The sequence below is a fragment of the Schistocerca americana genome, chromosome 1, assembly GCF_021461395.2.
Source record: "Schistocerca americana isolate TAMUIC-IGC-003095 chromosome 1, iqSchAmer2.1, whole genome shotgun sequence".
In the NCBI taxonomy this organism is placed as follows: Eukaryota; Metazoa; Arthropoda; class Insecta; order Orthoptera; family Acrididae; genus Schistocerca; species Schistocerca americana.
The window spans coordinates 694740268-695884284 of record NC_060119.1 but is presented as its reverse complement, the minus strand read 5'-3'; the positions used below and the strand labels follow the sequence as shown (position 1 = coordinate 695884284).

The following is a 1144017-nucleotide window of genomic DNA, read 5'->3' as shown; positions in this document are numbered from 1 at the left end:
AAAATTAAAAATATTAAGTGTCATGTAATATTTTGTGTAATGTAATATCTTGTATAGACACCTTTTATTAACCTGACACGTTCCACATCATTACCAAGTGCCACTTCATGATCTATGGAAAAGGTACTAATCTAATGTGATCTGAGCTCTTCATATTCATACACACTCTTCACTGCCTCTTTAATTTTCCTACAGATGGCATCTACTTCCCATATGTTTCTACAACTTTGTGTTTATTGTTCAGCCATTCCTAATTTTTTAGATGTCTGTATTCCCAATTGCCTACTTCATTTGCTGAAATTTTATATTTTCTATTTTTTTCAATTAAATTCAGTATCACTTGTATTAACCACAGATTTTTACTGGATCTCGTCTTTCTGCTTATTTGATACTCTACTGTCTTAACTACTTCACCTCTCAATGTTATCCAGTTGTCTTCTATTCCCTTCCTGTTACAGTCATTTGTTGCCTAATACTATTTTTGAAACACTCCACAATCTCTGGTTCTTTCATTTTATTCATATCCTTTATTTACAACCTTTCTGCAATTTCTTCCATTTTAATCTGCAGTAGAGAGTGGATTTTTGCATATTTGCATGTTAGTGAATATTAATGCACGTACAATTATTATTACATTTAACTAATTTGTGGATGTTTATGCATGTATTTTACATTTTAAGCAAAGATTGAAGAGAGAGACCTGAGCAAATTCCTCTTTTATTGCTCTCTTTGTACAAAAGGATTGTTATCAATCACGTTTATAAATCCATGAAGGATGCCAAAAAATGAGAACATAGCTATCAACAATGAGTGGTTCCTGATATACAGGGTGTCGAAAAAGTCCCTTTACAAGTTCAAAATTTTATTACAACGGCAGTTGTTGAAATATTTTAACAAAATTTCTTTTATTGTGATCACTGTTTACTATGCTTCAGATACTCTCTTGATGGAAGGAACTGAACCTCTATAAAATGGCAGCTCCTCAAGAGAAGGCACAATGTGTGTCTTGGTTTACTGAGACAAGATCGGATGTTCAGACTCAATGAAACTTCAGAACAAAGTATGGAAGAGATCCTCCATCGCATACTTCATTCCAGGCATGGCACAAAAAATTTATGGAGACAGGGACAGTGTTGGATAAAGGGAGGAGCGGGCAACCAAGAACATCCCAGGAAAACATCAATCGTTTTTTAAATGTCTTCACTCGTTCGACTACGAAGTCCATCCACACTGCTGCCAAACAGTTGCAACTACCATGTTCAACTGTGCATAAGGTACTCCACAAGAACTTACGGTTGTACACTTACAAAGTGCAACTGTTACAGACACTTGAGCCAAATGACGAGCCAAAATGGACAGATATGGCTACGAAGTCTTTCACGACGTATGTCTTGAATAAAAATCTGTCGGTGTACATGCCGCGTCAATTCAGGATAAAACTCCAAGCTTTCGACCACTACCTCCATGGTCGTCGTCAGGGCTACAACTGACTGTCGTGAATTAGCGAGGTTCCCACTTTTATATGCAAAGGACGGCTTCTGATTGGCTGCAATACGTCATAGCAACAGCGATATGGCGCGTAGTGAAGTGGTGCCCTCTACTTCCTTAGATGTAGTTTCTAATCCGCGTTGCTTGCAGCGCCATCCCTTGAATCAGGAGGTAAAGTGCGGGAAGTTTTTCTCTGCGATTTTTCTTTCTCCAGTGCACTCTTCCAAGTGTTGCTAAGTGCGTAGCCGTTGTCTCTGTTAAAGTTATTATCGCTAAGTCTAATTTCGACTGCTTCCCAGATCACAGAGTCCCAGTAATTCGATGCGTGGGCTGTTACTCTGGTTTCTTCAAATAAAATCTTATGCTTGTTAAGCAGGCTATGTTCAGCCACCGCTGATTTGTCCAAATACCTGTATTTCAGGTGGCGCTGGTGCTCGACGTAGCGGTCGGCAACGATTCTTACAGACTGGCCGACGTAATTCTTGCCCCATTCGCAAGGAATAGTATAAATTCCCGGCGCTCTTAAGCCGAGACTACCTTTGACTGATCTCAACATTTCCTTAATTTTCCTAGGTGGTCGGAAAACTGGTTTTATTCCTTGCCTCTTCAGGACTCTGGCTATCTTGCTCGTTGTATACAAGAAGAGGACCAACACATAGCGTGGCTTCCTTTTTGCATTGCTACAACGAGCAAGATAGCCAGAGTTCTGAAGACGCAAGGAATAAAACCAGTTTTCCGACCACCTAGGAAAATTAAGGAAATGTTGAGATCAGTCAAAGGTAGTCTCGGCTTAAGAGTGCCGGGAATTTATACTATTCCTTGCGAATGGGGCAAGAATTACGTGGGCCAGTCTGTAAGAACCGTTGCCGACCGCTACGTCGAGCACCAGCGCCACCTGAAATACAGGTATTTGGACAAATCAGCGGTGGCTGAACATAGCCTGCTTAACAAGCATAAGATTTTATTTGAAGAAACCAGAGTAACAGCCCACGCATCGAATTACTGGGACTCTGTGATCTGGGAAGCAGTCGAAATTAGACTTAGCGATAATAACTTTAACAGAGACAACGGCTATGCACTTAGCAACACTTGGAAGAGTGCACTGGAGAAAGAAAAATCGCAGAGAAAAACTTCCCACACTTTACCTCTTGATTCAAGGGATGGCGCTGCAAGCAACGCGGATTAGAAACTACATCTACGGAAGTAGAGGGCACCACTTCACTGCGCGCCATATTGCTGTTGCTATGACGTATTCCAGCCAATCAGAAGCCGTCCTTTGCTTATAAAAGTGGGAACCTCGCTAGTTCACGACAGTCAGTTTTAGCCCTGACGACGACCATGGAGGTAGTGGTCAAAAGCTTGGAGTTTTATCCTGAATTGACGCGGCATGTACACCGAAAGATTTTTATTCAAAATGGACAGAGTTTGCACTCAACATGCCGGAATGCCTTTTGAAGGATGAAGCGAGTTTATTTCAGTGACAAATCAACTTTTCATGTTTCTGGGACATTAAACAGACACAATGTGAGAATATGAGGATCTGAACACCCCCATGTGACTATGGAGCTTCACCGGAAGAGTCCAAAATTGAACGTGTGGTGTGGAATCATTTGCAACTGAATAATTGGTCCATTTTTCTTGTATGAGTCAACAATTACTCCAGATGTTTACCTCGACATTCTGACCTAATATGTAGCATCACAATTGATTGACTTACAACCAACTATCATTTTCCGGCAAGATGGTGCACCACCACATTTGGTGCTGCACGTTCGTCAGTTCCTCAATGAAACGTTTCCAGGCAGATGGACTGGGAGGTATGGGTCAATTCCTTAGCCACCATGTTCACCATATATCACTCCCTCGGACTTTTTTATGGGGGTATGTAAAAGATATCATGTATCAAACACAGATACGGGACATTGCTGACTTGAAGCAAAGGATTCGTAATGCCATTGCCACCATTGCTGACACTATGCTACAACGAAAATGGGAAGAAATCGAGTACCGTCTTGATGTGCTTCATGCAACTAAAGGTGCCATACAGAGGTCTATTAAACACTGACAAAAAACTTTTATAAACACTGATTACAATAAAAGAAATATTGTTAAAATATTTCAACAATTGCCGTTGTAATAAAATTTTGAAGTTGTAAAGGGAATTTATGGGCACCCTGTATTATGAAAAAAATATGACACTCTATAGCCTCATATAAACTAAATGGCATTCAGTAATTGTGAGACAAATCTTTAAAGATCAATGCAGCCATCATATCACAAAACTTGTTATGGTTTGTTTTATGTTACACAGAAAACAACCTGCTGCAATAACAACATTTCCAAGAATTAAAAAGGGTCATTTTCAGTTAACTTTTAAATTTGTAACTAATGTGCTGTTTCTGAAGTGTGAGCATGAGAAGACAGAATGATTCAATGTCAAAGAAGAAGAAGAGCAGTAAAACTTATTTTCTTCGACAGTGGATTTATCCTACTCTAACAACAGACGAAAATGTAGTACTGTGCCAAGTGTTTGAAAAACATGTAAATTTTGTTTTTGTATTTTCAGAATAAGTCAGTGAGTATTGTTTTTATTTCACTAAAATAAACTTACATCTTTTTTTACCATTGTTATAGGTGACCTATGACAAAAAATTCCAGCTTACACGACATTTACAAACAACAGTCACTGAAATGCTGTTAATAAAAATGGCTCCAAAATTCAAACTACCTTACCAGCAGTATTTTATTTTAACAGGGGTGGAAATCAAAGCAATGATAATTTTTCGAAAGATATCTGCACCAAGCAAAAAGTTCATGATGTTAAACAATGAGGAAAAACTACCATGGCAAAGCTTATGAAGAGGTAAGTTCAAATGTTTATTCAATGAAATTAGTTTATGTTCCACCTCTCCAATATTTTGAGCAGGATAAAAACTTGCAAAGTATTTAAAAGTTTTAAATGTAATATACAAAAATATTCTGAAATGGAAACATAAAATTATATGTGGCCTGTAGTGCCATAGAGTTTGGATTGGTTTAGTTTATGATCAAGAACCATAATTTTTATAAATTTTTTAAACTTATTTTCCCAAAAGTGAGACCCCTAAATTACACCCCTGATCTTTACTAATTTTCAATAAAATAATTCTTTTCAGGTAATAAAAGAAATCAACAGTGACTCAAACTTTTGGTGATTTGTAGATGAAACAACCAACTCATGTGGGAGATGTACTGCCAGCATCGTCTTGTGAAAAATGATGGAATATGAGCCAGAATTAACCTATCCCATTGCCTCCAGAGAACTGGAAGAAGAAACAGTTCAATTTTAGCTAGGGTTGTTTGTGATGCATTTTGTGTCCTGCTACAGAAAGTGAGGAAAAATTCTTGGTGGTATTTACAGCACCACACATGAGAAAGCTGTCAAAGCTTTGCAGGTATTTTATCCTAAAGTACTTCATAGTACTTGTTTCACACAATGTCTTCATTGGCTGGCATAGGAAATTTGAGAATATTTTCTAGAAGAAAATGCCTTAATTTTTTTGTGAAAAAAGTTTTTGTGAAGATGACAGCAAGAGTGAAATTATTTACTGATATGGTGCAAGATACTCATTTACCCCCAGAGCCAATCATCACAAGCTGGAGAACATGCACTGAAGCAGCTCTGTATTATAGTGATCATTTAGAAGAAGTGAAAAAGCGCTCAACACGATGAACAAAAATGAAGCAGCAAGTATCCCTGCTGCAGTTAATGCTTACAATGAGAAGAGTCTCCAGAGTCAGTCAGTGCTTATTAGGACCTGTTGTAGTAAACTTCCAGCTGCAATCACACGTTTGGAAGAAAATGGGATGTCTCTATCTTCTGCCCTCCAGGTATACAAAACAGCTGTTACTGGATATGTATGAGGAGACTTAGGAAATTGCCTTTGTAACAAAATTGAGAGAACTGAAGCACAGAATACAGGTTTAACGTTTCTTTGGGATGTGAATAAAGTGCTACAAGGAGAATCTGAAAAACAACTTACAAGCAGCGCCAGGCAGGCGCGGACAGCAAAGAGCCCTCTGGGCATAAATACTGGACAATATCCTCCAATACGGCAGTCTCAGGTAGCACCTGAAGAAGGCAACGAGTTACATGGCCAAAATATAGTGCCAGAGTGACACAAACATCCGGCAGTAGACCCGATTATTCCACATGTCGACTTCATGCTTATTCTCTAAGCGGCATAAGCTCTTTTGGTTCTGCCCTGTGACTTTGTGTGAAGTAGAGAGATCTTTCTCTTCATATAAAAACATTTTAAGTGGCAGAAAAAAATTATTTCTTCCACAAAACTGTGAAAAATATTTGTTTATTGTAATAAAAACAGCTATGCTAAAATAGACTGAGAGAGAGAATAATTAATTTTGTTAATGACTGAGTTTAAGAATAAATTTACAGTTTGATTACTTCATTCAGATTAATAAATGTGAGAAAGTTGAAATAATATATTTTATTTTTTATGCATATTTTAACATTGGTAAGCATATGTATGAGATTTTTTAGTGCTTTGATACATGCATATATTCATACTGTATAGTGCACATAAATCAGAACTCTAATGACCATTGACATCTTCCAATGTAGATCTTTGAGGTCTAAAATCTGGTTTTGAACTCTCAGTCTTATGATTATGTAATCTATTTGAATCCTCCTGCTGCCTGCAGATTTCTTCCACCTACATAGCAGCAGTGCCTGTCCCAAGATCCAAATGGAGGACTATTTTCCCACTGGAATATTTTACACAGAGAAACACCATCATCATTAAACCATACAGTGTAGCTGCCTGTCCTCAAGGAAAATAGCAGTTGTAGTGTCCCTTGGTTTTCATTGTTCACAGTACCAGCACAGCAAAGTCGCATTGACTAATGGTATGAAACATACATTTGTCTAATCTCTCCACCGATAACCATCTGATGTGGTTGCACCTATGATGTGGCTATCTTTATTGTAGAGACCTGCAAGTCACCCCACCTCAGCAAGGTCAATTTTTCATAGATATCTGTATTGCACTGAAAATATCAGATCAACAGTGCAAATGTTGACAGCATGCACTGTGAGTCCTGTTTGTTTCCAAACTTGTTTAGGCCACTCAAGATAATAATTGTTGACAACAGCAACGCAAAATTCACTATTCATCCTCAAGCCTGCATTAAATAATGCTTGGTTCTGTCTCGGATTTCTTTCTCCAGCAGTGCTCTTTCTACTCCCCAATGGTACACAGATTTGGTGTAGATTTATTGGTAAAGAGCTGCAAAAGCTGCAGATGCAAAAGTGTTGTAATGTGGTTGCCATCACTGTGGCAACAGCTCGCTTAAGTGCCATCATGTCAATCTTCCATCACATTCAATGAACCCATATACGAGGTGCATATCGGCCAAAGCTTTATCAGTAAACCTATCCATATTGCAGTGTTGTTGTTGTTGTTGTTGTATCTGGATCCCGCTCCAGCTACTGCCAGGTCTGGGTGCTGACGAGTCCTCACCATTTGGCTCAGTTCTCCCACCACATTTCTTCCTCCACTTGCTGCCAGGTCACACTTCTCCTTTCCAAAGATATTCTCACTCCTGTTTTCCACCATGTTCTTGGGTGCCCTCTAGGTCATTTTTCATCCATCTTTAGTTCTTCCATAATTTTGGGAAGTCTCTGCCCACACTTCCTCTTAACCTGCCCGTACCATGTTGATCTCTTTTTTTTTTCAATTTCTTCTCTCATACTTTCTTGTTTAAGGTCCTTTCTAATATCTACATTCCTTACTCTGTCCATTCTTGTTTTTCCCTTAATTCCTCTGAGAAATTTCATTTCCCCTGCTTGCAGGCTGTTCCAGTCCCTTTCTGTCATTGTCCATGTTTCTCCTCCACAGGTGACAATAGGGAAGTAATAACTCTTATACATAAGGAGTTTTGCTTTTTCTGAAACTTCTACATTCCAAATCAGGTGTTTTATTGTTTGGTAGAAATTGCCTCCCTTCTGTAACCTCCTATTAATTTCATTGGTTATTCTTCCATCACTAGATATTTCACTCCCTAAATAAGTGAAACTGTCTACAACTTTGAGGAGCTCTCTATTCAAAGTAATATCTCCGTTGATCCCTTTGTCTCTTCCAAATACCATTACTTCACTCTTATCTTTATTTGTTTTTAATCCATATTGCTGTGTATCTCTGTTAAACATATAACTAGTGCTACTACAAAAACAAATGCAAAACAGAACCAGATAATACTGAATGCAAACTTGAGAGCAAAGAGTAAAGTGGGCACTACTATTGTCAACAACAAGTGCTGTGAGAAAATGGAGCAATTTTGTTTGCAAACAAGACACACAGCACATACCATGAATATTTGCCCTACTGTGCATATGTTTCAGTACAATATGTGTACAAAGATAAATGTTGGTAATAAATCAAACGAAACTCCGTTACTGTACAATAAGCCACTGGAGATGGGATGTCCAATATACCAAAATATTCAGAAATACGCCTGAACAAATTCTATAATTTTGTCAGTGGAGTTTGTGATCATTCTACACATGCTTTCACCCTCTGTCAGAAGTAATGAATAAAAGAGTCAATAATTTTTGTGACACAGACTAATTGTTTATTTAAAAATTAGTAATTTTATATTTTTGGTTACTTACTTCATCCATCACTCTATTTGCAAAGTAACAAAACATTCCCATTTCAAATATGGCTGCACCTAACAATTCCATCATATTAAGAAATCTTGCAAGTTGTTGTTCTTTCTGGAAAACAAAATTTTGTAGTGCAATACCAGTGAGTTCTAAAGATTATGAGCACATTAATTGCAAATATGGACTGTTCATAGTAACAACATAAGAGGGAGTGTAGAAACAAAGCTGAAAGACACACAAGGAATACAGGAGCAGAACAACCCTCTTCTAACTAGTCTTTACAGTTGTTCGTGTGCGAAACAGAAGTAAAACTGGACATTTAACACAGTATGCTAGTTGTTTCATTCACTTTTCCATTCACTGCCTTGAACTGCTCAAAGTACAGAAATTTCTTGACTGCTTTCATGACTTCATTGTCAGTTTGCACTGTTTTCTATTTGATGCTTTGAATGTACATTATTATGTAAGTATTATTGTAGTTGGCTTTCAAACAAACTTTCAAAGCATCTTACATTTGTAAGATTTTCCAGAACTAAAGACAAATAGCAAAATGAAGGAAATTCAAATAGTTTCCTCCTCCTCTTTGCCACAGTTTAGTGATCTGGATACTTTCTCTAAGGCTGCAGGGAGTACTTTTGATCATATAGTAACTCCCTGTCTGAATTCTCTTTCAACTCTGAACTTCACACTACACTTCTAAAGTGTAATAGAAGCTATAACAGTGATTATAACATTCTTAAGTACATTCACACAGGTTAAATCAATGATAGTATAAATTATCAATGACATGGGAGGTCTAGATTTTACTCACCATACAGAGGAGGCATATAGTCACAGACAGCCACAATGAAAAGCAACACTAGAAATATTTCAGTTTTGGTGTGTGTGTGTGTGTAGGGGGAGGGGGGGGGGGGGGGGGGGAAGGCACAATGTCCACATTCACTCTCTGCCTCTGTGATTGTTTGCTACAACGGAATTTTATATGGTTATTTGACAGAGCGGTCCCAAATTAATCTAGTGTGGTATCATTGTTATAAATATGTATTAACAGGGACAGTAAGACACAAATAATAACCAGCACTCAGGCAGCAACTGAGCAGCGATAGCAGACAGCACAGGCCAGGGCAGTGGCATTACTACTGGAGTACTGGTCATTCTTCTTCTTTTACTATCCCTTTTAATACATACTGATAAAACAAATGTTGCACTAGACTAACTGGGGACCAATCTACCGAATGGGAACGTAAAATTTTGCTTCAAAAAAATTTTGTTTGCAATGGGAAACAAACCAACGCTTTCCATCCACACTGGATGTCAAATGAAAAATGTGATGAGCAGTATTCATTTGGGCTGACACCATCTACACGTAGCAAAAATGAAATTCCACATATCCACTGAAACCATACAAAATGCGCCCGACTCTTAGGAGAGACATCAATTTTTAAATAAAATCTCATAATCTATATTTCAAGTTGCAAAATATGACACCATATCTTAGTTACAATCAAGGGACTCAACAGGATCCAATACAAATGTTCAGACAATGTTAATATCCAAAAGATAACCAATCTTTATGGATCATCTTATAGAGAACAAATGTGGATGGACTTTTTACCAACCTGAATGTTTGGTGAGGCGAAGTCTTCTACACTCTGAACTAAATGCATTAGAGTGACACATGAATTGACTGACTGCCAAATTACAGTATTGACTGAAAGTACGAGGGCTGCGTCAACACACAATTGGAACATGAACTGTTCATTATGATCTTAGGCTCATAGATTCAGGTCTGGAATGAAAATACTGTGACCATAGCTCTGCTGAAGTTTAGCACTTTTTATGTGCCTCAACCAGTTCTTCAGGCCCTAGCAGGCTCATGTATCATTGGCAGGCTACCACAAGCAAGTTCCTCAGACATTGGTATTCTGGTTTGGCACTGACTAATGACTAATGAGCACTGACTAATGAAACTCAGGCAGTTGGGCCATGAAGAATATGCTCAGCTAATTCGTGGCTCTGCCTTCATACACAAAATTTAGCTAAGAAGAAATTAATATGGACTTTAGAAACCAAGTTCTTTTTACTACTTTTTTATATTGGAATAATAAAAGAATAGATTATGATGATGATGATTGGTTTGTGGGGTGCTCAACTGCACAGTCATCAGCACCTGTACACATTCCCAATCTGTACACAGTCCACTCTAACCACTCTCATGAATGGTGATGGAATGAAGATGGCAACACAAAAAACCAAACCCCAGGCAGAGAAAATCCCCAACCCGGTCGAGAATCGAACCCAGGACCCCGTGATCCAGAAGTAGCAATGCTAGCCACTAGACCACCAGCTGCGGATTAAAAGAACAGAAACACCCAGATCTGGGCTGAGATTGTAATGAGCAGCCACTGCTAGCAAATGGTGCTAAACCTTGACATATCTTGGCTCACAGCCATCTTAATCCAGATGTGAGTACTTTTTAATATGATAAGTTGTGATGCCATGAGTCCTTATGCTGATGGTGTGCCAGGAGATACATCAAGTTAAGATAGTCACATGCAGTCAGTCAGTCTTCCAAGTCTAGATGATTGTAGACAATAGCTCACCACACTGTCTGCAGTGGAGTTCATCCACATTTTGTAGCCATAAAAAAATCCACAATGGTGGACTAACCACTGCATGACATGAAAGTCTGAACTGGTTGTTGGTATCTTCCCTAGTTGGTTCCTTTAATCCTCCCAGTCATCTTTTTTCTGTACCAGATTTACTAAGATGGAGGTAAAAGTAATATGATTCTCCAGGGCAAACGTCATGTTAAAATCATGAAGAAAGGTGAATGAATAATATAGCAGCAGTGTGTATGTATGTCCCAGCATCTCCTCTCAACCTCCTGGGTGGATTTCAGCCAAATTTGGTACACATACAGCTTACTTAAAAAAAATAAGCATTGTGGGGGCCTTAGAACCCCATAGCTTCCATAGGAGCAGAGATATGGGCAAAAATGTGTTCTCCCCTCCCCCCTCCAAAACCCTATCATGTAGACAGCCCTGCACAACAGGCATGTTCTGTGGGGATGGCATCAGACAGCTTTATCAACCTCCTTTGCAGAGCAACCCTGCAAGGGCTAGACGTGTCGATGGGCATGGTTGAGCAGAGGGGCGGAGGAGGAAATTGACAGCAAGAAAGGGGGAGCATAAGTGGTTTGAGTAGTTGGGCAGAGACAAGTGGGAGGGGGAGGAGGAGATGGACAGAAAGACGGGGAAGAGGAGGGGGGGAGCATATGCATGCAATGCAAATTTCGAATGCGTATGTGGGCAAAGCCGCAGGAAAAAGGCTAGTATCTAAGTTAAAGACACTAAAAATTGCAGCTCAGTGAACCTGACATTAATCAGGCAGCAAAAATGCTGAAGTTGTAGTTTACAGTACACAACTGGAACAAAGGAGTGCATTAAGCTGACACATTTGACTATTGATCTACTTTGTTGGCAACAGTCAATTATGAGTGCAGAACACATTTTGCAGTTACATACAGTTTTTCTAGGAGTGAACTCATGATTTTTGGACAACATGGTTGGAAAGAGAAGCAGCGATTAGTATGATTAATCAATAATTCAAGAACAGTCTTAATCGCATTTATTATTGTTATAATACCGCCAGCCAGTTTCAACCCGACGTAGGCGTCATCTTCTGGGCGTTTATACCATTGGTCAACTGCTGGTGGTGTCACTCCTGTCTACATAATGGCAGGAAACTAGTGGTGTAAACGCCACGAAGATGACCCCTACGTCGGGTTGAAACCAGTTGGCGGTATTATAACAATAATAAATGCAATTAAGACTGTTCTTGAATTATTGAACTCATGACGATGTTAATTATGACTATAGGAGCCTCGGCAATAACTGGTGACACTTTGGAGACCAGCTGCTTAGAATAAATGGGGCCTAGGAAACCGGCAATTTGTGCCTTATTTAAAGCATTGCTGGCACATTATGTAACTGATGTATCATCAAGAGTAATACATAATAAAAAGGAACAAACTCCAAGGTTTATTTTTCATGCTTACTTTTGTTCTTTGATATGTTACAAATTTTAAATAATGATGACAGAAAATATGATTATCCTCCCACGAAAAAAATGCAAGATGAGTTATTGAGCAATTTCTTTCTCCTGAACTTCCCAGATTTCTTGCTCACTCAACAAATCTGACATGTTTGTAGCAGAATTACAGCAAACTGTGAAATATAACGAGTATATGCACAGGAACATAAATGTGATTGTAGTGGCTCAGCCATTCACGATAGCAGCTCTTACGTTCATTAATATTTCTTTCAAAATAATTATAGAAATTGACAACAGAAGGCAGCTCCAGTCAAGAGACAGATAGTGAGATGTCTGCACATGAAATGAGTCCAGTTTTGGAGCGACAGATCATTCATGTGCCGAGGAACCCGCAGCCCAACATTTATTCGAGTGCAGTCTTTTTAACACAAAGTTGTGCCCCAAGCTATGCTTGGGCTTTGTCTCCAAAACTTTAAATAATTCTCTTATACAAAGATGGATAAATATTTAAAAATCAAATTTTTATAACATAAAATGTTAATTAATACATCATTTATCATTCCCAACCTCATTTACGTACAATCACAAGACACATTCAATTTCAACAATAAAAAACCTTACAATTGTTGGTACAATCTTTGCTTTAAAATGTGTTGTTAAAATGTATATACAAAAAAATAAAACCAAAGCTAAAATAATAGGTCACAGCAATGTGGCTGGTCGATTGCTTACTGAATAAATAGATGAGACAGCCACCATGAAAATATCTAATAGGGGAATGTCACATACAATACACCACAGGATCTGACCAGATAGAGTAAAGAGCAAATCAACTGGCACATTTCATAGTTTCAATCTGCACCTACCTATGTCCTACTTTCCAAACTGCTTAAAAGCTCTTCTGCATATCTCGCTGGAGTGGTACTTCTGGAAAAAGGTTACGCCAGAGAAATATCAAAGTCAAGGTCTAGGGGATGTGTACAGAATGAATCATTTGGCCAGCATTGAAGAATATACTGTGATAAAACTTCCTCACAGATTGAAACTATGCACCAGTCTGAAACTCAAACCTGGTTCAAATGGCTCTGAGCACTATGGGACTTAACTGCTGAGGTCCTGCTGGTAATGTCCACATAGCTTCAAATGCTATGTGTGTCAAGACAGTTGCTTACCCTGACACTATATATACTTTGGAGCAAAGCATAAATTTTATTGGTGTTTACAGGCACAGTAAGTAATCAGATGACAAGCGAATACATTTAATTTTATAAACTTGTGTGCCATATCTCTTTGTAAGAAAAAATCCCTATATTCCTATATATTTGATCAGAATTTGAAGACCATGCTTACCCAACTCACTTTCTGTGATTTAAGTAAGGCCTTTGACTGTATTGACCATTTTGTTTTTCTCTCTAAATTGAAAAACTATGGAATTTATGGCAAAAGTTTAAAGCTAGAGGAATCATATCTTAATGAAAAGCAAGCAGGTTGAGAAGTTTGCAAGTTCTGGAGGTTACCCATCTAACCAACCTGAAGTTTAATGTGGAGTGTCAAAGGGATAAACATTAGGACCTTTTCTGTTCTTTGGATCACAGGGATAAAAAGTAGAATCTCTTCTGTTCTTTGTTCAGGTAAATGACTTACCACAAAATATTGATGCAAAAAGACATGTATGTTTACAGATGATGCCATTTTTGTTTCTGTAAACTCTGTATTGTAGGAACGGGAACTTAGAAAAAATATGAGTTAAGTTCAGCATCTTGGTGTAATGTAAGTGAGCTGCCATTAAATGAAAGAGAGACCCAGTATATACAGGGTTATTACAAATGATTGAAGCGATTTCACAGCTCTACAATAACTTTATTATTTGAGATATTTTCACAATGCTTTGCACACACATACAAAAACTCAAAAAGTTTTTTTAGGCATTCACAAATGTTCGATATGTGCCCCTTTAGTGATTCGGCAGATATCAAGCCGATAATCAAGTTCCTCCCACATTCGGCGCAGCATGTCCCCATCAATGAGTTCGAAACGGTAAGGCTTCTGCTTTAGCCTTTTCCGTAAGATTTTCCAAACCGTCGGCTGTGGTACGTTTAGCTCCCTGCTTGCTTTATTCGTCGACTTCCGCGGGCTACGCATGAAACTTGCCCGCACGCATTCAACCGTTTCTTCGCTCACTGCAGGCCGACCCGTTGATTTCCCCTTACAGAGGCATCCAGAAGCTTTAAACTGCGCATACCATCGCCGAATGGAGTTAGCAGTTGGTGGATCTTTGTTGAACTTCATCCTGAAGTGTCGTTGCACTGTTATGACTGACTGATGCGAGTGCATTTCAAGCACGACATACGTTTTCTCGTCTCCTGTCGCCATTTTGTCTCATTGCTCTCTCGAGCGCTCTGGCGGCAGAAACCTGAAGTGCGGCTTCAGCCGAACAAAACTTTATGAGTTTTTCTACGTGTCTGTAGTGTGTCGTGACCATATGTCAATAAATGGAGCTACAGTGAATTTATGAAATCGCTTCAATCATTTGTAATAGCCCTGTATATTTTCAGCCTACCAAAAACTTAGAGAAACAAAAAATATAAATGTAATTCAGAAGAAGGCAATCAGAGTAATAGTAATGGGTAGACAACATAACACAGTGAACACTTTTGTTACTTAAATATGTCTTAAGAGTAATTAATTTATATATTTCTGAAGGTATTAACACATACTTGCTGAACTATCAAATATAATTGTAATGTGTAAAAGAGACAAGTATACCAGAACCTGTACATCTCTACTCACAGTGTAAAACACATTAGAAAATGTGAACAATAATCATGTTTAGACAGCAATCAAAGTATATAACTAATTGTCAAGGAACACCCAATGTACAGACTGTACAAGGAAGAGCAAATCCATTTTACTCATTAGAATAATTTCTGCTTTGTCAACACAAGTATGGGTTTGTAGGAACATATTTATGTAGAATTACCCATTAAGAAATGTTGACACTGTAGGTTAAGTGCATTGACAAATTGTATTGCATGTATTTATGGCAAATATAGCTTATAAAATAAATAACATGAATGTAAATGTAGAGTATGAATGGGGGAGGGGGGGGGGCTGTATACTGAGAGGCATGTGCACCCCTGTAAGAAGGTAGAAAGTACTTGCCAGAGAAACAGGGCTAGCACACAGTAAAACACTGCCCATCTATTTTTTTTTTTTTTTTAAAGTGCAAAATATTAGCTCTCATCCAACAACTTCCAGAGCAATGAGCAATTTCTGTTAGCTACTCCCATCAATGTTAAGCTTCTCATTGCTCCTATAGTGCATTAACTTAATATCAAAATTGGTCCACAAAAAATTGGAGATGAGAAGCCCAGGATTAAACACAAGCATAAAAATGGTCGGGATGTCATAAGGAATGACAGCATAAATGTCAGGCCATAATATATAGGATATCCAAGAATACCCACAATTTATTTCCCAGTAAGTGCTTGGACCAACTGAGAGTATATACAACTTGTAGCTTGTCTTGTAATAAAATGTCCTGGGAGGAATAAAACATTGGAAGGGGTACAGGTAACTGCTAACTTTGTAGTCAAGGTACTGAATGAAAGACAGGTGCCTAAAGAATGTGAATCTGTAGCAAAGTTATCCAACAATTGCCCCCTCCCCCACTCTCACTCTCACTCTCACTCTCACTCTCTCTCTCTCTCTCTCTCTCTCTCTCTCTCTCTCTCTCTCTCTCTCTCTCTCTCTCTGTGTGTGTGTGTGTGTGTGTGTGTGTGTGTGTGTGTGAAGTAACATACTTGATCATGTGCAAGGGAATATGCCACTTTTAAGTAAATTAAATCTTTATTTAAAAAATTATAACACCTGACTCACCAAAATCACTGTGAGTTGGAAACCCGTGAGACAGAAGAGTGTGGCACTGCATAAAAACTGTGTTAAAAACACAGCATTTACAATAGCCTCTACACCATCAATGAACCTATTTAGCAAATAAAAATGCGTTAAGTTATTGTGGTTAGACAAGCAAATGTAGACAATGGATGCCAATCTAATTACAACAGAAAAGAAATAAATGAAATACCTTCTTTCTTGTGTTGTCCTACTCTTCACTGGCACACAGAATATTAAACTCTTCTATCTGATATCTACACTCCTGGAAATTGAAATAAGAACACCGTGAATTCATTGTCCCAGGAAGGGGAAACTTTATTGACACATTCCTGGGGTCAGATACATCACATGATCACACTGACAGAACCACAGGCACATAGACACAGGCAACAGAGCATGCACAATGTCGGCACTAGTACAGTGTATATCCACCTTTCGCAGCAATGCAGGCTGTTATTCTCCCATGGAGACGATCGTAGAGATGCTGGATGTAGTCCTGTGGAACGGCTTGCCATGCCATTTCCACCTGGCGCCTCAGTTGGACCAGCGTTCGTGCTGGACATGCAGACCGCGTGAGACGACGCTTCATCCAGTCCCAAACATGCTCAGTGGGGGACAGATCCGGAGATCTTGCTGGCCAGGGTAGTTGACTTACACCTTCTAGAGCATGTTGGGTGGCACGGGATACATGCGGACGTGCATTGTCCTGTTGGAACAGCAAGTTCCCTTGCCGGTCTAGGAATGGTAGAACGATGGGTTCGATGACGGTTTGGATGTACCGTGCACTATTCAGTGTCCCCTCGACGATCACCAGTGGTGTACGGCCAGTGTAGGAGATCGCTCCCCACACCATGATGCCGGGTGTTGGCCCTGTGTGCCTCGGTCGTATGCAGTCCTGATTGTGGCGCTCACCTGCACGGCGCCAAACACGCATACGACCATCATTGGCACCAAGGCAGAAGCGACTCTCATCGCTGAAGACGACACGTCTCCATTCGTCCCTCCGTTCACGCCTGTCGCGACACCACTGGAGGCGGGCTGCACGATGTTGGGGCGTGAGCGGAAGACGGCCTAACGGTGTGCGGGACCGTAGCCCAGCTTCATGGAGACGGTTGCGAATGGGCCTCGCCGATACCCCAGGAGCAACAGTGTCCCTAATTTGCTGGGAAGTGGCGGTGCGGTCCCCTACGGCACTGCGTAGGATCCTACGGTCTTGGCGTGCATCCGTGCGTCGCTGCGGTCCGGTCCCAGGTTGACGGGCACGTGCACCTTCCGCCGACCACTGGCGACAACATCGATGTACTGTGGAGACCTCACGCCCCACGTGTTGAGCAATTCGGCGGTACGTCCACCCGGCCTCCCGCATGCCCACTATACGCCCTCGCTCAAAGTCCGTCAACTGCACATACGGTTCACGTCCACGCTGTCGCGGCATGCTACCAGTGTTAAAGACTGCGATGGAGCTCCGTATGCCACGGCAAACTGGCTGACACTGACGGCGGCGGTGCACAAATGCTGCGCAGCTAGCGCCATTCGACGGCTAACACCGCGGTTCCTGGTGTGTCCGCTGTGCCGTGCGTGTGATCATTGCTTGTACAGCCCTCTCGCAGTGTCCGGAGCAAGTATGGTGGGTCTGACACACCGGTGTCAATGTGTTCTTTTTTCCATTTCCAGGAGTGTATTATAAACACTACAAAAAGCAAACTTCTATCACAATTTTTGTAGCTCGGTCCTAAATTTTTTTCAAGATAATATTTTACTCCTATTTGATTCAGATTTAGCAATTATTAAATGATTTATCCAGAATTAGAAATATATTACATTTGTATTTGTAGATTTTGTTATTAGTTTTAGTTAAGCTGGTGAAATGTTTGACAAAGGGGTTCTACGTTTATCAATGAGTTCAGCATAAGGCACAAAGCTGGTTTCTACCACCACATGTCATCTTTGCATGCAAAATTATATCAGACTGTATTTGTTTGCTACATAGTGTCACACTAGATTGCATTAGTTACGTTTCATTATTTTTCTTAATTTTGAGGATCGGTCTGCAGGCCAGCCTGGATGCTGTTGTTAGGTGATTTCACACTTCCCCCTAAGTGAATACTGGCCTGGTACCCAAGTCGTGCCTCTCTTACATAACTTGCAAACATTCAGAAAATTTTCACTCACTTTGACGTAACTAACAGCACAGACAGACAGTTGGGGTACAAACATTCAACCCCTGGCCATAACAGGGTGGCAACAGGAAGGGCGACTAGTCACCCTTAAATTAACCATGCCAAATCCTTTAATAACTGTGTTTACCCTTCACCAGTGTGGGACAAAGACACAAGAAAAAAGGAGAAGAAGTTGCTTTTCTTCATCAATAATCTTACTTCCCAAAAAGAACGAGTGTCCAGAATTTGCTCTAGAAAATATAGTCTATCTTACCTACAAGTACAGCTGAAGGTATCATCCCTACTACATAGAAAATAGGCATATTCCCATCAAGCATTCACTACCTAGGCAGACATTTTTGTAGATCCTGTACTTCTTTACCACATTTTCAACAATATTATGAGAAGGAAAGTTGCTACACAGCATATAGCAGAGATGCTGAGTCGCAAATAGGCACAACAAAAAGACTCTCACAATTGAAGCTTTCGGCCATTAAGGACTTCGTCAACAATGGACACACATACGAACACACACACACACACACACACACACACACACACACACACTCACGCAAGCGCAACTCACACACATGACTGCAGTCTCGGGCAACTGAAACCACACTGTGAACAGCAGCACCATTGCATGATGGGAGTGGTGACTGGGTGGGGATAAGGAAGAGGCTGGAGTGGGGAGGGGGAGAGTTAGTATGGTGAGGGTGGTGGACAGTGAAGTGCTGCAGGTTAGACAGAGGGCAGGGGAGAGGTGGGAAAGGAGGGGGGGGGGAAGTAGTAGAAAAGGAGAGAGATAAAAAGACTGGGTTTGGTGGTGGAATGACAGCTGTGTAGTGCTGAAATGGGAACAGGGAACGGGTTGGATGGGTGAGGACAGTGACTAACGAAGGCTGAGGCCAGGAGGATTACAGGAATGTAGGCTGTACTGCAGGGAAAGTTCCCATCTGCGCAGTTCAGAAAAGCTGGTGTTGGTTGGAAGGATCCATACGGCACAGGCTGTGAAGCAGTCATTCAAACGAAGGATATCATGTTTGGTAGCATGTTCAGCAACAGGGTGGTCCACTTGTTTCTTGGCCACAGTTTATCAGTGGCCTTTCTTGTGGACAGACAACTTATTGGTTGTCATGCCTACAGAGAATGCAGCACAGTGGTTGCAGCTCAGATTGTAGATCACATGACTGGTTTCATAGGTAGCCCTGCCTTTGATAGGATAGGTGATGTTGGTGACTGGTCTCAAGTAGGTGGTGGCGGGAGGATGGGACAGGTCTTCCATCTAGGTCTATTACGGAGGTATGAGCCATGAAGTACAGGATTCGGAGCAGGGGTTGTGTAGGGATGGACGAGTACATTGCGTAGGTCCAGTGGATGGCAGAATACCATTGTGGGAGGGGTGGGAAGGATAGTGGGCAGGACATTTCTCATTTCAGGGCACTACGAGAGGTAATCAAAACCCTGGCAGAGAATTTAATTCATTTGCTCCAGTCCTGGGTGGTGCTGAGTTATGAGGGGAATGCTCCTCTGTGGCCGGAAGGTGGAACTTTGGGAGGTGGTGGGAGACTGGAAAGATAAGCCACGGGAGATTTGTTTTTGTACAAAGTTGGGCTCCCCCCATGAACCATGGACCTTGCCGTTGGTGGGGAGGCTTGCATGCCTCAGCGATACAGATGGCTGTACCGTAGGTGCAACCACAACGGAGGGGTATCTGTTGAGAGGCCAGACAAACATGTGGTTCCTGAAGAGGGGCAACAGCCTTTTCAGTAGTTGCTGGGGCAACAGCCTGGATGATTGACTGATCTGGCCTTGTAACACAAACCAAAACAGCCTTGGTGTGCTGGTACTGCGAACGGCTGAAAGCAAGGGGAAACTACAGCCATAATTTTTCCCGAGGGCATGCAGCTTTACTGTATGGTTAAATGATGATGACGTCCTCTTGGGTAAAATATTCTGGAGGTAAAATAGTCCCCCATTCAGATCTCCGGGGGGGGGGGGGGGGGGGGGGACGACTACTCAAGAGGACGTCGTTATCAGGAGAAGGAAAGCTGGTGTTCTATGGATCGGAGTGTGGACTGTCAGATCCCATAATCAGGCAGGTAGGTTAGAAAATTTAAAAAGGGAGACAGATAGGTTAAAGTTATATATAGTGGGAGTTAGTGAAGTTCGGTGGCAGGAGGAACAATACTTTTGGTCAGGTGAATACAGGGTTATAAATACAAAATCAAATAGGGGTAATGCAGGAGTAGGTTTAATAATGAGTAAAAAAATAGGAGTGCAGGTAAGCTACTACAAACAGCATAGTGAACGCATTATCGTGGCCAAGATAGACAAAAAAGTCCATGCCTACTACAGTTGTACAAGTTTATATGCCAACTAGCTCTGCAGATGATGGAGAAATTGATGAAATATATGATGAGATAAAGAAATCATTCAGGTAGAGAATGGGTGACTGGAATTCGAGAGTAGGGAAAGGGAGAGAAGGAAACATAGTAGGTGAATATGGATTGGGGGTAAGAAATGAAAGGGGAAGCCGTCTGGTAGAATTTTGCACAGAGCATAACTTAATCATAGCTAACACTTGGTTCAAGAATCATTAAAGAAGGTTGTATACATGGAAGAATCCTGGAGATACTAGAAGGTATCAGATAGATTATATAATGGTAAGACAGAGATTTAGGAACCAGGTTTAAAATTGTAAGACATTTCCAGGGGCAGATGTGGACTCTGACCACAATCTATTGGTTATGAACTGTAGATTAAAACTGAAGAAACTGCAAAAATGTGGGAATTTAAGGAGATGGGACCTGGATAAACTGACTAAACCAGAGGTTGTACAGAGTTTCAGGGAGAGCATAAGGGAACAACTGACAGGAATGGGGGAAAGAAGTACAGCAGAAGAAGAATGGGTAGCTCTGAGAGATGAAGTAGTGAAGGCAGCAGAGGATCAAGTAGATAAAAAGACGAGGGCTAGTAGAAATCCTTGGATAACAGAAGAAATATTGAATTTAATTGATGAAAGGAGAAAATATAAAAATGCAGTAAATGAAGCAGACAAAAAGGAATACAAACGTCTCAAAAATGAGATCGACAGGAAGTGCAAAATGGCTAAGGAGGGATGGCTAGAGGACAAATGTAAGGATGTAGAGGCATATCTCACTAGGGGTAAGATAGATACTGCTTACAGGAAAATTAAAGAGCCCTTTGGAGAAAAGAGAACCACCTGTATGAATTTTAAGAGCTCAGATGGAAACCCAGATCTAAGCAAAGAAGGGAAAGCAGAAAGGTTGAAGAAGTGTAAAGAGGGTCTATACAAGGGCGATGTACTTGAGGACAATATTGTGGAAATGGAAGAGGATGTAGATGAAGATGAAATGGGAGATACGATACTGCGTGAAGAGTTTGACAGAGCACTGAAAAACCTAAGTCGAAACAAGGCCCCGGGAGTAGACAACATTCCATTAGAACTCCTGACGGCCTTGGGAGAGCCAGTCCTGACAAAACTCTACCATCTGGTGAGCAAGATATACGAGACAGGCGAAATACCCTCAGACTTCAAGAAGAATATAATAATTCCAATCCCAAAGAAAGCAGGTGTTGACAGGTGTGAAAATTACTGAACTATTAGTTTAATAAGTCACAGCTGCAAAATACAGGGTGATTCAAAAAGAATACCACAACTTTAAAAATGTGTACTTAATGAAAGAAACATAATATAACCTTCTGTTATACATCATTACAAAGAGTATTTAAAAAGGTTTTTTTTCACTCAAAAACAAGTTCAGAGATGTTCAATATGGCCCCCTCCAGACACACGAGCAATATCAACCCGATACTACAACTCGTTCCACACTCTCTGTAGCATATCAGGCGTAACAGTTTGGATAGCTGCTGTTATTTCTCGTTTCAAATCATCAATGGTGGCTGGGAGAGGTGGCCGAAACACCATATCCTTAACATACCCCCATAAGAAAAAATCGCAGGGGGTAAGATCAGGGCTTCTTGGAGGCCAGTGATGAAGTGCTCTGTCACGGGCTGCCTGGCGGCCGATCCATCGCCTCGGGTAGTTGACGTTCAGGTAGGACTCTCCATACAGTTGATTGTGGAATTTGCAGCTCTCTGCTAGCTCTGCGAGTCGATTTTCCTGGGCTGCGAACAAATGCTTGCTGGATGCGTGCTACATTTTCATCACTCATTCTCGGCCGTCCAGAACTTTTCCCTTTGCACAAACACCCATTCTCTGTAAACTGTTTATACCAATGTTTAATACACCACCTATCAGGAGGTTTAACACCATACTTCGCTCGAAATGCACGCTGAATAACTGTCGTCGATTCACTTCTGCCGTACTCAATAACACAAAAAGCTTTCTGTTGAGCGGTCGCCATCTTAGCATCAACTGACGCTGGCGCCCAGTCAACAGCGCCTCAAGCGAACAAATGTACAACTAAATGAAACTTTATAGCTCCCTTAATTCGCCGACAGATAGTGCTTAGCTCTGTCTTTTGTCGTTGCAGAGTTTTAAATTCCTAAAGTTGTGGTATTCTTTTTGAATCACCCTGTACTAACACGAATTCTTTACAAATGAATGGAAAAAATGGTAGAAGCCAACCTCAGGGGAAGATCAGTTTGGATTCCGTAGAAATATTGGAACACGTGAGGCAATACTGATCTTACGACTTATCTTAGAAGAAAGATTAAGGAAAGGCAGACCTACGTTTCTAGCATTTGTAGACTTGGAGAAAGCTTTTGGCAATGTTGACAGGAATACTCTCTTTCAAATTCTAAAAGTGGCAGGGGTAAAATACAGGGTGTGAAAGGCTACTTACAATTTGTACAGAAATCAGATGGCAGTTATTAGAGTCAAGGGGTATGAGAGGGAAGCAGTGGTTGGGAAGGGAGTGAGGCAGGGTTGCAGCCTATCCCCGATGTTATTCACTCTGTATATTGAGCAAAAAGTAAAGGAAACAAAAGAAAAATTCGGAATAGGAATTAAAATCCATGGAGAAGAAATAAAGACTTTGAGGTTTGCTGATGACATTGTAATTCTGTCAGAGAGAGCAAAGGACTTGGAAGAGCAGTTGAACGGAATTGACAGTGCCTTGAAAGGAGGATTTAAGATGAACATCAACAAAAGCCAAACGAGGATAATGTAATGTAGTCGAAATAAGTCGGGTGATGCTGAGGGAATTAGATTAGGAAATGAGACACTTTAAGTAGTAAAGGAGTTTTGCTATTTGGGGAGCAAAATAACTGATGATGGTCGAAGTAGAGAAGATATAAAATGTAGACTGGCAATGGCAAAGAAAGCATTTCTGAAGAAGAAAAATTTGTTAACGTCGATTATAGATTTAAGTGTCACGAAGTCGATTCTGAAAGTATTTGTATGGAGTGTAGCCATGTATGGAAGTGAAACATGGACGATAAATAGTTTGGACAAGAAGAGAATAGAAGCTTTCAAAATGTGGTGCTACAGAAGAATGCTGAAGATTAGATGGGTAGATTACATAACTAATGAGGAGGTATTGAATAGAATTGGGGAGAAGAGGAGTTTGTGGCACAACTTGACAAGAAGAAGGGACCGGTTGATAGGACATGTTCTGAGGCATCAAGGGATCACAAATTTAGCATTGGAGGGCAGTGTGGAGGATAAAAATCGTAGAGAGAGACCAAGAGATGAATACACTACGCAGATTCAGAAGGATGTAGGTTGCAGTAAGTACTGGGAGATGATGAAGCTTGCACAGGATAGGGTAGCATGGAGAGCTGCATCAAACCTGTCTCAGGACTGAATACCACAAGAACAACAACAACAACAACACAAAGTTGGGAGGATAATTACCGTCAGTGAAGGCTTCAGTGAGACCCTCAGTATATTTCAAGAGGGACTGCTTGTCACTGCAGATGTGATGACCATGGGTGGCTAGGCTGTACAGAAGGGAGTCCTTGTGGTGTAGCCATCTTCGAGGTGGAGGTCAACATCTATGAAGGTAGCTTGTTGGGTTGAGTAGGACCAGGTGAAGCAAATGGGGGAGAAGTTGCTGAAGTTCTGGAGGAATGTGAATAGGGTCTCCTCACCTTCGATCCAGATAGCAAAGATGTCATCAATGAATCTGAACCAGGTGAGGGGTTTAGGATTCTGGGTTTTTAGGAAGGCTTCAACCTTATGATATTACCTGCAGACGAAGGCTCCACCACTGCTGTCTTGAACCGCAACAAAAACCATGGCTGCTCCCGAGGAGACAAGTGCAGAAAGGAGAAAAGGGCCAGATGTGAGGAAAATACCAGTATGGAGAATTTGGACAATGCACTGATTGCTTAAGAGGACCAGCTATGCTCCCAGCAATGGCGGGCTCTGAGACAAGCTGCTAGATGGTGTCTTACAGTTCTTTGAGTGTCTATAACAACTTATAATTATATATTAATGCAAATCTGAATACATCAGCGATCTCAGGTAAGTGAGGCACAACCAATGACACAATAATATTTCAATAATTTTAAAACTACTGAAGTTAATATTTCACAGCAAATAAACAAGCTCACGACGAACCTCTGAATTAACAACTTTTAAACACTTTACATGATTTCAACAAAAGATATCTCAAATGATAGCATTGCACAATAGCTATCATCCCAGAAAGCCACATCTATATTGATATTATACACTGACTTGTGATATCTTTTATCTCTTTTTATTAAGCAAATGTTTGTCAAACCACCACATGCTCCACAATTACACTGCAAATAACATTGTATCAGTACCTCATATTTTGTCATACTTGGGTTTTTATTTAGTTAACAAATTACTGTTTTGCTAATAACTTTATTTAAATGTTGATCGGAAGCGCTATTAAAAAGCTGTGCTAATTTAAAAGTAGTCAATCACACGTGTTAGTGGACACCACTATTGAAAAGAGAACCAAGATGCTTCTGTCAAGAAGGCACACACATATTGCTTCAACAAAATTTGATGACAATAAGCCGTCATGTATCATGAGCACAGTTGTGCAAGAATGCTGGCTTATTTATTTATGAACCAACTATTACTTATATTTATTGTAAATGATCTGCATGTAGCCAAATGTTTATGATATTTCTTTATTTAAATATTGTTGTAATAGTTAAGTCCAAGAGATGCTTAAGTAGAATCAAATGACATGTACAGAATGAAAAACGATGTGTTTTTGGTAGGGATGGCCTTAAGCCAATGGAAAACCAGACAGCAGCAGAACACTACAGAAGTCAATTAGAGACTGGGACTTTAGAAACGAAGAGCTCAAGGGAGTGATTCTGGCCACTTTGTATTGAGTGCTGGAAGAAAGCAGATGCGCCTATGGTAAAATGCATGATTCAGTCATATAGGTGTCAGACTCTAGGCGGTGAACGCCTGCTGCAATACTCTAACTTTTGGCAGGACTATAACTCACAAGAGGTTTGAATGTGCTCCAGAGTAGGACTCTAATTATTTCCACTTGATTTACAGAACTGAGAATAGACAGAGTATGAGTTACTATTCTTTGTATGGCATGTGTTAATTTGTAGATCACCATTTTGAAATCTGAACTGTTTTGAGCTAATGAATATTTCATGTATTGTGATCAAGAAACTGACTTAGTTTTTGTGTGTCTCTGATAATGATTTAGTTTGAGGGTTTTGATGCCATTCTTGTAATGCTCTCCATGTAACTTCACTGCATTTGATAAGGATATTTTCTACCTGTATTTTAACTGAATGTTGTAGCACCACTTACTGTTTATTTAAGACATCCTTTCTTGAATAAACATTATTCAGCATAATTCTCTGTTACCTACATCAATTACAGATGTTTGAATAGAACCTTTGCTATTAAATTATTCATTTACCTTTTATTTTGTATTTGTGTATATTTTATTAATTTGCAATTCTGGCCAATGCCTAAACTAGTTGACTCCAGGATCACAGCCACAGGTTATTATTTGCAGTGAATTAGCTGTGTGGTGTGAAAGCAGAAATGTGCAGCTCAACCCTGTGACTACATTAAGACATTATTTTTAAACAGAGCCATGTGTAGCCCAAGTAAATCCCACGTAAAGACAAAACTGGTTCGCTCATATGGGATGCTGTTTGAATTGTCTCATTATTAGCAAATAAGAAAGAGTCTCTGCCCCAGATATTGCATACACCAAAGCAGTTTACACAAACTTGAAAGGGTAAGTACTTCTTTTTCATATTTTTCATGTTGTCTGCTCCTTGAAATATGGAGGTACATTACCCAGATTCTCATACTACAAGCATCTTGAAGGACTTGGCACACATGTGCTACTTTACTTAAATAATGCTACCCTATCTAATTCTGTATCAACACTTTTTTTTCTAAGTTTCCCTTTCCCATTTGATGTGTAACTGTACAGTGCTCTTACAGATAAATTAATTGAATGTAGTTGCTTTTGGTGTTACAACCAACCAATCTTGGTAAGATATTGCATTTCCAGTTCCAAAATAGTGGCCCAGAGGCACTGCACTGTTTTGTCCAGGAAGGTACTATCAAGCAGTATTACCAATTGTTTTAGAGTTCTAACCATTTCTTCTATTATTTTATGAAAAATTAAGAACAAAGGAATGAAAGTTCAATATCTTGTTCATCACTGGGGATTTAAATCCTACTCATCTTGAATACAAGTCCAATGTCTGTGAACTCTTGATAATGAGAAACATATCTAGTAAAACTATGTATGCACACTTAAGTTCATTTGAATTTGCACAAAAATATGAATGTGCTCACTCTATAGAGTGTTAAAATTCATCAACATTTCACTCAAATATCCCTTTGTTTGAGAGGAACCCATTTTGACCTTTTGTACTGTCAGTGAAATGACAGCCCACCATATTCCTGGGTAATGCCTAATTCAAGAGGAGTGTTGTAGGTTATTCATAGTCTGAATACCAAAGAATGCACCAAACTTTATACACTCCTGGAAATTGAAATAAGAACACCGTGAATTCATTGTCCCAGGAAGGGGAAACTTTATTGACACATTCCTGGGGTCAGATACATCACATGATCACACTGACAGAACCACAGGCACATAGACACAGGCAACAGAGCATGCACAACGTCGGCACTAGTACAGTGTATATCCACCTTTCGCAGCAATGCAGGCTGCTATTCTCCCATGGAGACGATCGTAGAGATGCTGGATGTAGTCCTGTGGCACGGCTTGCCATGACATTTCCACCTGGCGCCTCAGTTGGACCAGCGTTCGTGCTGGACGTGCAGACCGCGTGAGACGACGCTTCTTCCAGTCCCAAACATGCTCAATGGGGGACAGATCCGGAGATCTTGCTGGCCAGGGTAGTTGACTTACACCTTCTAGAGCACGTTGGGTGGCACGGGATACATGCGGACGTGCATTGTCCTGTTGGAACAGCAAGTTCCCTTGCCGGTCTAGGAATGGTAGAACGATGGGTTCGATGACGGTTTGGATGTACCGTGCACTATTCAGTGTCCCCTCGACGATCACCAGTGAAGTACGGCCAGTGTAGGAGATCGCTCCCCACACCATGATGCCGGGTGTTGGCCCTGTGTGCCTCGGTCGTATGCAGTCCCGATTGTGGCGCTCACCTGCACGGCGCCAAACACGCATACGACCATCATTGGCACCAAGGCAGAAGCGACTCTAATCGCTGAAGACGACACGTCTCCATTCGTCCCTCCATTCACGCCTGTCGCGACACCACTGGAGGCGGGCTGCACGATGTTGGGGCGTGAGCGGAAGACGGCCTAACGGTGTGCGGGACCGTAGCCCAGCTTCATGGAGAAGGTTGCGAATGGTCCTCGCCGATACCCCAGGAGCAACAGTGTCCCTAATTTGCTGGGAAGTGGCGGTGCGGTCCCCTACGGCACTGCGTAGGATCCTACGGTCTTGGCGTGCATCCGTGCGTCGCTGCGGTCCGGTCCCAGGTTGACGGGCACGTGCACCTTCCGCCGACCACTGGCGACAACATCGATGTACTGTGGAGACCTCACGCCCCACGTGTTGAGCAATTCGGCGGTACGTCCACCCGGCCTCCCGCATGCCCACTATACGCCCTCGCTCAAAGTCCGTCAACTGCACATACGGTTCACGTCCACGCTGTCGCGGCATGCTACCAGTGTTAAAGACTGCGATGGAGCTCCGTATGCCACGGCAAACTGGCTGACACTGACGGCGGCGGTGCACAAATGCTGCGCAGCTAGCGCCATTCGACGGCCAACACCGCGGTTCCTGGTGTGTCCGCTGTGCCGTGCGTGTGATCATTGCTTGTACAGCCCTCTCGCAGTGTCCGGAGCAAGTATGGTGGGTCTGACACACCGGTGTCAATGTGTTCTTTTTTCCATTTCCAGGAGTGTATGTATGTGCCTCCTGACTGCCATGAAATGAATGGGATAGTGGGATAATCTTTTGTGATCAGATAACAAAGGAAAAATGCACATGCTTTGCAATGTACAGCATAAACACAGTATGCATAGACCTTTCAGTAACACAACAATAAAATAATAATAATAATAATAATAATAATAATATACAACCTCTAGAAATAATGCAGATTCAGGACACTTTAAAGAATACTCTTCTGAACATGTTACATTACAAATTATAAACTCACAAGTTGTGTTTAATGATGAATTTTAACAGTACAAGGAAAAGATAGATTGCTACTCACCTTGAAGATGACATGTTGAGCTGCAGAAAGGCACACTGTTTGTCGCACCTGTCTGCAACTCAAATGCCATCTTTCTGGTGAATAGCAGTCTATCTTTTCCCTATGCTGTTGATATTCCATCCAGGAGTTTCAATTGTTTAACAATGAATTTTAAATTTTAATGCATTTTACATTTGTTAATATGCAAATAACAGTGTTACAAAAAATTATCATTATTAGATCACTTGTGAATTACTTCAAACTATAAGCCTGATATACTTACTTCCCATTTTTCATAAAGATAAAGAACTCATTTAGGAAATAAAATGGATTTTCAATTAAAATTATTTTCAGTTGGTCTTTTAATTTGCTAGTAGAAAGGGCTGAGAGATTTTTTGGTGGGGCACTGACTAGCTTCAGCCCAGCATGAACTGCATTTTTTTTCATATAATGCTATTCTGTGCCTATTTCCATGGTATCTAAATTTTTATCTTCTATTATCCTGGTGTAGGTCACAGTTTAAGATTGGACTTATTGTTCTCACAAGAAAATTACTTTTAATATATGTACCCTACTTTTAATATATGTACACCTACATTGCTCAAAAAATTAGGGTAACACGAGTTTGGGCATCTGCCATACTCCATTGAGCAATTATTGAGGATAGGGCATGTTACTGAAGTATACTTTTACCTTTCAGAAATTAAGTACACAAGAAGTACATAACAAGAAATAAAGTGACCAACAGATGTTGAAATCAAACTGGAAACAATCACTCATCCCATCATCTTGGGAGCCTTTCACTGGACTTGGAGAAATTCAATAATGTGTATGCCATCCATGAGTATACATCACCACCTTGTCATCTATGTGGCGTGCTCCATGTAAGTCTCCGGAGGTCACCTTATTCTATCCATTCCAATTCTTCAATGAGAGCCCTTGAGAGTTCTTGAAGAGTCAGTGGTAGAATAGGATGACCACTAACATGTCTGTCAAGCATGTTCCACACATGCTCTATAGGTTTTAGGTCAGGAATCACTGCTGGCCATTCCATTATTTCCTTGTCCAGGTTTCACATGAAATCCCTAATGATACCTGCCACATGGGCCCTGGCATTACTATGCATGATAAGGAATTCAGGGCTACCAGTGTATGCAGCATTCACCACTTGGTCCAACAGGATGTACTGCATGGCAGTAAGGTAATGGTGGAAAATGATAAGATACATGTGGCTGTAACATAGTGCCTCCCCGCATCATCACAGAACCCTGGACAAATCTGTTGATTTCCTGGACAACATTTGGCACCTCCAAACATAAATATGGCCGTCACCTTGTGTCAGAGCAAATCTAGACTCGTCTGTGAATAACACGTTTCACCTGTGATGAAGTTGCCAGTTGACAGGGGAACAGAAGAACTGAAGGTGAGTTGTGAGATGTTTTCATACCAAGTGGAGCAGATTGTCTGGGTCATACAGTCATTTCTCTTTATCTGCTCCTTACAGTCTGGTCACATACAACAGCTGTAGTGGCCTTTCTGAGATTGTCTTGCAGTGCTCTGGCAGCAGCCATACAATGCCACAATGCCGAAATGAGCAGTTTTCTGTCTTCACGTGGCATTGTAAATCATTAGCGACCTTGTCCAACTTGTCTCCCTGCCAAGAGGCCACAACCTATGGATGACACAGGAGAGACATTTGGCATCTGCAGCAACATGACAAAGTCCATCTTCATTGGATCAAACAGACTGCCCTTGAAACTTGCAATGCATAAAGATTTCAGATTGCATGTGCCTGAGTGAATAATACACCCACACGTGACAACAGTCGTCCGTATACCTTTCTAGAGAACACTGGGATACCATTACTCACTTCCTTCTGCATGGTCACCTGATACTGTGATGCATAACACAGCCAATAGAAATGGCAAATGACTTTAGTTGCCATTTACATTGAAAGTGGAAATCTCAAGCTAAGCAATGAGAGCACAGGTACTATCTGTATCAAAACAGATTTAATATTTAGGATGTTGATACATGTGTTTCCCTTATTCTTTTGAGCAGTGTGTAATGGTAAGTACACCCAATTTTGGAAACAGGTTTTGACATGATTCTACAAATAATCCCAACAGCAATTTTTCTGTGGTGTTACTACTGTACTTAGGTTAGTTTGTGTTGTTGCACCCCGTGTTTCTATCATGTAGTTTAAAGTTTGTGAGAATAATGAATGATAAGCAGATTTTAGCAGATACATATCCTTACAATACTTGGTAATCATGTAAAGCTGTTTTAGACAGCATACAGGATACGAAAGGCAGTGCTGGCTGGCCTGTTTGGACTTTAATATAACTGAAAGAGATCTCATCCAAAAATGGCTACTTACCCTGAAAAGCACAGATTAACTAAATATACAAAACTATTCCCTATATTTTATTGTCTTCAGTAAGCTTCATATCCTCACTATATGGTTTATATCTGGGTCCTCTACAAATTTTTTATTCAAATGGTACATATTACATTTCCTTTCACCACATCAGGTCACTGAAATACAAATCAGCTTTCATAGATAGTGCATTGCTTGTCCACTTATTGATAAAAGGTAGTTACCTGATCCCATTAAAGACTAAATAAATATCTCTTAGCATGTTCTTGGAAGCTTCACAAAGCCAGCAGCATCTCTATTCCACAGATCCATCTAGTGTTTTTCCTCTAATCTCATCAAGGGCCACTCATTCTTAAGGGCCAGAAGTGCCAGGCCCGGCCAGAAATTTCAGTATATACTTTTATTCTGTGTATTTCTTAGTATTACATCAAACAGTTTGAGTATGACATGATTCTGGAGTAGTATGAATGACAGAGACCAGGTAATCAGGCCCAGTTTCTACTGTTCTGTTGTAGAAACACTACCAGCAGCCAGATCACGCCTTATTGCTACCCCTCTCTCAACCCCCCCCCCCCCCCCCCCCCCCAGTGCACCAATTCCCAGGATCAATGCCAGGTGGTCTGTACACTGTCCACACCTTCAGATATGGAAAGTGGAGTCATAGTGATGTGACCAAGCTGTTTCCCTCTCTCCAATTTAACCCTTGCTGCAGCATAGCTTAGGGCCAAGTCCAGTCAACTGGACAGACCAGCTCACACATAATGTCCTTTATCCACACCTCAGTACATCCTGCTGTCTCTCCTCCTCCTTGCCCACCAGTCCACACATCTACACAATGTTTGGGGCCAGCCAGCTTGGGCTCATAGCCAGAGCCATACCGAGGTCATCCTGCGTACCTGGCCGAACTGTCAAACTGCCTGCCCTCCCCAGAAAATTACCTTTCCATATTTTTTTCTATACAGATATAAGAAATTTTGTAATTTGTAAGTAGTTTTAATGAAAATGAAGCATGATTGAAAAATATTACTTAAATGAGCTATACGGATGAAAAATATTACACACAACAAATGAAAAGTATCATTGTAATAAATAAATTACCGCCTGTACAAACTTTCAAAACAAATTGAAAGTAAAACAAAATCTGTAACTTAGTGTTTATGGCAGCTACTTTACATTGATTTTATCATAATGAATAACAGAAAGACATTTTATTTTCTCCTATTAAATTATTAACACTGTATAAATCATTAATAGAAAATAAAAGAAAAAGACTGTAATTAAGTGCTGAGAACACATTCCTTTACAAAAATTGTTTTCTTATTATAATTTTACTTCCCACTTCCTTGCTTTGAGTGCAGCAAACTCATTGATAGTGTCATTGAAGGCAAATTTAGCAGCTATATAATATTCTGTCTATAAAAGAGCTGAATATGACTGTCTGCTTCTTCTACACTCAACCTTATGTAATTTTTTTTTACCATTTTTAATTTGCTGAAACTGCAATAAAATTGTCGTAAGTATCCCAAATGCTGTTTTGATGTTTGGACAAGCCATATTTTGAGAATGGAATTCAAAATATCTATACAGAAATCTGTATCAGTGCTCTTCATCATCTCTTTCTATTGGAATTTGAAAGCCATTATTTTGTTCAGTAGCTTTGCTCTGTCAATATATCTTTTATATTTGGCACCAAAATTTGCTGCATATTTTTCAGAACAAGATACAGATCTCTGATTTAATGCTTCCTTGACAGGGAATTAACATGAGATGAAATGTTGGGTTACATTATGTGATATCTGTTTCCATTCCACTTATTATCCTACCAAATATGAAGCAGTCTAGCCCGAAAAGTTTCACTCCAGTCGTCAGGTGACAGAAACTGGCTAAAATAGGAAGCTTTTGGTTAAATAGCAGGTTATTTGCTTCAAGACATGGCTCACAACCTTTGAGACCCTACAATATTGTATTGAAGTAGCAGTAGAACCTCCACTGTCAAACATTATCTGACTGTGTAGGTAGCAGCTGCATGAACCAAGTGTACTTTTGACATGTAACCCACATGACACCTGTTTGGTAGTAGTCATTTCTTTGTGTACTATTTGGAGGAAATGACACTGGGACAACAGTATGCATTTTCAGTCTCGTGCCAAGGGAAAGGCTTCTTCCCACAGGCAGAAGGTATGAACCCTTTGGTCAGGAAAATCACTTGCCTCTCCTGTTAATTCTTAACTCATCTTCCTCATTTTTTTTATTTAAAAAATAATTTCAGGTTTTGTAACCCCCCTTGTGGCTCCACCCCTGGCAGGGGCCTCTCTCTCCATGGCCTCAGTACATCCCTGCACATATCCCCATTGTTTTCCATATTCTGAAGCTGTGTGGCTGAAACTTGAGTTTTCTTATAGTGATTTTAAAATGAATATAGCAGACTGCTTGCTAAAAATGCTCTTTCATTCATTAACTAAGGAAGAGAAGCTATAAATCAAATGATTAGGTGCACATCAACCAGTGCAACAAATAGACTGCTGGAAAATGAGTTTTCAGCCAACAAGGCCTTTGTTGAAAATGGACAACAGCCCCCCCCCCCCCCCCCCCCCACGCACAATGACCACAGTCTGGCAGCTGAAATCTGCATTTGCGTAAGTGTGTGTGTATATGTTGTCTATTTTCGACAAAGGCCTTGTTGGCCATTAGCTCACTTTCCAACAGTCTTTTTGTAGTGCCTATCTGTGACTCAACATCTCTGCTATATGGTGAGTAGCAACTACCCTTTTCATACCATTGTTACAGTCCATCCTGAATTTTCCACTGTTTTATTATTACCCGTAGTATTTTGTGGATTAGGCCTGTATTTATAAGCAGATAATTACTATATTTACTATATTTCTAGGGAATTTTTTAAAGAAGTATGTCAAATAAAATTTATATAACAAAGACTTCAGAACAATTCTGTTACAAAGTTTACTTACTTTTTATCTCAGGTGCTCCAATGAAAATGTGCATCAGCTTCCACTGCAGCTCATTATCTACTATTAAACCAAGGAATATTTTAGCTCAACATCATTTATAGTTTGTTCCCTATATTCCTTCATTCATTATATACAATTTTATAAACATATTTAACAAACATTTACAAAATGTGAATGCCTTGAAAAGCATACACTTAGACAATCCTGTCATTGATGCAGCACAAACAACAACATGAAATAAAATTAAGTGACTCTTGAGCATATGGTGCTCAAAATTTCTTCGTTGACACCAAAGACAGAAAAAAATTTACCAGGCCAGAACAATGAATTCAACATGTAGTATACAAAGTACTGGCCAATACTGAAAGAAATAACAAAAACAACATGGAAACATTTAATTTAAATAAGAGAAACAATTGATGTACTGTGGGATGCTATGACACAATGTGCAATAAAATAATAAAATGAATAGTTTACTTACTCAAGTATCTTCTCATGATGATTCACAAGCTCTCCAACATTCTGCCGAATTCTGCTGTCTAGTTCACTGGCATGTATATAGTTCAATGGGCTGTCACAATTTCCACTGGGGGTAAAAGAATTTAAAACACTATTCATTTTATGTGCGGGGGATAAACTACTATGGCCTATATTTTCCTCAATGATGTAATGCTCCTCAAGCATTGTATCGAAAGTAACACTATTTTTTTCATTTGAGTGTACATTCTGAGCTGATATTGTTACTATATTTCTCAGGGAATTCTGAAGAATTTTCAACTGAGCACATGAATGGTTTATCAATGAAAAATATATAGTATCAAAAGCAGGTATTTCTGCAATCAGAACAAAACCCATGAACATATGATATATATAAAGTGGTACTGTAACAACTGTACCATAATCATGAAATGGGGTCCAAGTCCTGTATGGAAGTTTCCATTCAATTTCTTTTGTTGAATTTGTTGTGTAGTAATGGAACAGACCATCAGCCAAAGGCAAAATCATGAATCCACATAGGGTAGTGAAACAAAGTGTGGTCCAAAGGATGGTTAATTTTTTCACTTCCTGCACATAACTTTTAATAATGGAATTGTGCATTGCATCATTCTGCCGAATAGGTACAGAGAAATTATTTTCAACCATATTCATCAACTTCTTCAAATCCTTCTCATGATAAATCAATCTAAAATATTTATGACTGGTAGCAAGGTAAATAACAAATGTGTTTACAGCATCAGTTGTGGAAAGCATGTCACCCCAGTTGTGATATATTTCAATGCATGACAGAGCAAAAAAGAACAAATATGCAGGCACTAGGATAAAAACAGAAAATGATAAGTTTCTCTTTGAGCCATCTGGAGTCCAAATTTTGAAGAAATGCATGAGATTGACGATAGCAGCAAAATACTCTCCTTCATTTCTATTAGACATATTGATTTAGTAAGGTTTCTGTATATGGTTTGTGACATCAATTCAAGCTCCTACTGTAGCAGACATATCACCTGACCTCTAAGCAGGGTCAAAGCTTATAACTTGACCGGAGCTATTAAATATGCAACAACTTTAAGTATTCATGGGACAGCAACCCATAATGCTGTGTGATTATTTGGTGAGCAGTGACCAGTTCTGAATTCAAATTACAAGTCACATGCAACAGTGCCGAAACTTTTCCAGTTGCTGCACTGCTCAATCACAGGAGGCACCAATAATGCTTCCTTATGGCAGAATAACTGCACAAATCAGACACTGTGACTTTTGTATAGGGCTACTTAACGTTTCTCAGACACTTAAGATTGTATGTAATCTGTCTACTGTGAATAAATGAAGAAGCCGGTCAGACACTGCTACATATGATATTAACAATTTAATGTACTGTCATAATAAATCACAGTGATTTTCATAGTTATGGTTTTAAAGTTATTTTTACGAATGGTACAGAAGTTGATACAGCTTGTCTCTTTAATGGGAACTGAGTTACAGGCTATGTCACCTTTAATGGAGAATTCACTGTTGCCTGTTCCAAAGAGAAGAGTATAAAAAATATAAAAAAAGTTGAAAGATTAATTAATTTACGCAATAGAGAGTGTCCATAATTAAAGTTCCAGTTTCAGAACATTGTAGAAAGAGAACCGATGCTCATACCAACAGGTGGTGCTGTGAGCATTAGAATATGCACACCAAGAAACATGCACCGCACATAGCTGTTCCTCAGTTTGCATTTGAGGTGCCCAACATTATAGTCTCCAGGAAGGATCACGCGCTCATGGTAAAGCTCTTTTATAAGGTAGTGACGATGCACCTGTAGTCCTGAAGTAGTTCCAGACACACAAGGTGTGAAGAAAGGCATTGGTCCAAGGGTTTGGAGAAAATGATTACAAAATTCAAAAAGACAAGTACTTTTGAAGTGCACAGTGGCAAAGTGTGAAAAGCATCTCATCCAGTACCTGTCGAAGATGTGGACACAGCACTGCAGGGGCAGTCAATTAATGATGTGCAAATGTGCAGTGCATGGGAAATTGCCCAAATTTTGGGCATGCCTGCAAGGACTGTGCATAAAACCCTACAAAACATCCCGCATTGCTATCCATATCCACACAAAATCACCCATGTTCAGGAGTTGCTTCCTGCTGGACTGCCAGCAAGATAAACATTTATTGTGGAATTTCTTGCTCACATGAAAGCCAAGAATGAATGCCCATGGTATATTCTGTAGACAGACGAAGCCCAATTCCATCTCCAAGTACATGTCAATATGCAGAACTGCATAATATGGGCGATGGAAAATCCACTCGCACATCAATCGGTACCCCTTCATTCTGCAAAGGCAGAATTTATTGTGTGGCCCAAAATGTTTGAGGACATGAGTCCTGTGCATCTTGTAACCTTACCATCACTTTTTCACACCACCATTCCAACACTTCAACAGTGTGAATGTGTAAGTAGGATCATTTTTATGCAGGATGGAACTTCTCCACACATTGCACAGCCAATGAAGTGGCTGCTACATAGGCATTTCAGAAATGCCTGAATTCTCAGCATCATTTCCCTACAACCAGCCGTCCAGACCACCTGATCTTAATCTGTGTGACTTCTGGCTGTGGGGTTGTCTGAAAGTAGTTGTGTTTAATGCTTCAATTATGAACATAGCTGAATTGAAGGCACATACTGTGCAATGCATTCTGAACATGATCCTCGAGACACTTCGATCTGTTGTGGAACAAGCGGTTACTCAGTTTCAACTTGGGGCAGAAAACAGTGGCCATCATATTGTACACGTCCTCTGCCAGTCTCGTGGCCATTTAAAACTGATGTCATTTTGCTCTTTATGTGGTTTCTGGCCTCAGAACAATTAAAAACCTGTTTTCCCCATCCAATGTGGTACGACCGTGTCATGGTGGATGGGCTTCCCTTACTAACAGTGCCACAACTGTTGCCTGCCGAACTTGGGCAGTTATGCACATTGAACAGTATGGATGGTGTAATGTACAACTGAAGCCATAGCTCTCATATTGTGATTTACCTCCATTAACGTTAAGACACTACTGGTAAAATTTTCATTACACTTTTTTTGTTCTGTGACATTTGCCCTTGCATCAATAATATGCTATTTAAATTTGACATTCTTTTGAGTAGTGGTTCTCTTACAACATTTTGGAAACAGAACTTTAATTATGGACACCCTGTACATTAATGAAAAATGATGTCATACTTTAAGAGAAAGCAATGTTTTACAAACCTGACCTCCAAAACCGTGAAAACATAATTGTAGCAAAGTTTTAGATAATCTGATATAGAATTTAGCTGAACCAAAAAGCAATAATATTACAACAATGTAGTATGTTGTTAATAAGGATGTGAACCATTATCTTGGGGGGGGGGGGGGGGGTGGTGCTATACTGTGGTTCTTGAATTTTGTAGGAGGGAAATGGGATTGAGGGAAGGGCAGCTGTGCATCAGTCAGTCCCTTACACGTGCTTCACAAAATATATTATAAGGCTGATGTCTCTACTGACGCTTACCCTTAACATATTGTTTTTCCAGAGTGCTGTTTGTTAACAAATGCCCTCTCTGAATGGTATAGTATAATTCATTCACTCATCCAATTCAACAGGGTTTCTTCCATAACAAAACCATCACAGACAGGGAATCAAATAAGAATACATTAAGAAAGAGATGTTGCTGTTACAATCAAAGACTGTAAACTTCATGAACAATTACCTAGTGCTAATGTGCAACATAATACTCTGATTACACTTGCTAAAATTAAAAGGAAATCCACTGCTTTTCATTCATTCCTACTGTTCTGTAAATCGCATCAAGGAGACAAGTTTTTAGAATAATTTTCTTCTTTGTTCTTTTCTGCTTCATCTGATAAGACAAACCAATGTGTCATTGCTATATCCTTGAACACAGATGGCCCTGCACGAAGCAGCCAAAGCATATACAGGGAATATGCCTAGGGTTACCTTTTAAGATTACTGATGACCACTGTTTGTGGTACTGCTCTGAACTATGTACTCATAATACTCTCTTACATGATGTTTGCCAACAAGTAGACATACCATTGGTTTCCGTGCAAACTATCTTTCTATGATCACCTACAAACCAGTATCATGAACATTGGGATCACAATGCTAGGTCCACTCTACACAAATTGTCTGATGTGATGTGGCTCTTCCTTTGGACACTCAAATCAAGGTAATGGTTACCAGTGTCAAATTACTGGAATTAAATATAAATCTGGAAGCATTTTCCACTGAATGTATTCTTGTATAGCAAGCAAATAAGTACATGACAGTGATAACTTGAGTGTCAGCCAATCTCTACCCTGCTTCTGATCTTTTAATGGCACAACATTCCATTACAACCATTTTAACTACACAACTATCTTAAGTAGTTGTTTAATATCCAAGTGCTGGAACAGTGTCATGTATGCTGTCTCATCCAGTCAGAATGAGTATATTAACCACAATTTTATGATGGAATCTACCTTTTTTTTCCTTTTTGCGAAGCTCATTATACTACGTGGAGACACCCACTTAAATGTATATTTCTCAGTGTCCTTTGATGCCAATTTTTAGCTGTGTTGGACTGTGCATCTCATTCTACTCCTGTCGGTGTCTTCACATTTATTTATTAATCCACTGCAGAGCTTAGAAACAGAGGATAAGTTAAGACGAGGGCAATGCGATACTTCTCCTCAACTCCCATTTCTCTTGCTGAACTTGCAAACCACTATTTCTCTGATCAGGGTTTCTATTGCTTATAATTTCAGCAATAAACTGGTGTACTTTTAATAAAATAACAGAAAATTCTGGGCCCCCACCTGGACATGTGGAAGTGTTCTCACAGCTGTCATACTTCACTTTGTATTTTTAGTAACAGAGTAGGATACCATTCATCTGCCAAAACGACCAGTGGAATGAGCTAAGTGGATTGAACAACAGGTAAGTTATATTCTGGGTTCTCAAGAGGAGGATGATGGTCCTTAGAAGATCAAAAAACACTGAGTCATCTACTTAACGCTTAGTGTACCATCAACTCCTTACCCGACAGGAATACGATACAACTAAATATCTAAATTTTGTAATGTGAAGTAAGTTCTTCCTTCAAAAGAGAGAAAAACAGTGGAAAATTGGAAGGATTAAGTGTTAAACTGTTGCAACATCCAGATGAAACTTCAAAGCCTGATAAACGAGAAATAGTAGGCCTTTAGTGGTGACCATCTACTGAGGAGGTCAGGCCACTATTTGTAGTTTCCTAGTATTTCTCATGCACAGAAAAAATGTATTTGATTCCAATATTTAAACAACAGAAACTCCAGGGTGGAATGTAACAATATTATGAGAAGGATAGTTGCTACTCACCATACGGCAGAGACGCTGAGTCGCAGATATGCACAACAAAAAGCCTGTCAGAGAGTGAGCTAACACTCTGTAATTTCCGCACATTTTTGAAACTAATCTGTATCGATTCAAATGTTTATACAGTTCAAATTATTAATTGAAAAATCTAGATTAAATAGCTTTAAAGTACAGATTTTTATATGAGCACAAAACCACAAATTCAGTCTACCTTCATATTTCCATTAAGTTTCCGCAGAGCAAAAAAATATTGCACGTAACTGCCCTTTGCTTTTCATTACAGCTGAATGTTACTGAATCACATTGGCAACAAATATTACACATTGTCACACATTTACATCCTTGAGTGTCATGAGGGGTCCACTACAGCAAATCTTCATTTTAAAACTGTGATCGTGGGTGGAAAGCTGTCATATCATAATGAGACGTATTTTTATTGTAATTCTTGCCATAAATGATTTCACCATCAGAATGGGAGGGGGAAGATGAGAAGCATCAAAGAGGGCATCTCCTGCAACAACAGAATAAGCAACAGGAACAGTTTGACAGTGCATCATGAAAGTAAGATGATGTCACATTTTCACACAGCTTTGGATACGAAGAAATTGTCGTTGAGGTTTAATGAAAATTGAATGAAGAAAGATAGTAGGAAATTAGCAGATGGTAGGAAGCTTTTGAAATGTGGTGCTACAGAAGAATGCAGAAGATTAGATAGGTAAATCACATAACTAATGAGGAGGTATTGAATATAATTGGGGAGAAGAGAAATTCGTGGTACAACTTGACTAGAAGAAGGGATCGGTTTGTAGGACATGTTCTTAGGCATCAAAGGATCACCAATTTAGTATTGGAAGGCAGCGTGAAGGGTAAAAATTGTAGAGGGAGACCAAGAGAGCAGATTCAGAAGGATGTAGGTTGCTGTAGGTACTGGTAGATGAAGAAGCTTGCACAGGATAGAGTAGCATGGAGAGCTGCATCAAACCAGTCTCTGGACTGAAGACCACAACAATAACACACAAATAGCTCACAGACATGGTGAGCAGCAATCTGCTGTCTGCTGGTGGTTCTTTGGTGTACTGGAAGGTGTCATCGTCGAGTGACTATAATAGGCTACAAGGTGACAAAATTTGTAGTTGGTGTGATGAATGGCAGCTAACTCTAAATGTAGAAAAATGTAAGTTAACACAGATAATCAGGAAAAATAATTCTGTAATATCAGAATACAGCACTAAAATGTGCTGCTCGACACAGTCACATTGTTGAAATAACTAGGCACAGTGCTGCAAAGTGATCTGAAATGGAAAGATGTAAGGATCGCAGTGGGTAAGGTGAATGGTCGAGTTCGGCTAAATGGGACGAAGTTGAAGCAGTTCAGATGTGAGCTGCCAGGTTCGTTAATGGTAGGTTCGATGACCATGCTTGTATTACGGAGATGGTTCTGGAACTCAAATAGGAATCCCTGGAGGGAAGGCGACTTAGTTTTGAAGGAACACTATTGAGAAAATTTAGGGAACTGGCATATGAAGCTGACTGCAGAATGGCAGTCTTTTTTTAAGTGTATTCTTATGAAAACAAGAACTGCTTCATTTGGAAAGGAAAGAGGCAAGCAAATAGAGCTCATGCTCAGCCTTTGAGGTAGCTTTAATAAGATTCCTGAGGAAATTGTCTGAAAGAACACTTGAGAAACAGAGAAAGATCTAGTGAATTTACTCAAAACAAATAATCAAAGATGATGAAAATATGTGCACCACTGTGTATAATACAGTCAGCTGTACATGATTAGCTGTTGCAATGAACTGATGGTAACGACTTCTTTAAAGATCCTCTCCAGTCAACTCCAGCAGCGGTGATGCCCATTTTTTACATGCACCCTGCTTCAAAACTTCATTCGGCCAACACCTCTGAAACAGCAGGGTAATATTCAGATACACAACCTGAGAAGGGGGATGTTTGTGGCATGTGTCTATGACTGTGTGCATGTAGACTGCAGAGATTATAGACACCAGTTATGAATTAAACGAAACTGTAGTAAACTTTATGCTACCACACAGACCAGCTGCTGGATATAGGTTTCCAGCTGAAGGACAACAACAGCGCAATCGGTGCTCACTTCCTGTTCACAATGTTTTGAAAATTGTAAGTGATCCAGTTCCTATTGGTTCAACAGGAAGGCATCACTCTATATCAAAGGAAGATACTGAAGCAGTGGAATACACTTTTAGTTCATTGACTGGCTAATTTCAGTGCAAAACAGAGCGCACAGAAGTCGTATAAATTGAAACCTTTAGGTCTTTGGACTTTTCACATACATCTTGGAACCACTTAAAATGCTTGAAAAAATGAGCATCTTATTCAGCTTTCAAAACTAAAATTATGTTAAATAAGGCTACGTTTTGATTTTTATGAGCCTTTTATGTGATAATGTGGTAATAAAACAGGTTTTATAAATGGCGAAAATTTCAATTGTTTATAAAACCTGTTGAACCTAAAAGTGGAAGCTCTCCTTATCATGGATGTAGGTACTAATCAACAGAAAAAAATCTAAATTTATGGATTGGCATTTTTGAAAAAAAAGAAATCCATAAATTATAAGAAAAGATCAGAATGCTATAGTAAAAGAACTTTGACAGATAAGTTCAAAGGGAGGATTTCTTTGTAATCAAAAAGCAATTATCTTTTAAATAAAAAAAACTAGAACTGTTCCAGAGATACAGCATTTTAAAATTTTTTCCAAAATTCGCATCTTCAAAATAGTATGCGCAGCTTCATCTCTGGAGGGGTGTATCTTGTAGCAGAAATTTTTTTGGAGAAAGCAAAAAAATACGTGTTCCTTACTCAGTCCTTCATTTTTACATATGCTAAATTCAATAGCATCCGAGACTATGAAGGTAATATTTTTTCCCAGCCTGCCTGAATTGATATGGACTATGCCTAACAGTACTTTCCATCCATAGAAAATGTATCATTTTATGTTTGTGCAAACCACCTAGGGCTAGTGTGGGCCCTTTTTATAAAATAAATTAAGTTGTGGACTTACTCTCAGTTCTTAAACTTAATGTGTAATTGTAAACATAAACATTATACATGAAATCCATTGTCAGTTCTGGTATCTTGCATTCAAGAACAGTACAACAGATGTGAGCAAAAACCTCAACATTAGTGATAAAGAGTTAGGTGAAAATGTAAAATTGGGGTTTCTGTGGTGAATCTTGGTTTATCACATCACATCCATCAAGTGATAAACTAAACTCCAAAGTAGTTTTATCTGATTCCAAAATGTGATACTTTCAAGACTGTTAGCAAATTGTTGCTGGGATGAAGTGTAAACAGGATAAATGTTAAAACAACAAAAACTTGATAAGATTATAAAAGTATCCACTTCCGTAACAATGTTTACTGAAAACAAATGACTAGTTATAAGTATTAGATACACCTCCCAGCATTGTTTTCTGCTTCCACCTGGTTCGGTTACCAACATTTTAACAGGTCTTCCCCTTTACTGTTTGTATCTTACAAAGAATCTTCATTTTACTTCCTAGTAGGTGCCTTGGTTGCTTGGAAAATAGCCATGCAAAGCTGGTGTTCCTAAAATTTGGAGAAAATAAATGCTGTACCATCTAGGATGCCATAAAACAGAAGCGTCAAAGAAAAATACACAAAATAAAGCATTGGGTAAGATAATAGATAATTCACTAAAGTAATAAAAACTGTAAAAGATGATTTTTCATATTTTAAAGGAAATTTCAATCAAGACAATTACTAAATTGTAGGACAGATTTGCTTGTCAGCACTTAGCTTCAAGATGTGAAATGTGTAGCGCTGCTGATAGACACATATAAAAGACATACACTATCTAGCTTTCAGAACTAATATCTCCTTTATTGGGGTGAAGAGAATGGTCAGTTAGGAAAAGTTAAAAAGGAAGGCAGATAACTCAAGACTTCAAGCTGAGAGAGACCTACCTGCAGTGGGTCCTTTCTGCAGCTGGTTCTCCTACATGCTACGACCCAGGCGTGTTGCACCATTTATCATTCCACATTCTAAGTTAATTAATTTGTGATATGCTACTGTGTTTATTACGCATCTCTCTGTGGCGGACTGCTCATGTATCGTGTCCACACTCATCCCACTGGCGCATACAGTGGCATCATTTGGGTGCCATACTTGGTACATTTTCTAAGGGAACAGCCCTTCCTGCTAATTAGTCACTCAGTATCCAGCCACCTGCTGTTTAAGATTTAGCACTACTAAAAGATGTAGCAGGGGCATTCAACAATTTACACTGACCTGTAATACCTGTACTATTTCGAGACCTGCAACTCCTGGGGACTCTGCACAGTAGCCTGCTTGACCATTGCAGAAAACAGGGTCAATGAATGGCATGTTGGATATCACAAGGTGATCAAAAAGATCACTAAGGGATCCCCGCAAGGGTCAATAAACAGGCCCGTTTTCTGGAACACTGCCATTCAATTCCTGTGAAAATTAATGATAGTGGATCACCACACAGGGCTAGTAGTTGCACATCCTGATGACTACCTCCTTTTGGTAAAAGCTCACTCTAAAGAGCAGTTTAAAGCAAAAACATCAGCAGTACTGCAAACTTCGAGCAACTGAAGTGCTAGAAAAACTCATCATTGCAACAAACAAAATCCTCATTTTGAAAGAGAACTTACAGAGGAATCCTACCGTTAAACTAGATTGAAAGTGCATAAAAGAAACATGGTTACAAGATACAGGTGCATATCTGGACCAGATATTAAACTTTAACGGACACATCAAAATAGCTTCAGAGAGGACATGCAAGTTACTGCATAAACTTTGCAAGAAACAACACAGTCAAAACATGTTTTGCTGCCAGCGTGTGGGCACATCAGCTATGCACTGGGACTACATACCATGGAGAAAAGGAGCAGACAGAGGAATCTGCTCCGACAGCTATTGGCAACACGTCACTGAAGGCCTGTCTGTGGTGGTCAGAATATACCTGGCGGACATAACTACACTCCTGGAAATGGAAAAAAGAACACATTGACACCGGTGTGTCAGACCCACCATACTTGCTCCGGACACTGCGAGAGGGCTGTACAAGCAATGATCACACGCACGGCACAGCGGACACACCAGGAACCGCGGTGTTGGCCGTCGAATGGCGCTAGCTGCGCAGCATTTGTGCACCGCCGCCGTCAGTGTCAGCCAGTTTGCCGTGGCATACGGAGCTCCATCGCAGTCTTTAACACTGGTAGCATGCCGCGACAGCGTGGACGTGAACCGTATGTGCAGTTGACGGACTTTGAGCGAGGGCGTATAGTGGGCATGCGGGAGGCCGAGTGGACGTACCGACGAATTGCTCAACACGTGGGGCATGAGGTCTCCACAGTACATCGATGTTGTCGCCAGTGGTCAGCGGAAGGTGCACGTGCCCGTCAACCTGGGACCGGACCGCAGCGACGCACGGATGCACGCCAAGACCGTAGGATCCTACGCAGTGCCGTAGGGGACCGCACCGCCACTTCCCAGCAAATTAGGGACACTGTTGCTCCTGGGGTATCGGCGAGGACCATTCGCAACCGTCTCCATGAAGCTGGGCTACGGTCCCGCACACCGTTAGGCCGTCTTCCGCTCACGCCCCAACATCGTGCAGCCCGCCTCCAGTGGTGTCGCGACAGGCGTGAATGGAGGGACGAATGGAGACGTGTCGTCTTCAGCGATGAGAGTCGCTTCTGCCTTGGTGCCAATGATGGTCGTATGCGTGTTTGGCGCCGTGCAGGTGAGCGCCACAATCAGGACTGCATACGACCAAGGCACACAGGGCCAACACCCGGCACCATGGTGTGGGGAGCGATCTACTGGCCGTACACCACTGGTGATCGTCGAGGGGACACTGAATAGTGCACGGTACATCCAAACCGTCATCGAACCCATCGTTCTACCATTCCTAGACCGGCAAGGGAACTTGCTGTTCCAACAGGACAATGCACGTCCGCATGTATCCTGTGCCACCCAACGTGCTCTAGAAGGTGTAAGTCAACTACCCTGGCCAGCAAGATCTCCGGATCTGTCCCCCATTGAGCATGTTTGGGACTGGATGAAGCGTCGTCTCACGCGGTCTGCACGTCCAGCACGAACGCTGGTCCAACTGAGGCGCCAGGTGGAAATGGCATGGCAAGCCGTTCCACAGGACTACATCCAGCATCTCTACGATCGTCTCCATGGGAGAATAGCAGCCTGCATTGCTGTGAAAGGTGGATATACACTGTACTAGTGCCGACATTGTGCATGCTCTGTTGCCTGTGTCTATGTGCCTGTGGTTCTGTCAGTGTGATCATGTGATGTATCTGACCCCAGGAATGTGTCAATAAAGTTTCCCCTTCCTGGGACAATGAATTCACGGTGTTCTTATTTCAATTTCCAGGAGTGTATTAAGTATCATGCAGCAACATATTGCTTGAAAACAGGCATACGTTACACAATTGTAGACCTCTCAGGTTATGAAATGCAAACCTCGTGAGGGCTCAAAACCAGGACAGTGAATTCATGATGGAGAGAGTGGGTCAACTACAAAAAAAATACTTTGGGGTATACGCATTCCTTTCCCAGCATCAGGGAGTGACTGGGAATGAACCACTTCTATCCCAGCCAAGGCAAGGTCCATTTCTTAATCATCCACTAGCTGTACCCACAGCATCTGCTGTTAGTTGGTTGGATTAAAAGAGGGGGAAAGGGACCAGACTACGAGATCATCAGTCCCTTGTTCTGCATAAAACAATGCTACAAGTATGAGAACAAAACAAATGAGACTGACAACTCAAAACGGAATGAAAGGAAAAATCACAAGAACGATGGAGGGCAACGAACATGTAAACAGACAAAAGGGGACAAGACAACCACAGAAACGCAAGATACAGGATGAAGAGATTAAAACAACAAAGCAGATTACCATGGCTGGCTGACCATGAGAATAAAAAAGGATAAGCCAGCCACTCTGTAACACATTGAAACCTCGACCCTAGAGGAACTAGGATGGAGGGCAAAGAGGGACAAAGGACATGTGCTAAAAATTAGATCAAATGAAAAAACCACCCTCACAAATAAAATGTAAAACTAAGTCAGTCAATGAGGCATTGTCAGATAAAATTAGCGGCAAAGAGGCCAGTAAACCAAGATTTCGTCACTGGGCAGTCAAAGTGGGACAGTGCAACAGAATATGGGCCACCGTCAACCGGGCGCCGCACCGACACTCAGGCGGGTCTTCACAGTGCAGGAGGTAACCGTGGCTCACCCAAGTGTGGCCAATGCAGAGCCGGCAGAGGACAACTGATTCCCTGCAAGAGGCCTGCATGGAAGTCTTCCACACATTCGTAGTCTCCTTAATGACACGCAGTTTGTTGTATGTGCTGTTATGCCATTCCATCTCCCAAAGACGAAAAACCATATGGCTCAAGTCAGAATGCAGGTCAGGTTCAGAGATGCCCATCTCCAGAAGTGGATTCCACGTAACCTGTTTGGCCAGCCTGTCGGCAAGTTCGTTGCCTGGGATGCCGACGTGTCCTGGGGTCCACACAAACACCATTGAACGACGGGACCGGTGCAAGACATAGGTGGACTCCTGGATGGACGCTATCGAAGGATGGCGAGGGCAGCACTGGTCGATAGCTTGTAGGCTGCTCAAGGAGTCAGTACACAGAAGAAACGATTCCCTGGGGCATGAACGGATATACTTAAGTGCACGAGAGATGGGCACCAGTTTTGCAGTGAATACACTGCAGCCATCGGGCAAGGACTGCTGTTCAAAATGGCCTTTGTGGATGTAGGCAAAGCCAACATGACCATCAGTCATCGAGCCGTTGGTGTAAACCACTTTAGAGCCCCAGAATACGTCAAGAATCAAGAGGAATTGACAGCGGAGAGTGGCAGGAGTAACTGAGTCCTTAGAGTCATGCATAAGGTCCAGAATAATCTGTGGCCTAAGTGTACAACATGGAGGTGTATGTGGACGGAGCTGGATGGGAGGTGGTAAAGGGAAGGACTCCAGTTCTGACAGAAGTGATTGCATGTGAACCGCAATAGTTAGCCCTGAACTGGGCCGCCAATGTGGGAAATGGAAAAAGGAGACAGTAATTCGGATGCTCAGGAGAACTACGAATGTGTGCAACATAACTGGTGAGCCGTTGTGCACGTCGGATCTGCAATGGAGGGACTCGGGCCTCCACCAGGATACTGGTCACCGGACTTGTTCTAAAGGCTCCTGTCTCTATGCGAATGCCACAGTGGTGCACTGGGTTGAGTACACACAACGCTGAGGGCGCCGTTGAACCATAAACCAGACTCCCATAGTCAAAGGGGGATTTAACAGGGGCTTTGTAGAGCTGCAGCAGACTAGAGCGATCTGCACCCCAGTTGGTTTTGCTCAGGCAGCCGAGATGACTTTAGCTGACTAAGGTGAGGAAGCCAAGTCAATCAGGTGTCAAAAACGAGCCCTAAGAATCGATATGTCTTCACTACAGTGAGTGGATCATCATGAAGGTAAAGTTCTGGTTCCGGATGGACAGTATGACACTGACAGAAGTGCACGGCACAAGACTTAGTGGCCATAAACTGGAAGCCGTGGGCGAGAGCCCAGGACTGCGCCTTGTGGGTGGCTCCATGTAGGCGCCGCTCAGCAACACCAGTACTGGTGGAGAAGCACGAAATGCAAAAGTCATCTGCATACAGAGAGGGTGAGACGGACAGCCCTACAGCTGCTCCTAGACCATTAATGGCCACTAAAAATAGTGATACACTCAATGCAGAACCCTACGGGACCCCATTCTACTGGATATGGGGGGAACTATGGGAGGCACAGACTTGGACATGGAAAGTATGGAGTGACATGAAATTCTGGATAAAAATTGGGAGCGGCCCACTGAGACCCCACCCGTATAATGTAGCAAGAACATGATGTCGCCAGGTGGTGTCACACACTTTGCGTGGATCAAAAAAGACAGCAACAAGGTGGTGTTGTCTGGAAAAGGCTGTTCGGATGGCAGACTTGAGGGAAACAAGATCATCAGTGGTAGAGCGCGCCTGGCGGAGGCCGCCCTGACATGGAGCCAGTAGGCCATGTGACTCCGGGACCCAACCCAACCGCCGACACACCATACGTTCCAGCAGCTTACAATGTTGGTGAGGCTGATGGGCCAATAGCTATCCACATCAAGCAGGTTTATACCGGGTTTGAGCACTGGAACGATGGTGCTCTCCCGTCATTGGGATGGAAAGACACCATCACACCAGATCCGGGTGAAGATGAGGAGATAGCGCTTGTAGTCAGACAGGAGATGTTTAATCATCTGACTGTGGATCCGATCCAGCCAAAGAGCTGTGCCGGGGCTATGTGCAAGTGCGCTGAGGAGCTCCCACTCCGTAAATGGGGCATTATAGGGTTCACTGTGGCGTGTAGTGCATGAGAGGACTTTCCTTTCAATCCACCATTTGGGGGAGCGAAAGGCTGCGGGGTAGTTCTCTGACACAGAGGCTCGAGCATAATGCTCACCAAAGTGCTCGGTAATCGCGTTTGTGTTGGTACATAGCAAGCCATTGATGGTAGAACCAGGGACACCTGTTGGGGTCTGGTACCCAAAAAGACGTCTGATCTTCGTCCAGACTTGGGAAGATGACATATGGCACCCAATGGTTGACACGTACCTTTCCCACCACTCCTGTTTCCATCGTTTTATAAGCTGTCATACACTGGCACAGAGCCACTTAAAGGCTATCAGATGCTATAGGGAAGGGTGCCACTTATGTCGCCGCAGAGCTCGCCAATGCGCTGTAATTTCCTCAGCGACTTCCAGCAACCACCAAGGGACTATCTTTCGCCAGGGGCACCCTAAAGAGCATGGGATCGCGTTTTATGTCGCAGAAACGATTGTGGTAGTCACCTGCTCAATCATCACATTGATGTTACCATGTGAGAGTGAGTCAACGGTGATATCAGAGGTGACAGTTTCATAGTCTGCCTTGTTTAAAGCGTATTTGGGCAGGCGTCCGTGGGCCTAATGGCGACACAGTGATAGGAAGATGGGGAAGTGGTCACTACCACACAGGTTGTCATGTGCTCTCCAGTGGATACATGGGAGAAGTCTTGTGCTGCAAATTGATAAATCAATAGGCGGGTAACTACCTTGAGCCACACTGAAATGTGTGGCAGCCCCAGTATTTAAGAAGCATAGGTAAAACTGAGACAGTAAAGTTTCGACATCCCTGCCTCGGCAAGTAAGCACGGTGCCACCCCACAAAGGGTTATGGGCGTTAAAATCTCCCAAAAGCAGGAAAGGTTTAGGGAGTTGATCAATCAGTGCAGCTAATACATTCAGGGGTACTGCACCATCTGGAGGAAGATACACATTGCAGACAGTTATTTCCTGTGTCATCCATATTCTGACAGCCATCGCTTCAAGACAGGTTTTAAGAGGCACAGTTTCACTTCAGATTGAGTTTAGGACATAAACGCAAACTCGACCTGACACTCAATTATAGTCGCTATGGTTCCTGTAACATCACTTATAGCCGCAGAGTGCAGGGGTCCGCATTGCTGGGAACCAGGTTTCCTGGAGGGCAATGCAGGAAGTAGGTGTTACCATAGTTCAGCCTGGCGGTGGAAAAAACTGCTGCAACTCCACTGGAGGATGACGTCATCGTGAGACTGGGAAGGCATGGAACATTCAATGAGGCAGTTTACGTCTCAGGGTCACCTGCTGCCACCGACTTTTTGCATGAGCAGTCTATATCCATTGTGTCTTGAGGGTCCGGCGAGATCTAGGTCCTCAGCAGATGGCAGAATCTCCCCCCCATCCTCAGACACAGAGCTTAGGTAGCGTGGTGTGAGTGCCAACGCAAGTTCCTTGTTCTTGGGGGTCTCCTTTTTCAATATTCCTTGGGTTTCCCTGGCTGTGAGGACTTCACTGAATCAGTCGCCGGGACTGAGGATGAGCGTGAAGCCCTACGACCAGCTGCTTTTGTGCTCTTCAGCCTCTGGTGGGTGTCATCTTTCCCACTAGCAGTAACCTGGGAAGGGAGTGACCCATGGGACCCCTTCCTAGCAAGAGGAGCCAAATAAGCCTTAAGCTTCTCTGGCTCAAAAATGGAGACTGAAATCTCTGATGGTTGGGGGGGGGGGGGGGGGGGGGTTGTTCCCGAAGTAGGTTGAGCAGGAGCAACAGGGAGGGAAGTGAACACCCCCCCTCCCCCCCCCCCCCCCACCATCACAGGGGCAGGTGTAGTCTCCAGGTTCTGGGAGGCTACAGGAATTCAAGGAACTGATGGGGGCAACAACTTGTTCTAGTAGTGGTGGCATATGAGGTCATAGCCACAGGATGTAGGCACTTAAATTTCCTCTTAGCCTCAGTGTAGGTCAGTCGGTCCAGCATCTTATATTTCATGATTTTCCTCTCTTTCTGTAAAATCCTGCAGTCTGGCAAGCAAGGTGAATGATGCTCTCTGCAGTTGACACAGATGGGATGGAGTATTGGGATGAGATTGACTTCCACAATCTCAACAGATGGGGCTGGAAGTACAGCGGGACGACATATGGCCAAACTTCCAGCATTTAAAGCACCACATCAGGGGAGGGATATATGGCTTGACATCGCAGCAGTAGACCATCACCTTGACCTTCTCTCGCAAAGTGTCACCCTCAAAGGCCAAGATGAAGGCACTGGTGGCAACCTGGTTATCTCTTGGATCCCGGTGGAGTCGCCAGACAAAATGAACACCTCGCCGCTCTAAATTGGTGCACAGCTCATCATAAGAGTGCAGAAGAAGGTCCATCTGGAATATAATACCCTGGACCATATTTAAGCTCTTATAAGGCGTGATGGTAACAGAAACATCCCCCCAACTTGCCACAAGCGAGTATTGCCCGTGACTGGGCATAGAATGTCCAGACCCAGAGCGCATTTTGGACAAGCCCTCCACCTCCCCAAACTTGTCCTCCAAATGCTCCACAAAAAATTGATGCTTCATGGACATGAAAGGTTCCCCATCAACTCTCGTACATACAAGGTAACGGGGCAAATAAGCTTCACTGCCATCCTTAGCCTGGCATTCCTCCCATGGTGTGGCCAGGGAGAGGAACAACTTGGGGTCATATTTCTTGACATTGAAGTTAGACTTTGCCCACTTAGAGACTGCTGGCAGCGGACCAACAGCAAGAGATGACGTACTACACTTCATGCCGTGTCATCCGTCCTGATGCCACCCCCTCTGACCAGGGGCCCTCCCCAAGGGCGCCATGCAGCCGCAGCAATGGCCACCTGGCAGGATGGGCATTGCCGGGAGTCCCGATGCCCCAGGGTGGCAAGCATCTACTCATTGGCATATGTGGGGAGATAACGGTGCAGGCATCAGCAGAGTGATCCCTGTGTTGTCACGGGAGCTACTACCAACAGGGTACATGGCAGCCCCACCAAAACGGACTGGCTACCGTGCTGGATATGAAGTGCAAAGAAGTCCATGGTCATTGTTGGCACAGAAAGTGACACTGCATAGCGGATGGTGGAAAATGCACCCAGGAAGGTGTCCTCACCCAAGAGACGGAGAATGGGTCAGACTGCAATAAGACGATGAGAAAGTGGGCTAAAGATCTCAATGCTTGATGGACATGATGCACCATGTAAGGTGCCCTTCCCCAATTGGCTCGCTCTTCGGGAAAATTTTGAAAAATGGAAGTCAAACCCTACCGTGGGCCATCACATAAAGGCCAAAACATGTGAGACTCCTTTTAGTCACCTCTTACGACAGGCAGGAGTACCTCAGGCCTATCCTTACCCCCGGACCCGCAGGGGGGCATCTGCTATATGGGTACTTCTGTCAGGAAGCTGATTGTGCCTGGGAAGAGAGAGGGTCCCAGAACACACACTTCTATACTGGGACTGTTGGTTGCAGGAAAGACAACTAGCACATTCGCCCAATGGCGTAACATGATCTCTTGGAGACCACACCTTGTGGACCAATCTCAACGACTGTGTAGACAATATTTAGAGCTCAGCATAAGTAGAGCTTATAGCAACAAGTGTACAGGCAGTAACAAGCACAGGTGACAAATGACTCCACAGACAACGTTACAAGACAGATGACCGTGGCAGTGGTAGAGGAATAAATGTATAGCCACCAGAGTGTCACAAAAATAAGTGTTCATTAGAAAGTCATATTAGATAGTAAGACAAATGTACAAAGAGAGGGCAGCACATGCTGCCATGTAAAGTAACCTAACCTACATGTAGGATCACATCATCTGACAGGGAGAAGCTCAAAGTGTTAGTGAGGCCCTCGCCATCAGATGGCGAATAGCAGCGGATAGTGGCTGCCCAGGAGTGAGGTGCTCAATGTCTTTCTTACGTACTCACTTCTGGACAGCATCAGTGGTGGTATTCTATAAATCTAAATGTTCATATCTTACTATTTTCTCATAAATTGTTAATTTTAAGTGTTTCCATTTCATAATTAGTTTTAAATTTGCAGCTATTTAAAGGCACAACGTTGTTTAAATAATAAGAAATTAAATAAGCTTCATATTGTGCCTATTTACAATTTAATCTTGTGGAAACTTGACCATTCTTAGTCACTAAGTGGCAGGTCATATGTAAATGACAGCACATAAAAATAAATGTTCAGGCTTTCTTGACCATTCTGGTTCAACTGTAACACTGACTAACTTTGGGAGCAAGTGTTAACATTTGCAAATCTCAGCACTTGAGTGAACTCTCATTATTTTCCCCTCCAAACTCACTCAGTATATCAAAATTAAAGCAGTATGAGCACTGCTTGTTATAGGAATGTTGCTTTGTGAATGTGTCCCACTTAAACCAACCTGAAACTGCACCAGTCTACAAATTTCACTTTCTATTTGCAAATCTAGTCCATTATATAGCCTTTTGTACCTTATTTTTGCTTTTAGACATTTGTGGCATATCAGGGAAAATTTTTGTGAAGTTTTTAATACAGCTGATCTTGCTTCCCCAAAAGCAAATAAGCCCACAAAAATGGTGATTCTTATAGAAAAGTTATGCAGAAACTTTTTTACATGCTTTCTATATGTTTTTGAGGGTTCTAAATCTGAATTTTTAGAGCTCCAAAAATTTTCAGCCCAGAAGTGGGTCAAAAATGGAGAAATCCAATGAAAAAATGGAACTGTTTGCATTATTTTGCTTAAAACTCATAAACGACACTATTTTCAGCAAAGATGACTCGTTATGAAAATAAAGAGCATAAAATGTCCCACAAAATGGGTTCTCATGCCTTCTTTTGACGACCAATGGTATGGCATGTGGCATATGTTGAAGTTAGTCTCAATATGTTACGGAGAAATTCCATGTCAAATCAACACAGTGATTTTGCTCACCATCTTGCTTTTAAGATAACCAATTTTATCAAAATCCATTGACCCATTTTGAAATTATGGCAGTGTAAAGTTGTCAAAAATCACCAAAAAACACTACACTGCCATAAATTCAAATTGCTTTAGCAACTCTCCTAATTAAGCTAAAATGGTGGGAGAGGTGTCATTTTGCAGGCTCATTTCTCATGAGCTTTACTACTGTAAACAACACAACATGGGTTCGAGATTTTTTTCTATTTTAAATGAAAATTTAATTTTTTAATTACTCAAAAAGTGCCTCTTTAAAAATTTTCAAAAAATGATATATAATGCTTCACATTATTGTCATCCCATTCCACGAGTATAAACGTTGGACTGCCATGGATTCACACCACATAAAATTTCAAAAATTCACATTTCACTAAAAAATGACATTTTTGTAAAATTTGTAGATTTTAAGAGAAATATACATAATTCCATTCTTAATACATCTATGTACACATTCAAATTTAATGCTAACACACACATTCCAAATGTCTCTATCAAAATTCGATTTAAACAATCGATGTTTTAAGATTGAACTTCTTATTCAATGTTTCTTTTATTTTTTACAGTTTCATCCTCAGGAAACTGATATATTCTTCCTGTCGGTGTTACTGGGTTCACCTTACAAAGAATATCATTTACAGATAACGACAGAATATCTGGTTTTATAGGATATGCATAAAACAGTGAAGGGCCAGCTGGATGAAGGAAAGTAACATCTTCAAGATCTTCGTCTTTTGTTAAAATATAAGCTAAATGCCATTTCTTGTCCTAGACAACAGTTACATATCCTTGAATGTCTTTCAAAGCGAATCTTCCTGGAGATTTTGAAACAGTTTCAACAGTAGATTCTGTTGTGTCTGAAAAAGTCTTTACTAATATTTTTGATGTACTTGACAGTCAGTATAAAAGCATAGAAAATCCATGTCCCATTTTTTGGAAACAGATTGACTAAAGCACTCTTCCAGAAATCTCACAATTTCAATGTACCTTTCTTGTGTTAAAAAATTCAAAATGTACAGATGTAACGTTTTTAATTGACCAATCAAAAAGTTGTTGCAGAGTAAGAAATTTGGTTGTTGTACGGCCTCTGCAGACTTGATTTTGTTCCTAATCTCTTAGGAGTATCACTGACATCAGTGCAAGGTCCTTTTCCAGTAGCAGAGACCAAAAAGATGCCATTCTGTTTCAATGTCAAAATCTTCTTTGTGAAGCATAAGTTTACAAAATTCTTTTTATTCTTGTACTGGGATGCAGTGGCATCTGAAAAGTAGCATATCTTCTGTACATCTGTCTGAAATTTTGTTTTTAAAAACTGAATTAGCTTTTTTGAAAATTGTAGACTCCTATGGTATTATGCTCTAGACAGTTAGAAATTATGACATAACGCATATGCTAAGTTTTGTTCTCTCCTTTACAATACACTATAAAGGGGTGCACTGTTGCATGATCACTTGACCAACTGATAACCCTGGGCCTCATTTTGGGTCACAAAAATGTAATTCTCGGACAAGTCACGTATAGCAACACATTCACCCTCATTCAAATTTTCCTTTCATTTAGGAAAGCGCTTTGCTGCACCATTAGAAAATCATGGAGTAGTAGCGCAGTCAGTTTTTCAGAAACTGCGTTCTTTCTAAGTTGCATGTCTACAGAAACCCACTGCCAAAAAGTGATATTTTCAAACACATTATCATCAAATGCACTTTGTAGTGTTCTTTTTATTGGGTCACTTCCTGGGCAAGAACTACAGTTTCCCATAATGCAGTGGAATGATGCTGGGTTGCACAGCACTTTTGCCAAATGGTGTTTATAACAGACCAATTCTCCATTGGTTAAGATACCAAGCTTCACATTTTCTGTCATTAGTTTGACATTTTGATGTGTATTGCAAACACATACTGAATGCGTTCCATTATTACCATCTGAAATGCAGTGTTTTGCATGCTGTTCTGCAAATTTAGAAAACATAGTCTTCACTGATGGAAATTTATCTTTGAAACTTTTATATGCTTCTTTTAAAATGCACAAAATAATTGTTTTAGACTTGACTGTTCTATCCCCATCCTCCCCCTTCACAGTTCCACAGAGTTTCTCCCCTAGCATTACTTTACTTCTTCTGTCATTTTCATTAAAATAATTACACACTGTTTGCACAACTTCTTGTGACAAATTCTTTCCCAGTGTTTCATCAGAACTTTCAAATATACCTCTTTCCTTCAAAAGCCTTTTTTGCCTGGCCTATCATGTAATTGGGAACATAAAATTCATGCATTATCTTCCTTATACACCAAGATTCAGGCAAACAAATTAGTAGCATTACTTTCTTTTTCCTACTACTTGAACAAAAACTAGCTAACAGGTTACCTATTACAGACTGTTCCAATGACTCATTCATTTTCTGAAGAAGCCTCTACATTAGAAAACACTTGTTTTTTAAGTGCTGACTCAATGTTTTTTTTTAATTTTTGATGGAATAGTGGTTTATCTGATGATCTGTACTATGTACAAGGGACTCCCCTATTTCCTGAAGAGACATACTTAGTGTCTCCAGGACAGCTGAATGTGGAGGAACATAGCTTGTTTCATCATCACTTCCAAATATTATCTACCATCATTATTTTCTTGATTATTTTTCAATGAACCAATCTGCTTCCTACAATTATCACAAATTTTTGATATCTTTGGGATATCAGGAACATGTCACATGTTCATTCAGGCACATTTCTTAGTCCCTTTACAGTTTCCACTGAACAATTCTGTTTTTTAAGTAATGCAACACTGTAGTCTCCAAAATCTTTCTTCCTGAGGAATTGTATAATACCACCTGCAATTAAAATTTATAAATGTACAGAACACTAGGAAAATATACTGAAGTAATACGTCACGTCACGAACGACTTAGATAATACCTTTTTTCACTAACCAACACCTTACACAATATTAATGAAGCTTGTATCACCACATTAATCACCAAAAACATTCATACCCAACTGCCACTAAATCAGCATGAAGGCTTATAGGTTTAAAACAACTGAATCATAATACCTCACAATTACTCACAGATGCAGATGGCTTTAGCCTAAACTGACATAGAAAGACTGGATAGCTACAATAATAGCAGTTAGCTATTTTGTTGGAATGAACAATCAGTCCTATCCCAGTTTGCTCTTTTTATATACTTCTGATAAAATAATCACTCACCATAGTCACTGGTGACATTTTAAACACTTTACAAATAAATTTATGAAAAAGTGTAAATTTATTTAGTGGTAAATCATGTATATGTCCACTTAAATCTACAAATTTTACAATAACGTCATTTTTCAGTGAAATGTGAATTTTTGAAATTTTATAAAGGTCCTTTACAGACCCATTTTCATTCTTACAGAACTAGTCAACAATAATGTGAAGTATTATATAGGTATATATTTTTTTTTGTAAATTTTCGAAGATGCGCTTTTTGAGGAATTAAAAATTTAATTTTCATTTAAACTAAATGCATTTGTTACAATAATCAGGTCATGAGATTTCACAATGGGAAATTATAACAACAACAATGAAAAAAATGACTGACTTCCATTTGGTGTGGTATACTCATTCCCCCCCCCCCCCCCCCCCTCAATTACATGAAGAAGAGTTTGAGTGTTGTATGGCTCTGAGAACTATGGGACTTAACATCTATGGTCATCAGTCCCCTAGAACTTAGAACTACTTAAACCTAACTAACCTAAGGACATCACACAACACCCAGTCATCTTGAGGCAGAGAAAATCCCTGACCCCGCTGGGAATCGAACCTGGGAACCCAGACGCGGGAAGTGAGAACGCTACCGCACGACCACGAGCTGCGGACTTTGAGTGTTGTAGTCAGCATTGTCAAAGACAAACTGAAATGACACAGATGGATCAAATTCCCATCCCTTTACCATCATTGCTGTCACCTCAAAACTTACTGCTTCTGTGTACGAGGCTCTGTATCCTATAACAGACACTACATCATCTAGTTTCTGAGAGTCATAGACGAATGTGGCAAGGCCAATTCGCAATGGTGACAAGAAATAGTCGGGTCTGACAGCTGCTAGCAAACTGTGTGCTATGCCCTACTTCTGATCTTCCATTTATTCAAGTTTTCTCCCTTCTTCAACACTGGTCAATTAATGAAATTTTAGAGGGCATCAGGGATATTTCATTGTATTGTAAACCTGCAGTCGAATAACTTCAACCAGTGTATCTGCTACTAACCATTTTAAAAATAAAGCTGGGTTAAGACAAGGAGATTCTTTGTCCCCTTTCTCTTCAATATAGCTTTAGAAAGAGTTGTGAGGAAACTCAAACTGGTACCTGCTGGGATCCTCCAAGAAACCAAAATTAACATGAAACTTCCTGGCAGATTAAAACTGTGTGCCCGACCGAGACTCGGTCGGGCACACAGTTTTAATCTGCCAGGAAGTTTCATATCAGCGCACACTCCGCTGCAGAGTGAAAATCTCATTCTGCAAAATTAACATGTTAGCATACACAGATGGCATAGTGGTCATTGGAAACAGTGAAATAGAGATTAGGCAATTATTTGTGGAGCTTGCAACAGAAGCATCAAGATTTGGCCAGAAAGTAAATGATGATTAAACAAAATACATAATAGTTCAAAGATGTAGAGATCAGTGGGATAACCAATCACATCTAATGGTTGGTCAACACAAATTCGAGCGTGTTGAACAGTTCAAATTTTTGGGATCAGTGATAGATGGAGAAAATCAGGGAGAGGTAGAAATAAAAGGGAGACTGCAAAATGCTAACCAAGCCTATTACGTAATACAAAATCTCTTAAGGGTCCAAACTGCTGACTAGGAAAACTAAAATAAAGTTATATAATGCAATATATCAGTTCTAATCTATGGGGCAGAAACATGGAGCCTAACGAAAACAGAACACCACCATTTACAAGTGTTTGAGAATAAAGTTTATAGAAAAATCTTTGGTCCATATTATGACGAATCACAATGCTGGAAGAGAAGGCACAACATAGAAATCCACGAGCTACCACAACAATCAACGATAGTAACATAATAAAAGCTAGAAGACTGGAATGGGCTGGACATCTGATGAGAATGAAAGAAGACCAAACTGTGTTAAAAATATTCAGGGAGAAACCATATGGTAAAAGACCAAGGGGGAGACCCAGGAGTACTTGGTGCAATGAAATTGATTGCATATGCGAAAGACTGGGAATAAATAACTGGCAAGAGGTGGCATAAGACAGGAGCATCTGGAGGAATCATGTGAGATCGACACAAGAGCTTCGAGTCCCTTAGAAGCCTACTACTACAGTGTGTAAACTTTTAGATGGCAGACCTCTCCCTAGTCCTGAATCGGTAGAAGTCGGTAAACGTTGGGAGGCTTCGGTAGGCACGCAGTTTCGACTGCTGCCAACATTACGTAGCTGACTGTGTTGTACAAGGTAGCCATCGTCGTCTGCTTCGTTATTGTTTTGCGCTGTACTGTTCTGCGTGTTTTTATTGTGCAGTTGTGCTAAACATTATCAAAATGAGTGAAGAGGCAGTTGCTGCCCCATCTCGGGAGTCGCCAACAACGTCTACTGGTAGGCCTACGGTTAGAAGGAAACCAGTATTACGTAGCGATGCTCGCAAAATTATATTGTGTGTGATTGAATGCTGCGAAAGAGAAAGGGAGCAGAAAAAATTGCTTCACCCCATTTACAAATCTTTACTGAGAGCTGCTACATACACATGACAAAGCATGCGTAGCATTGGAAGATTCAAACAGTTTTCCAAGAATCATCCTGGTGTATCACCACAAACGCCTAGCAAGAAAAGGTGAGTTTTCATTTCAGATATTTTGTTCGCGATCACTTTGAAGGAGCCCCCTATTTCGTCCGAATTACCTTATATTACATTTTTCCTTGCTACCGTATTGCTTTGTATGGAAACACCACTGGCTGCTGTATTATTTCGAAGCATATTCGTATTACAGTACATTTCCAAATTCAAAACGCACAGAGGGCAGACATACATACATTCATCTGTATATATAGAGATTGACAGTTACGTTATACTATATGACCTGTTTAAGTACATTTAAATTTCATAATTAATAGTTTAACATTGCGGGGAATGAAATAAAAAACAACAACAACAACAACAACAACAACAACTACTACTACTACTACTACTACTACTACTACTACTGCTGCTACTGTTCCAACCATTTGTTGACACTTCTCCTCTGGAGGTGACCTTTTTGAGTGATACCACCTACCTGTAAGAACTTTGTACCATGTTTTTGAAACAAACAACAGCTGATTTCTTCACGGGAGAGGCAGTCGCTATACCCCATCCACATTTCAGCTTCCACAGTCTTGACACAGAAGGGTAGTCACTGTGGATCTGGTGTATTAAGTGCTGCAGAGGGAATTAACACTCCTCCTCATTTTCATTTTGCTGCATAGCTCCATCAATTTCTGTGGCACATAGATTGAGGTTTTTATGGTTTCCCCCACCCCTCCCCCCACTTGTTTCCGATTGCTGTGCAGAACCTCCAAGCGTCTGATATGGCACTGGGCACCTGCTGCAACCAAGTCAGGAAATGGTCCAAATCAACGAATTACTGAGTGCCCTAATTCATTGTTTTGTCTCCCTGCAAGCTTCTGAACAGTCTCTCACAGCCCTGGCTTACAGAATACACTAAGTCCCATTGACAGGTTGGGAGCTTGTTTAGTTAAGCCATAAGTTCTTGATGAGTAATAGCGAACTGACATAAAAAATAGTTGGTTTTGGAATCAAAATCCTGTTCCTGTAAGACACCTCCGCAGCAATTAATTTTTCCTTAGTGTACTCTTTTCGACATGGTTCACAAACCATAATTACAATTTTGCCCTTCAAAAGGGAAGCTATACCATTCGTCCTCTTCGTAGTTCTTTCAAGACCATTCTTCAAGCCCACTTCAGGCCTAAGTATGACACTTTTCTCACATCATTCACCACACCATCAAATAGAACACGCATCTCATTTGAACTCATTACATAAGACTATTTTATAAACTGAATTTACCAACTGCAAATACATTCTAAGCAACCACCTGCAGGTGAACTCACAAATGACTGCTGGTGCACGAGATCAACACAAGAATCAGCCACCCCCATCAAGAGTGGAGAGGGCACAGGCATCTCACCACGGCAAGTATTAATGTTCAAATGAGTGTGAAATCTTATGCGACTTAACTGCTAAGGTCATCAGTCCCTAAGCTTACACACTACTTAAATTAAATTATCCTATGGACAAACACACAAATCCATGCCCGAGGGAGGACTCGAACCTCCGCCGGGACTAGCCGCACAGTCCATGACTGCAGCGCCTTAGACCGCTTGGCTAATCCTGCGCGGCGGCAAGTATTAACTACCAACCACTCCAATAACATTGTGATACCACTGGAGGATGTAATCTGGCAACAGATGTGCAACGAAGCACGGTAAGGTCGCAAAGGGGTAGGTCCTGAACCGTCCACCTCCTCAGGTTTGATATCACGCTAATTGTACTGTACCATTAATCTGATAAAAAGTCGCTGTGGCTTATTTTGTGGGAAATTTTATGTCCTCTATTTTCACAAATACTCAAATTTGCTGAAAATTGAGTTGTTTCAGAGTTACAAGAGAAAAAACCAAAATACGCCACATTCTTGGCAGTTTTTTTTTCCATTACTGACCCATTCTCGGGCCAAAATTCTGGTGAAACTTTGAAAATTGAGTTTCAGCACCATTAAAAAACATATAAAAAGCTTGTGAAAAAAACTTCTACAAAACTTTCTGATATTTGGTCTGTTTGAGCACCATTTGCCTGGACTAATAAGCCCTTTTCAATGTGACAATTTGCTTCTGTGAAAGGATCGTAGTTGTAGTTTGTTCAGTAATCACTAAAAAAGGCTCTATGGCCCTCGGATTGTCTAAGCAGTTATATAAGTCAGGCCAAAGTCTTTCTCCATCTATCCTAAGGAAAATATTTCTAATTACACACCCTCTGCTACTATACCTGCAATCTGCCTAGTAAGTAAAATCATTTTAACTTTATTGCTGAGTTGACAAAAACATTGGTAACAAAAAGCTAGGCATGTATTTTGACCAAAAATTAACTAATTTCTTAGTTATAAACTCAAAAAGTGGAACAGGTTACTACAACACACCAACGATTATTTTTACTATTATTATTATTTATTTATTTATTTTTTTTTTTTTTTTTTACATAAGTAACAAGTGAACCTGGAAACAAGCATATATGGAATGTCAAATTTGAGACGTAAACTTTTAAAGCCATATATGGAAAGTTGTTCTTGAATTGTTTCCCAATTTCAGATTTTCATTATCCCTCGGTTATGATTAAAGATAGATAATGAGTACATATATTAGCAAATACACAATTACAGTGCTACAAATTTGTAAAAATCTCCCAAACTCTGAATACAACTGCAGCTTGCAAATACTGGAGAGTATTTAAAGTTAATTATTTTAACCTCATCCACAGGTTTTTCACAACCAAAAGCTTCCCATCGAAACAAAAGTTGGAGATGATCATATAGGAAGTACTCCCAAACTTGATTCCCTTCATGGGTGCTCAACCTCCTACTAGTCTCTTAAAAAGGTTAGGGTTACATTAGTAAATCTGTTACATTGCAATCTAAGGAAACATGACAGTCGAGTAATCTCAAATCCACATTATACTTTAACAAGTGGAACAACTGTGCTCCATCACTTTTAAAAAACAAATTCCATAATCAGATGTTGTCTTCCTCATTTTAAACACACACACACAGCTCTCATTAACATTAAAACGAGCAGGGTTCCCAGTGTGCCCCATTTATCTTACACATTAAATATTTCTATAAAATATACTGTTGAATTTGTCAATTTATTTACACAAAACATCAAACAAAAAATACATTAAATACAGCAAAACATACATCATACTCCATTTCAGACAGTGCCCAAAACTGTTACGTTCCACATTTCATCTTCTCTTAAAGCCATACTTTTTCCGTTCATAGAACAAATCAGTCTTCGAACTGCCCAGATTAACTATTTTGGGGCAGCCATCTCTCTGTAAAATCAGAACAAATTATTCATTAGACTCCTTCCTATAGTTATCGTACATTAGGCCCTATATGTTACTATCTGTTAACATTTCAAGACAATCAAAATGTTAACACAATGATGTAGGCCTAATTATTTTAAAGTTTGTCCATGACAATAATTACAATTAACTTACATCTTTTTCCTGTATCGTACATTCCTTGCAGTAATAAGCATCAGAAACCCCAGGTCCTCCACAAATCACACATCGGCCTTGGTAGGACCCGTAGTTACACTCGTCACAAATACGCACCAGCGTACAGGGCCGCACGTAGGAGTCACAAATAACGCACTTCCCATCACATTTTTCACACAGGCGTCCAATAGCTAAGGAATAAAAGCCAACAATACAACTGCCCTTCATTAGGACTTAACCACATTGCTCTACCACGAAAGTAAATGTAACTAGAAAAAAATCTACATGGGCTCAATTTTATTTCCTTATGTTTTAACTTTTTTTAAAAAAAAGAAAAAAAAGAGGCCACCACCTCTTCCATTAGACTATCTCCGTAAGCTATGGTTTCAAATTAACATTATACATAAATAGGCCTCAGTGAAATTTTCTACTTCTTGATGATAATACCTGCGACGCCGAATGACAATGCTGTTAAGTGTTTCAACTACATACATCCATACATTAATCCTTGTTCCATAGATCATGAATATGACGTTTCGTAATGATGTGGAACATGTCACTTTAACATAAGTTTTCTTTACATAAAAGAATTAATTAATTAATTAATTTTTTTTCAGTTACTACTTCATATCTAAAAATTCATAATTCATCTATTGAGTAGGAGGAGTTGTCATTCAGAAATTCTTTTAATTTGCTTTTAAATGTTGGTTGGCTATCTGTCAGACTTTTAATACTATTTGGCAAATGACCAAAGATTTTTGTGGCAGCATACTTCACCCCTTTTTGTGCCAAAGTGAGATTTAATCCAGAATAGTGAATATCATTCTTTCTTCTAGTGTTGTAGCTATGCACTTCGCTGTTATTTTTGAATTGGGACGGGTTATTAATGACAAATTTCATAAGCAAATATATGTATCACGAAGGTACTGTGAATATCCCAAGTTCCTTAAAGAAACGTCTGCAAGGTGATCTTGGGTGGGCTCCAGCTATTATTCCGATTACATGCTTTTGTGCAATGAATACTTTCTCTCTTAGTGATGAATTGCCCCAAAATAAGATGCCATATGAAAGCATGAATGAAAATAGGCACAGTAGGCTAATTTACTGATATGTTTATCACCAAAATTTGCAATAACCCTAATAGCATAACTAGCTGAACCTAACCGTTTCAGCAGATCATCGATGTGTTTCTTCCATTTCAATTTCTCATCAATGCACACACCCAGAAATTTTGAGTATTCTACCTTAGCAAGAGACTTCTGTTCATAGTCTATATTTATCAATGGTGTTATGCCATTTACTGTACATAATTGTATAAACTGTGTTTTCTCAAAATTTAGTGAGAGTCTATTTGCAGAGAACCACTCAATAATTTTCTGAAAGACATTATTTGTAATTTCCTCAGCTGTTTCTTGCTTCTTGGGTGTGATAAGAGAACTCTGCTGGATTTTGTAGTCTCTCTCTACTGTTAATTTCAACAATCTGCATTCTTCCAGTTAAGTATGAATTAAACCATTTGTGCACTGCCCCACTCACACCACAATACTGAAGCTTATCTAGAAAAATTTCATGAATCACACAATCAAAAGCCTTTGAGAGATCACAAAATATCCTGATGGGTGATGTTTGGTTATTCATTGCATTTAATATTTGATTAGTGAAAGCATATATAGCATTTTCTGTTGAAAAGCCTTTCTGAAAACCAAACTGACATTTTGTTAGTAGCCTACTTCATTTTTACAAATATGTGATGCTACTTTTGAATATATTGCTTATCAAGAATTTTGGATAAAGCTGTCAGAAGTGAGATTGGGTGGTACTTGTTAGCATCAGATCTATCCCCTTTCTTATGCAATGGTTTAACAATAGCATATTTCAGTCTATCTGGAAAAATTCCCTGTTTCGGTGAGCTACTACATATGTGGCTAAGAATCCTACTTACTTGTTGAGAACAATCTTTTAGAACTCTGTTGGAAATGCCATCAATTCCATTTGAGCTTTTACTTTTGAGTGAATTTATTGTTTCCCTAATTTCAGTAGGAGAGGTGGGTTGAATTTCAGTTTTATCAAACTGCATAGGTACTGCCTCTCCCATATACTGCCTTACATTTTCTAATGAATAGCTGGAACCTATTTTCTCAACAACACTTAAAAAAGATTATTGAAAATGTTTTCTACTTCTAACTTCTTGTTAACAAACTTTTCATTGTATTTGATAGAAATACAATCTTCCTGTGCTCTCGGTTGCCCTGTTTCCCTTATCACAATATTCCAAATTGTTTTAATTTTGTCAGATCTGCTAATCTCAGACATAATGCACATACATCTGGACTTTTTAATAACTTTTCTTAATGCAGTGGAGTAGTTTTTTTAATGTTTCATTGTTTCGGGATCATTACACTCCTAGCTATAAGATGCATTTGCCTTTTCTGTTTACAAAATATTTTTATCCCTTTAATAAGCCATGGCTTTTTACATGGTTTCTTACAATTATATTTCACTGTTTTCTTAGGGAAACTTTTTTCACATATACTCACAAAGGTATCATGAAATAAGTTAAATTTTAAATTAGCATCATGTTCCCTGTACACCTCATCCCAGTCTAAATGTTGCAAAGTTTCCCTAAAATTTTGAAGTGTTAAATCGTTAGTGGAACACACTATTTTGGAGCACCGTTTTGCATTACTGTATGGAGTTATATCATATACTGTAGCTGTGCATTGTGACAGACCATTCTTAACAGGAAAATTTTTATTTGATTGAATTTATCTTGGTCTATGAAAACGTTATCTATCAGTGTGCTGCTTTCCTGTACCACCCAAGTAGGAAAATCAATAACTGATGTCAAATTGAAAGAACCTAGTAATACTTTAAGGTCAAGCTTTCTATCTGACTCTTTCAGAAAATCTACGCTGAAATCCCCAAAAACAATAATTTGCTTTCCTTTGTCTGACATGTAGCACAACAAAGAATCCAAGTTCTTCAAAAATAGTTGAAAATTTCCCAATGGGGACCTATATACAGCTACAATTATAAAAGTACATTTATTTAGTTGAAGCTCACATGCACATGCTTCTATGTGTTGCTCTACGCAAAATTTTTTAGTTTCCAAACTTTTCACACTGACGGATTTTAACTTATACGGCAACTCCTCCTCTCTCTATAGGCCTAGTGTCTCTACTTACATGTGCTGAAAGCTTATATCCATCTACATTTACCATTTCGATACCTGTGACTATATGATGTTCAGACAGGCATAGTACATTTAAATCTTCTATACGAACAAGAAGCTCATCTACCTTTTTTTTAATCTTCTGATATTCTGATGCAATATATTAACATAATTTTTTACTGTGCTTTTATGTGAATCTTGTGACATACTAACATTATTTTTCACTGTACTGTTATAAGAATCTTGTGATATTTTCACATCACTAGTACCTGCCCGTCTGAACTTTTCATTAAGCTTAATTTCAATCAATGTAGGATGACTGGATTCTAATCTTAGCCTAAAAAAGTATTCTCATGAGTTTCAGTGCCCCCCCCCCCCCCCCCTCCTAATGATTTTGCTGTCATCTCAGCAAGTTTACCCTTCCCTCTCACAATCACTATAATTTCTGCTAACTTTATTTTCTAAATATTAAATGAGACAGCACACAATAATGACTTCTTGGGGTGAGAGGAACCACAGCAAAACACTGCGCTCTGTTAAATATTAAGTTTAACAATAATGTTTCACTATAAAAAAAAAAGTGATGGACAACAATAAGTAATTATCACTCTATTAAGCTTACCGACGCCAGGCTGTTTTCGGCAAAATATCAAATCTGGATGATGTTTAGCCATTATTAAGCGTTACTCTTCGTTTCCAAACTGAGATACAAACTGTACAAATTCCAGCACACAATTCAACTTCTATAAATGTGTTACAAATCTACAAACGTAAAACAACTGACAACATAGTAAACACGCGTCGAAGTACTAAACAATTCAAAGATATTCAATCGGTTACGTCAAGATAAAAATCTGCGAAGGATTGAATTCACCTTGGAGTTCCGACTGTCTTATTATCTTTGGAAATTAAGGGGAATTTTGAGGCAAAACGTAAAAAATGTTTTACGTTAAATATCTGAACATTTGTTTGTCAGGCAGATAAAATACAGTTTTCCGTACAATACTGCTAGTTGTGTTTGAAGATGCACTTCCAAGAATTTCGGATGACCTGCCTGTTGCCAGAAATCTCGAAGTTACTCTTCTCTCGCCGACAGCGATTGATCCCTCATTAAAATAGTTTGTTTTCTATCGACATTACTTTTTGTCGTACGATGCAGGATTGGTCCGAAAATAGTTGTGAAATCTTTCGGGAACGTGATTCTCGCTTCAGTTAGGAAACTACCATGCGAAGAGTTGCTCCTCGTCTCCAGCCTTTTTCTGAGAAATTTCCACAATTATTGTTGTTTTACGTTGTTACAGCCAATATAATAGCGACACACACTTTCTATTGGATGTTTGACATCGTGTTGCCCAGTCACAGTATTGACAATATTACTGCTTGTTGGTTCAGTATTGGCCTATTACAGGTTTTACAAATTGGTATTCCAAATAAATACTGAAAGTATGCAGTCCCCATTGGTGTTCCTTATTTTACCAATAACTAGGTAATGAGAAGAACGTTTCACAAATCAATTTCCATATATCATAAAAATGCCACAATAAAGATTGCACAACGGCTCCACATTGAATATATCATGTCAAATGATAATGATGAGAAAATCAGAAAACTTCTTCATGCATAAGATTAGGTAACCCACAATTTATTATCATGATACTAAACTATTTTGATAATAATATTTGCAGCAATGAAATTTCAATTATTTTTGAGATCTTACGTTGGTGATGCACCTCATCTGATTATGGGAAATTTTGGTTACAGAACCCTGATGATTGCCTCTCTGGCATAAATATGTCTAATTAGTGTACTATTGTTACATTATTAGTAAGGGGCTTATAACAAGCTGTGAAGGTATTTCACTGTAGACTGAAGGATACTGTGACACTTCACACTAACAGTATATTCACATCTAATATTCCAGTCTCTATGCTGTCTTTATTTTTCCTTGTTATCTCATATATGTCTTTTACATGAGCATTTAAAAAGTCATCTTCCAATGATAAGCTCTTTTGTCACTCTCTTGATGGTCCTGTTTGGTAGTGCTCTAATGAAATGCCCAAAACATTGTGATCTGTTGGCTTTATTCTTTGCTACTATATGTTCTTATGTAAACATCATTACATAGTATTATCAGACCATTATTATATATGTCTCTCAAGGGTCTCTTAAGGATTTTGTTATTTGGGTTGTTGAATAACTGACGATGACAGGTGTAAAGAGATTATAAAATGTAGATTGGCTATAGCTAGAAGAGCAGTCCAGAAAACTAGAAATTTCTTAATGGAAATGTAAGTTTAAGTCTTTTCTAAAAATAGCCTTGTATGGGTCTGAAACAGGAATGATAAACAGTACAGACGAAATAAGAAAAGAATCTTTTAAAAGATGGTGTTAAACAGTACAACACTAAAAATTTGATAGGCAGGTATGATAAACAATGAAGACGTACTCAATTGTGCAAGAAGTAATAGCTCTTTGTACTGCAACTAAACTAGTATAGGTTGGCAGGACACATCCTGAAGCACAAAGATGGCTAATTTGGTTATGGAGGGAAGTGTGGAGGATAAAACTTGTTGAGGGAGACCATGAATTGCATACAATCAGCAGTTTAAATTTTTTGGAGGTTGTAGTAGCTAGGCAGAGAAGGGGCACAAAGCAGCCTAGTATGGACACCTTCAGCAAACAAGTCTTTGGACTGAAGACGATGACAACAACAACATGACACCAATATTTTCCTCAAGATTTTACTTTCAAATACTTTTAATTTGTTTTCTGCTTTTGTGGAATAGATGTTCATATGGGTGCAGAGTCACACACTGGTGTGGTTCCTGTTAATTCTGTCAGTAGATGAGATTGAAAAAAAAGAAGTCCGAGCAAGTCAGCAGCTGAGCAAATATATACTGTTTTCAAACCCAAACCAAGCCCCAGATGGAAGAATGAATTAAACACAAGACATGACAGTTCTTCCAGTACCACTTGATATAATGATGGACAAATGCCAGATGCTCATTGAAGATACTGGAAGACACAAAATCCTCCCAGAAAGGAATGATTGAATATTGGTACACTCAATATCCTCACTCTCACCAACAAACGTGAAGAACTAGTAGATCTTATGTATGGCGTAAGCTCAGGTTGATGGGATTGAATGACTCTAAAGTGGAAAAGCTGTGGGAAGAAATCACTGAAAAATGGATATGTGCTATACTGGAGTAGTAGTAGTAGTAGTAGTAGCAGTAGTAGAATCCAAAAATGGGGTCGACCTCATCCTCCATAAGGACATAGACATACAGAAAGATGTCAAATACGCGAGTGAGGATCATCCAGATGAGACTAAGAGCTGGTAATATATAGCATACTGTTTTGCAAGTACATGCAACACAGATGGGATGCACCACAGACGAGAAAGAACATTTCCTTAATGAACTTGAAGAACAAATACCGGAGGAGAACAGCATCCTTATGGGTGACCTGAATATTCAATTTGGTAAACAGACTAGGATGTGAAAATATCATCAGTCCTCATGGTTATGGGAACAGACCCCTGGAAGGAGAGAACCTAATGTATTTCTGTGTGTGAAACAACTTAGCCATTTAGAACACATGGTATGAGAAGAGCGAAAGTCATAAAATAATGAGAAAGAGCTGGGAGGGCAAGCTCAAGACTATGACAGACTTAAAAAAAATTGATTTTGAGAAAGAAAGTAAACAACATAACTTAAGCATACTTCCTTAAATTGATATTTTTCAACTAGCCATAAACTTTATCTCCACCCAATTGTATTTTGGCCAATTTAAAATGCCACTTTTTCTGACAGACTGTCAATATTTAAGGATTGAAGAATGAACTTAATGGGTCACTTATTTGGATTGATAAATTATAGTTGACAAACTTTATTGATGTAGTTTGCCTCTCTCAATATCATGTGACCATTGGTATATCTACATTAAGTGTTATTCTGTAAAGAAGAAGTGGAGAAAGGAGATGTTGTTTCATTCTTCAGGAATTGTTATGCTTTTAAGAACATTTCATAATAAGTCCTTTATAATAGTAAGTTCACACTGAGCACCTGCAGGAACTTTCAATCTGTTCATAAATTACCTTAAGTTCCATTCATCTATTTAACAATGAAAAACAAAGTTATAGTTTTTTGTCCATATATTATATTTCACAATGATATTAGATATGTCATGTTGCCTGTTTTGTAGACAATAAACAAATTGCTTAGAAATTTGTCACTGATACATTACAACTACTTTTATATAATGTTAACAGATAATCAATAGCAACACACTGTGATGATAGATACTAACAGCGTGCATTAATTTACACAACAGCATTGGATACTTAAGGAAAGTAAACAAAGTTATATGTCTATATCTACAACTCTACTCTGCAAACCACTGTGAGGGGCATGGTAGCATGTACATTCCATTGTACCAGTTATTAGGGTTTCTTCCTGTTCCATTCACATATGGGACATGGGAAGAATGATTGTTTGAATGGCTGTGTGGATTCAGTAATTATTCTGATTTTATCTTCACGATTCCTGTGTGAGCCATACTAGGTGCTAGTAGTATAATCCTAGAGTCATCATTTGAAATAAGTTCTTGAAACTTTGTTAATAGACTTTCACGGGATAGTTTATGTCTATCTTTAAGAGTCTTCCACTTCGGTTCATTTAGTACCTCTGTGACACTCTCCCATGGAGTAAACAAAGCTCTGACCATCCGTGCTGCCCTTTCTCTGTATACGTTAAATATCCCATGGTAGGCATATCTGGTATGGATCCCACACACTTGAGCAGTTTTTTCCATATCACTGAAAATACTAAATTACATTTACAAATACTGAAAACCAGTTTTTTAGATCATGTATGTTTATCCATACTAAAGAAAATTTAGACATTTATACAGAGTGGAAGCTCATTAAATCATTTTTGCATCAAATACACTTAGCCTGTATGTCCTTTCATATATTTTCAGCACTGCACTTTGTTTTCATTTTGATTCTTTCAGTAAATTTATTTCCACATGAAAAAGGAATTGTTTTACTCCATTTCCAACTTTATATTTACATTTTTCCTGTGGATTTGCTTGCAAGTACTCCCTCACTGTAATCCAAACACCCAGAGATGAAATGTTCCTTTAGTTTTCTTTTGGAGGTGCTCAGTTCCTTTAAGCTGAATGGCTGTCTGTTATAAAATTAGCTTCCTGCATTTGAAGGGTCTCTATCTGTCATTTTCACTCTTTTGCAGCAGATATGCTAATTCTCTCCAGTTCTTGCCATGAAAATCTCTTTTCAAAGGTGGTGTACAATTTACCATTAAAAGGAGTATTATCTCATACTTGTACAAACTTGGTGCAGTTAATATTTTAAATTCTTTGAATATGCTTTTGCAAGACTCCTATGGTATTAGTTTTGCTATCCATCTTACGGGTTTCTTTTGAAGTATTAAAATTCTCTGAATGTGTACATCTGCTGCTCCTCCCCATATTGGTATACAGTCTAATATGTATGGGAAGATAAGTCCAAAGTACATTTTTAGCAAGGTTTCTGGTCCATCGTATAGCACATTTTTCTCATTAAGAGGATATTTGTACATATTTTTGACATATCTTATCAATGGGGTTTTCCCATGTCAGAAATTTGTCCACTTCTATTCTCAGAAGTCTATTATTGACAATTTCTTCTAAGTCTGCACCCTCAATGCTCAGAATAAAGTTCTCTGAGCTGTTGGTTCTGTTTGTTTCAAATTTTGTACACATTGTTTTCTTCCTGTTGTTCAATAAATAATTCTCTCAAAAATACCATTCTACCATTTGCATGTTCTCCTCTTCCAAGTTCTTCACCGAGTCAATGCTTATTAGTATGGTTGTGTCATCAGCATACATAATCATTTTTCCATTTACTGAAGGGGGGAGTATCATTTATATACAAGGTAAAGGACAGAGGTCATGGTACTGAACTCTGAGCCACTGCATATTTTACCTGCAGAATATCAGAGTAGACATTTTTCTCTGTATTTCTGGATTTATGTTTTATTTCAACACACTATTGTCTGTTTTCAGCTAAGGTTTTTATAATATCCATAGCTTTTGCTCTTATGCCATACCAGTCCAGTTTTTCTATAAAGAATTTACCAAAAGCTTTTGAAAGGTCTAAGTATACAATAGATGCCTTCCTTTGATGGTCCAGAGCCTGAGTTAATATATTTTACAAAGTTTGTCACTGCAGTATTACTGGCTCTCCCCTTTCTAAACCCCCGTTGTGCTTCTTTTAGGATGTTTAGTCCATAATTCTATCTTTAATCGCTGCTTCTGCTGTTTAGACAGAACTGTGGTGACTGTTATTGGATGATGGTAATTTTAATATTTATTTGTATAAGAACTCTTCTTATCAAATTTCATTTCGGTTGGTGACATTATTTATCAACTTAATTTCTGCTGTGAACTTCCAAAAAATGGTAACTCATCCTCAAAAACTGTCATTGCTGACATCTTTGTAGGTATCCACATCTACATCTATACTCTGCAAACCACTGTGAAATGTATATCACATTGTACCAGTTGTTAGGGCTCTTTCCTGTTCTATTCACATATGGAGTTGGGAAGAATGATGTTATGAAAGATGAAGTTATGAAGCCACTAGGAAAGTTGACTACACAAGAAAACTCTTACACACTATGTCACTGCTACCCCCACCACATAAGAGGGCACGGAAACCACCAGCATAAATACTATGTCTTACCCACTCTCAGTTGTAGCAGTCCTGTGGTACAGGGGAGGCTATGTCAGTTGACTCTTTTGTGTGGCTGATTGTCTACAATCGTGCAAGTCTCGCTGTCGATACTCTGCCACTGCAAGCTGCAGTGTCAACTTCAGAGTCTCACTGACAGGGTATAGGGACCACCGTCAGTCTGCTGGTGTGCTGGAGGCTTGACCAGCAGGCCCAGTAAGCTGTACACTGTCTGCCATCATGAGGGGGTGTCCTGCTGCTGCCTGCTCCATTCCTGCAGCCAACACTGATGCTGCTGGCCTCTGTCAAAGAGTACTTCAGACTGGGCTAGAGGGCAAGTCTCCCAGGTGCACATCTTCAACAAGATCACTTTGAAGATCAGTCCACATAGGCTGCTGTCCACCACTTCCAGGGAGTGCCACACCTGCCAGCACCTGTAGACCATCGACTGACCCATGACAGAATGGTTGACCCATGATGTAACGGCTGCCATACGAGGCTTCCAGGACACAGCAGAATTGCCAGTAATGCACGCTCACTTCTGCTGACTGGATCTGCACTCGGTTGGCCAAATGGAGCTGCCAGCACCTGCAGAAGACAACCCTTTACTTTTGATAAATAAATGTTTTGTTGTGAATGATGTTTCCTTGACACTCTCAAACATCAACTGATCCTTCTCACGGCGCCCTTACTGGATCAACTCTGAAAACCATAGGGGTCTGAATCTGGACACCTATAATGCACTGGAAATTTCTGTATGAAATAATATGTAAAATAGGGAAAGGCCACCACTCATCTATAAGTGAACTGACGTGCGGCACATAGGAACACACAGTACTGTTTCTATTGTGTGTTTCTTGTGCCACACAATTGTCTGCTATTGTGGTTGCCTTTCCCTTAGTTTACGTAATATTGGGCTTATTTCCTTTTGACTTTTAGTTTTGTTGGAATTGTTGTCGCATTAAATAACTTTTGAAAGAGTGTGGGCAATGGAGTTGAAATAATGTTTTATGGTCTCTTACAGAATACCGTCAATGTTGTCTTTCAAACTTATGCCTGTTACTATATAATTTTAAAACTCTTTCTCAGTGAACATTTTGTTTCTTACATGTTGTGGTTTATATTATTTTTTACAGTTGAGTACTTCACTTGTTTCCATGCTACACAGAGGCTATGATTTTATTGCTTTTCTAATGCTGTACAATACTGTTACTTGTTATATTCTGCAGGATGCATTTATAACAATCACATATATTGCATTCTGTGTGCTTTTCCAGATATTATAATGTCAAATTTCTAAATTAATTTTGTGGACTTCCTACCAATTTAATGTGTTGTTTTGTGGTCACTTTTATCTTTTTAAACTGATTTACTTTGATTTTAGAAGAATGCAGTGAAAGATTCAAAGTAGTACTGTAGCTGAAGATGAGAAGCAAAGTAAGAGCATTTGGAACACAAATCTATATCATATGTTCAGATCATTTTCAAAGAAGAATGGGGCACGTGGAGGGTTATTTCTAAAGAGGTAAATTTATGAATTGGCATGTGGTCATTTATTCCATAGTAACATCATCTTTTGATACAGTAAGTAAGGGCCCTACCAATAGAACTGATGTACTGACATTACAGAAATGTCAAATTTTTTATTGCTGGTTTCCTAACCAGATTTTCTTGCAAATCATGGATGTGTTGTGTTTGTGTCAAGTGTATGTGAGCTACCTTCCACAAAACACTAATGTCACAAATAAATAACTACCTTGTTTAGTTACTAGAGTGTTAGTAGTTACAAGAGTGTAGAGAGTGCTTTCATTCCACTCTCAGTAAATTTCTACCTACCTGAAACCAAATTTCATCAAGATAGGTTTCAGCTGGAAGGGTTATAAATACAGACAAAAAAATGGATGAAGATCTTGTTGATTGGCTTGAATATAATTCTGAAATGCTTGCACAATGTGAAAATGCCATATTCTTCTAACTGTATTAATCTACATTATGGATAAATTTTAGTTAATATTTGTTATACAGTGATAAAAAATGTTTAGAGCTGTTTTCTCATATCAACACCAAACTACCATGTGTGTTGTTGATTTACTTGCAGAGCCAGAGATTGTCCTTTTTAAGAGACAGTTCAAGTGAAAATAAGTGCAAGGAAAACATTTATCAAGATCCAGATGAAGACATTCTAAAATACCACTTTACTCCAGAAAAGTATGACAACTTTTTCGATTTAATGAAAGCCATCTCAAGAAAGCACATGCATATAAGCTGTAAATTAGTACACATTCCAAAGCACTGATAAAGCACTACAGATTTGTTTTTGTGTTTACAAGTTACTGTTACATTAGTGAAAATTTGTGAACAGTGACCAAGAAAGCCAAGAGAGCCACAGAAATGGAAACACCTCTGCACATCACAACGAGTCTGCCACATCAGAAGAACACAGATAACCACAGAATTTACGAAAAGACTATGTAACATCAGTATGGCCTTATGGTAAAATTGTTTTTGTAATGCCATTTAGCCCGAAAATGAGGTTTTCCCTCGAAACATGTTGCTAAATAAATAAGTAATACAATAGTCAACAAAGTTTGTGACTGGTATTAAAAAACATTTACAGACTAGAACTTGCTCACTTACACCTGCTCGGGCCCATTCTGGAGTCAAACTGTTATAAATACATTCTGTCAATAATTGAGTGTGTGACATGCTGGGTGGAGGCAGCACACTGGCTGACACTACCAGAGAATCAACAGCTAAAGCATTCTTACTGTTGTGAATTTCTAGATTTTGTTGTCTGGGTGTAATTGACACTGACCAGGGCTATCAATCTGAGTTGGCCCTCTCATGGAACTCTGCTGGCTTCATGGCATCATGTGCTTTTGCACTACCATTTACTACCCCCAAAGCAACAGGTTGGCAGAGCAGGGTCATTGCACTCTGGACACAGCTTTAATATGCCATGGAGACAAGGTGTGACAGACTTTTTGGGTGTACACAGTACCTTCAAAAAGAACTTGCAGGAAGCACTAGCCAGAGTCTTCTACGGTGAACCTTTACATCTCTCGGAAGAATTTGTTGAACCACCGAATGCTTCAGAGTTACCAGAACTAGTCAGCAGAGTATGAAAACACATTGCACGGTCCACAAACCACCACCACATCACACACCCTACCAAAAGTTTCATTCGGGAGGACGACGGTTCAATCCCGTCTCCGGCCATCCTGATTTAGGTTTTCCGTGATTTCCCTAAATCGTTTCAGGCAAATGCCGGGATGGTTCCTTTGAAAGGGCACGGCCGATTTCCTTCCCAATCCTTCCCTAACCCGAGCTTGCGCTCCGTCTCTAATGACCTCGTTGTCGACGGGACGTTAAACACTAACCACCACCACCACCACCACCACCACCAAAAGTTTCCATGCAAAACGTCTTCTCACGTTGTGACTGTTTTATGTTAAGAGACGACACCATACGGAGAGCACTGCAGCCCCCATATTTCGGACCACATACATTTTTCCAAAGGGGAGACAACACATTTATTATTTTAACAATGAAATCAATTGATTGATTGACAAAATAACGTAACTGGATAGTTAAAAAGCTACTCATCAAACAGCAGCAGAACACACACATGAAAGAAGGTTATAATTAGGCAAGCTGTCAGAGCCAGTGGCACCTTCCTCAGGCAGAAAGGTTGAGGAGGAAGTACGAGGGGTGAAGGAAAAGGACTGGAGAGGTCTAGGAAGAGGGGGTGGATTTTGGGAAATTCTTCCAGAACCCCAGGTCAGGGAGCCTTACTACTACCCCTTTTCCTAGATGTCCTTTTCCTTCATCCCTCTTCCTTCTTCCTCAACCAGTCTGCCTGATAAAGTAGCCACTGGCTCTGAAAACTTGCCTGATTATAACCTTCTTTTATGTGTGTGTTCTGCTGCTGCTTGGTTAATAGATTTTTCATCTATCCAATTACATTTACTATTTTGCTGCACAACAACCCTCTAAGTCTTCATTCGCTGTTTGAAACCAGCTTGAGTCCTCAATTATTACCCATTCACACTCGACCTTGTTCACTGTACTGCACCAACCAACAAACATTACCACAAGCTTTGTCCGCAACTTGAGCTCAGACACTGAACAGTGCTCATTGGGCTTTGTGGGGACTGCAGACTGTGAACCAGTTAAAAAACATTACAAATCTACAACCTCTGACAAAGTACGCTCTCTGACATCCACCTGAGATGCGTTAACACAGACATTCTTTGCTTCCAGTAGTCTGACTGACTATTGAATTGTAAATATGCGCGTTTGTTAACTTCCCTATGGCGATAACCATAGTCTTTTAATGGAAAGTAGCATTGCTGTGAAACAAGATGAGCTGTAACTTAAACCAAACAAATATAAACAATTGGGCTTACAATCAAAAACTGAATCCTGAGCCAAACCAAATGCTTGAAATATTGTGCAAAGTTGATGTTGTAATCTTACTAAACTATGGTTTGATGCTTCAGATCTAACAAACTTTGGGCACTTCTGCTTCTCTACAAAAAAATAATACTTAACTGTGTCAAGGAAGATGTTGGCTGAATACTTATAAAGGAAGAATGTGGATTTCACACAGGGAGTTCTTAACTTTGACATGACACACTGCAGACGGAGTACTAAGAGATACAGTAACATGAGCTGAATTTGTTGATTTAACAGTGGCAAATGATACTGCCCATAATAATAAGCTGGTTACATGTTATACATCTTACAGGTACTGGTAAACGCAGTTCTGACAATTTCCACATCATAACGGACAGTTCAACAAAACCAAGGAAGAATACATTTTTGACTATGAAATCCTCTACAGCACAAGAAAGTTAGTGTTAAAACGGATGATGCTACAATGCAAGAAAAAGTTGAGGCAGTGTGATACATCACCAAGCATGCCCTTTGTGAATACATGAAACCTGAAACATAAAATACTGCAGGGGACAATACATTTACAACTGATAAGAAAACCGCAGAATTTCTAGTTTTACTGCTGTTCATGAGTTTTTGTTTGTACATGTGGTCATATGTATATTGTTGTAATGCAATGATTTGTTTAGATACATAACAGATGTCTTTGTGGGAAGAAAGTATGATACCATATTTCTGAAAATGAAAGGAAAGAAGAAAAGAAAATTGTGTGACTTGTAGCACTGAGTGGCCAGAGTACCAATCGAAATGCTGTTATCAGTGCTGCCAACATTAAATGTTATTTCATATGCCAGTTCGGAGTAGGTATTAAAATCCATGGAGAAGAAATAAAAACTTTGAGGTTCGCCGATGACATTGTAATTCTGTCAGAGACAGCAAAGGACTTGAAGGAGCAGTTGAACGGAGTGGACAGTGTCTTGAAAGGAGGGTATAAGATGAACATCAACAAAAGAAAAACGAGGAAAATGGAATGTAGTCGAATTAAGTCGGGTGATGCTGAGGGAATTAGGTTAGGAAATGAGACACTTAAAGTAGTAAAGGAGTTTTGCTATTTGGGGAGCAAAATAACTGATGATGGTCGAAGTAGAGAGGATATAAAATGTAGACTGGCAATGGCAAGGAAAGCGTTTCTTAAGAAGAGAAATTTGTTAACATCGAGTATTGATTTAAGTGTCAGGAAGTCGTTTCTGAAAGTATTTGTATGGAGTGTAGCCATGTATGGAAGTGAAACGTGGATGATAAATAGCTTAGGCAAGAAGAGAATGGAAGCTTTCGAAATGTGGTGCTACAGAAGAATGCTGAAGATTAGATGGGTTGATCACATACTAATGAGGAGGTATTGAATAGAATTGGGGAGAAGAGGAGCTTGTGGCACAACTTGACTAGAAGAAGGGGTCGGTTGGTAGGACATGTTCTGAGACATCGAGGGATCACCAATTTAGTATTGGAGGGCAGCGTGGAGGGTAAAAATTGTAGAGGGAGACCAAGAAATGAATACACTAAACAGATTCAGAAGGACGTAGGTTGGAGCAGGTACTGGGAGATGAAGAAGCTTGCACAGGATAGAGTAGCATGGAGAGCTGCATCAAACCAGTCTCAGGACTGAAGACCACAACATACATGCCAGATGAGCGATGCTTTCACAAGCTGTCTGCTTTTCCAATGCCATGATAAAGCTCGTCAGGGTTTCACAAACCCAACAGAATCACGCATATGTTTTAGTCTTTGACTGCTTTTCTGCAGAACAATGACTTGTTAACAATAGTTTTCATAATTCTCAGAAATATGTTGATATAGTGATATTTGACTTTATTACACTTGTATCATTTGCAGATTACAGATATTATTGAAACATAAGTTACTCAAATAGCTCTTACATAACAAAGAAACAAAAAATTTCAAGACCCCTGATGGTGATCAGTATGCCAGTATCCCTGTATGGTTACAAGCCATTATTGGCATCAATGTCTAAATCTGTATTGACAAAAGCAGTAACGAACTTTTAATTACTGCTCACTTTCAAATGACGTTTGTCACTGTTTATTACTTGTTAGTTAGGCTGAGTGATGTTCGGGCATTCGTTAAATATCTAACGATTACACCCTTAAATAAGGTGTGTCTATTGCTTGTCTAAGCGAAGTTTGTGTGATCCCGATGAGGATAATAATGTGCTGTGTCGATCGAGAAGAAGACACGACATTCGTATAGTTCTGCAAATGAGAAGCAGGCTTAATTATAACGTTGTTGTTAATCTCCAGTCTCGAGAACGAACACGTATGATCGTCCTGGTCACAATAAACGTCTTGTAATTCCAAAATGACCCACCCTCCTTCGGCAGCACATATCGTTTCCTCGAGTTTACACGTATTTACCCTTTTTGTAATCAGTAACAAACGTTACTACTAGTCATTATAACTAAGGTGTCTTAGAATCACATCGACTGTCGCTTTGGAAAAACTTGTGTATACTGAGATAGCGGGACGTACAACTTAAAAGATATTATTACTAAAATAATCATCTGTTTTCAAATTACAAAGCACGTATATTTGCAGTAAACTGTTATTGTGCTGTCTACTTTCGGTGTCGTGTTTAGTGTTTACTGTTTAGTGTTTACCATGGCATATAGCTTGTATCGATAAGGTTTTGTATTTCGATGCAATGTGTAGCACTGTCGAGATTCGTAAAGATCGATCATTGGGTATCGATATGAGAGTTGCTTGCGGTAGTGCATTGAATTATAATCTTTGACAGCTTTAGTTACGCAGACCTTCTCCTTGTAGTCTGCTACCAGTGGTTGAGGAGAGTGCGTTGTCTGATGCTATGTTGTATTTATTTATGATTCCTTGACGCAAGTTCATAGCAGTTGACTTCAAAATGGTTCAGAAGTACCAGTCACCCGTGCGCGTCTACAAATATCCGTTTGAACTTGTGATGGCGGTAAGCACTCTAATATGTGTCAAATTGTTTTTATTTGGCGTCCACTATTATGCTTGTAATCAAAAAGTAAATGCTGTCTGGAAAATCATTGTTTTACCTGCAGTTTTCCTGCAGTCAGTAATTATGACTATATCTACAGTGTGTTCTGCATGGGAAGCTAGCATGTCAGGTACGATTGTCAACATCTAGCTAGGTGTGGGTCTGAGAGTGACAGTTGTGGCTGTATTCGATGTTTGTGATATTCTTTATTTTGTGATACCTGTGACCACATGTCTATACATACAAAAATCTGTTATCCACTCAGATGTTGATGTCAACACTATAATCTGCTTTCTAGCGCAAACAGATGACACTTTATACACTGTCGTCTGAAGATATTTCTGAGAAATGAAGTTATCATAGTACTATGCACTGAGGTAACTTTGGATAGATTTAAAACTCATGTTGTACAACTTAATTATTTGCTTTACTTGATGGAACCAAATTCGTCTAAGGTATGAATGTTCCAACTACGGTGTGTTTGTTGATAACAAAGGTGAAAATCAACAAACGTGTAGGTTTTATCCAGTAGCTCACAAATCTGTCATTACATATTCGGTTTGGAAGTGACTTGTGTTTGCTGGAATTTATCAGATGAATATTTAAAGGATTATCACAGCTGTTACAGCTTCCACACGTCGCTTTTGTTTACTTTACAGTTTACTGTAGTCTGTTATTTCTCGTTGATTTAGATCGCATTTGCCAGAAGTATTAGATCCTGTCAATTCCGTAATGTCTATACCATTAGTAACAGTTCTGCTATATTTTTCAGTGTAAAATTTCATTAATTCTGTATTGCAGTATTTAATATAATGTACATTTTCCTAGGTCTAGCTGCTGACTTACTGTCGGAGGAAACGTACGACCATTGTCTCATCGGAACAATGATTCAAGTCGCAGTAGGGTTGCGAAAATATGGAACTCCTACGAATGCGGAAGAAAGAGTAGGCCAGTATCCACTGGAAGTCTGGGGATCTATCATTAGGTGTAAGATACAGCCCAAACTATTGCCAGCTGTGTGAGCATCCTTCGAAATCCGTAATTAACAGGTTTAAGTTTTCCCTACAGGAAATCTTAATTTAACCATTAATATTTCTTGTTTGTCGTCTGTTTTTGGGCTCTTTATCCTACGTCCGCGACTACTCTCTAGGCTGAGCCGAGAATATAATTATGTCAACAGTTTGATCGTACTGACTGTAAGTTCTGGGGAACAACTCGACATACTGTTAGTCCCCTCCCCCTATTTCACTGTTTTCCCTCAATTGTAAGGTGTCTCATGTTTTGTGGCAATTTTTAATGCGGTGAAAAACAATTGGTTCATTGTTTTAACGTTGTATACTATGTCTTTAAACATACAGTCCACACAAATTGTGGGAAACCAGATTTTTAAGCTCTTTGCAAAGCTTTCTTTCGAGTAGTGCAACATTTGCAATGTCTAATCATGACAGCGAGCACACTTTGCCGCCACAACTCTTGGGCACAGTAGGCATTTTTCAGTGTATGTGTGGTACAAGAAAAAAATCTATATTTTTGTTTTACTTTTTTAATGTGTAATTTCTATTTCAGCAATGATGCAGATTTTACGGCGTAGGCCTGTTGTATTTAATTACAATAAGATTTATAGACATTCAGCACTGTTCCACTTTGACATCGCAGCATAAATTTTTTTTTGTGCGATTCCAGTACGTTGTGTGGAAGATAGACTTCATCTGTAATAAACGTGCATAACGTAGCAAGAAGTGTACATTTCAGTTGGCCAGTGAATTGCTGCCCAGTGAAGAATGCACGTAAACTGGTGGACCAAAAAATGACATGGTATTTGCCCGTGAGGTTCATCATTACTTTTGGAGGATGAACACACGTTATAGTGACGATGTGCCCTCTTATCATACATTTTATCACCTAATGAGAGAGATGACGCATACTCTTCCGTATTTGTATTATGCCAACTAAATGAGACAATTGTAGTAAAAAAATTATTGTGAATTTGGTGTACTAGGCGCTACAGTCTGGAACCGAGCGGCCGCTACGGTCGCAGGTTCGAATCCTGCCTCGGGCATGGATGTGTGTGATGTCCTTAGGTTAGTTAGATTTAAGTAGTTCTAAGTTCTAGGCGACTGGTGACCTCAGAAGTTAAGTCGCATAGTGCTCAGAGCCATTTGAACCATTTGGTGTACTGTAAGCCGAATATGGGTTTTTCCTGTCATTGACTGAAATATCAAGTTTTAATTTACGAAAGCCTTTGCTACTTGCTAGTAGCTAAAACACATTCGCAGTTGACGTTAAATTGTGGCGAAATAAGATAAATGGGGTAGAATAAAATTCACGGAGCGACTTGTTCTAGAGATGGAATTATTCGGAATTTCAGGCGGTGGAAATCATTGACTCCACAAAGACTAGTGTGGGTGAATGGGTTCATATTTCTGCAACGTTTTTCTTGTGTTATGTGGTAAGCCCGTAACATTACTTGATACATAATCTCACTGGCTCATCTGTTACTTTAAATTTGAAAACTTGCCCCATGGTCATCAAAAGTGGCGGCTTTGTGACCCGTGCTAGAGTTGCGGCTTTGCTTAGAATATCGCCATATCTGCCGCGTAAATGTTGGTTTGTCGGTAAAGTCAACAGTTGCCCGTATAGTGAAAGTGCGCGAAGTTAGGCAGTCGCAAAGTAAAGGCCTTTCCATGCGAGTGATGACGTGAACATTAGGCTGCATCAACATTGGATCTGTAATCCTCCCATCCCGATTTCGGGGGACCATCGAACAACGTGAGGGAAACATCACGTCTCCAATGTAAGCGCCTACAAATGGAAGCAAAAGCCCGATCCAACAACCGATTACAGACCGAGTTAACGGACAAGACCGAACAGAATGTCGGCGAAAATTGACAGTTTATGAATGATCCTGTGAGGTAGGAGCTTCGCTGTGGTACCAGCTGAACAAAGAATGCCATAATTGATACTGACATCTGGACCGTATGAGTCCATTGAGGAGCAACTATTAGTAAAATATAATAATTTTGACGCTAGATTTAAAATTAATTTAACTACCCTGCAAAATTTATCATCATTGTACTGATACACTCGTACCTTTTTTTAAATCTCCTATTAATGGATACGTTTTTCTCCAGAGAAATCGAACACAAAACATCATTAATGACAATGTCAGTCGCACAACGCGGCTGCAATTACTGCCCGATCAAGCCGTTAATTGTGAACAATGTACACAAGCGGGTCGGCATAAATACGGTGCTTCTTCAGCCGTGGCCTTACACTTGAAATAAACGCGGATCCTACAGTTACCGCACACACGTCGTTAGCGATTGGTAACGACGTGGTTAGGATGCAGCCACTTTCAGTAATGTGGAAATCGACTTTGCGGCGACGAAGTAAGTCGTGCCATATGAATATTTTTGAAAAGCACAAGTCTATAGAGACAATTTTCTCAAAGGCGTGGAATCAGGACTATTTTCATTTAACGTGACACAAATGCTGAGGATTTTAATTAAAATTACAATAAAATATTGTTAAGCTATTTACATCGGCTATCAGTCTTTTTGGGGGGAGGGGAGGAGGTGGTTGTTACGTCACTCCATCCAGCCCCCTCTGCCACTAGTTTTTCTTGCCTGTATTTATTGGCTCTGTAAGTACTAGCAAACCCGATACAAGGAAGCCTATCATTTCACGTAATTCAGAAAGAAATATCTGACTGTTGGAAGAGTTCTGTTTTAAGACGATTGCTCGTGTTATCACTAATGACTGTGCCATTCTGTCCACTTTTATTATCATAATTTTTCGTTTGGTACGTGGTAACTCTTTCAGTGCACTTACGCAAATAGGATTTAAATCGGCGTAAATGGGGATGCAATAGAATTGTTTGTCCTGCGTTTAATTAAAGTCTCTGGTACTTTAAATACCGCAAGTAAAAGAGACCTGACCGACTGAACGTCGGTAAAAATATTCCTGGTGTATTCGTCTGGGATCTGTTCTACCACTGATTCTACTACAGAGAACTTCACTGCTCGTATCACAGTCTTCAATCTCCTTTTCGTCCCCTCGCCATTTACGACTGAGAACGCAGGGGTTGGCGCCGCAGGCGGCGAGGGACACCGTGGAGATGAGTCAGCCGGAGGGGAATATTTTCCCTTATTTTATGGAGCACTGCGCCGCCGATGACAACTTGAAATTCGTAGATCAAGCGTTGTTCGCTATGGAAAGCTTGAACCAAATTAAATGCGAATCTGTATCTCTCTAAGTAATCTGTTAGCTTATTAAGCTTCTATAGTTTTATGGTTCTCCAACAGAATTCCTGAGAAAGTTTTCGTCATCATGCGCCTTTTATAGCATAACGACAGGACCTCTTCAGGGCTAGCGTTGTGGCTCTTAAGAGTATTAAACAGCTAGCTAGCAACGCCTTGGGCTGCTCTTCGAGTTTTCTGTCATTGTCCCACAGTGGAACCCCTGTCGGAGAACAAAAAAGGTGAATAAGCTCCTGTTTGAAAGACTAAGACTGAAAAGTGTGCCAAATATTTTGGCATGCGACGAACATATTCGCGATCTTTTTAACATGCAGCTCATTTCCAATTGCACCCCTAACTGTAACTCGCTCACAAGCAATAGAGGAGGAGGTTGGTGTTTAGCGTCCCGTCGACAACGAAGTCAAAGACGGAGCACAAGCTCTTATTAGAAAAGGATAGGGAAGGAAATCGTCCGTGCTCTTGTAAAGTAACCATCCCGGCATTTGCCTGAGACGAATTAAGGAAATCACGGAAAACCTAAATAAGGATGGCCGGACACGAATTTGAACTGTTGTCCTCCCGAATCCGAATCGGGTGCGCTAACCACTGGCTCCACTTCGCTAAGTCACATGCAGTAGTCCATCACTTAAGTTTCTCATATCCATCCGCTAGCACTTTCGCTCTCCCTATAGGTGCGTTTGCACCTGTACGTCTAATCGCCGTGCGACTGTTGCCCAACACAGAAGTAGAGGCACTCTTCCTCAGCATATGCTTTGCGAGTAATTCCATTCACACCTGTGTTCACAATGGACACCTTTACTTCCGTGTGGGGGGGTGAGCTGCAGCCGAACGGCGACTAGCCGCAAGGCGCACGGGTGTAAACGCGCCGTTACTTGTCACTGTCTCGTGTCTTGCAGCCACGGTTTCCTTCGTTCTGTCCTACTACTGCTGTCTCATATCACTGTCTTCATCTCGGTCCCCTTCTCGTTGTCATCGTCATAGACTCTGTGTCTCATTGTCACTGGCTCTCACCTACATCCACTATCTCCTTCTCATTATTCTTCTTCCACTGGTACTGTCTCCTTCACTCTTTTCCTAGCACTGTTCTGTCACTATCAACTATGTTCCATTGCCACCGTGTCCCACTCTTTCTCTCTCTGTGCCGTTGCCTCCTTCGCTCTGTCTATACCACAACCACCACTGCCTACTACTTCCATTATTTCTGCTCCGTCTCTTTCCCACTGCGATTGTCTCCTCCTGTCTCAGCATAAAAAGCGCGGATACGTTCGCATGCCAGAATTTTTAGGGAAGTTTTTAAAGGTGCTAAGTAAGGTAGAATGAGGCAGCTAACATCCCAATTTTCAGTCAGTCTTTTAAACAGGAGCATATTCACCCTTTTTGTGCTTCCATAGGAGCATTTTTCCACTAGTTCCCTTCTTTTCCCTGCCACAGCAGGGGACGTGACTGATATGAAAAGAAATTTTGGGGCACCAAAATTTTGTTAGTTTACTTATTTATGTGAAATTGAAATAACGCAAAACTAATTTTACACCTCACACCGGATTTTATGCGCACAAAAATTTTGCATTTACTTCGGTACTACAACATGGGTTTCCCAGAACCCTTTTGATGATAAGGGGGACACTTTACTGCATAACCTCCATGCTACGTCGCTTTATAAACTTGTTACGCCTCATACTGGATTTTACGTGTACAGATAGGGTAACTCTGGAAACCTATACCTAGAAAACAGATGCTGATATCAAGGTTGTTCGAGATAGGGATCTTAGCAATATATCGTTTCGGTTTTTGGTACGAAAATGGTAAATCTTTTTTGGTTGTTAACTAAGGAACCGCCCATTAACTAATGGTGCTCCTTAAGGCCCACCATGGACCACCGCCTCGTTGAAAAAATTATTTCAGAATCCATGTTTTTAGATCTGAATGGTGATAATCTAGTTAGATGGTTCGGAATTATTTTGAATTTATATTATTAACTTCATTTTCACGCCGCATACCAATTTAGTTATATTCTGACTTCGAGATTTGTCCGCACCGTGACCCATGTGTTGGCTCTAATATTAATTTCGGAACGATTTATGCTGAAACAAGTTAGAGGCATGGTCAGTAAACAATTATTTGAGTTCTTCAGTGGCGTTAGCCATTAGTAAAGTGGCGCCTAAAATTCTCCAGCAGTTAGGCGTTCAACCATAGGTTTACAGTTCCTTATTTTCCCATTTCATATTTGTCTTTGCGTTTCTTGAACGGCTTAGTCGAGAGCTCTGTTTACGAAGCGTTGGTTCGTTGCAGAAGGGGACAAGAACTGAAGACAGGACTGAAATGTGAGGTACTGTGATATAGGCTGCTCAGCTAAAGGCCTTCATGACATTTATTTAAACTGGTTTGGACGTAGTTTTAAACCATATGGATCTGAATGACATTAGTCATTACGTGTAAACTTGAGCTCGTAAGATTCGGTAACCTTTATGGAGGCAACGATCGAATTACTGACGAGGAAATCTGAACCTGACTACAAGCTGTTGTGACAGCATCTCACAGAAGCACGTTGTATAAAACTTTGTTTTATATATAGTCGGACGCAAGTTTCAGTATTTTTCACAGAGGATGGGTTTTGTAGTTAGGTTTTGGGCTAAATAAAAATGTTCTTAGGAGAGCTGAATCAACAAAAATCGTTGACAAAGTGGGTGTACTGCGCAAGAAACAGCAATTAACGCCACCAATATTTTCTGTTTACGTCTTACACGCAAGAAACACATTTCAGAATGTGCAAGATTATGCTGTTATGGAATTTCCGCAGTTATTTTAATACAGCTTCAGAGTCTAGGAAACAGACAACGTCTTGCGCACTTCGGGTCGCATTGCCATACATTTAAGCTTTTAACTGCGGGTCAATAAGCACCTCGAAATGCTCTCTTTGTTTACGTTTAGAAACAATCGTTCGATTTCCCCAGTGGATAGTATTTTTTCTATGGGTAGATCCTGCTTCTCGGCGCGAACACGTAATTAATTACGCCCAGCTGCGATCGATTGATAGCCCCTGAGTGGCTAGCTCTCTAGCCAGCGGGTAAATACGCTCCGCTGACACCGTGCTGTGAAACAGAAGTGGAAGTTCGTGTATATTTCCAGGCCTTGAATTCCCTGAAAGATCCAGCGCGAAGTCCATGCCGATTTTTCGCGAGCTGAGTGGAAACTGAGTACCTAACACACATAGCGTGTCATTATCAGCGCTTTGCGTTTGTCAAATCTGTGCAGTTATAACCCGTCAGGAAGTTTTTGGGCCCTGTTTTCTTAAGTAGAATATTTTGAAGCAAGTCTCCTGGGATTCGAAGGAAGCTTTTATCTGTTGCTGATCAAAGTTAATTGCGTAGTCCAGAATAAAGCATTTAAGTAACGTACGAGACATTTCTTTCGCATTGTGCAAGTATAACAGGAAGCGCACGGTTGTGGATATGAAACTAAAAATTTTCAGCGCCAGCTTTTATACTCTCGTCACTGATATCGATTTGTAGTTGGTTTTTGGAACATACTCTATATTCCAACATTATGAAATATCTCGAGAGGAAAAAACTATATAGACAGATAACCAGCGCGGATTCAGAAAATATTGTTCTTTTGAAACACAACTGCTCTTTACTCTCACGAAGTAGCGAGTGCTATCGACTGGGATCTCTAGTTGATTCCAGATTTCTCGAAGGGTTTTCTCATCGTTCCTGGATGCCTTGGCAGACTATCTGCAAAGTGTCCCTGCCTAGTAAGATACACTGAGGCGACAAAAGTCATGGGATGTTTCCTTATATCGTGACAGACCTTGTCCCAATACAATGCAGCAACACGACGTGGCATGGACTCGCCATAAATGCTCGATGGGTGGCCTTATCATTCGGTCGAATTGTCGAGAATGTTCTTCAAACCAATGGCGAACAATTGTGGCCTGGTTACATGTTAGCGAACGTGAAGTCCATGAATGCCCGCAGACTGTCTCCAAGTACCCCAACATAAGCATTTCCACTCAATGATCGGTTCAGTTGGACCAGAGCACCCAGTCGATTCCATGTATACACAGTCCACACCATTGTGGAGCCACCACCAGCTTGCACAGTGCTTTTTTGACAGCTTGAGTCCATGGCTTCGTGTGGTCTGCGCCACACCCGAACCCTAAAGTCTGTTAATTCCCGTCGTGCGGCCACAACCACGTCGGAATTACCTGAGTACAAATGATAGCTCCGCCATTGTACTCGCATTCGGGAGGACGACGGTTCAATCCCGTCTCCAGCCATCCTGATTTAGGTTTTCCGTGATTTCCCTAAATCGTTTCAGGCAAATGCCGGGATGGTTCCCTTGAAAGGGCACGGCCGATTTCCTTCCCCATCCTTCCCTAACCCGAGCTTGTGCTCCGTCTCTAATGACCTCATTGTCGACGGGACGTTAAAAAAACACTAACCTTACCGCCATTGTACTACCCTGCTATACCTTGTGTACGCGATACTACCGCCATACGTGTATGTGCGTATCGCAATCCCATTACTTTTCGCCACATCAGTGTAGTGCGCCGTTGGAAGCAATCTTCGACTTGACGACAGCTTTGCTTTTTTAATCTTGTGAACGAGACACTAAACATGATGGCCTTAAATAGCCATATAAACAAAAGTAACCTGAAAGGACAGTCGGCGCTCGAGATGGAAATATTGAACCGGCCGATAGCCTCCGTTTGCTTGGACTAGAGTATTCATTGACGGACTTAAAACACTGTTCAGAATCCAGCACGCGTAAAAAAATCACCTAGAGAAGACTACTGTTATTCTCATTACTAATAATAATAATAATAATAATAATAATAATAATAATAATAATAATAATAATAATAATAATACTAATAATACACCACTACAATTTCATAACCAATTCTACAACCCTTTAGATCACATAGCATCAACAGATATGAAGAATGTAAATTGGAAAAAGAAAACACTACATGGAAAGCACCCGTATCATCTAACACACCCACACATCGATCAAGACGCATCCAACAAAAATGGCTCTCAGCACTATGGGACTTACCATCTGTGGTCATCAGTCCCCTAGAACTTAGAACTACTTAAACCTAACTAACCAAAGGACATCACACACATCCATGCCCGAGGCAGGATTCGAACCTGCGACCGTAGCAGTCGAGCGGTTCCGGACTGAGCGCCTAGAACCGCTAGACCACCGTGGCCGGCGCATCCAACACATGGCTAAGAAAAGGCAATATATACAGTGAGACGGAAGGATTCATGATTGCAATACAGGATCAAACAATAAACACCAGATATTACAGCAAGCATATTATTAAAGATCCCAATACCACAACAGATAAATGCAGACTTTGCAAACAACAAATAGAAACAGTAGATCACATCACAAGCGGATGTAGAATACTGGCAAATACAGAATACCCCAGAAGACATGACAATGTAGCAAAAATAATACATCAACAGCTTGCCTTACTACATAAACTTTTAAAACAACACGTTCCCACATACAAGTATGCACCACAAAATGTACTGGAGAATGATGAATACAAATTATACTGGAACAGAACCATTATAACAGATAAAACAGCACCACATAACAAACCTGACATCATACTCACCAATAAAAAGAAGAAATTAACACAACTAATCGAAATATCCATACCCAATACAACAAATATACAAAAGAAAACAGGAGAAAAAATTGAAAAATACATCCAACTGGCTGAGGAAGTCAAGGACATGTGGCATCAGGATAAGGTTGACATTATACCAATTATACTATCAACTACAGGAGTCATACCACACAATATCCACCAGTACATCAACGCAATACAGCTACATCCAAACGTATATATACAACTACAGAGATCTGTAATTATTGATAAATGTTCAGTTACCCGAAAGTTCCTAAATGCAATGTAACATATACCGTACAGTTAAAAGGAAGCCACGCTTGATCAAGGCCCGCGTCACTTTCCATTTTTGACCAGACATAACGTCTGTGAAAAGAAAGAATAATAATAATCCAAAGTAAATGTTGTTAGTGTTCTGTTATCTTCATACACATACATATCACGCAAACCAACATATGGTACATGGGGGAGGATACTTTGTTCCATTAGTCTCATTGTTTCCTGTTCCAACGCAAATACAGCGAGGGGACGAACGACTTTCTGTATGTCTACGTACGCGTGCTAATTTTTCGTATCTTCGTGGTACTTACGCGAAATGTAAGTCGGCAGCAGTAGAATCTCTCTGCAGTCAGCTTCAAAATCGGGATCCCTAAATTTGCTCAGTAGTGCTTCTCGAAAAGAAAGTCGTCCTCCCTCCAGGGATTCCCATTTGAGCTGACAGAGCAGCTTCGTAATATTCTCATATTGATCTGTAACAAATCTGATGGCTTGCCACTGAATTGTTTAGATATCTTACTTTAGTCCAGCGTTGTGGGGAACCCCAACACTCTAGCAGAATTCAAGAAAGGGTCGCACTAGCGTTCTATATGCGGTCACCTTTATTGATGAGCTACACTTGCCTAAAATTCTCCCAGTAAAGCGGAGTCCGACCATTCACTTTCCTTACTATCGCCCTTACATGCCCTTTCTATTCCGTATTGCTATGCAACGTTACGTCTAGATATGTAATCGACGCGATTGTGTCAAGCAGGACACCGCTAAAGCTGTAGTCGAATATTACAGTATTGTTTGTCCTACTCGTCTGCATTAACTTACTCAATTCTGTGTTAAAAGCAATCTGCTATTCATCACAACAGGAGAAACCCTGCCATCCTGTATCCTCCTCCAGTCACTCAACGTCAACATTTTCCTGTACACTATAGCGTCATCGGAAAACAGTCGCAGACTGCTGCTGAACCTGCCCTACAGACTGACAGTTTGGCTCAGGAGGGAAGGTAAGTGTGTTCAGAGGGTATAGTATTGGTGATTCTTCACGGAAACGTTCAATGAACAAATGCCCTTGTCTTACCCGTATCCGACATACGGCTGTTTGAAAATCACCGGAGCCAGTGGCATTACCTTGTTCGCCAGCACTCACATGCGAATGTAACGAAAGCGACATCAGGCTACATAGTGTTGTGTTTACTGAACGTTTCAATGAGTTCTTCACTTGCGCGTGGCGGGGGACGATTCCTGCAAGTGTACACGTTGTTTACCTCACGTCTCAGTACTATATTGCTTACGCTAGTGTACTACAGAGTTGTGTGTACAATCAAAACACTACGGGTCAGTGTAATGAAAATGCAACAGCTCTTCACATATACACTCCGTACGGCCGTTGACGCAGTACATCAGTGAAACGTATCCTGGGTGTTGGATAGGTCAACGTGGAGTCATTGCTTGGCTAATGAGGTCCCCGGATCTTGCTTCACTGGATTACTGTTTGTGGAGTTGGCTTAAGAGCGAAGTTACAAGCGTAGAGTGGACAGAAATTAGGAACGTTTCGCACATATCTTACATGCGTGTGCTCTGGTAGCGGACCGTACGAGTGAGCTCAGATCAGTAACACGGCAGCTGTCTAAAAGAACTGCAAAATGTATTGTAGCCGGCGGTGGACTTTTTGAACAGTTCTGCGACTTGTTGAACAATTTTGTGAGGAAATGTACACAATTAAACAAAATAGTAAATCAGTGTTTCATTTACTAGTGCCTGCATTATCCAGTTTCCCATCGTTCTCATTAGTTTCCTCGGAAACTGTTAAGAACAGGACGTATGTTCGTATGACTTTTTTTGTTTGAAATCACTATCGCCCCTCAAAGCATGTACCTTTCCTCCTGACTCACCCTGTATAGAGAAGAAGAGCGCCCCTATGATACTTCCCTGGGACACTCCTGACGATAAACATGTCTCGGAACACTCTTCGCCGAGGACAACGTAAGAAGCCTTCGAGCCACTCGCGTATCTGGGAACCTAATCCGTATGCCGGGAGCGTCGTTAAGTCTGCAGGACACTGTGTCGAACGTTTTCCTAAAATCGAGGAATATAATTGTTTGGGCACGTATTACGTCACAGACCGGACTATTACATCAAAGGTCCAAGCCGACGTCTGGGTTTCGGTACTAACGCAGCGAAGTGACATCAGTGCCCCGATGCTAGGCAGAGTGATTGTCCCCCCGGCCGGCCGGAGTGGCCGAGCGGTTCTAGGCGCTCCAGTCTGGAACCGCGCGACCGCTACGGTCGCAGGTTCGAATCCTGCCTCGGGCATGGATGTGTGTGATGTCCTTAGGTTAGTTACGTTTAACTAGTTCTAAGTTCTAGGGGACTGATGACCTCAGAAGTTAAGTCCCATAGTGCTCAGAGCCATTTGAACCATTTGATTGTCTCCCAGTGGGCTGGCCTTGCGTTCGAGGCGAGTGTGGCTGTGGAGGCGTTATAGGCAGTGGCGAGGTGCCGCCCGCGCTGTGGCCAGTGCCGTTGCCCTTCCCCTTCGCTGGTGACTCAGGCTGTGAGCAGGATGTGAGAGCGGGTGTGGGGGACAGCGCGGCAGGCGCCGTTCTGTGGCCTGCAGTCTGGGGGTCTGCTCTTCTGGCGGTCACGTGCAGCCGAGGAAGAGCCAGCCAAGGCCGGAACGGAAGCACGCGCTTTCGCAGTCACTTGCTGACAGGCTTCACAAGGTCTTCGAAGCGGAACCTGTTGTCTTCCTCAACCGACGGCTCACACCTCCCTCCAACACCTCGGAAAGCCAACTTTGACAAACTTCAGCAGCTAATTCTCGTCTACGTACTCGGTGTCACGGCTGTACTAGTTTTATTAACACGTGAAGAAATATGCGTGTAGGCAAGCACTCGCCGTATCCCGCTTTTGTTCAACATTTTGATATATCGATAAACAGTGTTGCGCACTAGCTTTTGTCTGAGGGTCTTCGACCGACGTTTCATAATGTTTCTGACGTTTCGCCAGTACGAGTAGGTTTGTCAGAGTTTCACCCTCCACCGCTAGTGGCGGAATGGAGCCAAGTCCGTGGCCGAGTATTACAATATGCACCTGTAGCACCAACATGTGAGGACTTTGTCCTGGTCATTACCACTCTGGTTCTCCCCTTGTCACTTGTAAAGGCTGTAACGGATTTTCGCTGCAGCAAGGGAATTCAAGATTTGTTTAGCTTGGGGCTTTCTTCTTTCTTGTTAAAACTGTTGTCATGTTTGTGAATTTCTATGACTTCCCTATGGATTGTAGCCGAATTAAGTCGGGTAATGCTGAGGGAATTAGATTAGAAAATGAGACACTTAAAGTAGTAAAGGAGTTTTGCTATTTGGGGAGCAAAATAACTGATGATGGTCGAAGTAGAGAGGATATCAAGTGTAGACTGGCAATGGCAAGGAAAGCATTTCTGAAGAAGAGAAATTTGTTAACATCGAGTATAGATTTAAGTGTCAGGAAGTCGTTTCTGAAAGTATTTGTGTGGAGTGTAGCCATTTATGGAAGTGAAACATAGACGATACATAGTTTTGACAAGAAGAGAATAGAAGCTTTCGAAATGTGGAGCTACAGAAGAATGCTGAAGATTAGATGAGTAGATGACATAACTAATGAGGAGGTATTGAATAGAATTGGGGAGAAGAAGAGTTTGTGGCACAACTTGACTAGAAGAAGCAACCGGTTGATAAAACATGTTCTGAGGCACCAAGGGATCACAAATTTAGCATTGGAGGGCAGCGTGGAGGGTAAAAATCGTAGAGGGAGACCAAGAGACGAATACACTAAGCAGATTCAGGAGGATGTAGGTTGCAGTAAGTACTGGGAGATGAAGAAGCTTGCACAGGATAGAGTAGCATGGAGAGCTGCATCAAACCAGTCTCAGGACTGAAGACGACAACAACAACAACAACAACAACAACAACAACAACATGACTTCCCTGAAGAAACGGGCGTGGTAGTTCTCCACAGCGACAACCAGCGTGTCAGCGAACCGTGACCTGTCCCACACAACGCGTCCGCTGCCACAGCCGATTTCTCCACCTGCCCCAAACTGCAATACCGTATATGTTCGATGATCCTGCTACCGATGTATCATCCTACAAACATTCCATTATATTTCCAATAATTTCTTTTGTCCTTGGCTGATCTGACACACTGTTTGACCTTCTTGCTATGTAGTAAATAGCCGTGTTAGCTCAAAGTACGGAGGATTCTGTATTCACCTCCGGATATGTGGCAGAAAGGACGTGCCCGACATTTCTTCTTCCGAAGTGTCATTTCGCCGGTTTTTTTTTTTTTGTGACAATTCTTACCCAGCTGATGGAGTACCCATTGCTCCTTGAAAGACCCAGGTTCTCACCATTTCTCGTAACCAAAAAATCTAGAAAGGGTAACTGTTGATCCTTTTTTATCCCCAGAGTAAATTTAATATTGGCTCGAAAACTGTTCACGTGTCTTAGAAAATCACAGAGCTGTTCCTCTCCATGGCTTCACACGAGGAAGGCGTCGTAGACGTAACAGTAACATACCGTAATTTTGCAGGGTCCTAAGACCAGCGCCTGCCTTTCAAAGTGCCCCGTAAAATAATTAGTAACCATGCACTAACCATGGCGAAGCCTTCCAATTGTTCGTAGAAATCATGCTTTCACGTAACGTTGCTCTTGTTAAGACTTGCACAAAACGGCGTGTTGATGTCCTGCGGAAAAATACACACCATCAAATTTGACCAGGATTCCGTTTGGTCAAGTTTGTTTCTTCAACTTCTCAATGAAATGTCCCGAGTCATTTATTATGTGTGTATCGGTCTTTCCCATGTGTGGCTGAAGTAGTATAGTAAACCATCTTCAATCCGAAGTTTTTGAACACAGTGCTTTACTAGGTACGTACGGTCCTGTTGGAGGTGGTATGTCGTTGCCTTTCTTCGAGCTTACACCCTGCCAGCCATAGGGATCCTACAGTTTAACGTGCATTCCGAACCACGCTGCAACTCGCCGTTTTGTATATCAGCAAACGTCACTAGAGGCGAAAGTGATACGTGCAGGTAAAAAAAAAAAATCGCCAGAATTGAGAGGGGACCGAACCTGAGATTCTTTCATGTGTAGCCTGGCACTTCACGCTGAACCACCGTAGAAGCAAAATGTTGAGCCAGGAGCCTTTACGATCGACTGGCGAAACGCTAGAGAAATCGTGAATTAAACTTCGACCGAATATCAAATGGTTCAACCTGCGACCATAGCAGCAGCGCGGTTCCAGACTGAAGCGCCTAGAACTGATCGGTCACAGCGGCCGGCGGCCAAATATCCCGAGGCAAAAGCCAATAGGCAATACGTCAGCAAGTGGCATGTCAACATCAATTATTTTGAGTTGTAGACGTGTTTCAGGCTCACATTAAAATAATAATTTTCTTTCTAGTAACTTGCCAACAACAGCAGCAGCAGCGAGAGACAGGCAACGAGTGCATTTTGTTAAATAAGGCTAATAGATTGTTCCATACAGCTTAGGATATAATTTCGTTCCCACTTTAAAAATATGGTAATTTTGACACCTTTACAAAGTGCCTGGTTAGTCTGATTTTGCTAGCAGCTAATTTTAGCACTTCAACAGCAGTCTTGGAAAGGATTAATACGGTGAACATATTCATTCGTACTTGCCAAACACAGTTTGCTTCTGTTATATGTTCTCGGTGTACTTGTCGTATTAATTAAGGCAATCAGTACACAGAGAACATTTAATGTTCCATATTTTGTTAAAAATTTTAATAATCGTTCATGATACCAAGCTTCCTTAAAAAGTTAGCGTACAAAGTATGAAACAGAACACTCCACGGAACAATCCCTATTCACAGACGCAATATGATGCAGCTACTGTGTGGAAAAAGCTGGCGGTGGGGTTCCTTCGCCACGGGTGTAGTCTCGAGGGGCGGTCTTTCTCACTTCATAAACTTCCTTAATTCAGTGTTGAGTGGTGAAAACTGTTTCACAGTGCAGCGGAGACGCAAGTGCGTCAAGTTCCGGAGTATCGCTCCGTTTGTTAAGTCATTACTAAGTAGGCGTGTCAAGAGACAGAGTAATTCAGGGTCTCACTGCCAGGGTCGTTAACATTTCGGTATGGTCCATACAAAGTGTAACGGAAATGCTTGAATTTCAATGGGAATCCTAAGAAGGAAGATGACGTAGGTGCTGGTAAAGACTTGCGTAGTTTTAGAATACCGCCATGGGAGGAAGACTGTGCGACCGCAATTGTATATCTCGCGTCGGGATTATAAAAATAAGAGATTAGGGCGCGTACAGACGTACACATAGTCATCCTATCTCGCAGGATACGCAAATGAAAGAGGACAGAAATTCGATAATATTTGTAGGTTGTACCCTCCTTCGTTCACTGTACGGCGGCTTGCGGAGTATAGCTGTTGATGTGTATCTGACTTTTGGTTCGTCATTTGTGCACGGGACGCCGTGCCTGCTACGTGCCTAGTGGAAAGAGAAAATGAGACACGTGGCAGTTTTGGCGTTGGCGTGGGTTGGGACGGGTCAGCTCTCTCCAGGTATCGTCCGCGGGGAGCGGCCATCCTCCTTACATTCCCATTGCCAGACATTGCTTAAAAAAGTCTGTAACTTGTGTCTATGGACTATCGTCTCAAAGAGATTGCTGACTAGTAATGACTGTTTATCTCACTAGATGTGCACATTCTTATTCGACGAAGGCACTGATAACCATTCTGTTGAGTGCCATAAAATTGATCAGCTTGGTCGCACGATCAGCTTGGCCAATAACAGTAACGCCAGAGTCAAAGAGTATTTACAATTTCTTTTGAATTTTATGTAGATAATTACCTAAAGGACAATGACTATGAATAAATGATTGTGGTATTAATCAATTATTTATTTTGTACTGTATCGAGTATAACATACTAATTTGCGTGGTCTTAACATCATTTGATATTCTGAACTCTGCTTTAAGCTTCCATATAAACAAATGATCGTTTGTAAACGATAAAACATACGTGGTAAGTCAGATTATAACTGACGCATTACAAGTTAATGACAGTGGTTACATTTAGACGAGACGTACAAAAGCACACATTAAACTGAGAGTAAATGCCAGCAAAGCAACTGTGAGCGGGAATTACTGTTATGTCTTGGTCAAAGTTCGTATTTCGCTTGACTTTAAACGCGTGACAATACTCCACTAGTAAGACAGAGCTGGCAGAGGATATAACTGTGATGGGCGTTTCTTTGTGTGTGTGTGTGTGTGTGTGTGTGTGTGTGTGTGTGTGTGTGGAGGGGGGAGGGGGGAGGTGTATTCACCGAGCATCTAACAGGCAGCGATAATTTCAGATCAGGTAATGCAGATATTGTCGTGGGTCAATCAGGATAGTGAAAACGCTAGAGTAGGTTGAGGAAAAAAGTGAAAAATGAATAAATGAGGTAAACAGGAGGGCAGAAAAAAATTGGTTGCTCCTGCCGTAGTATTTGTATTACTTGGTGGACCAGTGCTATTAGCACACCGGTAATGACGTTCTTCTGGTTCTTCCAGTCTCCTGTTATCGTTCCTTCTTTCCTTTGTGTAATTATTTTACTGGGAACAAGGGACCGATGACCTCGCAGTTTGGTCCCTTCCCTTCCCCCCTCTTTTAAACCAACCAACACCGATAATGAACGTAGTTTAAAAGAAGTTTATATGGCACGGCAGAATGAGTAAGTACTTTAAGCGATAGTGCACCTCGCATTTTCCTATTGACTATAAACAGGTTGGAGTTACTCAAACGCAGCTCCACGTGGGGTAGGGGGTGGGCGAGAGAGAGAGAGAGAGAGAGAGAGAGAGAGAGAGAGAGAGAATGAAGCCAGCTTGACTAGTGCATGTGTTTCAGTGGCTGAAGGCGATACAGGCCGTCACGACAGAAAGACTGGCAGCCTTTTTTCTGCGCGATACATGACGCACTAGGTTTTTAAATGGCGCCCGATTCGATTCGCGAAATCAGTTTTGTGCTGACAGAAATTGACAACTTGGGCTATGCCGCTGTTTAAAAACATTTCTGCCCACGCAGAAGCTGTTTAAGAAGTAGATAGCGTCATGTCTGTCAGCTGTTGAAATGTGTGTGACGGGCCTTTTCATTGGAGCTGTGTGAAACGTCACATCTCGTATCAGCGACTCGAAACGCGCAGACCTGTCGATAAGCTCCGTGGCCTGTCACAAACAGAATGGCTACCAGCGCGGTCGTTGCAGCCATGTAAACAACTGATAGCAGCCTGTTGGGAGCAACGAGTACACACGCGTCCATGGTCAACGTTGTTGCGCAACGTATCAGAGACCGGATGTTGACTTTTCCCCTGTAAAGACCAGATGATGGAATGTTTTCATAAGGCACTTGTCAACAGACGTGCTAGCTTGTGTTAACTTAAGACTTGATGGATTACTGGACACAGCTACACATTTCTTTGCCACCGTGCGTCTTCAAATGCCTTGGCGTATCGGAAATGACGTTTGCAGCGTGCAGATGGGTGCGATCTTACAGCTTTCCTGGCATGATAAGCTTTCACTTCGTCCGACCAGTCGGGTTCTGATTATTTTACGCAATACTGACAGTCATTGCTGGGTGGATGCTGAAAAGTGTTAAGGATACAGTTATTAGCGTGAGTTATAATCATTTAAACATCTACATGCGACAAACGGCGTACTGTGATTGGCGGAAACTAAGCACAGGATGATGTATTTTCCTAGGGCTCGTTTGGTTTGGAAATAAGGTTTTACCCACCATTCGTCAGAAATGTTCACACGACTTCTCCATCAACGCCTCGGAAGCCGTTACTTTCCTGGGTTCGTGTTCGCCGTTCACAGCTCTCAATACTCTTAAAGGACCGATGCTTCAAGCCTATAAACTTTCCATTGTAAGTAGTAGACTGTTGGCTTTTTCATGTAAAAATTTGAAGCATATCACATGAACGTTGGAAATCTAAAAACTAACGTTGTAGACAGATCCTCCTATTTAAGGAGCTTTTTAATGGTGTCATAAGTCAATGTTTACTGTTAGAAAATACTTTCGCGCTTCCTTCAAACACCAACACATACACATTTAGCTTTTCGCGGTTGTTGTAGGTTCTTCACAGCTGTCACGAGTCACACAGTTCCTACGACTTAACATGTATTTGCAGATATCTTATACAATAGTTTTTGTGACGTTGAAAAGTGTCTGTTGATTGTCTGCGTAATTAACCAATTACCTCAAAAAGTTATCGCAGACTACACGTGAAACACACAATTGGCTTAACAATACAAAAATCGTGTAACAGTTGAAATCAGTTTTTTCACTGTGTTAATTAGTTATTTGCGTGTTCTGTGGTCTCGGAATGGCATAATTGTTTTGTAGAGCAGGTCTCATGGAGACCCCCTTGTGTGTGGTGGTGGTGGTGGTTAGTGTTTAACGTCCCGTCGACAACGAGGTCATTAGAGACGGAGCGCAAGCTCGGGTTAGGGAAGGATTGGGAAGGAAATCGGCCGTGCCCTTTCAAAGGAACCCCCTTGTGTGTGTATGGGTCTTCAATACGCCATTACTATGTGCCTATCAGCGCTATTTACTGAAACAATTGCCGTTTACGCGCCATCGTTATCCTTTTGTGATACGATACAGTTATTGTCTGAAGGAGTGGAAGAGATAACAACTCAGGGAAAAGTCAGTGTATTGGGAAAGAGGGAGGGGGAGAGAGAGAGAGAGTGAGAGAGAGAGAGAGAGAGAGAGAGAGAGAGAGAGAGATCGCCTTATGAAGTAAGTGATCTGTGATAAGGAAAGGAGGTAAAACAGTTCTGTTTAGGTGGCTCAGCGGGTATGAGACTACGTATGCAAAAGTCGGTCGTTGAATCTTCGGTCGCTCCTTGAGATTCTTTTGTCACTTATCCCATTCTTTCGCCACTGGCAATGATTTGATAATTTGAAAAATGCCAAGTTCGACCATGGTTCGGGGGCCATCTTAAACGGTATGTCCCGTTATAGATGGATAGGTAAGTCAGTTAAAAGGTCTAATGAAGGTGATGGCTTGTCACCTGCCCAGTAAAGCAGTGTTCAAACCAAACTTCGGGTTGAGGGCGGCTTGTTTCCATAACACTTGTAAGGCTTGCCCCTCTGTAGAGATGGAGTCTACTTAGAAAGTCATGAGCAGTGTATTGCCTGTTCTTTGGGGTGTTAACACTTGTATTGCTATCGTAAACCTGTGGCTGCCAGCCAAGTGGCATTTCATTTCACTACAGCGGTGAAAAGTTGTCACGCGAAAATGTCGTTTGGTTGCCGCACGCCTTCTCGGCTGCGCGAAGAGAACCGAACCTTGTTCTATGGTCGCCCCGTCTCTTAAAGCAGTGGCATTGCTGACGCAACAGGATGAAGTCACTTACGCACGATACGACCATTTAGTGTATTCTGAGACCTGCTGCTAACTATCGCGCAGAGAGAGAGAGAGAGAGAGAGAGAGAGAGAGAGAGAGAGAGAGAGAGAGAGAAAGAGAGAGAGAGAGAGAGCGCATTTCAGTACTATGTCGCACTAGCACCTACGATTTTGGGCAAGTGATCGAGTTAGAACGAAAGATTAGACTCCTGTTTTCAACAACCTGATTATTGAAAGTTTCTTGTTTATTTATATATTTTATTATCCATCTTTAGGCATAAAAAATACAATTGATGTCGTCATTTGTGTGCATATACAGTTCACGTAACTAACAGAAACGGTGTAATATATTGTAGATCATTATTGTCTAAGAGATACAAAAATTTGTCCTTGATGCTGCATAAGGTATTTGCATTATATTTACATGTATAAGTTTAATCTAAGTGAAACTATATTTGTACTGGTACTTAAGATTATCTTTAGTGCACATTATAAACTATTGTATAAAAAGTTTTTTCTCTAAGCCATTTCTTTGTGACACTTTTAAACTCATTCAGTGACACATTATGTGCCTCTATTGGCAACATGTTAAATAGTTTTACTCCCATGTCCCTGTAACTATCTTGAGTTTTCTTTAGTCTAGTAACTGGGATCCTAAAGCGGATCTCTGTTCAAAAAACTGTTTGGATCGCAGCTTTTTATAACACATCAGCTATAAATAACGCGTTCCGGCGGACTGCGTATATAAGAGTGATGAAATATCCCTTATAGAATATATCAGTTTCTGTACTGAATCGTGCAATGTACATGTCTGACTAAACACGAAATTCATAAATTATTTGGGTAAATAAAGTGCGATCTAGACAGTTCTTGCTTCGTGTAGGTGCATCACAACCGCTTATCTCTTTTATGATTTTCTTTTCTGTAATCGATATTTGAACATACTTTATTCATTTAGTTTCGTACCGCAGAACAGAAAGTTGCTAAACTTTGTAACCAGTCTTCGTGGCATCTGTACTTCCAACATACGGCCTACATCCAAGTTATTGCCACCACGCTTTGTAATTTACGCTTAAAAATGGTTGATGGCTCTGAGCACTATGGGACTTAACATCTGAGGTCATCAGTCCCCTAGAACTTAGAACTGCTTAAACCTAACTAATCTAAGGACATCACACACACCCATGCCCGAGGCAGGATTTACACCTGCTACCGTAGCGGTCGCGCAGTCCCAGACTGACGCGCCTAGAACCGATCGGCCACAACGGCCGGCTCAATTTACGCTTAAGCTTGTTGATGTGAGTACTGTAATGTTGTTGACTTCGTAACATTTTACCGAACGATTTTGTTTACGTGCTGAACTATTTCGAGTTGACTGGAACGTAAGTACAAATGCCAAGAACACCAGTTAGTTTTTCAAGCTTCCAGCAAAAAGAAATACAGCGCAGCGCAAAGTTCAGAGAAATCGCCGAATCTGCACTCCTCGTGCGAGACAGCAGTGACGTAGCTCAGACGCTCGCTCACTCAAGCCGGACGTGGACAGTATGTGTAGGAAGTGCACCAACCGGACTAAATGCGGCTGTGTTGGAGCATCTGGTGACCTGGAGGACCGGACGCGGCTCCTTGCCGGCTGAATTTGCCCCTCAGCCCACGCGTTTCCGGTGATGCCGTTAGCGAATGCTGGCTACAGCGGTGTAAGAAAACCCAAGCTGATTATGGAAGGAGAATAGTCTGAAAATACAGTATGTGTTAGATATAGCAGTGCCACTAACTGATCTCTTAAGTCTGCGGGTTAGTGCAAGCTCGTGGCCTGCGGGGAAAGCGTGACATGATGGCCCTTAAGCAACGTCGAAGGCCGATTTCTAGCTATCTGAACGTTTTCAGTTTGCGTCCTAATAGCTGGCTTGCATTTCGGCAGCGCGTTTTCTGTACAGTTTTTCCCTTTATTTATTTCGTCTCTAATGCGTGTCGAAGAGCGAAACGAGATGTTAGACCCCCACTACAGTATCGGGAAAAAAGCAACAGTTTACAGGGACAAGTGAGGTGGCGGGTAGTTGAGCGATGTAGCAGTGTGTAATGATAAATTCAGACCAAATGAAACACACTTCACAGTAAAGGGTGCCCAAATAGTCGAATCAATACACATTGTATCCCCCTCTGGCGGCAACGCAGGCGTATCTCCTCGCATGCAGAGGATCATGAAGTGCCGAATGGCATCCTGCGATAGATTGCCCCGAGCGTCTTGCGCGTTTCGTTGCAGTTCGCGAATGATTGTTGCAGGCCCTGAAGATGGAGTGAGTTCCCGTTTCATAACGTCGGACGCGTGTTCAGTGGACGACATATCTGTGATTTTGCTGGCCGTGGCAGTTACTGTACACCACAAAGAGCACGTTGCTTCATGGCAGACGTACGTGAACGTTCATTTTCGTGCTGGGAAAGGAGATCATCTTCAAATAGAAGAAATTGCTGTAGCAAGGGCAGCCTGTCCAATGTATGGGGAACTGGTTACTTTCCCTGCGGTAACACCAAGTCTGAGTTGGAATTAATTGTCCTCCACACCATGAAGCCTAGGATGGGACCTAAGTGTTGTGGGTGCATGCACTCTAGAACAGGCATCTCACCAGGTCTACGCCGTACACGTGTACGTTTATCATTCGCATAGACGCATAACCTGCTGTCATCACTGAAGGCAACCGAGCGCCATTCCACTCTCCAGTCAGCTTTTTCCAGATACCGGAGTAGCCTTGATTGTCGGTGTCGTGGTGCGAATGGTAGCCTGGCGAGATCCACGTGTATTCGTACTCCTACTGGGAACCTACTTCCCAACACAACAGGCCCAACATTTGCCCGGATTACGTCGCTGGATGACGTTCGATCAGTCACCACTGCTCGCAAACTGCATCGAACTTGGCGTGTGTCTGCACTACATGGACATCTAGAATCTGTCCTACACCTGTTCCACAGACTATTATTGAAAGCAGCGATACACGACCGACATATTTTGCCCAACATGTGCAGCAGTCTGTCGATATGTCCGTCCAGCTTCCCACAGGCCCACAATGCGACCCCCTACAGATGGGTGAAACTGTTTAACAGGTGCACGTACTCGTTGGTGGGGCCTGGGTGTACCCTAGAATAAATGTTGCAAAAACTGTTGAATTCCAAACTCAGCACAGATCCTCCAAGAGTCAAAACCTAGGGTGGTCAGACAGGCCCCCTGAGAGCCGTATGATCGACGATGACCCTGATAAATTGATCACTAAGCCTACAACTCCTCATTGTGCTGTCACTGAACAGTCCTTGAAGAGGGTGTTGCATTTTTTTCCCACCAGTAGTCTGTAAGGACAATGGTATGTAGCAGAATTAAATTAGGCGATGCTGATGGAACTGGATTAGAAAATGACACAAAATTTTGCTAGTTTTGCTATTTTGGCAACAAATTACTGAGAATGGCCGACCTAAAGAAGATATAAAATTCAGACGGTTATTATCAAGAGAAACATTTCTGGAAAAGTAATTTGTTAATTTAATGTCAATTTAAGTATTAGGAAACGTTTTCCGAAAGTATGTGTGTGGAGTGTACTTTTGTACGGGAGTGAAACGTAGACGGTAACAGGTTAGAAAATAAGGGAACAGAGGCTTTTAAAATGTGGTGGCGAAGATTATATGACTAGTTCGGATAAGTGATCAGAAGACACTCACTTGAATTGTGGAAACGGAAAATTAATGGCATTATCTTAACTGAAATAACGGTTCGCTTGGTATGACACATCATGAGATATCAAGGAATCATCAATTTGATGGTGGAAGTGCAGAGGAAGCGTGCAAAAGTTGTAGAGAGAGAGAGAGAGAGAGAGAGAGAGAGAGAGAGAGAGACCATGCTCTGAATACAGTGAACTGGCTCAAATGGATGTGGGTTACGGTAATTATGCAGAGATGAAGAGACCTGCGCAGTACAGGGTAGAAAAACGTGAAGGGCTGCATAACTAGTCTTCAAACTGAAAACCACCACATCCTTGTTCAAGTATACACATGGTTTACTGTAATATACACTGTGAGATCAAAAGTATCCGGACACCCCTGAAACATAAGTTTTTCATATCAGGTGCATTGTGCTGCGACCTACTGCCAGGTACTCCGTATCAGCGACCTCACTAGTCATTAGACATCGTGAGAGCAGAATGGGGCGGTCTGCGGAACTGACGGAATTCGAACGTGATTGGGTGTCACTTGTGTCTTACGTCCGTACGCGAGATTTCCACACTCCTAAACATCCATAGGTGCACTGTTTCCGATGTGATAGTGAAGTGGAAAGTGAAGGGACATGTACGGCACGAAAGTGCACAGGTCGACATCGTGTGTTGACTGACTGACAGCCGACAGTTGAAGAGGGCCGTAATGTGTAATAGGCAGACATCTATCCAGACCATCACACAAGAATTCCAAACTGCATCAGGATCTACTGCAAGAACTATGACAGTTAGGCGGGAGGTGAGAAAACTTGTAATTCATGGTCGAGCAGCTGCTCACATCACGCCGGTAAATGCCAAACGACGCCTCGTTTGGAGTAAGGAGCGTAAACATTGGACGATTGAACAGTGGAAAAACGTTGTGTGGAGTGACGAATCGCGGTACACAATGTGGAGATCCGATGGCAGGGTGTGGGTATGGCGAATGCCCGGTGAACGTCATCTACCAGCGTGTGTAGTGCCGACAGTAAAATTCGGAGGCGCAGGTGTTATGGTGTGGTCGTGTCTTTCATGGAGAGGGCTTGCACACCTTGTTGTTTTGCGTGGCACTATCACAGCACAGGCCTACATTGATGTTTTAAGCACCTTCCCACTGTTGCAGAGCAATTCGGGGATGGCGATTGCTTCTTTAAACACGTTCGAGCCCCTGTTCATAATGCACGGCCTGTGGTGGAGTGGCTACCCGACAATAACATCCCTGTAATGGACTGGCTTGCTGAATCCTTTGGGATGTTTTGGAAAACCGACTTCGTGCCAGGCCTCACCGACCGACATAGATACCTATCCTCAGTGCAGCACTCCGTGAAGAATGGGCTGCCATTCCCCAAGAAACCTTTCAGAACCTGATTGAACGTATGCCAGCGAGAGTGGAAGCTGTCATCAAGGCTAAGGGTGGGCCAACAACATATTGCATTCTAGCATTACCGATGGAGGGCGCCACCAACTTGTAAGTCATTTTCAGCCAAGTGTCCGGATACTTTTGATCGCATTTTGTATGTTCCGTCTTTTGCGACTGTAATAAATGTTTTACTTAGACTTTACGCGTTTCGCTTGAATGCAAAGCATCTTCATTAGTCACTGTAACAATGTTGTTTTTCGTACAAATCTGTTTACCATCATCGTTAACAGTTCTCATGTTTTAAATTACTGCTATTAAGCAATATTAATTTACGATTACTGCGTACGTATTATTTAATAGTCCACAGCTCGTGGGCCAATGGTAAGCGTCGTTACTTGGATATTGCGGTGTCCCAAGTTCTATTCTCTGCCGAGTCGGAGACTTTCTTCCCTCGGGAACTCAGTTTTTGTGTCGTCATTTCATCTCCTCTTTGTCGACATGCAAGTCGGTCATGTGGCTCGAATGCAATACGATCATGTCATTTCATTATTTAATACTGTTTAGCAGTAGTAGTTTAAAAACCTCAGGACGGTTTGCGATCTTGGCAAACAGATTTCTAAGGAAGACCACATTATTACAGTGACCACTGAAGATACTTTGAAATAAAGCGAAACACGTATGGTCTAAAGAAGACTTTCATTACATTCGCAAATAACGGTACGGAACCTACATTACTTGGATAAATGCGACTGCAGAAAAGAGACCTAGAAACAAGAAAGACAGCAGTAAATTTTACAGGTGCACTGGACAGATATTGCGTTGACGAAGACGGTTGCACTGTGATTAAGCGACTGGTCTCGTACCTAGAAGTGGAACCCGGATCCCTGTCCGGTCATCGTCATTAACGTCTTTGCGTATAATTTGTGCTAAATACTCTGGTAGTTCCTTCAACAAGTCCCCAGCATATTTTCTTCTCTATCCTCGTCCATTCATATTTACTAACGTAGATATCGACGGGATACCAAATCTGCATGTTTCTTTATTGCTTCCTGTGATTAGAATTTAAAGCCTTTGTAAGTATAAATTGTTACCGTACACGTAATAATCACCCTAATCAAGTTCCCAAACGACATTTAGTACCAATATAGTTCAATATAGCTACATTTAGCGGCAGTATATTTAACATAGTTAAACACAGTGAACCTTACAAGTATTCATTAGAACGTTATGTGCCCTGCTTAAGTTCCCTATACATTGTTCGTTTAAGAGGTAAGTCTGAGGTCCTTTAGTATGAACGTAGTCACAAGTTTTCAGAAGTGGTCGACGCTGTGAGAAGAGTAATAGCGAACTAGTGAATTAAATTATCATACCTTTGATATTTGTGGTGTAGGTAGAAGACTGAATAATATTAATAAGTCAAAAGCGGATTTCGTCATGTAATCTGATTAATCACTTGACAATATTAATTTCCAATCAAATGATGATTTCATAACAGAATACTCAAAAATTGTTCCGTAAAATACTTCTCGATGAAGAGTTGTCTAATAAAAGGCTGGCTGTTAGTGAAGGACACAGCTTGACTCCTTCCACCTGTTCATGTTGCATCAGCTGTGAATACTTCTGAGCTCATGCTGAAGTCACCGCCAGTGCATTGCATGTTTGTTGCGGAAGATACATTCCGCGCCTCTGTCTGTGATATCTACTACTGTCTTGTTGATTTTTCTTCTCAAAACTACGAAAGTGCTACAGACGTAGAAACATACCTGCAACGAAAAGCTGCCGTGCAGGCCGAAAGGAATAGGTTCGCGGTAATGAATGCGAAGTGGTATTTAAAATAGTTTTGCTATTTCTGGGAACCGTGGTAGGATTCTTTGCCAACATCTTATACGGACGATATCTTTAAATACTATTATTATGGTGAATGGACATGAGCGACAACTTAAGTGTGGCGGCAGGGCAGAAGCGAGTATTCTCATTCGTGGATAGTGCTCTGTTATTCGTGCACCCTTAACTTGCTTAATCTGTCACCCTTCCCTTTCAGCAGTTTTAAATCCCATGCCACCTTTTATTTCGTGTGGGACAATGGGTTGGTGCAAGCCTTTCAATTGGACATCATTCGGCGTGTTGCGGGTTCGTATCCCATCCCATCTATCGCAAAGGGAATGGAGTTCTACAGTTTATAGTGGAATCCGAACGACGTGCCGTTTCGGACAAATCTTCACATCACTTTAAAATGAAGGCGTGGTCAAAGGTATTAAAATATGTATGGCCCTATCAGGATCCGATGCCGTGGCTTGTCAGTTTCCAGACACGCGCTTTATAGGTAGACCACCAGGCCCGATTACCGAGAGAGGTGATCGCACAGTAAGATCGTGACGCCGAACTCTTTCCAGAGGATGGTAAGAGGATGGTGGTATAAATTTCGTCTACCCATACTGATGATAGGTATATTCTGTTCAGTAAATAAGTGAAGCCAAATGGCGGGATGGTTCCATTGAAGAAGACACGCTGCATTTCCTTCCGTTCCCCATATAGAATTAAGGCTCAGTAGTAGTAGTAGTAGTAGTAGTAGTAGTAGTAGAGGGGTTTTTTGGGCGCACGACAGCAAGGTCTTCAGCGTCCGTTCAGTAACATAGGGAGACGGGTGTCAAGAAAAATCCCAGAACAGGAATATAAAACGGAACATAAAACACGGGTAACAATCGTTGAAAAATATGTGCTCATCCACACCGAAGCGTGGGATGAAGCAGGGTGTCAACAGTAAAATATGGACAACACAGGAAGAAAATGATAGAGGGAGCTAAAACAATGTAGCAGATGGAAGTGGCTGGCTGACCACAAAGAAAAAAGGGGAGGAGCAGCCACTCTGCAATACACTAAAACCTCCAGCCTAAAAGTTGAGGCCAGAGTCCAGACACGTCACAAAACTTAAAAACCCTAGACACACACGACTCATCATTAGCTAAAACAGAAGGCAGATCCCCATCAACTTGTGCTTCTGCCCGTGCATCACGGTATAAAATGCAGTCTGTTAAAATGTGCCGGACAGAGATGTGCACACCACAAGCATCACAAAACGGAGGATCCTCCCGCCGTAATAAAAAGCTATGTGTGAGAGGACAGTGCCCGATCCGAAGACGTGTGAGGGCCACCTCTTCCCGCCTGAGCAACCGGCAGGAGGAACGCCACGGCCGAGTGGTTGACTTTACCAACTGCAGTTTATTGGCCGTCACCGCCAGCCATTCGTCCTCCCACAACTCCATGCACTTCCTGTGGAGTGCAGCAATGACAGACTGCAAGGGGATAGGACACTGGACCACACCCTGCTCTCTGCAGGCCTCCTTGGCAGCCCGATCGGCCTGTTCATTGCCCCATATGCCAACATGACCAGGCACCCAGCAGAAGGATACCTCCTTACCCCGCGGTTGGAGCAAGTATAGTTGGTCATATATCAGCTGGACCATCTCCTCAGTCGGGTATAGGTTCTGCAGTGATTGTAAGGCACTAAGAGAATCGGAGCAGAGAAGAAATCGATCGCCCCGAACACGATGCATCAGCTCCAGTGCCTTCAGGATCGCGTGGAGCTCCGCTGCGAAAACGGTATATTCAGCAGGGAGGCGAATCCGGCTAACATGATCAGGGAACACCACAGAACAGCCAAGGAAATTCTCCTGTTTGGAGCCATCAGTGTAAACGACAGTGAAACCGTGATGCACATCTAAAATGTTAAAAAACAGTGACTGGAATGTAAAATCTGGCGTGCCATCCTTCTTAAAACGAGTCAAATCTAAAATAAGTTTGGGTCTCCGGAGGAGCCAAGGTGGAGATCTGCTCCAACCGCGACGTAAAACACGAAGACCAGCCATAGACATCGCAGCGAGGCAATCCTGTGCGCGAATCCCATAGGGCTGCGTCGCACGTTGCCGGTTATGAAATAACCGTGCCAGGGAAGGCTGAGCAACGGTATGGTATGCAGGTGTGTATGGTGTGGACAAAGTTTTATACGCCTGGCGTACCGTAAGTAGCCGTCGCCGCATATGAAGTGGCGGTTCACCTGCCTCTGCACAGAGGCTTGGTATGGGGCTAGTTCGGAATGCCCCAGTGGCCAACCGAAGCCCTTCATGGTGGACAAAATCTTTAAGTAAGAAGGCCTCGCGGACCCATACACCGTGCATCCATAATCGAGCCGAGATCGCACAAACGCCCTGTAAAACTGGAGCAGACAAGTCCTGTCAGCTCCCCATGTACTGTGGCTAAGACATTTTAAAATACTTAAAGCCTGAAGCGACCGCCGATTCAGGTCTTTAAGGTAACCACGTGAGCTTCGAGTCAAAAATGAGCCCCATAAATCTCACCGTGTCTTTAAAAGTAAGAATAGTGTCCCTCAACCGCAATTCAGGAAAGGTTAAAATCGAACGAGAACGGTTAAAAAGAACACATACAGACTTCTCGGTGGAAAACTTAAAACCGCTCTTCTTCGCCCAGTCATCCAAACGCCTAATCGTTAGTTGCAACTGACGAGTTGTCGTTGCAAGGCTTGAAGAAGAGCAGAACAAAGAGAAATCATCCACAAACAAAGAACACTGGACAGGACTTTTCACTATGGACGTAATGCTATTAATAGCGATGGCAAAGAGAGTCACACTTAAAACGCTACCCTGAGGGACACCGTTCTCCTACTCAAAGCGATCAGACAGGACGTCACCAATTCGGTATCTAAAATATCGTGGCGAGAGGAAAGACTGAATAAAAAGAGGAAGACAACCACGAAAACCCCATTCGCGAAGCTGCTCCAGGATGAGACGCCGAAATGTGTGGGATCTGTTCTACAGCAACACGAATTGGCACAGGTAGTTTACAGTGGATCTGTAGAAGAGTGCAAAGTCTGATCTGGCACACACTGGAGGAAAATCGCCAAATGTCTTGCGAAAATTAAAAGAATCCATGTTACAGATATAATTTGCGAATATCTTCCAAATCCCGCGTATCACCCCCGGTGGACCATGGAAATAACATAATCAAATCCCTCGTGATTTATTTGTTTACTTGTTATTGGAGTATTGGAACGTTGTCTAACGCATGTTTTCCTGCCTAACTTTTCGTCTCGTAACGCCAGAGACATCATTGGAGACTGCAGAGACTCAGTAGTTTCGAACGTAAACAAGCTGAGCAAGCCAAAATGTTTGTACGTACCTATGCAGTGATGGATCGTGACATCACCCCACATTAAGATTGCGGAGTCGCGCTGACGTGTGGTATAGAGCTTCACTGTTTACTTGATAGTAGGCTGTAGATCTAATATTGGCAAGTTTCGTCTTCCTTTACCATATGTATCACTGTAACTATGAAAAAAGAGTACCTTCTTGTTTCACATCTCCTCCTAAATCACTGGACCGATTTCAACGAAACTTGGTACACACATCCGTTACTGTCAGGCAACAATCGCTGTGGGGGTAAGAACCACCTACCTATCATAGTTCAGGCGATATGACGTCATAAGCAATGAAATGCGTTAAAAACTGCCGCATTATGCGTGACTTTTAATTTTATTACGTCTTCCTCCTAACTAGCGCAACATATTTCGCTGACAGTATCCAAATGTGCAGCTAAATGAACTTACACAAATAGCTCATTGAACGACGCAGAATTCGAGATATATGAAAAATGTTGCATCGTGCATGAAATTTTAATAAATTTATTATTTACTAGTAAGACACTCCTACAGCCCAGTCAACTTGAGGAAATTCCTGATATCTGTCAGCACTTTTGACAGCTTTCAACTGCGAAGCGCAAACGGCTGCAGGCGAAATCATTTGCCGTTCATTGAGCTATGAAGAGGAGTTACCACAAAGACCTTTACAAAATCGCGTTGTTGAGACGCGAAGAAACTGCGCGCGTTGTACGGGAGCTGCCCGGGATCTTGTTTCTTGACCAGGGTACTGCACTTAACACATTTGCACACTATGCATATTTCTTCGCACTACTGTTTTATATTTCAAAGGTGTTTCCTCGAATATGTGGAAATGAAACTTTTTCGATACTTCACTGCAAACAAAGTTCATTTTTATTCTTTCGTAATAGAAAATTCATAAAATGAATACCCGGGCAATGTCGTGTTTGTCAATTAGTTCAAATGGTTCTAAGCACTATGGGACTTGACATCTGAGGTCATCAGTCCCCTAGAACTTAGAACTACTTAAACCTAACTAACCTAAGGACATCACACACACCCATGCCCGAGGCAGGATTCGAACCTGCGACTGTAGCGGTCGCGCGGTTCCAGACTGTAGCGCCTAGAACCGCTCGGCCACCTCGGCCGACTTGTCCGTCAGTATTCAATATCAGTGTGATTGATTTTTTTTCAGTGATTGTATCCTGAAAGGCTCGAAGCAATGTTGGGAATATACCATTTTGCTTTGATACAATTAGGAAAGTAATTTATAATATAATTGTTGGTGGGAACCAGAGACGGCGGTTTAGTGTTTCAAAGCGAGGTGCGCGTGGTGATGAAAGCAACATGGAAAGCATGTAGTTATTGACCGTACTTTTTCGATATCATTAAGGAGTAAAGAGATACTTCAGTAGTTACTCGTTCTGCCGCTGTTTAGTGGGAAAGTTATGACTGATGTACGTAAGCTACGATACATTCACATTTTTAAAACGGCCAGTGTATATAATATGCAGATCCACGTGGTATTCAGCATCGCGTGTTGCGTGAGGGGCCCCTGCGTGATTTCCACGTTTGCGTTGCATGGAACAGGGCATGTCCCACCAGTGTCCGCAGGACCAGTAAACAGCATGATTACGTTACGTAAAAAGCGGCAAGGCTTTGTTGCTGGCGGAGACTAAGACGCCGTGTCTTGGCAGGGAACGCTGTTGTGAATTGGATTAAAGGAGGTCTTTGTGACCTAAGCTTCCTTCAGCCGTGACTGAAAAGCGTTTTCTGACGTGGCGTCAAGACGACGTTCCAGATGCAGCGAGTATTATCACGCGAGGCCGCAGCAGCCTTCGGTCGCCAGGTGTTCCTCACTGGCCACCTGCCAGCGAAGCTCTGCGCCACCCCAGGCCATCTGCGCCCGAACGCAGCTTCAAGTCGGGGGCGCTACGCTCGTCCATTGTTGCGCACTTCCTTTTGCCACAAATATTTCGTTGAGTAAGGAAAATTATTTTACCGCACTCGCACTTAGCACGAGGTGCCAGTGCACATTAAGAGCATACTGTCTCAGTCAAGTGGTTCATTTGTCATTGTTAAATTTTTTAATCACTTGACGCGTATCTTCTTCCATCGGGACAATATATTACGGTGGCTCACCTTCGCTGATACCCCAGTATTGCACTACTTATGGCTGGTATCATCGGGTTGACCTAAGAAATACGCTTCTGAAAGGACGAAGAAAAAACATTATACCCACAATGCAACGATTAATCGGTTATGTTACTACGTTCACACGGCCCCGATAGGCAAATCTCGCAGAATGATGAGTTCTTCGTGTGACTATTATTTTTGCATATAACTGATTGGTTGTTGCGTCCCGCCAACGTCAGCATTCAGAGTTTTTTCTGCGGTGAATGAAAGAAACAAACCGTCTCCGAATTTGATAAAATGATTTATTTATTAATTGTAAACACAGACGCCTAAAGATGCATTAATGCTGTTGAGCAGTTACGATTACTTGTTAAATATTGCTAAAGACAGCAAAAATATATTTTTAAACAAATTTTGCTTTGTGTTGAGACGCGATCTGTATTTTTAGCAGAAACGTATGTACGGTTTAAACAAAATAATAGATCAAAATAAGTAACACTTTATTTTGATACAATGTACTTTTTTTCCTTCCTTGAAAAACAAGTACATTTTGTTTGTTCAAAGAAATGAGTAAACATGGAGTATGAAGACGCCGAGAAAGTCTGCAAACAAATATTTAGTATGAAAACTTCCTTTGTGAGTTAAAACAGCGTTTGGGAAGCGCGTGTGCCTGACGTAGTGAATAATATGGTAAAAATAGGAGGCCTTGATACGAGGCATCAAAAAGCAGTGAGGCCCATGTTAGTCGTAAACAGGTATAGCGTGTGACATATGACAACACTGTTCTAGGACAGGACGACTGGTAAATCGAGCACTGTAACAAATGTAAACAAGCACTTTATTCGTTCCTTTTTTGCTTCGAACACTTATTAGTATCAAGAATTACGCTTGGTTTTAACCGTTTCTGGTAATTTGTACGCAGCTTGTGCCCCTCGGTGAGTAAATACTTCTTTCTCTCACACCAAATCAGCGGAAGAAATTCCGAAAGTCGATATAGCTGTCTGAAACGAAAAAAAAAAAAAATCTCACCGAAGCATTTATAACCTGTCGCGGCCTCATTTAACATTATCACCACAGCAGAAACTTTTGATTAAAATGTGGTAACCACATAAAATTTTCGCACAAATGTTACAAAACTGAAGTCTCACGGACAAAGTTAATTTCATCTCCACTAATAATTGTGTGATTAGAATCAATTCACCTTTAAATGGACGACGGTATATTTAATCTTTCTCAGGCAATCCAGCGATTTTGAAATATTCTGTTGGGCACGGAAGACTAGCATACAATGAGGGCAAAGATAGTCTTGATTGTTTGGTTATTCACAGTCGAAATGGCCGTGGGTAGGAAGGGGAAAAAAATAGGTTTTTAACGTCCCGTCGACAACGATGTCATCAGAGACTGAGTACAAGATCAGATTGTATCAAGGATACGGAGGGAAATCGGCTGTGCCCTTTCAAAGGAAACATCCCTGCATTTTCTTGCAGCGTTTTAGCGAAATCACGGAAAACCTAAATCATAATTACCGGATGCAGATTTGAACCGTCGTTCTCCCGAATGCGAAGCAGGTGTATTGACCGCTGCGCCACGTCGCTCGGGACTGCCGTTTAGAGGTGCGGGATAACGTTACGGGCATTGTGGTTCTCATGGCCAGCTTCACTCGAAGGCTTATGCACTGAGCCGCGACGTTGTGTTATAAACAGAAATTTACGATCCAGCGGCGCAGCAAGAGCCGTCCCACCCCACCCCACGCTGCTGAGTGGCGTTGGAGCGTGTGTCCTGCGTCATAGCGCCAGGCAGCGGCGCTCAAACGAATATCGGGCTTGCGTGCCAGCAGGCAGAAAAATGTAGCACGTTTTTTGGTACGAGATTCTCCCTACTGTCAAGAATATACATTTCAGCAGCATTAAGATCTCCTCGCATAGTCATCTGTTCGAACATTGTGCACATTGCGCCTTGAAAACGCTCTGTCAACATACACTACCATCTATAAGTTTGGAAATACCAAGTGATTACGGCAACGGAAAGCAAAGCACTACAAAACCTCATGTTATGGGCTTGTAAATGTTCTTAATTTCAAACAATAGATAGGTGAACGGAACTTTTAAATTTTACATTCCTCGTAATTTCCACCCTCTACTCTAATTATTGGCTTGCATACTGTCGACAGGCAATGGATCAATGTTGCCTGGGTTTCAGTTGGAATTAATGTCCGACCTTGCTGCACGGCTGCCCAGGATTTTCTTCCACTCACGTTTCCCGTTTCCAAGACCTCACGCCCAACACACCCCATAGTAGCTCGATTGAGTTACAATCAGGAGACTGGGGAGGCCATGCCATTTTCTGAATCTCTTAGTCTTCATAGTTCTGGCACAAGCGAGATGTACGTTTCGGGTCGTTGTCTTGCTGCAAGACAAACCCTTTCCCAATCAGACGCAAACCAGATGTCTTGGCATGTCGCTATAGAATGGCATGGTAATACTTTTGGTTCATTTTTCGATCTACTTTTACCTAATCTCCGACTTTATTCCCTCCGAAAGATCCACATACCATAACAGAACCCCTTCCACGCTTCACAGTTGGAATTACGCACTGAAGTTTAATGGGGTAAGAGGCATACGAATTTACGGCGTTTATTTCTAACTTGGATTCATCAGTGAATAAGACTCTTTTTCCAATCATCTGCTGTCCAATGTTGGTCTGTCGTAGCCCATTGAAGCCGTTTCGTCTTAACTGGGTGCAACATTGTTTCGTCGCTGCTATGTATACCTGGAGGTTGTTTTCTGCAAGGCGCGTCTCAGTTTTGATTCACTCACTAGTGTACCCCTAGTTGAGTTTAGTCCAGCAGTCAATTCACGTACGGTTTTGGATCTGTTGCTTGTACTGGTCGCTACCAAATACTTTTCCCGCCTGCTCCAGAGCGAGGACGATCGCCATAGTTGCCTGTATCTCGATGCCGGTGTATGGTCCTGACCCCTCCGCTAATAGAGGCCTCAAATTTCTTTGATATATGTTGGTCACCGTTGCCTTCTTGGTGCAAAGTAATTATATTTTATCTTGTGTTTTACTTCACCATTATTAAAATGTTGCATCACCACACTTTTTCCGATGTATATTGAAAATTACTGCGTATACTATCACGCCAAACGCCTTTGCAGGTCATTTTGAATTTCCTGGGAGACTCCCATGTCTGGTTCGACCAAAGTACCATCCCAACCCACATACATTTATTTCTCTTAACATTCTTCTCAGCTTCGGTTTCAATATTGCTTTCAGCGCCTCGATTTTTCCACTCCTATGTACTTTCAAATTTCTAGCGGACGTCACTAACTAAAGTGAGTTGCCTCTCGACCGAGGGACTTAGCAAACAAACCACCAGACCAAGCAACTTTTTCGAATTCGGTCATAGCGAGTCTCATGTAAAGTTTCGCCACTGGTTGGGAAATTAACATAAATAAAAGCATATCATAATTATGTAATGTTTCCATATGAGCAAAGAGACATCCGGCGCGGTAGTAACTCGTTATTGCGTATGCATAGAATCATTATTTGTGCAAATTTGGTAGGAGACCATACGTTTCTGTTGTGAAGAATGTACGTTCTGTGCGTGATGTAAAGTGTTATTTTTGTGTGTGTTCTCGTAAAAAAGGAAGTTGTGCAACTTTCGTATGGTCCATAGTTAGCGAATTGCTGTCATGGATGCTCTTATGAAACTTTATATATTCCCAATCCGTGTTGCTTAGTCAAATACTAGAGGTCTACGTTTGATCTTCCATTGCAACCTGCAAATTCCTCCCCTCTTCGTTAAAAAATCTCCCGTTACTTTTAAATATCGTAAGAAGGTAACTTTATTTCCTGTCCTGAGTATTATAAGTAACGCATTCTACGGACTACAAAATAAATCCAAAATTTTCGGTTCTACACATTAGTATGTGAGGTTTGACGGTTACTGTGTCACTTAACAGTGTTGCTGGACATGAATATGGATCCAGATTTCTCGTTTTCATTCGCTAAATCTAAGTGAAATGACAAGTTTCCATTAGACAGATAATTGTCAGTTGAACAAAGCTTTGCATTCAGTTTTCAGTCTGTCTCAGCTTTCATTTACCTCTGTGTTTTGTGAATGGAAATCGTTGTTGGACAAAACGTCTCACTACATGCCGAAAATCATTATTGGCACTCTCTTTTGCATTCAATGTAGGGCAGAATGAGCGGTTACCCTGAAATAATTCTCAAGTTCACAATAATGAAAAGCTTTTACCTCTTGAGTACTTCAGTTCAGATTAACGTTGTGGGGTCAGTCTTAAATCTCACTGAGTGGGAAGTGGTGGTCTTACTTTACCCAGTTGGATATAGTGTGATCTTGCCGTAATACATGACGTTGGTACGTTGGGTTATATCTAGTTTTCCAAGAGTAAACAATGACAAATTGAACTCCATTAGTCAGCTTAACATTCATATTTTCTTTTTTCTATCTCAAGAGTTGTCGTTGCATCGACGGGATATTATGCATCAGATTACCGTACACAGGAACTGATTTTGATAAAACGTTTGTATATTCTATTACATTCTCATTTGTTTGGGATAATGATGATTGGGAACATTGTCATAAATAACACTATACGTCGGATAAGAATTATTTATAGAGACTGGAAAGAATTGTAAAAGGAGACGTCAGGGGGAGATAAGTTTTGGTTCCAGAGAAATGCGAAAACAGGCAAGGCAGTCCCGAAAGGCAAGGGAACGCAATAACATTTATAGCTTTAAAGAAAGATTCCGTCCATGTTGATTGGAATACATTGAAATTGTGAAGGTAGCGAGGATAAAAAGAAACAGGGAGCATAAACTATCTACAACTTGTACAGAAGCCCAGTCTGAAAAGTCGGAAGACATAAAAGGGAAGTAGTAGTTGACAAGGAAGTGACTTAGTTGTCACCAACTCCTGATTTATTCAATCTGTACACTGAGGAAGCAGTAAGGACAAACAAAGGAGAAATTTGGAAAAGGGATTGTAGTTTAGGGAGAAGAAATAAAAACTTGCCGATGACGTTGTAATTCTGACGACTGCGGACTTGTAACAGCAGTTGAACACAATGGATAATACCTTGAAAAGAGGTTATAAGATATGAACAAAAAGTAAAAAAATGCAGAATGAAAACTAGTCGAATAAGGCTATGGTGGGGAATTACATGAAGAAATGATACACTAAAGGCAGTAAATGAGTTTTGGTAATGATCGAGGAATAGAGAGAATATGAAATGTAGACGGGCAGTAGCAAGAACTAGAAATTTGTTGACGTCATATATAAATTTAACAGTTCGAAACTACGAGGTGGCTATAGTTAAAGTTTCCCTATTGAACACGTTATAACACGGAAACTAATTACCCATACGAGTACCAAACATGGTAGCATTGTCAAGGACATCTGGAAGAGAGATAATGCAGAATGAATTCAATTGAAACACTTTTAACGTGCTGCTGCGGTACATCATACTATTACATACCGGTACCATTACTGCTACAAAAGGGGCTCAGTATGGCGTCCAGAAGAGTCTGAGAGCGCAGAATTGCATTCTGCACAGCAGAACGAAGCTTATCCGTAGGAACGCTGGCTACCTCTCTTGATAAGATCAGCACATGTGTGAAATGTTCCCCTGGTAAACCCTGTCCATCAGGCAGCCCCACAACCAGAAATCACAGGAAGTGAGATCAGCTGACCGTGGCGGCCAAGCGTTTGGAAACTATCGGCTGATAATTCGATCGTTCCCAAATGTGTTCCGGAGAAGCAGATGAACTTCACGAGCGATGTGCGGCGGGGCCTAATCTTGCATGAAAAGCCGCGCGGAGTGGCCGCGTGGTTTGAGGTGCCATGAACGGATTGCGCGGTCCCTCCCGCTGGAGGTTCGAGTCCTCTCTGGGGGGCGCGCGCGTTTGTGTGTGTGTGTGTGTGTGTGTGTGTGTGTGTGTGTGTGTGTGTGTGGTGGTGGTCTTTCCATAAGCGGGTATAAGATAGTTTAAGTAGTGTGTAAGTCTAGGGACCGATGACCTCAGCAGTTTGGTCCCTTAGGAATTCGCACACATTTGAACATTTGCGTGAAAACTGTTGAGTTCAATGCGTCTCTAAAAAAGAATGGGCCAATTATGAAAGTAGCCGTAAAGCCACGTTCACCACACAGAGGAACATCATGCACAGTGACTGGAGGTGAAGATCCCCACCCTCGGCAATTCCTTGTGTTGATCTCATCCCTCAGAGAATAATGAGCTAAGTCTGTCCAGAGGATGGCCCAGGGCCAGCCCTCGTCAATTTCGATCCTTGCGAGAAAGTGGAGAGCGAAGTCAATAGGTCTTTGTAAGTCCCGTGGTACAAGCTGCTATACGATATGGGTCTTGTACGGAAACCATTTAAGAATGGTTCGAAGCACAGTCCTTACAGTGGACTATGGGATTTTCAGCTGTCGTGACACAGCACGCGCACTTCCTGACGATGGAGAATTGTGCGCAGCGTTTTCTGCCATAGCAACGGCGATTTCATCAACTACCTGTGGTGCATTCGGTCGACCTCTTCCCGGAGCGACGCCCATTCTCCAGTTGATTGGAACTTCATCATGCTCCACCCTTCCGTAATCGTTTCAGCTGGAGATATTCTCGCAGCTGCAGCATTACTGTCTTTTTGATAATAGACCCTCACCAGTAATGCCCTGCTCCTTTTGTCCAATCTCAGTTGACACGTCAAGTGCATTGCGACTGGTCAGGCACGTGATACTATGAATCAGGATGACTGGTCACAGCACTTGGTGACCATAATTGGGACTGGACGGTGACGCTGCGACTCATGGAAATCGTGCAACCCATCCTGGACATCAATGCTACCAAGTTTGGTACTGGTATGGAAATTAGTTTCTGTGTTATAAGGCGTTAAACAGGCAAAGTTGAATTATAACCACTCAGTATTTTGGGAATATATTTGTCTGGAGTGTAACTTGAAAAAAAAAAAAAAAAAAAAAAAAAGGCGAAATTGGATGATAAACATTCCAGACGAGAAGAAAAGTCCCTACGCAGTGCAGTGAATGTAACAAGTGAATGTAACAGAAGAATGCTGAAGATCAGGTGGGTAAATCGGATGAATAATAAAGAGCTAGGAAATAGAATTGGGGAAAAAAGAAACTTAAATGGCAGACTGTGAGTAAAAGAGGAGATTATTTGATAGTACCTGTCCAGAGTATTGCGGAAGTGTAAAGGGAGACCAGGGCTTTACTACAGTAAATAGATTCAAATGGACGTAGGCTGCAATAGTTAAGCAGTGAAGAGGCTTGCAGAGCATAGACGAGCGTCAAACCAGTAGACGGAAAGAAGGAAGGAAGAACGGACGGGCAGACAAGCAGACGAAGACGACGACAATACAGTGGCGAACAAGGAAGCTCTTACAGAGATGGAAACGTCGTATATGCAACTGAAAATAGTTGCTGACCTTAGGGAATACTGAAAACTTGTTCGGAAAACGAAAAGAATACTACGTTCTAAACAACTCCATTAGCGAGGGAAAGGACAGCACCAGAAATGCTGTACTTGAATACTATTAAAAACTTCCAAAGTAAACGAAAACAAAACTCACAGGAAGAAAGAGAAGGCACGAGAAAACAATAAGTAGCATCGAGTCGAAAGTGAGGAACTACTGGACGAACAGGCAGTGTACAAAGCAAACATGCACTTGGGTTTCCGCGAAAGCACGGGCGACACGCGAAGGTAACGTCCGCTTACAGTTCGCTAATATCGTAAATATATCTTCTTTCTTTGAAATTACATAATTCTGTTGTATAGCTATATTGCGAACAAATTGTCACTGAGCGAAAATAGGTGAATACAGACTTCCATCGATTCCTCTGCCCCAGCATCCCTCGCGAAAAAAATGCCAAGCTGGACTGCGCAATTTGTAAAACTGAATATGTCTCGTGGCAACAGCGAGACAGCGTAAACATGGAAACTGTAGCACAGTTTATCACACGACGTTCATTCAAAACACGAAAACACATTAAAACGGCCATAAACGAGATTTAACATTAAACAGTCGACCGCAGTGACTGTGCGCAAGTTCAGCTCAATATAAGACCACATAACATCCTATGTTTCAGCATTCGCTGGAAAAAAAACACCGGAAGACGAGCTTGGCCTGTTGGTATACAAACAATCAACGTCCCAAATACCATTATACTTTCTCGTGTAAAAGGCATAGTTCTTTCCAGCCAGTAAGAAATATTTGAATATTAGCGGAAAATTATGGACTTTTCAATTGAGCTACCCTAATGTTTTCTTCGTCGATTTTCCGAATTATTGGAACTAAATCATCTCAACAAAGTATGACTTTTGTTGGACAGAGCTGTGAGGGTGCAAATGAATAACATCCGAATACGTAAAGCCATCACAATTCCAACCATTGCTCCGCGGATGTAGTGATACATCGCATTAGATGATGAATGTCTCTGTAAAACAAACTCCTACAGAGGTTGTCGTAGTTGAAATACGAGGTTTGTGAGAATATAAATGAGACTGATTTTTTATCTACCACACATTTTTTCCAAACAGCAATATCGTCCTTTTCAAAATAGTTCGCTTCCACATGTAGACACCTGCGCAGTCGTTTTTCCTAGTCTTGATAGCAGCGCTGAAACACTTCAACTCGTAGGGCATTTAACATGTCACATTCTTTTGAGCTTTCTCCAGAGTCCCAAAATGACGTCCTTTTAAGAGGTTTTTCAATTTCGGGAAAAGAAAAACGTCACAATGACTCCGCTTATGTGAATAGGAATTGGGGAGGGGAGCCTGTGGAACAGAAGGGATGCCTTTTGAAATCGAAAATTGGGTGATGGAAGTAGCTGTGTCACATGGTATGTTGTCGTTGGTGATGATGATGCATCTATTTGTCTGCAATGTCAGTTTCACACGATTCATCCTTTTCCTGAGCGTTGGACATCTTTGTAAAACACGTTGTTGACGCCGGCCTTGTGACCGAGCGGTTCTAGGCGCTTAAGTCCGGGACTGCGCTGCTGCTACGGTCGCAGGTTCGAATCTTGCCTCAGGCATGGATGTGTGTGATGGGCATCCCTGAGCGTGGTTCGTTTTCTCAGTCTTTGCGCCAGCGAAAAACTTATGCTCTTGATAAGGGATATTACCCACAGGCCTGTTTCAACTCTTCAAAAGCGCACACTCGCAGATTCCCCAAGTTTAACGCAAAACTTGGTGGCATAATTTTGTTCTAAATTTCCCTGTTCCATTTTTGTAACACGCAACAAAATACAGTTTTACTGATGACGCTGTCAAAAATCAGTTGATGGTTGTACGGAGCTGAAGTAGAACAACACGGCGTTGCCAGATCACTCGCTGTGTAGTCTGCCTCATAACCTTTCTTACCACGTAAGTCATGGTAGTGCTTTTTGGTGGATACCGTGCAATGGCCGATCTTAGGTTGAATAAAGATACTTAAGCGGTGATCGGGAATGGCCCGACTGTGGTCGTACAGAGATTCGACTAGGATTGAAGAGGTTTCGTCTTACAGTTGTTCGCATCTGAACGGAATAAGAGATGTACCAATAATAACTGTAAAAAAAAAGTCGTCAATGAATAATGAAGGAAAGTGCATAATTCATCTGTTGCATTCCACAACACAGGTCGTACACCGTTTGCATCAGCTGGACTGCTGCCACCATATTGTGCTACATTCTCCCTGGTCGTTACGTTTTTATATTTCGCGTTTTAGTAAAGTTTTATTTTAAATTTACCATTAGTCACTTTTTAGCATTAAAGTGAAAATTGTTATAAGTTGCTGAATAGTTCAGTTACATGTGTATAAAATTACGTATCAAGCTCAGTGTCGACTTAATCGCTACCTTTGCACCAACAGGGTCACGCTACCTTTGCACCAACAGGGTCACACTACCTTTGAAGTTGGCCCCATAGTCCTAACTTGTCGCATTTGTTAACCAGTTGTCAACCGTGACCATACGAACGTAAAGAATGTGTTAACTGTTGTGTTTATCTGGTTTTCTTATTATTCGCCCGCCTCCGTAGCTGACAAGGGAACCTCCCCATCGCACCCCCCTCAGATTTAGCTATAACTTGGCACAGTGGATAGGCCTTGATAAACTGAACACAGATCGATTGAGAAAACAGGAAGAAGTTGTGTGGAACTGTGAAAAAATAAGCAAAATATGCAAACTGAGTAGTCCATGGGCCACATAGGCAATATCAAGGCAAAAGTGATCTCAGGAGCGCCGTGGTCCCGTGGTAGCGTGAGCAGCTACAGAAGGAGAGGTCCTTGGTTCAAGTCTTCCCACGAGTGAAAATTTTACTTTCTTTATTTTTGCGTAGTTATTATCTGTCCGTTCCTTCATTGAAGTCTCTGTTCACTGTAATACGTTTAGTGTCTGTCTTTTGCGACCGCATCGCAAAACCGTGCGATTAGAAGACGAAAGGACGTGCCTCTCCAATCGGAACCGAAAACATTTGATCGCAAGGTCATAGGTCAACCGATTCCTCCACAGGAAAACACATCTGATATATTCTATTCGACACTGGTGACAGCATGTGCGTCAGATGACAGGAATATGTTGTCGACCCACCTAACTTGTACACTTGGCGAATGGGTAAAAAGATTCTTCTGCCTTGCCCGATTTCGGTTTTCTTGTGGATGTGATAATCACTCCCAAAAAAGTGATGAAAACATAAGAGTTTGTCACATAAACTGAAAATAAGAAATTAAAGTTTTCACTCGATGGAAGATTTGAACCCAGGACCTTTTGTTCCGCAGCTGCTCACGTTACCACGAGACCACGGTGCTCCTGCGGTCCCAGTGTCCTTGATGTTGCATATCTTCCGATGAACTACTCAGTTTGTATATTTTGCTTATTTTTTCACAGTTCCACACAACTTCTTCCTGTTTTCTCAATCTGTGTTCAGTTTTTCAAGGCCTATCCACTGTGCCAACTAAATCTGAGGGGGGTGCGATGGGGAGGTTCCCTTGTGTGTAGTCAGGGTAGACGTCTGCCATGTGGAGGACACGGGTTCGATTCCAGGTACTACCAGGGATTTTTCCTTGGTGGGAGGGCAGGTCCAGGGAAGTCAGCCTCTTGATGTCAATCGAGGAGCAACTTGACCGAGTAGTTGGGGCTACGCGGTCTTGAAAGTTAGCAAAACCGCCGGGAGAGCGATGTGCCGAACACACGCCCCTCCATGACGCATCCTAATGAAACAGAAGCTGACACGGCGGCCGGTAGACATCCCTTCGGCCTTCACTGCCTGGCGAGGAGCTAGTTTTTTGTATTATTATTATTAGTGTTCTTTGTGGCTTCGATTCTGTTCGTATTCGCTTGATGTTTGTCTAGCGGATGTCTTAGTCCTTGTATGCTTAATTTGCATATGAGATTTGTAAGTGCAGCTTACTCACAATTTCTGGTGTTTTATATTGTACAAACAGTTTTTTTTAGCCTTTGTACGTACTGGTTTGCGGTATGCTTCCAACTGCCTGAAGGTGCATAATACTAAAACCTGCAATGGCGATAAATAAAATATTTGACAGGCGTAAGCATAAACGACCATGTTTACTAGTATAAGGAAGACTCCGGACGTAGACAACGTGTCTGATCAGTTACAACGCGGTCGACATTGAGTGCAGCGGAAGTAAGCGACACAGCTCTCAGGACTGATGAGACGGAGTAAAATTAAATTCACACCCAGGGCGTAAAGAGTTTCCGACACTTTTTCCAAACTACTTTTCCAAACTATTCATATGAATCTTAAAATTAGTCAGTTTGCAATATATATTGAGATTTGTGTGAAACTGACCTAATAAAGTGTCAGTATCTATATAGTGGAAGCTTTATTACAGTGCAAATAAAACTGATTGAGCGTATTGCTGTTGCTTGACAAGTTTGGTTTGACGGTGGAATACTGGCATGTTACTGTGTGATCAGATATACACCAGCAAGCTTCATGCCATGTTCAAATATCATAGATCCTCGTGGACAATTGCTCAGTTGTAATAGGTTGTGCATTGTGATGTAACTTGGGTTATAAAGTTGTTTTCAGTCATGTGTAACCTGCTTGTTCTGCAGTTTTCACAAACATTGAAGCACAGTAGCATTAAATATGCTTCCTGTAATAATTATGTAATGAGGACATATTACAATCTAAAGTGCGATAGACGTATAGAATAATAATGCTGATAAATACTGGCAAATTTGAGACACGATGATGATGATGATGATGATGATGATGATGATGATGATGATGATGATGATGATGATGATGATGATGACAAGGAAGAAGAATTATTATTATTATTTCTTTCTTGTCTCAGACGTTATGTCTGGTTAAAAATGGAAGGTGACGTGGACCTTGATCAAGCGTGACTGCCTTTTAACTGTACGGTATATGTTACATTGCATTTAGGAACTTTCGGGTAATTGAAAATGTATCAATAATTACAGATTTCTGCAGTTGTATATATACGTTTGGATGTAGCTGTATTGCGTTGATGTACTGGTCGATATTGTGTGGTATGACTCCTGTAGTTGATAGTATAATTGGTATGATGTCAGCTTTATCCTGATGCCACATGTCTTAGACTTCCTCAGCCAGTTGGATGTATTTTTCAATTTTTTCTCCAGTTTTCTTCTGTATATTTGTTGTATTGGGTATGGATATTTCGATTAGTTGTGTTAATTTCTTCTTTTTATTGGTGAGTATGATGTCAGGTTTATTACGTGTTCTTTTATCTGTTATAATGGTTCTGTTCCAGTATAAATTGTATTCATGATTCTCCAGTACATTTTGTGGTGCATACTTGTATGTGTGAACATGTTGTTTTATTAGTTTATGTTGTATGGCAAGTTGCTGATGTATTATTTTTGCTACATTGTCATGTCTTCTGGGGTATTCTGTAATTGCTAGTATTGTACATCCGCTTGTGATGTGCTCTACTGTTTCTATTTGTTGTTTGCAAAGTCTGCATTTATCTGTTGTGGAATTGGGATCTTTGGTAATATGCTTGCTGTAATATCTGGTGTTTATTGTTTGATCCTGTATTTCAATCATGAATCCTTCCGTCTCACTGTATATATTGCCTTTTCTTAGCCATGTGTTGGATGCGTCTTGATCGATGTGTGGCTGTGTTAGATGATACGGGTGCTTGCCATGTAGTGTTTTCTTTTTCCAATTTACTTTATTCGTATCTGTTGATGTTATGTGATCTAAAGGGTTGTAGAAGTGGTTATGAAATTGCAGTGGTGTAGCCGATGTATTTATATGAGTGATTGCTTTGTGTATTTTGCTAGTTTCTGCTCGTTCTAGAAAGAATTTTCTTAAATTGTCTACCTGTTCATAATGTAGGTTTTTTATGTCGATAAATCCCCTTCCTCCTTCCTTTCTGCTTAATGTGAATCTTTCTGTTGCTGAATGTATGTGATGTATGCTATATTTGTGGCATTGTGATCGTGTAAGTGTATTGAGTGCTTCTAGGTCTGTGTTACTCCATTTCACTACTCCAAATGAGTAGGTCAATATTGGTATGGCATAAGTATTTATAGCTTTTGTCTTGTTTCTTGCTGTCAATTCTGTTTTCAGTATTTTTGTTAGTCTTTGTCTATCCATTTTCTTTTAGTTCTTCTTTAATATTTGTATTATCTATTTCTATTTTTTGTCTGTATCCTAGATATTTATAGGCATCCGTTTTTTCCATCGCTTCTATGCAGTCGCCATGGTTATCCAATATGTAATCTTCTTGTTTAGTGTGTTTTCCCTTGACTATGCTATTTTTCTTACATTTGTCTGTTCCAAAAGCCATACTTATATCATTGCTGAATCCTTCAGTTATCTTTAGTAATTGGCTGAGTTGTTGATTTGTTGCTGCCAGTAGTTTTAGATCATCCATGTATAGCAAATGTGTGATTTTGTGTGGGTATGTTCCAGTAATATTGTATCCATAATTTGTATTATTTAGCATGTTGGATAGTGGGTTCAGAGCAAGGCAGAACCACAAAGGACTTAATGAGTCTCCTTGGTATATTCCACGCTTAATCTGTATTGGCTGTGATGTGATGTTATTTGAATTTGTTTGGATATTAAGTGTGGTTTTCCAATTTTTCATTACTATGTTTAGGAACTGTATCAATTTAGGATCTACTTTGTATATTTCCAATATTTGTAGTAACCATGAGTGGGGTACCCTATCAAAAGCTTTTTGGTAATCAATGTATGCGTAGTGTAGCGACCTTTGTTTCGTTTTAGCTTGATATGTCACCTCTGCATCTATTATCAGTTGCTCTTTACACCCTTGTGCTCCTTTGCAACAGCCTTTTTGTTCTTCATTTATAATTTTGTTCTGTGTTGTATGTGTCATTAATTTCTGTTTAATGACTGAAGTTAATATTTTGTATATTGTTGGTAGGCATGTTATGGGGCGATATTTAGCTGGGTTCGCTGTGTCTGCTTGATCTTTAGGTTTCAGATAAGTTATTGCATGTGTAAGTGTATCAGGGAATGTGTATGGGTCTGCAATGTAACTGTTAAAAAATTTAGTTAGATGTGAATGTGTTGAGGTGAACTACTTTAACCAGAAATTTGCTATTTTATCATTTCCAGGGGCTTTCCAATTGTGAGTAGAATTAATTGCTTGGGTGACTTCATGTTGCAAAATTATCACTTCAGGCATTTGTGGTATCATCTTGTATGTGTCTGTTTCTGCTTGATTCCACCGTGCATGCCTATTATGTTGTACCGGGTTTGACCGTATGTTGCTCCAGAAGTGTTCCATGTCTGTTATGTTTGGTGGATTGTTTATTTTAATGTGTGTGTTATCTATTGTCTGGTAAAATTTCTTTTGGTTTGTGTTGAATGTTTGGTTTTGTTTCCTTCTATTTTCACTTTTTTTTGTATCTTCTGAGTCGTTTGGCTAATGCTTGTAATTTCTGCTTCTTTTCGTCTAATTGCTCTGTCGCTTCTTGTTGTGAGATTTTACCTAACCTTTTTCGTTTTTTTTCCGAGATTCCATTTCTTATAAATTGTGTTAGCTGTCCGATGTCTTTTCTCAGTTTTTCTATTTTGATCTGTAACCTGTGTTGCCATGCTGGTTTTGTGGGTTTCTTCTGTGTGTTGGTTGGTTCTGATCTCTGCCTAGTGTGTATATTTAGTGTAGTGAGTGCTCCTATATAAACCAGTAGTTGTAACTCTTCCATTGTTGTGTTTTCATTTATTTTGTTGTGTATGATTGTGTTGATGGTTTTTATTGTTGTTTCTCGAGTTGTGGGTTATTTGATGGTCTATGCAAGAGGTATAATCCTTCGAAACTCACAGTGGAAAGAAAGGTAAATGTGAATGAATTTGTATTAGCAGCTGGTGTTCGGAACGGTTAAAGGCAAAAGTTAGGAAATCCTCTCTGAAAATATTTATAGTGCAACCTTATGTGGAAGAGAAACGTGGACGATGAACAATCTTGTCGGCAGCTGAAAGGAATGGGCGGAACAGGACGCTTTCTGTAAAATATAGTACGCAAAGTTTTAAAAAAAATTTCATGCACGAAATTGCATTGCAATTGCGACTGCCTTGAACAGGTTCGAGCGGCGTATCCCTGTTATTTGATAGCATAAGTAGCCGTTGTTGTCAGTATTTTATTAATACTGGAGTTGTCCATGCAATTACAAAAATGATTTTTTCTTAGTGATACAAGTTTTGTTTTAGTCGGTTAAAACGTCGCCAATGGCAGGGTTTTTCCCTTTTTTCAGTGTGCTAGTGATGCCAGCAAGAACATTTTAGTAAAACTTTCCTGCTTCGTATTGGTACTGTGCATAATAAATAAAAGAAATAGGGGGACCGTAAATGGCGAAGAATGAAACAAGGGTGATTAAGTCTACCAGCAAGACTGTATTTGTGGGACGTGCAGTAACAAAGCTATGGTTGCTGCGGGGTTGAAGGAAGCGAGGCGATGGACTGTTTACCCACTCCCCGTCGCAGGTATTCTTCTCAGCTGACTGTTGTCTGAGGCATGAATGCGTGACTAATTTGGTGATGGAGGGAAGTATGGGGAGTGAAAATTGTAGAAGGCTTTCGTGCAGTACGCGCTTTTTAATGGATGCAGCTTGCAGTACACGGCGACGACAATTACGAACTTAACATCTCGTCCATCAGTCCTTTTTTTTCCCGTGAGCATGTTAAACTGCCTTCTGGAGCTGTGTAGTTATCTGTATGATGCAAAAAGTGGCAGTTGACTCTAAATCACGAAAAGTGTTAAGTCATCCATATGAACACTAAAAAGAATCCGCTAAATTTAAGTTACACTATAAATCACGCAAATGTAAAGGCTTAAACTCAACTAAATACTTGGGGATTATAATTAAGAATTACTTAAATTGGAACGATTGCACAAATAATATTGTGGGGGGGAAAAGCAAACCAACGCTTGTTCGTCCTTTTCAGGAGTATGGCTGTGCGGTGTGGGATTCGCATCGGATAAAATTGTTGGAGAACACTGAAAAAGTTCAGAGAAGGGCAGCTAGTTTAGTATTATCGCGAAATAAGGGAAAAATGCCATGGATATGATATACTAATTGGTGTGGCAGTCATTAAAACGAAGGATTTATTCGTTGCGGTATGAGCTTCTCATGAAATTTGTCACCAACTTTCTCCTCATATATAAATTTCATGAGAAGCTCATACCGCAACGAATAAAGCCTTCGTATATATATATATATATATATATATATATATTCAAGTGTTCATTTTTCCCGGACGCTGTTCCAGAGTGGTACGATAGACACGTTGCTTGAAAGTGCTTCGATATACCCTCTTAATGCACTTAATTGTGAATTGCAGGGTAATCATGTGGACGTAGACGAAGAGAATTGAAACTTACGACATATGGTGCTAGGGAAGATTGGTGAAGATTGCATGCGTAGAGAGAGTAACTAAAGAAGGGACGTTGAATAAAAGTGGAGAGAAATAGCTTTACCGATCAACTCGACTACGAGAAGTCATAATTTGATAAGACACATATTGACGCTTGAGTGGGTACTATATTGGTGATGGAGGGGAAGTATGGGGAGTGCAAATTGTAGAAGGCGTGCCTGCAGTAAGCACGTCCATCAGTCCCTTTTTTACTGTGAGCGTGTTACACTGCCTTCTGGAACTGTGTAGCAAAACTCTAGAACCAGTTTTCCGTTTTCTGAAAATGTTGACACAGTAAAATGTGTAAACATTTTAATTTATATTTCATCCACCGTACGATTAAAATAGTTTCAAATGGCAGGAACACTTTGGATTTAACGTGGCGAAGCTATTGCGAATTTTTACGTGCGAACATGCCCAGTCGCGTGTTGGCGAATCGAGCAATCGTTAGCAAAAGTGCCATGAATCTCGAACGGGCCCGATTGAACAGGATTTCTCCAGCGGAGGTCTGTGTGACTTGGCGGTCCGCCTTGTGCCCGTGCTGCGGCAGCGCCCTCTAGCCTGGTCTAGTTAGTACGTGTGGGGCAGTGAGGCCTCGAGCAGCGACCGTGGTCGGCCTGACCTCGCGCTCGCTGCGGCCGTGGGCTCCCATTCCTAGCCGCACTGCCTCGCCATATGTTCCATCTGTACTGTGCAACCTTGCCAGATAAGCCGTATCTCGCCTTTCTGTCCGATATGTAGCGCGCGCCCCACTTGCCGTCAAAGTCGGACGCTGTCGCATACTCTCCAGTTGTCGTTATGTTATCGAAAAAGATGAGAAAATATGGCTGCAAATACGGTCATTTCTTTGTGCTCTCGAGAAAAAGCTTGCGTGTTCGGGTACTGCATCGCCAGTAAATTGTGTAGGGAAAAAAATGCTCACAGAGCATCGACGCTAGTCACTGGGACTGACTATTGACCCCTACATATAAACAGAACTGTATTGTGCAGAATTTGGCAGAGATATCGATTACTGTATGATTACTCAATTGTAGAATAATCACTGGAAGCAGTCACACCCATAAAATATCGAGGAGTATGCGTATGGAGAGGTTTAGATGGGAAAGACATCATAAAACTAATCGCAGGTGAGGTAGATTCCAGACTGAGATTCACTGGAGGAATCCTCAGGATGTACAGCCCACTCACAAAGGAGGTAGGTTACAAAACCCTCGTCAGACAAATACTTGAATATTCATCGCTAGTTTGGGAACTGTACGATATAGGACTGATTGAAGGAACAGAGAAGATCCAAAGAAGAGCAGCGCACTTTCTTACACGTTTCTTTAGCAAGTGCGAAAGCGTCAGGGACATTTTCATCCAACTCCATTGGCAAGACTACAGTTAAATCAAAGAGCGTAAGTTTCCAGAACAGTCAACTATTTTGTTTATCGGGAAATCGACTTTGGAACATTCTTTTTCAAAAAATCAGAAAAATTAAATTCCTTCCAAACTTGAAGAGACTGTTAATGGTCCACCTGCATTCAAAATACCCATCTCTTCCATACACTGATCTGCAACTCACTCTAGGCAATCCCCCTCCCCCACAACTTTTCGCTATCACATATTGGCAAAAGTCTTTATTTAAATTCTATTCTTTCCTAAAAGCCACTATCACTGTCATTTCCGCTTCTGTAATACTAAACATGTATTCACATGGCTAAATTAATTTATCGGTAATGCCCTTTACATTATTATTATTATTATTATTATTATTATTATTAGTCTGAATGTTTTTGTAATATCTCTGGTATGTGTTGTTCCTAGTCAGATGTAAGAACGGACCATAAGGCCGTAATCTGGTCAGGCTAAATAAGAAGTGAATAAATTTATAAATTATATTGCTTTCTCCTACGTATATCTTGCGAAAAGATCATGAAGCTAAAATCAGACACATTCACACGGAAACCTACCAGCAGTCGTTCTTACTGCAAACCGACTGGAACACGAAAAGGAAGAAGTGGCGGTAGTACACAAAGCACTCTCCGCCACAGACCATAAGGTGGCTTGTGGAGCGTAGATGTACGAATAACCGATCGCCGCATTATACTCACGATTTCTTACGTTATCCAGATCTCATTATACAATAGGAATCCACTGAATCCACCATAACGTCCATCTCATTTTAATAACAAAAATAATTTTTTAAAAAAATCAGTTGTAGAGATACTTTTCCTACCAAGCTTCAGTATAGGCTCCTTGTCCGACATAAAGTTCTCACTGGAAGTCCATTCCACTGCAGTGTGAAAGATGGTTGGCCATTGCGATTGTTTAGCTTCTCGAACCACATTATTTTTTGAAAGAACATTTCAATCATGATCGAGATGCCTGATATGCATTTAAACTGACTATTTTTTCAGCGTGCTTAAGAGTGTACTACTATTTCCTTTTATGGTCTCTTCAGACCATAAGAGGAAGTAGTAGTTCACAGGGTGCGGCACATAAAACCAGCCCATAAAGCCCTGTTCAGTCAAGTTTTATTCAAACTCCAGATATCCCAAATGCACGTCACTGTTCACTATAGTCTCAAAGAATATGGGCTCCATAACGCGTGTGGCGGAAATGCCACACCAAACACCAATCTTGTCATGCAAGAGCACCTTGTGGATCGCGCGAGGATTTTCTGTAGACCAATACCGGTTGTTTTGGGAATTTGTATACCAAGACAGGTGGAACCACGCCTCGTCACTCATGATGAGCCTTAGTTGGTCCAAGACAACACTGGTATCATTTCTCAACAACCATGAACAGAAAAGCACTCGCTTCTGCAGGTCGGACTCCTTCAGTTCTTCCACAACAGTTTAAACTTCAGTCCCCTTAAAACACGTCTGCAACTTCTCTCACTCGCATGAAACTGTTGACTCTAGCTCCTGGCTGACTTAAGAGGACTTCTTGTCATTATCTCCTGCACCTACCTCCTCATTACAGGTGTGCAGACAGGTGGTCGTCTGCTCCAGAGAGCATTTTGAACCGATCCTGTAAGCCGCCATTGTTCAATATATTCCTGTGTGGTGCTTTTTTTTTTTCTTTCGCAGAACGCCCTAGACATTTCTTCTGAAACAAATTCTTTGTTTTTACAAAAGATACAGTGCAAATGAACGCTTCAACAGTGGCAACACGCTCGCATAACGAACACAGCATTACCACACACTGACACTAACCCGGTTCACATTACGAGACCTTTCTGACAACTGGTTTTGACGAGTTTCACTGGAGCAGTGTCGTCGGTACACCCGAGGAGATAATTAGTTCGTGCGCGGCTGTTTGGACGGCGTTTCTCGTTTTCCATTATTATTGACGCACTGGAACGTATCGTTGCGTGCGACGGGCCGGTTTTACGTGCCGCACCCACGCGCGGCAACCAAAAATCCATGCTTTCAGTGCGGATGCACATCAAACACGATGTCTTACGTGAATCCGAAATGGCGAGTGAGTGGTACATGGGTAGGTGATACTACGCTAGTAGTGTGCAGTCGGATAGGGAGTGTGCCCGGATGGTCCAGGCGCTTTAGAGCGACCGCTCGCGCCAAGCGGGAGATCTGTTAGGGTCCCAGTCGGGAACAAATTTTCACCTATTGCCATTTAAACATTTCAGTGCTAAAATGCGGCTGATGTAATTGAAAACCGAAGACCGGTCTTTCCACTTGCAGTTCTATGTGATTTTGGTAGACAATTAACCATTTTTAAGAAGAACATAATTATTTAGTCGCTTAAATAGAAGACATTGTTCACTGTTGCCCCTTCCAACATTGTTAGTTTAGCACAAGTACCTGATATCGTCATAAATTCATATTTCCACAGTCCCTCGGACCGCATTCCCCACACCCATATATCGAAAGCTATTTGTGAAGCGCAGTTAATATTAGAAATTCGGATGCGCCGCTAGTTTCGCGCTGGAGCCGCGCAACAATCTTGTCTTATCGAGATATAGGAGTGCTTGTCTGTTTACACAGCGAGTTAACTTAGCCTTCCAGGACGAGATCTGGATATAGAACAGTGGGTGTCAAACAGGGCACTGCCCTGAAATTCGTCTAAAATTGAGTTACGTCAAATACGCGTTATCACTTGAAGCTACCTAGCTGTCGATACGTTAAACGTAACAGATACTGCTATAAAAGGTTATTTTATAGTGTGAAAATATATGTTGCGTCAAAGTTAAGCATGATAAGATACCAGATAATGGACCGAAATCAGAAACCCATACTAGAGTGCGCAGTAAAGGTAGTCGGGTGTAGTATATTGCGACTAGTGCGACCATAAACATACAGCTACACAGAAATGAAAATTCCCGCTCGGCCACCTTATTTATATTGTTACTGATCTCTTTGAAAACCAAAAGGCGATCACTAAATTATCATAGACAACAGCATCGTATCTAATAATTTGACTTTTTATATTTGGAGCTAGGTTTTGTATCAAAAAGTAATAGTTCTCATAATGGGAAGGTGGTATCTGCCATCGGAGCTTTCTTAGAGTAAACCCCCTTTCTGGGGCACGTTCATTAATTAGCGCTACTATAGTTTTATTGAAGTTGTGATAACACGACGCAATAACTGATCCCGGAATGTATGGGACACCGTTCCGTCACCGGAAACACGCTGTGGCTACAAGGAAGGTGTAAACCGGACGGAAATGCGTGGCAATGGAGGAAGCACAGTAATCGATGTCATTCAAGGCGAGACCTTTGAAAAGGTTTTTCTATGGAAACTTCCTTAAAAATGCAACTTAGAAGTTCCGGTAAAGTCAAAAGTCATAACCGTCTGTATACGGTACGTTATCGCAAATATAATTTTAGGAACGGATTCGTGATTTGAAATGGAGGAAAAAGGTGCTATCAATGTGTGTCCGGAAATGCACCATTTGCCACGGTAGATGACGCTGACGAATGACAGTTCCTCTGACCACGTGCCTTGTGTTCCTTGTGTGTTGCAGGCTGTATGGTTGACGCAGAGTACTGTGAACAGCAAAATGATCCGGTATTCATGTCGGGAACAAGCTGAGACGGTGTTTGTATACGCCAAGCAGATGGATACGGTGGAGGGGCAGCACGGCTATACCAAAACAAGTACCCTCACAGTCACCAACAACATCACACAACATTTCAAGCCCTTTTTTGGGCGCTTTTGTTATCAAGGGACTTTTCAGACAGACTGACATGCAGAGAGGCGGCTAAGGGGGGGGGGGGGGGCTACAGCTGTCATACAGACAGTAAAAAGATAGTAACACCAACAAATAATTTATGTAGAGTTACGAAATTTTGCAAACACGTTTGTCGAGAAAATATATTTGATTAACATTGCAACATCTAAGGTTAATGTAAGTGCGAGGTAAACCATTGTAAATGTGAAATGCCTGTTGGACTTAGTCGGCCAATACAGGAAAGACTAATAAAGACTAATGCTGTTTGTGGATGATATTGGAGTTGTCCGATGGTGTCCCCCATGTGCTCAGTTGGACACAGATCTGGTGATAGAGCTGGCCAAGGCAACTTGCCGAAACTATAGAGCATGTATATAGCCATAACGCCAGGAGCAGGTCTAGTGTGTCTAGCATGAATATAGGTATGAAACTTCCTGGCAGATTAAAACTGTGTGCCCGACCGAGACTCGAACTCGGGACCTTTGCCTTTCGCGGGCAAGTGCTCTACCATCTGAGCTACCGAAGCACGACTCACGCCCGGTACTCAAAGCTTTACTTCTGCCAGTACCTCGTCTCCTACCTTCCAAACTTTACAGAAGCTCTCCTGCGAACCTTGCAGAACTAGCACTCCTGAAAGAAAGGATATTGCGGAGACATGGCTCAGCCACAGCCTGGGGGACGTTTCCAGAATGAGATTTTCACTCTGCAGCGGAGTGTGCGCTGATATGAAACTTCCTGGCAGATTAAAACTGTGCGCCCGACCGAGACTCGAACTCGGGACCTTTGCCTTTCGCGGGGAGCTTCTGTAAAGTTTGGAAGGTAGGAGACGAGGTACTGGCAGAAGTAAAGCTGTGAGTACCGGGCGGGAGTCGTGCTTCGGTAGCTCAGATGGTAGAGCACTTGCCCGCGAAAGGCAAAGGTCCCGAGTTCGAGTCTCGGTCGGGCACACAGTTTTAATCTGCCAGGAAGTTTCATATCAACGCACACTCCGCTGCAGAGTGAAAATCTCATTCTGGATGCATATAGGTAGGTTGCAGATCGTCAGCTAGCCTCCTCCTAATCAGCACACGGCCACCAGTGGCACCGAAGCAGAACCATCTTTCACCAGAAAACACAACAGACTTCCACCCTGCCCCCAATGAGCTTTCGCTTGACACCACCAATGAAGTCGCGAATGACGCTGATTTGGGATCAGTGGAATGCATGCTGCAGAAAGTCTGTCTCTGACCTGCTCTTGAAGTAAACGATTTCTGACAGTCGGTTGTTTCTCTTTGGTGCCAACTGCTTCTCAGATTGCTGCTTCAGAAGCAGTATAATGCGCCAGAGCCGTAAGTCGAACACCATAGTCTTTTCTCTCGTTAGTGGCATGTGTGGTCGTCCGGAGCCCCGTCGTCTTGTGACCGTACATTCTCGTGAACACCGCTGCCAACGATCATGTACAAAGGCTACATCCCTGCCAATTATTTTTTTTATTTGCAATATCCCAGAAGGAACTTGTCGTACTCTATTACTCGACCTCGTTCAAACTCAGTGAGGTGGTGTTGATGGGGTCTTTGTCGCCTTAAAGGCAATTCTTGACTAATACCAGCTCACCATGTCCAATCTCAAGGTAAATTAAGGCTCACGACCGTTACTGCGTGTATTTTAAGCAAACCTCCTTTGCGTGCTCATAGTGCCGCTACCAGCGCCATTTCGACTGGCGCGAAATTTGAATAAACATCCTCTTTCATATGTGGAGACCCGCCTACCAACTTTCGTTCGTCGCACAGCTCTTTTCTGGTGATGCGATTATTTTTGCGTCAGTCAATTTCCCGACGACTTGCTCTACTTTTATGATACTACGGCGGCGTCTCCTCTGGTAAAATATTCCGAGTGCTCATTCTGTTCTCCAGGCGAGGACTGTTCTGGGAAATATCAGGAAAAAAAATGTAATGGATTTTGTAATTTAAACTGACGCAAGCGCAGGAGTTGCTGCTGTAGATGGGTAGACTTTTCTCTCGCTGTTGCCGTCGTAACTGAAGGCACTAGAAACATTCCTCATTTACAGCCGGAATAAGGAGTTCGGAGGCTATTATTCCGGAGTAGAGCTGTCCTTCCCTAAGCCCGTAAAACAGCAGCTTCACGCACTTCAGACTGCAGCTTTTTTTTCATTTTGTTCGTTGTTGATCGTTGTTTGGTCGTTGCGAACGTCACATGACATCCGGTCAAGTTCGTTTGTTGAACTTTCCACTCAGTTGTGTTTTTTTTTTTACAGAGGCCAACCAATATTTGATACTAACAAGGGAACCTCCCCATCGCACCCCCCTCAGATTTAGTTATAATTTGGTACAGTGGATAGGCCTTGAAAAACCGAACACTGATCAATCGAGAAAACAGGAAGAAGTTGTGTGGAACTATGAAAAAATTAGCAAAATATGCAAACTGAGTAGTCCATGCGCAAGATAGGCAACATCAAGGAAAGCCTGGGCTCAGGGGCGCCGTGGTCCCGTGGTTAGCGTGAGTAGCTGCGGAATGAGAGGCCCTTGGTTCAAGTCTTCCCTCGAGTGAAAAGTTTACTTTCTTTATTTTCGCAAAGTTATGACCTGTCCGTTCGTTCATTGACGTCTCTGTTCGCTGTAATAAGTTTAGTGTGTCTGTTTTGCGACCGCGCCGCAAAACCGTGCGATTAGTAGACGAAAGGACGTGCCTTTCCAATGGGAACCGAAAACATTTGATCGCAAGGTCATAGGTCAACTGATTCCTTCACAGGAAATTGCGTCTGATATATTCTATACGACACTGGTGACGGCATGTGCGTCACATGACAGGAATATGCTGTCGACCCACCTAACTTGTACACTTGGCGAATGGGTAAAAAGATTCTTCTACCTTGCCCGATTTAGGTTTTCTTGTGGATGTGATAATCACTCCCAAAAAGCGATGAAAGCATAAGAGTTTGTCAGATAATAATCGTCTGAAAATAAAAAATTAAAATTCTCGCTCGAGGGAAGACTTGAACCAAGGACCTCCACTTCCACAGTTGCTCACGCAAACCACGAGACCACGGCGCTTCTGTTCTCAGATTCTCATTGATGTTGCCTATCTTGCGCATGGACTACTCAGTTTGTATATTTTCTTATTTTTTTGCTAGTTCCACTCAACTTCTTCCTGTTTCCTCGATTGATCTGTGTTCAGTTTTTCAAGGCCTATCCACTGTGCCAACTTATAACTAAATCTGAGGGGGGTGCGATGGGGAGGTTCCCTTGTAAGCGGAATTGAACCCACGAACTTGGGCTACGGGGCCCAATGCGCTAGCACGTAGCTATTCATGCTTGCGCTACTCGGTAGAGGCCGGGTCGCAGACCTTCGCGTCTAGACTCCCTTTATCTCAGTAGCACTTTTGCGGTCAAAGGGCAGCGCACATGGGTACTGCAACCTTATGTGTAAACCGGTTCTTTCGGGTTCCTTGCAGTTAAAGCGGACGCGGGACAATCCTATTTGCTTGCGTTACTGCCGCTATACTCTGGCCACTGCGAATATCCGGCTTGATCTGGCCATGGCGCTGTTTACAATCCCGCCGTCTGCGTGTCCTGGGTAAAGACCTTCGCCAGACTTTCCCGTGCGTAAAGATCTTCAGCTATACCCATTCGAGTTGTTGCTATGTGTTTTCTGATGCCATCTCTACACATTCTGTCGGTCTTCGTCTTGGCCTCCACAGAATTTCCTTGTGCCATTTACCATCCATTCGCATGGCTAGGCTTCCTGACTACTTCCATTCCGTTTCAAACTAAACCCATAGTTGTCTTCCGCTGCTTGTTTCTCGATATACACTACTAGAAAAAAATAGTACACCCTTTAATATGTTTCCAATTCGCTCAAGTTTTATTGATGCAAGAGTGCGTGTGGAGTACATGAAATGATTACATTTACAGATCAATAGCACAAGCGGTTCTGAGATACCACATATCGACCCACGCTGAAAAATCCATATTAGTACGTGGTATAGCCTCCACAGGCGGCAATGCAGGCACTGACTCCGGCATCGAGTCGATCGTACATATGGCCAATACTGTCCTGGGATACGTTATGCCACGCCTGCTCGACCTGTTCACGTAGTTCATAAGTTATTGGTTGACGAGTCGCCTCTCGCCCCTATTATATCCCACATACTCGACTGGAGACAAGTCCGAAGATCGTGCCGACCAGGGAAGTTGCTGCACGTCTTGCAGAGCGCGTTGAGTTTCATGGGCTGCGTGTGGGCGAGCATTATCGTGTTGGAACAACACATCACCTTTCTGTTGCAAGAACGGCAAAATGTGTCTAACAACATTCTCCATGTACCTGGCGCTGGTTAGCGTCCCCTTCAGAAGGACGAAAGGTGAAAGAGAGTTGTAGTTTGTCACACTCCAGATCATAAGGCTTGGGGGGTAGCGCCAGTGAGTCTTGAACGAATGCTCTCTACGAGGCAGAGCTCACCCCGTCTACACTACGTCGTATGCGCAAACGATCATCACTTGCAAGCAGGCAGAATCTGCTTTCATGGCTGACCGTCTAAATCATCCTCTGACGGTTCCAGTGGAGCTGTGCACGTCGATGCTGTGGCGTGAGTGAAGATGGGCTAGTGGTGTGCAAGCCTGTAGTTCCACTGCTAGTAACGAATTAGCAACAGTTCGTGTTGACATGTCTGGGCTCAAAAGTACCTGCGCAATGGTACATGTACGATCTGCCGCTGTTGTCCTTACAATACGGCGATCCTGGCGGGCGTCCGTGTTGCGTGGTCGTCCAGAAACTCGTCTACGGCTATGAGAATGTTCGCGTGACCATTGGTACCAGCATCATTGCACAACTGACACAGCACGTCCAACTTGTGTGGCAGTTCTCCGAAAGGACCATCGCGCCACCCGCGAGGCCGAAATTTGGCCCCTTTGCAAGCTTGCTTCACAATTTAGCACCACACAGAGCCTTTTGGTTGTGAGCATTCAGTTTTAAAGGGTAGACACAGATGGCGCTCTTTAACTAAGCCACTACGCTACCTGTTAGCGGACGACGGTGAAACAATTATCAGTAAATCTACTGTCCCCCAGATGACATGCGCCGCCATCGGATCAAATTCGACGTCGTCTTTCCAGATGTATTAATTTTTTTTTCATCAGTGTATTTATTTGTTTTGCCGTCTCCTGGTACTTGCCAACGTATTTCTACTCATCGCTCGCTGATGAGTTCTCGTATTTTGAACGGAATTCGTACCATGCCTGTTATCTGACAGAGCAAATGGGGATGCGATTTTTGGAACCAGTGTTGGTGCAGGATATACACTGAGAATTAAAACAGTGTGACCACTGCCCATCGCGAGACTGAATCCCATCTAGTGGTTTTGGGACCACGTTACGCGATAAGGAAATCACGCGAGCGGAGCAGCGGGGAACGTCTAGAAAACGGGTGGGCAACAAGCATCCCGCACGTGATTTCAATCCGGCCTAAAGTTAACGTTTTCTCACACACACTAGTTTTGAGGCGTAATTTTCTAACGTGGCGTGTCCGGAAAAGTGCCGTCGATATCGGTGCGTTACCCCATAAAAACCTGTCACGGACGCTGTAGTTTTGACTTTATACGGTAGGAGCATTGCTGTCACGTCGTGAAAAGCTGCCCACGAGCTTAAGTAAGCATGAGAGTCGGGCCCTTGGGTCTCCACTGGTTGCGAATGCCTGATCCAAGAAAAGTGTTTGAAAGACAGAGGAACTGGGAGTTGGCGTCAGTTTGTTGGACATCGTCGCCGCATCACAGGACGTGGAGGTCGGAGGCTTGCTTGCTCTGTAAAGTAGCATAGCCAGTGATGTGTAGCAGAGCCCAGGCTAAGTGTTTCGTAACAGAACACACCTTTCCGTGTTGACCCGACATCGTTGTCGGTTACGATTATTGTAGGTGTGGCATCACCGAGGTTGGGTCTGGGTGAATGGAAAAGTATTGGCAGGTAGTATTAATCATGTTTCGTGTTACACTAGGTGCAAGGTCGTATCTGGGCAGGACTTCATGAAGACAAGCGGCTGCTCAAAAGATGCACCGCGCCACGGTCGCGGGCCGGTGGGGCCAGTGTGATAATATGGAGGACATCCAGGTGGGCTTCCATGTCACCTGTGGCAGTAATAGAAAGCACCATGTCAGCTGTGGACTACGTTGAACGATATTGTGGACCACCTGCATCCCCCCATGCTGGATGTCTTCCCCGACGGCGATGGCATCTTACAGCAGAATAACTTTTCGTGCCACGAGAACAGTCTCCCGCTAAAGCGGTTTGAGGAGCATAATGGTGAAGTCACGTTGACGTCGTGGCCGCGAAATTCACCACATCTGAACTCATTGGAACACTTCTTGGACGCTGTAGGGCACCATCTCCGCGTAATGTACAGTAATTGCGTGTGATCTAGGCATGGACATCTGCGTGCCGCATACCTATGGAAGCCTAACAAGGACCTTTCGGATCCCATAATCAGTACTGCATTGAGTTACAAAGGTGCACCAAAACTCTATTAATAACGTGGTCACAATGTGACTTCCCCGTTAATGTAAGTGGAATGACGAAAATGTACATTAGGGGAAGACAAATTCCACTTTTGGATTCATCGGTAGATTATTCAGACATATGAATTAGCCATGAAGAAAGTCAACGTGTGACACGCTACTTGGGTCCCTTACGGAAAGGATGGTTTGGATTTGACGTCCAGTGGACGGCGGTCATGAGAGCCACAGGTGGATCTTGGCTCTCTCTTCCAAAGGAAACCTCTTGGTGTTCTCCTCAACTAAACCAGTCAAAATTTTAGGTTTGTCCGCACTGGGATTTGAGCACTGTCTTCTCTCTCAGTTGGACCCGCCGAGAGCTGGATCAAGGGAAACGTTAGAAAATACTAAGGGAAAAGCTGGGAAATTGGTCAAGGTGGTATTTCGTCAGCGAGAGAGCACCAAAGAAACGCTAGTGACGTCCAGTGGGAGAGGTAGCGCGTTGTGGCTCACACGAAGTGTTCCTAGTAATGTAGCGTGTGCGTACGACGTAAGGAAAGGAATTTATTACTCTTCCACATACATCTTGATTAATGACTAAGACGATGAAATTAGAAACAAGCCGTGTTTTGGATGAGGCGTGTATGCAGCCGCTCTGTACACAATCATGGGGAAAAGGTGACGGTAAAGGGGGTTGGGGGAGTTGGAGGAGTAATGGTTGTGGTACACGGAATGGGGTATAGATGAAAGTGATCTGAGCAGCGGTAACCTCAACTGTTGCGTGATGTGCAACGACGGAACTCAAATTATGTTTCACATCTCTTTCAACCACGACTTAAAATTCGGTGATGTGTTATAACAGAAAAGTAAACTAAACTGATGACAAAATAATTTGTAGACACTGATAGTCTAAGGGTGCAGTGTATCGATCAACACAACGCCCGATCGACTGTCAAATTGACAAATAGGCAACGGTAAGGAGCTTTCAGTAGACATTGTAAAAAGAAAATCACCTTACACTGCGGTAGGAAGCGCTGTCACCAGTCTGAGAAGTCAATTAATTTGCGTCACAGGGCGCCTAGCTTACATAATAGGCATCGATCCCGTGTCACTGCACACAAGGCAGCAAGTAAATCAATATGTCAAGGCCCTTTCGATACTTGTCTCTCTGGCGGAATAATGCACGACCCATTGCAGTCACAAATAATTTACTAAATCTGTTTTTTTTCTAACAGGACATGCAGCTAGTTCGACCTCTCTTACCCGACATTTAGGTAACTGCATCGACTGAAATTGACACAATTGGGAGGAAGGGGGGGGGGGGGGGGGGGGGGGAAGGGCCTCGTCACACCGTTCGGGTCATACTCGCACCATGTACTATTGTCTTACACATACCTGCCACTGACTATTTTCAGATTTTTACTTCTACTTAAGAACTTTACCGAATTATGTAGAATATGAGCCTGTACATGAAAACCCCGGTACGCTGGCAATTGAACACTTATCAGACCATTATTTCCAGTGATGTGCAGTCGAACATGGTGATGTTAACTGAGCAGATTCTTGCCATTAGGATTTACTGATTTTGTGTTTAAGTTTTCTGTCAACATAATACAAGCCACATCACTGGACATTTATGTAGTGTAAATGAACGCAATCGATTCAAAATGAAGAGATTAACACTTATTTTCCAAAATTGAGGGTTGTAAGAATGTAACGCGTGTAGCTGCATTATTTTTACGGCCAATTGAAGTACTCACATTAGATGTTTTCTCAGTGACAGTTTTTGGTGATACTTCTTACACGAAGTATGTTATCGGACTTTGAAACAATGTGTTAATATGGTGCTGAAACAATTTTAGCGTGTCGTGTAGCTGCTACAAGATTCGTTGTTATTTGGTGCGTACTAATTTAATATCTTCCTAATGTACTCTCTTCCAAACTGATTGTTTAATAGATTTTTAAAAGCATATGTCAATTTTACCATATAGTTAGGTTATTTTTGCCATAGAGAAATAGATACACGCTTACCGTCGCCAGTGTGTATTACAAGAGCTGAAGAAAGAGACTCTCCGACCTAAAACAAACTCTTTGACATGACTGTAGCTGTACTCCTTCGTTTATTTACGTTTTGTAAAGCATGTGGAGTATGTTACTTGTGGCTAAGTGTGTGAAGTGCCGTAAAATTGTCACTGGAAAATATTCATTTTGTGGGGACTGCTGAAGAACGGGATACAGCCCGTAGGGTTTGACCAATGACGTCAGAATTTGGCAGGGATCATTTGGTAGACAGGTTTAACAGCAAAGACGAATAATGTTCGTAAACAAAGGGTTGCAGGAGAGAAAACAGATGTTAGAGATATATCGCGGCTAGTATTATTTCGACCATAAAGTTAAGGATATCGGTTGTTTGAGTCCTAGTACTTCTGTAAAAAATAGAGGAAAGAAAGGGATAGAAATAGCTGTAGCGTAGAATACATCACTTGACATATATATGAGTTGTATCTCAAACCTCAGTCGAGCTGTATAGGTTAACTGCAGTACGGGCTACAAATTTAACGTATGTCGATTTCTTCGTTTTCGTTAGCATTACTATTCTATTGTTCAGTTGAACTTCATAGGTCAACTGAAGTACGGGATACAAATTTTACAGATGTTGTTTCTTTCGCCTGCGCTACAGCTAATAATAGTCTGTTCTTACGTAGATAGTATTACTACCGAAGGCGGCAAGATCTACATACACGATATTTGTATCCCACACTGCACTTGACCTGTATAGGTCAACTGAAGAATAGGATACTACTGCTAAGAAAGACGAGGAAATCGACGTAAGTTACATTGGCAACCTGTAACTCACTTCAACTACGCGAATGCGGAAGAAGACGATACACTTAAAATTTGTATCCCGTACTTCAGTTGACCTAAATAGGACAACTGAAGTATGGGATGCAATTTTTTTTCCTTCGATGTTAATAGTATCCACAGCAAGTTATCATAGTCTTGCTAGCGACGACAAGAAAAACAACAGCAGTGAAATTTGTACCCCATTCTTTAGTTGTTATAGGGATCAACTGAAGAATAGAATACTAGTACTACCGAATGGGAAATAACATTATTTATAACGTGCGTATTCTGTACTTCAATTTACCTGTGTACCTCAACTGAAGAATAGGATACTAGTGCTACCGAAGGCGAAAAATAGCGCCATGCAGAACATTTGTATCCTGCTCGTCTGTTGACCTAAAAATCACATCAATGTTACATATATCGCTTTTTTTCGTCTTGCTACCAGCAGTATCCCGTACTTCAGTTGACCTGTATTCGTCAACTGAAGTCCGGGATACAAATATTACGTGTGTCGGTCTTTTCGCCTTTGGTAGTGCTAGTATAGATTCGAAAAAATCGTGGTGATACTAGTGCTGGGAAAGGGAAAAAGAGTACCAGCTGCAAAATTTGTATTGCGTACTGCAGCTGACGAACCCATAAGTAACGCAAAACAGCGTAATACAACAATGAAATAAATCAAAATAGACAAATTCAGTACAACAAAAAAATAAAAAGTAGACTTACCACACGCAAACTCCTCCGCAAAAACCCGAAGCTCGCCTAGAAAGACGTCAACAAAAATCACATAGCCACATACACAAGAAACACAACATTACGACACACACACACACACACACACACACACACACACACACACACACACACACACACACATATCAACGAAGTGAACTTAAAAAAATCCACAGAAGAAAATGAAGAATGACGGATAAATCTCAAGAAATCCAAATCGAGATTTTAACCGGCTCTACCGACTGCACCTTTCTCCTGAATTATCAGTTACCCCAACCGCCCCATCCCTATCTGAAATTAACAAATTTTAGACGATACATTTTCCCAACGCGTTTAAGGAGACACTTAAACGGGCAATATGTATCGGGTACACTGCGCCCCCATGAATATTCATCTAAGAGACTCTGTAGTGTCGAAATCCGTCGTTTCCCCCTCCCTACAACAAATTTTATGGCTGACCAATAACCTTCTATACTATTGGTACAAGCCCCAATTGATGAAGATCTTTATTCAATATTATGATTAACAACAAGATGGTGAAAACCTCTATTGCCCAAATCCCTATACGAATAAAAACCATCGGAAATAACTACGGAACCCTCTGCAACATGACCTTCAATTAATTTCACCAAAACCTTCTTCGTTCGATTAGGAACTACTTTAAAAAATACATCGTCACATTCTGCACCTGAAATTACAGCCCCCAAACCCATAATCCTACCGCAGGTTCCCCCCGCCCCCCCTTTGTTGTACTTCCTTTTGCCAAAATGCGACTCATCGATTTCGACTATAACACCCGGCCCCCTATACTTTATGTACTCCCCGCTAACTTCCCTACAAAAAGAGTACTAGTCTACAACGGTACGCTCACTTGTAATGTAATAAAATAAAAAAAAATGTTTATTATTTTGTGACTATTAGTGTAATGTAATAAAATAAAATATGAGCCGCGACTTATACAAAAAAAAGAAACAACTTTAATGCAATGGCTCAGCATAAAAGAGAAATAACTAAGGTAGGAATATTATTAACAGTGTAATATGTTGTTTAAGTTAGTCCGACGTGTATAAGCACTCAATAAACTAGCTCAGCTCTCTGGGTAGTTACGTAATCGTCTATAATTAATTTTCCTTTTCTTATTTATCCAACACTAGGCTCGTGAGAAGTCGTGTGCTTATTGCACCAGAGAATATTTGGAAAGTCTGTTCGATGTACACTAATGTAGTACGTAACTTAATGTCGTGGTTTTGTCTCGATTCCCCAGTATAAGATAACAAGAAATGAAATCCTATAATGGAACTGGAATCCCCTGTGACCAGACCTTTTCTGCCTGGGATGTTATCTCGTTATATAAAGAAAATCTGTAAATGAAATTGTTAAATTATTAGTAGCTGCCTCTGGTCTCGTGGGATTTGAGATAAAGTTAATTGTCCTAACCGACGGCACGTCTCGTAGTTGAGCTCAAAGAAAAATGTCCCCCCTGCGGGTCCGGGGATTAGAATAGGCCCGCGGTATTCCTGCCTGTCGTAAGAGGCGACTAAAAGGAGTCCATCCCCCTCACGGGGGTAGTTCGCGCCTGCGTCCGGAGACGGACGGTTCCACGACCTATCATCGTGGTCCTTTTGGTTTTTTCGCTTCTCGTTTCTTCCTTCCTTTTGTTGGTTCCTTTCTTTGCTCTTCTCCACCTCACTGTCTTCCTTACTCTTTCCCTTGCCTTCTCATTGCCTTTTTCTCCTTGCCTTCTCATTGCCTTTTTCTCCTTGCCTTCTCATTGCCTTTTTCTCCTTGCCTTCTCATTGCCTTTTTCTCCTTGCCTTCTCATTGCCTTCTTCTCCTTGCCTTCTTATTGCCTTCTTCCCCTTGCTTTCTCATTGCCTTCTTCTCCTTGCCTTCTCTGGTCTCCGCCTCGGCGTTTGAGACAGTCTGTCCTCTTTCTCCCTCTCTCTCTTCTTTTTCCTCTTCTTCCTTCCTCCCTGTGCGTGCCTGAAGGCCGACCCACGCGTTCGCACGCGTAGCCGGTGACGGGGTAACGCGTAAGTCCCCGCCCTGGGTAGACATGTAAGGCACGCGCGTACCCCCTGGTAAAGGCCAGGCCCGGGGAGGGGTGATTGCCTGAGCTGATACCTTCTGACCATGCCGATTGGTCCCTCCGTCTGTTTCTCGGGAGGTGTGACCTGAGGTGTAAACATTCACCTAAGGCGGGAGTGCCCTCTGAGAGGGTCCCCACAAGGAAGGAGCGCGCCATCGGAGACGCTGGCAATCATGGGGGATTCCTCCGCAATGGATTCTACTCCATCTCTTTCGACTTCGACCCAAAAACGGAAACGTGACCAGCCAACAGTGACGAAAGTACTACCGCCTGCCCCACAGTTCCTCGTAGTTTCTCGAACTGAGGACGGAAAGGATTTTTCCTCTGTCAACCCTTTCGTTATTCAGAAGGGCGTAGATGCCATAGCCGGATCTGTCAAATCCTGTACCAGGTTGCGTAACGGCACCTTATTACTAGAAACTGAGAATGCCTTTCAGGCACAAAAACTGCTTCGGGCCACCCTCCTGTACACGTTCCCTGTCCGGGTGGAGGCCCACCGAACTTTGAATTCGTCTCGTGGTGTGGTCTATACTGGCTCCCTCGACGGATTGACTGACGAGGAGCTTCAATCATTCCTCGCTGAGCAGGGCGTGACGGCTGTCCATAGGGTCATGAAAAAGGTCAACAATGACCTTGTACCGACCCGGACAATTTTCTTGACCTTCGATAGTGTTAAGCTGCCATCGCGCATCAAGGCGGGCTACGAGGTTATTTCTGTTCGCCCCTATATCCCGACACCTACGCGCTGCTACCAGTGTCAGCGTTTCAATCACACTCGACAGTCTTGTTCCAATGCGGCTAAATGTGTCACCTGTGGCAGGGATGCCCATGAGGGTGACTGTCCACCTCCGTCTCCTCGTTGTGTGAACTGTCAGGGTGACCATGCAGCATCCTCCCGCGACTGTCCTGTCTATAAGGAAGAACGCTGTATCCAGGAAATTCGGGTCAAAGAGAAAGTGTCCACCTCGGCTGCTCGCAAGCTATTGGCTAGTAGGAAGCCCACGCTGCTCCCAGCGGGGAAATACAGTACTGTCCTCGCCTCTCCTCGGACTACCCGGGAGGTAGCAACCCAGACATGCGATCTGACCTTCAGCACCACGGTCGTCCGTTCGGCCAGTGCTAAGATCGCGCGGTCGACGTCTCCTCTTCCTCCCATCACCCCACAGACACGAGCACCTTCTTCAGCTTCTGCTAAGACGAAGACACCGAAGTCAGATGCACGGGCCTTCAAGAAGGAACCATCCCGTGCAGACTTCCTCCGTACCTCGACCTCACAGCCTTCGACCGGTACTTCCACTACACGTCCTTCCAAAAAGGCGCATAGGAAGCACAGTTCTCCTTCCCCGCCACGGCGCATTTCTTCTCTTGCGCCACCCAGCGGCTGCCGCCCCAGGCCGTCATCCGTTTCGCCTGGCCGCACCGCTGGTCGCCGTACATCTGGCCGTTCACTGGCGGAGGAAGCTCCCCCTCCCGGCCATCCTCCCGAGATGGCCGATGACCCTATAGACCCAATGGACGATGACTGTCCGCCTACTGATAGCGGCGGCAGTGCTCGCTCGAAGCCAGGCCCTAAGCGGCCTTCGAGGTGACCACTTCTCTCATCTTTCTTTTCTTACGATGGCACTTATTCACTGGAATATTCGCAGCATTCGCTCCAACCGAGAGGACTTGAAGTTGCTGCTCCGCTTGCACCGTCCGCTTGTCGTAGCCCTCCAGGAAACGAAGCTACGCCCATGCGATCAAATTGCCTTGGCACACTACACCTCTGTGCGTTTTGACCTACCCCCTGTGGTAGGTATCCCAGCTCATGGAGGGGTTATGTTGCTGGTCCGGGATGATATTTACTACGATCCCATCACGTTGCACACCGGCCTGCAGGCAGTTGCCATCCGCATTACTCTCCCCACTTTTACGTTTTCCTTTTGTACCGTTTACACTCCATCGTCATCTGCCGTTACCAGGGCAGACGTGATGCAACTTATTGCTCAGCTACCTGCACCATTTTTGTTAACTGGAGACTTCAATGCCCACCATCCCCTTTGGGGCTCTCCAGCATCCTGCCCGAGGGGCTCCTTGTTAGCAGACCTTTTCAACCAGCTCGATCTTGTCTGCCTCAATACTGGCGCCCCTACTTTTCTTTCGGACACATCTCACACCTATTCCCATTTAGACCTCTCTATATGTACTCCCCAACTTGCACGCCGGTTTGAGTGGTATGCACTTTCTGATACATATTCGAGCGACCACTTCCCGTGTGTTATCCATCTCCTGCAGCATACCCCCTCTCCGTGCTTCTCTAATTGGACCATCTCCAAGGCAGACTGGGGGCTCTTCTCTTCCAGGGCGACCTTTCAGGATCAAACCTTTACAAGCTGCGATCGTCAGGTCGCACACCTCACGGAAGTCATTCTCGCTGCTGCTGAATATTCCATCCCTCACCCTCCTTCTCCACGTCGCGTACCGGTCCCCTGGTGGACCGCAGCATGTAGAGACGCTTTACGTGCTCGTCGACGTGCTTTACGCACTTTTAAACGCCACCCTACAGTGGCGAATTGTATCAATTATAAACGATTACGTGCTCAGTGTCGTCGTATTATCAAAGAAAGCAAGAAAGCCAGCTGGGCTGCTTTCACAAGCACCTTCAACAGTTTTACTCCTTCTTCTGTTGTCTGGGGTAGCCTGCGCCGGCTATCTGGCACTAAGGTCCACTCACCAGTTTCTGGCTTGAAGGTCGCGAATGACGTCCTTGTGGCCCCTGAGGCTGTCTCCAATGCCTTCGGCCGCTTTTTCGCAGAGGTTTCGAGCTCCGCTCATTACCACCCTGCCTTCCTCCCCCGCAAACAGGCAGAGGAGGCTAGGCCACTTAACTTCCGCTCCTCGAATTGTGAAAGTTATAATGCCCCATTCACCATGCGGGAACTCGAAAACGCACTTGGCCGATCACGGTCCTCTGCTCCAGGGCCAGATTCTATTCATATTCAGATGCTGAAGAACCTTTCTCCTGCGAGTAAAGGTTTTCTTCTTCGTACATACAATCGCATCTGGATTGAGGGACATGTTCCCGCATGCTGGCGCGAGTCTATTGTTGTCCCGATTCCTAAGCCGAGGAAGGACAAGCGCTTGCCTTCCAGTTATCGACCTATCTCGCTTACCAGCTGTGTCTGTAAAGTGATGGAGCGAATGGTTAACTCTCGATTAGTTTGGCTGCTCGAGTCTCGACGCCTACTTACCAATGTACAATGTGGATTTCGTAGGCGCCGCTCTGCTGTTGACCATCTGGTTACCTTGTCGACCTTCATTATGAATAACTTCTTGCGGAAGCGCCCGACCGCGGCTGTGTTCTTTGATTTGGAGAAGGCTTACGACACCTGTTGGAAGGCGGGCATCCTCCGCACCATGCATACATGGGGCCTTCGCGGTCGCCTCCCTCTTTTTATTCGTTCCTTTTTAATGGATCGACAGTTCAGGGTACGTGTGGGTTCTGTCCTGTCCGACACCTTTCGCCAGGAGAATGGGGTGCCACAGGGCTCAGTTTTGAGCGTCGCTCTCTTCGCCATCGCGATCAATCCAATAATGGATTGCCTCCCAGCTGATGTATCAGGCTCCCTTTTCGTGGACGATTTTACCATCTATTGCAGCGCGCAGTGTACACGTGTCCTGGAGCGCTGTCTTCAGCGTTCTCTTGACCGTCTTTACTCCTGGAGTGTCGCCAATGGCTTCCGTTTTTCTGCCGAGAAGACGGTCTGTATTAACTTCTGGCGATACAAAGAGTTTCTCCCACCGTCCTTACGACTCGGTCCCGTTGCTCTCCCAATCGTGGAGACAACCAAATTTTTAGGCCTTACATTTGACAGGAAACTTAGCTGGTCTCCACATGTGTCATATTTGGCCGCCCGTTGTACCCGTTCTTTAAATGTCCTCCGTGTTCTCAGTGGTCTGTCGTGGGGAGCGGATCGAACCGTCCTACTTCGTCTATATCGGTCGATCGTCCGCTCCAAGCTGGATTATGGGAGCTTCGTATACTCCTCTGCACGGCCATCCATCTTACGCCGCCTCAACTCCATACAACATCGGGGTTTACGACTTGCGATCGGAGCATTTTATACCAGTCCCGTAGAGAGTCTTCATGCTGACGCTGGCGAATTGCCACTCACCTACCGGCGCGATATACTGCTTTGTCGGTATGCCTGTCGGCTACTGTCAATGCCCGACCATCCGTCTTATCGTTCCTTTTTTGACGACTCTCTAGACCGTCAATACGGGTTGTATGTCTCTGCCCTGCTACCCCCTGGCGTTCGCTTTCGTCGCCTCCTTCAACACCTTACTTTTTCCCTCCCTGCAACCTTTCGAGTGGGCGAGAGCCGCACGCCACCTTGGCTCCAGGCTCAGGTCCGCGTTCACCTTGACCTCAGCTCGCTCCCAAAAGAGGTCACTCCCGGTTCGGTCTACCACTCCCGTTTTTTGGAACTTCGTTCGAAGTTCATCGACATGACTTTCATTTATACAGATGGCTCTAAGACCAATGACGGGGTCGGGTGTTCCTTTATTGTCGTGCACAAAGTTTCAAATACCGGCTCCATGGCCATTGTTCGGTCTTCACAGCTGAGCTCTTTGCCCTCTACCAGGCTGTTCTTTACATCTGCCGCCACCGACATTCTGCTTATGTCATCTGCTCAGATTCCCTGAGCGCCATCCAGAGCCTCAGTGATCCGTACCCGGTTCACCCTTTCGTACACCGGATCCAACGCTCTCTTCAGCAGCTGGTGGACGTCGGTTCTCCAGTTAGCTTTATGTGGGTTCCTGGCCATGTCGGTATCCCTGGGAATGAAGCTGCAGATGCCGCGGCCAAGGCTGCGGTCCTCCAGCCTCGGACAGCTTCTTGTGGTGTCCCTTCGTCCGATTTTAGCAGGGTGATTTGTCGGCGCATCTTATCTCTGTGGCATGCCGATTGGGCTGCACTTACCGACAACAAGCTTCGGGCCTTAAAACCTCTTCCCGTGGCTTGGACGTCCTCCTCACGCCCTTCTCGGCGGGAGGAGGTCGTTTTAGCCCGGTTAAGAATTGGACACTGCCGGTTCAGCCATCGCCATCTGCTGACGGCTGCGCCGGCGCCGTTCTGCCCATGTGGGCACTTGCTGACGGTTAGACACATTTTAATGTCCTGTCCAGATCTTAACACACTGCGCCTCGATCTTAACCTGCCAAATACTTTCGATGCCATTTTAGCGGATGACCCACGAGCAGCTGCTCGTGTTCTTCGTTTTATCAATTTGACAAACCTCGCTAAGGACATTTGATGATGCTGTTTTTTAATCCTATGCCTGTCAGTCTGTCTTTTATCGTGTTTTCCCTTTTAGTTGTTGTGGTCAACTTGTGCCTCGCGGTGCATTCTTAGAGTAGTCAGGGCGCTAATGACCATTGAAGTTGTGCGCCCTAAAACCACAAAAAAAAAAAAAAAAAAAAAAAAATGTTAAAGATTTTTCTAAGATGGTGCCTAACAATGAAAATTCTTTGTTGAGGGACATATCTACTAAAGACAATTAAGGTATCAGACTATCAACTGATTGACCACATACACAAATTCCTTTGACAAAATAACCATTATATTTTTCGAGTTTTACGCTCAACTTACATTATAAGCTGGTACAGCAAGATGAGCTTTACACAAGAACGTCCTCTTAGGTCCGACTCCAGGCAGATAAGACAAGCGAATGACAAAAGAAAGATAGTTCATGCATAGAAGCGCAAGAGTCCGTGGAATAAAATGTCCATTGTAGTTCTATCTCTTCTTCTTTGGCATACTCGTCGATTATTTATAAAATTTACCGTAATATTTAGTTTACATTTTTTTAACCCAGGTCCACCCAGGAGAAACAGTACACACTCGCACGACACTCATTTACACACAGCCATACAGGATACCTCAAACACCAACAGTATGTAATTTTTATGATATCCCTCAAGGCGAACTTAAATTTCTCGAACCACGTTCCTCGTCTAATTGAGCGCCATAACCGACCCTTGCTACACCTCCATACGAATAAGTCGTATGACAAGCAGACACATTTACGAGGCGCGTATGGTCGCCGCACTCAAGACATCGAACGTAATGCGCAACAAGACCAGACATTTCTAAAAATCGAGTGGTTGCCATCATGTCTACGCCCTTAGCCTCCTTTAAGTCATCCAGATTCATTGGAATAGATAAATCCATATCTACAAACGAAAACGAAAAACTTAAAATTCTCCTAAAATAAAAAAGAAACAATTCGTCCAAATTATCTCAAACTCACTAAGAATGAAATTAAGTACTGAATGAATTGCAAACAACCAATTATTTAAATCAATGCACAGGAAAAAAATTTACGCAGTGTCTAGCCTATCTTTTACAACCACATTCATTTTTTTCAGTGTACAGTTATGGCGCTTATCCACAGCAGACAACCAATTTATTATCTATGGCTCGAAAGTAAACACATAATATCTATGAGTAACCTATGACGTCATTGGTCAAAGCCGACTGGTTGTATCCCGTGCTTCGGTAGACTCATTATGTGTTCCAGAGTACTATGTGTAGCGACAACCAACAAATGGTTAACGGATAAGTAGCGCAACAGAATCGATCTCATAATGTGAAGAATTCTCGCCACACTTAATGCTTACATGTTCCGTTTATACATCTTGCCACAGCTACGACTCCCACACTACTGCAATCAGTCAATAAAAATATATAATCTGATGATGAATCGTTAGGCAGTTCGAAAAACGGTAATAGGATAATAAAAATTGAGGAACAAAACAAAAAGGGGACTGGTTAGCAGTAATTTCAAGAAAATGAGAGTATTATTGACGAAGAAAGGTAGTTTCACAATTTGAGCATACAAATCATTAAGGCTGATTACTGCAAATGTTTGTTTTACCCACCAATTTCACATTATACAGAATTTCACGCACAAAAAACATTGTGACAAAACTGTAGTAAAACAAAACATTTGAGAATGAATTCAACAGAACAAATATTGCAGATCTAAAATTTTTTATGCACATAAACAGGTATTTAAAGAAGTTGTTACAAGCTTTTACTTGTTTTTGAAAAAATCAGGAATTTCAATGAGAAGGATGAGACTGTTTTAATTTGCACTATGTTATATACTCCCGAATTGTGAGTTTTGGACAATCGCAACCGAATATCTTGCTCTGCATTAGACGAACTCTGTATTTTGTTTTAGTAGAAACGTATGCAAAGAACCCTTATTCGCATAAATAAGTGGTTGAGAAAGGCAGAAGAATAAGTGTAGTTTTATCTGATTTTAAACTCATCTTTTTGCGTACACCAAAAATCTAAGACAGATTGCTGAGTTTCAGACTTTGCGGTTATCTCTGAATCTGATGTCATATCAAGCAAGCATTCATACTACTGTGACTTCCGAGAGGCAGTTTGTTTTCGATACAGAGTATGGATTTACAACCCAAACATTTTCTTTACTGTTTCCTTGCAAACAGTTCGAAAAATTGGAGTTCAAAGAATCAAATAAACGTAAAAGGTGAACTTCAAACTCCCTAAATCGGGAGAGTTGACAGATATGTACAAATATAACCCTTTTTTAAAGTTAATCTGTCGATTCCCCAGTGACACAACTGAAAGAAAGTGAGAAGCAGTTACTGACTTTAGAAGAAAGTGAATAGAGGTCCTGTGTGCAATGAAAAACACTGGAAGCGACTTTTGTCCCGCTTCCGGAGCGTTTCTCAATGTCTCGCCTTTGTCTCTGCTGCCAGGCGGACACACAGGAGACACATTGAGTGAGCGGGACGTATTGTCTGTATGCACGGTGTATCCTTCCGATATTTCGGTTCCCAGGAGCTGACGGGCGAAAATATTAAACGGAACGGCAACTGGCCTCTGTACAGTTTGTGTTTTATATGAACGGTACTAAACATTCTTCTCTACTCTACTCGATACATTTCTGCATTCGGATCAAGGGCGAAAGAAATCGCTATATTGATATCATTACCCCATTTATTTCTTAAAAATAAAAATAATTATTTTAATTAAAAAAATCCTTACCCTTTCGCGGAGCAGTTGGAATTGTTTCGTGGGGCACGAAGTGCTCCGCAGAGTGCAATTTGAGAAATTATGCTTTAGAGATTTGATAGGCAAATGTCTAGCGGATTTAACCCGGGGAACAAGGCGGAAACTCTACCAAAACTCCTAGTCCTGTGCAGTATCGAGGGAAGCTCGTTGGCCTCGTCGGTAATGTGTACGGGAGAGTGGTGCGATATGTGATTAACTGTAAAATTCCTGTTATCATAGAGGGAGGGCGTTGGGGGGAAGACGGATGTGCACCCTTAGGCTTAGCCTCTTTGACGTGCTACACGTAATATTAACTTCTTGATAGTGACTTGTTTCCTACAAATGTGGATGATCTTCCATTTTACCACACCCTCGCAGTTGACGTCAACGGAACAGTAAACAGGCGTAAGTCGGCGCACCAAACCGTTTTCCACCAAAGTCCTGATTAAAGTTTGCTAGGAACATTATGTTCTATTGTCATAAACAAGGAAGCTGTCTGCTGTGCAAAGTCTCTGCTTGGCTACACACCAAACAGTTCCAAGAGTTTGAAGCTTACCAAGAATGCATCAAATCGTTCTAGTTAAGCTGGTTGTTCTGTTTAATGCCCAAGGTTTCAACGGCGTTAATGACCAACATTATTTTGCCAGTCCTTAAAACTACCATTCATTGTACGAGCTATATTCACAACAACTGCGTTTGTTAATGTACAGACCGCAATGTTTAGCTACAGCATCGTATTTGTAATATGTTTAGAGATCAGACCCCAGCTTGTTGTATTACTTTCAGGTTTCCAGATATATGATGTAAATATCGCCTTTGAAGTGTGTTAAGTTTCTTCTGCGGCTACGGTATACAGCGTATTTCAGGACCACCAACGAACTTTAAGCGACATTGCGTCTCACAGAATATAACATTCTGTTAACGAACAGTTTGTTGTGTTACGTGCCTGAGTGAGACGCATTAGTCATGGTCAGCAAAGGACGTAGCCAACTCGTAATTATTGTATTTGTTGTTGTTGTGGTCTGCTTCTAAACCTTCTTTATGCTTTATCAGTGGTTGATTGTGAGTGAGGGTTTGAATGTAACATGAACTTAAGCTTGAGATCTCTGACAGATTGTATTTAACGGTTTAGCTATGGTCATTGCAAGGCGCTCCCGTATCGGCTTCATACAAATCCTCGCCTGTACTTCGTTGCATTATTGACACATGAGGAAATATAGTGTCTTTGTCCTAAGTATGTTGGTCATGGTAGGCGCTCTGTGAGGACAAGGATGTTGGGATGTCGTAATAGAGAGATTTAGTGGTACACATATTGTGGCCAGTGCTTTGGGCACAGATCGTGTATTTAATTGGACCGTGTTGTAGGATGACAACCTACGCGTGTAACATTTCCAGAACTTGTAAGCATTAGAATCATTCGAACTTCCATGTCTATGCTGTGGCCAGCACTCTTAACGATAGCTGGTTGTCAGTTTAACAGCTAACATCAGTCATCAGTTTCTGCGTACTACACTTAGGGAATCGCTGGACACAGTACCGTTCGTTTTACACAACTTCTTGTTCCAGACCTCAAGGGACATAGCGTTGGTCAAAGAGACATCGGTGTGTGACAAATGCGTTGCCCAGATTTAATGTTCCTGTAATGTACCTTGGTTGCTTTCTTTGGATTAATTTCTGGAGTTTCATTTACATTATTCAAATTGCCAGAAGAGCATAATTAATTTCATAACATGAGAAAGAATTCTGCTATAATCGACCAAGGTCTGGATAGTCATTGCAGCGATGGTATCAACTGTCAAATGAGGCTCAAAACATACTGTTTGAACATTTATTGTAAATGCTGTCTAGCATACCTTTAATAGCATTTAATTTGTGTACAGTTGTTGTACATTGTCAAAAACTTGCGGACTTCAGATTTTTAGAACTCATAAAATATAGGTTAAAAAGATTAACTTTTTAAGAAAAATGATCCTTTCTGTTTTGGGCCTGCAACTCAGAAGATTGTCGCGAATGTCTTGAGACACTGCTAAACGTGAAAATCGAAGCAGCTCCATTTCGTACACATCGTCAGTTAAAGTAGCACAAGCTGGTAGACGTAGCAAACGAAGTCAGTGTTTCTTGTAGGAAAAAAGCCTAGTTTCAGTAACTGCAGAGAAAGAGGTGAGTGAATTATGTAGTCCTTTCACATACGCGTAAGAGTCGACACAACTGATCCTTTTGTCGCCCACATTTTCAGAAGCTTAGATACACGTCACAAAATTACTCTTGCTGCTGCACTCTTTGTCTTCGACATCTGTGTAGGTGAGCGTCCTTCACATCCAGATAAGTAGTGAAACGTCCGGATAACCTCGTTACGAAGGAAGATATCATTGTCTACCTACTGTAGAAGGACGAGTGTATGCCTCAAGCGAACGGTGACAAATGCCGGAACCTATATCGGACCGTACCTCAAACTAGAATACCTGACTTCTGAACGTGACTTAAATTAACCGTGGATTTTTTTCTATATGAATGTACTATTTCTTTTGTGATGTGTACAGGGTATTAAACTCTGGCATCTACGAGAACAATGTTAATTTTGATGTGACATGCAAATAACTGTTCAGACTAAAGTTGATTTGTTCGAAAATCTTACGCTACAGAAAATCACTTGAATGACACATGCAGAAATATATAACTGTCACTAGCATTTTTCTCAGGCGGATTTCTCAAAAAATCTCTGTTCTGGTGAGAAACATACCAAGTCTTTTTAATGCTGATGACCTTCGTAATTTTTAGAATCTTGTTCAAACTATTCTTCTCTGTACCGTGAACTGATGGAAGTTTTGGAGTCAAACATTGACTGAACCGTTTGCATGTCAAAAGTTAACATAGTTTACACAGACGTGAGACTGGACACTCTCTAGTTATGTCAGTAGTGCACACGGACCTCTTCTGCAGCTGGCAGATACGGCATCATGTTTCTCGGGTGATGACTTTTCGGCTAAACTTATTGCGGTTGATGTGCCTCGAATAGTACACTGATTACAAATCAGTATGACGAATAGTACACTGATTACAAATCAGTATGACACGCTCTTCATCATTACCTGCCACAACACACAGGTCTGTTAAGGAAAATCATTATTTAACCACGGTACTTCCATCATTTGACAATAGATCGTATGCAGAGGCCAAGACGCCAATATTGCCTCATATCGGTTTGAATGATGTGATAATACCTTTCTAGCACCTATTTGTGTTCGAAACACCCCAGAATCATTCTGCTTTGTTTTGTCACAGCCTCAGGAGCTGAGGTTAGTTTGAGAGGCGTATTTACTTGCAGGCAAACCGCAAAGGCTACCACCGCACAAGTGTCGTCTTACTGTCTGGAGAAGACTCGATAGCTGGAAAGTAGCACAGGCCACTTAATACCACGTTTTGTATTTTCTGACATCACAGCCCAGGCTGCGTCCATCTTATGGCTAGGCGATGAGGCGGGCAAACTGTGTGATGCAACCAAAACTGTATCCTCCGTTATATCGTTTGTCTCCGCTGCTCCAGTATCTTCGTGTGCAAAGATTAGTTGCTCGTGTTTGTCCAGTACAGTTATCTACACTGAAGTCTCTGCTGGTTTTCTTAAGTCGCAGCTAAATAAAAACATAGATTGGACGAATTCCATTTATATAGTTCAGACTGGCAACCGAAGTTGGTAGAAATAATTTGTACAGCGGTGAAATCAGTGATGGCTCTGCTGGTTGTCAGGGTTCAGTTCGCAAGCTCATGTTCAAAGTAAGCAATCCACAGAGGCAGTTGATTGCTGTGTTCGAACAGAGCGCAGGTAACCTCGTCTGGAATCTGCTGCGGGAATGGCTAAATAAAAGAGTTGATGTGTAGAACTACTTTTATCACCGTCAAACTTCAGAGCTTTAGAGAAGTACTGTCACCATTATACAGAAAAATCTACCTTTAAGTGTGTTAGATTTAAACGAGTTACGGTAGTTCCAGGTCCACCAAAGATAACGAAGTATCACAATAGAAGGTTGTTGTTTTGGTGGTGGTGGTGGTGGTGGTGGTGGTGGTGGTGGTGGTGGTGGTCGTCGTCGTCGTCGTCGTCGTCATTATTATTATTTCTCTTTCCTGTCTCAGACGTTATGTCTGGTTAAAAATGGAAAGTGACGCGGACCTTGATCAAGCGTGACTGCCTTTTAACTGTACGGTATATGTTACATTGCATTTAGGAACTTTCGGGTAATTGAAAATGTATCAATAATTACAGATTTCTGCAGTTGTATATATACGTTTGGATGTAGCTGTATTGCGTTGATGTACTGGTGGATATTGTGTGGTATGACTCCTGTAGTTGATAGTATAATTGGTATTATGTCAACTTTATCCTGATGCCACATGTCTTAGACTTCCTCAGCCAGTTGGATGTATTTTTCAATTTTTTCTCCTGTTTTCTTCTGTATATTTGTTGTATTGGGTATGGATATTTCGATTAGTTGTGTTAATTTCTTCTTTTTATTGGTGAGTATGATGTCAGGTTTATTACGTGTTCTTTTATCTGTTATAATGGTTCTGTTCCAGTATAAATTGTATTCATGATTCTCCAGTACATTTTGTGGTGCATACTTGTATGTGTGAACATGTTGTTTTATTAGTTTATGTTGTATGGCAAGTTGCTGATGTATTATTTTTGCTACATTGTCATGTCTTCTGGGGTATTCTGTAATTGCTAGTATTGTACATCCGCTTGTGATGTGCTCTACTGTTTCTATTTGTTGTTTGCAAAGTCTGCATTTATCTGTTGTGGAATTGGGATCTTTAGTAATATGCTTGCTGTAATATCTGGTGTTTATTGTTTGATCCTGTATTTCAATCATGAATCCTTCCGTCTCACTGTATATATTGCCTTTTCTTAGCCATGTGTTGGATGCGTCTTGATCGATGTGTGGCTGTGTTAGATGATACGGGTGCTTGCCATGTAGTGTTTTCTTTTTCCAATTTACTTTCTTCGTATCTGTTGATGTTATGTGATCTAAAGGGTTGTAGAAGTGGTTATGAAATTGCAATGGTGTAGCCGATGTATTTATATGAGTGATTGCTTTGTGTATTTTGCTAGTTTCTGCTCGTTCTAGAAAGAATTTTCTTAAATTGTCTACCTGTTCATAATGTAGGTTTTTTATGTCGATAAATACCCTTCCTCCTTCCTTTCTGCTTAATGTGAATCTTTCTGTTGCTGAATGTATGTGATGTATTCTATATTTGTGGCATTGTGATCATGTAAGTGTATTGAGTGCTTCTAGGTCTGTGTTACTCCATTTCACTACTCCAAATGAGTAGGTCAATATTGGAATAGCACAACTATTTATAGCTTTTGTCTTGTTTCTTGCTGTCAATTCTGTTTTCAGTATTTTTGTTAGTCTTTGCCTATCCATTTTCTTTTAGTTCTTCTTTAATATTTGTATTATCTATTCCTATTTTTTGTCTGTATCCTAGATATTTATAGGCATCTGTTTTTTCCATCGCTTCTATGCAGTCGCTGTGGTTATCCAATATGTAATCTTCTTCTTATTTTTATTTATTTCTTCAGTCCGAACACTGGTTTGATGTGGCTCTCCATGCTGTCCAAGCCTATTCATTTCCGAATAACTACTGCAACAACATATACGTATCTATAGTAGTTTCTCAGTGGCCGCGAATATCTACATTGCGTTCACTGCGGGCAGCAAATACGTCGCAGTGATTTTGTCGTACTGCGTTTTTTTCCCCTCTCCAATTACGGCTGTCGCACTATAATTTTCTTTCCTTTCAATTACGGCCTATTCGTTTTTATGCGCTTCTTCCACATGAAATTACCATAACAAGTTTTCTTTCGTGATACTTGTCGTGTCTGAAGCGTGGACTTTCTTTTTTATGTAAAACAGACTTCATATTGTAACTAAGAAAATAGGGTATCCTGCGGCCATGTGCGATGTTCTTCACCTATCGATGCGCCACGTATTGTTGAAGTATAAATGGAAATCGCGGCAGCGCTCTTGGGTTTCAGCGTGTCGGGGGTCGAGTGCAGAACTCAGATTATTGACGCCATTTAAGATTTTGGTTTACGACTTGTACTCGATGTAACTTCTGGCTAAAACGCGTAACTGCCAGGTACCTTGCAGGCTAGTGCGTGTAAGCAGACACGAGAGGAGTACTAGAACACAGATGCAAGACTAGAGAAAACTCGACCTGCAGTGACAACGATGACCAGGTATTTTCGAAACAGCCTCTGAAATTACTCGAGCTGTATGGATGTGACACAAGGACAACGTAGGTAACAAAATAGCAACAACCAAACAAATGATATTATTGATGAACAGAAATGCACTAAAAATGTATTACTGAATATCTGTTGTGGGCTTGGCACGCCTTCGCATTATATTTCAAAATAAGTCTTTACTGAATGTCATGATGTTACCGCAAATGAAATGTAATTTACATCACTTATAGTAAAAAAGTAGGTAGAATTCTAAAATTCAATAACGCAATGTAACACTAGCCGAAATATACGCTGGTATTGAGCAGGAAAAATATCAGGCCCGACTGGTCATTGAAACAACGGGTGGCACCGGTGCACTGAAACTACGAACGGCAGGATCGTCCCGGAAGTGGCAATACTGCTAGCTACGTACGCCGCCGGATGTGGGGCGGTTTTTATCTGTGGACGTTCTGTCGAAACTGCACCTGCTATTTGAGACAAAACCGATACTTACAGAGCTCTACATGATTTTCTAAATAAACACGCACTCTTTAAACTTAAATACTATCTCAAAAACGTTATTGACATAATATGAAAAGCAAGTCATATGGAAAACAAAACTTACACAGACGAAAGATAAAAGTGGATAGAAAATAGAAACGACATTAACATCGCTGGTAAGCTGTATATACTTTGTAAACATATAGCATCGTAGGAAAGAGCTGTCAAAATATGACAAAAACGTATTTTTACTTTTCGCAACCTCAAAAAATATTATACTGGAACTTACCACGGTTTGACTGAACAAATTTAATGTAGATGAAATACTGTCGTCACTCTCAACTAGAGTTAAATACCAGTGCAAACGTAAACATAAAACAACGACGATTCACGTATAGAAAATCGTACCAATGTTACTTTCACAGGTCGCTTCATAATGGTAATGAAGCCGGAACAGATCTGTGGTGTAAATTACAAATATAGTTCCTTATTGCAGCTAGCTTTGGAGCTTTCATTTTCATTAGTCTAATAATGAATTATATTTCATTGCTCGTCTATCACTGGATCTCAACAGGCACTACCGAGCAAGTTCGCTTAATGGTTACAGCTCGCCGCGCGCTGATTAGCCGAGCGGTCAGGGGCGCTTCATTCATGGACTGTGCGCCTGATCCCGGCGGAGGTTCGAGTCTTCCTTCGGGCATGTGTGTGTGTGTGTGTGTGTGTGTGTGTGTGTGTGTGTGTGTGTGTGTGTGTCCTTAGGATATTTTAGGTTAAGTAGTGTGTAAGCTTAGGGACTGATGACCTTAGCAGCTAAGTCCTATAAGATTTCACACAGATTGGATTTGATTTAAGTTACAGCTCTGGACCCGCATTCGGGAGTATTGAGGTTAAAATATCTGTCGAGACAGATTCTCCGTAGCTTCGCTTAATTACTTGAAATTCATCTGAGGCAATTCTTAAAACAATGTCATCTATAATTCCTTTCCATGTCCAACCAGAATGTTTTTCCGACTTACCTAATCCACCGCCTGCAACAACCTCGATATCTTTGCTTGTTTCCTGCCTGCCTGTCTTCAGTGTGCAAAAGGGTATTTCCGAAATACCGCCTAGATTTGAAACCATTTAATGTGGCATTAATCTGTGCGAAATTTATTCACAGTTGGAAGAAAAGGTCATTTTAACCCATGGCATTTTTTCTTTCGTCGTAATCTGTTACCATATGTCATTTATCAGAATATATTTGCGTGAATAGGTGTTTGCTGAAACCATGTTCGTCATTAAATTACTTTCATTTGTATGTTCACACTGAACGTATTAGCTCTGCGCTTCACGACGAATCGTGGGTGGCATATAGAAGTGGAGCTGTCGTTAGTTTCGTCATGAGCGTAGCACATGGTAGCCTCTGGTTCATTGATGGGATCTTGGGAAATTTCAACTTTTGCATACATACTGCTTAAATGCATGAGCTACGTACCCTGGGATACTAGAGTTGTAGAGGTTATGTAACATTAAAATAAATTACATAGACGACCTATATTCTAGATTCTACAGATAGGAACAGTGCTTTTATCTAAGGTTTGTTTAGAACATGGGAGTGTGTAGCAGAAATGGAAAATGTCAATTGATGAATACTCCCAGGAAGGCGCAGATAAGAAAGACTTAAAATATGTATCGACATGTTTTCAATGATAAATCCAGTTATTATCTCAAATCCTTACGTTATCGGTGCCACAGGGATAACGAAGATAAGATTACAGCGCTCAGTGCGGATAGCATCATTCGTCCAACGCTCCATCCGCTAATAGAAACGAAGGGAAAGCTCAACATTCTCCCAACAAAGGAGATATGCCCATTGCTAGAAAACAGTCTCTGACTTGTGTAGAATGAGACATCGACGACACTGAGTGCTGACGTAGTAACAATAAAACACTATATTTCGTTGATACAGTTGGTTTACAGTAGTAATATTGAGCATTTCATGAGTAGCACTTCTGTTTTTCTGGTCTAACTTAACTGGTCGCTTTTGTTCACGACGTTTCAGTAGCTTGGATCCTGTACAGGCTTGCTATAGCAGCACGTGGACCGAACAAGAGATAAGGAGGGCAATCCACGAAAAGGGCAAGACTTCAGCCTCAGAACACAGCACAGCTTATTAGATGTCATAGCGGGAAGCTCCTTCCGTGCCAACATCATATAAGAAGGCGACTAAGGATTGCTGGACTGGCTGCTACGTTGTTTCTTTGCAGTGTTTGTGCACTGTTACCGCTCTATTCAACCAGGGAAGTCAGGTAAATTAGCTGTTGTTGAACAAGAACTAAACAATTTATATAAGGGGCGTTCATATAAACCCGGTCACTAAAGGTAACGATTTTATTAACTTAAAAATGTTGTTATACACAGTACACATATTCAAAAATAGTCGCCAAAACTGTTGGCACATTTATCCCATTGCGACACTAGCCGGTCGATTCCATTTTTGATGAAGCTAGTAGGCTTCTGTTGGATCCAGGCCTGGACGTAGTCACACACTTCGTCGTCCGTTGCGAATCGATGTCCACGAATAGCTTATTTTAGAGGTCCAAACACATGAGTCACACGGTGAAAGGTCGGGACTGTACAGTGGATGTTCTAGCGTTTCCCACCGAAACTGCTGCAATATCGTCTTCACCGCATTGGCCGGAGGATAACGCCATTGGACATTATGCCTCGGCTTTTCGACTTGATGGTCCGTCAAAGGTTTTGTAAAGTGGCTTGATAACGATGGGCGTTGATGGTGGTTCCCCGTTCCAGGAATTCGACAAGTAGTGGGCCCTTGCGCTCAATAAAGGACGTCATGACCTTACCGGAACTGGTGTGCATGTCCTTTGATTTCTCTGGAGGTGGTGAAGTCGCATGTTTTCACAGCTTGCTCTGACGCTTGCTTTCCGGTTCAAAATGGCGACGTTATGTTTCGTCACCTGTGACAATACGCGACAGAAAGCCGTATTCCTCCTCATGATAACGTTGCAGGTGCCTCAAAGACAGCCCCATTCGAGTATTGCGCTGTTCGGCGGTCAGTTGGTGGGGAACCCACTGCGCACAGATTTTTCGAAAGTTCCAGTGTTCATGCATTATGGTGTGGGCGGTGCCCACGCTGATACCCAGTAGCCGATGGATCTCGTCCACGGTGGTTCTACGGTAGTCCAAGACTAAAGCATTCATTTCTGCAACCATTTCCGGTGTGATGACACGATGAGCCAGTCGAGGACGAGTATAGTCTTCCAATGACTCGCGCCCCTCAAGGAATCGTTTGCGCCATTCCACAACACTTGAACGACTCACCGTACACAGCCTTCAACCGTCGATACAATTCACGGCCTCCAACTCCCTCCGCCGCCAAAAATCGAATCACTCATTATTGCTTTCTCGCCTGCTTGTTCGGTAGTGGACGATAACTTGTGTGACCACCTTCTCTTCGGCGTGAAACCACGCTGACCCTATGCAGCATCAAACAGTGCACACGCGTCAGTCTCTCTACCAATAGATGGCGCTACCATACCCGCAGTTACGAGATGCCAGCTTACGTGTAAGGCAAGGTAGACGCAATGACCAGGTTTCATTTGAATGAACCTCATAGTTTGCAAGTAAGTGTTGTTAACAGCTTGGTTCTGCACTTAGTGTGCTTCGATGGTTGAGTGGTTAAGTCTTTGACTGCAAATCCGAAGACCTGGTCTTCAATCCTCAGTTGGTCGTAGGATTTGTTCTGTCACTTATTATTGTTTGTTAATGTGAAAAATACAGAGTTGCGCTATGGGTCGGTGTCCGCGTTAAACTACGGTCTGCGTAGAAGTTCCTTGGTTAGTCTGTTCAGCGGTCAGGGACGAACTACCTCCAAATGGATCCTGCCCGATAAAACTAACCTTCGGGTTGATGACAGTTTTACCTTGCTTCCTCATGCCTCCGGAATGCGGTTTTCGTATTTGTACTACGTTTGGATTGTTTCCCGCTCCACTGACTGGGTCGGGAGAAGTGGCCGTTTTCTTAACCCATTTATGCGAGGACAATGGGAGTCTTTCTGGGTTCAATAAATTTAGTGCGTTTCCTGCTTTTAAATACTGGTCTTGTTACCTCTCTCTCTCTCTCTCTCTCTCTCTCTCTCTCTCTCTCTCTCTCTCTCTCTCTCTCTCTCCCCACTTCACTTCTCCGCTCTTTTTCTCGCTCACATCTCTGGGTCCTTGATTTTTATCCGTCCCGTCCCTGTTTATATTCGCGAACAAAACTATCCGCAGTATTGAAAGATTGAGCTGTCTAATTGTCTCCGATTTTTACGTGTAAAATTTGATTTAAAAGTTCCTTAGCTATTTTATTTTGCTTATTACTCAGGCCGCTATGAATCACGTTCTTTAAAGCTTCCTTGAGCTTTAATCTTAACCCAGTACTCGCAGTTTTTCGGTGTACTAAATTCCGTTCTTGTTAAAGAGTAAAATTTAGAGTGTGAAGTAGCGAATGCTTGTAAATCACTTTGCTGTTTGGCAACCAGATCTTTCGGTTTTATTATTCAAAAGGAAGGGATTTTGGGCAACCTTTCCGATCCTGTTCATCTGAACTGTACACAGAATTAAATTCCTTCCGGAATGAGGTCTTCTTTTTCTCGAATATAGCTCATGATTGTCGTATGTGCTTGCAATTTGACTACTCACTAGATTCTTCTCGGATATTCGTTCTTTAGCTTGTAACTGCTCTTTGAGGGAAACCTTGTTTTGAATGCTACGTGAACCTTCCGGTTGGTCACAAGCGGCAGTGACAAGTGTTCGATAGTTGTTAATGTCACCGAATTCAAATCTGCCTCTATCATTTTGTAAACGTTGTCACGTGGGTGCAGTACTGTGCCTTAACAAACCTAGCACTACAGTTTAAAGTTAAATCAAGTCTTTACGCCTGAAGAACGGTTTAAGGTACACGCTGTTACTTGGGTGCATCACTGTGGCAAGATGATTAAAGGTGTTTGTTCAAATGTTCTAATGTGTGTGAAATCTTATGGGACTTAACTGCTAAGGTCGTCAGTCCCTAAGCTTACACACTACTTAACCTAAATTATCCTAAGGACAATCACACACACCCATGCCCGAGGGAGGACTCGAACCTCCACCGGGAGCAGCCGCGCAGTCCATGACTGCAGCGCCTCAGACCGCTCGGCTAATCCCGCGCGGCGATTAAAGGTGTTTGATTAATCCTCTGAAAACAGCAGCTTTTAAAAAGGAACATAGTGGCAGGGGTGTAATTGTATTTCCTGACGACAATGTTTAACACATTGTTCAGAGAGATAAAGAATATGGAAACAGTCTACAGGAACAAAAAGAACAATAGGCAGCTCTGAAAGACTCGACTTGCTACCATACGGGGGAATGGACAGCAGGCGAAGATATTACGAGGAGTGTGGATTGTCTCTACTGTTATTTACCTTATACATAGAAAACATAATGAAAGAGTTCTAAGAAATTAGTAATATAGGTGTAGCTTTTAGTGAAGAATGTTGCGAACGATCCGTTTGGCGAATAACCTTGGGTTGTTGAGCAGGAATTATGACGAGATATAGAAGGCGATTCACCAAATGAATATTCTAACACAAAAGTGCAAAACGAAGATAAATAGAAGCAAAACAAAAATGAGGTACACCATAGATGGGGAAACAGAACATGGGAAACAGAACGCAGGCGCGTACCTTGAAGGCGAAAAGTTGGCACAAGTGACTGACTAGGTTTATGTACCTCGCAAGTTGTGCCACAGCAGGTGCTGGAGGTACATCGGATGCTAAAGCTAGAATAACCTGGGCGAAAGAATCACTTATCCAGAAAAGAACACTACGGACATCAAACGTTGTCTCCTTGGCTACGATTTTTAACGAGCTACATTCGGAGCTTATGCATATGCAACAACTAACAAGTTATGTCATATTGTATGGAATCCTGAAGTTCCTATAGAAGGTTATGAGCTATCACAATAACATGAATCTCTTTTCTCCTGCGGGATGCCTTTGTTTTGCAAACTGCCCAAGATGCCTTACAGCAGATCCAAAAGCAGGGGCTAAGAGGTAGGATTCTGCTGTATACCGGTAGAGTTGGGAAATCATTCGACAAAGCAGCCAATGAAGCGGCTAGAGTAGGCGATGTGATTCGGTGTGCCTTATCCCTGCACCGTAACATCTCATCGGCGGACAACAGGATCATGCATGCCGTAGTGGGATTAAGAGTGGTTGTAGGTGGTAGGCAAAAAACTGCGATCAGTAAAATCGACCACTCAGGCTTGCGAGTCTCTTGTCAGCCACATGGATGGAAGGAACCAGATTAAGAACGGGTCATTATCCATTCATACGCAATTTTGTACACCTGCAAAATGATCCGCCAGTCTGTGAAGTTTGGAATGTCGGTTTCGGTGCAACATATTTTAACTACATGTGTTTCGTATGCTGATGTAACGCCATCTACTTGCTTGGTGATCTATCCACATTCTCACTGACATCAGGAACAGTGAAACACACTTTTTACAATTTTGTTATGTGTCACACCTCCTACCTGAAGTGTTTGGGAGTAGTAGTCAATGAGCTCTGATTGGAGTAGTCAGCCACCCATGTAACAAGATGTCCGTCATAAAGTCAGTGTGTCACAAAGAGGTTTTCCAAAAGATTGATGGGGTCTGATACAGACGAATGACTCAGCTGAGATTGCAGACGTCAAACACGTGTTACTTGAGTGTTCACACTATGACGGACAACGTTGCAAGTTACTTAATGCCTTGATCAGAGCTGGAAGTTCCCAACGTAATCTGCGACGGACCTGTTTCGACAGCTGTCCAGAGCAGACTATGTCAGTATTGCCCGGTTTCTGCAGGAAGCGGATATCCAGTTATAAGTGAGACACGAAGGTTACAGCGTAAGAAGTTGTGATATATTGACTTTGTTGAATCTGTCAATGTACAGAGTGTACCATAAAGTTTACCTGGAATTGATGTATTTTCTGTGCCTGTGCCGTATATATGATACTGTATACCAAAGCTGTAGTTATCACTTCTCTGGCTAAATTGTTAATACCAGAGGCCAATAAATTGAAAACAAGAGCGGGAGAGACAAGGAACCTACTCTAAAGAGCCACTGCTAGGAGAAATAAAATCATTAGTCCTTTTCCTTCATTCATCCCAGTTCACTACTCTGATCTAGGGAGTAATAGAGGGAAGAATACGACTGAGAAAGGAGTTAATGGATGAAATTATAGTTAGTTGCAGATAGAGCGGCAAGAACATCCACCTTTCCCGAGGAAAATTATTAGCAAGCCTGCAAATTTTCGGATTTAGCAGAAAAAAAGTACTTAAACTAGCAATGCGTGCGCCTTTTTCTTTTCTGAAGGAAGCTTTGGCCGAAAGCTTATGTGTTACTGTCTTTTCGCCGTGCTTGTCCGCAACTCAACGTGCCATCATTCAGGTGAGCCACAATCCATTCTTTTCATAACATTGTTGATATTCTGCAATTCGTCGGACAGTGACAGATTTTAACAAACTTATTTGTTGAGATGATATACCCTCCCGTTTTGTTAATCCTCGACCTTACAGATCTTTTTCAGATGTGTTGGCCGCAATTCTCTCGCCAAGGTACGCGTCATACTTTTCGTTTTCTGTTTTGCCCATAAGGTAGTTCAGAATAATCTGCTATGCGCCGCTGCGAGGCAATCACCCCGCTCTGTCGGTCTCCAGCAAGTGTTTGTTGTTGACAGTTCCTCTTTGAGAGAGTCGGTTGTGTTCGGCTGAATGCCCCTGCTCTCTCTCTCTCTCTGCCTCTGCCAAACGAAGCGTGCTGATCTGTTCGCCTCTCTTTTCTTCTCTTTTGTCGGCCCGCAAAGCACCGTGCTCGTCCGGCCGAGAGCGCCGCCTGTGACGTAATCAGCGCCAGCAGGCGATAGCGGGCCACACCAGGGCAGAGAACAGCAGGGATCCTTCCGCCTCGCCTCGCTTCGCGCTCAGCCCAGCCGCTGCGGACTCGAAGGCTCTTGACCCGCTGAATTCTCCGCATCACTCTGTTTCTCTCTGCCTCTCTCCCTGCTTCTTAGCTCCGACCTAGCCTGCTGGCGACGCCATGTGCCAAGACGGGCGCGCAGTTCTGGCACTTAACCTTCCGGTCCTACTGCGTACACTGCGCCATGCCGAATATTGAAACAAAGTTCCCGAGCAATCGAGAAGCCACTCCGGCCTTACTACTGCGGCAGAACGACTGCCAACGATACTAACTAGAAGAGACCAGACGCTACGAGGTAACAATTTCCGCAAACTTAGGCTTGCTAGTTGGAGACCACTCGAAAGTAACTCGTGTTGAAAGCACAGGCTTCCTTTTCGCTGAAAAAGTTAACCTGTTTGGGATCGCTTAGAATGCTCAAAAATAAGTAAATTTTGTGTATTTATCAGGCCTGCAACCTTGTAGTTTCAGAGAAATCGGGGAATTGGAGATTTCCATCCGGAAAGCTGTTACTGACAAGCGAAACTCTCCATCACACCTCCTCACATTTAGTGGTAAGATGGCGCAATGGACAGCCCGTCAAAAACTGATCGCAGATCAAGCATGAAAACAGGAAGAATTTATACTGAACCGTAAAAAAAAATGCAAAATAAAAACAGTGAACGGTCCAAGCTTAACAAGTGTAATATTGAGCGCGTACTATCAAATGTGGCGCCTTGGTTAAGTGACCACATTGTTGGACTACAAAGCGGACGAGCCGGGTTCGTAACTCCAACGTATCGCTTTTTTTTCCACACACCTTAATGACATTTCCGTTCGGTCATTGAAATGTTTCTCTTTCTGTAGTTTTGGCAGTTGTCACACTATATTGGTTATAGAGTATGTATGATTTACATGGTAAGAATAAGTTATCGTCGAAAGTAAACGTGATGAATTGTGATATCAGGCGAAATACATATAGAGGTTTCATGGCAATGAAAACAACAAATAGGCGGGTGTGAACTATGTTACAACAAAGGAATTCAAGAGTCAAAACTTCCAAAGCGGAACGCAACTTCAAAAACTGTTTTTTACAGAATGCAGAGAAACTGTGTGATTGTGAAACAGTTGCGTTCATTATGTTTTCATCAGTTCCTTAGGAGTGATCACACTCATATGAACATCCAAATCGTACAAGGAGGCATATCTCACTCAACTCACTCACTAATCGTACAAATTAGGTGCGTCGATAAGAAAAAAATTCTGAAATTTGTGGTAAGTTCCTATAGGACCAAACTCGTGAGGTCATCGGTCCCTGCGTCGTTAAGAGATTCCTATCGTGTGACACACGTAAAGTCACTAATGCCATGCGTGACACACCAGACGTGCTTTTGGGTTGACTTGTCGCCGTCCCATCAAACGTTCGCGGTTTCCATTCGAAAGCCACTTTCTTCTGGCTGCTAATAAAGTAGTTGTGCAGAATCGGCTGTCATTGTCCCTACCCTACACCTCGCTGTTGCAAACGGACATTACACTATGACACAGACACAAATTTGAATACTATAAATAAAAATAACGAGAGAGGTTTGAACACAATTCGCCCGCTTGGCAGACCACTTATCCACGTTGCCTTTCTTATTTTTGGCTGCTCTATATTGCACTTCTTGTCCTTGGACGATTCATTTTTTTCTATTTTGCCTTTTTTTTCTATTTTGCCTTTTTTTTTTTTTTACAGGTCAGTACACCTTCTTCCCATTTTCATGCTTGATCTGTGTTCAGTTTTTGACGGGCTGTCCACTTGGCCCTCTTACCACTTATCACTAAATCTGGGTGGGGGGGGGGGGGGGGAGGGGTGTACGATGGGGAGTTTCTCTTGTGAGTGGCGCGCTGGGAAAGTGAAAGTGATTTAAGATCCGCATTTGGATCAGTTTCGCTACATTGGGAAAAACATAACTGATGACGGACATTATTCCATAAAATTTTAATCACATTGACTCAACGTTTCTTGCAAGTAGGAAAAAGTGGATAATTTTCTTAAACATTTATATCGATAGAGATATTTTAAACTGATGATATATTTTTAGATGGAATGGTAGTGTATTGCCATACTCAACACCCTCTTAAATAGATGTGCATTGACGGGTTTGTTAAAATTTGCAATGACATTTTTCCCCCACAATAAGTTGAGGAACTGTAATTTGTTCACTGCAAAGCGGCAGTTTAGCATCGATTCACACACACTGCTACGTAAACATTACTCGAATAAAGTAAAATTACTCAGTGATAGTAACCTCGGCGTTTAGTTAGAGCGTATTTCCTGCATAATATGTTTTTGAAAGTGTTCACTTAAACTTTTGTGGTCTATCGTTCTCAGTTGCTCATAGGTTGATAATTATTACTTTAGGACCCCCTACTCGCAACGGAATCAGCTATAACTATGTATTCCTTTTAAAAAGCTCACAATTTATCCTAATACAAAAAAAAAAAAATTACTTCCGTGTGCACACATACAAAGTTGAGATGCTAGACCTGCCTTTGGCATGCTGTTGTGTGAAGTCTTATTTGGATATGTCTTCCACACACTGGCCCATATCTATGGCCTGCTTCGAAACTATAACCTGTCATGCAGATCTACTTAAAGCGTTTAACCACTACAGCATATCATATGATTTTTATTATATAAACTGATGGTACAAAATTTTCTGAAATTTTCTTTGTTTCTACGTGTTTAAAAATTTGAATCCTCTAGTAATTTAGTGGTCATCAAAAGACAATTCAAGTCAGTTTGTAGGACCTATGAGTCTCCAGACATACCATCAGACTTTCGAAAAATATTACAGTATCCACACAGTTCTGAAGACAAGGGGAGATCGCACAGTCACCTTAACGGGTCATGTATCCAACGTGCTGACAAGAGTAATACACAGAAGAATGGAAGAAAAAATAGAGGATCTGTTAGGTAACGATCACTTAGGGAAGGTAGAGGTACCAGAGAAGTAATTGTGACGTCACGCTTGATATTGGAAGGAAGACGGAAGAAAAATAAAGACACGTTCATTGCCCTTGACGACATAGAAAAGTCGTTAGGCAGTGCAAAATTGTGCAAGATATTCGACATTCTGAGGAAAATATCACGAATCTATAGAGAAAGTGGGCAATATACATTATGCACGAGCCAAGAGGCAAAAAAGAACAGTGGAAGACCAGATCAGGATAGATGTAAGACAGGGACGTTGCCTTCCGCCCACAGTGTTTAATCTGTACATCGAAGGAGCAGGTACCGAAGTAAAAGTAAGGCTTGAGAGTGGGAAGAAATTCAGGATATCAGCAAGAAGATTAGCTGATGACTCAATAACCGTGAAGAAGAATTTCAGGAAATCTTGAGTGAAATGAACAGTCAAATGAGTATATACGGCGTCTTATTCGTGAACGTAAGAAAGACGAAAGTTATTACGAAACGAGATTAGCAATAAATTTAACATCAAAATTGCGGATTCCGAAGTGAAGGAGTCCAGCTACCTTGGAAGCAAAGTGACACGTGAAAGACGAAACGAGGAGGGCATAAATAGGAGACTATCATGGCCAAAGCGGGCATTCTTGGCCTGAAGAAGTCTACTGATAATTGAGGAATAATTTGAGGAAGAACTATCTGGGACTGTACGTTTGGAGCACAGCATTGTATCGTAGTGAATCATGCACTGTGCGATAACCGGGAAAGAAGGGAATCGAAATTTTTTAGATCTGGTGCTAAAAACAAGATGTTGAAAATTAGATGAATTAGATGAATTAGTAAGGAATGATAAGGCTGTCCACAGGAGTGACCTGGAGAAAAAAAATTGACAAGAAGTGACAGGTTAACATGTCAAGAAATGCACTGTGCGATAACCGGGAAAGAAGGGAATCGAAATTTTTTAGATCTGGTGCTAAAAACAAGATGTTGAAAATTAGATGAATTAGATGAATTAGTAAGGAATGATAAGGCTGTCCACAGGAGTGACCTGGAGAAAAAAAATTGACAAGAAGTGACAGGTTAACATGTCAAGAAATAACTTTGTTGGCCCTTGAGGGAACTGTAGTATGTAAAAAGTGTATGGGAAGACTGAGATTGTAAACTATCCAAATTCAGGACGTTATGTGTACGTGCTATTCGGAGATGACGATTTTGCGTGGGGGGGGGGGGGGGGGGGGGCTGGGGGGAATTCGTGGCGGCCGCTTCAAATCAATGAGTGTGATGACCCGCGCAACATTCACTCCTGATAATATCCTAATTCTGTATTACACATCCAGGTGGGAGAGTGGGACAGTAAATATATTATGGTGTGTTAAAGTGAGACAGCTGTAGAAAAAGGGCACTATTTGGGAGTAGCAGGGTTGATATCGACGCACCTGAGTTGAGAGAAGCGCCTTGCGCTCCACCCCCCCCCCCCCCCCTCCCGCCCTCCGCGCGCCTTCCTCGGGGAAACAGTCACAGTTTACTGTATTGGGCGCTAACGGCCGTCTCCCGCTACCCCGCTAACGAGGTAAACAGGCGATAAATGCAGGCAGTGACCTCCCGGCGCGATGCTGACGTCTCGTCAGTTAGCAGCTGCCCACGGCCAGCACACCTGTCTGCAAGTGGCTGTGCGCTGGCGCCGGCTGTCAACGTCCTTGCCATTTTACTTGCTCTCTGGAGTCGCCTCAGCTATACGAAATGCGCACGCAATCACAGATGTAGTACGTTTCTGCATGTTGCTTTTCACATCTCTTCAGTCAAAGACGACAAAATCGCAGTCACGATTTTGGGAAGTCACAGCCTTTATGTGGAAAACAGACTGTAATAGGTAACGCATGAACGAATACCGCACTGTGGAACGAAAGTTGCAACTTTAAGAAGGAAACATATTCACAGAGCTGCTAAGGTTTGGAACGTTCCTTCGACTTTTTCTCAGGGATGCCGTGTTGTCGTCCAAACTCTAACGCAGATCGGAGACAAATTACGCCACGTATTGCACGTTTACCGGCAGATCCGGGTCAATTATCGGCACTGCAACATGTTTAAAACAGTCTTGTAAGAGTTGCTAACTTCGCGTCGACCCGGGAAACAGGATTAAAATTACCTCTTATGCAACGCCAATGATAAACGCTTTGTAACACTCTTAAATACATTCAGAAAGGTTCTAATATCAGACCAACGGATTGGAAAACGTACGTCGCTAATAATTGTTACGCTTCTCCAACTGTTTCTTTCCAACTACCGGAGGAATCTCATCAGAGATAAAACAATGTGAGAGTTCAGAGGTTAATAGGTGCAGAGTAACGCCAAAACAAAACCACTTAGTTGTCTAATGCAGCCTGTTAGCATTAATTAAACCTCGCTGAGTATGTCCGTTCCATACCGCCACAACCAACTAGCTGAATGTTCAGCTATCTATCATTACGTCTCCGCATTTCAGTTAACGTGCCCACTCCCTTAAGCAGTCAGCACGCGGACGAGGCAGCTAACGTTGACGTAAGAGACAGCGCCTTCTAGACGAGTTGGTTAACGTGATTTGCGTTCTCCAGCGGCCGTGTTCGGCTTTATAGAGCTCGGAAATTACACAGTCTCTTTACGAAATTGGACTCGCGTACAACAGCCGTGTTTACTGTGTTAGCGAATATTTAAGATGAACGGTGACAATCACAAAGAAGATTCTGGACTCGCCTATGACTTGAACAGCGAATTTCTGGCGAATGCTGTACCACCATCTGACGCACATATTGCTACAAGCTATTCGTTAACTCATTTGATCTTTCATACCATTATCAGTGTGAAGGTGTAGTGTCTAATATCAGTTTGCGAATGCGTAATGTAAACTTTCTCCATGTTGCATTGACTACCAACACACCGAAACGACATATTTCATTACGTATATTTCAAGAACGACATTAGTTTCGTAATCTCATTCAAATGGAAAAGGACATTTTTTCGAAGCTGCTCGCCGTCATTGAATATTTACAGGCAAGATACAAACATGAGCATTTTTAATAAATAACATCGACATATTATGTAATATGTCCATTAAATAACTAAGAAAGACCCAGAACATTTCAGAAAACAAATGGTTTACTTTCAGATACACAGTGGCAGTCACGTTAAGATTTCTGTGCACTGGGGAAACATGTCAGTCGTTGTTGATATAATACTTCCATTAAACAGTTAAAAAAGACCTAGAATGTTTTAGAAAACAAATGGCGAAAAAAATTTGGAAGGAGGTGGGCACGTCTCTGCCACCTTACTCTTCACAACCCACGAGCTCACAATGATATTAACTGCGCTAATGCTTCGTATTGTCAACTGGGGATCTGTGTATAGCATACAATTTCGTCAAATTGTACCAAAAAGATGCCCTTTTTGTAGGTCGTCATTGTGCCTTAGCATTGAAACTGTATACTTTCGTAGAACTCAAGTTATAATACTAAAAACGTCAATTAAAGGGAGCATTTACCTACCAATAAGTAGTTTCCTTTCAAATCATAACTAAAACGACGTGTTTTCGAGAGATCCTCAACTGCTAGTGGTCTGAAGCGGCTTGTATTCATACCACGTACCCTGTGAAAAGAAAACCCACCAAACACGATGTTCACATGGCGTAAAACGATGTCGCATGTCATTGACCACGTTCCTCTTCACGGGGCAAAAAATCTGATCTGGCAGATTCTGTATTTCACGCTCCGCAGCGTAGTGGGACGTGGAATTCGACGCTGTGACATCACAAGCTCACCGTCCACGTGCGTTTTCACATTCCGTGAGACGACGGCCTAAGGTACGGCACAGGAGTCCGATCATCGAGGAAAATGGATCAGAGTTACACATACTAGCGCGGTAATGCACTTGGAATAATTAAGTTTTACCTAGAGGGAAAATAAACCTGTCTACCACTATGGATAATTTAAGTTCAGATATCAGAAACCAAACTCCACCTTGTATACCCGGGACAGCTGCTGACTGACTCCATGATTTTCCGAGCTCCAGCGAACTTCCGAAATTTTTTAAGGATCTGGAGTTCCTGCCAGTCAGCCACAGGAAAATAATGCCGTTATTATTCGCATTGCTACCCTTCTGCCGCTAATGGAATTGCTCTGGAAACTACTGTTTCTTGTCAGGGGAAAAAAAGAGAAGTCCTTCAGACAGGTTATTAGGCTCTGACAAACGTGATGTTTATCTCAATCTCATCTGCAACACGCTTTACGTAGGTAGGGGGAGAAAAACCCGTCGTCAGCTCAATGCTGGCAGACAAAGCCGAATTCTGTCGAACACTGGCTCTATTATAACAACGAAATAGATGTGCCCATAATCTGGTCTGACTCAAAAGGATATGAAATCCATAACGAATTAAAATACGAATCCACTAATCATCCCCTCCAAACCTCGTGTTGGTCGGCAATGATATGTTACACGTTTACTCGATGGCTCTAAATCATTTTTTTTGTAAGTCCGACAAGAAGATAAGAGATAGTGAGCTGGTTGCAGTGACTAAACTGTGGACCACATTCCGTAAGAGCCAAATTGAAACCTCGTTGCTCCTACAGAGAGAAAAAAATGGCAAAATCTACAGATAAGAGGGGGAAATCAAGTAAGAAATGGGAAAATAGCAAAAGACCTGTGCGAAAGTGTCAGGTTCCACTGAAGAAGGGTATAAGGCTGAATGCACACGAGCAGTTTATCATCGCAGCGTTATTATCCCACGCGTTTTAGCAGTACGTACACGTGAAAAGATGGAACCATGCACACTGACAGTGAAGAGGCGAACTCGCAGTTCGCCGAGAAGCAGCATTCGTTACGGAGACCTGGCCAGTCACATTTGTTAGCAACCCTTGCACCAATGATGCAGAACTGTTTATTGAAGAGAGTGCCTGCAATATGAAACACATGTCGCAAGGAGTACCGTCTTGAGATTAAGAAGAAAGTTGCATTGTCTCACGTGTGGAAAAGTTTTGTGAGGGTTTCGCCGCAAAACCGAATCAGCATGGAAATGATGTAGCGAAATATCTCTGTTGAGCTGTTTTCTGTTTGTGTTCTAGTGTGGCATTTTTGCTCGAATACGTAGGGGAAGAAAATAGTCAGTGTTAACTTAATTCGTTTATGACATGAGGTATGATTTACGGACAGTGAAACCCCATCAATCCAAGATAACTCACTAAACACTACAAGACACTAATTCCTTGATTACTTTATAAACAGAGCTATCAAAGTACCATTGTAAGATAAATACCGGGTGTTTTTAATTAAAGTGCACCTACTCACAGAGGTCGAGCCCGGGCTGTAACTGTCGTATGACAGCGAAACTTGGTAGATATTCTAATGTGCTAAAGCGGAACCGATTTACGGAAGAAAAAATGTTGTTCCAATTTTGACAACGTGGTGCAAATCTGGCGCTGGAAATGCAAGAAAGACGTATACAAATGCTTCAATATGTATAGGATTAGGAACGGAACGTGGGCAGAAAATCTTAAACAAGCGAGAAATGCATAACGTTGATTTTATTATTAATCGCCGCTTAAACAGTTTGTTCAATATGGGCACCAGAGACGTCGGAGAGATGCTTTACAGTGCCAGATTTGCACGTGGTGGTAAAAATGTGAATTAATTTTTTTCCATCGTAAATCGGTTCGGCATTAACAGATTAGTATATGTAAAATCGTAGAGGGAGACCAAGAGATGAATACACTAAGCAGATTCAAAAGGATGTAGGTTGCAGTAGGTACTGGGAGATGAAAAAGCTTGCACAGGATAGAGTAGCATGGAGAGGTGCATCAAACCAGTCTCAAGACTGAAGACCACACCAACAACAACATCTGTTTTCGCTGCCATACGATAATAACATTCCACAGTGGACTTCAGAGAGTAGCTACGCTTTAATTATGACCACCTGGTATATCTATAATTGGTTGACAACTATAATAGTGAACGCTAAACTAGTTTACTTCCTAACACGAAAGACTGATTTATATCACAATTAAAGTTTAATTCCGTTTTATGTGGCCACTTTACAATAAAGTCTTGATTACACTGAACTGTTCAATAAGAGAATTTATTCTAAAGTGTTGCTGTTGACTGAAGATTTTTGCACTTATATGAAGCACTCTCGCAAAGCATTTACTGGTTAAAGTCGTTTTTCTAGAACTACTACACGGTTACGCCTGCGACGTCACCATGTATATACTGAAGCAATTTCTGGCGCTTTCAGAGCCCTACCTCGGGCGAGCAGCTGTTACTTGCCCGGGTGTAAATTTTCCACTTCAGGGGACTCCATAAATTTCCCAGGGCCTTAGAAGTTAAACATCCTTGGCCGTTTTTAGATGGGAGACATGCATCCGGGTGCACAGGACTGAAGAGAGGTTTGACATTGAACCTTAAGAGCTGTTTCCCAAGACGGCACCGAGCCTTCTCTTCAGTTCACTGCAGCCACTGTGTACCTTATCAGTGGAATCGCCTGCTGCCTGTCGTGTCAGTCAGTGCCCTTCGCCCACAGTTTGGGTACTTAATGTCCGCCGGCGACCCGCCCCGGCTTCAGACGGGGACAACGAAGTATCTACGGTCGGATGAATTGTCTGGCGTAGCGGTGATTTTGTTTATGACCACTGCATAACACTACGCCTGTCTAAAAAGTATCTGACCTTTGGTCAGAAAAAAATATTTCGTATACCTGACATAGTTGGGACCCTAATCTCCTTCAAAATAGGCCTCTTGTGCTTGCACACACGTAGCCCACCGATCCTTCCACTGCCGGAAACGCCTCTGGACGTCTTCTTTTGGACTATTCAGCTCCCTCGTCGTGTTCCGCATCATCTCTTCTCTCTTTTCAAAACGGGATCCTTTCAGTGGCGTCCTCACTTTAGGAAACAACCAGAAGTCGCAAGAAGCCATGTCTGGAGACTAGGAAGGTTGGCGAACGGCTGTAATTCCATGTTTGGCCAAGAAATTTAGGATCAAGTGGGATGAACGTGCGGGGGCGTTGTCGTGATGCATTTGCCAATTTTTCGCCGTCCACATGTCTGGTCTTTAGCGCCGAACTGCGTCATGGAGTCGCCGGGGAGCATCTTGGTAGTACTCATTTCTAACTCTTTGCCCTTCGTTACATATTCGTGATGCACAATTCCACGGACATCAAAGAAGACAGCCAGCATCACCTTGATTTTGCTTGGCACCTGCCGCACTTTCTTCGGCCTTGGAGACTCGGGATGCTTCCATTGCGACGACTGTCTTTTTGTTTCTGGGTCATACCCGTACAACCATGACTCATTTCCAGTTATCAGGGGGTTCAGAAACCCAGGATCAGTGTTGGTGGTGTCCAGAAGGTCCTGTGCAACGTCAAAACGGAGGTCTTTTTGTTTCGGCGACAACAACTTGGGCACGAATTTCGCAGCCACTCGGTGCATGTTCAAATCATCACCCAACATTGCATGTGCAGAATCTTTACTCACTCCAACCTCTTGGGCAATAACGACGATCTGCCATCACCAAATTTTGCACCCTCTCAACAACAGCTGCACTCGGATCAGTTTGGGGCCTCCCCACAGGGGGTCCACAACTCTTTTGTGCTTTTGTGGATACGTGCGTAGCGAGCACGGGACCCCGAGCTAATGTGGCCTTCCTTCCTTTCCGGGCTGCATACCTTCCCTTTCCGCATCCTTCCCCATCCCCCATCTTCGCACCCCCCCCCCCCACCTCCGCCTCTTTCCTTCGCTTTCTCCCCCTCTGGGAGTATGTTTTGTGCCTACGTCCAGAGACGGACGCTCGAAAATGTAGCATATTCTTTGTTTCTCTGCTTGCAAATCTTCGTCCTTCCTTTGTCCTTTTCTTTTCCTTACCTCTTCTCTTTGCCCTTTTCTCCGCTGCAGCGTTTGAGACCTCTCTTCCTTCCTTTCCCTTTGTTTTTTCCCTTTCTCTTTTTTCCTCCCTGTGCGTGTCTGAAGGCCGACCCATGCATTTCCATGCGTAGTCGGTGACGGGGTAACGCGTTATTCCCCTCCCCGGGTAGACAGGTACGACACGTACGTACCCCCTGGTAACGGCCAGGCCCAGGGAGGGGTGATAACCCGAGCTGATACCTTCCGGAAGTGCAAATTGGTCCCTCCGTCCGTTTCTCGGGAGGTGTGACGTGAGGTGTGTACAATCACCTAAGGCGGGAGTGCCCTCAGAGAGGGACCCCACAAGGAAGGAGCGCGCCATCAGCGACGCCGGTAATCATGGGGGATACTTTTGCAATGGTTTCCTCTTCTTCTGCTATGTCTGCTCACAAGCGTAAGTTCAATGAGTCTCAGCCACAGGTCTGACGAAGGTCACGACTTCTCCACGGTCAACCCTTTCATTATTCAGAAAGGTGTCGACGCAGTTGCAGGTCCTGTAGAGTCTCGTTCCAGATTACGATATGGCAACTTGTTGTTAGAAACAGTCAGTGCCCTCCAGGCACAAAAATTACTGCGTTCTTCACTGCTACACACCTTCCCTGTCCAGGTGGAAGCACACCGCACTTTAAATTCATCGCTTGGGATCGTTTATACACGCTCCCTCGACGGATTGTCCGACGAGGAAATTCAACACTACCTGTCTGACCAGGACGTAACTGCTGTTCATAGTCATGAAAAGGGTTGACACGAACATCATTCCAACCCGTACTGTCTTCTTGACATTTGACAAAGTTCAACTCCCATCAAAAATGAAAGCGGGCTATGAGATAATTTCCGTTCGCCCTTACATCCCAAACCCTACACGTCAGCGCTTCAATCACACCCGCCAGTCCTGTTCCAATCCGGCCAAATGTGTTACGTGTGGCAAGGATGCCCATAAGGGTGCTTGTCCACCTCCATCCCCTCGTTGCATCAACTGTATGGGTGACCACGCTGCTTCCTCTCGAGACTGCCCCATTTTTAAAGACGAAAAGCTCATTCAGGAAATCAGAGTGAAGGAAAATACAGTACTGTCCTTGCCTCTCCTCGGCCAACAAAGGAGGCAGCCACGCAGACTTGTGATCTCACCTTTAGTGCCACGGTCGTCAGATCGGCCAGGGCAAAGATCGCCCGTTCAACCTCCCCACTTTCGCCTGCTCACTCTATGGCTCACCCTTCATCGGGTTCTGCTAAATCTCGAGCCCAAAAGTCAGACACGAAGACTTCGAAAAAAGAGCATACTCGTGAAGATTTTTTACGTACCCCAACTTCACAACCATCGGTTCCTCCTTCATCTAAACATCATGTTTCCAAGAAGGCTAATAAGAAACCCAGTTCCTCTCCTGCTCCGCCAAGGCGTGTCTCATCTGCAGCACCACCTGGTGGTAACCGCCCTCGGCCGTCTTCTGTGTCGCCGAGGTGCACTGCTGGCGGCCGATCAACCGGCCGATCGCTGGTGGCAGGAGCTGCTCCTGAACAACCTATGGATCAAGATCTTCTGCCTTCGGCTGAATGCCGTTCCATGCTGTCGGTCGCAAGCTCTGAGCAGTCGTTGAGTTGACGGCAACCTTGGTCACATTCCTCCATTTTCTGTTCACCCTATGCCCACTATCCACTGGAATATCCGCGGCATTCGAGTCAATCAGGATGAATTGTCGATCCTCTTACGATCCTACTCGCCAGTCATCTTCTGTCTTCAGGAAACAAAGCTGCGTCCCCACGACCGCTTTGTTCTCCCCCATTTTCAGTCCGTCCGATTTGATCTTCCCTCTGTTGAAGGCACTCCAGCACATGAAGGACTTCCGATTCTTCTCCATGATACTCTCCATTATCACCCAATCCCCTTAAACACTTCCTTCCAAGCTGTCGCTGTCCGTCTTTCCCTTTCTGGATACACCTTTTCTCTTTGTACTGTATACATTCCATCGTCCACACCAATGCCACGAGCTGATCTCCTTCATCTTCTTGGTCAGCTTCCACCCCCCTATTTGCTGGTTGGGGACTTCAATGCCCACCACCCGCTTTGGGGATCTCCACATCCTTGTCTGCGTGGCTCACTATTGCTAGACGTCTTCCACCAAGCGGATCTAGTTTGCCTCAACACTGGGGTCCCTACATTTTTGTCTGCCTCCACGACAAATTTCTCTCATTTGGACCTTTCGGTCGGTACTGTTTCGCTAGCTCGGCGCTTCGAATGGTTCGCCCTTGATAATACACACTCGAGTGACCACTTTCCATGTGTCCTTAGACTGCAGCCTCAACTGCCCTATATGTGCCCGCGACGCTGGAAGTTTGCCCAAGCCGATTGGACACTTTTTTCGTCTCTAGCGACATTCGATGACCGTCACTTTCCTAGAGTCGACGATGAGGTCACACGTATTACAGACGTTATTCTTACAGCTGCGGAACGTTCAATACCACACATCTCCGAATTGCCCCGGCGCCCCCCAATTCCTTGGTGGAACGAGGCATGTCGTGACGCAGTACGTGAGCGGCGACATGCTCTTCGCGTTTTCCGCCACCATCCTACTTTGGTCAACTGTATCCGCTATAAGCAGTTCCGTGCGCGATGCCGTCGTGTCATCCGCGATAGCAAGAAGGCAAGCTGGAACTTCTTTACTAGCTCATTTAACACCTTCACTACCTCCTCGGAAGTTTGGAGTCGGATTCGACGGTTATCTGGCGCGCCTAGTTTCTCCCCAGTGTCTGGGCTCAGTGTCGCGCATGGTACATTAGTGGACCCCGTCGCAATTTCTAACTCATTGGGTCAGCACTTTGCTGAGATTTCGAGCTCTTAAAATTATCCGCCAGCGTTTCTCCCGACGAAACGTGCAGCGGAAGTGCAACCTTTTGCTTTCTCCTCTCAAAATCGCGAAAGCCTTGTTTTCTGCATGCGGGAACTCCAACATGCACTCTCTTCTTCTCGCTCCTCCGCCCCAGGGCCGGATGGTATCCACATCCAAATGTTGCTGCATTTATCAACCCATAGTCTGCGTTACCTCCTTCGCCTTTATAATCGAATTTGGACCGACAGTACTTTTCCCAGACGATGGCGGGAAGCTATCGTCGTTCCTGTTCCGAAACCTGGAAAGGACAAACATCTCCCCTCTAGTTATCGCCCCATTTCTCTCACGAGTAGTGTATGTAAGGTTTTGGAGCGTATGGTGAATTACCGTTTAGCTTGGTGGCTGGAGTCCCGCAGTCTTTTAACACCTGCCCAATGCGGTTTCCGAAAGCATCGTTCTGCAGTTGATCATCTTGTTGCTCTCTCTCCACTTATACCATGAACAATTTTCTCCGGAAACGCCAGACAGTAGCAATATATTTTGATCTGCAGAGAGCATACGATACCTGTTGGAGGACAGGCATCCTCCGCACACTGTTCTCTTGGGGCTTTCGAGGTCGGCTGCCCCTTTTTCTTCGCGAATTTATCGCAGAGCGCACATTTAGAGCGCGGGTGAACACTACTCTCTCCCGTACTTTCTCCCAAGAAAACGGGGTACCTCAGGGCTCCGTGCTGAGTGTTGTACTGTTTGCCATTGCCATAAATCCAATTATGGACTGTCTCCTTCTCGATGTCTCAGGCTCCCGCTTTGTGGACGATTTTGCGATCTACTACAGCTCTCAACGGACCAGCCTTCTTGAACGACGTCTTCAAGGATGTCTCGATCGCCTCCACTCTTGGAGCATCGAAACCGGCTTCCGCTTTTCTTCCAGTAAGACCGTTTGTGTTAATTTTTGGCGTCGTAAGGAGTTTCTTCCACCCTCCTTACATCTAGGACATGTCAACCTTCCGTTTTCGGACGTCGCTAAATTCTTGGGTCTTATGTTTGACAGAAAACTGTGCTGGTCCTCCCACGTTTCCTGTCTTTCGGCTCGCTGTCTGCGATCCCTCAACACCCTCCGTGTCCTGAATGGTACCTCCTGGGGAGCGGACCGAGTGGTCCTTCTCCGCCTCTATCGCGCCTTCGTGCGCTCGAAATTAAGACTATGGAAGCATAGTTTACTCCTCTGCTCGGCCGTCTGTTCTTCGGCGTCTCGACTCTATCCACCACCGTGGATTACGTTTAGTGTCTGGAGCTTTTTACACCAGCCCTGTGGAAAGCCTTTATGCTGAGACTGCTGAACCTCCGCTGTCCAATCGGCGAGCAGTCCTTCTGAGTCGTTATGCTAGCCATCTGTCTTCCATGCCTGCTAATCTGGCCCATGACATTTTTTTCGACGCCTCCTTGGATTTAGGGTGTGCAGGCCGCCCTTCCTCCCTACTACCACCGGGAGTCCGCTTCCGTCAGCTGCTCCCTTCTCTTTCCTTCCGCTTTCCTAAAACCTCCTTGACAACTTGGGGTACAGCACCGCCTTGGCTCCGTCCCCGGACCTGCCTGCTCCGTGACCTTTGTCAGTTTCCCAAGGATTGTACCCCCTTCACTTGTTTATCGTCGGGCACTTGCTGCTCTATGTGCACAAATGAAGGAAGCCACATTTATTTACACTGATGGCTCGAAGACATCGTTAGGTGTAGGGAGTGCCTATATTGTTGGCGACACCCCAAATCGATTTTGGCTCCCCGACCAGTGTTCGGTTTATAATGCGGAGCTTTACGCTGTTCTCCAGGCTGTCCAATACATCCGTCGCCATCAGCGGATACAGTATGTTATCTGTTCAGATTTTCTCAGTTCTCTCCTCAGTCTCCAAGCTCTGTACCCTGTCCACGCTCTGGTCCACCGGATTCAGGACTGCCTCCACTTGCTCGGCGTCTCTGTGGCGATCCTCTGGATCCCAGGACACGTTGGTATCTGTGGAAATGAGGCGGCCGATATAGCGGCCAAGGCTGCAGTCTCTCTTCTTCGGCCAGTTATTCGCACGATTCCCTTCGCCGATCTACGGAGTATTTTATGTCGTCGTGTTGTTCTTTTATGGCACACACATTGGCCGACACTTCCCAGTAATAAATTGCGGGACGTGAAAGCTCTTCCCTGTGCTTGGACCTCTTCCTCCCGAACGCGTCGTCGGGAGGAGATAATTTTAACTAGACTCCGGATAGGGCACTGTCTTTTTAGCCATCGACATCTTTTAAGTGGTGATCCTCCCCCACTATGTCCCCACTGCTCTCAGCTGTGGACGGTAAGACACCTTTTACTTGAGTGTCCCTATTTTACTCAGTTACGCGCCCGTCTACAGCTGTCGCCTGATATATCTTCCATTTTAGCAGATAATACGCGCTCAGCCGATCGCGTTCCCCACTTTATTAGTGCCAGTGAGATGACGTCAGTCATTTGAAGCTCTTTTTGGGGACAACAACCCTCTTCTATAGTGGTTTTTTAAGCTTTCCTTCTATTTTTTAGTTTCTCCAATTTTTTGAGTTTCGTTCCCATTTCTGCCTGTTCCTAAGTCACAGACTGGGCGCTAATGACCGTAGCAGTTTTGCGCCCTAAAACCATAACAAAAAAAAAGTTTGGGGCCTGCCACAACGCTGGTCACTCTCCGCTGATGTGCGGCCATTTTTGAATCGGTTGAACCACTCTTTAATTTGAGTTACATCGCATCTTCTCCAAACAGCTACTGAATCTTACTAATTGTTTCGCTTTGAGAATCACCAAGCTTTTGACGAAATTTGATGCAGTATCTTTGTTCAGTACGTTCAGTCATCTTGATCCCTCAAGATGAATCGGTAATCCGGCGAATACTTTGTGTAGAGCCGGCCACGGTGTCTGAGCGGTTCTAGGCGCCTCAGTCCGGAACAGCGCGTCTGCTACAGTCGCAGGTTCGAATCCTGCCTCGGGCATGGATGTGTATGATGTCCTTAGGTTAATTAATCCTAAGTTCTAGGGGACTGATGACCTCAGATATTAAGTGCCATAGTGCACAGAGCCATTTGAACACGTTGTGTAGCACCTCACTCAGCGACCGACAGGCAGCGACTGACGCGCTGGAGGGCGGGAACAAAATCCACGCATGTGCATAAAGGTCTCGTCCTTTACTGTGTACAGTGGCGCCGCACTATCGTCTCTTTTGCGCGGGAAAATCAAACGTCGGATACTTTTTAGACAGACCTCGCATAACTTGAGTAAAACATTAGATAACTGAATATCGTCACTTTCATAAAACGTACAAAAAAAAATTAGCAGGGAAGTTCACAGGAGAGACATGTGATACCTGTTTTCGTACTTAATTGGCGTTTGGAAAGACATCTAGTGGCAATGATGGGAGCTGCGGGCTTCGGCATCTTGCCTGCCCCTGACGTGTTACTCTCCTTCAGAAATTTAGTTTTTACTTGGGTTGGGCGTAAAGTTCGTGAATGTAGCGATCGGTCATTATAATAGAAACTGACATAAATCAAATCCTTCAGCAATAATGCAAATATCACCAAGAGGGGGGGGGGGGGGGGAGGGAGAGCAACACATCATTTAGGTGGCTGGAATATGGTCTTAAAGATGCAGTGCTATGGTGCGTGGCATGACCTCGTAAGATGCTCAGCAAAAGCTACAAACGTGTTACTGTAAAATACATGAGCTGATTTTTGTAACTCACCATCCGTCAGTATTACTTAGTGACGCCTGTATCTGACGGTATCAAAGCCAGATAGGATCCTTGATCAGAGGCGAATGACCGAATCATTCACAACAATTTCTTGCACGTACAGGTGCAAGGCGCATTAAAATGATAGGCGTCAAATCTAAGGGCCGCACTTCGCTAAGAGCAGTGCAAAAGTATTGCGTTATTTCAGCCAAACCAATCTGAAACACTCTTATTTTGCACAGAAATATGTAAACATTCACGCTGTGAGGTTTTATGGTAAGAATAATAACAAAAGGTTTTTTCACCTGTTTTCCTATTCAATTCTAAGAATGCAGCCAGTTAACATCGAATAACGTAACAATACGCGTCTGCTCGCTTAAGTCAGTCCGAGCACAAAGACATTTGAAAAACATAGATAGATATGCTCTTACAAAAGAGAAGCGAAAGAAGTGTTTCGTTACAGCCAAAGGCAGGTTTTATATCGCTAATTCCCTCGAAATTACTTCTACATTATATTGTTCCCGAGTTCACAGTGTTAAAAAAAAAGAAAAGAAAAAAAACTTACATGTGTTCAGTTAAAATGTAGCGCACATATGAGCGAAAAATAGGTACTTAACGAAAATTGTAAGAAACTGTCCTTCACCTAAAGTAAAATTTCACCGCCCGACTCCATCGCCAGACCTTCTGTGTGATCTGATTTCTGAATTTTCCTTCACACTCCATAAATATTACTCAATACAAAAAAATCTGTCATCAGTTTAATATCCGATGTGTCCTGGCCGCTGGGGAAGTCGGCGGTAGCTCTCGCCGGGTGTACGCTGTGGTCGATAAATTACGTACAAAACAAACGGAGGTGCATAAAGTGAATACCGTTGACGCCTCCCTGCGGCATTAACTCTGTGGGAAACAGGCGAGAGCGTGTATGCCTGTTATTCATACTCTTGTTTCTGAGTTGCAAAGCGGGGGTGCGCACGACGACTAGCGAACACAGAGCGAGGGGTGGCTGGTGTTGAATGGCTGTCGCTTGCCGCTTTTCAGCGCGGAGATGCGCGACGTGTACCTTTGTGACACGACAGGTACGGTACGGCTCCGTGTAGAGACGTGTCGCGACGGCAGGCGCTCCCAGCAAACGCGCCCAGACAACTTCGCAAAGTGAAACGGCAGGTGTGGGTCTCCCTCCCGTGTACTCCTAGACCTCGGTCGTTCGTTAGACCCAACGAGCTTAGAGGCCGACCTCGTCGGCAGCTTGTCACCTGAGAGGAGACCTCAGCGAAGCCGCTAAGTCGGGAAATTTCCGCGCCCTGTTAACTGGTCGTCTGAGACTATGTGACGCAACTCGACCCGTGGCTGGCTGTAAACAGCCGACAGCATTTCTAGATCAGTGTCGTTAGGCGGCAGCGCAGTCTGGTGTCCGTGAGCGATATCCTATGGCTAATGGTGTGAAATTTGACTGGGTGACGTCGGTACAGCTGTAGGAAGTGTGGTACAGTGCTCCTGGTTGAATTACAAATGTTTAGGTTTCTTAGCCTGCGTGTGTAGGCTTATATCACGAACTAGTTACAGGGATTTTCGTACGGTTTTCACTAAGACTGAGTCTCGCCGAAGATTTGTGTATGTAATTTATCACCACAAGCCAGCCAAATCTTCCATCCGTAGACGCTTCCTGCTACGGGGAGAAGCCGGTACAGTATAAATGGCCTGACAGTGTGAACAAAACCAAATTGGCTTCTGATGATGCTGTTGTTTATAGAGAAGAATCATCTTCAGATGGTGTTGTCGTGGTACTCAGTCCGAGGACTGGTTTGATGCAGCTCTCCATGCTACTCTATCCTATTCTGTGCAAGCCTCTTCATCTCCAAATAACTACTCCAACCTACATTTTTTCTGAATCTGCAGACTCTATTCATCTCTTGGTCTTCCTCTGCGATTTATACCCCATACATTTCCCTCTGATACTGAATGGGTGTTACCTTCTTGTCCCAGAAAGTGTCCCATCAACCGATGCCAGCATCTGGTCAGGTTGTGCCACAAATATGTTTTCTCCCCAGTTGTATTCATTACCTTCTCTTTAGTTTCATGATCTACCCTTCTTATCTTCGGTATCCTTATGTAGCACCACGTTTCAAACGCTTCCATTCTCTTCATGCCTGAAGTGTTTATCATCCATGTTTCACTTCCAAACATCGCTACACTCCATACAAATACCTTCAGAAAAGATTTCTTGACACTTAAATCTATATTCGATCTTAACAAATCCCTATTCTTCAGAAACGCTTTTCTTGCCATTGCTAGTCTACATTTTATATCGTCTCTACTTCGGCCATCATCAGCTATTTTACTATCCAAATAGAAAAACTCATCTACTTTGTCTCGTTTCTTAATCTGATTCCCTCAGCTTCACCTGATTTATGTCGACTACATTCCGTTATCTTTTTTGCTTTTGTTGATGTTCATCTCATACCTACCTTTCAAGACACTGCCCATTCCCTTCAACTGCTCCTCCAACTCCTTCGTTGTCTTTGATAGAATTACAATGACATCGACAAACCTAACAGTTTTTATTTCTTCTCCTTGAACCTTAATTCCTTCTCCATTTTTTTCTTTTGTTTCCTTTACTGCTTTCGACTCTTATAACTGCTTCCGGTTTGTGTACAAGTTGTAAATACTATTTCACTCCTTGTATTTTACCCCGGATACCTTCAGAATTTCAGAAGAGTATTCCAGTCAACACTTTCAAAAGCTTTCTGTTTGTCTACAATGCTATAAACGTAGGTTTGCTTTTCCTTAACCTACTGTATCTTCTATGACAAGTCATAGTATCTTCTATGACAAGTCATAGTGTCAGATTTGCCTTGCGTGTGCCCACATTTCTCCGGGATCCAAACGGGTCCTCCCCGAAATCGGCTTCTACCAGGTTTTTCATTCTTCTGTAAAGAATTCTTGTTAGTATTTTGCAGCCATGACTTATTAAACTTACAGTTCAGTAATTTTCACACCTCAGCACCTGCTTCCTTTGGAATTGGAATTATTACATTCTTCCTTGAAGTCTGAGGGTATTTAGCATATCTCATTTCTTGCGCACCAGATGGAAGACTTTGTCATGGCTGGCTCTCCCAAAGCTATCAGTAGGTCTGATGGAATGTAGTCTACTCCTGGGGCCTTGTTTCGATATTGGTCTTTCAGTGCTCTGTCAAATTCTTCTCGCGGTATCATATCTCCCATCTCATCTTCATCTACGGCCTCTTCCATTTCCAAAGCATTGCCTGCTAGTTCATCTCCTTTGTATAGACCGTATATAAATTTTTCCTTCTTTACTTAGGACTGGTTTTCCATCTGAGCTCTTGATATCCGTACTGCATCTGAGCTCTTGATATTCATACTGCTGTTTCTCTTTTCTCCAAAGGCCTCTTTAATTTTCCTGTTAGCAGTATATATGTTTCCCCTAGTAATTCAAACTTCTCAATCCTTACATTTGTCCTCCAGCCATTCCTGCTTAACCATTTTGCACTTCCTGTACGTCCCATTTTTTAGATGTTTGTCATCCTTATGTAAATGAAGGGATATTCAGAATGAGTTGGACTAAACAGTCACTCGGTGCAATGAATATCGGCTAAAGTTAAATGTAGGTAAAAAGAACAGAATACAATTGAGTAGAAGATAAAGTGGGGATACTTTTGAGTGCGCATTAGAAGTACACCACAATCACATAGGTTGATTTACGGTGTAACGTAACGAGGCGAGACTAACATTCAAACAGTTAGGAGGGCACATATGACGTAAAAATTTTGCAAATTGTGGGAAAAAGTAATTTCATAAAGATTTAAACAAGATCTCTGTTTTTCGGGTTTCCATAGTTGCTTCAAAATTCATAGAGATATGTTCTGTCTTTGCAACTAAATGAAAGACAGTTTGTTGTTTACCATACACGTTTCGTTTCGTTTCTTTTATTTGTGAAGCACCTTCAGTGGCCTGTAATGCATATTTGTTTTTACATATATAATAAATGCATTATTTAGTCAGTATTTTTCCTGTGGTGTACACATTTACATATAATGAACAAAAATGAAATAAAGTACTATGTACAGGACATCATTGTCCAGGGAAACATCTGTCCACATCATGTGATATTTACGAGATATAACTGCAAGATTCTGTAGAGTCGAGTGCTGAAACGAGGTCACCGTGACGCGTTTGTTTTGGTCACAGCACATAGGGAATAGTTTCTTCCGGTGCTCATATAGGCAATGACAGTCGTCGTTTTCGTCAGACGGAGGTAATCGGGATAGGACTGAACTAGTGCTGTGACAAGTTGTCAGCAGCGTACAAGAAGAATCTTCGTGCCAGATTAATACTGTGTCTGGAGAAGAACTCGAACCTGGGACGTTTGTCTTTCGCGGGCAAGTGCTCTACCGACATAGCTATCCAAGGATGAATCACGAACCACCCTCTGAGATGTACTTCTACCAGGACCTCTTCTCCTATTTTCAAAACTTCACAGACGTTTTTCTCCATACCTTACGGTACCAGCACTTCTGGAAGATAGGATATTAAGGAGAAATGACAGCCCTGCCTAAGAGATTTCTAGAATGAATTTCACTCTGTAGTGCAGTGTGTTCTCGTCGAAACTTCCTGCCACATTGCTCATCCGGTAGAGCACTTGCTAATAAAAGCCAAAGGTCGCGGGTTCAAGTCCCGATCCGGTACATAGCTTTAATCTAGCAGGAAGTTTGAAATCAGAGTAAATTGCGCTATAGAGAGAAAATTCATTTTCGTGAAAGATCAGCTTGTTGATACCATATCTAATGTATAGTGTAGGTAATAGCATTATAACGGTAGTTATCAGATCCGTACGGTTGTTCTCCGTAAACTCATGAACCATTAGATTATCGTCTTTTGACCCTCACTACGTTGTAACAAGTTGAAGGCATATTTGTTTGTTATAACCGGAACCTATGTAGCTGTTGTTCAGTAAATTTAATGAATCGATATTCACATCGAGCTGTAAAACAAGTGTTACCTCTAACGTGTATGATGCCATAGTAAGGGATATGAAGCCTCTCGAGTCATACGTAGTAGAAATAGGAATGACAGTGTGGAGTAGCCTATTGAGTATTGTATGGATTTAGGGTACTGAGGCTCTTACTGTAATTTGTTTGTTTGTATCATGAACTCGAATGGTCTTCAGTTGTGCCTCAAAGATCCAGATACGTGTACAACAGCTTAAGAATGGACCATTTATTCATGCACAAGAGGTCATGTGAGCCGGAAGTTATGTAATAGGGCACCCTGTGTAACATTTTATCTGCAACGAGGAGGGTCATGGGTGCGACCTAGACATGATATGCAGTTATCATGTGCTATTTGGTTATTTCTTTATGTCCTCACCGTCGAGCAAGGAACTGCTTACGTAGCAGTCGAAATTGTAGTCTTGCAGCTTACCAGTTCGTCTCTGTACGAAGAACTATAAGCTGTTCTTTCTGTATAATGTTGTTCTTTATTAAGGAGGGATTGGAATGGTTACTCTGGGAAGGACGAAGTAGACGTCCCATTCCTTACGATCCTCGCGTGAGTCCTCTGTTCTCTAACGTCTTTGTCGATGGGATAACTTGTAATCTTTTCCAAATGACAGTTGTTCAGGAATGCTCCGTTATTAAACTCTGTCAATCTTGGCTCTGGAAACTATGCTCGCCAGCAGCCAGCAGTGTCCCCCCTCCCGCAGCCCCTTTTAGGAAGACAGATTTCCCTAAATCTGAAGAATAAACTGTGTTCTTAAATTGCTGAGGGTCGACAACAAAGGAGCGAGGCCTTTAAACATGGATGCTGTGTTTCACAGCAATTTATGCAAAGTGTTGTTTTCTTGCGGCAACGAGTCTCTTCTGTGAATCCTGCATTCATCATTATATACCGGAAACGAGGCCACTATGAAAACAATGGGTTGCTGCCGGTGAATCTGCTCCAAACAAATTGAAGATGATCCCACCGGCCGGACGAGAATTGGGACGATTTTTTTCTTCATCCGAATGGTGTCATTTTCAGCCTTCCCAGAAAAATGGAACGAGAACGCTGGACAATAGGACAGTAAGCTATAGAACCGCTTTGATAAGAAGTTGAAGGAAACACGGCCCCGTTTGGTAAAGAAGAAAGCATTATATCAATTCAGCGCTCCAGCACGTCTATCTGGAGGTTTCTCTCCAAACTTGCATGCCTGTGTGACGCCGCCCCTCCCACCCTCGATTCGCCCGAGCTGGCTCCCTGAGATTTCTTCTTATTCCCAAACAGGAGGAAGTGGCTTAAATCCTGGCGAAAATAGGTCATCACAGAGGGAAAAAAAATTGGTTACTATCTCTAAAAGAAACTTTCTTGAAAACAATTTGTTTTTGAAAAAATAATGGCGTCTTCATCCGTAACTCGCGTACTTACATCGCCCAAGTTGCTTTTCCATAGTTTTCCTAGATCGTTTAAGCCAAATTCTGGACCGGTTCCTTCGTAAATGACATGACCGATTTTCTTCTCACCCATGACCAGTTCATGCTTATTTGGGCTGTAATGATTTAGCAGTCGACAATGCATTAAACACTAATCTTCCTTCCTTCATTTACATTTACGGCATACTCCATGAGCCACCTAATGGTGTGTGGCGGAGGGTACTTTTTGTACCGCTAACTGAGCCCTCCAACCCCATGCCACTCGCAAATAGCGCTTTGGGAGAATGATTGTCGCGGAAGCCTATGTATTGGCTCTAATTTCTCGAATTTTCTCCTCGTGGTCATTACGCGAGATGTATGTGGGGAGAAGTAATTGTTGTCCGACTCTCACCGGAAAGTGCTCTCAACAAATTCTGTGAGGCACAACGCCTCTCTTGTAACATCTGCCATTGGAGTGTGTTGAGCACTTCCGTGACTGTCGCAGCGGCTAAATGATACCGTGACGAAACGCGCCGCTCTTCGCTGGACTCTCTCTCTCTCTCTCTCTCTCTCTCTCTCTCTCTCTCTCTCCTATCTGGTAGGGATCCCATGTAGATGAACAGCGCTCAAGAATCGGTCGAACAAGCGCCTTAAAAACCACTTCCTTCGTAAATGAGTTAAATTTCCTTAAGAGTCTGGCATCTGATTTTCCCGCTATTTGTTTTATGCAATCATGCCACACGCTCTGGGTAATTACCCCTGGAATTTTTACCGTAGATACTGTTTCCAGCGGTTTGTCATCAACAGTGTAGCTGTACAGTTGTGAATTTCTTTTCCTACGTATGCGCCACGTTACATTTATTTACGTTCAGGGTAAACTGCCAGAGGCTGTACCAATCATAAATTCTCTGTAGATCATTCTGCAAATCGTTACTGTCTTCTGGCGTTGCTACTTTGTTAAAGACGACCGCATCATCTGCGAAAGAGCTTCCGACGCTTTCTACTAGATCATTCATTCCTTCCTGTCGCCGAGGATCAAACGCATGTGGAAAGGGTCTCGCTAAATGTAAAGAAAGGCATTCACGTACGACTGCACAAATACTCCGCAAGCCACCAAACGGTGTGTGCGAGAGGTTACCTTGTATCACCAATGGTCATTTCCTTTCCTGTTCTACTCGGAATTGGAGCTACGGAAAAAACGACTATGTATGTGCTTTGCTACCAGCCATGATTTCTCTTGTCTTCGCGATCGTTACGCGAGGTGTATATAGGCGGCATTAGAATCGTTTTCCAGTCAACTTCAGATGCCGATTATCTAAATTTTCTGGATGTTGTTTCGTCGAAAGAACTTATTCTTATCTCTAGGGATTCCCTTTTGAGTTCACGAACATTTCTGCAACACTCTTTTATGTTGTAGAGAATAAGATCAGTCCTATTACGCTTTCATGAGTCACTCCTGAGAATACGTTTGTCTCTTCCAACGACATGCAGGGCGTCACCGTAACACGACCGGATATATGTTGTTCACAGACTTGTTTTTTATCGCAGGAGGCGGTGTACGGTGGCCAGTAGGGATGGCGGTTATTGCTGAAACGACAGGTTTTCGGTTATATCGTTTTTTTTTCACACCAGTTTAACCTGACTGTTAAAATCGCTAAAAATAACCAATTTCTGAAATAACTCAATTTAGGAGATTTCATTCCCATTATTTCCTGTATTAAACGTAGAAATCGAGCAAAGACTGAGAAATGTTAACTCAGTTTCAAGATACATAGAATGAAAATATTAAAGTAAAACTTAATCAGTTCACCGTTGGCTGTTTTTTATTTCGAAAAATAAAAGGCTTAATATTACAAAAAATCACCAGTATTTTCCTATTGATAGGCTACTAATTTTTTTAATGTATGCTCAAAAGTCATCTAATAACAAGGGGATATGACACTATTAGGGCATTACGAATAGTCAGTGCTAAAGGGTGAAAACTAAAGCTGCAGTTGAAGAACTCTGATTTTTTCGTGTTAGTTTGTCTATTTTCGAAGGCTACAAGCAGATAAAGGCGTACTATTACCGTAATCCCCTACCTCTTTTATTATTTCATAGAAGTGGCAGACAAATCTTTAATATTTTGAAGCAAAGGAAGCATTGTATTTAATTGCTACATCACTCCGTACAAATCTTTCCAGACTAGGGTTGATGCCATGCTGCAATGCAACGGATGTCCGGCGATGACAGCGAGAAACTACGGTATATAGCAGGTGGGGGCACGTCTTGCGCACTGCACGTACACACACACACGCACAGTACCTTAAGCCACGAAATATGGCAACCGGTAGGGGGGGGGGGGGGGTTAGAATTTGGCGTAATTGTTTGATCACCGTCTCTCGTCGCACTGTGCACTACACAAGTTCCACCTACCTCAGTACGGCGTCTGATCACCAGCCCGTTTCTCTGCATACGTAGATACTGTTCAGACGGCGTTAAAAGCAGTGTTGAAGAAAAACACCGTCAATACTTCCGTTTGCGAAGTACGCGTAAACTCTGGTAGCAAACTATCCTGTAATATCTTATAACAATTTTTGGGTGGAGGGCGATTGCTTTATCTCTTTAGAAAAATTAAATTTTTCATTGCAACTTGCTTGCTTAACACTTTCCCATGACATAGTTACTTAATGTTTAACATGAGATAATATTGTGTTTTTTCGTATGTCCGACATACACACTCTCACTCATCTTATTTACTCGCACAACACATTAAGTAAATACTGATCTTTTCTGAATTTTATATTACAAAAATGAAAATAGTTTAAGTTTTTAATTATGAAATGTCAAACAAATTGACCTATCATTTTGTGAACTTCAGTAATGATTCCAATTGACACTAAAAGACACTTATGACTCCTAAGTGACTTTGATCTTTCAAGTGTCGGTTTGAGGTGTTTTAGGTAATCAACTCTGAAAGTATGCCAGCTACAAAGCCAAGATTTTTACACAATCTTGTTTTTAAAAACAAGGGGCAGTATGTTCACTTTTAACGTAATTGAGTAATATTTAATACTGTTTATTTAGATTCTTAGGGGCTTGAATATTCTGTCCCTGGAACTGTGGCAGGTGCGAAACAGTCTCGCTAAGATACAAGCGGCTGTTTGTATCACCGCCAACGTCTCCAAAGCTACAAGCCGTACTGCAAAACTAGTGCAGTAAATGCTGTCGCGTATGGACTCGAGACGTTACACAGGGACACCATTGTCTGCAGTGCTGTGCCAATTCTGATGCCCTGTATTTAGTACTCGTTTCCGTCGGCATTGTTATTAAAATACCAGTGATCGCGTTCCCCGTTTTCTACAATAACGCAGTATTTCATACCAAATTAAATTTTACGAATATAAAATGTTGTTGTTGTGGTCTTCAGTCCTGAGACAGGTTTGATGCAGCTCTCAATGCTACTCTATCCTGTGCAAGGTTCTTCATCTCCCAGTACTTACAGCAACCTACATCCTTCTGAATCTGTTTAGTGTATTCATGTCTTGGTCTCCCTCTACGATTTTTACCCTCCACGCTGCCCTCCAACACAAAATTGGTGATCCCTTGATGGTTCAACACATTTCCTACCAACCGATCCCTTCTTCTAGTCAACTTGCGCCACAAACTTCTCTTCTCCCCAATCCTATTCAATACTTCCTCATTAGTTATGTGATCTACCCATCTAATTTTCAGCATTCTTCTGTAGCATCACATTTCAAAAACTTCTATTCTCTTCTTGTCCAAACTATTTATCGTCCGTGTTTCACTTCCATACATGGCTACGCTCCATACAAATACTTTCAGAAACGACTTCCTGACACTTTAATCTATACTCGATGTTAACAAATTTCTCTTTTTCAGAAACGCTTTCCTTGCCATTGCCAGTCTACATTTTATATCCTCTCTACTTCGACATCATCAGTCATTTTGCTCCCCAAATAGCAAAACTCCTTTACTGCTTTAATTCCCTCAGCATCACCCGACTTTATTCGACTACATTCCATTATCCTCGTTTTGCTTTTGTTGTTCATCTTATACCTTCCTTTCAAGACACTGTCCATTCCGTTCAACTGCTCTTCCAAGTCCTTTGCTGTCTCTGACAGAATCACAATGTCATCGGCGAACCTCAAAGTTTTTATTTCTTCTCCATGGATTTTAATACCTACTTTGATCTTTTCTTTTGTTTCCTTCACTGCCTGCTCAGTATACAGATTGAATAACGTCAGGGATAGGCTCCAATCTTGTCTCACTCCCTTTCCAACCACTGCTTCCCTTTCATGTCCCTCGACTCTTATAACTGCCATCTGGTTTCTGTACAAATTGTAAATAGCCTTTCGCTCCCTGTATTGTACCCCCGCCACCTTCAGAATTTGAAAGATAGCATTCCAGTCGACATTGTCAAAAGCTTTCTCTAAGTCTACAAATGCTAGAAACATAGGTTTGCCTTTCCTTAATCTAATAAGTCGTAGGGTCAGTATTGCCTCACGTGTTCCAACATTTCTACGGAATCCAAACTGATCTTCCCCGAAGTCGGCTTCTATCAGTTTTTCCATTCGTCTGTAAAGAATTCGCGTTGGTATTTTGCAGCCGTCACTTATTAAACTGATAGTTCGGTAATTTTCACATCTGTCGACACCTGCTTTCTGTGGGATTGGAATTATTATATTCTTCTTGAAGTCTGAGGGTATTTCTCCTGTCTCATACATCTTGCTCACCAGATGGTAGAGTTCTGTCAGGACTGGCTCTCCCAAGGCCGTCAGTAGTTCTAATGGAATGTTGTCTACTCCGGGGGACTTGTTTCGGCTCAGGTCTTTCAGTGCTCTGTCAAACTCCTCACGCAGTATCATATTTCCCATTTCATCTTCATCTACTTCCTCTTCCATTTCCATAATATTGTCCTCGCGTACATCGCCCTTAGTTTGAAAGGAGGCTTATATAAAACCTACTGCTATGGCTAATCCGTAATTCGGATTCTTTATTCGGTTATTAGTAAAAAAAAAAAACTGCTATAACAGAGGCCAGATACCGAAAATACGGGTTATCCAGAACTAAAACAACGATATTAGTTTTAACTGGTTAGCTTATCTCATCCCTAGTGGTTATTTGGCAGTTTACTGCTAACGGAGCGCGTAGCGTTTGCTACCCAGTTGCGAAGCCGTAGCCTAGGCTAAGGTAGCCTGGTGCGCGGTAGTGTATGCAGGAGGTGTTGTGCCAGAGGCCGCGCGTGCCGTGATTGGGACAACAGAGGCCGCGCTGCGGGTGGCTGGATGTGTGTGGGTGCACGTGCAGCTGCCAGCCGCCGTAAGCCGGTTTGCAGCGCAACGGTGGCGGCGCCTCTGTACGGCTTCCGGTTCCGAATGGCCGGCCGCGTGACCGACCACTGCTTGCTCTGCACAATGCACTCCGCTCACCGCTGCGTTCGGAACCACTGGAGAAAAATGATCAGGCGCCATTCAAAGCAGGCGGGGCCGAAGAACTTATTGCCGATTTATTTTTCAGTTTCCGAACTTTTTAACCAACTTTTGGAGAAAATGTCCGGTAATAATGGCAAGAATTCCACTTTTTCAGCTAAAGACGCCCATTGGTTGACCTGACCGTAAGTGCCCTACTTTCAGGAAGGCGAAACAGAGGAGCACAGAAACTTTGATTTTATCCATACTGGATGAGAGGTCGTGGTTGTGAATGTCAATGTCAAAAAATGTATCGGCTCAACCACTTGTTTATAGTGTAAAACACTAAGATTGACGCGTTTCGGAAGTCAAGCTACCATCATCAGAATAATAAAAAGTAAAAGAACCTGTTAAAACTCGCTAAAATGGAAACTGCACCAGGCACAATAAAATTGATAATAAAATTAAAACATCGTGGCTACTTCCTGTGTTGCAGCCGTGTCATCCAAGGTGCATCTCCACATAGTCGTCAAAATATAAAAAACTCTAAAATAGTGTCGCCTATGGTGTTAAACATCTAACCCCATGGGTCTCTCCTCTATCGTCGTAAACCGCCCGTGCTTCTTCGTTGATACCACACACCAAACACGACACTGAAACGCGAGTGAGCTCACGCGCAAGTAAACAAAGTCACAGAGATGTATATACAAACAGATAACGTATACATGTTCCAAGGACCTCATGAAATGATGGTATCCTGCCAATTGCTAAAAATGTAGTTACTAAAAGAAACCAGTGAAATGTTTGAAAAAGTTATTTGTATCGCCAGTTAGCTGTTCATTCAGTGTGTTCTGATTATTCACGCTATGTATCGTAATTTCCAGCTGTTCTAGTAGATCCAGCTTTTTGCCTTTGGCCTGTCTATGTAAAATAACGAGATCCTGATCTATTCCCAACATGGGGTGTCCCGTATCCCAAATATGCGTGGCTGCAGCTGACTTTTCGAAATTATTAAGCCGGAAAGCATCGCTATGTTCTTTGTAACGTACTTTAAAGGACCTACCAGTTTGGCCAACATAGCTTGCCTTGCGCGTGTTACACTGAATTTTATAGACCCCAGCTCTCTTATATTTATCGCTTTCTTGCTGTAAATTATTTCTTAGTTTAAATCGCAGCGTATTATTGGTCTGAAAAGCGGTATCAACTTTAAAAGGTTTGAAAATGTTAGCCACTTTTTGCGAAAGTGGCACTTTTCTCTATAACGGTCTGAGCTTACATTGCACGTCTATTGCCTGTAAACTACTGACCAGCGTTGCAAATGATTTTAAACTCCTCGACGAAAAAAGTGAAGCATCCACAGGACATGGATGGATGTCAGTTTAACTTCATAGGCGTATACAGACAGCATCATCGGGCATGGAGAAAGTTGCAGTTCTCAGTGAGTAGAACGGCTACCCGAAAGCATTAGTGTTAAGTAGTGTATATAAAGAGGCGTGAACGGCGTCAAATGTTAGAGATCACTGTGAAGGACACGGAGATGCCGCGTACTCCTGAGAGACAACTTAATCAGCACCTGACGGACTTCGAAATAGGGAATGATTGTGGGTGTCAGGTTGTCCAGCTGTCGAATCGCGCAGCATCTAGATTTCTGGGGCATTCGGATGTGACTGTGGCCGAATGTTTGACTGCTTGGGAACGCTAGGGCAGGTCGACAACGTCTGACAACGGAGGACTGCCGTATTATGCACCAGGCACATCGTAACCCCCTTCATTTCTGCACTCTGCCTTCCGAGAACAAGTATGGACCCCCTGCAACATTCTCTTTCACGTCGAACCACTGGTTGTTACGAACAGCAGACGAACTAGGGTACTGTCATCCGTGTGTACCCTGCCTTCAACACCACAGTGCAGGTGGCTGTGTTTGGAGTGGTGCCTCGACCGTGAAGCATGGAGTGCTGATGGGCGCCATCGCATTGTGTTCGATGATGAACCGCGGTTCTGCAGTTAGGACTGTTCATATTTTTGAAAATATCGGGAAGCAGATATATCGACATTTAATAAATGTCATTATAGACCCTTAATACATTGAAAACTTTATACATGTATATCGCCGTAAGCAATATGGACGTACCGACCTAAAAAATATCGGCTGTACATTGTAAATATATTGCCAGTTTTAGAGCTGTATTTTTTACTATTTATTTATTATTAGATATTCTGTGCATCAACAAGCTAGCAGCCTGCTTATCCATCTTAGAGAAAGAACGTTCATGTTTGGCGATAAGCACTTTGCTAACAATGGGAACTGCATGTGAGTGGCACAGTAAAAGGTTTCCGATGGGTCCGTGGTTCGGTCTCGTCGCATACCGGATTTATCTTTAACGCTTTGTCAGCTTCCTTGTTTCTCATTTCTGCAAACACCAGCGACCTAGCAGTTGTTTCAGAATTCGTGTCAAGTTAAACGTTACAGTTTCTCTTGGCAGCACCGACCGCCGATTACGTCTGCATTTCGTCTCACACGTCTCCGCCCACCGCAAACACCAGTCTTGTTGTTTAGATTTTTGTTCGTCAGTTTCAGCAACTGATTTTGAAGATTGCCGGTGTGAAGAAATAGTACACTACTTGCGTTAAAAATAGTTTTTAACGCAACTGGTGTGCTTTTTTTCCCCACATCGGAAAGGTTATTCCATTCAAGACGTGTCTGCCTGTGTGTGGAGGAATGGCAGCATTTTCTTCCTTCAGAGCCGAAGCCAGCGAAGATAGATGTTGAACGCAGGAGTCTGCAGCGAAGTCGACGGACTAAGTCATCCAAAGGTGCATTGGGTTCAGATCGGGACTCTGGGCAGGCCAGTCCTTTTCAGGAATGTTGTTGGCCACAAACCATTCTCACATATGCCACTTTGTGACAGACTTTGTCATGCTGATAGCCTACAATCAGTCGTTGTCTTCGAACTGTTCCTCTGTTGTACGCAGTACACAAAGCTTTAAAATGTGTTCATATCGCTGCGCATTTAACGTTTCTATAAGCGCAAAATCGGATACCACTCTAACGACGAAAAAACTCCCATACCGTAACACGTCCTTCTCCGTACTTCAGTGTTGGCACTACACACGATGGGAGGTAACGATCCCAGGCATTCGCGAAACCCAGAACATTCCATCGGATTGCCACAGGGCATAGCGTGGTTCGTCACTTCAAATCTAGTCTTTTTAACTCGCTAAACACAGTCATTGTGCTAGCTGAACTATGGCTATTCCGCTTATTTCATGCTTTTTTTTTTTTTTTTTTTTTTTTACAACCACCCTCCTCAGCGTGCGACTTTCCTTGTATATCAATATATAAGATCTGCCTGGTCTTGGTTCAGCTCTGGCTGTTCATTCGCGATCCCACCTCACAATCACATCCACTTCAGTCACATGTCATATATCACATATCACCAACAGTGGACTTGGCAGCTTTAGAAAGGTTGAAATGTCCCCTGTGGAGCTGTTACTGAGCTGTAATGACCAGCCCAGTTTGCTGTTACTACTTCTCAGCTGACAAGACTATATTTCCCGCCTCCTTTTCGCGGGTACGCCTGTCGTAATATGTAGTTGTCATTTCCGCGTTATATAGGGGTGTCCAGGTACTTTCGATCAGACAGCGTGCCCTCGGTGTGCCTTGTATCCCGACCCCATATGGTTACAAAACACGCGGGTAGTGTTAAAATACTAGTCGCACAGTTGCACTCCGGCAATTTCTTTTGTAGCAGACTGTGGTTCTGAGCATTGCACCAGTGAAACTCTTCCTGCCTTTTTCTTTACCTACAGCTGAGGCGTATATTACCGTTCCACTTCATCTATCTGCACATTGCTAATCACAAATATGTGATGACTTGATATCACAAGTACGGAGTTGAATTTAGGCACCCATTTCTTAGTTGTTGAAAACGGAGCGCATTCTTTATCATCTTTTACAAACCGGATGCATTTACATTGCCGCTTAGCTATAAAAATCAAAACATTGTATTTCAATTAATCGACGCCAAACTATGTAATAATACATATAAATAAAAATGTCGAGTGAAGTTGACAACAAATTTCCATTAAAATAAATGTGTTAAACTGAGGAATTTTTTTATTTCCTGTTAAGATAAATCATTTGTCGTGTCGCTAATGAACTCGAGTTTAAACGTGTATTAGCTTATCTGTGTTTCGTCTCGCCTTATCTTTTGGTGGAGACTGCGTAATGATCGCTTTTCCATAGTTGGCTTTCTTACGGGCTATAGTGTCTAGTGTGGTCTGCGAAGGTATACGATGCCACGTGCCATAAGTAATGGCGATATAAAAGATTATGAAACTGAGACGAGGTATTGAGGACTAGAAAACATTAAATTAACACAACGAAGGTTCAGATATCGGCGACGTCAGCATCAGAAATGTCATGAATGTTGGCAGATTTAGATCTGCGCCATATACGGGAAGTCTTCATCTCAGCATCAGTTTGGTGCGTGGTGCATGAGAAGTCTCTGCCAAGGCGGTAATCGTTAACAGTACATATGTGGATACATGAAATGCGTTTCAAATCTCGTACGATCCATCACAGTTATTGGATATGTCCGCTAGTACGTACTAGAAACAATTGAATGTTCCAGTACGGTACTTGATGACTAAATGCCGTGAACTATTCTAGCGATTTATGCGCTGAGATATCGAAGGCCGTAGCCTAAGTGCGTTCAGATTTAGTACGGCCCCCCTTCGTGCTTTATTGCTCCGAATTACTTAAAAACTGTAATTCTCTAGAAACTGAACTAATTAATATGTGCCATGAAATGACAAAAATCGAGTCACAAGAAACTGGTCAAAGCATATGTGACATGGCGTAAACGAAACATTCAAATACGGGTATACGCGGAGAAGACTCATTTTTAAAATTTTGAAAACGTACAGTTTCGTACAGAGCAGGTTTCGGTAACGTTAGAATGGACTGTGGCGTGTCCCAAGAAGCAGTTTATCTAAAATAAGTTTGAGGTGCTCTGAGCGAGTGTGTTCCTCCAGAGGGAAAGATTTTCTCAAGCTGTTCTCGGAGCGATATTAGTGCAGGAGCATGGATCAGCATTGTACAGGTAGAATGATTCATTAATCTTCGGACTTATGTATTTTGCAAAGTATTAAATCTACAGATCAGAGTTTGCATTGTGCCCATCAGTTGGCGCTTTTTCATTGCAGGTGCAGTGGGTTTCCCCATTGTCGAGCGGTTTCGGTTGCTTCTCTATCCCTTCGTCACGTTTCACCATTCGTGCGACGATTTAAAGGAGGCACTAGAGTGCGATTGTCCTCTGTGTAGCAGTTTTGTAAAAATACGTTTAGTATTTCGGCCTGTTCTGTGTCACCCTCAGTTTTAGTTCCATAATGGTCTCATAGTGTGCACAGATGGCTTCCATCCGTTTACTGATTTAACATACGACCAAAACTACTTAGTATTTGCTGTCAATTCGATGGAGAGAATTTTACTTTCGAATTAGCTGAACGCTTCACGTATGGCTCTCCTTAAGCTAATTTTTATTTCTCTGTGCTGCATTACTGTATTAATACCGTCAACATTCGTGTCAATTGTTTTGTTTTCACGGCTATTGCCGAGTAAGTGACCCATTTTTTTCCGTCACATTTAATGGGAAATAGTGTAATTGAAGTCACTTCGAATCGCGTTAAGGCGTTTACCCGAACTTGCATCTCATAACTAGTTGCAGTTGCGTGAGTGACTTCCGCTGTGAAAAATTAATAGAGGTGACAATAACTTGGTAAGGTCGCTTCAAAATCCAGAGCGTTCTCCCGATTGATTTCCTCTGGCCGTGCTTATTAACTATCCTGTTTCCTTCGTGACAAGACAGGGCTAAGTGTCGAAGGTCACGGCCGCTTGGCGTCCGGCACCTCATTGCAGATTGATGAAAGTCTCTCTGAAGTTTGGGTATTGACACCGGAAACCCGCCGGCTGCCGCGTGTCGACGTACACGAGTGCGGTTCTAGGAAGTTCAGTGCTAATCTTCCGCCGACGTACTCAATATTTAAACTTAATTCTTGACTCTGACGAGAATACTTTTTGTCTTAAACAGAAGTGCCAGACAGGCCAGGTCACACTGCGTAACTTACCCGATTACGAAGCAGTAATGGCAGCGGCAAACCGTGCGCAACAGACAGTGGGAATCATTTGTTATACTCATCAATCTGGATACTGCGGAATAGTTAAGTTGAACTAGGACAGGGAAAGTATTCGGGCGTGACAGAATTCGCCTGGAGTTATTTCGGAAGAGCACGAGTAGGTGACTCAGATTAACCGGGCGGAGGTTCGAGACCTGGCCCTCCCATTAACGTGTGCATACGAGGTGTAGTCGGAAGGAGACATGCGACTCGAGGCCCGCGAAAAAGACAGGCCACGGCACGTACGTCACGAAGTTAGACCTGAGCTTGCTCACTGGCTCAACTCGGACTGATTACTAGTCGTACAACAAAATTTAAGATCAGTTCTCGACATAAATGGTAAAACGGCTTAGTTATAGAATTTAGTCTCTTCTGCGTAACAGTCCTCTTTTTATACGAGATGTGGTGCCTTCTGCAAGTGATAATCATTTTGGCATGATTTTAATTTTATTGTACCGCAGTACCGCCGTAACAAATTGTGGACTTCCTATTATTGTAGGACTAATAACAGTTAGAATCCATAACAGTGGATTCCAGTAGAAGATGAAATTGGCGTTTGTACATATACACGCATTTACGAGTTAATAGGTGTAGAAACGCAGTTGGCTGCTGAGTTGAGCGAGCGAACTCAGCCTACCTTAATGTCGCACACGCCGCGGCCTGTCTTTCTCGTGGGCCTCCGATTGCATCTTGTGACGTCACAGCTTGAGTGCTGCGCACAAACACACAAGCGAAGATGCTGGCGCTTCAACGGTTCGATTTCCAGTCTGAAACTTTGGTGCAAACGTATAAACAGTCACATTTCTCGCAGATTGCATTATGCTGTAGAGGAATTGAGAAAGGGGAATAAAAGCTTTAATCGGCCTTCACCAGTGTTGCTTCAAACAATTTTTTTTAAGTTCTTACCTCCTTCATTTTCGATTTTTTTGGTGAAATATGCGGCTTATACCTTGATCTAGGGTAAAAATGCAGTTTTTGTATCATACGGTACAGAAAAACATACTTTCAAGGGGGGAAATTCGTAAGGAAAAAAACATCCCTACCTAGAAAACTGCAATTTTTAAAAGTGTAGTAACTCCCTTAGACCGTTCCCGTATTTCAGAATAACTGCTTGTGAAAATAATTCCCAAATGACATGTTTTAAGAGATTCCTTTCACACCTTCACGACATGTATGCGTCTCAGCAAAGCAAGACATTTAGAATAAATTACGACATTATTTCTACGTGAGGAAACTGTCTGAAGAATTGTTCGCGCCCTCTTAACATGAATGTTTTTCATCTTTTCGAAATGAAAACTTAGAAATATGTATTTTCTTGTCCATCATGTAATTTACAGTATAACCTCGTACATGGCGTATGTGTGCCGTTTCAAACACCTAGGAGTAGTAATAAAACTGACACAGCTTTTTCGGAATAAAGAAAACTCGCACTGCACACGATTAAACAAGGACTTCTTATATAACAGATTGTATGTACCTAGCAAATGCGTCAGTTTGTGGACAGTTTCCTCATACAGAGATTCATAAGTCGAGAAACAAATTTAACTGTTAACCAAGTTCGAACGCATTCGAAGGTCCTCGCATAAATGTTAAGCGCTCATTGAACGCATGCGGTCAACAACGTAGTTTACTTTGTGCAAGTGTTCACATCTGTAAAACAGTTGCACCACTCGTGTACTAGCACCTATTTACTGTACTCGAGCCTTGATCTTGCACTACAATTTTTACACACGCCCCCCCTCCCCCTCCGCCCGTTGCTGACAAGTAGATTACGTGTCCCGTAAGGAACTGCCCGTCACGTTGCGGCCAATCACAAAATTTCTGTTACATGGAGTCGTCGTCGTCGATCCAAAGACTTTTGATGCAACTCTCCACGCTAGTTTATTCTGTGAAAACCTCTTCATTTAAAATTGCCTTGGTCTCACACTACATTTCCACTCCCCTACCAATGCGTCCGTATGTATCCTAGCAACCTCCTAATAAGTCGTTGGTTATCCGATCCATGCGAGTACTCTTCAGGATTCTTTTGTAACGTTTTTCTCTTCTTGTCTGTAGTGTTAATAATCCGTTTCACTTCCACAGATACATACTTTCAGAGCTGTCTTCCTAACAGCTGCACGTTAATGCACTTAACTTTTCCAGTAGCTCTCTTTTTGGTATTGTTCGTCTGTATCTTAAATCCCCTTTATTTCTGCCGTCAACTGTCATTTTACTGTCCAGATACCAACACATGTTTCGAGTCGCATTTCCCAGTCTAATTCCCGCTCTAAACCTCGTTATACTTTTGTTGTTGATCATATTCTCTCTCTTCAAAAAACTATCCATGCCGCCCAGGTGATACTCGCAATTCTTTGCTGTACCTGATAGAAATTCTATGTCATCGAAACACCTCATAATTTTTATTGGTTCTCTCTGAACTTCAGTTTTTCTTCCAAATTTCTCTATGGTTTCCCCGCATTGCATGTTCAGTTTACAAATTTAATAACGCGGTGCATCTGCTATAGTCACTCCCCCACCCCTCTCTGTTCTCATTTACTGCTTTTTTTCATATCTTTAGTCTCTTAAAGCTGCAGCCTTCTGTAAAAGTTCTGGGTAACGTTTCGCTCCAGTAATTTATACCTGAGAACTTCATAATTTAAAAAAGTGTTCCAGTGAAGTTATTTAAGAACTTTTTAAAAATAGATTACGTTGCTTTAACTAGAGAAAATGTGTAGTGCGCCACTAACTAACGAATAAAGTTTTTCCTTAATGTTTGACATACAATGCAGGTTTTTGTATCTCGTAAGACATGGAACGAAGTGACCCAAGCGTTACTGATGCCATCGTTTCCGATCAGATGTTCCACGTTTCAAAGCACTCTCGACTGTACTTGAACTACCATTAACTTACTTCGCCCTTCTTGCTTTCAGAACTTCCTCAATGAAATATGTATTTCCGTTAAATCTTTCAGTCGATTTGAGACCAAGCAGCCTCAGGAGAATTTGTGCGCGCTGACATATTACTTTAAAGCACTGGACCGTAGCCTAAGGGATATAAAATATAAAGCCTGCGATAACTGAAAGATAACACGTTGGCGTCAGGAAGCCAGTGCCGCCATAAGGCGTGTCCTGTGTCAAATCGCGCTGCCAACTTAGTAAATCGCGTTGTGTCGAATCCCGCTGTCAACTCGGTAAATCCAGTAGGTTCCGGCGGAGTCCTCTTCCCATAATAATAAGGTTGTGGGCCACTGCATATATTCAGTGAGCGTTTATGGTTTGCGCTCGAACTTTTGAGTTAATTTGTTTCTAGACTTGTGTGTCTTCATATCACAACTGACGAAAACGGTGCGTACGTATAATGCGTTGTATTAGTCATTGTTTAATCGTGTACAGTACGATTTTTATTTCCAAAAGGGTGTGTCGGTTTTGTTACTTGTTGTAGGTATGTACCAAGTTGCATTGTAAATTACAGGGTAGACAAGGAAACAAATATACCTAAGTTTTTATTTCTAAAAGATGAACAACATTCATGCTATGTGGATTAGAGCAATGCATCGCGCAGTTTTCTGACATGGAAAGAATGCTGTACTTTGTGCTAAATATATCGCTTTTCTGAGACACGCATATTTGGTAAAGTTGTAAAAGAAGCCACTTAAAACATGAATTTTTGGGAAATACTTTCACATGCAGTTTTTTGCAAAATAAGGAAAACCTGTTCATGTTGATAGAAGTTATATTAAAAATGCAGCTTTATGGGTAATGGAGTCTTTCCCTTGCAAGTTTCCGATCTTGAAAGTTTGCTTTACTGTGCCGTGTGATATACAAAAATTATATCAAGCTCGAAGCTGTATGTTTCGCAAAAGCCCAAAAATGAAGCAAATTAGGGCTTTGAAGGTAGATTGTTTCAAGTAATATTCGTGAAGAATTTTTATTCCCCGTTCTAAGTTTCTCTGCAGCGTAGCGTAGTTTGTGTGAAATTTGGGGGCTAGACATTTGCAGCAAAAGTCATACTGGAAATCGGACCGTGAAAGAGTAGCACCTTCGCGCTTGTTCCTGCGCGTAGCACTCAGGCTGTGCCGTCACTAGATGCAGTTGCGCGGCTGTGAGGCAGTTGTACGTCTCCTTTCACGTGGACCTCGTCTGGACACGTGTGGGGGTGGATCTGGTTTCGAATCTCCGCCCGGTTAATCTGAGTTACCTATTCTGTTTATTTTTTCTTTTTTCAAATAACTTTGGTGATAACTGTAGCGAATTCTGCCACAGCCAGTTACATTCCCTGTCCTTGTTCAAGTTACCTGTTCCTCAGTTCCCTTGACCCTGACGAGATGTAGAATTCTAATGTTACTTGTAATTTTCCTTATGAGCAGGACCGCGTTTGTCACAACGACCTAGGATACGCTAAGCGTATCCTTGATATACTAGAAATATAACTCTTGTGAAACTGATCACAAAGCTCCTTTTTTTACATACGAAATGTTTTTGACTCTTTTCAAAGAACAAAGCGTCTGTTACACATCGCCAGAACATCTCGGCTAGGTTTATAAGAGCGAAGGTATTTTCTAGTGATAAAATTGTTATTCAGCAATTGTAATGGCAGGTTTCCCACTTGTGAGACCTCGCCTAACATAACCCACGGACATGTCACAGGAAATTAAACGCGGAACTTCCGCGTTAGTAGCCAGCGACGTTAACCTCTAGGCCATGGAGGCGACCTTTTCTGGCCTTTTGACTTTCTACATCTAGCAGCATTAGATACGAACAGCCTCGTCCAGCTTACACTGTTATCCACAAGATCGTGATTAGTTACGAACATACACGTACATCACTCCTTTGGAGTTCATCTTAGCTACTTCCGCATCGTAAGATTTATCTTCGTTTACAATTACGAGCGAAGTTGACGTGACACGGAAGTCTTGAATCCAGTCAAAAAGCTGGTTACGTATCGTGTACGCTACTACTTTATTCACCAGTCGACAGTGCGATTCTACACTGCCAAAAGAAAGCTACATTCTGAAGTACTATGTCCAGTGGCACTAGTGGATAGTATGTGCATACTAAGGTGTTGTAAGTGTGGGTGGTTCATTTGTCAATGTCAAAGGGGCTAAGATGGCTCTCAGGAGACATCGTTTGCAATATTCATTTTAGAGTACAACCAGCCACTCTGGTGTCGTGAAACAGTTACCTGGAAAGTGGGATGGCGGTCTGTTGTCTACACTGATAAGAGTAGCTTCTGTCTGTCTGTCTGCGAGTGATGGACGTGCTCGTGTCTGGCGTAGACCTGGCGAGCGGCCTTTTGCTAAGGGCTTTCGTACACGGCAATGTTCCACGCAGGCTTCACGTGGTGTGTGTGTGTGTGTGTGTGTGTGTGTGTGTGTGTGTGTGGGGGGGGGGGCTAACTAGGGGGGGAGGGGGGCGGGGGACGGGCATGAGTTACAACTCGGTATTTCTGCAGAACAAAGTAACTAGTGCCCGCTACATTGCGCAAGCTTTTATCCCTATGATACTGCAGTTTCTTCAAGAGGAATGTTACATGCTTTTTCAGCAGGACAGTGCACGTCCACGTACGGCTGCTGCGACGCGATGTGCTCTTTGTGGTGTACAAATACTGCTCTGGCCGTAAAGAGCACCATATCTCTCGCCAGACGAACAAGTGTGGGACATGATGAAGGGGGAAACTTACTCATTGCCGATTTGCAACAAAAGACGCAAGATGCTTGGGACAGTCTTTCGCAGGATGCCATACGGCGCCTTCGTGATACGAGAATACATTTCTGCGTTTCTGTCAGAAGAGGGAGGGAGAGGAAGGTACACCGTGTGTTGATGCGCCTGTCTGGGCACTCTTTACTGTACGTAACATGGTTTTTTAATTTGCTCTGAATTTATCATATACTCCTACAATGACGACTTACCTGTCACCTCAATTGTCAAAAAATGACCTTTCCCTTGAGGGTACTGCAATTTTTTCCGACCTTGTTTATAGAACGGCTTCTGGAAGCCAGATAATCCTTAACTGATATCAGTTTTAACAATGACTGAATGATAGCGACATGTTTCTGCATACTCGTAAAGTGTGCTGTCAGAAGAAAACCATGCTTACTAGATCTTAGGCGACAATTAATCACGGTCTTTCTTGAAAGAATGTGACTACAAAGAACGATTACTGATAGATATGAGACAAAAAGTTTTTTGTCAGTCTTAATTTTGCTTTCTGCTAGTAAATAAACGCGTAGGTTGAAAATATATTGTAGACACTTCTCCACACTTAACGTTGTTCGGTAAGGTCTTCCCTTTCGTACTAAGAGGTTGAAAAAAAAACGAGCCTTAATTGCAAGTTCTTCTAACGACGATACGCTTGTGCGACCAGTTCTAGAGTATTGTTCCAGTGCCGGGAATCTTTATTAAGCAGTCAGGGAAACAAGCGTCGCACGAATTCAGAGATGCGCTGTTAGGATCGCATCAGGTCAGTATAGACCAGAACAAAATATAAAAGGAATGTTTGGGCAACATAAATGGGAATCCTTGGAAGAAAAGGCGTAATTTTTGCCAAACCCGCTCTATAAGTACAGAAAAAATTGGATTTGAAAAAGTGTGTGCTAACATTCACTGCCTCTGTCGCATTCCTCGCCTAGGTATCGTGAGTATGAAATGAGAGGGATTAGGATGCGTGCGTACACAGTCATTTTTTCTTCGCTCATTGTGGAATGAGAAATCGATGATATTGGTACGATGTACCTTAGGCCAGCCAACGTTTGGTGAGTAGCCTATATACAGGGAGTGGACAAAAATATGGAAACACCACAAACCCGGTGTAGGAAAACCGTTGGCAATCAAAGCTCCTTCCATTCGTCTCGGAATAGATAAATATAGGTCCTGTATGGTTTTTGAAAGCAGTTTTATAACATTCTTCATGCAAAATATTGGCAATTTAAGGGAACGACGATAGAGGCGGGTCACGCACCTTCCCTCCAAAGTAGATAACAAATGATCAGTAATACTGAGATCTTGTTACTGGTGGCCAGGGGAGATTCGACAGTTCATCAGCGTGCTCACAAAACCACTTACCGACGATGTGATACATGTGAACAGATTCCCTGTCTCCTTTGAACTCAGCAGCACAATTGGGGAGAAACGTTTTACCGTGCTATGGACCTGATCGGCCAATCCGTGCCAGTAATGCGACCTTTCAGAGTAACTATATGGCCCATGGAATACCATGATACGGCTACTCAAGTCATCACCGAACCCCCCGTCATGTTTCACTCTTGAGTCGTCAACTCAGCCAGAAGTTGGAAAGAGTGTGCGACAAGACACGTACGATCGAACGAATTTCTGCCACTGGTTCGTAGTCCACGTTTTAACGCTTAGACACCACTTTTCCCTCTTACGGGAATTTGCGTCACTGAAGAGTGATTCTGAAATTTAAGCTCGCTCCGAAATTCCTCTTCGTGTTGTTTTTGTGCTGACGGGATTCGCGAGTGCGATATTATTTTGCAATGACTTTTGCAGCTCCGTCCTCTTATTTTTCGTCATGATCCTCTTCAAGTGTGACCGTCTGTCACGATCACTGAACGCACACGCCTTCGACCGCATTGTAACTTAGCGGACGATGTTTTTCCGAATGCACGCTACTCTGGTGATGGAACCACGCGCCATACGGGTACCGACAATTTTCCCATGTTTGGATACATTTAGCTCCAACATAACGCTCAGACAACTATACACCACACCTTTCTGACCACGACTGACACAACGTGTCGGACATTGCAGGCGTGCCGTTCATGGTCAAATGCAACAGCGCAACCTGCATCTGCGTTTATGTTTAAGCACGCATTTCTCGCGATGTAACCATATCTTTATCCACCCTATGTACGTAGACGCAGAAAATGAATAATAATTGCAACAAATGACCGGAAGTAATGTATGCTCTTCAAGAAGTTACTAGGCGGACGGAAAATGGCATTGAACTTCAAGGACAGTACATCGAAAACGAAAGATACTGATTGAGAGTAGTCTAAGATTTGGTAGCTTTATGGCTGGAACATATATAGAGGTTGATAAATCGGCCTCGATATAGCAGCACGTGCCACCGTTGTGACAGGCGCCCATGTCATCCTGGAATAGAAACAGTTTTGCACAGAGCGGGTCCAACATCTTGGCGGTGTGCCATGTAGCCCGGTAATCGATTCGGTACAGCTCGGCGGTAGAGACCCTGGACTCAGAGGAGCGTGTTACCAGGTAACCAGTTCACTACGGTACGTTTAGCAATAAAAAGCTTAAAGTTCTGTTTTTCGTTAATTTATGCTGCCAACTCTGTCTACATCAAAAAGATGAATACCAGTTAGAACATTGAAGTAAATGAAGAGGCCTTAGCAGTCAATTGTTCTGCTGCACGACAAAGTTCCGCCGCCTGCAGCTAATCAACGGTTTCCATGATAGTAATGGGAAGTAATGATCACTGTAACCGCAGTCCAGATTTGGTACCAAGTGACTTCGTCCTTGCCGCGGAAATTAAGTGATTGGGCGGACGATGTTTCACCTGAGTGAGGTGCCTGCGTGACTCGATAGGCAAGTCAGACTTTTTCTTTTTGTAGAGGAATGGGGTAGCCGCTGTAACATTATGATACATTTCCCAGTGGATGCGGAAATCAGTATATGTATGTAGCATTGAAGCATGCCACCGCGAAAGACAAAAACTTATGTAGTAATGTATATAGTATCTGAATATAAAACCTTACTGCTGTTCACACAGTTTATTTCGTTTTTTTGGAGAGAAAAAAATAAACTCTTATTAAATTTAATGTCGTAATTCCCTTATTTCATAGCAGTTTGTAGCTACGAGAACTCTGCAAAGCTTAAAATATCGATCTGAAATTCGGGCACGGGTTTAGAGGAGTGATTTTAAAAGTTTCAAATAGCAACGGAAGATAAAAAACAGGGGTGTTGATATAAATCAATTTCAAAATCGTCTGTTGACTGCGTACGACAATGCTGTTAACTTTTCCAGTGTTGGTAACGAACAAGATAAGCTAATACTTTGCATGTGAAAAGGACGAAAGTCTTTGTTTGAATTACTCCACTGAACAGTCTGACGAAATCATTGTAAAAAGGAGAGCATTTCACGAAGAGATTCGGACAAATAATCACACCGCTGTAAGGTTGCACCATAATGCTTTGAAACTGAATTGCGTTTAAAGCAAGGACTAACCATTACGAACGGCGGTTACCGCTGGAACAACCGGTTTTCAGTTGTATCGGTTTTTTTTTTTTTTTTTTTTTTTTTTTTTTTTTTTTTTTTTTTTTTTTTAGCGACACTAACTCAAATGTTAGAACTGCTCCAAAATAAACTGTTCCTGAAGTAACCTCTTTCCGTGTTTATTTCATTTCCTACAATAAACGTAGAAATCGGACGAAGATTGAAAAGTTTGAATCCGTCAGTTTCAAGATAAACAGAATCGAAATATTAAATTAAATAGTCAAATAAAAGAGAACTTTCTCCGTCCACCGCTCGCTGCTTTTCTTGAAAAGTGATAAGTGGCTTAATATTGCAAAAAATCACCAGTATACTCCTACTGATTCCAATTACATGAGACTCTGCTCAAAAATCATGTTGTAACATAGGCTCACCAACTATTTGGGCATTACGAATAGTCAGTGCTAAAGGGTGAAAACTAAGCTTGGAGTACTATTTTTCGTGTTAATTTGTCCGTTTTCAAAGGCTACATTGGATAAAGGCATACTATGTAAAAACAGCCAACAGAACTACTTCTTTCTGTTTTTATCGTAAAACATGAATTAATCGTTAGGTTTTAATTTTTCTCCTTACATGATTCGCAAATTTTCTGTGGCTCCTCCTATCCTTAATATTTTAAATCAAATGGAGCATTGTACTTCACTGATACCGCCATTGTAAAATACTTCCAGACCAGGGATGGTGCCATTCTGTAATACAACTAATGTCCAACGACAACAGCGAGAAGCTACCTTATAAACTAGATAGGGTAAGTCTCGCACACTGCGTGCACACGTGTATCATCCAGTAGGGCACACAACATGATGACAGGTACGTTATTGCCTCAGAATGCAATACCCATTCTTATGCCATGTGTTCGTTGCTTGTTTCTCCTGGCATTGTTATTAAAGTAGCAGTGATCGCTTTTCCATTTTCTATAATAACGTAATATTTCAAAACAATGGAATTTTAAGAATAAAATTACTTTTTTTAAGGTTTATTTAAAAACCAAACATTTTACTGCTGCTGCTTGAATAATTGATATTTCGCTTTTTAACCTGTTTATTAGTAAAGAATAAACACCTTTTTTAATCGATACCAAACAAATAGCGACAAATAATGGTTATTCAGAACTAAAATAACGGTATCCAAGTTTTTTTTACGTGAACTAAATAGTATCAAGATTAAATGTCTGATGTGATTGAGAAATACCTAATGGTAATTAACTAAGAGAACTGCATATGCTCCACTCGACGCACCATAAGGTTCTTAAAGACATGTGCAACGTGTTCTACAAAGGCAGCACAGTGCAGTTTTAATGGAAAAAAAAAAAATCGTTGGGTTCCTTCAGCTATCAAATAATTATTCCAAGTTGTAGCAGTTGGGTGCGTCCAGCACGATATCATGGATTTTGTTCTGCATCCTCGTATAACGGTACGAATATCAATGAACAACTTGTCGTCCAGACCAACTTCCCCCCCCACCCCACCCCACCCCACCCCCCCACCCCACCCCACCACACACACACAAAAACAAGCCATAATACCTTCACAACTTCCGATACGTTTAGTTTTCTCACGAAGGAAACATTACGTATTCCACGGCGCTGGTTATTACTGCAAAATCACGACCATGGTTTAAGAAGAAACTGTTATTGTTACCGCGAAGAGACTATGTGGCCGACGAGTGAAATCTTACTGGGGCAGTAAATTTCAGCTAGCGCTGCAGTTACTTAAAGGTCTTCGCCATCCGCAGTGACGTTCTTGGTGTTGTGTTCTCACAGCAACGCGTATTTCTATTCAAACCGCTCGAATTTAGTTGATTTCGATGAAGTAGACATCAACATAATATGTTGGATCTTTGTCGCACTCTATATACAAATGTTTATTTCTAATTTTTAACGGACAAGTAAAATGTGAAATTCCAATTTTCAGATACTTTTAACTGGAAGCAAATGGAAAATGCGCAGTCGGAAGCAACAAGCTAAACATGCAGATTACTGATCCTACCGATACCGGACGTTAGCTTTGTCCCAATTAGTAATGTGGCGTATTGCGTCATACGTGCATCAAAAGAAAGAGAAACGTACACTGAAAATATTTCTTTTGTGTACGTATCAGTTTTTGAATTGTAGGTTGTGATGGTTGTGGTGACAGGATGCTCTCTAAAATCTAAAATACCCCGAGGTGTAGATAAAGTTGAAAGGTGATGATGGGTCGGGAATTGAAGAAACGGTATCGGACGCTTCATTTAATCCAACAATTGCGCATAGAAAAGGAACAGCGGCTCCTATTGATGTAACTGGCGCGGGCAAAATTCATTTCATTCGGTACTGTGCGTACGGTGTTATCTAGTACCTGAGACGCCACTGTAAAGAACAAACAAAAATTATCCCTCAAGAATCAGCCATCACAGCAGCGTGTAGTGTTAATTGACTCACTTCGTCCACTTTTTTGTTACAGATTGCAGATATTATGTAGTTTTACCGTCGGTCTCGTGGTAGCGTTCTAGCTTCCCGAGCACGGGGTTCAGGGTTCGATTCCCGGCGGGGTCAGGGATTTTTCCTGCCTTGAGATGACTGGGTGTTGTTGTGTCGTCTTCATCATCATCATTCATCCCCATTACGGTCGGAGGAAGGCAATGGCAAACCACCTCCACTAGGACCTTGCCTAGTAGGGCGGCGCGGGTCTCCCGCGTCGTTCCCCTACGCTCTGTAAAGAAGTATGGGACTCATCATGATCACCGTCAGTTACACTTTTGTAAATGCAAATAGTGAAAAACTTCGGTAATGTGAGAAATCCCTTCTGCGAAGAAAAGTCATGTGTTTTGACGTATGTTCTTGGCTCAGTGAGCGACTTTCGCTTAAATTTCAGATGGAAGACTATTGAAAAGGATGTCTGCAGAACACACACACACACACACACACACACACACACACACACACACACACACACACACCACTACACTGAGGTGACGAGTCATATGATACCTTCTAACATCGTGTTGGACCTCCTTTTGCGCGCCATAGTGCGACAACTCGACATGGCATGGTTTCCACAAGTGATTGGAAGTCTCTTGAAGAAATATTGAGCCATGCCGCCTCTACAGCCGTACACAATTGCAAAAGTGTTGCCGGTGCACCGTTTTGTGCACAAACTGGCATCGATTATGTGCCATAAATGTTCAGTTGGATTCATGTCGACTGATCTGGGTGACGAAATCATTCGCTCTAAATTGCCCAGAATGTTCTTCAAACCAACCACGAACCGCTGTGGCGTGGTTAAATGGCACATTGTCATCCATAAAAATTCCATTGTTATGTCGGAACATGAAGTCCATGAATCGCTGGAAATGGTCACCAAGTAGCTGGACATAACCATTTCTAGTCAACGATCGGTTCAGTTGGACCATAGCACCGATTGCATTCCATGTAAACACAGCCCACACCATTGAGCCGCCACCAGCTTGCACAGTGCCTTGATAACTTTGGTTCATGGCTTCGTGAAGTCTGCGCCACAATATAACACTACCATCAGCTCTTCCGACTGAAATCAGAACTCATCGGACCAGGCCACGGTTTTCCAGTCGTCAAGGGTCCAACCGATATGGTCAGAGCCCAGGAGAAGCGCTGTAGAAGAAGTGCTGTTAGCAAAGGCACTCGTGTCGCTCCCATAGCCCATTAAAGCCAAATTTTGTCACACTGTACTAACGGATACGTTAGTCGTACACCCAACATTGATTTCTACAGTTATTTCACAGAGTGTTGCTTGTCTGTTACCACTGTCAATTCTTCTCTAACGCTGCTGCTCTCGGTCGTTGAGTTGTCCGTGGCGAGAGGTGATGCCTGAAATTTGTTATTCTCGGAACGCTCTTTGCTGTGGGTCACGGAATATTGAATCCCTAACGATTTCCGAAATGGAATGTGCCATGCGTCTAGCTCCAACTACAATTCCGCGTTCAAAGTCTGTTAATTACCATCGTGTGGCCATAGTCACGTTGGAAACTTTTTCACATCAATCACATGAGTGCAAATGACTGCTGCACCAATGCACTGCGCTTTTATGTCTTGCGTACACGATACTACGGCCATCTGAATATGTGCATCTCACCGCGGCGTATGCTTTCTGCCTGGCATTTAACAAAGTGCTAGTTGTCTTTCAGTCTCGTGTATGTATGAGATTCTTTATACTTTTTGTAAAAGAAGCAACCATAGTGTATCTTCCTTATTAATCATTCTTAGAGTTTTGTTCGACCAAGCGTAGATCAGCGTTGTTCGACCAAGCGTAGATCAGCGATGTGTTGTGGACCTACTTCATATACAATATGCACATGGCGTCTTTGTATTGTAGTCTTTTGTATTTCTGCACTGGAGAGGGAAAAAAAGAAAAGCTCACTATACCTTTTACAGTGTCTCTTAAAATAGGACAGAATATACTTACAGCCTAATGTGTTTTTATCTTGTCGGAACAAAACGGCACGGTTCACACATACATCACAGGGTACTTCCTCCGTTGGGTCTGGTTGTGCATTGTGTTTGTGTACGCCCCATTTGCAAACAATATCGAATAAACTGGGATACCACCTCCTCACTGCAGCAATGACTTTCGGCCGGCAGATATACGATGTAACAAACTCTCGACGAACTGACGAAATGAATTGCGTAGAAAATGTGTGTACATTGCATGGTTTTGAATTGATTTGGGGGATTAAAACCAGATGTCTCCTATTATTTCGCGAACTATTAGAAAGAAGTGAAATATGGTAGTTTATTAACGGAAACGGTCTTACTGTGGAACGTAAATTGCTTCTGCCCTTTTTCTTTTCTTGCAAAGAAAAGATGAAAATGAGAAGTTTCAGAATTTATCTATGCATTACCCACTAACAGATAAAATGCTGTTACTAATTAAGACAAAAAACCAAACTAAGGCTGCAGTACCCAATAAACTAAAAGTAAAGCGGAGGGAAAGGAAAAGAGTTCCGTGATAATGATCTGTACAGCGAAACAGTATTGTACAGCCTTAAATTCCGTGATCACATAGAAATTCCGTTCAGTTTAAAGTTCTCACGAACGGTGTGAAGATTTGAAATTTCGCTTGTTACCGGAAGCAAGGTCGACCGGTGACAGTCCGTTACTCTATATCAGCCTTGGGCGGCGGTCGCAGCGATGTGATACCAGACCGGCAAAAACGTCCTTGGGGCCCACCATCTTTTTTTTTTCTCCTTTCTGTAAAACGTGTGTTGGATTTAAGAAAGGCGGTGTTTAAATCATTCTCCCGTTAGACGTCCCCTTGTCCCTCGCTCAAGCGGATTCCTGTTTCACAAAGCCACCTCATCTGTTAAATTTCGTTATTCTGTTGTGTTTTTGACGTATTTTTGTGACTGATACATTATTTAGGATAACGCATCCGGTATCACGGATATACAGCCACCACCGGACTGTTACCTTTCGATAGGACGTAACCTGTTTGCTATCTATCCCTTTTGTAAACTGGCTTTACCAACGAGTATGCTGTCTGAAAACTGACTGCACGTGGAAGTCACGCTAGACGGGTAACGGAGTGCTGTTTCAGCGCGTGCTGCGCTGATCCCTATAGGCCTAACTGAAATTTTGTTATGCGCACGTGAGTCTTTAATTTTTTTAAATTGTAAGTTATTTAAAAAGTGATTTCATGGGTTATTAGCTGGTAAAAGTTATACATACTTCACTGAACCAATACATTTTTCATTTAAATTTCCAGTTGTTGACAGGAAGTGACAAATGTTTTGCACAATTCACATGCAAGTAGATGAAAGTACCAGGACAGTAGGCGGGTGCTGAACATCCAGCTTTAATTTTGTCCTGAGGGTTACCTGTTCCCGGGATGTAATGCATAGCTTTAGCCTTTATGATGACATTCTTAAGTACTTCACCACCTTGCCTGTAGTGAAATATTGTAGCTGGACCGTGGCAGTCCTTCATTATCACGATCGAATTTTTTATTAAGTGATATTTTTATAACAGTATTTATCCAAACTTATTACTTATTGTATTGGATAAATGACATCTCCTTTTATTTCCAAAGAATGCAAAGATATAACCTTGTAAAGAAGTCGTGTTATTTCATCTCTCTCTAAATGTAAATCTGAGATGGAAATGTCAGTCACGGTTTGTGAATATGTCATTATACCGGTACTTTCCTCTTATTTCCTTATTCTTTGGCGAAATAAGTTCCTGAAGCCTTCTTATCTACATTTCCCACCTACTGAACTAATTTCTGCGGTTAAAGCAACCTTGCAAAAGCTGGCAATACTGTTACCTGACTTCATTCTGAAAAGGTGTTGTCTTTCTGATAGGTAGCACAGAAATTTTCACCTTGAGTGCGGCAAGTGTAATCTGATCTAGAGATACTCTCGACCGAGACAAAGGAAATGTGTACTTTGTCTGTAGCCATCAGTGCCCCCTTAGTCAAGTATTAACACAGCTTACAGCAGTGTCAAGATAGTATTGATCGACAGGCTAAAACAGCTGTACAAAACGAGCGTTAGTAGTGAGACTCTAAACACTAAGCCTGACACTGCTTAATCATTAGCACAGTACCTAACAAAAGTATTAATTGTGCACCCACCATCGCTGCTTCATCCTGTTAGGGAAAATACGTAACGGTTCTTCTAAGTCCATAAGTCCACTGTCACCTGACAGAGCTCTAAGGTCTCCTGCAACAGCCGGCATTAAGGTCACACATTATTGCAACCCAATCGCAAAATCTTCTTTCTCTTGGTGTTTCTGTCATAGGCTTCATAACAACGTTTGAAATCTGCTGCATCGTTTCTGCTTGTGAACCTAATGTTCGTGTAGAACGTAAATCTCTGCAGTATCCATGACTGATATTCATAGCGGATCCTTAATTCACTTAAGGTCCCATTGTGTAAGCACTCGGCCAGTGCACATCACACGATATTCGTCGTGACATACGCGCTGTAGTCATCGTGGCAAGCGGGTGGTTATAAACGTCGAAGACTTTTGATTGGTACAGTGCGATTTTGTTAAATGGAGGAAAACTGCAGGAGACTGTCCTGCAGGAGGAGAGTAAGGAGCAAAATAATATTATATGGACATAGGGAGGTGCGCCCAATTGGGGAAGTAGAGGTAAGATATTTTACAGGACCCCAGTTTCAGCACTAGGCAAGTGGCCCGCCAGCATGGGGTAAGCCATATGACCATGTGGAGCATCCTCCACAGCTGTCACTGTCCTTGTCGCTTACAACGCTTGAAGGCCGTATTACCTACGGACTTGCCTCCGCGACATCGGTTTTGTCGGTTGTTTGTCGTACAGGCCACGCGCTGGGATTTCGCTCATCCACCCTACTTTTACGAGGTGCGGCGTCGCCAACTTTTACAATGACGACCCGTGGTGAGTTGTGGAGAATTCTCATGCCACGGGGGCAACGAACCATCGGCACTTGTTCAGCCTCAACGTGCCAGTGGGCATTATTGGTCACCACCTCTTAATTGTGGAGCTAAACGCTTGTACAGACAGAACATCACCACTTGGCAGGGTGTTCCCACGTGTACTTTAAATCACTAAGAAGATATTTCATCTCCAGCTTCAAGTGGATGCACCTCCGTTTCCGGCCATGTGTCTAGATGTTCCTCATACTCTCCTTTGCAGTTCGTCCCTATTTAGCAAATCAGCTTGTGCAGCTGTTCACCACGTGATTTACTCTCCTGTGACGGTCTCTTCCCCTCAGAGTGGCACCAAAACGTAATGTTCTTAGTTACGTGTTGTGCGTGAATCGAATTCTGCTTCCCCACAATATTTTGCACTTTACGGCTCCTTCTAGTGCCATGAAAGTGATTCGGTGTGCGCGAATTCTGCTAACTGGAGGTTAGAACTAGTCCTCGGACGAAGTCCGGTCATCTTATCAGCTGGCTTCCACTGTCCGTACTACGATGTGGGTGAAACTGAGGCGGGCACGGCTACCAAAATTACATAGACGAACATAAGTTTCTAAGTTAAAGCAATCGCGTACTAAACATTCTAACCCTGTTGGTCTCTGGACCATCATGTGCAGTAAAAATAATAATAATAATAATAATGCTCATGGCTGACAAACCGTTCGTCACACGTTTCGCCAACACTGAATCACGTAAAAAGATTTTCAAACTCGTGCATCCAACACGCACCTCTCTCCACGACTCCCGGCACAAAATCCCTGCTTCCTGGTACCTCAAAGCAAACACATCCTCGCTCGCAGCAAATGCCGTCAGCTACGTTCAGCACGTTTTCAAGAGAACTGCATTCCACAGATTTACCTGACACAAGGTTCAGAGGCTATAGCGTTAAAGCTTGTGACTTAACACTTATCGTCTTGCTCCTCCTCTTTACTGCGTTCATCATAAAAATAAAGCTGATGTAAACATTACAACATGTGTTCTTCCGCGTCTTCTGGAATCTCATATTTCATTTCACTTGGAGCGGAAGTCAAGCTGTCTTGATTGTAGTCAAGTACACTAATAATAAGGATGCGTTTTCGTCTCATTGTCAGCGATAATATGGGATTCATAATGATCTGGAATAGCAGCTGAACGGAATGTACAGTGTTGAAAGGAGGATATAAGATGAACATCAACAAAAGCAAAATGAGGATAATGGAATGTAGTCGAATTAAATCAGGTGATGCTGAGGGAATTAATTAGGAAAAAGAGACACTTAAAGCATTAAATGAGTTCTGCTATGTGGGAAGCAAAATAACTTACGACTGCCGAAGTAGGGAGGATATAAAATGAGACTGGCGATGGCAAGGAAAGCGTCTCTTAAGAAAAGAAATTTGTTAACGTTGAGTATAGATTTGCCAGGAAGTCTTTTCTGAAACTATTTGTATGGAGTGTAGCCATGTACGGAAGTGAAACATGGAGGATAACAAGTTCAGACAAGAAGAGACTAGAAGATCTCGAAATGTGGTGGTACAGAAGAATGTTGAAGATTAGATGGGTAGATCACGTAACTAATGAGGAGGTACTGAATAGAAATGGAGAGAAGAGGAATTTGTGGGGCAACTTGACTAGAAAAAGGGATCGGTTGGAAGGACATGTCCTGAGGCATTAAGGGATCACCAATTTAGTATTGGAAGGAAGCGTGGAGGGTACAAACTGTAGAGGGAGACCAAGAGATGAATAAACTAAGCATATTCAGAAGGATGTAGGTTACAAAAGTAACTCCAAGATGAAGAGGCATGTGCAGGATAGAGTAACATGAACAGCAGCTCAAACCAGTCTCTGAACTGCAGAACACAACAATAATACAAGGGCACATTTGACTTGGACAGCAATGGGCAGCTAGCTGGGCAACTAATCTGCAGTGACGTGCAGTTGCAGTTATGACGCAAAAAGAGACGAGCAGAGAAATAATTATAGCTAAGAATGTCATTTAACTTTTAAACGTGATGGAATAATATCGGCAAAACTTTGGCAACACGTTTCTTAGGGGCTAGACAGAACGCGTAACACGCGCTCGCTCTTAAGTAACATAGTACTGTAATTAAAACTAAGAGCGATGAAAATGCCTAAGTTAAACATAGGGTATCTTTTCTGCGTGAGCTAAGTAACGTTAAAGCGTTTCGCAGCGATTTCACCGTATAGTTAAGTACTGAAGCCACTGAAAGTAAATCAGTCGACTGGTAATCTCTGACCTCCTTCGATATTCGAACCTCAGGAATACGTTATAGTACTTGAGCTGTCAGCTGCTACGTTGATAACTAGGCGATCAGCAGTAGAATCCAAGAAGTCAACTAAGCGCCACATTTTCTCGTCGTATTTTATGACACGCTCATTTGCATCAAGCCAGCGATCGACAGTGAAGTGTGACAGAGCTTCGTGCTTTAGTTACAGCACTTTTGGTTGGTTCAAATGGTTCTGAGCACTATGGGACTTAACATCTATGGTCATCAGTCCCCTAGAACTTAGAACTACCTAAATCTAACTAACCTAAGGGCATCACACGTTTGGTTGCTTAAATGCCGTATGTCGCGCCAAATCCCTTAGCTTGGCCCCAGATCGGTTCTGTTGTGTTCAGTTTGCAGTTACACGGCATCAGCTGTGAAAATGCATTTGTACTGTATGCTTGAAGCCTGAAAATTGTTTTCCATATTTCCGTCTTTCTACGACGTTTGTCACTCCGCTTCCTGTGAGACGTCATCTGTGGTGTAAAACAATAGACATAGTCCAAATAAAGATACTTGATTTTTAATTTTTGTCCAAAATATTTAATTTGTAATGCTTTCTTAAATAATTTTTATTAATAATCTTTCATAAAATATGTATAATTAATAATTCATATTTTGTAATGCATCCTGGAATTTTGCGTGCGACATGTAATTACAAACAATATGATCTGCATTTATCATAAAAATGATTGACATTTGTTAATTAGCATATATTTCATGAATTTCGTATTGGGAGATCAGAACACACGATCCACGGAATATCCGTTTACCATTCTCAAACACTACCGATTACACCGCGCGTCTTGAACAGTTGCTCGGAAAATTTCATAGCCGATTTTCTCTGTAAACTTTACAAAAACATTAAGACCAATCAGTTTCTCTCCATTTTTAACGGTGTTTCAGGCGCTGCAGGAGGCAGCGTCAGCTATTTTCCAGTACCTATTAACTGCGTGACTCTCAGAGCACAAGAGTTTACAGAATGCAACTGTACACGATTTTTGAAATAAAAACTTCACGGATAAAGTGTGGTTAAGAAAACGTCGATGGCAATTTTCTGATTTGTTGTTTTCCTGTCATTTACAGTAACAAAGTTCTAAGATATTTAATACGGAAGTAAGACTTATTTCCAAGGCCGTAATAACACCGTTATGCTACGGCTGCTGACCAGTCTTCACGTTTGTATTTATGTACCGGGTGTTCAAAAATACAGTATAAAATAGAAAACTTAATAAACCACGGAATAATGTAGATAGAGAGGTAAAAATTGACACACATGCTTGGAATGATACGGGATTTTATTAGAAAAAAAAACCAAAGTTCACAAAATGTCCGACATATGGCGCTGGACAGCAAAACGTCAGTGACTGCGCAAGACAATCGTGTATAAAAGGAGCTGTAATGAGAGAGAGAGAGAGAGAGAGAGAGAGAGAGAGAGAGAGAGAGAGAGAGAGAATAAGATGCGCCAGCAGTCGCAGCATGTTTACGTTACCTGAAAAGGCGCTTTTAGTGAAGCTGTATTATCAGAATGGGAATGTGCTAGTTCAGCGTTACGATTCTATCGCCATAGGAAAGGGATTCGAACGGGTAAAGTTCCGTTGGCAAATGCAGCTGTGGCGAGAATGATTTGAAAGTTCGAAGCCACGGGTTGTTTAGACGATAGACCTCGTAGTGGTCAACCGAGCACAAGGCGTATTGCTGCTGAGACAGTTCAGGAAGAAATGGAGACTGTAGCGGGTTCGTCTATGCACGAAGAAGTCAGCGCTCGTGCAGTCGCACGTCGCACCGGCATTCCATACACTACCGTTTGGTTGGCACTGAGGCGTACCCTCCGATGCTATCCGTACAAAATCCATCGGCATCATGAACTGTTACCAGGCGATTTAGTGAAGCGGAGGGTATTTGCGGTGTGGGCGTTTCAAAAGGTGGCGGAAGATGACGATTGGTTGAGTAACGTGTTGTGGACCGACGCAGCTCATTTCATGCTCCGACGGACTGTCAACGCCCACAACTGCAGAATTTGGGCTACCGAAAATCCTAGAACTGTCGTGGAAACTCCATTGCACTACGAGAAAGTCACGGTATGGGTTGGATTTACCACATCTACTGTTATCGGGCCTTTTTCTTCGAGGAAATTCTGGTTTTGTAGCTGTTACCGTGACGGATGAGAGGTACGCCGATATGTTATAGAATCGCATCATCCCCAGCCTGGCTGATAAACACCTGCTGGAACGTACGATGTTTATGCAGGATGGCGCTCCATCCCATATTGCTAGACGCGTAAAAGATCTCTTGCGCGCGTCGTTTGGTGATGACCGTGTGCTCAGCCGCCACTTTCGTCATGTTTGGCCTCCCGGGTCCCCAGACCTCAGTCCGTGCAATTATTGGCTTTGGGGTTACCTGAAGTCGCAAGTGTATCGTGATCTACCGACATCTCTAAGGATGCTGAAATACAACATCCGACGCCAATGCCTCACCATAACTCCGGACATGCTTTACAGTGCTGTTCACAACATTATTCGTCGACTACAGCTATTTTTGAGGAATTATGGTGGACATATTGAGCATTTCTTGTGAAGATCATCATCTTTACTTTGTTATGCTAATGATTGCTATTCTGATCAGATGAAGAGCCATCTGTCGGACATTTTTTGAACTTTTGTATTTTTTTGGTTCTAATAAAACCCATGTCATTCCAAGCATGTGTGTCAATTTGTACCTATCTATCTGCATTATTCCGTGATTTATTCAGTTTTCAAATTTAATCTGACTTTTTGATCACCCGGTACATCAGATTTATTCTTATGGTGAACGAAAGATAGCAGTTTCCTCGCTGTTTCTGCAGGCGACTTCCTCCTCACTATTTGGCATATGGCATCTTTGCTATGTCCGATAAATTCCCAGATGCTGCTGAACGCACGTTGCCATCTCCAGGAATCTGAGAGAACTACCACCGGAAAGCAGACTATATTATTGTCCCCACAGATATTACGCCACGTTTGTCTCCTGCTCGCCGGCGCAAGTTGGAAGTTAATCGCCGCAAGTCGAGATGCGACGGCTGGCGTGGCATGTGGTCGGCGTTGCGTTTTAATAACGAGCGCGGCTGCAACCAGGATCGATCGGTCGCAGCTGGTGTTACTGGAGCCGCGTGAGACGGCGCCCGGCGGAAACAGCTGTGTGGCTTCCCAGGGGACCGGCGCTGAACTGCCCCCCCCCCCCCCCCACTTCTGTCGCAGACGTCCTGGAGGGTGCCCAATATAGCAGCATTCATGGGACTACACAACTACCTCGTCACGCTGGCGTTGTTGCTGCCCACAGTGAAACCACTGTCGGTTAACAGCAGAAACTGCTACAATTTCATTCAGAACGGAGAAAAGTCTTCAATCGTACAAGAAAATTAGGCCGTGCGCCAGGGAAGTATTATAGGACCATTACTTTTCACAATACACACAAATGACATAGCGTCGCTAGGCAATGAAAACCTCGTAACTCAAATTGGTCAAATTTTACAGGAGAAACAAAAAAACTAATTATAGAAATCACATGAGGACCTGATTAGTCAAATGTTGTGGTTTCTGCTACACAATATGGATCCGGTCGTTGGTACATAAGACTTTATTATGCACTTCAAATTGTCTGCCGGTTTTTGGAGTTACGAGGTTTTCACAGTTATTTTTTTGGTAGTGATGGAGATAAGAGGCATGCAACGTGTGCACGGTTAAGAATTGAATATGTTTTAAAAAAACTTACTTAAATTTTGCATTATTTGTGTATTATGAAACGTCTGTAACGATACATTGTTACAGATATAAAGTGAAATGAATAATTTCACATTGATCAAAACATTGGAATCTGGATGTTAATAAATTAGTGTTTAAAAAAACATAGAAACAATGTTAGCTTTAATTAACCTTTTATTACTGTAAACATTTGTGCAGTTTATTAACATTTGTTATTGTTACTACTGCTGCTACACTGACAGTCATAGGTGGCTGTAAAGTAGTTTATTTTCGGCTGCGTTTTTTCAGACACGGACATGTTCTCTCATTACAAATGTGAAGCAGTGTGTCAAAATGAATGCACATCCTTAGGAAGGACCAGCTTTAGTTGTTGCAAATGCGTAAACTTTTCTGCGCTGATCTTTAGTGGTGAACTGTAGAGAGGGGGCACTGTAAATGAGCTGGGTATGTTTGACATCCTTCTTGGAAGTGGTTCCCATGTATCGCTGAATTTCAATTTATATTCCATTTTTCCGGAGGGATCATACACCGGATATCAGTCACTGTTGGATCCCCAATTTTGGATCCTGGCCGAATAGACGAATACAACGAGAGTTTATCATAGGACTTGAAAAACGTGTGGTCCAAATAATTGACAACGTAAGGTCCAGGACTTTGTCTTGCGGTAGCACAAACTTCTACACAGCCAGCAGGAGTATAAATGTCTGTTTTTTAACTTCCTTTCTATGGTGGAGTGCATAGAATCACACTCCATTTGAGTGTGACCTTTCTCCAGAAATTTTTGCACTTTCTGATTGGCGAGATAAGCCATTACTCATGACTGAGTTTCGATTCTGGTACGTGCATCCGTCGCTATAGAAAATAGCTTCTGAATCATTTTGGACGTACGTTTCTATAAAATGCACGAGTATATTGGCAAATTCCGAAGCTGTTAGTCCAGCTTCACTCTCGTGCCAAAGGTAACAATAACCATCCTTACTTTTTAAATCCTAGATGGTAAAGTTGTGGACCTTCAGTTTGCTTTTATAGTACGGTGCAGATGCTTTTAGTCTGGGAGAAAGCAGAAGTGCTTGTAGGTCCATTGTAAACACTCTAGCTGATCCTAATTTATCACTATTTTTCGCTTCCCTTGCCTCAGTTTTATGCCATATGCAAAGAGCATTCATTGTCTGAGAGATTGCCTGTCTGGTGAGGACAACAAAGATCGCACTGGTCCTTCTTAGGCGAAAATAAGTTAAGATTATTTTCATCGAATACCTCGCAGAACTGTTTGTAAGCAGCTGGGATTTGTCCTCTCTTCTTACAAAATTGTATATATTCCCTATGTAGTTCTGGTTTACTCTGCCAGTTAGGTTACAAGTAAAGTTTTGTGGAAGAACGACGGCAGTAATGCGATTCCAGTTTCGGCAACTCTGCAAAAAAATCTGATGCTGATTGTCGTGCACCTGAAACTTTCGTTGGTCTCTCCTGCATTTGAGACCCTTCTGCAAGCGTTCTTCCTGATGTACTAGATGCCCATGTTCTGACACTCCATTCGCCTAAGCACAAAGTATTCAGAAACATAGTCATGCAGACAGTTTTTCTCTGTCCTATTACAAAATTGTAATATAGTGTGTTAGAACGGTGAGATTTATTAGATTCTGAATTATTTCTGCGTCTTTTAACTGGAACGTAGTAGACATGGCTTCTAACAAAAATTTTTCTTTCACCCCAAGACATATCCTGCCAGAAATGATTAAATATTAGCTGTCTCTGCTCTTCTGTAATATCCTTGCAATTCCTGTTCCGATTTAAGGAAGAATGTTTACAAGTACATCGTGGTTTCATTTCCCTCCTACTTCTGCTCATTGTTGGTCTCTTTTTGCCAAACTCATCTTTTTGCATTCCTAAATAATCCTGTCCCCTCATACGTTTTTCTTTCTGCAAACTTTGAAGCGATTGATTGCTTTTCCTTTTACGGCGCTGCTTAGTACTTTTTACTCCCACATCAACTTCGTCATCGTCGTCTTCCGTGCTGTTGTTACTGCTATGGTCATTTTTGTTTTTATCAGGATCGTACGCATCACTACTGCCACTGAAGGTATCATCCTCACTGCTGTGTTCGAAAAGACTTTCGCCTCTGTATTGGCTTCTTTATCCGCATTATCTGTAGTGTAAACCATAACGTCATCAATAACATTTAAATAATTTAATCACCTCAACTTCCAAACAGGGATCTTACTTCAAGTTACAACAATATGAACTACGGTTTACCTTCATTTTATGGGTCTACCCCTTCTTTTGGTGCAGGACAAGGAGGAACCTGACTAGAATCTTCTTCCGGTGATTTTATACGATATGATCCGTTGTCGGCTTGTTTCACAAGATGAAGAGTGAATTTACTCTTTTTACCCATAGCTGAAAACAAAGTAGTTACTGTAGAATGTATATGATTCTGTTCAGTTCTAAAATTAGAACCTCGTATGTACCGAGTGCAGTCTGCTTTACGCGCGATGAAAAACTCGTAAGTCAACATTGTATTTAACGAGGTCATTATTAATTCTGTATATTAAAATACAATACATAAATACCTAGAAATACTAACACGTACCTGTAGCAGTAAAGCAGTGTTGGGTCTGTCAGTCAAAAAAGTTACTATCACATCAATAAACGTTTTAATCCCTGAGTATGTGTTCGCCTTGCACACTTACAATGGCGATTATCGGAGATGCGAGGTTTACAGCACAAACTACATATCGCTGGAGATGTGAGTTTTTCATTATTGCCGCTAGATGGCAACACCGTTCAACTCGAAGAAGGAAGGTTTCAACAGCCTATGTGGCATAAATTTTCTACATTTGGTAATGCAGTTACGTGGATTTCATTGTCAGATGGAGTTACGAGGTTTTCATTGCCTAGCGACGATAGTAGTTGTGAAGAATAGCAAATTCTGACAAAATGTAAGACGACCTGTGGTGCAGGGAGTGGCAATTAAGCCACAACATTATTCTGAATACCTTGATAGAAAGACTCTTTATTACTTGATTGCACGATTACAGAACAAACACCGGAAGCAGTTACTTCCACAAATGTCTGGGAGTATGTCTACGGAGCGATTTGAAGTGGAACGACCACGTAAAACTTATCGCAGGAAAGGCAGATGCCAGACACATTCGTTCGATAAATCCTCAAAATTGGGTCTGTCAGTAAGGGAGGTAGCTTACAACACATGAATATACATGAATATTGCTAGTCGGTAGAGGATCCGTACGAGATAGGACTGAAAGAAGGTCCAAAAAAAAAAAAAGCAACACGTTTCGTTAGAGGTTCATTTAGTAAGTGCGAAAGCGTCTCAGAGTTACTCAGTCAACTGCAGTGGCAGGCGCTGCAAGAGAGGCCTTCTGCATCACCGTGTGGTTTACTGTTAAATTTCCGAAAATATGTATAACTCGCGAAAAGATTATCAAGATAAAAATTAGAGATTCGAGACCGTACGGAGACTTACCAGCAGCCATTCTTCCCGCGAACTATACGCGACTAGAACAGGAAACGTGACCCCGATACTCAAAGTACCCTCCGCCATGCACCATAAGGTGGCTTGCGGAGCGTAGATGTAGATGTCTTTCAGTATTTTCAGTGGTTGTGGTGAATAGAAGTGTGCAAATGAAAGGCAGTGAACGAAATCAGGAAAAAAAAAAAAAAAAAAAAAAAAACCGCAGCATTCTAGTACATTAGTAGTACTTCTCTAAAGATTGTATTCAATATCTACGCGTAACATTTTACAGCGATATGGAATGGAACGATCGTGGGAGAACAAGTAGTTGACTTAAATTTGTTGGAGAATTCTGTGCATCCGTCTGAGAAATATTTAACAGCACTCCCGCAGTAATTTTCTAGCATACCGCGGCAGTTATCAGGGACCCAAGACCCTCATTTTCGTCCCAAGAAACCAATCAAAGTTAACTGAAGAATTTCTGTTAAATTCTTGAGGGTTGTGGACTGCGCCATATAAAATAATCTGCCAACAGAGTGGCTTCTTGGTTTTGAGGCCTTTCTTCCGTAGATGCAGTTTATCAAGTAGTAAGGGAGTTACTCCGTCTTTTACGACTGTAATAAAGTTTTGTTTGGACTATGGTCAATACGGTCGCAAATGACTGAATAACTCCCGTTTAATTTGTAATCTACCAACTTTTCGGCCGCTAATTGAAGTGGCCATATTCAGGGCAGAAAACACTGCTGGGATAATGAAACTTTAATATACCTTCACTAACGCTCCTACGATTCTTTTAGAACGGGCGTAAATAAAATTGTGGCCCTTAGTTTTATACGCATAAATAATAAAGTTCTGACGGTATATTCATTTCTATATATTTCCTCAGAGACTGCGAATTTGTTATATCGATGTTTTTAGCCCATTCAAAAAGAATATGTATGGTCAAACCAGCTCTCGCAGCACGTTTGACATCCTTGGTGTCGTCAAAATAACGAACTTTCATATGTTTCTTCGGATTTAATGGTAATCCGATGGTAGTCAGCTCAGATGATAAGTGGGGGGATGGGACAATATTGGAAACGCCAATTAAGCAACAATAGCTTTGGACTTTTGAGGAGCTTCATTGCCTTGCAACAAGAGGACACATTTTCCAACTGTCCGTGGCTTTCCGTTTTAATTTGCCATTTGCCACCTTCAGCTGCTAGAGGAGGCTGAGGTAGATAGCCCACTTACAGAATACTGTCTTTGCACCAGAAAATAGACGCCACGAAGTTTTTGATCTATTTCTGGGTGCAGTGACGCACTGTGATGTATCTCTGTTGATCGTTCGTTGCTTTTGGGATGTAAGGTTGGATCCGAGTTTAAGCCTGTCAATAACTTTGCCAAAAAGTTCTTCATGGAATAAACATGAGCCGAAACACCTACTGATGTATCAATTAGTGCCTTTAGTTTCACTGTTTAACATCTCGGCGACAACTGCTCTGAAAGCTTCAAGCTCTATACGATATTGCTAATAATAAAAACAGCAGGCTCCTGCGAAATGTCCAGCATCTTTCTTTTTTTTTTTTTTTGCGGTTATTAACTGGTTCTCGAGAATCTACTATTGGACGGCATCGCTTGTTGCCAAGTGTGTCGATGTTGTACTCCATTCACTGCGGGGTTCATCTTCATAGCCGAAATGCTCATCATTGGTATGAAACATAGTGCTGTAGAAAGATCACTTGCTCCTAGTGTTTGGCATCTGAGTGTTCGCTGGAGAAACAACTACTAAAGACGCCCCGCAGTTCGATAGACATAAAAGTGTTGTGTTTATCATCTCCAATTCTATCTAAAATTAAAAAGTTGTAAGTAAAGGAAACTTATGATCTTTACACAGTTACAGAACAAGACACCAAGCTTTCATATGGTGCCAAATCCATTTCTCAGCCGTTTTACATACCCTGATGAAGACCACTTCAAATGGTGACAAAGACGTTGTATTCTTTCACACCGTGATCTGGTCTATAACCCAGAGGAATTTTATGCTAAATAACTGAAAAAAATGGTTCAAATGGCTCTGAGCACTATAGGACTTAACATCTATGGTCATCAGTCCCCTAGAACTTAGAACTACTTAAACCTAACTAACCTAAGGACATCACATACATCCATGCCTGAGGCAGGATTTGAACCTGCGACCGTAGCAGTCGCGCGGTTCTGGACTGAGCCCCTAGAACCGCGAGACCACCGCGGCCGGCTAAATAACTCTGGCGACGAAAGTATATGAATGTGCTGCCGAATGTTGTACCGGTGTTTGACATGTCGATATTACAGAGATTAGTTCCAGGGGATTTTTCAGCAGAACCGTATTGAACGTAGCGCAACGACCTCAAACAAGGAAGCTAGTTGTTGAGAGTACGTGATGCGTACGTGTCCGGTAGATGAAAGGAAGCGACAACAGTGAAAGGAAATATCCTCGCCCTTACAGGACAATCAAATGTGCTATTTCTGACGACCTTTTAATTCACTAGGAAAGTAAGATGGAAGTTACATGTTTTGTGGTAGTTAATGCAAATCATCGTTTATAGGAAAAATGATCTGAAGGATAATTGTGGCTTTCGTACGAAATAAGGATCATTTATGGACCATGCACACATTGAGAGATTTCATTTATCTGCACGAATGTCAGAATATTTCAGATCAGTGACGAAAATACTTCCGACACTTAGTGGTTAGCGCTTGGTACGTGAAAGTATTAATGGTTTCTGGTGGTTGTGGTAGTGATATGTGAGATGTCAACCATTTTGATTACTCACGGAAAATCTCGGTTCTAGTAACCAGCCTAGCATGTCGCAGTGCGTAGTCACAGTCTGACTGGTGATAAATAGTTAATGCTGACCTGAATTTGTATTGCGGTCGTGGATCTCTGTTGCGTGACGCTGTATGGCTTAATGGAGGAAAGGCTAGCCTAAATTTTCTTGCAAAAGACAATCACCTCTCCCATAAGAAGACGTTCTTCGCCGTGTACTTGGACAGGAACCGGCCGATGTGGCCGAGCGGTTCTAGGCGCTTCAGTCTGGAACCGCGCGACCGCTACGGTTGCAGGTTCGAATCCTGCCTCGGGCATGGATGTGTGTGATGTCCTTAGGTTAGTTAGGTTTAAGCAGTTCTAAGTTCTAGGGGACTGATGACCTCAGATGTTAAGTTCCATAGTGCTCAGAGCCATTTTTTGAACTTGGACAGGAGAAAGGGGCTCGCAATTTGCTACCTGGCGTAGCCGCAGGCTTTGAGATAGTTGTTCTTGCTATGTAGCACATATAAATTATCCGTCCTGACGACAGAGATGGCGATTACTTATTAACAGAGTGAATAATAATTTTTCAGCACAAGAATTTTATTTCGCCTCACTCCCGGAATGAAACTAGTACTTTCTGTACAGGTGCCCAGCAACAGTCAACTGTTGTAGTACTATGGGAAGTTGCAGAACAGCGAAGCTCACTCTCTCATCTGTACGGTCGACATTCCACGAGTGAGAATGGTTTTCTCTGTGCTGACCTTAACCGGTTAACCCGGGGCCAAGAGGCGTTGGCCATGTTGTACTGACCTCGGCCACTTGACACCCGCCTGACGGAAGGCGGGCCCATGTGCGCATCACACTCTTCCCGAACGCTTTATTTATTTGCTAGCTAACAAAACCGGCATTGCCCGGGTATTCAATTCGCCAATTTTCTATTGGAAACGAAAACAAAAATTGAACTGTTAGTAGCGTACAGTTCCTGTACACCGGGCGCAACTGCTTCACGTGTCTATAACACGATTTTGGAAACGTCTTTATGGCAACGCATCTTCAAAGCTGTATAGACGGCAACTATCTTCGCCTAAAGCGCTTCGCAGTTGAAAGCTGTCAAATGTTCAAATGTGTGTGAAATCTTATGGGACTTAACTGCTAAGATCATCAGTCCCCAAGCCTACACACTACTTAACCTAAATTATCCTAAGGACAAACACACACACACCTGTGCCCGAGGGAGGACTCGAACCTCCGCAGGGACCAGCCGCATAGTCCATGGCTGCAACGCCGTAGACAGCTCGGCTAATCCCGCACGGCTGAAAGCTGTCAAAAAAAACGCTGTCAGGTGCCAGGGATTTCCTTAAGTTGACTCGTCAGTAGCAGTGCCGTAATGGTACAGAATAAATGTATTATAACTTCATGCATGATGCGGTTTTTTTTTCCCACGCATCTAAGAGTTTGACTTCACATCTACTGAACTATGATGGGTAGATGTTGCTTACTCCCAGTGATCTAGGAGATGTGGACCATATACATAAAACTAAATACATCCATTTTATAATAGGTATTGATTTATTTTCACTGTTGCTCAGAATTAGATTTCCACATGGCTATAGTCCATTTCTGCATGCCGAAAAATTAGTTTGTTTATGTCGCTTTTTAGTGTTGTATAATGCACCTCTCCACACTTGACTTGATGACTCACGCTTTCTCGTTGCTCAGATAACTGCGATGGAGGAGATAACGGAAGTTCGAATGGCGTGAGAACGTGTCATGGTGGCTTTAACAACAGCTTCAAACTGTAACTGATTTACAGAAACAGATGTCTAAAGTGTCAAAGAAGACAAGACACGTCACTTGTGGAGGCACATCGGTGCCGGACTTGTAGCTGTTCCCTATTATGTATCATATGTATCTTTATGTCCAACAGATGGCGCTCCAGTAGGTGAATTAACACTCGCGAAATCGAATGCGACGTCGTGTCACTTTTTACAAGCAATTGGTGAAGATCTTAAGGAGATGTAAGATTTTGAGCAAACGAACGATTACCTTTTTATTTATATAGATTGACTCTACTTAGAAAAACATTAAATGTTACGAAATTCTCAATGAGTAAAATAACTTTTTGATCTACCACAACAATTTCTTTCAGCAAGATCGCTGAGCTGACGTCTTTTCTTTATTCAACCACGATCCACCCACGTCTCTTACTATTTTCTTGTGCAGCGATTTCATGCGGACGAACATTATCCGCGCCACAACTCGTACAGCTGCCGAAACTTTCATTTCTGACACGACCCCGGCTCTCAAAACGGCGAAGCCGAAGTCTTCATTGGTGTCGCTGTGTCCATTCGTATGCGAAGTCACCTGAGCGAAACTCGTTTCATGAAACGATCATATCGTTATTATTAGTCGACAATGTAGCAAAGTGTCGAATACCTCACGAAAATCTGCGAAAATTTTACTATCGGTTTGAGTTTACCCAGGTAGAGTCCAAGGTATTTGAGCGAATAAAGCCAGCCGTTTCCCGCGCGAGTGGCTGATTCTCTGAGGAGGGTTTCTTTTTCCGCCAGGGACAGCATAACTACAGAGCGTAAAAATAGTCTGCGTAATTGCAGAGCGTGAAAAGAGTCTGCGATCCTGCAACAGATGGACGTTAGAGATAGTGGGCCGTAATGCTGCAAGTTTTCCTTTCTACTCTTTTTTTAAACAGGTATCAGCAGCGTTGTTTTCTCGTCACGTGGAACTGTTCGCTACGCAAGAGTTACTAGATTCGCTTTGAGCAGTCTCCTAATTGGTTTGCAATACTAGCATTGTGTTTGTTAGTTGCGGCAGGGGGAGAGCGGAAGGGAGTCGAGCTATCAGTCAAACATTGGTACTGTAATATTATAATGCGTGGAGAGTAAGGCCCTCTGCGCGGAGCACTAGGTCAGTTTAGTGTGGATAGTGAGAGAATTGACCGTGAGCTTGTGTTACTAACCATCCGAGTGTTTCCCCGAAATGATTTAAGGTACCAAGGCATACGTAAAGCAAGATGGCGGCATGGGTATGTGAAACTAACTTCTCCCAAATATTGTACGTCAGCATTTTTACCTTTGCACCAGCTCACTTATGCTGGCTCTAGATGGCACTGCACGACATGCCCACGACCTCCTGCAAGACAGAAAGTGATTGGGGACCTCTAAGGCGAAACTCGTTAGCGTTGTAGGTGTGGCCGACTGGACTGATGATGGGTAAAATCGTCCATGGTGGAATGTCCGTTGAAATTCTGTCACACTGGACTGTGGCTTAAATTCAGTTATCATTGCCACTGGTCTTTTGTAGGCAGCGAGACTGGCATTTCGCAAGAGTATTAATTAGAGCTAGTCTTGGATTTCTTCTGTCCAGTAGCCTCTAAGATTCTGCTTTATTACTTCTGAAAGAAGAAAAAACTGATTCTAAATTAGTCCTTCAAGAGCTAAATTTAACGTGTAGGCAGCTGTTGAGTGTATTATCTTGTCAGTATTTTTTTACGTCTCGTGGTACAGATCTCCGCGAGGGCAGTAAGACGTGAGGATATCTTTTGTGACCCTCTGTTCACCTGTTTCGCCAAAGCCCTGGCACCATGCTTTCGCATGATATCAGATACTTATCCTCTTACCGGCAGTAAAATTTAGAAATTAAGGTGGGCTCCGATGAAAAAAAAAAAAAAAAAAAAAAGGAAATTGCCTGTTTTGGAATTTCTCCGCGGTTATTGGTTCTGTTCGTATTCTGCTCGTACTGGATGGTAGCCGATAGAAGTTGCATGAAATAGCTGATTCAGTTGGCAGATTGGGTATTAATAAACTGCTTCAGCTGTATTTAGTCCTTTATTTTTAGATCATTACCGTACCGTTTTCATGACACTAAGAGCCACATCTTCAAGTGAACACACAACTAAAACATTAACCAGTATGGTGAATGGGGCCGTTTCTCCGGCGGCCAATCACCTCTTAGGGATGTATCCCTATGCTTCTGGCGTCTTTCTTTAACCAAGGAGCCTCCCTAACGGTCACCACGATCTTGGTGACTGCCAGTAATTAGAGTTTGAAAGGCGTTGCCTTTTACTCGTGCGCAGCGGGAATGATGTCAAGTAGTCACTCCGCCTCTCTCGTCTACGTGATACAAAGAAAACCGAGAGACTTACTTTATAGCTTAATTGCCTACTAAAATAAATGTAGTACCACAGTCTTACAGACCACCTGTAAGCAACAATACGGGAGAAGCAATGTGGAAAGCAAACTAAATTTTAAAAAATGAAGATGATGGTGCTTCGGCAGTGGATTACTAAAATAACAATTGAAGAAAAGCGTCTAGGCCTTCCAAACTGCGTCAAACGGTCAAACATGAGCGAGATTTTGGCCAAGTGCTCGTCATCAAGTGGTAACTTGCTAGCCGAAATCTAGTGCATGTCTTAACCATCTGAAACGACTTCAAGCTCGAGATGATGATAAGTCATATCGCCACGAGGCCATGCATAAACGAACGGATGTTGTAACGTCCACACAGTTCATCGGATTTGGGCACTCAATGACATACACCCGTCACAGCATCTAAAGAAACATTTCAAGCTTAACAAGATTTAATGACAGCTCTATATGAATATTTTGCAGGTTAACCAGAATCTCACTTCTTGGGCGGAATATACTCGGTGAAAAACATAACATTCGACGAATTGCGCTGTCCTAAAACGGGACTGGCTCAAAAAAATAAATGCATTTCTGGGTGCCAGTCTGAGAACTTCCTAAAGTGGGAGCAAAATTTAGACGAATTGGCGGAAAATGTACGAATATTGACAGTGTTGGGAGATTGGATGTGAACTCGGAGAAGAATGAAAGTAATTTCGTAGAAGAACACCATCTCAGAAGCAAGAGCCAATTGGTTAGAAAATGTCTGCCTTCGATGTTTTCGCCTTGCAGTGCTTGCACAGTAATATGCTCAGGTGGCTCCGTAAGCATAAAGTGAAACTCCATTGGAGTGTCGTCGCTTTCTCTTTGAGTGACGACGAGCTAAAGCGGTTGTGAAAATCAGTGGTGGTCGCGCGTCCGATTTAGTCTGCAGTTACACTACTGGCCATTAAAATTGCTACACGAAGAAGAAATGCAGATGATAAACGGGAATTCATTGGACAAATATATTATACTAGAACTGACATGTTATTACATTTTCACGCAATTTGGGTGCATAGATCCTAAGAAATCAGTATCCAGAACAACCATCTCTGGCCGTGATAACGGCCTTGATGCGCCTGGACATTTGAGTCAAACGGAGTCAGGGCCAGGGCAGCAGTCGAACATTTTCTGTGTCCACAAAGGCCCGTTCAGGACCTGCAACATGCGGTCGTGCATTATCCTGTTGAAATGTAGGGTTTCGCAGGGATCGAATGTAGGGCAGAGCCACGGGTCGTAACATATCTGAAATGTAACGTCCACTGTTCAAAGTGTCGTCAGTCCGAACAAGAGGTGACCGAGACGTGTAACCAATGGCACCCCATACCATCACGCCGAGTGATACGCCAGTATGGCGATGACAAATACATGCTATCAATGTGCGTTCACCGCGAAGTCGCCAAACACGGATGCGGCCATCATGATGCTATAAACAGAACCTGGATTCATCCGAAAAAAAGACGTCGTGCCATTCGCGCACCCAGGATCGTCGTTGAGTACACCATCGCAGGCGCTCCTGTCTGTGATACAGCGTCAAGGGTAACCACAGCCATGGTCTCCGAGCTGATAGTCCATGTTGCTGCAAACGTCGTCGAACTGTACGTGCAGATGGCTGTTGTCTTGCAAACGTCCCCCTCTGTTGACTCAGGGATCGAGACGTGGCTGCACGATCCGTTACAGCGGATAAGATGCCTGTCATCTCGACTGCTAGTGATACGTGGCCGTTGGGATCCAGAACGCTGTCCCGTATTACCCTCCTGAACCCACCGATTCCATATTCTGCTAACACCAACGCGAGCAGCAATGTCGCGATACGATAAACCGCAATCGCGATAGGCTACAATCCTACCTTTATCAGAGTCGGAAACGTGATGGTACCCATTTCTTCTCCTTACACGAGGCATCACAACAATGTTTCACCAGGCGACGCCGGTCAACTGGTGTTTGTGTATGAGAAATCGGTTGGGAACTTTCCTCACGTCAGCACGGTGTAGGTGTCGCCAGTGGCGCCAACCTTGTGTGAATGCTCTGAAAAGCTAATCAGTTGCATACCACATCATCATCATCCTGTCGGTTGAATTTCGCGTCTGTAACACGTCATCTTCGTGGTGTAGCAATTTTAATGGCCAGTAGTGTAGATTTCTCAGTGCAAAAAAAAACGCATCGCTGCTTGTGATAGAACTAAGTTCTCAAGTCGCTGTGGGGTGTAAAACGCCGATCCACTGGTTGGGCCTTCGAACATTTTCACAGCTTTTATGAAATAAAAATACGGTCTGCAAGGGAAATGTCAGCATGATGCGGGCCAAAAACGGTTTACAGCCTGAGCCCTGCGGAGATAATTTCTGTTGCACTGGTTCAGCGTGTAGAATTCCTGACTAGTTGCGACGCCCGCTGTTTATCCTCTGGGATGTGGAGAGTAGTCATTTATGTGCATTTAGCTTAATTTCTACAGCAGTACTGCGCAAGCCACCTTGCGGTGTGTGCCGGAGGGTACTTCGTGTACCGGTGTCACTTGCTACTCTTCCTGCTCCAGACGCGAATGGTTCGCAGGAAGAACGACTGCCGCTAAACTACCGTGTGGGCTTGTCTCTCTCTAATTTTATCCTCCTGATCTTTTCGCGAGATATACGTAGGAGGAAGCAATAGGTTTGTTGACTTGCCTCTTCTAGGAAAGTACGCTCTCGGAATTTTAACAGTAAACCAACGTGATGCAGAACGCCTCTTGTAGCGCTTGATCGTACCGAGCGAGGTAGCGCTGTGGTTAACACACTGGACTCGCGCTGGGGAGGACGACGGTTCAAACCCGCGTCCGGCCAGCCTGATCTAAGTTTTCCGTGATTTTCCTAAATCGGTTAAGGCAAATGCCGTGATGGTTCCTTCCAAAGAGTACGGCCGATTCCTTCTCCATCCTTCCCTAGTCCGGGCTTGTGCTCCGTCTCTAATAACCTCATTGTCGACGGGATGTTAAACACATCTCCTCCTCCTCCTGCGTGATTGATCATATCCGCGGTACCTTGGTGCTTAATGAACGAACCTGTAACGAGACGCGCTTCTCTTCTTTGGATATTCTCTATTTCTTCTATCAATTCTACCTGGTACGGATCCCATACCGACGAGCAGTATTCACATATAGGTTGAACGAGGGTTTTGTAAGCTACCCCCTTAACTGGGGGGCCCCATTTCCAGAGCATACGTCCAATGAATCCATCTGCCATCTTCCTTTCCTGCCATTAGTTTTATGTGGTCATTCCATTTTAATTCGCTCCATACACATACTCCTAGATAACTTAAAGGAAGTAACAGCTTCCAGCGGTTTTTCTGCAATACGATAATAGGTCTTTCTGTTTATGAGTACGCAATACGTTACATTTGTTTATATAGGAGTCAATTGCCACTCGCTGTACCAAACATCGATCGCGGCGTATTTGTATACAACAGCATAATCCGCGAAAAGCTTCATGGAACTTCCAGTATAGTGCACTATATCGTTTGTATGTATACTGAAAAGTAATGGACGTATAACACTCCCTCTAGATGCCCTCGAAGTCACTTTACGTCTGGTGACTTCTCTGCGTTGAGAATGACATGCTATGTTCTGTTTGCTAAAAACTCTTGAATTCAATTACACAGTTGGTCTGACATTCCGTACTTGTGTTATCCACTAGGCGGCAGTGCGAAACTGTGTCGAATGCCTTACAGAAGTCAAGAAATACGGCATCTACCTGGCTAACTTCTGGGTCTCTGGATGAACAGAGCGAGCTGGGTTTCACACGATCGTTTTCTGAACACGTGCTGTTCCTACAGAGGATGCTTTGTCTCCAGAAATGTCATAACGCGCGAGCGTAAAACATGTAATTTAAGTCCAAAATAGTAAAATGAAGTTACATTTCTGTATTACAGTGTTAATTATAATTGTAATTTAACGTGAAATATTGGAACACCTTTCTCTGTAGATACTTGTCGGGTAGAAAGAGCTGCCTGTTAGAAAGCTCATTAATTCAAAGTCCACTTCGTTATCTACGCGACATTTAATGGGCTGCGTTAGTTTATTGGATACATGTATACCCTTTGTCACTAATGTTAACCTCGTGAGATTTGGAGGTCGTTTTAGGTCATAGTGTCATAGTCATGCTCTCAACAATTTTTTGTGGAAAGAGAAATACCGTTTATAACAAAGGGCATTAATGTATTGCACAGCGATAGTCTGTGCATACGAATTTAGTGGATTGCCTGAACAAACAATGGCCGATGCGGGGCAAAACGTGCGTGTTTCCACGTCGACTGGCGCTATGTTCCGCAGGGTGCATCCTAGACGGTGTCTTCAGGCCACTGTTGGTCACGAAAACCCATCCGCTAGGTGTCTTCCGTGACTGCTCTTGTCTTCCACGAGTAATGTAGCTCCGTGAGAAGTGAAGAAAGAAAAATTATAAACTTCGCAGAAGGCGAGTTTAGTAAATCGCAAGTCAACCTACTAATTCAAAAGGTGTTTTTTTATTTATTTACAGGCCTTCAGTTTACACCACCCTAAAAAAGTAAGTTATGTTTTAGAAAAGAGAAGAGTTTGTTTGACAATGTCATGGTCTAAATCAAGGCAAATGATATGCTGAAAGCTAGTATAGAAAGAGTTCGAACATAATTTAAAGAACCTGCCTTTGTTGTTAAAGCTGGAATGTGTTTTATAGCTGTTGAGGAAATGAAATGAAATTGCCTTGACCCATAGTATTGAGACAGTATGTTGTAAGCAGGAGGAGGCAGCATTTCATTACGTTCGAATGGCGTTTGACTTGGCAACACACTAACGATTATTTAAAAGAATGCGATTATATGGGGTGTCAGAAAAAATTTGTGACTGGATTGAGGATTTTATGGTAGGGTCAACGCAGCACGCTACCTAGATTGGTGTGTTATCGACAGATCTAGAAGTCCCTTCAGACATGCTGTAGAGAAGTGTGCTCATGTTGTAAAGATATGTTCAGGCAGGCAGTATTAATAGTAATCTGAGATTTAAAAGAAGATGATCTTGTTATCACTCATTTAAGTGCTATCTTAAAAGAGGTGCGCATACTGTATGCCAGTCACTTCTTGATAAGTTCGACAACTGGCCTTAAATGTTCATAAATCTAAAATCATGCACTTTACACAACGCAAAAAGTAGAATCATAAGAGTGTAACATCAGTATGTCACAATTGGAATCAGTAGATTCGTAAAAATACGTGGTTGTAACAAATGGTAGAGACATGTACTACACTAATCACATAGGCTCAATCGTAGGTGGCAGACCGGTTCATTAGCACGAAAATGGGAAAATGGAGTTAGTATACAAAGGAGGCTGCACGCAAATCACTTACGCGTCCCATGTCAGAATATTGCTTAAGTGTGTGGGACCCATCACACGAAGGACCAACTGAGGATACTGAACGAATCCAAAGAAGGGAACACGAATGGTCACAGTATTAAGTGATTGAGATATTCATCCCCCTACCTACCGTTCCATAGAGACCACGAAGACAATGTTAGCAGTTGTTCTTCCACGCTCTTTACTCGATCGGAACGGGAAGAAATTCTAAAATGTGTGGTGCCATTCTAAATACCCTCTACCATCTATTTCAGTGGTTTGCAGTTTATATGCAGAAATGCAATGATTTTCATATGAGCAGCAATAAGTAAACCAACAGCTGTATTTTTTCATCTCTGGTTTATTACAGAGACAACCGGTTTCGATATTCCATTATGTCATCATCTGTCCCTCTATGGTAACACACTGGCTGAGCTTATATTGCCAGACAAAATTCATGCGAAAGCGAAACAGTATCCGCGCCAGCGTACGTAACACGACTACACACTCGTAAAACAAGTGCGGATACTGTTTCGCTTTTGCGTGAATTTTGTCTGACAGTATAAGCTCAGCCACTGTGTTACCATAGAGGGCCTGATGATGATGTGATGGAGTACCGAAACCGATGGTCTCTGGAATAATTCAGAGATGAAAATAGAGCTGTTGTTTTATTTATTGCTGGATATATACGTATAGTGGCTGTCGCCCTATCGTTCCTCCCAGCAAGGGTGGATGAAGTGAAATATAATGACTTTCAGTTTGAAACCAAATTGCACACCGGTACTCGGTTCATCTAATTTCGCGTCGATTTTGTGACTGAGCCACCCAGTCGCGACTTGGCACCCGCTCAACCGCTTTCATCTGTCTACACCTTTCTTCTGCTTCAGACTCTCCAGGCGTCTCTTCTATGTGCCGTGATGGAGTGGCACTCCCGAGAGAAAAGATATCGCGGAGAGCGGGCCACCCACTCTCAGCCTCCGGGTTGTTTGCAGAGGGAGTCCTTCACTTTGCTGCGGAATATACACTGATGGCAAACTTCCCTAATATGTTACTACTGGCAATAGGAGAAAGGTATTAGTAGAGTGAATGCGCGAAGCGTGCATAGATAGTCGATTTGGTAAAAGCGTTAACCGCGAAATTAAGAGTGGAGTTAGTCTCGGTCCTACACAGAGTAATCTTTCGACTTCCAAATAACATGCACAAACAGTTAACATTTTCATTGGATACAGATTTCAAGTTAACTGTCTCTCACGTCACATCCACATCCATTCTCACATAGCACAAAATTCGTTCTGCGATGGTGAGTTCCTGCCATCTTTACTTTCTAATCGAGTATTATATTGCAACTTTTTCAGTTTTGAAATATGCGAACAATTTTAATTAAACTTGAGCTATAACGAATGTTAAACGATTTTTCTCTTTACACAATGCCAATAACAAAAATACTTCGTAAATTTTAACGCATGTACACCATCACACGACCTAAAAAAACTTAACCACATCTAAAGTCGCGCACGTTTTTAGGTACTAACGCTATTCAGAAGCACGATAGGCCGAAAGAGAAAGATATTGATACACATGAAACATCATATGGTGTAAGTCTGGATTTGAGGGAATCTTGGAACTTATTAACTTCATACTGAGAATGGGTGAAATAAGTATCGTAAATTCGGAAACTATAGAGTAGCCCTATCCCTGTTTAGCCCTCTCCAGACTGCTATGACAGTGTGTCCATTTAGTGAGGAAAAGCAGTAACATTGATGGAAATTTCCAGATGGACACTCGATTCCTTGAATTCTTATGTGAGCTGCTCTGAATAACTAGACACCGATAACGGAGTGCGTCGTCAGTTGGTACTGTATCCGCCAGTATCCCCAAAAATACTTCTTACGATACTAAGTGCGATGGTGGGAGAGTGAATGTATAGAAACGTCGCTGACAAATCTTGAGGAAGCTTTTAGTAAAGTGAAGTGAAATTAAATTTGCAATAAAGCCGAACGTCAAAGATAAAAATACCATAGAGCAAAGAGTGACATTTTTGTAAGCAAAAGCAGGCAGATAGCTGTACTTCCAAGTTTATTGGACGTGCTTTACATCTTAAGCAACGGAAACTCAGGAGAAAGGAGAATATGATCAATTGCTAATGCTTTCTTTCTTATCTAAAAGAAGGAAGATAGAAAAATTACTCAATGGGTGCACAAAAGTTTGTGTTGTATGAACGTTCAGAAAGACCTTGAAGGTATCGACGACGAGAGAAATTAAATAGAAACCATACGAGATAACGCCGGAGAAAAAATTGTTATTAACAAAGTATTGGCAACGTTCCCTAATCCGTGGGTTGTGGAAGCTGTTATACATGCTGTTGCTAAGTACATTTTAGTTTCATCTGACCGCAAAATTCGGACACCGTGCAATAAATTTTTCCATAGCCCTGCGCAGTTTTTCGTTCCTTCTGCTTTATGTGAATGTATTCCAGAAGTACAGTACGTTTGTTATTATACCGACACACACGAAATTATAACGAAATGAAAGTGCTTTGCTAGAAGTGTGTAGTGTGGGCGGTAATCGGTAGTGAGGAATGAATGAACAGTAGTATCTTTTTTTACATTATTCACTTGAGTCTTTGGAAAACAGTATTGTGTACTAGAGAGAAACCGGGCGACGTTGCGCTGTTTTAGACGAATTTTGTGTTCTACGAGGCTCTGTGCTCGCCAAGACGTGTAGCATTAGCTTTAGCCCATAAAGAACTGTGTTGCAGAGTAGTGGAATGGATAGTTCATAAAAAAAGTTTTACAGTACGGGATGTGAAGGAAAGACCAAAACTTTGTAAGTGTCCCCTGACCCGCGATTCTGGGTGACTTTCCCGAAATCTACCCCTTTTCCTAGATCTCTTCAGTCCTTTTCCTTCATCCTTCTTCCTTCCCCTTCAACCTTTCTGCCTGAAGAAACCGTTGGCTCCGAAAGCTTGCCAGTTACAACCGTTTATGTGTGTGTTCTGCCGCTGCTAGGTGAGTAGATTTTTTATGTATCCAATTATATAATTTTGTCAAACTTTTTCACCGTTTTGTAAAATCTTAAACAGAACATCACTATTTCCGTCGTGACAGCTCTCATTTCGGTGATAGTCTCTAGAGAATTCGTTTCCGACAAAGTACATGTAGCAGATTAGTTGCAAATTTTATGTCACATGGAATGCGAATTAGCGACGAAGAGTTCAGCGACCGAAGACGGAAATGGCGCGCAGTTAAAACTGTTTACGCCACTCATGCGATAACAATGGGCATTACCCTCTTGTGAGAACAGGAGTCTGAGGTATTTTGCATCAGCCTTCCTTCCTTCTTCAGAATATTTCTGCGTGATGATGGCATTTCATAGTACCTGAAGCACCGTATCATACGACAATACTGTGTGGCATTGTAGGTGCTTTGTGAACGTCGTGAAACAATTTTTTTTTTCCAATCTGATCCCATTGTCAGGTGCTGCGTGTCATGTCGCGAATGATTAAAATGTACCCGTAAAAAATGTGAGGGTACGCCAGCTGACAAAGCACATTTCCAGTGTGCGCTCGTAATAGCACAACGCAGTCTACAGAGCAGCAGCAGCAGCATCATGCGGATTCGATAAGGTTTCAAGAAGAAAATGCAGCCTCGAAGGGCTTGATTTACACGTCACAACGATCCATCACTTATAATACGTTCAATGACTTTTTAATTTGTGGGTGTTTTGTCTTTCCAAGCTACAGTAATCTGAAAGGCAGCCGATGAGCCATTGCAGCACTGTTGATGTGCAGAATTTTTCATTTTAAATGATCACAGCTAGCTCTTCAGCGGTGAATCGAGGTCGGCTATCTTGTGTCTTAAATCTTGTACGCGCTGAGACACGTTGGCAATTTCTGTTATGCAAGTGAAGGAATTTCTTTAGTTGCCGCTGTGTGCCGCTCCGTACGTGATTATGTAACACTGTCACAGACTGGTGTTCCTACGCAACTTGCATTTGTAATTCCCTGGAGGTTCTGAACTGAGCGGGTAATCTGTTATGCTGTAGTGTTAGAGAGATTTGGCGAGGTTACGAAGTTAATAGTAGATAAACAGTCTTTTCACAGCTAAATTTCAATGGCATACGCGAAGGAATAAAATACACAAAAATCAGCAGCATGTGACTGCTAACCTCACGAATATTTTGTCGATACTTATAGATTCTTTTCGTTTCTTTTAGTTTTTTTTATTTAGGAACGTTCTGTCAGTCTACGTCGCATTCACATTCTGGATAGACGTATCCACATTCCACAAGCCAGTGTACAGAGCATGGCGGCGATTACACCATACCAATATGATCTTTTTTTTAATCCTGTTCCATTCACGTATTGGGCTAGGGGGAAAAATCACTATCTACTTTCCTCTATATTTGCTCTTATATCTCTTATCTTATCCGCACGATCTATTAGCGAGACACAGGGTGGTATGACGGCGTAATGGCCGCACTGTCTTCGGATCATGTACTCAAAATTTAGCGAAAAGGTTTCGCGAGAACTACATCGTATTTCTTTCAAGATTTTGCAGATAATACTGGCTGGAGTCACTAGCGTTCGCAGAAATTTACGCTGAGTAGGAGAGGGAACTCAAAATTTGCCATTTTTAAAAATATAAATGAGTTCGTCAGTTTCCATACGTGTCGTGCAACTAGAACATTTGCCGGCCTTAATGGACGAGCTGTTCTAGGCACTTCAGTCCGGAACCGCGCTGCTGCTACGGTCGCAGGTTCGAATCCTGCCTCGGGTATGGATGTGTATGATGCCCTTAGGTTAGTTATGTTTAATTAGTTCTAAGTCTAGGGGACTGATGACCTCAGATGTTAAGTCCCATAGTGCTTAGAGCCATTTGAACCAAGTAGAACTTAATTTAATAAGTGACACAAAAGACTTATGATATCCCAAAAAATTGATGGTTTATATAGTGTACGGAAGTACTTTAATGAATAAAAACTTCAAGGGGTGGCAGGTGGGGTGGCGAGTGCCCCTTCTTGCATGCACCCTTGCGAAGCCTGTGTGTGGAGCAATCCGTGCGGGAACACTTCAGTGAGAAGGGTCTATTATTTCAAGAGAAACTGCAGCCACAGGAAGAATGGGAACGATTATCTCGTATATCTAGGTTCGATTTTACATCTGGAGATCAGACACAAGTAAGCAGCCGCTTAAGTACAGCGCATGTAAACATTTAAAAAATGTTAATTACAGCCCCGAAATGATAACGTGATCCCAACATATGCGATTCGGAAATAGGCGAAAAGGACCTTTATTAGAATTGTCGCAGTGGGTGGTATAATGGGTAGAATGTAATATCGCTCGCTCTCTCCCTCTCCCCCTCTCCCCCTCTCCCCCTCTCTCCCCCCCCCCTCTCCTTTCCCCCCTCTTGAGGAGGCGCTACATGGTTCGAGGGCACTACCTGACATTGTTTCCTTACAGTGCTAATTCTTTTTATGAATCACAATGTTCATAGAAAACCCTGGATTCTAAATTAAGGGTCTGCGTTTCCTCAAAATACAGTGTGTGCCTGTAATATATCTGGCAATAAAAAGAAATAAACTATATCACTTCAGAATTAAGAAACCAAATTTCGATTTAAAAGCTAAAGATACATAAACCTGCCACTGGAATCTCTCCAAACTATTTGAGATTATATTACTTTCTTTCAGCTGATTGCTATAGGCAGTTCTTTCACTGTTTCCTTCAGTGCAAGTAATTTAGACCTTCTTTAGCACATCACTTTTGCCCAGATCTCTCACAAGGTTTGACGTGTAGCCACGTTTTTGTTGAGTCTGTATATCCCGTCATAACCACATATACGGTCCTTTTTGCTACTTGAAATGAAACTGAGAGGTCTGTGGAAAGCCATTTTTAAATTACTCGTAAAGAGAGCATAAGCAGCGTGGCGGCCATGAAACGGTCAGTTCCGCTATCTTTCACTATCAGCTTTAGAGTCCTGTTTACGAGGATTCCTGATACGGTGCATGAGACGGCTGCCACAATGAACTGTCGTTGACTAAACTCTTAGACCAGATTACAGTTTTACACTATGTGAGAAGCGTTTACTTCCTACCGTCAAGATTTCATTACTGTTTTTTGCCACGTAATAGTTACATAAAATGCAAAGTCGTGCGTTTTGCAGTTACGTGCAACGGAAGCAACGATTCACTTTATGCGTAAATAACTTAATACCAGGGGATCTCCAATAATGTTCGCGAACGACACCACGATTTATAGGGGAGTGATGTATTATATCTCGTGACATACGCTCGAACGACGAAAAAAAATGCATTTTCAGAAGAAAATGAATAACTTATTCAAGAGAAGGAGCTCCACGAATTGAGGAAGAAGTCTACAATGTGTTGGTCCATCTATGGCCCTTATGCAAACAGTTATTCGGATTGTCAGGTCACACTCTATGCTGTACCCAGGATCTCTGTCAATACTATTACCTGCCCCACCCATTATAACCACGGTGTCTTCCTTAGCGAAATCTTTACAAAGTGATCCTAAATCCTCTGTCACCTGCTCCAGACCAGCACTAGGTTTAAAAATGGTGACCTGGTATTCTGATCCTAGTTCATCCTGCTGAAGTTAGCCAACACCTCTTCCATGGGAACTACCTAACAACACTTTCTTTCTCTTTACTGATTTCCCTACATTCTTACTTTTCAATTTGCTGCTGAAAGTTTGTTGTGCACTGTCTACATCTGTAACTGCTTCAGGCTCACCAGCTTCTAACTGAAGCAACAGGTCAAATCTATTTTCTAAAATAGTTCATACCAAATGTACAAAAGAACCTTCTCCACAAATAGTTGCAGTCACTTCATAAATACACTGACTAACCAATCATGGACAGAAGTACTGTTACAAACTAGCACAAACACTGCATATAATGTTTTTTCTTCCCTGTTTATGTTGAATTTTGAAATGTGTTTTCCTAAGAAACTTGTCAAAACAAACACATTTGGGCATACACATGCTAACTCCTGGATCACAACAGGTATTAGAAATTCCTCCAGGACCATGAAAATGCTTAACTATAGACTGAAAAGTTGGACTGACCCCAAGTTTAAAGAATATGTAACAAATTACAAAAAAATATATAGAAAAGTAATTACAAAAGCAAAATTACTAAGCAATGATAAATTAATAAGAAAATCAGGCAATAAATCAAAAACTATTTGGGAAATTGTGAAAAGGGAAACAGGTAAGGGCCTCAAGGATCAGGAAATAGTACTAAAAAATAGTGAAAATATTGAATTAAAAGATGAAACTCTGGCAAATTACATCAATAATTACTTTTTAAGTGTACCAGTGTCATTAAGTAAAAACTTTACCAAACATGAGAAATTAACAGCCCCAAAAGTAGACAGTAGTATGTTGTTAACTCCCACAAATGATAATGAAATATTAAAGGTGATAAAGAGTCTAAAATCAAAAATGTCTGCAGGTGTAGATGAAGTGCCTGTGTCAATAATAAAAAAAGTTGCCAAACAAATTATAAAGCCCCTGGTACATATTGCCAATTTGTCTTTCAGTGAAGGTGTTTTTCCTGAGAGGTTGAAAATCTCTAAGGTTAGACCTCTGTTTAAAAAAGGAGATCCATACAAGGTAGAAAATTATAGACCAATATCCCTTCTCCAATCATTTTCAAAAATTCTAGAGAAATTAATGAAAACCAGACTCATAAATTACTTAGATGCTCACAAACTTCTAAACTGCAATCAACATGGCTTTCGCTCGGGCCACAGCACAGAATCAGCTATCCATGCCTATACCAAAGAGATTGTCAGGAGTCTCGACACTAAAAAATGTGTAGTAGGAATTAACTTAGATTTATCTAAAGCTTTTGATACAGTAAACCACAAAATTCTGTTAAACAAGATGGAGGCAATAGGTGTAAGGGGAGTTGTGAAGCAGTGGTTTGAATCTTACCTTCAAGATAGAACTCAGGTAGTAGAAGTCATCGCAGAACATAAAAATCAGAAAATCAAGTGGGTCTCAGATGCAAAGAAATTGGAAATAGGTGTCCCACAGGGCAGTGTTCTTGGTCCCTTAATATTCTTGCTTTATATAAATGACATAAAAAATCCTAATATTTCTACCAAAATAATGTTCGCAGATGACACTAGCATAATTATAAGTGATGATAAAAAATCATTAACTACCACAACTGATATAGTCCTGAAATATATTCAACATTGGTTTAATGCTAATGAGTTAACACTTAATCTAAGTAAAACAAATTATATACAGTATGGCAAAGCAACTCAAGATATGGACCTCCAGTTAAAACTAATGGATAAGAAGATAGAGAGTGTACAATCCACAAAGTTTTTGGGCATGCACATTGATCAAAACTTAAGCTGGAAAGACCATCTCAAGTATTTATCCCAAAGGCTCAATTCGGCATGTTTTGCATTGAGGATATTATCTAGAGTATGCAGCACAGACTGTACTAGACTAGTGTATTTTGCTTACTTTCAGTCCATCGTGTCTTATGGCATAGTGTTCTGGGGTAAAACTAAATCAAGCTTAACAGATATCTTCAAATTTCAGAAAAGAGCTATACGAATCATAACACATAACTCTCAAAGAACTCATTGTAGGCCCCTTTTCAAAGAACTGCAAATACTCACAATACCATCACTGTATATTTATAAAAGCATTCTGTGTACAAGAGCACATATGAAAAATCTACGTACAAATGAGGACTGCCATAATTATAATACTAGAACTTGTAAGAATTTGTATGTAGAAAGGGTAAGGACAACACAAACCCAAAAGCATGTAAGTTATTTTGGAATAAAAGTCTACAATGCTCTGCCAGTGTACATGAAGGCAATAATAGATGAAGTAAAATTTAAGACTGAGCTTAAAAATTACCTTTTAAGCAAAACTTTCTATGACGTAGATGAGTACTTTGATTGTGTGTAAATTTATTGCCAAAAATTTTAATTTATATGTCTAAATTTGTACTTTTAAAAAATGCCTTGAAAGTGATATTCCATTATTATGTCTGTAGTACTTGTACTAGTATGATAACTTTGTTGTGACAATTCCTACATCATGTAAATGATATACAGGAAAATAATAAAATGAAATGAAATGAAATGAAATGAAATTCACCACCAAGCTGTCAGACAAAGTTCTAGGCCAGTTTTGCCTGTTGCCACTTCCCACCTCTCTTTACGCTTCTCCCTCCTTAATCTGTTACCCTTCTCCCTCCTTAATCTGTCAAGATCTCCCCTGGCCTTGTCCAACTCAGCCTGAAGGGCGGCAATTTTCCCCTCCCGTTCCAGTATCTTCCTATCTCTAGTGCATTTCCTACAAAACAACTGATGAGTCTCATTTACTTCCCCTATTCCCACGCCACTACAGTCACCCACATGGAAAAAACTGCAGCACCCGTCACACCAAAGCCCCGACCTAACAATTCTACGGCAAGTCAAGCACTTTTCACTCATGATAAACGTAATAGTTTATTACGAATAAGTCAGTTAAATTATAAACACGAAAATATGGTTTCACAAATTTGGCCTACACGTGACTGTGTGTAAACATGAACAACAATGCAAAGTCTCTGAAACAACAACTTAAACTTTACGCTATTTTCCGGAAATGTGAGTTAAATAATGAAGTACACTACAGTTAAATTGCTGGAGAGAGCAAAGAACAACAAAACGAAATTCTATAGATTTACTGCGGCAAAACGTAAACAGAAAATACGACTGTCCGATCGTTTCGCGTTTTCTGCTATATTACGTAAAGAAGAATGAAACCTTTAATGGTACACTTAAAAGGCGCACTAATACAACTATTTACCATTTAATGAGTACTAAACTATTTGTTTTTATAATCTAAAATGACTTATCTTTACAAGAACACCAAAACTCGCGCTAGTCGCCTTAAATTCAGGCTTTCAGAACTCAAGGGCCACTGCCCGCTGTTTTGAGGGTGGAAGTGATCAGTTATTTTGGAAATTGCCATAATTCTGTTAGCCATTCAGGGAATAGGGTAATATCGCTTGGATCTTTGCACATGTTATAGAAATGTGTAAGTAATATGAATGAAGTATTATTTAATAGAGTCAGTAATTGGTATCTGTATTTCACTTCCTCTTCCTTTACATGTACGCTCTGGAATTTTGGAAAACTGGCTTTGCCTTTCTAGCGTCCAAAAATATAAACTGGTTATGTTTCGTTTGTGCAACTACTATGCTGACAAACCATTTATTCACTGTGAAACAGGTTCAGCTCCGGCCGAAGTGGCCGAGCGGTTCTAGGCACTACAGTCTGGAATCGTGCGACCACTACAGTTGCAGGTTCGAATCCTGCCTCGGGCATGGATGTGTGTGATGTCCTTAGGTTAGTTAGGTTTAAGTAGTTCTAAGTTCTAGGGGACTGATGACTTCAGAAGTTTAGCCCCATAGTGCTCAGAGCCATTTGAACCATTTTTGAAACAGGTTCAGCAAATCAGAGAGGACAAACTGCATTGGATAAGCGAGTAGTGTTTCCTCAGTGACATGGCAACAAGGATGTCCTAATATACCGGTACAGTAACTTGCAGTTTATAGTTTCCATTACGTGCATACAAACATCGCTCAGAAAATTCTCGAGATGTCAATGTTCCTATCCCTTATCTTGCTTTGAGATATCCGTCATTTAATCTAATTTATTGTTGCACGTTTTGAGGATGAACATCAGTTTTGCTTGCAGTTACCAACAGTGACCACTAAGGAAGGAAGAAAGGCCTCAGATAAAGAAAAAAGGTAGTTTAGTGTTAGCGTATCATTCCCCTCAGGATGTTTGGGCCAGTTGCATCAGGAGAGGATATAGCGGCTTCATGACATCCTTCCCATCTGAAACAGTGCAGACACCCAGGCCAGACGGTGTGCAGTGTCATTTTGACAAGGAAACTTATAATACCAAGTTCTTGTAATCATTGAAAAAGCATCACATACTGTCTCAGCCTGTGAAGTTTCTTTTCATTTGCTCCTCACCATCTGGATGCTTCATATTTTTTGTCAGGCATTACACACACACACACACACACACACACACACACACACACACACACACACTGGTTCGAGATCTAACATAAGCTCGTTTGGAAAGAGTAATGAGTTGTACCGTATATGAAGTTGGTCCAATTCTTTGTAATGATTTACGAAAACCTTAAATAAAGTGGCCGGTAGGATATTTGAACTCGGACTCTACAGAAAGGTATCCATTGGCTTGCAGGTTATGCTGCATAACTCTGTTGTGTGTAGTGATTCATTATAGATTTCTACGCATACTATAAAATAGCATTGGCTGTTGTTCAATAATCAACTTGTATCTTATTGAGAGGAAGCCTTGCAGTTGCTAGGTATCCCATGATTATAATTCTGTCAAGAAGTGGGAAAAGTAATGAAGTAGTACTTGCGGCATGCTGTGTGGCAGATACAGAAATAAAAAATTTCATTGTGATTGTGCCAAAACTATGAAAATTGCATTCATAACTCTTTTGCTCGGTAGCTTTAGTGTATCATCAACAAGCTTTGCTCCACTTCTGCTTATGCTGCGAGATGTTATCCATGACTATTTCGAAGTAGAAACGTTACTGTCAACATATGTACTTACGAAGAGTTATGGTACCTACCTTGTATATGTGTGGTTCTTTATTTTCTTTCACTATCTTGAAAGTTTCCTTTTATTCTCTCTGGCTGCAGAACAGCAAGGAAATATTGCTTCCTAGAAGGCCAAGATTGTTATTGTTGTTGTTGTTGTTGTTTTGGTGGTCTTCAGTCCTGAGACTGGTTTGATGCAGCTCTCCATGCTACTCTATCCTGCGCAAGCTTCTTCATCTCCCAGTACCTACTGCAACCTACATCCTTCTGAATCTGTTTAGTGTATTCATGTCTTGGTCTCCCTCTATGATTATTACCCTCCACGCTGCCCTCCAATACTGAATTGGTGATCCCTTGATGCCTTAGAACATGTCCTACCAACCGATCCCTTCTTCTAGTCAAGTTGTGCCACAAACTTCTCTTCTCCCCAATCCTATTCAATACCTCCACATTAGTTATGTGATCTACCCATCTGATCTTCAGCATTCTTATGTAGCACCACATTTCGAAAGCTTCTATTCTCTTCTTGTCCCAACTACACTCCTGGAAATTGAAATAAGAACACCGTGAATTCATTGTCCCAGGAAGGGGAAACTTTATTGACACATTCCTGGGGTCAGATACATCACATGATCACACTGACAGAACCACAGGCACATAGACACAGGCAACAGAGCATGCACAATGTCGGCACTAGTACAGTGTATATCCACCTTTCGCAGCAATGCAGGCTGCTATTCTCCCATGGAGACGATCGTAGAGATGGTGGATGTAGTCATGTGGAACGGCTTGCCATACCATTTCCACCTGGCGCCTCAGTTGGACCAGCGTTCGTGCTGGACGTGCAGACCGCGTGAGACGACGCTTCATCCAGTCCCAAACATGCTCAATGGGGGACAGATCCGGAGATCTTGCTGGCCAGGGTAGTTGACTTACACCTTCTAGAGCACGTTGGGTGGCACGGGATACATGCGGACGTGCATTGTCCTGTTGGAACAGCAAGTTCCCTTGCCTGTCTAGGAATGGTAGAACGATGGGTTCGATGACGGTTTGGATGTACCGTGCACTATTCAGTGTCCCCTCGACGATCACCAGTGGCGTACGGCCAGTGTAGGAGATCGCTCCCCACACCATGATGCCGGGTGTTGGCCCTGTGTGCCTCGTTCGTATGCAGTCCTGATTGTGGCGCTCACCTGCACGGCGCCAAACACGCATACGACCACCATTGGCACCAAGGCAGAAGCGACTCTCATCGCTGAAGACGACACGTCTCCATTCGTCCCTCCATTCACGCCTGTCGTGACACCACTGGAGGCGGGCTGCACGATGTTGGGGCGTGAGCGGAAGACGGCCTAACGGTGTGCGGGACCGTAGCTCAGCTTCATGGAGACAGTTGCGAATGGTCCTCGCCGATACCCCAGGAGCAACAGTGTCCCTAATTTGCTGGGAAGTGGCGGTGCGGTCCCCTACGGCACTGCGTAGGATCCTACGGTCTTGGCGTGCATCCGTGCGTCGCTGCGGTCAGGTCCCAGGTCGACGGGCACGTGCACCTTCCGCCGACCACTGGCGACAACATCGATGTACTGTGGAGACCTCACGCCCCACGTGTTGAGCAATTCGGCGGTACGTCCACCCGGCCTCCCGCATGCCCACTATACGCCCTCACTCAAAGTCCGTCAACTGCACATACGGTTCACGTCCACGCTGTCGCAGCATGCTACCAGTGTTAAAGACTGTGATGGAGCTCCGTATGCCACGGCAAACTGGCTGACACTGACGGCGGCGGTGCACAAATGCTGCGCAGCTAGCGCCATTCGACGGCCAACACCGCGGTTCCTGGTGTGTTCGCTGTGCCTGTGCCGTGCGTGTGATCATTGCTTGTACAGCCCTCTCGCAGTGTCCGGAGCAAGTATGGTGGGTCTGACACACCGGTGTCAATGTGTTCTTTTTTCCATTTCCAGGAGTGTATTTATCGTCCGTGTTTCACTTCCATACATGGCTATGCTCCATACAAGTACTTTCAGAAATGACTTCCTGACACTTAAATCTATACTCTATGTTAACAAATTTCTCTTCTTCAGAAACGCTTTCCTTGCCATTGCCAGTCTACATTTTATATCTTCTCTACTTCAACCATCATCAGTTATTTTGCTCCCCAAATAGCAAAACTCCATTACTACTTTAAGTGTCTCATTTCCTAATCTAATTCCCCCAGCACCACCCGACTTAATTCTACTACATTCCATTATCCTCGTTTTTCTTATGTTGATGTTCATCTTATACCCTCTTTCAAGACACTGTCCATTCCGTTCAACTGCTCTTCCAAGTCCTTTGCTGTCTCTGAAGGAATTACAATGTCATCGGTGAACCTCAAAGTTTTTATTTATTCTCCATGGATTTTAATACCTACTTTGAACTTTTCTTTTGTTTCCTTCACTGCCTGCTCAGTCTACAGATTGAATAACGTCAGGGATAGGCTACAATCTTGTCTCACTCCCTTTCCAACCACTGCTTCCTTTTCATGTCCCTCGACTCTTACAACTGCCATCTGGTTTCTGTACAAATTGTAAATAGCCTTTTGCTCCCTGTATTTTACCCCCGCCACCTTCAGAATTTGAAAGATAGTATTCCAGTCAACATTGTCAAAAGCTTTCTCTAAGTCTACAAATGCTAGAAACTTAGGTTTGCCTTTCCTTAATCTAGCTTCTAAGATAAGTCGTAGGGTCAGTATTGCCTCACGTGTTCCAATATTTCTACGGAATCCAAACTGATCTTCCCCAAGGTTGGCTTCTACCAGTTTTTCCATTCGTCTGTACAGAATTCGCGTTAGTGTTTTGCATCCATGACTTATTAAACTGATAGTTCGGTAATTTTCACATCTGTCAACACCTGCTTTCTTTGGGATTGGAATTATTATATTCTTCTTGAAGTCTTGAGAGTATTTTGCCTGTCTCATACATCTTGCTCACCAGATGGTAGAGTTTTGTCAGGACTGGCTCTCCCAAGGCCGTCAGTAGTTCTAACGGAATGTTGTCTACTCCTGTGGCCTTGTTTCGACTCAGGTCTTTCAGTGCTCTGTCAAACTCTTCATGCAGTATCGTATCTCCCATTTCATCTTCATCTACATCTTCTTCCACTTCCATAATATTGTCCTCAAGTGCATTGCCCTTGTATAAACCCTCTATATACTCCCTCCACCTTTCTGATTTCCCTTCTTTGCTTAGAACTGGGTTTCCATCTGAACTCTTGATATTCATACAAGTGGTTCTCTTTTCTCCAAAGGTCTCTTTAATTTTCCTGTAGGCAGTATCTATCTTACCCCTAGTGAGATAAGCCTCTACATCCTTACATTTGACCTCTAGCCATCCCTGCTTAGCCATTTTGCACTTCCTGTCGATCTCATTTTTGAGACATTTGTATTCCTTTTTGCCTGCTTCACGTACTGCATTTTTATATTTTCTCCTTTCATCAATTAAATTCAATATTTCTTCTGTTACCCATGGATTTCTACTAGCCCTTGTCTTTTTACCTACTTGATCCTCTGCTGCCTTCACTATTTCATCTCTTAAAGCTACCCATTCTTATTCTACTGTATTTCTTTCCCCTATTCCTGTCAATTGTTCCCTTATGCTCTCCCTGAAACTCTGTACAACTTCTGGTTCTTTCAGTTTATCCAGGTCCCATCTCCTTAAATTCCCACCTTTTTGCAGTTTCTTCAGTTTTAATCTACAGTTCATAACCAATAGATTGTGGTCAGAGCCCACATCTGCCCCTGGAAATGTCTTGCAATTTAAAACCTGGTTCCTTAATCTCTGTCTTACCATTATGTAATCTATATGAAACCTGTCAGTATCTCCAGGCTACTTCCATGTATACAACCTTCTTTTATGATTCTTGAACCAAGGTTATTATCTTATTGTATTTCTCATTTCTTTTAATTTTGTCTCTTGTTTAAATTTCCGTGCATAAAAGAAAATACTGCTTTCTCCATTTACTATTAGTTCCTTCTTTTGTCTATATTTTAGAGTACAAATTCACAGTAGCCATTTTTCTTGAAGGAAAGAAAACTGAGTAAACTGACAATAATTATAAATCTCTTGATGTATTTCCTATTGCTAATATGACCTATTACCAAAATACTGGTTGATGTTGCATGCCATAGTGTTTCGTTTTAAGGTAGTTTCAAGGAATATCCTGTGGAAGAAAATACTGGAGTTCGTATGGAAGCTTCCATCTCTGTGGTTCTTTCGTGTACAGAGAGATAGCTTGTAGTGTTCAGTGATGAATGTAATTTGGTACTGTTTTGTACTAAGTTTTTAAATCCTTAAAACATGTTTAAAAACACAAGAAGTAATAAAGAAAAAGAGAACATTCACCCTTATACCTGCATATGAATTATGTGTAATACATGCAGTATACACACAAAAGAACAGAAAATCATTATTTCTATAAGCCGCCCACAAGTCTCCCCCTCCCTGTTCCCATTCTCATTGTTTCTTTGTTTTATACTGTCATGGAATTTCCATGATCGCAACATAACTCTTAAAATGTACAGTTATTCAGTATATTTATGAATTAAACATTCTGAATTTTAGTGAGTTGTTATAGATAATAATTGCAACGCAGCAGCTGCTACTATTAGTATAATATGTGCTTTGATTTTAATTTCAGAGTTTGTCATTGATATTCATTATCATTTTGATTTCATTCCAGTTCATTGTGTAAAACCCAACAAGTTAGAGCAGAGGCAAAAATGAGAAACATATATTTTGACTTTAAATGCAGTGTTGCGTCCTTAGATACTGAAAAGCAAAGCATAATTGAGAATGAAAACTACACTTGACCCTATTTCTTTCATATTTTAGTACCGCTGTGCATCTACATATTTTGCGTAATGGAATTTAACACAATAAATCTTATGAACTGTTTCAGGCATACGAAAGGCGATTTCCAACATGTCCTCTTATACCTGTGTTTGTCGGATGTGAAGTTACGTCAGAATTTACTAGCCCTGATGGAGCTGTTTCTCTAAAAGAAAGACGCTGTAAGCTAAATGTTGAAGCACCATACTTGATTAAAAAGGTTAGTAAGCAGTTGTACTGCATCACCTTATAGAAATTAATGGCTAAGCATTATACAGCAGATCTGTAAAAGAAATTCAGTTGATACAATTCTTATGTAGCTTTGATGAATTAGAGTAAAAGTACATTGAATATGGGCAGTCTTATGCTGTTGCTGCTATTTGAATTCCCACCTGGAAGTTTGCGCAACTTTCCTCAGAAACCAGTGCTCAGTCTCGTATTGTTTTCTGTTTTCTGTAATACAAACATAAGCATTAGTTGTTTTTCAAAACAATGTATGAATGCAGTATGTTCATTTTTCAGATCATTGGTGTTGATCATGTATACTTCATTCAGAAAAATAATTTGGACCGGAGAAACCGTACGCTCCATATTGAAGCGTACAATGAGAGCTTCGCAAGCAGAGTAGTAGTTGTAGAGAAATGTCGATATTTTGTAAGTACAATTTTCTTTGCTGTTATACAGTATTTCTTAAATGGTTGAACTGAGTGTAAAGTAATCTGTGCTCTAAAACTAAAAGGGTAGATTTCATGGAAATAAGAAATTAAAATGCTAGCAACAGAAAAGATTTCCAGTCCCGAAAGGACAAATTGGGAGCATGTGTCAGTGGGTCAGAGATCACGTAAATACGGACTGAAAATAACACACACACACACACACACACATAAGAAGAAGTACAAACAGAGAAAAAGGAATGATGCAAATAGTGGAGAAGAGGCCCAGGGAAGCATTTTAAGTGTTTTATAATGATCTTGAAGCAGAACTATTTTTTTGTTCTGGTCACATTATTTTCTCATTGAACAAGAGATATGAAGAAGGAAAAATTAAACTGAAGATCTTAAGCAATGAGAGGCTGACAAATTAAGTAGAAAGTGACAGTAGTCAGTAGCTTGAAGTTCATATCTGGTTGGTGCTTGGAACCAGGTGCTTGATTTAAAAACAGTTTGTTTTGTTAAACTCTGAATTGCTGGAGGTGTTGTGAAGAATAAAAATTAAAAATATGGTGAACAAGCAGCAAGATTATGGCCCATGGATGTGGTGCTACAGAGTGTGATTTTGCAACAGGATAGACAGTTAATAGTATAAATTCTGTCTGTGTTGATTAATCTGCACTGACAGTGTGGTTTAGTTGTCATCTAAACAGTACATGCATCCAAGACGATGACAATGTTTAGTTCGTAGCACAATTAGTGTCTATCCTGATGGAGTAGGTTTTGTCAGAGACTGCACTGGAGAGTGTTATGAATAGCTTGTATCTAGCGAATATTCTTCCACAAGTGAAGTGGTAAGTTGAAATGTAGTGTAAGAATCTGATTAATGTACTGTGCAGGTTACAAGAACAACGAATGAAAAACTACATCAGGTTGGTTTGGGGAGAATAATGTAAGAGATGACACTAATGTTAAGGAAATGATTCAGGAGAAGGTAGTTTCATTTAATTCACTTCATTTGTTCATCCGGGTAAATCATATTGCATAGTATCATTAAATATACACACAATATCCAGCTATAACAAATACACAGGGCAATATAAGTTATAAAAACCTATTTCAGTATAGGACAGCACAATAAAATCAAACATTGTAGTCCACATTGTAGAATAACCACACAATATGATTTAATATAATAAATCTGAAAGAATATAAAATATTATATATAAAAACAAAGATGAGGTGACTTACCGAACAAAAGCGCTGGTAGGTCGATAGATACACAAACAAACACAAACACACACACAAAATTCAAGCTTTCGCAACAAACTGTTGCCTCATCAGGAAAGAGGGAAGGAGAGGGGAAGACGAAAGGAAGTGGGTTTTAAGGGAGAGGGTAAGGAGTCATTCCAATCCCGGGAGCGGAAAGACTTACCTTAGGGGGAAAGGTAAGTCTTTCCGCTCCCGGGATTGGAATGACTCCTTACCCTCTCCCTTAAAACCCACTTCCTTTCGTCTTCCCCTCTCCTTCCCTCTTTCCTGATGAGGCAACAGTTTGTTGCGAAAGCTTGAATTTTGTGTGTGTGTTTGTGTTTGTTTGTGTATCTATCGACCTACCAGCGCTTTTGTTCGGTAAGTCACCTCATCTTTGTTTTTATATATAATTTTTCCCACGTGGAATGTTTCCTTCCATTATATTGATATCATTAATTAGAATATAAAATATGAGAGACTCACCACTCCACCTTACGGCCCATGGTGGAGGGTACCCCTTAGCAGTACTAGTTATTTCCTTTCGTGTGTCACTCGCAAATGAAACAAGGGAAAAAAGACTGTCTATATGCCTCCTTATGAACCCTCATTTCTCATATCTTATCCTATTGCTCCTTAAGTGCATTGTGTGTTGTAGACAGCAGATTTGTTCTGCAGTCGGCTTCAAATTCTGGTTCTCTTAATTTTCTCAATAGTGTTCCTCAAAAAGAATGTCACCTTCTCTCCAGAGATTTCCACTTGAGTTCCCAAAGCATCTCCGTAACATTTTCATGTTGTTCAAACCTACCAGTAACAAATTTAGGAGCCCGCCTCTGGATTGCTGCAATGTTTTCCTTTAATCCGTGTCACGGATCCCAAACACTCTAGCTTTACTCAAAAATAGGTTGCGCTACTGCACTATATGTGGTCTCCTGATGTACCACACTTTGTAGAATTCTCCCAATAAATTAAATTGAACCATTTGCCATTCGTATCACAATCATCACATGCTCGTTCCACTTAATCTATCTTTGCTACATTATGCCCAGATATTTAAATAATGTGACTGTTTCTAGCAGACACTACTAATGCTATATCCAGACGTTACAGGATTACTTTTTGTACCCATCTGCATTAATTTACATTCTTCTACATTTAGAGCAAGATTCCCTTCATCATAAGGAGAAATTTTCTTTCTTCTTGTAACCTCCTACAATCACTCAACTTCGACACCTTACTGTATGCCACAACATTGAAGCAAGCAACCGCAGCTTTCTGCCCACCCTATCTGCCAAATCATTTCTGTATATAGAGAGCAACAGTCACCTTATCACACTTCCCTGTGGCAGTTCTGACGATACCCTTGTCTTTGACGAATGCTAGTCGTCGAGGACAACATACTGGGTTCTATAACTTACGAAGTCTTCGGTGCACTTGCATATCTGTGAACCTGTTCCATATACTCTACCTTCTTTAACAGCCTCTAGTGAGGCAATGCATCAAATGCTTTCTGGAAATATGGAATCTACCTGTTGCCCTTCGTCCATAGTTTGAAGTATATCATGTGAGAAGAGGTCAAGTTGAGTTTCCCGTAAGTGATGCTTGATAAAACTGAACTGATTCATGGACATAAGCTTCTCGATCTCAAGAAAATTCATTATATTTGAACTGAGAATATGTTCAAGGATTCTACTGCAAGCTGATATTAGGGATATTGGTCTATAATTTTTGCGAGTTGGTTCTTTTGCCCTTCATATACATGGGAGTCAACTGCCCTTTTTTCCAGTCACTTGAGGCTTTCCACTGGGCGAGAGATTCATGTTAAATGCAAACTAAGTAAGGAGCCAATGCTGTGGGGTACTCTTTGAAAAACCGAATTGGGATTCCATCTGAACCTGGTGACTTATTTGGTTTCAACTCCTTAAGTTGTTTCTCTATGCCATGGATGCTTATTACTATGTCATCCACATAGGTGTCTGTCTGATGGTCAAACAATGGTATGTTTGTATCAATCTCCTGTGTGAACAATTTCTTGAATGTGAAATTTAAAACTTGGTCTTTTGTTTTGCTATCTTCATCTGCCACTGGTCAACAAGTGGTTGGATGGATGCCTTAGACACACTTAGTGATTTTACAAAGGACCAGAATTTTCTCGGATTCTCTGCCAGATCTTTTGCTAGGGTATGACAGCGGTGGTAGTTGTATGCTTCACACACAGATCTTTTCACAGGCATACGAATCTTGACTAACCTTCGCATGTCATCATTTGTGCATTCCCTTTTGAACCAAGAGTGCAATAGCTTCTGCTTCCTCAGCAGTTTCTGAATGCTTAATTAACATTAATAATTGATGTAAACTGTATCATGATCTTTTCCTGTAAGATTCAACTACTATTTATTGCATATGGCCCAAGTAATCACATCAGACAAGCAGTTCAACAGGAGAGATTAGGCATCTGTGTCATTGAACATTGTTCCGTTCTTGATAGCTTTTATGGCATCTGAAAGCGTGTTACACTGTCTAATACTAAAGACCTTTGCATAGCCTTATTTTAACTCGCATTAGTTTGGTCCCATAGGAACTTACCACACTTTTCCAAAATTTACTCCCATTACATGAATGTTGTTACATATTGTTGTGTTCAGCCTCCTGCACATAAATGAACTTCATCATGGAGCCAAAAACACTTTGGAAATGGCAAAGTTTTGGGCAAAATTAAAATAGTTATAGTCTCAACTGTGTATATAACATGTGTTTGACATGAGAATACATAAATGGATGTACATAGGAATTAATTTTCAGCTTGTCCTAATTTGATATTATGCTAATTGCAGTCTTTATGAATAGAGAGACAATGCAAAGGAAGTATGTTTAATTGAACAAATAGTTATTTTGAGAATGTTAATCTGGAACTTTTTGTAATTGTTCTTGCATCCTGTTCCGTAAGGCAAAACTGCGTTTAGGTTAGTTTTACCATGTCCCCATGGTATCCCATATGTAACAGCAGTATGAAAATATGCAGTTATGGCAATTCTATTCTGCAGATCTGACATATTAAACATAAAGGAGAGCATACTGGGTAGATTATAGGCCTAGTGATCTATATTTTCATCCATATACAAACCCAATAATTTTATAGCCACCCTCTATATTTGATGGCTACTGATACAGAGTTCTTGTTTGAGACATTGTTTTCGTCAAATGAATGAAACAGCATTTTAGAAGATTTACAGTCAGTAAATTTGAGATGAATCAGTCTCCCTCAGAACTGTGCTTGCATGTTTGCTAATGGCTGATCTACATTTCTTATTAAAACTCTTGTCTTATCTGCAAATAATGTCAGCATTATCAGTAACATAAATAACGAATATGAGAAGTCTTCAGGTATTGTTACTGGATGGAAGCGCCATGTGAATTTAATTCCTTGATTTTGACTGTTAGTCAAGGTGATTTCTATTACTTGATATTTATTTTCAAGATAAGACAGAATCAATTCTTTTACTATCCCAGTGACGATGACTATACCAATGTCATTTAGTTTTTCCAGCAAGATAGTGTATTAGATGTATCAAATAGCTTTGATGAGTCAAAATGTACCGCTGTAATGCTGTGTTCTGGCTCAGTCCACTCAGTGTCATCCGTTGATGAACCTGTAGATGTTTCAGTAGTCCTACTTTTATAGGAGTGCTGAATTGGAGGAAGGAGGTAAAAATTTTACAATAAATTTGGTAACTGTTTTTTTATAGTAGTTTCTAATATTTTTGAAAAGGCTGACATTGACGATATAAGTTCATAGTTACCAATTTGTGGATGTATTGCTTTTTGTTTAGAGACTTTATTTTGGAAACTTAATTCAGCCAGAAAAATGCCTTATAAAAAGATGTTTTCAATGTTTAATAGAGGTTTGGAAATTACAGTAGCACGTGAGATATGCAAAAAGGTAGCTCATCCAGAGCAGAAGACATTTTATTTTTGAGTGATTTTATTGTCCTCAGAACATCCAGCTCATCTATGGGGTTCAGAATTATTGGCTAGTATGATCTTTATTTATTTTAATAAATGACTTCTGATTAATGAGCAGAAGTATTTCAAACCTACTTACTTACCAAGATCTCAGCCTTTTCTTAACTGCACTTATTTAAAAAATAGATACTGCCAGCTTTATAGCTTCCAGCACTACCATGTGTTTCTATAATGCAGAATACCATGACAGTGGTGAACAGTTGAAATTCACAGTCCTTTAAGTTTCCGCTGATGTGTGTACCAATTTGTGCCTCTAGCAGAGCCATACATGCTCCACTTCTTACATTGCCCACATGACTCCAGCAAGGACATACACTAAAATGACAGTGAGTGTTTGGTCTTTTGGTTTCCTTCAATTGCTCTACAGCAACAGGTCATGGACAGCAGCTCGAGGTCCACAGAAGTAAATCCTGGTAGTTTGTAATGCTTATCATCCTGCCACATGCAAGACAAGACATCTGTCATGATCTTAAGTTACATTTACATCTTCATGGTAGATCAGTGTAATTCCTCTTTTGTCTTTGAACATAAATCTCCAGGTCTCTTCTAGAAACCATCTTGGCTACTTTGGAAGGGGTTGAAAATACCGCTTCCATTGTAAATTTCTTTATTTTCACACGACTGGTTTTGGACTGTTATACGCCTATCCTCAGGTGTTGTACTGGAAATAGCAAAAGATGGGAGATAATTTTCACATGCCGAAACACATACAAAAAAACAAACAAAAGTTTTTTCCCTAGAAAGTTTTAAAAACTTTTAAAAAACATTTCGAAACCACTGGCTGGGCTGGATGCTGTGAAATGTATGTCAATGCGCGAGTGGCCCCATGGATGACTGCCTAGGTAGGGAAATATACAAATGATATCATGACACTTGTGCTGTGGTCCCAGAGTGCTGCGTGTACCAGGTGCAGTGTGCTGCCTATAAGTGCAGAACAGGGAGTAGCGGATGCGAACGATGAGGCAAATTGGTAAACCAGAGTGGCAGAAGTGCTGCCATCTATTGAAGGAGGGAAGAACGCGGGGCCACTAGCCCCGCAGTGCACAATTTGAGTTTAGTGGTTTACATTTAAAATGAAGAAAAAACAAAAAAAATTGCATAAAAAAATACGCTAATAGGAGGCCGACTATGTACAAAAAGCACAGGACTTCTTCTCCAGCCCTATGTTCAAAACATACTCTTGTAACCCCACAGCTAAGTTCGTCGCAGAAATTAAGAAGGCAGTTAAAGAAACAGATGTGTTATTCACCCCATTTCTTAAAAAAAAACTTTAATACCAATGAATCCGAGAATGCCCACTTTCAGTGGCGTCGTGAAACTTCACAAGCCACAGGATAACAAATTCTGTTACATTTGATGTCATGTTATTTGTATATTTTTCTTCTTTTCTAGTCCTGTAATCCGACACCATATAACTTCAACTGTTGATTTTTATTCGGACATGTTTTTTAAGTTGTTTGAAAATAACACACCAACGTATGTTGGCAAGATGTGCATTTCCCCCTGTCTTTTTTGCTATGCGATTTTTAATGTACAATTTCAAAATTGAAATATTCAATTAATGATTTGCTAGTGAACTTTGGTATTTTTGTGGTAATCTCTCAGCAAATAAAGAATTGTTAAGCCTTCATGTGACACACGCCACATAGAGGGCGTCCCAAGATCCTGTCACACCGAGGTCTGCTGTATAAGTGAATGTAAACAGCGGCTTCAGTTATTGTGATCGCTTCTCAGCTTTGGTTAATGATAACTAGACACCAGTGTCTATGAGTTTAATTTGTACACCACAGGTATGTTCTTTCCAATTGTTGGTTTATACTCAGGTGTATTTGTAGATTTTTGTTTTTATTCATTGATCGCTATGTGAAATTTTTAACTTCCAGCACTGAAGATGATTGAAAATCGATTTTGCCATCAATAAAACATCAATATTACGGCCAGTGCTGACTTTCCTTTTAATTTAACATATATGGTCATTGTGCACACAGCACTCCATGGGGTCACCAATCAGTTTTAATTCAACACCAAGCCCATGGAAAATCCTACTCCACCTCTTGACCATATCTTAAATTAGACTGCAGAAAATCCCAATTTACTTTTTGTAGATTATAGGCACACTTCATTGCAGTATGATTTTCCACCACATTTTTCCTCTTCAAACAGTGCCATTACTGTGATACAGTGACAGTTTGTCATTAGCATTGCGAGCTTGTCATGATATTATGTCACAAAAAGTGTGTTGGTATTCCCTGTACTCATTTACTGACGCAGTGTTTGAGTGTGTTTTATTGGAATGCTTATGCAGTAGTAATTTAGGTCCAATCAGTTAATTTTGCCACCTCCCAAGAAGAGAGCAAAGATTCCACCTTGACCACTGGTCTACTCGTTGATCAAAAGGTCGATGTCGTTATTGCCCAAGAGGTTACTTGACAGTCACGTGTTGTAAGTGCAATATAGTTCTGTGTTTTGTACCTGAAAGAAATTGTTGCAAAGCTTTTCATGCAAAATGTAATTGATATGTGAAATTATCAATAAATGGTAGGTAACCTTCGTTTTCAGTTATTGTGTGTGTCAGGAGACTGATTTTCTCATGTAAGAAGACAATAAGTTGGTTGTGGACACATTTATCACAAATGAACTGAAGTAAAGCACAAAGTAGATTACCTTTGGCATATCAGTGTCACTATTTGGCAATGTTGCTCTCAAACGACATTTTGTATTTTTTATATAACAAATAAATATTACAATTAAAACATTTATCATCATTATTCTAAGTCTATATAGTGAGGAAAAACAAGGAAAATTATTTCTCTACAACTTTTATATTTGCTACATAAAGGGTTAAATTAAAATGATAAATGTCTAAGTGATGCAGGCATTGTTTCGTTGCATCAGGACAATGACCCAGAGATTAATGTACAAAATGTAAGACATCAGATAGTAATGTTTGCTTAGGTTGAGAATGACCTAAGAATGACAGCAGGATACATCAGTAAACAAGGCTGAACAGCTTGATCGGATGCAGTGTCAAGGCTACACTAAAGATGCGAAAGTCACAGCTCATCGGTGGAAATGAGGACAGTTATCTACGGTAACAGGGAAAACTAGCAAAATCATAATCCCGTTCCTGTGGCAATAACTGCTTTTGGGTCAGTATGCGTGGCTCCTACTTTTCAGAACATATAGTAGCAATAATTTTGACACTTCTAATCATCATACAAATGAAAATAAGTTATCAGAGGCTATTTATTCTTATGAAATTCACACCTTTATACATGTAGATTTCTTTACTGACACATTATGAAACAAAATTATCCTTGGATGTGAGAAACCTAAATGCATGAGTGAGTATACAAACAAAACTAAAGAATTATATTCACTGTATTATTTGCTTATGTATTTTGAGAGTAGCATTGTTTTTTGAAAATGTCAGCACAATAAGAAATAACTGGACAAACACAAGACATGCAGGATGGTGTAATTGGATTCCTTGACTGTAGTCTCAACTCTGTCTTATTGCAATTGTAATTTCTGCAAGAAGGATGTAATGTCCAAATGGTCTCAAGCAGTATGTTACATCGCAATTTCATATGCACCTCCTTCTGTAGTAAGGAACTTTTTTGATAACAAGTTATGGATTTTCCTGTCACACACACTCTATTTTGTTTTTGTACCTCCAAAAGTATTAAATGGTGATAGATTTTTGCATGTGATAGTGCTCCAATTTACACGGTCCTTACTGCAAAGTGATCGGATGATGTGAGTCTGTATTAAAATATATCGCTCTTGAAATTAAACAATGGAAAATCCAGGATGGAATGTAACAATATGAGAGAAGGAAAGTTGCTACTTACCATGTAGCAGAGATGCTTGTGCCTATCGTGGCTCAGCATCTCTGCTATATGGTGAGTAGCAACTTTCCTTCTCTCATATTGTTGCTCTCGAAATTCTTGGAGAATCCTCCTTCTTCTTCTTCTTCTTCTTCTTCTTCTTGTGAGTAGTTGTTTACTATTGCGCTTAATAACATACCAACACACATCAAATCCACATGAAATCTCTTAATTGTTCTAACATGAAGTGTTGTATTTGTCCTTTACTGCTTCTCCACCATTGCTGTATCATTCCTGGTGACTGCTGCGTCTCAAGCCTGTTAAAAATGGTCATGTACCACCATGTTTGTCACTTACGAAACAATAAATAAATGCGTATAAACTGGAAAGGTCTACACTAACTGCCACTGGTAACAGCAACCACTTAACATTTTAAATTAAAATTAGACTTTTCTTGTACCACCTACCAAATTCACTGTGAATGAAGTTAATCTCTGATAGGAATATGGTGTGCGTCAACTTCTTTCAGAATTATGTTAATTAAAAAATTTCTTCTACAAGAAAAGAAAAATAAGAAGGAATCTTCAATTTTGTGCACTTTAATTATATTTTATCAGTTTTCAAAAGTGAAAAGTACTCGAGAATGAGGAAATGCTGCATATGCTGAAATAGAATTACTCATTGACCGATCGTGTTTAGCTTTGTCTGTAAAGTCCCAGAAGAGCTGAACAGCAAGTTACTTCATTGGAGTTCTCTGTAACCTTGCAGTGTGAACTCTGTGACGAATTGCTCTTCTTCATATTTTGTTCCCTCATTCTGAGTTTTGTTTTGAGTGCCATGGGGTTCAGTACTGACTTGATCCATATTCTAAGTCTACATAAATGACTTCTCATTGAGTTTAGGGGGCTGTCCAAAACTGTTTTCCCTGACAACATAATTCTACAAATCAAGGCCCCAAACACATCCATTCGAGACATCTTTGAGATGAGAGAATGGATCTACAACAGGTTCAAAGTAAATGATTTGTTTTAATCTCTCAAAAACTTGCATTAGCAGTTTCAAACAAACCAAAATGACCTGCAGATACCAGAAGCAAAGACTGTCAAACAAAAATGTAATAGAATTGAATATTTATTCACCTTTGAACATGTTTACATGTAATTGGTGTTGTCATACGTTTTATAGTTACAACATTACAGTCATCGTTCCCTAATTAGGCTATGGAGGCTGTTACATAAGTAACTACTTCAGAAAAGTACATTGTAACACAAAATGATCACTTTGTGCAAACCAAATACAGTATGCCACAATGAATCAGTATATCATGTTAGTCTCTTTGTATCTAAATAATTTAGTCATTTTTGGGTAGTTTGTTAAAATATGTGACACCAAGATGTTGATAGCTATTGCGGATCTTTGCTAGTGTGGCATAGGGCTTGTCAATTGCGTGTCTGTCTAGTGTTATGATGGTGTTTTGACATCTCAATGTCAAAATTATCCAGGTGTATACTAGGCAACTATAAATATATAAACTAAGTACAGTCATAATATTCATTTCCTTGAAGTAGTATCTACATGATTCTGAGAGTCCCACAATGCATCTGATGACCTTAAATACAGTCTTAGATCCAGGTGAGTTTCCCCATAGCAAAATTCCTTGTCAGAAGGAAATTGAAGAAAGCAAAGCATGCATAGTGCAGCAGAGTTTCACTTACACGGCCTCTCAATTATATAGCAGATAAATCACATGTACGAGTCTGGAGCTGTATGTGTATCCCAGCTTAAACTTTGATCAATATGGAATCGAAGAAGTTTCATTGATTTATTTTCCTTGTTGGGGTCATTCAGATTAAATACAGTGTTCTGTTTTTCTATTACTTGTGTAGTGCATTAGCCTGAAACCAGGAGGTACAAACATCTACTGCTATTGCTACATTCAGCATTCAGCTGTAACTCATCCTTGTTAGTATTCGGAGTTATTAATCTGGTATCTGCATATAGTACAGTGCCACAGGGCAATAAGGAAGCCAGATCATTTATAAGTGTCATGAACAGAAAGAGCCCAAGAACGGAGCCCTGCAGCACTCCTTTAACACACAGAGGAGCTGATTTTTTACTATTCACACATGCACTAACTGTTTTCTATTACTTAGGTATGACTGTTGTAGGAGTAGGGGCTTCTCCACAATTCCATAGTACCATAGCTTTATTATTAGGATAATATGGGACATTGTATCAAAGGCTTTCTTTAATACTGTCAGCTGCTTTCATGGTGGAGAGGGTAGATCTAAAGCCATACTGTGCAGGACAGATTAGGTTATTATGTTCAAATTATTGGTTCATCTGCTGGTGCATCCAGTGCTTTGTTGTTTTGGAAGTAATTGGGACTAGTTAAATTGGTTGGTAATTGCCATGTGATGATGTGATACCTTTCTTATGGACTGACTTGATTATGGATATTTTTAAACATTCTGCGTACACTCCATCTGTTGATATTTTCTTTATTAATTAAGGGCATTATTCTCTCTTCTTTTATCTGTTTAATAAGAAAATTAGAGGTTTATTGTGTAATGGTGGCAGCAGTGCTTCAGCCTTGCTTACATCTTCCTTGATGTCGGTTTCAAAAAAGTGCTCTAAGCACTATGGGACTTAACATCTGAGGTCATCAGTCCCCTAGACTTAGAACTACTTAAACCTAACTAACTTACACACACATCCATGCCCAAGGCAGTATTCAAACCTGCGACCATAGCAGCCATGCGGTGCCAGATTGAAGCGCCTAGAACCGCTTGGCCACAGCAGCTGGTGATGTTGGTTTCTGGTATAGGATTGGCAAAGTAATTGTTTAGTGTGTCAGGAGGAATTGGAATGCTGCAGTCTTTCTCTTGACAATTTATTTCAGTTTTGATAACTTCCCATGCTGCTTTACATTTATGTGAAGGCCATCATTGGCCTTGCATTTTGCTGAAACAGTATGTGTACAAAATTCTTTAATATTCAGCTGAATAGAGTGACAGAATAGAGTTGACACAGAAGTAAAGTTGCAGAGTTTTTTCACTGTTAAGTGCCCCTCATTGCATGACTTGGAGAGCTGGATGCTTTGGTTCTGTGCGTAGCATCACTGAGTGGTGTCTAGTCAAGTTATGTAGGACAATGCAGGTAAAATTAATAAAGTTATTACTCATCAATAACAAACAGCAAAAACATTGTGCACAGGAAACAATTGTGTTAAAAATTTTTGAAGTACCTGCATTCACATTTCAATAAATTTACTTCTTAATGACATTAGTTACACACCACAATGATTAGTCTCATATTGATTACAATGTACACAGCACAGTACAAAGTACAGTAAAAAGTACAAAGGTCTTAAACAAGTAGGCATACATGTTTGCTATATAACAGGTAAAACTGTACCCTGTAAACTGGCCTCTATTCTTGCAACATATAAATATTTATTCATCTTCATGAGGTGAGCCACAATTCATATTACAGACTTCTAGGGTTTGTAGAGAAGAGTTTGTAGATAAAGTTTTGATAAGAAATCCATGTATGGAATTCTAACATTTGTGTATAAAATAAGTTCAAAGTTGGAATCACTTTCAGATCTCCCACTTCGTGGTAAGCACACAAACTGAGAAGAGGGTGCCATTGTCAGTCCCTGTCATAGCTATGACGTCACATACCGTTTTTGTTCAACCAAAACAATGGCTAAGAGAAACTAGTACATTTGCAACTAGGAGGGTTGACTGTGTTGCTCCATGGACATGCTGCACTCGAGACTTTGCAAAGGATGTCCTTCATCACTTACAAAGGAACCCAATGATGAGTAATTGAAACATAGCCCATGCCGTAGGCTCATGGAGAGCTCCCAGGTCAGAATTCATTGTAACCAGTTCATGTGTACCGTGAAGTGGGAGCTTTGAAAGTGATCTGTTATTCAAACTTAATTTATATCTAAATGGACATGGGTTTCTTATCAAAACTTTGTCTATTAAAGTCCCTTCTACAATCTGTAGATACCTGTTATAGGAATTGTGAGAGACCCTGTGTATTAACACTAAGAGGTAAACAGCAGCTACTTATTATAATTGAGGAAGGAGCAGAATTTTTTCAAGGTTGTTACTTTAAGTTTCATTTTAAAATTATCCTGAAACAATTTGACAGAGCACTGAAAGACCAAAATAGAAACAAGGCACCTGAAGTAGATGGTTTTCCCTCAGGATTATTAAAATCTGTGGGGGAACCAGTCCTTACTGAACTTTTCCACTTGGTTTTTAGGAGATGAGGAACAGGTGAAACATCTTCAGAATTCTAGGAGAAAATAATACCAATATCAAAGATGGCAGGTGTAGATAGATGCAAATATTACTAAGCTTCAATTTGACAAGTTATGTTTGTGAAGTTATTTACAGAAAAATGGAGAGAATGGTAGATGTTAACCTTGGGAAAGATCAGTTTGGGTTCAAGAGAAATGTAGGAACATGTGAGGCAATACAAAACTTAAGCATTACCTTCGAAGACAGATTGACTACAGAAAAACCCACATTTACAGCATGTTTAGATAGAGAGAGAACTTTTTGACAATGTGGTTTGGAAAGCCTTCTTTGATATTCTGAAGTTTCTGGGGACAAAATACAGGAACTTAAAAGTTACTACAACTGATAGAGAAACAAGACTCTAATTAAGAGATGAAGGACATGACAGAGAGGAAGTAGATATGGAGTGAGTGAAAAACATTCAGCTTGTACATAGTGCAAGCAGTTGAGTGAGATGACAAAGAATCAGGTTTGTTGAAAGGAAGTTAAAAGATGAATGTCATCAAAACTACAGCAAGGGTAATTGAATATACTGAAAGTAAATTGGGTGAAATTGAGGGAATTGTTTAGGAAATGAAGCCCAAAAAGTAGTAGAAAAGTTGTGCCATCATTAGTTATTTAGTGGCACAAATAGCAGAAGTAAAAATGGTATGACCTACACATTGGGAATAGTAACAGAAGTTCTCTAAAAAGAGAGAAATTTGTAAATATTAATTTATGTTTAAGTGTTAGGAACTCTTTGCCTGAAATTATTTGTTTAGAGTGCAACATTATATGGATGTGAAACAGGGAAGATAAAAACACAGACAAGAGTGAAATACAAGTGTTTGAAAAGTGGTTTTACAGATGAATGCTGAGAATCAGATGGGCAGATAAAATAACTAATGAGAAGGACCTGAAAAAAGAAATTTCGAGCACAACAGAACTGAAAGAAAGGAGTGGTTGACAGGATGCATCCAGGCACATCAAAGAATCATCAGTTTGCTGACAAATGGAAGCAGGAAGAGGGTTGTAGACAGAGACAAAGGCTTGAATACAAAAAGGAAGTTCAAAATGAGTTTAGGTGACAATACTTGTGTAAAGATCAAGAGGTTTGCACTGAACAGACTAGCATGGAAAGCTGCACCAAACTAGTCTTTTAAATGAAGACTATGACAACAAGCAATACTCATTCACAGCACTCTGACAGTAGTTAATAATTAATACACTTCGTAAACTCCTACCCTGTCATATCTTGCTGAATAAAACTTTTGCTCTCATCCTGCTGTGCACATTGCATAGAGAGCGAGCTCACAAACTTTAATGGTAGGTTGCTGAATTGCAAGATCGCGGGTTAACATGTTCTATTCCCTCCCGTGCATCCTGTCTCCTCTGCAGAAAGTAAGAATGTGTCATTACTCATACACTTGACTGCAACTGGTGTGTCTAGGTAGATCTAGGCACTTCATCTATTCTGGGAAAACCTGTTTTGTCCGGTGTCAGGAGGGGGGAAATACAGAAGGGTAAGGGTTTATTAATTGTCGGCAGTTCAGACTTTCAGCAAATGATGGCACTCCTTAGGGAAATGGCAGCAAGAGACAGGAAAGGACACCGGATGCACTGGGCATGTATGCCTGCAATTCTCATTCAATATGTTGAAGAGGCTATTGCAGCAGGCATTGAGGGAACAGGGTGCAACCAACTGCAGCTTATGATGCATGTTGGTACAAATGATGCCTGTCATCTGGGCTCCCGAGGTCATTCTTGGGTCATTCCAGCAACTGGAAGAGAAGGTTGAGAAGACCAACCTTGTGCATGGAGTTTCAGTGAAGCTCACAATTTGCAGCACTGTCCCCAGAATTGATTGTGGCTGTTTGATTCTGAGTGGAATGGAAGGACTGAACCAGAGGCTTTGAAGGTTCTGTGACAAGCTAGGCTGAGACTTCCCAGACTTCTACCAGAGGGTAGAGAACTGTAGGGTCCTTTGAAATAGGTCAGGCGTGCACTACACATCAGAGGCTGCTACTAGAGTAGCTGATTGTGTGTGGGGTGCACACACCCAAGAGATTTTTTAGTTTAGGCGACTATCCATCCAATTCAGATAATGATAGCTGTAGGAAACCTAGAAGAATCGGTGTAAGATTGAAAGACATGCCTCCCACAGGTGGGAATATTACAATCCGAATGGTAAACTACCAAAGCATTTGCAGCAAAGTGCCAGAGTTTGAAGTGCTCATGAAAAGCAGTGACACTCACTCAATACTAGGTACAGAAAGCTGGAAACTCGAAATTGATAGCAGAGAGATTTTTGGGGAAAATTTAAGTGTAAATCAAAAGGATAATCATATGGGAAATGGAGGTTGCGTATTTGTTGCAGTAGACAAGAAATTCAAATCCACTGAGATAGAAATTGAAGCTGCATGTGAGATTGTTTGGGCAAGACTCAGTATAAAGGGTGGGCATAAAATGAAAATTGGATCCTTCAGGGAAAACTTCAGTTCACTTGTGCACAATCATCAGTGAATTCTTTAATCATCTAACAATTAATTGGGAAAATAACAGGTGTTGGTACCTTTGCTGTTCACGTTGCATATTAATGACATTGCAGACAGTATTAATAGTGAAATCAGATGAAGCAGTTATCTATAATGAAGTATTATCTGAAAGAAGCTGCATAAATGTTCAGTCAGCTCTTATAAGATTCCAAAGTGGTACAGAGATTAGTAACTTATTTTAAATGTTCAGAAATGTAAAATCTTCCACTTTGCTTTAAACGTTCAGAGACGTAAAATTTTGCACTTCTCAAAACAAAAAACACAGTATCCTGTGACTATAATATTACTGAGTCACTGTTGGAATTGGCCAGCTCGTACAAATACCTGGGTGTAACACTTTGTAAGGATATGAAATGAAAAGATCACATAACTTCAGTCGTGGGTGAAGCAGGTGGTAGAATTCAGTTTATTGGTAGAATACTGGGAAAGAGCAATCAGTCTACAAATCACTTGTGTGACCAGAGCTAGAATATTGCTGAAGTGTGTGGGACCCGTATACGATAAGACTAATGGGGGATATTGAAGGTATACAGAGAAGGGCAGCACAGATGGTCACAAGTTTGTTTAAATCATGAGAGTGTGTCACGGAGATACTGAAGGAACTGAACTGGCAGACTCTTCAAGACAGATGCAAACTATCCCGAGAAAGTCTGTTAACAAATTTTCAAGAACTCTCTTTAAATGATCCTCTACCTACCGCTCTCTCGGGTATCGTGAGGATAAGATTAGATTAATTATTGCACTCGCAGAGGCATTCAAACAATCATTCTTCCCACGTTCCATACATGAATGGAACAGGAAAAACCCCTAATAACTGGTACAGTGGGATGTACCCTCTACCTTGCACTTCAAGGTGGTTTGCATACTAAAGGTGTAGGTGTAGATGGAGTTGACCAATTTGAATAAAGAATATGTTCATTTTATCAGTTCCACAAAAATCTATCACGACAGTTATTACATTTTTTTTATGGCACAAGTACCAGTGCCACACAGTTTCTGAGAGGAAACTAATGAAAACAGTGGGGGGAAAAGGAAAATTTAGGTGTGTACATTTCCTCAAAAAACGTGTTCAAAAAGTCTATCATCGGCTGCATGTAAAATATAAATCATACTACTCAATAAATGTGGCAGACTAGTGTGCTCTGCTAGACCTGCTTCCACACAGTGAATCTGACACATATTACTGCTAAATAACATTTGCAACAGGCAGGTGCACACCCAACCAAGCCTATTTTTGAGACCAGAATTAGTGAGCAATGCACTCCCACATTCACAATTAACAAAAGTAATTGGACACAAAATTGGAATACCTGAGGTGCACATGCATCTCACAACTTTCTAACCTCTTTGTTAATATTCAGGGTGAGACAGAGGGAAAGGTACATGTTTTGAGGGATGATAGTGTTGGTGATTCTGAACAAAAAACTTCAAATGAACATATGCCGTTTTCTTAACTGTATACAGGTGTTTGAAAATCACTGCCGCCAACCACAGTCATTCTTCACCAGCACTCACATGTGGGTAGAACCAAAGCAATGTTAGGCTATGTAATGATGTATTTACTGACCATTTCAATGTATGCTTCACTTGAGCTGAGCTGCAAAATGCATAGACTTTTTGAACATGTTTTGTGAAGAAATGTACAAACCTACATTTGTCCTTCTCCCCACTGTTTTGATTAGTTTCCTCAGAATCTGTTAAGAACAGAGCATATGTCTTTTTAAGGAATCACCAATACTATCATCCCTAAAAGCACGTATCTTTTGTCCTGATTCGCTCTGTGCATTGTGAGTCATAACACATCAACGAAGTTTCCTTATGATGGGCCTTTTATAATGGATGGATGATAATGGTTTTTGTGTGTCAATCTGTGTATGGAAATCATAGCAGCAAGGGAGGATAGATGGGTCTGCCGAGGATAACCAATAAATTATTGTTCATGTGGAAGATTTAAGAGAGAAACAGGTGCAGGGAAAACTATGTTAGACTTTTATTATGTTAGATGATTTTCTACCTAGCTACTTTACAAAGTATCTGAAAATTATTAGATTTAACTTTGATCAGTATTTGTGGATCAATGGCTGAACTACTGGTAGCGCCAGATATTTGTAATAGGATTAGCTATCAAATTATATGCACATACTTAGTTCACACTGCCAAAAAAATGCTTCACTATTCTGGAGGTAGTTCAGCTGAGGGTGGACAATCTTATCTTACTGTAAAGAAAAGCATGGCATTAGAAGATTGTGACAGAGGAGGCTGTCCAATATTATGAAGGTGGAGAAATAGCAAAAATCATTGTAGAGTTTATTGTTAACTTAATTCAGCTTGTGTTGTTCACATATATACCATTTAGCATTAAAAATGTCTTGGCTCCATCCAGTTAGTGCAGAAACAAATTATATTCTTGTTTTAGTATACATTGGAACATTACAAATCATCCTGGAGATAAAGGGTAGTCTAAGAAGCTAAGTAACCTGAAGTAATGACTTATCTATTAACAGTGTCATGTACAGTTAGGAGGAAAATGATAAATCATGGAAAAGAGATACACTACATAAATTCATGTCTACTGAAATTGCAAATGAACAGCCATGTCTTTGCTCAGAAAAAAAAAAAAACTAGTGATACACACTCACAGGTGATGAAAAATGACGGTAATGGTGGAAGACGACAATGGTGACAAGTTATACGCTTTCATTAATTATCAGAACCACAGGAGGGTCATTCAATCATTGATTTTTACAGCTCCCATTAAGGAGGAACCTTCATCAAGGATGGTGAATGAGTTAATGTATACATTAACAAAAAAAAAGGGGAGATCAATAAATCAAATTGTACACTGCATTAAATTTAACCAAGTGAATTAGAATTGCTCCAGTATGTGCTCAAAAAAGCATGCAAGAATTTGAATGCATTGTTTTCATATTGAAGGTACACTGTGAATAATACACGTAGCTATCGTGCTCACCTAACACTGTTAGCTAGTAACAGACATCCATGATAGTGGCAGTTTTCATGAAATGGTGAAGTTTGTACATACATTCCACAAAATGCAAATCTGCAGGGGAGGAGGGAGGGAGGAAGGAAAGAAAGAAAGAAAGAAAGAAAGAAAGAAAGAAAGAAAGAAATAAACAGCAAGTTAGGTGAGATTTGATCAATATTTCTGTTACAATAAAATATTGTATATGGACACAATCTGCTGTCCCAGCTTTGCATAGGTTGCATTAACTATCTATGGCTGGACGGCATGTGTCAATAAACATATAACATAGTGTTAATAAATTATGTACAGAAACCTTCCTCATGAATCAGTACCTTGTCTCCCACCTTCCAAACTTCGCAGAAGCGCTCCTCTGAACCTTGCAGAACTAGCACTTCTGGAAGAAAGGATATTGCTGAGACGTGGCTTAGCCACAGCCTCGGGGATGTTTCCAGAGCACTTGCCCATGAAAGGCATAGGTCCCAAGTTAAAGTCTCGTCTGGCACACAGTTTTAATCTGCCAGGAAGTTTCGAGGATGTGTTGGTTTCAGTCAGATTAAATTTTTCTGTTGTTCGTTAAAGTGAAACCTTATTAAAATCCCTATGGTAGTTCCTGAGATTGGCCTTCACATAGACAGGGAAATGTAGTCTTTAAGTCATGTAAAACAGTATCACAATAACACTGTTCAAATGAAATATAGTGAATGTAACCTAGAAGTATTAAATAGTGCAAATAGTTTCATGTGTGTGATATTGACCCATACAGGTCCACCCTGAAAATCCAGACTGGACATGCTTCGACCAGTCTGCCACTCTTGACATAAAATCCTTTTTTGGCTTTGAAAATTCAATGGAGAAGTTAGCTATGAAGCAGTATTCACAGAACATAGCTAAGGTGAGTTGAATATGCTTTTATCCTGGCATAATGTGCTAGAGAACCAGTGGGTACAAACAAAGCATCCAGTTAACAATAAAATACTTTAAAGTGGTTGGGAAATTTATTACTATTGTCAGTTTCAAGAAAATTCAGAAATGAAATACTACTGTGTTAGATTATAAAATGACAATCATCTGTATATAATTCAAATCTGCAGGGAAAGGAAATAATTGAGCACTTTATAAATGAGCTCAAAAAGGAAGGCGTTGTTTATATACCACCATGGCAAGAACCTGAAGATGGTTCCGCTGCAGCTGAGGAAGAGAGGTGAGTGCGCTGATGCGTTAAAAGTAGATCAGGTCATGTCATGCTACAGTGAGTTTGCATTTGTTGCAGCAGTCTGCAGACATGATTCTACTGAGGTGGCTGAGGTGTGATATTGAGATAGTTTTAGGCAGCTGTGGTGGTACTCTGTGTTAATCAACTTTTGCAACCATATATGTTTTTTCAGGGCACAAACAGCAAATGATTCATCTGGGGACTTTGCATTGGGAGCATCGGCTTCAAACATCAGTGCAGCCTTACCATCCCCTCCCATGCTGTCTCCAAGTGCTGGTAAGTTTTTATTCTGAAAAAAATTGTAGTTTTAACGTGCTTAATATGATTATATTCCAAAAAGAGGTGAAAGAATAAAGTTATGATATAATTAAAATTTGTGAAGAAAATTAGAGATCTAATTGAACTTGCCTCCTTTCTGTAAATTGGAATGCTAAAATACTTCTAACTGTTATGTCTACACTATGAAACATTCAAATATTAATGTAGTGTAGTGTTGGCTTTTTACCACATTTTTTGACACTGAGCACCAGTTTTTTTGTTGAGTGCAATTAATTTCTTCAAACTATTAGTCATGGTGTACAATATTAAGTTTTCTTTATTAATATATGCACAATTCATAGGGAAGTGGTTTGAATATTTCAGAATCACAGTTTGAACTAGATACAGATTACATTCAAAGATACCTTGGGGAACTGAGTCTCATTCAAGAATCTTCCCTTGTGCAGTTGCGGAAATGGGTAGCTGATCTCCAAAAAGGGAAGGTATGTTATATATTCATTGTTTTGTCTCTCATGTTTCCACTTAATAAGTATCTTGTGCATTTCATGTAGTTTTGACTGTAAATGGAAGCCTGTACTCTTTAGTTAGTGCCTTGCCAGCTGTATTTTCAGCCTTATTTAAAAATAACACCTTCTGTGTAAAGAGCTTATTGAGGATATATGCATTGTAGATTTGTTTTACTTGTCCTGTTGTTCACAAATCAGCTTTTGCATAAGACATTATACAAGTCAGTTAGTATACAAATGAAAGTGATTTCTATGCATACTTATTTAGGATTACAATAATATAGTTCATATATTAAGTGTTTATATAGCACACCTCATAAATTTAAATATTCTTCAGTTGAATGAAAGCAATGATGCTGTAATTGACTTGAAAGGTTTTCCAGAGGATTTGACCTCAATAATTGCTTTTGTGTTTTCTGGAAGTCTGTTCTAAAGTTCAATTCCCATGTGAAAAATAATGTTTTGGCACAGGCATGTGTTGCCAGAATGAACTTTTTCACTTTGCAGTGGAGTGTGTGCCGATATGAAACTTACTGGCAGATTAAAACTGTGTGCTGGACCAAGACTCAAACTCAGGACCTTTGCCTTTTAGAGGCAAGTGCTCCACTATCTGAGCTACCCAAGCACGCCTCACATCCCATCCTCACAGATCTAATTCCGCCAGTACCTTGTCTCCCACCTTCCAAACTTCGCAGAAGTGCTCCTCTGAACCTTGCAGAACTAGCACTTCTGGAAGAAAGGATATTGCTGAGATGTGGCTTAGCCACAGCCTCGGGGACGTTTCCAGAGCACTTGCCCATGAAAGGCATAGGTCCCAAGTTAAAGTCTCGTCTGGCACACAGTTTTAATCTGCCAGGAAGTTTCGAGGATGTGTTGGTTTCAGTCAGATTAAATTTTTCTGTTGTTCGTTAAAGTGATCATAATATCACAGGTTTTTTGTAATCAGCAGCCTATAACTGTTACGTTTATTTATTTATTTATTAATATAAGGGTTTCCATAATGTTGACATGTGGTAAAGGAGGAATACTAAAGATCTTAAACAGAGATTTACGTGAACCTCTAAGTTTTCATCTGAATTTAACTCTAATGGCCCTTTTGTGCAGTTTGAAAGTGCTGATAGCTGCTTTAGTTTTCCCAGAAAGTTACCTGATATTTAAGGCAAGAATATAAGTAGGCATGATATGCATTCTTTACTGTTTTTCTTTAAAGTAGGATTTTAGTGAGCAAAGGAGGTAGCATGTTTTGGTCAATTTTTCATTAAGATATTTATTATGTTTATTCCATTTTACATTGCTTTGCAGCCATAGTCACAAGTATTTGCTTCCTGTACTGTTACCAGCTATTTCATCATTGGTAGAAACGAATGGGATAAATATATACTTGTTCAGAGAATTGTAGAATTTTAGTGTGATAGTTTTTTCTTATGTATTACAGACTGATTATTCTGTGCCCAGTTGCTAGGTTGTTTGGTGATAGTGTTTACTAATTGCTGTAATTCTTCCTTACTTTCCCCTTGTAGTAGTGTGTGGTGTCATCTGCAAATGTGGTTCTTTTATATGCACCCACATTAAACCTTAGATCATTTATGTACAGAAAGAACAAAAGAGATCTCATTGCTGATCTTTGGGGTACACCACATGTAATTGGTTTAAGATTACTCAGGAAGGAACTGATCCAATTGTTGGACAGAACTTGAATGCTAAATTTTTCAAGCTTTGACAGCAGAATCTTATGATTCACCCTGTCAAGTGGTTTCGATAGGTCAATAAATAAGCCTGTTGAATCCTGTTCCTTGTCTGTCAGGTTTAGTATGCAAATGATAAACTTGGAAATGTAGTTGTTGTAGAACTCTTGCTTCTGAATCCATGTAGTTCATTACATAGTATATTGTTTTGATTCACAAGTTCCATAAATTTGTCACACCTACCTTTTTCAATGTTTTTGAAATGCAAGAGGAGATGAGTCTATAATTACTAATGTTACATCTCTTACCTTTATGTATTGGAATAACCTCAGATGTTTTAATAAATCAGAGAAAATGCTTGTCTGAAGTGAGCAATTCAGTATGTATTTCAGTTAAGCTTGGTGTACTCTTCGTTAAGGTTATTTCAGGGACCCCATCAATGCCTCGGGAGTTGGAATTTTTGAGTCCTTTTATTGCTTTTGCTACTCCATCTTGTGAGACAGAGCTGATGTACACCGAACACTCTACATGCACTTACTTTATTTTCATTGGCTGGCATGTTCTTACTTAAGTCTGATTTTGTCATATTATCAGCAACAACTGAAAATGTTATTAAATGTGTTGGCTACTTGTAAGAGGTTATGAACGACCGAAAATAATGGAGAACATTTATTATGAAATACTATCTTTGCAGGTCCCAAGTGATTCAACTTTACTAAGATTTTTGAGAGCCAGGGATTTCAATGTGGAGAAGGCTAGAGAAATGCTGTCACAGTCACTCATTTGGAGAAAAAAACATCAAGTGGATCGTATACTTTCTGAATATCAGATCCCTCAGGTGGTGCAAGATTATTTTCCTGGAGGGTGGCACCATATGGATAAAGGTAAAATGCGGGGGAAGGGCGTGTGTGCATTTTTTTTTTTTTTTTTTTTTTTTTTTTTTTTTTTTTTTTTTCATGATTTCCTTCAAAGTTTTTGTATTGTACTTTCAGATGGTCGGCCATTGTATCTTCTACGTCTTGGTCAAATGGATGTTAAAGGACTTTTCAAATCAGTAGGAGAAGAGGGACTCTTGAAATTGGTAATTATTATTTTGTTTTTGAAAGTCCAATGTAAATTTGTCTTCCTAGTAGTTACAAGTGAGCAGTATTTTATTGAATGAAAAATAAGAAAAAGAGATAGAAAGTTTCTGTTTTTGTGGCAGTACAAAAACATATTTTTCTTCCTTTCAGTATTGTAACATTGCTCGTAAAATGTGTGTCTGTCTTCAGGTTTCATTCATTATTCATTATAGTATAGTACCTGAACAACTAAAACATTAATGATGCATGCTGCAACTGAGGCAGTAAAATGGGGAAACACCTGATTCTACACTTTCTAATTAAAAAAAAAAAAAAAAAAAAAAAAAAAAATCAGGGGAGACATAAAGACAGTGAAATTAGAGTTAATTAGTTTATAGTTAAACAATGGAAAATCCAGGATGGAATATGTTGTTAGTTTATAGTTAGTTACTTTCATGTCCCATGGATCATTTGCGCGATAAATCATGATGTGGAATGAGTGTTCTCTCTCTCTCTCTGTCTGTCTGTCTGTCTGTCTGTCTGTCTCTCTCTGTGTGTGTGTGTGTGTGTGTGTGTGTGTGTGTGTGTGTGTGTGTGTGTGTGTGTGGGGGGGGGGGGGGGGGGGTCTGTATGCTTGGACTGATTACAATACTGGTAGTGTCATTTGCAAAAAGAACTAATTCTTCTTGTATATTATGTGTTAGACTGTTTACATACATGAGGAACAGTGGTGGACCAAAGATTGACCTTTGGGAACCCCATATGTGATTTCTCCCCAGTCAGAATAATCTCCCTTGATTACTTTAGTTTAATTACTGAGCACAACTATCTGCAGTCTTTTGGTTGGATTATCCATTGGTTGGCTATACCATCAATTTCACAAAACCTCAGTTTATCTAGGAGGATGTAGTGATTCACAGAGTCAAATGTCTTATACAGGTCACAGAAAATACAAACCAGTAAGATAAATCATAAAGTTGTCTATGGGATGGTACCTACACAAAACTGTGGACTTTTCCCGTATGTCATCCCATTACCTCTTACTCCATCCTGGTCAACTTATCCCCTATCCCATCAAAGGGATGTGCAAGCAGTCATGTGATGTACAAAGTAAGCTGCAACCACTGATTTCTATGTGGGCATGACAATCAACAAGCTGTTTGTCCACATGAATGACCACCGACAAACTGTAACCAAGAGACAGCTGTCTCTCTCTAATTTTCTCCATGTCCGCTCCCCTTCCTTACCTCCAGACTGCACCTAGCAGCCCTATCACATCCCAACCATGTTCCTGCAGGCTCCCACAAGCAGCACTACAGCTTTCCCCAACCCTTAACCTGCTATCTCCTGTCCTCCCCACTCCAGCCTCCTCCTTACCCCTACTGCCCATGCCAGATTGTTTCTCCCATGAGGTATTGCTGCACTCTGCAGTCTGGCCTCATCGGCCAGAAACAGTGGTTTTGAAATGAAACCAGAGGGGCTGCATGTAGTTCTAAATAGAAAATTTACTAAACATTAGGCCCATTTTTGCTTGTTCTTTAGGACCACTTAGTTTTATGCATTATGAGTTCTTAGAAGTTTCGAGATGTGGGATGTGTCTTGTATTCAGATATATCACATTACATTCAAACATATCATGTTAACTGCTTGGAAACTGTATGTCCTCATCATTCCAAAGTGAAACCACCTCCTTAAAACACTTTATTATTAACTTTTTGCCAATTTCATCTTGTATTAGTTATAACAATAAAGGTTAAGTTTATGAAAAATTTGTAAATTATATATTTTGTTAATATTGCGGGACTTCAAGGGTTAAGGGAGTAAGGTGGAGGAAAGTAAAATACCCGGAAGTAACAAGTCATTGTAATTGATTTGAAGTATTATGGTAATGAATCATCTTTTAGATACACAGATATATTTCACATTCAAGTATTCCAACTACGTAAATAATATAATTATGAAAGATGTGGAAGAAAAGGAATGTGACATAATAAGACTTGCATTAATATTTTGTGTTGTAGAATGAGGTAAGAATTTTTTTTCTGGTGGTGGTGGTGGTGGTGGTGGTGGTGGTGCTCGAGGAGGAGGAGGAGGAGGAGGAGGAGACTGCGATAAGAAGAAATGTTCACCAAGAACAGTATAATACTGACTAGTGCTCCTATTACTCTCTGCATCGAAAGAGAGTAGCCTCAGAATTTAAAAGGAATATCCCAAATCTATGCTACTATTTTAAGAATGTGAGGTACAGGTGGCTCATTCCATGTAACCAGCTAACAAGCTGCTTCAGAGTGCAATAATATAAAATGAGCTTGTAAAGAGAATATCCTACATTGGCAGATAGCAGTGCACAATAGCAGTGCACAATAGCAGTGAGGGACATGAATTAGTAGCAGGTGATAGTTTATGGCCACCCTCTTGTCCCTAGCACCTTCTCCCAGCTCTCCTACCTTCACCTTCACTTTGTTACTCCTCTCTGCCAATGCACCCTCCCAGCACCTCTCTATTCCTCCTCTACCCCCCTCCTCCCCCCACAGGCTCCTGATGATGCACTAAGCAGGCCTGTCCTGCCATCTTCAAATCCCTGCATGCTCTGTCAGACAGCACTCATCTCCCCCCCCCCTCCCCCCCCCCCCCCCCCCCCCCCCCCCACCCAAGCCAACCCTTACCCTGCTATACCTTCCTGTTCCTACCCACTCAGAAATTGTTCCTTTCATTCAAACAGTAGCAGTCAGGCCAGCACAGCCAGCAATAGCAATCATCTGTGCCTGCATGTGTGAATGTGTATATTTTCTTTCTTTTTTGAAGAAGGCTTTTTTCATTGTGCCTTCTTTACATTGAGGCAGCAATCTGTCCATTCCATTGTTGTTGATGTTCCAAACCTGGACTTCCTATTCACTGATTTAGTCAAAGTTTCAATCAGAAAAAAAAGGGAGAAGGAAATCGCATTACACAAAGGAACTTAGTTCCTCCAGAAATCCATAAATTAAAGGAAAGTGTGAAGCACCTTTACGTCCGGTTCAGGAATATAAAACTACATTATTTCCTATCAAAGTACAGAAGCAGCAGAAAAACATGCAGGGAATCACTGAAGACTCTAAAAGCGCATTGTTACACTGAACAGGTAAATGAACCCAGTTATGTTAGTAAAACAGCCTAGAGCATAGTAAACGAAGGATGGGAAAATGGAATGTTGACGAGTGAGTCAAAGACATTATGTGAGGCCTTCTAGAAACATTTTAGTATGGTATGCAGAGAATAATTTTATGGATGAGTCCAATGCTACACATAAACTCAATTAAAATGAGCTATTAATTTTTCCTGAGAAGTGTAAAAGAATGAAACTAATCTTCAAACTAAAAAATATGTAGTGGATGAGATGACACGTCATCTGCATTATTTAAAGAATGCAGAAATGGATTAATAAAACCAGTATCACTTTTAATACATGGCTGAACTACCCTGGGGACCTTTCAAGGATTTTTAAAAATCATTGAGGTATGACCAGTGTACAAAAATGGAGCAACCACTGGCAAATAATTACATACCAATTTCATTGACTTGAATACTGGACAAGTTACTTGAAGGAGTAAGTCTGAATGAAATGAAATCTTTCTTCTAGGAATACAACTTCTTAAATAATACACAGTATGCATTCTGAAAAGAGTGGTTCACAATAACTTTTTGCCATGTACTGCTAAACAGATTGTATAATGGAAACAGTCATTGTGATTTTTCTAGATTTGTTTAAGGCCTTTGACACTGTGGATCACACAATAGTTTGGATAAAAGTAGGCCTTAGACAAGCCCAGAAAAATCCTAATTACTGTTTCCATTATACAACTTGTTCAGCAGTACACAGCAAAAAGTTACTGTGGACACTATTAGAGGAGTAGCATTAAATTTCTTAACTACTCAGCTCCAAGATAGAAGACAGTATGTCAAACTGTCTTATAAGGATGACTGTAAGATCCTAATAGTAAAATCGGCTCACAATTCGTCTGCAGCTTGTGGTCTAGTGGGTAGTATTGCTGCCTCTGGATCACGAGCTCCCAGGTTTGATTCCTGGCTGGGTTGGGGATTTTCTTTGCCCAGTGATGGTGTTCGTGTTATAATAATAATAATAATAATAATAATAATAATCATTCGTTATAGTGGCTAGATTGGACTGTGTAAAAATTGGACTGTGTAAAAATTGAGACTTCATACTGGCACTGATGAACACACAGTTGAGTGCCCCACAAACCAAATATCATCATCAGCACATGATTCTATCAACTGTGGAATCCCTCAGGGTAGTGTTCTTGGCCTTTTTGTTTCTTGTGTATGTTAGTGACAAAGCACATCCGTAAAACTCAAAACTAGTTAACTGAACTGATGATAAATCATTCATTAGCTGGAGCCATACTGAGCAGCTAGCATTCTAAAATCATAAAGAGAACTTTGAACAGAAGACAGATTATCTAACCATGAATAAACTTAACATTGAATGGGAAGAAGAATGTTGTCATGGTTTTTGTTAAATTATAACCAATCTCAAGTGGACATAAATATTGAACCACTATCTAAAGCTGAAACATTCAATAAACATAACTTTGTAGACATTGTGATTGATTACACATCATACATGGAAGGAGCATGTCACCTACAGCTGTAAAAACATTAGCTGCAATATTTACTTACTAAAACATCTCATAAAATATAACAATCCCTCCTGGCTTTAAACAGGTATACTCTGGATTAATCCACTCAGATTTGCAATATGGGATTGAAATTTGGTGTGGGGTACCCACAATCTACGGGGATAGGATTTTCAGGCTTCAGAAGAGAGCAGTTAGGATAATTGATAATACAAGCTAACTCCTGTCCTGTAGGGACTACCTCATCAAGTTTAATTTAGTGTCTGTGTCTTAATACAATTGTGTTTGTAAAAGATTGGTAGTATTACTTTTGAATATTACTTTATATTGGTGGCGGTAAATGTTTTATCTAGTAGTCTCTAAATTGCTACTTGCATATATGTATTATAAGTATGAGGTATAATCGGAAAGTAATGGGAATTTTCTAATTTCGCAGGCGTTATACGTCCAATTTCCAATATCTTTTTTTATCTTGTTGGTACACATGTTCATGATGTATGTTTGCATTTTTAGCTGTTTTGAATATTTAGTTTATTGTTGGCAGTTTGAAAGGTTATACATATTTTTGAGTGCTTGGAAATTTATACTTTCAGAGAAGATGGATGAAAGAATTTGCATCAAATTTTGCTTGAAAAATGGAATACAGTGCAGCATTGCATTCAGAATGTTGACTGTGGCGTTTGGTGAATCTACTATGAGTAAGGCAAGAGTTTGAGTGGTATAAACATTTCAAAGAGGGTTGAGAAGACAACGAATGTGGCGGCTGCCCTAACTCATCAGTTGCTGACGCCAGTGTGGAAGAAGTAAAGAAACTGGTTTTGGAAACTTGCCGAATCACCATCAGAGGGGTTGCTAATAATGTCGACATATCTTTTGGCTCATACACAGCAATTTTTTCAGATTTTTGGGTATGAAACTTGTAGCAGCGGAGTTTGTTTCAAAATTGTTGGATTTTGACCAAAAATGATGTTCCTTAGACATCACTCGGGAATTTGCAGAACGAAGTCAACAACAAGCCAAAACTTTTAAAGAAGGCTATAACAGGGAACGAAATATGGGTGTATGGGTATGACATCGAACCGAAGACCCAGTTGTCCCAGTGGAAACTGCCTGAAGAGCCAAGTCCACAAAAAAAGTTCGAAAAATTCCACCACATAAGGTGGTTCTTCCTGCTATTACAATGGGATAGTGCATCATGAGTTCCTGCCTTATGGTCGTACGGTCAGTAAGGAATATGAACTGGAAGTTATGTGCTGTTTTCATCCAAAGAAAATGACCAGAAGTATGGCAAAACCACTCGTGGAAATTGCATTGTGATAATGCTCCCACTCTCACCTTAAGGCTTGTCTGTGATTTTCAGGCAAAAGACAAAACTGTTATGTTGCCTTAACCACCGTATTTGCCAGACATTCCTGAGGCTGAAGAGAACCATAAAACAATGTTGTTTTGCAATCATGGAAGAAGGAGGGGGGGAGGGGGGGGGGGACAGAATTGCTGAAGGGACTGAACACCATAACAAAAAGTTGAGTTCCGGAAGTGGTTCCAAAATGGAAAGGTTGCTGGGCCAAGTGTATTATGTCAGAGGAGGATTACAATGAAGGGGACAAAGTTGATGCTGATGAATAAATAAAGCTTGTTGAAGAAAAACAAAAATTCCTGCTACTTTTTGATCACTCCCCATGTGGTATGGTACCATTGTTCGAAAGGAACAAAAATAATGAACAGGAATGTTAAGTTTTTGTGAACAAATAAAAATGATGATGGAATTCATCATCATCAGAAAGTTTAAGTAATTTTATTAAAAGAAGCTGCTTAAATGGCAAGATTTATTTTCCTTTTTGAATATTTAAAAAGTAGTGATTTACTGATGTACATTGTCATTGTGTTCCCATTGTATACAGACACTGCATGTTTGTGAAGAGGGTCTGCAGCTTATGGAAGAAGCTACAAGAACTCAAGGAAAGCCAGTATCAACATGGTCCTTACTTGTTGATCTTGAAGGACTCAACATGAGGCATCTTTGGCGTCCAGGCGTGAAGGTAAGGATCAATAACTGGTACCCCTGCACTACTTGTGTAATGCCTACAGGTACCGTCTTGATACTTCAGCTGATAACAGTAGTGACAGTGGTTTACTACTACTGTTATTACAGTTATGTACAAAAAGTTCTGGTTGAGAATTAAGGATTATTTAGGAATAAAGGATACACACCTAAAGGCAGATGGGCTGCGTCGTCGATAGGTACACAAATGAAAGGTACAGAGATTCGCTAGCTTCTGGCATAACTTCCTTTTTCAAGCTTGTAGGAAAAAAACATGTAAAAACACACACACACACACACACACACACACACACACACACACACACACACACACACACAAACACACACACACAAACAATTGGGTGGGGGACCAATGAGTTTCCTTAGCCTTAGCACAGGAAGATTATGGAGCAAAGGATGTGCTATGAGGATAGCTCCCATCTGTGCATTTCAGAAAAGGTTGGGGTGGTGGGGGTGGGGTGGGGGGTGCGGGGGGAGTATTCACATTACACAGGTCGTGAAGCAGCCATTGAAATCTTGCCTGTTGTGCCAGGTGGGTGGTCGACCTTGTTATTGGCAACAGTTTGGCAGTTACCATTTATTCGTGGAATGTTGGTGGGTGCATTTTGGAGGATGTGGTAGGTTGAAAGTCAACTAGGCAAAGTCTGGGTGCTATGAGGGGTTGCCAAGGACGAACACTGTGGGTAGGATGGGGGTTGGACAGTGGTGCCCCAAGGTGGGAGTAGGATGTCAGCAGGCTGGATAGCTTTAGGAAGTGATGTCTGGAATGTCCTAGGAGTGGGAGTGTGAGAATTTCAATTAGGGTGATGAGGTATAGGTAGTGGGGATTGCATAGTAACAGTATTTTGTGGAAGAAGTGGAAATTGTTGTCGTAGGACCAGATTTGTGAGGGAAAGGGTCCAGTGAATCTGGAAAGATGGCCATTGTGGAACGAGGAGTGGAATCCAGAAATAGATGTTTTTATGGTTAGGCATTTGAGGGAAATTCCATGGCTTAGGCAGCATTAAAGGAACAGGATATGGGACAAGGTTTTGGCTAGTGATTGGGAAACTTTTCTGAACTGGTCCAGGCGGCCGTGGTGGTCTCGCGGTTCTAGGCGCGCAGTCCGGAACTGTGCGACTGCTGCGGTCGCAGGTTCGAATCCTGCCTCGGGCATGGATGTGTGTGCTGTCCTTAGGTTAGTTAGGTTTAAGTACTTCTAAGTTCTAGGGGACTGATGACCACAGCAGTTGAGTCCCATAGTGCTCAGAGCCATTTGAACCATTTTTTTTAACTGGTCCAAATAAATGGAGCAGGATTTCATTAGGGGGGAGGGGGGGAGGAGTCAGTGCTGGGCAAAAAAATTTGCATTGGAAGTTGCAAATAAATAAAGGTGTCAGATGGTTGTAGGGATAGTTGAATAACTTTGACAGGTGTAAGGAATTGAAGGAATTGTGTTAGGAGCAAAGGGTAGTATTGTGACTGGAGTATATCTGATCATGCATGATATATCACCATGCACATGAAATACATTCGCTCACACATGATTTGTTGTCATGTGTCAGAGCCAAAGAGGAAACAAGAACAGTCAGACCAGGAGTAATATATGGGGGGGGGGGGGGGGGGGATTTTGAGTTGCTAGAAGTGCGTTACACTGCTATTGAGAATCACACAGCATGTGGAGTTCCATGTACAGCTGTTGTAATGGACACAGGTGATTATACAGGGTATAAGTCTCATGGAACCATGTGTGACACATCTGCAGTGATGACGACTCCCACACCCAGCATGTTGAAGGCCTCACAAAGGCCTTTGCAGCCAGGCAACACCATCCAGACCTAATTCACAAACAGATCTTCCATGCCATATCCTCACACAAACCCGATCTTCACATCCATCCCAAGAACAAACCACAAAGAAGCTCTCCCCAGTCGACCAGTACCACCTCACGTTGTAAAGACTGAACCACGTCCTTCGTCATGGCTTTCATTATCAATCTTCATGCCCTGAAAAGAGGGAAATTCTACCAAAGATACTTCCAGCCCCTCCCAAAGTGGTATTCCGCTGCCCACCCAACCTCCACAACATCCTGGTCTTTCCCTATGTCACACCCTACCCCAATCCCTGGCCACAGGGATTGTACCCCTGTGGAAGACCCAGATGCAAGACCTGCCCAATGCACCCATCCAGCACCACCTACTGCAGTCCTGCCAGAGGTTATCCTATCCCATCAGAGGCCATGCCACCTGTGAAAGCAGCTGTGTTATATACCTTCTGTGCTGCAACCACTGCCCAGCATTTTAAATTGGTATGACAGCCAACTAGCTGTCAACTAGAATGAATTGCCACTGCCAAACTGTTCCCAAAACCAAAATGGACCACTCAATGGCACAACATGCAAGATTTCGATGGCTACTTCACATCCATACCACCACCACCACCACCACCACCACCACCTCCTTTCATGAGCTGCACAGATGGGAGCTATCCTCAGTGGAAGTAAAATTCAGTATGAATACATACTTTGGAGATGATCGTAATAGTGTATCTTCAAAGACACTGTATATGTATGGAGCGTTTTAAACTAAAAGAGACTGCTCATGTCTGTGATTCTCTATTTTTGGGGAAGGCTGGGTGGTTTCCTAATAATTTGTTTTATGTAACTCAAAATGCACCATGTATTTGAGACAGTCTCACAAAACTTTGAACTATTAATTGAAGAGATGATGAACATTAACCATAGATTTGCTGGTTTTAAAATTATGCTCCCCTATAAAAGACACAGTGTTTCCTAGTTCTTTGTGCAGTGGCTACTGAAAGAGCAAAGTCAGCACTGGTGGTGGGAACTGCCTATTTCCCTCACATGGAACATGTCACTCATTTGAAAACCATTTGTTTCTCATGCTCTTCACTGGAGTAAAACATTCTAAAGCTGTATAGAATATGATGATTTATGCTTTCTGTAAGCAAGTCAGTAGTATCACATGAAATACATTTGTTAAAATTTTCTTTTTGTGTAACTTAATCTGTTTCACTGGACAAGACATTAATGCAAAGACATTAAAAAAATATGTGTTGATTAATTTCATGTATATTTAATTGAGTGAATGTGCTAGATATGTTGTTCTGTTACAAAAAAAAGGATACCTGTTGTTGCAGTTCGCACCTAATATCATCTCCTTAAATTTTCCAGGCCCTTTTAAGAATAATAGAAATAGTGGAAGCTAACTATCCAGAGACAATGGGTAGAGTCCTCATTATAAGAGCACCACGTGTTTTTCCGATTTTGTGGACAATTGTTGGTACTTTCATAGGTATGTTTATATCTTGTCATTGCTGGGTTTTTTTTCCGGATAAATTGTTGTACATTTACGCAGTGCTGTATGAACTAACTATAAAGTTAATGTCTATGTTTAAAATAAAATACATGTATGATTGCGGAATTGGCTAGTCTTTATTTTACGTAAATATGATCATTTGATTTTTGAGACACCCATTGGTAACAAGATTTTCAACAAGTGTTTGTGTTAAAAATTTATTTTGCATGAGGGTTAATCATTAATTAATGGCAAGAGGAGCTAAAATATCTTACTTTGAATTACCATGTCCAGTTACTACAATTATGTAGGGGGAGGGGGGCAGGGACAAAAGGTGTTGCACTGGCCAAGACAGTGGATGTGATAGGTATATTTAGTGATCAGGAGTAATGGGATAAATATATACACTTACTGCTTTTCATTAATGTGAAAACTAAAGTTACTACAGAACTGAAGAAAAAACTGGGAGATAATGATGGATGAGTGAAGATACAAGGACGCTTAATTAAAAATAAATATTCCATATATGTGGCTTAAAAAATACCACACAAGGAGCACCAGAGAGTAAAAGTATGGAAATTTGTGTGGGATATTAATGGGGGAACAGTTTTGATGCACAGAAAAGTAAATTACTTGGAATACTAGAAGTAAAAATGGACAGCTACCCACAGCAAGAAGAGGAAACAAAATTTTCTGTGCGTAAGACACACTTCTTTCGTTGAAAAATTGCCTCCAAAATTCAGGTGCTTCTTATACTTGACACTAATATAAAAATGTCGATTTGCAATCTTGTTAACACTCTGTACCCTATGATGTGTCATTGCAGTCTACAGTGCCAGTGAACTTGGATTGAAAGTGATTTGCATTACCTGCAACAGTACAATGCTTTTGTTAGTAGCTAGTTTCATAATAGAAAAAATAAAAGGTATTTATGATGCGGGCTATAAAATAAAAGGTATTTATGATGCGGGCTATAAGTTGAAAAGAATAGCATGTGCAGAAGACCATGGAAACAAAGCAGCTGAGCGTCATTTCAGCCCTCCACCAACAGAAAAAACCATTTGCAGTTGACGTGATAGTAAAGAAGAACTGGAAAAAAAAAGGAATTAGGAAAACCAAATATTTAAATAGAGAACTGAATGCAAAATGACCAAGAGTAGTGGATGAAGCATTGAAATTGATTCAAGGACACTGTCAAAATGGCACTGGAATTAATACAAAAATGATTCAAGTACACGATCGTAAGAAAGAAAACCAGTGTGGAACCAAGCCAGATAGTGTACATAGATGAAACTCCTCTGATATTTCATGTGCCGAGTAACAAAACTGTTGCAATGAAAGTTGCTAAAACTGCAACAGTAAAACCAAGTGGACATGAAAAAATGCACGACACTGCTGGCTTTTCAAGTTGTGCTGACGGTACTAAACTTAATCCAATGATTTTCAAGCACAAAACATTGCCAAAATCTTCTGAAATACTTCCACCTGTTGTTAATGTACATGGCAGGGGTTGGATGGACAAGGCTGGACTGAAATTATGGAATAACAGAGTCTGGGGGAGAAGAAAAGGAGCTTTATTGGAGTAGAGTTCTCACCTTGTGCTAGATCATTTGAAAAATTAAATGGGTCTGTAGAATGACATACAGTCAAACAAGTGTTTCAGTGAATAAAATAGTCATGGTCTAGATTGAGAGAAGGCATTATTGTTAAATCTTTCAAGAAGTAATTTTCTCAATGGCAATGAAGATCATCTCATATATGAAGAGGACAACAGTGAAGAAGAAGAAGAAGAAGAAGAAGAAAGTTCGGATGACAATTTTCAGGAATCTTAAAGGTCAGTTTAGTTTTACGGAGTAAGAAATTTTTTTAGTTGGGGTTTACAACCAAGTAATAAAAGTGGTAAAAATGTTATATTTTTTAAAACAATTTTGCTTAAAAATTAAGGCGTGTCTTATAGTCTGTAGTGGCTTGTAGTCTGTAAAATAAGGTAATCAAAATAAACTGATTCTCATAATGCAGGTTAATTAGGATATTGAGAAGAGAAATCATATATTGCACAAAATACAAAGAAATGCTATGCATGCGCAAAGAATAAAGTATTTTTGAGAAAGTGAACATACTCAGTTATATGCCTGAGTCATGGAAGTTATATCTTGTAGTAAGTATTGAGTTTAATAACTTGGCATACAATTCCTCACCTTTACTCGGTTTATGATTATAGTACATTTCACTTTTCTGTCTTTTAATCAAATTGTAGTTAAGGTATGTTGTTTCCGTTGCAAGTTTGAAACGTTAATCCAGATACATACATAAACAAGTTTAGCTCCTTTCATTAATGTAGTTTTTTGCTTCATTCATAGATTTAGTTTTCTTTCGTTTCCTAAATAATATCAGGAAAATTCCAGTGTTGTTGCTATGAATAAGTGAAAGCTGATTTCTTTCACCATCCTCATGCAACTAAGCTTATGCTAAGTCTTGAATGATCTTAGTCAACATGATGTTATACTTTAACCTTCCTTCTTTCCTTCAATTCCAAAAATTATTTTGGCCTATCTTTCTTCTCCTCCAATCCACCCCCTTTTCTTAACAGCACAAGTAGAAATGTTGTTTCTTAATACCATCAATTTACAGATGAAAATACACGTAGCAAGTTCCTTTTCTATGGGGGAAATGACTACCAGGGAGCAGAAGGTCTTGAAAACTGGATTCCAGAGCAGTACATTCCAGACTTCTTAGGTGGCTCATGCAGAGTAAGTATCAAATAATGAAATAACTTGTCCTCTCTCTCTCTCTCTCTCTCTCTCTCTCTCTCTCTCTCTCTCTCTCTCTCTCTCTCTCTGTGTGTGTGTGTGTGTGTGTGTGTGTGTGTGTGTGTGTGTGTGAACACATGCAGATTTAACATATTGTTTAAAAAATGAACTTAGTGCTAAGTTTTAAAATAAGAAAGAGAAATATTTTGTGCAAGTTACTTAAGTGACACCTGGGTGTTAACTCATTTCACGAAAATGCACTACAGGTTTCTCTTTTTATCTTGTACTAGCTAGAAAGAACATACTCATCCTTACTGCAGACTGTGTTGATGACTTCAGTAAAATACTCTTGCTAATATAACATTGGTTTATTCCTCACGTCACAATCTTCTTTTTCATCATGCCTCACAAGTTCTTCATTTTCAGGAACAGAGGAACAGTGTCATTGTGTTTACACATCTCTCTTTCAAACATGACTCCTCCTTTCTGTCAAGTGCCCATTGGATTTTATATTTCTTCAATAAAAATAAAAATGTATGTACATAATTGTGAAAGATAAACAGCAAGATCTAAGCAAATGCAATATATTGTTAACCTTGGGTAGTACAAGGACTTTGTCATAACTTTTACTCAGATCGCAGTCTTAATGAAAACAGTGCACAGTTAGGTTTATATTGTATACAGCATTTCACTTAGCTGAATATAAATACTGTAAGTAGGTACATTTGTAAGTTATGAAATAGAATTGTCCGGAATTTTATTCACAAGATGAAGACATTATATTCCACAATTATATTGCAAGGGTACTTCAGCAAATTAGCATTTCTATGTTATGTTTAAGTAACAATCTTTTTTATTGGTAACAGCAAATCAATGTTTTTATTTTATGATGTCTGTGGCAGCCAAACTTCCCAGTCGAGCCAGGATCTGTCCCATTCTCAATGTTCGACACATGGGAAGACTCAACGTATTTTACTGTAAGGAGTTATCCCTGTTTCTTCTGTCAGCGTATTTGCTGTAGAACTCAGTATACGTGTGCTGCTGGTGTTGCTTACATGTTTCAGAAATATATGTGCTAGGTCACAGTGCTACAGCACCTCATAACCAATCTGAACACACAACTGCAGAATGTGCACAGGGCTTAAATCACGAGATACACCACAGTGAGAGTATTTAATTTCCTGTATGCTTTTATGTTCTTCCATTATGCTCAACTGTTTCAGTAGCCAGAAATTGTAGGCTAGTTTGTTACTTGTCTTTACTCGCATCATAATTCAGCGAACACATTTACACCTATTAATCTACCAAAGCAGTCCCAATAGATGTGTTGCTAATAAGTTCATGAGCAATTTGTAAGTAACCAGTAGATTCCCCCCCCCCCCCCCCCCCCCATCAACCTCGGAATTATTGATCTGCATTAGTTTTACAATTGCTGGCATATTCAGTATGTACCTTAAATGTTTAATTAATCTCTGTGAGCAAGCTGTGTCATTAAGAGGCTACAATTAATATTTAATAAGACAGGTATTTAAATTCCAGTTGGACCATTTTGTTTTTGCAGTTTCCCTTAAAAATGTAAGGTATTTCTGTGATCTTTCTTTAGTTAAGGCTATGTTTAATTTCTTTCTGTTTCGTCTGTCTATTGAACTGGTACACTGCCAAATGACCTCACTGCTAACAGTGTGTCAAATTCCAACCAATCCACAGTGAGAGACGATGCAGGGGTTAGCACTCTGGAGTCGCATTCAGGAGCAAGCTTCAAATACCCATCCAGCAATCCTGATTTATATTTTTAGGAGTTGATCTAAATTATTGTACATGTCAGAATGGTTCATTTGAAAAAGACATTAATTTCCAGCCCATACTTGCTCTAGCAGGGCATGTTCTGTCTCTTATAACAACATTGCCACTGTACTGTTAAACCTGCATCTCCTCCTCCTCTTCCTTGTGTGTGTGTGTGTGTGGGGGGGGGGGGGGGGGTGTTTGTTACTGTGAGGATATAAAAGAATAGTTTTTGTGTGCATCTTTCTGTGTTGCTTCAAATAATCTGTTGTTTCAGCATAGTAACTCATCAGAAATTGTGAAGCTATTTCTCCATTTTTTTCAATACCGAATGTGACATTCATTAATGTAACAAAATCTCTCAAGAATGTCCTTTTAACTGCAGCTGTTAGTCTTCTAACATAGAAAGTAGGAGATATCTTCATTACCTTGTCGTTTCCATTGTTTGGTAAAAGTGCAGCAAACTAGGTTATTTCAGCACATATTATCTTCTAAGATGTCACTACATTTGATACATAGCAAAAATCTTAAAACAGATTATCTGTCTTTGATAGTCTGTGCTGACTGTAATTTCTTTTAAGAGATTCTGTACAAAAGTGAAATGTATTGTTAAGTATCAAATTTTGATGTCCCTATGGTCATAAGATTTATTTTGAAATGAATAGCGGTATCAGAAACAACCAAAATGATTTGCAAAATTCTGAATCATGTCAGGTTTTCCCACAAGTAAAGAAAATAGTACAAATCAAGTTTCTTTTTTTTCCCACAGCATAGCTATATTGTGAAACTGCTAAATCAACAGAAGGCTCGTGTAAGAATTAGCCACACAGATGTTTAAAAACAAACATTCATTAACATTTACTTTGTGGACCTTTTTCGATTGGCTTTGGTATTCTTCTGTGCAGTTTCTTTTCAACAGCCAATGATTTGGCACTGTATTGTGAAATGAAGTGACAGAGATGGTCTCACTGTGAAGCACTGGTCTCAAGCTAGATGTAGTTTTATGATGAACAATTTTAAGCTAACTGGTACGTGTGTACATATCTTCATATATCTTTTTCAACACTTCAGTAGCCTTATGGAAACACTTGCCATATTCTTTCATAAAATCACAAAAATTATCAGGAAAATAATTTAGGTGAGCATGAATAAAGTGAACTTTGATACTCTTGTTCCAGTTAAATAGTTTGTAAGATTATCATCTCTGTGACTGAAATTATGTAATTTGCAGCCTTAGTGTTTCCCAGAATGTGCTGTACCACATTTCTGAATGGAGTCCATACTCACAGTTTGCATTCACTAGTAGTTTATTCTTATACAAAGCCTGCCGTTAATCTTTGTATTTCTAAGCCTAGAAAATGCAAGCTTTAATTTTTCAGACATGATTGATCCAAACTTAATCGCAGTCTGCTCTAAACATCCACTGTCTTTGCTAAAATCTGTCGCAGATTGTATCATTAAGTTAAGTTTGAACTGTAAAGGTGGGAACTGTTGGGCAATTTTTTTCTGTATATCTTATCAGTTGTTGCACAGTCTGAACCGAGGCAGATTCTGGTGGAAACAGAATTGGGGATTTGGCACTGTATCGTGAAATGAAGTGACAGAGATGGTCTCACTGTGAAGCACTGGTCTCAAGCTAGATGTAGTTTTATGATGAACAATTTTAAGCTAACTGGTACTAATGTGATGCACCATCTTCACAGTGAAGTAGCTCCTGCAGTTCATTTGAACATGCTGCACGAAATGGCATTCCCAATTGTTTGGTAAGCCGAAGCTTTGAACTAATCAGCTAGTTTAATCCTGAAGTTATGAAAATGATTATTTTCAACAAAATGTGTAATATTTTACATCTTTTTTCTTGTACAGTAACTATTGTATGTATGTCCGTGGGAGGTAATGGGACACAAGTGCAATTTCCACAGTTTCAACTTGAGACCATATTTGTAAAACCTGCACACTACTTCATTTGTGGAAGATTGGTGGCAGTCCTGTAGGCCATGAGCTGGAAGACTGCTATTCTTCTTCCACAAATGAAACAGAGTGTCAGTATTACAAATATATCATGTGCAGAAATTCAGCTTAGGCCTCATGGCAGTGAGGTATGGATATGTAGCAAAATATCTGGATGACTGACTACATGAAGCATACACCACCAGGGAATAATCACCCACAATCCAATACCATATTCCTAGGACCTGTCTCTTCTTTGCACTGGATAGTCTTGGATGTTCTACCTGGAGTGATGTTACTTGTGACCACTACTTATAGAAAACAGTGTCAAGTTGTGTGATGTAGAAATCGTACTGGTCCACAAAGCTAATTTTTACACAAACATTCCACCTTTGAGCATAGCAAGTTGTGGTGTACAAGGGTTATTTATAATATTAAAATAAAGCTCTGACCATTAAACTTGGCTATGGTTTTTGTCCCCCCCCATGAACCATGGACCTTGCCGTTGGTGGGGAGGCTTGCGTGCCTCAGTGATACAGATAGCCGTACCGTAGGTGCAACCACAACGGAGGGGTATCTGTTGAGAGGCCAGACAAACGTGTGGTTCCTGAAGAGGGGCAGCAGCCTTTTCAGTAGTTGCAAGGGCAACAGTCTGGATGATTGACTGATCTGGCCTTGCAACAATAACCAAAACGGCCTTGCTGTGCTGGTACTGCGAACGGCTGAAAGCAAGGGGAAACTACAGCCGTAATTTTTCCCGAGGGCGTGCAGCTTTACTGTATGATTAAATGATGATGGCGTCCTCTTGGGTAAAGTATTCCGGAGGTAAAATAGTCCCCCATTCGGATCTCCGGGCGGGGACTACTCAAGAGGATGTCGTTATCAGGAGAAAGAAAACTGGCGTTCTACGGATCGGAGCGTGGAATGTCAGATCCCTTAATCGGGCAGGTAGGTTAGAAAATTTAAAAAGGGAAATGGATAGGTTGAAGTTAGATATAGTGGGAATAAGTGAAGTTCGGTGGCAGGAGGAACAAGACTTCTGGTCAGGTGACTACAGGGTTATAAACACAAAATCAAATAGGGGTAATGCAGGAGTAGGTTTAATAATGAATAGGAAAATAGGAATGTGGGTAAGCTACTACAAACAGCATAGTGAACGCATTATTGTGGCCAAGATAGATACGAAGCCCACACCTACTACAGTAGTACAAGTTTATATGCCAACTGGCTCTGCAGATGACGAGAAGAAATTGAAGAAATGTATGATGAAATAAAAGAAATTATTCAGATTATGAAGGGAGACAAAAATTTAAAAGTCATGGGTGACTGGAATTCGAGTGTAGGAAAAGGGAGAGAAGGAAACATAGTAGGTGAATATGGATTGGGGCTAAGAAATGAAAGAGGAAGCCGCCTGGTAGAATTTTGCACAGAGCACAACATAATCATAACTAACACTTGGTTTAAGAATCATGAAAGAAGGTTGTATACATGAAAGAACCCTGGAGATACTAAAAGGTATCAGATAGATTATATAATGGTAAGACAGAGATTAAGGGACCAGGTTTTAAATTGTAAGACATTTCCAGGGGCAGATGTGGACTCTGACCACAATCTATTGGCTATGACCTGTAGATTAAAACTGAAGAAACTGCAAAAAGGTGGGAATTTAAGGAGATGGGACCTGGATAAACTGAAAGAACCAGAGGTTGTACAGAGTTTCAGGGAGAGCATAGGGGAACAATTGACAGGAATGGGGGAAAGAAATACAGTAGAAGAAGAATGGGTAGCTTTGAGGGATGAAGTAGCGAAGGCAGCAGAGGATCAAGTAGGTAAAAAGATGAGGGCTAGTAGAAATCCTTGGGTAACAGAAGAAATATTGAATTTAATTGATGAAAGGAGAAAATATAAAAATGCAGTAAATGAAGCAGGCAAAAAGGAATACAAACGTCTAAAAAATGAGATCGACAGGAAGTGCAAAATGGCTAAGCAGGGACGGCTAGAGGACAAATGTAAGGATGTAGAGGCATATCTCACTAGGGGTAAGATAGATTCTGCCTACAGGAAAATTAAAGAGACCTTTGGAGATAAGAGAACGACTTGTATGAATATCAAGAGCTCAGATGGAAACCCAGATCTAAGCAAAGAAGGGAAAGCAGAAAGGTTGAAGAAGTGTAAAGAGGGTCTATACAAGGGCGATGTACTTGAGGACAATATTGTGGAAATGGAAGAGGATGTAGATGAAGATGAAATGGGAGATATGATACTGCGTGAAGAGTTTGACAGAGCACTGAAAGACCTGAGTCGAAACAAGGCCACAGGAGTAGACAACATTCCATTGGAACTACTGACGGCCTTGGGAGAGCCAGTCCTGACAAAACTCTACCATCTGGTGAGCAAGATGTATGAAACAGGCGAAATACCCTCAGACTTCAAGAAGAATATAATAATTCCAACCCCAAAGAAAGCAGGTGTTGACAGATGTGAAAATTACCGAACTATCAGTTTAATAAGTCACAGCTGCAAAATACTAACACGAATTCTTTACAGACGAATGGAAAAACTAGTAGAAGCCAACCTCGGGGAAGATCAGTTTGGATTCCGTAGAAACACTGGAACATGTGAGGCAATACTGACCTTACGACTTATCTTAGAAGAAAGATTAAGGAAAGGCAAACCTACGTTTCTAGCATTTGTAGACTCAGAGAAAGCTTTTGACAATGTTGACTGGAATACTCTCTTTCAAATTCTAAAGGTGGCAGGGGTAAAATACAGGGAGCAAAAGATGGTTGTTGCCTTGTAAAATTAATGCTGTTAGAAATGATAGATACTAAATTTAATGTTGTTGGAGGAAAAATGTTACTTGCTTCAGAGTTACCTGAAGAAAATTACCAGGTTAAACAAGGAAAATCAGTACAGTGCTAACATTGCTACTGACTATGAGAAAAGTCGCTATGCTGCTATAATGAAACTAAGTTTTGAAAAATAATACTGTATTTTATAGACCATAAGACATTATGGACTACAAGATCCTACAGACTACAAAATGCACCTTAGTTTTTAATCAATTTAAAAAATAACATTTTTATCATTTATGTAATTAGATTGCAAAGCCAGGCTAAAAAAAATTCATAGTTTATAAAATCAATTTGACCTTTAAAATCCCTGAAATCCTCTTCCTCATTGTCCTCTTCATATATAAGATGGTATTCACTGGCATTGGGAATGTTACTTATGCCACACTTCGTGAAAGTTTTAATAATAATGTCTTATATCACTCTAGACGAAGACTGCTTTATTCACCAACATGCTTGTTTGACTGTAGCTCATTTTAAAGCTCCATTTGGCTTGAATTCATGTTGGGTCTCATCCATCAGCCATTGTTCCACTCCTGTCCCATATACACTTTAAATGGTTTATTTATCAAGACATAAAGAGGTTGCAATTGTGAACTAAGTCCTCTCGGAGTAACAACAAGCTCTGTATTTCCCTGTCTCAATTTCTTTTCACAGAATTTTTCAAATGATCTATCACAAGATGAGAACTCTTCTCCAATAAAGCACCTTTTTCTCCCCCAGACTCTGTTATTCCATAATTTCAAGTCAGCCTTATCCCTCCAACCCTTGTCATGTATGTGGGAGTATTTCAGAAGATTTTGGCATTGTTTTGTGTTTGAAAATGATCATTGGATTAAGTTCAGTACCGTCAGCAAAATTGAAAAGACAGCCGTGTAGTGGGTTTTTTCATGTCCACTTGTTCCCAGTTTTAGCACCTTTCATGGAAACAGTTTCGTTGCTTGGCACACGAAATGTTAGAAGAGTTTAGTCCACATTCAGTATTTGGCTTAGTTCCACACTGGTTTTCTTTCAATGTTGAATAATAAAGTGATGTAAAAAATATTTTTTCTTTTTACTCTTGTGGCATTCTCTTCATATTTTTGCAGTATTTTGTGAGATCTTTTTGTTTTTGATTTGCATACCAAGTCCGTAATGCCTCATAAACCTGTAGCACCAACTAACATCAAACTTCAAAGTCCGTTTAGTTCCGCTGTAGTACTAGCTTACGAGCAAGCATTTGAATCTTTTTTGTATTAATTCCAGTGTCATTTTGACAGTGTCCTCGAATCCTTTTCAGTACATCATTTATAGTTTTGGCCATTTTTCATTCAGTCCTCCATTTGAACAGTTTTTGTTCCTCATTTTTTCAGCTCTTCTTTACTATTCTGACAACTGCAAATAGTTTTATGTTTTTTTTTCTGTTGGCAGAGGGCCAAATGCCGCTCAGCTGCTTTGTTTCCATGTTGTTCTGTGTATGCTATTACTTTCAATTTACAGCCCGCATCATATGAATACCTTTTATTTTTCTTTCCATTATGAAACTAGCTAGTAACAGAAATATTGTACTGTTACCAATAATACAAATTACTTTCATTCAACTTCAGTGGTGCGGTAGACTACTATGACACATCTTAGGCTATACAGTGTTCTGGATGTGTGATGGGGAGGTGAGAGGAAGACAGTGTTAACAAAGCTTCTGAATCCCTGCAAGTGAAGTTTGTTGCATCGGTGCTGCTGCCACTTGAATCAAGTGTTGCCAGATACAGATATATTTCCTGCAACATTGAATGTATGGCCATTTTTATGACTGGCAGGAATTTTAAATCAAATACTGGGCATTTTTATATTAGTTTAGAGTATAAGAAGCACCTCAAATTTGTGTGTGTGTTTTGGATTCTGTCTCCATTACCCCCCCCCCCCCCTCTCTCTCTCTCTCTCTCTCTCTCTCTCTCTCTCTCTCTCTCTCTCTCTCTGTCTCGTCTCCACAGATTGGAATTACTTTTATCTCAGGCAGTGTTGTAAGTGCCTGAAAATGCCACATTGTATCATAGTTTTTGTGCTGTATATGATGGCCTTCACAAAACTTGTAAAACTAGTTTGTTGTGAGGTTGGAGGAAGACAAAAGCATATTACCTCCAACAACATGATTAGCAATTCATTTCTTATTTCAACATGTCTTTACTGTACTGCTGTACCTAAAAAAAAAACTTCCATTAGCCCATTTTACATTCAAAAACGTAAAATAAAGAAAAGGCAGCCACTCACCTTTAAGCAGACTGCTGTGTGTTGCATAGGCATGTGTAACAGTGCACAGTATTAACTAGTGTTTTTGGGTGAATGTGTGGTTCTTTGTGTGAATGTGTGTGCTTGCTGCCACCAGAAGAAGAGACAAAGCTTGAAACTAGTTAATGTTGTATTTGTTACATGTGTCTATGTACCACACATTAGTTTGCTTAAATGAAAGTGGTTGCCTTTCCTTTATTTTATGTTTTGTTACATCCAGAAATTTCCATTATTGTAATTTTTTGAAAATTACCCTTACCTGCCGCAAGGGCACTGGAAGTCTATCTTTAAAGAATCTGCAAATACAAGTACTTCTGCTATGAATGATTTGGTTTCAGTGATAAATAATGGCCGTGTATAGAAGGAGCAAAGGCCGTGACAGGAAGTGTGGGTGGTGATGAATGACAGAATATCTTCATTGACTGTAGACTTACTGAATCTTCACAGCCACATAAGTAACATTTCCTGCGGCATCAGTTACAGAAAAAATAAAGCTATTTAACTTCATCAGATGGGGATATAGCTTTTAGAAGTAGTGTACACAGTATAGATACAGTGTGTTTCTAAAAACTGAAGAAGTAACTTGTAGATACCATAAGCAACTTTTAGGTTTTTGTGGCAGTTTATATGGATGTGAGAAAATTAGAATGTATGTTTAAATGCAAAGTTTTGCCACATTTATTCACAAAAGAAATCGGTAAGGAGATATATTTTGTTCTAGTGTCACAAACACTATCACTGAAACCAAGTACTATTGATAATCATTAGTAATGAAACATTTAATATATATTGTTGATGATGTGAGAAGAATATAACCATTACTCCACCTTGGCTGCATATTGTTAAAGTTGTTTATGGGCTTAAAGTAGACTTCATGTGTTAGAAACATGATAGTAATGCTACTAACAATTTCATGTGGACACATTTTGAATGTTGTTTAATGTTTTTAGAATTTGTGTTCACTATATTTTCAAAAACACAGTGTTGTAGCCAGTTGCTGTGTGTGTGTGTGTGTGTGTGTGTGTGTGTGTGTGTGTGTGTGTGTGTGTGTGTGTGTGCGCGCGCGCAGGTGCGTGCACACATGTTTGTTTGTTTGTTTGTTTTAGTTAGTTTTATTTGTTTAAGACAGTATAATTTATAGTGAAACTCAATTAATATGACACCCATTCTAAGGTTCTTCAGCTATTATATTGTGTGGAACGAAACTACACTGTGTATAGTGTTTTCAAAGCAAAACAGTCCTTTACCAGTCACAGTTAAGCCAAACTGAAACTCATTACTCATGAGTAAAATTAAATTTCATAATCAGATCAACTAATGATTAATGGTGTATAAGAAGTTGCAGATTGTTTAAAATATAAATATTTGTGGAAGGCTTAGTTTTCATCTCTGTTGTACATGTACTGTGTCCTGTGTTGCAGATCTATGATTTGCGTATTACCTAAATTCCGTTCAGATATGACAGTTTCTTTCTATAAGATATGAGGCGTCTTTTTTAAGTAAGGTCCATTTGAACATAAGTACACAATGAAAGACTATTTCAAAAAAGTAAATTTATTTTCAGAAAGTACATACTTCACTGTATTTTTCGACATAGTTGCCAAGTTTGTTGAAACATGTATCATACCTCTCAACCAATTTTAAAATACTCTCTTCATAAAAACTTGCCGCCTGCTCCGATAACCAAGAGCTCACTGCCATTTTCACGTCATCGTCGTCATTGTAACGGTTGACACTGAGGTGTTGTTTGAGGTGGAGGAACAGATGGTAATTGCTCAGTGCAAGATCAGGACTGTAGGGTGGGTGGTCTAAAACTTCACAGCCAGAACTGTCCAATAAATCGCTGGTCTGACCTGCAGTGTGAGGTCTTGTATTGTCTTGGAGAAGGACAATTCCCTTTGTCAGCATGCCATGCCTTTTGTTTTGAATCACTCTGCATAGCTTTCTCAGGGTTTGGCAGTGTGCTTCTGCATTGATAGTGGTTCCTTGTTGCATTAAGTCAACCAACAAAACACCATGCCTATCCCAAAATGTGAAACCCATGTTTCGTCTCCAGTTACGATCTGACTCAAGAAGCCACCACCTTCTTCATGATAGTGACTCAAGAACTTCATTGCACGCTCAGATCTTTGGTTTTTGTGGTTCTCTGTTAGGAGTTTTGGGACCCAATGGGAGCACAGTTTCCTAAACTTTAGGTGTTCAGAAACAATGTTATAAAGCACTGATCTCGGCATGCCAGGCAATTTATTTGAGAGCCCTGTTATTGTGAAGCACCTGTTCTCACGAATCCTCACTTCAACTGAAGCCACCATATCATCTGTAATCAAAGAAGGGCGACTGGAGCAGTCCTCATCATGGACGTTGTTACGGCCATCTTTGAATTCTCGTACCCACTTATGCACTTTGCTTTCGCTGATAACGGTATCATCGTGCAATTCACAAATCTGTCAGTGAATTTCTGTAGCAGACAGGTTCCTTGCTGACAAAAACTGTATCACTGAGCGAACCTCACACGCGGTGAGTGAGTTGATAGTCTTAAACATTTTAAAAGCACAGAACTGAACCGTGCAGGTTAGCTGCAGAGCTGAAACTGAGCACAGCTGTTCCCAAGGCATGCCGGTACACGACGCATGCGCTCGTTGCCATATGTGCGTGAACTGCTAGTGACTACAACAAAACAGACCTTACTTAAAAAACATGCCCCATAAAATAATGCAAATAAAGGCCTTCTTTTTAACTGCAGCTGTTTCTAGGACTTGTTTGTGAAGGGTACCAAAATCAGTCATATACAAAATCATAACAAAACTTCACCACTCACCAGATGTAAATCCAATGATTTATAATTTAAAAAAATAACAACAAGCATTATATTGGAAGTTTCAATGTTATTTGATTAAAAAATAAATGGATAAAGAAAAGGAAACATAGAGGGAGGCTATGTGACCCCTCTTCAGTTTGGACTAAAAGTGACATGTCTCTTCCCTTTGGGTGCTTCAGATACTGGACAAAATTTACATATGTTAATAGTGTGTGGAAGTGGAGTAATCACTGACACACTTCTTTAATTAATTGTTTGGATAATTGCATCTCACCTTTTATGAGAACTGCAATTTATAATGTGAGAAATTTTGTTTTTTATGTAAGTAGCATTTAGAATGCATTATTAAAATACTTTGTTAGTAAATTAACCTGATGTTGATTGTACACTTCCAGACGATGGTTCAGGAAGGTGGCCTAGTACCAAAATCATTATACATGTCGGAGGAAGAATTGGGAAAGGAAGGCTGTCCTCTTACTGAGGACAGCATATATCACTGTGTCACCTTAGGCAGAGGGCAGGTAAGCAGAATCTTTCATCTTGGTGTCAGGAAGGGCAGTTGTTTGTAGCTGAACATAATTCAGGTTATCATGTCTTCTTATTTAATTTTTTGAAAAGTTACACGTATCATTAGAAGATTAAACTTTTTTTTAGGTTCATGAAGTACTGATATCAAATGATGATCCGGGAAGTGTAATCACTTGGGATTTTGATGTAATGAGGCAGGATGTAATGTTCACAGTCTACAGAACTCGCGTTCCCGTGATGTTACATACTGCCACAGGTATAATACAGAATGTGATAAGTTGATGACATTACTTCTTATTTGGATTTTGCATTTATACATCTGACTCTCACAGGTCCTCTGCAGACAATTCAGCAAATGAATCCTCTAGCAACAGACCCTGAGCATCGGTCAGTTATTGAGAAGAGTTGGCGAGAAGGACAAGATTATTTCAGGGTTGAAGCCCCAGTTGTCTGCCATGATGGTGAAAGTATTCAGGTGAGGAATAAAAAAATGTCAGAAGCACTTAATAGTTTTTGTTCTGTGTGTGCTGGAGTGTTTGGTAATATGGTTTGTTAAAATATCCAGGTTCCCACTTTTTGGTATATTTACTGGAGCAGCATTTATTACCAAACTATGATAGTAGAATATTTAAAACATTAGACAAATTAAGTGAATTTTATCCATAGAGGATGCTGTTGAACTCTGTGACTGTTCCTTTATAGGTTGTAGGAAAATTTCCGTTACCAGTTACAATAAAAGATTATTTATTCGTCAAGCGACCGGTTTTGGACTTGTGCCCATCCTCAGGTGTTTATACATTCATGTGCATGTTTATATTGCTGGAGATCACTGTATAAATATAAAGAAAATTATTTGCTGCTGACTAAACAGATAAAAGTGGAACAGTTGTAATTGGTGAGGCAGAATTAGTCAAAAATGTATCTGTACTTACGGAAAGATGAAGCATCATTATAATAATTATGCTGTGGTGACAGTTTTTCCACATAGTTGCACATTTATCATTTTCATGTCCATATTTCAGTTTTATAAAATTTAGCTGTGTATTTCACTATTTCAATGTGCACTCGTGGAATACTCTGTGTTTAGATACAAACATAAGGGCTATGGTCAAAGAACTTAAATGTAGGAGGTGTAAAGATGTTGCTTGTACAGAAACATGTAGGTTATGGACAAAGAACTTATCCAAAGGAAGAGCAAGGATGTTGCACATATAGAAACTTAAAAAGCTATTATGAATTGCGAAGTTTTTTGATCCACATTATGCATTTTTTTAAGCCCGTATATTTGTATGTAAACACAGTGTATTTCACGAGTGCACGTTGCAATAGTGAAATATGCAGCCAAATTTTATAAAACTGAAATGTGGGTGTTATAATGATAACAAATGTGCAACTAAGTGGAAAAACTGTCACCACAGCATAATTGTAATAATGATGCTTCATCTTTATGTTAAGTGCACATATATTTTCGACAAATGTTGCCTTGCCACTTGCAATTGTTCCACTTGTATCTGTTTAGTCACGAGCAAATAATTTTCTTTGTATTTATATAGTGATCTCCAACAATATAAATATGTACATGAAACTGGTCATGTGATGAATAAATAATCTTTTATTGTGACTGGTAGCGAAACTTTTTCTACAACCATTAGACAAATTATTTCTTCCACATGCACTTCTTCTCCTTTTAAGCAAAAATTATGTAAACAACTTGTGCTCCTTGGTTTCTTCCTCAAAGTTGCTTTTAACAGGAAAGCTGTATTTATGGCTATGGGTTTATGATTAGAATACTACTATAGAACTGACTTGTCTTAAACTTCTTTATCCTACAAGTTTGCAATTAAAACTATGTGAACTACTGTCATTGAAGCTTCTCTCCTCATAGATCCGGCAGTTGGAGAAGTCTCTCACACTCTGTGTACCAATGATAACATCTGATTTACCCATTTATTTTAAGCAATTTCGATTCCCATTCAAGGTTTAATTGGCTGTAACAATAAACAAGTTTCATGGTCAGCGAGAGGGGCAAGGAGGAAATGGATAGAGTGAGTAGGGAAGAGAATGTGCAGGCAGATACGGGGAGGGGGAGATGGACAGAGAGTGAGTGGGTGGAGGGAGGTTATGAACAAGGAGAGGACAAGGAGGAGATCAGTGGAGGTGGGAGAGGAGGAGATGGACATAGGTAAGGGGAGAAGGATAGCAGAACATATATCAAAGTCCCATACATACGTAGCAATTGCGAAGCACTGTCGGGTTTGCTAGTGTGATATAAAAGGAACATATGCAGCATGGATAACATGAGCTTATGAGTAAGCATAAATCTTAATAGGTTACAACAAACTAATGTATCTTACCAGTTTGCAGTTGAAACACTGTACAGTCTATTTGTGTGTGCTGAGTGCAAGGTTTCTCGTCTGTACTATGACTCTTCATTGTAGAGAAGGAATTGGAAGGACTTGCAGCTCTACAATATACTTTTAATTTCTATTGTTTCATTCTCACTGTTTGTTGAATCATGTTGCACACTTTGCAATCTTAAATAAGAATGATAAATGATTTATATATTTTCAGGGCTCTCATGTCACAAGTCATTTGGGTACATACATCCTCCAGTGGAAATTCCACTGTAATCATCCACTAGATATAATTGATTCAATTACTGCTCATAAAGCCCAGGTCATGTACTACTATGAACAGCTTCGATCATCAGACTACAGGTATTTGAGAGATCGCTTTAGAAATTCATAGTTGGTTGAATGTTTGTACTAAAGTTTAATAAAATGTTTTGTCTTCATTCTTTCAGAGGTTCTATGTCTAGTCTGCAATCTGCACATAGTGGAATTTCAGGCAAAAGCACTAGATCTGGTACTAGCTCCTGTCCATCAAGATGATGTTATGATAGCAAAAGTGGCCCATCCAAAACATCTTGACACTGTAATGCTGTTGTAGAGGGCAACAATCTCAGGAAAAACACAGTTCATTATTTTAAGTTCGTGTTTTTTCTTTTGCATCCATGTTTTTAATTGTAAAGTTATCACTTTGCATGTTACATTATTTGCAGAGATGCCATTTGTATATATGTAGCATAGCTAGTGTGATCTCCTAAAGATACTATATTTTTGTACACTCCTTGCTGGCTCAAGGGGTAAATAGTGCTTCAGAAGCCATCTTTCTCGCCACAGCATGTATATTAGAGTAGCAATGTGAGAGTTTTAATATAAACTGGCTCCTCTTGCATAGCAAAAATTTCAGGTAAATGAATTACCAGTCTAAATGAATTGGTAACTTGCACACACTGTTTCAATAAATGACTCGTAAAATCATTTTACCTTGCTTGTTGCATATGTGCATTTTTTTTTTATTGAACACATCAGATGTATTTTATATTAAGTTAGTTCCAGGTACAGAAAATAATAGTAGTATTGTGATACCTGCTTATTATAGTTATTGACTACCAGTTACACATAAAAATGTTAGTGCTTGTAATAGAAACAGTTAAGCTTTGCATATTGAAAGACATTATTAATACACAGTGGAAATATTCCTTTTTTCAGCAGTTACATGAGAATTTCAACGCATGTTAAAATGTCTGGGAATGTCTTTATGGTGCTGGCATTGTACTGGACGTACATTTTGCTGGAAATTTCCTGCACAGTGATACTTGATCAGTGCTGATAGCATGACAGATTAGTCACCTGTTGTCTTTCTCAAATGACTGCATGTTGTACTTTATTGCAGGATAGGAAGGGATAGTATAAATAGTAAATGGTCGAACAGTATGGTACAAACATTTTTGAGCATTTTAATCGTAGGTTTAAACAACAAATACCATCACTATGTCATGAGGTACTAGACTTTTTTTTATTTCTTTGAGCATTAAAAATGTTATGAAATTTCTTTGTGTATACATTTTATTCAGTATTCTCAGCCTATATATGTGTTTAAATGATGTATGTGTCATATGAGTTGTAAAATTTTTAAAGTTAAACATTGTTTAAATTTCCTTCAGTGGATAAATATAAGTAATATTTTTTTCTGAATTTGACTTCTGGTTCTTGATTATGTGAAAACAGCAACATTTCTATGAAATGCTGCCACATCAGAGGCATAGGAATTTGATTCTAAAAGTGTCTATTAATGTTGATAGAATTTCAAATAAACTTTGAAATAGTAGAACAGAATGTGGTTTAATAACAATAATCAGTTTTTAAGAAATGACTAGAATAATGGCATTACATTTATGTTCCGATTGAATGCCTTATTGTACAGTCTTTTTAGACTGATATTTATGTTAATATATTTATATAAAAAATTCCTGTCAACAATGTTTATTGTACTTTAACGGATACACCATCTGTTAAATAAATCACATTTAACGGTCAACTGTTTTGTTTTTGTTACATATTTTTTATTCAATGTAGTGGTACTTTTGAATCCACTTGCTTTGTTTGTGCCTTCGTAGTCTCAACATCTTAATTTTCATTATTAGATTGATAGCCAGCAAAATGATAAGCGCAAAAACGCTGTAGTATGTAGTTACATTTTCTTTATGTGGATTTTGGTATGATACATATCACCTGCTGCGTCCAGCTACAGAGGCTGTGGTAGTGGACTGGGATTGTCTTTCATGGAAATGAAATGTAATGAAACACTTTTTCCAGTTGCCTTTTAATTGACAAAATGATTAGACTGCTCTAACATTTGCTACAGACACAGTGCAAACAACAATAAAAATAAAAATATTGGTATTTAGTGAAGAAATTCCAGGATTAATAGCTTTTTCCTCAGTGAATATGATAAATAAAATAAATGTCAGCAATGCATGAAGTCAGAAACACTTAATCAACTGCTTCCTATTAAATTATATTTGTTATTGTAATATTTCAAATGTTATTTCTTAAATTCTGTAATTGATCTACATTATTTCAGCATTTAGGTAGTAACTGCTATTACTGAAACTAATTAATGTGATTCTTTCATTTATTCATTCACAGCATCTGTGTATTTTAAATACTTATTTGTTTAAAGTCTCGTAGGGTTTTCATATGATGTTTTACCAATTACAGCATATTCAAAGTGTGATTGTGTATTTCATACTGGAATGCTATTGCAATTCTTCCATTCCAAAATTTTGATAGCATTTTCCATTGATAAACTGTCAGTGGTCGTTTGTTTGTTCAATCATTCATTAACTCATTGTGTTGCATAAATCCCATCACGAAGAAGTAGTTGCTGCAGGCAACTTCTACAAAATTTACTAAACAATGAACTATCCCTTATGCTAATCTGCTCACACTGATAACTATTGCATTAAAAGCATAATCCTGTCTTCTTTCTTGCCTTTTTATTAGAAAATCAAGCAAGTTAATGTTGTGGTTAAGATTATGGGCTCTTATTCAGAAGGAATAAATTTCAATTTGCTATCAAACTATCCATGTTAAGGTGTTACTCCTGTCTGATTGTGGAGTAATCAGTGCTTGTGCTCCACCTCTAAAGCACTTGTGGTAGCAGGACTTCAACAATAACCTTTCTTTTTATTGGTTGATTGAGTTCTAATGGCTGCACTTTTGTATGCTTTGAAAAGGGGAAAGTGAAGCAATGATTGTGTGATTTTCCATTATTTGTCACCTTTTCCATAGGGAGTGGTTATATTTTGTCAAGTCATTAATCATAGTCCAAGACATTTCAGTATTGTAATGAAAGAAGGGAAAGGTGGAAGGAATATATAAAATGGATATGTAAGGAAAATGTACTTGAAGCAAAATTATAGAAAGAGAAGATGGTGTCGATAAGATCAGACAGGAAATATCATTCTGTGTGCAGAATTTGACAAAGTGTTGAAAGATGTAAGTTGAAACAAGGCTTCCAGCATAAATTACATTCCCTCAGAACTACTGATATCCTTAGGAGGGCCAGTTATAACGAGCTATCCAAAAAAGAGCACTTCCATGGAAAAGGTAAAGATCCAGAGTTCAAGTCTTGGTCTGGCACACTGTTTTAATCTGCCAGGAAGTTTCATATCAGCATACACTCTGCTGCAGAGTGAAAAATTATTCCAAAAACTGTTCCACTTGGTATGCAAGATGTACAAGGCAGGCAAAATATCCTCAGACTTCGAGAAGAATGTAATAATCCCTTTTCCAGAGAAAGCTGACAGGTTTGAATATTACTGAACTACCAGTTTAATGAGCCATAGTTGCAAAATACTAACACAAATTATTTACAGCAGAATGGAAAAATGATAGAAGCTGACTTAAGTTTGAATTTTGGGGAAATGTAGGAACATGTGAATCAATACTGAGCCAATGACTCAGATCAGAGGGTAGATTAAGAAAAGTCAGTCTTACATTTCTAGCTTTTGTAGATATGGAGCAAGCTTTTGACAATGTTGTTTAGAAATTCCGAAAGTAACGAGGATAAAATACAGGGAGTGAAAGATCATATACAACTTGTACAGAAACAAGACAGCAGTTTTAGGAGTGGAGGGACATGAAAGGGATGCAGTGGTTGAAAAGGGACTAAGATAGGGTTGTAGCCTATCCCTGATAGTATTCAAGAGTAAAGGAAATCAAAGAAAAATTTGAAGATGGAATAAAGTTCAAGGAGAAGAAATAACAACTTTTGAGGTTTGGCTATGACAGAATAATTCTGTCTGAGACAGCAAAGGACATGGAGGAGCAGTTGAATGGAATTGAGTGTTTTGAAAGGAGGATATAAGATAAACATCAACAAAAGCAAAACAAGGGTAATGAAATGTGGTCACATTAAATCAGGTGATGTTGAGGGAATTGGATTAGGAAACAAGATATGTAAAGTAGTAGATGAGTTCAGTTATTTGAACAGTAAAGCAACTGACGGTGGCTGATGCAGAAAAGACTGGCAGAGGCAAGAAAAGAATTTCTGAAAAAGAGAAATTTGTTGACATTGAATATAGGTTTAAGTGTTTGGGAATCTTTTCTGCAGGCAAATGTCTGGAGTGTAGCATTGATGGGAGTGAAATATGGACGATAAACAGTTCAGACAAGAAGAGAATAGAAGCTTTAGAAATGTGGTACTCCAGAAGAATGCTGAAGATTAGATGGGTTTTTTATGTAAACAATGAGGAGATAATGAATAGAACTGAGGAGAAAAGAAAGTTGTATAACTTGAGCAAAAGGAGGAGTTGCTTGATAGGACACATTCTGAGTCATCAAGGGTCAGTTGGTACCATTGGGCCTTCAAGGCCTGTTTGGACAGAGTTTAGTTAGGTTTCAATATAAAATGATGCATTGCTTGATCACACAGTTATTACATTCCAATTAGAACTAGGAAAATTAATTACTGTAGTGTCAAAACACAGATGGATACTGTAAGACAGAAGGACCCATATGTCAGTAAGTATTTGTTGTTGCACAGCTGTCCAATATAGTTTTTTTTACACCCTAACAGATATTGGACTATACCTGAAATTCATTTTCGTTGTGCACAAGATGTCCTTATACACTCTATGTAGGATTCATTCTTAATTCAGTGATTTTTAGTGAAAGATATAAAATTATGTGCACTTCATTCTTAACTTTGCAAGTGGTAGTGAACCCACAACATTTTGTAAAATTGGGACTGACCCCACACCTCCCTCTCAGTAGTGTCAAAATGGTGAGAATACAGAATTTATTCAGAGGATGTTGACAAGGGGGTTGTATGAACTCCCTCTCACCAATCCTCTTCATACTGACAGGGTGTGCAGTACGCAACTGGGACCTAAACATATGTGTACAGGAAGATGCAATTCTCAAATGTTCGTGAGAAAATTGAGTTTGAAAATTGTAGGTGTACTCGTGTGATGACTGTGAATCAAGGAGTCTACAGCCACTGAAGTAAGCACTTAGTTTAATTAGGACGAGATCTCTAAATTGAAACTCACTGCTGGTACATACCTTTTTTTCCATTCCAGTGTAATTCTAACAACAGCTTTATCATGACTGTGCAAATTATCAATATTTAAAAATTCATTTATCATGATGATCTTTGTTGGAAAAGGAAAAAAAAATTTTCTTAAGGAGACTGATTTTTAAACAGGATATACAAGTAAATTCAATCAAGTCAATATAGACATTTTATTTATATTATCTTGGAGCACTGCATGAAACAGATTGATAATGATCATAGAAACAAGGAGACAGTAATTACTGCTGCGTACACGATGTAATGAAAGCTGAATTTTTGCATGAGCTTGGTTTTCTCAGTTTGTGGGCAGCAAAACAAACTTGGTTTACATTCATATATGGTTCTCTGAAATCACACAGTTTCGGTGTGTATCACGTGTATCTGTTGCTGGAATTATGCAGAAAGAAAAGGAAAAAAAAGAAAAAAAAAAATTGAAAGTAACATTCGATCCAGAAACCTTGTGAAACAAAGTGCTTCCTTGCTGTGCTGCATACTCCTAGAATACTAGTGGTCATGGGAGGTATATAAACACACCAAAAATTTTCAAACTAGATCTTCTCAAAAAGTAAATTGAAAGTTGCATCTCCATGTTTACATATGTTGAGGTCCTAGTTGTGCTCTACATATCCCCTATCAATATGAATCAAATTGGGGAGAAGTTCATATATTCCCCTTATGAGTACTGACTGGGCAAACTTGGGATTATAGTATGGGGGCTGGTCTGGTTATCCAGTAATTCTGCTTAGACAACAACCATAAACAGGTGTGACAGCTGAACATTGTGTGTTCAATAGAATGGGGACCTTGGATTAGATTCCTATATCCCAAGGATGGTACCAACGTCAACCTCAAGGTTAATGGGGTGTTTGGATTTTTGATGCAAAAGTCTCTAGTGATAATTTTTGCCGCTTCAGTTGCAGGCCAGTAACATTAGGCTTGTTAAAGAACGTTTTTTCCAAAGTAGATATTTATTGTCTTTACTGCTTGTGGGAATCTATTCTGACAAAAAGTCAGTGGAGCGTGTCAAATAATGTTAGTACTGTTTTCATAACCATTTGAGAGAAGGCTGTTCTTCAGTTATGTTCAGGGGTTATTGTTAATCGTAACAGTATTGGTCAAATGCACTGGAATTAGCAAAAGTATTGTAATGTGAAAGACTTTAATGGACATCCCAATATCACAAATGAAAAAGGAAAAGATGGAGTAGCTTGCTATACATATTCACTATCAACAACAGACTATAAAACCTATAAAATATGGCAGTTGCCATTTTTATGTTTTAGACTCTATTGTTTGGCAAATTTATTCAAATGAAATGATCATATTAAGACATGGTGCTGTCCCAAATATTGTGCCACAGTTAAGGGGAAAAAGTGACAAAAAGACAATGTGGAGAGGCACAAAAACCTGTATAAAATATGGGTGTACCGTAAATAGGTTGGTGACACTTTCCACCTGACGTTGTCTTGCGACAACCCAATCTCCAAAGAGGACAGACTTTAGTTGTCTCCATATGGAAACTGTTTCAATCATAAAGATTGAGATTGATCTCTTTGGATTTCATATTCAGTTGTGCTTGTTACACTGGTTGCTGTTCAGCCCTAGTGTGATACCATCCACTAGAAACACAATTCTAGTTTCCATATGGAGAAATGAGAGTTTCATAGTTCATGCTTTGTGTAATTAAAGCCCATGTGATTTCCCTCCAAGTTTACTTATGGCAATTAGCAGGAGCATTTTGCATCGCCTATGTTATTTGGCAAAAATAATCATATTTTCCTGCACTATGTCATCAGGAGAGGTTAGAAGTGTTATCCACCCATCCATTTTTTGTATATACTGTCAAGATGATTTTCAATTATCTACTCCCCACAGTATTCTTACTGCTTGCTTATGCTGAACAAATGTTTTATTTACTTTAGGTGCAGTGCTCCAGAAGATAATTCCGCAAGACAATGGGGAGTGAAAATGTGAAAACTAAACCAATAGTCTTGTGTTTAGGTCAATACAATAGGAGATACTTCTAAGAACATAACACAATCAACTTAGCTTCTCAATTAGATAATTTGTGTGTTGACCCATTTTGACTTGTTGACACTAATTGGTATTGATCTGTCTTTGTCAGAACCAGTTGACTACCAAATGTGATTCTTGAAACTGAACGCCATCTCACTCTTCTAGCATTTGTTTTCATGCTTTCCTCAAATGTTCTGTGAATCTCTGTTAAGTATACAAAATGCTGACAGCCATTTTGCTGATGGTCTGCATTTGAAATTGCCTTATCAGGCAAGTGATCCTGTGAACTTGAAATGCAGACCATCAGCAAAATGTAGACTTGTGTTCCTTGCTGCATTGTACCATAACTGTCACCTAAACTGACCGTAAGATTTCACAGATGCTCCAGCAGCTTGATAATTCAAATTTCTAATTTTATCATGATGCCCAGGGTTCTGTAAAATGTCAGTTTCATGCCATTTAGCATGCATCCAAAAGTAATTTAAGGAACTTTACAGAAGCCAAGGGCTTGACCGTCAAAGAGCAACCACACGCTCCAAGAATGAAAACGGGCATGTTGAGCCTTTGTGGCATATGTAGTATGAAAAGTTGTGTTGTACTCAAATTCACAAGTCACACTAATGATCTGTACACCCATTCAAGGAAATATGTGTTTGTAAAAGGAAAGTAGCAGACATGCTTTTTTGTGATATGAGTAGAAGTTTTCTTCTTTTGCTCCAATAACAGCTGCAGATCATGAAGAAATCAAGTCTTTCCTCAGCTACACATGGGATTTCAGAGGTACTGATTAGCAGGACCTCTGCTTCAAGAGAATCGACTACAGTGACTGGATTAAAAGAGAAAGATAAATCTCTTAAATGTTTTGTTGGGTAACAGACCTTATGAAGTGTTCTGGCTCAGCTTAAACTACAAGGAGTGAGCCAGCAGCTACACAAAACCCTAAACCAACAAGAAAAACACTTCATTTGGCTCCCAGTGTGCAAGGCTTGGAACACTGGAGCAAAAGGAAGAAAATAAAGAACTATAAATTTTCAAAATCTAGAAATTCAACCAGTGATAAACTAAAACATTGCTAAGAGCAACAAGGATTAACTGTAAGTAAATGTATGTAGAACACAATAACAATCCATTACGAAGAAAGCGAAAAGAAATATTCGATCATTTCACAAAATCTGTAAACAAACCCTACTTATACAATTGTGCTACAAGTATTATGGCAGCTTCAGTTAAAGTACATATCAAATAAACAACGTTGACATGTGAATAAAAGAATGTTTTAAATACAATGGTGTAACTTCTAAGCAAGTTTGGAGGAGATGATTTTGAATCCTGACATTGGCAGAGACGCAGCAGTAGCTGAGTAATGCTGCAGGGGTGCTGTTGTACAATACAGTGCAGTCCACCTATGGCAGTGTTCAAGACATTGGCTGCGCCAGGTAGTGCAAATCATAATAGCCATCACAGTCTAATGTTAGACTGTGGCAAAGCCGTGACAAGTCCATTCTGTAGGGACTTCTTCCTCTGGTGCCACAGTGAAGTACCTTAGCAGAAGCGGTCCCTGGGGTGGTGGTTTGTTAGGGAATCCATCTCTGGGGTACTGTCTTTTTTTCTTCTTTCCCTCTTCTTACTTCTCCATTAGGAGTACCAAATCTACCCTTTCTCTAACCATATGAAACATATGGTGCACGGGAAGAATGATTGTCTGAATGCCTCTGTGCATGCAATAATTATTCTCATTTTTTATTCCTGATCCCTATGTGAGGGATACATAGGGGGTCGTAATATATTCGTATAGTAAGCATTTAAAGTAGTTTCTTGAAATTTAGTTATAGGCTTTCTCCGGATAGTTTTATGTTAACTTCTAGGGTCTTCCATTTCAGTTCCTTCAGTATCTCTGTCACTCTCTATTGTGGATTAAACAACTCTGTGACCAGTCATGTTGGCCTTCACTGCATAAGTTTAATATCCCCTGTTAATCCTATCTGGTACAGGTCTCTCACATTTGAACAATATTCTAGAACCAGTTGCAGAAGTGATTTGTAAGCAGTCTCTTTTGTAGAGTGATTGCACTTCCCCAGTGTTCTAGCAGTGAACCAAAGTATACACCTGCTTTACCCACGACTGAGCCTATGTGCTCACTCCATTTCATATCTCCACAAAGCGTTTCACCTAGGTATTTGTGAGAGTTGGCCGATTCCAACAGTGGCTTATTGATGTTATGTGATACTATGTTTTTTCATTTTGTGAAGTGCAAATTTTTCTACTTTTGAGTATGCTGCCGATCTCTGCACCACTTTGAAAACTTATCAAGATCTGACTGAATATTTATGCAGCTTCTTTCAGATAATACTTCATTACAGATAACTGCATCACCTACAAAAAGCTTGATATTACTGAAAATATTATCTTCATTGCCTTAATATACAAGATGAACAGCAAGGATCCCAACACACTTCCCTGGTGCACACCCGAAGTTACTTCTACATCTGATGATGACTCTCCATCCAAGATAATATGGTGCGTCCTGCCTACCAAAAAATCTTCAGTCCAGTCATAAATTTCACGTGATACCCCCATATGATCGTACTTTTGACAACAAGCATAGGTGTGGTACTGAGTCAAATGCTTTTCAGAAATCAAGAAATAGAGCATCTACATGACTTGCTTGATTCAAAGCATGGGTATGTCATGTGAGAAAAGTGTTGGGTTTCACATGATCAATGTTTTCAAAATCCATGCTGGCTGGGACTGAGGAGGTCATTCTGTTAAAGATACCTCATTATGTTTGGTGCTCAGAATATATTCTAAGATTCTACAACAAATCATTGTCAGTTATATTGGACAGTAGTTTTGTGGGTCACTTCTACTACCTTTCTTGTAGACAGGTGTGACCTAGACCTTTTTCCAAGAACTGGGCACAGCTGTTTGTTGAGGGATCCACAGTAGATTATAGTTAGAAGAGGAGCTAACTCAGTCACAAATTCAGTGCAGAATCTGACAGGAATTCCATTGGGGCCTGGAGATATTTTCAGTTTTAACAATTTCAGCTGTTCCTCAACACCCCTGACACTAATACGTATTTCATTCATCTTGTCAGTGGTATTAGTATTAAATTGGAGCAATTCTGGGCTTTCTTTTGTAAACGAATATTTGAAAACAGAGTTGAGAATTTCAGCTTTTGCTTTGTTACCCTCAATTTCAGTTACTGTCTCATTTACTAGGGACTGGACACTAACTTTGGTGCCACTAACAGCCTTTATATATGGCCAGAATTTCTTCAGGTTCTATGAAAAATTCCTATTGCAAGATCTCTTCTCTTTATGGTCTGTATAGTAGAATTTACAATCTACAACAGTAGGATTGCTCTTAGAAACATGATCCTGTTGGAGACAGCAATGCAGAAGTCTTTCCTATGGAAACATCATCTAACAGGCATCTCTTTCAACACAGAAAATGCAAGGCAACGTATTGATGTGTTACATGCCATTTAGACAAATTACATTTCGCACTCCTTGTGTACTACAAGGAAAGATGATCGTGACAGAATGATATTAAGTAGGGAGTAAGTAGTGGAACATATCCTGTACACAGGTGTTTGTTTTAGTATGTGCAGACATTAAATGGGCAGTATGGAATATGAGTAAATGGTTAGAGGTGGCAACAAATAAACATTTTGGTATTGCAGCTTGGCAGTGACTTGACTATCAAAGAGCAACCACACTCTCCAAGAACGAAAACAAAAGGCAAATGAAATATATTGTAATGTGGATAGTCATGCTGAGCCTTCGAGGCTCACACTAATGACTGTACACTCATTCAAGGTAATATGTTTGTTTGTAAAAGGGAAGTAGTGAATATGCTTTATCGTGACATTAGTAGCAGTTATCTTCTTTTGCCCCAGTAACAGTTGCAGAACGTGAAGAAGTTGCACCTTTCCTAGGCTACACATGGCATTTCAGAGATACTGATTAGCAGGACCTCTACTTAAAGAGTATCAATTATGGGACTTGGATTAAAAGAAAAGGTAAATATGTTAAATGTTATGACACATGACAGATATCATGAAACTTTCTGATTCAGCTTCATCTACAAGGAGCGAGCCAGCAGCTACATAGAACCCTAAACTAAGAAGATACATAAAACCCTAAACTAACAAGAAAAACATTTATAGTATTCCAAATTAACTTTACAAGTGGGATTTTTGTAGCTGGCTGTCATAATTTTTTTAAAATCTTTTCTGCCTTTGTGAAATTCTATTAAATTGCAGTTTGCTTTTTACGCTAATTTATGCAAAAGAATAGGGTCTTGCAGGTAAGTATATGTTAAGGGTCACTCAATTTGCTATATCAATAAACAGCTTATCACTTTCGATAGAAAGCCCACAACCACATGGATAACAGTGTGTGTTAAAGTAATATTTCTGGAGCACAGGGAGGCAAGCCTGCCCCAGACTGAATCTACCTTGCAGATTATTGAAGAGGGTTGTCAAGCCTGCTAGTCTGGAAGTGGTTTTTAGGCAGTTTCTTTCATCCAACTAGGTAAAGACCACACTCCAGATGAGGTACAGATTCTGTCATATATATATATATATATATATATATATATATATATAAAAACAAAGATGAGGTGACTTACCGAACAAAAGCGCTGGCAGGTCGATAGACACACAAACAAACACAAACACACACACACAAAATTCAAGCTTTCGCAACAAACTGTTGCCTCATCAGGAGAGGGAAGGAGAGGGGAAGACAAAAGGAAGTGGGTTTTAAGGGAGAGGGTAAGGAGTCATTCCAATCCCGGGAGCGGAAAGACTTACCTTAGGGGGAAAAAAGGACAGGTATACACTCGCACACACGCACATATCCATCCACACATACAGACACAAGCAGACATATTTAAAGACAAAGAGTTTGGGCAGAGATGTCAGTCGAGGCAGAAGTGTAGAGGCAAAGAAGTTGTTGAAAGACAGGTGAGGTATGAGTGGCGGCAACTTGAAATTAGCGGAGATTGAGGCCTGGCGGATGACGAGAAGAGAGGATATACTGAAGGGCAAGTTCCCATCTCCGGAGTTCGGATAGGTTGGTGTTGGTGGGAAGTATCCAGATAACCCGGACGGTGTAACACTGTGCCAAGATGTGCTGGCTGTGCACCAAGGCATGTTTAGCCACAGGGTGATCCTCATTACCAACAAACACTGTCTGCCTGTGTCCATTCATGCGAATGGACAGTTTGTTGCTGGTCATTCCCACATAGAATGCATCACAGTGTAGGCAGGTCAGTTGGTAAATCACGTGGGTGCTTTCACACGTGGCTCTGCCTTTGATCCATTGATCCATTATATTGATATATATATATATATGTGTGTGTGTGTGTGTGTGTATATATATATGTGTGTATAATAGAGGGAAACATCCCACGTGGGGAAAAATATATCTAAAAACAAAGATGATGTGACTTACCAAACGAAAGCGCTGGCAGGTCGATAGACACACAAACATACACTCAAAATTCAAGCTTTTGCAACAAACTGTTGCCTCATCAGGAAAGAGGGAAGGAGAGGGAAAGACAAAAGGATGTGGGTGGATGGATATGTGTGTGTGTGCGCGAGTGTATACCCGTCCTTTTTTCCCCCAGGGTAAGTCTTTCCGCTCCCGGGATTGGAATGACTCCTTACCCTCTCCCTTAAAACCCACATCCTTTCGTCTTTCCCTCTCCTTCCCTCTTTCCTGATGAGGCAACAGTTTGTTGCGAAAGCTTGAATTTCATGTATATGTTTGTGTTTGTTTGTGTGTCTATCGACCTGCCAGCACTTTCGTTCGGTAAGTCACATCATCTGTGTTTTTAGATATATTTTTCCCACGTGGAATGTTTCCCTCTATTATGTATATATATATATATATATATATATATATATATATATATATATATATATATATGTGTGTTCTTATGACAGTGCTTACCCTGTATGAGTAATGGGAGGAGGAGGAAGAAGAAGAAGAAGAAGAAGCTGTAGTTGAGTGTTGGGAGACTAGATGATTGGAGGGAAAAAAATGATTGGTTTTAACTTTTTTAGTACAAATGACAGTAATGTAAATTTACTTAATGTAATTTCAGGTCACTGTTTGTAATTTTAAATTACTGATGAGGTTTCTGGGTCTCAAATTTTCTGATCAATTTTCAAGCTTGCCATATGTGATAGATATGAAGTTACAGAGATTTGCACGTTAAACATTGTTAAGTTCACCAGTAACAGGATCTGGTATGAAGAAAATTTTTGCATGGTGCAGTTTTATTAATATTTTGTATGGCCCTACCTGAATTAAGACTTTGTAGTTTACAGATCTGTGCGATAAAATTACTTGAAACTGCTAGCTTTTCCACCAGGAGAATATAAAGTTTAAAATTTTTTGGAACATTGATCTATTAATATTATAACTTAATAACTTATTCAATAAACAAAGTCAGGATAACATTTTAAAAAATAAAATTTATAACTTAAATTCAATCAAGACTATTTTATTTTTAATAGGATAAGGTTGGTGGCGCAGCCTACGGAAAGAGTCCCATTCACAGTTTTTTTGCAGAGTTTGCTGGATTACCTGTTTCAGTCAGAAGGCAACTCTTGTTGCATAAAAATTGGATAAGATTGCCATCAACATCACTATGACCAATGTACAGCAAATTATTTGAGTGCATTTTCCTGACTGCCACAAGTCCATCCGTGGCCACACCAGAGCCTCTTGTGCCTGACGCAGTGTATCTGCTGCCCTGGCTGTGAAACATTCATCAATATGCATGCGGCAGTCAACATGTTAAAAGAAAAGCAGGGAACGCACTCAGCTGTAGTTCAAAGAACAATCCCACAAGTTTAGGACTGGAAACACGTGGTTTTTAATTCGTTCCTTTCAAGACAGGAGTAAGTTTCTACACTGATTATTAATGAGTCTGAGTGATTAAAATTTACATAGTGTAAGAAGTCTCTGACTCTTAAGTAAGTTTGAAACAATTTTTATTTAATTTTAGATGATTGTTCGATTTTTGTGTAGTTCACTGCAAGGGGAAATCACTAGGTGTTCAATGGTTTTCCTGACCATACCTTTGAGATTCACCCAATTTACTATTTACGATGCATTGAAGTATGTGTAGTTTGCTGGGAAAACTGTCCCTGACATTCATTACACTCCTCTCCATTTACAACTTGTAGGGGAGTACTGTAAATCTCATACCTCTGGGTATCAAGGCACAAGGTAGTTTGGACAAACGAAGCCAACATAGTGGCCAGAGACATGTGAAGGGGCCACACTGGCACAACCTGATACTGAACACCCCTGGCCCCCAGCATGCAATCACACTGCATTGAAAAAGTAGGTCATGTGTCAATGAAAACTGAAGTTACTGAAGAAAATAATAAGAGAACAGCACACTGTCTCCCAAATACATGGTTACCTTCATCAAGAAACAGGATCCAACAGTTTTCAACACTTGTTTAACTGAACCATTTTTAACACATTGACTGCTGTGTGGCCGCTGCCAGCTGCAGCAGAACAGGAGGCCTGACATATGGCTATCAGCAGCTACAGCAGAGCATCATGGCGAACGGCCTATGCCTGGCTTGTTGTCTGGTTGTGAAACTTCCATCACTAACCATGTGGCAATCAACAGGGGAACTAAGTACATTTTATGCACTGACAGGAGGCCCTACCTGGGTTTACTAGGTGACATTCTGTGTTTTAGATGAGGTGAATGTGGTCATGATTTTTAAGGTCTGATAACAATATGAATTTGGATAGCTTGCTATTCACCATATGGAGGAGGAGTTAAGGGGCAGACACACACATTTAAAAGAAGACTGTTTGTTATTATTAAGCTATCAAACAAAGTCTAATGTTGGGTTGCTAGGTGGAACATTGGAAGTCCGTGACAGGTGGAGGGGTGGAAACAGAGAAGAGGAAAGGACAATGCAGGTGCAGTTCCACTGCCCACCTAACCTACACAGTAGCCTCATCTGTCTGTATTCCACTCCTGCTACCAGTCCCTTGGCCCACCGCTCACATCTCTGAAAAAGACTGAGATCCAAGACCTGTCCCATACAGCCTCTCACTGTCAGTTACTCATGTCCTGCTACAGACAGTGCCTACCCTATCACAGGCAAGGCCAACTGTGAAAGCAGCCATGTGTTCTACCAAGTTAGCTACATTCTGCTGCTTTGTACGTGGGCATGACCACTGACAATCTTGTCTCACTGAAGGAATAGCCATTGCCAAACCGTGGCAAAGAGACTGCTGGACCACCAAATTATTGAGCATGCTGCACAACACGGTGTGCTTGACTTCAATGACAGTGTCATAGCCCATGCTTTCTGGATTCTTATCACCAACATCAACTCTCTTAAACTGCACAGGTGGGACCTCTCCATGGGATGTAGCCTTCATTCCTGTAACACCATGTGAGGCCTAGTAACGCCTCCATCCCATTCCCTGGTCCACTCCGGCCTCATACACACTTTCCTTCTCTGAAGTGCAACTTCAACTACATTCATACTCTGCAAGCCACTGTATGGTGTATGGTGCATGGTGTTGGGTTCCCTGTACCACTTCTAGTCATTTCTTTTCTGTTCCACTTGCAAATACAGCAAGGGAGGAACGACTCTCTGTATGCCTCCTTATAGTCCTAATTTCTCTTATTTATCTTCATGGTCCTTACATGAAATGTACTTTTGTGGCAATACAATCATTCTGCAGTCATCTTCAAATGCTGTTTCTCTACATTTTCTCAGTAGTGTTCCTTGAGAAGTATGCCTTTCCTCCAGGGATTCCTGTTTGAGTTCCTCTTGAATTGCTTCAACATCTTCCTTTAATTTGACCTGGTGCAGATCCCAAACACTTGAGCACTATTTAGAAATGGGTCACACTAGTGTCCTATATGTGGTCTCCTTTACAGATGAACCACACTTCCCAAAATTCTGCCAATAAACTACAGTCGACCATTTGCCTTCCCTATTACAATCTTTACATTCTTGCTCGATTTCATACTCCTTTGCAATGTTATATCTAAATATTTAATTGATGTGACTGTGTCAAGCAGCACACTACTAATGTGTATTCTAACAGTATGGGATTGTTTATCATACTCATCTGCATTAACTTACATTTTTCTATCTTTAGAGCTTGCTGTCATTCATCTTCATCACACCAACTGGGAATTTTGTCTAATCATCTTATAAGCTCCTACAGTCACTCAATGACATGACCTTCCCACACATCAAGCATCATGAGCAGACAGCCTTGTTACTTAAGAAGTTCTCCGACCACTTACATATTTGGCAACCAGCATAGTCCTTTCCTCTTTTACTTATTTGTCCCCCCCCCCCCCCCTTCCTCTTGCCTCCTGATGCTGCATCTAGCAGCTCTCCATCTTGTCCTCGCACATTCCCAGAGCATGTTGACCAGTGCAAGTTTTACTGTTTAAAGTGTTTAGTAGTTTCTTTCAGAAACCCTCAATCTCAGAAAGCAGAAAGCCTTTCATTTAACTTTAGCTACTTGCTAGACTAACATTGAGAAAATATCTTTCTTTACTGTGTATATATTTTTTGTGAGTTAGTGTTTTGTTTGTAGACAGCTTGGACAGGTAGTGCTCTTTAAGTTCATATCTTTCATCCTGTAACAGAGGAAGTAATCTACATACACTTATAATGCTTCTGTTTTAGATAGATAAGGTAGATAAGTTACTGGTAGATTACAGTGTAGCTTTTTGTGGTGAAGTTTAGACGTGTGTTGTTTAAAAGTAGTGTAAAATTTGACCATAAGTGAGATGTGTGCAAATTATTGCAATGTGTTATGGAGCACACTATGAGCTGTAAGTAAGTGCTTTCACTGGGGTGAGTGTAGTGATGGAGCTGGTGGGGAATCCAACAAGGTTCTCCTGAAGCTGCAGCACCTGTAGTATGGATAGATTAATACTAGAGCAAGAATTGAGAATATGTGCCCTTCAGGCACAGTAGAGGATGTTACAGAGGAACTAGAGAGGCTATAGAAGATAGAGTGGAGAAGTGGAAACTACCAGTTGGTATTTTAGCCATTAGGAAGGGAACACACACTGATAGTTTCATTTCGAATGTTGATAAAAGATTTGGTCAGCTGTCAGTCAGGTGGAAAGGAGCTTCCAGTAGCTGCAGGAGCAAGTAGTCTGCAGCAGACATCCAGTGTTGTTAGGAAGCCTTAGTTAGATAGGAAAATTAAGAAGAAAGGGATTCTGCTGTTAGGTAGCAGGCATCGGTCTAGTATAGGCACACAGTTGTGGGAGTATGAAGTCACCAGCATTGTGAAACTAGAAGCTGGGCTTAATAAGGTGGAAGAAGAAGGTTTTTCAGGGCTTTGCATAAGAATTTTGCTACTGAGGATCAGATAATGATAGAGGGAGAGTTTGGGAATAATCATGGTACAGACTGGCCTTATGATATAGCTGGTGACTTGGAAAGGTTTGCTGCAGAAACTCAGACAGCTAATATTTACTCTGTACAGCTGTTCCAGTGTTACAATCAAGCCCATCTCCACAGTGCTGCAAGGAAATTTAATATGGGAATTGAGAGGATGCTGATGACTGCTAACAAGGTACATATTTTGGTGTAGACAGTTGAGAAAACCCTTATGTGCAGCTGTACTAAATACAGCCTACCCCTAAACAGTGTTGGGAAGGGATGGTTGGTGACATAAGTGACAGTATAGTAAGTAGACATGGGTCCACTGAAGGCTAAATTCCATTGATAAAGTATAGAAGGGTTAGACCATTTTTAGAATAAAATCAGTTATGAGGTAATCTCATTGAAGAATTTTCCTTTAATGCTGAATGATAGTTTAACAAATGGAGAATGCAGATCAGTAGGTGCAGTAAGCTAATTTAATCAAAGTTTTAGGAGAATTAAAGGTAAAGTAAATGAATTGCTAAATAGATCTTGACACTGAAATTATTTGTATCTAAGAGAATTAGTTGTGTAGTGAATAAATACCAAGGCTTCCCTTGGAGGGGCACATCATATCTGATTTTTATGCAAGGTGTTTATTGAAGAAGGGGAGAGTGGCCATTTATGCAGATTTCACATGTCTAAATATTGTTAAGATCAAATATTTGAAAGTTGTGCATGGTAGTTCGAATTTTCAAGGAGTAAACTTTTCATTATAGGCCTCTACAGATATCACAGTTCACATTACAGGGTTTTCCTCTCCAGACTTGAAACTGTGCTATGCTCGGTTCTTAATCGAGACATGAAGTTGATTCTGAGTGGATTTCAATGTAAACTTTGACTGATTCTCCGGAGAAAAGATTTATAATGGATTTATTTGAATCTTAAAGCCTTGTACACACAGTATACTTTTTAATTAGAGTTCAGGGAAATAACAGCAAAGTTATAGAACACATCTTCACAGATTGTCCTCTGGTTGATGGACAAAGTGTGAGAAAAATTAGTAATAGTAACGGCCTGACAGATCATGATGTGCAGATAGTAATGAAACAGAAACAAGTAGTTTTGCCACTTAACAAGACAGTCTTGCAGTGAGCTATTGAGCTGGCTTTACTGCTACACCCACGCCCTATGTTCAGGACATAGGCTATGGTGATGTTAATTGATGAAGAGCATGTTTACCAAGTGATGCATTTTATTTGCCACAAATGAGTACATGATCAACTGACTGTGATTTCAATTCATAATGTTTATGCACTGGCAATTGCATGGCCGGGGTAATTAGAATTCTGTTCAAACACTGATCCAAGGAGGGCTTACACTCCTCAGAGATGCAAGTGCTTCATCTGATCGCGTGATTATGGGAGAACAATGGACATGTGTCTGGAATGAAGCAAACTTTTTCGCAGTCATGGGGTGCCATGTACTTTGCAGAATCAATGAAACAAAAGTGAAAACAAGTGGGGAGCATCAAACAAACTTCTGTTTGCATCGGTGGGGATTTCCTGTTGGGCTCAAACCACGTGGTCCACAGATGAAAACCTGTTTGCACCATACAATGGCTCAACTCACACTGGCTGATGCTTTTTGCTGACCTGTACCCATGCATGCCACACCGTTGCCAGTATTTTGCTTCTTGGTAAATGTGCATGTTGGTGGGTATCTGTCACTATCTTGTACTGGCTGTGAGTAGCTCTGGTCTGTTTGCACATTTCTGTGGTGTGGCTGCCACAGAAGTCTACCCCTTGGAGAGAAAACTTGAAAGCTGTGAGAAAGTGCAGGCATCTAGCCTGCATCTGTCTCCTGTAACAAATGTTTAGGTTTTGTGTGCTTTGTAGTGATGTCAGCACAAGCATGATGGAGGCAGTGAAGTAAAGCACTCACGAGTTGTACACTGTTCAGAATGATGCGAGTTATACTATTCAGATTCACAAAGACACACAGACGTAGAAGCATGCCGCAGGATTTAATCTGGCCTTGGCACTGGGACACAGCAGAGACAAGAGACACGGAGATTACGCATGTGTCTGTACTCATGCAAATACAGTGTCGTTGCAACTTGTAAGGAATCTTGGAACAGCGACAGACAAGTGGAGTGGCGCGGAGGGTGATGTCCAAGCTCAATGGGACAGAGCACATATAACCAGTGTGGAAGTTAGTCTGGCCACACCCAACAAGCAGAGGCAGATGGATGCAAATACGAGTCTAGTTGCTGTGATGGACATGCAGCTGGCTGTGTGGGAGGTGGAGTCTGAAGCTCGACTCGATGTGATTTGTTGAAGATGCAGCCTGCTGCAGACAGGGTGACTCCTGCAGGTGGCAGCTGGGGGTAACAGTTTGTAACTCATTTGGTGACTGGGGTACGGGCTACTGCATTGTGTGGCAGGCTGTTATGGTGTATCACGGGTGTCTGAAGTGGACGCAGGGGGCAGAGCACATGACACAGTCTGCTGGCACTTGTGGTGGGAGTCATCTGGCTGGCTCTCGTGGGCATGGCTTGGGCAGCTATGCCATCTGGCTAGGCAAGATGGGGTGGGGCTGACATACACATAGCAGCATAGTGACAGTATGGGTGCATCTTTCAGAGCCATGGGTATGGGCTCTGTCTGAGTGGTGATGGGGAAAGTCATCGATTGACACAGCTTCTGCTGGACTGAAGAAGTGAATGGGAGCAGGAGCAGTCAAGACGTAAGCTGGCTTGACTTCGTTGACACTTTGGTTGGCTTGCACTTGTATTCGATATCATGCATTAGCTCACAACAGTGATGACATAGTGTAAAGCAGTCAAAGTGGTAATTGTACTGCACTGGCATGTACAGTTTTGTTGGTATGTACAAATACTTTGCCATGTCGGTGCGTGCTGTTGTGTGCCGAAGTGTCATGGAGTGGTGGTACCTCATCCATAAAATCTCCAAGGATGCCAAATGATTGGCCATAGACAAGGTTGGCAGGTGAGGACCTCTTCTTTAGTGTTACTCACAGGCTGAGCAGGACCAGTGGAATATTACTGTCCAGGCAGTGTCATAGGGGCTTTCAGTGTTTGATGGAGCTGCTCGACTGTGGCGTTATAGTGGAGAACTGCGATACATACAGCCTCTGTTTGAAAGATTCTGTAACACTCATAATTTCATGCCATTGGTGTGTTGGAGGGCAATACAATTGTCATCCTTGCACACACCTGTGTTTAATGTGTAACTGTCAGAAGTTTCATTGTTGTATTTCTGTTAGTTATTGTTCAGTGCTGTATTGAGTAGAACGTTGTGTTGCACTGTTCACGAATTTCGAGATGGCAGAGTTAGAGGAGCAACATTTCTGCACTAAATGAGGTTGAGACCAATCTTCAGTCTTCATAATGCATCGGGAAAGGTTCCCCAAGGCAGAAAATGCTCGTCAGGTCAGGTCAAATATCAAACCCATGCTGATAGTTCTCTTTCACTTTGAAGGAATAGGTGATCATAAATTCATGCCACTTGAACAAACTTTTAATCAGTGGTAGTATCAGGACGTGCTGTGATGCCTGTGAGAAAATGTGAGAAGGAAATGGCCAGAAATGTGGTGAGGCAATTCTTGGCTCTTGCACCACGATAATGCACCTGCACATTCATCCCTGTCGGTGTGTATCCATTGCATAAAAAACAAAATTGCTGTGCTGGCTCATTGTCTGTACTCTCCAGACCCCTGCAGACTCTCTTTTATTTCCAATGTTGAAAACCCAAGGACAAAGATTTGCAACGATACACGAGATAAAAGAAAATTCCCACACGGCGCTTCACACGATCCAGCTAGAGGCATACCAAGACTGCTTTTGACAGTGGAAACATTGTTATGAGCAGTGTATCACTTGTGGAGGAGAGTATTTCGAAGGAGACCATGCACAATAAGTAAAAGGTAAGCATAGAAAAATTTTGTGGACAAAGTTGCGGAATTTTTTTGAACAGACCTCATACTCCAACTGTCACAACTGGTGTGGTGTTCACTTGGTATTTTTGTTCTGAAACAAGTGAATTACATGCTTGTGGTCAGTAAAAATCACTTTCTTGAACACTGCAAGCAGCTCAGGGTTGTGAACATTCCTGGTGCGTTGCAACTCTAATAGCTCCTGTGAGAAGAAACCGAATGGCAGCCAGTTACTGACTGCACACTGTGGAACAAGAAACGTCACTCCACTTGGACTCAATAAAAGCTTCTCTCCATTGAATCAGCCCAGATAATGGGAGTCCTTCCCTTCTAGGTGGGGACGCAGTGCGGCATTAGGCAGATTACACCGACAAAAATTTCTCATGCTAAGGTAGGGGCGTAAGTCTTAGTGTCTGTGGGTGCAGCACATTCAAGATCACTTGTACCTTGTCTGGTAGTGACTTAGATCCGCTATGGATCATTAAATGGTCTAGAAACTTAATTTCTGTGGCCCAAAGTATACACTTTGAGGGGTTAATAACAAAGACGGGCTGGCACAGGGAAAAATGGGAACTTGTTAACACGTGGCTAAAATCATACATGTGCAGTACAGCATAATAGCCCCCACATGGTCACTATGAATTGTCTTTCTTGGAGACTAAGTGCAAGGCACAGGACCATTGATGGTGGACTGTTGAATGTCCCTTGGTGCACCAGGTGGGCAAGTGAGCTCTGGAAATTTGTCCAGCATGTCTGCGTATGGTCGGGGAGAGGGAGACATAACGGGTTTTACAGTGAAGTGGCCTGCCGGTGTTGTCCCACTATCGTCAAACTTGCTGTTGAATCAGTCAGCCGGGCATTTCCAATGTCAGCTAGCAGCTTCTGCTGGCTGAGCAAATCCGCACCTAGGATCAGCTCATTGACGTCATCCACATACATACAAATGTGTGATGCAGTCAGAGATCTGAATTTTGGTGCTGTGAGCCAAATGTTTTATTGCCTCAGTTTTTTGTCACTGTAAGAGACAGTGCCTTTGACTTCTGGAGGTGACAGACAGAAAACCTTATTGCTATGGTACTTCACACTGCCAGCTCGTTCTGCTACAAAGACGCCTCCTGGATATTCCACTGCAGCTGGGGGCTTCTAGGCCTGATTGAAGATGGTAGTTGGATGTGAGCAGGGAGGCTGACACTTTTTCACTTCATTGCCAGAGTGGATATGATACCAGCAAAGGCTGCCCAGTGACTGATCAGATGCTGGAAGAGTACCGATAGAATGGTTGATACTGTACTGCCAGTTGTGCAAGCCAGTTCAGCAGCACCTGGATCTGCTACTGCTGCACTGCTTGTTGCCCTCTGGCTGTACATGCATGAACTGGTTGACTTGCTTGCTGCCAACTACAAGGCCAAGTTCTGACTAGATGGTGCAGGTCAGCATCCGGGGCAGCGGCTGTGGCAGAAGGATTGCCATGGAGTGAAACTTGCTGGTGAATTACGGCATTGTAAGCTGCTGCAGCAGCTATATTAAGCACCATTGCCAGTGCATTATGCATCCGATTGGCCAAGTGCACAATGGCATCCAGCTGCATTTCTGTCCATGTAGTGATGATCACTTGCACTTGTGCTGGGAGGTTGCACACACAGATAGCATGCAACTCTTGAGTCCCGAACCATGTCAGACTATGCCAGGCTCTGCAGATGGCACAGGAACTGTGATGGCCTCCTGTCACCACATTCCTCTTGGTGCAGCAACTGATACACCTGTTATTCCTGCGATGATGAAATTCACCAGATTAATTCCTCCTTTAGTCACTTATATGAAGCCTGTGTTAGTTGGACAGTGATTATGTCCTGCACTTAGGCAACATAATCTTTGTGTAGCTGGCTCATGATATGTCTGAATTAGGTGAGAAGGAAAACTGTCTCCACTTGACAAGCATGATTGGGTCATGGGGCCAAAAGGGCAGTGGCCTAACCAAAACCCCTTGTGCTTGCCAGTGCTCTCATATCTGTGGGAGGTGTCAATGTGGCTGTGCTTTGCACACAGAAGTTTTTCCAACTTGGTTCCAGGTGTGCAGAGTCCATGCCTGTGGAGAATGTCCGTAGCTTGCTCACCAGACTCCTCCTCCCCTCCAGTTGCTCTACCAGTGATTTCAGAAGATTTTGAGAACATAATGTGTGGGAGAATAGTGGCATATCTCAGGGCACACAGCTTGCTGTCAAGACTCCGACTACAGAAGGAAGTATCCACAAAAAATTGTATTAATTGTTTTGTGTGTGAGGAACTAGCACGGCTGAACAATAGGTTGAGGACAGTAGTTGTTTACTTGGACTTAACAAAAATATCTGATAATTTCAACCACACATTACTCACATAAAAGTAGAATTTTACTGTCCGAAGGCTGTCAAGTTTAAGTTGGCAACGCCATGTATTCTGAATTCTTAGGATTGTGGGTAATCAAAAGCTTTCTTGGAAGTATCGTGTTCAAGATCTTGTGGAAAAACTGAATGCTGCTATCTTCACTATTATAATGATTTCCACTGTTTATGTCACAAACACATAAGCTTGTTTACATTACTGTCATTTTATTGTCTCACAGTTTATAGTTCGGGGCAACTCTGTGCACTCTCAAAAATATACTTAGTACAGAAAACGGGTGTCAAACTGATCTGCAGTGTTGTTCATGAACTCCATATACAACTCTGAATACTCCCTCTGCCATCCCTGTATGTATATTCGACCATGGGATATTTTGTTGACAATACTGGGTCATCCAGTGAACACTTTATGGAAATACAATACACACCTCGATAATGCTTCCTTAAGCACTGTACAGGAAAGTGTGCACTATTCAGCAAATTTCATTTTAGTAAGCTTCCAGCAGAACTGAACTTGAGTGATAAACTCAGAGTATTTACCTCCAAGTTGAAAGGTTTCCTTGTAGAACACTCCTATTCTGTACAAGAATTCTTCAGTAGTTGAGAACTTTTTCTATAATGTATTATTTATTCATATACTGTTTCTTCATGTGGGTCCCAGAGAACTTGGTGTGTGTGTGTGTGTGTGTGTGTGTGTGTGTGTGTGTGTGTGTGTTTTTCATCCATATTTTGATAGCTGTCAACCTGTCACACATTTATTTTGTTTATCAAGTTCTCCACAAAGAGACATGGAGATGGGAGCTGCAACTACAATTTCCTTTTATTTTTTAAGGATTAAAGCTGGCCAACAGTTACACTTCCAAATAAAATTCATTCTAGAACATTATCAATTTCAGTGCTTTTTTCAGATCATGGGGCTCTACTGTAGTTTTTTTGTTAATCAAACCAGCAAGACAAGCACATAGGAGAGATTTGGAACATTTGAAAGGTAAGAGTGATCTATTGGTAGAATTGAAGCTGTTGGGGTCAACTATGACTCATGCATGAATAACTCGAGTGGTAAGAGTGTTGCGCATGAAAGGCAAATTTCTGAGGTTCAAGTCACCCACCCGCAGTAGAGCAGAAAATTCTTTCTGATGATGATCTGCACACCAACAATCTGAGGCAGTGCCCCAATAAAAAGTGCACATCATCTTTAACTTCGATAAGGCTATTATAAGCTGTACATATATGAAAATTAATACTGAAAAATTGCAAAAAAGAGTAAGGAGAGTGACAAATTAGCTGTTTGTATATTTTACAAATGTTGTCTTAAATGGCAATTTTTGCCAGCTATACCATTAACTTGGTGTGACATCCCAGAAGACACTGCTTTATGATGACATTTATGGAACATATTATGTGAATAGATGAATCGTAGCCATTGGGGGGGGGGAGGGGGGGAGGGGGGGGGGTCGGTGTTTGGTCAATGACAAGCTATAGAAAACTATTGTCTTCAGTTTAACATTCAAGTTGCTACCATTTCCTGAACATATTAATGTTAATTTTGTTCTATTGAAGGTAACATCCTAAATTTCAAATCCTAGGCACTGATAGGCTTTCATTACACAACAAACAACTAAAAATGGTGTAGACAATTTGCACACTGGAGAACAGGGACAGAAAGTCTTAAAGGTCTCATGTGAGCTTTAAGAGAAAAGTTTGATCACATGACGGTAGATGCAAATTAAAGGCAACGAGGTAAATGTGGGATGGTAACACATGAAGGAGGGCCAGGGGACGATAGTTGATCTTCATGAAATCCGTAACACCACATAGCAAAACTGTAAAAGTCATCACCAGAAAAATCCTCCTTGTTACGTTAAATTGAATCTCACAGACGAAACTTTTACAACCCATGGATGGCTACAATACTACTACCCTCCTAATGAAAGAAGGGATACACATCCACAAGTAGTTAATGTGGTGCTGCCTTCAAGAGCTGCATATGAATTTATAGCAGGTGCTTTGCCATCTTGTTTGACTTCTTCAATATACTGTTAATGTGGGTTCATTACATCCACCTTAACTGTACAATATTCCCGATTCACAGATGATTTTACAGTACTTTGGTTCTCCTCTACTCCCGAGATGGCTATCTACCAGTAACATCTCATCATGAGGATGTTGGAGGAACTGACGTTAAATTCTTTATAAACAGTTAAATCAAGATGAAAACCTGAGCATTTGAAATGTGGTGCTACAGAAGAATTCTGAAATCAGATGGGTGCATCAAGTAAACAATGAAGAAGTACCAAACTGAATTTGAACAAAAAAAAAAAAAATCTATTATTCCACAACTTGACTAAAAGAAGGGACTCGTCACTTCAGTTTGCAGACTGAAAAGGATACAGGGTGCATCAGTTATGCTGACACATACAGGCTTGCATAGGATAGACTAGTGTGGAGATCTGCATCAAACTAATCTTTGGACTGAAGATGACCACAAACAACAACATAAAGAAAACTACTGTATAAATATATTTCATTGCAACATGTTAAAAATAAGACTCCCCTATTATTGTGAAAGAACTGATGAGATTTTTTAGACATGTAAATAACAGGCTCCATTTGTTACCACATCTAGGGGAATCAAAAACATAGGAGTTTCCATTATTGTTACATAATTTGACAAGTGAATTTAGTTCTACCATTGGTTGTTTCCATCATAAAACTATTCACCACTGTGGCTTGTCTGATTTTGCAAGTACGTTACTACCCAGAACCAAATGGGGTATCCATTCAACAAGTTCTAAGTGACCTGTCCCACCCACATCTCCAATAAAGATGATGTAACCTGGAGTTTTGAAAGCTAAGAATGACACTAGAAGCGGCACCCATAGAAATTAGTCATCCAACTCCCTTAAGCAAATATTAATCTGATTTTTTGCAGCACTTCTGAAAATATGTGGATGGACAATTAAAGAAGGGAACAGGGAGATAAAAATGACTGGTTTCATTTAGGAAGTAGAATGCTGTAGTCACAAGTAAATCTGCAATGTGCCTTAAACTGCAAGTTTATGGCCAATATACACTGCCAGTGAAACAAGAACACGAATTGATGTTAAAGTCCAAAAAATGAGGTTTGCTGAATTACAAGTGGAAAGATGCATAAAAGACAAGAGTCAAGTCCTGATAGTGCTTGTGAAGATAAGAATGGTGATAGATTTCACATGAAGTGAGATGAAATGATGGGAGATTGACTAAGGACACTCAGAATATCTACTTACTCATCAACAAAAATAATTTACTGCTTTTATTGGACTCTTCCACCCAGATATGACACTACTGTCTTGCAGGACAAGAAAAAGGTGGTTACATAGGGAACAACCAGCATTATTCAATGACTGAAATATACATTATGCACTTTTCAGGACATTCTCAGAGAATATAATTTCCAGTAGATATGTCATTTCACATCTTTCAACAACATACATCTTGAACATGAACCATTTGTTGGTTTTCAGTTATTCATGTTTTATGATCTACATACTGTAAAGTGCTTTGATGCATTAGTCTTTATCAGTTAAGAGTATTTGGTGTAAAGAAAATGTTTTCAGTACTCCAAAACAATGTACTGTAAGAAATAAACAAGAGAGACTGTGGGGAAAATGTGATGAATGTAAAAACTGTTATGAGAATTGTAACAACATTATATACATATGTGTATTAAGTCCAATCTGACCAATAGTCAGGATTGTGCTATCTTTACTTGTTACGAACATTAGGAAAGAAAGAATGTATAAATAATTCTGTATGCAGCAATATTGGGTATCACTAGTAACTTTTAAAATACTCCCCAATGTGTTTTAGAACACAATTTTGATTAATGTACTCTTACAGTGAAAAAAAGTTCTTGAAAAGCTTGAAATGTCATACATGACAATTTCTTTGTCAGTACCCACCAAATGGGGTTGCAGCTGCTGCATCAAATTTTTTTTGAAGGCCAGGATTGTATTAGATTTAAATTGGTGTAGGAGGGAGAATACTCCCAACTGCACTTTTGAATTAACTTCTAATAATCGTGATCATATGGCACCTTACACAGGAGATTTTATGCCTTTTCTCAGTCATCTCAAGTTCCATTTAGTGAACAAATTGACCATTTATGATGCAATGATACCTATGACCTGCAGGACACTGGAGCTGTTGAGATTTTTTGAGGTACTAAATTTATCCGCTCCAACTACCTGCCTGCATTTCAGCCATCCAGTTTATGTACTCTGCAGCAAAAAATAGTTCAACCCATCCATGCCTATCACCTTATGTGCAGCAGCTGGCAAAAGTGCCGATATTCCATTATAGCATGTAGAAATTCAGGGCAATAATTTGACAAATTCAGAAACCCAATTCAATGACCTTCATGTTAAAACACAGGGATGCACCATTGGGAGGAAGACTGGCTGGAAAAGAGGAGCAAGTTATGGTCAGTAAGCAAACCTGCTCAACTGTATAACAGTCACTAAGTCAGTTACTAAGGTGATATGATGTACTCCTTACTTGCTTTCACACTGGATGCTGCTCTCTGACAGATGGTGAGCTCTCTTTTCTGAAGATGACTTTTGTTCTTTTTCTTTAGTTTTCATTAATTTTGTAATTTATTTACTATTAACCTGTAAATCACATGTATGGAAAATGGATCACGTCCAGGCTGTTTTGTGCCCTAAAAAAAAAAAAAAAGAGCCAGATTTGCAATGGTGGCTATGCAAAATGAATAAATAAACTGCACAAAAACTTCTTAATATCTGCAATGATGATATTTGATATAAACAAATAAATAGAGAAGGAACCTTCATTTCACTACAAGATCTAAGTAATTTTAAGTATTTTAGTTTCTCTAGTATAAATTAGCTAAGGAGTAAAGGCATATACTCATCAAATAGCCAAGATCCTGAGTTGTCAAAAGGTACATAAATGAGACAGAAAATGTTGCTAGCTTTTGGACAAATCATCCTGCAGGGCTTTAAATCATTAGAGGTATGAAGAAGGATTTGACCAAAAGCTAGCAACAACTTGTCTTGTTTATGGGCCTGTCACTGACTCAGCACAGCACCTCAATTATTCAGTGAATTGTTACCTTTAGTCTCTGAACGGTTTATATTTCACCAAGTGCTTTCTGCACCATATGTTTGGTATACTATGTGATCATTTACAAAGGCTTCATCTGCTCTTTTTTGGCTGTTTTATAAAATAACATACAGTACATAAAAACAGAAGGGATGGGAGGAGATATGAAGCATGTGCAAATCTGAAGAGAATTTCATAGAATTACCTTCTACAGTATTTGCATTTGGCTTCTTTGCTGTAAGTAAAACTTGTTATGGATAAACATACATGGCAGTTTCATTTGGCCCAACCACATTATTTTATTTTTGAGGTAAATTTTTTAAAATATTTTCAGTCATTTTATGCAGAAAAAAATGGCTGTAAAGTACAGCTGTATTTTTCAATAAAGTTAATATTATAATGCAGACTTTGAATTCACTTTTATTCAATGCACAGAATAACTCACTAATTTCAGTTGGTCAGTGCCCCACTCAGTCAATTTTATGATTAGCCTAGTTATTTCACTTCCATGTTAAGTATTCATTCTTATTTATTACCCTCTGTAGGTCAGAGCTGTGTGAATGAAATCTATAAACTTTTTAACAGCTGTGCTAAAAAAGGGAATCTATCACTGAATCTCTGTGGCACACTGTTTCACACCATGAAGAAAGAGTGTTGCACATACAAAGTAAGAAAGAAGAGAAAATACAATTATCAAATCTCAATTGTCTTATTTATTAGAAATACAAATGTAGTATAACAATAAGACTAGATATTTCACAAAGTAGAAAATGTTACGTATTTATGTATTTCAGTATTTAGTTAAGAAACCCTGATTTCTTCCTAAGGCACATCCAGAAAAAAGATGATATATGAGGAATGAGTAAAGAAAGTAACATCTTCTAGTGTACAAAACATGAAGTATATCTTATAACAAAACACATATATACAAAGTACTTCTTTTTTAAATATTTTATATATAATCAAATTTTGCTGTCTCAACTCTGCATTTTATTAACTTGCTTTGGAATTTATACAGAATGGCTGCATGAAACTTAAGTACAACACCTAAGTGATGAGCCATATTCTTCTGTATCAATAATCCAAACTTTAGAAAATAAATATAGTAATGACGACATAACAACAAAATGTGAAATTAACAAAAGAGCACATCAACATGAAACTAAACTTAACACAATTACTTTGTGTGTTCATCTACCAACAGACAAGTTAACTCAAAATGCACAAACACAAACAAGAAATGGAAAATTCTAAAGTTATACTGCTTAGATATTGTGAAGTGATCTGAAACAAGTGTTTCAGACAGGGCAATGACTATGAATGTTTTATTTACAGATTCAATCCAAAATAATAATAAACAGCACCACTTCATTAAGAGCCTCTTTGGTTATAAGTTGTATAAAAGCACCATTTAAATTACTGGACAATGAAATCTACAACTTTCATCCAAAATTAGCAAACTGTTAAGTATTTTGCAACAACTGCTGCTGTTATCATACGTTTTTCTGGCCATATGATATAATGAGTTATGGTCTGTCCGTCTAATTGAATGGAGCGACATATATACTAGTATGTAGGCTGTAAAACAGTGTAAATAGGAACAGGGACTCCAGAATGAGTATACAAGTTCGCAATGTTTGGTTGCCAATATGAAATATATGATTTACCAGAAGAAAATAAACTCCTTTGTAACATGAAAAACATGTCATGAGTAACACACATACTACATTTAATTAATACACCATAACACTCAATGTTCTTGTTTTAACAGATATGTATACACATTATGAATTAGCAAAGGACTTCCACTAAATTAGTTTCAAATTCAGGTAGAAATATTACTTGCCATTCTGCTCTATTGTTCATCTGTTTGAATTACGCATCACATATATATCTGGACATTTCGATGTATCCTATGACATAGTAGTGGAATCCAACACAAGAATTGGCAGTGTTGTACCAAAACAAGCAATGTTATTATTTCATTCAATGATGTCTTGAAGTGCTGACATATTTGATACAACACAATTTCTCAAACTAAGTTACTTGAGTAACACAATTCACAAAATGAACATAATCTTTCATCGGTTCCCTGAAGTGTAGTGTAAGAGGCCAAGATTCTTGCCTGCAAGCTATGGCAAAATGAATGCAGCTTATTACAGCTAAGAGGTTGCTACTGTCATCATATTTCACCACATACTGCCTAACAACCTCTTTGACAAATCAAGTAATCCCTTATTCATTAAACATCACCACTTTTGATTTTTCAATAACAGTGGAATCCTGCAGTCATTCTAATATGATTGCACTAATCAAAATATAACATTAAAAGATATTTAGTATTGTCATTTTATACAGTATATACCTTTCTGTAGGTGACGTGGAGCCCCACAATGTTATAGAAGCCATCAATAATTGCATCTTTAAAGCTTTAACATTAAATAACTTGAAATGTTTTCTTTCAAATTTTGCAAGCATCAATTTCACATCTGACCTAGATCACATTAATTATTCTACAATAAATATTAACAAGGTACAGTTCAACTTTGCAGAATCATGGAAACTTTTGAAAATACAGCACTCCACAATTCAGAGAGATTTCAGAGTAGTGGGTTATTAAAAATTAGGTAGCTGCTGAACGACTGTACTGTGGTGTGGTGTAATACATAACAGCTGATGCAGGTAACTGCCACCGTGATGCGTGAAGCTCAATCAACTGCAGGAGATGCTTTTTAATGAGGGGAGTAGCAGCTGCTGTGAGGAAAGTGTCTCTAATTTTAGCAAGGAGCTGCTGCAATTGTTGTGGGAGTTCTTGGTCCAGGTCCCGTCCAGCAGTAGTCAGCACAAAAAGTAAGCAATCCGTCTGTAAGAGAAGGGTCAAGTAATAAACTAACATTAACATGCAAATTTCATATTACAGCTCTCTAGACAAATTCCAAATGTCCTTTAAATGTAGAAAACAATAATAGTGACCAAAGTATCAAAAACTAACAATTTGGAAATGGAACAGATAAGAAGAATTTTGTCACAGTGATTCACACTTGTCATAAAATATTTATGAGCAAAACAAAAGAGAATATCAGCCCAAAAAAATAGTTGTTCATCAATTTTAAAAACACCGATTTGAGCTGCTTCACTACATGCAACATGGGGATAAAGACAGTTAGAAAAACCATGTAATTTACCAACATTTTTTCGCTTCATCGTCGTACTACTCCTTTCCACATTAACACACTACTTTTTTCACTAACATTAGTTAACGAGTATTTCCCCGATTCTTTAAAGAATCAGGCTTCCGTGTATTGGACAACATCAAGTGTCTGATTAAAAATGAATTAATGCATCAAGATGTATTTGATGTTATGCATGACAGTAAGGTTAGTTTAGGAAAGGTATCCAGTCATGCTTAATGTGCTTTCATTAATAAAACACTGAATGAATATAGACTGGACAGCCTGCAAAACTGTTGTAAATAGAGTTAGTGTTAAAGAAGTAATAAATTAAAATGTCACACCTAATGCTGAAGTTTTACTGCAAGAAAACTGAAATTGTAGTAAGCAACATATTTTCTCCTTTCATCATGGTGAATATCAGCCAGAAAAAATTGATAAAGGTGTGGCATAGAGCACCATAAATATTGATATTTGTTCAGTGTATAAGTGTGCTATCTTTGAGGAGAGGGCTTTGGGGATGTTGGCCGCTAACGGCAGTTAGCCTCTGGACTTGTATCTGTGTAGAAGCGAAGTGCTAATAAATCTGTACCTGAGAGAATTCTAATTGTTTACCTACAACTATATCCTATTCCCTCAAAGGTTTGAAATTTAGTTTAAATTCGTTGGAAATCACTAAAAGCCCTTGTTCTCAAATATTGGTTGAATACACTCGGGGTGATTTCCTATGTTGCTCAAGGCGCATACACGGGTTCTAACTGTAGTATTTGTCTTACTGTATTAAACCTTTAACATAAGAGTATATTTTTTAATGGGTTAGTTATGATAGCATGACAGTAACTTAAATTTTTAAATTTGGCCAGTAATCACAGGACATACTGAAATCAAGTAACTGTTACACCTAGGAGCCACTGGATATGCAACCTCAGCTGGAACAGTGTTACCAAACCCCCAGTTACTTGCTTGGTAATATAGATTATTAAGACACTCATTATTAGTAGTATCCTGCACAGAAGATCGGTAAGTGATAAATACATAGAGAGGATAAACAATTGCATCAGAGAACAGTGCAACAGCCTTGGTGTAGTTTTCGTGGATTCGAACAAATTTATTAGTGATAAATGTCTGGGACAAGATGGACTGCATCTGAACAGGCAAGGATCAGCAACATTCAGCAATATATATAGTGATATATGTAAGAACATACTTAACAAGGGAAACTAGTATGCAAATATGGGGGTGTAAAAATTGATAACGAAGTTTCAAACCAGATGCCATTAGGAATATTCAATGAAGTAACAATACGTTAGTAATGCACTTGAACATAAATGGGTTAAGTTCAAATTACACAGATGGCAGAGAAACAAAAATTAATGACTTGCAAATCATTTTGTCAGAAAAACCAAATATCAAGATTGTATGCTTGAATGAACACTGGCTTACAAAGGATAGTATCAAAATCTTAAATAACCTTGATAATTTTTATGTTGCCAGCAGCTTTTGTAGAAGTAATTTAACTTGAGGCGGATCATGCATACTAGTGGAAAGATCAATGGAATATAAAGCAAGACTCGATTTTGATTCCCTTAGTGAAGAATGTATATTTGAATGTTGCTGCGTAGAATTACGGCAAAATATTGTAATTTTATCTGGGCACAGAATTCCGGGCGCAGAAATAATGAAACATTTTTTTTCGAAATTCCTGCGTCTATTGCAAAAACTTCAAAAAGAAACCAAGAAGAGTGTCATAATAAACGCTGATTTCAACAAAGATCTAGCCAGTGAAGCCAATAACTCAACAAAATTCATTGATATGATTCAAACATCGGGTTTCAGTGCAAATTTAACTGATTTCACTCATGTAAATGAAGTGTCTGCAACATGTATAGATAATATTTTAACCAATTACACTAATATTTTAACCAATTACACTAATATTTTAACCAATTACACTTATAATGAGGCAAATAAGTTTTGTTTGGATTAAGGACTTTCTGATCATTGTACTCTGTTTATGGAGTTAGCAAAAACAATAGAACTTACCAAAAACAATAGAACCTTGCTCAAAAAAAACCTACACCAAACGCCAGTTCAGCAAAGAAAATACAAACTTATTTGAACGTAGATTAAATAAAGTGGAGTGGTCTATAGATCATAGTATTTCATGCTCTGAAAATTTTGCTACTTTCTTGGAAAAATTCCTGCTCGTTTTTAATGAAACTTTCCCCCTTTCTGTGCATCATGAAAAAGTAGGAAATAAAGTAAAGTGGATTACTGAAGGAATAAAAATCTCGAGTGCAAGAAAAAGATGGCTACATAGGGAACTAAAACATAATAAAAGTCCTGATTTTGTTACCTATGTAAAAGATTACAAAAATATTTTTAAAAAAGTTGTAAAGGCAGCCAAAGAACTGGCAAATAATATAATTATATTGGATAGTGAAAACAAATCAAAGGCATTATGGTCAGTGATCAAAGCTGAAACAGGTGCCACAGGTAGAGGCCATGATATTTCTGAAATCAAGATAGAGGATAAAACTATTGTAAATCTTGCTCAAATTTTTAAATTGTTTAATGAATTCTTCATAAATGTAAACAATGTAGCAGAGTATCCAGACGCAGTCAATTTCTTCAATGGTGAGCAGCCTCATGGTGAATTTTTGAGTACATTTACAAAAACTACAGTAAAAGATACAGAAAATGTGATACTGTCACCAAAAAATAAAACATCAGCAGGATGGGATGGGATGGGATGCCAACAAAAGTGTTAAAAACAGTCTCTAAAATAACTGGACAACCATTTCATCACAAGGAGTACCCCAAGGTTCTGTCTTAGGTCCCATTCTGTTTTTGTTTTACATAAATGATCTGCTATTTAATATTGAGTGTCATTGAATTTTATTTGCAGATGACACACCTTTAATCATTGAAAGTAACATTACAGATGAAATTCCACAAACTGTATTAAATGATTTAGAAAACTTAGATACCTGGTTTGATTTAAATGGGTTAAAATTAAACAAGGAAGACTCAGTTAATGCAATTTAAAACAAAACAAGCAAAATTAAATGATATTCAGATCAGTCACAGAAACCAGGTTTTGCAGGAAGCTAGCTGTGTGAAATTCATGGGAATGCAACTAGATATAAATCTATCATGGGGTCACACACACAGTACCTTGCAAATAAATTAAATGAGAATACTGTACAATGCTACCAGTATGGGCATAAGAAAAGTAGTATATCACAGCTACTTTGAGTAAGTAATAAGGTATGGAATTGTATTTTGGGATACGTCAAACTATATGTGTCGAATACTAAAACTTCAGAAAACCATCATTAGAAATATGCACAATGTAGGGCGAAGAAAATCGTATCACCCACTCCTAAAAAATCTGAGTATACTATGTGTTTCCTGACTATACTTATATGAGATGATTGTCTTTACACAGTAACTCTGATTTATTTGTAGCAAATCATTTTCAGCATGATTACAACACCAGAAATCAAAATAATTTTATGCTACCAACCCACTATTTAAAAATTTATGCTCAAACACCACACTATATGTGTATGAAAATTTATAACAAAGTGAATGGAAGAGCATTGCTCAGCATAAATTTAGAAACACTGAAAAAATCCTTATATGAGAAACTATTGCAGAAATGTTACTATTCAGTAGAAGAATCATAAATGACAACCTGAAAATTTGAGCAGGAGAGAGCAAGTACTTAGGACTGTTAATCTTAAAACTTTGTTACTTCTGAAGAAAAACTATTAATTGCTTAATTAAGTAATTATTCAGTACTGTATATTATGTTACTGGTATTATAAGGAAAACTGTAAACCAGTTTTTATGTTTTGTTGAGTCTCCTGTACATTTAAGTCAATGACTTGAAATTGTATGTTAAGAGACAATAAACTTCCACTTCCCTTACTATTAAGTGCTGTGGATGTTGTAACAATGCTGATATTTGACACATTTATTTTTGCTCTAGTCTTCTTGGAAAAAGATTTTCAACTAAGGAAGTTGATCAACTCAAATGCAAGGGAAAAGAATTGAGATTCAGCAAATTTTTGTCTTTACTATACTACAGACGAAACTTGTTTAAGAAACTTTCAAGACTGGAGCAAAATGAAAATAATCTCTCATTTAAAGACATAAGCAATATAAAAGCCATGATTATGAGCAATGCTTCACTTACATCGCCTTCAGTGGTAGGAGGTTTTACACAGTCCTGACAACCTTTGTACAACAGGTTTAATAGCACCAAACCAGGAGGTATACCTTCATACTGTGTCCGCAGCTGAAGTTGGCGGCGTTTCAGCTGAAAAAAAGAATTTTTTCACTTGATGAGTTAAACTGGTGTTGGGTGTAACAACAATTTCCTCAATTTCAACACTGTTTCCTATTTTCATCAATTCAAAATTATGTAAAATGAAATGTGCTTTACTCGAGTCTGTCAGCATTTTTTAATAATTGAAGACATCTAAATTCATATAATACATCGAGCTAAATAGAGCTGTTCCATGATGTTTATGTTTATGGCTGTTATTGAAAACAATCGGTGAAGGAGCTTTATGGTCAATGTGATACAAAAATTCTTTTAATACTTCTTTCTTGTGTGATGCCCTTTTATCCAGCCAGTGCCATATTGGGACCAGTATGTTACTTCTATTTCATGAAGAACAAACCACAGCCATATACAGGTTATTATTATGATGGGGTAGCCACTCCCAAAGGCAATTTAGAGTTACTGCCAGTTCTTACCTAGAGATGAATCTGTGTACCTCTAATGTCCATCTACAGTGAAATTGCATGGTAAAATACGACACTGTGGTACCAAGTGTTTGTACATTATCCATAGGAAGTGAGACATAGGAACCATTACAGTGTCTACCTAGGTGGCTGTGGAAAGCCACCTCAAAACCACGTTCAGGCTGACCAGCACACTTGTTAAACCACAGGGCAGATTTGATCCACATTCTGATAATGTGGTACTCTAACACACTCAGCTATCCAGACAGGTTTTCTTATAACATTTTAGTGTGTAAACTGAATCATAGTTCAATTTGGCATTTTGAGCACCCACAAAGTATTACCAGTCATGAAAGTCACAGTACCTACCAGAATAAAATCTTAGATATCAAAACCTGTTAACCACCTTACCTATCAAACTAAAAGCTAGGTGGAAAACAAGCTCCTGAGTAAATAAGCGTGTTAAAATGTGTGTTTTTGCAACACAGGAGTCAAGCTGGTCCCAGGTCCAATCTGCTTCATGGATTAATGATGGGGACTGGTGTACTGGCTAGCCTGGAAGTAGTTATTGGACCGTTTTCCAGGTACTGATCTTACGGGCTAGAAGATGCTCCTTAATTTTTAAGTTATTTTTTAAAGTAATATTATACCATTTTTATTATCAAACTACAAAGCCAGACTAAAAAGAAATTCTTAATGTATAAAGCTGAACTGACCTTTAAAATCCCTGAGAACTATTTCTTCTTCATCAATGTCCTCTTCACATATAAGATGGTCTTCACTGGCATCAAGAGCATTACTTATGCCCCACTTGAAATATTTAACAATGTCTTCTCTCACTCTAGACCACAAATGTTTTATTCACTGACACAACTGTTTGATTGTAGATCATTTCAAAGCTCTCTTCAATGTGAATTCATGTTGGGTTTCAGCCCTCATCAATTTGTTCCATTCCTCTCTCATATACACTTTAAACAGTTTATTTTTCAAGACATCAAGAGGTTGCAGTTGTGAAGTTATCTCCTCCCAGAATAACAGCAAGCTCTGTATTTCCCTGTCTCAATTTCTATTTCACAAAATTTTTCAAATGGCCACTAAAATGATCTAGCAAAAGAACAGAACTCTTCTTGAATAAAATACCTTGCTTCCTCTCCCACACTCTGTTAATCCATAATTCCATACCAGCCTTGTCCATCCAACCCTTGTCATGCGCATGAACAACATTGCCTGGCAGTATTTCAGAGGGTTTTGGCATTGTTCTGTGCTTGAAAATGATAATTGGATTAACTTCAGTACCATCAGCACAACATGAAAGTACAACAGCATAGTGCATTTTTTCTTACCCACTTGTTTTTTTAGTTACAGTTTTATCACCTTTCATGGCAACAGTTCTGTTAATCTGCCCATCACATGTCAGAGGAGTTTCGGCCATATTTGCTTTAGTTCCACACTGAATAATAAAGTGATGGAAAGATAATATTTTCTCTTCATACTCTTGTGGTATTTTCTGAGATCTTTTGGTTTTGGTTCACATGCTAAGTACATGACGCTTCATAAACCTGTAGCACCAACCAACACTACCCTTAAAGTCTTAAGTTCCACTTCTAGAGCTAGCTTATGAGCATGTATTTGAATCATTTTTGTATTAATTCCAGTGCCATTTTGACGGTGTCATTTCAGTACGTCATCATCTAGTTTTGTTCATTTTACATTCAGTCCTCTATTTGCACATTTAATTTTTCTCATTTTTTTTCTCCCCCAGTTCTTCTTTAATAGCCCGCCAATTGCAAATGGCTTTTTCTGTATGTGGAGGACCAAAATGCCACTCAGTTGCTCTGCTTCCATGTTATTCCATGTATAGCCTTCATCATAAGAATAACTTTTATTTTTTCCATTATGAAAGTAGCTACTAACAGAAATGATGTACTGTTACTGATAACACAAATCACTTTCAATTCAGGTTCTCTGGCACTGTAGACTGCAATGGCTACACAGTGTTCTGGGTTTGTGATTGCAGGGCATGAGGGAGACAGTGTTACCAAGCTTGTGAACCCTTGAAACTCATGTTCATTGCATAGGTGCACTTCTGCTACCAGTGCCATATAGAGTGAGTTTTCCTCTGCATAGAATATATGGACATTTTTAAGACTGGCAGGAATTGTATTAATTTCGAGTATAAGAAGCACATGAATTTTGGAGGCAATTTTTAAAAGAGAAAGGTGTATCTTATAGTATGTAAAATACAGTAAATAGAGGCCTGGTTCCAATGTACCACCCCAGTTATATGAAGCACCAACACACTGAAAAACTGTCACATTTGAAAGTGCAATGTACACTAGAAACAGACGGAAGAGGTACACAGATTCCTCCCCAGAGAGGAGCAGTGACAGTAGCTTTAAAATGCCATTGGGAATGGAAATCCCAGTGTAATAATAGCCTACATACAAGTATGGTTAATTCTCTGTGAAAATTGTGAATTCCCATAGTACTCCTGAACTGGAACTGGTGGATATTGGGACAAGGAAGGAAGGAAGGAAGGAAGGAAGGAAGGAAGGAAGGAATGCACCCAGGAAGCTCTGGAAAAATTAAACTAATAATCATGAGAAAAACTGTTTACAGTATGGCCACAAACACTAATGCCAAACTTTTTGTGGTTAGCAATTTTGGCTGCATGTCCACACACACAACTTAATGTTTATGAATATTGGCTTTTGCAGCCCTTGTTATTTTTAATAAAACATGTATGGATACAAGGCTGCATCATCACATCGTTTCAGTGGGTTTTAACACTGATGCTGCTCTATATAACTTTACAACATGATCATAAATCTGGAAAACTTTTTAATTTCGTGTTTGTAAAACTATTACCAACTATGTCATGGACTACAAAACAATGCAAGGATCAGTCATGCAAATTACTACACACCTGGTGAAGAGAATGGACAAAGTGTCGCTTGCTGCAAAACTGAGATGTTGAGAAACTGACAGGCATATTGATAAAATTTCAGGAAATGTCCTTCGTCAGAGCTGTTCAAGATATCTCAGTATGTTAGAGCTCAGAATAGGTTCTAAGATTATCTAACAAACTGGTGTCAAAGGATATTGGACAGCAGTTTTGTGGATCACTTATACTATCTTTCTTGTAGATGGATGTGACCTTTGCCTTTTTCCAAGAACTGATTACAGTTTTTCGATCGAGGTATCTACAACAGATTATAGTTAGAAGAGGGGGCTAACTCACCCACGAATTCAGTACACAATCTCACAGGGATTCCATTGGGCCCTGGAGCTTTGTTCTGTTTTAAAGATTTGAGCATTTCTCAACACCACTGATACTAATACTTATTCCATTCATCTTTCCAGTGGTACGATGATTAAATTGGGGTAATTCTCTTGGGTCTTCCTTTGTAAAGGAACATATGAAAATGGAGTTAAGCATTTCAGATTTTGCTTTGCTACCCTCAATTTCAGTTCCTGTCTTAGTGACGAGGTACTGGACACTACATTTGGTGCCACTAAAAGGCGTTACAGGTGAACAGAATCTCTTTGGATCTTGTGAAATGTCATTTGACAATATTCTTCTATGGTAGTCATTGAAGGCATCACACATTGCCCTCTTGACAGCCAAACGTGTTTCATTCAGCATTTATTTACAGTTCTATGCTTCGTTTTACACCTATTACACAGTAATCTGTTTTTTTAGAAGTTTCTTTACAGTGAATATATACCTTTGAGGTTCCCTCCCATTATGAGCTGTTCTACTGGGTACATATCTATCCGGTGCATGGTCAACTATTCTTTTAAAATTGAGCACAGTTCCTCCACACGCTCCTACCCTATGATGCAGTTTCAAGTTTCTCATTGAGATAAACAATAATGATATTTTGTCTAGTTTCCTCAACATATATAGCTTTCTGCCTGTTTTAGTTGTTCTTTTTACATTGGTAATCAATGTTGCCACAAACGTGCCATGCTCACTGATACCAGTTTCGATGTGGACATCCTCAACAAGGTCAGGTCTATTTGTTACCATTAGATCCAACATATTTCCATCATGAGTGATGTTCATAACTACCCCTTCTAGGTAGTTTTCAGCATTTAGTAAAGTTCCACAGGATGTCTTATGCCCATCACTAACAAAACTGTAATTTTCCCAATTGATTGTTGGATGTTTAAAGTCTCCACCAGTGATTACAGTATGATTGGGGAACTTATATATACAAGTGAATTGAGGTTTTTTTCTAAGGCTTTCAGTTACCTAACGAGATGAGTCTCATGGGCGATAGAAAGATACAATTTTCATTTTATGCTCGCCGCTGATACTGAGTTTTGGCCAATCTCACATACTGCTTCAATTTCTGTCTCAGTGGATTTGAGTTTGCCTACTGCGACAAAAAAACAACCTCTATTTGCCATTTCCCTAACCTTTTGATTTACACTTAAATTTCCCCAAAAAGAATCTTGCTGAGCACCACCCCAGATAAATTTAGCATTGTCTTTTAACAGCTCTTGGAGTGCCTGGATTTGATACAAAAATCTTTGGTAAAATGACAGTAATAAGAACACAATCTGAGGAAGCTTCTCACATCTCTAATACTTTTAGGAATAGGAAATTCTATTATAGATCTCACCTTTTCTGGGTCTGGCCGCACACATTCATTTGACACAAGGTGTCAGAGTATTTTGATTTCTTTTGCTCCAAAGAGCCACTTTCTTAGATTAAGTTTCAGTCTGTCTTGTTGGAGACACTTAGGAATGGCCCTCAGTCTTTTTATGTGTTTATCAAATGCCTCTGAGAACACTATAATGTCATCTAAATAACAAAGACATATCATCCACTTCAGGTGACTTACAAGATTATCCATCATCCGTTCAAAGTTGCTGGTGCATTACACAAACCAAACGGCATTACCTTAAACTCATACAGCCCCTCAGGGGTGATGAATGCAGTTTTCTCATGATCAGCCTCATCTACTTCGATTTTCCAGTATCCCGAGTACATGTCCATGGTTGAGGAAAACTTAGCCCCCTTCAGACAATCTAGTGTATCGTCAATTTGTGGAAGAGGGTAAACATCCTTTTTAGTTATCTTATTAAGCTTCCTGTAATCAGCACAAAAGCGCCAAATGCCATCCTTTTTCCTGACAAGAACCACTGGTAATGACCACTGGTAATGGCTCTTCGAAGGCTGAATGACGTCATTATTCATCACTTTCTCTACCACGTCATGAATTATTCGACGTTCTGTTGCTGACACACAGTATGCCCTCTGGCTTATTGGTTGATGGTCTCCAGTACTAATCCGGTGCTTCACTGTTGATTTGTCTAATTTGCTCTTCACCTGTGGATTGAAGCATTCAGAGAACTCTTTAAGAATGGCAAGTAGCTTCTTCTGTTGTTCCTTAGTGAGATCTAGTGATAGTCGAGATATAAGATCTTGTCTCGTAGTGGTAGTGCTAATTTCGCCCACAGACTCGGCATGGGAAGTTCCTATGATGCTCAGCTGTTCTGCAATTAATGGCTCAGCGTTTGCTATGCACATGCGTCTTGCAAGGCTCTGCGGTTCTCGGCAACAGTTAACTATCCACAATTCACCGAATCTGATCTTAAACAAGGCAACAGAGGCTGGAATGTCCAAATTATTCTTCAGTTGTATGCTTTTCTTACATTCCACTACAAGATCCATGGGTTGATGCATGGCATAACACATGACAGTTACCTATCTAGTGCTGACAGCAGGAATGATCACTTCATCCAGCACATAGTCTCCACACACTCAGATGTGCATCTTCCTGTCCACAGTATCTCATCTCGTCTAGCATAATCTTCAAGCGAACACAACCTATAATTGCCTGAGAAGCTTTCAAAAAGTCCCATCCAAGAATGACATCATGACTACACTCTTGCAAGACAATGAATTCTAAGGGCTGTGTATGGCCACTGATACCCACACGAATGACTCATCTTCCTGTAGGTTTTACATATTTCCCATTAGCCACCTTCAGCAGAGAGGTTTTGTAGTCAACAAATACGGTTTTCTGCAACTGGCGACGGTACTTCTCCGAAATGACTGAATATTATGCTCCAGAGTCCACAAGAGCTTGGGCTGGTCGGCCATCCATGAGGATATCGACATAGTTTCCTATCTTTTTTGTAGTGATCAGCGGCAGAGGATTTCTCTCTTCAGCAGCCTCACCTCCAAGGAAGGTCGCACCCTTTAGTTTTCCAGGTTGCGGCGGCTAGGTGATTGGCTGAAGCTTCTAAACGGCGATGGAGATCTTGTTCGGCATGTTGGGGAGCGTCCTCTCCAGCGGCTAGCTTGCAGCAATGGTGACCTACGTCATCCTGCACCCACATCATCTTGTTCATCTTCGTCGTCCCGGAGTTGGCGTTGGCTAAGATCAGTGGCCTGCTGTCTTCTGGCACAGGCATCATCAAATATCTGCCACCTTTCTCAACAATATTGCACCACATGTCTCGGTCGTCCGCAGTGGAAACAGCTGGTTGGTTATCCTGGGTCCTCCAGACATTAGTCTTCCTTGGTGCCCAAACAGGTTCCTCATGTGGCATTGTAGAAATATAACTTCGCCTGGGGCTCCACCGTTTTAAAGGGAAATGAAGGACGAGAGATTGGGTTAATGTCTGTTCAACTCCCTCCCTTATGACCACTTGAAGCTTCTCGGTTTTTTTCTCACTGTGCAATCCAAGTGCCTTCTGAATTCCCTCTCTCACTATCTGACAAAGAACACTTATGAAATCAGTTTTTTCATCTATCACAGACATCAATACAACATTTGGAAGCTGTTAAAAATTGTTGCATTTAATTTTTTTTTTGATACATTGTCTCGATATACTGGCACCATTTTATGAAGGAGTCTACTCTCTAAACCTCCTTCAGGAGTAGGGATTGATGCATGTTCTCAGCAACACCCTTCATGAGATGTGCAACCTTATCTTCCTCCTTCATTGTAGGATCCACTATTTTACACAGCTCCAAGACGTCATGAATGTAGGATGCTGTAGTTTCTCCTGGCTGCTGTGCCCTGCACTTTAATTTATCTTCAGCCTTCCACTTCTGTCATTGTGTGTCACTGAAATACTCACATAGTTCCACCTGGAATACTTCCCAGCTTGTGAACTTCCCCTCGCTGTTCTCATACCACTGCTTGGCAGTGCCATCCAACTAGAAAAATACATTAGCCAAACACACAGTGTCATCCCATTTGTTAAATTTGGCTATACGCTCATCTTGGCCATTGTCACCAGAGAACCCGGAAGGATGTCTCACGTGGTGGCACACAATTGCTGTCATTGTAACATCCTCCTCTTCTTCTGTCTCCTATAGAGCGCGATCTGTTGAATATGGCTCAAACTCGGGTTTCTCACCACGTACACGGCGGCTCTGTCAAGGTCTGATAGGAGCCACTGTGTCGTCGATAATGTGCGCTATCTCAAGTCCCAATACCAAGCTCCTCCACCAGACTAATGTCATGTAGAAGAAGATGTAATTAGATGAATGACGAACACTAATGTCACTTAACGAAGGTTTATTCAGCACTTGCACATACAAGATCATGGAGCAAACTGCCTCCAGTCAGAACACATATGGTATATATAAAGTTACAGGAGATTCCAGTACAATGATTATTGACATGTTTGGATCCTTCTAGAATGTACTCAAACCGAATATAGAAATTAAAATTTTACAATTCAGGTGAGTTTTGAACTCACAACCCACCATGCAACAGTCTAGTATCATAACCCCTACACCACGGTGTCTGTGCTACTCTGCTTCTTCTGTGCCAATATCACTGCTATTAATTTCAGGTTTCAACCAGCTTTCCATACCTAATATAATGTGAGTTCACTGCTGTTCATTTTATTGCGAATGCTTCAGTAGTTAACTAGTTAGATTTTAATACTCTCACCTGTGGGAAGCATTTCTTTTGGTCTTACACTGATACTTCGGGTTTCCTTCAGCTATTGTTATCTGGATTGGTTGAAGAGTCACCTAATCTAAAAAAAAAAAAAAAAAAAAAACACATTGTGTGTGCCCCCCGCCCCCCCCCCCCCCCCCAAACAGTCAGCTACTTGAGTAGCAGCCTCTGATGTGTAGTGCACACCTGACCTATTTTGGGTAACCTTACAGTTAACCCTCTAGCCAAAGTCCAGGAAGGCGCAGCCTAGCTTGTCGCAGAACCACTGAGGTCTCTGATTCAGTCCTTCCACTACACTCAGAATTAAATTTCCACCATTAGTTCTGGGGACATTGCTGCAAAATTGTGAGCTTTGTTGAAACTCCACACACAAGGCTGGTCTTCTCAACCTTCTCTGCCAGTCACTGGAATGACCCATGAATCGCCTCTGAGCTCGGACAACAGGCAACATTTGTTCCAATGCGCATCACAATCTGCAGTTAGTTGCACCCTGTTCCCTCAATGGCTGCCAGAATAGCCTCCTCAACATGCTGAATGAGGCCCCCAGGCATACACACTGAGTGCAACTGGAGTCCTTTCCTTTCTCTTGCTACCATTTCCCTATGAGGTACAATCTTTTCCATACATTTGAGCTGCCTACCCTTTTGTGTTTGTCTCCTCCTGACACTGGATAAAACTAGTTTCCCCAAAACAGGTGAAGTGAGTCCCATTGGCTCAGTTTCAGTTACAGTGAAAGACAAGACCTCAAACATATTGGTTGGGGGGGGGGGGGGGCAGTGGAACACACCGAGTCCTCCCTAGTCTCCGTTCACCGTGTGCAGGACACCTAGATCTACCATTGACATGCCACTCACAGTTGAGAGGAATAGACTTGCGACGTCAGGTAACGCCACCACCAATAATCACATGGAGTGACTCCTGGGGACCTGGGAGGCCGAGCATGACGGAAAAGATGGCTCAGCACGCAATCCTCACCAAACAATATGCACAAAAGGTCTTTCACACATGTAGCAATATGGGGTGGAGTGCCACCCACCTTCCAGCAGAGCCAGCTAGAGATGAGCTGACTCCTCCTCTCACTACAGCTCATATTATACACAATTCTCATGTGATGTCACTGGTGTGTTGCCATCCAGTGCCATATATTGGCGAGTTTTTGCACTCACTTTTGATTTTAATAAAATCCTGTGTCATTTCAGGCACGTGTGTCAATTTTTCTCTCTCTACCTACATTATTTCATGAATTAGTGGTCATTCTGTATATTTAAAGGAAAATGAGGAGGTGTATTTCCAAATATCTTCATTAAGTTGAGAACAAATGATCATGCAATTACTCTGTTTACTGAAAAAGGAAGCACTGTGATTTGTATTTATATAACATTGTGTCCACTTTCTTTCATTATAAGATAACTGTATTTTTTATGTTAATATACAGAACTATAATCATTTCCAGTAAGAAACAATTACAAAATGAAGTTTAGTATACAGAGAACTTGTTAAAGAATAGCTATTGTGCTGGTCAATGCAGTTGACAATATGCAATGAATGGACCAGGAAAAAAAAAAAAATTAGCCTACCCGCCTTTCATCAGTGGTTTGATAACCAACAAAATAGGTCATATAGTAAGAAACTGAACAGTAATGTAGTATTATTATATTTTATGCTCAGAAGAGGCTGTAAGCTATGTCCTATAAATGGCAATTAAACTACCTGCACTGCATTATTCTGCCTCTACATGTAAGTTAACCTCAGGAACTAGTGTAGGGATTTTAATAAACTTTCCACTATATAATTTATTACCACAGTGCTGGACAAGATGTGTCATACCTCATGGTATTTAATGTTTACAATGTTCCTAGTTAATACTGAATGAGCTGAGTAAGGTTAGTGAATAATATAATGGAAATTATTTACATGTAAAATACAGAAAAATAATAAATTTGCAGCACAGAACAATGGCCCCTGAACTAACATATGGTGCAGGTAAAGTATTTTTAAAACTGCTAAGAAAATCATTAAAATGTGAATTGGATTGGTTAAAGCATAGACAGCAGTTAAGGTTTTCTCTGCAACAACAACTTAACTGAAATATGAGATCAAGATACAGAGCATTAAACATTTCAAATAGTTTTTTTGTTAATTTCAAAATCTTTTTACATGGACTAAATTTCAATTGAATATGAACGAAATATTGTGATCTCATGATATACAGGGTGTTACAAAAAGGTACGGCCAAACTTTCAGGAAACATTCCTCACACACAAATAAAGAAACGCTTAATTTCCATGTTAGAGCTCATTTTAGTTTCGTCAGTATGTACTGTACTTCCTCGATTCACCGCCAGTTGGCCCAATTGAAGGAAGGTACTGTTGACTTCGGTGCTTGTGTTGACATGCGACTCATTGCTCTACAGTACTAGCATCAAGCACATCAGTACGTAGCATCAACAGGTTAGTGTTCATCACGAACGTGGTTTTGCAGTCAGTACAATGTTTACAAATGCGGAGTTGGCAGATGCCCATATGATGTGCGGATTAGCACAGGGCAATAGCCACGGCGCGGTACGTTTGTATCGAGACATATTTCCAGAACGAAGGTGTCCTGACAGGAAGACGTTCGAAGCAATTGATCGGCGTCTTAGGGAGCACGGAACATTCCAGTGTATGACTCGCGACTGGGGAAGACCTAGAACAATGAGGACACCTGCAATGGACGAGGCAATTCTTCGTGCAGTTGACGATAACCCTAATGTCAGCGTCAGAGAAATTGCTGCTGTACAAGGTAACGTTGACCACGTCACGGTATGGAGAGTGCTACAGGAGAACCAGTTGTTTCCATACCACGTACAGCGTGTGCAGGCACTATCAGCAGCTGATTGGCCTCCATGGGTACACTTCTGCGAATGGTTCATCCAACAATGTGTCAATCCTCATTTCAGTGCAATGTTCTCTTTACGGATGAGGCTTCATTCCAACGTGATCAAATTGTAAATTTTCACAATCAACATGTGTGGGCTGACAAAAATCCGCACACAAGCGTGCAATCCCGTCATCAACACAGATTTTCTGTGAACGTTTGGTCAGGCATTGTTGGTGATGTCATACGGGATACTCTACCTGTGCTGCTAGAACATGTGCCTTTACAAGTACGACACAACATGTGGTTCATGCACAATGGAGCTCCTGCACATTTCTGTCGAAGTGTTCGTACGCTTCTCAACAACAGATTCGATGACCAATGGACTGGTAGAGGCAGACCATTTCCATGGGCTCCACGCTCTCCTGACCTCAACCCTCTTGACTTTCATTTATGGGGGCATTTGAAAGCTCTTGCCTATGCAACCCCGGTACCAAATGTAGAGACTCTTCGTGCTCGTATTGTGGATGGCTGTGATACAATGCGCCATTCTCCAGGGCTGCATCAGTGCATCAGGGATTCCACGCGACGGAGGGTGGATGCACGTATCCTCGCTAACGGAGGACATTTTGAACATTTCCTGTAACAAAGTGTTTGTAGTCACGCTGGTACGTTCTGTTGCTGTATGTTTCCATTCCATGATTAATGTGATTTGAAGAGAAGTAATAAAATGAACTGTAACATGGAAAGTAAGCGTTTCTGGACACATGTCCACATAACATTTTCTTTCTTTGTGTGTGAGGAATGTTTCCTGAAAGTTTGGCCATACCTTTTTATAACACCCTGTATAATGTGATATTGTAAAATATGAACTATTGACTGATTTGGACTTCAGTTAAGTTGTCACTCTAGAAAATGATTCAGTTGTAATACTTTCTTTAGGATACATTACGAATTAGATGTCTTCTTCTGGACAATGAAACAGGGACACTTCTCGAAGGTCTTTTGGTGTATTCTTTTCTTATCTTCCCTTCTATCTTTCAGATGCTTCTCAAAGTAATACTGCAGTTTATATCTTTAATTGCCAACTTCTGTGCTGCTCTTATACACATTCTATGTGCTACATTAGTTCTGTATTGAGCCAACTGTTTTAAGAGTCTTTCACATTCCTGCTTTTATTAATTCATTCCTCTAACAGGCATTACTAACATTTCTATCTTCTTTGGCTTCATTGCAAAAGATTCCCAAAACCATTAAAGTTTGATTACCTTTTATATATTGCATAACCCTTAAATTTGTTGTGTAATTTCTCTATCCCAGCTGTCATAGCTATTCCAGCAATTGTTACTCCACTTATAGAGGTTAACCTTTATTGAACTACATAAAGAAGAACAAAAAAATCTGGCATTCTAGAATGTAGTGTTAGCGCCCTTAACTGTGTAGGAAGGTTACAGAACTTGAAAAGAGAAAGTGATATAGGAACATAGTGTGAATTAATGAAGTGTGGTGGCAGGAAGAAACGGATTTCTGGTCAGATGAGTAACAGATTATCAACACAAAATCAAACTGAGGTAGTATGTACCAGAAAACAGAAATGTGGGTTAACTATCAAGAATTAAATGTGTTATCATTGATAGGCACAAAGTCATCAGCAGCTGTACAAGTATATATGCCATGTAGCTCTGCAGTTGATTCAAAAGTAGGGAAAGGAAGAGAGGAAGAAAATAGTAGAACATGGACTAGGGTGATGTAATTAAAGGAGGACTTGCCCGATAAATTTAATCAGTGCTAATAATCGGATTGAATTTAAGTTCTAGGAAGCTTATTCTGAAAATCTTTATCTTGGGAATGGCCTTATGGATGATAAACAATATACCCAAGAAAAGAATAAAAGCTTTTGAAATATTGTGTTTAAAGAATGATTCCGAGGATAAGATGAGTAGATCGAGTAGCTAATGAAGAGGTAATGCACCAAACTGGGGAGTAAACAGCCTCATGGAACAGCTTGAATGAAGGATAGGTTGATAGAACACATCCTGGGACACCAACGAATAGTTAATTCGGTAATGGAAAGAACTGTAAGGTGGGACAAGTGTAGGCTGGACTTGATTGCAGCAAGTAGGTTCAAAAGAGTGTAGGTTGCAGTAGACAGAGCTGAAGAGTCTTCACACAGGATACACTAATATGCAGTGCTGAGTCTATAGTCTTCAAACTGAGGATGACAACAACAACACTGAAAATTCTCTTTAGTTTCATGTCCCTCACTCATATTTCATCTCACTACAATCTGAACAGCACAACATTTGTGTCTGCCTACAAATTTTGGACATGTATTGCCCACCCAATCAGAGGATCTGAAACATTTGTGATGCCTCTAAAGGGCCCCAGAAAACCTCATGAGGTGACTTAATTATATTTAAAAAAATTTGTCAACAAAAATAGACATATATTAATATGGCTACAGTTACAGTTATTTTTGTTTTTAATGTTCTGGTACTGTCCATCTGTACCAACATCTCCAGCTTTGTTTCCCCATTCCAAGGATTTCATCAATTTCTGTCTGTTTTTGAGCAGTCTTATCATAAGGTTATTTGGCTGTGAAGGTCTCATATACTAAAAATGCCTATACCAAATGTAGACAGACAAATGTCATTAATTACCCTAATGAACATAGGAATATCTTAATGGCAATTACAAGCATGAAGAATCACTATCTTTTTCCATCTCTTTATTAGTTCTATGACACACTAGCAATCTATCACAGTGAGGCATATATTCAACAACTTCTGGGTCATTGATATTATGTTCATTTCATATATTATTGTTTTTCATTTGTAACAAAAATACAATAGTCAACAACATGAAAGTTATTTTGAAAACCAAAGTATAGGGTGTCAATAATTAAAGTTCCAGTTTCAAAACAGGGGAGACAGAGACCCACTGCTTGAAGGATGTCAAATTTGAAGAGCATATTACTGATGCAAGAGGAAACAGGAAGGGGGTGGGGGGGAGAGGGGGGGGAGAGGGGGAGAGAGAGAGAGAGAGAGAGAGAGAGAGAGAGAGAGAGAGAGAGAGAGAGAGAGAGAGGGGGGGGGGGAGAAGACACCAATAGATGGCTCTGTAAATGTCAGAATATGCACACCAATATACACAAGGCACACAGCTGTTCCACAGTTTGCAATCCAGGCATCCAACATGACCGTCTCCATGAAGCATTACATGTTGCTGGTAAAGCTCTTTTACAAGAACAGTGTCTGTGAACCAGTATCCCTGCAGAAGTTCTGTGCACTCAAGGGTATGAAGAAAGGCATTGGTCCAATGTCTGCTATGGGTATGGAGAAAATGATTACCAATTTTGAAAAGACAGGTTCTTGCGACATGCAATGTGCAACAGGGGAAAAAAGTAGTTGATCCAATATCCATCTACGATGTGGCCAGACGACTGCAGGAGGGGTAGGGTGGGGGTGAGTGAACATGCAGTGCACGGGTAACTGCCCATACACTGGACATGCCTGCAAGCACAGTGCATAAAATCCTACGAAGCACCCTGCATTGACAGCCATACAAAATCATCCATGTTCAGGAGTTCCTTCCTGCAGACCTGCCAGCAACATAAATATTCACTCTGGAATTTCTTGCTAGCTTGGAAGTGGGCAATGAATGGCCATGGAATATTATGTGGTCAAACAAAGTTCAATTCCATCTCCATGGACGTGTCAGTAGGCAAAATTGCAGAAGACTGGCAATGGGAAATCCACAAGCACATCAACCAGTAACACTTCATCCTGCTAAGGTAACTATATGGTGCAGATTGACGCCATTGTTTATCATAGAACTGTATTTATTCGAGAAGATGAGTTCTGAGAGTCCTGTTATCTATACCATGACTGGTAAAGGCTACGAGAGTCTTTTGGGCATCAACATCATTCCAACCCTTCAACAGTGTGGACAGCATTATTTAATGCAAGACAGCACTCCTCTGCACACTGCACAGCCAGTGAAGTGGCAGCTGCAGAGGCATTTCAGAAATGCTAGGATTATCAGCCATCATCTCCCTACAACCTGTCTGTACAGATTACCTTATTTTGCTCTGTGTGACATCTGGCAGTGGAGTCATCTGGAGATCATATGCTCAGTGCTCTAAATACCAATGTAGCTGAATTTAATGCACGCATTGCGCAATGCATTCTGAACATGATCCCTGAGGCACTCATACATGTTGTGGAACATGTTGTTTCTCGATTTCAACTTGTGGCACAAAATGGTGGACAACATGTTGAACATGTCTTATGCCAGTCTCATGGCAAATACAAACTGACATCAGTTTGCTCTTTATGCAGTTTTTGGCCTCAGGACAATTAAAAACAAATTTTTCCCATCCAACGTGGTATGACCTTGCCATGGCAGATGAACTTACCTAACTAACAGTGCCGCAACTGTTGACTGTTGAACTTTTGAAGTCATGCACTTAATAATACGGACTGTGTAATGTGCAACTCAAACCATAGTCACCTTGCTGTGATTCATCTGTAATTTGTAGCCGCCACATATTTACGTTAAGATGCTTACAGCAACATCTACTGGTAAAATTTTCCTTAAATTTGTTGCATGACATTTCTTCCTGTGTCAATAATATGCTGTCCAAATTTGATGTCATTCTCAGCAATGGTTGTCTTTCTACAGCATTCTGAAATTGGAATTTCAGTGATGGACACCCTGCACTTTACTAAGAAATTGTCAAATTTAAAGTGATACTTTCTCACTTTTTTCTATGGCATGAACTGATTTACCAAACTTTTTTATAGGATAAACCATGTACAAAGTGATCCTCCAGCTCTGAAAATGAGTAATTTTTATTATTTAAATTTTACAAAGGTTCTACCTATTTTGTCCATTGCCTTTCAGCTGAAGCAATAACAATCGACCAATTCACACTGGAATAGACTGAATCATCATCAGCAAAGCCTCCTCTCCAGTCAAATCATGCCACCAGATCACTTGACTGGTCAACTGAGGGCTTCTGAAGCACAACTGAAAAACATCTCTCTCTTCTGCTCTGAGCTGCCATCTACATTGACGCTAATTGGCTTAGTTTCTCCTCCTCTGAATTTTACCTTCTCCTTCAAGACGGTTCTGGAGCTACTGGAGTCGTCATCTCTCATCATCCTGGGAAACTTCGTCACATAGTCCCCATGAAGAAACAAACCGACATGACTTCTTTTCCTAAACCTGAGTACTGTGTATCAACTACAAGTCCACATCATTTTCCAATCATGACTACACTCCGGAGGGGATGTACAAACTGGTCCCCAACTTCACAAGCAAATCGGACAAAAATGTCCACACTTTCATTCAAAATATAACAAATGTAAGGAAATAGTCCATATAGAGTGACGAGGTGTCGGTAGGAGTCACTGATCTTAAGTTGCAAGGAGAGGTATGCACTTGTGTAAATTCCATGGAAGAGCTCAGATATACTCAGGAAGGGCTCAGATGTACCTAAGCATTAGATGTTCTTTCAAAAGGGCTAGTGGACAGCTATGAGGAAATGCACAGCATTAGCTATTGTATTTCCCATCCTATGCCAAAATTCCAGAGAGGATTTAGATCATTTTGCTGACAGAATATAAGAGCTGTGTCATGTCATACATATGTACTAGGAGAAGGTAATGAAAGGAATGATGTATTACACAGTGAAGCTGAATCTCACTGTGTAGATGTATTTGTTCGCAGGACTGACTCACAAGTAGGTGCTGAGGTAAAGTTTGCTTTGCTGAGCACACTAATGGCAGCTGTATGGCTCACATTTCCACATGAGGACTCTCCCCAATTTGTCTGATCTTCCACCAGGGTAAACTCCACTAGATGTGAATTCATTGCTAATGTGTGCTGCACTCGTTGAAAACTCCCAAGTCACAAAGCTCCTGAGAGTTTGGCACCATCGTGCACCTACTGTAGGAAGACTGGAAATGTGAGAGCGTACTGTCAGTCTCTACAGCATCACACTTGGCTAACCAAATAGGTTATGAAAATGCATAAAGGAATGCGAATACGGGAAAAGCATGCAGGAGTGGTTCTGCCACTGCCCCTCACTCTCATTCTATGAAGCGAATCCAGTAAAAGGTAGGACTCACTGAAGTTGCAAATGTAATTTTGAAGGTGAAATAAATGGTAGGCTGTCTATCATTACCACAGATTTGGGTGCCCAAGTAAGTATTTTGTTCATTAAATCCACTCGAGCTCGGAAAAAAAGGTAGTTTAGCCAATAAGTTTGCAATGCATGGAACTAGAAATAGATGGAAGGAGGTACCAGTTAATATACAAAGTGGTATGGAAGCATGACCACAACTCTGATACCATTTTAGGCAATGATTTCCTTCACCATTTTCATTACATAGTTAACTCCCAAATTGGGGGAAATGTTCACCACTTTGGTAGCATTCCTGTTGTAAGAATGTGAAGGACTCCAGAATGAATGCCATGTTCTGACAATGCACAAAAGCAGGTACCACAGCATTGAAGTTATACAAAACCGAGAAAATATCGGGCAGTACAGGGAAAACTGTTTGGACAGAAGTGAACAAAGATTTTTTAAGAGGAGATATTTTCTCAATGGATCCATTAACAAGAAATGAGGTATTAGATAGTGAACAGAAAGCAGAGATTATGTAAAATGAGTACAACAAGCAAGGGTACATTTTTGCCAGTGAGTGTAGTAGATAATTTTGGAAATAATTAAACCACCTTTCAGCCTCTGGTCTTTACCTACCGTTTGTTCTCAAGACAACCAATAATTAAGAAAAGGGTATCGCATTAATATAGATATGCGAGCAGTCAATCAGATCATGAAACTTGATACTTATCCCCTTTCCAAGGGGATAACACTGTTGCGCAAATTCTTCACCACCTTATATATGGACACTGTCTACCATCAAATTCTTATAGCTCCAATAGGTTGGTAAAAAAAACAGCTTTTGTTGTACCTTCCAGTCATTACGAATACCTAAGGATGCTCTATGGCCTCTGAAACACTCCTACATTTCAACATTTTGCTGTTACACTTTAATTTGGTTTAAAGCCAATCATGTTTCTAATATATCTGGATGCTGTAACTGTTTCTTTAAGTATGACAAGAAAACATGCAGAACAACTGAGAAGCATGCTAATTTCTGTTAGTGATGCCAGTCTGAATTTGAAATTGGGAAAGTGCACTTTTATGCAGTAACAAGTGCTCTATATTGCTGCAGATGATGTCTGACCAGATTTGCATTTAAAAGGATGCATTGAACAATTTTCAAGCACCAAGAAATGTTGCAGAACTGCAATCATCTCTTGGATTAACAAATTACTATTGTTGTTTCATGGAAAATTATGCAGCCACCCCAAAACTGCTCACAAAATTACTAAAGAAGGGAACTACTTTTGTTTGGACAGCATATTTCGAGAGTGCCACGTTAAAACTGAAGGAAATTCTTACCCGGATTTTATGCAACCTTTTACCTTGTCATGTGATGCTAGCAACATACCTGTCGGCTGCATTTTAAGTCAAATACTAGCTGGTGAAGAAAAACCAACTGGTTACACATCAAGTCAGCTGAATCAAGCTGAACTAAATTACAGTACCCTGGAAAAAGATCTTCTATCACTTGTTTTTAATGCCCGTTACTTTTGGTGTTACTTATTCAGATGACAGTTCACAGTAATGATAGATTACGCCATTTTACAATGGCTTTTTAAATTTAAAAGATCCCAGTAGCAGACTTGTTGGATGAGCCTTAAAACTTAGTGAATATGACTAAACAGTCAAGACCAAGGGAGACCAAGAGATGAATACACTAACCAGATTCAGAAGGATGTAGGTTGCAGTAGGTACTGGGAGATGAAGAAGCTTGCACAGGATAGAGTAGCATGGAGAGCTGCATCAAACCAGTCTCAGAACTGAAGACCACAACAACAACAACAACAACAATAACAGTCAAACTCAATCCTGGCAAGTTAAACAAAAAGACAGAGGTGTTGAGTATGAAAATTAAGATCCTGCAAGTGGATGAGGTGCTAAGCCTATCTGTAAGTGGACACTACAACCATGTCATGATAGCATACAAAGCACTTTGCAAGCAAGCATTGGAGGCCATTATTGGTAGCCACAACAGAAGAAAGATGTGAAAGAATACTTTCTAAATTGTCTTCCATGTGCTAAGAGAGTGCAAGGATCAAGATCAAAAATACCTCTTAAAACTCTGCCTACAGCAGTAGGTCCTTTTCAAATCATAGCCCTTGATATAGTCAGATCATTTCATAACTGCTCAAATTAAGAGATATGTTATATCTATCACTAACCATTTCTCTCGATAACTTATTATGATACTTATTTAATATATGATCACTGAAACAGCCCCCCCATGAACCATGGACCTTGCCGTTGGTGGGGAGGCTTGCGTGCCTCAGTGATACAGATAGCCGTACCCTTGGTACAACCACAATGGAGGGATATCTGCTGAGAGGCCAGACAAACGTGTGGTTCCTGAAGAGGGGCAGCAGCCTTTTCAGTAGTTGCAAGGGCAACAGTCTGGATGATTGACTGATCCGGCCTTGTAACAATAACCAAAACGGCCTTGCTGTGCTGGTACTGCGAACGGCTGAAAGCAAGGGGAAACTACAGCCGTAACTTTTCCCGAGGGCATGCAGCTTAACTGTATGATTAAATGATGATGGCGTCCTCTTGGGTAAAATATTCCGGTGGTAAAATAGTCCCCCATTCGGATCTCCGGGCAGGGACTACTCAAGAGGTTGTCATTATCAGGAGAATGAAAACTGGTGTTCTACGGATCGGAGCGTGGAATGTCATATCCCTTAATTGGGCAGGTAGGTTAGAAAATTTAAAAAGGGAAATGGATAGGTTGAAGTTAGATATAGTGGGAATAAGTGAAGTTCGGTGGCAGGAGGAACAAGACTTCTGGTCAGGTGACTACAGGGTTATAAACACAAAATCAAATAGGGGTAATGCAGGAGTAGGTTTAATAATGAATAGGAAAATAGGAATGCGGGTAAGCTACTACAAACAGCATAGTGAATGCATTATTGTGGCCAAGATAGATACGAAGCCCACACCTACTACAGTAGTACAAGTTTATATACCAACTAGCTCTGCAGATGATGAAGAAATTTAAGAAATGTATGATGAAATAGAAGAAATTATTCAGATAGTGAAGGGAGATGAAAATTTAATAGTCATGGGTGACTGGAATTCGAGTGTAGGAAAAGGGAGGGAAGGAAACGTAGTAGGTGAATATGGATTGGGGCTAAGAAATGAAAGAGGAAGCCACCTGGTAGAATTTTGCACAGAGCACAACTTAATCATAGCTAACACTTGGTTTAAGCATCATGATAGAAGGTTGTATACATGGAAGAACCCTGGAGATACTAAAAGGTATCAGGTAGATTATATAATGGTAAGACAGAGATTTAGGAACCAGGTTTTAAATTGTAAGATATTTCCAGGGGCAGATGTGGACTCTGACCACAATCTATTGGCTATGACCTGTAGATCAAAACTGAAGAAACTGCAAAAAGGTGGGAATTTAAGGAGATGGGACCTGGATAAACTGAAAGAACCAGAGGTTGTACAGAGTTTCAGGGAGAGCATAAGGGAACAATTGACAGGAATGGGGGAAAGAAACACAGTAGAAGAAGAATGGGTAGCTTTGAGGGATGAAGTAGTGAAGGCAGCAGAGGATCAAGTAGGTAAAAAGACGAGGGCTAGTAGAAATCCTTGGGTAACAGAAGAAATATTGAATTTAATTGATGAAAGGAGAAAATATAAAAATGCAGTAAATGAAGCAGGCAAAAAGGAATACAAACGTCTCAAAAATGAGATCGACAGGAAGTGCAAAATGGCTAAGCAGGGATGGCTAGAGGACAAATGTAAGGATGTAGAGGCTTCTCTCACTAGGGGTAAGATAGATACTGCCTACAGGAAAATTAAAGAGACCCTTGGAGAGAAGAGAACCACTTGTATGAATATCAAGAGCTCAGATGGCAACCCAGTTCTAAGCAAAGAAGGGAAGGCAGAAAGGTGGAAGGAGTATATAGAGGGTTTATACAAGGGCGATGTACTTGAGGACAATATTATGGAAATGGTAGAGGATGTAGATGAAAATGAAATGGGAGATAAGATACTGCGTGAAGAGTTTGACAGAGCACTGAAAGACCTGAGTCGAAACAAGGCCCCGGGAGTTGACAACATTCCATTAGAACTACTGATGGCCTTGGGAGAGTCATCATGACAAAACTATACTATCTGGTGAGCAAGATATATGAGACAGGAGAAATACCCACAGACTTCAAGAAGAATATAATAATTCCAATCCCAAAGAAAGCAGGTGTTGACAGATGTGAAAATTACCGAACTATCAGTTTAATAAGTCACAGCTGCAAAATACTAACGCGAATTCTTTACAGACGAATGGAAAAACTGGTAGAAGCGGACCTCGGGGGAGATCAGTTTGGATTCCGTAGAAATGTTGGAACACGTGAGGCAATACTAACCTTACGACTTATCTTAGAAGAAAGATTAAGAAAAGGCAAACCTACGTTTCTAGCATTTGTAGACTTAGAGAAAGGTTTTGACAACGTTAACTGGAATACTCTCTTTCAAATTCTGAAGGTGGCAGGGGTAAAATACAGGGCGCGAAAGGTTATTTACAATTTGTACAGAAACCAGATGGCAGTTATAAGAGTTGAGGGGCATGAAAGGGAAGCAGTGGTTGGGAAAGGAGTGAGACAGGGTTGTAGCCTCTCCCCGATGTTATTCAATCTGTATATTGAGCAAGCAGTAAAAGAAACAAAAGAAAAATTCGGAGTAGGTATTAAAATCCATGGAGAAGAAATAAAAACTTTGAGGTTCGCCAATGACATTGTAATTCTGTCAGAGACAGCAAAGGACTTGGAAGAGCAGTTGAACGGAATGGACAGTGTCTTGAAAGGAGGATATAAGATGAGCATCAACAAAAGCAAAACAAGGGTAATGGAATGTAGTCGAATTAAGTTGGGTGATGCTGAGGGAATTAGATTAGGAAATGAGACACTTAAAGTAGTAAAGGAGTTTTGCTATTTGGGGAGCAAAATAACTGATGATGGTCGAAGTAGAGAGGATATAAAATGTAGACTAGCAATGACAAGGAAAGCGTTTCTGAAGAAGAGAAATTTGTTAACATCGAGTACAGATTTAAGCATCAGGAAGTTATTTCTGAAACTATTTGTATGGAGTGTAGCCATGTATGGAAGTGAAACATGGACGATAAATAGTTTGGACAAGACGAGAATAGAAGCTTTCGAAATATGGTGCTACAGAAGAATGCTGAAGATTAGATGGCTAGATCACATGACTAATGAGGAAGTATTGAATAGGATTGGGGAGAAGAGAAGTTCGTGGCACAACTTGGCCAGAAGAAGGGATCAGTTGGTAGGACATGTTCTGAGGCATCAAGGGATCACCAATTTAGTACTGGAGGGCAGCATGGAGGGTAAAAATCATAGGGGGAGACCAAGAGATGAATACACTAAGCAGATTCAGAAGGATGTAGGTTGCTGTAGGTACTGGGAGATGAAGAAGCTTGCACAGGATAGAGTAGCATGAAGAGCTGCATCAAACCAGTCTCAGGACTGAAGACCACAACAACAACAACACTGAAAGAGTTGCGAAAGCATTCGTCAATTATTCAGCACTACTGTTTGAAAGTCCAGAGGCTATTATAACAGAGTAAGGAGCAAACTTTATGTCCAATCTTATGGCACAAGTGTGTCAACCATCAAAATGAAATAGCAAACTACTCCATTTCATGCTAAGAGTAATGGCAGTATTGAATGCATTCATAAAACAGTTGTAAACATTATGTTTTAATACGTGAACAGCTCATGCTCAGACTAGGGTAGGATTTTTCATTTGTAATTTCATCACAGAACACCAGGATACATGAGTGAACAGGGGTGAGTCCCTACGAGTTATTAACTGCCGTAAAATGCACTCGGCATTTGACATAGCGAAGTGGCCACTGGAATAAATTCCAGGTAAGTGAAGCACGCGGCTAAAAGATTAAAGTTTATTTGAAAAAGTATTCAGCAGAACAATGCAGTGGCAACACAGATGCAATAGGCCCATAGTCAAAAGAATGCTAGGATGCCACAGTGCCACGTAGGAGATTATATAATATTATGATAAACTGCCGTGAGACTGGGAAGAACTACAAAATTTGTGTCCTGGGATGTACCATTTCAGATACTGCTTTTCACATTGCCTTTCAATGCCAAATACCAAATCCCAGATTGGAAGATTAAAGTTCACTTTGATTGCTTAACCGAGAATAAAGGCTGTGATAAACCAGCTCCTGTAGTGGAGCCATCAAAACTCAGGAAAAATTATTTAGTGCACTAAAGTTGTTACACAGCAACCAACGAGTTCATGTCGCTATTAATTATGTTCTGCCCCTCTGCACAATTTATAGCCTAGGGACTGAGAACAAATTTTTCCCGAGTCTTAGGTGGAAGTAGAGTTAGTACTTTCTATGCCAATGTATTGTTTAGCCATGGTGACGATACTGGTCCTTATAGCTAGAATATTTTGCTTTGTGCCATTCTTGTAAAGTTGCCCCTCAGCCTTACAGTTTTTTTTAAACATGTTAAGTTTGTCACCGCTACCGTCTGCATAACACTTATTCCCCATCTGGATGAACAATAGCCTGTCGGTTATGGACATCTGGACTTCGTCAAACAACGCCAGCCACACCAATGACGTCTTTTGCCCACTGTGGGTTCTAACATGGTTGTACCTCAGTTCCACAAGACTAGCAAGCCTTTTGTTACTAATGCATCTCTACTTTAACATTTGTATGTTGCACACTCCTTGTTATCACAAAATTATCTGGTACACCCTTCCCAGCCTAATTTTGCTGCTCTTTTATTTATTCCTTTATATTTTATTATCAAACTCTATTATTGAATGATTTTGTTGCTAAATAGTTTTCACCACTGTCTAGTATGGCCAAGTTATGTTCAAAGTTCATGGAATTTTAAAACTTGGGTTACGAAAGGGCAGACCACAATATATCATCATGAAAAGGGCTGCCATGTTGTTTTGAAGGATTCTGCACAAATAAGGTCCCTCTCTATGCCAAACTGAACCACCTACTGTTCAACCACTACTGAGTAAGTGCAACCCAGCACTGGTCCACATGCCTGATCTCCGAATAGAGAATGGCGACACAATTCAGGATTTTTGTGGATTCTGCTCCTTCTTAGAACATACTGAAGACAGTTTCTTATATGTAACAAATTCAACTGGTCCCCGAATTAACTGGTTTAATTAATGCAACCTTTGTTCCACAACATAAGAAACTGCTAGTTGCATGTTGCCCCATATCCCATTCAGCTTTCACCTGTGTGTTCACATTGGAATTTCACTCCCCACAGTAATGCTGCATAACAGCGGACTTTATTCAGAACTTTCTGTTATTATACCGTGGGGCCTGAATTTCACATCTCGCATTGTTGAAAAGAACCTTTAATGATACTACCAAACCATTCCTGTTATTCATCCCAGAATTTAACTTTCCTCTCAGTGCCCAGCCCCCTTTACCAGTTTTTCCAGATACTAACAACACTGAACTCAACATTGAATTGTTCAAATCCTGGGATTAGTTGATGGTGCAGGAGCACCAATGAACTTAACTTCACTAGGGTGAGTGCTGCCAATATTATGGCATTCTATCAACTTTTATTCAATATAATTGTTCCTGCAGCAACTCCCACTCTTACTGCTATTCTAATACCTAATGGGACTTTTGATGTTCCACATGCAATTTATGTAGTAAAATACGTACAGCCACTCCAGCTGACCATGTGCCTTGACCAAGTTACAGTCCAAAGTTATGACGACTTTTATTTTCCTACTGTTACAAATCGTAACTTTGTAATCTCACTTGACTTACAATGCTTCCATCCTCCCTTATTACAGTTAAAACAAACTTTTGTGTTTCAAAATTCAGTGATATCATCAGGTTGGCAAACAACTGATGCCACACTGATGGTTACACAGCCACTGCAAGGACATTCTAAAACAAACCAACCACATCTACTATTCTATTAGAAACTACACTGGGTTCATTACCTACTTAACAACACTAGAAATTAATCATTCACTTCTTTATCAATAAAAAAATGGAAGCAAAAAAGATTTGAAACAATCTGTATACACATATTTATTATTTTTATGTTATATCCCAATCCTTGCTGTATGAGTGTTTTTAAGTTAATTGTATTCCTCAAAGCTGTCTCTGAAACCAGCTTCTGTTAACTCTGTAATGCCGCCACCATCACAGTTCTCTGTCAACAACTGCTGTCACTACATGGTGACCTAACTATTATACCCACATTCCAAGTTTTGATTTATTAAATGAAATTGAAATATTGTATTGTTAAATTAAAATCAAATACTTTTACCCCATGTATTTATGGCCCCACTGAGATTGTTGAGTTCACTCCTGGTGTGAGGGGAGGAGATATACAAGGTATACCAAGGTCCTGAATGTGAGCAATTTTTATTATTGAAATTTATAAAGAGTCTACCTATTTCATCCGTCATCTTTCAACTGGTGCAATAACAATCTACTAGTTCATGCCAGAATACACCAAATTATTGACAGCAAAGCCGCCTTGCCAATCATATCATATCACCATAACACCTGATTGGTGAGACTGAGGGCTCTCACTACCACAAGTGAAAAACCCCTCTCTCTCTCTCTCTCTCCCCTGTTCCAAGCCTCTACCTAAAGCAGACACTAAATAGCCACAAGTGAACCCCCCCCCCCCTCTCTCTCTCTCTCTCTCTCTCTCTCTCTCTCTCTCTCTCTCTCTCTATCTCCATCCCCCCCCCCCCCCCCCCCCCCGGCCCTGTTCCAAGCCACTACCTAAAGCAGACACTAAATAGCTTATTTCTTTCACCTTTAAACTTTCCCTCCTGTTTTGAGATGGATCTGGAGCTACTGGAGATATCTTCTCTTGATGTCCTGGAAATCCTTATCATGAACCCCCCCCCCCCCCTCCCTCCCATGAGCAAATAAACTGATACGGTTTCTTTTTCTAAACCTGAGCACTGTGTATTAATTACAAGCCCACACCACTTTCCCATCTTGACTACACCTCTAAGGGGGTGCACGCCTACAGTTTAATGCAGAATCCAAACTCTGGTGCAACTGATCATTTTCCCCATACTGAAACAAATGGCTGTAGAGAAAGATTTTACAAAGTTTATTGGAACTAATATTATTGCTTATTTCTATATATACCAATTGTTGACCAGATTAAATAAATTTATGGACAAATTTATGTTGTTGTTGTTGTTGTTGTTATTGTTGTTGTCGTCATCAGTCCAAAGTCTGGTTTGATGCAGCTCTCCATGCTACTCTATCCTGTGCAGCCTCATCTCTGAATAACTACTGCAACCTGCATCCTTCTGAATCTGCTTAGTATATCCATCTCTTGGTCTCCCTATACAATTTTCACCCTCCATGCTTTCCTCCAGCACTAAATTGGTGATCCCTTGATGCCTCAGAACATGTCCTACCAACCGATCATTTCTTCTAGTCAAGATGTGCCACAAATTGGCTCTGAGCGCTATGGGACTTAACTTCTGAGGCCATCAGTCCCCTAGAACTTAGAACTACTTAAACCTAACTAACCTAAGGACATCACACACATCCATGCCTGAGGTAGGATTCGAACCTCTTTCTAATCTCTTTTCTCTTCTTGTCTAAAATCTCTTTTCTCTTCTTGTCTAAAATCTCTTTTATCTTCTTGTCTAAAATCTCTTTTCTCTTCTTGTCTAAGCTGTTTATCGTCCACGCTTCACATCCATACTTGGCAACACTCCACGCACATGCTTTCAGAAAAGACTTCCTGACACTTAAATCTGTGCTCAATGTTAACAAATTTCTCTTCTTCAGAAACGCTTTCCTTGTTATCATTAGTCTGCATTTTCTATCCTTTCTACTTCACCCTCTTCAGTTATTTTGCTGCCAAAATAGCAAAACTCATCTACTACTTTGGGGTAAGTGTACCATTTCCTAATCTAATTCCCTAACCACCACCTGATTTAATTAGACTACATTCCATTATCTGTTTTGCTTTTGGTGATATTAATCTTATATATTTCTTTCAAGACATTGTCCATTCCATTCATCTGTTCTTCCAAGTCCTCTGCTGTCTCTGGCAGAATTTCAATGTCATCGGCGAACCTCAAAGTTTTTATTTCTTCTCCATGGATTTTAATACCTACTCCAGATTTTTCTTTTGTTTCCTTTACTGCTTGCTCAATATACAGATCGAATAACATCAGGGAGAGGCTACAACCCTGTCTCACTCCCTTCCCAACCACTGCTTCCCTTTCATACCCCTCGTCTCTTATAACTGCCATCTGGTTTCTGTACAAATTGTAAATAGCCTTTCGCTCCCTGTATTTTACCCCTGCCACCTTTAGAATTTGAAAGAGAGTATTCCAGTCAACATTGTCAAAAGCTTTCTCTAAGTCTACAAATGCTAGAAATGTAGGTTTGCCTTTCCTTAATCTATTTTCTAAGATAAGTTGTAGGGTCAGTATTGCCTCACGTGTTCCAACACTTCTACAGAATCCAAACTGATCTTCCCCAAGGTCGGCTTCTACTAGTTTTTCCGTTTGACTGTAAAGAATTCGTGTTAGTATTTTGCAGCTGTGACTTATTAAACTGAGAGTTCGGTAATTTTCACACCTGTCAACACCTGCTTTCTTTGGGATTGGAATTATTATATTCTTCTTGATGTCTGAGGGTATTTCGCCTGTCTCATACATCTTGCTCACCAGATGGTAGAGTTTGGTCAGGACTGGTTCTCCCAAGGCCGTCAGTAGTTCCAATGGAATGTTGTCAACTCCCGGGGCCTTGTTTCGACTCAGGTCTTTCAATGCTCTGTCAAACTCTTCACGCAGTATCGTATCTCCCATTTCATCTTCACCTACATCCTCTTCCATTTCCATAATATTGTCCTCAAGTACATCGCACTTGTATAGACCCTCTATATACTCCTTCCACCTTTCGTCTTCCCTTCTTTGCTTAGAACTGTGTTTCCATGTGAGCTCTGAATATTCATACAAGTAGCTCTCTTTTCTCCAAAGGTCTCTTTAATTTTCCTATAGTTCCTACAGTTCATAACCAATAAATTGTGGTCAGAGTCCACATCTGCCCCTGGAATTGTCTTACAATTTAAAACACGGTTCCTAAATCTTTGTCTTACCATTATATAATGAATCTGAAACCTTCTAGTGTCTTAAGGACTCTTTCACATATACAACCTTCTTTCATGATTCTTAAACTAAGTGTTAGCTATGGTAAGTTATACTGTATGTAAAATTCTACCAGGCATCTTCCTCCTTCATTCCTTAACCCCCACGACTATTAAATTTTCGTCTCCCGTAACTATTTGAATAATTTCTTTAATCTCATCATACATTTCTTCGTTATGTATGGAGCTACTGGCATATAAACTTGTACTGCTGTGGTAGGCGTGGGCTTCGTGTCTATCTTAGCTACAATAATGCTTTCACTGTGCTGTTTGTAGTAGCTTATCCACATCATTTCTATTTTTTATTCATTATTAAATCTACTCCTGCATAACCCCTGTTTGAATTTGTATCTACAACCCTGTATTCACCTGACCAGAAGTCCTGTTCCTCCTGCCACTGAACTTCACTAACTCCCACTATATCTAACTTTAAGCTATCCATTTCCCTTTTCAAATTTTCTAACCTACCTGCCCGATTAAGTGATCTGACATTCCACACTCCGATCTGTAGAACACCAGTTATGTTTCTCCTGACAACTATGTCCTCCTGAGTAGTCCCAGCTCAGGGATCCAAATGGGGGACTGTTTTACCTCCAGAATATTTTACCCAAGAGGATTCCATTATCATTTAACCGTGATTAACAAATTTATATGCTTCAGAATAATTGCTGTGACCAAATACAGAGGACAAATCATAATGTTACCTTCTGGAAGGAGATTAACTGGGATGAACTAACAGCCCAAATCACTAAGAATAGAAATCTAATATTTGGAGAGGTTCTTTATCTTATGCTGTAGGAATTTTCAAAATTTCCCCCCCCTAAGGGGGTGAAATACGGGATGACAGATTTTTGAAAATATGCTGCTATTACGGCAATTTTGAAGCTAGACCTACGAACATTGGTATTTTGTTTCTCACTCAGATACAAAGCATTATGGGTTTCAGCATCTTTTGAAATTGTTTCCCTTGGAGGTGACATAGTGTGTGAAAGTATTTTTTTTTTTAATATATCATTATTAAAGAACAATTTAAGGATTTTTAAACCTTCATCTATGAAAACTGGTATTTGACTTGTTGGTAACAAATAAAAAATAATTTTTAGTAAAATATTTCATTATGAAAGCATTTTTCAAGCTCAACCTAAGAAAATTTGTATTTGGCTTCCCTAGGAGGGGAGGGTTAAGTTTCACTGTATTTGGAAATTCAATCCCTCTGTGGCTGAAATAGGGGATGAGAGATTTTGTGGAAATACTATGCAAGCATTTTTTAATCTAAATCTATGAAAATTTGTATCTGGTTTCTCTGTTAGAAATGAAAAAAAAATTGTTTCCTCTTTCTGGAAAATCAACCCCTAAGCGACTGAAATAGGTGATGAAACTTTTTTTAGAATATATTTCATTATTAAAAAAAATTAAAGCTAAACCTATGAAAGCTGCTATTTTGCTTCTCAGTTAGATATAAAGAAATATGTGTCAGGGGATTAAATACCACCACACTAATGTAAAAGGTGTGATTAACAAAAATCTTTGACTCCAGCCACTAGACTCATTTTTTGGTCAGAAGCGTATTTGGGGAAACACCATGCCTCTATGACCTCAACTAACATGGAAATTTTAGAAGGTGTTGCAATATGTGAACAAAAAAATTTGATTAAAAATACTCTGTGCAGTCTATACAGTCCACATGAGCAAAGCAGTGGATGTAAAGCTAGCTAATTATAAAAGGCACAAAACTTTTTTAATTTCTATTCATTTTCACATGATATCCACTACAACATTAATGCAGCTACTCGCAAAGTGAATTTCCAATCTGACACATTACATGCTCATGCAGGGCACGAAGAAACGACGGTCAGCCGAAAGCTATACCCAACAGTACAATTTACCTTATATAAAACTTCTTATCTAGAAATAAAAATCATATACAATTCCTACACATGTGCGAAGTGTATAGAAATGAACATGTTAAGACAACTGTGAGAGTAATTGAACTAATTCTTTCTAACGTTAATTCATAGCTGTGCAGCAATAGTTCATTGATTTGATTTATAAATAAAGTGGCATGAAAGTATTTTAGTTATATAAATTATCTCATTCAAAGCAAACTTTTCAATTAAGTTTTTACTCTTACCTCACAATACATCTCATTAACAAAGTGGATGAAAGCACAATATCGGTTGTTAGAGGCTCCGTTGCTCTTCAACACTCTCTCTCTTTCTTGGTACCACTGCTGGCAGGTATTTAACAGTGATTCCAGAAAAGTCTCTTTCTTCTCTTTCTGCAACAAACGTTATAGCACTGCAGCAACACAACTTGTTACACAAACCTCTGGTTTCATAACTAACTGCTGAATAAACAAACACACAAATACAAATCAAACAAATAAAACAAAAACGGTGTCTTACTACTATGTTAAACTCAAAACCCACCATTTTAAAGGCCATTGATTATGTTTCTTAACTATTATTCAATCACATCATTAGCCAATGGAATAGTGTCTCACCAAATGCATTTGTTCACGAGTGGTTAGTACTGCACAGTTTTTATCACTTTTGTAGTGCTTTTTCACTGGGTGAGTACAGCATTCAACTTCTGGAGTGTTCAAATTTGAAAAAAAAAAAAATAGTTGCACAATTTTCAAGAATGCTGACATAAGCTTGTCAGATGAATATTCTGGTATCAAAGGAAAGACTACATCATTTCCACCAAAAGGAAAAGAAATAGTATGATTAAAAGGTCATTAAAGACAGGGGACAAGCTTGGGAAGAGCTAGATGGGGAAGGAGAAATCAGCTACGGCCTTTTCAAAGCGATTTAAAACTTAAATCTGGAAGGCTCCACAAGTATTTCAACCCCACTGCATCACTTGGCTTGGTGTCATCATCTCAGCCACCATGCTCCAAAGATATTAGCCTGAAACTGGATGCTAGGTTATTCCTCAATTACCTTCCATGTTGGATGAAAATGACAGGGAATGGGAAGCTGCAACATGTTGACCTATTCCTGTGGATCATACAGTGAAAATTCAGTAGTATATCCTTTTATCAAGAACAATGCAGAAGCTAAATCTGGAAATTTACTGTGAAGAAAGTGGGAAACTGATTGTATAAATCTCTTATTGTTGAAATTTGAAGACTGAGATGATAATCAGCAGATAGCAGTACCTTATACTTCATCTCAGAAGTTGTTGAACAAGGAACGAGTTACGATAAAGAAAGAATTCAAACTCCTTAGCACCCATATCAAAAATGTAGAGTGGTTAAGAAAATAACTGGAGATCAACTGTTGTAACCTCTGTGGTAATCAATAATTGAGAGCCATGTTTCAGTCCCAACAATCTCCACTTTTATTGTAAATTGTGCGATTGGTACTGGGTTTAATTTTTACATGTAAAATGGCCAGCACTGAAACTTTTACTTCAACAGTTTCTTCACTTTCACCAACAGAAGACAAAAAACAGATAAGGCAAATGGACAAATGCAAAAAAATGTTGTGAAACAACAGAGACAGCTACAATAAAATTTTATGATCTTATTACCTTACACATAATGACATAAACCCATGTCTTCAGTCTTACACCTTATTCTTTCCCAGGTATGTGCCAATGCTTCTACCAGAACATTCAAGGGTGCAAACACAATATCAAGCTCTGCAGTGTGCCAAGCTCAGGATGTCCAAAATAATGACATTCCACAGGATGTTTTATGCTTCTAACAATAAAACTGACAAAGATGAAGATATTAAGAAATATTGCTGTCATTTCAGTTGCAAGCAGAAGGCCAAAAAATGAAAGGCATCAGTGCAACACACATTAAACCAAATACTTGATTAAATGCAAAGGAGCCAAATCTCTGCCAATGGGCCAGAAAACATTTCTTAACATACTTCCCAGTCAGGGCAACATTTTCGACTGTCCCCGTTGACTTATATTGACGCCTGTATGCAGATAAGCATAGTGATTTTGTTGTAATTTCATTATCAAATCGAGCTGCATGGTCACTGATGGTATCTGTTCTTTTGTACGTGTCCGAAAGAACTTAAAATACACTGAACACAGGAGGAGTAATTTGCCAAGCAAATTGGTGTTACAGGGCTTTACCCTGGAGAAAGAAGTGGTGGAGCTAGAAAGAAGATGAAGTTCATGGAGCACAAGACTGTTCTTATTAGATTCCTTTCTACTTTTGTGCTGTGGTACCTGCCATCCACTCTTAATACTATTAAAATCTGGAAAATGTACAATGCTCAACTCACAAGCTTTCTAATCACAAAGAAGTCGCATTTTAGGACCCTATTTTCAATACAATTTAATGTGGGTTCTGGCGACTGATCTAAATAGAAAAATGATGTAATGGTTATTAGACGAGCTCATACATTAAGAGCTGAAACATTTTATGGAACACTGCATTGCCCTGATGAAAATGTACTGATATTTCCTTTTGATACATAGAAAACTTCGGTACTACCTAAAGTGCCAATCAGTAGGCTTATTGCAGTAGGCAACTATACCTGTATAATTTTACAGTAGTTACAAGGACATCAAGGCCAATGGACCTGCTTCTGTGATAACACCGTTTACCGTCAGATCACTGAAGTGGTTGGCAAGCGAGGTGCACTTAGCCCTTGTGAGGCAAACTGAGGAGTTACTTGATTGAGAAGTAGTGGCTCCGGTCTCAGAAACTGACATATGGCTGGGAGAGCGGTGTGCTGGTAACATGCCCCTCCATATCAGCATCCAGTGACACCTGTGGGATGAGAACGACACGGCGGCTGGTCGGTACCATTGAGCATTCATGGCCTATTCGGGTAGAGCTCTTTTTCTTTCTTTCTTTCTTTTTTTATTTTTTTTATTTAATTTATTTAATTTATTTATTTAGCTCCTCTGGCATCTAGCAAACTGTTTCAGTTACATTTGGATTGAAGGTCAGTTTCCCAAAGGAGCTAATCAGGTCTCCTCTGATCTTTATCATTGTTTACAAAACACAAATATGTCCCAGTTCAGAAAAGTCACGTTAGTATAAGACGGATGTTCTGGACAAAACAAAAATAGAATTCTTCTATCTGTGTACATGAAGCGGTTGCTGAAAGCTCCATAATATATCTGTACAACTCAAGTTTTCTGTTACGTAACAATACTCCATTCCTCCCTACAAGGCATTTGGAAATTTAGAAAAGGTATTCAAACAGCATGAAGTGATATCCAATTCTAAGGAATATGTAGAAATAATCTTGTTTAAAGCAGCAGAGCAATACCAAATGTTAGACTGGCATAAAGAGGCCGATACTTATCTCAAGCAAACAGGATCCTGGCATTTTCAGATATCCACTTCAAAACATAGTTCCAAAGTGACTTAGAAATATTAGTTTGAGGTGAACAGTCAGGCTGTCCACACAGGCAAGGGAAAAAAAATCCCGGATTTTTCCTGGATTTCCCGGTTAAAAATAAACTTTCTCCCAGGTGAAAATACACTTTTTCCATGTTAAGTGACAGTATACTTTTCTTTGGAACTGTGAAACATATCAATCCTTTGAATGGTTACAGTTTTACACACGGTTTAGAATTTCCTGGCACTTTAGAAAAGGGACCTCAGAGGAAAACAACATGTTCTGGAAAGACCTGTGTCATGCAGCAACATGTACACTGGATGTTTTCGTATTACGAAAGTATAAATTTGAATTCCACCAAACACCGCCTGCTACTTTCCAAAACATTGAAATCAAGATTGTAATGTGCTTTTGTAAGCAGGTCATAGCTCATGTCATGTGATCTTGCCAGCCGATGACAGCGGATATTCAGAGTATAGGACACATGAGACAGTCAGCCAATAGCAACATCACTGTTAAGTAGCGCAAACACACAACCAGAAAAAGGTAATGGTTTAAATTAATGCACATAGTGTTACTACAAGAAAAGCAAAGCTTTACATATTATATTGGTCTCTAAGATTAATAAGCTGCAAAAGAAGCTAAGTTTCACATATAATGTTGTTCTTTTTTGAGTGCTTTACACTTTAAAATACATCATACAAATGTGTCAGTAAAATTTTTATTAACAACACAAATGTCTGATCTTCTGGGCTCGAAATAGTCGTCCTCAAAGAGTTGATTTTCCAACAAGAGTCAAAAGCTCTGTGATTTAAGAAATTCAGCGTCCATTCTCATACACAGTTCATCTTGAGTAAAAGGAAATTTACTTTGAAAGCAATGCTTTTCAAACCACCATTTGCAATATTTTCCTGTGACCTGTTAGAAATAGGTTCGTTTCAGCAGTTGTCAGGTGACACCGTGCTTGCACAGCTATGATGATGCAGGATGCTCGTATATTCAAATGTTTAAAACATTAAAAGAGCTTACATTATGTCACAAAAGAAACAAGACATCAGAGAATACTTCAAGAGAACCAGAAATTCGTGAACCATACTAAAATGCACAACTTCGTTTACAGTGCACACTTTTACATGCAGATTCGGATGTAAATTTTCTTGAAGTACCAGTACTGTATTATCTCATGTTTGGCTATTTATTATGGTGGAATGGCACACATGCTAGAAGATGAAAATGTGCACTCAAAATGCAGTGAACATTTGAAACTAGTCAATAGAGTGGAATCAAATACTTCATTTCAAACAAATTGACTGCCTGAGTGGAAAAGATTAATAAAAGCCAAATTTCTTTAGCAAACCGACAAAAATAACTTCCAATTTTCTGCAAGGTGACTAATGCTTGACTGTCAGAAAGGTGGAAATAAAACAAAATCTGAAACTAGTAACATATTTTAGCCTTCCATAATTATGTGAGTGTGTTTTAATTTGCTTGATAGCGCCTGGCCACAGAAACCCATTTTGTTTTCATTTCACATGCAAACTGTAAATAAAGAGGAACCAGCAAAATCAGTAAATGTGAACACTGGTCACGTGGAGTCTATTTTTCAAAAATATATTCATTTTGTACTGCACATCTCTCTGAAGAGTCTGATACATAAAACATGTGTTCAAGCAAATGTAAGGCACATGATTTGGTCTTAAGTGTGCCAGGGTGCAGTGCCATGCCTCTTCACACAGCATTCTTCAACCACACATCACTGTATTTCGCTCTGCCATCAAGCTATATTCAGGGCAGTGGTAATTAAAGTGTCCTGTGGTGCCCCTCTTGCTCCCAGTTGGCCGGTTTGACAGTCTGCTCCTCTTAAAAAACTCACAATTAATACAGGATGGGATCACTTGTAACTGGGAGAATAAGAACTCTTCAAAAAAATCTGACTCTTTATTGCCAATTAGTTAATAACTTGCTGTTTTGTGTGACATAAAGTGAAATATAGGATACATAAAACCAGTAACGACAAGAGACGAGGAAGACAGTAGACATTTCTTCAATCCTTAAGTCCTAGCATTGTCTTCTCTCTCATCTTGTTACAGTTTTACATGGTGTGCTTTCCTTTCTGCAAAAGAATCTATTACCTCATCAAAGTTTGTCATACGTTTTGCTATATGAAAAAACGAAATGTCATTTTCTAATACTGAAAAAGATGTTAATACAAATAATATGAGTCAAAAACTCACCTGAGCTGTAAAATTTTAATTTCTATATTTGGTTCGAGTACATTCAAGAAGTATCCACAAATGTCAAGAATCATTGTACTGTAATGTTCTGTAACTGTATATATACCATATGTGTTCTGACTGGAGGCAGTTCGCTCCACGCTCCTGTATGTGCAAGTGCTGAATAAACCTTTGTGAAGGGAAGTTAGTGTTCGTCATTCATCTAATTACATCTTCTTCTATGTGACTACATGACATTAGTCTGGTAGAGTTGCTTGGTATTGGGACTTGAGATAGCACACATTATCGACGACACAGTGGCTCCCATCAGGCCATGACAGAGCCGCCGTTTACATGGGGAGAAACCCTAGTTCGAACCATAGTCAACAGATCACAATCTATCAGAGACAGAAGAAGAAGAGGACGTTACGATGACAGCAACTGTGTGCCACCAAACGAGACATCCTTCCGGGTTCTCTGGTGACAATGCCCAAGATGCAAACAAGTGGCTGAAGCTATATGAACGTATAGCCAAATTTAACAAATGGGATGACATCGTGTGTTTGGCTAATGTATTTTTCTACTTGATGGGCACTGCCAAGCAATGGTATGAGAACAATGAGGGGAAGTTCACAAGCTGGGAAGTATTCCAGATGACACAACGACAGAAGTGCAAGGCTGAAGATAAATTAAAGTACAGGGCACAGAGTCCAGGAGAAACTACAGCATCCTACATTCAAGACGTCTTGGAGCTGTGTAAAATAGTGGTTCCTAGAATGAAGGAAGAAGATAAGGCTGCACATCTCATGAAGGGTGTTGCTGAGGACATGTATCAGCCCTACTCCTGAATGAGGGTTTGAGAGCAGCCGACTTCATAAAATGGCGCCAGTATATCAAGACAATGCATCAAAAAAAATTACACACAAGAAGTTTGAATGGCTTCCAAACATTGTATCGATGTCTGTGATAAAGGAAGAAACAGATTTCACAAGTGTTCGTCAGATAGTGAGAGAGGAAGTTCAGAAGGCACTTGGATTGCATGGCGAGCAAAAAACCAAGATGTTTCAAGAGGTTATAAGGGAGGGAGTGGAACAAACACTGAACCCAATCTCTCGTCCTTCATTTCCATTTAAAATGGTGAAAATGTTGAGACGCAGGCAAAGTTACGTTCCTACGATGCCACATGAGAAACCTGTTTGGGCACCAAGGAAGACTGACGTCCGGAGGACCCAGGATAACCAACCAGCTGTTTCCACTGCGGACGACCGAGACATGTGGTGCAATATTGTTGAGAAAGGTGGCAGATATTTGATGATGCCTGCGCCAGAAGACAGCAGACCAATCATAGTTGGCACCAACTCTGGGATGACGAAGATGAACAAGAAGCTGTGGGTGCAGGATGACGTAGGTCACCACTGCCACAAGCTAGCCACTGGAGAGGATGCTCCCCAACACACTGATCAAGATCTCCATCGCCATTTAGAAGCTCCAACCAATCACCTAGCTGCTGCAACCTGGAAAACTAAAGGGTGCGACCTTCCTTGGAGATGACACTGCTGAAGAGAAAAATCCTCCACCATCGATCACTACAAGTATGATAGGAAACTATCCTCATGGATGGTCAACCAGCCCAAGCTCTTGTGGACTCTGGAGCATCATATTCAGTCATTTCGGGGAAGTACCATTGCCAGTTGCAGAAACAAAACATCTCTGCTGAAGGTGGCTAATGGGAAATATATAAAACCTATGGGAAGATGCGTCATTTGTGTGGATATCAGTGGCCATACACAGCCCTTAGAATTCATTGTCTTACAAGAGTGTAGTCATGACGTCATTCTCGGATGGGACTTTTTGACAGCTCCTCAGGCAATTATAGATTGTGGTCGCTCAAAGATTATGCTAGACTCCACCTGGCGAGTCATCCTGTTGGATCCTTGAGACCTGTCAACCAACAAAGTGAATGATGGTCTGTAACAACTGTGAATGGCCTTCCATAGAGATACTGTCAAAATTTGCACATGGCTCGGATCACAGCAATACATTCTCTTTCTGTAGTTGAATAGTTTCTCTTGGTTTTTGCAAGTGTTCTAGAAGCATCTCTTTTCCATCCGAAATTTGTACCAGAACAGCACCGATCCCATACCCAGTGGCATATGTGTGTAGTTCTGTAGGTGCTCTCTCACCATACAGACCAAGTACAGGGTCAGTCGTCAGAGCTTTGCGGAGCACATCAAAAGAATCTTGTTGAGCACCACCCTAGATAAATTTAGCATTGGCTTTTAACAACTCTTGGAGTGGCCTTGCTTTGATAAAAAAGTCTTTGATAAAACGATGGTAATAAAAACATAATCCAAGGATTCTTCTCACATCTGTAATACTTTTAGGAATAGGAAATTCCGTTATAGATCTCAGCTTTTCTGGGTCTGACGGCAAACCTTCATTTGACACAAGGTGCCGGAGTACTTTGATTTCTTTTGCACCAAAGAGACACTTTCTTGGATTAAGTTTCAGTCTGCCTTATTGGAGACACCTAAGAATGGCCCTCAGTCTTTTTATGTGTTCATCAAATGCCTCTGAGAACACTATAGTGTCATCTAAATAACAAAGACATATCATCCACTTCAGGTGACTTACAAGATTATCCACCATCCGTTCAAAGATGCTGGTGCATTACACAAACAAACGGCATTCCTAAAACTCATACAGGCCCTCACGATCAGCCTCATGATCAGCCTCATCTACTTCGATTTGCCAGTATCCCGAGTACACGTCCATGGTTGAGAAAAACTGAGCCCCATTTATACAATCTAGTGTATCATCAATTCGTAGAAGGGGGTAAATGTCCTTTTTAGTTACCTTATTAAGCTTCCTGTAATCAACACAAAAGCACTAAATGCCATCCTTCTTCCTGACTAGAACCACTGGTGACGACCATAGGCTCTGCGAAAGCTGAATTATGTCATTCTTCATCATTTTCTCTACCTTGTCGCGAATTATACGACATTCCATTGCTGACACACAGTATGCTCTCTGGCTTATTGGTTGATGGTCTCCAGTGCTAATCCAGTGCTTCACCATTGATTTGTCTAATTTGCTCTTCACCTGTGGATTGAAGTATTCAGAGAACTCTTGAAGAATGGCAAGTAGCTTCTTCTGTTATTCCTTAGTGAGATCTGGTGATAGTTGAGCTAGAAGATCTTGTCTCGTAATGGTAGCGCTTATTTCACCCACAGACTCAGCATGGTAGTTCCCTATGAGGCTTAGCTGTTCAACAATTAATTGCTCTGCGTTTGCTATGCACATGCATCTTGGAAGGATCTGCGGTTCTCGGCGACAGTTAACTATCTACAGTTCACCGAATCCATTCTTAAATGAGATGACAGAGGCTGGGATGACCAAGTTATTCTTCAGTTGCATGCTTCTCTTACATTCCACTACAAAATCCTTGGGTTGATGCATGGAATAACACATGACAGTTACCTTTCTAGCGCTGACTGCAGGAATGATCATTTTATCCAGCACACACAGTCTCCACACACTCGGATGCGCATCTTCCTGGATGATGAAGATAGTGACTGTCCCACTGCACTCCAGGATATCTCTGCTGAGCAGGAGGAGAATGCCAAGATATCTCGAGTTATGCTTGCCTTAAATTGGTTGGAGGATGTGAAAGGACAATTTAAGGTAGTTAATGGATTACTTTGCAAGAAAAACTTTGATCCATTTGGAACGACGTGGCTACCAGTGATTCCTAAATGCATGCGCTTAGATGTTCTACAGGAATTCTATGACACACATGAGGCCGGATATTAAGGATTTATTAAGACATACGATAGGATCCCCAAGAGATTTTGCTGGCCAGGTTTATTTAGCAGTGTTTGTCACTGTGTCGCACTGTCGAGAGTGCCAGAGGAGAAAGGCAATTCCTCAGAAGCCACCTGGCAGACTCATACCAATTCCACCAGCCAAAACACCTTTCCAGCATGTTGGGATTGACTTCCTTGGACGATTTCCAACATCTGCTAGTGGCAATAGATGGATTGTTTGCACTGATTACCTGACACGCTATTCCATTACAAAAGCCATGAAAACAGCCGAAGCATTCAAGGTAGCCAAATTCATCGTAGAAGACACTGTATTTAAACACAGTACCCCAACGTTGTTAATTATGGATTGAGGGGAAAGTTTTTCAACCAAATCTTGTGACAGAGATAAACCTTCGGTGCAACATTACTATCACATGACGACTGCCTACCATCCGCAAACTAACGGGCTTACTGAACGCCTTAATAAGACCTTGGCCAACATGCTATCAATGTTCATCAATGTTGAGCAGAGCAACTGGGATGAGGTGCTACCTTTTGTGACATTTGCCTACAACACCGCCAAACAAGACACCACAGGGTTTACGCCATTTTTCCTGGTGCTCAGGCGTGAGGCGACGACGACGATGGACACTGTGTTTCCGTTACATCCTGATGACATGGATGATGACTACATCTGGCCAGATGTAAACCAGAGCTGAGGAAGCTCAGCAGTTAGCTCAACTCCGCACGCTGCTGGCTCAAGAATATGATCACCGAAGGTATTACACGAGCCACTGCCCTCTTGTCCACCAGCCTGGTGACCTCGGCTGGATCTTCACTCCTGTTCGGAAGGTTGGACTCTGTGAAAAGCTCCTCAGACACTATGTTGGACCTTATAAGGTTGTAAGATTTTACTTATGAAGTTGAAGATTTTGACCCCGACACAAGACAATGAAAGATCAGAGATACGGTCCACGTCCTTTGAAAGAAGCCCTATAAGGATCCTGCAACCCAGGGTAAATACAAAGCTCCAGTGACAGGCAACAAGTGGAAAGGTGACAAAAAGCATAGTAGCAAGGAAAGTTCTAAGGAGATCACTGCCAGGGCAAACATCAGTCATCGAGAATCTGAGTGTGCAGGACCAATGACTTGTTCGTGGACTAGGAGGACGTAACACCAAGACACTGTTCTCCTAAGGAGGGAGCAATGTTGCAGAAGAATCTGAGTAGCACTGTCACTGTAGTGTAGTGGTAATGATACTAGACTGTTGCATGGAGGGTTGTGAGTTCAAAACTCACCTGAACTGTAAAATTTTAATTTCTACATTCAGTTTGAGTACATTCAAGAAGTATCCACAAATGTCAAGAATCAGTGAACTAGAAGGTTCTGCTACTGTATATATACTGTGCGTGTTCTGGCCAGAGGCAGTTCGCTCCACGCTTTTGTATGTGCAAGTGCTGAATAAACCTTTGTTAAGTGAAGTGAGTGTTCATCATTAATCTAACTACACCTTGTTCTATGTGACAATATAATTCACGAAGTACCAATATCAGATGCCTATTAGGCCTATTACAAGTAAAAATCTTTGTGTTAGGAAATAGTTTCACATTTCATTCATATGCTTGAGCTTCTCAAGCATGAGATCAAAAAGTAGTAAGAAATTTTTATATAAATTTGGAATCATCATACCCTTTCATAATTTTGTGTGATGACTGCATTTCTTCTCCTTCCTTGTTCTAACAGACAATATTGTCATCACTAATTCTGTAACCATTCCTGTCAGTGTCGAAATATATTCTCTAGTTGACCTCACTAACCCTACCACAATCACTGGTTTAGTTATCACATGTTTATTCTCCAGTTAGGCATTATTATGTGTTTGTACAATGGGTTTTCCATGCTGCTCCTAGACTAGAACTTAACCGGCTGCTAGATGGGGACTGTACAACTAGCCCTTACTAGTGTAGCATTCTGGCTAAAAATTTGTCAAAATTTCATTTTCTTGAACACACTGAGAAGATAATATGTAATCTTTCTTACCTGTTGTTTCTGTTGGTCGTTTATTTCCATTCTGGTACTCTGAACCTATGGATTTCACTAGTAATTATAACAAAGCTGATCATTCGCAATCTGCCAACCACATAAACAAACAGCAAATTGGCATTCACCCATTCGGCTTTATTCTGCTCAGCTTGTATAGCCCTGTCCCCTTTTGTATCCAGGAAAGTTTATTTCTAGATGCAACGGCAATTCCCCTGGCAGAGACATCACATACACTATGCAGCACACATTCAAAAATCAACTTATGATTCATTCAGAAATCAACTTAGAATGTGTTCAAAATGTTCAAAAAGCAGCAGGGATCCATTTCAAAATCATATGAATAATCGATAGGCCACAAAGGTTTTTCTCTCAAGAATTTGAATTTGGCCCCCACTCCCCCAAAATTGCCACAAGGGGCAGATATCCCGTTCTGCCCCCCCCCCCCCCCCCACCCCCACTAACCCCTAGATCATCTGGGCCTGTTGCACATGTGTGAATCTGGGAGCTTGGGCACGCCAGTAAAATTTTTCCAGGTAGCATTTGGCCGCTTGCTGCTACTGCTTATTCAGCTAACAGCCACACTTCTGTAGCCAAAAACTCAACGAATCTAATGTAAACAGTTGTGATGTCACACTCATCAGGGGCAATTTGTTGCTATGAAGCATTGCATAGTCATCCTAAAGTCTTTGACACATTTTGCTGTTGACAGATGCTTGTATGAGCACTGTGTTGTACATGGCACATTTCCTTTGCAACTTCGTTATATTTTTGTTTACTTTTTTTTGTTGCTCATTCATGTTTTATGGCTGCAGTGTTGTTCTGTAGTAGTGGGATACAGTAATATCCTTTTGTTAGAGTATTTGTTCTTACCAGTCAAAATTACACAAATTTAAATGAAAACTAAAACAATGAAAAATTCCTGGAATTCTTAAAAATTCCCTGGTTTTTCCCAGATGAAAAAATTCCCACATTTTTCCCAGACCTCGCAGTTGTCCCAGGTCGTATATACCCTGACAGTTCTACAAGAGTAACTTAGATGGTTGAAAATGCATTAGGTGCAGAAAGGGGTCTGTTGCCGATATTGACACAGGGATCATATGTACCACTAGGTACTTACCACAAAGTGGCATCAGTAAAACTGAAAGACATTCAAACTTGGTAAGAAGACAATTTGGAGAGCAATGGAGACAGCATGAAGATTTACAGTACCACAAAGAGGTGTTGTCAAAAATAGAACTATCACCACCTGCAGTTTCTATCTACAATAATGATCCAGTGCTTGAATGTGTAGTGGAAGAAGACATAGCTTGGCGCATTTAAAGGGGGAGAGGAGAAACAGGGTAAAATAATGATTTTTAAATTAGTTACTTGAATAACTTGAATAACTCAGTATTTATGTGAATTGTGAAAGTGTTTGCACTATTTTCAACAATATAAACAGACTCATAAAATAATATCCTGGATTAAAACAGATTTTTTTCATTTCTCATTACATCAAAATTAGCAGTCTCCCTATCTCGTTCTGTCACAGTCAACAATTTCCGAGTATTGTTTCAAAGTCAGCAGTCTCCATATCTTAACTACATGTCACATTATACAACCAGAGTTTACTTCAAAAATAGATAATAATATGCATTCTCACTGATCCAAACAATTGTGACAAACAGATGAATACTCTCAAAACTGATGGGAAGTACGTACTAGGTGTTTTTTTTTTTTTTTTTTTTTTTTTTTTTTTTTTTTTTGCATCTGTGACAAAATCATCGAGAATGCTGGGTTTGAAACTAATATCCCCCCCCCCCCCCCCCCCAACTGTCTCTCAGTCTACTGCTGTCACTCTATGCACACTAAAAAAGTGAGTGACTTTCCAGATCTATTGTACACTAGCCCCAGAAATAAATTGGAAGGTTGATAATCATAGTTAAAAAAATACTCTGAATGGTGCATGTGAAAAGTGGCAGCCACTCCACAATGTGACAAGGATCTGTCAGTGAAGTGTATACCATTAAAATCCTTCTGGGTGTGCTGATGCAAAGTCTTATAAAACATACTTCTCGCTATGAAAATGACATCTGGAAGAATAGAAATAACAAAATTTTACTTGTAGTATATAAACTGTTCAGCATAGCAAGAAGAATTCAGGATTAAATTTTTGGGTGAGTTGCGGGAATACAGGGTACAAAATATAGTAAACAATAGCTGCTACCTCCTGTGCAACAATAGCTCTAGCCTAGCTGGGCATTGTGCAAAATGACCTCTGATAACAGATACGGGTACTTCAATCCACGCTTTTTCAACTCTTGATCAAACATAGTGGCTGGAAGTGGTGGAATACCCATCTCTCAGCAACCTGTTATTATGTGTTTTCAATGAGTGAGAGGCCTGGAGGATATGCTGGCCAGGGCATTAATCAAATATCCTCCATATCCTGGTAGGTCAGGAAAGCACGGATAACATACAGTCTTGCATTATGTTGTTGAAAGGTAACACAACAGAGAACTCAAAGATAAGGCACAGGCACAGATCTTAACATGTCAGAAATATAATGGCTGTTGTCCAAATTATAGGCTACCCAAACCAGAGATGATCCTGATGTGTACCCATGACGCCCCATACAATTGCATACATGCTTGGTCCTCACGGCGATGACAAATGCAATCAGCAACATTCATTCTCCTGACAGCTCCACGCATGGGTACACCCATCATGATGGCAATGGAAACACCACTGCTGGTGTACCTTGTTGCCATTTCAAGGGATACCACAACAACACTTGCCATGTTGACCAGTCTACAATCCTACAGACATCATCTCACTGTCTGCGTTGGTACTGCGCTCCTACAAACCCATTTTCTGACTCAAGGTACGTAACGAGTCTGTATGATCTTGAATGGCTGAATGAGTAATATATCTGCCATATTGGGTACAAGATACATGCAGCCACTGAGATCCGGCAAGATGTTGAAAATGGCCATCCTGAACCCATATATTCTATATTCATATGACAGTTGTGAGATCTCGACCGATACTAGCAGCAATATTGTAGAAGGATAAAAGTAAATGGTGATTTTGAAAGGCCGTGATCCTCAGATCAGATTCAGATACATCCTGATAGATGCATCTCCTTACACAAGGTATAGCACAATATTTTCACAGTAAACATTCAAATGCTATTGGGGGAAAAAATAACATTCCATTTAAGAAGATTAGTGACTGTATCAAAAATTAACAAAACTTTATAACAAGTCAATCACTTTTTCCGGTACAATTGTAACTGGTTTCGGCCCACAATGGCTCTCTTTAGGCAGTATAACAGGAAAAACTTGAAAGCTTTTATTAAGATCTTAAAAAAAGTAAAAACATCTTAACTAGGTCTATTTGTAAGTCAAGTAATAAGCAAGTAAAATACATGTAGACAGTGATGTGGGTTGGGCGAGTGTTCAGTGGGCAGGACATTTATAAATGGGCATTTGCCCAAAGTTTTAAATGTCCAGATTCTGTGCACTTATAAAAAAAAGTACTTTTGTAAAGTTTTTACTGTTGGAGTGTATAGCATACCAATTAAAATATGGGATGTAATGATACTTCCTGATATTAAAAGTTAGGAGATGTTTACACTGAAACTTATATATGTTATTCATTGCCTTTATTACTATGAATAAAAGAACTGGCATTCCAACTTGCTGTACCAAAGAAGGGCATGTGTCAATGACAGCTGCTTATCATCTCCGTGTCAAATCTCTGAATATTACTAAAGAGTGATTGTTGATACCAAAATTATTACTGAATGTATTAAACAGCCAGCATGCGTTTCTTGATAATAAATGTATTCTTAAATGTTAAATGGTTTTCAGTGAAAAAACAAGAATGCTTTATTGTCAGCTGCAGTGAGTGACATTTGAGATAGACTGTAGTTTTCTATTCTGCTTTGTTTATCTACTTTCATATGACTACACTGCTGTGAAGGTAAAATGAGGACACTAACATAAAAAAGATTTATTAACAAAGAATCAATGCCCATGAGGCTAGAATTGTTCGATTCCGATACTAGTCAATTCCTATAGAATTGGTGATTCTCGGAATCGGCACTGGAAACATACATAATTAAAAACATTATGAATGAACTTTTTTGCTCTAATTTCTTTACAGTAGTATAGCATAAGTAAAAATACATAGGTTATCTGCCTAATATAAACTAGACTTTATTTCAAAAATTACTTTTAAACTTGAATTTTGTTTTCTTTCTTTCTTTTCTTTTTTTTAAATTAGAACTGACTTCATTTAAGATGTAAAAAGTCATGTTTACATTCCAATTTATTTCCCTAATAACTCTTCTCTAATTTTCAAGCAACTTTTTCAACTTCATTACCCAACCACTAAAGAAGCAGATTTTCCAATAATAAAGATCAATTTAAAATTCTTATAAATTAATCTTTAAAATGCTTAAATGCCCGGGAACTTATGAATGTTGGGCATTTGTCTCAATTTATAAATGTCCAGGCATTTTACACCACTTCATGCATCTAGATCATACCTATGGGCAGCATTGGTGAACACACTCAATTGTGAAAACCATAAAGTATCAAATCTACAATGAAAATCCCATCAGCTATTAGTAAAGTGGTAAAATAGAGCTCTGTGGATACTGAGAATGTGTGTACAAAGATTTCCACTGAAGGGGCCTTTGACACAAGTATATAATTTCATATGTAACACATGCCTAGGCAAAGCTGCAATTATAACATTGACTGTTCTGTCATATAATTATTTTATGTTTGTCAATAAATGTTACAGGCATGGCAATGGACTCAGTGTGGGAAACTGTGGAGTGAGAACCATAGCAGACTTTTTATTAACCAGCTACATTTTTTTTAACAGAGGGAACAAAATGCAAATCGAGAATTTGGCTAAAAATTGAGCAGTTTGCATTCCAGAACATGAAACAGACGGAAAGATAAATTTTTAGATATTACAACTTGTAACAAAAATGGCAGGCACACATTTCACACATATAGGAGACAGGCATGTATGTACGTGATTATCAATACTCATTCCAACCATCACCTACATCAGAAACATGCATACTTGTGCTCCTACAATACATAGAATAATATGACTTCCATCATGTTAACCAAAAGGGAATATAGAAATTCGTATATTAAGAGTTTGCCTGAGCAAATGAGTGGGAGTCTGATATAGTGAACACCTGATATAACAAAATTAAAAAGAATTGGAAGTTCAGGGTTGAGTCCAGCCACAGCAGCCAGAGACAGCAGTCATCTGTGCGATTTGTGCTTGTGTATGTGTGTGTTCTACTTCTGAAGGAGGCCTTTTGGCTGAAACTAAAATATATAGCAGTCTCATTGCTATTACCAGTTTCAATAGATCTGGACTGTCCTCACTGGAACTTTTAACATTATTAGTGTACGTGCTTTTTACAACACTGAAAGTCATTTGGTATTGCTGTAAAGAGTGTGTACATCTAATAATGTTACAGGTTCCAATGATGACAGTGCAGATCAAATAATGACAGCACGGATCTGCTGAAACCAGTAATAGCAATAAAAAGAGTTACTAGTAATATTGGCAAACTTCATTCTTTAATAATACAACATTCAGATAATCCACCAACAATTAATGCAATGACAAACATATATATATAAAAAGAGAAATAAATCACATATACAGACAGGAACCAATAAAGTCAACTGCACTACTATGAAATACATAGGCAAAATATCAGATAAAATTGTGCACGTATTCTGCATAAATGGGGTTACAATTGCCTTCCACACATCAGGTACTGCAAAAACCTGAGTTTATCATACTTTTCACATTGGAATAATATATATGGGGAATCAGGAGTTAAAAGGTTATATCAACTAAACCTAACAGTTAAGTTGGACACCTACACCAGCAATGAAATATCATTAGGCTCACATATGCTAAAGCAGGGACATGGTATTGGTAACAATGATGGGAGACTACAAATTTTACATAAATTTAAAAAAGTTTACACTTAGATATTTTAAAAGAACTGAATATTTTTGTTGTGTAACGGAAGGAACTGGTCAATTTCCTCTGAGTAGAATGAGTTTGCAACAGATACATATTTTAATATTTATGATAATCTATTCAGTTGGGGTAGTCACTGTGTCATCCACATGTGAGGTGCTATCCAAAATTTTCGGGACTGGTGCTGCCATCTGTTGAAAATCTTACCTTTGGACTAATGGTCACCATCACACTTGAAGTAGTTCCCATCCGCATGTACACACCGGTTCCAGCACTTCTGCCACTGCTCAAACATTTTCTGGAAGTCCTGTTTTTTAAGGGTGTTTATCACCACCAGCGATGCTTTTTCAATCCTCCCTAAAGTATTGAACCAATGGCCTTTCAACCTGAGTTTCAGTTTTGGGAATAGCGTGAAGTCGCAGGGTGCCAAATCTGATGAGTACGGAGGGTGGGGTGCAACCACCATTTCTCTCTCTCTCTCTCTCTCTCTCTCTCTCTCTCTCTCTCTCTCTCTCTCTCTCTCTCTCTCTGGCGCCAAAAAGGTCATAGTGAGCAAGGACGTGTGACAGGGCACATTGTCATGATGCAGCAGCCAGTTCCCTGGACACCAATGTTTGGGCTCTCATCGCCGCATGTTTTCACGGAGCCGTCGCAAAATGTCACAGTAGTACGAGAATTCACTGTTTGGTTGGGTGAGACGAATTTTTTGTGCCCAATTCCCTTGATATCAAAGAAAATGATGATCATGCTCTTCACCTGTCTCGCTTTTTTGGGTCTTGGAGAGCCCAGGCTCTTCCACAGGGATGACTGTTGCTTTGTCTCTGGGTCATAACCGTAAATCCAGCTCTCGTTGCCTGTGATAACCAGCGAGAAGAAGGTTGGATCATCAGATGCGGTCTGACAAAGGTCCATGCACACTTCAACATGTTGTGCCTTCTGATCTGCAGTCAATATCCTTGGCACAAATTTTGCGGCGACACGATGCATGCCCAATTCTTCAGTCAACATTCATTGACATGTCCAATAACCAATACCCACTTCATCCACAAGGTCTTGAATGGTTCGACGTCGATCTGCACGAACCAACTGTTGAAGTTTGGCAACAATGCCTGGCGTAGTGCGGCTAATGGGCCTTCAATTGTGAGCATCATCTTTGACGTCTGTATGGCTGGCCCTAAACCTAGCTTACCACTCAAACACACGCGTATGGCTCATGATCTGTCCCCTAAAAACTTGTTGAATCATTGCAAGGGTCTCCATAGTCCTTTTCCCAAGATTCACACTGAATTTGATACACACACGTTGTTCTGTTTGTGGATCCATCATAAAATCGCCACACAACAAACACAAGAGTGTTACGGAAATCACTGTGGATATGCAACATGCCCTCCCAGCTGAATGCCACTCCGCACACTGACTCATCATATATGCAGCTATCGCCACCTTCTGGTGCAAAGACCTCCTCCTATTACTACTACCTACTACTTCTTTCCAGATGGCAGCACCAGTCCCGAAAACTTTGGATTCCACCTCGTATGCTCCCAGCTAATGACTGGGCCTCTCTGGGACATAGTGCTACATTGTGTCATTGCCTTAACTTCCAAACACCTGCCCTACTAATGTAAACATCTCACAGCCAGAAGAAGAATTCTAACAATCAGCAGCAGAATGCCACCCTTGTCATCGGTCCATCTGTCTCCTCTGAGCTTGTGGGTGGCAGTGTAAACATCTGGCAGTCCAAAGAGCAGCAAAATCAGCCTTCAGTAATATGTACCATGACAATTATTCTTTTTATAATAAATAACTTACTCTGTTTTTAAATATAGTTTTACTGCTTTAACAATCTGTGTCTATTTTTTACTTTACAAGTAGCTAACTGAACTTTTATTGTAAATTTAACATATTCTATGGTTTTCACAAGTAAAGATTTGTTTCAGAGAAGCACACATTGAGTGCAAAGAAACAGACACTTTTTGTACCTAAATAAATGCCTGATTTTAGGTAATATTTTTAGTCTGACAATGCATGTTCACCAAATGTTGTTGTATTTTAGTTGCACATTATTTAAATCACAAGAGGATCTAGTAAAAACATTTTTACTTGTTCTAGAGTCTTAAGATAAGCTTTTTATTTTTCATGTGGTTGCATTTGAAGACAGCCATTGTGGACCAGAACTGCTTATGTTCATGTCAAAAATAACAATTCCATATATATGAAATGAAAATGGTGTTACTCCTACCTACTTTGTGCTGTTTTATTGAAATACTAATCATTTGCATTTTCATTATTGTAAGCTGTTGTTTCTGTATGCAAAATATCACACATGATATAAGAAATAAGTACACATGCACCTGAACTTACCTCAATAATTGTAATACAAAGTTTAGCTGCTGGTAGAGCATATGCAACTCCATACAAAACTCTTTCCATTATTATGCGTACCAGTTCCATTAAGGTACGTGTTGATACTTTATTTGGATCTGAAAGTGTTCAAGGTAGTATTGCATTACAGAAGAAGAGGAAATGAAAGATAATACTCAATTTAACTATCCATATCTAATAAAAGTTGATGACATAAACACGGAAATCCAGAATGTACACAACGAACATCTTGTTCATCAAAAGCCACTAATGACCCATATTACTGAGGCTTCTGTGACCACTTGTTGACACATTACAATGGCCAATGTTTTTTAATCATTTTCTGATGCTCCACCATCATCAGTGGCTGGCAATGTCAAAGTTTCACCCATCACTGGTAGTGGCAGACTAGAGTTGAGCCTGCAGGTAGGTACTATATTTACCTACCGCACCAATGTCTGAAAACTTTTTCTTGGTCATTATTGCAGTGGTTCTCTGCTTGCTCTCAGGATCACTGCACAAGAAGCTACTGCAGACTTGTACAGGTGGAGAAATTGGCTGTGGCAGAACATGCACTGTAAGAGACCAACTACTTAGGAAAATTTGCTGACAAGGAGATTCTTACTCTGTAGAAAAGCTACCATGCCCATTCGTTCATGGTAGCCATCGAAATTCATGAACATGATGATAGTTTCAATAAGAAAGAAGAAAGGTTCAAGATAAAAGGATCCTGGTTTCCTGTGCTGCAGCAAATGGCCATGGGCTTGCCTGCAGCCTGCCACCAGCAAAGGAAGGATGAAACTTTGATAATGTCAGGCACTTGTGCTGGTGAAACACCAGCATCAGCCCAAGATCCTGAGACAGAAGCTGATAGGCAATGCTCTGTGACCAATATCATTTGAACATAGCCAAAATCAGTTATGATCATATCATAGGATGTGATTGTCTTAAAAGAAAGGATGTTCACAATACATCTATCACTTTATCTCTCCCCTCCCCCATCCCAAAAAAGCAAGCAAGCCTGTTTCTTTGTGTCCAAATCTCCCCCCTCGCCCCCCACCCTTACCAACAGACGAGAAAGTGGTGCTGCAAATAAAAGTAGGTCACTATTTGCTGCTACTCCAGAATATATGAAGAAATCGGAAATTTTGACTATCTCCGGGATTTTGCAGAGGTCTGTATTACTCAAATCAAGCATTTTTTATTCAAATTTCCCTGACAGTCACTCTAGGTTTTATTTATATCACTGATGCTGCACAACTATCAGCTTAAGAAAAAAACACATCTTTCTTCCTCATTTAACATGTTCCAGATAACAGCAATAGTGCACAGTTTAAAGTAAATATGACATACAGCTGTATCCATCATATCACATTTTTAATAAATTATGAGAATTAGTGCCCAGTCTTTACCTTCACATGGCAAAATGTGTAGTAATGCTGATAGACACAAATAAAGGTAAAAGTAGTTCCTTTCTCTGGGAGGAGATTAAAAAGAAAGGGCAGGTCACTCACCCCTGGATGAGCAACACAGAGAGACTAGTCTCAACTAGGGTTGCCAAGTCTACCATGTTTCCCACATTTTCACGTATTTTAGCCTTTTTTTCGGTCTCTTGACTTACATTTCTCTCATTTTTCATTCTAATACAATAATACTGTGCATTGAAGTGGAATATTTTTTCGATTTTCACTGATTCAACTTTGATTATCAAAATGTTCTGACTGACAGCAGGAACTGTAAATTGGCACCATAGTTGTTTTCCAAAACAGTAATGAACCTACTATGCATCACATAAGCACCACTGGAAACATGAAATTAGTTTTATAAGCATGTACTCAAATTTGCATTTATGTAAGTTTATGCTGGTATAGATTGTACAACTGCCACATGGAACTAAATTATAAACTTGTCTGCTTGTGTCGGTATATGTGTGGATGGATATGTGTGTGTGTGCGCGAGTGTATACCCGTCCTTTTTTCCCCCTAAGGTAAGTCTTTCCGCTCCCGGGATTGGAATAACTCCTTACCCTCTCCCTTAAAACCCACATCCTTTCGTCTTTCCCTCTCCTTCCCTCTTTCCTGATGAGGCAACAGTTTGTTGCGAAAGCTTGAATTTTGTGTGTATGTTTGTGTTTGTTTGTGTGTCTATCGACGTGCCAGCGCTTTCGTTTGGTAAGTCACATCATCTTTGTTTTTAGATATAAATTATAAACTTTGTCATACTACAGACCAGAAGTTGAAGATACAGAAAAGGTTATGTTCCTCAAACTTTCTTTTGTGGGGGCTGCGTCACTGGGTGCTTCTCTCTTCTCTTGTACAGTTACAGTATGGCTGTTGTTATATAAGTGTGGTAGTGAAAGTAATGATGAGTACCATTAAACACCAGCAATGAAGAAGCTCGTTAAGGTGTTCTTATCTTTCAGACCGGGAGGAAAATTATTTTGATTTGCCTAGTGAAAACAATCAAAGCACATTGTTCTGTGTAAATTGAAAACAGACAAAGCCAAAAGAATATCTCACACAGAGCGAACAATGACTTCCTACAACATGAATCTACTGCAGGCAATTAATAATGTAATATATTTGGCCAAGTGTAATGCAAAGTTTTGTTTTGTTGGGCCACTTCATCAAGGGTATTTCTATATTAAACTGTAATTAAACATGGTATCATACTTTGAAATGGTGTAGTAATTACATATTTTTCAATTCTTAGGTCATAAAAGTAAGAAATGGGAGATAAAACAAAATACCAAAATCTCTACCTTGTTCAACAGGTCTAAACTTAAGAGAGTTGTTTGATAATCAAACTCGTAGGAAAAATGTCATGTGGACACACGATGTCAGAAAAAATAGTGAAAAATGTTTTAGCTCCGGAAATGATAAGCATAATCAGTGCCAATTGCTATACACACAATACTTGTAAAAATGAGTTCAATTTATTACATTTAGTTGGTGAAGTAATTGTCTTAAAACTGTATGCCACTTTTCTTCTTCATCTAAACACAGAGAGAAATTGCGATTATTTTTTTACATCAGTAGAATTAGAATAGTCAGAAATATTGAGGCATGTGCCCACCAGGTGACTTTCACTCACACCTACTGAGGAAAGAATTTTATCTAATTGGGATGCCATTACAAGTTATATGAGAAGGTTGAGGATTACAGTAGAATTTTACAGAAGCATTTTAGTGATAGTGAATCTGGAAAGGACTTGATTCTTCAGACCTACTTTAGATTCTTTCTCACATTGTCAACATATTTCTCAAGAGTTGAAAGCACATAGAAAAAGCAAATACAAATATAATGAATACTTACACTGTTGTAAAGGAACATCAGAAAGTATGTCTGAGAACGAATGATAATTATTTTGTTGCTGTGAAATACAAAGTTTTGAATTTGTTAGATACAAGTGTTAAAAAACAACAGAAAATTCATATTTAACTATTTCAATATTTCAATATTTCAGAGAATATGCAGATTAATTATCTTCTTCCTCCTTGCCTAATCAAAGAAATTTATTTCAGTGAGCTACATGATGTTTTAAAATATTTTGAATTTGATGTAAATGAAAATGAACTGAATGGTGAGATCTATAGTGTCAGGGAAATTTTAAATGATAAAAGTTGATCTTTCTGGTAATACTTGCGAGAAGGCATCTGTGTTTTGTGATTCTAAATGCAAAGGAAGTAGTTACAGAACAGAATTTGCAAAAATTCTTTGTTTAGTTATCAGTATCCGAGATCTGAGGACCATTCAGAAAGTGTGTTTTCAAAATAACAAACTCATGTGAGAAACAGAAGTTCTGTTGAACTCACAAGTAGAAATACAAATTGTAGCAAATTTCAATTTAAGATGTAAAGAATTTTTGAAATATGTGAAAGATGATAAGTTTCTTTCTGGGTGTAAATCAAATTGCAGACACTTATTACCGTATTTGCACATTCAAGTGTTTCATATATTTTAAGTATGTCAGAATAAAAATTCAATTGGGCTCATCACAGCTAAAAATTGTAATACTATTTAAAACAATAATAGTATAGTGTCACCTCCTACATTGCACAATTTATTAGTAATTTTCAGAATCTCTCTTACTATCAGTTAGAATACCTGGCCACCCTACTGTCAACCTCAACCCTCTCAACCTATGCTCTGAGTGACCCCCAATCTATTCCTCTTTCCTTCCCGAGAAAAACAAAAATGTTTCCAAAAGCCCACCCTATAATTTTAAGGGTTTCACAAGTGAATTTTCCTTTTGATATAGTATTAGTCACTGAAAGCTTAAGAGTTTAGCTGTTTGCTGCGAATCAGTTATAAGCCTGTTCCATTAATCTTGCCTGTGTCTGATATGGGTGTATTTGTGAAATTCTCGACCTTTATCAGTATACTTGGGTCACCAACAAACATCAAAGTTTTTGAAGACTACTTCGATGTCGTGGGTAAAACATTTCTATCAGTCAAGAACAGGAGTGGGTCAAGTACTAATCCTAAGCAGAGGTGGAGGGGAAGGGGGACCAAGGCCAAAATAGTCACAGAAAATACCAACTGTGTAATTTTTACTGTTTAGTTATATCAGGACTGGGTTTGTAAGACCGTATATTGCTTTCTTGGCACAGAAGCTTTCACGGAAACCAAACTGAACCTTGTTAAAATGTTATTCCCAGAACAGTATTCTGTTATAAGGTATCATGCTAAAAAATATTAAGATGACAAGAAGGAAAGAGATAAATCTCTAATTAGGAGACACTCCCTTATCTTGACTTTTATAAATGGGCGGAACTTGTGCATACTCCAGTCTTTCATGAAATACACCTCAGTTCACTGACTGGCTTCTAAGGTGACCCAACAGGGTGCTACCAGGACACATTTTCACCTGCCAGGAAGTTTCAAATGAGCACACACACCACAAATAAAAGGTAATAAAAAGCTTTTTTTAGGTTGAACATAGTTTGTAATTTCTAGGATTTCTTGCTATTTTCAAGATTCAGTTTTGAACCTACTTTACTTCTGAACAGGGTAAAATAAATTTGGAAGTTTATGCTTTCCCAATTTTCTTGTTTTTAGGCATAAAGCCAAATGGCTGACATGTGAGCAGGCAGGCAGCAGTATCATAGTCAATGTGATTGTGCTGACTTGACTGAGTGCCCCCAGTCAGAAGTGGAGAGGTTGCTCAAACATGTCCAGAATGTATGCGAATAGGGCTGCCTAGCAGATAGCTTAATTTAATCTGTGCCCGATGCGGGCAACCTGGCTATCACTCAAAGCCCCCCCCCCCCCCCCTTGCCCTATGGAGCAGTGTTGAAACAGCCTGCTGCACTCTCTCTGTCTATCAGAAGTATTTATCCTAAAAAGCCCTTGTCAGCTCCGACTCCTTTCGTGTTTCTGCATATCTGGGGGATGAAGAATGTGCAGTGTACGTATCACTTTGGGGCAAGTCATGGGTTTCCCCATGTCGTTCTTTAATCAATGAATGTGGCTGTAGACAGAAGCAAGTGTTTTCTTGTTAGTTAAAAATTTAGTTTCAAACCACCTAATGTGAGCAGAATTTTGTTTCTTTCGTTCATATGCTTGAGTTTGGCTGGATGCGGCATATCTGCAATTTAGGTTGACAATGGCGTGTTGGTAAATTTCTCTATGCCTCCTTCATCCCAGCCCAGAAACACGCTTTGTGTAATGGAATCTAGAAGATAGTTACAAAAGTGATGATATCACAATAAGTGACGTCAGCAATCATTAAGTAGACCTAAAAGAGTATTGATCAATTTTATCTGTAACGAAGTGTTCCAAATTATAAATATTAGATACAATATATAAATCATTTAAAAAGAGGAGGTGGGTATAATATTGTAGAAGTTTGTTCCCCATAGGTCAGCTACCACTTTTCAAATTCCTCACGTTTAACACAACACTTGATAGCATAACATTGCTCTAAATTCCACTGTTCCTTTTTAATAACAAATAACAAAAACACAACTTCATTGATGGCACTCTCAAAAATCATGTTACAGCTGTGCAGAGTTGTACTTCTGGCAGTGTTGGAAGGGATGAACTCACTGGTCTACACAAATAAAACAACACAGCATTGCCAGATCACTTGCAATGTTGTCATTCTCATTACTTTTCTCAAACACCTCACACAGAGGACAAAAATAAAACCAATAAACAAATGTAACTGAAAAATTCTTTATGTAGCTAAATAGTACACTCGACATATGATATTTCATTCTGGCCCCTTTTGTGATACAGAATACTTGTTCTTAGCAACCACAATTATGGCACTGCATAAGCCATTGTAGACATCGAAGCTGAAGACTTAATGAAGAATTACTCTTTTGAGGAATAATTATGAAATTCCTCAACAATAATTACATCGAATAAGAGTTTTGAAAATCCACGAGTCTGAAGATTGTCGACTCTGGAAACTGAGGGCTTCAGTTATGTCAGTAGTACTTCGGCTACAACAGCAGTCTAAGGCAGTTGCAGCTATGCACCCAGCTCCAGTGCCGCAGGTCCTTCACATAACTTCAGATAGGCATTGGAGTGGTGATGCCAAGAACTATATAAATTTTCAAAATTAATTCATTACCTGCAAATTTATTGATACCAGCTATATCTGGTATAGTTCTAATACCTGATAGTGACACATGAAAATCTGTGGCACACTGAGACTCAAACCCATATTTCCCACTAACTGCGAGCGCTTGCCTTAACAACTTTGGCTATATGTTCATGTTCCCCATACAGACCCAAACTTCTAAGTGTCACACTGTCTACTTCCCTTATACCGTTGCCCACTAAATCATTTCAAAAAAATTTCATGTAATTGTGGATGGTCAACAATGTAATCTTTGAGACAGTCATGTGAGTATTACAAGCCTTGGTGGGTACATGACGCTAACAATATTGGTCTCGATTCCTCGTTGTCTCTTTCTTACTGTTGTGGGAATCCAAGTACTGTTTCCAGCATCAAGTGACAAATTTAGAGGACCATAATATAAGGATGTAGACAATGTGACATGTGGAAGTTTTGGGTTGGTCCAGCAAGCATACATCATCAGTAGCTGAAGTGGTTAAGGTTATCACTCATGATAAGTGGGAAATCTGGATTCAGGTCCCAGTCCAGCCGAAGATTTTGGGTAGTGGAACTCTACCTAATACAGCCGATGTCAAGAAATTTACAATCAGTGAATTTCGAAAATATTTAGTACAGCTGTGAAGCGTCAACAGTACCTCGTTCTTTCTGATGCTTGTAAGCTACCCAAGTGATCTTATGAGAGGTCATTAGTTCAAACCAACTTTTCTTAGTAGCTGGTTGCGGTGGCGTGTTGTGGGTGATAAGCAGTTTAACAACCTGAAATACTGGTTTAGTGGCCTACTACAATAAAGAATAAATATATTCTTGTGAGCACTGTAAGCCAGTGATAATGAGAGTCACGGGGGTGAGCTTGCAATAATTGTTTAAGAATTTGCGAGGTCAGTTAAGGGCAGGTCTGGAACTGATGAATTGAGTACTTAGCTGAATACTGATCTAGGTACTAAAACTGGTACCTCAAATGCTGATTTAAGTAATACGCTAGATAGGAATGTTGCTTATTTACAGTTAACATCTAGAATCAAAGCCCAGGGCACTAATGTCAAACATGCTATTTCTGAAACAGGAACAGTGAATATCAAACTTGAACATATTACCAACTCACATACAGAACACCTTGAAATAATTCATAACATATCAGAATTAGAAGTTACTACAGTAAAGATACCAAGGGAGTAACAGTATAGTGTAACTGTACAGTCATATTTTGTGGTAAATCTATTAGCTACATGTTTTGTTGAGTCAAATATTTATCCAAAACAAACCTCAGACACTGATGTCAGTATAGCTATTTTCAAAACAAGATACAGGTTAATGCCAGGTAGAAGTTTTCTATACTGAATTGGCAGCTTTGGTGTGGTTTAATAGTGCTTCCTTTGAAGTGAAAGTTCAACACAATGTGGAGTTGGCTAATAATTCATGTCTTTCCCCAGAATGGTAATCTATTTCAGAAAGATTATCTGATTTTTGATGCAAAATTGCATTTATGTGGTATGCACATGTGTGACAGAATTCTTGTGAATAGTTTAAGAATAATTGTGTGGATTTGAGTTGTTTATGGACTTAATGTGTGTCAATTTAGTGGCATGTACAGTACTTAAGGTATCAATTTATATGAACTATCTGATACTTTCATCATAGTTGTTTGATCAATGAAGTTGTTTATTCAATTTTGTATGGTAATTTTCAACTGACATTTCTTATTGTTTGTGGTGAAATATTTCAGTAAAACTTTCATTGAGCGTTTTTTGGTTTTAGATAAGAAATTATGTGAAGTTTTTGTGGTACTGGTATTAGTTATGGTTTAGTAGTATTAATAAAAGTGGTTGCTTTATTAGTAGAGTGAAATTTGTGATCACTGTTGTAACTGCGACAGGGACAGTCGCGGGGTTGAAATGATGGAAAGCGTGACGGGACCCGAGGAGAGGTCTGTGAACAACAACACAATGAGAGAGGACGAACATGACCAACGAAGGACAGAATGAACAATGACAAGATCGAACAATGGAGTCACAAGGAAACCTAACAAACCTGTCCATTCGTACATAGAACAAGGAAGTAAGTAAACTGTCTAACGCGAGGCGATGCGTCCACAGACGTACGCGAGATTAGAGTGGCTGGCTGAGCGAGAGGCAGGCGCTTAAATACTCTATCGGGGGCGCCGCTATTGGCCGCTGGAACCACGTGTTCCACTGTGGCGCCCTCACACTAAAAGCAGGCCAGGAGGCACGCGCCGCCACAGCTTACGGCGTGATGGTGCAGAGACCTCTAGGGGTCTTAGACGTCCATGACCTCTGGCGCAGATTCAAATTCTGCGGTGCGCAGTACCAGAGTCGCCACTGTTAGTTCTTTAAACAGACCTACTGTAGTAATTGAACTTAGGTAACATAGATGTTTAGCTTTTTCAATAACTGTTCACACTTTACCATGCGTGAGAAGTGTGGGATTTGTCATGGGTTTGTGATTAGTATGTTATGGTGAGAGATTTGTTGAAAGTATTTTTACTGGGGCAATGCAGTGGGGAAGCCAGTGAGCATTCTAGTGAGAGTCTCTCCTGGAAATGCAGAATGTGTAGCAGAAATAAGTTGATAGAGGAGCAGGAGTGTAAGATCTGCGCCTGTCAGGAGCAGTTACAAGATGCAGAGGAGGAACTAGATAGGTTGAGGAGGGTGAAGGGCTCTGGGGAATGGAAACTAGCAGTTGGTAAAATGGTAGCCAGGTGGAGGAAATATTCAGACAGCTGTACTTTGCGTATAACCAATAGATTTGATCAACTGTCAAGAGTTTAGTGGAGAGCAGCCTCTTTTAGCTGTAGGTGCACAAAACATGAAGCAGTTCTCAGCAGTTAGGGAGCCTCAGTCACTTGCAAATTCTGACAGAAAGAAGAAGGTTCTGGTGCTATGTAGTTCACATGGCAGAGGTGTGGGCCCGCAGTTGCAGGAAGCGGTGGAGTGTTGGCTCAGGCAACTGTTAATGTAGGGGAGTTATGCAGGAATTTTACAAAAAGAGGATCAGGTAGTAATTGTGGGTTGAGCTGGGAATAGTCTTGATAGGGGTGGGGAGTATGATGTAGGTAAAGATAGCTACTCCAACTGGAAGCACTAATGTCCACTTCGTGCCACTGTTTCAGCATCATGATTGAACTTATCTTAATGCTGCTGTCAGACATGTAAACCAGGAGCTTGAGAAGGCACTGATGGCAGACAGCATGGGTCACATTGCAGTTCCGCCAGTTGAGTCCACAGAGTTGCCACAAGTTTCCACAATTGAAATTCCCTGACATTTCCCTATTTCCTGATTTTCAGACAAGTTTTAACATTTTCCCTGACAAATTCTGAGATCTCCAAAAATGTGTAATGACTTCTGTATTTCTCCCCTGTGTGAGTAAAAATCTTAGGTACTAATACCGTCATCATTTGTAATGAATTGTTTCCAGGTGGAGACAGCAAGCAAAATGGTATGGGTGTTTCATTAAGACCAATGTTGCTATTTTATTTCAATGAAATGAAACACATTTGGTGACAAAAATGGGCATTTCCTTGGAGTCGCAAGACAGATTTAAAATACCTTCACTATTTTCAGGAATAATCTCAGAAGAAGGTAGGCCTCTTGAATGAAGCATATAAGGCACAGAAGAATTGTGTAAACTAACACTAGAGGTGACTGACAATAAAATATTGGCTCTACTATGTTTGTTATTGTCAGTTATTATCCATTGTGTTGTGCCTATTATTTTACAGGCATTGTGTGATTTTTCTTTTGAGAAACATACGAGTACATAGCATACAAACTGCCAGTGACTCTCTCAATTTTCTTCTTATTGTCCATACTTTCGAAGTGCCAAAATGTACTACAATAAATGTCTATACAATGCTGCACTGTACAATGTACTGGTGATGAGACAATCACAGTTCCTAAAACCCATTGCCTGTTGGCTCTGGCCTGCCGAGGAGCACCATAGTCTTGGGTACATGGTTAAACCACGAAAATCTGCCGCATTACGCCACACACAGACAGACCCAGCCTGCAGACAGATTGGTGACACTAGATCCCACTGGCAGGGCCTACGCATTAGTGGGAAACAATGGGCTTCAGATCGGCAGGCCTGATCCATTAGAGATACCCGCAAAAACCACCGGTGATTTTGACCTGTCGCGCAAATGCACTCATGTCACAGACACCACGTTGATGAAATGAGACTGCAGTGATCAATCCATGCAATAGATAACTTGCACAAATACTCTGAGAATCAATACTAATGAGGATAGCTAGCAGTTCATCGTAAAATGATCCCTGAGCTGCAGGCAGGCACATAGAAAAGACACTCACAATGTGAGAACTAAATTTTTGGCCAGAACCTTTGTTAGAAAATGAGAGCACACATACATTCACACAACCACCCAGACACGGTTCATGCAGACATGACCACTGTCTGGCCACTGTGTCAACAATCTCTCAGAATCAGATCCAAACAATCCTCTCCTTACAGCTCCCTGCCTCTCATTGGCAAGAAATGGTGACAGCACTGACTGCAAGCTGAAGGGAGTGGTAGGAAGGGGAGAACCAGTAGGAATGAGAAAGTAGGGAAGCAACACACATATTCAGCTGTGCCCAGCCAACGACAATGCATGACATTGCAGTAAACAAACCATTTCATCTACAAAAATGAAATTATCCAACTTTTTTTAAAATTTCTCTGATATTCCTGACATGTTTGAAATTCCTTGATTTCCAGAACTTGTGGCGACTGTGGTCTATCAATAGATTGGGTTTCACTATACATGGCCTGCACCTCAATAGGTATGGGAAGGGGAGGCTGGCAAACCTTATACGTGACAGCATAGTGGTCGGTGGTGGGATCACTCATGGAAAAATTCTGTAGTAGTTGGTGATAGAGATGCACCTTTTTTATACTGAAATCAGCTGATAGGTATCCCTTGTTAAAGAAAGTCCCTCTTACAAAGTAATCACTTTCAGAGGTGGTCTGGTATCCAAGCAGTGAAGGAATTAGCATATTTCATCAAAATATAAGAGGTATTAGAGATAAAGTTAGTGAACTGCTTATAGATGTTGACTCAGACATTACTGGTATACCAGAGCAGCACTTAAATAATATGACAATTCAGAGGCTCCCTTCACCAGGATAAAGATTAGCTGGCTGTTTTTCAATGAGTTCTTTGCAAGGTGGGGGAGTGGCTATGTACTTAAAAAACCAGTATTCCATTTGAGTCCATAGACATATCACAGTACTGCACTGAACAGGTATTTGATAGTTGTGCAAGGGCAGTTGAATTTAGTGAAACTAAACTTCTAATTGTTATTTATAGGTCCCCTAATCCTGACTTGTATGTGTGGTATTGTATTTTGGGGTACCTCTTTCCATTCTCAAAGGATATTTTTGGCTCAGAAATTGGTGATTCGGACAGTAAAGGTGTAAGTTTGCAAACCTTTTGTCAACCCATGTTCATTAGTCTGGGTATTCTGACATTGCCCTCTCAATATATATATATATTCTTTGCTGTTGTTTGTTAACAATATCAGCTTATTCTCAAGAATTAGCAGCTGTCACTCAGTTAATACTAAGAAGAAATGCAGCCTGCATTTGGATCGCACTTCCTTGACTCTTGTGCAGAAAGGCGTGCAGTATACTACTGCATCCATTTTCAATAAGCTACCACAAGAATTCAAAAATCTTAGCAGTAATCCAAGGGGTTTCAAATCAAAACTGAAGGGTTTCCTCCTTCTATTCTGTCGAGGAGTTTCTTGAAAAATTAAGCTGATTCCCATGTCATATTGTTGATTGCATTTACATAAACTTACGGTTTTTTTTTTTCATGAACATTTTATTTTATCTGTTATTACTTTTATATTGAAATTTCATGTACCGAGTCATTCCATTACTTTGGAGATTTGCTCCTCAATTTGGTTCTACAGAACTAAATGTTTGAAATAAAATAAAAAGAATTTAATACAAATGATTTAATGTCAACAGTTGTGAAAATGATTACTTACAACAAGAACAGAGACATATAGTTATATCCAATAGTAATTTAAAACATTTTGGAAAATATAAAAAGAATTTACATGGTATATTTGAAGTTGAATACAAATGATCTTGAGCCTATATTAAGCAAATTGAGGTCCTTGGTTTGATAGGAATATCAGAAACTACTTACTGGAATATTCTTCTCAATGCCACAGGCACACAGTGGTGACAGAGATGTACCATAAGCCTCAGGAGAGTCTACATTATGTATGGACTAAGTGGAGGGACACCTATTACGCATCCAGTTATCTGTTATATATTTTCTTATTTACATTTAATGTAAGTTTCTTAGTCTTTTACTGTCTCCTTTAAAACTATAATGATTCATTCCTTTACATCCCTACACAAAATGAGATAAAATTGAACAGTACTATTAAAAATAAAGAATATATACTAATTCGGACATTTAGCATAATCACATACTGAGTGATGAAATTTAGATTTACTATGCTTCAGAGTCTACGTATGTTTTAAACATTAATTAATTAAAAAGCAAGAGGTGTACAAGGTATGTCTCATGACAGATGATTGCATTCCTATCTACATTCATTACAATGATTGAAAGAGGAAGCACAGAGAAATGGTACATTAATAACACACCATCACTCCCTCGCAGGTGATCTGAACAATTGGAAAATACAAATACAAAGTTAACTACAAATTAAGAATTTATGTTTTACTAGCATTATCCATGATGATACAATAGTGGCAATTCCTCTTAGTATTAATGACCAGCCTAGTACCCTCTGCTTCGCTTGCATAGACTCTGAGGCCCACACAGATTTCCCACCCCTCCATTTTTTTCTTTAATCAAATTTTTAAGTTGTTCACAAACTGCATCACCTTCAAAACTTTTCACGCTAAAAATGGTCAGAAAAGCAATGTCTTAGCTGAATGTACTTCTCACCAAAAAGCGATTCTGGAGTCCAAGGTTTTCGTTCATCACACTTTTTGCTTCTTGTGGTGGTATTTTCATACAAAATTTTGCCTCCAACACATTTTCAATGATTTGCATTTAAAAAATTTTTTGACGTAACAAAACATTTTCTTAAAAATTTTCATCCTCTATTTTACCCCTTTAGTGGCTGAATTTCCAAAATTGCTGAAACATGTATTTTTTTTTATTTCTGACTGAAAAACCAAATACCAACTTCTGTAGTTCTAGCATCAAAATTTCCTAGTACGTATTTTCAAATTTCAAACAATCCCTTCTTAAACAAGGCCTACAGTATAAGATCCAAACCCGATCCAAATGTTCAAGTTTCTATCCTTAGCGGTTTTGGGTTGGGAGAGGATGAGTCAGTGAATCAGTCTGGCTCTATTCCACCGCCTGGGGGTTAAATTTGCAAAAAAGGTGAAGCATGTATTTTTTAATTTTTAACTGAGAAGGCAAATACCAATTGTCATAGATACAGCTTTAAAAATGCTTTCACAATGAAATATTTTCATAAAACATTTCACCCTCCCCCATGTCAACCACCTTAGGGGCTAGGAACTAAAGACAGTGATTTATTTTCATTTGTAACAGAATAGCCAAATAAAAATTTTCATAGATATTTCTTCAAAAAAATGCTTGCATAATGAAATACTTGTACTACTGTAGTAGGCGTGGGCTTTGTGTCTATCTTGGCCACAATAATGCGCTCACTATGCTGTTTGCAGTAGCTTACCCGTACTTCTATTTTTTTATTCATTATTAAACCTACTCCTGCATTACCCCTATTTGATTTTGTATTTATAACCCTGTATATTGAGCAAGCAGTAAAGGAAACAAAAGAAAAATTCGGAGTAGGTATTAAAATTCATGGAGAAGAAATAAAAACTTTGAGGTTGAGGTGAGCTTTTGACAATATTAACTGGAATACTTTCTTTCAAACTCTGAAGTTGGCAGAGGTAAAATACAGGGAGCGAAAGGCTATTTACAATTTGTACAGAAACATTAAATCGGGTGATGCTGAGGGAATTAGATTAGGAAATGAGACACTTAAAGTAGTAAAGGAGTTTTGCTATTTAGGGAGTAAAATAACTGATGATGGTCGAAGTAGAGAGGACATAAAATGTAGACTGGCAATGGCAAGGAAATCATTTCTGAAGAAGAGAAATTTGTTAACATCGAGTATTGATTTAAGTGTCAGGAAGTCGTTTCTGAAAGTATGTGTGTGGAGTGTAGCCATGTATGGAAGTGAAACATGGACAATAAATAGTTTGGACAAGAAGAGAATAGAAGCTTTTGAAATGTGGTGCTACAGAAGAATGCTGAAGATTAGATGGGTAGATCACATAACTAATGAGGAGGTATTGAATAGAATTGAGGAGAAGAGGAGTTTGTGGCACAACTTGACAAGAAGAAGGGACCGGTTGGTAGGACATGTTTCGAGGCATCAAGGGATCACAAACTTAGCATTGGAGGGCAGCGTGGAGGGTAAAACTCGTAGAGGGAGACCAAGAGATGAATACACTAAGCAGATTCAGAAGGATGTAGGTTGCAGTAAGTACTGGGAGATGAAGAAGCTTGCACAGGATAGAGTAGCATGGAGAGCTGCATCAAACCAGTCTCAGGACTGAAGACCACAACAACAACAACAACAATGAAATACTTCCATAAAAGCTTTCATCCCCTGATTCATCCCCACAGGGGTTCAATTTCTAAAACCAGTGAAACACATTATTTTCTAATTCAAATTTTCATACACTTAGATTTCAAAATGTTTTCATAACTGAATATTTCATAAAACACCCCCATAGGTGTTAAATATCCAAAAACACTGAAACACACATTTTTTTTTTAATTTCTAACCGAGAAGTCAAACAACAATTTTCATAGATCAAATTTCAAAAATATTTCATAGTTAATTAACAATGATTTTGACACTCTCTCTCTCTCTCTCTCTCTCTCTCTCTCTTTAGATGGATGCCTGTATTCGTTGTGGCATACTATCCACAAGTTCATCAAGGCATTGTTGGTGCAATTGTCCCACTCCTCAACGGCGATTTGGCGTAGATCCCTCAGAATGGTTGGTGGCTCACATCGTCCATAAACAGCCCTTTTCAATCTATTCCAGGTGTGTTAGATAGGGTTCATGTCTGGAGAACATACTATCCACTCTAGTTGAGCGATATTATTATCCTGAAGGACGTCATTCATAAGATGTGCACGATGGGGGTGCAAATTGTCATCCATGAAGACAAATGCCTCACCAATATGCTGCTGATATGGTTGCACTATCGGTCGGAGGATGGTATTATGTGCTGTACAGCCATTACGCCTTCCATGACAACCAGCCGCATACATCGGCCCCACATAATACCAACCCAAAACATCAGGAAACCTCCACCTTGCTGCACTCGCTGGACAGTGTGTCTAAGGCATTCAGCCTGACCGGGTTGCCTCCAAAAACGTCTCCAACGATTGTCTGTTTTAAGGCATATGCGACACTCAACGGTGGAGAGAACGTGATGCCAATCCTGAGCGGTCCATTCGGCATGTTGGTGGGCTCATCTGTACCGCACTGCAAGGTGTCATGGTTGCCAAGATGGACCTCGCCATGGACATCAGGAACAAAGTTGTGCATCTTGTAGCTTATTGCGCACAGTTTGAGTCATAACACAATGTCCTATGGCTGCACAAAAAGCATTGTTCAACATGATGGCATTGCTGTTAGGGTTCCTCCAAGCCAGAATCCATAGGTAGTGGTCATCCACTGCAGTAGCAGCTGTTGGGTGGCCTGAGCAAGGCATGTCGTCGACAGTTCCTGTCTCTCTCTATCTCCTCCATGTCCGAACAACATCACTTTAGTTCACTCCAAGATGCCTGGATACCTCCCTTGTTGAGAGCCCTTCCTGCCACAAGGTAAAATTGCAGACATGATTGAATTGTGGTATTCACCATCTAGGCATGGTTGAACCACAGGCAACATGAGCCATGTACCTCCTTCCTGGTCGAATGACTGGAACTGATCGGCTGTCGGACTCCCCTCTGTCTAATAGGCACTGCTCATGCATGGTTGTTTACATCTCTGGGCAGGTTTTGTGCCATCTCTGAACAGTCAAAGGGACTGTGTCTGTGATACAATATCCACAGTCAACGGCTATCTTCCGGAGTTCTGGGAACCAGTGTGATGCAAAACTTTTTTTGATTTGTGTGTGTGTGTGTGTGTGTGTGTGTGTGTGTGTGTGTGTGTGTGTATTTTTCCTATTCTCTACTTCACCCCCTAGGAGTGGAATTAAAAAAAAATCATTCTTAAATGATGCCTTTAGTATAAAATCAACACCCTTTGCAAATTTCAACTTTCTATCCTTAATGGTTTGGGCTGGGCGACGATGAGCCAGTGAGAGAGTCAATCAGTAGGGACATATAATCACATTAGATTAAAATACATAAATTAACAAACTCGGATCAACAAATAAGTTATAAAACCGTAGGAAAGGATATATGGCCCTAGTCAGACATTTTCAAGAGATGCTGAGTTTTAGTGAAGTCACATAGAATGGGGGAAGGAATGGGAAGTGTGTTAACATCCAGTGTAGAATCAGATGTAACTTAAATAGGGTAAGTTTGGAGATATCTGCAGCACAGGAATGGAAAATAAAAAGGAGTGTACAGAAAATACAAGCAAGACATAATAGATGAGTGAATTCAGCCACCAAATACAAAAGTCTACAATGTTGAACAGGAGATTATATATATATGATGAAAAACTTTTTTTGATTTGTGTGTGTGTGTGTGTGTGTGTGTGTGTGTGTGTGTGTGTGTGTGTGTGTGTGTGAATGTGTGTGTGTGTGTGTGCGCATGTGTGTGCGTGTGTGTGCGCGCGCATGTGTGTGTGTGTTTTTCCTATTCCCTATTTCACCACCTAGGAGTGGAATTTTTTTAAAATAAAATAAAATAAAAATAAAAATATCCTCTTAAATGATGCCTTTAGTATAAGATTAACACCCTTGCAAATTTCAACTTTCTCTCCTTAAAGGTTTGGGGTGGGTGACGATGAGTCAGTGAGTGAGTCAATCAGTAGGCACAGTATCCCGTTCAACATTGTACACTTCCATTTGTCCTCCATTCACGATAATTTTGAATGTCTCAGAACACATGACTGTAGAGACATATGTAATAGAGGGAAACAGTACACGTGGGAAAAATACATTTAAAAACAAAGATGTTGTAACTTACCAAACGAAAGCGTTGGTATGTCGACAGAGACACTAACAAGCACAAACACACACACAAAATTCAAGCTTTCGCAACCCACGGTTGCTTCATCCTTTCTTGATGAAGCAACCGTGGGTTGCGAAAGCTTGAATTTTGTGTGTGGGTTTGTGTTTGTTAGTGTCTCTATCGGCATACCAATGCTTTCGTTTGGTAAGTTACATCATCTTTATATATATTCATTATTAGATTAGGTAGACCCAATGCAGGAGAATCATGACCAAGGTTCAAAATGGTTCAAATGGCTCTGAGCACTATGCGACTTAACTTCTGAGGTCATCAGTCACCTAGACTTAGAACTAATTAAACCTAAGTAACCTAAGGACATCACACACATCCATGCCCGAGGCAGGATTCGAACCTGCGACCATAGCGGTCGCTCGGCTCCAGACAGTAGCGCCTAGAGCTGCACAGCCACTCCCGCCAACCATGACCAAGAAATGGGGGTAAAAGAATATACCGAGACATTATTGCTCTCAACAGAAAATTGTGGTTTAGGAAACATATGTCTGCAGAATATGATATACTTGACTTTTCCTGCTAAAGAAGGGTACTGTTAGATTTTGAGGCTTACTCCGAAAGTGAGAAGTACATGACCTATCTGAGTTTTGGCATCCATTTTATACATGATTTTAAATAAATGAATAATAAGAATGCGTGTGCCTGAGCTTCATATACTATGCACCACTCAGGTTGTCTGTATTCACAGTTATAAGAGCAAAAGTCTTTTTAATAGTTAAGGAAATTGTTCGTTTAGTTAGGTGATAAGAATTATGATGACATCAATCACCTCAACTGGGTGGGGGGAGGGGGGGCAGGGGGGAGGAGGAGGAGGAGGAGGAGGAGGAGGAGGAGGAGGAGATTAGTGTTTAACGTCCCGTCGACAACGAGGTCATTAGAGACGGAGCACAAGCTCGGGTGAGGGAAGGAAATCGGCCGTGCCCTTTCACAGGAACCATCCCGGCATTTGCCTGAAGCGATTTAGGGAAATCACGGAAAACCTAAATCAGGATGGCCGGAGACAGGATTGAACCGTCGTTCTCCCGAATGCGAGTCCAGTGTGCTAACCACTGCGCCAGGGGCAGGGGGGGGGGGGGGGGGGGTTGGAGGGTACGTGGTGTAATGTATCACTTTGGGGAAAGTAAAGTGTTGACTCCTGTCCTTGTCTAACTGACGAATGATGGTCATGACCCTGACAAGTGCTTTTGTGTTAGTTAAGTAGCTAGTTTCAACAAGCAAACTGGGCATGGAACTTTTGAAACTGATAAACAAAGACAAATGTAAAATTCTTTGTATAGTTTGTTTCCCTAGTTTATAGTTGTTCAAGTATCAGTAAGTTATTAAATTAAAAACTGAAGACAACTGTCATCAAACATACAACATATTCTGTCTGCAAGTATTTTAATCCTACATATCTACTACTGCTAAATGTATGTGAGCCAGTCTGGTTGTAGATGAAGTTAGGAAAAAGCATTGCAACTTACCTTCAACTGCGCGTGATATATTGCTCAAAACCTCTAGTGGAAAATTTCCTAAATCTGGTGCTTCTTTAGCCACACCAAATCCTGGTCCACTTCTGTTAAGAGCCATATCTGCTGCACTCATACTTTTTGATCTTTTAAGGCTAAATGCAGAAATTCTTAAGTCTCTCAAACCAGAGGTCACACTCTCACTAGGCTCAATGGGCACCAGTCTTTCAGGAAATATTAATTTCATTTCTGATACACTAAATGACTTCTGTGGAGATTTCACTGCAAAGTCAGATGGTGCCTGAGCTGTCTTCTGTGCAACAGCCATGTCTTCACAGCTTGTCTCTTCAGATTCTGCTTTTGAGTCCAACTGGAAGTGAACCCTGTGACCCTGACAGAAAGAAAAGATGCACATAGTTTTATATATTTGAAAGAATTAGCTTATTTAAACAAGATAAGACAATAAATTCCCAAAGTATGTTGAAATCTATAAATATCCCACATTTTTATTTAATTATTGTGTCATCGACTGCTGCCTACATTGAACGTCTCCACACCAGCCATACACCCATTGTGGGTAATACAATCTCATCCACAACTAGCCACTAGCCATGCCTAGCACTAATGCTGATGGGACATGAACAGGTACCCTTCAGCTGGGGTCTGCTGTGGATTGACATCAAGCAACTCCTGGGCACCATCAAGGGATCCTTGCTTCACAGACTGGGCTTCAATTGCATCCAACCCCCTGCGAGCTGCTGGCTGACCAGTGTTCACACCTAGCAGCAAGGCCACTTTGGCAATCAGTCTGCTGCCATTACTTACCTGACAACTGCAGACTTAAGGTACTTACACACCTGTAGAGACACTGACACCACACCAGTGCTGTGGTCACCTTCCTCGACTGACCACTGTTGCTGCTATGTGCTTTGCTGGGAATCACAATCGCCCAGGGTCATCACATGCCACAGGGCAATGTCTACACCAACTGTAGGAATTCCGCTGAATAAACATGTTGTCATTTCCAATGGCTTCTTAATTCCATGACAGTCAATGAACTGGCTCTTCATATCTGCTGCCCAGCCTACAATGTCACCCTGATCAGATGTGGGGTCACTACTGCTTGGATCATCCTGACCCATAATAACTGATATCAAAAGTGACTATGGGCCCGCATACATCATCAGTGCAATACGATGAGTCGAAATACACTATCTTTTCCATCTGTGTTTCCTTCATGTATTACATGATGTCAGGCTCATTAGATCGGCAGACTTATTTGAAGGTGAAATTTGTGAACATTAAAGAGGACATAAACTTGAGCAAATTCAAGGAAAATGCAAGAGAGAGAGATGCTGGTATGCAGCCTCTCAGATATCAGATATAAATGGGAAATAGTATAAAAGATGTTATAGCATAGTTAATATTTTCTCCATGTCATCCTATTGTGTTTATCCTATTCCATTTGTCCTACTATGTTACAAAAAAGCTTCGCAAAAAGTGAATCAAAAGCGATGAGGAAATGATTCAGTCTTTATTGGATCAGGTAGCTGAAATGAGAGCCAATAATACTTATCTGCAAAGGCAACCAGATGCTTTAAAACGACAGAGCCTTGTATAATTTATTAGTCCTCATCCCATAAGCTACTACTACTAGCCCAGTTGACCCTTTCTCAGGCAAAACAGATGAAGATATAGTAGCATTAGCGGATAACCTACTGACAACCGGAAAGCTGGGATGTTGGGTTATGTCCACCCTTTATGTGCTGGGGGAAAGTTCGGTACAATGATATAGAAAACAGATTAGCTGTAGGAACTATCTCAAGCAATTAAAAGAGGTCACAGAAGCAGTACAAATCCATGTTAAGTTTCACAGACAGTATAACAAACTTCAGTGTTAAACCCTGTGAGTTACCAGACAATGACAACACAAATAGGGTCCGTCGTCCTGCTAGGAGTGAAGTGGAGGGCACTGAGATGCATTTTGTTATGAGGATTATCACCCAATGTGTTGAGAGAGGTGCATGCAGAATTTTGAAGGACAGCTGGAGCCGTAGGCATAGCAATGACTTTGCAAGAAACAGATGTGGTAATTTGAGTCCATTATAAGAGATTTAGTTTTCCACTGACATCAAGTGTTACCACTGTGGACAGTTGGGCCACATACAGTGTTAATATCATCAGCCACAATGTAGGAAATGTGGAAGAATTGGACTTTGAAAGTGGGGCTAGTGAAAGTAATGGTCACAGTAAGAGGGGTTGTAATGGAAATAGCCAATTTTTAAACAGAAAAAAGAGCTCCCTGCATCACCAATTGGTGCTCCCAGTAACTTTTGATGCAATGGGAATGAATGCAGAGGTCAATTTTTGCATGACTGGCATAGCAGATAGAAGGGAATCCAAGCATCTATCGGACACACAAGCACAGGATTGGACCTTATCAGAAAGAGGCAGTAAACCCTCCACAGTATAAGTTATGTGGAGTTAGGGGTAATAATCATTCGGTTTGGTGACATTAAGTTTTTAAGTGGGGGCAAAACAGTTCCCAGTGCATAGGGAAGTTTTGTCTATTATGGGTGATGGTTATTGTGCAATCTTGGGGTTAGATTTTCCTTATAAGCACGATTCCAAAAATTGGCCTTCATCTGGGGAAAACATTTGTCAAGGGTACTCTGCTGTAAGGCTCTCGTCTCATGAAAGACGAACCAATTTAGCTGCACGCGAGAGTACTAAGGATAATTCATGTGCTAAAGTATTGCAAGGTATAGGGAAACTCCTACAGATGAGCAAAGGAACAAAGCTGCTTGTAAACATGTGTTTGGTTGAGCCATTAATGGAAAATGATCATTTGCTTAAAGTACTGTGTTTGTCCATCTGTTTTAATTCTGGGACCAGAGATTATCCAAGGGATTGTTGGTTGGCAATTTAGATGTTCAAGATGAAGATGATTTATACAAACGAATTCAGATCCTACCCATTAACAAGCCCCCAGTGTGGCTCTACCACATGGGAAGTATTTAAAAAAGAACAGAAAACCTGTTTAATCCTCGTGGATCTTAACCAATGAACCTGGAGGTGCAATACAGAATCCCAACTGGGAATAAGTCACCTGTGTATCATAAACCATATAAGGTGCTCCATCACTTACAACCAGTGACTGAGGTGTTCATTAACCAGCAACAATGTGATGAAATCCCAATTCTTTTCCTGTGGAATACTAAGCGATATCTCCCCACTATTGAGAAAAGTATTAGCTCATTGAGTGCACCAGTAGAGACAGCGCTGAAAAAGAGCTCGGACAGAACGAAGAAGAATCTATTTTGTTGCAACTATAAATAACCAGTGACGGAGAATTCATTAACCAACAATAATGTGATGGCCTTATTGAGAAAAGTACTAGCCTGTGAGTGTACTAGTGGTAAACACACTGAAAAAGAGATTGGACAGAGTAAAGAACTATCTACTTTGTTGTCACTGTAGATACTTCAACAGTCATACAATTACAGAAGTGTATTCAATTCCAAAAATAATAGAAACCCTGGAAAATTTGGGGCAATGTACCGGGTGATCAAAAAGTCAGTATAAATTTTAAAACTTAATAAACCACTGAATAATGTAGATAGAGAGGTAAAAATTGACACACATGCTTGGAATGACATGGGGTTTTACTAGGAAAAAAAAAAAAAAAAAAAAAAAAAAAATCATATTGCTAGACGTGTGAAAGATCTCTTACGTGCGTCGTTTGGTGATGATCGTGTGCTCAGCCGCCACTTTCGTCATGCTTGGCCTCCCAGGTCCCCAGACTCAGTCCATGCGATTATTGGCTTTGGGGTTACCTGAAGTCACAAGTGTATCGTGATCGACCGACAGCTCTAGGGATGCTGAAAGACAACATCCGACGACAATGCCTCACCATAACTCCGCACATGCTTTACAGAGCTGTTCACAACATTATTCCTCGACTACAGCTATTGTTGAGGAATGATGGTTGACATATTGAGCATTTCCTGTAAAGAACATCATTTTTGCTTTGTCTTACTTTGTTATGCTAATTATTGCCATTCCGATCAGATGAAGCGCCATCTGTCGGACATCTTTTGAACGTTTGTATTTTTTTGGTTCTAATAAAACCCCATGTCACTCCAAGCATGTGTGTCAATTTGTACCTCTCTATCTACATTATTCCGTGATTTATTCAGTTTTCAAATTTATACTGACTTTTTGATCACCCGGTACTTACTTTTCCACAATGGAGTTACAAAATGGTTATTGTCAGCTGAAGGTAGCACCAGAAGACTGGCCAGATAAAGTACTGCAAGGTACACTGGACACTAGAATGTGAAACCATTTGAAAACCGGAAGGAATTGTTAACAACTAGTCCAATATTGGTCTTTTTGAACTACAAAAAAGGAATTATGTTATTGTGATGCTAGTAATCCTGCATCAACCTATGTTTTAAGTCAAGAGAGAGCAGGGAAAAAACACTGGATCGCCTACCTGCTGCAGTTAACCAAAGCAGGTAGGAATTATTCCACCACAGAGAAGAAAGTGCTGAGCCTTGTAAATAGCTTGACAAATTTCCATTGCTGTTTGGATGGGAAAAAATTCAAAGTAATAACAGATCGGGCTGTGTTGAAGTAGTTAGCACTTGATGCTGAAGCTAAATGAGCAATTTTGAAATATCCCATAAACCCAGTAGAAATCACAGTAATGCAGATGGCCTCAGTAGGAAGTATGGTGTGTTATAGACAGTAGGTCATACCACTGCAGAGTGGCAGAAAGCATAAGCTGCTGACAAGGAATGTAAACAATGTGCAATGCACCCCTGGTTCATTGTACATGATATGTTGCGTAATATGACAAAGCCTGGACTGCACAATGTGGTGAATGGCATGTTGTGGGAGAAAGTCTTAAAACAATCTCATGATCATGTATTACCCAGTCCTGGGGATGGCATAGAAGCACGTAACAGTGAGTAGCTGAATATTAATGGTTGGGTAAGTGGAAACAAGAGGTAGAGCAGCATGTTAAAAACTGACTGGAGTGCACACAGTGGGCACATTTGAGCCATCAAAATATTACACTGAAAAGGATAACGGAAGCTAATAAACCTTTTGAAACAATTGTAATGGACATTTTAGGACTTTTAGCCAGACACCAATGAGGAAGCACTATGTCTGAAACAAAATAGATCATTTCTTGCTTTATGTGCAACTGATTGCTATCCTGAATCAGCAATCCAACACACTGGGATAGGCCACTGTGAATAACTGGCTACTAAAAACAGTGTTTTGGAAAAGTTAATCATGGATCAGGGCACCAATTTTACATCAGAATTGATGAAGCAGTTGTGCCACTTGTTCCATGTTCATAAGCTGGGGAGAAGCCCTTTAGAATAGTAGAATGGAGCACATACATCAAACAACTGGAAAAATGTTACGCCACAGTGTGAATAACTATCACAGTGACTGGGTTACTTAACTGTCATACAATGTCATAGCTTTCAATTTAAAAAATCCATGAAAGCACAGGCATTTTAGGAAGTAGTGTACAATGGCAAAACACTGTTGCCATTGCAAACATTCAACCCCAAGGTGGGAAAAAAATGGCAAGCCATTGCGAAATTTCATGGAAGCATGGAAGCAGATATGGAGAACTGACAGCAGAACCCTTGAATGTCTGGAATGGGAGGGCAATGCAATACTAAGCTAGCAAAGAATTGTGTAGATCTGCAGATAATGCTGACAAGCCCACGCATCCCAAAGAGCGAAAAGAATATCATCACATGGTATCACAGTCCTTACCAGGTAATCAAGATAACCTCATCAGTGAAGATTAAACTTCAGCTTCTGACACAATCAACAGTCATACATGTGAGATGTGTAAGTCTTTTTCAGGGTGCACCAGGTTTATGCCACCAGTACTGGCACCACTTCCAAATGGGGGGGGGGGATAGTAAGAAGGAAAAACAGGCCACACACTCCAAGCTACACATGTTACCACGTGCATTAATGCCCTAAAAAAGTTGTGTATTAAGATATTTGTATTTTTTTAGTTGTATTTGTTGTGTGATGTATCACAGTAATGAGTACAAACAATGTAGGAGGAGTTGTCTTTTTTTTTTTGGGGGGGGGGGGGGGGGGGATACTGGTTTGCAGGATATGACATGATAAGTTATCAATTGTTTTGGGGGTTATTCTGTGTGTAATTTGCCTGAACTGATTTGCCATGTTGGTATAGTTTTTGCTAAGAAACATCAGGTAATGAAGATTGAAGTTATTCATTTCATTGGGTGTGTACAGCATACTGAGAATGTTGGTGTAGGTATTTGTGGATGACAGACTTAATCCAGGTAGTGGAGAGTGATTACAGCTTCCTTTCTCCAGGTGACATCAACAGCAAGGATGACTGCAGGGTCCATCAACACTTTTGCAGTTGGAAAGGGGTGAATGAACACTTTGCAAAAGTGACCAATTAAGGGAGGGCACTTTTCATTAGTCAAGAGGACACTGTCTTGAGCAACTACCAGTGGATGTTGAGGTTAATTTATGATGCATGGGGGTAAGTACCGAGGTGTGAAGGCTGGATGAAACTTGCTCAGAATTAAACTTGGAAGCCAGGAATAAGGGGGTTTTAAGTGACAGACAAAAGGAAAAACTGAATGCTGTGTATCTCATATGAGCACCTCCACGACTAGGTGCGGCAAGCCATGTGGGGTCTTGAACATTAAGGTGATGGGGGAAGGGTGGCAGGAGGGGGGAGGAGGCAGACTACTGAAAACAATATTTTGAATAATGGACACTTATGCACAGGGGCTCAAACGACATGCTAGTGCTGAGAGCCAAAGGTGCCAGAACCATGACAGAATGGCAGACGACTCAGTTAGCGAATCTCGAACACAGATTATTGAATAATACCATAATGCTGGGGGGGGGGGGGGGGGGGGGGGAGTTACGAGCAAAGCTGACGCGCTGCATCAAAATGACCAGCACTTCTATGAACCAAGATCTCAGTTTAATATAGGGTGGTTAGACATATTAAGATATCCAATTGGCTGTGGCAAAACTGTTGCATATGCTTGCCATCAGCATATGGAATGTCCATATTGAAGTATCATAATTACAGGAAGCCTTATACCATGGCAGCTTATGGTCAGTTAATTCCTACTTTGTTGCCACGAATACAATCTCTGGTCAGTTTGTGTCAGGTATGGGATGCACTGCCAGGTTGTGGCAATACAGGACAGCACCAACCTCACCCACTTCCATGTGTTGATAAGACGCCTTCCAGCAGTAAGTAGCAATGCCCGATAGTAGTGCTATACAATTCACCTATACCTCTGGAATGAGGGGCCTTGGGGATGAAGGAAATACTACTGTTTATGCAAAGAGGAGAAAAATCAAACTGCCCATCTTGGGTGGTCCAGACTACCAGAGGAACGTGTGAAATGAAAATATTTTTAGGAGGAACGGGAACAGAAGGATGCCTGCAGAACACCGTCGTACTACAATCCCATTGTCAGAAGGTAGGTCCACATTGTGTATATTCAGCATATGACCCAGTGTTGGTTATCACAAATTGCCAACCTAGGGGAACAACTACTGAAGCTACAAGATAGCGTATTTTAATAAACGGACAATGTGTAATATTTTGGGGGCGACTTTTCAGCTACCATCAATCATAACAAAGGCTACGATTCTAGAACTGGGGTATCCACAACTGTACTTGCCTGACAAATCTTTGAAGACACTACCAGCCAAAAACAAGACTTTTCTGAACAATATCCTCTCAGTCCCAACACTTCTGACCTACTTAGTTCCCTGACAAATTTATAGCAGTGCAGGAGGGGAGTATTAATGAGGAAGAAATGTTTCTACAGCAGTATTGCAGCAGATACCAGCACAAAATCATGGTGATAGATGTCAACTTCAAGCACCACCTTGATTCCTAGTCTGGTCTGTGCAGCCTACATCTATTTATGACAGAAAACTGTCCATCCTCCTGAACTCCTGCTGACCAAGTACCAACCGAGTAGGTCACCGTTAGTCATTAAGCATATCAGAGATTAGATATTGTGAACTGGACTGGATTAGTTATAAGGGCAGTAGGAGTCAAAGGTGTACATAAACATAAAAAGAAAATTATAAACACACCATGTAACATTTAAGTCATTAACAGATTTGGCAGCCACCTGCAAGTGGTGGACTAAATGTTGCATATGGGGTAGGAATGCTACACTACCACCTTACCAAACCAGTTCCACAACCTGTGACCAGGCGAGCCAGCGGGCTGCTGGAGCAAGGAAAGTGTTGAACTGGCATGGTAAAAGCTCTGCTCTGGCACCATGGTTACCACACACTGAGTGGGAAGAAATGCACTTTCACAAGAATACAGGGATGAGCCCATGTAAATTTAGGCTGCTATGGCCGTAGAATATCTGTCGTTGGCCACTGCTTCCACTGAGAATGCTTCCATTTTGGCCTGGCATTAACCCAATGTGGGTCTTCAACTAGCCACTGCCCATGATGATCAATGGGCCGCACCTAGAACTGATGACTCGAGGGGCCTGAACTGACACCTTGCAACTAGGGTCAGTTGCAGGCTGACATCAATCAAATCCTGGATGCCACAATGTTGTCCTTGATTCGCAGACCAGGATAGGTACCTAACCCCCCTTTGAGCTACTGGGTGACCTCTGTACTAACACCTAACAGAGATTGCTGTCACTGCGCAGCTGACATCTGCAGGCTCGATCCAGCTACGTGTCTGCTGAAGGCACTGACATCAGACTGTCACTGTGACCACCATCCTGACCTTGCATCCTTATTGCCACCGTGCTTCACTGGGAAAGCACCACCAAACAGGGTCATCATATGCCCCTGGGGCAACATCTGCATCGGCAGTATGAATTCTGCTGAATTATCATGTTGTCATTTCCACTGAGTTTATGATTCCATGATGGCCATAGAACTACCTCTTCATACCACCCACTTGCCCATTCAACGTCATCCCGAGCTGTTAAGAGTCAGTAACACTCTGAGCATCATGACCCATAATAGTATAAATGAAGTCACTGATGAGTAAAAGCCCAGAGATAATTAAAATAAGGCAAAACTTATATATCTTAAGAAATTTATGATTTAGTCCATATTTTAAATCAAGTACTCTGTGAAAAATTTTAAGAAGTTAACCAGTCATTCCTAAGTTTTATGGTAGAAATGGGGGAAAATCGGGATAAATTTTAGTAAACAAAGGTACTGTAATCTATTACTGGAAAGTGAAGCCTGTCAGCTATGTTATACACCTATCAGCATTCAGTAGCAACAGACTCACCAGTGTCAAACCAATACCATGAGGGATATCTAGAAAGTATGCTTACAAGACTTTCTTACACAAACAAAAATGCTTATATTTCAATGAAACCTATAGGAACAGTGGCACAAGAATGACATCATTTTCCACATAAACAAAATTTATTTCAACGCACTTTATCAACCATTTGAAGAGTTTTATAATACTTGCATTGTCAATGTCTCCTGCCAACTCCTTAAACCACTTCTCCAGTTTTTCACCTCACCATCATTGAAAAAGTGTTTTAAATCCACATAGTCACTGGCAGCGAGATCTGAACTGACAGAGGGGTGGTTTAAAAGATTCCAATGAAATAAGGTCAACATCTCTTGAGATGCTTGAGCAGAGAGCGGCCTAGCATTGTCATTAAGGACGACTCCCTCCCTCAGCATTCTATGTTGTTTGTTCTGTACAGATCTGGAGAGTTTCTTGAGGGTCTCACAGTAATGTGCTGAGTTGACTGTTTTGATTCTAGGCACGCATTTGACAAGCAGAAACCCTTTGTCTCAGAAAATGGTTGCCGTAACTTTTGAGTGAATTACTGATCCTTTTTTAAGGGGAATGAGTGTAGTGCCATTGCACTGATTATCACTTGTTCTCTGTGGTATGATAGTAAACCCATGTTTCATCCCACGTCATTACAGAGTCGAGAAAAGTCTATCGATCTCTCACAAAATGATCAAAAACACTCATTTGGCATTGACTTTGTTGATTTTGTGTTCTTTGTGCATACAACTTGCAATATCCCAGTCAATCACTCACGATTTCATGAACGACAGTTTGAGAAACTTCAGGACACACTTGGTGCAGATCACCAATGGTCACATGGTGATCAGAACTAATATGCTCTTAAGTCTTTGCACTGCTTTATCAGTCACTACAGACAAGTGTGAATTTCCTTTCTTCCAAAGGTGAAATTCCGTACTCATTTTGTCAAATGTCATGATGCAACCTCCTCCCCATACATTGACACTATTTCACAATAAATCAAGCAGTGCTCATGCCTCTGGCATTTAGATAATTTATCACTGCATGCACTTTGCAGGAAACAGAATGAAAGTGCTCACCTTTAACCATCACCACAATGTGTGTTGGGATGCTGCTGATGACTTTTACCATCCATTCATTCATTCATTCATTTCAGAGTGTGTTACCATACAAAACATTGGTACCCCACCGCAAAAAACTCAATTCCAGGGTAAAATTACAGGTCTTGCAATCTTACATTTCAGACATCCCTCATATGAAACTGTTTTAGAAAATTCTTTGTTCTAAGAAAAAGATGTCTTGCAAATGTACAAAAAAGTGGTCTCTTATTTTTTGCAGACAAAGAGAACTCGTTAAAATGGTTGTTGGTCACACTGTTGCTAGTATCACTATCTCAGCTCCCAAATAACCATTAGCGTGCTGCACTCAGATGCTCGGTCTTGGCTTGGCACCCATTCAAAATGGAGTTCCCATTGAAAACACCACCAAGTGCAAAGTTCAAGCAGTTACAGAGTTTTTTTTTATGCAAAAGGTGTTAAACCGGTTGAAATTCAGCACCAATTGACTGAAGTTTATTGACAGTCATGCATGGATGTCAAAAACGTTTGTACATGGTGTAACAAGTTTACAGCCAATCATACTGAGGTTCATGATGCAGAAAGAAGCAGTACACCAATTTCTGATGAGACAGTCACGATGGTTGAGGACGCCTTGCAAAAAGATCAGAGGATCACTCTTGATGCCGTCTGCATTTTGGTTACTGAGGTTTCCTGAAGCACCACCCACAGGATTTTAATGAGAAAGTTGCAATATTGGAAGGTGTGTAGAATACGGGTATCACATATGCTGACAGAAGACCACAAACGGCAATGAGTTTATTCTGCTCACAAATTTATTTACCACTATGCATACGAAAAGCACAACTTCTTGGACTCTATTGTCATACCTGATGAAACATGGACATTCCACTTCACACCTGAGAGAAAACAACTGTCACTTGAGTGACAGCATCCCTCTTTGTCCAAGCCGTGAAAATTCAAACACATTCTGCCAGTGAAGCCACGGAAATTGTGTTTTGGGACTGAAAGGGGTACTGCTGGTTGACTTTCTGCCTGCAGGGACAATAATAAATGTTGATGGGCACTGCGAAACACTTCAAATACTCAGAAGTGCAATTTGGAACCAAAAAAAGAAATGCGGAGCAAGGGCATAAGCATTCTCCACGACAATGCCGATCCACACATCATCCGTCACACCATTGACCTACTGCATAACTTTGGCTGGAATGTCATCATCTGCGCACCATACAGTCCAGACTTGGTACAAAGCAACTACTACCTGTTCCATAAAATGATGGAACATTTATCTGAAAGGCAATACTCCTCTAGTGACAAGGTGAAAGGTGAGGTTCAACACTTTCTGAAGGCTCTGAGCACTATGGGACTCAACTGCTGTGGTCATAAGTCCCCTAGAACTTAGAACTACTTAAACCTAACTAACCTAAGGACAGCACACAACACCCAGCCATCACGAGGCAGAGAAAATCCCTGACCCCGCCGGGAATCGAACCCGGGAACCCGGGCGTGGGAAGCGAGAACGCTACCACACGACCACGAGATGCGGGCCTTTCTGAAGGACATGGCAGTCTATAAAAATGTGTTGACCAAAATGTCAATAATATAGAAAAGTAAAGTACTCTTCCATCCTTAAAATAATGTAATACTGCAGAAAATGAATGGTGGTTTGCATATTGAAAAATGTAGGAAACCTTTGTTTTGGGGTTGTCCTCATAAGAAGAAACTTAGGAGGCAGAAAAATGGTATAATAACTGAAAATTTTAAGAGTTGCAGTCAGAAGAAGCTTGCATTATTCACTCTGATGATATCACACTACATACAGTATCTGATGGCTGCCTCCATCATCAGTGTTGGGGGGGGGGTGAGTCCGACTGTTGTGAAACTGGTGAGACTCCCTCTTTTATGCCCAGAGGACGGCATCTGATTGGCTGGATTAACTCACATAGAAGGCAAATACTGGGGCGGTGCCCTCTACAACTTTAGGTTACATCAGCTCAGGCTATCAGGTGTCACTCACAGGGAAACCAGGAGGTAAGCTATGAGAAGACTTCCTCTGTCATCCTTCTTTATCAAGTGCATAGCCTGTGTCTCTATTAAAGTTGTTCTCGCATAGTCTATATTCAACTGCTACCCTGATTACACAGCCCCAGCAGTTCAATGCTGAGCAAGAATTCTCATTTGTTCAAACACAGTTCTGTGTGCATCTAACAGACTGTTCATCCACACCTGTTTCTTTGAAATTCCCGTGTAACGTGATGCCGGTGCCCGACATGACGATTGGTGACAGTCTGAATAGACAGCCCACTTAACTGCAGCCACACTCGCAAGTAAGAATGGTCTGATACCTTGCCTGTTTACCTTACCTGTTGTACCAATTGTTGCACTACAAAATGGAAGCCACACTATGTGTTGTCCTTCTAGATTGGTTGAATGGCATTGCGTCTAGGTTTGCTCAACAGTGTTGACCTAACACGGACAGAAAAACTGTTCGTACTGAACACTATTGTCAGATGGCTGATCTCATGGCAAGGGTGCTCCTCATGTGAAATAGTCCTGGCTCTGTGTATTATGGTGTTCATCATGATAACAGAATAGCATAGTCATCCAACAGCTTTCTATTCAACCAACACATCTAAGAAAGGCAACTTTTCATTCTCCATCTTATATTAGGATGTACAGCATTCACATTGTCAATGAGCTGCTGCAGTAAATCACTACCATACAGAAAATTAAAAAAGGATTATCAGCTTATCTGAACTAGCAGGAAGGATTGGGAGCAGGCAGCACTGTTCAACATTCATTCTTCAAACCACTCAATGAAAAAAAATTAGCTATTGCTGATAATGGCAATGATTTAATATTTTTAATTTCGCCACATGGCACTGAGGCACTGCAGTAGTTCACTGATCATATGAACAATATAAATCCTAATATAAGATTTCTAGTTGAGATATAGAACAGGAGGTTGCCTTTCTTTGACATATAGGTAAATAGGAAAGTTGGATAGGTAAAAGATCTCACAAAAGCAGCAGCATAGCACGCATATAAAAAGAGGGTTGTAATTGGGCAAGCTTTCAGAGTTAGTGGCTTCTTCTTCAGGGAGAAGGGTTGAAGAGAAAGGAAGACGGATGAAGGAAAAGGACCAGATTTCAGGGAAGTCACCCAGAACGGCAGGTCAAGGGAGACTTACCACAAAAGATGAGAAGGAAAGACTGATTGTTGGGGACTGCATTGGATGAGATTTGAAAACCTGTGAGCTTAAAGGTGGACAGGGTAATATGCAAGACAGGCATTACTGCTTAAACATCACGCACGAGTTAATAAGAGTGAAAAGCTAAGTGCATTGTATGTAACAGAGGTGGAAAGGGGGGGGGGGGGGTGAAAAATAGACGAGTAAGACAATGAAAGATGGAGAAAAGTTAAAATGGAGTGAAGAAAAGAGTGTTAATGTGAAAAAATGCTGAGACGGAAGAAATTAACGTAAATTAAAGCCAGGTGGGTGACGAGCACCAAGAACATGTAGCAGTGGGCGGGTGTAGTGAAACAGGCACCGAGATCATGATCGCCAAGTCGTAGAGCATGCCCTGCAACAGGACGTTGCGTGTTGCCAATATACACACTCCACCTATGCCCATTCATCCTAATTGATAATTTGGTGGTATTGATGGTGATGTAAAGGGCCGAACAGTGTTTACATAACAGCTGGTATATGACGTGTCATTTCACAGGTAGCTCTCCCTTTGATAGTATATGTTTTTCCAGTTACAGGGCTGCTATAGGTGGTGGTAGGAGGATGCATAGGACAAGTTTTGCAATGGGAATGATCACAGATGTAGGAGCCACAGGGTAGGGACATGGGTGCAGAGGGTGCATAGGGTGTGACAAGAAATTTGCAGGGATTGGGAGGGTGACAAAAAGCTATTCTAGGTGTGGTGCGCAAGATTTCAGACAGAATGGATGCCATTTCAGAGAATGATTTGAGGAAGTCATGGACCTCTTAAAATAGCTGAGTAATACATTTGAAGCCACGCTAATACTGAGTCATCAGTGGTGTGCTCTGAAGCTGTTCAATGGAGGGAGCAACAGTACCTGGATTGGATGTGATTGCCTGGGAACTGTTGCTTTTGAAGTAGGCTGGTGGAGTAATTACATGTAGTGAAGGCTGAAATCAGAATGGTGGTGTATTGCTGTAAAGTGTCTGCATCTGAACAAAAATGTTTGTGCCGGATGCAGATTCTTTACAGTACTACACCAACATTCTCTCCTCAGCCTTCACTGCACGTAATTACCCCACCAGCCTAGTTCAAAAGCACAATTTCCCGGGCCATCACATCCAATCCTGGTACTCCTGATCCCTTCAAAAAAAAACAACTTCGGAGTACACCACATGTCACCCATATTATCCTGGTCCGGAATGAATCAGACAGCTACTTCAACAAGGCCACGACTTCCTAAAATCATGCCCTGAAATGACATCCAGTCTGTCTGAAATCATGCCCACCACATCTAGAATAGCTTTTGTCGCCCTCCCAATCTCCACAATATTCTTGTCAGACCCTATGCTCCTTCTGGACCCATCTCCCTGCCCTAAGGCTCCTACCCCTGTGACTGTCCCTGCTGCAATACTTGTCCTATGCACCCTCATATCACCACCTGTAGCAGCCCTGTAACTGGCAAAACATATACTATTGAAGGGAGAGCCACCTGTACAATGACACACGTCATATACAGCTGTTATGTAAATATTGTTTGGCCTTTTACATCGCCATGACTACCACCCTGTTATCAGTCAGATGAATGGGCATAGGAAGGGGGTGTATACAGGCAACACACAATATCCTGCTGCAGAGCATGCTGTACAACATGACAGTCATGAACTTGGTGCCTGCTTCACCGAACGTGCCATCTGGATTCTTCCCCCAGACACCAGTTTCTCAAAACTCCACCAGTGGGAACTAGCACTGCAATGTCCTTGGTTCTCGCCATCCACCTGGCCTTGCTTTACGTTTGTTTCATTCATCTCAGCATTTCCACACAGTAACTACTCTTTCCTTCACTCCGTTTTAATTTCCTACATATTTTATTGTCTTACCCGTCTATTTTTCACCACCCCCTCCCATCTCTGTTAATTACAATGCACTTAGCTTTTCACTCTTATTAACTCATGCATGATGTTTAAGCAGTAATGTCTGTCTTGCATATTACCCTGTCCACCTTTAAGCTCACAGGTTTTCAAATCTCATCCGATGCAGTTCCCAACAATCAATCTTTCCTTCTCATTGCCTGCAGGTAGTCTCACCTGATCTTCGGTCCTGTGTGACTTTCCCAAAATCTACTCCTTCTCCTAGACCTCTCCAGTCCTCTTCCTTCACCCCTCTTCCTTTCACTTCAACCTTTCTACCTGAAGAAAGAGCCACTCATTCCAAAAGCTCACCTAATTACAACCCACTCTTATGTGTGTGTTCTGCTGCCACCTGGCGAGTAGATTTTCTATCTATCCAATAAATTATTTTGTCAAAAATTTATTGTTTTCGTTGTTAAAAAGGAAAGCTGATTGATGACTATGCTATTTTGTGAATTGAGAAACCATGCCTGTGGATCTACATTTCAATGGGCTTAGCTTTCACCACCCAGCTTGGAAAAGAGCTATGCTGAATGTCCTAATACAAAGAGCCACAGAACCACAACTATTTCAAACAAGGTGCATCTCAGCTCCAAGTCTGGCCATCTGATGACAGTGTTCATAAGGAACTGGTATTCTGTCTTTGATGTTAGATCAATGCTGTTTAGGTACAAAAACCCCGGCTAGTCCTATTTGGTACGGGGTACCACATACTTATGCTATGGTTACACAGGTAATTTGTATGCAATTCCCTTTGTAGACTGATTGCACTTCCCAAATCTTCTACCAATACCTCCCACCTGCTTTAACCACAATCTGAGCCTATGAGATCATTCAATTTCATATCCCCACAAAGTATTACTACTAGGTATTTGTAGGAGTTGGCTGATTCCAACTGACTGATATTATACAGGGTGTTCAGAAATCCCCATTACAAACGTCTAGGACTTGAAGAGGGGAGTGAGTATGTAATATTTTGAATACAAACCCATGTCCAGAAACATACTGCTTCCATTCTACAGCTGTTTCAATTCAGATGTTTAACTCACCCACTTCTAAATCTACATCTATAATCTGCAAACCACCCTGATGTCCTTGGCAGAGAGTACGTCCCACTGTGCCAGTTATTAGGGTTCCTTCTGACTCCATCCATGTATGGAGTGTGGTAATAATGACTGACTGAATACCTCTATGCATGCTGTAAATTATTCTAATCTTATCTTCATAATCTCTACGTGAGCGATACACAGAAGATTGTAGTATATTCCTAGAGTTGTCATTTAAAACCAGTTCTTGAAACTTTGTTAACAGTTTTTCTTGGGACATCTGTCTTCAAGAGTTCCCAGTTCAGTTCCTTCAGTATCTCTGTGACACCCTCCCACAGATCAAACAAACCTAACAACATTCCTGCTGCCATTCTCTGTCTCCTTTCAGTCTTACCTGCTATAGATTCCACAAACTTGAGCAATAATCTAGAACCAGTTGCACGAGTGATTTGTAAGCAATCTACTTTGTGGACTAATTGCACTTCCCCAGCATTCTACCAATAAACTGAAGTCTACATTGGCTTTACCCATGACTGAGCTAATGTACTCATTCCACTCCATATCTTTAGAAAGCATTAAACGCAGATATTTGTAAGCACTGGCCGACTGACTGATATTATAGTCATAGGATAATATGTTGTTTCATTTTGTGAAGTGCAAAATTCTACATTTCTGAACCAGGGTGTATTTGTGGACAAGGAAAAAAAATTCTCTGATTTTTCCTGGATTTCCCAGCTAAAAATACACTTTCCCTCGGGTGAAAACACACTTTTACCGTGTTGAGTAACAGTATATTTTCCATCGGAACTGCAAAACTTATCAATCCTTTGAATGATTATGGTTTTATACACAGGCGTAGAATTTCCCAGCACTTTAGAAAATGAAACCCAGGAAAAAAAGACACATTTTGGAAATATCTTTGATGTGCAGCAACATGTACACTGCATATTTTCATATTATGAAAGTATACATTGGAATTCCAACAAACACCGCATGTTACTTTCCTAATCATTGAAATTGAGATTGCGATGCGCTTTTGTAAGCCAGTCATAGCTCATGTCACATGATCTCACCGGCTGATGACAGCGGTTATTCAGAGCATAGGACACCTGACGTAGTCAGCCAACAGCAACATCACTTTTAAGCAGCACAAACACAAGAACAGGGAAAGTTAATAGTTTAAATTAATATACACAGTGTTGCTAAAAGAAAAGCAAAGCTTTCACATATAATATTGGTCTCCAAGGTTAATAAACTGCAAGAGAAGCTGAGCTTTCGCATATAATGTTGATCTTTTTTACGCGTGTTACACAGTAAGACATATCACACAAATGTGAAAGTAAAATTTTTTATATTGGCATAAATTTCTGACCTTCAGGGTTCAAAATTCTTCTAAATGACTTATCATTAAAGAGTTTATTTTTAAATGAGAGTCAAATCCTCTGAGATTTAAGAAATTCATGGTACAGTCTCGTACATAGTTCAACTTACGTAAAAGGATAATTACTTTGAAAGTAACACTTTTCAAACCACCATTCACAATATTTTCCTGCAACTTGTTAGAAATAGGTTCATTTCAGCAGTTGCCAGAGAGCGCAATTAACAGATGACAGATGACACCGAGCTTGTGCAGCTACCATGACATAAGAAGCCCATATGTACATATGTATAATACATTAAAAGATCAGACATCAGAGGATACTCCAAGAGCATTGGAATTTTGTGAACCATACTGAAATGTGCACATTTAAAGTGCACATTCATATGTCCAGATTCCTCATGAAGTAGACCTCAACCTGATGTTAAGCTTTTCAGTGTGGTTTTCGGCATGTAAATTTTCTTGGAGAACCACTACTGTATTATATCATGTTTGGTTCTTTATTATGGTATAATGCTATACATGTTAGAAGATGAAAACTTGCACTTAAAATGCAGTGAACAGTTGAAACTAGCCAGTACTGTGGAATTAAACATTTCGTTTCAAATACATTGACTGCCTCTGTGGAAAAGGTTAATAAAAGTCAAATTTCTTTAGCAAACAGACAAAAATAACTTCATTGTTCTGCAAGGTGATTAATGATTGACTGTCAGAAAGGTGGAAATAAAATCAAATCTGAAACTAACAACATATTTTAGCCTTCCGTAATTATGTGAATGTATTTTAATTCACTTGATAGCTCCCAGCCACAGATATCCAATTTTTTTTCATTTGACGTGAGAATAAACGAAGGGGAAACAGCAAAATCACTAAATGTAAACAAGGGTCACATGGAGACTACCCACTATAACTCAGACTGCTCTGCACATCAGCCCCGGATCTACGGTATATGTGAACTGGATCAATACTAAAAAAAAACATCGAATTTTCACAACTATGTTCATCTTGTAGCACACATCTTTCTGAAACATTAAACATACGTGTTCGAGGAAATGTAAGGCATGTTATTTGGTCTTAAGTGTGCCAAAGTGCAGTGCCATGCCTCTTCATCCAGCATTCCTCTATCGCAAGTCACTGTATTTCACTCTGTGGAATTGAAACGTGCAAATTTTGTAATGGATGCCATCAAACTATATTCAGGACAGTGGAGACTAACATGTCCTGTGGTGCCTTTCCTGCTCCCTGTCGGCCATTTGACATCCTGTGCCTATTTAAAAAAAAAAAAAAAAAAAAACCCCTCTCAATTAATACTGGATGGGATTATTTGTAACTGGGAGGACAAGAATTCTTCAGAAGACTGGCACTCTTTATTGCCTATTAGCTAGTAACTTGCTATTCTGTGCGACATAAAATTAAATATAGGAACATAAAACCAATGGAAATGGAAATGAGCATTTGACGTCATTGGGCGGGAGGCCCCTTATGGGGCAGGTGTTATTGCATTCAATGCCACATTGGGCGACCTGCACACCAGATGGGAATGAAATGATGATGAAGACAACACAACACCCAGTCCCTGAGTGGAGAAAATCCCCAACCCAGCTGGGAATCGAGGGGGGGGGGGGGGGGGCAATCCTTAGCTCCTAGCATTTTTCTCTCTCTAATCTTGCTACAGCTTTACATGGCGTGCTTTCCTTTCTGCGAAAGGATCTAATATCTCATCAAAGTTCGTCAAACGTTTTGCTACATGAAAAATCGAAATGTCTTTATCCAGTACTGAAAAAGCTGTTAATACAAATAATTCCCAACACTGGTGTGGTTTCTCAATCTGATTATGTCTATTCTGTCATTGTCTGCTAGATAAAACAAAATAGGCCTTTCTAATATTGTAGCAATTTTGTAACACACACCAAATAAACAAGACTGTTTTGGCACAAATGGTCATTTTTATAACATGACAGAATATAATCCACGAAGTACCAATATCAAATGACTATTAGACCTATTCCAAGCAAAAAGCCTTATGTTAGGCAATAGTTTCACATTTCATTTATATGCACCAGTTTCTCAAGCATGAGATTGAAAAGTATTACTAAGAAATTTTTATGCAAATTTGTAATAGTCTTATTCTTCCATAATATGTTTGATGTCCCTGTTTCTCATCAAAAAAAAATGGTTCAAATGGCTCTGAGCATTATGGGACTCAACTGCTGTGGTCATAAGTCCCCTAGAACTTAGAACTACTTAAACCTAACTAACCTAAGGACAGCACACAACACCCAGCCATCACGAGGCAGAGAAAATCCCTGACCCCGCCGGGAATCGAACCCGGGAACCCGGGCGTGGGAAGCGAGAACGCTACCGCACGACCACGAGATGCGGGCCTGTTTCTTATCCTTCCTCATTCTAACAAATGATCTTGTCATCACCAATACTGTAGTTACTCCTCCCACTGTCAAAATCTGTTCGCCGATTCACTCCACTAACCCTGCCAGAATCACCACTTTAGTTATCCCGTAATTATCCTCTGGTTAGGCTTTGTTACATGGTCGTACAACACGTTTTCCACGTTACTTCCAGAACAGGACTTAAGCGGCTGCTGGCCAGTGACTGTACAACTGGTCCTTACTAGTGTAGCGACCTCACCAAAAATTTTCTGTCAAAATTTCATTTTCTTGGATACACCAAGAAGATAATATGTAATCTTTCTCACCTGTTATTCCTGTTATTCCTGTTAGTCGTTTATTTCCATTCTGGTAGTCTGAATCTATGGATTTCGCTAGTAATTATAACAACGCTGATCATTCACAAACCCAATCAACGACATAATCAGACAGCGATTGGCATTCATCTGTTTGGTTTTACTCTACTCAGTTCGTATAGCCCCATCCCCTTTTGTCTGCGGAAAGTTTATTTCTAGATGCAACAAGGATTCTTATGACAGAGACATCACGTACACTATGTACGCATACAAAAATCAACTTATGATACATTCAGAAATCAACTTAAAATGTGTTCAAAAATGTTCAGAAACCAACAGGTATACATTTCAAAATCATATGAATAATCGATAGACCAACGTGCGCTGGATGCTAGGCGCTTTGTGAAACAAGTTTTTATCCTCAAGAACATGAATTTGGCACCCCCTTTTCCTGGTAGCATCTAGCTGCTTGCTGCGACTGCTTGCACAGCCAACAGCCACATTCCTGTAGCCAGAAGTGGAAGAATCTACTGCTCAAACGTCATTCACAACTGTGCATGCGCATGAGCCCACTCGTAACTGCTGAAATGAATCTAATGTAAACAGTTGTGACTTCATGCTCATCGGAGTCAATTTCTTGTTATGAAGCATGCATAGTCTTCCTAAAGCCTTTCACACATTTTGCTGTTGGCAAATGCTTGCATAAGCACTGTGTGTCGTCATTGTATATGATGCATTTCCTTTGCAATTTAAGTTATTTTCATTTTTTTCTCTTGTTTATGTTTCATTGTTGAAGTATTATTATGCAGTAGTGGGATACAGTAATATCCTCTGTTAGAGTATCGGTTCTTACCAGTCAAAATTAAAAAAATTTAACTGAAAACTAAAACAATGAAAAATTCCCTGAATTCTAAAAAATTCCAGGGTTTTTCCCAGTTTTGTCCCGGATGAAAAAATTTCTGGGTTTTTCTCAGATCTCCTGGTTGTCCTGGTTCGTATACACCCTGTGAACATTTAAAGCAAGCTGCCAATCTTTGCTCCAATTTGAAATCATATCAAAATGTAACTGAATTTCAGACAGTACTTCATTATAGGTCACTGCATTATCAAAAAAAAGTCTGCGGTTACTACTGTCTGCAAGATCCCTGAGGCACAACTGAATTTACTTCAACATCTGATGATGACTTTTCATATAAGATGACACGCTGTGTCCTACCTCCCAACCAGTCTTCAATCCAGTCACAAAGTTCACTTGATACCCCATTCGATCGAACTTCTGATAATAAACATAAGTGTGGTACCGAGTCAAATAATTTTAGGAAATCAAGCAATACAACATCTACCAGATTGCCTTGATCCAGAGCTATCAGTACGTCATGTGAGAAAAGGGCAAGTTGGGTTTCACGTGATTGTGGATTTCAAAATCCATGCTGGTTCGCACTGAGGAGGTCGTTCTGTTCAAGACACCTCATTGTGTTTGAGCTCACAATATGTTCTAAGATTCTACAAGAAATTGATGTCAAGGATATTGGACAGTAGTTTTGTGGATCACTTCCACAACCCTACTTGTAGATGGGTGTCACCTGAGCTTTCTTTCCAAGCACTGCGCACAGTTTTTTGTTCAAGGGATCTATGATAGATTGTAGTTGGAAGAATGGCTAAAACAGCTGCAAATTCAGTACAGAAGCAGACAGGGATTCCATCAGAACCTGGGGCTTTGTTCAATTTTAATGACTTGAGCTGTTTTTCAACACCAGTGGCACTAATACATATTTCATTTGCCTTTTCAGTAGTGCAATGATTAAATTGGGGCAGTTCTCCTAGGTTTTCCTTTGTAAAGGAACATTTGAAAACAGAGTTTAGCATTTCAGATTTTTTTGCTATCTTTCATTTGAGTTCCAGTCTCATTCTTCAAGGACTGGACACTAACTTTGGTGTCACTAACTGCCTTCACATACAGACAGAATTTCTTTGGGTTCTGTGAAAGGTCACTTAACAATATTATGCTATGGTAGTTACTGAAGGCATCATGGATTAATCTATTGACAACCAAATGAGTTTCATTCAGCATTTCTCTACCTACAGCCCTACATTTTGTTTTACACCTATTATGCAGTAATCTCTATTTCTTTAGAAATTTCTTTACAGTGACTGTATACAATGGAGGTTCTCTCCCATTATGAACTGTTCTACTGGGTACACATCTGTCCACTGCATGGTCAACTAACATTTGAACTTTAGCCATAGTTTCTCTGCACACTCCTGCCATGTGCAGAAAGTTTCACGCTCCTCATTGAGATACAACACTACTGATTTTTTTAATCTAGTTTACTGAACATATATATCTTTTGCATGGTTTGGTTGTCCTTTTCACTCTGGTAATCAATGCTGCCATGGCCACATCATGCTCATTGATACCAGCTACGATAAGGGCATCCTTAAAGAGGTCTGGTCTGTTTGTTGCCAGTAGAGCCAATATATTTCCATCATGAGTAAGGTTCCTAACTATCTCGTCTAGGTACTTTTGAGAGAAGATAATTAGTAAAATTTCACAAGGTGTCTTAACAGGTCCACCACTAACAAAAATGTAGCTTCCGAAAATTCTCACACACACACACACACGTTTATTTGCGCTGACATACAATGTAATTCAGGAATGATTATTCTTTGGCACAACAAGGAACCACAAAATGCTGATTTACTATGAAGTAAGCTTTTTTTTTGTATACACTCATACTGGTAACTTACAAAAATATAGTTTGGTAAGCACCCAAAAATTTTCAAAAATAACCTATTTCGTAATTGTACAATGACTTTAGACAATGGTTGCTTTGAATGAGCATAGGCCCACAATTCTCAAAAAATTTAAAAGAACACAATTAAGCTTAAGCCTAAGATTGACAACAGTAGTACAAATTTATCGTGGCACTCTTGAATGTTTGAAATTTCACAATATGTCACAATACAACCATCCCTCAGCTGTTTCTGTGCACGCTTCTACAATGGCATGCTGAAGAAGAACACTGAGGCATGAGTTTATCTCAGTCATAAATCACGAAATGTGCAGCACCAACCAAACACATTCTCTGCCTGTTGCAGCTAACTTATGCTTGAGGAATTGAATTAGTTGTGACACAGAACAATTATTCCAAAATAGAAAAGAACCGTGCATACTGTATATACAGAACAGTATTGATGCACTACAACAACTGCTCAAAGTAGCAACCACCAACATTATTACAGACATCAGACCTATTAAGCATGCTTTGGTACACACACTCCATCCCACCTGGTCGTTTTTCAATTTCTAGTGCACAAGTCAGAATTTGTGCCAGCAGATCTTCCTCTGTCTCTATAGGAGTCTCGTTAATTAAACTTTGCAACAACCCCATAAGAAATAGTACACATTATCCTGTCTACCCCACTGCATACCAGCACAAGCAATTCAGACTTTCTCTTTACCTCAGCAAATGTGGACGCATTACACATCTGAATTGAAACCTTTGTAGCACAGAAACAGTACGTTTCTGGATACGGATCTCCAATCAAAATATTATGTACTCATTCCCATCTACAATGTATTTATGTAGCTTCTTTCAGATAGTATACTTCATTATAGATAACTGCATCATCTGCAAGAAGTCTGTAGTTACTGCTGTCTGCAAGGTCATTAATACACAACATGAACAGAAAGGGTCCCAACACACTTCCACCTGAAGTTACTTCTACATTTGACGTCAACTTTCCATTAAAGATAACATGTTGTGTCCTCCCTAAAATAAAGTCCTCAATGGTCACAAATTTCACTTGAGACCCCATATAATCATACTTTTGACAATAAGTGTATGTGTGGTACTGAGTCAAATGCTTTTCGGAATTCAACAAATGCTCCATCTACCTTACTGTCTTGATCCAAAGCTTTCGGTATGTCATGTGAGAAAACTGTGAATTGGATTTGATATGATCGACTTTTTCAGAATCCACACTGGTTGACAGAGGGGGTAATTCTACTAGAGATATCTCATTACATTTGAGCTCATAATATGTTCCAAGATTCGACAACAAATTGACGTCAAGAGTATTAGATGTCAATTTTGTAATCACACATGTTACCATTCTTGTAGACTGGTGTCACCTGTGCTTTCTCCCATCTACTGGGCACCATTCCTTGTTTGAGGGGTCTACACTACATTATAGTTAGAAGAGCGGCTAGCTCAGCCGCAAATTCGGTATGAAATCTGACAGGGATTCCATTGAGCCCTGGAGCATTACTTAATTTTAATGATTCAGCTGTTCCTCAACACTACAGACACTAATACTTACTTCATTAATCTTTTCAGTGAGATTAAATTGAGGGAATTCTCCTGGGTTTACCTATGCAAAGAAACATTCAAAATCAAAGTTAAGCATTTCAGCTGTTTATTTTCTACCAACAATATAACCATTTCTGTAAAGTAATCCAGCCAAACAGATACCGTCCTCTGGGTATGAAAAAACTGGGAGCCTCGCTGGTCATGAAAGTCATACTGAGTCCCTGACAATGACAATGGAGGCAGTCATCAATAGCTTGGGATATTATCTGAATCTGACATGGCAAGTAGATTGAGAACTTTTTATCCAATGACTTCCATTATGAAATATTTTGTAACCATAAGGATATTTTTGTCTGAGGTGGTAATGAAAATTTGGGTTACAGTCACACGGGATGCATTAATTTGTACAGCATTTGCTGTCTTTAATTAGAAAATATATTATCTTCACAAACTTATTAACTTAGTAAATATTCTAACCTGTGGTATGTTGGCACTTGAACCAGACTGTTGTAGAGAATGCAGTACATTTCCACTGGACTTCGAACTTTGCAGGGAGTGCAAAATATTTCCACTTGATTTGGAAGTCTGCAAATAATGTGAATGGCGATGATTTTCACGATGTGCATGATTGTGACAGTGGGTGCTGTTGAGAGTGGATGGTAAATTAATACTTGACCTGCAAACAACAAATTTCAGCATTAATAATATTATTACCATTATTATTATTATTATTATTAAGAACGATAAAAACCCTTAAGCTTTGTGAAAAATATGGCTACAACACACCTGATTTACACATCTTAAGAAAGCTTCTCCTTTCATAAAGTTGCTGAATGTATACTGGAAGATGCCTAGGAAAGGCTATAACATATATTAGTTGTTAGGGTTACTGTCAAGAGTAATTTTATTTAAAAATAAGAGGAAAGATACTTTCTTACAGACTTTCTTCCTAGTGGGCTCCACAGTCCTGAACTAAATGAAGGCAGAATTTTTTGACTTAGGCTGTATTTATTCACACCTATAAGGACAAAGAAGAGAGGTCTAAATAAATACAGCTTAAGTGGAAAGACACCACCATCATATAATCATTTCTCATTTTTCAAAATGGAAAAATGCCACAGTCATTTAATCATTTCTTATACTTCAAAATGAGGGGCACAATGAAATCTCTCATCTGACACAAGAAAATCCTGAAACAACTGACTACCAGTTTTATGGAAAGTGTCCAATCAGTACTGTGCTTTCTGACCGACATAAAAGCCTTTTTGCAAAATACTTAGAGGTAAAAAACAAGTTTATTTGTCGAGAAGCATTAAAAATGCTTAATGAAGCCTGTTTGTGAACCACGGTTTTCATGTAATACCATGGTAATGTTGAAGAATGATTTTCAAAATGACATGAACTGCTGAAACAGCAACTACAAATAAAAATATTAAAAAATCCATCATGCAGGAAACAGTTGGAGCTGTGTCTCAGTCACCCATAAAATTGCCTCATAGAAACCATAGAGAGGAATGTAGATGTAAGATGGTTTTTTCCAATTATTTAATCAGAAATTAATATCCTTAAGTCTCTTAAAAGTCCTACAGTAACCCACCGGTTACTACACCTACCACCCACAGTGGACATAAGTCAGAACACTATGGCAAGAGTAGTGTGCACAGACATTAAAACAGAGCGCCCACAACTGAGATGGTCACCAGGGGTAACCCTGCCACCGAGTGCCACCATCGGCTCCATTATGTGCACACGGCACTACACCAGTGATCCCTGATGTGGATAGTGTCTTTATAAGGGCATGCAAGGGCCTCCAGGCCCTCAGTTGTTATAGCTGTCTGAGATGCGTAAACTATTTTCATTTTATCCTTGTTTTTGTCCCTCCATGACCCAACAAATTGTTTCTAGTTAGAACACAAGTGGCAATGTCAAGGATCAGATTTTCGCTTGTTTCGGACACTGCAGTTTTTCTGCCATTTAGCTCTTCCACTGAGGGTTTACTCCAGTCACTTCTGCAACAGCAGCAAGCACATATGGCAGTGTTGCAAAGGTTGCTGGCTATACTGACTCAGGCTCAGCTGCCAGTTGTTCCCCCATCCCCCTGCCCTATGATAAATCCATGAAAGACTGGGACAGTCATGAAAAGTGGCACTGCTAACATTTCTTGACACTCCAGGTGATAAACACGGAGCTCTATTTCATTATCATGCATACTACCTTGTATGTATCACTTACTGTGCTAGGGCTTCCCTGCATGAACCAGCGCCACATTCTTTTGACCATGTGTGTACGATGCTGTCCTCTTATCACGACAAGTGTGTACTAAACTAGTCACTGCGTGTGGTGATTCTTTCCATATTGCAAACAGCTGCAATAATCGTACCAAGCTGGGGCAGCCAAACTTCATGGCCTCAGTCTTCAGTGTCGGTTCATCATGGCTAAGTCTCAGGAGTCTCATCACATGCAGACAGCATGGCATGAGAGAGAATCATTTGTTCAGTCACAGATATGGACATGTGTCAACGCGCCCTTCGGTTTGAGGATCCTATGTTGGGTTGGTTGGTTGTTTGAGGTTTAAGGGACCAAACAGCAAGGTCATCAGTCCCTTGTTTCAAATATGGTCCATTCCGCTAATTGGACATCTCAAGAAAGTCAGAACAATAAAAGGGAAAAAGCTAAAAACGTAAAAGGGCAGTCATGTTGTCAATGGTAAAAACAAAATGAGGGAAGTCAGCAAGAGAACGAACCCAACACTATGCTGAAGCAGCATAGGCAAGACCACCTGTGACTTAAAAGGTGCAACCGCTAGAATGTAGAAGTATGTATGGGAAAAGGAGACTAACCAGTCCTTAAAAAAAAGAAGGTAAAAACAGAGTAAAAGGGGAAGAAAAGAGGATCTCGGTCAGGGAGGTGAATCGGGAATCTCCGAACACAGCATACAGAGGGAGACACCCAAACACTCACCGCCCTGCCCCAACACCAGAGAGAGATTAAAAACCTTAAAACTGAGAATAAAAACCACTTTCCTGGAGGAAACCGAGAACCAGAGAGACCATCCGGGAATTGTCAGCCAACATCAAAGGTAAAGTGTAGGGGAGTCTGTACTTAGCATGCAGAGCCAAAAGAAGGGGGCATTCAACCAAAATGTGGGCTACTGACTGGAAGGCTCCACAACCACAAAGTGGGGGTGGTTCATCACGCAAAAGAAAACCATGGGTCAGCCTGGTATGGCCAATGCGGAGACGACAGTGTGGTCGAGTCCTTTCGGGAGAGGCGCAAGGAAGAACGCCACGAGCCTGGTGTCACCTTAATTGCACAAAGTTTATTAGACAGGGGAGTAGCCTCCCAAGAATTGGCCCATGACTGTGCGAAGTGGGATTTGATATGAAGCTGTAAATCCGCTGCAGGAGGGGTTACAGAAAACGGGGGGTTAGTGACTGCTCCCCCAGCGAGCTCATTACCCGGGATACGCACATGGCCAGGGACCCAAAAGAAGTCAATGGAACAAGCAGCACGGTGAATATCAGCGAGATGGTCATGGATGGCAGAGACCAAGGGCGCGAAAAACACCGGTCAATAGCAAGAAGGCACTCATCGAGTCCGTACATAACAAAACGCAGTTGTGTTGGGACTGTTTCATAAAGGTAAGGGCCTGGGAAATTGCCATCAATTCCGCAGTAAACACCCCACATGTAGGTGGCAGCAGATGATTTGCCGTTCCAACAGAGGACGTGAAGGCATACCCCACATTATCAGCAAATTTAGAGCCATCAGTGTAAAAAACAACAGCATCCCGAAACTCCCATAAAATTTGGTGGAAAAAGGAACGGAACACCACCGGGTGGATGGAATCTTTTGGACCTCGGTGGAGATCCATCCAAATTCGAGGCCAAGGAACTAACCAAGGGGGGTGGAGGGGATGGAGCGAGGAAGACAGGACAAAGAAGGTAGCTGAAAATCATGGCAAAGAGACGCAAGGCAGAGCCCAACCGGTAAACCCGCCTGTGGGCGGGAGTCGGGTGGGCGACGTCCATGGTCTGGGAACGGGATAGAATAGGAAGGATGAGTGGGAGAGGAACGGATAGTGAGTGCATAAGATACCAGAAGCTGGGACCACCGAACGGAAAGGGGGGGGGGATCCCAGCTTCAACCAGGAGACTATCAACAGGGCTAGCAGGGAAGGCACCGGTGGCCAAACGGATACCACGATGGTGGACTGGATCCAGCACGTGCAGTGTGAAAGGAGCAGCTGAACTATAAACTTGACAACCATAGTCCAAGTGAGATAGAACTAGAGCACAATAAAGACGGAGGAGGAGGGAATGGTCCGCACCCCAAGAGGAGTGGGCAAGGAAGTGAAGGACATCGAGTTTACAGAAACATCCTACCTTCTGGAGTCTGATATGGGGCAACCAAGTGAGCTTGTTATCGAAAAGAAGACCCAGGAAATGAAACTGTGGGACCACAGGCAATCGTTGTGCATCGAGATAGAGCTTTGGATCAGGGTGGATCAAAGTAGGGTGACAGAAGTGGACCACCCGCAATTTTGAAGGAGAGAATTGAAACCCGTGTGAGAGGGTCCATATAGCTCCCTGGAGCAGTCGTTCTGCAGATGCCATCGAGGAGGAACTAACCCAAATGCAGAAATCATCCACATACAGGGCAGGGGCGACCAAGGGACCGAAAGAAGCCACAAGTCCATCGATAGCAATGAGGAAAAGAAGGACACTCAACACAGAACCCTGTGGGATGCCCGTCTCCTGGGTCCGTGGAGAACTAAAAACAGTACCAACTCGAACTCTGAATGACCGATGGAACAGGAACTGGCGGATAAAAATTGGGAGTGGGCCCCGAAGACCCCACTGATGAAGGGTAAGTAAGATGTGATGGCACCAGGCCGTGTCATAGGCCTTGCAAAGGTCAAAAAACACTGCAACCAAATGGCGGCGCTGGGAAAAAGCCTGCCGAACTGCGGATTCCAAGCAAAGTAAATGATTGATAGGAGACCGTCCCTCTCGAAAGCCACACTGGTAAGGGGACAATAGATCCTGAGATTCGAGGACCAAATTGAGCCGACGAGCTACCATCCATTCAAGTAACTTACAAACAACATTGGTCAAGCTAAATGGCTGATAGCTGTCAACAGATAGGGGGTTCTTACCAGGCTTAAGGACAGGAACCAAGATGCTATCCCTCCACTGAGAAGGGAAGTCACCCTGGAGCCAGATACGGTTAAACACCCGAAGAAGATGGTGCCGTTGTGGAGCACTGAGGTGTTGAAGCAGTTGGTTATGAATGGAATCTGGGCCAGGGGCCGTATCATGAGAAGAAGATAGAGCAGAAAGAAATTCCCATTCAGTAAAAGGTTCGTTGTAAGATTCTGACTCACAAGGGGTGAAACATAAGGTGGAAGCTTCAGCCCGCTGTTTCTGGTGAAGCAAAGCAGCTGGTTAGGAGGCTGATGCTGATGCTGATGCCACTGCAAACTGGGTCGCAAGATGTTCTGCAAGAACTAATGGGTCCGTACAAAGGCCATCTGGAAGGTGAAGGCCTGGGAGGGTGGACTGCCGATGGCAACCTTGGAGAGAGCGAAGTGTAGCCCATACCCGTGACAGAGGGACAGTAGAACCAAGGGAAGAAACGAATCGTTCCCAACATATCCGCTTGCTCTGTTTGATTAAATAACGGGCGGAGGCGTTTAAATGTAGTAAGGCTGGCTACGTATGGGTGCCTCTTAAAGTGTTGCAAAGCTCAACGGCAATCACGGATGGCAATGGCAATGGCCGTACTCCATCATGGGACTTGCCGGCGACGAAATGGCCCAGATGAGCGTGGGACAGCAAGGCTAGCAGCACGAACAATCGCGTCAGACACGTCACGTAGGACGTCATCAATACAACCCAACAAAGATGGAGAAAACACGACCTGTGCAGTGTATAGAGGCCAATCGGCACGTTGGAAAGACCAACGAGGTAACCTGTCCACCGGGGAGTGGGAAGGGAGCGAGATAATCAATGGGAAATGGTCACTATCACAAAGGTCGTCGTGTGGTGACCAGTGTAATGAAGGGAGGAGAGAGGGAGAAGAAAAAGAAAGATCAATGGCAGAAAAGGTACCATGATCGGCACTGAAATGAGTAGGGGAGCCATCATTAAGAAGGCACAAGTTGTGGTCTGCAATAAACTGGTCTATAAGAAGACCTTGTCTAGACGGAAAGGCACTGCCCCACAAGGGATGATGAGCATTAAAATCCCCAGGGAGGAGGAAGGGAGAAGGAAGTTGCTGAAGAAGGGCAGTTAAGGCAGCAGGTGTAAGAGTCCTGTCAGGAGGGAAATAAAGATTGCAAACTGTGACCGCAGAGTCTAAGTGGACCCTAACAGCAACCGCTTCCAATGTAGTTTGAAGAGGAATCCTCGTGCTAGCAATGTCTGTACGGACCAACGTACAAACGCCACCAGAAGCCCATAGGGGTCCGACCCGATTTTGACAGAAAACACGGAACCCATGGAGGGTCGGTGAGTGAGCATCAGTAAAATGAGATTCCTGGAGAACCACACAAGCTGCAGAGTAGGACAAAAGAAGGGATTTCAATTCTGAAAGGTGACGATAGTATCCATTACAATTCCATTGGAGAACCACAGAACAATGATTTAAATGGGGGCTGAACATGCTAAAGCCAGTCATACCGCTGGGTCCCCACCCATCACCGACAAGGAGGGGGCGACATCCATGAACGACAGGTCAGAATCCGGTTGTGAAGTCGGGGAAGGGACCTCTGGTGAAACCAGAGGCTCTTTGTCCCGGGACTTATGTTTCTTCCTCTTTTCAGGCTGAGATCGAGGAGGGCTGTGTAACATAAAGGAGCCAGCTGCAGCAAGATCAGGAACAGAAAGAGACCGGGCGACCTGGGGGCCGACAGACCACGGCTCTCGCAGTCGTCGTGCAGCAGCAGACCTTTGGCCTGGAAGGGGCATCCCGGGAGAGGCGCCCTCGACCGGCAGACGCCGAAGGAGTGGGACACTTCTCCGGCTGGGGAGGGGGAGCAACGCCCAGAGGAGAAGGTGTGGGAGCCGCAGGGGAGGGGGGGATGGAGAGGGGTCCGGGATGGGGGTAAGGAAGGGGGAGGAAGGGGTGAAGATGTAACCAAGGCGTAACTAGATGTCATGGACACAGGGTGAAGACGTGTATATTTCTTACGGGCCTCTGTGTAGGTTAAACGATCGAGGGACTTATACTCCTGTATCTTCTTTTCCTTCTTATATACTGGGCAATCTGGTGAACGTGGAGAATGACTACCATGAGAATTTACACACACAGGAGGGGGAACACAGGGACTCCCCTCATGGAGTGGACGTCCACAGTCACCACAGAGAGGGGCCTGTGAACAGCGGGAAGACATGTGTCCAAAACGGAAGCACTTAAAACACCTCATAGGAGGTGGGATGTACGGCTTCACATCACATTGATAAACCATAATCTTAACTTTCTTAGGGAGGGTATCCTCTTCAAAGGCCAGGATAAAGGCACCAGTATCAATGCGATTGTCTTTAGTACCCTTCTGAACACGCTGAACAAAGTGAACACCCCGCTGTCCGAGATTGTCCCGAAGTTCCTCATCAATTTGAAGGATGAGGTCCCTGTGAAAAATTACACCTTGTACCATATTTAGAGACTGGTGGGGGGTAATGGACACAGGAATTGTGCCAAGATGGGTACAGGCACGAAGGGCCGCAGATTGGGCAGCTGAAGCAGTTTTGATCAGCAACGAACCCGACCGCATCTTGGTCAGGGAGTCCACTTCGCCAGACTTGTCTTCAATGTGTTCCGCAAAGAATAAAGGTTTGGTATTGGTGAAAGTATCTCCATCAGTCCTGGTGCAAACTAGATAACGGGGGAAAGGTTTTGCCCCTAGCCGACAGGCCTGACCCTCTTCCCAGGGGGTAGCCATATAAGGGAAGGCCGAAGGGGCAAGAGAAGCAGCACTTGAAGAATCAGTTCCACGCAGAGAGACGGCTGCAGAAGAACGGCCAGAGTTCTGGACCCGTAAGCGTTTCATTTGCATAGCGTCCGCCCTGATACCACCCACTCCAATCAGGGGCTCTCCTCACGGGCGCCACCCAGCCACAGCACGGGCCGTCTGGCACGGCGGCCATTGCCGGGAGTTCCGATGCTCCAGGATGACGAGCAACCACTCCAAGGCATGCATGAGGAGGTCACAGCTCAGGTATCAGAAGTGTGATCCCTGTGTGTTCAGGGGGCTCAACCAAAAGGGTACATAGCGACCCCACCACACAGGCTGGCTACCGTGCTGGCTATGCACCCTAGCATCAGACGACGACGTGAAAGGAGAGGTGGAATGTACTAGGAGGGCGCACATCAGAGATACTAGGTAATGTGCTCTTCCCCAAATGGCTCACACTACGGAGGAGAAATTTTGTAATGGAGGTCAAACCCCAGAGGGGGACCAAGGAATGCCAAAAGGAGGAGATGATTACGCAACAAAGCCGAATTGTAAAACCAACAGAACCAGGAGGATATTGGGGGCCAACATAAGCAAGGACACCGAGAGAGGGAGAGGAGAGGGGGACGGGAAAGGAGCAAGGAGGGGAAAGGAGGGGAAGGGGAAAGGAGGGGAAGGGGAAAGGAGGGGAAGGGGAAAGAAATGCAGCCCTGGAGAGAAAGAAGGCTGCAATAGCTCGGGGACCCGTGCTCGCCACGCACGTATCCACAAAAGAGTTGTGGACCCCCTGGGGGACCTATGTTGGGAGAGGTTTTGAATACTGCACAGGTGTTCAGGATCTTCCGTGCCGTAGGCCACCAATTATAGGCTAGAGTGATGTCGCCATTGCCATTGTCAACAGCATGCAGCACCAGGACATGGAGCCTAGCACACTGTGGGACGAATAGGCTGTTGTACTTCCTTCATGTCCCTCGTTTCATACAACACGAGCATGCACTCTGTCCCAAGCAGTGGGTTTCTTGCCATAAATGTATTCACCAGTGTCTGCAGGCTAAAACAAACCTTCCGCTGAAATGCATGTGATGGATAAGCCATTAATCCTACAATTCGACATATGGGCACTGTGCTCTTCTCAACTCACAAGCTGTATGGCGGGCTTCAGTCTCCACCACTGGCACACACTATGTGTCGAATGGTAAGCCATAACAAACAGCAGACTACTATTCTCAGTAAATTTATGCCTGATACGGTTTACAAGCCAGCTGTCTGTTCCATTATGTACTTGGTGGTTAATGATACAAGTACTCAAGATTTATTTTGGCTTAACATCACTAGGAGTGACAGACCGAAGTCCTCAAGTGAATGGGCTATGCCTTTAGTGATAAAAAAGAAGCAGTCCAGTCAGCTTTGGCTCTGTGGCTCACTATCAACGCACAGGCACTTGCAAACACATGCACTCCCTCTGGAGGAGTTGCTCACGAAGTAAGCTGCGGGCCAATTCTTTTTGAAAATCATCTTGGTTGACTCTACCTTCAGATTCCATTGGATGAATCATCAAAACAGTTGCTTATGGTTAATACACCTGGCCTGTATCATTATCAATGACTAATGATTGCGGTCGCTAATGTGCCTGCCGTCTTTCAACATTTTTTTTCAAACAGGTAATGATGACTGCCCCTCATTGCATTAACTATCTGGATGACATCATCATGACAGGTGCTACCACAGCGGATCACTTACGTAACATCTGTTCTTTACCCACTGATCTACAGGCATCAAATTTCATCTCAATTTTTTAAGACTCACTTTTTTTAGCCTTCCATTTTTTATTTTGGTCATAAAATTTCCTGGTAGGGCTTGTAGTCCACAGGAACCACACGTCATCACTATTACGGCTTTGTCCCATCTTTCGAACCTACAACAACTTAGGGCATCCTTGGCAAAGAGGTGTATTACCACAAGTTTATTCCCACAGAGGCAACTACTGCTCAACCCTTTCATATGTTGCTTCAGAAAAGTGTTTCTTTTGTTGGCCTGCAGTCTGTGTGTATGCTTAAGGATAATTTTGACTCCACACCATGTCTTGCAACACTTCAACCTGGCAATCATCTGGAACTGGTAATAGACACATCCCAGTATGGATTGGAGGCAGTCATGGCCCATCATCATTCAGATGGCTCTGAACAACCTACCGCCTTAACACCAAAAACACTCAACTTGACTCAGTGCCATTATTCTCAGGTGGAAAACAAGCTCTTGATATTCTCTAAGCCCTAAAAAATTCCATGTGCTCTTGTGTGGTGCAAAATTTCATTTGATTACACACCATAAGCCCCTGGTTTCCATGTGGGGCCTGTCTTCAGTGTTGAACTCTGTTCTTCTTGCAGTGCAATTACGGTATCCATTTATGTCCCGTATCACAACATGCAAATGTGGTCGCTCTGTCCTGGCTCCCAGTGGGCTCTGATCCATTGCTTAACCAGGAGGAACAGTCTTCTTTTCAACTGGATACAGAGGCGAGGCACATGGTAGATGGCTTCCCCACCACCAGTTTCCATATCACCCCTGCCGCAGCAATGGGTCTAGTGCTCTGGCAGGTCATACGAATGATACAGTATAGGCAAGCCAACCATTGGATGGACTGGGCATTGGATTCACTTCAGAATTTTTGTATGTTGCACCATTGCTTCTCCCTCTTGAATGGTGTTATTCTCCTGTTGATAGAAGGGTTTATTCGCCCTGCACCATCGCCCCAGTGGCTCTGTGGCAGGAGGTCCGCCATTTATTACATCAGGATCACTGGAGGATTTTTCACACAAAACTGTTTGCATGCTACTACATGTTTTTCCATGGCATTGACTGGGACTAGAATACCTTGTCATGTTCAGTATGTGCTGCTGCAGATTGATTTTTTGCCATGGCTGGTCCTGACACTGCCTTTTTAAACATTTTCTGGTTACTGGCAGCTGATGCTTTTTCTTGTTTTCCTCATGTCATTCATTGTCCATCTGCAATGGCAGATTGGACTGTTAAGGACCTGTCAAAGATATATTTCACAGAAGGCTTGCCTTGCACCCTGGCTTCAGACAACAGTTCTCCATTTGTGTCACAATCTTTTGAGGACTTTTGTACACACAATGGAATTTACCACATCATGGCGTCTCCCTTTCATCCACAGTTGAACAGCAAGGTGTAACGTTTTGTCAGAATGTTTAAGACGTAGATGCACAAGCAAGTAGAATATTTCCTGGCAGAGGGGTTTTCACATAACATAGCAAACTGGGGCCAAGTGTCCCAGCAGCTCCTGCATGATTGTCAGTCATGGACGCTACTCAACCTCTTGGGGCCAGGCAGGCATCCCCAGCAGTCAGTTTTGTTGCCATTCACACACCAATTGGGCCAGGAGTTTGGGCAGCAACCTCACTGGATTCCAACTGTCATCCACATCACGCCAGTAGCCATGGCTTCATGGTGAGAACCATCCATGTCCTGTGAGTGCTGTGCCTTTACCGCTTGAACCAAAGATACTCATTGCATGCAACCGAAACTAGCTGCATCCCAGGATGGGTCCAGGGCCTCTACTCGGGCCACGGTCCTGGCACCTTGCTCTTGGTTGATCCTGGCTATTCTGGGGGTGATGTAGATTTAGTTGTGCAGTTGCACGTTTTTTCAGCATCAACAGTGGGTTTGTTTTCTGTGGCCAGTGCTCACACTTCTCACTGCACGGAGTGCGGAAGAAGTCTCATCTCCATTGCTAGTATCTCCTCTGCATTATGCCATCATCACTGCATGCACTTTCATCTGAAAGCATCGATCCAGGCGGATCGAGATCTTCATGCACCTTTGGCTGTCATCCCTGGCAACACCATCTATACCATGGAAATCTCTTCAGTCACAGCATCTCTGACACAACACCTTGTGTCCCTCCTCCCCCTCTCCCCAACCCCAGAAGTCAGAAACTGTGTGCAACAATACTCATCCAACCCAATGACACCCTTCATCACTCTATAGTCCAGGTTTTATTGCTTTTCATGTTACAGGCATTTCCATTACTTACTGGTGGTTTTGGAATTCCATCTCACCCTGAAATTCCCAACTTATGGAGCCCCCTTCATGTTTTTCCAGTGCTGACATGGTTCATAAGAGTGACATTCATTTCTGCAGTGACTACTGTAGCCTTCATTGTCTTATTTTTCACCACAATCCTCTTCAATTACTATCCATCACAACCATTCAACACACACTTTTGTACATGTTGTGACTTAGCAGATGTTTTTTCCACTTTTCCTGTATGCGATATACGGTGTCTGTTGACACACCAAACACTTTGGCTACCTTGGTTATGATAGAACTCATATTACCAGCACCAACAATTTGCCAATGTTCAAATTCACTTAGCTCTGACATAATGCATTCAAAATTACACAGAAAACTGTGCTGGTCACCACTGACACTTGCAACATGTTGAGGAAATTGCACAGGTGCCATTCATGCTCAATCAATCACAACCTGGAGGCTTAGTTAGCACTGGTTTTTATGTGCAAACACGCATTTCTCACAGCATTCCCATATATTTGCACAGCCCCAGTAAGCACGGGGAATGATTATCTCTAATACAAGCAATGCCATATTGTTAGATACTGTGTTGTTATAAAGAGTAAAAGGTTTATGCTAGGCACAAAACCAAGCAACGTGGTGGTGTGTGAGGACAGCAAGTCTAATCCCCATCCAGACATAGGTTTCCTATTGTTTACCTAAAATCACCAAAACAAATTACAGGATGGTTTCTTTGAAAAGGACATGGCCAATTTCCTTCCCTATCCTCTCCCAATCTGAGCATGTGTACCATCTCTAAAGAACTTGTTGCTGACAGCACATTAAACACGAATCCTCCTCCCCTCATAGGGAAAATGCAAAGAGGTCTCACAATAAACAAAACTTGTTTGCAACATTTTTAAGACTTTGTAATCCCATGACCTGTACCATTAATGGTTTGTTATAGTGAAGGTGAAACCGAAAAACTTGATCACAAATTACGAAACTAAAAACTGAACAAAACAATGACACTACCACGGTGTATATGTATGGGGGAGGGTGTGGGGGAGGGATATTTTTCAGTTAAAAATACACTTTCTCCTGAGTGAAAATACACTGTACCTGGGTGAAAATACATTTTTTCTGTGTTAAGTGACAATATGCTTCCCCATTGGGGCTATAAAACTTATCAGTCCATTCACTGGTAAAGGTTTCAGCCATCGATATAGAACTTCCCAGCACTTTAGGAAATGAAACCCAGCAAAACACAATGCATTTTGGGGCAATATTTGATGTGCAGCAACATGTACACCACATATTTTCATATCACAAGTGTAACAAATACAGCACAGTAGCTTCCAAGGCAGTTTTTTGATGTATAATTAAACTTTATGCATCGTTATTGCATAACTTGAGATCTATGAAAGAACTAAAATAAATACGAAAAACTAACCTTTAAGATTTTTTGATCATGAGTGACCTAAACACAAACGTTCAGGTAAAATTTTAAATAATGGCATAAATAGCTGTTCTTCTCGGCCCAAAATTTGTCCAAGTGGCTGGTCCACAAAGTGTTAAGTTTTCAATGAGAATCAAATGCTCCTTGATTTAAGAAATTCACCACACATTCTTGCATGTAACACAATTCATGTGGTGTAAAAGTAAATTTACTTTGAAACTAATGTTTCTCAAACCATCATTCCCAATATTTTTCCGCAACCTGTTAGAAATGTAAACAGTTGTGGCATCCTACTCACTGAAAGCAGTCTGTTGTTACAAAGTACAGCATAGTATTCATCCTAAAACCTCTGACACATTTTGCTGTAGGCACAGGCTTATCCTGCAGTAGCAGGCTAAAGTAAAAGTCTTTGATCACTTTTTTCAAGCCAAAATTTAAAAAAATATAACTGAGAACTAAAACAATGACAAATACTTGGAATTCTAAAAAAATTCTGGGTTTCTTCCCAGCTGAAAAAATTCCTGTGTTTCTTCCAGATTTCCCATGGCGTATACACTCTGCACTATAAAATGCATTTCTCTTCATCTAGGTGAAACTAAAACATTTTTCTTAATTGTTATTTATTATATTCAATGGGCTGCAATAAGGAAGGAAGATAAGAGTTTAACCTTCTGTCACAGGAGAGGTCATTAGAGACGGAAGGTAGGTAGGTCGGTCGATCGGTCAGTGTTTAACATTAACATAGAGGTCATTAGAGACTGAGCATACGCTTTGAATGTTTCAAGAATGGTAAAGGGAATTGGCCAAGCTCTTTCAATGGAACCATCCTGACATCTGCTTGGAGAGATTTAGGGAAATCATGGAAAAGTTGAATCTGGATCGCTTGATGTGGATTTAAATCATCGTCCTCACCAATGCAAGCCCAGTGTGCTTACAACAGTGCCACCTCATTAGATTTGGAGTATGTGGTTGGATTGAAGGAAGTACGGAGAAAAAAATCTGCTATATCAATCTATCTTTCATTCTTCTTTATCATAAGAAATACAAACTGAACATGAATATTAAAATTCATACATAAAATTAGAAAAACGGACAGAACACATGGCAATGAATTGTAAGAATACAATCTGAAAGTGAAATAAACAAATGTTCTCTTACTTCAAAACCATTCCATTCCTTTCAGAAAGAAAAGAGGTAGGGATAGAAGGACGGGGAGGGGGGGGGGGGGCAGAGAGTGAGTGTGTGTGTGTGTGTGTGTGTGTGTGTGTGTGTGTGTGTGTGTGTGTGTGTGTGAGAGAGAGAGAGAGAGAGAGAGAGAGAGAGAGAGAGAGAGAGAGAGAGAGAGAGAGAGAGAGAGGAGGGGGGAGGGGGGGGGGGTCATACTGCATCTACTACATCCTTCACAGATAATATTGCTGTCACAGTTTGGATAAAAATAAGACATCAGAGGTAGCAGAAATATTTAAAGCGTAACAGTACTAGCAGGTTCCTTTCTTTTCTTTTTACATTTCACTTACTTGGAAGTGGTCAGTTCTCCATGCTTCATGGTAAATTCTTTTGCATGGACATTAAGTCGCGGATTGAGTGGCATGGTACCGTTCTGCATCACATCAGTTCGGACATCTGTAACAAATCCAGAAAATCACGTGTCATCATATGAAGTTGGCAATATTTTCATTTTTGGCTAATTAACGAAAACTAGTGCTTGGGTGTATGAACATTTTCTCCCATTTCTCTAGTTCTTTACAACTGACAACAAAAATTGAGGTTCTGATAATATAGCATGTGAAGAGAAGAGAGATATGTATAACTCATTTCTTCTGCTTCTAAATTACTTGCGTCTCTCAAAGGAATTGCAAAGTAGAATATTCATAAAAACAAACACAAAAGAAATAAACGTTACAGAAACAGCAAAAAATTATACAACAAACACAGAAAAAAATGTTTAAAAATGTTTTTGTGATCATCTCTCTCGTCAACAACAATAAATTTTGACTTTATTGGTTCTGTTGGTTTATCCTGCCTTCCATGACTAAGACTTTTTCTGCTTTAATAACTGTGATTATGGAAAAAATACAGTGAGGAAATTACGAAATTAATTCTTTTTGTCATAATTTCTTCCTCAGATAAAGGCCGATGTTTGATACTACACTTCTCTTGGCCAGGACTGACCCCTCTGCCTGTGCTAATTTACTTTTATTCGTTGTGTGTTATTCTGCTTCCGAGGCAACAGAATTTCTCAACTTGATCTACTTCCAATTTCGATATTATGCTTATCGCTGATCTCATTACTGCTACTCACTACTACCTTTATCTTCATCATCTTCATTGTAATGTTCACTTAATTCAACATGTACTGTAATTATTCTTAATTTTCACTTATGGTAGCAATGACATCAGTGAATCTTAACACTGATATCCTTTCATCCTTAATTTTAATCCCATTTTTGAATCTTTATTGTATTTTTATCACTGCTTCTTCAATGTACAGACTGACCAATTGGGATGGAAGATGACATCCCTATTTTTACACTCTTTTGAATCCAATCACTTCATTCCATTCTTATCATTCTCTCCTGGTTCTTGTACATATTGTGCATTACTTGTCTCTCCCTATAGCTTACTTATATTTTTCACAGAATTTTGAACAACCTGCAGAGTTTTACATTGTTTAATGCTTTCACCAGGTCAATAAATCCTACGAACATGTATCAATTTTTTTTCTTGAGTCTTGCTCCCATTATCAGACACTTCAGAACTGCCTCTATAGTGGCCTTATCTTTTCTAAAGCAAAAAAGAACTTCAACCAACAGATTCTCACTTCTGTTTTCCATTATTTTGTATATTGGAAGGTCTCACACATATCTGCTATTGACCATATAGCAGAGACGCTTAGCTGCAGGTAGGCACAACAAAAAGACACTCAAATTATAGCTTTCGGCCATTAAATAGCTTTCCTTTTCATAATATTGTTACATTCCATCCTGGATTTTCCATTGTTTGATTTACATCTGCTTTTGGTGTCTTCAAAATTGTGTGGATGATACTTTTCCAGATGTCTGATGATATGCCTCCAGGCTCATTCTACAGTAATCACTTGGTTGCCATTTCCCCAATGCTTTCTGAAATTCTGAAGGAATATTATCAATCCATTTTGCCTTATTTAATCACAAGTCTTCCAAAGCTCTATTAAACTTTCATTCTAATCATGGACCCCCCATATGTCTGCCGTACTGATTCCCATTTCTTCCTCAATAATGTCATAACCAGAGTCATACCCCATGTACGGAACCTGCAATGTATTCTTTCCACTTATTCCCCCTTTCCTCTGTGTTTAAAAATAGAATTCCCATTGCACTCTTCATGTTTATGCATTTGATTTTAATTTCACAAAAGGCCCCCTTGCACTTCCTGTTTATTTCAATCTTTAGTGACTTATATTTCTGTATTCCTGATTACTCAGAACATTTTTGTACTTCTTTCTTTTGTTGGTCTGCTGAAGAATTTCTTCAGTTAGCCAAGCTTTCTTCAAAATTACCTTCCTTGTACCTACGTGCGTCAAACTTCATTGAGTTACAACTGTATAAAGCTAACTTTTGAGAAGTGGAACATCAATTTTGATAAAAGAATATATCACATCAGAAATTGGCTCATCACATCTACAAGGCAGGATGGTGAGTTAGCGTCTCTACCTGTTGTCTGGCTGCTTGTTCCTTGACATCAAGGCTTGGAGGTGTTTGCGGCCACAGAGAAAATGTAATTGTTGAGATAAGCAAAAGATGTAATGAATTGTCTTTTGAATCTTATCTGAACTAGGATGATGTAAAGATTACTCTGTCATACAACACGTCCTGAAGACTGTGAAAGTTATTGTGAATGGACATAATGAGATTGTATTAAGAAGAGTTAATATAGGAGTTCAATACAGAACTCTTCCAAAAACCATCCAAAGGGAGACAAAGGCAGTAGCCTACTACTCAGACACTTTTATTTGGCCTTGCCTTGTAGATTTGAATCACTAAAATCGGAGACCACAAGAAATTTTACTAGCTCATGAAATCATCAGGGCTTAGAGGGTGACAAAACCATAATTTCAACAAATCACACTTCCTTGCCCACTTTTCACTTCCAGTGAATCATCAGTGAGGTTAATCTTCCTTCATGTGTGTCCTGTGAGAGTAATCCCAAAAGTAAGGTCTTCTATTTATTTATAAGTACATAGACCTGTTTATTTCTACAATGGTTTACATCAGTTTACAGCTATTTTTCGACATAATCACCATTTCTGTCAATGTATTTTTGTAGACGCTGTGGGAGTTTTTGTATGCCCATGTCATACCAGCTCGCCGCCATGTTGTTGAGAAAGTTATGAACCTCTCCTTTCACCTCGTCATCAGAGCTGAATCGTTTCCCGGCCAAATGTTCTTTTAACCTAGGGAACAGGTAATAGTCACTGGGTGCCAAGTCAAGACTATAGGGTGGGTGGGTGCGTGATTATGTTCCACTGAAACTGTGGCAGGAGAGCAACGGTTTGCCAAGCGATGTGTAAGCGAGCGTTGTCATGGAGAATGTGTACGCCCTTGCTCAACACTCCTCTTCTCCGGTTCTAAATTGCAGTGTGAGTTTTTTCAGTCTCCCTCAGTACCCGTCAGCGTTAATTGTGATCCCAATGGGCATAAATTGGACCAATAATATCCCTTTCCGATCCCAAAAAGCGGTTGTTATGACTTTACCAGCAGACTGTGTTTATTTGAATTTCCGCGGTTTTGGTGAAGAAGGATGCCGCCACTGGCATGATTGTTGCTTGGTCTCAGGTGTAAAGTAGTATGCCCAGGTTTTGTCACCCATGCCTACTGAGTCCAGAAAGTTGTCCTGTTTGGCTGCAAGGCAGTGAAGAAATGCGTGGAAAGTATCAACTCATTGCCACATGTGGTCCTCAGTCAGCACGCGTGGCACCGATCTTGTGCACCCCTTCCGGTAGTTCAATGTTTCCGTTAAAATTCTGTGAGTGGTGCTTTGGGAAACCTCATGAACCAACGTGCAGAGATCATCCAGGGTGATTCGCCGATCTTCACACATGCTTTGCTCGACCTTCAACACTGTCTTCTCAGAAATTGATGGCCTCCCACTCCTTTGTTCGTCGTGAATTTCGGTCCAACCAGCTGAAAACTCTCTACACCACTTACGAACATTTTTGACATCCATGCACGACTCACCATACACTTCCACCAATTGGCGATGGATTTCAATCAGCGCAGTGCCCTTTGTGTTCAAAAACCGAATAACTTCGCATAATTCACACTTGGTGATAACATCCAACAGGAGCTCCATTCTCAATGGCTGCCAAGCCAAGACTGAGCGCCTCAGCGCGGTGTGAGCATGTTTACACACAGCGCGTGAAGCACTCTTTGTAACAGTGTGACCAACTGCCACACAAACAGAGTTATGCGCTTATAAAAAAATAGGAGACTTTACTTTTGGGATTACCCTCATAATATAGCAAATCAACAATTTTTTTCTTACAAGGAAAACAAAAGCAAGAGAGGTGAGAGAAAAAAAATCACTGATGGCAGGAACGTCCAGAAACACAGCTGACCACCGTGGCATCATCAACAACCATCTTATTCCACAATGTAATCTAACTGCAACTTTGGTAAATACAAGTAATGTTCCACACACTAAAAAAATTGTGTTGCTTAAATGCTAGGACAACTGGTTTCCTATCAGTTTCCAACTGAAATGGCAACAATTTCCATTGTTCCCAAGTGATCTAGGCCAGTGGTTTCCAGACTTTTTGTCACTGTGTACCATCTAACATTTTTAGAAATTTAAGTGTACCATTATAACTTTTTTACTTTTTAATAAACTCAGGTGCACGAAGGCACAGTGCAGTTGAGGAGAGAGTGGCACTATAGAGGCTAAGAGGGGGAGGGGGAGGGGGGGAGGTGTTTGTGCAGAAGATTGACCAATGAATGACACAGGGGTGAGGAAGAGTAGAGAGGGTATAATTTTTTCCTTTGTGCTCAGTGCTGAAAACACACACAAATAATAATGTTTCATGGAAGCACTGATTTACAGATTTGTTCCATTCCTGTTCACAAGTGGTACTTATATGTAGCAAATAATATGAAACTCAATTAAACCAGTTCTGAAACAAATACACAATGAACAAGAGAGGAATGACATTTAAAATAAATTCTAATTTTACATCACAAACAATATCAATCAGCTGCACAAGAGAGTAATAAACTGAACTGTGTACAAAAAATTAGAAGTTAAAAAATAGTTGGATCAAACCAAACTTTGATGGTAAATCATACTTCAAAATTAGTCATTCGACAGTTTTTTAATTTAGATTCTGATGAAAAAATATATATGTGTTTCAGCTGGAAGCATATTATTGTTTATCTTGAATCTGAGCTTCAAAGTCTGTCTCAATAGAGTTCAACTTAATTCTCAAGTCTTTCACACTAAGTCTGTTTCCATATTTATTTTTAATATACAACAATTCTGAAAACCAATTTTCATGCATGTAATTCATAGCAAATGGTTTCAAAAACTGATGAGAAGGCTATTCCGTTTTTGTTCACATCCAAAAAGAGAGGAGCGCTTTCTTTTTGAAAGCATCTACCATTGATATGTTGCTAGTCATTTTTTTCATGAGTACTTCTTTAGACACTTTTCCCGAAAATAGATTTTGTATCCAGTCACAATTTGCGTAATCTTTGTAAAAGTACTTTTCAAAACTTTTTTGTAGAATCTCTAAATATAATATTTTTATAAAAATACAATAAATATGTAAAAATCTTCCATGTGAGCTTGTTCATTGTCTTTCAAAAATTTATGGAATGTAAAAAAGTTATTGTTCTGTACTTCTGAATTAAAGCAAGTCTACTTTCTTTGAAAGCTGCTACTTTGTTACCTGCCTAAGTAGTTGTGCCTTGTCCTTGTGGTCCCACATTCAAAATGTAAACCCTGCCAAATGTATCAGCTAAACAATAACCACTGATCAACGAAAAAATTCTTCACGGCATGAGAGAGCCATCTTACTTCAGTATGAAGAAGCAAATTTTTAAATTTACCCCTCATGTATTCACACAATATTGTGCATAGCCGTGAGTTTAGAGCCCTTGCCTTGATGAAGTTTATAACCTTTACAGTGTCTGCCACAACAACAGGAGTTTCAGGCATATTCCTGGAAGCCAGTGCTTTTTGGTGTATTAAATAGTGTGTGCTTCAACAATTAAGGGTAATTTTCTGCACTTCTGCTACCAGATCTGTCAGGTGACAATATATTGTCTTGCCCCATCTACACAAATAACAACATGCAACAATACCAGAGAAGGAAAGTTGCTACTCAACACATAGCAGAGATGATGAGTTGCGATAGGCACAACACACACACACACACACACACACACACACACGTCTGCAGTCTCGGAGACTGCTGACATAGGCTTTAATGGCCGAAAGCTATAATTGTGTGAATCTTTTTGCTGTGCCTATCACGACTCAGCATCTCCGCTATATGGTGAGTAGCAACTTTCCTTCTCTGGTATTGTTACATTCCAACATGTTTTTGTCAAGGAATAAGTACTTTTAACAAAGAGAAGTCAATAATACTAAAAATCTTTTCTGCTGTAGCATTTGACTCAACCAGATTGCAAAATAAAAACTCTTAGATCATCATCATAGTCATCATGTACAAAAGCAAGTAACTGTGCCATGTTTGTAACAACTGTACTCGAGTCTGTTGAAGAACAAACTAAGCATACTTTTGCAGTTATAACGTTTCTTCAACATCTGAAGACTGGTCTTCATTAGCCACTGAACCACATAATAGGATAATGGAATTTTTGCATATCTTTGGGCATTTTTTATGCTAAAACCACTTGGACAATGTGTCTAGCTGTGGAAGGTAAGAGACTCACCAACTGCGTGAGGTTTTGATTCCTTTGCAGTTCTAAAACTAACTTTTATCAAGTTCTTCTAGTATCAGTTTTAGTAAAATTTGCTACACATTAGGATTCTTTCTTACAAAATGCATATCTCAACTGAAAACGGCAAATGTTTACCATCTACTTCAGAGTTCTTAGAACTTTGATGACGTTTGAATAAAAAAGGCCTCTTACTTTGATTTGACTGTGTTTCTAAGCATACAATGCATTGGAGAATTGGTTCATCACTGGTTTCTGTACCAGCCTTTAATGTAATGCCAAACTGCAAGTCGCTTCATTATGACTGTGGTTAGGCATTAAGTCACACAATAAAGATAAATCCCACATCATAATTATAGCAATGAAGAATCAGCTCATTGTAATATGCACACTCTCTGTTTCAAATTCAAACTTTCTTCACAACACACTGCCATTTAGGGTATCACCGAACAAAGTGACAATAAGAGTGATAAACAGTTGACTGCATAATTACTACTGCAGTGCCACACATTGGTATGACACATTAGCTGACAGCAGTTGCAAAACAGCATGAAAACTTCCAAATAAACAATGACAAGACCCAATCAAAATATCACCAATGTCAAATCAAGACGAAACATTCCCTGCCTACCCAGGCACTACTAATGAATGGAGGAATGGGGTGGTTACAGTCCGTCCTTCCTGTGTCCTGCATACAGTCGAAAACGAACATTCTGTGGTAAACCCATTTTCTTCATCATTCAGAAGCTGCTTTTATCAATCAGTTTTCTCATTATCATTTTACTTTAAAAATGAAATGGCGTAAGAGAACAATTTGATGTATAGCCTACCAGTACATGTTTTATTTATTTGTCTGCATACCACCTGATGTGTCCTTGTGTACCACCAATGGTAGACCGATGACCATATCAGTCTGGTCCCTTTAATCCCACAAACCACCACCAATGGTACTTGTACCATGGTCTGGGAATCCCTAATGTTGGTGAGAGCCAGGATGTTTTCTTTACTAAACCAACTATAAATTCCTTTATGGTCTTTTTGTAAAAAAGGAGATACTACTCCATTTAAAATGCAAGAAAATTAAAAAAGAAGGGAAAAAATAGCACATAAACCCAAAGCTCAGAGTAATACGAATGTTTTTCAGACATCAATTATATTTGCACTAATCAAACCTTAGCCTACAACACATCTTCAAATGTTGGGGGTAAAGGGTGTCTGTTTTAGGCAAGACACTAATTATAAATCCCATTCAACACTTTCTTCTCTAACAGCCTATTATGACTTGAAAGTCAGCATATTTTGCTGCAAGTATTATGCATCATTACTGCGACTTACTGTCGTTCATGAACTTTCAACTCATCAATAAGTTTCAGCTGAGTTGTGACTCTCACCATGAGGAAACTTAATAACATCACACCATCCACATTTTGTGTCTTAGACATGTATTCTTAGAGCTAGCAATGTAAGGGGCGAGAGGGAGGGGGGGGGGGGGGGGGGGGGAATGTCTCAAAAAGAAGCTGGTATAGTAGTCACACAAACTCTTATTCTGTGAGGGAGTTTTTCCTGTGCAGCAAAACTCTTTTGAGTACAATGGAAGGGTAGTGGAAGGATAAAAAACAGCTTTAATTCTGACAGCTGAAATTAATGGCCAGGAGGTCAATGTGTTAAACACATATTCCTTACTTTTTTGGCTCATCAGTCTTCTGACTAGTCTGACGCAACCCACCATAAACTCCTCTCCTGCACTAACCTCTTCATTACGGAGTAGCAAATGCATCTTACATCAGTCATTTGTTGGATGCACTCCTATTATTACAGGGCATGTCCCACCACTGTCCCTTCTTCTTGTCAGTGTATTTCCATGTGTTCCTCTGTCCATGGATTTTGCAGAGAACCACCTCATTCTTTATCTTATCAGCCCATTTAATTTTCAACATTCATCTGTAGCACCATATCTCAAATGCTTCGATTCTCTTTGTTCCAGTTTTCCTGCTGTCCATGATTCACTACTATACAAAACTGTGCTCCAAATATACATTCTCAGAAATTTCTTCCTCAAATTAAGATCTACATTTGATACCAGTAGGCTTCTCGTTGCCAGGTATGCAATCTTTGCCTATGCTAGTTTGCTTTTTCTGACGTCCTTTCTTTCTCCATCATGGATTATTTTGCTGCCTAGGCAGTGGAATTCCTTAACTTCATCTACTTATTGATCACCAACTTTGATGTTAAGTTTCTCGCTTTTCTCATTTCTACTACATCTCATTACCTTTGTCTTTTTTGGTTTACTCTTAAGTCTGTACTCTGTACTCAGACTGTTCACTCCATGCAATAAGCCAGCAATTCTTCTTCGCTTTTACTGAGGATAGCAATGTCATCAGCAAATCTTGCCTTGATATCCTTTCACTCTGAATTTTAATCCCACTCTTGAACCTTTCTTTTATTTCTGTCACTGCTTCATCGATGTATAGATTGAACAGCAGGTGTGGAAGACTACATACCTCTCTCTCACTTTTTGGTACTAAATCAGTGTGTCTCACTTTTCAGTCCGAGCACTTCTTTCTTTGTCTTCCAGTCTTCTTTTTACCACTGGTTCTTGTATACAGGGTGTTACAAAAAGGTACAGCCAAACTTTCAGGAAACATTCCTCACACACAAATAAAGAAAAGATGTTATGTGGACATGTGTCCGGAAACGCTTAATTTCCATGTTAGAGCTCATTTTAGTTTCATCAGTATGTACTGTACTTCCTCGATTCACCGCCAGTTGGCCCAATTGAAGGAAGGTAATGTTGACTTCGGTGCTTGTGTTGACGTGTGACTCATTGCTCTACAGTACTAGCATCAAGCACATCAGTACGTAGCATCAACAGGTTAGTGTTCATCACGAACGTGGTTTTGCAGTCAGTGCAATGTTTACAAATACGGAGTTGGCAGATGCCCATTTGATGTATGGATCATCACGGGGCAATAGTCGTGGTGCGGTACGTTTGTATCGAGACAGATTTCCAGAACAAAGGGTGTCCCGACAGGAAGACGTTCGAAGCAATTGATTGGCGTCTTAGGGAGCACGGAAAATTCCAGCGTATGACTCGCGACTGGGGAAGACCTAGAACGACAAGGACACCTGCAATGGATGAGGCAATTCTTCGTGCAGTTGACGATAACCCTAATGTCAGTGTCAGAGAAGTTGCTGCTATACAAGGTAACGTTGCCCACGTCACTGTATGGAGAGTGCTACGGGAGAACCAGTTGTTTCCGTACCATATACAGCGTGTGCAGGCACTATCAACAGCTGATTGGCCTCCACGGGTATTCTTCTGCGAATGGTTCATCCAACAATGTGCCAATCCTCATTTCAGTGCAAATGTCCTCTTTACAGATGAGGCTTAATTCCAACGTGATCAAATTGTAAATTTTCACAACCAACATGTGTGGGCTGACAAGAATCCGCACGCAATTGTGGAATCACGTCATCAACACAGATTTTCTGTGAACGTTTGCGCAGGCATTGTTGGTGATGTCTTGATTGGGCCCCATGTTCTTCCACCTACGCTCAATGGAACACGTTATAATGATTTCATACGGGATACTCTACCTGTGCTGCTAGAACATGTGCCTTTACAAGTATGACACAACATGTGGTTCATGCACGATGGAGATCCTGCACATTTCAGTCGAAGTGTTCATACGCTTCTCAACAACAGATTCGGTGACCGATGGATTGGTAGAGGCTGACCAATTCCGTGGCTCCACACTCTCCTGACCTCAACCCTCTTGACTTTCATTTATGGGGGCATTTGAAAGCTCTTGTCTACGCAACCCCGGTACCAAATGTAGAGACTCTTTGTGCTCGTATTGTGGATGGCTGTGATACAATACGCCATTCTCCAGGGCTGCATCAGCGCATCAGGGATTCCAAACGACGGAGGGTGGATGCATGTATCCTCGCTAACGGAGGACATTTTGAACATTTCCTGTAACAAAGTGTTTGAAGTCACGCTGGTACGTTCTGTTGCTGTGTGTTTCCATTCCATGATTAATGTGATTTGAAGAGAAGTAATAAAATGAGCTCTAACATGGAAAGTAAGCGTTTCTGGACACATGTCCACATAACATATTTTCTTTCTTTGTGTGTGAGGAATGTTTCCTGAAAGTTTGGCCGTACCTTTTGTAACACCCTGTATATTACATATTTCCGAACTCTGCCTGTGGCTTACTCTTATTTTTCTCAGAATTTCGAACTTCTTAAACCATTTTACAGTGGCAAATACTTTTTCTAGGTCAACGAATCCTATGAGTGTGTCTTGATTTTCTTCAGTCTTGTTTCCATTATGAGGTGCAAAGTGAGAAATGCCTCTCTGGTGCCTTTGCCTTTCCTAAAGCCAAACTAATCATCATCTAACAGATGATCTATTTTCTTTTACAGTCTTTCATGTCAGCAGCTTGGATGCACGAGCTGTTAAGCTGATTGTGCGATAATCTTCACATTTTTCTGCCCTTACCATTTTCAGAATTATGTAGATGATATTTTTCAAAGTATGATGGTATGTCACTGGCCTCAGATTCTACATGCCACCTTGAATAGTCATTTGGTTGATGTTCTCTGCCCCCCCCCCCCCCCCTCCCCCACTGTTTTTGAACTTCTGATAGAACACCGTCTATGTATCCATTACTTGATCTCAAATCTCCCAGAGATCTTTTAAAGTCTGACTAATACTGAATCCACTACATTATCCACATTGACTCAAATTTCTTCTTCTATGGTGTCATCAGACAAGTCGCCCCCCCCCCCCTTCATATGGACCTGCAATGTACTCTTTCCACTTATCCGCTCTCCCTTCTGTATTCATCACAGGAAATCCCATTGCAATCTTAGAATTACAATCCTTGCTTTATTTCACTGAAGGTTGTTTTGACTTTTCTATGCACTGAGTCAGCTCACCTGAGATCTTTTCTTTTTCTATATCTTCCCATCTTTCTTGCAGTCATATCACCATGGCTGTCCTTTACTTCCAAATTTCATTCCTAAAGGATTTGTTCTGCTGTTTTCCTGTCTTTCCCTGAACATTTTTTACTTCCTTCTTTCGTCCATCAATTGAAGTACTTCACCTGCCTACTCAGGTGTTCCTTATTGCCTAATTGTAATACCACATCACCAGCAAATTACAAACAGGTCTCATCATTCCTCACTACTTCAAGTATCACACTTCCTTTCATATTGATTCTTTCACACTATTCTCTTAAACTTCAGTCTACTCTTTTCATTTTGCAAATTGAGATCCGAGTCTATATCTGCTCCTGGGTATGTCTTACAATGTAATACCAGCTTCAGAATCTCTGACCGTCCGTGATGGAACCTTCCTGTGTCTCCAGATCTTTTCCAAGTATACTGCCTCCTCTTGTGATTCTTAAAAAAGAGTATTCTCTATTACCATCTGATATTTATTGCTGTACTCAATTAGTGTTTCTCCTCTCCCATACCTACTGCCAAACCCATATTCTCCCACAACCCTTCCTTCAATTCTTTCTCCTACAACCAGGTTCAAATTCTCCACACTCACTGAACACCACTACATCTAGAGTGAGTCTTTGCATTTCCTTTTTTGATTTCCTAGCTTTCCTACTATTTTCAAACTTCTGACATTCCACACTCTGACTCATAAAATGTTATCCTGGCACTTGGCTATTCCATTTTTTTCTGAAGGTCATCCCCCCCTTGGCAGTCTCTTTGTGGAGATCTGAATGAAGAACTAATCCATAATCTTTTGCCAATGGGGAGATCAAGAGATCTCATGACACTTTACCAATTTACAGGCCACATGTTGTGTGAATACATATTACGTTTCTTTAATGTAGTTGTTTCCACTGACTTCTGCATCCTCATGGCATTGATCATCACTGACTCTTCCACCTTTTACTGAATGAGGGTAATTTCTTATGCTGGAAGTCTTCGACTGCCAGTGCCGATCAGTTTTACTCAAAATTTAAGCAGTGGCTGGGTTCAAACCTGGGGCCCAAGAAGTTTTTATTAGTAGTCAAAGACACTATACCTAGACTTCTACCACACACTGCCATCAAATTGTGAATGCTTGAGTAGCTAGAATTGTATCAGAAAATAAAAGTTTTTTATTACTTACTCGGCGGTCTATATATTTCCATTGTTGGCTTCCCTCTAATCGGCATTGCGTTCCTTCTTCTGTTTCCAAACTCTCTTTGCTGTAAAAGAAAGAGAATATTTGGGAATAAGATAGTATAACAACAACATTCAGAATGCAGGTAATGTTGACAATATGACACTTCATTAATTTAAAAAAAAAATAGTTAAAATTGGGATTGATTCCATGATTCAGAAAATTCTCTTTAATGAATTAGTTATTTCCTGTTCCACTCACAAACAGAACAAGGGAAAAAATTACTTACCATTCATGCCTCCACATGAGCCTTACTTCCTTGTATCTTAGCAGTCCTTAAGCAAAGTGTATGTTGGTGTCAGTAGAATTATTCTGCAGTCAGCTTCAGATGCTAGTTTTCTAAATTTTCTGAATACTGTTTCACAAAAAGAATGTCCTCTTTCGTCCAGATATTTCCATTGAGTGCATGAAGTACCTCCACGACACTCATGTGTTGACTGAATTTACAGGTAACAAATGTGGCACCCCGCCTACAAATTGTTTCAATGTTTTCCTTCAATCCGATATGGTAGGAATTCCAAACACTCTAGCAGTACTCAAGAATGGACTGCAATAGCACTCTATACACAGTCTCCTTTATACATGAGCTACACTTTCCAAAATTCTCGCTATAAAACAATGTCGAGCATTCGCCTTTCCAACTACCAACCTGACTTGCGCATTCCATTTCATACTGCTTTGCAATGTTATGGCTAGATATTTAAGGGATGTAACTGCATCAAGCAGCTCATTACTAATGCCGTATTTGAAAATTATGAGATTATTTTTCCTACTTATCTGCATTAACTTACATTTTTCTACGTTTAGAGCAAGCTGTCAGTCATTACGCCAACTAGATATTCTATCTATTTTGTATCCCCCTACAGTCAGTCAATGCCACCACCTTCCTGTATCACAGTGTCATCAACAAGCAGTCATAAACTGCTGTTCAACATGTCCATGAGATCATTTTTGTATATCGAGAATAAGAGTGATCATATCACACTTCCCTGTGGCACTCCTGACAATACCGTTGTCTCTGATGAATACTCGCCATAGAGGACAAAATACTGGTTCTATTACTTAAGAAGACTTTCTGTCACTCATATCTGAGAACCTAATCCATATTCTCAGACCTTCATCAACAGTCTACAGTGCGACACTGTATCAAACGCTTTCTGGAAACCTAGGAATATGGAATCTGCCGTTGCCCTTCATCGATGGTTTGCAGGATATCATGTGAGAAAAGAACACAGGTTGTACAAAGTTAAAGATGCCGTCATGAATTTTACACACATGTACAATGTATATGAACATGATGATACTGCAGCTATGTAAATATGATAATATAAATTAACTGTATGCAACACAAGTAATAAATACAAATGTTGGGCACAATACATTGCTAGACAGTACACACTATAAGATTCAAATAGGCAAAGTAAGAGTTAAAGAACAGCTTGTCGTTAACGCAAATTCTATGGCCGGTTAGCAAATAGATGAATCGGAAAAATCACATCAACTGCAGCTTTACATATTTTGAATTAAAGCCCTCCACCACACTTTTGTGTCTGTATTTGAAGGTTAATTTCAGCAACTTGTGTAGGGACTTTGGTACAGTTTTCACTAATAGATAGACTGATTCACAAGGAAAGTTTCAGTACATAATTTATTACCACTACACTAGGCAAGTTGTCAGGATGTAGATATTAAGTGCCTCCTGTTCAAAGTCGGGGAGAGTCACCAGCACATACATTAGCCCATGTTACTTTGTGTTCAAAGTGAATGAATGCCAAGGAATGTAGTTGAGATACTATCATTACTGTGCAGTCTAGAAAGAATATTAGCAGTTTTAGAGTGATGAATCTGAATTCATTGGTTCCAAACCACATATTACACGTTTTAAGGAGCTCTTCACTTTTCTGCTTTAGTTCTTCTGAGTCTCTCACTGTATGCCCAATTAGCCTATAAACTCTGTCTTTTTGTAGCTCTTGAATTCCAGAAATGTACATCATTGGTCCCTCTAGCACCATCTGCTGTCTAAATGTCGGCCTGGGCACAACTTCATTTTTCGTTAAGTCATAATTTGTTTTCCACTACAGTTTATTCCTTGGTATGTTTGTTTATATTTCTGTCTCCCCTTTCAAACAAACATATTTACATTGCTCTTTGAACATCTCCCACTTCGAGTGTGTTGTAGCAGTTTACATACACCTGGTGCAGTGTGTACTACAACAAGACGTAAGTGTATAGACAGATGTGGTAAAACGTACTCTCAAAAGGTTTGGGATACCACTAAATTGGTGGTAAGTATGCTTCCCAAGGACCACAAATGACAGATTAATTTTGTGGTAAGTATACTTCCAAGCCCCTTCCGAAACTACATTGGTGGTAACCATACTTGCCAATAACCATTAAAACACCATTGTTTGGTGGGATATATAATTCCCACTGACCTGAAAGCTATATTTCACAACAAACAGAAACTACAGCTGGTGTAGATGCAAGGAACATAGATAAGTAGTAACACACATTCCCTCAAACGCTATAAAGAAATATATTTAGTGGGAAGCGGTTAAATTACTACGTGTGTCTACAAAAGTGACGAAATGTGGTATCTAATGTAAATGGATAGATAAAAAAATCTACTCGCCAAGTGGTGGCAGGGGAAAACACACACACACACACACACACACACACACACACACACACACACACACACGGATTTAACACACACACACACACACACACACACACACACACACACACACACACACACACACACACACACACGGATTTAACATTTACAAGCTTTCAGTGGCAGTGGCTCCTTCTTCTGGCAGAAGAGTTGAAGAAAAAGGAAGAGGGGCAAAGGAAATAGACTGGAGGGGTTTGAGGGAAATGAATACAGCTCAAAAAGTCACGCAGAACCCCGGGTCAGGGTACACCTACCAGACAGAAAGAGAAGGAAAAGTTGATTGTTGGGGACTGCATGGGACGAGATTTGAAAACCTGAGTGCTTAAAGGTGGAAGACAGGGTAATACACATGACGGAGATTACTACTAAAACATCATGCACAATACATAACAGACGTGGGAGTAGGAAGAGGTGGGGGGGGTTGTAAAAATAGATAAGTCAGATAATGAAAGATGTAGAAACTAACATGGAGTAAAGAAAGGCGTAGTTACTGTGAATAAATGCTGAGACGGGAGGAATTAAAGCAAATTAAGGACAGGTGGGGGGGGGGGGGGGGGGGGTGAGAACCAAGGAAGTGTTGTAGTGCTAGTTCCCACCAGTGGAGTTCTGAGAAACTGGTGTTTGGGGGAAGAAGGAAGAATCCAGATGGCGCGTATGGTGGAACAGGCACCACGGTTATGACTGTCATGTTGCAAAGCATGCTCTGCAATAGGATATTGTGTATTGCCTGTATACACACACTGCCTATGCCCATTCATCTGACTGATAACTGGGTGGTAGTCATGGTGATGTAAAAGGCTGAACAGTACAAGTCTTGCAGTGGGGACGGTCACAGGGTAGGAGCCTTAGGGCAGGGAGATGGGTCCAGAAGGAGCATAGGGTCTGATAAGGATGTAGCGAAGATTGGGAGGGCAACGAAAAGCTGTTCTAGGTGTGGTGGGCAAGATTTCTGACAGAATGGATGTCATTTCAGGGCATGATTTTAGGAGGTCCTGATCTTGTCGAAGTAGCTGACTGATACATTCCAGACCAGGATAATACTGGGTGACATGTGGTGTTCTCTGAAGTTGTTTTTTGAAAGGATCTGGAGAACCAGCCCTATTTATTCACAGTTACTACTCCTTCTCTTACTCCATTTTAGATTTCTGCATCTTTCATTTTTCTGACCTGTCTATTTTTCACCAACCCCTCTCCCACCGCTGTTACATACAGTGCACTCAGCGTTTCACTCTTATTAACTCGTGCATGACATTTTAGAACTAATCTCTGTCTTGCGTGTTATCCTGTCTTCCACATTTAAGCTCTCAGGTTTTCAAATCTCATCCGGAATAGTCTCCAACAATCAGTCTTTTCTTCTCATCCCATTCAGTAACTCTCCCCTTACCTGGGATTCTGGGTGACTTTTCTGAGCTGCACCCCTTTTCCTAAACCTCTTCACTCCCTTTCCTTCACCCCTCTTCCTTCCCCTTCAACCCTATTGCCAGAAGCTTATAAACTTTACATCCTTTTGTGTGTGTGCCCCTGCCACCACTTGGTGAGTAGATTTTTTTTATCTAGCCATTTACATTATATTATCAATAACTGTCATTTTCATTGAAATATGGTATCTATCCAACCTAACTATCAGCTTTGTTTTCAACTGTTTTCTCACAAATTTTTTTCTGAAACTTATCATTTCCTCTTTAAGACATTTCCTAGTTGTTTTGTTTAACTCAGAACATTCTGCCATGTTCCTGTTATTGTCTGAAACACTCAATTTTACTATGGGCCTGCCCAGCCCCACGTGAAATCAGTTAAAAAAAAATAAGAAAACGAACCTTGATGATTTATTATTTTGCAATTATTGGTCATTTTAGCCCAGCTATAAAAAAAGATAAAAAAATAAATAAAAAATTATAGAGTTTTTGGATACTTTGTTTCTAAATTATTTGTTTCCAAAATTGTGTGATTTTTATCCCATTTCGAATTTTTAAAATTGTCATATCTCAAAAACCATTTGAGGTGAAGCAGTAAAACATATACCATTTCATTCAGTTTATAGTAAGTTTTAAAGTAGGCACTACTCAACCAAATGCATTAAATACTGAATTTCCCTAACCAAACTTAATATAATTCTGAAAATTTCAAATTCGGATGGGTCTTACACTATTTGTTAACTGTGTGCCAAATTTATTGATAGTATTTCAAAGGGAACATTTGGAGAGGCATTTTATTATACTGCAATTCACATTGCCAACTGCACATTGCCAAGTGTACCTCAGCTGCACATAGTTTGCAAGCTGGTTCATTCAACTACAGTTAAAATGCAATTCTTTACTACTAATTAAGCCCACTTCATTTTATCATTTTGAAATTGTACTAAATCATGCCATGCAACTAACAACATAAATACTATAATTGATAGTAGGCCTTTTCCATTTTATATAATTTTTATTTTCAGTAGTAATAGTTCGTATTTATAGAACAACAGTATAAAGATCTATACTATCAATACATAATATAACAAAAAACATTCACATCTACTGAAGTAATTCACTTCAGTAAAATTAACAAAGTACTAGTGAGAGGAAGGTGAGCAAGTTGCTGCAGGCACATAGTAACTCAATAAGCTCATACGCAGGGATAAGGTGGCGGAAAAGAGTCAGTGTCATGATTTAAAATCGTTAGTCACCCAATAAAATGCTGAAAGTCACATGTTGGAATGCAACAACCAAGCACAGCAAATGTAGTGGAATACTGTATTTATCGCATTCATCTTTTTATTGGGCAATTAAGCATTTGAAGTCATGACACTGGCACATTTGTGCCACTTTGTCACCGAAGGATATTCACATAGAACTGAATCAAAAAAGCATCTAAAACAAGAGTTGAGGTGATTTTCTGAACATTCATATTGATCAGTTGTGGAAGATCAGCATGATCAAATATTTACTTCCCTCCAACTGTTTGATATATATTTATTTATGCTATCAGTCACTTTTTTCTATGTGACAAAAGTGGTGAGCAGTGACAGAGAGGACTAGTTTACTTGAATTTTCCCATAGAAGCTGTGAGTGGGCCATTGGTCATTTTAAACTTAGGACAATTTTTACATCTTCCACAATTTTTTAATATGAGCCAAAGCATAACTGTGCTGCTGGTATTTTCAAATTTCCCCACCATATTTTAACACAGGTCACATAAGCTGTGACATCAGAGGGGTTGTGAGGGTGACTGCAGTACTATAACAGACAACATATTAGTGCGTGAAATGGGAACTTCTATATTGGATTTTGAATTTCCCACAATTTTTAACTTAGGACGAGTGGGCTCGGGGATTCTAAACCTGAGATCCAGTGCCCATGGTTTGTGGGGCAGGCAGCGGCGGAGTGAGGGGGAGTGGGAGGGGGGAGTGTAGGACAACTGCATTATTACAACATTTTAAACTTGAATTTCCCACCAATTTATATTTAGAATACATGGGGGTCTAGGTTTCTAAACTTAGGATTCTGTGCATGTTGTCCATGGGGGCACATAAGGCAGTGTGCAGCAGCAGGACCAGCAGAGCAGTAGGCGAGGTACTGTTAGCATGTGGTCGGTGACTGCAGTGGCCCTTAGAGATATGAGCTGAAGAGATTCTCCTGCATTTATTTTTACATGAAGACAATCATTCCTATCCTATATAAAACCAGCAGCCGTGGAAGATGTTTAAACATTAAATATGAACGTAGCACAACTGGACTTCGGCCAAGTCACTCCAAACAAGATGTCAAGTTTTGATGTCAGATGTATGGGGGCAAATTGTCTAAATATACAGGCTGCACTATTTTTGAACTTAAGGCGAGCGAACTTTAATGTCATATGAAAATCGATTTTTGAATTTCCTGCTACTTTAAACTTGGGTCAGTTGACCTGACAACCACGCCAGCTGCACCCATAGTCCTAGATCCAGCATATTGGATTCTGAAGTCATAGGGTTAGGGAAATCCTACAAAATCTGAGAACAGGGCAGTCTGCACTCCTATCCCATGTCCACCCTCTCCAATTTTCAATCACATGGATCACTCCACATTTTTGTGTTTGCCATTATCCTACCTGAACACTCAACTGTGACACCACAGGAATGTTGAAAACCCTATACTTTTTGAAATGCCTGCTATTTTTTTCTTTTCCTGCTATTTTATACACAAGGCCATTGGCCTGTCACATGGGTGAGGGGAGAAATCTGGCAATGTTGCATGATGTGATAGGGGAGGAGGAGGGGAATCTGGAAACAATGCTGACTGCACCCTTAGTTGCACAGTGCCACTACTACTGGTTACTGCATCCATTTGCTTTACTGCGTCAACGTGGAGTAATCATGATTGTGTCAGTTCAGAGGTATAAAGTTCAATGTCTCTCAAAGACAGGGTACGGACATTTTGTAAAATGTATGGTGCAGGTATGGTATGCAATTGCCAGCACATAGTAGAATTACAGTGTGCCTGTAACAGGGAACCTCGACTGGGTGTATGCAGAAAATTGTTTGAATAGTTATTACGGAAAGAGGTTTGTTCTCGTGCAGCGTCCCACTGACGACAAACCGTTAGGGACCATACATGGCGTCTTACCACATATTGAGGTTCCTTTTTGTTCCGTTCACATATGATGCGCAGGAAGAACCACTTGAATGCCTGTGTGTGCACTGTAATTAATCTTATCTTATTTTCGCAGTCGCCACCAAAGTGACACTGAGGAGGATACATTCCCAGACTACTCAATTTAGCTTGAAACTTCATAAGTAGGCTTTCACAGAATAATTGGCTTCTATCTTCAAATCATCCCCCCCCCCCAAATGGAGCAATCAAATGGGACAATAAGAGACAAGTATGGCAAGACTGTATATTGTCAACTTATTTATTCAATATGTATGCAGAGCGGATAATGATGACTGCTGTGTTAAATGAGGGAGAAACTAGAGTTAAAATGATTGGGATAAATATAAATAACTTTAGGTATGCAGATGAAACCATCCTGGTGGCAGAAAATGAAGACGAGTTAAAGACCCTGGTATTAAGGTGAAAGAAGAAGTGCAAAGGCTGGCCTAATGCTGAATGTCAAGGAAATTACACCTGCGACTTCATGGCATCTAGGAGGAGAAACAGTGGAGGTAGTTTCTATGTTGATTTATATTGGCTCCCAGATCTTTGCTGTTACTGACTGGAGCTATGAATCAAAGAGACACCCATTACTTGGTAGAAAGGCAATGTTGAACCCTGATAATATTTTAAGGAGTAGAGATGTTTCGCGGCCGTTAGCCACTAGTCACTTGAATCAGCAGTTGTCTTGTGACAGCCAGAGCGAGAGCACCAGCAGCAGCGAGTACTGTTTGTATAAAGCGTTTTTGTACTTATTTGCTGCGCTTAGCCTTTAAATAGTTTTTCTGGGAAAACCTAGCGTAGTTTTCGCGTCTCGTATTTCAGTGAGTGTTTCTTGATTATCAGAGTAGCTCATCAGAAGATTATCTTGGGAATTTGTCACCGTATAGAGTAGGGTAAACATAGTCATGTGTAGGGACTGTGGTGGTTGTGAGCGGACGCAAGGAGAATTGGCCACTCTTCGGGGGCAGGTGGAGGCTTTGTCTGTTAGGCTCATCGAGCTCGAGGCGCAGGCGTCGGCTCGTAGTGGCGTTGGGGCAACTGTGGTGAGACCTATGCCTACTTCGGTGGCCTTGGAATCACATGGAACTCCTGATGTCGCTGTGTCTTCCGGCAGTGAGCATCTTACCGGTCAGCCATCACTCCAGGGTGAATGGCGGACAGTGGTGGGCTCGCGCGTGCCTGGCCGAAAGGCGAAGGTGGGATCTGGCCGCGTGGCAGCTGCCTTACCCCTTTCCAACAGGTACGGGGTGCTTCCTAGTGGTGATGACATCGTTTCCGAGCCACCACAGGATGCCTCGCCTGTTGGGCCAGTGGCCGATTCTCCGGCAAGGTCCCGACAGTCACAGAGGGCGGGCCTATTAGTTATAGGGAGCTCCAACGTTAGGCGGGTTATGGAGCCCCTCAGGAAAATAGCGGGTAGGTCGGGGAAGAATGCCAGTGTGCACTCGGTGTGCTTGCCGGGGGGTCTCGTCCGTAATGTGGAGGAGGCCCTTCCGGCAGCTATTGAACGCACTGGGTGTGACCGGCTGCAGATAGTAGCACATGTCGGAACAAATGACGCCTGCCGCTTGGGTTCTGAGGCCATCCTTGGTTCCTTCCGGCGGCTGGCTGATTTGGTGAAGACAACCAGCATCGCACGCGGAGTGCAAGCTGAGCTTAATATCTGCAGCATAGTGCCCAGAGTCGATCGCGGTCCTCTGGTTTGGAGCCGTGTGGAGGGTCTAAACCAGAGGCTCAGACGACTCTGCGACTATAATGGTTGCAAATTCATCGACCTCCGTTATTGGGTGGAGAACTGTAGGGCTCCCCTAGACAGGTCAGGCGTGCACTACACACCGGAAGCAGCTACTAGGGTAGCAGAGTACGTGTGGCGTGCACACGGGGTTTTTTTAGGTTAGAGGGACCCCCCCCACCCCCCCCCCCCCTTGGGCGAAACGATAAAATACCTGACGGCTTACCAGAGAGGACATTATCATCGTTGATAAAGAACGTCCGTCCTCAGAGACCAAAAACAGGAAAAGTTAACGTAATATTGGTAAACTGCAGGAGTATCCAGGGCAAGGTTCCTGAATTAGTATCTCTTATTGAAGGAAATAGTGCGCATATAGTATTAGGAACGGAAAGTTGGTTAAAACCGGAAGTGAACAGTAACGAAATCCTAGACACAGAATGGAATATATGCCGCAAGGATAGGATAAACGCCAATGGTGGAGGAGTATTTATAGCAGTAAAGAATTCAATAATATCCAGTGAAGTTATTATCGAATGCGAATGTGAAATAATCTGGGTTAAGTATCAAAGGTGGGTCAGATATGATAGTCGGATGCTTCTATAGACCACCTGCATCAGCAACCGTAGTAGTTGAGCGCCTCAGAGAGAACCTGCAGAACGTCGTGAAGAAGTTTCGTGATCATACTATTGTAATAGGGGGAGACTTCAATCTACCAGGTATAGAATGGGATAGTCACACAATCAGAACTGGAGCCAGGGACAGAGACTCTTGTGACATTATCCTGACTGCCTTGTCCGAGAATTACTTCGAGCAGATAGTTAGAGAACCAACTCGTGAAGCTAACGTTTTAGACCTCATAGCAACAAATAGACCGGAACTTTTCGACTCCGTGAATGTAGAAGAGGGTATCAGTGATCATAAGTCAGTGGTTGCATCAATGACTACAAGTGTAATAAGAAATCCCAAGAAAGGAAGGAAAATATATTTGCTTAACAAGAGTGATAGGGCACAAATCGCAGAATATCTGAGTGACCACCATCAAACGTTCATTTCTGAGGAAGAGGATGTGGAACAAAAATGGAAAAAATTCAGAAACATCGTCCAGTACGCCTTAGATAAGTTCGTACCGACTAAGGTCCAAAGCGAGGGGAAAGATCCACCGTGGTAAAACAATCATGTACGAAAGGTACTACGGAAACAAAGAAAGCTTCATCATAGGTTTAAGAGTAGTCGAATCATAGCTGATAAGGAAAAGCTGAAAGAAGCGAAAAAGAGCATAAAGAGAGCAATGAGAGAAGCATTCAACGAATTCGAACATAAAACATTGGCAAACAATCTAAACAAGAACCCTAAAAAGTTTTGGTCATATGTAAAATCGGTAAGCGGATCTAAATCCCCTATTCAGTCACTCGTTGACCACGATGGCACCGAAACAGAGGACGACCGAAGAAAGGCAGAAATACTGAATTCAGTGTTCCGAAACTGTTTCACTGCGGAAAATCGTAACACGGTCCCTGACTTCAGCCGTCGCACGGACGCCAAAATGGAAAATATTGAAATAAACGATATCGGAATTGAAAAACAACTGCTATCACTTAGTAGCGGAAAAGCATCCGGACCAGACGAGATACCCTTAAGATTCTACAGTGATTATGCTAAAGAACTTGCCCCCTTTCTATCAGCAATTTATCGTAGATCGCTGGAAGAACGTAAAGTACCTAGCGACTGGAAGAAAGCGCAGGTCGTTCCCATTTTCAAGAAGGGTCATAAATCAGATGCGAATAATTATAGGCCTATTTCGCTTACGTCAATCTGTTGTAGAATAATGGAACATGTTTTGTGTTCTCGTATTATGACGTTCTTAGATAATACAAATCTCCTTCATCATAACCAACATGGATTCCGCAAACAGAGATCATGTGAAACTCAGCTCGCCCTATTTGCCCAAGAAATTCACAGTGCCGTAGACACTGGCGAGCAGATTGATGCCGTATTCCTGGACTTCAGGAAGGCATTTGATACGGTTCCGCACTTACGTTTAGTGAAAAAAATACGAGCTTACGGAATATCGGACCAGGTTTGTGATTGGATTCAGGATTTCCTAGAAGAAAGAACACAACATGTCATTCTTAACGGTTCAAAATCTGCAGATGTAGAGGTAATTTCGGGAGTACCGCAGGGAAGCGTGATAGGACCTTTATTGTTTACAATATACATAAATGACTTAGTTGACAACATCGGTAGCTCCGTGAGGCTATTTGCAGATGACACGGTTGTCTACAAGAAAGTAGCAACATCAGAAGACTCGTACGTACTCCAGGAGGACCTGCAGAGGATTAATGCATGGTGCGACAGCTGGCAGCTTTCCCTAAACGTAGATAAATGTAATATAATGCGCATACATAGGGGCAGAAATCCATTCCAGTACGATTATGCCATAGGTGGTAAATCATTGGAAGCGGTAACGACCGTAAAATACTTAGGAGTTACTATCCGGAGCGATCTGAAGTGGAATGATCACATAAAACAAATAGTGGGAAAAGCAGGCGCCAGGTTGAGATTCATAGGAAGAATTCTAAGAAAATGTGACTCATCGACGAAAGAATTAGCTTACAAAACGCTTGTTCGTCCGATTCTTGAGTATTGCTGATCAGTATGGGACCCTTACCAGGTTGGATTAATAGAAGAGATAGACATGATCCAGCGAAAAGCAGCGCGATTCGTCATGGGGACATTTAGTCAGCGCGAGAGCGTTACGGAGATGCTGAACAAGCTCCAGTGGCGGACACTTCAAGAAAGGCGTTACGCAATACGGAGAGGTTTATTATCGAAATTACGAGAGAGCACATTCCGGGAAGAGATGGGCAACATATTACTACCGCCCACATATATCTCGCGTAATGATCACAACGAAAAGATCCGAGAAATTAGAGCAAATACGGAGACTTACAAGCAGTCGTTCTTCCCACGCACAATTCGTGAATGGAACAGGGAAGGGGGGATCAGATAGTGGTACAATAAGTACCCTCCGCCACACACCGTAAGGTGGCTCGCGGAGTGTAGATGTAGATGTAGATAACAAAGGTCCATGAAGTAATGGATACAATATTTCCAGTTATGATGTATGGATGTGAGTACTGGACCATTAGAAAGACTGAATGGTATATATTCCTTTGAATTCTGGTGTTGGACGGAACTATTTGTTCCATGGACTGTGAAGAGAACAAATAGGCCAGTATTACAGAAATTAAAACCAGAGGGTTTCTTGAAAAGAAACAAAAACTGATCTACTTGGGCACATCTTCAGACAACACGATTCACTATAAAAGACATTAATGCTGAGGAAGAAGAGGCTGCAAGCGATGAGATGTACCAATGGCATCAAGAAAGTAGTGGAGTCCAACCTGGAAAATCTATGGGAGATTGCGCAGGTCAGAAGCAACTGGTATGCTTTAGTCACTGGGGTCACGGGCAGTTGGAATCGACTAATCAGTTTTTTCAGAATCCCCTGTGTCAAACGAAACGGTGACTATTTGTCCTGCTCTTCTTCGTATATGTTCAGTATCTGCTGTTCTATCTGGTATGGATCCGACACACTTGAGCAATGTTCTAGCATGGGTCACACAAGCACGTTGCAGGCAATCTCCGTTGACCGATTGCATTTTCCCAGTAAGCTACCATTCAACCGAAGTCTGCCACCTGCTTCACCTACAATTGAATCTATGTGATTAATCAACTTCACACCCCTACAAATTGTTGCCAGGTATTTGTATATAAAGTGGTTGATTCAAACTAGTCTTACGATACTACTTTTTTTTTAGTTTTGTGCACAATTTTACATTTGTGAACATTTCAGATATTACTTCATTATAGATAGATGCATCACAGGCAAAAAGTTTGAGACTACTATTAAAACAGTGTCCGCCAAGTTATTAATTTACAAGGTGATCCTCATTAATGTTTAAAAACACCTGAAACGACGTAGGTGACACTGAGACAAGTAATTTAATATAAGACTTATGGGGCTGCAAATGTCGGGAAATAACCGAAAAGTAGATGACAAACACGTTACATCGCCCGATGATGTACATCGCCGCACTTCCAGCCGTTGAGCCTATCAGTCTACTGTACCGGATCATCTCAACAAAATCACCTCTTCACGTCGGTGGAGCTCTGGGCCGACGTGCGAGACTTTAGCGTGTGACATGTGTTTACACTGTGGTAAGTTTTATTACTTTATTTAGCAGTTTCGCAGTCTCCGTTGGTTTATTGCAAAGTGCAGTACAACAAAAACCTACCGTATTGCGTCACAAGTAAATGAGTTTAAGCTTCGAATTTGCGTCGTTACCCATACATGACCTACGCATCCTTTATCAAGTAAGTTTTGAAAACAAAAAAGAGAGAAAAGGAAAAACTCAACAACAGCTGTTGCTTGGTTACCTCTGGTAACGTCACGTATGTTCAGCTCTTGTCATCCGCTTTTGAGGCATTTTCCGATCCCACGTTGTTTTGTATTAAATTGCTTTTTCGGCGTCATCTACATCGCTTAGGGTTTTTTTTAAGCGTTAGTAAGAATCACTTTGTGCAACATAAACAGCAAGAGCCCCAACACACTTTCCTGGGGCACCGCTGAAATTAATTCTACATCTATACTGTGTCCTTCCTACAGAAATCCTCTATCCAGAACTAAATTAATGAGCAGCATGACAATGAACTCAAGTACTCCTCAATTCGTCTTTATTTCACAACAACGTGATCATTACACTGAAAGTACGACCACATAAAACGCTGGATAATTCCTTGAATTGAAGAAAACACCCCTCGTTAATATGGATCCAATACAGGTGACATTCATCAAACAGCGTTTTAAAATACAAACACCGTTTTAATCATACGGTTTGTCTTGAAAGTAATGCGCAGGAATCGTTTTCACTGCACAACGGCAATGCTTCACAACACAGATTTGTTGCGCCTCCACGTGTGCGAAGTCGAGCGACGCTGAATATAAATTGAGTGCACGGCCTCAGCAGCTCAAGAATCAGCATCCAATATGTATTCTGGGAACCACAAGTCTTGAACACCTGGTGCCGCATGCCAGACCTTGACACTGCGCGCCAGAGAACAAAGCAATGTGCTAATAAGAGGTAAGTTGGGATTGGACAATGGGCGGTGGTTACACACAGGATGTAAAGCAACTTTCGTCAAAGGAATGCCTTTGGTTCAGGGACTCTGTCATAGCCGTTCACACCTACTTGCATACAATTGCTAAAGCAGCAAGCTGTACAGTAACCCAAGTATTACTTGTTACAAACGTGCATTCGACTACATAGTTGTGAGGAGCAAGGGTTAAGTAGTGGACGCGAGACTGTAGTGTATCAACGTTGTGTCACAAATCGCAATGAGCAACACATCTATAACATCAACTGGTCAAGACATTATCCATAACGTTCTGAAAAGAAAAGTGTATGCAAAGATTGTGCACACACCTTGATTACTTAAACTCTCGAACAAAAGCACGAAGCGAGGACACTTGCTGCGACCATTGAATTGTGAGACAGAGAAAATTCTTTTCTGGAAAAAATCTCGGGTGACGAGACTTCTTGTTAGCAATAGAAACCTTCCGCAAAACGATGAAGTGCAGAAATCCGATGAAGGGGCACTGCTTTCACGACAACCCGGCATTCAAGCCAATGTGATATGCAATTTGAACACCATCCACTATGCAGAAAAATGAAGCGTTTAAACTATCTTCCCTCTGGTTTTTATTAGTCCTGTCTCTGAACTTTTCGGACTGACACGGTTGGGTTAGGACTGAAAGTCAAACTACGGGAGAACGTATGACTTCATTACGGGCTGCTAACTACATACGTAGGATCTATATATTACGCATGCCACTGTACAATGTATGGCAGAGGGTACTTTGTACCGCTGCTTATCATTCCCTTCCCTGTTCCACTCGCAAAGGGAGCGAGAGCAAAATGACTGCCTGCAAGCTATTGTGCAAGTCCTATTCTTCCTTGTTTTATCGTAACAGAGGAGAGGGAGAAGATCGCCTTATCGCCAAGGATTCCTATCTATGCTCACGGTGCATTCCCATGAGACCCATTTACTGAACGAACCTACCAGTAACGGACTAGCAGCACGCTTCTAAATTACTTCAGTTTATTCCTTTAATATGAGACAGCGAGGATTCGAAACAGTCTACTGAGATTTAATAATTTTTTCGTAATGTGGAGCCACAGTCATAATATATTTCTTTAAAGTCAGTACCGCCATTTGACTTTTTTATTTGCAGTCTTACATTTACACGATCATTATTTCGCCTTTAAAGTGTCATTATCAAGAGTTTTAATGTTATACAGTGCCTAAGATGGCATACTGTCGTATTTAAAATACACTATTAGACACATTGTCTAAGGGTCAAAATTTCTGGTAAAAACCTACTGCTTTGTTTTATCACTGAGTATACCATCTTGACTGAATGACATATGGCTAAGACTTAGCTAACTGTCATTCCCTCAAGATGGTTATACACAGTGATAAAGCAGTAGGTTTCTACCACAAATTTTGACCCTTAAGACAATGTGTCTAATAGTGTATTTTAAATACGACAGTATGCCATCTTAGGCACTGTATAACATTAAAACACTTGATAATGTCACTTTAAAGCCGAAATAATGATCGTGTAAATGTAAAACTGCAAATAAAAAAGTAAAATGGCGGTACTGACTTTAAAGAAGTCTACTAACAGTACTCAAAAATGGTCTTGTTTATAGGTATGCTACACTTTGTCTCAACTCTCCCAATAAAACCGTATGTGTTCGTTTATTTTCATATTTTTTCGGAATGTTAAGCCTACATATTCAATCAATGTGACGGAAACAAGCAGCAAACCTTTAATTACCCAACCGCATAACTGACATTATCCATCTTCACGCCAAACTGATACGATACTCTGCACAATTCATTCACAATCCCTCTACACTCAACGAGGACACTTTCCCGTACACAACAGCGTCATCAAGATAGTCTCTGATTGCTTCCCACGCTAACCTACAGCTCGTTTAAGTACATGAGGGATCCTATCCCATTTCCCTTGAGCATTCCTAACTTTACCTGTTTCTCTTACATATATTCGCAGTCCAGGACAGCATAAGAGTTGCACACAATGTGATCAAAAGTATCAGGTCACCCCCCCTCCCCCCCATCCAAATATACGTTTTTCCTATTAGGTGCATTGTGCTGCCATCTACTGCCAGGTACTTCATATTAGCGACCCCAGTAGTCATTATACACCGTGAGAGTGCAGAATGGGGCGCTCCGCGGAACTCACGGGCTTTGAACGTGATCAGATGATTGAGTGTCAGGGTGTCACTTGTGTCTTACGTCTGTACGCGAGATTTCCACACTCCTGAACATCCCTGGGTCCACTGTTTCCGATGTGCTAGTAAACGGAAACGTGAAGGGACGTACAGCGTCAAAGAGTACAGGCCGACCTCGTCTGTTGACTGACAGACAGCCGACAGTTGAAGAGGGCCGTAATGTGTCATAGGCAGACATCTATCCCGACCATCACAGAGGAATTCCAGACTGCATCAGCATCCCCTGCAAAGACTATGTCAGTAAGGCGTGAGGTGAGGAAACTTGGATTTCATGGTCGAGCGACTGCTCATAAGTCACACATCATGCCGGGAAATGCCAAACGACGCCTAGCTTGGTGTAAGGAGCGTAAACATTGGACGACTGAACAGTGGAAGAACGTTATGTGGAGTGATGAATCACGGTACACAATGTGGTGATCCGATGGCAAGGTGTGGGTGTGGGGAATGCCCGGTGAACGTCATCTGCCAGCGTGTGTAGTGCCAACAGTAAAATTCGGAGGCGGTGGTGTTATGATGTGGTCGTGCTTATTATGGATGGGGCTCGCACCCCTTTTTGTTTTGCGTGGCACTATCACTGCACAGGCCTACATTGATGTTTTAAGCACCTTCTTGGTTCCCACTGTGGAAGAGCAATTCGGGGATGGTGATTGCATCTTTCAACACGATCGAGCACCTGTTCATAATGCACGGCCTGTGGCGGAGTTGTTACACGACAATAACATCCCTATAATGAAGTGGTCTGCAAAGGGCCTGACCTGAATCCTATAGAACACCTTTGGGATGTTTTGGAACACCGACTTCGTGCCAGGCCTCACCGACCGACATCGATACTTCTCCTCAGTGCAGCACTCCGTGAAGAATGGGCTGCCATTCCCCACGAAACCTTCCAGCAGCTGATTGGAGGTATGCCTGCAAGAGTGGAAGCTGTCATCAAGGCTAAGGGTGGGCCAACACCATACTGAATTCCAGCATTACCGATGCCGGGCGCCACGAACTTTTAAGTCATTTTCAGCCAGGGCGCCACGAACTTGTAAGTCATTTTCAGCCAGGTGTCCGGATGCTTTTGATCACACAGGGTATCACCCACAAAGTCTTCGAACCACTACTAACATGTCTGGAAGGGCATTGCAGTAACGCAACGGCGAGTGTTGAACCCGGATGCTAAGATTCTCCAGAACGGTTGCCTTAACCACCTAGGCTACCCGGACACGCTCTCCGTCAGACCCATATTCCCAACTTCCCGCTCGCCACACCGCAACTAAGCAGTTAAGACAAAAGTTCTGGAGAATCTGAGCGCCCGGGTTCGAGTCACGGTCAGGCACAAATTTTTAACTCTTGGCGGTGCATTACCACAATGCACTGTGCGGATGATAGTCATTTCCTTCCCATCTCTTTCCCATTCCATTTCCTTTCCATTCTTTTCACCCCACTTATTCACGTATACGTACCAGCTGCTTCACTGCGAGTGATGTCTGTCCTGTTGGACATGCCAGTCAAAACAGACACCACTCATATCTATAATTGGAGTGTAGAGCCGGCTGCACTTATTTAGAGACTGAATAAGTGACCTTTGTAAAAATTTATTTACTGCTATTCTGTATCTTGTAATATATCGGGAGTATCTCACTCAGACTGACCTCTTCCCGTATATCAGTGTACAATAATCGCAAAACCCTACAATCGAGATGGGTAAATATTAAAAATATTTTGCTGATAGTTTGTCTACATTCGGTAAGCCATCCTTGACGGTGAAAGTTCCTGATACATTAAACCTGTGTGCCGGACCGGGACTCGAACCTCGAACCTTTGCGCGCCCTACCTGAGCATGACTCACGACACGTCAGCAGCTCTAATTTACAGAAGTCCTCCTGCGAAACCTGCGGGACTAGCGCTCCTGGAAGAAAGGATGCTGTGGGGACAGGGCTTAGCCACAGACTGGGTTACGTTTTCGGTAGTGTTAGTCCGTTAGTTTCGCAGAACATCTGTGAAGTTCAGAAGGTAGGAAATGTACAACCAAAGTAATGCTTTGAGGATGAGTCATCATTGGTGCTCGTCTCGCTCAGTTGGTAGAGCACTTACTCGTGAAAGGCAAAGGTCCTAGGTTCGAGTCACGGTCAGGCACGCTGTTTCAATCTGCCAGGAATATTCATATCAGTGCACAGTCCGTTGCAGAGTGTAAATTCATTCTGGGTCCTTGATGATAAGTCGTGAGCATTTCAGAGTATTTACACTTTTACTCGAACCTGCATTACGCTACTCGTCGGTGGGTGAGACTGTCGTTTATTTCACGAATAGACGCCCCGAATGACGTGTTAGGAGACGAGCCAACGCAGGAGATGAACGCAGCAGTTACACGAGACGTTCTCGCTCGCTGCCATTGTCACTAACGAGGGGACCTTCTGGGAGGTGCATCGAGTTATGAGCTCCTATTTCGCCTGCTTATAGTGTGGGTAGGCATCTATCACACTCTAAAATTGTAGGTGCCAATGCGGACTCGGTTTTTTAAATATTGCCTGTTAGTTTGGGCAGATTCATGGTTGTGGCAAGTGAGCGAGACTTCCGTCCAGGCGACCCTGGTTCGAGACCCGTCTATGCTACTTTTGTTTCCTTTTTTTCAAATGTCTGTTTTAATTTATAATTAATCATGAAAATTCCGCAAGGAATCGATTAAAAAGAATTACAAGCCTCTATAAATCAAAGTTACACGTTGAATGTCAAATTTTGTTTTTATCTTTAGCGGTTTTTTAACGGGAAATTAACCGTAATGTAATTTCTAAAAATATTTCATTATTGTTCAATTTTTTTCGTTGTATTTTTAATTTTGTTCCGTTGAGGTAGGGAATATTAAAAAAATACCAACGAATGAAGGATTAAAAATATGTTTCATTTAATGGAAAGTTAATCGATTCCTATATTTTGACGAGTACATTCCGAAGGATTATACTTGTTATAAAAACAATCAAAACATTTGTACTTTCGACACCACGAACGTTGTAAGAATGCACATTCATTTTCGTCGCAATCGCGTCTGTGTTTTCTCAAATCCTCAGGAAACGCCACTGCATTGACGTTATGGAATATTGTTAAAATAAAAAAAAATAAAAACGAAACAAAATTGAAACAAAATTTGGCATTCAATGTGTAATTTTGATTTATAGAGGCATGATGATGGTCGAAGTAGAGAGCATATAAAATGTAGACTGGCAATGGCAAGGAAAGCGTTTCTGAAGAAGAGAAATTTGTTAACATCGAGTATTGATTTAAGTGTCAGGAAGTCGTTTCTGAAAGTCTTTGTATGGAGTGTAGCTATGTGTGGAAGTGAAACATGGACGATAAATAGTTTAGACAAGAAGAGAATAGAAGCTTTCGAAATGTGGTGCTACAGAAGAATGCTGAAGATTAGATGGGTAGATCACATAACTAATGAGGAGGTATTGAATAGAATTGGGGAGAAGAGTTTGTGGCACAACTCGACTAGAAGAAGGGATCGGTTGGTAGGACATGTTCTGAGACATCGAGGGATCACCAATTCAGTATCGGAGGGCAGCGTGGAGGGTAAAAATCGTAGAGGGAGACCAAGAGATGAATACACTAAGCAGATTCAGAAGGATGTAGGCTGCAGTAGGTACTGGGAGATGATGAAGCTTGCACAGGATAGCTTAGCATGGAGAGCTGCATCAAACCAGTCTCAGGACTGAAGACCACAACAACAGAGGCTTGTAATTCTTTTTAATCAATTCCTTGCGGAATTTTCATGATTAATTATAAATTAAAACAGGCATTTGAAAAAAAGGAAACAAAAGCCTCACGGACGGGTCTCGAACCAGGGTCGCCTGGATCGGAGTCTCGCTCGCTTGCCACTTTTTTTTTTATTGGTCATAACATTCCACAGTAGTACATAATTTTCAACTGACATTTAAAAGTAATAAAACAAACTAACATTAATTACAGGTCCTTGACATTTTAGAAAAAATCCAAGTCTAAACCAGATAGTGATGTTCGTCACTTGATCGTATTTGTTTTTCAAAGATCAAATTGTCTCTCGTTTCTTCATGTTCTGAATCGCATCATCGAAAATTTAGTTCACATGATTGTTCTCCTGAGGAAGTTGGCGTATGTACCATAATAATTATTCATGCGTAGTTGCTTGTGATGCTGGTCGGAAATGTACGTCCAAAAATCTCCTTCGCTCCTTTCTTTACTGGACAGCAGGTAAAATACCGCGTGTCCCTTCAACCAGTTGACGGCATTTTTCTTCCAGGTGGGGTATAGTTCTTCTTCCGGGTATAAAAGGCACGCTGGCGTTATCAAATACGGCGGTCTTCTCTGCATAGTTGCCAATCTTTTTCTGATTGCAACCATCTATTATTTGTATTTCTACAGACAAGTTGATGTTCATCTGTGTCAATCAGGTTGCAAGAGGTACACAAAAGGGAATCAGCCAGATGAATGGAATGTAGTCTGGAGTTCGTTGGAAATTTCCTGTTCACAAAATAGTGCCACAATGGCCGCACTTTTGTTGGTAAATGATAGTGGTGTATATTCCTCCAGATATCATGCCAAGAGTGACCAACGTATTTTTGTTCTATGATGTTCTTGGTCTGAAAGTTCATTAAGTTTTGGTATATTTTCTTGACTTTGATAACATCTTTCTCGGGTGTTCCCAGTCTAATGTAGCTATATTCTACGAAGAAATGTTTTAGGTGGTAAAGTTCATCGGCTACTCGCTCACTTGCCAGAACTGTGGAACTTTTCTGTACATATGAAGAGCTGCCCAAACTTTAACAGGCAATATTTCAAAAACGAGGCCGCATTGGCACCTACAATTTTAGGGTGTGATAGGTGCCTACCCACACAATAAGCAGGCGAAGTGGGATCTCATAACTCGATGCACCTCTCAGAAGGTCCGCTCGTAAGACATACAGGCTGCTCGCTGCGTACCGGCTAGGCTACGTTTGATATCATACCAACAAGCGTGCCTCAAACTTGTTCCGATAATGTAAAGCAGTTCCGAAATGCGACGACGGCGTGTCTGAGTTAAATAACGCCCATAGGTATTAAGACCAGGGTACTCAGTCCAGAAATGACGTAAGGAATGAACACAATGTGTTATCATGTCAGCGACAGAGCCCATAGATTACGCATATTATTTATCGCTAACATCACGTTACCCTCCAAATTCATGTGACTATGGCTGACGTAAGATTTGCGCGTAAGAACTTCGTAGATTTTGGATGAGGCCCTCGCAACACCACAAGATGATTGTCTCCAGATTTTAAGTATCATTACATCGCTAGTCCAGACAGATCCCGTTCGAAGGTGCTGCGGATTCTGTTTACATTTTTCATTAGCATCTTAATTTACTTCCATAAATGGAATTAATATGGTTTAAGGCTTTGAAGGGATAAATTGGAGGATTTTACTTGTCTGCGCCAAGTCTCACAGTTCAGAGGCCGCTAATATTGGCGATGTATGTAGCAAATTGGCGATGCTCAGACAACGACATATTTTTAGAGATGAAACGGTTGAGGTTTTCTTTCTAGTGCTATATGTTTGTAATCTTCGTTAGCCTCAGGGAAATAGCTACAGTTAAATACACACCAAAATAACTAGTTTCCACAACACTACCACAACCCCAAGTACATAGTTCACCTTTGAGTATTTGTTTACTAACAGCCGCTCATATGGTTGCAGATGACATGATGATCGCTAAGTAAAAAGACGGCAACAGAAAAAAGAGCACAGAAAATATGTCACAAACAGCGCCAATAATAGCTTAAAACATGCTGTAGCATACAATAAATAAGGTAGTATAAAAGTATCAATATAAAACTCTATTTCAAAAGACGATTTGTAAAAATGTAATAATGTTTTACTGTGTTTGTACAACCATACCATTTTCTGCATGTTTTAGATTAAAAAAAACCCACTGATGATGGTGATATTTGTCGCCGAAACTAGTTTGGGATAATAAAGAAATAAACAAACAACACGGTGTTTCGCATCAAGGCGGACTCAATTTGTGATATTACTGGTTTTCTATGCAAACACGGACCAAATGGAAGAGTTCCAAGATGATATTATTGTACAAACACAGAAGAAAGAAAACCATGAAGAAGCTGTTGCTGCTCGGCCGGTGTCATAGCCGTCTATGTAATAACGGATTTTGAAACCTGCGGCAGGCGCTGTATAATTCAATGGGTAAAAGGAGGTTCCAAGTGTCGCCCTCGCATTTAGATGCAATACTGCACTTGGTCTGGCATTGCGAATTCTTTCAAACACCGTCGGGAATGCTGGACACTTCACAATTTAGATCCTACACAGAAAATTCGGAGGAAATCAGGAAAACTTCAAAGAGAAGTCTAGGTAAAGGCTCTGCTCGACTTATCTTTGACTATATTTTCGCAGCAGCAAAATGTGCCGATGCCCGTCTTGCAAGTAACATTCCTGTCTTTCGGGCCCAAGTCAATGGGGCCTTAATCGAAAAGTTTGCATTTCAACTACTTTTGTACTGAAATCAGTAACGCAGTTATCTTGCAAACGCCACTTTTCCAGCTAATGTTCGCCAGAACGTTTTTGTTTGTGCTTTTATCATAGAATAATTTCGCACGTGTCAAGTTTCGGCTATTAATTACGATACAGCCTGTCTAACAGAGCGGTCAATTACTGTTCTCGTATACTTAACTGACGTCATGACAAATTTTAAGAACAGATTCATACGCCATGCTGCGATCTGTCAAACGCATTAACTAACGTAAGACAGGGCATCAAATATAAGTTACACATTACTAAGGCAAGACAAGTAATTTTTATTGGACGCTGCACTACTTCTAGCTGGCACAGATAATTGACACTTTTCTTTAAACATAGTCAGCAATTCTCGGTAAACATCAGCCGGAATCAGAATGAGATTTTTACTCTGCAGCGGAGTGTGCGCTGATATGAAACTGCCTGGCAGATTAAAACTGTGTACCCGACCGAGACTCGAACTCGGGACCTTTCCCTTTCGCGGACAAGTGCTCTACCATCTGATCTACCGAAGCACGACTCACGCCCGGTACTCACAGTTTTACTTCTGCCAGTATCTCGTCTCCTACCTTCCTGAGTCGTGCTTCGGTAGCTCAGATGGTAGAGCACTTGCTCGCGAAAGGCAAAGGTCCCGAGTTCGAGTCTCGGTCGGGCACACAGTTTTAATCTGCCAGGAACTTTCATCAGCCGGAACGTTCTACCAACCGTTCCATTCCTTGACGGCAGAAATCCGCTCCTTGATCACAGAGCCATTCGAGAACTGTAAGCGTACTTATCGTTGGAAAATATATTTCCCCCACGATTGCCGGGAATACTTCGATTGCATTGACACTGCCGTCTGAGGTCGATGTCGATGGCCTTACATCCCGATCAGCACCTCTCACGTTGTGTAGCCTTTGTCAAATTGTTGGCACCATTTCATTACGGCTGAACAACATTGCATTTCGTCCCTATACCTCCAGAATTTCACGGTGAATGTGTGTGGAATTTAGACGTTCTGCCCTTAAGGATCGCGCAGTCCCGCGTCCTCCGACTTTGCAGTGTGTTTATAATTTCCGCGCCATTCCATTCGTGTACTATGATGCAAATGTTACACGTTGCACAGCAGAAGTATGTCACCAGGAAACCCAGAACATGTACTCTCTTCTGACAATGCGCCACTCTTACTGCGCAATAGACTTAGCGTTGGACGTGTGTAACTTTACGTTCTGCATGCCCAAGGTATATGGTGGCCATCTCATAATCCAAAGATATCCTCTCAGTTACCATTGCAGAATTGTATGACATGCACTGGTTACACAGTTCGTGTTAACGACTCTTTACGTGACTCACAGGGGTTTAGCAACAATAAAGTAAAACAAACAACTTGATATTTGTAAGGTATGCAAGGTTTTTCTCAATTTTTCTGACGAACTCCTAAGAGGTATGGTTGGCGCCAGTTAGCTAATGATTTGAACAGGAATCTTCTTACGGCGATGAAATGATTTATTGATGTAGGGATGAACATACAAAATAATCTACTCATTTTCCCGCGCCTGCTGGGAAAAGAGCGAAAACAGTTTGTTGTGGTTATGTTGAATAACACCATTGCAATCAGCACACTAGTGTGCTAAGGCACGCACGAAACGCACAGTACTCGCATGTCACGGTAAACCAGGTTTCCCGAACTATGTTCAGCTGAACACTTATGTTCCACAGGGTATGAATAATTAATTGCTCCCTGAGGTATTATAACATGGCGTTTTTTAGACTTTTTCTTATTTTTTTAAAAAAAATAAGATTTTTGTGGATTAGTTATGATTTAAAATTGACTTAATCACTAAATAAAACAGGTTTTCTTACCATTTTTTTATTTATTAACCTTAAAAATAGACAAGGTGTTCTTTCAAAGTACCACGATTCTCAAAGTGTTCCATCAGAGGAAGCGTTCAGGAAGCCCTGCGTTACTGTGTATTTTCTTCACTAATGCTTTGTAACTGCAACATAATTTACTACTCGCACTTACCCGGGCCCTCTACACGCCCGAGAAGATTGCTAGGCTAATGTAAGAACACATTGTTTATGTATACGTAAATCACAAAACAATCTTGTAAGCGGCTTGCAACCAACTACTTCATTTTAACAGTTTCCATTATTTCATATCCACAGAAGTACAACATTTTTCAGTAAATGGGAAATTTCTTTTAAAAATCAACTGACTATCTCGCTGTCAGCAGTAACAAATTATTCCTAACCTTATAAGAAGGAAAAAGCGATGAAAAAATTTGTTAACTTACACATTTTTCAAAGGATGAATACAGTAAACACATTTAAAATAAAATCTTTAACAAACATATTGTAATATTAACTTAACAACATCCATACGTCCACTCCCATCAGTATCTTGTCCTAATAGAGTGTTTTTCCTAAGTAGTAGGCCGTGTGTGCCTAACTTGGGATGAAATTTAGACAGGTGTTTCTAAATTATACTTCTCCCCCTCTCTACCCCAATTCCTGGGACTACTAGGGGTGTCATACATCCACAATTTTTTCCCAAGATATTAAGTAATGTGCGTACCAAATTTGGTTGAAATTGGTCCAAAAGAGTCAGACTTATGTTCATCATATCATACCCCAGCAAGAAAAGTGACAAGTCGAAAAACGGTATCTTTAGTTTATGTTACTGTAAAATACGTGTCAAGTTTTCCAAGTCAAGTTTTTCTCAAGTACTGCATTTTTTTTTTTTTTTTATAGTTGTGTCATGATTCTTGCCGGGATGCGATATGTCAGCAATTTCTCTTCACTCCACTCCCATAACTAGGAATGTTGGGAATACCTTACATCCACAGCATTTTTTCATAGATATTAAGCCACAGCTTAAGAGAAATTTCTCCGTGGTTTCCTGACTTAGTCACCCCCATTAAAAAGTCCGGCACGTACCCCATCCCACCCCTAGAAGTATTAGAGTGTTCCAATTCCAGAGTATATTTTCTCCAGATATTAAATCATAAGCGTACCGAGTTTTTTTTTAATCTGCTCGTAGCGTTCCAGAGTTATGCCTTACATTTCACTGTCAGCCGCATATCTGTGGGTTAAATACCGACAACAATGTCATCTATCAGTTCAATAGCTCAGAAAATTGTGGATTCGACAGTAATATAGTTCGTTTTCGATCATCTTCACGTGTCACACCTTTCACACCCCATACCACTTGTGAAGGCATCTTACTGCAACGGTATTTTTTTCCGTAGATGCTACGTGTTTGGTTGAAACTGCTCCAGACGTTTCTGAGTGATATTCGCGTGACATCACCTTCCCCACTCCCTCCGCCACAAATATGAGCGCTAAGTATGGGAAGTCATGCCTCACGTGTTCTGAGCTACGTCGCTTGGTTTAAATTGCTCTAGGAGGTCCAGACAACTCTCCCCCTCCCTCCTCCTCCCCCCCCCCCACACTAACCTTTATATATAGAATCTTTTAGCTTAATTCCTCGTAGGTAGCAGGCAAGGTTTGGCTTCCCAGACATCGATGTCTCTGTAGCAGACATTTTATAAAACGAACTTGCAGGATTCACGAAGCCTTTAGCGCGAGCTGCGGCTACCCTGACGGGTGTTCGAACAGAAGCCATAGTACGTACGAGGTCGTTCGGCTGCGCTAAAACAGTCCCGAACGTAATTGGCTTGCAGTTAGACAGCTCTCTGCCGACGCTTCCGCAGGCACGCTACACAACACCTAATTAAACCATCGGCGGTGCTCTGTGGGATCTCACTGCCTCACCGTGAGAAAGCGGAAGGCAGGCATCTTCTGGAAACAGGTCTGCTACTGTATGTCGCCAAGGACCGTCCGTTGTGACAAAGTAGGTCAAGCTGCTCGGAAACGATACTGCCAGAAGAATCTGACTCAATGACTGCAGGTGTACTAACGCACGTATAGAATTCAATGAATGCAAGAGACTAGTATCAACGCTTCATGATATTTCATAGCTTTCAATTTGATATAAAATGTGTCGGCCGCGCTTAAACCCAGAATTACAATTCTAAAGGTGACTGCTGTAGCTCGAGAGAGGATTAAAGTGCAATGCGCACGTAAGTGTATAGCATAATACCCATTTTGTCCACTGTGTACCGTAGCGGAGAAATAGCGATGTGGTGGACTAACAAGAAAGGAAGGACTGGCGTCGAGTGTACCAGGATCGGCAAGTGTCTTGCTGCGTACTGGCCTTTCGCTCTACACGAAACGGTGGTAAAAATATTAACTTTACGGGAAAAAATCTGTTACGGATGGTGGATAAAAATCTCTTCTCGATTCAGTTTTCAAGGAATATTACGTTGTTCTTGCGTTTGGCCACACATTTAATGAAGACCATGACACTGTCAGCTTTGTCTTCCAAGACGAAAATATTCAAGTGCACTGGGTTAAAATTGTGGCTTATGGTACGAGGACCGTCCAGGATCAATAACATACCTTTAGAGTTTATCTCAGCCCCTATCTCAGCCCATAAAATATTGGATTGGACTATGCAAAAGTGAATAAGTAATTGTTCTTAATGTGGTGGAACATAGTAAAAGTGAGTAAGTGTTCCTTTCGTGTAAAGACTGGTAAAAAGGGCGCTAAATGATAAAAATGTCAGAGAAGATTTGAATGACTGTGGGAGAATGGTAATAATGAGCAGTTAAAGGTTACACTGATTTACTGTTACAGCGAACGTCAAGTAACTGGAAACAAAAACCGGAATATTACTTCGCTGGAATAGAAGAAATGCAGCGCGTCGAATCAAACTGAAGTTCTTTCCCCTTCCGCCCTTTAAATACTGCGCTGCAGAGACGGCGTTTCGATGACGTCACGGAAGCTGCGACACCGGCGGTCCAGCGCAGATGCAGCGAGAAAGGTGCAGATCAATGCTATGATGCGGCCCGTCTTCCCACGTTTGTGAGAAGGGGGCAATGAACTCTGGTGTAGCACAGTTTTTAGGAACTCTGGGGGGACTTTAAAATGTACAGAATTTTTTTAAGTACAGTACAACTGGTAAAGCTAGATTGATCCGATCTGCAAGTGATTTTACTTAATAGAACAATAAAGGCGCTACGCAGGCTGGCTGACTGACTGTCCGTACTATACGATGTGGGAATACGGCAAATCAGTGGAAGCTGTGATGTGTGCACTAGAGGCCATATCTATAGTTGTACAGTCTGAGCCAACGCAACGAACGTGTGACGTATATTCTGTGTTTCGTGTGTTAGTTGTTTCGGCTTTGCAATGATCGGCAACGAAACAATTAAAAACGAATGAATGTTTTGATACGACAAAGAAAAAGTCGTAAATCAACATTCCTCGTGTACCGAGATAGGCCACGACATTTCAGGCAATACGCCATCTTGCGTTATGTTGTTGAAATATAGGGCCACAGGTACATCTTAGACGGGGGATAGCTACCAGTCTTCACGTGTCAGAAATGTAATAGCTGCTGTTCCAATTAAAAGCCTTGCGAACCAGAGGTGTGCTAATACAAACATTAAAAAAAAGTTTTGCATCGCCCCAGTTCCCATAACTCTTGAAGACAGACGTTGACTGTGGATATTCTATCACAGACACAGTCCCTTTGTTCAGATATGTCACTAAACACGCCCAAACATGTAAACAACCATGCATGAGCAGTGCCTATTAGACGGAAGGGGTCCGACAGCCGATCAGTGCCAGTCATTCCACCAGGAAGGAGATACACGGCTCCTCGTGTTGCCTGTAGTTCAACCATGCCTAAACGGTCAATACCGCGGTTCGATCGCGTCCGCATTGTTACTTTGTGCCAGGAAGGACTCTCAACAAGGGAAGTGTCCATGCGTCTCGGATGAACCAGAGCGATGTTGTTCGGACATGGAGATACATAAACTGTCGTTGACATGCCTCGCTCAGGCCGCCCAAGGACTACTACTGCAGTGGATGACCGCTACCTAAGGAACACTGACAGCAACGCCACCATGTTGAATTATGCTTTTCGTGCAGCCAAAGGACATCGTGTTACGACTCAAACTTTGCGCAATAGGCTGCATGATGCGCAACTTCACTCCCAACGTGCATGGCGAGGTAAATCTTTGCAACCACGACACCATGCAGCGCGGTACAGATGAGCCCAACGACATGCCGAATGGACCGCTCATGATTGGCATCACGTTCTCTTCACCAATGAGTGTCGCATATGCCTTTAACCATACAATCGTTGTAGAAGTGTTTGGAGGCAACCCGGTCAGGCTGAACGCCTTTAGACATACTGTCCAGCGAGTGCAGCAAGGTGGAGGTTCCCTGCTGTTTTGGGGTGGCATTATGTGGGGCTGACGTACGCCGCTGGTGGTCGTGGAAGGCACCGTAATGGCTGTACGATACGTGAATGCCATCTTCCGACGATCGGCAGCGTATTGGCGAGGCACTCATCTTCATGGATGACAATTCACGCACCACAGTGCACATCTTGTCAATGACTTCCTTCAGGATAACGACATCGCTCGACTAGAGTGGCCAGCATGTTCTGCAGACATGAACCCTATCGAGAATGCCCGGGATAGATTGAAAAGGACTGTTTATGGACGATGTGACGCACCAATCACTCTGAGGGATACACGCCGAATCGCTGTTGAGGAATGGGACAATCCGGACCAACGATGTCTTCACGAACTTGTGGATAGTATGCCACGACGAATAAAGGCATGGATCAATGCAAGAGGACGTGCTTCTGAGTATTAGAGGTGCTGGTGTGTACAGCAATCAGAACCACCACCTCTGAAGGTCTCGCTGTATTGTAGTACAACATGCAATGTGTGGTTTTCATGAGCAATAAAAAGGGCGGAAACGATTTTTATGTTGATCGCTATTCCAATTTTCTGTACAGGTTCCGGAACTCTCGTAACCGAGGTGATGCAAAACTCTTTTTGATGTGTGCAGCATCCTATACCAACATGCCAGGGGACGGGTCTATACGACGACGAATACGATATGTCAATGTTATTTCTCCTAGGAGTCTCTGTAGGCGGGTAGGTCTATCATGATGTCGTAATGATGGATGTACGAGGAACTCGTCTGAAAAAACGATATAGTGCCACCATTCCTGTGTCCAGTGTTGACGGGCGCATCACTGTCAGTGAGCCCCTCTCATAGCGTGTCAATGGAACACCGTAACAGTGTTCACTGTGCCGGCACTCCGTAATGCTCCAGACGTCGTCACATTGTTGGCGTGAATTGATGCAAACGAGCCCAATTCCTTACAACGTACATGACGTGGCTAAACGATGCCAAACGGTCGAGCCAACAGTATGTCTCTCCTTTCAGGCGCTAGTTGCGTGGGTCTACTGAAATCTGAATGGCTTTCAATATGGCCATCCTGACTCCAGTCGATTTCGTATTCGCATGGCAGTCACCCGATCTCGACCAATGCGAGAAGCGCTATCGTGGAAAACTACAAACTGCAGTCTCGACAGAGTACGAACTGCCGCTATCTAACAGCTACACGTGCAGCTAGACATTTCTCCTTGCAAGAGGCGCAACATAATTTTCTCACATACAGTCAACATCTAAAACGGCTTCTGAACGAGGAACCAGCTGTACAAACTGTAGATGTCGTTACTGCTACCTACTATGTTTGATTACCCAGCAATGCTAACCCCCTGCACATCCAAGCATGCAGCTCACTTCATGTCAAATTGACTTGATGTCGCCTTCATCGTTTTACGTTTGAGACTATGGGGAAAGTACAGAAAGGGCTTCTGTCTCAAAGGGTGCAGGACGAACAACGGACGAGGATAGACATAGCCAGCGATCAGTATTGTAGTCGTAAATTGTCAAAGATGTGGTGTAAAAGAACCAGAGCTCCAAGAGCTAACAGAAAGCACTGAAGATCACGTCGTTATAGCTAAGTAAAGCAGGTTAAGGCCGCTGATAGCTTCACGCGAAATTTTTACAAAGGACCTAACGGTGTTCAAAAGGGATAGGATAAATATAGTTGCGGCGTGTTTGTTGCTGTTGGAAGTAGTTTATCTTGTGGCAAAATATAAGTGTATATTTATGTGGCTTATGATAGGCAAAGGTTATCTTGTCAACATGAAAAAAATAACTGGTTCATTTTGCCAACCCCACGGCTCAGATTATTCAGTCGCTCAAGAGCTGAAAGAAAGCTTGACAATCATCTCAAGTAGATACTTCACTCATACAATACTAATTGGTGGTGACCTAAAGCTGCCCTCGATATGTTAACGAAAATAGATGTTCAGAGCCGATGGTAGCTATAAAATTTCGTCAGAAATTGTACTAAATGCTTTCTTCTAAAGTTTTTGAGCACTTAGTTCTGGAGCCCACTCTTTGAAGTGTAAATGGTTGCGAAAATACACTTGACCTCTTAGAAACGGATTATCCTAAGAAAAGAGGTGGGCATCATGACAGATACAGGGAATAGTGACCACGGTCGTTTATAGAGCAAAACTGACCACTAAAAAATCCAAATCCACCAAAAGTAAACACGGCATATAGCTGAGTCACAGATAGGCTGCAAGCAGGAGCAGCAGCAAAAGCAGCAGCAGTAGTGCATGATGGCAGAGGCAACTGGGTAGGGTAAGGAGGAGACAGACATTGAGAGGATAGGATATAGCAGGGTAGGGGTGGAGGACGGTGAAGTGCTGCTGGGGAGTGTGCAAGGACGAGGTGGAGAGGGGGTAGGGCAGCTAGGTGCACACAGGAGGTTAGACGAGGACGTGGGGGAAAGAGGAGGGGTAGTGGAAAAGGACAGAAGTAAAAAGACTGGGTGTGTTGGTGTAGTAGAGGGCTATGCAGTGCTGGAATGGGAACAGAGAAGGAGCTAAGATGTTGAGGGCAGTGACTACCAAAGATTGAGGCCAGGAGGATTACAGGAACATAGGATATATTCCAGGGAAAGTTCCTACCTGCACAATTCAGAAAAGCTGGTGTTGGTGGGAATGATCCATATAGCACGGGATGCAAAGCAGTCACTGAAATGAAGAATGTTGTATTGAGTGGCGTGCTCAGCAACAGGGTTGTCCGCATGAATGGCCACCAACAAAGTGTAGCCAAGAAACAACTGAACCACCCTGTTGGTGAGCATGCAGCCAACATGACATTCTTCATTTCAATGAATGCTTCACAGCCAATGCCATATGGATCCTTCCCGCCAACACCAGCTTTTTTGAACTGTACAGGTGGGAACTCTCTCTGCAACATACTCCATGTTCCCATAACCCTCCTGGCCTCAACTTTCGTTAGTCACTGTCCTCACCCATCTAGTCCCTTCCCTGTTCCAATTCCAGCACTACATAGCCCTCTACTTAACCACACACCCAGTCTTTTTAAATCTGTTCTTTTCCGCTACACCCCCCCCCCCCCCCCCGTCCGCCACACTCCATCTAACCTCCTGACTTCACCTGGCTGCCCTAGTCTCTCTCTCCACCTTGTCCCTGCACGCTCCTCAGCATCCCTCGTCCCTACCCTGCTATACCTCCCCCTTCCCTCGCCAGCCTCCTCCTCCTTATCCCTACCCAGTTGCCTTGCCCATCATGCACTGCTGCTGCTACTGCTGCTCGTAGTCTGGTCTCAGCTGCCAGAGACTATGGTCATGTGAGTCTGAGTTGCCCGCGCGTTTGTGTTTGTGTGTGTGTGTGTGTGTGTGTGTGTGTGTGTGTGTGTGTGTGTGCGCGCGCGCGCGCGCGCGCGCCGTCTAGGTAACTTTCTAAGTGTAATCCAAATGTGGCTGACATTGAAAGAAATCGTAACTCATTTATACCGTATAAATTAATAAAAGATGCTGCTGATCTCCAATGATACACAAAACAGTTGAGAGCCCTGTTGCTGTAGCAACTGACATGTTGCCCGATGTCGCTCGTCCCTCCTTGACACAGAAACTAGTTGTTACAAATGGTGCAATTAACATCAGAATCCGCCCGCGTTTCTTTATGTATGTGTACCTACGACATAACATGAAGCACAAGTACGAAGGACTTAGTATTTGACGATTTATACGCAATTATCGCGAGTTAATTTGAAAATCTCTATAAGCTGCTACTCCTATGCCTTAGGCAACGCTGCAGTGAACATACACATTCGTTCTGACATTTTGAATTACTCACGGAACTGCCGAAACAATGCACATCACACTCCGACTGTCACAGAGAATAGAATCGAATTGTCGACGTAAAGCGCGGGAAACAAAGCAATGTCGAAAGTGTGATGATGATTTGTTTTTCACGATTCTTGTCCATCGATAACATAACTTTCGTTCTCGGCAATTATGGACATAAAGATTTAAATATTACGCAGCAGGACACTGAGATCGCAGGTTGAAAACTGTACTGTCCATTTCAAATCTGGACGTCTGGTCACTGGTTGGTTGGTTTGTTTAAAAGGGGGGGAGGGACCAAACTGCATGGTCACCGGTCGCTTGTTGCTATTTTAACAATTCCACAAGGGCAAGAATAAAACAAAGGAGACATACAGCACAACACCAAGAGGAAGGAAAAACCACAAGAACGACAGAAGAGCAACAAACACAAGGAACAAAATAGGACAAGAAAAACACAAATAGACACAAGAAACAGGTAGAAGAGAGAGAGCAGATTACCATGGCTGGCTGACCACGAAAATAAGAGGATAAGATAGTCACTCTGCAACACAATAAAAATGGTCAAATGTGTGTGAAATCTTATCAAACTTAACTGCTAAGGTCATCAGTCCCTAAGCTTACTCACTACTTAACCTAAATTATCCTAAGGACAAACACACACACACACGCCCGAGGGAGGACTCGAACCTCCGCCGGGACCAGCCGCACAGTCCATGACTGCAGCGCCTCAGACCACTCGGCTAATCCCGTGCGGCACACATTAAAACCTCCACCTTAAAAGCACTAGGTTGGAGGACACAGGTGGACAAGGGATATGCGCTAAAAGTTAGATCAAATGATAAAACCCACCCTCAAAATCAGCCAATGAGGCGTTGTCTGCTAAAATTAATGATAACGAGTCTGGTAACTGAAGATGATGTCTCAGGGTAGCCAAACTAGGACAGTGCAAAAGAAAACTTAAGTGGGTCTTCACGGGGCAGGAGGTAGCCGTGCGTCGCCCAAGCGTGGCCGGCAGAGAACGCTACAGTCCCTGAAAGAGGCCCACATGGAGGACTTCCACACATAGGTAGTCTCCTTGATGGCACGCAGTTTTAAGCGCTTTCCGTGTAGCCAGCCTGTCGGCATGTTCGTTGCCTGGGATTCCGACGTGACCTGGGGTCCAGACAAACACCACTGAACGCCTGGGCCATTCCAGGGCATACATGGACACCTGGATGATCGCTACCAAAGAATGACGAGGGCAGCACTGGTCGATAGCTTGTGAGCTGCTCAAGGAGTCAGCACACAGAAGAAACGACTCCCCAGGGCATGGACGGATGTGCTCAAGAGTACGAGATATAGCCACCAGCTCTGCAGTGAAAACACTGCAGCCATTGGACAATGAATGCTGTTAAATATGGCCTCTGTGAAGGTAGGCGAAGCGAACGAGACCATTAGGCATCGAGCCGTCGGTGTAAACCACTTCAGAGCCCCGGAATACGTCAAGAATCGAGAGGAAGTGGCAGCGGGGAGCCGCGGGATTAACTGACTCCTTACGGCCATGTGAAAGGTACAGGCGAAGCTTCAGCCGAGGTTTACACCATGAAGGTGTACTTGACTGGACCTCGTGTAGAGTTGGTAAAGGGAAGCGCTACAGTTCAGACAGAAGCGATCGAACGCGAACCGCAATCGTAAGCCCCAACCTGGGCCAGCAATGCGGGAGATCAACCACAGTGGTTGGAAAAACGAGACAGTAATTTGGATGCGCAGAACTAAGAATGTGTGCAACGTAACTGGCGAGCAGTTTTGCACGCCTAACCTTCAATGGAGGGACTCCACCAGGACCCCCGTCGATTTTGCTCAGGCAGCGGAGGGCATTGAGGTGATGCCCGCACTTCCGCTTAAGCTGACGAAGGTGAGGTAGCGAAGTCAATCGGGCGTCGAAAACCAGTCCTAAGAATCGATATGTCTCCACTACAGTAAGGTGATCGTCATTAAGGTAAAGTTCTGGTTCTGGATGAACGGTACGACGCCGACAGAAGTGCATGACACGACTTTGCGGCTAAAAACTGGGGGCCGTGGGTTGGAGTCCATGACTGCGCCTTGTGGATGACACACTGTAGGCGCCGCTCAGCAACACAAGTACTGGAGCAGCAGTATGAAATGCAGAAATCGTCTGCATACAGAGATGGTGACACGGAAGGCCCTACAGCTGCTACTAGAACGTTAATGGCCACTAAAAATAGAGATTTACTCAATATAGAGCCCTGCAGGACCCCATTCTCCTGGATATGGGGGGAACTATGGGTGGCACCAACCTGGACACGGAAAGTACGGAGCGACAGCAAATTTTGGGAGCGGGTCCCGGAGACCCCACTCATACAATGTGGCAAGGATATGATGTCGCCAGGTCATGTCGTAAGCTTTTCAAAAATAAAAAAAAAAACGGCAACCAGGTGTTGGCGTCTGGAAAAGGCTGTTGGGATGGCAGGCTCGAGGGACCCAAGATTATCAGAGGTAGAGCGACCTTGGCGGAAGCCGCCCCAGCATGGAGCCAGTAAGTCACGTGACTCCAGGACCCAACCCAACCACCGACACACCATACGTTCTAGCAGCTTACAAAGAACGTTGGTGAGGCTGGTGGGCCGACAGCTATCCACATCAAGTGGGTTTTTACCTGGTTTGAGCACTGGAATGATGGTGCTCTCCCGCCATTGCAATGGAAAGGCGCCATCGCACCACATCCGGTTACAGATGACAAGGATATGTCGCATGTAGTCACACGAGAGATGTTTAATCATCTGACTGTGGATCCGATCTGGCCCAGGAGCCGTGTTGGGGCAAAGTGCAAGGGCGCTGAGAAGCTCCCAATCTGTAAATGGGGCGTCATAGGGTTCAATGCGGCATGTAGTGAACGAGAGGACGTTCCCTTTCATTTGCTGTTTGAGGATGCGAAAGGGTAATTCTCTGATGCACAGGCTCGTACATAGTGCTCAGCAAAGTGCTAGGCAATCGCGTTTGCGTCGGTAGATAACACGCCATCGATGTTAACGCCAGGGATACCTGTTGGGGTCTGGTAACCAAAAACACGTCTGATCTTCGTCCAGACTTGGGAAGGTGACGTATGACACCCAATGGTCGATACGTACCTCTCCCAATACACCTGTTTCCGTCTGTTTATAAGCTGGCGGACGCGGACAGGGAGCCGTTTAAAAGCTATCACGTGCTCCAGAGAAGGGTGCCGCTTATATCGCTGTAGAGCGATATACAAACTGAGTAGTCCATGCACAAGATATGCAACATCAAGGAGACTGTAAGATCAGGAGAGCCGTGGTCTCGTGGTTACCGTGAGCAGCTGCGGAATGAGAGGTCCTTAGTTCAAGTCTTCCCTCGAGTAAAAAGTTTGATTTTTTATTTTCAGACAATTATTATCTGTCCGTCCGTCCGTCCGGTGCAAGATAACTGCGCCGTAGTATGGGGACGCTACTCCAAAACAAACATCGAAACACACGACGTCAGTCGACTACAGCGCACGGAAGAGAGAGGTTCAAATGGTTCAAATGGCTCTGAGCACTATGAGACTTAACATCTGTGGGCATCAGTCCCCTAGAACTTAGAGCTACTTAAACCTAACTAACCTAAGGACATCACACACGTCCATGCCCGAGGCAGGATTCGAACCTGCGGCCGTAGCAGTCGCGCGGTTCCGGACTGAGCGCCTAGAACCGCTAGACCACCGCGGCCGGCCGGAAGAGAGAGTATTCCTGCTAACGAGACTCCCTGGCTGGCAGTTGACTGTTCGCTATTTTGGACGAGAGTGCATTAAATACGTGGGATGTTCCCATTGGAGAGACACGACCTTTCGTCTACTAATCGCATGGTTTTGCGGTGCGGTCGCAAAACACAGACACTAAACTTATTACAGTGAACAGAGACGTCAATGAACGAACGGACAGATCATAACTTTGCGAAAATAAAGATGGTAAACTTTCACTCTAGGGAAGACTTGAACCAAGGACCTCTCGTTCCGCAGCTGCTCATGCTAACCACGAGACCACGGCGCTCCTGAGCTCACACTCTCCTTGATGTTGCCTATCTTGCGCATGGACTACTCAGTTTGTATATTTTGCTTATTTTTTTCATAGTTCCACACAACTTCTTCCCGTTCTCTCGATTGATCTGTGTTCAGTTTTTCAAAGCCTATCCACTGTGCCAACTTATAACTAAATCTGAGGGGGGTGCGATGGGGAGGTTCCCTTGTTAGTATGAACGGCGCTTTATAGTCGTCTCTCATTCTAATCTATTTCCTAATTCATCTATATTCTTTCCTATGCCTCCGAGTGATTTTCAAGACCTCTCTTCATTAATCGACAAGCCATCCTCAAATTTTTAATGGTTTTCGAAAGAGAAGACCACGTCTCACTGTCATGAGTTGAAACTGTTGTTCACTGCCAGTTTCATGGAAGCTTCATATTATAAAATTTCTTTATTTTACTAAAAGCACTCAAGCTCACCTTTATTCTTCTATTTATTGCTTTTCCTGTCCATCCAATGGCAGTAATCAAGTGGCATCTGTAGCCAATTCTAGTTGTATTTCTTCAGATTAGGAAAATTGACCAGGGATCTAAGACCAGTTTCAGTGGATGAACGAATATTTCCAGATCGTTAAATCTGAGCCAATGTATAATTTATTAGGCCCTGCAAAGGCAAAACACTATAAATAGATTTTCATACAGCAAAACTGGTATTGTTTACTAGCTATTACTACTGGAAGGATACGGATTTCATTCGTCATGTTTTACAGTTGTGGAAGTGACTTTCTTCTACAGTCGCAATTAAATAATTGAAGCATTGAATGAACTACCTACATAGCGTCGGACATGCAATGGCGGACATCAAACCATGTAAATGAACGGAAACAAACAAGCATCCCACTGATTTAATATTTTTTGGTTTCGTAAAAAAAAACGTGGAAAACGCCTCAGTTTACTTCTATTATAAATAATCTGCCACTCTAAAAATACTAGTGCTATATTTTTTTTACAGTCTAATGTTCGGTTGGGCCAAAATTTGTTTCGGATATTGGAGGACTGCTGATCTCGTTTATGTTTCTGAAAGATTGGGAACAACGGATCTACTGGGACGTGGGAAACCGCCTAAAATAAATATAAATGGGACAGTGCACGGGCACCAGAAGTTGCGTCAGCTACCCAGCGTAAAGTGGCTTCAGAGCCATAGACCTACTCAAAAGGATTTCCAGTGAAGGCGCCTTTCATATCAGTTTTGTCTCATTCGTCGGTCGCGTCCAGGTAGGTGCGGAAGGTGAGGCGCAAGAAGCTCGCACCGCCTCTCGGCTTTCTGCGGGCGCTATTTATACCGGCTGCTAGCGGCTCCAATAACAACGGTCGCCCCCGGCGTTCTTTTCGGCACGGAAATACTCGGCCCCCTGCGCCGACGCAGCAGCAGACGCGCAGAATTTTCCCGCGACACATACGCGCCACGTCACTGCACTACACGCCAGCGATACACACGATCCATTTCCTTAGGATATCCGTTCCACTTTTTCTCGCACTTCCGCCACCCGAAGGAGGTCATCTTGTGCGCACAGCCGACAGGAATGGTGATTGGTACAAACAGTCAATCACATGGAGTATTACTGACATCCGTGACTTGCAGTGGCATCCTCTGAGAGGTGAAGGATGTTCTCACATTCCATCGCTGAGTATAAATTACTGTACTACGGCGGCCATCAATTCACCTCCGTTTCAGTCGTTCACAAGACTTCCCGTGCTTAACCCTTTCGTGGGCAAAATTATTGAGCAGTTTTTCTTAATGAATGTAATGAATGGAGAGCAGATAGTAGTTAACAGATAGGTATATTTATCATACAGAATATCAAATTTGCTCCAACTGTGAAAGTGAGGTCACACAACGAGGTGGGAAGCATTCTTCCCACTGCCCTTTCATGGAGTTAAATGACAAAAACAACTTGTTCAATATATGTAATATTTATTTGATAAATTTACTTCTCTTGTTACAATGATTGTTCACAATTACTTGCCATGAAATTTTCTGAAACATGGGTCTATGCAAAGTGGTATTTGACAATATGTACAAACACAGCTCTTTTCCGCAGCTTTGGTACTACAATGACGGCACGTCCAGTAGATTTCTCCTAAAATGGTTTGATGCTCCCCTACAGCCACATGACGAAAATCTTCAGGTACTTTGCCCTTTTTGCCAGAAAGACAGGTTTTTGTCCACTCCTTTTTTGGGATGAGAAGCCAACGATCAATTGTCTGACTAGATGGATCCTGTATGTGAGCTGATCATGCTGTCCACTTTCTCTTTTACTTATTTTCCACAGGATAAAGCTGTTCACTGCAGCAACGTCCACCAGGACATAAAATATTCTGTGCCACCATTTTACAGAACGCCTGCCAATAACATACCTTTCCCGTAATTGATCAAACTTATCGACACCACCCATTATTTTGTTGTATTCTGCCAAAACTTCAGGATAAGAAATCTCTGTACTAGTACCATCCTTGTTTTTCCTTTTCACTGTGGCTGTTTCTCATGGGTCATGAATTGAGGACACGAAAGTGACTGGACGTTTATCCATCCATTTTACTGCAGAAATGCCTCCTTTTGTTTCAAACTGGAATTCTCCTCGTTCCAGTTTTACGTTTTCCTTCATAAATTTGGGTAAATCAAAAGTATTTACCTTATACTATAGCTTTGAGGAAAAATCACAAAATGTCACGCAAACAGCACTGAAAGGCTCCTCTACAGAGCAACACTCAGCTATACAATGCCTCTGCGCGAAGGTACAGCAAAAACGGCGGGAACTTCCGATTGGAAGTAGTACCCTATACTGTGCACTAGGTGGTAGCACCATACAGAGGTGGGAACTGAATCCCACGGGACTAGGAGCGAGTTTATTGTAGTGGGAAGCAAGTTTCCTACGGCTCGAGAAAGGGTTAAAGGAGGAGACTGAAATCCAACGCTAATAAAATTGTCCAATCTGCACTTTTCAATCGAAGGTGGGTAAAGTTTGTATGACGATATGATACAAAATTCTGTGGTGCCAAATTGATACAGTTATGGATCAGATTCTGAAAATGAATTATCTTTTTTAAAAAGAATATTAGAAAGATTCAGCAGAGCGGAACTACCACTACCATCTTGCCTGTCATTGTGTATCGAGTTACAGTTGCTGAATTTTAGGCGCCAATACTACATTGGGTAGCATGTTTCGCGATAATCTGGAGATTTTCACTGGGAACAATTTACCTTCGTTGCACCGCAGGGCTTTGAACTTCATTATTCGGGGTAAGACGGCAGTTTTAATCATATCGTATTTAGCGAACAATTGTTCCTTACGTATTCTGTGATGGCCATAAGTCTAAATAAAACTCCCGAAAGTCGCGTGTTATAAGCGATTCCTGAAGACTATGATACTATTGGAGACCGATATGAGGTTAGCAGAGTCGTTGCAATCATTTTTGAATGCCATCTAAACTGACTTAATCATGTTAATATATTCTCAATCATCATTACTCAGAGTATTTTGAATAATATCTTCCTGGCAGTTTTGTGAGCCACATGTCAGAGACCATAGTTCGAAGTTCACTAGGAACTTAAGGTCCCCTTTCAACTACTAGGAAAATCAGTTCAACGGTCATAGTACGGCAAGGGCGCCTCCATGGTAGGGCACCCACCGACGTGGCGTGGTTCAAATGGCTCTGAGCACTATGGGACTCAACTGCTGAGGTCATTAGTCCCCTAGAACTTAGAACTAGTTAAACCTAACTAACCTAAGGACATCACAAACATCCACGCCCGAGGCAGGATTCGAACCTGCGACCGTAGCGGTCTTGCGGTTCCAGACTGCAGCGCCTTTAACTGCACGGCCACTTCGGCCGGCTCGTGGCGTGGTATTCTTTCACATATCAGTGGCTTGACATACATGTCACTCGATTGAAACAGCGAAGTGGCCGGTAAAATTGTTCTTCGCACTATGAATGTCTTCTGGATTTAGTCAAGTTGTTTCATGTGCATCAAGCAAAGCTATACCTGTGTCTGTGGTTAGTTTCTCAGTAAAACATTTACTTTTTGTGTGAAGAATTAAAAATGTCTGTTTTGAAATTCGCGCGCGTTTTCCGCTATGCAGTCTCATTCGATTTTGAGGGAGATATTCCATAAAAAAATTTGATTCCTTCGCACCTTGTAGTCTCAAATCACAAATAACTGACGATTCATTATTGGCCACAGTCACAATGCTTCGTAATTAAGTTACCTCTCACACGTAAATCTGGAATTTGATAGAGACCATACCTCTTTCCAGTCTCTAACACACAGATACACGATAAATACCGGCGGTTGGCCGCTACCGGCTATGAAACAGTACACCCGATATTATTATCGTGTATTATGTAGAGTTGTAGCTTGTGTTTCTCTTTTGCATGTGGTTTATGAAGTCAGTCAGGGCAACACTAAGTTCACACTGCTTCCACAGTTATTTTCATTTCAAAGTCAGATACAGACAATAGCAGACCCAACGGCAGAGTTAGCATTATACTGCATGCATAAATTTTTCTTGTCTCCCGAAAGTTTCATGTACGAAATTTTCATTAACAGATTTTGTTCAAATATCGTCGAACAAACGGCGTGTGTTCCAGCGAGTAACGAGTACGAAATTGGATTCTGCTGTTGATATAACAACTAAAGCATACTGTTGCGAGAGGTATGGTTAACAACTAGAAGACACACGTTCTGTGAAAGGATTTGAGTTCTGCCACAGGCTTACCATCAATCCCGTTAAATCGGGACCGTCACCGTTATGGGCCTTCTTGTCCAGACATCCCAGCAAGACACAATTTTGTCCCAGTTTTGCAAAATACTGTTACGAGCTTCGCTCATGTGTTGAAGTAACGCCATCTGTTAGCGCAATATGTAAGTGCAGCCTCAGTTTTATTTTTCCTGTATTGGTGATGTAAGTATCTTCTAGATCTTGCGCCATCATTCGAGAAAATACTAGACTTCCCCAGTTTTACGAGACTGTAACTATTTAAGTGGCGCCACGCGGAAGAATCTGGCAGTTCAAATTTGAATAGCGATCTGATAAGACTATTCTTGCTAAACGTAACACCAACAACACGTAAAAAGTTAGAAGTGTTTACTGCGGGCGTGAAGTGTACAGTGACGTATATATCGACGTTTGCAGTGTTTCGACTATTTACCGTCCAATAAACGTATCATACCTTACGAGAATGCCTAAGGATGGGAAGAAAAATAACTTTTCGGGTGATTAAACAAACGCGTGTTCCTTTGTCAAGAAAAGACGCACGGCTCACAAAGTGTTGTGTGAGATTTGTAGCTGTTTCATGTCAGTAAATGACGGAGGCAAGGCAGATGTGGGGCATCTCATTTCTACCAAGAATCATAAATACATTCGCAGTCGCATCGACATCAAAACCTCTTTCTACATTCACGATTAAAGAAGATACCCAGGAAAAATCTCTCGTTTTTGCTGCAGAACTAACAAAAGCTTATGAAGTTGTCAGGTATCATCAATCCTTCAGTTTTCTTGACTGTACCGCAAAAATGAGTGGCGCAATGTATCCTGACTCCAATGTCGCCGTAAAGCAGCTAGAGAGATTGTTAAAAATATTCTAGCACTACACGCCGAATCCGAATGCATAAAACTATTGCAAGAAGTTTCATTTTACGGCTTAGGCACCGACTCATGGAACCATAAGGTTGAAAAAAATGTTCCTTTAGCTGTTCAATACTTCACTGAAACTGACCTCAGTCCAACAGAAGCTGTTGAAGTTTGACACGCTGAATAACGGAACATCGGATAACACAACTGTAAAGTGTTGTCTGGACACTTTCAGACATCTGCAAATTCCATTAGTCGCTTTTTGTGGGGAGAATACCAACTTCATCGACGCGGCCAGCGGAATATGTTTCACCAAAGAAGTACTACAAAAAAAATACGAGGTGCATTCAAGTTCTAAGGCCTCCGATTTTTTTTTTTCTAATTAACTACTCGCCCGAAATCGATGAAACTGGCGTTACTTCTCGACGTAATCGCCCTGCAGACGTACACATTTTTCACAACGCTGACGCCATGATTCTATGGCAGCGGCAAAGGGTTCTTTAGGAGTCTGTTTTGACCACTGGAAAATCGCTGAGGCAATAGCAGCATGGCTGGTAAATGTGCGGCCATGGAGAGTGTCTTTCATTGTTGGAAAAAGCCAAAAGTTACTAGGAGCCAGGTCAGGTGAGTAGGGAGCATGAGGAATCACTTCAAAGTTGTTGTCACGAAGAAACTGTTGCGTAACGTTAGCTCGATGTGCGGGTGTGTTGTCTTGGTGAAACAGCACACGCGCAGCCCTTCCCGGACGTTTTTGTTGCAATGCAGGAATGAATTTGTTCTTCAAAACATTTTCGTAGGATGCACCTGTTACCGTAGTGCCCTTTGGAACGCAATGGGTAAGGATTACGCCCTCGCTGTCCCAGAACAGGGACACCATCATTTTTTCAGCACTGGCGGTTACCCAAAATTTTTTTGGTGGTGGTGAATCTGTGTGCTTCCATTGAGCTGACTGGCACTTTGTTTCTGGATTGAAAAATGGCATCCACGTCTCATCCATTGTCACAAGCGACGAAAAGAAAGTCCCATTCATGCTGTCGTTGCGCGTCAACATTGCTTAGCAACATCTCACATGGGCAGCCATGTGGTTGTCAGCATTCGTGGCACCCACCTGGATGACACTTTTCACATTTTCAGGTCGTCATGCAGGATTGTGTGCACAGAACCCATAGAAATGCCAACTCTGGAGGCAATCTGTTCAACAGTCATTCGGCGATCCCCCAAAACAATTCTCTCCACTTTCTTGATCATGTCGTCAGACCAGCTTGTGCGAGCCCGAGGTGGTTTCGGTTTGTTGTCATACGATGTTCTGCCTTCATTAAACTGTCGCACCCACGAACGCACTTTCGACACATCCATACCTTCATCACCACATGTCTCCTTCAACTGTCGATGAATTTCAATTGGTTTCACACCATGCAAATTCAGAAGACGAATGATTGCACGCTGTTCAAGTAAGGAAAACGTCGCCATTTAAAGTATTTAAAACAGTTCTCATTCTCGCCGCTGGCGGTAAAATTCCATCTGCCGTACGGTGCTGCCATCTCTGGGACGTATTGACAATGAACGCGGCCTCATTTTAAAACAATGCGCATGTTTCTCTCTCTTTCCAGTCCGGAGAAAAAAAATCAGAGGCCTTAGAACTTGAATGCACCTCGTATAGCAGGAATTGGATGCATTGTGCATATTCTCCCCAACAGAATATCAAGCGCTACTGCAGTATTAACTGTTGATATCGAAATAAATGTCAAGCAAACATTTACTTTTTCAAAATACGCGGTAAGGACAGAAGCTGGAAGAGTTCTGCTTATCGTTGATGTCAATCATCAGACTCTTGTATCTCTCTCTCAAACGAGATGGTTGTCGTTAATGCCCGCAGTCGAGAGAATAGATTTTAACAGGCGCCAAACAATTTTCTTTGACGCCATAGATAGGCCACTTGCAATAATTTCAATTTTTTCAATAGTCTGATCAGTGAAATTTACTTTATGTTTCTGCGGATAAACTTGGCTCTGTTTGAGAAAAAAAAGTAAAATACGTGGAGTATAAGTGTCTCGATAATCGAAAAATGAAATACATTAATCGACACTTAAAGATGTCTGAATGAAAGGAGGACTGACAATTTTATTGGCATGCAAACCAAGACGAATTAGAACAAATTAAAGAATGAGAACTCTAACCAAGAAATGATTAATTTTATTGCGAAATTTTGAGGAAGAGACAACGGGTTTCTATGCTACTGTATGTGATTACTTAGAGAAATTCTTGTAATAAATAGGCCCATAAATTTTTCGATTGGATAACGCTATCTTAAACCGCAGATTGGGTGATGATTGATAACACTGTTATATACCTGACTAAAACTGGTGAGAAGAATTCTGGCAAAAATTGTTTTCATGAATATATGTATCTGAAGAGCTTTTTAGAAACTAAACGTGTCTCGGAAGAATGAAAGTCTAAACACTCCGTAGAAGAAAAGTAGATTTAGACTAATGGTGGAGTGATAAAAGAAATTGCCTGCTGCCAGGGACTGTAAAATCAATGTTACAGTGTCAGTTTAACTACAAGCTCAAAAAATGTGTGTGAAATCTTATGGGACTTAACTGCTAAGGTCGTCAGTCCCTAAGCTTACACACTTCTTAATCTACATTATCCTACGGACAAACACACACACCTATGCCCGACTCGAACCTCCGCCGGGACCAGCCAGCGCCTGAGACCGCTCGGCTAATCCCGTGCTGCTAACTACAAGCTGAGATGGTTGGTTGATCTGGGGGAGGGGACCAAACAGCCAGGACATCGGTCCCGTTGGATTATGAAAGGATAGGGAAGGAAGTCGGCCGTGCCCTTTCAAAGGAACCATCCCGTCATTTGCCTGCAGCGATTTAGGGAAACCACGGAAAACCTAATCAGTATGGGCGGACGCGGGCATGAACCGTCGTCCTACCGAATGCGAGTCCAGTGTGCTAACCACTGTGCCACCTCTCTCGGTGAGCTGACTTGCATGGAGTTTTATAAATAAGTAAAAGGGAAAAAAGTTGCTGAAGTGAAATATTCCGAATAATATGATGTTCCAACTAGCTACTATTGCCATAGCAAGTTCCATTAAACAGTATTACAAATAAAAAGTAATTACATTTTTTACTTCATTTGAACGCCCCCATGTCAGAGTGTCCGACGAGGTCCCATCTAGATACGGAAACCCTAATCTACCGTCATCTTTGATGACTAGCGAAAAACCTTGGCAGGGTAGCAAAATTTGTGGAAATATGAGCTGTCATAAGGATTTCCCATCACACGTACAATTTTGTAATTTCGTTTTTCTATCTTGTTATGTTTGGCATTTTTATCTGAACGTTCTTCCGAAACACGAAAAGACACATCTGCTACTATTTAATCTTCCTCACACTATTTTAACATGGCTTTGCTAAATGTTCTAATTTTATAGATGTCTCACTTTTCCATAACTTAATTCTCCAAGGCAGTATCATAGGTTAATTCATATGTTGCAAAGGAATTTATGGCATTATTGTCACTTGTTCACGAAACGAGCGAAGTAACAGTATCCTTGTCACACCTTGTAAGAAATTATAATGCATGCTGGCACCGTTGCTTCATTCTTATCATTTATCGTATCTGTTGCGCATGTTTACAATAAAATAAATTGCATGTTTCTACCAACAACGACGGTATCCAGCCATCGATCATTCACGCCGGGAATACTTCAGAAATCACATTTCGAACTTGGTAAGTTATTTGATCTGTATTATCCTTAACCGGACTTAAAAAAAAAGAGTCCGTCGCAGTTTCAACTGAATTTCTCTATTCGCTAGATTGAGAAGAAGCACGATGAAACAAGTCAATCAACAATTAGACAAATGTAGCTGTATCCTAAAACTTTATCGGGCAGGTGATGTTGAACACCCTCTCGTGCAAATACAGCCTTAAAATGGTGAAAGAGTTTAATATTTATCACACTTTCATTTACGTGAAAGCGTCTACGCACTCGCCGGGCGACTGTTCTCGTCTGATAAATACTCTCTCTTTGTTAGCCTACGTAGGCCATTGTCTTTTGAGAAAAAAGTATTTATGTACCTACATATCGAAAGGATCTGGTATCACACTGGGTACAGAGGCAATAGCACAAGTAGACCAGAACCATTCGTAAACTGTAGCACAGGGTGGGGCACGCCGCTTTCATCTGTCAGTGGCGTGGCGAGCCGTACGACGTGTCAGCCCACTACGCGTTGCTCCAATGGACTTTGTTATGCTCCACCGGAAGCAGGAAGCCATCGTATTTCTGTCAGATCTGCCGAATTGCGAAGAACCCTTTGTCGCGTTCTGGAGATATTACTTGATCCACTAATTAGCATACTGTGACCTGCTGTATTGTTTTTATGTCAAATCTGGGAAGCAGGGTGACGTACAGGAATTTTTTTGCGAGAGTGTTACTACGATCCACTGTACACAACAGTTTCAAACTATCTTAAAGGAAAGTTAAAGATCGTCCGATGGCGAGTGCCGATGTAGGCCTACGTATTGCTACTGCGCATTTCTCTGATCTGCATCCCTCCGTATCTGACTTCTTTTGTGTACGTACCGCAAACAGTTGAAATCACTGAGGTACTGACATGTATAGTCCGACATTAGATTTCACGCAATTCGGGATGCCTTTGGGCCTTATCGTCAAAATACACGTTTGTAGACTTAGGTCGCGAATTATTTTGAACGATTTCCTTAAATTCGTCGCACCTACAACAGATATGCAGTTGGAATAAATGTATCTCGAATATTTTTTAACTAATAAATCAACACAATCACAATGACCAAAAAAATGATGTGGCCTATAATCATCCACAACCAGGTTAATATCTTCGACAAGGCGGCAAAATTTCTGCTAGGGTATTCATTGTTTCTGTTTTCCGGCTGTTTCTTGGAACTGGCGAGATGTTAATGACATCGCACTGTGTTTCTGGAATGTTTTGTTGAGTCAGTTTTCACAGGGTATTGGACGCAAGTCGCCTATATAGCCCTTAGTACTTTACAAATAATTAAAGACCATTCAAAAGACAAGATCGCATAAAATATTTAAGACAACTGGTTTCAACAGACACTGCTGTCATTTTCAAGTTTTTAATATCATCTTGTTGTAAAACAAGTTCGTTTTACGCCGAACCTCACGCACAAGATGCCATGTGGATTAAACTCAACACATATCCACTTTACGTCATGTGTGTGAGGTTTAGCGTAAAATGAACATGTTTTACAACAGAAAGATGTTAAATACCTGATGATGACAGCAATGGCTGCAGAAACCGGTTGTGTTAAATAAAAAAGTATTTTCTGAGATCTTGGCTTTTGAATGGTTTTTAATAACTGAAAAACAGATCGCCCTTCAGTACTCTAAAAATAAGAAAACTCACTCTTTCTTTGTACAGGGATGGGCAAAATAACGTGGACAGTGGTAGTAATGGGATGATTGTGTCTGACAGACAACAATGCAGGTAAGGACTAGGCATCAGTGCAGGTTATTTACTTGTAGTGCACACTTCATATTTGCATTCAGTGGCCGAAGTCGACGTGCAACGAAAGATCTAACAGTTCTAAAGAGGGCAGACAGTGGGGGCCCAATTAGCTGGAGAATCAGTAACGAAGACAGCCAACTTATTGAATGTTTCAAGAGCAACTGTTTGAAGTCATGACAGCTTACAAAAAACATGAAAAGAATTATCGTGTATACGTAATAGTGGGGACAAATTAAAACTAAATGATAGAAATCGTCGTACGCCAACACGAATTGTGTCAAAACAACACAAAACTACGGTGGCTAAAGTGACCATAGAGCACAATAGCCATCTTCGAGACCCCGTATCTATCGACACTGTCCGCCGAGAAATCCATAAAGCTGATATTAATGGACGAGCTGCTATACCGAAACCACTAGTGACAACAACCAATGCAAAGAAGCATAAAACATGGTGTCAGTAGCATAAATCCTGAAGGCTGATCAGTGGAAACACGTCATATGGTCCTACGGGTCAACGTTTCGTTATCTCCAACATCGGGCCGGGGTTACGTCTGGAGAACATCAAAATAAGCCTACAATCCTGATTGCTTGATTCCAACGGTTAACCATGGAGGTGGAAGTATGATGATGCGAGCAGCCATATAATGGTGTTCTGATGGTCCCATCATTACTCTCAAAGCACGTGTTACAGACGATTGTGTTTATGTGATCAGGTGCACCCAATGATTCAAATGTTGTTCCCAACAATGTCACATTTCACGACGAGAATGCACCCATTCATACAGCCAGGATAGTACGAGGAGAATGCAACTCAACTGCAGCGTCATCCCTGATGAGCACAGTCCCTCGTCACTACAGGAGTTAGAAGAGGTTCTGATCGAACAGTGGCATAACATTCCACTGGAGACTATACAATCATTATATGCCAGTATTCCAAGAAGAATCGCATCCGTATTACGGACAAGTGGGGGGTCCATCCCCTTATTAATAAACTATTCCCAAGTAAGTACAGGTGTTCACACTATTTTCCCTATCACCTGTAAATCCATATTGGCTTGCAGTCCTTAGACACGAAGAGCCTCATCGATACACACATTTTTCGAGGCATTTTCTCGGGAAACTGCCTTTTTGTCCCTCAATTTCCAGTCGCTAGGTATTAAAGTGCCAATAGGAAATTGATTGTAGCCGAACACTTTTAACTAATCTTTTTTGGTTTGCTTTGGCGCTGAACGCTTCCTACTCCACACTAAGTCTGGCTATCACCTGTAACTACTTGCGTTTAGACAGCAGTTACCGCACCAGTTGCATTATCAAAACGTGTAGAATCAGCATCTTTCCTGAATACTAGGCTGCGCCCTCCATCGCGGAGGTGCATAGTTGCTCCTCTCCGATGAAAAACAATTTTAATATCTGACGCTGGTGGAAAGTTTACACTATTCCCAAACAATCCGTTGATTCATTTCACCTGTCACCCTACCCAGGAAATACATTCGCTTCGCGCGCTACGTAATAGCTGTGCTGTTGGGAGCTCCCACCTTGCACGTGTGTAAAATCTCGTAATCTAACCCATCGCTGCACCCTAACGATAAAAAATTGTGGTGTAATTGTCGTAGCCTTTGTTGAACGGTTATCATTTATCCAACAGGTAATTTGTAGCAGGAAGTAATTTTACTGAAGCATTACTGAACACGCCACTATGTAAGACGTTTTTTCAGCGTCACCCAATCTCTGTGGCAGTTCGTTTGTGTTGCGCACGTCATTTTCCTCTCGTGCCTCTCTCAAGTAAAATCGCCCAAGTTAAAAGTGTGGGCAGGTTATTTAGCTAGTAAAAAACCTCAACCAGCTGTGTAAGTTCAAATGGTTCAAATGGCTCTGAGCACTGTGGGACTTAACGTCTGAGGTCATCAGTCCCCTAGAACTTAGACCTACTTAAACCTAACTAACCTAAGGACATCACACACATCCATGCCCGAGGCAGGATTCGAACCTGCGGCCGTAGCGGTCACGCGGTTCCAGACAGCAGCGCCTAGAACCGCTCGGCCACTCCGGCCGGCAGCTGTGTAAGTCATGAGATGTAATCATCACAGTATAGTTTAAAAGTATACCAAGTGACAAGTTAAAACCGTGTGCTGGTAGTCTATGAAATGAGAACTTCGACTTGATACTGAACTGTCTCCATAAATTTCGCAGAGGCTCTGCCACAATGTTATAGGAATAGAAACACCGGAAAAAGAATTTCAGGAAATTTGACCTATTCATTGCCTCTGTTACGGGGATGCGACTCTGGGCTGTGTTAGTAACATGTAATAATAGCTATATCGTAACTTATCGTTCACATTCATTACAGCAAATCAACAAGATGTGCTTAGCAACCGTGGAAGTTTTTATAACTAGGCGCGGGAACAGACATAATTATCTTTCTAACGGAGATAAAGTGAATTCTTCCAACAATATAAGCAAGAATGTTTGTTATTTGCAAGGTTAATGCTTGTTTTCAGTCTGTTTTGTGATTGGGATCAGGTTACTTCCTTACGTCGCTCTTAACGGTACAAAGTTGTTGAACGTTGGGGGCTCCGTGAAGCTATTCGCGCATTATGTTGTTCACTGAAATGCTCAACGTCACATTGAATTACTTTAGGACACCAGAAAAATATTTATATCTTTCGAGATTAAATGGTAATGGCGTTCTGCAGCATTGCCTAAGTTCGGCGACAAATGTGTCAATTTAACAGATATCACGCTCTCTAATGATGAGATTTCCCTTCTTTCAAAATGACGAACACATACCGCAGCCCACATTAGGCGATGCGACAAGGATATAAAGCAAATTATAGCTGAGGTGAAGTGCGCTATCCATGCAGCCAAACTATCCGTGGCTCAAAAAAATGTGATCGCTAATAAAGTTACTAAAACAAATCAAATGCAAATAGGATGTAAAAATAACAGTAAGAGAATAAAGTGTGAGTAAAAAGTTGAAACACATTGTAAGGAATTAGTTATAAAGACACCGTGGACATTACAAGCGAAAATGATTTTTTTTCTGGCAGAATAAAAGTAAATAAGGACACTAAAGCGAAATTTCATAATGATTAGAGACATAAAAGACGTAACTTCCTTTTTAATGATACTGAAAAACATTTTCTTGTTATGAATCCGCACAGGTTATGCTGCGCTAGCAAGACCAGTCCATGAGAATAATCTCGAACACTTAATGGTCCTAATGCACATATTAACACATCTGGAACATTCAATCAACAATTTCACACTAAGAACACCTATGACTTCGCTGATACCGTCAAACTGCAGTGTCGGAGGGTGCGTTGATTCGTCACTTCACGTAGCGAAGATTTTTGTGTGTGCCAGTCACTGAAACTCTAGATTTAATTAACAACAATTTACTGATGGATAAACGCGCATGTACGGGAAACGACAACCAGCACTTTTTGCAAAGGGTAAAGCCCTCGCTGGTATCATGACAAATGTTCATGAACCGTACAGGGCAAAAACTTTTCAATGAACACCAAGAATTAGCTAAGTAAATAATATACTGTAACTATTATGTTGATGATTCCATTTCATTATTGAAAGGGAATGCAAGTGATATCAATGACGGTGCTTTCCACCCTGAAGTAAAATTTACTGCTGAACGTAAATTTACAAGGGTAATCAATTGACGTAACTGTCGCAAGAGAAGATGCTAGACATGAATGTAGCATTTGCAGGAAAATCGCTTTTACAGATTTCGTAACGGTTTCTGCATCATGTGATCAAACTACATACGAAACAGCTACCATTAACTGACCACGAAAGGAAAAAAATGAAATGGCCATTCCTAAGGATGTCGTGGAATACTCTCTTTCAAATTCTGAAGGTGGCAGGGGTAAAATACAGGGAGCGAAAGGCTATTTACAATTTGTACAGAAATCAGATGGCAGTTATAAGAGTCGAGGGGCATGAAAGGGAAGCAGTGGTTGGGAAGGGAGTGAGACAGGGTTGCAGCCTCTCCCCGATGTTATTCAATCTGTATATTGAGCAAGCAGTACAGGAAACAAAAGAAAAATCGGAAATACGGAAGCGTCCGATCCCACCCGTCTGCTTTGACCCATGACGTCACAAATATGGCGGAAACAAAAACAAACACACACACTTACCACAAGAAGCCTAATGACACTAACGGGACAAGCGCGGGAAATGGGGTGTTTTGGGTGGGGGGCAAACTAAATATAAACTAATTTAGACGCCTTGCGTAGCTACAACGTGTATGTGAAGACAGCCATGCATGAATACCCACCCACCTCCCCAGGGGTCGTAACCCCTGCAACCCATAGAAGATAAAGATGCCTCAGTAGCTGATTAGTGTTTTTTGTCTTTTTTAAAAAAAATCTCACGGGATAGAACGAACAGATCAGAAAGATAAATATAATAAACTAAAACAAATTCGAGGAAATATAATTAAAATAAGTAATAAGTGTTTTTAAATTTAAAAAAATCTCACGAGATAGAACGAACAGATCAGAAAAGAAAAGAAAATAAGATAAAACGGAACTGGAAACAGCCACACTCAAACCAAACTCCGCGCCGTCATGACGTCACACACGACAACACCCTTACGTCACGGGTCAAAGCCGACGCGTTGGATCGGACGCTCCTGTCGACCCGAAAAATCTGGAGTAGGTATTAAAATCCATGGAGAAGAAATAAAAACTTTGAGGTTCGCCGATGACATTGTAATTCTGTCAGAGACAGCAAAGGACTTGGAAGAGCAGTTGAACGGAATGGACAGTGTCTTGAAAGGAGGATATAAGATGAACATCAACAAAAGCAAAACGAGGATAATGGAATGTAGTGGAATTAAGTCGGGTGATGCTGAGGGAATTAGATTAGGAAATGAGACACTTAAAGTAGTAAAGGAGTTTTGCTATTTGGGGAGCAAAATAACTGATGATGGTCGAAGTAGAGAGGATATAAAATGTAGACTGGCAATGGCAAGGAAAGCGTTTCTGAAGAAGAGAAATTTGTTAACATCGAGTATAGATTTAAGTGCCAGGAAGTCGTTTCTGAAAGTATATGTATGGAGTGTAGCCATGTATGGAAGTGAAACATGGACGGTAACTAGTTGCTACAGGAGAATGCTGGAGATTAGATGGGTAGATCACATAACTAATGAGGAGGTACTGAATAGGATTGGGGAGAAGAAGAGTTTGTGGCACAACTTGACTAGACGAAGGGATCGGTTGGTAGGACATGTTCTGAGGCATCAAGGGATCACCAATTTAGTACTGGAGGGCATCGTGGGCGGTAAAAATTGTAGAGGGAGACCAAGAGATGAATACACTAAGCAGATTCAGAAGGATGTAGGCTGCAGTACGTACTGGGAGATGAATCAGCTTGCACAGGATAGAGTAGCGTGGAGAGCTGCATCAAACCAGTCTCAGGACTGAGGACAACAACAACAACAACAACAACAACGAATGTTGCTATAAGTAATCATTACAAGATTGAAGTAGGCCTATCAGTAAAACGAAAAATTAAACAGAGCACACCAGAGAACAACTACTACCACGTTAAAACAGGGCATCAAGTGCGAAAAGCTATTTATATGCTTGTAGAGGGGTCGGATACATACAGCGCAGCAGGTTTGAAAAAATCGGTTAAGAATAGGCTTTCGCCTAAGTTACACTCTTCTTTTTAAACCAAGACATTATATAAATAAATTTTAAATACAGCGTGCGTAATATATGTAACGACTGTAATTAAATGTATATAAGTCAGATTGGTAGACCTTTTGATATTCGATAACGCACTCTACTTCGAAATATTAAGACAGCATTTGAAGATAATAAAATTGAAACTAAATACCCATTACACATACATTGAAATTTTACACACGGCGCCTAAGAAACGCTTTTTTAACATATTTGAAACATATAGAGATTACCTGAACGAACCAGGCAAAATAACCTCCAGTATTCTGAAGACGTACTCAGATGGCATAGTCAGCCCCTCTCACCACCTTGCAAGCAGCGTGGCTGCGGGCAGACTGGGCCCAAGTACACACGTTGAAAAACGAAACACAGATGCCATCTGGTGACACCTGCAAGCACTCAGTATTTCAGATCAATTTTTAATTTACTCATGCATGAATTTTATCAAGATGTCTCGCGTGTCGATATTAAGTCCATTATTCAAATCGCTTGTTATTTTTAAGTAATTTGCATACATCTTTTAGACAGTATTTTTGCTAAGGCCCCACACACGCAACAATTTATCGGTTGACCGACCGACCAATTTCGTGGCAATCTCCTCGTTTCCCGACGCACTGCACTCAGAGATTACAGAACCGCCTTGTAGTTGTGATTTGTATATGCAAGTTCTTTGTTCTGTGCGATCCCGCTTGGTTTTACATAGAAACAGAACTGCAATTTGCCTTGACTGTTTTAGAGGTAACAAGGCCAAAAAAGCCGAAAGAAAGCGAATACAGTCACGAGAGGGGCTGTAAGCTGCGACGAGAGGCTGCTAGCTACATTACGGTTTCTATCCACTGGCAGGATTTAAGAGGACCTCAAATTCAGTGCTGTTGTATCCACATAATTATTACGTACAATGATTCCTGAAACTAAAGTGATTTACAGTTGCCTCACATGTTAAAGGAAAAAAAAAACAGATTCATGTAAAGTAGCACAAAAAATGCCCCTGTACGTTTAAGAAACTCATTTCAGTTTACAAGAAGAAGGACTACAAATGGTGGTGGCGCACAGTATCTAATAAATACAACAACATATACATAAGAAACAAAGCATTTAGCAACTGTCTGTAAAAAAATAAATCTCACACTTTGCTCGTCGTAGCAGAAGGTTTGGATGTAGGCTGGACTTTTTTTAACGTTTATAACAATGGAGCAGGTACATTTTACGAATTAATGTCCACTGATTGTCTACATTTCGATTTTTTGGTTTCACTTCCGATACGCGTCGCAAATGAAATCTAAAATCTAATCTGTGTTTTGGTTTTTTGATTTCTTTTCGGGTAAGTATAGGAAATGAAACTCAAAAACCGAAATACAGAAGACAGACGGACTTTTATCGATAAAATACATATGTTATACTCTATATGCCACATGAAACCATAATGTATTCGTTCAAAAATGAAAAAAAGCTTCATTTCTTGCATCTCCTTTGCTACACTCGTCGCACGACATGTTCCACAAACATCTACAGTCTTTAAATTTCCCCAAACACTCTGTCATTAAAATTTCGACCACCTCCCACTCCGTCATATCTACAGCTTTAAATCCCATATGCACTTACAAAAGACGAACTTTTGTCGGGCGACTGGAACGACAGCGCTACACACGGCACCTGTTTGATGGGTGGAATACTGGTGGACGGTCGGCTGACCAAAGCGCCTATACACTTCCGATTTGTCGAATGGTTGGTGCTTGTGCAGGTGCCTCTACATTTAAAAAACAGACGGTACTGTTGCCTCTCCCCTTTCCCTGCGACCTTTCTTCTTCCCCTACCCATCATCCACGACACATTGGTCCTTGTGTTGCGAAGTCGGTTTCGTAAATTGCTCCATGCCACTGAAAGTTGTCACAAGTGCACTACAGAACTATTCCTTTTATTTCACAGCGTATGCCTATGTTCCTTTGAAAGAAATCCGACTTTCCACAACTCGCAATTAATCATGTATAATTTTAAGAATTTTAAATATTGTCAATCTATGTTAACCCCTTTTTACGTACAATTTTAAGAAATCCAAATTTCTAAATATTATCGATCTATGTTAGCTACTTAAATACTCACTTATTGATGCTTTTTTCCAAATCTGAACATGATAATTAAATGTGATCGGAGCGAGTTATCAAGACTGACTAACTGCCGCTGACACTGTTAAGATGAATAGGGCTACTTTTAAAAATGTGATACTGTTTGATTACACTTCCTTAAAATACTTAGGACTAAGCATTTGCAGCGACCTAAAGAGGAACGACATGTAAGAAGCTTTAGGAAATATAGATGTGAGGTTAAGATTCGGTAGGAAAATCCTGACGAATTGTAGTCCAACAACGTGAACAATGGTTTACAAAACACTGGTAGGACCGCTTCTTGAGTTACTGCTCATCAGTTGAGACATTCACCAGTTTGGGTTAATACAAGAGATACAGAATAATGCCACGTTTCGTCATGGGATCGTTTAATCGGCAAAAGAGCTGCTCAGCGAAATCCAATGGCAACCGCTACTAGAAAGCGTTGTGTACGGAATGGTTTTCTGTTGAGATTCCGAGAGCGTATGTTCCAGAAAGACTCGGCAGCATATTGCTTCACCCCTCACAAACTGAAGCGCCGAAGAAACAGGTATAGGCATGCGTATTCAAATACAGAGAGATATGTAAACAGGCAGATTACAGCGCTGCGTTCGGAAACGCCTATATGTCTGGCGCAGTTGTTAGATCGATTACTGCTGCTACAATGGCAGATTATCAAGATTTAAGTGCGTTTTAACGTGGTGTTATAGTCGGCGCATGAGCGATGGGACACGGCATCTCCGAGGTGGCGATGAAGTGGGCATCTTCCCGTATGACCACTTCACGGGTGTGCCGTAATATTAGTAATCCGGTAAAACATCAAACCTCAGACATCACTGCGGCCGAAAAAAGATCCTGCAAGAATGGGCCCAACGACGACTGAAGAGAATCGTTCAATGTGACAGAAGTGCAGCCCTTCCGCAAATTTCTGCAGATTTCGATGCTGGGCCATCAACAAGTGTCAGCCTGCGAACCATTCAACGAAACATCATCGATATGGGCTTTTGGAGCCGAAGGCCCACTCATGTACCCTTAATGACTGCACGACACAAAGTTTTACGCCTCGCTGGGCCAGGCAACACCGACATTGGACTGTCGATGACTGGAAACATGTTGCCTGGTCGGACGAGTCTCGTTTCAAATTGTATTGAGCGAATGGACGTGTACGGGTATGGAGACAACCTCATGAATCCATGGACCTTGCATGTCAGCAGGGGCTCTTCAAGCTGGTCGAGGCTCTGTAGCGGTATGGGGCGTGTGCAGTTGGAGTGATATGGGACCCCCGATACGTCTAGACGCGACTCTGTCAAATGACTCGTTTGTTAGCATCCTGTCTGATCACCTGCATCCATTCATGTCCATTGTGCTTTCCAACGGACTTCGGCGATTCCGGCAGGACAATGCGACACCCCACACGTCCAGAATTGCTGCAGTGGCCCCAGGAACACTCTTCTGAGTTTAAACACTTCCGCTGACCACAAAACGCCCCAGACGTGAACATTATTCAGCATATCTGGGCTGTATTGCAACGTACTGTTCATAAGAGATATCCACCATCTCTTACTCTTATGGATTTATGGGCAGCCCTGCAGGATTCATGGTGTCAATTCTCTCAAGCGCTGCTACAGACAATAGTCGAGTCCATGCCACGTCCTGTTACGACACTTCTGCGCGCTCGCGGGGGCCCTGCACGATATTAAGCAGGTGTACCAGTTTCTTTGGCTCTTCGGTGCATATATCGTAAATTAAGCTCGAAGAGAAAATGACAGAAATTGGGTATGATACGGAAGTTTACCGATAATCAGTCTTCTCAAGCACCATCAGACGGGTAAAACATAGTTCTAAAAAATGTACACCGTAAGGTGGCTTGCGGAGTATAGTACCAAATGTTGAAGTTGAGAGCTGCAATATCGCTTTGCAATTCGTTTTATATTGTATGGACTACTCCTCTACATCACATACAGAATCTACAAACGAAAGTGCATCATGGTGAAAACATATTTCTTTCTTTCACTTTGGGATATTAATCCTCATTACCTAATAGCACCCAGAGTCTAAAATCATACATAGATCCAAGTCTACAATCATTTGTGGTGCCTCTTCTGCCAGACATGTCCATCAGAACTGACTCTACTGTTCTTGATACAGTGGCTGTAAATATTAATATTTCGAGGGGGCTACCGACGGCAGCCACAATTGGGCCTTGAAATGATTCAATGGCGAAAGTTGAAAATTTGTACCGGACCGCGAGCGTTCGCCTTAAGCGCTACGGCTATCTGAACACGCTTTCCGCCCGACCCAAATTCTCAACTTATCGCACACTACGAAATGGCGTCCCTGCACATTTACCTCAGTTTCTCGGAGCGTTTCCCGTATTCCCACAAGAGGTTCGGACCCTATTCAGCATCCGAAGTAAGGATATCCTAGCAGTAAAGCTTACAGATATATATGTGTGGTGTCTGTTCTACAACGGCCGTAAATATCAAAAATTTTAGGGATAGCTGAAGCTGTTAAGGCGACAGCTAGTGTAAAGCGAGAAATCCGGATTCGAGTCTCGATTCGTCAAATTTTTCAACTTTTGCCACTGAATTATTTCTGTGCCCAATTACGGCTGACGTCGGTACCTCCCTCGAAATACATTCATCTGACCGTCTATAAACCAAATTATTCGTGTCATTTTCATTACCTGTACGATGAAGGTTTACTGAAAATTCATTTTAATGATGCATTTTAATTTACAACGTGGACCTGATGGACGTTCTGTGCTATTTCCTAATAACACACGAAAACGAAAAAAAAAAATATATATATATATCGTGTCGAGCAATCTGTCTGAAAACTCACCTGCAAACGCGGACGGAGTTATCTAACGCCCATGCAATATGAGATAATGAAAGCATATAAGACGGCAACAGCTGCAAGCGAAGGTGACTACATACTTGAATAAGAACGTTAACGCCGCTTCAAAAGAACATTAAAATATGACGAAAATCTGAACCTATGTTAAAATTTACTAACTAGACAGTTCGAAAAAGTACTTTTTCTCGTGCCTTTGTCCAGCGTCGGCAAAGGGTCGCCGTTATTAGTGATGGATTTGGCATGGTTAGTTTAGGATTGGCCGGATGGCCTTCCTGTCGCCGCCCCAATCCATCACGTCTGCGCACGACGACATTCTCCGTGATCACTTTCCACGTCTGCACTGCAAGGAAACAACGCGAATCAACTTGAACTGGAACATGGTTTTACCTCCACGTGATCAAATGACAGTTACAGGCGGATCTACGGTTTGTACCGTCGAGTAATCCAGGTGACAGTTATTGAACCACATGAAAACAACGTAAATTTGGTACGAATACGGCGTGCACACACTTTATTCAACAAGTAAACGTCACTACAGACATTCGGATTTAGGTTATGACATCTTCGGTATGCCTGCCATCATTGGCGATGATGTGGCGCAGACGAATAGCGAAATTCTGCATGACCCGCCGAAATGTCGGAACATCGATGCTGTCGATAGCCTACTGAATGGCTTGTTTCCAGTTCAGCAATGGTTTTGTGGTTATTACTGTACACCTTGTCTTTAACATAGCCCCACAAAAAGCAGTCGCATGTATTGAGATCCGGAAAATATGGCGGCCAATCGAGGCTCATGCCAGTGGACTCTGGATACCTCAAAGCCAGAATACGGTCCCCGCAAGTGCTCCTCCAGGACATCACTCTCCTGCTTCGATGGGGTCGAGCTCCGTCTTGCATGAACTACATCTTGTCGAAATCACGGTCTTTTTGGATAATGGGGATAAAATCATCTTCCAAAAACTTCTCGTACCGTTCGGTAGTCACCGTGCCATCAAGGAACGTCCCAGCGCTTATTCCGTGACTGAACATTGCTCACCACACAGCCACCTGTTGAGGATGTAGAGACTTCTCGATCGCGAAATGCGGATTCTCACTCCCCGAAACGCGCCAGTTTTGCTTATTGACGAACCCATCCAAACGAAAGTGGGCTTCGTCGCTAAACCAAACCATATTCGCATGCGCATATTAATTCTCATCATGCCCCGCGGCCAAACGTGCAGTTTGAACGTCCTACTGCATTCTTTCAGAAGTTATGACGATTTTATTTCATATACGAGGGGCGTTCAGAAAGTAAGCTCCGATCGGTCGCGAAATGGAAACGACTATGAAAATCCGATAAAGCTTTGCACAGATGTGTTGGGTAGTGTCTCTAGTATAACCCCAGTTAGCATCACGTCGCTCTTCTCATTTCTGAGCGCGCAGTGAGTGCGTAAAGATGTCTAGAAAATAGTGTCTGCCGCCAAGTACGAGGGCCTGGTGAGAAATTTCGCCTGAAGCTATGCAGCTAACATTACATAACTGTCGTGCTGTTTCTTCTTCAAGACAATTCTCAGCCGCATTCTGCAGGGGCAATGAAGTTGCTCCTGCATCGTTTTCAAATGGAAATGTGAGATTACCCACAATACAGTCCGCAATTGTCTCCCCCTGAGTTTCATCTCTGGTCACATGAACCGCTGTCTTTGAAGACAACATTTTGACACAGACAACGAGGTGTAGGCCAGCGTGGAGAATTGGCGGAAAGCACTGGCGGCTGCCTTCTATGATGAGGCTATTGAAAAGTTGGTACAACGCTATGACAAAAGTCTAAGTCAGAACGGCGACTACGTAGAGAAGTAGCTGAAAGGTGTAGCTAATTGTTACAAGTAAAACATTTCTGATGTTCACTGTGGTTTCAATTTGGCAATCAATCGGAGCTTACTTTCTGAACAGGCCTCGTAGTTCAACAATCGTCACCCTTTACAAACGTAATCTTATTCCCGCTAATCTTCATGCGGCGCAATGTGTGGGGTGTGGTGCCGCTCATCTTATACAACGACCAAAAAAAAAAAAAAAAAAGAAAAAAGAAAAAATGGCGACACCACGAAGGAGATGTCGATGTAAACGAACGTTGGCAGCCGTGCTTCTACTTCTGAAAGATGATGTCTGTCCAGATTTCGCACCAGTCGCATAAGAGTGGCGCTAGTAGCGCCACTATTAGAATGAAGATCAGCTTTGCTATAAATACACGCTGTAACTGTCGTGAGCGTTAGTTACGTTCCAGATTGTATGTGGCGAGTTGATGTTAGTCAAGAATGCCTTTAAGGCGACAAAGATGCCATTATCAACACCTCACTGAGTTTGAACGAGGTCGTATTATAGGGCTACGAGGAGCTAGATGTTCCTTCTGCGATACTGCGCCAGCCGCTGTGGCCGATTGGTTGTAGGGGCTTCAGTCCGGAACCGCGCTGCTGCTACGGTCGCAGGTTCGAATCCTGCCTCGGGCATGGATGTGTGTGATGTCCTTAGGTTAGTTAGGTTTAAGTTGTTCTAGGTCTAGGAGACTGATGACCTCAGATGTTTTAAGTCCCATGTGCTTAGAGCGATTTGAACCATTTTTTTGCGATACTGCAGAAACACTTGGCAAAAATGTAGCCGTGTACATAATTGCTGGTAGCGATGGTCTCGAGAGTGTACGGTCGGAAGAAAGCCGGGCTCTGAACGGCTGCGTGGCATTACCGAGAGGGAAGACCGTCGTGTTCGGCGTGTAGCTCTGGCGCATCGTATTGCATCTGCAGCAGCAATATGAGCAGCAGTTGGCACCACAGTGACACAACAAACTGTTACAAATCGGTTACTTCAAGGACAGCTCCGAGCCAGACGCCCTGTAGCGTGCAATACACAGACCACAAACCACCGCCATTTGCGACTTCAGTGGTGTCAAGCGAGAGCTCAGTGTATGGCAGAGTGGAGGTCTGTTGTGTTTTCTGATGAAAGCTGGTTCTGCATCGGTGCCAGTGATGGCTGTATAACGTTTAGAAGGAGACCAGTTAAGGGTCTGCAACCAACCTGCCAGCGTGCTAGACACACTGGGCCTACACCTGGAGTTACGGTCTGAGGTGGGAATTCGTTTGACAGTAGGAGCGCTCTCGTAGTTATCCCACGCACCCTGAACGTCTATCTGGTGATTCGACTTCTTGTGCTGTCATTCATGAGAAACTTCCACTGGTGTTTTCCAACTGGATAACGTTCGCCCACATACCACTGCTGTAAACCAACATGCTCTACAGAGTGTCAACAAATTGCTTTAGCCTTCTCGATCGCCAGATCTGTATCCAATCGAGCACATAGGGGACATCACCAGACAACAACTCCAGCATCATCCACAAACAGCAAGATCTCGATGCCACAAACTGACATCCGGCAACTGTACAAATGAATGAATCCACGACTGCATGCTTGCATCCAGCATTCTGGCGGTTACGCCGGTTATTAATGTACCTGCTTTCCACATTTGCAATGGCTTATCTAGCGCTTACATTAACCTGTGGATCTTGCAATGTTAATCACTGAAATATGTTACCTAGACAAATGTATTACCATAATTTCATTACTCTACATTTTGTATTGGTGTTGCGGTTTTTTGGTGTTGCGACTTTCCTCCTTCAATGTAGTCCTGATTTTTTTGAAGCACCCAGTCACAATAACTTCCAGTTTGACGTGAAACAGAGTTGAAAATTTAGCGTCGGTGATAACTGATCCTATTTTTGGCCTATACTGTTATGGTACAAGGAAAAATATTGCATCGCACTCGGTTCATTTTAAAACTTCGTTAGTGATAATACGCTGTCTCAGTGACTGCATTATCACGCAATGAAGCTTCATTTTATGCCATGCATTTCCAAGAGTTTCCTTAGAATATAGCAGTACATGTCGCTGTGGAAACTTTCCGCATGATGATCCGAAAGGCAAGGGCCAGAGGCGTCCACCGTGTGAGTGATGCACGTGTGTCGGCCGTTCATATTTAGAAACGAGTGACTCATAGCATGTGATGGAAATAAGCCACGGAGTCGCGCAAGTGCAACAACACGCTTAACAGACACGACCAGCTCAAGTCATTCGCACTGGTAATTTCGGCGATCTACGTGGGCGACAGATAAGGGATTGCGATGACAATTAAACAAAAGATAATCTGTATAATAGTGGACTTAACCTTTGTGCGCGGCTGTGCAATGAATCATCTACTCTACTTCCGTAGTTAAGTCACTGAAGATGCGGCCGAGCATGAAGTTTAACACGAAATAATTACCGTCCGATATGGAGCCTTCGTCCTTAATACCGAGCTAAAGGAGAAAAGAAGGAAATAGGTTTAACACCGCTGACGGCGACGTTATTGGAGACGAAACAAATACCCGGATAGAGGACGGATGCGGTAGGAAATCGACATGTCATTCTCAAAGGAACCATTCCAGCATTTAGGCCAACCGTAAATGTTTTAGGGAAACCACGGGAACCCAGTGATCGAGGCACTGGACTTACAGTTTGGAGAACCGGGATTCAAACCCATGCGCCGCCATACAGATTCTGGTTTCCTACGATTTTCCTAAAGCAAAATTCGGTGTAATTCCTTGGCTACGACCTTGGCTACGATAGAATAAGTCTTTCTCCTTCCTTTCTAGAATCTTCTATTCTCATACTACAGTTTTTAGTAATCGTTGTGCATATTCTAGTACAGAATAGAATAAACTTACGCCGGCCGGTGTGGCCGAGCGGTTCTAGGCGCTTCAGTCTGGAACCGCGCGACCGCTACGGTCGCAGGTTCCAATTCTGCCTCGGGCATGGATGTGTGTGATCTCATTAGGTTAGTTAGGCTTAAGTAGTTCTAAGTTCTATGGGACTGATGATCTCAGATGTTAAGTCCCATAGTGCTCAGAGCCATTTGAACCACTTTCTAAAGTTACACAAATTTACACACATTACGTACTGGGACAGGGTCAGCAAATAAATAAATCACTGGAGCTTAGGTCCTTAATGGAAAATCGCATAGATAAGAGGAAATTGCAGTTCAGCACATCTTCCACACGGGCCCCAAGGTAAAAGATCGTAAAATATAGGAATTAATAAAAAATACGTAACCTAATTCACTTAAGGCAAGGGCTGGTATGGCCTTCTTTGAAATGATACCTGCCGACTTTCTTGTCCAATCCGGGCTTGTGGTCCATGTCTAATGACGTAGTCGGCGACGCTGTGTCAAACTCCCAGGATTCCTTTCCATCAGACAGGAAGTTGTACATCGAGAATGCCACAAGCGGAAGTTATCTTTGACTCTGACTATGGACCGGTTCGAAATAAACCATGATGACTGGCGTCGAATCTCCCGATTAGCATCTGTAGCCGGTGACTCACTGCTCTTCGGAACAAGATGGTGCAATGGAAAAAAAACACACTAGGCTTGTATCCGTGGGGATCATAGTTCAAATCCCTCGTACAGTTAACTCAGATACTGCGAGCTTTCTCTAAATGAAAATCAAAGTGGCGAGATATTCAACAAGGATAACACCAATTCATTTATTAATTACTAAAGAAATGAGTTAGTACTCTTTGTCTAATAACCTTTAAGTTTACATGACACTTCTTTCTTGCTTTTTGTCTACTCTCATTACAGGCCAAATTATTTTCTTCTGTGGCTACCTCCATCCAGATTGAGAACCATCGCACCGTCCCTGTCACAAAAGCAGATAGATATAGCTGCAAAAATTTTACAGATTTTAAGGTCGTCCAGACTTCAACACCTAACCTGCTGCTCACGGGATAATAAGCATTAATGGCTTGCTCTGGCCACACGTTCTTGGATATACTACTCAACCTAAAAACATACGACTTGTAATAGCTATAATTATTAGTCTGCAACGACACAAATACTAATATAATGTTGTTCAGCGGACTGTCCTCAGTCATCAACAGAAATACCTGCACTTTTAATCGTTACAACCTGTATGTTACTTGACGAGGTGACTTGATTGTGAGCTGGTAAAAGAAGTTCGTCTTCCAGGATACTGCATAAGTTACCATCTCAGAATTAGCTGTATGTGGTTTAAGCAAACTACACAATGACCACTACAACAGCCGATCCTAGATACGAAATGCGATCTGGTCGAAAAGTAACGTTACTTCCACTCCTCAAACAATATAACATTTTTCCCCAAATCTCTGTGGTAACAATCATGTGTGGGAGGCGGCCGAAAATGGTCTTACCTGAACGACTGGAATATCTGAATGACATGATAAATTACTGATGCGCACATTCTGTGGAGAACGTCTCTGAAAGACGTAGGTACAAATTCGATCTGCAGATTTTTTTCTCTGATCAATTAAGTGGAAACATTTTATCAGCTACTTTTGAAGGTATAAACAAAACTCATTTGTCTGTAGGCAGTGTAAGAGCTACAGTCAGCATTTACGGATCAGGTAATGTAATTTAAGCACAATGTTTTCTTAATATCAGGTGGTTATAACTGAAGTGCGGGTGGTTATAACTAAAGTGCGGCTACCCACGAAGACTCAGCGTGGGCTGTAACTATAGTAAAACGAAATTTGATAGATAGGCTAATGCATTAATGCACGACCGATATCGCTGGAAAAAAAAAAATTAGTTTCCGTTTGGCCACCAGGTGTAAATCTGGCGCTGTACAGCATCTCGTTGCCATCTCCAGTACTCATATTAAACAAATTGTGTAAGTGACGCTCAATAATAAAAATCAAGATTATTGCTTACTTACTCGTTTGACCTTTTCTGGCCACATCCCATTCCTAATCCATTATGTACTGAAACGTTCTTTCTTGCACTCACAGGGCCAGGTTTGCACCTGGTGGACAAAATTGGTACTAATTTTTTTTTCCAGCGTATATCGGTTCCACATTAACACACCAGAATGTCTATCACTTTTCACTGCTAGACGATAGTAACAGCCCGCATCGGATCTCACTGAGTAGGCGCACTTTGTCACCAATTGCACCAAGCTGTAAGGAAGAGCATGGAATGCTGCAAAGCCACATATGCCTCAATTTTTTAAATTTTATTTCGTGTATTTTATTGTGTCATGCTTTTATAGCAATTTACTTCAAATTCCAAATTAACAAAATTATTGCCAATCCAATCAGCTCTAAGAAATTATTAACTGAAGTTATATTTTAGTAATTATTAAATATAACACAGAAAACACTAGTCGTTAGAAACGTACGGAAAGGAAATTTAGAAAACAGCCTCTCTTCATAGTGCTTATCCCGTCGTACAGGATCCGTAGTTTTCATGATCTGGGAAAATTGTTTTGTTTGAAATTTGTGCCTAAGTTCAAATTCAAATGGCTCCGAGCACTATGGGACTCAACTGCTGTGGTCATAAGTCCCCTAGAACTTAGAACTACTTAAACCTAACTAACCTAAGGACAGCACACAACACCCAGCCATCACGAGGCAGAGAAATGTGCCTAAGTGTTCGTACTGTTGTCACAGTCGTCAGTAGTCCTAAAGCTGCATTTACACCTTTGCAACTTTCCGTGCACGGCAGGTGCATGTGGCTGTTTGCTCCAAGCTGTAAGGAAGTTCATGGAATGGTGCAAAGTCACATATGCCTGAAATTTTTTGTTTTATTTATTGTATTTACTTGGCCTCTAGTTCAAATGGCTCTGAGCAGTATGGGACTTAACATCTGAGGTCATCAGTTCTCTAGAACTTAGAACTACTTAAACCTAACTAACCTAACGACATCACACACATCCATGCCCGAGGCAGGATTCGAACCTGCGACCGTAGGGGTCGCGCGGTTCCAGACTGAAGCGCCTAGAACCGCTTTTTTTTTTTTAACATGTTGTTCGTTATTGATCGTTGTGTTTGGTCGCTGCGGACGTCGCTAGACATGCTGTTCAAGTTCGGTGGTTGATCCTTCCACTCAGTTTTTTATTACAGAGACCAACCGGCTCTCTGATCGAACACGCTGAGCTACCGCTCGGCCACATCGGCCGATACTTGGCCTCTATCTGCCCAGCTATTTTGTCGGATACATTGTTATTTAATATGCTTACCGTTACATATTTGTTTCCTAAGTTTAAACTGAATTTTCGATAAGTCCTCTTTCTTAGTACATAATTAACCATTGTCATTCCAAGTTATAAAAGCAAGCAAACCTCATTTTTATACTCATGTTGTTAATGAACGGCAATCATTTTCACTCGTTCATGGAGTTTACGGTTTTCATCGCTGGAAATAAATAACTAAATGAGATAACACTGTACACAAAGAACCAGTTATAAAAGTGAGTGAAGATGTTTTATTTTGTTTTTTGTGTGTGTGTGGCGGGGGGGGGGGGGGGGGGGGGGGGAGGGGGGGGGAAGGAGACCAGACATCGCGGTCATCGGTCTCATCGGATTAGGGAAGGAAGTCGGCCGTGCCCTTTCAAAGGAACCATCCCGGCATTTGCCTGGAGCGATTTAGGGAAATCACGGAAAACCTAAATCAGGATTGCCGGACGCGGGATTGAACCGTCGTCCTCCCGAATGCGAGTCCAGTGAGGAAGATGGTTCCATCTTATTCAGTATCAGTTGTTGTTGTACACCTGTTTAGTCAATTATGTGACGTGGTTACTGTGTCTTGGTGTCTTCAGATCTTGGACTTTAGAGATGATGAAAGTATCTCATTATGCGGACATGGATTTTCGGCAATGTGGCAATATTTGAGCTGAGTTTGATGCTTGATTTATGAAATTTGGCTGTGGCATATTGGGAACAACCGAGCAGTAGGTCATTAAGATCTGCCATTTCTGAAGGATCATCTTCGCCATAAAGATGGGTTAAAACTTTGAATCTTTAGAGATAAGCAGGATAACAAATGTGTCCATTTTGCAGTCTAGTTATTGATGTCGCTACGGAGGTTTTAACTTTGAACGTCATGTTCCTTCAGAAATGTTTGGTTGAATTCTTGCTAAGTTTCACCCTTTTGCACAGCGAAATAATATATTAGTGCAGCCAAGAGGGTGACACAAGAGGCCACGGAATGGTGGAATGTTGGGCAACGCCCATGAACAGGGCACCGATTCGTCTGGTGACAATGTACCATATCGCCATGGGCAGAGAAGTCACGTCATTTTGGTGACCATGCACGGCTGAGCATGAGCACCTAAGTTGGACACAGGAGTAACTATGTATTCAGTACATTGGCCACAGTGCCTGACATCACGGAGCTTTCAGGAAAGCTGATCATATGGGAACAGCAGGCTAATTGATGTTATTATTGCCTCACATCTGCACGAAGAGCGCGTCCCAGTGTTGCATAAAAGCTGATGATTTCCAGTGGAAGCATTCTCAGCCTGCAGCCGGCCAATCTGGATGAGGGCCCTACGTCAATTTGCCATCTTCTCATCTGGCTGCGAGCTTGTATGGAGCAGCAAGTCGGGCCTTTGGAGGGCTGTGCTACAACTGGTGCCACCTGAAACGCTGACTGTCTAAGGTTCTGTCAGGGGCGTGCAGCTACTCTTCAGTTATCACGAGGGGACGAGCCGTCCCGGCTGCTTACCTCCAGCTCCTGAGGGCGGACTCTGCCGCTGGTGGCTGTCTTCCCTGCGCACAGTCCACATCGTGACCATGCGCGGCTCGGTCACCCACTTCCGAGGCTGTAAGTCGTTTTGGCAGCACGAACGATTGCGTGTTCTGGCTGTGCGAGGCCGGCGGCCTCGTGACGTCGCTAACAGCTGACGCGAGGCCCACGAAGCCGACTAGTGTGACGTCACAAGTTCGTTGTAGGCATTGTATTTCTCGTGGGCCGTGTGGAGCTGTCGGTGTCGCCGCGCGTGGGCAGCACATCCGGATGGAGACCTCCTGCTGGCGCCTTCAGCTGCCTCACAGGCCAACGCTGCCTGGGCTACATCATGAACGATAAATGCTTGGCTTTTTAATCTTGTTTCACTAACGCCCACGGGTGTCAGACATGGATGCAGTCACCAAGCCACTACCCACCGACGCCTGGGGTTGGTGGCTTGATGGGCACCTGACTTCGACGGCCCTTGAACCGCTCCCTTCGTAACGTCCAGCCACACAGGCGTTACTGTCCTCTCGTCATCTGAGAGGTTTCCCAGAATCGGCACCATTCATCAAAAGCCCCTTTCGTTACAGTGTTCACGAAGTCTACATGAAGTAGACGAACGAAGTAATGTATTCCTTTCGTGATACTACTCTTTGCAAATTTTTGAATTATTTCGATGTCTATGATTCTGGAATCCACTTTCATCTAGAGAATTTACATTTTTTTGTACTTTTCGATGCACTGATATACGAGTGTTATCTTCCATGCATCGAAGAAGCAACAGTTTTCAAATTCCACATTCGTATGCTGGGTTGTAGAGGATGCTCCATGAATCAGTTATCAGAATATCGTTGATATTATGCAATGCGGATCAGAGAGCGTCTCTTACTGCTAGATACTTCGCCGTAAAGCTGCTCTTTCCAGGGGTAAGCTTGTACTTAGCTGCTGTTTCAAGTATGCAAATGCTGTTCCTTCAATACACTGCGATACATTAGTGTATAATGGCATCGTTGTCGGGCACGCTGTCAAAATGTGCTGAATTGTGCATGGATCCTCACTGTTCGAAATGGAGACAGACCTTGCTCGATATAGCATGTGCGCATGGGGTGCCGGGAGTATTTTCCAGTCGGCGAGAAACGTGCAACGGTCGTAAGAGAGTTGGCGGTTCTGTTCCATTGTTTTACTACCGCGTCGACGCCAGCAAAAAGGTAAACAGGAAATTTATCAGTCAACATTTTTTGTGTTTTATGAAATTAGGCCTTGTATTTCGGGCCCTGTGGTTCCTTCTTCAAATGTAAATCATCTAATACGTAATTTACATTTGCTCGTGAGTGAGATGAAATGCATTTTCCTGTTATGAGAAAGTTAGATATTACGTTTAGTATTTCGCCAATCGAGTCCGGAAATATGTGAGAAACAGCGAAAAACTTACTGAACAAATAAGGAGGAACATTTTTAACCTTTTGATGTCAGCCTACGTTGTTGTATTCATACTGTTAACGCACATCACGCCATTTAAGGCGCACATTTGTTTAGAACTGTTTAAAAACACTTCACAGATATAGTTTAACTTGAGGTGATCAAAGATGAAGTTTATCATACAGTGTTAGAGATCTGAGGTTTTAAGACGTTAATATAAGGAAGGAGTAAATTTAAAATAAGTCTTTAAAATTACTAAAATAACTATAGCTAGCAAAATCTCTTTGTTAACTTAAGAGTGATTCACACTTTTTGATTTTGTAGAGGTATATTTGCAACTGTTCTAACAGATTTATGTTATTCATTGGCTTCATTGTGTAGAGCTATCAAATTGTTTCCCCCCTTGTTGATCACATGTTTGGTTTCCAGCATATGCTGTGCAATAACTGATTTTTCTTTTTGAGTCTCAAAGCATTTCTGTATTCTTGGAAACGGAGTTTGAAATTTCTGCCTGTTTTCTCTATACAGTACGCAGTATACATTATACGCTCCACTGGTGTAGAATATTTGATTATCTGTTTTTATATTGTAGATTAGCAAGTATCCTAACTTATTACTAGTGGAAAATGCAATCGTTACATTGCTTTTAGACACTGAAAACCTTACCGAACAAATAAGGAAGAACATGTTTAACCTTTTGAGGTCAGCATAAGTTGGTTTATTCATACTGTCGTCGCACATCACGTCAGTCAAGAGGCACATTTGTTTACAACGGTTTAAAACACTTCACAGTAGTAGTTTAACCTGATGCAATCGAAGATGAATTGTATTACATAATATCAGAGATCTGAGATATAAGAAGTTGATAAATGCAAGTAATAAATTTAAAATACGGCTTTAAAATTATTAAAATAGCTATGGCTAGCGAAATTGTTTGTTAATTTAAGAAAGATGCAGAACTTCCAACTGTTCTAACAGATTTAGAGTCTTAGCACTGGCTTCACTGTGTAGTGCTGTCAAATTGCTGCTGAATTTTTGATTATCTGTTTTTATATTGTGGACTAGTAAGTGCCCTAATTTGCTATCAGTGGAAAATGCAATTGTTACATTGCCTTGGACAACAAATGTGCCTCGTGACTGGCGTGATATGAAGACAATATGAGTAAACCAACTTATGCTGACCTCAAAAAGTTAAAAGTGTTCTTCCTTGTTTTTCACTGATTTTCTACTCTTTTTCACATATTTCCGCATTCAAGATTCACAAAATACGAGACCTTACATTTAACTTTCTCAAAACAGGTAAATGAATTTCACCTTACTCAAGAGAAAATGTAAGTTTTGTATTAGACAATTTGCACCTGAAGATGGACCCACAAGGTCCGAAATGCATCGTGTAATTTGAGAAAACATGACAAATTTGTGGCTGCGGGCGATTTTATTCAAACTTTCTGTGTACTGAAGATAATAGCGCCCACAGCTGCAAAATATGGATACAATTAAAAAGCAAAAAGGTAGTTTCACGACAGTGCAGCTACTGCAATTCTGACAGGGTCGGCTCGTTACAGTGCTGGCTCTAGCACACACATATCGCCGTGCGGGGAAGCCACTTGCAACAGTTCGCTCGGCTCCCCTCTTCGGAGGTTCGAGTCCTCCCTCGGGCACGGGTGTGTGTGTGTGTGTTGCCCTTGGCCTAAGTTAGTTTAAGCTAGGTTAAGTAATGTGTAAGCCTAGGGAACGATGGCCTCAGCAGTTTGGTCCCTCAGGAACTTACGACAAATTTCCAAATTACACACGAATCGGCCAGTGGTTCGCCGAAAGACTGCACAATCTGCCTTGGAACACTGTATAGACATCCCTCTTTGAAAAGATGTAAGACGTTGTTGCTTTTACTGTGATGGCTGAATAACAGAAAAAACACATGACTAATATACGCGTTGCTGCTACGGTCGCAGGTTCGAATCCTGCCTCAAGCATGGATGTGTGTGATGTCCTTATGTTAGTTAGGTTTAAGTAATTCTAAGTCTAGGGGACTGATGACCTCAAATGTTAAGTCCCATAGTGCTCAGGGCCATTTTTGACTAATATAGTGAAACTGAGGCGTCCCTCGCTGACATACTCAAAACATATTCAAAACAGCCGTCTACTTGGAAGGGGATATATCCAGCAGAAACGGATGTACGAAAACAGTAGCAGCCGCTAGCGCAGTCTGTTTCATGGACACGACGGGTGCCAAGACTGCTACAGAGATAGCAGGGAAAACCAGTCCGCTGTAGACGTCAAATCAGCTGCTGGCAGTTAAAAGTGCCATACAACACGAGGGACTAACTGTGGCGCCTATAATACAAGTGTTCTGGAAAAGATAAAGCGCCTGTGTAAGACTCAACAGACAAAAAACATGCTGATGCATTATTGCACGAGAGCTGGAACTACATTACATGAAACTATCCGCAACAAAAGTCATTAATGGTAGTCAACCGAGAACCGATCCTAGCAGCGATACATTGCTGTAGTATATTTCCAAGTTCAGGAATAAGTCATTTACTGAATTCGTTTTTTTCTACCTAGTTGATCATATATTAAATGGTCACTGACTTTCCTAATTAAAAAAAAGTACAGTCTAATTAAGAGTACACTTGGCACCCAATCGACCTTCTTACATTTAATACATTTGTTGAAATATCTGTTTCACGGGTGTAAGCGATTACTTATAACAAGTTTTCCGTATCACCTTATCAGCTGCGTTCAAAAGAACGTCAGTACTAAAGATTTTGTTATATCCACTTATTTTATTTACCGTATGGCAAAACTACATAACTGACGCTTAAAGGACAAAAATAAGATATAAAAAACATGAAAATATTAATAAACTAGTATAAATTAAAGCAAGCGAATATTTAGAAACGTTAATAATTCAATAGTTCAATCATAGCTCTATGTCCAGGGAACTTCATCTTGCAAAAACCTTTGGGCAGGCACTGATAAGTGGTTTCTAGTCTCCTTTAAATCTTCGTAATGGGCATCCACGAATAATGTGGTCTACTTTTAGCGCCATTGTTCTACAGTCAAATTCAGGGCTGTGTGCGATCCATCAATCTTGCTGATGTGATTGCTTCTAGCTCACCTAGGAGTGCAGTATTTGGCAAGAGAACACTGTAGATCTACCTCTACATGCAACTCATTAAGTCACCGTACGGTGCATGGTGGAGGGTACCACGTACCACTACTAGTAATTTCTTTTCCTGTTACACTTGTAAATAGAGCTAGGGTTAATCCGACCCCGCTGGGATCCCAAACACTTAAGAATTGGTAGCACTAGCATTCTATACGCCGTTTCCTTTATATATGAGCTACACTTTCCCAAAATTTTCTCAATAAAACGAAAACGATTGTGCTGCTATGTGGCGTGTAGACAACCTCTAAGATGGTACCACAGGCAATGTTCTGCTAGACTACAAATCTGCATAAACAGATGACGGTCAAACTAGATACTGCGTCTCTGCCGGCCAGATAAGAAGATCCGCTGACTCAGTAATAAGTATGATTTTTTACAAGCATCATAATTTACCTTCCAAGAGCTGCTAATAATTATTACTTTATTCACGATCAATTTCAGTCTTCACCATCGGGTATCTTAAAGACATTTACAACAGCTTAATGGCAATATTAAAACAGTGGTGTCACACAGCATATATTGTAGTTGCCAGTATGCAGGGTGTCCCACACGAAATTATGCAACCTGACGGTATAAGTAGAACGAGTGCTTGGTGTATTTTATTATTGACAATCTATTGTATTTTACTACTCGACAGCAGCAATGACATAACTTGCCCAGATGGCCGAACGCGTCAAGGCGCCGCTGCCAGGATACGCGGAGACGAGCCTCCCCCGGATTACCGACGAGGATTTGTGAGCCGGCTAGGCTGGATGTGGTTTTTAGGTGGTTTTCCGCATCCAACTACATAAATACTGGAATGTTACCCACGTCCCGCCTCAGTCACATGCTACAAAAGAAATTTGGAAAACGTTCTCAGACTTGAAGAAAGACTTTCTCTAGACGAAGACAATGAGATGCACAAAATTCTATCCCTTGGGGAATGGTGGGGCAGGAAGGTCACCAACTACCACTAACGATGCATCGACCCGTATAACAACGCCGATCCCGGGGAAGAAACGGGGAAGGGAAAAGAAGAATAAGACAGCAGCAATAACATACGATGGATTTTATGCTATTTAACGTCACAGTTTTAGTACTGTCATATAAACAGCTGTAAATGACTTTCAGATAATCGATGATGATCTGAATATTGAATTAGGTTGTGTATAAAAAGGAATTTACTGGCCGTTTTTGATGGTTGAACTACGACGTTTTTTAAATACTTGTGAGTGCACCACCTTCACGAAGTATTAGAATGATTTTTTATGTAAGTGCAGCTGACAGTTTGTTGTGCGAACTCTCCGATGTAATTAAGCTCCGACTCATACTTGTAACAGAGCGTGAAGTTTCCATTTTTTACCTCTGCAATAGCCAAAGAATTAAAATAAATTCCTGAGCATTTCCAGAAATCCTTTACACTGCCTCTGAGGTGACTGTGAGCTGCTAAGTGTCTAGGTTGTTAGGCGTTCGGCACTCGCCTACGTACGTGAAGTCGCTAACCCACGATTTGTGGTGGCGCCCGACTCTGATGTAGTCTGGTTCGAGTCCAGGTGGGAAGCATATTCAGAGCCAGTATTTGGACAGTAAGAAAAGAGGTGAGGTAGTGGTGTAACGTTACGAATCACCTGACTTTGTGTTAGTGTCCTAGATTCAATTTAAAACCTTCTATCTGCAGTAGCTCATGGAGTGGTAAAGTGTTTTTATGCTTATTCACCACTCCTTCTTCACACCCTCCTGTGGCGTGATGAGGGGAGGGTTTGATTCACACATGCGTGAATAAGATGACATAGTGTCCCCCTACAACCAACCATTTCAGCAACATCCTCGGTGCCACTCTTGCACCTATGTTGAGCACGTTGAAAACGTATCTGTCACAGACTTCGGCTGCTCCAATTCAGTCTCGTAGTCGCTCTAGCACCTGAAGGTAGGCAAAATTTACCTAAGGGTGTCGAAGGGACTGCCTAACCCTAAGCTCTAGAGCAGCTGCTAGGCTAAATTGGTGTCGAAGTTTCTGACCGATACATCTTCAAGGTTCTCAATAAACGTGCGTGGGTGGCAACGAGGATGTTATCGAATTAGGTGATCTTACCACTTTATTCACGCATGTGTCAATGTCTAACCCTCCCGTCGTCTCGCCACAGGACTATCCCTTCCGGCGGTCTTCTCGTGCCGTTTCTGGGCTGCGGTGTGTCTGGATTGTATTCCTTGGCCACTAACCGCGTCATGTCAACGCTGGGCGTCGAAGTTGTGACCTCCATCGCAGAGGCGCCAAAAGAAGGAAAGAGGGGTGTGACGACCTTCCCCTCACGTGATACGTCCACGGTGGCATTGGACAAAATTGTGGTGAAGTTTGGTGCCAACGAGACATCATTAACCAAACTTACACGTGACATGAGCTTCTGAGGTGCGGATTTTTTCCCGCATGTGTCGACGACACCTTGCTGTCTGAAGCGTCCTCGAGCCCGTAGGTTACGTTGCAGGGCGCCAAACTTTTGCACCATTACAAAGCAAAGTTGCACGCACCTTTGAGCCAAATTTCAGACTTCAGCGTCGCAATGGGTGGGAATCTACTGTGTTTCGAAAAAGTTACACGCTCCAATTCAGACGCTATAGAGGCAGAGAGCTGCAAATGTATAGACATGAAGGCTGTAGAATGATAACAACGTTTTTTATTTTAACAAAACTTTTAAAAGTTATCACATAAAAAAATCGGTGGCATTACTTTTCAGCACGCCCTAGTAGGAAATCATTTAGATAACAATCTGAGCAGCGTGCTTAGATTGTTAGCTGATGGTGCGCTCTTTTACTGTCTAATAAAGTTACGAGAAAATCAAAGCGAATTGCAAGACAAGATATGTGTATGGTGGGAAAAGTGGCAATGGGCCACAAACAGTAAAAAAATGTGAGGTCCTCCACATGAGTACTAAAAAAAGACGAACCAAAGGTTGCGTAACAAATATACTAAACAGACTGCATACACTATGCTTGTCCGTTGTATTTTGTAGTATTGCTGCAAGGTATGAGATTTTTGGAGTAGTGCTGCGAGGTACGAGATCCGTATCACATAAGATTGGGCGAAGGCATCGAAAAAATTCAAAGAAGGGCAGCTCGTGTTGTATTGTCACCAAACAGGGGCGAGCGCTACGGATTTGGAAAGATAGTCGGAATGTCTTTTATTAAAATGTAGCCTTTTTTTGTTTCGATGAGATTTTTTCACGAAATTTCAATCGCCCACTTTCCTCTCCGAATGCTAAAAAATCTTTACTGCGAGAAATGACCATTGTAATAAAATAAGAAAAATAATAGTTCTCGCGCGGAAGAGTCGCACGGAAAGAATGTGAACGTGGTTTTATGTGAATCATCTGCCAAACACTTTAGAGTGAATTGCGGAGTAATCGTGTAGATGTATGTGTATAATCCTCTTACTTGTGTTCTATTAGACGGATGAAGACAGTAAGGTCGGGAGCCCCAATGGTACGTAGGCTATGTACCGGCACTAAGTTTCGTGATTATCCTTCCCTTCGTCTGTAATAACAGAAATAACAACACTGCACTGCATTCATCAGTCATCCTCTAGAAACAAATACACAAGTGACATTTCGTAACAATTTGAAGGACTTTGTCCAGGACTACAATTAAAGATACTCGCATCCGTCCCCAAAGCTAATTTCCTGACCATGAGACTGACCTTGACATGTTGGGCAACGATGTATGTAACATTAAATGCCACTTGATGAAGAACCAGTGCTAAGATTGACGAATGCATACAAAAAAAAATCGTGACGGATAATTCAAATCATAACGTCAATATTGCTTGTTTCCAATTTAACAGCCGTATTGTTTGCTGTCACGTTCGGTATAATTGCTTAAATACATTCAGCGTTCCCACAGAAAATAATCCTTCCTTCGTGAAACGGTGACAAAAGCGAAACTGAGACGACGTACCTACCTATAAATCGTAGGATTTTATGCATGCAATTGTCGGTATGCCTCGAGGAACTCCGCATCATGCCTCAAAGGGTAGCATAACTAGCAGGCGAATCAGGCAGGATTGTATACGGCGTCTCTGACTCCATTACAGAGAGGAGTTGATCACAGCCATATTTACTCACACAGGCAATCTACTACACTGATTTATAAAATTATTTGATAGCCAATATCTTTGTTATTCTCTGTGATAGATTCCCATGTCTGAGGGACTAGTGATGTCTAGAACAGATTGTGCTGAAGATTTTTGTGTGCCGTTATATGCTTTCTCGGACATTCACTAAAACCGGTGATTAATTGCTAACCGTAGCCGATTGGGCAAAAAGAGCATCGTGCAAAGAGAGTTGCCATTTCATTATTACAAATTTCCACCGTTGCGCAACTTCCTTGCGTCTCAAGATAATCAAGGACAAAAAATTAAATTTGTTACATCGAAGACAAAAAAAACTTGTATTATGCTGGTGTCGGGGACTGAAGCCTTAAATTATAGGACTGTATCAACAATTTAAGAAGGGTCAAGTAGCAATATTCTTTTTTATGCATTTAGTTTAACGACAGACAAGTCGTGTGGCGATTATCTCCTGTTCCTTTTTGTTACTTAATACGCAGGTATTAACAGGTTCGTCAGTCTCCCACAGGTTTCAACGTGTCTACCTATTTAATCCTTTGACGATAGTAAATATACATACTGCTGATCTTAAATACTGTTTATTACTTTATTTACTACCAACAGTCGATTTTACTCGTATTAATGTATTCACAGTAACTTCTCTGATAAATAAGAATACAATTTTTATAGCTTGAGCTATCAGCGAACAAGTAAGTAAGGACTGATATCTTCTGGTATAAATTCAATTCGCAGTAACAATGCCTGCAGTATAAAGTATAAAATCAATAATGGAGATGTTTGAAAGCAATATTTAGATAGTTTTCTTCTGCGTCTTTCTCGTAACCAAATAGATTGTCGTGAATTCAGTTCCTAGATACATCCAATTTTACTGATTATATGCTGTGAAATGCTTCGTCTAGTGAAAATGAACATTGCAGATAATATTGTTTCACGAAGTATCTCAAAAATGTTAGCAGCTGAGATAGCAAAAATTATTTCCGGTGGCAGAGAACTTATGCGACGATTACTAAAAATAAACAACATGACGAAAACAGTTTATGCACACATTTGAATGTATTAGCTATATTACATACTCATTTTTGACTGGTTTTCATAGTTAGAGGTATGATACTAACATTCGAAAATTATTACTTTTTGTCTGTAAGAATGACTTTATGACGGTGTCCAAGTTCCACGGCGTTGAAGTTTAGACCAATCGTGAAGCGAAATGTTGGGAAGAGCTTACAGACGAGCACGCAGAAGACTTAAAAACAGAGAGGAAATTGGTTTTGTCAAGTGGTACATGGACGGCGACCTTTATTAGTGAACCACAGCTTATAAAGACGACTAATTACTTGTGAAAAAGTAACAGTGATTGACTCTTATTATGCAACGTTAGCTGGTGAAATGAAAAAGACATGGCCTAGAATAATCAGAGAAAATGTGTTCTAAAACGAGGACACCACACCTGCTAACACATTGGTCTTTGCGACTGATAAAGTGTTCCAACTGAGTTTCGAAATACACTACTGGCCATTAAAATTGCTACACCACGAAGATGACGTGCTACAAACGCGAAATTTAACCGACAGGAAGAAGATGCTGTGACATGCAAATGATTAGCTTTTCAGAGCATTCACACAAGGTTGGCGCCGGTGGCGACACCTACAACGTGCTGACATGAGGAAAGTTTCCAAACGATTTCTCATACACAAGCAGCAGTTGACCGGCGTTGCCTGGTGAAACGTTGCTGTGATGCCTCCTGTAAGGAGGAGAAATGCGTACCATCAAGTTTCCGAGTTTGATAAAGGTCGGACTGTAGCCTATCGCGATTGCGGTTTATCGTTTCGCGACATTTCTGCTCGCGTTGGTCGAGATCCAATGACTGTTAGCAGAATATGGAATCGGTGGGTTCAGGAGGGTAATACGGAACGCAGTGCTGGATCCCAAACGGATCGTGCAGCCACGTCTCGATCCTTGTGTCAACAGATGGGGACGTGTGCAAGACAACAACCATCTGCACCAACAGTTCGACGACGTTTGCAGCAGCATGGACTATCAGCTCGGGGACCATGGCTGCGGTTACCCTTGACAGACAGGAGCGCCTGCGATGGTGTACTCAACGACGAACCTGGGTGCACGAATGGCAAAAAGTCATTTTTTCGGATGAATCCAGGTTCCGTTTACAGCATCATGATCGTCGCATCCGTGTTTGACTACATCGCGGTGAACGCACATTGGAAGCGTGTATTCGTCATCGCCATACTGGCGTATCACCCGGCGTGATGGTATGGGGTACCATTGGTTACACGTCTCGGTCACCCCTTGTTCGCATTGACGGCACTTTGAACAGTGGACGTTACATTTCAGATGTGTTACGACCGGTGGCTCTACCCTTCATTCGATCCCTGCGAAACCCTACATTTCAGCAGGATAAAGTACGACCGCATGTTGCAGGTCCTGTACGGGCCTTTCTGGATACAGAAAGTGTTCGACTGCTGCCCTGGCCAGCACATTCTCCAGATCTCTCACCAATTGAAAACGTCTGGTCAATGGTGGCCGAGCAACTGGCTCATCACAATACGCCAGTCACTATTCTTGATGAACTGTGGTATAGTGTTGAAGCTGCATGGGCAGCTGTACCTGTACACGCCATCCAAGCTCTGTTCGACTCAATGCCCAGGCGTATCAAGGCCATTACTACGGCCAGAGGTAGTTGTTTTGGGTACTGATTTCTCAGGATCTAAGCATCCGAATTGCGTGAAAATGTAATCACATGTCAGCTCTAGTGTAACATATTTGTCCAATGAATACCCGTTTATCATTTGCATTTCTTCTTGGTGTAGCAATTTTAATGGTCAGTAGTGTAGTTCGCCACTCGATTTATTCACAGAACGCGATTTTTTTCCTGCTTCCTAACCTCAAAAATGATGTGTATGTTAAGAGATATTCGGATTTTTTTTTGGTTATCTATGTTTTAAAAGAACATTATTCAGAGTTAGAAACAAACTGAGGCGAAAAACAAATGGAATCTCATTGGACCGAGTTCATCGAGCTCAATGCAGATTTTTGGGAAATATGGTTTAATAAAACCTGTCATAGGTTACATTCAGTTCGACCTGGCTGATATTATTGTTGATGGTACAGTCCTAGATTGTTCTTGAAAGCAGAAGTTCTTTTCATGGCCGAAATAGGCATTTTTTTTTTTTGTTACTCGCTGAACAGTCTTTAAATTTAGTTCAAAAATAGCTTCAATTTCTCCGTTCCTCTTTAGGCAAATGGTTGCTACTTAAAGCAATTTGTTACGCCTTGTTCCTCAAAGCAATGCTCCAATATGTATCCACCTTAGAAACCGGCTGTAAGTGGTCAGTTCGAACATTCGGCTAACCGTGGACTCTGCTATGCGTTCCACAAGTCCAAGTACACACTTCGTTTGCGACTGCTGACAGTAGGAGGTATGTAAATAAAGAACAGTGTGGCTGGGTCGACTTTACATTGCGCGCTGAGGAAATACGTCTTTCAACCCATTGGGAAACACAGGAATGAAATAGTGATTCCACTCAAACTACGTTATAAAGTCGTGCGAACATAGACGATAATCTAATAATACTTCATAAACTAAACAGAGACTACAAAATGAATCTCTCAGCAGTGTTAGAAATTTTCATCCATAACAGAAAACATAGACACGACGTACTCGGTGATTGACCTAAGATGGTGGTAATGACCTTTTTAGAAGCTTCTCAAGCGTGCTAGGCGATACACAACAAATTTTAGTGCTGTCTACTCATTAGTGATGGAAATATGAAAACCTGAACTCTGAGTTCAAACCATGAAATAGATACATTATCACATATATACTGAAATATATGTGTATAACTTTTTAATACGAGTCTTTATTTATATGACAACATTCTAAATATGTAAACACATATTTGCATGTTGTCTATATCTTTGATTCGTAGCGTTAGCCATGGATACAAATGTATATAAATAAAACGAACTCAGTTGTTCTTTTTGCTGGAACACCTTGTAAGTAGCTTTGTTTTTATTTATAACTAGCGAAACCGCAAATGCTTCACCATTGCTAAACACGTATGTAGACTGTATATACATCCTTACGTGGGGTATCCCTGGAAATTGTGTCAGGGCGCAAATTTCGGCTCCTCGTTGTGACTTTGCCCACTTCGAAGGTATGGAACTCGAAATTATGATAAATCAAACAGAATATGAAGGAAAGAGGCTCCTTTGTGTTCGTTTTTATTCTTTAAGTTTTTTAGTTTGGTATGAAATACAATTACAAAACTTCACGCTACACAACTGTTTCGTTTTCTGAATACTGCGTGATAAGAATATGAACTGGCTTTCTCAACTACCGGTTCTTGAAAGGGAAACATACAACTGAGCATGCGAAAAATTTGCCTAGTTGTTTAACTGATCTGCCATCGTAAACACCGTCTCCGAGAAAGAAATCAAAACTACACATTTTCACAGCACACACGTGTGTGCGCGTGTGTATATGTGTGTACCAATTTGAGGTTAGGTACCCTGGTCCGGAAACCACCAAGCCGAAAGTTACTAGCGAAAATCGTCATAATACCTCTGACACTGCAGGCTCTTTGCTTTCCTTATTTTGGGAGGAGGTAGTATGGACCTAAAAATGAGAAAAGTCCAGTAAACATGGGCTCTGAAATGCATATCTTAGGGGCAATGAGGACTTCCTCTTCTTTACTAATGTGAAAAACATCTCTTCTACTGAACAAGTGCTCATAGCTCTTTAAGATATGTAATGTTTACTGGACAATTTTTTCTTGTTTTGCCCCATACTAAATCCTCCAAAAATATGAAACGCAAAATACTTTCAGTAGACGAGGTCCGCTGTCAGATATATCAGAACGGTTTTCGCTTATAACTCTCGAGTGGATCCTTTCCGAACCAGGGTACCTTACCTCAAATTGATATGTTTACCTTTCTCCATCATCCCTGAAAGTTTGTAACATCATGGACTCATCATGTATGTTGTATAGATGTGTGGCTTGTCCCAAATTAAGATAACAAAGGACATATAAGAATTAATTTGTAGCTTGATTACACAACTAGATGCATACTAGAGAATGAATTCTCCTGTAATTAACTGAAGGTTGAGGGTTTAAGCCTCGAAATGAGTCGTCAAGAAAGTAAGTGTGCGATACAGATATTAATTTCCGTTAATTGAAATTAAAAGAAATGTAACCCCTTATCAAGAACTGTGTTTTTCCCCTTTCATCAAATTAATGATGCTCTTCATCAGTTGCTGCAGCAAGTAAACCGAGATATAGAGGTTATTCGTTCAGTGATGTTCCCCAATCGATTAAACGTTAATTAAACTCATTCTTTTTAGTGTGTCTAGAAACAGATAAGCAGTTCGGCAATGACCGTATGGTCTAATGTACATCACACAAAGAGATAACTGGATATGGCCCTGATAAGACTCTCATATTCTTTAGCATATGAAGAGATAAGTGTTCCCTAAATGGAATTCGCATTTAGGCCTAATTTGTTCTAAGGATAGATCCTTAGCCAAAAGCAATTTAAAGTTGGTACACATAATACACAAGTCCCCTGGTCTAAATAAAAGTTTCATACAAGAGTCCAGAGGCACTGGAAATGTTCAGTAAGCGCCAGGCGCGTAGCCACTAACTCTGAAGCGGAATCCCAACACACGTGTTAATCTCTTTCGGAGCTGTTGCACGATTAACAGACCAGAAAATTTAACTATTGCATAGACACGACGATTCGTGAGAGTTCGCATATAGTTGTGTACGCTCTCGTGGTTGTGTCTATGACGTCAATGGTGCTACGAAGCACTACTGCTTGCAAAATGCCATAGTTACAACGAATATAGAGAATAACAGGGGGTTTTAAAAGGCATCATTTTACAGTTCTTCAGAAAAATAGGTCTCAAGAAAATTAAAAATGCGTTTAGTTACACCGAGAGCGCAGTGAACAATTCAGAAATCTTCCTTTTCAGTCAGTATTCTAATGCCAATCATTACTTGCTGCTGATGTAAACTGACACATGATCCATTATCAACGTGATCTGTTTTTGGTAAATCTTTTTGGTACTAGGTATAATTTGTGTTGGAATACATCTGCGATCGTCAGTTAATTTCTCGGAACCATTTCGACTTAATAGGGGTTCCCGAGCCAAGGACGTATCCGCCAGACGTGTGGAGCAATATGCCGCGAGGCCTAATATGGTTCTTCACTGTTAGAATGAAACTCAAATCTCAAACTACCTGCAACTCTCTCTGGCGGTATACAGTACATTACTACAGCGTATAACATTGTCATATCTTGACTTACAGATGTCACATATGAAAAACATACGGGGTTTGGCTGTAGAGGAAGAACCAAGTAAGCTCTTCGCTAACATATTATATGTTGGGAAGTATGAAGCTAATAGTGAGCAGCAGGAGTGGTGCATTGAGGCACAAGCCGTGAACCAGTCTCAACTATTGTCAAGCGTAACAATGAACTCAATTTCTGAGAGGGAAAACACTGGCCGATGGTTTCGCAACATAAGCATCTGTCAGTCGTTTCTGCCTGTGTGTGGCTGGCGTTACGCCAGCAACAGCCTCGGCGCATTGTGGATAACCTGATAAAGCCAGATCAAACAGCACCTCTGACAGTTACATCTCTTTAAGACATCCAACATTTCTGCATACCAAGATTCCGTAATGTCGATGCACATTGAACAGCAGTATTACAGAGCCATGCAACCATGCGAAGTTTTTCAGTCTGCATATTAAGCAAGAACTACGGAAACTAAGGAGAAATTTGGAAAGGTAATTAAAGTTCTGGGAAAAGAAAAAAAAACTTTAAGATTTGACGATGACATTATAGTTTACTTAGAAACTGTGAATGACATGGAAGATCAGTTGAACGGAATGAATATTATCTTGAAAAGAGGCTATACGATAAACATAAAAAGGAGCAACGCTATTTAGTCGTATCAAATCAGGCGGTGCTGCAGAATTAGATTAGTAAATGAGACACTAAAAATAGTAGAGGGTTTTGTTATTTCGGTAGCAAAATAACTGACAATGGCCGAAGAAAGATGATATGGAATGTAGGCTGGCGTTAGCAAGAAAACATTTCTGAAAATGAAAAATTTTTGTTAACATCGAATATATGTTTAAGTGTTGAGAAGTCTTTTCTGAACATATCAGTCTGTGGAAAAGCCTTGTAAAAGTGAAATGTTTACGGTAAACAGTTCAGACAACATGAAAATACTCGTAGAGTGTTTTAAAATGTGGTACCAACGAAGATCAGATAGGGAGATTGGATAAGCAATTACGAGGTACCGAATAAAATTCTAAGGAATGGAAATTTATAGCACAGCTTCACTAAAAGAAGGGATCCTGAGGCATCAAGGAATCGTGAAGGGAAGGCAGTGTGAGAGATGAGAATGGTAGGGAAACCAAGGTTTGGCTACAGAAGGCAGGTTGAAATGTGTTGCAGTTATTATGCAAAGAGGCTTGTACAGGATAAACCAACGTGGATGGTCGCATTATGTCAGTCTTCACATCACAACACGTTGTCAATAAAGCGCAGCGTTGACAAGTTAGCTTAGAAAAGCAGTACCCGCTTTCTTTCTTTAAACGCAATCTCCTACCTTTCCCACATTAAAAAAACATTTAGTATTTCTGAACTGTTAGTAACACATGTTTCGAAACAAAACAGTATTCTGAATTAAGATACTTAATTCATTACTGGCGTATTTTCAATTGGGGTAAGAACAGCATATATTGGGCTTCTTTTGATAAGAAAATTCCGTGTCTAGAGCTCACGCAGTGCAATACAATTGGTAAAATAGCTTAGCAATAACAAAAAAAAAAAGAAAGAAAAATGGTAGTGCTCAATCCATCTCTATATGTAGCAATGACGGAGGTAAATAATGATGAGACGCATTATAAATTCTCCCATAACCCTGAGTCAGTCTTTGTATTAGTACTGAATATGTGCTGGTGTAAGTTGTTGCCTAAGACTGCGGCCATAAATACCGTAACACTTTATAAATACATAAACATATTTCGGTAAGTGAGTAATTTTTCAGATAAATACGTTAATAACCATTTATATTACATTAAAAAGTAATCAATAAACTGCGTAATTGTACATATGATGTTTCTGTGTTAGCTAAAAAAACATAGCAGTTACATACAACACACGCGCAGCTTTACCTGCCATATTGCCGAATCCAGACCAGCCACAACAATGGTACACAGCGACTCTACAGCTGATCAGCAGAGACGTTTACGAGGCTATTCGGCGATTCACAGGTCCGAGATATCAGCAAATTTGCAGAACTGCGCGCACTCAGTGATGCGGTCTAGCGGAAGACAGCCATGGGTCACTGACAGGCGCACGTAATTTGAGACAGGACGCACGCACAACACACGCACTGAATCGCTGGTTGTCGTTGGCGAGACTGAAGGTCGCGCTCCGTGGCCGCTACTTCTCTGCGGCGCTGCCGTCGCCCGGGCCTCCCACTGACGTCACGGCGGGTTTATTCTCGAAAGCAAGAGAGTATTTTCATATCACCCGCGCACATACGCCACGCTGTAGTGGTCCAAGCATCCATCATCGAGGTTATTCTCTTAGAGGTTCTCTACCAGGAGCAGACGCGTAGGTAAGCAATTATCCGACAGTAAGCACCGTCAACATTTACTACTTCGAGGCCCTGTTGAGCGCGCACGAAAGATGTTCAGTGAATAGGAGACAGTCTACGCGACAAAAACCAAGCAGAACTTCAGAGGGGAGTTTCCGATAAGGGGTATTATCTTACTGGGGTTTACTTTAGACACATTCCATCGTTGTCCACAAGAAAAAGAAAGAACTATCAGCTAAGACAACTTAAACCATTGCGCATAAAGCCTTGCTGTAATGAAAGACGGATCCATGGTTGTGTTTATTCTCGTTCTGTTCAGACGTCAGATCAGATTCGCAACTAGGCAGTACTGCAGCAGCAGTTGTCGTCACCAGTTACGCTACATTATCAGGACAAACCTTGAAATGGGCAGCGCGGAAAAGATCTATGAGCAGCAGGTTACTTTCAGGGTTTATAGAAAACAATGGCGCTTTCAAAATAAATTCCGAGAACAGGCGATAACAACTGGCAAAATGTCACGAACACTGGAAATTATTTTCGCTGAGTAACTGCAGGGATTTTCAGAACTACGGCATTCTATAACGAAAAACAGATCGCCTTAAAACGCAGGCTCGGAAGTAGAAGCAAAGAGAAAGTGTCGCGCAGTCGCAAAGGAGAAAAACTTGCGTGCGACTTATTCTCAAGTATTGCTCTGGCATATGAAATGTGGAATGTTCAGCAGGGTGGATTAAAAGAGCGAAGGGAACATGGCCGCCTGCAAAAATTTATTCAGGAAAGCGAGGGGGGGGGGGGGCGGGGAGACAAGATTGACAAGGGCAGGCCACGGGCCACGACGTTGGTAATACAGATTCACTTCAAACTTTATACACCTCTGGTAGGCCGTTAAAACAACGTAATGTGCAAGTAGTAAGGTGTGCACTACCCTGGCAATTCCGAGAAAATCGCCAAGAGAAGTTCCACGCGTCTATTATGTGGCTTATGTATCTGTGCGCAGTGCCAGACGTTTGAGTTCAGGGTGGGCCACTGGAGCCGGCACGGTAGCTCAGCGTGTTCGGTCAGAGGGTTTAGCTACCCTCTGTAATAAAAAAAACTGAGCAAACGGATCAACGAACAAACTGAACGAGTGTCATCGGACGTCCGCTATGAACAAATTCAACGAACAATATAGAACAAAAATGAGATAAAAAAAGCGTGTTCGGTCAGAAGGTTAGCTGCCCTCTTTAATAACACAATTGAATTAACAGATCAACTTAAACAGGTGGCATAGGACGTCCGCTCAGAACAAATGCAAGGAACAATAACGACCTAAATGAGTTGGTTAGCGTTAGCGTTCGAACCACGTAAGATGAACATGTGAGTGGCAACGGTTCGATGCCGCTCAAACTCAATTTTTAATCTATAGTTGTTTTATCACATGGTTTGCGCCCAAGCTATCGGAAGAAAGAGAAATTTTTCAAAATGTCAACGAGGTGTGTTTTCCCTTAGAAACTCTGAACATTCCCTGTAAATGCGGGAAAACTGCATTCATTCGATGTGGTAGGTGCCAATTCAATTTATGTTTTCCATGTCTGTATGAAAAATACCATCCTGCAATGTGTGATAGCGAGAGTACATCCGACATGTAACTGTACATTACTGAGGTGGTCTGGCACATTGTGACTTACGTCATTCGTATCATTATACATCGAGGTTTCACTTCGGTTTTCCAAGCCTATCCCTCGTTCTTGAAAATTAATTAAAAATAGTAATAATCCAAATAACATATGAAATTCACTACAGCTTCATGAAAATGGACGTGGTCTTTATTTTCATTATATTACCTCTTAAATGTCATATAAATTAAATAATGTAGCCAGCGATGAAAAAATAGAGATTAAAAAATAAATGCTAATGAGATTCGAACCGTCGCCTCGTTCTGCATCCTCTTGCTACGAACGAACGCAAACCACGTGACCACATCGATTTTTTAATAGCTATACCTTCGCACACATACATCAGGTACATAACAGATGCGTAAAACTTCTCTTGCGATTTTCTCGGAATTGCCATAGTAGTGCACCTTAAAATATGTGCAAAGTTTGAGGTAAATCCGTGATCCCAACCTCGTGGCCTCCCCTTGTGAGTTTCGAGACACTTCATGTCACAAGAACTAAGCCAATGTAACGCTGCAACTGGCTAAAAGATACATTTAAAGGAATCACGGGCAGTTGTATTTTTGTTCAGCGAGTATAACACTGTTACGGAGATGAAAGACGACTTAATGTCCACACAAATCTTGTTGATGAGATCAGAGAAACAATATCTGGGACAGACTGCAAAACATTACCACTGCTTCCATCGTATATGTTGGACAGGACTATGAGATAAGATGTAATAGGTGCACAAGAGAAATATATACCTTTTTACCACGTTATATTTTGGAGTGAAACAGGCAAGGGAGGGAATAATTACGGCCGCAAACACAAGCGTCACACCGAATTACGCCAGGCCACTAAATCAGCCGTGGCTGACCTTTTTTATAAAGACTGGCCATACTATGGACTATGAAAAAACAAAAATACTCTGTCAATCCTCCTACTTCTGGGACTGCGTTACTAAAGAGGACATCGAAATCCGACTACAGGACGATCTAATTAATAAAAACAGCGGCCTTCAACTTAGGCTTGTAACCCTGCACTCAGCCTGGAGACAAAGATGCGGTCCCAGAGATCGAGGACGGCCTCCGACGGCGGGAGCAGGGAGAGTGCAGACCCCAGTTCAGACCCAGGCGCCGCTTCCCCCATCACCTCCAGCAGCCGCCGCGCCGGCCGCACCGAAGACACGAGGACAGGAACGGTGGAGGGGGTAACGGCTAGTATACAGGGTGAGTCACCTAACATTACCGCTGGATATATTTCGTAAACCACATCAAATACTGACGAATCGATTCCACAGACCGAACGTGAGGAGAGGGGCTAGTGTAATTGGTTAATACAAACCATAAAAAAATGCACGGAAGTATGTTTTTTTAAATAAACCCCGTTAGTTTTTTTAGCACATCTGAACATATAAACAAATACGTAATCAGTGCCGTTTGTTGCATTGTAAAATGTTAATTACATCCGGAGATATTGTAACCTAAAGTTGACGCTTGAGTACCACTCCTCCGATGTTCGATGGTGTGTATCGGAGAGCACCGAATTACGTAGGGATCCAAAGGGAACGGTGATGGACCTTAGGTACAGAAGAGACTGGAACAGCACATTACGTCCACATGCTAACACCTTTTTAAAGGTCTTTTTCACTGACGCACATGTACATTACCATGAGGGGTGAGGTACACGTACACACGTAGTGTCCTTTTTCAATTTCGGAGTGGAATAGAGTGTGTCCCGACATGTCAGGCCAATATATGTTCAATGTGGTGGCCATCATTTGCTGCACACAATTGCAATCTCTGGCGTAATGAATGTCGTACACGCCGCAGTACATGTGGTGCAATGTCGCCACAGGCTGCCACAATACGTTGTTTCTTATCCTCTGGGGTTGTTGGCACATCACGGTACACATTCTCCTTTAACGCACCCCACAGAAAGAAGTCCAGAGGTGTAAGATCAGGAGAACGGGCTGGCCAATTTATGCGTCCTCCACGTCCTATGAAACGCCCGTCGAACATCCTGTCAAGGGTCAGCCTAGTGGTAATTGCGGAATGTGTAGGTGCACCATCATGCTGATACCACATACGTCGACGCGTTTCCAGTGGGACATTTTCGAGCAACGTTGACAGATCATTCTGTAGAAAAGCGATGTATGTTGCAGCTGTTTGGGCCCCTGCAATGAAGTGAGGACCAATGAGGTGGTCGCCAACGATTCCGCACCATACATTTACAGTCCACGGTCGCTGTCGCTCTACCTGTTTGAGCCAGCGAGGATTGTCCACGGACCAGTAATGCATGTTCCGTAGATTCACTGCCCCGTGGTTTGTGAAACCCGCTTCATCGGTAAACAGGTAGAACTGCAACGCATTCCCTGTTAATGCCCATTGACAGAATTGCACTCGATGATTAAAGTCATCACCATGTAATTACTGATGTAGCGACACATGAAACGGGTGAAAGCGGTGACGATGCAGTATGCGCATGACACTACTTTGACTCAGTCCACCGGCTCTCGCAATGTCCCGTGTACTCATGTGTGGGTTCATAGCAACAGCAGCGAACACACCAACTGCACCCGCTTCTCCTGTGACGGGCCTGTTACGGACCAGTTTGCGTGCTACGACCATACCTGTTGCATACAGTTGGCGGTAGATGTTTTGCAATGTGCGGCACGTTGGATGCTCTCTGTCCGGGTACCGTTCTGCATACACCCTGCGGGCTTCAGCTGCATTTCGTCGACACTCGCCATAGATGAGTATCATCTCCGCCTTTTCAGAGTTCGAATACATCATGGTCACAGTTCCTACAACACTACACTATCACAGACGTCTGGTAACACGGTGTACTACAGTTGGTCTGCGTGCGGAGACGAATGCAGAATAACAATAGCAGCAAGCGCTACATGCGGACACTGCGACAGCTAGACCAAACCACAGCCGGCCGGTGTGGCCGTGCGGTTCTAGGCCCTTCAGTCTGGAACCGCGTGACCGCTACGGTCGCAGGTTCAAATCCTGCCTCGGGCATGGATGTGTGTGATGTCCTTAGGTTAGTTAGGTTTAATTAGTTCTAAGTTCTAGGCGACTGATGACCTCAGAAGTTAAGTCGCATAGTGCTCAGAGCCATTTGAACCATTTGAACCAACCAAACCACAACAGTGAACTACGGCCACACTCGTAAACACGGTCGTCATCGTAAACATGTCCCTGCAGATGCTGCTCGTCGACCGTGGCCCGTGTTTGTTACAACACGCAACTGAACGTCGGAGGTTTCAACGTCAACTTTTGGTTACAATATCTCCGGATGTAATTACCATTTTACAATGCAACAAACGGCACTGATTACGTATTTGTTTATATGTTCAGTTGTGCTAACAAAACTAACGTGGTTCCATTTAAAAAAACGTAGGTTTGTGTTAAAAAGCATACTTCCGTGCATTTTTGTATGGTTTGTATTAAACAATTACACTAGCCCCTCTCCTCACGTTCGATCTGTGGAATCGGTTCGTCAGTATTTGATGTGGTTTACGAAATATATCCAGCGGTAACGTAAAGTGACTCACCCTGTATATAGGGCGCCGAGAGGAACAGCACAGCAATCGTCAGGAACCACCTGAAGATGGCAGCGTGTACGTCTGCCGAAATATTGTGGAGAAATTACGACGCTACCCGACAACTGTTCAAATTCAAAACGGCACAAATCCTTAGCCGCCACGTAGTAGGCAATAGCTTGCGAAATATGTATGTAGAGGTTAATATCGACATTAATCTGTTACGAAAACAGGAGCTCATGTTGGAAAGAAAGAGAAACAAAGCTATTACAGCACGTCTTGTGTTGGAATTCGTTGATTTAATCTCCACTGTCCGAGACCATAGCGGAAGGTCACAAAAGGCTGCAAGCAGTTTATTAAAACGTGGAATTACATCCTTCATCAAGGAAAACACTGAATATGTTAAAAAATATTGATTCTACGCTAAAAACATGTTACATCATGCGGTAAAGGATCTGAGACAGTTTGTAATATAGGAGTTCAAAAAAATTTCTGAAAGAACAAGTACCATATTAAGGAAGCTAGCTACCTTATCAATTTCAGTAGCAGGAAATAAGTTAATTATTTATAACTTGGAGGCAGGCACGATTGTTTCCTTTAATCAAAGAAAAGTCACAATCACAATTTCAAAACTTAGACAAGAAGTAGAGCACATGACTCGGTAATAATACATCGCAATTACAAACCATGAATTTATTTTCGGAGGTACGTTTTTTATTCGGCCAGTTCCACTGATGTGCTCATCATCATCATCATTTAAGACTGATTATGCCTTTCAGCGTTCAGTCTGGAGCATAGCCCCCTAATAAAATTCCTCCATGATCCCCTATTCAGTGCTAACATTGGTGCCTCTTCTGATGTTAAACCTATTACTTCAAAATCATTCTTAACCGAATCCAGGTACCTTCTCCTTGGTCTGCCCCGACTCCTCCTACCCTCTATTGCTGAACCCATGAGTCTCTTGGGTAACCTTGCTTCTCCTATGCGTGTAACATGACCCCACCATCTAAGCCTGTTCGTCCTGACTGCTACATCTATAGAGTTCATTCCCAGTTTTTCTTTGATTTCCTCATTGTGGACACCCGCCTGCCATTGTTCCCATCTACTAGTACCTGCAATCATCCTAGCTGCTTTCATATCCGTAACCTCAACCTTGTTGATAAGGTAACCTGAATCCACCCAGCTTTCGCTCCCATACAACAAAGTTGGTCGAAAGATTGAACGGTGCACAGATAACTTAGTCTTGGTACTGACTTCCTTCTTGCAGAAGAGAGTAGATCGTAGCTGAGCGCTCACTGCGTTAGCTTTCCTACACCTCGCTTCCAGTTCTTTCACTATGTTGCCATCCTGTGAGAATATGCATCCTAAGTACTTGAAACCGTCCACCTGTTCTAACTTTGTTACTCCTATTTGGCACTCCATCCGTTTATATTTCTTTCCCACTGACATTACTTTCGTTTTGGAGATGCTAATCTTCATACCATTGTCCTTACATTTCTGATCTAGCTCTGAAATATTACTTCGCAAACTTTCAATCAAATCTGCCATCACAACTAAGTCATCCGCATATGCAAGACTGCTTACTTTGTGTTCACATATCTTAATCTCACCCCGCCAGTCTATTGTTTTCAACATATGACCCATAAATAATATGAACAACAGTGGAGACAGGTTGCAGCCTTGTCTTACCCCTGAAACTACTCTGAACCATGAACTCAATTTAGCGTCAACTCTAACTGCTGCCTGACTATCCATGTAAAGACCTTTAATTGCTTGCAAACGTTTGCCTCCTATTCCATAATCTCGTAGAACAGACAATAACTTCCTCCTAGGAACCCGGTCATATGCCTTTTCTAGATCTATAAAGCATAGATACAATTCCCTGTTCCACTCATAACACTTTTCCATTATTTGGCGTAAGCTAAAGCTCTGGTGCTGACAACCTCTAAGAGGCCTAAACCCACACTGATTTTCATCCAATTGGTCCTCAACTAATACTTGCACTTTCCTTTCAACAATACCTGAGAAGATTTTACCCACAACGCTGATTAAAGAGATATCTCTGTAGTTGTTACAATCTTTTCTGTTTCCGTGTTTAAAGATTGGCGTGATTACTGCTTTTGTCCAGTCTGATGGAACCTGTCCCGACTCCCAGGCCATTTCAGTTATCCTGTGTAGCCATTTAAGACCTGACACTCCACTGTATTTGATGAGTTCCGACTTAATTTCATCCACCCCAGCTGCTTTATTGCACTGCAATCTATTGACCGTTTTCTCCACTTCCTCAAATGTGATGCTATTTCCATCGTCATTCCTGTCCCATTCTACCTCGAAATCTGAAACATTACTGATCGAATTTTCACCCACATTGAGCAACTCTTCAAAATATTCCCTCCATCTGCCCAAGGCATCCACAGGATTCACCAGCAGTTTTCCTGACCTGTCCAAAATACTTGTCATTTCCTTCTTACCTCCATTTCGAAGACTGCTAATTACACTCCAGAATGGTTTTCCAGCCGCTTGACCCATAGCCTCCAACCTGTTTCCAAAGTCTTCCCAAGATTTCTTCTTGGATGCTGCAATTATCTGTTTGGCTTTGTTTCTTTCTTCAACATAACTTTCTCTGTCTACCTGAGTTATAGTATGTAGCCATTTTTGATACGCCTTCTTTTTCCTTTTACAGGCTGCCTTGACTGTGTCATTCCACCAAGCTGTTTGCTTCATCCTACCTTTACACACTACTGTTCCAAGACATTCTTTAGCCACTTCTAGTACTGTGTCCCTGTACCTTGTCCGTTCCTTTTCCAATGACTGTAATTGACTACATTCAACTAACTGGTACCTTTCTGGGATCGCTGTTATGTACTTGTTCCTGATTTCCTTATCCTGAAGTTTCTCCACTCTTATCCTCCTACATATGGACCTGACCTGCTGCACTTACGGCCTCACAATCCCAATTTCACTGCAGATTAAATAATGATCAGTTTCATCAAAGAATCCCCTGAATACACGAGTGTCCCTCACAGCCTCCCTGAATTCCTGATCTGTTATTATATAGTCGATGACAGATCTGGTTCCCCTGCCTTCCCAAGTAAACCGGTGAATGTTCTTATGTTTAAAAAAGGAGTTTGTGATTACTAAGCCCATACTGGCACAGAAATCCAAGAGTTGTTTCCCGTTCCTGTTGGCCTCCATATCCTCTCCAAATTTACCCATAACCTTTTCATACCCTTCTGTTCGATTTCCAATCCTGGCGTTAAAATCACTCATGAGCAGAACACTGTCCTTGTCCTTTAATCTAACAACTACATCACTGAGTGCCTCATAAAAACTATCCATCTTATCTTGATCAGTCCCTTCACAATGCGAATATACTGACACAATCCTAATTTTCTTGCTAGACACTGTCAAATCCATCCACATCAATCGTTCGTTTACATACCTTATTGTAACTACGCTGGGTTCCATTTCTTTCCTGATGTAAAGCCCGACACCCCATTGTGCTATTCCTGCTTTGACTCCTGACAGGTAGACCTTGTATTCTCCCACTTCCTCTTCTTTCTCACCCCTTACCCGGATGTCACTAACAGCTAAAACGTCCAGCCCCATCTTACTTGCAGCCTCTGCCAGCTCTACCTTCTTCCCAGAGTAGCCCCCATTGATATTAATAGCTCCCCATCTCATTACCATTTGTTTGCCAAGTCGTATCTTAGGAGTCCCTGGTTTGTCAGTTAGAGGTGGGACTCCGTCACCTCCAAAGGTGCGAGGCATTTTGCTCTGATTGTTGCCAGCATCATATTTAAAGTACCAGGGAAGCATTTTGCTAGCCTTACTTGCCCCGAGTCCCATTGGGTATTACCCCTAACGGTTGAGGGACTAACCAGTTCCACTGATGTGCTCAAGACGGGTAAATTCCTCATTCAAATCGTTATACGTACATTTCACACACAGTCTGTTAATGTAACTAGTGCGAAGAGGCACACAAAAAGGCGATTCAAATCGGTGGCCTTCACTTAATGCAACCACAGAAGCTGTCTAGCTTTGACATTAGAATATATTTGCGGTGCACGACGTGCATCTCGTTTTGGAACAGCATGAGAAACGCCAAAACCGAGAGTTAGTGCCATAAACAGCAGTACAGCACGCGTAGTGACGTGTGGTATGTTGACCACCACAGAAAGTAACTGCCATTCTTCTTGAAAATCCGCTCTCAGCCCGATAATCGTCTAGAGATTGCAAGAAGACCAGCTGCGGTAGCCTACTGCTCGCGAAAACATCCTGAAGACGGTCTACGGGGTGCAGATAGGGAGAGCGAACAAACTACTCCTTCCTCGGAGTTGTTTGGTATTGAGAATATTTATATGTGAGAAGAACTGCTTTTTAAACTATTACTAACGACGTTTGCCAATAGATGAGAACAGCTAACGAACACCCTCGTCACAACACAGAATCTACATTTATTTTAATTAAATCTTCACTTGGTTATTCACAAGTTCTGCAATGCTGTAATTGCGCTGTTGCGTTCTTCCCACGATGCATCTTGCGCGTTTCGATGGGCCATCGGTGATGATATCGTCTGGTATCTCCGAGGGCAGCGAACATGTGAAACTGAACTGGCTTTCTTGGTCTATGGAATGTTAAGATCATAGATAGCGGTGCTTGGGTTGACGCCGTATGCCTCCAATTCCGAGAAACTATCGATCCACCCCCGCACGATCGCCTAGTGAACGAAGTACGAGCTTGTGAAATGCTGGAATAATAACCAAGCTGAAGACTTCCTATCAAATAGAACACATTATGTCATTCTCAACAGTGAGAAATCGTCTAATTTGAAAAGAAGTTCGGTTGCACTTAATTTTTATTTTGTTTTAGTTGCTGCTACTTACAACTGACCTGCCACCTACTGACTTAAGACTAGTCGTGTTTTCACAATATTGAAAGGTACATGACATTGTATTGTATGTTAACCGGGGACCTAGAAACGACGGAGAGGCTCCGTCCCCGCCGCAGCCGCAGTGGCCCGCAACCCCACCACGACTACCACAGTCCACCCCTCCGCCGCCCCACACCAAACCCAGGTTTATTGTGCGGTTCGGCCCCCGGTGGATCCCCCAGGGAACGTCTCACACCAGACGAGTGTAACCCCTATGTTTGCGTGGTAGAGTAATGGTGGTTCAAATGGCTCTGAGCACTATGGGTCTTAACTGCTGTGGTCATCAGTGCCCTAGAACTTAGAACTACTTAAACCTAACTAACCTAAGGACATCACACACATCCGTGCCCGAGGCAGGATTCGAACCTGCGACCGTAGCGGTCACACGGTTCCAGACTGTAGCGCCTAGAACCGCACGGCCACTCCGGCCGGCAGTAATGGTGGTGTACGCGTACGTGGAGACCTTGTTTCTGCAGCAATCGCCGACATAGTGTAACTGAGGCGAAATAAGGGGAACCAGCCCGCATTCGCCGAGGCAGATGGAAAACTGTGCACAGACTGGCTGGTTCACCGGACCTCGGCACAAATCCGCCGGGCGGATTCGTGCCGGGGACCAGGCGCTCCTTCCCGCCCCCCTTAGACCGCACGGCCAACCGACATGACATTACTGTCACATGTTGCTACGTGATTCTGATTAAGTTTTATCACGATTTCGTGGTTAATTTTATTCAGAGTGTACTGGGGGTATTTGCTACGAGGAAAGCTTTGTCATTTTTTCTCATTAGGAAGGTGTTCCCTCGGTGTCATCTCTGGACCCTCTTTGTCGGCAGAAGGGCGTCAGTAAATCTCAATAAGAGGGGGGGAGGGGGGGGGAGCTGGGGAGTTTTCGTAGAAGCAGAGCGAGTCTAGTCGCTAAGGTGGAATTAAGGCTGCGGCCTGCTTCGTGCTTTCGTAGACAGAGCCTGCACCTTCCTACCGCTGAGAGGAAAGCGTCCTGCCGGCAGACATCCCCAGAGAATAACCGAGCACGACATTTTTGCCTATTCTGTTCGGACATCAAAGGGTGATACACCGAAAGGCTGGCCGACCATCGTGGGAAAGTCCGTTGCTTTCGCTTCAAAATTTGGTGTACCCAATCGAATGGAGTCGTTCCGCCACCGTGTTCGGCGTGAAGACGCTGACCAATCGATGGGAGTCTGCTTCCTCACAGTACCAACCTCTTGTGAGTTTTGTACGCCAATTGTGGGGAGTTTCTGCAGTGTTCCCCCGTTTACTCATGAAGTAAGCTATATTCTTATTTATTACATTGGCAACAGCAATTAATCGTCCCCACTACACAGAGGATTTTTTTTTTTCACGAAGAGAGTCGTAGAGAAAGCTCTGAGTTTCGCGATCGTTCGATCGCCACCCGTCGCAAGTGTTACTTGTCTCCCGGCCACGCAAGCATGTCCGAAGAAACCTTGCATCGGAATAACACAGGCGCTGCAATATCGTATTTATCCGCTGACACTGGGCAACCGACAAGTGAACTATCTCCCCTGTACGACAATATACGAGTACATAATGGATGTACGAGTACAGGTCGTAGACACATGGTTTACGACACATGGAAGTTTGAGTCTGTTAGTGAGTCGTGCTATGATAACCACATGGTATGACGACCGCTCGCAATATGCGGGAATTCCGGGTTCCAATCCCTATCCAGAGCAAAGCTTCACTGTCGCCGTTCCATTATACAGCTGATGGTTGTCATATTCTCAGCTGCGATTACATTTAATGTACTTCATAATGGTTGTTTTCATCGCAGTGCCTGTTCCTTCGGACATGCATGCACATCTGTAGGAACCTTGCACCGTAAATCGCCCTGGGCAAGCGACTTTTAAGTAAAATGTGCCTCCTGTATGTGAATACACTTAATGGCCGTACGAGTACAGATTGTAGACACATGGTTGACAACATAGGGAAGTTTGAGTCTGCGAGTATGTCGTGCTCACATAGCCAAATGGTTCAAATGGCTCTGAGCACTATGGGACTTAACATCTGAGGTCATCAGTCCCCTAGAACTTGGAACTACGTAAACCTAACTAACCCAAGGACATCGCACACATCCATGCCCGAGGCAGGATTCGAACCTGCGACCGTAGCGGTCGCGCGGTTCCAGACTGAAGCGTCTAGAACCGCTCGGCCACATTGGCCGGCCGCCAAATGGTAAGGCGACAGATCGCGATAAGCGGGAAATCCGCGTTCTAATTCCGGTTCGTCACAAATTTTCAGTGTCGTCGTTTCATTATACAGCCGATGGTTGCCCATATTCGCAACTGCGAATAAATTTAAATAAATAACTGTTAATCTCAGTCTTGCAGTCAAAGATCGTTTGTATTCTCCTACACCTTTTCCATGGATAGGCGACCCACTAATAAAAAATATAACGTGGTGCACAGTTGAGCTGGTTGTTCTCTCTATCACGGCGTTATAGTTGTGGACGGGGGCTAAACTCAGTGATCAGTTGTATTACGAGTTCAGGGAACAGACCGAACATTACACTCACCCATCTTATATGGTCAAAGATTTGATTACGTAGGCTTCCCCGGCGTAATAAGTCTTGAAAGTCTCTTCGGGTTTGCTGCCTATATAGGACGTCGATTTGAGCCCTGGCGTCAGTTCTCAGCGGGACTCATCAGCAGCAGCAGCATTCTCCTGAAGATGGCGAACAAATGGGTACCCGAAATATCGTGTCAAGTTGATTTTAGGATCCGGCAACAAACCCGAAGAGACTTTCATGATCAAAGATTTGTTTTTAACGAGCGTTGCAAATACGCTCCTCGACTCAGATACAGAACTTGGATGCACCAATCAACAATATCAAGCTTATTAGATTTTTTTAGTATTTTACCAAAGTTGCAGCTTAAAGTACTTGGAATCTGGCAACTAATTAGGAAATGGAAGTGCTTAAAATTAACATTTTATGTATTAAGAAGACATGAAAATAGAAAGACAGTGAAAAGTTTTGATTTATAGAAGACACCGCTAATGCTGTCCAGCACTGGGTACCTCAGAAAGAGACTGAGCCTTTCGTCCCAGGGAAGCCACTGCCTGATCTACCATTATCCGACATCCGAGGGCGACAACCTCGGCAATACTTTGATTCTCTCGCCCTCAGATAGCGTGATCCTACATCTAGGTTAAGCCGTATTTTTCATTAACTCTACATGGCAACGTGTACTGTTCTCTCATCCTAAATTTGTCTGGCCATCAGTCTTACTGTCTAATGAACACGTTTAAACGGCACTCCGGTGGCCATACATTTAGCACTTGTTCTATGTTCGTCTTCCCGTCATTTATTCTGCTACCATTACTACGGTTGTTTGTCTTGCTAGTGTTGTCTGCGGAGTCTTTCGTCGCTTGTGCCCTTTGCTGCCCGTAGTCTCGTCACTATGTATGTAACGCTCTTGATACTCCGTCTGCACAGTCGTTGAGATCTGTCCACAAGTTATGGTCCCTATGTGACTGTGTAATATCGTCGGGCGAATGCAGTAGTCGTCTTCCCTGCGATCAATGGCCACATTATATATAAGCATGTTTTATCTCTCTTTCTACAGGGACAATTACCGCTCTGTGTTTAAGTGCTGTAAATGCATGGAGTATGGCCCATGGGCAGTTAGAATATGAATCGTGCTGTAGCTGAGATTGACATGTTTCATCTTCAACAGCTCCCTGATGATTATATGCGTATACCGTACAGGCCTTTTCGCAGTTGTCCCACTCACTTTGCTATGAGTTCACCTCAGGTTTTGAGCTTCCTCAAGGTTTGCGTTTCCTCCGCTAAGATGTCTCTCACTGTGTCTCGTCTGCCCGTTTTCAGCCAACATGTTGCCGCACGATGTTTAATAGTTATGTCTACGTGGTATGTCACCAGCACCACACAACGTGATGGCGAAAGTCTCAGAGAGCCGCAGGAGGACACTCCTCTGTCCTCAACACACCACCACAGTTTTAATCATGGAGCACAGTCGATGTGTCCACACGCTGCCAACAAAACAGAATGTCGACTCGATCAAAGCGCATGATATGTTCTTTTATAGTCATGGGTAATCCGTCGTTAACTGTGTTGATCTTGGCATGTTTATGCAGTATCTTGCATGACCTTTCTGTAGCTGTTCTGATATATTGGTTAAAGTTTAATTTCTGGTTCAGGAATATGTCCAAGTATATTGTAACCATGTTCCCTTCTAAGTTACTTCCTTCCAGTTTAACTGTAGGATTCTCTTGCATGCCCTCGTTCAACATAATGTAGGATAAGCTTGCTATCGATGGGCCACCTAAATAAAATGTGTAATAAACTCATGTGATGTAATAAATATTTTATTTTCAGTGTAACTTGAACATTATCTTTTGTATTTCACTATAGTAGACACAGATCTCATAAATATTCATTGTTAATGAAATATTTAAAAAATTAATAAAAAAATTGATATTCGCTCCAGCAAAGGGACTGATTTGCTTCCTTGAGCCAGGCAGTTTCCGTGAACGGGCTACAGAGTAATTACCTGTATACATATCTAAATAGATATGAATACATTTCAGATTTTTTAATTTTAGGAATATTTTGTTTCCCGCGTCCGGCCATCCTGGTTTAGGTTTTCCGTGATTTCCCTAAATCGCTCTAGGAAAATGCCGGGATGGTTCCTTTGAAAGGGCACGGCCGACTTCCTTTCCTGTCCTTCCCTAATCCGATGAGACCGATGACCTTGCTGTCTGGTCTCTTCCCCCAAACAACCCAACCCTTACAGTGTGATCATATTTCCAGTTCACTGAGAGAGTGCAATATTTTGTTGGCTTCTGAAAGAGAACAAAATTTATTCGAAACTAAGGAGACTAAAAGAAAAAAAATTCCGCCTTCGAAGGTAAAAAGAAGAAACACATTTGACTGATTGTCAAAACACAAACCGTAATGTAATTTAATACAATGAAAACAATTACTTAAATTTTGTTCACAGTGGTCTACTGAGGCCTAAGATGAGACAAACTTGGAGGTGGGTAATTCCAGGCAACCCGCATGGGCTTGCTTAACAACACGTAGTCTCCGGCCACAGCACGTAACTTTATATTGCGAATATGACACAATGGTGAGAATTGCTCGTACTTTACGATGATGGCTGCAGAAATTTAGTCTTTATTACGGTATCACTATTACGTCTGCTTCATTAATACTAGTCAATTACAAGAAAATAGCGCAAGTCTTAACTTTTTCACTGTTGCGTGAAACAACTCACCACTTGCGCCTGTTTCCAGTCTTTGGCAACACGGAGTACAGTTAATGACCACTAGCTTGCGCCTATTGTCAATATCGCCAGAGAAATCGAGCTGGCTCATCGAAGGAGGCGGCCCATCGACCCTAGAGGGTTTTATTTCCCGCAATGGTGAGTCTATTTCTAGCAGTCAGCAGCACGTGGTCTCGTGGTTAGCATTCCTGACTCCCGATCAAGTGACCCCTGGCTCGATTCCCGGATGGGTCGGGGATTTTCTCTGCCAGGAACTATCTCTCTCTCTCTCTCTCTCTCTCTCTCTCTCTCTCTCTCTCTCTCTCTCTCTCTCTCTCTTGTGTGTGTGTGTTTTCATCATTATTGACGCCCAGGTCGCGGAAGTGGCGTGAAACAAAAAGACTGCACCACGCGGTCGAACTCCCCAGCTCGGTACTCCCGGCCAACAATGCCACAGCATGTTCTTATTTCTAGCACGCCCGTTGCTCATGATGTGCATTTCTGCCGAAGCTTCCCCTTTAAAGTGCTCTCTCGGTTTGGCCCCTACCACAAGGAGAAGATCGCCAGGGCTTTCTGTGCGATCGCCACCTTCCATGTATTAGAGAGGGATCAGCCGTGGTTTTCCAGAAAACGGGTCCGTAAATCTATCTCTGCGGGCATCTTTAGTTATCTTTTTGACCACTTTACGCCACTCTGCGTCTATTTCTGCAATAGTGAAGAAGACTATTGTTCAGAGCCGCAGGGAGTTGCAGGTCTTGAAGGCGTTCAACCATGGCGGGGCACTATATATCAAAGCCCCTGCGGTATCTATTAGAAAAGCTGTTGTGTATTTATTTTCCGTTCTTTATACTAATAACCTGTAAAAACCGCGCCTTCTATCAATTTTCAGGGTGAAAATCCGAACGATGTGGACTGAGGCCCAGGAGCGCCCTGTGCACCTGAAGCCCTCCACAGGGGAGGCACTTCTGAACTTAGCAGACAAATCGGTAGACGGGATTGGGTTCTGAAGGAACGATGTCCACGTATTTCTTAAATAATGATTGTATTAGCCACCTTCCGGCTGCAAGCACTTGTCCCAGCCGGGGAAGGGTGGGGGGAGGGGGGGGGCGACGTCGTTTTGATGTTTCGTCAGGTACAGGCTGATTTGCGATGTGACTTGCTGTAGCATTACTGAGCTAATTCCGTCAGAGCCAGGAACCTTCTTTCTCTTCAGCCAGTTAATGGCTCTAGCGATTTCCTCTTATGCGTAAGGGCGGAGAATGTGTCCGTCGTATATTGTGTTTCCAGCTGTTCTTGTAACTTCGTGCGTTCAGGTTCGTCGGTCTGAATGCAGTCATCAGGAAGAAGCTTATAAAGCCGATATCCCGTCGTATGCCTCCATCCATGAGTCATTTCACCACTATCCCGCCTCAATGTTTACAATACTAATGGCGTTTACCGAGCGAGATGGTGCAGTGGTTAGCACACTAGACTCGTATTCGGGAGGACGACGGTTCAAACCCGCGTCCGGCCATCCTGATTTAGGTTTTTCTTGATTTCCCTAAATCGCTTCAGACAAATGCCGGAATGGTTCCTTTGAAAGGGCACGTTCCTTCCTCATCCTTCCGTAATCCGATGGGACCAATGACCTGTTTGGTTCCCTCCTCCCAACCAACCCACCCAACCTAATGGTGTTTTTATGGTCAACAGTTTATATGTCTCACCCCTGTGATTATCTTTCGGTTGCTGTCCACGTAATCCTGCCAGTATCTCTTTCTAGGTCGGAGCTGCACGTCCTGATATTTTGCTTTAGCCTGTCTAAACTGCTCAAGTCGGACCGGACTGTCTCTAGCTATTGATGGCCGGTAGGTGGCATAAAGGTTACGTTTGTCTTTGGAGTCCTCCTTTAGTCTAGCCAGTTCCCCGCTCCACGGTGTTCTCTCTCTAGGTCTTGTGGAGGTGCTTGGGATGACAGCATTCTGCGCACGTATTGGTAAGTTAGTCAGCACATGTGACATTATTCTGCAATACCTTTCATTTCGTGCAGTGGGAAGGAGGATGTTATGTGACGAAGCTTTTCGCAGTCCGAACTGCGCAGATTAAAGCACCGTTCGGACGTCATCTGGATCTGCGTAACAGGATCAGTATTTATCAGGATCACATTGTGATGGCTGTGGGTAAGTCCCTCCGTCACCTTCCAGTGTTGTATGTAATTCAGCGCTCTGTTGTGTTACTATGTCGATGTTGCTACTCAATCTGAAAATGCATGTGGCTGTCCCTCCTTGTTTATTACTGACGGATTATGTTCGTGAGGTGCCTTCAACTGCTCGCCCCCTTTCGTTTGTTGCGTCTGCGCGCACATAGCGAGCGGGCGCTTATATCTGCCGCTATTACGAGTCTTCTGTTGGTCGTGTATTGTGCAATCTGTCGTATATCTACGTACAGTCCTATGAGTCGTAGACGGGGACGATTACCCACATATCTTTCCCACTTACGACCTTTGCTATAATGACGTGTTCTGTGCGTAGCTGTGGAAGGCGCGTGACTACATACTTGCCATACAAGGTGATGTCTGTTGCCACAAACAAATATCTTTGCAGTTGACGCAACACATGTTATCCGTCAAACCTGTGTTTCAGGCCTCTCTAAAGCTCACTAATTTCGACTGTATCTGCTTCACTTTCTTGGTGAGCTCCACATTCGCCAATGACCTCTTCACAGTTTTCAACTCCAGAATCCTAATTGCTCATGGTTAGCGCGTACGTAGATGTGCCCACCAGATGAAGATGTCGAGGTGCAATCGTCAGTGGTGCATCACAAGATCCCCGTACACAGCATATTACAGGAGAAAAGGCACGTGCTTTGAGGGGTGTAGTACTGGTGATACTGAACAAAAAGCTGCCAGTGAACGTATGTCCTAAATAGTATGCGACGTACAGCTGTTTGAAAATCACGGGCGTCAGTCCCATGTCTTTCTTCACCAGCACTCACATGCGAACACAACCAAACTGACATTTGAATATGTGGTTTTGTCTTTACTGGTAATTTCAATGATGACCAACTCATCGGTCCAGTTGTTTTAGATAACCGTCTTAATGGAGTACTTGATTTCCTTCGAAATGTGTTACCAGAGTACTTGGAGGATATTCGTTTGGTAGCACGGCAAAACACCAACACAAAAGCTGTCTTCAAGAGCTACAAAATGCGTTGTAGTTGACGGTTTTCTTTTTGAGCATCTTTTGTGAGGTAATGTACACAATTAAACAAAACGTGAGATCACAACGTTTCATTTACTATCACCTACATTTGTCCTGTTCCCCAACGTTTTTATTAGTTTCATCGGAAACTGTTAAGAACAGGACACATTATTATTTAGAATCACTAATACTATCACCCTTCAAAGCATGTACCTTTCCTCTTGACTTACCCGGTATTTTGTCCATTTTCAGTTCTCCCGAGCAGATTGTGCAAGCGTTGCCCCTGACTTCACATACACTATGTGATCAAAAGTATCCGGACAACCTCCAAAACATACGTTTTTCATATTAGGTGCATTGTGTTACCACCTGCTGCCAGCTACTCCATATCAACGACCTCAGTAGTCGTTAGACATCGTGAGAGAGCAGAATGGGGCGCTCCGCGGAGCTCACGGACTTCGAACGTGGTCAGGTGACTGGGCGTCAATTTTGTCATGCGTCTGTTCGCGAGATTTCCACACTCCTAAACATCCCTGAGTCTACTGTTTCCGATGTGATATAGTGAAGTGGAAATGTGAAGGGACACGTACAGCACAAAAGCGCACAGGCCGACCTCGTCTGTTGACTGACAGACACCGCTGACAATTGAAAGGGTCGTCTATCCAGACCATCACACAGGAATTCCAAACTGGGACTTCGTGGCAGGCCTCACCGACCGGCTTCGATACCTCTCCTCAGTGGAGCACTCCGTGAAGAATGGGCTGCCATTACCCAAGAAGCCTTCCAGCACCTGATTTAACATACGAGGTGCGGCTAGAAAAAAACCGGACTGATGCTGGAAAAAACATTTATTTACAATTTCATGTTATCTCCTTCAATGTACTCTCCTCCTCGGTCTCTACACCGCTCCATACGAATTTTCCACTGTTGATAGCAATGCTGCAGATCATTTTCGGTAAGTCCATACATTACTTCCGTCGCTTTTTCTTTTACTGCTTCAACAGTCTCAAATCTAGTTCCTTTCAAAGCTGACTTGACTTTAGGGAAAAGAAAAAAGTCACAGGGGGCCAAATCAGGTGAGTAGGGTGGATGATCTAAGATGGGAATGTTGCGTTTTGCCAAAAACGTCTTCACTGACAACGCACTGTGAGCTGGGGCATTGTCTTGGTGAAGGATTCATGACTTTTTTCTCCACAAATCGTTCCGTTTTCTCCGTACTCGCTCACGTAGGGTAGCCAGGACGCTAATGTAGTAATGCTGATTCACTGTTTGCCCCTCTGGTACCCAATCAATGTGCACAATCCCTTTGATGTCAAAAAAAAACCAATAATCATTGCCTTGAATTTCGATTGTGACATTCGTGCTTTTTTTGTCGTGGAGAACCAGGAGCTTTCCAATGCATCGATTGGCGTTTAGTTTCGAGATCGTAAGTAAAAAACCACGATTCATCGTAAGTAATAACATTTTGTAAGAAGGTGGGATCACTTTCAATGTTTTCCAGGATGTCAGAACAAATCATTCTTCGGCGTTCCTTCTGTTCAATTGTGAGACACTTTGGAACCATTTTTGAACACACTTTGTTCATGTTGAAACTTTCATGAAGAATCTGCCTAACACTTTCCTTGTCAACTCCTGTTAACTCAGACACTCCTCTGATTGTTGAACGGCGATCTTGTCGAACAAGTTTACCGATTTTTTCAATGTTTGCATCAGTTTTTGCTGAAAATGGTCTGCCAGTGCGAGTGTCATCACTGTTGTCTTCGCGGCCATCTTTAAATCGTTTAAACCACTCAAACACTTGTGTTCGCGATAAACAATCATCGCCGTACACTTGTTGTAACATTACAAACGTTTCACTTGCAGATTTTCCTAGTTTGAAACAAAATCTGATGTTAACACGCTGTTCTTTCTGTACACTCAACATTTTCCGACGCACAGACAAAACGTCAACTACTTAAAACAGACGCCACGGGCAGACTGAGTGCAGGAGGCAGATGAAACTCGAGCAGTAAGCGGAGCGAGAGTCACGTGACAGGATACGCGACTTTCAGCCTTATTGCATTCGTTTTATTGTTTCACCAGTACTAGTCGGGTTTTTTTCTAGCCACACCTCGTATACCTGCGAGAATGGAAGGTGCCACAAGGCTAACGGTGGGCAAACACCATATTGAATTCCACTATTACCGATGGAGGGCGCCACGAATTTGTGAGGTCCGGATACTTTTGATCAGATAGTGTAGCTCGCGCAGGTTTGACAGTAAATTTTCAGTTCGTAATATCATTCTGTCTGTCTGTCTACTCTGTTGTAGGATAGCTGATCATGCTCCCAATGCCGTGTGTTAGTCGCGCTAAGAGTCGTACCGTCTGAAATATTTATTTAGAGTGTAGTCTATTAAATCTCACATTCATTTCTATATTACTATAATTAGTATTCCAGTTGTCTGCTTGTTAGTTGCTTCCGCTGTCATCCGTTGAGCCGTTTCCTGTAGCACTGGAAGGAATAGACAGGGCTGTAGGAGACCGACTTGCTGAGACAGTGGTATGAGCAGAACTGAAGTTTCTAGGGCACACTGACGGGGAAACAATGTCTTCCTTCACCTGGCAGAGAACGTTGAAGGGCTTCTGCTGAAAATCTGTGTGAGGTCACGAGAAGAGAAGCACTTTGGGTGGTGGCTTCGGTCTTTGCCATGTCTGTCGCCGGCCTGTGGGTATTCGGTGGTTTGCTACAAGGATATGAGGACACTGTGGGAAGGGAAGGAAGGATGGGGTAGGGTAGAAACTCTGGATGGTGTTCTCGTCCTGACTTTCAATTGATGCACTGACTACAGTCTTAGAGACAACGTGGACTCCGAGGAGCAGTTGTGGACCGTTACTATTAGCGATGAATGTAACTATCCTGGTGACTGACGTGTGAAGCACAATGAGGCTGCTCGAGAATGATGCTACTGTATGTGGTGAAGACTCATTATTAGAAAATTGTATCGAAATGCAGGAAGACCTGCTGAAATCGACGGTTGATGTGGAGACCAGTACCTGCGTCTCAATATAAATAAATGTAACATACATCGTATAAACAGACTGATGTGGCCATTTCTATCTATTACAGCGAGGAAGACCAACAGCTTCGAACAGTACACGCCTCCAAAGCCGAGGTCGCTCACTCACTACTTTTAGTTTCAAGAAGTGTGAAGCATATATCACTTCCTCTCACAGATATACCGTAAAAACATAAAATGAGAGCTTACATAGCGGCTTACCGACAATCGGTCTTCTCGCATACCATTCAAGAATGGTATTGGGGTGGTGAGTAATGAGAGGGAGGGAGGGAGGCGTGGCGGCAGCGCACGATGTTTCGCTCTCCACGTACCGTAAGATGACTTGCGGAATATAAATACAGAGGAATAAGTCAGCCCCTACTGCAACAGAGAAAGGTCGAATATTTCAAATCACTATACTCGCACTATATCGTTTCTGTGGCTTACCGTACAGCGAACACATTCAGTGCTGTTCTTCTACTGATTATTAAGGCTGTCCAGATAATGACACCAACGAACTGGCACATTCCAGTTGTTCTGGACGTTGTTCTCTCCCAACTAATCACGTCCATAAGTGATCATTACATAGACATGACATTTACGCTAAGAAAAAACAGAAGTCTTTGGAGTAGCGGGAATTAATCGGCGTAGTTACATCTTTATGTAGGAAGTTGCGGGAGCGACAGCGCACGGCGCTTGCGCAGACAGCTGCTACCTGTTGGGCGTGTGGCACGCGTCCACCGAATCGTCGGCCGCTAGTCGACACAGTTCCAACGCGTCCGCTGGCCACCGCATTCCTCATAGGGGCCCCGACGCCGATAGCCGGGGTAGCCGGCAGTGAAACCTGCTAATCGTCTCTTGCCTTCCCTGGCCGCGTACGCAACTATGACCATCGCGCTTTCACGACATTTCATTTCACCATTTCAGCAGCTGCCGAATGAGGCGGTGGTTGACGCCTACTTTTTTTTTTATATATATATGAAGTTGTTATTATTACCCCTGACGTCGATGTGATACTTTGACTGCTGTCTTCAATGAACAAACGAGACAAGTAGGCGGCTCTTCTCATACGCTATTTGCTTTCAAAATGTAAGTATGTACGTATGTAGATTTCACATGTCCTGCAAAACCACTGGACCGATTTGAACCAAACTTGGTGCGCATATCACTTACTGTCTGGAAAGAATCGCTGTGGGGATAAGAACAATCTACCTATCAAAGGGGGGGAGGGGGGGGGGGGAGCAGCATGTAGCCCACGACGTGCGAATGAGGGCACTTAGTGGCTTGCAACAAACTTTACACACAAATTCAACCCCTTTCGAAACTTTTTCTCGGTGACAACACTGCCAGAAATGATGAAACGAAAAACCTTTGTCGCTTTCTACATTTTCGCTGTTCGTGCAGTAAAACTGACGCGTGAAGCATAACGCTTTAATTTATTACTTCTTTGCTACTAAGCGTATTGACTACACACATTGCACACAGTATTCTCATATACCACTGAATGTACCAGCAAAATTATCTCACAGTATCACACATAGATCAGGAGATATGACGTCGTGTCACGGACTGCGCGGCCCCTCTTGCCGGAGGTTCGAGTCCTCCCTCGGGCGTAGGTGTGTGTGTTGTTCTTAGCGTAAGTTAGTTTAAGTAGTGTAAGTCTAGGGACCGATGACCTAACCAGTTTGGTCCCTTAGGAATTCTCACACATATGAACATTTGAAGATATGACGTCGCAAAAATCATAAACACCGAGATGAGTGAAACACTGCCGCATCATGCACGACATTTAAATTTATTACATCGCTACTAATAACTCTATTCGCAATACATTTCGAAGACAGTGTCCAATATATGGTCGAAAGTACCTACAAAATACATCATTGTGCGACACATAGTTCAAGAGATATGACGTCAACTAATGAGATGCATCAAAAACTGCCACATCATGCATGACGTTTTAGTTTATTGCTCCTTCACTACTAACAATATACTTCGCAATACATTTCACAGACAGACTGGGGTCCTAGAAAGGAGGGAGAGGCTTCGCCTCCGCCGTAGCCTCAGTGGTACAAAACCCCACAAAAGGGTACAGCAGTCCACTCACCCCTCCGCCGCCTCACACCGAACCCAGGGTTATTGTGCGGTTCGGCCCCCAGTGGAACCCCCGGGAAATTCTCACACCAGACGAGTGTAACCCCAATGTTTGCGTGGTAGAGCAATTATGGTGTACGCGTACGTGGAGAAAGTGTTTGCGCAGCAATCACCGACATAGTATAACTGATACTTATATGGATATTGTGTCTGTTCTTTCGGACATGTCCGAAAGAACAGACACCATATCCATATAACTATATAGTTCTGGCAATACCGGGCATGACCTTCTTCTTCTGTGCGGATGGACACATATTAACCGAACTCTTACAGGACTTGGTACGAATGTCTTCCACGATAATGACTGTGTTGGGTAGGGACACTACGAATGTACTGTGTGGACATATAAGGTGAGAATGTGGGTCTCGCGGGAGGCGTGCCTGAGATAGTCCTTGCTGTCGCACTGTCCTATGCGCCCTCGATGGCTCAGATGGTTAGAGCGTCTGGCATGTAAGCAGGAGATCCCGAGTTCGAGTCCCGGTGGGGGCACACATTTGCACCTGCCCCTGTTGATATATATCAACGCCCGTCAGCAGCTGAAGACATTAATATATTATTCTAATTTAGTGTAACTGAGGCAGAATAAGGGGGACCACCCCTCATTCGTCGAGGCAGATGGAAAACCGCCTTAAAAACCATCCACAGACTGGCAGGCACACCAGACATCGACACTAATCCGCCGGGCGGAGTCGTGCCGGGGACCGGCACCCCTTCCCGCCCGGGAAGCAGTGCGTTAGATCGCACGGCTAACCGGGCGGGCTCGCAGACAGTACCCGCAAATATCACTCAACGTATGTAGAAAAACATATTATTGTACGACACATAATTAAGGAGATGCAACGTCATAGACATTGAGCTGTGTGAAAATGAAACTGCAGCGAATTCGCTAGAGATACGTGTGAAATATGTTAAATATATGTGAAATATGTTTGACATGTGCGTACGCGCGCAAAGCCGCGGGCAAAAAGCTCATCCTTGGAACGATTTCAACCAAACTTGGCACACATAATTATTAGTAACGATATGGAAGGAAATACTGAGGGGTTAAGAACCACCAGCCTCTTATTGGAGCGGGGGTGGTAACATGGAAAGAGAAGGGGGGAGGAGATGGCCAGAGAGAGGGGAGAGGAGCAGATGGACAGAGTGAGGAGGAGATGGGCAAAGAGGGGGGAGGAGGAGGACATGGAATCACAGGGGGACCGAGGAGGTGGACAGAGGGGCAAGCAGCAGGTGGACAGAGAGAGCGGTAGGAGGAGATGAACAGAGAGTAGAGTGTGCAGGAGATGAGCAGAGAGTGAGAATGGAGGAAAGGGGTAGAGAGAGGAGGTGTTGGGGGGGGGGGGGGGGGGGGTTGAGGGAATGAAAATGGACGGAAAGAGGGAGACGGAGGAAATGGACGAGTATGCGGGCAACGCCTATAACTCAGCTAGAAAAGCATAAAATTACCTAGCATCCGTTATATTACGATCAAAGTTAATTTGTGATTGACGTTTCAGCGAGTTGAATGGTAGGAGCCAGCTGCCATCCAATCTTAGTTCTTTATCGACCGCCACTTGCTTGGTGAATTGCGCGTTTTGTAGAGAAGCGAAGCGCCTGGTTGCGGGCGATGGTTGATCTACCCCCACCTACTGCAAGCTGTGACCAGAAAATAATTTTAATTGGAGTATAATTATATATTGAAATCTTCGTTTTATGTCCCAATAAGTACACAGTTGACTATTCGGGTGTGATCGTCATTTTAAGCACACAAGAGCAGCTACGTAACCAGCATCCATAACATTTAAAACACCGTCAGTTACGTTCATTCATGTTGTTAATATTTAAAGATCTTTCTACACACAATATTCATTATTTTTTGGATTTGTCTTAGCCATCTTTCGTAACGTTTGTCGGTTGCTTTGATACATTATTATTACACTCCAGTCGTAATGTTTGCAGCTTCGTATTTAATATTTACATCTACAGCCATACTCTGCAAACCACTGTGAAGTGCATGGCAGAGGGTACTTCACGTTATCCCTGGTATTAGGGTTTCTACCCGTTACATTTGCGTATGGAGCGTGGATTGCCTGTGCGTACTGTAATTGCGTCAAATCTTGTGTTCGAGATCCTTACGGGAACGATTATAGGGGGTTGTAGTATATTCCTAGGTTCTTCACTGAATACTGGTTCTTGAAATTTCGGAAGTAGGCTTTCGCGAAATAGTTCGCGCCTGTCTTAAGGCGTCTCCCTGTTCAGAAAAGTTACTTCAAATTTTGAAAGTGGCAGGATTTCTTACACACTGATGTTCATGAAAATTTCAACTCTAATAAATCTAGATTGAGAGGATGTGTAGAACAGTGTGTCGGTGTTAAGCGATGCTCAGGTAAAGAGCCACCAAACGATGTGGAAGAAAGTGCCAGTATTCGATGTAAACATCAAGAGCACATCAGCTTCTGACTTCAGTCCGAACGGGGCAGAATGATCTTTCTGTATGAAACAGACTTGGCAGACAGTATCATTTTAAACCGTACATGCTGCTACGGCGCGTCTATTGAGCCAATGAGTAGAGGAGGCTGGTACGCAACGACGAGAGTGTGCTGGACCACTCAGTGTGACCACAGGAAGAAATGACTGCCATCCTATCCTCATGGTCGCAAGGGGTCGTACAGGGTGTGCACTGTAAGCTGGAGCGCTGCACCAGCCGTGGACCTGTCTGTGTTGATGATTCTAGACCTGCTGAGGGCTGTATGGTGGCAAATATCCTGCTGTACCGGTTTCCACTGTCCCGGTATCGACGAGCGCCTGATGATGCAATGACACGGAAAAGCCGTCACTGCTGTATAAAGTAGCCAAACGAAGTATAGAAGGTTCCAGTAAGATTCGTCTGATTTCAAAAGACTATGTCTTCTACATTAATGAAGACTGAAACTTGGAGCAGATTTTAACGTAGAGGAAAAAAAAAAGTCATTATCTACGGAAGAACTGCCTGATTTTAGAAGGGCGTATCTTTTACATGCATGTACATATAACTTTGGGGTACTTTTTACAATTACGTTTTGTATCAAAGTTGTCATTTGTCTTTTACAGATGTTCAACATGCCCTACACCTCATTAAGGACGAACATCCAGATGATAACAATCAAACTACTCCCTTACATTTGCGATCACATCTGAAGTTACTCCATTTACTGCTGCTGCTATACAGCATTGTTGTTCACACAACGTTGTTAGAAGGAGGGAAGGACGAGTAGGGTTTAATGTCCCGTTGACATCGAGATCATTAGGGACGGAGCACTAGTTCAGACTGTGCCGAGGATGGGGAAGGAAATCGGCCGTGACCTTTCAACGGACCCGTTCCGGCATCTGCCTGGAGCTATTTCGGGGATCACTGAAATCTAAATATGGATGCCCCGACGGGGATTTGAACCGTAGTCGTCCCGACTGCGCGTCCACTGTGCTAACCCCTCTGGGGAACGTTATTGGAAAGCGAGGCACATACACAGAATCTTTCACATACCTTCTACAAAAAAAAAAAAAATCTCATACCGTATGATGAGGCCGCCTTGGAGATCAAAGATGCAATACAAGATCCGTACGCTCCTTATGGCAGTAGGTAGTGTAGTGCTGTACTCTCTAGGAAAATCACCGAGCGAGGTTGCGCAGTGGTGAGCACACTGGACTCGCATTCGGTTGGACGACGGTTCAAATCCCCGCCGGGCTATCCAGACTTAATTTCTCCGTGCTCTCCCTGAAAAGCTCCAGGCAAATACCGAGACGGTTCCTTTGAAAGGACACGGCCGATTTCCTTCCCCATCCTTTCTTAGAGGAATATTACGCTGCGCACTTGAAGCTTAAGGGCACCTGTTAAAATGGAGAATGCAAAATCGCGACTGTTGTTGATTATCGCCACCTCTTCTCGAAGCACATTGGGTAATAAACGAACGAACGAGCTAGCTGCGTGAGAGTGACCGCTGCCCGCTACCACGTGAAACAGCAACTTAACGACTACCGCCAAGATAAACTTTCTATTTGGACGCGTAAGTTAAAAGTAACGGACACTGCTTTCAGTAACAAGGTTTAAAATAAGGTCTTTTCAGTGCAACAATGTAGATAATGTACTACGTACAATTGCATAAATAACAGACAAACGAAGGGAACTGTTAATTTTATATGCAACAACAGGTGTAGTTTGATTCTGGATGTTCAGTTAGACACACACAGCAATAAACAGTTGTAGTTGTCATTGTCATGATGAGCCACATACGCCTCCAAGTTAATGTCCGGGGTGATTCTGGTGGATGCATCGCGTTTCCTACGTGCCTCTACGGTAGGTGGTCTGAATGCATCCACCACGGCTCGTCAAGCGACCGCTGTGATTGGTCTAAGACACTTTTACCTTTTCTAACGGCTGAACGTGTGAATGGAGACAGCATTTCCGTGTCGTGTACCAATACCCAGGAAGCAAACCAGTTGCCCTTCACTCGCAGAGCCGCTACTCTGAAAGACGATAGGAGCGCCATCTGACACTCGCTCCCATGTGACACTTCTCAATGGAACACTTTACAACATTTTCCTCATGAAAGCCAGTAGGTTCTCGACAGGCGAATCACGATTTCTGATTTCGCGGTGCACAAGTAATTAACTCTTAAATAGTGCAACAAATGAAATATTTTACTTCCATATAGACGAGAGACTGAGAGACTAAAGACAGAACTATTGACTCTCTTGTGAAAAAAAAGAATCGTTACCTGCAGTAAGCCGTTGAGTGTGCCTCTTCTCCCCACACGTATTTCTCTGGGGGGCGATGGTGTTAGCGGGATATCTGGGAACTTTAAATAAACCCACGATGTCTGTGGTCAACGAGAGGGCGTACAAGGCAAATTACTCGTAATCGGGATAATACTGCAGAGTACCCTCAATTTGTGTTTTTTAGATTAAAAAAGAAATAAGTATGGTTTAGGAACCAGGTCAATAATCGTTATTTATGTATACCGAACTTACCCCAAAAACGATTCAAACGAGTGAAAGATGATTTTTCCCATAAGAGCACTGCGAGAGAATGACGATAATGGCGCAACATGAGGTTTGGGAAATCTGTAATAGGCAAGAAAAGATGTGTAAGAACTGAACATGGTATTCATAGGACGTCAGCTGTAAAAACAAAGTTGTTCTCGGAAGCCGATAAAAACAGGCAGTGCGGACAATGCGAAGAGAGGACAGAAGCCAAATTTGGTACCATTAACGACATATTTATCAGGGGTAATTGCGTCAAGGATCTTGCAAAAGCCATATAACAGTTTATGCAACTAGAACAATACTGAAACAGAAACTATTCTTTATTAGCTGGAAGAACCATTACGTTTAAAAGATGTTCCTGGAAACTATGGCCGCCGAATGGAGTCCACTGAAATCGTTTTCGGTTGGCATGCTGAATGGCTGGAGCTGTTTGACAATGTGTTGTGGTCAGATGTAAGAATCTATCGAAAACTACCTATGATTTCCGAAATCAACAGTTGGTGAACGACTGCGTATCTTATGTTATTGAATCTATTCTTTTTCGCACAGTGACCGGCGAAACACTCTGAAAGTACTGCCAGACTCCCAGTGAGACAATGACGCAAATTTACATCACGCATATGGTGCACGCAACATTTCGCAAATGCCGTTCGCAAATCATTGCTTAAATGTTTCCCAGGTACACTGACTTGGTAGCAGTCCAGATCTAAGATCATGCGACTTTTTCCTTTTGGAAGGAAACCAAATAACAGGCATTAAACAGAAGTAACAATCTTCCCTGTGCTCGTGATTTTTCGGTGCAGTGTTGTATGTTTCAAGCGTACCGAATCGGTTGTGAAACTGTGTTGCGAGTACATGGCTGTTGTGGAACTCTCAACTGTTGACTAGAATCGTGAAGTAAAGTGTTTGTAGAGAGACAAGATGTGCAGTTCTCGGCGTAAAAGTGAAAGGATTGAGGTAAAAAAACGTTCTTGTAAAAAAAAGACACTTTGTCTAACATTTGTGCAGCGAGGAGACTCATTCTTGGAGTGCAATTCACAAGAGTCTCCAAAATATTGCAAGCTCTTTTTTGAACTCAAAACGTCTATAGCTACAAATTCCTTTGCATGTGAAGAAAATGAGAAGCCGGACGGTGCGAAATATAATGAAAATGGAAGATGGTGCAGCAGTCTGTGTTTGAAATCCCTAAATTTTCCCACTGCCAAAGCAACTTTGTCGGCAGAAGTATTGAAGATTCTCTTCCTTTGGCAAACCACGGCTCTTGCAACTTATTTTCTCATACAGTTGCTTCAGATGATTTGCCTTGTATCTTTCTTTATTTTCTGGTCCTTTGCAAGGTAATCAATAACAATAAACATTTGCATTCCAGAAAACACTATCCCTGTTTTCTCCGACAGATGAAAGCCTCATTTGTAGCAGGTATACTGACCTATAAACGCTGCTTCGATTACTGTTTCGTTTCTGCAGTGGACATATGTGTCTTCCATAATTAGTAGCAAGTCAGCTGAGAAATTAGTTTGCGTATCTGATTTTGGTGAGAATTCAAGAAATGCGGTACCAAAATTGTTCAAAACGTACTCATAATTAATCCTTTCTTCTGATATCCCTTCAACGTCAGCTGTTTATGACACATTAAAAAAAAAAAGTGTGTGAAATCTTATGGGACTTAACTGCTAAGGTCATCAGTCCCTAAGCTTACACACTACTTAACCTAAATTATCCTAAGGACAAACACACACACCCATGCCCGAGGGAGGACTCGAACCTCCGCCGGGACCAGCTGCACAGTCCATGACTGCAGCGCCTGAGACCGCTCGGCTAATCCCGCGTGGCAATTCATTTAAAGGCTAGCTTTTTAATTTATCTGTGCTAGCAATTGAAAGTAAAAGAGCGGACATATTACAAATCTACGCCGTCATTTTACTTTATTTTATTTATTTTTTTGGAGACTCGTTGACCAAATGGAAAAATTAGAGTGGAGTGCAGCCTCGCTGATGCCACACACAGTCACGTACTGCAACAGAACGTCCTTTTGACGGTATGACAAGGCCTTCTATGGAGATATTAGATACAGAACATTTGTAAGTCCTTAACGGTGAACTGTGTCGACCAGCAAAGCCACTTTTAACTGCGATACCAATGGTTGTGGCGAATCTTAAGGGCAGCTGGGGGAGTTGAAAATATTTACGCTCAAAACACCTGACTCACCTGTAGACATCAGCATAGTTGGAAAGACCAGAGCGGCAGGACGTTTACGCTGTGACCATTAGGAAAAATGTTTCCACGGTTCAAATTCTATGTTGGCAACTCAGAACGTAGAGCGGTAACAAGGACAGGAAGTCAGCATTTCGTAGAAGCTGAATTTTTCTTGTTGATCACCTTATGACATCGTCCCCTAGAACCCCATTAATTCTGGTAACTTTAGTTACAACCTGTTTAATAACATGCCTTATGCACGACAGGCCAAATGTCAAATGGTGCTGGAATTGTCTTCCGCTTCCATCACGTTTTGCTGCACCTTTATAGAACTATCTTTTCAGTAAATGGTCTTAATTTTTGAGCGTGTGTTCTTAGTGTATTACAGCGCGTTATTTGATTTCAATCTAAACTTATAATCTGTAACCTATAAGAGCACATACTTTCGTTGATAAATATTATTATTCGGAAACACACCGGTCGAATTGCGTTTTGATGTGTGAGAGCTTCCACTGCCTCTTTAAACATCTGTGCGTTTCTATATATTTTCCCTAAGCTGTGTATGCTCCTTTTGTTGTTGTTTGTGTCATGAACGAAACAGGATGCGCGATTCTGCTGATACACAAATTTATTCCTCGAATGTGGGTTATGCTCCACCAGTATCATGACACAGGACCATGTGGACAAGCAAAATGAAGAAAATTGGCATCAGTCAACGATCGGGGTAAATATGTTGACTCCCACAACTTGCCTCATTTCCTGCAAAACACTTACACTTTACATTATTGCCACTACATAGTTCATTTAAGATTCTACCTGATAAATGTCTCTTATGTTTTTACCATCAAGACTCAAAGCGCGAGATCACAGGTCAAAAACTAAATTGTAAACATAGTTAGTTGGTATGACAATCGCACCAAAAGAAATATTGTAGTTTTACTACAAATGAGCGAAATTCGTTGCCTTTACACCTCCTGTTTTTGGAAACAGAAAGGTCTGAACTAAATAGAAGTTGGGTAATTGTCCTCAGCGAGCAAGCAACTTTAAAAACAAAAAATTATAAGTACAGTTTCTTAATAAATTTTGTGCCTTTTTAAGCAGAAAATTCCAAATTATTTCATGGGAACAAAAACTGAAAATGTAGTGCTTTTCCATTCTGTGGTGCTCTGGCCACCGTTCCCCGCCTTCCCCCTTTGCAAATGAATAGCGTGACGCCGCCAATCTCCCGTTGGTTAGGCCCCTTACACACTGTCGATTGGCTCCCAGCAACCAGGAGGTAAAGGAAGCATGGGCGGCTACGCATCACTTTGTATGCCATAGCCAACGAAGCCGGAGACCAGGAATGCAGGAATGACCAACGGGAGGGAGAACCATTGGGGTGGTTTGAAGTAAGGCATGAGTGTACACTCAGTTTAGCAACCATACAGCGACCAAAGTGTCAGTCTACATTTTTATCCTCCCACATTCGGCCATCATCACTAATTTTGCTGCTAAAATATCAAAGCTGACTTACTGTAAGGGGCGAACAAAAAGTCTCCGTTGGAAGGATGATGCGGATGGCAACCAAAGGGGTCGTGCTATGAAAAGACGTGGCTCTCCAGATCGTCACTCCTGGTTGTCGGCCGTATGGCGGGTGACGATCAGGCGCCTCCAGACACGTCTTCGGCCTGGAATCTCATTTACTGGAGTAGAATGTCTCCAGTGATCAGTCCCGCTTCGAACTGAGCCTTAATGATCAGTGAAGACATGTCTGGAGATGCCTCAGACAGCGGTTGGATACCAACCTGATAGTCACCTGCCATGCGTCCCAACAGCCAGGAATGATGTTCTGGGGTGCCCTTTCTTTACATAACAGGACCCCTTTGGTAGTCATCCACAGTACCCTTACAGCACCGCTGTACGTCGATGATATCCCACGCCCCCTTCTGTTGCCCTTTATGGCACGTCATCCTGGACTGACATTTCAGCAAGATAACGCCCACCAGCACATGGCGGGAGTTTATTTTGCTTGTCTTCGTGCTTGCTTAACCCTATCTCGGCCAGCAAGATCGTCGAATCTCTCCCCAGTTGAGAACGTTTGGAGCATTATGGGCAGGACGCTCCAACCAGTTCGAGATTTTGATGATCTAACGGTCCAATTGGACAGCACGATATCCCTCAGGAGGATATCCAACGTATCTTTCAATCAGTCCCAAGCCGATTAACTGCTTGCCTAAGAGCATGAGGTAGACCAACTCATTAATCGACTTGCTCAATTTGTGAAGCTCTTTCTGTTGAATAAACCATCCAATTTTTCTGAAACTGTAATGATTTATTTGTCTGTACATATATGAGTACATCACATCTGCCGTTTTCCGTCCCATTCAGATAATTCCTTCGTGGTGCATCGTTTTTTTTTCTGAGAGAGTATAAGGAGAAATAAATGAAATCAAATTACTTTATGTAGCAGTCTGCTGCTTTATGATAAAATCAGCCAAAAAAAGGCCACGAAACTACCGTTTCTGATATCCTAATGTCACTGAAAATCATTGAACACATTTTTTTTCTCTTTTTCGTGGCCTTTTTATTCCAAACAAACCGAAGAAACTCCACTGCTACGTATTCTGCGCCATCTCACTACACACTGGAAGCGAAGAGCCCAAATTCGTTCCACGCTGGTCCGCTCCGTCTGGTTGTCCTTACTTTTGGCCGACAGTGCGTAAGAGGCCTTAGGGTGCAGTCAGCAGTCTCCGGGCCTCAAGGCGGCAGCTGGTGGCTCAATGTCGGGCAGGAGACAACCGGGTCACTGGCAGCGGCAGCGGATGAGGCGCAGTTAGGCGGCGGCTGGCCTAGGTAGAGGCGTGGCGTACTCGCGCACTCGCGTCACACCCGCCTGCCGCGCCAGCTAACTCTGTGTCTGCGCTGCGTTCGCATTACCACCTGTGCCAATACACCTGCCGACGGCTGGGCAGTAGTACGAATTTTGCGCTGCGTCGTGTTTCCGACGTGTATCTGTATCTACATTTATTCTCTGCATATGATTTTACGGTACGTCGCACAGAGTAATTCTCGGGGCGACCCTATTCGGAAGTGCATCCAAAATTAAAACTGTCAATAAAAACTTACAAAACTCCACCGCTATTCTTTCAGGTGCGGTCAAAATGTTATTTCAAGCGAAAAACGAATTAGTCGAAATTCAAATTGACTCTGAGTCCAGAGAAATGGTTAATAATGCAAAACAAGTGAGCGAGGGAGTTGGTACCGAAACAGAATTTCCCGTACAGACTGCCTCTCAGCCCAGGAGAAAAAAAAATAAAAAATTTGCGAGCCAATGAGAGACCCAGAAGCATTTTTCAGACTAAACTTCTACTATTACTGGTTGGACACCGTTATAAAAAAATTTGACGAAAGTTTCGAATTTTCCTTCTTTCAACAAAACTTTTGCAAGAACAGTCTCAACTCAAATATATAAAATGCGAGCAGAGGTTTAAAATCTTATAGCAAAACTACCTCTTTCATGAACTGTAACTTTTGTCGTTCTTGACTGTACAGCCCAGTTAGACGTACTGAACTATTTATTTTTAAAGAATTTAATTTCAGTATTTCTGAATTTATCAACATCACTTAGAATTTATTTATCATTACCAGTCACACTAGCTAATGGTGAAACATATTTTTCTAAATGAAAAATAATAAAAAAACACCTCAGGTCGATGTTGCTTAGTTGACCCAGCAGTTCAAAAAATGTTCAAATGTGTGTGAAATCTTATGGGACTCAACTGCTAAGGTCATCAGTCCCTAAGCTTACACACTAATTAACCTAAATTATCCTAATGACGAACACACACACCCATGCCCGAGGGAGGACTCGAACCTCCGCCGGGATCAACCACGCAGTCCATGACTGCAGCGCCTTAGACCGCTTGGCTAATCCCACGCGGCCCCAGCAGTTCAACCTGACTAGTCTTGAACATGAGATCCATACACAAATTAGTGACACTGTCAAGGATTTATCGAATACTAAAGGTTGGAAAACAGATTTTCTGTAAATAAACTGCCGGAAAAAAAATGCAACGCCTTCAAAGACAAGGTCATTTTATTGGCAAGTTAGGTGAGATGTAGTTCATATTTGTAGGAGTATTACGAGAACAAGTTCAGACCATATGAAACGCATGTCACATAAAGGGTTCCGAGACAATCGCATCAATACACAGTGTACTCCCTCTGGCGGCAACGCAGAAACGTATTCTCGCATGCAAACGATGATACAGGTGCCGAATGGCTTGCTGCAATAGATTGTCCTAGGCAACCTGCGCAATGATTCTTGCTGGTCCTGGAGAACAAGTGAATTCACACTTCATCATGTCCCTTACGTATTAAACTGGCGACGGATCTGGTAATATTGCTGACCAGGGCAGAAATTACACATCACGACGAGCACATTCCGTCGCAGCAACAGTATGCGGACGTGCAATGTCCTGCTGAAAATGGACATCAACTTCCTGTCTATGGAATGTTAGTAGCGCGGGTATAACAGCCTGTGCACTGTAGCAGACACTGGTTACTACACCCTGCAGGAGCAACGCGAGTTGTAATGATGGCCGCCAGACCATGGCGCTTTGGATGAGTTCTGCGTGTCGTGGGCGATTGCGCTCTGGTACAGGCAGCGCACCAGGCTACGCTATACATTTCTGCCTCCGTCAGTCGCATACAGACATAACCTACACTCGTCGCTCAAGACAGCAAAGCGTCATTCCACTCTCCAATGAACTCCTTTACATCTCCAGAGCAGCCATGCTTGGCGCTGTCGTGGTGAGAGTGGTAGCCTGGCCAGAAAAGTGTGATCTTAACCCTGCCGCAAGCATGCGGTTCCCTAAGGTCCCGATGACACAGCAGGTGTAACATGTGTCCAGACTTCGTCCCTGGATGCTGTTCGGTCGGCCACCGCTGCTCGCACAATGCGTCGATCTCGACGTGCGTCTGAATCTGGTCTTCAGGTGCGGGAAAGTTGCACAGATCTTTGTTGAAAGCAGCGGCACACCAGCGATATATTGTGCTCAACATGTGCAGTAGTCCGTCGAAGCATTCTTCCTTCTTCCCATAAGCCCGCATTGCGACCTCGTTCAAAAACAAATGGCTCTGAGCACTATGGGACTTAACATCTGAGGTCATCAGTCCCCTAGAACTTGCAACTACTTAAACCTAACTAACCTAAGCACATCAGACACATCCATGCCCGAGGTATGATTCGAACCTGCGACCGCAGCAGCAGCGCGGTTCCAGACTGAAGCACCTAGAACCGCTCGGCCACGGCGGCCGGCCGACCCCGTTCAAATGGCTAAAGCTGTTCAATAGGATATTTTTCGGTGGGGCATGGTTGTGCCCAAGAATGAATGTTGCAAACACAACTCTAAACTCATCACAGATAACCCCTGCAGAATCAAAACAGGGCGCACAGACAGGTTTCCTGAACGCCATCTGATCGCCGATGACCGTGACAAACGAATCGCTAACACTACAACCCCTCAGTATGCACATATTACACATTGCTGCTACTGAGGGTGTTACGAGGGTAATCCCAAAAGTAAAGTTTCCTATTTTTTATAATTACATGGACCTGTTTATCTTTACAATGGTTTACATCAGTTTACAGCTTGAACATTACCTATTTTTCGACATAGGCTAATCACCATTTCTGTCGATGCATTTTTGTAGACGCTGTGCCAGTTTTCGTATGCCCATGTCATACCAGCTCGCCGCAATGCTGTTCAGAAAGTTATGAACCTCTTCTTTCACCTCGTCGTCGGAGCTGAATCGCTGGGACCACAATTAACGCTGACAGGTACTGTGAGACTCTGAAAAAACTCAGACGGGCAATTCAGAACCGGAGAAGAGGAATGTCGAGCGAGGGCGTACACATTCTCCATGACAACGCTCGCCCACACATCGCTCGGCAAACCGTTGTTCTCGTGCAACAGTTTCGGTGGAACATAATCACCCACCCACCCTATAGTCCTGACTTTAGCGCCCAGTGACTATCACCTGTTCCCTATGTTAAAAGAACATTTGGCCGGAAAGCGATTCAACGCCGACGACGAGGTGAAAGAAGAGATTCATAACTTTCTGAACAGCATGGTGGCGAGTTGGTATTACATGGGCATACAAAAACTGCCACAGTGTTTACAAAAATGCATCGACAGAAATTGTGATTATGTCGAAAAATAGCTAAATGTTCAAGCTGTAAACTGATGTAAACCATTGTAGAAATAAACAGGTATATGTACCTATAAAAAAGTAGGGTACCTTACTTTTGGGATTACCCTCGTACGTTTTTTTTCCGGCAGTGTGTTTCTGCTATTTTTAAAATCGACTGAGGATGCTTTAGCAACGTATGCTTTAAAGTAAATGAAGAGTCTACAGAATGTAGTTTTGTATGAATATGAAAACAAAAATTAATATCCTGATAATTTTGCGAATACTAGGGCTGAATTAGCCACTCAACATAATGTCAACAACGGCTGGGTCGCCAAAGTAGTACACGCACAACAGCGACGAACAGTCCAGGACCTTCTCTGGTAATTTCAGTACCACCACCACTTCCCCGCTTTCCAATTCTATTTTCAAATGATGCATAGCAAGAACGACTGCCGGTAGGCCACCGTGTGACGTCGGGTTTCTAAGAGTCTGCGTCGTGGTCGTTTCGCAAGATGAGCATGGGAGGAAACAACACGTAGCCTAACTTTTGGGAACGAAAGCTCTCGGAATTGTAACAATAAATATCTCCTTGATGCGCAACGGTGCTCTTGTAGCGAATGCACTCCGTAAAGCTCTCGCCCTTAGGATACGAACCCATGACAAAACGTGCCACTCTTCTTTGGATCTCCTCTAACTTCTCTATCAATCTACCTGGTAAGCGCCGCAGACCGACGAGCAGTACTGAAGAATCGGTCGAGCTGGTGTTTTGCAAGCTACTTCTTTGATAGGTGAATTGCATTTCGTAAGCATTCGTCTACTGAATTTCAGCCTGACATGGCCGTTTCACTTTACGTCGTTGTTGACGACTGTTTCTAGATATTTTATGTATATTTCTGCTTTCAGTGATTTGTCGCCGTTTCTGCAGTGTAACATTAATGAGCTTTTCCGTCTATTCATGCGCAATGCGCCACACTTATTTATGGTTCAACTATCAGTCTCTGAACCAGATGTCATCCTTCGACAGATCTTCCTGTGTATCGCAATAATTTTCTGGCTTTGCAACTTCCCTATCGATGACGGCACTGCCCACGAGCGGCCACGCAGGAAATTGGAAATTTGTGGTAAGATCTTATGGGACCAAACTGCTGAGGTCATCGGTCCCTAAGCTTACACACTACTTAATCTAGCTTAAACTAACTTACGCTAAGGAAGACACACACACCCATGCCCGAGGAAGGAGGACTCGAACCTTCGATGGGGGAAGCCGCACGGCCACGTAGGACTTCCGGCGATACCCACTAGATAATTTGTATATACTTTAAATAATAACACTCCCTTGTGAAATGTAATACGTCATTATTGTTAAGGTACAGCTAAGTATATGCCTGTAACTAAGAAGTACTCTCCTAATAAACCCCCAACCCGGGTCCGGCCATCCTAATTTAGGTTTTCCGTGATTTCCCTAAATCGCCCCAGGCAAATGCCAGGATGGTTCCTTTGAGAGGGCACGACCGATTTTCTTCCCCATCCTTCCCTAATCCGATGCGACCGATGACCTCGCTGTTTGGTCCCCTCCACCAAATCAACCAACCTAATGAATCCCCACCCATAGAAACTACTTAACGTAAGTTCGTTTTGCGCATGGTAAACTGAAAGAAGAAGGTCAGTCCTGTAACGCAAAAACAAGTATTTCCCGCTAACACATGCAACCTTGGCCTCCAATAACAACAGCAATCTAAGCTGTTATTCAGGAAAACTAAAGTTATGATGCATAAAGTTTTGGTGACGCGGGTCCCAACACACAGTGCTGAACCATGGACGCTAACGAAAGTCGATGAAAAGCCACTTCGAATATTTGATGAAAAGATCTAGAAAAAAATTCTTGGACAGTGGAAGAAATGATTATTGGAGGAAGAGATTCAACTATGAATTATGTAATGTATATAATGAACCAGACATTGGCAGTTGTGTTAGCATTAAAAGGCTGGAAGGGCACGAAATGTACTGAGAGCTAATGACAGAATGATTAAGAACGTACGAAGTGTTCGCAAATTCCCGTTATAAATTTCTTGTTCTTGTACAGGGGAGTGAGTACATTATAATTAACCGGAACCCATGTCTGGAAACGTACCGTTTCCTTTCCACGATGATTTTAGTTCATATGTATAACGCGTCCTAATCTGGCAGAGGCAAAGAGAAATGTCTCAGATCTACTACGTCAGATGGTCACGTGACGTCAGTTAACGTCTGTCTTGCGAAGTTTAACTAACGAGATTCTTGTAGAGACAGAGGAAGATCTGCTGGCACGAGTTATGGCCGCTGCACTAGAAACTGAAAAGACACCAGGTGGCATGGAGAGTGTTTACCAACATGCTTCGTAGGTACAATATCTATAACAACGTTGGTGGTCGCCACGTCGAGCAGCTACTGTAATGCACCAGTACTGTTCAGCATGTACGGTATGCTGGTTTCTTTTTTGTTTTGGAATAATGTATGTATGAAATGTTCAAGTGTTAATACAAGCAAATGAGCTTAAGTGACAAATGGATGTTTAATTATGTTTTCTTTCGAATTGTTACCTCCTAATAATTGCACTGCGTCAGGCCTGATTCAATTCCTCGAGCAAAAGTATGTGAGTTAAACATCTGAACTGAAACCGTCGTAGAAAGAAAACTGTTATTTTCCGGACTTCGGTCCCTATTCAAATTATTATCCACTCACACCCCTCTACAAGTCCTATAAGTTTTTAACGGGAATTTCCGAACCCATTGTGTTCAAAACAGTCCTCGAAGAAGCCAGGACGTTTGAAAGACCAAGGCTAAGGTGGAAGGAAGGTATCAGAGAGGACACAAGGAAAACTTGATTTCTAAAGTGGACTAGTTCAGCATTAAACAGGAATGAATGGAATAATCTTTTACAGTAGGCCAAGGCTCACAAAGTGCTGTTGTACCACTGATGATGAAGATGATGATGATGATGATGATGATGATGATGATGATGATGACGACGACGACGACGACGACGATAATGATGATGATGATGACGATGAGATGATGGTGGTGATTATTATTGTAAAGGTAACTTAGCTTCTCGACAGCCATAGTAAGAAGCCCAAGAACAGCTGAAAGAAAACGCACAAAATGAAAAAACTAAAATGTGACATAGCTACTGAATTTATGGCAACAATGTTCGACGATCTGGAAACACATTTCTCTAGAGGCTCATCGACTGCGATATGATCGAGTTACGGATGAAACCCTGCCATGCCTCTGTTGAAGGAAACATACCAGCATTCGATTGGAATAATGTGAGGCAGTCACTGAAAGATACGCAGATAACCTAAGAAACGAAGTAACTTAGTGTTTAAAGCGCTGGACTCATGTTTTGGAGGCGTGGAGTGCAAATCCTCACCCAGCAACTCGATTTCCTTTTTCTACGATTTTCCTAAATTACTTTAGGCGAGTGTGGAGATGCTTCCTTTACGTACAGCGTGGCTGATTTGCAACCTATTCAGTATTCAACTAAGCTCTTGCTCCTGTTGTTATAAGCTCCACCGATCATTAAGCTGCAACCGTTCTCCTGTCCTGAAATCGGCCCCTCCGTTACAGCCACTAAATACGGAGCCTTGATACGGTATTTAATGATAATAATGAACCACTGTTCTTGTTGTTTCTATGGTGTCAGACACCGACGGATGATGATGATGATGATGATGATGTTTGGTTTGTGGGGCGCTCAACTGCGCGGTTATCAGCGCCCGCACGCCGTCGGAGAATAGCTTCAATTTCAACTACTAATTTTCATATAATATTTTTTTTTTTGTCATCAGTCTACTGACTGGTTTGATGCGGCCCGCCACGAATTCCTTTCCTGTGCTAACCTCTTCATCTCAGAGTAGCACTTGCAACCTACGTCCTCAATTATTTGCTTGACATATTCCAATCTCTGTCTTCCTCTACAGTTTTTGCCCTCTACAGCCCCCTCTAGTACCACGGAAGTCATTCCCTCATGTCTTACCAGATGTCCTATCATCCTGTCCCTTCTCCTTATCAGTGTTTTCCACATATTCCATTCCTCTCCGATTCTGCATAGAACCTCCTCATTCCTTACCTTATCAGTCCATCTAATTTTCAACATTCGTCTGTAGCACCACATCTCAAATATTTCGATTCTCTTCTGTTCCGGTTTTTCCACAGTCCATGTTTCACTACCATTCAATGCTGTACTCCAGACGTACATCCTCAGAAATTTCTTCCTCAAATTAAGGCCGGTATTTGATATTAGTAGACTTCTCTTGGCCAGGAATGCCTTTTTTGCCATAGCGAGTCTGCTTTTGATGTCCTCCTTGCTCCGTCCGTCATTGGTTATTTTACTGCCTAGGTAGCAGAATTCCTTAACTTCATTGACTTCGTGACCATCAATCCTGATGTTAAGTTTCTCACTGTTCTCATTTCTACTTCTTCTCATTACCTTCGTCTTTCTCCGATTTACTCTCAAGCCATACTGTGTACTCACTAGACTGTTCATTCCGTTCAGCAGATCATTTAATTCTTCTTCACTTTCACTCAGGATAGCAATGTCATCAGCGAATCATATCATTGATATCCTTTCACCTTGGCCCGCATCTCGTGGTCGTGCGGTAGCGTTCTCGCTTCCCACGCCCGGGTTCCCGGGTTCGATTCCCGGCGGGGTCAGGGATTTTCTCTGCCTCGTGATGGCTGGGTGTTGTGTGATGTCCTTAGGTTAGTTAGGTTTAAGTAGTTCTAAGTTCTAGGGGACTGATGACCATAGATGTTAAGTCCCATAGTGCTCAGAGCCATTTGAACCATATCCTTTCACCTTGTATTTTAATTCCACTCCTGAACCTTTCTTTTATTTCCATCATTGCTTCCTCGATGTACAGATTGAAGAGTAGGGGCGAAAGTAAAATAGCTCTCTATTTAATAGCATATAACATGAAATTTAGCATTTAGAATTATATTTATCTGCCTCACGCTATTTAATTTCAACCGTCTGCATAGTGAGAAAAGTCCACATTTTCACGTACTAATTCTCTTAAATGTGTCATCTGTTAGCATTACGTCTGATGACAGTTAAAATCCGGGAAATATGCGAGGGTTGGAACTTAAATAGTGGCAACATTTATTCACAAATGATCCAAAAGTGTTACATGTTTGCACCTGTTATTGTCCTTCAAAGTAGTCACCAGCTTTGTGTAGAACCCGTTGCCAGCGATGTGGAAAGTGTAGTATACCGTTAGCAGAGCCTGTTCTGTTGATGTTGCGAATGGAGATGTCTACTGCCTGCCAAATCTCTGGAACAGTTCTGAAGCGAATGCCACCGCCAACGCACAGTATTACTGTTCGTTTTTGGAGAATCACTTGCGACCAGCTTTGCGAAAGAAGCGGCGACACTTCCTGCACAACCCACCCATCATTTTGCACGACAATACGCGGGCGTATACAGCTCAAGCTGTGGCTGCTCTGTTCGGTCGATGGGACTGGGAAGTACTGTACCATCCAACATACTCCCCGGACTTAAGTCCTTGTGACTTTGATTTGATTCCGAAGATGAAGGAACCACTTCGTGGCATTCGCTTCAGAACTGTTCCAGAGATTCGACAGGCACTAGACCGCTCCATTCGCACCATCAACAGTACAGGCTCTGCTAACGGTATACTACGCCTTCCACATCGCTGGAAACGGGTTCTACACAACGCTGGTGACTGCTCTGAAGGACAGTAACAGGTGCAAATATGTAACTCTTTTGTATCGGTTGTGAATAAATATTTGCCACTATTTAACTTCCAACCCTCGTATATAAAGCTGAAAATCCATACGTAATTCTGAAAAATCAGTTAATCTCCAAAGCACGTCAGAAATCACAGAAACAACAAAAATATGGTTCCTGGTGACGTTTTACAATTATTAAATACCTTAACCTGAAAATTACAGTCGCGACACGCGCACATACAAAAGCGCTAGTTATCGATGCCTTGTCGTTGTACGCTTTCTTCGTGTCTAAAAAGCCCTTGTCTCCACGACATTAAAATTTGTTACTGCAATACGTGTCCGTGAACCTCAGCGAGTCACCTTTTATACACAGGATCGAAATTTTTGAGCACAAGGCAGTAGTCATCATAGACACTTGCGCATAACAATGAAGAGTAACGTAGGTGAACAGGACAGGGAGGCGAGCAGGTAATTTCGCAATTCAGAGGTGGTAACAGCAGAGATACGAAAACAATTGAAGCATTTGTCTTACTGCTGTTTGCCAACAATAAAGAACCACTAAAATAAGAATCAAAACAGACAGAACATGTGATGTCGGTGATACAGTGGTACGAAAATAGTGAGAAATTATGGACCCTCGTTTTCCAGTTCGTAATATCAACGTTTTGCAACTAAAAACGTAAATGATGAAGGTATGCACCAACAGAGCAAACACCTATTATGATTAGAAGCCAAGAACTCAACAAGAAAACAATAGCGTAAAAATATCTATGGAGTGAGCGTAGCGTATTGCGCATGCCACCAGCATCAAACCAAAATAGTCACGTAACAGAGGTATGATGATTTGTTTCCTTTTAACCTAAGATAGGCTTTAACATTACACATATTTTCCTTATTTAAAACTAAATACATCAAAGGATGAAATGCTGCTTTTCATAGGTAAGTAATGCGGAAGTCTAATTACATTAACAATACAATTAAGAGGCGCTTTATCTGTTGGAAAATGTCGAAACACAGTGTAATAGCCGGACGGGAGTGGCCGAGCGGTTCTAGGCGCTTCAGTCTGGAACCGCGCGGCCGCTACGGTCGCAGGTTCGAATCCTGCCTCGGGCATGGATGTGTGTGATGTCCTTAGGTTAGTTAGGTTTAAGTAGCTCTAAGTTCTAGGGGACTGATGACCTCAGATGTTAAGTCCCATAGAGCTCAGAGCCATTTGAACCATTTGTTAAGTCCCATAGTGCTCAGAGCCATTTGAACCATTTTGAACAGTGTAATAAGAAGTAAATAACTTTGAAATAACTTATGTCACTACTGTTGTTGTCTTTAATAGGAAGGCTTGTTTGATGCAGCTCTCAACGCAGATTATCTTGTGCAAGCCTATTCATATCTGCACGACTACTGCAACTTACATCCTGTTGAACCTGCTTACTGCATTCATCCCTTGGTCTCCCTGTACAGTTTTACTCCCTTCTCAACCCCCATACCCCTCCCAACTTCCTTCAGGATACGTCGTAACAAGCGATCCCTTCTTTAAATCAAGCTGTAGCACAAACTTCTGTTTTCTCCAATTCGGTTCACTAACTCCTCATTATTTACTCGATATGTCCAGCTAATCTTCAGAATTCTCCTGTAGCAACACATTTCAAATGTTTCTATTCTTTTCTTGTCTACTTACACTGAAGTGACATGAGTCATGGGATACCTCCCAATATCGTGTCGGACTTCCTTTTTGTTGTCATAGTGCAGCAACTCGACGGGGCATGGACTCAACAAATAGCCAGAAGGCCCCTACATACAAATTGTGCCACGCTGCCTCATAGAAGTGTTGACAGTGCAGGATGTTATGCACGAACTGATCTCTCGATTATGTCCCACAAATATTCGATGAAATTCACGTCGGTCGATATGAGTGGCCAAATCACTTGATTAAAATATCCAGAATGTTCTTAAAACCAATCGCGAACAATTATGGCCCAGTGACATGACATCGTTGTTTGGGAACATGAAGTCCATGAATGGCTGGAAGTGGTCTCCAAGTAGCCGAACATAACCATTTCCAGTCAATGATCGGTTCAACTGGACCAGAGCACACAGTCTATTCCATGTAAACACAGTCCACACCATTATGGAGACACCACCAGATTGCACAGTACCTTGTTGATAACTTGGGTCCATGGCTTCGGAGGGTCTGCGCCACGCTCGACACCTACCATCAGCTGAAACTGGGACTCATCTGACGAGGCCAGTTTTACAGTCATCTAGTCCAACCGCACTGTTCTATCGGATACATTCGTCTTATATACCACATTGATTTTTGTGGCTATTTCACAGCTGCTCTCGGTCATTAAGGGAAGTGTTCGGCCACTGTGTCATCCGTGGTAGAGAAATTTGGTATTCTTGGCATGCTCTTGACACTGTGGATCTCAGAATGTTGAATTCCCTAACGATTTCCAATTCCCGTCACACGCCCATAATAATGTCGGAAACATTTTCACGTGAACCACCTGAGCACAAATGACCGCTACACCAATGAACTACCCTTTTGTATCTTGTGTACACGATACTACCGCCATCTATTTACGTCCGTATCGTATCCCGTGACTTTTCTCACCGCACGGCTCAGTGTATTTACGAGACAAGTGCTAGACAAATGTGGTAATGCGGGAGTTTGGTGGCAGTCAATCCTTTAAATGTACACACATTTCGGGCAATGTTCATCGGCAGATAATATCTGTGTATGACAGCCTCGGTAGTATCTCCAGATTACATGGGAACCGTTTTACTTATTTTAAAGCAGTCACAACAGAAATCTGTACTACGTTGAGAATGAGTAGGTGGAATTAATTTATGTAAGGATGAACGAAGATTAAAAATATGGAAACAAAGTAAGAGAGGAAGAATTTCGTCGCTAAAAATATTTACTCGCATCTTCATCACAAAGACGCACATACCGCCAAACTGGTGTCAAGTAGAAAGAAATGCACCAGGAGGCCAAATTACCTAAATAATGCTGTACGATCATTTAATTCATTCCAAATATCGAACGGAAATAATTAAGATGCCTCTGAAACGCATGTACGCCACGCGGGATTAGCCGAGCGGTCTCAGGCGCTGCTGTCATAAACTGTGCGGCTGGTTCCGGCGGAGGTTCGAGTCCTCCCTCGGGTATGGGTGTGTGTGTTTGTCCTTAGGATAATTTATGTCAAGTAGTGTGTAAGCTTAGGGACTGATGACCTTAGCAGTTAAGTCCCACAAGATTTCACACACATCTGACCATTTTTGAAACGCATGTACAAGAGCCAAGGTGCCTTTCACTGGGATCGTCTGTACTAGCAATATAATCTGCAGAGCGTTTGCGGACAAGCTTTACGGCGCAACTGTCACTTGGCTTTTAGAATCAATATATGTTGCTGACAAAAATTCTGTTCTACGCGCCTGAATGCTCGCTCCATAGATATTCCTATTCTGTGACGAAAAAAAGACCGAGATGGTTCAAGTTCCAGGAATGGCTCGCTGAATGTACGAAAATGGTTTGAAAGTGAGCGAGAAATTTATGTTAAATCACCGTATTACTCGAGTGCGGTTGCTATTTCTGCTAATTTTATGTTTTCAGTGCAAAGCCGTAAAGATAGTTTCCGCTTATGCACTGAGCTCAAGAAAGCGTGGTGCTTCGGCTTCCACAGTTTCTATGTTCCGTGCTTAAGAGCAAAGACGAGAACTCTCCAAGCAATACGGTTAAAATGCGTGGCAAGCGGTTCAGTCTTATTCTTTACGAGCAGCTCCCTCTCTACGGAGCTAATAACTTGGCAGCATACAATGGGCAGTAAATAAATATTTCCCGTGAGTCCTGCCCAGTCATTGTTCTCTCCTTTGCGCTGCGGATGGCTGCCCACTGCTGTCTTCGCTTCCTCCCGGAACTTATGAGTTAAGAATGGGTCCCTTTTGAACAGACGAAATGTAGTTTCTCCAGTGTAAGTTAGAACAGGAAAACTGAATCGGTAAATATGAGACCTAATAGCCACGCTTCGTTTCACTGTAATTAATTCGAATTTTAAAAAGTTGGTTAAATGCTGAAAATATGCCTATATCGCGTTGTTTGGCGTTTTATATTAAGGAGTGAGAGTATTATTAATAAATGCATTATACAGTGTGCCAGTATGCGGGAGACTTTCCCACTGTTTTTCTAGATGATCCTAAGTGAATGCTGGGATGATTTCATTGAGATAGCTGTACCCATGTTGTTGTTCTCTCTTCATCTCTTTATGGGAACTCTGCTCTAGATCTTTCTATTTGAAGGTAATGCGGGCTTTCATTAGCTCTGACTTCCCGCAAAAGAATTTATGGTTTCATTTCCACTGGACATTTTATCGTTATACTCTATGGCATATTAAGTTAGGGTACTTAAAACGATTTCTGCAATTATAGTTGCAGAATAAATCAAATGACGCCCTTCGTATGGAGAATTCTGCTTTACTGCCGTGTACAGAGTATAAAATGAGTCATTCGTCGCGACGAAATGATGGTAATTCAAAAGAAAAACTCGCAACAAAAAATGGATTATCTTTGTCTCAAATTTCTTTTTCATCCTGAAGGACGAAGGAACACTGACAGTCTGAAATGCTCCTTCTGTCCGCGCCGACGAGATAGAACGATCGCTGTTGTCATGCACTTACTGCAGAGGATGGGCAACAGATGGTCTTCGACTACCATTATTAATTATCACACGGACAGCGAAAGAAAACATTTTATTGGCATATCGAGTCCACATCCTCTACTACTATCTCCGTTAATCTGTTTTAACGAGGCTCCCATCCGACCGAGGCAAGGCTAGCCAATCTCTCGGCCTCTGTGTTATTGATGTAAAACCCGTCGGTAAATGACTGCACTTAGGAAAATCCCAGATACGACCATCGGACCAGTAGTTAAACACCCCTTGTGTCTCTACATAAATCTTATCTTCCTGAATCTGTCGGGCGAAACGTCACAGGACAGTAATGTTAGCACGCTATTTTCCACAGAAACAACACGAGACCAAAGCCGATTCTTCAGCAAAAGTACTCCTCCAGCTAGCTGTTGGCTCTACAACGTAACTGCTGCCGGATCGTTTTCCGCACTAAATGCGACGTAAATCCAAATATTGAAAAAAACAAAAAACGCTACTACGTCAAAGCGTTGTTAAGAGACTTTAAAGCAACATTTATCGTGTCTTAAGATTTTTTATGCACACTAACGTACCATTACTGCCACTGTTACCTTCTATATTGCGTACTTTGCAAAAACACTTTTGATGCCTGAAGTAAAAAGTATACGTGCCAAACTATGAATCCCACATGCCTTTACTAAAATGGTACTCTCCGGCTTTTGCTTTTAATATCGAAGAATGTAGCTAATGAAAAGCCAGCGGTTTAACCTGCACTTACGTCGTTCTTTGCACAATACTCTAAAACCTTCTGTTAAATGAAAGTTTGAAGCCAGATGAATAATTCACTTTCCATAGCGTCTTTTCTCTTCTTACTGTCAGTCTTACACGACCTAAGCCGTTTTTCTCGTGTGATCTCGTGGTAAACTGTCTGACACCCCACGGATGCGCGCAATCCACGCAAATGGGTCACGGGTGCAGCGGACGCTCTAATCACTTTTGTGACTCTCGACCAACAGAGATTCTTCACACCTTTCTCCGTTTACCGCGCCTGTACTTATCGCGCCTTTTTTACTTTGTGATAACACCCTTCAGCTTTTTCTGTGCGCTGAGCTTACGCATTACACCAAGCTTTTCTTAACGCGTAATTTTGTTAAATCAAACTGAGCAAGTATTTCTTCAGAGTCCGTGTCAAGTTTACGTTTGTTGAAACACAAACGTTCTCAGAGAGTCCTGAACCGAAACTCTTCAGCATCCAGAAGCGAAAGAAACCATCTGGGTGCAACTTTAGAACCACTCGAAGTGTTAGTTTGTTTTTTGTTTTGTTTTATATTTGAGAGTTCTATGAATTGTTCCAAATATGTGACTAAATTTTCGTAATTTTGTGTCTATGTCGCGATCAATCGTTCCGGAAATTTCACATCGAAGATCGTTAAAAATGGATGGATACCACGTAAGAAATTTAATTTTTGTCGATGACATGCCTCCTTGTAGCACAGGAACCCACGAATTTGGGTGTTAAACAAGGTAAAGTTTCTCGACGGAACTGCGCATTATGCGGAAATGATAGTACAAGTTGTAGTAAAATCTGAAATTGTATTACATCTGAAGAGGTTATTCATCATGTTTCGTGCAACACGACAGCAGTAAAAAATTATAAAGCGCAGTTGCAAGAGAATTGAACGGGCAACGCCACCCTTCTTTGCCACTTTTGTCTATAATGGACAAAGCAACCAATGGTTGTCGCAACAGTCCCAAAGTACAGAATGCAGCGATATAACAAAGATATTAAGTTACGATGAATCCCACAGAGTAGTGTCAGAGATGAGCGCCTGAAATGCTGCGCATCGCTGTTAGATACTTTGTCCGACGACAGATGGCAGCGGTGTCCGCAAGGCAGCACAACGCTGCGCAGAGACGTAGCAGTAAGTCAGCCTGAAAAAACTTTTCTGTGGGCGTGTTCTGTTGTGCGCGTGACTCACCAAGCTTCTGCCTGTCGCTATGTTTTAAATGTCCTATCTCTGATACATGCATTTTAGTTAACTAAAAATATTTGTGGTCTTTGGTCATTAGGTTTTTCTTTTTGGTAATAAATGAGTACAGATAATCAGCTAAGAGTGCTTCTAATTTCTTTGGATTTGTATGTCGTAAATAATATCCCTGAAACACAAATCTTGTTCCAAATTTCGCGAAAAAAAACTTATACGGCATTAACGGGATTATGTTGATTTCAAAGCAACTTTGCAGGACTTCATTCCGCTTTCCTAATACTTTCATATCTGCACCGCATCGACTGACCGGCTGTAATTTTTGACCTAACATGAGGTGCGTTTCATATTCTTGAATTCATCAATAGCCATTTGCAGCCACGCGGGACTTTCACATTGCTGTTTTCAGCAATGGCTTCGCGAAGCCTATTTGCTATTGTCCATTTCTACTTTATGGATGATGGGCATGATGTAGTTAAATGTATGTGGCTCGTATTTTCGTTCTTCACGCAACAAACGAACATTACAGCGTCTCACAACGACTCTTCTCGGCACTAAAAATCCGTGCGACCGAATACTTTTCATTCTGACTGTATATGTCACTTTCAGAAACATTTGTATCATCTCGCAGGGAGCGGACACATCCAGCATAGTCATACTGAACTCTGACACATCTAGTGTAAGGACCCAATAGTAAGTCGTCAAATAACTGCTCTGGCAAAATTATTGATGTTACTTTAGAAAATGAAACACTTGTCCGCACATACAGAAGTAACACTGTAAACGATAAAAAAAAAACCAGCACTACGAAGCAAACAGCGAGCGAATTATGTGAAAATGGTTCTCAATGTGCTCGCCCAGCATATGTGTGATTAATAAACAGAGTAACCATAGTGGCTGGTCAGTTTCTTATCTACAATAAGAAATTTCTATTATCACGCAACCTCTTCGCCACTTGATATCGGTTTTCGGAAAGAGAGCATTAAATTTTATTAAAAAATGTTATCAACTGAAGCGTTGTTTCATTAATTTATTAGTTTATAGTTGCCGAAACAGCATCCTCCTGGGAAAACAAATAAACATTAAATTTCTGTTGTACAATGTTTCACTTTTTTAAAATCATTTCCTTCGTTAATTTTATGTCCCACACTTAATTTGCAGAACTTTTGTGCTGTAGTACGAGATAGTTTACAGGAAACTTCCAAATGAATAATTTCTGTATTTTTTTATTTGCTGCCCATTTACAGATTAGTAAATACAGTGAAGAAATCATACCCGTATTTTAATAATCTTACACAGCACATATCTAATTTAACATTGAAAGTAAAAAGTAAGTTATGTAGATGAAAAAAATTTAGTTTAGTTTTTGAACTCACTTTATTATCTATGAGATATTTTACGAGGGCTTTTTTTCAGTTTTTGTGATAACAATAAAAGAAAAACTTTTCTGAACAAAATATTTTATTGTTTCATGAAACATTCGGTTTTAAAATCTGTATTCTTTATCATGTGTTCGAACTAATTCTGGATTGAGTGGACCACTGCGCCACGTGAATGTGCAAATAACCGGGAGTAACATCCTCTGCAGTGCGGCGGTCAAGGTGACTGTATGAAAGGAATATTATTCGTGTGCAGCCTACTAACATCAGAAGGTTGGGAATGCAGTTCATGTTTCTCTAGTACAATATGCTTTGTAGCGTGGGACTGCAGAAAAGAAAACAGCAACGCAGAATCAATCAACTGCTCTGTTTTGTGTAGTAGGTGTGTGATTGTAGTCAAGTCTACAGAGATGAGGAAGGTATTCGAAAGAGCGATACAGAGTGAAATAAACACATTTGCTACACATAAGAGCTAACGTCAAGCTCTGGCAACGTCGGCTCTATTTCCAAACTGTCATCGACCAATAATGCAACTGACAGCAAGTGTTGTACTATGTTACCAAGTATCTTGTGTTCCATGTCATCATAACGTGTGATTTATTCGCCAACAACGAGAGCTGCAAACTACAGACGCATCACCTATTGCCTAATTCTCTACAGTCTTTAAACGATTTGTAACCTGAATTAACGAGTTACAAATTATTTTGTCCGGAAAACACATTAATCCGGTTCTTCGCTGGAAATATACAAGTGGCATATTCCTGTGAGAAGTCTATCCAGCTGTAGTCATGTTGAAAATCCATTTGATTATTCCTGTTGCCACCAGAAATGTTGTTCAATAATACAGTGTTTCACTAAATGAACTCCGTCGACAGCCAAGATCCTCGAAATTGTTAACATCCACTGTTTATTTGTCAGTCAATAAGTGCAGGAACAGAGAACAGGGAGAATTGCAAAACAGCTCGATGTTACCTCCTATCATGTGAATGATGAAACAAATACAGTATAACTTCTGGCTACTAATGAATATGGCACGACTTAACTATAGCCTGAAATGCTGTTTAAAGAATACCATTTCAGACAGAAGGCCACTGTAAGAGGGGGCTTGAAGAAGAAAGTTACAAATTATTATGGCAGGCCAAGTAACTTCCGTTGGAGGCTGCTGTAAGCTTCAGTGTAACACAGATACAGGACACCGTTTCTCAACCTAGGCACAAAATCTCTATAAACAACCGGAGGAACAGTCTACGTAGCGTTCGTTTCCTCGATGATTGAAATCCGCTCGTTGATTAGGGAGTCATTCGAAATCCGCTGTATGAAGGTCGTCATGGTTGGAAAACCTTTTCCCCCCAGATGTTCTTTCTCGACTGGCTACACATTGTCCTCCGTGGTCTATGTCAGTGGCCTTCCTTGTCGATCGGCATCACCAACGTCTGTGCGGCCTTGGTCAAATTGTCGAAACCATTGCACTACGGCTGGACACGACGTCGCATTTGCTCAACCATGCTAGAATTTCATGGTGAGTCAGTGTGTAATTTAGACATTTTGCTTTCACAAATCGCACTGTCCACGTGCTTCAACTTTCGAGAACGTTCACAATTACCGCGCCATTTCACTGCCGCACTATGATGGTAGACATCGGTTTTATAACATTTAATACCCGTTATGTGGTGAAGATCATAACAAAGTTTAATAAACATCGGATTGGTGCTTCACGGTGTAATACATTCCACTTCTGTCAGTGTATAACATCAGTGCATAACACAAGCCAATTGGCACTGAGTCGCATATGCACTCCATACTTTACAGCTACAAATCTGACACATCATCCACAGACCGGAAGAAGATAACGGAAACAGTCTGCAATACGAAATTTCGAAGAGAGCAACATGAATTATTTAACATTGTCTTAATGCATAGTTATAAGTAAAAGGATACAATCAATGGAATATTAAGAACACAGTATGAAGTGGAATGCTACGGTTTTCTGGATGTATTGATCTACGGATCTTTGACAACAGTATTATCAGCATTGGCGTTGTTCTGCGCAATATATGACCGATAACTACTAGCCATACCCCAACGTTCTACATTACGTCTGTAAAACAATGCCTTAATATACAGGTTTTTTTGTGAAGGTAGTGACCAGCATCCTGTATTTAAAAAAAGTCGTACTTCACTGCCAAGAGCTGCTAATACATACTTCTTTATTATAGCCAGTTTCAATCCTCAGACAATCATCAAGTGTCATGTATACTAAGGGAGATAACACATGAAATGCACTTCGTATTGAACTGTCAGTGCAAAGCTGTCTGACGTGCATCTTCACGAAACTCACATTATACACGGGGCGATCAAAAAATGTACGTTTGAAATCCGTACAGTCCAAAATCGCTATGACAATCAGGTAAAATCGCCGTGTGCATTGGGGCAATTATCCCAACGACGCACCATATTAAGGATACTCGTTTGGTAAAATACAGTGTACTGCTGCGCGAATAAGTCTGTAGCCGCCTGCTGCAAATCTTCGTCTGAGAGGAATCGTTGACCGTCCAAGGCTTTTTTTAAGGCACCGAGGGCGTGATAATCGTATGGAGAGGGTCAGGAGTATAGGGGCGGGTGCTCGACTGTCTCTCACTCGAGTTGGCGTAACTTCTGCCTCACGACATTCGCAGAATGGGAATGTGCATTATCTTGAAGCAGCGGCACTCCATTCCACAATGGTGGTCAACGGGCATACTGCCCCGTATACATCCTTCCTTCTCTGATCGACGTCTTTGTTATTCCAGAATTCGGAACCAGAACAGCTGTTAGCATGAGTGACATAAAAGCAGATATCTTAGGTGTTGCGAAACAACTCAAATCAATTAAGAAAGGCAAATCTTCCGGTTCAGATGGTATACCAATCAGGTTCCTCTCAGAGTATGCAGACACAATAGCGCCTTTCTTACCAATCACATACAAACGCTCACTTGACGAAAGGTCTGTTCCAAACGACTGGAAAGTAACACAGGTCACACCAATATTCAAGAAAGGAAATAGGAGTAACCCATTCAATTACAGACCCATATCACTGACCTCATTTGCAGTAGGATTTTGGAGCATATACTGTACTCGAACATTATGAATCACCTTGAAGAAAATGACTTATTGGAAAATAACCAACACGGATTCAGAAAATATCGTTCTTGTGCAACACACCTAGCTCTTTATTCCCATGAAGTAATGAGTGCTGTCGACAAGGGATCTCACATCGATTTCATATTCCTAGATTTCCAGAAGGCTGTTGGTACCGTTCCTCACAAGCGACTGTTAATCAAATTCCGTGCATATCGATTATAGTCTCAGTTGTGTGACTGGATTCGTGATTTCCTCTCAGAGAGGTCACAGTTCGTAGTGATAGACAGTGAATCACCGAGTAGAACAGAAGTGATATATGGCGTTCCGCAAGGTACTGCCCTCTGCTGTTCCTGATTTATATAAATAATCTAGGTGATAATCTGAGCAGCCCCCTTAGATTGTTTGCAGATGACACTGTAATTTATGTAATTTACCGTCTAGTAAAATCATCAGACGATCAATTCCAATTACAAAATGATCTAGAGAGGATTTCTGTATGGTGCGAAAAGTGGCAATTGGCACTAAACAAAGAAAAGCGCGAGGTCATCCACATGGGTACTAAAAGAAATCCGATAAATTCTGGGTATACGACAAATCGCACATATCTAAGGGCTGTCAATTCGACTAAATACCTAGGAATTACAATTACGAGCAACTTAAACTGGAAAGACCACATGGATAATATTGTAGGGAAGGCGAAACAAAGACTGCGCTTTGTTGGCAGAACGGTTACAAGGTGCAACAGTACGCTTGTCCGTCCTCTGCTTGAATATTGCTGCGCGGTATGGGATCCTTACCAGGTACGATTGACGGAAGACATCGAAAAAGTGCAAAGAAGGGCAGCTCGTTTAGTGTTACCGCACAATAGGGGTGAGAGTGTCACTGATATGATACGCGAGTTGAGGTGGCAGTCACTGAAACAAAGGCGGTTTTCTTTGCGGCGATATCTATTTACGAAATTTCCATCAGCAACTTTCTCTTCCGAATGCGTAAATATTTTGTTGACATCCACCTACGTACGGAGGAATGATCATCATAATAAAATAAGAGAAATGAGAGCTCGAACGGAAAGATTTAGATGTTCCTTTTTCCCACGCGCCATTCGAGATTGGAATTGTAGAGAAGTAGTATGAAAATGGTTCGATGAACCCTCTGCCAGGCACTTAAGTGTGAATTGCAGAGTAACCATGTAGATGTAGATGTAGATGTCATTCGGCAGCCAATAAAAGAAAAACAGCACGTTCGTCTGGTTTGGACGCATTTGGTAACGTCTCCATTGTTCACGTTTCCGCAATTACCGCACGCAGGTGGGAAAGACACGAATGCCACTCTAATCAATTGCCTACAAGTCGGTGATTGTATACCGGCATCGGAGTCGCGCCACGTTGCAGATACGCTGCAGCAACGCCCTCAAACGGAAACTTTTTGATCGCCCCTTATAAGATGCACATACTCACATAACACATTTGAAGCAGCTCACATGGCGATATAAAACCTATGGCGCCAATTAACATAAAATCCATCACACATCACCGCAGATAAAAATACGACACGCAAAGTAATGGGATTGACGATTTTCATATGTATAGTTCTCGAGTAGTAAAATATATGACATTGTCAATAGCAAAATGTACCAAACACTAGTAACCTTTGTTAGATGGTCATTCTCTACTCTGTCCCGCAAGCTAACACGTTCTGTCAACCGCGCCCTCCCCAAAAAAATTATTTAGGTAAACTACAAAAATGGATGGGAACACAGGAATATGAATCTGCTCCTTCCGAATACAAAGCTAGTGTTTTAATCACTGCGCCACTCTGGACAGTGTGGAAATACAGGAGAGCCGCACTTAAAAAGTATGTTCATGAAACGTACACGGTCACAAAGGCAGAGTATTATCTGTAAAAGGTTCGAGTCCTGGATAGTACACAGTTTTGATTTGTCGTCATGTTTCATTCTAGCACTTCCTGAATTTGTGTTTGTGCTGTCAGCTATGGTTCACTGACTGTCAACATCATCAGTCTCTTGTTTTATGTCGTGATTTAGCGTTACATCGTAAGCCCGGGGAGGTTGTGCGGTTATCACGTTACCAGTGTAGCAAACGTTTAACGCTTATTAATTTTCAGCGACTATTCTTATATTCCGTACGATTTGTTAATTTTCTTAACGCATACGCCGATTTGTGCGTCACTTCTTATGTAGACAAGTTTTGCTCCCCTTTACTCCTCTGTCCGTAATCCAATCTGAAACACTTGACTCCTATGCACTGAAATTCTTCTGATGCATTTTCGACTAGCCAACCCACAGACAGGGAGACCGGGCAGCAAATGGGCTGTTAAATAAGACGGCCCTGCCAGCTGGCAGTCGATAGAAGCAAAGTCGTGCAAACGGCAGTACAAATATAACACCAGGGAAGCCCTTCAAGTTGTGCGTCACGTATTAATTATTCTTCTTCTTGCGGCCGGGAGGCACAGAGGCCATCGCTAGATGCTGGCGTTCAGTTTACTGTTCACACCTCGAATAGCAATCCAGGGTCAGGACGAGGTTACCTACAGTAAGTTACAGATGCCATATTGGAAAGTACGAACAGCTATAAGTTAAACAGCACAGAAACGCCACTTTTACCGATATTTGCATAGATTCGATAAGTAAACTACCCTTGTCGTCTTTAATATCAGCGCGTAATAAGCGTATTTCAAATCGAAAAAGTGGTTGAAGTCGCAGATACTCTTCACCATTCCATGTTGTCGAAAAAGATGCCACAATCCCGCAGGTTTTCCGGTTTCCTTCAAAAACCAGTCCTCCAACCCCGTAGTGAGCCAGCAACTAACCACAGGAAAGCTTGCAAAAATTTGTGTCAATTCGGCACTTTTAACGCACTCGGCGAAGCTTTCAATGTCACCAGAGTACTTTGGTATGTGCAGTCATGACGTTGCAGCGTCTACATTTCTGGATATACACTACGTAATTCACACGAGTTCACAACATACGGCTGGGATATGAGAGCATATGTCTCAAGACACTTGAGAACTTGTCGATGCATTTCTGGTAAGGCATGTGAGCACACTTCTGACACAGTTCCGCGGGACTCAGAGTCTGAGGACAAGAGTCTCGGATTATTGCTGAATGGGCCAATAGGCTAAGCCATAAATGTAGGTTCTATTCACAGCGAACAGCACACGTGCAATCTGGCAGGCCAGCATTGCCAAACAATACATGAGGAAATTTCTGTCGTTTGACTTCATATGCGTTATTCGTATGACGTGAGCAGGAAAGAGCTGCGTTAATCCTTTGACTACCATCGGGACGTATATTTCCCACGATAGGTTATTAGAGAAACAGTTGGAATTTGCTATGTATCAGTGTCCCACTGGCAACGGGAACCGTGCTAATGATTAGCAGACTTCTTATAATTACACACTGCACCGGTAGATTGTGCTGTACTAAGTTTCATTGTTGACCCTCGTCTACGTATTGTTGCATCGAATTAGTTCGCACCTGCAGATAGGCATCCTAGTTACCAGATGGGCGAAGCGCACTACCTTCTCGCCTGCCCGGACACATCGTATCAACGAATTTCACCTACGAATTGACACATCACAAACCGAGCCCAAATTGTGCACCTATAGTGTGAGACACAAACTTCCACAGATGCTCTGTCCACAGATGTGTGTCAGATTTCCATACGTCTTGCAGTTTCTGCACTGTCGTCTTCTGAAACGCTGGAGGTACTTATGAATAATCCTGTATGTATCACATCGCAACCCTATCCCCCTTCCAAAAAGAATCAGCAGGAAATATACCTTTTAAATTGCTACTTATGGACATGAAATAAATTAAAATAACTATATTTAATGTTTTTGAAATTAAATTGGTAGTGAAAGGGTTAAAATACTTTTGTAAGCCTATTATGAAGTTTTTTGGCTCTGATCATTATGCGAAGTGTACGATGTGGCCGGTAAAAATATTTCCATCCCATACCGATTTTTGTGAAAATTACAGCCCCTTGAAGTAACAAAATGAACGATATGCAACTTCTAAGCAAAAGACACTGAAAGAGGAGTAGAACGGAATATTCAAGGTTAGTATACAATAGTGTATAAGAGGGATGTGTATGTCCCATTGTTTGCTGTACACATGTTAAAGACAACTGAGTAGTGGCGAACATTATCTGGTGTTATTTGTCGATTTTAAACGTCGCTCGTGAGAGTATAGAGGCAGCATGTGATTGACATTTTAGGGGATCAGTTCTCGAGAATGTACTTTGGCACAACTGAAGACTGAAGACCTTACTGGGCGAAATGTTTCCGTAGGGCTATGAGCCTCAAAGAATTTGAGTCTTAAACCTCACTATTCATCACTGAATTCGACGTCAGTACTGACTGACACACATATCACCTGCATGTCTGTGACGATGTGTAGGACTGCACCTCTAGTGTTTGCACGATCTTAAAGCGCTGTTAGAGATATTTCATTGTCCGCCCACAAGATAGGACGATGTCAGGCTGCAAACAAATGTTGCTATGTGCAGGACATAATACACTATGTGATCAAAAGTATCCGGACACCTGACTGAAAATAATTTACAAGCTCGTGGCGCCCTCCATCGGTAATGCTGCAATTCAGTACGGTGTTGGCACACCCTTAGCTTTGATGACAGCAGGCATACGTTCAATCAGGTGTGGAAGGTTCCTTGGGGAATGGCAGCCTATTTTTCACGGAGTGCTGCGCCGAGGAGAGGTATCGATGTCGGTCAGTGAGGCCTGGCACGAAGTCGGCGTTCCAAAACATCCCAAAGGTGTTCTATGGATTCAGGTCAGGACTCTGTGCAGGGCAATCCATTACAAGGATGTTATTGTTATGCAACCACTCCGCCACAGGCCGAGCATTATGAACAGGTGCTCGATCGTGTTGAAAGATGCAATCGCCATCACCGAATTGCTCTTCAACAGTGGGAAGCAAGAAGGTGCTTAAAACATCAATGACCAATGTAGGACTATGCTGTGATAGTGCCACGCAAAATAACAAGGGGTGCAAGCCTCCTCCATGAAAAACACGACCAAACCATAACACCAGCTCCTCCGAATTTTATTGATGGTACTAAACACGTGGCAGATGACGTTCACTGAGCATTCGCCATACCCACAGCCTGTCATCGGATCGCCTCATTGTGTACCGTGATTCATCACTCCACATAACGTTTTTCCACTGTCCAATCTTCCAATATTTACACTCCTTACACCAAGCGAGGTGTCGTTTGGCATTTACCGGCGTGATGTGTGACTTATGAGCAGCCGCTCGACCATAAAATCCAAGTTTTATCACCTCCTGCCTAATTGTCATAGTACTTGCAGTGGATCCTGATGCAACTTGGAATTCCTGTATGATGGTCTGGATAGATGCCTGCCTGTTACACATTACGAATCTCCTCAACTGTCGGCGGTCTCTGTCAGTCAAGAGACGAGGTTGGCCTGTACGCTTTGTACTGTACGTGTCTCTTCACATTTCCACTTCACTATCACGTCGGAAACAGCGGGCCTGGGGATGTTTAGGAGTGTGGAAATCTCGCGTACCGGCGTATGACACAAGTGACACCCAATTGCCTGACCACATTCGAAGTCCGTGAGTTCCGCGGAGCGCCCCATTCTGCTCTCTCACGATGTCTAACGAATACTGAGGTCGCTGATATGGAGTACCCGGCAGTAGGTGGCAGGACAATGAACCTGGTATGAAAAACGTACGTTTTTGGGGGTATCCGGATACTTTTGATCACATAGTGTATCTCCAAAACAAAGACACTTACAGCAACGCTTTAAAAACTATTAGAGAGGTGAAAGCCATCTTTCTTAGTGCAGTTTCCTGCATCAGAACTCACGATAGTCTTGTATGACCATCCAGAGCGTCACTAGATATGATAGACTGATTCTCGAGCATTCCTCGGCAATCTGCAATCCTTACCAGGCTGGAGTAATAGAAGAGATAGAGAAGATTTAAAGAAGAGCGCCCAGCTGATTGAGAAGCGTTTAGTCGGCGCGAGAGCTTAGGGAGATGCCTATCAAACTCACAGTGGCAGACGCTGCAAGGGGCACTGTGCATCACTGCTGAATTCTGAGAGCGTGTGTTCTAGGAAGAGATAGGCTACATCTTACTTCCTCCCATATACATCTCACGAAATGATCACGATGAGAAAATCAGCCGAACTAGCTATCCTGCTAGCAACAGGATGACCTCATTGGAGTTGAGGTGTGATAGGTTATACAGCCACCCATTTTTCGGCGATAGACGAAATTATTCTTCGTATATCCATCCCCACAGGATACCGAAAATTTTGAAGCTAATAAACTACATAACATGATCGAGAAATGGCTAAATAATGTATGTTTACAAAGGCCACATACACATCTCTTTCAAACAGAAACTTGGCTTACAACCTTAACTTACATACATTATAGATTTCAGTACCATAACATCAGTAAATAATTTATGAAAAAGTCAAAAAATGAAAAGCCATTTATAAGATTAAAATTTAAAATGATTCATAATAACCAGCAACTACAAAGGAAAGAATAAAAAGTTTCAAATAAAAAAGTAGTTTTAATTTCACACGAAAAATAATAGTGCAAATATAATGTCAGGAGATGTGTCACATTTATCTACGTATCACTTAGGAATCATGGAAATTTAACAGATTTACTAGACACACTATAGACGATGGAAGTCCCACAAGCTAATTAATGTAGTGTTGAACAGATGTTTGAATACTGTGCTCGAATAATAGATCCGGAAACATACTTTCACGTATAGTTGTTCGTGGAGATAGAGATTTATCTTCACTAATAGGACGAATATTTTTATTTCAAGGAAGACGCAGAGAACCACGATATTTTACATTCTCTTCCGAACGGCAGGTAACACGATTCATACGACAAGTCTTCGACATAGACAGACGACAGGTGGCAACAGTGGCAGATGAGGCCAACAACGAAGTACCGGCGCGAGGAAAGCTCCGCGACTAGTTACGACTACGACACAGACACAGACACAGACACAGTTCAGACACAGTAATCCTAGCAGTTTATTAGATACAGCAGCACATAATTATTTTGTGGACAGCTGAACTAATCGCAACATTTCAGTGAAAGAACAAGCGCTTGTTCAAGGTGATTTGAGAATACGAACCGGAAGCTTGATGATACTGATGATAGGTTGCAGTACTTACCAAATATCAGTATACGATATCCCCCGTACACAGACACCTAAAGCCATATGGCGGCCACTAGGGTTGCGGATGGACCACAGCGTGGTCGGCATGCGGCACGTGGCGGCTTGCGGTATGTGTAGCATCGATCCAGCCTCAAACCCTGGCCTGCGCATTCTTATGCACCGTCATGTTCGCCTTCTAGTCTACCCGACGTCTTCGAGGCAACAGTTCTTAGATTTCTGCTCACATCTTTAACTTGCGATTAGAGCAACTTGCTTGTGACATGATAATTTATTATAAATATACAGGGTGGTCCCGAATTCATGGTACAAACTTTAATGGTAGGTACAGGACATTGTAACAAGGATTTATTGTATAGGAATGTATAGTCGCAGGTGACGCGGTGAGGCGTAAACAGGGGAAAGAGAAATGGAGTGATCGGTTGGTGTCACTGCCGGTAGAGGGCAGTAGATGAACATGATGTATCGCAGTAGGGACAAGCGCCATTCACAATTGTGCTGCCGTAGACGATGGGTGACTTTACGTATGCAGAAAAAGCAGACATGCATTACATGTACGGCCGTGCAAATGGTAACGCCAGAGCTGCGTTACGAATGTATCGCGCGGAGTATCCTAATCGACGAATGCCGGATCATAGAATTTTTCAACGGTTACATCGTCAACTTTGTGAAACAGGTACGTTCGACGTCAACAGACATGACGCTGGTCGATTAAGAGCTGTACGCACTCCAAGACTGGAAGAACGCATCTTGAACATAGTGGCTGATAGACCCGAGTCAAGCACAAGAACTGTTGCGCGTGACGTACATGTGAGTCATCAGACTGTATGCAGAGTGTTAAATGAAAATCGCTTACACCCCTTCCATTTTCAAAAAGTACAAGCATTGAATCCGGCAGATTATCCTCTTCGCGTGAACTTCTGCCAGTGGTTGTTGCAGCAATGTGCGTTGCAGCCGGATTTCGTAGGTCATGTGCTATTTACAGATGAAGCGACATTTTCACGCGAGGGTGTCTTTAATGCGCACAATTCCCATGTGTGGGCAACAGATAATCCACATGCAACGCGTCCACATGCGTATCAACAACGTTTCGGTATTAATGTGTGGGCTGGTATTGTGAACGACTTTTTGATTGGGCCATACTTACTACCCACGCGACTCTGTGGCGAAAGCTATCTTATTTTTCTGCAAGAAGTGTTACCAGAACTGCTGCAAGATGTTCCGCTCGCCATTCGTAACCGCATGTGGTTTCAGCACGATGGAGCGCCAGCACACTTCAGCACTGCTGTACGGAATTACCTGAATGCCACGTTTGGTGCTAGATGGATTGGGCGTGGTGGACCAGTCCCTTGGCCACCCCGATCTCCTGATTTCTCTTGCCTCGATTACTTTTTATGGGGACATCTTAAGAGTCTTGTTTATGAGACTCCAGTTGACTCAGATGAGGATCTCGTTGCTCGCATATCTGTAGCTGCTGCCGGTGTGCGTGAAATACCAGGCATCTTTGAACGTGTACGCCAATCGCTGCACCGACGCTGTCAAGCATGTATCGCTCATGGTGGACGCAATTTTGAACACTTACTGTAAACATGACACTTGTCAACAACGATTTCAATAAAATCTTTCGTTTTCCTTTCGGCCGTTATTTCCCCTGTTTACGCCTCACCGCGTCACCTGGGACTATACATTCCTATACAATATATCCTTGTTACAATGTCCTGCAACTACCATTAAAGTTTGTACCATGAATTCGGGACCACCCTGTATAGATCAGTCGGATAGAACATTCGATATATTACTTAAAGAACATCGCTACGTACGTAATCAAACTGGTTTCAAGACTTAGAAGTTGCAAATGACTCCGCCTTCCCTTAGCACTGAAGTCGGTGAGCATTAGACCCAAGTAAAGACACTGTGGTACGGTTGTCAAATCAAAAAGGTTATATGCTTTGGAAACTGACAATGAATAGAAAGCGACTAGCCTATACGTTAGTCAGAACAGAACGCAGAACGCAGGATATTAAGGAAGATTTTAGGCAACAGATGGATCAGTGGGCGCAAATGTTTGAGACCAAATGAGGAACTGTAAAGAAAGAGAGAACCAGTAACATCATCGATTAAAACGAAAAGATTGCTGTTTTTTGGACACCTCTTCTGAACGTCCAGTGGTAGTCTAACAAAGGAAATCTGCATTTTCGTAAGGCTAAAGGCAAAAAGACTCTGACAGTTCTACGTCCACATACAATCTCCGCAAGCCACCGTGTGGTGCGTGGCGGAGGGTACCCTTCAGAAGACCAGGAGAAGGTACGGACATGACATCAAAGCTGGCAGAGGGCAACACCTACAAATGGAAAATAATATTGATTGTTCACTATTGGTCTTGAAACGTCCCCTTAGAAAAATCAGTGAATTACTATGCTGATAAACCCCTTACGTTATTTCAATTTCAAACAGCTGAGCAAAACTGAACGTACTCAGACATTTCTCTCTCTACTTATTCTGATCATCACTAAACTGACACACAATATTTTTAGCGCAACGCAATCTGACTTTCAATAATCCCTACAAAAGAATGGCCCTGACTAACAGTAACCTATACTTTTCGTGAATCACTTATCTCATAAAAATCTACATTACTCGAACTACTGCTATACAGCGAGCGCCAATACTGCCAGCTAAATAAAGGATTGTAACTACTGAAGGCACTAACTACTGGCATAGTTAGCAAATGAAAGATTTTGATAATGAACAAACAATGTATTTACCTTAATAGTGTTCAAAAGTCATTATATATATATATATATATATATATATATATATATATATATATATACTACTCATTAAAATTGCTACACCAAGAAGAAATGCAGATGATAAACGGGTATTCATTGGACAAATATGTTATACTAGAGCTGACATGTGATTACATTTTCACGCAATTTGGGTGCATAGATCCTGAGAAATCAGCACCCAGAACAACCAACTCTGGCCATAATAACGGCTTTGATACGCCTGGGCATTGAGTCAAACACAGCTTGGATGGCGTGTACAGGTACAGCTGCCCATGCAGCTTCAACACGATACCACAGTTCATCAAGAGTAGTGACTGGCGTATTGTGACGAGCCAGTTGCTCGGCTACCATTGACCAGACGTTTTCAATTGGTGAGAGATCTGGAGAATGTGCTGGCCAGGGCAGCAGTCGAACATTTTCTGTATCCAGAAAGGCCCGTACAGGACCTGCAACATGCGGTCGTGCATTATCCTGCTGAGATGTAGGGTTTCGCAGGGATCGAATGAAGGGTAGAGCCACGGGTCTTAACACATATGAAATGTAACGTCCACTGTTCAAAGTGCCGTCAATGCTAACAAGAGGTGACCGAGACGTGTATCCAATGGCACCCCATACCATCACGCCGTGTGATACGCCAGTATGGTGATGACGAATACACGCTTCCAATGTGCGTTCACCGCGATGTCGCCAAACACGGATGCGACCATCATGATGCTGTAAACAGAACCTTGATTCATCAGAAAAAATGACGTTTTGCCATTCGTGCACCCAGGTTCGTCGTTGAATACACCATCGCAGGCGCTCCTGTCTGTGATGCAGCGTCAAGGGAAACCGCAGCCATGGTCTCCGAGCTGATAGTCCATGCTGCTGCAAACGTCGTCGAACTGTTCGTGCAGATGGTTGTTGTCTTGCAGACGTCCTCATCTATTGACTCAGTGATCGAGACGTGGCTGCACGATCCGTTACAGCTATGCGGATAAGATGCCTGTCATCTCAACTGCTAGTGATATGAGGCCGTTTGCATCCAGCACGGCGTTCCGTATTACCCTCCTGAACCCACCGATTCCATATTCTGGTAATAGTCATTGGATCTTGACCAACGCGAGCAGCAATGTCGCGATACGATAAACCGCAATCGCGACAGGCTACAATACGACCTTTATCAAAGTCGGAAACGTGATGGTACGTATTTCTCCTCCTTACACGAGGCATCACAACAACATTTCACCAGGCAACGCCGGTCAACTGCAGTTTGTGTATGAGAAATCGGTTGGAAACTTTCCTCATGTCAGCACGTTTTAGGTGACGCTACCGGTGCCAACCTTGTGTGAATACTCTGAAACGCTAATCATTTGCATATCATAGCATCTTCTTCCTGTCGGTTAAATTTCGTGTCTGTAGCACGTCATCTTCGTGGTGTAGCAATTTTAATGGCCAGCAGTATATATATATATATATATATATATATATATATATATATATATATATATATATATATATATATATATATATATATATATATCAGTTCATGACATCCAGTCTTACAAATTTACTGTCTCTGATGGACACACGTCGAGATCGTCCGCTCTCAAAACTCCGCCATTTCTCTCTTACATCCACCACTGCTGGCGGCTCACCTTCAATTGCGCAACGCTACGTTCTGTTAACAGCCAACTGCCCAACACTACAATAGCAAATTCCAACAACAATGCCACCCAGCCACAGACTGCACACAGCACAGCCAGTGATTTTCGTACAGAGCGCTACGTGGCGTTACCAATATAAGAACCTAAACAGCCTACTTACAGTCTATAGTGGCTCAATTCAAACGTAAAACAAAACCGATTTAGACACACATTTTTCAAAGGAGAATCATAATATTAGCTGTTTTCGAGTACAGTAAAAGATCTCACTTATAAAGCAAAAAGGTAAACACTTAGACATTTATACGAAACGGACACTTGTGTTTTAAGAAGTAGCAAATGACTCAGCCTTCCATTAGCACTGAAGCCGGTGAGCATTAGACCCAAATAAAGACACTGTGGTACGGTTGTCAAATCAGAGTCCGCAGCTCGTGGTAGTGCGGTAGCGTTCTCGCTTCCCACGCCCGGGTTCCCGGGTTCGATTCCCGGCGGGGTCAGGGATTTTCTCTGCCTCGTGATGACTGGGTGTTGTGTGATGTCCGTAAGTTAAACCTATTAAGTAGTTCTAAGTTCTAGAGGACTGATGACCATAGATGTCAAGTCCCATAGTGCTCAGAGCCATTTTTTTGTCAAATCAGAAAGGTTATATGCTTTGGAAACTGACAAAGAAAATAGAAGGCGACTAGCTTATACGTTAGTCAGAACAGAGCGCAGAACTGCAGAATGAACAGAAAGAGTTGTCCGCGGACGACTACGTCGAACTGATCACCTCATGTTCGAAGCGCCGTCTTCCCGCTATATACACGGGCTTGTGCCCAGCTGCAGCATATCACAACCTTAGGTGGAAGCATAAGCGGCCAGACTCTACTAGCTAGGACATAACCACCTATGGCAAGTAACATGCATCCACAAGCGACAACATCGGCTAGCCCCTGCGTGTCAGCAACGTTGACTGGATATGCCAGCTACTATTAAAGCCGACCAACACGGAAACCGACAAGCTCGCGCGCGCACTGATGCACAAACAAACCGCCAACATTACCCTACACTGTGAATCTGATAAATGACCTATCGGACAAAAAAACGACGATGAACTTGTTGTAGGTATGCTGACGCTGACCGAGAAATCAACACCGGCATCCAGCGGCAGCCGCGAGCAACACCACTGCAAAACGTCAAAGATTGCATGATATCCACTACTAACAAACCCTACCCTTGTGTGACCTGTCGCAGGCAGCAAGAAAAACTGCTGCTGCTCTTTTAACCCGACCCAACTATAGCAGAGACTTTTTTCCCTTGGCTCTTGCCTTGGTACTTTTTTTCCACTGCCCTCCAAGTCGCTACCCTTCGTTCAACTTTCGACCCAATCTATCTCCAGATGAGCGCATATTAATGGATAGCCTTAACCAGACGTACGCAAAGATCGTAGTACTCACATCCTGCGAGACCTCACTGTAGTGAAAACTATCCCTTATGCAGAGATGTGAGATGGCAGTACACCTTTTGTGTTGGCCATCATGCCAATCCATGGAGAAGAAATAAAAACTTTGAGGTTCCCGATGACATTGTAATTCTGTCAGAGACAGCAAAGGACTTGGAAGAGCAGTTGAACGGAATGGACAGTGTCTTGAAAGGAGGGTATAAGATGAACATCAACGAAAGCAAATCGAGGATAGTGGAATGTAGTCGAATTAAGTCAGGTGATGCTGCGGGAATTAGATTAGGAAATGAGACACTTAAAGTAGTAAAGGAGTTTTGCTATTTGGGGAACAAAATAACTGATGGTGGTCGAAGTAGAGAGGATATAAAATGTAGACTGGCAATGGCAAGGAAAGCGTTCCTGAAGAAGAGAAATTTGTCAACATCGAGTATAGATTTAAGTGTCAGGAAGTCGTTTCTGAAAGTATTTGTATGGAGTGTAGCCATGTATGGAAGTGAAACATGGACGATAAATAGTTTGGACAAGAAGAGAATAGAAGCTTTCGAAATGTGGTGCTACAGAAGAATGCTTAAAATTAGATAGGTAGATCACATAACTAATGAGGGGGTATTGAACAGAATTGGGGAGAAGAGGAGTTTATGGCACAACTTGACTAGAAGAAGGGATCGGTTCGTAGGACATGTTCTGAGGCATCAAGGGATCACCAATTTAGTACTGGAGGGCAGCGTCGAGGGTAAAAATCGTAGAGGGAGACCAAGAGATGAATACACTAAGCAGATTCAGAAGGATGTAGGCTGCAGTAGGTACTGGGAGACGAAGAAGCTTGCACAGGATAGAGTAGCATGGAGAGCTGCATCAAACCAATCTCAGGACTGAAGACCACAACAACAACACCATGCCGGTGTGGGGATGGCGGGGCTCCATCTTTTTTTTTTTTAAAAAAAAAAAGCTAAAATAGCTGCAGCATTCGAGCTGTCCTCTAGAGTTCGCATGATACGGGGAAGTGGTGCTCTGTCAGCCAAGCATCATCACAGAATTCAGCATCTCCTGCATTTCAGAGTGCTCATAAAGAATATAATTAGTAACTAACATTTGCCTTCCTTACTATATTACTTTTGCTTAATTATTGCTCCTCTGCAGTAACTTCGGGGCAACGGTCTTGCTGCAGTGGATGCACGTGTTCCCGTCAGATAACCGAAATTAAGCGCTGTCGGGTGTGGACGGCACTTGGATGGGTGACCATCCTGGCCGCCTTGCGCTGTTGCCATTTTTCGGGGTGCACTTAGCCTCGTGATGCCAACAGAGGAGTTACTTGACCGAATAGTAGCGGCTCCGGTCACAGAAAACCATAGTAACGACTGGGAGAGCGGTGCGCTGACCGCCCGCCCCTCCTATCTGCATCCTCAGCTGAAGATGATATGGCCGTCGGATGGTCCCGGTGGGCCACTTGTGGCCTGAAGGCGGAGTGAGTGCATCTGAGAAGGCCACCTGTCACCATTCAGTGAACGTCCAGTTGCAGTAATGGCGTGCAAATTCCAGCCTTCATCGCCGATGAACATCAGTCGGCATGGGTGCACGCACCTGCTTGCGGAGGTTCATGCACGGCAACGTCCGCTGAAGAGTCTTTGGGGAGACACTGTTGGTAGCTCCTTGGTTCATCTGGGCGGTCAGTTGCTCAACAGTTGCACGCCTATTCGCCCGGACATATCTCCGCAGCTGTCACTTGCCCCTGTCATCAACAGCCCGTGGTGCACCACGGTTGCCTCGATGCAGTGGTAGCGCCAGTTTCCCATGCAGGGTATAGTTTGACCACAGCGGCACGCGAACAATTTACAAACTTAGCCGTTTCGGGAATGCTGCCATCCCTGGCCGAGCGGCAATGATCATGCCGTTACAGACATCAGATAAATCACTCTGTCTCCGAATTACAACGACGACTGCAGTGTTATCCGAGTCCCCCGACACGCTTTATATACCTTCCACTTCTAGTGCTGCCACCTGCCGTCTGTGTGTGGTTATTGCACGTTGGGGTCGAACATCGGCGGTGGTCCCCATCACTGTGACTGGAACGTGTATCATGCTATATACCAGCACAGCAATTAGGTCTTTCCTTCACACTATCATTGTGGAGGAAAAACTACATAAAAGTATTCTCTTAAATTCACTTACAACAATTTCAGCTACTCTGCTATGTTTTAAAGAGCGCTTGAAGTTCGTCAGTCTTTTAGAGTCATAGTCCTCAAATTATTTCTGCATTCTGGCACCCTCTTCACCTCTGCACGGCTTTAGTAACATATGTCTATGTAAGGTAACAGGGAATAATATGGATCTCTTTCAAGTAGTTCATAATTTAAATTTAAAGCACCGCAGCAGAGATAATATGCTGGGTAAAATAGACCGGAAAATACTTATTTTGTGTTTTGATGGGTGTTGTATTTCCGTTGCATAGTGTTTTGGTTTTCTATTAATTGCAACGAATTATGAAAGTGTGGTGATAAATGTATGAAATTATATAATATATTTAGATTTAAGTATTTAAATGTTATAAAATATTGTAAACGAATTGTGGCCATGCTTAGGGATTATTTTGACTAATGTAGTGTCATGTGACCCGATTCAGGACTGTGGATATGAGCGGGAAAATGGGGTCCTTTTTCGTTGTCCGTTGTGTTGAGTTGGGAGCGGCAAAGTGCCGCGAGTGCAAGCATGGAAGGCAGTGTATGCGAAGGAACAACGTGAAAGTGTGTAGGTGCGGGACAAACAGTGTACGGATCGCACCGATTATCATCTGTATAAATCGAGTTTATTTGTCAACTTAAAAATCCATGGCCACAAAGTTAAAGTGTTTCTTTTGAATAAATAAGTTTCAATCTGAACGTGTATAATTCAATTCACTGCTGTTCAAAAACTAGCCAACATATGACTCAATAATAGGGGCGCAAATGCAACCGTTTACTACCAACCCCCTTTGCAGATGAGCCACGTGAAAAATAGGTAGTAAACGAGCCCGAATTCAGTTGCATCTACCTAACTACTACTCTGGCTTAACCCCTCACTGCTCTCTCCATTACGACAAATGTGCCGTATTCTTCTCAACTATCATGTCATTACTTAGAATAAAATTTTCCACGTGTGGCGACAAATGTGCCGTATTCTGCTCAGCTATCAAGTCATTACTCAGAATAAAATTTTCCGTGTCACAATCATTTTGTTTTCATATCTAACCCGGCCGACCATCTTTTTTTTTTTTTTTTTTTTTTTTTTTGTATCTTGCAATCCCCTACAGCTTTCTTAAGTGTTCACATCGTTTTTGCTGGTATTTCTTGCTATAAATGATCTGGATGTCAAATACTGCGAATATTTAATAAATGCGAGACAGATTGCTTTCATTTCATCTGGACGGATGCATAAAAATGAAATGAAATGTCTGTCTGTCTGCCGGGAGGGCCAAAAGGGGGAAGCTGGACCGGCGGTTGGTAAGTCTTATTTCAGATGACGTCACATCAGGTGACTTGCGTGTCAGTGATGATGATGAAAGTATAATGAGGCCTACACAACACCCAGTCCAGGAGCGGATAAAATTTCCAACCCGGTCGGGAACGAATTTTTTTTTTTGTAACCATATATATTTATTTAAATTATCAACAACGATACATTTTTAAACATTTCTTTCTGTTAAGCTATTGTATTCATAAAGTTGGTTAACATTTATGTCGTTTTTATAGTTTTTCGTTTGTATATTCATTTTCTTTTTGACTTTTCCCTTTTTGTTGTTCCTCAAAACCGTTTCGATGGTCATTTATCTTGTTTTTTGTGGATAAACCATTGCAGGACAGGCATAATAATTTATATCTAGCGGTAACACATTATTGATGATGAGCTCGGATTTTGTGTATGTGATGCACTTTATGGTGCCACAGGTACGTTGTGAATGCTGGTTTGATATCTTTCTTTAGTAAGCAGCCGGACGCTGTGGCTGAAGTTTTGCCACTAACTTCACAAAAAGATCGACAACCGACTAAAAATCGCGTGTTTTCTTATATATTGCAGTAAAGTCAACAAAATGAAGCAGAATCTCGAATCTCACACATCGACAACATCACATAGGAATGACATAGCAAACACAAAAAACGCACTTGAAAATGGGAATCATTTCCCGAAATGCGTCGTGCGAAAAATAAAATAAAGAAAATAGTGACTGGTAGCAGATGAGTTATTTATAAACAAACCTATTGTTTTCACGGTCGCAGGATTTCAGAACCATTTATAATGGATCAAATCAGAGTTATTTATTCCTATACTCTTCTTTTTCGTGTTCTGTAATTATTCGATTCTTTGTTTACAAATTATCTAAGAAGATTTCTATAAACTATGTACTGGCTCGTTAGATGACCAAGTGGCTTTCGTTCGCATGGTCCCATGGAACTTAATAGCCCGCATCTCGTGGTCGTGCGGTAGCGTTCTCGCTTCCCACACCCGGGTTCCCGGGTTCGATTCCCGGCGGGGTCAGGGATTTTCTCTGCCTCGTGATGGCTGGGTGTTGTGTGGTGTCCTTAGGTTAGTTAGGTTTAAGTAGTTCTAAGTTCTAGGGGACTTATGACCACAGCAGTTGAGTCCCATAGTGCTCAGAGCCATTTGAACGGAACTTAATACATAGATAGACAGACAGATAAATAAATAAATAAAAGACGGAGTCATCACTTGCTGGATGTGGACGCATGTCACTTTACCGTCTGTCATGTAAAAAGAACATCGGGTCGCTGCATTTTATGATACCGTAAGAGAAGGAAAGGTAAATCGGAGAGTGATCTGCAATTGCTGGAACACACATTCCAGGAATATTTTCTTACCTAAATAAAACTCTAGCGTAAGTGCATTACACTGATTGAGAACTTTTTTGATTCTGCCAAGATAAACATTGCGGAACGAATACATACAGTTCGATAAAATCAAAGAAAAATTGTCGTTGCTTACATTTGTGACAACGACGTTGGAGTAAAAGTGGCGAGAGACTTACGCGTGAGGAACGCAGCCGCCGCCGGAATCCCACAGTGCACCAGCCCCGTCTGACAGCGGCGTTTAAAGAAGATAACAGAACAGCTATAGCTAGCTGGTAGCTGGCAGCGCCGTGCCAGCGCGTTGCATCACTGGCGCAGGAATGCGGCGACCTTCGGGACGGTCGACGCCCATGTCTCAATGGGACATCCACAGGGTGGAAACTGAGCTCCTGCCGCAGCGGTTTTGTTCTATGTTCCTCTGCACTATCCATGAAGGTGCAAGCTTCAGTACGTGTCGAATTACGTTGGCTAAAGTGGATAGTCAATGAATGATACTATGCTCTCAAATCTTTTTAATTGATTTTATTGTCCTTCAATTTACATCAAATAGCCAGCTCATACTAACGTAAAATGCGCATGTCTCAATGGGACATCCACGGGGTGGAAACTAAGCTCCTGCCGCAGCGGTTTTGTTCTATGTTCCTCTGCACTATCCGTGAAAGTGCAAGCTTTGGTATGTGTCGAATTACGTTGACTTTAAAATGGATAGTCAATGAATGACACTATGCTCTCAAATCTTTTTAATTGAATTTATTGGCCTTCAGTTTACATCAAATAGCCAGCTCATACTAACGTAAAATACGAATCTCTCAAAGGGACATCCACAGGGTGTAAACTGAGCTGCTGCAGCTGCGGTTTTGTTCTATGTTCCTCTGCACTATCCATGAAGGTGCAAGCTTCAGTACGTGTCGAATTACGTTGACTAAAATGGATAGTCAATGAATGACACTATGCTCTCAAATCTTTTTAATTGAATTTGTTGGCCTTCAGTTTAAAAAAAATGGCTCTGAGCACTATGGGACTCAACTGCTGTGGTCATAAGTCCCCTGGAACTTAGAACTACTTAAACCTAACTAACCTAAGGACAGCACACAACACCCAGCCACCACGAGGCAGAGAAAATCCCTGACCCCGCCGGGAATCGAACCCGGGAACCCGGGCGCGGGAAGCGAGAACGCTACCGCACGACCACGAGATGCGGGCCCTTCAGTTTACATCAAACAGCCAGCTCATACTAACGTAAAATACGCAGGTATTTATAGAAAATTAATATTAGAATATTGGTTTGCATGTAAGGACACACACACACACACACACACACACACACACACACACACACACCTTGAAGACAGAACATACGTATTACCGATAGACCAACACATTATAATCTTCACTTGGGGACTGGCTGTTATGTTGTCTTTTCGTTCGTATCATCGTGACTGACAAGAAAATCGTCTCCAATACTCTGTCCTATCGTCTTTCCATTATCGAGATGGCTGAATGGGTCCGAACAGATACCAAATAAACTGAAATAAAATAATACCGCATAATCATTGTTGTCAAATGTTGCAGAACAATTTTGTGCAGTCCTCTGTCATTGATATATTGGACTTAGATGTTGATGCTTGCAGCAACGATAAATCTGTACATCGCGTAGAAGAGTGTATGATCCTGTGCTGCTGACAAAGGCGTCATGCAGGTTGGCAATGGAAGATTAAGCTTCACGAGTTCTTGTTAAAGGGATTTTAGTAGCCCAGCTAGTCTGCAGCATCCAGAGAAAATGTGATCGGCGCCCTCTTCTTCTTGACAGGATCAGAAAGGTATCTCTACGATGTGCAGTCTGAGAAGACGTTTACGGAAACTTTCGTGGTTAAATTTGAGTCTGGCTGTTCGAGATGCGAGCTGCCTAGGCACTGAATTTGTATGAGTTTTCGTGGGGTACGAGACCGACACGTGAATTGTTGCGCACTTCTTGCCTTTGCGTCATGTTGTTTCCTCCCATTCCAGTTATTAGACTTCTGTCACGAGTGCGTGTGGGACATATCGGTAATCCCAAGCAAAATTAACCGAATGGCCTTTTTCACTCATTGGCTCCGATACTTCGATAACCCTGTTTACAACGTTTTCAGTCAAACAGGCAGTTAAATTTTTTAAGAACTGTTGTAGTAGGGCGGGTAATACACAATACCTACAACAGCCAAGAGGGAATAATAAGAGTGGACAACCAAGAACGAAGTGCTCGGATTAAAAAGGGTGTAAGACGGGGATGTAGTCTTTCCCCCCTACTGTTCGGTCTGTACATCCAAGAAGCAATGATGGAAATAAAAGAAAGCTTCAGGAATAGAATTAAAATTCAGGGTGAAAGGATATTAATTATACGATTCGCCGATGACATTGCTATCCTGAGTGAAAGTGAAGAAGAATTACGTGATCTGCTGAACGGAATGAACAATGTAATGAGTACAGAATATGAAGTGAGAGTAAATTGAAGAAAGACGAAAGAAATGAGATGCAGCAGAAATGAGAACAGCGAGAAACTTAACATCAGGATCGATGGCCATGAAGTAGATGAAGTTAAGGAATTCTGCCAGCTAGGCAGTAAAATAGCCAGTGACGGACGGAGCAAGGAGGACATAAAAAGCAGACCAGCACCGGCAAAAAGGGCGTTTCTGCCAAGAGAAGCCTACTAGTATCAAACATGAGCCTTAATTTGAGGAAGAAATTTCTAAGAACGAACGTCTGGAGTACAGCATTGTATGGTATTGAAAGATGGACTGTGGGAAAACCAGAACAGAAGGGAATCGAAGGATTTGAGATGTGGTGCTACAGACGAATGCTGGACTGATAAGGTAAGGAATGAAGATGTTCTGCGCAGAATCTGAGAGGAAAGGAATATGTGGAAAACACCGTTAATGAGAAGGAACAGGATGATAGGACATCTGTTAAGACATGAGGGAATTACTTCCATGGTACTAGAGGGAACGGTGCAAGGCAAAAACTGTAGAGGAAGACAGAGATTGGGATACATCCACCAAATAATTGTGGACATGGGTTGCAAGTGCTACTCTGAGCCGCGCGGGATTAGCCGAGCGGTCTAAGGCGCTGCAAAAAAATGGCTCTGAGCACTATGGGACTCAACTGCTGTGGTCATCAGTCCCCTAGAACCTAGAACTACTGAAACCTAACTAACCTAAGGACATCACACACATCCATGCCCGAGGCAGGATTCGAACCTGCGACCGTAGCAGTCGCACGGTTCCGGACTGCGCGCCTAGATCCGCGAGACCACCGCGGCCGGCAAGGCGCTGCAGTCATGGACTGTGCGGCTGGTCCCGGCGGAGGTTCGAGTCCTCCCTCGGGCATGGGTGTGTGTGTTTGTCCTTATTGTCCTTAGGATCATTTAGGTTAAGTAATGTGTAAGCTTAGGGACTGATGACCTTAGCAATTAAGTCCCATATGTCACACACATTTGAACATTTTGCTACTCTGAGAGGGAAAGGTTGGCACAGGAGAGGAATTCGTGGCGGGCCGCATCAAACCAGTCACAAGACTGATGACTCCCCCCCCCCCCCCCCCCCCAAAAAAAAAAAAGCGGATTAGAAGTCACGGAATAGGGAAAATAGAGATGCTGCCATCCGTGAGCAGAAACGAAGCGCTTCTCTTACCTTAACAAGTTTCGCGGTCATGATACTTGCCGCCGCTGGTAATTTGAATAGCGCCGACTTCTGCAAACACGGTATGCAGTACGCGCTTCCGACAGAATCATTGGTTTTGAAACCGTCAGTATGGATATACATTGCCTCCAGACGCTGTCTTAAAAACTGCTACAAAGTTTATTGTTAATGTGAGCCTCATGGTCAAAGATAATGCCACTTCACTTTACACAGTTTCAGTGCAAAAGGTACGCTAAATGATCATCCTCGAATTGTGCTGAGTGCCTAAATACGCTTGCACTAGGGGAGGAGGAGTTCTAGTGATTCAGAAGCGTCCAGCTAAGCACTATATGGTTAGGTTTGAGACGATCGATTTCAGGTTGTTGGATTCATAATCTCCCCAATCTTCTCTCCCAGGCACGCAACTACTCTTAGTCCAGTGGATGCAGCCTGCTTGTTCAGCAATTTTTCTTGCACGAGCGAATCCGAGTCTTCTCCAAGGGTACTCCGACGTTTGTATAGCTTAACACAGCACCTGGAGCTTTTGACTCCGATACTCAGGAGGACTCGTTACACAGTTGTGATGGACCAGAGTCTGGTTATCTGCTTGTTTATTTGGACCGTGAGCTGTTTCATTGTAAGATCTCGGTTGGCCTTCGTGCACTGTCATAGGCCGTAACTGGCGCACGGAATTCAATAGTTTCCATGAAAGCTATTTGCAGTAGGATCGTCAGTTCACCTGTGACACATGTACGCATGTTCATATATGTTTATATGTGTGTGAAATCTTATGGGACTTAACTGCCAAGATCATCAGTCCCTAAGCTTACACACTACTTAACCTAAATTATCCTAAGGACAAACACATACACCCATGCCCGAAGGAGGACTCGAACCTCCGCCGGGACCAGCCGCACAGTCCGTGACTGCAACGCCTTAGACCGCTCGGCTACGCATGTTCACCCCAGACGTGAAGGAACTTCGCCGTTTCGGAAACGCTACTCCCCTTGGCTTGGAAGTCGATGGTGAACACTTTTTTAGCTCGAGAAAATTGTATCCCTTACCCAACACAAAAGTGGGAAAAATGCGTAAAGATAGCCTCTGAGCACGCTTACACACAGTGGTCAACTCTTGACAAATATGAGCCGCGCGCTATGAGAAGCGACCACCGAGTTTCCTTTGCTACCGTCGGGTGATATGCAAATGAACTATTTGCTGAACTCAGAATTCTACTATAAATTCCCCCAATGCGATTCTTATTTCTCAATGACGTCTGAGTATGCAATCCCGGCCTCTGTTGAAGAATCGGACTGGGTGAGGTCGCTTGCCTCATAGAAAATAGTAATGCACGTAAATTATTAGCATGAAGTTAACCCCATCAAAATATGTGACTTGGTTTTAGGAAAGAGTTGCTGTTGCGATATATGTGTAGTCTGAAATATCGGTACAGATAATCAGATTTATTCCATTTGACAATTATATACACTAACAAATTGAATTAATGAGGTGATGCCCCCTCAGTGTGGGCAGATTAATATCGTAATAAACATGGATCTACAACTATAAAACTTAGCGATGCGGATTGGCACTTCCCCTTAACTGAATCAGAACACAAGATTCTTGGTCACGTACCAGGTGATCAAAAAGTCAGTATAAATTTGAAAACTGAATAAATCACGGAATAATGTAGACAGAGAGGTACAAATTGACACACATGCTTGGAACGACATGGGGTTTTATTAGAACCAAAAAAATACAAACGTTCAAAAAATGTCCGACAGATAGTGCTTCATCTGATCAGAATAGCAATAATTAGCATAACAAAGTAAGACAAAGCAAAGATGATGTTCTTTACAGGAAATACTCAATATGTCCACCATCATTCCTCAACAATAGCTGTAGTCGAGGAATAATGTTGTGAACAGCACTGTGAAGCATGTCCGGGGTTATGGTGAGGCACTGGCGTCGGATGTTGTCTTTCAGCACCCCTAGGGATGTCGGTCGATCACGATACACTTGCGACTTCGGGTAACCCCAAAGCCAATAATCGCACGGACTGAGGTCTGGGGACCTGGGAGGCCAAGCATGACGAAAGTGGCGGCTGAGCACACGATCATCACCAAATGACGCACGCAAGAGTACTTTCACGCATCTAGCAATATGGGGTGGAGCACCATCCTGCATAAATATCGTACTTTCCAGTAGGTGTTTATCAGCCAGGCTGGGGATGATGCGATTCTGTAACATATCGGCGTACCTCTCACCTGTCACAGTAGCAGTTTTGCTGTCCAGCGCCATCTGTCGGACATTTTGTGAACTTTGATTTTTTTTTGTTCTAATAAAACCCCATGTCATTTCAAGTGTGTGTGTCAATTATTACCTCTCTATCTACATTATTCCGTGGTTAATTAAGTTTTCAAATTTATTCTGACTTTTAGATCACCCAGTACTTTACATCTGTATCTAATTACGGAAATAATGCGAGAATGTGCTGCTATGCTCAATAGGCCAATGACCACCCGTTTAACTTCTACGTACTGCAGGGCTGATCGTGCTACAGCCGGAGCAGCGTATATTACCTATTCTGCTCTTCTGCTCCACAGCAGGGTCCCCAGCCGGCTGTTCTCGTCGTGTTGTTATGCCGATCAGATGCGATGTCTTTGCAACCATAGTGGCGCGCGTACGCGACACAATTCCGCGAAATTATCCAGAATTACGTATAAGGTACACAGCTAATCCGCAGTACTCCGTATCGCCCGGCGCAGAGCACTGTATCTTTATTGGACGGGCGCTGAAACGCAACTGTGCCCTCTCTACCAAAAGCCTAGCGCGGCGTGCCGCTCCGTTGGTGTGGCTGTCCAATCGCAACATTTTAACACATTTTGCACCAATGTCCGCTACTCCCGCTCGGATATGAATGCGCGGTAAACACCGCTTACATCACGTCGATCTGGCCAATCGCGGTCGCCTGTGAGAGTCGCCGCTCGTCCGAAGAACTTTCTAGACGCTTCCTTGGCGCCAGTGTCTGAACGGACGCATTCCGGTCCCATGCTCAAAAAATATAGAGTGAGGGATTCGAGGAAGTATATTTCTTCCTGGAAATGTCGCCCGCTACGCTTTTGTGAGACCAGGGCGACACGGCCCTTCACTTAAGGAAGACGTTCTGCTCGCCTCGCAGTGTTATGAGGGAACGGCCGCCTGCCTGTCGGCCGGTATATAGCCCTGCCGTTAGAGACCGCCCTGGGGTGCCAACACCCATGGGTTGCTGTAGGTTGTAAAATTCGAACTTTGGGCTAACGCGCTGCTGGCATCCCGCCACTTGCTCCCTGACTACAGTCCCGCACGAACCTCTATCCCCAAAAATTATTTGCACTTAACGCAATGCAGCACATTCTCATTGCTCATCCCTTAGCTATCTCTGTTAACATAGCGCGATCAACCACAAATTTGTTCACATCCATGATGTTGTTTGTCGTTACTGCCCTGATTAATTATTTGAAAGTGCAAAGTGGCAATTGATGTGGGCGTTGCACTCCCGCCGGCCGAAGTGGCCGTGCGGTTAAAGGCGCTGCAGTCTGGAGCCGCAAGACCGCTACGGTCGCAGGTTCGAATCCTGCCTCGGGCATGGATGTTTGTGGAGTCCTTAGGTTAGTTAGGTTTAACTAGTTCTAAGTTCTAGGGGACTAATGACCTCAGCAGTTGAGTCCCATAGTGCTCAGAGCCATTTGAACCATTTGTTGCACTCCCAGTGCGTAGCCCATATAGGATACCACCTTGCAGCTATAGATATCACACCTGAGAGCTGGTCATAAAGTTGTGACCTATACATCTCATATCTCCACTGTGCCAAGCACGTATTTCGGTTCGACAGCACTTGGTTATAATACACCTCACAGGACCAAATGTAATAACATAACGGCTGTCTGTAATGTGAAGTATTATAAATATTAAGAAGTAATAAAAATTAAAAAAGGAGAGGTGAATTTACTGATAAGCAAACATAACTCGGCAAAAACTGGATGACAAAAACACCGTTACAATGTAAGGAACAATTCAGCGCACGTGAAGTGAGGGCATGAAGGTAGTATCTCCGCATAGGATAACAACATAGTGCGTAAAAATGTTAACCAAGGAGAAGCTAAGGCACGTAAAATGCAAAACAACACTGCCCTCTGTGACAATAGGAGAAGTAACAACTTGCGATGCGGCCAGCAATCGCGCTGCAGGGCCTACCCGATCCCTGACGAGTAGAAAAATATGAAAGTGAACATCCCATGATTGTGGTCAGAAAACAGATAAAGAGAACGACAGTGCTAGTGCATTGTCGTACGCTGAGAACTCTTCTACGTTGATTCTTTCTATTTTTTATGAATCTTTAATCCCTCTAATCAACTGAGGAAACAACGTTTCGCTGCAGCATGTAAAATGTGCAAATTTCTCTTGATGCAATGAATATAATGACCAGCCCTATCCTGTAGCCACATACGGCCCCTGAAACATATGTCGAAAAGACCTGTAATATCGATCACAGTCACAGCAATTTATTTGATACTCGCTAGTATTAGAGCACATGTGCTCATTGATAATTTGTGTCTAGTTCTTAACTGCCTTCCTATGTTGTGCTGAGAGTAAATCTCGGTTCCTCCTTAGACTACAAACTTTGAACTTCAGTGTTCTGATTATTTACTACAGCCTCAATTCTCTAAACAAGTTAGCAGGGCTTGCATGGACTTGTACAGTTCTCTGTAGTTTTCATCCAAATCCTAGTCAGCTGGGAATGAGACAGAGAGGTTCCAGATTTCAGACTCCTCCAATATGGTAAAGCAAAAGAAAGTTTCATGGGATGAATTTATGATCCGAGGGAGATGACAGCGTCGTAGAATTCTTGATCAGGTTCCGAGTAAATTTAGTCGGATGAGTTCCATAACCTTTTTCAATGTCTTATCAGATCACAGTATTCTTCTTACACATTGTTGACGATGATTCGTTCATCGTATGGAGTCGTTAAGCACTGTGATCACCTTGGTGCTTTTCAAAATGCATGTATTGCCTGTACCGTGTAATTTCGATGTATTGCTCATGCGCTGCCTGCTATAGGCAAGGTATAAGAGAATCTCTGACCAGAGAGCAGTGTTGACTGCAGTAGGAACTGTGTAGCTGTAGCAGTAAGTTGTTGCTAGTCTGGAGTCTGCTCTGGTCTGGTATGGTGTATTGTGTTGGCTAGCCCGGTCGCGGTGCAGCGATGCCGGAGCCTGAGTATTAATGTATAAGGTAAAAAGCAGCCTCGCGCATATATAGTAATGTTATCTCAAGTCCCATGTAAATGTTTTAAAACTCTCGTAATAATAATCTTCCTCATAAAAAGTAACTTTTAACAACCATTCATTTCAATTTAAAGAATTTACTAATTTCTGCCATCCATGATCATCCCGATTATTGCAATAGAAAAATCAGTTGCTTCCTTTCATAAATGACAGATAGGTCGGCCAGCATTGCACAGAGCTGTGCCGGAAAAATTTATTGTAAGAGCAGATATACCCGGCGACTTCATTGAGGTAAGAATTTTTCCTTTTTTTATTCAGAATGATCTTTCAGGGCCATGACGCAGCACTGCTGTCGTCCAAAATTTACCAGGTTAAATTCACAGTGAATTATTGAAAAGTCATAAGTGAGCGACAATTTAATTGAGAGGTTAGTTACATTGTTTTATTACCAGGTTACTGAATTTATTTTTTTATTGGGATGTTATACTGAATGTGAACGACATAATGATAATATTTACTGTTGAGAGGTTTACGAACTTTTCTGTTTTGAGGTTACGCTAAATGTGAATGAATTTTGAGCTTAGATTAAATTAGAAAGAATTTTGTAGGGAGGTTACAAATGAGAAAGAATTTTGTGAGGAGGTTACACTAAATCAGAAACATTATCCATAATATTTATTTTATATTTTGTGGGGAGGTTACAACCGGTTCTGCAACGTATGCTTTCCTTTGTTTCATCATTAGAGCGTAACAGCACAGTATTTCTTAGTCAGTTTTCTTTTCTATCTACGTGATACAGTTTTACATTTGACACTTTCATGGACAGGCAGGATGATCAACCTTACTGACTGACAGTTTACCAAAAAGGAATTGGAGCATTTTAGCGCTAGTCCAAAAGGACGACTGCAGCGCAGTGCCTTCATAATCCATGCAGACTGACAGCTGTAACTAAATGCTCTGTTTGTGATGTGAGCTGGGTCCAATTTTCTTTCAGATTACAACTCTTAACTAGTTTTACTTTTCCACAGAAATATGAGCCACGGATCAAAAATTCTACATTCAAGGTAACGGTTTTTTTGTCGTCACTATGAACCAGCAGCTAATGAAGAAAAGCATATCTGCTAAATGAGTGGAATATCAAGACGGAAAGTATTTCACTAATGATTACAGTGCTTGAAAATTAAATGCACTATAGTTTTTTTTAGAAAGAAAGGTGGCGAAAGTCATGGCATAGCGATAAGCGCATATCGAGATGGCGGTAGTATCGCGTACACAAGGTATGAAACGACAATTCATTGGCGGAGCTGTCATTTGTACTCGGGTGATCCATGTGGAAAAGTTTCCGACGTGATGATGGCCACACGACGAGGATAAACAGACTCTGAACGTGGAATGGTAGCTGGAGTTAGGTGCATGGGACATTCCATTTTGTAAATCGTTAGGGAACTGAATATTCCGAGATCCACAGTGTCAAGAGTGTACCGAGAATACCAAATTTCTGGCATCACCACTCAACACGGACAACACAGTGGCCGAGGGCCTACATTTAACGACCGGTAGCAGCGGCGTTTGCACATAGTTGACAGTGCTAACATACAAGCAACGCTGCGTGAAATAATCACAGAGATCAATGTCGGATGTACGACGAACGTATCCGTTAGGACAGTGCAGCGAAATTTGGCGTTATGGGCTGTGGCAGCAGACGACCGACGCTAGTGACTTTGCTAATAGCACGACATCGTCTACAGTGCCTCTCCTGGGCTCGTGACCATATCGGTTGGACTCTAGGCGGTTGGAAAAATCGAGTCCTGGTCAGAGGCATCTTGATTTCGGTTGGTAAGAGCTGATGGTTGGGTTCGAGTGTAGCGCAGACCCCACGATGCCATGGACCTAAGCTGTCAACAAGGCCTATGCAAGCTGCCGGCCGAAGTGGCCGAGCGGTTCTAGGCGCTATAGTCTGGAACCGCGCGACCGCGACGGTCGTAGGTTCGAATCCTGCCTCGGGCATGGATGTGTGTGTTGTCCTTAGGTTAGTTAGGTTTAAGTAGTTCTAAGTTCTAGGGGACTGATGACCCCCGATGTTAAGTCCCATAGTGCTCAGAGCCATTTGAACCATTTGAACCTATGCAAGCTGGTAGCGGCTCCATAATGATGTGGGTTGTGTTTACATGGAATGGACTGCGCCCGGTTGCCCAAGTGAACTAATCACTGATTGGAAATAGTTATGTTCTGCTGCTTGGAGACCATTTGCAGCCATTCATGGACTTTATGTTTTCAAACAACGATGGAATTTTTATGGATGACAATGCGCCATGTCACCAGGCCACAGTTGTTCACGATTGGTTTGAAGAACATTCTGGACAATTCGTGCGCCCGACGTAAATCCAATCGAATGAACAGTTATAGGACATAATCTAGAGGTTAGTTTGTACACAAAATCCTGCACCGGCAATACTTTCGCAATTATGGACGGCTATAGATTATATTTCTGCAAGGGACTTCCAACGACTTGTTGAGTCAAGCCATGTGAATGAATGAATGAGAGGATGATTGTCGAATACATTTAATCGGCATAATAAGAGACTGGTGACTGCTGTACCCTCGCGAGGACTTGTATAATGTCACAAAATCACCTGTGTATAGTGTGATCAGCCTTCTGCCTTTTGTAGTTTACAGTCTGATGATTTCAGCTTCAAAATACATTGACCTGATTACTCTACGGAGACTCCAAAGCCTTTCATTAGTCGTATTCACTAAAAATCCTTTGGCCGGTCATACGTTACCGGGGCAATGTGGATCGCTACCAAATTGCTCTTGACTGCCAAGTTATCCTGGCTGCAGCGAATGTTAACGCCAATTTTGCTTCGTGAAACTACTGGCAAGGACTGTGAAGAATTCTTGCAGGCAGTATTTTAAAATATAACATAAATGATTATTAATTTTTTAATTCGGTCAGTTAACGACAAAATGGAGCATTTTGACCTTACGGCGTTTTTGGCGTGTAGTAAATGTATCTCGATATTGATAAGCAATGAGAAAAAAAAAGATTCGGAGAAATGAAAAGGGGATGAGATTTTTAATTCAGTGTCTAGTCGGTGTCGGTCGCGTTATATAAGATGAACTATCCCCGTTGGACAAAGATGTCTGCAAAAGTATCAACTAGGTACTAACGTGACATTATTTAACTCCTTAATGCCATGTCTTGTGAATTTGCATCATATCAGAGCGATGCTACTAAATGTAAGGTTAATTGCATTTGGGAGCCAGTGACGGTAGGTGCAGTCTGTACTCGACGCTACCAATGCCTCTGACATGTGATTCCGTTTCCTGAGCATTTTGGATACTTTTCTAGAGCGACTTGCTATTCGCATCACGGCACACACAGGACAAGTTATCGTCATTGTTTGGAGAAGTATAGCTACTTACAGAGGTAAGTTCAGGTCTGAAGATTATTTGTTTGTTCTATAGTATCTGTGAGGCGACGTAAACCATATGTTGATGTAAAAAAAGTAGTTGAACGTGCAATTCGAAAATACTGTTTGTGTAAAAATACACATCATTAGGTGTTTGCGTACCTTTGCGAGCGCATGCAAGAGATGAAATCAAGTGAAGTGGGAGCCAATAGTTCCGTCTAATTATAACACCAGAATACTTCAGTGACCTAATTCACATTAACATCCGACCGTAACATTGTTTTGACTGAATGCTTTTCACTTTTATCGCGATGCGGAAATTCTACTAAAATGCTAATGCTCTGAAGCTTTTACTTTATTAGCCATAGATCCCTGAGGTTTTATGCTCCACGCAGTGTGAATGGGTAAACGGAGATCTAAAACCTTGTTTAGCACCTATGGAGAGGGGTAGTGCCAATTTTAAAATTCGTCTTAAAACGAGTAAACAAAATGATTTACTACAGTTTAAGTCCAGAATTGCACAGCCACTCCGCAACCAGAGAAAAGACATGAAAAATGAGAAGACAAATAGGCCTTTATGCAAGAAGTACCAGAGTTCCACATAACCAGTTCCAGTTAAGTCTACGCACTTTTTCCTCAGGGTCCGGACACAAGGTATAGATGTAGAAGATCAACCTCTAAAGACAGACAGTATTCATTTGCATTAAGTGTCTCTGAACAAGAGAAAAAACTATTTCCGAGAATTTCACGAATAATTGTATTATATACAATTTAAAAAGCATGCCCCGTGCATTCTTTTTTAACCATTTAAATCCTATCAATGTGTCGACAAAATGTTAAATAAAAATCTTTCACTAAATGAAGCGTATCAAGTGTTCAATTTTCCAAATGCATGTCGGCGCAAATATGCTGCATACCTAGTTATACCTGAAAGGCATCACCCATCTTAGACATGACCTAATGTACTCTACGACATTCCATTACAGGTTACAAAATATGATTTTTGATTTTTTCTTTCAAGTAGTAATTTATTCACGTTTTATGGGCTTAAGGTGCCTGCGGGAGAGTTAGATTTGTACATATCTCCTACGAAACACAAATCTGTTGTCTTTATCACTGTGCACATAACTAAATGATTAATGCTTTATTGAGTTCGCCAGAACACGCATGGAGAGATTTATGCAGCAGCAAAAATACAGTACCATGTCTGACACATCGGCATTTATCTAATTAAATTACAAGACAAATAGTCATCTCGTAATGAGAAATTGTCTTAAACATGCACTTCTCCTTTCAGTCTATAGGTTGCTGATTAAAGTTTTTTAATTATATTTCAACTGAAAATAGTTCACTGCCCTCCAAAATGTTTGTTAGAGGATGATATATTGCGTCACCAAAGGGGCACAGTACCTAATGTTAGCCAAATACGTTAACGGCTTAGTTTCTGCTGTTGTATTGAATAACTGAGATAATAAAGTTCACTTACCCAAGTAAACAAAATTGATTTGTGAAGTTAAAATATTTATTGAAACTGTTGGAGACCACAGAACTGCAAAGCGCAATTTTCTTGACGCGAGGAACAACCCCGAAAACTTCCCCAAAACACTGCACCGATTAAGCCTATCCCCAGTGGTACGACACGCGATCGCGTTACTGAGCGACGAGCTGCTGATCTCCGCCTTCTGATTAATCACCGTGCCACGCGGAGCTGCGCCGCCGGGTCAGGTTTTGTGGCAATGGCGTAACGGAGGCCAGCTGACTCAGTGCGTGGACTCGGCACAAATTGGCTCATCAAGCGACCGCCAGTCCGCGGACATAAGAGCAGCCTCCGGTCAGCACAAACTCACACTCTCTCCGCCGACCGCAGTCTCTCCATAGGCGATAACAGCAACGCCAGAATACGCATGCATATGGAGTACCGTCTCAGTTGTGTGACTGGATTCGTGATTTCCTCTCAGAGAGGTCACAGTTCGTAGTGATAGACGGTAAATTATCGAGTCGAACAGAAGTGGCGTTCGGCAAGGTAGTGTCATAGGCCCTCTGCTGTTCCTGATTTACATAAATGATCTAGGTGATAATCTGAGCAGCCCCCTTAGATTGTTTGCAGATGACGCTGTAATTTACTGTCTTATAAAATCATCAGACGATCAATTCCAATTACAAACTGATCTAGAGAGAATTTCTGTATGGTGCGAAAAATGGCAATAGGCACTAAACAAAGAAAAGTTGCGTGGTCATCCACATGGGTACTAAAAGAAATCCGATAAATTCTGGGTATACGATAAAAGGTACAAATCTAAGGGCTGTCAATTCGATTAAATATCTAGGTATTATGAGCAACTTAAATTGGAAAGACCGCACAGATAATATTGTGGGGAAGGCGAAACAAAGACTGCGCTTTGTTGGCAGAACACTTAGGAGATGCAACAAACCCACTAAAGAGACAGCCTACATAACACTTGTCCGTCCTCTGCTGGAATACTGCGGCACGGTTTGGGATCCTTACCGGGTAGGATTGACGGAGAACATAGAAAAAGTGCAAAGAAGGGCAGCTCGTTTAGTGTTATCGCACAATAGGGGTGAGAGTGTCGCTGATATGATACGCGAGTGGGGGTGGCAGTCACTGAAACAAAGGCGGTTTTCTTTGTGGCGAGATCTATTTACGAAATTTCAATCACCAACTTTCTCTTCCGAATGCGAAAATATTTTGTAGACACCCACCTACGTAGGGAGAAATGATCATCATAATAAAAAAAAAGAGAAATCAGAGCTCGAATGGAAAGATTTAGGTATTCCTTTTTCCCACGCGCCATTCGAGAGTGGAATGGTAAATAAGTAGTATGAAAATAGTTCGATGAACCCTCTGCCAGGCACTTAAATGTGGATTGCAGAGTAACCATGTAGATGTAGATTTAGATTAAGTAGTGTGTAAGCCTAGGGACTGATGACCTCCGCAGTTCGATCCCATTGAACTTACCACATATTTCCAATCTTGATTCAGCTGCCCCTACTTATGGATTTTACGCAATACGCAACACCTTCAAAAACCACGTGTGAGATTTTCGTATTCTCTCACTCGACTAGGTGCAAACTATTAGTTCTTTAATAATTCAAAAACTACCGTCTCTTGCGATAACATATCCCAGTACAAAATTTAACTACATTAAATTTCCTGCAAAAAGGTCCTGTTCTTTTTTTATGTAGGAGTAATAGTTTGTGCATCAAGGGAGAGAATATGAAAATCTTGCTATTGAAGGCGTTTTGGGTTGCATAAAACTCATATGTAGAGACAGCTGACTCGCCCTGTATTAAATACAGAGAGGCTGGTATCTTCACTCATCTTCTAACATGACACTCTAACCATAATTTTCAGAGATGACGGGATCCTGAGGAACACTGTTCATGTCCTTGGAATGTGCATACTGCACGTGATTCTTAGGGTTCGGTTATTAGCTTTCCGGTATTGTGAGGGATGGCTATAGGTTGCAATTCATAGAAAAGTTTGTTGGGGAAGGGGGTAAATAACTTAGGTAGCTTTTACAGCCGTTTTGACATTTTAAGTTAAGAATGGGGGGTGGGGTGGAGAGGGATATAAAGAGGAATTGGTGCAGAGTGCAGAGGACATTAAGGCTGCTTTGAACCAGCCTCGCTGAAACCAAAACAGTAGCTCACTCGTCGGCGTTTAAATACCTACGGCAGGCGACTCTATAACACAATGCGCCACTGTATATGCGACGGAGGGGAGAGATCATGTGAGCACTTATTCTTACGAAGCTGGCGGAACAAAGATGGCATGATGCGTTGTTCGGCGAAGTGGAAAATAGCTTACACTTCCTTTAGCCAGTGTGAGATCGGAGCCTCTCGTCTGACAACCATGATCAACTTAAAGCAAGTTAGATTATGTACCTCCACCGCTCCTTGGGACTAGAGTGGGATTCATGCACCCGATAAATGAGAAGCGAACATTAAAGGAGACAATCTTAGGCTGATTTTTTTGGGCGTGTGGGGTTGAAATAGGGGGTGGGGGTGGGGGGGGGGGACGATGCAACGAAAAGTGTGGCCGCCAGCACTAGAGTGCTATTTTTCTGTTTATAGCATGACACATTTTCTACAATTTTATTAAGTTTCACAGCAATCGACGCTCCAATTTTACGTTATCTTTATTGCCTTCTTCATGAATTCGTACTAATACACGTACATCTGTGTTGCAGAACATACAGAACATCATTTTAACTATGTGTTGTAAAACTTTTGACTGTCTTTAATACATGTAACAAATGAACGTGACATGAGAAACTGTCGCCGTCAAATGTTTTGGAAGGTAGGAGGGAGGAAAGCGCAGACAGAACCCGTAGCGCAGGTTGCAAGTGGTTCCTAACTAGTTCAGTCGCTAAAATCCAAAAATACATTCCTTGTAACACATAATTTTCTCATCAACACAGTATAAGCTTATTTGTATAACATTTACGTTAGAGCTGGTCGCTGTGACCGAGCGGTTCTAGGCGATTCAGTCCGGAACCGCGCTGCTGATACGGTCGCAGGTTCGAATCCTGCCACGAGCATGGATGTGTGTGATGTCCTTGGGTTAGTTAGGTTTAAGTAGTTCTAAGTCTAGAGGACTGATGACCTCCGATGTTAAGTCCCATAGTGCTTAGAGCCATTTGAACCATTTACGTTAGACTGAGAAGGTCAAATTCGGGAAAGCTTTTGCTGTAATTAGGGCAATCTGTTGTGATTTTTGAACTTAGTTTTAAGTTCAAAAAATTGTGCTCATAAGAACCTCAGTCTTTAGACTAAATGGTTCTATTTAAATGGAAACCATAGTTTATTTTGGCAAAAAAGGCAGATGCTAACATATATGACACAAGAGCGCACAGATATTGATAGATGTGTAACATTATTCGGGGCGGTCAGAACCAGTCTGAGAACATTGTAAGGGTGTTGCTGAGTATGTTGTACTAAGAAATAAATGTTAACAAAAAAATCTGATGCGTTGAGGCGTTTCCGAGTTAATTAGCAACGAAGTTAACCAATCAGGCCATTGTGCGTTCTAATTAAAGCGGCTACCAGATGAAATTAGTGTCAGTTGTTTTCATAGCGTGGATGATAGCGTACGAAACTGCTCCGATTTTGGCTCAGGTTTGATACCTACTACCGTCCCATGTACAATTTTTGTATCGCTCTCTTGTTCAGTTTTAGGAAATCAAACGGGAATACGCTTGGCGACAACGCCTCTGGCGGACGCCTGAATTTGCACGCGCGACGGTGTGATTGGCTAACTGCAACGCTAATTAACTGGGAAACGGCGCAACGCACCGAATTTGTGTTTTTGACAACTATTTCTGAGAACAACCTACCCTGTAATACCATTATAAGGTTTTTAGACTGTTTCTGACCACCATGTACAATTCGCAATAAAAGGCATCTGGCGAAGGTTACGCGCCGCTGAGACCATGTTTGATAATTACATGAAAGCTTTGATTCCATCCCACATCGAAAACAAGTGTTATGTCTGAAAAGTTCTTCACTACACTTCTAGGATCATAATGAAGTGACCTAATGCCCCATCACATGTTTCGGGGAAATTCCAAGTATCTTTGCAAGCATAGCAAATATCAGACTCACTATTTCTTGGCCTAACGTGTTTGTATACAATAGGGCAAGATAATAACAAGGCGATTTTACCCAGGAAGTGGAACATTGATGAACTGTAGACTCATATCGTAACCGCTTGCCAGACAATACCTCAGAAACTCGTCAAATGCCCGTCTGTTACGGCTCAAAAAATGGTTCAAATGGCTCTGAGCACTATGGGATTTAACATCTGAGGTCATCAGTCCCCTAGACTTAGAACTACTTCAATCTAAGTAACCTAAGGACATCACACACATCCATGCCCGAGGCAGGATTCGAACCTGCGACCGTAGCGGTCGCGCGGTTCCATACTGAAGCACCTAGAACCGCTCGGCCACAGTGGCCGGCTCTGTCACGGCAAAAAAAGGTGAAATTTGCAGCTCTGTTGAGGACGAAAAATTCCAGTTTTTTATCAGTAATGTAGATGTGTCATCATTAATCACGTGCGCTAGTAATTTTAAGGTTACCTAACGTTTTCTCGACGGTACTGGAATTTATTGGTCCGGATACTCCATTACTGGCCGGATCAGGGCCTGGTAGACATTTACTGCTACTGGGCAGGGAAGGGAGCTGGTTGTGTTCAGGATAGGATATAGGATGGACATTCTGGCGCAGGCCTTCCTGTGGACCTCGTCTATGTGGGGTTTCCACGTAAGACGAGAGTCCAAGGTTACGCCAAGGTACTTGGCGGTTCTGCGCCAGGGGAGTTGGGTTCCATTTAGGTGGAGGTGGAGGGGGGGACGTTGAGGAGGTTCGCGCCTTCCGAGCCTGCGGGTAATCAGCATTGCCTGCGTCTTCTCCGAATTGATGGTGATAAACAAACAGGAGACGTGCCGCAGGTAGAGGGGCAACAGCCAGAGAGTGAAGCGCGCTGCCGCGTTCCAGCCGGTGGTGCAACGCGCGCGCGGGGCAGGAAGCGCGTTTCGCAACAGCGAGCGGTGACGCGCGGCGTCCCTGGTGGCAGCGCCTTCCCGCGGCTGCTACACGCCGCGGACGCCGTCCTCAGGCTGCCGGCACTCCGCGTTCCCTTTCGCGGACAACCGCTGTCCAGGAGGACGCAGTAGGCACACGAGAAACATATCTCTTTATTCCAAAGTGGCTCTAATTACGAGGGCCATTCAATGAGTGATGCAATAAATTTTTTTCTCGAAAAAGTGTGGAATTTGTTGTAGGACATCGTGGAATATTCCTGCTTCAGCCCCAATAGTTTCATGAAGTTCCAATAGGTGGTGGCGCTATACGTAGCCTTGAAAAATGCGTCTGTAGAGGTGTGTCCCAAGCAGAGAGCTGCCACTGAGTTTCTTTTGGGGGAAACCAGAGCACTGCAAGTATTCATAGGCGCTTGCAGAAAGACTACGGAGATCAGGCAGTGAACAACAGCACGGTGAGTCGTTGGGCGAGGCGTCAGTCATCATCATCGCAACAAGGTCGCGGAAACCTGTCCGAATTCACATGTGCCGGCCGGCCGCACACAGTTGTGACTCCTGCAATGTTGGAACGTGCGGACACTCTCATTAGAGCTGATTGACGGTTCACAATCAGTCACCGCGCTGCACAACTAGACGTCTCTGCCGGTAGTGCTGACACCTCGTCCACCCTACAGTCCGGTACTCGCACCTTCCGATTTCCATCTGTTTGACACAAGGAAGGATAGTTCCACGAGATGCAGTACTTGGATGATGAGAAGATGCAGCAGACGTTAGCTCCGACGTCGACCAGTAGAGTGGTACCACGCGGCCGTATAGGTATAAGGTCGTCGCATTGAACAGAGATTATGTTCAAATTAGGATTCTGTAACCTAGGGAGTGGGGAATGAAACGATGTATTTTAATCCTGAATAAAACCAACCCGCTTACAGAAAAAAATGTGTTGCATTATTTACTGAACGCTCCTCGTACTTGTATTGTATTGTATTTTACTGGGGACCTAGAAGCGACGGAGAAGCTTCGTCCCCGCCATAGCCGCAGTGGCCCACAATCCCACAACAGCCTATAGTAGTCCACTCACTCCACCGCCGCCGCACATCCCGAACCTAGGGTTATTGTGAGGTTCGGTCACACCAGACGAGTGTAGCCCTAATGTTTCAATGTTTGCGTGGTAGAGTAATTATGGTGTACCCGTACGAGGAGAAAGTGTTTGCGCAGTTGCACAGCAATCGCCGACATAGTGTAACTGAGGCGGAATATGGGGAACCAGCCAGCATTCGCCGAGGCAGATGGAAAACCGCCTTAAAACCCATCCATAGACATGCCGGCACACCAGACCTCGACACTAATCCGCCGGGCGGATTCGTACCGGGGACCGGCACGCCTTTCCGCTCGGAAATCCTCGTACTTCATGTCCCCGCAACAAGTTTCAAGCGGACTGCTGATACTCGAGCTAGGAACTCAGGAGAGAATTTTCGGCGTCAGGAAAAGCGGGAGCCATTCAAAAGACAGGGCGCGTTAGACTGAAACTACTAACTGGCCGATAAACAATCGCCTGCTCTTCCAAGACAATGAAATACTTTAAATCTTCTGTTCAATCATAACCTGACCTACTCATTCCGCCATATCCTGAAGGAAGGGTCCAGTACACCCTTCTTTTAGCAGCTGGTAAGCCACTCATCTCTTAACACCCATCGGCCGCTGTGGCCGAGCTGCTCTAGGCGCTTCAGTCCGGAACCGCGCTACTGCTACGGTCGCAGGTTCGAATCCTGCCTCGGGCATGGATGTGTGTGATGTACTTAGGTTAGTTAGGTTGAAGTAGTTCTAAGTCTAGGGGACTGATGGCCTCTGATGTTTAGTCCCATAGTGCTCAGAGCCATTTGAACCATCTTAACATCAAAAGCCTATCTATCAGTTCTTTCCCGCATAGACATCCCACATTCTTTTCCACATAGTCCGCCTCAATAGCCGAATGGTCAGTGCGGCAGAATATCACGCAAGGGGCCCGGGTTCGATTCCCGATCCACTCGGAGATTTATTCCGTTCGGGGACTGGGTGCTGTTGTCTTCATCATCGACAAGCTAGTCGACGAATTGGCATCAACTAAAAAGACTTGCATCAGGTGAACGATCTATCCAACCGGAGGCCCTAGCCACACGCACACCCGCATTTACATTTTCCATATAAGACCTGCCCTGATACCCCCATATCCCAAGTCCAACCCACAGTTGTCAGGAGCCCGCAGCATATCATGCTCGTAATGAAGGGAATGTACATCACATCACTATCATCGCCTCACCTATCTCACCGTGTGAAAACTTTTATATTAAAATTACAAAAGTTTGTATTGCAATGACTGACGAGCTGCAATTTGGCGGCTGCCAGTCCGTCCCCAGTAGTGGGAGTGTACATGACACATAAATTAACAAAAAATGTTTGAGGCAGGCCGTGAGAAATACCCAGGAAGATCAAATCGCGGAGTTCACATTTGCTATGTTGTCGCGTACAGCAACGTGAGGTCACTAAGTTTGACTACCAAGGATTTCCACAATATTGTTTATTGGTTTCGACACTTTTATCATTTTCAATAGCTCATACTACTTCTTTGCCGGTGGCTGCGTCAGAACATGGTAGGAATGAGCAGCTCCTCAAGGCTCCTCTGGAAGCTATGGAAAGAGACTACAAGTCATTTAGCGAGGACTTTTTCACATTTAATTTGGGTGACAACAGAATTACGAGCCAGGACAGAAAGAACGTCAACATCGGTCGTAATATCATCTGTCTTCTTTATTGCAAGCCTAGATTTCGGCTAACTGTTCAGCAATCATCAATGCTTTACAGTAGTCATGTAGACTGAACGCAACTGTAACAATACACATTCTAATATAACTTAGGTATATACACTCCTGGAAATTGAAATAAGAACACCGTGAATTCATTGTCCCAGGAAGGGGAAACTTTATTGACACATTCCTGGGGTCAGATATATCACATGATCACACTGACAGAACCACAGGCACATAGACACAGGCAACAGAGCATGCACAATGTCGGCACTAGTACAGTGTATATCCACCTTTCGCAGCAATGCAGGCTGCTATTCTCCCATGGAGACGATCGTAGAGATGCTGGATGTAGTCCTGTGGAACGGCTTGCCATGCCATTTCCACCTGGCGCCTCAGTTGGACCAGCGTTCGTGCTGGACGTGCAGACCGCGTGAGACGACGCTTCATCCAGTCCCAAACATGCTCAATGGGGGACAGATCCGGAGATCTTGCTGGCCAGGGTAGTTGACTTACACCTTCTAGAGCACGTTGGGTGGCACGGGATACATGCGGACGTGCATTGTCCTGTTGGAACAGCAAGTTCCCTTGCCGGTCTAGGAATGGTAGAACGATGGGTTCGATGACGGTTTGGATGTACCGTGCACTATTCAGTGTCCCCTCGACGATCACCAGTGGTGTACGGCCAGTGTAGGAGATCGCTCCCCACACCATGATGCCGGGTGTTGGCCCTGTGTGCCTCGGTCGTATGCAGTCCTGATTGTGGCGCTCACCTGCACGGCGCCAAACACGCATACGACCATCATTGGCACCAAGGCAGAAGCGACTCTCATCGCTGAAGACGACACGTCTCCATTCGTCCCTCCATTCACGCCTGTCGCGACACCACTGGAGGCGGGCTGCACGATGTTAGGGCGTGAGCGGAAGACGGCCTAACGGTGTGCGGGACCGTAGCCCAGCTTCATGGAGACGGTTGTGAATGGTCCTCGCCGATACCCCAGGAGCAACAGTGTGCCTAATTTGCTGGGAAGTGGCGGTGCGGTCCCCTACGGCACTGCGTAGGATCCTACGGTCTTGGCGTGCATCCGTGCGTCGCTGCGGTCCGGTCCCGGGTCGACGGGTACGTGCACCTTCCGCCGACCACTGGCGACAACATCGATGTACTGTGGAGACCTCACGCCCCACGTTGAGCAATTCGGCGGTACGTCCACCCGGCCTCCCGCATGCCCACTATACGCCCTCGCTCAAAGTCCGTCAACTGCACATACGGTTCACGTCCACGCTGTCGCGGCATGCTACCAGTGTTAAAGACTGCGATGGAGCTCCGTATGCCACTGCAAACTGGCTGACACTGACGGCGGCGGTGCACAAATGCTGCGCAGCTAGCGCCATTCGACGGCCAACACCGCGGTTCCTGGTGTGTCCGCTGTGCCGTGCGTGTGATCATTGCTTGTACAGCCCTCTCGCAGTGTCCGGAGCAAGTATGGTGGGTCTGACACACCGGTGTCAATGTGTTCTTTTTTCCATTTCCAGGAGTGTAGATGCATTAATCCAAGTAACTGAGTTGAACTAATGCTTGTACATGCCTAAATTGTATTGGAATAAGAGTTGTTACAATTACGCTGAGTCTACATGACTGCCTATATCACACTGATGATAATTGCACTGTCAGCTGAAATCTAGGCCTGCAATAAACAAGCCGGCCGCTGTGGCCGAGCGGTTCTAAGCGCTTCAGTCCGGAACCGCGCGACCGCTACGGTCGCAGGTTCAAATCCTTCCTCGGGCATGGATGTGTGTGATGTCCATAGGTTAGTTAGGTTTAAATAGTTCTAGGTCTAGGGGACTGATGACCTCAGATGTTTAGTGATATTACGACCGATGTTGACGTTTTTTCTGTCCTGCATTACATCACGGTCGTAGGGGATAATCATATCCATGAAACCGTACACGAAGGTAATTACGATCTCTTAAACTATTCAGGAATATCTTAAGTGAACAGATTAGCTGAATAACCCTAACAGCGAAAAAATCGTAACTCCATTAGAAATAGTGCAGATGCGATATCACATTGCTTTTTTTATGCTTGGACTTTCTATCATCAGGATTAGTAATGAAACAGTCTTTGTGTACACCTTTTTTAATTTTATTTTTAAGTTAGCTGAAGTGGATACGCAGTCTCTCTTCTTAATCCCTGGGCAGCGCAGATTAGTTGGTTTGCATCTGCATGTGTGTGTGTGTGTGTGTACTGATAGGGAAGCATTTTCTGTAAGGTTTTGCTAGACGATATAAAATTTTCTTGCGCTATTACGAGTAAGTCGTCACTCTTGATGCTCGATGATAGACTGTCTCCGTTTAGTCAGTCCAGCAGTGCTTGTAAGTCCGCTTAAGAGAATCTGGTTGTTCCATTCTCATAAAGGGATGAACTTCCACCCGACCAGCTATTTTGTTGACAACAGCCGGACGTTGGCCTGTATTGTTCCTGTCGCCCACCGAGCGTGAGGCAGCACCAAGGACAGAGAGGCAGGCGGCCTCTTGTTTAGGCCCCGCGTGATATGACGATGTTCCAGTCGTCACACGACTGTCGTATGTTACCCAACAAAGTAGGACAACGGGGCAGAGTAGCGTGTTTATGAACTGTGCTTAGCACCTGCATTCCTAAGTCACTCACACTGAGCAGGGAGACGTAACAAGCGGCAACGGCTGACTGTTCTTTGTCCCACTTCAGCAAATAAAAAACACTTGGGAGTCATCGTCTTTGTAGCTGCTTCCGACTTCGTACCGCGTGACATTTCTATACTATTTATTGCCTCTGTGTTGTAGTTCTTCACTGGTATGTACGCCATTATGTTCTCTACTCTCGCTGCAGTGCTCAAATGTTTTCTTACAAGTGACTTGAGTAATTTTTTGAAGGTGGTAGCTATGTCATTCAAACACTGTGCAAGCGAAAATATGATAGACTTGTAAGCCGTGTTGATAGTTACTTTGACCCGCGCTGTTCGTTAGTAAGCGCTAAGCAAGATATTTCTTCTGCAAGAAGAGGAATTGTATTGCTCGCTAACAGTCTACAATATTGAGATACTGAATGTCTAATGTGAAAGGAAAGCTTTGTAACTCTGACAGACAAATATAGTGAAAATTGTGAGATTTTTTTGTCAGATGTGTCGTTGTCACCTTTACTATTACAAACTGCAGCACTAACTAAAGAAAGATCGGAACAGTGTCATCGCTATAGGCGCTATCCTCAACTTCGACTGAAGCGATTTAGACAAGTTATTGAACTATAAACTCGAAATTCCCAGTCGCTATTAGCCCGCATCTCGTGGTCGTGCGGTAGCGTTCTCGCTTCCCACGCCCGGGTTCCCGGGTTCGATTCCCGGCGGGGTCAGGGATTTTCTCTGCCTCGTGATGGCTGGGTGTTGTGTGCTGTCCTTAGGTTAGTTAGGTTTAATTAGTTCTAAGTTCTAGGCGACTGATGACCTCAGAAGTTAAGTCGCATAGTGCTCAGAGCCATTTGAACCATTTTTTTGTAACACCCGACGATAATACTGTGCTGGTCCGCCGTTTTTGCCTCGGCTTTCTCCAGGAAACTAGGCATATGAAACTTCTTCGGGGTACTCTTAGCACCATTGCGCAACGCAAGTGCACAAAATAATGAATAGAGACGTAACTGGGGCGTATTTATTCTCTTCCAGTGGAGATTTAGACAATATATGCCCATGGGACGTACGGAATATACAAGTATATTTCTTTTATTAAAAGGTATTATGTGAAAATGAAGCAACGTCGATCAGTTGTTCCCATGAAAATGTTGCCGAGTTATTTATTTGATACCCTCAAGATTAAATCTAAAATCTTGATTTAGTTATTTCAGTGCCCTCCTAGTTCTCTTACTATTGGTGCTGCTAGTATCCAGAGCAAGCGCTATCTGCGGAAGGTACAGTAGCTAGACGAGTTGGAAGGCATCCATTCAAGTGATGCAGGTCTGCACCGGTAGGTGGAGTTCCCTGAGCTACTGGAAGGTGCCTGGCGGGACACTGCAACAGTAAAATTCATAAGGCGAGCGAGGCCTCATGTGGCCCTTTTGCGGTAATGTAGTGACTAAGGAGGTGCTTGGAGTCCTCACAGGACTCTACAAGCGCTTTGTGGACACTTCTAGCTCTGTGCCTAGGCGCATTACGGCGCTGAAAGACCCCATCCTTCTCGCAAAAAAAGCTAGAAATTTCAGCTAAAAGGATTCCACATTTAGTATGATTAGTGCACTTTTATCGACATCTACATACATACATCAAGGCAGTGTATTCTCTTTCCTGTTCCACTCGGAAATGCAGCCAGGGACAAATTAGTGCCTATATCCATTTACACCAGTGGTTCCCAACCTGTGGGTAATTACCTTCTGAGGGATAAAATGAAAATTTCTAAGGGTAAAAACAAGAAGGTTCGATCGTGTTTCTGGCAAGAAGCTAAATTATTTTTAAAATATCGCTGCTATTGTCACTACTTCGTAAGATTGTAATACGGATTACATAATTTGTCATTAATTACTTTTTCAAATACTAGTATTAACGCGTGACACAATGTGGAGGAGATGACACCTTGTGAGCCGCGCGGGGTAAACGCGCGGTCTACGGCATCCTGTACGGTTCGCACGGCTCCTCTCGTCGGAGGTTCGAGTTCTCCCTCGGGCATGGGTGTGTGTGTTGTCCTTAGCGTAAGTTAGTTTAAGTTAGATTAGGTAAAGTGTAAGCTTAGGGATCGGTGACCTCAGCAATTTGGTCCCATAAGATCTTACCGCAAAAAAATTGTGACACCTTGTGAAACGAATGCAAAGATAACACATTACGTATATTTTGTACCTTGTACCATGCATCTACGGCAGTAAAATTGAGATACATAAGCCACATATACATAAATATCCCCTGAAAACGCCTTTTCCAAGCTGTAAGTAATTCCCGCAAAGGGCCAGAAGTTGCTTTATTACTCATTTCGCAATACACAGCCAACCAATTGACAGCACAACACAACAGTAACTTCACTGACGGAAAAAAAATAGCAGCACCAAGAAAGAGTTGTGGGACATAAAAAAAAGTGGTTAGGCATGTTTCTACTTCTGAAAAATGATCTTATTCGGATTTCGCCCGAGTCGCCAAACAGTGGCGCTAGAAGCGCCACTATGAGAATGAGAATCAGATTTGATTTAAATACACGCCTGAACGGTCGTGAGCGTTAGAGACTGGACTTGGTGAGTTGACGCTATTCCAGAATGCCTTTAAGGCGATAAAGACGCCATTATCAACACCTCATTGTTTGTTAGAAATAAGCAGTACCGATTTTCACATTGACTGGGTAGTTCGTGGTTTAATAAAAAAAACAGCAAACACTAAATATTTATATTTCGGCGTCTTAAAAATTAAAGTATTCAAAGAAATTTGTTTTTCATTTCAGAGTTTACTTAGCCGCAAATTTTGGTGGTGGGGGCGGGCGGGGGGTGGGGGTGGCGGTGGGGGAGGGGGCGTGTCCTACTAATATCTACGCATGTGTAATGGTCTCAGAAAGGTTGGAACCATAGCTCTAGACGAACTTCATTCTTCCTTATTTTGTCTTTATGCCCCTTATGTGAGTTGAGCAATGGATACAGTGGAATAGATCTGCAGTCTTTATTAATTGCTGGTTCACTAAACTTTGCTTACTTAGCTGAGATGTAACGTGTTTTCCTACCATGCAGAGGGTCCGGGGGTAACAGAAAAGATAAAGTGTTTCTCCTCTCGCCTCAAATAGTCAAGTATAGTATTCTAAAGTGTTTCTTCTCAGTGAAATCAGTGCTTCAAAGTGCTCCTCACTAAACATCTGTCACGTTCACATCCAAATCAGAGTCAAAAGTACGTCCAGTAGTACTACAGGTGTTTTCTAAACGTGTGTTTGTTAAAAAAGGTAACAGTTACTTCCTGTCATGCGGTGTTGCATAGCATCCAGGTATACTTCATTATGTGTACTATATTGTTTAGGATACAAGCGTTACTTAGTGAAAAGAGCCTATTAATCATAAAAACTGAATGATTTCCTTTATTGTGCGCTTTATAAAATTTATATTGTTTACTCACACTCTCGTCACCGCTTCTCTTATATAATATGACATTGTTTTTCTTTTTTCTTCAATTTAGCTTTTAGTTTGTAGAATATGTAAGAAATTTTCTTCCACGTTTGCTCCATTTGCCATGCTGATGTTTTCTCTCATACTGTTCCACCTAACAGAGCTGACTAAAGAAAGATATCAAACCGGCATGCACAATGTGCCTGTGGCACCATAAAGTGCATCGCGTACACAATTCTGAATTCATAATGACTGATGTGTTGTCGCTAGATATAAATTATTATGCCTGTCCTGGAATGGTTTAGCCACAAGAAAGACGACAAATGGCCGTGGAAACTGGTTCGAGGAACAACAATAAGGGAAAAAAGAAAAGAACGTACAAACTATAAAAACGACAATAATGTTAACCAGCTGTAGGAATATAATGGCTTAATAGAAAGAAATGTCTAAAATATATACTTGTTAGCATTTTAATTAATATATATGGTTATAAAAAAAATAAGGTTCGATTCCCGGCCGGGTTAGAGATTTTCTTGGCCCGTGGAGTGGGTGTTGTGTTGTCCTCATCATCATCTGATCATCACCGACGCACAGGTCGCCCATGTGGCGACTTGCACCCGGCGGGCAGAACGTCCCCGGACGTGGCCTCCCGCCCAACAATATCACACGGTCATTTTTTTTTTAGTAGAGTTTCGTGAAAAGATCGACTTGTTTTCTCCGAAAATGCCCTTCGAAGTCCATCGAGCATTTTCATAACGCTCTCGTGATGAACAAACCGACTGGTAACAAATCCGGCAGAAACCTGCGAGTCGGTTCTATAGTCCTTTAATCTACTTTCGCCGCATAGAAATGTAAACAGCAGATAAACGTTGCTCTTAAGGGAATAGTGTTCCTTTGGTCGGAAGGATGCTGAATCTTTTTTTGTGTTTTCGGTAAATCACCTCATTACTAACCACAGAAGTACTCGTAATTTGGACAGAGAGAGTGTAAGCCGCATCGCATTCGTGTATAGTGAACGTCACATGACATACGGTGTGATCCACTAGCCGCAAGCGCTATACCTACGATCGAATAACAACAGTGTGACTCGCTCGTGTAGAACCATGCCTGTGATAATTAGAGGCGATATCTGAAGCTCGCTCGCTGTTTACTTCTTCGAAAAAATCAGAGCACTGTGCTGGCGGATGCTTCGGTTGTCACCCACCTGCAGGTGATGTGACCTTTGAGGTATACTATTAGCTGCCGCCTGGCCGTCCCTTTAAAGAGTGCGTGCTGGCGCGTCGCCAGCGGTCCCATTAGCAGGGCCACCACGGCCGCGTTTTGGGCATGGGGCGAGGCGCATTGTCTGCGAGGCTGGCGGCGACGTCACGCGGCCTTGTCTGAGCTGCCGCCGCCTCCCACGCATCAGCTGGGCCGCCGGTCGCCGCCGCCCCACGCCCCCTGCACGGCTGAGGCCGGCAACCGGCTACCCCCACAGGCAGGCCGCCTCTGCCAGGGACACTCAGACACCAGCGGAATACGATAAAACAATGTCTCTCACATTATCCTTGTTAATAATACTGTATTTGTCATAGCTTTTCGACCCATCTGATCAACGTTGTGTCTCTGATCAAGCCGTGGCGCAAAGCATCACTGTACTTAATCTGTCGGAAACTTACGGTTTTTTTTTTTTTTTTTGTCTTTGGCTCATCAGTCTTCTGATTGGTTTCATGTGGCTCGCCACACTTTCCTCTCTTATGCCAACCTCTTCATCTCAGTGGAGCGCTTGCACTCGACATCCGCAATTATTTGTTAGATGTATTCCAATCTCTCTCTTCCCCTACAGTGTTTATCGCCTACAGCTCTCTACTGCATCTCTGATGTCTTAACGCTTCTTGTCATCCTGTCCCTTCTTCTAGTTAGTGTTTCCCTCATTCCTTATCTCATCAGTCCACCCAATTTTCAAAAATCTTCTGTAGAATCACATCTCAAACGCTTCGATTCTCTTTCTTTTGCCGGCAGAAGTGGCCGTGCGGTTCTAGGCGCTGCAGTCTGGAACCGCGAGACCGCTACGGTCGCAGGTTCGAATCGTGCCTCGGACATGGATGTGTGTGATGTCCTTAGGTTAGTTAGGTTTAACTAGTTCTAAGTTCTAGGGGACTAATGACCTCAGAAGTTGAGTCCCATAGTGCTCAGAGCCATTTGAACCATTTTTTTCTCTTTCTTTTGTTGTTTCCACTGTCCGTGATTCGCTGCTATACAGTGCAGTGTTCCAAACACGTTCTCAGAAATTTCTCCCTCAATTTATGGCCTTTATTTGATATTAATAGACTTCTTTCGGTCAGGAATGCCCTCTTTGAATGTGCTAGTCTCCTTATTCCCTCCTTGCTTCACCCTTCACATGTTATCTAGCTTCCATGGTAGCAGGATTCCTCAACTTCGTCTGCTTCGTGACCATCAATTTTGATGTTAAGCTGTAATCATCAGCTAATCTTATCATCGATTTTCTGTCACCCTGGATTTTAAATCCATTCTCAAGGCTTTCTTTAATTTCCGTCATTGCTTCTTCGATGAACAGGTTGAACAATAGCAGCACAAGACTGCACCCCTGTCTTACATTATTTTAACGTCGAGCACTTTTTTCTTAGTCTTCCATTCTTATTGTTCCCGCTTGATCCTTGTACATGTTGTATGCTGTCCGTCTTTCCCTATAGTTTACTCCTATTTTTCTTAGAATTTAGAACATCTTTGACCATCTGACATTGTCGAATGCTTTTTCAGGTCAACAAATCCAGTGAACGCGCCCTGATTTTTCTTAAGTATTGCTTCCATTATCAAGCGCAACATTACAACTGCCTCTTTGCTGCCTTTACCTTTCCTAAGGAATCTTGAATTTTCTTTTCAATTTGTCTGTTATTATTACTGACTGCAACTTAAATGCAAGAGACGTTAAGCTATAGTTCTTTTCCAAATATCTGATGGTATGGATTTTACACACCAACTGGAATAACCGTTTGGTTGCCACTTCCCCAGTGATTCTTCCTTCGCTCCTATCCGAATGAGATGACGTCCTTCTTTTCTTCACGGAACGACGTCTGTCGGTGATCTGAAGACTATAAATGCTCGAAAAGCTACGCAGTCTCCTTGGTGAAACTATGCCAAGTAGGGCAGTAGTTATGATCTCGCATTCGCATTCAGAAAAAGTGGCGTTCAGAATTTCAGATCCATAACTGACCACTCAGATTTCTCTAAGTTGTTTACAGAAAATGACCATATTATTACATTGAAAAGGCTGTTGCCTACATTCCTCCAATTCCTGCTCCTGTTCAAGCTTGTGATCGGTTTCTAATAACTAATTTGTCGACGAAGAGTTAAACAATAGTCTGAATTCAGAATGAATTTCTTATTCTGTAGCGGAGAGTGCACTGGTTTGACACTTTATGGCCAATCAAAATTGTATGTCTTTCACTTGAAATTCCCTCATGTAATAAGCTATCCACATTCTGTTCACTACACTCCTTACACCTTCATTTTATCTCTGCTACTTTTCGAATTTCACAACATGCAACAGAATATTGCGTATTTTACTGAGCTAGCACCCCTTTCTTTCAGGATCTGACAGAGTTGAAGCTGTAAGGAGGGGAAGTGAGGATACTGAATTGCATCTCGTTAGTTTGTAAGAGCATTAGTAGTGGTTACAGCGTTCTGAGTTCGAGTCCCAATTCAGAGTAGAGTTTTAATCTCTTAGGAAGTAGCGATCTTGTTTATTTTTCGCCGATGGTGTCCGACAGAAATGATTTGTGTGGCAGAATCGCGTTTCAGCCATCAACTCTAAGTAAAACACTATACTAAACTCCAAACGCCCTCAGTACAATGACATACAATTAAGAGAAAACTCTCTCTCTCTCTCTCTCTCTCTCTCTCTCTCTCTCTTTCTCTCTCTCTCTCTCTCTCTCTCTCTCTCTCACACACACACACACACACACACACACACACACACACATACATAGCGAAAAAAATATTCCAATGCACATGGGAGAAAATCATTTCCGCTTAAAAAAGGAAGGAAGGAAGATGAAGGTTTAACGTTGTCACTGACAAGGGCATCGCAGACGCAGCACAAGCTCTGATAGGGTAAGGATGGTTTAGCAAGCTAGCCATCACCTTTTTTTAAAGGTACTATGGTTACATTCGCTTTGATATACTTAGGTGAACCTCGGAAAACCTAATTAGAATGGGTCGTCGGGCACTTAAATTCCGCTCACCGACAATGCAAGTTTTGTGCTACCTAGCTATTCATTTACAAACTCCTGACGTCTTCCACTCGGTCTTTCAGCCAACTGCTCTGTAAGACTGTTTTTTTTAATGAATTTCCGTCTTGACAGAAGTAGACGAATGAGGAAGAAAGGTTTGAATTTAACACTCCGCAGATGTCAGGTTTAGCTAAGTCACAGAAGAAAATTAACTGTGAACTTTTTGAAGGAATCATTCCACTACCAACTCTAGTAAATAGAGGAAATAACGGGATACCGAATTCAAGATGAAATTCAAGATGATGAAGCTTAAATTTGCCCCACAACTCTCTCGAATACAGTCCAGAGTCTGCGCAACCTCGCTCAGTAAACTATGTGTGTAAAAAGTTGTCAAAGCACTGTGTAATCTTCAAGTGTACTCGACGCTAGTTTGAACGTCCCTGGGAAATAGCTTCTTCTGATTCTTTCACATACGCAACTGCGTTGCACGTGTACGAGAAGACAGGAATTTGGAACTGGCCAGCTGCAGGCAAGTATTTCCTGCCAAAACAGAGGATGTAGCTGGTGCAGTCGCTAGTGGATGCTCATGAGTCACGAAAGTTACCACAGCGAGCAGTCCCTGTATGGAATGACCGCAAGTAAACTGCTGACTCATGAGAAAAGTAATCTATGACAGAGCGCTTGCGTGTCTAGCTTTGTTCCCTCGCTCGTGTACGTCATAGGGCAGTGGTCTACTCTGAGAAAAAGAGCAAAACTTGCGTAGTCGTACATACTAGGATGTACCGAAATGTGAACCCACATTATTATCAACACAGAAACAGGAACGCTTTGAGTCTGTGTCTCTCATTAGTACTATCGCCGTCACAACCTTGCGAGGCAATGCACTTCGGTCTTCTGTTTGTTACTTCTACCTACTGGTGGAACTGTTTTTCTCCGTTGATTCGCCTATATGCGTTTCCTGTCAATGTCCCGCTTGGCACTGCATAAAGTGCGGATATTGTATTATTCTGTAGACATTTTCAGAGATTCCATGCCCTCTTTTGCACGTCGCCTCTCATTTTCATCAATTTTATAAACGTTCTATCTCATTGCACGACCGAATAATGTTATTGTAATGTACTGAGAGCTCAAAATACTTTTCCCTTGATTTCTTTGCGTGTTGGGTTACTTCCCTGGGTGGCCTGTGCGAGGCGAGCATAGGAGGTTAAAATGGTTCAAATGGCTCTGAGCACTATGGGACTTAACATCTGAGGTCATCAGTCCCCTAGAACTTAAAACTACTTAAACCTAACTAACCTAAGGACATCACACACATCCATGCCCGAGGCAGGATTCGAACCTGCGACCGTAGCGGTAGCGCGGTTCCAGACTGAAGCGCCTGGAACCGCTCGGCCACACCGGCCGGCAGCTTCGGGCGACGCGGGACACTGCGTTTCTGGTTGGGCGCTATGCGTCTCCGAATACTGAGAGGGTCGTACAATGGGCTTAAGCGCCTGGCGGAACGACTGACGATGGTCGAGTTTCGCCTGTTGTATGCAGGGCGAAACGACCTGCGAGACATCTGAGTGTCCCCGCAGTTTATGTGTTTACCGTTCCGGCGCGTCCGGAACGAAGACTCCTGGCACCGACTGACTGCATTGTTTTCTCTTGATTCTCAGAATACTTGTAGACCGTGCCCTGCTGGGTACGACTGCCTCGCGCCGGATGGCTGGTGGTCTAGGCATGTTGTTTTCGTAGCCCGTCAAACGACAAGTTCCGTGCCCTCAGTTGAGTAGCAGAAGCATGATTGGCCAACTTAAACTGAGGCTAGTTGACGTCATAAAGCCCTGCTCGAAATTGGAGGGAACGGTCGCTATTGACGCGAATGATGTTCTGAGACATTGTGGGGGTATTTTGGAATCAGCACTGAATGCTGATTAGCAGTTTTCGTGGAGAGTTGGGAGTTGAGCAACGCTGGCTTCGCTCCTGCGTTGTGCGGGCGCGATAGATTCGGGATCTGATCTTTGTCGGAGTCGGACGGTCTTGCGACTCGGTCGCACTTTTTTCTACAGAACTTAGAATTCTCGGGCAGCCTTCGAGGATAGGGGTTGAAACAGAGTTGCTGCACACCAGAAGTCTCGGCGCCTACATCATCAGAAAGCTGCCTACCGACGACCTGCTACAAACGTCAGGATTGGTAGAGTATTTTGCGGCTCCGGCATTGTAGGACCTATCAATTTTATACTGAAGTCCTCAGCAGCATGCGCGCTCGCTTTGCCACAAGTCCACTTTGCTCGTTTCTCCATGCGATCCCATGTGACCTCTTACTACTAATTGCGATACGGCAATATTTGATTAATTAGGACCTCCACTCATTATCGTCAAGCTATTGCATGACAGAGAGTAGGAGCCCTTGTTCTCGAGCCATAATAGTTCAGAACGCCCTATCCTTTAACCTACTGTTTGTGTTGATAATCATGTGCCTTTATGTTCTGATGTATAATAAATCTCATTGTAATATTTAAGCTGCATATCATATCGTAGATATATGCAGAATCCCACTTCCTGTTGTTTCTTATGATAAAGTTCTTTTTTTTCTCTGAGTAGATTACGATTTTTAATAAATTATTTTGAGTATGCACTCCTTATTTTACCAACTAGCAGGGTCCACCATCATTTCCCTTCGTTACCGTTGTGCGCATAATTCATTAGGTGGTAGGAAAGGAGAGGGTCGAGTGCATGTCTCGTTCTCATGCAAAATTCGTCAGAATTAAAGAGGTACAAACGCTGCTCCACGCCGGCACATTGCAACTTGACGCGATCTAATACCGTCGCTGAGTATTTATGCGTATTAAACATAAAACTCTTTCTTGTTCGCCTTTATTTGATATGAACTCAGTACAAATGTTAAGCACTCGTTGACTAAGCCATACTTTACCTCGAAAATATTTTCGACGATTGTGGCACGGTAAATGTTTCTGAATGCAAATGTTGTGGACACTCCGACGAAACGAAGTGTGTTGGAAGGACAACGGTTTTGGGACAACACCGCGTGCTCAGCGTCCCTGAACTCATTCTTTCGTATTTCTTCTCTGTGAACCAAAATAGAGTATACTGTATGAGGCCATTAGTTGCTTCAAATTTCGTTTGTCGTCTTAAAGACAACATACCGCGAGCTGCCCTCTTCGCCAACCACACACCTATTTTCTATATTCGCTCATATAGACGCTGTTCATGGTTCAAAGTATTTTGCTAAAAATATTTTTTTCCACATTTGATGCCATATGCAAAAAATGTATTCCACATTACGACGGTTGAGGGACGATTCTCTTCCAGCAATAAGAATTATTCATTAATAAATAAATCCTATTTTCAATAACAAAAATATCTTTCCACTTATGCACAATAAGTTTCAGGCGCAGCAGATCAAAATGGTTCAAATGGCTCTAAGCACTATGGGACTTACCATTTGAGGTCATGAGTCGCCTAGACTTGGAACTACTTAAACCTAACTAACTTAAGGACATCACACACATCCATTCCCTCAGGATTCGAATCTGCGACCGTAGCAGCCGCGTGGTTCCAGACTGAAGCGCCTAGAAACGCTCGGCCACAGCGGCCGGCGCAGCATATCAATTTTCAGATGTTGGTTGAATTACAACGCTAAGACGGTGCAGAAGTATGTTGTAATTGTATCCATGATCTGATGTTTTTAATGTATTGTTCAGTAGTAATAACATATTTTTGTGACCGAAGATGTTATTTGTTAATCGCCGATTAGCCTGGTACAAGCAAGGCTGTAACATTTCAGTTAATGGGAAACGAGTAGTAATATTTGTGTTGGTTTTTAAGATTAACTGTCTTTTGGCAACATTGCTAAGAGGTCTTGTAAGATATAGTAGACGTCATCTCCACATCTGGAAATTGATTGTCTTTCACTTGCTCATCTTCGTACGATAGACGATGTCAAAGTAGTTCAGTATCTACGCATTTCACTAAAGTTTTTTATTAGAAAGATGATTTACTATAGAGATCTCCAAGGTGTAGACACATTGTAAAATGATGTACCAATCTTTCGGACAGAATGCAAGTGGCATTCAGAGTATGTAATACTACTGGAACAGAGGAACTGTAGTATACTGTCTATATCCCTGTCCACTTAATTCCTTAAAAGGAGCGTAAATAGATTTTGTCATATGACTGGATGACGGGAGTAGAGAGGAAGGCAACTGGCCGCTTTAATTGACACTGGACAACAGGGGAGCAGCACCAGGTTACAAAAGGAGCTGTCTTCTGATTCGCCAATGTGGCCCATTAACACTCAGCCTTAAATTATATCAATAAAGAATACAAGCTCCGTTCCACTCAGTCAAGGCATCCAATAATATGACGAATTTTTAAATAGGTTATTATAGGGGCAGAAATGAAAACACAATACTGGAGGTAAATTTGCATTTGCCAGTGGTATTACATACTAACAGCCTTGCCGCAGTGGTAACATCGGTTACCGTCAGATCACCGAAGTTAAGCGCTGTTGGGCTTGGCTAGCACTGGGATGGGTGACCGTCCTGTCTGCCGGGCGCTGTTGGCAAGCGGGGTGCACTCAGCCCTTATGAGGAAAACTGAGGAACTATTCGGCTGAGGAGTAGCGGCTCTGGTCACGAAAACTGACAACGACCGGGAGAGCGGTGTGCTGACCCCACACCGCTCCACATCCGCAACCAGTGTCGCCAATAGACTAAGGATGACACGGCGGTCGGTCAGTCCGGTTGGGCCTTCCGAGGCCTCTTCGGATGGAGTTTAGTGGTATTACATGCCCCGACGAGGACTACTTGCAATAGTTGCAAAACGGTGGTTCATCATTTTACAACACGACGCATCTACAGCCCAGAAGAAGCTTGTGGAAATGGACTCCAGCTGTAAGAAATTAATATCTTGTTTAATCACTGTTTCTCCCTCTCAGTCTAGTTGCAAAATCTACTTTTGTAACTAAAAAGAGACGAACAGTTTTAATTTGCGCAGCACAGGTCCTGATGAAATGAAAATGGCTCTGAGCACTATGGGACTCAACTGCTGAGGTCATTAGTCCCCTAGAACTTAGAATTAGTTAAACCTAACTAACCTAAGGACATCACAAACATCCATGCCCGAGGCAGGATTCGAACCTGCGACCGTAGCGGTCTTGCGGTTCCAGACTGCAGCGCCTTTAACCGCACGGCCACTTCGGCCGGCTCAGTTCCTGCAATTGGACGAGTTCGGTTGAATGAATGACCGGTGCGAGTACTCCTTGTGTTTACATTTGTTTACTGTCAGCTCCTGCAACTGGACGAGTTACGTTACCGCGCTTTTCCGCACTTCTATTAGTACGGGAGAGACAAAGCCATTTTTACGTTTATTGTACACTATGACGCGTTTATAACAAGTCTTGAGGAGAGGTAGTGCATCACCTAATAAAAAATACATAGTGCTTTTTAGAGAAGACGTACAGCTGTTCATATAATACTAACGAACAAAGTTGCAAGAAAGGAAATGATTCGGTTAATGTTCCCGTGGTAGATAAACAACATTTGCTTGATGCATTTTTAATTTTGCTTCTGGACAAAAACTAGTTGGGATGATCAAGCTAAATGGGAAACGCCATATACTTACTTAATGTAGCAAGTGTGCGCAACGCTAGCAGCCGTCATTCGATCTCGCGGTGGATAGTGCTCATAAATTTCGGCTCCTCAGTGTATAGATGTGTGTAAATCTCATCCTCTGATACTGTTATGTGTAAGTCCTGACACGACACCCGCCCAGCTGTTTCGGCGCATGGACCTGGGAGCGCCTGTGCGCCGGACGTTCACATACTGGCTGGTGACTGCGCAGTCTAGCGGACGCGCTCCGCCTACCGAACCATCGGCTGTGCGCGCGTCACGTCGTATTTTGAATTCTGACGAGGCCACGCCGTACTGCGCAACCACGTCTGTGCTGAGCCGCCGACGGTATGTGACGGAGTGCGTCCGCGCTGGAAGTGGCCAGTCTCGTAATCTTGGTGCCAAAGCTCCCCACTTCAGACTTTGACTTGTGGGTATGCTTACCGGTCACGAATTTATACTAATGTTCACACTGTGGTTTTTGACACGATCACTTGTGCTTTTCACAAAATTGTGCAGGGAACCACACCCGAGACCGGTGTACGAAACACACCGACGAGAGTCTCTGCTTCTGAAGTGAGTGAATATAAATTGCACGGGAGCAGACCTAGAAAGAAACTGCAATCGATGCATAAGGCATACAACACGAACAAGTGACACACAAACACCGAAAAAAGAATACTAAGAGGAAACTAAAAGCGTCACTATACACTTTCTAAAGTAAGCAATAAAAAAGCAAAATGCAGAAAAGAAGAAGCAGCAGCTCCTTTGCAAGTCCTTTTGCATTTACGTTTAATTATTACTGAATTAATCTTGTAGTTCCCGATAAAAAGACCTAAAGTACTTTATGCCACATTTTCCGTGGATAACATTTCTGAATTATTAGACCCGCCAGGTTAGCCGAGAGCGCTAATGCGCTGCTTCTTGGACTCGGGTAGGCGCGCTGGCCCCGGATCGAACCCGCCCGGCGGATTAACGACGTGGGCCGATGTGTCGGGCAGCCTGGATGTGGTTTTTAGGCGGTTTTCCACATCCCGCTACGTGAATACGGGGCTGGTCCCCAAGTCCCGCCTCACTTACACGACAAGCAGACTTTTGTAACACTTCCGGACTATTTCATGGTTCCCACTAGACACAGATAGCTGGGGTACACTGATCCCGTCCTGGGGGGTATGGGATGGCGGCAGGAAGGGCATCCGGCCACCCCTTTAAATTAACCTTGCCAAATCCGTTGTAACCACACCGACCCTGCGAACATTGCGGGACAAAGGCGCAAGTGAAAGAACAGTTCTGAATTATTAGTGCCAATATTTTACGAGTAGTTTAAGATAATGCAACGCTATACAGGTACCCTGTAGCGTCCATATTACTTATTGATAGAGTATCCCAAGTCGAGTATCTGAGGTAAATGACTAAGGATCGAAAATGAACATTTAAGTTTTTATAGACATAAAAAATCAGTCGTTATACTAACAGCTGTAGCTCAAAAAGCACATAAAAAGACGAGCGCCAGTCTCAATTGATATATCGGCAATGACACATAAAATTTTCCCACACCGTCCCAAACACTGATGTTGTCTGGTACACAGTGAGTCAGATAGGCAGTTCCTCTTCAGTTTCTACTGGAATTTTCCACACTGACGAGTTGGCATAACTTCATGGGAAAAGTTCACAGGAATGATATCCAACATTAACTTCTCCACTTCTATTGTGCGAATATTTCTTTGTCGAGAAGCTTTATCGCCTCAGCGGCCTACACAATTAACCAACACATTTTGGAAAGTGTTCGTCGAGCGGCTGTTCTCGTAGCGTGATACTACTCAGTCCAAACCATGCACCAGCTAAATACGCCATAAGATAGTAGTAGTAAAACAGCGTCGAGGCCACGAAAGACGGAAGAGTGGAGCAGTTCGATAAGGACGGAAGAAGGAATCGGCTGCGGGCTTGCTGAAGAAAACACCCCAAGATTCACCTGGAATTACTTATGGAAGCCATAATATACATAAGCTAAGACAGCTGGACAGGGATTCGAACCACGCTCTTCTCGAATGCGAGTTGTAATGACACGGTAAATTAGAAGCACTGACACACAGTATTGCTCTCTCCTCTTTCTCAAACACTTCGACATTGCGCCAATAAGTTATAAGAGTAACAACCGATACCACCTGTTGGTTGTGTGCAGGAATGTTTCACTTTTTCTATTGTCAACATAAAACTTGAATTTTTTGATATTTTAACTATTTTGTAATGATACATTTTAAACTTCGTAAGATTTAAATTAAATGGAAATAGCTGGATGTATAGCGTGAAAGAATATATTCATTTGTAAACGTTTTCTTAATATTTGAGAGAGAGCTTCACTACGTGAATCAAATACATTACTTGTTGAGCGAGGTGACGAGCAGCCAGCCAGCTGCTGCAGTCCCTGCGAGCGGCGGCGTGTGCAACGGAGGTGCCTGCCAGAAAGGGTGTGCCTCGATGCGGGCGAGGTGGCATGCGTTTAGAGGACGGAGCAAGCCAATTAACGCTATGACGGACTATTAGTCACAAAATTACACTGGAGACACAGCAAATAGGGAGAAACTGCAGTCTGCCACTGAAAGTACGACACCTACTTCGACAATGCGCATGTTCAGCAGCACACATATGTGGAAGTGCACCTCTAGATATTTTTTTGAATTTTCAGAATAAACTGTTCTGGGAGATTACGCAGTTTTAATAACTAGTTTACCGATCAAGATAGAGTATATCCGTCTGGAAACAAACGTTACAGATAACAATGATAGACTCTAAAAACTACACAATCTTCAAAGGGAAACCAGGAGAGAACACTCATTGTGTTGTGATTGCATTTTTTGAGCAAAGAGCAATAATAAATACCCTCGCTAAGATTCGCTTCCTATCGGCGAATCTTTAAATGTACGAACAAGTTTTACAAACTAATCAATTGTCACGCACCAATGAACAGACAACAGAGAAAATCCCCAAAAAGTAGAAACATTGTGGGAAGAGTTGAAGTTTACCTAAATAAATTCCCCAAGGGAAACGCAAATTATTGTTGCGGAACATAAACTCTAAAATAGGGTAAAAAAAATTATTTGGAAATATTGTAGACCAACAGAACTCGGCCTGAAACATCAAATTAATGTCAACCCGCTTCACAGAAATTTCCCAAAAAATATAAGAAGTGGAAATCAGCGACTCCAGCTCTTAGAGAATTTCAGATGGACCACATGGTAATATCTAAACCAAACCAGAAGGAAATTATGAATGTCAAAGTGGAAAACGGAATTAACATCGAGACAGTTCATTATTTATTTAACATAAAAATCCGAATTATCCCTCAAACAAACACACTGCAGGAAACCAAAAAAGAGCAGTAGATAAAACAAAATTTCAAAAACGTATCCATATTTTCAGCTAACGAGTGGGAGAAATTGACGGTGTAGAGTGGATGCTAATTTACAGGAAAATTACGGAAGCTGCCGAGGAACTGGCCCTTCTAAGATCTTTGATACACTGGTGGTGGACCGCAGATTGTGTTGAAGCCCTAGGCAAAAGAATGTTGACATGAAAAACCAGGAAAATTATCAAAACCAGGAAAATTATCAAAACTTCATAGAAAAATGAAAGTCAAGAGTCAAAATATTAAGAAATGCCAAAAGCACATTCAACTTCAAGCAGTTATAATCTATTACAGAATCCTTTCGTAAGAACGACACAACTGATTTTAAAAAAACATTTGATAAAGGGCTATAGAAGAATAAGTTGGGTTGGGTCGTTTTGGGGAAGGAGGCCAGACAGCGAGGTCATCGGTCTCATCGGAGTAGGGAAGGACGGGGAAGGAAGTCGGCCGTGTCCTTTGAAAGGAACCATCCCGGCATTTGCCTGGAGCGATTTAGGGTGATCACGGAAAACCTAAATCAGGATGGCCGGACGCGGGATTGAACCGTCGTCCTCCCGAATGCGAGTCCAGTGTCTAACCACTGCGCCACCTCGCTCGGTGAAGTATAAGTCTCCAGGTTAATGCTGTAGGAAAGAAAAACTGGAGACCTGGAACTGAACAACACAAGGAACTGTGAATTGCTGGCTGACTATTTTGAGAAACTGCTTAACTACGAATAAACCAAGGGAAAGACTGAACTTTCTTCAACCTGAAATAAAACATGTAAATTATTCACTTCCTACTTTCGAAGAAATACAAGAAATTATCAAAAAACTAAAAAGTCATAAAGTTTCTGGAGAAGATGACATATAAGCGACAATGTGGAAAATAGCACATCTAAATCCAAAAAGAAAGGTTACAAACGTTCAAACATTTGGGTTCGAAAGAAAGGAAATGTACACTAATTCATCTCCTGCACAAAAAGGAGATAAAACATTACAGGCGAGTCTCACTCTTCCCAGTCTCTCTCTTCCCAATAACGTTCGAAATTCTTTCTGGTGAAATACTAACAAGGCTGTAAAAGCAAATCGACAAACATATAGGAGAATATCAAGAAGGTTTCCGCTATAGCAGATCATGCTGGGAGTAAATCTTCAACCTCAGTTCAATAATAAGGTACCACACGATGATGAGGCACAGCTGTCCATCTTTATGGATTTGAAAAAGGCTTAAGATTCTATCGACAGACCAATGCTATTCTCTTCTCTAGTACAATTTGGAGTACATAATAAACAATTCAGTCTGATCAAATAATTTTCCACGAACACTAAATCAAATGTTAAACTCCAGAGCGAAATTTATGAACCATTTGATGTCAGAACAGGAGCCCGACAAGGGGATGGACCCTCCACTGTAGTCTTTAATTGCATTTTAGAAAAAAAATCGGAGAATGAGAAAGTGCCCAACAAAAAGCTGAAATAAATCAACAAATAAAACTAGGAAGGAAAGAAAAGAGTATAAAAATGAACTGCGTGGCCTTTGCGGATGATCTTTCTGTATTTGGAAAATAAATAGAATCCTCTATCACCCAGATAAACCTCCTCGAAAGAACCTAAGAGAAAACAGCTTTCAAAGTTCAATATCCAAAAAAAGTACAACAAACATTGTAAGTATCCCCAAGTCGTTGAAAACAGATTTCAGAAAATTAACGAATTTCAAAGACCTCGACGATATTATACAAACCAATGGACTGACCAAAGAAGCAAACAATGCCACACCCAAGAAGATGGAGATGTCAACTCTCCAAGAACACGTACAATAAAACAGCAGTCTCCAATAATGTGAAAAATTAGACACTATGATAAAGCTATAAAACGCAAGCACTCTATGCAACAGACTGCATCTTCAGCTTAAAGTAGAAGAAATAAAAACATAGAGAAAAAAGAGGAGAATCCTTCGAGTAATTCTGGGACCCACCACAGATGAAAATAGTAAGAATCAAAATAGAACTCTATCGAAACGAATCCTAAACTGTTAAACACAATCCGGAGAAGGTCGGTGAGTTTCTTTAGGCGTGTGAAAAGAATGGAGGACAATAGATTAACTGAAAGAATCTTCCAGTATTTAAATAACACAAAGAAAAACCATCAATGAATCAAAGATAGCGAAAAAGATTTATGAGAGATGAATATATCTGACGAACATATCCAAAGCAGAAAAAAAATTCAGAAAACCAATTTATAAAAGTTTTCAAGAAAAAGAGAAGAAACATGGAAGGCTCTTCATCCAGAAACAAAAACAACAACAGAGCGAGAGAATCAAAAAACACTGGGAAGACAGGAAGAAGAACCTGATTCAAAAGAACTGCTCTTCTAAGTAATTCTTTTACGTGGTACATAGTTAGCCGAAGTCGATGCAAGACGAAGATAACTGTAGTGAAACGTTGCAATAGACATTACTAGAGTTAACTACTGCACTGATACGGAAGGATAGCATTGAACAGTGTCATTTAAATTCAGTACTGTTATTCATTTTCGAAGATTTATTTTTGCTTCACAAAATAGATTCACAGCATTACATCTTGAAAAGATGACACAGTCATTTCTCAGTATTGTACTAGCTACTAAATACTTTCGATAGTATGTTCCTTTCACGGTTTGCACTGTTAATTTAGTGCATACTTAATAACAACTTAGCGTGTGTGAGTGTGTATGTATGCGAATGTTATTATTGTAAATCATTTACCACATCTTCTTCAACCTAGTTTGTATTATATGACTTAATTGAATTATTTTATTTGAAAAATGTGCTTCAAATCGTTTATTAATACAACGTTGTGTGTTCGATTAGCCTACGGTCAATATTCCTCAACAGGAATGAGCATTACACTGTGCAGTGCCTCGAACACTAAGTCACAACGCTAGTTCAGGAAATTTTTGAGCACGAGACTAGCACCAGCCAGTATCTACAGTTGATAGAACTAACTCGTGTCGGTGTCAGCCAGTTGTTGCAGTACTTACTGCTACTGAGGTGTTTCTCAGCCAGCAGCCGCAGCATGTAGGCCTACTTAGGTGGCTGTCATCCAGAACTTACAATAGATATGTCTGCTAACCATGGTATGCCCCCACTGAAGTTGTGAGTCAGTTTCTACGTTAAGTAGGTCTAATAATGTCGTTGTTAGGCAACAGGTACGTAGGTAGGACTACAGTCATATTGTTGTTCGACAGTAGCTACAGTAGGTATGTTGCTGTCAGCCAATGGCTACAGCACAGGGTGTTTTAAAAAGAATAACCTGATTTCAAAACTCCATAATTATCGATAAAATTGTACTATAAACATGCGATAAATCGCAGAATACTCACAAACTCTTACAGTTTAAGCTATGCTATTACAAATGCTCTTTGTGCCCACTAGCAGCAGCACGAACAACATCTACACGATAGCTAAATTCGTCATAAACTTTACACAATGTATCCGCTTTTACGGAAGTTATAGTAGCTGTAATTCTGTTCTTCACTTCCTATGTGCCAGGAGGTAAAGGGGGAGCTGAATACACTTTCTTTCACACATTCCTACAAGAAAAAAACAGCAAGGGATCATGTCTGGTGATCTTGGAGGGCAAGAGTTCAGGGCAGTGTTAAGGGGTCCCCAACGTCCTATCTAGCGTTGAGATATCTTCAAATACTGCGGAATGGCTTTTTCCACAACCTCAGGAGGACTCCGATGACTTCACTTTCCGACAGGATGGAGCTCCACCACACTTGCATTACAAAGCACGTCAGTTTCGCAGTGACACTCTGCCTCAGCGCTGGATAGGGCGCACGGGAACTCGATATACTGCCTTTCATCAAATAGGGGTAATGCAGGAGTAGGTTTAATAACGAATAAAAAAATAGGAGTGCGGGTAAGCTACTACAAACAGCATAGTGAACGCATTATTGTGGCCAAGATAGACACGAAGGCCATGCCTACTACAGTAGTACAAGTTTATATGCCAACTAGCTCTGCAGATGATGAAGAAATTGATGAAATGTATGAGGAGATAAAAGAAATTATTCAGGTAGTGAAGGAGACGAAAATTTTATAGTCATGGGTGACTGGAATTCGACAGTAGGAAAAGGGAGACAAGGAAACATAGTAGGTGAATATGGATTGGGGGTAAGAATGAAAGAGGAAGCCGTCTGGTAGAATTTTGCACAGAGCATAACTTAATGATAGCTAACATTTGGTTCAAGAATCATAAAAGAAGGTTGTATACATGGAAGAATCCTGGAGATACTAGAAGGTATCAGATAGATTATATAATGGTAAGACAGAGATTTAGGAACCCGATTTTAAATTGTAAGACATTTCCAGGGGCAGATGTGGACTCTGACCACAATCTACTGAAGAAACTGCAAAAAGGTGGGAATTTAAGGAGATGGAAACTGGATAAACTGAAAGAACCAGAGGTTGTACAGAGCATAAGGGAACAATTGTCAGGAATGGGGGAAAGAAGTACAGTAGAAGAAGAATGGGTAGCTCTGAGAGATGAAGTAGTGAGGGCAGCAGACGATCAAGTAGGTAAAAAGACGAGGGCTAGTAGAAATCCTTGGGTAACAGAAGAAATACTGATTTTAATTGATGAAAGGAGAAACTATAAAAATGCAGTAAATAAAGCAGCCAAAAAGGAATACAAACGTCTCAAAAATGAGATCGACAGGAAGTGCAAAATGGCTAAGCAGGGATGGCTAGAGGACAAATGTAAAGATGTGGAGGCTTATCTCACTAGGTGTAAGATAGATACTTCCTACAAGAAAATCAAAGAGACCTTTGGAGAAAAGAGAGCCACTTGCATGAATATCAAGAGCTTAGATGGAAACCCAGTTCTAAGCAAAGAAGGGAAAGCATAAAGGTGGAAGGAGTATATAGAAGGTCTATACAAGGGCAATGTACATGAGGAAATTATTATGGAAATAGAAGAGGATGTAGATGAAGATGAATAGGAGATACGATACTGTGTGAAGAGTTTGACAAAGCACTGAAAGACCTGAGTCGAAACAAGGCCCCGGGAGTAGACAACATTCCATTAGAACTACTGACGGCCTTGGGAGAGCCAGTCGTGACAAAAATCTACCATCTGGTGAGTAAGATGTACGAGACAGGCGAAATTCCCTCAGACTTCAAGAAGAATATAATAATTCCAATCCCAAAGAAAGCAGGTGTTGACAGATGGGAAAATTACCGAACTATCATTTTAATAAGTCACAGCTGCAAAATTGCAAAATACTAACACGAATTCTTTACAGACGAATGGAAAAAACTGATAGAAGCCGACCTCGGGGAAGAAAAGTTTGGATTCCGTAGATATGTTGGAACACGTGAGGCAATACTGACCTTACGACTTATCTTAGAAGAGAGATTAATGAAAGGCAAACCTACGTTTCTAGCATTTGTAGCCTTAGAGAAAGCTTTTGACAACGTTCACTGGAATACTCTCTTTCAAATTCTAGAGGTGGCAGGGGTAAAATACAGGGAGCGAAAGGCTATTTACAATTTGTACAGAAACCAGATGGCAGTTATAAGAGTCGAGGGGCACGAAAGGGAAGGAGTGGCTGGGAAGGGAGTGAGACAGGGTTGTAGCCTCTCCCCAATGTTATTCAATCTGTATATTGAGCAAGCAGTAAAGGAAACAAAAGGAAAATTCGGAATAAGAATTAAAATCCATGGAGAAGGAATAAAAACTTTGAGGCTCGCCGATGACATTGTAATTATGTCAGAGACAGCAAAGGACTTGGAAGAGCAGTTGAACGGAATGGACAGTGTCTTGAAAGGAGGATATAAAATGAGCATCAACAAAAGCAAAACAAGGATAATGGAATGTAGTCGAATTAAGTTGGGTGATGCTGAGGGAATTAGATTAGGAAATGAGACACTTAAAGTAGTAAAGGAGTTTTGCTATTTGGGGAGCAAAATAACTGATGATGGTCGAAGTAGAGAGGATATAACTTGTAGACTGGCAATGGAAAGGAAAGCGTTTCTGAAGAAGAGAAATTTGTTAACATCGAGTATAGATTTAAGTGTCAGGAAGTCGTTTCTGAAGGTATTTGTATGGAGTGTAGCCAAGTATGGAAGTGAAATATGGACGATAAATAGTTTGGACAAGAAGAGAATAGAAGCTTTCGAAATGTGGTGCTACAGAAGAATGCTGAAGATTAGATGGGTAGATCACATAACTAATGAGGAGGTGTTGCATTGAATTCGGGAGAAGAGGAGTTTGTGGCACAACTTGAAAAGAAGAAGGGACCGGTTGGTAGGACATGTTCTGAGGCATCAAGGGCTCACCAATTTAGTATTCGAGGGCAGCGTGGAGGGTAAAAATCGTAGAGGGAGACCAAGAGATGAATACACTAAGCAGATTCAGAAGGACGTAGGTTGCAACAAGTACTGGGAGATGAAGAAGCTTGCACAGGATAGGGTAGCTTGGAGAGCTGCATCAAACCAGTCTCAGGACTGGAAGACCACATCAACAATAACATCGTCTAGATGTTGTTCATGCTGCTGCTAGTGAGCACGTAAAGCATTTGTAATAGCACAGCTAAAACTTTAAGTTTCTGTGAGTATTTTGCAATTAATCCCATGTATATAGTATGTTTTATCAATAAATACTGAGTTTTGAAACACCCTGGAGGTGGACCTAATCATGGGTTTGTTAGCTAGCAGCTTCAGTAGAAAGGCCTACTTATTATGTGGTCAGCCAGTTCTACTTTGGTAAGGCTAATAACGAGATCACGTGATTGTTAGCCACTAGACTTGCCTATGTTGTTACCAACCAGTACTTGCAGTAGGTTGTGTGGTTGTCAGCTAATAGCATTAATATCAGGAACAGAATTGGCAGTTCCCGCCTGTAGGTGATTGCTTCTCTCTCGCCTACTCCTGCACTTATTCGGCTATCACAATCCGACACTGGTGATACTGTTTCCCTCTTTAATTACGACTAACCGTCCGGTTCTGAAATCGCAATAGGTAAAACCTAAGTTAATCAACACATTCACCTCTCTTCACATTCGTTCGCCGAAACTGATGATTGCCCTGTGTCGATTAGTACATAACAAAGAGAGAAACCCTGATTTCTCTGGGGATAGTAGTACCGAACGTACAGCCAGAAGTAAAGTATATTTTCACCTCCCACGAAAGTATACATGTATTTCAAACAAGGATGGCTAGTTAAGATGCTGTGTGTACGGTCTGTAGCAACAGATGGATCTCCTCAGCAACGTGGCAGAGTGTTATCGCCAATGACACACAATCAGGCGAAGTGTCACAAATTCTCAAATATTGGATCAAACTGCAGACACTTCACATTTCTGTACAGAATGTGCTCCTACAGTGCAGAAACCTTTCACAACCTTACCGTTAGCTTCAGTTTGAGACTGTGGCCTGTAATAAAGGCAGAGATTGAGCCAGACACGTTATAGTCACCTCTATACGGCATGAGCACGTGTGGAAGCTTCGACTACTATATGATTCATTATAAGGGTGTCTAGATACTTGGCCTGCACAGAACGGTTTACACTGAAGTTACAGAAGTCATGGGATATCGCCTAATATCGTGTCCGATCTCCTTCCACCCGGCGTAGTACAACAACTCGGCTTAGCATGGATTCAGTAAGTCGTTGGGAGTCCCCTGCAGAAATACTGAGACATGCTGCCTCTAACCGTCCATAATGGCGAAAGTGTTGCTGGTGAAGAATTTTCAGGATTTTACGCACAAACTCACCTGTCGATTACATCTCATACATTTTAGATGGGTGGCCAAGCCCATTCACTCGAATTTTTCGGAACGTTCTTCAAACTAATCGCGAACAAATGTGTCCTTTTGAAATGACGCATTGTCATCCGTAAAAATTTCATCGTTGTTTGGGAACATGAAGCCCATGAATGGCTGAAAATGGTCTCCCAGTAGCCGAACATAACTATTTCCAGTCAATGTTCGATTCTGTTGGACCAGAGAACCTAGTCCATTCCGTGTAAACACAGCTCACATCACTACGGAGCCATCGCCAACTTGCACAATACCTTTTTGGCAACTTAGATCCATGGCTTCGTGGGGTCTGTGCCACACTCGAACCCTACCATCGGCTCTTACCAACTGATGTCGGGCCTCATCTGACCAGGCCACGGTCTTCCAGTCGACTAGGGTTCAACTGATATGGTGATGAGCCAAGAAGAGGCGCTGCAGGCCATGTCGTGTTGTTAGCAAAGGCACTCGCGTAGGTCATATGCTGCCATAGCCCATTAACACCAGATTTCGCCACACTGTCCTAAGGATAAGTTCGTCATACATCTCACACTGATTTCTGCGTTTATTTCACGCAGTGTTGCTTGTTTGTTAGCACTGACAACTCAACGAATAAGCCGCTGCTCTCGTTAAGTGATGCCGTCGGCCACTGCGTTGTCCGTGGTGAGAGGTAATGCCTGAAATTTGCCACTGTTCGCACATTCTTGACGTTATGCATCTCGGAATATTTAATTCCCTATCGATTTCCGGAACAGAAGGTCCCATGCGTCTAGCTCCAACTACCATTCCGCGCTCAAAGTCTGTTAATTCCCGTCGTGCGGCCGTAATCACGTCGGATTCGTTTTCACATGAATCACCTGAGTACAAATGACAGCTCCATCAATACACTTCCCTTTTATACCTGGTGTACACGATGCTACTTCCATCTCTATATGTGCAGATCGCTATCCCATGTCTTTTGCCACCTCAGTGTATGTGAGTGTGATTGTGTGTGTGTGAATTATTGGGGGTTCACTGCCTTACAGTGTCCCCGCCTCCCGGAAAGCTATGTGGCCCCTCACTAAATGATGTCATTTTTGTACCGGAAGGTGAGTGCTGACGGCGTGCTGTAGGCGGCCAGAAAAACTGAGCCAGCGGAGGCGGGAGCTTCGTTACGCCCTATTAGTGCCGACAGACATGTGAGCCGCGGGGGTAGCGGGGTTCGCAGCTCCGCCCAGGCTCCTGTTGCTCCTGTGCTGGCCGCAAGCGTACTGCTCAGTACAGTGGCGAGCGTTCTGTTTCCACAGCCAAATTACAGGCCATGTTATATACACATTACACATAAACAATATGGGCACGCCCAGACACACATAGAACACCCAAACCAGTTGTTTCTAATGTCCACGATGTAGGTAAATCCTGACGCAGAAGATATAAGACTACATAATATATTATGTTCCCCCGAAAACAAAGCCATAACAGATCGAATATTCTGTACCTGGATCACGACTGCATATGGCCGTCATCGACTCTACTTCTAGTGCCCATCTAACTTATCTACATCAGCTGTTAAGTCATTTATAATTGGTTTTCACTTTGACAAGTCTTACATTGAGAATATTTTTAATCTTAAATATTCATTTTAAGTGCTATCAACTTTATATCATTCACTACGTGGTCAACTATAGCCTTCATTTTCAACACTCAGAATTGGTCAGCGCCTCTTCTTACCTCTTCGTTTGACGAGTTTCTATGTAACTTATTTACACTGAAGCACCAAAGAAATTCGTCTAGGCATGCGTATTCAAATACAGAATATGTAAACAGGCAGATATGGTGCTGCGGACGGCAACGCCTATATAAGACAACAAGCGTCTGGAGCAGTTGTAAGATCGCTTACTGCTTCTACAATGACAGGTTATCACGATTTAAGCGAGTTTGAACTGGTGTTTTAGTCAGCATACTAGCGATGGGACACAGCATCTCCGAGGCAGCGACGAAGAGGGGATTTTCCCGTACGACCATTTCATGAGTGTACCACGAATATCAAGAATGTGGTAATACATCAAATCTTCGACATCGCTGCGACCGGAAGAAGATACTGTAAGAACGGGAGCGATGAAGACTGAAGAGAATGATTCAACGTCACAGAAGTGCAACTCTTCCGAAAATTGCTGGAGATTTTAATGCTGGGCCATCAACAAGTGTCAGCGTACGAACCATTCAACAAAACATCATCAATACGGGCTTTCGGGCCGGCCGGTGTGGCCGAGCGGTTCTAGGCGCTTCAGTCTGGAACCGCGACGCCGCTACGGTCGCAAGTTCGAATCCTGCCTCGGGCATGGATGTGTGTGATGTCCTTAGGTTAGTTAGGTTCAAGTAGTTTCAAGTTCTAGGGGACTGATGACCCCAGATGTTAAGTCCCATAGTGGTCAGAGCCATTTGAACCACTTGGGCTTTCGGAGCCGAAGGCCCACTCGTCTACTCTTGATGACTGCACGACATAAAGCTTTACGCCTCGCCTGGGCCCGTCAATGCCGACACTGGATTGTTGGTGACTGGAAACATGTTGCCTGGTCGGACGAGTCTCGTTTCAAATTGTGTCAAGCGGATGGGCATGTACGGCTATGAAGACAACCTCGTAAATCCATCGACCCTGAATGTCGGCAGGGGCTGTTCAAGCTGGTGGACTCTCTGTAATGGTGTGGGGCGAGTGCAGTTGGAGTGATATGGGAATCCTGATATGTCTAGATACGCCTCTGACTGGTGACACGTACGTAAGCATACTGTCTGATCACATGCATACATTCATGTCCGTTATCATTCTGACGGACTTGGGCAATTCCAACAGGACAATATGATATCCCATACGTCCAGAATTGCTCCAGAGTGGCTTCACGAACACTCCTCTGAGTTTAAACACTTCCGCTGGCCACCAAGCCCCAGATATGAACATTATTGAGCATAGCTGCGATGTCTTGCAACGTGCTGATCAGAAGGGACTTCCACTCCCTCGTACTCTTACGGATTTATGGACAACCCTGCAGGATTTATGGTGTCAATTCACTCCAGCACTACTTCAGACATTAGTCGAGTCCATGCAACATTGTGTTGTAACACTTCTGCGTGCTCACGGGGGCCCTATACGATGTTAGGTAGGTGTACCAGTTTCTTTGGCTTTTCAGTGTATATGATCTGATGAAAACTTGGCAGTAAGTCGAAACTGGTAATGAAACCACTCTGTACAATAGAATTTACCCTGTACTGAACTCTAATGACATATCACTATTGTGAGTCGGACACGGACTCGAACCTGGACCTTTGACCCTCGCTCTACTAGGTAAGTCATCTGGGCACATCGCCAGTGCAGAAACGCAAGCAGAAGCACAGTTTCAGCGGTTAGGACCTAGGATGTACTGGCTCGGATGGCTCTGTTGGTAGAGCACTGCACGATAAAAGAAAAGGAAGTTCGAGCGTTGGTCTGACGCAGGAAGTTTTATGTTACAGTTCTGCCAATTGAAAGCTCAGTCCTATGAAGGTAGCACGCATCAAACGTCAAATCGGCATGAAGTTTACTACATGCCTGGGTATACAAATGATTAGCGCAACCGTACAAAGTACATAGGAGTAACGCCTACTACATTCCGTACATAACGAACGATTACTCGGCGACTTTCTCATTAAGAAATCGCGCTTGAGTGTTTTTCATTTGTCAGAAGATCGTGTTATGCGTCGTGTAAGACGAAGAAACTTCTACCATCTCGTGGCGAACTTGACAGAGCCACGATAGCAGCCTATGGAGACTGCGTTTTATTGTTACGCGATATCGCTGCACTCGTTGGTCGGGATCCTAGACTATCATTCGAATATGGGATCGATAGTTTCAGGATGGCCATATTGAAAGCCACACAGATTTCAGCGGGCCTGCACAACTAGCGCCCTAAATGATAGACACATTATTCGCTCGACCGTGCAGAACTAACTCGATTTTCTAGAAAACAATTGAGAGTTGCGTCTTCCTGTTTACATGTGTTAAAGTCATGTTCTATACATCGTGTCAGTATGAATGAAATCGATGAGAGAATGTCAGTAGGTCCCTTTGTAACTCACGTACATTGTCAGGAAATGGGCTTGTTTGCACCAAAACGAAGCGAATTGTGCGATGTTAACTAGAGCACAAAGGACTGACTGTACCCTCGGCGACCGTTATCGTGGCTTCCCTCGACGCGGCAGTAGAGGCCACGCCGTCTCTGGTCCGCTCATTTATAACACTCGACATGAGTAGCACCACTTCGTCTTTTCAGACGAGTCCATGCTCTGTGCACAGCACTGCTTCGAAGAAAACGAACATTGCCAGTTTGTATTCGTCATTGTGAGCCGCGCGGAGTGGCAGCACGGTTTGAGGCGCCATGCACGGATTGCGCGGCCCTTCCCGCCGGAGGGTATGGGTATGTGTATTGTTTCTAGCATATGTTAGCTTAAGTTAGTTTAAATAGTGTGTAAGTCTAGGGACCAATGACCTCAGCAGTTTGGCTCCTTAGGGATTCACACACACATTTGAACATTATTCGTCATTGTGATACAGGCCGAGCACATTGTCCCATGGTACAGGTGCCACTGTGCGACTCCCCTCTGATACTAATAGCTCGTAATTGGGGCAGCAGTCATTACACATATGACGTGTTAAGGCTATTGGCTGTGATATTATCTTTCAACAAAAGACAGCAACTGAAGACCGCATGTCCGCAGTGGAGGCTTGACTTATTACCTCGATGCAGACGAAGTTGGAGTGTCGCCCTGGCAAGCACGTTCTCTATTTCTGTCGCGCATTGTAAACATCAAGCCAACGGCCTTGCCGCAGTGGTAACACCGGTTCCCGTCAGATCAGCGAAGTTAAGCGCTGTCGGGCTGGGCTAGCACGTAGATGGGTGACCATCCGGTCTGCCGAGCGCTGTTGGCAAGCGGAGTGCACTCAGCCCTTGTGAGGCAAACTGAGGAGCTACTTGATTGAGAAGTAGCGGCTCCGGTCTCGGAAACTGACATACGACCGGGAGAGCGGTGTGCTGACCACATCCCCTCCATATCCGCATCCAGAGACGCCTGTGTGCTGAGGATGACACGGCGGCCAGTCGGTACCTTTGAGCCTTCATGGCCTGTGCGGGAGGAGTTTAGTTATTGTAAACATCTAGCCATAGCTTGCTGAGAGACTGCTTCTACACCAGTCGGCAACCACTACCACTGATGAACCTAGCGTTGAAGCAGCAGGGAATCCCACTCGATGTCCATTGAGGTTAGAGTCGTCGTCGCATGCATAGGCGACACCTCTCTGCACTCAATTTTATGCCCTGCATACCCCCAAATGATCAACAAATTTGATAATAATATCTTCCTATTACACCGTATGAGCAGAATAAGTAAAATTTCTTTATTTTCCATGGCCAACAATGTACTTTAGTGTACAATGGCGAAGGCGTCGTAGCTCACCAGACCCCGAAAATCAGGAAGAGCTTATTGGTGAGTCCAGTGTTAAGCGGTCCTCACTCGGGACTAGGGAGCCTCATGAGAGACAGCGCCGTCGGCACACGGGAAGAGGTGGTTAACTTGATTACCGATTTCAGCGCCCTCCAGCGGCAGTTCTTGACTTTATTAGGTTCTCAGATCACATAGTTTGTTTACGAAAATGGACGCGCATAAAATTCCTACGTTAGCTCTATTAAAACGCACATTTCCTGACTCGTCCATATGCTAGCCAAGTTGTCCTGTCTGTAGCACACAAAAAATTCAATATTCATGAACACGTTACAGGGCTAAAAGGAAAGTTCCCCGTCTAGTTAGTGAGTACATCAACTTATAAAACTTCACGAATCGCACAAACTTACTCCTCACAGACAGCGCACTGATATGTACTGAACGTCTGAATACCGTGGGACGCGAACCCGTTACACAATGCTTCGTAACTCGGCGCCTCTACCAATTACGCTATAATGAAGTTGTGCAATGAATGACTTTGTATTTTATGTTACGCTCTTCTGAAGGCTTTATTCGTGGATATGTTATTCACTAGCATTAAATTATAACAAATCCTGAGAAGAACGACGCGTTTGTGATGAAGCGTCAGTGAGACTTTGCCTTAAAACGGCGTACCTTTATAACACGCAAGCTATAACACGAAAATAGCTAACTATGAAAATTTTATAATCATCACGTTTCCTGATATTTTAGCACAAGAAATCATACTAATTACGAAGCATTTTCGAGGAGGAGAATAGTAGTGTTCAACGTCCCGTCGACAACGGGATTATTAGAGACGGAGTACACGCTCGGGTTGGGGCAGGATTAGGACAGGAAATCGGCCGTGCCCTTTCTAACGATCCGTCCCGGCATTTACCTGAAGTGATCTAGGGAAATTACGGAAAATCTAAATCAGGATGGGCGGACGCTGGTTTGAACCGTCTTCCTTCAGAATGCGAGTCAGTTGTGCTAACCATTGCGAAACCTCGTACAGTTAGCATTTTCGATATACCTCAATGTGCTGGTGTTCAGAAACTATATTGATAGGGTATATGTTATACAAAAAATCCGACCAAATAATGGCTTCAACTCGAAACGACAGATATAACACACTGAGGTGCCAGAAGTCATGGGTCAGCGATATGCAGATGGCGTAAGTATTGCGTACACAAGGTATAAAAGAGCACTGCATTGGCAGAGCTGTCATTTGTACTCAGGTGATTCATGTGAAAAGGTATCCGATGTGATTATGGCCGCACGACAGGAATTAACAGACTCTGAACGCGGAATGATCGTTGGGGCTAGGTGCATGAGACATTTCGGAAATCGTTAGGGTATTCAATATTTCGAGATCCACAGCGTCAAGAGAGTGCAAAGCATAAAAAAAATTCAGGCATTGCTTCTCACCATATAGTAATCGGTGGCCGACGGCCTTCACTTAACGACTAAGAGTAGCGGCATTTGCTAGAGTTGTCAGTACTAACAGACAAGCAACACTGCGCGAAATAACCGCAGAAATCAGTGTGAGATGTATGACGAGCTTATCCTTAGGACAGTGTGGCGAAATCTGGTGTTAATGGGCTAGGGCAGCAGATGACCTACGCGAGTGCCTTTGCTAACAATACGACAACGACTGCAGCGCCTCTTCTTGGCTCGTCACCATATCAGCTGAACCCTAGGGGACTGGAAGACCGTGGCCCGGTCAGATGAGTCCCGATTTCAGTTGGTAAGAGGTGATGGTAGGGTTCGAGTGTGGCGCAGACCCCACGAAGCCATGGATCTCAGTTGCCAAAAAGGTATTGTGCAAGCTGGCGATGGCTCCATAGTGGTGTGAGCTGCATTTACACGGAATGGACTGGGCCGTCTGGTCCAACTGAACTGATCATTGACTGGAAATGGTTATGTTCGGTTACTTGGATACCCTTTGCAGCCATTTACGTATTTCATGTTCGCAAACAACGATTCATGTCACCGGGCCACAAATATTCGCGATTGTTTTGAAGAGCATTGTGGAAAATTCGAGCGACTGATTTAGCCACCCACATCTTCGGACGTGAATCCCACCGAATCTTGATTGGACATAATCTAGAGGTCGGTTCGTGTACAATATTCTCCTCCGGCAAAACTTTCGCGACTATGGACGACTATAGAGGTAGCATGGCCCAATATTTCCGCAGAGGGCTTCCAACCGACTTGATGAGTCCATGCCACCTCGAGTCGCAGCACTACGGCAGACAAAAGGAGGTCTGACACGATATAAAGAGATATTCTATGATACTGGGAGACAATCTGAGCAGCCGTCTTCGGTTATTTGCAGATGACGCTCTCGTTTATCCACTAATATAGTCATCAGAAGATCAAAACAAACTGCAAAACGATTTAGAAAAAATATCTGAATGGTGCGAAAGTGGCAGTTGACCCTAAATAACGAAAAGTGTGAGGTTATCCACGTGAGTACTAAAAGGAACTCCTTAAACTTCGGTTACACGATAAATCAGTCTAATCTAAAAGCCGTAAATTCAACTAAATACGTAGATATTACAATTACGAACAACTTAAATTGGAAAGAACACATAGAAAATGTTGTGGGGAAGGCTAACGAAAGGCTGCGTTTTTTTCGCAGGACACTTAGAAAATGTAACAGACCTACTAAGGAGACTGCCTACACTACGCTTGTCCGTCCTCTTTCAGAATACTACTGCGCGGTGTGGGATCCTTACCAGATAGGACTGACGGAATGCATCGAAAAAGTTCAAAGAAAGGCAGCACATTTTGTATTATCGCGAAGTATGGAAGAGAGTGTCACAGAAATGATACAGGATTTGGGCTGGAAATCATTAAAACAAAAGGCGTTTTCCGTTGCGACGGAATCTTCTCACGAAATTCCAATCACCAACTTTCTACTCCGAATGCGAAAATATTTTGTTGACACCGACCTACAAAGGGTGGAACGATTACCACGATAAAATAAGGGAAATTAGAGCTCGTATGGAAAGATGTAGCCGCGCGGGATTAGCCGAGCGGTCTAAGGCCCTGCAGTCATGGACTGTGCGGCTGGTCCCGGCGGAGGTTCGACTCCTCCCCCGGGCATGGCCTGGGCATGGGTGTGTGTTTGTCCTTAGGATAATTTAGGTTAAGTAGTGTGTAAGCTTAGGGACAGATGACCTTAGTGGTCAAGTCCCATAAGATTTCAGACACATTTGAACATTTGGAAAGATATAGGTGTTCATTCTTTCCGCGCGCTATACGAGATTGGAATAATAGAGAATTACGAAAGTGGTTCAATGAACCCTCTGCCAGGCACTTAAATGTGATTTGTAGAGTATCCATGTAGATGTAGATGTAGATCTCAGTGTATGGCGTCTCGCAAGTTTTGCTTGTGACGTAAAAAGTGTTCTTGCTTCTTATTGGCCCTACTTTGCGTAGCATGTTGCCGAAACCTCGCAGAACTTATTTTGTGTTTCAGGTGTCGAAATGACTCCACAACGTGAAACAGCAGGAAGTGAGGTCACAAAAGCTCGTAGAGCGCCACGTCAACGTTAACTAACTCGTCCCGTGTGACGATGGCTAAACGCAAGACTGTTGCGCTGCAGGCGATAGCAAATAAAGCGAGTGAGCGCGTTCCGTCCACGTGGGCAGCGGCTCACAAGGCGGCCCCTTGTGGCTGTGGTGTGGCGTAGAGGGGGCCGCTGTGAGTCAGGCGTGCCGCGGGACTTGTATGGTCTCGTCGCGACTTGCCAGCGAGCCGCCAGCGCCTGCTGCCAAACCCGCGGCGTCGTCAGCTGCAGAGGCAGCCACTGACGTCGGAAGGAAGCTGCCCCGCCCACTCTGCAGCGAACGCTCGCTCGGTTACGCAGATAACCTGACCTACACTTAGCCACACCAAGGTGCCTTCCCGGGAAGCCGTCACATGAGTGTTCACAGCTCTCTGTGCGTTCCTGACCTTGTGAACAAATGTGAGTTTCTCTGCCTAGTGACTGAGTTGACGCTCTTTCTGAACTTCCGAGGTGTCAGACGCTGGGTTGGCACAAATATTTCCCGCACTGGACGTTCAAGATTAGACTTGTGGGAGTAGAAGCTGTTCGTCGACACGATCTTTTTTGCTAGACTGTGGGACGCGGCGTCTGGCTTGGCAGACCCCCTCACGATACGATTTCCGACATCATGATCTGCTCACAGCGGCATTTCTAGTTGCTAACATTCTCTGTAAAATCACGCATCGGTTCATTTTGTTTAGTAAAATGGTTCATCATCTTCATCCTCCGTCTCTAACAGTGCGAAATGTGCATGCCTTCTCGGCCATTACAGAATTGTTAACTTCTATTGCTATTTTGTCTAAAACTGACATGGTGAGACGGTGGCTGTGTACAATTAATGTAGGTTAATTCTTACAAAGAAGAAAACAGCAACCAGCCACTATTAATACTGCTATTTATTTAGGTAAATAGCGCCGTTACCGGTTTCGAACTGGAAAGTTTATCACTAGACGACTGTTCACATAATTTTAAGGAAACAAGCTACATTATCGTCCGTTTTCGATTTTTATTCTTCCACTTTGGCCAAGTATTTTTGGTGTGTTGTTGCCCTACGGTAGAAAACTGTGTTAGAAGCGGCATATGTGAAAATGACTAACCTCCAAACGATGAAATACAGCGTAAATAAATATGTGAGATTAAGTGGTTATGGTGCTCACTTAACCTCACATATTTATTTACGCTGTATTTCCTACATTTTATATCCTCTCTATTCGACCATCATCAGTTATTTTGCTCCCCAAATAGCAAAACTCCTTTACTATTTTAAGTGTCTCATTTCCAAATCTAATTCCCTCAGTATCACCCGACTTAATTCGACTACATTCCATTATCCTCGTTTTGCTTTTGTTGATGACCTTATATCCTCCTTTCAAGACACTGTCCATTCCGTTCAACTGCTCTTCCAAGTCCTTTGCTGTCTCTGACAGAATTACTATGTCATCGGCGAACCTCAACGATTTTATTTCTTCTCCATGGATTTTAATACCAACTCCGAATTTTTCTTTTGTTTCCTTTACTGCTTGCTCAATATACAGATTGAATAACATCGGGGACAGGCTACAACCCTGTCTCACTCCCTTCCCAGCCACTGCTTCCCTTTCATGCCCCTCGACTCTTATAACTGCCAGTTGGTTTCTGTACAAATTGTAAATAGCTTTTCGCTCCCTGTATTTTACCCCTGCCACCTTTAGAATTTGAAAGAGAGTATTCCAGTCAACATTGTCAAAAGCTTTCTCTAAGTCCACAAATGCTAGAAACGTAGGTTTGCCTTTCCTTAATCTATTTTCTAAGATAAGTCGTAGGGTCAGTATTGCCTCACGTGTTCCAACATTTCTGCGGAATCCAAACTGATCTTCGCCGAGGTCGGCTTCTACCAGTTTTTCCATTCGTCTGTAAAGAATTCGCGTTAGTATTTTGCAGCTGTGGCTTATTAAACTGATAGTTCGTTAATTTTCACATCTGTCAACACTTGGCAAGGAAAGCGTTTCTGAAGAAGAGAAATTTGCTAACATCGAGTATAGATTTAAGTGTCAGGAAGTCGTTTCTGAAAGTATTTGTATGGAGTGTAGCCATGTATGGAAGTGAAACATGGGCGATAAATAGTTTGTACAAGAAGAGAATAGAAGCTTTCGAAATGTGGTGCTACAGAAGAATGCTGAAGATTAGATGGGTAGATCACATAACTAATGAGGAGGTATTGAATAGAATAAGGGAGAAGAGGAGTTTGTGGCACAACTTAACAGGAAGAAGGGACCGGTTGGTAGGAAGTGTTCTGAGGCATCAAGGGATCACAAATTTAGCATTGGAGGGCAGCGTGCAGCGTAAAAATCGCAGAGGGAGACCAAGAGATGAATACACTAAGCAGATTCAGAAGGATGTTGGTTGCAGTAGGTACTGGGTGATGAAGAAGCTTGGACAGGATAGAGTAGCATGGAGAGCTGCATCAAACCAGTCTCAGGACTGAAGACAACAACAACAACAACAATAAGAAACTGTAACGAAATGCGCCGTTCTTCTTTGGATCTTTTCTATTTCCTCTATCAGTCCTATATGGTGCAGATCCCGTACTGACGAGCAATATTCAAGTATGATCGAGCGAGTGTTTTGTGAACTGCTTTCTTTGGTGGTGGACTGCATTTCCTGAGGATTCTTCCAATGAATCTCAGTCTGGCATTCGCTATACTCGCGATTAATTTTATATGGACGTTCCACTACAAATCGCTCGGTCTGCATTGCCCATGATATCCTATGGAAGTAATTGCTTCCAGTGCTTGTTCTTAGACACTGTCTATTTTGCCTTCGCGAATAAAAGAAACATTAAGAATTTTCTGTGAGTGGTCGTTAGAGTTGTCTCAAACCACAGGCGAAGCGTGGTAATGTATGTATTGTAGGTGCTGTGGGCAATAAATAAGTCTGGATGGGTTTTAATCGACGGCCGCGAAAGTCGTAAGCGGACGCTGGATGTATCCAGGAGCACGTGCGGCGGAGCTACAGAAGGCAGGCTGTATTTTGAGCTGCACGTCAGCGGCGGGCGGCCGGCCAAGCAGGTGGCGTACGTCCCACCGTGCAAGGGCTACATGGCGCCTTGTTCCTCTCCGGTAACGAATGTGCAGCGTAAATAACGACTAACCGTCCCTTTGTCCGACCGTGATTCTGGGAAAAGGGTTAAACACACGTGCGGTTCGTCTCCTTGTCGAATTACGGGTCAGTGGAGTCTTAAACAAACTGCCTAACTCAGAACATGCCACACAGTCATCAGAACATCTGTACCAGTAGCAAATACCCCCATAAAATGACGCAAAAGGTCGAGGATATTAATAGCTTTAACCGTTTAACCACTATTGGGAGATGCAGTGGCGGAAAAAAATTGCAACACCGAGAAGAAGTTCTGTGACATAAACGACATTTGGTAGGCGTGTTCTACATTTTGAAGATGACGTCTATTACAGTTTCGCGCCAGTCGCATAAGAATGGCGCTAGTAGCGCCAGTAAGAGGATGCAAATCAGGTTTGCTTTAAATACACGCTGTAACGGTCGTGAGCGTTAGTTACCTTTGAGACTGCACGTGCTAAGTTGGTGTTAGTTGAGAACGCCTTTAAGGCGACAAAGACGCCATTATCAAGACTTCACTGAGTTTAACGAAAGCTGATTGTTCTTTCTGCATTACTGGAGGAAGACTTGGCAGAAATGTAGCCACTGTACATGACTCCTGGCAGCGGTGGTCACGAGAATGTACGGTGGCAAGGAGACCGGGCTTCGGACGGCAACGTAGCACTAACGAGAGGAAGGACGATCGTGTTCGGCGTATGTCTGTGGCGCACCGTACTGCATCTGCAGCAGCAATCTGAGTAGCAGTTGGCACTGCAGTGACACAACGAACTGTTACAAATCTGTTATTTCAAAGACAGCTCCGAGCCAGACGCCCTGTGATCCCAAACCACTGCCATTTGTGACTTCACTGGTGTCAAGCGAGAGCTGACTGGAGGGCAGGGTGGAGATCGGTTGTGTTTTCTGATGAAAGCAGGTTCTGCCTCGGTGCCAGTGATTGGCGTTTGTTGGTTAGAAGGAGACCAGTTGAGGGCCTGCACCCAACCTGTCTGGGTGCTAGACACACTGGGCCTACACTTGGTGTTATGGTCTGGGGTCCGATTTCGTATGACAGGAGCTATCTTGTCGTTATCCCACGCACACTGAAAGCAAATTTGTACGTCGATCTGATGATTCGACCTGTTGTGCTGCCATTCATGAACAGCATTCCAACTGTTTTCCAACAGCATAACGCTCTCTCGCATACCTCTGTTGTAACCCAACATGCTCTACAGAATCTTGACACGTTTCCTTGGTCTGTTCAATCTCCAGATCTGTCTCAAATCGAGCACATATCGGACATCATCAGCCGAGAACTCCAGTTTCATTCACAAGCAGCATAAACCGTCCCTGTGTTGACCAACCAAGTGCAACAGGCATGGAACTCCATTCCACAAGTTGACGTCCGGCACCTGTACAACACGATGCATGAATGCTTGCATGCTTGCACTCAATATCTTGGAGGCTACACCGATTATTAATAAACCAGTATTCCACATTTGCAATGGCTTATCTCGCGCTTACATTAATCTGTGATCTCGCAATGTTAATCACTGAAATATGTTGTCTAGACAAATGTACTTCTGAGATTTCATTACTCTAGATAAATTACTTTTTTGGTGTTGCGATTTTTTTGCATTAGTGTATGTGTCCCACCATCAGTTGTCAGAAAACGAATCTGAATTTGTTGGATGCTATTTCTGCGAAACAATGTCGCACTGATAAAAGAAAAGCCTGCTAATACTTTGCAGAATTCTTATAATTGCAGATTGCACCTGCAGGCTGTGGTGGCTTCAAGATGTACGTAGATTATCCGCTCTGTATTGTCGCAGCGAATTAGTTCGCTCCTGCAGATAGGCCACCCAATGAACAGATGTGCAAAGCAGTCTGCTATTGCGTCTTCCCAGGCAACTTGTCACAACGAGTTGCACACACATACTGACGTTTGCCGTGTCACAAATGGTCCCTGTATTGAGCTCCTTTGATATGTATTAAAGTGTGGAGAGGTGCCCTATCCACTGACATGCATCTGTTTTCTGTATGTTCTGTAAGTTTGGCACAGTCGTCTCCTGAAACCCCGGAGGTACTTATGGTTAACCCCGTACGCCAAACCACTCCCCACAGAGGAAAATGAAACGACGGGAAATGTTTTTGTCATATTGTTACTTCTGACTACATCATTAATTTAAAAAATCCTATATTAATTTCTTTCACTCCAGAAAACAATTGGTAGCGAAAGGGTCAAAACCGGACTGCAGTGAGAATTCCTGCATGTCGATACACTGAACCAAGAGGCTCTACACCAGTGGTCGGGAAACCGCGGCCCGTGGCTCTCAGCCGTATTTTATAGAATTTGCATTTAGTAATTAACAGCTGAACCTAGAAAACTTCAACTAACGTTAAGAGCTTCTTAATACTGTAGTTTTCCTGTTTAGTAAGGGTCCAAAATACTTACAGAGACAGCAACATTTCAAGAAGTGCTTAACTTCAACTGACGTTCATGAATTTGGCCACGAGCTAAGTCAGGTTGGCCGCTTATCTGAGGGGCAGAGGGGTAAGTAGTGCAGTCACTTCGGGACTAGAAGATGTGAGGGGGAATGTTTTATTGTTTGTTTTCCATTACTGACAACTCACGGGCGTGGTCTTCTCGAACCAATCAGCTGCTATAATATAAATTTGAACCGGAAGTAACAAGACTTCGTGACTGAGCTTTACGGAGGTGATCATCTTCAAATACGGTGCATATTTGTAGCAAGAAATATGAAATAAATTAAGTCTGTTCTAATACTAAGCAATATGCAGAAAAAATGACATTCAGAACACTGAGTAAACATCTGTGACTGCGTCTCATATTGCAAAATGTATTTAAATAAGTACAACTAGTGTCAATCAATTAATCATCCGCTCCTGCAGACAATACAACACTTCGTCAGACAATATCAGTGTCTCAACTCTGGAATCACTGATGGTGGCAGCATTCTGAAACAGAGAGCAGTCGATACGAATTGTTCCAAATGGTGCCAACTTTGAACGACCAACACTTTGGGGTCGGCGGCCAATATCGCCCTTATTATAGCTAGTCTATTGGGGGCTGAGAACATATTTATGTAGGTCATAAATTAATAATAAGATCAGCACTTATGCGGCCCGAGGCGCCTCCGCAGGATATCCGTACTGGCTCTTGAGCAAAAAGGTTTGACGACCACTGCTCTAGATTGTACGCTATGGTGCTATTATCACAGCCCTCAGGCCACAAATACTGGGTGATGGGTGATGATAGAAAGACAAAAAAACACAGCGTGTCGTCGACACTACATTTTCTGTTTCGTATTCCGCCGCGTCCTTATGGGACAATCTCTTCATTCAATAGAAGTGACTTCGACTTATGGAAACAACGGAAAATTTAAACGTGGGAGGTCACTCTCGAAAAGGAGTCTATTGTCTTAATAAACGCATCAGCATGTTTGGTTGGAGGATGCTGCAGAACCGATTCCTGGTTAAGGGCAATTCGAACAGGCGATATATCGGACACAGAAGCAAAACAGGTAGGAAAGGTAACTCCTATACTGGAAAGAAGCTGTCAACTTTTTGAGCAAGATAAGGTACAGTGTCATCTCTTTCAGCCGTTACGACGGGAGTGCGATGAAACAAGGAAATCTCTTTGATTTCAGCCATATTCTGAGTCCAACTGCATGCAGTATATGCTGGGGTAGCGATTATTCGGTTAAATAAATGTCGTGTGAGTAGGGACTCCCGTCTGGTAGATCATTCGCCGGGTAAAAGTCTTCCGATCTGACGCCATTTCGGCGACTTTCGCGTCGATGGGGATGAAGTGATGATGATTAGAACAACACAACACCCAGTTCCTGAGCGGAGAAAATCTCCGACCCAGCCGGGAATCGACCCCGGACCCTGAGGAAAGACTGTCTGTCGCGCTGACCACTTTTTTTTTTATCGTTGTGATTGGTCGTTGCGGGCGTCACATGAGACATCCGTTCAAGTTCGTTTGTTGATCCTTCCACTGAGTTTTTTTATTACAGAGGCCAACCGGCTGTCTGACCGAACACGCTGAGGTACCGTGCCGGCTAACCAATCAGCTACCGGGGGCGGACGATTGTTCAGTTAATGCACTGGAACTACTTTATGATGTTTCTCTAGTTAGTTCGCTAGTAATTCCTAACCACACACTTCGACACGTCGCTCATCAATGCATAAAATGTAATGAATGGCAATCATCTCCGTCATGTTAAAGTTGAACTCATGAGACTACTCCGCCTGTAGCCGAAACGAGCGCCATTTCCGAATATTCATGCCAGAGCTGACGCCCTCCCAAGTCTTGTTTCGGCACTTCTTCTCGAGTGCCGCAACAGACCAACAGTGGAAAAATTCCTGATGCGTAATTAGTATGAAGACTATTTTCTAATTATTTTCATTCTCTGACAAGGCAGAGGATTTATATAAATATGAAAAAGGGCTATGAACAGACATTAATCATGCGTATTATTTTTCAGTATAAAGTCCATTGCGACTGAAACACTTATCGTTACGATGTACCAGCTTCCCTATTGCTCTGCAAAGAGAGCGATGTCTGTTTATCTCAGCCTTCCACCTACTCATTCGGGGTGATACGTCCGTCCAAACACTTTCGCATCTCCAGAAAAAGGTGTAAGTTACTTGGTAACAAATACGGACTGTAGTGTGGATGCTTCATCACGCATCATTTGAGTAGCCGAAGGAATTGTCGAGTGGATGCAGCAGAATGCGGTCGTGCATTGTCACTCGGCAGGAAGGCACCTGACGACAGCGTGTTTGTTTTGGATGGATCTGCGTAGCCTTCACGATGTCTCATAATATGCAGCACCGTTGTTTGTTGTACCTAGGGGCATAAAATTATGTGGCTTGCTCAGGTGAGAAACTGCAGGGCACCGTGACGATGGTTCTACAAATGGCAGAACGACACGAAGTCAGGTACACAGTTAAGAAAATGTTGCACTCGCCACACTGTTTAATTGAAAACCTATCGATACATGTATGCAGTATCTGTACATAAACCGTTTATGATATACATACTTACCGTAATATCCATTACTTTTTTTATGTTCTAACAGCAACCTAGTTTGCAGACTGAGTTCTGGGTAGGAGTATAAATATCATGTTCTTGATGTACCTTGTTTTTGTGATTATGTTTGCAAGAGAGTAACACGCATGTGATAACAGCGACGTCAAGACAAGCATTGTCAAGCTATCTGACCACGTAACGAAGGTCCTACAAAACCAAACCTTCTAGAGACTAGCAATGGTATTGCAGTACATTTCGGTACTTAGGTCAAACAAATGGTGCCCTATGCCGGTGTGCTTTTGAAGCATTAGTTACATCTAGGTATCTATCACAGCTGCGCAAACAATGAGCAAAATGGGCCACCCACTGCTCGTAGGCTTCTCTGTAAGGCCTCACTAAAACATGAGCCAATGGTTATGGCACAAATTTGCCGATAAATGTTCGAGCAATAAGATTTTTTGGTTTGAATAATTAAGCTGAACCAAATATACATAATATTTATTTTAATTTGCGGCCCTATTCGCAGTAAAAGAGAGAGAGAAAATCCGAACGCAATTTCGGCTGCAGTCAATTCCAATCTCGGTCGAATATGGTGTACCTACATCAGAATATATGTCGAAACGACATCTTCACTGAAAGCCATGTACGAGTAGTATATTGGAAGTGATTTCCGTAGGTCCACACAGTGCAAGTATGTCTGCTCACAGAACAATCGTTACCTACATTACTTCCAAATGAACAGCATATCACTCAGCCATAGCCATCTACATCACTCGTGATTCGATCACTTGTCTTGCCTATTATTGATCATATCCATCTCCGTGCACGCTATACGCTGGATTCCAGAACAGCGGAAGCAAATGTAAATATGCTCAGACTACCTGCCATACTTCTGCATACAGTGGTAGTGAAAAGTTAATCACTCCTCTTTGGGAGAAGACGCACAGCCTTTCCTTGCCTCGTTTATTTGTTTGAAAGATTTAAGTACACATATCAAAAAAAGTTTTGCATCACCCCGGGTCTCAGAACTCCTGAAGATAGACGTTGACTGTGAATACCGTGTCACAGATACAGTCCCTTTGACTGTTCAGAGATATCAATAAACTGCCAAAAGATGTAAACAACCATGCATGAGCAGCGACTATTAGACGGAGGGGGACCGACAGCCGATCAGTTTCAGTCATTCCACCAGAAAGGAGATACACGGCTCGTGTTGTCTGTAGATCAACCGTGCCTAGACGGTCAATACCGCAGTTCGCTCGCGATGTTGTTCGGACGTGGGGGAGATAGAGAGAGACAGGAACTGTCAATGACATGCCTCGATGAGGCCGCTCAAGGGCTGCTACCGCAGTGGATGACCGCTAGCTAGGATTATGACTCGGATGAACCCTGAGAGCAAAGCCACCATGTTGAATAATGCTTTTAGTGCAGCCACAGGACGTCGTGTTACGACTCAAACTGTGCGCAATAGGCTGCACGATGCGCAACTTCATTCCCGACGTCCATGGCGAGGTCCATCGTCGCAACCACTATACCATGCAGCGCGGTACAGATGGGCCCAACAACATGCCGAATGGACCGCTCAGACATGGCATCACGTTCTCTTCACCGATAAGTGTCGCATATGTTTTCAACCAGACAATCATCGGAGACGTGTTTGGAGGCAACCCGCTCAGGATTAACGCCGTCGACGCACTGTCCAGCGAGTGCTGCAAAATGGACGTTCCCTGCTGTTTTGGAGTGGCATTATGTGGGGCCGACGTACGCCGCTGATGGTCATGGAAGGCGCTGTAACGGCTGTACGATACGTGAATGCCATCCTCCGACCGATAGTGCAACCATATTGGTAGCTTATTGGTGAGGCATTCGTCTTTATGGACGACAATTCGCGCCCCCATCGTGCACATCTTGTGAATGACTTCCTTCAGGATAACGATATTGCTCTACTAGAGTGGCCAGCATGTTATCGAGACATGAACCTATCGAACATGCCTGGGATAGATTGAAAAGAGCTGTTTATGGATGACATGACCCACCAACCACTCTGAGGGATCTCCGCCGAATCGACGTTGAGGAGTGGGACAATCTGGACCAACAGTTCCTTGATGCACTTGTGGATAGTAGGCCACGTTGAATACAGGCATGCATCAATCAATGCAAGAGGACGTGCTACTGGGTAGTACAGGTACTGGTGTGTACAGCAATCTGGACCACCACCCCTGAAGGTCTCACTGTATGGTGGTACAACATGCAGTGTGCGGTTTTCATGAGCAATAAAAAGAGCGAAAATGATCTTCATGTTGATCTCTATTCCAATTTTCTGTACAGGTTCCGGAACTCTCGGAACCGAGGTGATGCAAAACTTTTTTGATGTGTGTAAAATGAAAGTTGTTTCTGCACTGAAATTAAATAATTAAAAATAAGAACCTTTCATCTTTAAATGAAGACTGTACACTGATTATCACTGTGCACTTTTAAATCCAAAGCAAGGATGACAGAAAGGCAAGGGTTTACTGCTTTATCGATATTGACGTTATTAATGACGGAGCACTAGTTCAGGTGAAGAAATATGGCAACCGGAATCGACCGAAACCTGGTTAATAAACTGTTCTAGCTCTTTCGATAAACTAACTTCAGGGCAAAGCAGCATCGTACTGGACGAGGGCAGTGTTGCTAACCTGTCACTGTCCATTTTATTGCAATGTTCTCTACCACTTTTCTGCTTTTGTTTAGATAAAGTTTGTAGCTACATAATCTTCTATCAGAGCTTGAGGCTGTAGACGCCGCTTAGCAAATGAGCGACCTAGACCCATTTTTATAGCTGTAGTGATTATGAGGGCAACCGAGTGAGTTCGGAGCTGGCACGCAGCTATCAAAGGCTGCTTTACCGCATTCCAGCGTCGCTACGGCCCACTCTCCTAAGTGAAATGCCACTCACTTGCCTCGTCTGCAGCCTACGCACTTACGCGTGGAAATATGTTGTCGCTCAGTGTTAATCAAGCAAATGGTACAGGAGTAATTAAAGCTACTTCCAAGACAGATTGCCGTTTCCCTCTTTGCTTCAAACCGTGTCACCTACCCACAGTGTTTATCTGATTACTCTGGAATACGATGACATCGTGGACGACGTGGTTTGTGAACGATTCACGCCATTTCGTGACTATATTTGCAACAATATTAAAAATTATGTTCCAAGTTAAAGTTTCACATCCACAAATTCAGTGCACTCGGCTTTCGGAAGAAATCTTTTTGATGCCCGGTGAGAAACTTTACCAGTGCAGTTTTACATATTTTGATAATTTGGGTAATAATGAAATAGTACATGGTTAGTATTCAAGCGAGTTACTGAGCTAGGTGTGTACTGATCCAGACGCTAGATTCGAATTTTGAAGGGTTGTGGTTTAAATTATCGTCCTCATACGAAGATTTAGCACGTTCGTCAGAAATGAAGACTTGTGCCATCATAACATACGCTCGTGCAGCATTATGCCTCCTCACGCCACGACTGCTGGACCATCAAAACGACCATGCTCGACGATGTTCCTGGCTGGATTACGAGTTCCTCTTCTCTCGCCATATAAGTGTACGTCCATCATTGTCGAGCGTGATCGCTTTGGTGGTCCAAGTGTTATGGTGTGGGGAGGCATGATGTCGCATGGGCGTACTGATCTGCAAACTGACCGGTCAGCTTTATTATGAGACTATACTTCTTCCCAACGTGCGTCTTTTCAAGGCTGCATTCCTCCGTGACGTCATTTTCAAGGGCGAAACAGCGTGACCGCATCCAACTGCTCAGGTCGAAGAGCTCCTGAAAAGACAGGGTATTCGGTGAATGGACTGTCCCGCCGGTCATGTGTGGGGTGGGTTGGGGAAACGTGTTGCAACATGTCAGCATGTACCAAAGACCACCCGGCAGTTGTCCACCCCTCTGGTGAAGGATTGGGACGCCCTACCACAAAAAGGCCTTACGAATCTTGTGGCCAACATGAGAGCACGTTGCACATTATGCATTGCCGTCCGTGGTGATCACGTACCCAAATAAAAACCATGTCCCGCCTTTTGTAATGTCCAGGGGACCATTAGGAATCGCGGTGACTAAAGTGTCTTTCCATAAAAGTGTCATCCCTGTTCCCGTCATTCCCATATTTCTTTCAGTTACCTTCTGTACTGTACTGTAGCAGTTCTTTCTATATAGGACCAAGTTTCATCGAGCTATGTTACTTGACAGCCACAAGTCATGCCAAATTTACTTCAGTCCTTAAGCTTTGCACACCAGTATATTTGTTCGACAATTCTTCGTTGCACTTTGCCCGGCAAACACAGCTGATGCGTCAGTTCAGGTAGGACATTTTGAACATGTGCCCTACGGCCAAGACTTGGCTATGAGTCATTTTCACCTCTTCGGGCAAGAAAGTTGATTGGATCCCATCGCCTTGACTTCGACAAAAAACTTTAAGGCTATTAACGCTTAAATCTGAATTGTGATTATGTAGAAAACTAATACAAAGTTGTAGTTTTAAGATTTTGCGTTAACTATTTCAACATTTTATTTGTAACTCGACGGAAATTTTTCTCCGGGTAGCCCTCATATTTTTAACACGTTGCGGCTAACAGTATAAGGTAATTCTACAAACTATGATCCTCCCTTCCCTCTTACATCGCCCATAGTCTCATACAACGTGACTAAAACACATCTACATCTAAGTGATTACTCTGCTATTCACAATATAGTGCCTGGCAGAGGGTTCAGTGAACCACCTTCATGCTGCCTCTCTACCGTTCCACTCTCGAATGGCACGCGGGAAAAACGAGCACTTAAATTTTTCTGTGCGAGCCCTGATTTCTATTATTTTATCGTGATGATCATTTCTCCCTATGTAGGTGGGTGCCAACAGAATGTTTTCGCAATCGGAGGAGAAAACTGGTGATTGAAATTTCATGAGACGATCTCGTCGCAACAAAAATCGCCTTTGTTGTAATGATTGCCACTCCAATTCACGTATCATGCCTGTGACACTGTCTCCCCTATTTCGCGATAAACAAAACGAGCTGCCCTTCTTTGTACGTTTTCGATGTCATCTGTCAGTCCCACCTGATACGGATCCCACACCGCACAGCAATACTCCAGAATAGGGCGGACAAGCGTGGTGTAAGTAGTCTCTTTGGTAGACCCGTAGCACCTTCTAAGTGTTCTGCCAATGAATCGCAGTCTTTGGTTTGCTCTACCCATAATATTATATATGTGATCGTTCCAATTTAGGTTACTTTTAATAGTAATCCCTAGTTATTTAATTGAATTTGCAGCCTTCAGATTTTTGTGACTTATCGCGTAATCAGAATTTAGCTGATTTCTTTTAGTAGTCATGTGAATAACTTCACACTTTTCTTTTTTCAGGGTCAACTGCCACTTTTCGCACCATACAGATCTCTTATCTAAATCATTTTGCGTTTTGATCATATGATGACTTTACAAGACGGTAAATGACAGCATCATCTGCAAACAATCTAAGACGGCTACTCAGATTGTCCCCTATGTCGTTAATATACACTCTTGGCCATTAAAATAGCTACAACACGAAGATGACGTGCTACAGACGCGAAATTTAACCGACAGGAAGAAGGTGCTGTGATACGTAAATGATTAGCTTTTCAGAGCATTCACACAAGGTTGGCGCCTGTGGCGACACCTACAACGTGCTGACATGAGGAAAGTTTCCAACAGAATTCTGATACACAAACAGCAGTTGACCGGCGTTGCCTGGTGAAATGTTGCTGTGATGGCTCGTGTAAGGAGGAGAAATGCGTACCATCACGTTTCCGACTTTGATAAAGGTCGGATTGTAGCCAATCGCGATTGCAGTTTATCGTATCACGACATTGCTGCTCGAATTGGTCGAGATCCAATGACTGTTAGGAGAATATGGAATTGGTGGGTTCAGGAGGGTAATACGGAACGCCGTGCTGGATCCCAACGGCCTCGTATCACTAGCAGTCGAGATGACAGGCATCTTATCCGCATGGATGTAACGGATCGTGCAGCCACGTCTCGAACCATGAGTCAACAGATGGGAACGTTTGCAAGACAACAACCATCTGCACGAACAGTTCGACGACGTTTGAAGCAGCATGGACTATCAGCTCGGAGACCACGGCTGCGGTTACCCATGACGCTGCAGCACAGACAGGAGCGCCTGCGATGGTGTACTCAACGTCGAACCTGGGTGCACGAATGGCAAAACGTCATTTTTTCGGATGAATCCAGGTTCTGTTCACAGCATCATGATGGTCGCATCCGTGTTTGGCGACATCGCGGTGAACGCATATTGGAAGTGTGTATTCGTCATCGCCATACTGGTGTATCACCCGGCGTGATGGTATGGCGTGCCATTGGTTACACGACTCGATCAACTCTTGTTCGCAATGACGGCACTTTGAACAGTGGACATTACATGTTAGATGTGTTACGACCAGTGGCTCTACCCTTCATTCGATCCCTGCGAAACCCTACATTTCAGCAGGATAATGCACGACCGCATGTTGAAGGTCCTGTACGGGCCTTTCTGGATACAGAAAATGTTCGACAGCTGCCTTGGCCAGCACATTCTCCAGATCTCTCACCAATTGAAAACGTCTGGCTCATCACAATACGCTAGTCACTACTCTTGATGAACTGTGGTATCGTGTTGAAGCTGCATGGGCAGCTGTACCTGTACACACCATCCAAGCTCTGCTTGACTCAATGCCCAGGCGTATCGAGGCCGTTATTACGGCCAGAGGTGGTTGTTCTGGGTACTGATTTCTCAGGATCTATGCACCCAAATTGCGTGAATATGTAATCACATGTCAGTTCTAGTAAAATATATTTGTCCAATGAATACACGTGTATCATCTGCATTTCTTCTTGGTGTAGCAATTTTAATGGTCAGTAGTGTAGATCAGGAACAATAGAGGGCCCATAAAACTTCCTTGGGGAACGCCGGATATACTTATGTTTTACTTGATGCCTTTCTGATTATTACTACGAACTGTGACCCTTCTGACAGGAAATCACGAATCCAGTCGTAGAGGCGAAGCTCCGTAGGCACGCAGTTTGGTTAGAAGACGCTTGTGAGGAACGGTGTCGAAAGCCTTCTGGCAATCTCAAAATATAGACTCAATTTGACATCCCCTGCCGATACCACTTATTACTTCATGAGTATAAAGAGCTAGTTGTGTTTCAAAGGAACGATATTTTTTGAATCCGTGCTGACTCTGTGTCAACAAATCGTTTTCTCGAGGTACTTCATAATGTTCGAATAGAGTACATGTTCTAAAACCCTACTGCAAATCGACATTAGTGATATAGGCCTGTAATTCAGCGGATTACTCCTACTTCCCTTTTTGGATATTGGTATGACTTGACAGGGGTGAAATCACACAGAAGACATTCGTAGATTGAGCTGTTCTAGCTGTGTGATGAACAGGAATGCACGCGGTCCATGTGAGTGAGGAAGGAGTCGGTTAAGTGGAGGGAGGGGGCCTGCACCGCTGCAGCGCAACTCTCCGCCCGCCTCAGCAGCCGCCGCGCCGCCTCGGGCAGCAACAAACACGGGACAGGAATACCCGCCAGCCGGAAGCCACCGCCGACGCCGCCGCGGCTGCTGCTGCTGCCCCCACGGCCAAGCAAGGACACGCTCCCTGCTGCCGTCCGTCACCACTACCTTCGTCATAGCTACACCTTAGATTAAGGAAAGGCAAACCTACGTTTCTAGCATTTATAGACTTAGAGAAGCTTTTCACAATGTTGACTGGAATACTTTGTTTCAAATTCTGAAGGTGGCAGGGGTAAAATACAGGGACCGAAAGGCTATTTACATTTTGCACAGAAACCAGATGGTAGTTATAAGAGTCGAGGGGCACGAAAGGGAAGCAGTGGCTGGGAAGGGAGTGAGACAGGGTTGTAGCCTCTCCCCGATGTTATTCAATCTGTATATTGAGAAAGCAGTAAAGGAAACAAAAGAAAAATTCGGAGTAGGAATTAAAATCCATAGAGAAGAAATAAAAACTTTGAGGTTCGCCGATGACATTGTAATTCTGTCAGAGACGGCGAAGGACTTGGAGGAGCAGTTGAACGGAATGGACAGTGTTTTGAAAGGAGGATATCAGATGAACATCAACAAAAGCAAAACGAGGATAATGGAATGTAGTCGAATTAAGTCTGGTGGTGCCGAGGGGATTAGATTAGGAAATGAGACACTTAAAGTAGTAATGGAGTTTTGCTATTTGGGGAGCAAAACAACTGATGATGGTCGAAGTAGAGAGGGTATAAAATGTAGACTGACAATGGGAAGGAAAGCGTTTCTGAAGAAGAGAAATTTGTTAACATCGAGTATAGATTTAAGTGTCAGGAAGTCGTTTCTGAAAGTATTTGTATGGAGTGTAGCCATGTATGGAAGTGAAACATGGACGATAAATAGTTTGGACAAGAAGAGAATAGAAGCTTTCGGAATGTGGTGCTACAGAAGAATGCTGAAGATTAGATCGGTAGATCATATAACTAATGAGGAGGTATTGAATAGAATTGGGGAGAAGAGGAGTTTGTGGCACAATTTGACTAGAAGAAGGGATCGGTTGGTAGGTCATGTTCTGAGGCATCAGGGGATCACAAATTTAGCATTGGAGGGCAGTGTGGAGGGTAAAAGTCGTAGAGGTAGACCAAGATATGGATACACTAAGCAGATTCAGAAGGATGTAGGTTGCGGTAAGTACTGGGAGATGAAGATGCTTGCACGGGATTGAGTAGCATGGAGAGCTGCATCAAACCAGTCTCAGGACTGAAGACCGCAACAACAACAACACCTTTACTTCGTAAACAACGCCTAAATGAGATTCTTTTTTTAATCATGTTTGGGAGCCAAAGCTCGTTGTTACGACCACATCGTAGTGATGACGTCAACGGCACGTAGGTGACGACGGTTTTTCAGATACAGGGAATAAAGTTTTAAATAGTCGTGTCCGTTCTTTCTGACATGTCCTAAAGAACGGACACCACTTTTATACGAAATAAGGTGGGGACGAGCAATTGGTCACTTGCGTGCGGATGCACACTACGCCCTACCTCTTACGGGAATCGTCGAAAGGGGCACTACATCAGTAGCGTGTGGGTAAGTTGAGAATTTGGGTCTGACGGGAGGCGTGCTAGGGTAGTCCACGCAACTGCGATGGCCACTGTTTCCAGATGGTGCTGTGGTTAGCCCATCTGCCTGACAAATAGCCGGCACGGTAGCTCAGCGTGTTCGGTCGGAGAACTGCGTGCTCTCTGTAATAAAAAAAAACTGAGTCAAAGAATCAATGACCAACTTGAACGGATGTCATGTGACACGCGCACAGACCATACGCAACGAACTATATCGAACAAATAAAAAAAAAGAAATTAAAAAAAAACAAGCAGGAGACCAGAGTTCGAACCCAGTATGGCATAAAATTTTAACTTTCCCCATTGATTTAAATCAGTGCTCACTGGCAGCTAATGTCATTCATTCCTTTGTGTCTTGATAAAGCTATATACCATATCCGCACTCGAATGCAGAACCTACGATTTCGCGTGCAATGCTGTCACCAACCTCCTTTGTTTTTTTTTCCTTTTTGGTAAAATAAACAATTGATTCTTTACTTAAATAAACGCCATAATTAAAATAGATTCTTCTTATTAGCATGATTGGATCTTGAGCGAAAAGAGAACTTTTTTCGTCTGTGTTCTTGAAGAAGAGAAAGTAAAATAAATAATAGAATATATTTGATTCCACATCATCCAATTTCTCTAACAGAACGATAAAGAAAATATAATTGTATAGGCCTAAATAAATTGCTTCTTCTTTTGAAATCTGTAACATGCTCTTGATCTGGCGTGAAGTAAAAAACTGTCAATTCACCTAGTTAAAGTACTTTAGACGGAGCTGAAAGCAAATGTAAAATATCCAGCGCACATAGTTTATGGATTTCAATGACGTTTTTTACATAGATAACATACTTGTACCGCATCCAGTACGTGGTGTTCATCTGCTTTCAATATTTTTAGCAGCAGAATTAATGCCCTGTTTCAATTTTATTACAATTACAATATCCTCCGCAAGATCATTGGTAGCCCGAGGACCTCTAGACCTCAAACCCTGAGAATGACGGCACTAGCACATGTTACAGTTCTGCACAGTATGCGTACCTACTCCCGTACAAATGCATCCACACAAACATAATGAACAAGGCGCAAAAGCGGAAGTACTCAACTTGGATTCAACTTTCATGGTGCGCGGTAGGTGTTTGGGGGTTAAAGATATTTTCATCAAGTTTCCATAACGTTTTGAAATAAAGTATTTCGTAAGTAATTATTATTATATACTTAAACTTGCTGCAATTCTCCCCTATAAATTTTATAGTGTAAATTTATTTTTCTACTTCATAAATCACCATTATTGTGGAAGTGGTGCCGGTTAGAAAATTATGCTAGTAACAGGGTTACAAAAGTGGGCGGCAGGTGAATCAAGTTTACTATCCCTGCGCTACAGGAAACGTGCAGGCTTCCTATAGGTTGCCTGAAACCTATGACACTTGTAAAACTCTACCAACTCGCCGGAATAGCGCCACCAAATATTCATCGTGAAGTAATTGCCAACGGGGAGAAAACAAACCAGGATCATCAGGAAAACCATCCACTACATGGTCACGCTCCGGCAGCCCCAAAGTTGAGGTCCAGAAGAAGCCTCCTCAAGATCATTCCAGTCTTGCAAAGAACAGCATCGACAGCAAGCAAACATTTGTCGATCACTAGACTCCACCAGACGTCTCGATTCGGAAATTCCCCCCACCTAAGCATGAAGCTATTCGCCCACGAGACTCAGAGGGCCATAGATGCCGTGTTTCTTGACTTCCGCATGGTGTTTGATACAGTTCCCCCACATTCGTTTAATGAACAAAGTAAGAGCATATGGACTATCAGACTAATTGTGTGACTGGATTGAAGAGTTCCTAGATAACAAAACGCAGAATGTCATCCTCAATGGAGAGAAGAGTTCCTAGATAACAGAACGCAGAATGTCATCCTCAATGGAGAGAAATCTTCCGAAGTAAGAGTGATTACAGGTGTGCCGCACGGGAGTGTCGTAGGACCGTTGCTATTCACAATAAAGTTCACTGAGGCTTTTTGCGGATGATGCTGTAGTATATAGAGAGGTTGCAACAACGGAAAATTGTACTGAAATGCAGAAGGATCTACAACGAATTGACGCATGGTGCAGGGAATGGCAATTGAATCTCAATGTAGACAAGTGTAATGTGCTGCGAATACATAGAAAGAAAGATGCTTTATCATTTAGCTACAATATAGTAGGTCAGCAACTGGAAGCAGTTAATTCCATAAATTATCTGGGAGTAGGCATTAGGAGTGATTTAAAATGGAATGACCACATAAAACTAATCGTCGCTAAAGCAGATGCCAGACTGAGATTCATTGGAAGAATCCTAAGGAAATGCAGTCCGAAAACAAAGGAAGTAGGTTACAGTACACTTGTTCGCCCACTGCTTGAATACTGCTCACCAGTGTGGGATCCGTACCAGATAGGGTTGATAGAATGGATAGAGAAGATCCAACGGAGAGAAGTGCGCTTCGTTACAGGATCATTTAGTAATCGCAAAGCGTTACGGAGTGATAGATAAACTCCAGTGGAAGGCTCTGCAAAAGAGACACTCAGTAGTTCGGTACGGGCTTTTGTTGAAGTTTCGAGAACATTCACCGAGGAGTCAAGCAGAATACTGCTCCCTCCTACGTATATATCGCGAAGAGACCGTGAGGATAAAATCAGAGAGATTAGAGCCCACACAGAGGCATACCGAGAACCTTTCTTTCCACGAACAATACGAGACTGGAATAGAAGGGAGAACCGATAGAGGAACTCAAGGTATCTTCCGCCACACACCGTCATGTGGCTTGCGGAGTATGGATGTAGATGTAGACATCTACTTGAAGCTCATTCTTAAAATGCAATCACAGACGAAAACATCCATGTCTACAGTATTAACGTGGATAGTCAGTGATTACAGGTGTAGGCATAGCTGACATCACAGGTATGTTAGAAGAAAGAGTATGGAGATGTAGATGAACAGTATTCGATCATATGGAGATCACTCAAGCATCCCCGTTCTGTAGTTGGAGGATCCAGAAGTCAGCTCCGGAAATGGTTTCTCTCCATGGGTGCCATCAACTGTGACTGCGGAGAACCACAGACGGTGGAACGAGTACTGGATAGTCAAGCATGCTTTGTACCTTACGCAGAAGAAGATTCGCTTGCGACACGAGGTGCAATTGAAGTTGCAAGATTTTGGTCGAGAGCATTGTAGCTTGAAAATTCTTCTTTTCAGTTGTTTGTAATGGTAGTTACCGTGGTTTGTATTTGTTTTCTGATTTGAATACATAATAATTACAATATTAACCTATGAATGGCTAAGAACCATTGTATTTAACATACTGCCAAAATTTATCTTACGATCTTCACAGAACTGAAATACAGTATAATATTTTTATTCCTCAATTGAGCAAATGGCTCAAATGTCTCTGAGTACTATGGGACTTAACTTCTGAGGTTATCATTTCCCTAGAACTTAGAACTACTTAAACCTAACTAACCTAAGGACATCACACACATCCATGCCCGAGGCAAGATTCGAACCAGCGACCGTAGCGGTCGCGCGGTTCCAGAATGTAGCGCCTAGAACCGCTCGGCCACCTCGGCCGGTTCAGTTGAGCTGAATCCTGTTTTATTGACCACATAATTGACAAAGATACCGACAGCCACTTTTAACATTACATTAAAACGCGGTATTTGAGGAACTGGGATAAAAAACTGCAGAAAAATCCTAACCTCCGTGTTCACGGAGACATTGCAAACATCAGCAGAGATAGACTTCACTGTCGTCACCCACCTCCGGAAACCGCAAAAATTTCATTTGGACACGGCTCTAATACTGATGACTGCTGGAGAGATGGCAGATTAGTGCAACGACAGAACCTGTCGACGAAGCCACCTGCCAAGCAAGACTTGGTCAGTTCTTAACCGAATAAGCACCAGCACAGGAAGGTGCGCAGACTCTTTGCACAAGTGGAAGAAAGCAATTTCACCAAATTGTGACTGTGGTACTGAAAAGCAGACTGTTCGCCATGTAAGTGAAGAATGTCCTCTGGGAGCTTTCCCTGGCTATACAACCGAGTTCCTAGTGATGACCGAGCGAGGTGGCGCAGTGGTTAGCACACTGGACTCGCATTCGGGAGGACGACGGTTCAATCCCGTCTCCGGCCATCCTGATTTAGGTTTTCCGTGATTTCCCTAAATCGCTTCAGGCAAATGCCGGGATGGTTCCTTTGAAAGGGCACGGCCGATTTCCTTCCCCATTCTTCCCTCACCCGAGCTTGTGCTCCGTCTCTAATGACCTCGTTGTCGACGGGACGTTACACACTAATCTCCTCCTCCTCCTCCTCCTAGTGATGAGTGAGGGATCAGTAGACTATATTCGTGGCCTGGATATTAGTTTGTAGATTGAGATGATTGTAACATTATTTCTTTGCGATGTAGCCATGTTATAATAAATAAATAATACATAAACATACCACTCATTGTTTCAGTGTTTACCGCAATGCCTCAGGACAGGCTCCCGCTGTCATTTCCCGCAGCAGTCAACATTTGAAGTGAACCGTTGGTTGTCGAGTCAAACTTTTCTCCCACCTTCGTTTTTAGTGGTTCAGTCCAGAGAACCTAAGATTTTACCTTCAATTATTTCCTCAGATTTCCTTCTTAGAATGAGACCCTTGGTTGCAGGGCTTTCTACGAAGTTTATTCTTGTACCCGGGCTAAGAGTATGGCTGCTGTCGTCACCTTCCTTGTCCTGACTGATACTGTAATTACAGACGATGTATTTTTTTGCTTCTAATACGTCGTGAGTTTGTTCTTTGTCCCTCAGTTTGACTAGACAAGATTTGTCTCTCGGTTTGGGAGCCTCAGCTTCAGCTGATGGATCTGATACCGGTCTTTTTTCGTTCTTTGCAGGGTGTTGCAACACGATTTTAAGGCACATTACTGTCTGTTTCCGGAATACGAGCCGGCAAGAGCAGTGTCCGCTACAGGCATAATTCTGGGTCCGTGTCCCCGTCTAGCATACATCAGCTAGGAAGTTTCGTCGGATGGGATCTTCCAACATGATAATGGCCCTTTCTGAACAGCTGCAATGTTCGCAAATGGCTGAGTGAGTACGATCAACTCGTCGAAGTTTCCTTCCTGATCCCCAAACATCTTTATCTAAGAGAATATTTGTGGGACTATGTCGACAGACGTGTTCACTGGGTGACGCCTCTGTCATAGAACTTTCAACAGCTGTTGAAAGTATTGCAAACAGCACAGCTCTGTATTCCTTTGGAGAACTACCAGAAGCTCCAAAAGTCTCTTCTAATATTTCCAGCTGCTGTGTGTGCCTGGAACGGAAACTCCGGGCAATTATAGGTGGTCATAAAACGAACTGTGGGAGGGAAATAACTGTTGCACTATATGCAGTGACGACACTTTGAAACATGAACAGTATGCATCTGTCAACACAATTGGTGATGTAGAACGTTAGGTTCCAGCCATGCGTTTGCCTAAACGAGGCTGTATTATGTAGTCAAAACAAAACAAAAAAAGATAACCTGCGCTTTGTGATATGTTGTCAAACTTCACCGTCTCCACATCACTGCATATCAAATACACACACCAACATGTTGGAGTCGAATGAATTCATTATTTAAGGTACACTTACTCATCCCTTCTGTTCTGTCAGGATGTCATTGCCGCCGGCAGAGACGTATGAAAGTGGAAGCAGATGCCTGTTACGACAAGGTTAACAAAAGAATCAATTTTCGTCTTGTTAATGGTAAGGTCCCATCATCAACTTCAGTCATAAAAATCAGAATGGTCAAACTACTTACACTTGTAAATAGCAATTGTAGCACAGAAATAACTAAGAAACTTTCCTGACATAGAGTATGAGACGCTCCCAAGCTTGAGTCGTAAAATTCTAGCATCAGAGTACAATACGTTGGTAATAAACTTCATTTTTTGGAAATCGGATCGATTGATAATTCCAAAATCAACGTATTTTTTTTCCTAACAGAATGCTTGTTCCATTTATTTGTTCTATAGAAACCGATACCCACGTGCATTATCGAGCGTGTTTTACCGTTGCATCGACTTTACCGCTCTCTCTTTCTCATCGCCAATAAGGCTGTAAAACAGAAAACTGATTGTGTGGATCAATACATCCGCCTACTTCTGTATGCGAGATTCATGGTCGTTGGTGTTTACTGCTTCCGAACTGACTGATGACAAACTGTAACATTACGGTGGAGAATCTCGAAAGCTTTCTGCTTTCCACAAAGGTGCTGCTCCCTTACTGAATCGAATTGTTTAAATTCTTCTCGGGTGGTTAGCCAGGTCGAGTCGTTAGATAAGCACGGATTTTCGGCAAAGAGACTTACTGTCATTTTCACGTGACCGCTTAGGAATGATGGGCTAGTTCACTAGAGCACTGATCGCAATTTCCGCGATTTGTGGTGACTGACTCATCGCTCAAGAACTGCTGTGCGTTATATGATGGCGTAGCAACAGTATACAGCACTTATTATTGTAGCCTCTCGGTTGCTTATATGTTTGTCCAGAAAACCGGAGAGTACAGCTATAGATAAACGAACATACCTGATTACAAGAGTGCTGTTAATAGATACCACTTTTGACCGAGATTTGGGAAGATGACGAGCCGAAACTGTGGGTGAATGGAATGAGTAGTGACCTTGCGCCTTCTATATTTGACTCAACAGTGTGATAGTCAATGGCATGGAACATCAAAGTAACGATTTTGAGGTTAGTACTCAATCGCTGACTCTAGAATCACAAGTAGAGTACAGCTGACACTTTTCTTATCTACTCCACAGTGAGCAAACACGTCCAGTAAACTGAGAATCGGTTAGGTTGGTTTTCTACGATAATACTTTGAATGCATTTTCTTTGGCTATTGCGGAACTCGACATATTTCATAACTCCAATATTATCTCCAGTTAACTGTCTGACTCTGTATCAGCATCTATTCTGTAAATAGGCAAATTTATTAATTTTACTCAGTTAACGTAAGAAGGTCCCGTGAATGTTTTGGATTGTGTCATGCAGACATCGCCGGCCGCTGTGGCCGAGCGGTTCTAGGCGCTACAGTCTTGAACCTCGCGGCCGCTACGGTCGCAGGTTCGAATCCTGCCTAGGGCATGGATGTGTGTGATGTCCTTAGGTTAGTTACGTTTAAGTAGTTCTAAGTTCTAGGGGACTAATGACCTCAGAAGTTAAGCCTCATAGTGCTCAGAGCCATTTGAACCATGCAGACGTCGGGATTCGAGTAGAGACGAAACCCAGATTTTACAGTGATGGCTGCTGACATACTTTCCATGTCTTGCGCTCAAACAGTTGTCAAATTTGAGTTGCTATACTAAAAGAATAAGCGAGCATTGCTAAAATCATAAGAGCAATGTTATGACGCTGATGAGTCTCGGATTTACTTAAGATCGATTTAATCGTAGCCCCATTCTTCTTCGAAGGAGGCCCTAGCTATTTTTAACCCCAACATTTATGCTAGTTTTCTCGCAGAAGATAGAAACCTTTCTTACTTCGGATATTAGAAACACTGCAGGTTCTTTTCGATATTTGAGTTCTCTGCTAAATCCACACATTTTTTTCCTGCATTTATTTGAACAGAAGGTTTGTAAGCCCCTCGTGTTGCAATGGACAGGGAAACAGTGAAGAGGGCTGGCTACAAGGCTAATTCACTGTACTGCAGACCTACACGTTGCGCACGTAGGCTGCCGTGGTTGTACAGGAACCCTGAAAAGTGGCGGATAACGATGCAAAGGCGAAGCCATGCCGAGGGTGCAGAATCGTTGGTGGGCATACACAGTTGTCCAAACATATCACGTTTACGCTCGGTATAACAAGTAAAAGAAATAATACAGTATGTGTGCAAACAGATAAGCATCAATTAGTATTAGCTCAGCTGGAAATCTCTTAACAAAAATAGGGTGTAACTATGACAGCTTTTACGCTTGAGTTTGGGACTGCAATTCGCTGATGACAGTACCTTCAGAAGAAGACGGAGGGACTCTGTAAATACTTACCATTAAGATCTGTACGCTACCTGAGAGCGCATACGTTTGCAAGTGCATGCCGCTCAATGCAGAGGTAGGCAGTTCGAAACCCAATGCTAGAACAACTTGTCATTACCGGTATTTGGCCTGATGAGCAGATCTTGTGCCAGAGCCACGTTCAAATGTCAAATCTCTGCGCAGTGCGGCCCGAAGTAGAGGGCTGTCGCGCTGCTAACGTTGTTCCACCAATCGAAGGAAGACGTTAAACCAAAGTGGTCTCTGGCCGCTATTCCAGAGGACTAGGCCGGCATAGGGTTTCACCTTTTACGTCATGTCATTACACTCCGTACCAAATCACTACACTCATCTGAAGTTAAGAGACATATTTAAGAGAGGACTCGAAAGAAAAGAATCTTGCCATTTATACGCCTAAGGAAATTTCCCGTGACCTGTCGTACAACAATGTTTTACGATTCTTTTTAGATAAAAAATTCTCGACTAACTTGCCTGTAAAATTAGGATAAAATTCCGTGCTTTTAACGATAGTCTCTGTGATGGTCATCAGAGGCATTCTTAACAAATGTTCAAATGAGTGTGAAATCTTATGGGACTTAACTGCAAAGGTCATCAGTCCCAAAGCTTACACACTACTTAACCCAAATTATCCTAAGGACAAACACACACACCCATGCCCGAGAGTGGACTCGAACCTCCGCCGGGACCAGCCACACAGTCCATGACTGCAGCGCCTAAGACCGCTCGGCTAATCCCGCGCGGCTAACAACGAATGTAGAAGCTTTTGTCGAAAGCTTTGAATGTTACCCGCATTTGATGCAGTAAATTAACCGAGAACTTTTTTTTAAAAAAATCTTTGAAGTTTGCCGCGTGGCTTCGATTTACGTGATAAAGGCCATTTTCCACACGTTAAGCGTCGACAAAAGCAGCTTGTAAGATTTTCTTATTTATTCAAACCTTCTCTGAGCAGTTTCGGGCATTACCGCCCATCATCAGCGATTAGACCATATGTAGTCAAACGGTCCAAAAACCCATCAACTTATAACCTCTTATTTATAAGTTCATTGTATGTTGGTATAGGAAATAATCCTCTACAAAGTGATCGGACGTGTATGTTATCGCTTGCGTGTAGTAAAGTAAACATAGTACTATGAAGATCCATTGACTATATTTATGTGCTCTAGCCGTAGATGTTGATCGATGATTCCCGACCCTAGTCGGGGAAATATGTTTGAAAAATAAAAGACAATTAATACAGCAGATACCGTCGACATCTACGCGCAAAAAATGACCATCACGAGTGGTTTTATCCAAGTACTGCGTCGCGAAGTTCTTCGTATCTATATTAATTTCCTGTACGGTGAGGACGTAGCTCACAGCCTGAGCGTGACGCCGATGATCCAAGGCATCGGTGGAAGATCGGAATTTTATCCGAATTTCACGAGGCAATTTACTCGAGAACATTTGCGCAAGGACTCCCTAGTGGCGGCTCTTTCTTGTACTCTCAGTAGGAAGTTAATTGTGAGCTGCAGAGTAAACATGTAGATTTAGATGTAGATGCACGCACAAGTAACAGTGGTCTATGATCCAGAAGCCAAAATTACAAGACGCAGTCATAAAATTTCAATTATCGCTAATTCTTTTTAAGTTACGCAGTTATTTTGTTGTTTGTTTGCGTGTACACGTCTGGGACTGAGTCAAATCCCCGCGCCGCATTACTGTAGCACGCCGCTAGACGAAGCACTAAGGATAGAACGAATTTTTACAATGTAGCGGAGTGTGCGCTGATTTTAAACTTCCTGGTAGATTAGAAGTTTGTGCCGCACCGCGACTCGAACCTGGTACCTTCTCGTTTCGTGGGCAATTACCCTATCAGGTGAACTTTCCAAGCATGCCTCACGAAGTGCCCTCACAGCTTTGCTTTCGCCAGTACCTCATCTCTCACCTCCAAAACTTCTCAGAAGCTTACCCGCATACCTTGCGGAATAAGCACTCCTGGAAGAAACGCTATAACGAAGAAATTGTTTAGCCACAGCCTAAGAGATTGTTCCCAAAATGCATTTTCACTCCGCAGCGAAGTGCGCGCTGGCACTCCTGTGAAGTTCGGAAGGTGGGAAATGAGGTATTGGTGGAAGTAAAGATGAGATAGCGGGTCGTGAGTCATGCTCGGATAGCTCAGTCAGTAGAGCACTTTCCCACGAGAGGCAATGGTTCCAGGTTCGAGTGCGCATCCAACACAGAATTTTAATCTGCCAGGAAGTTCCTAGCTCTATGGTGGCAAACCAGTCTTTGGTTTGTTGACAGCTTTGCTTTACGCATTAGATCTGAGGATGGCCCAAGCCAGTAATTTCGTTCGAAATTACTGTGATTGTGCCGGACAATAAGGTAGTTTTCATTTCCCTTGCTGCCATAAACGAGTTACTACACGTACTCAAATTTATAGGCAATGTGCCGGCATCAGACTTCACTCTCTCTCCCTTACCTCATCATCTCCAACACAGAGATGGCGCTACGCTACAAACAAAACCACTGCAGTCACCTACACTTAAAATATACACTTTCGTACACAGGTCTTATATTTCACGAAGGGAAGGTGACTGTGGGCGTGAAGGATAGGAGAAACCAATCTAATTAGGCGGCTGAACCTGCCCTTCGGATCCCCCCAGCCATTCACACCACACGACTTTGCATCACTTACTTCAGTTTATCTGCAGGTGGCGCTTTTGGTTTGGCTCGTCTAGCGATGTACTACGGTACTGTGGGGCGTGGATTTCAGTGTGTACCAAGACTACAGGCATGAGAGTGCAAAGAAATAAAATATACTCTAAGACAACAAAAAACTGCCCACCACGCAGGAAGTTTCGGGATTTGGCGGAAATCGGTAGATGTGATGTACCGTACATGTACAAACAAACAAATGATTACAATTTCAGAAAATGTGATAATTTATTAAAGAGAAAGAGCTTCACAAATTGAGGAAGTCAGTGACGCGTTGGTTGACCTCTGACTCATGCAGTCAGTTACTCGGCTTGGCTTGCAAAATTCTATCCAACTGGCGCATTAGATCCTCAAAATCCCGAACTGGTCGGGTGGCCCCGCCCGTAAAGCTCCAAACGTTCTCAATTGGGGAGAGATGCGGCGACCTTGCTGGCCATGTTAGGCTTTGACAACTGCGAAGACAAGCAGTAGAAACTGCCGCTGTGTGCAGGCTGGCATTATCTTGCTGAAATGTAAGCCCAGGATGGCTTGCCAAGAAGGGCAACAAAACAGGGCGTAGACTATCGTCGACGCACCGCTGCTCTGTAAGGATGCCACATATGACAACCAAAGGGTCCAGCTATGAAATGAAGTGGCACGCCGTTCCATCACCCATGGATGTTAGGTAGTACAGCGAGCAATAGCCAAGCTGGTATCCCACCACAGTCTGGAGCGTCTCAAGATCTGTCTTTGCACGTCGTGGGGGCTCATTTCGAAGTGGAACTCATCACTGAAGACATTTCTACTCCAGTCAATGAGATTCGATGGCCGAAGACGTCACTGGAGAAGCCCTGGAAAGTGGTGGGACTCTCGCTCGCTGTATGACCCGACAACCGTGAGTCGCGATTTTCTGTGGTGGCATTTATTTTCATAGCAGGACTGGATTGGGTGTCATCCACGAGACCCTTACAGTACAGCGGTACGTCGAGGATATCCAACAGCACGTTTTGTTGCCCTTCAGGGTAAGCCCACCTAGGCTTATATTTCAGCAAGATAATGCTCGCCCATAACTAATGAGAAGGTATTGATTAGAATTGAGGAGAAGAGGAGTTTGTGGCACAACTGACTACAAGAAGGGATCGGTTGGTAGGACATGTTCTGAGGCATCAAGGGATCACCAATTTAGTACTGGAGGGCAGCGTGCAGGGTAAAAACCGTAGAGGGAGACAAATAGATGAATACATTAAGCAGATTCAGAAGGATGTAGGTTGCAGTAGGTACTTGGAGACGAAGAAGCTTGCACAAGATAGAGTAGCATGGAGAGCTGCATCAAACCAGTCTCAGGACTGAAGACCACAACAACAACAATGCCCGCCCATACGCAGAGAGAGTTTCTACTGCTTGTATTAACGTGTCTGCGAAACCCTATTCGGCCATCAATGTCTCTGGATCTCTCCCCCAACGGAGAACGTTAGGAGCATTAAGAAAAGGCCTCGAAGCACCTCGGGATTTTAACGATTTAATGCTCCAATTGGACAGAATTTGACACAACGTCGCTCAGGAGGACAAAATGGTTGAAAGGGCTCTGACCACTACGGGACTTAACTTCTGAGGTCACCAATCCCCTAGAACTTAGAACTACTTAAACCTAACTAACCTAAGGACATCTCACACATCCATGCCCGAAGCAGGATTCGAACCTGCGACCGTAGCGGTCGCGCGGTTCCAGACTGTAGCGCCTAGAACTGCTCGGCCACCCTGGCCGGCTCAGGAGGACACCCAACAACTCTGTCAGCTAATATCAAGCCAGGAACTACTTGCATAATGGCAGGAGGCGGACCAACTCCAATTTTCCTGAAACTGTGATAATTTGTTTGCTTTACATGTACAACATACCTACGGATTTCTGTCCCTTTCGGATAATTCCTTCGTGGTGAGTCTTATTTGCTTTGAGTGTTTTAACTTCGCTATTTTTTTCCTGATCTCTCTGTGTCGCGGAGGACTGCGTGTCGCGCGCGCCGCCGGCCGACCTACCTGGTGCCGCACGAAGCTGCGCTCGCGCGCCAGGTCCAGCTTGGCGCTGCAGCGCTTGAGCTCGTGCGCCGCCGGGTTGTGCGGCATCTCCGCCATGGCCGTCTCGTGCTGCTGGTAGTCGTGGTAGTGGTAGTGGTGCAGGAGCCCGCCTGCGCCCTCAGTGCTGGCCATGGGCGGCGCGCCGTGCCATGAGAACCTGCCCGCTGGCGCTGGCGCTGCCGCTGCCGCCGCCGCTGCTGGGGGACCACGGCCGCGACCGCCGCGGCGCTCCCTCCGCTGTAAACACACCACAGGCCACGCCTGCCGTCAGCTCAGGCCGAGACACGCGACGGATGCGCTGCCGACGACACACTGCGGGAATTCACTCAAACTCGGTGTACGAGGAGGGGCTGTCATTAAAAGACAAAGATCGTCCTATATCCAGAGTATTAATCGACTGGTGGTAAAGGCATGGAAGCAGTATATTGAAGAAATATATGAGTAATACTTGTCTCAAAACACGTCCTGCAAACATGACGACATTTTGAGGTCACGTGTAATTACAACGACCGCAGGAACTGCTATTGACTTTCGTTACCGTTCGATGTGGGATTCTCTCGCATTCAGGTGCACGGGTGAAGACTCATGCGAAGGGAAGCCATTTCTATTGATACTGGCAGCGACAGCAACAGATAGCAATGTGTGTGTAGCGCACGTGGCATTCAGCTGCAATGCTATCTGTCGCTGTCGCTGCCAGTATCAATAGAAATGGCTTGACGTTGCATGAGTCTTCACGCGTGTACCTGAATTTATTTATTTGCTTTATTCAGGTGCACGGGTGAAGACTCATGCAATGGCAAGCCATTTCTATTGATACTGGCAGCGACAGATAGCAATGTGCGTGTAGCGCACGTGGCCTTCGGCCGCAATGCTATCTGTCGCTGTCGCTGTCGCTGCCAGTATCAATAGAAATTGCATGCCGTCGCATGAGTCTTCACACGTGCACCTGAATTTATTTATTTATTTGCTTTATTCAGGTGCACGGGTGAAGACTCCTGCGACGGCAAGCCATTTCTATTGATACTGGCAGCGACAGCGACAGATAGCAATGTGCACGTAGCGAACATGGCCTTCGGCCGCAATGCTACCTGTCGCTGTCGCTGTCGCTGCCAGTATCAATAGAAATGGCTTGCCGTCGCATGAGTCTTCACGCGTGCACCTGAATTTATTTATTTGCTTTATTCAGGTGCACGCGTGAAGACTCACGCGACGGCAAGCCATTTCTATTGATACTGGCAGCGACAGCGACAGATAGCAATGTGCGCATAGCGAACATGGCCTTCGGCCGCATTGCTACCTGTCGCTGTCGCTGTCGCTGCCAGTATCAATAGAAATGGCTTGCCGTCGCATGAGTCTTCACGCGTGCACCCGAATTTATTTATTTGCTTTATTCAGGTGCACGGGTGAAGCTGTATTCAAGGCACACATGTGTCCACTTACACAGGTTAATAGTGTTGGAAAACGCTGATAGAGCTTTAGACCACGCAGCGATTGGACTTATATAGTCTATACTCTCGCTTAACGCGACGTTTTGCGGCTACAGCAAGCACTGGACAAGCTAATGTAATTGCTTGCTGGTTTCCCACTCCTTTGCAATTTACTATTATACACTCTATAACAAAAAAAAAGGACACTCTCCGAAGGAATTGTCCGAATGGGACGGAAATCCTTAGATGCGATGTACCTGTACAGACAAAACAATTGATTACGATTTCAGACAAATTGGATGACTTAATAAAGAGAAAGAGTTTCACAAACTGAGCAAGACAATAACATGTCGATCTTTCTCTGGCCCTTATGCAAGCAGATATTCGATTTGTCATTGATTAATAGAGTTATTTGATGTCGTGAGGTACATCATGTCGCATTCTGTCCATTTGGCACGTTAAATGGTCAAAATCACGAGCTGCTTGGAGGGCCCTGTCCATAATGCTCCAAACGTTGTCAATTGCGGAGAGATATGGCAATCATGCCAGCCAAGGTAGGGTTTGTTAAGCGCGAAGACAAGCACTAGGATTCCTCACCGTGTGAAGGCGGGCGTTATCTTGTTGAAATGTAAGGCCAGGATTTCTTGCCATGAAGGGCAGCAGAGTGGGGCGTAGAATATCGTCGACATATCACTATGCTGTAAGGGCTCCACGGATGACAACCACAGGGATCCTGCCATGAAAAGAAATGGTACCCCAAACCCTCATTCCTGGTTCTTGGGCGATAGTGGACTTGGTATTCCACCGCTGTCCAGTGTATCTCCAGACATATCTTCGCTAGACATCGGGGCTCAGTTCTAAGCGGGGCTTATCACTGAAGACGGTCGACTCCATTCAATGAGATTACAGGCAGAAGTCATGTCTGAAAACGCTCCAGGCAGCGGCGAGAGTTTCTAATGCTTATCTTTATGCTTGCTAGATCCTACCTTGGCCAGCAATGTCGCCGGATTTCTCCCCAATTAAGAACGTTTCGGGCATTATGGGCAGGACCCTCCAATTAGCTCGGGATTTTGAAGATCTAATGCGATAGTTGGACAGAATTTGGTACGACATCGCTCAGGAGGATATCCAATAACTCTATGAGTCAATGCCAAGCGGAGTAATTGCTTGCACAAGGGCCGGAGGTCGACCAACGAGTTATTGAATTGCTCTAATTGTAAGGCTCTTTCTCCTGAATAAATCGCCCAATTTTTCTGAAATTGTAGTTATTTGTTTTTCTGTATGGGTAATCACATCTACCGATATCTGCCCCATTCGGTAATTGTTTCGTGGTGCGTCATTTTTTTCTGTGTTAGAGTGTATTTTAGAGCAAGTGAAGTTATCTTATGGTCAGAGAAGAGTTGAATTAAGTCGATAATAATCAAAGTGGAAGATGAAAGGCAAAGGTTCCGAGTTCCAGTCTCGGCCCGGCACATAGTTTTAATCTGCCAGGAAGTTTCATATCAGCGCACACTCCGCTGCAGAGTGAAAATCTCATTCTAGAACATCCCCCAGGCTGTGGCTAAGCCATGTCTCCGCAATATCCTTTCTTTCAGGAATGCTAGTTCTGCAAAGTTCGCAGGAGAGCTTCTGTAAAGTTTGGAAGGTAGGAAACGAGGTACTGGCAGAAGTAAAGCTGTGAGGACGGGGCGTGAGTCATACTTGGGTAGCTCAGTTGGTAGAGCACTCGCCCGCGAAAGGCAAAGGTCCCGAGTTCGAGTCTCGGCCCGGCACACAGTTTTTATCTGCCAGGAAGTTTCATATCAGCGCACACTCCGCTGCAGAGTGAAAATCTCTTTCTGAAAGTGGAAGATCGTTATGTGATGAGTGTTGTAACCGTAGGCATGAGAGAGGCTTAGGGTAGAAACTGTACAACACCTTTGTATCAGATGATGATAGGGACCATTCTATAAAGTTGAAGCATATGAGCATTTCAGGAGAATGGCTTAAGAATGTTTTCGTAATTATATGTGTAATTTGAGAGTGCAACTAAGAGGTGATTTATTTCAACAAACCATTCTATTGTGTTCTCCTGTTATGACATCGTCCACTTCCTAAACTCGTTGCCTTCTTTTCTTAAATCAGACCTTTCAGCAACGATAAATCGTCGTAGACTTAGATAAAGCTTTTGACTGGAACACACTGTTTGAAATTAAGAATTTATCAGGGATGAAATACGCCAGGTTTATATAGAACTAGCTGCAAATTCGGCATTGCCCGAGCATTCATTTTGCCAATTCTCTATTAGAAACAAAACCTTTTATGTTCTCCTGTAGTAGAGTCTGTGCGAGGTGATCCTGAACAGTTTTTGTATGATGGGTGCAGCTGTTTCCCATGTGTGCAACGAGGTTTTGTCAATGTCTCTACGGCAACGCTTCTTAATAGCTCTATAAACGGTTGTCGTTTTCAACTACAGCCGTTTGCGCTTCGTAGCTGAAAGTTGTCACAAGCGCAGCCAGGTATAAGGAACTCCTTACGTTGACTCGACTGTAGGAGTGTCTCAGCGGTAAAGAATCAATCTATTACAACTTCATTCACAATGCGGCACTTTTTCACGCATCTATGTGTTAATGACGTCATATCTATTGAAAGATGTATCGCACAGTGATGTACTTCTATAGGTACTTTGAGTTGAATACGTGGATACTGTCTGTGAAATATATTGCGAGTAGAGTTAGTAACAAAGAATACCCGCCAGGTTAGCCGAGAGCGCTAATGCGCTGCTTCCTGGACTCAGGTAGGCGCGCCGGCCCCGGATTGAATCCGCGACGTGGGCCGGTGTGTCGGCCAGCCTGGATGTGATTTTTAGGCGGTTTTCCCGCTAGGTGAATACCGGGCTGGTCCCCACATCCCGCCTCAGTTAAACGACACGCAGACATTTGTAACACTTCCACATTATTTCATGGTTTACACTAGCCGCAGACAGCTGGGGTACACTGATTCCGTCCTGGGGGGTATGGGGTGGCGGCAGGAAGGGCATCCGGCCACCCCTTTAAATTAACCTTGCCAAATCCGTTGTCACCACGCCGACCCTGCGAACATTGCGGGACACAGGAGCAAGTGAAAGAAAGAAATTAGTAACAAAGAAGTGATAAACTTAAATGTCAAGCATGATGCCGCGTTTTGCTTGCGTCTCATTGTTTATGACGTCATATTTCGTGAACTATGTTAAGCACGTGGTTCTTAATCACACAATGATTGTTGCCTGACAGTAAGGGATACTGCACAAAGCTGGGTTGAAATAGGCCCAGTGGTTTAGGAGGAGACGTGGAACATACATACATACAAACACATACACACACAAACATACATACATTTATTTTTATAATATGTATGGATTTGTACAAAAATTATATTGCTGTTACAAGTATCGAATTACAAGAAGGCAAGACAGTAGTTGAATTAAAAAAATAGAAGTTTACAGAATATCGGAACTGATTCGTGACTTGATCGAAAATTACGTGGCCGACAGAAGTTAGCAAGCTATTTTTACGCTGAGAAATAGTCAGATGAGTACTTCAGGTGTACTCCACGGAAGAATTATAGAATCTTTACTGCTCACTACGTGCTAGATAACGTCGGGGGCTCAAGGAGGTTGCACGCTAATGTTTCTCTTATACAGAGGGAAGTCTCACGCCAAAGAATTATAACTAATTGCGCGATAACCTACTGAGGGTAGATAGACCATTATGTAACGTGCAAGATCCAAACAAACACTGGTCGCTACACGCGCAGAACGAGAGTCCAGGTTCGAGTCCGCAATGACTAAACGCGGATGGATTAGCTGGAGAACGTAATGGTTACGTTCGGAGTTTATTCTTGGCCAGTGAAGAGGGCGGCGAGTGTCTTCGCAGGAGAAATTGCGAGTCAACCGTTCCGTAAACACTTCGCGTTGCGAAGAACTCCGTATAGCGGAGCGACCTGTCTTCGTCTACGTTTGGGCGGACGTATATACCGTTGGACCCCGTGGTGAACGCACATCGCAGTCGGCGCCTTGAGCGGCTTCCAGTGCTGCGTGCGGCTTCTGTCGGGCTCCGCCTCCCATAGGATTTGTCATAAAAGGCGCATATTGTGGTGTCACCGACAGACACCACACTTGCTAGGTGGTAGCTTAAATCGGCCGCGGTCCATTTAGTACATGTCGGACCCGCGTGTCGCCACTGTGTGATCGCAGACCGAGCGCCACCACAAGGCAGGTCTCGAGATACGATATAGCACTCGCCCCAGTTGTACGACGACTTTGCTAGCGACTACACTCACGAAGCCTTTCTCTCATTTGCCAAGAGACAGTTAGAATAGCCTTCAGCTAAGTCCATGGCTACGACCTAGCAAGGCGCCATTAACCGTATCTGAAGATAGTCTTATTTGTATTATCAAGAGTGATGTACCACAAGGATGGAATAAAGATAAGTATTCGAGGAGCTGCATACTTTTCTTATTAGCATTCAATACTTATCCTGTTCCAGAATTCACGCCCGTCTGCGTTAGATAGCTTCCATTTCGGCCTCCTCTATCTACAAGGTGTTGGCACATTTGCCAACACATCACATATAAACTAGGCCAACGAAGGCCAGTGAACGGCAGAGGCTGGATTCGACCGAACATTGGTCGCCAATACATTGGCGTTCGGCTTCTCATCCACACCAAACGAAGGGCTTGGGTTCAAGGAATTCGGTCATGTGGAATCGCAGTTCGATCTGATAACTTGCCGACGTTGCTCCCGTTTTGGTGTTGTTAGAAAGTAGCGTTTTAATTACAATTTCACCGGCCGATTTTATAATGGAAGATGAGGATTTGGCAGTCGTCACACGTGCACCATTTATTTTGCTGTAACAAGCTAATCATCATAAAAGAAGAATGTCGCTGGTAGGCGACCTCTCTTTTGAAAAGTAGGGAGGTGAGTGATGGGACAAAATTAAGCTGAATTTGAATATCGGCTATTTCGTAATTTTTTATCTAACGAAAGCTACTGATTTCGAATTGTTATTCAACTGTGGAGGCCCGTAAATTTCCAAAGATAACACCTCTTTTAGGAGAGCTGTACCTACAGCAGAAAGTTAATCGTCACTTCTAGTTTTGTTTGTTCAAAAATGGCTCTGAGCACTATGGGACTTAACTGCTGTGGTCATCAGTCCCCTAGAACTTAGAACTACTTAAACCTAACTGACCTAAGGACATCACAAACACCCATGCCCGAGGCAGGATTCGAACCTGCGACCGCAGCGGTCGCGCGGTTCCAGACTGTAGCGCCTAGAACCGCTCGGCCACTCCGGCCGGCTTTGTTTGTTCTCTTTGTCATTCGTGGGGGAAAGGTGCCAATAAAGACACCGAGTTATTTCCCTTCAAGCGTCTGGTCTTTTCAGTTTGTTTATATAATCTCAGTTCATAGGGCCCATAAAAATTACCGTTCACGATAAAATTATATCAGCTTTAATGCTCTCTCCACATTCCAATGTTTTTAAACACAATAAATACACATCCTTAGCGAGAGCAGACATTGCCTGCGGAGGAAAAAGCGACTGTTCAGGTTAAATTTTTCGGAACAGCCACAAGTCGCACTCCGTATGTTTCATTCACTAGTTTCGCTCTTTACTTTAAATTATAAACTCCGAAGTTCTGATGATGCTCGTGTTAAATTAAAGAACGAAACCTGCCAATAAAACTTACTAACTGCGACTTGCGGCAGTCCCGAAAAACTTAAATACGCACCCGTTCCATAGACACAACAAATCCCTACTGAACCAACAATTGAACCGGCGTCCACACTTGGAGAGTGTTACCAACGTCAATCACCACCTGGCTTTGACGTTACCGCCAGCAAACCGAATCGCAACAAAGGTCAACCGCTTCGACGGTCCCGATTTGCCGCCCGTATACACTAAGGGACTAAGCAAATCTCGCCGGCCGCGGTGGCCGTGCGGTTCTAGGCGCTTCGGTCCGGAACCGCGTGACTGCTACGGTCGCAGGTTCGAATCCTGCCTCGGGCATGGTTGTGTGTGATGTCCTTAGGTTAGTTAGGTTTAAGTAGTTCTCAGTTCTAGGGGACTGATGACCTCAGATGTTAAGTCCCATAGTGCTCAGAGCCATTTTTTTAAGCAAATCTCGGCTCTACGAAGCCACTGGCTGTCGTTCGTTGGCCTTGTGCATACGCGCCTCTATTCATGCCTTCGCCCGGTAGTAGATCAATCACCTCAGCGTCTTCGTCACTCTGTGATGAGGATACAAGAAATCCACGGACTAACAGCTGTCTCACTACATAAACAAACGTAACTTACTGCACAGGAATAAGTGAGGAGACGAAGTATAGGTTGATTACATATGGAATTAATCAGTCAGTGAAAACTGTCACAATCGTTAAAATGGCTAACAGTAAGTGTCCGGAAAGAATTTAGGTGGACCAAAAAAGCTAGTAGTATGAAAGACATGTGGCAGACTAAGATTTATTGGATGAATTCATAGGTTACGTAATTTATCCGTGAAACAGTTGGCTTACAAAAATCGTTGCTCGATTAATTAATGGGTTTTATTTATCAGTCTGGAACTTTTACCAGGTAGCATTATGAGACGAGACAGGAATGACTCCCTCCGTCGGAGGTTCGAGTCCTACCTCGGGCATAGGTGTATGTGTTGTCCTTAGCGTAATTCAGTTAAGGTTAGATTAAGCAGTGCGTAAGCCTAGGGACCGATGACCTCAGCAGTTTGGTCCCATAGTCCTTACCACAAAATTCCATTTACAGTAATGACTGAAACAAGAACAGAGCGTTCCTTCTCCTGCTTGTTTAGCAAGCGCAAACCATTACTAAAATGTTCATGAGTGTGGCTCGATCTAAGCTGCAATGTGTGAAACTATCTGTCGTTCTTTCGAGTTACTTTACTGCAGCAACTTGTTTCGCAGCAGTGAAAAAAAAGAGATTCTCGAAATAGAGTTGTCAGATTACTTGTACTAGGTGTTACTGTACAGTAGCCTCACTACATTTGCAAATAAGGAAACACGTTTCCTTAAAAATTCCGTCCACAATACACACAAATGATATTTGCTATGGGTGCTCCACTTTGCACTGACTGACTTCCTGGACAACTAACAGCTCGTGAGACCACTTCATCGCCCGTGAGACTCAGTCGCTATCTGTTGTGTATGGAATCCTGACATGAAGTACGAAATCAGTGTCGAAAAGGAGGTCCAATTCCTAGTAACGAATGAGGATATGAAGGTACGTCAGGGAAGCTAGTGAAGTAATCTCGTTTGTGTTATTCCCACTAGAAGTGGGCCATAGGTAAGACACAATTGAGAATTACATATGGTGTCATTCATTTACACAGAAAAGAGGCTCTGAAAGTGCGCCCACTTGTAAGGTGAAATGACAGAGAGAGGTAGATAGAGAGAGAGAGAGTGAGAGAGAGAGACAGAGAGAGAGAGAGAAACAGAGAATAACTTCTGTTCCTGTCTTCGCGCCGGCCGGTGTGGCCGAGCGGTTCTAGGCGCTTCAGTCTGGGAGTGCTCAGAGCCATTTGAACCATTTCAACCTGTCTTAGCGCTCTCATAAATTCTGAATAAGACTGTAGCTACGCAGGGCCGATTTAAGGCTCAAGTGAAACAAACCTCTGCTTGAGTCACCAAGCTGAGAGGGACGCGAGACGCATCACAACTGTGAGATTTCTACAGAGGTCGTGTGTCACAGTTAGTCGCGGCCGCTTGGGGCGGCAAGGCGAGAGCGCCGCCAAGGGCTCCCATGAGCAAGACCTGTATAATAGTGTGTGTCAGAAATTGTGGCGAAAACTGTCACGGGTGAAAGTGTAAGAGGGAGTAGAGGGAGAGAAGCGGCAAATGATGACTAGTTTGGGTGGGAAAACGTTCTCGAACCTGACGTGCAGCCACAATCGGTAAACCATCTGCTGAAAGAGATGGAGGAGAGGTAACACGCTTTAGCTGACGATCAGTCTTTGCAAAGAGTCTTAACCGTGAATGGCAAGAAAAATTAGATATTAGAATTAAACAGTGCTTAAGTTGATGCATGTAATCTGGTATCTAACAGAGCTGAAAATTCCATTTTGCGCTCAAAGTTTTGACGGCTGACCCAGTTGTCGACTTCTGGTGCTCTGAGCAGTCGTCCTACGTGTGCTCCCTGCCTGGACTCCAACTAGACTTTTCTTCCATCTCAGCCGTGCTGCGGCTCGCGTTGGCGCTGTTTGTAGGTTTCCGCCCTCTGTTGCAGGCCAGACGGTATCGTTTAGTTGGCATGATTGCGGTTGTTTGTCTTCTTCTCGTGTTGATTGGCGCCACTCGGCTTCGCAAGCGTTGCCTGTCCGCTATTGGCAGCAGCGGCGGTTATCGATATATAGTAACTATTGCCCTATCTTTGGGGCGACGTCGTTGTTTTTCCGGGTCGTGTGAGTGGGCCAGTTCGGTTGGGGACTCATGAGGAGCCAGGTCCGCGCAGTGCGGGAACACGCCGGGACCGCTGGCGGCACGCATGGACTGCCGGATGGAATGGCCGTGGTCACGACGGTGCACGAACCTCGTCGTAAATCGGATCCAGCAAACTTTAAGATGAGTGCATTTCAATCCAAGTAGAGTGGAGTCAGTCACCCGTGTGGGACTCGTAGTATGTGTGTGATGTTGTGACAGATTATTATCGCACCGTCATGTGCAGTTTGGTGGCTCTGCGTACTGCTTAGTACTTGAAGCCCCTACTGTGTTAAAAGCACTTGTCTCACTGATTAGACGGTGTGGTTACTGAAATGTGAATTAGTAAAGCAGTGAAGAGATTTGTTTCATTCTGCCAACCGTCGTCAGAGTTGTCACAGTGAGTTCAGTGTGCGTTTGTGTACCTAATGAAATTGATGTCACTCATTTGGTACTTGGTTTTGGCTCGCTTGCGATTGTTTCCGTAATGATGTGTGGTTGCTGATTCTGGTTGGTTACATTTCGGTTTTGACTCTCACGCAAATCTAGTGGGATTTTAGTTACTGTTAGTTTGTCTAGTGTCCTGGTCTGTGACTAGTTTGTCCAGATTTTCGGGTTTGTGGAATCGGACGGAAATCTGGTAGTGGTTCCCTTCTTGTTCCGGGCGCTCCAAGCACAGTATTCTGGGGACGTAGTGCAGACCGCCGGTTCCGGCTTTGGCGTATTCTTCCATCGTTGCATGTGGTTTATTGGACGTCAGGTAGCTTCAGCAAGATTATCATTAGTCATTTGTTAGACTGCCACTAGTCTGAGTAACTATCTTGTGAAGTGAATGCAACTCTTGGCTGCCTATCTCATCGCTTGCGAATGTTTTGTTGCTGGTCCTTCTCGGAGGTTGATTCCTGGAGCACCGTCTGTGACTACTCTTTGTGTTTTATTGTAGTATTATTTATTACCATACCTAGTAATGCCTACATTAAAGGTTATGTATGTCTAGTTAATAGTTCCGACCGCCTTCTGGAATAAATCTAGCAGTTGTGTCACAAGGTTACCATCATCTTATTTCACCTGTTTAGTCGTCAGTTGCTTGTTTCATTTAATTAACCTTTGCTCCTTTTGCTGTTTTACAGCAGGCTTCTCAATTTTTTATGTAATTATCCTTCCTGGCATGTAAGGCCTTCAACCGTGATTGTAGCCATTTGCTTTGAAAAAAATAATTCGATATTTGTATTTTAGCAGTAAGCCTTAAAACCTTATTTGCTGCCATTCCTGGCGTCTGATACCTTCTGCTGTATTTGTGGCCACTTACTTTTCAATATTTGAATACCTCTAAGTTGTAATTGCAACGAGTTCTTAAACATTCGTAATTTATTGCCATCCTTGGCGTGTAAGGCCTTCTGCTGTGATCACAGTCGCTTTTTTTTTAACATCATCTGTATCTTATTTTATGGTGATTTGCTAAATTGTAACGCACTGAAAACGCTATTATTTACACAATTGTTTATTCCTTCATTAATAACGTGTGGTATTTTTTATTTGTTGTTGAGTCGGGAATTATCTTTTAAATATAAATGTGTGTAACAGTAAAAGGCAACCAGTAGTAACTGATTACGGCCCCGTCCACAATCGTAACCGAAACCTGCCTTCCCTTGACTACCAGGTTTCACCATCCTTCATTTCTTTTCTTCATTGGAAACGGGGGAGGCTGTAGATGATGAAGAGCACATACGCTTTTGAGCCACAAATTTGCTGTACGCTGCTTGGACTCCACCTGATCGTTAGTTTGAGGTGAACAATATGTGTTCTGGCTTGAGAGGAGGAATTGATAAGTCCCGACCAAAAAGTTGAGGGAACCAGCTCTAAACGTTCGCTGGGGGTTGTGTTGTTTGTGGTTGTTGTCTCTCCCTGCTAGCTTTCCTTCTAACAGATCGTTAACTATGCTTGTAGGTTCTAGCTGTGGTCTGTCTCGCAGCAGTTTGCTTCTGTTTTACAGACGCGCTGATCTACTGTCTGTGATACATGAAAACACAAGAATTTTTTAAATTTAAATGTCACAGTTTATCGTTTAATAGTCCTGTCGTAAGAATAATGACTGAGTGCTGTCTTACTTGTTATTTTAATTGGCGTTTCTTTTAATAATTTGGTATTCGCTATATCATATTTAGAGGTATTGGTGCTACAGAGACTAGCTATCACTAGACTTTCGGACATAATAAGGACCTTAACAAACTCCGCCAAATTCAGAATCTTGCTTGAAGTGAAACACTGATATTCCTACATCCAATAATATTTCACGGGCTGGTTTCAGTACAGTTATCAAGTACGTACGAGACGACTCCTCAGAACTTCTGAAGACCTGAAAAAGACCAGGTCAGGTGTCGAAATGGTGCAAAATGGAATCGTCAGCCCATCTATGAATCCACCTACAAACTGTCAATGAACCATGGCGAGAAAACATCAGAAATCGCACTACTGCCGTTATTTACTTGCATTTCAGTTCTCAACATATTTAAATAAGAGATGAAGCATATCTTTCAGCTCCTCAGTAAACCAATCTGTGACCAGAAGTAACATGGAAGCTCTCTGTTTTGTAAATAAAAGATACCAAGGAATCTGGGCCGTTAGTTCAATATACGATTTATTTTGAACATGTTAATCACAACAATGCCAATGACCGTCAAAATTAATGCAGAGGACTTCAGTGTTAAGTTTTCATAGTACACGTAGAAGAATACAGTTTTTCAGAGAGCGAAAAATCCAGAACGGGAATGAGCATCATCAAGTATGGCCCACACTGTACAATGTATAAAATTGTTGCAACGATGTCAGTATGGACGTACGTTAGCAAAACCACGGAAGATTTCTTCGCATAGTCTTTGCTGTGCTAACATTTGCATGGTGGATTTTTGTGTACCTCAGAGTAGGCTGAGCTTGGCTTATGCTCAACAGCAATGCCGTTCGTATGGCCATTTTTTACCTGTTTGATGTTTTACAATCACTACAAGATAGAGTAGGTTTATATTTTACGAATGCGACAATAGCTTTTTTCTTCGCGTTTCTGCCATATTGAATGTTTGTGTCATTACATATTAAAAAGTTGGAGAAGATGCTACTGCTGTAAGTACGCCTCTGAGAGAGCTTCAGCGGATAATGCCAGTCTTAAGTAATTCACGGCACTGAGCCAGCAACAGATGGGACACGTGGTTTCTCGGAAACCTCTTTTTACAGGAGTATTTTTGGGACGGCTAGTATCCCGGACGGCATAACCTGCGTACTGTTCGAGAAGAAATTCCATAAGATATCCGCGTGAGTGCTTGTATGCACATTGTTTTTAGCGGAAATAATTATCTTCTCGAATGACCAAGGACAGATAAAGACTACAATATTCTCAAAAGCTCGAATAGATAGACTATGTGTTCGACTACAGTAAGTAGTCTGTACGGCATCATAAACTAAAAATTGCTAAGATTTTTATGTACATAGCTTACTAACTAATTTCCTTCATAACCACTATCGATATATGGTAGTACATTACTCTAAATGAAATGCGCTGTCGCTGTTTGCCAGGCGTCATTACGGAATTCAGTCTCCCACAGAGCTACTACGAGGGATGCCAATAAGTAACGCAATACATTTTTTTATTCTGCCAGTTTCAGTTGAAAAAAAGGCAGTATTTGTTGTGGGATATCGTGCAGTATTCCAGCTTCAGCCCCTATAGTTCCATGAAATTGTGATAGGTGGCGGTGCTATACGCAGCCGTCAAAATGGTGTCTCTAACGGAGGTGCGAAATGGTTCAAATGGCTCTGAGCACTTAATATCTGTGGTCCTCAGTCCCCTAGAACTTAGATCTACTTAAACCTGACTAACCTAAGGACATCACACACATCCATGCCCGAGGCAGGATTCGAACCTGCGACCGTAGCGGTCACGCGGTTCCAGACTGAAGCGCCTAGAACCGCTCGGCCACACCGGCCGGCAACGGAGGTGCGTTCCAAGCAGGGAGCTGTCACTGAGTTTCTTTTGGTGGTAAACCAAAGTGTCACAGCTATTCGTAGGCGCTTGCAGAATGTCTACGGAGACCTGGTAGTGAACAAAAGCACGGTGAGTCGTTGGGCGAGGCATCTGTCAGCGCAACAAGGTAGCGCAAACCTGTCCGATCCCCCGCCTGCCCGGCGGCACACAGCTGTGACTCCTGCAATCTGGGACTTCAGTGTGTTCATCGCCAGAAAAATGCGAATGAACATCTTCTTCTGCGTAACAACGCGAGGCCTCACCCAAAGCCGGCCGGTGTGGCCGAGCGGTTCTAGGCGCTTCAGTTTGGAACCGCGCACCGCTACGGTCGCAGGTTCGAATCCTGCCTCGGGCATGGATGTGTGTGATGTCCTTAGGTTAGGTAAGTTCTAGGGGACTGATGACCTCAGATGTTAAGTCCCATAGTGCTCAGAGCCATGTGAACCATTTGAACCAACCTCACCCAAGTGTGCGCACCAGAAAGACGCTCATAAGACGTCTTTGTATCGCTCTTCCTCATCCACCCTACAATCCTGATCTCGCACACCCTGTCTTCCATCTATTTGGCCCAATGAAGGATGAAGGATGCACTCCGCGGGAAGCAGTACGTGAATAATGGGGAGGTCACTGACGCAACAAGACGTTAGCTCAGAATTCGACCGGTAGAGTGGTACCCTGCCGGTTATAAGCGCTTCCAGTAAGGTGGCGCATGGCCGTGCATTGAATGGGGATTATGTTAAAAAATAGGGTTTTGTAGCCAGAATAGTGGAGAGTAATATTATGTATTGGAATCCTGAATAAAACAAAGCCTGCTTTCAGAAAAAAAGTGTTGCACTACTTATTGAACCCCCCTCTTAAATGCAGTCAGAGAGAGTTTTTTTCTACGGATTAGATTCATTCAGTACGCCGACTTACGGAGTATTTTCCATCTTATTCTCTTGATCAATTGCAGGATATTGGCGGAAAAATTAATTTCTCCATATTAACTAAAGCGTAATTTGTTTCGCGTGACGCACAGTGCGAAGAGTGTGTGAATTCTGGTCACTGTTGCGAATGGGACATTGTTCGACGCCACGGGAGCTCCGAGAAAGAGAAGGGAGGAACGTTTTCAAAGCGCGGTTATGAGAACTGCTATGTGTAACGGCACAGCTTCCTGGTGATTAGACGGCAGCATAACGGTATGGATGATTTTCTCGAGATGTTCAGCACTTTTCGCTGTCCCACTAGTAAATACTACAGGCTCGTGGTCATTGCATGCTATGGCTTCACACGCTAGGACACACGGAATGTAGTCTTGTATGTCATTGCCGCACACACTTCGGTAGTAGCCGCTTCTAGACTATGACGCACTCCCAAATGGTGCTCAGTGAAGGTAAGGAACACTTTTCTCTTTTTGCTAAAGACAACCTTGCGCCTTTGGCATCATCATCGGAGACAAACTTCAGGATCATAAGATGTCAGAAGAAGCAGCACCGTGCACGTACACCGCCTTCCATGAAACACACACAAACAGATTGACCTCGTGTTTGGTAAAAAAATCGTTCCCCGGCCCTGCCCACAAATGACATCCTTTTTGGTATAAAGTAGTCACAGAGGCACTTCAGACACCGAAAAAAAAAAAGCACCTCAGCTGATTCCGAGTTCACTTTGCAGTGTTTGGAAACACTGTTATACACTACTAGCCATTAAAATTGCTACACCACGAAGATGTGCTACAGACGCGAAATTTAACCGACAGGAAGAAGATGCTGTGATATGCTAATGATTAGTTCTTCAGAACATTCACACAAGGTTGGCGCCGGTGGCGACACCTGCAACGTGCTGACATAAGGAAAGTTTCCAACCGACTTCTCATACACACAGCAGTTGGCCGGCGTTGCCTGGTGAAACGTTGTTGTGATGCCTCGTGTAAGGAGGAGAAATGCGTACCATCACGGTTCCGACTTTAATAAAGGTCAAATTGTAGACTATCGCGATTGCGGTTTATCGTATCGCGACGTTGCTGCTCGCGTTGGTCGAGATCCAATGACTATTAGCAGAATATGGAATCGGTGGGTTCAGGAGGGTAATACGGATCCCAATGGCCTCGTATCACTAGCAGTCGAGAAGACACGCACCTTATCCGCATGGATGTAACGGATCGTGCAGCCTCGTCTCGATCCCTGACTCAGTAGATGGGGACTTTTGCAAGACAACAACCACCTGCACAAACAGTTCGACGACGTTAGCAGCAGTATGGACTATCACCTCGGAGACCATGGCTGCGGTTACCCTTGACGCTGCATCACAGACAGCAGCGCCTGCGATGATGTACTCAACGACAAACCTGGGTGCACGAATGGCAAAACGTTAATTTTTCGGATGAATCCAGGTTCTGTTTACAGCATCATGATGGTCGCATCCGTGTTTGGCGACATCGTGGTGAACGCATATTGGAAGTGTGTATTCGTCATCGCCATACTGGCGTATCACCCGGCGTGATGGTATGGGGTGCCATTGGTTACACGTCTCGGTCACCTCTTGTTCGCATTGACGGCACTTTGAACAGTGGACGTTACATTTCAAATGTGTTACGACCCGTGGCTCTAGCTTTCATTCGATCCCTGCGAAACCCTACATTTCAGCAGGAGAATGCGCGACCGCATGTTGCAGTTCCTGTACGGGCCTTTCTGGATACAGAAAATGTTCGACTGCTGCCTTGGCCAGCACATTCTCCAGATCTCTCACCAATTGAAAACGTCTGGTCAATGGTGGCCGAGAACTGGCTCGTCACAATCGCCAGTCACTACTCGTGATGATCTGTGGTATCGTGTTGAAGCTGCATGGGCAGCTGTGCCTGCACACGCCATCCATTCTCTGTTTGACTCAATGCCCAGGCGTATCAAGGCCGTTATAACGGCCAGAGGTGGTTGTTCTGAGCACTGATTTCTCAGGATCTATGCACCCAAATTGCGTGAAAATGTAATCACATGTCAGTTCTAGTATCATTTTAATTTGGAACGGGACGAGAAAAGAGTAAATCTTGATCACTTAGGACGATGTCTCAATAAATTGAAATCACGAATATCCTGCGTCCTGAATGGTAGTTCCTTCTCAAAGCAGAAGGCTATACTAGAGTTGGCTATCCGGACATTTGACGTGCTACACAATCAAGAGCAACAACCCAGCAAGCAATAGTTTCTAGATTACTTTTTTCTGCAGTTCTGGACGTTGAAGCGATACGTGAGACACAAGAAGAGCAACAAATTCCAGAACAACCTGGTTGGTTGGATTGTAGATTAAAGGGACTTACCCATAAGTGTAACATCGAAATAAGAATAGAGTTTCAGGTTAGATTTCAAGATGACAATTTCTTTGAGGAAGGTTTTCAGTTCAAGAAATGACTTTTATCCTCCAAGAAGTCTTAGATCCGCAGAAGAATTTTCATTTTTCAAGAAAAACTCATATTCTTCAAGAATATTTCAGGTTTGCAAGGGGTACATTAACTCCCAAGATGATTAGTAACAATTTTATTACTTTTTAATACACTGACGGAAGATAATCGCAGCACCAAGAAGGAGTTGTGCGACATAAACGAAAATTGGAAGGAGTGTTTCTAAATGTGAAAGATTATGTCTGTTCAAATTTCGCATCACTCGCATAAAATTGGCTCTAGTAACGCTACTACGAGGACGTAAATCAGGTTTGCTTTAAATATATGCTGTAACGGTCGTAGGCGTCAGTCAGTTCTGATATTGTATCTTAGTCAAAAATGCCTTTAAGGTGACAAAGACGCCATCTCACTGAGTTTGAACGAGGTCGTATAATAGGGTTACGAGAAACTGGATGTTCCTTCTGAGGCACTGTAGAAAGACTTGGCAGGAATGTAGCCACTGTACAAGACTGCTGGCAGCGGTGGTCATGGGAATGTACAGACGCAAGATGACCGAGCTCCGGACGGCCACTTAGCATTACCGAGAGGGACACCATTGTGTTCGGCGTATGCATCCGCAGCAGCAATCTGAGGTGCGGCTGGCACCATAGTATCGCAAGGAACTGTTACAAATCGGTCATTTCAAGGTCAGCTTCGAACCAGGCACCCGTACCATGCATTCTACTGACTCCAAACACAGCCATTTGCAATTTGAGTGGTGCCATGTGGGAGCGCAATGGAGGGATGGGTGGAGGACTATCGTGTTTTCTGAAGAAAGCTGGTTCTGCCTCGGTGCTAGGAATGCCTGTGTGCTGAGGACCTGCAACTAACCTGCCTGCGTGCTAGGCTCACTGGACCTGCACCTGGATTTATGGTCAGAAGTGCAATTTCGGACGGCGGTAGAAGCATTCTCGTCTTTATTCCACGCACCCTGACTGCAAAGTTGTACGTCAGTCTGGTGATTCGACTTGTTGTGCTGCCACTCATGAACAGCATACCAGCAGATATTTTCCAACAGGATAACGCTCGCCCACATACCGCTGTTGTAACCCAACATGTTCTACGGAGTCAGGGTAGCGTCATACACAACCAGCGTTAAGGGTCGTTGTATTGGACTACCAAGTGTAACAGGCATAGAACTCCATCCCACAAACGGCCGTCCGGCATGTATACAACACAATGTATACACATTTGAAAGGTTGCATTCAACATTCTGCCGGTTACACCGATATTAATGTATGATCATTTCACATTTGCAATGGCTTATCTCGCGCTTACGTCAGCCTGTGCTCTTGCAATATTAAGCACCTACCTACAGAAATGTATTCCCGAAATTTCATTACTCTACATTAATTATTTTTTAGTGCTGCAAATTTTTCCGTCAGTGTATTTAATGTTATTCCTTTTAAAAACCTGTCTTAATTTAATAAAAAACACTCTGAATGCAATATTTGAGATGAAGTCGGCTCGGGAAATAGAGTGGTTTGTAGTACGTTTGAATCGTTCAGCTACCAGGAAAAAGGATGAGGGAGTTTATTCCTAACTTGGACTACTGGTGATTTGCGGATTAGGGGAGTTCAACGACGATCAATACTGATATGCAAGTAGCATATCACGTCCAAAGCAATGAACATTTCTTCAGAAACTCCATCTAACCTTCTGTAGTGTGTTGTTTTTCGTACTGTTCATTTCCTACCCGTAGAGCTAGATCGAGCCGTTCGAATTCTGACCCAACATATACTCAAGATCTTTTCAGGTAAGAGTCAGGCGAGCTGCTAGTTAGGCATAGGAAGTACCAATGCGGATATTTGGGAAGGGATTTCGTGTTCTGGCTGTCTTACCGCCAACGTCAGAATAGGGGGGGGGGGGGGATGGGGATATAATTCTGTCCACGTGCCATCCAAATATTTAGATAAGTAATTTCACCTCACATTAAAGAAAAATTAACTCTCACATTAAACAAAAATTAACCCATTCTTTAGTCCTGCCAAATCTTTACCACTGTTGAGTTGTTCAACATGGCACAACTGGGGAAAACTCCAGACGACTGGAATAGCGATGAACGCTTGCGTAAGATATGTGTGCACAAGACTCGGTTGTAGCCCTTCCTATATTCAGGCTGGATGTGACACGATAGACGGCGTGATTTTCACATTCTCTCATCCATTTCTTTGTCACTGGTGTCCTCGGCACCTCTCCTCATGTACCAAATACCTTCCATAATTGCAATGCCAGACAGGATACGTCCAGCATCCTAGCTGCACATTGACACAACAATAAATCTTTCACCACCTCCTTCTCTATTTCACCCATACGACCTTGAAAGAAATTACCCTGTAACCTGCTTCTTATCCAAAACGATTCTGCATTCAAGAGGAGATTAAAGCTTTATCTTTGATCATCGGTGTAGCTTCCATCTCGATATATCCCAGATGTTTTCTTTTTATCCAATAGCGAACCAGTATAGCACACTGTACACTTTCTTCGCCTTTCGCGTCCCTTTCTGTTTTTCTTTTCTTCCTTCCATTTCATCTGCTTCTCTTACCCAATTACTTATCGCTCTTTCTCTGATCAGCAACTTCTTCCTCACATTGATTGTTTTTTATACTGTTTTCTTACTTTCTGTTAGATGCCTCTATAAGAGCCGAGAAGACCGTGAAGAGGAAATTACTAAATGTTAACAACTATGAAATTTCGTAAATTCCACGTATTCATTAATGCACGTAATAAGGAAATTACTTCATGTTAATAATAATGAAATTTTGTAAATTTGACGTGTTTATTAATGTACAGGTCTGTTCGTATGTACCTCCGCGGTTACAGAAGACGACTGCGCGCAAACTAAAAGACATACAGAATTATGACACTTATCAGTGGAAGGAGCACCTCTCAAGTTTCGATTCGTAATGCGTGTCGTGGTGTAGTGGCATTAGGAGGGAGGGGGGAGGGGGGAGCAACAGTATAAGAGAGGCCTCACTCCTGCATACGTTTTTAATACATTATTTAATGACGTTTTAGCTGAATTCACGGATGGGTCTTAACAGAGGGACTCCGTCGGTTGCTCTGCTGTTTTCCCTGACTGTGTCCTCAACATCCGACTGCCTCAAGACTTCAACGTCTACGAAGCGGAATTATACGCGATCTTGAGGGAAGGAGCAGATGATACGTGTTTAAAATGCTAAATTCTTTGTCTGTTCGGAGCCTCTTAGTGCCCATCACTCTCTACAACACTTGTACAGAGCAAGTAGACTAGTCCACAATATCCAGGACGCCCTCCTCCAGTCACGGAGACTAGGAAAGCAGGCGTCTTTCTGCTGGGTGCGAGGGCGCATGGGTATTGCGCGGAACGAAAGAGAGGAAGTAGCAGCCAAGGAGGCGTGTCGCGATACTGTCAGTTGAGTGTGTCATCCGTTTGCATGCTATAGCCTCGCTGTTGAGGTACAGAGTCGTGCGTCGATGGGAAGAAGAGTGGTTGGAAGAGACAGACAAGAAGATGCATCTAGATCTAAAAGAGGGCCTGAAGGCCTTGACCTTGTCAGGTGAAATAAACGCATAAATAAATAAATTTCAGTGGAAATATGGAAGTCTAGTGAATGCGTAAGTATATTTCTTTGTGTACACAGAGTAAAGTCGATGATTTGCTTGACATGTGCAGTATACCTGCGTCACTGACATCACAGGTAACACGATTTCCTGTAACTGATGAACGCAGAAATTCACATTACGATTTCCCTGAAATACAATTGACTGTACGAATTGATCTCGTCCGTTCTCCCCTGGCAAATGTACAGTGTTGACTAATCCCTTACGCTTTTCGAAACAATAATTGATAGAGCACTGAAAGACCTAAGTCGAAACAAGGTCCCGGGAGTAGACAGCATTCCATTAGAACTACTGACAGCCTAACAAGACTCTGACATTGTAATTCTGTCAGAGACAGCAAAGGACTACAACAACGCAGCCGTCGCTTACTGCCTTCCAGCCACGCAGGCGGGATGAGGTCCTCCTTATTCGTCTTCGCATAGACCACAGCCCTATGACGCATGGCTTCTTGCTCTGACGAGAGGATTCTCCAATGTGTGTCGCACAGATAAGTGAGCCACATTTTCTTAGACTGTGTTTTGTTTTAGGATCATAGAGCGGCAGCTCATTTGCAGACAGATGCCGTCTATTTTAATTAACAATCAAACGAATTTGGTTAAGACTTTTAAAATTTTGTGAATTGTCTAACTTGTTGATTAAAACTGTACGGCGACGTTTTCAATATGTTATCGGGGTGGTTGTTCATCTGTGTTCCTTGCAAGTGATCAGCCAGCAAAACATTGCTGTGAATCTATTTTAGTTTTCTTCTAGTCTTTCTTAGTTCTACTGAACAGTTTCAGTATATTTGAACACTTTAATGCCATCTTCCATGATGAGAGCTACTGTGATTGTGCAGGTGATCGTGGGTGAGATTGGAGGCGCGCTCGACTCAGGACATGCAGGCGAATTATCCGCTCCACACGGTCACATCGAATGAGTTCGCGCCTGCAGATGGGCATCCCAGTTAAAAAATTTCCAAAGCAGGCAGCTGTTGCACCTTCTCGGGAAATTTGTGCCAATAACTTGAATGAATTGCACACACACAATGACGTTCGTCACGTCACAAACAGTGCCTATTTTGAGTACCTGTAATTTAAGTTAATAACTTGAAGAGATGCTCTGTGCACTGATGTGCGTCTATTTTCTGTATGTCTCATAATTCTCAGGCAGTTGCCCTCTGAAACCCTGGAGGTACTTAGAAATCACTCTGTACATATTATTATTATTATTATTATTGTTATTATATTATTCACTGCACATGTAATATACAAATTGTAACGCTTATTCACTGAGGAAGTCTAGCTAGATCTAAAAGAGGGCCTGAAGGCCTTGACCTTGTCAGGTGAAATAAACGCATAAATAAATAAATTCCAGTGGGAAATATGGAAGTCTAGTGAATGCGTAAGTATATTTATTTGTGTACACAGAGTAAAGTCGATGATTTGCTTGGCATGTGCAGTATACCTGCGTCACTGAAATCACAGGTAACACGATTTCCTGTAACTGATGAACGCAGAAATTCACATTACGATTTCCCTGAAATACAATTGACTGTGCGAATTGATCTCGTCCGTTCTCCCCTGGCAAATGTACAGTGTTGACTAATCCCTTTTGCCTTTCTAAACAATAATTGACAGAGCACTGAAAGACATAACTCGAAACAAGGTCCCGGGAGTATACAGCATTCCATTAGAACTACTGACAGCCTAACAAAACTCTACCATCTAGTGAGCAAGATGTATGAGACTGGCGAAATACCCTCAGACTTCAAGAAGAATATAATAATTCCAATCCCAAAGAAAGCAGGTGTTGACAGATGTGAAAATTACCGAACTATCAGTTTAATAAGCCACGGCTGCAAAATACTAACACGAATTCTTTACAAACGAATGGAAAAACTGGTAGAGGCCGACCTCGGGGAAGATCAGTTTGGATTCCGTAGAAATTCTGAAACACGTGGGGCAATACTGACCCTACGACTTATCTTAGAAAATAGATTAAGGAAAGGCAAACCTACGTTTCTAGCATCTTTAGACTTAGAGAAAGCTTTTGACAATGTTGACTGGAATACTCTCTTTCAAATTCTGGAGATAGCAGGAGTAAAATACAGGGAGCGGAAGGCTATTTACAAAAATGGTTCAAATGGCTCTGGTCTGAATCAGAGGCTGAGACGGTTCTGCGGCCGTGTGGGCTGCAGATTCCTCGACTTGCGCCATAGGGTGGTGGGGTTTCGGGTTCCGCTGGATAGGTCAGGAGTCCACTACACGCAACAAGCGGCTACACGGGTAGCAGGGGTTGTGTGGCGTGGGCTGGGCGGTTTTTTAGGTTAGATGGCCTCGGGCAAGTACAGAAAGGGCAACAGCCTCAACGGGTGCGGGGCAAAGTCAGGACATGCGGGGACCAAGCAGCAATCGGTATTGTAATTGTAAACTGTCGAAGCTGCATTGGTAAAGTACCGGAACTTCAAGCGCTGATAGAAAGCACCGAAGCTGAAATCGTTATAGGTACAGAAAGCTGGCAGAAGCCAGAGATAAATTCTGCCAAAGTTTTACAAAGGTACAGACGGTGTTTAGAAAGGATAGATTGCATGCAACCGGTGGTGGAGTGTTCGTCGCTGTTAGTAGTAGTTTATCCTATAGTGAAGTAGAAGTGGATAGTTCCTGTGAATTATTATGGGTGGAGGTTACACTCAACAACCGAGCTAGGTTAATAATTGGCTCCTTTTACCGACCCCTCGACTCAGCAGCATTAGTGGCAGAACAACTGAGAGAAAATTTGGAATACATTTCACATAAATTTTCTCAGCATGTTATAGTCTTAGGTGGAGATTTCAATTTACCAGATATAGACTGGGACACTCAGATGTTTAGGACGGGTGGTAGGGACAGAGCATCGAGTGACATTATACTGAGTGCACTATCCGAAAATTACCTCGAGCAATTAAACAGAGAACCAACTCGTGGAGATAACATCTTGGACCTACTGATAACAAGCAGACCCGAACTTTTCGACTCTGTATGTGCAGGACAGGGAATCAGTGATCATAAGGCCGTTGCAGCATCCCTGAATATGGAAGTTAATAGGAATATAAAAAAAAGGGAGGAAGGTTTATCTGTTTAGCAAGAGTAATAGAAGGCAGATTTCAGACTACCTAACAGATCAAAACGAAAATTTCTGTTCCGACACTGACAATGTTGAGTGTTTATGGAAAAAGTTCAAGGCAATCGTAAAATGCGTTTTAGACAGGTACGTGCCGATTAAAACTGTAAGGGACGGGAAAAACCCACCTTGGTACAACAACAAAGTTAGGAAACTACTGCGAAAGCAAAGAGAGCTTCACTCCAAGTTTAAACGCAGCCAAAACCTCTCAGACAAACAGAAGCTAAACGATGTCAAAGTTAGCGTAAGGAGGGCTATGCGTGAAGCGTTCAGTAAATTCGAAAGTAAAATTCTATCTACTGACTTGACAGAAAATCCTCGGAAGTTCTGGTCTTACGTTAAATCAGTAAGTGGCTCGAAATAGCATATCCAGACACTCGGGGATGATGATGGCATTGAAACAGAGGATGACACGCATAAAGTTGAAATACTAAACACCTTTTTCCAAAGCTGTTTCACAGAGGAAGGCCACACTGCAGTTCCTTCTCTAAATCCTCGCACAAACGAAAAAATGGCTGACATCGAAATAAGTGTCCAAGGAATAGAAATGCAACTGGAATCACTCAACAGAGGAAAGTCCACTGGACCTGACGGGATACCAGTTCGATTCTACACAGAGTACGCGAAAGAACTTGCCCCCCTTCTAACAGCCGTGTACCGCAAGTCTCTAGAGGAACGAAAGGTTCCAAGTGATTGGAAAAGAGTACAGGTAGTCCCAGTCTTCAAGAAGGGTCGTCGACCAGATGCGCAAAACTATAGACCTATATCTCTGACGTCGATCTGTTGTAGAATTTTAGAACATGTTTTTTGCTCGAGTATCATGTCGTTTTTGGAAACCCAGAATCTACTATGTAGGAATCAACATGGATTCCGGAAACAGCGATCGTGTGAGACCCAACTCGCTTTATTTGTTCATGAGACCCAGAAAATATTAGATACAGGCTCCCAGGTAGATGCTATTTTTCTTGACTTCCGGAAGGCGTTCGATACAGTTCCGCACCGTCGCCTGATAAACAAAGTAAGAGCCTACGGAATATCAGACCAGCTGTGTGGCTGGATTGAAGAGTTTTTAGCAAACAGAACACAGCATGTTGTTATCAATGGGGAGACGTCTACAGACGTTAAAGTAACCTCTGGCGTGCCACAGGGGATTGTTATGGGACCATTGCTTTTCACAATATATATAAATGACCTAGTAGATAGTGTCGGAAGTTCCATGCGGCGTTTCGCGGATGATGCTGTAGTATACAGAGAAGTTGCAGCATTAGAAAATTGCAGCGAAATTCAGGAAGATCTGCAGCCAATAGGCTCTTGGTGCAGGGAGTGGCAGCTGACCCTTAACATAAACAAATGTAATGTATTGCGAATACATAGAAAGAAGGATCCTTTATTGTATGATTATATGATATCGGAACAAACACTGGTAGCAGTTACTTCTGTAAAATACCTGGGAGTATGCGTGCGGAACGATTTGAAGTGGAATGATCATATAAAATTAATTGTTGGTAAGGCGGGTACCAGGTTGAGATTCATTGGGAAAGTCCTTAGAAAATGTAGTCCATCAACAAAGGAGGTGGCTTACAAAACACTCGTTCGACCTATACTTGAGTATTGCTCATCAGTGTGGGATCCGTACCAGATCGGGTTGACGGAGGAAATAGAGAAGATCCAAAGAAGAGCGGCGCGTTTCGTCACAGGGTTATTTGGTAACCGTGATAGCGTTACAGAGATGTTTAACAAACTCAAATGGCAGACTCTGCAAGAGAGGCGCTCTGCATCGCGGTGTAGCTTGCTGTCCAGGTTTCGAGAGGGTGCGTTTCTGGATGAGGTATCGAATATATTGCTTCCCCCTACTTATACCTCCCGAGGAGATCACGAATGTAAAATTAGAGAGATCAGAGCGCGCACGGAGGCTTTCAGACAGTCGTTCTTCCCGCGAACCATACGCGACTGGAACAGGAAAGGGAGGTAATGACAGTGGCACGTAAAGTGCCCTCCGCCACACACCGTTCGGTGGCTTGCCGAGTATAAATGTAGATATAGACGTAGATATAGCACTATGGGACTTAACTTCTAAGGTCATCAGTCCCATAGAATTTAGAACTACTTAAACCTAACTAACCTAAGGACATCACACACATCCATGCCCGACGCAGGATTCGAACCTGCGACCGTAACGGGCTATTTACAACTTGAACAGAAACCAGATGGCATTTATAAGAGTCGAGGGGCATGAAAGGGAAGCAGTGGTTGGTAAGGGAGTGAGGCAGGGTTGTAGCCTATCCCCGATGTTATTCAGTCTGTAAATTGAGCAAGCAGTAAAGAAAACAAAAGAAAAATTCGGAGTAGGAATTAAAATCCATGGAGAAGAAATAAAAACTTTTGAGGTTCGCCGATGACATTGTAATTCTGTCAGAGACAGCAAAAGACCTGGAAGGGCAGCTGAACGGAATGGACAGTGTCTTGAAAGGAGGATATAAGATGAACATCAACAAAAGCATAACGAGGATAATGGAATGTAGTCGAATTAAATCGGGTGATGCTGCGGGAATTAGATTAGGAAATGAGACGCTTAAAGCAGTAAATGAGTTTTGCTATTTGGGGAGCAAAATAACTGATGATGGTCGAAGTAGGGAGGATATAAAATGTAGACTGGCAATGGAAAGGAAAGCGTTTCTGAAGAAGAGAAATTTGTTAACGGCGAGTATAGATTTAAGCGGTAGGAAGTCGTTACTGAAAGTATTTGTATGGAGAGTAGACATGTATGGAAGTGAAACATGGACGATAAATAGTTTAGACAAGTAGAGAATAGAAGCTTTCGAAATGTGGTGCTACAGAAGAATGCTGAAGATTAGATGGGTAGATCATATAACTAATGAGGAAGTATTGAATAGAATTGGAGAGAAGAGAAATTTGTGGCACAACTTGACTAGAAGAAGGGATCGGTTGGTAGGGCATATTCTGAGGCATCAGGGGATCACCAATTTAGTATTGGAGGGCAGCGTGGAGGGTAAAAATCGTAGAGGGAGACCAAGAGATGAATACACTGAAGAGATTTAGAAGGATGTAGGTTGCAGTAGGTACTGGACTCAAGACCACAACAACAAGACGCCATTCTTTTGAGCCTGCCACGCGCATGCTCAGTACATGGCTCTGCCCACAGAATGGTATTTTAAATCGTCGTCCTCTCTATCAGTGCCCCATGTAGATACAATGTTTCTGTATCACATGTTGTCAAGTGTTCATTCTTCATTATCAAGTAGAGTAGAAGCAGAGTCGAACGGCACACACACTACCTCAGGCAGCGAATAGTTTTCTATCGAACCCCGCACGCGGCTGGAGCTGGTGGTGGTGGTGGCGATATTTTCGGAAGGATGCGTCAGTAGGCGCGATGCGGTACGGGACTCGGGCCGCGGTGGGCGGTATCAGCAGCGGAGTGATTCACAACGGGCCACGCGATGACGCTACGGCAGATTTATAGCCACTTCGGCCTAGCGCAAAACCTAACCCCCAACTTCACACAGCTGAGAACTCGCCAGTGTGCCTGCACTATACAAGAGCATATACAGTTGAGCAAACATCTGTAAAACTCACTGAACTTGAAGGTATTCTATATCAATAAATGTCATTTGGCTTCACATTTAATCAGTTTTACATTATCTCCTCGCCATCTACAAAGCTGACTCTCATCGACAGTTTTTCATTGATCCGGCGAGTAAAATATCAGTGTAGTCATATCCAGGTTGTACGATGGATATTTCATGTCGCGCTTGCAGTTTGTAATGTTTGCACTTTGCACGCCTTTCTATGCCAGTTAACCTTTGCAAAAAGCAACAATATTCTTTACGAGAGAAGTCCCTTGCTTTTAGAGTGTGTCACAGGTCTTAACTCCTTTCTCAGCGTATCACTGTCCGAAGTATCCGTCGTGTAGCACCAGTAAAGAGTCGTTGACAGTTTGAAAGATATTTAGCATGTTTTTCCCTCTTTGGATGTAAGTTTCTTCATACGAAACAACGCTTAGTTCTCTTAGGCCTGTCTGATATTCAGTTCGACAAAAGGTCAGTCTGTTCGTAGGGATCAAACTCATTAAATGTTGGCTCTAAGCACGATGGGACTTAACATCTGAGATCATCAGTCCTCTAGACTTAGAACTATTTAAACCTAATTAACCTAAGGACATCACACACATCCATGCCCGAGGCAGAATTCGAACCTGCGACCGTAGCAGCAGCGCGGTTCCGAACTGAAGCGCCTAGAACCGTTCGGCCACAGCGGCCGGCTTCATTTAATGTGTCTGATGCGAACGTTGAGGTTCATCAGAGGCACTGTAATGCAATTGAACGTCTCAGTGCTCTTCGGCTTGCTTAACGTTTTAGACTACAACCCCATACGTCCTCATTCCGAGTTCCACGAAGTGCCGGGATTTTCAGGCGATCACAAGAGGCTACCTCACTCTCTAATATCTCCGATGATTGCGCATGATATGCTCAGGAGGAAAATAATTTTTCAAAACGGTTTGCAGAATATTTCCTCAAAACGATCTGGAATGGCTGAAGTAGAAGCCGACACATGAAGTCGTTACTTTTTTGTAACTCACCGGAAAATAGACGAATTACTGCAGATCTATCTATGTTACTAAACTACTATCGCGGAAACCGGGCACGGTACTCATACCCATTTACAGGTTGCCTATCTAATGGTTTACAGGGGCAACAAAAATTTGATTTTCAATATTTCGTGTAATTTTTGACCGAATTTAATAATTTAAAATGCTTTCATAATACAGGGTGATTCAAAAAGAATACCACAACTTTAGGAATTTTAAACTCTGCAACGACAAAAGGCAGAGCTAAGCACTATCTGTCGGCGAATTAAGGGAGCTATAAAGTTTCATTTAGTTGTACATTTGTTCGCTTGAGGCGCTGTTGACTAGGCGTCAGCGTCAGTTGATGCTAAGATGGCGACCGCTCACCAGAAAGCTTTTTGTGTTATTGAGTACGGCAGAAGTGAATCGACGACAGTTGTTCAGCGTGCACTTCAAACGAAGTATGGTGTTAAACCTCCTGATAGGTGGTGTATTAAACGTTGGTATAAACAGTTTACAGAGAATGGGTGTTTGTGCAAAGGGAAAAGTTCTGGACGGCCGAGAACGAGTGATGAAAATGTAGCACGCATCCAGCAAGCATTTGTTCGCAGCCCAGGAAAATCGACTCGCAGAGCTAGCAGAGAGCTGCAAATTCCACAATCAACTGTATGGAGAGTCCTACGAAAAAGGTTAGTTATGAAACCTGAACGTCAACTACCCGAGGCGATGGATCGGCCGCCAGGCAGCCCGTGACAGAGCACTTCATCACTGGCCTCCAAGAAGCCCTGATCTTATCCCCTGAGATTTTTTCTTATGGGGGTATGTTAAGGATATGGTGTTTCGGCCACCTCTTCCAGCCACCATTGATGATTTGAAACGAGAAATAACAGCAGCTATCCAAACTGTTACGCCTGATATGCTACAGAGAGTGTGGAACGAGTTGGAGTATCGTGTTGATATTGCTCGTGTGTCTGGAGGGGGCCATATTGAACATCTCTGAACTTGTTTTTGAGTGAAAAAAAACCTTTTTAAATACTCTTTGTAATGATGTATAACAGAAGGTTATATTATGTTTCTTTCATTAAATACACATTTTTAAAGTTGTGGTATTCTTTTTGAATCACCCTGTATAGTAATCACGAGGTACAATCTTGTGTTAAACGTTTAACACAATAAGACAACTATTACAGTTAGAAACTGTCTGTTTGTCTCGAGCCAACGACAATGACGGCGTGCAAATGCCCGGACTTTTATTTATCCAGTATCTGCAAAGGAGAGCACTTAGCGATTTCCAGAAAAGCCTTACGCAAAATTTGAAACCTTTTCGCTACTTTTTCTCGCTGACGCCCCACAAAAAATGGTGAACGGAAAAAAATTTATCACGTACCATGTTTCCGCTATGGATGCAGTAAAACGTCAGCACCAGGTATGACGTTTTCATGTATTACTTCTTTTCTAGTAACTCTATTCGCAACAACAACAACATTTTGGAGACAGTGTCAACATATACCACTGCAAAATTATATCATTGTACGACCCATAGTTTGGAAGATACTACGTCATAAACATTCAGATGCGAGATAAACTAGCTTCCGCTTAGAATGCAGCGCAAATTACCTGGTTTATGTTCATACAGCGTTTCATAGCAGATGACTCAGCGACCTCTGGCAACTTCAAGCAAATTTCATACTTTTCCTAAACTTTTTCTCACTTACATGCTTAAAGCAAATATTTAACACACAAACTCTGTAATTCGACGTTTGAAGCTGTTTCATATGTGAGATTTCGATTCTTTAAAGAATCGGGGGTTACTCGTATTCCAGTAGCTTGTTATCAGTAGTGCCGAAATCATAAACGCGCTTAAAAAGTGGCGGAATTCAGTGCGACAGCAGAGGATGTTTGCTATCGGACTATCTCCCTTAAAAATATTTCTGGTATATAACTGATGTAGAACAAGCAGAGTGATCTGTTGAATTGGTTTCTGTCTAGAGTTAATGAGCGGATTTTAGATGCGCATTTCATTATATGCTTAGTGTAGTTTAGCTTTTACGTGTCACTTTCTATATTTCACGGCAGATGCTTCAATGAAGTTATTTTGCGTTGAGAAATGTTGAATACACACAAACGACCACACGGAAAAACATTACGAAGGATGTGCACACGACTTTGTGGCCAGATGCTTCAAGGATGCCCCTCCGACAAAGCAATACGCTGCTAGAAACAGCTCTTGGAAACCGGATACATTTTGGGTAAGAAAAGGATTCAACACACACCAACACGGTAGGAATCATTTCCAGCAGTCGAGAAATCTGTGGAAAAATCTCAAAGAGGGCGTTACGAAAGCTAAGATTAGAATTCCAAAGTCACAATCAAGACAAAACATTTGTGAATAATGTGATTTGGCCATCTTTCGAAAAATATGTTGAGTGAGGGTCCGGACCGTACCGATGACTTCTAAAGGAAATACGTTCGTACCTGGTAACTAGTCAGATTTGTGGTTGGATCGAGAACTTCTTGGCAGACAGGACGCAGCATGTTATCCCGAATTAGAGAGTTTTCGACTGGTACGACAGTAATTTTGAGTGTGCCCCAGACAAATGTGATATATAAAAAATATTATTCGTGCCATTTGTTAATGACTTGTCATACAGTATTACTTACAGCTTCAGACTTCCTGTAGATGATACGTTTGTCTATAACAAAGTAATCGCCCATCGTCCACAAATATGGTAGTAGACTACTGGCCATTAAAATTGCTACACCACGAAGATGACGGGCTACAGACGCGAAATTTAACCGACAGGAAGAAGATGCTGTGATATGCAAATGATTAGCTTCTCAGAGCATTCACACAAGGTTGACGCCGGTGGCGACACCTACAACGTCCTGACATGAGGAAAGTTTCCAACAGATTTCTCATACACAAACAGCAATTGACCGGCGTTGCCTGGTGAAACGTTGTTGTGATGCCTCGTGTAAGGAGGAGAAGTGCGTACCATCACGTTTCCGACTTTGATAAAGGTCAAATTATAGACTATCGCGATTGCGGTTTATCGTATCGCGACATTGCTGCTCGCGTTGGTCGATATCCAATGAGTGTTAGCAGAATATGGAATCGGTGGGTTCAGGAGGGTAATACGGAACGCCGTTCTGGATCCCAACGGCCTCGTATCACTAGCAGTCGAGATGACAGGCATCTTATCCGCAGCCACGTCTCGATCCCTGAGTCAACAGAATGGGACGTTTGCAAGACAACAATCATCTGCACGAACAGTTCGACGACGTTTGCAGCAGAATGGACTATCAGCTCGGAGACCATGGCTGCGGTTACCCTTGACGCTGCATCACAGACAGGAGCGCCTGTGATGGTGTACTCAACGACGAACCTGGATGCACGAATGGCAAAGCATCATTTTTTCGGATGAATCCAGGTTCTGTTTACAGCATCATGATGGTCCCATCCGTGTTTGGCGACATCGCGGTGAACGCACATTGGAAGTGTGAATTCGTCATCGCCATACTGGTGTATCACCCGGCGTGATGGTATGGGGTGCCATTGGTTACACGTCTCGGTCACCTCTTGTTCGCATTGACGGCACTTTTAACAGTGGACGTTACATTTCAGATGTGTTACGACCCGTGGCTCTAGCTTTCATTCGATCCCTGCGAAACCCTACATTTCAGCAGGATAATGCACGACCGCATGTTGCAGGTCCTGTACGGGCCTTTCTGGATACAGAAAATGTTCGATAGCTGCCTTGGCCATCACATTCTCCAGATCTCTCACCAACTGAAAACGTCTGGTCAATGGTGGCCGAGCAACTGGGGTATCGTGTTGAAGCTGCATGGGCAGCTGTACCTGTACGCGCCATCCAAGCTCTGTTTGACTCAATGCCCAGGCGTATCAAGGCCATTACTACGGCCAGAGGTGGTTGTTCTGGGTACTGATTTCTCAGGATCTATGCACGCAAATTGGTGAAAATATTACCACATGTCAGTTCTAGTATAATGTATTTGTCCAATGAATACCCGTTTATCATCTGCATTTCTTCTTGGTGTAGCAATTTTAAGAGGCAGTAGTGTAATATCCACTCACATCTTGACAAAATATCAGCTTGGAGCAAAGATTAACAACTACTTCCTGTTCCACAGAAATACAGCTGAGTCAAAACTGGAATCCATCAAGCCATAGTACACACCAAAAGAAAAAAATATAGAAAAAAGAATAAACGACGCACCACGGCGGAATCATCCGAATGGGTCGAAATCGTTACATGAGATCTGCATGTACAGACAAAAAATGATTACAATTTCAGAATTTGAATGGTTTATTCGAGAGAAAGAGCATCACAAACTGAGTAAGTTAATAACGCGGTGGAGACGCCCCGGACAGCGGTGGGTACCAACCTCACTGTCGCACGAGATACGGTCCTGGGTGTCATTTCTTTTCATAGCAGGACCTCTTCGGTTGTTATCGCGGCACCCTTAGCGCACCGCAGTACGTTGGCGATATTCTACGCCCCGTTATGTTACCCTTCATGGCGAGCCATCCCGGGCTTACATTTCAGTAAGATAATGTCCGTCGCTACACGGCGACGGTTTATACTCATTGTCCTCGTGCTTCCGAAACCTGTCTTGACCAGTAAGGTTGCTGGATCTCTTCACAACTGAAAGTGTTTGGAAGTACTGTAGGCAGGGTTCGCCAATAAGCACCGTATTTTGACGGTCTGACGCGTCAATTGGACAGAATTTGGCACGATATCCCTCAGGAGGACAGCCAACAACTCTACCAGTCAGTATCATGCCGAATAACTGCTTGCACAAGGGCCAGAGGTGGACCAACGCGTTATTGACTTGCTCAGTTTGTGAAACTTTCTCTTGAATGAATCATCCAATTTTTCTTAGACTGTAATGATTTGTTTGTCTGTGCAGGTACATCACATCTATAGATTTCCGATCCGTTTGGATAATTCCTTCGTGGTGTTTTCTTTTGTCTTAGAATGGGTACAGAAACTAGAACTATCAGATAGGCTCAATTGTTGGCAAAGAGAATGGCTATCTTTGATCGACTAATAGGATGCTGACGAATGGCGTGTTCTGTAGGAAAGGTTTGCGCGCAGAACTCTTGTACAGCCCATACTGAAATACTGTTCTTTTGTGTGGGGTCTATACCAAACCGGACTACCAGAAACTCAGAGAGTGTAAAAAGTAAGTTATAGTGAATGCGCCAAGAGTTATTTAACTGGCATGGCGGTTGCATAATCTTTGGTGGCAATCTTCTGAAGAAGGAAGCCTAAGAGTTCTTCTCGATTGAATGTGCAAGTTATCGGAGTGACCATAATATGACCGTTTACTGTTGTAGCAACGTAAACTTCCACTGTTATGAAAAATTTTAGTACAACTCTCCACATTTGACAAACTGCATACCACATACAAAGACCTCTTAGAGGTCTTTAGTTTTTTAAAGTGCAGTCATTCAACTTTCCACGATCCAACAGCGTACAATATGTGGTACCCTGGCAGATAATTTGTCCCAACAGGATGGAGGTCTCGCCCACTACTCCATCAATACTCATAAATTCTTCCTGGTACGTGGGTTAGGAGAGCGTCAGCGCATCTTCTCCTCGTCCATTAACTGATGTAAGCAGTGGAGTCCTGACAGACTCTTTTTCTGCATACACTGAGTGAGATGAAGTCCGCCGCCTTCTAGCTATTTCCGCCAATTTGTTTATTCTGTAATTAGTGCATTATATTTACTTCTCTGTTACTATGATCCCTTTAACTGCTTCATTCACCAAGTGTTGGTTACCAGGTAAGCAAATCTGGCCGTCTCGTATTGGTGCTATGATGGGAGTTCGTGTCCAGGTGCCTGAATACGACAGCTGTGGGACAACCACTTCTTTTTGTTAGTCAATTAGGCGTATGTAGTTTCTCGAAAGCGCTTCCTGACGTCGGAACTGAGGCTCGCTGCTGTTGCGGTGTGCGGAAGTACCTCGGTGGGTGGTGTGCCAGTCGCAGTGCACGATTCCGGACACAGTCTGTTAGCTGGATGAGCGGGTCCGCTGCATTGACCCGCACTGTGGCATCGTGGTCCAGGACCGGTCGAAGCAGCAACTTCTGCAAGATGACGTCGTGGTGTTCCCTCAACATTGAAATATGGTTCAGCAGAGGTTAGAGACGCTTAAGGCAGTCTACCGCCTTCCTCAGAGTTCCTGTACGTACTGGCACCACGTTAACCACGGATTTAGCGTGACGCTGAGTTAACACGCAGTTCTGCTCCATCGCACTGGCTTATATAAACATTGACGCTTTGTAGGTACGCCGGGACGTTCCGATAGCTGATCATAATAGCTTGCCTTAAGCCAGGCATTACTTCAGGCTAAGGTGGCGTTACGATAGATTACGTCTTGAGGGCGTCGGCCAGTATGATTGGCATCCATGCTCTATCCGAAGATCGCCGAGTGGAGTGCACAGTGTCTGCTATTGGCACGTCGGTTGTTACAAGGGTGCAGAGAAGCGGCCCCAACACCTCCCGTCACACCAGCATTGATGTTACGGTCTGAAAAGAGCCCACGCTACACGTACACTTGGGACGTTGGTCCTTGGAGGTACGCTTGGAAGACAGAGACGTGTAACACAGGTAACCCAGATTAAAATGAAGGGGAGGCCGCTATGTTTCATTTGTCAAAAGACAAGAGGTATGCCAAGGAAGACAGCTCCAAGGAATTCATGGAGCTCCGTCGTCTACCACCACCTCCACCAGCCACGGAAGTTAAATCAGTTGTGGAGCGTCCGCTCTGAAACCTAAACTGTTCTTCAGGGATAATGTGTACAGCTTTCACAAGCCAATCTGACTCCGCAGGCATAGCTTCTCAAATAGTTTTGAAATCACCGGCAGTAAGGTTATTGGTCGATAAGCCATACATCTTTGCCAGGCTTTTCCGTTGCAAGCTTTTGGTGTGGTGACCATGTTTCCGGATAGTAACTAGTGCGGAAGAGGGCACTGAAGGCAGCTACGATGCAGTATCGCATTCGGGGGGATAACCGCTTTCGACCTCTCAGAAGTCCTGATTTATTCTGATACCGCAATGTCATCCTCGATTCTATCGCACCAAAGATACCCAAGCAGGAGTTAAAAGGATCTGTTGCGTTAGCATTCACAAAAATTTTATGACCGCGCAGCAATATTTTATGCCAGGAGAGTGATTGCTTTTGCTACAATTTTCCAAACACGTAGGCATTATTTATTTATTTCTCATGGTAAATTAGGATCTTCAGGCTCTCTCTTAAATCTAACCAGACATTCTTAGTGAGTCAACATTACAAACTTCCTGACAGATTAAAACTGTGTGCCACACCGAGACTCGAACTCGGGACCTTTGCCTTTTCGCGGGCAAGTGCTCTACCAACTCGTCTCCTACCTTCCAAACTTCCCAGAAGCTCTTCCGCAAACCTTGCAGAACTAGCACTCCTGGAAGAAAGGATATTGCGGAGACATGGCTTAGCCACAGCCTGGGGGATGTTTCCAGAATGAGAAGCTCACTCTCCAGCAGAGTGTGCGCTGATGTGAAACTTCCTGGCACATTAAAAAAGGTGTGCCGGACCGAGACTCGAACTCGGGACCGCCCCAAAGGCTGTGGCTAAGCCATATCTCCGCATTATCCTTTCTTCCAGGAGTGCTAGTTCTGCAAGGTTCGCATGAGAGCTGCTGTGAAGTTTGGAAGGTAGGAGACGAGATACTGGCAGAACTGAAGCTGTGAGGACGGGTCGTGAGTCGTGCTTGGGAAGCTCAGTTGGCAGCCGGCACGCTAGCTCAGCGTGTTCGGTCAGAGGGTTTAACTACCCTCTGTAATAAAAAAACTGAGTGAACGGATCAACGAACAACCTGAACGAGTTTCATCGGACGTCCGCCACGAACAAATTCAACGAACAATATAGTACAAAATGAGATTAAAAAAAGAAAGTTGGTAGAGCACTTGCCCGCAAAGGCAAAGGTCTCCAGTTCGAGTGTTTCATATCAGCGTACACTCCGCTGCAGAGTGAAACTCTCATTCTGGAGTCAACATTACAGTTTGTACAGTACATGAGCATATATAATAATAATGACAATATGTATAGTAATGAATACATAGAATTAAAAATGTTAGAGTTATTAACATTAAGCAATTTCTTTATTATATTTTTCTGGAACGTGAATAGTGACATCCAACCATGGCGTCGGCATTAAACAACGTGTGCCGCTGCTTACGAGTCCAGACGACCTTTCTCCATGCCTCAAGCACTCAATCGCTGCGTTCCTGCACCCATGCCAAACTCTATACCCAGTGACATCTCGTGAGGATAGGTATACAGTATCCGACCAAAATTATCGTAACATCACTAAGTAATGCGGAATCGACCACAAGATGTCACGAGAAGTTGATCCGTCAGTATAAAAGGGGGTGGTAAGTACTATTTTATCAGTAGATAAGCATTAACAACAGAATAAGTGGGGCAGGAAAGCTCACTGACTACGAGCGTGGACTACTCCTTCGATGTCACTTCAGTAACAAATCCATCAGTGACATTTCAGCCCTTCTACTGCTGCCCAGATCGACTCCTGGTGATGTAACTGTGGAGTGGAGGCGGGAAGGAACAACCACCAGCCGGACCTTGTGTACTGACGGACACGGACCGTCGATCACTGCAGGGGGTAGTTGTAAGAAATGGCATCAAATCAGCGAAACGAATCACTTGAGTGTTCTATAGTGCTACAAACAGTGCATGCTGGACAATGACTGTGCGTAGGGAGTTAAAAAGAACGGGGAGAAAGGGTCGAGCGGCTTCTCATTAGCCACCAATTTCTGTAGTCGGTGCCATGTGGTGTTAGAACGACGCTACTGTACAGTGGATCACTATAAATGAGTGATTTGGAATGATTAATCATACTACACCCTGTGACAACCAGCCGGAAGGATCAACTTGGGCTGTGCCTGGAGAACGTTACCTGCCATCATATGTAGTCCCAATAGTGAAGTACGGCGCAGGTAGTTTATTTTTTATTTATTTATTTACACGTCAAGTTCCATAGGACCAAATTGAGGAGCAAATCTCCAAGGTCATGGAACGTATCAGCACATGAAATTACAATATAAAAGCAATAACAGATAAAAATAAAATGTTTATGAAGACGAATACAGCCAATCCATAAGTTTAAGTAAAAGCAATCAACAATACAACAAGAATCAGCTTAATTTTTCAAGGAACTCCTCGACAGAATAGAAGGAGTGAGCCATGAGGAAACTCTTGAGTTTCAATTTGAAAGCGCGTGGATTACTGCTAAGATTTTTGAATTCGAGTGGTAGCTTATTGAAAATGGACGCATCAGTATACCTTTCTGCACACCTTTCTGCACAAGAGTTAAGGCATTACGATCCAGATGCAGGTTTGATTTCTGCCGAGGGTTAACCTAGTGAAGTTGCTCATTCTTGGGAATAAGCTAATATTGTTAACAAGAAATGACAGAAAGGAATATATATATTGAGAGGCCACTGTCAAAATACTCAGTCTCGTTAAAAGAGGTCGATAAGAGGTTCGTGAACTTACACCACTTATTGCCCGAACCGCCCGTTTCTGAGCCAAAAATATCCTTTTAGAATGGGAAGAGTTGACCCAAAATATAATACCATACGACACAAGCGAATGAAAATAAGCCAAGTAGACTAATTTTTGTGTCGAACGATCACTCACTTCAGATTCCTTTCGAATAGTAAAAATGGCAGCACTAAGTCTTTGAACAAGACCCTGAACGTGGGCTTTCCTCGACAGTTTACTATCTATCTGAACATCTAGACATCTGAACTGTTCAGTTTCACTAATCATATACCCATTCTGTGGAATTAAAATGTCTGGTTTTGTTGGATTGTGTGTTAGAAACTGTAAAAACTGAGTCTTACTGTGATTTAGTGTTAGTTTATTTTCTGCAAGTCATGAACTTAGGTCATGAACTGCACTGTTTGAAGCCGAGCCAATGTTGCATCCAACGTCCCAAGCTAGTGTCATCAGCAACCAGAAATATTTTAGAGTTAACCGAAATAAGAGAGGACATATCATTTATATAAATAAGGAACAGGAGAGGCCCCAACACTGATCCCTGGGGCACCCTCTCCCCATCCCCCCATTTGACCAGACCCCACTCAGACCCCAAATCACAGCCATTCTCAACATTGTCAATAAGGACATTTTGCTGTCTGTTGCTAAAGGAAAAAGCGAACCAATTGTGAGCTACTCCCCGTATTATGTAATGGAATATTTTGTGATCAAAACAATCAAATGCCTTAGTCAAATCAAAAAATATGCCTAGCGTTCGAATCCTTTTGTTTAACACATCCAGTACCTCACAGAGAAAAGAGAATATAGCATTTTCAGTAGTTGAACGACCTCTACAGCTGAACTGTACATTTGGTAACAAATCGTGTGATATAAAATGATCAATTATCCTTACATACACAGCCCTTTCAATAACACTGATGGCATAGAAATACGTCTAAAATTGTCTACATTATCCTTTTCTCCCTTTTTATAAAGCGGCTTTACTACTGAGTACTTTAATCGTTCAGGAAACTGACCATTCCTAAAGGAAAAATTACAAACAAGGCTAAAGACAGGGCTAATATGTGAAGCACAGTACTTTAATATTCTGCTAGGCACTCCATCATATCCATTAGAGTCCTTAGTCTTCAGTGATTTGATTATTGGCTTAGTCTCCCCCTTGTCTGTATCACAGAGGAGTGTTTCAGACATCAATCTCGGAAAGGCATTTGGTTGGTTGGTTGTTTTGGGGAAGGAGACCAGACAGCGTGGTCATCGGTCTCATCGGATTAGGGAAGGATGGGGAAGGAAGTCGGCCGTGCCCTTTCCGAGGAACCATCCCGGCATTTGCCTGGAGTGATTTTGGGGAAATCACGGTAAACCTAAATCAGGATGGCCGGACGCGGGATTGAACCGTTGTCCTCCCGAATGCGAGTCCAGTGTCGAACCACTGCGCCACCTCGCTCGGTGGGAAAGGCATTTGCCAAGAAAGTTATATGATTCCCTGTGGAAACTAAATTTTATTTAATTCACCAGCAATGCTCAGAAAATGATTGTTAAATACTGTACATATATCTGATTTATCAGTAACAGAAATATTTTTACTACGAACTGACTTTATATCGTCGCCCTCGTGATACTGACCAGACACTTCCTTCACAACTGACCATATGGTTTTAATTTTATCCTGTGAATTAGCTATTCTATTTGCATACCACATACTCTTTGCCTCCCTAATAACATTTTGAGCACCTTACAATACTCTTTTGTAATGGTCTACTGTAGCCTGATTGTAACTACTTCCAACATTTTGATATAATTCCCGCTTTGTTCTACATGGTATCCTTAATCCACTAGTCAGCCACCTGGGCTTCCTGTTACTGCTAGTACCCTGTTTAGAATGTTCTAATGGGAAGGAACTTCCAAAGAGCATGAGAAATGTGTTAAACAAAGCATTATATTTATCATCTATGTTATCGGCACTATAAACATCCTGCCACTTCTGTTCCTTGACAAGGTTTAAAAAACTCTCTATTGCTGTTGGATTAACTTTGTTTGTAATTATATGTGACATTTGTTTGTGTACAAAATCATTTTAGTGTTAAATTTGTGCATCATGGTCTGAAAGGCCATTCACCCTTTTACTGACGGAATGCCCATCTAGTAATGAAGAATGAATAAAAATATTGTCTATGGCTGTGCTACTGTCCCCCAGCACCCTAACTGGAAAAACACCGTCTGCATCAGATCATATGGATTTAGGAGACTACCAACATCCTTTTTCTTGCACCATCATATACAAACGTTATATTGAAGTCACCACATATAACTAATTTCTGGTACTTCCTGCAAAGTGAATCAAGAACCATCTGCACCTTGAGCAGAAATGCTCTGAAGTCAGAGTTAGGAGACCTATAAACAACAACAATTAGAATTTTAGTTTCACTAATTCAACTGCCCCTGCACAACATTCAAATATCTATTCAGTGCAGTGTCCTGATACGTCTATGGACTCAAATCGAATACTGTTTTTTACGTACATAGCCACTCCCCAACCACACAGGGGACTCCTTGAGAAACAGCCAGATAATCTGTGTTCTGGTAAAGGAAGCCTCTGAATTGTCAAATTGTCAAATGTGGTGCTCTGATATACCAATAATTTGAGAGTCAACTTTATCTCTAATACCTCTTATATTTTGATGAAATATGCTAATTCCTTCTCTACTTGGAAACACGACGTCCTCTGGAGTGAGTCCTTAATTAGAGGGACTTCCTGTAAGCAGGTATACCTATCCGTTGACTTCAATCTAAAAAAGGTGCAGCTCTAACACCAACTACTAGAGGAGTTCTTCTATGAGTGATCCCACCACCACCCATTACACTGTCACCTATAAGTTTTGCCAGCCACCCCTTCCCATATCTATTGAGGTGCAGGCCATGCCTAGTGAAACCCCATCTACTGATAGACCCAACTGGCACCACTGAAATGTGACCCATGCCCACTGCCATGAGCACCCTCTCCAGCCCCATGTTAAAGCGCCTAACAGCCGCATTAAGAGAAGGCCGATCATGACGCTTAAACAGTTGCACGAGATGCACATTAGTGCCACCAGTTTGAGTAGCTATCTTTACCAGGTCATCGCGTATATCATATTCCCCGCCCCTCCAAGACTGTTCCCTGATCCAACCACTATCGCTATCTGATCCTCATCCGTAAAATTCCTACATAACTCCCCTATGCTGCCAGTCACCTGAGCCAACCCTGCGCTGGGCTTCACAATGCTGGTGACCCGGTACTCACTCCCACGGTATAGGAGTGTTTTTCGTTCTTAAGATGTGGGCCTTTATTGTGCTTAAGAAAACGCTAAATGCGGAATGATATGTACACATTTTACGGTATTTTGTACCCCGTGCAATAGAGAAACATTTCGGAGACATGAAAAGTGAAGCATCTGTATACGTGAAGACGTGAAAAAATGGCACCGTGAGTGAAACTGTCCTATTTGTTGGTCTATCAACACGGACTGCCATTGGTGTGTACGAGGAATGGTGTACCACTGGTCAGACACGAGAGTCACGCCTTGTCATTGGCAGTCGGTTTCGTATCCGACGGGAACTGATGCAGTCACTGAACGCTGGTCCATCATATTGCGAAGGAACTATTGGAGTCATAGAGCTGCACTTCTTCAATGAGCCAAACAACACAGAAACTGGACAGCAGCGGACTGGATGCGTGTAGTGCGGTCCGCCCCGACATCTCATTGTGTTTACCCCAAAGTGCGGGGAAGGTATAGTTCAAGCCGAAGATAATTCTTTTATGTTCAAAGGAATTTTTTTCACAACGACTTGGACCCACTTATTCAGCTTATTTCATCATTCTCGGTGACCAGTTGTTGCCCTTTCTTCTTGACGATGAATTTAGTGTGGTTACTCCCGGATTAGAAAATGATGAAAGCCCTGTTCACAGCTCTAAACACACACGTTCCTAGTTGTTGAACTCTCAGGCACCCTACTGGACCTAGACTAGCCCCGTCCCCTTCCCCCCTCCCCCTTTTGATTCGGCCGAACTTAATCCTGTCGAAAATTTCTGGGATTATCTTGAACAGCGGGTGAAATGTATGAATCAACATGTCTGTTATTTGGTAGCTACACGTAGTCTAATCGACAAGGAGCGGCTTCAGCTGTATATGTCATACCTGCAGAAACTTGATCACTCTTTTCCTCATCGAATTGAAGCCATTTTCAAGAGTGGGAGGGGTTTTTTCACGTTTTTCTTTTTTGGGAAATTTGTTGTACGGTCTTATGGGACGAAACTGCTGAGGTCCTCGGTCCCTAAGCCTACACACTACTTAATATAACTTAAACTAACTTGCGCTATGGACAACACACACACCCATGGCCGAGGGAGGAATCGAACCTATGACGGGGGGGGGCAAACGCACGGACCGTGACAAGGCGCCATGGACCGCGCGGCTACCCTGCACGGCTTTTCACGGTGTTACCGTAGCCTTATGTCCCTAGGGGTTGACCAGTTTTTTGTCTGGTTTACCTAATTGATCATAAGTGTGTTGTAATACAATATTTTACGTACCGCTTAGAAAGTACTCAAAGGAGTTGTGAGCGTAGTTAGGAGGAGAACGCCAGTGGAAAGCTAATGCGAGTACACGACCTTCGCAAAACCAGACGCACAGTGTCGCAATGGATACTGATGCACTTCTTGCACCCATCAGTAAAATGGCTATCGGTGACGCAATCATCGCGTCCCACAATGCAGGCGCACACCACCATGTTCCACCTGTCGATGCACCTACAACGAGAGACCAGCACCCCTCGCAGAAACTTCAATGGGGCAGTACGGAGGAGAAAGAACACGACGACCAACGAGACAAAATAGAGAATCTGTTACATTTCGACGAGAAAGTGTTACATGTCGACGTCACACAAGAAGAAACTACCACTTACCAACATGTAAGTTGTGCTGTTAACTTATGCGCACCTACCGACAAAGGGCCTTTCACCTTATTTGTTGAAAGTACGCTCCGCCTTATGGCGCTAGGCAAATTCATTAGACGGGAATGTGAGTCGTTATTCAAGCCTACAATCAATATTACGGCAGCAGGGAAAACCGTGTGAAAATTGAGACTGTGTCAGGATTAACTGCCGATGCCTTCGTTCAACATTCTGTCTTAGGCAAAGCAAATTTGGAGGCCTATATTACGAAGTTCTCCACTACTAAACAAGGCATCGTCAATAATGTTGAAGTTTCCCTTATGGAAGATGAATTTCTAACGGAAATGGCGTGTAGCTGCGAAGTAGCTGCCATCAGGCGATTAGTAAAATTACAAACTTGAACAGGGAAAGGTAACACAGCCGTCGCCAGTTTGTATTTTGATATTTAGATCACACCGTTTCCCTTAGTTTGGTTATATTCACAGAGGTCGCTGTCCAGTGGACGTGTATGTACCTTCAGATTTTACAGAGCTATGCAAAATTTGTTTTATGTCGGTATCTGTCCTTTGTTAAGCCTACATAACTTAATACCAGGTACGACTTAAACTGATGTACACTCTGAATTGTCAAAACAAACTGTAGTATAACATTTACTGTGTTGAGATGACTGTATAGACGCGTTTCAAAAGCCTATAAATAAAAAAAGCTAAAACGAATCAGACAAATAATAACAGGAAATCACAGGTAATCAATAGGCCGCACAATGTGCGAGTTCTTGAACATTGCTTTAGTAGCGTCCGTTAGCAGGGATCAGAGCAAGGCGCGATTCCTGCGTTGACAGGAAAACAAAACTGACACGTGTGGGCGAATGACTAACGTGCCAACTCCACCGACGCAGATTTCAGACTGGAGCGTTCATGCTGACAAGGAGGGTGCGGCAGGCTTACGTAAAAGAAATCTCAGCACATATCCCCATCGCTGTGGAAGTTCCTTGTTTTGTAGTTGGTCTATTGTTAATATTCGTTGCATACTACGAACGTTATTCTTCCAACAAACGCATTTTGAAACACAGAAGAACTAACCTAAAATAACTATTAAAAATAATAGGTGTATCTCTTGCGCCCTGTCTGTTTTCTGGTGTAAACCGATCGTCAAACAGCTGCCTGAATTCGTTAGCTTGACTTGCAACTGAATTAACTCTACGCGACATGTTAAATATTGCAGTACAATTATCATGCAAAACAGAAATGTCACAGGCAGATGTGTATATATTACCGTGTAAATTCATAAGAGTGTTTAAGGTTCTTTCGTAAATCAGCAGTTACTCAAAGATATTTTTTATTTTTTAATAAAATGCACTGAATGCTATGAATTTTAGTGGACATGTTATGTAAACTTAATAATCTGTGAACAAGTTTCTCCTAATTCAAAAATGGTTCAAATGGCTCTGAGCACTATGGGACTTAACATCTCAGGTCATCAGTCCCCTAGAACTTAGAACTATTTAAACCTAACTAACCTAAGGACATCACACACATCCATGCCCGAGGCAGGATTCGAACCTGCGACCGTAGCGGTCGCACGGTTCCAGACTGAAGCGCCTAGAACCGCTCGGCCACCAGCGGCCGGCTTCTCCTAATTGCACGCTACATTACGGAAGTGCAATAAATGCTCGTCTGAGATCTCTGGAGTAAAAAATGGTTCAAATGGCTCTGAGCACTATGCGACTTAACTTCTGAGGTCATCAGTCGCCTAGAACTCAGAACCAATTAAACCTAACTAACCTAAGGACATCACACACATCCATGCCCGAGGCAGGATTCGAACCTGCGACCGTAGCGGTCGCTCGGTTCCAGACTGTAGCGCCTAGAACCGCACGGCCATTCCGGCCGGCCGATCTCAGGAGTAGACATGGAGTTATTTACGCAAACATGTCCACTATCCACCAGAAAATGAAGGCAACGTTTGCCATTTATTCGTGTATCCATTCATGACGATAAAATTCCAGCGAATTCACGAAGGCTCTGATGATTTTTATACTGATACCCTCCATGGCGACAAATACACATTTTACGAAAGAGGGGCATAATTCTTTCAACTTGTGGTTTTGGAAACATATATTTTTACTGAATTTTTGTGGAGTTCATCAACACTCAGAATGGATACATACACTGATAAGCCAAAACGTTATGACTACTGCCCACCGCGATACTGCATGCCGCCTGATGGCGTTGTGAGCACGTGACGCTGTAACAAAAGTATGTAAGCGGAGCCGACACGGACGGGGGATCACCCTAGCCGAAGATGTGAGCTGCAAATGGAGAAATCCATTGAGATAGGCGACTTTGACAAAGGGCAGATTATTATTACGCAGAACCTGTAAACGAGTATCTCTAAAACGGCGAAGGTGGTCGAATGTTCACCTGCTACTTCGTGAGCATCTACGGAAAGAGGTAGAAGGACAGTGAAACCACCTCTAGGCGCTAAATGGCTGGATGTCCATGGGGTTCGGAGGCTTGTCTGCTCTGTAAAGTAGGATATTTGGTGATCTGAGGCATCCCAGCCGAAAGAGCACAGTGCTGTTGTACGCACAAGTGTTTCGGAGCAAACCGCTCATCGTCCATTGTTGAATATGGACTCCGCAGCAGACCACCCTAAAGTGTTCACATGTTGCCTCAAAGAAATCGTCAATTACGATTGCAGTGGGCACGGGACCATCGGGATTCGATCGTCGATCAATGGAAACGTATAGAATCGGCTCTTCGGGTGAAACACATATTTGCTACGCTATATCTCGGAGTATGGTTGTTTTCACAAACGCCGTCATCGAGGTGCACGGCGGCTCGAAAAGTTCAGCGCGCCACGGACGCAGGCTGATTGGTTCAAAATGGCTCTAAGCACTATGGGACTTAACATCTGAAGTCATCAGTCCCCTAGACTCAGAACTACTTAAACGTGACTAACCTAAGGATATCACACACATCCATGCCCGAGGCAGGATTCGAACCTGCGGCCGTAGCGGCAGCGCGGTTCCGGAGTGAAGCGCGTAGAATCGCTAGGCCACAGCGGCCGGCACAGGCTGATTGGAGCAGTATTATGCTACGGGAGACATTCACCTGCTCTTGCATGGGACCTGTGATAGTAATCGCAGACACGCTGACAGCTGCCAACCACCTGCATCCCACCATGCTTGATGTCTTCCCCGACGGCGACGCCACCTTTCAGTATTATAACTGTCCTTGTTCCGCAGCCAGAAACGTGTTACAGTTGTTTGAGGAGAATTTTAATGAACTCACGTTGATGCCTCGGAGACCCAGTTCGTTTGATGTAAATGGTATGGAACTTTTCTGGGTCGCTATCGGACGCCATCACCGCATACGCAAATCAGAGGCCCGTTATTTAAGTGAATTACGTGATCTGTGCGTAGACATCTAATGTCACACACCTCCACAAACCTACCAACAAATTGTCGGATCCCTGATGTGCAGAATCAGTGATGTATTTCGTCCCAAAGACGGACAAACAAGCTATTAAGAAGGTGGTCATAATGTTTTGGCTCATCAGTGTATATTTTTATTACAGAACTTAAAAACACTCATCAAAATAGTGACAGTCATAGAACATTATATCGTGCACAAGCCACGGTGCTTCTTCAAAATTGTTCCTTCCAATAAATTTCCGTTCTGCAGAGAGGCAGTAGTCAAATGGAGATATCTATTCGATTCGAAATTTTAGCGTCTGAATAGAAGTATTTCTCTAGGCAATGAAACTGAAATTTACACTATTTAATTGCCGAAACAGTCAAAGAACGGAAAGCGAGAACTTTCTGAGTGCATTTTTTCTTTCAAAAAAGCATTTTCAATGCTACTTTGTTCTCGGTACTCTATTCCAAGTCCCCAGACATATTCCAAATATTACATTCATTACTAAAAGGGGCATCGTGTTTGTGCCAAGCAATGCTTCCCTCATGAGCTCCGAATGCCATTCCAATGCATAAAGCCGGCTTCTTTAATTTTAAAGGTGCTGCTAAAACATTGTTGTCTATGCAGGTGTATAAGATTTCAAAAGCCGTATGATCCAAGTGTCTTGTACTCATCCATCTCAAATAGCTATGAAAAATTCTTACTCTGAAACAGGAGAATGGAAAAATGTCAATGTATTCAAAGTAGGAAAGAGCATGGCTGATGTACGTCATGCCGGCCGTTGTGGTCGAGCGGTTCTAGGCGCTTCAGTCAGGAACCGCGTTGCTGCTACGCCCGCAGGCTCGAATCCTGCCTCGGACATGGATGTGCATGACGTCCTTAGGTTAGTTAGGTTTAAGTAGTTCTAAGTCTAAGGGACTGATGACCTCAGATGTTAAGTCCCGTACTGCTCAGAGCCATTTAAAAAAAAAATATCGTAAAGTTTTAAAATTATCAAGTTCGTTGGAAGTCACTAAGTGCTCTCATTATCAGATACTGGCTGAATACAGTCTGCGTAATTTGCGCAATATGAGTAGCGCTGCCCCAAGACATATTCAGTTTCTAACCATAATACTTCTTTTACTGTTTTACACTACAAACGTAAGCTTAGACCTCTAAATGATTACATTACGAGAGCTTTTAAAATTTTTAAATTTAGTCAATATTTATATGAAATACTGAAAATCAAATTTCTGTTATTCTAGAAGACGTTAGAAAGGCAATCTACAACTGGTACCTTACAACCATCAACCGAGTTACCTGTTTCGGAATGAATGAAGCATCTCGAGGTTTAGAGCTCATGGTTAGGTACCAGAGTGTGACTGGCCACTGCGTTAACCCGTTTTTGTACTGCCGCCGAAAGAGTTCTTAAATAGACGACGTAATCGGACTGTTATGATCTATCTATAACTGTCAAAGAAATTGTTTAGATCTTCATAGCTTTACTCTGAACATACTTGTCTAGGTCATATTGAACGGCGTCTTTGAATTTTTTCCATTTGTTCTCCACAGCTTCGTCCTCATCACAGAATATTTGATGCTGACTGCTGAGATATTCTGAAATTTGTATCATGTCATCCTTGCTGAGCAAATATATCTTCCTACCATTTTTAACATCCCTTGTGTGGCCCCTTGTCATAGATGCTGTCACAGCCTTATGATCGCTGATACCTTCCTCTACGTTAACTGATTCAATAAGTTCAGGTCTGTTTGTTTCCAGGAGGTCTAAGACGTACCCTCTCGAATTAGTTCTCTATCTACCTGCTGAAGGTAATTTTCGGACAATACATCCAAAACAATGCCACACAATTCTCTGTCTCTAGCATCAGTTTTTGTGGCATAGCACTCCCAATCTATACCTGGAGAGTTCAAGTCACCCCCTATTACCCCCTATTACAACGGCAAGTTGAAGGCATCCCCGATTACAACGCATTACAAACAGCACAGTTCAATTCCCAGACTTAAATGCTGTTGAACATTCATAGAAGTTCTAAACCGGATTGCATACTGACGATCGTCCATCTGGCCGGCCGTGGTGGCCGAGCGGTTCTAGGCGCTTCAGTCTGGAACCGCGCGACCGCTACGGTCGCAGGCTCGAATCCTGCCTCGGTCATGGATGTGTGTGATGTCCTTAGGTTAGTTAGGTTTAAGTAGTTCTAAGTTCTAGGGGATTGATGACCTCAGATGTTAAGTCCCATAGTGCTCAGAGCCATTTTTGATCGTCCATCTCTGGAAGGCGCGTTGGCAGCAAGGAGAGACATTACGGCAAGCCATGGTGGACGGCTAGATCATCAGTATAAGAAGCCACTGTGCTGCATTGACGTGCAAAGGCCTCACATCCCGCTCTGGATGTCACCAGTGAAGGGACGTTAAACGTAACTGCTCATGCTACGTTTTCCGCCACTTCGGTGCGTAAGGTCCTTTAGCCATCTGCCACATATAAACCAACCCTTTCGGAATACGGTGATGCAGCCGGCCGTGGTGGTCTAGCGGTTCTAGGCGCTCAGTCCGGAACCGCGCGACTGCTACGGTCGCAGGTTCGAATCCTGCCTCGGGCATGGATGTGTGTGATGTCCTTAGGTTAGTTAGGTTTAAGTAGTTCTAAGTTCTAGGGGACTGATGACCACAGATGTTGAGTCCCATAGTGCTCAGAGCCATTTGAACCAACACGGTGAGGCATGACGCATTAGCTCATATTTGTCTCCTCCGATGCTTGTGGGTCGATGTTGCACGTTGCCGTTACCAGTTCCGTTATTGTTTATGGGAAATTTGGAGGTAACATACGTCCGTGACGCTTCAGTTTTCTGCAGATCGTATCGGATTGCAATTACAAGAGTAGATGGTTGTGTTGCTGATTAAGTTCTGAAGTAATTTACGTCACATTAGCTCCATGCTTCGTTTACGAAATTCTCTGCTATGATTGACGATCCCAGTCACCGAGGATTCGTTTCCAATGATCATTTCCCTTCCCTGCTGACGTGTTTGATGAGTTGTTGTGTGCTATTGTCCCACTGGTACTATTATTCTTGATGTGTCTAACATAACTGAAGTCTTGGATGCATTTGCTCAATCTGGGGTCCATCAATCAATCAAATATTCCCCATTTTGCCTCACGAACGACTAATAAACTGCGGACGTGAAAACGTCTGTCATATTTCATCTATCATATTGCATCTAACTTCCTTTATACATTAACAAATCACAGCTGAAAAGTTATCTCTCCACACTGACTCCATGGTCCTGAACATGGCTCTTTCTAGTATTTTTACGTCCATCTAACTTACGTTACCTTCGCTGTTTCAACGATAACTTGAACATTTCATGAATATCGTGCTCGGACATTGTGTTATTAATCTAAAGTGTTATGGAAGTTCCTGTACAACTTTCCGGAGATGGCTGTGTCTTCTCAGAACATCTGCAATCTGGAGTAGCGAAAGAAGTCATAGAGATTTACAAACACCATAATAATTTTAACCGAAAAGAAGAGGACGATAAGTTAAATAAAATATGTGTACTGACTTTGTGGCAATAGAATAACAATGGGTCGCTTTTAATCGGGAACGATGGCGACAGCAAGATATATCCACGCATTCGGCACCAGGTGCCCACTATACAGCTCTACAAATACGGGGGCACACTGTCTGCATTCAAGTGACCATTGTAACAAAGGATCGTTGGTTCAACGTTGAGTTTTCTGTGCTACGACATTACTTCATTGACTTCTGCAAGTTACGGTGAGACACATGTAGTCTACCGAAGCTTTTTCTTGGTGGGGAGGACGTAGCATGTTACCGTGGTTGGAGAGTTATTGACAGATGTAGAGGTAACTATGGGTGTGCCTTGGGAAGTGTTTTGGGACTATTGCTCTGAAAAAAGCTGCAGAAATGTTCAGTCGGATTTTGATAAGATTTAAAAGTGGTACAAAGTCTGGCAATTTGCTTTAAATGTTCTTAAATGCAAATTGTTCACTCCACAGACCGAAAGAACATAGTATCCTGGGAATACAGTATCAGTGAGTCACCGTTGGAATCGGTCAATACATACACGTATGCGGGTGTAACAATTTCTCGTGATATGAAATGAAAGGATCACACAGTTTGGCTCACACACAGTCGTAGGTAAAGCAGGTGGCCGATTTCAGTTTATTGGTAGAAAGCTAGAGAAATGCAGTCGTCTACAGAGGAGATCGCTTGCAAATCACTCGTGCGAAGTATCCTAAAATATTGCGCAAATATACCAAAACATGACTCACAGAGGACATTGAACGTATACAAGAAGGGCAACACGAATAGTCAGAAGTTTGTGACGCAGAAACGCTGAAGAAACCGAAGTGGCAGACATTTGAAGACAGTCTCAAGCTATCCCAATGTACCCTCTTCCAAAGTTTCAAGAACCAGCTTTAAATGACGAATCTAGGAATATACTGAAACGCCCTATCTATAGCTGCCACACGGATCGCGAGTACAAGATTAGTTAAGATTAGGTTAATTACAGTGTACACAGAGACATTTAAACAATCATTCTTGCAGCGCTGCATACGTAAATGGAACAGGGAGACGCCCTAATAATTGGTAAAATGTAAAGTACCTTCTGTCATGCACTTCATAGTGCTTTGCAGAGTACAGTTGTTGAGGTCGATGTTGAAACGCAAACAGTCTTTCTTCGCTTTGCTCTATTGTTAAGATGTACGTGTCGGTATTAGTTTCTCGACAAAACGTCCACACAAACTGATGACCAATTTTTTGTGCAATTTGTTAAAATCTAACACCACAAAATGCGAACATTTACATCTTTGTAGGCAACAGTTTCTTGTAATTAATAGCGTTGCTCACAATGGCGAAGCAGCTTTTTTTTCAGTAGGTGAAACAAGAAACAGACTTCCTGACCTCCGGTATCGATTTGATTTTACTCGTGCATAATCGTAGCGTAGTGTACTGCAGATCTTTAGTCTCCACGACTAAGGCATGGCCCTCTTCCAAGAGAGAAGTTAATCGGCTTCAGACTCGAACTGCCGGTTCTATTTTAAGTTCCCTGCGATGACCGTCGCTGGTGCCGATATAGCCGACCAAAACTTATGCACGCCTCCCGCAGAAAAGCGCTGGCATTCTTGTGGTTCCACGGTGAAGGCGACGAACAAAGAATCGCTCCTTCAACGTGTTCTTGCAGCACGAACTAATCAATAGTAGACAAAAGGGCATTTCTTCGCTTTTCGAATTTCACTCCATCCGTCGCAATGTCCCAATTTAGATGCATTCGCCTCGTTATCCCACTGAACTTTTATCTAGTTTCAGCATCTAAAAATCGAACAACTCAGCCAGCCTTCTGTTCCTACACTAGTAAATTTTATTTTTAAGTCATTGGTTTACTTCTAGTGCAGTTTTTGTATAATCTTACTTGGAAATGAATCACAAGGACTTAATATTACTATCAGCTTGCAGCGGTTTGTAAAATTTAGTACGCGGCATAGTTTTCTATTAAAATCACGAAACAGTTAAACGCCAGCTCCTGACGCTTTTTCCAGTTTTCAGTCTTTTGTGATATTCTCTAATACCATCAACAATTCTTTCTTGAAGGTAGCTCTTAAAGTCCATTTTATTTGCACCTGCCGATACGTCTTCGTCTTCCCATATCAGTTTGAAAAATTTGTAACCATTCGATATTTACATATTTCTTGTATCCCTTTCGGTCTCCTGGTTTGTAAGTTATAGCACGCTGACTATTTTCCGTAGCCGCAGTAGTAGTCGCCTTTCCATTTGTGTAGCTCTTTAGTTTCTGTTCAAGTGTTCAAATGTGTGTTAATTCCTAAGGGACCAAACTGCTTAGGTCATCGGTCCCTAGACTTACACACTACTTAAATTAACTTAAAGCTAAGGACAACAGTCACACCCATGCCCGAGGGAGGACGAACCTCCGGCGGGAGAGGCCGCACATTAGTGACATGGCGCCTCTAACCGCGCGGCCACTCCGCGCGGCTTTAGTTTCTGTTTGGCCACATACACTTTATCCAGTGTTCTGGGACAGCTTCTATACCTACGGGGTTTCCAAGGAGGAATGGTCGGCTTTCAGGGGTATGACAGCAACTATCATTCAAAGCAAAAAAGTATGGTAAACATGGGCTCTAAAATGCATGCCTTTAGAGCTAAGGGCACTTCTTCATCTTCGATACTGTGAAACAGATCTCTTCTACTGCAAGCTCTTTGCTTTCAATAATTTGACGGAAAGTAATATGAACCGAAACAAGAAATAAACTTGCACTAAAAATGGGCTCTGAAATACATATTTTAAGAGTTATGAGCACTTGTTCAGAGTAGGGAAGATGAACAAGTGCTCATAGCTTTTAAGGTATGTATTTTAGATCTCATGTTTACTGGATATTTATTTCTTGTTTTGGTCCATACTACCTTCTCTCAAATAATTGAAAGCAAAGAGCTTGCAGTAGAAGAGATTTCTTTCACAGTATCGAAGATGAGAAGAGCTCATTACTGTTAAGATATGCATTTTAGAACCCATGTTTACTAGACATTTTTGTTTTGAATGCTCGTTCCTGTTATATCCCTGAAAACTGATCATTCCTCCTGCAACATCCTTGTATCTACAGTCACACTTTGCAAGCCACCTTACAGCGTGTAGTGGAAGGTGGTATTTTTTTAATGTTCTTCACATTACATGCAGTTTCATTTTATGAAAATCGAAATTAAAACATTTCTGAGCTCGTGGTTTAGCGATGACAGTCATATTTATTCACTTTTGCACAGCTTTCATTTATGATACTGTGGTTAGATTTTTCACTACGTTACTGCAGTTGCGTTGTCTCAAACACGTTACTCACTTAAGTGTTCTGCTTTATTTGATCTTTACTTGATCCTTTCAGTTTTTTTACGTCACTGACTGTGCTGTTTACTTAACTTAATTCAGCTACAATGGGAACTTCCTGTGTCATAAGGAACATCTCATAATCGCACCTTTGACTTTAAATATCGCGTTACTAAGATTTTAGCTTAGGCAGTGATATCGTTCTCGAGCAAGTTACCGTCGTTGCATCCTCAGAGACGGATGCGGAACATGCTCAGTTACCGCTTCGTATGAAAATTATACATCTTCAGTTTGTGTATAAAATCCATACATGATTACTCCGACGTCGTTGTTGATCATGACCTCATGATGGAGGTGCACATCATCGAAATATTGTTTCGAGAAGACTTCGCATCTTGATAGCGTATACGATAATATAACAGACAACAGCAGCGCTGACAAAACATGTAATCTCTGCATTTTCCGAAAAAACTCAGAATTCATCTATGTTATCAGCTCTAGATGTTCGTTTAAATCAGTTTTCAGAGTTGTATGATCACCATATGCTACATTTCATTGTCTTACACCGAGTAGCTACATGTTTCTTTCGAGTACGACCTAAAGTGGATGCAGATTTAACACTGACTGCTTATAGAAAACTGTTGCATCAGAGAAAACGAATAGCATGTCTTAGTACGTGTATCACGACAACGGAGCGCACTGCAATGAAAGGTCTCTTTCCAGGCGTCCATCTCTTGAGAAATGTTGACCCGTTGTCGTCACGCTCTGTTTGAATATTTTACCAGATTGCCTTTCCTTTATGACCGCATATGTATGATGGCACTCACTGGCGTAGCCTTAGCAACTGTAATTCAAACTGGCATGTAGTACAAAATGAAATATGGAATGTCAAGACCCACATTACAGTTACATTGCTGACCCAAAATATTACGACCACTGTCCACCGCAAGATAGTATGCAACCTGATGATGTTGTCGGCACGTGACGCGTTAGGGAAAGTATATAAGCGGAGCAAAGACGGATGGGGTATCATTCCAACGACTAGACGGGTCGCAAACGGGGGATTACACTGGGATAAGTGGCTTTGACAAAGGACAGGTTGCTGTGGACCAGTGGCTGGAAATGAACATCTTTGAAACGGCGAAAATGATCTGCTGTTGACGTACTGCAGTTGTCAGCATCTACAGAAAATAGTTGAAGAACCCTGAAACCACGAGTAGGAGCTCTTGGATGTCCACACTTCTTTACAGAACGTAAAAGTCAAAGGCTTGCCTGCTCTGTAAAGCACTATTGGTGGGAATCTGTCACAGATCTGATGACAAAGTACAGCGCTGGTGGAGGTGCAAGTGTTTCGGAGCAGATTGTTTAACATGGAGCCTCACAGCAGACATGCTCACATGTTGTCCCAAAGACATCGTCAGTTGCGACTGCGGAGTACACGGTATCATCGAGATTAGACCGTGGGTCAATGTAAAAGTGCTACGTGGACGGATGAATAACGTTCCACGTTATACCAGTCAATGGACGTTTCCGGATGCGGAATATCCAGGGGAACGGCTGCTCGAAACATGCACCGCACCACGAAACATAGGCCGGTGGGGGCAGTATTATGCTGTGGGGGACATTTACCGGGGCTCCCATGAGATCAGTGGTAGTAATCGAAGGCAGTGGACGATGTGAACATTATTGCGAATGACTTACATCCCTTCATGCTCAATGTCTTCCCATTCTTCAATGGCATTTTCCAGCAGGATAGGTGTCCGTGTGGCAAGGCCAGAATTGTGCTACAGTGATTTGAGGAGCATGATAGTGAGCTCGCGTTGATGTCTTGGCTACCAAAATTGCCTGATGTGAACCCTATGGAACGCGCCTGGGGCGCTATCTGGCGCCAGCTTGGCAGCCACAAACCACCGGTCCGTAATTTACTAAATGACTGTACGTAGACATCCGGTGTCACACGCCTCCGAAAACCTACCAAAGACTTTTCAAACCCATTCCACACAAAATCGCTGCTGTATTCCGTTCCGAAGTGAGACCAACACACTATTAAGCAGGTGATCATAATGTTTTGGCTAACCAGCGTATATGGACAATAATTTCTTGTTTTTCAGCTGTCTGCCTTAGATTTAAGATCACGTTTTTGATAAATTTATTAACGGCGAATCAGCCTGATCCCGCCTCGTATTTAGCGATCCGAGTATGGGTCTCCACTGGACACGGACTTCTGCTTGTTAATACGTATCTCGTACTACTGCATTGTAAAATGATTTTTGAGTATTACTGTACTGGCTGATCTAAAGAATTTCGTTTCATCTGAACGTCTGCTTGACAAGCATTTTACAAATAATTCGTGTAGAAAACATAATTACATCCGCGTATCTAGTAACGCTGTGATGTTCGCCAGTAACAGATGAATTTATATTCTTTCATAATAATTCAGACTATTCTACATCGTTTCAAGTCAGTAGCGCAACAATTCTTTCATCAAGATTTACGTCGAACTATCAGTCTTTTTTGATCTTTTGTGTCAACGGCAGGTTAAACTCTCACCTTCGTTTCTTATATCATTTTTTCGTGAGTTCTAAATTCTGTTTAATAAGGAACACCACCATCTGCGAAACACATTTTCCTTACTTCCGGGTCTCTTGTACACACTTTTGGCTAATTTTCTATTTTATGCCTCGAACCATAACATGTGCATCTATTTTGTTGCAACTACTCACCTAGAGCTGTGTCACCTCACTGGTTGCTTTAGGTATTCTGGTCACTCATGCGCAGGGCAACTGGACGTAGTTTGTGTGTGGGAGGACTGTCATTCTGGAAAATTATATCTCCATTCATTATTATACAAATCGTTGACAGTCTCAGGACTCAAGATGCCAGTACTAAGTTTGTTACTAGTCATGCTCGAACGCCATAAAGAGATGTGACATGAAACTTAAGATACCAGTAACTGCACGCCACTTCCTTTGAGTAGTATGGAAGTTCTAGGGGACTGATGAGCATAGATGTTAAGTCCCATAGTGCTCAGAGCCATTTGAACCATTTTGAATTCATATAAATACTTGACCGTAGCAGTCTGCACGGATATAAAATGGGATGATCACATAGGCTTAGATAAAGCAGGTGACAGACATCAGTTCACTGGTAGGATACTGGTAAAATGCAAGCAGTCTACAATCGGGAATATTTCCACAGCACTCGTGAGAACCATCCCAGAATATCGCTAAAGCGCATAGGACGCATATCAAATAGAACTAGAAGGACATATTGAACGTACAAAACGAAGGCCAGCACGAATAGTCACAAGTTTGTACGACTTGTGAGACTGCGTCACGGAAAAAAATGAACTGGCAGACTGGAATTTTGCAAATGGGGAAGGGTTTATATGAACTCGAGGGCGACTTTAGTGTATTCCAGGAAAATTAGTTTTATAGCCGGGTCACTATACCTAAGAGGTTATAATCTGATGCAGCCTAAGGAGAGACAATCACTGGCGACATTTTTATTGCCAGAACAACGGACAATGACAAACAAATTGCTATGACACTTTCCCAGCGTGATGTTAGCCCCCACAACTTCATTCATTTGCACATTACTGGTAAGTAATTTGAACATTTGGTTTCCCAGTCACTCTAGTTCCGTCGGACGGTCTCCATCTTCGCAGGTCCACATGAGAACACCCCCAAACCAAAAGGAGAATTAAGATTGTGATCTGCCTCTAGTATCTGACCAATGATACATAGACTGCTCCCAACTAAAGTGTACTGCATGCACTTCGTATGTCGCGAATGGCGGCAGCAAGTCGCACATTGTTTGGCAATTGAAGGACGCTATATTGACCTAATTTTGTAGAATTATTCACTAAAACGACTTTCATTGTGCGTAATTGTTTCCATGACGCGAGGGAAGTGGCACAGCTAACACTGGTGTCCTGACAAAAGGGCCTTCTACGTGAGTCCTCTGCGAATGCAGCTTGGTCAGTGACAACCACAACGACTGCACGAGTTTGTAGCGACGAAATGCGCCTCTGTCTTAGTCCAGTGACGAGAACGTATGGCTGATGTAACACATGGTTGCTCTTCCTTTACCAGCTTATTACCATTGCATTAACTTGGTTCCTAAACTGACCATCACAAACTGGATGCTCCGACTGAGTGTGTTGACAAATTTAAATTAGCAAAGTTCCCATTTCTACTGTTACTATACTACTACTACAGACAACTACTGATACACTAATGCACTAGCCTCTTACTAAACCGGCCATTCCTCGCACATATGGGTGCCGGATTAGCGGAAGTGCCGGATTGTTGAGTCTAAAATTTAGTAAAAACACATAGGGATTACATTTTATCAAATCAAAATATACATTCATTTTACAGAATACTTAGTCCTTGATTGTGCACATGAATAGTAATATCCCTGGACATTCATTATGAAACACGTCCCAAAGTTTTAGTTGTCACGATGATGATGCGCGACGGTAGTATGCTTTATCACACAACGGCTTTACAAGCATTTCATAGGTCCTGCCATGTTTCAGATTGTTGCATAATGTACTCCAGGAAGACGCCATCAGCTTCAGCACAAGCAGTCTGAGATATCCTCATGTTCTCTCCTCCTATATCCTCTTCTTCATCAGTTTCATCGTAATTTTCCTGTGAACTTATGATGACGTCTTTTCTGCTGAAATTTCGTCATAAATAGTTGCCAGCAACAATGGTTTTCTGCGAAGAATCTCAGTTCAGTTTATATCTAATTTCGAGTTTCTGCTTGAGGTCTAGCATAGCGTGTTTCCCTTCCGAAGCCATGATAATCATCCGTAAGGAAAGCCACAATTTCAAAGTGTACAGGAATGTTGAACATTATAATTAACTAAACATTGTTGCAGACTAAATTTCATTATTGTAGGCGTCATTTCAGACTGAACGACTAGAAGCAGGAAGTGTGGTGGATTACTGAGAGGCCGGACTACTGAGGGCCGTATTATCGAGAGTTTAGTGTACGTGTATACTCATACTTCTCTATGTCCTCCCTGCTACAGAGAGGCAACGGCCTTGCCGCCGTGGATACACCGGTTCCCGTGAGATCACCGAAGTTAAGCGCTGTTGCGCGTGGCCGGCACTTGGATGGGTGACCATCCAGTCACCATGCGCTGTTGCCATTTTTCGGGGTGCACTCAGCCTCGTGATGCCCATTGAGGAGCTACTAGACCGAATAGTAGCGGCTTCGGTCAAGAATACCATCATAACGACCGGAAGAGCGGTGTGCTGACCCCACGTCCCTCCTATCCGCATCCTCCTCTTAGGATGACACGGCGGTCGGATGGTCCCGGTAGGCCACTCGTAGATTGAAGACGGAGTGAGTGCCTGTTACAGAAGAGAACTATCGTTTTCAGCATGGTCACAGATTGTTATTTTCATGTGCTGCACTGAATCGGTACAAAATGAAAGTGTTACTTGGAGCAGCCCAAATGGTGTCCATATTCGGAAAATCTATAGCAAGGGTACTATTATCTACAGATACCATCATGTTGCACTATCTTGTATGGATACTGCTCCATCCAGGTACTGTCATGCCTTACTACCTCGTAAGGCTACTATCCCATCTGTGAACTGCATCATAGTAAGCTGTCCAGAAACTGTCACACCATACCATCCTGTCCAGATATCACACAAGGCGTGCACCTGTAAGGGGGCTGGCTCCTTCCTCCCACAGACAAACTGTATGGCTCACATACATATACATTAATTTTTTTTTGAGATATTATATTATTCCTGTGAGTGCAGGTAGTTTGTTGTTACCTATAATGGAGGTGAAGAGCCAGAAGGGAAACTCAGAGCTGATAACTGTAAAGGTAAATAATTAAATCTATAGGCAGATCGAACATCGAACATTACGGTTAAACTGGTAACTAACTCAGCTGTGGTTCTATGCAGAATCTGACTTCGATTCCAGTGCATCCTGAAGCACTGTGAAATTTTAGCCTCTGATACTAATATCTATACCTTTCGGTGATGTGTGGATTACATTGGGGTAAACAATGGAGCAATATGGGGTAATTTGTTACAGTTTAGCTATAATGTTGGGCAACTTATTAAAATTTTACTATAACATGATTAATTTTCCGTCTCTTCTAATAATGGAATGCAATGTCTTTCTAACATAGTAAAAATAACTGCAGATGTGTGTGTGAGCTGTTAAGTCTCTCTCTCTCTCTCTCTCTCTCTCTCTCTCTCTCTCTCTCTCTCTCTCTCTCTCACACACACACACACACACACACACACACACACACTGACATACCATTGACTGAACTGCTATGTTTCATTTCATGTCCAAAATGCGTAAAGTCTCTCCAACATAACATCAAATCTTTCTCTCTCTTATATTGTGACTGCTAACACCCTGTCTCTCTTCAACAAGGAAAGTGCTATGACTCATGGAAAATATATTTAAGAGTTCAGTTTCTCTACTTTTACCCTCTTGGCATCTAAACATGTTTTAGTCAGTATTTCTCAAGGTACAGTCACATGCTTTTACACCTATCATGTTGTAGTCACTCTTTCTTTAGAGTGGTTGTATGTCACGGACTATCCCCCCTCCCTCCCCCCGCCCCCCCCCCCCAATTATAAACTGTCCTACTAGGTATACACACATACTGTGCATTGTCATCTATTCGTTTAAACCTGAAATGGTGATAGTATGGTTGTATGAACTTTCGTACTATTGAACTACAGTTGGAGTACTTGCAAAAAACAAAGGACTTTTTTAAGGCAAATTGTGGGATGGATCCTTTGAAAGAGGAAAAGGTTGATTTTCTTCTCAGCCCTTCCCCCATTCGAGGTTGTGCTCTGTCTCTAATGACATGGCTGACAATGGGATATTGTACTTTAATCCTTTTCCCTTTCATAGATAGTTCATCATAAAAATTTCAAATATACACTTTTATTCATTAGATACAAACTAAAAATAGGATGTGAATGATGATATTGCAATTAAAATTCCACACTCAGTGTTCTAAAATATGTAGTATATCATAACCGATACAAAGTTTCCATCATTGGTACGTAAAAGAAATACCTGAAATTGATTTACATACATATTAATAAGAGATTGAAAAGTAAATTATCGTATACACTGTCGTGTTACAGTAATATTGTAACATATTATCCAATGTTATAGCATAAATAGTAGCAAGTTGCATACCACATGATCGCCATTTGCGTTATGTTGACGGACTCTCGCCATGCCGATATCTTAAGCAGAAAACGTTTGTGAATGCACTGCCGGAATCTGATGACATATATACCTTGTAATTTTGCGCTGCACTGCTTGATGTTGACAACTTATGGTTGTTTCAATGGCTGCTGCCTCTTTCTGATTTTATCATTGTCTAAGAGGTTCACACTGTTCTAAAGTATGGCAGATGTCTTGGCTTTAGTGCTAATGGCGATATAAGAAAGTTGTGTGTTTCGAATGGTATTGTTCCCTGCGTACGAACTAGGACTTGCGGCATCTCATGAACATTCAGAGTCGTCTTATTGGAAATGCTGAGGTAAAGGGGTAGTATGGTAGTTTACTGATTTTGTCAGTGTCTAAAGGGTTGTTACAAAAAGGTACGGCCAAACTTTCAGGAAACATTCCTCACACATAAAGAAAGAAAATATGTTATGTGGACATGTGTCCGGAAACGCTTACTTTCCATGTTAGAGCTCATTTTATTACTTCTCTACAAATCACATTAATCATGGAATGGAAACACACAGCAACAGAACGTACCAGAGTGACTTCAAACACTTTGTTACAGAAAATGTTCAAAATGTCCTCCGTTAGCGAGGATACATGCATCCACCCGCCGTCGCATGGAATCCCTGATGCGCTGATGCAGCCCTGGAGATTGGCGTATTGTATCACAGACATCCACAATACGAGCACGAAGAGTCTCTACATTTGGTACCGGGGTTGCGTAGACAAGAGCTTTCAAATGCCCCCATAAATGAAAGTCAAGAGGATTGAGGTCAGGAGAGCGTGGAGGCCATGGAATTGGTCCGTCTCTACCAATCCATCGGTCACCGAATCTGTTGTTGAGAAGCGTACGAACACTTCGACTGGAATGTGGAGGAGCTCCATCGTGCATGAACCACATGTTGTGTCGTACTTGTAAAGGCACATGTTCTAGCGGCACATGTAGAGTATCCCGTATGAAATCATGATGACGTGCTCCATTGAGCGTAGGTGGAAGAACATGGGGCCCAATCAAGACATCACCAACAATGCCTGCCCAAACGTTCACAGAAAATCTGTGTTGATGACGTGATTCCACAATTGCGTGCGGATTCTCGTCAGCCCACACATGTTGATCGTGAAAATTTACAATTTGATCACGTTGGAATGAAGCCTCATCCGTAAAGAGAACATTTGCACTGAAATGAGGATTGACACATTCGTAGAAGTGTACCCGTGGAGGCCAATCAGCTGTTGATAGTGCCTGCACACGCTGTACATGGTACGGAAACAACTGGTTCTCCCGTAGCACCCTCCATACAGTGACGTGGTCAACGTTACTTTGTACAGCAGCAACTTCTCTGACGCTGACATTAGGGTTATCGTCAACTGCACGAAGGATTGCCTCGTCCATTGCAGGTGTCCTCGTTGTTCTAGGTCTTCCCCAGTCGCGAGTCATAGGTTGGAATGTTCCGTGCTCCCTAAGACGCCGATCAATTGCTTCGAACGTCTTTCTGTCGGGACACCTTCGTCCTGGAAATCTGTCTCGATACAAACGTACCACGCCACAGCTATTGCCCCGTGCTAATCCATACATCAAATGGGCATATGCCAACTCCGCATTTGTAAACACTGCGCTGACTGCAAAACCACGTTCGTGATGAACACTAACCTGTTGATGATACGTACTGATGTGCTTGATGCTAGTACTGTAGGACAATGAGTCGCATGTCAACACAAGCAACGAAGTCAACATTACCTTCCTTCAATTGGGCCAACTGGCGGTGAATCGAGGAAGTACAGTACACACTGACGAAACTAGAATGAGATCTAACATGGAAATTAAGCGTTTCCGGACATGTGTCCACATAAAATCTAAACTAAGCAGCAGTGACCCTTAGATTGCCTCCCACCCTTAGCAGTGTTATTATACACTCATGAGCCAAAACACTATGACCTCTGCCCACCGCGAGGTTAAATACCACCTGATGGTGTTGTGGGCATGTGACGCAGTAAGGAAAGAATGTAAGCGGAAGAGAGACGAATAGGCAGGTTTTATAGTGAAGATATGGTCGCAAATGTGCAAATCCACTGATATAGGAGGTTTTGACAAGAGGCACATTGTTGTGCCGCTGCGGCTGGAAACGAGAATTCTGAAACGGGGAAGCTGGTCGCCTGTTGGCGTGCTACTGTCGTGAGCACCTATGGAAAGTGGATGAAGGATGGTGAAATAACGAGTAGGCCATATGGATGGTATTGAGCGACCACCTCTCATCACAAAACGTAGAGGTCGGAGGATTCCCCAATGTGTAGTCCAGGATAGGCAGCGATCTGTGGCATATCTGACGGCAGAACACAATGCTGGCGCAAGCATAAGTGCTTCGAAGCACATCGTTGAAAGGGCACTGTTGGACATCGAGCTCCACATCACATGACCCCCTACGTGGTCCTGTGCTGACCAAATGACGTCGTCAGTTATGATTGGAGTGGGCACAGCATCACTGAGATTTCACTGTGGATCAATAGACACGTGCCGCCTGTCGAATGAATCGCACATGTTCCTACACCAGGTCGATGGGTGGGTCTTTACATGCCGTCATCCAAGCGAATGGCTGCTTGAAACGTGCACCACGCCACAGTTGCAGGCCGGTGAGAGTAGAGTTATGCTATGGGATTCATTGAGTTGGGCTTCCAAGGGATGTATGGTGGTAATCGAAGGCATCATGACAGCAGTGAACTACGTGAACATTATTGCGGATCGTCTGCATCATTTCATTCTTGAAGTCCCCACCACCCCACTATAGCGATGATATCTTCCAGCAGGATAACTGTTCTGCTGCAAGGTCAGAACCGTGCTACAGTGGTTTCAGGGGAGTTACAGCGAACTCACATTGATGTCATAGCCAGTAAATATGCCTAACTGTACCCATTGGAACACATATCAGGGGCCAGCTACGTGCCTGTAAATCACCATCCCGTAATTTGCGAGAATTTCTTGACCTCTGCGTAGATATCCGGTGTCACATAGTTCTGGAATCCTGTCAAGGATTGTAGAATCCACGCCAAGAAGAACCTCTGTTGTACTGTATTTGAAAACTGGAACAAGATACTGTTAAACAAGTGATCATAATGTTTTGGCTCATTGGTGTATAAGGCCTCATCTACAGGGGATGGTTTGTTCAGTCGCATGCATTGTCTGTCAAGTTGAAGGACTGAGCCGGCCGTGGTGGCCGAGCGGCTGTAGGCTTTTCAGTCAGGAACCGCGCGACCGCTACGGTCGCAGGTTCGAGTCCTGCCTCGGGTATGGATGTGTGTGATATCCTTAGGTTAGTTGGGTTTAAGTAGTTCTAAGTTCTGATGACCTCAGATGTTAAGTCCCATTGTGCTCAGAGCCATTTGAACCATTTTGAAGCACTGAATTAGCCCAGATACTGGGGTCACCACTGGCAACTGGTTGCATCGGCTAGGCACTGCTGAGGTATTAGGAAATCGAAATAATGATTCTATACTCTAGATACAACATCCGATGATGAGGATGTGTACAGGCAGTCGATATATTGAGAGTATCGAGCTATTTTTTCTGAAGTGTTGTGAACTGAGATGGTATACATTGCTTTATCTGTGCAGCAGTAGACGATGCCATTAATGAAAATGTTATGGTGTCGGTTTTGAGGTCTATGCCCTGTGGTCCATACCGCCACCACCTCAATGTGAATACTTTTTGGTAAGTGATATACGTATCTGGTATTAGAGATGTTAATGCCTCTTATTTATCTGCTGAAAATTACGAAGTAGTTATCAAGATATCGTGATGACGCTCAGTTAATCCAGTATGAGTATAGAACGATATATTTTGTCGTTAATGATGTGTATTCAGAAGTTCTGTGCATACATTTTATATTTGAAAACTTAATGTTCTCTTACATGCGTCTTTGTAGTTGAATATGGTTTTGATCTAACATTTCACGTGTTTTTACAGATTCCAGTGATTGTGTTTGCATGTACATTGCCACAAAAAAAAAAAAAAAAAAAAAAAAATACACCTGGAAAGACGATGTCGATTTTGATCCGAGGATGGTATACGCCATCTGGGGCGATAGTACACTACTGGCCATTAAAATTGCTACACCACGAAGATCACATGCTACAGACGCGAAATTTAACGGACAGGAAGAAGATGCTGTGATATGCAAATGATTAGCTTTACAGAGCATTCAAACAAGGTTGGCGCCGGTGGCGACACCTACAATGTGCTGACATGAGGAAACTTTCCAACCGATTTCTCATACACAAACAGAGGTTGACCGGCGTTGCCTGGTGAAACGTTGTTGTGATCCTTCGTGTAAGGAGGAGAAATGCGTACCATCACGTTTCCGACTTTGGTAAAGGTCGGATTGTAGCCTATCGCGATTGCGGTTTATCGTATCGCGACATTTCTGCTCAAGTTGGTCGAGATCCAATGACTGTTAGCAGAATATGGAATCGGTGGGTTCAGGAGGGTAATACGGAACGCCGTTCTGGATGCCAACGGCCTCGTATCACTAGCAGTCCAGATGACAGGCATCTTATCCGCATGGCTGTAACGGATCGTGCAGCCACGTTTCGATCCCTGAGTCAACAGAATGGGACGTTTGCACGACAACAACCATCTGCACGAACAGTTCGACGATGTTTGCAGCAGCATGGACTATCAGCTCGGAGACCATGGCTGCGGTTACCCTTGACGCTGCATCAAGGACAGGAGCACCTGCCATGGTGTACTCAACGACGAACCTGGGTGCACGAATGGCAAAACGTTAATTTTTCGGGTGACTCTAGGTTCTGTTTCAAGCATCATGATGTTCGTATACGTGTTTGGCGACATCGTGGTGAACATTGGAAGCGTGTATTCGTCATCGCCATACTGGCGTATCACCCGGCGTCACGGTATGGGGTGCCATTGGTTACACGTCTCGGTCACCTCTTGATCGCATTGGCGGTACTTTGAACAGTGGACGTTACATTTCTGATGTGTTACGACCCATGGCTCTACCCTTCATTAGATCGCTGCGAAACCCTACATTTGAGCAGGATAATGCACGACCGCATGTTGCAGGTCCTGTACGGGCCTTTTTGGATACAGAAAATGTTCGACTGCTGCCCTAGCCAGCACATTCTCCAGATCTCTCACCAACTGAAAACGTCTGGTCAATGGTGGCCGAGCAACTGGCTCGTCACAATACGCCAGTCACTACTCTCGATAAATTGTGGTATCGTGTTGAAGCTGCATGGGCAGCTGTACCTGTACACGCCATCCAAGCTCTGTTGGACTCAATGTCCAGGCGTATCAAGGCCGTTATTACGGCCAAAGGTGGTTGTTCTGGGTACTGATTTCTCAGGATCTTTGCACTCAAATTGAGCGAAAATGTAATCACATGCCAGTTCTAGTATAATATATTTGTCCAATGAATACCCGTGTATCATCTGCATTTCTTCTTGGTGTATATGTACTGGTAATGGTTTCAATGTCATCCTCCAAGAAGTATGGCAGTGGCGTAGCTACCAGAGCGCCATCTGTGTCTACCCTTTAATAGGGAATGCTCACAGCCAGAAGGCTCAATGTGGTGCAAACGTGTGAAGCAAGCAGGCACCCATGCCACGGAGACGCACTTGTGCTTCCTACAGCTAACAGAGAGAGTTTGAAAGTGGTCAGGTTGTGTCCTTCGGAGTGATGGGGTGACCCTTTCGGAGCATTGCCACACAAGTTGAACGTGCTGCGTCAGTTGTGCAACGATGTGTTATCACCGGTCACGTGAACACTCTCACACCCATGGACGAGGTTCTAGATGTTCAGCACAGACGCCCACCACGATCTTCGGATTGTAAGGCAGCAGTGGCAGATCGTACATCTACCACAGTGCAGATAAGAGAGTTTGTGGGCCAAGACGTGACAACACGAGCTGTCACGAACCAGTTATGAGCAGTGTGACTACGGATACGCATACATCTAGTCCGTCTTCCACTCATGCTACAGCATCGATTCGGCTCGACTGGTGCCGTCAGAGGATCTCTTGAAGATGGAATGGCATGCCTTGCTTCTCAGTGATGAATACAGAATTCTGTATGCACGCAAGTGATGGTAGTTTGCGGGTATGACATAAACCTGGTGAGCGCTGTCTAGCAGAGTTCATTCGTTCAAGACACACGGACCCCACCGCAGGCCTTATGGTCTGGGGTGCGATAAGCTACAACGCTCGTTCACCTTCGGTGTTTGTGGAGGGGACGCTAACCAGCACTCAGTATGTGCAGAATGTTGTTAGATCCGTTCTTTTGCCTTCTTTCAACACGGAAGTGATGTGTTGTTTCAACAGGATAATGCTCACCAACACACTGCCAGTGAAACTCAACGTGCTCTGGGAAACGTGCAACAACTTTCCTGGCCAGCACGATCTCCATACTTGTCTCCGACTGAGCACGTGTGAGATGTGAAGGGACAAGAGGTGACTCATGTGACTGATCAACCATCAACTCTTACAGAACTTCATGAAGAGATCGAGCAGGCTTGGCATAAAGTATCTCAGAACTGTATTCGTCATCTGTACATTGGACTGGATGCCAGGGTCTGCACCTACATTGCCGCCAATGGAGGCTAAATCACGTACTAATATAGGTGTTTCAGCCTCGGTCGATACTTGGTACCTCAGAAACGCTTACGCTATTGATCTGTATATGTAATCATTTCATATAACCCGTATGGACTGTTGCAGCAATAAATCTTGAGTGAAATGGAAACGTCTAAAAGGATGTACTAATTTTTTTTGGTGAGGGGGGGGGGGGGGGGGGCAGGATGTTTGGGATAAGCTACATATACGTATACAACTACATAGAAACTCCAGAAGCCACCACACGGTGCATGGCGGAGGGTATCCTGATCACTAAGAGTCATTTCCTTTGCTGTTCCACTCGCAAACGGAGCGATTGAAAAAAGACTGCCCATATCCCTCTGTATGAGTCCTAATTTTCCGTTTCTCATCTTCGTGGTCCTTACGTACAATTTATGGTGGAGGCAACAGAACCGTTCTGCAGTCAGCTTCAGATACCAGTTCTCTAAATTTTCTCAATAGTGATCCTCGAAAACATCGTCTTCTTCCTTCCAGGGATTCCCATTTGAGATCCTGAAGCAACTCTGTAACACTTACGTGTTGTTTGAACCTACCAGTGAAAAATCTAGCAGCCCACCTCTGAACTGCTTCGATGTCGTCCTTCAATCCGGATCGCAAACACTCCACTCGAGCAGTATTCAAGAATAGGTCACACCAGCGTCCTATATGCAGTCTACTTTACAGGTGAACCACCCTTCCCAAAAATTCTCTCAATAAACCGAAGTCGACCATTCGTCTTCCCTACGACAGTCATCACATGCTAGTCCCAGTTACATCCAAATATTTAAATGAGGTGACTGTGTCAAGCAGTACACTACTAACCATGTATCCGAACATTACTGATTTGTTTTTCCTACTCATCCGCATTAACCTGCATTTTCCCACATTCAGAGCTAGCTGCCATTCATCACACCAACTAGAAATTATGTCTAAGCCATCTTGTATCTTCCTACAGTCACTCAACTTTGACACCTTACCGTACACCATAGCATCATCAGCAAAAACAACCCCAGATTACTGCCCACCCCGTCCGCCAAATCATTTATGCACATAGAGAAAAACTGCGGTCCTATCACACTTCCCTGATATACTCCTGGCGATACCCTTGTGTCTGATGAACACTCAGCGTCGAGGACAACTTACTGCGCTCTATTACTTAAGAGGTCGTAGAGCCACTCATGCATCTATGAGGGCTATCCACAAAGTACATTACGTTTTGGAATTAAAAATAAATAAAGTATCGGAATTTTTTTTTATTATATACAGATGAAAGCCACGCTTAAATACTACTTTTCTACATAGTTGCCATTTAAATTAAGGCACTTATCGTAGCGATGGACGAGCTTGGAAATTCCTTCGTCGTAAAATTCGGCCGCCTGCGCCTTCAACCAAGTGGTTACCTCTTCTTGAAGCTGTGCAACGTCATCAAAACGCTGCATAGCCAACCGCTTCTTCATTGCTGGGAACAAGTGAAAGTCGCTCGGTGCCAGGTCGGGACTGTGCGGCGGATGAGGAAACAACTCCCACTTAAAAGATTCGAGAACTTCACGAGTGGCATTTGCTGTGTGGGCCCGGGCGTTGTCGTGAATCAGCAAGATTTTTGAGCCCAACTTTCCCCTGCGCTTGTTTTGTATTGCTCTACTTAGGTTGTGCAGAGTTTGGCAATACCTTTGAGAGTTTATTGTAGTGCCCCTTTCCAGGAAATCCACAAAAATCACACCTTTTCTGTCTCAAAAGACAGTCGCCATCACCTTCCTTGCCGACATTGTCTGCATGCATTTCTTGGGTTTTTGGGGGGGAATTTGTGTGCCCCCACTGCATTGACTGCAATTTTGTCTCGTAGTTCACAAGCTTAACCCATGTTCCGTCACCAGTAACGATGCGATCGAGTAATGAGTCGCCATCTTTCTCGTAAGCGTCCAAAAACGTTAACGCTGCAGCCATTCACTGATTTTTGTGAATCTCTGTCAAGATTTTTGGTATCCATCTTGCACAAAACTTGTGGTAACCAAGCTTTTCGGTAATGATTTCGTGCAACAAACTTCGTGAAATTTGTGGAAAACTCATAGAGAGTTCCGTTATTGTGAAATTACGGTTTTCACGGACCGCGGCATCGATTTTTTCGACAAGTTCGGCAGTCACTTCGCTCTTCGTCGTGAACGTTAGTTCGGCCATTTTTAAATTTTATGACCCATTGACGCACTCCACCTTCAGTGATTATGTTGTCCCCATACACTTCACAAAGCTGCCGATAGATTTCTATCGGTGTACAGTTTTTTGCAGTCAGAAACCTTATTATAGCACGCACTTCACACTTCGCGGCATTTTCAATTAACGCTGACATTTCAAACTGTCACAGTAACTCAACGGAGTACATCACGAACCTCTCACTAGCACGGCAGGATGCCGACTGAGCGGCGGAATGCAATGACACCAAGATGGCCGCGCTAGCCCCGCCCCTAACGGACACAAACGAAAACGTAATGTACTTTGTGGATAGCCCTCGTATTAACTTATTTTACATGTTCATTCCCTCGTTAACAGCCTGCTGTGAGACATCGTGTCAAATGCTTTCCAGTAATCTAGAAATATGGAATCTGCCTGTTGCTCTTCATTCATAGTTCGCAGTATATGACGTGAGAAAAGGCCAAGCAAAGTTTCACACAAGCGATGCTTTCTAAAACCATGCTGATTCGTGGACATAAGCTTCTCAGTCTCAAGAAAATTTACTGTATTAGAAATGGGAATATGTCCAAGGATTCTGTAGCAAACTGAAGTTAGAGATATTGGTCTGTAATTCTTCGTGTCCGTTCTCTTTACCTTCTTGTATACAGGAGTCACCTGTGCTTTTCTCCAGTCTCCTTGGGAGACTTTGTGCTGGGCGAGTGATTCGCGGTAAATGCAAACTAGGTAATGGGGCAATGCCGTAGACACTATATGTAAAACCGAATTGAGATTCCATCCGGATCTGGTGACATATTTGCTTTCAAATCTTTGTTTCTCCACGCCTGGGATGGTTATTACTATGTCGTCCATATGGGAGTGTGTCCCATGGTCATTGACGATATTTTGTACGATTCTCCTGAGTGAACGATTTCTTGAACGCTAAATTTGAAACTTCGGCTTTCGTTTTGCTATCTTCAACTGCCACTCCAGACTGATCAACAAGGGACTGAATGGAAGCCTTAGACGCGATTAGTGATTTTACAAAGGACCAGAATTTTCTCGGGTTCTCTTCCAGATCATTTGCTAAGGTATGACGTTGGTAGTTCCTGCATGCTTCGTGCATAGATCTTTTCACATATGAAAGAATTTCTGCTAACCTTTGCTTGTCGTCATTTGTGCGTTCTCTTTTCAACCGAGAGTGCAGAAACCTCTGTTTCCACAGCATCTTCCGAATTTCTTTATTAAACCATAGCGCGTCTTTTCCATCCTTTATCCTCTTACTAGGCACATAACTCTCTACACCACGATTTACAATCTGCTTGAACTTTGCCCACAATCCCTTTACATCCATCTTACTGGAATTAAGTGACGTCAATTCACTCTCTATACTAGATACAAGCAACTGCTTATTTGCTCTGTCTAGCAGAAACACTCTCCTAGACTTCTTGGCTGATTTATTAACTTTGGCAACCATAGTTGCTGTAATGACATCATGATCACTGATCCCCATTTCTATACTGATAGTATCGATAAGATCCGACTTATTTGTAGCTGCAAGGACTAAGATTTTTCCACTGCCTGTGGGCTGCCGAGCTAGCTGCTCAAAATAGTTTTCAGAAAACGTGTTCAAAAGTATTTCGCACGACTGCCTGTACCTCCCGCAATGAATACATAGACATTCCAGTCTATACTTGGTAGGTTAAAGTCACCTGCAACTACGTAGTATTGCATGATTTGGGTATTTATGGGATACTGACTGTAGACTTACTTTGAATGACTTTAGGACTGTCGCTGCGGAGTCGGGTGGCCGGTAAAAAATTCAACAATTAACTTGGTTTCAACTGTACCTGTTACACGCGACCAGACAATTGGCTGTCGCACTCCACTTCAACCTCAGTGGAGAGAATATTTTTGTCAACTGTAACGAACACTCTCCCTCCTATGCCTGTAATCTGCCTTTCCAATATACAGGGTGATTCAAAAAGAATACCACAACTTTAGGAATTTAATACTCTGCAACGACAAAAGGCAGAGCTAAGCACTATCTGTCGGCGAATTAAGGGAGCTATAAAGTTTCATTTAGTTGTACATTTGTTCGCTTGAGGCGCTGTTGACTAGGCGTCAGCGTTAGTTGATGCTAAGATGGCGACCGCTCAACAGAAAGCTTTTTGTGTTATTGAGTACGGCAGAAGTGAATCGACGACAGTTGTTCAGCGTGCATTTCGAACGAAGTATGGTGTTAAACCTCCTGATAGGTGGTGTATTAAACGTTGGTATAAACAGTTTACAGAGAATGGGTGTTTGTGCAAAGGGAAAAGTTCTGGACGGCCGAGAACGAGTGATGAAAGTGTAGCACGCATCCAGCAAGCATTTGTTCGCAGCCCAGGAAAATCGACTCGCAGAGCTAGCAGAGAGCTGCAAATTCCACAATCAACTGTATGGAGAGTCCTACGAAAAAGGTTAGTTATGAAACCTTATCGTCTGAAATTGGTTCAAGCACTGTCTGCAGCTGATAAGATTAAAAGAATCGATTTCTGTGATTTTATCCTTGCTCAAATGGAAACAGATGAATCTTTCGTTTCAAAGATTGTGTTTAGTGATGAAGCAACTTTCCACACTAACGGGAAAGTCAACCGTCACAATGTCTGTATATGGGGCACTGAGAATCCGCGGGAAACAACTCAGTATGAACGTGACTTGCCTAAGGTGAACGTTTTCTGTGCCATTTCAGCCAATAAAGTTTTTGGTCCCTTTTTCTTCGAAGGTGCTACTGTAACTGGACTACAGTATCTGGAGATGTTAGAGAATTGGCTGTTCCCTCAGCTCAAACAAGAAGCACAACAATTCATATTTCAGCAGGATGGAGCGCCACCACATTGGCACTTATCTGTCCGTAACTACCTGAACGTCAACTACCCGAGGCGATGGATCGGCCGCCAGGCAGCCTGTGACAGAGCACTTCATCACTGGCCTCCAAGAAGCCCTGATCTTGCCCCCTGCGATTTTTTCTTATGGGGGTATGTTAAGGATATGGTGTTTCGGCCACCTCTCCCAGCCACCATTGATGATTTGAAACGAGAAATAACAGCAGCTATCCAAACTGTTACGCCTGATATGCTACAGAGAGCGTGGAACGAGTTGGAGTATCGGGTTGATATTGCTCGATTGTCTGGAGGGGGCCATATTGAACATCTCTGAATTTGTTTTTGAGTGAAAAAAAAACCTTTTTAAATACTCTTTGTAATGATGTATAACATAAGGTTATATTATGTTTCTTTCATTAAATACACATTTTTAAAGTTGTGGTATTCTTTTTGAATCACCCTGTACATTCCATGACTCGCTAAATATCTCAGAGCTTTCTACTTCGAGTTTCAGTCAGCTCTCGGTTCCAAGAATAATTTGAACGTGAGAACTTTCCCGGACGACAGTAAATTCGGGAATTTTGTTACGAATACTTCGGCAGTTTACTGATAAAATTTTGATGGTCTAAATGTCTTCCCTTGCTGCGTATCGACTGACGAGTGTTCATCACAGTACCTCAAACTACCGTCTAGCCCAAAAAACCATCACATGCGCTCCACAAGTTCTCTGCTTCCCGAGTAGCTGCCTCCTTTGTGTAGTGCACCCCTGACCTATCAAGGGGAGTTCTACAAATTCCCATGCGATAACGCAGGTCTAGAAATCTGCAGCCAAGACCGTCACAGAGTCGATGAAGACCGTCACTGTTGGCTGAGATCCTCCCCTCAGCTCAAAACCAAAAGATCCCGATCAACACTGGGAACAATGTTGCAAATTGCGAACTCTTCTTGCAACCTGCGTGTGAGGCCAGCAGTCTTCACCATCTCCGCTAGTCGCCTGTATGAACTGAGGATGGCCTCAGAATCCATGCAAGAAACGTCGTTGGTGCTGACGTGAGCCACAACTTGCAGACGACTGCACACTGCACGCTTTATAGTTGCAGGCAGGGCCACCTCCGCATCTTGGATGAGCCCCCCCCCCCCCCTCCCCCGGCAGACATACTGAGTGCACCACATTGGATTTCTTTCCAGCCCTGAATGCTGTCTGTCTAAGGGGCTCCATAACACGCCTAACGTTCGTGCTCCTGATAACTAGTAAACCCTCGACCCCAAGTGCATGCTCAGACCCTGCTGAGGCAACGACCACATTTACACTCACAGGATGAATGTCCTAATGCAGAACCCAATTGAGTTGTACATGATGCGTCGCCCAAAATACACCTTCAGCTCAGTATGAGTACTGAGCTGTTGCATATATGTCAATCATGATCCGACATGTTAATACTCCTTTACATGCATCACTACAGTCAAATATGGTGTTGTTATAAGGATCTCTCATGTTGCAGATTCTAATGGTAATGACTGTGATGAAAATGACTTGTTACATGGCTTATCGCCTGACCCAAAAGAATATCTCAGCGTGTTATTGAACTGCAGGTATAGGTAAGTCCCCGCTATGGCCATGTCTGTCATAGCATGGTTATGTGACAGTATTGCTGAGGATCAGGCTTCCACCATACACCATCATCATGATGTGAAATGTGGACAATATTTTTTCAGAAATGCTGTATATTCATTCATAATCGTAAATGATTAGATTTGCAATAGATTTTGATTTGTGTGTGTGTGTGTGTGTGTGTGTGTGTTTGTGTGCGTGTAAGTTGATGTATTGGCCAAGGCTTTGCTGTGCCGTGTGATGCAATCTGTCCTGAGCGAGCTATGCTTGATGTGTCTGTTGGTGTATGTTGTCATCTCAGTGGACTGTTGTTAGCACTGGAGTCGGCTGCAGAGACACATTGCCCTGTACAGTCTGTCATGATTCTATATAGCAATCAAACCTCTTAGTCATATGTAGAAGTGATTATAGCAGCATACTTTCCATTGAATGACACCTGAATAGAGATTGCCAGAGTATACAATAGACAGGTACGTTTTGTATTGCACACATATTTTCTACATGAAGGGATGCATTTGCAGTTCATTAAAAACAGTCTGGTGCTTACATGCATGCCTGAAAGAACAGACACTGTTGACAACCTACAGCTGTACAAAATATTTCGAAATTTATTTGCTGACTGTGAATTCCTTGACATCAGCTGTATTAGGTATAATCTACTAATAAATAAAAAGCACCAGTTTGCTTTAGTTCTACAATATTATTTTTATTGCTAACCGGTTTTCGGCTTACAAGGCCATCTTCAGAGATTTACTGAGTATTATCATCAAAGAAGTTAAATGTTAGCAGACAACATTTGAAGAGAAGTAACACATTTGTATACAAAATCACCTATTCTGATTGTGACAAATTTTACATTGGTCAGTCAGGCAGAGACATATCAACTAGGCTGGCTGACCATGAACGCAGCTGGAGGTTGCAGAATTCAGACTCTGCATTTGCTGAGCATGTAGCGAGTGAGGGTCACAACTACCAGCCAGTGTTCCATGTACTTCACTTAGCAAACAAAGGCCATAAACTCAACCTGCTGGAAACCCTGGCAATTAACAAACATCTTGCTCACAGTCCAGATCTCATCCTAAATGACCAGACACAACTCAACACTTCCCCTCTCCTAAACTTCATATAATCATCTTTGTTGTTCATTACTTCCCACAATCTCTCTCTTCCTACATATTCCCATTTTCCTGTAGTCATGAAGTTGTTTTATTTGTTGCAGTTGTCTTTGTATTCCACATGTGCTGTAGTTTCAATAGTTAAGGGTTTGCTTTTAACTTGTACTTGTATTACTGTCCATGTTTAACTCCCCTTGTAGTTGTCTCATCAAATACTGTTCATATTTTACTTTGCTCATTTATTTAATGTAAACTGGTACACAGCCACTGCTTTGATTATAATGTTAATGTTAAAATGCAGTACCACCACACTCTCAAACTGTAGGTTCCCTCAAACACCTCAATTTTCCTGCATTTACTAATTTCTGTTTATCTTATTGATATTGCTTAAGTTCCTCGTGTATTCTGTATTTACATTGACAACTGTCTCTTCTTTTTTATCACTCTCCATGTTTCATACCTCTTGATGCAGCCTTGTCTAGTAGTAATTTTATCTTATTTTATTAGTTTTGTTTATTAATAGAAACTGTTATGTAGGCATGCTATTCCTATTTTGTGCTAAAGGTTTTCCTGTCAATTCTATTGTTATTTATGTACTGTTCAGTTTTTACTATTTCATTGCAAAGATGTTACTCACTGTATGTTTCTACTTCACTCTAGATGTGTTACTTCTCTTCCAATGTTGTCTGCTAACATTTAACTTCTTTGGTGATAATACTCAGTAAATCTCTGAAGATGGCCTTGTAAGCCGAAAACCGGTTAGCAATAAAAATAATATTGTAGAACAAAAGCAAACTGGTGCTTTTCATTTATTATTATAATGTTCTTCTACCAAGAACCGACGGAAGATTCTGTTAATATAATCTACTACCTGACAGTGACATATCAAAATTTATGCTCGACAGGGACTAGAACCTGGATTTTCCACTTGTCGAGAGAGGTTACCTCTACCATCTTGGCTACCCATGCACACTCCCTTGACTGACCCAAGCTTGATAATTATATCATACTGTCTACTTCCTTATATTGTAGTCCACTAAATTCATCACCTAATGCTTGCTACATTACTTGGATTCTTGCACAAAGGAGAATATGATACTGAGGAATTGAGACCAATGTTGTTATCATCGAATGCCCACCTAGGCTTGTAGTACTTGCATACATGTTTAAAAAAACAGACACTGTTAACGATCCAGAGTTATATGAAATATGAATTTAGTGAACCATGATATAAAAATATCGACAGTGTGACGTAAAGAAGTATGCATCACTCTGGGAAGCATGCACAGGTAAGCTAAGTGGTTAATGCAACTGCTTGTGATAAGTTGGAAGTCTGGTTCAAAAATGGTTCAAATGGTTCAAATGGCTCTGAGCACTATGGGACTCAACTGCTGAGGTCATTAGTCCCCTAGAACTTAGAACTAGTTAAACCTAACTAACCTAAGGACATCACAAACATCCATGCCCGAGGCAGGATTCTAACCTGCGACCGTAGCGGTCTTGCGGTTCCAGACTGCAGCGCCTTTAACCACACGGCCACTTCGGCCGGCTTGGAAGTCTGGGTTTGAGTCCTGATCCTGCATATATTTCCATATGTCTGTATTTGGTGGTAGATCTATATCTGACACAGCCGATCTCAAGCAAATCGCTGACAGGAAATAAATTTCCAATCAGTCTGGTGGTGTCATAGGGTTGAGTTCTGCTTACACCATGCCTTATGCAGAAATATCTGCATTGCACACATCTTTCTGTAACAAGAGATCTACTTGCACATCATTAACAGCTGTGTTTTGGTGTTGTAGGGCTGAATTCTTTTTACATTATGCATTGTGTTAACATACACTCCTGGAAATTGAAATAAGAACATCGTGAATTCATTGTCCCAGGAAGGGGAAACTTTATTGACACATTCCTGGGGTCAGATACATCACATGATCACACTGACAGAACCACAGGCACATAGACACAGGCAACAGAGCATGCACAATGTCGGCACTAGTACAGTGTATATCCACCTTTCGCAGCAATGCAGGCTGCTATTCTCCCATGGAGACGATCGTAGAGATGCTGGATGTAGTCCTGTGGAACGGCTTGCCATGCCATTTCCACCTGGCGCCTCAGTTGGACCAGCGTTCGTGCTGGACGTGCAGACCGCGTGAGACGACGCTTCATCCAGTCCCAAACATGCTCAATGGGGGACAGATCCGGAGATCTTGCTGGCCAGGGTAGTTGACTTACACCTTCTAGAGCACGTTGGGTGGCACGGGATACATGCGGACGTGCATTGTCCTGTTGGAACAGCAAGTTCCCTTGCCGGTCTAGGAATGGTAGAACGATGGGTTCGATGACGGTTTGGATGTACCGTGCACTATTCAGTGTCCCCTCGACGATCACCAGTGCTGTACGGCCAGTGTAGGAGATCGCTCCCCACACCATGATGCCGGGTGTTGGCCCTGTGTGCCTCGGCCATATGCAGTCCTGATTGTGGCGCTCACCTGCACGGCGCCAAACACGCATACGACCATCATTGGCACCAAGGCAGAAGCGACTCTCATCGCTGAAGACGACACGTCTCCATTCGTCCCTCCATTCACGCCCGTCGCGACACCACTGGAGGCGGGCTGCACGATGTTGGGGCGTGAGCGGAAGACGGCCTAACGGTGTGCGGGACCGTAGCCCAGCTTCATGGAGACGGTTGCGAATGGTCCTCGCCGATACCCCAGGAGCAACAGTGTCCCTAATTTGCTGGGAAGTGGCGGTGCGGTCCCCTACGGCACTGCGTCGGATCCTACGGTCTTGGCGAGCATCCGTGCGTCGCTGCGGTCCGGTCCCAGGTCGACGGGCACGTGCACCTTCCGCCGACCACTGGCGACAACATCGATGTACTGTGGAGACCTCACGCCCCACGTGTTGAGCAATTCGGCGGTACGTCCACCCGGCCTCCCGCATGCCCACTATACGCCCTCGCTCAAAGTCCGTCAACTGCACATACGGTTCACGTCCACGCTGTCGCGGCATGCTACCAGTGTTAAAGACTGCGATGGAGCTCCGTATGCCACGGCAAACTGGCTGACACTGACGGCGGCGGTGCACAAATGCTGCGCAGCTAGCGCCATTCGACGGCCAACACCGCGGTTCCTGGTGTGTCCCCTGTGCCGTGCGTGTGATCATTGCTTGTACAGCCCTCTCGCAGTGTCCGGAGCAAATATGGTGGGTCTGACACACCGGTGTCAATGTGTTCTTTTTTCCATTTCCAGGAGTGTATTTGCACTGCACGCATATTTCTACTCGAAGAGAGATCTTTACACTTCATTAACAGCAGTCTAGTGCCACAGCTCATTGCAGACGAAAGGTGACAAGCATCTGTCTAAATTTTAAACCGCATGATGCGGCAATTAAGTTAGCTGTACCACAGGTACTCCATTATGAACGCCAGGGAGTTAGACAACTGTTGCATTGGCTGGGGTTAATGGATGACGCAGTACTATGTAGTGTGGTGCCACTGTTGGTATGGTACTCAGTGCAGGGCATGTGTCACGTTGTGGATGGAGATAACTAACCCATCAGAAGGCATGGACTGCTTGTAGGCGTGTCCCACATTTGTTTAAAAAAGTAAATAAATAAACACTCCTATAGTTTCCGACAACACGCACTGCAAATGTTTAAACAACACAAATGAGCTACATTGTTTTAGCTGGAAGACATTATTTAAACATGTAGGCTTCACCAGTGAGCTACACAGATTTTCAGACTTAGAGCAACTGGAGGCACAGAAAACTGTTTAAACATGAGTTGGCTATGCACATGCTGTCAGCAGCAAGGCTCAGCCTGTCCAGTGTGTGTTGTCTGTTCAGTTGATGACGTAGCCCCTGAAGTGGCATGATTCTTGCAAAATGTGCAAGATGCAACACATGTCACCCTCTCTAACCCAGACCTCCAGCTACTAGGAAACTCGACTTGAGCAGTGTGATGTGGAACTGGAGAAGCAGTATGCAGATAGGTGCAGGCAGATGCATGGGCTGTAGAGGGGTGGGCACTGCTGAAGAGACCCTCCCACATTTTTGTATAAATAAAGACATAAACACTTCCAGCCCATCTCAGTGGTAGTGGCAGCAGCACAAATGGGCAAGCTGTCACAGTAAACTGTGATGTTAGAGGTGTGAAGGGAAATTGTTTAAACATCTAAAGTATGTGAGTTTTAAACTTAGGAGGACAAATAGATCTAGTCTCTCGTTTTTCTTTCTGCGTCAACTCTGCCATATAACAATTTATGAAATGAGATTGCTAGACCATACAATGTGCAGTTAGATCTGCATTGCACACTTATTTTCTTCAAGAATGGATTCATTTACACTTCATTAACAGTGTTCAGTTTTACGATGGGTATATAGAGGGGATAGGCAAAATAATGTGAACACCTGTACTTACTTGGGAATTGTTTATTAATAAGAGGTTGGACCCCTATTTGCCCATAACACACATGTGGTTTTTCTTGGAAAACTGTCGTATAATTATTGTATAGTCTCCAGTGAAATGTTATGCCACTCTTCAATCAGAACCTCTTCTAACTCCTGTAGTGACGAGGGAGACGGAAATCTGCTCTGGAGTCTGTGTTCCAATACCGCCAACAAGGGTTTGATAATGCTCAAGTCCAGGGACTGTGCTGGCCAGGGAAGATGCTGAAGTTCAGCTGCACGCCCCTCATACCACGATTCTACTGTCCTGGCTGTGTGAATGGATGCATTATCGTCCTGAAAAATGGCATCGTCGTTGGGGGACAACATTTGAATCATGGGGTGCACCTGATCAACAAAAATGTTCACATAATCGTTGGCTGTAACACAGTCTTTGATAGTAATGATGGGACCAGCAGAATACCATGATATGGCTCCCAACAGTTGGAATCAAGCAATCAGGATTGTAGGCTTCTTTTGCCGTTCTCCAGACGTAAACCCGGCCCGATGTTGGAAATAACGAAAACGTTGACTCGTCGGACCATATGTCGTGTTTCCAACGATCAATCGTCCAGAATTTACGCTCCTGACACCATGTCTTACGCTTCTTTGCACTGGTTGTCGTCACTAATGGTTTCGATATAGCAGCTCGTCAATGAATATTCGCTTTATTGAGTTCTCGGCAGGCAGAGTCGATAGATACCGGGTCTCAAAGATGGCTATTGAGCTCTCCAGTCACTTTAGGCGCCATAGTTGTTTTGACGCAATTCGTGTTAGCGTACGCCGATCTCTGTCATTTAGTTTTGATATACGCCCACTATTACGTTGACACGATGATGTCTTTCCATGTTTTGTACAGGCTGTCATGAGTGTTGAAACAGTTGCTCTTGAAACATTCATTATGTGGGCTGTCTTGGTTACTGATGCTCCAGCTAATTGGTCCCCCACTATCTGCTCTCTTTGGAACTCTGTTAGATTTTTCATTGCACGTTGACCTCAGCCTCTGAATGCAAATGCGAATAGCGCACTACTCGTAAACAGCCTGCACTGGTGTGTAGTCCGTACTGAACATGCACAGTCCAGCGTGACAAATGCCTTATCGGCGTTAATGACCGTAACACACAACCATCCCATTACTAGCACTGTTCACACTATTTTGCCTGTACCCTGCACATCTACACTGCATGTGTTTCTCTGTAACAAAATTCTTATTTAAACTTCATTAACAATGTTCAACTCTACTTCGTACAAGGGCAGGTACACCTGCATTGCACGTGTTTTTTCTATAAGAAGGGATGGATCTACACTCTATTAAAAAGTCGAATTATGATCGGGAGCACTCAACACCAGCCTGAAGGTCCATTATCTTGGATTTTTTAATTTCCTGTCATTTTACACTTATGAAAATTGGGCTATGATGTCAGAGGGTGGGGGGAGGGGGGAGGGGAATCTGACAATTTTGCATGACATCATCGATGGCATCATAGAGCAGGGGGTGGGGAGTCGGGAAATCTGGCTACAATGCAGGCTATCCTCATGCTGGCCAAGCCACCTTACTAATATTATTATTTTATTCGGTATAGCACATACTCTGATCACAGCAAAACTGCATCTCGAACTCACAGTGAACTATTAGTACTGTATTTAATTATTTGAGAAATGTCAGATGATTTATTCCTAGATTTTTCGGTTTTCAAAATACAAATTGGCATATTATTAATTTATACACGACATCTTATCTGATAACACACCCTTGTGTTAATTAAAGATAATATTTCTTCTTTCTCTCTTTTCACTAGCGTTTATCCCATTTTTAAATTTTTTGTGTATCATATTCAGCCAATGGCCTTGCCACAGTGGTAATACCAATTCCGGTCACATCACTGAAGTTAAGCGCTGTCGGGCTTGGCTAGCACTTGGATGGGTCACCATCCGGGTATGCCGAGTGCTGCTGACAAGCAGGGTGCACTCAGCCCTTGCGAAGCCAATTGAGGAGCTGCTTGACTGAGAAGTAGCGGCACCGGTCACGAAAACTGACAACAACCTGGAGAGCAGTGTGCTGACCACATGCCCCTCAGTATCTGCATCCTGTGACGCCTAAGGCTGAGGATGACACGGCGGCCAGTGGGTATCGTTGGTCTTTCAAGGCCTGTTCGGGCAGTGTTTGTTTCGTGTATCATATTCTCTGTGGCAAAATATAGCGACTAGCCCAGAATTTGCGTAAATGGGCGTGAAAAGCCGACCAAAAACCACACTCAGGCTGGACGATGTACCAGCCGACATTCGTTAGTCTGTCGCCCGGATTCGATCTGGATCTGTCTCACCTTCTTGTCTTGCAAGCTAGCGCACTGCACATTACGGTGTATGAGCACGTCATTAACAAAAGGTAATGCCTATATAAATTACTGATATTAGTTTTTCATTTATTTATATCAATGGCGAAATTTATGTTAGCTAAAACTGTACTTGACATCCGGAACGGAAAAATGCAAAAATTGTTGGGCGTCTTTGGACAGAAACTATCCCTTTATTCACAATTTATTGAACACTTTCCCTCTGCATGTATAAGTATCGTATCTGAAGTGTGGTTGACCCTAATGACTGCGTATAAAGTGTTGTGTGATGTTCATGTTGCTGATGGTGGTGACGATGAGAGATAAAGGAAGAGGAGAGGGAGTGAAATTCGTTGCTCGCACATAGCCATCTCTTCTCGAATAGCGTCAAGTGGAGCACCTACGTTGATGCCCCCACCGCATAGGGAATCACCATAAACAGTGTCAAGTACCGTATCTCCATTAGTCTCTGCGATGAGATATGGGATTTAGCACAGGGCACTGGCGCATGATCTAGTAATCGATAACTTTACACTGCCACCTCTTTTCTTCTTGTCTGGTGATTAAAATTTTTCCCCACGACAAGGATTCAAATTGACTACCAGAGTTATGACTGAAGATAGAAAGCAAATATGTGGGCTAAATGTAAGACACAGAAGTTACATTTCTTATTATCAAAATCTCCTCCTGTCAGCATTACTATTACTCCAAAATGCATTGAAGTTAAGTAAGTGTGATCTTCGTTTAAAATGTTTTACACCTAATTTTAACTGATATTTGGGATGTCGAAGGTAGTAGGTAAGTATCATAACCGAAATCTGTCACTTGGTACGAGCAACGTGACACCCACAGTCTGCTGGCCAAGCTGGAAACGAATTGTCTGTATTGCTAACAGATTCTAGAAGCGACAGAAGTAAATGTTCGAAACTGGCGAACGATTGTTCAACACAGAAGGCTTGCAAACGACAACCCAGACACATACGCACAACGCTAGTAAAAACTGCACCACCACACGAGACTATTTGTATCACATTCCGCAGTTTAGGTACATGACAATACACGAATGGTTAGGATTACGGAACCGCACTGACATTGAGAGTTCAGTATGGCGCGCAGCCTCTATGAGTTGCAGGCATAACCCCTGAACATTGTGTGAGGTAGCCAAAGAAACCATTGATATGTTCCTGGGGAAACTCCCTTCACTTTCACTGGTTATGGGTCCTGGATGCCTCAACAAAATGTGGAGGAAAAACGCAGAGGCCATGGAAGCTGTGGTTATCTCATCCTTCGAGGAAGCCTCGCAAATTACTCGACATAATTCGAAGTTGCTGGCAACTGGCCACCTGACAAAGGGTAGCTGGAGGGACCTGGAGAGAGTGCAGTGCCTCGCGCTTCATGAACCTTGAAGTTGCAGTTGCTGTTCAGAGTGCTCCAATATGTAGGAGTCGAGACAACAGCGGTGTCCACAAAGAATCATATTAGACGTTCGTTTATTATGCCAACCAACAATAAAGATTGTCGGATAGTGTTCACCACGATACTGTCTAAGACCTATGCAGTCATCTCTGTAGGATAGGCAAAAATGGGATTTATCTGAAAACTATCTTTTGCACAGCATTTACCCACCCAACCCCATAGCGATGGTGACTGCATACACATTGCAGTCTAAGGCTTTTGTTGTTTCTGGATAACGGAAGACGACTAAACTACATGTCTGCCATCAGTCGAGCCAGCAACAGAAGGGGGAGACTTGCCGACTCTGAAAGGTACACACCCACCGCAATGTTCCAGCGTCGAGTCATCAGTGTGGATGAATCTGTACAGTTCTTTACGGCCACTTGGACAATGTGGCTGTCGTTACATGCTGGCAACCTAGTGCTGCAATCTAATTGCCAAGTTCAAACAGTGTGTATGTTGTCATTGCCTCCATTGTTACCTGACGGAGATGTGTGACTGGAAAGTGTAGTGCCATGTTTGTGTTGCTAACCATGATGGCGATTAGAGAAAGAGAAGGAAGAGAAAAAGTGAAATCCTGTGCCAGCACATAGCATTCTCCTCTCACATCGAGATTTTAGGCGTAACCCAGAATACTGGTACACAATCTGGTGACTGGGAATCCTACTCTGCCATCACTCTTATTCTTGTCCAGCGGCTACAATTTTCCTCACAACAGGGATTCAAACTGGTTATCAGTAATATGACTGAAGATAAGAAGTTAATATATGGGCACAACATAACATATAGAAGGTATAGCTCTTGTTAGCAAAATCGTCTCCTGTCAGTGGAACTGTTATACGAAAATATTGCGATCAAATAAGTGTAACCATATTTAAAAACAATTTGCATCTAATTTTAACTGATATTTAGAATGTAGAAGTTCGTAGATAAGTTTCATAAAACAAGAGGGAAAACTGTGTGAGAATAATATTGGGGTCGATATACCCTTAGTTTTTAGCGAGCGTAGCTTACCCAGTGGCGCCACGGTTGTCATGTCCAAAAACTGAAGAATTTTCACAAGAAAGAGTAGATGGGCAAAGGGCAGGAACCATTTGCTTAATCAGGTCAATCAATCTTTCATCTCGAGGATGAAATAACGGCAGTAAATTGCAGCATCTTTCTCTTGAGGACACAACAGCTGAACTAGAAACTACTGTAGATGTATGCGTTTTGTAATTCAACAAAGCTGACTAACTGCTTATTGTCAGCTGATTCAACTACTGATCAACAGGTGGTTAGTTTATGAGAACTACATGCAGTGAGACATTTTGTTACAACTTTTGGGTTGGCGACCTTAATCACAACAGATATTTATTTATGGTCAAATAGTTCTGTCCCCTTACACTACATGATCAAAAGTATCTAGACCCCTACTAGTGGACATTAACGTGGAGTGTGTCTACCCTTCACTTTTATGACAGTTTGTTGGCGACACTTTCGAAGAGCTATCTCAATGTCTATGGAGGAATCGCATTCTTGCTCAAGAACCGAAACTACAAAAGATAGTAATATTGGACGCTGGGGTCTGGAGAGAAGTCGCCATACTAACTTACCTCAAAGTTGGGTTCAGTTCATGTTTGGGCAGGTTAGTCCACTTCAGGAATATTACTGTCCGCAAACCATTGCCCCACAGATGCTCCTATATGACTACACTGTCTTGCTGAAACGAATAATCATCATCTCCGATATGTTACTCTACTGAACACAGTACCCTTACGCATTTACCATTTTCTAAGCGTAAAAAGGAAAATACGCCCTAACCGCGAAACATGTCCCCATATACGTAGGTTGGAACTTAAATAGTGGCAACACTGCTGTGGAGACACTATGCAATGGAATCTAGTATCGTCGCTGATAGGACACGTTGTTGACATACCTACCTTGTCTCCGAGAAAATGGACTCGCCCGTCCCATGTCACCGGCGTGTGCACAATCAGGGAAAAACAGTCACTTTTGAGCAAGCGGTCTAACATAACGGTGTCACTATGAACAACGGAGTTGGATCAAGATTGAATGTGCCAGAGGTCGTACAGCACGACAGTGTCATCAAGGTCTTCAAGAGGCGTGCGGGGAATCGGCATTGCCGTACAGAACAGTGGCACTTTGGGTAAAAACCTTCAACGAAGGTCGGCAAACTGTGGCAGACATGCATCGGGCAGGTCGTCCTAGCGTCTCTGAAGAAGTACATGCTGTTGCCGCGTTAGTGGACAGTGATCGACGCCATACGATTCCTGAGCTCGCCCACGAAACTTGATTAGCGCATACGACTGTGCTTCGCACGCCTGGGCATGCGAAAAATTGCATCACAATGGGTTGCGCATAACTTGACGGAAATGCAGAAATGGATGCGTTACGACGCTGCTCAAACGCACATGGAGCGCTATGAGCGCGAAGGAGACGCTTCCTTACGCCGTATCGTAACACTGGATGAGACATGGGCCACAGCATACGAGCCAAAACTGAAACGCCAATCCAACGAATAGCGTCCTTATGGGTCGCCGCGAAAGTCGAAAGTGCGTCAGAACCCCAGTATGGTGAAAGTTATGGTGATTCTCGTGTACGACTGTGATGGTGTTATCCTAACGCATTACGTTCCTCCACGGCAGACCGTCAGTGGACAGTATTGCTGTTCGTTTTTGGAGCATCACCTGCGACCAGCTTTGCGAAAGAAGCGGCGACACTTTCTGCGCAACCCACCGATCATTTTGCACGACAATGCGCGGACGCATACAGCGCAAGCTGTGGCTGCTCTGTTCGATCTATGGAACTGAGAAGTACTGTACCATCCACCATACTCCCCGGACTTAAGTCCTTGCGACTTTGATTTGATTCCGAAGACGAAGGAACCACCTCGTGGCACTCGCCTCAGAACTGTTCCAGAGATTCGACAGGCAGTAGACCGCTCCATTCGCCCATCAACAGAACAGGCGCTGCTAACGGCATACTACGCCTTCCACATCGTTGGCAACGGGTTCTACACAACGCTGGTGACTACTTTGAAGTACAGTAACAGGTGCAAACATGTAATTCTTTTGTATCGGTTGTCAATAAATAGTTGCCACTATTTAAGTTCCAAGCCTTGTAGTAACATCACATCCTCACGCATTTACCGTTTTATAAGCGTAAAAAGGGAACTACACCCTAACCACGAAAAATGTCCCCTTATAGTGACATCACATCCTCAGTGCGTCACTGTTGGCGCTACACATGATGGCAAGGTAACGTTCTCCAGGTATTTGTCAAATCCAGACAATTCTACATGACTGCCGCATGAAGTAGCGTGATTCCTCATTGTTTCCAGTCATCCACTTTCTAGTAGCGTAGCTCTTTACACACTCTCAAGAATCACCTACAGCTGACCACAAAAATGTATGGCGTATGAGGAGCTGCTCGACCATTGTAGCTTATTCTTTTTAGGTTCATTTGCGCTGCCATTGTGCTAGGTGGACTGCTGGACGCACTGTGGCACTCAAAAGCGATTTCTTGCAATCATTTCATGTGATTTTTTACACCCAGCCTCCCCAATGTTCGGCGGTCCCTGTTGGATAGTACATGTGGTCTGCCTGGTTCTGGATTAGTTGTGGTTCTTCCTCCACTTTCCACCTCACCGTCACATCACGAACCGTCTACTTGGGTAGCTATAGAAGGGTTGAAATGTCCCCTGATGGATTTCCTACTCGGCTGACAACCAATGACCAGTCCACATTCGAAGTCACTCAGCCCCATTGACCGACCCATTATGCTATTACTGCTTCTCTATTAACAAGAAAACATTTCCCATTTCATTTCAGGTGTGCCCCTGGTAACATCGAGCGGTCAGTTCTGCATTGCATAGGTGTTTCCGAATACTTTTGATCAGATAGTGTAACTGGACTTTTTTGTAAGAACAAGATTTTCCACTGCCTGTGTTGTTCAGAATTACCACGTAACTTCCTTTCGGAGACGCACGACCACTTATGACAGGCGAGTCTCACTGCCGGATTAATACACCAGGGGCGCTGTGGTAAACTAACTTGCCGCGAGCAGTCGATCGAGACAATGTCGCTTGTATCGAAAGGAGGAACACTGCGGAGACTACAGCTGTTATGAAACACCTGAAATGCATTCGCAATTGCGAATATGGACAACCATCAGTCATATAATGGAATGACGACAGCGAAAACTTGTCTCTGTTGGTCCATTATGGCCAGAGAACATCGGCTGGTAAGTACTACTCAATGTCAACAAACTTCACCAGCAGCCGTATACTTTAAATTATTTTATTTTATTCTGAAAGTAACCAGTTTCGGCAATTCAGTTTGCCATCTTCAGGTCCCATACGCTTTTATCCAAATAAACGAACTTATCGAATAGCGCCATAAAACACTTGATATCGTGAATTCCAATCGTTATACAAATGCCTCATACGAAGACGTGACACTTGAATTGCCAAAACTGGTTGCTTTCAGAATAAAATAAAATATCTCAAAGTATACGGCTTTTATAAAATTTCTGAAAACATTATCAGCGATCTTATATAATATAATTAAATATATATAATTAAAAAACAGTCTTGATCGCAAATTTTTTTAAATCGAAGTGACCGGTTTCAATCCTTAAGGATCATCTTCAGACTCCAAAAAGGCAGGTGGACTTCCATGGAGCAAACTGCGCCAACCCACGACGCCGAACTGACTGCTTGCTCCATGGAAGACCACCTGCCGTTCTGGAGTCTGAAGATGACCCTTAAGGATTGAAACCGTTCACTCCGATTAAAAGAAATTGGCGATCAAGACTTTTTAAATTATATATATTTAATTTTATACGGCTTTAGGTGAAGATGAAGATGAAAACTTGTGGCGGACGGACACTCGTACCTGGGTTTCCCACTTAGCATTAGGCTATACGAGCACGCTATATCATTAACCATATGTCTACAAGCTGCACTCTTACCTTCATTATGCTTATTTCCGTAAATTGGAGACATTTTAATTGAAAGTCGCTTGCATGTCTGCAGGAACAATGCATCGTAATTCTGAACAACACAGGCTCTGCAATGTTGTATTTATTCGCCGACACTGGGCAAGCGAATTTCAATTAAAATGTCTCCCCTGTACAGGAATATACGCAATGAATGTGCGAGTACTGATTGTTGGATTGGGTTGGGTTGTTGTGGGGGAGGAGACCAGACAGCGAGGTCATCGCTCACATCAGATTAGGAAAGGACGGGGAAGGAAGTCGGCCGTGCCATTTCAAAGGAACCATCCCGGCATTTGCCTGGAGCGATTTAGGGAAATTACGGAAAACCTAAATCAGGATGGCCGGACGCGGGACTGACCCGTCGTCCTCCCGAATGCGATTCCAGTGTGCTAACCTTATCTGAGCCACCTCGCTCGGTGTACTGGTTGTAGGCACATGGCTGACGACATGTTGAAGTTTGGTTCTGGCCGCGTGGCGCGCTCGGATAACCTAATTAAGACGACTTCTCGCAATAAGTGGGAAATCTGGGTTAAAGTCCTGGTCCGGCACAAATTTTTACTGTCGTCATTCCATTATACAGCTGATGGTTGAACCATATTCGCAACTGCGAATTTCATTTATTTTGTAAGAAAGGTTCCTCATAACCACTCTTTCACTTGTCCAATGCCTAATTGCACACCAGACAGCACTCACAACACACGCAGTCTTGATATCGACGTGGAAACAAAAACGACCACTCGTGACAGGCGAGTCTCAGTACCGAAATATTACGCCAGGGGCGCTGCAGTCGACAAACTCGCAACGAGTAGTCGACCGAGGCAAAGTACGTCGTATCGGAGGGAGGTGTCGAGCTCGGGCGACGCCAGGCGGCAGTGCGAGGCTGTGCAGTCTGCTGTACCTGAGCACGGGCTGTCGGCATGGGCGGCGCGTCAGCCAGAGCTCCATTGGCGCGAGGCGACACGGCGCGACGCGGCGTCGGCGGGTTTCGCGCGGCCACTGGTGCCGCGGCCGGCCAGCTATAAATGCGCGCCCCTGCGTGCCTCACCGCCCACCGCGGTGACGCTACGCTCGCCTGGCCGCATGTTGACGGAACCGCGCCGCGGCGAGGCGAAGATCGCGCCCACGGCGTCCGCAGGAAGGGGCCACCTACCAGCCCGAGGGGCACCACGCTTTCTCCATTTCTCTCAGGTTCGCCTTTAAGCCGTCCTCACAAGGGACGAGGCGACTCACACGTTACATGAGCCCGCAGCGCTCTCCAGCGGCTGTATCAGGCGACCACAATATTATTACACCTGGTAGTGATGGCGGTTCGGTCTGTTCTTGTGTTTACCTGCGAGCTTGAAGCTCATCAGAATGTGTTCTGCTTGCGCTACCACACCTAAACTACGAGGGTCACTCCAAAAGAAATGCACACTATTTTTGTAAAAATATAGTTTTCATTCTGCAAGTGTAAAAGTTTTACAGTGTGTAGATTCATCCTTCCCACTTGTTTTCAAACTTAGTTCAACCTGTTCCCGTGAGTGGCGCCGTCACGGCATGTCTTCAAGATGGCTGCTACACTTGACGTTCGTCAGAAGCAACGTGCTGTCATAGAATTCCTGTGCTGTGAAAACGAGACAGTGGGAAACATCCACAAGAGGTTGAAAAAGGTATATGGAGATGGTGCTGTCGATCGCAGTACAGTTAGTCGGTGGGCAAGCGGGTTACGTGATGAAAGCGGGCGCGGCAATATTGAGGATTGTCCTCGCAGCGGCAGGCCTCGTACTGCACTCCAGACCATGTGCAGAGCGTTAACGAACTGGTGACTACTGACAGACGCATCACAGTGAAGGAATTGTCACGCTACGTTGGGATAGGGGAAGGAAGTGTTTGCGGAATACTGAAAGTGTTGGCGTTAAAAAAGGTTTGTACCAGGTGGATTCTCAGAATGTTGACAGTGTCTCACAAAGAAGCAAGAAAAACAGTATGCAGCGAACTTTTGGAACAGTACGAGAATGGTGGAGATGAATTTCTTGGAAGAATTGTGACAGGTGATGAAACATGGCTCCATTATTTTTCACCAGAGACGAAGAGGCAATCAAAGGAGTGGTATCATGCAAATTCACCCAAGAAAAAAAAAATTCAAAACCACACCTTCTGCTGGAAAAGTTATGGCCACGGTATTTTTCGATTCTGAAGGACTCTTGCTTGTGGACATCATGCCAAGTGGAACCACCATAAATTCTGATCCATATGTGACGACACTGAAGAAACTTCAAGCTCGACTGAGCCGTGTTCGATCACATCGGCAAAAGCAGGATGTTTTGCTGTTGCACGACAATGCACGGCCACATCTCAGTCAAAAAACCATGGAAGCGATCACGAAACTCGGCTGGACAACACTGAAACACCCACCTTCAGTCCTGACCTGGCTCTATGTGACTATCACCTCTTCGGGAAACTGGAAGACCATCCTCGTGGAACAAGGTTTGAAGATGATGACTCCCTTGTGCACTCTGCTAAACAATGGCTCCAACATGAAACTTCCAGGCAGATTAGAACTGTGTGCCGGACCGAGACTCGAACTCGGAACCTGAATTGGAGTCTCGGTCCGGCACACAGTTTTAATCTGCCAGGAAGTTTCATATCAGCGCACACTTCGCTGCAGAGTGAAAATCTCATTCTGGAATGGCTCCAACAGGTTGGTACAGAATTTTACCGTGCGGGTATATAGGCGCTGGTTCCTAGATGCCGTAAGGCAGCTGAAAGGGGTGGGAATTATGTGGGGAAATGAAAATATTGTTCCTAAAGGATGTATCTACACACTGTAAGGCTTTCAATCATGTAGAATAAAAGATGGATTTAAAAAAAATAGTGTGCATTTCTTTTGGAGTGACCCTCGTAACACAATCTCAAGAATCACCTACAGCTGACCACAGAAATGTATGGCGTATGAGGAGCTGCTCTACCATTGTAGCTTATTCTTTTTAGGTCCCTTTGCACTGCCATTGTGCTAGGTGGACTGCTGGTAGCTCTGTGGCACTCACAAGCGATTCCTTGCAATCATTTCATGCACAGTTTTAGTATCCCAGGCGGTCTGAATGAAAAGAGTTTCTGCTAGTTGGTGGGCGAAATAAATACTGATAGGCCATTGGGAGCTCATGTTATTATTCCACCCAGTATCAGATCGCAGGAAGGCACCGAATGCAACCCTATTTGAAAGGAGCCACCGATTTGAATGAGTACTGGGGATAGGTGGTAGAACTCACTACACAAAATAAAAGATTTAGAAAGTAGCACAAAGAGATATATTCTGAAATGAGCACAGTATAACGTACTCTTAACCGTGGGCAGCCTCCACAGATACACACATTCACAGAATGGCGTGTAGAAACAGGATCCATCTATAGCTTTAAAAGTTTAAATGAGGACACTTGGGGGGAGAACTACGTTTCGGCAATAAAAGGGTTGGTCGCAGAATTCGGTTAACCTTCCCACTTGGCTGACGCTGGTACTCTCCCGTAGTATCGCCAAAGATCGAATCCGAGAATCATGTGCCTGAAGTCACGAACCGCCAAGCTTTACCGTCGCAATAGGACAACAGGCCGTCGCGGGCAAGACGGCAGCTAGTGAACCTTCCAAGAAGGCATTTCAGAATTGGTTTGGAGCGGTGACGCTCAGGGGTTTTGTCAGCTAGTCGGCATCTTACCCTAGTGTGTATACGGCTGGAAAAAGTAGTTCCGGTGCCAACCTGCTGCGTGGTCAAGCGGATACCTGTCGCCTGTTGGGCGGTAGACCAGTCCGCTCCCTTTCTGCCCCAGAAATCTCCTAACGTGGCGCAACATCGGCCGTTGGGACGGCGGGACGTTGTGTGTTCGTGCGCGCCTCAAGGCAAAGAAGACGCTTCGTTTAAACTTTAATATTTTTAACAGCTTCCGCCATTTTGAACGATTTATTGATTGCTTTCAAAATGACGACAGCCGACGTCTGTTTACAGACTTCGTTTCCTCTGTATGTAGGGAATTAATATTATAAGGTTTATTTCGTTTCTGTTATTATTTAGCTGCTTTCATTCGCGGTTGAATCTTTAGATACTTCAAGATAAAATCGATATGCTAATTGTGGATAGAGCAGCGGTTTGTTCCTCGTCAAAAGGTGCCGAATCTGCCAAATAATTACATATTCATTAATTACTTCTCGACTCATCCTTTGTTTCCGGCAACCCAAACCCTCGTCACTGCACGTGGCGTCCGTGGGAGGGTTTGTAACACGATGTGTTACGTGCTGTACTAACGACCAGCCAAGATGCTCGTGGAACATCAACAGTATATACGAAAGTAAAAAAAATGGACATGGTTTTTGAACCTCCAACGTCACCGCGCTTTTCCGATAATGGTCATGGGAGGCCAAGTGGAATAGTATCGCGGTTGGGTAGTATTTACCTCCCAAATCACTCATTTGTTTACGAAAATGGACGTGCGTAAAATACCTAAGGGTGTTGTGTGGTGTCCTTAGGTTAGTTAGGTTTAAGTAGTTCTAAGTTCTAGGGGACTGATGACCATTGCTGTTAAGTCCTATAGTGCTCGGAGCCATTTGAACCAAAATACCTAAGCTAGCTCTATGAAAGCGCACATTTACGGCCTTGTCCACATGCTAGTCATGTTGTTCTGTTTGCAGAATACATAAGTGAAAACTTTAGTATTCGTGAACACGTTATAACACAAAAAGAAAAGTTCCATGTCCAGTCAGTAAGGACATTAGCTTACAAAAGTTCACAAAATTGAAAAAATTCGCTCCTGAGAGAGAGAGAGAGAGAGAGAGAGAGAGAGAGAGTGCACTTACATTTACATAACATCGAATACTGCAGGAAATATATCTATTAAATTAAGAATGTCTCACAACCTTTTAGAAAATACGAGCGTGATTAACAAAATTTTGGCAACTGGAAGACGGGTACCCATAACACATTACTCCATAGCTCGACACCTCTATCCAATATGCTATGCTGAATGTCAACATTTGACCTTGTTGTATATGTTACTAACTGACATTTAATTATAACAAATACTACCCCCAACAATGCTTTTTTGATAAATCTTCAATGTGGTGTTGCTTTAAAATGGTGTCCTATCAAGCTATAATATAAAAATAAACTAAATACAAAAATTCTTTAACCATCGATATGATGTTTCCCTTCATTTTATTGCTACATATCGTACCAATAACGACAGGTTTTCGAGGGACCCTAAATGTGCTGTTGCTTTGAGACAACAAATATTCATAGGACGTAAATTATCATATAAAACCCACCAAATATGGGCTTAGACTGAAAACGGCGAAATCCAATATGGCGTCTTCCAAGTTCTGCTTGTGCCATGTTCTTGCTTCTTACTGGTTCAACATTTCGTTGCACGATGCTGAAATACCGCAAAACTTATTTTTTGTTTCACAAGCGGTAATGCCTGCTCAACTTGAAATAAGAGATAATGACATTACCAAACTCGTACAGCATCACATAAACGTCAGCTAATACCGTGTGAGGACAGCTTTAGCGATTCACCTTTACGTCTGTTACCTGGCAGAGCGATCTGGAGACCTTGCCAGGTTGGCAGTACCGTTTGTTTTACAAGGGGAAGTAGTGAAAGCATGTAATATATCATATACTCCAGGATCCTTATTATTGGAGCGCTGACACATGCTGTATGTCTATATGTCGGTCCCTTGCAGAGCACAGCTAATAAACAACGATTGGCACTACAGCTTCTCGGACGTTATCACTGTGATAATACTCGTACTTTAAGAGTGGAAATGTGAAATGTTCCACGTGCAGTTTTTTCACACAATGCATTCTCAGCTCTACTGTGTTTTCGGCACTCTGCTGCGTCTTCCTAGACTTGTTCCAAGTGCCAAATGACAGAGAAAATGTTTCATACAGTCGTTACTAGGCGGCGTAAGAAGTTTCTGCCAAGCAGTGCTTTCGTTTAGAGTTGCAGTGCCATACGCCCAGGTCTCCTCTATTTAGTTGGTGCACAATTGTTGTGTGGCAAGCAGAATACACGTAAGCTTTTGTTTGTATCGATGAAACGTCCTTGTAATCAAACAATCTATTTTGGGTTTCAAAAAATGAAAAAAAAAGGGAAAAGTATTATGATCAAAGTGTCTCACACTGATCCATGTGGAATAACTATTCAAAATTCTTATTGTGGAACAGAAGAACGCAAAACGTCAATGTATTCTAAAGAGAGAAGACCACGGCTGAGGTATGCCACGGCGTACTTCATCTGTAAGACCAGTCATGTTTATCACTTGAAGAACAGAAAGACCTGTTGACAATGTTGCCATTTCTTCCTCAACAGCACATGATCTTCTACAGCAAATTTTACAACATTTGACCTCAAGGACAGAGTTCTGGAAGTAACAAAAGTCAATACAGAAAGACCTTTTTTAATTTAATTTTTTTATTCTCCTGCAGAAATTAAAAAAGGATACGAGAAATCGTTTTTGTTGACTACAGTTTTACTATTAAAAACATTACTGATGTATTTCTGTACCTATATTGTCACAAAGAAAACATAATAGCTCAGTACTAATGCACATGAATAAAAGACTTTCTTATTGGCACTTACAACCAGACAGCTGCCCTGTACAGCATCTAGAACTTTCTTAATCAAATATTTATTTTCTAATTTGTATTATTATTTTTTGCAGTATGAAATGAGCAGCATAGTTCTGTGGTATCGTAATAGCTTCTCAACTTTTTGGATCCAAATACGTTATGTAGAAAAGGAGATACATTGCTTTTTGAATCTTCTGAAAAATGTGAGATTTGACATCAAACGTTTGATATTTCCACTCTTCATTTATTCATAATATAATTTGTGTGTATCTATGTTAAGTACGAATAAAACAATTGATCTGTTTAGTTCTAACTGTTTCTTTTTTTTCTGACGATCCTAGGTAGTATGGCATTCTTGAAAGTATGCAGTCTCATTCGCATTTGACTCGTTTATTTTGGCACCTTTTTAAACCACATCACAAAGAGGGAACAATTTTTCTCACAGTTTCCTTGATAGCGTTGTTGTGTGAGATAAGAGGTCTGAAGATTGCGAAAAATTGGTATTTCTTTGAGTTGTTCATAATATCGATGGATTTTGCTGCCTAACAGCACATTTACCCACATCGTCAACGGGAGATTTATTGTGTGCACTTTGCTTCTACTTCTTTTGTACAGATCTTCAAATCCCTGACCCCGTCTCCCTCGTGTCGCTCCTGCCATCATTTGCGCACCATCGACTTAGTCGACTTCAACATTCCGCTTGCTCGATCGGGCACATTCTCCGTTGGCACTGTCACTCCTTTCTCGTTCTCATCGCCAGTAAATGTCATCACGGTAACAGCAAGCCGTCGCGGCTGTTGGTGAAGGCATTTTCCGCGATCACTTCCTGTGCTTTCTGTGTGGAACGTGGCTATACTTAGTCAGGTGATTCAGTTATGGCAGGACCCACGGTTCGCTTTGTAATGTAATACATTAACAGGGTGGAGAAAAACAACCTGTTCACAATCCCAGAGGGGACGTCGAATGAAACAAAATTTTACCAGATAGCCACAGGTCGGAAATGCGCCGTAGTGGAACTGTGCTCATAAAATGACAGCCAATCGGCAACGAGAACGCGGAAGGTGAATGAACGTGTTTGGTTGTATCTAGCAGCGCTATTTGGCTCGACGGGGCTGCTGCTGTGCTAGACTGAGGCTGCTGTGCTTTGCTGCACTATTTGTCATGTGCAGTTTACAGCAAAAATGTGATTCGAGTAAAATAGAATTCAGAACTGAATTTCTGTGTTCTCGTTGACCATTGTCTTAGTTCAAACACTTACAACTCTGCTCCACTTCTCACAACAGGCCGCACGGGATAGCCGCGCGGACTTCAGGCGTCTTGTCACGGTTCGCGTGGCTCCCCCCGTCGGAGGTTCGAGTCCTCCACATTGCATCTTACAGTACCCCATGCTGACTCTCTTACTGCATTGCTGATTTCCACCGACAGCTTATTATCTGTCGGGCCTGCAAACCGAAACGTCGTGGGATCGAACACAGACGGATCATAAATTTTTCAGTCAGCCATTGAACCTAGCACTCATCCCTCGACGATATGAAGATCCGCCAGGAATGACAGTTCGGATTCCACTTTAAACTGTAGTTTCCCTTTCTCTGGTTGGACAACTGGAGTATTTTACGAACATGCGAGTCGCCGAAGTGATGTCCAACTGAAAGACTTACACCAAGCCATTGAGTCACACGAAATTATTACACTATAGCTCATTATCGTTATATACATGGAAGAACCCTGGAGATACTAAAAGGTATCAGATAGATTATATAATGGTAAGACAGAGATTTAGGAACGAGGTTTTAAATCGTAAAACATTTCCAGGGGCAGATGTGGACTCTGACCACAATCTATTGATTAAGAACTTCAACCCAGAGGTTGTACAGAGTTTCAGGGAGGGCATAAGGGAACACTTGACAGGAATGGGGGAAAGAAATACAGTAGAAGAAGAATGGGTAGCTTTGAGGGATGAAATAGTGAAGGCAGCTGAGGATCAAATAGGTAAAAAGACGAGGGCTAGTAGAAATCCTAAGGGGAACAGAAGAAATATTGAATTTAATTGATGAAAGGAGAAAATATAAAAATACAGTAAATGAAGCAGGCAAAAAGGAATACAAACATCTCAAAAATGAGATCGACAGGAAGTGCAAAATGGTTAAGCAGGGATGGCTAGAGGACAAATGTAAGGATGTAGAGGCTTATCTCACTAGGGGTAAGATAGATACTGCCTACAGGAAAATTAAAGAGACCTTTGGAGAAAGGAGAACCACTTGCATGAATATAAAGAGCTCAGATGGAAACCAAGCTCTAAGCAAAGAAGGGAAAGCAGAAAGGTGGAAGGAGTATATAGAGGGTATATACAAGGGCGATGTACTTGAGGACAATGTTATGGAAATGGAAGAGGATGTAGATGAAGATGAAATGGGAGATACGATACTGCGTGAAGAGTTTGACAGAGCACTGAAAGACCTGCGCTGAAACAAGGCCCCCGGAGTAGACAACATTCCATTAGAACTACTGACAGCCTTGGGAGAGCCAGTCCTGTCAAAACTCTACCATCTGGTGAGCAAGATGTATGAGACAGGCGAAATTCCCTCAGACTTCAAGAAGAATATAATAATTCCAATCCCAAGGAAAGCAGGTGTTGACAGATGTGAAAATTACCGAACTATCAGCTTAACCAGTCACAGCTGCAAAATACTAACGCGAATTCTTTACAGACGAATGGAGAAACTGGTAGAAGCCGACCTCGGGGAAGATCAGTTTGGATTCCGTAGAAATTTTGGAACACGTGAGGCAATACTGACCCTACGACTTACCTTAGAAGAAAGATTAAGGAATGGCAAACCTACGTTTCTAGCATTTGTAGACTTAGAGAAAGCTTTTGACAATGTTGATTGGAATACTCTCTTTCAAATTCTGAAGGTGGCAGGGGTAAAATACAGGGAGCGAAAGGCTATTTACAATTTGTGCAGAAAGCAGATGGCAGTTATAAGAGTCGAGGGACATGAAAGGGAAGCAATGGTTGGGAAGGGAGTGAGACGGGGTTGTAGCCTATCCCCGATGTTATTCAATCTGTATATTGAGCAAGCAATAAAGGAAACAAAAGTAAAGTTCGGAGTAGGTATTAAAATCCATGGAGAAGAAATAAAAACTTCGAGGTTCGCCGATGACATTATAATTACGTCAGAGACAGCAAAGGATTTGGAAGAGAAATTGAACGGAATGGACAGTGTTTTGAAAGGAGGGTATAAGATGAACATCAACAAAAGCAAAACGAGGATAATGGAATGTAGTGGAATTAAGTCGGGTGATGCTGAGGGAATTAGATTAGGAAATGAGACACTTAAAGCAGTAAAGGAGTTTTGCTACTTGGGGAGCAAAATAACTGATGATGGTCGAAGTAGAGTGGATATAAAATGTAGACTGGCAATGGCAAGAAAAGCGTTTCTGAAGAAGAAAAATTTGTTAACATCGAGTATAGATTTCAATGTCAGGAAGTCGTTTCTGAAAGTATTTGTATGGAGTGTAGCCATGTATGGAAGTGAAACGTGGACGATAAATAGTTTAGACAAGAAGAGAATAGAAGCTTTCGATATGTGGTGCTACAGAAGAATGCTGAAGATTATATGGGTAGATCACATAACTAATGAGGAGGTATTGAATAGAATTGGGGAGAAGAGGAGCTTGTGGCACAACTTGACTAGAAGAAGGGATCGGTTGGTAGGACATGTTCTGAGACATCGAGGGATCACCAATTTAGTATTGGAGGGAAGCGTGGAGGGTAAAAATCGTAGAGGGAGACCAAGAGATGAATACACTAAGCAGATTCAGAAGGATGTAGGCTGCAGTAGGTACTGGGAGATGAAGAAGCTTGCACAGGATAGAGTAGCATGGAGAGCTGCATCAAACCAGTCTCACGACTGAAAACCACAACAACAACAGCTCATTATCGAAACAAATTGATGTTATCAAGGCACTTTTACCCTAGCTCATGTAATATGTGATCGTATTACTAATTAAATCAGCTGAACACTCAAACCTAGACAAACTTTAAATTCATATCCATGGGTGGTTACGTCTCCACTTGAGCTAAATAGTTAAATCTTATTTTGTGATAGTAGCTTCCTTTTTTTTTACGATAAATAAAGTGTTTCTTGTTTTTAGTTCACATGCTCATCCCTGTTTCTACAACAACTGTAGAGCTTTTTTATGACACTCAATTCGTTTTCTTTCTAATAAATGTTTCTTGTATTAATCTGTGACCGGACATCAGATGCAAATCCTAGGGTATCCACCTAAAAAAAATTTAAAAAAATAAAAAAAATTGTTTAAGGTGTTAATGTCTTTACACATACCAATTCAAAATGTCTCCGTTAACTTTCGGAGTCTACTGAAGCTTAAATGGTAAGAAAATGGAAAAGAATTCTAGAAATTAAAAGCTATGTTCGACACAGGACAGTTTTCAGTTGCTTGTGTGTCTGCCCACGTGCATGGGATTGCGGCCAGCCGCCTTCAGACAACATGCCAGACAAGAGAAAGTGCAACTGGCAGGATGGCTGATGCTAGCAAAAAAATCCGAAATGGATCGAGACTTCACGGAAGTAACCACCAAACCACAGAAATTTGAGTGAGGCAAAGTACAAAGGCAAGAAGACCCTCCACTAAAAAAAAAGAAAAACAAAACAGGGACTATCTTCGTGGGTGTGAGCGGAAACGACTCATGTAAACAGCATCCCACTTATACTCACAGTGGGCTAGCCATTGTCTGTAGGCCTGTGTTTACGTTCGTACTAATAAGTGAAATACTGGTAATTGCGAGCGTTCACTACTATTTTATGTTGTGTAAAACATCACACGGTCAGAATCGTGGGAATTTCCTTCTATTACAGTTCATAAATCAGTTGCATGCTGGATTGGGAGTGTGGGTGGGGGACGGAACACAGACAAAATATGACCCCCCCCCGCCAATCGAACGCTGAATCCGGGCCTGCTGGGCATCGTAGTGGTATTTTGATTTTTTTTTTTTTTTTTTTTTTTTTTTTTTTTTCAGTGCACAGAATTCTCTCAGTCAAAACTGCCTGTTTCATTTAAGATTCAAAGCACGGCCGAAAACATAGCGTTATAGTCGACATGTTGGTTACACAGTCTGATGCATTACGTCACAGGTCAAACGGAACGCGTAATGCCGCAATCTCCTCTTTATTTTCGAAAATTCGTCTCCAGTGACTGCAATGTCAACAGGGACCTAGCCGCGTGGAGTGGCTGCGCGGTTAAAGGCGCCATGTGGCGGTTTGCGCGGCCGCTCCCGCCGGAGGTTCGAGTCCTCCCTCGAGCATGGGCGTGTGTGTTGTTCTTAGCATAGGTTAGATTAAGTTAGTTTAAGTAGTGTGTAAGTCTAGGGACCGATGACCTCAGCAGTTTGGTCCCTTAGGAATTCACACACATTTTACAGGACCCTAAGACAGACTAAATTGCAAGTTCTACTCAATGAAAGCTAACCAGCCACGTGAAACTCATCGAACGAGAGACTGTAACTAGATCCAAATGTCTTTCCAATGCTGAGAAGCCTGGTATTGATTTTCCTAGTTTCGCACTATAACCTAATGACATGTAAGATGATTCAGTGGTGCTGACTGCTGATTCCTTCACCGAACATTATACGCACACGACGGTGTTAAGGTGTTACCTGGCAGCAGTCGCGGAAGCAGAGTTCAGTTCTCTGTGGGTGTGGGGGTGGGCTTGAGTCCCAAAATATTATTTGTCATCACTTTTAATGTGTCATCGATGTTTATTATTATCTTAATAACAACAATATTATATACAAAATGTTTAATGAAATAATAAAAAATTATTTAATTATATATACACTGACGAAAAAACCGCAACATCAAAAAATAATTATTGAGGACTAATAAAATTTTGGGAATACATTAATCTAGGTAACACTGCAATATCACAGGTTCATGTAAGCGCGAGGTAAGCCAGTGCAAATGTGAAATGCTGGTACACTAACAACCAGTGTAACCGCCAGAATGTTGAATGTAAGCATGCAATATGTGCATGGAATATGTCGTGCCGCCTGTCAATTTGTGGAATGGAGTTTCATGCCTTTTGCAACTGGTCCGTTACTACAGGGTCGGTTAATGCTGATTGTGGATGACGTTAGAGTTGTCCTCCAATGATGTTCCATACGTGCTCGACTGGAGGTAGATTTATTGATCGAGTAGGCCAAGGCAACTGTAGAGCATCTTGGGTTACAAAAGCGGTAGGGGAGAGCGTTATCCTGTTGGGAAAAAACCACTGGAATGGTGTTCGTGAATGGAAGCACATCATGTCGAATATCAGACGGTACAAATTTGAACTTAGGGTGCGTGGAATAACCACGAGAGTGCTCTTCCTGGCATACGAAATCGCACCCCCACACGACCATCACTGCCACCCAGGCAGAACCAGCTTTCATCAGAAAACACAACAGACCTCCACACTGTCTACAATGAGCCCTTGACTGACACCACTGAAGTCGCAAATGGCGGTGTTTTGGGGTCAGTGGAACGCACGCCACAGGGCATCTGACTCGGAGCTGTCCTTGAAGTAACCGATTTGTAACAGTTTGTTGTGTCAATGTGGTGCCAACTGCTGCTCACATTGCTGCTACAGATGCAGTAAGATTCACAAGAGCCATATGCCGAACACGATAGTCTTCCCTTTCAATAATGCGGGTAGCCGTCCGGAGCTCGGTCATCTTGTGACTATACATCCTCGTGACCACTGCTGGCAGCAGTCATGTACGGAGGCTACATTCCTGCCAAGTCTTTTTGCAGTGTCTCAAAAGGAACATCCAGCTTCTTGTAGCCCTATTGCATGACCTTGTTCAAATTCAGTAACATGTTGATAATGGCGTCTTTTTCGCCTTTAAGGCATTCTTAACTAACATTAACTTACCACGTCCAGTCTCAAAGATAACTAACCCTCACGACCGATACAGTGTGTATTTAAAGCAAACCTGATTTGCATCCTCATAGTGACGCTACTAGCACCACTCTTATACAACCGGCGCGAAATCTGAATAGACGTCATCTTTCAGATGTAGAAACACTCCTACCAACTTTATTTTATGTTGCACAATTTTTTCTTGGTGTTGCAATATTTTTTCTGTCAGTTTATATTAGCTTTTTTGCTGCAGCTTCGCTTGAATTAGCATTTGACACATATAGTGCAGACATCTCCTTTCCCTCCCTCCCTGTGTTCACCTGTTCCTCCTTCATATCTATCTGACCACCTCATACTTCCAATTCTATATGTCCATCTTCTTCTCCTCACTCTGTGTCTCCATCTCGTCCTCCCCTCTCTCTTTGCCCATCTCCTCCACACCTCCCTACAACCACATCTTGTTCCCCTTCACCTGTCGCTACCTGGACAGCAACATGCTTGATCCCCTCTCCCTGTCTCTCTGCTCATACCATCCAACCCCTCTCTGTCCACCTCCTCCTCTCCCTTTTCTCTGTCCACCTCATCCTCCCACTCTCTCGCTATTCACCTTCTCCCTCCATCTCTTTGCTCAGCAGTGTCTGTTTGTACATGTAGCAGCTGGAAAGGAGGTCAGTAAAGCAGGCCTTTACTACTCCCACACAGTACATCTGTTGTGCGCAGCAGCCTACATGTTGGGAGCTGGAAAACTGTCTCTTGCCCCTAATATCTTGCGCTGCACTTCAAAGCAGGGCGGTAAGGCAGGTCTACAATGTCTGCCAAAGTCAACTTATTGTGCTGGGCAGTTTATACGTCTATATGCCAGGGTTGAAAAAAAAAAAAAAAATGTTTTTGCCCGTATCTCTGCTCCTACTGGAACTGGGGGCTACAGACATACAGAACTGATACTTATGAGGCCTGCTGTTTCTGTGTCAAATTTGACAAAAATCGATACAGGGGTTTGCGAGGAGATCCTGGACCTATGCATATACACTCTGCTTTGTATATCATTTCAATACAATGACTGCATTACTTCACATAAATTCCCAGAAATTTCAATTCAGAAAAATACACTATTTCCTCTAAAAATTTGAGAAGTATTTGTGTCATGCTATTTATTTCAGACCTTTAAGAGCCTCAAACTCTTGCATCTTTGACAAAATCTTGCCTTTTCTTAACTTTCTGTGGTTTTCCAGTTGTACCTGCAGACACATGAACCGTTCTAGGTTGGTTGTTAAAAGCATTTACTGTCAGTCTGTGAACACAGACCTTTTCCTGGCTCGAATTTTCTCTGTAGGTGTCAGGTCGCAATCCCAGCCACATTTGTATGTCCTTATACACGCAACTGCAAACTATCCTGTGTTAAATACAGCTTGTATGGGAAACTTCTAGAATTCCTGGTCATTTTCGTAATTCTTAGATTTCATGCCACTTTATTCATTGAAAGCTATCTGACAAATACGGAAACTGATGTACGTAAAAATATAAGGTGTTTAAAAAAAATTATCTGATTTCAAAACTCCACATTTATTCATAAAAACAATCTACAAGAATGGGAAGAATTATAAAATACTTTAAAAATCTTAAAGTCTTAGCTATGCTATTAAAAATGTTTTATGTGTCCACCAGCAACAGCAGGAACAACTGCAGACGATACCTAAGTTCGTCATAAACTTTACGCGATGTCTCTATTTTATAGAAGTTATTGGCGGTTGTTACTCTGTTTTTCACTTGTGTGTCACGAGGTGAAGGGGAGATGAAACGCTTTCCTTCGCTTATCTCCACAAGAGAAAATCGCATGGGATCATATCTGGAGATACTGGAGGACAAGAATGAAGGCCGTGTCTCGGGGTCCCGTGCATCCTATCGAGCGTTGAGACGGTGTCATTGAGCAGCTGACGTACGTTGTTGCACCAGTGTGGTGTAGCCCCATCCCGTTGGCAAATGAAGTTATCGGAATCCTCCTGAAATTGTGGAACAAGCCAGTTCTTCAGCACTTGAAGACAGCTCAATGCTGGATAGGGTGCATGGTTCCCCGAGACACTGCCCTGCATTCTTGCCCTTCAAGATCACCACGCATGACCCCATGCGATTTTTTTTTTTTTTTTTTGTGGGGATATGTGAAGGAAAGTGTGTTCATCTCCTCTTTATGTCGTGATACAGAAGAAGTGAAGAGCAGAATAACAGCGGTCACAACTTCTGTAAAAGCAAATGCATTGTGTGAAGTTTATGACGAATTTAGCTAGTCTACATGTCGTCCGTGCTGTTGCTGGTAGACACACAGAGCATTTGTAATAGTATACATTAAACTTTAAAATTTTGTGAGTATTTTTCAACTCATTCCATGTTTGTGGTACTTTTTATCAAAAAATACGGAGTTTTGAAATCAGATCATTCTTTCTGAAACACCCTGTATAAACGCTTTTACTACAAGTTTGTCTTCGGTTCAGAACCACGAGATAACTTTGTAACGCAGAAAACTAAAGATCGTAGTGTCGTTCGGAACGGCTACATTTGTCCATTGAATGTAGGTAGAGATATTTCCGCGTCAGAGTCATTGGCGGCAAGGCCAATGCTGCGGGAGCTGCGACCGTTATTTTTGGGTTGGGCGTCACGACGCCGTCGCCTTCACTGAGCACGGATTCCTGACGTCACGAGTTACATGCACCACGCATCATTTCTGTGACTGCAACATCATCTTCTCCTGATTTCAGATCTCTTCCTAAATTAGTTAAGATATCTACAGTATTCGTGCAGCATTTCAGCCACATACGCCATAAACAAGTGTGAACAGGACTGTCTTTTCTACTGAATTGTACTACATTACACCGGTGACAAAGAAACTCTTGAGAGCGGCATTATTTACCTGCGTTGCACCTGTTGTTATGTAGCACGGTTGCTCTGAATCATACGGCTGAAACGCAACGGTGGAACCAATTAAGAAGTCCCGTAGTTGAGTCTGGGAAGCTGGCTAAAAATAATCACATTGATCTGCATTTTAGAAGCTCCAGTTCTCTCTCAAATCCCAGTTCCCATTGTTCCCTTCGTGCAGTTTATGAAGGAGACATGTCCCCTTTAACCCTCTTATTTTTATTCAAGCATTTTTTTTTTTTTTTTTCAATTTAGAACAGTGACCAGAAGTAGTGGGCAGTTACCCAACCTTATTTCGGCAGTATCTATTTTATTTGAATTCTGTAACCGGATTCCCTTACCGTCACCGCAGTTGTTAATTATATTGAGAGAGGACAGCCATGTGCAACTTTGTTTAAACTTTGTTCAGCGTATGTTCGTGTTTTACTAGTTGTACACTGTGTTTACACTGTGTTCTGAGACCATGTTGTGAACTTAGAAGATAGGAGTGTGAACTTAGCCTATAGGAGAGTAGACAACCTTATAAAAACTACACTCATGCAGTCCAGTCTACCAGACGAAAAGTCTGGCTTATCTATGCATGCACACGTTGTGCCACATGTTAGAATTTATAGCGTTCCAATCGCGTAATAGATCACGGGAATAATGACTGCTTAAATGTAACTACGTGCAATGTAATTAATATTGTCCTCGTGGCCCGGCAAGGAAGTGATACGTAGATGTCTCAAGTACACTACTGTCCATTAAAATTGCTACATCACGAATATGACGTGCTACAGACGCAAAATTTAAACGACAGGAAGAAGATGCTGTGATATGCAAATGATTAGCTCTTCAGAGCATTCACGCAACGTTGGCGCCGGTGGCGACACCTACAACGTGCTGACAAGAGGAAAGTGTCCAACCGATTTCTCATACACAAACAGCAGTTGACCGGCGTTACCTGGTGAAACATTTTTGTGATGCCTCGTGTAAGGAGGAGAAATGCGTACCATCACGTTTCCGACTTTCATAAAGGTCGGATTGTAGGCTATCGCGATTGCTGTTTATCGTATCGCGACATTGCTGTTCACGTTGATCGAGATCCAATGACTGTTAGCAGAATATGGAATCGGTGGGTTCAGGAGGGTAATACGGAACGCCGTTCTGGATCCCAACGGCCTCGTATCACTAGCAGTCGATATGACAGGCATCTTATCCGCATGGCTGTAACGGATCGTGCAGCCACGTCTCGATCCCTGAGTCAACAGATGGGGACGTTTGCACGACAACAACCATCTGCACGAACAGTTCGACGATGTTTGCAGCAACATGGACTATCAGCTCGGAGACCATGGCTGCGGTTACACTTGATGCTGCATCACAGACAGGAGCGCCTGAGATGGTGTACTCAACGACGAACCTGGGTGAACGAATAGCAAAACGTCATTTTTTCGGATGAATCCAGGTTCTGTTTACAGCATCATGATGGTGGCATCCGTATTTGGCGACATCGCGGTGAACGCACATTGGAAGCGTGTATTCGTCATCGCCATACTGGCGTATCACCCGGCGTGTTGTTATGGGGTATCATTGGTTACACGTCTCGGTCACCTCTTGTTCGCATTGAGGGCACTTTGAACAGTGTAAGTTCCATTTCAGATGTGTTACGACCCGTGGCTCTACCCTTCATTCGATCCCTGCGAAACCCTACATTTCAGCAGGATAATGCACGACCGCATGTTGCAGATCCTGTACGGGCCTTTCTGGATACAGAAAACGTTCGACTGCTGCCCTGGCCAGCACATTCTCTAGATCTCTCACCAATTGAAAACGTCTGGTCAATGGTGGCCGAGCAACTGGCTCGTCACAATACGCCAGTCACTACTCTTGTGTTGAAGCTGCATGGGCAGCTGTAACTGTACACGCCATCCAAGCTCTGTTTGACTCACTGTCCAGGCGTATCAAGGCCGATATTACGTCCAGAGGTGGGGAGCCCATGTGATATTTCCATTTCAAATATATGCTAGTTTTTAGACCCAGTTGTTTGTATGAGATGATTGGTGTTACGGCGTAAAGCCAAGCGCCGGCACGCCAGTCGGGAACGATAGAGAAGAGATGGCTGTGAGAAGACGTTAGCCAATCACACGCTGACAGACCCCTCTCCAGGACGACAACGCGACAGTAGCGGCCCCTATGTGAAGAGGGCACAAGCGCCGCGACCGACTGGTCACGGGCCAGTTGAAAAGTGGATTCAAGATTGGCAAGATCTATAGTAGCATCGACACTTGTTACTTTGCTTGTACTATCTATATAGCAGCGACTTAGGATTGTTTGTACTGAAGAACATTGCTTATTTTGCATGTCGCCCTTTGCTTGCGACACATCTGTGTAATTGACAAAGTTAAGTATTGTGATCCTATCCTTTTGGAATAAAACTCATTAATAAGATTAGTTTGCATTGTTTGTCTAGCGAACCGAGTACGTAGGATTCCTAGACTCCTCATATTCGACGACGAACACAGAGACACAAAAATTGGTCTCAAGCGTGACTAATTATGTAATGTTATGGTCATAGGATACAACTTTTCTGCACTTGGTAAAGCGCACAGTGTTACGTCCACCTTCTTATATCGCACGTTTTGCGTCGCGCGCTGTGTTATTGGAGTATACCAGTTATAACTTTTTGCAATACGTATCATTCTTTTGCAGAGAAATACCACAAAACAATAAGCTGAAATTACATTCTGAACATACTTCGACTCAGACAGTTCCAGTAGACTAGTGTCTTTCCATACAGACATTTCACTTTATCAGGCCATACAATATTTTCATGAAACAACATCATGTGCTTAACTGTTCTCACTTTCACCAGAAAACCTGTAAGAAGACTCACTTTTTTTCTCTAAAATACATCAAACGTCCTGTGAAAAGAAGCCACTTTTATTGTCTTTCTCTTTTTGTATTTGTTTCCCAAAGCTAGTGTGCATCTCCAACACAATATAATTTCTCCTTCAATTTGAATGCTTTCCAAGAGTTTCAATAAAGCTAAACAGTCAGGAACAGTATACACTGTGGTCTATGAAAGAAGAAAGATTAGAATTTACATAACCATAGAAGACGAGGTCGTTAGAGCCCTAGCTCGAACTGGAGGAAGAAATCAGCCGCTTTTACCATCCCGGCATCTTACTGAAGACATTTAGGGAGCCTATGGAAAACCTGAATCTGACATGAACCGTTTTCTCCTGAATCTGAGTCCAGTGTGCTAAGCACTGTGCCACTCCTTTTGGTTTGTGATCAAAGGATTTCGTTCAGCTGTTTCCAGGTGTCGAGCGACAAGCTAGCAAGACTGATTTTAGTACGGCTCAAGAGTGCGAACTATTCTGCAGTCAGAATCGGAGAAGTGACGCAAAGAAGAAGCTGACATTTAATTCACGAAAGATACTGACTTCAAGAGCATCGCGTTCAATTATTTCATATCCATAAGCGTTGATCAGTTCAAAATTTATTAACAAAAAACTAACCAACGCATTCTTCTCTCCTGGCTATGCAGTAACGTTAGCATTCTTTATATTTTTGGAACAATTCCAGTAATGCGTTTCTGAGAATTACTCACAGCTTTTTTCTAAAAAATTTTTTGTCGCGCGGGATTAGCCGAGCGGTCTTAGGCGCTGCAGTCATGGACTGTGCGGCTGATCCATAGGAGGTTCGAGTCCTCCCTCGGGCATGGGTGTGTGTGTTTGTCCTTAGGATAATTTAGGTTAACTAGTGTGTAAGCTTAGGGACTGATGACCTTAGCAGTTAAGTCCCATAAGATTTCACACACATTTGAACATTTTTTAAAATTTTTCTTAATTTTATATTACACTGCCAACACGCTTGTCATAGTAAGGGGTATCTAAACAGTCCCCCCCCCCCTCCCCCTCACCACACCTTCCGGCGGCAAACAATGAAGGTGCCGAATGGTATCCAGTGATAGATTGCCCAAGCATCTTGCACCTCTCGCTGCATTTCGGCAATGGTTCTCTCAGACTCTGCGGAAAGAGCAAGTTCCTTCATCATGCCCCATATACATTCAATTCGTAAGAGCCCTGGTGAACTTAGTGACCAGGGCAGTTGTACGTTCCGCCGTAGCAGTCGTACGTGGACGTGCAGTGTCCTGCTGGAAAAGCCTGTCACCGTCCTGTCGAAGAAATGGCAATAGCTCGGGGATAATGGCGTCTGCAATGTAGCGTGCATTACATCTACGTGGTTCCTTTTGTATTCACAATAAAGTGCCTGGCAGAGGGTTCAATGAACACCTTCATGCTGTCTCTCTACCATTCCACTCCCGAACGGCACGCGTGAAAAACGAGCACTTAAATTTTTCTGTGCGAGCCCTGATTTCTCTTATTTTATCGTGATAATCATTTCTCCCTATGTAGGTGGGTGCCAACAGAATGTTTTCGCAATCGGAGGAGAAAACTGGTGATCGAAATTTCACGAGAAGATCCCGTCGCAACGAAAAACGCCTTTGTTTTAATGATTGTCACTCCAATTCACGTATCATGTCTGTGACACTATCTCCCCTATTTCGCGATAATACAAAACGAGCTGCACTTCTTTGTACCTTTTCGATGCCATCCGTCAGTCCCACCTGATGCGGATCCCTCACCGCACAGCAATACCCCACAATAGGGCGGACAAGCGTAGTGTAAGCAGTCTCTTTGGTAGACCTGTTGCACCTTCTAAGTGTTCTGCCAATGAATCGCAGTCTACCCACAATACTATATAGTGATCCTTCCAATTTAGGTTATTTATAATTGTAATCCGTAAGTATTTAGTTGAATTTACAGCCCTCAGATTTGTGTGACTTACCGCGTAATCGAAATTTAGCCGATTTCTTTTAGTAATCATGTGAATAACTTCACACTTTTCTTTATTCAGGGACAACTGCCACTTTTCGCACCATACAGATATATTATCTGAATCATTTTGCAAGTCGTTTTGATCATCTGATGACTTTAAAAGACGGTAAATGAAAGCATCATCTGCAACCAATCTAAGACGGCTACTCAGATTGTCTCCTAAGTCGTTAATATAGATCAGGAACAAGAGAGGGCCTATAACACTTCCCTGGGGAACGCCGGATATTACTTCTGTTTTACTCGATGACTTTCCGTCTATTACTACGAACTGTGACCGTTCTGACAGGAAATCACGAATCATGTCGCACAATTGAGGCGATATTCCATAGGCACGCAGTTAGGTTAGAAGACGCTTGTGAGGAACGGTGTCGAAAGCGTTCTGGAAATCTAATAATATGGAGTCAATTTGACATCCCCTGTCGATAGCACTGTTTACTTTACCCTGCAAATATACCAAATATTATGGTAAGTTGTAACTGACCGCTCTCTCTCCCCTCCCCTCCTCCCGCCCCCACATACCCACACCATGTAGCCTCGGACGGGACTTCTAGTGCACACTACACTCTTCAGTCAACTCCTTCACGATACCAGATAAGCCATGCTTGGCGCTGCCGTGGTGCCAGCGGTAACCTGGCCAGAAGCACACGTGTGTGACCTTAATCCTACTGCAAGCAGATTGTTCCCAGTGCTCTCTGATGACACAGCAAGTGCCACACGTGCCCGGCTTTCGTCGCTGTATGATGTTCAATCGACGTGCGCTGCTCGCACAACGCGTCGATCTTCACGTACGCCTGTACCACACGGATGTCCAGAACCTGGTCTACCAGTGTGGGAATGTTCCACAGACCACTGCTGAAAGCAGCGACAAACTGCCCATGCATTGTGACCAAAACGTGCAACAATCCACCGATACGTCCATCGAGCTTCCCGCAGGCCCCAATGCTCCTGTTCGTACGGCTGAAGCTGTTCATCAGTAGTACGTACTCGTCGGTGGGGTACCCCAAAATGAATGTTGCAAACACTGCCTGCAGAGTCAAAACACAGGGTGCACAGGCAGGCATTCTGAGCGCCCTCTGATTGCCAATTTTCGTGACAAACGAATCATTAACACCAAAATCTCTCATTATGCATATGTTGTACCCTGGTGCCACTGACCGCAGTCCTTGAGGTGGCTGCACGTATCCTTTTTTTTTTTTTTTTCTCTCAGCAGTGTAATTCGCCAACGGCCTTGCCGCAGTTGTAACACCGGTTCCCGTCAGATCACCGAAGTTAAGCGCTGTCGGGCGTGGCCGGCACTTGGGTGGGTGACCATCCGGGTCGCCATGTGCTGTTGCCGTTTTTCGGGGTGCACTCAGCCTCGTGATGGCAACTGAGGAGCTACTCGACCGAATAGTAGCGGCTCTGGTCAAAGGAAACCATCATAACGACCAAGAGAGCGGTGTGCTGACCACACGCTCCTCCTATCCGCATCCTCATCTGAGGATGACACGGCGGTCGGATGGTCCCGATGGGCCACTTGTGGCCTGACGACGGAATGCTGTGCAGTGTAATTCGAAATCAGAGTCATTCTGAGCTTGTCTTCAGAATGAAACAACACTTAAGACCAAGAGGATTGAGTGCCATAACGTGGTAACATCCAATTTCGGTTCTCTTAGAGCGCAAGCCTCTTTATTCGTATAACGCCTCAGGCGAATTCATCACGAGTAGGCTGAGAGTGCCAACAAGTCCCATCACTTCAATGTTTCGCAAGATCAATGATGGCAGCAAGGCAGATTGCCGAAACATTGCAACGCCAATGACCCATTTGCACTAAAAATGCAGATTCAGATGCGAAATCGTGAATCGCAGCCGTTAGCTTTGTGTTTAAACAACTGTCTTTTATTTTGGTTAAATAATATAAGCTTCAATGTTACAATCCTCAGTGTCAACTTCTATATGTAAATTGGTTTCACAGCGCCTGTTCTGATAAGAGGTTAATTTTTTACAATGAAGTAAGAAAGTGTGATCGTGTACTGAAGTTCACTTTGTTAGGAACCGCACAGACAATTAAACAGCGATCGTCGGCAACCTTAGCACCTTCTACACAGGTATCACTTTTGTTGTTGACGATCATTCACACCGAGGTTCTTCATCGTTGTTTGTAACTTTTCCACGAATGATTTACAAAAGCTGAAGGAAACATTCAAAAATGGTTCAAATGGCTCTGAGCACTATGGGACTTAACTTCTGAGGTCATCAGTCCCCTAGAACTTAGAACTACTTAAACCTAACTAACCTAAGGACATCACACACATCCATGCCCGGCCAGGATTCGAACCTGCGACCGTAGCGGTCGCGCGGTTCCAGACTGTAGCACCTAGAACCGCTCGGCCACCACGGCCAGCTTGAAACATTCAATAAGTACACTACAAGGGTGTACAATAAGTAATGCAACACATTTGTTCTCAGCTAATTTCACGTGCGGTTAAAGGCGCTGCAGTCTGGAACCGCAAGGCCGCTACGGTCGCAGGTTCGAATCCTGCCTCGGGCATGGATGTTTGTGACGTCCTTAGGTTAGTTAGGTTTAACTAGTTCTAAGCTCTAGGGGACTAATGACCTCAGCAGTTGAGTCCCATGGTGCTCAGAGCCATTTTTTCAGCTAATTTCAGTTGAAAACATGCGGAATTTGTTGTGTGACATCGTGGTATAGTCCCGCTTCAGTTCCTATAGTTTCATGAAGCGCCGATATGTGTCGGCGCTATACGTAGCCTTCAAAATGGCCCCTGTAACGTAGCATTCCAAGCAGAAAGGTTTCATTAAGTTTCTTTTGGTTGAAAACCAGAGCATCGTAGATATTCATAGGTGCTTGCAAAATGTCTACGGAGACCTGGCAGTGAGTAGAAGAAATACCGTGAGTCGTTGAGCGAGGCGTCCGTCATCTTCGCAACAACGTCACGCAGACCTATCCGATCGCGCGCGTGCCGGCCGACCGCACGCATCTGCAATGTTGAAACGTGTGGACTCTCTCATTCCAGGGGATCGAAGGATCACACTTAAACATCTCGCTGGTCAATTGGACGTTTCTGTTTGACAGTGCTGACTCATTCGTCCACCAGTTAGTGTACTTAAAGGTGTGGTCCTGCTGCACTCCTCGCAGCATAACAGAAGACCATGAAGAGCAACGAAAGACCATCTGTGCGGAATTGCTTGCGCTTTACGAGGCTGATCGTGACAGTTTTTTGTCGAACGTCATCACAGGCAATGAAACATGTGTGTATCACTCCGAATCCATCGAGTGGCGCCACATTACATCTCCTCCGAAGAAAAAGTTCAAACCCTCACCCACAGTCGGTAAAGATATGACGACGGTCTTCTGGGTCTCTGAAGGGGTTATTCTGTTTGATGTATTCCCTTATTGTGCAACGATGAACTCTGAAAAGTATTGTGCTACCCTTGGGAAATTGAAGAAACGACTTAAGCGTGTTCGTCGCCATAAAAAATGCAAACGAACTTCTCCTTCTCCATGACAGCGCAAGGCCCCACACCCGTCTGCGCACCCGAGAGGAGCTCACGAACTTCATTGGTCTGTTCTTCCTCAGCCACCCTACAGCCAGTATCCCGTAGACTTCCATCTGTTTGGCCCAGCGAAGGATGCACTCCGCGGGAAGCAGTACGTGGGTGATGCGGAGGTTTTTGATGCAGCAAGACGTTGGCTCCGACGTTGACCGGTAGAGTGGTACCATGCGGTCATACAAGTCTCCCAGTAAGGTGGCGTAAGGCCGTCGCATTGAACGGAGATTATTTTGAAAAATAGGGTTTTGTAGCCAAAAGAATGGGGAATAATATGAATCGGAATGCTGAATAAAACCAACCTGCTTTCAGAAAAATCTGTTATTGAACGCCCTTCATATGTTGCTTCTTAAAGTTCTTCATTTCCATCTCATTAAAAACCGGAAAAGTAGCAAGAACTTCAGCTTACTCCAGTCATTGCAAACAGGGTACTGTCATGACTCTTCAAAAGACATTGCATTACCCAAACTTTCAGTAAAGTAAGGTATACTCAGTGCAAAGAACGGTTTGCTATTTTGGAATTTCGGTTCTTCTAGATGCGGAAAAATACGACTGTCCTAACTCGTCTGTAATTTAGGCACCATGAAGAATGTTCATTAGTTCTCCTTTGACGTCAGTTCGTATAATTTTCAACGCAAGTTTTGATGTGGTAGTAGGCGTCTTTCTTCAAGTGCCCAACTATTCTTATTTTAATGCATTCCTGCGAGTGAAGCAACTGAACGGGAGAAAAGAGGGTTCCAGCGTAACATTCTGTAGACGTCGTAGTTATTGAAGACAGAACACGAGCTCGGGCAGGAGAAGAATGGGGAAGGAAACTTGTTACGGCCTTACTTGAGGGACTCCCTCGCGTTCATCTCAAGTGGTTTCGGGAAAACGTGGAGAAATTAATGAGGATGATAAGAGGACGGGGATTTTAACTTCGCTCCTCCCAGCTCCAAGTTCAGTGTTTTAATCCTTCATTTGCTGGCTGGACTTAGGAGTCCCGGCGGAGTAGAAGTATGTAACTCAACAGCCCGTTAACCCTGTAGGGGCCTAACGGTCCCGTTCCATAGAGTTTGTGCTTCCTACGCTGGAAGTCAGTACTGACTGCACGGCATTGCGAAGCCTCTGTATAAGCCTGAAATGTGTATAATCGAACTGCAATTGGATGCTTAGTGCATGGTACAACTCTGCATGGTCACGTAAGTAAAAGTAAGATTTTTATGTGAACTAAGGTGAATGATAATTTTTATCTGGTTACCTTTGTACATTTTTTTTTTTTTTTTTTTTTTTTGGTCATCAATCTACTGACTGGTTTGATGCGGCCCGCCACAAATTCCTTTCCTGTGCTAACCTCTTCATCTCAGAGTAGCACTTGCAACCTACGTCCTCAATTATTTGCTTGACGTATTCCAATCTCTGTCTTCCTCTACAGTTTTTGCCCTCTACAGCTCCCTCTAGTACCATGGAAGTCATTCCCTCATGTCTTAGCAGATGTCCTATCATCCTGTCCCTTCTCCTTATCAGTGTTTTCCAAATATTCCTTTCCTCTCCGATTCTGCGTAGAACCTCCTCATTCCTTACCTTATCAGTCCACCTAATTTTCAACATTCGTCTATAGCACCACATCTCAAATGCTTCGATTCTCTTCTGTTCCGGTTTTCCCACAGTCCATGTTTCACTACCATACAGTGCTGTACTCCAGACGTACATCCTCAGAAATTTCTTCCTCAAATTAAGGCCGGTATTTGATATTAGTAGACTTCTCTTGGCCAGAAATGCCTTTTTTGCCATAGCGAGTCTGCTTTTCATGTCCTCCTTGCTCCGTCCGTCATTGGTTATTTTACTGCCTAGGAAGCAGAATTCCTTAACTTCATTGACTTCATGACCATCAATCCTGATGTTAAGTTTCTCGCTGTTCTCATTTCTACTACTTCTCATTACCTTCGTCTTTCTCGGATTTACTCTCAAACCATACTGTGTACTCATTAGACTGTTCATTCCGTTCAGCAGATCGTTTAATTCTTCTTCACTTTCACTCAGGATAGCAATGTCATCAGCGAATCGTATCATTGATATCCTTTCACCTTGTATTTTAATTCCACTCCTGAACCTTTCTTTTATTTCCATCATTGCTTCCTCGATGTACAGATTGAAGAGTAGGGGCGAAAGGCTACAGCCATGTCTTACACCCTTCTTAATACGAGCACGTCGTTCTTGATCGTCCACTCTTATTATTCTCTCTTGGTTGTTGTACATATTGTATATGACCCGTCTCTCCCTATAGCTTACCCCTACTTTTTTCAGAATCTCGAACAGCTTGCACCATTTTATATTGTCGAACGCTTTTTCCAGGTCGACAAATCCTATGAAAGTGTCTTGATTTTTCTTTAGCCTTGCTTCCATTATAGGTGAAACGTCAGAATTACCTCTCTCGTCCCTTTACTTTTCCTAAAGCCAAACTGATCGTCACCTAGTGCATTCTCAATTTTCTTTTCCATTCTTCTGTATATTATTCTTGTAAGCAGCTTCGATGCATGAGCTGTTAAGCTCATTGTGCGATAATTCTCGCACTTGTCAGCTCTTGCCGTCTTCGGAATTGTGTGGATGATGCTTTTCCGAAAGTCAGATGGTATGTCGCCAGACTCATACATTCTACACACCAACGTGAATAGTCGTTTTGTTGCCACTTCCCCCAATGATTTTAGAAATTCTGATGGAATGTTATCTATCCCTTCTGCCTTATTTGATCATAAGTCCTCCAAAGCTCTTTTAAATTCCGATTCTAATACTGGATCCCCTATCTCTTCTAAATCGACTCCTGTTTCTTCTTCTATCACATCAGACAAATCTTCACCCTCATAGAGGCTTTCAATGTATTCTTTCCACCTATCTGCTCTCTCCTCTGCATTTAACAGTGGAATTCCCGTTGCACTCTTAATGTTACCACCGTTGCTTTTAATGTCACCAAAGGTTGTTTTGACTTTCCTGTATACTGAGTCTGTCCTTCCGACAATCATATCTTTTTCGATGTCTTCACATTTTTCCTGGAGCCATTTCGTCTTAGCTTCCCTGCACTTCTGTTTATTTCATTCCTCAGCGACTTGTATTTCTGTATTCCTGATTTTCCCGGAACATGTTTGTACTTCCTCCTTTTATCAATCAACTGAAGTATTTCTTCTGTTACCCATGGTTTCTTCGCAGCTACCTTCTTTGTACCTATGCTTTCCTTCCCAACTTCTGTGATGGCCCTTTTTAGAGATGTCCATTCCTCTTCAACTGTACTGCCTACTGCGCTATTCCTTATTGCTGTATCTATAGCGTTAGAGAACTTCAAACGTATCTCGTTATTCCTTAGTACTACCGTATCCCACTTCTTTGCGTATTGATTCTTCCTGACTAATGTCTTGAACTTCAGCCTACTCTTCATCATTACTACCTTTGTACATAACAACATTAATTTAGATGAAATATCAATACAGTGCCCTCGTAAAACCCAGTTACAACATAAAATATGATTGGGACTGAGGAGTCTCGTCACGTCCACGGCTGCGACTTTACAAGTTGAGGTAACATTGACTTTTTGCTGATTTGCTTTGGCGTTTATAGTTTCTTCTGCTTTCAGGACCTTTTTGTAAATTAGAACATATCTTTGTTGAGGACAGTGTAGTATTAATACAACAGAAATAATGCGTAACTTGTGAAACATTACTGAACTACAGAAAGCAATCTTGTGGGCGGCAAAAATGGTAGGGATGTCAGAAATAACAGCTAAATAAATTTCAAAAGAATGTAAGAAAACGAAAGAAAAGGGGGAAGAGATTAAAATGCCAAAAGACAATGGCGTCATAGAAAAGTAGTTTCTGTAGATGACTTCCATAAAGCACGAACTTGAAGAAAATGTTTGGAGTACTGTGAGCAGAAGAAGTAAATCCCAACACTGAAAAAGCTTCTTATATTTTCGAAAACTGAGATACATTTTCAAGAGAGAAGAACAAACAGTGTAGGAAAATTCTGATCCTAACAGGACATTCCGACAATCTTGCAAAGCGTGTAGAATACTTGAAAGCAATTAGAAATAATGAAAAGCGCCCAAATAAACCAGTGGTATACGCGGACCAAGCGTGGGTGCACAAGTGTTGTACCGTGAAAAAGTGCTGATATCATGGAGTTGCGGGTGTAATGACAAACAGCAGTGCAGGCCAAAGAGCTATGGCTCACGCTGGAGGAGCAATGGGTTTCCTAGAAGAAACAGAGTTCATTTCTGATTGTAAATCTAAATCCAAAGGTTATCACGAAGGTAGAAATGAGGCAAACTATCACAAATAGTTAGAAGACAAACTGATTCCTAATATCCAGGCTGGTAGTATTCTTGTTCTTGATAATACGCCAATACGCCGTATCACAGTCTTCACACAAATAAAACCCTAACTTCTCCAACTCGCAAAAATGATATAACTGAATAGCTCATTCAGAGCAAAATCAGCTTTGAACCGAGCTGAACAAGGAATGAGATTTTATAAATTGTGCTTTATAATAAACCAAAGTCTGTTTTTAAAGCAGATGCAGTTTTAAAACATAAGGAATGTACTGTTTTGATCTTAGCTCTATAGAGCTAATCTGGAATACAACGACACAAAAATTTGGCGAACAAAAACGTTTCTCCCATTAATTACCCTAAAGCAAGTAACCAAAGAGTCTTTACCTAGGTGTGCCCGTTATTTTATTATCTACTTACGATCGGTTTCTTTTATTCTGACAATGTCAGATACATTCACTATGTCAACTTGTTACAATCGTAGCAGCACGTATCAGAATTCTTGCGAATTCTGCTGTCGTGCCTCGTTGATATGTAGTCTAAACATCAGAGCAATACTCAAGAACTGGTCCCACTAACGTCTTGCGTACGATTTCCTTAACATATGCACCCATCACTTCCCTGCGAAACTAAGTCTTCCAGTCGCTTTCACTACTACTATCGCTTCACGGTGTTACTTCAAATATTTATTCGGTTTGGCGTGCTCCAGTTCATCACTAATCTTGTAACGGAAAACTGTAGGGTTCTTTCTCTTTCTTATAGGCACTATTTTGCATTTACCCACATTTAAAAAGAGCTACCCTTTAATAAGTTAGAAATTTTGTCCAAGTATATCTCTGCATTTTCTGTAGCCAACAGTACGGTCAGTGAACAATGTGGTAGTGCTACTGGCACTGTTTGTTAAATATTTCATGCATATTGAGATCTGAGGTCCTACTACGCGTCCTTGGAGTTCACCGTACGTTACTATCGTTTTCGTCGAACATTTCGCTATTTCTGCTTCTCTCCGGCATCTGTTACTCAATGAGTCGCGCTTGGTGTCTTATATAATCCACCCCACTGCTTGCTCGCCCATGGTTCATATCTGAGAAAGTATTGTAATTTTTACTATAAGTAAAGGAGGCCTACACATCGACTGTACATTCCTCGTACCAGTTACATAAACTATTTAACGCACTGAAGGAAGCCAGAGACATATGGATTCGTTGACTAACCGACATGTTTTCTTTCAAACCTGGCATCAGGCTGTGGTTTGTGTGTTTTACATCATTCCACCTAACAACAGCAACAGCTATGAGTCTGACGGAAGTGACTGCCTTCTATAGCGAACGTCGTCTCTTCCGAACAGAGAGTACGAATCACGTCCTGCACTATAGTCCGCTTGAATGCTAAGAAGCGCAATTCTCATCCACAGTCGGATGTTTTATTTATATATCCGTACGCACACTCTTTTCACGGCAGAAATGGTTCAAATGGCTCTGAGCACTATGGGACTCAACTGCTGTGGTTATCAGTCCCCTAGAACTTAGAACTACTGAAACCTAACTAACCTAAAGACATCACATACATCCATGCCCGAGGCAGGATTCGAACCTGCGACCGTAGCAGTCGCACGGTTCCGGACTGCGCGCCTAGAACCGCGAGACCACCGCGGCCGGCTTTCACGGCAGAATCAGTGGCTGTATTAACGTACTTAACACCAAAGTCTTCCCATTCATTCGGCGCTATAATAGCCAAAGAATAAAGTGAGTCGTATTGAGGTAAATAAAAAATGGAAAAACGCGTCACGCTCTCCATTTTGAAGCGCTTACGTATAACAATTCGGAGACTAGACTGAAGTCAACACTGCCGGGAAAAAATGCAACACGCTCACGGACTGTGTTCAGTGTCGCTAGGGTACACGTCCATACTGAGGGATTGTATGTTGCTGATTCATTTATCACGGTCATCGATGATCAGATGGCGCTCTGGAGACCTGTCTGTGTACTGACTCCGCAAGCAGTAGCTGTGCTGAGTTGAGAGGTGAACAGTGTTTGCAACATTCATTCTAAGGTGCAACAATCCCCCCCCCCCCCCGCCCCCAAGTATGTGCTCCTAGAATGAAATTTTCACTTTACAGCGGAGTGTGCGTTGATATGAAACTTCCTGGCAGATTAAAACTGTGTACCGGACCGAGACTCGAACTCGGGACCTTTCCCTTTCGCGGGCAAGTGCTCTACCGACTGAGCTACCCGAGCACGGCTCACGCCCCGTCCTCACAGCTTTACTTCTGCCAGTACCTCGTCTCCTACCTTCCAAACTTCACAGAAGCTCTCCTGCGAACCTTGCAGAGCCGGCCGGAGTGGCCGAGCGGTTCTAGGCGCTACGTCTGGAACCGCGTGACCGCTATGGTCGCAGGTTCGAATCCTGTCTCGGGCATGGATGTGTGTGACGACCTTAGGTTAGTTAGGTTTAACTAGTTCTAAGTTCTAGGGGACTGATGGCCTCAGAAGTTAAGTCCCATAGTGCTCAGAGCCATTTGAATCCTTTTTTTTCTTTTTTTTTAACCTTGCAGAACTAGTACTCCTGGAAGAAAGGATATTGCAGAGACATGGCTTAGCCACAGCCCGGGGGTGTTTCTAGAATGAAATTTTCACTCTACAGCGGAGTGTGCGCTGATATGAAACTCCCTGGCAGATTAAAACTGTGTGCCGGACCGAGACTCGAACTCGGGACCTTTGCCTTTCGCGGGCAAGTGCTCTACCGACTGAGCTATCCAAGCACGACTCACGCTCCGTCCTCACAGCCTTAATTCCGCCAGTACTTCGTCTCCTACCTTCCAAACTTCCTTTCTTCCAGGAGTGCTAGTTCTGCAAGGTTCGCAGGAGAGCTTCTGTGAAGTTTGAAAGGTAGGAGACGAGGTACTGGCGGAATTAAAGCTGTGAGGCCGGGACGTGAGTCGTGCTTGGGTAGCTCAATCGGTAGATCACTTGCCCGCGAAAGGCAAAGGTCCCGAGTTCGAGTCTCGGTCCGGCACACAGTTTTAAACTGCCAGGAAGTTTCATATGTGCACCTGTTGCACGACTTCAGCCATTTGAACAGTGGGCCACTATGGGCCTGCGGCAAGCTGGGTGGACGTACCGAGGGCTCGCTGCACAATGTATTGGTGATTCGTCGCTATTTTCAGCAGTGGTCTATGGAACATTCACCCACCTGCAGACCAGGTTCTGGGCGTCCGCACAGCACGGACGCATATCGAGATCGACGCATTGTGAGAGCAGTAGTGGCCGATCGAACATCAGCCACAGAAAAAATCTGGGAGCACGTTACCCAAAACACACAGGTCCCGCCCCAGGCTTCGTGGTATTGGGGCCACAATTACAAGACGCTGTCACATATAGTGCTCCTGCAGAGTAGAGTAACCAGTGCCCGCTACATCGCACAGGTCGTTATAGCCGTGCTACTGCCAGTTCTTCGACAGGACGGTGACGTGCTTTTTCAGCAGGACAGTGGATGTCATGGCTGCTGCGACCGAACGTGCTCTTCCTAGCGTACAACAACTGCCCTGCCAAGCAAGATCAGCAGATTTTTTTTTTTTTTTTTACCAAATGAACACGCATGGGACATGATGAAGCAGGAAATTACTCGTTCTCCAAAGCCTTTTGCTGAATTGCGGCAAATGGTGCAAGATTGAAAAGTTCGTGCAAAAATAAAAACTACTTACGTGTTTAGGGTAAACCTTTTTATTTTTCGACATAGTCTCCTTTTAGACTTATACACTTCGTCCAACGCTGTTCTGATTTGTTGATCCCTTCCGAATAATAGGAAATGTCCAAGTCTGCAAAATAGCTATTAATTGCTGCAATCGCCCCCTCGTTTGAATAAAATCTTTGTCCCACCAGCAATTTCTTCAAATTGGGGAACAAATAGTACTCCAAGGGAGCCAAATCTGCAGAATAGGGGGGATGTGAAACGAGTTGGAATCCTATTTCCATTAATTTTGCGACCACAAGGCTGAGGTGTGTGCTGGTGCATTGTCGTGATGGAAAAGGACTTTTTTGCAGTCCAATCGCCGGCGTTTTCCTTGCAGCTCGGTTTTTCAAACGGTCCAGTAACGATGAATAATATGCACCTGTAATAGTTCTACCCTTTTCCAGATAGTCGATGAGGATTATCCCTTGCGAATCCCAAAAGACAGTCGCCACAAACTTTCCGGCCGAAGGAATGGTCTTCGCCTTTTTTGGTGCAGATTCTCCCTTGGTAACCCATTGTTTAGATTGTTGTTTGGTCTCAGGAGTATAGTAATGTATCCATGTTTCATCCACAGTGACGAAACGACGCTTAAAGTCCTGCAGATTCCTCCTGAACAGCTGTAAACAATCGTTGCAACACTTCACTGGATTCCGTTTGTGGTCAAGCGTGAGCAATCGCGGAACCCATCTTGCAGAGAGCTTTCTCATACCGAAATGTTTATGCAAAATATTATGTAGCCGTTCATTCGAGATGCCCACAGCACTAGCAATCTTAGGCACCTTAACTCTTCTGTCTTCCATCACCATATCATGGATTTTATCAATGATTTATGGAGTCGTAACCTCCACAGGGCGTCCAGAACGTTCAGCATCACTTGTGCCCATATGGCCACTCCGAACATTTTGAAACCACTTATAAACTGTTCTAATCGAAGGTGCAGAGTCACCTTAACGTTTATCAAGCTTCTCTTTAGTCTCCTCAGGCGTTTTGCCTTTCATAAAGTAATGTTTAATCACCACACGAAATTCTTTTTCGTCCATTTTTTGACAATCAACCGACTTCCTTGATTCACACGAATGCCAAATACAAAGAAATAGACCAATATGGCTGAAACTTGGTGTGCGTTCTTTCTAAAGATGCTACTAACTAAACATGACATTGATACGAGCTGATGGTGCCACCTCTCGGACTTTGCACGGACTTTTCAAACGCCCCTCGTATTAATGCGACTGTTTGGGCACACTTTACGGTGACTGGGTGTTTCATTTGGTCTAAATTTGCTATCATTTACACCTATAATGATGAACTACCTGTCATATCACTTGTCAAGACCTTGCCCCTGTTTTCCGGCATTGCAGAAGCAGATACCATCAAGGACAGGTACGGTACCTCCTTTTGCGCTAAAGTGACCATCCAAGACATAATTCTTAAGACGTATCACGCTGCCTTGTCTGTTTCGTTTAATGTAATCGGTCCGCCTTTTATACTGGTCACCCCACCATACTTCCTTGCCTTTGGTTCTTGTAACTTTGTAAATAGACTCTCCCGTGAATCGAACAGTGCTGCACGTTCAGTATCTCCTGCTACTCCTGTTTGGTACGGGTCTCACACATGTGGGTACCACGTTTCGTAAGCAATCTCAGTTGCAGACTGAGTCCATTTTCTCAGTGGCTTACCAATGAACTGATGTCTGATACCCACTTTACCTACAACAGAGCCCGTGTGATCATTCCATTACGGGTTTCGCAAATGGTTACAACCTTTTATCTGTTAACACTAGGGTTGGAGAAATATGTCGTTTCCTCTTTGCCTATCATCTTCAATTTCAGCATTTACAGTGAATATCTTTATTTCTGCATACCAATGAGCGATCTGACAGTCACAGCAGAAGTACCGGAAACTTCATTAAGCTACTCAATGCTTTTTATTGTTCCGTTTCTTTCTAAATTGTCTGGACTAACATAATCATTTCTCTTGTACTGTAATAAAGAAACTGAAATCTCTTTCAACAAAACTTTTCTAGTTAAGTAGCCTTGCCGTCATGTAGCATTAAAGATCAAACAATTCAGTGGCTGTTGCAGTGGCCTTCGTATGAGTAGTGTTTACGAAAAGAAGGTATGACAGTCTGTTTTGTAATCATGGCAACAGAGTCCTTTCTCAAGCGGCCCCAAAAGGTCAATAATATTGACAATATTTCCCGGATGCGCAGTAATATTGACCGTCTCACTCCTAAACTTTCCTAGAGATTCCGCAATAATATCAAGAACATCAAAAACTTTGGATATATATTGCGCTTCATGGAAATATTCTGTAGTCTGTGCGCAGTATTGACACTATCCTTGACAGTCTTTTTGCGTGTTGCACAAGCCAAAAAGATTACGTTAGGTTCGATTCGCTAATGTTATGTGGGAAATGAGCTCGAAACAAGACAAAATAGCATTATTATTAGAGTCCTCGTAATGTAAAATTCGGCATTGCAAGGTTTGGGCAGATGAGTAAAAACTTGGAAGTGATAGAATGATAAAGAATATGATTTGTTCCTCAGAAAATATAAGGAACGGCTGCGCAGGAGGATGCTTCCAAAAAATTTAATTAATGTAAAATTGTGAATAAGAGTATATATAGATATTTTTCTCTGTGCATACATTACCACCCGAATATAATCCTTTAGCGCACGTATTGTTGCACGGTACGTTTCCATAACCATGTCTCAAATAATGTAAGGCCGAACAGCACTTTTAAGTTTCAAGTCTTCGAAAGAACTGCCAGTAGCAAGATATCGTAGCGTAATAAATGCTGACTTAGTGCAACTGGGCCTCGCAAAGTATTATTTTGTTTTTTGGTGATGAGGACATGGGCGGCTGCAGAAGGTATGACAATGTATAGCGAGAACCATTTCTAGTAACGTATCGATCATTAACACACCTACAGTTACGCTAATCTTTTTTTTTTTTTCGTACACTCTCAGTTCTCTCAGTAAGTTATCGTGAGTCTACTTTGACATTCCTCGAACGAATTTTCCATCCACCTTTTTTCTCCCTGCTACAAAGTAGAGCAGTCATCGCAGTAGCAGCATATTCATCGTCCAACATTCCGAACCACTTTTTTTGCACAATAGGCTACAATTGACAATAGTGTTTAGCAGCCTAGTGTGAACGTCAATAATATTGCACAATGTTGTGCAGTATTGTTGACAGTCTAGAGGCCGTTTTATGGTATCTAGTCGAACACATCTCGCAACTGCAAAGAATGAACGTTTGACCTTAGTTTCCTCATTCAGATTTCGCTGCAACACCAAAATGTGGGAATGCAATTTTTTTACAAAATTTCAATTCCACATAACGTTGTTGTCCAAGTATTCCTCGCATTCTTGAAAAGTTAATTTGCTTCCAATTTCCTGACTGTTTTCAATGTCATTACATTAATCGCTCGTAACGTCGCAACGTTGTAATTCGGAATGTACGTTGTTGCTATAGGATATCATTACGTTGACATATTTTGATCTGATAATCTATTTAACGTAAAACGCAACACCGTCTAAAGTAGTAATGGTTTTTGTCTCTATACAAGACGGGCTGTAGAAGCCTATGTTGCTAAGTATGGTCGTGTTTGTGTTTTGAGACGGTCTCAACCTAGACAGAAACGTTAGAAACGACAGTGTAACACAGATTCTCTGAAACTCAGGAAATAAAAAAGAAACAGACAATTATAAGCTGTATATACCCTTTGCATAAGGCATGAAAAACAAATACTGTGTTTACGCCACGTAAAATTAACTTAAAAAGTTAAAGATTGAGGAACCATTTCAAGCAGTGATGTGAAGCATCCATTTATACATTATCGTATTAAACAACGATTCTACTTTAAAAGTCACTACAGCTTTCCATCGTATACGCACGATTAGTTGCTCGATACAGAGTTCAAAAGCCTCTAGTTATGAAGATATACTGTTCGACGAACAAAAAGGTTTAAGAATTTCGATTGAAGCAAAAATCTGATGTTACCATCACAGTATTTAAAAGCGAACGGTTTGAAACACACCGACTTCTAAATGTAGGAGAGCACATCAATAATAAATAGAAACTTCAATTGGCCCTAGAGAGATGTAATTAAATTTCATATAGCGCCCTCGCTTTTATAGACAGGAACCCCCGCGTTCTTTGTATTTTTTTCTTTTTTCACTGGAATCGGATATTTGTGTTCCGTCAATGCTACGCTGGAGAGTGCGAGAGGACACCGGTGGCGCTGGATGCTTAAAAAATTAATAAATAAAATTGAATGAATAACTAAAAGCAAAGTGTGATAACTGTAAAGGTGTACTTCTAATCTTGAAAAACGATCGACTTTTCACATAACTGTGCTGGAGTAAACCTGGCAGTATTTGTGGTTAAGTGCTGTATTACTTTCACCTTAGCACTGGATGAGAAGCTTTCAAACATTTTTATGGGGTGAGGTGCATACTACCTTCAAATTTAAGACAGAAATAAATTACTATTCGTTGTGGCATTATCGCCACACTCCTCATTTTGCTTTTATGAATTAAAGAACCCAAATAACAGATCATTATAAATACGAATCTCTTAACACCGAGGATGACAATAAGATTTAGAAATGTAAATAGGAATAAAAATACCTCGTTTCTTTCGTGGCTATAAACTGCCGACTTATGGATGGATTCCACACAGCGTTCTACTTTTCTGTTCCATGCACAATAAGGGAACTCTGCATTTATGTCAGTGACTATGGAAAGCTAACTTTAATTTCACATTCAACGTTCATCAATGGAATTTCCTGCCTGAGAGCTACGAAGATGACCAACGCTTCCAAGTTTAGCCAAACCAGTGGTCCGCGTTAGACGCCACGCGCTGCAAGTAATACGAAACCGCACAAAGAGTTAGCATCTGTTCTAATTTCAACAGCTTGTAATGCCTGCGAAACTACGCTAAAAGGCTGCTGGAAAAACGAAGCCCGTCTATAGTTAAAGTTATTAGTGCTTACAACGAGTACTTACGAAGTATTGAAAGTGCAGAAAAACTGGTACCGTCGAGCTGCAAAACCTTGTTTGCTACTGATGCCACGGTCGCTGGCTAGCGTTTTCGTTATCTCACTGAAAATGAAAAAGAAACGCCTGGTAAAACAAAATTAATAATCACTTTCTATAACTGGCAGGAATATAGTGCGCACTATTCGGTTTTTAAAGTGTGCGCTACGGCGCTCTTATGGAAAGATGCGTGGAAATATTGTTTAAATATCTCTCGTGACGATACGAAACGTCTTTGTGTACAACAACAATTATGTTAGTTTTTTTCTTTCACTGCGATAAATTTAGAATAGAGGAGTGGAAATAAGTCGCAAGTTATACGGAAGCGCGCACGTCAGTTTAAAATAGCAACTGATAATTTTATAATTGCTGGGGAGAAAAGCGTTTATTGAAATTGTTTATTGCTAATGTTGTCTTACCAGAGGGAATGCAGTGATGCTTCATAAAGTTCGCTGTTCTAAAGAACGTCGTTCTGAAACTTTTAACTACCGCACTTCGCACCCTCCATGTCGTTTCGTCGTCTACTGCCGACAACAGATGGCAGCACTTCATCTCCACAGATAACATAGAAATGAATGTCGGAGATGCTTACTGCATTGTGAAGCAGGTGCAGGAGGTCGTGTTAAAGATTGCGGAAATGCAGTGTGTACAAATTTCGAGACAGAATTTATTTATTATGAAGTAGTTGCGGGAGTATGTTTTTCTGACGTTAACCAAGAGTTGTGTCGAAAAATGGAATAATGACAACTAAATCTGAAATTAACCTCCAAAATTTCTATGTTTACAATTCTTCGTATGGGCAGAAGGAAGGGGAGGTAGGACCCATGACGCTTATTTTTATGAGAATTGCAGGAAATCTTAATTAGTAAAGAGGAAACTGATATTCTCGTTGCAGGAACTCAAAAATATATTGTATTATTACCCGCCGCAAACAGACGTCGATACTCAGATGAAAAATGTTGGCCTTAGTGAAGCAATAATTAAGTTTACCGAGTAAGTATATCGGATGCAATTCAAGTAACTATTACTTTTGGAGCAGTAGTCAACAGATCATTTTGTTTGTTTGTTTTTCTTTTTATGATTGCAGTACTTTCAGTCCAGACCTACCATGTGACTCACTACATACACAGAAGACGAAGCAACTTTACTATGAACCAGAGAGCGGTTTTTGGATGGTGATGGTAATTAGGATTTTTGCCTGGCATTGTAAAATTTCATTGGCGAAGTGCCGTCAAAACATAGCACAGTTGTTTCGCCATATAACCAACAGAAAAAGACAAAGTTCTAATCAGTTAAAACATGCAATAGGGAATAACATGTAGAATCCATATTATTACCAGTCGATATATATTTATTTTTCTGAATGGGTTAGTAACTATTTGATGGTTTCCATTGAGTTTATTTATAGTAGTAACAAAACATTACAATTACACAAGCCTACCAATTTACTGAGAGCAATCTAGCCACATTGGGAGACAGTGGACACACAAATTATTTGTTTGCCAGTAGGAATGCCCCTGCTAGGCAATAGTTCTACTGTTTTTCATGTGGCTTTACAAGCTCAGTGAATATGAAGCCATTCTAAGAGCAAAACACAGTAATATGAGCGGAAAATTATTTTTTCAAGTGGGGGAGAGTAGTTGTGATTCAGAATTTACACACACACACACACACACACACACACACACACACACACGCGCACACACACACACTGTTCTCAATGTTTTCTTAAGATTATTTCAATTGCTAACTACTTCATTTGAATCTGATTCGAAAATAAAATTTCTAATTTACAGACTGTGAACATTCCTTGCGTCTCAAAGACGAAAGATGATACAGAGTATTTGGAATATCAGAGTGATGATGTCCAAGACACTGTCTATTTGGCTGTGTTAAAACAGTCATATCAGATGTTTCGCTTGTTCAAGAACTCATTCACAGCCATTCTTGATAGTAAGGATGGAGATGTTGGATACTTGAAACAGAAACTGGAAAATTTCTTTTCAAGAGTAAGATTTTACTTTTGTGTTTCCTGTAGAATTATGTAATGGATACAATCAATGTTCCTAATGTTCTGAGTATTGTCAAATCAACACACATATAAATTGCACTGGAAAACTTACTGAGGGTATTAATATTCTTGGTATTTAATGTACTTGGGTATCTAAATTATTAATTAGTAAATGTGCGTTTATTGTTCTGTGGTGTTTTTAAGTTTGATCAAATGAGCCCTTTTCCAGCCCACTCTCCCCTTATTGAATTATGTATAATGCAGTGTCTATCTATCTCTCTTTTTTCTTTAAAATTTTGGATCAAGTGATATATATTATTTTTATATCTGGGGGGGGGGGGGGGGGGGGGGGGGGGATCTTCTGAATTTTTCCTATCACATTAAATATAGGAATAGCTAGTGGCATTAAATCTGATCTTTGCAGTATCTCCTCACACTGAAGCTCAACCATTGTGACATACTGGATGTATTTCAAGGAATTCAGTTCCTTCCATTAGATAAACAAACATTCCTCAGAGTGCAGTGTTTTGTTAACCTCATTGAGGCTATGTTCCAACAAGTGAAATATACAGCCTTCCTGTACAATGACCAACTAGTCTGGTAAGTGTTAATTCATATAGAAAATGAATTGTTTCCTTAAACCCTAACATCTTGGAAATAATTCCCTAATTTTTCAGGAGTGGATTAGAGCCTTGTGATATGCAAGTGGTCTATAGGTATCTAGTAACAAGTCTTCTTCCAGCTCACTTAGAGACAGAGTTGCAAGGTGGATCTATGCCCCGACATCCAACAACACAGTTTTCAACTACTCATTATGGAAGGTTTGTTGCACTTCTTATTTTGTAAATTTCTGTGTGGAAGTACTGTACAATTAATGAGCAAACCACACCATGTACAGGGTTATTCTAAATGATGGGCCTATTTTCAAAACTTTTTATTTACTCAAGTACAAATCCAAAATGAACAGGCTTTATGGGCCATTCCATTGGAAATCATCGCATGGGGGTTGCATCATGGTTACAGATTTTAATGAAATTTGGTACAGTTAATATCTGCACTAAAGTAAGTTCATATATCAGGTATTGCAATTTAAATACCCTGGCGGACTGAGCCAGGCCCTCCCAAAGTTACAATTTTTGGCCAAAAATAAGGTGCCACCATGTGTGATATACTAGCTCCTGTAGTAAATCAAATACAGCCAAAAGGTGGGTCTCATTTGAAAGGTAACACCTCTCACTTCTAGGAGAAAGCAAGGATGTGTTGCAATGGGCCATGGTTTGGAAGTAATACATGGGCAAACAGCTATACAAGTTACCACATTTTTGCAAGTTTCCAATATTTTTTATCTCATGTATGAATGATAGTACTGAAACATCATTTGGTGTGTGTAGAGAGGTGATAAGACTAAATCCATAAAACAAATTTGGTTATGTTACTTGCATGCACACATAGACTTTTTGGATTTTGCAAACTGCGAAATTGTCAAAAGTCAGTATTTGGGACCTTCCCAAATGCAATATGTGCAAGGTTACAGCATGCTGCAAATTGCTTCATTATGTAGCTTCTTTCTAAGTCTAATTACCCCCCAAAATATCTTTGTGTGACTCCCATTTATTGTAAGTCATTTAACAATGGTCTAATACAGATATACCACATATTATACCAGGCATTCCACGAGTGAATGAGCCTATGAGTGGAAGTTAAAAATGTGACAGTCATGACTGTGAATAGTTTTAATCAAATCCTGAGGCACTGAAGTTACATGTAGAGAATATAATCATTCTGCAACCTTTTTTTTCCCTTTCGTTTATCACCATAATCTTAGAGAAGTTACACTTGTGGGTGGTAGTAGTAAACAGTAGATTGTCAAGTTTCCAATGATTTAACATCATTATTGACAAACAGTTCATTGTTGCAACGATTGCCCAACGGTATTGACAAATAGCTCATTATTAAGCATGTTTTCAGAAGCATACCTAGAAAACTGCTAAACTAGTAGGCATCACCAAGTTCGTTTGCATTAATCTTTTTTTTTCCCATCTGTCACTAAAATCGTGCATTGGTTTGTGATAGTAAGGAAAGACTTTCATTTCATTGAGTCATGCTCAAGAACTACTGAATTCTATAAGTTATAATTTAATTAAAGTCGTTTTTTCGTACATAAACAATGTGATAGATGGTACATGCTACTTGTGATGGATGGGACAATTTATATGAAATAATTGGGTTAAAACCTATCCCCCAAAGCATCAAACCATACACTGCTATGTTTCAGGGATGTTTTCTGAAGTGAAGTGTCCAAATTGAATTAAGTTAAATTCAACATTAAATTTTTAATTTTTCACTCTGTTTTATTTTTATGGTGTTAATCCATAACTATTAGTTAACTGCAGACAAAAATAATGGTGAATCACTGAAATTGCCCATCAGTCTTGTCTATTTAAAGAAATCAAGGATTTAAATTAAACATTTTATTTTGATATCCCTAACTCCAAATGCCCCATCCGTCATTTGTGGAGAGCCTGATGCATGTAATAATAACTCTTCAGGCTTTCCCGGCGAGATCTTGACATGTGGAATAATCGGGTCTACTGCCGGATGTTTGTGTCGCTCTGGCACAATATTTCGGCCATGTAACTCGTTGCCTTCTTCAGGTGCTACCCGAGACTGCCGTGTTGGAGGATCTTGTCTAGTATTTATGCCCAGAGGGCGCTGGGTGCTCTCTTTGCTGCCCGCGCCCACCTGGCGCTGCTTGTAATGTGTTGTCTCTTCCCCGGTGTTCCCTCGGATGTCCGCGCCCGACTTGGGTGCCATCTGTGGCAGCTCTCTGAGGCCTGTCCTGTGTCGGGCGTTCCGTTCGCAGTCCGCGCCCACCAGGTGCTGCTCCTGAGGTTTTTACCCCTCCCTGGTGCTCCCACGGACGTCCGTGCCCAGCTCGTCCACCATCTGGTCGTGGCAGTTGTCTGGGGCCGGACCCGCATGTGGCGTTCCGTTCGTGGTCCGCGCCCGCTTGGCGCTGCTCCCGAGGTGTTGGCACTTCCCTGGTGCTCCGACAAACGTCCGCGCCCGCCTAGTCCACCATCTGCAGTTGTGGCAGCTGTCTGAAGCCCGTCTCGCGTCGGGGGCTCTGATCGCGGTCCGTGCCCTCCTGGCGCTGCTTGTAAGGTGTTGTTTCTCCCCCGGTGCTCCCTCAGACGTCCGCGCCCGACTTGGTCTCCATCTGTGGCAGCTCTCTGAGGCCTGTCCTTTGTTGGGCCCTCAATTCGCGGTCCGAGCTCTCCTGGCGCTGTCCCTGCGATGTTGGCACTTCCCTGGTGCTCTGGCGGTCATCCGTGCTCGGCTCGTCCATCATCTGTGGTCGTGGCGGTTGTCAGAGGCCCGTCCTGCGTCGGGAGTTGCGTTCGCGGTCCGCACCTGCCTGGCGCTACTCTTGCAGTGTTACTACTTCTTGAGGAGTTTGTTGGTTCATTTCGTTGAGCCCTGATAAGCTCCAGAGCCGAGCTGAGTTGGTAACCGTTGTCTTGGTTTATTAGGTTGTCTGTGACCTTGATCTCAGAGAGCTGCCACAGATGGCGCCCAAGTCGGGTGCAGACGTCTGAGGGAACACCGGGTAAGAGACAACACATTACAAGCAGCGCCAGGCGGGCGCGGATGGCAAAGAGAGCACCCAGCGCCCTCTGGACAAGATCCTCCAACACGGCAGTCTCAGGTAGCACCTGAAGAAGGCAACGAGTTACGTGGCCGAAATATTGTGCCAGAGCGACACAAACATTCGGCAGTAGACCCGATTATTCCACATGTCATGTAATAATAATTTATGGGTCAATGGAAGTGGCCTATTCCACCCGTCTGCTTTGAACTGTAATGTTTGTAGATGTCGTCTTGTTGTTTGATGCTGCCCTCGTGGTGGTGGTGGTGGTGTGTGTGTGTGTGTGTGTGTGTGTGTGTGTGTGTGTGTGTGTGTGTGTGTGTGTCCGTCCTTGGTGTTGGATGTGTGAAGTCGCTGGCAGTGCCCCTTTTTTTTGTGTGGCTACTGTTGTTGGGTGTGGATATGACGATGAAATGTAACAGTGCTTGCTATGTTACAGTCAGAGATGTAGTAGGGCATATTGTCCGTGCTTTTAGGTCTGTTCTTCTTGAGTTGTGATGTTTTGTGTATGTATGGTGTATTGAATGTGTTTTAATTTATGTAGCGAAGTTTGATGTTTAGATTTTTGAGATAATGTGGTTTTGGTTTTATTTTTTTAGGTGTATGTATCGGTTTTTTGGCATAAGTAGTTGTGGCTGACCTATATAAGTAAGGGAAATGACTGATTCCAATTTTCGTTGTTTTAGTTTTAGGTATTGATGTTTTGGTATCGTCAGCTCTGGTTGCCCTATGTAGGTCAAGGAAAATGTCTGATTCCAATTTTCATAATTTTAGCTGTAGGTGTTGGTGTTTTGGTATTGTCAGCAATGGTTGACCTATATAGGTCAAGAGAAGTGTGATTCCTGCAGATTTTTGTTGGTGTAGCAGAATGTTGTATTTTTTTATTTGCATTTTGTGTGTTTTGGGCTAGTGATGTGTTTTTTTTCTGTTCTGTTTAATTTGTCCTCACCCTAAAACCCTCAATTTCCTGCAGTTGTCTAGGTTGTTTGATTATATTTTTGGAGGGAGATGTTATTGTCTTATTTATATGTATTTTCGTGTTTGTTGCCGTGTGTACGTAGTGACGTCATAGGCACCATATTGATGACGCCCTGGATCAAAGCAGATGGGTGGAATTGGACACTTCTGTAATCCCTAATTTATTGTTTTTATGTACAGACAGCAACCTAACACATCACCTTTAATACAGTTCTGCCAGCCCAGGAATTCTAATTGGTTCACCACCACCATTCAACCACAGCTCTGCTTGCATTGTGCACAATTGAATCATCTTATGAGGAGTGTGCATGGCACTACAGTTCAGAATGGAAGTGAATCATTAAGTGTAAACATATGTGTGATTATAGAGATGAGACAAAACACCTATTGGCTGTTTGTACAGGATTACAAATTGATGATGAGGAAACTTTGTGTTACCATCATGAGAAGGTATACCTGGACAATTTTATATGCATTTCTGGTCACATATGTGACAAGACTGTGGCAAAAAAATCTGAGAGTTATTTCCACAGTGGTGTGTAGGCAGCTTTCCGGTAATGTTAATCTTACACCTGGCAAATCTCTGTGTTCAAAGTGTCATTGCATGATTGACACCAGTATAAGGTGTAACCAAGAGAATGAATGTTTAATAGATACTAGTGACAGTTTTTGGCCTACTGAAAAATTTGTATCTGCAGGGAATATGGCAAGTAGTGCTCTCAGTGTGTCACCACTTACAAAACAACATCTAGGTAGTAGTAAAAAAGTCTCACATGGCAAAATGAAGTACAAGAAAATCTCCTCTGCTGTTCATAAGCACTTGGAAAAGTGTGTCGAAATTACATTACCTAATGATGAGGATCATATCCCTTCAACTTTCACCCAGACTGACTTTGCTAATCTTATTGAATAGCTAAAAGAAAAATGTAAAACGGCTACCTATGAAATAAAAATCAAGATTATCAGTCTCCTTCTTTCGAAGTGGGCAGTTGCATATTGTGCTAGGGAATTTGGGGTGTCAGAATATTAGGTTTGGAAGGCCAGGGCACTGAAGGAAAATCAAGGAATCTTGCCTGATGTGATGCACTGTGGTCGTAAGTCTTTGTGTGATAATGTACAACATGCTGTTTGTACATTTTATGAAGATGATGAGTATAGTTGTTTGTGTCCAGGGATGCAAGACTTTGTATCTGTCTGATCGGAATGTGGTGTTAAAGAACACAAGCTGAAACGCCTTGTTTTAGTGAATTTGAAGGAGCTGTATGCAGCCTTCAAAGAGAAGCTCCCACTTATAAAAGTGGTTTCTTGAAATTTGCACAGTTGCATCCCAAATAGTGTGTACTCGGGGGTGCTCATGGAGCCAATACTATGAGTGCTTGTATTTGTCACCAGAACATGAAGCTGATATTATATGTCACCAAGCTTAATAAGACAACTACAGACTTACTTGAGAAGATTGTCTGCTCCACAGAAAGTGAGGACTGTATGTTACATAAGTGTGATAAATACCCTGGCGTGCAATGTATTTCAGCTCTTCTTGGAGAATCGGAAGCGCTGTGTTTGGCTGAAGATGTCCAGTATGTGCAGTGGATCACAACATATTGGGGTACATTGATATCAGTCGTGGAAACAGTTGATGATTTCATACGCAATTTTTGCAACAAACTGGAATTGCTGACAAATCATCATTTTATAACAAAAGAGCAATCACGTTATCTAGCTTCACTAAAAGAAACACACAGCCCAACAAAGTGTGTTGTGATTCGAGTTTTTTTCTGAGAATTGCTCATTTATTGTACAAGATGCAGCACAAGGATTTCACTGGCAGGTGTCCCAGGCCATTGTGCATTCTTTTGTAGTTAATCTACTGAAATCAGGGTCATCATCATCAACTGTAAAGACGATGTGCATAATGAGTGACTATCTCATTCATTCAACAGCTGCAGTACATTATTATCAGAAAACTATTATTCCCCATATAAAAGATGCAATGCCACTCTTAGGAAAAATTCACATTTCAGATGGAGCACCATCTCATTATAAAAACCAGAAAAAATTTTAAAAAATCTGACGGCATTCTGAGGACTTCAGAATTGATGCTGAGTGGCATTTCTTTGCCACTAGCCACAGGAAGAGCGCCTGTAATGGAGTGTGGGGGAGGGGGGGGGGGAGAGGGAGACACGACAGTCAAAAGACTGGCTGGCAGAAGGAGTCTTCAAGAACTTCATGACCCAATCCTCACTGCACAAGGACTTTTCGAATTAGCATCACAAGAGATAAAAGATATTCAGTTCTTCTATCTCTCCTCAGAAGACATTGAAAATAACAGTGCAATGCTACTGAATGAAAGATTTGACCAATGCAGGGCAATTCGAAACACAAGACAGTACCACCACTTTATGCCTGCTGGGAAGGGTGTTTGTTGTTAAGATGTATCAAACTTCATGTTCTGTGAGATGCAATGTGGGTTATCTGTCACACAATGTAGAGGCACAACAGTCTCCAGTACAATACGAAGCAGTATCACTGCAGGATATCAGGCTGCCTGCTTACATTATTTGTGTCTTCTATTCTAAGTGGTACCTTGCCTTGGACTGTTCTGAAGAGAACCAAGATGTTTTGGTGGAGTGCCTGTATCCGCCTCGACCAGCTAAAGCTTACTTTTTAACCAACCAAGTCAGCTGGATGAAACTCGGGGACATTCTAAACACAAATATTCTGCCAAACACTATAACAGGCAGACAGTATGCACTGGACAGGGCAAATGAAATTGAAATACTCCAGTTGTTTAACAACTTTCAGCAGTCCAATTGAGGAAAGGCACCGATCTTCAGTGCATGTGCTTCCTATGTAACTTTCTATTTAGATAATGATTGATGTGTTCAGAGTGTAAAACATGTTATTTCTACTAATTCAGGTTGAATATGTTGCAGAATAATGGGTCTCTTGTGTCAAATTCTGTGGCACTTACGATATTGTCCTTATCGACACGTACACGTTGTTAAAGAGTACAATAAAAAAAGTACGTGTTGGAGTAACAGACAGAAATTTTGGGGGTAATTAGACTTACATACAAGCTACGTAATGAAGCAATTTGCAGCACACTGTGATTGGCACACATTGTGTGATTTTCAACAATTTTGGAATTTTCAAAATCCAAAAAGTCAATGTGTGCATGCAAGTAACAAAACCAAATTTGTTTTATGAGAATTCAGCCTTATCACCTCTCTGTGCATACCAAATGTTGTTTCAGTACTATCATTCACACATGAGATTGAAAATATTGGAAACGCAAAAGTTTGATAACTTGTGTAGCTGTTTGCCCATGTATTACTTCCAAACCATGGCCCATTGCAACACATCCTTGCTTTCTCCTACAAGTGAGAGGTGTTACCTTTCAAATGAGACCTTTTGGCTGTATCTCATTAAGTACAGGAGCTAGGACGTCACACATGGTAACATTTTTTTTTTTTTTTTTTTTTTTAAGAGGAAAAAAAAAAGACCAACATTGTAACTTTGGGAGAGCCTAGCTCAGCCCCCTGGGGGTCTCACATTTCAATACCGGAGATATGAACTTAATTTAGTGCAGATATTAACTGTACCAAATTTAATTGAAATCTGTGACCGTGATGCAACCCACTTTGGCTAAAATCTGATGATTTTCAATGGAATGACCCTTATAGCAATGAAAAGAGGAAGTGTCAAAGTTTTTTTTCATGATGTTTGATATCAGTTTAATAAATTTAGTAATTTGTAATTAATTAGCTTTTAATAATTTGTAAATATAATTAAAAATGTGATAAATGTTACAAATGTTCAGTGTGGCCACAGTTGGCTGCACGAGAAACATCAACATGGTAGCCAAACTCGTCCCACACGCGAGAAAGCATATCTGCTGTTAATGAGTGCATGGCGGCAGTGATCCAGTTCCGCAGATTGTTCAGAGTGGTTGGTAGATGCAGGATATAAACAGCTTCCTTCACATAACCCCATAAGAAATAGGGTGTGTGAGATCAGGAGATCTTGGTGGCCAGAAATGCGGAGCCAGGTCCTCAAGACCCCTGTGACAGATACATCTCTGAGGAAGGGAGTCATTCAAAAAGCCTCTTACATCTCAGTGCCAATGCGGCGGAGCTCCATCCTGTTGGAAAATGAAGCCCTGGGAGTCTTTCATAACTTGAGGGAACAGCCATTGTTACAACATGTCCAGGTACATGATTCCCGTTACAGTTCTTTCCGCAAAGAAAAAGATCCATAAACCTTTGTACAGGATACGGCACAGAACACCTTGATCTTCGGTGAGTCTCTTTCGTGTTGCATTGGTGAATGTGGATTTTCCAAACCTCATATACGAACATTGTGTCGTCTGACTTTTTCATTAAGGTGGAACATCCTTCACCGCTAAAAATTACACGCTGTAGAAATGCGACATCCTCCATCTTTGCTAGCACATTACAACAAAATGCGAGACGCTTTTCTTCGTCATTGGGGATGAGAGCCTGCACGAGTTGTAATTGGTAGGGCTAGTACAGCAAAGCCACCTCAGAACTTTCCATACAGTTGGTTGGGGTATTTCAAGTTCTTGACTGGCTCTATTGGCAGACTTACTGGGACTGCACGCAAAACTTTCTTGAATCTGTCGGACATCATGCTCAGACACATGCGGTAAGCCTGTGCTTTTCCCTTTGCACACACTCCCAATCTGTTTAAATTGCTTAAACCAGCAGCCAATGCTTTTGCGAATTGGTGGTTGAATACCGAATTTGGTACGAAACGCCCGCTGCACTCAATTTTTGCGAACTCAAGAATGCAGAAAACTTTGTGCTCCACAGTCGCCCTCTGACTCACAATTGACCGTGAAATGGAATGACAGCCCTATTGCCACGCAAACTCTACTGGCCACTTCTGAAACCATCACTGTCCACCCGCCGCCGCCCACCAAAAACTTTGAACTTCCTCTTTTCATTGGTATAAAGCTTGTTCATTTTGAATTTGTACTTGAATACATAGACTTTTTGAAAATGGTCTCATTTTTTAGAATAACCCTGTATAATCACAGAGAAATATCCTTTCTTTGTTTGAATAATAAGTTTCTTAATTTTTAGTCTAATTCATATTTATCTCAAAAAAGATGATTGTTGTAAAGAAAACATTATGTCCTTCCTTTGTTAATAATGCTAATGTTTTCATTTTACTTAAGTACCTGTTCGTGTTAGTGCAAGTGCAAGCAGCTTTCGACTATTCCATGTGATAAGTGTATTAGAGGTCTTATGTTTTAAGTTTTTATGTCCATTACTGTCAACTAGTTTGAATGTGTCAAACTAAATCTGCCCTCTAACACAAAATCCTAAGATTAACTGAAGACTTAAATATGGCTTTGTCAACTTTCAATAAAACTTTCAGCATAACCTAGACCTTGCCGTACACTACAGCTTACTCTGTCACCACGACCTACTCTGCTTAAAATAATATAGGTGCAAAAGAAATATTGTCAGTGTTCTGTTTGCACACCTATGACATCATAACCCACATCATCACCATGTCACCAGATTAAGCTGACCTGGTAGTTTCAGTGGATCCAAATCGCGTATCTGTAGTACTGTAGAGATTCCATAGTTCGAAAGTGTTTGATTGAGTTGACTTGCAGTTGTTAAATCTTTGCCTCATTGGCAGATCTGATGTAGTTACAGCTTCCAATGGACCACAGTGAGTTTGAGTCACGTATTCTTTTGTAACCCATTCAGCAAGTCTTACGAACCGGCATTGTCATGCACATCACATAAGATTGCAGCCCAGTTGTGTAGTGTTCTGCCCATTTCATCTTCATTTACTGTCAGTAACCAGTGAAGTTTACTCTTCATCTGCACACCTTGCCATGAGTAACACTGCGCAGTGCCAACTTCTCTCCATTTTGCACTCTGGTCCAACTTCACTGGGTAAAGATTTTCATTCATTATAACACTTTTCAAGATTGGCAACGTAGCAGCCTCCCTCTATCCCCTCCTTCTGCCACTGTACATAAGTAGACTCTTTCTTGTCCATACTACAACCCCTCCTCCACCATCACCTCCACCATCTCTCTCTCTCTCTCTCTCTCTCTCTCTCTCTCTCTCTCTCTCTCTCTCTTCTCTCCCCCCCCCCCCCCCCCCCCCCCCCCCCGCCTCACCCTTGTCTTAACAGATATTGTTGTGTACTACATGCTCGAATGAAACAGTGTTGTATTATGGGGTCCAAACTTCTATCAAACTATCCATATTTTGATTTTTCATGATTTCCTCAATTTCCTTATGGGTGATTCACATAAAAAAGATATGGTCAGTATTCTTCCCTAACATTATGTATTCCAAGCTCTGTCCCCTCTCTGACCCCTAATATCCCTTCTGTCTTTGTGAAGTCTACACAAAATGGACCCTTTGAATGAGATGACACAATGACATAATCTCAGCAGCAACATAGATTATACACTATATGATAAAAACAGGCGTATATAATGCAGAATTAACCACGCGATTTCACAAGAGGTCCCAAATGAGGGAGGGAGTATTGTGTTGTCAATAGAGAAGCATTACCACCAGAGTAGGCCAGTCAGGAGACATAAGTGATTTTGAATGTGGACATTTCAGTCCTTCTAAGCTGCCCAAGTAGAATGGTGGTGACGAAGTTGTGAAGTGAAAATTTGAAGGGCCAACCCCAGCTAAACCAGGACTAGATAGATCTCATGTACTGACAGATAGGGATGGTCATGCAAAGACTGATAAGGATGATCATGAATTGCAGAAGGCAGTTGTAAAAAATTGCATGAAATCAGGGGAAGGAACCACTTGTCATTTCTTAAGTGCAGTCCAGCTGGGATGATCTGGGACGATGACTGTGCATAAGGATTGAAAAAGAGTGGGATACAATGGCTGAGCAGCTTCTCATAAGACATACATTTCTGTAGTCATTGCTAAGTGATGCTTGAGGTGATGTACAGAACAACGCCACTGGATTGCGGATGACTATGGAAATGCTCTACCATCCGAGCTACCCAAGCACGACTCTCACCCCGTCCTCACAGCTTTACTTCCACCAGTACCTTGTCTCCTACTTTTGCACTGCAGAGTGAAAATCTCATTCTGGAAACATCCCCCAGGCTGTGGTTAAGCCATGTCTCCACAATATCCTTTCTTCCGGGAATGCTAGTTCTGCAGGGTTCGCAGGAGAGCTTCTGTGAAGTTTGGAAAGTAGGAGATGAGGTACTGGCGGAAATAAAGCTGTGAGAATGGGGCATGAGTCTTGCTTGGGTAGCTCAGAGGGTAGAGCATTTGCCCGCGAAAGGCAAACGTCTCGAGTTCGAGTCTTGGTCCAGCACATAGTTTTAAGCATTACTGCTATCATTTGTAGTGCCAAGAGTGACGTGTAGAAGAAGAGGTTTAATGGTATAGTTATGTTTTCTGTAGTTAAGATGTTAAGGTGTGGTGCGCTTATTGCACTTAAGAAAATGCTAAATGTGTGAGGATATGAGCACATTTGACAACATGGTGTATTATTGTCAGTAGAGGAACAGTTCAAACACAACGATTGATTGTATCAGCTTGAAAGTGCACCCTGTCATAAAGTAACATCTGTGAGGCAATAGTGTGTGAACAGTAACATTCCTGAGATAAACTGGCATACCCAGAGACCCAAATTGAACCCAATGGAACACCTTTGGGATAAACAACAACATCAATTCTGCTCCAGATGCCAGTATCCAACATCAATGCGTTCGGCTCTCGGGGTAGAGTGGGCAGCCATTCCTCCATAGACATTGACACTTCTTTAAAGTTCTCCCCTGCAGAACTGAAGCAATCATAAAGCCAAAGGATAGACATACCCCAAATTGATTTCCACTGATAGGTGTCTGGGTACTTCAGATCAGATAGTATACACCATCGCCTGTGGTACTGAAAGCTTCCAGAGTGATGACTAGTTGAGAGAGCTACCATGCCAATTTGAATGTCTTCCAAAAATATAATATGCATCTTGTTAAGCTCACAGCCTATTGATTAAAATTTGCTGAGCTTGGTTGCCTCTGCAACGTATTGACTGTTGCTCAATAAATCTTTCTGCTCTAAGTTTGCTTTAGCTGCTTAAAATTTCCCAGAAATGCCATTTGACTGTAACGTATAATTCGTACTAAACATATTAAGATACTTCAGTTACACACAAACTTTTTCTTACTTTTAACGTTTGTAAGCAGCTGGTAATTGCCCTGACTGCTGTCAAATGATTGATGGCTGCTGCAAATCAATGTGTTGAAAGAGCTCCCGAGAGTCGTGTAGCTGTGATACCTATACGAGAGGTACCTCAAGTACTATCCTCTCTCCTTTGGATCCTGTCTCCTCTGCAGCAACTACAGGATCAGTCATTACCTGTCCACTTGACTGCAACTTACGTGTCAATGGTAGATCAAGGCACCCTGTACAGGATGGACAAGGACCTAGGAGTACTCAGGGTGTTGTACCAACAAGTTTGAGGTGCTGTCTTTCACTGAAACTGAAACAAACTGAGCCAGTTTTGGGGAAACCTGTTTTGTGCGGTATCAGGAGGAGGCAAACACAAAAGGATAGGGGTCTATTAATCATCGGCGGTTCAAATGTGTGGGGAATGATGGTACCCCTTAAGGAAATGGCAGCAAGGGACAGAAAAGGACTTGAGGTGCACTCAGTGTGCATGCCTGGGGGCTTCATTCAGCATGTTGAAGAGGCTGTTCCAGCAGCCATTGAGGGAATAGGATGCAACCAGCTGCAGATTGTGGCGCGCGTTGTAGCAAATTATGCATGTCATGTAGGCTCAGAGGTCATTCTTTGGTCATTCCAATGACTGACAGAGAAGGTTGAGAAGACCAGCCTTGCATGTTGGGTTTCAACGAAGCTCACAATTTGCAGCATTGTCTCCAGAACTTATCGTGGTCCTTTGGTTCTGAATTGAGTGGAAGGACAGAACCAGAGACTTCGAAGGTTTTGTGACAAGCTAGGCTGCGAATTCCTGGACTTCCGCTGTAGGGTTCAGAACTGTAGGGTCCCACTAAATAGGTCAGGTGTGCGCTACACAACAGAGGCAACTACTGAGTTAACTGACCATGTGTGGGGTGCACACAAGGGTTTTTTAGATTAGGCAACTCTCCATCCAGTTCAGATAATGATAGCTGGAGGAAACCCAGAAGTATCAAACTAAGATTGAAAGAAATGCGCCCCCCCCCCCCCCCCCAGATGGATGTATTAAAATCCTAATGCTAAACTGCCAAAGCATTCACAACACAGTGCCAGAGTTTGAAGCACTCGAGAAAACTAGTGAAGTTCATGTAATACTAGGTACAGAAAACTGGTTGAAATCTGAAATTGATAGCAGTGAGCTTTTTGGGGAAAATTTAAGTGTATATTGAAAGGTTAGGCAAATGGAAAATGGACATTGTGTATTTTTTACAGTAGACAAGAAACTCATTTCCACCGAGGTAGAAATTGAAGCTGCTTGTGAAGCTGTCTGGGCAAGATTCAGTATCATGGGTGAGCATAAAATAATTGGATCCGTATATAGTTCACCAGACTCATCTTCTGATGTAACCGAAAACTTCAGAGAAAACCTAAGTTCACTTGTCGTAATTTCCTCAGTCATACTGTAATAATCGACAGAGACTTTAATCATCCAATAATTAATTGGAAAAAATACAGTTTTGTTAGTGGTGGGCATGATAAGACATTCTGTGAAACTTTACTAAATGCCTTCTCTGAAAACTACCTAGAACAGATAGTTAGGAACCCCACTCATGATGGAAATATATTAGATCTAATGGTAACAAATAGACCTGACCTCTATGAGAATGTCCTCATCGAAACTGGTATCAGTAACCAGCTGTGGTAACAATGATTAACAATGTGCAGAGAACAACTAAAACAAGCAGAAGGATATATATGTTCAGTAAACTAGATAAAAAAACTCAGTAGTGTCATATCTCAATGAGGAGCTTGAAACTTTCTGCTCAGGACAGAAATATGTAACTGAGTAAGGTAGCGCAGTGATTAGCACACTGGACTCGCATGCGGGAGGATGACAGTTCAAACCCGCATCTGGCCACCTGATTTAGGTTTTCTGTGATTTCCTTTAAACTGCTTCATGCTGGGATATTTCCTTTGGAAGGGTACAGCCGACTTTCTTCCCCATTCTTCGGTAATCCAAAGGGACCAATAACCTCACTGCTTGGCCCGCTCCTCCAAATCAACCAAAGTACCAAGCAACCAGGAATATGTATAGAAACGATGGCTCAAATTTAAAAGAATAGTTGACCATGCACAGAAACTACGAAAGGAACAGAGATTACTGCGTAATATGTGAAAAACAAAGCATAAGGCTATAGATAGATACTGAATGAAATGCATTTGGCTGTCAAGGGAGCAGTGTGTGCTGCCTTCAATGGCTATCGTAGCAGGACATTGACAAGTGATCTTTCACAGAACCCAAAGAAATTCTGGTCATATGTGTGGCTGTTAGCATCACTAAAGTTATTGTCCAGTGAAACTGAGGGTACCAAAGCAAAAGCTGAAATGCTTAACTCTGTTCTCAAATGTTCCTTTACAAAGGAAGACCAAGGGAATTGCCCCAGTTTATCCCTTGTACTACTGAAAAAATGAATGAAGTAAGTATTAGTGTCAGTGGTGTTGAGAAACAGCTGAAATCATTAAAATTGAACAAAGCTTCAGGCTCCAATGGAATCCCTATCAGATTCTATTCTGAACTTGTGGCTGAGTTAGCCCCTCTTCTAACCATAATCTATCGTAGTGCTCTCGAACAAAAAACAGTTTCCGGTTCTTGGAAAAAGGCACAGGTCGTACCTGTCTACAAGAAGTCTAAATAGAAGTGATCCACAAAACTACTATCTGATAGCCTTGACATCAATGTGTTGTTGAATCTTGGAACGTCTGAGCACAAATAGGTATCTTGAACAGAATGACCTCCTCAGTGCCAACCAGCATGGATTTCAAAAACATCGATCATGTGAAACGCAACTCGCACTTTTCCCACATGACATACTGAAAGCTTTGGATCAGGGCAACCAGGTAGATGATATGACTACAATGTCAGTGAGTCACTGTTAGAATCGGCAAACTCCTACAAAAACCTGGGTGTAACACTTTGTAGGGGTATGAAATGCAATGATCACATAGGTTCAGTCCTGGGTAAAGCAGATGGTAGATTTCATTTTGTGGGTATAATACTGGGGAGGTGCAGTCAATCTACAGAGGAGATTGCATACAAATCACTCATGCAATTGGTTCTAGAATATTGCTCAAGTATATGGTATCAATACAAAATAGGACTCAACGAAGGGCAGCATGAATGATCACAGGTTTGTTTAATGTGTGGGAGAGTGTCACAGAGATACTGAAGGAACTGAACTGGAAGACACTTGAAGATAGATGTAAACTACCCCAAGAAAGTCTGTTAACAAAGTTTCAAGAACCATCTTCAAATGATTACTCTAGGGATATACAACTCCCTCTGTATCGTTCATATAGGTATCATAGGAATAAGATTAGAATAATTACTGCAATAAGTGGTGCAATGGGACATACCCTCTGCCGCGCACCTCATGGTTGTTTGCGAGCACAGATGTAGAATTTTGTGCAACACTAGTAAGAATGCCTTATTTGAAAATTGGCTAAAAACTTCATAGTGAACTCTTTCATTTTTGTTATTTGTATAAATACCCATTGGTAATATGCATCAGAAAATTCACCAGAGACTTGTCTGTAATCCAGTTTTAGTTTTTATGACAAAAAGTGCATTAAATGTGTCAAAGTTTGCCAACTATGCCACAAATGTAAACATTATGCTATGCTACATACAAGTCAGTCTGGTACTTCAACCTTTTCTTGGTGTTCACATTTGTTGTCTTTGTCTCGACCGGATTACCACCACCTTCCAGCCGAAAATAGATGTCGGGCTACACTACAGATAAGTTTGTCACTACAACAACACTGTTGTAGTTTTTTTTTAAGGGGGGGGGGGGGTCTCGTAAGAAATTGTGAACTGTAGATCCAGGTTGTTTGGAGTTGGAGTAAGGCCCAGGTTGTTTGCAGTAGTGTTAGATTAGATTAGATTAGATTAATACTAGTTCCATGGATCATGAATACGATATTTCGTAATGATGTGGAACGAGTCGAATTTTCCAATACATGACATAATTAGGTTAATTTAACAACATACCTAAGTTAATATAACAACTTTATTTTTTTGTGTTTTTTGTTTTTCTTTATTTTTTATTTTTATTTTTTTATATTTTTTTTAATATTTTTGTTTTTTATTTTTCTTTTTTTTCTTAATTTATATCTAAAAATTCCTCTATGGAGTAGAAGGAGTTGTCATTCAGAAATTCTTTTAATTTCTTCTTAAATACTTGTTGGTTATCTGTCAGACTTTTGATACTATTTGGTAAGTGACCAAAGACTTTAGTGCCAGTATAATTCACCCCTTTCTGTGCCAAAGTTAGATTTAATCTTGAATAGTGAAGATCGTCCTTTCTCCTAGTATTGTAGTTACGCACACTGCTATTACTTTTGAATTGGGTTTGGTTGTTAATAACAAATTTCATAAGAGAGTATATATACTGAGAAGCTACTGTGAATATCCTTAGATCCTTAAATAAATGTCTGCAGGATGATCTTGGGTGAGCTCCAGCTATTATTCTGATTACACGCTTTTGTGCAATAAATACTTTATTCCTCAGTGATGAATTACCCCAAAATATGATGCCATATGAAAGCAATGAGTGAAAATAGGCGTAGTAAGCTAATTTACTAAGATGTTTATCACCAAAATTTGCAATGACCCTTATTGCATAAGTAGCTGAACTCAAACGTTTCAGCAGACCATCAATGTGTTTCTTCCAATTTAATCTCTCATCAATGGACATACCTAAAAATTTGGAATATTCTACCTTAGCTATATGCTTCTGATTAAGGTCTATATTTATTAATGGCGTCATACCATTCACTGTACGGAACTGTATGTACTGTGTCTTATCAAAATTCAGTGAGAGTCCGTTTACAAGGAACCACTTAGTAATTTTCTGAAAGACAGTATTGACAATTTCATCAGTTAATTCTTGTTTCTCAGGTGTGATTACTATACTTGTATCATCAGCAAAGAGAACTAACTTTGCCTCTTCATGAATATAGAATGGCAAGTCATTAATATATAATAAGAACAACAAAGGACCCAAGACTGACCCTTGTGGAACCCCATTCTTGATAGTTCCCCAGTTTGAGGAATGTGCTGATTTTTTGTCCAGTCAGTATTTTCCCTTTTGATAAGAACATATGTCAGAGTGCTGGTCTTGTTATACATAGTTATTGATTGCACATTGTTAATTAGCTGGGTTGACAACAGAGCGTATGTCTTTGAAAATCATTGGCCAAAGACCATTATCAGTAATCTTAATGTTAAAGCAGTACCAATAAATCGATCACTTCAGTATCATGTTAAATAGATATTTTTCACTTTGGCTAATGGGACGGCTAATCATGCCATTTGTCAAAAGCAAGTGTTTGATATCAGTAACAAATATGCTTTAGAAGTGCCAGATTTTTGTGCTAATAATTGGGCCATGTTGTGCAAATGGGTTTTAGGGAGTACAGTATCCCAGTGTACAGCCAATAAACATATGCCAAATGAATGCATGTGTCCTTTGTAAGAAAATTACATTTATCCATGTACAGTTTTACCTTACCGGGAACTAGCTGAATATATGTGAAAAGTGTAGTTCTGTGAGCCAATAGCAGTGCAACCTGTACTCCCCATGATAGAGAAACTAGGGAAGTATGCTCCACAGTACATAACAAGAACAGCTGTATTCCTTAAGGAGTAAGTTACAGGAACAAATGTTTCTAACTATGGGAGGGAAGTGGTAACTCTAATAGCATTCCTGAGGAAAATATAGCATACTGATGAGCTCCATAATACACAGGCAGATTCATCTGTGGCAACTGCTTATGAAAATTAAATAGTTTGGAATTTTAATAAAAAGTTAAAACTTGATTTCACCTCTTCTTTGTGCAAGGTCATTGCTGTAAACCCACTGTTTTGCTAGCTTTTGTTTCTGGTGTAAATTGGTGGACCCATGCCTCATCCATAGGCACAAATCAGTTGGATCTTTTTAAAGCAGTTAGGAAATGTTAAGGAATTCATTTTTAAATCTGCTTTTGCTTAGTGTTCAAGAAATACAGTGCCCATCCTGCACAAAGATATCTCATTGCTAATTCTCCATGTAAACTTTACCATACTCTTTCTTCTAACATACCTGTGATGTCAGCTATGCCATACACCTGTAATCACTGACTATCCACTTTAATACTGTCGACATTGGTGTTTTCATCTGTGATTGCATTTTAAGAATAAGCTTCAAGTAGATGTCTACATCTACACCCATACTCCGCAAGCCACCCGACGGTGTGTAGCGGACGGTACCTTGAGTACCTCTATCGGTTCTCCCTTCTAATCCAGTCTTGTATTGTTTGTGGAAAGAAAGATTGTCGGTATGCCTCTATGTGGGCTCGAATCTGGTTCAAATGGCTCTAAGCACTATGGGACTTAAACATCTGAGGTCATCAGTCCTCTAGACTTAGAACTACTTAAACCTAACTAACCTAAGGACATCATACACATCCATGCCCGAGACAGGATTCGAACCTGTGACTGTAGCAGTCACGCAGTTCCAGACTGAAGCACCTAGAACCGCTCGGCCACAGCGGCTGGCGGCTCGAGTCTCTCTGATTTTATCCTCATGGTCTCATCACAAGATATATGTAGGAGGGAACAATATACTGCTTGACTCCTCGGTGAAGGCATGTTCTCGAAACTTCAACAAAAGCCTGTACCGAGCTACTGAGAGTCTCTTGCAGAGCCTTCCACTGGAGTTTATCTATCATCTCCATAATGCTTTCGCGATTACTAAATGATCCTGTAATGAAGCACGCTGCTCTCCATTGGATCTTCTCTATTTCTTCTATCAACCCTATCTGGTACGGATCCCACACCGGTGAGCAGTATTCAAGCAGTGGGCGAACGAGTGTACTGTAACCTACTTCCTTTGTTTTCGGACCGCATTTCCTTAGGATTCTGCCAATGAATCTCAGTCTGGCATCTGCTTTACCAACAATTAGTTTTATATGGTCATTCCATTTTAAATCACTCCTAATGCCTACTTCCAGATAATTTATGGAATTAAATGCTTCCAGTTGCTGGCCTGCTGTATTGCAGCTAAATGATAATGGATCTTTCTTTCTGTGTATTCACAGCACATCACACTTGTCTACATTGAGATTCAATTGCCATTTCCTGCACCACGCATCAATTGGTTGCAGATCCTCCTGCATTTCAGTACAATTTTCCATTGTTACAACCTCTTGATACACTATAGCATCATCCGCAAAAAGTCTTCAAGAGAAGTGTAGTCACCTGTAATTTAATCAGAAATTTCTTACTGTGGAAAATTAGGAAGTGTGTGCTTTATAAACTGTCCAAAACTTGCTAAAAAATTCTGTTGGTCTGAAATTTTGACTCCAAAGTATTCCTATTGATCCAGTTGAACTACACACATGGAACACAGCTACTTAAAAAGTAGTATAAAAATTCTCTAGATCAATTTGACAATTGACTTATTTTGTTGTACAGCATGTACCAACGTTACTTTGCCCCTGTTTATGAAAACAATCCAAAATGTTTCTAGTTAATCAACATGGAGGTGTAATAAGGGGAGTTATGACATCACAAAACTGTAGTCAGTGTCTGCCATCTTAGAATGGGCAAACAAAAGCTTGTGATGGAACTGTTTTGGTAAAACAAAATGCCAACTTGCATCATTTACAGGTGTACTGTTCATTCTGATTATAGTCTAAAGTGTAAAGGAATTACATTTCATTCATAAATGAACTCATTCAAGTGATATTTTCTTTCATACAGATGAATTATAGTTGTGTTGCATGGTTTTACTGTAGTAGTTTTGTTTCTGCAATTTGACTTCAGATTTCCTATCAATACAATTCAAAGAGTGCTCTATTTGAATGTTGTAAGAAGGAAATACTGCAAACCATCCACACACAGCGAAATGCAATGTTCTCAACATTTCACAGTTTTTATTAATCTAAGAGATGTAGCCATAACTGTAATATAATTATCTCTCTCAGATTCTCTGTAATGAAACATATTATCCACACATTACAGGTTCGTTACAGGGCCCCAAAATGTACAAGATGGTACTAGTAGTACTGGGAAAGTTCCTAAAGTGTATATCAACCATGAATCATCTACTGAAATGTTTCACTTAGTGGTTTATCGAGCTCTTAGTGCAACAGTTTGTCTCTTCATTGATGGTAAGTAGAACATAAAGTATTTTGCACATAGGGTTGTGACCTGTCAGAATTACACATGGCAACTGTTTATTAGTTCAGGTTGTTCATAATTTTGTTATTATTGCTTCAGTAAAATATTCTTGTAGTGATCCAAGAAACTGTAGTTTGACAAGTCACTTTCTGCTTCATTATTGCCACAGCTACAGTTATTACTGCTACGCAGATTTAGCAGATGAAGTTTTGCTTCATGAAACTTCAGCCATGGTAAAAACTGAAGAAAAAATGTAATTTTGTTAATATTTTTTCTTGTTCTTCCATTAATCTTGTAACATTGTAGTGAAGATAGTGGATACAATCTCATGGAAAGGCGCATTTGTCAGGCGTAGAGTTCAGAGCCTAATGCGACATTTTCCATATTGTTAGTATGCATGTTACATTGCAGAAATCACTTATAAATGATTTACAGCTGAATTGGATATAATTCGTAACCTTCACTCCTTAATGTGGCTTGGTGTTTCCAGGTAAATTGTCAGACTACAGATACAAACGTGTTGACTTTGATCCCCAGTCACTTCAGGAATTTTGATTCGTCTCTTATCAACTCTTTCACCTGGTGGCAATGTTTGTTGATGTGAATTTCAATTGTAGGTTGATGACAACTTTATCTAATCACTCCTTTACCTATCTGATTTTTGTGTCAAGAGCACAACCAGTTTTTCTTAATTGTTTCATTGTATAGCAAAATAAAGAAGTAATTTGTTAGCTCAGAAGTATGTGTAACAAAAACCTGGTCTGCATTTAATTATCAATGTAAAAATGAAAGTGGAGTACATGAAACACATCTGCTTGAACTTAGGATTGATTTGGGAGTGTTTAATATCCAGTTTAAGAACATTATTTTATGAATATACAGCCTTAATTTCATGAATAAAATCATGTCTCCTCCCCCCCCCTCCCCGCCCTTTGTACATCTTCAATGTGGGCTTGATAAGTTATTTTCCACTCCCCAGAAATTGGTTGTATTTTGTGGTATTCATTAGGACCTTCTGGTGATCTGCTTTCACATTTTGTCTTTGATTAAGAAACTAATGTCTTATGTACTTTTATGAAAAATGTCATTACAGGTTCATTAATACTGAATATGGATCTGTTTAAACACCTTGATATATTCTTGGGACCACAGCTGACAACACTGGTGTCTGAAGTAGCAGAACACTGTTCTAAACAAGCTGCTAACAGTGGTGCAAGTTCACCAGATTCTAGTCCTAAATTTGTATACTTTAACCAACTTAATTTGGCTCAGAAAACAACTGTGCATCTTGATAACAGAAGAACAGGAAACATAGCAGTTACACCTGAAGTTCTGAGGTTATTAGCAGACATAAATGCTGATAAGGAAAGGTATGATAGACACACTTAAAACAAAGTTATTCAAGTGTTCTGAAGTAATAATAAGTATACAATTGATTAAGGCAGCAAAATTAAATTATGTGTAAATAAGATATAAAAGGTATATTAAGAGAATTTTAATTAAATTTAGTATTACTGCTAAAATTGTACCCAATATTAAAATGACACTATATGTAATTATTCTAAGAGCAAAAATTACATTTCCACACCATTTGCTTTTTGAAACTATCAGTTTCTAAGAAAATTGAATTCTAGGATATGGGAGACACCTTTGATTGTTTGTGGTAGGCTTGATGGTTCTTTGGTCAGTGTTTGTCAGACCATTAATGATTTTAATATTTTTTAAAATGATGTTATCTATATCAGCAAAGAAAATCTCAATTTATGACATGATTACACAGAGTCCACTCATATCCATCCAGTACAGGTGACCAATAGGCACATCAAACATTTCATTCATAACCAAAAGCAACTGTAACACATGATATGTATCAACATGCACTGTTTATGTGCAATTGCTATAATTTTTGAATATCCAGCATTTTAATGTAAAAATTGAGTTGTCATAGAAGAGATTTTTGGCATCGTAATGTGTGTAGCCCTGTGTAATCGAAACCTGGGTGTAGGCTATGTTTACTGTGTTGACCAGAGAAAAGGGCTGCACAGAGTATTGTTATAGAACCATTTAGTCACAGTTCCATATTTTGTGGCTAATAAAGTAACCTCATATTCTGTTTAATTGAGTCTGTAATGGACTGTCATTGGTTTTGCTGGATGGCTAGAATGACTATGGGATGATATGAGTGGTCTCTCCCAATTGATAATTTTTTTTAACCTTTCTAAAATGTACTTTTGGGATACAGAGGGGAAATGATGTACTTAAAACATCTAAACAGAGTGGATGACCAGTACTTAATCTTTTAGAAGGGAAATTTCTAGTACTGTCCATAGAAAAACTTAAAAAGTAGGAAATAGTAAGCCTAGTTTTTCTATGTAAATTTCTCATCTTCAGAAAGGAAACATCTATTGCGTAGTGGGGTTTCTCCAAACCTAGAATCTTAGTGACTTGCTCCCACTCCTCCCCCACCCCAGTCTTCCCCAACTAACCTGTCTCACCTCCTTGAATAAGGAACATTTAGTTCCGGAACCTGACTAGTATGGTCTACTCTAAGGAAATTTGGCTCCTAAGGATAAATGCTGGTCATCCATTCCATTACCTTGGAATTTTAGCAGTTTACTCGATTAGATTTTCTGATTGATAACATTTACTGAAAGATTTCCTAAATGTGAAATGGCTGGTTAATAATATGTAGTGCTAATCTTTATTTCTGATCCAGATGAGTTTTTTTATTTTATATTTTAGATAACAATTATGTGTTGCTGTAATTATTTAACTCATTCTAATTACCATAAGCCATGCCATTTATATAGAAACTTTGTTTAATTTTTGTCCCCTCAGGATGTCAACAACTGGAGAAACTATTTTAAAAACCATGAGTGATTACTGGGTTGTAGGTAAAATTTCAAATCTAAGAGAATTTTATGCAGTAATTCAGCAAAAAAGTGCAAACCTTATAGATATCAATGGTAAGTGTTAAGATATAGTTATTCTCTTTTGTGCTGCATGGTAATAATCAGTGCTTGATTTGTATAAAAAAAAAGGTCTAGTACTGTGACCTTCCGTGAGGGGGGGAGGGGGGGGGGGAATTTAAATTCAAACATCTTGAAACGTTATTTTAATGCATTTTTTATCAGAGGTATCAGTGTGGCAGACTGTCACAATCCTCACAAATCAAGCACTGCTTATGGTATAAATTATACAATTTAAAAGAAATGGGTCTAGTGTAAATGGTTTACAGTACTCTGTAGAATACAATGAATTCATTAAAATGTATTGGAGGAAGAAAGGTAGTTGACAAAGCTACTTCTAAGAAAATGCATACTTCAGTAAACAGTACAGTTTATTGATAAGCTATAGAGAGTAATATGGGTTCTCCAAAAATTGTAGGAGCCTCAAATTGAAGATCGAGGCTGTTAATAAAGGTGTAACCTAACTGCTTTCAGGTTAGGTGAATCTGTAGCTTCCGCACTAATAGCTGATCAGTGTTACCTTCCTCTTTTCACATTAAGCTGTGGAAGATAATATCTAACAGAGAATAGACATCTTGCCTGAATCATAATTAATGGTACGAACATGAATCGAAAACCTCTGAATGACTAGGTTAGATGTGCTTTCAAGTATTTTAATGGTTGCTGAGATAGAAACGTGTTAATGAATTACCTCCGCAACACCTACAACACTATTAAACTTAGAGGGATTGCAAAACTGTCCGCATTATGTTATGTTTTCCTGTTATTTCATTAACTGTTAGTAAAGGCTAGCAGTTGTATCAAATATGTGACATTTGAGTTCTTTGTTTAGTATATTATCCCCTCCCCCTAAAATAATTAAAGAGCTCATTCCTGGGAGACAACCTTACCAATTAAACCAGAAAATAGTGACATATCAATTGTCAAAAATGTATTTTTAGTTGTGAAGCAAGTAGTGATGAAAAGGTATTTGATTTCTACATTCAAAAAACTAAATACAGACAGGAAAAGATTCAGAAATGAGATTACAATGATGGACTGCTATCTCCTGCCGAGATACATTATTTCAAAGTGAACAAACTTGACAGAGCTTCACAGAACTTATGACTTCAAGAGAAACATAATTTCACACAGAAAGTATAGGAAAGAGTGAATAGAAAGAAGAAAGATATGGATATTCTGCCAGTAGTATGATGTAAATTTCAAGCCACAGATTATTACCAATTTTTTATTGGCTTTAAATACACCTGTCCATCCAGATTACATAAGCAAAAATTTCATATGTCTTAATGTACAGCCTCAGATTATAGATTCTTTAAGATATTGGACACACCTTAATCAAAAGCAAGGGACTGACAACTGTTGGAAATTGTGGCAAAGCAGTTCACAAGACAAGAAGACATTGTATCTCTCCACAACCCTACTTGTATTACTCTGGCATCCATGGTGTGGAGTCAAGATTGCATTCTGTACTTGGAATAGATGGTGTCCTTTTAAAAACTGAGACAATTAAACTACATTCAGACTATTTGTCTACCGTTCCACCCTTTAACAGCGTGTGGGAAAAATTGACACTTCAATCTTTCATAGAGAATTGATTTTTCTTATCTTATTACGATGATCATTGTCCCTCTGCAGTTTGGCACTGAGAAAATATTTTCACGTTCAGAGGAGAGAGTTGGTGATCGATATTTTGCGAAAAGGCCTTACTGCAACAAAAAATACCTTTGTTTTAATGGTTGTCACCCCAACTCACTTATCATATCCACAGAACTCTCTCCCCTATTTTCCCATAATACAGAATGAGCTGCTCTTTTGTGGACTTATTCAATAAGCTCCGTCAATCGTATCCTGTAACGATCTCGTATACCGCACAGCAATATTCTAGCACAGAATGGACAATTGTAGGGTAGGTGGTATCTTTAGAAGACATGATGTATCTTCTAAGTGTTCTTCCAATAAAACACAGTCTTTGGTTTGTCTTCCTCACATTATCTCTATGCTCGTTTCAATTTAAGTTGCTTGTAATAATAGTTCCTAGGCCCTTAGTTGAATTGACAGGCTTTAGAGTTGTATGATTTAGCCTGTAACTGAAGTTTAATGTATTTCTCTTAGTACTCATGTGTTTGACCTCAAGCTTTTCCTTACTTAGAATAAATTTCCGCTTTTCTCATGATACAGATATTCTAGGTAACTGATCTTGTGGTGACTTTACTAGACTATAAATGACATCTTCACATGGAGACAGTCTGAGGACCAAGTGCACCAACATTGATCAGAAGTTAACCACAGTTAAGCCGGAAGGTAACTCTAGCCAACACAAAATTTGACTACATCAACCTCAGTTAATGTTAAATGAGGGAGTTTATAACAGTTAAAGTTGATCAAGGTTGGAGGCTCGTTTACCTTGAACTGATAGCAGTTAGGATAAAGTAAACGTGTGCTGTATTAAGAAAGTGGTCTGTTTTAATGAGTTAAATTCCATAGAAGGTGAAAAATGTTATATTTTTACCATGTAAAGCATTGCCACAAATGTATTGGCTACTTGCAGGGAGGGCACATCCTTTCGAAGAGTACAGGGACATGACATTTGAAGAGAGATCTTGTCGTTCAAAGGAAACAGTGTGTTGGTTACTAGGTAAAATAAACGAGAGGTTGGAACTTCCTATTTGTCAGAGTAACCTTGTCTCACCCATGAACAGACCTCTAATGACACTGAGGGCATATGTAACAGGTGCTTTAAAAACACACACACACACACACACACACACACACACACATACCACACCACACACACACACATCCTACACAACCTTCAGTAACATACGCAAGCACATCTCTCAAACACGTGGCCGCCATGGAGACCAGAATGCAACTGTCACAATGTGCTTTTAATATATTTATTGGTGATAGTGCTAATGTACATAGTACAAAAATGCAAATAATTACCAGTGATATATTGGGGATTATAGTAGCAATATCTACACAATACATAAAGTTTCCTTCTCAAGCAGACTTACACTTTGTGATGGATAGTTTCATGGTACTGGGGGGATTTCCTGGAGTCGTTGGTACAGTGTATTTCAATGATGTGGCACCAAGATCTATTAAAATGACACTATTTTGCCACAATTTTCCATAGTTAAATATTGAATAATGACATTTTTAGATATGCTCTTTACATAGTGTTTACTGATACTGACACCTAGTTGGTCTGTTTAAGCCTTAGCTTAATTGATAGTGTCATGAGATGTAAAGAGAAATGTAGCAGGTTTGCGTTCACCTCTGTCCACTGTTTCTTTTTCTAAAAGATTCTGGGTCTGTCTTCTTGATTTAATGGAAGTAATACACGCAATAGTCCTTGTTATTTATTACAAATAATGTATTTGCTGCAATTCTTGTTGCACTGGCCAGAAATCTTAACATAACTGTCAAGCTCTGTCAGAAAGTAAACGCATATTACACACTGTGATTAGCTCACAGGACTATCATTTGGGAGGACAGTAGTTTAAACCCTCATCTGGCCATCCTGATTTAGATTTTCTGTGATTTCCCTGAACTGGTTAAGGCAAATGCCAGTGTGGTTCCTTTGACATAACATGACCAATTTCCTTCTCCATCCCTCCGCAGTCTGAGCATTACTCCATCTCTGATGGCCTTGTTGTTGACAGGATGTTGAACACTAATCATCCCCCCCCCCCCCTCCTCCTCCTCCTCCTCCTCCTCCTCCTCCTCCTCCAAGCTAAACACTGGAACTTCTCTCAGATAGTACTTCATTGTAGATAGCTACATCATCTGCAAAAAGTCTGATTTTGCTATTAACATTGTCTGTGAGGCCACTAATATACAACATGAACAGCAAGGGTCCCAACACACTTTCCTGGGGCACACTCGAAGTTACTTCTACATCTGGCAATAACTCTCAATCCAAGATGTGTCCTCCCTACTAGAAAGAAATCCTCAGTCCATACACAAATGTCACTTAATACTCCATATGACAATACTTTTGACAGTAAGTATAGGTGCAGTACTGTGTACAATGCTTTTCAGAAATCAAGAAACACTGCATCTACCTGGTTGCCTATCCAAAGCTTTCATTAATTGCGAATTGGGTTTCACTAAATCGGCATTTTCGAAATCCATGCCGGTTGGCATTGAGGGGGTTGTTTTTCAAGATACCTCATTATGTTTGAGCTCAGAATAGGTTCTAAGATTCTGCAACTAATTGATGTCAAGGATATTGGATGGTAGATTTGTGGATCACTTCTAGTACTCTTCTTGTAGATGGGTGGGAACTGTGCCTGTTTTCAAGGATGGTTCAAATGGCTCTGAGCACTATGGGACTTAACATCTGAGGTCATAAAGCCCCTAGAACTTAGAACTACTTAAACATAACTAACCTAAGGACATCATACACATCCATTCCCGAGGCAGGATTCGAACCTGCGACCGTAGCAGTCACGTGGTTCCAGACTGAAGCACCTAGAACCGCTTGGCCACTCCGGCCAGCTTCAAGGACAGTATTTTGTTCAAGGGATCTATGATAGATTGTAGTTAGAAGACGGGCTAACTCAGCTGCAAAATCAATATAGAATTAGAATTTGACAGGGGTTCTGTTGGGACCTGGAGCTTTTTTCAATTTTAACGATTTCAGCTGTTTCTCAACACCACTGACTAATACTTATTTGATTCATCTTTTCAGTGGTACAAGGATTAAACTAGGGTAATTCTCCTGGGTTTTTCTGTGGAAAGGAACATTTGAAAACGGAGTTAAGCATTTGAGCTTTTGCTTTGCTACCCTCCATTTCAGTTCCTGTTTCATTCACTAGGAACTGGACACTAACTTCAGTTATGCTAACAGTCTTTATGTATGACCAGAATTTCTTTGGGTTCTGTGCAAGATCACTTGACAATATTCTGCTACGGTAGTCATTGAAGGCACCACACATTGCTCTCATGACAGCCAAATGCATTTCATTCAGCATCTCTGTCTCTATAGCTCTACACTTTTACAGCTATTGTGCAGTGATTTCTGTTTCAAAGTTTATTTACAGTAATTGTATACCATGGAGGTTCCTTCCCATTATGAACTGTTCTCCTGGGTAAATGTCTATGCAGTTCATGGTCATCTATTCTTTTAAACTTCCTCTGCATGTTCCTGCCGTGTGCTGAAAGTTTAAAGTTCCTTACTGATATGACACTACTAATTTTTTGTCTATTTTACTGAACATTATATCTTTTGCTTGTTTTAGTTGTCCTTTCTACTGTGGTAATCATTGTTGCCACAACTGTGTCATGGTCACTGTACCAGTTTCGATGTAGACATCTTCATAGAAGTCAAACCTATTTGTCGCCATTAGATCCAATATATTTCCAACATGAGTGGGATTCAGAACTATCTGTTCTAAGTAGTTTTCAGAGAAAGCAAGTAATGCCTCACAGAATATCTTATCGTGCCCACCACTAACAAACCTGTAATTTTCCCAATTAATTGTTGGATAATTGAAGTCTCCACCGATGATTACAGTATGATTGGGGAACTTACTTACAACTGAACTGAGGTTTTCTCTAAAGCTTTCAGTTATATCAGGAGATGAGTCTGGTGGGCGATAGAAGGATCCAATTACCATTTTGTGCCCACCCCTGATACTGACCCTTGCCCAAACAATCTCGCATGCAGCTTCAATTTCTGTCTTGCTGGATTTGAGTTTCTTGTCTACTGTGACAAGTACACCATCTCCATTTCCCATTTGGCAGACCTTTTAAACAACAGCTATATTTTCCCCAAAAATCCTCATTGCTATCAATTTCAGGTTTCAAAAAGCTTTTTCCTCAATCATAGGAATAGTTGTCAAGGAGAAACTTTTCCAGTTTGATTTCAAATTTAATTTTTTCTTTTGTCAGACATTTTGTATCACTGGGTAAGTGATCAGGACTTTTAGTTGCAGCATTGTGCATCTCTTTATGTGTTAAATATAACCTTCGTGTGGAGTAATGAATGTTGTTTTCCCTTCTGGTATTGCAATTGTGCACTTCATTGTTCCTTTTGAACTGCAATGGATTATTTACGACAAACTTCATGAGGGAACAAATATCCTGTGAAGCAGTTGTCAGAATGCATAACTCGTTAAACAGATGTCCACAAGATGATGATGGGTGAGCAGCACATAGTCTTCGCGCCACATAGTCTTGCAGCATGTTTTTGGGCAATGAAGACTTTCTTTTGTAAAGATGAGTTACTCTATAATATTATTTCGCATGACAATATTGAATGAAAATTTGCAAACTGCGTCAACTTACTGATGTTATGCTTTCCCCAAGATTTGCAATGATTGTAACTGCAAGTGTGGCTCAATTAAGTTGTTTTAGGAGTTCAGAAATGTGTTTTTTTCCAGTTTAAGTGCTCACCATTATGGACACACAAGAATTTTGAAATTTCCACCCTATTTATTATTTCGTTACCACGTGTTACACTCATCATTGGTGTAGTTTCGCTAGACATGCACAACTGAATATGTTGTGCCTTTTTAAAATTGAGGAAAAGACCATTTGCAGAAAACCAGTCCATGATACTTTTAAGAATAGTGAAACTTTCTGGCAGATCAATACAGTGTGCCAGACTGAGACTCAAACTCTGGACCCTTGCCTTTTGTGTGCAAGTGTTTTACCTACTGAGCTACCCAAGCATGACTCTCAACCTTTCTTCACAGCTTTACTTCCACTAGTACCTCATTTGCTACCTTCTTAACTTCAGGGGAGTACTCTTGCCCAGGTGAAGTTTGGAAGGTAGGAGACGAGGTTGTGACAGAAGTAAAGTTGTGAGGATGGGTCATGAGTCATGCTTGGGTAGCTCAGTTGGTAGAGCACGTGCCCACAAAAGGCATAGCTCCTCAGTTCAAGTCTTGATGTGGCACACTCCCCTGCAGAGTGAAAGTTTCATTCTTTAAGAACATTGTTTACCATTCCTTTGGTTTCTGTATGTATGCTTGGATTGATTACAGTACTAGTGTCACCTGCAAAAAGAACTAATTCTGCTTGTTATATATTAGATGGAAAATGGTTTACATATTTGAGGAACAATAGTGGATCTAAGATTGAGCCTTGGGGAACCCCATCCATGATTTCCCCCTAGTCAGAATAACGTCCCCAAGCTATATTGGTTGAATAACGAAATACAAATTTCTGTATTATTATGGTTAGATATGACATTACCCATTGGTTGGCCGTATATAACAGTTCATGTACATCGGAGAGGAAACAAGACATACTTTTTTGTGCCTCCTTATACAGCTACAACAGACTGTCACTGATACTGCTAACGAGGGGAGGCCACGGCGTTGGGATCATGGATTTACTTCAAACGTTGTACACTTTTAGTAGGCCATTAAAACAACATAATGTGGAAGTAGTTAGGTGCACTACTCTGGCAAATCCGAGAAAATTGCAATAGAAGTTTTACTGATGCACCTTTGCGAAGACGCCAGCCGTAAGAAGTCAGTGTGATCACATGATCAGCGTTTGCGTGTAGCAGGAAGGTCGAGGACAAGGCGATAGTTCGAATCTTGTTAGCATTCATTTTTTAATCTGTCATTTTTTCAACACTGGTCACATTATTTAATTCATATGACATTTGAGAGGTAATATACACATTGAAAAAAGTTTTGTATCACCTCGGTTCTGAGAGTTCTGAAACCTGTACAGAAAATTGGAATAGAGATAAACATAAACATCATTTCCGCCCTTTTTATTGCTCATGAAAACCACACATTGCATGTTGTACCACCATACAGCAAGACCTTTAGAGATGGTGGTCCAGATTGCTGTACACACCGGTAGCCCTAATACCCAGTAGCTTGTCCTCTTGCATTGATGGATGCCTTCATTCATCATGGCATACTATCCACAAGTTCATCAAGACACTGTTGGTCCAGATTATCCCACTCCTTGACGGCGATTCGGCATAGATCCCTCAGAGTGGTTGGTTGGTCAAGTCGTCCATAAACAGCTTTCTTCAATCCATCCCAGGTATGTTCGATAGGGTTCATGTGTGGAGAACATGCTGGCCACTCTAGTCGAGTGATGTTGTTATCCTGAAGGAAATCATTCACAAGATGTGCACAATGGGGGCATGAATTGTCATCCATGAAGATGAATGCCTCGCCAATATGCTGCCGATATGGTTGCACTATTGGTCAGAGGAAGGCATTCACGTATTGTACATGCACCTTCCATGATCACCAGCGGCATACGTCGGCCCCACATAATGCCACCCCAAAACAGCAGGGAACCTCCACCTTCTTGCACTCGCTGGACAGTGTGTCTAAGGCATTCAGCCTCACTGGGTTGCCTCCAAACACATCTCCGACTATTGTCTGGTTGAAGGCATATGCGTCACTCATCAGTGAAGAGAACGTGATGCCAATCCTGAGCAGTCCGTTTGGCATGTTGTTGGGCTCTTCTGTACCGCGCTGCATGGTCTCGTGTTTTCAAAGATGGACCTTGTCATGGACTTCGGGAGTGAAGTTGCGCATCATGCAGCCTATTGTGCACAGTTTGAGTCATAACATGATGTCCTGTGGCTGCACAAAAGGCATTATTCAACATGGTGACATTGCTGTCAGGTTTCCTCTGAGCCATAATCCATAAGTACCAGTTTTCCACTGCAGTAGTAGCCCTTGGGAGGCCTGAGTGAGGCATGTCATCGACAGTTCCTGTCTCTCTGTATCTCCTCCATGTCCGAACAACATCCCTTTGGTTCACTCCAAGACACCTGGACACTTCCCTTGTTGAGAGCCCTTCCTGGCACAAAGTAACAATGCGGACGCGATCGAACCCTCAGTATTGACCATCTAGGCATGGTTGAACTACAAACACGAGGGAGTGTGGTTGAACTACAGACAACACGAGCTGTGTACCTCCTTCCTGGTGGAATGACTGGAACTGATCAGCTATCAGACCCCCTCTGTCTAATAGGCACTGCTCATGCATGGTTGTTTACAGCTTTGGGCAGGTTTAGTGATATCTCTGAACAGTCAAAGGGACTGTGTCTGTGATACAATATCCACAATGAACATCTGTCTTCAAGAGTTCTGGGAACCGGGATGATGTAAAACTTTTTTTTTTGTACTTGTGTATGATGAAAAAAAAGAGACGACATGCATTTTCATTAAGTTCTCGTGAATTTCATACGTTATTTGGCTGTTTACTATTTTTAATTAAATTTTCAAGGATGAGGGACAGGCTTGGAAAATTCAAGTCAGATCTTGATAAATAATTATGCGATTGATGTAAATGACAGTGTGCCAGACCACAACAGTAGTGTACCATTACATGTCGGATGTGCTCTCGACATCACACATTGCAGGGTGGTATTTGTCATACAGACATGGAAAACATAATTTGAAACAGCATTTACTACATCGATTGATTGCTGCTTTCCACATTTACAGGAAATGTTTAGAGTTTCTAAGGGAAAACACACCTCGTTAACAATTTGAAAAATTTCTCTTTCTTCCAGTAGTTTGAATGCAAATCATAATGACCAGTGATGAAAAACTATAGATTAAAAATCAAGTTTGAGCGGGAGTTGGATCACCGCCTCACACACATTTGTCTTATGAAGCCTGAACGCTAATCACTTGACCATAATGAACTCTAATGTCCAACACCTACCCACAGATACATAAGTCACATAATAGATGCTTAAAACCTCCCTCGCCATTTTCTCGGAATTGCTAGAATACTGCACTGTGCTCCTTGTGCATTATATTATTTTAATTGCATACTAAAGATGTACAAAGTATGAAGTAAATCTGTGATCCCAATAGTGTGGCCTTCCCTTGTAAATGGGGGAAGTAGTTGACAGTTTTCACTCCAGCATCCAACTCCTATCTTCTTTTTTATCCACTCAGTCAGCAGCATTTTATGGAGAAATTGCATCTGATCTATAGATGCTGCAGTTAGCATTGGAAGTCTGAGATAGTTGATGGAACTTTGGTTACCCAGCATTGAAGCTTACAACAGCTGTTTCTTCATGTGGAGCTGCATCATACATCATCTGAAATAGACCACATTACACCAGCTAAAGAAAGAAATTCATTACAACATTTAGTGGTACCTAGCAGGGAATACATAGTAAACCCTGTTCAACATGTTTGATAGGGTTTAGCAGATAGTCAGTTTCTTTATTTTAGGAAGGACACTATTTTAATCATCCACCTCCTGAAACTTCTTTAAGACAATACTTACTCTAGTAGCTTAGTGCCCACTATTTGTGGATGGTAGATCTCAGAGCTTAGAGTGAAGCGTCAGCTCCTGTCTTACTTGCATGTTAGAATCTCATCATCTTCTTAACCACTATCATTGTAATGTCTAGCATTAATTATCTAGCTCTGCTTAAGATGGCTACCTGACTCTGCTTAAGATGACTAAAGAAGTGGCTTTCTTATCAGAACAGCACCTGACAACTGTGGCCTTTGATCTTGATAAGCCCTGTTATACCTGGATGCCTCATTGTCCTCAGGCAGCTCCATGGGCAGAACTTGGGGTGATTTCTTTTCGTATTAACTTTTTTCAGCCTCTTTTGAAAAAGTAAAATTGTTCTAACTCTGAATACAGTAAGAGAGACAGCTGTGTGAAACCAACTACTATTTGTTAGGTCACAGCATGACAACATTAACGTAGATAGTAAAATACATTTAGTCAAATGTACAAGACTGTCGGCTGGAGCCAGTGTATGACAATATAAAGAGCATATGTTCTCCAGGGGCCACTGGTTATCAGCCAAAGGTGACAGGTCCCCTCCACAGTTGGCGGCCTCTGCTGGAGTCATGGAGCAGCCGAACAGTGCAATACTCAAATGTGTGACACATGCCATGGTAGAAGCAGCAGAGGTGTAGAAATGTGCAGGTTACTATACTCTTCCTTCCTTGGGGGAGAAGAGTGAACATACGTTGGCTCCTGCACAATGCATTAATGGTGTATACATCCTGGGCGTGAGCAGTTCGTTGTCCGCCTAAACCAACAACACGGGACTCGCCATTTGGGAGGACGATGGTTCAATCCCGCATCCGGCCATCTTGATTTAGGTTTTCCGTGATTTCCCTATATCACTTCAGGCAAATGCCATGATAGTTCCTTTGAAAGGGCACTGTTGACTTCCTTCTCCATCCTTCCCTAACCCGATGACATCGCTGTTTGGTCCTCTTCCCCAAAACCAGCTAGCAAACCAGCAAGTAGGGGCAGAAGTGGTGCAAGTGAGGACACCTGCCCTCCTCCCCTCCAGGAGAGCAGGTGGCTTTCTTGCACCACATAGGCAGGGGCCATGTCGACATCAGACTCATCTCTAGGTGCTGTGAGATGGGAAGCCGCAATGTCTGTAGGTAATGAAGGTTGTTCTAGCATCAGTGTAGAAGATGCCTCCTGTGCTGGTGTAGATGGTGCCTGCAGGCACGCTGGTGAAGCTCCAGCATCTGCGTTTTCCCCCACACACGAGAGGGCACTGCAAGCTTGTTGAGAGGCCAAGCTTTTTGTCGCCCATGTGGGGCTGGGCCACTGGTAGCCGGAGACCATTTGGGGGGGGGGGGGGGGGGCATGGACCCTGCGGCGAACAGCGAATGGCAAAGCTGGTGGAAGAGGCGTGGCTATCCACAGAGAAACATCAATGCCCACCCAAGGGAGCTGCTGACTGAAGTTGCATCTCACAAGGCAACCGTCAGTACGCACTATGAATACATGGCACCTGTGCTAACTATGGATGGCGCCTGGAATCCAATGCAGGTGTTACCCAAAGCCTAGGGCCCAGACCGGAATTCTGGGTGCAAACTGTGAAAATATTAATGCCACTGCAGGTTATCTGTCTGGCAGTTGGAGATTGAGCAGCATCCGTGGGGGCCAGCCATGCGAGTGTTTGGTCGGCCCCTTGTTCCGGATAGCAGTTGCTCTGTAATAGCTGAGAAATAATGTAAGGACCTCTTTTGCCATAAATTCTGTGACACATTTGCCCATTTGCGTTTTGACAGTCTGCACAAGACATTCTGCCTATTGGATTGAGGATGAAAGGGAGGCTTCTTGATGTGACGAATGTCATTGCGTGAGCAAATATCTTGAAAGGATGGAGCCAAAAACTGAAGACCATTGTCTGAAACTGCTGTACAAGGTAGGCTGTCAATAGAAAAAAATGGCTGATTGTGCCTTGATCGTTGTCTGCTGTGGTAGAGAAACTTGGAAAAGGCTCCAACAACCAAAAAGTGTCTGATAAAGGTTTTTTTCCCAAGGTAGTGTGGGCACTGGGCAAGGGTGGAAAAAGGGTGCAGGGTGCCACCTGTTGATTTGAACACTTGCTGTGGGCCACAATCAGGCACTCCACTCTGTGATCAATACTAGGCCAGAACATGTGCCAATTGTTCTGTGCAGGAGTCAATCCAATGGCCTTGATGAAAAGATTTAGATCCTCCGTACGCAGCATTGCTAGAATCGCAACAGGGGTGCAGGCCCTTCTGTTGACAATCACGTTGACAAGAGTAAGAAAGCATCCAACAGGGAAAGACAATCACAGAAAGCATAGAAGTTCTGCAGTGAGTCGGATTCCTGACCTGGCAGTTGGTCGGACCACTCGTGTTGTCACATGCACACAGTTCGTTTAAATACTGGGTCCACAGCTACTGCAGATGCGATCTTGGAGCTGGTAATGGAGAAACCATCTTGTTTCTGTGTCAAATTGAAAACACAATAATTCTTCTTGATCAAACAACAGATTAGGCCCCATGGGCAGTTGAGACAAAGCGTCTGCAGTTACGTGCTGCATGAGAGGGCAGAAACGGATATTGTACTCATATATCAACTAAAATAAGGCCCAGCGTTTAAGGTGACGAGTGACATTGTCAGTTAAAGCAATGGAAGGGTGAAACAAGAAAACTAAAAGTTTGTCTCCTGTGACTAAGTTGAATTTTGCACCATATAAGAATATGTTAAATTCTCTTATGGCATAAACAATTGCAAGGGCTGCTTCTTCAACTTGCAAATAGTGCTGTGAGCTGCGTTGAGCATTTTGGATGCAACAGTGATAGTTTGCTCAGAGCCATCTGCATGACGATGGGCCGGAACTGCCTCCACCCCATACTGGGATGCATCCATGGCCAAGACTAAATTTTACTGTGTTGAAAGACTGCAAGGCGCGAAATTTGTTTTTAAGCTGCTCAAGTGCATATTCACAGACCAACAACCACTTGAAAGGAACCTTTTTTACAAAGCAACCAATGTGGAGGGTGAGCCAGAGTGGATACATCCAGCAGAAAACTGTGATAGTATGCTATTTTATCAAGGAACGCCTGTAATTCCTGCAAATTGGTTAGACAAGGCAAAGCCACAATAGTGGCAACATGCCGTTCCAGGTGCCGAACACCCTGCTTGACTGAGACTTACAATAGAGTGTTGAAAAAATTGTAGCTTCGTAAGGTTACACTTCTGGCCTTTGGTCTACAAAACAATAATGATATAATGGAGTTTATGTAAGTGTTCTTCAGTCGTATCACCCCTTACTACAATATCGCCAAGATAGTTGATGCAGCAAAGAAACCTCCGCCATGAATGGCTCCAAAACGCATTGGAAAATAGCCAGGGTGTTCTCCACCCCAATATTAAACGTTGATATTGATAAAGGCCAAAAAGTGTGTTCATGACAACCAAATTTATGATGCATCATCAAAGGGAGTTTGCAGGTAGGCCTCAGACTAATTCAGTTTTGGAAAAGAATTGGTCTCTGGCCAATTTCGGAAGTAATTCATCAGTGTGAAGCAGAGGGTGTGTCTCAGTAACAGACTGTGCATTGACAGTAACTTTAAAGTTTCCACAAAGTCAGAGCTGACGACCGAGCGGGGTGGCGCAGTGGTTAGACACTGGACTCGCATTCGGGAGGACGACGGTTCAATCCCGCGTCCGGCCATCCTGATTTAGGTTTTCCGTGATTTCCCTAAATCACTCCAGGCAAATGCCGGGATGGTTCCTCTGAAAGGGCACGGCCGACTTCCTTCCCAATCCTTCCCTAATCCGATGAGACCGATGACCACGCTGTCTGGTCTCCTTCCCCAAACCAACCATCAGAGCTGACACAACACTTTTTTGACAATTACCAATGACATAGCCAACTCAATTGTTGAAATTGGTCGAATGATGGGTAGTGACATCAACTGATCCAATTCAGACTTAACTTGCTCATGTAAGGACACAGGTATGGACCATGCCCGGACAAAATGCTGCCGAACCGAAGGTACAAGTGTGATATGTACTGTGAAGTAATTTGCACATCCTAATCCCTCAGAAAACAAATCTGAAAACTCAGGTAAGGAACCTGATACAATACAAGATGTACAGTTTCAGTAATAGAAAATTCAAAAGCAATGAAAGTATCTAACCCAAGCAAATTCTCAGTCTGAGGATTGTTAACACTCAAGTAGGTGATCGGATGATTTACTGATTTTTAAGCTGTGGCAGCAGTAAATTTCCCATGAACAAGAATAGGTTGTTTATTGTAGCTTGCCAGACTGCATTTGATAGGAGCCAACAATGGGGAGCCCAGTCATGTGTACCTTCAAGAGTTGAGGAGTAGAACAGGCTCTCTGGCATCCATTTGCAGTGACAATGGTTTGTTCAGCACTGGCATTTCAATCAAGAATTTATTCTGAACTGCAGAAAGTGATGAACTAGAATGAATGTCAGTGTTCATTTGTTCAAGGGAAGGCTGAGAATGTCAGATTGATGCAGTGTGTCCTTTTTGTGACACTTGTGGCTCAACACCCACTACCTGGGTCATGCAGCTCTCTCATGTTGCACAAAGCAAGAGGGCATGATGGAAGTGCCACTCAGTGTTGAGACTTCAAAAGGCCGAGCAATCTTTAAAACTTCTTCCAAGGATGGATCCTCACACTGAAGGCCTTTCTGGTGAACTTCTTTATCGGATGCTAGGTGGGTGACTGCATCTCTTAACTGTGGAGTCGGCATAGGATTCCTTGGAGGTTTTAGTAGTAAATGACACATGTGGCTCAAACCCTGTAGCTCTGCCATCAAAGCCTGGTAAGACTGATGGAGCTGCTTGCAGCACTGGTAAAATTCTATGCAAGCAGTAATGACTTGGGTGCACTTGCAATTATAATAAAACAACAAATTACACATGACATCAAAGGAAAGTGAGGCCAGTTCCTGAAAAAGCACTGATTGACACAATGACTGGTACTTATGAGGTGGAATCGAAGACAAAAACAAAGCTTTACAAGTGTCCACACCCATCAACTTAAATGCAACAAAGTGCTGCCTTAGCCGTTCTTCTTAAGCTTCCGAATTGTCAGCAGAGTCATCGTATGGCAGAAACAATGGTGGGTGCACCTGAGACCGTGGAGCCTGACAGTCGGTGTAGCCACAAATCTTTCCAAAGTGGCCGCAGTAAGTTTCTGCTGCTGGTGAAGAGACTGAAGTTCTGCCTCCATGGAGAAGCCACACGAAAAAACTGTCACTAAAGTTGAGCACATGAAAGTTTTACTCATCACCACTTGTGTTCTAACATCGAACACAATAAAAGACATGATCATGAGAAACCAACAACTTTTTATTAGGTCACGATGTGACAGCATTAACATAGGTAGTACACTACAGTTTAATGAGATGAACAAGACTGCCAGCCAGAGCCAGTGCACGGTAGCATAAAAAGCATTTGCTCACCAGGGACTGCTGGCTCTCAGCTGCAGCTGATTGAGGTGCTGTCCACAGTCGGCAGCCTCTAGTGGGGACCTGGAGCAGACAAACGGCATGATAATCCAATGTGTTACATGCACTGCTGTAGTGATGGCGTAGGTGTAGTAATTTGCAGGTTACTACAGAAATACTATCTGATTATTTTGAACGCCCGATTGAAGTAATGTTGTAAGAGCGCTCAGTGTCCATAGTTGCAAGTAATGACAGCATGTATTGAAAGGTGTTCCATTTAATGTTCTTTACTTACAGATAACTTTTTCTCGCACTCTTCTGCTGGACTTGGAACAGCAGTAAATCATATACAATAGTTGATAACCGAGAACAGGTCTTTCCAGCATTTTTTAAGTGTTAGACATGAAGCATAGGCAGCAAAAGAAAAATATGCCCTCTTCTTTTTGCTGATTGTTTGTATGATCCCACGTTGAATGTGGATCTGTGGTACTCGATCAACATAACTGAAATTATTAGGTATAGCATACCATGAGTCAATGAAGTAAGTCGGCTGTGGGACTATTTAGGGCTAGCCATATTCCATAGCAGACCTATTAAACATATCTTACTCCATGACCTGTGTGCCATACTGTTGCTCACCTGCTCAAGGCTTCTCTCTCTCTCTCTCTCTCTCTCTCTCTCTCTCTCTCTCTCTCTCTCTCTCTCTCTCCCCCCCCCCCCTCCCCCTCCCCCTCCCTTTTTTTTCTCCGTGGGACCAAATTAAGGAGAAGTCTCCATAGTCATGGAACGAGTTAATACATGAAATTATAACACGATAGTAGAAACAGATAAAATGAAATATAAAAAAACATATTCAGGCGACAAGGCGTAAGTTTAACAAAAGACAATCAACAATGTAACACTGGAATTTGCTTAATTTTTTTGCTCTTCCAGGAGCTCCTCGACAGAATAGAAGGAGTGAGCCATGAAGAAACTCTTCAGTTTAGACTTAAAAGAGTTTGGGCTACTGCTAAGATTTTTGAGTTCTTGTGGTAGCTTATTGAAAATGGATGCAGCAGAATACTGCATTCCACATGCAGATTGGATTTCTGCCTAGTATTAACTGAGTGAAAGCTGCTAACTCTTGGGAATAGGCTAATATTGCTAACAACAAACGACATTAAAGAAAATATATACTCTGAGGGCAATGTCTGAATTCCCAGAGTATTGAATAGGGATAAATTATGACTAACTGAAACCCCTTCAGCTGCCGACAGGTTTTATTGGACAGCTGAAAATGTGTGCCCCGACCGGGACTCGAATCCGGGATCTCCTGCTTACATGGGAGACGGTCTATCCATCTGAGCCACTGAGGACACAGATGAATAGCGCGACTGCAGGGACCTATCCCTTGCACGCTTCCCGTGAGACTCACATTCCCAACTGTCCACAATTCTACATATGTAATGTACCTTACAGACATTTGCCCATTCACTCATTACTCACGCATGCTTTGGCGATTCCTGTAAGAGTTTGGGCAACCTGTGCACATTCACACAGACGAAGGTCAATGGCTGGGTAGCCATTCACCAAAATGGCTGGTATCACATTCACCAAAAGTTTTCAATTATTTGATGACTATATTGTAATATCTTTATTGTTACAAAATTATTTGTCCTGTGGCATCCTTGAGAACTGTGAAGGTTATTACCAGATGTCTTGACAATGTTCTATACATTTTCGGAAATATGTTTCACAAATTAATGCCTGTGTTTCATACTGGTAGATTTCTGTTGCTGAGGAATGCTCTCTCGTCCAGTGTTAGTCTGCCTCTTACCTCATCCTTGCCTTGACTGTTGTGCATTTTTTTGCTTCTAGGTTAGTGCAATTCATTCACTACTTCTACTTTATGGATCCCAACTTTTATGTGAAGTTTGTCACTAATGTTATTTCCATTTCTCCTCAGTATTTCATCTTTCTTTAGTTAACTCTCAATCAGCATTCATAGAGGCATTATGATTCTGCAGAGATGGCTCTGCAATTTGTTAAGTGATGTCAAACACATGTGATAGTCATTAATATGTGACAAACTGGATTATAGGTACTCAGTTAATAAAAATCCATTCATTATGCAGAGTCTGCATCCATATTTTATTTTATTCGACTCCCATATCCTTTATTTTATAATTATTATGATGATATAAATTTCTGTGGCAGGAGGAACAAGACTTCTGGTCAGGTGAATACAGGGTTATAAATACAAAATCATATAGGGGTAATGCAGGAGTAGGTTTAATAATGAATAAAAAAATAGGTGTATAGGTAAGCTACTACAAACAGCATAGTGAATGCATTATTGTGGCCAAGATAGATACGAAGCCCACGCCTACTACAGTAGTACAAGTTTATATGCCAACTAGCTCTGCAGATGACGAAGAAATTGATGAAATTTATGATGAGATAAAAGAAATTATTCAGGTAGCGAAGGGAGACGAAAATTTACTACTCATGGGTGACTGGAATTCGATAGTGGGAAAAGGGAGAGAAGGAAACATAGTAGGTGAATATGGATTGGGTGTAAGAAATGAAAGAGGAAGCCGCCTGGTAGAATTTTGCACAGAGCATAACTTAATCATAGCTAATACTTGGTTTAAGAATCATGAAAGAAGGTTGTATACATGGAAGAACCCTGGAGATACTAAAAGGTATCAGATAGATTATATAATGGTAAGACAGAGATTTAGGAACCAGGTTTTAAATTGTAAGACATTTCCAGGGGCAGATGTGGACTCTGACCACAATCTATTGGTTATGAACTGTAGATTAAAACTGAAGAAACTGCAAAAAGGTGGGAATTTAAGGAGATGGGACCTGGATAAACTGAAAGAACCAGAGATTGTACAGAGTTTCAGGGAGAGCATATGGGAACAATTGACAGGAATGGGGGAAAGAAATACAGTAGAAGAAGAATGGGTAGCTTTGAGGGATGAAATAGTGAAGGCAGCAGAGGATAAAATAGGTAAAAAGATGAGGGCTAGTAGAAACCCTTGGGTAACAGAAGAAATATTGAATTTAATTGATGAAAGGAGAAAGTATAAAAATGCAGTAAATGAAGCAGGCAAAAAGGAATACAAATGTCTCAAAAATGATATCAACAGGAAGTGCAAAATGGCTAAGCAGGGATGGCTAGAGGACAAATGTAAGGATGTAGAGGCTTATCTCACTAGGGGTAAGATAGATACTGCCTATAGGAAAATTAGAGAGACCTTTGGAGAAAGGAGAACCACTTGCATGAATATCAAGAGCTTTGATGGAAACCCAGTTCTAAGCAAAGAAGGGAAAGCAGAAAGGTGGAAGGAGTATATAGAGGGCCTATACAAGGGCGATGTACTTGAGGACAATATTATGGAAATGGGAGATACGATACTGCGTGAAGAGTTTGACAGAGCACTGAAAGACCTGAGTCGAAACAAGGCCCGGGAATAGACAACATATCATTAGAACTACTGACGGCTTTCGGAGAGCCAGTCATGACAAAACTCTACCATCTGGTGAGCAAGATGTATGAGACAGGCGAAATACCTTCAGATTTCAAGAAGAATATAATAATTCCAATCCCAAAGAAAGCAGGTGTTGGCAGATGTGAAAATTACCGAACTATCAGTTTAATAAGTCAGCCGCAAAATACTAACACGAATTCTTTACAGACGAATGGAAAAACTGATAGAAGCCGACCTCGGGGAAGATCAGTTTGGATTCCGTAGAAATGTTGGAACACCTGAGGCAATACTGGCCCTATGACTTATCTTAGAAGAAAGATTAAGAAAAGGCAAACCTACGTTTCTAGCATTTGTAGACTTAGAGAAAGCTTTTGACAATGTTGATTGGAATACTCTTTTTCAAATTCTAATGGTGGCAGGGGTAAAATACAGAGAGCGAAAGGCTATTTACAATTTGTACAGAAACCAGATGGCAGTTATAAGAGTCGAGGGGTATGAAAGGGAAGCAGTGGTTGGGAAGGGAGTGAGACAGGGTTGTAGCCTATCCCCAATGTTATTCAATCTGTATATTGAGCAAGCAATAAAGGAAACAAAAGAAAAGTTCGGAGTAGGTATTAAAATCCATGGAGAAGAAATAAAAACTTTGAGGTTTGCCGATGACATTGTAATTGTGTCAGAGACAACAAAGGACTTGGAAGAGCAGTTGAACGGAATGGACAGTGTCTTGAAAGGAGGGTATAAGATGAACATCAACAAAAGCAAAATGAGGATAATGGAATGTAGTCAAATTAAATCGGGTGATGCTGAGGGAATTAGATTAGGAAATGAGACACTTAAAGTAGTAAAGGAGTTTTGCTATTTGGGGAGCAAAATAACTGATGATGGTCGAAGTAGAGAGGATATAAAATGTAGACTGGCAATGGCAAAGAAAGCATTTCTGAAGAAGAAAAATTTGTTAACATAGAGTATAGATTTAAATGTCAGGAAGTCATTTCTGAAAGTATTTGTATGGAGTGTAGCAATGTATAGAAGTGAAACGTGGACGATAAATAGCTTAGACAAGAAGAGAATAGAAGCTTTCGAAATGTGGTGCTACAGAAGAATGCTGAAGATTAGATGGGTTGATCACATAGCTAATGAGGAGGTATTGAATAGAATTGGGGAGAAGAGGAGCTTGTGGCACAACTTGACTAGAAGAAGGGACCGGTTGGAGGACATGTTCTGAGACATCGAGGGATCACCAATTTAGTATTGGAGGGCAGCGTGGAGGGTAAAAATCGTAGAGGGAGACCAAGAGATGAATACACTAAGCAGATTCAGAAGGATGTAGGCTGCAGTAGGTACTGGGAGATGAAGAAGCTTGCACAGGGTAGAGTAGCATGGAGAGCTGCATCAAACCAGTCTCAGGACTGAAGACCACAACAACAAATTTCTGTTGTAATATATACACACACACACACACACACACACACACACACACACACACAATGCATTTTTTTGGCTAAAGTGTTAAAATTTTGAAATTTTATTTCATGGTCTCCATACTGGAAAGCAGTTTTAATTACAGCTGACATATCAGTTTGTCCAGACTGACACCTTTTCTTGATTTCACCAAAGCATGTGTTGATACTTCTTTTCAAGTACACATTACACATTTGGTCACAGTTTCACTGGATTTTAAACACACCAAGTGTTTCCTATGAATAACATAGGTCATCTGAGGAATTCATCTATCTCAAGGGCGACTAAGAAGGGGGAAGCCTACAATGATTTGCAATTGAAATGGTACATTTTACAAGAAGAATATATTATGAGAAAGTTTTGTCCAGATGGATGCTGCATTTGTTGAAAATTGGCAAAAGGAAAATGTGGAAACAATTTTTTTTGTTTTGTTTTGGGACTCTGTTTCGTAGAATTCTGTTGATTTTTATATGCCAAACTGCCGATGGGAATAGGAGACAAATGTATCACTTCTTGCCAGAAACATTAATCAAAGCAGTAGGTGAAACCTACTGCACCAGGAGAGCTGAAGTCAGTTTCATCTCCTGGAAAAGTTGAGGCCAGTATTGGATGCACAGAGGATCCTTCTTATTTATTAATGTAACAAAGGGTAAAACACCAAGGCTTCTGGAGCAACTGCGTGAGGAAATAAATGAGAAGTTTTGGGTTGTAAATGATATTTCATTGGGACATTGCAGCTATCCACAAAAATGTTTGACAATGAGAAAATTGAGGTGTCTGAAGTAAGAATTATTGGAACACTCACCCTGTTCATATTTGGCAGTCATCCACTTATTTCCATACCCACAGAAACTTGTCTGGGAAAACATTTTGGGTGCAGCAAAGAAGTTGTAACAGCTATTGGTGGGTATGTTGCAGGCTTTGTAGAATCACATTCAGTTGTGAGTAATCGCAGGACCAGTATTGAGCGAAGTATGTTGATATAAAAGGGAAATATGTGTTTAAAAAATGCATTTTGCATCTAAAAATCTGTTGAAGACTTCCAGGTTGAGATATTTTCTCCTTGCCCTTTTATCTATGGAAGCTCCATCCTATTCTTCCCCTCGTGGTATATTTATGATCTTTTTTTTATAAGCTTTATTACATATTTTACTTGTATCTCTCATTTTGCTTAATAACGATTTTGTGACTAAAATACAGTAAAATATTTCCATCTATTTACTGAAAATTGTTCCTTACATTTCAAAATTTCAGTATTAATTCGAATTCGGTGAATAATAAAATTATAGAATAGACATTTTATGCCTCTAACTAAACTATTGGCTTGTTTGTCTTTCTTTGCAGATGAGGTGAAAAGACTCTGCAGTAATCAACTGAAGAATATATTCTTCCATGACTGAAAGCAGTATTTTAAATAATATGTGAATGATTATCACATTCAGGAATGTAATATTATTTTATCTTGTAAATATGTTAATAAATATTTTACAGAATTGTTGTAATATTTTTCCACAGTATTATACTAATTTCACATTTATGGTATCACCATGGTTAACGTACTCAACTACTGATATGGTCTGGGTTCATTTCCAACAATGAATATTTTGGATAAAACTTCTACTAGGAATCTTCACCCTCATCCTACCAATGACTTTATTGAAAGAGCTATGATGTTTTTAAAACAAATAAGGGCAGCAAAAATTGAGCAGTTGGCAAAACAGACAGTGTGTGTAGCAGTTCATGTGCTTGCGAGTACATAGCTAATATTACAGTTCACTGGATGGTTTAATGTGGTTAAAAAATCAGTCTTATAAATGGAGAAAAGGTAACCATTTACTATATATGGTCAGTGATTAACTTTTCTCCTTCCTTCAGATGTTTTTGCTTTCCAATATTACATTATTGTTACAAATCAATTGCACATGAGCTCTCATTGCTAGCTTCAAGTGGTATGGCTGTTATTGGAAGTCAGTTCTTGTTATGTGCAGTAACATCTCATTATAACACTCCTCAAGAAGCCATGGGTAAAGCAAGACAAGTCCTAAGTGGCAAGTGCTGTAGCTGCATCTTTTGTAAGAAGTAAAGTAAATATACATGTATGTAAAAGGATTTCGTATTATAAAAGTAAATAAAAGTACTCTTAGTATCAAAACTGAAACCTTTCAGATGCGTCATCTAATATATTGGATACTGAGTCTTTGTACATTTTATACCAGTGAATGAGAGTGTTCATCGTTGAGATGCAGTTGCCTGTGCACTGCAAATCTATTACTTTGTCGTCAAACAGTTTTAGCCATCTGTCAAAACAGCATTCCAGATATGACATGTTCCATTCTGCATTTGCTTTTCGTAAACCACTGTATGGTGTGTATGGAGTGGGCACATATTGTACCATATTAATACCCCTTTTCCTGTTCCACTTACAGGTTATGTGCAGGAAGAAAGACTGTCAACACCCCTTTTTTTTTCACTATTGTAGTTACAAAAAGTGTGTTTTGGAAGAGGAGATATGTTCTGTTTCTTCTTTTATTTAGGCACTTGAAATTTTGTGAAAAATGTTTTCCACTGCACCTTTATTTTGGCGTTTTCCTTCGCAGTTGTAGAGCATTTCTTTGACACTCATAACTGTTTTTAGTCCATCCCCTCTCCCTCCACCCACCCACTCTCTCTCTCTCTCTCTCTCTCTCTCTCTCTCTCTCTCTCTCTCTCTCATATATGCTTCGAGATCTGGGTGCATATTTCTAGATACTCTCCCCTCTCCTACTGATTATACAGGGTGAAGAAAAATTGTCACAAAATTTTAACCCTGGATAGCTGACGCAGTAGGAGCCAAAATTACTGTTGTTGTGTGGGTTGACAACGCACAATTTTTAAACTATGGAAGCTTGGCACTATGTGCTCCGATTAGCTGTGGGACTGCCCTGTTGCCAGATGGTCTGGACAACGCATGACCGCAAATGCTTTGCCTGCCGAAGATCGCAATGTATCCAAGGCAGAATGCTGACTGTCAACCCTCAAAACCTCCCAGACTAACTGATGAGTGACTGCCATGTTGTGTCCAACCACTCGAGTACTTGTCATAGGTGCTTCCTTGAAGCGCTCGAGAGTAGTCTCTTCAAATTCAGCATCCCGTCGTGCTTGAAGTCTTCCAGAATCAGCGTGATATCCCACTAACAAGCCTGTTTCGCCAAGTCGCCGGTGAATTGCTGAAACCATTAGCGGGTGTGGGTGGCTTTTGCTGGGTACCATTCCTCATACAGCCGTTGAACTTCATGTGCATTACCGTCAGCTAATCCATAAACAAAAATCATATCTCATTGTTCTTCAAACGAATACTGTGCCACCATGCTTACTATATGACTAAATCGTAGGTGACGTGTGAGCTCCGAAGCGAAGCTTAGATGCGAATGCCCCTGACAGGTGGAGACAAACAGCAAGACCCATCTGACACTTGTGCGTATCATATTGGGGCAGTGACAGGGTGGGGGTCATTTGGATGTGTGAACCGACACCCATAGTGCTGCCCATCAACCGACAAACAGCAACAGGGCAATCCCACGGCCAATCGGAGCGCATGAGGCCAAATTTCCATAGTTTAAAAATGGTGCGTTGTCAACCTACACAACACTAGTAATTTTGGTTCCTACTGGTATCAGCTATCCAGGGTTAAAATTTAATGACACAATTTTTCTCCACCCTATGTAGTTAAGAATATCTTTGTACCAGGTGGTGATCATCTCCACGTCTCTACATTTTGGAACAAGTGTATTTGCTACTTGCTAGGTGAAAATGTAAAACTTTTATCAAAGGCTCTCTAGAAATTGAGAAGTGTGACGCCAACTTCTACTGTACCTCATGCCTTCTGAATCTCCTGAACAAATTGAGCAATCTGGTTTCACATGGTCAATGCTTGTGGAAACCATGCTGATTCCTTCAAAGTATTTGTTGAATGTCTAGGAAAGTTATTACATGTCAGCAAAAAACTATTTTCCACAATATTGCAATATATCTGTCCTGTGACCCTTTTGAAGTTGAATGATCTGTAATTTTCTATCACATGGCATACTTAAGTGATTCAGTGATAAACTGTTCCTAGGAAAGAGACCAGTTCTTTTATGCATTTAACATAGAATCTAACAGGCACCAGATCTGCACCTGTATACTTTTATACCTGTGTTTTGCACTTGGGCAATGGTCGAAGTTAGGAATTGTATTGTAATCAAAACAAAAAATTGGATCATGTTTTTTGACAGCTGATCCAATATGTTTCCCTTACATTTGTCTCATGAATCGCTCAAGATAAAGTTCAGAAACTACATTTGGTATAATGCCATAAGATTATTTGTTCCTGCCTCCTACAGTAACTGCATGCAACTCTCAGTCTAACAGTGATAAATTGAAATATTGCCCCTTACTTTACCTTGTTTGGAGAATTTGCATGTTTTCTCCAAAGTTTTCCAACATTTCAATACTCGGTTGATATATGAATGATACAAACTTGTGATTACTGTTTTAGGGCATAATTTATGCTTAACACTCTTTCAAGTGGTGTGTGTGCTTTTACCATCAATGAATAACAGTGGTTCTTAGCCTGAACTCTTCTGCAATTAACAATTTAGATTTATATTGTTCCATAAAATTTTAGGCGAACTGTCAGAAGTCTTCTGGCAATCTTCAGGTGGATTCTGACAGGAAAGGCACTGAGCTCACGTGTTTAAGACCCTGCCGGAGCACATGCGTGGTGTGTCTAGTTGGCGTTGCGCATGCACTGTTTGTCTGCAAGTCTGCGCTCTATGTCGTGTGCCCTCCTTGATATCAGAATGATTGTCTTCGCATGGCAAATGACACCGGCTATGCAGAGCACAAAGTTTTTCTGACTGGATTCCATGCAGAATTTAACTGGAAACCACCATCTCCATTAGTAAGGGGCTCAGGCAGTCATATTCCCACTGAAACATTGATGATGGAGCTCCAAAAGTTTGACTTATGGGCCACAATTTTCATTTGGTTGTATTTCATCAAGTGACCAGTGGAAATACAAAGGTCAGCAATAGCAGACCCATTAGCATGAAGGTGAGTATACCACTGATGTCCTATGATGCATTCCTGCACTGGTTACATTGTTTGTCCTATGTAAGATTTTTCGCATTTGCACAGAATTTTGTAAACACCCACCCTGCACAGCTCTGTCATCTTTAACAGGGCCCAATAGTGCGGAGATTTTTGGAGGAGGACGAAAAACTGCTTTAACGACGACTTCTTAATATTCTGCTAATTTTGTCTGAAATATTTCCAATATGTCGTAAATAAGCAGTCATTTTGAAGGCCTAATCCTCTTGTTTGTCTTGTCATTTGTACATCCATAGTGCTCTCTATACTTTCTGGGACAATCCATTGTTCAGGAACACAGTTTGCTGGTGGTCCAGTTCCGTTTGCAGATTATTGGCATCCAAGATGGTATAGGCTTGGTGGATTAAGGTCTTTAGAACACTCATCATTTGTGTCAGATGATGCCAACTAGTAGCTTGCAGATACAGGTCTGTATGAGAGGGCTTTCAAAACACCAAATACCCAAGCGTGCCCTCACTCTTCCTTCACACCACAACATCTAAAAATGACAAGCAACTGTCTTTCTCCCTCTCCATAGTAAGTTTTATGTTTTCATACAGGACATTCAGATGTTGCAGAAACTCTCTGAGATTGTCCAAACCATGAGGCCAAACTATGAAAGTTGCATCAATATACTGCCAAAATGCTGTTGGTTTCAAAATAACAGGCAAATGCTTGCTCTTCAAAATCTTCCATAAAAAGATTGGCCCTAGGGGAGACAAAGAGCTCCCCATTGCAACAGTCAGATTGTTCCAAAAACTTGTTAAATAAAAAAATACCTTGAGGACAGAGTGTGCTTGAAAAAGCTGCAAACCTATTGCCGATGAGATACAGTGAGTCCACAAGAGGCACATTTGTGAAAAGCAAAACTGACCACCAAATTGTTGCTTTCCAGCTTAAGTAACTGAAATCTGCTGATACAATCACTAGAATCTCTTATATGACGTAGAAACTTGCGTACAATGGGTTTCAGTAAAGGTACTAAGTATTTGGTCACATCATAGGTGGCTGCTCCAATATCGCTTAAGATAGGACGTAAAGCCACACATCCTTTGTGAACCTTGGGGAGTCAATACAGCCAATTGGTCTCAGTCTCCTAATGACCTCCTTTGGTAGAGAACTATTAGATAGAAGTTTTGTTGTTTTCCACATCTACTGATTGGTAGAGTCCTCATCGATTCTGCGATACATAGTCACTCAATAAAACTTTGATCTTGTTAATACAGTCCTCCCATTGCATAAGAAAAGTAATATTAGCTTTATCCGACTCACATACTTACCATATCCACATCTGCTCGTAAATTATGGAGGGCTGCTCCTTCCATAGGCAAGATGTTATGCTGCAGTGGTGCGGCTCTTGTCAACACACGGCAAGACTGTCAATGAATTTCCTCTGCTACATCCGTTGGAAGATAGTGCACAGCTTCTTTGATGGAACTGACAAAGTCTACTAGTGATGGTGGAACAGGTGTAGGGGCATAATTAAGACATCTTTGTAACCAGATCGTCAAATAGGAATTTCCTGGAAAGTCAGTCAATCTTCGCACTCTGCTCCAACGTAGCCTTGTCATGGATCCAGTTTGCATTGGCCCATGTTACATCATCTATCCAGTCGAAAGACTACAACGATAGTCTTACTGCGACACAGAATCCAATACATGCCGACTAAAACAAATCGTTTCTCTCACCAGTGCCATGCTCACCTTGCGTTTAATATTGTTTTCTGTGGTGATATTAATAAAATGCACAATTCTGGCAAACTTTGGAAATATCAATGAGCTCAGTAATCTCACTCTTCTTTCATATAACTTATCAAATCTTTGAATAAACTGCATCAATTCCTCCTCCTCCTCCTCCTCCTCTCTCTCTCTCTCTCACTCTCTTTTTGTGACCCACAACTACACATGACCTTTCATGGCTCTGCAGAGCACTACTTAACTGCTCATTCTGTACTTACTGTTCAAAAGCCCTCCTGTGCATACCACACTCTATTAGAGTAGTTACATCCAAGGTGTAGTGCCTGTGGGACCTTTCAAGTTACACCCAGCAATTCTCCGCTTAACTGTATAAGTCTAGAAACATACATTTGGCTTGTTTGCAGAGTCCCTTGTATAAGCCTTCCACCTGACTCCAAACCTACGGGTACTGCAAATTCTGTGGACATTGCTGCAAATCATAAACTTTGAGTTCACGCCACAGTCGGGTCTAACAGTCTTCTCAACTTTCAGCCAGCCACCAAAAGGAACAAAGGATGCTCTCAGAACCAAGGCAACAGGCATTATTTGTTGTCGACACACAGCACAGCTCTCAGCTGTCTGCAATCAGTGTGTTAAATAGTTGCCAGTAGAACCTCAAATGTCTTGTGTGAAGTCTGAACATTCTCTGCTTCTCCTCTTTGGACTTGCTTGTAGACATAACTGTTTTATATTTGGAGACTATCACCTCACTAACATGGGAGCCCCCCTCCTTATCCCCCCCCCCCTCCCACCACTCCCTCTCTATGCAAATCCACACTGTACGGGAACAATGCATCCAGTACCAACAGATGAGGTGGCTCAGTTGTACTTTCAGCAATGAGTAACACTTCATAAGCATACTGGACAAAAAATTAGTTGCCTCCAGGAGACAGTACACTAATACAGTGGAACCACACTTAACGAGCACCTTCCATAATGCGCACCCGCATTACGAGCAAAACAAATTGTAAAAGAATGACTCACTTAACAAGTAATGTTTCACGTAATGAATGACAATGATTTAGTGTCTGTGACACACTATCATACTTTACACTAATTTATATGGGATAAATTGTTGTGCTTAATCAATGTTTCACACTAAGAGTAAGATTCTGGAATGAATTACCTGCGCTATGCAAGGTTCTACTGTACCTTGTAACACTCCGCTGCGCCCAGCCAGCAACCATTTGACACCTCAGTAAACAATCCATTTCATCTACAGAGACAAAAATGAGATTTTTTCCACTGTTTTTTTCCTAATTTCCCCGACACATTTGATATTCTCTGATTTCCAGGACTTGGGGGCGACCCTGTATTAACAATGAAAAGACTTTATAACGAGATTTTCACTCTGCAGTGGAGTGTGCGCTGATGTGAAACTTCCTGGCAAATTAAAACTGTGTGCTGGACTGAGAACTGAACTCGGGATCTTTGCCTTTCGCAGCAAGTACTCTACCATCTGAGCTACCCGAGCACACATCACACCCTGGCGTGAGTCATGCTTGGGTAGCTCAGATGGTAGAGCACTTGCCCACGAAAGGCAAAGGTCCCGAGTTCGAGTCTTGGTCTGGCCCACAGTTTTAATGGAGAGACTTATCATTTTGCCTGTGAACAAACCACTGTCTGACACTGTAGTCATCGAATTTTTAAGTGCTTGGTACTCCTTCCTGCTGTAGTATGTGTATATATGTAGCCTGATTGCACTTCTGTCAAAGTTGTCTGTCTTAGTCACATGACACGATTCCTTCCTCAACTTCCTACAAGTCACAATAACAGGGCAGTAATTGGCAGCCCATTTATCATTTGTGACTCTCTTCAGTGTCCCTGTAGAAATGTTCAGTGTTTCTGCCACCCTGTCAATCACTTTACTCACTGATATCAAAGGGTCACCATTGGTCTCTTTCCCTTCCAAAGTAAACATGCAGTGTATATATAAATTTGCTTGCTTGAGATTTCACTGTAGCTCCTGTTCCAAAAATCCTCTTTGTATTAAAGGAAGACATTTTCCACACACACATCACAGAAATAGTGGAATGCACTAATATACATACAAACTCGAACAAAGCACATGGCACCACTGAAGCAGTGGCTGCCGAGAACTACAGCAACACTGGCCTGCCATGGTAATGTGAACAAAATCTCATGATCTGATAAGTCGTCGTGGGCGTGCGAATCATGTGCACCAAGGCCACTTCAACTGTCAGAGCTCTTCTCTCGCCGTACAGATTATACAAAAGTATGCAAGCAGCCCAGTGAAGATGACTGTCATCACAATGGTGTGTCTACTACGTATTCATCATGGAGATGTGGAAGAAAGAGCAATGCCTGGTCACCAAGGATCCACGTTCTCAAGGTACTTAATGGGTGGACACGGGTTATGGTTGAAAAAACACCCTCAAAACTCGAAGAATCACATCTGGTCTGAACTACACGCTCAACAAGCAGCACATTAAATGAATCATTGGGCTGCCAATGCTCTTGGTGACATTCATTGTTTGAAAAGAGGCAAAAATCTTGCTTGGCTGGTTGGGCAACACTAGGTGCCTCCAGTTAGCTACCGTCCATTTTGTGTAGTTTGCCCCACTGAAGATTTGTAGCTTCATGTGCTGCTGCAGCAATCACTTTTTGGAAGGTACCTGACTCCAAATGTCTATTTTATGCAGATCCCTTTGCAATTTTGGCTTAGAAACTGATTCTGATGAACCTGCGTTCACTGACAAAAGTAATTACTGTAGAGTTTGAAACCAATTGTCATTGACCGGTTATGACAATTGTCTGTGAACCCTGTTGATTACGTTTTTTTCATGGTCACTATTCTTATGCTGTTACATGGCTGTCAGTGGTGCACCATTCCTTGTAGACACATCGGACAATCTGTATTGATATACCAACAAATTGGGCTGTGACATTCATGGTGTTGTCCTAGGCGTGCCAATTATACCACATCAAATCACCTTACTGCGCTGATTACACACCTGTTTTTTACAGGGGCACGTACATTAAGGGCGCGCACGCGCGCTTACACACACACACACACACACACACACACACACTGCTATGACTTACGTGAGCAGCAGATGGTCACAGTTCTATACTATCTACAGCCCTTCAAAGCATATGGTATGCTCTTTGAAGGTGTGATTAATATTTTTATTTTCTGGTGAGCTAATTTGTTATCGAGCCTCATTCATTCTACACATAAATGACTTGATGTAATTGATTTTCTGAGTCTCGTCTAATAGGTTTGGTGCATTTTGTGTACTACGGACTGAGTGGATAAAACAAGGAAGTCTTCTAGACATCAACTAGTCATAATAAATTCCCTCTTCCGGATAAAAAAGAAGATATTCTTGGTGGGGAGAGGAAAGACACATAGGATCCTACGTCATTGTTTCATGACATTTAAGAACCAAATACAAGAATCCATAGAATAAACATGCATGGATATGGCTTCAGATCATAAACTAGTCATAACAATGAGCTTTCCAAGCACGACTCAGAATGGCCCCCTCCTAGAATTCACTTCTAGCAGTTACATATTGTTGTTACGTACCGTCTTATATTTGGGATAAATGAAATGTCAAATAACTTGAATGATTATTCTGGTCAAAGTGGAAGAAAATGAATATTTGAATGATAAAACTTTTCCTGAAAAGAGAAGCAGATCCTTTTCTAGTGTAAAATGCAGAGACACGTTTATGTTAAGAGTGGTACATGGCAGGATCGCAGCTTGTTGCCCAACTTGGGTGTTGAAGAAGTAACTTGAGGAAATAAACAAAATTTTGGAAGAAGAATAAAAGAGAGGGTAACAGTTACCAGCGCCAAGGTAGGTGAATGATACAGTCCATCTGGCTGGAAATGAGTAAGACTTGGAACTATTGAATCCAGTGGACTGATTAGTGAACAGCATAGGTTATGGATAACAAAACAAAGATGAAAATTATGAATATTAGCGAGAAAAAATGGGAAGGTGTTAAACATCAAAATTTAGGAAGAGAGAATAGAGTAATGTAGGTAGCAAAATTATGCAAGCTGCACGCAGCAAAGTAGGCAACAGAAGCAGATGCGAACACTTTCTTCAACGAAAGAACATTTTATGGAAAGGAAATGTAAATTTGAGAAGAAAAATGGAAGTATTTTAAAGGGCAGATAAGTGTAAAAAAAATGTATTAGGAATCTATGAAAATGTTCTTATAAAAAGAAGGGAAAGTTAATGTGACATGTCATCCAAGAATACCTAAATTTGTACTGGGAGCAGCAGAAGAGAGGAAAACTGAAGAAGAAATACATGGATTAAGTTATGTTTAACAAATCCTGAAGAAAGTTAAGAACAGCACGTACACACAGATGGAAAGATTAACACAGAGTTTTACTATGTTGTTCTATATTTCTGAAGAACTTGCCCCTGGGGAAAACCTAGTAAAAACATTAGATACCAACCTTTTTCAATAGTTTCAATAGCTTTTGGCACCTACGATGAGGTGATGAATGTATGAATCACGCTATCTTCAGTGATTATACAGTCTCTGCTTTAGCAAATTTGATGAAACGCCTTATGCAGGACTTGTGACAACTTGGAGAATCACATTAGCGGGGAGATGTTATCAGTAATGCGCTTGTTACTTTCAGTTGGGTAATTGAGAGTGTTCCAGATGATTGCATGCATACCTTTTGATGTAGGATCTATCCCCCAGAGAACCTCAATCAACAGATCATGTTGCTAAGACCTGTACTGTCTTAGAGTTCTTAAGCCTTTGCTTTTTGATCTTAGTTTACACATTATATCTTTACTGTCAAACTGTTTCTGAATATATTATGTTGTCTACCAGTCTATAGTGCTCAGGGCACTGAACTATGAAATTTTCAGCAACCCAGACACTTTCCAGTGATTTGAAATGCTTGGTCTAACTTCAAGGATCTTAATTAGTCCTGACATTCATTATTTTTACGAGCTGGACGTCATAACTGTGCTAACTCTTCCTGTGTAACAGCAAGGCCAATTCTGTCCCCAAAGTAGCTGTTGTTTTTCGATTTCTATATAGTGCCAGTAAGAATTGTTGCTTTGCCAAAAATGATCAGCCTCATTTTTAGGTGGATTATAATGTAACACACTACAGTCACTGCACTACACTTTAGTACACTGATGAGCAAAACTTAATGGCGAAAGTAACTTTTGCATGACGGGTCACTACCAAGTACTATGGGTTTACAGCGTGGAACAGAAAGTAAAGCAAAGAAATACACAGTCAGATGAACAGAAATGATACTTTTAATCAGACTATTATCGCCATTCATGGTGGTCCCCTGGACATTACAAAATTTCGGGAGAACAATGGTTCAAATCCACATCCGGCCGTCCTGATTTAGGTTTTTCATGATTTTCCCTAAATCGCTTAAGGCAAATTTTGGGATGGTTTCTTCGAAAGGACACAGCTGTTATCCTTTCTCCATTCTTCCCACATCTGAGCTTGAACTCTGTCTCTAAAGACCTTGTTGTCGATGGGACATTAAACACTCATCTCCTCCTCCTCCTCATGATCGTTTTGGTGGTCCAGCTGTTGTGTGGGGAGACATAATCTTTGAACACAGTGCAGCCACCAGTCAATGTTATTGTGGCACTGCACTCCTACCCCATGTGCATCTTTTCAGGCATGCATTTGGCCCAGACATCATTTCTGTGGAGGACAATGCATGAGCGTTTTGAACAGCGCAGGTGAAGCAGCTATTGCAATGAGAAGATACTCAGCAAATGGACTGTCTTGCTGATTTGCCGAACTTAAAATCCCATAGGGCACATGTGGGATGCATTGTGGAGACATATTCCAGCACATTCACATGCACCAATGAACATCTAGCAGTTGTAAAGCACACCGGTGGAGGAATAGAACATTGTACCACAAGAATTCATTACCAACCTTGTAGCCAACGTATGCACTGCCACCTATGGTGCTAACACATTCCATTAAGAACCATGCCCCACCTTCTATAATATCCAAGGGGCCATCATAAATTGTGATGACTTCATTGTAATTATTGTCTTTGAATAACACGAACAGTTCTGTTCATCTCATCGTGTACTTCTTTCAGTAACCTTCTGTATTACAGTGTAGTAGTTCTTTCTATGTATGGTCCAAGTTTCATCAAGTTATATTACTTGCCAGTGTGACACATCATGCGGAAGTTACTTTTGTCATTAAGTTTTGCACACTAGCATAGTTTAACTTGGAGATATAAGTGATTGTGCAAGGAAAAGGATGCTGGTAGACCTCCTTAATTCACATAATCTTATGCAAACCGTATTCTTTCCAACGAGAGTGCAAGGAAACAGTAGAACAACCATAGACAACATTTTTGTTCATTCCTCATTACTAGAAGGGCATTCTGTTAGCAAAAAGGTGAATGGCCTTTCAGATCATGACGCACAAATTTTAACTCTAAAAGATTTTTGTGCTGCAACACATGTTAAATATATTTATCAACTGTTTAGGAAAGCTGATCCAGTTGCTGTAGAGACCTTTGTAAACCTTATCAAGGAACAAGAGTGGCAAGATGATGATAGCGCTGATACAGTAGATGATGAATATAATGCTTTTCTCAAGACTTTTCTCATGCTCTTTGAAAGTTGCTTTCCGTTAGAACGTTCAAAACAGGGTACTAGCACAAACAGGCAGCCTGGGTGGCTGACTAGAGGGATAAGAATATCTTGTAGAACAAAGTGGCAATTATATCAAAACGTTAGAAACAGGCAAAATCTAAATGCAGCAGCCCATTACAAACAGTATTGTAAGGTGCTTAAAAATGTTATTAGGAAGGCAAAAAGTATGTGGTATGTAGGTAGAATAGCTAAGTCTCAGGATAAAATTAAAACCATATGGTCAGTCGTAAAGGAAGTGGCTGGTCTGCAGAGACAGGTCGAGGATATAGAATCAGTGCGTAGTGGGAGTGTCCATGTTACTGATAAATCGCATATATGTACAGTATTTAATAATCACTTTCTGAATATAGCAGGTGAACTAAATAGAAACCTAGTCCCAACAGGGAATCATATAGTGCTCTTAGAAAAAAGTGTTCCGAGACTGTTACCTGAAATGCTCCTCCATGATATTGACAAGAGGCAGATTGAGTTAATAATCAAATCACTAAAGACCAAGAACTCTCTGGATATGATGGGGTATCTAGCAGAATACTGAAGTATTGTTCTATGTATGTTAGTCCAGTACTTAGCCATATCTGTAACTTTTCCTTTAGGAGTGGCCAGTTTCCTGACCGATTGAAGTACTCGGTAGTGAAGCCACTTTATAAAAAGGGAGACAGGGATAATGTTCACAATTTCAGACCTATTTCTATGCCATAAGTGTTTGCTCAAGTTAGCGAGAAGGTTGCATATACAAGGTTACTGGAGCATTTAAATTCACATAATTTGCTGTCAAATGTTCAGTTTGGTTTTAGAAATGATTTAACAACTGAAAATGCTATATTCTCTTTTCTCTGTGAGGTTTTGGGCAGATTAAATAAAAGGTTGCGAACGCTAGGTGTTTTCTTTGATTTAACGAAGGCTTTTGACTGTGTTGACCACAAAATATTACTGCAGAAGTTGGACCATTATGGAGTAAGGGGAGTAGCTTACAATTGGTTTGCCTCTTACTTTAAGAACAGAAAGCAGAAGGTAATTCTCCGCAATATTGGGAGTGGTAGTGATGCTCAGTCCCAATGGGGCACTGTTAAGTGGGGCGTTCCCCAAGGATCGGTGCTGGGGCCACTGCTGTTTCTTATTTATATAAATGATATGCCTTCTAGTATTACAGGTGATTCAAAAATATTTCTGTTTGCTGAACACAGCAGCTTGGTAGTGAAGGATCTTCTGTGTAATATTGAAACAGTATCAAATAATGTAGTTCATGAAATAAGTTCATGGCTTGTGGAAAATAATTTGCTGCTAAATCACAGTAAGACTCAGTTTTTACAGTTTCTAACTCACAATTCAACAAGAACCAATATTTTGATCAGACAGAATGGGCACATTATAAGCGAGACGGAACAGTTCAAGTTCCTAGGCGTTCGGATAGATAGTAAGCTGTTGTGGAAAGCCCATGTCCAGGATCTTGTTCAGAAACTAAATGCTGCTTTATTTACCATTACAACAGTATCTGAAATAAGTGACAGTTCAACATGAAAAGTAGTCTACTTCGCATATTTTCATTCGCTTATGTCATATGGTTTATTTTTTGGGGTAATTATTCTGATTCAAAAAGGGTATTTTTGGCTCAAAAACGGGCTGTTCGAGCTATATGTTGTGTAAGTTCGAGAACCTCTTGTCGACCCTTATTCAATAGTCTGGGAATTCTGACATTGCCCTCACAGTATATATTTTCTTTAATGTCGTTTGTTGTTAGCAATATTAGCCCATTCCCAAGAGGCCCCTTAGGGATATGGCAGCAAGAGAGGGGAAGAAAACCAATGTGCACTCCGTGTGCATACCAGGGGGAGTCATTCCAGATGAGGAAAGAGTCCTTCCGGATGCCATGAAGGGTACAGGGTGCACCCATCTGCAGGTGGTCGCTCATGTCGGCACCAATGATGTGTGTCGCTATGGATCCGAGGAAATCCTCTCTGGCTTCCGGCGGCTATCTGATTTGGTGAAGACTGCCAGTCTGGCTAGCGAGATGAAAGCAGAGCTCACCATTTGCAGAATCGTCGACAGGACTGACTGCGGACCTTTGGTACAGAGCCGAGTGGAGGGTCTGAATCAGAGGCTGTGACGGTTCTGTGACCATTTGGGCTGCAGATTCCTCAACTTGCGCCATAGGGTGGTGGGGTTTTGGGTTCCGCTGGATAGGTCAGGAGTCCACTACACGCAGCAAGCGGCTACATGGGTAGCAGGGGTTGTGTGGCGTGGACTGGGCGGTTTTTTAGGTTAGATGGCCTCGGGCAAGTACAGAAAGTGCAACAGCCTCAAAGGGTGCGGGGCAAAGTCAGGACATGCGGGGACCAAGCAGCAATCGGCATTGTAATTGTAAACTGTCGAAGCTGCATTGGTAAAGTACCGGAACTTCAAGCGCTGATAGAAAGCACCGAAGCTGAAATCGTTATAGGTACAGAAAGTGGCTGAAGCCAGAGATAAATTCTGCCAAAATTTTTACAAAGGCACAGACGGTGTTTAGAAAGGATAGAGTGCATGCAACCGGTGGTGGCGTGTTTGTCGCTGTTAGTAGTAGTTTATCCTGTAGTGAAGTAGAAGTGGATAGTTCCTGCGAATTATTATGGGTGGAGGTTACACTCAACAACCGAGCTAGGTTAATAATTGGCTCCTTTTACCGACCTCCCGACTCAGCAGCATTAGTGGCAGAACAACTGAGAGAAAATTGGAATACATTTCACATAAATTTTCTCAGCATGTTATAGTCTTAGGTGGAGATTTCAATTTACCAGATATAGACTGGGACACTCAGATGTTTAGGACGGGTGGTAGGGACAGGTAATCGTAAAATGCATTTTAGACAGGTACATGCCGAGTAAAACTGTGAGGGACGGGAAAAACCCACCGTGGTTCAACAACAAAGTTAGGAAACTACTGTGAAAGCAAAGAGAGCTTCACTCCAAGTTTAAACACAGCCAAAACCTCTCAGACAAACAGAAGCTAAACGATGTCAAAGCTAGTGTAAGGAGGGCTATGCGTGAAACGTTCAGTGAATTCGAAAGTAAAATTCTATGTACCGACTTGACAGAAAACCCTAGAAAGTTCTGGTCTTACGTTAAATCAGTAAGTGGCTCGAAACAGCATATCCAGACACTCCGGGATGATGATGGCATTGAAACAGAGGATGGCACGCGTAAAGCTGAAATACTAAACATCTTTTTCCAAAGCTGTTTTACAGAGGAAGACCGCACTGCAGTTCCTTCTCTAAATCCTCGCACAAACAAAAAACTGGCTGACATCGAAATAAGTGTCCAAGGAATAGAAAAGCAACTGGAATCACTCAACAGAGGAAAGTCCACTGGACCTGACGGGATACCAATTCGATTCTACACAGAGTACACGAAAGAACTTGCCCCCCTTCTAACAGCCGTGTACCGCAAGTCTCTAGAGGAACGGAAGGTCCAAATGATTGGAAAAGAGCACAGGTAGTCTTCAAGAAGGGTTGTCGAGCAGATGCGCAAAACTATAGACCTATATCTCTGACGTCGATCTGTTATAGAATTTTAGAACATGTTTTTTGCTCGAGTATCATGTCGTTTTTGGAAACCCAATTCCGGAAACAGCGATCTTGTGAGACCCAACTCGCTTTATTTGAGACCCAGAAAATATTAGATACAGGCTTCCAGGTAGATGCTATTTTCCTTGACTTCCGGAAGGCATTCGATACAGTTCCGCACAGTCGCCTAATAAACAAAGTAAGAGCCTACGGAATATCAGACCAGCTGTGTGGCTGGATTGAAGAGTTTTTAGCAAACAGAACACAGCATGATGGTATCAATGGAGAGACGTCTCCAGACGTTAAAGTAACCTCTGGCGTGCCACAGGGGAGTGTTATGGGACCATTGCTTTTCACAATATATATAAATGACCTGGTAGATAGTGTCGGAAGTTCCATGCGGCTTTTCGCGGATGATGCTGTAGTATACAGAGAAGTTGCATCATTAGAAAATTGTAGCGAAACGCAGGAAGATCTGCAGCGGATAGGCACTTGGTGCAGGGAGTAGCAACTGACCCTTAACATAGACAAATGTAATGTATTGCGAATACATAGAAAGAAGGATCCTTTATTGTATGATTATATGATAGCGGAACAAACACTGGTAGCAGTTACTTCTGTAAAATATCTGGGAGTATGCGTGCGGAACAATTTGAAGTGGAATGATCATATAAAATTAATTGTTGGTAAGGTGGCTACCAGGTTGAGATTCATTGGGAGAGTCCTTAGAAAATGTAGTCCATCAACAAAGGAGGTGGCTTACAAAACACTCGTTCGACCTATACTTGAGTATTGCTCATCAGTGTGGGATCCGTACCAGATCGGTTTGACGGAGGAGATAGGGAAGATCCAAAGAAGAGCGGCGCATTTCGTCACAGGGTTATTTGGTAACCGTGATAGCGTTACGGAGATGTTTAGTAAACTCAAGTGGCAGACTCTGCAAGAGAGGCGCTGTGCATCGCGGTGTAGCTTGCTCACCAGGTTTCGAGAGGGTGCGTTTCTGGATGAGGTATTGAATATATTGCTTCCCCTACTTATACCTCCCGAGGAGATCACGAATGTAAAATTAGAGATTCGAGCGTGCACGGAGGCTTTCAGACAGTTGTTCTTCCTGCGAACCATACGCGACTGGAACAGAAAAGGGAGGTAATGACAGTGGCACGTAAAGTGCCCTCCGCCACACACCTTTGGGTGGTTTGCGGAGTATAAATGTAGATGTAGAGTTAGCAGCTTTCACTCAGTTAATACTAGGTAGAAATCAAATCTGCATGTGGAATGCACTTCCTTGACTCTTGTGCAGAAAGGAGTGCAGTATTCTGCTGCATCCATTTTCAATAAGCTACCACAAGAACTCAAAAATCTTAGCAGTAGCCCAAACTCTTTTAAATCTAAACTGAAGAGTTTCCTCATGGCTCACTCCTATTCTGTCGAGGAGCTTCTGGAACAGCTAAAAAATTAAGCAAAGTCCAGTGTTACATTGTTGATATTCTTTATTTAAACTTACAACTTGTCGCCTTAATATGTTTTTTATATTTCATTTTATCTGTTTCTACTATCGTGTTATAATTTCATGTATTGACTCGTTCCATGACCATGGAGACTTCTCCTTAATTTGGTCCCACGGAACAATAAATAAATAAATAAGAAGCTGTGATTGTATTAACACTCACTACTTTGTACTTTAATTATTTTTGTGGGATGGGATGGGTAGGGGGGGGGGGGGGGGGGTGTCACTGGACTCCACACACTACAGAGGAATTGCCTTCCAGAACATGTGCTGTAAGATCCTGTCCAACTGTAAAAGAGCTGTTTGGTTGTGGGCAACATCTATGTACTATGACTTCCCACCAAAAAAATGTGAACTACGGCAAAGACCTTTACGTGCTCTTCATAGATAAAACTTCATTCACCTGAAGATTCTGCCAGATTTCCGAATCAAATTTGGATACCCAAGAAACTTTATAGTCTAGTTAGAGTTTGTCTCACTGATTCAAAATGCAAAGTGAAGCTCAGAAACCAAATCAAGAAGAGCATTAACATAATCACAGGGCTGAAACAAAGAGATGCTGTATCACTGATGTAATTCAACATGGCTCTAAAAACTATAAGAATTTTGAAGGGATGAAGGTCAAATGACAGAAAATTACACATGTTCCGACAACATACCCGCAGAAGCTCTCCTGCTTCTGTGGGTAAAGTTTGGAAGGTAGGAGACGAGGTACTGGTAGAAGTAAAGCTGTGAGGACGGAGCGTGAGTCGTGCTTGGGTAGCTCTGTTGGTAGAGCACTTGCCTGCGAAAGGCAAAGGTCCCGAGTTCGAGTCTCGGTCCGGCACACGGTTTTAATATGCCAGGAAGTTTCAGAAATTTTTTGATCACCCATTATACAAAAGTATTCATTGTACCATTACTTCTATCCAGATACAAGCACAGAAAATCCTAAAAAACTTGTGGTGGCCTCAAGGCCTCAGAACTGTGTACAGAACTCCTTACCGATGTAACACAATCCTTTACCCAATAGTATGAAATACAGTAGATTGCTTTTTACCACATACAGGAATCACTGAGTAGCAGACAGCTACATTGAAAGTATACTGCTGAATATTATTAAGCTACTGAGTCGTGAGTGTGTCCAAAGACGCGCGCATGTCTGGGGGGGGGGGGGGGGGGGGGGGGGGGAGCTAATAGACCAGCACCTCTATTGTATCACACATGGGCCTCCTACCTTGCAAAACATAAGAATCAACCACTTCTTGGTGTGTCAGATCCTCCACACCCACTACCCACCAAAAACCTTCCTTGCCATCGTCAATGTGACCTCTGCACAACATCTGACATACACTTGGGTTGTCAGCATTAAACACTGATGTATCCCAACAACTCATGCCAAGTTTTTCATAAACCTCATTAATTTTGACAGCATTCAACTTCATCCTTTCCCATTATTTCTGCACATACAAGGAAACAATTAGATGGCTGGCTATGTGAGTTAAGATAGCCTTGACTTTCAGTAAACCTTTGTGGGCCACAGCACTTCATAGAAGCTGCACATACTGAACTGGTATAAGTTCACACAAGCACAATTTCTCCGCTTCAACAGCTGCCGTCCCTTCAATATCACACAACTCCCATATCATCTCCCCAACACCAAGTCCCTCAATATCTATACCCACAACCTCTCCGAGACTTTCCCTTCCCACAACAGTCCCACTACCTTTACCGACATACAATCCTTCCAGTTAATCTTCATATAGGCCCCTCAGACTCTTATAGCTTTTACCAGAAATTAGTCTCTCCTCCTCAATAACTTCGTGAGGCGTGCTTTACGAGAAAATCTTTTATTTATTAAGATTCTTGGTCATGTGCTTTGATTTCCCACCTCTTGTATAAGGTGGTGATCAAGTTTTACACTGATTAAGTACTTATGTAGCCTTTCTTATGGATCCATTAAACTGCCCTCTACACACTCATCATAATTCTCAGCCAAACTGGGTGACTGTCTGCCGCCGCCCTCCCCCCCCCCCCCCCCCCCCCCCCCCCCCCCCCCCAAACATTCACTAGTCCCCATTCTAGTGAAGTCTGTTTATGCTATATCCACAATGGGTCTTTTCACTCTAATTTATTCTGGCAACAACAATTACAAATCACTTTAATACGACTTATTTTGTTTTAGACATTTCATTTTGGATTAATATTCCTTGTTTCATGTCATTTTGTTCTAAACACTATTAAAAATTGGTAATGATTTTCTCTGGTATTCTAGAAGGTGTTCAGCAACTGAATTTCTCATTTGCAACCCACTTGGTACATCATTAGTTTCTCATAACCAAGTAAAATACTGACTTTGGTTCAGAATCAAGTAATCATTTTTGAAGAACAATATTTTTTGCCTTTAAGGGGGGGGGGGGGGGGGGGGGGTTGTTGTTGTTGTCTTCAGTCCTGAGACTGGTTTGATGCAGCTCTCCATGCTACTCTATCATGTGCAAGCTTCATCATCTCCCAGTACCTACTGCAGCCTACATCCTTCTGAATCTGCTTAGTGTATTCATCTCTTTGTCTTCCTCTACGATTTTTTACCCTCCACACTGCCCTCCAGTACTAAATTGGTGATCCCTTGATGCCTCAGAACATGTCCTACCAACCGACCCCTTCTTCTAGTCAAGTTGTGCCACATGTATGAGAACTTTTGTAACAAATCAGTTCAAATACAACAAAAGTATGCAAGTACACACCCATAGAAAGACTGTCGTAATTGAAGATTTTGGAGTCAGTGGCTACTTCTTCAGGCAGAAGTGTTATGGGGACGGAAGAGGGGTGAAGGAAAAGGACCGGACATGTTTGGGAAAGTGGTAGATTTCGGTAAAGTCACCAATAACCGCAGGTCAGGGGAGACTTATCGTATGGGATAAGAAGGGCAAGACAGACTGGTGGGGACTGCATTGGATGAGACTTGAAGGTGGACAACAGGGTAATATGCAGACAGAGATTACAGCTTAAACATCATTCACGAGTTAATAAGAGTGAAAAGCTATGTGCATGGTACATAACAGAGGTGGGAGGGGGGTGGGTGAAAAATAGACAGGAAAGCAATGAAAGATGTAGAAAACTTAAAGTGAAGAAAATAGTAGTTACAGTGGAGAAATTAATTTAAATTAAGTCCAGGTGGGGTGGCAAGAACCAAGGACAATTTGTAGTGCTAGATCCCCTATGAAGTTTTGAGAAACTGGTGCGTGTGGTGAAACAGACGCCAGAGGTCATGAATGTCACGTTGCAGAGCATGTTCTGCAACAGGATATTCTGAGTTGGCAGTATACACCCTCTGCCTATGCCCATTCATCCTAATTGATAATTTGGTGGTAGTGATGCCGATGTAGAAGGCCGAACAGTGTTTACATAACAGCTGGTATATGACGTGTCATTTCATAGGTGGCTCTCGCTTTGATAGTATATTACAGTGCTGTTATAGGTGGTGGTAGGAGGCTGCATTGGACAAGTCTTACAGCACGGACAGTCACAGGGATAGGAGCCATACGGCAGCGAGATGGATGCAGAAGGAGCTTAGGGTCTGACAAGAATATTGCGGAGGTTGGGAGGGCGACGGAAAGCTATTCTAGGTATGGTGGGCAAAATTTCAGACAGAATGGATCTCATTTCAGGGCATGATTTTAGGAAGTCATGGCCCTGTTAAAATAGCTGATTTATACATTCCAGGCCAGGATAATACAGGGTCAGCAATGGTTTGCTCCAAATTTTTTTTGGAGGGATCAGCAGTACCAGTATTGGATGTAATGGCCCCGGAACTCTGCTTTTTAACTAGGCTGGTGGGGTAGCTACGTGCAGTGAAGGCTTGAGGTGAGAATTGTGGTGGATTGCTGTAAAGAGTCCGCATCCGAATACTTTGGCTAGTCCGTTTCTTGTGTATTCCTTGCACTGGCACCGTGAGTCAAATGTCATGTGATTATTGGAGCAAGGTCCATCTGTACTGAGCAATTTGTCGACCAGGAAATCTTGGGCCTATTCAGACAAGTACTGGTTACACACTCATATCCATCCGCACACACACAGACACAAGCAGACATTTGTAAAGGCAACAAATGTCTGCTTGTGTCTGTATGTGCGGATGGATATGAGTGTGTGTGCGAGTGTATACCTGTCCTCCTTTCCCTCTAAGGTAAGTCTTTCCGCTCCCGGGATTGGAATGACTCCTTACCCTCTCCGTTAAAACCCACATCCTTTCGTCTTTCCCTCTCCTTCCCTCTTTCGTGATGAGGCAACAGTTTGTTGCGAAAGCTTGAATTTTGTGTGTATGTTTGTGTGTCTATCGACGTGCCAGCACTTTCGTTTGGTAAGTCATATCATCTTTGTTTTTAGATATATTTTTCCCACGTGGAATGTTTCCCTCTATTATATATATATATGATGTGACTTACCGAACGGAAGTGCTGGCAGGTTGATACACACACAAACATACACACGAAATTCAAGCTTTCGCAACAAACTGTTGCCTCATCAGGAAAGAGGGAAGGAGAGGGAAAGACGAAAGGATGTGGGTTTTAAGGGAGAGGGTAAGGAGTCATTCCAATCCCGGGAGCGGAAAGACTTACCTTAGGGGGAAAAAAGGACGGGTATACACTCGCACACACACACATATCCATCCACACACATACAGACACAAGCAGACATATTTAAAGACAGAGAGTTTGGGCAGAGATGTCAGTCGAGGTGGAAGTGCAGAGGCAAAGATGATGTTGAATGACAAGTGAGGTATGAGTGGCGGCAACTTGAAATTAGCGGAGATTGAGGCCTGGTGGGTAACGGGAAGAGAGGATATATTGAAGAGCAAGTTCCCATCTCCGGAGTTCGGATAGGTTGGTGTTGGTGGGAGGTATCCAGATAACCCGGACGGTGTAACACTGTGCCAAAATGTGCTGGCCGTGCACAAAGGCATGTTTAGCCACAGGGTGATCCTCATTACCAACGAACACTGTCTGCCTGTGTCCATTCATGCGAATGGACAGTTTGTTGCTGGTCATTCCCACATAGAATGCATCACAGTGTAGGCAGGTCAGTTGGTAAATCACATGGGTGCTTTCACATGTGGCTCTGCCTTTGATCGTGTACACCTTCCGGGTTACACGACTGGAGTAGGTGGTGGTGGGAGGGTGCATGGGACAGGTTTTACACCGGGGGCGGTTACAAGGATAGGATTTTCCCCCTAAGGTAAGTCTTTCCGCTCCCGGGATTGGAATGACTCCTTACCCTCTCCCTTAAAACCCACTTCCTTTCGTCTTTCCCTCTCCTTCCCTCTTTCCTGATGAGGCAACAGTTTGTTGCGAAAGCTTGAATTTTGTGTGTATGTATGTGTCTGTCTGTGTTTCTATCGACCTGCCAGCGCTTTCGTATGGTAAGTCACATCATCTTTGTTTTTAAATATATTTTTCCTGCGTGGAATGGAAAAAATAGAGGGAAACATTCCACGTGGGAAAAATATATCTAAATCGAAGATAATGAGACTTGCCAAACAAAAGCACTGGCAGATCGATACACACACAAACAAACACAAATATAAAATTCTAGCTTTCGCAACCAACGGTTGCTTCATCAGGAAAGAGGGAAGGAGAGGGAAAGACGAAAGGATCTGAAAGCATTTTTTTGTGCTTGTCGACAACTCAGCCCTTCCACTCTTCGATGAGTTGCTCTCCTTATCTCAAAGTTTGTTGTGTTATGATAGCATGCGCGCTCTTCATGTTACCCAAACCTCGATCCTTCTGAGAATACTAAACACTAAAACCCTTTCAAAGCAGTGCTTTTTTGTTAACAGCACATGAATATGTTAATTACAGCTTTCTTCATCCTACTTAGCATGCATACAAAATATGGAATGTGTATTTATTTCATTGACAAAAATACAGCAAAGATAAAAAGGGCATAGCAATAATTATGGTTTACACATAAACAACAACAGAGAACAGAAATGAATGGATTACATTCGTTATGAGTTGTTGACTGTATGTAACTGGAGGTAAAAGGAACCCCCAAGTACATCACGTACGTTTTGTTAGCTTTTCCAATCCTACATTAACACAAGAGAATGAAATGCCAACTTACAGACATTATGGTTTTCAGGAACCAAAGTTAATTATAACTGGACAGGAATAATTTATATTTTGATGTATCTTACTTGCATGTGTTCTTCAGACTACACCTTTTTTGGGAGATGAGGTAACAATTTACTCATCTATATTCCAGCCCAAAAGAGAAACTTCATCAATAATTGGCTTTAGCACCAATTCCACTCCACAACACAGCCAAAATTGAAAGCTATAATTTATTACATTTTCAACAAAAGGAGAAAAATTGAAAATAAATGAAATCAAATGAATTTAGCCAAAATGGCAGTTTACTTCAACAGTAACACCTGATCAGATTGAAACAAAGTATCACACTTAGTTCACATATAATGTTCCTCCATGACACAAATGTCCTAAACACTTATTTATGTACAGTGTTTGTGACTGAATTATTGAGTGACTTCTGGCAACAAAAACTTACAAAAATTAAAAGTGATGGCTAGCATCTTCAAATTTCAATCTAAATTCCATCCAATCACTGGCGGGCAGTCTACGGTACAATATACATATATACGGTGTAAGCAAAGGACACTTTCACTCATATACATCTTCTTTGTCAGCAATGTATCTTACGATATCAGCGGGCCTCACTAGTTTCTCCGCATCTGAATCTGGAATTTCAAATCCTGGAAAAAAGTTAGTATGTCAGTAAGATTTCATAAAGAGAACTACAAAATGACAGGTAAGTATTGTACAATGTCAGATAAAAATTGCATGCAACAAATATAAAGAATAAACAAAATAGTTAGAACCTCCCAAACTGAGTTCTGGAAAACTGACATACTATCAAAGGAAAAGACCATGTTCAGCATATTGATTTTGCAGTTTTATTACCTGATACTTTCATCTGTTCTAAACACATCAGCTTCAACTATCATTGGTCATTGATACAACCTTGTGCAACAAGGTGAATACTGTAACAACTTATGTATACACAGATCATGTTTACTTAAGATGTGACACCATACACATTTTTGTAAAATGCCCTAAAGATAAACACTAACGGCTTAAACTATCCAGTTATGTATTAAAATTTCTATTTTTTAAAGGGTTAAGTGGAATATGGTTGAAAACTGTATTGTGTATTACACATCTCTCAGTATTTGTGTTTTTTGTGTGTTCTTATCTCCTTATGTTATTTCATTCTTTTACATGGAAGTGAAGATTAAAGTCTAATTTCCTGCTGACAACTAGGTCGCCAGAGACGGAACACAGCCTATGACAGCTAAAGGATGGGGACGGAAATTCGTCATGTCCTTCTCAAAGGAACCATACATACACACAGTTGCCTTAAGTAGTTCGGAGAAACTACAGAAAACCTAAAACTGGATGGTTGAAAGGAAATTTGAATCCTCTTATTCCAAAGTAGGAAAAGATATAAAATAAGTTAACTGTGTTTCCGACAGTCAGTCATTGATGTACATTGATGCACAACGTTTTGGCAGAGTTAACCATTTTTTAATTCGACTGTTTTTTTAGTAAGTACATAGCAAGAGAAAATTACAGTGCTAAGATTTTAATTACAGTACATAAATAATAATTTACCAAATTCATCCTCCATCGCCATTATGACTTCTACATGATCAAGAGAGTCCAAACCGAGATCATTCATAAAATGGGAATCCAAGGAGAGCTGTTGAAAATAAAAATAAGATTTTATAGTTTTTCCTTTAGGAATACAATGTACAAAAAGTCACATGCAAAGACAAATTTCTGTTTTATTGATGCTAAAAGACAATTTAGATGAATATCATTTTTCATTGTGACAACAATGATGTGATTCACTAACTCTGCAAACATGTAATAATGTCCTCAATTTCTCTGCTAGGCTTTGTAGAACTTGATGAAACTTCCTTGGTATTCTGCACAACAAATTACAACAAGGCAAGAAAAGTTTTTTTGCCATGAGTGTTGCTGATCTCTATTATTATACAAATTAAACAAAGCAGAATATTAATACTTTCCTGGAATTTGTGCTCAATTTATAAACAGCTCTTAAGCTCTGATGAGACCAGCTAGCATTTTCAGTCGATTACTTTTCATTAATTACTGCAAACTGATAATGTGCTTGAAACAACTCATGCAGGCATGCACAATTACATCTGAATTGCCAGAAAATTGATAATGTTTTGAAACTATTCAGCTGTGCAGTGCTTTGAAGTAACAACAAGAATCTTTGAGACTAAGAATAAACCTGTGCCTCTGATAAATGGAGCAATTAGATTTAATATAAGGTCTCAAGTCACTGGCTGACCAGTAACTGAACATGAGGCAAAGTCATAGAATTCAGTTAAGCATAAAGTGAATCAATGACAACAAAGAAGCAATTCAGAAGGTCACAGAATATGCTTGTATTGGAAATATCTGCAGCTTTTGCAATTCCCGAGAAACTGACATGGGCACACTGTTCATTTAGAATGCCAGCTGTGTTAGATAAATGTTAGAGATCTATTTCTTAACATAGTTTTTAAATGCAACATCAAATTGTGAATAAAAGTGAAACTGTAGAGCTGCACAATAATAAGCCAACACATCATTAAAACCAATAGGCCTACTCCTTTTGAGGAATAAAAAGTAGCACACACAACTGTGCTTTTGTAACTAAACCAAATCTGTTACACTTAATCATATTGATACATTAGATACTCATAATGATCACTTGGAGGACACACACACAGAACTACCTCTCACTGCTACAAAAATCATAAATGCAATGGCATTCTGAACACTTATGGCAATTATTCGACAATTCAATGGATGTATTTCACTGAACAATAATACACCTGCAACGAGATTAGGAAATTATTTTCTTTTCACACAGGAGGTATATGTTGTCTAACCACACTGTTGTCTATAAGCTTAGTGTTTAAACCTTTAGGCACGAGATGGCACACGATATGTTGTGGTATTTTCTCATCATATGACACACCATGAAGAGAGAACAATTGCATGACCATATCATGTAACCTGCCATGAAACAGCAATGGCAGCATGCCCTTAGCACGCAACCTGTTATGCTAGGGTGTCCTCCCCTTGTGACCCTCCATGTGTCAACAGCATTCATTTGTACACAGATGGTAAACAATGGCATTCACTTAATGCTGTTTGCTCATACTGAGTGATTATAAAAGTGAAACTGAACTGTATCTTGGATGTGTTAAAATGACAGTTAAGATTTGTCTGATTTTAGTTTGACAGACGCACATTTGCACACTACCCGCTGACTGCCACGAGCCCCCTGGCGGCCACAGCAAAGCCTCATGACTGAGGCCGTGGCCTGGTGGTGAATCATCTACCACTATGTGCACGGCAGTCAACATGTTAAATAAGAATTGCATCACTACCAGAATTCCCAGATATTACATATGAAAAAGCAAGGAAGGTTACGTTTTATATAAGTAACAGCAAATGTGAGCTTCATACAATAATAGCAAAATGTCAAGCCACATATTCTATTAGCCTGAAAATGAATTTCACCCTGCAGTACATTCTTTCAATGAAGAGAGTACATGAGCTTCTTTGACTTTGAAGCAAAGTAGTTAATCTCTCATTGTTTCCAATTACATGTCACTGTCATTCGTAGAATGTACTGAAGAAAGCAATTATTTGAACAATGTCTTTCCCATATGATTGCATACCTCCTTTCTTCTATTTTCTTGGAATGTCTCCTAATGCTTCATGTAAGGAAGTGGGAGGAGGGAAGGATGATTAGAGATTAATGTCCTGATAAGAGGATCATTCGAGATGAAAGCATAAACACGGACTGGATGTGGGAGTTTAAGGAACCATCACAGAATATACCGTGGAAAATCTAAATTTACATACAGCAAGACGATTTGAGCACTGCTCCTCCCAAATGGAAGTCCAATGCATTAAACACTGTGTCATCCACCATGTTTACTCTTGTGCAAACATGTTGCTACTGTATGAATGTTTACAACTATTTTCTACTAACATTCCGTTTTATAGATGATATCAAGAAATTGATTTTGATCAGTTTTTCAAAACGAGAGCCACAGTTGATGATGATACTTTCGATTTTTTTACGGTTTCTCTCCTGCACATCACAAGTTATGTAAATCAAATGGTTTCTTTATGTTAAAGACAGAAATATTCAAGTAACAGATTTCTAATAAAACTAGATTTGATCTGGAATAAAATTGTTTGTCATAAGATAGACTGTCAGGTGGATTACATGATCAATTACACTGTCTAATGATAACTTCCAGTAACACTTAAAAAGAAGCCTGAAATTAATCAGGATATCTAAAACCATTCCACAAGAAATAAACCGACAGCATCCAAGTCACTCCCATGGTGTTGAACAATGCACAGTTCCAAGCACAATATTCTAAGGTATGGAATTCTACGTTAAACACCACTTCTGCTATCTCTTCTTCGTATGGAGCCAAAATTGGGACTGCACAACTTTAAATAGGTTTTCACATTGTGGTTTTCAACAGCTGATATAAGATACACAGAATTTCATGTCACTGTTAAATCTTGCAACAAAATAACTATCTACTTGGCAAACAAAGCATAAATAACCTACTTTCTATAGCCGTAAACATTAAAAGCTTTATACTAACACTACCAATCTCCATTATGTTTGAGCCCGACAGTGGATAGGAGAAACATTTGTAAAATTGTATATTATGTATGCTAAACATGCCTCAATGAATATCTGAACATTAATTGGACAACTCAGCATGCAAATCAATCTCAAGAACTTGGAAAATAACAAATGCCACACATAACTAGGTCATGAAAGATATTATGCACTTTGTAAGGATATGTCATTTAGTTATGTAATGAACATTACACTGTACATATAACATGATTAAGTACGAATCTTTAACTGCGTAGGCAAGTGTCCTGCTTTGTAACTTCCTAACAATTAAAATTTTATACAATCTCTCAAAGATTATGCTACCCAAGCATGACATCTTGGTTCTTACAAGTGTTTCCTACAAAAGGGAAGAGTTCTGTGTGGAAAATGCTACCAGAACTTTAACATAAATCAGACCTTGTAGTTTTGTAGCTGACCTTTCATTCATAACAGTAACCGACTTCTATTCTATTGCAAAGAAAATATTGCTACTAAAATTAAATTATTTCTTACACTACTATATTTCATGTACAATCATACCTTATTTGGATCTACTTTATCATATAGCCTTAATACCAAAAGCACTCTGTCCTTTATAAGCTCAAGAGTGAGTGGTTCCTTGGCACTGTAAAATCGTTTTGGCGTTATCTGAAATAACGAAAGAAATAATATGAGTGTACCTTATCTGCAGTGACCTTGTCATAAGCTGCACAAACTTTAAGCACTCTTTCACGAATCTTGTCCATTGTTGGCTTAGCCTCGGCAAAGTGTCGGACATGTCCCTTCTGCCAGAAACCCTGTTATCGAGGTAAGATTTAACATCAGATACAAATGGCTTAAGGTCCATAGCTAACTCATACTTAACTACAAGTTAAAATAGAAATCTCAAACCTTTTTCAAATACTTTCTCAGTTATGCAGCAAAATATTAGAATCGGACTAATGAAATTTCAACAATGCAGATCGAAATATTGTGCAAATCCTACAATGATATCTAGCTGCATATCTCAGAAAGCATAGAACATCAATGCCAAAACACTGAAGTTATGTCAACCATTTAAACAGTCTTTGTAATTGCACCATCAGCACTGACAGATCATTTCGTTTCATTATACACAAATAGTGAGCCATACCAAGAAACATAAGAACTGAAAATGAAACATTTACGGTAAATGTATCCTTCAAATAACAAATTGACTACCATATGATTCGTTGGTCCATATGACTTAGGTATCACATTTCTTTTGGACACTGTCTTTTTCTCGCACATCATAACCTCCCTCCCTCCACACTACCTGCAAACAGTGGTAGGAAAATACAGTTTGTGCACGGGGTTTTTTGTTAGGTCTGAGGAATATCATTGCCCTGAAGCTTAGTGACAATATTAATCTTGATGTGTCTGCCAACCACTCAGGACCTCAACTCTACTGTGAGTGTTTACTTTTGCACCTTTCAGTAGTTGTATTTTACCTCTCACAGATTGTTAGTTATAAGAATTTATTCTTGGTTAGTAAACAGGTATGGCTAGTAATGTGTACTATTACAAGGTCACTGGGGTTATTGAATTCACATCCGAAAGGTTGACACTGCTGAAATTTAAATGTTTTCTTTAAAAAAATCTGCAGCTGCTATGTAATTTACAATCTCCAGACTGCAAACCACCCAGAACTAATACACCTTGTATTTACATAACTTTAAGAAACATGTCTGTTCCGTGTGACCTATGACTTGTGTAAGCATAACTACATCCGTCATAAAATCAGATGGCAAGTTTCATATATTAGAAACTATTTCCAATAATGTATGTGTACATCACTACTTAATTGCTAATTGTTTTCAACACTTCTTCAAACTCAATGAATTCACAATATGTGAAGCACTGTATGCAGAACTTACTACACAATTGATTCATTCATATTCCTTTATGCTGTCTGCAGTGTGAAATACAGTAACTAAATTTCTACAAATGAAGCGGGCCACCTTCATTGTTTGCATCCGAACATTATTCTGATACTTACGAAACACACATGTCACTATTATGACATCTGGTTGCAAAAACGCCTGCCTACTTACTTGACACTTCAGGTTTTATATGAATAAGCTACCTGAGCAAAGGCCTAATGCTTCCCCACCACAAATTATGACTTCTACTTTTAACACCGAAATCGCAGTGAGGCAGTAAGCACGCATCTACAAGAAGGTGCGAATATAGGTATTGTGCCTAAAATTTATCTTAACCGAAATGCAATGCACTGAATAATGTTTGGTACCGGTCATCATATAGAGAACAGGTATAATAATTTTATTCTGAAAGAACATGGAGTTATCTTGCCTGAAAAGCTTATTCACGATATGAGGTAACCAACGCACAAATCAGCTGGCCGATTTCAAATACCCCTGTGCACTTGAGGAAATATTGTGTTTTCGTTTACCACTCAGCACAAGGTGGCACATTTCCTGATGGAGAGGTTTAACACTTTACTGCGCGAACCAGTCATCTTTTATATGCCAACTGAGAAAATCACAATCTATGTTTACACATTCCGTGCAACTTTTCTTGTCTTGAGGTGTTAAAGCAGAACATTAATGCCGACAAGAACTAACCTGGCCGGAAAGTATTTTTGGCCTTTGAACTGTGTCTAACAGGTTGTTTTGGTGTAAATACTTTTGCTGCACACAAATTGCTGTCATTCTAGGCAAAGTCCTAAATGCACACACATTTCTCGCCAAGACACACCGCAAACCTTGTGCTATAGCAGCCATTTTCGCGCAATAGAACCTTTGCCACACTTCGACCCCCTGCTCCTTGAATGCTATATTTTGTAGCCGCAACCAAAGATGGCTGAAGACGAACTCTTGAGGTGTCTGCAGATAATTATCACAATCTTAAAGTAAAAATTAGTTTACTCACGGGTAGCATTTAACAGCAATAAGAGCACTGCTGAACGACGGGGAGAGATGATGATCCTTTATTAAGTTCTTAATTAGCTTTCCTTGCTGAATTGTAGCTTGGAGTAAACAAAGATAAAGTGGTTAACGTCGATATGTGGTCCATTTCTCCGCTCGGAACCGCGTGTTTTACAAAGTTCAAGGCGATACAGAGGACCTGAAAAACTACCATGGCTTAGCCTCAAGCTGAAAATATTTCTGAAGTTGAGTTCTGTTTGAATGAGGTTTTGACGGGAACTCGTCTTGATCTGCTGCACAGTAACTAGTCATTAATTGACTTGAAATGTTTTACTTTTCTAATCAAATGGATTTATTGTGGAATTGGCTGAAGTTATAAAATTTTGTGTGCAGTAATTTTATATTTAAAGGTATTCCTACGAATATTGCTTCCTTCATAACTATGACTATTCCTTTGTTGTATCTGACACTATAACGTTTTTTCACACATTTCGTGTCATAAGCTTCCTTTTTCTGTTACATTTAATGCACTGCTCTGTTATTATATTGGTATAATTGTTCACAAATGTTCTCCTGTTTCTGTTTTTTTCCACTGACTAAAATGTACGCAACGAGATGACACAAGGGTAAAGGCCGGTTTACACTAGGTGTGGTGGCGGTGGTTGTTGGGATGTTTAAGGGGGACTAAACAGCTAAGGTCATCAGTCCCCCACACTAGGTGTGAACTGAACGTCATATCGGGCTAATTCGCTTAGCCCAGTGCCGAACGGTGAAAGTAAGGTCCTGAGATACTGTTTGTGATACAAAAAGTCGAAATTGAGGAACCAACAATAAAGAAGTTCATGAGTCATGACTGTCCAAAGTAAACTCCATAAGGCATGTTCTTGATCAGTGTTTCGTGCTAAAGTGCTAAGAAGTGAAACATTCAAAAACATCGATATGTATTTGTAGTGATAATATACACATACAAACACATTAAACAATGCTTAAGGTCGATTCACACTGGCTGTCCTGTTCATGTCACATCCCATTAAAACACTCGCCAATGCATTTCAAATGGCGGAATCCACTTTGGCCATCCCGTTACGTCACGGCACAGCACCTTCAATGATTCTCGGTAAGAAAGTTTTGGCAGTTGACGTCATCCGACCATTGTTGAATAAGTCATCCGCAAAAGTAGCGACGGGCCAACTCTTGTTTACACCAAACCGAGTTAACCGCATGTAAAGTTTGTGTAACCGGGTTCAAACCGAGGTAAACCGAGTTGGGACGCAAAAACTGAGATAATGTTCAACGCTGTTCTCTCTGCCACGCGTCTGCACAACTTAAGATTCAGTTAACGAACAAGAGCTTCACAGCATCCCAGTTGGTGGTCACAAGTGTGATAGATACTTTGTAGAATGTTATTTTTGGTCTTTTGATTCGAAATTTTGAAGACAGGCTTGTGCAAAACCTGAAACATGCTGTATTGATTTTAACGGCTATCGGGCACTCGTAGGTAGCCAAGTGGGTGTTACCGATTATGGGTCCTCACGGCACTATAGGCCGTAATACAGGCTCTTTTGGTTTGAAACTAAACTTGTGAAACATCTGAAATACGCAGTATAAATTTTCACAGGTATTGGTCACTCGTAAGGTAGCCAGAAGCCTTTTCACGAGCATGACTGCATACCGCGACACACGCCACAGTTCTGGGTCTTTTGTTTCGAAATTTAGAAAATGAACTCATGAACCACCCGATATTTGCTGTATAAATTTTCACATCTACTGGGCGATTTTAAGGTAGTTAAATTCCTGTTCACGAGCATGGCTGAAAACCACAGTACAGGCCACAATTTCAGGTGATTTCACATGAAATATTGAAAATGATGACACACCTAAAACTTGTTGTAATGATAAGGCAGCCAAATGACTCCCGACGAACATGACAACTGAAAATACACTCAGGAAATACTTCGAGTTTGCTGTAAGACTTGGATGGTAATCGCTCCATCGTAAGAAGCCAAATGCCTCATCATGTCTATAAATGGTTGCCGTGCTATAGGCCGCAATTCGGAAGTACACTCATGGTGTGAATTTGCGTTTCTGAGGGAAACGTAGTGCATGTTTACCTTTCCATTATGTTTTTTTTTCCTAAGTAGCAAATAACATCATAAAACTTTATTTTTCTGCTTCAATGGAGCTGACTTTTCAGTTATTGAAAATTTATTTAATGAAAATTACTTCATCAATTTATGTTACTTGTACACAATGTAGGCATCAGTATCGTTCTATTATTGTAAAACCTAAATCATTTTTCGATTTCAGTTGGCTGGCCTCGCTTATGGAGGAACATCCAATGTAAAATATTAAAATAAAAGCAAAATTCATCTACTACAACAAGGGTGAGCGTGGTGGAAGTAGGTTTATTTCTGGTGGCAGCAGATAATGAAACTGTCAGAAATCTCATCCCAAGAAACCTTGATGGAGATGTGACAATCCATTGATAGCTTGTATGAATGTCGCCATTTAAAATATATTGTTGGAAGTTTTGATGTGGTGTAACCGCAAATGTGAATTGGCTTTAAGACAGTAGACTTACATTTTGAGAGGAGATGGTTCTAATCGCCATCCAGATTTATGTTTTCTTTTATTTCGTTAAATCGTTTAAAGGGGAAACTGTGATGGTTCCTTTGATATTTACTTCTCGATCTTCCCCCAATTGGAATTATACTTGTCTCTTATGATCTCGTCTTTCACATGACTAATCTTCCTTCTTACATTGGTAATAAGTTGGTGACTATCAAAATTTTGTTTCGAGTTTTGTTTGAAACACATCTCAGTGCTTCAAAAATAACGTTCTGTGTATCATATTCACAACAACTCACTTTGATGTACAACACATCAGTAAATTTATTAGTTAGTTGCATGTTCCATGTATCATGTGAACGACATTTTTATCGAAAGAATGTGGAAAGAGTCTGTTTACAGAATATGTATACATGATCAGTATTAACATTAATGAACATATTTTTTAGTCCTACTCATGCAACTATATTTAGAAACTAAGTTTCTTTTTAATAGGTTACTATTGTTTAAAATAGAAATTCTTCCATGTAATTGACAGAGTTGTTGATTAGAAACGATTTTAAGTTAGAATTAAAAATTTAATTCGCTATCTGTCAGACATTTTCTGTTGTTGGAAAAATGATGAAAACCTTTTGTTGACACATATTTAACTGCCTTCTGAGCCACTTCCAGCTTTAAAAACGGGCAGTGAAGGTAACTTTTCTGCTACTGTTGTAGCTATGGACATCAGTATTCTTCTCAAATTGTGATGTATTACTTCTATGCAATTAATACAGTACTTACATTCTGAGTGATGAGTTACCCCAGAAAATTATTCCGTAGGTATTATTGAGTAGAAATATGCTAAATAAGTCAGGAGGTTAATTCATTTATTTCCAAGACTAGGAAAAGTACTTAAACTCAATTATTTGAGAAGCTCTGTAGTACGCTTGTCCCAATTCAAGTTTTTATCAATATGTGCATCCAAAAAATAGGAGCACCCAATCCTGTTTACTGACTTCTACTCATGTGCTGCATCTGTTCTTTGTCTGATTTTATTTGTTGCACAGAACTGAATGTAGTGTGTTTCCTTAAGATTTGAAGAGAATTCATTTTCAGAAAGCCATTTAATAACTCCCTGAAAAAGTCATTATCAATCTCTTCTGTTGCTTCCCCTCTGATGAGATTCATTGTAACATTAGTATCATCTACAAAAAGTACAAATGCTGCTTGCTGGATCTTAAGAGGAAGGGTATTTACATATACTATGTAAGGAGTAGGAGTGACCCAAAATTCAGCGATATGATACTCCCTTTCGTGATTTCTCCCATGTCGCTAAAATTTTCTAACATCCCCACATTTTTTTGAATTATCCACCACAACTTTTTCCATTCTGTTTGTTAATTATGATTCAAAGGCTTGTAATGTTTATTGACTGAATGTATAAGAAGTATTTTCAGTCAAGCAAGATTTCTGGAAACCAAACTCTGATATACTAAGAAAACTTTTTCTGTAAACTGAGAGCCTGTCCTTGAGCGATGCAAATGGAAAAATATACGAATCTAGAACATCAAATCAGCACACATAAATCTTCTACACACAGTTTCACACCAAGGAAAATTTCAGAGTCAGCTTTTCTATGTAAATAAATGTCAGTATTGCACAGATTTTTCATTTAGCTGATTCTGTACACACTTCTTCGCTGGTGTGCCAAGGAAGAACTGGAAAGGAACTGGACACTTTAAAACAGCTCATGGCAATACAGTATATTTTTCTAGTACATCAGATAACTCCATCAATGGCGATACCTTGTGAGTACCCAAGGGGTGGAATGCCACAGTGATTGAGTTCAAGCCCATGAGTTACTGAATAACACTCGTGAAATTCAACACCAGACCTTGCAAGCCAAATGTACTACTGGCATATGCACCAATTTCAACAGCTGATGATGAAGATTTAGAAGAGTTTTGTGACTCTCTTTATAGCTGCCTAGAGTGAGTACCCTAAAAGGTAGGGAAGTGCAATTTATCAAATGAAGTACTTCGCTGTCACAGTTTAGACAAAAGAAATGATCGTGGAGATCGACTGATTCAGTTCTGTCAGGAAAACAAGTTTGCTATAACCAATACTTTCTTCCAACACCATCCACAAAGAGTTTACAGCTGAACCTGTCTCACACATTTTGCTCACCAGATGGTAGAGTTTTGTCAGGACTGGCTCTCCCAAGGCTGTCAGTAGTTCTAATGGAATGTTGTCTACTCCTGGGTTCTTGTTTCGACTTAGGTCTTTCAGTGCTCTATCAAACTCTTCACACAGTATCATATCTCCCATTTCATTTTCATCTACATCCTCTTCCATTTCCATAATATTGTCCTCAAGTACATCGCCCTTGTATAGACCCTCTATATACTCCTTCCACCTTTCTGCTTTCCCTTCTCTGCTTAGAACTGGGTTTTCATCTGAGCTCTTGATATTCATACAACTGGCTCTCTTTTCTCCAAACGTCTCTTTAATTTTCCTGTAGGCAGTATCTATCTTACCCCTAGTGAGATAAGCCTCTGCATCCTTACATTTGTCCTCTAGCCATCCCTGCTTAGCCATTTTGCACTTCCTGTCAATCACATTTTTGAGACGTTTGTATTCCTTTTTGTCTGCTTCATTTACTGCATTTTTATATTTTCTCCTTTCATCAGTTAAATTCAATATTTCTTCTGTTACCCAAGGATTTCTACTAGCCCTAGTCTTTTTACCTACTTGACCCTCTGCTGCCTTCACCACTTCATCCCTCAGAGCTACCCATTCTTCTTCTACTGTATTTCTTTCCCCCATTCTTGTCAATTCTTCCCTTATGCTCTCCCTGAAACACTGTACAACCTCCGGTTTAGTCAGATTATCCAGGTCCCATCTCCATAAATTCCCACCTTTTTGCAGTTTCTTCAGTTTTAATCTACAGTTCATAACGAATAGATTGTGGTCAGAGTCCTCATCCGCTCCTGGAAATGTCTTACAATTTAAAACGTGGTTCCTGAATCTCTGTCTTACCATTATATAATCTATCTGAAACCTGTCAGTGTCTCCAGGCTTCTTCCATGTATACAACCTTCTTTTATGATTCTTGAACCAAGTGTTAGCTATGATTAAGTTATGCTCTGTGCAAAATTCTACCAGGCGGCTTCCGCTTTCATTACTTCCCCCAATCCATATTCACCTACTACGTTTCCTTCTCTTCCTTTTACTACTATCGAATTCCGGTCACCCATGACTATTAAATTTTCGTCTCCCTTCACTATCTGCATAATTTCTTTTATCTCGTCATCTGCAGAGCTAGTTGGCATATAAACTTGTACTACTGTAGTAGTCGTGGGCTTTGTGTCTATCTTGGCCACAATATGGCGTTCACTATGCTGTTTGTAGTAGCTTACCCGCACTCCTATTTTTTTATTCATCATTAAACCTACTCCTGCGTTACCCCTATTGAGGCGGCCGCAGTGGCCGAGCGGTTCTAGGCGCTTCAGTCCCGAACCACACAACTGCTACGGTCGCAGGTTCGAATTCTGCCTCAGGCATGGATGTCTGTGATGTCTTTAGGTTAGTTAGGTTTAAGTAGTTCTAAGTTCTAGGGGACTGATGACCTCAGATGTTAAGTCGCATAGCGCTCAGAGTCATTTGAACCATTTTTGAACCCTTATTTGATTTTGTTTTTATAACCTTGTATTCACCTGGCCAAAAGTCTTGTTCCGCCTGCCACTGAACTTCGCTACTTCCCGCTATATCTAACTTTAACCTATCCATTTCCCTTTTTTAATTTTCTAACCTACCTGCCTGATTAAGGGATCTGACATTCTACGCTCCAATCTGTAGAACGCCAGTTTTCTTTCTCCTGATAACGACGTCCTCTTGAGTAGTCCCTGCCCGGAGATCCGAATGGGGGACTACTTTAACTCCGGAATATTTTACCCAAGAGGACGCCATCATCATTTAACCATACAGTAAAGCTGCTTGCCCTTGGGAAAAATTACAGCTCTAGTTTCCCCTTGCTTACAGCCGTTTGCAGTATCAGCACAGCAAGGCCGTTTTGGTTAGTGTTACAAGGCCAGATCAGTCAATCATCCTGACTGTTCCCCTGCAACTACTGAAAAAGCTGCTGCCCCTCTTCAGGAACCACACGTTTCTCTGGCCACTCAACAGATACCCCTCCTTTGTGGTTGCACCTACAGTATGGCTATCTGTATCGCTGTGGCATACAAGCAACCCCACCAATGGCAACGTCTATGGTTCATGGGGAGGGGGGGGGAGGGTGTTCGCCTCATACGAGCAATAAATGATGATTCGGCAATATTACGTCATACCTGGATCAATTTGTGGCTGCTATCTGTTCTTTTATTTGTTTTACACGTTATTACACTCTTCAAACTACTGTAAAGTGCATGGCAGAGGCAGCTGTAACAACAGTTTGAAAGTATCATTGGTAAGATTGTTCTAAATTAATTATTCAGCAAACCTGCATCTGACTGCGTCTGTGAACGTGTTTCTTGCACTCCTCCATTTTGCCAAAAATGCAACATGTATTTGACTCAGCAATCAAGTTTAAGAGAATAATGCTGTTTGTGCAATGGCATTAAGATGGTACTGGAAAATTAACTTTTGGCTCTGATGTTTACTTGGTTCTTTCATTGGTGGGTAACTTTACTTTACTACTCATTTTCATATTCAATACAAGCAAAGGATGTCGATTGTGATTCAGGCTGTTAGATTTAAACACAATGTTGATCTCAATATATTTATTGTTAAAATTTTAAGTCATACACAAAACTTACCATTTCAAACATTTTCGTAGCACGAATCATTCTTACAAAAAATTTTACAAAACGCTTACTGCGTCAGACCTTGTACATACAGTCCCTAACTCTGAACATTATCTAACAAAAACCAATTTGAAATGATTATATATCTTCTCTCATTTATGTGCTAATGTTTGTTCAGGGGCAGCAACCTACCTTAACGCTGTCACCACATGTCTTCTTCCTCCGGGCACCTAGCTGCGACTTCCCCCTTAAAGCTGTCTGCACACGTCTGCTTCCTCCGGACACCTACCTGCGACTCCTTGGTTTTTTTACTGCACGCGCCCAGCTCTCTTAACCATCAAAGGTCCTCTTACTCAGAGGTATTATACTCGTTCCACTTTGTGGTTGGCAACTACCGCCTATTTTCTGGAGCTACCCTGATCAGACCTTAGCACATACCTTTCATAACCCCCTGATCCACTGGACCAGAATTTTGTGGGGGAATCTGTGCAGTTAGCACAGATTTCCGCACGAAATTCATAAAAAATACAATGTAAGATACAATACAAAACATACATAGTATTTCAATTAAAAGAGTATTACACACCAATAAAATTTACCAATAGAAACAAAATGTGAAGTAAAATGCATAATATCATTAGACTGTCAAATTGCAGTGAATCAAAGAACATCAAAATGTACAAAACAGGAACGCATGAATTTAGGGCATAGACATGAGACCATACGTTATTAAGAGAAGTGTATCAAATACCATCAAAATTTACAAAACAGAGGAAAATAATGTGAGGTAAAATCGATAAGGTATTTAGATTTTGAATTGTCTCAAATAACATCAAAAGTTATAATACAAAAATATAGAATGTGGTGTAAAATGCAGAATATACTTAAATTTCTAAAGAGTAGTGTACCAAATAGTATTAAAAGTTACAAAATAGTATAAAAGACATAAAGACTCTATATAAAAGCATAGTAATTTGGGGTAAAATACCTCAAATAACATCAACTGTATCAAACAGAAATGTAGAACTTGAGGTAAAATAAGGAAAATAGTTAAATATCCACTAGAAGTTGACAGCAAATGTGCATAAATGTCTCATAGAGAACTCTTAATGCTAGTGAAATAATGTAATAAGATACTTTTAGTAATAGCAACATTAAATATAAAATATGTGTCACATCAGGTGACAGCAGATATTGACTTTCAGTTACAATCATGATCTTTTAGTAGACCTAGAGTACATGGCAAGTTTAATTGACAATAGTAAATGAAGAAGATATGTCACAATAGGTGACAGTTAACATTGAGTCTAATTGTAAACTGCAGTAAAATGTTGGGCCTCTGGTGAAGAAACACACTGAGCCACAACTAGTGTCAATTGTAGAGCCCATGTCACGTCAGGTGACGGTTTACACAGATTCTACTTGTAAACCATAGTAAAATATGCGGCCTCAGGTGATGAAACGCACTGAGCAACAAATAATGTCGATTGTACAATAGATGTCACATCAGGTGATAGGACATACTGATTTTAATAGTGATCAGTAGTACAATAACTTGAAGAAGAGTGGCATCAGGTGACAGGACATACTGAGCCACTTTATTGTAACCGTAGAATACCTGTTAAGTCAGGGGATAACTCACCCTGTTTCAGTTACCACAATGAAAATTTATATTGTGTCACAAACAGGTCTCTCTGATGATGAAACACTCTGAGCCACAAATAATGTCCATTGTACAATACCTGTCACATCAGGTGATTGGACACACTGACTTTAATAGTGATCAGTAGTACAATAAGACTGAAGAAGAATGGGCATCAGGTGATGGGACACACTGAGCCATGGTGGTATCGATTGTAAAGTACATGCCAAGTTAGGTGACAACACACACTGAATTTATAACATCTTGAACCATGTGAAGGTATTTGTCCCATTCATTGCGTTTTGCATGACAGAAGATCTTAAATAATTTCACCAATTTCTCCATTAACCTTTCTGAGGGATTCGATGGAGCATGGTATCTGGAGATATAAATGAGGGAAATTTTGTGAGTCTGAAGAGTACGTCGCCAAGTGCGAGAACGGAACTGCAGCCCATTGTCGGAGATTACTGATGCTACATGACCCACTTCTTTCAGAAAATGTTTAGTAAAATCACGTGAAACAGTGCAGGCCATAGCTCGACGTATTGGGGTGAAAGTGACGAATTTTGAAGTTAATTCCGCGCAGACAAAAACATAGGCATAACCTCTCTTTGTAGTGGGAACTGGGCCAAATAAATCAGCGGCCGCTAGCTGACGAAGACTTAACGGGATGATGGGGAATGTTTGAGCAGCAAAGGATACACTGGGTGGTTTTGCTTTTTGACAAAGTCTGCATCTTGAGAGGTCTTGGCGAATACGTTTTTCCATGTTGGAAAAGTAAGATGTTCGTTTGAGCAACTGAAAACATTTGCGTGGTCCATAATGCGCGTAGCTAAGGTGAACATACCAAATGAGTTTGTTAATTAGGTCTTCTGTGATACAAACCAGCCAAATTGTAGTATCAGACTTGATACGGCGGAAAAGAATATTGTTATGTGTTAAGTAATACTGTCGCAGAGTGGTGTTATTAAAATCGCGCCATTGTTGTTTCACATCTTTCCAGATGGAATCCTTATCTTGTTCTGAAGCAATGTTGTGCAGGGCATCGGAAACAAAGTTTTCAAATGCGACCTGGCGCATATATATATATAGCAAACTGAAGTTGTTATGGCAAAAGATGTTGGCTGGATCAGTATTGTCGGTGTCCAAAGTGCGTGACAAAGCGGCAGCAACGACATTTTGAGGTCCTGGTACATACACAATGGAAAAGGAGAAGTCTTGTAACAAGAGAGCCCACCTCGCTAAACGACTATGAGATAGTTTAGCTGACATCAAAAATTCTAGTGCTCTATGATCTGTGTATACTGTGGTGTGTCTACCAAAAAGAAAAGGTCTAAATTTGGAAAATGCCCATACAACAGCCAGAGCTTCTAATTCAGTGATGGAATAGTTTCTTTCTGAAGAAGATAACACTCGACTAGCAAATGCAATGTTTTTTTGTACCTTAGTTTCACCTTCAATGAGCTCTTGAAAGAGATGAACTCCAAGGGCTGTGTTTGAGGAGTCTGTTGAAATGCAAAACTCCGTAGTAAGATCGGGGTGAGATAACAGGGGTGCACCTATAAGAGACTGTTTTAGTGTTTTAAATTCCTTTTGAGCAGTATTAACCCAGATCCACAGAGAATTTTTTCCTGTTAATTTATGTAAAGTTGGAGTATTTAAAGCTTTGCTGCTAATAAACCTGTGAAAAAAGTTTATCATTCCAAGAAAACTGAGAAGTTGCTTATTAGTGTGAGGAACTTGGATGTCATGGATTGCTTGTAGCTTATCAGGGTCAGGTTGAATTCTGGATGATGAAATAAGATGCCCTAAAAATTTGATTTGGGCTTGTCCAAAATGAGATTTTTCTAAATTTACTATAACACCAAAACTAGAAAACGAGTGAAGAAGTTGAGACAATATTCCATTATGCTGTTGCCAGGAAGAAATGGCAATGAGAATATCGTCCGCGTAAGTGGTAATCCTGTCTTTCAAATGAGGTGGCAACACAGTATTTAGTCCATGGATAAAGGCTGCAGATGAGATTGTTAACTCACAGGGGAGTCTGCAAAATTGGCAGCACTGACCAAAACAGAGAAAAGCTGTGTATTTGCGGCAGTTGGGGTGTAATTCTATTTGGTAAAAACTGGACCGAAGATCTAAGGAGAAAAAATAGATACACGGTGAAACTGTTGTAAGAATTCATCCAAAGTTGGTGGCCTATCCGCCTCTGGTATGATGATCGTATTGATCTGTCTTGAATCCAAAACAAGACGAATTGAAAAAAAAATGGCTCAAAAAAATGGTTAAAATGGCTCTGAGCACTATGGGACTCAACTGCTGTGGTCATAAGTCCCCTAGAACTTAGAACTTCTTAAACCTAACTAACCTAAGGACAGCACACAACACCCAGCCATCACGAGGCAGAGAAAATCCCTGACCCCGCCGGGAATCGAACCCGGGAATCCGGGCGTGGGAAGCGAGAACGCTACCGCACGACCACGAGATGCGGGCCAAGACGAATTGAACCATCCCGTTTAGGCACAACATGTATTAGGGAATTGCGTGGACTGGTAGCAGTTTCAATAATATTGTGAGCTACCATAGATTGGATTTCCTATTTGACTTTGTCACAGTGAACTAGCGGTATTGGATAAGTTGTAACAGCAAAAGGGGTATGGGGTTTTACTTGAAATTCATATAAAAATCTTTAATTGTGCCTGGAGCCGTGCCAAAAAAATGGGAAAACTCAGTTAAAATGGCATGTAAATCTTCCTTTTCTTTAACTGAAGCTGAATCAACTACTTTGATTTTTTCCTTAATAATGTTACCAATGTCTGGTGTCGTATCGTCATTGTCAATGTTTGGTGAAGGAACAAAAAATGACGTCAGTGTTACGTCCGACGGGAGCTGAGATTGAATTAAATTAATTTTTCTGTGCGATTTACAATCAGCAACGGAACTCTCAATGATCTAGGTAATTTTGAAATACAAAGCTGAATGAGACCGGAAGGGCTCTAAGGTTCAGCTAAATGTTGATTCTGTTGAATCGTGTGGTCATAATATTGAGTCAAAGTGACAAATTGTGAATTATAAAAGGGTGGCATATTTAGCAACTGATCTATCACCGCACGCTGTGAAGTGGGATTCCAGTAAGCATCAAGAAATTAATGTTGGAATGACTGGAAAGACAAACATTGCTGTGCAATGTATCTCATTCGCGTTGCAGGTTAACCTTCCAAGTTCTAATTGATGTGCCACTGGCCAATTTGGAGGAAAAGCGAATGTAAATTGCTGAATCCAATCAAAAGGATGTAAATCATTCAGGTTATTCCGGAACGTCTTAAATTTCTTGATTCACAGGAAGTGTTTGTAATCTACATTGCCTTGGCGTGGAAAAGAAGGAGCACCATGGGACAAAGGAAAATTGTCTGGGAAGGTACTACTTTGTACGGGGTAATCACGTGCAAATGGAGCCTTGGAAGATAAGAATGGGGGCCGTTGTTGCTGGTATGAAAACGGATTTTCCTGTTGTTCTGGGACCAAATTACGAGGCGCACTGTCGTCCTGTAATTGTTGCTGAATATCGGAAAGTTTACTATGAATTGAGTTGAGTTCTCGTTTTTGTTGTTCGTTTGTTGTTTGTTTACTCTTAAATTTGGCCAGAGCTTGGTATTCAGTTGTCCGTGAAAAGGGAACTGGGGTTGTCTGATCTAATTCATTTTCTGCATTAGTTTCCAAAGCGGCTATTCTTTCTGTTACGTTTTCTAATTGTGAGGGGAATTGCTCACCCTGTTCACTGATCTTTGTTTTAAGTTGAGTGACGTCAGATGTCATGGATTCTGTACATGATTCTAAGTCAGAATGAGCAGCGCAAGTTTGTTGCAACTTTTCAATAGATTCTGGTTGAAGTACTGCATTGATTCAGTCCCTAAGGTCAGTAACGTTGCGCTTATGCGTTTCAATGATATCCTGTAATTTATTGTCAGTTATTTCTTTAAATGTGTCCATAGTTTGTGTTAATTTCTGTATGCTACCGGTGAGGTATTCGTCACGTTTTGCGTTCTGTTCATCACGCTTAGCATTCTCTGAACGGTATTGAGCAAATTGTTCATCACGTTTAGCATTGTCTGCACAGTATTGAACAAATTGTTCATCACGTTTAGCATTGTCTGCACAGTATTGCGCAAATTGTTCATCACCCTTTGCATCACGTTCGCTCAACAGTCGAAGAAAACAATCTAATTTATCTTCAGCTAGAGCTGGGGATGTCACCTCGGGATTTGGGTGTTGCAACTCATATTGCTGGGGAGGGTTGCTAAAAACTGTTTGAGAATTCTCAGATGAAACAATTTCTCTGTCTGTGGAAGAATGTTGCAAGAGAAATTGGTTGTCGGAATCAACCACATGGCTTTGTGAAGGTTGAATTAACATGAACGAGTCATGGGAAACTGTTTCTAATTGGCTTACTGCATTCTGAGAAACCGAAGGCAGAAGAGGAACCGATGCGGAATTTTGTGGCTCTGTGGCGTCATTACTTGCCGCAGCATTGTCGTCAAATTTCTGTTCACTTTGTGAAGTAGGAGGGTTAACTGACAAAACTAGGGCATTGTCCGGTTGTTGCTGCTTACGCGATTTTGAGGAACTGCATAATTGTACTTTATCACCCTGTCGATTTGTTTCGGACATCTTGAGGGAGACACTATGGCGGACAGAATCTCAAAATGCTCGTAATTCACAAGACGATATTTTGTACACAAAAGGTAAAATATTTAGAATAGGCACATGAAATCAGTATAAGCAGAAGCAGAGCTAAAAAAAATAAATATTCACAAGTGTAGCATCGAACTCCCCCGCATGAACCATGGACCTTGCCGTTGGTGGGGAGGCTTGCGTGCCTCAACGATACAGATAGCCAAACCGTAGGTGGAACCACAATGGAGGGGTATCTGTTGAGAGGCCAGACAAACGTGTGGTTCCTGAAGAGGGGCAGCAGCCTTTTCCGTAGTTGCAGGGGCAACAGTCTGGATGATTGACTGATCTGGCCCTGTAACCTAACCAGAACGGCCTTGCTGTTGTGGTACTGCGAACGGCCGAAAGCAAGGGGAAACTACAGCCATAATTTTTCCCGAGGGCATGCAGCTTTACTGTATGATTAAATGATGATGGCGTCCTCTTGGGTAAAATATTCCGGAGGTAAAATAGTCCCCCATTCGGATCTCTGGGCAGGGACTACTCAAGAGGACATCGTTATCAGGAGAAAGAAAACTGGAGCTGCAAAATACTAACGCGAATTCTTTACATACGAATGGAAAATCTGGTAGAAGCCGACCTCGGGGAAGATCAGTTTGTATTCCGTAGAAATGTTGGAACATGTGAGGCAATACTGACGCTATGACTTATCTTAGAAGAAAGATTAAGGAAAGGCAAGCTTACGTTTCTAGCATTTGTAGACTTAGAGAAAGCTTTTGACAATGTTGACTGAAATACTCTCTTTCAAATTGTGAAGGTGGCAAGGGTAAAATACAGGGAGTGAAAGGCTATTTACAATTTGTACAGAGACCAGATGGCAGTTATAAGAGTTGAGGTACATGAAAGGGAAGCAGTGGTTGGGAAGGGAGTGAGACAGGGTTGTAGCCTCTCCCCAATGCTATTCAATCTGTATATTGAGCAAGCAGTAAAGGAAACAAAAGAAAAGTTTGGAGTAGGTATTAAAATACATGGAGAAGAAATAAAAACTTTGAAGTTCGCTGATGAGATTGTAATTCTGTCAGAGACAGCAAAGGACTTGGAATAGCAGTTGAACGGAATGGACAGTGTCTTGAAAGGAGGATATAAGATGAACATCAACAAAAGCAAAATGAGGATAATGGAATGTAGTCAAATTAAGTCGGGTGATGCTGAGGGAATTAGATTCGGAAATGAGTCACTTGAAATAGTAAATGAGTTTTGCTATGTGGGGAGCAAAATAACTGATGATGGTCGAAGTAGAGAGGATATAAAAGGTAGACTGGTAATGGCAAGGAAAGTGTTTTTGAAGAAGAGAATTTTGTTAACATCGAGTATAGATTTAAGTGTCAGGAAGTCGTTTCTGAAAGAATTTGTATGGAGTGTAGCCATGTATGGAAGTGAAACATGGACGATAAATAGTTTAGACAAGAAGAGAATAGAAGCTTTCGAAATGTGGTGCTACAGAAGAATGCTGTAGATTAGATGGGTAGATCACATAACTAATGAGGAGGTATTGAACAGAATTGGGGAGAAGAGGGGTTTGTGGCATATCTTGACTAGAAGAAGGGATCGGTTAGTAGGACATGTTATGAGGCATCAAGGGATCACCAATTTAGTACTGGAGGGCAGCACGGTGGGTAAAATTTGTAGAGGGAGACCAAGAGATGAATACACTAAGCAGATTCAGAAGGATGTAGGCTGCAGTAGGTACTGGGAGATGAAGAAGCTTGCACAGGATAGAGTAGCATGGAGAGCTGCATCAAACCAGTCTCAGGACTGAAGACCACAACAACAGCAGCATCGAACTCAATATTATGCAACTAGCGATGCAGCGCACAGCTTCAACAGTGGTGAAGCAGCAAAAGCAATATTACGCAACTAGCTATGCAGCGCACAGCTGAAACAGTGGTGTTGAAAAGAATGCTCGAAAACAAAGTCCACAGTTACAGAAAATATATCCAAGAACGTCACCACAGAGGGTGTCACCAAGTAAAAAGTATCATTGATATGATTGTTCTAAATTAATTAAATAGCAAACCTGCATCTGACTGTGTCTGTGAACTTGTTTCTTGCACTCCTTCATTTTGCCAAAAATGCAACATGTATTTGACTCAGCAATCAAGTTTAAGAGAATAATGCCATTTGTGCAATGACATTAAGATGGTACTGGAAAATTAATGTTTGGCCCTGATGTTTACCTGGTTCTTTCATTGGTGGGTAACTTTACTTTACTACTCTTTTTCATATTCAATGCAAGCAAAGCATGTGGATTATGATTCAGGCTGTTAGATTTAAACACAATGTTGATCTCAATATGCATATTGTTAAAATTTTAAGTCATACACAAAACCTACCATTTCAAACATTTTTGTAGCACGAATCACTCTTACAAAAAATTTTACAAAACGCTTACTCCGTCAAGCCTTTGACATACAGATCCTAACTCTGAACATTATCTAACCAAAAACAATTTGAAATGATTATGTATTTCATTTATGTGCTAAAGTTTGGTCAGGGGCAGCGACCTACCTTAATGCTGTCACCACACGTCTGCTGCTTCCTCCGGGCACCTAGCTGCGACACCCCCCCTTAAAGCTGTCTGCACACGTCTGCTTCCTCCGGCCACCTACCTGTGACTCCTCGGTTTTTTTACTGCGCGCCCCCATCTCTCTTAACCATCAAAGATCCTCTTACTCAAAGATATTATACTCGTTCCACCTTGTGGTTGGCAACTACTGCCTATTTTGTGGAGCTACCCTGATCAAACCTTAGCACATACCTTTCAAGTTATAATGTGCGACAAAAGTGACATTAATTCACAGGTAGAAATTGGAGACAGGTCTACCGCTTGCTTCAGGACAAAAAAAAAAGTGCGGACAGTGACACAATCTCAAGAATATTATACTGTGTCTGCAGCCTCCTCTGCCGACCAGTAATACCAGTCGACGGTTTATGAGCAACTTCAGATTTGCAACACGGTTTGGTTGCTCTTTAACAGCAAATTACCGAGAAGAAAGCCAAGACAAGAGCCAAAGAAGACTCCGTCATTTTGCAGTTCCACTTCTTCTAGAGCCTCAGTGGTAAAAAATCGATACGTAAAGCAATTCCCGCCCTTGTGCTGGTACCACAGCAACTTCAGCGTACGGGCTATTAGGTACGTCACTCCTTGTATTTATCTGCATGTAAACTATGCAGTTGGCCGTAAGAAATATTAAAGCACTTACCAGTCAAAGCGCGCAACACTGCAAGTAACGCCGATGTGTTGTTTTGATGGATAATACTGCACTTTTATAATTGCATCTGGATTTGTTTCAGTGGCAAACTGCAAAATTTAATTAAAAAGTTAGAGAAACAGCAAATTTACAAAATGTGAGTCTTATTGGAAATGGAAGAACAATACTAATAAAAATGCTACTGAGTTAGTGAAGATGTGAAAGTACACCTGATACATTCCGTTCAGTATTGTCATTTCGAAACAGTAAATCCAAATCCGAACGCAGTGTCGTCAGTGAAGTACAGTACTTAGAACTTGATAACATGTTTTTCACTGTCACCAAAGTACAGGCAGAACAGAACTTAACTCCTGCATGGAGAATGCAGTTATTTATACAAACATCAAATATCCAAAATGCTAGTATTTATACAATCACAAAACATTCCAGGTAAACAAGTGTTACAAACATAAGACATTTCAAAAACCTTCCAGGAATCATAAATACAAGATAAAATAATCGCGAGCCGTTAGGCCTGAACCAGTGATCTATAGCAAACAAGCCAGAGCCGTTAAACGCTACACCACATTGCACGCTCGAGAGCTCGCGGCATTGCCCCCTCTCCCGAAAAAACTGCATCCCAGTGTTTCAAAAGTCCTCATTGGAGCCGACTATAGCACCCTGGATCTACATCTGGTCAATGGTCTCCGGTATGGCGGCGCTGACAGATCCTCTCTTTCTAGACGTGTTGTTACATCCTCTTCACTACGATGAGCATCTAAGGTAGCCCTTCCCATTGATGCTTCGCGATAGTCGAGTGGGTCTTGAGTTTCCTTGAACTTCCCATCGTCGGTCTGCGCCTCTGGACTGTATTTAGGATTCATACAGAGGACATGGACGACGACTCTATGCTTTTGTCCTCTTGATGAAGAGTCATAATTATCTGCTTCACATGCGACGTCCGACAAGCGACAAAATATTGGCCCAAAGTAGCGTTTTCGTAACTTTTCCAGTAGTCCTACATTCTGCACAGGCTTAAAAATTCAAACAGAGTCGCCTGGGCTGTATCTCAATGGTCAGTGGTTGGCACTGTAGTGCTCTCAGTCTCTGTCCTGGGCATCTGTAGGAGAGACAACTGTCTTGCTTCTTTGGCTCTAGTACTGAGGTGGTTCACGTAGTTATCCTGAATATCGTCTGGCTGAAACGGGAACAGTGTGTTCCTTGTCGCTTCGGCCTTGTGGCCATTGAGTAGAGAATATTGTGTAAAGCCAATAGTGCTTTGCTTCGCTGTGTCGTATGTAAATGTCACTCTGGGCAGTATTCTAACCCGATTTCTCTGTTCGATGCCAGACGCACATCGAGAGCATATATGCCAGCAATTTATTACAGCATTCTGTGATGTCATTTGTCTGTGGATGGTAGACAGTTTTCATATTGTGGGTGATGTTGCAAAGTGAAATTACCTGTGATTCTTGTCTCAACTGAAAAACTTGTCTGCCATCAGACATCATCAGACGGGGTACTTCGTGCTCCGAAATGATGTCTTCTGCAAGGAACTTCGCAATTTTCGGAACTTTGGCAGTCGGTACAGCATTAGTGATAGCATAGATGGTGAGACAGTCAATGCAGACAATTATCCATCGATTCCCGTTTGTCGACTTCGGAAACCTCCCCAGAGAGTCTCTGGGTAGTTGTGAAAGTACGAATGTTTTGAAATACCTCCCTGATAGGCAGAAAGTATCGTTAATTGCATGCTGGTAGTACCCCCTTAACATTTCGAGCGTTGAGGTAGGTCAAAGACATGACTTCCGTAACAGGTAAGTTAAAGGGTGAGGTAGACAGCTGTGTGTCACGGCGAACTAAGAGATAAGTAAATAAGGGTTAATCTAGGAGGTTATAAATCCTGGTCCCCTTCCCCAAAGTAATGGCAGAGTATGATATATACATGTTTACCAACCTGTGAACGCTGTCAACCCTTTGTAAAGTTTTGTCAAAGACTGTTAACGAAATAGTTTATTAAGAATTTGTAAATTGTATTGTTCATTTCTGTCACTTGTCACCGAGAGAAATGTGCCTAGTAGAAGCCTCTGAGACTCTAATAATTAAGGGAAGAATCATTTTAGAGTATGTTGACTGTATAGCTTGTTCTGCTGTATTTGAGTGTGGAAAGCGTATAGTAGTTAACATTTTTGGACTAACATGTGTACATTTTGCTCTGTGAGCGGTGTTGTATGTTGTGGAGCACACTACAGGCAACTCGTGGGTCGGGTTCTTACGTCTGGTCGGTGAACTGGGACAACCCACAGAGCTTGCTCTGATTAGAAGTGGCAAAGGAATCAAGTCGCAACCGAGAGCGCCGTGTGCAAGGGCTGCAGCTATTCGCTCGTGGTCACCGCCGGCAGCCACCCTACTCCTCCATGGCCCACTGGGAGACGTCACGCCCGGAAGTGCTGTGCTGCACCTATACAAAAACTGCCATCACTGGACGGCCGCAGAGCTAGCGAGGTGTGCGCATCGCTGCCGCTACGCGCTACGCTTACTCGGCCGTGGTAAGCTCGTGAAGAAGTCCTGTGCTGTGGGCGCCGCGGGAAGCAAATTGTCGTGTGTTGTTTTCACAACGCCAGCAGATTGTCGTGTTCTGCGCCCCACAGCATGTGAAGGAAGTACGCGCAGAGGAAACTGTTGCTACGAGGGGTCCTTCGGTTGTGCAACTCACTGAATCTGCCGACCAAGCAAGGAAGACCCGAAGACGAGTCGCAGCCTGTTCCCCCTTTGTAAGCCAAGTGCAAAGGCGGGTGGACAGTGCTGTTCAACTTAATGACGAATTGCGCCAAGAACGAGGTGGTCTACGAGTCTGTCGACACAGACTCTCTGATCTGCGTTCGGGCACCAAATGTGGCTGACCACAGGACGATCAAGGTCGCCGTGGCTGACCACATTGTCGACGCGCCGCCAGCGCGTGAGAATGCTCCTTCTGTCGGAAGGATGAAGACGACCAAGGCACTCCTAAGGGGGTTACCATGGTGCTGTGACGAGTCAGCGGTCCGGGAAAGGCTGCTGCAAGCTGGGTTTGGTAATGCAACCGCAAGGTTGCACAACTGGACCAACAAGAAGAGGGCGCCACTCTATGCCGTGACAGCACAAACGGCCGACGGCGAGAGCGACATCTTCAGCTTGCGGAAGTTGCTGGGCTTCCCGGTTACGACAGAAGCTCTCCTGACCGCCATGGACCCCCAGCCCCAGTGCTTCAGGTGTCAGGGTGAGAGGGCCATGTTGCGAATTATTGCCGCAACACGGTGCGGTGCGTCAAGTGCTCCGGCGAGCACGACAGCCTCGCCAGTAACGTTCTGCCGACTTGCGTCCAGTGTGGCGGCCCGCACGTCGCAATCTAGCGTAGCTACCCGGCTTTCTCAAGCCGCAGCCGTGCCGAAGGCGGCCGCACCAATGCAGCTGGTCGCAGGTTCGAATCCTGCCTCGGGCAGGTGTGATGTCCTTAGGTTAGTTAGGTTCAAGTAGTTCTAAGTTCTAGGGGACTGATGACCTCAGACGTTAAGTCCCATAGTGCTCAGAGCTATTTTTTGAACCAACGCAGCTGAAGGAGAGAAGACGATTTTGGCAACGATGTTGGGCGCAGACCACCCCTGCGCAGCTGAGAGACAGCGCAGAAGCAGCTCCACCTGGCAGGTGCCGTCTTCTGCGTCGTTCATACGGATCGGTGTAGTAGGTTAGTCTCGGTAGTGACGTCATTTTCGGTTCTTTATCCAAATATCCTATTCAGTAAGCTTCTGAGACCTGTTACCTAACGGGACTCCCACTGATTGTACGACAATAGTACGGAGAGGTTTTGGCTTTCGGTGTTGACCTTTCGATCAGTGAGCTGTGGTTTATGTACGAGTATACCAATAATTTGTTATTTTAAACATATTTAGCGGTTTTAGCTTTGGATTTAGTGATTGTGTTACTAAAGAATCACCAGAGGACGCATCCTGTTGGAAAGTGAGTTCATAGTAGACTATTTTCCTTTGTTAGAAATATGTTTAGGATACGTTGTTACTGTGAATGATTACACAAAAAAAGTTTTCGGTCAATATTCTCTCAAAATACGTGTTTCTATTATGCAAAATGTGTTTAAAGATAATTAAATATCAAGCCATCGGCTCTGCTTATGTATATTACATGAGTGTGAACTGACGTTACTAGTGACTTTGTGTACTTTTTCCCACAAATGGTTTAGTTAGTAATTATCGAAACGTGTTTACAACTTTCAAGTAACAAAAAAAAAAAAAAAAAAATAAAATAAAGACTCTGAGCACTATGGGACTTAACATCTGAGGTCATCAGTCCCCTAGAACTTAGAACTACTTAAACCTAACTAACCTAAGGACATCACACACACCCATGCCCGAGGCAGGATTCGAACCTGCGACCGCAGCGGTCGGGCGGTTCCGGACTGAAGCGCCTAGAACCGCATGGCCACACCGGCCGGCTTCAAGTAACAATGGAAAGGAATTATGTGAAGCCTGATATTGGAAACCTACCAAAGTATCTCGCATTCATGACTTAACGCAGCAGAGTTTGGCAATGGAGTCAGGCTACGTTCCTCTACACAATAGTACAGCTGCCACAGTAGCTCAGCGTGTTCGGTCAGAGGGCTGCGTGCTCTCTGTAATAAAAAAGGAATGAACGATTAACTTTAACGGATGTCTTCTGACGTCCGCACAGATCAAACGCAACGAACTATATGGAACAAAAAAAAAAAAAAAAATAAAATAAAAATTGTGGTTAGCGCGCGGGAATGCGATACGAAAGGACACGGGTTCGCGAGCGGATGGGTGCAACAATATATTTTTCCTCTTCATATATGCAACACGTTCTGAGACATCGTTATTCGTGTAAGTTAAGATTTTTCTACAATATTCGTTATTACTTACAAGTAAGAGCGCACTTCCCCAGTAATGATTTCGTGATTTCTGTGTGTTTAAAAACCGAAATATGAAATTGCTGGAGATGAAATTGCTGTGAGTGAAACAACTGACAGTGACCTTCATATTTTTTCTTGTCAGAAATAACTCAACATTTTTTCCAAATATGTAAGGATTTCCGAGTATGCGGTCAGACAGGAATCTAAGAGCACAACTTAAATTACTGGGAATGCAACTAGCAGCAGTCGTCTTCATAATCTTTCTCTTCCCGCGCCCGGGTTCCCGGGTTCGATTCCCGGGGGGGTCAGGGATTTTCTCTGCCTCGTGATGACTGGGTGTTGTGTGATGTCCTTAGGTTAGTTAGGTTTAAGTAGTTCTAAGTTCTAGGGGACTGATGACCATAGATGTTAAGTCCCGTAGTGCTCAGAGCCATTTGAACCATTTGAACCATAATCTTTCTTGTCACAAGTATTTATCTGCGATCGAATCCTCAACAACAGTAGACAGAGATGAAAGATCTCTGCCGTAATATTCTTAGATTGTAGCACCATATACGAAACATTTTCATTCATGAGATGCGTATTGTAAACTTCAACGAACTGAAGGAGCTCTCGAAAACGCGTTTTATCAATTTTGTTTTTAAGACCAAATCGTTGATATATCATATAGGAAAGTGGGCTACTTAATTATTTGGATCTCTAGGAGCGAGTTATAATCAAATTTTGCTTATCTTATTATTCATTGAAACTCTCAGAATCAATTTTTCTGGTGTTTTATAGACGTATTAGTACAATGTGGTACTACACACTATTCCTAACTCATTTTCCGAAACGTAAAATCCAAAACACGATGTCAGTGTCAATAAGAATAAGATGACATAATGCGGCGTTTACGACAGTCTGCAGAATACAGTCAAATACGCTATCGTTATTATGCATTTCAGCTGAGAATCATGCAAATAGATGTACTGCGCCTGATACTGTTAAGGAGGAGGCAAGAGCGATGAAGGCGGGCACGTCAGCTCGATGGAATGCACCGTCATGCGTTATGGCAACGTAAACGCAATTTTCGGTACTAGGAAGAATAGTGCGCCTCTGTCGTCTGCTAGCCGCATTGTGTTCGTGGCGCCGTGCGCGCTGCAGTGAGCATGCGCGGATCTGCAGCCGCTTGCTTTCGACTGGCTGCGCGACGCGAACCGACAACAACGCTTCGTTTCTCCAGACCCGAACGGTATCGCTTCCGCAATGCACACTGAATAATGCAGAAGCTCTAATTCGAGTACAAGACCGTTCGGTGCTCTTGAGTACCGAAACGATCGGGACAATGGCGCAAAGATACAGAACAGGCACAGAGGAGTGGAGACGACCGCCCAGAGGCGGTCGGTCGGGATGCAGCTCGCACCCCCAAGAAGAGCTGTGGTCTCGACGTGGGAACCGCCATGAAGGAGGCCACTGCAGCCCTCAAAGCCGTCATGGCGGCAGAGAGGGCTGCCTTCGCAGCCATCGTGGCTACAGAGGAGGCAGAGCGCTTGAGGCAAGTGCGTGCAGTCTTCACCCAAGGCATCCGTGCAGCAGAATGGATTCGAACCCCTGCAAGCAATCCTGCGACGACGCAGAAGGACGTTCGCCTGCCTGCCCCAGCGGCCACCCCAGCAGCACAGTAGGTGAAAGGTGCAAAGAAGACAACCGCCGCCCCAGCGGTATCGGCGGCGACGCCGACCGCCATGGGCGCGGCCCCCGCAAGGGACCGACAAGCCAAACAGGGAGTCTTCATCGTGCAAGCGCGAGCGAATGGCGTGCATTTCTCCGACACTGATGCGGCACATCTCACCGATCAAGCAGAGATGCTCGAGACTCAGCTGCAGCAGAGCTGCAGCATGCAGTAGCGGAGGACGCCGAACGGCGGCGGGCTGCCGCCATTCAGCACCAACCTGATGAAGCTGTGCCAAGTCACTGATGACACGGCACAGCAGAGGGCGTAACGGCAACGCATGCGTTGCCGCTCTGAATTCCTTTGTTACAGGGACGAAGCCACTGCAGCAGGCCCGGGGAACCAACAGGAGCCCAGTTGCAGCACCCGGACTGACCCAGCTATAACGAACACACAGCGACATAGGTAATGATGCACGATACCTCACACTAACATAACCTCACCTTGCATGCACTGTCACAGCTAGCAAGCCGCTACTGCCCTTACTACCCGTCCTACTGTCGCAGAGGTTTTTTTCCCTTGGCGCTTGCCTTGGCACTTTTTTTCCTCTGCCCTTACAACCGCTACCCTTCGATCGATTTCGTCCACTTTCTGTCTCCTGATGGACCATGTAAATGAGTAATCTTATCCAGACACATGGATAACATCACAGCCGGCATCTTGTGAATCCTGATTCAAACACTAACATGTTATGTGGAGGTGACAGTAGAACTTTTGGTTTGATCACCACGTCGGTGTGGGTGTGGAGGGGCCCATCCTTGCCCACTGTGAAACGTCCCCTTTGAACAATTATACATGACTGTGCTTAAACTGACACACAATATTTTGTTAGCGCAACGCAATCTGACTTTCAAAATTCCCTACAAAAGAATGGCCCTGACTAACATTAAACTATACCTTACACAAATCACTTACCTCACAAAAATCTTCGCTGCTCAAGCTACTGCAATACAGCGAGCGCCACTACTGCCAGCTAAATAAAAGATTCAAACTATGGAAGGCACTAACTACTGATAGGGATAGTTAGCAAATGAAAGATATTAATAGAGAACAAACAATGTATTTACCTTGATATCATCATATATAAATATAGCAGTTCATGACAAATTTCAAAACTCCGCCATCTCTCTCTCCACATCCACCACTGCTGGTGGCTCACCTCCAACTGCGCAACGCTACGCGCTGTTAACATCCAGCTGCCGCTGCCCAACACTACAATGGCAGACAACAATGCAAACTACCCACAGACTGCACACAGCACAGCCAGTGATTTTCATACAGAGTTGGCGTTACCAATAAAAAAACCTAAACAGCCTACAAAAACCTAAACAGCCTACTTACAACTGGACGGTCGAGAAATGCCACCTCGCAGATGTTCTCAACCGGCGTGTGCTGAGCACCACCTCTGTGGCCACTTTGCACTGTCAGGCTGTACCAAAGCCCACTCTCGACTTCATGGCGCTCTCACACATGCTGATAACCCGTGCCGAAAGAAGAGGGGAGGTCCAGCACGACGAGAGGCGACTGCCACGCACACATATCGCTGTCAGTAGACGCCTAAACAGAGTGCTAATCTGGTGCAGATACAACGTCACGGCACACTAACAAATGCGGATACCCCGTGCCAAAAGAAGGGGGCCAGCCAGGCGTGACGAGTGGTGGCTGCCACGCCCACTTTGCACTGTCAGCAGACGTGTAAACAGCATGCCCTTCTGGTCAAGGCGCACTCACACATTGGGATGGTGCATGCCAAAAGAAGAGGGGCAGTCCAGCACAAAGAAAGGCAGGCTCATTGACGCTGTGAGAAGGCGTGTGTAATGGGGCTGTTATCTGGCGTGCTGATGTTTGTGTCCTGTGCTGTCATGAGCTCCATAACAATGACGATTGACACAGCATTGGTATGAGGAGATGGAATCATCGTTTCAGTGACGGTTTTCGTGTGACACTCACTCCCTATTCGACCACAATGTTTGTACGAGGGTCACTCCAAAAGAAATGCATACTATTTTTTTTAAAAATCCATCTTTTATTCTACATGTTTGAAAGTTTTACAGCGTGTAGATACATCCTTTAGGAACAATATTTTCATTTCTCCACATAATTTCCACCCCTCTCAACTGCCTTACGCCATCTTGGAACCAGCGCCTGTATACCCGCACGGTAAAATTCTGGACCAACCTGTTGGAGCCTCTGTTTGGCAGCGTGCACAAGGGAGTCATCATTTTCAAACCTTGTTCCCCGAAGAAAGTCTTTCAGTTTCCCAAAGAGATACTAGTCACATGGAGCCAGGTCAGGATTGTAAGGCGGGTGTTTCAGTGTTATCCATCCGAGTTTTGTGATCGCTTCCATGGTTTTTTGACTGACTTGTGGCCGTGCATTGTCGTGCAACAGCAAAACAGCCTGCTTTTGCCGATGTGGTCGAACACGACTCAGTCGAGCTCTAAGTTTCTTCAGTGTCGTCACATATGCATCAGAATGTATTGTGGTTCCACTTGGCATGATGTCCACAAGCAAGAGTCCTTCAGAATCGAAAAACACGGTAGCCATAACTTTTCCAGCAGAAGGTGTGGTTTCGAATTTTTTTTCTTGAGTGAATTTGCATGATGCCACTCCACTGATTGCCTCTTCGTCTCTGGTGAAAAATGATGGAACCACCTGTCACCTGTCACAATTCTTCCAAGAAATTCATCTCCACCATTCTCGTACTGTTCCAAAAGTTCCCTGCATACAGTTTTTCGTGTTTCTTTGTGGGCCACTGTCAACATCCTGGGAACCCACTTGACACAAATCTTTTTTAACGCCAACACTTTCACTATTCTGCAAACACTTCCTTCCCCTATCCCAATGTATCGTGATAATTCGTTTACTGTGATGTGTCTGTCAGCAGTCACCAATTCGTTAACTCTCTGCACATTGTCTGGAGTGCGTGCAGTACGAGGCTTGCCGCTGCGAGGACAATCCTCAATATTTCCTTGCCCGCTTTCATCACGTAACCTGCTTGCCCACCGTCTAACTGTACTGCGATCGACAGCATCTCCATACACCTTTTTCAACCTCTTGTGGATGTTTCCCACTGTCTCGTTTTCACAGTACAGGAATTCCATGACAACACGTTGCTTCTGACGAACGTCAAGTGTAGCACCCATCATGAAGACGTGCTGTGACAGCGCCACTCACGGGAACAGGTTGAACTAAATTTAACAAGCGGGAAGGATGTATCTACACACTCTAAAACTTTCGCACATGCAGAATAAAAACTGTATTTTTACACAATTCAGTGTCACGGTAGTCAAAATGTGTAACATCTGTGGAGCCACCTTTCATGTTTCTCTCGTTACATTCCTCATACGTCAACTAAATTTATTTAGCTTCTCTTATATACCCTCACTCATTATCTTGCAGAGTATAATAGTGTTGTAGTGTGGATCATATCATCTAATGTGTATTATGCTAGATCTTTGAGTTAACTCTGATATTCTTGGATCATATTCACTTATACAAATACTAGTGATCTGAGCTATCAACATGTCCACTCACCATCATAAGATAGGTATTGAGGTTGTGTCCTATTAGTGTGATATTTGATGGATCGATTTATCGTTCATTATACATTTTACCACTGCTGTATGTCAATTGATGGAACCTTTAGTTATTATGTAGCTATGATTTACCATACATGGCGTATTCCCCATTTTATTAATGCCTTGTTTCTGATGCTCTTACCTTATTTGACATCTTCTTCATACTTGATTTTCCAATTATGTATTTATTGTGTTATAATGATTGCCAATTGTTTACTTGTTACTTGTATTTGGAATTATTCTTGAATGCATTACCAGCTGATGGTATCTTGTTTATTTTCCACCCCTTTGTAATACGGTCTACTAATCTGGTTTATGTCATGATTGATATTATTAATGTTCAATACTTTACCCTTTGCTCTTGAGAACTGAAGTTTTGACTTGGATGACGTATATGTTGGTTTCTGTACAGTTTCTTCCTCTAATGTTATGTCTTTACTATTGCTATTTTGACCATATTAGTGGAATTATCCTTCAGCTATCATGCTGACATGTAGTTTTTGTGGAATAGTAGACTGTCAATGTCTTATCATTGTTCATAAACAATTATCTCTGAAATTGGCCCTCTTTATGCTTTTGTCTGTTTATTAATGATATGGCAAATTTGGAGCCTCTAACCTTTTGTCGTAGTTTTAGTTTTATGCATGATTGTATATAATCATGTAATTATGGAATGCATGATACTAGTTCTAATATAATATGAATAAAAATGATGGACAGGGATAGTGCTCGTTATCAGTGTATGATAAATTGTAGGTTGATATGATGCTTGAGGCTGTCATGTTGGTTCCAGGACAAACTCTGCACTTTTCTTTCCCTGGGGCTTAGTGTGATGAAAGGAGTGAATAAGACACATTTTCATTTAAATTGAGCGCCATTTTTTGCTTAAAGTACTAACAGAATCGAGTTGGGTCCTGCATTGGTATGTTTCCATCTGCTGCAATCTGACACAGTGAGTTCCTCTATTTATTATTAATCCATCTCAGAATGTAGCCCATTTCAGCCACATTTTGCATTGTGGGAAAATCTCTGTATCTCTGTATAGTTGTGAAAATACAAATATTCTGAAATATTCTTCGTTGTAGGCACAGACTTTCGTCAAGTACATGCTGGTAGTACCACATTAACTTTCTGAATGTTGGGGTACGTCAGAAACTTGACGTTTTTATCCAGGCACAGTCGCTCCACCACTGCGTGCAGGTATAGAGATTAGCACTAGTCAGTTCCACTCCCCCCACCCCATCTGCATGGAGCTGGATGTACTAGGGAGCAAAAGACAGGCTCTTGTTACTAGGATGTAGATAAATTTGGATGTATCTTGCTGGCTCTGCTTAGAAAGTCCAAATAAAGCATTTGTAGAAGTTCTGTCGATTTTTAAATAGAATCACACTTAGGAACCAAGTTTTACTGTAATGTTTCACCACAGTCAAAGATTTCATTTTGGCTTGTAATTCTGGTATAATTTTGCCAGTTTGTAGGCTTGCTGTAGGGCCAGCTTTGTTCATCGAGTCTGTCCATTAAACATGTGGCTTTGAAGTGCTTATACTAGTATTCTTGTTAGGATTATTAAGTGGAACAAGTGCCCCCATGCTTACCTGCCGTGGAGTGCCTCTTATCTGCACATTTTAATGGTTTCTGGTGAAATTTGCTTTGAACAAACCTACTTGTTGAAGTTAATTTGAGAGTTTTATGACTAAGAATCTTAATGTCAGTGACTTAAAATATGAGTACATCAGACAACAAAATGTTTAAATAAATACAATCTAAGATTATAGTTATGTCATGGAAAAGTAATAAAATTACCATTATTACTAATATATTTCCATTTAAAAACATTTTCTATACATAACTATGTGTAACCAACTCATTTATGTTGTTCAAACTATAAAACATTTGTAAAAAAATGAAGTTTTCAATTGTTCCTTATTGAATTGGATCTTAAATTTATGGGCTATAACGAGTTTTTCACCACATGGTGATAGAGTGTCAGTCATTGGTCAGTTCCATTATAATAACCCCCAAGAACACTGCAAGCTTGTAATGTGAGCAAAATTCTGATACCATTATAACAGAACTGCCCAATATTGAATTTTGACAATGCAAACAGTCATAGAAATTTTTCTAATATAAATTATTTTCTGAGAGCACAGAGTTCTTTGTTACTATGGGCATATGATTTGTGCACAATAACGTTCAGCTGACAAAAATTTCTGTAGATATTAAAGTAAATAGTTATGTTGACAATTTGTTCCTTCGAAAAAAAACTGATCTATATTATTGCAGAATATTGATCTGACTGTAAAATCAAAATCTTTCAAAATTGTTATCACATGTAGCAAAATACTCAAATGTACCTTTGCAAGCTTAACAATAAATGGAGCATTCATGTACTTAAGGCATTTGAATATCTAACTTACAACCAGCAGAACTGAAAAACATTAAGAATATTTATTTATTTCTCACGCAAAAAATAAATACTTCCACATTTAATAAGATATTTGCAAAAAAGTCAGAGTTGGCAAATTAACTCAACTGGAAGAATGAAGTTAAAATCAAAATAATCTCATTTTCAAAGATACATTGTGAAACATAGCAATTGTACCCATCAACATGCCATAGGGTTGATAGAACTGTAGGGTCCCCCTAAGTGAGTCTGGTGTGCACTACATATCAGAGGCTGCTATTCAGGTAGTTGATTGCGTCCAGGATGCATACAAAGATTTTTTAGGTTAGAGGACACTCCATCCAATCCAGACAACGATAGCTGCAGGAAAGCCAGAAGAATCAGTGTAAGATCGAAAGAAATGTCTCCCAAAGGTGAGAGTATTAAAATCCTAGTGGTAAACTGCTGAAGCAGTCGCAACAACAAGCCAGCCACTCGCAACAAGTATTCTACAACTACATCTACATCTACATCCATACTCCGCAAGCCACCCGACGGTGTGTAACTTGAGTACCTCTATCAGTTCTCCCTTCTATTCCAGTCTCGTATTATTCGTGGAAAGAAATATTGTCGGTATGCCTCTGTGCGGGCTCTAATCTCTCTGATTTTATCCTCATCGTCTCTTCGCGAGATATACGTAGGAGGGAGCAATATACTGCTTGACTCTTCGGTGAAGGTAAGTTCTCGAAACTTCAACAAAAGCCTGTACCGAGCTACTGAGCGTCTCTCCTGCAGAGTCTTCCACTGGAGTTTATGTATCATCTCTAAATGATCCTGTAACGAAGTGCGCTGCTCTTCATTGGATCTTCTCTATATCTTCTATCAATCCTATCTGGTATGGATCCCACACTGGTGAACAATATTCAAGCAGTGGGCGAACAAGTGTACTGTAACCTACTTCCTTTGTTTTCGGATTGCATTTCCTTAGGATTCTTCCAATGAATCTCAGTCTGGCATCTGCTTTATCGACGATTAATTTTATATGCTCATTCCATTTTAAATCACTCCTAATGCATACTCCCAGATAATTTATGGAATTAACTGCTTCCAGTTGCTGACCTGCTATATTGTAGCTAAGTGATAAACTATTCGCTGCACATTACATTTGTCTACATTGAGATTCAATTGCCATTTCCTGCACCATGCATCAATCCGCTGCAGATTCTCCTGCATTTCAGTACAATTTTCCATTGTTACAGCCTCTCGATGTACTACAGCATCATCCGCAAAAAGCCTCAGTGAACTTCCGATGTTATCTACAAAATCATTTATGTATATTGTGAATAGCTACGGCCCTACGACACTCCCCTGCGGCACACCTGAAATCACGCTTACTTCGGAAGACTTGCTGCTTTCTGTTATCTAGGAACTCTTCAATCCAATCACACACATGGTCTGATAGTCCATATGCTCTTACTTTGTTCATTAAACGACTGTGGGAAACTGTATCGAACGCCTTGTGGAAGTCAAGTAACACGGGATCTACCTGTGAACCCGTGTTTATGGCCCTCTGAGTCTCGTAGACAAATAGCGCGAGCTGGGTTTCACACGATCGTCTTTTTCGAAACCCATGCTGATTCCTACAGAGTAGATTTCTAGTCTTCAGAAAAGTCATTGTACTCGAACATAATACGTGTTCCAAAATTCTACAACTGATCGACGTTAAATATATAGGTCTATAGATCTGCACATCTGTTCGACGTCCCTTCTTGAAAACAGGGATGACCTGTGCCCTTTTCCAATCCTTTGGAACGCTACGCTCTTCTAGAGACCTACGGTACGCCGCTGCAAGAAGGGAGGCAAGTTCCTTCACGTACTCTGTGTAAAATCGAACTGGTATCCCATCAGGTCCAGCGGCCTTTCCTCTTTTGAGCGATTTTAATTGTTTTTCTATGCCTCCGTCATCTATTTCGATATCTACCATTTTGTCATCTGTGCAACAATCTAGAGAAGGAACTACAGTGCACTCTTCCTCTATGAAACAGCTGTGGAAAAGGTCATTTAGTATTTCGGCCTTTAGTCTGTCATCCTCTGTTTCAGTACCATTTCGGTCAGTCATGTGACCCATCCTAGAATATCGCTCAAGTGTGTTGGACCTGTACCAAATAGAACTAACAGTGGATATTGAATGTATACAGTGAAGGGCAGCATGAAATGTGGCAGGTTCATTTAATCCATGGAAGAGTCACAGAGATACTGAAGGAACTGAACTGGCAGACTTACATATAGATTTAAACTATCCCAAGATAGTTTGTTAACAAAGTTTCAAGAATCAGCTTTAAATGATGACTCTAGGAATATACTAAGACCCCTTATGTACCACTCACATAGGGATCGTGAGGATAAGATTAGAATAATTGCTGGACGCACAACAGCATTCAAACAAACCCTAATAACTAGTACAATGGGCCCTACCCCCTGCTGACTCAGATGATACAAGTGGTGAAATGTTCAAAGAAAGCTTGAGTTTAATTTTAAAAATGTGCCTGACTCACAGAATTATAGTTGGTGTTGACATTAGTTAACCCTAGATATGTTGGCGAAAATACATGTTTCAATCAGGAGGCACACGAACAACATCGAATGAAATTGCGCTAAATGTATTCTCTGAAAATTATCTCGAGCATATAGTTCGTGAGCCAATGTGAATAGTAAATGGTTGTGACACTTGACCTCTTAGCAACAAATAATCCCGAGCTAATAACGAGCATAAAAACGGATACAGGGATCAAAGAACACAGAGATGTCATAGCAATATTCAAAAGTGGAAAAGGAGCACATGACACCAGAGTATGTTGTATCAGGAAATGAGTATTAAGGAAATGTGATTTTGTTTATTAATGTGAACTCCTGCTGGGATACCAACAGTTGTTACAGTAACTAGATGGTGTTTAGCAAATACTATTAAATGTTAGGCCACTTTATTACAATTTAAAGTACAGAAATTCTTGACATGTAGACACATTACATTGCACGTCATTTATAATCAAACTCGTCATCAATGTTTTCCTGTTCCATTGCATCGTCACTACCATCACTTATCAGTGACTGATAAAAACTTGAATTGTTGGAGGCACAAACTGCAGTAAGCTTCGAAGGTCCTTGAACTTCGATGCCGTAATTTGACGTCCCTTTGGATACTTAGGAACTAACTGGCAGTCTGCAAGTTTTGTAAATCGTCCACGACACTTCTGCAAACTAACTCGCATAGGTTTCTCGGTTTAATTGTGCGAATATTTGATATATACAGAATGTTCACCGCTCAGTAATCTAAACACAATTGCGTTTCTGATGTCTGCAGGCTTTTTGTCAACAGTAACGTTACGTTTGACGATAATGTTTATTATAGACGACAGTCACGAAGTCGTCTTTCTCCATTTCAGCCACAATGAATGGGTTTCTTTTGTTTGCTCTTTCTTATAAGTTCAACCCATTTTGCTGGAGTGTACGCAGCGTGTCTTTCTTTTCAGCTTCTCAATAATTCCAAAATCCCTGTCACATGACAGGAGTGTGTGACCAGGAAGGAGAAATTTGTGCTCAACAACATCAAAACATTTTTTCATCTGGAAGGCACAACCAGAGACCTGGCATAATAAAGTTTTTATTTTTTTCAACACACGAATCAGAATAAATGTTGAGCCTTCGATGACGTTCTTCCTTCAACATGTCTAAAGACTTTAAAACACAGCTACCAACTTCATCGGCCCCTCTAGATACAACATTCTCGGATCAGACACACATCACTGCCTTCTCATCACTACAACGGTGAATACAGAAGTAATATGTCCAAAGTTGTCTCTTATAAAAAACTGTTTCTGTCAAAATACATGGTGTTGGCATTGCATGTAGTAAGTCCATGCACAAAACGAGTGCATCACTATCGTACCGTTTTGACGCATTTGAGTCGCTTTTGAGAGCACTATATGGAGCTTCAGCTTTCTCAAGGTGTAGTTTGATGCCTGTGGATTCGGTGTTATTACGTGCCTTAGCAGAATCACAAACATGATATGTATCACTCAATAGGAATATAAAACCAATATTATAGTCTGTGTCAAAAATAGTTTAATACACATGTTGTTCCATTGGGACTCAGGGATGGCTCTAGAAGTCGGTCAAGTGGGAGGCTAATCGTGGGGGGAGGGTGTTTGGGGGAATGGAATATCACTTAACGAAAGGAGAGTTGAGGTCCTCTACCGACAAATTGGTAAAATTTGGTGTTGCTTAAAGTAGTTTTTGGTAACTGTTTTGGAGTTCAGGGTATAAACGTGTCTACAGAATGTGTGTGCCTGGGAAAATAATACGATTTGACCCAGATTTCCTGCGATTTCGAAGTTTTTGTCTGGGGTCAGCAATTTAAGTGCTGGTAGGCATACCTGGTATATTTAGCTTTCTTGATTATTGTAAGTGGTCCTTGTACATTAATATACATCCAGTGTATATTAAGAAATAATAAGACACCCATTTTAAGTTACATGATTTTTATTGGTTTAGATGACACTCTTATCCTTTTGTTAAAATGTGCTTGATATATATTGCAACCTATTTTGCTACATAAATATAAACAAAAGGATTGAATCTGTTGAAGTAATATAATCTCTGATTTCAGAAGTAATTTTATCCAGTGTAATATGATACTCCTTTGGGGGGGGGTCTATAGCCCCCATAGCACCCCTCCCCCCTTGCCACTGCCCCTCCTGGGACTTCATCTGTATTTTTAAGATCTTCACAGTACTAACGATACATTCTAGCAATTGAGAGAACAGAGGTTATGCAGGACTTGTTCGGATTCTGTGTTCTACTATGAATTGATGTGTACCCTGGGAACATTTCGATGTGATTTCTAACCTTATTTTTTCTCTCGTTACTAATGGCATGAGATCTGTTAGAATGATTGTTCCTTCTATCCTGTCCAGCTCTATGTACAGATACATGTGTTGTAGGTTCATGACTCCCAGTATCACATTCTTCATTGCTACAGACAGTCCTTAAACGTTTAACAGAAATGGCATGAACAGCTAAAAATGCAGTCCTACACGCTTCAACCTCAGTAACTGGAGTGTCACGAATAAAATATCTGAAAGAAACCTTCCTCTGGCACCTAGTTCTTCTTTGGATTCACTTTATTGCACTTATTAGTACACACAAATCCAAATAAATAAGCATTTTTCTTATTGTAATCTCCCAACCGTTAAAACTCAATAAATATCGCCTCCTTCTGTCCTTCATTCAGTGTTGAGTATTTCCAGAAACTAGTTTTGCAGCATGGATCACTGGCAATATGAAACACTTTCTCGGGCACAATCGTATTTTTTTTCCACTGTTTCTTAACCTCTTCCTTTCATTATCTTTCCACTCATTTTCTTTATGATTTTTTTTACATGTACTGTTGCATCTTCTTCCTGATTGGCTTTCCGAAACCAAGTCAACCAATGAGACGAATCGACTCATGAGACACAGAGATACTATTGGCCTGAGCCTCTTTTCCACTGGGAATGTGTCAGTCCTAAATAACAGCAAATATAATATGCTCTTTTTAAAGTAACGGGCACATGCCACTGTCTTAGAAGTTCACACTTACGATACTAGATGGCATCGTCTGTCTTCCTGTACCAAAATCACAAAATCACTGCGCAGATGGTATGTGCCCCTTTTCCACTGGGCCCCTCTATTGTAACCCCCAAATCCTGCAAGCATAAACTAAAAATATACCTATTCAAGAAAGCAGATAAAAATTCACTCGACGCCTTCCTGAGAGGCACTCTCCACTCCTTCGAAATTAACAATGTAAGAGTAGTCTTAAATTCAAAGAAATAGTATCGACAGCAAATAAATTAACGAACGACAGAGCTGATCCCCTGTGGAACACAAAATGGGTCAGAACACAGTTTCAGAAACAACTAAAAAAGCATGCCAAATTTAAACAAACGCAAAATCTCCAAGACTGGTGATCTTTTGCAGAAGCTCGAACATTAGCACGGACATCAATAAGAGAGGCTTATATTAGTTTCCACAACGAAACTTTATCAGGAAACCTGGCAAAAAATCTGAGAGATTGTTGTCGTATGTATAGTATATCAGCGCCAAGGCACAGTCAATGCCTTCTCTGTGCGATAGCAATGGAAATACTATCGACAGCAGAGCTGCGAAAGCAGAGTTACTAAACACAACTTTTCGACATTAATTCACCAAAGAAGACGAAGTAAATCAAGAACAGTTGCCAACATGAGTAACATAGAGGCAGATATCCTCAGAGTGGGGAAGCAACTTAAATCACTTAACAAAAGCAAGTCTTCTGGTCCAGACTGTATACCAATTACTTTCCTTTCAGATTATCCTGATCCAATAGCTCCATATCTAACAATCATATGCAAATGCTCTCTGGAGAAAAGATCTGTACCCAAAGACTGAAAAGTTGCACAGGTCACACGAATATTCAAGAAAAGTAGTAGGAGTAATCCACTAAATTACAGGCCCATAACATTAACGTCGATATGCAGGAGGTCTTTGGAACCTATATTGTGTTTTAACATTACGAATTATATCTAAAAGAACGGTCTGTTGACACACAGTCAACACGGATTTAGAAAACATCGTTCTTGTGAAACACAACTAGCGCCTTCCATATTTCTAGATTTCCAGAATGCTTTTGACATTGTACCACACAAGCCGTTTGTCGTAATATTGCTTGCTTATGGAATATCGTCTCAATTAACTGTCTGGAGTCGTGATTTCCTGTTGTAGAGGTCACAGTTCGTAGTAATTGACAGAAAGTCATTGAGTAAAACAGAAGTGATTTCTGCGGTTCCCAAAGGTAGTGTTAGAGGCCATCTGCTGTTCCTTATCTATATAAACGATTTAGAATACCATTTGAGTAGCCGTCTTAGGTTGTTTGCAGATGATGCTGTCGTTTATTTTCCAGTAAACTCGCAAGAACAGCAAAACAAATTGCAAAACGATTTAGAAAAGATTCTGAATGGTGCGAAAATTAGCATTGACCCTCAATATTGAAAACTGTAAGGTCATCCACTTGAGTGCTAAAAGAAATCCGTTAAATTTCGATTACACAACAAACTAGTCAAATATAAAGACAATAAATTCAACTAAATACCTAGAAATTGCAATTACGAAAAACTTAATTTGGGAAGAACATATAGAAAATGTTGTGTGGATGGCAAACCAAAGACTGCATTTTATTGTCAGTACATGTAGAAAATTTAACAGATTTACTAAAGAGACTGCCTACACTACACTTGTCTGTCCCCTTTTGGAGGACTGCTGCATAGCCTGGGAAGCTTACCAGATAGAATTAATGGAGTACATTGAGAAAGTTCAAAGAAGAGTAGCACGTTTTATATTATGGAGAAATAGCGGGGAGACTGTCATAGACATGATATAGGATTTGGGATGGACACCATTAAAACAAAAGCGTTCCTCATTGTGGCAGATACTTTTCACAAAATTTCAATCACCAACTTTCTCCTCCGAATTCGAAAGTATTTTGTTAACGCCGACCTATATAGAGAGAAACGATCATCATAATAAAATAAGGGAAATCAGAGCTCGAATGGAAAGATATAGGAGTTCGTTTTTTCCTCGCACTGTTCAAGAGTGGAATAATAGAGAATTATTGTGAAGGTGGTTCGACGAACCCTCTGACAGTCACTTGAGTGTGATTTGCAGAGTGTCCATGATGATGTGGATGTGGATGAATGTGGATGCACCTTATGGTGGTTTGCAGCATACAGCAGTAGATGTAGGATAAAGAATTTGTAATACAATGACCACAAAAAATAGGTGTGTGAAAATTATTACTCTGTAGCTAGTTATGCAGCACCACTTACATACTTCAAGAATGGCAATAATAACTGATAACTACACACAGGGCGCAGAAATTAAACTGCATATAAAATAATGTTTTCTCCATTCCTATTTAGATAGACTTTTAATGATAAACACACAATATTACAAATTCATTTACTCATCATTTTCGAAAATGTGTCGCATTTTTGTCCAATACTTATTATGGTGAATTTCTCTTAAATAAATGTTTGTTACTACTGTCAATGGCAATTTCAACTTATTTCACACGATATTTTCAATGTCTCTTTTATCAGACCTACGTTCTTTTCTTTTACATGACACTTAAATGTCCTCTTACAGTAGTTCCATATAATCACGTATAAAAATTATCAACAAATTAGTTTTTATAGTTACATCAGTCAGTACATTCAGAAGATAGGTTTCTTTTACAACTAGTTTTGTCATGTCAAACAGCTGAAGCAGAACCTTTACAATTTTCTGAGCAAGCTTTTTCAAACTGGATGAAAAGTTCAAAGTCAAAAATCCATACGAAGACGTCCTTTCATGAATTTAAGAAATCAAAACATCATTCAAAATACCAGAAATACACTATCTCTAGCCGGCCGAAGTGGCCGCGCGGCTCTGGCGCTGCAGTCTGGAACCGCGAGACCGCTACGGTGACAGGTTCGAATCCTGCCTCGGGCATGGATGTGTGTGATGTCCTTAGGTTAGTTAGGTTTAACTAGTTCTAAGTTCTAGGGGACTAATGACCTCAGCAGTTGAGTCCCATAGTGCTCAGAGCCATTTGAGCCATACACTATCTCTATACACAAACGAAGATAGAATATGGAAATTAAAAATGGAAAGCATTAACAAATCATCATAATGTAGACATAGGAAGTTGAAACTTGCGAAAACACCTCACTAAACATAACTTTTGTCTTTTTTTTCAACACAATTGGTGGTGGTCTTCAGTTAGTGTCATGAACATGTTAACCGTTTTTCCCATATAAACTGATTACAGCTGTATATGAATATTTATTTGTAAGAATACGTCTGGTTTCATGACATCAAATCACATCTTCCAGTGTACATCCGAATAATGTACCAAATACTGTAGAGGACAAGAGGTTATTGTTAGGAAATATGGTGCGAAATTGGGATTTAGTGTGTTTCAGTGCGCGATGCGCCAGCCTCATGGCAGATGGCGGACGAAGGCTGGCCAGCGCGTTATGCAGGTGACAGTTTTGCAATAAGCGTCGGTATGTGCGTAGGTGCGCGCGGCCATCAACAGCCAGAACGCAGCATTAGCAGAATTACGCAGGCGCAGGCCGCGGTTGGCGCGGTTGCGTTAGCCAACTCATCGAGAACATTCTAATAAATACGGCGCGGCGTAACCGGCGGATTCAGCAGCGGTCTGCACTCTTTAATGGAATTAGAGGTGGGTGTCGGCATTCGGTTCGACCGATTGGGCGTTCGGTCGCTGTTGCGTCGTTGTCATCAGTGACACTTTCCTTGAGGACTGGCCGGCAGAGGGCGTTGCCCGCTGCTGCACCGGTGACTCCCGGCCTCGTCACGAGAGCGTCTACAGGAGGCGTGCTAGACCAGGCCTCATGCTGCTAACCTCCTACCGCCTGCGCCGCCGCTGACCGAGCACGGCGTCACGTTCCCCGGGCTGCATGCATCAACACGTCTCCACCACGACACGAGCGGTGGGGCTGAGCTACCTGAAAATGTATTGGAAGAACCAACAATTAAGAGGAAGATTGCTAAAAACAGCCACCGGCCCCGCCCTACAACCCCGACCATTCTCTTCAAGAATGTTTAAGGTGTTCCCTTATATTCTCTGTGTAAGACTTAAATTATAGGCTACACCTGTAACAGAATGGCCAAAATCCTGCAACTGGTTACTTAAAGCAGAGTTCGAATTTCCTATACTTTGGTTTTCCCTAAACCTAATCCCAAACTTTCAGCCAGTCTACCCAAAATACCTTGCAGAACATCTGTCACAACTCATCCAATATGCACCAGCAGAGTCATAGTTTTCACAAGTGACGTTCCCTTCTATGTACAAATCTTTGGCCAAGATTCTGAGGAATAAAGGAAGTTGGCTTTATCTTTCTTTGTGCTAACTTCTTGTCTACATTTTATTATGCCAAAGTATGATATCCTGTGGTAACCAATGAACTCATTTTCCCCTAATGCAATCTCTGTCATGTGATTTCATGTCCATTTGACTCTCCCTAGTCCCAGCGAGTTCTTTTTTTCACAGCATATCCTTATTAATATTCCATACATAACTGAAATCGTACCCATTGGCATATGAGATGTGCATAAACGCAGAAATTCTGGATTTTGTGGCTCCTTCGCCATGGGTACATTGTGAAGATGATAGAACATTTATCTAAAAGTTGCCATATTGTACACAAGATGTGAGATTTGAGCCATCGTGTATAACAGTATCCATCATTGTAATCTTTCAAAGAAAACCATATTTTTCCCTTTATCTTGTAAGGAAATTTTTAAATCTACATAGCCATCTTCCCTCAGTTTGTTCTTTGGTAAATTGTATCTTATTATGTATAGCATTCATTTTATCAACAAAATCAGATTATTCCTGCTTAGAACCGTCGTCCATCAAAAATATGTCATCAAAATATCTGTACCATAGTAAAATATTTCTAGTATTGGTGGGAAGCGGAGTACCAATTTTCAGTGTCAAACATAGTCTTAAAAATATAGCAGTAATGCAACATGTTAACAGAGAGCTGGTTCTGAACATAGCTACTACCCCCAAACCTGAAATAATTGTAATTAAGCGCTGTACTGTGTAGCATGTGGAAATCGTCAGTTCCATTCACAGTCGGCTGCAATGCCTCAAGCAATGACGAGTCATGTCCTGTGCAGTGTCAGTCAGAATACTGGTACATGTATTTTTTACATTTAATGATGTAATGTGTTTAGCCTGAGAAAGATTTAAACCTTACAGTTTATTAATGAATTGTTCTCTATTTCAAACATTGAAGTTAATTAGGTATAAATAATGCTCATTGGAATATTTTGCTAGAGCTTGTTTATAGTCTGATAACCAATCCCCTCCCCACCCTTTGCAATAGCTATTCGTCTAATTGCAGCTCCATCCTTATGTATCTTAATCATGTTCCTTAGACTAGGGAGTCTAGGAGTCATGGGAACTAAATGCTTAACTTTCAACTTTCTAGAGAAAACCTAAGTATATTTTAAGGTCTTTTTTAACCCATCAACAATTTAGAAAGAAGATCCTTAGCACACTGTGAGGTTTGAATATTACACAAGGTACCCACATGGCATCATTAGACATAAAAATATGCATACCAGCTCTGCTGTCGACACTGCACGGGACATGATTGACCTTAGCATGAGACATTGCAGTGGACTGTAGGTAACACTGACAAAGTCCACAAGCTGCTCAGTACGGTACTTAGTTACAATTATTTCAGGTTTGAGGCTAGTACATAAGTCCAGAAGCATGACATGGCACTTAACTACACATTGCCATATAGCATTACTATTATACTTATGACTAAATTTGAAAGTGACATTGGTATTCCGACTCTCATCTATGCTACTAATATTGTACTATAGTGTAGATATATTGATGACATATTTTCACTGTACAGTGGTTCTTAGGAGGAATGCTATGATTTTGTTGATAAATATAATGATATACACGATAAGGTACAGTTTACTATAGAACACAGTAATGGACTATGACTACATAACTTATGTTTAAAAATTTCCTTACATGATAAAAGGATACAGTATGATATTTTTAGAAAGGCTACAATGCTGGATACTGTTATACACCACAGCTAAAATCACCCCCTTATGTACAAGACGGCAGCTTTTAGATAAATGTTACCTCACCTTCACAGTTTACATTTGTCTAAGGAGGAGCACAATCGAGAATTTCAGCTATTCTGACAAAATCGAAGAAATTGAGTTTTTAGTGTGATAAGGTTCTACCTGACTTCTGCCAGAAGTAGAATGTATTCCGTTGCAATCTGTAGAGAAATAGCCAAGTTAGAACACTGAAGTTTCAACTTATATCACTTAGTTTAATATGTTGGATGACAATATTCTGTTTGAGAGGCAGAACTTAATTTTTTTTATTAATGGATTATTTTCCTCGTAAGTAATGACAAATACATTAAAGGGGAAAAAATCACACTACCAAGAAGGAATTGTGCAACATAAACGAAAGATGATGAGTGTGTTTCTAGATCTTAAAGATGATACCTCTTAACATTTCGCGCCATTAGCATAAGAGTTGCGCTAGTAGCGCCACTACGAGGATGCAAGTCAGGATTGCTTTAAATTCACGCTGTAACTGTCGCAAGAATTAGTTACCTTTGAGATTGGCTGTGGTGAGTTGATGTAAGTCAAGAATGCCATTAAGGCAACAAAGACGCCCATATCAACACCTCACTGAATTTGATCGAGGTCGCGTAATAGGGCTACAAGAAGCTAGATGTTCGTTCTGTGATATTGCAGAAAGACTTAATAAGAATACAACCACTCTACATGATTGCTGGCATCGATTGTCGCTAGACTGTGTGGCCCCAAGAATACCGGGCTCTGGAAGGCCACATCGCGTGTTCGACGTATGGCTCTGTCGCATTGCAACAACAATTTGAGCAGCAGTTGGCATAACAGTGACACAACGAACTTTACAAATTGGTTAATTCAAGGACAGCCCCGAGCCAGATGACCTGAAGTGTGCATTCCACTAACCCCAAACCACCGCCATTTGCGACTTCAGTGGTATCAAGTGAGAGCTCATTGAAGACCGGGTGGAGGTCTGTTGTGTTTTCTGATGAAAGCGGGTTCTGCCTGGGTGCCAGCGACAGCGGTGTCTTGGTTAAAAGGACGTCAGTTGAGGGCCTGCAACCAACTTGTCTGCATACTAGGCACACTGGACCTACACTTGGAGTTATGGACTGGGGTATGATTTCGTATGTCAGGAGGAGCACTCTCATATTTATTCTGAGCACCCTAACTTCAAATTTGTATGTCAGTCTGATACTACATCAAGAAAACACCACGTCAGGTGGACAAACAACGGAATAATGAGTCAAAGAAAAGTTGTCATCAATTTACACAAAATGAATGAAGTATTAATTGACACTTTGTCATTCCACAGGGCCGATATGTCAACGGTATACTGTGTAAAAAAAGCTCGCTAAGATTAGGTAGAGGTCAAATGGAGAGAAGATTGGACTATGGGAAGATGAGTTCATTGGCTACCACAGGATACCATACTTTGGCATGATTTGATAAAAAGTAGACAAAAAAGCTTAGGGCAAAAAAAGATAAAGCAGAGGTCTTTATTCCTCAGAATCCTTGCCAAAGATTTGTACATAGAGAGAACGTTGCTTGTGAAAAGTACGACTCTACTGGATGAGTTGTGACAGACGTCCTTCAAGGTATTCGGAGCAGATTGGTTGAAGGCTTGGCATTAGGTTTAGGGAACGGCAATGCATGAGGAATTCGAACTCTGCTTGAAATAACCTCTGATAAGATTATAGACAGTCTGTAACAAATGTAGCTAATATTTTAAGTCTTAGACAGAGAATATAAGGGAATACCTTAAACGTTCTTGAGGAGATTGACATTATGCAGAATTTAAAAGTATTCCATCAACATACCATTAATAGTCAGGTGGAGTTAAGGCACTGCAATGTACTGTCCGTCTTTGATTGCCTTTCAAGTACATAAAATCATGGTTTATTGAATGCCACCTATTGGTCCTGGGCATTTTTTAAATGCTCTTGTGTCTGACATATTTTGTTCTACCTACATTTTTTTGTAAAGTATTTTCTAGTTTGTAGTAGAGAGTTTTGTAACCAGGTTCTCAATCAGTCTTATGATTTTTGAATACAAGTGGAAATGATTGTTACTTCCCCGCTTCTGTCTATGTTGGCGCTACTGCCCTCTGCTGTACACATGTGAGTAGATTGACTATCTGTGTGGCCCTGTATGGCAAGGCAGTAGGAGGGATGCTATTCACTGCTTCTTGATATGATGTGAGTTTTTTAATTATTGGGCTATCAACACTGCTAGCTGGTACTTCCTCTTATTTTTTCCTGTTTATTGTAGGTTAACACAGTTTTAACATGGTAGTTTCTTCTTCTGTTGAATCTGATTCATGATACCCTGCTGGCTGCAGATAACAGGATTTTATTTTTAGAAGGCGAGTCTTCCTCCTTCCCATCTTATGAGCTTAATGTTTTAGCAATGCTTGAGTTTTTGTCATATTGGTGGTCATATGACTTACATAATTGGGATTTGTGTTCGTTTTTTATCACAAATTCGATTGCATGTTTTGTATCGTGTTCAGTTGTACAGTTGAGGATGTGATTTCTTATCACAGAACTGGTAATGTTCGTACAACTAAAGGTTCATATAAAACTGGAAGTGTTTTATGTGTCAAATATGGGTTACTTCAACTGCAGTTGCCTACAACAGGAAACTATTTGTAATGCATGTGTTAGTTTCCTAACTCTTTTTTAGAATTGGAATAATTGGGAATCCACTGAAAGAGTAAAGTCAAAATAATGTGATAAAATAGAATCAAAAATTGTATTAAAATGCCATAAAAATTTATAAGCTTTTTGAGTAATTCAAGCGGCTCTTTATCATATATAAGACGTATTGAACAGTTCTCTTAAAATATTTTTCAAGTATAAGAAGGACAACATAGACAGAAAGGGATAACATTGACAGATAAATGTACAGAAAGATGTAGCACAAAAAACAAAGAAAGAAAGTGAGTCACACCAGCATCCTCTTGGTCTTAGTGTCTCAGAATACAATTTACCTTCAGGTGGAGAAAAAGGTTTTTGGGTTTATTTTATCATTTGTATAACGATCAATTAAAAGTCACAGATGTTTGAATTGATTCTTCAGTTGTTTTATTTTACTATTCCAAGTACAACATTTCCAGGAAACAGATGCAGCAACAGGATGATACATACAGATCTTAGCACAACTGATACCTGAATTCCTGACATCTGTGAGCAAGTGAAGAAGGACATAGGTAAAACATACATCAAAGGCAATGTTAACATTAGCAATGCATTTCGACAATATTTCCTGAAGTTAGTTTGAGAGTTTGTAACTAACAGTCTTAAAAGCAATGACTTCAAATGTAATTGCATCAGAAAAACAATTTTGATATAAATTCATTATAAGTACATATAGTTTTTGAATGATAATAAAATTACTATTAGTCATAATAATATAGTGTTTAAATGCATATTCTGTGTATTAATACACATAACCTATTCATTTATGTTATTCAAACTACAAAACATTCATTCCAAATGAAGTTGCTCACTGCTCCTTATTGAATTGTATTGTCAATTCATGGGGTGTATCGAATTGTTCACTAAATGGCATGTTACATCACTTTGCAGCCATAGCAAACACAGTCGCACACTTGCTGGCTGTAATCACATAGTGAAACATTTCTCACCTCTTTTGTATTCGCTTTTGAGCATCGCATTAATGGGATTCAAGATGATTCGAAAGAATTAGTATTTGAAATATTTGATAGGAAATGTTAAGCTGAAGAAGCACTTATGACACTTGTCAGTATCAAAACCTAGCTCTAATGATCATAACTCATATTTAAGGTTTAAGAACATGACAATGGTGAATATTCTGCAATTTTGTGTGAGACTTCAGTTCAGATATATTCAGAGAATGTTATTATAGAGATGAAGAAACACCTTTTGATGTTGATGTGGAAAATTTAATTGGACTTTGCTGTCGATCAGTGCAGACAAGATTCCTTTTCCCTGAAGCTGTTTCATTGCATCCTGTTTTGCTCTTTTATTCAAATACCTAATTTGGATGAAAGTTCTCGTTCTTACATATAAATCAATTATTTTCTTTTCGATTACAGGATATTTTGATTGTACTATGCTGCTAATGATACCATCATTTGTTCCATGAAAGGACACAGAAAATATGATACTGTAGCAAACCAGTCAGGTGATGCAGAAGTAAGACCAGCTTTCGAAAGTTCAGCTATACAATCTTGTTTTGCTGTTAATTTTGGCATCGACATGGCTCTTTGCTTTTATAATTCCTAGTGAACTTGAGATGTTAATGCACCTGAAAGCGACGTATCATTCCAACTTTTGTAAGGCATCATGAGTGAAGTCTTCACTGGACCTTCCTGAATCACTGAGATCGCAATCCCAAATCTTCTGCTTCTTTATTGCACAATTCATTGGAAATAAAATTCTCGATTTCGCCTAAAGTTTCTTCTGCAGAATTTTGGGTTTTGCCTTCTGCAATGGAAGAAACGAGGGCCAAGGGTATATTTGTTGTATTGTTTGTCAGTATTAGCAGGCGAATCCTGTTCTTCATCTTGAAGGGCGCTGGGTTAATATAAAATGCAACAGAACCATCAATTATAGAAAACAAACTTTCGAAGCAACCTTGATTCCATGTGACAGTCGGAATGTGCGTCACCTCGTCATTTTTCACGTCTATGGAAAGTACAAAAAGTGAATTTATTGATGAATATATCCTTTTCGAAATGTTTCTTTATCCTACTCACACATTCGAGCGAGTTTCCAAAAACCTCTTCAAGAAATTTTGTTGACTTCTGAGGTTGAAACCATAACCACTTCTAAGAGGTGCCTTCCGATCATGAGTGTACCTCGACACCAACACATGGAAAACGTCGTTTATCAATTCAATGGAGCTTCCTTCATAATGTTTATGGAGGATGTATCTCACAGCTTGGACAGTGCGCCGTGAAAATTGCTGTCCAGCCATTCTAACGTCCTACTCACACGTCCACCCATATTAATATCATCTACTGGTACACAGTAGGTGACCCAAAGATATCTGATACAGTAGGAGATCTTGTATTAAAGTCTTTGTAAATGCGGTACCGTCAGGGAAGGTGATTCAGTTGTCAATAAAGTGTTGCAGTGAGTCGTAAAGAACCCATATTTTCCTTGTGTAGCCCACAAGGCTCAAAAAATACATCTTAATTGTGGATATCGTACACCAAGTTGACTCCACGCTTTTCCCATATCACATTCCCATGTCACATAAGGTTCGGCTGAAGGCCATATACTAAACATAGTATAGACAAAATTAATACATGGCTGAAGGCCTGGCACAGTACTTGCAACAAAAGGAAATCACATTCACTAACAACAGAACAGTGGTGCTCAGAAGTGTTCTGAGGGTCGGCCTGGGGAAGAAACTCTAACAGCAGTTTAGGTGAGACAGGCAGCCAAGCATAACACTAAACAATTTGGTGGCAGAACGACCTGTGGACAGCTGAAGAACCAACCAACAACCTAATCAATTCCCTTCCACCTGACCAACGACATGAGAACCAACAATATCAGCGAGAATTAGGATCATAGCAGGACTATATCTTAATAATTGGCATCTTAACAAAGTCAACCACTTAAAGAAAAAGGGAGAACAACATCAAGCTGTCGAACTACACGTCATGCGGAACAGCATCAACATGGTGAGGAAAACACACCGTCGGAAAACTATGCTAACTACCAGGGCGCCGGCCGGGGTGGCCGAGCGGTTCTAGGCGCTACAGTCTGTAACCGCGCTACCGCTACGGTCGCAGGTTTGAATCCTGCCTTGGGCATGGATGTGTGTGATGTCGATAGGTTAGTTAGGTTTAAGTAGTTTTAAGTTCTAGGGGACTGATGACTTTAGAAGTTAAGTCCCATAGTGCTCAGAGCCATTTGAACCATTTGAACTACCAGGGCAGGTAACTGGATCGTTGACGGCCACAAGACAGAAGATACCGCTGGTGCACTTCACTAATAAATTATAATCATTTCAAAAGTTAAACTCAATGCAGGAAGACAGGTGCAAAATTTCGACGACTCCAGCACACCATCACATTGCTGCTTGCGGGAACAGCCCAGGAAGTAACAACCAGCAATCAACGAAGAGATGTCACAGCAGTTGAGATTTCTTAATGGGTCCACTGATTACGTAACTCCAGTATGCAGGTTCGGTGGGCGACGAACTTTGCAGCTCTGACAGCTATTGTCACACAACTCAGACCGCGGGTGCACGGCGCCAGTGGCCCCAACCTGACCTCACACCATGGGGACTTCCTCGCTGCTCCATCTCAACCGACCAACTACTACACCAGTACACAGACAACATTCATCCGCTCAGCGGAAGTCACAGAAGCTACACACAGTTCCACATAAACACTTGTACCAAGAACTCCAACAATCCTAAAACCAATCACCGTGGAACAACAAGGAGAAATGACAAGTCACACACACACACACACACACACACACACACACACACACACACACAGAGTTTCCATAAGCAGCTGGCGACCAAATACACTTCGTCCGATGAGACGACCGACCGAACGACCAACCAAGGTTGTCCCCACTCAAGTTATGTGTGTCGGCAACGGTCGGGCGAGTCTTGGCTGTCCGGAGCGCCAACCCAACTCAACTCGATACCCGTTCGGAACTCGGTGACACGGCGACCCAGGCACGCTGGTTCGGACCCACCCATGCAGAGGTAACTCTTGACCATCGGCGACGACGTCTCTGCGCGAGGAAGGAACCGACCCACGTTCGACAAGATGACCAACTGACGAGGCCCAGAAACGGTCAAAAGACCAAATACACGTCGCCTAATGAGACGACCAACCGAACAACCAACTGGCGGTCGTTCCCACTCCAGTCTCCTTCTGTTGGACAGTTCATGTGTGTGGCCAGCGGTCGGGAAGTACTGGCTGTCAGCGCCTCACTGGCGCTCCGACTGCTTCGTCCTACCGACTGAGCCCGCATCTCGTGGTCGTGCGGTAGCGTTCTCGCTTCCCACGCCCGGGTTCCCGGGTTCGATTCCCGGCGGGGTCAGGGATTTTCTCTGCCTCGTGATGGCTGGGTGTTGTGTGCTGTCCTTAGGTTAGTTAGGTTTAAGTAGTTCTAAGTTCTAGGGGACTTATGACCACAGCAGTTGAGTCCCATAGTGCTCAGAGCCATTTGACCCATTTTTGACCCTACCGACTGAACTACCGACACACGACGAGCCGGAAATACTAGCGGTCGCTTCAAAGATAATACGACAGTGCTCTTGTCGATAAGCGCTGCTGCTGCTGCCACTTATGGGCAGGTAAGACAGGAACTTAGTGACGCCAGTAAATCGAATAAGAAAACGAGGCGGCAGTACCGTAAAGAGAAGATGACAAACAATAAAAGGCATGAACACGACCTGCGCACGGCTCAGTGAGTTCACCGCAACGCTCTTAAAACCACTGTTGCACGGTTCTGGCTCCGAGACACGGACAGTTATACTGCTGAAAGATGACATCGCCATCGAGGAAGACATCAGCCATTAAGATATGCATGTGGTTCACAGCTGTAATCGTGTCTTCGATTCCAATCACAGGTCCCGTGCAACCGCATGAGGATGTCTTCTGTAGAATAATACTGCTCCCAATAGGATGGGTCTGTGGCACACTACACGTTTGGAGCATCTCGATCATGCGAAAATTTGATTCACCTGAAGAACCGACACGTTTCCATTGATCGTCGATCGAATCCCGGTGGTTCCATGCCCATTCCAATAGTAACTGACGATGTTGTTGGATCAACATGCGAACATGTAGGGCTGGTCTGCTGCAGAGCTGCATTGTCAACAATGTACAATGAACGGTGTGCTCCGAAGCACTTGCACGTACACCAGCATTGTGCTCTTTCAGCAGAATTGCCAACATCATCACTATCTGTCCGACTTTACAGGAGACAAGCCATCGAACCTCACGTTCTGTGAAGAGAAGTCAAGTCCAACCATTTAACGCCTAGTGGTACTTTCACTGCCCTTCTACCTCTTTCTGTAGATGCTCACTACAGTAGTACATGAACAATCGATCAGATTCGCCGTTTTCGAGATATTGCGTAATAATAATCTATCCTTTGACAAAGTCTCTTATCACAGTGGGTTTCCCCATTTGCAGCCTATATCTTCGTTAGGGTGAACCCCCATCTGCTGTGCGTACATACTTTTCATAGCGCTCCACGTGCCTGCAACGTCACTGGGGGCATCCAGGCTGGCGACGGGCAGCTGTCATAATGTTCTTGCTTATCAGTGTATGCTTCTCATGCATGAGGTATGTACTTGCATTCCCTCGCTTTCAGCGGAGTGAGCTGCACATATACACATATTCGAAAGTACTTCTTCATGATGTAGCTTATGTCATGGTATCAGTGTGATTTGACTGGTTTTGCATGTATTTCATGATAATTTGTGTCTCTTGGTAATTTAATAACCCATGGAACGCAAAAATATAACAGCTATTTTGTTATTTAAGTAGAAAATAATTAAAAGGAAACATTATCCTTATGACACATGTCACTGTTTGCTTTCTTGGAGAGGAAGTCCGCCTTCTGCAAGACACCTTCATAGTTTTGTTTTCATCTAGATAAGTTTCAGCCCTTTTGGTTCTGTCTTCAGTAGGTTTTTATTTCCTTCTACAAAATTGTTACATGTTAACCTTTAAAGAAACTTTTGGCACAAAATATTTACATCTATGAAATAAGCGATTATTTTCTCGTGTTCTTACATTGGTTTGCGTACAGTAGAGATGAAACATGTTTCACTGAGTTAATGCAGTCTGTGTTTTTTGTTTAGATATCTCTAAGAGTTCTAGTTTTATAGTACATTTGGAAATAAAGTGATGTATGCATTTGTTCACATAGCTCACACGGAGCTATGGGACATTTATGGTAGTAGCTTTGAGCCTACTACATAGTCGACACCTTGTCATCTCTAAACAGCAAAACGTTATTTAATTTTTTTGTTATGAATTTCCGACCGTGAACCACTACGTATCGACTTGCTTGTCGTGTTGGTTAAATTTTTTTTGGTGCTATGGTGTTTTTACTTTTTTGTTTTGGGATAACAAGCTTATTTCTTTCGTTTTTGTGTTGCACATTCATTATTCACGCTTTCTTCCCAAGTACAGAGTTTTCGCCGCCACTAGGTGGTGTTGTGACAGTGTAGTGTTCATTTGTTTCGTGGGGTGTTTATCTGGGATGCGCCGCACGTATTATGAAGATTGTTGTCATGTGGAGTATTTAGTTCGTGTGACGGTGTTTTCAGTATAGGGAGAGAGACAGAGAGAGAGAGAGAGAGAGCTGTGGATAGGCATGTAGAGTGAATGGCGTACAACATTAACAAGATGATTACAAATGCTTTCTGTCAAACCAATGAAGTTAAGTGCTGTCAGGTGAGCTAATACTTGAATGCGTAATCGTCTGTATCTGCCCAACATTATTGGCGAGCGCAGAGCACTCAGCGCTTGTAAGGCAAGTTCAGGAGCTACTAGATTAAGATGTGGCATGGTCACAAATACTGACAATAGCTGGGAGAGCGGTGTACTGGCCACATGTCCCTCCATACCTGCATCTAACGATTCCTATCAGCTGAGGATCACACAGCAGTAGGTCGGTATTTTTGGGGCCGCTGAGGCCTATTCGGTTGGAGTTAGCTACTTAGTTATTCGGGCCAACTTACAAGACTCACGTCAGCTGCTTTCTCCAGTCTTCTGAAAAGATAAGTAGCCTCCAACAATACTACTATGGATGCAGGCATCTTTGAATTTGATTTTTAAAACAAGTCGTTAACATGCACACAAATTTAATCAGCCAAGGAGTTTCACATCGACAGACATACTACTACATCGTGAAATATTCCAAATTCATTAGGAGGATGAAGGCTCTGGAAAATATAAACCGTTAACTTTTGGATTCATATCGTTTAAGCAGACCATTTTCCCTAAGGTCACAATCCTTTTTCTAAACATTTTAGCGTTTTGACTAGAATTTCATTTTATTTCAAATCTCTATGAAAGTGTCATTCAGAAGTAGACTTTCTCTCTCTACTGCCAGAAATTAGAATGTTTCTTAGCCTTTTGGTACATAAAATTGGGTATTAAAGAGTATGATGAAAGTGGAATACTGAAAGTGAGTTTTTGAATAGGTATCATCCATTTACACAAATACTTCATGTGAGTTACCTATGTGGTAAATACAAAATATTTGTAAATGAATTAAAATATAAATAAACAGAATATTCATAAAGCTTATGTAATGTATGTAATGTCAGTTAAGATGTACATTTCATTTACTAATTCTAAACACCCCCAATTCAGTATAAGTTATTTCATTTCAACCAAGTCTCTAAAATTTTCCTATGCCAAGTTAATTGTACTGTGGTACATAGTAGTTGCTATGGATTAGTGTTAATGTTGTATATGGAAAATTTCGTATGTAATTATGTTTCTATACATGGTACTATATTTAGAACTTGTGGAACATAATGGCGGCATGGATGTGAAGAACTGGAAGAATTTGGAACACCTAAACTGCAAACTCCACTACATTAGGTTTATGATGGAAGTAGAGAAAGATGGTACATAGCCCTTTGTTGGAGTCTTTGTTCGCTGGAAAACCAATGGGCACCTCAGTCACAGTATGTACAGGAAACATACACACGTGGATCGGTATCTGGACGCTATTAGCCACCACCATCTAGCACAAAAACGTGGCGTCCTGAACACCCTCAGTAACTGTGCTAAGGTCGTCTCAGATCTGCCACTAGAACCAAGCCATCTTTTAAAAGTCTTCTGGGGAAATGGCCAGAGTCACCGCCAGGTATCGGAGGTTATTTCTGGTGAGACACGAAGGATAAACATCACCAAAGAAGACAACAAGAAACTACATTTCTATGATAAAATGTCGGGAAAGATTATCAGTCTCTGTTGAGACACAACATCTCATTATTGTTCGAGCTCCAGTGAAAACACACTAACTCACGAGGCCTATGAAGGACGATCTAGGACTTAGAACGGCTTGAGTGTACCAAATATCGTATCAGTGTGGCCGCTACTATATCAGCCAAATAGTACATGCTGTGGAGCAATGCCAGATGGAACACAGAGGTGCTTATGCCTATGCTATTCTGAAAAATTAGCTATGGCAGAAAATGCTTCAAAAAATGTCACCAAATTCTATTCAATGAAAAATCTGTCATTATGAGGATGAAAGGATTGTTGGATAGCGTTATAAAACAAGCGGCTGAAACAAAAATATCTGAAACAACGGCAGTTTGCATTTCAGCACAGCGTGGGACCTAGCCATCACAAGATTGAAGCTGCCATGGTGGATATGGAATAAAACATTACCACCACTGGTGAGGGAGGGGGCAGCAGGGATGTTGCAGTCAGCAGTGGAGCTCTGTAACAGTGAGTCCACAGTGACTCAGTAGTCGTTTACCACTTTCCTAGGACAGCTCAGTCGAAAGCTCGTGGGACTTTAACCATCTGACATGGCTGGAAGTCTGAGAATATTTTATTGATTCATATCGCTGTGAGACCATGCATTCTATGTAATAAGAAATATTTGCTTGATAACAAATATCAACAAATATACATTTTTGTTGTATTGATTCAGTTGCTCATTCTCTTTCCCTTCAGAGGACTCTTTCTTTCCCTATCCCACTTTCACCGATTTTCGAAAGATAATTTCCAAGGACTGGGTGAGTTTTGTTAAACAGCCAGGGGAAAAGAAAATAAGATGTTACTTTCAGATCTCTTCTTGGACAGATCTCAATCTAAATTATCTTCAATGAGGAATTTTCTTCCACATTTATAATAAAAAATATGGTACTAAAAAGATGGTTTCTTAATATTTCGCTGTATTCTCAGGGAAAGCACAGTATTATCAGTTTAACAAATATTTATGAATACTGCCTTCCTGTGAGCATGTATTTCCTAACTTAATTGTGTTTCTTAAGTGGTCAAGATAATGTTTTGCCATAGGACCAAGAAGATAATGTTGTTATGAGTAATACCATTCTTCACAATTTACGATTTCATCTATTAGTAGTAGTTTTTTCTAATGAGATTTGTCATATCATTTGTCATTAGTTAATCTGTTAGTGAAGTGTACTTAACTAATTCACTTTTACTTATCTGTATTTCTGTACCTCAAAACTCTTGGTATTCGCTGTGGTTTTTATATTTTTAGTGTTTGTTTTGCAAAGTTAAGTTTTTGTTCCTACCCATCTGTCTACTCATCACTTCCAAACGTCATCCTACGCCAAGAAATACGCATTAAGGACTAAGATGTTTTTAAGAAACAGTATGAACTAAATATTCCAAATTTCTCATATTGTTATTGAGTGATAAAGAATAAGATATGGGAAACGTTTTCGTTTCTTGGTTAATATTTCTGTTCGCATTTTTAATGATATTAGTGAAATTAAAATCTATGTAATTAGCACTCATTTACAAATAAAACTTATTTTAAGAAACATAATATTTATCCTACAACTCTAAAATATGATACAGATATATGTGCCTTGTTGATCAAATTATAACAGTGATACATGTTATGCAATAAAACTTAATCCAGATAAAAATCTCACAGCCAGTATCAAACAGATGAGGCAATGAAATAGATAGGATTCAAATTAAGGAGACAAAATTTTCAAATAGCTTTCCAGTCGCCGATATCTAAATTTTCTACATTGCTGTAAAGTATTTTTTGAAGAACATTTAAATGGTTTCTCCGAAAAATGTAGCCAATGTTAGCCCTCAATATTCAGATCATTCATTAGTCATTATCTAACTATGTGGATGACGATTTCATATATACTGCAGCAGTCTTTTCTTTTTCCCAGCAATTTTTGATGACATCTGAGCCAAAGTATTTGAAAAAGAGCTTTATAAGATGAACATCAACAAAAGCAAAACGAAGATAATGGAAGGTAATCGAATTAAGTCAGGTGATGCTGAGGGCATTAGATTAGGAAATGAGACACTTAAAGTAGTAAAGGAATTTTGCTATTTGGGGAGAAAAATAACTGATGATGGTCGAAGTAGAGAGGATATAAAATGTAGACTGGCAATGGCAAGGAAAGCGTTTCTGAAGAAGAGCAATTTGTTAACATCAAGTATAGATTTAAGTGTCAGGAAGTCGTTTCTGAAAGTATTTGTATGGAGTGTAGCCATGTATGGAAGTGAAACATGGACGATAAATAGTTTGGATAAGGTGAGAATAGAAGCTTTCGAAATATGGTGCTACAGAAGAAACTGAAGATTAGATGGGTAGATCACATAACTAATGAGGAGGTACTGAATAGGATTGGGGAGAAGAGGAGTTCATGGCACAACTTGACTAGAAGAAGGGATCGGTTGGTAGGACATGTTCTGTGGCATCAAGGGATCACCAATTTAGTATTTGAGGTCAGCGTGGAGGGTAAAAATCGTAGAGGGAGACCAAGAGATGAATACACTAAGCAGATTCAGAAAGATGTAGGCTGCAGTAGGTACTGGGAGATGAAGAAGCTTCCACAGGATAGAGTAGCATTCAGAGCTTCATCAAACCAGTCTCAGGACTGAAGACCACAACAACAACAACATCCTTCTGACATGTCACCACTGAATGCTGATAAAATAGTGAACTGTGTAGCTGAATGTTCAGAAAAATAAAAACTGAGTACAAACTACGTGAATTTACACTTACAAATCGCGAGAATAAACCTCTTACATTCAGAAACATGCACGAAGTTTAAGAATTATGTATTACTAAGAAAACATGGGAAGAACTAGATACACATGTGATTCCGTAGTTTTCCCTGGATTCCTTGAGCTCAAAATCTCAGTACCGAGAAGCCGGAGCAATAATTTGCATCTCTTTAAACGACGTGTTATGCCCTTCATTGAGACAATGTTCGGCGACGGCAGATTTTTCAGGTTGGAGCAAACGTATGTGACGCTGATGTTCAACACATCGCCATGAACAGTGCGAATAGTCTGTCCAATATAGGTCTTACCACAATGACAGGGAATTTTATAAACTCCAGGCTTTCTCAATCCCAATTCATATCCAACAGATCCAAACAGGACTCTAGTCTTGGCCAAAGGCAAAATAAGACTTTTAATATCATATTTCCTGAGAATTCTAGAAATACTTTCGAAGAAATACCTCCAGCGAAGGGTGGAAATGCAACTGATATACTAGTGTCCAGCGCTGGTTCACTTAATGGTCCAAATGAAAAGCATGATTAATTTGATAACTGGTATATCCGTTGAGCTTGAAGACAGCTTTAAGATGATCCGGTTCCCATGTCAAATTTTAGGAATCCTGGCATATGCTCCCTTGACCAAAGTACGTAGAACTCCCATGCACTGCTATGGTGGATGACAACTCGTAGAATGAAGAGAGCAGTCCACATGTGTAGGTTTATAGTATACTCCATGTCCCAAGGTACCATTTCCTTTTCTGTGTACTACATAGAACATCCAAGGAAGCTAATTTGCCAACTTTTTCTATTTCCATTGAAAATTTGATGTGTGGATGAGGACAGTTAAAATAATCTGAAAACCGATTAAGAGTTTCTATTCCATGCGGCCAAACAATGAAAATATCATCCATGTATCTCCAAAAATATGTAGATTGAAGAGAAGAAGTCCTGAGTGCGATATATTCAAAATCTTCCACAAAATGATCGGCGACAGTAGGGGAAAGAGGACTCCTCATAGCCACACCGTTAGTTTGTTCAAAAAATACGTCATTAAACACAAAGTATGTCGATGCCAAAACATGGCGACACAGCTCAGTAGTTTTATCATCCAACAGTTGAAAAATTAACAAGGTCTCTTCCAAAGCTATCTAGGTGTAAAGAGAAACCATGTCAAAACTAACTAAAAGGTCAGATGTTCCAATGCATAAAGACTTCAACCATTGAATAAAATCAGTCGAGTTGGATAAATGATTTTCACATTTCCCAAAGTAAGGGCTGAGGACGGAAGCAAGATATTTTGCTAAATTATAAGTAGAAGCGCCCAAATTACTAACGATAAGACTAAGAGGAGTTCCAGGTTCATGTACCTTCGTTAAACCATACAACCTGGATTGTACTGTCGCCCCAGGTTGAAGTTTTATGATGGTGTCCTTTTGCAGGGAGCTCTTCTTAATAAGTGAAATGGTCTTCCGCTTTATCTGGTCTAGTTTTCTATCCGCTACATCTTAATTTGCGATTTATCACTTTCGCCAGTTTCTACTACCAGCGGCACTGCAATTCTTCGCTTTGCAGGGGGCAGCTCTTCCGTTTCTCATGCAGGCGCAGGGGCTTGGACCCGGGGTATAAAGGAGCCGCCATTTCTGATGTTCATTCAGTTCCGGCGTGATTGTGTATTCAGTGATCGCACCTGAAGATGGCGGCCAGATGAATCGCCAAAGTATCGTGTAGTGAAGACGATCATAGCCAGCAAATACCCATGAAGAGCATAAACATAAACTAGATACATAACTTGCTGCCCTGTAGATGTATCGTCGGCGTCAGCTGGAGCCAGACTAAGTGGCTAACTAGGATGAACTAAACAGTCAGTTTTCTTCAAAATAAACAAATGATTAACTACTACACTACTGACTACGTGAATATGCAAGTCAACTTAGATGTTAATTTCACTAATATCATTACATGAGGTGAACAGAAATATTTAACCAAAAAAAACGAAATTTTTTCCCATAGATTTCCCCCCCCCCCCCCCCCCCCCATGAACCATGGACCTTGCCGTTGGTGGGGAGGCTTGCGTGCCTCAGCGATACAGATAGCCGTACCATAGGTGCAACCACAACGGAGGGGTATCTGTTGAGAGGCCAGACAAACGTGTGGTTCCTGAAGAGGGGCAGCAGCCTTTTCAGTAGTTCCAAGGGCAACAGTCTGGATGATTGACTGATCTGGCCTTGTAACAATAACCAAAACGGCCTTGCTGTGCTGGTACTGCGAACGGCTGAAAGCAAGGGGAAACTACAGCCGTAATTTTTCCCGAGGGCATGCAGCTTTACTGTATGATTAAATGATGATGGCGTCCTCTTGGGTAAAATATTCCGGAGGTAAAATAGTCCCCCATTCGGATCTCCGGGCGGGGACTACTCAAGAGGATGTCGTTATCAGGAGAAAGAAAACTGGCGTTCTACGGATCGGAGCGTGGAATGTCAGATCCCTTAATCAGGCAGGTAGGTTAGAAAATTTAAAAAGGGAAATGGATAGGTTGAAGTTAGATATAGTGGGAATTAGTGAAGTTTGATGGCAGGAGGAACAAGACTTCTGGTCAGGTGACTACAGGGTTATAAACACAAAATCAAATAGGGGTAATGCAGGAGTAGGTTTAATAATGAATAGGAAAATAGGAATGCGGGTAAGCTACTACAAACAGCATAGTGAACGCATTATTGTGGCCAAGATAGATACGAAGCCCACACCTACTACAGTAGTACAAGTTTATATGCCAACTAGCTCTGCAGATGACGAAGCAATTGAAGAAATGTATGATGAAATAAAAGAAATTATTCAGATTGTGAAGGCAGACGAAAATTTAATAGTCATGGGTGACTGGAATTCGAGTGTAGGAAAAGGGAGAGAAGGAAACATAGTAGGTGAATATGGATTGGGGGACAGAAATGAAAGAGGAAGCCGCCTTGTAGAATTTTGCACAGAGCACAACATAATCATAACTAACACTTGGTTTAAGAATCATGAAAGAAGGTTGAGAAGGTTGTATACATGGAAGAACCCTGGAGATACTAAAAGGTATCAGATAGATTATATAATGGTAAGACAGAGATTTAGGAACCAGGTTTTAAATTGTAAGACATTTCCAGGGCCAGAAGTGGACTCTGACCACAATCTATTGGTTATGACCTGTAGATTAAAACTGAAGAAACTGCAAAAAGGTGGGAATTTAAGGAGATGGGACCTGGATAAACTAAAAGAACCAGAGGTTGTACAAAGATTCATGGAGAGCATAAGGGAGCAATTGACAGGAATGGGGGAAAGAAATACATTAGAAGAAGAATGGGTAGCTTTGAGGGATGAAGTAGTGAAGGCAGCAGAGGATCAAGTAGGTAAAAAGACGAGGGCTAGTAGAAATCCTTGGGTAACAGAAGAAATACTGAATTTAATTGATGAAAGGAGAAAATATAAAAATGCAGTAAGTGAAACAGGCAAAAAGGAATACAAATGTCTCAAAAATGAGATCGACAGGAAGTGCAAAATGGCTAAGCAGGGATGGCTAGAGGACAAATGTAAGGATGTAGAGGCTTATCTCACTAGGGGTAAGATAGATACTGCCTACAGGAAAATTAAAGAGACCTATGGAGATAAGAGAACGACTTGTATGAATATCAAGAGCTCAGATGGAAACCCAGTTCTAAGCAAAGAAGGGAAAGCAGAAAGGTGGAAGGAGTATATAGAGGGTCTATACAAGGGCGATGTACTTCAGGACAATATTATGGAAATGGAAGAGGATGTAGATGAAGATGAAATGGGAGATATGATACTGTGTGAGGAGTTTGACAGAGCACTGAAAGACCTGAGTCGAAACAAGGCCCCCGGAGTAGACAATATTCCATTGGAACTACTGACGGCCGTGGGAGAGCCAGTCCTGACAAAACTCTACCATCTGGTGAGCAAGATGTATGAAACAGGCGAAATACCTTCAGACTTCAAGAAGAATATAATAATTCCAATCCCAAAGAAAGCAGGTGTTGACAGATGTGAAAATTACCGAACTATCAGCTTAATAAGTCACAGCTGCAAAATACTAACACGAATTCTTTACAGACGAATGGAAAAACTAGTAGAAGCCAACCTCGGGGAAGATCAGTTTGGATTCCGTAGAAACACTGGAACGCGTGAGGCAATACTGACCTTACGACTTATCTTAGAAGAAAGATTAAGGAAAGGCAAACCTACGTTTCTAGCATTTGTAGACTTAGAGAAAGCTTTTGACAATGTTGACTGGAATACTCTCTTTCAAATTCTAAAGGTGGCAGGGGTAAAATACAGGGAGCGAAAGGCTATTTACAATTTGTACAGAAACCAGATGGCAGTTATAAGAGTCGAGGGACATGAAAGGGAAGCAGTGGTTGGGAAGGGAGTAAGACAGGGTTGTAGCCTCTCCCCGATGTTGTTCAATCTGTATATTGAGCAAGCAGTAAAGGAAACAAAAGAAAAATTCGGAGTCGGTATTAAAATTCATGGAGAAGAAATAAAAACTTTGAGGTTCGCCGATGACATTGTAATCCTGTCAGAGACAGCAAAGGACTTGGAAGAGCAGTTGAATGGAATGGACAGTGTCTTGAAAGGAGGATATAAGATGAACATCAACAAAAGCAAAACAAGGATAATGGAATGTAGTCTAATTAAGTCGGGTGATGCTGAGGGAATTAGATTAGGAAATGAGGCACTTAAAGTAGTAAAGGAGTTTTGCTATTTGGGGAGCAAAATAACTGATGATGGTCGAAGTAGAGAGGATATAAAATGTAGGCTGGCAATGGCAAGGAAAGCGTTTGTGAAGAAGAGAAATTTGTTAACATCCAGTATTGATTTAAGTGTCAGGAAGTCATTTCTGAAAGTATTTGTATGGAGTGTAGCCATGTATGGAAGTGAAACATGGACGATAAATAGTTTAGACAAGAAGAGAATAGAAGCTTTCGAAATGTGGTGCTACAGAAGAATGCTGTAGATTAGATGGGTAGATCACATAACTAATGAGGAAGTATTGAATAGGATTGGGGAGAAGAGAAGTTTGTGGCACAACTTGACCAGAAGAAGGGATCGGTTGGTAGGACATGTTCTGAGGCATCAAGGGATCACCAATTTAGTATTGGAGGGCAGCATGGAGGGTAAAAATCGTAGAGGGAGACCAAGAGATGAATACACTAAGCAGATTCAGAAGGATGTAGGTTGCAGTAGGTACTGGGAGATGAAAGAGCTTGCACAGGATAGAGTAGCATGGAGAGCTGCATCAAACCAGTCTCAGGACTGAAGACCACAACAACAACAACAGATTTTTTTCTTTATTGCTCAATAATAGTATGAGAAAATTGGAATATTTACTTGGTACTGATCTTAAAAATATCTTAGTCCTAATGCATATTGCTTGGTGTAGTATGACTTTTGCAAGTGGCAAATGAATAGGAACATAGACTTAACTGTATAAAACAAACATTAAAAATATAGAAACCACAGCGAATACCAAGAGTTTTGAGGTACATAAATACAGATAAGTAGAGTGGAATCAGTTAATGTGCACTTCACTAACAGATTAACTAATGACAAAGGATAAGACAATCTCATCAGAAAGAAAATTCTAACAGATGACATCTTAAAATTTGAGGAGTGGTGTTATCATTACAACAGTATCTTCTTGGTCCTACAGTAAAATATTCTCTTGACCACTTAATAAACACAATTAAGTTAGGAAAGACACACTTCCAGCAAAGCAGTATTCATACATATTTGTTAAACAGATAATATTGTTTCCAGAATGAGATTTTCACCCTGAAGCGGAGTGTGCGCAGATATGAAACTTCCCAGTAGATTAAAACTGTGTGTCGGACCGAGACTCAAACTCGGGACCTTGCCTTTCGCAAGCAAGTGCTCTACCAACTGAGCTACCCAAACACAACTCACGACCTGTCCCAAGTTCGAGTCTCAGACCAGCACACAGTTTTAACCTGCCTGGAAGTTTCAGATAATACTGTTTTTTTTCCTGAGAATATTGCGAAATATTATGAAGCCATGTTCTTTTAATAGCATTTAAACTGTCAGAAAGTATTCTGGAAGTTATTTAAGGGACTGTATTCTGTGCCTCTAACCACTTCATTGAGTTCAACTTTGCAAGTAACTTGAGACAAGTGGTCTGGTAACATATTTTAATCATAAATGTGGATGAAAATTTCTCATTGAAGATAATTTAGATTGAGATCTGTCCAAGAAGAGATCTGAAAGTAACATCTTAGTTTCTTTTCCCCTGGCTGGTAACAAAACTCATCCAGTCTTTGGAAATTATCTGTTGAAAATCATTGAAAGTGGGATAGGGAAAGAAAGATTCCTCTGAAGGGAAAGATGACGAGCAACTGAATCAATACAACAAAAATGTACATTTGTTTGACTTCTTGTCACACTTATCGAGCAAATATTTCTTATTAGATAGGATACAATGCATGAATGCTTTGTATCACAGTGATATGAATCAATAAAATCTTCTCGGACTTCCAGTCATGTCAGATTGTTAAAATCCAACATGCTTTCGACTGAGCTCTGCTCTGCGAGTGTGAAATGGTAAATGACTGCTGAGTCACCTAGGCCACGCTGTTACAGAGCCTGACTGCTGGCTGTGACGTCCCTGATGCACTCTCCCTTGCCAATTGGGGTAATGTTTACATCCCATGTCCGTCACGACGGCTTCAACCTTGTGATGGCTAGGTCTCACACTGTGCTGAATTGCAAACTGCTGTCGTTTCAGAAATTTTTATTTCAAACACTTTTTATATAACGCTAGAGGACAATCCCTTTATCCTCATAATGACAGATTTTTCATTTAATAGAATTTGGTGTCGTTTTTCTAAGGCGTGTTTTGTCATAGCTAATTTTTCAGGATAGCGCAGGTATAAGCACCTCTCGTGTTCCATCTGGCATTGCTCCACAATATATACTATTTGGCTGACATAGTAGCAGCCACACTGACTTAGTATTTGTATACTCCAGTTGTTCTAAGTTCTAGATCGTCCTTCACAGGTCTCATGAGTTACCTTTAGACTGTGGCAGCACCTTCTGAATCATGTCTGGCTGCAGGGTGGCATCACTGTCCCCTGCCACTGTCAATATCAATCAAAAAGTTAGTGTGTGATCAGTTGTTCATAATGTTGACGATTCTCGTAACTTTTTTTTAAAAAATTCACATTTCCCGTGATATAATAAGTTAAAATGTGAATTTGATGAAAAATTAAATGAAAAGCTAAATCTCTTTGTTTATGTATGAACCTTTTTTTGTTATTTTCTAACATTTATTCATTTTTTTTGTTTGTGCTCAAGATAAGCAGTACGTCATTAATTCTCTCTAGACCTACAATCAGTATCACCTCCAAACTAACTGGTCTTGATAGCTGAAGATTTTGGTGTATGCGGCTGTGAGTTGCCGCTCACAGATGATAATTAATGACTAGTTGTTTTGCGGTAAAATAAAAATTTTATAAGAAATATCCTTATTTACAGGAAAATACATTTTTTTATCGTCATTTATATGAAACCTGATAGACAGTGGTAAAGGAAACAAAAAAGCCAATATTCACACAAAATTTCGTGAAGCTGCAGAGTTCTAATGACACCAAAACTCTGCATAACAGGAAAACGTTTGACAGAGGAACAGAAACGATGTGGACATTGCATCAACCCGTCCAACTGTTTTCTGTTGGCAATCGTTGTATTACCTGCGTACACATTGTTTGTCAAAGATTATCTGTGCTTACTTTGAGAGGTAATTTATGATTGTTGCAGAGGATTTGTGTGTCACTGGGAGTGGGTGATACTGTCTGTGACCGGGAAATGTGATGTTGAGTTAAGCGAGGTGAGTGACAGTAGTTTGTAGATTTGTGTTTACCAACAAAAGATAATTGGATGGTCTGGATTGTAACAAAGATTTTGGTTACCGGTGGTTGGTGTTAATTTCATCAGCCGGCTGCTTGGAAGGTGTCTACGGACGAAAGTTAATGAGATCGTTATCTAATGCCCATTGTTCTGTAACGGCTTGGGCTTTCGTTATCTGTAGAATAAATACCTGCTGTCCTCAGTTACTGTATGCAGTTCATTAGCCGTGCGCTTGGCAAGATGGAATCCCAGGTATAGTAGAGTTATGTTCCTTTTGCAGTAACCGTAAATAAAGTAACTGACTGACGCTGACTAAATATTCTGTTATTTAGATCGATAGAGTAGTAAATGTCTACAAAACAGTTGCCCATTACCCATCGCTTACATCAGCAAGGGTTTTAAAGTCGTTGGTGGATGGTAATGGTGTTACTGTGCTTTCATCATGGTCACAAAGGAATCTAGAAAGAGGAAAATCGATAAAATTTCAACAAATGTACATCGTGGACGCGTCATTGCAAAACCCCACAGAACTGGTGCCGGTGGACACTACTTTTGAGTAAGTTGTAATGTTTTCAATGTTAGCTGTGTATTATGCTATTGCATTATTGTATTTGAATTTTCGCTAAGGATAAAGTTAGAAAATTTTCCTATAATTGTGGCCGCCTTTAAGTGTAATTGTAGTATGGTTTTATGGTTTGCAAGTCAACATAAAAACGGATTCACTGAGTGCCAAGCTGTGCACAGTGTGTCCCATGTGTAGTATTAATTTTTTGTTAGTTCTTTAGTCACTGTTTCACAGCAGAAACATAATACATGTTTTTGTTAGCTGTTTTGTTTCATATTGTTTATTGTTAAAAGTAAGTAGCTTGTTTCTTTGAAATATAATGTAGCAAATGCCAACAATTGGCTAATTGTGTTTCATCACCAGATTAGCATAACAAAAGCATGAATTTTATGTGTGTAGGTTACTGTCATGCATGTCGAGTTCAGAAGAGTTTCGTGCAGTTCTGCGAGAAGTCCCACAAGATGAAACTAAAAAGAAACAGTACCTTGAGGTCTGGAGGCAAAGGCAGTTATGGAAAAACTATGATTTACAGGCACTTGAAGTTCATGGTGACGTTTATGCTGATGGTAAGCTCTGATTGTATTCACAAGAACTGTATGTCAAGTAACATAGGCTTTAAATATTTTGTGTTGTCAAAACCCTCATTTATTGCATGCAATAGTTTCTTATATAAATAAGTAACTTAATATATGTGCTTTAAGTTAGTTTCAATGACGGTAACTCAGTGCTGTAGGTAAACTGTGTTGTACATGAATTTACGGATATGAAGTGAGATAGAGCAGTCTTGATAGCTGAGCAAAAATAGTTGTAACATCTGTGCAGATGGTGACTTGATTACTTTAGTCAATTGTGATCAGAATTAGGGAATCCAATGGAGGGCTAGAGTGTGCTAATGATTCCCACTGAAAAATTAATTATAGTTACAGAATGGTCTGTACCATAGCCCTAGGTCTTATTTTGAAGGTAATAATTTAGTGTGTGATGGTGACGTGAAGGAATTTAAATGCAAAATACATGTCGTGGTAACAGATTGATCGGTAGTGTAGCACGATGTCCTTGTTTGTGTCATATTTAGTGCACTTCACGTGTTTGGCACATTTTTCATTGTAAGAACTAAAACTGCAAGAGAAATTCAGAGAGACTGTATTAGACTGTGAACAAATCTCAGACCTGTATGTTGATGCCTGTAATTTACACGTATTCTACATAATCCACCAGAATTGGAAGATTGTTCACTACTTGTAAGTATTTGTCCTGTGCCCATATTTGTTTTTACGTTTAGTATCCCTTGTTATACCTGTTTGGTTTGGATCATACACAATTGAGCAGCATGCTAAGATCGGACAGACAAGTATTTTTCTAGCATCACACCAATAAACAAAGTCTGCTATCCGTATTGTCTAGGATGGAATCTGTGATCATTCCATTTCACTTTTATGAAGCCGTGTGTTGCTGCAATGGGTCAACTAAAAAGCTAAATATTCGTTGTCAGGAACATGCTGCTAAATACCGAGTGCTTCAAAATGAATACTGGGATTTTAAGGCTTTGTAACGTTTATTACTGAGGTGTGCTGTAAAGTAATGCCTCCAAATTTTTTAAGTGAAAACTTTAATTTTGTTACATAAAACAAACATTATTTACATTCTACATCATTATTCTTAATGTCTGCTCATCTGCAGCCCTCTGCTGCTAAATTGCTCCAAATTGTAACGTGTAACATGACGATGTGTGATGCAACTATGTCAGTACCTGAGAAACGGCATGCTGTTATAGAGTTCCTAACCACAGAAGGTGCCATTGATCATCCTCCATACAGTCCCTACTAGGCCACATCCAATTTTTCTCTGTTTCTAAAACTCGGAGAATACCTTCAAGGACTTCACTTTGATAGTGATGAAGCAGTGCAAGCAGAGGTGAGAGTGTGGCTCAGTCAATGAAGTAAAAGATTCTACAGTTCCAGTATTGAAAAACTGGTCTCTCGTTGGGAGAAGTGTGTTCATCACCAGGTGATTATGTTAAGAAATAAATATATAGACGTGAAGAATAACAGAATGAGATTTTTACCCTGCAGTGGAGTGTGTGCTGATATGAAACTTCCTGGCGGGTTAAAACTATGTGCTGGACCGAGACTTGAACTTGGCACCATGCTTGGGTAGCTCAGATGGTAGAGCACTTGCACGCAAAAGTCAAAGGTCCCAAGTTCGAGTCTCGGTCCATCACACAGTTTTAATCTGCCAGGAAGTTTCATGAGGAATAACATTGTAGAACGTTAATAACTAGTTTTTAAGCTTTCTGAATTTCCACATTAAAATTTGGAGGTATCACTTTTCAGCACATCCTTGTACATTCAACCTTCTGTTATAAATAATACATCAAGTGAAAGAGCAACTCTAGCTGTACCTATCTGCAAGCTGTAAAGCCTACAGAGTGCAGTTTGTGTGCAAATGAAATGTTGCTGCATGACTACGAAGTTTTTCTGGGTCATGTTGTCCTCAGTGATGTATCGACATTTCACCTAAGTGGAAATGTGAACACAAATAATGTCCACATCTGGGAATCAGCAAACCCCTGTGAGATGGTACAACTGCAACAACACTCCCCTAAATTGAATTTTTTTGTGTCATATTCTGGTAGAAAGTTTATGGGCCTTTTTTTCTCTTTTTTGGAGCAACTGCTGTAACTGATGTTTCTTATGTTGATGGGCTAGAACTGTGGCTTTTTCCTCAGTTGGAAGAAGCTGAACCACAGAACTTCATTTGGAAGCAAGATAGTGTGCTGCCTCACTGGCATAACTCGGTATGCCATTGGTTAAACAATGTTGTATCTGACCAGAGGATGGGTCACAAGAGGCCATAAGGCAGAGCTCATTTCTCATGGCTTCTGCGTTTGCCTGATCTGAGCCATGCGATTTTTACCTTTGGGGTTTCATAAAGGATCATATTCCTCAGACACCTACTGATCTATCCAACTTAAGAAACAGGATTGAAGCAGTCGTTGCAACAATTACTCCAGTCACATTGATCATGGTTAGGGAAGCAGAATGGATGGTGCTCACACTGAACACTTTTATGAAAAACAGTTTGAGTTGCTTTTTCCTTTGGTGTGTTATTTACAATTGTAGGCTGAATAAAATAAACGCAACAAAGCCTTAAAACCCTGAATTCATTTTAAAACACACGGTATTTTACTAGGGACTGGAAGTGCATCGTGTGGAGTTCGATCTTGTAGTGGCACTGTGGCCAGTGGTCATGTATGTGTCTGGTGTATGTTCAGTGAGCATTGCTGCTTTAGTAGGGGCCTATATAAAGTGATGGTGCTAATGTTATAAATCCCATTTTTTTCCCTCTAAATCTTTGGACTGTGAATTCTGAAATTTTTGATACAATATTGGTCAGCTTTTGTCATATATCGTCATAAGTCAATTATGTGAAACCCATCGTGCATTTTTCTGATGTGGTCTCCTGAAAACAATGCATCAGGGAAGCCAGGTACACAGTAAAAGTTTACTTCCAAAAAGCATTCAACTCAGTACCACACCTATGCTTGTTATTGAAAGTACTATAATATGGGGAATTAAAAGAAATTTGTGATTTGATTGAAGATTTCTTGGCAATATGTTATCTTTGGTGGAGGTTTGACAGACATAGTAGAATTAACTTTTAGTGTGCCCCAGGGAAGTGTATTGGCACACTTGATATTCCTGTTGTATATTAATGATCTTGCAGATAATATGTAGCAACCTCAGACTTTTTGCGGACGATGTGGTTGTCTGTAATGAGGTACTTTTTTAAAAACTGCACAAATTTTGAGTCTCATCTTGATAAGGTTTTAAAATTGCACAAATCATTGGCAATTTACTATAAATAATCACTAATGTAAAGTTATGCACTTAGTAAAATGAAAACACATAACTTTCTATTATTATACTGTCAGTAGGCCACAACTAGAATTGGTCAACTCATACAAATACCTGGGTATAACGCTTTGTAGGGATATGAAATGGAATGTTCACATAGTATCAGTTGTAGTTGAAGCAAATGGCAGACTTTTGGTTCATTGGTAGAATACCAGAAAAATGCAATCAGTCCACAAGGCAGTTTGCTTAACACTTGTGCAACCCATTCTAACATATTGCTCAAGTGTGTGGGACGCATACCAAATAGGACTAACAGAGAATATTGAATGTATACAAAGAAGGGCAGCACTAATGGCTACATGTATGTCTGACCCATGAGAGAGTGCTGTGGAGATTCTGAGAAAATTGAACTGGCAGATAATTGAAAATAGTTGCAAACTATCTTGAGATAGCGTGCTAACGGAGTTTCAAAAGCCAACTTTAAGAAATGAATCTTAGCAATACACCATAACCCTCTGTGTGTCACTCCAGTAGGGGTCATAAGGACAAGATTAGACTAGGCAGAGTGCACACAGAGCCATTTAAGCAATCATTCTTCCTGTGCTCCTTACTTGAATGGAACAGGAAGACATTCCAGTAACCATTACATTGGGAAGTACCCTCTGCTATGCACTTCACAGTAGTTTGCAGGATGTAGATGTATACATGCTCCTATTTACAAAGCAAAAACCATAAATGCATGTACTGAAGAATGAATTGAATTTAATTAACTTACTGGTGCTTATTTGTTTAGTGTTTGTTAGCACAAGAAATGGTGTTATTATAGGCCTACATTGTGTAACTGGTGTAAAGCAGTGGTACTAATGAAAAAATCAAACAAGAGTGTGATATTGCACGTATATGATACAGTAGTTTAGTGAGAAATGCTTATATAAAATTGTCAGACCAGTCAGCAGCATCTGGGGTCAGCACCAGGAAGTAATTTGCATTATGTGGACTTGATATTAGATTAAACTCCTGCAAAGTGTGGCACATAGCATGGGTTTTTCATTGCAGTTAGAAGATGGATCACACACTTCATTCCACCTGAAAAGAAAATTCTTGCATGTACCATGGTGTGAATGGATTCTGTTAATTGTCTCCATATATATCAAGACAAATCAAAATCTTCTGGTTTAGTGTGGGTTTTCAGGTCAGATTGTACTCCTGGTGGTGCTTGCTGGGTCCATATTTGCACCAATTTATGGTGTATATAAAATTCTTAGCAAGGAGATCTGCAGCAGTTTTTATTGCTAGTTGTTTGGATTTTAGCCTGCCAAATGCAACAGTTGAGCTGTAGTCACGGGATTTTCAGGGTCGACTGTATAAAGCATCAATCTTATGTTAAGGTAAAAATTCAAGCTTATCCTGGAAATCCGTGTTGTATAAAGTTAGTATGAGGATCCCACTTTGTACTATAGAGTTGGTTTCCATTTGGATCCACTTGGCCTCCTCTGTCACGGTTTGCAATCTATATCTGTGTCCTTAGGGGCCACCTATACATCTGCTGCTCTAACTGCCCTCCTTAATTAACTCCCCCCTCCCTTCCTCCTACTTGGATATTTTAATGCCCATCACCCTTCATGGGGCAGTGCTGTGTCATCTAGTCGGGGGCTGCTCATTGTCTGTTTTCTTGTAGACCACGACCTGTTGCTTCTTAATAATGTTTGCCCTACTCACTATAGTGCCACATATCACACTTTTTTACAATTGATCTTTGTCTCTTCCCCTCCCCTTCTCCCTTCTGTACACTGGTTGCCAAATGATGATCTTTGCGATAGTGGCTACTCGTCTTTCTCTTGTTCCCTTCGCACCTCCCGCTGAACAGGCTACCCTATTGGCCTTCCCATTATGCTGATTGTTCTCTATATACTTCCCAAGTTGTGTTTTCACCTTCTCTGTCAAGTTGTATTGACAAAATTGGCCGTGATCTGTCCGATAAGATAATGTGCCCTGCTGGCATTGCTCTTCCCCATGTGAAGGGCTCCGTTTGCCTCCTGCCAGTTCCGTGGTGGAGCATGGCCATTGCCACCGCTATCCATGATTGCCGTCATGCCTTGCAACACCTTAAGTGGTACCAGTCCCTGACGGCCTTGTTAACCATTAAGTGTCTTCTTGCCAAAACCCCTTACTTAATCATTCAGTGCAAACAGATGTGTTAGGAATGCTTTGTCTCCGCTCTAGATTCTTCTGTCCCCTTGTCACATGTGTGGATTACCCCCTGCACTCTCCAAGGTAGTAAGTGGCAGTCTTAAATTCCGGACCTTGCCGTGCCAGCTGATCTTTGTTCAGATGCGTCAGTTCTCGCAGAACACCTCATGACCCATTTTGCAAAAGCATTGGTGTCAGCCTGCTATCCAGCTGCCTTCCGTCTCGGGGAAACAGCAGGCTGAAGCTTCTTGCTTATGTTTTACCCCTTTTCAGGCAGAGTCGTACAGTGAACCTTTCACTGAATGGGAGCTTCTTCTGGCCCTCTCTTCAGCTCCTGACCCTGATTCAATTCATAACCAAGTGCTTCAACACCTCAATCCACCACAACACCAATATTTGGCTCCGAGGCATTCCTCCACAACGCCAATGTCTCCTCCAGGTGTTTAACCATATTTCGCTCTGAGGCATTCTGCCCCCCCCCCCCCCCCCTCTTCACACCGATGATTTTAAATGTGCTCATGAGATATGCTATCGCGTGTTCCATTGGCATGGAACATCATCTCTTGCGAGCCACGTGTGGGGTATTGACTGCGTAATTGATGGCCGTTGTTGGGCCCTCTGTTTTATTAAACGCTTCTCCCCCACCTGATTTTTATTATGTAAGGACTCAGTAACTGGCCTTCAGGATATCACTCAGTGGTTCTCCCGCCATCCCTTAAGCTCTGCCATCCACGAGCTTCTTACTGATCGTGGTGCCATTGCTTGTCTGGTCAACTTCCTTTGCGTTCCTGGTCACATAGGTAATAAACTTGCTGATCATCTTGTTTTGGGATGGGGGGGGGCATCTACCCCCCTTGTCTCCTTTTCTCCTTGACTCCTCTGGGAGCAGATTTGTGGCATTACATGAAATCCCTTTTCGCTCAATTGTGGGTATACTCTTGGGAGGGCACCCCCCCCCTTTCCCCCTCACCGCGGCTAATAAACCCTGTGCCTTCAAGGAGACTCCCTCCAAGTGGCGTTCCTCCCTCTGCCTCTCCCGATAGAATCTACCATCTTCGTATTGGCCATACTAGGTTGACCTATGGGTTTTTACTCCAGAATGAGCTCTCTTCCCATCTCCCACTGCCCCCCCCCCCCCCCTTCCCCCTTTATAGTTATGCGGCTCCACTCACAGTGATCCATATTTTGCTGCACTGCCCCTGCTTCGGCCCTTCACATTAAATATGCCCACCTACCTTCCTTGTTTTGGCTGTTGGCGGACAAACCTTGCATTATTAGATGTGTCCTCGGTTTTCTTTGCAAAAATGATTTGTACTCGCGGGTATAAGTTCTTGAATTTTCCTCTGGAATTTGAGTCCCTCAGTTAGCATAGGCATTGGTTGTTAAGGCCTTGTTGACCTTGCCTTCACTCCAGCCAGGTTCTCTCCGCCTTTTCCCTACGTTTTATATGGTGTGTTGTGCTGTTTTGTTTCCTCTTTTCTTGCATCTTCTGCCCCTAGTATTGTACCATGATAATGGTATAGTACAGGGTGATTCAAAAAGAATACCACAAATTTAGGAATTTAAAACTCTGCAACGACAAAAGGCAGAGCTAAGCACTATCTGTCGGCGAATTAAGGGAGCTATAAAGTTTCATTTAGTTGTACATTTGTTCGCTTGAGGCGCTGTTGACTAGGCGTCAGCGTCAGTTGATGTTAAGATGGCGACCGCTCAACGCTTTTTGTGTTATTGAGTACGGCAGAAGTGAATCGACGACAGTTGTTCAGCGTGCATTTCGAACGAAGTATGGTGTTAAACCTCCTGATAGGTGGTGTATTAAACGTTGGTATAAACAGTTTACAGAGAATGGGTGTTTGTGCCCCGCCAGGCAGCCCGTGACTGAGCACTTCATCACTGGCCTCCAAGAAGCCCTGATCTTACCCCCTGCGATTTTTTCTTATGGGGGTATGTTAAAGATATGGTGTTTCGGCCACCTCTCCCAGCCACCATTGATGATTTGAAACGAGAAATAACAGCAGCTATCCAAACTGTTACGCCTGATATGCTACAGAGAGTGTGGAACGAGTTGGAGTATCGGGTTGATATTGCTCGAGTGTCTGGAGGGGGCCATATTGAACATCTCTGAACTTGTTTTTGAGTGAAAGAAAACCTTTTTAAATACTCTTTGTAATGATGTATAACAGAAGGTTATATTATGTTTCTTTCATTAAATACACATTTTTAAAGTTGCGGTATTCTTTTTGAATCACCCTGTACAGTGTGGTGTGGGTGTCGAGATGGTTCGGTGGCGATGTTAGTGTCCCTCTGCACTTAACATTTCTGGGGCATTCCTGTTCTCCTTGTTTCCACCCACCCCCCTCCTGTTCTGTCCTCTTCCTGTTGCCCTGATGTCCCTTTTCCTCTTTGTTCGCACGTTATCCTTTCCCCTCAACTGGACTGTGCTGTTTGTGTTATCTTAGATCATGAGACCAATGATATCACAGTGTGGTCCCTCCCCCAAATCAATCAATCAACCAACCAACCAACCGACCGACTGACTAACCAACCAGTATTTACTCTAGTGAGATAAATATTTCTTTCGGTATGCTCTGGTGATTTACTTCCAAATTGTCGATATAACGGCACCAACACTGTGGTTATATTTGGATGATGCAGTTGCTATCCACCATAAGCATTTGTCCATGCCTGTGGCAAGGTTGCACCAGTCATCTTTCTGGAAATTCCACAATGGTCTAAGAAAAGATGTGATGATGGAGTCTGGATACCAAGCACAAGGATGACTGGCCAATGTTGGCTTTTTGGGAAGTTACGGAGCACCTTCCTGCTGCCATGTTGTAGTTCATTTGCAGTTTACTTACAGACTTGACTGTAAAACAACTGTATTGGTATCAAACCATATTTCTGACATGTGCCTCTAAATTGACTTCCCGTGGTTTGCGTTAACTGACTGCTAACTCAAAAAAAAATTTTTTTTTTTTCATGGTGAACATCCCATGTAACATTTTTTATTCATTTTTGTTTTCATGTGTGCAGTATTAATGTTTTAATTTGTTCATTTTCAACCACTCATTCATTCATTCATTCATTCATTCTTTTTTGCTTATTTATTGATTAATTCAGTCATTGTGTTCAGAGAGCCCATCAACGAATACACTAAAAAAAAAGAGAAGCAAATTTTACAAACTTAATCCGAACACTGCATTAGCAATGAACTATCACTGTACTGCCTGGTAATATTTGTGCTTATGCTAACTGTTTGTAAGCTAACAAATTCAGAGAAAAGCTGCTGCTTTCTCAGTTGTATTAATTAGTCCCTGTTTATTGTTTGTAGTGCTTTGAGACTGGCTGTGGAGCTTTTTTAAATAAATAATAGTCTGATTCACAAAATGGGTATGGCAGGTAAAGGCAGTAAGTGTTCTGTTTTAATGGCACTGCTACATTCTTGCCTAAGATGAGGGGCCGTATTTCTTGATACAACCATCCATCAAGCTTTAGATTTTCTATGGTTGCCCAAAGTATGTTGCAGTCAGTGTTGGGATGGTTTCTTTGCAAAAGAGAATGGCGGCTTTCTTTCCCCACCTGATGTCTAGTTTGAGCCTGTTGTCAGTCTTTAATGGCAGGTTTTTAATTTTTTTATCTCAGGTTGTATGAGCATATACATTTTGCTATTAAGGAATCATTTAATTTGTTTCAATTATTTTGTTATCTCATTATTAAAGTTTACATATGAGTACTTAGATAAACATTGTTTCATATTTTTACAAATTACATTGCACAAAAATTAATGTATTTGTTGGTATTTTCACCATTCTCAGCTGATTTTGGCTCATTCGAATGGTCACCATGTGGTGAAAAGGTTCTGTACATAGCTGAAAAGAAATTACCTAAAACTGAACCATTTTATAAACCAAAACCACTGGATACAAAGGGCAATGGTTCGGGTGATGCAAAGCCATTAAGAGTAAGTATAGAACCACTGGTAATACAGGGATTAACTCAATGATACTGTTTATACTTTTGCTTCATGAGAGTAATTCACAGTGTGTTTTAATGTGCCATTCTAATGCAGTAATTGGCATTCTGCCATAAGTATAATGAACCAAGATCTGTTTTGAGGGTATTTTTGTATGTTTTTCCTGTCATTCCTTTCTTCTAATTGCTCTTTTATTTATGTTTGATTTGTGATTTCATTATCAGTGTGGTTCTGTGGTGGAAACAAAACTAACTGAAGCACTGTGTTAGATAAAAATTGAGTCCAGACTGGGACTCACTCAGAAATTTGCCTTCCAGGCAATTCTCTTAGACTTGATCTATTAAGATATGATTTATGAGGCAGCCACACACTTCCATTGTGCCAGCACTCCTCTCTTAATTACAGTGTCACAGAAGTTCCTCTGTTGGACTAGCACTCGTGGAAGAAAGGATACTGTAGAAAAATGGCTTAACCACAGCGTATGGGTTTATTTTCTAAATGAATCTTGCACTCTACAGCAGTGCGTGCACTATTTTGAAAGAGGAAGGGAAAGCAATAGATAGAATGGTGGTAATTAATTGTATATGTCAACATATATATACTTGGGGGTGGGGGATTTTTTTTTTTAAGCTTGATGGGGGTGTCAGTGTTTGCTTCCCTACATGCTGAAATAGTAGTCTCATTTCAGTGAAGGCTTAAGTGGTTTCCTCTTCCTTAGCAGTAATTTTGATCTTAAAGAATGAGCAATTATTTAATTCTGTTATCTTACCTTTAACCCTGACACAGCTCTCTTGCTGCACATAGTGTCTTGAAAGTAATAAGATAAAGGTAGATAGTATCTTCATAGGTTTACAAAAGGCATTCAACACTGTACCACATTGCTAGCTGAAAACAAAGACACAGTCAAATGAAGTATCTTATCAACTATGTGACTGACTGCAAGTATTTTCAATTGGTACCACCCTGCATGTTCAGCTTTACTGCAAGGAAGTGTAATAAGACTGGTAATGTCTTTAATATACGTAATGATTTATGAGATAGTATTATAACCCTCATGTAGTGCCATCAGTGCTTATTGAACACAAGTTAGTTGTGTAGCAACAAATTTAGATTGTATATTAATTCACAGACCAATAACAGTAATAGTTTTTGAACAGTAATAGTTTTTGGTTGAATATTCATCTGAGCCACAGTAGAAATTAATATGAGACAGTTCCTGATTAATAATCAAACAATGGGAAATACAGGTTGGAATATCAACAGTTATGAAAAGGACATATTGCTACTTGCTGTGAAGATTACACGTGAGCTGCAGACAGGCACAACAAAAAGGCTGTTACACACAAAGCTTTTGGCCGAAGCCTTTTACAGAAAAGAAAGGAAAATACGCATACATTCACACCAGCAGGCACAGTACTGTCATGAATGAACACTATCTCCGGCCACTTTAATCAGTCTAAAGTGGCCAGAAATAGTGGCTGCTTGCATCAGAGGGGGGGGGGGGGGGGGGGGGAGAGAGAGAGAGAGAGAGAGAGTGTGTGTGTGTGTGTGTGTGTGTGTGTGTGTGTGTGTGTGTGTTTCCCCTTTAGTAATCAAAGTTCGTTTAAGTCCACTGGTAGATGTGAGTAGGACAACAGAAACTGAGGAAGAGACCACTGCCAGCTGGCCTTACATTTGCCCATCACAGAAGTTCAAGTGACTGGCCTGCAGTGCCGACCATGTTCTCTTTGCATATGTGAGCAATGTTAAGTGTATCGTTACGTCCATATCTTCCAATGACACATCTGACAGGGCAACTAAATCCCTCCCTCTTGGAGCTGACATGTAGTGCCAGTGTAGGGAAGGACAATATGGCAAAAATGGTGGGGAGCTGGGTGAAGTCAAGACAGAAGGCTCCTGGAAGGCTGTCAGGACTACCAGCAACAGTAGTACGGTATACGGAGCTTCTTACATAAGCGTGGAGACTGATGGGAGTGGAGGTGTCCCTGCTGGGCGAAGCAGGTCCGGTAATTCAAAAGTCTTTTAAGCCATAATGATGTCCTTGGGTGGGTCTCACAATATGCAGGGAGGACCAGGTGGCCATCCTCTGTGACTCAGAAATCGAATGAGCCTTATGGTTTAGTGGCGGCAGTGGACTCCCCAATCAGGGTGCCCACTCATCAGGGTGCAGCAACCGGAGCTGGCTGTGGTGCTGGTGCAGCATTCCACCACAAAGACCACATGGGACCCCCGCTGTTTTGCCAAAGACCCTTGGATCCATTCCACTTAACTGTGCGTGCCCACACTGGGGCCAATAAAATTCCGGGTTTGCATATGTGTTCGTGTTCCAGGGATGTACACAGGAGATCCAGAAGCATACTGTAAGGGCACTCAAAAAAGAGCTCCACGAGGCCTTGACCATTGACAGTAAGATTTTTCAGCATTCACTCTGTTTGATTGCGAGCAAACCTCTGTGAGCCCGCCGGACTATTTGAGGTTGATTGAAAGAAAGTGTGTTAACAGCTCTAATTCCATTGTGGCTGCTAAACGTTTTGAAATTGATTGCTGTGGGGACTTGTTGGTCATCAGTGTGTGGGATAAACTCCCTGTTGTGATGATCTGGTCCCAGCCTCCCACAGAAGCCAGCATTGTTATCTGCTGGACATTGGTCCCGTAACTGCATTGGCCTTGGCCATGGCACGAATGATTGGAATGGACTGGCTGATGTGCTGGGCAAAAGGCACACTGTCACACCAACCATACAATGTCCTCATCAGTTCAAGATTTAGTGGCATGCCAGTTGCTTCCTTCTTCAAATACCTCAATGTGATTGATGCATGGGCTGAAGCACCTAATGTTGCAAGGAGGACAATACAACCAACTGGCATTGTTATTCGTCTTCAGTGAAGAGTAAACCTGAAGTTGATGGCATTGCTGAAAGAAACACCAAAGCTCAGGTGTGTCTGCACTGATAGCTTGGGAGGCCAACATGGCTGGACATACTGCAGGATCCATTGAAGAAGCAGTTATGCATAAATACTGTAGCAATGTCCTAAAAATTTATAGGGAATTCATTGAATGATTGCTCCAGTTTACTTTTGAGCTCAAAATAAATTGTTTCCTGGTTCTCAGATTCAGGATCTAGACCTGCTTGAAGGTGAGACAGTGCACCTTGTTTTAGTAAAAATGGGATAATGAAAAGGGTACTGGAAATACGTCAGATGTCAATTCTATTGATAAGAGTGATGCACTGCATACTGTGACAGTTGAGCTTTGGGAACAAAAAGTGACATAAGTGGTTTGTAGTTGATTGATAAGATGGAGTTTGTGACCAAACAAAAAAATGCAAAATTTATGGACAGCAAAGATGATGCTCAACACTTCCTTTGTGATTTCAGAATAATGATCCCGAGCTATTACCCTCTTAACTTCCGAGAGAGAAAAGGCTTGAGGCTGTGTGACGATGACTGTGCCACCGGCGCCAACAGCAAGTGGGGCTGGTAAATCACAAGGCAGATGGAGATTTGAGGGCTGATATTAAGTGGGGAAAACCCCAGTGGCACTCTTTGAACCATTAAAAAGGGACTTCCTTTTTACAAAGACAATTTAACGGGAGGGGCGTGGAGGCTGCTTGGAGAATAAATCACACATAGTAAATCACTTTTCCAAGAAATACCTGAAAGTCTTGACACATTTAGGCATATGCATATTCTGAATAGCCTCTCCATACTCTGTGGTGGTCCAAAGGTCCTCTTCACTGTGAATAAAACATAAGTAAGTGACAGCTAATGGAAGGAGGGTGCATTTGGTAAAGTTAAATTAAGGATTTTTTGTGCAAGGACAGCAAAAACCAGACAGAGATTGTGAAGGTGTTCATCTTGTATGATCAGTGACCAGAATACCTGGAAAAATCTGTTCTGGAGACCTCTGGAATGTGATGGGACTGCTAATCATGCCAAAAGGCCATCTATCACAGTCTGAATGGTGCATTCAAGACTTATACCATCCATGAGTCTTCGTCAAGAGGCAACTGAAAATATGCTTTTGCGAGATCGATTTCTGAAAATAGTTTTATCTTCTGAAAGTTTAGAAAAGAGTTCATCTCAACAAGACAAAGGATGAAAATCAAGTCCTTGTGAGCCTTTATGGTTTGCGTAAAGTTTCCACATGACCAAAGAGACACCCAGGTTTCCTGAACACCACTAATTGGGAAGCAAGGGACAAAAATTGTTGTTTTTCTGTTGCATCTAGTTCAATTTTAATCTCATCCTTAATGGCCAGTGGAATTGCTTTGCAGAATCTCGGACTTCCTGTTAGCTTTAAGACAGAGTGGACCTGAGAATCAATTTCTTTCCCCAAACACAGTTCAAACTGTACTGCAAACTGCTTACGAATTGTGTCAGTGGCAGCACAGGATACTGACGATCTGAGGGAATGCACTGCATTATGCAATGAAAATGTGATAGTGGAATCTTCATCAAGACGAAATATGTTCTTGACTGACAGATACACCACAGCAAAAATGATAATGTCTGAGCCACCTGATTGTAAGTGACTGTCAGTTGCACCCTAGAAGTGGCATCTTGTACTTCACAGAGCAAGGGAGCAGTTACACTTACATATATAGAATTTTTTATAACTGACATTTATGTGGTAGTATTTAAAAGAAAAGTCACTGCAATGTCCTATACGGTTGTCCGCAACAAAATTTTACAGTGCCAGCACCTGATCATTACCTGAAATGTTATTGATTTGTATTAGATGGGGCTGATGGCTGGTGCCTGCCATGCTATGACTTACTTCTGCAGTATGACATCTATGTAAACATTTATAACAGTTGTCCTCATAATGTGGACATTTCAATTTGGAATGTAAAGGAAAAACAGTCCATGCAACTTGGAAATGAAGTAGATTGCCATAAATGACCCCTGGCACTAGCTCAGAGATTGTGGAGAATGCGGTGGGATAGCAGCTGCTGAATAGAAATTTACCTCTTTAGAGTCTGTTACAGAAACTGCTGCACTGAATCATCAAGACTCGATGAGCCACATGTGGAATGTCAGACTGCTGAAAAAGTTTGTTGTGCTGCTTGTAGTATTTCAAATGCATGTGCAATTCACAGAACCTCAGCTAGAGATGGATCGGACTGTCTTAAAGCTTGTTTGTGGAATTTCTTATCTGGGCTTCAGCTTACCACTAAAGTACAAATTAAACTTTCTGTGTGTGATTTACTACACTCGCATATGAACTTGCATTTCGGACTCAGCTCCTTCAAATCCTCAATCCAAGATGCATAAATGACAGTTTTCATCTTTCGATGTTGTGAGAATTTTGGTCTTGTTGTTGCTACGTGCATTTTATTGCAAAAATGCACAGACAATAAAAAGAATGTCATACAGTTGTAACACAGATGGCTCAGATGACAGGGCTAACTTTTCAATCAAGTGATATAACATAGGATATGTATCCAGCGAAAAGTTCAGTTGGTGATTTAGGTGTTTAACCTGACTTGCCTGAAAATGCAGCATGAGGTGTTTTTGATGTACTTACCAGTTTTCCTCAGCCTTGTTAAATGGCTGAAATGTCGATTTAGCAGACAGCAACTGTGACTGCTCCAAAGGTGAACTAGTTCATTGGTTGGTCAAGTCCTGATGATGGTTTAATGTTACTGCCAAAGTCTTAGAAATCTGGCCTTCACGGTGTGCTTGGTGAACCAGACCAGCAACCTTCTTGTTGCCAATGCTATAACCCTAATTTAGGGTCAACAATTTAGCGTCCATAACAACAAATTAAAGTTGTCTATTAGTTCGCAAACCAAACAGTAATAGTTCTTGGTGGAATATTCCTACAATCCACAGTTTAAATGTGAGACAGTTTGTGGGTGAGTTGAATAAATCCAGGCACTATTTGGGCACTAAGCACACTTCCAGTAATAAGAATTCTGTTCCACTTCCAACGGCAGGTGACTTTGCAATTTTTTTGTGTCAAATTGGGGATCAATTATTTCAATAATTAGAATAATTATAAGGATTGTAATAAACGAATTCAATCAAAAACTGAATTTAGAAGAGATTTTTAATTGACATTTAGCATACAAGAGGCCAAAATTGTGGTCAGCATTATGAAAACAGGAGAAACTAAATTTTCCGAAGTGTTTGAAGTGTCACAGACTGTTAGAACAGCGAATGTGAGTAGTGGAGCTTCCTGTCACAGTAGCAGACACACGCATGCCGGACACAAGAGTGTCACAATATCATCTTATTGGATTGTCTACAGCATCATGACGGATGTATCCATGTTTGGATGCTCAGAGAGTTATATTTACAGGATTGCACTTGTCATTATTTTGAAGCAAGGTTACATATACAAGCTTGTGAAAATGGTGACAAAATTGCTGCCTTGAGAAGGTATTTGTGTAAGTGTGCAGGCCAGACTTGAGAACATGTAAAATGCGTCTCCTGATGTTCCAGAGAAACAGAAAAAGATTTTGTGGGAAAATAGCACTGCCACTGTACAAATAGCCCAGAAATTATATTCGATATAACAGCATGCTGTGCAGAATATTACGGAAAGTGCTGAATGTACAGGTGCATGTTGCCTGCTTCTGTAGGGTTAGGTGCACTGGCAGAGGTGAGTCAGAAAATAGCAATTGAGGAAGATACCACTGCCGAGTGGTCTATTTGCTCTCAACAGGAATGCTTATTACCAGCTGTGTACCTGCTGCATATGTGGGCAGAGTTACACATATTGATACATTAGTTTTCTATTTGCATTTTGGCATGACTTTTACAGTTAGCACACTAATGGTTCAGTGATGAACCTGTTTTCAGGAAAGGATCTTTGCTGGATAATTGTATGGAAATACAGATTGAGTTAGACAGTAATTGTACTTGTTATGCTGAAGGAGTTAGCCAACAGTGTCAGATTACAGCATTAGTTGTAAAATTCTGGAACCTATTTTGTTGTTTACTTAAGGGTAACACTATGTAGTGATATGAATTGGAATGAACTTGTAAAACCAGTAGTAGAAAAAAAAGACAAGAGAGAGGTTAAGAATTATTGGGAGACTTCTGGGAAAGAATAGTATTAATGTGTGAAGAATACCACATGTGACATTGTAGTGTGACCTGTTCTATAAGAGTGCGATGGTATTTAAGGTTGTTATCAACTTGACCTGAAGGATGACGCTGGAAAAATTCAGGCACATTGCTAGGTTTGTTTCAAGTTGGTACAGTTGATACATCTTACAGCAGCAACATGAGACTTAGAATGGGAATATGTGCAAGAAATGAAGTAAAGTTGTCATAAACACTGTTTGATTAAATATAAGGAACAATATAGAGGCATAACCTTTGTAAAAATTCTGCCTGTGTTGTATGTGTTACATAAGAATCATGAGAATAACATATAAGATAAGAGCTCAAATGGCTCTGAGCACTATGGGACTTAACTTCTGAGGTCATCAGTCTATAAGAGAGCTTAAGATGTATGTGGTGCTCAAGTGCAGTGATATCCTCATTGTTTCATTTTAAGTTGAAAGAGGAGGGAGAGGAAGGGAAGGGAAGAAACTGTTGATGTCAGCTGCTTCAAGACTTTATATGGAATCAGCAGCTCAGAGTGAAAATGTGTTACAAACCGGGATTTGAACCTGGGGTCTCCTGCTTTGTAGGGAGTTGCATTAACCACTTTGCCATCTCAACACAGTGTTTATCGCAGTTGCGCAGACTGCCTCGGCACATCTCCTGGCCGACCCACACTCCCATCTAGCAGCACCTATCCACAGTCCCCATCTTTATCCCCCCATGCTCTTTACTTTAAGAGTCCCACTTGAGGTCAAACAATATTGTTCATCTGCACTGAAAGTGGTGGATTCATTTCCCTGAAAGAACATATACCACACTTTTGTATAATTGATGTGCCTTGATGGGCAGTGAATCCACCACCTTCAGTGAGGATGCGCAATATCGTTTGTCTACCTGCGAGAACATCAAAGTAGCGAGCATGACGGACGTGTTTGGGGATTATAGATGGGAAAGTGCTCGATGGGAATGTGAGTTGGCCGGGAGGCATTCTGAGATAGTTCACGCAATTGCAAAAAACACTGTGTCCAGATGGCTCGTTGGTTAACGCAGCTACCTAGTAAGAAGGAGATCTCAGGTTTGAATCGCAGTCTGGCACACATTTTCACTCATCACTGATGATTCTGCATAAAGTCCATATGCAGCTGACATGGATAGTTCCTTTCATTTCATCTGCTTCCTCCCCCTCCACCTACAACGTACATAATATGGATCACAGCTGCAGATTCCATGTGATGTTTGTTCTTCCAGGCATTCACATAATATTAGTCAGCAGTTGAGTTAATTTTTTCCCCTGAGAATTTCTCAGGAATTAATATATTTACAACTTGTGTGGTTGCCATTCACTTTCCATTCTTATGGTGTTTTCCACTACCATAGCAAATTGTTTCTAGAATCTGATTCTGTTTATTTAAAATGGGCTCTCTTACGCTACTTAAGTTATTTTGTCATTTATTCCTCTGAATAAATACTTCCTTTTCTGGCCTAAATTGCAGATGCTTGGATTAATTTAATCACTTATTAATGTCAGGAAAGACCATTTCTGGCAGCTGTCTATTTTCGTGTACACAATTCTCATGTGCCCATTGTGTTTTCTGGTTTTTTGAAGTTTGAAATTGATGAATGAACTCACCATTGATACAAAGTGTTGGAGAACCTAGATACAGAGAAGCTTGTATACTAAACTTCAGATTTTTCATCTAACATAGTTGGAATCTGTTTCATTTCTTCAATTGTAAAATGAAGCACACAGTACGTACTAATATTTAAGAAAAATTTTTCATTTATCAGAAAAAAAACTTCCGGACACAAAACACTGCTATTTCACAACACCATCTAAACATTAACTATGTGGCAATCTGAAAGTGAAATCATAACTTTTGCTTTCAGGGTGAAGAATATCTTTTCCGTCCAGACTGGGGTGAACAGCTGGTCGGCAAGCACCAACCAGTAGTTAGTATTTGTGACACAAAAACAGATAAGATACAAATTTTGGAAGGAGTACCATCACATTTTTCACCTGGTCAAGTAATCTGGACACCAGATGGAGAAGGAGTAATAGGCGTCGTGTGGAAGAATGAGCCTCGCAGACTTGGTCTTATTCATTGCACCAACCGAGATAGTTACATATTTCACTTGACAATGGATGGGGCGTTCAGTGAGTCTTTGCACACTACTTTTAAATTACTAATTATTTTTAAGAATTACATTACAGTATTTTTAGTGTGTTTTGTTTTGATTTGTTAGTGTGACTATTCTGTCCATGTGAAAAAGGATGATTATTAAAGCTACATTTTGCTTATGAAATAATTTCGCTATGGGTTACAAGTTTTGCTGTTATGTGAGAGTATAATAATTCTTATTGCACTACTGGAAGAAATGGTAAAAAGGGAAACTGCGGAAGACTGCTGAGCACCTAGGAGGGAGATATTGATTCTTGTCTGAATTTTATCATTAAGAGGAGAATAATCCAACATTAAAGCTTCTAACATGAAACAGAAAGTACAGAATGCTCTTGCATTTAGCTTCTGTGCCTGTTCTTACTGCAGTTATTATGTTTGTCACACACAATAGAAGTTTAAAATGTTCCCAATCATCAATGTTATACGAGTTGGAGAGATTGTGTAATGGTTTTATGTAAGTGTATGAAATCTGCTTCTCTTATTTTATAAATACGGTCCTTTTAGACACCACATTATCAAACATGAGAATGGGCTCATACTAAAATCATTTAGAGACTACATAGTCATTACATTGTATTTTTTTGTAATTTGAAAGCTAGAAGTTCTGCAATAGGTTTTTTGCTTTGACATTCACTTTAGCGTACAGTTCTGACATTTAACATTGTATTCGTGTATGGGAACTGAAAATTCACATATTAGACACAGCGTACAAATTAGGTGAAACAGTGAGAGCAGTTTACCATTTCTACTAATAACCTGCAAAAGAAAGCCATACAGGACATCCACTTTATTGCCACGTACATAAGGGCCGAGAGTGGGAGCTGTTTAATCTTGAATACAGTATAGGGCACCAACTATTTTGTTAGAGCAAGGTTAAAACTCTTAGGAAATTTTCTGTGTAAAAATGCACTCTTTTTTTAAAAACCTCTGTTCGGACAGAATGCCCTTCTAAGGAGTTAGATATGTTAAAGTTCATTAGGATTTGACAGTCTTATCACCTATTTGTCTGTCCGCTTTTGTCTGTTAGTGGGTCAGTTAAGCTGACGCGACTTCTTTACTGCTTCGGAAGTATAAAACATTTGTTATGACTGAAAAATTTTATTCTGATTTCTCATATAGCGGAGATGCTGAGCTGCAGATAGGCACAACAAAAAGAGTTTCTCACATAAAGCTTTTGACCAATGGCCTTTGTCAACAATACACACACATATTGTTACATTCCAGCCTGGATTTACCATTTTTTGCTTTTATTCTGCCTTCTGTCATTACAAGATATTACTGTGATCTGAGTTAGCAGACTGAGTGTTGCTTCCAGAAATATAGGTATTTTGGTAACTGAAAATGGTTCCCACAGCCTGACATAATTGTGGAAGCATTTCAGCTATGGTAACTGGTACCAAACCACATTTGTATCCAAGTCCTGCACGCTTGTAGGGTAATTGATCATCATGCGCAGCCCAGGCAAAGGTTGCAAATGGTGGTTGCCAACTGTGTCAGCACCAGTTTTTGATTCATAGTTACATATATTGTGTAATACTGCACTGCAGGACTCGGCAACATTCATACCTGTCACCATTTGTATATGTTAGTGCTGCGAACATTATGATTCCTGTACTGATTGCTTTAGAGCTATGAATGTTGTTCATTTGTGTTGCTATGACACATGCTAAATTTAAAGCTGGTTTGATGATTTGTCGTTCCCTTACCAGTTCTGCTTCACTTTTATGCAAATGACTACATTAGGACAACACGGTGATCCAAGATAGATCTGAAGGTTCCATATCATACACTGGACTGCCTCTACATCATACACTGAGGTGACAAAAATTGTGGGATACCTTCTAACAGTGTCGGACCTCCTTTTGCCTGACTTAGTGCAGCAACGTCTCCTGCATTCAATCTGTCCATCCGTCCATTATGTACTGTGGATCTCATCATGAAGTACAACCTTCATGGACATCAGACGAGTCATTAGTGAAAGGCAGCAGCAGTCAGATTCTAATTCTGTATATTGTTTTAAAATTGAGTGCTACTAAACTACCATATTATTTTTGTGCTTACACTGTCTAAACAGGCATAGCAAATTTTGCAGGAGACCTGTTGCTTCCTCCAGTTATACTTAGTAGAGTTTGTTCATTTACCACTAATCTCTTAATATCTATTTACTTCACAAGTAATTTATCAAAGAGAAAGAGAAAGTTTGTAAAGATAAATCTGCATATATTCCTTTCTGTTCTAACATGGCTTTCAGCTGATCTATTGTGTTTACGCAGTTAACTCTATTGTTAGCTCACAAGTTTGTATGCTGTATACTTACTGGAAATATTAAGGACCTGAAGAGACAGTGTTGCCTTTTCCATCAACTATAAATACTTCGGACTGCATATACATTATACACTGAGATTGTGAGATATATCCTAACATTGTGTTGGACCTCCTTTTACCCGGTGTAGTGCAGCAGCTCGCTGTGGCAAGGACTCAACAAGTCGTTGGAAGTCTCATACAGAAGTATTGAGTCATGCTGTCTCTATAGTTGTCTGTAAATGCGGAAGAGTTGCCAGTGCAGGATTTTGTGCACAAGCAGACCTCTCAATTATCTACCATAAATGTTTGACAGGATTCATGTTGGGTGATCTGGGTGTCCAAATTGTTCCATTGAATTGTCCAGAATGTGTGTGAGGTGTGTGTGTGTGTGTGTGTGTGTTTGTGTGTGTGTGTGTTTGTGTGTGTGTGTGTTTGTGTGTGTGTGTGTTTGTGTGTGTGTTTGTGTGTGTGTGTGGTTTGAGGTTTTCGGGCGCTAAACAGAATGTTTTTCAAACCAGTTGCAAACAATTGTGGGCCAATGACATGGCGCATCATAATCCATAAAAATTCCATTGTTGTTTGGAAACATGAAGTCCATGAATGGCTGCAGATGTATCCAAGTAGCGGAACATAACCATTTCCAGTGTGACTCGTGTAAACCCAGCTAACCTTTATAGAGCCACCACGAGCTTGCGCTGTGCCTGGTTGACAACTTGGGTCTATGGCTTCGTGGGATCTGCACAACACTTGAACCCTGATATGGTCACGAGCCCAGGAGAGGTGGTGCAGGCGATGTCATGCTGTTAGCAAAGGCTCTGGCGTATGCTACCATAGCCCATTAATGCCAAATTTTGTCGCACTGTCCTAATAGATATGTTTATTGTAGGTCCCACATTGATTTCTGTGCTTACTTCACAAAGTGTTGCTTGTCTGTTAGTACTACAGACTCTATACAAACACCGCTGCTCTTTGTTTTTAAGTGAAGGCCGTCAGCCACTGCATTATTCATGGTTGAGAGGTAATGCTGGAAATTTGGCATTCTTGGGATGCTCTTGACACTGTGGATTGCAGAATTTGAATTCTATAATTATTTCCAAAACGGAATATCCAATGCGTTTAGCTCCAACTACCATTTCACATTCAAAGTTTGTTAGTCTGTTAGTTCCTGTCATGTAGCCATAATCATGTCAAACACCTTCTCACATGAATCACCTCAGTTCAAATAACAGTTCTGCCAATGGAGTGTCCTCTTATACCTTGTGTATGTAATACTACCGACATCTGTATATATTCATATCACTGTCCCATAACTTCTGTCACTGCTGTGCATGCAGCCTTAGATGCAGTTGCCAAATGTGGCTCGGAAAATTGATCTTGATGCCATAATTGATCTGCTTAAGTGTGTTCAAAAGGTGTCCTCCTCGTGCTCTGATTTCTCACTGTATGATTCATCAGAAGGTTCAATTCAGTTTTGTGTGATAAAACACCTTCTTTGTAATACGACCGTGGAGTGTCTGTTGGTTTAACATAGTTTCAGGTGCTTAAGAGGCATAGCAGTTCTGTTGCGTAGCTGTGAATTTTAGGCACTTGTAAGCTGCAGTTTTTGATTGTTCCGAAATCATTCATAATGTGCAAATTTTTGCTTTTAGGAAGCTTTAATTGTCGAGTGCTAGTAATAGTGTTCCATAGATTTCGTGTTTGTTTTGAATAGTCAGAGAGAGTCCTCTTAGTCAACCATAGTGCCAGTAGTACTAGTGTTTGTTTTCATACAGTCCAGAGACAGGTAGTGCTATTTTCATTGTTTTCTACAAGAAGTGGCTAGCAATCACAGTTTAGTCAACAATCAGCTGCCTTTAGTGAATTAGCAGTGTAGTTAAAAGTTGATTAACTGTCTACAGAAAATTGATTCCTTAGGATGGACAGGATGTGTGACTGCTGTGTACGGACGCAGGAGGAGCTGGCCACTGTTCGCGAACAGCTGAGCGTGTTGATAGCCATCGTCAGCCGTCTTCAGGCTGCTGCCTCGGAGTGTAGCGGCAGTGGGGCGTCTGGTGCGTCGCATGGTACACCCCAGGTGTTACATGCTTCACCCACTGTCCCTGCTGTCGAGACACCTTCGCGGGTACCGGGTGCGGTTGGGCCACCCTCTCCCCAAGGGGAGTGGCGGGTTCAGCGGCGCACGAGGCGGAGGGTAAATGTGGAGGCTGTCCGTGCGGCATCGCCTGCTCTGCCTGTGAGTGGACATGTGGCTGCTCCTTCAGCAAGGTCCGAGCAGGCACACAGGTGGAGGGGTTTATTAGTTATTGGGAGCTCCAACGTTAGGCGGGTGATGGAGCCCCTTAGGGAAATAGTGGAAAGGTCGGGGAAGAAGGCCAGTGTTCACTCTGTCTGCTTGCCGGGGGGTCTCATCCGAGATGTGGAGGAGGCCCTGCCGGTGGCGATAGAGAGCACTGGGTGCACCCGACTGAAAATTGTTGCTTATTTTCGGCACCAGTGACTTCTGCCGTCTGGGTTCAGAGGTCATCCTCAGTTCGTACAGGCGGTTGGCGGAATTGGTGAAGGCGGAAAGCCTCGCTCGCGGGGTGGAATCGGAGCTAACTATTTGTAGTATTGTTCCCAGAACCGATCGCGCTCCTCTGGTTTGGAGCCGAGTGGAAGGCTTAAACTAGAGGCTCAGACGATTCTGCGGAGATCTGGGGTGCAAATTTCTCGACCTCCGCTATCGGGTGGAGAAATGTAGGGTTTCCCTGAATAGGTCAGGCGTGCACTACACGCCGGAAGCGGCTACAAGGGTAGCGGAGTACGTGTGGAGTGCACATGGGGGTTTTTTAGGTTAGAGAATTCCCTCCCTAGGCCCGACAAGACGCCTCCTGAGACGGGGCAAGGTAGGAGTAGGCAAAATGCAACAGGGAATAACAATATTAATGTGCTAATAGTAAACTGCAGGAGCGTCTATAGAAAGGTCCCAGAACTGCTCTCATTAACAAACGGTCACAACACCCATATAGGGACAGAAAGTTGACTGAAACCAGACGTAAACAGTAATGAAATCCTAAACTCAGATTGGAATGTATACCGCAGAGACAGGCTGGACAGCGAAGGGGGAGGCGTGTTTATAGCGATAAGAAGTGCAATAGTTTCGAAAGAAATTGACGGAGATCCGAAATGTGAAATCATTTGGGTGAAGGTCACGGTTAAAGCAGGCTCAGACATGGTAATTGGATGTCTCTATAGGCCCCCCTGGCTCAGCAGCTGTTGTGGCTGAGCACCTGAAGGATAATTTGGAAAATATTTCGAGTAGATTTCCCCACCATGTTATAGTTCTAGCTGGAGATTTTAATTTGCTGGATATAGACTGGGAGACTCAAACGTTCATAACGGGTGGCAGGGACAAAGAATACAGTGAAATTTTTTTAAGTGCTTTATCTGAAAACTACCTTGAGCAGTTAAACAGAGAACCGACTCATGGCGATAACATATTAGACCTTCTGGTGACAAACAGACCCGAACTATTTCAAACAGTTAACGCAGAACAGGGAATCAGCGATCATAAAGCGGTTACGGCATCAATGATTTCAGCCGTAAATAGAAATATTAAAAAAGGTAGGAAGATTTTTCTGTTTAGCAAAAGTGACAAAAAGCAGATTACAGAGTACCTGACAGCTCAACACACAAGTTTTATCTCAAGTACAGATAGTGTTGAGGATCAGTGGACAAAGTTCAAAACCATCGTACAATATGCGTTAGATGAGTATGTGCCAAGCAAGATCGTAAGAGATGGAAAAGAGCCACCGTGGTACAACAACCGAGTTAGACAACTTCTGCGGAAGCAAAGGGAACTTCACAGCAAATATAAACATAGCCAAAGCCTTGCAGACAAACAGAAATTACGCGAAGCGAAATGTTGTGTGAGGAGGGCTATGCGAGAGGCGTTCAATGAATTCGAAAGTAAAGTTCTATGTACTGACTTGGCAGAAAATCCTAAGAAATTTTGGTCTTATGTCAAAGCGGTAGGTGGATAAAAACAAAATGTCCAGACACTCTGTGACCAAAATGGTACTGAAACTGAGGATGACTGACTAAAGGCCGAAATACTAAATGTGTTTTTCCAAAGCTGTTTCACAGAGGAAGACTGCACTGTAGTTTCTTCTCTAGATTGTCGTACAGATGACAAAATGGTAGATATCGAAATAGATGACAGAGGGATAGAGAAAAACTTAAAATCGCTCAAAAGAGGAAAGGCCTCTGGACCTGATGGGATACTAGTTCAGTTTTACACAGAGTACGCGAAGGAACTTGCCCCCTTTCTTGCAGCGGTGTACCGTATGTCTCTAGAAGAGCGTAGCGTTCCAAAGGATTGGAAAAGGGCACAGGTCATCCCCGTTTTCAAGAAGGGACGTCGAACAGATGTGCAGAACTATAGACCTATATCTGTAACGTCAATCAGTTGTAGAATTTTGGAACACATATTATGTTTGAGTATAATGACTTTTCTGGAGACTAGAAATCTACTCTGTAGGAATCAGCATGGGTTTCGAAAAAGACGGTCATGTGAAACCCAGCTCATGCTATTTGTCCACGAGACTCAGAGGGCCATAGACACGTGTTCCCAAGTAGATGCCGTGTTTCTTGACTTCCGCAAGGCATTCGATACAGTTCCCCACAGTCGTTTAATGAACAAAGTAAGAGCCTATGGTCTATCAGACCAATTGTGTGATTGGATTGAAGAGTTTCTAGATAACAGAACGCAGCATGTCATTCTCAATGGAGAGAAGTCTTCCGAAGTAAGAGTGATTTCAGGTGTGCCGCAGGGGAGTGTAGTAGGACTGTTGCTATTCACAATATACATAAATGACCTTGTGGATGACATTGGAAGTTCACTGAGGCTTTTTGCGGATGATGCTGTGGTGTATAGAGAGTTTGTAACAATGGAAAATTGTACTGAAATGCAGGAGGATCTGCAGCGAATTGACGCATGGTGCAGGGAATGGCAATTGAATCTCAATGTAGACAAGTGTAATGTGCTGCGAATACATAGAAAGATAGAGCCCTTATCATTTAGCTACAAAATAGCAGGTCAGCAACTGGAAGCAGTTAATTCCATAAATTATCTGGGAGTACGCATTAGGAGTGATTTAAAATGGAATGATCATATAAAGTTGATCGTCGGTAAAGCAGATGCCAGACTGAGATTCATTGGAAGAATCCTAAGGAAATGCGATACGAAAACAAAGGAAGTAGGTTACAGTACGCTTGTTCACCCACTGCTTGAATGCTGCTCAGCAGTGTGGGATCCGTACCAGGTAGGGTTGATAGAAGAGATAGAGAAGATCCAACGGAGAGCAGTGCGCTTCGTTACAGGATCATTTAGTAATCGCGAAAGCGTTACGGAGATGATAGATAAACTCCAGTGGAAGACTCTGCAGGTGAGACGCTCAGTAGCTCAGTAAGGGGCTTTGTTAAAGTTTCGAGAGCATACCTTCACCGAAGAGTCACGCAGTATATTGCTCCCTCCTACGTCTATCTCGCGAAGAGACCATGAGGATAAAATCAGAGAGATTAGAGCCCACACAGAAGCATACCGACAATCCTTCTTTCCATCAACAATACGAGACTGGAATAGAATGGAGAACCGATAGAGGTACTCAGGGTACCCTCCACCACACACCGTCAGGTGGCTTGCAGAGTATGGATGTAGATGTAGATGTAGATTGATGTAATATAATACTCTTGTCTATCTTTGCTTCCAGTCTGTTTCCGACTCTTGTGGTTTCTTCTAAACTTTTTGTGAGTAAACTGTGGCCCATGTTACTAGAGATTAATTTATTAACAGTATTTTAGTGTTTTAATCTCTGTTCCCACTGCTCTTGCTAAATGCAAGATGTTAACTTCTGATCTCAGTGTCCAGAAAATAAGAAGAAGATTGATGTTCATTAACTGCAAAATGAAACTGTTTTAATAGTTGCTTTCAGGTTTGCTGTGCTGCCTGACAATTGAAGATTATCTTTACTGAGTATGAAGTCAGGCCCTACTAACAAGCCCATTACACTGCTTAAAGTGACGAAGCTTTTGTCATGCTATCTGAAAATGTAAATAGCAAGCAATATTTTGGAAATGTGAACAGCTTCAGATGCAGTCACACCGCTCCCAGCAAATCATTCGGCTTTAAGTGTGTGCGGTTATCATTAATGCAAACGGTTTAACAAACTGAAGGTAACAAGAAACATTGAAGATACTAAGGCCCAGGAATCCTGTAAACCCTGCTTGCAATATTTATTTTACTTTTTCCTCATTGGGATATTCTTAAAGATATTTGTCACTTAACTTTAGAATGTGAGCATGAACAGTAAGCAGAAGCTACTTCAAATTCTGCGGCTTAAAACTGAATGTGTTCACTTCTCACCCTGATTCGCAGGCATATTTAAGATCTGAGTCTTCTACTGGTGATGGCTGTACTAATGAATGAGCTTGGAAATTTTATTATCTTCAAGCTATCATGATCACTGTATTCACGAAAGTAGAAGGATTAAGGAGAGAATGTGAACATTGGAATATCATAAGAATTAATCTTAAACCTTGCAACTGGTTGTGGTACTTACTATTTAAGAAAGTATAATTAAAACCAACTGCCCTTAAAATATCAACCAGTCCTGTTAAAGAAATGCTTGTATAGTTTTATGTTGTATTCGCCCAACTTAAACGGTATCAGGAAGCAAACTCTCTGCCACAGAAAAGTGGTTGTTGAAGTGGCTTGGCATGCTTGCACACTTGCAACTAATCTCATCATAGGGCTGTTGTAACTAAAACACCAACAGCATTGCCAACATCATGAGTAACAAATTATAATCATAAATTAAAATAATGTGCAAGATAAATACTCGTATTAGTTTGATGATGAACAGGAGTGCCAGTGGAGTAAAAGATACAGACACTGACCTCAGTGATGAGTAACTAATCTAATAGCCCAATCTGAGCTGCAGCTAGACAGTTTATAGTTTTAGATTCTGATAGTAATAAACACTTGTGACACTTGGTGTTAACTGTCTGATGATCACCCATTGATAGATGCTGGGCTACAACTGCAGTAACTTGTGACAATTGGCTGTGGTCGATAATTGGTTGGCGACTGTGACATTTGAGCAGTGACTGGCTGAGTGAAGGTGTGCCACTACCTTTATCCATTATTGGTGGATGGATCGGTGTCGCCCTTCTTTCTGCAATCGGTGGATGGATTGTGATCTGCGCTGTATGTAGCAGATGCAGGAAATATTTTTGGTTTCAGTGCTCTCTGTGGTGTCATACATAACTTTCAGCACATGTAGCAGACCATTTTAATGTCTTGTGGTAAAAGCCAAATAAATTTCCTGTTAAGTGCGCTATCCATATAGGGACTGATCGTTAACTTGTGATGTCATTCCTGGAGGCTGCCTTACTAGTGGTACACTCTGTGGTTGTAGCTGTGTGCGGCATGTGACTGAGTACACAACATGTAGAAACTGAGATCTTGCAGGTACTTGTACCAAGTCTGTGTACTACTTGTTTGTCACAGAGACTTGTAACTGGGATTTAAAGGAAAGGCCAGATATACTGGCAAGCATTTGCAGAGCTTGGGTTCATATGATTTAAATGAATAGAGAAAAAATACACTCACCAAGTGGCGGCAGGGGAATACACACACAAAAGGGTTTAACTTTTACAAGCTTGCTGAGCCAGTGGCTCCTTTTGGCAGAAGAGTTGAAGGGGAAGGACGAGGGTGAAGGAAAAGAACTGGAGAGATTTATGGAAGAGGGTACAGTTCTGAAAAGTTACCCAGAACTCTGAGACAGGCGGCTTACAAGACGTAATGAGAAGACGTTGTTGTATTATCTTGGATTCAGTAATAATTCAGCTGACTGACAGTATTTCTGTGTTAATGAGAAGTGGAAAAACTGTCTTATGGAACAGTAAATCCCAGATGATGATCTTTGGTTTGTGGGGCACTCAACTGTATAGTTATCAGAGCTCGTACAAAATCCCAATCTGTACACAGTCCAATCTCGTCATGTTCATGAGTTATGATGAAATGACGAGGACAACACAGACACCCTGTCCCTGGGCAGAGAAAATCCCGAAACTGGCCAGGAATCGAACCCAGGAACCCGTGATCCAGAGGCAGCAATGCTAGCCACTAGACCACGAGCTGCAGACGTAAATCCCATAGAAAGAATAACTAAATGGTCATTCAGTTGAGAAACTGTCTTGGTTGTCTTCTGCCGCTGCTTGTGCCCTCTTCTGGTCAGTAATTTGGTCATCTAGTTGCTTCGACATGCATGTCTTAATTGAAGGTTCCAGTTTGTTCTGTTCATCTGCCTTCTTTTATCTTGAAATTGAGGCTTTTTCTTACTGTTTGTCTGAGAATGCTTCCTCATTGTTGTAATGTCCATAACTCTTTTAGTAACTTGCGCACTGACTGAGAGATAAAGGAAGGAAGAAGGGCTTCTTAGCCTTCTTTCTTCTATTTCCATTCCATTCCACATTCTCTCTTTTTCTCTTAGTATCTGTGTTCCTAACCTGTTTGTTTCTATTTGGTTCCCAGTTTTACCAAAATCTTTTTCTACATTTTTTGATTGTTTTGTAGTTTGTTTCCATTTGCAACCTGTAGGTAATGAAGCAAATTATTAGTACTCTAAAATTATATTTTCTACTGTGAGTCATCTGATATCTTCAGATCCTTCCATCCACTCTTTATCTCATTTGCTGAGCATGTCTCTGAAATAACTTCTCGTTCCCTGCAATACACAGTTTTAAATTGCCTATTACTTAGTTACAGTATTCTGTAACTGATTTTCAAAAATTGGACTTATTACATCTACTTTTTATTAGCTTTTTAAATTTTTTGTTATGAATTTCGTATAAGTAAAATAACTCTGTGGTTGATGGATTGGAATTTGGGGGGAGGAGAGGGGGGGGGGGGGGGGAGGGAGTGTGGTGATGGCTGGCAGTGATGCCATTGTGCAAACTATTCACACATTACAAGTCCCTGCAAGTACCTACAAAGCAGGTAATACAGCAAGCATCTGTTGCTCAAGATAGAACTGAAATTGGCTGGCAGCAGGCTCCTGCCACTTGCTGAAACATCGATCACAAACTTGTTTTAATCTATGAATAGGTGTTCATTTTTTCTCAAACAATAGAAAATCCAGGATGGAATGTAACAATATTAGAGAAGGAAAGTTGCTACTCATCATATAGCGGAGATGTTTGAGTCGCGATAGGCACAACAAAAAGATTCACACAATTATAGCTTTTGGCGATTAAGGCCTTTGTCAGCAACACACACACACACACACACACACACACACACACACACAAAAATGCAACTTGCACACATGTCTGAAGTCTCTGTGGTTTCAGTTATCTGAGACTGCAGACGTGTGCAAGTTGTGTGTGTGTGTGTGTGTGTGTGTGTGTGTGTGTGTGTGTGTTTTGCTGTCAAAGGCCTTAATGGCCGAAAGCTTTAATTGTGTGAATCTTTTTGTTGTGCCTATCGTGAGTCAGCATCTCCGCTATATGGTGAGTTGCAACAGTCCTTCTCTAATTGTTCATTTATTCGTGGTTTCCATTGCATCTGTTAGTGCTTTGTTAAATCACTTCTAAGTAATTTAGGTCATTTGATTGGATGTTGCATGGAAAAATAGACTGATACACTGATATTGTTTCAAGGTTTACTGTCCGATGACGGTCAGGCAGTCCGCTCTCCAAGATTCAGTGCAGATGGCAGGAATTTGATATGGCTGCAGCGGACAGCTGGTGGCCCTCATCATGCAGCACACAAACTTGTGTGCTATGATTGGGAAACGAAAAAGGTAATATTTTGATGGTTTGTTTTATGCTCATATAATGTGGCATAACTAATGAGGAGATATGGAACAGAATTGGGGAGAAGAGAAGTTTGTGGCACAACTTGACAAGAAGAAGGGACCGGTTGATAGGACATGTTCTGAGGCATCAAGGGGTCACAAGTTTAGCATTGGAGGGCAGCGTGGAGGGTAAAAATCGCAGAGGGAGACCAAGAGATGAATACATTAAGCAGATTCAGAAGGATGTAGGTTGCAGTAAGTACTGGGAGATGAAGAAGCTTGCACAGGATAGAGTAGCATGGAGAGCTGCATCAAACCAATCTCAGGACTGAAGACCACAACAACAACAACAATGTGACATGCAGTGTACGTCACAAAACAAGTTTGATCGAGTCCTCAGTGAGTGTTACACATAATCGGCATTACAAGTTTGTGAACAGTTCAGTTTCATCGGGAAATTTTTGATATTTGCTATTACAAACCTCATTTTCTGTGTTTGTAAGCACATATATTTTTTTGTTACGAGGGTGGTTCGCAAAGTTCTCGGAACGGAATAGAAAAAAAAGTACTTTCATCACTGAACTTTTTTTATTTTTCAATGTAGTTTCCTTGTAGATTAATGCACTTGGTCCAACGATGTTCCAGTGCCTTGATCCCATATTGAAAATGAGTTTCCTCCAGGCCTGCAAAATAGTTGTCAACTCTGGCTATCAATTCTTTGTTTGAAGTGAGTCTTCATCCACCAAGAAAAATTTTCAGTTTTGGGAAGAGTTGGAAGTCTGACGGAGCCATATCAGGTGAATAAGGCAGGTGTGGCAACAATTCATACCTTAGTTCATGTAATTTTGCCATGACGACGGCATATGTGCAAGTGCGCATTGTCTTGATGGAAGATGACTTTCTTTCTTGTTAAACCTGGCCTTTTTTCGCGTATCTATTGTTGCAATTTGTCCAGTCATAGCACAGTTTTCTCGAGTAATTTTTGCCTAGTGGGGAAATAATCTGCAAACAGAATCCCCTTTGCATCCCAGAGCACAGATGCAATAACCTTTTCTGCCAAAGGAATTGTCTTTGCTTTCTTTGGTGGCAGAGAATCACCATGTTTCCACTACTTTGACTGTTGTTTTGTCTCTGGGGTATAGAAGTGCACCCAAGTTTCATCTATGGTCACAAACAAGTGCAAAAAAATTTTGTTTGTTTCTCCTAAAACGAGCCAAACATTGTTCCGATATGTTCATTTTCGTGTATTTCTGATCCAGTGTCAAGAGTCGCAGCACCCATCTTGCAGATAATTTTTTCATTTATAATTCTTCAGTTAAAATGTGATATACCCTTTCGGATGACATCTGGCATGCGTGAGCAATTTCACGCACTTGCAATCGGCAATCCTTCATGACCATTTTGTGCAATTTTGCAATGATTTCTGAAGTAGCGACACATCTTGGCCGACCATTGCGCGTGTCATTGTCGAAGCTCTCCCGACCAAATTTAAATTCATTTGTCCACTTGGCAACAGCTGAATACGAAGGAGCAGAGTGCCCCAGTGTATTCTGGAAATTGGCATGAATGTCCTTTGCTTTCATACCTTACTGTACCAAGTTCCTAGTCACTGCTTGAATCTCAATTCCCCCCCCCCATCTTCACAAATCTCTATGTGGGAATAACAACAGAGCCACATCACCGCCACAGCTCTCTTCCAAGAGCACTGACGTGGCACATTTTTACAGGCAACAGTCCAATGAATATCACGTGAACAACTTGTTGCACCAGCGCTGACCTCTCGTGGTGATTCCGAGAACTTTTCAAACCACCCTCGTAATTCATTATAATACATCTACAGCTATATGTCACAAGATACCTTATGCTTCTCTGGTGGAGGGTCTGGATTACTAGGACCGTCCCTTCTTTATTCCCCTGTTCCATTCCTGAATGGTGTGCAGGAAGAAAGATTGTAAGCTCCTGTACAAGCTCAAATTCCTCAGATGTTTTCAATGGTGATCATTTCACAAGGTGTGTTTGGAAAGTAATTATATGTTGTTGTAAACTGTTATTGAAAAATACACCACCTCAATTTAAATAGTAAGTCAGTTTGTGATGTACAATACTTCACTTGTGCAGCATCTACCACTGGGCATCTATGTGGCATTTTTGCACATATTAATTGTATCTTAAAAGAAATAAACAGCCTGTTTTTTTATCTTCTTTATTAAACCTACCTCATAAAGGTCTTAACTGCTGAGCAGTACTGAAAAATTTCTTTTTGTATGAATTACAGTTTCATGTGGTCAGTTTCCTTAACTTTGCTGTATGACATTCAATCATATATATTTAATGGTTATGATTGATATTCATTTGTGTAATAAGAGAATAAGGAGTGCTTCTGCCTATTTATTTGTGCTCAATACATTATATTTATTTAAACTGAAGATCAGCTGCCAATATCTACATAAAGAGATGATGCTGTACAAGTCTTCCTGCATTTCATTACAGTTTTCTGTTTAATGACTTCCTGCACAGAGGAGCATCACTTGGTAAAGCTTTGGCTTCTGATATTATTCACCAGGTCATTTAAATGAAATTTCAACAGTACAGTAGAGTCCCATTAATCCGAACTAATTGGGACCAGACCTTGTTCGGATTACCAATTTGGTTGGATAAGCTGGAATTATGGTGACAAGTTTCTAGAATGAAGTATACCAAGCAGTTGATTCGGTACACCATGGTAACAAATGGGAATAGTGTGGGAACAATGGGTTACTCTCATTCCCTGCCCTTGTTGTTGTGCATTGTTGAGACCTTTGTAGTGTCTGAGGACAGTGCACTGCCAGTTGGCTCACAAAGTGCTTGGTTATGTTAGTTATCGATCGCTGGCATGCGTAACACTTGTATTGTATTCGTTCAGATGTAGTGGTGTACGTATTTTCGTCATGAGTAAACAGAAACATACAACGTTAACACTCTAAGAAAAACTGAATACTTTGAAACAGATAGACAATGGTGAGAATGTATCTAAACTGGCAACGGAACTGGGTGTTGGTTAAACAACCGTTTGTGATTGGAAGAAGAACCGAAGAAGAACCGAGCGAAGCTTAAACAGTCCTGTGCTTCTTCGGGAAAAACCCTCGAAATTCGGCAGACTTTCAAACAATCCCAGTACGATAAAGTGGACGAAGCTCTTTTCCTTTGGTTTACGTAGGTAATGGAAAGGGGAACTCCTTTGAGTGGAGCACTGGTTCAGGAGAAGGCTGTTTACCTGAACAAGTTAATGAATGAGGCTGTTTACCTGGACAAGTTAATGAATGGTGATGGGCCTTTTAGTGCAAGTACAGGTTGGTTGGACAGATTCAAAAAAATGTCATGGAATCAGTTAGCTAACAATTACTGGAGAGAAGCTTTTTCTGACTGTGATGCATCGAAGGAATACTTGGCTGAGTTTGAAAAAGTATTCTCCCCAAAAAATTTATAATGCTTGTAATGGATCTGGGAGATATGTTATTTTCTACCGGATTTGTCGATACCAAATGGTAAATTTTTTCTTATATTTTTGTCAGAATTTTTTTTTATTGTAATTTGCCTTATTATATGCTAATTTACTTATATTTTTGAGAGTGAAAGCATATTGATTACTATTAGTAAATGTGACGAAGAATATCAAAGAGACTGGTTACAAGTGGAAGCTTGTGTGTTGTGTAAAATCGTCTTTGACGCTGGAGTCGTCTTTGACTGTAGTCAGTCGGCAGTGAACTCTTGGTGTGTGTTGACGGTAAAACAATGTGCAGGTCGCAGTTATAAATATTTATTAGTGAACAGGAAAAACTGAATTATTTTACTACTTTATATAAAAAAACTTCAAGAAGAAACCACATTTGAAGAAATGGTATTTGAAGCACCAAAAATGAGGCAAACGCATTGAACCAGGTCATTTCTGCAGCCGACAAAACTGCATTGTGGAATCACACTTCCACTAGACAACTGAAGCCAAGACAAATATTGCCTTGTAAACATTTTACAGAAAAGGTACTGTCACGAAATATGCCAAATTTAAGTAAATAAAAAATAGTGAGCATATTTCAACTGGGGGCTCAGCCGGGATACCATATTTCAACTGGGGACTGTAGCCGGGATATTGTGTTCACGAGATCTTCAACAGTGCTACGAGGAAGAAAATTTTTGTGTGTTAATACCAGTTTTTTCAGAATGTGTGTTACAGTATTTGTGTTCATCGGGAAGTAAAAGTTTTGGAGAAGAAATGTTTCCGCAAAAAATATAATTTTCGATAGAAGAAAAAATTTCAAGAATTTTGGTCAACAATCACATGGATGGAAAACGTGGATTTGCAACAGTAGAAGAGTGTTCCATATAAGTCACGAAACCCTCGTATTTTGTTAAAACAATCTTTTTATCTTGTTTTGTATTGTTGTGTATAAATTTTTTTTTCTTCACAATGACTTATGAGATTTTCGAGAGTATTGTGCCTAAAGTAGAAAGTAGTAATTTAATAGACTTCGAAAATCAGGACAGGTCAAATGAAACAAAAAGAACCAATCAGATTGATTTAAAAAGTTTTCTTGTAAATTTCACGAAAGAAATTAAACAATCAGTTGACGACAATAAGATTTACTGGGATGAAAAAATTGATAACATTTTGTTGCAAGTCCAAGCAGTCAATACCCAAGTGGATGATCTTTCGAACAGAGTCGGCAGTGTTGAGGAAAAAATTGAAATGGGGCCCCTTAGGGAAATGGCAGCAAGAGAGGGGAAGAAAACCAATGTGCACTCCGTGTGCATACCGGGGGGAGTCATTCCAGATGTGGAAAGGGTCCTTCCGGATGCCATGAAGGGTACAGGGTGCACCCATCTGCAGGTGGTCGCTCATGTCGGCACCAATGATGTGTGTCGCTATGGATCGGAGGAAATCCTCTCTGGCTTCCGGCGGCTATCTGATTTGGTGAAGACTGCCAGTCTCGCTAGCGGGATGAAAGCAGAGCTCACCATCTGCAGCATCGTCGACAGGACTGACTGCGGACCTTTGGTACAGAGCCGAGTGGAGGGTCTGAATCAGAGGCTGAGACGGTTCTGCGACCGTGTGGGCTGCAGATTCCTTGACTTGCGCCATAGGGTGGTGGGGTTTCGGGTTCCGCTGGATAGGTCAGGAGTCCACTACACGCAACAAGCGGCTACACGGGTAGCAGGGGTTGTGTGGCGTGGGCTGGGCGGTTTTTTAGGTTAGATGGCCTTGGGCAAGTACAGAAAGGGCAACAGCCTCAACGGGTGCGGGGCAAAGTCAGGACATGCGGGGACCAAGCAGCAATCGGTGTTGTAATTGTGAACTGTCGAAGCTGCATTGGTAAAGTACCGGAACTTCAAGCGCTGATAGAAAGCACCGAAGCTGAAATCGTTATAGGTACAGAAAGCTGGCTGAAGCCAGAGATAAATTCTGCCGAAATTTTTACAAAGGTACAGACGGTGTTTAGAAAGGATAGACTGCATGCAACCGGTGGTGGAGTGTTCGTCGCTGTTAGTAGTAGTTTATCCTGTAGTGAAGTAGAAGTGGATAGTTCCTGTGAATTATTATGGGTGGAGGTTACACTCAACAACCGAACTAGGTTAATAATTGGCTCCTTTTACCGACCTCCCGACTCAGCAGCATTAGTGGCAGAACAACTGAGAGAAAATTTGGAATACATTTCACATAAATTTTCTCAGCATGTTATAGTCTTAGGTGGAGATTTCAATTTACCAGATATAGACTGGGACACTCAGATGTTTAGGACGGGTGGTAGGGACAGAGCATCGAGTGACATTATACTGAGTGCACTATCCGAAAATTACCTCGAGCAATTAAACAGAGAACCGACTCGTGGAGATAACATATTGGACCTACTGATAACAAACAGACCCGAACTTTTCGAATCTGTATGTACAGAACAGGGAATCAGTGATCATAAGGCCGTTGCAGCATCCCTGAATATGGAAGTTAATAGGAATATAAAAAAAAGGGAGGAAGGTTTATCTGTTTAGCAAGAGTAATAGAAGGCAGATTTCAGACTACCTAACAGATCAAAACGAAAATTTCTGTTCCGACACTGACAATGTTGAGTGTTTATGGAAAAAGTTCAAGGCAATCGTAAAATGCGTTTTAGACAGGTACGTGCCGAGTAAAACTGTGAGGGACGGGAAAAACCCACCGTGGTACAACAACAAAGTTAGGAAACTACTGCGAAAGCAAAGAGAGCTCCACTCCAAGTTTAAACGCAGCCAAAACCTCTCAGACAAACAGAAGCTAAACGATGTCAAAGTTAGCGTCAGGAGGGCTATGCGTGAAGCGTTCATTGAATTCGAAAGTAAAATTCTATGTACCGACTTGACAGAAAATCCTAGGAAGTTCTGGTCTTACGTTAAATCAGTAAGTGGCTCGAAACAGCATATCCAGACACTACGGGATGATGATGGCATTGAAACAGAGGATGACACGCGTAAAGCTGAAATACTAAACACCTTTTTCCAAAGCTGTTTCACAGAGGAAGACCGCACTGCAGTTCCTTCTCTAAATCCTCGCACAAACGAAAAAATGGCTGACATCGAAATAAGTGTCCAAGGAATAGAAAAGCAACTGGAATCACTCAATAGAGGAAAGTCCACTGGACCTGACGGGATACCAGTTCGATTCTACACAGAGTACGCGAAAGAACTTGCCCCCCTTCTAACAGCCATGTACCGCAAGTCTCTAGAGGAACGGAGGGTTCCAAATGATTGGAAAAGAGCACAGATAGTCCCAGTCTTCAAGAAGGGTCGTCGAGCAGATGCGCAAAACTATAGACCCATATCTCTTACGTCGATCTCTTGTAGAATTTTAGAACATGTTTTTTGCTCGCGTATCATGTCATTTCTGGAAACCCAGAATCTACTATGTAGGAATCAACATGGATTCCGGAAACAGCGATCGTGTGAGACCCAACTCGCCTTATTTGTTCATGAGACCCAGAAAATATTAGATACAGGCTCCCAGGTAGATGCTATTTTTATTGACTTCCGGAAGGCGTTCGATACAGTTCCGCACTGTCGCCTGATAAGCAAAGTAAGAGCCTACGGAATATCAGACCAGATGTGTGGCTGGATTGAGGAGTTTTTGGCAAACAGAACACAGCATGTTGTTATCAATGGAGAGACGTCTACAGACGTTAAAGTAACCTCTGGCGTGCCACAGGGGAGTGTTATGGGACCATTGCTTTTCACAATATATATAAATGACTTAGTAGATAGTGTCGGAAGTTCCATGCGGCTTTTCGCGGATGATGCTGTAGTGTACAGAGAAGTTGCTGCATTAGAAAATTGTAGCGAAATACAGGAAGATCTGCAGCGGATAGGCACTTGGTGCAGGGAGTGGCAACTGACCCTTAACATAGACAAATGTAATGTATTGCGAATACATAGAAAGAAGGATCCTTTATTGTATGATTATATGATAGCGGAACAAACACTGGTAGCAGTTACTTCTGTAAAATATCTGGGAGTATGCGTACGGAACGATTTGAAGTGGAATGATCATATAAAACTAATTGTTGGTAAGGCGGGTACCAGGTTGAGATTCATTGGGAGAGTGCTTAGAAAATGTAGTCCATCAACAAAGGAGGTGGCTTACAAAACACTCGTTCGACCTATACTTGAGTATTGCTCATCAGTGTGGGATCCGTACCAGGTCGGGTTGACGGAGGAGATAGAGAAGATCCAAAGAAGAGCGGCGCGTTTCGTCACTGGGTTATTTGGTAACCGTGATAGCGTTACGGAGATGTTTGATAAACTCAAGTGGCAGACTCTGCAAGAGAGGCGCTCTGCATCGCGGTGTAGCTTGCTCGCCAGGTTTCGAGAGGGTGCGTTTCTGGATGAGGTATCGAATATATTGCTTCCCCCTACTTATACTTCCCGAGGAGATCACGAATGTAAAATTAGAGAGATTAGAGCGCGCACGGAGGCTTTCAGACAGTCGTTCTTCCCGCGAACCATACGCGACTGGAACAGGAAAGGGAGGTAATGACAGTGGCACGTAAAGTGCCCTCCGCCACACACCGTTGGGTGGCTTGCGGAGTATCAATGTAGATGTAGATGTAGAAAAGTAAATGAAATTGATGCTAAATTGAGCGATGAAATTAATACAGTAAAAAAGGAGTTACTGGCGGATAGGGAAAGAAATTTAATTGATTTTAATGAAATAAAAGGGGAAATTAAAAATTTGGATGAGAACACAAAAGTTTTAGTAAAAAATGTAGAACAAGAAACTGACAATCGTTTGGTTACTCTTGAAAAAAAAAGTAGATTGCAATGATTTAGAAAACAAAAAATCTGTCAAAGAACTTAGCGAAAAACTTGAAAGTTTTGACATTGAATTTCAAAGCAAAAATCACAATGTCAACACATGCAATCTTGTATCTAATATTCCAGTGAAGCACATTTCGGTAGATGGAGCCTTACATCCCGTTGATTTTATACAGTATTGTAAGGATTTTTTTTTACCTCACTCACCAGATGATATGAAAATTAAATTTGTGAAAAAATTCTTGGAAGGGGAAGCTTTGACTTGGGCATACCAGATTGTAACTGTGGGGATGACCTTTTCAGAATTTGAATCAAAATTTCTGGAAAACTTTTGGGATGATCTTAAACAAACTAGAATCAAAAGTGAATTTTTGAATGGGAGAAACTATAGAGAATCAGATGGGAGCATGAAACAATTTTGCAAAAGTGAACTTCAAAAACTTATTCATTTAACAAAACCTTTGGATGACTTGATCAAAATTGATACCTTAAAGAGAAGATTGGCATCAGCAATGCAGTTGAGTTTAGTTCATTGTCCTGATAGTGATGTTGAGCAGTTTCTCAATTATATTGAAAAGTTGGGGTAACAACAAGAACACAAAGTGGGTTTACTCAGAAAGGTAATTGTCAAAATTGGGGAAATGATAACTTTCAAAAAAGGGAACAAAACCATTATCATGGTGTCAGTCAAAATTCAGGGGGATATAACAATTTTCAAAAGAAGGACCATAATTTTCATCCAAAACAAGAACAAGATTTTCACGGAAATAATCAACAAAATAGAGAACACTTTAGGGATCAAAATCACAGAAATTTTGCTAGAGATCAGTACAATAGAAACTACCAACAATCAGGTAATGTTTGGCAAAGGAATGGGAACAGAAGTGTTGATCAGAGACATTGGCAGAACCACAATCAGCATTTCAAACAGGAACCAGTTGTAATTCAGGAAATAAAAAACGAGTAGACGCCCCCTTGAAGGTCCGCAAGGTTGAGGCAGAAGGTGAGCATGATGAAAGGACCAATGGATGTGACTATCATAAACCCAAACATGACAGTTCCAAACCTAAGCTATCACATGAGGTTATTAGTTTACTTATTGAAAAAATTTCAAGAGGAAAATAATAATGATATTGATAAAGATAAAATTTTCAGTACACAAGAACATACAGTAGATAAAAGTAATTGTGATTCATTTAATTTAACAGAGTTTTACACTTGGGCAGAAAAGAACAACACTTTGTCAGATGATGTAATTTGTAGTAGTTCAGAGACGTGTGTGAATGAAAGTGAGAATGCATGCTGTGAGAATGAAAATATTGGTGAAAGGGATCTGGTAACCTTAGAAAGGGGAAATAATATTTTAGGGGATAATTTGATTGTGTATGACCTGAATATGTATAATGATGATAATGTTGTTGATAAAGTTGATAATGATGGTAATGGTATTGATGATGATGTTGAGGAAAGGTGTTTCATTAGCTTAAATAGGGTGTTGGGTATACACACGGTTGAAAATGGATTAAATAGTGAGAATATTATAGAAATTCCCAGGGATGTTACCAGGATGAATAAGGCTTGCAAGCAGGGTGTATGTGAAATTGTGAATTTTGATGTTGTTGGTAAAGAATCTGACTACACAAATAATGATGACACATGTATAACTTCTAGCCTAAGTGAAACTTTTACAGATACTAATGACACACACACACATTTCTTATGAATCTATAGCTGAGCAGTGAAACTATTTCTTTGACAAGAACTTTAGAAAGATGCTTATTAATGTATGTGAAACTGTATGTCCTGAGTGGTGGAAAAAGATAAGATATTTTATTTTTGAAAAGCTGAAGGATAAGTACTTCAATAGTATACAATGTGATTTGGATGAAAATTCTTGGCTATTTGAGATAATAGAGAGTACTGATGACAATTTGGTATCTTTTGCTAATTTTATAACTGTGACAAATAATACATATAATGGTATACCATATGATTCTGATAAGTATAGGTTTGGGGAAATTGAAAGTGATTTATTAGATGAGGATAAAGATTCTGAGAAAAGTGATCAATTTTGCGGTCCTTATATAAAAGTTCAAATTGGGTCATGGATTGGTAAATGTTTAATTGGTACAGGAAGTGAGATCTCGGGAATATCTGAAAGGTTAAGCAAGAAATTGAAAGTGGGGAAAGATTATGTTGAAATGCCAGTTGTTGGGCTAAAGATAAAAGGTGCTACTGGGAAGAGCAGTAAATTGGTAAAAAGCCAGGCTTTAGTGACATTTTTAATTGAAGGCAAGTTGTTCACACATGGATGTTTTGTAATTCAGCAATTTAATGAGGATTTTTTTTTTTTTTTTTGGTATGAATTGGATAGTAAAAGTAAATACAGCATTTGATTGGGTTGGAAGAAAACTTTTGATAGAAACTAGTGAAAGGGAATACATTCAGACAAAATTTGTGAACACACTTGGTGATCAGAATAATGGAAATTTTGACAGTATCAATTTACTAAAAGAAAATAGATTGGAGAACATTGAAATTCATAGATTTGATACTGATGAAGTTGAATTTGGGAATTTAGTAAATTTGAAAATTTCAGAAACACAAAATTTATCTGGGGAGCAAAAACAACAGATAGAAAATCTGCTGTGGGAATACAATGATGTTTTCAGTGACATACCTGGTAGGGTAAAGGGTTAACAGTGTGAGCTTCATGTAAAACCTCATGAACCATTTTTTCGACCTGCTGTTGAGAAAGAGCTGAAAAAGATGGAAGGATGTAATATAATAGAAAGGAGTATCAGTGCATATAATAATCCTTTAGTAGTTGTTTCGAAAAAAGATGGTGGAGTAAGATTGGTTTTGGACTCTAGGCACTTAAACAAAATTTTGTTCAGACAGACAGACCATCCCGAAAATATTGATGAGTTACTCTATAAATTTACAGATATAAAATATATGTCAAGTTTGGATCTAACCTCGGGTTTTCATCAGGTACCACTTTCGGTTAATTCTAGAAAATATACTGCTTTCTTGTACAATGGTAAGAGTTACCAATATTGTGTTGTGCCATTTGGGCTAAATTCTTCTGTTTCCGAATTTATAAGAGCTTTGGATCATGTACTGGGGCAAGAACTTGCGTCTAAATTGATAATTTATGTAGATGACATTTTGGTTACAGGGAAAAATTGGGAGGAACATTTTTCGATTTTGAAGTCAGTTTGTGAAAAAACTTAAAAAAGGGGGGATGACATTGAAATTAGAGAAATGTAAATTTGCAGTTTCTGAATTAAAATTTTTGGGTCATGTTGTCACAGACAAGGGAATTTTGGCAGATCCATAAAAAATTAAAGCAATTTCAGAAATTCCTATTCCTAAGACTAAAAAACAATTAAAGTCGTTCTTTGGGTTATGCGGTTATTACCGAAAACATATAAGTGATCAGAGTCTGAATGCACCATGTTTAAGTCAGTTACTTAAGACAAACACTGTTTGGGTTTGGGATAAAAGTTGTCAGGAAGAGTTTGATAAAATTAAGCAAGAGTTGAGGAAGCAACACTTACTACACAGACCTGATTTTAATTTACCATTTTGTTTGCATACTGATAGGAGTAATTATGGGCTTGGAGCAGAGTTATTTCAAGAAAGAGTAGAGAATGGAGTTACGATACATTGTACCATAGCATTTGCAAGCTGAATGTTGCTCAAACATGAGAAAAAATATACAGTCACAGAGAAGGAACTTTTGGCAATTCACTGGGCTTTTACAAAATTTAGAATTTATTGGACATAAAACCATAGTGTTTTTGGATCACAAAGCTTTGAGTTACTTACAAGAGTGGAAATTATACCACAGTAGATTGACCAGATGGGCAATATTTCTGCAACAGTTTGACTTTGAAATCAAGCACATAAAAGGTTCTGAGAATGTAGTTGCTGATTCACTTTCAAGGTTACCTATTGGGGGAGAAAAGGAGATTTTTGAAAAAGAGGAGGAAAAGCAATTTAAAATTAGATACCTGAAAGGGGTGGAAAATGAGAAAACAATTAGAGCTATGTGTAACAAAATTAGAAAAAATCGAAATTTAGATCAAAGTTGGAAATTAATCAAAGAATGTTTAGGCAAGAAGGGGTATGAGAAACTTGATAAATTTTACAAATTACATAAGGGGATTTTATTTAGGAGAACAGATGTAGATTTTGATAATTGGAAACTGTGTTGGCCAGAGGCAGATGCTGAAAAGCTGATCATTTGGAAAAAGTTTATTGGAAGATCAAAATTGAAGCATATACTTATATCTGTTTATTCTCCATCCACCAATCCTGCAGAAAGATATATGAGGGAAATTGGGAGGCTTTGCAGAACCTATTGTAGCCATAAACATCCAACCTGGTTTGAGCACATTCGAAATTTTGAAGATATTATGAATAGCCTACAACATAGTTCCACAGGATTTTCACCGTATGAGATAATGTTTAATATCAGACCTCCAAATCTTATATCAGAACTTATTGAATTTCCTAAATGTACACCTTTAACCATGCAAGAGAGAGAAGATATTGTCAGGGAAACTATGAGGAAACAAGGGGAAAAGAGGAATAAAAGACATAACAATAGGGTAAAATTAACCACTTTCAAAATTGGGGATCTTGTTCTGGTCAAATCTCATGAAAAATCAAAAATGTTAACTTCAGAAATTAAAAAATTCTTTGATATCTATATTGGGCCTTTTGAAGTCATAGAAAATCCACACCCTAATGCTTATCGTTTGGTGTACCCTAAGTCAAAGAAATTATTTGGTCTCAGGAATGTTGTCTCTTTGAAACTATATAAACAGAAATCGTAATTTCAAAATTTAAATAACCTATTACCATCAAAAACAAAAGTCCTCCACTGGAATATGCTTGTTAGAACAAAACTACCTGTACAACCAAGTATGTATATTTGCATGTATAAATTAATAATTTGAAGCCACATGTTAATTGAAACTGATGAAAAAACACTGTTGTAACAAAGAATGAGAGAAAGATTTATTTTTACTTTTTTACAAAAAAAAGTCTCCATAGTGAGCATTTCTGAATTTTTCTAATTTTTGGAAGATAAGTCTTCCCTGTGGGTGAAGGCATGCATGTGAGGACATGCATACAAAGATATAAGTTTCAAAACCAATTTTAGATAAAGCCTCATGATATATGAGCAATTTATTATTCTTTATACTGATGTTGTGGGGAGCGAAAGTACTCTTCACAAGAATGTGACTTGTAGTAATATTGTAGTAGAGAGGGAAGTATATATATATATATATATATATATAAATTAAAAAAAAAAGAAAAATCATAAGCAAAAAAATATATGTATAAAATTAAAAAAAATCAGAAGTCTAAAATATATATAAAAGGCATATATATATATATATATATATATATATATATATATATATATATATATATATATATATATAAAAACCTCTACACTATATATGTCAAGAGCCAGTTGGCACAGTGTGACCAAAGAAGTGGTTGTAGATATCTTATTCTAGCAAAGGAGTTTTACCTTACTATTATTTTCAATCTGTAAGCTGTATTTTAGAATATTTCTCATGTATGTTTTATACCATGTATATTTGTCATGTTAAATAATTTCTTTACTTGAATTTTTTGTGTATGAGATTGATGGGGTAGGATCATTGCAACAACAGCCAGTAACAAGTCCACAGATTCAAAGAGTGCAAATTTGGAAGAGGTTATCAGACTGCATCATTAATGTACTAATTGTGTAATACAGATCCATTACTGAGTGTGGTCGGGATTTTGTTGTATATGTTCATAACAACAAAAGCCCTGGGGAGCAGTTGTAATGGATCTGGGAGATGTGTTATTTTCTACCGGATTTGTCGATACCAAATTGTAAATGTTTTCTTATATTTTCGTCAGAATTTTTTTTATTGTAATTTGCCTTATTATATGCTAATTTACTTATATTTTTGAGAGTGAAAGCATATTGATTACTATTAGTAAATGTGATGAAGAATATCAAAGAGACTGGTTACAAGTGGAAGCTTGTGTGTTGTGTAAAATGTCTTTGACGCTGGAGTCGTCTTTGACTGTAGTCAGTCGGCAGTGAACTCTTGGTGTGTGTTGACGGTAAAACAATGTGCAGGTCGCAGTTATAAATATTTGTCAGTGAACAGAAAAAATGAATTATTTTACTACTTTTTTTTATATAAACTTTAAGAAGAACCCACATTCGAAGAAATGGTATTTGAAGCACCAAAAATGAGGCAAACGCATTGAACCAGGTCATTTCTGCAGCCGACAAAACTGCATTGTGGAATCATACTTCCACTAGACTACTGAAGCCAAGACAAATATTGCCTTGTAAACATTTTACGGAAAAGGTACTGTGACGAAATATGCCAAATTTAAGTAAATAACAAATAGTGAGCATATTTCATGCTGATGAGACTGGCCTTAATGTTTGGGCCTTGCCAACAAAAAGCCTGGCATCAAAAGCAGAAGACCATGTTCCTGGTTTTAAAATGTGCAAAGATCGTGTGACTTTATTAGCTTGCAGCAACGCTGCTGGTAATCACAAGCTGCCTTTAATGCTGATCAGCAAATCTGCTAGGCCCAGAGCTTTTAAAAACTGCAACATGAAGTCCCTGCCGGTATATTATCACAACCAGAAAAAGCATAGATGGATGGTAAGCTTTTCAAAGAATGATTTCACAGCCAGTTTGTTCCCTCTGTTCGATGGTTTTCGAAGGAAAATGATTTGTCTACCCATGAAGTCCTTTAGATTGATAACACACCATCTCACCCCAGGACTGAGGAATTATGTGATGGAGAAATTGTGGCAAAGTTTTTGCTGCTGAATGTTACACCACTTCTACAGCCTATGGACCAGGGCATACTGTACACATTAAAAATGATTTACAGAGAACAATTTTTAAGAATGCTGATCAAAGACGATAGCATTCCTTTAGTGGACAAAATAAAAAATACTAATGTGAAGGATGTTGTTTATTGGTCCGCTGAGGTATGGCAGAATATTTCATAAAATATTCTGAGAAAATCGTGGAGAAAACTGTGGACGTCTCTTGAATTTCTGGACAGCCTAGTTTAAAATGAAGAGGAAAATCTACTACAAATGATACAGACAATCCCTGAACGTGAAGAAGCTAGTTAAGGAGACGTAGATGAGTGGATGGCAGCAGATGGTGCATATGTGGAGAACCTTACTGACGCTGATTTAGTTGCTGCTGTGATTCAGGACTAGAAGTGGACTACTGTGACGGAAGTGACAATGAGCCTGAAAGCGACAAACGAGAGCTGGTGCCACACAGTGATGCAACAGAAGCCCTTGACCTAGCACTACGTTATTTGGAGCAACAGCCCATGTGTACACCTGCTGATTTGATGTTTATGAGACAACGGCGCAACTATGTGTCATATAACAGACTGTCTTCATTATGCCAAAAAACAAGGACTGAGTTTTTGTCATCTAAAAAGTAGAGATAAAATGTCCGCTTTATTTTAGTAAGTCTGACAGCTTTTCTTTCATTGTCATGCATTGATTAAACCTAATGTTTTCTTGCCAATTTTTCTAATACGTATTTACTGTACTGTGTAAATTAAAGTAGTGTGTATGTACAGCAGTTTACCTCACAGTTTTCTATACTTGACTAACTTTTTTCATGTTCGGACTAACCGAACGTTTGGATTACCGGGGTTTGGATTAGTGGGACACTGCTGTATTTGTTTTATAATATTCTCTTGGGATATGGCAGAATAAGCTTTTACATTTGACAGTTTCCTCATTTTGAGAGTGGTATCCTGAGTTTTGTGTGATAGAAGGCTTTGGTCGAATCATGAGGCTGGTACTATGTTCCTGAAGCTCATCCTTCATTAGCTAAGTATCAGTGTTGAACTGTATCCTACACTTTCTGGACATCAAGGAATGTGGCATTAGTTTGGGTGTTGCAAACTACTGTCCTCAGGACCGTCACAGACATTCAGCTATTTTTCTCTCTCTTTTAAAGGTCCCTGATAACCTCGCCTTTGAGTGTGCCTAAAATGTGGGTACAAACACGCGTGCATGTGCCCACCCACCCACACATCCCCCACCCGCGTGGGCGCATGTGCGCGGGGCCACACACACACGCACACACGCACACACACACAGAGAGAGAGAGAGAGAGAGAGAGAGAGAGAGAGAGTGTACAGTGAGTTGAGTTCACATGACACTGTGAAATCAATGAATGATTCGTGCAGAGGAGATACACAGTCTCCAAATAGCTCACTGCTGTGAGCATAAAACGTGTTCCATAATTCTTTATTTTAAAATTATTGTTACATTTTGGTACATAGTCAAATATGTGGTGACAAAGCCTATTGTATTGAAACTCATACAGAGCTGTAATTTTTAAGTAGGATGTACCAAATGTCTGACAACAAATCTGTACATAACAAAAAGAATTGTGCAGACAGTATTTTTACTGCCGGACTCTGTGTTCTGCAAGAGCTTGGCATTTGTCCAGTTGCTGGCTAAGAATTGAAGCAGCAGTTATTAATTAGGTGTTGTTTGTACACACTGAAATAGATTTAACATTAGTTGTTTTTTACACATTGCGAATTTTTGAGATGATGAGGTACTATAGTGTCACTAAATTATTGACACTAACATTCATACTTGTACTGCTGGTGCAATCACAGGTAATGTCACATTTATCCAAACTTTGTAATTCAATTATCTTTAATTTGATACAAGTTTTTTCTTAATGCACTATTATTTTAATATGTTTACTTGTGCTTTCATGAGGAATTCTACACCCCCACAGCTTTGCTTCCACCAGTATCTCATATTCTACCTTCCAAACTTCACCGAAGTTCTCCTGTATGCTTTGTGAGACTAGCATATTGTGAATTGTGCTTAGATTGCTCAGCACTTGCCTTCAAAAGGCAAAGTCCCAGGTTAGAGTCCCAGTCTGACATATAATTTCAGTGTGCCAGGAAGTTTCTGTTCCAAGTTTTTTCCATTGTGCAGAGCAGGCTCATCCAAGGCAGTGTAGTTCAGCGCCCCGTCCGCGACCATGTGTCGCTAGTGTCGGCATAGGAGCTGCGGAGCGAGTGAGACCGCACAACACTGTGCTGAGCTGCGCTGGCCTGTCCTGCAGTCAGGTTCAACGTAAACAAAGTAACAGAGGAAGCGCACTTCTGTAAAAGAGGTCGATGAGCGGTAAAACGAGCAAACCTTTCACTGTTTAAGTAACAACTAGTGTTCATGTGGCAGAATTACTATGCAAAGCTTTAGAAAACAATATCCAAAACAAGAATCGAAGAACATCTTAGTTGTTTCCTGACCCACAGGTTCATTCTATTAGTACTGCACATGCGCACTCGTCATTATGTACGATAGGCGTCTTCTGAAAAAAATGTCAGTTTCTTAAATAAACTAGAGTCATAAATATTCCATTTTAGAAATAATTTTATGTAAGGGATATACTGTCTCATTCTTACTGTTAGCAGTTACAAGTAAATATTTTTTGTAATACTTTGGGCTATATCTTTTTGTATCCCTTTGAAAGAGTTTAGAAATCGGATCCTTAGTTTGCTGTTTTGTACGTAATAATTTTAACCGATCATGTTTGAATACTTATTAAAAAATAGAATTATGGCTATAAAGCTCTTTAATTCTTACAGTCAACATTGTTAAAGAAGACAATTACGTACGAAGCATGAAACAGCGGCATGGCGAGGCTCAGCGGGCGGTCCGCACGGCCAGCTAAGCGACATGGCTCGGCCACTACGACAACATACGAATTCACCCGGGGCGCTGGCTGCGGGCGCTAGCGCCCCAGGGGCACAGTTTGGACGAGCCTGGTGTAGAGTAACGGAAAATGCTGTATAGGACAAATAATTATGAAACCAGGGAAGCGGCACCTGTTGTGACCAGTGACTGCTACTACGTAACCTGGTTGTCCAATATGTTATGTTTTTGTGTCTAGTAACAGTTAGTGTAATTTTTAGACCGGAGTGTACCATGTGTCCACAAAGTCTCTCCACAGCGGTGAGCCTCAGGTGTCTCACTTTGCGGTTCAAGTCTCATCTGAATGTGTTCCATGGACCTGCATTGAAAGTGGGTGGGTGGGGGGTGGTTGGGGTTGGGTGTAGGGCTAGTAGTGTTGTGTATGTACTGCAGCTGTTGTGTTATTGTCTACTTCTTGTGTAAACTGATTGTAGTGAGAATGCTTACTATTGCTGAGAGAATGGTCTTTATGGAAGAGGAAACTTTACAGAGCATGTGAGGTGGCAATTTAGATTGTTTTCATGATTTGAGGTATCCTCATCATGGCACTGTTATTTAATTCGCAAATTCCAGACAACAGGTTCAGTTCATGATGCACCATGAACTGTTAGGTGCACAACTTTAACAGAATGGAAACTGAACGACATTTTGGACATCGTATTGCGGAATCCAACAAAATCAGTTAGATTATTGCAAGATGGTAAAGTCTCTTGTACAATGGCACATAAGGCCATAACCAAAGAACTGAGGAGGTATCCCTATAAAATTACTGCTTTGCAACAATTACATTTTATGAACCATGTGAAACGAATTGTGTATTGTAAATGATTTTAGCAATTTGTTAACTGAAATGATGTTGGTGTTGCCATAACGTGAGTGTGAATTATAAGGCCGATCTTTTTTGGTACTACCATCACCTTTGGTGTCTATTGTTCCCAGATAATTTATCCATTTATTGCCATTCTGAATGAAAATGAGATCAATAATTCATTTTTCCAACAAGGCAATGCTACTGCTCATAAGACACGTCAGCCCCTTTGGTGAAATCTTTGTAGACAGAGTAATTATGAAAGGTCTCTGGCCCCTGCATTCACCGGTTCTGGCTCTGCCCAACACCGGGGTGTCTACCCTGGGCGGCAGTTGCGGCAGTTGCAGGGGTGGGTGCCGCCAATTTCATGTTGGTGAGGGGGGAAGAAACCTTGTCTTGCAAAGCACCTAGCATCCAGCGCATGTTGGTCTATCGATTATTCATATGATTTTGAAATGCATCCCTGTTGATTTTTTAATATTTTTGAAGACATTCTAAGTTGATTTCTGAATGAATCATAAGTTGATTTTTGAATGAGCGCGTAATGTATGTGATGTGTCTGCCAGAGGAATCCCGGTTGCATCTAGAAATAAACTTCCCTGCAGACCAAGCGGATGGGGCTATACGAGCTGAGTGGAACAAAGCCGAACAGGTGAATGCCAGTTGCTGTTTGTTATGTGGTTGATAGGGTTTGTGAATGATCAACTTTGTTATAATTACTAGCGAAATCCATAGATTCAGACTACCAGCATGGAAATAAATGACAAACAGGAATAACAGATTAGAAAGATCATCTTCTTGGTGTATCCAAAAAAACGAAATTTTGACAGAAAAGTTTTGGCCCAGTCATTACACTAGTAAGGGCCAGTTGTACAGTCCCTGGATAGCAGCCGCTTAAGTTCAATTGTGGGAGTAGTGTGGAAAACACATCGTACGAACATGTAATAACACCTAACCAGAGAATAAATGCAGGATAACTAAACAGGTGATTGTGGCAAGGTTAGTAAAGTTAACCAGAGAATGAGTATTGACACTGACAAGAATAGTATAGAATTAGTGATGACAAGATTGTTAGAACGAGGAAGGAGAAGAAATGGGGACATCACACAAATTATTGAAGAATATGATGATTCCAAATTTATACAAAAATTTTGTACTACTACTATTTGATCTCATGCTTGAGGAGCTGGAACGTATGAATGAAGTGTGAAACGTATTTCCTAACAAAAAGCTTTTTGCTTTTTGTAGGCCTAATAGGCATTTGATATTGGTGCTTCATGAATTGTGTTCTGTCGTGCTATAAAAATGACCATTTGTGCCAAAACAGTCTCGTTTATTTGGTTTGTGTTGCAATTGCTACAATATCAGACAGGCCTATTTCATTTCGTCTAGCAGGCAGTGACTAAATAGACATAATCAGATCGAGAAATCACCCCAGTCTTGGGTACTATTTGTATTAACAGCTTTTTCAGTATTAGACAGTGACATTTCAATTTTTCATGTAGCAAAATGTTTGACAAACTTTGATGAGGTGATAGATCCTTTCATAGAAAGGAAAGCATGCCATGTAAAGCTGTAGCAAGATTAGAGAGAAAAAAATGTTTTTATGTATCCTATATTTAATTTTATGTCACGCAAAACACTAAGTTGTAAAGGAATAGGCAATAAAGAGCAAATTTTCTGAAAAGTTCTTGTTCTCCCAGTTACCAAATAAATCCACTCAGCATTAATTGCAAGTTTTTTTTAAAGAGGGGCAGGATGCCAAACTGGCAAACTGGGAGCAGGAGAGGCACCACAGGACATTTTATTCCCACTGTCGTGAATATAATTTTATGGCATCCATTACAAAATATATACGTTTGAATTCCACAGAGTGAAATACAGTGACTTGTGATAGAAGAATGCTGTGTGAAGAGGCGTGGCACTGCCACTTCGGTTACTTAAGACCAAATAACATGTTTTATGAGGTCTGTCTAAAAAGTATCCGACCTTTGATTTTCCCATGCAAAATAGAGACGATAGCGTGGCACCACTGTGCACAGTAAAGGAAGAGAGTGTTGTGCGCATGTATGAATTTTGTCCCCCGCTTCCAGTTGTCAGTCACTGCCTATTGGTCGCTGAGTGAGGTGCTACACAACGCGTTCATCGGATTACTGATTCTCTCAAGATGACTGAATGTGTTGAGCAAAGATACTGCATCAAATTTTATCAGAAACGTGGTGATTCTCAAAGCGAAACAATTTGTAAGATTCAGCAGGTGTTTGGAGAAAATGTGATGGGTGTAACACAAATTAAGGAGTGGTTCAAACGCTTAAAAAATGGCCGCATATTAGAATGAACCAACTTCATTTGTTTTGAAGTGTGGCCTACAACTTTACTTTCGAGTCTGGTTTTTTGGGTGTGGCTTAGATTTGGATACTTTTTTTCTTTAATTTAGAGTCTCATTTTTTGGGTGCAGCTTACGTTCAAGTGTGGCTTAGATTCAGGTAAATTCAGTAATCTGGTCTATGTTGTGTGCCTTGTTGTTTTTGCCAAGGGTGTGAGAAAATTTGTAGCCTTCCTTAGAGCCCATGTTTCAGCTACTGCTTATTTTGTGGTGGTCCCAATCGTAATGAGTGTTTTGTAAATACTGCTATTGGTCTGAGATTTTTAGGGCATTTAATTTAATTGTGGCATTGCCAACTGGCTAGTGTGAGAATTAAATTTGATAGATTTCTGTCGAAGTAACGCTGTTTTCTGTTTTCTTTTAATGGCTGTGCTTTGAGGTCACTATAATTTGTGTATTATGTTGTAAATGTTAACTTTGCATTTTAAATTGTCACTTTTCATCTGGTTAATAAAGAAGTTGATTAAATTGTGTTGCACACATCTCAACCCTGCATCACCTTTCCTAGCTACCACCACAAGGGTGGTCAGTGAGGAGCATCAACTTATTCAAACAGGATTAGTAGGAGTCTTAAGATTCTCCAGTAGTTAATTTTTTATTGGGGGTGGGGTGGGGTGGGGTGGGGTGGGTGAATGAGTGAAGGGGAAATCTTGCACCCTTATATGGTGTACACACAAGTATATGTACATTTAATAATCAAATCTTATTCGTGAACAAAGTACACAAACTGAATGTGGATTAAGTGTTATGTGATGTTATTGTCTTCTAAGTTATTTAAAAGGTTTTGTTAAATACACTTTTATTGTGGTACAAGATACAGTCGTACCTATTAAGGTGTATTTTGTATGTAGATACTAATGTAATGAATACAGACCAGTCGGATATTGAATTTGTTACACGTTGTTGCCCAGAAAATAAAAGAGAACATCCATAGGCAGAATTCTCACTATAAAGTAAATAAATGTTCATACTTAAGATGAGACTGGCAAGTGCTGTTCATTCATGTATGAAAGGCTGTTGCATAAATATGTTGTCAGTCTGGATTAATATTAAACAAACATCATAGCATATGACTGCATAGCAGGTGAAGGGGTTATTTTTCACTTATAATCTTTTGTAGATAAAGTGATTCTCGCCTTCTGTAACCTTTTCCTCAAATTGCATGTCCAATGACTGTTTTTATAAAAGGCAGTTAACTAGGAAAAAACTGAATTTAGGTAGTTAACAAGTCAATGTTCTTTTTCTTCTAAGCTTTTCTTGGTGAAAAAATCACAGTAATTATTATTAAAAAAAGAAAACAAAGAACAGAACTGTGCAGTGTTACTGAGTTCGTTATCTTAACATCTGCATAGCAAATGTAATAGTGCCCAGTTTACGAATTTCAACCAACCTCAGCACCCCCTTGCTCTACATTATTTATATCAAATTTACAATAACTGAATTAGAAAGTGTAACTAAGTTTTACTTTACCTTTGATTGTGCCATTGGTGGAATATGAGTGTTAGTGTCAACAATTTTCTACCTCTGCAGTTGTGATCATCCAGTAGTGCTGATTTACAGGAATAAATTCTACTTGCAGTTTATACTAGACTTTGTGAAGTGATGTTCATGATATTTAAAATGCAGGTGGGGATCATCAACCATTTCATTTACAACATTTGGAATTATTACTATTTCTATAGAAGAATTAAATGTGGATGAGTTTCACAAAAGCCACTGAGGACTTATCCCAGTTTATTTACAGGAAGTTCAATCCATACCACATCAAAATTCCTCCTAATACAAACACAATCTGCTGTAGTAGCATGAAAGCCTAACCAATAGCGCATTTGCCATGCAGTCCACAGATTGCATCATGGCTGACTCAGATCAGATCTTGGCTGGCTTATATGCTTCATTATGACATGGTCGGCATCAGAGGGTGCTCATGATGACCAGCACCATTTGAGTAGTGACACCACGGTCGTTGGCAGTATTGTTGCACCAGCTACTTGTTTTCCATTTTAATGTCAGGTGGCATGACAATTCCCATCCACCTCCTGCATCTCACCCCACCCTGCCAGCGGTTGACTGCAGGTGGAGATGAAAATAGGTCATCCTTGGTCCAGAGGAGCCACCACCAGAAAAGACATTGGATTGATGTATATGCGTTGCTATGAAAGGATGGGGCAGAACAAGGCTCAGTGGTAGTTATACTAATCACCCCTGGACTGGAGGGTCTACTGGGGGCAGCGAAACAAGCTGCTGCTAACCAGGATGGTGGAGGTGAAGGTGATTTCGGTAGCATCTCTGAAGTCCATGGGCAGAGGCTATGGGCTATGTCACTAACTTGAGACAGGCTGAGATCACTCCGCAGACCCAAGTTCGACAGTGTCTGTGCTTATGGTCCCACAGTGGGGTGCCCACCTGGAAAGTAGTGCAGTGTGCTGGCTTTGGACATAACATAGGTGCCCATTCAATTCACTCTGCTGGGCTGCGACCTTCGATCATGGTGGCCATGTAAGTTGCTAGAAAACACAGGTGTGGTGTCAAATATTGTTTCCTTGCTGTGGCTGCCACCACAGCATAATTTTTATTTGTTTGAGTCCATTGGCTGAGAAGTTAAACTCCCTATCTATTCACGGATGGTTGCCTGAAAGAACACTTTTTGGTTGTTTGCAGTTTTGTGTATCATGAATCGAAAAGTGTGAAATAAGTCTCTCCCAAAAACGGTGTTCGCTGTGGGATCAGCTACCACTATAAAATGTACTGGATGGGTGACTTGGTGGTTAGCAAAACTGGAAACTTTATTAGCAAGGGCACATGATAAAGCCCATAGGCAGAAAGATTTGGTGGTGATCTGCTGACTTGAATCATCACAACTGGTGTAGTTGTTTATGAGATTGTCTGGACCATGGAGCAGGTGAGGACTGCACTGGAGGCAGTGTAATGTCCCTTGGGACAAGTGCCAGAGAGCTGATCTCCACATCATCTTTCATCATAAACAAACTCTGGGTTGCATGGGCAGTTTTATAGACTTGAGCTATTTACATTATTTCCCCTCAGTGAAGGATACAAATCCTGCATTACATGGTTCCTCACGTCCAAGTTGGGGGTGAGATACACTTCAATATCCCTTATTAGAGTCCTCATAATTCTGTCCACGTAAACATTTGAAATCACAATATCCACTTAATCCATGTAGCTCTGTGACAGTTCCAGAATAGAGATTGGGGCCCATTTTCAGCAACTAAATTACTAATCTGGGTGCATATTACGTTTCTTCATCTAAAAGTGGTCTTGCAATAAATAAAATATTCTAGGCAAGCCAAGTTCGCAAGTTTCATTTTTGTACTAGATGTTACAGTTTGGGATTTCCCAACAAGAACATGAGCTTTTGTCTTTCCGTATCAGAAATTTGACAAGCTGAAAAATATAACTGCAATCGTTGGGGGAAGCCTGCAAAACCGGGGTGCATGGAAGACGTATCTGTTACACTCGCTAATACTTACACTGCCTGTAATATTACTGCCATTAACATGTGACAACCCCACATGGTTTGTGTTCGTTGTAGTTTGTTCAAGGTTTGGGGGGCGGGGGAAGCCACACGCTTGTCTAATTACAAAAATGTTCGAAGTTCTGTTTGCGTCTGTCATAGGCCATGAATCATTGATACTTTTGTAAATTGTGAGTTGCACACGAGCAAGTGAGATCTCACCCTGGTTTGTCTACAAGAGATAAATATAAGAAGGTCCTTGGAAACAGAACAAGCTAGCTTAAGTTCATATTCCAATGCAAAGTAATGTCCTTGCCATGTCAGAGTTCTGCCTAAGAAAAATAGGATCCATGATACACTAATGCCTAACCAGTAGCACACTTGTTGCTCAGTCTACAGATCACAACCTGAATCACAGCGGCCCCGGGCCTGCTTATATGCTGGATTGTGGTGTGGTCTCGTCATAGGATACTGCTGATGACCAACACCATCTGACTATTTGCACCACAGTGGTTGACTGTGATATTCCACCAGCTTCTCAGTTTCCATAGTAAAGTCAGGTGCTGGCGCTACAGTTAATAAATTGCTTTGATGCAAAAATAAAAGAACTTCCTGTTTTTAAAAAAAGTAGAGTTAGAATTTTGTTTCCGGAATTGGAACTGTAAAGTCTGCTGTTTTTTCTTTTATATAACAGCAACAAATGACAAAAATGTGGATAAATGTTTGTCTTTATGGCATTTTTTGCTGGTATTGTAGCATCTTTATACTTTGAATACTGAGAAGAGAAATTATGAATGATTGGGAGAGGCAAAAACAATTATTATGTGAGCTCGTAGCATAATATGTAGTAACACATTGCTGAAAGTGAGTTATAAAGCTCTTTACATCTTTAATACTCTCTCTTTCCCACATGCAAGCAGGGCAAGGAATGACAAAAAAGGCAAGTAAAACTTGTAAGTTATTATTCTTCGTGCCATCCTGTTTTTAACATAGAAATTTAATATCAAGCAGAAATAAAATATCTCATTGATAATTTGTGTGCAAAATTAAATTATAGAATTTATTTCCAATGATATTATTTACAGAAGGAAGTTTTGGTTGACATTGTGCGTCGCAGTGTTAAAACTGCTGGTGGTAGTCCATTCTATGGACTGTTCAATCAGGCACTGCCACGGCGTTGTTGGAGTCGTGATTCCAAACGCATCTTACTGAGTACCCCTCAAAGACACAAGGTGAACTCCTACATGATTGACATAGGTAAGTCTGATATCTCTTAGTGATTCTCAAAGTCTATATCAAGAATAGTGAGCATGAAAATTGACAGTATTCATTTTACACCTGATAAGCTGAAATTGCAAACACTCAACGAGGCAACAAATTCTGTACAGAATTTGAAATGGGTGCCTCCAGTCTAACCATAATTAATGAAATACTGCTTGAGGAGGCATTTTGAGAGAGCATAGGTCAACCCATCTACAACACAGAGAGAACAATTGATGTACTGTCCCATACCACTCTCCCCGGTCTGTAACTAAGAGAATTCTCGAAGAGTTCATAATGATCTCTTCAATTTTCTTGATTTGATTGAGTAATGGTGTACTTTTGGGTGTACAGTTGAGTCTTTGAACAATGTTTTGACGACCAGCTTGCAGCATCTGAGGAAGATCACTGAGTTGGTCATTGAAATGTGTGTAAAAAGTGGCATCAACAGCTCAGCAGTACACCCAAAAGCACACTGTTAAGAGTTGATAGCGACCTACTGGGGAGGAGGGCGGGGAGGGGGGGGGGGGAATTATTCCAATTTAGGTGCGAGGACAACTTGCACTTGAAGGATTCCGTATAAATTATGTTATTGATACTGATACTGGCAAGATATCAAAATACAAGGGGCATTCAAGAAGTAATGCCCCACATTTTTTCTCAGAACTTATTTATTTTTGAGACATGTCTTGTCCATGTACCATTTTTCTACGTCGTCTCCATCACGTTCTATGGCTGTACACCAATGTTGTGAAAGAGCATGTATTGCCTGCTGGTAAAAGCTCCCCCTGTGGGTCCAGGGGTTAGAATAGGCCCAAGGTATTCCTGCCTGTTGTAAGGGGTGACAAAGGATTCTCACACGTTTTGGCCTTTAGGTGATGGTCCTCTGTTTGGTTTGACCTCAATTTTTCCAAATTTTCCTGAAGAGCGAGCCAATTGGGAAAGAGTGCCTTTACATGGTGATTCGTGTCCATCATGCGCTGAGACCTCTCGCATCCTTCATTGACGTGGATGTGCACTTGCACTCATTCTCCAGCTGTTGCGTTAGGTCACCCTCCTGGGTGTGTTATCCTCCATCCACTGTACAGTATCGTTTTCTGCACTGACGATGATAATAGACCTATTTGCTTGGTTGCTGCTGATATCAGGCACGGTAGACAGTCCGTTGTGGTGGGGCGCCATGTACCCTGTTGGTTCTAGCCCCCTGATCACTGCTGATGCCTGTGCTGTTAACTCCCCACTTATGCCAAGGAGTAGATGCTTGTCACCCTGGGACATCGGGACTCTCGGCAATGGCCATCCTGCCAGGTGGCCTTTGCTGTGACTGGGTGGTGCCCTTGGGGAGGGCCGCTGGTCAGAGTGGGTGGCATCAGGGCAGATGATGCGCGATGAAGCGTACCATGTCATCACTTGCTGGTGATCACACACCAGCAGTCTCTAAGTGTTCCAAGTCTCAGTACAACGCAAGGAAGTACGACCCTAAATCATTCCCCTACCTGGCCACACCATGGGAGGAACGTCAGGCTAAGGATGGCAGTGAACCTTATTCGGCACAATACCTTGTATGTACAAGAGGTGATGGGGACTCCTTTCTTTCAATGAAGCCTCAGTTTTGTTGTTGAGCATTAGAAGACAAGTTTGAGGATTTCGAGGGCTTGTCCAAAATGTGATCAGGGTCAGTCTTGATAAAAACGGCATCCTCTGCCCAGTCATGGGCATTACTCACTTGTGATACACTGGGGGATGTTTTTGTTACCATCACGCTGCATAAGAGCTTAAATATGGTCCAGGGTATTATATTCCACAGGGACCTTCTTTTGCAGCCTGACGACGAGCTGCACACCAACTTAGAGCGCCAAGGTGTTCATTTCATCTGGCGCGTCCATACGGGTCCGAGGGATAATCAGGTTGCCACTGGTGCTTTCATCTTGCCCTTTGAGGGTGACACATTGCCCGAGAAGGTCAAGGTGACGGTCTACGCTGTGCTGTCAAGCCATACATCCCTACCCTGAAGCGGTGCTTAAGTGCTGGATGTTTGGCCATATGTCGTCCTGCTGTACTTCCAGCGTCATGTTGAGATTGTGAACGTCCTTCACATGCCAATACTCCATGTGCCCTGCCTCCCATCTGTGTCAACTGCAGAGAGCATCATTCCCCTTGCTCCTCCGACTGCAGGATTTTACAGCAAGAAAGAAAAACCGAGAATATAAGACCCTGGACCAACTGCCCTACACTGAGGCTAAGAGGAATCCTGTGGCTATGACCTCCTCTTACGCCGCTGCTACGAGAACAGTTGTAGCCCCATCAGTTCCACGAATTCCAGTTAGCTTTCAGAGCCAGAAGACTCCACCTGCCCCCATGATGGTGGGGAGGAACTTCCCTTCCTGTTGCTCCCGCACCACCTACCTCGGGAGCACTGCCCCCACAACAATCGGGGAACCAGTTCCCACTCCTCAGTCGGAAGTCTTCTTCGGCTTCTCTTGCTAGGAAGGGATCCCTTGGGTCACTCCCTTCCCAGGTTTATGCTAGTGGGAAAGGTGACACTTGCCAGTGGCTGAAGTGCCCAAAAGCAGCTGGTCATAGGGCTTCATGATCACCCTCAGTCCCTGAGCTGAATCAGTGAAGCCCTCACAGCCAGAGAAAACCAAGGAGCAGTAAGAGAAACCCAAAAAGAAGACCTCCAAGACCAAGGGAACTGCAGTGGCAGCCACACCACCACTACCTACAAGCTCTGCATCTGAGGATGGGGTGGAGATTCTGGCATCCACTGAGGACCTAGCTCTCACCAGACCCTCAGACACAATGGATATAGACTGCCCAGGAAATAAGTCAGCGGCGGCAGGTGACCCTGATGCGTAAACTGCCTCATTGAATGTTCTATGCCTTCCCATCCTCACAGTCACATTATCCTCCAGTGGAATTGCGGCGGTTTCTTCCACCACCTGGCTAAGCTATGGCAGTTGTTAAGCTTTTAACCAGCTTTCTGCATTGCCTTCCAGGAGATCAGTTCCCAGCAATGTGGACCCTTTGCTGCTACAGGGGATATTACAAGAACCATAGCGAATATAATAGTGTGTCAGGTGGAGTTTGCGTGTATGTCCTGAACTCGGTATGTAGTGAGCCTGTGCCCCTTCAAACCCCTCTTGAAGTTGTGGTTGTCAGGATACGGATGACATAGGAAATAACTGTCTGCAATGTATATCTTCCTCCAGATGATGCAGTACCCCTGAATGCATTGGCTGCAATGATTGCTCAACTGCCTAAACCTTTCCTACTTTTGGGAGATTTTAACGCTCATAACCTCTAGTGCAGTGGCACCGTGCTTACTGGCCGAGGCAGAGATGTCGAAACTTTACTGTCTCAGTTCTACTTCTGCCTCTTAAATACTGGAGCCATCACACATTTCAGTGTGGCTCGTGGTAGTTACTCAGCCATTGATTTATCACTTTGCGGCCCAGGACTTATCTCATCTATCCACTGAAGAGCACATGACAACCTGTGTGGTAGTGATCACTTCCCCATCTTCCTATCATGCCCACGGACGCCTATGCAAATGGGCTTTCAACAAGGCAGACTGGGAAGCCTTCACCTCTGCTGTCACTGCCGAATTTCCCCCACATGGTGCCATTGATGTTGTGGTTGAGCAGGTAACTACAACGATCATTTCTGTAGCGCAAAATGCAATTCCTTGTTCTTTGGGGTGCCCCTGGTGAAAGTCGGTACCCTGGTGGTCGCCGGAAGTCGCTGAGGCAATTAAGAGCATCGGCGAGCTCTACAGCGACATAAGCAGCACCCTTCCCTAGAGCACCTAATAGCCATTAAACGGCTCCATGGCCTTGTTTGGCAACTTATCAAAAGGCGGAAACAGGAGTGTTGGGAGAGGTGTGTCTCGACCATTGGGTGCTGTATGTCACCTTCCCAAGTCTGGGTGAAGATCAGATGTGTTTTTGGGTACCAAACCCCAACAGGTATCCCTGGCATACAATCGATGGCATGTTATCTACCGACACAAACACGATTGCCGAGCACTTTGATCGAGCCTCTGCATCGGAGAATTACCCCCAGCCTTTTGAATTCTCAAACGGCAGATGGAAGTGGAAGTCCTCTCGTTCACTACACACCACAGTGAACCCTATAACACCCAATTTACAGTGCCCTTGCACATTGCCCCGACACAGCTCCTGGGCCAGATTGGATACACAGTCAGATGCTTAAACATATCTCGTCTGACTACAAGCGACATCTCCTCGTCATCTTCAACTGGATCTGGTGCAATGGTGTCTTTCCATCGCAATGCCAGGAGAGAGCACCATCATACCAGTGCTCAAATCTGGCAAAAACTTGCTTGATGTGGATAGCTATCAGCCCAGCAGCCTGACCAATGTTCTTTGTAATTTGCTAGAAAGTATGGTGTGTCGGTGGTTAGGTTGAGCCCTGGAGTTACGTGGCCTACTGGCTCCATGCCAGGGCAGTTTCCGCCAGGGTTGCTCTACCATTGATAATCTTGTGTCCCTTGAGTCTGCCATCCGAACAGCCAGACGCCAACACCTTGTTGCCATCTTTTTCGATTTACGAAAAGCGTATGACACCACCTGGCGACATCATATCTTTGCCACATTATGCGAGTGGGGTCTCCGAGGCCCGCTCCCAATTTTTATCCAGAATTTCCTGTCGCTTCATACTTTCCGTGTCCAAGTTGGTGCCTCCCACAGTTCGTCCAAGTTGGTGCCTCCCATAGTTCCCCACATATCCAGGAGAGTGGGGTCCCACAGGGCTCCGTATTGAGTGTATCTCTATTTTTAGTGGCCATTAACAGTCTAGCAGTAGCTGTAGGGCTTCCGTCCCACCTGCTCTGTATGCAGACGACTTCTGCATTTCGTACTGCTCCACCAGTACTGGTGTTGCTGAGCGGCGCCTACAGGGAGCGATCCACAAGGCGCAGTCATGGGCTCTAACCCACGGTTTCCAGTTTTCGGCTACAAAGTCATGCGTTATGCACTTCTTTCGGCGTTGTACCGTTCATTTGGAACCAGAACTTTACCTTAATGACGATCCACTCACTGTAGTGAAGACATATCAATTCTTAGGACTGGGTTTCGATGCCCAATTGACTTGGCTTTCTCACCTTCGTCAGCTTAAGCGGATCTGCTGGCAGCACCTCAATGCCTTCTGCTGCCTGAGCAACATCAACTGGGGTGCAGATCGCTCTATGCTGCAGCAGCTCTACAGAGCCCTTGTTCAATCTCGCCTTGACTATGGGAGCGTGGTTTATGATTCCGGGGTGCCCTCAGCATTGCATTTACTCGACCCAGCACACCACTGTGACATTCGACTAGCAACAGGAGCTTTTAGGATGAGTCCGATGATCAGCTTCCTGGTGGAGGCTGGGGTCCCTCCATTGAAAGTTAGGCACGCACAACTGCTCAACAGTTACGTTGCACATGTTCGTAGTCCTCCTTCGCATCCGAATTACCATCTCCTTTTTCCACCCAATGTGGTTCATCTCCCACATCAGCAGCCCAGGTCAGGGCTTACAATTGCAGTTCGTGTCTTATCCCTTCTATCCGAACTTGAGTCCTTGTCTTTACCACTTATACTTTAGGTCCATTCACGTACACCTCCATGGTGTACACCTAGGCCGCGGCTTCGCCTGGACCTATTACGTGGCTCTAAGGACTCAGTTAACCCCGTGGCTCTCTGCTGCCACTTCCTGTCAATTCTTGACATGTACCGAGGCCATGAGGTTGTTGACATTGATGGCTCGATGGCTGATGGTTATGTCAGTTTCGTGTATGTCCATGGAGACATACTGAACAGGATTCCTTGCCCAATGGCTGCAGTGTTTTCACTACAGAGCTGGTGGCTATATCTCGTGCTCTTGAGCACATCCATTCATGCCCTGGGGAGTCATTTCTTCTGTGTACTAACTCCTTGAGTAGCCTACAAGCTATCGATCAGTGCTACCCTCATCATCCTTTGGTAGCAACCATCCAGGAGTCCATGTATGCCCTGGAACAGTCCAGTCATTGAGTGGTGTTTGGACCCTAGGTCACATCAGAATCCCAGGCAATGAACTTGCCGACAGGCTGGCCAAACAGGCTATGCGGAAACCGCTTATGTAGATCGGCTTCTCTGAACCTGACCTGCATTCTGTCTTACACTGCAGGGTTTTTCGACTTTGGGAGATGGAATGGCGTAATAGTACACACAGCAAACTGCGTGTGCTTAAGGAGAATACAAATGTGTGGAAGTCTTCCATGTGGGCCTCTCGCAGGGAACCGGTTGTCCTCTGCCTGCTTCGCATTGGCCATACGTGGCTAATGCATGGTTACCTCCTCTGTCGCGAGGACCCACCTCGGTGTTGCCGTAGCTCGCAAATAACAGTTGTCCATCTCTTGCTGGACTGCCCACTTCTAGCCACTCTGCAGCGGACGTTTAACTTTCCCAGAACCCTGTCTTCGTTGTTGGGTGACAATGCGTCAACAGCAGCTCTAGTTTTACATTTTATTCGTAAGGATGGATTTTATCATTTGCTCTAAGTTTTTGCTCATGTCCTTTGTCCCTCTGTGTACTCCACCCTAGTGCTTTTAGGGTGGAGGTTTTAATGTGTTGCAGAGTGGCTGGCTTCTCCTTTTTATTCTTGTGGTCAGCCAGCCACTGTAATTTGCTTTCTTGTTTTACTCTCTTCTAACTGTTTCTTGCGTCTCTCTGTTGTTTTCTGGTCCTCTTTTGTTCCTTTTAGTGTTTGTTACCTTTCCTTCGTTCTTGTGGTTTTTTATTTCTTTCTCGTGTTGTACAAGAGACTGATGACGAAGTAGGTTGGTACCTTCCTCCTCTTTTAAACCAACCAACCTGCTGGTAAAAGCTCTTGTCCCATATGCGTAGCCGTGTTTCCACTGCATGGCTGACACTCTCATCATCTTCAAAGTGTGTTCACTGTAGAGAATCTTTAAGCGGCCCAAAGAGATGGAAGTCCAATGGTGCTAGATCTGGACTGTAGGTTTACTGTGACAGGACATCCCGAATGTGTCTGATCATAGTGCTGTTTCTGCATTTCCTGCGGCTATACCTTTCTTTACCCATTGCCCAACTGTACTACTATGAACTGCAGCATTGCCATACACTGCTCACAAACGTTTATGGATGTTCACCAAGGTTTTTTTCTGCACACAAGAATTCAGTAACAGCACACTGCCTGTAACATGAGTTGTATATGGACACCATTTTGACGCTGTACTATGGCTCTGCCATGTGCCAGAATGGTTTGAAACTTCACTGATGCACAGAACAAATATCAAATGTGAAGCACCAACAAGAATGTTTGTCTGTGTATGTTAATGGCTTTTTAAAAAAATGTAGGGCATTACTTACTGAATGATTCTCATATATATTTTAAATGGCCGTACCTTTTCATTGAATTAACGTGGAAGCTTAAATTTTTTTATGCCACTGTAGTATGTGACAAAAATTTCAATTTGATGTGTCTACCAGTTCCTGAGAAAAAGGGTTCTTAACAGCTGGACAGACAGACAACCAGATGATTGTGTGAAACCAGCCTGCACTCTTCACATGTGATACTTTAAGAACTGTGGATACAAATAACCAGATGTAATCACTATCTTACAAAAAACTTTTAAGTTAGGCATCTCCTAAGCAAAATACGTTGAAATGGCATTTATATCACAGCTTGCAACTAGATTGAAAAATTTTTTTACAGCAGAATGTATCATGTTATTCTTAGTAGTGAATCTACTGTGATGTATAACTAATTTAGTGTGTGCCTCATGAAGTATAATAGGTCCATTATTGTTCATTGTAATGTGTTAATGACTGACAGCATAGTAATACTTGCAGTTTTACAGTGTCCTAGAGGGTCAGATTATATGTGATGAATTGTTATCTAATGAAAATTATTGTTGAATTTTGACCAAATTAACCTGGTATGGATATTTGCTAGTTGCTCATTATATGGACTGGTTAAGTTGTGCACTTAATCTAGTATAAAAATTGAATAGCCTTTGTTAACACCATGAGTGACAAATGTGATCAGTAATGTATTGTACAAATAGCAAGGAATCAACTATATTTGGGATATGAAGTGAACTGATTATGTATGTGCTGTTGCAGACAAAGCAAATGCTGGTATTTGAATAATTGCCTGTTGATAGGAAACTGTTCTTTATGAATGAAATTCCTTGGGTGAGTAATTCTGTTCACAACCCATCCAATCACCTGGTCACTTACGACACAGGATGGGATGAATTCATTTTCGTAATTGGGAAATTTTTGGGGCTGATTCTTAGTGCCTCTTTCAATTTCTTGAATGCCAAGTGAGTTAATGGTTTAGTGATTTCAGCAAACCCTTTGGCAAATTTTCTGTAGTTATTACATAGGGCTAAAGATGATTGAAGTTGTTGTGTTGTTTGCAGTGGTAAGAAATCACAGACAGCACACTTCAAACTTGGGTCAGTCTTCACACTGTCGTGGCTAATCACATGACATAGATAGTTTACCTCTGCAGACACGAAATGCCACTTTTCAGTACTTAACATTGAATGTACGAAATGCAGCCTCTTAAACACTTTCTCCAGTTGTGCTATACTTCTAGATCTTTAGAAAAAACATCGTCTAAATAGGTCATACATTGACTTTGCCTGGATCCCCTTAGCTCTCCATCCAGTAACCTCTGGAACATGACTGGTGCATTCTTAAGCCCAGATGACATCTGTCGATACTGGTAGTGTCCCCATGGAACAGTGAATGTGGTCTTCAGCCGGTTTCTTGAAACCACTCCTAACTGGTGGTATCTGCTCTTTAAATCCATCATGGGGAAGCATTTACATTTACCTAGGTTGTCCAACATTTCTGTTATATTCAGTACAGGATATGCATCCATCATCATTCTTGGATTCAGATATGAGTAATCACATCAAAACCTGTATTTCTTCACCCCATCTGATGATCTCGGCATGTTGGCAGTAGGTGCTCCCTAGGAACTATCAGTATCCTTAGTAATGCTGTCCTTCAACTGTGCATTGTTGAATTCCACCATTATCAGTTGCAAGTGAAGAGGTACTCTGTAAGGGGCTTCATGCAGACCAGAAGATTATCCCCTGTTAGGATTTTATGCTGCATCATGTGTGTTGCTGATAATGGTCCACTAAGATTGAACATATCCATGAATTATATTGACAGGTTTTCCATAACTGTCCTATCTCTTCCTTTTAAATGCTGTACTTTCTTGTGCATGCATCAATGACTCCACTCAACCTGTCTACGTCATCCTCGTCTAGGATATCCAGATTGGCAGCTCTACTGAGTCAGAGCCAAAATTATTCACACTCAGTGGAATCATGTACTCCTCATTTTCCATGCCATGCTTGTATGTTGACAACAGTCCAAAATATCCAATCTGTCATTGTGTTCCAAGGCTCTGTAATGCAGAACTTACTGTTAAGTAGATCAGTAGCCACACTCTCCCATAGTAGCTTCCCTGTACTTCTTGGTACTTTATCATGTGAACTGAGCTTTAGTGAATGTGTCTGCAGTTAACTTGGCTCCACCTTCTTGACTGGTGAACCTTGTGAGAAAGTATCAGTCCCCGGCAAGAGCAATCTTCCACCAAATTTGATAATGTGCAGCAAAAAATCAATTTTTGCGTGATGCTTATTCAGAAAATTCAGCCCTAATATTACACAGTACCCCTCACCATCAGGGGTCAGTTTTTCCATGTATTCCTGAAAATTCCTTGCTCCAATACAGAAACTGAGAAGTGTTGATTCCAATGATACCACCTCGTGTATGTTGTGGAGAGTTCAGTCTCTGCCTGCCCAGGAGGTCCAGGCTGGCTACTGACACATGAGCCTCTGTGTACACAAAAAAACCTGTGTTCCATTCTGTTTACCATGCCGACCAAGCAGCACTCTGCCTCTGCATATGCCTTAGTAGCATTACACTTTGTTGGGAATGCCGTCCATCAGTTGAGCAATTTCTATTGGGGTTTTAAAGAACCATTACCATGATGCTGTTAACTTCACCTTTTATTTTGACAAACTCACACCTAATGACCACCACCCCACATTCATAGCATTGTCATTGGCAGCATTGTTTCTGAATGTTGCCCGTGTATCCATGCCAATATCATTTCACTTCTGAGGAAAAAAAAAACACTCCTTTTATCCAGCAACTGACTTGCTATGTCTACTTTCTCTAGTTGCATAGCAACTTTAGTGGCAGCAGTCAAATCCTTGGAATTATTTATCTGTTCTCTTCATGACATACAGAGTGGAGGTCCTCTTTAAGAATAATTGTATGTGTCTCCTCATTCTGTGTTAACTTGCAGTTTTGCACATTGATTTTCCTGATCTGCTGTAAGGATCTAACACTATTCTGCTTGTGGTAACACTGATAGTCCCTAATTAACTTTCCATCTACAATGTATGTGTCAAAATATCTGAAAATGACAAACATATGCATATGTCAGTGGTAGGTGGTGAGGGAGAAGTATATATTTAAAACACTTGGTACTTCATTGTTTCGTAACATGTAGAAAGTGATGCATTGCACCTAAAAACTTAGTTGGGTTAAAAGACTCACGATTGTGCAACATGTCTTGGCACTTCACATTGTTGACCGAAGATAAAGTTGTTCAAACGTACACTCCTTATTCAGCCCCTCATGATACATGATGTACATCTTTGCTTCACCCACTAACTGTAACTTCATCCTGAGTAGCAGCAGCTTTCAGCCTGTCAGTAAAGGCTGACACATCCTTGGGTTTATCCAAGAAAGGAGCCATGAAATTAGCCATAATGAGATCCACTAAAGGAACAGTTACACTGAATGTAGCTTTTGCCTGTATCATCCCAGCTAGTTCACTCTGTTGAAACCCATTATTCATTATTAAAGTGTCTACTGGTTTTTGTAATGCGACAATTCTGCTCTGATTGTTTGACCGTTTCCATCACCAAAGTTTCAAATGTTTCCTGTGTCATCATTGCACGTGTTTCTTGCGTTTTTGGAACCTCTGTCTAAAAATACAACATACTTACAGTACACAGCACAACAACAAAGCAAGGACAGTTGCCACAAACACTCAGGCAGCAGTACAAGTGTCTACTGCAACATCAGCTACTGCCATTCATCCAGAAGACCCTCAAACTTGTGAAGCTTGTGGTGTCAATATCCATTGTATAATTTTTATGGAGTCTTGTTTTTTCTCCACTCAAAAATTTGACAAAAAATCTAAGCAGACTTGCAAAGGAAAATGGCTAACAATTTTTGAAACCCATTTTTAAGAAAACTCTTGGAGTAACACTGTTCACAGATCTCCTTAAAGTAAAATTAGACTTACATCTTCTCTCATAGAGGCAGTTATTCCTCACATTCTTCACCTGTAAATGAGATGAAATGCTAATAGATTGTGTGGTGAAAAGTGTCTTCCACCAAGCTATTTATTGTGTTTTGAACAGTTTACATATAGATAATAAAAAAAGACTGGGAATAGAATTGCTAAACAGATACACTCAAGAAATTACTCTGAACTGAGGTACCTGAAGCAAATTATGGTTGTGCAATGTGTCTCCACAGATGCTTGTGCACTCTGTTAATTACCTTTAAAATACTTGCAGTTTTGACACACCTCCTCAGCCCCCTCCCTCCCTCCCTCCCCCCTCTCTCTCTCTCTCTCTCTCTCTCTCTCTCTCTCTCTCTCTCATAATCATTGATGATTGTCATGATTTTTGTGAAAATGGGTAATAGTTGGTTTGTCAATGATGACACGAGAAGTAATACTGATTGTGTTAACCCTAGGACGCCCAAGCCAACTTGGATGCCTAAGAGGGGGTTCGGCGGCCCACAGGTATTAAATAAATTTACTGACGAAAAATTACAACTTTCAAAATGGTTTATGTATTTTAACTAAGGCATCAGTTCAATAATGTTGTTAATTGTTATAAATATTGGATTGAGTGAATAAAAAATTGACATATTACAATACAAAATACAAATGTGTTCATATACAATAGACAACTCTCAGTCCTCAACTTCAAGGCAAGAGACACACTTCACAATTTTTTCTGAATGTGTGTTACACACATGTTTATGACACTGTCCACAATACTGTTTTGGTTTACTTAGATTGTTGTACGTCTGCTTCTTTGTTTTAGCTTTTCTTACACAAATATGTCACTGACCTTTCACTGCAGGAGGCTGATGTGCTCCTGTTGTCATTTCTTTGATTTTCTTTTGTAGAATAGTCTCCATTGATGGAACAATTTGGTTAGATAACCTTCTTGCATTGGCACTTCTTTCTTCTACCTGTAATTTCACTAGTTCCATCCCAGCTTGCAGAAGATAAACTTTCTGTTTGTTGTGTTTCTTCTCATTCCATCTTGGATGTTGTTGGATGAATATGGTGGTTGCATTGATAGCACAAATGTCGATGAGAGAGTAAAATACAGATAGAGGCCATCTCTTTGCTCCCCTCTTGCAGGTGTAGATAAGCGCCATTTGATCAATGGTATCAATTACGCCTTTAGTGGAATTAAAATATGCATTTATCTCAGTTTTATTCTTTTCTCCTCCAACAGTGCCTTTATCTTGGTGCATTGTTGACATCAGTAAGTTTTTACTTGAATTCGTTTTTGCTATGTAGGACACCAAAGTTACTGGAGGCCTATGTTTTGGGAACTGCACTAACTCACTGCAAGTTTACAAGATAAGTAACAGCTGTCTGACATCAGCAATCACTTTCTCTGAAAGTAAACCGATTGTTGTGAATATCAAGAATACCAACCAACAAGAAACTAACTTGCATTGTTGTAGAGATGAGAAATATGTAATCCTACTAACGGAAATTTTCTATAGCATGGAAGCCTAAGGGGGGGTTTGTTGGACCCATAATAAGTTTATGTATTTTTTCTTTCAAAGCAGGAATTTTCTATAAAATATATTGATACTAACGTTTCAGAAAATAGCCAACAAACAATAACTCAAGGGGAATATGTAGTATGAAATTTACTTGGGCAAAAGCAGGGGACATAAAAAAATTATGGGTTCAACGAAACCCCCCCCCCCCCCAGGCATCCTAGGGTAAATTAAAAATTAATCCTTTAAAAATATAGTCCTCTTACATATCCAGGAACATGTCAGTCGTATAGTTGATAAGTGAACGAACCAGGCCAAGGTTGGCCAGGTGTACAAGTACATCAACAGGATGTATACACCCCAGAAAACCGGGAAATTCGGGAAAGAGTTGACAATTTTTTCATCTGGGAGAAATTTGGGAAAAAGTCAGGAATATTTTAGGATTCTGAGAATTTTCCATTGTTTTAGTTTTCAGTTAAATGTTTGTAATTTTGACTGGTAAGAGCTGATACTCTAACAAAGAATTTTACTTTAGCCTACTACTGCAGAATAATGCTGCAGCAATAAAACATAAATGAGAGAATAAGACTAAACTAAAACTTTAGTTGCAAAGAAAATACACCATTTACAACAACAAACACAGTGCACACACAAGCTTCTGCTGATAGCAAAATGTGTCAAAGACTATACAATAATTCATAACAACAAACTGCTTGTGATGTGTCCTTCTTGTGGGCCTTGTTTTGATGAGCATGACAACTATTTTCATTTCTGACAGATTGCAGGAAAATATTATGAATGATGATCTGAGAAGTGTTGCTTTGAAAGTAAAATTCCTTTTATGCAAGATGAATTAATGTTGTGGGTGAGAATGTGTGATGAATTTCTTAAATCTCAGAGCATTAGACTTTCATTTAAAACTTAAATGAGGACCAGCCACTTGGAAAAATTTGAGGCCCAGAAGATCAGCCCTTTATGCCATTATTTAAACGTGTTTGATGTATCTTAAAGGGTAACACCCACTAAAAAAGACCAAGTATCAAGGTTACTTTTCCATATTTATTCTAGTTCTTTCCTAAATTGCAAATTATGCAATGACGATGGCAAAAAGTATAAATATCCTTCAAAAACAATGCAAAGTGAGTGCTTGAGCAATGTCACAAGTACCTGGCTTTTATATTTAAAAGTCGAAGTGCTCGACTGAACATGTATTCAGCCAGGTAACCCACAAAATGTTTGTTGCACAGCAGTGAAATTTATAATCATGGTTGTTGGAAATATTGTGCTGCTGCACTTTAAGCTATGGGCTTAGGATCCCGCATAACTACATCCTTGGAGGCGGGGGGGGGGGGGGGGGGGGCCTGCAAAAGAATTATGGTGACCAATATGATTTGTGAAAGCTTTCTCCTAGCTACTTTATTTAAACCATAAACTTTTACTGTTTGTGTGTTTACGCTACTTAACAGTGATCTTCCTATTGTCTGCCTGCATCATATGTCCTATGCCCTGAATGTCTGCTGTCATTGGCTGGAGAGTTTTACAGCTCTGAGAGGAATAATATTGTCATTTAACATGGAAAGAATATGCTTTCAGTAGAGGTATAGCATATTTTCACCTGGGAAAAAGCATATTTTCATTCAAGGAAAACTGTATTTTTAGCCGGCAAACTTGGGAATTTTTGTTTTTTCTTGTCCACATATTAAGTTGAATCTTCACTTTTGCTGGACACGTTAAAGTTGTTCGGAGTAGGCTGTGGCTTAGTCTTCTCGTTTGATGATTTTGTAGTGGACTACTTTGAAACCTAAGAAATGAGGCAGCTCATATTACTAAGGTGCTATTTATCATCTTGTATTAATTCTAGATTGTTTTGACGTTGACCTGTGTTTTTGCACTGTTGCAAGTTTCAGGGGGGAAAATAATTGACTTGGTGGCAATGGATGAACAGTTTATTGAAAATGTGTTCTGAAATGTTGTGAATATTGAAATAGTGGATGTAGATGTGTGACTTACAATTTCAAGGTGACAGTCTTTAATTCAGGTTGGTTAGTATACAAATTTCCAACAACAGTTTAATTTATTTTGTGTTTGACCTTATACATAACAATGTCCTGTGGAGGACAAGAATATGTTTGTAGTTAACTCCAGGACACTGCCAGTGAGTTGGTCAGTTTAAACGAAACACCTGGTGGTGTAAGGAAAAAATCAAGTGGGCCATGACAAATAGTTTCTTAGCAATATCAGCATTTTTTAGGGTCTTGTCTGGGAAACCTGGAAAATTGGGAATTCTCAGGAAAATGTAATATACTAGAAAAATGTAGGGAATCTCACGGAATTTTTAGATACTCTGTGGGGAGTTGGAAACAAGCTGAGTTCTGTGTTATTTTGTTACAAATTACTCAGAGGTTCTGCTTCAGACACGAATCATTGTGGAGTCACGAAAGGATAGCTGAAGAACTGGATTTAACTGTTGCAGTGTTTGTTACTCAATACAGGTTGCCCTCAGTGTGCCCATCGATCTTGGGAACCTTTGTTGTTTGTGTTTTTTTGGGTTCCTGGTCCATTTCTCTTTGCACTTTGCATGATTGTGAGTGCAATGGACTGTCGTTCACAAAAAGGTAAAGGTAATGGTTTTTTAAATTTTTTTATTTCATTTTTTTAAAAATACAGTCCCATATTTAAAAAGGCAAATTTTGTGTATCTGCATGGTATATTCAGACTTCAGTTCTTGTTTACTTATTTCAGTGACATAAGCATTGACCTTAGTGTGAAGTGTGACTGATTTGAAACATGATGCATCGTTGCTACCAATATGTATTGATATAACATTCCAAAGGTGACAGTCAGAGTACATTTCTGCTCGGGTTTCTCATATACTTTTTGTGGTTATTGCATGATGACAAGGCATGGTGCATAATGGTGATGAAAAGATGATAATGAAAGAATTTCCAGAGACAGCAAGAGGTCATAGCTTAAAGAATCGTTGATGAAAATGCAAATCCTAGCTGAACTTGGAATAATCACAAATAAGTTACGTGGCAACTCAGATAATTCCCTTTGTGGCAATGAAAACTAATGAAATAAAATTTTCTCACAGAAACAACAAAAATTGGTTCAGGGAAATTGCGAATTTCGTACTGACGTGGTATGCAATGTTTGTAAGAAACAATTTTATAATAAAACTGTGTTTCTTATTCTTTATCTATGTCTGCATTCATGCTCTGAAACTGCTATGAAGAGTGTTGTGCTAGTTATTAGGGCTTCTTCCCATTAAATTCACCTATCGAGCACAGGAAGAATGGTTGTTAAAATGTTTCTGTGTGCACCGTAATTAATCTAATCTTGTCCTCGAGCTCCCTATGAGAGTGTTATGCAGAGAGTTGAATTCCTATATTCATTTTTTAAAGCCGGTTCATGAAACTATCTCAAAGTGTTGGCTAGTTCAGTTTATTCTGCATCCCTGTGACACACTCCTATGGGTCAAACAAACCTGTGACCAGGCATCCAACTCCTCTGCTCCGTGTGTCCATACTACGAACGTGTCATCGACGTAGCGATACCATGTTTCTGGTCTCTTACTGGCAGTCTGCAACGCCCGTTGTTCAAAAGTCTCCATAAATAAGTTAGCCACAGCAGGACTGAGAGGACTGCCCATAGCCACCCCGTCAATCTGTTCATAAAAGTTATTATTGTATTGAAAGTAGGTTGTGGTGAGGCAGTGTCGGAATAATGCCACAATATCGGTAGGAAAAATATCCGCTATGCATAAGATACCGGAATCATGGTAAATAACGACACAACGTCAAAACTGACGAGGATATCATCCGGGCCCACGCTCATTACCTTTAACTTGTCAATGAAATGAGCTGAATTTTTAATATGACTGTCCGTCCTACCAACATAAGGCTGCAGCATTGAGGCAAGGTGTCTAGCTAACTCGTATGTTGGTCCGCTAGCTTGGTTAGCTAGACACCTTCTCTCAATGCTGCAGCCTTATGTTGGTAGGACGGACAGTCATATTAAAAATTCAGCTCATTTCATTGACAAGTTAAAGGTAATGAGCGTGGGCCCGGATGATATCCTCGTCAGTTTTGACGTTGTGTCGTTATTTACCACGATTCCGGTAAACGAAGCTATCTTATGCATAGCGGATATTTTTCCTACCGATATTGTGGCATTATTCCGACACTGCCTCACCACAACCTACTTTCAATACAATAATAACTTTTATGAACAGATTGACGGGGTGGCTATGGGCAGTCCTCTCAGTCCTGCTGTGGCTAACTTATTTATGGAGACTTTTGAACAACGGGCGTTGCAGACTGCCAGTAAGAGACCAGCCACATGGTATCGCTACGTCGATGACACGTTCGTAGTATGGACACACGGAGCAGAGGAGTTGGATGCCTTCCTAACACATTTAAACAGCATTAATCCGAAAATCCAATTCACTATGGAGACGGAAAGGAATGGGCAATTGAACTTCCTGGATGTGTCTGTGATTAAACGACGGGACGGAACGTTGGGCCATAAGGTGCATAGAAAGCCCACACATACTGATAGTTATCTACACAAAGAATCAAACCACCACCCTAGACAAAAAAGAGGTGTAATGAAAACTTTGGTAGACAGGGCGTACAAACTTTGTGAACCTGTTTATTTAAAAGATGAGATTGAACATCCACGGTCAACGTTCATGAAGAATGGCTATTCTAGCAAGGATATAGATCGAGCACTTCGCTCTAGGCAGAGAATCAGGAGTAACGATGAACAACAGTCGTCCAAGGGCAAAGTTTTTCTTCCGTTCATTAGTAAGATCACAGACCGCATTGGGAAAGTTTTAGGCAAGTATGGGGTGGAAACTATTTTCAGACCCACCAGAAAAATAAAAGAATTTTTAAGGTCGGCAAAAGATGCACGAGACCCTTTGGCTACACCGGGGGCATATGAAATTCCTTGTAGTTGTGGACAGGTTTACATCAGCACCACAAAGAGAAGTGTGAACACCCGTCTTGTTGAACATAAGAGGAATTGCCGCCTGGGTCACACGGATAAATCAGCCGTAGCGGAACATGTTTACCAGGAAGGTGATCATGAAATAAAATTCAGCGAGACGAGTGTCATATCAAAAACCTCACATTATTATGCACGCTTGTATAGAGAGGCTATCGAGATTGATAAACATTGTAATAATTTTAACAGGAAAGACGAAGATGTTAAACTGGATAAAATTTGGATGTCAGCATTGCACCGCAAGCGTGATGATCGATTACTTTCAATCGAGAATGTTGGCATTACCAGAGACAATCTCATAGCCGACGCCACGTGATCGACTGTGGCGTCCTCTGTACTGCCTATATAATCAGCGCTTCGTCGAGTTCTCTTCGCAGTTCGCCGCTTTACCTCCGAGGATGTCTCCCGCAGTCGGAGACGAAACGTCAGGAGAGAGTTTTATACTTCGACCACGGCCTATCAGCCCGGAAGTTTTAAGTGAAGAGAAATTGAAGTCTGCCACCTGCTTTATCCGTGACTGAGACTATGTGATCATTTCATTTCATTTCTTACCCCTACAAAGTGTTGCACACAGATATTGATATGAGTTGGTTGATTGCAGCAGAAACTCAGTGGTACTACAGTCTTCCCCCCGCTCTTTTTTGTGGAGTGTGCAATTTTACATTTTTCAAGATTTAAAGCAAGTTGCCAATCTTTGAACCACTTTGAAATCTTATCAAGGTCTGACTGAATATTTAGGCAGCTTCTTTCAGATAGTACTTTGCTGTAGACAACTGCATCATTTGCAAAATGCCTGATTTTACTATTAACGTTGCCTGCAAGGTCATTATATAAAACATTAACAGCAAGGGTCGCAACACATTTCCCTGGGGCCCACCCAAAGTTACTTCTACATGTGACAATGACTCTCCATCTAGGATAACATGCTGCATCCTACCTACCAAAAAAGTCATCAATCCCATCATATATTTCACTTGATACTCCATGTGATTGAACTTCTGACAATAAAGGTAGGTGTGCTACTGAGTCAAATGCTTTTTGGAAATTAATACTATTTGGCCTTGACTGCCTTGGTCCAAAAAGCTTTCAGTACGTCATGTGAGAACAGTGCAAGTTGAATTTCACATGACTGATGTTTTCGGAATACATGCTGATTGGCTTTGAGGAGGTCGTTCTGTTCAAGATAACTCATTATGTTTAAGCTCAGATTATGTTCCAAGATTCGACAACAAATTGATGTGAAAGATATTCAGTGGTAGTTTTGTGGCTCACTTTTACTACACTTTTTGTAGATGTGTGTGACTGTGCTTTTACCAACTACTGGGGATGGTTTTTTGTTTGAGAGCTATACAATAGATTATAGTTAGAAGAGCAGCTAACTCAGCCGCAAATTCAGAGTAGTATCTGAATGGGCTTACTTCGGGCCTGGAACTTTGTTCAATTTCGATGATTTCAGCTGTTTCTCAACACCACTGACTGTAATACTTACTTCATTCATCTTTTCAATGGTACAAGGATTAAATTGGGACAATACTCCTGGGTTTTCCTTTGTAAATTTTGATAATTTCAGCTGTTTCTCAACACCACTGACTAATACTTTAAATTGGGACAATTTTCCTGGGCTTTCCTTTGTAAAGGAACCTTTTAAAACATAGTTAAGTATTTCAGCTTTTGCTTTGCTAACTTTAATTTCAGTTTTTTTCTGTCTCATTCACTAGGGACTGGACACTAACTTCAGTACCACTAACAGCATTTACATACAACCAGAATTTCTTTAGTTTTTGTGAAAGATCATTTGACAGTAATCTGCTACAGTAGTCATTGTGTGCTTTACACATTGCTTTCATGACAACCAAATGCATTTCATTCAGCATCTCCCTCTCTATAGTCCTAAACTTTGTTTTACACCAATTGTGCAGTAGTCTTTGTATCTTTAGAAGTTTCTTTACAGTTACACTGTACCATGGTGGGTCCCACCATTATGAACTGTTCTACAGGGTACATGTGTATTCAGTGCACTGTTAACTACTCATTTAAACTTGAGCCATGGTTCCTCTACATTCTCCTACCCTGTGTTGAAAGTTCCAAGTTCCTCATTGAGATATTAATTTTTTTACCTTATTACTGAACATATATATCTTTGTGCTTGTTTTAGTTGTCCTTTCTACTTTGTTAATCATTGTTGCCACAACCCTGGTATGGTCACTGATAGTAGTTTCAATATGAACATCCTCAAAGAGGTCAGGTCGATTTGTTGTCATTAGATCTAATATATTTTCCTCATGAGTGGGGTTACTAACTATCTGTAGTTCGCAGACAAGGCATTTAGTAATGTTTCACAGGGATTCTTATTACGCCTACCACTAATAAAACTGTAATTTTCCCAATTAATTGTTGGATGATTATAGTCTTTGTCAGTGATTAAAGTGTAAGTGGGGATGTACAAGTGAATTGAGATTTTCTCTAAAGATTTCAGTTGCATTATGAGATGAGTCTGGTGGGCGATAGAAGGATCCAGTTATTATTTTATGCTGACCCCTGATACTGAGTCTCGCCCAAACAATCTCATGTGCAGCTTTAATTTATGTCTTGGTGGATTTCAATTTCTTGTCTACTGTGACAGATACACCACCTCCATTTCACATTTGCCTACCTGTTTTATATACACTTAAATTTTCCCCCAAAATCTCAGTGCTATCAATTTCAGGTGAGTTTCACTGCTTTTCATGAGCACTTCAAACTCGGGCACTTTGTTGCAAATGCTTTGACAGTTAACCACTAAGATTTTAATACTCTCACCTGTGGCAGGTATTTCTTTTGATCTGACACGGATACTTCTGGGTTTCCTACAGAGATTATTACCTGCATTGGATGGAGAGTTTCCTAATCTAAAAAAATTCTTGTTTGCATCTCTCACACAGTGAACTACCATGGTAGCAGCCTCTGATGTGTAGTGCACACCAGACCCTTTTATGGGGACTCTGCAGATCTCAATCCTATGGCCCAATTCCAGGAAGTCCCACCATAGCTTATCACAGAACCTTCTAAGTCACTGTTTCAGTCTTTCTACTTGACTCAGCACCAAGGACACACGATCAGTTCTGAAGACAATCCTGCGAATTGTGAGCTTCATTGAAACTCTGTGCGCAAGGCTGGTTATGGTCATTAGGCTGTGCTCAGAGGCATATTTCTCTGCTTGCATTGTATGATGAGCCAATGTGATTGTGCCATTTTATATCTCTTCATATTGTTTCATCCAGGTATTTGTATGAGTTTTTTTATTCCATTTGTGACTGAATTATATTGTAGTCATAGGATAGTATGTTTTTTCATTTTGTGGCATGCACAATTTTACATTTCTGTGCACCACTTTTAAATTTTGTCAAGATCAGACTGAATATTAATGTAGCTTTTTTAACGCAGTACTCCAAAACTTCATCATCTATGAAAAGTTAGAGGTTGCTGTTAATATTTACTGCAAGATCGTTAATGTACAACATGAATAGTGAGGGTGCCAACGTACTTTCCTGAGGAACACCTAAAAGGTCTGTCTACGTCTGTCACTGTCGCTCCATCTTTATAGTAAAGTTGGCAATAGTGTAACAGAAACCATTAGGTTAGTGAACAATTGCATCTGTAGTGATATTATCACATTTGCATGTTTTAAATTTCTTGAGAGTGCGTCACAGTCAGTCAATGAAAAATGATGCAAGAAAGGACTGTTCACTTACTTTTAAGAAAAAGACTTTTAAGCCGTATGAAGTTTATCGACTAAATAGTTTTGACAGTTATTTGTTTCAGTAATGCGGTAGTACCAGTATTCAAGAAACACTGAACTATGCAAAGAGAGCTCTGTATTCTTTAAAGATTTTTCAGTTTTCAGAGCCAAAAGGATTTAATTTTGATCAGAATACAGGCAAGGAGATTCAAACCCTTATACTGTTTTAATTATTCCCTGTTTTTGGCCAAATTTCTGAGCCAAGTTATTGGTTGCCTCACAATCCTTTCAGTTGGATTTCAGTGGAATGATTCCCAACTATCTCTAACCTGACACTGTAGTTTAATTAAATGCAATGAAAGCTATCAGTTTCCTGAAGGCATAATTATAATAGTTTGCAGACATGACACCTAAAATGTAAGGTACATTGAAGGTGCAAACATTATGCTTAATAATGTGTTGCTCCGCTGTAGAAACATGGTTCAGCAGTTTGGCATGCATTTGACAAGTCCTTGGTAAGTTTCTAGTGGCATGTGGCACCAAACGTCGAGCACAGGTCACGAAATTCATTTTGTTGTGGGCATGGAGCTGTCACCTGATAGTGCCCCAGATGTTTCCCATCGCGTTCTGATCAGGTGAATTTTGTGACCAAGACAATGATGATGCGAGTTCACTACTGTTCTGCTAAAATCACTGTGGTACATTCTGGCCTTTTGACGTGAGCAGTTACCTTAACGTAAGATCCCATCGCCATTTAGGAAGACATTAAGCATGAAGGGTTGCAGATGGTCTGCATGGACACAATACATGTTTTGAGGAGTTGTTTGGCAGGATGATGGCCTATCTGGACATGACCATCGACCTGGTATAACAAGAAACATAGTTGATCCAACCAGGAGACATGTTTCCATTGATCCATGGTACCAGTATCAGTGATCCCATGCTCGTTACAATCATAATAGACAGTGAAACTTCCTAGCAGATTAAAACTGTGTGCCCGACCGAGACTCGAACTCGGGACCTTTGCCTTTCGCGGGCAAGTGCTCTACCATCTGAGCTACCGAAGCACGACTCACGCCCGGTACTCACAGCTTTACTTCTGCCAGTATCTCGTCTCCTACCTTCCAAACTTTACAGAAGCTCTCCTGCGAACCTTGCAGAACCAGCACTCCTGAAAGAAAGGATATAGCGGAGACATGGCTTAGCCACAGCCTGGGGGATGTTTCCAGAATGAGATTTTCACTCTGCAGCGGAGTGTGCGCTGATATGAAACTTCCTAGCAGATTAAAACTGTGTGCCCGACCGAGACTCGAACTCGGGACCTATTGCCTTTCGCGGGCAAGTGCTCTACCAGGTCCCGAGTTCGAGTCTCGGTCGGGCACACAGTTTTAATCTGCTAGGAAGTTTCATATCAGCGCACACTCCGCTGCAGAGTGAAAATCTCATTCTGGATAATAGACAGTGTTGTTGGGTCAATATGGGGAACACACAGAGGTTGTCTGTTGTGGGCCTCCATATTCAATACAGTGCTCTGGACAATGTGCTCCAAAACACTTGAGCCTGAACTAGCATTGTACTCTTGTCATCAGATCTGCCACAGATTGCTACGTATCCTGATTTACAGTGCGTGCTAGACTCCAACCTCCACTGTATGCTATATGGTATGAACATCCAATACCTTGTCACATACTTGCGATTTCACCATCTTTCAACCACTTTCTATAGCTACTGATGACAGCAGCTTGTGAACAACAGAGCAGCTCTTTTGGTTCTGTGATGCTCATTTCAAGGTGCCAGGCCTTAACTATCTACCCTTTGTCTAAGTCACCTATGTCTGTGGATTTCGCAGTTTCTGGTTCAGAATATTAAAGTACTGTGCTAGACATGTTAGTCCTGTACTTAGCCACATTTGTAATTTTTCCTTTAAGAATGGTCAGTTTCCTGAATGATTAAAGTTATGACTTGTAAAGCCGCTTTATAAAAAGGGAGAAAGGGACAATTTTAGACCTATTTCTATGCCATCAGGGTTTGCTAAAGTTATTGAAAAGGCTGTGTATCTAAGGATAATTGATCATTTTATATCACATAATTTGCTATCAAATATACAGTTCAGCTTCAGATGTGGTTTATAACTGAAAATGCTACATTTTCTTTTCTCTGTGAGGTACTGGATGGATCAAACAAAACGTTTTGAATGCTGGGCATATTTTTTGATTTAACTAAGTCGTTTGATTGTACTGATCACAAAATATTGCTGCAGAAGTTGGACCATTATTGAATACGGGGAATAGCTCACAATTGGTTCACCTCTTACTGTAACAACAGACAACAAAAGGTCATTATGCACAGTTGAGAATGACTGTGATGTGGTGTTTGAGTGGGCTATGGTCAAATGGGGGCTGCCTTGGGGATCAGTGTTGGGGCCACTCATGTTCCTTATTTATATAAATGATATGCCCCCTAATATTACAGGTAATTGCAAAATATTTCTGTTTGCTGACGACACTAGTTTGGCAGTAAAGGATGTTGTATGCAATATTGGCTCTGTTTCAAATAGTGCAGTTCATGACTTAAGTTCATGGCTTGTAGAAAATAAACTGATGCTAAATCACAGTGGGACTCAGTTTTTACAGTTTCTAACAAACAATTCAACAAAACCCAATATTTTAATTTCACAGTATGGGCATATGATTAGTGAAACCGAACAGTTCAAATACCTAGGCATTAAGGAAGATAGTAAACTGTTGTGCAAAGCCAACGTTCAAGATCTTGTTCAAAGACTTAATGCTGCCATTTCTAACATTTGACCGGTATCTGAAGTAAGCGATCGTTTGACATAAAAATTAGTCTACTTTGCTTATTTTCATTTGCTTATGTCATATGGTATTGTATTTTGGGATAACTCAGAGGACATTTTTGACTCTGAAATGGGCAGTTTGGGCAATAAGTGGTGCAAGTTCGCGAACCTCTTGTCAAGTCCTGTTCACTAGTCTGGGTATTCTGACAGTGGCCTCTCAATATATATATTCTTTACTATCATTTCTTGTTACCAGTATCAACTTATTCCCAAGAATTAGCAGCTTTCACTCAATTAATACTAGGCAGAAATCCAGTCTACATTTGGATTGCATTCCTTGACTGTTGTGCAGAAACATGTGCAGTATACTGCTGTAGCCATTTTCAATAAGCTACCTCAAGAATTCAATAATCTTAGCAGTAATCCATGCACTTTCAAATTGAAACTGAAGAGTTTCCTCATGGGTATTCTGACAAGGAGTTCCCTGAAATATTTAAGTCGATTCCTATGGTATATTGTTGATTATGTTTACTTAAACTTATGGCTTGTCTTTTTTTGGGTTCATAAACATTTTATTTCATCTGTTATTACTTTTATGTAGTAATTTCATGTACTGACGTGTTCCATGATCTTGGATATTTGCTCCTCAATTTGGTCTTATGGAATTAGATATGTAAAATAAAAAATAAAAATAAAAAATTGTCACTAGAACCATTCGTCCATTTCTCTCTACTCTGCTTATATTCTTTCCTTAGTATGTTATGTCCTCATGTGTAACACCGCCTAGCAGCACTAAATATTGTGGTGGGCAGTGGTTGTAATATTTTGGCTCATCACTGTATGTTCTGAGAGATGAGGAGAAACTGTAGATCTAAGATAAAGAAATTAAGATCTTATTACAGTTATGTTAAATGTCTGTAAAACATGATTCATGGCATTGATCATGTTATGGGATTTTCTGCAAATAAGTAAAATAAGACTTCATGACACATTAAACTGGAAACTAGACCGATGCATGAATCTGTTTCTTTGACATTCATAGTATTGTCTTATCCATTTGGTCCTGCTCAGTTTTAATGCCATATGATGGTTCATTACAGTGAAAGTTTCAGCACAGGTAGTAAGTACAAAAAATTTATGTCTATTAGATTATAGCTGTATTTATGTCTATTAGAATTCAGTTAGGAAATAATGAATATAATTTTAATGAATATTTTGTAATTTCAGAGACTAAAACAATAACAGAACTGGAGTGGGATGATGGCAGTCAGTCAGTACTTGATGTATGGAATGATATAGTGGTTTGCTCACGAAGTTCTCTGAAAACACCTGCAAACCTTGTTCTGGGGAAGTTGCCACCAGCAGGCAGTGAAAAGACAATGCAGTGGTTCCCTGTTACCAATTGGGTGGTTACATCTGCTCTTGATGGTCTCGTGTGCCACACCTTGGCCCTTACACAGGAAAATGATCCAGAAGCCACTGTCAGTGAGTATGCACAGAGTTCTCACCCCCCTCTTCCACATCTACATCTACATCCATACTCCGCAAGCCACCTGACCGTGGCTTATTGTTTAAATGGCAAAAATAAGATAAAAGAAAAGTTATTGTTGCTTTCCTTGCATGCTTACTTATTTACTTACTCACCTACTTACTTTCTAGCTTGTTTACTTGTTTCTTTGTTGAAATAATAAGCTCATAGTTTCTCTCTTTGTTGAAGTATTGCATATTATATGTAAGTGCAATTGGAATAATTTCCTGCTCCAAATATTATGCAAGTTACCTAAATATCGAAAGAAACTGATAGCAACAGTGTACCACAATGCAGAGAGATACACGAAGGAGAAAAAAAAATGTTGCAAGTGAGAATTCACAATTTTATTTCTTTTTTTTACAGTTGTATGAGGCAAGTAGTTTCACTCAATTGATGCAGATAGCTTGTTGGATTTTTTATTCTAAAATCCTTTATTCATCGACCTCTAAATCAGTACTCCGCAAGCCATCTAATGTATGTGGCAGAAGATACTTCTCTTATCACTAACTGATCTTTCCTATCCTGTTACACTCATGAATGGTGTGTGGAAAGAATGATTTTCGGTAAGCCTCTGTATTAGTTCTAATTTCTCGAATTTTCTCATCGTGATCATTTCGTGCGATGCAAGTGGAAGGAAGTAATATGTTGTCTGATTTTTCCTGAGAAGTACTCTCTTGAAATTTCAATATTAAACTTCTGTGAATATTCACAATGCCTCTCTCGTAATGTCTGCCATTAGAGTGTGTTGCGCATCTGTGAAACGATCTTGCACCGACTAAATGATATCTTAATGAAAGATGCCGCTTTTCATTGGATCTTCTCTATCTCTACTGTCAGTCCTACCTGGTAAGGGTCCCAGATTGATGAACAGTACTCAGGAATCAGTCGGACAAGTGTCTTCACTGCTGCAATATTAGAAAGGCCTATTTTGTTTTATCTAGCAGACAGTGACAAAATAGACTTAATCAAATCGAGAAACAACACCAGTCTTGGGTGTTATTTGTATTAACAGCTTTTTCAGTATTAAATAATGACATTTTGATTTTTATGTAGCAAAACGTTTGACGAACTCTGATGAGGTAATAGATCCTTCTGCAGAAAGGAAAGCAGGTTGAGGTCTACTTCATTGAGAATCTGGACGTTCGAATGTGCACTTTAAGTAGTAGTAGTAGTTGTTGTTGTTGTTGTGGTCTTCAGTCCAGAGACTGGTTTGATGCAGCTCTCCATGCTACCCTATCCTGTGCAAGCTTCTTCATCTCCCAGTACCTGCTGCAACCTACATCCTTATGCACTTTAAATGTGCACATTTTAGTATGGTTCACGAAATTATGATGCTCTTGGAGTGTCTTCTGATGTCTTGTTTCTTTTATGACATAATGTATGATCTTTTAATGTTTTACCCGTAGGAAGCTCTTTGATGGCAAGCCATTTAGAAGAATTTCAAACCCTGAAGATGACACATTTATGTCATTATTATTAAGAATTTTACTGGTACATTTGTGTGATATATAAAGTGTAACACGTGCAAAAAAGATCAACATTACCTGTGAAAGATTAGCTTCTCTTGCAGCTTATTAACCTTAAAGACCAATATTATAAGTGAAAGCTTTGCTTTTCTTGTAGCAAAACTATGTATATTAATTTAAAATGTTAACTTTCCCTGTTTGTGTGTTTGTGTTAATTAACAGTGATGTTGCTGTTGGCTGACTACATCATGTGTCCTATGCTCTGAATATCCGCTGTCATTGGCTGGTGAGATCAAGTAACATGAGCTATGACTGGCTCACAAAAGCGCATCGCAGTCTCGATTTCAATGATTCGGAAAGTAACATGCGGTGCTTGGTGGAATTCCAATGTGTACTTTTGTAATAAGAAAATACACAGTATACATGTTGCTGCACATCAAAGATATTTCCAAAACATGTCTTTTTCCCTGAGTTTTGTTTTCTAAAGTGCCAGGAAATTCTACGTCCGTGTATAAAACCATAACCATTCAAAGGATTGATAAGTTTTGCAGTCCTGAAAAGGAAATATACTGTCACTTAACATGGAAAAAGTTTTTCACCCGGGAGAAAGTGTATTTTTAACCGAGAAATCCGGGAAATATTTTCCTTGTTTGCGTATACACCCTGGTCTTGTAACCCACTTCTTTCATGAATGAATTACATTTCCTTAAGATTCTTCATATGACTCTCAGTTGGCATCTGCTTTTCCTATTGTCTGCTTTATGTGGCCATTCCACTTAAGGTCATTCTATCAATAGTGTAGTCGTACAGTAGTGGATTTCTTTTCCCGTGTATGCACGTTATGTTTCATTTATTTAGGCTCAGGGTCAACTGCCAGAGCTTTCACCATTCATCAATCTTCTGTAGATCATTCTGCGAATTGATACTATCTTCTGAGATTGCTCTTTCTTATAGACAGTCTTGGAAGAGCTTCTGACACTTTCTACTAGGTCATTTATACACATTGTAAACAGAAACAGTACTATCACACTTCCATGGGGTAATGTGGAAATTAGCTGTACATCTATTGATTTTTTTTTTTCATTAAGAGTGATGTGTTGAGTTCTGTCTGCCAGGAAGTTTTGAATCCAGTTGCAAATCTGGTCCAATACTCACTAAGCTTCAATTATTTTCACTAAAGTTTAGTGTGAGACAGTTTCAAATGCCTTCCTGAAGTCCAGGCACATGCCATTAACCTGAGCACCATTGTCTACAGTACTACGGATCTCATAGAGGAACAGAGCAAGCTGTTTTGCAGGATCTCTGTTTGCGGAGTCCATATTGATTTTTGTCATAATTATTGAGCATAAAACATTTTCGATAATTCTACGACAGATTTGACATCCACAAAGTAGTCTTATGATTATGTGCATCTGTCCTATAGCCCTTCCTGAAAATGGAATGACCTGTAGTAGGTCCTTTTCGTTGCTTTGTTGATCTACGATAAACACCGCTAGAATGCAGGTATCTCATCTGATCCTGATGCTTTTCTATTCCACGATTGGTCATCTCGATACCTGCCATTTCGACATTCATACGATGATTCGAAGGAGGGACCGTATTATGATCTTCCATAGTGAAACAATTTCAGAAGACTGAATTCAGTATTTCTGCCTTCTGTCTGTTATTTTCTGTTTTGCAGCCTATATGGTCACTGAATGATGGAATAGATGATTTTGAACTGCTTGCTAATATCACATAAGACCAAAACCTCTTCACATTTGTAGTCAGATTGATTGACAGAATTTTGATTGCTCTCTTTACTCATTTTCACTTCATTCGTCTGCTAGTTTTGACTTCTCTCGAATCTGTGCTGAAGCTCTCTTTGTTTGCTTAGCAGTTTTTTAATACAGCTGTTAAATCACGGTCGGTCTTTCTCATCCCTTAAGACCTTGCTTGGAACATACTTGCCTAAGGCATATTGAACTATGCCTTTGAACTTTTTCCACTTGTGCTCCATATCTTTTTCCTCAGCACAGAATATTTGATACTGACTACTCTGATATACTGCAATTTATGTCTTGTCACTCTTGCTAAGCAAAAATATTTTCCTACATTTCTTAACATTCCTTGTGATACCCATAGTCATGGTTGCTATCACAGCCTTATGATAACTGAAACTTTCCTCTATGTTAGCTGATTAGATAATTTCAGGCCAGTTGTTTGTTGCTAGGAGGTCTAACACTGTGGCGGCAAGCTCACATATGCCGCCATCATAACCACCCGGGAGAAGACAAGATGAGGGTGCCTGCTTCACTCGATGGCAGCACCGCTGCCTCTGAATGAGTGTTCTCAGCAGCACGCTACCAGTGTGACCTCGCTCCCGTGTGCGCAGCCATGCTAGGTGAAGGTCCAGCTCACAAACTCGGACAGCTATTTGTCATTATAGGATGACATAGCATGTGGTCAGACTCAACCTGGACTTTTATGCTTCAGTCAATGTTCTCTCATGCTTATGGTAATTCCAGTGCTTGGCTCACCGCTGTTAGACATAATCTTGTGTTGTTGTTGTTAGTAAAAAACTGTAAATACTACAGTTTTTGACAAAGAGATTGTTTTGATTCCACACATGTTCCACGAGTGTGATGGATTCAGTGTTGGTTTCCTTATCATAACAACAACAACAACAACAACAGCAGCAGCAGCAGCAGCAGCAGCAGCAGCAGCAGCAACAACAACAACAACAACAACAACAGCAGCAGCAGCAGCAGTTAGATTTCGTCAGTTGGTTATGAATTCACACAGTGAAACTGGCCCTCCACAACTCCCCTCTGCACGCCCAAGTGTTCCACTGGCTTTGCCACCATTCCAGGAAGCAAAGGAAGATTGGAACTTGTATGTACACCATTTCCATCAACGTTTCGCAGATTTCAGGTAGATCACCATTTTTCCAAAAGTCATTCTTCTTGTCTTGAGTTGAGCCCGAAACATACCACTTGCTTTGAAAACATGTTCCATTAGAGAACCTGACAGAGTTGTCGTTTCCTGAATTGTGTAAGTTGCCCAATACTTATTATCTTAAGCAAAGCCATGTTGTTGTTTCCCAATGGAGTTTCACTAGGGACAATAGAAACTGGGCCAGGCCCATCAGGTGTGGGTAGCCGACATCCACAGTTTTAAGTAGGAAATGCAAATTCGTTTGTGCTCATTGTCAACATTCCTATGCAGACACTCTAGAAGATCTGACAGTAGAGGGATTTTAGGTGTCTCAGGCTGTGACTGAACAGTTTGGGGATGTCCTGGACATTGCATTGGTGCGTGTGTTTCTGCAGCAAAGGTGTTGTTTAGTGACATCTTCATCATGCTCATTGGATTCATGCAGTTCGCAGTCAGACACGGCCCCCATCCAGTGCTGGTTCCCCTCATGCAGTGATGCACATACCCTCACCAGCAGGTTCAGTGCTGGCATGTCATAAACAAGGCCATGTGGCAAGCTGTGTGCCATAGCTGTCTGTGCAGTCATTCCTCGATCATGGATGTGGAATTGACAGAAGTCCATATTCTTATGTCGGTGTGCAGTCAGGAGCAATGTTTCCAGCAACATCTATATTAAACTGTACATTCAGCTACAGCCGTTGCATTTGCAGGTCAATACAGAGACAACTTTATCTCTAGTGAGTTTTGAAACCTATCATTGTTTAGGTCACCCCACTCTTTCCTCAGCAGATTAACATTTGGTTTGCTGCCAGTTCCTGATCAATGTTACACATCATTATGACACAAAGGCGATAATTTTTTTGGCAATCAACAGTGCAATGTCAGAAAACATGTTTGGTCTTGACACATTTACAGTTTTTGGAGTTCCCTGTCAGGACTCTGTGCATCTTGGTTCTGACTGTATTGGCATTAGACGAGCTCTGCAGTGAATTCAGGTCCCTTTTTTCATCTGGGCTGGGTACTGCAAAGGACTGCTAGGCTCTCGTCACCCTTAAACCTATAGCCTGTCCCTTTTGCTTTGTGACAGATTGTCAAGGATGAATTGAACAGGTTGCAAGGTCTGGGCATCACTGAAACAGTTCCTTCTAGCCAGTGGGCTACACCTCAGGTGGTTGTTTGTAAGCCTACAGGGATGCTTTGTTTGTGCAGAGATTTTAAGTCCACTATTAATGATTGCTACCAAATTCCACGCGTTGGCGGAATTCTCAAGAAGTTGGCATGCGGTTAATGTTTTCGAAAATTGACTTGGCAGAGGTGTAACTGCAGCTTCGTCTTGACTCTTCCTGTAAACAAATTATATTCATTAGCACTCCCTTCATGTTATGTAGATATACGTGCCTTCCTTTCACCATCGCTAGTGCACCCATCATTTTTAAGAGATTTTCAGAACAATTAATGTGGGATGTACTGTGCTGTGCAAACTATCTTGATGACATCGTTGTCACCACTCCCTCAAGGCAGCAACATCTTGCTAACTGTATCCTGTTCACAAAACTGCAAGAGGTGGGCCTCAAGTGGAGTTTGCAAGAGTCAGTTTTTTCAGATGGGAATCAAATATCTGGGCCACCGTTTTTTTGGCTGCATCAAACCTATGGCAGAACATGTGACAGCAATTGCCAGCCTACCTCCACCACGGAATGTGAAGGAACTCAGTTCATTTTGGAGTAAAGTCAGTTATTATTCCAAATTTCTCTCCAGTGTGGTGGACATCATTCATCCACTCAGTAACTTGTGTAAAAAAAGTGTTCCTTCCATTTGGTCAGCTAATTGCAACAGAGCATTTGCCAACATCAAGTCGCTGCTCGAATCATCACTATGCCTCAGTACTAAACAGCTTGTCCTTGCGAAGAAATGGTTGGGGCAGTCTTAGCTCACAAAAATACTGATGGTTCTGAACAGCCTATCACATATGCCTCCAAGATGTTGACAGCTGCACAACCCAATTTTTCTCAAATCAAGAAGGTAGCTCTGGCTATTGTGTGTGCAGTCCAAAGGTTCCAAATCTTCATCTGTGGCAGCATATTGGATCTAATCACCGATAACAAGCAGCTTGTGACGCATTTCAGTTCTCGTTCAAACGTTCCTGACATGGCCGCACAGTGACTCCAGTGTTGGGTTTAGTTTTTGAGTGCTTATCTCTGTGAGGTTTAGTATAGATTGGCAGTGGACCATGCAAATGTGGATGTGTTGTCGTGCCTGCTTTCAGATCAATGATTGATTGCAGCAAGTGGTTGATCGACTTCAAGTCATTGCATAGCCTAGGCCACCTGTCAGGATCCTGTGCTCTGTCAGGTGGTTCATTTTATGCACAAGGATTGGCCCGAGCGTTTGCCCCCAGTGTTTCTGGTCCAATATGCAACTTTATCTTCCTGCATCAGCTGATAGTCATCCATGATGCTCTCCACCTTAACACCAACTCCGATGACCCTAGCATTATTGTCCCTCCGGTCCTGACAGCTCATATACTTGCTTTCCTACAGTGGTCACTGGGGCATGTATTGCATGAAGCTCTCTGCATTTCAATTTGTTTGGCATTAATTCAGAAATTGAGAAGGTTGTTTGTGAGCGCAACAATGTGTGCCGAGCAGCATGCAGCACCACCACAGACCTATACTCAGTGGCCCATGTCCAGTAAGCTGTGGGAACGTGTTCACATTGGCTTTGCAGGCCCTTTACGTAATTCCGTGTGCTTGATAGTAGTTAATGCACTATGTCATTCGCATGCGCACCACCACAGTGAAAGCTGCTGTATGGGATCTGAACTAGATTTTCGTGATTGAAGGACTATCCCAGACAATTGTCTCTCATAATGATTCACAGTTTGTTTTGGTGTTGTTTCAGACTTTTTGCATTGACAGAGGCATTACCCACCTTACTTCCTCTCCATTTCACCACATTCGGATGGGGAGACAGAGCACATGGTGTGCCCATTTTAAGACTCACTTGCAGAAGTGCTTTGCAGATTCATTAGCAGACTCGCCATTGCCTCTGTTTCTCAGCACCTACAGGACCAACCCACTGAATGGCCACAGTCCAGTGGAAACCCTCCACGGCTGTCAACCTCGGGCACTGCTTCATCTGCTCTGCCCTCCATTGTGATCTGAAGTGCATTCACATCCTTCACGGTCTGGGCGAGCTCATCTGGGTGCACACTTTTGGCCAACGGCCTGTGTGGGTGCCAGTGACGGTGCATGTGGCAGATGTTCATGGTGACAACAGGGGGGTGCCACTCGCGGAGCGTCAGAACCAGCGATGTCCTTGGTGAGTCCCTCAACTATCTTCTCTGAAGCCATTGGCGGGGAAACCTCTCCCAAGTGTCACCCAACTCCAGGGGCCCGACGCCTTTAGTGTGCCTCTGGTTGCTGTTCTGTTAGGTGAGAGCGATGTCGAGATGCAGCTGCCAACCACTCTGGACCCTCTCCCAGTGTCCAGCAGTGGCTGCACGGACATTGCACTTCCGCCGGAACACTGGATGGATCCTTCCCTGTCATCATGGCCTCTGACCGTTGTCACCAACAGCGCGTTTCCTGTGTTGTTGCTAAATGCAGGGTTGCTACTGGGCCTTGTTCGCCACTACCAGGACCACTTCCAGCCATATGCCCCACTAGGCTGCAGACAGTTGATCATGCAGCATCATGGTGGTGACACCACTTTGGGTGCAGGTGAGCCGATGGTGCAGCTGCTGAGCCACCTGGGTGGACCCTGTGGTTTCCTCGGCCATGCTATCCCATTGCTGGCAGCCCTGCGCAGTTGGTTCACCGCCTTAGTTCACAATTTCCTGCTGCGCGGTCTCCTCAGACGAAGGGAGGAATGTGGCTGTGTGCCAACAAACACCACCACTATGACTACAACATTCATACTCGGCGGTGCCTGCTCACTTGTGCCTCAATTTTGGTAGGCGAAGGTTCAACTCACAGACTTGGACAGTTACGAGTCTTTATAAGACAAGATAGCAAGTGATCAGACTGATCTGGACTTAAAATGCTTCAGCCATTGTTTTCTCATGCTTGTGTAATTCTGGTGTTTGTCTAACAGCCATTGTGTATAATTGTGTGTTGTTGTCAATAAAGAACTGTAAATATTACAAAGATGTTACCTTCTCGAGCTGGTTCCATAATCATTTGCTCGAAGTAATTTTAAGGGAAGACTCAAAATAATGTCACACAAATATCTTCTCTGGCATGAGTTTTGATGGCGTGACTTTCCCAATATGTGCTTGAGAAGCGTAAGTCACTCCATATTACAGTGGCATGATGAGGGAAGTTATTAACAATATTCTGCAAGATCTCTCAGAAGTGCTGTACTACTACAGCTCCTTATTCACCCACTTCAAGCTAATGTGTTGATGTTTTTCACACAAAACATTGTGTTTCAGGAACTTCATACTTATTTCTGATTGTAGTGCCATTTGGCTTTCTTGGCAAAAGGTGTGATTCATGGCCCATAGCATATAAACGTGTTTGGTTAGAATTGTAGGTAGTATCCACAGTTAATTTCAGCTCTGAGTAGCTGTTGCTATTTCTCAGTCGTGATGGGTAGTTTTTGCCACTCTCTGTCCTTTATCAAATGAAATATGTTTTGTCATCTCTTTCCTTGATGTGTTAATTAAGAGAAGAACCAGTGGACCTCTGGATCTCAGAGTATACAAAAAGCTCACTCACATTGACCTCTATCTCCAAGCATTGGGCCAACATCACCTACCACGGAGAAATTCTTTGGTAAAGACTCTCATCGACAAGGCTCAAACCTTGTCAGACAATGAGAGCCTCACTGAAGAATAAAAACATCTACAAACAATGGTACGATGGAATGGGTACTCGGATTTACAAATTGGGTTGGTGTTGCTTCAAAATCAACAATGGTGGAGGTTGAGACTGAGAAAGAAAAAGAAAAGTCAAGAATCACTAGCTGTCGAATGCTGCTTTAATCTCTGGAAAGATTGATAGACTTCTATGGAAACATGGCACCCAATATATTTTCCAATTTTGAACGGAGATAAAAAGTTTCATTTGTAATGGCAAGATGATTGAATTGAGTGTGTACTACATTACACACAAATGTGACATGTCGTGCGTGAGGCAGACTATTAGAATAGTTGAGGCATAGTGCGAGGAATGTTAGAGACACACCTGACTGAAACAAGGAGGCAAGTCAGCTGTTGCCGTGCACTGCCATTAGTATAACCATAAAATGAAACGCAATGAGACCAGGATAGTGGTGGAAATATGAAGTTTCTGGGTCACTATAAATAAGGATCTATCAAAATAAGTTGCCAAAAAAGAGCTATTAAACCAGTATGAGTATTTAAAATTGAGCAAGACTTGGGATTCAGCACTCAGTTTCTTAAGATCCCTCTGGCTGTCTCGTCCATCAGAGCTGGAAAGTGCTGAGAGAATGTGTGTTTCGTAGAATGTCAGTATAGGCTACGAAAAGCAAATGAACATCAGAGGATATATGGGGCACCAAAAAGCAAACTTCTCTGTGGGTAGTGGCCCATCACCAGTAGTACTTCAGTCTAATTAGAGTTCAGGCCATGAGTATGCAAGAGGACAAAGCTCACAGCCTGTGGATTAGTTGACTGGGTTGGCCAGCAATATATTGAGAAGAAAAATGGAATCAGCAGCTTTGCTGAATACTTTAAAGCATACCATTAATTGAAGTATTTTATTCTTCAATGCTCTATTTCACTGAACAAAACTTTTTATACTTCTCTATTGGCCAACTTCATCATTGTAATTTTCAAGTATGTCTTGTGAGACCATTGTACTGGATGGCAAGAGAGTTCCTTCCCACATATCAGTGAGTATGCTGAGGTGAATTGAAAGGTGTAGTTGAAGGCTACAGTGTGACGTGTCTGACGGCACTTGCACATAACATCTACTTACCTTGGGCCTGGTGGTCAAGTGGTAAAATGTGTTCCTTTAAACAGAGAGGTCGCAGAATTAAATCCCGATTGAACCACAGAAATTTTCAGTCTGCTTTTAATCTAATCTCCACCTTTCAACAATGTGAGAGGTTTGGATTCCACTTTAAATTGTAATTCCCGTCTCCCTAGTTGGATAACTGGGATGGGTTTTGGGCACTCAATTCGCTGAAGTGGTGTCCAATTAGAAGACGAGCTCATGGCCATTGAGCCACACACAATAATAATAATAAATTATCCTCCTCCTCCTCCTCCTCCTCATCATCATCATCATCATCTTCTTCTTCTTCTTCTTCTCAGCTGAATTATTATTATTATTAACTCAGCTGAATGTGTATGGAAAAGGACTCACACAAGATATGTCAATTAACGTAGAACTGCCATCTGAAGAAGAAATCGCTAAAGCAGCCCAACAAATAAGAAAACGGAACAGTTCTGGCCTGGACAACATCACTCCAGAGTTACTCAAAGTAAATCCCTCTATAACAGTAGAAATTTTACATCCGCATGCTCATCCAGGGTGTATATGACTCAGGACAATCGGGAGATCCGGGAAAAACCCGGGAATTTTTTCGTCCGGGAAAAACTGGGAAAAACCCGGGAATTTTTTAAAATTCTGGGAATTTTTCATTGTTTTAGTTTTCAGCTAAATTTTTGTAATTTTGACTGGTAAGAACCAATACTCTTAACAAAGGATATTACTGTATCCCGCTGCTGCAGAACAATATTTCAGCAATATAACATAAACAAGAGAAAAAACGAAAATAAAGGAAATGCGCCATATACAACAACGACACACAGTGCTCATTCAAGCATCTGCCAACAGCAAAATGTCAAAGGCTTTAGGAAGACTATGCAATGCATCATAACAACAAACTGCCTCCGATGAGCGTGAAGTCACAACTGTTTACATTAGATTTGTTTTAGAGTTACGAGCGGGCTCGTGCGCATGCGCAGTTGAGTTGTGTTTGAGTTGCTGCTGGAATGTGGCTGTTGGCTGTGCAAGCAACTAGATGCTACTGGGAAAAGGGGGCGCCAAATTCATATTCTTGAGGAAAAGAACTTGTTTCACAAAATGCCTAGCATCCAGCGCAAGTTTGTCTATGATTATACATATGATTTTGAAACGCTTCCCTGTTGGTTTTTGAACATTTTTGAACACATTTTAAGTTGATTTCTGTATCAATCATAAGTTGATTTTTGAATGCGTGATGTCTGTCAGGAGAATCCTATTACATCTAGAAATCAACTTTCCGCAGACAAAAGGGGATGGGGCTGTACGAGCTGATCGGAGTAAAGCTGAACGGATGAATGCCAATCGCTGTCTGATTATGTGGTTGATTGGGTTTGCGAATAATCAGCATTGTTATAATTACTTGCGAAATCTATAGATTCAGATTACCAGAATGGAAATAAACGACTGACAGGAATAACAGGTGAGAAAGATTACGTACTATCTTCTCGGTGTATCCAAGAAAATTAAATTTTGACAGAAAATTTTTGGCCAGATCGCTATATTAGTAAGGACCAGTTGTACAGTCCCTGGCTAGCAGCCGCTTACATTCAGTATTGGAAGTAACACGGAAAACGTGTTGCACGAACATGTAATAGCGCCTAACCAGAAAATAATTGCGGGATAATTAAAACTGTGATTCTGGCAGGGTTAGTGAAGTTAATCGGCGAACAAATTTTGACAATGGCAGGAATAGCTACAGAAATGGTGATGACAAGACATTTTGTTAGAACGAAGAAGGAGAAGAAACAGGGATATCACACAAATTATGGCAGAATAAGACGATTCCGAATTTATATAAAAATTTCGTAATACTACTTTTCGATCTCATGCTTGAGAAACTGGTGCGTATGAATGAAATGTGAAACTATTTCCTAACATAAAGCTTTTTGCTTGTAGTAGGCCAAATAGGCATTTGAAATTGGTACTTTGTGAATTATATTGTCTTGTTATATAAATTGCCATGTGTACCAAAACAATCTCATTTATTTGGTGTGTGTTACAAAATTGCTGCAATACTAGAAAGGCCAATTTTGTTTTATCTAGCAGTCAGTGACAAAATAGATGTAATCAGATCGAGAAACCATACCATTCTTGGGGTATTATTTGTGATAACAGCTTTTTCAGTATTACATAACGACATTTCGATTTTTCATGTAACAAAACATTTGACGAACTTTGATGAGGTAATAGGTTCTTTCGCAGAAAGGAAAGCACGCCATGTAAAGCTGTTGTAAGATTAGAGAGAAAAAAATGGTAGGAGCTAAGGGTTGAAGAAATGTGTAATTTCTTGCTTATCTCTTGTCTTTATTAGTTTTATGTATCCTACATTTAATTTTATATCACACAAAACAGCAAGTTATTAGCTAATAGGCAATAAAGAGTGCAAATTTTCTGAAGAGTTCTCCCAATTACAAATAATCCCATCCGCTATTAATTGTGAGATTTTTTTTTTTTAAAGAGGGACAGGATGTCAAACCGGCCAACTGGGAGCAGGAGAGACACCACAGGACATTTCAGTTTCCACTGTCCTGAATGTAGTTTGATGGCATCCATTACAAAATATACACATTTCAATTCAACAGAGTTACTTACAGTGACTTGCGGTAGAAGAATGCTTTATGAAAAGGCGTGGCACTGCACTTTGGCATACTTAAAACCAAATAATATGTCTTACATTTCCTCGAACATACATGTTTTATGTTTCAGACTTTCCAGAAGGATATGCGCTACAAGATGAACATATTTTTGAAAATTTGTTTTTTTAGTATTGACCTGGTTCGCAAATATCGTACACCGGGGCTGATGCGCAGAGCAGCCTGAGTTATAGCGGTTAGTCTCCATGTGACCGGTGTTTACATTTAGTGATTTTGCTGTTTCCCCCTCGTTTACTCTCACGTCAAATGAAAACAAAATGGATATCTGTGACCAGGAGCTATCAAGTAAATTAAAATGCATTCACATAATTATGGAAGGCTAAAATATGTCATTAGTTTCAGATTTTATTTTATTTCCACTTTTCTGGTAGTCAAGCATTAATTGCCTTGCAGAACAATGAAGTTATTTTTGGCTGTTTGCTAAAGAAATTTGACTTTTATAAACTTTTCACCAGAGGCAGTCAATGTATTTGAAACGAAATGTTTAATTCCACAGTACTGGCTAGTTTCAACTGTTCGCTGCAGTTCAGGTGCACGTTTTCATCTTCTAGCACATATGGCATTTTGCCATAGTAAAGAACCAAACATAATACAGTACTGGTGCTCCAAGAAAATTTACATCCCGAATAGCCCACTGAAAAGCTTAATATCAGGTCGAAGTCTACGTCTTTGGGAATCTGAATATACGAATGTGCACTTTAAGTATGCACTTTAAATGTGCACATTTTAGTATGGTTCACGAAATTCCGATTCTCTTGGAGTATCCTCTGATGTCTTGTTTCTTTTATGACATAATATTTTACACGTATGTACATAAGGGCTTCCTACGTCATGATAGCTGTGCAAGCGCAGTGTTGCCTGTTATCTGCGCTCTCTGACAACTGCTGAAACGAACCTATTTCTAACAGGTCGCGGGAAAATATTGCGAATGGTGGTTTGAAAAGTGTTACTTTCAAAGTAAATATCCTTTTACGCAAGTTGAACTATGTGCGAGAATGTACCATGAATTTATTAAATCACAGTGTGTTTGACTTGCATTTAAAAATTAACTCTATGATGACGAGCCATTTAGAAGAATTTCGAACCCTGAAGATCAGACATTTATGCCATTATTAAAAATTTTACTGCCACATTTGTGTGACATATCTTAATTGTAACACGTGTAAGAAATATCAACATTATATGCGAAAGCTTAGCTTCTCTTGCAGCTTATTAACCTTAGAGACCAGTTTTATATGTGAAAGCTTCGCTTTTCTGTTAACAACACTATGTACATTAATTTAAATTATTAACTTGCCCTGTTTGTGTGTTCGTGCTACGTAACAGTGATGTTGCTGTTGGCTGACTACATCACGTATCCTATGCTCTGAATGTCTGCTGCCATCGGCTGGTGAGATCACATGACATGAGCTATGACTGGCTTACAAACGTGCGTCACAATCTCGATTTCAATGATTCGGAAAGTAACATGCAGTGTTTGGTGGAATTCCAGTGTATACTTTCGTAATACGAAAATACGCAGTATACATGTTGCTGCACATCAAAGATATTTCCAAAACATGTCTTTTTCCCTGAGTTTCGTTTTCTGAAGTGCAGGGAAATTCTACTCCTGTGTATAAAACCATAACCATTCAAAGGATTGATAAGGGAAAATATACTGTCACTTAACATGGAAAATGCGTGTTTTTCACTTGGGAGAAAGTGTATTTTTAACTGGGAAACCCGGGATTTTTTATTTTTCCTTGTCCGCGTATACACCCTGTCATCAAGCTCCCCAAGAAAGGAGACCTATCAGTTTGTGATAATTGGAGAGGCATCAGTCCCAAGCAAGATCCTCTCACAAAAGATCCTAAATACGATAAAAGCATATGTAGACAAGAAAATAAGAAGAGAACAAGCAGGATTCAGGAAAGATTACTTTTGCACCCAGCAGATAAACACATTGACAATAAAAGCTCAGTATTCGTGTGAATACCAATCACCACCGTACATGCTGTTTGTAGACTGAAAAGGTCTTTGACAGTATAATTAGATCAAAAATATGGCGGTCACTGCAAACTTTTTGAATTCCCAAGAATGTAATTGCTCTTGACAAGGTTGTGTATGAAAACTACACAAGCCAGGTTCAACATCAAGGTCTGCTTTCAGAACCAATAGCAGTGAAAACGGAGTTAAGCAAGGCTGCATGCTCTCACCAATACTGTTTAACATAGTACTGAATCTTGTAATGATGAAAGCAGTGAATAAAGTGAGGGGAATAAAATGGAGCAATGGAACACCCCTAGAAGACCTAGATTTTGTGGATGACCTTTGCCTTCTATCCCACAGCCTTAATGTCATGAAAGAGAGACTAGAAGATCTGACATTTGTGTCGAAGAAAGTCGGTTTGAAAATTGATGCCCAAAAAACAAGCCTTGTGGATAAATGATACCAACACTGCAGAGCATGGGAACCAGGATTGGAAAGTTTTGCTACTCTGGAAGCATGATTACACCATAATATGGTAGTGCACAGAGGACATTAACAGCCGCATCAACAAAGCCAAAGGTGCTTTTATGACTCTCAGCTCTATCTGGAGATCAAAGGAAATAACATTGAGGATTGTACAGCGGATATTTGAATGTAATGTTAAATTTGTGCAACTTCCTGGCAGATTAAAACTGTGTGCTGGACCGAGACTCGAACTCGGGACCTTTGCCTTTTGCGGGCAAGTGCTCTACCATCTGAGCTACCCAAGCACGACTCACGCTCTGTCCTCACAGTTTTTCTTCTGCCAGTACATCGTCTCCGACCTTCCAAACTTTACAGAAGCTCTCCTGCGAACCTTGCAGAACTAGCACTCCTGAAAGAAATGATATTGCGGAGACATGGCTCAGCCACAGCCTGGTGGATGTTTCCAGAATGAGATTTTCACTCTGCAGCGGAGTGTGCACTGATATGAAACTTCCTGGCAGATTAAAACTGTGTGCTGGATCGAGAGCGGAAGTTTCATATCAGCGCACACACTGCTGCAGAGTGAAGATCTCACTCTTAAAATTTGTGCGTCTGTATGAATGTGAAACACAGGAAGTGTCAAAGCAGCTAATCCATAAGCTGGAGACCGATGTCTAAGGCATATACTACAAGTATGATGACCAAATGTTATCTCTAACAAATCAGTCTGGGAAAGAATCAACCAGAAGCCAATGGAGCTGCAAATGAGAAGCAGGAAGTGGTGATGGTTAGAACAGGATATCAAATGAACATATTGCTGAGGAAGCACTTTATTGGATACCGTAGGGACGCCAGAGACAAGGCAGGCCCAGTATAACTTGGAGACAATCAGGTGAAGCGGAATGTCAACAACAAGGAATAGGATGGGAAAACGTGAAAATACTAGCAGAAGACAGAACAAGATGGCGATCCTGTGTTGCAGTTGTATGCTCCACATATGGAGTTAAAGGAATTAATTATAATAAGTAATAAATTATTATTTATTTTCCATGAGAGGAGGTGATTTACCTGAGAGTGCTATTGTTGCAACTTTGATCTGCCATGTTAATGTGAGGAAAGGGAACATCAGAGTATACAATCATGACCACAGAAGATGTGTTTTCTGTTTATGTCAGACACCACATTTTCTGCTGCTGAAACCTGCGCTTTTTCGTTTTTGTCATCTGTCAAATCCTTTCATGTTGCACATCTTTTCCCTTGGTGTAGAGCATTGCAAGGAAAGAGGACTCTGAATTAAGGACAAACTCTTTCCTTGCTGCATCATATGTCGTACAACTGGCAGGTTCTTTAACATTCAAGAACCTGTGCAGCATGTAATATAATTTTTTTCCATTTAAATTTTGCTTAGCCCTTTCGTTTTCTCATTTGTAATTAGACATTACTTTATATTCATTGTTATCTTTATGCAAGCAAATTTTCCAATTTTAAGTTTGAAGCTATAAATGAAAATACATTTCTGTTAATTAATGTATTACATAATTTTTGTATTGGATCTTGCAGAATCATACTGTGCTATTTATTTTGGTCCAGAGAGCACAAAGGAGAAAGAAATACCATTAATTGTATGGCCTCATGGAGGACCACACAGTGCCTTTGCCAATACTTTCATGTTAGATGCTGCACTTCTGACACTGCTTGGTAAGTTATGCTCTATGTTGATTTGTATGAAAATGGATTCTTTAAAATATGCTTTTATTTTATTTTACTGAAGTGACCATTTTTTACTAAAAATACCATAAAAGTCCCTACACATTAATTTCAATGACAAAGGAAAAGCATGTATAAAAGTAATTGCTTAATATTGTTTCCTTTCTGTTTTGCTATTGCAACTGCTTGTATTTGTTGAATGACATGATTTTTTGGCAGTGCCACTGGAAAATGGGTGTTGACTTGTTACTTAAAGTGGAATTGAATAATGCAGCTGAAGTTGCTCTAATCTGATTTTAATGTCATTGTATTGCCACATTACATTTAGGGTAATCATACAGGTGTGGTTGACGGTTTCTTGATTGAAAGATTACAAAATGCCCTACACTACAAATAGTGTTATGTAATGAAATTTGGAACTGAAAAAGAAGCTTAATGCCATTTATGACAAAAATACAATATGATTGACATTTAAGAAACATTCACATGTTCCCGTTGTCTGAATGTAAAGAGATAGTATATTGACACTACAGAGCAAAGAGGGTTCAACATAAGATACAGCTAGAGAAAGGTGGTGGTATAACAGACAGAAGCCTTAGTATCACAAACTAATATAAACATGTTAAGATGCTATAGATCAAACATTGTCAGTACGGTACTTAATAATTGCAGTAATGTCAATTATTAATATGCAAAACTGATTAAATGAGCTGCTTAAACCTGACATGGTATCAGCTCTGGAAAAACGTACTATATGTAAGATGTCTTTTTTGACCCCAAAGTGATTGGAGCAACTGTAAGGTGATAAAATGTAAAATATTACCACAAATATAATTATTGACCTATTGTGAAACTCATGCACATTGTTAAAATTATGCTTCGTTGTTGCATGTTGTAAGTAAGTTAAATATGAGTAGTATTGTGTACTACCTATGTTTGAAACATGGAAACACATATGTTGTTTTAGTTCGTTCTTATAATTCCAAACATTATTTTAACACACAGTATTCATTTGCTACATACTACGTAAACGATATTGTAATTAGGTAATATGACATGTTTTATCCCTAATAAGGAATTTTGTTAGAAATAAACTTCTACTCACTCTCCACCTCATACGGTGAACACTCATTACACAACACTCTTACTCTGGCATGTTCTTTAGGCCAATAATGCACTATCAAATTTATTGGACAAAGTTGATTTGTCCAACATACTGGACATAGTGTGTTAGGGAACTTTTGTCAAATGTAACCTGTTTTCCAATTTATTTAAACAAGTTTAGTGCCTCGCCTTAAATTTGACCAAAGAAATTATTAGGCTTCTGTTCACTGCATGGAGAAATGTAATTGCTTGGAATGCTAGCAATGCTGCAGCTGTCTGACGTGTTATATCTATCAACATGGCTTTGAAATTTACTTGATGTCTCGCATCGACAACGACACTGACGGATGTATGAGGCAGATGAAGCTCTGTATAACTTGTGGCATCCTGAATACAAAAATAAAATAAGAAAAAAGTGAGAGCTGTAAAAAAAATTTGCGAAGGCCGTCAGCTGTGAAATATGGCCACAGTGTACCCTGAGGATATAAAGGAGAAAATCTACAACTTTTGTAGAAACAATAATATTTCTTTGCGGCTACAGTATGTGCTAATCAGTTACTTTTCTTCAGACATTCCTCCTTAAATAGCTTCACACATTTCTGGTATTACTTTCGTCAGTGTGCACTGTGGTATTAGTGCTATATTGAAAACTAGAGTAGCTTTCTCCTTTTACAAGAAATCTTACTGTTACGGTAAGTCTTTCTTCTGCAGATACAGCATTTCTGAGGTGAATGGTTCTACTCTGCAATATGAGGAGCCACTTTCCTGAGCACTTATTGAAATGTAGTCTTGTTTATGTGCAAATAATTTTCATACGACTTAACGTCCTTGATTTCTAGCTTCCACAACAAAATTTTGTTTTAATTATCTTGCTGTGAAATCCAAAGCTTCATCCATGTATGTTTCCTTTTCTTTTTGTTTTTTCTGCTCATCTTCCAAATGCGTTAGCACACTGGACTCGCATCCGGGAGGCCGACGGTTCAATCCCGCGTCCAGCCATCCTGATTTAGGTTTTCCGTGATTTCCCTAAATCCCTAATTCGCTCTAGGCAAATGCCGGGATGGTTCCTTTGAAAGGGCACGGCCGATTTCCTTCTCCGTCCTTATCTAATCCAGTGAGACAAATGACCTCACAGTTTAGTCTCTTTCCCCAAACAACCCAACCCAACCCCATCTTCCAAATACAAACACAATACAGTTGTAGTACACACAACTGGAGAGCATGGTAACAAGTTGTGATCTGCCATTCTGAAACTCTGACAAAATATTGAGTGACAGTGTAATATCACCTTTTTGTGCCCTGTCAAAGATCTTTGTCCAGTATTTGATCAAATTTCTTTTTCCAATAAATTTAATAGGGTAAAGGCCCGTTACAGACAAACCTGTAACACTCATAACCTTGTTGATTCACTTTTGTGTCCCTTGATGTTGGGCAGGTGTCACACAGTTTTCATTTCATTTAAATTTGGATCAAAGGAATCACACTTCATGTGTTTATTTTAAATGAATTATTATTTGTTTATGAGACACATTAATGCAGTGAGAAGTGTCATGTTTTATACTTGGCTCATTTTATACTTTCACTGTTAAAATCTGTTCAATTTCATACGTCATTCTGGTTAATGCTCAGAAAAACTTACTCAAGTAGTTTATTTGATGCCTTCCACTCATTAACGTTTTTTTTTTTTCAATTTTACAATGTTTATGTGGTCCATTAAATAGTTATGACCTTAATTAAAGGACATAATCAGGAATGCTAAATGAAATCAAAATAAAATTTACTTACAAGGCTTCATTCCTCTGTGCAGTTAAAACAAACTGCTTTGTTTCAAAATTCTGTTCTGTTGGCAACCAGATGGTTCCACCCTGGTGATTACTCGGTCACTGTAAGGATGTTGGACACTGTGTGTTCATGTTGTTCAAGAAGACTTACAAGGAGGCCTCCTTACATCATATGGCCCAAATGTGAGAAATTTTATTATTTAAATTTTACAAAGAGGCCAACTTTTTTAGCTTTTTCCTTTCGACTGATGCGACCTGTTCAAATCATTGTCAGCAAAGCTGTCCGCTAATCAAATCATGCTGCAGGATGAGAGACTAATCAGAGCCATAGGTGAAAACTGTATTGCTCCTCTGTTCTCAGATGTCACCAGAGTAGACTGTAAATGGCGTAGTCTTCTTTACATTTGCATTTCCTGTCTCCTCCGAGATGGGTCTAGTGCTACGGGAGCTATCTTCTTGTGTCGTCTTGGCAATCCTGACCAAGTAGCAGAAATTATTTGAAGGAAGGACTCAGATGATTTTTACTGTTTATGACATTCTTAAGATGATCTATGTAACTGAAGTTATGAAAAGAAAATATTTGTTGTTATTGTGTTACAGCAAGAAAAAGCACAGTTTTTGGTACATGGTACTTAATACAGTAACACATAAGGTACAGTTTGTGTGTAGCACTGAATGCATTGACTGGGCAACAGTAATACAGTGCAAAGAATAGGCTGAGAACTCATTTGTGATTGCGTAAATAATGCTGTTTTTCGGTGGGCCATCAGAGTGCAGTAGGGGGCTGACCCAGGTTGCCTCTATAAGCAGGCCTGTGAACTGTATAGACATGTGCTCTCTGAAATTGCAGGCATCTTGAATGAAGTTACAGTTGAAGTTGACATTTTATCATATTGTTAACTTCAGCTGTGAAGTTAAGTCTAGGACGTGCAATATTCCATATCAGCCCCCCCCCCCCCCCTCGCACTCTCTCTCGGTGCACTTAGTGAGCTGAAAAATAAAATACTGGTTTTGTGTTTGTCATTGTTCATTTACTTTAAATTAATAATGCCACATTCTAGCTCAAAATATCCATCATCTTTGTTGTCACAAATGAAAGCTGACTGTTGTCACACTCTGATCTTTCTTACCTGTATATCCATAAGTTGTGTGGGTGGCTATTATGAGGATTTCCAGGCAGCATTCAGGACAGCTGATAACAGCCATATGATGTCAGAGACATTCTTTAATAACAGCATTACCCAGACAATACATGTGTATTATGGCTGTCAACAGCCAGTATCCAGCTGTCCATCACAACTGAGCATCACGGAAGAAGGATGATTGTGATTTTCATTCAGCCAACATTGAAATATATAACTAATCTCTTCTCCCTGTGAGAGTTGGATTTTGTGTTGCCTGTACATTAAAACAGCTGTAGAAGAAATTGTCTTTCATCTTTTTTATTGAAATTTTGGTAATAGGAATATTTACCACTACTTGGAAACAACTATTTTAATCCAGCTTCAGCACAGGAAAAGGATTATACTTCCATTGGTAGTTACCACAGCATTAGTCTCAGCTCCATAGGGAAGAACGCATAGTCATCTGTGAGGATGATTCAAATGGAAACCTTAAAAGTGCTGTAATCCTTTTAATTGTAACAATAAACAAAAACTTACACATCATTTTTTGACATAATCTCCCTGACTTGAGTGCACATATTACACAACTTCGGAAGTGCGTAGTTGCCACAATGAAAGAATTCTTTTGGTCACATATGCAGCCAGATGGGCAGTGCAGTTTTCACCTCTTTGTCACTTCTGAAATTCCTTCCTCCCATTGTTTCTTTGAGTGTACCAAACAGATGGCAGTCCCTAGGACTGAGATCTGGTGACTGAGAATGATGTACCAGACACTCAGATTTAATTTCCTGAATAATCTCAACTGTCTTATATATGTATATAACCAGGGTGCCTATTCTGTATCTTTCCACCGTTGTGCCGATCGTTTTGGTACAAAAGAGCACCGAACGGTCTAATACTCGAATTCGAGTCCCTGCATTATTCAGTATGCATTTCGGTTGTGATACTGTTTGGGTATAGAGAACCGAAGCGCTGTTGTCGGTTCGTGTCGCGCAAGCCAGTCAAAAGCAACCGATCGCAGATCCGCACATGCGCACTGCAGCGCGCACAGCGCCATGAACACAAAGGAGCTAGTAGACAACACAGGCGCGCTATTCTTCCAAGTACCGAAAATTGCGTTTGCATTGCCATAAGGCATGATGCCGCATTCCATCGAGCTGACGTGCCCGCCTTAATCACCCTTGCCTCCTCCTTAACAGTATCAGGCGCAGTATATTAATTTCCATGATTCTCAGATGAAATGCATAAAAATTTTTACATGTTCCATGCATGCATAATAACGATAGCGTATTTGACTGTATTCTGCAGATTGTCGTAAATGCCGCATTATGTCATCTTATTCCCAGCCACACTGACATTGTGTTTTGGATTTTACGTTTCGGAAAATGAGTTAGGAATAGTGTGTAGTACCACATTGTACTAATACATCTATAAAAACACCCGAAAAATTGATTCTGAGAGTTTCAAAGAATAAGAAGATAAATAGAATGTGGTTATAACTCGCTCCTAGAGATCCAAATGATTAAGTAGCCTACTTCCCTGTATCATACGTCAACGGTTTGGGTCTTAAAAACAAAACTGAAAAAAAAAGGAACAAAAAAAGCATTTTTGAGAGCTCTTGCAGTCCGTTGAAGTTTATAACATGCATCTCATGAATGAAAATGTTTCGTATATGGTGCTACAGTCTAAAAATATTACGGCAGAGATCTTTCATCTCTGTCTAGTGTGGTTGAGGATTCGATCGCAGATAAATAATTGTGCCAAGCAAGATTATGAAGATGACTGCTGCTAGTTACATTCCCAGTAATTTAAGTTGTGCTCTTAGATTTCTGTCTGACCACATACTCAGAAATCGCTACGTATTTGGAAAAAATGGTGAATTATTTCAGACAAGAAAAAAATATAAAGGTCACTGTCGGTTGTTTCACTCACAGCAATTTCATCTCCAACAATTTCATATTTCGTATTTTAAACACACACAAATCACGAAACCATTACTGAGGAAGTGCGCTCTTACATGTAAGTAATAACGAATATTTCAGAAAAATTTTAACTTAACGAATAACAATGTCTCAGAACGTGCTGCATATATGTAGAGGGAAAAATTTTTTTTTTTGCATCCAACCGTGCGCGAACCCATGTCCTTCCGTATCGCATTCCCGCGCGCTAACAACTTGGCCACGCCAAACAACAGGAATGCAGTGCTCAATTCTTGTAGTATTGTGCAGAGGAAAGCAGGCTGACTTCGTTGCCAAACGGTGCTACGTAAGTCATAAATGCGTGATAGTTTAGAAGGTTTCCAATATCAGGCTTCACATAATTGCTTTCCATTGTTACTTGAAAGTTGTAAACACGTTTTGATAATTACTAACTAACCCATTTGTGGGGAAAAAGTACACAAGGGCACTAGTAATGTCAGTTCGTACTCATGTAATATACCTAAGCAGAACCGATGTCTTCATATTTAATGATCCTTAAACTCTTGTTTGCATAAAAATAACACATTTTGAGAGAATATAAACCGAAAATGTTTCTTTTTTTCTTCTCTTCTCTTCTCCTCCTCTTCTTCTCCTCTTCTTCTTCTCCTCTCCTTCTCCTCTCCTTCTCCTCTTCTCTCTTCTCTTCTCTTAATCCACTTGCTCAGCACATACTTATCCATCTGTCACATGGTGTAGCTTGTTGAAACCTCGTCAGTACTAAGTCATTTCCAATATGAGTTCAGAAGGTGTTAATGTAAGCTTGATAACCAATCCTGGCAGATTAAAACTGTGTGCTGGACCAAGAGCGGAAGTTTTATATCAGCGCACACTCCACTGCAGAGTGAAAACCTCATTCTGGAAACAGCCCCCATGCTGTGGCTAAGCCATGTCTCCGCAGTATCCTTTCTTTCAGGAGTGCTAGTTCTGCAAGGTTCGCAGGAGAGCTTCTGTAAAGTTTGGAAGGTAGGAGACGAGATACTGGTAGAAGTGAAACTGTGAGGACTGGGCGTGAGTCGTGCTTCAGTAGCTCAGATGGTAGAGCACTTGCCCGTGAAAGGCAGAGTCCCGAGTTTGAGTCTCAGTCGGGCACACAGTCTTAATCTGCCAGGAAGCTTCAATTCCACAATTGCTTGCACCCACATCCGTATCCCTTGCCTGACCATCATTGGAACATTTGTTCAACAATGTTCAACAATCATCAGTAGCAATGAGGCCATTTGAGATCTTTATGAGGGACAAGCTTGATATTTTACAAGTTGATAGAACAAGGTACAAAGCCAGCTGTGGAATGGGGGAACCCCCTTGTTAACTTTAGAATTATGTGGTCAAGGTTAACTTTAGAATGAAACGGTGTAGGAAGGCTTGTTCCCCATATGACATTTCATTTTCAAAAAATAAGTTCTATGACATTTTTAAATTGGCATCTGGATTTTATTTGTGTTTACACAATTGGGACCATGCAGGGGGCCTTTTTTGGATACTCTGTTGTGTTCCCAAAACATATCCCCAGAATAAGACCCTGCAGCAGTTTTCTATCTATTATGTGGATTTATTTGCTGACCTGAGGACACTGGAACAAATGAAATGACATTTTGGGTAGAAATTCTTCATCTGCTCTGATTGCCGTTGTGCCTTACTTCTCATTGGATAGATGTATGCAGCAGACAGGCTTGTACAGAACATTGAGGGTACACTACTTTTGCAAAGGTAGGAGGAGGAGATCATTTTGTATTAGATCCAGGGGCAAGTGGGGCTCTGGGGTAAGCTTGCTGGGTGGCTGCCTAGGAGCCCTCTCCAATCTGCTTCCTGCTTAGCCCTCCAGATGCCAAATACATGACAAGAAAGGCAGTGCTTTTGTGGGAGACTCGGTGGTTGGAAGTGAGAGGCAATAGCTGCAGTCATTGAAATCTAAATATAATAATAATAATAATAATAATAATAATAATAAAAATATTAACTTCAGTCATTAAACAGAAATTAATGACACATACAACACAGAACAAAATTATAAATGAAGAACAAAAAGGCTGTTGCAAAGGAGCATGAGGATGTAAAGAGCAACTGATAATAGATGCAGAGGTGACATATCAAGCTAAAACTAAACAAAGGTCGCTACACTACGCATACATTGATTACCAAAAAGCTTTTAATAGTGTACCCCACACATGGTTACTACAAATATTGGAAATATACAAAGTAGATCCTAAATTGATACAGTTCCTAAACATAGTAATGAAAAATTGGAAAACCACACTTAATATCCAAACAAATTCAAATAATATCACATCACAGCCAATACAGATTAAGCGTGGAATATACCAAGGAGACTCATTAAGTCCTTTCTGGTTCTGCCTTGCTCTGAACCCACTGTCCAACATGCTAAATAATACAAATTATGGATACAATATTACTGGAACATACCCACACAAAATCACACATTTGCTATACATGGATGATCTAAAACTACTGGCAGCAACAAATCAACAACTCAACCAATTACTAAAGATAACAGAAGGATTCAGCAATGATATAAGTATGGCTTTTGGAACAGACAAATGTAAGAAAAATAGCATAGTCAAGGGAAAACACACTAAACAAGAAGATTACATATTGGATAACCACAGCGACTGCATAGAAGCGATGGAAAAAACGGATGCCTATAAATATCTAGGATACAGACAAAAAATAGGAATAGATAATACAAATATTAAAGAAGAACTAAAAGAAAAATATAGACAAAGACTAACAAAAATACTGAAAACAGAATTGACAGCAAGAAACAAGACAAAAGCTATAAATACTTATGCCATACCAATATTGACCTACTCATTTGGAGTAGTGAAATGGAGTAACACAGACCTAGAAGCACTCAATACACTTACACGATCACAATGCCACAAATATAGAATACATCACATACATTCAGCAACAGAAAGATTCACATTAAGCAGAAAGGAAGGAGGAAGGGGATTTATCGACATAAAAAACCTACATTATGGACAGGTAGACAATTTAAGAAAATTCTTTCTAGAACGAGCAGAAACTAGCAAAATACACAAGGCAATCACTCATATAAATACATCGGCTACACCACTGCAATTTCATAACCACTTCTACAACCCTTTAGATCACATAACATCAACATATACAAAGAAAGTAAATTGGAAAAAGAAAACACTTCTTGGCAAGCACCCGTATCATCTAACACAGCCACACATCGATCAAGACGCATCTAACACATGGCTAAGAAAAGGCAATATATACAGTGAGACAGAAGGATTCATGATTGCAGTACAGGATCAAACAATAAACACCAGGTATTACAGCAAGCATATTATTAAAGATCCCAATACCACAACGGATAAATGCAGACTTTGTAAACAACAAATAGAAACAGTAGATCACATCACAAGCGGATGTACAATACTAGCAAATACAGAATACCCCAGAAGACATGACAATGTCGCAAAAATAATACATCAACAGCTTGCCTTACAACATAAACTTTTAAAACAACACGTTCCTACATACAAGTATACACCACAAAATGTACTGGAGAATGATGAATACAAATTATACTGGAACAGAACCATTATAACAGATAAAACAACGCCACATAACAAACCTGACATCATACTCACCAATAAAAAGAAGAAATTAACACAACTAAGCAAAATATCCATACCCAATACAACAAATATACAAAAGAAAACAGGAGAAAAAATTGAAAAATACATCCAACTGGCTGAGGAAGTCAGACATGTGGCATCAGGATAAAGTTGACATCATACCAATTATACTATCAACTACAGGAGTCATACCACACAATATCCACCAGTACATCAATGCAATACAGCTACATCCAAACATATATATACAACTACAGAAATCCGTAATTATTGATACATGTTCAATTACCCAAAAGTTCCTAAATGCAATATAACACATACCGTACAGTTAAAATGAAGTGACGCTTGATCAAGGTCCGTGTCACTCCATTTTTAACCGGACTTAACGTCTGAGAAAGTGAAGGAAATAATAATAATTAATAATAATAATAATAATGTTGTTGTTGTTGTTGTTGTTGTTGTGGTTGTGGTCTTCAGCCCTGAGACTGGTTTGATGCAGCTCTCCATGCTACCCTATCGTGTGCAAGTTTCTTCATCTTCCAGTACCTATGGCAACCTACATCCTTCTGAATCTGCTTAGTGTATTCATCTCTTCGTCTTCCTCTACAATTTTTACCTTCCACGCTGCCCTCCAATGCTAAATTTGTGATCCCTTGATGCCTCAGAACATGTCCTACCAACCAGTCCCTTCTTCTCGTCAAGTTGTGCCACAAACTCCTCTTCTCCCCAATTCTATTCAATACCTCCTCATTAGTTATGTGATCTACCCATCTAATCTTCAGCGTTGTTCTGTAGCACCACATTTCTTAAGCTTCTATTCTCTTCCTGTCCAAACTATTTATCGTTCATGTTTCACTTCCATACATGGCTACACTCCATACGAATACTTTCAGAAACGACTTCCTGACACTTAAATCTATACTCGATGTTAACAAGTTTCTCTTCTTCAGAAACGCTTTCCTTGCCATTGCCAGTCTACATTTTATATCTTCTCTACTTCGACCATCATCAGTTATTTTGCTCCCCAAATAGCAAAACTCCTTTACTACTTTAAGTGTCTCATTTCCGAATCTAATTCCCTCAGCATCACCCGATTTAATTTGACTACATTCCATTATTCTCGTTTTGCTGTTGTTGATGTTAATCTTATATCCTCCTTTCAAGACACTGTCCATTCCGTTCAACTGCTCTTCCAAGTCCTTTGCTGTGTCTGACAGAATTACAATGTCATCGGTGAACCTCAAAGTTTTTATTTCTTCTCCATGGATTTTAATACCTACTCTGAACTTTTCTTTTGTTTCCTTCACTACTTGCTCAATATACAGATTGAATAACATCGGGGAGAGGCTACAACCCTGTATCACTCCCTTCCCAACCACTGCTTCCCTTCCCAACCACTGCTTCCCTTTCATGCCCCTTGACTCTTATAACACCGTCAGTAGTTCTAATGGAATGTTGTCTACTCCCGGGGCCTTGTTTCAACTTAGGTCTTTCAGTGCTCTGTCAAACTCTTCACGCAGTATCGTATCCCCCATTTCATCTTCATCTGCATCCTCTTCCATTTGCATAATATTGTCCTCAAGTATAATAATAATAATAATCTTTTTCTTCTTCTTCAACAACAACAACATCATCAATAATAATAATAATAATAATAATATATAGAGGTTGTCACAGTTAGCAAGGGACATAACTGTTAAAGCAGGCCAGACCACTTGTGCCAATCATGCCCCACACTTACTTGGTGTGAGGCAGATGTAATGGTGCTGAACGGAGCAAGTGCACATTTTGGAGATCATATTAGCCTGCATGAGATGTTTGCACTTGAGTATTGTCCTTCTGGAACACTAGATGTTTAGAATTGGTCTATGTTGTTGCCACTACCATATTCTTCATGGTAGTAGTTGCTCGACTTGATTGCATTTTCAATTTACCTTTGCATAATTCGTCCCTCCTGTTGTGTCTTCATCAAATTATTTGAGGTGGGCTGCAAAGTGATGAGGTGCAAGAGCAAGCCTGATGAACATTGCACTTGCTCAGAGACCACCTAGATTGTACCTGACTTTGGAATGCAACATTGGTCCAAATTTGTTCTGCAGTCACCATGTGGTCAGCAATGATTCCTTGCCTGTTATGGCAGTTCAGTCCCTGAATTTGTATGCTGATGCTGTTCAGAACCAGGATGACATACATGTGCAACTCCAATGGGCAATTAATAAAATGTGTAACACCATATGTCCAACACATTGAGCAGTTCTTTTCAAAGACTATACTGCCTTCTTGCAAGATGATAATATATCATCACTGGACGTAAATTTCTTGCAGGAATTGTGTTAATTGATAATGACATGGGATGCCAACAATATTTACAGATCTATTGTGATCCCAGTGGATCATTTTTCAGCAGGTCAAATAAAGTTGTTGTTATGATAAGTATTTTCATGTGGCTTCTACTTCGTTCACAGCATGCTCCTACGAATGATTGCCTTTTCCGTCCTCTCATCAGATGTTCAGTTTTCCTACTTTTGTTTAATGGCTGGTAATTGAAGTAAAAACTGAATGTTGCAAGAGTGAGTGAGTTTGTGAGTGTGTGTGTGTGAGTGTGTGTGTGTGTGTGTGTGTGTGTCTGAAAATTACATTTTCTAAGAAATATTTTTTTCAGGCTTTGGTGTGCTGATGGTGAACTTCAGAGGTTCAGTTGGAGCAGGGCAAGATAGTGTAGACTCACTGCCAGGCAGAATTGGTGATGCTGATGTCAAAGATGTACATTATGCAGCAACTGAAGCACTGAAACAGTTTCCTTTCTTAAATCCTGAAAAGCTTTTTCTGTTTGGAGGTTCACATGGTGGTTTTCTAGTGACACACGTCAGTGGACAGTATCCAGTAAGTTGCAAAATAAAAGCATGAATTGTGGCATTTATAAGGAATTAATGTTCCAGCAGTGTGTGTGTGTTTGCTCTTTTTTGTTATTACAGAAAGACTATAAAGCAGTTGTGGCAAGAAATCCAGTGACAGATGTGGCAGCAATGTTTACCGTCACTGATATTCCAGATTGGTGAGTTTCCCAACTGTGACATTATTGGGGGGGGGGGGGGGGGGGGGGAAATATGTTTTGGTGTATAGATTTTAAACAGATCAAAATTTTTATTTGTGATAATAATGTATACAGTAGAGTCCCATTAATCCAAACTAATTGGGTCTGGACCTTGTTCAGATTACCAATTTGTTCAGATTAGCCGGAATTACGGTGATGAGTTTCTAGAATGAAGTACACCAAGCAGATAAGTAGGTACACCATGGTTACAAATGGGAACAAATCTGGGAACAATGGCTCACTGTCACTCCCTGCCCTTGTTGTTGTATATTGTTGAGACTTTTGTAGTGCCCGAGTCAGTGCACTGCCAGTTGGATCCCAAAGCGCTTGGTTATGACAGTTATCGATCGCTGGCATGCGTAACAGTTGTATTGTATTCGTTCAGGTGTAAGTGGTGTACGTATTTTCTTCATGAGTAAACGGAAACATATAACATTAACTTTCAAAGAAAATCTGAATGCTTTGAAGCGGATAGACAGAGGAAATCTGAATGCTTTGAAGTGTATAGACAATGGTGAGAATGTATCTAAACTGGCGACAGAACTGGGTGTAGGTAAAACAAATATTTATGATTGGAAGAAGAACTGAGTGAAGCTTGAAGAAGACTTTGAAACAGTCCCAGTATGATGAAGTGGGTGAAGCTCTTTTCCTTTGGCTTATATGAGAAAGAGAAAGGGGAACTTCTTTGAGTGGAGCACTGGTTCAGGAGAAGGCTGTTTACCTGAACAAGTTAATGAATGGTGATGAGTCTTTTAGTGCGAGTACGGGTTGGTTGGACAGATTCAAAAAAGTCATGGAATCCATCAGCTAACAATTACTGGAGAGAAGCTTTCTTCTGACCGTGATGCAGCAAAAGAATACTTGGCTGAATTTGAAAAAATGACAAGAGAGGGAAAGTATTCTCCCCAACAAATTTATAACGCTGATGAGATGGACCTTAATTTTAGGGCATTGCCAACAAAAAGCCTGGCATCAAAAGTAGAAGACCATGCTCCTGGTTTTAAAATGTGCAAAGATTGTGTGACTTTATTAGTGTGCAGCAATGCTACTGGTAATCACAAGCTACCTTTAAAGCTGATCGGCAAATCTGCTAGGCCCAGAACTTTTAAAAACTGCAACATGAAGTCCCTGCCCGTATATTATCGTAACCAGAAAAAAGCCTGGATAGATGGTAAGCTGTTCAGAGAATGGTTTCACGGCCAGTTTGTTCCTTCTGTTTGACAGTTTTGTAAGGAAAATCATTTTTCTCCCTGCAATCCTTTTGATTGATAACGCACCATCTCACCCCAGGACAGAGGAATTATGTGATGGAGAAATTGTGGCGATGTTTTTGCCACCAAATGTTACACCACTTCTACAGCCGATGGACCAGGGCGTACTGCAAACATTAAAAATGATTTACAGAGTACAACTTTTAAGAATTCTGATCCAAGATGATAGCATTCCTCTAGTTGACAAAATAAAAAATAACAATGTGAAGGATGTTGTTTATTGGGCTGCTGAGGCGTGGCAGAATATTTCATAAAATACTCTGAGAAAATCGTGGAGAAAACTTTGGACATCTCTTGAATTTCAGGACAGCCAGGTTGAAAATGAAGAGGAAAATCTACCACAAATGATATAGACAATCCCTTGATGTGAAGAAGCTAGTGAAGGAGACGTAGATGAGTGGATGGCAGCAGGTGGGCATATGTGGAGAACCTTACTGACGCTGATTTAGTTGCTGCTGTGAATCAAGACCAGGAAGAAGTGGAATGCTGTGATGGAAGTGACAATGAGCTTGAAAGCAATAAAGGAGAACTGGTGCCACACAGCGACGCAGCAGAAGCCCTTGATGTCGCACTACGTTATTTGGAGCAACAGTCCACTGCTACTCCTGCTGATTGGATGTTTATGAGACGATGGTGCGACTATGCATCATATAACAGACTGTCTTCATTATGCCAAAAAAGAATGACTGAGTTTTTGTCGTCTAAAAAGTAGAGATAAAAAGTCCGCTCTATTTTAGTAAGTTTGACAGGTTTTCTTTCATTGTTATGTATTGATTAAACCTAATGTTTTCTTGCCAATTTTTCTAATACATGTTTTCTGTACTCTGTAAATTAAAATAGTGTGTATGTGCAGCAGTTTACCACACAGTTTTCCATACTTAGACTGACATTTTTCATGTTCGGATTACTGGGACTCCGCCCCATTTGGAGGTGCTGTAATCACTTGAAGCAGAACAGAATGTGGATCTTTACAGTGTACTAGCATTACCATTGGTGACAGGCCTGGTTCATAACCACTTATTGCATTTTGAAGAGTGCCAGAGGATCAGTACGCTTCCATGCACTTTTAAGTCTTTTACATTCATTTAATTAACTCAGTGTCTTAAGTATTTTACTTGGAGAGTGCAGCCATGAAATATTTTTACACTGTGCTGTTGGCTTAAATTTCATAGACTTAGTGTGCATATACTGTTTGGCAGAGACAGTTCACACAGTGTCGCAGCCTATAGATACCTGCAAACCTCAACTAACACTGCTGAACCTTTCTGCTGGACCAGAATGGAACCATAGAAGCATAATTCATCTGTGTGCATTCATGTGTTCTGCTTGTTCGCTGGTGGTCATTTTTATGCAGAATGCTTTGCAGTGAACACATGATGGATTGTAAATGATATAGGTTATCTCACATGTAGCTGTGCTTCGATGTTACAGATTTTGCTGGTGGTAGTGATTGGGAGTGGCTCGGGGAAGTGGTTGTTGGTGGGTGCATGTCTAGGGCAAAGATAGTCGTCTGAAATCTTACATGATTTGACAAGGATGTTACAGATTTTACAAGGATGACGAAAGGCAGCTCTGGGTGGTGTGGGGAGGGAATAAGGGAAGTTGATATCATTTCATGACTCAACTTGAGAAAGTCACAGCTCTGGTTGAGTAATCTGTGATTCTAGAAATTGGTAGTACTGTTTGTTTATTTGTGTATTTCTAGGCTGTACTGAGAGTTGCACTTCTTAAAGATAATTGCTGGCCAGTCGATATGCTCTTCTGTGAATTTAACACATTTCTAAAATAGATGTTCCTGACTGTGGAGATAGAAATGGATTTGTGTTACAGCATTGATGTCAGTGAATATAAAGTTTTGCAAAATTTTCAGATAAAGAAAAAGTACTGTTGATTGTTAAGAGAATTGCATTTTCTTTTGCAGGTATAAAAGTTTTGCCCTGAAAGTAATGTCAAAAAGTCTATAAAAAATTAATTTATTGATCAGAATGGAAAAATGCATCAAAAATATTCAAAATAGGGCCCCCACATCAATAATTTTAGCCAGCAAGATTTACAAGTGTTGCAGACACAAGGGAAGACCCACATTGGAAAGTCCTGTGGGGCCAATGCAGTAGCAGGTGTTATTGTTGATGGTTTCAAACCTGTCTCCTTTCATGGGTATCTTGAGGTGAGGAAACAAAAAGTAGTCTGCCGGAGTGAGTCTGCACCAGTCCCACTTCTGCTCAGTCTTACTAATCTTGTGGCCAGCATGCGACCTCGTTGACGAGCATGCATTGCCGTCTGTGGTGATCAGATACTCTGTAGAAACATTTTGGCAGCAGACTTCTCAAGTTTGATTGCATACTGTCATCAAATTGAATGCTGCATCATGGGTGGAAAAGGACCTGCAAACAGAGGTTCACGTAGGGAAATGTCCAAACTCTTTGGTAGCTTGTAGATAACTGGAATTGTTCATGTTTGGATATTAACAGCCCCAATCAACGAATATGGACGGATAGACTGTGCTCTGACCAGTAGGAGTGTCAGGATAGAACTGGTGATAATAAATTTCTGTTGAAATCTTGTAGTGATATATACAGTCAGGAATATTATTAAATTATAATTTCATTACATTTTTGTTCAGGAAGTTAACAAGTTGTTTATAAAATACTGTTAGTGCTGGAATCTTTTATGGAACATTTTCTTCTGTTTCACGCTATATTGTAAAGGATTATTTAGTTTACGTAGTGTACACGTAAATAATTTGTACGTACAAAGACGACTGCATATATTCAGTTCAGCTAGACTGTTTCAGTAAAGAATATAAAGAGTAAACATTTACATATAGCGTCAATTACGACTCTGACTAAGATACATTTAGCCTGCTGGGTTGGCCGAGCGGCCTAACGCACGACTTTCCGGAGTGGGAAGGAGCGCCTGGTCCCCGGCACGAATCCGCCCAGCGGACTTGTGTTGAGGTCCGGTGAGCCGGCCAGTCTGTGGATGGTTTTTAGGCAGTTATGCATGTGCCATGGTGAATGCGGGCTGGTTTCCCTTATTCCGTCTCAGCTACACTATGTTGGGATTGCTGCGCAAACAAGTTCTCCACGTACGCATACACCACCATTACTTTACCACGCAAACATAGGGGTTACACTCGTCTGGCGTGAGACGTTCCCTGAGGGGGTCCACTGGGGGCCGAACCGCACAATAACCCTGGGTTTGGTGTGGGGCGGCAGAGGGGTGAAGTGGACTACGGTAGTCGTCGTGGGGGTTGTGGACCACTGCGGATGCAGCAGGGACGGAGCTTCTCTGTCATTTCTAGGCCCCCAGTAACATACAGTACAGTACAATACAAGATACATTTTTATTCAATCATGATCACTCAAGACATGTGCACAACTGGTTTCCACAGGCAGCCATCTTCTGATGTTTCAGTGTTGCAGTAATTATCACCACGTGAGTCAACAAAAAGCAGCAAAATGTCAACCCAGAGGATGTTTAAAAAATGTCACATCTTCCTACAGTAGGTAGTATTAGTTAAAACTAGAAGAAAACTTCCTATAATTATGCATCCGGAAACCAGTACCTGTTGAGATGTAGGCCATTTTGCATGTGATGGAGTAATGTGTAGTAAATGATGGTGATGGTGTCTTTTTGGAGAATGTTACCCTTGCAGAAAGACAACTACTGTGGTTTATGCACGACAGGGCATTTTCTGCAGATCGTGCTGCAGTACCTCACCACAGTGTTTCGTGTGTGATGGGATTGGTCAAGGTGGTCTGTTAGCATAGCTTTCCCATGTGCCAGAACTGAATCTGTTGGATTTCTGGCTGTAGGCACATTTAAAGGTTTTGATATATGCCCAACCCATTGACAATGTGCAGACATTATAAGAGCATATGACCAATGCATGGGATGCCATCTGAACAGAGTAGTGTGCATGATCCGCTATGGAGAAAAGCTGACAGATGTGTGCTAACCATATAAAGCACTGACTACGGTGTCAACCCACGGAAATGACAGGGTAGATTGGCCCATATCTCAACAGGAGTTGGTTTCCGGACATATCATTATAGGAACTTATCTTTTAATTTAACCAACGTACCTTTCTTGGGAATATTGCACTTTTTTTTAAACACTCTGTGTATTATCTATCACCAGTACAGTTCAAATAGATACAAACTGTAGCTATTTGTCACAGATTTACTGAAATGTTTTGAAGTGCTGTTGTGTAGTATGTCTTGATGAATTTCTGCTTTTTGGTGAATTTCATTGTCAAAATTATTGAAATATTTCTACATCAGAAGATGAATGTAATCAGCTGAAACTAGTAATGTGTATGGCGACTCAATAAAAGCTTTTGTCAAAGGTATATGGAATTTTCAAATAAGGCTTTTTTTAGGGGCTCAGATAAACACAGTACAGTAGATCCACAGTTTGGTGTAATGAATTTCAAATGAACAAGTCTTTTTTTAAATGCACGACTATTGAATTCAGTCTTTTCTCTTGTTGTGGGTGCCAACAAATAAGGGTGCTCTGTTATCATGACTTGTAAGAAAAGGTAAAAGTAACTACACTGTATACATACAACAGCATTTTCAGCATTTGTTTGATTGAATTGAGAAAGTATATGTACATATTTTCAAATGCTTTTTTTTCTTCAAACAAAATAATTACATACATACTGTGCAGCAATATTGTACCTATTGAATTAGTGTATTATGGAATACAACAAATGATAATAATCTTAATAAACAACTTCATGTACTGTTCTTTAACACACTAAATTTTAGTTGAAATACATTTTAGTTTAAAACAGTTACTAGCCGTAATACATTTTACTTCTGTACATTAATTTGGAAAAAAAATCATTAATTGTTGTTGGTTGTATCATTAAGGCAGTTTCTGAAGAAATCGCATCTGCCATGGAGGCATCAGAAGCGACAGTAAATATCTTGAAAACAGCAATTGCAGCTGCAGCTTCAGCCATGGGTGGCGATGTCATATCCTCATGTTCCTCCTCCTCCTCAGATGATGATGATGATGACGATGTTGTTGTTGTTGTTGCTGCTGCTGTGGTCTTCAGTCCTGAGACTGGTTTAATGCAGCTCTCCATGCTACTCTATCCTGTGCAAGGTTCTTCATCACCCAGTACCTACTGCAACCTACTACATCCTTCTGAACCTGTTTAGTGTATTCATCTCTTGGTCTCCCTCTACGATTTTTACCCTCCACGCTGCCCTCTTATACTAAATTGGTGATCCCTTGATGCCTCAGAACATGTCCACCAACCGATCCCTTCTTGTAGTCAAGTTGTGCCACAAACTTCTCTTCTCCCCAATCCTATTCAATACCTCCTCATTGGTTATGTGATCTGCCCATCTAATCTTCAGCATTCTTCTGTAGCACCACATTTCGAAAGCTTCTATTCTCTTCTTGTCCAAACTAGTTATTGTCCATGTTTCACTTCCATACATGGCTACACTCCATACAAATACTTTCAGAAACGACTTCCTGACACTTAAATCTATACTCGATGTTAACAAATTTCTCTTCTTCAAAAACACTTTCCTTGCCATTACCAGTCTACCTTTTATGTCCTCTCTACTTCGACCATCATCAGTTATTTTGCTCCCCAAATAGCAAAACTCCTTTACTACTGTAAGTGTCTCATTTCCTAATCTAATTCCCTCAGCATCACCCGAGTTAATTTTGACTACATTCCATTGTCCTTGTTTTGTTTTTATTGATGTTAATCTTATATCCTCCTTTCAAGACACTGTCCATTCCGTTCAACTGCTCTTCCAAGTCCTTTGCTGTCTCTGACAGAATTACAATGTCATCGGCGAACCTCAAAGTTTTTATTTCTTCTCCATGGATTTTAATACCTACTCCGAACTTTTCTTTTGTTTCCTTCACTACTTGCTCAATATACAGATTGAATAACATCGGGGAGAGGCTACAACCCTGTATCACTCCCTTCTCAACCACTGCTTCCCTTTCATGTCCCTCGGCTCTTATAACTGCCATCTGGTTTCTGTACTCCTTAATCTAGCTTCTAAGATAAGTCATAGGGTCAGTATTGCCTCACGTCTTCCAATATTTCTACGGAATCCAAACTGATCTTCCCCAAGGTCGGCTTCTACCAGATGATGATAGTAAAGCATTATCTTCTCTTTCTGCATCATCAGCGTAATTGATGACTGGTTCTTCAGCACCACAACTGGTGTCATACGGTACAGTCCATTCTCCCATATTGACACTACAAGAGGGAACCAACTGGATGTAAGCCTTAGAAGAGCAGATCAGATCCTAATTTGTATCCACATTATGAATAAATTCAGATGTTGAATCATTGGCTTCCCCTTCAGTTTCAGCAGTGTTATGAGTTGCTGTCCAGGCCACCTTAAAACAGTTGGTTTTTTGTCTGTTGTAACTTCATCCCAAGCAGAAGATATGTTGCGGATAGCTTGCAGGACATTTCAATGTGGAACTGTTTCTTGTAGTTCGACTGCACAGATGGCAGCCTTAACAAGCCAGTGTCTATAATTGTACTTCCATGAAGCAATTATTCCTTGAGCCAAAGGCTGCAGACATCTTGTGTTGTTAGCTGGTAAGAAGACAACTTCTCTGTTGAGAAGTTCAAGCTGTCAAACTGATGTGCTGAGGAGTGGTCGAACGTTAGCAAAATATTTCTCTCCCTCATAGCCATTTCTTATTGAACCTTCAAGAGCCAGCTATGGAGGAGAGATCTGGCCTTCCAGTGTCTGTTGTTACTTTCGTAATGGCATGGCAGATTGAATAAGTTGGCGCGTTTAAAGTAATGTAGACTTTAGTATTCCCTTACTGCATTTTCGTCCATAACATTTTTTGCCCTTAACATGTAGTATTTTTTCAGGCACCAAATTATAGAAATGCCACCTTTATCCATATTAAGCACATCTCTTGGGAGATACAAAGTAGAGACCTTGGAATGAAACCCCTATGTCCACTCATTGTAATCTTCCTCCTTTGCTCTATGTCTCTTCCCACAGGCAAGACAGCACTGATTTTATGCCTCTTTTGAAAACATCATATCCAGCCCTCAGAACACAAACCCACCATTTACCTTCTAGTGTGCGATTTCACGAGCCTTTTCTTGAATCGTGGGACTGGACAACGGAATTTGCTGTGAGTGCATGTTTTGGAACCATTCAAACAGGAATCCTCCACTTCTTCATGTTTGGATGGCCTCATACACTTTCTGCTGTTGCTAAATGAAGATCTTGCCAGACTTGCCTCTATTTTCTATCTTGAACTTATTATCAATGAGATCTGAAAGTCTTCTGTAACTTCTTTTTTTATTTTCTCTCCACTGTTGACCAAATGTAGTATTGCTGCTTTTGTTTTAGTATCAGAGCATTGTGATTTTGTTTCTGATTTGGCATCATATTGTGAGTGATGGAGCGATGGAACTCACTGTTCACAAACAAACAGTGACAGAAACCCTCCTGATAGTTGTATGTCCCGCACCATGTGTGATGTACTGACAAACCCCTCAATTCCCCCACCCTTGCCTCTTACACTGTGGAAGTGACACATGGGCAGCAAGCAAATGATTGGGCCATTGTTTCAGAATTAAATTATGTACATTATTGAGAAAAATTATGTGAAATGCATAACGGAAACTATTGTAGTGCACTAACACACACACACACACACACACACACACACACACACACACACACACATATATATATATATATATATATATATATATATATATATATATATATATATATATATATATATATAATAGAGGGAAACATTCCACGTGGGAAAAATATGTCTAAAAAGAAAGATGATGAAACTTACCAAACAAAAGCGCTGGCAGGTCGATAGACACACAAACATACACACAAAATTCTAGCTTTCGCAACCAATGGTTGCCTCGTCAGGAAAGAGGGAAGGAGAAGGAAAGACAAAAGGATATGGGTTTTAAGGGAGAGGGTAAGGAGTCATTCCAATCCCGGGAGCGGAAAGACTTACCTTAGGGGGAAAAAAGGACAGGTATACACTCGCACACACACACACATATCCATCCACACATACACAGACACAAGCAGACATTTGTAAAGGCCAAGGCATGTTTGCGGAGGGAATGTAAATAAAACTTAATGGGGTCGTTGTGAAGGTGTTGTGAGGGTGACATGGTACTAGAAGGTGGAAAGTGGAACACGAGGCTGAAATGAAAATGAAAATAAATATGAAAAAATATATGGGGAGAGATAAAGGTAAAATTAGAAAGCAAATGGAGATCTGGTGTGAAAAAAGGCGAAAAAGGGTTGGTTAGGGCTGGGCTATGTTGATCCTGTGGTGAACTTGTGTAGGTAGATAATGATGTGCATAAAGGTTAGGTGGTTGTGTTGCCGCCAAAACACGTTAAAGGGTGGAGAAATTCGGGAAAATTTCGAAAAAACTACGTGAGGATGTATTAAAAGGAGTGGTTTGGTGGTGGCAGATTATGGAAATGAAGCTAACAATTGTTTGATGAAGAAATAATGACGTTAAAACCTGTGGGAAGCGGCTAAAAATGATCGGTGATGTGAGAAAAATGGAAATGGAAATAAAGCAAAAGTTATTAAAACTGCCGAAAGGGTTGTTTAATAGCTAAAAGGAACTGTTTGTGGACTGGAAACGGTGGATTTTATAGCAGCAAAGCGGGGAAAAAAAAAAAAATTTTTTTTTGGTTATGGTTTCGAAGTGATTTACGTATTATTACGTATTATTGAGTGTATATCGACGGGATAAAATTGTATACTGGATTACGGTAAAAAAGGGAGAAGGTGAATAGAAAGTGAAACTGCTGGCAAAAACAGAAGGAGGAAATAAGACGACAGAAAAGACTTCGAAATGTAACAGTGACAATAACAATAACGATAACAATAACAAACGTGATTGTTGGCTTCAAATTAATGATATGAATATAATAGAGGGAAACATTCCACGTGGGAAAAATATGTCTAAAAAGAAAGATGATGAAACTTACCAAACAAAAGCGCTGGCAGGTCGATAGACACACAAACAAACACAAACATACACACAAAATTCTAGCTTTCGCAACCAATGGTTGCCTCGTCAGGAAAGAGGGAAGGAGAAGGAAAGACAAAAGGATATGGGTTTTAAGGGAGAGGGTAAGGAGTCATTCCAATCCCGGGAGCGGAAAGACTTACCTTAGGGGGAAAAAAGGACAGGTATACACTCGCACACACACACATATCCATCCACACATACACAGACACAAGCAGACATTTGTAAAGGCAAAGAGTTTGGGCAGAGATGTCAGTCGGGGCAGATGTACAGAGGCAAAGATGAAGTTGAAAGACAGGTGAGGTATGAGCGGCGGCAAATTGAAATTAGAAATTAGCGGAGATTGAGGCCTGGCGGATAGCGAGAAGAAAGGATATGCTGAAGGGCAAGTTCCCATCTCCGGAGTTCTGACAGGTTGGTGTTAGTGGGAAGTATCCAGATAACCTGGACGGTGTAACACTGTGCCAAGATGTGCTGGCCGTGCACCAAGGCATGTTTAGCCACAGGGTGATCCTCATTACCAACAAACACTGTCTGCCTGTGTCCATTCATGCGAATGGACAGTTTGTTGCTGGTCATTCCCACATAGAACGCTTCACAGTGTAGGCAGGTCAGTTGGTAAATCACGTGGGTGCTTTCACACGTGGCTCTGCCTTTGATCGTGTACACCTTCCGGGTTACAGGACTGGAATAGGTGGTGGTGGGAGGGTGCATGGGACAGGTTTTACACCGGGGGCGGTTACAGGGGTAGGAGCCAGAGGGTAGGGAAGGTGGTTTGGGGATTTCATAGGGATGAACTAAGAGGTTGCGAAGGTTAGGTGGACGGCGGAAAGACACTCTTGGTGGAGTGGGGAGGATTTCATGAAGGATGGATCTCATTTCAGGGCAGGATTTGAGGAAGTCGTATCCCTGCTGGAGAGCCACATTCAGAATCTGATCCAGTCCCGGAAAGTATCCCGTCACAAGTGGGGCACTTTTGGGGTTCTTCTGTGGAAGGTTCCGGGTTTGAGGAGATGAGGATGTGGCTCTGGTTATTTGCTTCTGTACCAGGTCGGGAGGGTAGTTACGGGATGCAAAAGCTGTTTTCAGGTTGTTGGTGTAATGGTTCAAGGATTCCGGACTGGAGCAGATTCGTTTGCCACGAAGACCAAGGCTGTAGGGAAGGGACCGTTTGATGTGGAATGGGTGGCAGCTGTCATAATGGAGGTACTGTTGCTTGTTGGTGGGTTTAATGTGGACGGACGTGTGAAGCTGGCCATTGGACAGGTGGAGGTCAACGTCAAGGAAAGTGGCATGGGATTTGGAGTAGGACCAGGTGAATCTGATGGAACCAAAGGAGTTAAGGTTGGAGAGGAAATTCTGGAGTTCTTCTTCACTGTGAGTCCAGATCACGAAAATGTCATCAATAAATCTGTACCAAACTTCGGGTTGGCAGGCCTGGGTAACCAGGAAGGCTTCCTCTAAGCGACCCATGAATAGGTTGGCATACGAGGGGGCCATCCTCGTACCCATGGCTGTTCCCTTTAATTGTTGGTATGTCTGGCCTTCAAAAGTGAAGAAGTTGTGGGTCAGGATGAAGCTGGCTAAGGTAATGAGGAAAGAGGTTTTAGGTAGGGCGGCAGGTGATCGGCGTGAAAGGAAGTGCTCCATCGCAGCGAGGCCCTGGACATGCGGAATATTTGTGTATAAGGAAGTGGCATCTGGCTGCAACCCTTCTTTCCATCAGTCCCTATACCAGTTCCAAACCAAACAATCCATTGCCCTCACCCACCTAATCCTTCACCTACACATCCACTCAGCCAATCAACACGCCCATCAACTCCTATCCTTTATAAAAATCCTCAATCTTTCCTCTCCCACATCCACACCTGTTGTTCAGAGCATCCTCCCACAGGCCAACCGCAAATTAGAACAGCATGCCACCCTCCACCTTAAAAAACTATCCAATCTCCTGGTTTCCCACCTCCGGAAAGGCAACTCACTCACCCTTCACAACCTTTCCAGCAAACCTCAACCTCCTCTCATTGCACACAAACCCAGTCTCTCCCATCTACTCAATCTCCCACTTCCAGCTCCACTCCCTCCAAAACCTCAAAATTCCAATCAACGCAATCTGGAACCACAACACCCCAATTCCGTGGTTAACCTTTCCTCCAAACCTCTCTCCCAATCCGAAACCTCTGTCCTATCCAAAGGCCTCACCTTCAGCCCCACTCCCAGATTTAACCAAACAGCCCTCGTCAAAGATTTACTGTCCTACACCCGTACTCTCTGCTGGAAATATCACTTTGCCACGAAGAAAAATGATCCTAATCCTACTCCTAATGATCCAATTCCCCAAGACACTATCCAAATTGAACCATGCCTGGAACAGTTCCGTCCTCCGTCACAGCGGGACCCACCTCCTCTTCCTCAAAATCACCCTCTCCTAACCTTCCAGGAATTTCTGACTTCCAGCCTTGCCTCTCAATCCTTCTTAAAAAACCTTAATCCTACTCCCAACATCACCACTGCTGAAGCCCAGGCTATCCGTGATCTGAAGGCTGACCGATCCATCGTCATTCTTCCGGCGGACAAGGGTTCCACAACTGTGGTACTTGATCGTCGGGAGTATGTGGCTGAGGGACTGCGTCAGCTTTCAGACAACACTACTTACAAAGTTTGCCAAGGCAATCCCATTCCTGATGTCCAGGCGGAGCTTCAAGGAATCCTCAGAACCTTAGGCCCCCTACAAAACCTTTCACCCAACTCCATCAACCTCCTGACCCCACCAACACCCCGCACCCCTACCTTCTACCTTCTTCCCAAAATTCACAAACCCAATCATCCCGGCCGTCCCATTGTAGCTGGTTACCAAGCCCCCACCGAACGCATCTCTGCCTACGTAGATCAACACCTTCAACCCATTACATGCAGTCTCCCATCGTTCATCAAAGACACCAACCACTTTCTCAAACGCCTGGAATCCCTACCCAGTCTGTTACCCCCGGAAACCATCCTTGTAACCATTGATGCCACTTCCTTATACACAAATATTCCGCATGTCCAGGGCCTCGCTGCGATGGAGCACTTCCTTTCACGCCGATCACCTGCCGCCCTACCTAAAACCTCTTTCCTCATTACCTTAGCCAGCTTCATCCTGACCCACAACTTCTTCACTTTTGAAGGCCAGACATACCAACAATTAAAGGGAACAGCCATGGGTACGAGGATGGCCCCCTCGTATGCCAACCTATTCATGGGTCGCTTAGAGGAAGCCTTCCTGGTTACCCAGGCCTGCCAACCCGAAGTTTGGTACAGATTTATTGATGACATTTTCGTGATCTGGACTCACAGTGAAGAAGAACTCCAGAATTTCCTCTCCAACCTTAACTCCTTTGGTTCCATCAGATTCACCTGGTCCTACTCCAAATCCCATGCCACTTTCCTTGACGTTGACCTCCACCTGTCCAATGGCCAGCTTCACACGTCCGTCCACATTAAACCCACCAACAAGCAACAGTACCTCCATTATGACAGCTGCCACCCATTCCACATCAAACGGTCCCTTCCCTACAGCCTTGGTCTTCGTGGCAAACGAATCTGCTCCAGTCCGGAATCCTTGAACCATTACACCAACAACCTGAAAACAGCTTTTGCATCCCGTAACTACCCTCCCGACCTGGTACAGAAGCAAATAACCAGAGCCACATCCTCATCTCCTCAAACCCGGAACCTTCCACAGAAGAACCCCAAAAGTGCCCCACTTGTGACGGGATACTTTCCGGGACTGGATCAGATTCTGAATGTGGCTCTCCAGCAGGGATACGACTTCCTCAAATCCTGCCCTGAAATGAGATCCATCCTTCATGAAATCCTCCCCACTCCACCAAGAGTGTCTTTCCGCCGTCCACCTAACCTTCGCAACCTCTTAGTTCATCCCTATGAAATCCCCAAACCACCTTCCCTACCCTCTGGCTCCTACCCCTGTAACCGCCCCCGGTGTAAAACCTGTCCCATGCACCCTCCCACCACCACCTATTCCAGTCCTGTAACCCGGAAGGTGTACACGATCAAAGACAGAGCCACGTGTGAAAGCACCCACGTGATTTACCAACTGACCTGCCTACACTGTGAAGCGTTCTATGTGGGAATGACCAGCAACAAACTGTCCATTCGCATGAATGGACACAGGCAGACAGTGTTTGTTGGTAATGAGGATCACCCTGTGGCTAAACATGCCTTGGTGCACGGCCAGCACATCTTGGCACAGTGTTACACCGTCCGGGTTATCTGGATACTTCCCACTAACACCAACCTGTCAGAACTCCGGAGATGGGAACTTGCCCTTCAGCATATCCTTTCTTCTCGCTATCCGCCAGGCCTCAATCTCCGCTAATTTCTAATTTCAATTTGCCGCCGCTCATACCTCACCTGTCTTTCAACTTCATCTTTGCCTCTGTACATCTGCCCCGACTGACATCTCTGCCCAAACTCTTTGCCTTTACAAATGTCTGCTTGTGTCTGTGTATGTGTGGATGGATATGTGTGTGTGTGCGAGTGTATACCTGTCCTTTTTTCCCCCTAAGGTAAGTCTTTCCGCTCCCGGGATTGGAATGACTCCTTACCCTCTCCCTTAAAACCCATATCCTTTTGTCTTTCCTTCTCCTTCCCTCTTTCCTGACGAGGCAACCATTGGTTGCGAAAGCTAGAATTTTGTGTGTATGTTTGTGTTTGTTTGTGTGTCTATCGACCTGCCAGCGCTTTTGTTTGGTAAGTTTCATCATCTTTCTTTTTAGATATATTTTTCCCACGTGGAATGTTTCCCTCTATTATATACAGGGCGTTTCAAAAAGAAAGAGCAGATTTCAAACATTTATTTCTCAAAAACTACAAATGATAGAAACACAATTCCAACGGTCCTTCACTCAATATGAGTACCAAATGTTACACAACAAATATCAAAACTGTACCTCAATATGAGCACCATTTGTTACACGACAAATATCAAACCGGTATCTCATTTCTTGCCACACACGACGCAACTGGTCTTTAGTTACCGAATTCACGGCCGCAACAATTCGATGTCGTACCTCTTGAAGAGTAGCGGGCATAGGTGGGACATAAACACAGTCCTTTATGTACCCCCACAAATAAAAATCGCAGGGAGTAAGGTCTGGTGACCTGGGAGGCCACAGACGATGACATTGATCTTGTGCTCCTGCTCTTCCAATCCACCGTCCTGGAATGGTGTTATTTAGGTACCGTCGTACAGGTTCAGAGAAGTGTGGTGGGGCGCCATCTTGCATGAAGATGAAGTGATTTGAATCTTCCTGAAGTTGAGGAAATAGCCAGTTTTCTAACATGTCCAGGTAAATGGTTCCTGTGATAGTTTTCTCCATGAAAAAGAAAGGTCCATAAACTTTGTTTACCGAAATTGCACAAAAGACGTTAACCTTTGGTGAGTCTCTTTCATGTTGAATAACGTCCCTCGGAGTTTCACTCGCCCAAATTCGTACGTTATGCCGATTAACTTTACCAGAAATGTGAAACGTTGATTCATCTGAAAAAATTAATCGTTCGGCAAAATTGTCCTCTTCCATGTCCTGTAGAATTGCAGTTGAAAATTCGAACCTTTTGTTGTGGTCGTCAGGACGCAATGCTTGCAATAACTGCAGTTTGTACGGCTTCATGTGCAGACGCTTACTCAGAACGCGCCATACCGTTGTTTTAGACATGTTTAGTTCGTGACTTGCCCGTGTCGTGGATTTTCTAGGGCTCCTTTCGTAAGCTGCACGGACACGCTCGACATTTTCATCCGATGTGCGTGGACGACCCGTGCTTTTTCGCTTGCAGATGCAACCATCTTCTACGAATCTGTGATGCCACTCATAAATTTGCTTATGACGAGGCGGCTGTTTGTTGAATTGACGGCGGAATGCACGTTGCACACCAACAATGGACTCTAACTTTGCAAATTGCAGCACACAAAGTGATCGTTCCTGTGGTGTCGTCGCCATTTTCCTACAAACAAACGCCAGCGCCACTGCGGATTTGCATGGAACTTCTGCGCGGACCATTGAAAAACTTTGAACCTTTCTCTGACAAGAAACGTTTGAATTGTGTTTCTATCATTTGTAGTTTTTGAGAAATAAATGTTTGAAATCTGCTCTTTCTTTTTGAAACGCCCTGTATATATATATATATATATATATATATATATATATATATATATATATACACACACACACACACACACACACACACACACACACTTATTCAGTTTAGATGATGAATATGAACTGGAACATGTAATGTGGGGGCCAGCTTTTAGTTTGTAGTACAAGTTATACAAAATTAGGTTTAAGTGGTAGATTTTTTTGCTGTTATTCAGTAGGGATTCAAAAGCTAGTATTGGTTAAGCGAGTTTCGAAATAATGAGTCTACTGTAATGGATTAAGAGTGGAAACCGTCATTGTGAAGCCTATGCCAAGTGTGACAGACAAGATGTAGTATTTTTGGACTTGGGACTTCATTCGTTATGTTCCTTACCATTCAAATGCCATTTACCTTAAGCATTATCTCCACTTCTACTAGCCAGAAAATATGACATTTGTATTTACTCTTCCACTTGTGGTCTACTCCAGTTCATGCTGCTTCTTTGTTTTGAAGTAAGACTGTTTTTACTTTTGATTATTACATTTTATGTTTTGCAATTTAAATGGAACTAGAGTTAACAGAATTGTTAATCTCGTTACATCTTTCAATCTCAAGTAAAATGCAACTTCATATTCTAGGACGGCAGTGGAAGCTGGCTATCAGTACAATGTGCTACAAGACATGAGCCTTGAAGCATTTGAGAAGATGAAGAAATGTTCGCCTGTTAACCATATAAATAATGTAGTTGCCCCAACATTATTTATGGTTGGGAAGAAGGATGCAAGAGTGCCAAGCAGTCAAGCAATTGGTTACTACCACCTTCTGCGGTCTAACAATGTTAAAACAAAGTAAGTAACAATATTGAAGTTCGACAGAAGTCTTAATGTTCTTGTTGTTGGAATACCAAATTACACGTCTTGTTCACTGCTCAAAGAATTTTTGGTAAAATATGTTACGGCCCGTTTTTGGAGCTACCTAAAGTACTGCCTAGAAATAAACACAGTGGAAGGAAGATGGCTACTACCCACTGTCAAGACTTGTAGCAAGCATTTCAGAAAGCAGAGATCGATGATGTAGCATTGTATTTTCTTATTTCTTTAATGGGCCAATGTGTCAGTGCTGCTCCTTGAATACACAAATCACAAGAAACGCTGTAAAGGACATTCATGCGATCCACAACAACTTGTAATTTGTGTGCGTGTGCTGTGGAAGAAGAAAGGGTACTTATTCTTCCTGTTCCCTGTTGAAACCTGTAGGGTTTTTCCTGAGTTGGAAACAGTTTTTCTTAATTGTTTTTATTGTTACACTATCATTTCTGTTGTACTGATGAAATGTGTAAGAGAAGCTGGTACAGAAATCTTAAACTTGTATACCACAACAATCAAGGAGCATCTCATTTCCAGTGCTACCCTTCCTTACTTCTAAAATAGTAAATATGCAATTAATTTATGTATAAATTAGTGCAATCGCATGAGAAACTGAAATATCTGGCAGAATTACAATTTGCAGACATAAAAATGTCCATATTATTGTTGTATTGTACATTTAATTTCCTTCACTTACACAGATTTTATACAATGTATTGGAGAGATTACGATTTTTAATCATAGATACCAATTACATATGTTTTTGCTTGCAATTTGGGCATTTTAATCGATTCTACAGTCTTCTCAGTTTTGCGTAATTGGGGGTTTCGCTGTACTTGTGAAAACTTCTGATGTATATATCATATTACAGTTAAATTTAAAAAAGATCTCTTAATCCATTCAAGAATCTGTTTCCTATTGACTGATATTTCTAGCTCTTTAAGTAGGTCAAGCTTCCTTCCTTTCTTCACTATGTGCACCACCTGTAAAGATTCTTCAATACCTTTTAGTGGGTGGCAACTCAATTGAATTATTATTATTTTTAATTTAAATGGTCCAAACACTGTAAAGAAATTTGGGCATTTGCTGTTTGCCAGAGTTCAATAAATGCCAAACCCATTCTACATTAGCCTCATTGAGGTCAACTCTTTGAATAAAGTATACCATAATCTTTCTTCCAATATTATGAGAAGGAAAGTTGCTACTCGCCATATAGCAGAGATGCTGATTCGCAGATAGACACAACAAAAAGACTCTCACAATTACAGCTTTCGGCAAGTAAAGCCTTCTCAGTTGCCTGAGACTGCAGTTGTGTGTGTGTGTGTGTGTGTGTGTGTGTGTATTGTTGACGAAGGTGTAATCACCAAAAGCTTTAATTGTGATTGTCTTTTTGTTGTGCCTATCTGCAACTCAGCATCTCCACTATATGGTGAGTAGCAAATTCCCTTCTCATAATATTGTTGTAGTCCATCCTGGATTTTCCATTGTTTTCTATTGGTATTGTTATATAGAGAATATTAAAGTAAATTTTCGTAATTGACTGTATGGAAAGTCAGGTTTCGGTTAAAATTCCACTTTCCAAGTTAATAGAGCAGCTTGAAGTCAGTGTATAAAGAAATGTGAGATAACAGCCATCAGTATGAAATTCCTAGAGAGTTGGATTACTTAATTTATACATGGTGTTGGGCTTGTTACATCAGTTAAAATGTATGCATAATGTTATGATGTGTGTGAAAAAATGTTATGTTTGTTAGCAGTTGTGCCAAAAAGTGTGCTGAAGCTGAAAAGAACACTATGTAAAATAATTTGGTAGAAATAAGTTTTTCTAGTAATAGTTGGGGGTCATTATTACAGCAGCTGAAATGAATTCGGAAACAGTTGGTTAATATATTATGAGAGTTTTATGCTTATAAAACTTACCTGGTAATTGATTCTACTTACAAAAGCCTCTGTAGTAGTATACTTCACAAGTGGTCCACTCTCTTTTGGTCCTACAGTTATTTTATTTCTGAGATCAAAAATGACTATCACTGGTGATTACTAGGCCATACCAACACTAAATGGACAGTACTTACTAAACCCCTTCATTCAAAGCAATTTTTAGGTCAGTGACTGCTTCACCTTCAAAGAACAAGATGAAAAATTCTCTTTGTGGAAGGAACAGGAATAAATGCATGTAATAACGGTGAGATGAAAGCAAGCTTTTAATTATAAAATTGTTTGTTGTGGCACACTAAAAAGCTGAATGTTATATTTTTGTTGACTCTTAAAATTTTTTTTGACCTGCCTCTATTCTGCACCTGAGTGAAGAGTATGCCCAGTTCATTTGTCCCCTGTCACCCGGAATACTTAGTGGCTACTTAAAAGGATATGTGTTGGCATGCCTTGACTTGTTACATGCTCTCTCGGTATTACTGCGAATGTAAGTCAAATCAGGGCTTTTGGGGACCAAAACATGTCACAGTTATCAAGACAATGCATTTTGTACAAGTTGGCTTGTGTCTTGGAATACCATTTGACTAGATTAGGTCATCTTATCCAGCATGCCAGTCACTTGAAACCAACCAAGCACATGAATGTCTTCAGGATCAAGAGGTGACCAGTGGTCATCGTTCCAGTTCACCCTAATGTTAACTGTGAAGGACTTTACGCTTAATGAAAGCTTGAAGAGACTACTGTAATGGTCTTCATGTTTGCATCTTTTGAAGGATTTGCACCAATTCAGTAATGTAACATTTATACCTCAAGTCTTCTCCAGCATCCTCCAAAGTTCACTCTTAAAAATTGTTCCCAATGTCGAGAATGATGTTACAGGATCCACTGCAATCAAATTTATAAATTGGAAATTTCTTTTGATTGTGTGCAAGGACTTCTTTAAACAGTTGGGCTCTGAACTCACCTATGTTGATACAATATGGGTGCAGAGTTTGCTGCCTACATCATGAGAACAGGGATAATGATTGTGGGAATTTAGTAAATGGGCCATTCATGATTTGAGGAAATTTTTTAAAAATAAATATCATTCTTTTTAAAAAGTGGAGTGCTGTATTTGTTACCTGGTGGCTTCTCGCACTGAATTAGGTAGCTGTGTGTCAGGAATGTACTTTCTATCTCAGTGGGTAGAAGGAAGTAAATGAAGGAGCAACTTACAATTTAATGGGTTACTGGATGTAACAGGTACTCTTATCCATATGACTGTACCCTTTCTATTCAGCAACAGACCAGTAGTTCCTAGCACTTATTTCTCCTAGGAAAGATTTTCATTATTCTCAACCGTAATAACTGGTGTTACTTTACAGACACAATCATAATGCAGTACTTAATTCATAATATGGATTTTGCACTGTTACACCAAAAAAGAAAATTTATTTCAGCTATACATACATAAGGATTTCTTTTGTTTTAGGTTGCTGCTTTATGAGGACAATCATCCACTTAGTCAAGTTCCTGTGGAAATGGACAACCTTATAAACTCAGTTTTGTGGTTCATGCAGCACATGGAATAAGAAAGATTCTTTTCTAATATATGTTGTATAAGTACATTATTTTCTTATATTACAGGAATTAAAACATTTTTCTTTAAATATTGCATTGTTTTAGCTTTCTTACTCTGCCCCCTCTAATGATCTCATAATAAACATTAAGTCCACACCTTACTCTTGTGAGTGATGTTTACAGTCTCTAGTAATGTACTATAGTTGGAGTCACAAACAATGGCAGTCAACTTTAGGCGTATTCTGTGCACCTGATGTAATACATACTCTTAACAGCCCTGGAGTGTTCTGAACATTATGCCATGAATGTTGTAGCCAGTGCGAGCATTAAACATAATCATGAGTTACTTAGTGAATTTTTATTCCATTTACTGTAAATTATATGGCTGATAGTGATGTGTGACAAATTCTACATAAGCAAGTGAGACATAAATCACAGGATACTCGCTTTCTTTAAGTGCAAAGCATCTGTATGCTTGGAACTAGCAATTCTATACTCCCTGTCCATGCCTAGACCTGCGTGGACCACCAATAGACACACATTAATTTTGTAATAATTCAGTCTCACTTTTTGATAAGTAATCTATAACATAAGTTACTGGATACCAGGTAAATTTATTCTAGAGTCAATTTTTGTACAGGTTGGATTCACTAAATATTTTATTTTTTATAAAATCAACATTCACAAATATCCACTGATTTCAAAGTATTCAGAATTGATGTTTATAAGTTGGCACTATCAGAAGATGCCTTAAGTTTTCAGTGCCATCAAAAAATACAAAATCAGACCTTTTTCACAATCTGGACAACATCTTCATCCATGAGCATATGATCCTTGCCAACTTTCTGAGGTTGATGTTTTACAGAAGATCCCCATACAAGTGCACTGAAAATATAAGGAAACATGCCATTAGCAAACTTTTTAGAAAATCGTTTACTTCTCTCTCTCCTCATATGTTATCCCCCATCCACTATCGCTCTTTAACCTTTTATGCACACATTTATTAATGTTCTATAAAACCATTTTATTTATTATACTGACTTTCATTTGGATGATCTTTAATAAATGGGACATGATGATGAAATAGTTACTGTGGTTTGTAATTTACAATAGTTTTCCAGTATTTGTCTTCACTGCTGCATTTACATCTACAATACAACAAAACCCACTTATCATTATCACTTCTTCAACAGATGTACTTTCACCACTGCACTGTATGCTTCCTTAATATCTGTTCATGTCTTAGCAATATAGTAAAGCATTGAAGATTGACACTTTAAAGGAGGCTATGTCTTTTCCATTTGCCATCAGACCTAATAAGTTCCGAAAGCATGAATAATTCTCACATTGAAGGTCTGCAGTTTGGTAGCAGGAATTTACACTGCACAATGTGTAAATTTATATTTTTTGGATGTGCAGGGCAACAATCCATAATCCGAATGTTCTGTTATGATTCTTGCATCAGGGCTACGCAATTGCTTCTTGAATAGTTTAGATGTCATCCATGCTTTGTTACTGGCACTGTAGTTTGTTGGCAATGCTTTTAAAACAATGCCCCTCCCCTTACACACACACACACACACACACACACACACACACACACACACACACACACACACACAAACAAACATCATTGATTTCTTTCAGGACTATTAGCATTGCTGTAAAGCAAACTCTACATTTCTTTCCACGACAGTCAAGTGTTTTGTTTCGAAGAATGCTGAAAAAGATCCTAGTTTCATTTATCTTGAAGATGTCCCTTGGTTTATATTTCTTTTTGCCATTCACTAAAATGTTTACATTTACCTGTCCCCTTCGCCACATGCAGTTTTGTACACTGCATTATACCACTACTTCAATCTATCAACCCGTCCATTAGATATGGAGAAGCCCTTCAGTCCAAGTATATTGGCCACCTTCAGTACCTTTCCACACACCATTGTGTGCTACCTGAAAACAGTTTGTAATTTCTTCCAGCTCCACATATTTAGAGCAACTGACATGTTTCATCTTTTTTTTAAATTTGGTGAGAATTACAGAAAACCCTGTGTCAAAGCAGACTTACTGGATGGGATGAGAAGGAAAAAAAATGGATAATGGATTTTAAATTACCAGAAGACATTTTGAATAACACCCATATATATTTAAATAAGGGTGTCCTACAAACAATTATGGCATCAACTGTGACTTTCAGATCCTTTACTAAAAAACTTACATTACAACATTGCTCACCTATCTTAAAACCTCCTTCCCACGATAAATGAGCCTTGTAAGCTTGTCAGCTAAACCATTCGTGACTTCAAGAACTTTCACTGAGTGCTCTGCTGTCATACACTAAGACGACAAAAGTCATGGAATAATGATATGCACATACGCAGATGACAGTAGTATCGCACACACAAGATACAAAAGGGTAGTGCATTAGGGGAGCTGTCATTTGTACTCGGATGATTCATGTGAAAATGTGTCTGACATGATTATGGCCTCACAATGGAGATTAACAGACTCCGAATGCGGAATGATAGTTGGAGCTAGACGCAAGGGACATTCGATTTCGGGAATCATTAGGGAATTCAATATTCTGAGATCCACAGTGTCAAGAGTATGCCAAGAATACCAAATTTTAAGTATTACCTCTCACCACAGATGACATAGTGGGCAACGGCCTTCAATTAACGACTGAGAGCAGCAGCATTTGCGTACAGTTGTCAGTGTTAACAGACAAGCAACACTGCGTGAAATAACCACAGAAATCAATGTGGGGTGTACGATGAACATATCCGTTAGGAGAGTGTGCTGAAATATGGTGTTAAAGGGCTATGGCAGCAGCAGATAGCTGACGTGAGTACCTTTGCTAACAGCGCATCATCACCTGCAGTGCCGTGGCTGGGTCAGATGAGTCTAGGTTTCAGTTGGTAAGAGCAGATGGTAGGGTTCAAGTGTGGTCCAGACCCCAAAAAGCCATGGACATAAGGCAGTGTGCAAGCTGATGGAGGCTCCATAATGGTGTGGGCTGTGTTTACATAGAATGGACTGCATCCTTTGGTCCAGCTGAATCCATCATTAACTGGAAATGGTTACCATTTGATGCCATACATGGACTTCAAACAATGGTGGAACTTTTATGGATGACAATGCGTCGCGTCACCAGACCACAATTGATCGCAAATGGTTTTAAGAATATTCTGAATAATTCTTGTGAATGATTTGACCATGCAAATAGCCCAACACAAATCTTGTTCAACATTAGACACAACTGAGAAATCATTTCATGCACAAAATCCTGCAACGGCAACACTTTCGTCATTATGGACAGCTATAGAGGCAGCATGTCTCAAATATTTCTGCAGGGGACTTCCAATGACTTGTCGAGTCCATTCCATGTCAAGTTACTGCACTACACCGGGCAAAAGGAGATCCGTCATGGTATTAGGAGGTATCCTGTAACTTTTGTCACCTCAGTGTATCCACCCGTTGTATGGAAACTAACTTCTTTTAGCTTTAAGATCAACCTCAGTATTTGTTCTACTACCATCTAACACCCTCCTGAGTTCTGTAATACCACAGGCACTTGGTTGAACTGTGGCCAAGCATTTCAGTCCAAGACATCTTTGTGACTATCATCACCTTCAATTGCGAAATAATTACTAGTGCAACTGAAAGGCACTTTGAGACCTAGCAATGCAGAATAGCTCCATTTGCTACAATTCTACTCATTATGTAAATAATTTTTTTCTGTTTTCCATCATACATATAACACACATACTGTATGTGCAAACTACGTTGTCAATCGGTGTGGTGGCTGATGGGAGCAACCATAAAGGCACAGTTGCTCCCATTTGTCACTTTGCCGATTGTCAACTTAGTCTGCATGTAGCAATGACTGAATTCTTATTCACATATTTCAAATAACTTTAATTTTATTAATTTGCCCAATTACTGATTACAATAATTAATTAGTTCACATAGAAATATTCTATTTACTAAAATATTCATAATTTATGATACCTAAAGACCACATGCCTGTCAACATTCAAGGATTTTAAAATTTGATTGTTTCAGGACTGACCTAGTTTATTTAAAAGCTCTTATTACTGATGTTTCAATGAATGTTTTATTTTTTCCAAGAACTCAATATCTCAGATGTTATATGCATTCAAAATTTTTGTTTTCCAGAGAGTTCCAATATTAAAATGTAATTATTTTCAAAATTCATAACTATAGTTTTGTAACCCCAATTTTCACTAAAATGAGTTGTTAATTTGTTAATTAGGCCAGTTAGAAAAATTAATTTTCTCAAGAACCCATGGTAAATTTTAGGAATTCCATTACACATTAAATTGACTCCCATAAAACAGTACTGATGATTTCGCCACTTGTTAGTTTTACAGCTAATGGTTAATCAAATGTACTTCTTTAACTATTGTATCTTTGTGGCCTACATGTTAATAACTAAAATGTAACAGTCCAGTATTTTGTCAATTTATAATTTCCTGTAATACATGCAGCTATACATAGCATGCACAAAGCCTTAGCGAGTCAGAAGCTAGCATTCATTATGCAAACAATCTATGTTTCGTCACATAATTTTCAGACAGTTGGTATCATACTGCAAAGTTACTTTGTCAGTATTGGGCAAGTGGTCAAACTATTCAGCCATTATTTTATTTATGTCATTTGCCAGTCACTGCTATGTAGTTAAAGTATAAAATTAAAATGTTGCCACTTTTAAAATATTTAGCCGCTCTTAGATGATGTGAAATCCAAAATTTCTGAACACAAGCTAGTCACTATGCTAGTTACTATGCGACAATAAACCAAGAAGACCGAAAAGTAATTTCTGCAATGTTGCGTATGTTATTTAAGAACTGTTTACCAAATCCAACAATCACAGGAAGACTATCAAAGAAGAAATGTTTGAGACTTTGGAGGCATTGTTATAGGTTGGTAATGTTTCCTCTTCACAACGGTATCTGTAAACTGAACGGGTGACCTCAATGATAATACAACGTGATGTGGCCTGTGCATTTCTTCACATGTTCATGTAAATATTAACATAGCAAATGCCCCACTTACCACGGAAACTTGAAATTGTAGCTTTGCATCACATCAGCTTATTAAGTCTGTGAGCAAGATAAGTAGGACTCAATACCTGCAACTATGTACAGTGGAGCAGCACTATTGCAATTGGTTCTCAAAATTGTGAAAGTCGGCATGATACATGTATGTTGTGGAAGGTTCAATTGTAAACTGTCATGCATGAAAGATAACACTTCCAACAAAAGGTTTCACAGGCATTTGCGGAGTGAAAAAGAGACTGGGGACAATAGCTATTTTCAGTATAGGAGACATTCCCCCAACAAATGTGGTTTTACTGACACTGTAAATGGTCCTGGGATGGTTCCTCATAGTTCTGTCCTTTTTCAAAATTTTAAGGCTCACATCAGTGTGGAGTACTGAAATGTGAAATTGATAAAATATGTTTGCATGTACGTTAACAAGGAAGACAGTACATAAATATTTCGGAGGCAGTATAACTGACCATAAAATGTGAACATTCATGGCCAGAAATGTCACACATAATAAAATGTTCCAGGCTATTATGCAGTGGTCAAATGGATGGGGAGCCCCTTCAGCCCACTTATAGCGAACTTCTTTATGGAAAAATTCGAGGAGCAGGCTTTGGAAACTGCGAAAGAGAAACCGAATCTTTGGTTCTGTTACATCGATGATACATTTGTTTTGTGGCAGGATGGCAACGAGGAACTGGATCGTTTTCACAACACCTGAACGAGATCAATCCAAAGATTCAGTTTACCAAAGAGGAGGTTGCAAGCAGAAGATTAAATTTTCTTGATGTGCTAATTTTCAAGATAGAAGATGGTAGCTTGGGCCACACGGTTTACCGAAAACCGACGCAGACAGACCGTTTACCTCCACCGGGATTCGAACCACCACCCACAAGAAAAGTGAGGCATAAAAAAAAAAAGTTGGCAGGCAAAGCAAGGAAAATCTGCAAACCAGAGCTGCTTGATGCAGAATTAAAACATCTCACCAATGCATTGCTCAAGAATGGTTATTCATTTGCTGAGGTGAAAAGAGCGCTAAGACCACCAAGTAGAGATCATAGCGATGGTCAAGCGCTGCTGAAATCGAAAGTTTTCCTGCCATTCATTAAGGACATCAATGACCTCATAGGAAAAATCTTGAAAAAGTAGAAGATTGCAGTAATCTACAGGGAGCGGTAAGGGTGAGGAGAGATACAGACTTGGGGGAGAGGTTCTGTGATGTGCCTAAGTATTTGAAGAGGGACAGGAGATCCTGCTGCTTTCTCAAATAGGATCACTATGGCTGCAGGCTGTAGGTGGATGAATCTGACAGCTGGTAATCCCTGCACTTTGTAAGCACAATTGGGGGGGGGGGGGGGGCCTTGTCTGCAGATAGCGTTATAAGGTTAGGATCAGATTTTAGGTGGTGGACTACAGTTCTTTTTGTGGATTTAAGGTTGGTTTCTATGTTGAGGGATTTGGGGAACGATGCAACCTTCGAGGTTAGGAAATTCTGGAAAGTTAACAGGGGGTGGCTCATGGTTGGATGGAGGAGTGAACAGTCAGGCAGTGTTCAATATTGGTTTTGGACTGAGTCTGATTGGTAAGGTTAGAGAAGGAGAGAAGGTCTCTAGCAAGTCTAGCGTAACTGAATTTGGGTGTGGGGCAAAAGGGAAGGCCTTTAGAAAATAATGATACTTCATTGGGACTTAGGCTTTTGGAGGACAGGTTCATGACTGTGTTTCAGGTCTGTTTAGGTTCTGGATTCTCTATGGCGATGGGACTGAATTTCCGACAGTGAGGTAACTGTAGGAGGTCTGCAAAACAGGGTTTTTGGCCATGATAGGATGCGGGTGATGTTTGAAGGCTCTTTTAAATATGTGGATGATGGCAGTTCAAGGCGGAAGGAGGAGATGAACAGGTTGGAGAGTTTCTTGAGGTGTCATTGTGCACACTCCTCTAGTTCCTGGACCACAAGAGTTTCCATCTGGATGGAGTACAAGAATTTAGGATTGGAGAGGAGGCATTGCAGGCAAGTTTGAGCCTGATGTACATGGTTTTGCATGGCTATGTTGGTTAGGGCTATGGACAGTCAGAATTTGAACACACGACATCATTGTGGAAGGAGAGGTTGCAGCCAGATATGAAAATTCCATGAACTAGGCAACAATTCAGGAACATTGATTAAAATTCTTCTGGGTATTATGCCGCATCATTGCTAAAAACTAACAACAATAATAAACTACAACCGACGTTTCGGCTGAATTGCAATGGCCTTCCTCAGGGCACGACTGGTTTTGCATGGGGATAGGTGCTTCTATTTATTACAGACTATCGATGTCTGACATCACTGTTGTAAAACTTTTAATTGGCCCTCTAATATGATTGGCTGGTCATGATGTAAGGGAAGATGGAAAGAAAGAGGCTATTCGTGGGTGTCCATGTCGTCAACGATTGGTAACTGTCCGCCAATCAGCATTCGGCTTCTGGTTGGCAAGTTTCCTCCTGGTGTGTGCGGAAGTGGACTGACAGTTGCTCTACAGCTGTTTGTGCAGATGTGTCCATGTCCCGTGTAGCTTCTGCCCTGCAACCGCTCGCAGTTTGGCGGACAGTTACCAATCGTTGACGACATGGACATCCACGAATAGACTCTTTCTTTCCATCTTCCCTTATGTCATGACCAGCCAATCATATTAGAGGGCCAATTAAAAGATTTACAATGGTGACGTCAGACATCGATAGTCTGTAATAAATAGAAGCACCTATCCCCATGCAAAACAGTCGTGCCCTGAGGAAGGCCATTGCAATTCAGCCAAAACATCGGTTTTTGTTTATTTTTGTTGTTAAGTTTTTAGCAGTGACGCGGCATAAAACCCAGAAGAATTTTAATCACTATGACACCGGCCGCAGAAGCCTACGTTCTTAATTCAGGAATGGTACGTGGGACTGGGTTCTGGCTAAGGATAGGGAAACTTTTATGTATTGAGAAAGATTGCAGTTATTACAGAGAAACACATATGTTTGTCAGCTAGCTAAAGTTGGTATTATGCACACATTTTGTAACATCGCAGTTTTAGGTGAGGGTATTTTGAATTATGGTAGCATAAGGTAACAACAGAGGTCGGGCCTGAAATATCTTGCTTCAATGCTGCCAACCTCAACAAGCAATTGCGCAGTAGCGATCACCAAATGATTCGTACAATCTTCTTTGCTTTGGGTTGTGTGTTGCTCATTCATTTCTTTTCTGATTTTGAAATCAGTGAGGAGAAGCATCCTGATTCATCATGGTGTTTGAGACTGTCTCTTATGACACCAGAAAGGATCATTGATCCCTATGACCATTTGTTAGTTCTGCTTTTGCAGAATAATGAAATGCAGGCTATAGACAACTTATAGGGTAGTTAACCAAAGCTTCAATACCACTAAAAGTTTAGTAAATTGTGTATTACTTGATCCACAATATGTAAGGGACAAAAGTGATAAATTATGGTTTTTCATAATTCCTATCAGTGAATTAAACCGTATGGTTCACTTATATACCGAATCAGCATCATTTAAATTATTTCAGATCATTTACCTGTAATTAGCAGACAGCTGTAATTAGTTATAAAACCTGATGATGTAATCTGTCATAAATTTCAGAAAAATTTATAATTTCATTCACGTGATTGCATTATTGCATTCCCACAGAAATGTTAGGAGAAATATCTATGTTGTAATGAAACCAATAATTAATAGTAAAATTTATTAATTTCAACTTATGTAAAAAAGACTTTTTGAACATTTATCTGTCATCTGATGCACTTAATGTGATTTCTGTCCTTTATGTATCATGTAAATAATGAAAAACCAATTAGATCAGTTGTAATTAACTTTTTCACCAACAGTGCTCGAACATTCTGATGTAAACACTATTGATTTTCAGGCATTTTGGTACTACAAAATTATCCTACAGAACTGTAATCTGAAATTCCATTTTGGCATTTTGTACTGTACCTCAGGTAATGTTCAGAGTACATCGAATGTGAAATCAAAATGTAATTAATGATTTTATTATAAGTATTGTAAATGTAACTTCATAACCAAATTTCTGCACAAGTCAAAAGAACAATATTTAGAAATGTATTCAGAATGAATCATGATTTATTGTCTTTAGAACCTTACGTACAGTTTGTTGCAAATCATTAACTTTTCATTATAAAATCAGTAAATGTAATTGTTTTTGACAATGGGCCAAAGAACATACATTGTTAAGAGAAGGTATATATTGTGCGATGCAAAGCACTTTAAGTCCATCACAGTTTGGCCAATGTAATGACGCAAAGTCTGTAACAGCTGCTGTGTGAATATCTTTGTAACTGCTTTCAGAAAATACATCTGTTGTTAAATGGATTCATCTGCATGTTGGAAAATATTATTTTAACATCCAAGTTTGCATCAAGTTTGAAATCCAGGCAAATCACCAATGTGCAACCCCTAATGGACTTTATTGGTGGAGGAGATTCGATGGTTCATAACTAAATATTCCACTACAAAAACTACATCACTCTCATACTACAATGAATCTCTCATAATGAGAAGTATTTTAGCCTGGACTGCAGTTAGAGTAACAATAGAAGGGTTAGGCTGCCAGCCTTGCAAGAGGGTGGCAGGGCTTGTTTCCCCCCACTGCACTTCTTCCCCTGGGCAATTTTAAGTTCTCATTTGTCTATGCGCCCACACAACTGCCAGTTTATAATGTTCAGCGAACTGGTCAACGAATTTTGATGTAGCTGAGAGTCTTCCTGTGAAGCATAAAGAGTTATTTTCAGTTTTAATTTTACTCTAAGTATCTTACAATTATATCTGTGTCAAATGATGATGAATATTCAAGAAAGGGCTCTGCAACATGCTAATCAGGGATTATGTGCTACAGATTTGAAATCAGTGTTTTGCTGAATCTGTAATGCTCAACATGGGAGGGAAAAAGATAAAGAGAAGCACTTTGTACAATAGTGAGAAAATGCTCTCCTTGTTAACAGAAATAATTGTGAAAGCTTAAGTAGAGCCAAAAGAAGAAAACAAGAAAAGTCTATTTCAGGGAAAAACAAAGAGGAACTGTTATAAGTTTTTACAGAAGTGAACATTCTGGTCAAAAAGCTATTTATTCTCACTTTTATAATTTTTATCTCTAATATCTTTTTTGTAGCAATCCATTTTACAGCACTGAGGCTTTGTCCTTGGGAATGTAGTGTGCAACATTTGAAAATTACACATGTGCTCATTTGTAAAGAAAAAAGTTCTAATTTCGCCAAAAATAGATGCTGCATTTTCAGCTCCCCACAATCATCAGTGCTTCTACAACTGGTTCCACTTTGAAGTTCATTTAGAAAATGGCCAAAAGGTGTATCTAAACAGAAAACTTAAGTGCTCAATGCACTGAAAACTACGCTACTTCTTTGAGAGTTGGCCCCTTTGCGAAAATTCTGCTATAACCCAAAGTACTGGCCTATTACATTTGGTTCATCTCTACAATCAAAAAAAGAAAAAGAGAAGTGGACACTGGTATATGGCCAAGCATTAAGAAATAATATGCATTAGGCAGAGGACATACAGTTACACCCAAATAACATGGAGTGCAACTGCCTTTCTATTCTTCTCCACGAAGACCAGAGCCCAAAGATGGTTGCAGAATTAAGAACAGTAAATGATGATGTAAATTCTATCTCCCAATTTGTGGGCAAGTCTTTAGGGTAACTTGAAGATGATCAAGAACACTTAAAAGAGGCCTCACTTGGTCAGTTTCCATTTATGATGCAAGAGCTTCTTATAGTTATGTAGGTGTTTATCCAACTATCAGAGCCATTACGTCTGCGGAGTATTCGAAGAAAAGCTGCCAGAACACTGTAAATGTCAAACACAGGGACAAGTAGGTGGAGATACGGACCACTTAACATGAGATGTTCAATAAATTGTCCAATTTTAGCACGCATTTCATGTCTGATTCTACATTCAATCTTTTCCTCACTACCCACTAATAATACACCAGCTTCCACTTCTTATAAAAGTGACAGTCATCCACAAGCCATTCAACTTCTGTTAGAAGCACAGGCATACTGCTATCTTATGTAAGTCTTTTTAATAGTTCACTTTTTTCCCTAAACCCTTTCATTTCTAAATTTCTCCCATTGGTATTTAATTTTGTATGTTTTATTACATACTGAAAGACTGCTTATTATTCATGCCTTAGGTTTTGGTTAAAGACTGGATATATTAAAATGCTCTTGGATGTGAGTTAGAGATGGGAAAAAGCAAACGGTTAAAACGTATACCGATACTTAAATTATGAGTAAATGCTATTTTTTGGTATTTGTTTGGTCTCTTAAAAGATGTGTTTTTTATTTTTACTAATAACTGAGTAAAAAAGCTAATATAGCAATTATCCATAGCAGCTGTGCTAAAATTTTTCACTTTTAAATGTTTTTTAAAAAAGAATTAACTTTTATTCATAAAATATCATAGAAAATGGGAAACGCAATCAGTGCTATTTTAACAACAATGCCAACAAAAATGAGCAATAAACACATGGCATAAGCACAGGTACAGCATCGCTGATACAATAGTATCCCTGTTGCTGCATGTTGTGAGTTAATGTATGCATGTTCACACTGTGCAAAAGACTTCTCCGCACTTTGTCTTTATGGTAGTTTCTTGCTGTTGTCACCAGATATCTGTCGTATTTCAGAATGGCGCCAAACCTAGACTGGAAACATTTTTACCAAGTGACACTGTAATGAAGTACACTGCTTTGTTTGCCACAAAAGATTAAAGACCTGTCTGCCATTTCTATGAAATAATAAAAGAGGAAGGAAATTATGGTAACAGCAATAACTTAAAAATAATTCATCCATAGTATACAATATAAGTAGAAATTAGCTAATCTGCTGCCTGTGTCTACATAATATACCTTTATCTGCTTGTAGCCCTTGAAAACGGACAAATGAACATGAAAAACAGAATTCTTCAACCTCAGTTTTCACCCTTTAGGCCACACGAATAAGGGTGAGATCCCCAATTACAACATAATTTTTGAACAGAGTCTCAAAAAATTAGAATCAATTGGAGAAAACTGGTGATTTTTTGTACTATTCAACCACTTATCTTTTTCCGAGAAAAGAAGTGAACGGTTGATGGACTAAATTTTCTTTTACTTGCCTATTTAATCTAATATTTTTGATTCTGTGTGTCTTGAAACTGAGAGAGTCAAACTATTTCAAGCTTTGTTTGATTTCAACATTTATCACAAGAAATAAAAAAGCATAAAAAACTTAAAATTGGTTATTTCAGAAACAGGTTATTCTGAGTGATCTTAACTAGCACGTTAATCTGGCGTGGGAAAAAAAAATCACCGAAGACCGGTAGTTTCAGCAATAACCACCATCCATAATATGTACACACATGTACTCTATTGCTTCCTATTTATGAGACAAAAATAATTACTATGAATGCTGAGACAACTGCACTGCTTCTGTTTAATGTTCTGGATGTAATCTACACCTCTAGTGGTGAATTACTCTAAAAATATAATTTATACTCAATTGTTGCAATTCTGCAAACTTACTATTTAAATTCTTTCGCTATTGAGCGATGAAGCTTGTTGCAGAAGTCTTCCACACTGCGTCTGTCAGAGTGAAGTACAACAGGTGACTCATAGTCAGGAAGCTGCCCTTTAGGTTTTGTGTATCTGTAACACATTAAAGTAACACTGGTCAGTACAATGAATTAACTTTGACAAGATTTTAAACATGGCTGCAGCAGCAACTGTTAAAATTCTTCACAATAAAGGATGGCAGCCAACTGTTTTTGGCTGCCATCCTTTATTGTGAAGAATTAACTTTGGTCTAGTCAGCATCTTTTGACCATTATGTTTGATTTAGAAAACAGAGATACTATTTGACTGAGACACTCATAAATTTATCAACTGCTTCAAAAGGTGAGAGAACAATGTTCATATTTAAAGATGAGTGATGCAGTAATTTTTTGTTACACCATACTGAAGCAAGGAAACACTTACTGATTGCTCAAGTACAAGGTATGAAAAACTTCATTTAGAAAATTTTTGAGCATTTAGAGGAGATAAAAATGAATTTTTTTATGGAACAAATATTTCATAGGGGCATCATTTCCTCACTAGGGCTGCAGGAATATTTGGACACTACTGATAGTCAGAGATGGTGTTCAAACTGATGACTGTTGTTTTAGAGGTGTTGGTGAAAGTGTTGCCCATTTACATTAATGCAGATCTGAAATTTGTATGTTAGTGGTCATAAAATATTCAAAACAACCAAGTGTTTCTAAATAATGGCTGCAGCTTCATCCATACTGGCAACCAGCCCTTCTGGAACTTCTACCGGTGTCTTGTAAAGGTTCCATCTGACCCCCCCCCCCCCCCCCCCCCCCCCGTCCTCCCCAGATGTTGGCAGCACAGAAATGATACACCTGTGATATTTTTGTCATGTAAAAAACAATAAGTTTATCTCCTCTAAAACTTAGTATATGTAATTTTTGACACACTCTTTACTGATAACTGAAAAAGTGAAATAATGCTCTCTCCACTGGCAAAACATTCTGCACTGGTCTCACATTGGGATATCTGGGACAGGACTGCCAAGGGGGAGGTTACCATGAGAAGACTGAATAACCATGAATGGGCAGCAGTCTACACGAGTAGAAGTGTGGAAAGTCAGAAGTTTGAACTTGATAGGTAAGCTTTGTCAAATGAGAAATGTAAAGATTCAGTTTAAATGTAGTGGGAGAGCAGTGAGGTGAAAACTTCTATTTCTTGTGTCTTTCTCCTGCAGCGGTGCAGGGGTCAGCATCGTTATGAACGGATTTTTCGTGGTTAATTTAAGGGGTGGCCAGATGCCCTTCTTATCACAACCCTGTTACCTCTCAGGACAGAAGGTGCGTAGCCCAAATGTCTGTGTGTACAGTTATTCATGCGAAAGTGAGCAAAAATTTTCTAAATGTTGGTGCATTGTGTAACCGAGATTGGACAAGGGTACCAGCCCAGTATTCACCTGGTAGGACGTGGGAAACCACCTAAAAACCACATACAGGCTGGCTGGCAAACCGACCCTCATTGTTAATCTGCGGAGCAGATTCAATCTAGGGCCAGCTCATCTCCCCATCCTGAAAGAGGCACTTTAAGGTGCACAGCTATCCAGGCGAGTAGATCAGTGAAGTGAAATGGAAAGAAGATAATTATTTCTGGTCACACAAATATAGGGTAACATCTACAGCAGTAGAAAATGGTATAACTGGAGTAGGATTCATTACTTATGGGAAGGTAGGGTAGTGAGTGAGTTATTTCGAACAATTCAGTGATAAGACTGTTCTCATCAGAATCAACAGCAAACCAATGCCAACGAAAACAACTGTTCAGATATACATGCCAACATCACAAGCAGAAGATGAAGACACAACGGAAGTATATGAGGATATTAAACACATATTTCAGAACATAAAGGGAGATGAAAATCGGATAATCATGGGTGACAAATTCGGTAGTAGGGGAAAGAACAGAAGACAGGGTTCTGTATGTGGGCTTGGTAATAGGAATGAGACAGGACTTCTGCAGTAATCTTCAAGTCGTAATAGTGAATACACTGTTGAAAAATCTCAAGGGGAGGTGATAAACTTGCAAAAGGCCTGAAGACGCATGAAGATGCCATTTTATTACAATGTGGTGTAACAGAGATACTAATATCAGATACTGGATTATGAGGCATACCCAGGAGCAGATATAGACACAGACCACAATTTAGTAATGATGAGAAGTAGGCTTAAGGTTAAAAGGATCACCAGTTCTATAATGTGATTATGGATACCATGGCAGCAGTTCTCTGGAAGAGTAATGGATACCTCTAACAAGGGAAATCACAGAAGTTGGACAGATAAATACAGGTACAAGGAATGTAAAAACCACCTCGGGTAATCAGAGAAAATACTTCAACTGATGGATGGAAGAAGGAAATACAAAAATGCTCACAGGAAATTGGTTTGAATACAGCAATATAAAACAGAAATTAAATAAATAAAAAGCATAGGGAAAGCTAAGGTGAAGTGGCTGCAGGATTTTGAAAATGCTCATTTGGAACGACAGATTCGGATAGAGAAAAGTCAAAACAACCTTCCGTGAAATTAAAAGCAAAGGAGTCAACATTAAAGAGCACAAGAGGAATTCCACCATTAAATGCAGGGGAGGAGCCGACTGGTGACATTACAGTAGAAGACTCAGGGTGTCAATACTGATGACATAGTTGATTCAATATTAATGAGAGTTTAACAGAGCTTTAGAAGACTTGCAGTCAAGCAAGGTGGAAGGCATAGGTAACATTTCTTCAGAATTTCTGAAAATCTATGAGACTAGAGATGTACCATCCACTTTTGGAAAATTATCATCCACCCAATGCCAAAGATGGCAAGTGCAGATAAGTGTGAGAAATAACCCCCCCCAATTAGCTTAACAGTTCATGAATCAAAGTTGCTGATACAAATAATGTACAGAAGAATGGAAATGAAAACTGAGGATCTGTTCATGACAATCATTTTCACTTTGGGAAAGATAAAGGCTCTAGAGGCAGTTCTGATGTTGTACTTGATAGCTCAAGAAAGATTTAAGAAAAATCAAGGGCAAGTTCACTGGATTTCTCAATCTAGAAATACCATGAAAGAATGTAAAGTGGTGCAAGATGTTCGAGATTCTCAAAAAAATCATTATAAGCTATTGGGGAAGACAGATAATATACAAAATGTGTTAAGTCAAACAATGGAAAATCCAGGATGGAATGTAACAATATTATGAGAAGGAAAGTTGCTGCTCACCATATAGTGGAGATGCTGAGTTGCAGGTAGGCACAACAAAAAAAGTTTCACACTTAAAGCTTTCGCCCAATGACCTTTGCCAACAATAGACACACATATGCGTGCACACACACACTCATGCAAACACAACTCACACATGCAACTCAGCATCTCTGCTATATGGTGAGTAGCAACTTTCCTTCTCATAATATTGGTACAATATATGTAAGAATTGACAAGGAACAATAGGAATCTAAGATCAAGAATGAAGTGCTTAGCTTAAAATGGGGGTAAGACAAGGATTCAGCCTTTGTGTTCTACTGTTCAAAGGTACATCAAAGAAGCAATGGTGGAACTAATAGATAGGTTCAGGTGTGGGATCAAAATTCAAGGGGAAAAGGTATGAAGGACAGGATTCACTAATGAGATTGCTAACCTCAGTGGAAGCGAGAGAACATCACAGGACATATTGCATGGAATGAACAGTCTAATGGGCACAAAATATGGACTGAGTGTGAACCGAACAAAGACAAACATGATGACAGTTGCAGAGATGAGATTAATGAGGAACTTAACATCAAAATTGCGGACCACAAAGTAGACAAAGTGAAGGAATTCTCCTACCTTGGAAGCAAATTAATTTATGACAGACAAAGCAAGAAGAACCAAAAAAGCAGCCTAGAACAGAAAAAAACCGGCATTTCTGGCCAAAACAAGTCTCCTAGTATCAAACATTGGCCTCGAGGAAGAAATTTCTGACAATGTATATCCGGAGCACAGCATTTCATGGAAGTGGAGCATGCATTATGGGAGAAGTTGAGAAGAAAATAATCTAAACATTCAAGGTGTGGCACTATAGAAGTATACTGAATATTAGGTGGACTGATAAGATAAGGAATGAAGGGGTTCTCCACAGAATCAGCAAAGAGAGTAATACACAGAGAACACTGACAAGAAGAAGGGACAGGATGTTAGGATGTGTTACAACATCAAGAAACATCTTCCATGGTACAAGAGGGAATTGCAGAGGAAAAGACTGCAAGGAGAGACTGAGACTGGAATACATCCAACAAATAACTGAGGACACTGGGTATAAATGCTACTATAAAATGAAGAAGTTGGCACTAGAGAAAAGTGGGGGACTGCTAGTCATATGAAGCACAGAACCATATAGTTATCTCAACAACTCCCACTCTCCACATAGTAAGGCACAGAACACTTCAGTCTACACCTTACAAATACTACGTTTTGGTAGAACTGGACCACACCGAGCACAAAAGAATTTGATTATGATACATAACAAATAAAAATGAAGAACCTTTATCCACTCACCTACAGATGAAGTATGCGCACCCTCTACAGATCTGACAATTGCTTCAGCTTAGCTCTTTTTCTAATTTTAGAGCAAATATTGTGCTAATATAAAGAGAATACAAGGTGTACAACTTTGCTTCTGCCGTTTTCTCCCCAACATTTGAGGCTTTAATGAAATAAATTGGTTACACATGTATCATTCAAAGTATTTTCCATAGCTGGCCACTACTTTCTCCTATCTTTCAGGCAGGTACGAATACCGTGTTGAAAAAATTGTTCATCTTTTGAAGCGATCCACGAACCGATCCAATTTGTGACTTCTTCATGAGATTGGAAGTGTTGGTCAGCCAGGTCATGTACCATTGATCTGAACAGGTGATAATCAGAGGGAGCAATGTCTGGAGAATATGGCGCGTGGGGTAGGACTTCCCATTTTAACGTTTTGACCTCTTTTGCAATGGGGTGTAGAGCGTTGTCACGCTGCAAAATCACTTTATCATGCCTCTTGCTGTATTGCGGCCGTTTGTCTTTTAATGGTCTGCTCAAACGCATTAATTGCGTTTGATAATGACCACCTGTGATTGTTTCACTTGGTTTTAACACCTCATAGTACATGATGCCGTGCTGGTCCCACCAAATGCAGAGCATGATCTTTGAGCTGTGAATATTTGGTTCGGCCATCGACAAGGAACCATAGCCGAGATATCCCCATGATTTTTTGCATTTAGGGTTATTGTAATGAACCCGTTTTTTGTCCCCGGTCACAATGAGATGCAGAAATCCATTCCATTTTTGTCTCTGAAGCAACTGTTCATGAACACACAAACGCCGTTCAATCTTCATCTTCGAAAACATTCTCTCTTCCACCATTATGCCGGTCTACAACGTTAAATCACCAATCTTGAAGCATTGAAACCACTCACGACACATTCTTTCACTAATAGCATCCTTACCATACATACTTGAGAGCATTCAATGAGACTCAGCTGCTGTTTTCTTCATATTGAAACAAAACAGTAACACCTCCCGCAAATGACGAGAATTAGGCTCCTAAACTGACCTCTTTTTTTTTTTTCAATCAAGAACAACTTTATGATGCAGACACAAATCGACTAATGTTTGAATGAGGTTATGTTGACCGAGGTCCAAGCTAACTGCCTGATGTCTGCGATCTGTTTCTTTCGACAGCTACTTACCGTTGTCGCCACCTATCAGCCAACGGCGGAAGCAAAGTTCTACACCTTGCAAAAGCTTGAGAAGTTATGTTACTTTTGTATCTTTAAGCATGTGATTCCACCACCCATCATTCAGCTACAGACTATCATAATGTTTGTTTGATTTTAGGATATATTTTTTAAAATTAAATGGCAAGAGTTCACCTAAGAACAATTGAAGTGCTCTTTCTTATCCTTAATTGTTCATTTTTACACTTACACCTGTTTTACCCAAATTTTATTTTGTGTTGGTAACCAGGTACAAACTTTTGGTTTCTTTTTAATAGAATATCATATACAAAGTATTTATAAACTAGTTATACAAAAGTAACCTTTCATTGAGCACAAGATAAATAACTCACGGAATTGTTTGATATAGCACTAACTGCAGTATATCTTCAATTTTTATTTACATATGTTCAACGTGACTACCTTTTATAACATGGCAAATGTCCCATCTGTAATAAGTTTCCTGCCACATATTATGAAGCAAGTCTTGATGTATGGTGGCAACTGCCAGTGTTAGCTGTTCTCGCAGCTCGTCGGCATTTCCTGGAAGCGGAGGAACAAACACACTGTCCAACACTGAAGTCCACTGTGGTTAAATCAAGTGATCATGGTGTCCAGGATATTGTTCGACTATATCCAATCCAAGTCAGCATATTCCTACAGAGATACGTAACAGCTTGAGGGTGATGAAGTGGTGGAATGCGATTTTGCTGGGAAATAAATTCTGTGCCCATATCCTGTTGTAACAGAGGCATTAAATAGCATGTGCAGGTATGGCAGGACAGCTACAGTTGACTTGGCAAATATAAAGGTCCATAAATTTTGTTATTGCTTACAGCACAAAATTCATTTATATTAGGTGAGTCCCTTAAATGTTTGATTATGTGATGTAGTTTCTGCTCAACCTACATCAAGACATTATGCTGATTCACTTTACTGCAGGTATGGAAGGTGGCTTCATCACTGAACACAATTTTATTAAGAAAATCATTTTCAGTCTGAATTTTCTACAACATTTCTACACAAAATTCGGCTTGTTTTCTTCATTACTTTCTTCTTAAAGCCTGAAACAGTTCCAATTTGTAGCGGTTGAGTAACAGGCTTTTCTGTAATACCTTCCACACCGTAATATCAGGCGTATTCAATTCTAAGCTGCCGTGTCTCATTGATTTATCTGGACTATGAATGTAACACTTGCTCAATTGCAGTGGATTAGGATCATGAAACCATAAACAAAACAGTGTGCACTCTGCACCATAATACGATTCCATGATGACTGTCAAAAGAACTCATTCGTGCATGCCACCTAGCCAGAATGTTGGGAACTGACAGTGTTAGGTGGGAATATAACTTGAAAATGTATTGCAATCAGTGCTGTATCAGACGTTTCTGAGGGTTATTGATCCTTTTCACAATTAAAGGTGACTTATAAACACCCTGTATATGCAATATCCTAAGGAACCCAAGGTGTTACTTACATTCGCACTAACTTCAAGTATTCCCACATTTTCTCAAGCAGATCATCAAAGTTCCACCTATGATGAGCAGATATTGGCACACAATGAGGTATTTTGTAGATGATATCCAACTCTTCAATGCTGATCTGGTCTGAAACAAATGATACATATTATATACAATTTGTGAAAATAATCTGAAGACTAAAAATAGCTCATAAAAAACAAATGTTACTGAATATTTACTATTGCGAGATAGCGTAATTACAGCAAACTGTATGTGTGTGTTTCCACATGTGTAGGAATATACTTACCCAATCAAGGGTAAGGCATATTATTTAGTCTAGAAATATGACACTATGAAACTTGGTATGGACTCTGATTTAAAAAACATTAATGTTTCAGTAACATATCACCTTTACACACAATTAAGTGTCAACATGCTGACAATTTGTTTAATTGTATCAAACTGTTACTCAAAAGCAGTTTTTTTAGTCGTCTGGGCTTGTGGTACTACAAAGCCATGACACCTAACTAATGATAAACATCCAATAACATAAACCAAGAGCATCAACAAATAAATAATCCCATAACTGTACATCTGCTCTGTAATATGTCACACATGCAGGTAATTATCACAAATATGTTAATAAATTCAAACTTTATGAATTCATGAGACTTTAAAAAAAGTGTGAGTGGGACTCTCACTCAGAGGGTTCCATACAAGCTTAAATATGTATACAGATGATGATGATAATAATAATTTTAATAATAATAACTCAATGGCTTGTTGCAAGTCTTGGACACCCACTTTGGCAACTTTCGTGTCCCTAACCTACCCCACTTATCCAACCGGGGAGAGGGGACCTAAGTTTAACATGGAATCTGAACCATGTGTTTTTGCTGGTAACTGCTCACATCGTTGAGGTGAAGGCCATGTTAAAATGCAGACTGAAAAATCTGTGGAAGGGGGGGGGGGTACAAATTGTCACTTCGAGCTACTTGTTGTACCCGATTAATACAAATATCAATACAACGGTTAAGTCATAAAGTTTTAATTGATACCTTGAAAAGATAAAGTTATGTAAACAATTTTTTGTGTCGTTAGGAGGCAAATGTCGGTAGTTTGGTAACATCCTCATGTCACATCACTACACCACACTGCTAGAGGAGCTAAAATAAAATGGCATAGCTCATTGCTACAGTGCAGTATCATACAGTAATTTGTTTTCTGCATTTAAAGGGGAACATCACTGCAACAAAGTGGAGTAAGTAGGTGGAAGTGTGCAGCAACAATGCACCATCACATGGCATAGTGGTTAGGTGGTTCAGATGCTTCCAGTGTGGTCAAATACATTTGAGGAAGAATAAAGTGACAGACCGGCTACTGTGAAGAACCGGGAATCAGAAAAGAAGTGGAGGCTCTCATATTAAAAATATGACAATCAAGATGATAGAGGAAAAAGCGAAAATCAGTCGACAATCAGGTATCAATGTCTTGCATGACATCCATTGGTGGTCCATTGGGATGATTGTGGTGGTGGTGGTGATGGTGGTGTATGTGGGGCTCTCAACAGCACAGGCATTAGCACCTTTATGAATTGTCATCCATTCCTGTGGGGAGGGAGAGGGGACAAACTCTGCTCCACAGACAGAATTACTTAAAATGCTGTAAAGTTCACATTTCACCATTAAAAACTGCCCTCATGGTTCACTAAACTATGACACTGAAAACTGAGCAATAAAAATGTAACCCCCATTGGGTTCCATGGCTAGCCACACCCATTCAAAACCCTGCTGAACCACGACAGCAGCAGAAATGTTACAACTGTGCTGGGCCAATCCAAATGACTTATTTAGTTTCCTAATTACCTCTGAGGACTGGATATATGACTTCCAGACAAAGGAACAAAGCAATGGTGGAAAACGCATTCACCATTACAGAAAAGGGTGAAGACCCAATCATCATTGGGATTTTTTTCTTTTTTTTTTTCGGCTGCCAATTTATGATATCAAAAAATTATTCTCTTAAAGGACAAACTGCCACAAGGAGCCAAATACTGAAATATTTTGAGATCATTACCAGAGACTGTCATGAAAAAGTGTTGTGGGAGGCTATCTAAGGGGATGTTTTTGCCCCTTGACAACACTTTGCATTCTGCACTGCCTCTATCAAATTTTGAGTCTGGTCCACCTCTCCCCACATTATCCGGACACAGAACCTAGTACCTTCTCCCTGTTTCCATGGGCGGTAGGCAGTGGGGGTGATAATGAGTTGATTTTTGAGGTAGAATATTTCCTAAACAGCCAAAACCACTGACTTCTACATCCCAGGTCTCTGTCGAGTCATCCAATGCTGGGAAAAACGTCATTTTGAAAAGTGAGTACAGAGAAATGGACTAACCCCACCATCAAGTCTCGTGGTCGCAGATCAATTTTTCTGAGGAAACAGTGCTGTGCAATCCCAGGAATACTATGCTGAAAGTCTTTCTAGCACCTTCACAGACAGGAATTACATACCAAACTTCGCCCTAAATTATACCATTTTCACAGAGTGCTCTAATCTTCAGACAACTCCATGAACCAGTTACAAAGGAGCAACCCATCATCACCCAGTAACACTCTGTCCTGGAAGAACTTAAACATGTCCCTGCTGAAGGCCTGCTCCATGTACATCCACCCTCGCCGCACACACACAGGATCACATCCTATTCTAGCCCCATCATAGGCTTATAGCAGCTCTGTTGTCACTTTCACAGAGCTAATATGTGAGTATGTCCATTAACCAGCTGTCTGTCAGAATGAATGGCTACCGCAAAACATTGACCAAGAACAGAGCTGACCTGCTACTGGAGGATCACACTGCTGAGCTTCTATGGCTGCTTCAAAACTTATGCCACCTGGTTCCTCTTCCTTAATAACAGCATCTATGAACTATGTAGCTAACACATACTTCAATCCTGCAATCTTCCTGGCCTTGACCCCTTATAGTCCTTGTCCACACCCATCTCAGCACTGTCCCCATGTTATGTAATTCACCGATACTACACTTGCCTTCCCCTTTTAGCAGTTTCCCTCTTCTTCTGTTTTGCCTCCCTTTCCTAACTAACTCCTCCATATAACTGTGGGTCACAAGCAACTCCCGAAGCTTGTGGCAGAGTGAACTTACAAGTGCAACATCCCTAACCTGTGTGCTTGCTACCTCTCTCTTCCTGTCATCAGCCACCCTTCTTTCCCAATCTTCCTACTTTCATCCTCTTTGTATGATACAACCTATAATGAGATATGTTATAATTTAAAATAGCAACAGGCTTCACTTCTTTCTGCTACACCAATGGAAGATGTTCACGGAGAAACATGACTTTAATTAGTTGCATGGGAAGAATGACCCACTGTCCATACATTTTTGAATTCATGTGCAGATATGAAGGCCAAAATGTGAGCAAAGTGCATCCACAATATGCGATGGCAAGCAAGTGACTTTATTTGCAATGGGGAGACTGTTTACACTTTGTGGTCACGCTTTAGGGATGCTGTGGATTCCAGAGAAGAAGTGGCTGGATGGCAATGGTCCAGCCCCAGAACATATGAAGCTATACTAAGTAATCTCTTAACTTACTACCTACCTGTCATTTGACGCTGTCTAGACTGACTATGAGCATACTGTAAATAAGAGATCTGTTCACTCAATGTTATTACAGTTTATGAGAAACATTAAACATAGAAGAGTTCCTTAAAAAGGGATTAAGTGATTTTGTAGCTAGTTGCTAGAGAATATGAGCTCTCTTTTACAGCCTT

General features: G+C 41.5%; 7 protein-coding genes, 1 long non-coding RNA gene, 1 other non-coding gene and 2 pseudogenes across 14 annotated transcripts in view; 6 read left to right on the top strand and 5 right to left on the bottom strand.

Annotated features, from left to right (window-relative positions):
* Positions 1-63440: 63440 nt before the first annotated feature.
* LOC124544846 (PHD finger-like domain-containing protein 5A) lies at positions 63441-67814 on the bottom strand. The gene is made up of 3 exons (XM_047123560.1): positions 67611-67814; positions 63817-64007; positions 63441-63648 (listed from the first exon to the last, which is right to left on the bottom strand). Exons 1-3 carry the CDS (start codon positions 67660-67662, stop codon positions 63559-63561), a joined length of 333 nt encoding a protein of 110 aa, XP_046979516.1. The 5' UTR covers positions 67663-67814; the 3' UTR covers positions 63441-63558.
* A 122-nt stretch (positions 67815-67936) lies between these two features.
* Positions 67937-76268, top strand: LOC124544841. The gene is made up of 3 exons (XR_006967569.1): positions 67937-68618; positions 75109-75249; positions 75823-76268. It is a non-coding gene; the product is annotated as an uncharacterized LOC124544841 (long non-coding RNA).
* A 4671-nt stretch (positions 76269-80939) lies between these two features.
* LOC124609458 (SEC14-like protein 1) lies at positions 80940-315111 on the top strand. Of its 2 annotated transcripts, XM_047140074.1 has the most exons (18): positions 80940-81119; positions 261522-261671; positions 261974-262105; positions 281808-281936; positions 282136-282245; positions 282430-282533; positions 282900-283018; positions 285422-285611; positions 285720-285808; positions 292327-292464; positions 295660-295780; positions 298415-298533; positions 299436-299510; positions 310596-310721; positions 310855-310984; positions 311061-311203; positions 313300-313445; positions 313532-315111. In XM_047140074.1, the coding sequence occupies exons 1-18, from the start codon at positions 81057-81059 to the stop codon at positions 313617-313619; spliced, it is 2172 nt and encodes a 723-aa protein (XP_046996030.1). In that variant the 5' UTR covers positions 80940-81056; the 3' UTR covers positions 313620-315111. The 2 variants fall into 2 exon arrangements, with proteins under 2 accessions (XP_046996030.1, XP_046996031.1); XM_047140075.1 differs by lacking the exon at positions 299436-299510.
* A 28092-nt stretch (positions 315112-343203) lies between these two features.
* On the bottom strand, positions 343204-844524 carry LOC124609405. 3 transcript variants are annotated; one of them, XM_047140070.1, is made up of 11 exons: positions 844393-844524; positions 843944-844039; positions 717728-718003; positions 472170-472248; positions 459611-459716; positions 445120-445318; positions 419682-420057; positions 400361-400479; positions 380733-380879; positions 349888-350010; positions 343204-345376 (listed from the first exon to the last, which is right to left on the bottom strand). In XM_047140070.1, the coding sequence occupies exons 3-11, from the start codon at positions 717896-717898 to the stop codon at positions 345137-345139; spliced, it is 1560 nt and encodes a 519-aa protein (XP_046996026.1). In that variant the 5' UTR covers positions 717899-718003; positions 843944-844039; positions 844393-844524; the 3' UTR covers positions 343204-345136. The 3 variants fall into 3 exon arrangements, with proteins under 3 accessions (XP_046996026.1, XP_046996027.1, XP_046996028.1); XM_047140071.1 differs by lacking the exons at positions 717728-718003; positions 843944-844039; positions 844393-844524 and adding an exon at positions 557531-557767; XM_047140072.1 differs by lacking the exons at positions 717728-718003; positions 843944-844039; positions 844393-844524 and adding an exon at positions 486333-486337.
* On the top strand, positions 683455-683572 carry LOC124555661 (annotated as a pseudogene).
* LOC124558432 lies at positions 828573-828690 on the top strand (annotated as a pseudogene).
* Trnas-cga lies at positions 837888-837962 on the bottom strand. The gene has a single exon. It is a non-coding gene; the product is annotated as a tRNA-Ser (tRNA).
* Positions 844525-844527: 3 nt separating the features above from the next.
* Positions 844528-892107, top strand: LOC124609442 (vacuolar fusion protein CCZ1 homolog). The gene is made up of 10 exons (XM_047140073.1): positions 844528-844788; positions 844869-844966; positions 845061-845154; positions 845770-845982; positions 846409-846584; positions 846662-846805; positions 866851-866999; positions 868103-868379; positions 869848-869975; positions 891959-892107. The coding sequence occupies exons 1-10, from the start codon at positions 844714-844716 to the stop codon at positions 892012-892014; spliced, it is 1410 nt and encodes a 469-aa protein (XP_046996029.1). The 5' UTR covers positions 844528-844713; the 3' UTR covers positions 892015-892107.
* A 23421-nt stretch (positions 892108-915528) lies between these two features.
* Positions 915529-922704, bottom strand: LOC124609379 (acyl carrier protein, mitochondrial). 2 transcript variants are annotated; one of them, XM_047140069.1, is made up of 4 exons: positions 922494-922704; positions 920571-920687; positions 916827-916914; positions 915529-915907 (listed from the first exon to the last, which is right to left on the bottom strand). In XM_047140069.1, exons 1-4 carry the CDS (start codon positions 922650-922652, stop codon positions 915816-915818), a joined length of 456 nt encoding a protein of 151 aa, XP_046996025.1. In that variant the 5' UTR covers positions 922653-922704; the 3' UTR covers positions 915529-915815. The 2 variants fall into 2 exon arrangements, with proteins under 2 accessions (XP_046996025.1, XP_046996024.1); XM_047140068.1 differs by lacking the exon at positions 920571-920687 and adding an exon at positions 920431-920538.
* Positions 922705-985523: 62819 nt separating this feature from the next.
* Positions 985524-1120424, top strand: LOC124609337 (acylamino-acid-releasing enzyme-like). 2 transcript variants are annotated; one of them, XM_047140065.1, is made up of 14 exons: positions 985524-985666; positions 985774-985938; positions 986019-986242; positions 986651-986817; positions 996114-996259; positions 1005220-1005487; positions 1017519-1017661; positions 1043531-1043702; positions 1069325-1069582; positions 1086657-1086794; positions 1099083-1099303; positions 1099396-1099475; positions 1116613-1116822; positions 1120247-1120424. In XM_047140065.1, exons 2-14 carry the CDS (start codon positions 985897-985899, stop codon positions 1120344-1120346), a joined length of 2169 nt encoding a protein of 722 aa, XP_046996021.1. In that variant the 5' UTR covers positions 985524-985666; positions 985774-985896; the 3' UTR covers positions 1120347-1120424. The 2 variants fall into 2 exon arrangements, with proteins under 2 accessions (XP_046996021.1, XP_046996022.1); XM_047140066.1 differs by having other exon boundaries at positions 985556-985666; positions 985738-985938.
* A 552-nt stretch (positions 1120425-1120976) lies between these two features.
* The window catches only part of LOC124609363 (GTP-binding protein 128up), a 52345-nt gene continuing 29304 nt past the window's right edge, over positions 1120977-1144017 (bottom strand). The window contains exons 6-8 of the mRNA XM_047140067.1: positions 1140244-1140373; positions 1132984-1133106; positions 1120977-1121220 (exon numbers count right to left, since the gene is read on the bottom strand). Coding sequence (XP_046996023.1) covers positions 1121118-1121220; positions 1132984-1133106; positions 1140244-1140373 — 356 coding nt within the window. The 3' untranslated portion in view covers positions 1120977-1121117. The remainder of the gene's footprint in view (positions 1121221-1132983; positions 1133107-1140243; positions 1140374-1144017) is intronic.

Excerpts from the sequence above, each read along its gene's own strand:
- LOC124609337 (XM_047140065.1), top strand. The coding sequence starts at position 985,897 with ATGCAGTTCATTAGCCGTGCGCTTGGCAAGATGGAATCCCAG. Across the intron at positions 986,243-986,650 it reads CCGGTGGACACTACTTTTGA|GTTACTGTCATGCATGTCGA; the intron begins GTAAGTTGTAAT and ends TTATGTGTGTAG. Across the intron at positions 1,005,488-1,017,518 it reads GACAATGGATGGGGCGTTCA|GTTTACTGTCCGATGACGGT; the intron begins GTGAGTCTTTGC and ends TATTGTTTCAAG.
- LOC124609379 (XM_047140069.1), bottom strand. The coding sequence starts at position 922,652 with ATGGCTGCTATAGCACAAGGTTTGCGGTGTGTCTTGGCGAGAAATGTG. Across the intron at positions 920,688-922,493 it reads CAAAAATACTTTCCGGCCAG|GGTTTCTGGCAGAAGGGACA; the intron begins GTTAGTTCTTGT and ends CCTCGATAACAG. Across the intron at positions 916,915-920,570 it reads ACAAGGTCACTGCAGATAAG|CTCTCCTTGGATTCCCATTT; the intron begins GTACACTCATAT and ends TATTTTCAACAG.
- LOC124544846 (XM_047123560.1), bottom strand. The coding sequence starts at position 67,662 with ATGGCTAAACATCATCCAGATTTGATATTTTGCCGAAAACAGCCTGGC. Across the intron at positions 64,008-67,610 it reads CCGAAAACAGCCTGGCGTCG|CTATTGGACGCCTGTGTGAA; the intron begins GTAAGCTTAATA and ends TTTATTCCTTAG. Across the intron at positions 63,649-63,816 it reads GTACGATACAGGAAAAAGAT|AGAGATGGCTGCCCCAAAAT; the intron begins GTAAGTTAATTG and ends CTGATTTTACAG.
- LOC124609458 (XM_047140074.1), top strand. The coding sequence starts at position 81,057 with ATGGTTCAGAAGTACCAGTCACCCGTGCGCGTCTACAAATATCCGTTT. Across the intron at positions 262,106-281,807 it reads TAGAGAAATGTCGATATTTT|GTCCACCCTGAAAATCCAGA; the intron begins GTAAGTACAATT and ends TGACCCATACAG. Across the intron at positions 282,534-282,899 it reads CATGCTGTCTCCAAGTGCTG|AATCACAGTTTGAACTAGAT; the intron begins GTAAGTTTTTAT and ends TGAATATTTCAG.
- LOC124609442 (XM_047140073.1), top strand. The coding sequence starts at position 844,714 with ATGACAACTAAATCTGAAATTAACCTCCAAAATTTCTATGTTTACAAT. Across the intron at positions 844,789-844,868 it reads ATGGGCAGAAGGAAGGGGAG|GAACTCAAAAATATATTGTA; the intron begins GTAGGACCCATG and ends TTCTCGTTGCAG. Across the intron at positions 844,967-845,060 it reads GCAATAATTAAGTTTACCGA|TACTTTCAGTCCAGACCTAC; the intron begins GTAAGTATATCG and ends TTATGATTGCAG.
- LOC124609405 (XM_047140070.1), bottom strand. The coding sequence starts at position 717,898 with ATGGCCAGCACTGAGGGCGCAGGCGGGCTCCTGCACCACTACCACTAC. Across the intron at positions 445,319-459,610 it reads GGAGAACTGACCACTTCCAA|GTCAAGTATTAATTTACCAT; the intron begins GTAAGTGAAATG and ends TGTTGTTTGCAG. Across the intron at positions 350,011-380,732 it reads TTAATGAGATGTATTGTGAG|CTGAAACGCCGCCAACTTCA; the intron begins GTAAGAGTAAAA and ends TCTTTTTTTCAG.